The sequence below is a fragment of the Ambystoma mexicanum genome, chromosome 13 (genome assembly GCF_040938575.1).
Source record: "Ambystoma mexicanum isolate Mex_15411 chromosome 13, UKY_AmexF1_1, whole genome shotgun sequence".
Taxonomy (NCBI): domain Eukaryota; kingdom Metazoa; phylum Chordata; class Amphibia; order Caudata; family Ambystomatidae; genus Ambystoma; species Ambystoma mexicanum.
This window is the reverse complement of record NC_090938.1, coordinates 97,628,878-98,563,906: the sequence shown is the minus strand read 5'-3', so window position 1 is coordinate 98,563,906 and position 935,029 is coordinate 97,628,878. Positions and strand designations below refer to the sequence as shown.

Genomic DNA, 935,029 nt, shown 5'->3' with positions numbered 1-935,029 from the left:
CAGACGAGTACGGGACATTGTCCTTAAATAGATTAGATCTCGGCGAGGCGGAAGGAGACAATAGTCACACGAGCTGGGGCATAATGAAGTCAGATGAAGAAAGGGAGGAGAATGAGAGGGCACATGTGGTTTTTCAAAAGAATAGAGTGCAGAAAAAGAGGTAAAATTGTCAGATTAAGAGGACCCTAAAGAGAGGACACTAGAACCAATACCATATACTGAGTGACCACCAGCACAATCACGCAGTATAGGGGATATATCCACACCATATGTAAGCAGGTTAAGACCAATAACAGGAAAGAAACAAATGAGTGAGACTATCTCACTCATTACAATGCAGGATTTTCACAATTCCCGTTATTGGAGAAGAGGAGGACGACCATAATATACCATGGCCACAGATGGACGAAGATAATTTAAGGTGTTAATTGGCAAGCTTGACTTCCAGTGCAGGAACATGGATTTATGAGTTAGTGAGGATGACATCAGGAAAGAGGTTAGCTGTAGTTGGCATAAAAGGGCTGCTAGCAGCTATCCTAGGTGAGAGAGCTGATGACATTTGGAAACGAACACGATACTCAGGTGTGACTGCGCAAAACACGACACACCATTTAATAATTGCAGAGTCGACGTATGGCAAGCACTCAGAGTGCAATATCCTGATAGATCTGCCATGGGTGCGATTATGACTAGGACAATGGGAGAGGATGAAGATCAGCCTTGTTTATATACAAGATATTCATGAAAGATGGTGTCAGGAAACTCGTGAAACGTGGGATAAAACTGTGTCATTATTTTACCACATTTTGTGTCAGGGGCTGCCTGAACCAGTGCAACAGCAATTGAAAAAACAGGTGGGAATGGAAGTGAAGCTATGGCTAGAAATACAATTGACAATTGTGCATCACTGCCGATTAATGCAGGAGAAAAATAAGAAGAAAGCAGAGAGTAGAAAGCATGAGGAAGCAAAGTTAGTTCAGAAGAAGTTGTATAAAATAGCCACTGAGGAAGAGGTATTGATAGGTAATGAAGGAGGGGTGACACAGGAGACATAGTCGGGGCAGAAATATAATGCAGGATATCCCGCAGATCAGAGTGGTTACAGTTTTTGGCCAAGAGGAAGAGGGAATGGGCTTAGAAGAGTAGGGCAAGGTGGATTTAAAAATATTCAAGGAAGAGGAGGATTTAATGGTGGATAGCCACAACAATGTTGGCATTGTGGGAGAATGGGGCATATAGCTAGGACATACAGAAATAGAGGAGGCATGCAACAGAATTGGCAAGATCCAAGAGGGGGGATGTGTTATGCTCCACAATATAATACAGAACCACAGAAATAGTATGCCCAAGATCACACATTTGCTCAGACATATGCGCTGCAACCCCTACAAATGCAGCCAGCACCGCTGCAAATACAATCGCTGCAAGGGCAACCACAGCAGGCACCTATGCAAACACAATCGCAGTAAGCACAGATACAGCAGGCTATTGTACCACAATGGAGCATGACCCCAGCAACACAACAGGCACCCGCACCTAAAATGGGGAGTGTGGCTGTGATAGAAGGAAATCCTTTCACAGGTATGGGGTGAATGTATATCCACAACAGGACAACCCATAGAGTGACTTGATATGTTCCACACTATCAGTAACACCAGACCCCCAAGAGGAACCAAGGGCCAAGGTGACGATAGGAGGAAAGACATTTTCAGTTTCAGTAGACACTGGAGCCAATCGTTCCTCTGTCAGTGAGAGAAAATATCCAATGTCAAGTACTGCCATGAATGTTCAAGGGTTCTCTGTGGTGATGAATTTAGGTCCTTTTACAGACGAATTGGCAATTTCCATCGGAGAAAATGACATGTAAATGCTATTTTTCACATTCTTGTTGTTCAGGGCCTTGTAAAAATGTCACATTATTTTCCCTTGTTCCCTCCCTTGCCTTGAAGTGCTTTGAACCACCTACTTTATTTATATAGCACCTATACACAATCATATCATATAATAATATTGTACTCTGGGGAGATGCCAGTCAGTGGGCCTGATCACGACCTCGGCGGTAACGCTAACGCTATTAGTGCGGGGGCTATTAGCGCGACTGCCATAGCCCCCGGCGCTAATAGCGCGGGATCACGAGTTGGGCGGACTTGGAAGTCTCCATTCCCCATTGAGCCCATTCGGGAATGCCCCATTCCCCATTGGGCTCAATGGGGAAAATTTGCGCTCTTACCGCCGGCAGATTTCCCGCCGGTGGTAATAGCGCGAATTTTCGGCAGATTTCCCCCCAGCCAAGAGCTGGGGCGAAATCCCCTGAAGCCCTGATTCGGCGGACCCTTAAATCCGGCGGTAATAGCGCTACCGCCGGATTTAAGGGTTACCCCCAAGGTCGTGATCAGGCCAGTATCTTGGGATGTGACTTAATGACGAAACTTAGCATGACAATATCTTTTACTGATGAAGGGATAGTGTGCTCTACTCCAGGGATACACTATATGAATGTGGGAGAGTTTATATTAGCCTTTACAGGCTAGAAGGCATTACGAGGATTACCTTTAGATCCAGAAGTAGTTATGTATGGAGTGACCATTCTATTATCTTGGTTACCCAGGTTGCAAGGTAAAATATTGAAAATACTGATGAATTTATGTTCGGACCAGAAATCCCCATGGACGATGAGGAAGGGCAGATAAATTCCATGGAGTTGGAAGCAGCAGTGATCAGAGAAGAAAGGGTGATGTTGCATGGGGCAGGTGATGAAGGGTGTGGATTGAGAACAGTGATAGCCCTTGGGATACAGGTTGACAGATTTAACAGACTAAGAACAGTATACAGATGACTACTCTGATGATGAACTAGTATTTTTATAAGTATCAATTATTGGATTAAGGTAAAGAATATAGAAATACCGCAGAGAATGGCATTGGTAAAAAGAAGCTGCCATTTTTTCAGGAAGACTTAGAGAAAGTGGCAGAGGTTTTATGGACTAAGAACCCATATGATGTGGGCTATTAAAGCATATAGGTGCAGTTAAAATTAAATTAAAACCAGGAGCTCTTTTACCATGAGCAAAGCAATACCTTATGTCTAGAGAGTCAGATGACGGTATATATGAGACCATTTCCGCTCAATGATGCAAGGCATATTGGTGGCATCAGACTCATCATGTAACACTGCCAGGTACCCTGTGAGAAAATCAAAGGGGGGGTTGTGGAGATTTATTCAGGACCTTCGATCCCCTAAACAATATAGTCGAAGCTGTATAGTCGAACCCTGCAATGATATTATGCAATATCCCATCCACGGCCAAGTATTTCACAGTTGTCGATTTGAAAAATATTTTTTTCTTGATTCCTCTTCATGAAGAATCACAGGATTTTACCTCCTTTTCGTATAGAAATATGCACCTGAAACATATTAGGCTACCTCAAGGGTACTGTGCGTCCCCCTCGATCTTTAATAGAGTCCTCCAGATGGACTTGGGTAATGTTCGACTCGAAAGTGCAATAATTCAGTATGTGGAATGCATTTTTGTGTGTAGTGAGACAGATGAAAGGTGCAGAGAAGACTCAGTTAAACTCATGACCATACTCTCAGAGAAAGGATATATGGTATGTAAGGAGAAACTATAATATTGTTGAGAAGAAGTCTTGTCTATAGGACAGTTGATCTCTCATGAAGGGAAAAAAGTGACACCTGAAAGAGCAGAAGCAATCATGAAAACCATAGCACCTAAAACAGTGAGGCAAATGCAGCAGTTTCTAGGATTATGCAATTATTGCAGGGTCTGGGTTTTTGATTACTGCACATTCATCTGAATATCAAAACACACCGTTATTGACAAGGGTTAAAGAGCAGCAACTTCTGCCTGATGCCCACAGTTTTTCAACACAACACAAGAGGAAGTTGCTTGAGATTCCATTCTTTTCTTCTACATATACAGCGGCCCTCAGCTCGCTAAATCTCCCTATTGGAAAGTCTAACTATCCCTCAACCCTGTAGTTCTTTTCCTAGTTTGCGCTGAGATACCGCCTTCTAGGAAAAGGGATAGAGAAGAGATTGATCCTCAACTGACTCACTTCTTTCCTATTGCTAAAAACAAGACACCAAGGAGAGTTTTCACTCTTTTATTCCATCCTTTTCAGTGTAATAAAAATGATATGCAGTTAACTTTGCTTGTTTCATTAAAAAATGATTTTCTCAGCCCAGGCTCTCAATTAGTCTGAGTGTCCCAGGGGTTCCTGAAATCACCCTGAACACTTATAATCGTCTACTGGTTTCAACAGGATTAGCACCAGTCTGGCAACTTTCTTCAGATCTGGAGCCCAGCCATGTGGTTGGACTCTCATTTAGAAGAGGGAAAGGTTTTTTTTCGCTTCAAGGATCCTCCTTTTTCCGACTCAAGAGGTCTTTATTCTTCTGTAATTTCAACCCCTTTGATGGTATTTCTATTATTTTCTAGGGTATCCAGAGAGTAATTCTTGGAGTAAATTCTTCACAATCTACCAGTGGTTTCTTTAGTACGCCACTCAGAGGTATTTTCTTTTTCATTTTTTCTTCTGTTCTTAGTGAACCATTATATCTTCTTTTCAACTGTAGGCCACTGTATATGTAGAAGAAAAAGAATAGAATCTCAAACAACTTCTTCTTATCTTGTGTTAAAAAGCACATACATTCGACCACTTTTAAAAGGACCTAAAGAAGCACAAGTAGTTAAAAACACAATACCATGGACAGATGAGATGACTGAAGGGTTGGAATAATTGAAAAGAGCAATCAGTACAGCCCCCGTGTTGAGGATCCCAGATTACAATGAAGGGTTTTATTTATTCTCCCATTAAAATGGAGAAGTCATGACAGCAATTCTTACACAGAAGACAACATTAGGACATGGACACAAACCATTGGCATATTATAGTGGGATTTTAGACCCATTAATGAAGGGACAATCCCTGTGAGCAATCTTTAGCTGCTGCCGCATTTGCAATTGAAAGAGCTTCAAGTATAAAGATGGGGTGCCCAATTATATTATTTGCAGAGCATGCATTATTTGCAATTTTAGAGAAGCCCAAAAGTGTATTGACCACACAAAGAGCATCAGGTATGAGGTGAGTATTTCCAAACTTGCGATTAAAATTGTTAGATATAAAACAGTAAATCCAGCAACGTTTATAGCAGAACCAGTAGGAGAGGATGACTATGTACATGATTGCGCAACGTAGGTTCAGAATTATAATGAAATGCCCAGAGTTAGAGAAAATGCCATTGTGAGGGGGGAAGTTGTTTTAATTGATGGTTCTACGAAAAATTGACCAAACGACTGGGGAAAGGCATTCGGGTCAGCAGTAGTGAAACTGAATTAGGAAGGTGAATTTGAGGTAGTAACGAGCATAAGGTTGTTTTTGAATTATTCAGCACAGGCTGCAGAATTAGTGGTGCTCATCGAAGTGCTGCAGAGCTTTGAGGATGGGGAAGGTACAGTGTAACCAGACACCGCCTATGTGACATCAACCATGCATGCAGGATAGTTACGTTGGAAAAGGATGGGCTTCCTTCACGCAGACGGCACTCCAGTGCAACATGCAACCCTATTGGATAGGCTTATAGAAGCATTCAGTCTTCCATTAACTAAAGCAGTTGTAAAATGATCAGCACATTCCAAACAAGCACATTTAATTTCCTGCGGAAACGAGGCCACAGATGTAGAGGCCAGAAAAGCAGCCTATTACCCACCCACATCCAGTTTAGAGAAGGAAGATGTTAAACAAATGACAGGACGATGCATGTTGGTAAAGGAGGGCTTTAAAATGTTATCTATTTTTCAATTAATTGAAATACAAGGTCGTGCTCCACAAGGAGAACAGGATTTATAGAGAATGCGGGGGTGTTCTCTATCTGCCACTGAGGCAATTTGGAGGCAAGATAGCCTTGGAAAGCCAGTTATGCCTCTAGCATTATTGAGAAATGCGCTGGAGCAGCTTCAATACCCAGCACACACGACTCGAGAAAGTCTAGCTGCAAAAATTACAGAAGAATTGTTCTCACCTAATCTCTTGGAATATGTGGCACAGTTCAATGTGAATTGCATTGTGTGTCGGAAATTCACTGCAGGACACACTTTCTGAACAGTATGAGGAGCAATCCCTAGGCTCATTTCAGACTTTACAGATATATGCTGGTCGTAGTATGTCCTTTTTCTAGATGGATAGAGGTAGGCCAATGCACACACACTGATGCCTCATGCGCTGCCATGTTCCTTGTACACAAGGTGTTCCCCAGGTGGGGGATGTGCAAGGTTTTGCAGTCTGACAATGGACCGCATTTTGTAAATGAGTTGTTTGAGCAGATAGTACTTCAGTTAGGTATAAAACACAAATTTATGTCTGCTTATCACCAACAGGCCAATGGTATCTGTGAGGGATTAAATGGACTCCTCAAATAGAGGATAGCAAAAACCAAGATTACTTTTAAAAAGGGGTGGTTGCATTGTCTGCCCTTTGCACTGTTTGCATTGAGAAACCAACCTGGTTCAGATCATCATCTGAATCAACATGAGTTGGTGACTGTACACTGAATGAGAACCCCATTGACTCCTCCAACTAGAGTAAGAAAGGATGCCCAGAGAGTAGGGAGGACATTAGGTGACGAGATGCATGATTACTTAACAACAATGTTTTCAAGTGTTTTTGTTTGTGTCTCAACAGATCAAAAACAGAAGGGAGGGATCAAAAGGGCGTGGCAAAGACAATCAATTGCATGAAATAGAAGATTTGCTGAAACCTGTGAGGTTGTATACAGGAGACCAGGAGTTAGTAAGCAAATTCATACGCACCTGGAATACACCCCGCTTTGAGGGTCCCCATGAGGTAGAGGAAGCTAGCCCCACTGCAGTGAAATTGAGGGGTCGAAGAGCGAGGCTACATCTACACAACGTCAAACCGTATAAAGGCAAAACATCGGCTCCTCCTGAAGACATCCCAAGAGAAACAAGAGAAGTAGTTCTGCATGTGCTGATCCATCCAAACGAAGCAAGAGAAGTTGGTCCACACATGTAGACTCGTCAAATATCTAGGAATAAGAACAAGGAGAATTAAATGCACACAAGCACTATAGACTGGGGTTTATCGTAATCAACTGAAGAGTGTTGGTTTTTGAGTTTGACAAGGAGAAAATAGACTTGGAACAATCCTTTTAGGCAGGTTTCAAGGAGCAACATGAGAAGAGTTTGGACTTTGAAGAAGAAGGGCATTGTCTATCATTTATGATACCCATCATTACATTAGTATATACATTTTATCTGTTTTTTTCTCCTAGATATAGAAGACTTATCCAGCCTTAATTTAAAGAGGAATAAACATTACATTTTTGGAGGACCCCAAGAACAACTGTATTGTCTGGAGAGTGATAATTGCAATAACAATCCAGTTTTTGATATAGAAGTGATTAAAAAGAGAGATAACAAATGTGTATATTAAAGTAAATAAAAATGGAGAGGCTTCAACATTTTAGATGTTCATTGCCATCCAGAACATTGATAGGTTTTCATGGAATATTGATGATGATATCAGTTGGTATTATGATTTGTGTTTTTCCCATTATTATGGCAGTTCTAAATGTGGCTAAAGGTAGTACAAATATTGAAGGTATTAATTAAACAGTTATTATTGTTCCCACTAACGGCACAGACAGACTGTTTTATAATATAACTAGAAGTTTATTTCAATTTAAAAGGGATATTGAAGAGAACATGATGATATAAATACATTGAATATTCAGTTAATTTAAAGACTAACTTACGGTACCAGCATATGAAAGAGGTAGGCAAAAGAACTTCAGACGAAAGCTGTTATGTTTGTTCCCTAGTACCATGTGCCATGAATGCAGCAAGAACATTTATTGGAAGAGAAATGTCTACACATGATGATGCAAAATGCCTCCCTCATCTAGCAGCATGCACAAACAGAGGACAATTTGAAGATAAATGGGCTATGTTACGATGGTGATCAAAAGGAGTATTTCTATATAAAGACACCTATGTGAAGACAAGAAGGATGGAAAATGGACTAGGATGGACAAGCAAGAAATGTATGTATACATCCCAGATTGGAGAACAAATAAAGGTTGCTCAGGTGAAGAAGCTGAATTGCTCAGACATAACTAAAAAACAAGGAGAACCAGGATATGGAGAGAGTCCTCAGCTAGTGATATATGGGCATGTTTTCACAGTACTGGATGGGAAGAAGGGCTATTGGCCTGCCCGGCACATCTGTTGAAGAAGGAATCAGCAAGCATAGTGCAGATAGTGAGTGACAAATGCCTGAAATCATGGGTTAAGAACTCAAAGCTACTCACATGGGTCGACAACGAAGCAGGACCGGTTTCTATATTATCACTGAGGAATGCAACAACGTGCTTCAAGAATTATGGCCTGATCCTGAAGGAAAAAAATAAAGGATGTGGACAGATAATTGAAGTCCCAGGAATGAATGGAGGAACTGCAGTGTTAGTGGATTGATATTGAGCCTATGGATCCAGAACCTACATGCAGTTGACTAAGAATTGGGGAGGAATATGTTCTACGTAATGCTACATGTACCAGCATTGGCGATTCCCCCAATGTGACCTCCATACTGAAGAATTTCCGGAAATGGATAAACACCTGAGGATGAAGAGATCATCCGAACTCCGCCGACTAAAGAGAAGTAATTATTTCTCAGCAAAATCAATGGATGCCTATGACAATATTCCAGATGAGCACAAATTGTTCAGCAAGACAGCAATAATAACAAAAGCTATATTTTTGCCAGGACTCCAAGCTGCATTAAACACCAAGTGGCTGCAGATTTCAAGATGGGAGTTGTTGCAGACGATCAATGAAACAATAAAAGGATTCAATGCAATCAGGGAAGAATTGAGAGACATCAGACTGATGACTCTTCAGAACAGGTATGCCCTGCCCCTTATTACAGCAATGGAAGGAGGTGTGTGCACCAAGGTCGTCCCTTCTTGCTATACATTCACACCATCTCATGATGGAGGAAATGGAACCCTGCCAGATAAAATAACCATGTTGTCAATTCTGCAAACAAAGATGGTGGTGGAAGTAGACGAAATTGAAGGTGAAGATTGGTTTACCTCTCTGTTCTCATGGATTCCAGTTTGTCTAGGAAATGCTTTCAAAATGCTTGGAGTAGATACTAGTATTTGTATTGCTAGGATTCGGGCTCATAAGGATTATCGTGGGACAATGCAAGAAGACAGCCAATAAAGTTGTTGGGATGAAGATAATGACTGATATCGATGCTGGAACAGATGCAAAATAAAGCCAGTACCTGTGAGAATATAAAGAAAAGTATCCTTGCACCTCCAGGAACCAGGTTTCAATACTCCAAGGATCGGAAAAGGTATGTAGGATGTTGGATAGTCTGTTCACCATCTGGAGTGTGCTGTCACATGACCTGGAGTGTGGATGCACATATACAGGTATCAGGCAATAATGTTCCCATACATAATGTCCCTTGGCCTCAAGCCTAGGATTCGTATCTCTCCCGGACTGAAATCCCTGCACTGGCTCCCAGTGGCTGCAAGGATTAAGTTCAAAACCCTCTGCATTGTCCACAAGGCCTAGGGCCTCAATACTTCAACTCTCTCTTCCTAAATATCTTCCTTCCAAGCTCTTCGCTCATCCACCTCCAACTCCCTCAGGGTCAGTCGCTTCTCCAAGCAACGAATTGGTTGGAGATCTCTTTCCTCGCCTGCGGCCTATCTCTAGAACAGCCTTCCTAAAACTTGAGTAGAACCATCTCTGGTTCTGGAAGCACCTCAAACCTTCCTCTTTGCTTCTGCTTTCTCTCCTCCTCTTCCCCTGCTGAATTTCTGGCTGAAACTGTACTGGTTACCTGGCCACCCTCGGATCTTGGGCCCAGGTCCGCCCCTCCCTCACCAGTTACACACCTGCACTGCCTACCTGGCAACATCCGCACTTGGGGACTGTTTTCTGTATCCGTACACTCCTCCACGAGCACTTGATACCTGATGTCTGCTCTTACCCTTGCACTTGCCACCAACTGGCCCTACTTCTCTTATTGTTTATGTATTCTATTACCCCATGTACTGCACTGTCCCCCCCCCCTCCCACTCCACAATTTTCCTCTTCCCCCTTCCCCTGCACTTGCGCGATCTGAATGACACTCGGCCTAGTAGGATCGCTGTCTCTGTCATCCCTCTGTTCCCTCTCTCATGCCTCGTAGTGCTTTGAAACACTTGTCTATAGGCTCATTATAAATGCCATTTCATATCATGCCATGCATAATGTTGCAGAGAAAAGCCATGGTGACATTATGGGCGCAATTCATAGAACCAGCATGGCGCGCACAGAGAAAGAGCGTGCGCCATGCGTGCGCCAGCCGTGGCACAAACCAGCAATTGTGTGGCACACGTATTCATGGATTTCCCGAGGCATCAGTAGCTGTGGCGCAATGAACAGCAAGCAGTGCCAGTAACGCCCCCCAACACCGCCCGGTGCGCTGGAGAAAGCCAGTGAAAAGCCCAATACGGCGCAACGCCCTGCGCCATGCATGGGCCAGCACACAGCCCCCCCTCGCAATCGCATGAAAAATCAGAGCAACCCCCACTCGCGCCAGCCAAATCGCATGAAAAGGGCCTCGCGTACCCCCGCAAAATCACCTACCCCGCTCGCGCCTGCCAAATTGCATGAAAAGGGCCCTGCGTACCCACGTGAAATTGCGTACTTCGCTCACACCGGCCAGATCGCATGAAAAGAGCCTTGCGTACCCCCGTGAAATCATGTACACTGCTCGCGCCAGCCAAATTGCAAGAAAAGGGCCGCTCGTACCCCTGCGAAATCGCATACCCCGCTCGCACCAGCCAAAAATCGCATGAAAAGGGCAGCATGTGCTGCCATCAGCCGCAAACACACCCCGCAGGCAGCCCACACCACAAGGACCCCCCAACACCTGTGACCATACCCCGCAGGCAGCCCACACCACAAGGGACCCCAAAAACCTGTGACCATACCCCGCAGGAAGCCCACATGGGACCATACTGCACAGGCAGCCCACACCACATGGGACCCCCCATCAGTTATGACCATACCCTGCAGGCAGCACACACCACAAGGGACCCCCCGACACCCGTGACCATACCCCACAGGCAGCCTACACCACAGGGGACCCCTCCATCAGCCATGACCATACCCTGCAGGCAGCCCACACCACAAGGGACCCCCAACACCTGTGACCATACCCTTCAGGCAGCCCACACCACAATGGACCCCCCAATCACCCCTGACCATAACCCGCAGGCAGCCCACCCGTGACCATACCCCTCAGGCTGCCCACACCACAAGGGACCTCCCAACACCCGTGACCATACCCCACAGGCAGGCCCCGACTCATGTCCCCCCACCTCCAGCAGTAACGGGAACCTGCAGGCAGGCCCCGACTCATGTCCCCCCACCGCTTAGCAGTGATGGCAACCTGCAGGAAGGCCACGACTCATGTCTCCCCACCCTCACCAGTGACGGCAACCTGCAGGCAGGCCCCGACCCATGACCCCCACCCCCAGCAGTGACAGCAACCTGCAGGCAGGCCCCAGCTCATGTTCCCCTACCCCCAGCAGTGATGGCAACCGGCAGGCAGGCCCCGACTCAGGTCCCCCCACCCCCGCCAGTGACGGCAACCAGCAGGCAGGCCCAGACTGATGTCCCCCACCCCACCAGTGACGGCAACCTGCAGGCAGGCCCTGACCCATGTCCCCCACCCCCAGTAGTGACAGCAACCTGCAGGCAGGCCCCGACTCATGTCACCCCACTCCCAGCAGTGACGGCAACCTGCAGGCAAGCCCGACCCATGTCCCCCACCCCTCCAACACATTGGCCTAACATGCAATCATGTAGCATATGTCCACTAAAATGCCACCAGACGATGACCCCCACAGTGTACCACAACACCCATCCATTGGGCCTGCTCCCCAGTACATGCCCCATGGCATGGCAATCACAAAATCACAAATTGACACATGCATGTTTGCACACACATGAACAACATAGCTCAACAGCAGGGAGCCGTAACTGCGGCAAGGAAGAGTGAGACATGCATCAAAGCATACAAAGCAGACACCACTTTGATTGTGAGGTATAAAAATGTATTAACTTAAAAACAACTAGTAAAATCAACATGAATGTCATCCAAATTAAAATGAAATAAAAAAAAATGCAATGGCAAAAAATGTAAAACACAAAAAAGTGGTCCAAGTCCATTGATGACTCTCAAATTTCAAACTGAAATAATAAAGAAAACATTCCTCCATGGTGAATAATAATGTCGAAAAAAGGTTTAGGTCCAACTATATATAAAGCTACAGGGTCCATGATCCCAAAACATAAATCCAAATCCGGAAGAAACACATGAAGAAAGAACTATTTACAGGATGCGGAACAAAGTCCATGAACTCCAAACAAAATAAAAATAAAGGAATCCTAACCCTAATGAACTATTTACAAAGGCAGTGGGCTAGTCCTACGATTCACCATTTCCCCCAAGAGTTTCGGCCTGGGCATCATCGAACTCCGCGTCTATTTCCCTGAGGCGGGCCTGTGCTCTCCACTCAAGGGCCTGCAGGGACTCCAATGTGCTCCTCTCAAACTCCCTGCGAGACTCCTTGGGGAACTCAGACCACCTCTCTGCCCGCCGCAGAGTGTTCTCTGCCCTGGGGATAGCGAGTCATGCCCCCTGTGCCTGCTGCCGGTCTGCTCCGATTTGCTGGCCCATCGATGCAACACAGAAGACATCCTTGTGTCAAGGTCCACGTTTTCCTCCGGCCCGATGGCCGATACCTGCCCCCTGATATTGAGGGCCCTGAGTCCTGTCGCCTCCTACGCCGAGCCTGCTGCCTCCGAAAAGCCCGGTGCCTGCGCCTCCGGGACAGCCTTCGGGATGATGCCAACCCCCGGGGCTGTCGTGTACGTGCCCTGCTGCTTGGTGCCTGCACTACCTCCACTGCCATTGATCCTGTTGCTGCGGTGACCACCTCTGCTGATCCTCCTTCGACTCCCGACAACTGGCGCACAGTGGAGGAATAGGAGGAGGGAGTCACAGCAGTGGACAGCACACGTAAGAAATTTGTGACTATGAGCTGAGCTAGCCAGTTCATGAGGCAACAGACCTCTTCATGATGATGTGCAAGGTCCCTATTGGAAGCCTGCACATCACCACAAATGGCACCTGTACGCCTCGCAGTACCGGCTAGCATCGAATCAACCCTGGCACGAATTGCTTCATCCGCAAGTAGTGGAAGATCTGTTGATGTGATGTGGATGCATCCGCTACCTTTGGATGGATCCGGCCTGAGGCATGCCCGCAGGTGCATACTGATGCAGTGGCGGAGTCAGGGACAAGGTCAGTCACAGGCCCCTCCACAGTGACCAGCACTGCCTCCGGCCCCTGATCCTGGATTGCACCAGTCACACCTACCTCATCACCCCCACCAGGCCCCATGTGCTTGGCTGATGTGGCCTCCTCCTCTTCCTCGTCCACCACCAACCTGGATGACTCCCCACTGTCTTCCGCATCAGATTGCCCCTGTGTGGTCTCTCCTGTCCCTCCCACTACCGAGGAGTCCACGACCGAGTTCACCCTCTTGGGCCTCCCCTCAGCAGCTGTGGACGTTGTTGCGGACGCTGCACCAGTGTCCTTGCTTCCGGAAGATGTTGGTACCTAGGAGGATTACTGGGCCCTGTGTCTCCGCCTGGTGGAGGCATCCCTGCTGCAGTGCTCCACAGCGCCAACTCTGCCCTCTTCCTCCGTCGTCGCTGTGGATAGGGAGACATTGAACACTAGCATCAGTGTACCAAACAAATGTCTGCTTGACACAAAGCAAATGCACATGAGTGGCACTGTCAAACGTCACAACCATCATCACCCTCCCCAAGACACACGTCAGTGCAAGCAACACACATGCACAAAAATGCATGCCATGTGCAACACACATTCACATCCATGTACAAGGCACTGCGGGCACATCAGAGGAGGGGCTGAACCTCACATGCATCATGGTACATGCACATCACATACACACATGGTACATGCACATCACATAAAAACGCATCACCTGACAGTCATGCATCAGGCCATGTAGACCTCCCGTCACAGTGCACTTGGGAACAACTGGGCCGCATGATTCAATCACGCATTGAGATGCTCATGTGTCATGCATCCATGAGGTTGGCCAGTCACACACTCACTACTCAGACATACGCACATGTACACCATGCATGTCCATGATGGTGACATAAGCAGCCATGTGTCACACCTCTTGCATGCCCCAGTGCAGACACAGGTATGGAAACATGTGCACCTCGTTACATGCCGGTGCGCATCAGGCATTGCAACACAGGTACCATTGATGTGAGTCACGCTTGAATGGACTCACATGAAGCACTGTCAGGGACATGCACACAGATATCTGTATAGGAGGCATGCCAGACATGAAGCCAAGGTACACACTCCAGCCACACGTCAGCATACACATGCACTATGGTGGACAAGAAAACATGAACACTTAGACGGAGCACCAAATCGAAGACCTGGGCGTACAGCGCTGGGTGGATGCGCTCCAGGACCCGCATCTCATCGGTGGTCAAACGGCCCCTGCGCCTCGCTCTATCATCACCAGCCTTGCGGAGGTGCCGGGCTTTGTTGAGGGTCCTGGACCTGAAGTCTTCTCAGCGCTTACGGACATGTCGGTAGCCGCGGGGTGCCACCCCCTCCGCGTTGATGGTACCCACGATGTCCGCCCAGATCTTACTCTGTCGACTCGCAATGGTCCAGGGAAGAGGGCATCATGATGCCCTAGGACTTGCTCCACCAGGATGCCAACTGCTCTGAAAGAGAAGCTGACAGCCCTCTGCCTCTCTGCCGGGGGTTGCCAATTGCCTCACATTGAGATGGGTCAGACTTGGCAGGTGGTCCAGGGGCTGGGCTGTGGAGCGATGGAATGGCAGTCGGGAATCTTCAGGATCAGATGAGGCGGTCACAGCAACAGGATCACTGGCAATGGCTTCAGAGCAGGCACCAAAATGCAGGGCATGTGGGCACGTTGGCAGCAGGCACCAAAATGCAGGGCAAGTGGGCATGTGGGCAGTAGTCACACAGAGTGGGCTGGCAGCAGCAGATGGCTCTAGGAGGCAGCTCGGGGCAGTGGGAGGCAGGTAAATGGCCTTGTGGGCAAGAGCGTGGGTCTTCCGTGTTCTTTCGCGTGGCCAGCCAGAAACAGAGTGACTCCGCACATGTGGAAACAGCGTATTAGCGTATAATCAGAGGAAAGGCCCTAAGTGCTTAAGTTACATGACGTGCGCTGGACTTTGGGCGTTGCCGTTCAGTACCGGTTAAAGGTCCGCGTAGGACAATGCACTGTATGTCCTTTTCGTGGAAACCGATACGTGAGATTCATATTATTGTGGGTTCACACGTGAATTGTTCACTACTGTGGCAGTGCATACTTTTTGTTTTTGCCGGGGGGTTGCCTACGCACACACGCACGTGTGTTTTTCTTCATTTTTCCACGCAGATGGTGAGTCGCGCATGCATTTTTCCCACTGTGGTTGTGCCTGTGTGCCACGTACCCCATTTTCGAGGTCATAGTAGCCCACGTGTTCCACGCCTATGCATTTTTTGTGTTTCTGTGTGCCACAGCATACTAAGGGATGTTTTTTTATTGCCCATGGGCTACCGAGGGGTCGCATGCATGTTTGGTTTTGTTTTTGAGGTGCCTGAGCGTTGCATGATCGGTATTACTTCCCCAGGGGTCACATAGAGCCTTGCTGGAGCACAGTGATACGTTTTCCATCATGTATTCTGCCCCTTCACCCCAACTGCCCAGAAGAATTGTTGTCTGCACCTCCCATTGGGCTAGTACATCAGTGCCATGACTGGGAGGGCAACAAGTGGTAAGGGAGGCAAAGCTGGGCGACCTCCCAGAGGTGGCCGCGGTGTGCGAGGTGGCCAAGGTGGACTAGGTGGGCGACGTGGCCAGGGTGGTCCACAAGGGCAAGGTGTCCAGGCCCATGCAGGGATGGCTATGCCACCCACCCAAGCGGGTCAGGGAGATGAAGCTTCTGATGACATCCCCAGCAACCGTCAGATTCGACAAGCAGTGCCATCTGCTGTCCCGAGCAGCCAGGGTGTGGAAGCTGCAGGGGCTGCTGTGGCTACCACCACCCAGGCTCTGGGTCAGCCAGCCCAGTCTGCAGTGGTCCGAAACAGGCTCAGGGTGACTCAATGGCCGATTTCCATGTCCGGAAGGCCAAGGCACGTGTGGTGCAAGTTGCTGTCACCAGGTCACGTAGTTCTGGAAAAGCAGTGTCATCTGCTGTCCCGAGCAGCCAGGGTGTTGAAGCTGCAGGGGCAACTGCAGCTACCACCACCACCCCAGCTCTTGGTCACCCAGCCAGGACTGTATTGGTCCCGGCCCTTGGCACCAAGGTAGGTGCGGCACAGGGTCCTGGCAACAGCACCCAGCTGCCAATACCTGCAGTCTGATCTTCGGTCGTCACGTCATTGCCTGATTCCATTGGCAAGTTCTCCTGCACTTCAGCCCCTACTGACAAGAGCGGCACAAGCCACTCATTGTCCGCACCACCTCGCAAGAGGAAGAAGCGTGTTCCAGAGGTACGGGCTGGGACACTAGACACGGCTCAGGAGTCCAACACGTCAATAAAGGCGAGTTTCTGTAATGAGGAACTGGATGCGCTTGTGGACTACGTGTTGGTTCACGGCCGCGACATGCTAGTGACAGCAGGGAGCAAGCACACGCCTGCTCAGCGTAGGGCCCACTGGCAGTGCATCGCGGACCATATCAATGCCTTGGGACATGAGAGGCGCACAGCAGATGATGTCATTAAGCGTTGAAATGACCTCCGATGCTGAGGCAAAGAGAAGCAGGCTACAAAGTTCGCCTCTGCTCTGGAGACTGGCAGTGGGACACCACCAGAGGCCGATGAACTTACTGCCCATGAGGAGATTACCGGTGATTTCATCGCAGTGGAGCAGGTCCAAGGTGTGGGAGAGCTGCCAAATTATGAGACAATGTCCGGTGCGTGGTGATGCGTGTGTGTCCAGGCCATGTGTATGTTGCTTGGTGGGTGATGCGTTATGATTGTCTGCCAGTTCAGGCTACATTAACATGACTGCCATGTGTGACCCATTGTGATGTTGGACTGATACGTGCTTGTTGTCATGGAGACTGCGTACAAACCGTGTCCTGCACAGGGAGGCAATCCTCATCACCACACCCGCTCCCACCTTCCATGACAATCTCTGTGCAGCCTCTCTTGGCCCTATTCTTGCTCCAACCTATGGTCGCGGATAGCCTGTGATGATCTTCCACTCAACACTCACCTTCTATCGTCACATGAATGACATCTCTGTGAGGTCACCCTTCAAGCTGTTCCTCCTCAGAGGGATTCTTACTTACCTCTCCATCCCCCAGCAGCTCATTGTCTCCATGGGACTGGTGATTCCGATGGCGGACTACTGCAATGGGCTATACCCGAATTTCTGTGAATATACACTCTTCCCTCTGCAACTCTGCCAGACCTGGACTGTGTGGAACGTCCTTTGGCCTTGGTGCAGGGCATCTCACTCGGACTGTGCGGATGGCACAGGCTCACAGTGACTATGAGTGTTCATTCCTGGACCCTGTGCATTCCCAGCAAGTTCATATGGGTCCTGGGCAAGCAATTCATTCAACTCCATCTCTAGTATTTGCTTCCTTCTCATCGTATATGATCATCTCTTTCCTGCTCACTCAGGGTCAGTTGCTCCTCATGGACATTAGTTTGGGTTTCTCGTCTGTGTCGAGCGGACACCTCCCTCTGGTACAGCCTCCCTGCCTCTATGCAACTGCTGTTGTAGCTTCTCCAGGTCTGGCGGCACTTCTGATGCTTCCTCATGTGCTGTGCTTTCTGTCCTTCTCTCCCCTGCTGTAGTCCCAGATGACTGAAAGAATGTAATTTACACCTGCCCACACTGTCTGCTACAACATGGTACTCTGAGCAATCATTTTGAGCCATGCACTACCTCCAGGCTATCCACCGCCCTAGGGGGTAGGTTTTACTGTATCCCTAGAGCCCACTATCAACACTTTACACAGAATTACTGCACTTGCCATTACACTGCCATCAGTCCATGACATTTACATTACGGCCTCTGTGTTCTCAATGATAGTTGAGGCCGTACACATGTACTGCACTCCACCCACAAACTTCTGAACCCTGTTCTTCCCTTCCACATGCCTATTCACTTGCGTGATGTCAAAGTGACCTGCCATTGATGTATCCATGTTCCTTCCTTCACTGTATTTCAACACCCTAGCGTCGTTTCAGCCTGTGACACATGTGTTTTGTCATAGTGATTTCAATTAAATGTCAAATGACTTGCATTGTACATAGCTCATGGACGGCAGTATTGAGCTTCCATCTGGGTCTGGTTGACAGTTTGGGCATGACTATGTTATGTGCCATCTGTGTGTTGGCATCTGTCATGTTTGTGGAAGGACTATGCCAGTCAGAAGCGTGTGTGTGATGCAGGTGCTATGCACCATGCAGTACATGTCTTATTTTGCCATTTCAGATGCATTCATGTCTTCTTTCAGGCTCCCCTTCCATTTCATTGACACTGCGTGCCTGAGTTTGTGTCATGTGTGACATGGCTGGTTCATGTGTTGGCTGTCAACATTGTGATACCTATGTGTGTGGTCTATGCTTTTAACATGTGTGTTCATGTCTTCTTTTGATTTTCTGCAGGTGATGATGTGGCACTGGATGCAGTGGAAGAGGAGGAGATGGTGGAGGGAGTGATGTATTCAGAGCCCCAACCAGGCACCAGTGGAGGCCGTGGTGTGGTGGCCCACGATAATCCATTGGTGCTCCAGACCATCCTGGCCAGGGGTGTCTCTGTGTACACCTCTGAGGAGACCTATGCCTCTGGTGCGGAATCGGACATTGAACCGTCATTGCTGTCGCAGGTGAGCCTTTCTGCTATGGATGCTGCACTGTCCGACATACCTGCAGGGCGGTGTAGACCCCTCACAGGGCTAGTCAAGTGTTGGTACGTCTGTCTGTGGTGGTTACGGATGCAGGGTCACGCGCCCCACTATTTACTCCTGTTCCTGGGGCAACTCAGCAAAGGAGGAATGCAGTCCTGCAGCCACAGGCAGTGCCAGGGCAGCAAGGGCCAGGTATCCTTGGGCCCGACAGGTGTGGTGTCCGGCAACGCGGTGGCCGTGTTTCACTCGGGAATCCTGTGTGGGAGAATTCCATGTATGCCATTGCACAGAAACAGGGGGCATCATGTGAGATGAAGGCTCAGGTTGTGGAAAGGGTGGCCAATTCCATTCTCTCCCCCGAAAGGCAGATGGAGCTACAGCAGCAGGCAGTGTGGTCCACATGCCGCTCGCACAGGCTGGACATATTGGCCGGCAACAGGGACCGACGGGCTGAACTGGGGACTCAGTGCACAGACATAGCTGCAGAGACAGAGGCCCACAGCGATGCCCTGAAGGAAGAAAACTCCTCCCTTAAATCTACTCTGGCTGCACTTGAGATGGGCCGCAGTAGACAGGCGGAACAGCAGATGGAGCAGCAGACACACAACATCTATGCTGAACTCCGTGCAACCCGGCCGGTCTTGCAGGCGGAGATCCGTGCGTCACGTGAGGCCTTGCAGGCGGATCTCCATGCAACTCGTGGGGTGCTGCATGGGGACCTCTGTACCATAGTCATGCAGAATCAGACCTTTCAGGCTTGCATACTTGCTGCCATTGAGGAGCATACCAGGGCTATGCGTGGTCTGCCTCTCTTACCACACACACCTAATGTTACACCAGAGGGTGCCGACAGCAGCGAGAGCTCTCCCACTGTAGGCTAGCCGTGCAGGTCATGAACCCATGGAGGTTTTTTTTTATTCTCAACATCCACGCATGTGGGTGTGGAGGTGCACCCTGCACCTCCTGCCTCCTGGGTGGTCCCCCCGGTCCACCATGGCCATTTTGTTGTATTTCTTTTATTTAATTTTTTTTGTCTATTGTGCATTCATGTAACAGTGTGTTGCTTTGTGTGGCATCCAAAGGCATCCACTGTGTGTTCCGGCTGAGCCCATACAGGCTTGTCTCGTGTTTGTGGCTTGGGGTCCAGACACTTATGCCACTCCTGCTTCCCCTTTCCATGGGCTTGCAAGGAGGGCAGCGTGTGACAGTAACTTACACAGAGGCATTGGGCTTCCATCATTTCTGTGGCCAGTCTGAAGTCCAACATGTGTATACACCCCTAGTGGGGATTCATGATCGTTTAACCAGTGCATTGTTAGCATGCATTTTGGTTTGTATATTGGTAAATGGGCAATTTTTGATGTTACATCTACATGCATTATCTTGCCTGTCTTCATCTTTGATTCATGCTGTATGCTTTACCCTGTCCCCTTTAGCTAGCAGAGACACACTCAAGATGGAAGAGGTCCATGTGGTGGCTTTGTCACATTGAGGCACTTGTGCTATTGTGATTGGTCACTGTCTGACATTATCACTGTTGAGTCCTGTGTTTATGATATGTTATGCTGGTAAAAGGATGTTCCTGTGTACGGTTTCATTTTGATGTGTCAGAGGGAATTGTGTCTGACCTATTTCCATTTGTCAAAGTGCACTTTGTGACAGTTGTGTCATGTGTTGTGCATTTACTTTGGACTTTTTACATTGCATGCCATGGCGTGGTGTGTCGGCCGGGTGACATGGGTTTTGGGATGGTTTAGGTGATATACCAGTATTTGGATGTGCTGTTTTCCGTGGGGTCAGCGGCATACTACATGTTGAATGTGTGCCTTTTGGTCATACAGGATTGTGTTGGTTTAAGTAGCTAGGGATGCACACAATGTAGCATTTCCAAGGACACATCCTCAGGGTGGTAAGGTTGTGAAATTTGATTGTCCCTTTGTCATCATCGATTGTCACCTGGAATGTGCCAAGCCTGTGTGCACTCCGCAGGGGTGGGATTTTAGGTGAAAAATTGTGCCACAAGCTGGGTACAGGCAGCCTCGCCACATGTCCTTTCCCTCCCATGCGCAGCAGGCGTGCATGTGGTTGGGGATGTGGGGGCACCACCATGTCCACCGGTACACCCCGACGTGTTGCAACATTGTGCAGGACACATGCTGCCACAATGATCCTGCGCACTACTGGTTGTGCTTTTAGTAGCTGTCCACCGGAGTGGTCAAGGGAGCGGAAGCATGTCTTTAGCACTCCGAATGTGCGCTCCACTATGGCCCTGGTTGCAATATGGGGTAGTATCTTACCTGGGGTGGTGTGGTGGGGTTCCGTATTGGCATCATCATGTAGGTGCTTAGAGGGTAGGCACTGTCCCCTGGGGAGGTGATAATGGTTGTCATTAGTTGGGTTTGTCTATTTATCTGTGTGCATGTATGCATGCTTCCAGGACCCGGTTTGGGGGTGACATTCTGAACATGAAACTATCATGGGTAGACCCTGGATAGGTGGAATAGAAAGAGGTAATGATTCCCTTGGCATCACATACAACCTGCACGTTGATGGAATTCCAGTGCTTGCGATTGATGTGCTCAGTGGCCCTAGGTGGACGTAGAGCCACATGCATGCAATCAATGGCACCAAGCACTTTGGGGAGGTGTGCCACCCCGTAAAAGCCCTGGACCACGGCTTGCCTTTCTGCGAGTGCTCTGGGCATGTATATGTGCCTGAGGACTGAGGGGCGTGCAGTCATGATTGCCAACACCTGGTGTAATGATAATGATGTAGCGCTTTAATCCAAAGCGCTTTACACAGCACATAGTTACATACAATATCACCCCACCGAAATTGGTACTCATTTATTGACCTTGGAAGGATGAAAGGCTAAGTTGGCCTTGCCGGGATTGGAACCTGCGACCTGCAGATCACGCTCAGATCGCAGCAGCGAGCGCTCAACCCGCTGAGCTATCTTACCAGCAGCGTGACTGCGTGGGCTGTGAGAAGCCCCCAACTATGGCAGTTGTCCACTGAAATAACCCAGTGGCCAAAAAATGCAGTACACTGAGCACCTTTTCCAAGGGACTCAGTGCTTGGGAGCAAAGGGAGGGTGATGTGAGGTCATCCTCCCACTCAGTGACCAGGTCTAGGATGATATGAGGTGGAAACCTATACCTGCCATAGACCTGGTCTTCAGGCATCCCAAAAAGGCTGGTCCTGGGTAAAAAAATGCAGGGCCTGGCTATCCTCCTCCTCCTGCGGTGTCCCACGATCAATGCTGCAAGGAATGGTACATTCATTGTAGCTGTATATGCGTGTTTGTGTTCGTGCTTGCTTTTTATGCATTGTATTAGGTGTGCAGTGACGCTTACGCCTGCTCTCGCTTGGTGGACGTGTTTCCGGATTAGCACGTTTTTCCTGCACACAGTAGAGCCCTGTCGATTTCCTGTACGCGTGCGTGTGGGCACTGCGAGTATTTTACTTTCGTACTTCCCACCTAACGCCCACATTTACACTTGTTGTTCCCGATTCCACGTGTTCCGCCCCCTTTTTAGGTGTGTGTGCTGAACGGGTTGCTCGTCACTGGGCATCTCGCGCAAGGCGTTCGTGATGTCACAGTGACGTGCTGGACCTGTGCTGATTTAGCGCAAGTCTCAGGTAAGCCACACCCAATGTGTTCCATGAATAGGAAAACAGCCACTTGCATGCGTTTTGCACGCATTTGCCCCATTTTCGGCGCACATTAATTCCATGAATCACCCTGTTAATATGGTGACATTATGTATGGGGAAGGGTTGCAGGGTCGTCCCCTGCTCCTCTTGTAATAAAAAAAACATTTTTAAAAAATCAGGGGTTGTGGGGGTGTCCCCCGCATGGTCAATGTAATAATGTCTCAGCAAAAAACAGCTACATTTTTGCGGGGACATTATTACATGGAACCCATATACAGTATGCAGGCCTCCTGAGGGAGGTGACAAAGATTTGGATCCCGAAAAAGAAGCAGAATGAAGAGAAGATGATGATAAATGATAAAGAGGAGATATGGATCATGGAAGAAGAGAATTTGGTTATAAATCCGACCAGAGGGGGGAATGTAGAGGAGCAGGTAAATGCTTTCTTGCCATTTCCTGCCCCCTCACCACCGTCATATTGGAACAGTCAAAGAAGAGCCATAAATGGGGCCCCCTGCATCGTTCCTATACCTCATCGAGTATATGAGAGATGTTATGCACTTAGACAGCCATATAGAATGTACCATCTCACTGAAAATGTGGAAGGATGTTGCATGGAAGAAAGCTGCATGGAAGAATGATACTTGCCAAGATGTCAGAATGCATCAATGAATATCATGGATGGACGTTAAAGTGAAATTTGATAAGGACCAAGTGGTGTCATGAAGAAGATATATGAACCTATGTTCAAACGATACAAAAATACTAAGTAACAATGTAATTGACGCTCTAAGATTAACATGAACCCAAAGACAAAGTAATCATGGATCTAAAGAAGATGAAGTAACTTTCTATCCAATAACTGTAAATACGCAATAATGCAAGGTAAAAAGATAAGGAATAGAAGCTTCCTATAGAGGAATATATAACGTGGCAAGGATGTTGCAGAAATGGACACTGGCTCGCGTTGAAATTAACCAAGCTACCGCAGCGAAAGGCAGAGACTGCAAGAATCAGGAGACGCAAGAAAACAGTTTTGTGTGCAGAGTCGGCGATGAGTCTAGGTTGGCCCAAAGCGAAGATGCTATTTTTAAAAGGATAAGAACAGAGCACAAAGGGAGTACATGGATAAGCGCTGAAGGTGCGACATTCTACTTCGATGGAAGACGAAAACATCTGTTAGAGCCAAACTGCTGCTCAATTAAAAGTGTATACATTTATTTATTTTATTTTTGTATTTGTGAAACGCACTGCAGCCCACGGGCATCGAGGCGCTGTTGCAAGAAAATGTCTTAGTTACATAAATTTCATATGAGATAGAGTGAGCAAGTCTCTAGAGGCCAAGCGGAGCAATGGCACACTACATAATTCAATCAAATAGCAGTAAATTAAAGGTTGAAATGGACAAATTCATGGTCTTTTCACATGTGACTCAGAAGTCAAAAACAAATGCTATTCATTAGAGCCTTAATCTAAGATAGTGGTGTGCTCACACTCACTTGAATGTTTCAGGACAGTGAGCAGCAACAAGGTCAACTACAAACAGAAGACTTTGACTGCTGGCCTACCGATGACAGATGGACTAATTGGGAAATGGGGAGTAGTCTGACGGGATTAAAACACCTAGGTTTCATTTCACGTACGTGCTGCTTAAGAGCCAAAAGTCCAAGGTTGGGATTGTATGCCAACCAATCAGTGGGGTTGGGGGACAACCTAACATACAATGTTGCGGGAACTAATCCACTGTTGCATCCACTATTGTATGTCCATTATAATCAGTCCTATAAGTGTTTAGAGGTAGTTCAAGGCGTGCCCTACAGATAAGGGGTAGCCAATGATACACTTATCCTTATATGTTCTATAAGTAGATATGTTCCCTACACCAATCCCTGCCCTTGATAGGTTTTGTATTTTGCCACAAAGAATGACAATATAGATGACACATATTGGAGTATAAGACCTCTATGTAATCAAGCTGCTGTGTGAGTGTGCAAGCATCAGTCCGATGTCTGCTAGTTGACCCTGCTTTATTGAATTGATAATAAAGTAGTACTTCGCCAGATTCCTTGAGTCTGGCCGATCATTTGATTTGTGACCATTTTTGTAATTCCATCTAGCACAAAAGATACTTCAAGGTGCTACAGCACAATCTCGTACAAGCTAACCCTCCCGATTTAGATGGGAGACTCACGACTTTTCGTGAAAAAATATTGCTATTTTTCCACGCTCTCCCGCCTAAAATGCTTCGGGGCCCAATGCATCCCTATGGGAAAATGTGCAACTACCAATTTCTCTGATAAAATCTCCTGCCCAGGTGAGTCGGCATGATATGATATGGCATTTATAACGCGCCTCTATACAAGTGTTTCAAGGCGCAACCAGGCTAGGGAGGGGAACAAAGGGAGGACGGACAACGATCCTACTGGGCCAGGTGTCGTGCAAGTGCGTGGGAAAGGGGAAGGGACAGCGCAGTACATGGGAATAGATAATAACAATAAGTAAAATAATGGCCAGCATGTGGCAAGTGCATGGGTAAGTGCGGACATCAGGTATCAAGGGCTGGTAGGGGGACTGTAGGGATACAGAACAGTCCCCAAGTGCAGGGATTGCCAGGTAGGCAGTGCAGGTGTGTGCCACTGGTGGGGGAGGCACCTGTGCCTGAGATCAGAGGGTGTCCAGGTAGCCAGTGCAGTACCGGTTACAGCCAGGAGGTCAGCAGAGGAGAGGAGGAGAAAAGGCAGAAGCAAAGAAAAATGTTTTGAGGTATATTATGATATGATAGTTTATTTATATAGCGCCTATACACAATGTGTTTCAAAGTGCTTCAAGGCAAGGGAGGGAACACGGGAAAATACAACAACATTCTTACAGGCCATGAACAGTAAGGATGTGAAATTAACTATCGTACTCGGCATGACGACATTTCATATAGTGCAAGAGCTAAGACATAGCTAAGGAAGGGTGGGGGAGAGTGAGAAGGAAATGGAAACAGACAGGCGACTACTGTACTAGGCCTGACGACATTTCTGGTAGAGCCGGAGAAAAACAAAAGGGGGGAGATGGGTGCAGAAAGGGAGGGGAGGAACAAAACAAGCGACTATCTTACTAGGCTTGACAACGTTTCCGATAGTGCTGGAGGGAGGGGGGATATTAAGGGAAGGGGGGAGGAACCGGAGATGTTTCTCCTCAAGTTTAATGGAGGCAGGGAGGCTGTTCCAGAGGGGGGGCACCAGGCGAGGAAAGAGATCTACCACCAACTCGTTGCTTGGAGAAGCGACTGACCCTGAGGGAGTTGGAGGCGGATGAGCGAAGAGCTCGAGAAGGAAGATATTTAGGAAGAGTTGATGGTATTGAGGCCCCAGGCCCCAGAAGGCCTTGTGGACGATGCAGGGGGTTTTGAACTTGATCCTCGCAGCCACTGGGAGCCAGTGCAGGCATTTCAGTCCTGGAGAGATACGATCCCTGGGCTTGAAGCCAAGGACAAGTCTCGCAGTCATGTTCTGGATGAGTTGCAGAGGGCGGAGAGTAGAAGCAAGCAGATTTAGAAAGAGGCTGTTGCAATAGTCCAGCCTAGAGAGAACTAGAGCTCTGGAAACAGTGAGCTTCTGGGGGAAGGAGAGGAAAGGAAGAATACCTCTGAGGGGGTGCAGCTGGTAGTGTGAGTTCTTGGAGAGGTCAGAGATGTGAGGAGAGAAGGAGAGTGTGAAGTCGAAGATGACCCCGAGGTTTTTGGCCTTGCAGGTGGGAGCAGGAAGAGGACCAAGAGAGGCCGACCAGAGAGCAACAGGAAAGGAGGGAGCGGGTGTGCCAATGAGGAGAATCGCAGTCTTACTGGCATTAAGGTAGAGGTCATTGGCGGCACACCACTCCTGGATAGCAGATAGACAGTCAGAAATGAGGAAAGCGGAGGAGGAGGCAGAGGGTAGCCTGAAAATGAACTGGGTGTCATCCGCATAGCACTGAAAGTTGGGGCAGAGAGCGGTGATGCGGTGGGCAAGGAGTGCCAGGCATTGGTTGAATAGCCAGGGAGAGAGGTTAGACCTCTGGGGGACACCACAGGTAGAGAAATAAATAGCGGAGAGGAAGGACGTCAGCCACGCCAGCACCTGACCAGTGATATCCAGGTTATCATGGAGACGGTTGAGCAGGATGGCATGGTTGACAGTGTCAAAGGCAAAACAGAGATCAAGCAGGATGAGGACGCAAGAGGTGTTCGAGTCAAGGTTGGAGAGCAGGTCTTCATGGATGTTCAGGAGAGCAGTTTCCGTGGTTCTGGCAGCTCTGAAGCCAGGCTGATGGTCATGAAGGCAACCAACAGATTCAAAAGTAGCTAGACAGGGGTGTAACTGGATGTAGTGCGCTCAATTTTACTTTCGTAAATCATATCCGAATGCAGCAAAAACTACACATGAGGTTCCCCTTGACACCTCAAATCATAGTATAGAGTAGTTGTGTTGTATAGTTAGGTTCGCAAACAGATTAACAAATCATAGTATTCAATACTCTCTAAGTGAGATACCGGTCTCAAAACAATTTCAAAAGTTATAGATGAAAACTGTCCAGTATGAGAGAAGTGATTTTTATTCAAGTACAGCCACAGCCGACACGTGTTTCGACCAGCAGGTCGTATCCAAGGCCTAGATGTTACTGGGGGTTAATCCCTAAATGGTTTTGCAAGATAACTTCACGAGTGAAAAATAATTGTTGCAGTTCATAAGGACTGTTGCTTCTTTAGTGAGTCCGTGGAGAAAGTCCACTGTATATATGGCTCAATTGCCTTATGAGGTTTAAGGTGCTGCGCGTTGGTCTCTTCTTCAATACTTTCAAAACTTGCTAAACTCCAATTGTGATCTAACCCGTGATTAAATCAAAAGGTATTGGTACCTTGTTCTCCAATTAAAGATATATTGAAAGAAGAGGCCAACAGGTCCCCAAATTGATCAAGGGTTCTGTCCCCAAACTGCATAGTATGATATTCTGTTTGCATTGATAGGCCTCTCTCCCACTATACAGGTCTGCCAAATTTACCAGGGGCTCCTTTTCCCAAACTGTATCGTATAAAACTCAGATTGCATTGATAGGCCTCTCTCCCAAACCTATCAGGGGTTCTGTCCCCAAGTTGCATTGTATGATATTCTGATTGCTTTAATAGGCCTCCCTATAGAGGCCCCCCAAATTGATCAGGGGTTCTGCCCCCAAACTGCATAGTATGATTTTCTGTTTGCATTGATAGGCCTCTCTCCCAATATACAGGTCTCCCAAACTTACCAGGGGCTCCATTCCCAAACTGTATCGTTTGACACTCAGACTGCATTGATAGGCCTCTCTCCCACCATACAGGCCCCCAAATTGATCAGGGGTTCTGTCCCCAAGTTGTATTGTATGATGTTCTTATTGCATTGATAGGCCTCTCTCCCACTATACAAGTCTCCACATTTTATCAGGGGTTCTACCCCAAATTGTATTGTGTGATATTCAGATTGCATTGGTGGGCCTCCCACCCACTATACAGGCCTGCTCCCAAACTGTATTGCATCATATTAAAATTGCATTGATAGGCCTCTCTCCCACAATACAGGTCTCCAAAATTTACCAGGGGTTCTACCCCAAATTGTATTGTATGATATTCAGATTGCATTGGTGGGCCGCCCACCCACTATACAGGCCTGCTCCAAAACTGTATTGTATCATATTCAGATTGCGCTGATAGGCCTCTCTCCCACTACACAGGTCTCCCAAACTTGGCAGGGGTTCAGTCCCCAGAATTGCATTGTATGATGTTCGAACTGCATTGATGGGCTTCTCTCACACTGTACAGGTCTCCCGAATTTAGCAGGGGTTCTGTCCCCGAAATTGCATTGTGTGACATACAGATTGCATAGTTAGGACTCTCTCCCAGTATACAGGTCCCCCAAGCCCATCCGGGATTCGTTGTATTACATGATGTTCGGTTTGCATTGAGGGACCTCCCTCCCACTGTACAGGTCTCTGAAAACTATTAGGGGTTCTATTCCAAAATGGCATTGTATGACAGTCAGATCGCTTTGATAAGTTGTATTGTATGATATTCAGATTGCACTGATAGGCCTCTCTCCCACTATACAGGTCTCCCAAAACTATCAGGGGTTCTATTCCAAAATGTTATTGTATGACATTCAGATTGCATTGATAGGCCTCTCTCCCACTTCACAGGTCTCCCAGGTTTGGCAGGGGTTCTGTTCCCAGACTGTATTGTGATATTCGGATTGCATTGGGGGGCCTCCCTCCCACCGTGCAGGTCTCCCAATTTTAGCAGGGGCTCTGGTCCCAAACCACATTTCGTGATATTCAGTTTACATTGATAGGCCTCTCTCCCACTATACAGGTCTCCCAAATTTAGCAGGGACTCTGCTCCGATTTTTTTTTTATCATAAGGATTACAATACTCCTTAGGGTCCCTCCTACCACACGAGACTCTAGAACGTAACCAGAACTAGCCCTAAGCACAAACTTAGCTTAACCACCTTAGCATACTGCCATAGAGTAGCCGCCCTTATCCTTTCAGAGAGACCTACACAGACAGCACTGAACTTTGACCTACACCCCTCACAACAGTACGCCCAGCACCAAAACCCCACCAGACAGCGCTCGGAGGACACACAAACCGACCCACCGGAAGGACAGACCACACAAAATCTCCAAAGCCTACCAATACAAGAGGAAATACCAGCACTCCTCAACCGGCACCTCCGCAATGTCCCGGACCAGAAAGGGATGCCGAGAAAGGGCACAAGACAAGGCCGCACTGGAAACAGGCACACAAATCCAACCTACCACTGAAGCAACAACCTCAAATAGAAGATACACAACGCCAAAAACCAAAACGACCAGAACAAAACTGCAAAGGGAAAACTCCCTATATCTCACACCATACCTCGCAAAAACCCCAGAACCAGGATACCCCGACGACACAGAGACATCAAGACGGACAAAGAAAATCCTGAGACAACCAGAAAAAAGACGGAACACCCAAGAAGAAAGTGGCCAGCGTCCAACCCCATCACCCCATACATCACAAGAACAGAAGGACACCCCCAACACCCGCGCCATACCGGACATAACGACGACAAAGATCTTATAACCAACAACCCAAACATGAACCTAACTGACTAATTCAACGAAGAAGAAGCCTTCACAGACCTTCACCAAACCAGCACAAACATAGAAGCAAGACCACTGTACAGCCAAGCTTTCTATCTAGCAGACCGCCCCAATGAAGATGCAGCCTCCGCTGATCCTCATACGCCCTCCTACAATGAAGATACAACCTTCGCTGATCCTCATCCACCCCCAATCAATGCCAACAATGATGCACCACAACCAAACAACCACAAACCAAAACAAGGTACAACCAACAAGCAAAACCACACCAATAAGATCCACTGCAACCTCATCAATGCAAGATCAATGTCGAAACATGCCATCGAGATATACGATCTGCTCTGCGACGGAGGGATCGACATGCTATTTGTAACAGAAACCTGGCTAGACGACAATTACAAGATCACCCTCAACAACTGCTTACCTAAATACTTCAAATGTGTCCAATCAAACAGAAAAACCAAAAGAGGGGGGGGCTGGCAATCATTCACAAGGAACACCTGGATATCAAACTGGAAGACCCACTAATCATCGATAAATGCGAATCCCTAATCATACGTCTAGCAGTAACATCCAAAACAAACTTGAAATTCGTACTAATATATAGACCACCAACCTATGATGCAACCTTCGTAGACTCCTTCACAGAAGCAATCACCGCCCTAGCCATCAAACACAATCACCTGATAGTCCTAGGCGAGTTCAACATCTGGTTTGAAGGAGAAAGCACAACCATACAAAAATCGCTAACCAGCCAACTAGCAGCAATGAACCTACAACAACTAGTCAAAGGAGCAACCCACTCGGCAGGGCATACAATTGACGCAATCTTCGCTAACAAACTACTCCTCACCACGGCACCCCCAATTCAAATACCCTGGAGCGACCACCTCATCATCCCATTCGTAATCAAAATGACCAGGCCAACAAACAATCAACCGGACAAAACAACGAAAACCATGAGAAGAAATTGGAGAACCATCATAAACTCCAACCTGCATGAACTCCTGGAGCTAAACAAACCACACCCAACATTCATGGAAGAAGATGACCTGGACAAAAAAGGTACCCCTGCTGCATTCCTGGATTATAACTACTATAGACAACATCGCCAAAGAAAAATCCTCTGCTTCTTCTAATAAACGGTCTATGGCAAAATGGTTCACGCCACCAGTGTGCACCATGAAAAGAAAAAACCGAAGACTAGAACTTGATAGGAGAAAACAAAATGACGCGGCGAACGAACTGAAATTCCTACAACACAATCGGGCTTACAAAAAGGAAATACAAAAATCAAAGAGGAAGCACTACGACAACCGAATCTTCGAAGCACCAAACACCCAAAAAGAGCTCTTCAAATCATAAACGAAATCCAAAACCCTCCTGGATGTAACAACACACCAACTCTGTCTGCGAAACTCTGCAACGACCTTGCTGACCACTTCAAAAACAAAATCACCAACATCCAACAAACCATTCAAAGCAGACCATCTGATCTGACCACAACCCCAACCTACACCCGGGAGGAACACCCAAACAAACTATGAAGCTTTCCAGAAATATCAGTGGAGACATTCGTCAAACTGGCGAATGAAAGCAACAACTCAGGGTCCCCCGAAGACCCATTCCCACCAGACATATACAAATCAATTCTTAAACAAGTACGCCCATGGAATATCATAGGAACGTCCTCAACCATTCCATCGCAACTGGGAAAGTGCCACAAGCCTTCAAAACTGCATACATCAGGCCACTACTCAAAGATACAGTGGGAAACATAGAGGACCTCTCCATCTACAGCCCCATCTCCAACATCCCGTATACAGCCAAGCTGCTTGAAACGTACATATACAAAACGACCCAAGAGTTTATAGAAGAGCATGGCCTACTAGACCAGGCACAAGTTGGCTTCAGACCACTGAGAGGAACAGAATCAGCTCTACTCTCAATATGGGACGATCTAAAAATCAACGCAGACTCAGACAACACCACTGCCTTGATACTCCTAGACCTATCGGCATCATTTGACACAGTCAACCACGACACCCTCATAACGAGATTAGAAGCACTTGGAATAACTGACACCGCCCTACTATGGATCAAATCTTTCCTAACAAACAGAACGGAAACTGTATGAATGAAACCTTTCAAATCCAGCCCGAGAGATTCCACCTGTGGGGTACCACAAGGATCATCTTTCTCCCTGCTAGTATTCAACATCTACCTGTATCTACTTGTCAATCATCAAAAGCCCGGCCTCACCTGCTACAACTACGCTGAGAAACACAAATAATCTTCAAAATACAAGACAGCCCGGAAAGAAACTCAACGCTAGAAAACTGCCTCTGCGATGTATTCTTCTGGGTGAACTCCAATTCCCTCAAAATCAACCCAGGCAAAACTGAAATAATGATTGTCACAAAAAATGGAGGAGAAAACCAATTCATCCCTTGGCCAAGGGAACTCGGACGTACCCCAGCACCCTCAGCGATTGTAAAAAAACCTGGGGGTTCTGATGGACAATAATCTCACGCTAGAGCCACAAGTAAACGCTCTCCTCAAGAAATGCTTCTTCCTCCTGTGAGCGGCAAAGAGAATCTTACCATTCTTATCGTTCGCCAACAAAACAACCACCATCATCGCCCTCGCCATGTCCAAAGTTGACTACGCCAATAGCCTATACCTAGGCATGCCTGAACGACTCCTAAAAAAACTACAAGGCATTCAAAACGCGGCAGCCAGACTACTTCTGAAACTACCCCGAAGAGAACACACCACACCAGCACTGAAAACACTACATTGGCTACCAATTAAACAACGAATAAAATTCAAAACAATGTGCATTACGCACAGAGCAGTACACAACGAAGGCGCTCAGTTCCTAAGAGACAAACTGCGCCTACATCAACCAACAAGAACGCTCAGATCAAGCATGGACATCCGCCTGGAACCAAAGCCCTACAACAAAAGAAAACTTGGAGGATCCTCCTTCTCTCACCAAGCCACGAAAACCTGGAACGACCTACCAAAGTGCATACGTAACACAAGAAACCACCTATTATTCAGGAAATTACTCAAAACCTAGCTCTTCACGTCATAACTAGAAAGACTGGCCACAGGGGCACCGACATAACTAAAAACATCAATGAACGTAGAGTGACCGCGATACGCACCGATCAATCAATGGAAAAAGCTGAGGTAAATATCCCATGGCATACTAAAGGACCAAACGGGAGACAGTCGCAATACGACCAAAGACAGTAAACATAGCAAACTAAGACAGAAAGACTAGAACGAATCATCAAGAGGACCAGGACCTAACTATGACCTTCCCCTACAGCCCTTAGAACAAAACATAGAGAGGGAAAGAAAGCACTGCACTATGGGCCAATGCAATGGGTGAGACACAGAATGTTTCATCACTGCACATGGTCCACCAATACAAAGCAGGAAGCACAATGCCCCAACACACAAAACTACAACTAAACAACAGTCCCAAGGATGTTCACCCCACAGAAATCAAAGAACCATTCGGGACAGAAGGATACGAACGTCTGAATATACACGCTCACCAAGACGGATCCACTAGGACAACACTTCAACACGACCCCGACCGTGAACCACCCAAAGCATTAACCGACCAGGGTCACACTAGATCACCTGAGAATAGATATCACCCTCCCAGTCCCACACCTGAAGATTAGGTTCAGAGGCACCCACCAATCCAAACTATACTCAATAGGATACAGTTGGATCAGCACAAAACCACCAAACCGAGTCGGCTCACGAGGAAGCAGCAACATCCGAATCCACAGGTATACAACTATAACAGAATCAGAAGTACCTGAACCAGAATACAGACCCCACTAACCCAACCTTCAATCTTCTGCATACTTAAACCCACGCAAAACCACACAACCATCTCTCTCCCAGCAATCCACACGCACTTTACCACACCGCACAAACAACACATAAAACTTCACCCACAGCACTCGAGGCATTCATCCGATCCGATACTAGCACCAAAGCCCATCACTCGGTGTATACCGAGCTGAAGCTGCCAAAAGCACACCACTTCTCCCACTCTCCTTCTCCCCTCCTCCCGACTAACCCTACCCACCCTTCCTGTTTACAGATCCACAAGAGCGCCTGGGGACCAATTCCGTTGATGACGGTGCGCTATACAAGTACCGCTAACATAACAGTTGAGAACTATACTCCCAAGGCCAGGGGTAGGGCATGGGTAACAATAATTGTAATAAAAGAAGATTTTTTGACACTGAGGTGGTTACCGCACATGTTAGTACGGGGACGAGGAAGAGGGGCGTAAAGGTATTGAAGATTCCCGGTAAGCAATCGGCCTATTGGCTGCTCTCTGTCTTTTGTCACACACTGAGCTGTATCTCGGGTCTTATCTCCCTTTGGCATCTTTCCGCCGTCTCTTATTGGTCGCCTGCCTTTCATTTGAACTTGCCTCTTTCCTCCTGTCATAGCGTGCGAGCACAGCTGGCTCCGACGCTCTGTTGTCAAACTGCCAAGCAACGTCACCCAACCAATGAGGATGTGGCTGCCTCGCGCGTGCAGCCACGCACGTTCCCTCCCAGAGAACATTCCGCACGTCATTGTAGCCGCAGTCTAGGGGCTGGCAACGGACCGTAAGTCCCATGCCTGGGCTAATGCGCACGCGCAGTGTATTGTTTTTGCTGTTGGAGGAGTTACCGCTATCGATGAGGTAGTTCTCACTTTGAACCACAATCCCCAGCCTGCTTTGGGACTTCTGGGCATGCGCACTGTCAAACTGTGGGGCCATTTAAAATAATGTTGGAAATGGCTGCGCAGGTCGAGGTGCTGCGCGTCCGGGAGGATGGGAGAGACAAAGGGAAAAGCAGGGGGAGAAAGAAGAAGCACCGGGAGGAGGACGGGTCCTCGAGCTCTGGGGGGCAGAGTAGCAAACGGGCGAGGTTGAGCCGGGAGCCTTCTCACCACCATCGCCATCACCACCACCATCAGCGCACCAGCGACACTGCAGGGGCCCCGGATATGGGGGGCCCAGCCACCAGGGAGTTGGGGAGCCCTCAGCCTGTCTCCTCCCTCAGCCCCGGGCTCTTCACGTTCTGTCCCCTCAAGCTGTCCCCGCAGCCCAAGCACAGGAAGCAGCACCGCGGGAGCTCGAGGGACAACACCGGGGGCACCAGCAGCTCTCCTGGGAAGCCTGCCACCGCAAGAGGTGAGCTGGGGGGGGGGGGGGGTCGATGGGGTGGCAGAAGGTAGGCGCGTGCGTGCGTACATGCATGCATTGCTGTGTATGCCGATTGTGTGCCTGCTGGGGGCGTGTCCTTACATAGTCAATAACATCACTGAGGTTAGATGGCCATGCTGTGGGCCCTTGTCAAGAGTGTGCATGGGTGGGGTGGTTCTGCACGTGCACTTAACGGGCAGGAATGCATTATTTAATGTGCATGAATTTCCACTGGGAGTGTGTGAATGCACACACCTCTATATCCATTCACGTGTGTCGTGCATCTTTGCCAGGTGTGTGATCGTTCAAAAAGTGCCTGCATAAACACCCCTCCCTGGGTACTTATGGGTAGCAGTGAGTCCTTTTGGAGGGCATAGTTTCCCCTTAAAGTATGCAGATGATCGCGGGGGCCTATAAGAGCGTAGATAGCCTTATAAACCCTTGCAAAGTCTGCAAACGCATGCATGAACATTTCTCCATGAATAGGGCATGGATCTGTTTTTTTTTTTATCTTCCGTTCGTAGCCACAAGAAGAGATCGAAATACAGATTTGCCTGGCAGAAGCTAACCGCGTACTTGGGAATCCGACTGCAGCTCGAAATAAGCAGAACCTTTTGCTTTCAAATTCGATGCAAATTGTAACTGGCAGTGCCCACCTCTCAGTAGTTTCGAATCCTGCATTAATGGTGCATGCATTTTTTGCAAGCTCTGCATGTGTGGGACTGCACGTGTATCCATGCGAAATGGGGCTTTTGTTTGTGTGTGCTGCTATCCATGTGAACACATATGTCCATGGAAAATAAGAGTATGGATATTTCTTTTTGGAAACAGTTTGTATGCGTGGGTGGCCATAAAAAGGGTGTGCTCATGCCAAGTATGTGCATGTTTCTGCACACAGGAGTTTTGCACAGCTCTCCCTGTGAGAGGGTGTTTTATACTGAACTGTGTGCACGTTTTGCCCTGGAAAGGACAGCCCTTTCATGGGGTGTGCCAAGTTGGTCGTGAGAGATAGGCATGTGCATGCAGTCTTACTGGTGTTCTAGGTGCATGTTGGAGTGGAATTCAAACGTGCACGCCAGACTGCCTGCATTGGCAACTGTCACCTTCCCCAGTCTGTTCTTCCGATCTCAAAATCCCCCGAACGATTCTTAAATAAGCCACGTGTCCTGGTCGGCCTGTACTCCTGTTTTTGTCACTTCTGTTTGTGATGAATTATATTTTAGTTGGGCGATAGTCTGTATATATGCCCATGTCTGCTTCTCTTGATTAGTGTGATCTGCAATGCACTGTCGATGTGACACTAACTCGACCTTTGGAAATTATATACTTTAATGTTGTAGGCTGGAGTGCTCCTTGTGAATTATATATTTTAATGTTGTTGTAGGCTGCAGTGCTCCTGGTGAGTTATATATTTTAATGTTGTAGGCCGTAGTGCCCCTGGTTGGCTCTATTGTCGCAGTGGTGGGATTCTGCCACTTGGCTTTGGTTTTCAGTAGTGCATGTCGCAATTGTAACTCTGGTTGCCTTGGCCCGTGTAGGCTGTGGCTGGGCTACAGAGTCGCATTGTTTGCAGTCGTTCTTCTTGAGCTTTGCTTTTCTTACCCCCTTCGTATCTGGCGTCCCGTGTGGTGAGAGAAGCACTTGAGTTCTGCGTGATCCGACGCTGGCAGGGGAGAGTAGTTTCGCTAGAAGACTGTTTCGTGTGCACCCATTGAGTTGTAGCTCCGCTCACATGAACTCTTTGCATTCCCTTTTTTGTGGTTGCTCATCTCTCTTTCGAGAGGGCATCATGAGAAATTCCTCGTTTCTGCTATGGTTCATCTTTTCCGACCCCCTCCAGAGGATTGCATTTGGCAGCACCCGGGGCCCGAAGCCAGAGCTGTCCATTTCACTGCCACTGGGTGTTTGATTTGCACGTGCTGGTGTTTCGCCATCCAGGCTGCACTACAGATGATTCTCTTGGAAGATACTTGAACGCGCACAGCCTGGAATGTACCACTGACATTACAATTGAAAACAAAATGGAATATTTTTTTGTTCCTTTTCTTTTTTCTTTCAATGGGGTTTAAAACCAAGTCGGCGTCCTTGATTGGTGTTGACTACCGACAATACACCATGAATTGCCCTTCTGCTGTTTTTCTCATGACAGCCCATCTCTTTCCGGAAAGTGGGAGGTGACTATTTGCGTATCCACGCCGCTTATTGGTCGCTCCAGCCAAAGTTATCTATTACTGACTACTGCTTCTTTTGAGCTTTCTCCGGGCCACGTACACAAACCTTGACGTCTCACGTGGATTCATTTTGGCGATGTACACATTCCCAGAATTGATTGTTCAATTGCATACTTATTTCATTACCATCCTTTTGTACTGTACTAGAAAACGTATCGATGCCTGCAAAATGATTTCATATGTCGAATGGACGTTCGCTTTACTAATTTAATGTCCTCGTAATTATTTTTGTATTGCCCGAACAATGATCTCTGATACCGATAGCTACCATGAGATACTTTTATTTACTGCCTAGGCCAAGTACGGTCATACAACTATACCTGTGCGACTTTAACTGTATAAAGGCTTATGGCATGCCTTGAATATGTTTAAACGATACTGGGTCGTGACTAAGGGTCCCTGATGAGTTGTTTATTCTTTAAACATGTCCGTCAATGTAACCGTATTCATTGTTTGGGTCATTCTCTCCGAATGTATCCACACTTAATACAAAACATGTAGTGCTTGGGTGACTGTGCTTGTTCACTCGGGGCGTTAAACCAACGTTGATGTTCACCTTAGAAACGAATGGCTTCTCTAGGTATTGTGATAACATCTGTATAGCCGTTTCACATCTGCAGAGAGAAATTGAATACTTTTTAGCGGTGTTAATGGATTGCTTTGGTCCAATATACTTGATTGATAACATGGAGCGCGAAGCAACTGCTCTACGTTTCCGCCTTTTCATTTTTTTTTGTTTTGTTGTTGAAATAAATAAACCGACCGTGAGTGATTTCCGTCTGTGCAAATCAGTAACCTTAAAAACAGGTAAGACTTGGTATCTAATGGACAGACACCCCATGTGGTAGTTTTGCAGCGTGCAATGTACTTGCCCCAAAGCTGCCCCTATTGGGCAAGTCTGATATCCGGGAGCTGCTTTTAGCTCGTACTCGCGGCTCTTTATTCGGTCCCTGCCATTGCGGCTTAAGCCTAAGGGACCAAAACATTCACTGATGTTGTCCTCTCGTCTCAAGCGCCCTTTATTTGTGTCGAGGAACATGGCAGTAATGTGCAGACCTTTCAGTTGCTGCTAGCGCTTGGCATTTGATGATTAACTTTTGGTGAATAACAAAGGGTGTGCTGTGTGTCTGCCCAGAATAGGGTTGGGGGGAGCGACTTTTATGCTTGGCTATTAGAATGCAACCTGACTTTTTTTATTTTTTGGCCCTCAAAGTGTTACACCCCTACTCTCAAGAGAAAGTGGGGAAACTTGTACCCCCTGTTTTCACCTGCACAGCTCACAGGCTATTTGGAGAAGTAGTGCATGTAACCCCCCAGGAAGAAACTACTGGTGTCACTGCCTGATCCTACGAGGCTCACGCAGCCCTACAGATAAGGTGTGTATTGGGCAGTTTTACTCACTAGATAGTAGTAAGCAAATGCTCCCCAAAAATAAAAATGGGCAGTAAAAATACTACCAACAAAAAATAGCAAACGGGCACAGGAGCCTGTCACTCAGTTTTCATTCACACAGGTCCTTAGATGTTTGAAAAAGTAGCACACGTAGTGCCACAAGAAAAAACTATCATTTTTATTGCTGATCTGAAGAGGTAAATGTACATCTTTTTAAAAAGCGTGAATAACTGGGAACAAAAATATTTATAACAAAACATTGTTTGCCAGTTGCTAAAATATATTTTTACTCTTATTAAATGCTCCCATCGGCAGCAGGACTTATTTTTTTACTCGATAAAAAAATCATTTTACACCGAACTTGTAAAAAATAGGTAGTTAAATGCTCACACGTGAGAATCTTGGTTCCATGTGATATTGTCCCTGCAAAAAGGCTTTGTAGCAAAAAAGTCGCTGCAAAAGGATGTGATTTGCAGCAACATGATCACAGTGAACCTGCAGAGGACATCCCTGCAACTGTTTTAAATGTTTTCCTCCCCTGCCCCAAGGGGGACGGGACGGCCTGCCCCCACCACCCCCCTTTACAAATGTCGCCATACGTAATGTCGCCACAGCCTTTTCCCGGCGACATTATTTATGGCGACTGTTTGTGTGCGAGTTATATTGTCAGATACCAAAAACTTCTCTAGAGCACTGGGCAAACGTCTTACAATGAGAAAATAACCAGGTGCTATTTTTTGTAAATGTGGATTACAAAAAGGTTTTTATTTTCCAGTTAAAACTAAATTGTATCCGCTTTTAAAATACTCTCATTGGGAATTCTGCTTATTTTCTTAAGCCATAAAAAAAATAATTTTGCTCCCAAATTTAAAAAATAGGTAGTAAAATACCCCCACTTCAAAATCTTATGTGGAACACTGGTTCTAACCCTCTGAATTATCACTTCGCATTCTAATTGGGTAATTTGTGGGCAATACAAACCAGTATAGCTCACAAATGTGTACACCCACTACATTCCAAGTCCTTTGGCAGCGCAGAGGACACCCATAACCAATTCCCTGCTGTGCCGGATTTATGTGCTACTCTGCTATAGATGTAAAACTACTTTACTTTAAACTATCGAGTGATGCGGGTCATAGCTTTTATAGACTCAACCCTCCGGCCTGTAACCAGAGGCGGAGCCAGGATTGTCTTAAGAAGTGGGGCCTGAAGCTAATGTAGCTGGGCCCACAGCAGTGATCTGAACACCTGTAAATTCCAGCACAGCGCTGCTCTGTGTGCCTTTACAGATTTTGGGTGGGCCTTGCCCGCTCGGGGGCCCTACCTTGTCTACGCCTCTACCTGTAACTTTCTTAAATGCCCTTGCTGTGCTTTTTCGTTTAGCTCTGAATTCACGGCCCAAGCCACCTGCTACAGCCCTCGGACCAGGTCTATAAATCTGATGGAAGTCCTTATTTACCTCGTCACAGTCGATCGGAATGCAGTCAATAAGTACAGGTATTGACTGCATTCCAGACATTCTGACTTCAAAAGCAGCCAAGGAAACGGCGAGCATTTCTCTGCATTCAAGAAACCACAGTGCAACTGCCTTAAAAATGTATTTCAACAAAACACTCCCTCTCGTAACAATTTTGTATTTATTAATATTTGTTTTTAGTTTATTTTTTTAATAATGTATATCCCTACCTTTAATGTCCCAGGCAGAAACCAATTTTAACTGGCCAAAGTGAAATCTAAATAAAGACACTTTTAACGTTGCACAACATGCAAGTTCCTTCTAAATCTGTTCCAGGTCCACACAAATATGCATGCCTTTTTTTTGAAGAAAAGCTAGCTATTTAAATATTACAAATTGATATCTCGTTTAATTTACTCAAATGTTTTATACTCTGTAATAAATTAGCATGTTTTTCTTCGCCACACCAACGGCAAAAACGTTAATTGCTGTTTACCACTGTGCTGATAGCCTTTATGTGCGGAGGGGTCATTATTGCTTGGGATACTGACCCCTCTCCCAATTATGGCCCCTTGATTCGCCATCGGCCATCATTTGGGGACTGCATCATTTGCCTTGAAGAATATATAGAAGCTCGGGAGCCGTTTGTTGCATGCTCGCAATAAAACAAAGTTGTATACACTCCTGAATGCCTGTCTGTACTTTGCTGCCCTTCCGTCCGCATTAAAGAAAGCGTGTGCATGGCGAGGTGCAGATCATAGCCGTCAGACGCCCCCCCCCCCCCGCCCCTTCCATGGACTATGCGCTGGCTTTCAAGGGCGGCCTAAAGGAAAGAGCTATTGATGATTGGATCAATTAGTAACTGGATTCCGAGTCTTGCATCCTTAATTTCAATATGTTTTTGGTGTTTGTTTTTTGTTTGATTTATTTTGGGTGTTGTCTTCGGTCTTCAACCAATTTTTAAATCTTAAAGCTGCAGCAGTATAACCACCCTCAACCCCCCGGGGGAGGGGCTGGGGGGTTGGCAGACTACATGCAAGTCTAACTTGATGAGTTGGGTTTTAAGACGCTTCTATTTGTAGCAAGTATGGATGTCATTATTATAAGCGAGTGACCGCGTTAATCTCCTGCAATGTCTGATTGTCTTCAGAAAAACAAGGTAAAATGAACACGCTACAAAATCGAGCCTCGTTCGGATCAAAGCCGATTCTCTGTCGAGGCTGCTCCGTTCCCCTGACAACTGGTCCATACTGGCAAAAGCAAGGGGGAGGGGCGCGGGGAGGGCGTTCCATGCATGACTGTAGTGCCAGTACAGCTGAGGCAGTGCATTTCTGGAAATTGATATTCCCTGCGCTCTGAAATCTAACGCTGCATTGTCCTGCATGCATTAGTGGTGTGCAGCAGGGGACCCTTGACCACAATCTCTTCGATTGGCGTGCACGGTTTTTAATCTCGTTTCCCTGAAGATCCAGGAGGCTTTTTGGCATTCCTCAAACCATAATGTCCTATCTCAGATGCTGAAAGACTGATGACGGGCGCGTAGTACAACGCGGCCTTCCCTATTCGGTGATCATCCTACCTCCCAACACTTCTGCGCAGTAGCAGAAGCTGCTCACAATTGCAGTAAATGTATGTGTCTAACCGAGTCCAACCAACAATGATTGGCCTAAAAATCTAGTGTCTGCATGGCAGCTGGGCCTGGCACCTCGCTTTACCAAGAGCCATGCCACCCGCAGTACACGGCCTCGGTAAACATTACCGTGTAGAGCAGCACAGCATGGTCTAAACGTCTTCAGGGTGTTAAGCCAGCCCAACTGAGCACCGGAATTTGATTTGCAACTTGTACAAGCATGACATGGAAACCCTTCCCCCAGTTGTCGGGCATTGTCAGTGAGTACACAGGTCATTTGTGGCGTCACCTGGTGGCCAGCAGTTGTGGCCCGAGTCTTTGGCCTAAGGCACCAGCACACCTCTCGTTGCTTCCGGGGGCATGACCCGGTGTGCTCGGGTTTGGCTGCACAGGTCAGAGAATTTGTATTGGTATGTTGGCATAGCTGCTCTAAAATAATGTTCTCCCACATAACCGTTGTCCCACCACGGTTTACTGTTTATGCCATTTCCTAGTAGCTCCAGCAGCGGAATCAGCCGCACGTGTTCTGGGTCCACGTTTCGAATAATGGGCATGTTGTAAATGTATTAAAGTTGCATTTTACTCCCAGCAGAAGCGACTGATCTCCACCTGGCTCGGTGCCTTCCTGGGTGGCATGTCGAGTGTTCCAGTCGTTCTCCATGAAGCCTGGGTGCAGAGTCGCAGCATTGTGTGGGCTTGGCCTGCCTCTGCGGCCCGGGCGGGCTGCTAGCGGCGGTGGCCGGCCCTTGGCCACCTTGGGCGTCTACTGACCCGCCGCCTGCCTGCCCTTCCCGGCGCTCTTGCTGCTGCTGCTGCCTTTTCCTCTTCTTTTGTCTGTGCCTGTGTTGCTGTTGCCTTGGTTTCCGCTCTCCTCTCTGCTTGCTGTTGCATCCCTGAGGCCAGGCTCGGGGTAGTGCTGCCATGTTCCCGTGTTTACAGCAGTGGAGCGGCCGCAGACCCGCCCCCACTCCTCCCTAAACCTGGCCAGCTGACCGCGAGCTTTCATTTCCTGCTGCCCGGGGCCCATCTTTCTACTTGTTTGTTTTTTGCTCCTGTTGGTGGGTGGGAGATCGCCTTACACTTGTTCCACTAGTGCCACGGTTGCTTCTGTCCCGACAGTGCGCATTTCTTTCTGCCTTTTTGAATCTAATCTCAAGGATATTAAGTTCCCTTAAATACATTCTTGATTCCGTCATGTTTAAAGCACGGAATTCTAAATGGCGCGGACGAGCGGTTACATTTTTAAAACATGTTTTTAAGACATTTTATTTTATATAATATGACCACTAACTGACCGTTGGATTGGAGGCGTGCTGTTTTTAATCTTAGAATCTGCAGTATGTTTGTGTGTTTTTTATTATATTTTTTTTCTCGCCACTCCCGTCTTTAATGTAACTTCGGTCCAGCATTCTAAGGCCTTCGGACAGCGAAATATATATTTTGAACGTATGGAAATGAGAAGCGCTTGCCAGTTCTTTTCCGACTGGCTACGTTATCACATCCCGCAGCATAATTGTTTTACTTTGCAATAGCTTTACGTGTTTTTCCTTCCACACCTCACACGTTCAGGGATGTGCCTATTGGACCGTACAGGTGATTATTGCCTGCTGTGCCCGTTTTCCCACATTCCAGTGGTGGGAGTAGGGGGGCGTGTGCTGGTCTGATAACAGTAAGGAATGGCATTGCCTGTTTCCATGGTTTCTTTCCCGCCTCTTACTCCTGATGTCACACACCTGGTTTTCCAGGTGTTTCTCTGTTAGTGCTCCTTTTCCAATGTGATTTGCTGAAAGCGTTGTGGCCTTTAGATGGGTAATGGGGCTTTGTATAGACGAAGCTTGGGGATTTAATAGATGTCCCACGTGTTAGTGTCACAAGTGCATGCCGTTTCCACATGCCACGGGGCTCTGTGACGCTGCAGTCAGAGCAGTAGTCCAACTCCAGGGTCCCAGTGCATAAAACCTGACTGGTTTTCCGGATTGCCCGTCTCAGTATTCGTGAGATAAATTTGCATACAATGATTCTAAATGTACACAAGTTTATCTTGTGCATATTAATCGTGGGTATAGTTTCAGAGGTGTGCACACACTTTCTGCCAGCTGTGTTTCCTTAGCTGCTGCCATCTTGTCCCTGGTGCCATTGAAAGAATAAGGGGGCTCTTCTGGCGCTACCTATGCTCTCTACAGGGTGAGCACTTTTTTTAATTAGCATTTTAGGGGGTAGCTGGGATCTTTCACACCCAGCACTATCGATTCCTTTGCGCAGCCCCAAAACATTTTTGCCTTTCACAGGCCACAATTTCCTCACTGATGGGGCTAACTGGTCATGTCGCTGGGCAGTAACCCTGACTTCTTTCGGGGTGGCTGGTTTGGTCGACCTCCAGGCCGTTATTTGTCTGTACATTCTTGCATGAACTGCCTTGAATATCTCTTTTAAGACTCAAACCAAACGAAACATTTCCACCCCCCTACTATGCTTCATCACCAGTTCATTATTGTAAGTGAATCCCTTATAACGTACAGCATCGTTTTTGTGTTTTATATTCTCCAGGTGTCTATTTAAAACTATTTAGGCTCTGCCCTTTATTTCAGAAGTGCTATCGAGCTCCCCAGAAGACATTTCGCTCTAGTATTTTTTTCCTTTTTCCAGTGACCAGTTTTAAGCTTCTTGGCAGTTTAGTCCCACAATAATACAGCCACAAAGCTCGCAAAATATTCAGACAAATCACGAAATTGCCACACACCATAGATAATTGTGAACATATTTGGACGACGTCTTGTAGCAAGGCTGTTTGAGCGTAAATAAAGCTAATACAGATTGGCATCCCTCTTTGACAAGCAATTGTGTGATCTTGGGCAATTGCTTAAATCCCTTTTCCAGCAAGGTTTTGTGTTTTTATTGTACCACGTTCAAAACCACTTTACACCATGTACTTAACGGGAGCTGAACCCTCTCCATGTTTTGATAGCTGATATGTCTGCCGTTCTTGGGGTGTCGCTGTCTTGGAGCACGAGTGGTATGCAGAAAGTGCCAAGTCACCCCAGCAAAGCCAAATGATGCTGCCTGTCATTAGCTTACTTGATGAAGCATGTTTTTTTTCTTCTGTTTGCATGTGTTCGGTGGAAACGAGGGGGTGTCTAGGTTCCCTGCTTGGGGCCTATTCTGCACCCCCCAACCACCTAACCAATGCTTTGGATGCATTTCCAATAGTCTGCATAAAGCAGTAGGGACAATATTTGTGTGGACTTAACTAGTATCTTTTCTTTTGTACCAAGTGCTTTTTTTGTGCAGTACAAATGACTTGCAAAAAATAAATAAAATCTAACAAAATAATCTAATAGTGGCTGGTTCTGCCAGGTTAGTTCTTAGAACTCTGGGTAAGATTGGCATGATAGACTTGTATTAATGACTGTGCGAAAGGCTCAGTAGTGTATCTATCTGCCTTGCTGACCCTAGCAGCAGCACAGCAACACACTAGTTGAGGTTGAAATGATACTTTGAATTGCAAATTGAGTAGCAATGAGAATTCAGTATTTTTTTTGTTGGAGTCGAGGTGGCAAAAACCTGGCTGACCCTGGTTGCCCCAGAGGGACCAAGAAACGGCCTCAGTTATTTTACCTCTAGCAGATGCTGAGCCACTCCTTCCTTGTATTTTTTCGGTAAATTGAATTTTATTGGTTTTGAGCACAGGCGAGCATTGAGTAAAGAACATTACAACAAGAGGGAAGCACCCACTGCCGGCAACCCAAATAACTTAATCCACCCCCCCCCCCTTCCTGACGGCAGACTTTTTTACTTGACGACTTCCTAAGGATGGACAAGCACCTTGGTTATTTTTATAGGCAGGGGACACCCCCATAGAAATAGGGACGGTTAAGGCTTTTTTCTTCTTTTCGTGACAGAAAGGTTTTTTTTATTTTTTATTTCAGTTATATTGATTTTTATACACAGAACAAATCTCTCCAGGAACAGAGAGAGATAAACATATGCGTATACATGCAATTCTACATTACAGCACGATTTCAGATGATTCAATAAACAATGTGATATATCAACTTGGCATCTCATTCCTTTGTTACCAACAACTTACAGTATACAGTAGAGATTCCTGCTGTTTTCCTCGTTTCCCCTCCCTCCCTCTTCCCCCTCAGGGCTGGGTTGGCGTTGCTTAGAAGTGGAGTGGTCATGTGCATTTTTCGGTTCCTTGTGTGCCTGTGGTTTCTTTTCCCAATATGATCAGGGTCTCCTTTGTTTGGGGGTACCTTCATGTTTTTAACTGCTTCAACTAAGTTCTGTTGGGTATTTTTCCACCTAACTTAACAATAACGTAGCAGTGTATACTCATTTATACAAGTCTATCATGCCATGCTTACCAGAGTTCTAAGCTCTAACCTTGCAGAACCATCCTCTATTAGCAACAGGATTCTTTTTTTAGATTTTATTTTTTGCAAGTCATTTCCTTTTGCATTCCATTACTAAAGGAACATTGCCTCACAGTTGAGAGGAAAAGGCCAAATGGTTATCTTTGCTAAGCTTGGGCTCTGCATGCTAGATTGTCCTTTTTAAAGGGGGCTAGTAGGACGTGAAGGTCAAGGCACAGGGTCCATGGATCGATGCGCCTGCATCTCCTTTGGTGTCCTAGAGGTTGGGAGGGAGCGACAGAATGTAATGTGCAAAGTTAAAATAGCATGAACTTTTAAAATTATGATGCAGGGTTAGACATTGAGAGGAGCTGGGAGCTATTTAGCTCATGCGTGTTGCTTACATGAGCCTGCTTAACTTGATACCAACAGCTACTTTTGGCTCCTGTGACCAATGGACAGAATTCGTTCCTTCTCTGCCCCCCTCGCCACCCCACACACCCCTATGAGGCTAGGGAGGTGAGCCCTCTCTCTGCAAAGCCCTCCGTAGGGGTAGAAGCAAGTGGGACCTCCCGAGGAGAGACCCCTCCTACCCCCCCCCCCTCACCCCTCCCCTTAGGGGCCAAGGACTCACGTTCTCAGGAGGAACTCCCAGCTGGACGTACTATGGTCTACATGGGATGTTTTAACACACAAGAAAATATTACCTGTCAAGACTACGACGAAGAAACTCTCATCCAGATGGCCACTTTACTAAGAGGAGTTTGTTAAGGAGTGTGCCTCCAAACCGGGAGGAGAGCGAGAAGCTGGGGAAGAGAGGGAGACTATTAGACAGAGGCTGTGGGAAGGCACCAAGCTGTGCAACAGTGGGCGAAAGCCAAAATCAAGAAACACAAGTTTAACTCCTTTACGGCTGTTACATGGGATGCCAAATCTGCGGCAGTCCTGAGACCTGATACGCTGTTCGGGCAGATACCCAAGCAGAGGTGGGGGTGAGACCACAGAGATGAATCTGTGGTGGACTGTCGGTCCGAAGAACATTGCCGAGACACCAACAACAGAGGACCGGAAGGTGTCCGTGAGTGCAGACGAGCACAGGGACACCAAGAGACAGAGAGAGAAACCGAGGATGCGAACGCGGGGAGAAGACTGCGTCCACGATAGGGAGAGAGAAAGAAACCCTGAGACCGAATCCCTCCATCGTTCTCCTTGAAGAATGAAGGTAAGCGGGAGAATGGGAGGTGCAGGGGGAGATTCAAGGCTATCAATATATTGCACAGTTAACTTGTCAGAGTATTTGTATTTTATTTGTATAGCGCACCAGGCCCAGGGGCAACCGGGCACATCACTTAGTTACAACATAAGAAAAACAGACAGAACCATAATTACAAAGTTTACAAGTATAATACAGAATTTACAGGTATAATAATAGCAATGAGAGGACAAGCAGATTATATATCCATGTACAAATTAAGCAGAGAACCCAGAGCTAAATGTCCTGGGCGGCCAGCAAGGTTTTCGTAAGGGGTTTGAATCTCGGGAATGAGGGTTCTGCTCTAAGCTCATTAGGAAGCGTGTTCCAGAGTTTAGCTGCCAAGATAGGGAAGCTAATTCCACCTGATCTTTGGAGATTGAAACGTGGAACCTCAAGGCAGTTTAAATGAGCCATTCTGCGGGGTCTAATGGAGTTGTGGAGGACAAATCGGTTGGCCAGGTAGCAGGGAGCTTGGTTATGAAGGCATTTGTGGGTAAGAGCCAGGGTTTTCAGGGAGATACGGTGTGGGACTTAGAGCCAGCGAATATTGTGCCTGGTGTCGGATATGTGTTGGCACCTTGGAATGTTGAGGGCAGCTCTAATCGCATTGTTTTGGACAATTTGTAACTTGCTTAGGTTGCAGCAATTGGTGTCTATGTACAGTGCATTGCAGTAATCAATCTTGGATAATACAAGAGTTCTAGCCAGGGTGACACAATTGGTTGCGGAGAGGAAAGGGCGACAGGCTGTAATAAGCTTGCAGGTATATGCCGCTGCGGAAGAGACTGAGTTAGTTTGTCTGGTCAGGGATAGGGTCGAGTCAATGTAGATCCCTAGGCTTTTTGTGTCCTTGGCGGTTGGGATAATATTCCCATTGATGATGAAAGACTGGAGCACAGGGTCGAGTTTGGTAAGTTTTTGTGGCAAACCAAGAATAAGGAGCTCTTTTCATCATGAAGACAGTCCGTGTTGAGCCATCCATACCTGGATGACCTGGTAGATGACATTGATAGCGAGGGAGTCAGCCCTGTAGTCACCTGAGATAGGGATTAGTATCTGGGTGTCGTCGGCATAGTTGGTGTAAGTGACGCCCAGATAGTCCAAGATATTGAAGAGAGGTTTGGTGAACACGTTATACAACGTGGATGAAACCCAAGATCCTTGTGGCACGCCACAGGAGACGGGTGCAGGTGGGGCGGCTGCTAGTGGAGGGAATACGTGCATAGATCTATTGTCTAAAAAGGAGCTAATCCAGGTTGTAGCTTTATCAGAGAAGTGTGCAGCTGATTTAAGGTGGTGGCAGAGGATTTCATGATTGACAAGATCAAAGGCCGCCGAGGGGTCCAAGAGGAGTAAGAGAGCAAGTTTGCCTTTGTCTTTTAGATCTTCAATCTGTGTTTTTAAATCTGAGGGCAGTTTCAGTGCCATAACGTGGCCGGAACCCAGATTGCCTAAGTCCCAAGAGTTTTTAGATTCAAGGTAATCTTGAATTTGTAGATATGCTGCACGGTCGAGGATTTTTAGTAAAAACGGGACCGTGGTGATTGGCCTCTAGTTTGTGGGTATACTAGCGTCCAGGGTAGGTTTTTTTTCAATAGGGGGATGACCCACGCGTCCTTTAGATTGTCAGGTACGATCCCAGAGCTAAAAGAAGAGTTGATGAGGGTAGTAATGAATGGCGCTAGGTCATGAGCTGCTTCCTTGATTATAGGATGGGCAGAGGTCGCCTTGGCAATTGGTCGTTTTAAAGCTGGTGGTGATCTTTTCCACTTCGGAAATGGAGAGTGGAGAGAAGCTAAAAGGAGTCAGAAAGTATGGGATGGGGTGGTTTAGGGTGGGGATAGGGTTGGGTTGCGGGTTGGATTGTAGGCTTGATTGTTTGTTATAGATTTTAATTTGGAGGGTGGCAATCTTGCCGAGGAGAGCCTGTTGGATTTTGGTACACCAAGTGCTATCTTTGATGCAAGTGTCTGGTGCAGTGACAGGGGTTTCAAGTTCTTTTTTAGGATTCTAAACAATTCTTTGGTGTTGGTTTTGGCTTGTTCGATACGTTTATTGTAAGTGTCTTTTTTAGCCTGGAATATGGTTTCCTTGTAGTTGAGGATGGCCAGGAGGAGGCACGATTTGTTGGCTGCGGACTGGCTGCTTTTCCAATGTGATTCCGCAATTCGTTTTTCTTTGCGCAGGGTTCTGAGCTGGGGTGTGAACCAAGAGTTCAGGTGGGCTCGAGGTTTGGGTTTTCTCAGTTTGGATGGGGCGATGATATCTAAGGCTTTTTGCATAGCGAGGTTAAAGGTATCAACCATAACCGTGGGGTCGGAGCATGAGCAAACCTGGTCATTGAGAGCCGGGAGGAGAAGGGGGAGGAATCTGTCGCAAGTGATGTCACGTTTATTGCGGGTGGCAGTACCCGGTGCAATGGTAGGAGAGAGGCTGGCAGGTATGGACTGAATGTTACACGTAATAAAGTTGTGGTCGGTCCATGCATACTGTTGGTTAGAGATGATATGGATAGGGCAATTGTGGGAGGCGAGCCAGTCGAGGGTTCTGCCCTTAACGTGGGTAGGTTAGTTGATAAGCTGCATGAATCCTGCATTCATAAGATGCATGAATCCTGCATTCATAAGCATATTATCAATAGTCATGGCAGCAGTGTGATTGGGATCAGTGAGGCCCAGGTTAAAGTCCCCTAATATCGAGGCTTGGTTTTGGTGTTATGAGTGATGATGTTGGAGAGGTCCTCAGGGAAGGTGGATAGCGGCCCAGGTGGCCGGTAAAGTAGATGGAAGGTGATAGTGATTAGCAGTGACGGCTAGTTTGGCTGTCAGTGCTTCCATAGAGGAAAAGTGATGCACAGAGGAGAGGTGGAAGTGGAAATGCCACCACCTTTGGACTGGTTAGAGTTACGATCGTGTCTGATAATGTTGTAACCTGGAGGGATGGCAAGGGAGAGTAGTGGGCCAGAGGCTGCGTGAAGCCAAGTTTCGGTGATAGCCATAAAGTCGAGGTCGAGGGTAAGAATAAGGTCAGCCACTTCTCGAGTGTGAGCCGTGTGTGATCTGACATTGATTAATGCACCCTTAATATTTCCAGGGTTGGGGAGGTTGGGGTGAGGTGATGATGGGTTTTTCAAGTGTGTGGATGCGGTGGGGGGTCGGAGGCTGTTTGTTAAGATGCACAGAGTGATGGGAGGCGTGCGTGAGTCGCGAGCCAAGTCTGGCATTTCTCGGGGTGATAGAACATGGTATGTTTGGTGAAGGTCTGGAAGCAAAGTGTTGGAGCCATAAGGCTGGGTTGTTGAGGTACGGGTTGGTGTGGTGATCAGTGGACGGCATAGTCCTGGTGTTGTGAAGATTGGGGTAGTGGAGGGAGGCAGTGGTGTTCCATGTGAGGTATAGTGTGGGCAGTATTCTTGCAAATAGAGTAGTGAGGGTTGAGGGCATGTTGGCCTAATACAGTCTAAAAGCAGATGCCTACCAGATCTACAAAAAGGGTGGTTGAGGTAGAGGTGCTGTTGTAGGCAATTTCACGCAATGTTAAACAATAACAATGACCACTGTAGATGCAGTGGCGTGCACAGAAAGTAAGGCAGCAGTAATCGCGGTAGCAGTGTATTCGGGTACAGATACTTAGATACCTAGATTCGATTTTAGCAGAGGGAGCCAAAAAGGCAGTTGATTAAAATGCAGAAAGGCACAAGTTGAAATGCATTAATAACGAACACATAAATGTGATTGAGTATATGAAACTGTAAGCTTTGAAGGCAACTAGATATAAAGAATGTAAATCAAGAGAAAAGCATTATAATGCACAGTTAATGCCTCACAGTAAAGATATAAAACAGAGTTAACTAGGAAAACAAACGAGGGCAGAAGATTGTTAATAAGCTGGATGTAGGTTGAACCAATGGGACAAAATATCCTGCTGAAGGGGGCGAGGGCGGAACAAAGCCATCCTGCACAAGAACACTATGGTATAAAGAGACAGAAAGACAGGGCTATGAGCCTACAGATCTATAAGTAACACCCAAACCCCAGTGATCCAAGAAAAGTTGAATTGTTCGAACTGCAAAGTGAAAGCCTAGGAAAACCATATTCCCTCAGGAGAAGGGCACAACCAGGAATATGATTTAAACCGGCTAAGATAGTCAAAAGTGTCTCAAAGAAAAAGAAAGAATCTGCAACAGACAGACACTATCTGCAGATTATATGTTAAAGACTGGTACTAGCAGTACCCCAGGCGAAGGGAGTTCTTCTCCTGATCTTAGTTATTTCTCTTACTGGTAGGGTTAGATAGGGTAGTTTTGGGCAGCGTGCTTATTTCTTTGGACATTCACGAATGAGAAAAAGCACTGTAGTAAGATAGGTTAGGGACCAGTCATAAGAAAAGTTAGGCATTGTACCGTTACTTTAATAAATAAGAGTATATTATGCCCTCTGAGAATCTGTGCCCTTCAGACTCACCAGGCCAACAGATGCTGAACAAACATACTCTCCAGCATGGGGGTCTGGCATGGATTCACATGCACATGAATATTGCCCGTCGTCAGGCTGGGAACCCTTGGTAAAAGAAAAAACAGTTTAACTTTCACTTACAAACTGTATTTCTCCTTTAAACCAATCCCGGTCCTCTGGATCATTCTGCCCCAACTAATGACAGTCCTCTCCCTATGCCCCTCCTCTGTCAGCCATCTTCAGATTTTTACCGCTAGCTTCTGTGTTGGGAGTCCTCGAGTTTGTTCTGCAGGCTACTTCTGTTTTTTTTTCGTGTTTTAGACAGAAAAAGGTTCTATTTTTGTTCCTATTTTATTATTATTATTATTTTTTTTTACAAAGGAGCCAGTGTTCCCACTTCATCTACCGACAGCGGGAATCCGATGTCGGTGAATTTCAGCAACCCTCAAGGGCGAAGATCGTCGAAGATGCTAGAAGGTCATTGGGCCTACTTTGCACCCTCCGACCATGACGGAAGAGAAGGAGGAAAGGTCCCTCTTCAAGCCCTGCACAATATGCGGCCTACGGAATGTGTTTGTAGAAGACCAGCACCTGTAATACCTTTACTGCCTGCATCCAGACCATAAGGAGGAGGAGTGTGAAATATGCCTCGGGTTCTCCAAGAAGATGACGAGGGACAGGCACAGTAGACTGGAGGCGTGGCTTAACGCCAGGGCCTTGGCCCCATGCTCCAAGCAGGATCATGCCTCGCCCAGGACTGGCCGCTCCGAGGAGCGGTCTTCTAAGTCCCTTGAGGGCGTCTCATCCGTGGGGGGCTAAGACAAAGCTAAGAACCGCAAGTCTGAGTCCACTAAGTTTGCCGCAGAAGCGGGTCCCAAGGTGGAAAGGGCACGATCAACATCACCCTCTACCTTCATTGCCAGCCGGCAATCGAGCTCCTCCTCAAAGAAAATCTACCCCAGCTAAACTGTGGAAGAAGTCTGAGAAGCAACGGGCTTAGGAAAATAAGGCCGAACAGCCCAAATGGCACACGATAAGACTTTATCGACAATGGAGTTGGCAGTGGTTGCTATCACAACGGCTAAGGGTGCCGACTCTGTGAAGGTAGCTGACTCAGCACAGAAGGTATCCCTGCCCTCAAGGCGTGACAGTCACAGTGACTTCGGCAAAGTCTGCTGGCACACCAGAAAGGGGGGAAACCGGCTCCGGCCCCGGTTCAAGCCACGCAAGAGTATGGGGGGGACAGGGAGGTGTTTGGGGGCAAGAGGGGACGGTAGGCCCTGAAACAGCCCTCCCAGGCCGTGGCCCAAGCCATGGACATTTTGTCCAGACTATGACCAGGAGTCCTTGCTCAAGGTCAAGGACCCCGAAGGTGCAGGGCCTAGTTTCCTGATCTCGCCAGCTAAGCCGAGGCACATGTCGTCTCTGGACATTCTGTTGACCCTGCATACCTTGGTGTCTGAGATCCAGAAGAGGATGACCCTGCACCCGGTGCCAGTGCAGGATGATACTCATCGCTCCGGTATGGCCCAGGCAGATTTGGTAACCAGTCTTTCTCAGCCTGTGGGCCTCACTGCCGGTCAAGCTACCCTGGTTCTGAATCTTCTCACCAGAGGCAGTGCAATCCTACATCATGACCCAGGATCGCCGAAACTGAGAGCTTTGCTCCTGAAGCCCTAGAGTTTGAAGGATGAGTTGTCTCACCAAAGCCAGGGCGTTGTCAATTTTGAAGTGCTGTGGCCACAAGTGGAAGCGTTTTGCTACGTGGTGCCGGTCACAAAAGATTACCCCTCTGAGGGTCATGGCCCCACAGATCCTGCTGTACTTGCTATCCTTTTTAAAATATATATATATATATTTTATTGATTTTATTCAACCAAACAACACCACAACCAAACTCGCAGTGCATATATCAACAGTTCAATTATACATTTCTTAATTTTGACCACTGCTCCTCCCATCCCACCCCCCCCCCTTTATGAGCTTATTTATTCCACACAGTCTGCATCTGTCGCCCGTGGTGGGGTCACACTTTCCGTGGAGTCCGTCAGGTCTTGCATTGTTCCAAACAATTCCGCTATTCATGATTTCCATGCCAACAGGGTTCCCGCTTCCTCCTCTCCCCCTACCGTGCTTGCCTCTTGCCATACCATGGTTTTCGCCTCTGCCCATTTCTGCAACACTTTCCACCACACCTCCAGCCGTTGCCTGTGGCATGTCTTCATCCCATGGCAATTCTTCTTTTTGCGAGCACATATGCTAGGTCTTTTAGCTTACCAACATGCTTGTTTCTGCGAACTGGGGAACCCCCCCCCCCCCCAGAAAGCAGGCCCCTGCTGTATTTATGATGATATGGACCCCTTTTTCTGCTAGTTTCTGTGCCACCTCACCCCAGAAACTCAATTACTGGGCATGATCAAAACATGTGTACCATGTCAACCTTTTCTTCGTCACATTTGGGACATGCTTGTCGTCCAGCGTTTCCAAACTTGGATATCCTCGGGGGTGTCATATACGCCCTGTGCGTAATATTTCAGTCTCACGTTTCTTGACACCTTCTTGTGGTATCCCAGGGCACGCTCCCACATCCCATCCTCTATTGGGGCTCCTACTTCCTCTTACCAGTCTAGTCTCAATTGCGATAAATCCTTCCCAACCTTAGACATCACCATCTCATACAGTCTAGAGATCTCATGCCCCTCCCCCCCCCCCTCTCTGATATATCATATATTACATCTATGGTAGTATCTGGTTCTCCTTCTAGTACTGTTTCGGGCCATGTCTTCCTGATTCTCTGCACCATTCTATAGTATGTGATATATTGGCCCGTGTGTAGCCCTGTTTCTCCTCCCAGCACTCCAAACTCTAATAGTCCCCTCTCTCCAGACATCTCCCAGCGTTACCAACCCCACCGATTCCCAGTGAGTCCTAATCGTCATCCTCAACTGCTAATCACCCCTGCCAGTGTCACTAGCGGCATCTGCGGGGAACATGGGAATATGTTTTCCATCATCTGGCATGCCCGGCCCCACATATTCCATCCAAGCATCATCATCATCCTAGGGCGCTCTTTCATCTGTCTTGGGCAGCCAGATCATCTCTTAAATAAAATGGGGCACAATCCTGTCCAAACAGCCTGTGCTTGCTATACTTGGCAAGGCCAGACTGGTGCACGCCTCCAAGGTACATCTGGCGGCTATCTCCCGCTACACCAGGTCGCAGGAAAGATCTTCGCTTTGGTCCCATCAACTCGTGAAGGAGTTTCTCTGCCAGAAGGGTAGGTGAGATCCAGGCCCTATCCTGCAAACCACCATACCTGACTTTAGGGTGGTGCAACATACGCTCCCCTCCTTCATGCCGTAGGTTGTGTCAGAGTTCCATGTCAATGAGCCTTTGGTGTTACCTGTGTGGTGTGTGGTATATTTTTTTTTTTCCTCTCCCAAAACCTTTGTTGCTGGCTGAAAGGCCCTTGCATTCGCTGTGCGTTGCTCGTGTCCTGAAGTTCTACGTCTCACACACAAAGTTTTCGGAATACTTCCCAGCTGTTCCTGAACTTTGGTCCTGTGAACCATGGGAAGGCCTTGTCCAAGAGCTCCATTTCAAGATGGCTCTCCGGCTGCGTCACGCACAGTCATCGGTTGGCTAACCAACTGCTGCCCGGCCATCTGAGAGCTGACTCCTCCAGAGCTATCGCTGCGACAGCGTTCCTGTCTAGTGTCCCCCTGCTCGACATCTGCAGGGCTGCTACGTGGAGGTCCACTCACAACTTCACAAAATTCTACTACATCGACAGGGATTCCAGGAAGGAGTCCAGAGTCTGCCAACTAGTGCTGCACAACCTGTTTGCTTGAGGTGAGTGTTCCAGGCGTAAGTGTAATTGCTTCTGTTGAGCCTTGCCACCTCCTGTGGTTGTGTAATGTTGTACTGATATATATTAGTTATTCATGAGCATGTGAATCCATGCCAGATCCCATGCTGAAGAAGGGCTAAGTTACTTACCTTTAGCTATTGTTCTCCAGCATGGGTCAGGCATGGATTCACCTGCGAACCCTCCCTCCGTCCCATCTGCAGCTCTTCTTGGTCCTACTGCCACTTTACGTGCTTACTGAATCTGAAGATGGCTGCTAGAGGTGGGGCTTAGGGAGAGGACTCTCATTAGATAGGGGCAGTATGGCCCAGGTGACGGTGATTGGTTTAAAGGAGAAATACAGTTTTATGTGAATGTAAAACGGTTTTGTCTTTTACCGAGGATTCCCCGCCTGATGCTGAAATATTAATGAGCATGTGAATCCATGCCACATCCATGCTGGAGAACAATATCTACAGGTAAGTAACCTAACCCTTATGTGAATTTAATCTGTACACATCTATTCAACATTTAAAGCATATTGGGTCATAAATATCAAAATGTATGTGTAAGTTAGATTTGTGGAACTAGTTTGTTCCCCATTGGTTTCTCCTGGTCACTGGCTAATGCTGGATAACCAGGAGCTGCTTTTAGCTCCTCCTTCTGCAATCTTAATTTCGACCCCTGAATGTGGGTAATTCTGTTTCTGAAAGTGTGATCTCCTAATGGAACCCTACTTTCGTAATGCTCCATGCCCCCAAAGAAGCAACATGATGCCACCTTCCTGTGACCGACTATTGATATGCCCAGCTGTTCTCTTGCAGTAGCAATAGGACAGGGTAAAAGGTCACATGCACTCCTGAACACAGCTGCTTGAACCCAAAGTTCTAACACATAGGTGACTTTCATTAATATGCACCTTATTTTAAATATCAAAATTGGTTGTTGAAAATCTAACATGTCTGATTTTGACATAGTGGCTGCTGATATTGTGCAACTATACAACCCAGTCATTTTAACGTCTGCTTGATGTATAATGACTCATTCATGACATCGCCTGGTCTGTATTAAGCTATCCGGGCTAAGGGTACTCGCAACAACCATGTTTGTATGCAACCAAGGAAGCCCTAACTTTTTTTTCTTTTTTTTTTTAGGGGATTAGAGTAGCTGGGAAGAGAGAGGTCTCTCTAGCTTGGATTTTGCTCTCGTTCCCAAACGTTCCGTCACACACCCACTTTCTGTAGACCAGGCATTCTGAATAGGACATTATAGGGTTCGAAATTGAGATTTGATGAGCAGGAGCTAAAACCAGCTCGTGGGTCTCGGGCATCAGCCTGTAGGCAGGAGCTACCAGAGATTCTCCTTTAACTTTTTTCCAATTTGTTTGACATATTGTGTTTAAATGTATATTAGATGTGTTTGATTATTATTTATTAACATTCTCAAATACTCAGTTACAGATTTGGAAAGCACCAGATTGCACTAGGAGCCAAAAATGGCTCCTGGTAGCTGTTGGTTTCAAGGTAACAGGCTCTACTGTGCTAAAAGCAGGAGTTAAATGGCTTCCAGCTCCCCTCAATTTCGAACCCTGACATTAGAAGGCAAAGGACACTTAAAACCAGGCTTGCTTCAAACTAATCCGCTGTAGCATTTTGACTAATAGACGGGGAGTGGGGGGGTTGATTAACCTTTTGGATACTGTTTGAAGATGGATTTACTGCAGCCTGATTGGGAGTACAGTCTACTCTGTCATCTGCCATTGAGGTGAACTCCAGGATCCCCACACAGGAGGATTCGCTGCTGCTCTTCCCCCCGCAACCCCCCTCCCCCCCCAACCCCACAATCCCCAACTATCTCTGGGGCTTGTTGTGTTGAGCAGTTGGCTTGACAAAGCCTATTGCCACTGCACAGAACATGGCAAGCGCTTGATACAGACCACCTGGTTAGGAAGGACAAAAGAGAGGATTTCTCTTGCCCATGGGACCCTGGACTGGGGTCTCTCACCAAATGAAGAACCAAGGAAGAGACCCTTTGCCCTTTCTGCTTTTCCAAACGTCTCAACTCTGGTTTGCTCACCTTCGATGCCATTGAAACTGCAAGGAAACGACTAGAATCGGATTCGACCTTGAACACCTCTGCATCTGAGTTTTGCTTCAAAGTAGAAGGTCCACTTTCCTTTTATATGAAATCCACGGAGTATTCTAGCATCCCTGACTTGACATGCCTGCTTACCACAAGTTTTGAGCGCCTGTACAATGCTGCAGCAGTAGCACAACACTGTTGCGCCAGTTAATGCTAGGCTCTGCTTCTCTGCACCCAAGTGAGCAGCGTATTCTGGTGCTGCCAACCCAATACCTTGTATGTTTCCAGCAGCTTAGCCCTGCAAGCCATCGCCTCTGTTGAAAAACACAATATTGTAGCAACCAGTCACCACAACTCCCTGACTTGCCCCCGGTTTGTCACCAAAGACTCCCAGTTCAACACCAAAAAGCCTGCCTCTACTCGGAGCCCTGAAAGACGGGATGTAAAGTTATTTGAAGTGACCTATGGGGGAATTGTAGTTCAAAACATCTGGAGAGCCAATTGTTGCAGACCTTTGACATATCCAATAACTGACATTTTTCTACTAAAGTGTTTGCCTGATTTCCCCCCCCCCGCCACCCCCCCCCCCCTTGTCTGCAAACCAAGACTGCCGTTTATCGGGGAGGGCTAGTGGTGTTCAACAGAAAAGCACACAACCGATGATTACACTTAACCTTGATTGTTCTTTGGTATTGGTACCCGTTTTTCTTTTCTGTTGTGTTGCTTCTGTACCAGCTCGCACCTCCTTTATAAAATCACTTGTGGTACCCCAAGTGGCGAAGAAAGTGTACCTGCCGGTCTGTGCCCGTGTTACCTTTATGATTGGGGTAATTGCTGGCGTAGTAGGCGATGTAGCCGCTACTCGTCCCTGTACACCAGTCCCTTTGTCACGGGGCTGGTTGGAGTTCGGCTGTTAGTTATTGAAGTTTTGGCTTCTGCTGAGGGCCTGCTTGCCTGGGAATGTACTGCAGATCTGACTACGCTAGAGCGATAATGGCGCACACACCACGAACCTATTACTAGGCGCTGGGATAACCAACAGCACACGCATACTAGGCAGAGTGCAAAAATTGTGCTCGCCAATTTGTAGTCCCTTTTTCTAACTAAATGACTTACTAACCTCCCACTTAAACGGGAACAATACACCTATCGGCGTCCCGGCATTGTATTCCTTCTATGCCCATTTCATTGCTGGCTGGGAGATCAAGCAGACATTAATTCTACATGCTTGGCGGGCCGATAACCATTTATAAACCAATGCTAAAGTGGGACAAACCGTTTCTTCCAACGTGATTTTGTTTTACGACAACCAAGTTTTCTGCAACAGTACATACTCGTGCACGATGTGTTTTGAAAGCCACGTAATGCATGCAGGAACGCCACAGGATCACAACCCTGCACTGTGTTGCTGTCCTTCGTCATCCGCTTTCCATTACTTGCGCACGACCTCTTCAGAGAAGATGTGTGTTGCTCAGGACTTGCAGCCAAGAAAGGCCAGCGAGCACTGATCGCGTAAAGACTGCTCGCTGCAGCAGTAATATGATCGTTCATTTACATAGCGCCTATACACACTGTTTCAAAGCGCTTCAAGGCAAGGGGGCGGCGGGGTACAAGGAAAAATACAATGACCTTCTTACAGGCCATGAACAGTAAGGATGTGAAGTTAACTATCATACTCGGCCTGACGACATTTCAGATAGTGCAAGAGCTAAGACATAGATAAGGACGGGAGGGGAGAGTGGGAAGGAAATGGAAACGGACATGTGACTACCGTACTAGGCCTGACGACATTACTGGAAGAGCCGGAGAAAAACAAAAGATGAGGGAGAGGGGTGCAGAAAGGGAGGGGAGGGACAAAACAAGCGACTATCGCTGTACTAGGCCTGACTACGTTTCAGATGGTGTGGGGAGGGAGAAACAGGAGAGGAGACAGACAAGGTTGCTATCATACTAGGTCCAGGGACAATTCTGATAGAGTAAGTGCATAGACGAAATTAAGGGGGGAGGGTGAGGAGGGAATGAGATGGGAAAGGGGAGAGGAGGAGAAAACTGAGTAAGCAGTCAAAAAGAGTGGAGAAGCAAGAGGAGAGCAAATACAATTGCAGAAGTCAGTAGTAACACATAATGTTGCAAGCCTCGATACAAGACGAAGATGGGAACAGCATGATTCAGGGGCACCATGAGAAAGGGTGATGCACCATGAATCAATGAAGTCCATAAAAGTCAAATTCAGCATTGGCCACAAGACGTGATGATGAAACCATAATGTATTTGAACAGACTCCTGCAGAAGTAAGCGTGGGGGGGGGGTGGAGCAGGGTAGAAGAATCGAGCAAAACGTGCAACCACTGTATGCAAGAGGGGGGGGGGGGGGCACAGTGGAACATCACGGGGGACCAGAGGGGTGCAGTATGCCCTGTGGGGACAGAGGGAGTAAACCTGTTTGTGCATGGCTAAAGCCACATCGGCAACCCATTTTTGCGCAGGCCAGACATACCCTGGAAATTTAGTTAAGCACCTGATTTGCTGATTGGATGCTAGAGACCTGGCCTCTACTGCCGGCTTCAGATCTTTCCCAAACCTTGTATGATTTTTGGGCCGACCACTATTGCCCTACGCCTCACATTGCAAACGCTTTTACACATGTGAAAGTAACTGCAGTGCGACGGGCTCTGACTTCTGTCCTAGACCACATGACCCCTCTGCCATCTTGCCTCAGCCTTCCACCAACATATCCCTATTCTCACCGCTCATTAGTGTTGGCATTTTGAAGCCACCTAATGGGCAATGCAAGTTCAGATACGGTGAGGTGGGTGGTATTTGCGGAGGGACACGCAGCGTGTTGCTCGTGTTTGGCTTGTGTGGCAGCCAGTGCCCGTCGCTGCCCGCCCAACCCCAGTCTAACTCAGTCTATTTAGATCTGCCTATGGGGGGGGGGGGAGCAAAGGAAGATGGGGTGCCTTCTGCTGTGGAACATTCTAGTATGTTCTGCACCCCATCTACATCTTGTGCAGATTACTGTACTTGACGTCCATGCTGCGCCACTGTAAACCATGACATTGGTGTAGACTGAGACGCATATTCCCCTGTTGAAGGCAATTCATATTCATAGGAAATTACATATACACCAGAGGTTACCCACGTGATATCGGAAAACGGCATTTGACCCGTTATGTATGCAATTCCTAGGCATCGGGAACGGAGGGATTCTTTCACCCGAGCGTATCCATACTTTTGATAGACCCACTGGAATCAAACATTGGAGATGAAGTGTGGAGGAGAGTCCTTGCACATCAGCCTACATACACCTGTAGGGAGATGATCGCTGTATCCACCTGTAACTATTCTGCATGCATCTCCGGTTCCTTTAGATGGGGCACCGAACATTGGGGAATGATTCATACGCAGTGGAGGAACAGTGGAGGATGCACATATAAAGCCCCAGCCTGGCGAATATGTGAATGCACTTTCATTCTGTGCCATAGACGCGCCATCCTGCGGTTGCATGTAGGTGTGCAATACCGTGATTAGTCCCGAGGAGTAATGTAACTAAGGTGAACACAGGGTGTCGAGACTTCTCTCTCCCCAAAACGGGTGCAGACCACAGTGGCACCAGATGGAAGGTGGGCCGCCTAGACTATACACTTTGTGGTGTTCGAGATATGAAATATTGGAACACCAATTGGGAAGGGAGGACGAGTGGGGGGATTTGGGGGGGGGGGGGTGTTCACGATTCCCTACTAATATAAAAAAAAAATCATTGATCCCGCACACATAGAATGAGCCCACAATGATGGTACCCCGTCGCCTGTAACTTTCTTCTATTCACAATATCTAACCTGAAGGGGTTCATTTTAGGGGTTCACTTTTCCCCCATTTTCCTTTCCCATGCACTTGTGCTTTCTTAAATGTCACTGGGCCTAGTAAGATCGCTGTTTTTTGTTTTTTCACTCCCTTGTTCCCCTCCCTTTTTGCCTGGTCGCGCTCTGAAACACTTGTGTACGAGCGCGATATAAATAAAATATCATTTCATTTCAAATCTGATCCGGAAATGCTGGTTAGCATATGCATACTTCATGATTTGCACTGAGGAGACCATGGTAACAGTTGGGTCGGTAACATTCACGTGGCAACGATATCCTATCCATGCATGTAAGAATTGTTGAACTGGGTGCAGAACAGAAGCCTGGTGGGGTTTTCATATGTTACTTTACAGTTAATTGCTCCTGCAGAAGGGGTTTATCACCGAAACGCGTTGCGCTGCAAGTTCTTCTGAGACGAGATGTGGCTTGTGTCTTCCCTTTGTATGGGAGAAGGATTGTACATTGTATAGAATTAATATGATTCTGTAGACAGATGATTTATTTTGAAATGCATTTGTGCTGAGAAACAGTATTTTTGTTGTATCACTGAATTACAAGTACATTTGTGAAAACTTTTGACTGGATTTTCAGTTTGAATGGTGTGCAGGGGGCAGGGGTGTCTCTAATGGTAGACCCACGCCCCCCTTTTTCCTTTTTATATTGTAGACTGCTGCTGTCAGCCAGCCCTTTCACAGGCCTCTCCCATGACTGCTGCTGCTGGCAGCCAGCCCTTTCACAGGCCCCTCCCATGACTGCTGCTGCTGGCAGCCAGCCCTTTCACAGGCCCCTCCCATGACTGCTGCTACTGGCAGCCAGCCCTTTAACAGGCCCCTGCCAACGACGACGACTGCTGCCAGCCCTTTCACTGTTCCTTTGGTGCTACCCTTCTTGTGGCTGGATGAGGGCTTGTTCCTTGATGTATCTTGGACCTGGCCCCATTCACCACGTGGTGTAAAACATGCTCCCTGCGAGGTCTCCGCTGTTTTAGAAGTACAGGGTGGACCCCCCCCCCCCCCCCTCTACTGCGACTGTCTTTCCGATCATCCTCATCCTCTGACCGCACACTGTCCAGGCTTCATGTTCATGACACATGCAAAGGATGCATGGTTTTGTCATTCTCGCATACCTGCTAGTGTTTGCTAATCATGCTCCAACCACAAGGTTGTCTCAACTGGGTGGGGACGGATGTACTGGGTGGGGACGGATGTACTGGGTGGGGACGGATGGGGTATAGTATGTAGATGGAATGGGTGAAGTGGGTGGAACGGGTGAAGATGACTTATGTGGATGGAGGATGCATGGAAAAGGATAACATGGGTAGCACGAATGAAAGGAGAAGTGCATAAAATGGCTGAAGTACATGGAACGGATGCGAGCGCATAGACTGGCGTGACTTCCATGGAATGGTTTGGAGGGCATGGAACGTCAAAGAGCATTGAAAGGAACGCTCTGAACGCTTGAAACGGTCGTAATGCACTGAACAGTCGGAGTACATAGAACGGATGGAGCACATGGAACTATTGGAGTAGGCTCGATCACAAGAGGCCTAAACCACCATATTCACATCTCCACGCTTACGCTCTTCTTTACACCACCACTCAAATAGAATACAGCGATACTATGACACCATTCGGTATAACTGTTCTCATGCCTTCATACTCCCCATCACTCTAACTAAACACTGCTGGTTACACCCCCCCCCCCCCCCCCCAGCCAGGCGTTCTCCTCAGGCCTAACGGAGCCACAATCGGTCTGGATTACAACCTGCCAGAACGAACACATACTCTCTCAACCACCACACCTACCGCTAAGAAGCAGCTATCACACGAATGCCACACCAGCTGCACACACATCCGGTGCTCACACGCACCTTTTGACTCTCTATTCTCTCTACTGACTTGAACTTCGGTTCCCAAGGGCGTTCAACCTACCAGCGCCTTGAGACTATACCAATGGTACATAAGGCGCTATATAAATGCAAAATAACATAACTACACTACACGGATGATCCCTAATGCGGGTGAAACCAGGTATGTAGTTCACTGCGACCTTGAGAAAAGTCTGTCATGGGTTGATTAAGCGATATATACAGTAGCACTTCCCTGTAAGACTAGGACACTTTTTCCGAAGCAAAGAGCTTGGATTTGGGCTAGTTTGTGTACCTGCCATGCCTTGCTGATGTGGCTCTGAACTGGAAGTGAACTTCCAGGGATGGTTACTAGGTGGCAGTGTCGCATGTGTGATTTGGTTCAAATGGTGTTTCTACTTTCATTTTGTAGAGCAAGCCAGGCAGTCTGGGAGGAGGACCCTGGCACACGTCCTGCCTACCTTTTTAGTTAGAGCAGTGGGTTTTTCCCAAAGTTACATTAAACATGAAATGCCCCAGCTTGCAACCCAGGGCTTCTCCTTTCCTTTTTTATTTTTTATTTGGGCCGGGGCTCCTCCTTTCTATCTGTAGATACTACCGTGAACTTAACTTGCTTACTAGTTACAAACCTCTCACATTTGCATAAGTCTGTTATAAACACCTGAAGTGCTTTGACCACCAGTTTTCCACTCCCTACCCTGCCATTCACCAGAAACCGCCATACTGCTTTGGAAGTGGTAAGCAGGCCAAAATGGGGGAGGCTGTGTGGGAGACCCCAGTTGGAGCCACAGTTTTGGACCAGGAAGTCAACGGACCCGGCGGGGTTGCGTTGTGTAAGCAGACTGACTGGGTCACCCTTCTGGTAATAACAGGCAGGTTACTTGGAAAAGTGGGAATAGAATGACGGCACCATATCTTTGTAGAAACCAGGAACAGATTTATTACAGGAAAAGGAGTAAACCCATTGCCAGCAGGATACATTTTACACACTGGACTACCTAGGAACACCCACTGACGTGGAACCCGGGGCCTGGGGAGTACTCTTGGATGCAAGGTGGGGCACCAAGGGAGAAATGGAAGGGTTGGAGAAGGGGTTTGGGGGAGGGAGGGGCTTGTAGAAGTGGTGAGGGGGAAATGATAGGGAGAGAAACCAGTGCAGACACACAGGGGGACAGACACATGGGGGCAGAAGCAGAGAGGAACTGGAAGGGAGAGGGGCAGGCAGGGGCAGAGGCTGAGGGGCCAAAAGAGAGGAGCGCAGGGAAGAAGAGTCGGAGGCCAGGAGACCCACTGGTGAAATATTGAGCAGGGTTGGGGAGGAAGGGAACCAGGTGAGCAGGATAAGGCCAGACCGGTGGGAGGGTACCTGCCAGAATGGCTTCTGCAGCCTCTGCCCCCACCCACGTCAGCACACCACACAGCCAGCAGACCACACAGCCAGCAGCCAAGAAAAAAGGGGGCAACACAGCCCTCTCTCCACAGGCTTATTTATATAAGAGTGCAGGGCCGCAGCATGTGGTTGCCAGGGGCCATGGGTTGCATGGCGGGCACACAGTTTCAGGTAGCCCGCTCCATCACGTCCCTCGATAGAGGAAACTCGGAGCCAGCGCCCCAACCCACGGACACACGTGGTTGCCAGGGAAGGGGAGACTAGACAACCTGTCTTGTCTGTTTGGTGGTGAAGGACAAGTTGGTCGCTCCACCCCTGCAAGCCAGCAGGGGAGGGGAGATGGGCAACAGGTTTTCCGGTATTGTGTGTGTGTGTGTGTGAATCCCAGGTAATGGGTTGGCAGTTGGAGGATAATTGTAGGCTTGTTGGACTGAGGTTAGCTTGGTGACTTGGGATAATTACAGGCTGTGTTTACCAGAGGCCTGGTCTCGGCTCAGAGGCTGCTGAACGGTTTTACGATGGGGGAGTTGGCTGGCCTTTGGGTGGAATGTGACCCCCTTCGTTTACTGGGCATGAGCTAGATGCCTGGGAGTGGACAGGGGAAACTGGTGGAGTCCTTTCGTAAAGCTGGAAGAATTGCACAACCCCCTAAAGACGCAATGTAAACTGTGCAGATGTCGGAAGGAGAAAAGTCTGCCGTTTTTGCTCCCTTTTCAAGGAATCTGGAGCCACAAAGCAAGGCAGGAAACGTGAAAGAATACAGTGGGGACATTAAGTCATGTAACTACATTGCAAATAAAAGGGCACATGTAAATTGCCATTTCCACACCTCCCCTAGTCTGCAACTAGGTCGGCTTACATTTGGCCAGCTCCTTTGCTGGCGGTGGACTGCTCCACCATAATCTAGTCTCGGCTCAAAATCACTACCTCGCCAGAGCGGAGACTGGAGTGGGTCTTCCGTGCTGGCTCTGATGTGTTTGAAGCAGTGGTCTGCACGCTGTTCGTGCCATCTGCATTAATTTCGACTTTCTGGCCCAGGGACTGGCTGGACTCCTTGGCAATGACGCCAGTGAGTAAGGGGAGCAAGCTGCAGGAACTTTGCTTTGGAAGTGGTGGGGCTGGGGTAGGGAGACTAAGTAAGGGGCAAGAGCAGTAACATGCCCGGAAGGTAGTCTTGCAACCCAGCTCCAGTGATTTATGACGCCTAACTGGCATGTACCTTCCGCCTATCTTCTGTTTCAACTGGCGAAACAGAAATGTCGACTTGTAAATGGCTACTTGCCAGCCTTCAATTCAGGCTTGTTTTGTAGGAAAAACCATGGCTCAAGGCCATTTAGAAGCGATTCGTCTGGTAGCATTGGTGTAAGCGTAAGAACTCAATTAACAGGGGAGTCTGGGCAGTCTCCCCGGAATTTGCTTGGAAATGTGGGAGTACACTTGGGCGTTTTTTTTGTTCTGTTAGCACGTTCTTCAAAAGCATTGATTAAAAACGTGGGTACGTTTCAAAGTTAATCCTAAAGGGTGCTTAACCTTAATAGTCCAATAACCTGAACTTGGGGCATTGTTTAGATAGACTATATAATTTCTTGTGGCGCGTGTGTTTTGTGTTCACACGTCAGTCCTAGATCGCCTGTAATTATCAGATAATGACGGGAATATAAGAAGGGTTTGTGGCTTTGCTGCCTCAGACCTCGGCACCAGGTGCCCTTGTTTGGAACGAGTGCGCGTCCAGAGGAACATCTCAGATGAGTAAATCTTGGCCTCCTAAAGGGATTTGTTCAGCCCTCCCAGATAGAAGTTCCACCAGTAACCTATTTCATGAGAGGCTCGTGTCACTATGAGGAGTGCATCGTCCGCCCGGCGCTGCAGACGAGTGGCTCCCATACTGCCCTCTTGCTAAAAACAAGCAAGTGCTTGCAACCGCAAAAGGAAAGTAGTGCCATCCAAGAATAGGCAATGGACGCACTGGAGCCCGCACCCTGCTGCCACCCACACAGCACCCGGCAATGTTCCTCTCCATGCTTCCAGCGCGGCCGTGCCACATGCCTGAGACACTTGCAGGAATTGCTAGGCGCAGAGAGGTGGGGTGTGCAAATATTGGCGCTCCAATATATGTCTACTACTCTTCATTATGAAGAGAATAACTATATTTACGCTCAACATAAGGGAGGACCGGGCACTGTGGCAATCTTACTTGGTGACCCTTTGAACAGAAAATGCTTGGTTGACAATAGACCATAGATAGAGGTCGAGTGCTTGACCTTCGCAGGCAGCCATGATGGGCGTTTCCAGTGTGGTCCTCCTCTTGCCCGTGGCTCTAGTCTGCCGCAGATGAGACATCCATACATCTGAGCAGAGCTGTTGGTTAAAGAAAGTGGTCCATATGATTTGGGGCAATTTTCGGTTGTCCCTTTAGAAAATTGGAATGCTGACCTATCGTTTCCATCGTGCCGCTGTCGGGTGGTACTCGCGTAGCATTGATTTATTCCTTCTAAGAATAAAGCCGTGTTTCAACCTCTGGTGTGTAGAGGTCTAATGGCACAGTCTCCGCCCCCCCCCCCTTGCTGTATACCTGTTGAGGGCCATTTCCACTTCCCTTGTTGCTCCACACGCGGCCTGCTGCTACGTTGGAGATTAATATTTTGCGTTCGAAGTTATTACTCGCCGGCTTTTCGGCGATTCCCTTTTTTTACAGGTTATTTTTTCTTTATGCAAGGGGTGGGGTACCACCTCGCTCTCCACATACAACCACCTTTCTATATACCATTCCCCAACCCTCCCATCTACTGTTTTGCGGTGAAATGCGATGTAAAAGTTGCGGAAAAACTGCATTCAGTCAAGTCCATTTTCCTCGCACTTTCACATCTCCATAAACTCTAGCTGCCCTTCACCCCCATAAAAAGGTTTGAGGTGCTGTCAAAATCTACGTGCATTTTTATTTTATTCTTTTCTTTAAATTGTGCTTGCGTTTTACACCGCACCCCCTAACAGTGTTTGTTGGCAATGGGCAGGTTTTCGAAGCCTATGGGAGCCCTTTCTTAGCATGGTTCCAATCGTGATCCTTCTACTCGGGTGTAACCTTGTCTGCTCTGGCATCTCAATGGTAACCTTCTGAAATGCCACCGCAATGTCCTCAGGCGGCGCCACGCTAGGAAGGCAGAGCTCCTATTATGCGGATGCTTTAAGGGGACGCCTCCTAAAGCCTTGCGCCCCCTGGATTCATAGGGGTGAGGGGGGGGCGGAGGGAGCCTGATAATTAGCCAGTCAAAGCCCACCTATGATATTGTATTACAGATGCAACTAATGCAGGTCGCTCTAGCAGAAGACCAATTGTGAGTCAAGTTACGACTGACAATCGGTCGTTGTCACAGACCTAGCGGAAGTAAGCGCCCGCTTCCATAGGTTCTGGTGTTTAAGCGCTTTGCCTGTCGGAGAGGCATGGGAGGAGTATGATAGAGGATTCAGTAGAGGTAGGGAGAAGCAAAGTGTGCGAGATTGCTGGTATGAGGGCGGAGTATAATAAACGGCTCAGGAAAGCATGAATTAAATGTGGAGGAGCTCTGTGTGCAATTGCATGGAATTTATCTTTGGTCTCGGCTATGGGGTGTAGCACCAAGTGGAGAGAGAGCTGGAGAGGTGATCGCGGCGCTAGGGCGTATGTCTGTAATGTACTCCCCTCCTGGTGAGTCTGGGTGAGTTGAGCCATGCCCAAGAAAACGCAGGCGGTAAAGCCTTCCCGCTTACCTCGATAACATCATTTGGGAGGGATTTTATGTCAGAAATCCAAATTTGCTACGTTTGCAACAGCTCTCTGAATATGTGCAAAACAACCTTGAATTTATTGCTGAAATCGAAGAAACTGGGTACGTTCACTGATGGTGCGTGTTACATTTGATGGTTGGGGTTGTGCAGATTACTCGGGAGCCTCAGGTGACATAATAAGTGGTCTTTACTGGGTTTGTAAGTTAAGGGAAGTACAACAGGGTAGACATGAGACAAGCTCATGGGAGAGAAGCATCCACCGGTCCCCCTGTGCCAACCATAAGTTCCCAACGGACTTTTCTGGAATCACAGCAACCTATGTCATAGCATTCTACCCATCCAACACTCCATCTTCCATGCTCTAAGCCCAGACATACACACATTAGGAAATAACCATCCCACAGCTTCTCTGGCCGCAATGGACTGGGCTTCCTGAGTTTGGAATGCTCTGAGAGCAGCAGAATTCAGGGCGTAATTGCTCTAAATTGATTACCTTTTACAGGTTATGTTCATATGTTCTCTGCTCAAAACTTTTACCCCTTCACCCTTCCAAATGTGTACACTTTTTTGCAACCCAGCTTTTCACTGCTTGCTGAACGCTCTTTTTATTTTATGTATGGTGTTTTAGAAGTCGCGCCACCTTCTGACGCTGCAGAGCAGTGGGGTCCCAGCGTAGAAGTAGAGGTGTTCTGCCTGCGCTGCAGTGTCCCAGGCTCGCTGAGTCCTGCCAGCTCCCTCTGCAGTGTGCCTTAGAAACCAAGCCAAAGCAGCACCATGCCGAGCCGTATAAATAGAACTGCACGTGGCCACGGGAGCAGGAGAGCCCCATCTGCAACCACCCACAGCCCGGAGCAGCAGAAGCTTAAGAAGGCATTCTGGCAGAGACGCCATCTAGCCATGTATGCAATTCTGCCGAGTTACAATGGCATTGATGCCCCGAAAGCTCTGCTTTTACTGCACTGGCCTATTCTGATTTTGGTGTTGAGGTGGAGGATTTAGGGCCAGTACATTAAGCATGTCATGCAGTGAAATGAATGTTCAGTCACAGTAAGTTCTCCAAAATCCCCATCGAGTCCTCTGGGCTCACAATGGGTGCCAACGCTGTCCTTCCTATACTTGTAATAGCTGACTTGGCGATGATTCCACTGGCGTGACCGCAGGGGTGGCTAATGTTTCCTGAAGACCCTCGCACTTGCTTTATGGGGTGGGGGGAGGACTGGGTGCACTGCAATTACCGGGTTCCGACGAGCGTGCAGGCGCGCAGCTGGGTTTACGGTTGCTTATTGTGTGGTGAAGGATCCAGGGGATCATCAAACTTCGATGAGACCCCCCCCCCCCCCCCACACCGCCTGTGGATGGAATCCTGCAGCTGATTGCATAGACCCTCCTCCCCTTTCCCCCAAATAAATATCAACTGCACTGGTGGAAAGTGCAGCATCGCCAAGGAGATGTTCTCTATAAAATGGAGCCTTTTCGGAGCAAGAGATCTGTGGCATGCGTACCAGTTGCTGTTCATGTTCTATGTTGAACTGCCCCCTAAAACTCCCCTCCAATATGCCGCTCTCCTACCATCCACCGGAAACTCTGCCTCCACCCTTAAAGAATGCTGGTCTTTCATGTCCTAGCTAGGCACGGTTAATCGTACGCTCTCCCGTCCTTGGAAGGCGCACTGCTAAAAGCATTTGTAGGCTGTATTCAGTCAGCTTCCAAAGCTACACATCGATCAATCCAGGCATCGTGCTGCGCAAGGAAGTGCTTCATCCAGTGATCAGTCGGAAGTACCAAGAGGCGCCCCTTCCCATACCCAGGAGGGTCCTTGCCCATTGCACAGCCCCAAAACAAGTGTGCCTCGCACAGTTTTTCCCGGTGAGGGGCTTATCCCGCTGCCATCTTTTCATGCACTATAGTACAGGGAGGTAAGGAGGCAATTTGGGCAGGAATGACATGCAGGTGTTTCCAGAAGATCCTAGCACTGGCTTAGGAGAGGAACCATCTTTCCAGGTACGAGGAATCCCAAAATGTATCTGGTGGGCTTAGGGGGCACTCCAGTAGAGTAGACCACTCCACTATGCTGGATCTCACTAGTTGACCCCCCACCTCCCAGACAGCCTGCCTACATAACAAGGGTGTTTGAGGCTCTTGGGGTCAATCTCCTCAGCCTACTGTGGGATGTATTGACCCGCTCTGCTATACTATGCAGCCTCACTCTATCATGCGAGAAACAGTAAAATGGCGGCAAAACCCTTGTGTGCGCCAAAACCGCATTTTTTCAACACACAAAAAGATAGCTGCACAACCTGCCACCCATGGTGCATGTGTGGTGGAACAGAGCACATGCTGCATAAAGTGCCAGTGGGCTCCATGACAAGTAAACCTAGAGTATAGCGGGAGAAGCATCATTTTGCAAGTGAACTCTAAAATTTGCCTGTAAATGACATTTACTTTGCTGCTGAAACTTCAGAATGCCTGTACATAACAATTTACAACACTCAATCATGCTTGACACTAAAATTCATTTAATCTAATGAAGCACTGTGAATGATAAGGTCCTGAAATGTTAAGAGCAAAACGCCTTCTCAGCAAAACTGGATTGCCTGTGAAAGACCACTCCTGTAAAAAAAAATGTTTGTGCAGCCACGCTGGGCTACCTGTGAGTGACAGCCCCTGTGAAATGGGCTCTCTTGATCAAACTTTAAGGTTGTCTAAACTAAAGGTCTGCCAGATTAGCAAATATAAAAGAACTGTTGCTGAAAGGAACATGGATCTCAGTTTTGATCCCACAGGTTTAAATCAAGAATGTAAATTATAGATGTTATCTGATGCAACAAGTTTGTTTTCTGCTGGATTTCAGGTCAAGAAATTAAGAATTAACCTAGGATGGCTGGGCCTGGAAGGGGTTGAAAAACAGGTTTCCACCCAAGGGGAGGGCATTGCTCTCAGCAGATGCTCACTGACACATAATTGTGGGGTATGCCAGACTTGTGCCTGCTGCCAGGGACCGAACAATGGCAGATTCTCCAGGCCAGGAAATGGACATGTCAAGTGGTCATAAACTAGGCTTGCAGAAGGAAATCCCAAACGTGAGGGGCTGCTCCTTGCCTCCAGAGACAGACAAAAGGCTGACATCTGCTGTTAACGAATATGTAATGAACATTTTTAGAGATTTGTAACTTGCTATCGGAAGTGGTGAAAAATATAAAACTGGCAGATTTGTTCATCTAATTTTTGGCCGTACATTTGAAAAATTGGTGGAACTGTAGCATATTCTGAACAGGAATGGCAATATGTGGTTATATGGAAACTGTATTTATGCTAGAATTAAACTTTGCACACACATTCCTATGGTAAACGCGCATATTTGTGGAAATTTGGAGACATTTTGGAAAATGTTTTCATGGCGAAATGGACAAAATGCGGCAGAAAGGCGAAACAAGGTCTCACAGCTGTGGGATTTTGATGAACAGATACTCCATAAAATATGTAATCCTTGTATGTGATTTTTGTAGAGGTTACAAATGTATAAATATGTATTTAGGACAAAATTCGATTTTGATGCTAGGGGAGGTTTCTAAGTATTGTAAAAAATCAAAACATAAACCTGACATCATCTGTCTTTGATCCAATCACCCGGATGCAAGGCGGAGATGAGGCTCTGATCCAATCCCATTTCACAGGAGCAAGTTTAGTTAAGCCAGCCCATACACCCATTTGCTTATGTCAGTTGACAGGATAAATAGGGACCTCTGACAACACATGCACGCGCTCTCTTCTGATTCCAGCGAAGCATTTTGATCCAGCATTCAGCATCCAGCCTTCAACATCTTTCTAGATCCAGATGCCAAGGATCAGGCCAAGCAGTAGCTGAACCATTTTCAGCTAGGCCTCAATCCTCAGCTAATCCTCACAACTCAGTGAAGCACTGTGGTGGGGGGGAAGCATCCTGAAACTATCTGGCTTGCTACCATAAAGGCTTGCCTGCTGAACTTGCCATCCGTTGATCTGAAATATCCAGAAACAAGAAGTGCAGATCCCGTGCAGTTCCGGTGACCGGCCTAGCTGATGTGCTGTCCTTCCCTGATCCACCTGATACAATTGACCAGAACTTTGACGGTCCAAAAATCTTAAATCCCATTAGATTGTAAGTATTAACGGGACGCTAGAGAACTATTGCATACCTTGTGTTAAGACGGATTTCTGAGCTCTGTCCTGGAGGCGCAGAGGTTCAGAAGGCCAACCTAATTACTTGGAACAGGGTAACCTCTGGACAAGCCAGACCAATCAGGGTAGCGATTGCGGTGGTCAAGACTAGGTCTCAAGAGGGGTGAGGGTGACTGAAAGCCCACAATGAGCACACAAAGCAAGGACACTTACAAACTACTCCAAACAGGTGTTCTATTAAAAATATATACACATTTATTCCAAGGCCTTTGTAACAATGACCGTAGCGAGAAATCGCGATAAAACTCTAGTAAACCAACCCATACCAAACCAATACAATATATATACAAATACAAACGTTTCTAAAGCGTTAGATGCACGAAATGTGTAGTCCACCTAGAAGGAGAGGAAAACTGGCAGTGCGAAATAATGATTAGACCCAGTCCGCCTTCAGAGGCACCTAACTAAAAGGAAGTCCAAGCCCTACGAAGAGTAGAGCCTTGTGCTCAAGTACCTGCACACGCTGGTGCCAACGGGCAAAAAGGGGAGTCTCTTCGAGGGAATCGGGCAGTTCAGTTCGGTGCACAAAAGAAGAACAGAGGTCCGCGACTCAAGCGCAGCCTCCACTGTGGGCAGAAGCAGAGCGCGAGTACGGAAAGGCGTGCTGTTTGACACAGCAGGGAAAAGCTATGGGCTCCTGCAGGAGGGCGACCAGTTCCTAGCTATGCTACTCACCGGTCCCCGATGCAAGCAGACCCAGGCTTCTCCGCGTCAGTTTCAGTGCTGGCAGGTTCAGGGGAGCAGGGGACATCTCGTCGTGTAGATTCTGCAGCAGCAGAGTTGAGTTAAAGATGTCCCAAACGAAGTGAACCCGCACAGTTTGTTACCACAACAGGGCAACGGAGCGGCCGTGTGTATCTCAGCCAAATGTACACTACTCACTTCAGACATGGGAATGCCAAGTGTACGAATCTGTGAGAGTGACAAGGACTCGAATACAACACAACCTGGTGGCGGTTACAGAGCACGACTCCTGGGTAGGCTGGTCAGTCTGCTGAATGGCCCAGAGACACTTCTGAAGGCTTACGTGCAGGAGAAGGTGAAGATGCCAAGAATAGCTGTCCCCGCTATTTCAAGGGTCGAAGTACCAGTACAGGCCTTCTGGTTCGATCAGAGGTAGAAAGGGTTTCACAAGGCGACAGCAGTACAGAGGAACAGTCCTTCAGCGGGTCACCATCGATTCCTCGGTTCAGCCTCGTGGTTGCAGGATACTTGGCTCCTGTATTCCTTTGTTCGTGAGAACTCAGGAGATCGACATGGTAGTGGCGTTTCCAGCCCCTTCTTATCCACGGTTCCCTTCGCGCCAAAACGGAGGGGACCCAATGGGAGATCCGCTCATAAAACACTCACACCATACGTGGACCTATCACGGACCACGGTAGTCCCAGGCATTCACACCACCCTAGACTCTCTGGCACCCAGGATGTGTATTGGGACCAGACATCCCAGCCCACATCCTGGAGGCACAAACAAGGCCTGTAGAAGCCCGCGAAAGCATCTGTGTTTCGCGGGAAAGTACATGCCCAAATAAGGAAGGCCCCGGGTCGGCTCGACCTGGGGAAGGTGAAGGGGCAAGACGGTCAGCGGACAGGACAAAGGAGCCTCGTGGTCTGGTCCTTTTGGGAGCCAGGCCACCATTTTGGGCTAAGCGCGAGAAACGCGCTTAAAACGCCAAATGGGGCTCAAAAACACAAACGATCGCTGCCACCATTCCCGTCCATGATTCACTTGCACTGATCAGTTACAATCCAAAAAGAGTATCTAGGGCCTGTAGAAGGCTAGGGACCCAAGAGAGCAGTAACTTAGCTTACAGTGCCCTCTTGTGTCATGTTGCATGAAAGCTGCAACATGATAAAGAAACTACGGAAAACAGCGTTTCCCGGTACTGACTGTCTTAAGGGAATGTCAGTTTCCCCGTAAGAATGGAGCGAAAGCCCAGAGGAGTACGGCAGAAGGCTGCACTTCTCTGGCAAAGTCTAGATCATGGTGAAAACAACAGCAAAATGTTTAGGGGTTGCCACATGGAAGGAAAATTACCCACAATTAAGAAATCTTTCCTAACACCTTGCCTTATCTTGTTCCACCCTAATCTATGAACTATCATTACTTTCATAACCACTAATGGTGTCGAAATCTTTAGTGCTATCCTATACTGTATATTTGCTAAAGCGTCATTTTCATAGTCATTTTTATTTGTGTGACTCTTGTCCATAAATCTCACTTCGAGTGTTTGGACTGGTTCCGCCGGGGAAGGCGCTGGGATCTGTAACTGAAGTCATGAATCCGTCTCAGAGCTTACTTCGTCCCAACCCGGTTGTCTAGTTTGAATGCTCTAGTCTTGAGTAAAAGCATATTTTCTGGTTTTAAACTCAAGTTCTTGTCCAAATTCGTGGCTTTATTTTCGAAAAACGCCTCTCGCTAAAACCTCCAACTCCCTCAGTTTTAAAGATAGAAACGAAATTTCAACTCGCACCGATACCTAACGTCCTTAGCTATCTCCACAATTAAAAACCGCATTGCGGAACATTTGACCCATTTTTTTCAATATTGCATAGTAAAAGTTTGCCGCAAATTTGCAATTTCAGCCAAAGTACACGTTTCTTTTTTTGCCCATTTCAAAGTGCTTTTTCCATCCCATCCTGATCTGAAGTGTATATTGTGGTTCATATTATAGCCCCGATTTAGTGTTGCTTTCTTTAGAATTTGTCTCCATTTTGGCATTTTGACCATTTTGTAGTATTTCACCAAGCCATTTTCACCTGTCATTTCAAAGTGTCCTTTGACAAAATGAGCTTTTCTCTCTTGTGTAGATGGGAGGATTGCCTATAACTCTAGACATTGTATTTCATTCCCAAAAACCTGCTGATTACTCACATTGGTGTAGGATTGCTCGTTTGTATTTAAACAAAACTTTGCAGAGGGAACATTAACCTAAACGTTCTCTGTGTGCAAAACAAACTGTTCTTTTTCCCTGTGTTTTTCTATTTTACCTCCTTATAAGTAAATTCAATTGCTATGCTTATTTCTGAATTGTATTGTCACCCTTTGGGTGATTGCTGCCTCATATACATATCTATAGTAAACCTATGTGTGATTTGAATATTAAACAAATCTTTACATTTGCCAACTAGCCTGATTCCTGGTTCAGTGTGACCTGGGGGTATTTTGAGAAGGGTGTGATATGAGTGGTATATCATTCAGAATATTGAACTTCTAGACAAAAATAAATAAGGGTTTAATCTGCGCACTATATGCTAGGCGAGGCTAGGGTGTGTGCCTGATTAAAATCCTTTACACTACATCCTGGTCTAGCACCGCTCACATGGTGCACTGATGCATGCCAGAACACTTATTTTATTTGTTTTCTTTCTTTTTTGGCTTTGCAGACAGCTGTAGTGTCTCAAAGCGCTTGGAATGCAGCTGTTAGTATGTTAGCAGTGTATAATTGTTTCCCCACTGTATTCTTCCCCCTTAAGTATCATAGATTGTTTGACCATGGTGTGTACAATATTTTTTATTTTAATTTTATTACAATATTTGCCCAGGATCACACACTTGCGCTAAACAGAGCAGCAGGGATTTTAACCCACTCTTTCAATTTGGGCATGGCCACTTTCTTCCAGGTTTACAAATATTTAAGTTTTGGGTGTCAAAGACCTACAAAAATACCGTCCTGTAGAGTTTACTTGCAAAATACCCAAATTGCATAGTAAAGCATCATGACAACATGTAAATACTTATAGCAGCATGTTGGGGCAAAATAATATCACTGTATGGTACCTTTTATTTTCCACATCCTGATTGGAAAACGTTAAGATGCAAAAGAAAAATATCCTTATTTAACCTTTTATTTTCAGCGCTTTTAAAAACACACAAAATAATAAGTTGTGCACATGACAGACGATAGTGGACACACAGACAGTCAAGGGGGTGCGAGGGGAGGCATGACACGGTAACGGGGGAAGGGGCACAGGCAGTCACGGGGGAGGCATGACACAACGGTAACGGGGGGACAAGGGAGCATGACACAGTAACTGGGGGAACACAGTCGCGGGGGGAGGCATGCGGAGGTAACTGGGGGCAACAGACAATCATGGGGGTGGTACGGGAGGCATGGGTGGCGCGCAACAGTCACGGGGGGGCATGACACTGTAACAGGGGCATGGGAGCACAGAGATGGTCACAGGGGGATGGAGGGGGGAAAGAGGGGGCACAGAGATGGTCACGGAGGGAGGGGAGGCATGACACTGTAACGAGGGGCAAAGGGGCCCCGACAGTCATGGGGGCGGAGGGAGGGGAGGCATGACCCAATGGTAACGGGTGGCATGGGGGCTACAAATAGTGACAGGGGGACGAGCTATGCTGCTGTTGACAAAAAACTTGTTTCCCAGAGTCACAGCCCCTCTGAGACACACAGGCTGCGTCGACAACAGTGTTGAGGAATTCATCATGGACGCATGCTCCAGCCTGTTATGTATAGTTTACAACATTCAACTAAGGACATCTAAGCAAACTTTACTTTTTAGCATATCAAGCTAATAAACGTCCAAGGGGTGCTTTATTGTGTTGCTCCGAGCAACACAATAAAGCACCCTTTGAACGTTTAATAGCTTGATATGTAACTTGCTCCCTTTAACTGTCATAGATTTCTAAGGGGACTCGTGGACTTTCAGTTGGGTATTCCCCATCATGCATAAAATGGGTTATGCTTCTGATGACCAAGCAAACGTGTTTCCCAGAGGCACAGCCCCCCCTTGAGACGCACAGGCTGTGTCGACAACACTGTATTGTGGAGTTCATCAGGGACACAGCCTGTGTCTCAGGGGGACTGTGAGTGTTGGAAACGGCCAGTTGCTTGATCATCCGACCCGAGCAGATAGATTTGCTTCGGAAGAAACCAAATACTTTCAACTGGTTTAAATTACGTTTTTCTCTGACAGCCTGGACTATGCGAGATTAGATCAGATAGCGGTCTGGGCTGTCGGAGAGAAAATAAAAATGCAATTGAAAAGCGCCAGTAGCAGAAGGGAGGGATGCTTACCTCGCTGGTGTCTCTGGTGTCACCGCTTTTGTGGCCTCCTCTCTCAGCTTACTCTGCAAATGAAAAAACGCAACAGAAGGACACATGCGTTTCTGGAAAGGTTCTAGTGCTGAGGGGTGGGTTGAGCCCTGGATTAGGATACATGTCTCAGACTGGCAAGGGAAGGGTCTGCTTGCCTCCAGGTAGGAGCTTGCGTGCTACAGTGCCATCTAGTGGTGGAAAGTGTGTGTGTGTGTGTGTGTGTGTGTGTGTGTGTGTGTGTGTGTGTGTGTGTATATATATATATATATATATATATATATATATATATATATAATTTTTTTTAATTAATACACACAGCGTACATGGTGCGCAGTAGAAACAAAAATCATCCGTATTTCCTATAATTGCATGCGTAAATAGGCATGATACGCACCTTATCAAGAGGGCTGGTTGCTCGCTAACTGTGCTGTGACCTTCATGGGCACAGCAAGTGACCAGAAAGGGTTCTGGGAAGGATAACTCATGTAGTGACCTTATTGAGTAAATTCTCTGAGTACGTTATGTAATCAATAAGCGAGACGGCCTCATGAAATTCCACTCCAGACCACCACAAGACACTAGAATCCTGCAATAGCTTGCTGTGCTTTGGCAGCTTTCGGCAGTTTCCTCTGGGATGGACAGGTTTACTTGCAGGTTCAAGACCATGATAAAATCACCAGCCCAGATAATCTAGTGATTGATCTGTTGTATTTTCCTAGCAACTAATTCCAAAAACCTGGGTCTTCTCCATTATTTGTGTACGTGTTTATTATCCCCAGCATTCTGCCCTCCATGTCAATCTTGAGTTTTTATTGTAAAATGAGCAGACCCCTGTTTGAGGGTGGCCACTTATCTAGGATGAGTAATATGTCTGGTCCGTGTATTTTGGAGAGAAAATACCTCTGCCACCCACATAAACGTGCCTCTTTTAAAATCACCCTTCTTGTTTGACCTACTCAATGATCTGTATAGCCTCAAGATTTTCAACCCTTGCGTTTTCCAGTTCGAAATTGTTCATTCCTTAGTTGGGGACAATAGATTTGTAACCTTTGCAGGGCTTAAAATGTGCGCTCTAACCTATCGAGTTCTGATTTGATCTTGGTGCCTATTAAATGGTGTACTTTGTGCTTGTGGAGAATCGAGGGCACTGTTTATGCTTAGCGAGCAGTTTGCAACTTGAAATGTTTGCCCCGTAGCGTTGCATATATCCATGTCTGAATAGTGTAGCCATTTTTCCGTCATTTTAATTTCCTGCACTACTTCCATCAGCATCAAATATCCTACATTTTTGCCTGTCACTCTTTAATGAGCAACATATTAACAAGTAGACTGAGAATTCAATGTAGCAATCCACGTCGCTTTCCCAAACTAACTAGCTTTTCACTTGAAGGGTTGTTCAACTCCATGACTCTTCGCTGAAATCCTGAATAGTTATCCAGATATGCCCATTAATATTCATGAGAAAAAATAGGCATACATTTAAACTCCTGGTATGCAAATGTATCTCCTGAATATTAATGAGAGGTAGCTGGAAAATCTAAAATGTGTCCAGCCCTTGAGACCTGAAATTGGACAACCCTGACTTGAGCAAACAAATATTCTGCATTTGGCACTGCGGGGGCAACTAGGCGACCATTGTATGTTTGCTGCCTTCCTTGAGGTTTGTAGCATCCTTGTGTTGTGTTAATGTTTCTCAACTCTGCTATATAGGATTTATGGAAATACCCCTGAGGAAGGACGTTGTTTAAATCAAGTTGCAATCGCCCAGCCTCGTATAAGAAGTCGGGCACCCTCTCAATTATTTGTATACACACCTCACACAATTTCTTACTTGCCAGGAATTGATCATCTTTTACCAATGGCTGGTGGCGAGCACAAAATGTGTGGCCTGTATATCTGTTAAACTTTTTTTGAGGTACCACAATGTGACCCCATTGAGGAGTGGCCTCTTCAGGTTCCTCTACGTCCTGCGAGTGTGTTCAGCTTTTCTTTAGTCTCTTCACTTTTGCTAGATTTAATATTGCAGAACTCATTCCAATATAAAGAGCCGGAAGGCTTCCTGAGTTGTGACCTAAAGTCTCAGTATATTGACCGATTGGGATTTGCTTTCCAAAGTTACTTTTCAACTAGCTGCATTAAGCAATGCAACACTGGAATTCAGAATTCTGATAAGTGTCTTGGAGGAGCACCCATGGGGGTCCTGGAGTCCAGCGAACTGTGGGAATTTCCTAAAATAAAATGCTGGTATACTGGGGTATTATGTAGTAAATCATACACATCCATTTGATTTGCATACAGAATTGTACATTATAACTACTTGTATGTCGACTCCATACTTTGGGAGTTCCTGCCAAGCGGGGATGGGACTGGAGCCATCACTTCCCCTTGAAGAATTTTATGAGCAGGGGGCAGGCGGGGTGGGACTGTCACATGTGCGTACTATGACCGCTCCCTAGTCCCGGCCTCCTCCGCCCCTTTCCCTTCATTCCCTGGACCCAACCCCAGAGAGGACTATCTTACTAATTTTAGAGGGGATGGAGGGCAGTCGTATAGAGGAAAGGAGACTTGGGCAAGGAGTACAAAAGTCCCTATGGGACGTTTTTCTTGCTCCTACATGCTTTCCCTGTTCCTCCATACTTTTAGTGAGTACAAAGAACCGCTGAAACTCTGGGAGGATGGACGTTAACGGTTTCCGAAGATATTTCTTAGGGAGGCTTGCCTGAATACAGCATCGGGCCAGAAACTGGAATCTAGCAAGTAGTGTTTACAAAAAGGTGACAGTATGGCCCAAATTGCTCCTTTTTGCATATGGCCTCTCATGGCACATGACTCTGAGAAGCCTGCGGCTTCTGTGCTTTTTGTTCCCGTCTGGTGCGGGTGCAGACCATGAGGTGGGATCTTGCCTTGCACTTGGTAGGTGCTAGAAAATGCACAAGCCAATCCACCTGGCTATAGTCTTATGCTTCTTGCTTAGTTGCCTGGCTGGACTCCACTGAACGTGACAGTCTGTCCGAGGATCTTTGAGGCCCATTCCTCTCAAGATACAACCTCAGAGCCCTTCAAACATAAAGACAGTGGAGCATTCGCTCAGTCTTTCTGTTTGGGGATCAGGAAAGGAAAGGAACCTGGTAGAGATTGCCTGGTTCATGTGGAAGTCTGGGACGAACTTCAGTAACGAAGGCTGAGGTCCATAAGACAGTTTATCCCTGTGCACCGGGTTCTTTGACGGACTCCCTGATTGGGTGAGCTGACGTAATTGCCACGAGAACCTGTTTTCCATGAAATGAAGTGCAAGTCTGTCACTGCAATAGGCTTGAAAGGCTTATGCGCTAGAGCCGTTAATACTATGTTAAGATCCCAGTTCGAAATCGTCCATTGTGTCACTGGGAACAGGTGGGAAATAACCCCTGAAATGGTGTTTAATTATTGAATTAGAGACTCTACTCGTTCCTTGTTTGGGAGTTAGCTTCCAAGAGCCGCCATGTACGTTCTGTCTGATAACACTGGAATGCGTACCTGAATGAACCAACCTTGCTAAGGAGAGCATGTCCTCGAGGCCTGCAGGGGATCTTTTGTTGTTTGCAACAACCCATGGAAAAATGTTAGCAGTTTACCCTTCTATTGTGCTCGCATAGAAGGCTTCCCGCCAACGCCAATACTTTAAGATTATAATCCGACAAGCCAAGGTTATCATGACTGATCCGTTTTTCAGGTGTCAGAGCGCCAAGGTAAGTGATTCTTGGCAAGGATGTGCAGTGCAAGCAGTAGATTGCACCTAATACGTATTACTGTTGTTGTTCTGAAATGTGGTAAACTAGGGTTTTTCTCCCCTCGCAGGATTCTCAAACTTAGGTGGCCTCTTCACTGTGCACCTAATACGCATTACTGTTCTGAAATGTGGTAAACTTGTGCTTGCCGGTCTCTTCCTGTCTGCGTGCTCTCGCATCATCTGCCCCCCACCCCCCCCCCCCCCGCACTCCCTCCATGGTGCTCTCTATCTCGCCTCTCTTCTCAAACTGCTTCTCTATTGACTATACTGCTCTCCTCACTAAATCTGGTAGGAAAAAGTTAAAAAAGGACATCCTGGTCTCCAACCCAGGCCTCCCCATCGCTGACACCTAAACTAGTGCCTGCTCTAAGGAAACTCTCACTGACATCCTCTTTTTCGTGCCTTTGTCTGACCTATGGACCCTTCATATGGTCTCTGTGCTCTCTCCATTTTCCTCTTCTCCCATTAATGGCGGCACCCGTTGTCCTCTTGGCCCCCTTCCGCTCCTCTAAGGCCATCATTAATGTCTACGTTAATGGGACCGTCTTGGTCCAAGGCCCTCAGGGCAAACCTTCAGCTCTTTGATAGACGCTTCCCACGCCTCATCAACTTCCTTTCCTCTCCTGCTGTCCCCCCTCCTCTGTCCTCGGCTACCTTGCCTCTACCCTCCCTCCCTGCCCCCTCTTGTGCTCCTTCTTCACCTCCTTCTGCTACACCTCAGCAGGGCGTACCTCTAATCTGTACCCCTCCCCGGAAGTCCTTCAAGGATGGCAACCTTCTCCACATTGCCACTCTTAACTCTCGCTCTGCCATCGAGCATTCCTCTGACATCTGTCACCTTCTTGAGGAACTGAACCTTGACGTCCTCGGTCTCACTGAGACATGGTTCACGGCCAGCTCTGTCACCAGCTTTGACACACTCCTACCTGACGGTTACAAGATCCTCTCCGTGCCCAGGCCCAACCGTGCAGGGGGGGTGTTGGCCTTATCTTCCCTGAGTGAATTCCTGCCACTGTCACTCCTACGCAGAACTACTCTTTTGAATGTCTTGTCTGCCGACTCTCTCTCTCTCTCTCTCTCTCCTAGCCATTCCCTTACCGGGGCTACTATCTATCGGCCACCTGGTCAAATTTCCTCCTTCCTCTCTGAGTGGGCTGACCTCTCCTCCTCACTCCTGTCATCTACCACTCAACTCCTCCTTCTTGGTGACTTCAACATCCACCTGGATGCCTCCTGTCCCCCGACTGGACTCTTTCGTGACCTCTGCGACTCTCGCTCTCTATTCTCCCGTCTGGGCCTACTCATTCTGCAGGGCACACTCTTGATGCTCTGATCTCTTCTGACCTTCCCCTCTCCGTCCCTCTCTCTACTCCTCTCTCCTGGAGTGATCACGTTCTCCTATCCTCCCACCTCACCCTCCCTACCCCACAGGCAAAGCCACCCTCATCACTGCCACCCACCTTCTCGGTCATCCGACCCATGAAGCGCGTGTCAGTTGAGGCTTTTGATGCCACCTTCTCGCCCGAACCCCCCCCCCGCCTCCTTCGGCTGACTCCCACCCTGACGCAGCCCTCTCCATGCTCCACTCTAGTATATCTGATACTCTTGATATCCTTGCCCCTGTCATGAGAATCCGCCTGAAGCCCAAAGCCAAATGTAACTCCTGGTATGACTCTGATCTCGTCACCCTAAAACGCAAGTGCAGGGTGGCAGAGGGGAAATGGCGTGCTTCATGTTCATCCTCTGACAAACTGGCCTGCCGCCTGCTCCAAAGGCAATACCGTCTCTCCGTTCTCACCAAGAAGAGAGCCCTTATCCAAGCCCGCATCTCTGCGGCATCTAACAACTCGGCCAAACTCTTTAAAATCTCCAAGGAGCTTGCCAACCCTGCTGCAGTCTCTACCTCTCCTGTCCCCTCCCAGGCCCTCTGCACTGGCCTCTCACTTCATCTCTAAAACTCCGGACATCCTGTCCTCACTCTCCTCCCTCCCTCTCTTCCCGGCTCTTCCTCTGGCCCTTCAGCAGCCACCCCGCCTCCCTCCTTCTCTGCCTTTCCCCTTTTTTCTGCTGAAGAGGTTTCCAGACAAGTCTGATCTATGAAAGTCTCGTCTAAACAGGTTCACCCCTGTTCCTCAAACTATCAAGGACCACATTGACTCCCTGGCTCCTGCCCTGGCTGACTTTTGCAACCACTCCTTCGCCTCTGGAGTCTTCCCATTTCCCCCCCCCCCTCAAGCACTCCCTTGTGCACCCTCTTCTCAAGAAACCCTCTTCCAACCCCTCCTGCCCGGCTAACTATCGCCCAATCTCCATCACTCCCTTCCTGGGCAAGCTCCTAGAGAAACTGGCCATCTCCCAGTGTATCCTCCATGCTGAATCTGTTGGTAGTCTTCATGACCATCAATCTGGCTTCAGAGCAGCCAGAAGCACGGAAACTGCTCTCCTGAACATCCGTGAGGACCTGCTCTTGAACCTCGACTCCAACACTGTGTTCTCATTCTGCTCGATCTCTCTTCTGCCTTTGACACTGTCAACCATGCCATCCTGCTCAACCGTCTCCGTGATAACCTGGGTATCACTGGTCAGGCTCTGGCGTGGCTGACCTCTTTCCTTTCCAATCGACCCTCCCAGGTCAAACTTGGGTCCTTCCTCTCTGACATCTTTTTCTCCACCTGTGGTGTTCCCCAGGGATCTAATCTCTCTCTCCCTGGCTGTTCAACCAGTATCTGGAACTCCTTGCCCACCGCATCGCCGGCCTCTGCCCCAACTTTCAGTGCTATGCGGACGATACCCAGCTCATTTTCAGGCTACCCTCGGCCTCCTCCTCTCCTTCCCTCATCTGACTGTCTGCTATCCAGGAATGGTGTGCCGCCAATGACCTCTGCCTTAATGCCAGCAAGACTGAGATTCTACTCATCGGCACACCCACTCCCACCTTCCCTGCAGCTCTCTGGCCAGCCTCTCTTGGCCCTCTTCCTGCTCCTACCTGCAAGGCAAAAAACCTCGGGGTCATCTTTGACTCCACACTCTCCTTCTCTCCTCATATATCTGACGTCTATAAGAAGTCACACTACCAGCTGCACCTCCTCAGAGGTATTCTTCCCTTCCTCTCCTTCCCCCAGAAGCTCACTGTCTCCCGAGCCCTGGTTCTCTCGAAGCTGGATTACTGTAACAGCCTCTATCTAAATCTGCCTGCCTCCACTCTCCGCCCTCTGCAACTCATCCAGAACAGAACTGCGAGACTTGTCCTTGGCCTCAAGCCCAGGGACCGTATCTCTCAGGACTGAAATCTCTACATTGGCTCCCAGTGGCTGCGAGGATTAAGTTCAAAACCCTCTGCATTGTCCACAAGGCCTTCTGGGGCCTGGGGCCTAAATACCTTCAACTCTCTCTTCCTAAATATCTTCCTCCCCGAGGCCTTCGCTCATCCGTCTCCAACTCCCTCAGGGTCAGCCGCTTCTCAAAGCAACGAGCTGGGGGTAGATCTCTCTCTCCGCGGCAGGGGCCTCCCTCTGGAACAGCCTTCCTGCCTCCCTGAAACTTGAGGAGAACCATCTCAGGTTCCGGAAGCACCTCAAAACCTTCCTCTTTGCTTCTGCTTTCTCTCTACCTCTCCCCTGCTAAATTCTTCACTGAAACTGCACTGAATCTGCAACTGGGCCACCCTCACCGACCTGGGTCCTGGGCCCAGCCACTCTCCACTTGCACTGCCTCCCTGGCAACCCCTGCACTGTGGGACTGTCTCTGTATCCCTACAGCCCCTCCTTCCCAGCACTTGTCTGCACTTACCTTGCACTTGCCACCAGCTGGCCCTATTTATTTTTTATTCTACTTACTTTGTACTGCACTTCCCCCTCCCCTTCCACTTTTTCCCTTCCCCCCCCCTACCCCTGCACTTGCGCGGTCTGAATGTCACCTGGCCTAGTAGGATCGTTATCCGTCTTCCCCCCCCCCCCCCCCCCCCCCCCTCCCTGCCTCGTCGCGCCTTGAAACACTTGTGTATAGGAGCGTTACAAATGCCATATCATATCATATATTGGAGACCAAGTGCTGCTGTGGCCAATATGGGGGCGGGGGGAGGGGGAGGGGTTGGGTGTTTAATTAGGAGAATATCGCAATGATGGGAGCCCCGGAACATCCTCAAGACGCTCGGGTCCTGAGGAAGGGGAGGAAACGTGTAAGCAAATAGATTGCACACTGCGATGTGTCTATTCCCCCAGTGGTCCGGTTGCTTTCCCCTCCCAGGAATCACATTAATGACACTTGCCGTTAAACTCCGATTCTGGAGCTCCCTATTGCTGGGTTTTTGTTTTTTTGTATTTTATCCACGCCCCCCTCCTCCTTTTTCCTTTTTGCACGTGTTTTCCACGAAGCTAGGTCTATTTATATTGTCTTCAACACTGATTCTATTCTCCCCCTCATTTATTTGCCATTCTTTTCCAATTAGACAGGGGAGAATGTTTGCCTTATGGTGCCACTTTTGAGAGCAATTGCATCAATGCTCATTTGAAGCACTTGTAGCACCTGTGTCGTTAGTTCCATTCGGCCTCATAGCCTTTGAGTTTTGTCTGCTTTGTGTTACACATGGTCTTCCTTTACAGAGAAGATCATCAGTTTACGAAGTCCCCGGAGAGTTGTTTGGGTGGATGACACTTAGGGTGGATGACACTTAGGGTGGACTCTACTACTATTTATACAGTTTACCCTTTCTTCTTTAATACTCAGCCCAACTTAACAGTAAGGAAAGTGCCCCTGTGCAGAGACTGTGTAGTGACCCACACTGGGTGTCTCCCAGGTGTCTGTCTCTCTGTCTGTGTGTGTCTCTCTCTGCCCCCCCCCCCCCCCTCCCCGCCACGAATTGCGTTGGCGGGTGTGGGGCGGGTGGGTGGGTGGGGGGTGTTGGAAGAGAGAGAGAGAGAGATCGAGAGAGAGATCTTTTTTTCCTCTTCAAAACATAATGGTCTCGTCCCTGCTTGCGGAGTGCCCCTTTATTGAGTACCGACTGCTGTAATGTTTACTTTTAATGTTCAAAATGTGTAGTACCTCACTTGTTAAGAGATGAAGGGCCCAAATATTGGGGGCAATTGATGTCCTACAGCAACAATGAATGCACCAGTCTGACTGTTTTTATTTCTGTTTTTTTGTCGGCGTGACATGAAATGACTGCGGACCCAGAAGATTGGCTTGAGTGTGAGTGACGGTAATAAATGGAAGTCTGTCGGCCACAGGCAGGCGCTGGCCTCTGCCGCCCTCCCCGGGGATTACGCAAGCATGGCTTTTAATATCCGTGGCGTGCTTCTGATAGGCCTGCAGCAGGCTCCCGCATGAAACGCCGGCCCATCTCACAAGCCAGCACCACCAGCCTCTTATGCGGCAAACGCCCTCCAAGCTTATCAAGGCCACCTGACTGCGCAGAGCTCCGGCCCAGTGCTTTCATTTGTGCTGTCTAACATACAAAGTATAAATCGGAGTTATTTTGACCTAATGTCATTAGTGTAAGGTACACTGAATGAATACTTTCTGAGTAGGTTTTTTATATTTGGATATTGGGTGGCGCAGTGGCACAACCTAATGGTTAGATCTGGGTGAATGTACGAGGATCCCTGTGTTGGCGCCAAGGATCCCTCCAGGAGGGCTACCTAGAAAGGGACTTGAGACCTCTTGAGCCATGCCGAGCACCCTGACCATATGGGGGATGGCTCCAAAAGTCATGGCCTGGCAGCCACCTGGAGCATGAGGTCCGATTCAGAAAGCTCATGCCAGCAGTCTGATGCATCACAATGTCTTGCCCAGGTGATGTGCTCTGCCCAGGCTTCCTTTTGGTCTTTGCTACAACTGCTTGATGTATTTGAGGTACTTTTTTAATAATGCGGACCACCTCCGAATGCTTGGCACTTCAGAGATGCAATGTGTGTTGCTGCAGCATTCTGAACAGTGTCTGCAATTACCACCATGTAGTAATCGCCAAGAAATCCGTTGGCATGGTATGAGACGCTTGTCCTGCTTCTCCATGTAGTGAAAGGTTCAGACCACTCTGGGATGCTGCCACAGGCCTTTGCCTTGACTATTGTAATGGTCTACTACTGGGCAGAACCTTCTGCGCCTATTGCAATGAAGCTGCTAGACTCGACCTGACCTTCAAAGTGCAAGATCACACCAAACCTCCCAGGCTCATCAGAGGGGGCATGATCTACCATATCTCAGGCATAAACTACAAAATCCACCCCGGGAAAACACTTGGGAGGCTTTCCGAGAAGTAGACGACCACTCTTCTTCCAAAAAACACTTTAAAACCTTCCTTTTCAAGAAGGCATAGGATCTGATGAAAGCTAGATGCCAACTCCAACCTGGTGTAGGATCGCCTACCGCCGTACTCCCGCCTGCTTGAGTTCAGGTAAAGGCACTTGTGAGGTAACGTTCTGCACTTGCTACTTGCTTCACTGTTTTTGCACCTTTGTCTTACTCTTTGCTTTAATAAGGCGCCCCTCACACCAGCTTGCACTTAACCCATCAAAATGTTCCCTGAGCCTGTGAGAGATCGGGTTTCCATCCCCTTGCCATTTGCCCTGATGGGAATTCCGAGATGGACTGGCCCTACTCGGCGCATTTATAAAAACCTGATGAATAGTAGTATGCGACAAGATTGAGCCTAGATTCCAGGATCTGAACTGGGTCCATAGTAATCGATTTTGCATATTTTCGAATGATCCACAATTTATGCCCCTGGGAGGTCAAGTGATTTTTTTTTTTCCTTAGTTTTGAGGGCAGCAAGTTGGCGACCAATCGCATTCTCTGCCAGTGCATCAGCTCCCTTCTTTTTAGAAATGACGTAACCTCCAGAATAAAACTGAAGTAAAAAAGAAAACGTTTCCAAGTAAAGGACACCGCACCGGTGCGAGAGGTTTGTGTTCGGTCCTTCTAGACTAGGAGCTACTCATTAATCATGCAGGGTTTGCCTTCAGCTGCATGACCCCTTCCCTCCCTCTCACATGGAAGTCTTTTGCCCTTGCCAGAGATTGTTTCCAATTCACTGGGCTTCATGTGCAGAACGCGAGTCTGCCATCTTGGTGCCTTCTGTAAAGCTGTAAGCATTACTTGAGCCAGTACCACAACACCACAACCTTTGCCGTGTGCGACACGTGTGCATTCTTGCAATTTAAATACAACCATTGATTTTCTTATTTTAAAAACTGTACATAGTAGGTAAAAATAAGGGTTAAAAAAGTCGAGTCCCCTCTCCCCCCAAAAGAAATGAAAAGCATTAATTGCATGAATTCCAAAATAACAAATACACAGTTTAATTAAATTGCTTTTGTTTTTTAAAAAGAGTTATTTCCACACTAAAATGTAAGATTTTAGTATGACGTGGGGAAGCCAATGTGCGGCCTCGTGCTCTTTAGAGTAATTGAAGGTGGGCGAGGGGGGGGGTCACACACCTACTGTGGCTAAACCTGCTCACTGCGCGTTCTCGCCTCTTTGTGTGCGACTCTACAGACATTTTCATTCATGAATGCACCAAGCATATGAGGGTCTACCTCGTTATAAATGGCGAACTTCTTGGGTTCTTTTCCTGAAAATGCAACTTTCCAGCACGCTTACCTTACCCTGGAAGTTGTTTCACCTGGAAATCTTCTTTCGTGGCTTCTCGGAGCCCTAACCTTCATTTACTGGTACTTTAGCCCGCAAGCTATTGGCAGCATACGAACTGCTGGAGCAAGGGATGTTGCCTCATTGTGTCGGACACGGTGCTGATATCAAGCTACAACATTGTAACTGAGTAAGGCACAGTCTGGACGCTGTCGCAACTAAATATGGATGCGCTACTATTAGCCAATGGGTTGGATGCGCTACTATAAGCCAATGGGTTGTGCCGCAGCCATATCCAAACTGCTTCATGATGACCGTGATCCTGCAGTAAAACCTTACTTTGAATGTAAGGATCTTGCACAGCATGGGGTTTGTGAGCTTTGGTTTTTCGTAGACGTTCAACACGGTGCTATTTGGCTTGCTTTGGAAAAAGATGGCCTGGCAGTTGGGTTTTTGACTTGGGCAAGTCTGTTTATCGGAACGCTATTTGTTAGGTTGAAGTCCAATAGAAATGTATCAGGTGAGTAGATTCATGGTACCAGCCAATCTGCAATTTGACAGGGCACATTTCTTAGCAACACCGACAGTGCAAAAATGATCAGGATTTCATAAGCAGCTCACAAGTCATGATTGTGAGTAATGATAACTGCGCCTTAAACACTTGTACAGATGGCTCTCCGTGTAAGAACCAGCATCAATGTTCCTAAGAATGGTCGATTTAGGAATTTGAGTTAATATCCAGGTTAGAAATCAATTTGGAAACATCTGTGTTGCTTCGGGCTCACGCTATTTATTGATGGAGCTCTCAATAATGTAGTGATCAGTTGCATGCAGAATAGTTTCAGATGCCTATTCGTTTGGGTTCACTGGAATCTGGAGGTGCTGCTTCAGCAGTATATGGAGAGGATGCTACACAAGATGGAACTCAGTGACTTTTTGGGGGAAGTTCCAATATCATCATAAAGAAGCAATTGTCAAAGTTAAATGGACCTCGATTATCGTATGTATTACAGGAGCATCTTGCCAGGTCAGCCGATTGCCCCCCCCCCCCACACTACCTCTCAGCAACGCAGAACCGGCACATGACTGCTGCCGAGTATATTGTTTTTTTTTAACGTTTCTCCGCCTCCTCCATGGACCTAAGCAATGGCTGCCAGTTCACCTGTGTTCTGCTCCATGCTGGCAGATATTTCTCTTGGCTTGGAAGGCACGAATATCCATCCTTGGGTCTTCTCGGGGGTCTGGTGTGACTTTCTTCGGTATCTGTTTCTTGCCCTACCTCAGTAAGTTCTGTTACTGGTACAGGCCTCCAGTCCTCAGGCACTTTCCAGCACTCTTACTGTCTCCTGGTAGTTGTTTCACCTGGGCCTTTCGGTGAATTGAGGGAAATCTTCTTCCATGGCTTCTCAGAGCCCCGACTTTCATGTGTTGACCATTTCACGCAAGGTTGGATAGGTATTCCCTATCGTAGTGGATATCATGAAAAGGGGAGATTTCTTTGAGCAACGATTCTGCCACAGTGTGTTGCTTCCAGCGGTTTCTGGGCTTGGTGGCTTGTTTTTTCAGTGCTGCGTGAACAGCTGAAACATTTGCATCTGTCTTTTTGTTGGGACTCGGTCCACTCATGCTTGTCAGCTGGGGGATGCTGCCAAACTCGTGAAGAAAGTTTAGCCAAGAATGCCCCTCCCCCACTGCCAAATGATCGCTACAGATTACCTTTCTTTCCTTAGCTCGGGAACCACTCTTGACATTCTCCATATTCAGGGTCTTTGGGCCCTTGAATGCCAGCTCCGTATACATCTTCTGGAACTTCAGGTTTTTAACGTGCTTCATTATTCCTGTCATCGGATGCTCTTTGGTGCAGGGTCTTGACAATAGCATCAGTGCCATGTTTTTGTGGAAAAGCCAGGTGGGACTAGGGCTCCTCAGTTGGTTATGCATGCTGTTGAACTGTGGGAATGGGCTATTTCTCAGACGAACCATCATCTGGCCTTTCATCTCCCCAAGAGGGTGCAATCAGTAAGCGGACTCCCTCACCGGTTCGTTGACGAGCCACAAATGGACTCTGCCCTCTTGTGGTGCAGGACCTGTTCTTGCGATTTGGTGCTTCCTCAGTGAATGCTTACTTATTCCTTCTGAGTGCCAAGTGCCTTGTTTCACATCTGGTGGGAACCATGTTACCTGGGTGGTACGCTAGTGATTTCTTTGTAGGGGCACCACAATCCCTCTGCATGCCATTCTCTCCTTGAAATCTGATCCTGCCATACTTGCCTGTAACCCTTGTGGCCTTCAGGATTTCAGAGGAGCACCAGGTTTTTCTTTTAGTGAATAATTGTGTCATTTCATTGGGGTCTCCACTGGTTTTTCCCACCAGTTCGGGGGTCGCATCCGTCCTGGGATTTTAAGGTGTTCCGTTTGTCCTTGGTCAACCGAACTTTAAACTGGTGACCTCTGTAAACCTGTCCGGTTTCATGAGGACTGCCTTTCTTGTGGCAATCGTTTCATCCTGGTGATTGAGTTGCAGGTCTTTTCAGCCTCAGAGCCTTTTACAGTATGTCACACAGATCAGGTGGTTCTGCACACTCTGGTAGCCTCCGTTTCCATTAGACCTCCTCACCCACTGTCTTTCCAAACCACTCTATGCAGGCAGAGGAAGTTCCCCCCCATAAGTTTGCCTCATTAGCTGCCTCTCAGCAGGACAATCCTGAAGCTCCTACCCCCGAGATCCTGCAGGATGGTCCTGCCCGGTTGACAGGACATATGCATTTTGTTCTTCCGATTCAGGGTTTTTGTCTGGATCAGTTTGCATTCAAGACGATCATAGTCGTGTGGAAACCCATCAGTGTCCATATTTTGGTGGAGCCAAGGGTCTTCATGTTCCTAGGGCTTAAATGGCCTTGGTTGCTTTTCAGAAGCATGGCCCTTGGAGCGTGATTCTCGCGGCTGCGATGTGGCCCTTGCTTTCTGTGAGCATTACTGTCGGGACTTTAGCGTCTCCCCCTTAAGGGAAGTCCTCCATACACCCGTCTAACTTCCCTGCTAAAGTAGACGTCATTTGCGCAGACAGGAGAAGGACTGGAGCGGCAATGGCGGGGTTGGTGCCTGGATGGGCGTGGCTGCTAGTGCTTGAAGAAACCATCCCGGAATATGGCTCTTCTCCCGACTAGCGAGAAACTTCCAGGAGTATGAAGCAAGGCAGAACTGGACTGGTGGACAGTAGATACTATGTGAATATGTTTAATATTGGATGTCATGGGTCATTTTAGAAATTAAGCAGAACTTATTTTGTGGGATTTACCAAAGCTTTAAATTCTTATTTCCATAAGAAACCGAATCATTGTAATTGTTTTGAAGTGAACGAAACCATGAAAACGCGTTTACAATTTTTTTTTTGTTCTTTTTTTTTTCTTGCAGATCTTCCAAGTGAAAATGGAAATTCTCTGAAAACGGATGATTTTCTTATAAAGAAGACTAAGAAAAAAAAGAAAAAGAAACACCGGGAAGATATGAGGGGGCGGCGTCTTAAAATGTACAACAAGGAAGTACAGACCCTGTGTGCTGGACTAACTCGTATCAGCCAAGAGGTACAGAGCCCAGAAGTAGTGAACGATGTTGAAGATGAGGAGTCCTGCCGGTACCTGAAGGACGAGCAGCTCTGCCGGTTGGACCTGGGCACTCAGGAGTACCGGGTGCCGCAGGGTGTGCAGATGCCGTTCATGTCCCATCAGGACCACTGCATCCGCACAAACAGCCTCAAGTCCGACACCAAATTTAGCAACCTGATTCACGAGGAACACCAGTCCAACGGCGGTGCGCCAGTCCTTCATGCCTACATGGACGAACTCTCATTCTTGTCTCCAGTGGAGATGGAGAGGTTTGCCGAAGAGTTTCTGGCTTTGACATTCAATGAGAATGAGAAAAACGCATCCTGCTATGCGCTTGCGATTGTTCATGGAGCTGCTGCGTACTTGCCTGACTTTCTAGATTACTTCGCGTTTAACTTTCCCAACACGCCAGTGAAAATGGAAATTCTGGGCAAAAAGGATATTGAAACCACCACGATTTCCAACTTCCACTCTCAGGTGAGGAGAGCACACGCTACATAGCACAGTGCAACACACTTATCTCCTCTAGTAGTGGCCTATCGCTGCATAGTGGGTGATAACTTTGTATTCAGAATATAATATTGCAGTCCTCCGATTTGGGATTTCAACTCTTGTACAAACCTGTAGATTGCTAATCCCAGCTGCATGTTGTGGATCTTGCATGTCATGCAGTTTTCAATGCTCTACATAAGGTAGTTCAGATGCACACAAACACCCCCTCCTAATATGAAGAATTTCCAAGGAAACTGACACACAAGGCTGATGGTGCCCTAGCACATAAAGGCTACAGTAGGGTCATTTGGTTAGAATAGTGGGAGAGAAAGGCAAGTTTAGCTCAGGATCTACTGATTCAGGTCATACATTAGTTTTCAAAAATGAATTTGCTGTTTGCTAATCAAAATGTTCTTGATTTGCAAACTTATTTGATTAGCAATTTTTGTCACCAGAAGTTATTGTGTACCCAAGACACAAAATGTGCATTAATTTAGCATTTTTGTGTACCTCTGAAATAAGATATCAGTGAGATGTTTGTCTGCAAACTGTAAAGGTTATCTACATGAATAGATGTGATAAAAGGGTTCTGAAAACAGTTTTCAGTGCAGAATGCTATGCAGCTGGGTACAGTCAGTGTTGCACAGGATAGTGTCCCGTATGCTTGTCCCATCATTTCTTGTGTAAGGAGAATTTCAGAAGTTTCTTAAATCCAAAAAGTTCACAATGTCATAGCTGGAGACTAAGTATACAAAGTATGGCATTGCAGCAAGTATGGCAATTTGCCAACTTTGGGGTGGACAAGCTGGCCCATGCCTGTCATTGATAACAGTTGTCAATAGACTGTTAAATACCACTTTCAGGGCAGGGCCAGTAACGGCCCTCAAACCCTATCCAGGTAGGCCCAAGCACAGCATTCCAGCCCTACGGACCCACAAAAGCAGTGTTTAATCACTATTAGTATTGCAAGCTGCTATCTGAGGTGCTGATACTTTTATTTATTTTTAAGGGAATCTGGCTTTGGGCAATTCATGCTTCCTTTAAAAAGAAATTACACGTTTTCGCTCTTGGAATTATCTATTTCAAGACATGGTGGTGGGCCATTTGGGGGGTTGGCTTGGGGTCTCTGGTGGAGATTCGAGTTGGGATGCCACCTTCCAAGGTGAAGGCTGGGCAGAGGAACAGTGGGCTGGCATGAAATGTGGGTGGCTAATTGTGGATCCTGCTTGCGTTCCAGGCCTCTTGATTGGCAGGCTCGATCGCCCAGGTGCTAAAAAAACAATGTTCGTTTATTCACTTGTAATCAGGATCGTAGAGCAAAGCAAGCTTTGGATACTAAGTGCAGTGTATGGTGTTGCTTTAGATCTGTAGATGTACATACTGGATGGAACTAATAATCACTACTTTGTGTGAACAGCTAGTTAGCTTTGTGTATTGAAAGCAAGTAAGAGACTATGCAGAGTGGATAGTGCCGCTGGCCAATAACTAGGCAAACCTGGTATACTGTAGTATGTGGATACCTCACTTTCAGGTTAGCGCGTATAAATCAACAGGGCGATGAGACCTGGTCAAGAAGTATGGGATCAGCTCATGGGTTGAGCACCAGTTGGACATATGTATCCATCTTGCAGGTTACAGAACTATGGTTTTCATCAGAACAATGTGGCCTTGTGATCATGTACTGTGACCATTCTGAGGATGTCTTGCCTTGTCCCCCAGAGGGAGACCTTTCTCAGGAGGCCAAGATGGTGCGTCTGCAGTACAATAATCCCCATATGATCTGATATGGCATTTATAACGCGCCTATGTTTCAAGGCTCGACGAGGCAAGGGAGGGGTCGGGGGGGGGAACAAGGGGAGACAGACAACGATCCTACTAGGCCAGGTGACATTCAGATTGTGCAAGTGCATGGGAAGGGGGAGGGGAAGGAAGTGCGGGGGTAGGGGGATGAGGTCTGTGCAGTGCAAGGGATAAGAGCAATAAACAAATAACAATAAATAAAGGTACGGCCAGCAGGTGGCAAGTGAAAGGGTAAGTGCAGACATATGGTGGTAAGTGCAGGAAAGGGGACTATAGGGATACAGAAACAGTCACCAAGTGCGGGGGTTGCCAGGAAGGCAGTGCAGGAGTGCGACTGGCGGGGGAGTGGGCCTGGGCCCGAGGTCCGAGGGTGGTCCAGTAACCAGTGCTGTTTCCGTGTCAGCAAGGAAATCCACAAGGGAGAGGAGGAAAAAAGGCGGACGCAAAGAGAAAGGTTTTGAGGTGTTTACGGAACGGAAGATGTTATCCTCAAGTTTTAGGGAGGCTGTTCCAGAGGGAGGCCCTTGCCGAAGAGAGAGCTCTACCACCAACTCGTTGCTTGGAGAAGCGACTAACCCTGAGGGAATTGGAGGCAGATGGGTGAAGAGCTCGAGAAGGAAGGTATTTAGGAAGAGAGTTGAAGGTATTGAGGCCCCAGGCCCCAGAAGGCCTTGTGGACGATGCAGATGGTTTTGTACTTGATCTTCGCAGCCACTGGGAGCCAGTGCAGAGATTTCAGTCCTGGAGAGATACGATCCCTGGGCTTGAGGCCAAGGACAAGTCTCGCAGTACTGTTCTTGATCAGTTGCAGTGGTCGGAGAGTAGAAGCAGGCATATTTAGAAAGAGGCTGTTGCAGTAGTCCAGCATGGAGAGAACCAGCGCTCTCGAGACCGTGAGCTTCTGGGGGGAAGGAGGGGAAGGAAGAATACCTCTGAGGCGGTGCACCTGGTAGTGTGACTTCTTAGAGATGTCGGAGCTGTATGGAGAGAAGGAGAGTGTAGAGTCGGAGATGACCCCGAGATTTGTAGCCTTGCAGGTGGGAGCAGGAAGGGGGCCAAGAGGCCGGCCACAGAGATGCAGGAAAGGAGGAAGCGGGTGTGCCGATGAGGAGAATCTCAGTCTTACTGGCATTAAGGCAGAGGTCATTGGTGGCACACCACTCCTGGATGGCAGACAGTCAGAGATGACGGAGGTAGAGGAGGCCGAGGGTAGTCTGAAGATGAGCTGAGTGTCATCCGCGTAGCACTGAAAGTTGGGGCAGAGAGCAGCTATGCGGTGGGCCAGGAGTGCCAGGTATTGATTGAACAGCCAGGGGGGAGGTTAGACCCCTGGGGGACACCACAGGTAGAGAAAAAGATAGCAGAGAGGAAGGACCCAAGTTGAACCTGGGAGTGTCGGTTGGAGAGGAAAGCAGTCAGCCGAGCCTGACCGGTGATACCCAGGTTCACACGGAGACGGTTGAGTAGGATGGTATAGTTGACAGTATCAAAGGCAGAGGAGAGATCAAGCAGGATGAGGACGCAGGGGGTATTGGAGTCAGGGTTGCAGAGCAGGTCTTCACGGATGTTCAGGAGAGCAGCTTCCGTGCATCGAAGGAGGATCACATGAGGAAGGACTCACCTTATGGGATTGGGGACAATCGTCTGAGAACACGGCATGACCTCACTTTATTACACTCAACCTTTTGTTCAACCCTATATCGTACTATTTCTCCCCCCCCCCCCTTCGCCCTCCCCAGATAAGAGAGTTAACACATTTTCTTGCAAAGTCAGTCAAACCAACAAACATGACAATACCAAAATATAAAGTGTTTTACATATAATGTGGAGGCCGGTGCTGTGGAGATCACTGTGAGGCTGATAATCCCTATGAAGAAGCGCAGTGTGAACGGTCTAGCTTCTTTCCACAAGTGATTGGTCTGAAGGAGTACAGTTATCCCACGCATGAGTTTCAGATTAGTCCACCATGGACTAACAGCGGGAGCTGTGCAGGAAGGTAGTGGACACAAGTGCCAGTGAAGCCATACCAAGAGATTAGAGAGAGAATCCTCCAGGCATATCAAACGCAGGCGAAGTGCAGGAGAAGAATGCACAGCTGAAAAGCGTTGCAAGATTTCGGAGCTGCTGTAGACCCCGCTGGGAATCTGAACGCTGCTGGAGCCTCACAGAGGGACACAACGGTCTGGGAACTGCAGAGATTTCTAAGAAGGAAGGAAACTGGTGCGCGTGGTGTCCAGGAGCAGCATGAGGTCCAGGGAAGCGATACAAAGCTGGAAGTAGAGGTTCTTGGGCCCAGAGTGACTTGTATGCTTGACAGGAGAGTGAACCAAGTGTATACAGTGAAGCAGTGTGAGCCTGGCGCCTGCACCCAAATAAGAGAAGGAGAAGCAGAGGGTCTGAGACCTAGAATAAGTTGTATACTTGGCAGGAGATTGAACCAAGGGGAGGCTACAAAACCATGCAAGTCTTGGATCCACACCCAAATAAGAAGTTGAGAACAAAAGGGTCTGGGGCCTGAAATGCAAGTGATTGAAAGCCAGAAGAATTGTATGTTTGGGAGGAGAGTGAACCGAATGGATACAACATACAATTGGAGTGTGGGACCTTCACCCATATGAGAGAAAGAAGGTCTAGGACCCTGTGAAAGAAAGAACGCTGGCTAGGCAGGAAAGTGAACCAAGCTGTGTAAAGTATTGAGTGTGGAACTTGCAACCACATGAGAGGTTGAAAGCAAAATGATAAAGAACCCTGGAACTGACAAAAGGGAAGCTTACACTTGATAGCAAGCTGTACCAAGTGGAAAGGATAAAAGAAACGCCAACACGAGACTCAATACCCTGTGAATTGCTCAGTGACATTGTATCTTGGAGAGAAGGGGCTCAGGAGCCCTAAAATGAATGAGCACAAGACTAAGCTGACTGGATAGACGAACCGTGAAGCCAATGAACAGTTCCTCATGAGTTATCTAGCAACTTGGGACAGGAAGTAGTCTAGGGGAAATGAGCAGAACCCTAGCTTTGGAATCTTGCATTTTGGAACTTTGTTTTGCATCTTTTTTACTACAAGTGAAACTGGGGACTTCTTTTGTTTGAAGCACACAGACCTGTGCTTCCTTTTGAGAAGAGATCCATGCACAGTTATCTTAGATGATTAGTGTTTGGGATGGAAGTTGGGTTTGGGGACACAACTGTGATGGACTTCTTTATTTCAGACTTCCTGACAACTTCACTAGTTTCCTTTTTGAGGAAAGGAAATCCCCCCCCCACCCCCAGGGCTTTAGGGATAAAGACCCGTCCCTCCTTTTTATTAAGTCTAAACCCCAAAACATGCCACCCTTGTGTCCCTGCCTTACTTCCGCACCCTTGCAGTACATTTTCAAAAGTGTTGACCTGTCAGTATGATGCACCTACAAAAGCAAATATGGTGGGCCCCTACGATCTTAAGATACACTAAACTTTACTTAAAAACATGGAGACATAGTGTTTACAGTAGAAATACTGTATTCATTATACTAATGCCTTACATTCCTAGGGATGGGATTATAGGACTGTCTAATAAAACATATAGCTAACACGTACTGGTCGTTGCCAAACAAAATATATTAGGCTTAATAAAAGTATCATCCTGATTAACTTCAGGTTTGAGATAATTGGAAAAAATAACTTTTCTTGTTTAGCATTCCCACACAGACCTTTGGCCCGTCCACTCTCAATTAGCTCATTTGAACCTACAGGGAAAAGGGGTTAGGGTCCGCACTGAAGGCTAGAGGAATGCAGGTTTAGTTTTTGCCAGCTGTGCTAGCCAGGTGTCTATTTGATTAGCAAACCTACAGAATTGCATAGCAATCTCTTCTGCCATGTGATTCTTTTGCAATACCTTGCTCGTAGTTTGTATTTATCACTGTGCAGTGTCCGCACTTTCTCATGCTGGCTGATCGGGGCTAGATGCCTCCTAATATTTTGATTAATACCTCAAATTCATTTTTCTACCCATCCTCTCTATTTCAAGTAGAGAGGTTACTTTCTCTCCCTGTTTCCAATATATTTTCAGAATTATTCCATCTTTCCTCCCTTGCTTTGTTCTCGCTCACACTCCCGTCTCTCCCCCTTTTCTCACCCCATTACCCCCCCCCTTCGCTCCCTCCCCATCCTCTCCATGCATGGCAAGCATCCTTTTTAACCAGCCAATCCAAAGGGACGCATAAACCCATGACAGAGCTGAACAAAAAATAGATTTGAGCTCCAGTTAAATCGTTAGGCGGTGATGAATAATCTAGGAAGCGGAGAAGGAGCGTGAGTTGAAGGACCGAGGAAAGGCACTACATGAATTGGTATTTTGTATTGATTTTATTTATATAGCGCACCAGGCCCAAGGGCATCCGGGCGTGAAGTTGTTCTTAATGGCTCAATGTCAGCTCTTTGTCTCGCATGGGAATATGATGAAGCATGAGAAAAACGTTGAATTGTACGGCTTGCAACAAGCAGAATCCGACGAAGTAAAACCTATTTTGGGGTCATGTCCTGAACAAACTCTGCTTCTATTTTACAATTTGAAAGAATCCCATGCTCCTTTATGGAAAGTTTGGGGGTATATACACCATGTGGCTGATTTCCCGATAGAAACAACTAGAAAATGACGGGCTACCTAAAGCATGCTCTTTGGAGCTGGGTTGCCCCGGACTTTACATTGCCATATGAATAAAGCAGAGGTCCAGAAAGCTGACTTGTTGGTACGCTTGAGAAGAGGGCATGTAGTTGGCTTATTCGGAGAGCATGGACAGCAACAGTCACATGTCCCTATTTTGAAATCGCAGGAGACATCCAGTCCAAGCCGCTTATGTACCAGTATGCAGAGGACCGCATATGGTCTCCACACAGAATGGTGTAAGTGGAGTGGACTATCAAATTGAGACTCCCATTTCATTAATGAAGTAATCTTATTGCAGTATCTTAGAATATACTGGGTATTAAATCCGAAGCCGGATATCTTGGCATTCAGTGTCCTGTTAAATATGGAGGCATGCCCGATCCACCGTATTGGGTGCCCTGGACATGCTGTGGAGCCCTATGCAACATGCCGGTTCTTCAGGCCCATGTCGGGTGCACTAGAACCTCAGGGTACCTTAGCTAAGTATCTTGCATGCACATACGCTTAGCATTTTATATAGCAAGGGTGCACCTTTGAGAAATGGGAGTACAGTGGATCTTTTCTTTTTTTTTTTTTTTAAACGGTCTTCATAGGAACCAGGAAAGCATGGAAAATCGACACCTCAACGTGGTTGGCTGCTAAGGCCGTATCTCGCAGGGTCAAAGGCTAAATTAGTGGCAGTGAAACCTTTTGAATATCGGATCCCTGCAATTTACTGCACAATGCCGGTTGCCGGGGATACGAGGGCTCATCCGATGACGGGCTGGTTGCATCTGGTCAGTCGTTGCCCGTCTGCTATCACTTAAGAGTGTAGCCAAGATTTAGTAAATTGCGAATGCAAATGAGTTTAAATGACAGCATTCTTTTATGGTTTATACAGTTTTCCAGCCAATCGCGTGAGTCTCATCTTCAGTTTGTTTGGCCCTTTAGACATGCACATAACCTGCTCATTTGCTTACATTTGTGGCATACTTTTTCCTTCATTCTTGAATGCACCGTCTCGTGTTGGCATGCTCCTTTGTTTTATAAAGTGCCCATGGATGTTTCCTTCATGGCATGATCCTTTTATATTCTAACTCATCTTTTATTACATGGTTAATGCCGGAGCAGTCTCTACACGCAGGACTGGGATTCGAACCTGTTCTGCGTTTTCTCGCTTCCAAGACAAACGTGTTGAACCAAGCCCCGCCCCCCACCCAGCTATCCTCCCGGGCATGTCGGCAAGCATTGCCTTGTACTGGTGTAGCAACGTATGTGCTTGTAGTGCCAGCCAACAAGTGGCTCTGATTGATGTGTGTGTGTGTGGGAGACATGCCGGTGGGTGGCATAGGGAATTGACTGCTTTTGTACTTTGGGACAGACGGGCGGACGTCCACATTGCCAGAAGTAGTTTTGGATGCACAGGCTGCGTCCCTCTGTGTGGTCACTGGGAGAGTCGCCACTATGGCGGGACTGGACTAAACACTCCACTTAGCAGAACTAGAAATGATTCAGATACATGATTCTCTGCTTTCTCTTTGGTATCTACCGATCTTGCTTGTACAGTCTCCTCTGGACTGGTCCACTGTAGTGATCCAGGCTTGGCAATCCCATCATTTTTCTGACCTTGCCACGCGGGAGATATAACAAACTGGCAATCCATCAAATATGAAGAGCCGTCTCTAACGTAGAGTGCGTTATGCAGCTAAGCACTAGAACCAGTCTCTACCTACTTTCACATAGAATATGCCTCATTTTTTTTTTTTTAGCAATCCTTGTTGTGGACCCATTGTAACTCGATGCACCAGTGCCATCATAAAGCAGCCAACCTTTCTCCTTCAACTTTCCTTTTTTCGTACCTGTGCCATCTTGCGCAGGGGGTGGGCCACATCTGAGAACACACTACGCCAAATTTCGGACGAGGCTTTTGGAGCACTGAACCCATGATTGTGGAGATATGGGGCAGTACAAAAGTTTCACGATCTAGCACTGAATGGTACCAGTCTCCCTTTCATTTCTGTCATTGGATGGCGCATCCAAACTGTTTCGGCCATGCTTTCCCTGTTTTTTTCTCCTACATGAATACTGTTTGAATGTGAAATATTTAGTCGCAGTGCCCGAATAATTGAAACGCCAGGGTGCACAGGGTTCTGCCTTTCGCTACACCCCATTGCGTTTTAGTGGTCAACGTCTTAAACGTCATGTAAGCAAGCTCAGCAATTATCTGGAGCACTGACACTGCTGACACTTTGCTAAGGAAGAGGATCACCCTGTATTATAAGTTGGGGGTGGGGGGTGCGAGGAGACCACCTATAAAGGGTCCTTTTGATTGGAAAAATCAGTGAATGTAGCTTTGCTCCTGTGAGAGCCAAGACTTGCTGTGAAGTTGACAGTGTTAAAATAAATAAACCCATAGCTCTCCTTTCTGGACCAACCACAGTGCTGTGCAGGGCTTTGTTTTGAAGCTTCCACTCAGTGAAAGCCTACAATTCACTGTTCAGCTCATTGGACTGTGTTTAGGGTACCTGAAGGATGAACATTCTTGACCAGCACCCACAGTCAAAGCGGTCTTCCTAGGAGAACTGGTGGCCTTTTTCAAATAAGTGGCACACTATAGAAGCCCTTTGACAAGCCTACGTGCTTTGAGGAACCAAAAGGCAATTTGGCTCAGTATAAAGTGTTGAGTGCCACAACACCCAGAACTGATGGAAAGGAGCTCCCAGCATTGTGCACTATCTTGTCACTCTAAGAATGTTGCATTTTTAAAGTTAAATAATTATTAATGGTTTCATAAACGTGGTAACGAATTGAAGCATAAAGCAAACATTTTATCATATAGAAAAATGTCATATACCAAAGAGTAGTAGTTGAGAATAATTCGTAATGAGTGTAGTTTCAAAGCATATCGGCTGATATTACAGCGCTTTGATGTCCTCTGGTGAGCTAGCACTATATAAAAACTGGTATTATTAAAGCATACTATTATATTCCAAACTGAGGTTATCCCATTTAGCAATATTCGATAAATGAAGACTCACAGGGAAAAATGGACAGGAAAAACTAGAAGCCACAATGGGGAAGAAGAGAGACTGGAGAACAGCATAATTTGAAATGAAGTTTATAGTCTACATTAAGAATGTGGTAAAAACATTACATTTGTTGTTACATTTTAGGTACATTTCTACAGGATAAAGCGTACATTGGTTTGGTTCTATGGAATGAGTAAATGGAGTTGCACCATAGATTGTATGTCAATTATTGTGCATTTTTTTTCCAGTTCGTAGCAATAAGATGGAAAGCAACATAGATAAACGAAAACGGAACAAATCTGTAGATGATATATGCAACATATAAGGATTAACTAAAACACAGATCAAATTGCATAAAGTTAGTGGTTCCTGAAATAAAAACACACTTGGCAAACATTTCCATATTTTTTCCCAAAAGGAATAAACAGAATTACCTTTTAAATGTGGAATGTATGAAGTCTGCGGAGGGGGAATGACAGGACCAGCAAACATTCAAAATAGTGTTGGAAGTGTTTGACATTCTAAGTGGTGTTAGGTAGGCTCGATGTAGAATAAAATAGCATGATTGTGTTACATTAGCAGCTACTGAAGTGGAAAAGCAACTTGGGTGTCTGAGAGTTATAAATTCCAATCAAATTCCCATTGCTTAGTAATCTTAGAATTTAAACGATTGCTTTCTTTGCGCTGGTTGAGAATGGACCATAGCTTAGATGCCTTGGTAGGTGTGGAGTGCATTAAGAATTCTAAATACATATAAGGCATATTTTGGAAGCAGAAAGGTAGGGCTTTAGTAACTGATTTTACAAAGGCAGCATAACACCTGTAATCAGCATTACTAAGATTTAATTCAATACAGAGTTGGGGGAATGGAATAGCCATATTGTTTAGGAATAATTGTTTAACCAGAAATATTCAAGCAGCGTACCATCTTTGCAGCATATCGACTTTGGGTTTAAACAGAATGTATTAAACCATAAAAGGTGTTGATTGAATCTTGGGCAACAAAAGAGCAATTTAATAAGCTAGTTCAAGTATTTTCAAAGAATGTAGAGAAGGGAACTTTTTAATGCCAGTCCAAGACGAAGTCTGAAGAAAATGAGATAAAGAGAAAGAAGCAATTAACTTGGATTCAGCTTTAATCGAAGTAGGAACATCCATTTGTTGAGATTCATAAAATGAAACAAACCCATTTGTCGTAATAATAAAGATCTGTGTTATCTGGGAATGTTATTGCCGTTATCTTGGCTTTTATTGAAAGGAATTTTTGGAGTTCTATTATTCCAAGTTACGTAACAGTTTGACTGTTTAAAAAATGTAGTGTATCAATACTGAAAGTAATAGGTCAGAGTCTCTTGCTTTTTTTTTTTTTTTCTTTTCTTTTTCTTTTTCTTTTTTACAAACTAGACCCCACCAGGACGGATACTGAGGGTCTATTGGTTAATTGAACAATTTATTTGATCTATAATTACATTTTGATTTAGAGCTGAAGTATTTTTATTATAAGTTGTTTTAATCAAGCAAACTTGATTTTTCAACTAGTACAAAATACAAAATTTGCATACACAAAATAACGTTAAAATGTAAATCATTAACATGTGCTAGAATAAAGACGATTAAGAAAAAGAGAAGGGGAAATAACTTAAATAAAAATGGATCTAGTCCATAAAAGAAACAATCATTCGATTGCAAATCATCATACATGATCACAACATACAGCTGCAAAGTGAAACATTATTTCCACTTCATAAAGTCTGAGGTACAAACAAGCATCACAATTTGTTTGGGATTGTCATCGTATACATTAGTCTCAGACTGTATAGAAAGTTCAGGATAGCATATCATATCACTTGTCTTGTACAATGAAACAGATCCCACAATTGAGCACTAATGACAATAGTTTAATCCTGAAATAAAGGTTTAAAGAACACAATTCTCTGGGAAAGCAGCATAGGACATTCAGTTCAAAGATGTTTCAGGGATAGATTTGCAAAATCGACAAGACAACTTGTCCACTGTAATTAATTTGCATTTTAGCAAAACTTGATGTTTAGGCCAAATATTTAGACGGTAGCGCAGAACATCATCTCTCAGACGTGAGCTAGGAAATAGGATTAGATGATCTTCAATTTCTCCATAGCGTTTCATAGCAAAGGGAGTATTAATAAATGTACAATATAACGAGCAAGCGCTCCTTGTTTCTATCAATCATATTCCCATAATTGTTTTTTTGTTTTGTCTGGGTTTTCAAGTAGGAGAGTTATTGATATACCTATTTCATTGATGATTTTTTGCGCTTTTGCCCTCCAAGTCACTGGGAATAAGTCCATTGGTGATAAAAGATATTTTGCAACAATATCCAGTAAGCCGATTGTTATTAGCAGCAAGTACACATTTTCGATAAAGTGAGCAGATTTTCCATTTGTAGATGGCATATAAAGATAATAGTCCCAATTCGTGCCTAAGGATACATATGGGTTCAGATGACGGTAGATTTAAAACTTTTCCAATAGCATCCTTCTATAATTACCCAATAATTGTATGTTTTTTTTTTTTCTCAAAAGCCTCAGTCCCATATGTAATGACGGGAATGAACTTTTGTTTATAGTACATATAACAGTAAATTTATGTTTAAAGATTTGACTAAGAATAGATGCTCATTCTTGTGGATGGTCTCTTAGCATTCCATTATGAAGGCCATCGCGGCCAGTGGCTCGAGAGCGGCTAAGATTTTTAATAGTGTAGTATGTCTTCATTTTCCCACGGAAAGGAGTGGAATATCGTTGGCATATGGAGATTCCAAGTGAACTCTGGAAAAGGAGAGCAGTAAAGATCTCTAAAATACATGCACCATTGTTCTTTCCCTACGGCAGAGATTACAAATCCGGCTTCTGACTTTAGTGTTGCTATATTTAAACAATTCCAAATGCCACTTGTCGATTGTGGGTATCTGTTTCAACATTCGTTCACCATTTTTCTGATAATGAAGGCTCCTCTGACCTTTCAACCAATTTCTAGAAGTGGTTTTCAAGTACTTTTTCATATCAGCTCTTGCATTCACAGGCTTGTACCTAAAATTACGTATTGCACGCCTCAATTTAGCTTTTTCTTTTTGGATGTCTAGGTCAGAAGTGCGAGAGTGTCTGACAATGTCAGGCATTTTTTCTTGCTTAAAGATTGGCATCATATTTATGTAACATTCTGAAGCATTCGTTAGTGGGGAGTTATGTTTGTAATGATTCAATTTCTGAAGATTCCATTTAAGGCGAGTGCCCCTATTGTTGATTTGGAGCTGCGACATCTAGATGTTTTTATACAGCAAGTATGTCTCGGATAAAAACTTAAAGTGCATGATTAGCTGGTTGTGATCGCTCCCTCGCGATGGCGTCACTTGCATGGATTGTACCTGTGGCAAAAACTCTGCACTAACATAGATGTAATCGATGATGGCATGCTGCATACCACTTTTCCATGTGGGCTGGGCAGGCACATCACCAAATGCAGTGTCATTTACCATAACAAATCCCCTTTATTTCATAATTCAACACCAACTGCATTCTTCATGCGTTTGCTCGGCATTGTTGATGGATAATATATGAAGATTTAAAGTATGATGGAGCAGACTATGCTTTTGTCGGTAACTATGTTGTCTAGATGCCATAGTAAATGCATAAAAAAAAAATCTTCTGGTATATTTCGCTTGCTCCAATATATGTTGATGATAGCAATGCTCTTGTTACCTCGAGTTAGTGTGACAGCTTGAAAGTAGGGAGAATGAGAAGGGTATTTCGCTACCGAGAACCCACTAGCATGTTTGTCAGCCAATAAAAGGCCACCAGATGGACGTCCCATAGGTTTTATTTTTTAATAGCAAAGGTCTAGACTTTTGAGTGAGAGGCCCACATCGGGGCAGTCGTAATCCATGTCTCCTGTAGCACAATGATGTAAATCTTTTAATTCATTACTACGAGGATTTAAGAGATGACTGTGACCTCTGGTATTCCAGGAGATGAGGCTAACCACATCTTCTACAGTCTTATGTTATGATTTTGACCCAGACATACCTGATGTTGTTGTGGGTGTCTGGTAGGTAACCATTTTTTTTTTTTAGATGGTTCACATTGGGTAGGTTGATATATCATTATTTGAGGTTTCTCAGGTTGGTAACTATTTAAATTGTTATCTTTACACAAAACAAAACCCAAATCAAACAGAAATTTGTGCCTGCCAAAGTAAGTTCTATACCAAACCAGATTGTACATAGAATGATTTATCTGAAGCTAAAATCTAACAAATTCTGCTAACTCTGTCTGTTGTAGTTGGGTCCTTCAGGCTTGGAACCTCGGTGCAAATATTTAATATACTTGTTCGATTAAGAACATATTTTGAGAACGGCAAGGCACGACATTTCAAGTTCAGACAATGAGAAAATGACCTGCCTGTTGGATGCAAATTCCGTATACTCATAGGTGTTCTCTGCATGCGAGTATCACTGGTCACGTGAGTTTTTTTCTTTTGTGAGCCCTGTTTTTTCATCATAGGGGACCTTGTAGAAGAGAACTCGCGTCAGGGATGTCATAGTTGGCGATTTGTCTTAATTTCATGACCACCTGCTTGAGATTCTAGCAGATGAGTCAATAGAGGACTTGATAAATTCTCTTAGGTCCTGTACAGGGACAGTGGATTGACTCGAGGACTCTGTATGAGCTTCGGGGGCAAATGTGCAGTTCTGTTTAGGACATAGTTGGGATTGTAATTGCATTTGAACTTCAGTTTGACAACGTTTTACATGGTCTGCATGACTGGTGAGTGTAGTTGAAGCATGTGCCATTTGTGAAGTTAGGTCAGTATTGAAATTATCATTCAAAACAGTAGCTGCTATAGGGTAAGTGGATTCTGCTTGATACATGACTGGTATTTGGGGCATTATGATTGTGGTCTGTATGGGCTATCCACTTCAGAAGCAATGTTTATTTGAGGTTTAAAAGAAGATTGCAATGTATATGCTTTAATGGAAGCTCTGATTTCTTCGCGAAGTTGAGCAATGATTGTCTGAACTTCGTCCCTTCCTTCCATTTTGGATGTCGGTAAGACTGGAGATATCGCATAGTCTGGTTTACAAGGATCGACATTGGTGGTTGGAAGAACTACAACTGAAGTTTGTAACACAGATGAGTCAAGAGTGTTTACTGTAGCAGCTTGCTTAGTTAATGCCACTAAATCATCAAGCGGCTTGTATATCGTTGTTGATAATGTTGTGGCAACAGATGGTTTTATGGATAATAACCCAGAAGGTTTCTCTAATCTACAGTGAATCTTAAGATATTTCCGTGCCTGACCTTTGACCCAAGAGCAACACGTTTTTTTACTCGGTTTGTTGACTCGTTTCTGTTCTCTCTTCGAGAGTTGGCAAGTTGTGGATTTGTTTGTCGGTGTTCACGGATGGAGCAAAGGGCTCAAAAACATTGGTTGACTTTGGTGGAATCAATTTGGTAGTCCACACCAGGTCGGACTCGGTTGTCGACTGTGTAGAGTCGCAGTTACAAACTGGGATTCAGTCAGATTCTGAATGTCTATTGGGTCCTGAACAGGAATGATCTAAGTCATCTCGAGCACTCTATCTGGAGCTGGGGATCGTTAGGGATCACATTAGTATCACTAGGCACCATAGGTGTGCATGTGTCATTTGTTATACTAAGAGTACTAATTAAACAGACGAGATCCTTATTGATGTGTTGTTCTAATAACTTTGTTTGATAAGTCATTTTGCTATCCAGGACCTCATACAGTTTCGCGATAGTCAACAGAGCAGTGTTCATTGCGCTCAGTGTATTGTTTAATGCCGGTGCTTCAGGGAATGAGAAGCGCTTTGAGTGGGCTTTAAGTATAAAAAATTCCGAGTCTTGAGCTATTTCTTGGGATCTTGTGCGCCGTGGTGTAGGTGCTATGAAGGAAGGGGATTCTTCCGATTTGATTGTAGGATTTATCCAGCGCTAACAGTGATGGTAGGTTGGGGGAATTAATTGAGGCTCTTGACAGGTATGATTGTATTGTTATGTGAGGGATCTTCTTGTAGCTGTATCAAATCTCCAGTATTTGAGCAGATTTAAAGAACATCATGAGAAGAGAAGGAGGAATTATTGGACATGAAATCCATGGTGTCCTCGTCCACCTCACCCGCTATTCGCAATTGCTTATGAGCTTTGCGTAGCTTCAGTTGGGCTGCTACGGAACATCAAATAGGTTCCATGATCTTGTTTGGGGCCGTGGTATCGGTCAGTTGTGGAGCATCGTTGGTTGTCCGTTCTCTGTTTTAGATCAGGATCCTCTGTAGATAAACTCGGGATCAGCGTGACCACTGATTCTAACTGGTCAAGAGATTGTCATTTGCCCGCTATGCAGGCTGACTCTAGGGTTGTATCAGTGACCTCCCTTATCAAAGACTCATTCGATGGATTCCGGGAGCTGGATGGATTAACTATGGGTGTTGGTAGAGGTCGCTGTGGGCCTGTACACGTGGTTATCTCGAGTGGGATCGCTTTGGAATTAAGTTTGACCGTTATGGGTAATTGCTGCGACGAGCTGTCGGTGATTATTTGTAACGCAATTGGAGTTCTGTCTGCCTCGGCTGTCGTCATCTTTATGAAGTCATGTTGTTCTGATTTTGTGGCAGGTGAATCATTGGTGTAATAGGATCGAATATCAGAAGTTAAAGAGGGTGAGCGTTGAACTCTAGTTCCGGCAGAGTTTGTAAATAGTGAAGCAGATTGCTTCGGAGGAAGTCTGGGAGCGGCCATCCGTTAATGAACCATGGTGGAGGACTCCAATGGAATAAAATGCGACATGCCAGTTTTCAAAGTAAACGTGTGGAGTACCATAGTGCTCAAGTATAGTTGTATGACACTACTTTAGTAACGGAGATTTAAGGACCTACCTGGGGGCACGTGGATGCTGCCAAAGCGTATGCTAGGTTGCTAGACGATGAGACAGCACCACTCTATAACCACTGCGCGTGCTAGGAGTGGTTGCAATGGATGATCTAGGAGGGGCAGGCTCAGTGAGGGGCGGGCTGCAGCAAACAGAACAAAAAAAAGAAGATTTACTTCAATGGCTAGACGCCAATTGTCCAATATGCAAGGATTGCTGGTCCACGTTACATGGTTACCCCAGTAATGTAATGTCCACAGCACAATTAGTCCAATGGAAATGGAAGATCCAGGAACAGCGTCTCACAGCGAGACGGCACCACTCTGCAAACACGGATACCTAAATATTTAATGGATTACGTACACCAAATCACACCATGTAAAGGAATGTAAGTCCTTATGCAAGAATTAGTTTCTGATTTATCAAAATGTTATTGCTATCCAGAAACTTTGGAATATTGATCAATATTGGATATTAACGCAGTGATGGATGTAGTGGGATCCGAAATCTAAAGAAGCATAAGCGTAGAATTTTATTGACATGTCCTTTATAGTAATAACTTTGAGTTTGTCATTTAAAGAAATGCTTTGAAGAAAAGGTTATAAAGCCAAAATAAAAAGTAATAGTAATTGAGAAAGAGTACATCCTTCTCTAGTTCCACAAGAGATGGGAAATGGTTGGGGTGGGGGGGGTGTGTATTATTAATAAAGTCTGTTAGAGGGTGCAGAGTATAAAAGTTTCCTACATTTAGAGAATGTAGGACTAAATACGTGCGAAATTCAAGATTTAAACAAAAAAGGCCAGGAGACGCGGTCAAAAGCTTTCTCAGCATGAAGTGCCACAAGAATAAGAGGATTAACTGATTTTTGTGCATGAGCAAGAACATTAAAAAGGTCTGCTATTAAAAGCAGCATATCTTCCTTTAATAAAACCTGAGTGATTTACATTAACCAGTTTAGCCATTATCTCATCTAATCTATTAGCAATAATTTAAGCAAATATTTTTATTTAGAATTTATTAAAGAAATGGGGTGATCATTTTTAACATAAAAGTGGTCTTTGTCCGGTTTAGAAATACAATTTATATAGCTTCTCCAAAAATGTCCCCAAGCTGTGACCTTGGGAAAGAAAATTTAGTTAAATCATTCATGATTGGGCGAAAGTGATTGATAAGGAACAATAATCAATGGGATAACCATCTGGCCCAGGAGCTTTACCTGTCTTAAGGTTGAGAATAGCTTTTTAAATTTCTTATAACTAATAGGGGGATCTAGCAAGGATAAATCCAATGGATTATCAGAAATGTTCTTGTTACTTAAACTAAGAATAATGTCGTCAAGTATAGTGTGATCAGACGAATAAAGCTCCATTTAAATTTATAAAAAGGCACTATTCATTACTCTAATGACTTGCTGATTAAAAATTGAAGTAATTGTAGTGTTTCTTTTTTTAAAATAAAATTTGGCTTGTGTGCTGAACAGAGGAGCACGCGTTATTTGTGTTCAATGTGGTTATAGACAGTAGGGATTTAAGAGTAGCAACTGTGGGAGGATTTAAGTATGAGGCTTCAAGTAGCTTAATAGAATAAAATAGATCTTCTGATATTGTATCTTTTTCTTGTGTGCAGTATATTTTATAATAAAACCTCATAGTAGCCTTAAATGCATCCCAATTAATATGCAGAGAGGTATCAGGCGGATTGGTATTAATGAAACATTTGGTACAGAAATCGTTAATTTCTTAAAGGGGGGGATCATTTAATAGAAAGGAATAACCTCTCCATTGAGAAGAGAAATTGAGTTAACGTTCCGATTGAAGGACATTAAGGATTGGGGCATGGTCAGATGTAACCATAGGACCAATTTCTGAGTGAAGAATATTAGATGCAAGTGGTGACTTCATAAAAATATATTCAAATCTCTAAGGATTTATGAGGGGGTGAGAAAAAAAGTAAATTCTTTCAAAGAAGACCAATCGAGGCCTAACTCGTCCTTTGAAATTCAAGAGGGGGTTTGAAAGAGCTGTTCAGGACCTTCGAGTCCATTCAGTTAAGAATCTGCTGGGATCATTCTGTTCCGAATTTTGCAGAACACCCTACATTCTAATGCTATCTCTATTTTCTATACTCTAAATTAGATATTACCAGCTCCAAATGAAGTAATTTATGCTGCATTTGTTCCAAACCGCCCATTCTATCTTCAGTAGAGAATACCCCAAAGCTCCTCCAGTCTTTTTCCTCGGTGTCAGAAGGGAAACGTGCGGCCTAAGCATATTGAAAAAGGACCCAATTGCTTGTAAAGAAACCGCAGAGTAACACGCACATCTGGGCTAAATGGCAGCCAGCTAGAGGGGGCGTCCATCTCGAAATGCACCCACAGAACAAAGAATAGCATGGTTCATCAACTGTACCTCCAGGAAAAAGCTAGGACAGCAAGGTCACTAGGAAACGTCAAGCATATGCGCTCTTACCACTGCTTGCATTCACTTGGCAGCATCAGAGAGCAGTTCACTGCCATGTTTCCCCTGCCTGATTTTGAAATGGCAGATCTGTGCATGTGCGTAACTCAAGCAATGCAGTTACCCCACTAAGTTATGGAGATGGGTGTAAAAAACATAACCTTAACGGTAGGCTTGGATCCCCAGGGCCAAATAGAGTTAAGAAATCCAGGGCAGAAATGAGACCGTGATTCAAAGCACTAATTGCTCCAGTCGCCCTATTATTCAACACCTAAAAAAGTCTGAAATATGGTAGCTGAGTGAAGGGTGAAGAGGACAGCGGTCCAGTGTAGCAAGCTTGGAAAAGGAGCAGCGCATTCATGAAAAGGAGGAAGGCTAGAGCTAAGGTGTTGGATGTGGGGGGGGGGGGGGCAGCTGGGTGATCAGTCATTGAAGGGGAGGTGGCTGTCTCCAGGAAATCACTTTTGTGATGCCAAGTCGAAACCTCAGGCTAGCGAAGGGGCCTATCATCAAACTGGGCACAGAGATGGACTGATCTGCATCAACCCCCCCACACCCGGCCGCCCCCTTGAACTATTGGGGCTTGAACTATTGACTGAGGCTATGCCACTGTTCCTTGAGGTGATGCGGCCAAGGCACTAAGAATGGCAAACCTGTGTGATGAATCCGATGGAGTCCTCACATAATCCCTGCTTAAAGTTTCCTCCCCGGTGGCCAGGGGAAGGCAGATACTGCCTGATCCTAACCCTGGGGGGGGGGTGATGTTAGCTGGATGAATCACCTGGGAGGAGAAGGGCCCCCAAGGGAATAGGAGTGTTCCGCTAGGAGAGACGCAGTACTCCTCTTCAAAGGGTGAGATATCGAAAATGCCAGAGTATCTAATGGCTTGTTCTCAGTCGAATTTCATTTCCTCAAGGTACCCAAGATATTGGTAATGAAAGCCATTATGGTCCGTATAAGAATCTGATCAGTACCCTCCGTTTTGAGAAATATGGTCTTGCATCCGGTTTAAACAAACATATCTTTAAGCCCCTTATCTAGAGGTATGTCTTGCAGACAGTCCGGTAAAGTTGAAACCAAAATATGGGATGAAATGAAGAATGAGAATGCTGGGCACTTCACGTCTCATAATGCCATGGGGGAGTAGGGGGTGCAGTGAGCTGGCCTTGGACAGGTGACCCCGGGGTGCTCAGTCATCAATCGCTAGCTGCATATAGACCTTTGGAATACCAAATTAATGATCTAAAGCATTTTTGGCTTAACACAAATGCTGAGAGAAACTGAAATAAGACAGTAACACTATCCAAGTAAAGAGTGATATTTAAAGTTCGCTGTCATTACCATTGCCCAAGGATGGAGGGGCAGTATTAAACCCAGAGAGTGGCCATCATTGGCAAAATCAGATGACTAACAGCATTGCCTAAGCCAAGGAAAAGGGAAAACGGCTTTCTTGCAGAGAGGGAAACAAATCGACAGTTACCTGATGTGATGGCAGAAACGGAGTTGGCAGGAAAGTTACCCTCTTTGGGGAGAGTGTCAAGGGGGAAAGTAACATAGACTGCATTACATGTGACCAATTAATCATTGGAGCAAACGGCATCAATGGGTGTTGCATCCTTATGGAAGAAGTTGTGAATGTTACTGTTATTGAAAGTGAAAGACTTTACTAATGTTTTGCAGTGAACCACACCACAGAGTACTTGTAGTAGTGTTAGGAGATTCATACTGGCGGGAGAGTACACCAGGAAAGGGATTGTTGGTGGTAGTGCTGGCAGGTTAGTGAACCGGGAAGAAGACATGCAAGTACTGCATTGTGGTAGAAAGAAAGTGGTAACGCCATTCATATGTTTGATGAACTGTGGTAAAACCATCAGGGAAAAAACGTTGCGCATACAAATGTGTAGTAATCTTTCTCAAGAAAAGAGCAATCCTATTGAAATATTAATTTGAATAATGATGAACTTTGTTGGATTATAATACAATCATGACAAGTGAAACCCTCCAAGTGAAGAAACTTTGTGCCGGAAATAGAACTTGGTTATTAGGAGAAACCTTTGTTTGTTGCCTTTTGAAGTACAATCTGACTATTGGAATGAACTTTCTTCATTGGAACTTTTATTTGGAAATTATGCTTTGATCGTGGGGCGGGGGCAGCCAACCCTTGTTACAAAAATATTTGGTTCTAAATATTTTGTTGAAATTGAACATTATGAATACCATAAATGCTTTTGTTGTACGTATACGTGTGCGGGACAGATATCTTTTTGTGTTAGTGTTGTCCTTTAGTCTAAGTGTTATAGGCAGAGAAACACACGGTGGGTTGGGGAAAGCGAGACGTTTATCACACCCTTTTTAAGGTAATAAAATGACTTCTTGTGAAAAGCCTTTATCAAGTTGTCCGCCTCGAATTTTTGACCACCTTATACTTGTTAACATATGCTTTCTCAGATGGTGTTGGGCTCCTGTACATGTCTTTCCACCTGTGATTCATGGAGCAGGTGAATCCCTCAGTGACCTCAACACTACTTACATCTTGGTGAGAGCCAAGCTCCCACACCTTTTAGCTCTACACTGCAAACGGTTCTTTTAGCTATGCCACGTCTCCCAGGCATGCTGTGCACTCCAACTCCTCCAGGGGACCGCTTCTCACTAATCTCCTATTTTCATTGGAGCCCCCACATGAGAGCTATAGGAAAACACCTTGTTTTATTCAGATCTGGAGTGGTCTCCACATCACATAGAAAATTGACCTGCCTATCGTTTCTCACCTCGTTGTCGAACTTTCCCAGAATGCTTGTGACCTTCAGAGGTATAAGATCAGGTTTCAACACTTCCCCACACCATTTGTCAAGGTTTACCTGTCAAATTAGAAACCGCCTTTTAAAAACCTGATTTACTGTGCACACTCCATAATCGTGAATACCTTCAAAATATCAACAGCCACCCATATGTTGTCTAATTTCGGCACCACGTCACTAGAATCACTATGCAGTGCTCCCAATATAAGGTGGCACATATATTTTCTAGCAGCATTCGTGTTTGTGTATGAAGTGATCATTTTCCCTGAAAGTGAAGCATAATGATCTATAGTTCTTAACATGTACATTGTAGGTAGATGTAAAAAGCGAATACTACAATTTTGAAGGGCAGTCCTTTATCGTAAGTGCATCTCTGAATGTAAAAAAGTGCATGGAGACATAAATTATTCCTGTACAAAACAGCATAGCACAAAAATGCAATGTCTCGAATGTAAGCAAAGACAGACTACACTGAAAGTTGCAATTTCACCGCTTTAGAAGACAAATATGAAGTTGCTCTAAATGAAAAAGCACTCTACAATTCTCCAGCCTCTATATGAATGCAACAATCCTTGTAGGTCAGTAATTTTTGCAAGCATCAAGGTGGGGGCAGATCTCTCTTCGGCTGGCGCCTCCCTCTGGAACAGCCTCCCTGCCTCTCAGAAACTTGAGCAGAAACCTCTCTCAACTTTCATCTTTGCTTCTGTCTTCTCTCTGCCTCATCCCTGCTGAGCTCCTGCCTGATACTGCACTGATTACCTGACTACCCTCTGATCCACATGCAAAGGACCCTGCCCTCCCATTTGCACACCTCCACTGCCTCCTGGCAACCCTACAGTCCCCTTCCTGCAGTTATTAGACCACAGTTGCCTGCGCCTTATTCTTGCACTTACCACCTGCTGGCCGCAGTACCTGCTGTTGTTAGAGCTCGTGTTCAGCACTTTACATTCCTCCCCTGTCCCTTGCACTCTTCCCCCCCCCCCCCAACCCCCAACTGCACTTGCATTATCTCAATTTCGCTTGGCCTAGTAAGATCGTTGTCCTGTCCTTCCTTTGTTCCCCTCCCTTGCCTCGTTGTGCTTTGAAACAATTGTGTATAGGTGTGCTATAAATAAAATAGCAAGGGCTGTCCCCTGAAACAAAGACCCCCTAAACTTTAATGGAAAATGTGTTCAATGAACACATTATCTCCAAAACAGCATGTTAGTAGATGCCGTCCTCAGACTTTGAAATATGTGTGCAACTTGAACTTTCGCTAGGTATTGTTTTAAGATGATGCAAATGTTGGTGGTACACTGTGTTTTGGCGCAAGGGTTTTTGGTTTGGGGCGTTTTGCTGCACCACTGTGGCCATAGTGGCGCCAGAGCCATCTTGGCGCCGGTCATTTGACGTGAGGGTCATTTGGCACGGCGGCTGTCAGCATTTACCTGCTGATTTCTAATGACCCTCGCATCTGATGATGAGCAACGTGTTTTGGGCTGGCTAATGTACAGTTGTACAGTGGCCGCAGTGTGCACCAGGGGATGCACACAATACCAGGTCACTGCGAGAGCTGTATAGTGACGGCAGGATCAACCAGAGTATGCACATTCTATACGGTGCAGTTACTTACTAGCCTCATCATGAGTTAAGAAAGCACCTGCACTGTGTGAGACATGGCTTGGGCACCTGAAACCTTTGACTTTGCAGGTGTCTTGGACTACAATTCCCAATAAGCCTTAGCAAGCATACTCGGTGGTCAGGCATGGTAGTCGCAGTATGCGACAGCTCTAGCTCCAGAGATTGCAGGCACCTGCCCTCACTGCGAGATTTCACCTACAGCCACAGGACCATTTAAGATGCAATTGGAACAGGGAGACCATTTTTATAAATGAAATGGACCCCCTCTGCCCCTGTTCCAAAAGGCTCTTGGTGGATATAGTGGTCCTATGGGAAGCCACTGCTGTGAAATGAGTGGCCACAAAGACCCAGTGAAATCCCTGGTGACCTGGAGGCAGCCAGGAGAAGCAAGAAGACAACAACAAGTGTGGCAAGGGCGGGGTCTGAAGCAACTTCTTCCAGCCATACTACCCTACCACTCAACTTAGAAGTGTCCCTGATAGCCTCTCTGCGCTAAGTGGATTTGTGAAAATTGAATTTAGAAATGCATTAGAAACTGCTTTTTAAAAGTGTGCCCTGTAACACCTCTGTGCAAAGCTGAATTTAGAAGTGTGCTCAATAGACTCTCAATGAAAGCTGATTTTTAGAAGTTGAATCTAAAAGTGTACCCAATGGGCTCTCTGTGAGGGTTGAATTCAGAAGTGCTTTAAAAGTTGATTTAAAAAGTGTGCCCAATAACATTTAGGAGAAAGTTGGATTTAGAAGTGCATTTAGAAGTGTCCCAATTGCCCCTCTGTGAAAGCTGAACTTAGAAGTGGGCCAAATAGCCCCTCCATGATTTTAGTAGTGTGCCCTGTAACACCCCAGTGCAAAGTTGAACATAGAAGTGTGCCCACTAACCTCTATGGGAATTTAGAAGTGTCCCAACTGCCCTTCTGTGAAAGTTGAACTTGGAAGTGGGCCCAATTGCTGCTCACTGAAAGTTGTATTAGAAGTGTGCCCAATAGCCCTTCTGTGAATTTAGAAGTGTGCCCTATCCCACCCCTGTGCAAAGCTGAATTTAGAAGTGTGCTCAATAGACTATATGTGAAAGTAGAATTTGAAGTGCATTTAGAAGTTGAATTTTTAAAAGTGTGCCCAATAGACACTCTGTGAATTTAGAAGTCTCAATTACTCCTCTGTGAAAGAACTTAGTGTGCCCAATAGCCGCTATTTGAAAGTTGTATTTAGAAGTGAGCCCGATCGCCAGTCTGTGAATTTAGAAGCGTGTCCTATATACACACCTGTGCAGAGCAGAATTTAGAAGTGTGCTTAATAGACTCTCAGAGAAAGTTGAAGTTAGAAGTGAGCCCAATAGCCCTCTGTGAACTGAGAATATGTGCCCAATAGCATCCCTTTGAAAGTTGAACCTAGAAGTGTGCCCAATTGCCCCTCTGTGTAAGTTGAATTGGAGGTAGGCCCAATATCCTATTAGTCTAATACCGTGCCTAGTTGAATTGACTTATCTCCCTAATAGCCTCTCTATACAAAGTTGATTTAGAGTCACGCCTAATATCCTCCCTGTATAAAGTCGAATTGACAGAAGTGTGCCTAATAGTATCTAAAAGCCCAATATCACCTCTGTGTACAGACGAACCTAGAAGTGCACCTAATAGTCTAATATCATCCCTGTGCAAATTGAACTTAGAAGTGTGCCTAAAGCGTGCCCCCCACTGATTTTAGAACTACAATTAGAAAACCCTCCTAAAATCCACCTACAGCTTGTACCAAGCATGAGTACACCCACCCTACCAGAGATTGTCGGAAACAACCACTGTGGACCGCCCCCACTCCCCGATCTGCCTTCCCTCCCAGCCCAAATCTTCCCACCCCCCTTTGCATTCCCCACCATTCCCCTCTCCAAACACCAAGCCAGAGGGGCACGATGGCGAGCCAACCACCCTAAGACCACTCCTCCCCCAAACCCCATCACCGACCAGCCAATGTTATCCATGCCCGCGCCCCTCACTATCATAACTGGCACACCCTGCCCAGCAATCAACCCCCCTGCCTTGCCCAGAAACCCCCGCCACCTTCCCCTTTCCCCTCCCTAAAAACTGCACACCTAGCCCTAGCAAGAACCGAAGCGCTCTCTCTCCCTCTCTCCCTCTCTCCCTCTCTCCCTCTCTCCCTCTCTCCCTCTCTCCCTCTCTCCCTCTCTCCCTCTCTCCCTCTCTCCCTCTCTCCCTCTCTCCCTCTCTCCCTCTCTCCCTCTCTCCCTCTCTCTCTCTCCATCTGAAACTCCTAACCGCCCACACCCCACCTTCAAATCCCCCGAACCAAATCCTATCACACTCGGCTACCCATTCCCGCCCAAAACCCGCCAATTTTTCTGCTTGCCCGCTATTCCCATCGAGCGCCTCCCTCCCCAGTCTCCACTCTCTCCGCCGCCACCAACCTCGCCTGCCGATGTGAACTTCATCCTATTTAATGTCCGATCCATAGCAAAAACAGAAACTGTATCTTTGACCTCCTCGCCTCTGACAAACCAGACCTGGTTTTCTGACGACTTCGCCCCAATCGCTAATGAAGCCTGCCCCCCCCCCCCCCCCCCGACCACTCCATCATCCCACTGAACCGTCCCGGAGGAGGAGGAGGAGGAGGAGTAGCATTAATCTTCAAGTCTCTCTTCCACGCCTCAATCATCGACAACCAACCTTCCATTCCTTCCTGCAAATCTCTCCTCGTTAAACTATCCCTCTCCCCGTCGCTCTCACATAGCTTTCTAATAATCTACAGGCCCCCTGGTTACGATAGACAATTTGCAAACAACCTCTGCAACTCAATTGCCACCCTTCAACTAAACCATCCAAACCTCACCCTTCTTGAAGACTTTAACATATGGCTCGACATCCCCACCAACACCATGACACACTCTCTGGTTGACCATTTGGACGCAATTAACCTCCAACCCCATATAAACGGCCCGACTCACTATAAAGGACACACTCTTGAAGCCATCTTTAGCTCCAACACCCTGATTCACTTAAAGCCCCCCACCCCTATTCTCTGGTCCGATCACTTCATTCTCTCGTTCACCATTCACTCACCCGCCCCCCCCCTTCCCGTACTTGAATCTGAAACCCCGAATCTACGCAAATGCTGGAAAAAACTATCGTCCCGGACCAAGCCGACGCACTTCTCCAGTCTCCACCACCTACCTGCCAACTCAACAAACAACTAACCCCTGACGCCTTTGACTCATGGCTCAACGCATCGCTGATGTGGCTCACACCCCCTTGCAAACCATCAACCCGCCGTGGCCTCTTCCCCAGATGGTTCACCCCTGAGTTGAAGATCACTAAACGACTATATAAATAGTTAGAACGCAAATGGCAGACAAAACCCAGGAGAGCAGGGCCACCTTGGCCCAACACCTCTATCAGTACAAGGCTGAAATCCAGAAAGCAAAAAAAGCCCACTACAACTCCGGAATCCTAAACTGCAAAAACCAGGCAAAGAACTCCACAAAATCATCTCCGAATTCACTAATCCGACTTGCAACACGACCGTCCCGACTCCCTCACAATCACTTTGCGACTCACTATCCCTCCACTTTTACACCATGGCTCTCGAAAGAACAAATACTCTAGCCACCAAACTGGCCCTCTTACATCCACCAAGCAATTCTTCCCCCATACTGGCCGGCTCACCAGCTGCAACCACTACGCAACCAACGTTCGAATCCTTTAGTCCAATATCACCACAGCAATTTCTCAAACTTCTGTCTGCCCGCAAACCATCTGGCTCACCACTGGACCCTTGCCCAGCCACAACCCTCAAAGAAATGTTCGCTTCCACCTGCACAGGAGAACACGCAAGATCCATCATAAATGCCTCCCTTTCCTCTGGTATCTTTCCCGACAAATTAAAAACGGTTCATGTCAAACCTCCAATTGAAAAACCTTTACTCGACCCTCTCGAGCCCAAAAACTACCGCCCCATCTCAAACACCAGATTCCTTGCCTAACTGACCGAACCGCCTACTCCCAACTAAACGCCTTTGTCGAAGTCAACAATTTCCTAGACCCCACTCAATCAGGTTTCAGAGCCCGTCACGGAACTGAAACCACCCTAACCTCAATCTGGGATGACCTTAAAATGACAGCAGACTCCGTGGGATGCGCAGCACTAATCCTTCTTGACCTATCCGCCGCCTTTGAATCAATCACTTAGTCCCCCTAGACCGCCTCCACTCCCTAGGAATTCGTGGAACCGCTCTTAAATGGATAGCGTCATTCCTCAAAGATCGGCACCAAATAACAATACTCTCCACCTATACCTCCCAAGCCCGACCAGTCGACACGGGAGTCCCACAAGGAGCATGCCTATCTGCCCTCCTGTTCAATCTCTACTTGATCACCCTCCCACCAATAATGTGTTCGCACAACATCCTGTGCTACAACTATGCTGACAACACTCAACTAATTCTAAAACTCCTGAACTCAAAACCCAACTCCTGACCAGGCCTCCTGCCTCCTTGACATAGAACGCTGGATGACCCAAAGCCACCTCTTGTTAAACCCCTCCAAAACGGAAATCATGGTATGTGGCAACTCCGAACTTCTTCCGCACCCACTACCCTGGCCATCTGCCATGGGTGACTCACTCACCCCCTCCAACTTAGTGAAAAATCTTGGATGCACCCTTGACTCTGACCTAATGCTCTCGCGCCAAGTCAACGTCTCAAAGTCCTGCCACTACCACCTTTTAAAACCCTTAGGCGCATCTTTCCATATCTCTCCTTTCCCAACACTCTCCGCGGTCCAATCAATCGTTATATCAAGACTGGACTACGCAACCCCCCCCCCCCATACCTCGGAGACCACGTGTACCAACTGAATAAACTCCAAAGGGCACAAAACGCTGCAGCCAAATTGCTACTTGCGCTCGGCCCAAGAGACCACATCTCCCCAGCCCTTAAGACGCTGCACTGGCTTCCAGTGGCCCGAAGGGTGACTTTCAAAACCCTGTGCATCTCCCATCGAGCACTGCACAAAACCAGACCTCAATATCTTCAAGACAAACTAAAACCCTACCACCCCCCCACCCCACCCACCACGCACCCTAAGATCAAGCTCAGCCGGCCTCCTAGTCCTACCGAAGACAAACTCAAGCAGATTAGGCGGATCATCATTCTCAGCCTTGGCCCCCACGCTATGGAACTCACTACCACCCCACGTCCGCCTAACTGAGGATTTAACGTCTTTCCGCAAACGGCTGAAAACCTGGCTCTTCCCCTAAAACCAACCCGTACCAAACTAAACCCAAACAGACCAACAGCAACTCAGTGACTCCAATCCATTAAACCACCTGATGCGAGAAACTGACCGCTAATAACCCCTAATATAAACTAGGACAAACGGAATTAAACAAATAAAATAGATCAAAGCACTGAAATGGCTAATAAGAGTAAATCATACGGAAACAGTAAAGAGTTTCTCCTGAAATAGTCAGAATGCACGCAGAGTGAACTAAGGGAATGGCGTGGATGAATTAGTTAGAATGGATAAAACGGGTGGAACAAATGAATGCGCTGAGTGGAAGAATGCATGAGTTGAAGAACAAATACCTATATAGTTCGAATGAGTTTGGAAATCGAGTGAATATGCAGATTGGATGAACAGGTTGAGTGGATGAGTGTGTAGAGCGGCTGGATGTGTAGAACGGACCAGCGTGTAGCGCCGATGAGTGTGCAAATACAGAGAAGCGAGTAGAACGCAAGAGTACGTAAAACAGATGAATGTCCAGAACGAATGTGCGTAAACCAGATAAATATGTGGAACAGATGAGTATGTGGAGCAGATGAGTATGTGGAGCACATGAGTTTGGATAACGGACGAATATGGAAGTGTGGAGAGTGTGTAGACCGCTGGAACAGATGAATGAACAGACCTGGCGAATGAACTGAGGGGGTGATTGGATAGAGCGGGTGAGCGGATAAAGTGTACAGAGAGGATGAATAGATAGAGCGGATAGAACGAATGTGTGGATCGAGTGGACGAGCTGATGAGGGGATAAGTGTATAGAACGGATGAAGGTATAGTACAGAGGAGTGAAGAGATAAATATATAGAACATGATACTGATGCTGAATGCGTGAAAGCGCAAGTGCTTAAAGATGAGTGCGAGGAGCACATGAGTGCGTAGAGGGGATGAGTATTCTTCCATCTACTAATAGTAGAGGGGGTGAGTGCGTTGAGGGGATGAGTGCGTTGAGGGGATGAGTGCGTAAAACAGGTGAATGCATAGTACATGTGAGGGCTTAAGGCGGAGGAATGCCTGGAGCGAACGAGTTCCTGGAACGAACGAATACCCAGAGTGAACGGACGTGTCGCATTGAGCGGACCAGTACGTAGAACGAATGAGCACAGATTACATCCAATACTGATGAGTGCGTAGAATGGATGAATACGTATAGCTGCCGAATGCGTTGAGCATGGGGCAGGCAGGAGAGCATGCGTGGGCTAGACAAGAGTGCATGTGGAGAGCTGACTGGAGTACGCATGGCGGACGGGAGCGCGCGGAGTGGACTCGAGCGAGCAGGAATGCTTGAAGCGGACCAGAGTGTATGGAGCTGACTGGGATGCATGAGTGGATAGGAGTGCATCGAACGGACTGCGTGCATAGAATTACGTGTCGTATATAGTATTGTTTGGAATGCAGAGAATGTTTGAAAGAGCATATAACCCATCATATCTCACCACCACGCTTACTCTCTCCTTTACATCACCACTCAACTAGAACACAGAGATATTATGACACCATTCGGTATAACTGTTCTCATACCAACATCTGCCGCTCACTCCACATCATACTAAGTAAATATTGCTGGTTACACACCCCCCAGCCAGGCGTTCTCATCAGGCCTAACGCAGCCACATCCGGTCTGGCTAAATTCTGCCATAACTAACACATACTCCTGATCTCTCACCCACCACACCTACCGCTAAGAAGCAGGTATCACACGGCTCCCTCACGAGCTGCACACATACCCGGTGCTCACAGGCACCTTTTGACTCTCTACTGATCTGAACTTCAGTTCCCAAGGGCGTTCAACCTACCAGCGCCTTCAGACCATAGCAATGGTATATAAGGCGCTATATACATGCAAAATAACAATAACAATTTTATAGCTGAAGGAAGGGGAGACCACAAAGTGGCTAGGAAATGTTGCAACTGGCTAGTAAGAGTATCTTAAAAGTTTACCCATCACATGGCCCTCTATATTGTGCTGGGCCAGCCACGTTCCGGGTCCAACAAGGAAATGCTGTGCACTTAGCTGGACAGAAACAATGTGACTAATCGGGACCCGCAAAGGAGATCCTAAAGTTTGGAAATGTTATGTTATAGGTGCTTATATAGCACACCTTCACCAACGGAATTGGTCCCCAGGCTCTCTGGCGGATCTGTAAACGAGAAGGTGGGATGGGTTAGTAAGGTGAAGGAGTAGGATAGTGAGAGGAGTGATGTACTGTTGGCAGCTTCAACTCGGTAGACACAGGGTGTTGAGCTTTGGTGCGAGTATTGGATCGTGTCAGTCCGCATGTGCTGTTGGTGCAGCTTATGTGTTGTTGCGGTGTGGTGCGTGCAGCTTGATTGTGTGAGAGATGGTTGTGAGTTTTATGAGCGAGATAAGTATGCAGAGCGTTTGAGCTTATATTGGTTAGTGGGTTATATAACAAACATGCTAACATTCACAGTTCTGTCTAAGTGTAGTACTTTCTGATCTACATAATTCCGTCTAGGTGCGGCACTATCTAACCTTCCCAATAATTATCTAGATATGGGGCAGGATAATGTTCTCAATTCTAAATGTGGCGCATGCTAACATCCACGTTCCATCTAGGTGTGGCATATCCTAACATTCACAATCCTATCTAGATATGGCGCAGGCTGATGTTCTCAATTCTAAGCGTGACACATGCCAACATTCAAGTTCCATCTAGGAAATGGAGAGAAAGCAGAGGATGGTATTGCCCACCAATGCGAGGGGGGGAGGGGTGGTGTGGTAGAGCTGAAAAGATGCAGTCATCTGCTAAAACAGCCCCCTGCCTCGTGGGATGACCATGCTCGTTGGCCACCGAGCCCTGAGAGCCTGGTGGCTGCAGGCCACGTCCTCCGGCGTAAGAGCTGGTAGAACAATCTGTTGCGTACCCGTCTGTACTTTTATTGGTTCACTTCATTCTAAAACACATTATCCCAGATGATTTGTATGAATCCCAAACTAGTAGTTTTGAACAAGAGCTAATAGTACATGTCTCAAAATTATTAGTTCATGTGTTGCAGGAAACTGTCAGGTGGTAGAGGGGTTTCTCCTTTCTAGACTCACATTATTACTGATTGCCTCTATACATAGCTGCTCTGAACACAATATGACAGTCTTGATATTTCATATAAATTGTGATATTTTGAAAGCTTGCCGCTCATAAACTTTCACAGTTTTGAACGTCTTTCCTGTGTGTTGACATGCGGTAGCAGTTCCTCTTATGCCCCACCTGGCCTTTCTCAGACGATCCGAGTTCTGTGGGTTCTTTAACGCGAATATGCAAGGTAAAGATCACAATCTTAGCAGACATGTCACACAGATAACCGGAGGGGTAGGGGTTATTTCCAAAAATAACACCTGCATTTCTGCTTTGGCATATTTGTAAAATTGTGCACCAGTGTATCTGCACGCTTGGCAGTTCAGTTCAGTTATGCACTAGCAGGGACGCCACTGAATCGGAGGATCAAGTTTGCGAATTCTGGGACTGGAAGAAGCATGCCCATATTGATGGTGTGAAGTTCCAAAACGGGGCTGGCCAGAGTAACCACTTGAGTTAATCCTATCCTGTCCAAATGTAATGTTGGGTGAAGCGCACTCCGTCCACCGAAGTGGCTACGTGCTGGCGCCGAGGCGAACTAGAGGAGACGTTTGCCAATCAGTCGCTTAGGCAGCCAAGAGATGTCTTCAAAGCGCTCTCCAATCAGATATGGTCATCGAGAGAGAACATTCCCTAACATGGTTGGATGCACCGAGAAGGCACTCTGCCCAAGGTGCTGCAACCACATCTTTGGTGTTGCAAAAAAAAGGTAAAGTGGAGACCGATCTCTGGAATGAGGGGAACCCTTTCTGACATTTGTTTTGTATAAATGCTGGAGCAATACCATACCAGGCCCAATGTGTCACTCCTAGTTCCTTGAACTTCATTCCATTTGCGCATGTGGCCAGTGCAGTGGGGAGAGCATGGGGTTCATATGGGCATCGAAGCATGTCTTGGATAGTAGGCGGCTTCCATGTTTTGTGGTTTCTGAAGCCTGCTCAGCAAGATGTGAAGGCACAAGTCAGTCCTCTAAAGAGTGTTTTTTTTTATTTTATTTTTTTAATTTGTGTTTGGTTCAATTACAAAAAGAATGATTGTAGAACCTTCACAAAATCTAAAATATAAAAAACCATCCTATACATATTTCATTGCATCAAAAATATTGTAAAACGTTTACAAAGACTAAAATATAAGAACCATCATACATATTTCTTTACAATCACTTTTTACAAATATCCAATTTACATAACTCCTAATTTTCGTTTTATGCACTATAATAGTTCATTTAAAATAGTGCAATTCCAGAGAAACAATTTTTTCAGTTCCTTTCACCGAATTTCACCATTTAATCTTTCCTCTTGTAATTAAAATATATCAGCTGTCAAACAGTATCAAATCTGTTTTCATTATGCTTACAGAAACTTACCAACTCGTAAATTAAATGTTTATGCACTCCTGTGGGGTGTGGCTGCAGGGCCATGTAGAGAGACGTGGTCCCTGAGGAGATCCGGCTGATCCTGCATTAATCCGTCACAAAAGTGCACATGCAGATGCCTGCTGTGAAAGAAAACACATGTGCATGCACATGAACGTATGGGGCCTCTTTGAAGTAAGTCGGGAAACCACGGGAGGTGCTGGTGCCACAGTCCAGGGCATAATTAGGATGGCAGGGACCTGCGATGTCCGGATCTAAAATAGCGGACGAGTGAAGAGAACAAAGGAGCCGTACGAGAGGATCCATCTGTGAGTCCGCGGCGAGGAGAAACGAAGCCACGCGACGTACAGTTAACAGAAAACACAGCCGCGGTCCCAACATGCAGTGTGAGCTTGTTGCCGAATGATCGTAATCTGGGAAGCGGTGCTCGGCGCAAGGCAGAGTGGAGGAAGAAGGCTGATGCGGTCTATTGCCCAACTGACTGCCTGAACCGAAAACTGCCATTCACTGAAGAGAGCAACAACAGACAGTATCGCGTATAAGTTGAACATTGCTGTGTTACTGGATCGCACAGGTGGCGGTTACAGCTTGCGTTCTGTGGTTGCGGGAGAGGATACATTGTGGCAACGAACATTCGGAAACGAGCGCTGGGCTCGGAGGGTGCGGCGGGCAGTACTCGCAAACTGGAAGGGTTGCTGTAACAGTGTGCGACACTGTGGCGACGGCACTGCAGACATTGAGTGGTGCTGAACGGTGGATGCTGCTTTCCACAACGATGGTAGCTTCATAAAAGACAAAGCGAAATGTATAATATGTGAAGAGCAGCAACACATACGGCGGATGCTGCTTTGTATAACGTTGGTTGTGGAAAATGAACACAGTTACTATGAGGCGAAGGAGTTGGGAACGACATAAGCGCATGTGAACTGATGCCCGGAACCTGTGTTGCAGCCAAAAGGAAATCAGAGGTCCCGTGTAGGAAGACACGAAATGGCGATCAACCCCAAAAAAAGGAAAGCGCTGGCAGAACGGGCGATAGAAGCCGCAGCTTGAAGATGGGGGGCGGGCAGACTGACCCTTATGACTCTGAGGGGCAGACGAGCAGCGATCATGCAGTACCGCTTGACATCCGACTGAGCCCCTGGGACAGCCACACATTTACATCCGCAAGAACTCACCCCCACTCCGTGGCTGAAATTGCTGAAGGTCGGGAGCCCCAGCAGTAGGTCACACGATCGAGGGGCCCACGGGTGTAACGGACCGCATAGAGTGTGAGGAGCACACGGGGATACAAAGCCCGTCTGAGTACACAGAAATTTGCAACAGGATTGATTACCTCAACCAAATAAGTGACTGCCACGGAGGAGGCTGGCAGAGCTTTTGAGGCTCTGAGGCTCCCACGCTTGGGTAGGGCCTTGGACATTGAACGGAGTGTGCGCCTCCCTCCCCTTACCTGTGGAGCATAAAGAGGTGGGCGGACCCACAACATACGGTTTTTGATTCATGTCTAATAAGCCTCTATTATTAGACATGAAGCAGTCTAATGCCAGAACACTGCCGGGCCCGGAAAGTGCCAGGAGCAAAGACAAGCCCTCCGCAGGTACGAATCGAGAGGTTCTGGCTGCAATTGCGGACTTGAAGGCAGACTTGAAAGCGGCCTGGGAGGCCAAGCTCGAAATAGTTGTGGCTGAACTGAAAACAGTGTTGGACCTTAAGGTCGGTGAAGTGCAGGAGGAGGTGAATCTACTCCGCCAAGATGTAAGGTCCCTGTCGGAGCATACGGAGAGCCTGGAGAAAGAGGGGAGTTTGAGCGCAGCAGACTGCGCCTCACACAAGTCGGAACTGCATGCCCTGGTGCAAAGAGTGGGCAACCTGGAGAGTAGGGCGGAGGAAGCAGAAGGACGCGCCCGAAGGAACAACATCCGTATTGTGGGTATACCGGAGGGAGCAGAGGGCCACAACCCCACGGAGTTTGTCGAAAACATGTTGCTATAGGAGATAACCGGAGGAGTTCTGTCTCAAGGATTTGCTGTGGAACGAGCACACAGGGCTTTGTCGAGGAGGCCACCGCCAGGCAATCCGCCTAGGCCAGTTATTGCCAAGATCCTTAACTATCGGGACCGGGAAAGGATTCTGGAACACTTTCGCAAAGGTGGAACAATCAAGCGAGGGGAGTCAAACATAACAGCCTACCCGGACTATACCCTGATGGTGCAGCGGAGCCGAATGAACTTCGGGGCTGTTAAGAGGAGAGTGACGGAGGTGGGCCAGAAATACATGCTACTTAACCCGGCGAAATTGAAGGTTTTTCATAAAAACCCATATTTTTCGACACTCCGGAGGATGCCATGGGATGGCTTGATACGCAGGGCTGCCCCCAGGAGTCTGACATCCAGGCGGAAGGAGGAAGCGGACGAGATAAGTAAAGAGTAATGGGGGGCACAGGGAGATGGTGCGGCTTAAGACTATGGGACTTGATTAAAGTCATTGATGTGGCCTGTTCGTAGACGGGACCGGAGTAGGATAGATAATGTATTGCGTGCACTGTGACTGTTGCTTTATTAAGGAGCCTTGCAGGGCTAGTCCTCACACCCCTATTTAGTGTTAATAGTTAAGTGGCCATTAGGGCGACTTCAGCTTACTGAGCTCTGGGTGTACCAGACAGGGCTAGATGTGGGGGTGCCTGAGATCCAGGGATGGAGCTGTGCAACAGTTGGGGAGGGAGCTGTTGGGGAAGGGATGGGCGGGGGGAGGGGAGGGAGGTGGGGAGTTTGATGTGTATATAGTTTTGGGGAGTTTGAGTTTAAACACGAGCCTACAGGGAATATGCCTAGAATTGTATCTGTATTGCGCAGGCGGATGGGGTTGGCTGAGAGGGGGGGAGATGGACACTGACAAGCCCTGGGGGATCTTAGAATAGTGACATGGAATGTCAGGGGACTCAATAGTTATCTATAAAGGAATAAGGTCATGCTGTATTTGAAAAGACAAAAGATAGTTATTGCATTGTTACAAGAGACGCACTTACACGGGAAAAACTGGAGCTGGTGGGGAGAAAATGGAAAGGCACTGTAGTGGGGTCTTCATACTCGGCCTATGCTCGGGGAATGCTGGTCTGGGTGGCGCCGCACGTCCCGTTCCAACTGATACAGGAAATGGTGGAAACTAGGGGGAGTTTGGTCATAGTGAGAGGGTTGGTGGAGAATAAAGAGGTGTGAATTGTAAACACGTACGCCCCTAATCAAAACACTGCGGAGTACTTCCGGACTATGTGCACCAACCTGAGCTTGTGTGTGGGTAGCGCGGTGATCTGGGGAGGGGATTTCAATTGTGTGCTGAACCCCGAAGTAGACAGGTCGGATGACAAAGATGGTCAGGCCTGCCCCGGCAGCTAGGGCATTGCAGTCATTGTAAGACGAATTTGGACTGGTAGATGTGTGGAGAACAAAGCATCCTAATGAGAGGCGATATTCACATTACTCGGCCCCACAGCAGCTGCACACTAGACTTGATTATGTCTTTGCCACATCAGATGTAATGATAGAGATCGCTCACATAGAATATAAAGCGAGGGTCCTGTCGGATCACTCGCCCCTGCTTCTGGGGTGGCAATACTGCCGCCCTAGGGCACGGATTCCGACGTGGCGCCTCCATGCGGAGGCGCTTAAAGATCCGGTTTTTTCGGGAGGATATAAGAGATGAGATCATTAGCTATTTTGAGGTAAACACAGGCAGCGTTGACTCAGCGGGGATACTGCGGGAGGCCTTCAAGGTGGTGGTGCGGGGTGTGGCCATTGCTAAATCGAAAGGCCTGCAGGATGGGGTCCTGGCTGATTTACAAAGAGTGGAAGGCGAATTAGAGAGAGAATTAAAAAGTGGATGCATAGACACCGAGCTGGTGCTTAAACTACAGCAACAGTGCACGGAATACTGGGAAAGGCTCTGCAACCTTAATTACAAAACGTACGTTGAGAGACAACATGCGGGTGGAGATAAAACGGGCCGTCTCCTGGCATGGCTATATAAAAGTGAAACCCTGAGGCCCCCGATTAGGACCATAACCAGAGAAGATGGGGAGGTGGCAGACACCCAAGAGGGAGTCAACAGGGAATTTGCAGATTATTATAGAGAATTATATGAGGATAGAGGAGGAGGCAGCCGGGATGAAATGCTGGAAACTCTGCAAGACATGGGATTGTCCAAGATAAGCACAGAAGTAAATAAACTAGATGCGCCAATTACTGTGGAGGAGTTGGAGGAGGTTGTTAGGCAGCTACCTACTAGTAAGACCCCGGGAGCAGATGGATTACCTAGTGAATTTTATAAAGCATATGGGGCGGAAGTGCTCCCCCCAATGTTGGAAATGCTCAATGAGGCGTTTGAAGTGGAACAGTTGCCGGAGTCGCTCAGAGGCGGTCATAATACCCCTCCCTAAACCTAATAAACCTGGGCATAGCTGCGGATCGTACAGGCCGTTGTCGATGCTGAACCAGGACAGCAAGATATTAACGGCTGTCCTGGCGAATAGACTGCGGAAAGTAATTGGCAAATTAATACACCCGGACCAAAGGGGCTATGTCCCGGACAGGACTATTACTCACAACCATAGGCGACTCCATCAGGTGATCGAATGGGGCTGTGACAATGAAGGAGAGATGGCAATCGTGTCTTTGGACGCAGTAAAAGCTTTCGACTCGGTCAGATGGGCGTGGCTGCTGGCGGCTTTGGGAGAGTATGGAATGGGGCCAGGGTACATTAGGTGGGCGGAGATGCTGTATAGTGCGCCACTAGCCAGGGTGCGAACAGGAACAGTGATATCTGAGAGATGGCAACTTAGCAGGGGCACTAGACAGGGGTGCCCCTGGTCCCCGATATTGTACATTCTGGCTCTGGAGCCCCTGGCACTATACCTGAGGCAGCAATATGATGAGATGGGTATTGAGGTCGGGGGGGATGCGGCCTGATATCCCTGTAAGCGGACGATTTGTTATTATATTTGAGATACCCAGAAGAAAATCTTCAGTATATTCTGGAGGTGATGGAAAGGTATGCGAGGTTGTCAGGTATAGCGGTGAATCCCCAAAAATCTAGCATTTTCCCACTGGGCAGTTACAAGGGAATCCCTGTGGAAAGGTTGCAGGTGCCGTGGACGGTGGGCTCCTTCCGCTACCTAGGAATAGATGTGTGCCATACGGCGGAGGAGGAACACAGGTGTAATACCGAGATGGCCGTTGAGAAAATCCGCAAATGTATGAGATTTTGGGAGAAACTGCCCTTAGCAATGATGGGGCGGGGAGCAATGCTTAAGATGGTTGTGCTGCCTAGGCTCCTACATTATCTTAGCAATATCCCGCATATGGTTCCTAAGAGGTTTTTTGTTCAATTAAATGGTGTGTAGAGACTTTCTGTGGCATGGTACCCGGAATAGAGTAGCGCTCTGGAAGTAGCAGAACTTTCACGAAAAAGGGGGTGTCAAGCTATCTAATTTTGAGGCCTATTATATAGCAGGTCAATTACAGTTTGTGGCCAAATGGCTCTCCGATGAAGCGACCCCTGAATTTAGATTGTTTGGGCATGACTGTTCCCCGTTTTACCTGAAAGAAATTATCTGGTTGCCCGAGTCAGAAATGAAGGAGTGATGAGGCTTGGGTGGAAAATGTGGCGACGAGCATGTATAATAATGGGGGACCCGCTCCCGTGTTCCCCGCAGGTACCTCTGGTTGCTTTGGCGGGAGGAGATGAGCAACTGAGGGTGATTATCAGAACCTATTGGGAGTCGGTGGGGCTGGTTACGTTGGCTTATATATGGTAGGAGGGGGACCATCAGGGAGTTTGAAGGAGAGAAGGCGAGACTACATGGGGGCCAGAATGTTATGTATCGCAGGCTGGTACGGAAGATTCGGATAACGTGGCCTGAGACAGTGTTGGCGGAGGAAGCGGACGCCATTATGGAGATGATGTATGACACAACTGAGGGGAGGGAGGGGGCATGAGATCTCTAGATTGTATGAGATGGTTATGACTAAGGTTGGAAAGGAATTGACACATTTGAGATTGGATTGGGAAACAGAGGTGGGATCCCACATGGAGGATGGGATGTGGGAGCGGGCCCTGGGATACCATAAAAGTATCTAGGAATGCCAGATTGCAGCAAATACAGCTGTACGTAACGCATAGAGCGTATATGACCCCGCTGAGGATATCTAAATTCAGGAATGCTGGGAGACTGGCATGCCCTAAGTGCGATGAGGAGAATGCTGATATGACGCATATGTTTTGGGCATGCCCAGTGATCGAGGGTTTCTGGAGAGAAGTTGCACAAAAGCTATCAGAGAAAGGGGTCACGCTCGCCGTAGACACGGCTTGGGCCTGCCTGTTGGGAGGGTTTCCTAGGCCGCGGAAACTGAAGCATGTTGGGAAACTGAAAGACTTGGCGTACGTGCTTGCAAAGCGAAGAATAGCTATGGGATGGAAAAAGTGTCATAAGCCACGGGTGGAGGTGTGGTGGAAAGAATTACAGAAATGGGCGGAGGCTGAAACGGTGGTGTGGCAGGAGGCAAGTAGCATGTTTTGGGAGGAAGAAGTGGGTACCCTGATGGCATGGAAAACATTGATATCTGGTCTATTTGGAACAATGTTAGATCCAGAAGAGTCTGATGAAAATGACGCCCTGCCATGTGTAGCAGATACTGAGGGTGAAGGACAAACAGGCGCGTGAAGGGGGGTGGGAACAGGGGGGCAGTGAACAAAGACTAATTGCTGCTAATGTAATGATTGTGGATTGCACTGCGTGTTTGGTTTGGATTGTTGGTTGTATTGAAAAACTAATAAAATTATTTTTAAAAAAAATGTTTTTGCACTCCTTGCATCATTCTAGTCCATAAGAATTGAAGACAATCCTCATATTCAATATTAACAAATTTCATCAATCGGGCCGTCCTCCTGTTCTTAAAATGTGGACAATAAAGTATAAAATGCTTCGTATGGTTCACTACATTCATCAAAATGACATCCCGTAGAGTGTTTTTTTTAATGAAATAGTGGCGTGGACATACTCCAAGACTCCCTAATTTGGAGAAAAGAAATGTTTGTAGAGTTTTCAAACGAAGTTTGTGTTTTTAAAAAAAAAAAAAAATTCCTCCTCCTTTCTTTTCACAACTACACTGATTTGGTGTTGGGGTGCCATGGAAAGGAGTTCCCAAATTCCTTAGCACGCGAGACAAGGTTGTCAAAAGGCTCTACCAAGTGCGAAGAACTAGAACTGTACAATATGGAGTAAACCGAAGAGTGGAACGTAAATGAATGCAAATAATATGCAATTAAGGACATATGTATAAATCTATAATAATCTCTGGAAAAATACTTGTGGAGAGCTAGCTATAATTTGTTCATTTTTACATGGTGTTTAGACTTCTTTGCAGGTTTTAATTAAAGTACATGACATTGTATTCTGCTTTTATTAAGTATTGTTTATTTGCAGGTCAGCCGGACGTACTGCTGTGGGACGTACCGGGCTGGTCCAATGAGACAGATCAGCCTTGTTGGAGCAGTGGATGAAGAAGTCGGAGACTTTTTCCCAGAGTTTCTCGATATGTTGGAAGAATCCCCCTTTTTAAAGGCAAGTATTATTATAAGTTTGTGAGGCTGAGATGTCAGGAAGTTGCATTCTTTTTTTAAATTCCAGGGACCTGGAGGATCACAGCGCTAGTAGAATACGATACATGGTAGGTATTGTGAGAACAGTCTAAACAATCGGGCACAAGATTAAGCATATTTGTTATGGTGCAGTATTTTTTTTTTTATTTTTTTTTTTTATTTATTTCTTTGGGCAAAAGATCGGGTAGGAGGGTTCTTCTTGGATCGAGGATGGGAGAGTGTTCCAGAGCATGAGAGCAACAACAGTGAACCTCAGTCCACATGCTCTTTTTCCGATGAATCTGGGAGTAATTGGTGAGGTGGAGCAGGACGATTGCAACTTGCGTACGTTGGATTTTTTCTAGAGATACATTGGATAAGATGGGGAGGGGCAGAGTTGTGCAGACAATGTTGAGTGATTGATAGGATTTTGAACTCTATGCAAGCTTTGATTGGTAGCCAGTGTGCTTCTCGTCCCTCCAGGCAGATGTGATCAGATAGTTTCAAGTCCCACACTGCTCTGAGCACCAACCAAGTGTTTTGACATTAGTTGATACTGGGATGGTGTTCCTGTCGATGCAAAAGGAGGTAAAAGCAGGGTCTAAGAGTTGAAGGCTGTGCAGAGATCCGATCATTAGCAGCAGCTCCATTTTACCATCGCCTAGACAAAGATGGTTAGACATCCAAGCCTGAATGGTGCTGTAGATACAGTTGAAGTTAGGTGAATTTAGTTTATGGTTGCCTGTGAGCTTGAGGAGGACCTGCGTATCATCTGCGAAGTTTGTGTATGGAATGTTTAAGCTATCCAGGTGGTTAAAGAGAGGTTAGTGTACATGTTGTACATAGGTGAGAGGCAGGAGCCTTGTAGAACACCATAGGTAACAGGAATGGCGTTGGCTGCCTCAGTCCTTTAAAAAAATGTAACTTTGTGAAACCCTGTTTGTGACCCCAATAATTTGATGTAGGCGGATACCTTTTTGGCTTTGTCCGCTTTTTCTGTAAAGATGAGGTATCTTTTGTTTGTCCTTTTGAAAACCTTGCGCTACCTGCCAAATGAAATATTTGTATCTCACTGAGCAAATGTTTGTTTTAGAAGGTGCTTTCGTGCTTGTTTGGTTGCTGTTGGAGTAGCTCTTGAAATTTTAGGCTTGCAGGTCACTGGAACTGGCTTGCAGTTGACATGAGAAGGGACTGCTCCAATAAACCGACCAATCTTTTAAGACTGTGGTTCTCCTGCATGGGGTCTGGCATGGATTCACATGCTCATGAATATTCCCCGTCGTCAGGCCTGGAATCCTCGGTATAGAAAAAATCAGTATCCGTTTCGTTTCTGATCTGTCTTTCTCAGTAGTAACCAATCACTGGTCTCTGGGTCATACTGCCCCCAGCCAATGACTGCCCTCTCCCTAAGCCCCGCCCCTGGCAGCCATCCTCAGATTTTTACCGCACGTTCAAGTATTGGGAGTCCTCGTGCTTGGCTCTCGAGCTTTTGCTGCGTTTTTGTGCTTTTTTCAGGAGATTTTCTCATTTTTTCGGTTAAATAGAGCCTCAAGCTCCACCGTTTCTACTTCCGATCAACGGGGATCCGTTTGGGAGTTTCTACGCCCCTCAAGGGTGAAGATTTCGTCGAGTTACGCTTTTGGAGGATTCCAGAAGTTCCGAGGCCTACCCCGGTCATGGCCCAGGAGAAAGGGAGCTCGACGCCCGGGAAGCTGTTCAGGGCCTGCCCTGGATGCCATCTTCAGAACGGTTTCAAGGAGGACGAGCATTCGTTATGCCTCTACTGTCTCCATGAGGACAAGACGCACAAGGAAAAGGACTGCGTGTTTTGTGGGAACATGTCAGAGCAGACCATGAGGGATCGCCACCTCCGTCTCCCCAACTGGCTGGAAGGTAAGAGCCCGCCAGGCGAGGAAGAAAAAGAAGTCCGAGCGGTCTTCTAAGTCCTGTGAGGGTGCTCCGGCGAAGGGGGCCCAACAAAAGGCTAAGCACCGCGAGTCCACGGGCACCGGGAGTGCCGAACGGTCGGGCTCCTTGGCTGCCAGGTAGGGCGCATCCTCCCCGGCGCCATCGACCACGAGCCAACGCTCTGGCTCGGGTAAGAGGAAGTCCGAGAACCCGGCGAAGCTTCTGGAGAGGCCCCGGTCGATCTCGAAGATTCCGGCAGAGGGGGAGCGAGGCTCGGACCCTCCCCCAAAGGTGAAGGCCCCAGGCGTACAGAAGATGACGTTGGCCTTAATTCACCCTGCTAAGACCTCAATTGAGGATGTCGCCGCGGCCCTGGCTCAGCCTGTGGAGGCTACACCAGTGGAGGCGCCCTCGGGTACCAGAGTCTCCCTGCCACCGTGGAGGGAGTCGTCTTTCAGGCCCATCGAGAAGACCCCTACGAAGTCCTCGTTGGAAAGGGTGGAGGAGGGGTTGGTGGCCGTCGTGCATACAGACACGACCTCTGAAGAGGAGCTCATCCAAGTCGCAGTGGAAGCCCAGCCCATCGGGAGGGATCCCGACGAGGGCGACGGTGACGCAGACGAGGCTCCTCAAGAGCCCTCACTCCCGTCGTTTCCGGCGCCGCAGGACACCTCGGCGGCCATTTTGTCAGCCATCCAGTCCTTATGCTCGGAGATGAGGACTAGGTTGCCCCTTCCCCCGACGGAGGTGCCTGAGCCAGACCCGACGGAGGAACCGGAGCCAGGACCTTCGGAGAGCCCACCACTTAAGAGGAGGAGGATGCATCCTAGGCTTCCTCTCCTGCCTCTGCGGCCTTCTCTGCCTTCCCCCGGTCCACTATCCACGGGGATGATACAGGCATAGACACGACTACGACTGGTACGGAGGCGACGACGGGACGTGTTCCCTGTCACCCCACCTGCCCGGGCGTCCCCGCCCGATGAGATTGGATCCTTCCATGCAATTATTTCCAGGGCATCCGAGCTCTTCCAGCTCTGCCCCGAGGAAAAGGAGGGGTTCCTTTACCAACGGCGCGAGGCTAAAAGGAAGACGGTCCTCGCCGTACCGCTTCTTGATGACATCTGGGATGAGGGGCTCGCCCTCCTCAAGAACCCTGCCACGGCTCCTGCGAAGCGGGACCGGTACGAGAAATACCGGGTCCCCGACGCTGCCCCCTTGTGCCTTAGGGCGCAACCTACCCCGGACTCGGTCGTTTCGGCGGCGGCGGCCAAGAAGAAAGCGGGGGGGGGGGCCCATCGGCCTCGACTTCAACCTCCCCTATGGGCGGCGAGGGTAAGAAGCTGGATGCGATGGGACGATGGGGTCATCTCATCTGCAGCGACGACCATCAAGGCGGCCAACGCCCTGGCCATCGTAGCCCGCTACGACAGAGTTGTGGTTCAAGATCGCCCCTCTGTTGGACTTCCTTCCGGATGCCAAGAGGGCTGCGGTCCTGGTTATCTTGCAGGAAGGTGAGATTGCCTCGGACCACGCCATTACGGTGGCTACGGACATCGCCGACACCGGTTTCTGTCAGTTGGGCAACAGCGTTTGCCTGAGACGACGAGGATGGCTCAAGGCCACGGATTTCCGCCAGGACGTTCAGACCAAGGTTTTGGACATGCCTTTCGATGGGAACAACCTTTTTGGCAAGGCGGTTGATGAATCCCTTCAGGTGATCAAGACGGACACGGAGACGGCCCGTGCACTGGGTGTGCTCCAACAGCGACGGCCGTCCTTTCAGAGCTCTGGAGGCAGACAGGGTGCCTCCAAGGGAGCCGGCAGCAGCTCCTCTACGTACCGTCAAGCGGCAAGGTCTTCGTCGCAGGAGGCCTACAGGGGATGCGGCAAGTCAGGTGGATCCCGCCGTCGTCGCCAAGGAGGCAAAGCGGCCTCCAAGCAAGATTGAACCAACCGTAGGGTCGGGCCCCCGCCGAAGCACCCCGGTGGGAGGCCGGCTGACAAAGTTCGTCGGCGTGTGGGAGTCCATCCCCACCGACTATTGGGTGCTGGACGCCCTGGCCCTGGGGCACACCCTCGAGTTCCAGAAGAGGTGCCCCTGCATTCCTCCCGTGGCCAGGAAGGAAAATCACGTCCCTCAACTGCTGTTGGAAGTAAGGGCGATGCTCAGGAAAGGTGCCATCGAGCTCGTCCCGAAGAGGCTTCGGGGCTCCGGAGTTTACTCAAGATACTTCCTCATGAAGAAGACAGGAGGATGGCGTCCCATCCTGGACCTGTGACGACTAAACAAATACATCAAGGCACAGAAGTTCCAGATGGTCGCCCTCCAGCACGTGCTGGGACAGCTGGAGGAGGGCGATTTCCTGTCATCGTTGGACTTGGAGGATGCATACTTCCACATCCCAAGTCTAAAGAGACACCGAAAGTTCCTCATGTTCGTGGTCAAAGGGCGGCACTACCAGTTCAAGGCCCTCCCGTTCGGATTACAATCGGCACCCAGGGTGTTCACCAAGTGCCTAGCACCGGTGGCGGCGCGGCTGCGCCTGCAGGGGATCAACGTCTACCCCTACCTGGACGACTGGCTCATACGGGCAAGGACAAGGGAGCTCGCCGTGGAACACACTGCGAAGACCGTCCAGCTGCTCACGGACCTGGGGTTCTCCATCAACTTTCCAAAATCCCACCTGGTCCCGTCGCAAGTCGTCCTGTTTCTGGGAGCACAGCTCGACACAGTGGCGCGGCGGGCCTCACCGTCGGAGGAAAGGATAAGGACCATCCTAGGAAAGATGCAACGTCTGCTGGCCACGGAAGTGGCCAGAGTGAGGTCTATCAAGTCCCTCCTCGGAATGATGTCATCCTGCATCTATCTGGTGCCCCACTGCAGACTTCAGATGCAGCCCTTGCAAGAATTCCTCGAAGCCCACTGGATAAAGACGACGGGCAGCTTCGAGGACAGGATCCCGCTCGACGAAGCATTCCGTCGGGCAATACGATGGTGGGGTGTCCGCGCTCATCTCACAGCGGGAACAGGTTTCCTAGCCCCGGCCCACCAGGTGACGATGACGGATGCCTCCCTGGAAGGTTGGTGAGCGCACACCGGGGGTCTCCACGCGAGAGGCCTTTGGCTCCCGGAGGAGAAGACTCTCCACATCAACATCTTGGAGCTCTGCGCAGTGTTCTGGGCCCTCGGGTCCTTCCTTCCGTCCCTCAAGGGCAAGGTGGTGAGGATCTTCACTGACAACACCACCACGATGTTTTACATTCGGAAGCAGGGCGGAACCAGATCCCCTGCCCTATCCAAGGAAGCCCATGATCTGTGGCATTGGGCCGTCGCCCAAGGGATGTTTCTGGCACCCTTTCATCTGGCAGGGATAAAAAACACCATTGCCGACTCACTCATCAGAGAGCTGCGCTCTTGCCACGAGTGGGAACTGCGCCAGGATCAAGTGGACCGACTCTTCCGACGATGGGGCAAACCCCAGATCGATCTCTTTGCGACGGCGGCGAACTCCAAGTGCCAGAGGTTCGCCAGCAGGTTTCCCCAACCGAGGAGCATGGGGGATGCTTTCTCATTCCCCTGGGACGGCCTGTTCCTTTATGCATTCCCGCCGTTGCTGTTGCTGCTCCGGCTCGTCAACCAGCTCAAGAGGTCCCGGTGCAGGATGATCCTCGTCGCACCGGCGTGGCCGAGGCAGATCTGGTTCCCGGACCTTCTGGACTTGTCAGCGTCCGCACCAGTCAAGCTGCCGACGGATGCGGATCTTCTCTCCAGAGAAGGAGGCGCCATTCTTCATCACAAACCACAGTCGCTGAACTTGCAGGCCTGGCTCCTGCAGCACTAGAGTTTGGAGGATACGACATCCCGGCCGACTGCAGAGAGGTTCTTGCAAAGGCCAGGGCATCCTCAACTCTCAAGTGCTACGGACATAAATGGAAGAGGTTCTCTGTCTGGTGCCGTGCACAGAAGATTAACCCTCTGCGGATTACTGCCCCTCAAGTATTGCCGTACCTACTGTCTTTGGCCAAGGCTGGCCTAGCTCACGCTTCCATCAAGGTACATCTGGCTGCTGTCTCATGTTACACCAGAACTACAGGACGGGCGTCCTTGTGGTCTCATCGTCTGGTGAAGGAATCTATGAAAGAACTGTTCCGATCATTCCCGCCGGTGAAGGCCCCAGCCCTGGCGTGGGAGCTCAACGTGGTGGGAACTAGGCTCATGGGGGCCCCATTCGAGCCTATGCATTCAGTGCCGTTGAAGTTTCTGTCGCGGAAAACAGCATTCCTCGTGGCCATCACCTCTGCACGACAAGTGGGAGAGATCCAGGCCCTGTCTTGCAAGCCTCCATACTTGACTTTTTACGACACGAGGGTGGTGCTGAGGACGCACCCCTCCTTCATGCCCAAGGTGCCGTCGGACTTCTACCTCAACGAGCCCTTCGTGTTGCCAGTTTTCTTCCCGGCACCTTGGTCGCCGGCTGAGAGGACTTTGCACTCGCTGGATGTAGCTAGAGTGCTGAAGTTCTACGTGGACCGCACAAAGAGTTTTTGGAAGACATCACAGCTATTTGTGAACTTTGGACCTGTGAATCAAGGGAAGGCTCTCTCGAAGACTTCCATTTCCATATGGCTCTCCGGCTGCATCATGCACTGTCACCGGTTGGCAAACCGACCGTTGCCAGGCCGTCCGAGGGACCATTCGACCAGAGCGATCGCTGCTACTACGGCGTTCCTGTCTGGTGTGCCCCTGCTCGACATCTGCAGGGCTGCTACGTGGAGGTCGACGTACACCTTTACGAGATTCTACTGCGTCGGCCGGGATTCCAGGGAGGAGTCCAGAGTCAGCCAGGCAGTGATGCGCAAACTGTTCGCCTAAGGTGAGCCTGGTGAGGAGGTAAGAGTTGCTTAATGTTGAGTTGTTGTATTGCTTGATATTGAGCCTTGTGCCACCTCCCGTGGTTGTGCATGTGTATACAGCTATGTATTCTTATATTCATGAGCATGTGAATCCATGCTAGACCCCATGCTGGAGAAGGAACAAGTTACTTACCTGTAACTGTTGTTCTCCAGCATGGGTCTGGCATGGATTCACATGCGAACCCTCCCGCCTACCCCTCTGCGGCTCTTCACTTGGTCATACTGCCACTTCACGTGCTACCATCTGAGGATGGCTGCCAGGGGCGGGGCTTAGGGAGAGGGCAGTCATTGGCTTGGGGCAGTATGACCCAGAGACCAGTGATTGGTTACTACTGGGAAAGACAGATCAGAAATGAAACTGATATTGATTTTTTCTATACTGAGGATTCCCGGCCTGACGACGGGGAATATTCATGCGCATGTGAATCCATTCCAGACCATGCTGGAGAACAACAGTTACAGGTAAGTAACTTGTTCCTAGACGTCTATGCAAGAAGTTATGGAAAGTGTTCTCAGAGCCAGTACAGATATGCAGCAACGGTAGGAGGTTGTCGGAGCAGATTACACAGGGATACTGATTAAGTATAGGCATGCATGGATCACCTAAAGATGGCGGCTGGTCATGGGATCCTGGTGCCCTACAGGACCCCAACAGCAGGACCTGTGTCTTTGAGCTGTTCACATCGACGAATAAGATGAAGCTTTAAGATTCATTTTACAGAATGCAGCATTGTATGATCCTTTTGCACATGTAAACAATGTCCACACTAGGCCTTTCAGCAAGACTATTTTTGACAATTTATTCAAAACTACAATTACCCTATATTCCTTAATGATATTCTTTTGAAACACCTCTGTCATTTTTATCGGCTTTGTTGTGCATGGCTCTAAGAAAAGTTGATGTGGTGAGGGGTTGTTAGTGGGAAAGTTGGGGAGGCAGATACAATGCCTGTGTGTTCTGTGCAGGTCGGACGTATCTGGTTCCTGGGTGCTTACTATGCATTTGGCAGACTTTTGGGGGTAAGCTATGCCAAAAGGAGATCCCAAAGTTTGAAAATGGAGAGAATGCCAAGGATGATATTGCCCACTAATGTGAGGGAGTGTGGTAGAGCTGAAAAGATGCATTTCATTCCTAGTTTAGTCATCTGCTTATATTGTTGACTAGGCATGTGATTGCTTCTGTGGTGGGTATTCCTTTGTGGTGTAAGGAAAGGAGATTAAGAGGGAGGTAAATTAGGGGAGCACATATCGAGTGAGGGTTGGAGAGGTGAGGGTGTGGATATATATATATATATATATATATATATATATATATATATATAAAACCCTCATCCTGAAATGGGGTTTGGATCTGTGGTACTGTGCACCTGTCATTGCCATAGGTAGCCTGCATGTTGCTTGTTACAGTAGTTGGTTATCTTCCCTTTTGGTTGCATAGTGCCTGATAATTGTGTGCGTTATGTTATGTTACTTTGCATTTATATAGCACCTTATGTACCTTTGGTATGTTCTGGAGGCGCTAGTAGGTTGAACGCCCTCGGGAACCGAAGTTCAAGTCAGTAAAGAGAGTCAAAGTTGTTTGTGAGCACCGGATATGTGTGCAGCTGGTGTGGCATTCGTGTAATAGCTGCTTCATAGCAGTAGGGTGTGGTGGTTGAGAGATCAGGGGTATGCGTTTGTTCTGGTAGGCTTTATCCAGACCGGTTCTGGGTGCGTTAGGCCTGAGGAGAACGCCTGGCTGGTGGGGTGTGAAACCAGCAGTCATTAGAGTGATGTGGAGTATGAGGCAGATGTTGGTATGAGAACAGCTATACCAAATGGTGTCATAGTATCTCTGTGTTCTAGTTGAGTGGTGGTGTAAAAAGGAGAGTAAGCATGGTGATGTGATAAGATGGTTTACATGCTCTTTCAAACATTACATGAATTCCAAACCATTCATGTATGTCGCGCACTTCTATGCACTCCAGTCCGTTCCACGCACTCGGATCGGTTCATGTAATCCGATCATTTCCTAAGTTGTTTTAGGCACCACTTCCACATTTCATCTGTACCTTCCACATATTTCACCCGTACCTTTCACATGTTACATCAGTACCTTCCACTTTCTTAATCCGTTCAATCCACATACGTCCCCATTCCATCCACATACTTCGCCCGCTCCATCTTTTCTATGCACACGTCCGTTCTGCGCACTCGTTCCATCCATATGTCACCCATTCCATCCACTTTATGCACTCAGCAGCTCTGCTCACTCATCCGCTCTACATGCACTTGTCACTCGTCCGCTCTATGCCCTCGTCCGCTCTATGCCCTCGTCCACTCTATACACCCAGTCAAGGCAGCTCAGTTATGGAACGCCCTACCTCTTGCACTTAGATCCGACCAAACGTTCAACAACTTCAGAAAGAATACCATAAAATGGCTCACCGAGAATACAACATAAATGGCACTCTACCTCTCGCACCTCCACTTGTACTCTACCTGACTTGCTATTTTGTTCGCCATTGATTTGACTGTTTGGTGGCGCTCTATCTGCACTTGTACTTGTCTCACCTGTAGAGCCAAAATTCTGTCTACTCTGTAACTTGTTTGTTCTGTAACTTGTAACTTCTGTAACTAAGCTGTAAACTTCCTTGTCTCTTGCGCCCTGCTACCTCAGGGTCCGGTGCGCATAACAAACATACGCACTGGATCCGTTCCGTGCTCTATTTCATGTACTGCTCTTGTCTCATGTACTTGAATCTTCTATTCTGTACTTTCCATTTATGCCATGCACACATACAGTCAAGGTCATCTGTCTGTGTACTCATCAGTCTCTTGTATTCATCTTTCCATCCTCTACTCTTTATTCATTTTGCCTGTTTTTGTTCATTTTGTCCATTGCACTCATTACATCCATTTCATTAATTTAAACTTCATTACAGTTTCTGTGCAATTTATTCTTTTTACCCACTTCACTGCTTTGGTCTACTTTACTCGTTCTATTCTGTTTGTCCTTTTAGTTTACATTAGCGGTTATTAGTTGTCTATTTTTGATAATACAGAGGAGATGATCGCATTGGTTCTGTGTGGGGAAATTAAAAAATGGAGGACTCAGGAATACCACTTCGGTCCATCTGTCAATGGACGTAGGCAAGAGGGGCCCTTTGTAACCAGATGCTTCCAGTACCGAGCTTGGCATTTTATAAATCAGCACAGTACTGATGGTGGAGGGGAGAGGAATTTGTATTCGTCCAGCAGGTATTGCTGAAAGAGCCATTTAAAAAATACTTTGTGACTTTAGAAGTCGACACCTAATGACAGATAATGAGTCCCTATCAGATGAACCTGAGGAGACCTAATGGTAATCCAATGCCCAGGTAGTGGTGACTGAAAAAAGAAAGAAAATAAAAAGGGGGAAAATCTCTTGACACGAGCGAAGACTGTGTGGTCCGACACTGGAGTCAGAAACATTGCCCTATCAACGGCTCGACGCTCTAATTGTGATAAACGAATTGGTGCCAAGTTAAGTGAGGGGGGGTCAGGGGGGAAAGGGGAGTTGTTTTTTCTTTGAGTATTAGGAAATGCACCTCCATTGAGAACTGAGATAATTGTATGACACTGTGAGCTGACACCAAGCCTTTTTGTTTTTGTTTTTCTTTTACCCAACTGTGTCAACCGGTGCATTATTTTGTATGTATCTTGATGTTCCTTCTTGTTTATTTTTATTTATTTTTTGGTAATTATTGTTGTAGATGATGAAAACCAATAAAAGCAAATTTAAAAATAAAAAAAAAAAATACTTTGTGGGACTGGAAGATGGTGGGTGCTTTGAGCCTCAGACGGGATTGTGTTTCAGATGGACGCAGCGTGGGGGGAGAATGACTTCTTGTGAGATTTTGCTTTACAGGCTAGCTTGGAGGCCAAACTTTTTTCTCCTTCCTAGCATTTAACCTCTGGAATTTGCAACCTAAAAACCTCTGTACATCAAACCTTCAGAAAGCAGCTAAAAACGTGGCTCTTCAACTCATCAGCCCAGGAGATCATCTCCCGGAACAGTTCGACCAATAGCTTAGACTCTCTCTCCACCCATTAATCTTATCTTCAAAATGACAGCAAATAACAGGAGCCGTGCCTCGCCCCACCAATCAATCCTCTACAAACCTCATTTCTGTCTCACTCGTCGAAAAACCCAGACATGCAATGCTACCTGTGAATCCCTTCTAGTAAAATTCACGCTACCATCAACGCTTGCTGCTTCTACCTACATTTTGCCAACAATCTGTGACTCAATAGCTAGCATTCGGATAAATCACCCAACTCTTACACTATTGGGAGATTTCAATATCTGGTTCGATATGCCCAACAACCCCATGACCCAACCTCTGATCTACAGTCTTGAGGTACTCTACCGACTTACCACCGGTCCAACTGACTCAGGAGCTGAAGATCGCATCAAGGGTGTGACTGCCTATGACCTCGTCTCTATATCCAATCCCAAACTGCTTATCTGGATAGACCACTCTGCCATCCCTTTCTTTATCGACACACCAGCCCCTCCTCCCACAGCTCCCCCTATCCCCCACCCGCACTTTTGATCACAAATGCTGGAACAATGTAAAGGCATTCCCCGACCTAGCCGAAGCCCTGCTACTCAGTATCCCCAGCGACGCAGACCTGTGGTAGACCCTTTCAAATCCTTTGACTCCTGCTTAAAGAATCACCAATTCCTCTCACTCCCTGCAGCCTTGCGGCAAGGAGCGTTCCCCAAATGGTTCACGCCGTACCTGAAGACTTTCAAAAGTCAAAATAACTCTTGAGCACAAATTGCGAGCATCTAACACTGATCTCAGCAGATCTGTTTGCCCACCACCACCGTAATTAAAATCTGAGGGGCCATAAAGGCCTATTGCAATAAACTAATTCTGAACTCTGGCAGCAGCAGCAAAGAACTCCACAAGATCATCTCAGAATTCGTAAAACCTACATCTGCCAAAACCACCCACACGCAAATGCTCTGCGGCTCCCTCTCGCTAAATTTATACAACACTGAACTTGACGGGGTGACAACCCTTAACACCAAACTCTCCACCCTCACCCCCACACCTACCCCTCCCGATCCCCTTGACCCGACGACCACAATGCCAGCCTTTGACACTTTCCAACCCATCTCGGGAGACTAGTTCTTAGATCCAAAGGGTCTGCTGCCAGATAGGAGATCTCTCTCTCTCTCTCTCTCTCTCTCCCCCCGGAACCACCCTTGACCCCTGTCCCACCTCTCTTCTGAAAGAAATATACTCCTACGTTCCGTCCCCTTTCCTCCATACTTGTGGGGCATTCTGTCCTTTGGGGCGGGACTGGCGCACTTTAGTCAAAAAGAATAAAGAAAGAAAATGTTGGTCCTATTTTTACGCGGGGTACCGCACATGGCCATAACCTGCCCTCCTGCGCTCTGCATCGCCCTTCAGTCCTTTTCTCCACTCGGTCGGGGCTGGACGCACTAATATCACCGGGAATTTTATTTTTGTTCCCGTTGTCCTTTCTTCTGGCTCCAGTTCCTTGGTCGCCTAGTCCTCCGTCTATGCGGGAGCGTCTGGGATTAGTGTCCTGTTCTTCCTGCGAATGTTGCTTCGCTAGGGCTGATCCCCACACTTTGCTTGGAGTGCCTTGGTCCAGAACATCATTGGGATTCCTGTATCTACTGCGACTCCCTCTCCGTCCAGACACTCCAGCATAGAGCGGAGTGCCAACACTCTCGCGCCAAGTCAACAACGTCTCAAAGTCCTGCCACTACCACCTTAAAACTCTTAGGCGCATCTTTCCATATCTCTCCTTTCCCAACAGACTCTCCACAGTCCAATCAATTGTTATATCAAGACTGGACTACGCAAACCCCCCCCTCTACCTCGGAGTCCACACTTACCAACTGAATAAACTTCAAAGGGCCCAAAATGCCGCAGCCAAACTGCTACTTGCGCTTGGCCCGAGAGACCACATCTCCCCAGCCCTTAAGACTCTGCACTGGCTTCCAGTGGCCCAAAGGGTGACTTTCAAAACCTTATGCATTTCTCATCGAGCATTCCATAAAACAGGACCTCAATATCTTCAAAACAAGCTAAAATCCGATCACCCTCCACGTCCTCTAAGATCAAGCAGAGCCGGCATACCTAAAACAAACTCAGTCAGGTTAGGCGGATCATCATTCTCAGCCTTGGCCCCCACGCTATGGAACGCACTCCCACCCCACACCCGCCTAACTGAAGATCTAATGTCCTTCCGCAAACTACTGCTACTACTAAATAAGAGGAAAACATTATTTAGTTTATTATTGTTCAGGTGCATTTTCTTTGCTCAAATAGCCAACGTTTGTTTTCTAAGAATGTTTTAGTGAAAAATTCATCTTTTTTCCAGTTTGTCTGATGCAGCAACACTATAAGGGTTGTGAATGGCATAACGTGGTCCTCCTTGAAAGGCGGCTTCATGAAGCCGTTCCAGTATCTCTCTGCTGCCACCATGCACCCACCGCACACCCGATCATGCTTTCAGGTCACCGTGGTTTCGGCCTGCGGCGTCCATTTCATGATGATTCAGGAGGTGTGGCCCCATCCAAGTACAGTGCCCTTTGGCGTCCAGAGTATTGGATAATCAAACTCGACACGGGTATCAACTAAGCGGACATACAGTCAGCCAGCTGCAACATTGGAGTTCTAGGCGATTAGGGTTAAACCCTGGCAAATCCTGAAGGGTTTTCCTTGCAATCCTGGAAGCAATATTGTTTCCCTCCAGCCGGAACTGCACTTTATGCAGCAGCATCACTTTGAAACGGTTGTAAAGGTGCATTTCTGAGCTGTAGCACGGATTGGCCCCCCTTTTTTTTTCCTCTTCTCCCCTCTATTTTTGAAGATCTAGTCTTTTGCCTAAATACCTCATACGGAGTACCAGTGTGCTCGCAGATGAGCGGAATACAAATGTAGTGTACCACCTGATTGCATCCAATACAAAGTTGGGGAAAGCCCTGAGTCTACAGTGTCCTCTGCTTTGAATACAGGCAGCAAAATGTGATAATGGTGTTTGGGTATACAGAGTACAAGCATCTGTCATCGGGTTACTTGGTGCGCCATATAGGGGCTTATTATTTGATTCTTTTGTACATGTGTCTTCTCCAGGGCAGTCTGAATAAGGCTTGCAGAGTGCCAAATGCTTCTTTTTATAGTGCACGTCTGGATTGACTAAATAACCCACTTTGAAATCCTGCACGTCCACAGCATTTGCAGATGTAGATTTGTAATGTGTGCCAAGCAATTCTGTGATAGGAGGTTTAAGTTAATTATGTAGTGAAATGGTTAGAGCACCCATGTTGATTATGCTCACTTGCTGCAGTGCCCTGAGCAGTGAGACGTTGTTCAAACTCCTCCTTCCTGTGAATTGAGTACCTGGGTCTCCTGGTCCAAAGGTATGGCGATGACAAGCTGCTGGTGATTGCTTTCAATCTGGTACCACATCAAGCTCTTTACTGTTCAAGGAGAAGCTTCCAACTATGGAACATGAAGTCCAATTCAGACGCCATTAACCATGCCCCGAGGTGCACGGTTCTTGGACTTCCACCTCCGGGTACAAAGTGAAGGCAAACTGCCTCCGCTTATTGACCCCGGTCTACTGTACACTGGTGTAAATGCTTGCAATCCACAGCTGGGTCGTCCTCCATAGAGTTGCGTTTGGTCATTGGGCTTTTGATCTCCGTATCAAATTTCCTTTTGAATTGCGTTTTACATGATGTGCCTAATGATTTGTTAGTGAGGTGATGCATGGTTACTAGAATAATCTGAGCGCCAACCTCCGTTTTCACGTTAGAAACTTTATGGATCATTTTTCTGAAGGTCAACTCCCCTCCTCCAAATGCAGGCAGTATTGCAATACATAGTTAAGGGTCGTCTGTCTGCAACCCTACAGATGTTCCAGACTACAACTCCCATGAACTCACTTGACTATGCTTGGTGGGACTGAGAGGAGCTGTAGTCTGCCAAGTCAAAGGTTGCAGACCCCTGCTCTGGTTAAAAAAAAGTGTGTGTGTGTGTGTGTGTGTGTGTGTATATATGTATATATTTCTGATGCTTGTATCTGCTTAGATTCACATGCTGTGCATAGGCCGACATCTAGTGGAAGCTGCAGAGTATTAGTTTGTTTTTTGAAAATTGGGCGTCGACACAGGGCGTGCCAGTAATACTATCCCTAGTGTGACATCCACTGTAACCATGATCCCTCACGCGTCTAGGACCCTCAGATTGTTAATTGCATGCTGTGCATAGTCCGTCATCCAGTGGTCACTGCGGAGTATTGCATCTTGTTTTTCGAAAGCCGAAAAGGGGATGTCGACATAGGCATGTCTGTAATACTATCCCAATAGTGACGTGTAGTGTACCCAAAATCCCTCATGCGTCGAGGTCCCTCAGATTGTTTTTTTCTGCCAAGTATACTGGTCGCCTTATGCAGAGCTCGTAAGAGACCTTGCCATTACCAATTATTCGACCCTTGTTCGATTTTGTCAGTTATTGTTTAATTTAACCGCCTCCTGCCCTCTTTCGACAGCCAATCACTTCCCTGCTGAGTCAAGCTCTTCGGCGGTGGTTTCATCGGAGGCAATCCTTTTGGCGCTGCTGAACACGTGGCCCGGCCTCGCTGGCATACAAAGTAGGGAGAGTGGGGGTTGTTGTGGACATTTCTGTTTCTTCTAGAATGCCTTTCCCCTTCTCCCCCCTTTCCTTCGGGGTCGTTATCACTTATTACATCCTCGGCTATGGAGAGGACTCCTTTTAGATTTTGCCCTCGTAACAGCAACTTCCTGTGGAAGGACAAGCATAAGTGGTGTAACCGCTGCTTACCCCTCGACCACAACGAGGCCAGCTGTGCGGCCTGTACTCCTTCGCCCAAAAACCTTGAAGGAATGCTGGGTCAAAAGGTGGGCAGCCTACGCCATGTCGAGGGCTGATTACTCACGAGCGGCCGCCGCCGCAGAGTGTGACGAGGAGGATGGTGATAACACTACCTCCGTAACGGAGGTTGTCGACCTCTCTATGGAGCGCTCCCGCTCCACCGCGTCTGTCCCCGGCCCTCAAAAGCTCGGCTCCGGCACTACTTATGGGGATGTACACCCCAGCGACGCTGACGCACACGAAAAAATCACAAAGCACACAACCCACGGCCATTCTTCCAAATCGAAGGCCTCCGCGCCAACGGAGACGCCAAAACAACCAGCAGCTTCTGCTGACTGTAAGGGTCGCCACCCCTCCCCGCAGCTGCATACACGCCTAGCAACTGGGCCTTTTTCTACTAAGTGTGGTTACCACCAAAACGTCAGTCGAAACGCCTCATAAGAAGGCGCCTGACGACGGTAACTTTCTGGCTTCGCCGAAAACTATTCACGACCAGCCCTCGAAAAACTAGTCGTGGAAAGCTTAGCTAGAATAGTCTCAAAGCACACGCAGAGACGGAGGGGGTGAAAGAGTCACCGAAGCCTGCTCACAAGGTCAGAGAGATGTCAAAATCTACGGAGGGTACGCCAGAACCTCCCCCCCCTCACGTCGAAGTGAAAAGCCAGACATGCGTCCCCAGTGCCAGCCCCACGAGAATGGTTCTCGGAGGGTGAAAGGGCTATATCCTCCACGCTATAGTAGAGATCTCGACGCCTAGAGGCGGAGGTGCAGCCCTTTCCGCCACTAGACCGTTCAGGGTTATCTCAGTGGACTAGGGAAAGATTTGAATCATGTATGGACAGACTAGATGGGTGTAATGTGTTCAGAGGTGGACACAAACCTAAGAGGCCAAGGGAGGTGCTCCCTGAAGACCCTAGGGCCAAATTTCCAAGACTTTTCGACCCACTTGAGGAAAAAATTGATACATATGACCTCACTGAAGAGGATCTACATTTTCAGGAAGATGAAAAATTCCTAAAAACTGAGGATCTACAAGACCCTGTAGGGGACTTTGAAGAAGACCCAGACATATGTGAACCACAGCCCTGGCAGTCACCAGGGGCGTCTACAGACCCTGATGTGTTAGATCTGCCCTCTCCTCAGATCAGGGACCCTTCACCTGTGGATGATCAACCCACCTTCAATGCAATGCTATGCAAGGCGGCAGCACATTTTGAAATTGCCACAGGGGAAACTACCCCAGAAGTAGATTTTGTTGAGAAAATAATTAAAGAAAAGCCGCCTGCTAGCCAAGCCATACCCCTTCTTACCTCATTCAAGAGACGCCTCGTTCCCTCTTTACACCTGCATTGGTTAGAATAGAGAAGATTTTTAACCCCTCACCTTCTGATCCCTTATATATTAGGAGTCACTCCATACCTGATTCCCTGGTAGTAACCACCACGAGGAAAGGGGCGGGAGTTCCTCTATCTACTAGTGAAGCACCCCCAGACAAAGAGGTGGAAGAAGCTTTATGCTTTAGGAAAGAGGATTACATCCTCTGCAGCTTTTGCCACACGGATTGCCAACACCACAATTTTGTTGGCTAGCTATGCTGATGCCCAATTGGGATTGTTGGACGAAGACCTACAAGAAGCCCATGAGCCCTTGAGAACCCACTTGTTCACCATTGTAACAAAAGGTACTCAGGTCAACCAAAACATCATCAAGAACACCTTAGAAGCTGCCGAAACTGCTGGTCGTTCCCTAGTCCAGGGTGTACTTAAGCGTCACGCTTGGCTCAAACTCAGGTTTCAAGCCAGAAACACAGGCGTTCCTCATCAACAAACCCCTTGAAGACTCAAACTTGTTTGGCAAGGTGGTTGATGATGCACTGGAAACAGCTAAGAAGGAACACGAAATTCTAAAGACTCTGTACCAAATCACAAGACCTCCTAATAATAAGCAAGGTTATGGCAACAGGTGCTCTTTTCGTGGCCAACGACAAAATCAGCAACAACAATACTCCTCAGCCGCCAACTGGAGGACCAGGGAACCAGTGGAAAGTATGCTCAGAGAGGACAACGTCGTTCCAAGGGAAGAGGTTGGGGCGCCACACCCAGAGGCTCCTCGGCTACCAACACCAAATGACCCAAAAGTTCGGGTCCCCTCCCATGCATCTCCGTTCGGGGGCTGGTTAACATCATTCCTACAAGCATGGGAGGAAGTTACCACAGATCATTTGGTACTGTCAACAATAGCCCACGGTTACTGCATCGAATTCAGTCGGTCCCCAACATTCAGACCCCCAAGGGGAAGACGCCTATCACCGGAACACCTCTACATCCTTCTTCAGGAAGTCAAACTTCTACGGGAAATAGGAGCAATAGAGGTTGTGCCTCTATCACAGATAAAGGAGGGTATTTATTCATTGTACTTCCTTGTACCTAAAAAGGATCTAACCATGCGCCCTGTACTGGACCTGCACCCAACAAACAAATTCGTAAAACCTCTGAAATTTCGTATGGTGACTTTGCAGGAGGTAATCCCCCTGCTCACACAGGGGGATTACATGGCAACACTGGACCTGAAAGATGCATACTTTCATATTTCAATGTTGCCAGCGCACAGGAAATACCTCAGGTTCATGATAGAAGGCAACCATTATTAGTTCAAGGTGCTACCCTTCGGCATAGCCTCAGTGCCCAGGGTATTCACGAAGGTAGTGGCACACCTGTGCAGATTATCCATTCCAGTCTACCCTTACCTCGACGACTGGCTCATAACAGGGGATTCCTACGAAACCTGCTTCTCAAATACCCAAAAGACTGTAGACCTTTTGTTCCACCTGGGCTTCTCCATCAACGAGAAGAAGTCCAGTCTAGACCCCAGCCAAGTCCAGCAATTCCTAGGGGCTCTATTTCGAACAAAGGACAGCCTCGTCTTCCCCTCCAACGAGAGGGTCCAAAACCTGCTGTTTCAGATCCCTCAATATGTAGCCGGTCGGGAGGTAACGGTACGCAAGGCCATGCAGTTGCTAAGAATGATGGCGTCATGTATTTATGTGGAACCTCACGCGTGCCTGCGCCTGCGGCCAATGAGAGTGGCTCAACAGCCAGTGATGTCAGGCCAGCAGACAATAGGACCATCTAGTGGTGGTCTCGCAGGCCTTGGTTCTCTCGCTGCAATGGTGGTCGAAGGAAAACCTTGTGTTGGGGAAACCTTTCGCAACCCCCGCAATGGAAGCCACTCTAACCACACAGATGCATCCCTCACAGGATTAGGGGTGGCGGGGGGGGGGGGGCCTCACCTATCCCATCAGACTGCACACAGAGTTTGGACTATGAGCGTGGCGTCCAAACACATAAACCTGCTGGAACTACTGGCGGTCTTCAAAGCACTGAAGGCTTTATAGACACACCTACAAGGGACAACATTGCTGATCCTCGCAGACAGCACCACAGCCATGTACTACCTGAACAAGCAAGGGGGCACTCACTCTCAGGACTGTCCAAGCTGTCCCAGAACATCTGGAAGTGGGCTCTCAAACACTTGTTCCTGTTATCTCAACATGTACCAGAGGAACTCCATCTTCTGGCAGACGAACTCAGCAGAGACTTCCCTCTGCCCTCAGAGTACGAATGGCGATTACACAAAGACATGGTCTCTAACGTTTTCGCAGAATGGGGCTTCCAAGCGATCGACCTGTTCGCAACTCTGGAGAACACCCAATGCCAAGATTACGCCTCCAGGTACCCCCAGAACCGCTCCAAAGGGAACGGTCTCTGGATAACATGGTCAGGGAAATTTGTCTACGCTTTTCCCCCGACCCTTCCCCCGCCCCCCCCCGCCCCCTCAACAAGATAGTGCACCAGGAACCAGTTACCATGATACTGGTGGCCCCCATGTGGGCCCGCCAACCCTGGTTCGCTCATGTGATGGGGATGTCACTGTCTCCTCCAGTGAAACTACCCTGCCCATACGACATGCTGTCACAGGACAGGGGCCAAACGCTGCACCCATGCCCACAGACCCTGAACTTGGCAGTCAAAGAATTTGGTCGTTTGCAGCTCCCTCAGAGATGCATGGACATTCTCAGAGAAGCAAGGAAACCGAACACTTGTTACTGCTACTCTAGCAAGTGGAAACGGTTTGTCATCTGGTGTAAGTCAAAGAGCATCAACCCTGTTGGCTGCTCTCCCACACAGATTATTCTATACCTGACTCACTTGTTGGACTCAGGTTTAGTCTTTAATTCTATTAAAATTCATCTAGCTGCACTCTCCGCCTACACTACGTCTCAACATAAGTTGTCATGGTGGAAAGTTGCAGTTATTAAAGCCTTCATGGAGGGAGTGAAAAGGATTCAATCCAACCCAGCTCCTGGATGGGACCTGAATGTGGTACTAACCAGGCTAATGGGCTCCCCCTTCGAGCCCATGCATAAAGCAACGCTTAAGTACCTCACTCTTGAGACTGCTTCCTTGATAGCCATCACCTCAATTAGGAGAGCGAGTGAACTACAAGCGCTCTCTATACTAGATCCCTTTGTAACAGTTCACAAATATAAGGTGGTTCTATTGCGCACACCCTAGGTTTGCACCGAAGTTCATTTAAAAATTCCATGTCAACCTGTCTATAGAACTACCAACGTTCTTTCAAAACCCATCACACTTGGGAGAAAAGAGCCTACACACACTTGATGAGCACAGAGCAGTCCAGTTTTATATGGAAAGAACTAGACCACTGAGAAAGACTAATTGGTTCTTTGTCTCTGTGGCGGAAGGAAGAGAAGGAGATGCAGTTTCCCAATCCACAATATCTAGGTGGATTGTCCAATGCATCACACTCTGTTACACTCTTGCTAAGAGTACTGCCCTTCAAGCCAGGAGCACATTCTACTCGAGGTACTGTGGCATCCATAGCGTTCACTGCAAATGTTCCCCTTGAGTCCATTTGCAAAGCGGCAACCTGGAGTTCTGTACACACCTTTACAAAAGACTATTGTCTAGACGCCCATTCTAGATCTGATTACCAGGTGGGACAAGCAGTACTAAGACATCTGTCCTTCTCACAACCCAACTCCGGGTACTGCTTGCTAGTCTATGCACAGTATGTGATTCTAAGCAGATTAACAAACATCAGAAGACATGCATTACTTACCGTAAAAGCATTTCTGATGGTTGTATCTGCTTAGATTCACATGTGCCCACCCTTCCTCCCCGCTCAGATGGAAGTAACCTAGACGTCTTATTACTTTCTCTTTTCTGTACTCACTCACGTTAGTCATAAGGCTCCCTCATGGCAGAAAAAATACAGAGGGACCTCGACACATGAGGGATTTTGGGTACACTACATGTCACCATAGGGATAGTATTACAGACACGCCTATGTCAACGTCCCCTTTTCGACTTTAGAAAAACAAGATGCAATACTCTGCAGTGACCACTGGATGTCGGACTATGCACAGCATGTGAATCTAAGCAGATACAACGATCAGAAATGCTTTTACGGTATGTAATGCAATATATGCGCCACGGTAGTGGCCGTGTAGTTATGGTTAAGTTGCTAATTAGGAAGATGGGCGCGGTCCGGCGCACACAGGGCCCAACAGGAGCCAAGACTGCCGTAAGGACAGTCTTAATTCCAACAGAACCCCACTGAGGGCACACAGCGAATAATAGATGCCTTGAGAAAGACCCTATGGGTCGAAACACGTGTCGGCTGACCGAACTTGCACACCAAGTCCTGAACAGTGTTTCTAAAACACCCACAAATGTATCTATTGAATGAACCACTCAAGGAAACACCAATAAAAAACTGATTATTTTCGTACTAACCAGAGTGTTACAAATAATTATTTCGGATATTCCAAACAAGATAGCCGGGAGTAAAGAGACTTTTTTCCTAATCCCATAGGAAGAGCACTTTTTGGGTGGCTTATAACTTTGCCTGGACAAAACAAATACTCACCAAACGTTGCAAAAAAAGTATATGGCCCACTCTGGATTTTTTTTACAAAGTTTGGTCTAGGGAGGGTCCCAAAATTTCTTTTATTCCCATAGAGTGAATGGGGAAAAAAACTTTGCTCACGCCTGGATGGATTTTCACCACATTTGGAGCAAGAGCAGCGGCTTGGTCCCGAAAGCGTGCTTTTGTAAATTTGGGGAAAATCCGTCCAGTAGTTTTTTTAAAAAATGACCAAAAAGTAGTTCACAAAAAATGAGTGGTATCTATGTCCGGTCCGTGGACAGACTTCCCTGTTCGCTGCGTGGACAGTGTCCTGATTGGCTACTCGGCTCGCGTCATGTCCGCGGACATGCGACGTGTTCGCTGATTGGATGGTGAGGAGTGTGAAGTGCGTCAGATTTTTGGAAACGCCCACCATCTTCGATTCGCGGCCAATGTCAGCAGACATTGCGGTAAAAACATGAAAAAACACAGCATTCCACTTGTCAAACTTATCAAATAATCTCTGGGAAGGTGAGGGATGATGATGATGATGATGAGGATGGGATGGGATATGGCTGCAAGAAACAAAAAAAAAAAACGGGTGTGTTTTTTTTTTTTTTTGCCCAAAAATCTGCAAACAGTCCTGATGTTCGCGAACACCTTTAGCATTACAGGGTTGGTGGAATGCAGTTCTTGGATGGCTTATAACTTTGGTGCCACTTAATGGAACTGCGTGACATTTTGCATGTATATTCCTGGGCTGATTCTGAGTGAGTATGCAAAGTTTGGTGGCATTCTGTCATGAGGGGGCAAAATTAGAGGGGGGGGTCCCAAAATAATGTAAAGGCTTATAAATGAGATGCCATTTGACGAATCTACACTTCATTTGGCAAACTGATAATAGATCAAGATATACATGTTTTTGCGAAAGTTGGTGGGATTCTGTCGAGAGAAAAATTAGAGTGGGGGTCCCAAAATATTGTAAAGGCTTATAAATGTGGTGCCATTTGACAAATCTACACAAAGGAGTGCAAAAAGATTATAGATCTAGATTTAGATGTTTTCGTAAAGTCTGAATGGATTTTGTCTAGGTTATATGACGGTTGTATGTGCATACATTTGACACTTTTGAAAAAATAAAACATGGGTGGATTTCCAGCAAACTTGCGTAAGGAGCATTGGCAAGGGCCTGAAAGCATGGTTTTGCAAATGTGCCAGTGTTTTATTATTTGACAAGTGTCATAATGTAGCTACAAAAAATAGCGGTATACCTTTAATGACTGAGGGGTAGCCTGTGGCCATGGGCAGTGGTCCGATTTTCCGGGTCATGGAATAAGGTCATGATCCGGACAATCTGGCTACTGGCCATGACCACAAAGGATAAAACATAGGATTAAAGTGTCCATGTCCACCTGGGACTGGCTTTGTGGTAAAGATATTCTAAATTAGGATAGACTTGAAAGGGAAGAAAAATGTGCTCATGGTAATATGGTCATAGGGTTCTCTTTTTGCTTTCTGCAGGCTGCTATGGAAAGCAAAGAGGGGCCCTGTATGGAACCCTCACCTTCCCTTTCTATGGTGGCCATCCTGGAAAAGGATTTTCCTTCCTACACCAGGCGTTCCGGACTTGGAAGAAAAATCCTATTTTTTAGCACCCCGTGTTCCCGCTTTGGGAACCTAGGGTGCTAATGGCCTTCATCCCCCATTTCAGGGGCTGGAATGGGGGTGATAATTGTCCAGAGACCTCGTTATCCACCCTCACTTCACTTGGGCTGCTGGGCCGGTATCCACCGTTCCAGTCCCTGGAACAGAGGATGAACGCAACAATATTCCCATTAGCATAACACAAAATGCAAATGGAAATGTTGGAAAATCTTATTTAATCTATGTACTTTACTGAGAAATATAAAGTAGATGGAGTCCGTACATATTTTTTTATAGTTCTATTTTATTATTGTGAAAGGTGGTTCCTAGAGGAATGTTGTTTGTTGTTTTTGGATGTATTTATTTTTTGGCGGGAGAGCTGGGAATGAAAGGTGGGGAGGGAAATGAGGGAAGAGCAGCCAAACACTAATATGGAGGTGTAGGTGGACAAGGGAAAATGTTGTGCGTGTTATTTCTAAGTTGGGGGGGGGGGGGGGGGCACTGTTTCTCATGCTCCTTGATTACAGCAGTGGTGGTGGCTCTTGGGGAAGAGGGATGGCATTAGCTGATGCCATTTTAAGATAAATTGAAGTTTTGCTAAAAGTGTGTACCGTGTACTAGATTGTTAATGGATAATGAGTAGGAATAGGTGTTGGAGCTGTGCAAGGGAAATTTTGAAGTTGGAGGTTCCTAGATCAGTAGAAAATGCAGTTCTGAACTGTCCGCCAAGCAGAGATCTTATCGTGAAGTGCGACGGGTTCTTGGACACGTCATCATGCCGCGCGCCAGCATATGATCATGTGGAACTGTCCGGAAGGTCCGCTATGAAGTCAGATGTTCGTAGACTTCTACGGATGCAAAACTAGTTGAAATAGTTGAAGTCTATAGAAGTGTTAAAAATTATTCCAGATGGTGGGAAATGGTAGAGTTTTAAGGTGAAACTTTGGAAATTGGATATAAATATTGCTATATTGGGTAAGTATGATATTAGTAAGTTGTAGGAAAATAGCATGCACTGGTAAAAACCTATGGAATTCAATGAAAAAACTTTGTTAAAGGGACGTTCTGGTTAAGTTGCACTAATAAAAACCTTTGAAATTCAAAGAAAAAACTTTGTTAAACGGACGTTATGGTTCCAAGTAAAACCGAAAAACCCCTGAAATTCGCCAGTTATGGTAAACTAAGCAACCATAACTCGTGCCACCACCGTGCACTGCTAAGACTAACACCCAGGACATCAAAGATGACATCACAAATGTCATTGATGACATCACACGTGAAATACATTTTGATGAAATGTCTCTACAAGGAGTTGTGTTTATATTGTTGGTAACAAGATGTCGGGGGTGAACGGGAGACCTATCATGAACTACTTAATCTATTAAAGAATGTACTCATCTAGTATTGTATTGGAGTGTTATTAATACAGAAACCTAATCATATATAAACATAGGCAATGACTGCACCATAGAATTACACTATTTATAATATTGTAATTTTGGATAGTACAATAATGAATGCTACCTTTTTATAAGAGTTTTGAGTAATGTTAAACATGTAATAACTAGCTAACAATTCAAGACTTACAGCACTTGTGCTGTTACAAATAATACATATGAAGAGCCACAGTGCATAGAAATCAGAGGCACATACAGGGAAACTAAAGTAAGGAAGGAAGAAAGAAACTGCATCATCAGAAAATGTTAATGACATTAAAGTTTACCTTCATGTATACAAATGAATTGTGTGTTTGAGGCCTGCTCATTTCCCCATGTATGTGCACCATGAGCTGAGACCAAACCCTAAGGAAAGTACTTAAAGAACATATGACAAGGTTAACATCTATATATATATATATAGCACCTTTTTTAATTTTATTATTCTGACTGCCAGTGAGCAAAACCACCTGGCCTATATATGAAAAATGAACAAAAACAAGTGGCCCAGATATGTGATGTCATCAGTGACATTTGTGATGTCATCTTTGATGTCCTGGGTGTTAGTCTTAGCAGTGCACGGTGGTGGCACGAGTTATGGTTGCTTAGCTTACCATAACCAGCGAATTTCAGGGGTTTTTCAGTACTTGGAACCATAACGTCAGTTTAACAAAGTTTTTTTTTTCTTCTTTGTGTGTATATATATATATATATCATTTTCTTTTTTTTATAGCAATCTACTTTAGCTTACTTATGTGCTTCCAAAAAGAAAATGTTTTCTCTTCAATCCTCCCGTGGCCGGTGCTTTTAACTGCTGAATTAAAAGAACATTCCCTGGTTTTCCATGGACTAAGCAAATTTTAATGGCAGAATTGAATAGCAGCACCTCTTATCCTGCTTCCAAGCACATTGGTTTGTGGACGTCTAGGAAGCCCCTACATGTTGCTAGTCACATTAGGTGCCGCCATTCTTATGGCCTGGTCTTGTAAGCAGTTCATGAATTCCTTGAATGGTTTATTCATAACCCATGCTGACACTTTTGCTGGTATCAATGAAGGAACTCTGCTTTAGAAGCTTGGTGACTATTTTCACTGTTTTCCTTTGGTTTCAGATGACTTTGCCTTGGGGAACCCTCTCTACTCTCCGACTCAAGTGCAGATCGCAAAGTGACGATGGTCCTATAATGTGGGTTAGGCCTGGAGAGCAGATGATTCCGACAGCAGACATGCCAAAGTCTCCATTCAAACGTCGCCGGTACGTAGTTCTGACTGTAGTGCTTAAAAAGAATTGCTGTAAAATTATTCTGAAGGTAGCCGTGGCTCTTTATTATTATTAAGGTGCTGATTGCCCGCAGACCTAGCTTCAGGAAGCAACAGAGCACTTTGCAGATCAAAAGTAGGACAGGTTAGGAGGCAGATCTACAAGGGAAGGGGCGCGAACAGTGAGGGGGTGGGCAATTTGGCAGCAAGAAATCTACAAGCAATTGGTGGAGGAAACGAGGGAGCAGATCACTCCGTCGCAGGTTTAGTGCAATGTGTGTGGACGTAGGTGTTGGGGATGAGCCATTCCTTGAAGAGGAGGCTCTTGAACTTCTTCCAAAAATGTAGAAGTAAGGGGCAGAGTGTGGTGTTGAGTAGAAGGTTCCGGAATCTTGGGGCATAGGCAGAGAAGGCCTGTCTTCTCCTTCTCCTTTTTTCCTTCCTGCGACGCCAGAGTTAGTCTGTGCATGGCTTTACTTCGGGGGATTGAAGGCCTCTAGAGATGCAGAGCCTTTCAGTGGGCTAGCCTGGTGACTTCAGGGTGACAGCCTTGTAGATAGCATTTTAGGATCAAGCGTTGGAAGCCTCATCAAGATATTAATTCAATTCTCTTGGTCACAGGTCAATGAATGAGATCAAGAACCTTCAATACCTACCGCGCACAAGTGAGCCCAGGGAGCTTCTCTTCGAAGACCGGACGAGGGCTCATGCAGACCATGTGGGACAGGGCTTTGATTGGGAGAGTACGGCTGCTGTTGGGGTTCTTAAAGCCGTACAGTTTGGTGAATGGTAGGTCAACAACGTTGATAATGTCACATTGGCTCGCACTCCTGGGTGCTCTTTTTAGCAATAATCTACAGCAAAGCTGGCTTTCCTGCACAAGGGATGCATAAATCCTGCAATAATTACAAATCGGTGTTGCAGATAAACATCTTTAACATTTTATGGTGTGTTCCAATTGTGTTGATGTTCCAGATCCTTTTGTTGCAGTAGATACCACAGTGATCAGCCCAGGTGGGTGCTTTTTGTTACCAAGTGCATCACTGAAATGCATGCAACTGATTGTAAACACATTTTAAGAGTGGCCTAGCAAGTGAACCAGTTGCAGCTGGTTGTATGTGCAGGGAGGGGGGAGGCATGCTATTTTATGGACTACTTCCTTCTAGCATTTGGCATTTTTTCAAATCCTCATCTGAATGGCTTACACTTCCGTGGAAACGCGTCCACAACAGTTTGCGTACACACCCAGGATTGCATACATCCAGTGTTGAGATAAAATGTTATTGGTACATTGATGTCAAAGTAAGTGCTGGCATATTCATCTTGCTTAGATTTTTAATAGGAGCTTTCTTTTGAAGGAGTGATCGACCGCGCATAACCAAAGATGTGATATGCTTCCACGCTGAGGATTTTTCCGATGTAGTACAAAGGTTACAGTTGGACCTTCATGAACCGCCCGTGTCGCAGGTATGGCACTGTTCAAACACTGCTGTGAAATAATGAATGCCAATGGTGGTTAGCACCTGGGAGGTGGGCGCCACCAATCTGTTGGCTTAGAATCTGTACAAAACCTGCTGATTGCAGAGCTTCACACCACCTGCTGTGACACTGCACTCATCTGTCATCTCTTCACTTCCCTGCTTTTTCTCAGCAGCTGTTCCCTTTCCCTGTTCTCCATGCAGCTTCCTCCTTTTTAACTTGGCCACGCCCCCGTCTCTCACCTATAGTCTCCACTGTCACCATGGAAATAGAAAGGGGTGATTTTAATTCAGATGGTTCTCCAGAGTGCAATTGCTCGGCAGCCACTTTAGCCTTGAAACTTTGTTTAATTTGAAACCTGAATGTATTCAGAGTCTGACCCCTTCGGAGCACATTTAACTTTTGCAGTTTGACTGTATTGGCATCTGAGCTTGCTGTCCAAGTACTTATTTTATATTATAGCAGGCTTGACTGGCCATTAAATATGACCTAAATAAATAGGGTTAAAATGGGGTTAACTTTGTACCTGAGCTATTAAAGCCTCTGTAACTAGCTAAGTTAGGCTCTATAATGTCCATATTTTAAGGATAATACAGAGCAGTTTACTGTATGGTACTATTCACTGCATCCACAAGCCCAGTCTTGGCTGTACCAGCAGATGTATAGCTGGGGCTCCCCATATGTGGCAACATACCCTCCCCTCCCCCCACCCCAGCAATCGGGCCTATCCTGCCAACAAATAGTGAATAACAAATCTGCAGGTGTCTGACCTTTTTGTCATTAAACCAAAAACCTCCTATGGTGCTAATGCAAACTAATATTTAGAATTTAATTTCTTAATGTTCAACAATCAATTATTTACTATAGATCGGTTTCTTCTGGCTCACCTTGCCAGATAACAATGCTTTGACACAACTTTCCACATAATTATGACAATAAAAGCCAAATTTGCAATACCAAAACTCGTCAAGTGCAATATGCTACTAAAGTGCAAAACTGTACACCCGCAACCCTGAGTGATATAATAATTAGCACCAATTCTCCAAACAAGGACTTGTTTCTCTATTAATATTGCCCTACATGTTTCATTCCTTAATAGAATGAATCAAGGAACTTCTTCAGGGGCTATATTTGTGTTTCTGGCACTCCAACATGAACCATAATTGCCAATTTGAGGCACATTTCAACAAAAAAAGACTGGATTTAAATCCACTGTATATGCATCACTGCGTTTTTGTAAGCATCACAATTCGGTGCGTGTAGCTTCGGCTAATGCTGATCTACTACACCATTAAGGGTTTCACAGTCTAGACCCTTATCTTTATTCGGTGTAGCCTGTGAGCAGGATGCTTCCGACAGCTAATAAAAAAAAAACCTCTTATTTGGATTATTTGGTCCACATTTCTGGTTTGTTTGTTCGGACTCTGCATCCAATCAAAATAAGTGGCAAGATTAATCTAGAAAGGAATCGTATGAGTTTAGTGCGCCTAAAGCCATGAGTTCACGACACCATTTTGTGATCCGCAATACGGCCCTTTAACCGACTGAAACTATATCAGGAGTAGTGGCTTCATGGTCCATACATTCATTTTGGGTCGTTTTTCATCACGTTGGGTACTTAGTTCTCAGTCAGCATCTAATAGTTTTAATGCTCAGAATTAACTGGCCCTGCAACACATCAGGTTGGAAGTCAATACCACTACATGCTAGAGCGAGTCGAAACAGCCCACTTCTATATGTACACCGCTGTGGTCAAAAGGTCAGATTGTATTGCTGTTTCGTTATTAGTGCCATCCAGGGCCTCCGGGCCGTGCTCTGGTAAGAACTTGACTTCAGCGGCTCGCGTTTGCTGTAACCACACGTCACTGTAGTAAGCGGTATACATGCGCTCTTGCCAGTCCCCAAGACCCGACATGCTGCGGAGGTCGCAATCACGTGATCACATTGTCCAATGGTGGCGCAAGCCTTACACCACAGTCCCGAATGCGCTACTGTCATGTGTATGTAACGGCCATCGTGGAATTCGTGATTTATATAATTTAAATAGCAGGTAGCTCCCGAAGACCTCATCCAAGGAAGGCTGCCTGCCGAGGACCGCTGTAGGAGCAGCCCCTTGCTCCATCCAGGTCCCATTACCTCCTAGGTAAGCCCAGGGGTAATTTTGAGCACCTCTAGCCTCGCCGAGACCCCGCGCCATCGGAGCATCTCTTCCAACTTTTGTCATTGTGTAATCTCGCATCTGCACTAATTACATGGGCTCATCTGGCCTGTTGTACCATGCAGAGCCTTATTCCTGCATTTAGCAGCCACTGCCATTACTGGGCATGTGGCAATTCACACGCAAATATGGCGGCTGATTCTCCTCATCTACTACCAGCCCCTCCTCGACTCGCTGCAGCCCGTGGGATCAACCTGATTGGTTTGCAGTCCGCATTTAGCACCAATTAGGTGGCCGTTAGGCAGAAGCCGGCATCTCCAGCTAAGGTGCCTCAACAAAGGTGCCTGTTGAGCAGAGGCGGAGACAAGGGGCCAGGCACGCTGCCTGCCCCTCCACCTATCGTTACTTGCAGGGTAAGAAGCACCCAGGCATGTTCTAATGTGCCACGAACTTCCGCTAATCGGGGCCTCCAGCCTGTTAAATTGTAGTGTGTGCTTCCTAATCCCCACAGTTTCACAGCTGTTTGCATTACGTTTGTCCCCTTGCCGTATGAGACGGAGACAATGTTTCCACTCACATGTTGCAGACTGTGCAGGTACTCCTGACTGTGCCTTACTTCTGCCGCATGCCTGGGTAAGCAGTTACCATAATGTTGATCTTACTGCACTACCGGTATTATGACATTCTGCCTTGGTATGCCTCACGTTGTCTTAAGTTTGGTGCTGTAACTACTCTACCAGTAAACGCTGTCTGCGCGTATCGCAGGATCATGGCGGTGTGTGTCTCTCCTTGCCATCTGAGGCCTGATCCACGTGCTAAACACGTCTGTGTGCTCCTTATTACTATCCACGAGTAGGCCCGGCCGACTCCACAAACACTAAACACTTGACTGTACGTATCACTGCATTGCCGCCAATTGTAACCTGTATCTATACTTGCATGCCAGTGAGGCCTGTCTCATACGAAGATGTCTGACACTACATAGTATGCCATATAGAGGCCCTGTCTCATATGCATTTGTCTGACGCCATATACTATACCCATGTCATTACTTGTGTATTAGCCTCGGCCGCCCTAGGGCCTATAACAATACCTGGCACCTACATTACCTGGCGCCTAAGGTACTGCCTCTACATAAGGATCTGTCTCACTCAAATGTTGCAAAGCATGATATCACTTTGTTTCTGTTATGATTAAACACCTTGATCCAGTACGTCCTAGCCAATCGCACACAAACAATCACACTGGCACATTACTTGTACTAATTATGCCCTTGTAACATTACTGATACTTGTGATGGGTTCCTTTCTGGTGACTAACCAGCAACCTAAAGCTGCATACTCAACGCATAAAAACCATCAGTATCTAGCCATGTCGAATCCTACACAGTCTTTACCTGCGATCAAACCCACATCATTCTTGCCTTCGCTCAAATACGACCATTTGGACATAACAATAAGGTCTACTAAGTTCTTACCCAAATTACAACTAGAGACCAAGTCCTCCAGCAAAGCTCACACTAGCTGTAGAGGTCCTGACCTTCTTCTACCCTCTATCCAACACATTAACTGTCCATTTATCCAACCTAACAAACCTTGCACCACTAGAGTTAGAAATAACAGACTCCGCTCCCGACTACTGAGATGCGCATGAGCTTTCACTCAATACCCCACTCCAAATAAATCCACCATCTACTAGGAATAAGCACAGTTCTAAAATCACTGCCTTAAACAAAAACAGAGTTGCACGTAATAATTATATGCCTAAAACTACAGACAACAACAGCAAAAAACTGAATGTCAATCCCACGAACGCCATTACACAAACCATTAAAGGTGCCTTAATGCTATATCAATGCTGGCACACGTGACTGGCATTGCCGACCTAGCTGAGCGTGATCTGCCGGTCGCAGGTTCGAATCCCGGCAAGGCCAACTCAGCCTTTCATCCTTCCGAGGTCGATAAATGAGTACCAATTTCGGTTGGGTGATATTGTATGTAAATATGTGCTTTGTAAAGCACTTTGGATTAAGGCGCCATATAAATAATTTATCATTCTTAGACATAACGGAATCCTGGTTCACGCTGCAGCTGGCCCTTCACTCCTACTTGCAGTACCAGATAGCTACACTATCATAAGAGCAGGCAGAGTAAACTCTAGAGGTGGCGGGATTGCAATCATTACTAAGGCCAACTTAGACTTAAGAATAGCCATCTCGCCAACATTCGCATCCTGTGAAACTCACTGCTAAAATACCTATCTCCAACTCCCGTAACTTAACTGTTCACCTAATCTATAGACCTCCTGGGCCCATGGGTACCTTCGAGGAAGACATTCTGACACTATTATTGGATAATGTTGGCTTGCCCACACCCAGATACAATTCTGGACATTGGCCCGCACCGCATCCAGATAGAGTTGTGGGGGTCAACTGGTGCCACACTGGGACAGAACTGCAAAGGCTATCACGTCAAAGGTCAGGTAATCCACTAACCAATATAAGCTCAAACGCTGCATACTTATCTCACTCAAACTAACACAACCAGCTCTCGCACAACAAGCCGCACGCACTTCACAGCACTGCAACAACACATAAGCCGGACCAACAGCACACGCGGCCTATCACAGACCCGATACGCGCACCAAAGCCCAGCATCTGGTGTATACCGAGTTGAAGCTGCCAACAGAACACCTCTCCTCTCACTATCCTACTCCCTCTTCACCTTACTAACCCACCCCACCTTATCATTTACAGATCCGCCAGAGCGCCTGGGGACCACTTCCGATGGTGACGGTGCGCGGTACAAATACCTTTAACATGACACTAAAGCCTCTTCTCAAATATTAATGTTTGGAGATTTTATTGTAGGACTCAATCACTCTGACTACCAAGCACTAGCAGTATCTAATACCCTTACCGAATATCGCTTTATTCAAAGTTACTCAGCCTACTCTTATATAAAGATAGAACCATAGATTGGGTGGTTGATCAAAACTGCAATCATGTCAATTATACCACATTCCTGGACAGATGACTATCTTCTGTCCTTCACCCTCTTAGCCAATATCTACAAATAAGACCAACCTAACAGTGCCTCCACTCCGTACTAGGAACAAACGGAACATTACTGTGGACACTATCTTACCACATGTAATCCTACCCTTTACTCCATGGAGGTCACTGCTGATCCAGGAACACTAGTAGATGTATACAACTCAACGATGACTAAAGCCCTAGACATTACTGCCCCACTTAAAATATGCAAAGGCAAACCTAGAGCTCACCAGAACTCATGGTTCAAACCTCAGCTAAAAGCCATGCGAGCTGAAAAAAGAAAATTGGAAGTCCTGTGGAAACACCTCCCTTCTGCAGAGAATAAAACTAACCTGCTGAATATCTCAGCCAAATATAAAGAGATACTACGTACTAAGCGCGACACCTACAACAGAATTAACCAAGCTAGGTCCAAAAGAGCTCTTTGTTATCCTCAGAGAAATGGAGGCCCCCAGCCCTCAACTGACACCTGCTTAAAGGATAAACTCTGGTGTAACAACTTCCAGAATACTGTAACAAAATTGCCACTCTCCAAAACAAAATAGCTGACAAAAGATTGACCCTATCCAATAGAGGTACCGTTCACAGAACCCAAGAGCATTCCACTAAACCTCCAAGATTTCACTCTCAGTCACAATCCCAGAAGTTCAAAAAATCATTGCTTATCTCAAGATGCCAGGGAGATAGTTGCCCCGCCCAGATAATCTATGATGCCGCCAGAGACCTGGCACCCTTCAGCTCTAAATTAATCAGTGCCTTTTAAAAAAAAATATTTTTTAATTTTCTTTTTTTTTTATCCGCCACCGTCCCTAGGAACCTAAAGGAGTCATGGGTCTTTGGACCCCTCTATCCGTACTAATTACAGGTCCATCACAACAGTCCCTTCCTTCTGAAGATACTAGACAGGGTTTCATACCTTAGGGATTCGACAATCTGGCTTAAGGCCTCAACATGGCACCGAAACGGTGTTGATTGATCTAAAGACCCCGATTGATGAAACACAAGGGGAAACCCGCTTTGCTTCTACTGTTGGATCTATCGGCTGCTTTTGACTTGGTTGACCAAAAATTGCTATGCAATCGCCTCTCCACAGCAGCCCATTTGTCCCAGGACACAATAGCATGGATCTGCTCATTTGTAAACAATAGGACCATGAGAGTCTTCTCCGCTTCGGTGGCAGCCGACCCGATACCAATAACATGTGGAGTACCCTAAGGCTCCTGCGTGTCACCGACTATGTATAACATTTTCATGAAGCCCCTGTTCGATCTGGGTGTCACCCACATGAATTATGCATATGACACCCAGATTCTCCTATAGCTCACTGGAAACTGACACCGATGTAGTGCTAGTGAATAAAATGTATCTAATCAGTCAAACTTGGATGGCCACCCCTGGCCTCTGCCTGAATGATGATAAAACGGAACTTTTGATTCTAGGTTCCCCAGCCAACTTGAACAAACTTAGTAACGAATATGCCACCTTTAAATATCGATGGGAACAACATTAAACAGGTAAAAACGCTAGGCTTTTACCTAGACTCGGCACTTAACCTACGCATACAAGTCAATACCACAGCCTGAACATATCAAGAAGAGAACCTATCTCTGAGTCAAGGAGACAGAAAAAATTGCTACCCATCAAGGACAAGATTCAACTTAAAACTGTCTCTAATCCATAAATGTGTCAATCATGCTGCCCCACTATACCTAACTGAGAAATTCGTTTTACAATCTTCATCCCGGGTGACCAGGTCAGCAAACTCTTCCTGGCTGGAAGTTTCTAGATACAAAAAAAAAAACAAAGGGGGGGTAGTTTCCAGGTGTTGGTAGCTCAGCTTTGGAACATACTCCCACTCTCCCTCAAAACAAACAAGTCCTTCCCCAACTTCAGGAGAAATTCTATAACTTGGTTGTCTGAGAAGGACCAATGTTCAAGCTAGGTCAGCACCTCGCCTCCAGGCAAGTGCCGTACTATGCTCTTCCTGTGTCTCTCTGGTTGTACTAATTGCCTGTCCTATTATGTTAACTGTTTATGCCGGTCTTCTACTCATTGCCTGTTAATGCCTGTCTTCTGTGCTGCACGCTTTGTATGTATTGCCGATATTGTGTGTTGTTCATGTTAAGTTGTAACTTTCTGCTGCAATGCGCCCAGCTACCCCCGGGTTTGGTGCGCTATATAAATCAATAAAACAAACAAACCGATGCTCAGTATTTATAGTGAGGTCACTGATGGTCGTGATATAATTACCAGACTCAGCTGGGTTATAGGTCAAAGTTTCGACTCAAAAGGGTCGAGTCAATTCGAACGAAAATTTTTTTTTTTTTTTTTTTTTTTTTTTTTTTTTTTTTTAACCTATACCAAAGCAAAAAAAAAATGTGATCCTTTTTGTTTTCGGTCGAATTGACTCGACCCTTTGAGTCGAAACTTATTAGATGTACGTTCAGGAAAAATAGAGAACATTACATGAGCTTGCTACCCCCAACATTTTCATTACGTCTGAGGTCGAGTTAGAACACAGGTGTACGCAGTGAGTACAAGTGAGAAGCATGCTGCCAGAAAGTAAAAGTGTGAACCAAAATACTTAAAACGCAGAGTAAAACAGTATACGCATTTCACTTTGTGCCATTCGACACTGTCGTTCAGGCCACATGGATCACATGTTGTGAGAAAAATGAGTTCCTGCTCTTTTCTGAGTACCCATCTTTATCTGCATTGCTTTCTTTACCTTTCCTCCTGCTTTGCCATATGCAGGAGCTGCATTGAGGGGTGGGGTGGTGGGGTGGGGGGGGGGGGCTGTGGCAGGGGCTCCTTTGGGGGTAATCTGTGTGGCAGTGGCTGTATTGAGGGGGGGAATCTGTAGAGGGGAATCTGTGTGGCAGGGGCTGCTGCATTGGGGGGGGGGGTTGGGGGACCGGTGCGGCAGGGGCTGCAGGGGACCGGTGCACATAGTGCAGTATGCATAGGCTGTGCTAGACTTATCACAACTAGGACTGTTCAAGAAAACTGTTGCTGGTAGTTAATTTTTAGTGCACATAAAGATGAAATCTGTAGCAAAAAAGGGGGAATCGTTTTGGACTGGCACTTATCCATCAACCTAGTTTTGTCACTTAATAGCTTTCTTCTCTTGCAGTGTGTACAGTGGGTTGATGAAGCCAAACTGAATCAGATGAGGCGGGAAGGCATTCGTTACGCCAGGATCCAACTGTGCGACAACGACATTTACTTCATCCCCAGAAACGTCATCCATCAGTTTAAGACTGTGTCTGCTGTCTGCAGCCTGGCCTGGCATATTCGGCTGAAGCAGTACCAGCCGCAAGGCGCCGGGCCTCCGACCACGGGCAGCAGTGCTGGACTGGAGTCCCATCTCCCAGTGAAGGTGGAGTCTGGGAAGGACATGCCATGTACAGGTGTGAATGCAGTGTCCGTTGAACCCGTAGGACTGGCCCAGTTGCCTCATTCGGAACCCCTTGCTGGACTCTTCCCAAAGCCCCACCTGTTGGAGCAGACCGCCCACTTCGCCAGGCTTGCGTCCAATAAGCACGAGGACTCGCAAGATCACCCCATCTCCCCGTGTAACGCGCACATCCATGGCTAAAGCTTTTTTAAAAAGACTTTTTAAATTTTCTGTGAAGTTCTAGTTTTATAACTGGCTTATGTTAAGTTTTTTTTTTTTGAATTTTTTTTATTTTGAAATGCCTGCGTATGGTTTTGTAAGGAGAGGTGACAACCCGCATCACCAGGCAGATCTTTTTTTACACAGATTATGAAATGTTCCGTGTGCATGATTATCGTGTATATGCCGAGGCCACCCACTTCTTTCTGTTTTAAGGAATGAGGCAATCAGAGTGGGAAAACTGATACCGATTATTGGAACTGCAGCGCGTGCACTCTTTTGGGTCTATGGCAGTACAGTGGTCCAAAAGAACGTTTATTAAATCATCTACTTGGAACACCCACAGTGGTAGGGAAAGCACTTACATTGACTTTTGCCCTGTAGTTTTTTAATCCAGACGAATATTTTTTTTTACTGTCCACTAAAGACTATTTCCACAGAATGCTTTTTGGGGAGGGTCGGTCTACATTTGGCACTGCCTGGCACTTTGTACAGCATTTTATGAGTAAGGACATAAATGTTTTAGAAACCTCAATTGCTTCAAAATGGATATTCTTTCTGAAGCAGATGCTATAAAAGCACGAATTAACATAGTGGAGTATTGGCATTTCTTTCTAAATCCGCCCCCAGTCGAATTGAGACCTCGACGAAGGGAGGAAGTGCACTGCAAATGGCCGGAAGTTGGTTGTGGTCCTCTGGTATTCATCGTTTGTTGCTTTGTGCTCTCGTTCTCGTATGCCATTGGTATGTTCTGTGCCACCACCATGTCTTGTCTGTGCTTTTTAATGGACCGAATGTGTTTATTCTACACCACATGCATTCCCTTTGCATACGATCATGTTCCAAAGCTTCACCTGTGAGCAATGAATTCACAAAGTGCATTTGCCTGCCGTCTAGGCTGTAAATGAGTGACTTCTCTGTTTCGTACACCATTTAAATAATAACAATACTTCAATGTAGGCCTAGCTTGTGACTTCAGCTGCATGCCCCATTGATCCATTTGTGTCTTCGGTGTCACATAGGGGAGGTGGGTGGAAGTGGGAACCCTGTGCTGTAGCCTTCACAAACCAAACCCTTTGTAACTGGGACCAGCAAATTCCTGATTCTTTTTTTGGTATATGAATTGTTTTCATATGGGTTTATGAACACGGCTTCTAAGATCTTTTCTTCGTGCAATATTGCTTTGTGAGTCTTTAACTTAAATGTTGATTTTTTATCTGGAAAAGGGTCTATTCCTTATCGGGGTGTCCTACTCTGGAGCCAGTGTGTTTAGATAGACACTGTATTGTTTCACGTATGTTCCTAAACTGCTGGGTATTGTCTTTTAAAGCTAGAGGTTTTATGTTCAATATGTGAATTTGCAGATCGAACTGTTGGCTTGTGTGAACAAGAAGTATTGTCTATGATGTACACCTTTTTAGAACTCCAATTCGCATCTCCTTTGAGTTTTTTCTTTTTATAGGCTCCTGACACTCGTAGTGGGACCTTATTTAATGTTGATGTGCTACACTTTCTTTGAGCATCAAGCTCACCATGGGAAATGCAAGGTGTTGTTTTAATTAAATGTTTGGGGGGGGGGGGGAAGGAGATGGTTATGTAGAAGGGGAGTGGTTTATTTTTGTGTTTGATCATGTGGATGTTGAAAGCCATACACATGTAAACACCATCTGTTTCCCTACATGCTGTGGATACATCCAGGGCAGGAGTCTGTATCCTTTGGCTCTCCAGATGTGTTGGACTACAACTTCCATGAGCCTTAACCAGTTTACTCAATGGTGAGGGCTCATGGGAATTGTAGTCAAAACCTCTGGAGAGCTACAGGTTGCATTCCTTGGATCCAAGGTGTTGATATAACGACTACGGCAGATGTTCATGCGCCCTCAAAGGGCATATTCCCTCATTGTTAACTGCTTAATTGGATGGACATGACCACCTCCTCATTAATTGTGGGATGCAGAATTCTGCTTCCTAACATTACCGGTTAAATTACGGCTTCTCCCGCCACATATGTACTCTCAATGTTCTCGTCCCGCCTTGGAATTTATTCAACTCCAAAAATAATGAGATTTGATATGAAAGAAGGAGACACAGGCATTTGTTTTTGTTCTGGAGGATTCAAACTGTGAGTTAAATATTTGCTGATATATCTGCCAATTTTCTTTGGTTGCTCTTCTTTTGGATTGCAGATAACAAGCAGCCACCTCCTCCTCTTAGTTTGGCGGTGAACCTGGGAAAGATCTGCTTATTTTGGATCGAAGTAGAGGTCTTGCACACGCCCTCCATTGTGGCAGCAATGCATGACAGGCTCTCTTTTAGGGTCCTTCAGTTGGAGCAGATTTGCACGCTTACGCTAAAACCACAGATTTCAGTTACCTTGAGGTTTCATGGTACGGATGTGGATGGACTTCGAGACCTGACAACCATAGGAGCTTAGGTCCCAAAAGACAAGGTTTTAAATGTATTTAAAGAGTTCAACAAACACACTTGTAGTTGAAGGTTCTGGAAGTTGATTTTAATATATTATAAGGTATCTAATTTTCTTCTGTGAGTTCATAGTATCATTGATCTAAAATCCAAGGCCCTAAGGGAAGCGCCTACTGTTCAAACGTCTACTTTAGCCGAGTCAACTTTGGGGAAGTATCGTTCATCTTCATGCGCTTGGCTCTAAGAAAATATCGAGGTGCTAGGTGGCTGCTAAACGCAGACGGCGCATGTTTTTTTTTATTTTTTAAACTACATTAACCATACCCTTGTTATACGTTTGCACCCTCATTTTTACACTGCTTGAACCCTTCGTACGTTCTTGCCAGTGTTCTGTGTTACTGGTAAAAGCCAAACGGCTTTCAATTTTTCCATAGAGGCTGCTGATGTGGCCAGAATTCCTTTTGCAATTTTGAAAGTATGTTTTGGAAGCCAGTTGGTTTATAAACTGTACAGAGATGGTAAATCATTTGGCAGTTTAGCTCCGTGCACGCCACCTCTATTTTATGACTTTAACTAGTAACCTTAGTAAAAGATTCCCTTAAATATTGCCATTTTTATCTGTTTGGTTATTCTTAAATTTGCTCATAGTTGTCGCTTACCCAATTCGAATTTCTCATCCTGAGGTTGCACTTTACTGTTAAGATTATGGTGTTTATTTTCTGAGGAATGTGTACCTCTGAAAGTCCCTCCAAACCCTCCTATTATGATTTCGTTTACACTTGCTGGACTGACGCCTCAAATGGCTTTTCCCCTTATTCTTGAAGATTGCATGCTGGGCATGGGGCATTTGAAATGTTATAAAGTGCTTTGGACGGTATTGCATTGGAGTGAACGGAAGGGAGGAACCATTTTGAGAAGACCTAGTGTCCCCCCATCAATCCTATGCGAGGGAGATCTGTAACATGCTGGGTATTTATTGCCATTGTATGATATGGCATTTATAACGCGCCTGTACACAAGTGTTTCTAGGCGCTACAAGGGAGGGAAGACATGGGGAGGACAAGACAAACGATCCTACTAGGCCTTGTGTCATTTGGATCGTGGAAGTGCATGTGGAAGGAGAGGAAGTGCGAACAGGGCAACACGGTTCTCGGTATGTGCAAGGAGTTATTTACAGCCCCTAAGTGCACGGTATGCCAGGAGGCAGTGCAAAGGAAGACTGGTCATGGAAGCGCCTGGTACCCAGTGAGACTCAGAGGGAACCAAGCAACCAGTCAGTGCAGCAGACCGGTCAGTTAGCAATGGAGCGAGAGAGAAGGCAGACGAGAAAATTGGGTCTTGGGCTGCTTCGGGGAACTTTGGGCGGTCCGGCTCAAGTCAGAGGGGGGCAGGGATGCTGTACCAGAGGGAGACACCTGCAGAGGAGAGAGATATAACTCCCACCACCTACTCTCTGCCTGGAGAAGCATCTAACCCTCCGAGTTGGAGGTAGCTGAGTGAAGGGCTCTAGAAGGAAGGTATTTCGGAAGAGAGAGTTAGATGTAGTGCGTGCCTCGGCCCCAGAAAGTCTTGTTGACAAGCCAGAGGGTCTTGAACTTGATCCTTGTAGCCTCCGGGAGCCAGTGAAAAGATTTCAGGGCTGGAGAGATGTGGTCCCTGGCTTGTTGCCAAGGACAAGTCTGCCTGTCCTGGATTAGTTGCTGGGGTGAAGAGTAGAGGTAGGCAGATTGAGAAAGAGGCTGTTGCAGTAGTCCAGCCTGGAGAGGACCAAGGCTCTAGAGACACTGAGCTTCTCGGGGGTAAAGGGGGTGTAGTGAAAAGGTAGAATACCTCTGAGGGGGGGTGCAGCTGGGAGAGAGCCTTTTTGGCAAGGTCTGTGATGTGAGGAGAGAGTGGAGTCTAAGATGACACCAATGTTTTCTGCCTCACAGGAAGGCAAGGGTAGAAGGCCCAAGGAGGCTGACTAGAGTGTGAGAGCGGAAAGCAAGAGCAGGGGTCCCAATGTGCAGGAGCTGCATCTTACTGGTATGAAGGCAAATATTGTTGGAGGTGCACCAATCCTGAATCGTGGATATACAGTCTTGAATAAATGAGCAAGCGAGGGTGGAGAGCAGGCTGAGGGTAGCCTGAAAGAGAGCAGAGTCATCCGCAGTGTACAAAGTTGGAAAAGAAAGTGAAGCTTGGGTGGGCCAAAGGGCCCAGATAGACATTAAAGAACCAGGTTGAGAGGATAGAGCCCTGGAGGACACCACATGTAGAGAGAGAGTTGAAGAGAAAGGACCCAAGTTGGACCTCGGAGGGACAGTCCGGAGGAAGGTCAGCCATATCGGGGCCTGATCTGTGATGCCCAGGTTCGCACAGTTGGTTGATCAGGGTGGCATGATTGACTGTCGAAAGTGGAGAATAGGTCTAGGAGAAGGATGGAGGGAGAGCTGGAGTCCAGGCTAGAGAGCAGATCTTCATGGGCGTTTGGGAGAGCAGTTTCCGTGCCTCTAACTGCTCTGAAGCCACACTAATGGTCATGTAGGCAGCCAACAGATTCAGTGTGGAGGGTAAGCTTGCAGATGGCCAGCTTTTCCAGGAGTTTGCCCAGGAAAGGAGTAAAAGAAATCAGGTGATATTTTGCCAGACATGTAGAATCGGAAGAAGGATTTTTTTAAGGGGAGGGTGCACGAAAGAGTGCTTGAGGAGAAAGGGGAGATCCAGTGGTGAAAGAGTGATTGCAAAAATCGGCCAAGGCTGGTAATGTGGCCCTTTATGGTTCTGGAAGAGCAGAGGAGGACGACACTTTCATAGATCGGACTTGTCTAGAGAAGTTGTTGGTCGTCAGAGAGGAGGAAAAAAAGAAGAGGAGAGGCAGCCAAAGGGGGCCTGAGAGAGGTAGAGGCAAGGGGAAAGCGAGTACAGGATGTCCCGAGTTTTAGTGGTGAAATGAGAGGCCAGAGCCATACAGAGGGCCTGGGCGGAAACGGGAGCAGTGGAGACTGCAGTAGGATTGGCCAGCTCTTTGCATTAAGAGATTGGCAGTGTTGTGAGAGGCGGGAAAGACGAAGGCTTTGATATGGACCCGCTTCTTGGAGAGGACAGTCTGTATTGCCTTTGGGGCAGGCCAGTTATTCAGAGGATGCGCCCGAAGCCCACCCACTTCCTCTCAGCCACCCTGCACTTGTGTATCAGGGCAGCAAGGTCGGAGTCATACCAAGAGTTGCACTTGGAGGTAGGCTTCAGACGGATTCTCATGACAAGGGGGCAAGGATGTCCAGAGTGTTGGAGATGGATGCAGGTTAGAGAGTGCTGTATCAGAATGCAAGTCAGCCGAGCAGTTGGAGGAGCAGATAAAGTTGGGACAAATGCGTCCACTGACAAACACATCATGGGCTGAATGACCGAGGAGGAAGGTGACAGTGCTGGGGTAGGTTTTGCCTGAGGGGCAAGACGTTTCAGGTGAAAGGCGGGCAAGTCCAAGAGGGAGGTGTGCCAAGAGGTTTAGAGGGGGGGTGGGGGGGACTGAGGAGATGAGAAAATCCAAGGTGTGTTTGGCAGAGTGTCGGGCCAGAGGGTAGAAGGGAGAGAGAGAGTCGCATAGGTTGTGGAAAGCCCAGGAGAGAGATTATAAGCGTCCAGGTGGATTTTGAGGTCTCTGAGGAGAAGTTGATAGGGAAGAAGTGAGGTCAGCCCATTATGAGAGGAAGAGGGTGACCTGGCCTAGAGGCCTGTAGATAGGTGGGTACAGTAAGAGAGAGGCCGGGAGAGATCGAGAGCCTGCAAATTAGGCATTCAAAGGAGGATTAGGCCTGCGTCAGAATAACAGAAGCAGGGACCCACTCTGGATAGATCAGGACCACTCCTCTCTGGGCCGCTTGGTTCTGGGTTTGGAGAAATCTTGTAGCCCTTGGGAAGTAGAGGGTCAAAACGTGTGACTGAGCTGGTCGTGAGCCATGTCTTGATGAGAGCGAGGACATCCATGTCAAGGTCTTCAGGGAGGTGGCAGATGTCAGAAGAATGTTTGGCAGCAGAGCGAGAGTAGCTATGTAATTTAGTTTGCCACATTTAAAGACTTCCGGGGTGAGGTGAAGGAGTGAGGTACACCTAGCAGAGGCGTTAGAAGGGCCCGAGAGTGGGCAGAGGCAGGCGGTACCATTTAGATAGACATTGATGATGGATTGGAAGGGGGCTACAAGGACCTCTCACTGGGTGTCTCCATTAATGGGCGAGGAGGAGAAAGGAGAGACCATATGAGGGGTCCATAGGTCTGGAGAGGGAGCAAAGAAGAGGATTTTGGTTAGTCTGTCTGGAGGAAGCGCTGATGTAGGTATCGGAAATGGGGAGACCAGATATCCCTCTTGAACCTTTTCCTTCCAGACTTGGTGAGAGGGATAGGTTAAGAGATAGAGTAGCAGTTTGCGAAGATGGGGAGGAAAAGTATAGCCCAGAGCCGCGCACCACAGGAAGCACTGGAGGGGTAGGGTTCACACCGAGGAGGTACAAGCAGGTAACTTGCCACAGGGGAACGCAGGAGCAGTGTGGACGGAAGACTGGGGGCTAGGGGAGACGGCGCACTGAGAGAAGCACCCAGATTTCGATTTCCTAAAAGGAGGGGACCCTGGCTGAATGAAGTAGACCGTGCAAAGAATTGCATCCACTGGAAGTATTTCTTAACAGGAGCAACTTGCTGTGGAAACTAGGTGCAGTTTACCAGCCGCACACTGTACTCAGCATTAGCATGTGGGGTGATGCAAAATAAAGGCTGGATTACCCCAGTCATGGATTAACACAAAATGCTCTGCTTGTGTACATGTTTCAATGTATGTAAGTGAACAAATGTCTCCCGACTCAGACCTTTAAAACTGTATTCAATATTTACCCCAGTGTGATCCAGAGCTTAGAAGGTGGTCATCTTTTTGTTTGGAATAATCACTTGTGAAGGCCAACATGGGGCCTCCATACATTAACAATCTACTCAAGGTCCCTCTGAAATGTCAATTTCTTCTCAAAAATGTTTTCCTGACATGCATATCGCTCTTGCAGGTTTATGGCACATTTGTCAAGCATATGATCCGCAACATTTCTGTAATGTACGATTCTGTTGTATATTTTTTGCTCCAATTTCCGATGGCGTACGTTGTCTTAAAATGAGTCCTTTTCAAATCTGTGCCTCCAAATAGTAATTCTTTTTTTTTTTAATTTAAACATGCGTCCTTGCATAGAGAATTAATTTTCAAGTTCCAAAATATGCCGATTTAGTAAATACCAACTGCAAGTAAAATCGGGCCTTCGTAAAAAGCAATTAAGATATAAATTATGTTGCTTTAGCTCATGCTGTACCAGTTGGGTGTTTCTAAGTATAGCTAGATACACTCTGAAAACCCCCACATCAAATGTTTGCTTTTTTTGTAGACCTGTGGCTCAATTTTTCTAATTGACTACTTGTACTACCTTCATGACATCCAGGTTTGGGGGCTTTATTGTGTCAGTTTACATCAAGAAATTCCTGATTTGTATAATGCACATCCTTGATCACGTATTGTGGGCTTAAAAAGGTAGGAGATCAGATCTGTGTTATTAGTTGTCCAAAGATTGATTTCCAATAGTCGTAGGAACCTACAGCAACCCCTTTGTGTTGCCTGTGAACTACTCTGTGTGAGTGCTGCTGCTAGCGGACATGGACAAGCTGCCTATATAGAGGGAGTTCATATGACTACAAGGCTTGACTTGCGGATTGAACCATCTGAGTCTTGGCATCTCAGTTGGTCACACACACATTTTGGGCTCCACTAAAGCGGATACAGATCTGTGATTCTCAGACCAACTGCTATGGTTTAAGTTGCAGGTCCTCTGCTTGCACTCTGCCTTTAGGGCTTTCAAGAATTCCTGCCCAGTGAATTGTTGTTCGTGTCCATCTTCTGGCCGTTGTGTACTTATCTTGAACCTCAAAATTGTCTTAACTCAGCTATTGGTGTCCACTGAAGGTCATGATGAACCTCCAACTAGTCGGTAAGAGGTGGAGTCTGCTACAATGTTTGATGCTTCGGAGCAAGCTCTGCCTTTTTCTAATTGCAGATAAAACCGAGGCCAGGATTGTATCCATGTTACATGTAGGTAGCGTGAGGTCCAGAGCGTTCCCAGCAGTCATACTTTTAGAATGGTCTTACAGTGATCTTTTAAAGGTGATATTTCGAGTTCACACCCTCCATAGGGATTCTTAGATCAGAATCGGTTTATCGGGACTAAGATTTCAGCTTGGAAGTCAACAAACACGCTAGGTATGCAAAATTGCAGTGCAGCCAGAAGCTGAAATGTATTTCCATTCGCTTATTTGTCGGTAAAGCTACAAAAAAATTAATTCCCTTTTTTCTTTCTTTTTTTTTTCTTTCCTTTTTATAAAAGGTCCCTGGGACAATTTTGTTCAAAAATGCAATTCGGGGGAAGCATGTAAGTGGCTGAAAGCGAATAAGCAAGCTGTGTGTAGGCATGTTCACAATTGGATGCAAACAATGAGGATGTATTGAGAGTAAAATAAAAACATTGATTTGGGTGATAAATGAAAAATTAATAGTAGGAGAAAGGGAGTTCATATACTAGCACATCGATTTTGAATTCTGCACTTTGCAAATAAACACTGAAGTCCAATTTTTGTTTGAAAGCTACAGAACCAGAGTTTGTCCTCTTCCAGCCACAAGATTGCTGAATACTTTCCTCCCAAAACTAGGCAACGTGAGAATGACATGACCATACAATGTAAATCTAATATTAAAGTATGGAATTCTCATTGTCAGAAAATTATTGGGGGTCTGCTTTGAAAGAATATATATATTTTTTAAAATACAAGTGAGCATGTCCAAGTTCTATTTCAAGCGCATGCCACCTGTTTGGTTTGGATCGTGTTTGCTGACCGGCGATGCACAAGTCCATATGCGTCCGATCATTGATGGACCCCATACTACTGGCACTGGAAAATTGCCCCGGAGATTAGATTTGGTTGTTCCGCCTAGATGTGATGTATGTATTGGCATCTACAAGATGTGTTTAATGGCTTTTTATTTCAATGTATGAAGACAACTGGTGAACGATCTGTACTTTAATATTAATCCTGCAACAACTTGCTTTTAGCTGATTGTAAAGTGTGTTTAAATGTTTATGCTAGTTCTCTGTAAAATACGACCAGGGAATGCAAAAAACTTTTTCCTGTGAACTATTTTTTTAAATAAATAAATATAAAATTGTGAATTCCTCCTTTGCGACACTTAACTTTTTTTGCAACAAACCCGTTAAGGAAGGTCATGGTATCAGTGATTGTTTCCACCAGGATAAACTACTTCCTTTTCCCAAATGATTGGGCCATCCGCTCAGCCTTCCGGGTCTAGCGGCCCGCCCGTGGCCATCGCGCTCTGTTTGCAAAGGGAGCCTTGCCGGTGAGTGTGAGACCAGGATCGTGGGCTGACCCTAACTTCTGGGCATTCCGTGGGCCTAGAACCCCTTGAGCCCGTGTTTCTCCCTCCATCCCTCCCCACTCTCTCTTCCTGTCCCCTCGAGCCCCCCTGCCCCCAGGCCTCATCGAGCCCCGTGTTTTCCCCCTCCATCCCTCCCCACTCCCTCTTCCAGTCCCCTCGAGCCCTCCCGCCTCCCAGCCCGCCCTGCAGTCTGATTGGGCCATCCGCTCAGCCTTCCGGGTCTAGCCTCCCACCCCTTCCTGGTCCCACCCCCCCGCCTCCTGACCCGCCCATCCCTCCCTTCATCACCGGTCCTCCCAGGGTAGCCCCCTGCCCGGCAGCCCCCAGCGGCTAAGGGCCCCGAGGCCAAGGGCGACTCCAACAGAGGCGACTCCAGGGAGTGTCAGCCGGTGTCTGCAGGGGAAGCAGGGGCCGGCCGTCAACCATCACCTACGGGGACCAGTAAGGTAGGAGTGGCCTGGATCAGGAGTAGAGCAACTACTCTGCTCCAGATCCTGAACCACTTACCAAACCCAAAGCAAAGAAGCCGACTGCATTGTATGATACTTAGACTGCATTGATGGGCCTCTCTCCAACTATACAGGTCTCTCAAATTTAGCAGGGGTTCTGTCTCCAAATTGCATTGTATGATATTTGGACTGCACTGATAGGCCTCTCTCCCACTATACAGGTCTCTCAAATTTAGCAGGGGTTCTGTCTCCGAATTGCATTGTATGATATTTGGACTGCACTGATAGGCCTCTCTCCCACTATAGCAGGGGTTCTGTCTCCTAATTGCGTTGTATGATATTTGGACTGCACTGATAGGCCTCTCTCCCACTATACAGGTCTCTCAAATTTAGCAGGGGTTCTGTCTCCTAATTGCACTGTATGATATCTAGATTGCACTGATAGGCCTCTCTCCCGCTATACAGGTCTCCCAAATTTAGCAGGGCTCTGTCTCCTAATTGCACTGTATATCTAAATTGCACTGATAGGCCTCTCTCCCACTATACAGGTCTCTCAAATAATCTAACCGCGCTTAGTTCAGTACCCACTAATCCCGAAAACCCGCCACTACCTAACTCAACTAAATTCCATACCCACAGACCACTAACACCCTAACCCCCCAAAACCCCCCAACAGTTTACCCTTGGGAAACACCCCCCACCCACCGACAGAAAGCAACACTGAGCCAGAGAACACCCCAGCGTACCCAGAGAAGGAAACCAAGGTCACGGCGACCGCACAACACAGCATAGAGGACCAACTACCACACTACGCCTGCATCTAGACTGGAAAATGGCCCGTACCAGAAAAGGACGCCGAGAAAGAGAACAAGACTGAGCAACAAGAGACGCGAACACACAACACCGACAGAACCCGCAAGAAAACACGCCTAAAGCAGACACGACTGGAACAAAATCCACAAGAGAAAAATCCCTATACCTCACACCTTACCTCGCAACAACTACGGTACACCGACGCCCCAACACGGAAACCTCTAAACATGCAAAGAATTTCCTGACAGATGCCGGAAAAAGACGGGGGCAATCAACAAGAGAATGGGAAGGCTCCGACCCAGTTACCCCTTACATTACAAGAACAGAGGGACAACACCAATTCCCACCACGCCCTGCACAACACGGCGAAGTACCAACAACCAGCATCCGAGTAGCATCACAGCAGAAACGCCAAGATTAATCAGCCCTGTTAACAACTTACTAGACCGCTTCAATGAAGAAGCAGCTGTCGCCGTTCTTCATCCTACCAACATCAATGCAGAAACTCCACGAACATACAATTACAGAATCGAACAACATATAACCGCAAAACAGAACCTCACCCAGAGAATCCACTGTAACCTAATAAACGCAAGGTCAATGGCCAAACACTCAACGGAAATATACGACCTGCTGTCAGAAGGAGACATAGACATCCTATTTGTAACTGAAACATGGCTAGACGACAACTACAAGATCACCCTCAACAACTGCCTGCCCGAAGACTTCAAATGCATCCAAACAAACAGGAAATCCAAAAGAGGGGGGGGGGGGAGGGGACTAGCGATCATCCACAAGGAACAACTGACCATCAAAATGGAAGACCCAATAAACATCAAGAAATGCGAATCCCTAATACTACGACTTTCAGTAAACCACAAAACCAACCTGAAATTCATACTGATATACAGACCACTAACCTACGATGCGACTTTCATAGACGCCTTCACTGAAGCAATCACTACCCTAGCCATCAAGCACGACCATCTGATCATCCTTGGAGATTTCAACATTTGGTTCGACGAAGAAACCACAACCACACAAAAATCATTAACCGCCCAACTAGCAACCATGAACCTGCAACAACTAGTCAAAGGAGCAACCCACTCAGCAGGGCACACACTTGACGCAATCTTCGCCAACAAGGATCTCATCACCACGGCACCCCCAATTCAAATACTATGGAGCGACCACCTCATTATTCCGTTCATAATCACAACGGCCGCTCCGACAAAAAAGCAACAAGAAAAACAACCCATCGTGGTGGAAAGAAACTGGAGAACCATAAAAAACTCCAACCTAACCAAGCTCCTAGAACTAAGCAAACCACAAGCATCAACAACTGAAGAAGCAGACCTAGACAAAAAAGTTGCCCTACTTCATACCTGGGTCACAACAACCCTTGACGACATCGCCAAAGAAAAGCCTTTCACCCCATCACGCAAGAAAACATCAGCAAAATGGTTCACCCCACTACTCAACGCCATGAAAAGGAAAAACCGAAAACTAGAAGCTGAATGGAGGACCAACAACACCACTACAAACAAAATGAAATTCCTACAACTAATCTGCGCATATAAAAAGGAAATACAAAAAGCGAAGAGGAAACATTACGACAACCGAATCACCAGAGCACCAAACGCTCAAAAAGAACTATTCCAAATCATAAACGAAATAAAAAACCCGCCGGCCTGCAACAACACGCCAATCCCATCGACGAAACTCTGCGAGGACCTCGGAGACCACTTCAAAAACATAATAACCTCCATCCAACACACCATACGAAACAATCCGAGCATCCACAACTCAAACCCCACCGACACAGACGAGGAACACACAAACAAGCTACGAAACTTCCCAGAAATATCAGTTGAGGCTTTCGTCAAACTGGTAAACCGAAGCAACAAATCCGGCTCTCCTGAAGACCCTTGCCCTCCGGACATATACAAAACAATTCTCAAACAAGGAACCCCCATGGAATACCACAGGAATCTCCTCAACCTCTCAATCTCAACAGGCAAAGTACTGCAGGCCTTCAAAACGGCTTACATCAAGCCACTACTTAAAGACACAACAGGAAACGTGGAGGACCCATCTAACTACAGACCCATCTCCAACATACCCTACGCAGCCAAACTGCTAGAAACGTACGTCTACCAAATAACCCAAGAATTCATAGAAGAGCACTGCCTACTAGACCAGGCACAAATTGGCTTTAGACCCATGAGAGGAACAGAATCGACTCTCCTCTCATTATGGGACGACCTAAAAACAAACGCAGACTCAAACAGCACCGCCCTGATTCTCCTTGATCTGTCTGCAGCCTTCGACACGGTCAACCACGCCATCCTCATAAAGAGATTCGAAGGACTAGGGATAACGGACACTGCCCTACTATGGATCAAATCCTTCCTAACAAACAGAACAAACAATATGGTTGAAACCTTGTAAATCCAAACCCAGAGTCTCCACGTGCGGAGTACCACAAGGGTCATCCTTCTCCCCACTTCTATTCAACATCTACATGTACCTATTAATCAAACTCATCAAAAAACACGGCCTCACATGCTACAACTACGCCGACGATACGCAAATAATCTTCAACATACAAGACACCCGAGAAGAAAGCACCCCACTAGAGAATTGCCTTCGAGACATATTCAACTGGATGAACCTCAACCATCTCAAAATCAACCCAGGTAAAACAGAGATAATGATTGTTTCAAAAAAGGGAGGAGACATCAACTACATCCTATGGCCAAGAGAGCTCGGCACCACACCAGAACCTTCATCTACGGTAAAAAACCTGGGGGTCCTGATGGATAACAACCTCACCCTGGAGCCACAAGTAAACTCAGTAATCAAGAAATGTTTCTTCCTCCTGCGAGCAGATAAAAAGGATCCTACCGTTCCTGTCGTTCACCAACAAAACACTTACCATCATCGCTCTGATCCTGTCCAGACTAGACTATGCCAATAGCTTATACATGCCCGAACGACGTCTAAAAAAACTGCAACGCATACAAAATGCATCAGCCAGACTTCTCCTCAAGCTACCCAGAAGAGAACACATCACACCCGCGCTAAAAATACTACACTGGCTACTGTTCAAAGCCATGTGCATCACGCACAGAGCAATACACAAACAAGGCGCAGAATTCCTAAGCGCAAAACTGCGCCTACATCAACCGACAAGAACACTAAGATCAAGCACAGACATACGCCTGGAATCAAAACCCTACAACAGGAAAAAATTCAGAGGATCGTCTTTCTCTCACCAGGCACCCAAAACTTGGAACGACCTACCTAAGAATATACGGAATACAACAAACCACCTAGCATTCAGGAAACTCCTCAAATCATGGCTCTTCAAAGCGTAACCACCACGGAGACGCACCGGAATGCCCATACACTAAGACAATGATGACAATAACCCCAACTTCGGCCACTCTCAAATTGAACAAACGCGCAAGCCAAAGAACCAACCACTCGACAGAGCATAAGACATCATGGAAGACAGCCGCAAAGGAAGGCTACAGAGACTGACCACCTAACTAGACCCAGACGAAACCTAGACCTACACTCTCCCGCTCTTACGCACCGGACGAACACAGCCAGACAGGCAGACGCATCTAGATAGACGTTGGCCTCACGTCGCATGTGGATAGGACTGTTTGAAGGATAACACGCCCACGCCTAGGAAACGTGAATGCTAGCTTAAGCAACAATCAAAGCTGTGAACACCAACCTGCGTGGCGTTCGGATGGAGTTGTCCCACTCCTGGACCGATCTCTAAACACTAGCCTGCGCCGCAACCAGATAAAAGTGTGAATGTTGGCATGATCACACCAGTATGGAGCCCCAATCATTGGCCTGCGCCTCGCCTAGCTGGGAATGCGAGGGCCAACAAGTGCCACTCTCCCCAGAACCGCGAGTACTAGCATTGGTAAAGGTCAGGTAACCCACTAACCAATAAGCTCAAACTCTGCATACTTATCTCACTCAAAAAATCACACAACCATCTCTCGCACAACAAACCGCGCGCACTTCACAACACTGCAACAACACATAAACCGGAACAGCAGCACACGTGGACTGACTCCAATCCGATACCTGCACCAAAGCTCAGCACCCGGTGTATACTGAGTTGAAGCTGCCAACAGCACACCACTTCTCTCACTATCCTACTCCCTTCTTCAACCTACTAACCCATCCCACCTTTATCGTTTGCAGATCCGCCTGGGGACCAATTCCGTTGGTGACGCTGCGCATTACAAATACCTTTAACATTTAACAAATGCGCACAACAATTATTGCCCCCCCTCCCCTGTTCTCTCCAGTTAGCATCTTCCCTCACCTGTGCGCAAATATTTACGTTGCATAATGAAATGCTGCTTAAAAACTGCCCGTGTACTTAAGATGTGCTTTTAGTTAACTATTCTTTGACGCCTATATTTATACCGTGATTATTACTGTGTGGCTGTAAATTGCAAGTGAAAACCTTCATTTTCGTCATTTGTAAAGCACTGTTCACCATGGGTATGGTCCCGACGTGCTTTAGTTTGAATGCCCTCGGAGGCACCGAAGTCCAATGCATGGAAAATTGAGGTGCTATTAATCGTGTCTGCATAATGGCTATCAAAGGTTATGAGGGGGTGGCCAAGTCTCTGCTAGCCACCCATGTCTAAATAGCACGCGGATTGTGGAGAGAGGTACACTAGAGAAACAAACTGCAGTGGGTGCGCAAGAGGATAGTCACTTATGTGCATAGCTACAGTTCGAGTGCCATTCGAGTTGTGCGTGAAAGCCGATTCGTGCAGGATTGTGGCCGTGCCTTTGGCTAATTCCATAAACACGGGTGCGAGAGGAAAAATACAATGGTTGTATTCAAAGGAATGCCTAGACTTGGTTTATTCAACAGGATCCTGAACATCTGGGAAGATAAATAAGGTGGCATCATTCTGCATGTATCCAGCTATCCTAAAGTTAGCTACATTATAAACCCCAAAATGACCATAGAGGCTGCATTCTGCCAACACCTGCGTTCCATGTAATACACGTTCCAAAATCGCCTAGAATCAATAAATAGGCTACGCTAGGTGCAGCACCCTGTCCAGCGCCACAAACGTTCAAGTACTATATGGAGGCTGCCGCATGAGATTGTCTAGGTGCAATGGTGGCAATCTGTGCAGTTCAATGGCTAACTTCGCAAATCCTTCGAGAGCAACACCCTGATCACCCTAATGAATTATTGTAGTTGTGTCCCATTGGCTAACTGTTCAGATATTCTAAGTGGAATGTTAAGATGGATTTCTAAACTCTGTCCTGGAGGGGCAGAGGTTCAGAAGGCCAGCCTAGTTTCTTGGAACAGGGTAACTTCTGGACAAGCCAGTCCAATCAGGGTAGCGATGGCGGCAGTCAAGACTAGATCTCAAGAGGGGTGAGGGTGACTGAAAGCCCGCAATGAGCACACAAAGCAAGGACGCTTACAAATTACTCCAGACAGGTGTTATATTAAAAATATAGACACATTTATTACAAGGCCTTTGTAACATCGACCATAGTTAAGAATCAAGATAAAACTCAAGTAAACCAACACAACACAATCAATACTATATATATATATATATATATATATATATATATATATATATATATATATATATATATATACACACACACACACGACCAAGGGGTCTAAAGAGTTAGAAGCATGAAATATGCAAACCACCTAGATGGGGAGGAAAACAGGCAAGTAATCATTAGTCCTAGTTCGACATCAGAGGCCACCTAACTAGAAGGAAGTCCGAGCCCTACGAAGAGTGGAGCCTTGTGCTCAAAAGTACCTGCACACGCGGGTGCCAACGGGCAAAGTCTCTTCAGGGAGATCAGGCAGTTCAGAGAGGTGAACAAAACGATGATGAGCAGTTCCCTGCTACTCAAGCGCGGCCTCCACTTGTGGGCAGAAGCAGGGCACGAGTGCGGAAAAGGGTTGCTGTTTACGACAGCGGTGGAGAGCCACAGGCTCCCGCGGGAGGGCGACCGGTTAGGGTATTGACTACTCACCCGGTCCCCGATGCAGGCAGACCCAGGCTTCTCCGGTTCCGTTTCGGTACTGGCAGGTTCAGATGCGATCAGCAGGATGTCTCAATGCTGTGTAGATTCCGCGACAGCAGGAGTCGGCGTCAAGGGTGTCCCAGATGCAGCGAACACGCACAGGTTCGTTACCACAGCAGGGCAACTCGGCAACCGCAGTTATTCCGGTCCCAAAGCACACGTCTCAGTACAGACCTGGGAATGTCAAGTGTACGAATAGTGTGAGAGTGCTGACGACACGGGATTAGCAGTAAGCCAGACGGCGGTGACAGAGCAAGGTTCCTGTGTAGGCTGGTCAGTCCACTGGATAGCCCAGGGACGCTTCCGAAGGCTTACGTACAGGATTTGGTGAAGATGCTGAGAATAGTTCCCACTATTCTAAAGGGTCGAAGCGCCAGTATAGGCCTTCTCGTTCAATCAGAGGCAGAGGGGTCTCACAGGACGACAGCAGTGCAGGGTGCCAAACCTTCAGCGGGTCACCAGCGATTCCTCAACACAGCTTCTTAGTTGCAGGATACTTGGCTCCTTATCCTTCGTTCGTGAGAACTCAGGAGATCGACATGCTACTGGTGTTTCCAGCCTCCTCTTATCCAGAGTTCCCTTCGTGCCAAAACGGAGAGGATCCAATGGGAGATCTGCTCACAAAACACTCCCACCATACATGGACTTATCACGGACCAGGGTGGTCCCAGGCATTCAAGACACTCTAGACTCTCTGGCACCCAGGATGTGTATTGGGAACAGACATCCCAGCCCACATCCTGGAGGCACACACAAGGCATGCAGAAGCCTGCGAAAGCACTGTGTTTTGCGGGAAGCTGCATGACCAAATAAGGACTGCCCTGGGTCGGCTCGACCTGGGGGGAGGTGAAGGGGCAAGACGGTCAGCGGACAGGACAAAGAACCTCGTGGCATGGCCATTTTGGATGCCAGGCCACCCATTTGGGCCAAACGCGGGAAGCGCGGTTAACATGGCAAAAAGGGGTTCAAAACACAAAGAAATGATAGCTGCCACCAGTCCCGTCCGTGACACACTTGCACATTTAATGATAAGTCCAGCGAGAGTTTCTAGGGCCATTGGAATGACTAGAGACCCAAGAGCGCAGTAATGTAAGTTACAGTGCACTCTCGTTTCATGTTGCTCAAAAGCTGCAACATGAGGAAAGGACTAAGTGAAACAAAGTCTCCCGGTACTGACTGTCTTAAGGGCATGGCAGTTTCCCCGTAAGAATGGAGCGAAAGCCCAGAGGAGTGCGGCGGAAGGCTGCGCTTCTCCGGCAAAGTCTAGATCAGGGTGTAAAACAGCAACAAGTTTGGGGGTTGCCACATGGAAGGAAAATTACCTACAATATGAAATATTTCCTAACATGGAACACGTTTGATACCCTTATGGGTTTCACAGAGCAGTATTTTGGCCATGCATATAAAGCCTCTAATTGCTAGGCATTGGCCACCTTTCCAGTCCATCGATTCAAAGAGTTGCAATTACTGGGTTACTTAAAATCAAGATAAGGTTTCTTCCAGAACAGGATTAGGGCTGCATAGTTTGATGCTCTTTGAGACAATTCTGAAAGGCCAGGAGAGGTTAATAACATGTTAATATCATTGTCCAGCATTCGTGTAATTTGCACATGTAATTTATACGAAAATATTTTTTTAGGGGAAATGTTCTTGCAGCTAAAATTGTGGTTGAGTGCTTATAGGGTTTTGGTGCAGAAGTGTAAACAGTCATTTTAAAAGCTAGGACTTCTGTGCTTCTATTTAGTTTTGATATTAGTGCCTGCATTCAAGTGAGGCAAAAATAATGCTATTAGACGTGTAGAAGAGGTTTGTTTCATCTGAGACACCTATAAATGTTAATGGTATGTTGTCAATTGAGCTCGCCTAAAGATCTTTCCCCGGGAAAGGTAATTTAATCAGAAGGACTGTTTTTTTTTCCCCTCATCTGTTCTCCAGGGAACATCTCAAAGATATACTTAACATCACCGGGTTTACCTGGAACTGTTCCAAAGAGCACCAATCTATGGAGTGTTCTGGAAGAAACCTTATCTTGATTTTTGGTAACCCAGTAATTGCAGACCCATTTCCCAGTTGACAAACAGTTTGATACCAAGCTGCCTTTGTCTTAGCATAGACTCCATCCTATTAGTGTTGTGGACGACATCAAGAGGATGGTGGATGCTGGAGTTCTGTTGAGTGTTGCTTCTGTGAGATCTGTTGGACCACACAGTCGTCCTGGGAAGAATGCACAAAGTGGTAACCCCTGACCCCCTCCTTCAGTCCCTCCCTCCCTCCCCCCCCCCACCCCACCCTCTATCCCCTATCCCCTCCCCAAGTGTGCCCTGGCCAGATTCCCTAGATCTTTTGGTCTAACTTTCACTGCACATGCTGACGAGCCCAAATCCTCTGGCACTTTGATGTGAGGGGAGGTTCTGGGTCTAGTATGAAACCTGATGTAAATTAAATCCTTTTTAATCAAATCTTTTGAGAACAGAAATGATCCCTTCTAATGCCCCAGAGAATTGAATTAAATAGTTCCTTTTGGCTTGAAAACCTTGGTACCTGCCTTGCACCGTTACTGGCTGCGTATACTTTGGAGTATTTTCGGATCTAAAGCTCTCGTGATCACAGATCAGGCCAATTGAAACATTCTTCTTTCAGCTATGATCCTCGCAGTGTATGATGTAATTTCACACACAACTGCAGCACATATTGATAACAAATGATTTTGTTTAATCCAGAATGGCATAATAATGTCTGCCTGGGTTTGCCAGAAAAGCAAATCCTGCTCAGCTTCATCAATTCCAGGATACAGTGGTAGATCTGGACTTCTCAGCTGTTCTTCAGGACCGCGTCTTGTTGCAGCCTATACTCTGTGCCCAGATCTACCTTGATTGGTCTGGCTTGTCCAGGTGGTTACCCTGTTCCAAGAAACTGGGCTGACCTTCTGAACCTCTGCCCACCAGGTCAGATTACCGAAATCCACCTTAACAATTATGCTAAAAGGGCCTAAGCAAGTTCCCAACACCAAGGCAGTTGGGTAGAGGTCTAACATAACCCACAGCTGCTTGCGCCTGCTTAGATGGCCTTAATGATGCAAACTGGAAGACAGTTAAGGGTTTTTCTTTTTTCTTAAAACATTTGAGATATGTATTGTACTCTGTTAGGTCAGAATTGGCGCAGTCACACTGTGTGAGACTAAACAAGACCTAGCTGATTGGTGTTAGGTAACCCACCTTTTGGTATAGGTCTGTACTACACAAGTTGGTAGTGTGACTGAGCAGCCAGGCCTATCTCAAGAGGGGTAAATGTGAGCTGTAGAGCTGTACAATTGAAATCCGTAAATACAAGTAGCCAAGTAACACATACCCTCGAGGTTTAAGTTATAGTTATTTATTTAATGTCTGTTTTTAAAAGAGCTTTCTTTAAAAAGGCAAAAGATTGTAAAAAAACACAAATAATTTGAAATTACTTTTCAGAATCAAAAAAGCCAGTGAATAATATTTGGATATGCTTAATACAGTTCTCATACACCCTGAGGTGACTTCAATCATAAGGATAGCATTTGCATTTATATATTACACTAGGATACTTTGCAGATTCAGAGTTACAGAAAGGAAAGGTTAATGGAAGCAAAAAGGTTAGAACAGATTCTCAGAAAATGTGAGGGCAACTGACTCCTCCAATGAAGTCTAGATAAGCCTTTCCCAGCAGTAACTGTGTTTAAAAAGCCATAAACTATGGGGGTGGGGGGAGAGAAGCAATACCAAAGTCAACTGATTCAGAAAGGTGCCTTTAGGGAGCCAAGACAGCCAAAGTCATTTGGACACAGTCAACCGCTCTGATGCACTTCTTGGATAAAAGTCTTGCACAAAGTTAGAGAGTTCACAACAATCACTTGTAGGGCCACAAGCTGTTAAGCCTGTGAAAAGGGAGTTGAAATCAACTCCGAAAGTAAGTCGGTGCAAGCCTCAAGTGAGACAGCACGACTTAAGAAGGTAAGTACCCCCAAGGCCAAACAGTATCTCTGGTTAGAAGAAAAGTTGGTCCAGCTGGATTCAGTCATGCTACAGCCAAACAGACCCTGTTTCCTGAGCCTCAGTCGTGAGGACAAGAGGGAAGACCTCTGGAGGCAGTACTCGGGGAAGGTCGTCAGCAGCTTGCAGGCTCTTTTCGTTTGAGAGGCACTTCACGGTTTCAGCTCTTTGTAAACCGCCCGATGCAGAATGCTGGACACCGGTTGAACTCCCTGTGCTCCATCAGTCCTGCACTCTGGTGAAGGGACTTTGGATCGGGATGTCCTGCTCCTGGAGGGTCCTTAGGAGGCTCCTGGAGCTTTTGGCTGGATTGTTTCCACGGCAGGTGTTGTACTCGATTATGGTCCCTCGACCCCGGCCATTGGGCTTCTGCAGCAATGGAGAGGGACAGCAAGTCGGGGAGGGCGCCAAGTGGAGTTTGTCTCAGGGCTAGTTGATCCCACTAACCTAAGGGGAGAAGTTGTTCCTGCACAGCTTCTCTGTCGAGGTGAAAAGGGAGGTCAGCACAGCAGCAGGGCTTCACCGGGCAATTGAAGATCCAGGAGGTTGCAGCAAGTTTCGTTCACGGTTTCTTCTTCGGATGTTCTTCCAGCGGTTGTCTCTGCCTGTAGTCCCAAAACCCTTGGGTTTCTCCCATTCATGCACAGCCTAGGCTGTTGATCACCCAGCATGGTGGCTTTCCTTTCAGGACAGCCAACCAATCAGCACTAGTTTCGTTTAGGCACTCCTAGAGACAAAGGACAGGGGCATTTCGGGACCCTCCCTCAGATCCTGTCCTTCCAGACAAACTGGAGCCAGGGGAGGGCTTCGGGGTAAACCCTGCCAAAGGCAAGACAAACGAAGGGCTCAAACCTGTCTCAACGCACAGGGTAAAAGCCAAGAAAGACCTCGCAAACAAGAAATGGCGAAAAAAGAAGACAGGCCATTGTGACAAAATGAATGGTCACCCATGGTTGCTGTACTGCAGCTGAGGGTTCTGCCTTTGGTATAAATGCACAATGGTAGGAGAAATGAAACCACTTCCACCAGCCATTTAAAGGAGTGAGGCTAACATAAAAATGTTACATGGGAAAGAAGGATAAGGGGCTACTACGTAACCCCTCTCCTCCCCCCAGCACTCCACATAAGATGATGTGTGTTGGATCTACAAAGGGGAAAAAGTAAAGTCACAGTCTCCTCTTCATTCCTACTGCCTCTGGTTGTCTTACTCTACTTTCTCTTCCAATGTTCTTCTCCCCCTCCCTTTCCCCTCTTCTGTCCCTCTGGTCTTCACACACATGCTACTTCTACACTTGACTTTCTCCTACTCTTCCCTGCACCCCTCGTCTATCAACTACTCAACGTTCCTCCTCACGAGCTCTACTCGGGGATATGGAGTCCTACTCGCTTCTGAACTCCCTCCCCCACTTCTCTCCTGCACCGTCCTCTCCTACTATCCTTAATCTCATCCTGCACCCACTCCCTCTCCCTACTTCCCGCACTCCCCTACTCCTATGCCCCTCTTCTCTAACTACTACCCTCAACTTCAAACACTCGCTCATTTACTGCTTTACAAACTGGTACCACTCTCACAAATGCCTCCCCTGTGCCCTAGGCTCCCTTTCTGACACTAACGCTCCAGCATGCTGCTCTGCCATCCATCGTCTGCCTGGTCTCTTGGCCCACTTCCAGACCTCCCTGACCTCAGCATTGCCACGCACACTCTTCCTCTCCTTATGGCTCTTTTTTATACAGTGGTATATGCCTAGTTTTGACTTCCCCTTCCATTTGCTGCAGCGTTCGCCTGACTCTAGGAACCAGTTTGTGCCTGCAACCACCCCTCAGGGGCTGGTCACACACAGGAAAAGAGGCAAAAATCTTTCATACCCGATTTCTTCCCTTTCCTCCCCCCCCCCCGCCGCCTCCTTCCACCTCCCCCTTTTCCAGCAAGGTTGTGCCTGAAAAACAATTTGGCTGTGGTGATTGGGTTTGTCTGGTAATTTGGTTCTGGTCCAGGTTTCCTTGGCTGCTCCTAGATGCTTTCTGGAAGTCGTGGTTCTAAAAACGAAGCAAAGGTACATTGGCCTGAGAAAGTGCAATTCGGTATTATACAACAGTGGTGGCACCATTATCAACAGGCGGGGCGCATTAGAGGATCTCGGAGACTGTTTATCCCCGTCTTCCCTCACCTGAATCCCGTCTACTGTGCACAAAGCTGATTTTGGGAGGCAATATTGTGGGTTGTTCCTCTTGTAAAATGCTGAAATACTTCCCCAGGAAGTTGGCACAGTAGCTTAATTTCATGTGGTTAACAGTTCTTGCCAAAGCAAGGTTTTATTTTCATAAATGATGCCAGTGCTGCCCTGTAGTTCACTTTGCTTTATTCTCTCTCTCCCTCTCCCTCCTCCTCCTCCTCCTCCTCCTCTCCCCCCCCCACACATCTGGGTGGTATACTTTAGCACAGGGAGTGTTTTTTCTTTTCTCCAGTGCCACTTCGCATACACTACTGTCCGCTATAAACTCCTTGCTGTTCTATTCAGCACTGCCATCACAACCTCAATTTGGGCAGTGTTGTCCTTACCCTGAAACTAGATGCGTACATCTTCTGCTGCCGACTTTTGAAGTTCTTTTGAAGTTCTTTGTCAATTTCCCACCGCACCAACCAGGCACCTTTTATGTGACTCTCTTATCCACTATGTGGACCTATTTGTCATATTCTCAGAATTAACATAGTTCAGGTCCACCACGCACCCATTCGACATATGCCTAAAAGACCTGATCCCCCTGGATGCCAGCCAACCAAAATCACACTGCTCCACCTCACGTACACACTATGCCTTGCTCAACCCAACATAAAATTAGATGTAATCATTGCACTACAGACACTTGGACTATTCCCCCCCCCCCCCCCCCCCCGCTTTGCCCATTTCCATTCGACTCGACGAATCACTGTCTCATTTACCCTTCTAGAAACCCTCACAGATCCTAGCCAGCACAACCCTGCCATAATTGTCACCAGGTCTTGCAAACATTCCAATCATTCATATAACCATACAGTGCTACCACCCTGCCTGTGTGTACGCTACACCAGGGTTGTCCAACTCCAGGCCACGAGGGCTGGATCCATGTCAAATTTTCAGGATACCACTGATTAATATTCATTAGATACATTTGCATACAATGATTCTAAATGTATACACATCTGTGCTCATGAATATTAATGAGGGATATCCTGAAAACCTGTCAGGTTTCTGGCCCTCGAGGATTGGAGTTGGACAACCCTGCTCTACACCATCCGCCCAAGGTTATTCCCATGAGGTGACTGCATGAAATCAGATTAGGGGGAAAAAAAAAAGATGTTGCGTTTCCCCTGAAAACCTCATAGTCTTGGCTTTTCAAGCAAAACAGGGGAACCCGACTAATTAGCTTTAGATCTTTGAACTTTTTCCAGAACTGCCAGTGGGAGAAAACTCTACCAATAAGTTCATGTTGTGAGTCATTACAGCATCAACTGCACCAACTTCGGCTTGCATCGTATACAGCCTCAAAACCCCTGTCCAGCATGCCAATGGGTGTCTATTTGCCTATTCTTTTTGTCCCTGACATCTGGTACGTAACCTGATCACTACAAAAGTTGCATCAATGCCCTCTGCACCCCTGATCGACCAACACCCTTGTGCCCCATACAACCTTCTCTAAAAAAAAAAAAAAAACAGATCCCACAGTTAATCAAAAAAGCCAGTGTATTTCTGTTCTCATGCACTGTTGTTCTAGTGACTACCACCATGTGCTGGACAATTGTCAACTGTGGTAAGTCAGAAGAAGGAGTCTGACAAAGGGGTGGCATTTGAACTCAATTTGTATTTGCCAAAAAGGAAACTGACTTTTCTCTCCCTACAACTAAAGCGTTGAATTCTAACTCTGGTGCTCATTGTCAGGGTGGTGATCAACTAAAGTGTCCGTTCTCTGCCCAAAAACTATCCTACTCTGACCCTACCACTAAACAAAGGTATTCTATAAACAAAAGGTGGTCACAAGGAGAATGCCTCACTTCTCCTGATTCAGCATTGTGCTGTTTTCTAACAATCTTTTGAAATGACTTCTGATTCAACAAAAAGGTGAGCCCACGAGAAAGCCTCACTCCTCCTGGTCAAACTGTATTAAAGACTGTTTTCGGATAGCCTCTGGTGAACAGCCTTCAAGAGTCCTTGTAGTTCCTACCAGGGATTTTTTTTAGGCTTTACTAATAGTCCAACAGTTCTTCCTTTTCACTATAATGTACAATCCCGGGCTTCCCTGGTCTTCTCATTGAGCAATGACACAAGGGAGATCACTCCTAAAGTGTCCTTGGCTTCTTCCAATATTCCTAATGGGGCACTATTGTTAAAGAGACCACACTTATAACCTCTTTGATTCTCAAAGTCTCTCTTATGATTGTTGTGATTAGGAGATTTCTCCAGAGGCACTCTTTGCCTTCAAAATCATGAGGGTAGTCTCTGCCTGTGAGGACTCTTATTCCGCCACCTCTAGGGGGATATTTGAGTAGTGGGCTCACCTCCGTGGCCTCATAGGGAAGGGCTCCCCTCTGTGGAGAAGTGACGAGATCCCATGAATTGTCACGCAACCAACTGCATCCATTCTTCAATACACTTGCCTTGCACCAGGATTGCCATTCCAGATTCAGGCGCAGCCCCGCCGCTGCTACCATGCAAGTCTATCTTGTGATATCCTTGGCAAGGGCATACATGCTTATGGGTTCTGATCATTCTTTCATCAGCATTTGACACAGTGCCCTGATTGCCTTCTCTGCTCACCTGGGCATCCAGGAAGCAGGCCTGGGCTCGTTAGGGGTCTTCCCCGCATGACACTCTTGGATTGCTCAGGTGGTTTTCACCTGCCTCCCTTAAATATATCTATGCACTGAGATTGTGCAGGTCTCCGCAATCATCACTGTTTCTTTGTAACCATCATGTAGTTTTGAATCACCTCCACCTGTTTGAAACAGAACCCAATAAAAACCTGATGTATAATTTTTTGCTCTGCAACAGTAAATAACAGTTCACCCAATTACGGCTTCAAGTGCTGAACCCCTAGTGGATGACTCTGTGCACTAGTAATTCATACAAAACTCTCAGGCAATACATTTGAAAAAATATAAGACTGAATAACCACACAGCCTGGCACCAGAATAACTTTTAGTCCTGAGAGAGATCCGAACAATACACACCAGCCTCTCCCGTCCTGATCATTTCCATGGATCTGCCCAGAACACTTGTTTCACACAAAAGTGGTTTAAAGACCCGCCTCCCAAATCTTCCAAAAATCCTCCATTTCCCTCCTTGTGCAAGGTCCTCCTTCGTGTACATGTATGTATGTATTTTATTTTTGTATAGCGCCGGTAGCCCGAGGGCATCAGGGCGCTTGGATTTACAACAAGAGCTGTGCTACAAACAATACATACCTATTACTACGGCAGTGAATGCCCCTGATCACTAATTCCTTGATTCCTCATCTAAAAAGATGTCTTCAACCCCTTCCTAAATGCGAGGTGGTTTACTTCGGACCTAAGAGTTTCGGGAACGCTGTTCCACAGTCTAGGGGCCAGCACCAGGAAGGAGCTGCCCAGCCCGAATTTCAGCTTGAACTTAGGTACGTTCAAGAGGCACTCCCCCCCCCCCCCCCCCCCGAGCGCATATTTCTGCTGGGAGTGTGGAGCACTAAGCTCTTTTTCAAGTAATCTGGAGCTGAGCCATACAGGCACTTGTGAACCAAGCAGAGAGCTTTGAACTTTATGCGTTCCTCTACTCATCACCAGTGCAGAGCTAGTCTGTCTGCGGTGACGTGATCTCTTTTCTTCAGATTTCTAACTAGCCTGACCGCGTTGTTCTGAATCACCTGGCAGCTAGATAGATCCTTGGATGAAGCCCCTAACAAGAAAGTGTTACTGTAATCAAGCCTTGATAGTATGATGGTTCTGGCTATTGTGGCCATGTTGCCCTCATTAAGAAACGGCTTAATGGCTTTCATGAGCCTGAGGTAATATGCTGTGTTTTTTTGAAGATAGCTAGTCTGGGCATGAAAATAGACTGCTGAGTTGACCATCATGCCCAAGGTCTTTACTTTAGGGACCACCTGGATAATGGCATTCTTGATTTTAAAAGAATTGTACTCTGCCCCCAGATTGGCAAGCTGGCGACTGGAGCCAAACAGCATCAGCTCAGTTTTGGAGTCGTTCAGGCACATCCAATTAACGTGCATCCAGTCATCTATTATCTTGTAAACCCTGGCTATCACTTCACTATCTGCATCGTGATGCCAAGCTTCTGCTTATGTTCATAGTAAAGGTCCATCCATAAAGAGAAAAGTTTTAAAAGTTTGTTGTTCCTACTATATTTCAAACATGTAAAGTATTTAATTCATACATGTAAGCACTCAAATGGCAAAGCAAAAACAACTAGGTGATGGCTGGAAGGTTTAGAATGAATCTTAACCACTGGCAATGCTCTGGGCAACCCTCCAGACCACTGTTCTTCGCCTGCCAAGCCATTACAGAAGGGGAAAGACCATATGCAAATCAGGCTTGGCCCCACCCCAAAAGGGGCAGTCCAGCCCGAACTGCTAGGCCACATCCCTTCTGCAGCAGGGCAAACTGAAAAGTCATACACAATAATAACCTAATACCCCACCATACAAACATTTGTTAATTCATCAAAGCCACAATTCACCTACATAAGGTTATCAAAATAAAGATAATGTTTTATATATTTTTTTTATAAGGGGTTGATTAATTCCTAATTAAACCTATGTCCATAAATCCTATTGATGCAAACCCGAAGATGGATGTGCATGTTCCAGAGTAGTCTGTGGGTATTCAGGCCACACTGTCCTCCGGATCAAAGCTAACTACATTCATTATCTCAGAAGCAGTAACAATTACACATTGTTTGTACACTAAATTAACAAATCAATTAGTCATTGTATGGAGTTCAAACACCTACATTTGTTTTAAATTAATTCAACCTTACACGGATTCACTTAAAGGTAGTATTTGATAGATGACTTTCCTTCATACATTCTTTCAATAAAAGGTTATTGAGCAGTTCATGTTTAAAAGGTTACTTATACATGTTTAGATTTAGTGGGAATGATTTGTGAAGGGACCACCTAGAAGCTCATTTCCTCATGCATTGGTAATCTTGTCAATTTCGTTCATTTTTAGAAGAGGAATATTGGATGAACAACCCAAGACTAAGTTTCAATTGAGTGATCTCTAGAAACAGGAGGGGACACAAGCACCATGGATGCACTTCAACCTAATGTGATAATAATTCCAGACGAAGCAGGAATACTCACCGACCTTGCAATGGTGCTACTGTATTGACTGCCAAATGCCAAGCTCGTATCTTGTATGGCTTCCTCTTCGGAAACAATAGACGGCGAGTTGGGAGGAATAAGATTTATTTTTCAACCATTTGTATCCCAAGACCAGCCACCATTATGGCTATTAAATGGAAATTGACATTGACTCTGGTTCAGAGAATAAGGTCAAGAGCGGGAACTCTATTCAAGAATATCATGATGATTAAATCTGTCTTGCATGCATCTATGCTAGTGATCCTTGGCCCCCCTCCCCCGCCCCCTACACGTATGGCCATACTACCCTCACCCACAGGTTCCTGAGCCCTATTTGAGATCATTTGTGTGATTCTCTTTGTTCCTTTTTCATTCAAGGCCCTCCTATCAAGCAAGATACATCCCAAATGACATAAAGCCTATTACTAGCAGGGTTTGAAAACGAGGGATGCAGCAGAGGTGTTCCTAGAGGGGTGGGGTGGAGAGTATAGCCCTGGGTCTTTTGGTTGTAGCCCCTGATAAAAGATCAGGACTTGAACCAAAAGGCTAGCTAGCGCCCAATCTCGACATTAGCGTAGCCCTGGATCTTTTCCAGACCTTGAAACGCCCCAGGGATGAAAGTAACAATGCGCTGATTGGACCTGGCAAGCTTTGCATGCCCTTTGTCTCAATGCTAAACTAGTATTCACGCTATACCCCTTCAGGAATTATTTTAAGCCATTCTTCAGACATCTCCTGGTAAACTCATTCCAAAGGTACTTCTAGCTGATGGCACTTGCACTGGATCTCTTGGATCTGAACTTGCATCATAACATAACGTACTCCTACATACCATCTCCTTTGTGCTTCTGTATGAAACACTTGTGTATAGGCGTGTTATATATGCCATATCATATCTATGTTTAGGGTGTTGCTCCTGGGAAGGGGACAGGAATGGAGCACTCTGTAATGCAGCATAGAATTTAATTTAAAAATGTGCCCTGGCATGTGTGTGGGGCTGCCCTCGTACACGCCTTGCCCAAACTGCCAGTCCTCTTGTTTGCCTCAACCTAATTCCTCATTTGAAGGATTAATTTCACCCGGGCATGTCGCTGATGCCACACAAGCATCAGTGAAAATGTATAAGCATCTATCCATTGGTGGAGAGTCTTCGGAAGACCTTGATAAAAGGAGAATGTAAACGGCTTAAGCCACTAACGGAACTCTACCATGATCATCTTTGGGTACAAGAATCTGTACGTCTGCCATCACATATATCTCCTCAGTGTTTCAGTCTCCAATGAAGAGCAAACATTAATTTGAGGAAAATGCAAAGAATTCCGATTAAACTAATGTTGACCACAGAAGAGAGCGATCTATGAGATTGAATGTCGTGGCGTGATCTGTAAAGGCAAGATACAAAGTGTACTTCTTTGGGACTGTGTACTATGATAATTCACTAGGTGTCGTCTCACCCTAGGGAGGGTAGGGAGGAGAGGCTGCTACCAAATAGTCCCCCCTATGGGTGGTTTAATGCAGGGGGATCTCATTGCCGGGAGTGGGGGACTCGCCTACTGGGGATAAGGACGACCACCTGGGTAATAGGCAGCCCAACACACACAGACACCAGAACCTACCCAAAACCTCTGGCACTCCTTAATAACCCCCCCACCCCCTCTGACTGACACAACCATGTGCTATTGCAATATCAGGTCAGTTTCATCAACTGAGATGAAGAAGATCGTCCAAAAAGCAAAAATCAACTCTAGTGCAAGTACTGAGAAGAGGTGGCCCCATGGAACAAGAGAAGCCATTCTAGTGCTCCGTGGGGGTAGTGGTCACCAAAACAATGTAAAAACAGATGAAGGACTCCGTGACAGAGAACCATCCTGGATGTTGGCCAGCCGAGAAGGAGAGAAGCATGGAGACAGTCCAGCCTTGGAGAATCAAAGGTGGAGCGGAGAACATACTGGGGAAGCCAAAAAGCAGTCATCTGCTGGAGATGAGAAGCAGGTGGCGAGAATACTTTGGTGGTGTGGAACTGGCTGGAATGTGGCTGGAGGATGAGAAGCAGTGGCACGACCTGGAGAAGGTGAACCGTGTGGTCTGGCAACAGCGCCTACACCTCCAGCCCGATGAGCAGGAACAAAGACCCTGGAACAGGAGCCGCAGAGACAAAGAAGGCCTGTGCAATGCTCCTGAATGAAGCAAGACCCCAGAGAGAACCGGCAGAGCGCCTCAAAGCCAGCAGAGGTAACTGGTGTAAAACGGACACTTGTAGGGGCTGTGAGAAACCTGAAGGTATTTTCCCAGGTAGAGCCCAGGAATCCCTTATCAAGGTGGCCAGGACACAGCATCGCTGTTGGATTCAGTTCCTGGAGGTGGACCAGTGGGGGAGGATCACCTGGGTTGGGGAGACCAGGGTTATGCTTGAGAGAATATCCAAGGTGAGGCGTGGTACTGTACCGATAAGGAAGAGGAGGATGAGAACCCTGAGACCTTCATAGGTTACAATACATCTGCCCCCCCAATTAAATCTCTCCTACCCAGATCCAATAAACTCTCTGCACACAACCCATCCTCTAAGATCGCTATCCCGCTTGCATCTCATTCAAACGACCCCGGACATTCCCTTCCACATTCCTCTAGTTCTTTTGTCCCAAACACCCAACCTACTTGGGCAGAACCCTACTATTCCCACAATCCTCTATGTTCTGTTCTCCATCCCGGTCATTCTAGTCCATTTCACAAACCTTCCCTAGCCCGTCCCGTAGGATACTCGGACACTCCAGACCATCCCCTTTCCAATACAAAGACTATAATTCCTGATAACACCTTATCCCCACCCTCTCACGCAGAACATGTAGAAACTCTACCGCTCCCCTTTTCCGACACATTTTTCCCCAATGTAGAAAACAACAGACTTGTAATAAGACTGTTTACCTGACATGTCCCGACAAAAGGGTCAGGGGAAGTCATGCAATTGACTTAAATCACACACACCCCTGATGGCCCTTCCTTTTTCCCCACATGGATAAAAGGTGGAGCAAACAAAGCACAGTACGAACAAGGCGAGCATGGCAGACAGCACAACACAATGGCTAAGCAGGTGTGGAGGTTTAAGCAAAAGAGAGAGGTGGCAGTAATCGAGAGGGTGGCGAGGAGAGAAGTGGCCTTGCCCTTTTCGTCCCAAACCCACGGAACCTTCGAGGAAGAAAGCCTATGACCGGGAACAATAGCACAAGTATCTTGCAGCAGATGTCAACGGTACACTGGGCAAGCCTATGCCAATAAACAGAAGCAAGGGAAGCTCCCGCGACCACAGTACTAGCCTTGACTCCAATGAAGAGGAAACCCAAGCTGTTCAACACAGCCAGAGAGTCGAGGGGAGAACCGATAAGAACCAGGCTGTGTTGATTGAGAATCGCAATGTGGCAAATTTTAACCATGTTCAATAAGCTGTGAAAGAACTGTGACAAGTGTTAAAGGAGAGACCAGCTGCAGAGGGAAACCGGCACCACGTGGTCGCTAACTCCAAAGACGCTGGTCGATCCCCATTTGAGCAAAACTATTGATACCCGAAGGCCCACCAAAACAGATTAAAGTGGTCATACTGAGGGCCAAGTTAAATCCCTATGCAATCGAAAGACTTTGATCTACAAGCTGTGTGAAAGCAAGGGAGGTGAATCTCACAAGCAATTGTGAATATGAAGCTAGCAAAACCCAGGGATGATGACGAGAGGGGCAAATCCAAAGTCCTCAGTAACAGTGTATTGGCAGGCATGAACCTGGCTGAGGGATGTCCACAATTAACTGTTTGAAAAGACATTGAGAAACTAAGGGAAGAGAAATTCCGCTGAAGAAAAGAGGGGTCCGAGCCTGACCGAGGGAGATCAGGGGTGAAGCCATCATCCAAATTGCATTTATGAATTACGGAATATGATACATGAATGGTTGGCGCCAAGAAGAGGGGGACCCAGGGGTGAACCATTATCACCCTAAAGAACTTTTATTTGGTTAAAGGAACTTTTGTTTTTTTATTTGAACACTACATGAAAAGTTCAGAGAAAGCACACCGTTTGTAATTTAATGCTTGTTGTAATCTTCAATAAAGTTGAGCTCCTAAGGCTTATTGAACCTTAATGAATGTCAAGGGTGCAGGGGAGAAAGCAAATGACTCTGGTATCACAAGTCAGTATAATAATAAACACAGTAGAGTACCCATAAGTAATGGGAACTCCCGTCCCCTGCACACCTATAAATATTGGAACATATTTCCAATCAAGTTTAGTAACACAAGTCTAATGAATAGCTTAATAGTCTGTAGATCAACAATTGTGTAAAATAGATTTGTGCATATATATTTGTAACTTATTTCAAAACAACATAATTCTGGTGTTTTCACATAAGTAATTTATTTTATGCATTTAGGTTTCATGCAATTCAGCAAATCAATCTGTCTCTTGGAGTTCCACAATAAATCCAAATGAGAAAAATACATATACAAAAAATCAAACAATTAAATACAAAGCTCTACGTGTTTCGAGAGTAAACCTCTCTTCTTCAGGAGCAAACACAACTCAAGATATTTTATGTTAATGTTGCACACATTATTTCGACCATTTGCTAAACATAACAAAATACATTTTTGTAAGTTGCTCAATTTCATTGTGCGATAATGCAAACGTCATCTGTTTGCGTCAATGTTCAATGTTTCTGATGGTGCTGGTCACCTGTGAATGATATAGTATGAGTTAATGATGAGTAATATCACTTGTGTTATCATAATTACTATGAGGCTGACGAGTACTTATCTGTTAATTAAATCTATGGTCCTCTCTTAGTTGTATTGATCGGAATGGTATGTCTTCTGATTCTGATGTCTTTCAATAGCTAGTGCTGACGTATTTCATATTCATAAAGTGCACATGTGCCTTAGCTGAGTCCTTACTTCCGATCTTGTACTGCACCTACTATATCAACAATATATGTGCATAATTAATGTAGTGACCCTTCAATATTGTGTCTAAGGTACTATAATTAAATGAATGGTGAGATTACTCACCGTACAGACAACTGTAGAGAGACTGAAAGCGCTTGTGATCCTGGTTACAGCCACAGCACGCGGTCTGGGAAAATTACATTGAAAATATGTAAAAAATAAGCTTCACATTAGTCTTTGTCACTTCCCTAAACATGGTACCTGAATTAAAGCACTATTTATTTCCACTTACTAGATTGTGTAGATTAGTGCTGCGTCCACGAAGTTCCTCTGTCTGTTGCTGCCATACGACTCAGTCCACTGAAGTGTGAACCTGTCGCTTGGCAACGGTTATGGTATATAGTCACATGTTGTACGTGCTTTGGTCACGTGGTATTTAGAATTCCGGGAGATAAAATTTCTCACCATGAAATTAAACGTACTCGTTTTTTTCTTTTTTTATCTGCAGAATGATATAACCGCATGATTGTCAATGTCCTCCCTCAAATCACCACTCTGCTCACCTGATTGTTCGGAGTCTGTCTCCTAGATTCCTTGTCAGTGAGCCAGATAGTCCTTCTTCGATTTTGATGCCTGGATCCTGTCACGAGAAGTAGCCGTGGTGGATCCCAAACTGGACCACTCCACAACTTCAGTCCCGGAAGCAGGAAATGTATGGGGGGAAAAGCCAAAGGCGGGAAAAAACCTGTGAATATCCCTCGTTGCTGGCCAACAGGAACAGTTAAATCCAAAGTCCAAGGCTGCGCCGAATGTAGAACCCCGTTAAAGTGGAGCTGGAGGCAGGTAACGGTAAGAGGAAGAGAGCACAACAATGTGCAGAGCGGTGTCTGACACGAAAGTTCCACTACAGAGCGGAAAGAAAATTCCAAGCTGGGGCAAGCCAAGGCGGTGGCAGAAAAGGAACAGAAAAGGGTAAACAAGCTGAGCAGGTACGAGGCAAGCGGAGGAAAGAGCGGAAAACTCGCAAAGCGAGCGTGCCGAACTGAAGGGAAAAGAAGGGCAGAAAGAACAGGTACAGAAAACAATAGAGAAAGGCAGGCTTCCGTCTGAAGCGAAAGAGGAGAAAACTAGCGTGTGACCATAGGAGCAGATCTAAGACGGTTTCAACGCGCAGACCGCAAGGAAAGCTGGGAAGAAATACTTCCGGCTGAGGCGAGCAGGAAAACCACTAGAACGTTACAGCAGCAACGTGAGAAGCGTGATGGAATGGCGGCGAAGCCATAACCGTGGTAACCACTGCCATCCGAACGGGTTCATGACAGTATGCCCCCTCTTAATACTACCTCCACCAGGTTTCCAGGGATGTAATCGGTGGAAACGAGAACCAGTCTGGGAGCTTTAAGGAAGTGCACTGGTTCCCATGAGCCTTCCGACCTAGGATATCCTTTCCAAGATACTAGGTATTGGAGTTGCCCTCTGAAAACCCTGGAGTCACGGATCTTGGAAACTTCATACTCGTCTTGGGTTTTGCCTTGTGGCAAGATTTGTGACTGACCAGGTCTACGTCGCGTCTCAGGATGAAATTATTTGAGAAGGGAGGAATGAAAAACTGGATGTATGCGTCTGAGATGATGTGGTAGCTTGATCTTATAGGCAACAGGGTTAATCCTCTCCAGAACAGGAAATGGACCCAAATATCTGGGGGACAACTTAGAGGGTCGGATCAATCGAGGTAGGAATTTGGTAGAAAGCCACACCTTTGTCCCTTTTTCCCATTCCGGGGTTTCGCGCCGATGAGCATCGGCCTGTCTTTTATAGACGCTCAGGCTCCTTTCCAAACTGCTCTTGGCTGTCTTATGGGCTTCAGCAATCTCAGATATGATAGACTCCACTGTAGGGGAATTGCTTGGTAATGAAGAGATGGGAAAAATTGTCCTTGGGTGAACACCATAGTTGCAAAAGAAAGGGGTCATACCTGTAGCTGAGTGCTTAGAGTTGTTGTAGGCAAACTCGGCAGTGGGAAGCTGAACCAATTTGTCCTGCAGGTGGTTGGTGTAACATCTGAGATATTGTTTGAGGGTGGCGTTAAGTCTCTCTGTCTGCCCATTTATCTGTGGATGGAAACCAGAGGACAGAGCTTGGTTAATGCCCAACCGTCTGCACAGCGCTTTCCAAAACCTAGAGACGTACTGACTCCCTCTGTCTGAAGAAATCTTATCCGGGAGCCCATGCAGGCGAAAGATGTTTCTGGCAAAGACTTTGGCCATTCTAGTAGCAGTGGGTAATCCCTCCAAAGGAGAGAAATGGCCCATCTTTGTAAGGGATTCCACTGTCACCATTATACAGGTACAAGATTCAGAGAGGGGAAGATCCACAATAAAATCTGTGGATAGATGCCCCCAGGGTCGTTGAGGAATATCTGGCTGAGTGAGTAGGCCAAATGGTTTGCCTGTGGGATTCTTAGACATGGCACATATCAGACACGACGATATGTAGGATCGGACTTCCTCCTTGAGGTTTGGCCAATAAAAAGAACGTCCAATGAGTTCGGTAGTGTTCGCTTGGCCCCTATGGCCTGCCGTCAAGCTGTCGTGGCACCAATTTATGATCTGCTTGCGAAGATGACCCGATGGGCTATATAAGCGATTCTTGTAGAACCAGAGACGATCTTTGAGTTGATATTCCTGTGAAGGCGTTTGGTTAAGGTTCAAAGGCTCCAATTCCGTGGCTCCTTGACCTCTTGTAAAAAGGTGTTGATTTGAGCTACAATCTGATGTCGTTGAAACATGGGTTCTGGAGGAAGCGGATCAGATTCCGCAGTAAGCTCTTTGCGAGATAAAGCGTCCACCAAAACATTCTGTGAACCCGGAAGGTAGGTAATTTTGAAGTTGTATTGTGAAAAAATACGCCAATCGGGCCTGGCGAGATTTCAGACATTTCAAAGATTGCAGGACCTTGAGGTTTTTGTGGTTGGTTCGAATGACGAACGGAAGGTTGGCACCGAGTAAGAGTTGACGCCATTCTTCACAGGCCTGTTTCATGGCCAACAGTTCTTTTTCCAAAACCGAATAGTTCCTTTGGCTGTAAGTGAGAGTATGAGAGAGATAGGCCACAGGATGTTTGACTCCTTCCTTTTCTTGGAGTAGGGCTGCACCAATGGCTGCTGAAGAGGCATCCGTCTCAACAATGAATTGTAACAGAATGGGAGCAGAGCAGAAAAGCGTCTTGAGATGCTTAAAGCTGTCTTCAGCGGATGTCATCCACACAAAAGGTCCGGATGATTTCTTGAGGAGAGAAGTTATGGGTAGTACCGTTTCGGAAAACCTGGGAATAAATCTTCTATAGAAATTAGAGAGACCCAGAAACCTCTGAACCTCCTTGATAGAAGAACGAGAGGGCCAATCTAAGATGGCTGATACCCTGTGGGGGTCCATAGAAATACCGTGCTCTAATAATATGAATCCCAAATACGGAATAGTGGACATTCCGAAATAGCATTTTTTGGGTTTGGCTAGAAAACGGTTTTCCTTGAGACGGTTCAGTACCCTCCAAACCTGTTCTTCCTTGTTGATAGAGTATACCAATATATCATCCAGGTAAATGATTACCGAAACATACAATAGGTCGGAGAACATGCGGTTCATAAATCTTTGAAAGATTGCTGGGGCGTTAACCAATCCGAATGGCATCACTCTATATTCGTACAACCCGAAAGGAGTATGAAAAGCGGTCGTCCATTCATCCCCTTCAGCTATGCGTAACTTTGTGAATACCTGTGCCTCTTGTACTGCCTCTATGATATCTGCTATGAGGGGCATAGGGTAGCGATCTCTGATTGTTACCTTGTTGAGACCCCGGTAATCTATACATGGCCGCAAATCTTTTGAGTCTCTTTTAGCTACAAAAACAATGGAGCTCCAGCAGGAGATTTTGAGGGTTGAATGAGGCCGTTGTGTATTAGCGTCCAGATAGCGTAAAGCACTCATTTCTTATCCTCATTTCTGTCTGGGATAATGAGAACATCCGGCCAAACGGAACCAAAGCGTTGGGCTCCAGGTCTGAGCAGTCCTCCGGCCGATGGGGTGGTAATGCAGCAGGTCTAACCTCTGTGAACACCTCTTGGAAATCATCACAGTAATGTGGCAATGCGTGTATGCTTGAGGTTTCTTGACATAAAGCCGGAGCAGGTTGTAGCTTGGTGAAAGACTGGTGTGGAAGACATTGTTTCTTACAGTACTCTGATTCAAAGCTTAGTTGGTTAGAGACCCAGTCAATGTGAGGATTGTGTCTCCTTAGCCAGGTTATTCCTAGAATGACCGGAAAATGGGCCGCCCTGATGATGTCAAATCTTATTCTTTCAGTATGCTGAAAGATTTTAATTTCCAGGGTCTCGGTAGTCTGCGTGATGAGTCCTGAGGAAAGTGGGGTACCGTCCACTCCTTCCACCTTCTGATCTTCCAAGCGGGGTAGCCTCTTAAGACCCCCCTCGTCGGCCCATAGAGTATCTACAAAGTTTCCTGCAGCTCCACAGTCCAGGAGAGCTAAGGTATCCACCAGTTCATCTCTGACCTGGATGTTGACACTGACCACCATCAACCTGGAATCTTCCTGGTTTACTTTAGTAGAAACAGACAAAGACACATAGGGACTGGATGCATCTGAAAACCCCCGGACACTTGTCCCTTTTAGCTCCGGGGTTGTTTGTTTCCTGATCGTCGTTGAGGCAGTTCAGGACATTCCTTGAGAAGGTGCTTGTCTGAACCACAGTAAGCACATAACCCTCTTTCTCTTCGCCGTCTTCTTTCTTCAGAGGAGAGTGGAGACCGAGTGTTTCCTATTTGCATGGGTTCATCCCGAGAAGCAGACATAGGTGAGAAAGAACTTGGCGGAGGCTCATTATTTGCTATACTTCCTCGGTAGCGTCTTCTTTCATGACGTCGTTTTTGTAGACGATGTTCTATCTGTAGTGATGCAGTTAACAAATCCGAGAATGTTTTAGGACGAGGAAACCGGGCTAATTCGTCCTTTATGTCCTCCTTAGGACCTCTACGTACCTACCTGCAGTGGGACAAAGCAGTGCTGCAGAGGCTAAGATGAAGGTGTCTCCAATAACAGTGCTGACGGTGAGGTGCCTTCTATATTATATCTATGTATAACCAACCTTTTGTTGATCTGGTGTCTTATATTTTTATTCATGAGTGTGCAAGTATAGCCATTCCCCCTGGTGTTTGTTTGAAGGAACATTTTGGTTAAGTAACAATCCAGAAAGGGGTAAAGGAGCAACTCTCCTAAAAGAAGTAACTTTGTGTTAGTTTACTCTTTAGGTTTATAGTGTGAGGGATAAAAGTAGGTTTTGACACAGAACGGAGGTTTATTCTTTGACAGACATCCTGACAGACCCTATTAGTATTAGTTTTGAGGCAGGAAAACCCTTCTTAGAAGTTGGGGATAGCGAGGACTTCTTTTTTATTTTCTATAAGAAGTCTATAGCCAAAAACATGCCACCTTTTTGTCAGTCTCCTCCTTCCACACCCTAACAGTAGTTTGATATCAATAATGATATGTCATTTATAACGCACCTGTACACAAGTGTTTCTAGGCATGACAAGACAAGGAAGGGGAGACAATGGGAGCAAAAAACAAATGATCTTACTAGGCCTTGTGGCAGTCCTATCGTGCAAGGGGAAGGAGGAGAAGTGCAAGGGCGAGAGAGTGGGGCGGGGGGGAGTGCAGTAGGGCGAGCCCTAAGTAAGTTCAGTCGGGGAGCCGACTAGGGTAAGTGCACAGGAGGCAGGGGACTGTAGGGTTGCAGATACAGTCCCTAAGTGTGAGGTAAGCACGGAGGCAGTGCAGGGGCTACTGGTCAAATAGGAGCCTGGTGCCCATAATGCTTGGTGGGCGGCCAGGCAACCAGTTAGTGCAGCATACAAGTACATCAGTAGGGGAGAAGAAGAGAGAAAGCAGAAGTGAAAAGGAAGGTCTTGAGTTGCTTTCGGAACCTGAGGTGGTCCTGCTCAAGTTTGAGACAGGCTGGGAGGCTGTTTCAGAGGGAGGCACCAGCTGAGAAGAGATATCTTCCACCCACTCTTTGCCTGGGGAGTTGGAGGTGAATGAATGAAGGGCTCGGAAAAGTGAGAGAGTGAGAGAGAAAAAAAAAAAACACAGGGGAGAACAAAAACAACGATCTTACTAGGCCCAGTGACATTGAGAACGCGGAGGTGCATGGGAAAGGGCAAGGGGAAAAGTGCATGGAAGGGGGAGAGTGGAAAGTGTGGAGCAGAGAAGAATATATAAATAAAAATAAATAGATAATAGAGGCAATGAACAGTGATGGTGCAGCCAGCAAGTGCTGTGTTTAAGGCAGCAGACTGGGTAAGTCTGATAAGTGCAGAAAAAAAGAAAATGGGGGCATGGGGAACTCAGTGGGCACAGATACAGTCCCCAGTGCAAGGGGTGGCCAGGAGGCAGTGCAGGAGGGTGGCAGGGTGAGCAGGTACCTGATCCCAGGGGACAGAGGGTGGCCAGGCGCATGGTGCCAAGAAAGCAGTTCAGCAGGGCAGAGGGGGAGCGAAGGCAGAAGCAAAAGAGGAAGATTTTGAGGAGCTTCCGGAACAGAGATGGCTCTCCTCAAGTTTTAGATTGGCAGGGAGGCCCCAGCCCAAGACAGAGATCTACGCCCAGCAGGTTTCTTTGAAATACGACCGAACCTGAGGGAGTTAGAGGTAGGGGAGTGAAGAGGTCGAGAGGGGAGGTATTTGCGGAGGCGTAGCTGAAGGTATTTTGGACCCAGACCCCAGAAAGCCTTGTGGACAATGCAGAGGGTTTTGAAATTAATCGTAGCGTCCACTGGGAGCCAGTGGAGACATTTCAGAGCTGGAGAGATACGATCCCAGGGTTTGAGGCCAAGGACAAGTCTTGCAGTCCTGTTCTGGATTAGTTGCAGAGGACGGAGAGTAGAGGCAGGTAGATTTAGAAACAGGCTGTTACAATAGTCCAGCCTAGAGAGTACCAGAGCTTTGGAGACAGTGAGCTTCTGGGAGAAGGAGAGGAAAGGCATAGTACCTCTGAGGAGGTGCAGTAGGAAATTTTACTTTTTAGAGACCTCAGAGATGTGGGTGGAGAAGGAAAGTGTGGAGTCAAAGATGACCCCGAAGTTCTTAGCCTCGCAGGTGAGGGTAGGAGGAGGGCCAAGGGAGGCCGCTAGAGAGTGAGGGGAAAGGAGGTGGCTGATGGAAGCCTGAAAATGAGTTGAGTATCGTCAGCGTAGCACTGGAAGTTTGAGCAGAAAATAGCAGTGCTGTGGGCGAGAGTTGCCAGGTATTGGTTGAAAAGCCAGGGCAAGAGGTTAGACCTCTGGGGAACACCACAGTTAGAGAAGAAGGACCCAAGTTGGACCTGGGAGGGTCGATCAGAGAGGAAAGAGGTCAGCCAGGCCAGAGCCTGATCAGTGATACCCAGGTTATCACAGAGACGGTTGAGCAGGATGGTATGGTTGACCGTGTCAAAGGCAGAAGAGAGATCGAGTAGGATGAGGACAGAGGGAATTTTAGAGTCAAGGTTGGAGAGCAGATCTTCACAGACATTGAGGAAAGCAGTTTCCGTACTTCTGGCAGCTCTGAAGCCAGACTGATGGTCATGGAGACAGCCAACAGAATCGGAATGAAGGTTAAGCTGAGAGATGGCCAGCTTTTCCAGGTGTTTGCCCAGAAAGAGGGTAATGGAAATAGGCTGATAGTTTGCCGGACAAGAGGGATCAGCTGTAGGTTTCTTGAGAAGAGGATGCCCAAAGGAGTGCTTCAGAGCGGAGGGGAAGGATCCTGAGGCAAAGGAGTGGTTGCAAAAATCGGTATGGGCTGGAACGAGGGTGTCAATGTAGTCCTTAATGGTTTTAGAGGAACAGGGATGAACCTATTTTGATGAGGCCTTCATAGATCGGACTTGTCTAGCAACCTCATCAGGGGAGGAAAGGATTGAAAGAGGGTCAGCAAGCTCAGACTGAGGGAGGAGAGGAGGAGGAGAGGAGGAGGAGGAGAGGACAAGAGGAGGAGAGAAGGAGAGGGTGGACAGGATGGACAGGATGTCCTGGGTTTTTGAGATAAAGTGAGAGGCCAGGGCATTGCAGAGAGCCTGGGAGGCAAGAGGAGGGGTAAAGACTACAGCAGGGTTGGCAAGATCCTTGCAGATTTTAAAGAGTTTGGCCGAGTTGTTAGATGCCGCAGATACGCAGGCTTGAATGTGGACTCTCTTCTTGGTGTGGACAGAGAGTCGGTATTGCCTTTGGAGCAGGTGACAGGCCAGTTTGTCGAAAGGTGAACAAAATGCCCTCCATTTCCTCTCAGCCACCCTACACTTACGTTTAAGTGTGGCTAGGTCAGAGTCATACCAGGAATTGCACTTGGCTTTGGACTTCAAGGGGACCATCATGACAGGGGCAAAAGCATCAAGAGGATCAGAAATAGAAGAGTAAAGAAGGGAGAGGGCTGTGTCTGGATGTGAGACAGCCACAGGGGGGGGGGGGTGGCAGCGAAGGCCTTAAGCAGCGAAGGACACATGCTTCATGGGCCGGATGTCTCAGAAAGTAGGTGGCAGTGTTGGGGTAGGCTTGGCTTGAGGGTAAGAGAGTGAGAGATGAGAGGAGAGAAGGCAGTGGTCCCTCCATGAGAGAGGAGTGGTCAGAGGGATAGAGGGCGAGGCCAGAGGAGATCAAGATATCAAGTGTGTGTCCTGCAGAGTTCGTCGGGCCAAAGGGAAGGATAGAGAGGGAGAGGGAATCGCAGAGGTCACGAAAGAGCAAAGCTAAAGGACGGTGAGAATCAAGGTGGATGTTGTCACCAAGGAGTAAGAGTTGAGTGGGGTCCAGTTCTTCGAGGAGGTGGCCGATGTCAGAGGAGTGTTTGACAACAGAGCAAGAGTTCAGAGTGGCAAGATGAAGAAGGTTGCCAGCCTTAAAGACCTTCTGTGGAGGGGTACAAATTAGAGGTACGCCCTGCAGAGTTGTGGAGGTAGCCTGAAGAGGGGCAGAGGAGGAGGGAAGAGTGGGCAAGGTAGCCGAGGAATAAGAGGAGGGGACAGCTGGAGATGAAAGGAAGTTGTTGAGGTGAGGGAACCGCCTATCGAAGAGGAGGAGATTGGCCTGAGGGCCTTGGACCATGACAGTGCCATTTAGGTAGACATTACGGATGACTTTGGAGGAGTCGAAGCCATTAGGACTTCCCAGTGAGTGCCACCATTAATGGGAGAGGAAGAGACAGGGCAGAGCACCTAGATCGTATGGCAGGTCCATAGATCCAACGAAGGAACAACTAAGAGGATGTTGGTGAGGGTCTGTCTGGAAGAGGCGCTGGAATAGGTATCACCGATAGGGAGACCAGGGTTGGAGACCAAGATATCCTTTTTAAACTTCTTCTTTCTAGACTTAGTGAGAAGGAAAGGATAGTTGATAGAGAAGCCGTTGGAATAGATGGGAGAAACAGAAAGTGCCATAGGTGTGAAGAGAGAGGAATCAGAGGGAGGAGTACGCAAGCACAGCAGTATAGAACAATCACTGGGATAGCAGGTTACAATTAATGGCCAAAGTTAAATGCAGAATGCACCCAAATTTGACTTTCCCAAACACACACAAATTTGACTTTCCTAAACACATCCAAATTTGACTTTCCTAAACACCAACTCAATTTCACTTTCCTAAACACCCAAATATGACTTTCAAGGCAATTTCTTAAGCACCAATAGGTATAAGAAAAGAGGTAGGATTATAGGTGCGTGCTTAGACGAGAGCATGAAGGGAGGACCAGTTGTAAACAAGAAGAAGGTGGAGTGAGGGCGAATGAGATGAAATCGAAAGGGTAGGCAGAAGGAGGGAAAACTAACCGTATAGAGAGGTAAAAGAGAGTCTTGGAAATCCGGTTTCATAGCTGAGGGAGCAGTCATCCCCAGGGAGGGTGAGGCTGTTGTTGTAGTGGTATGTAGTGACCCGGTAAGCAGACAGGGAAAGCTGACACGGGCCTTAGAAGTGGGCCTTCGGTGGGGCCAGCTAAAAGCCTGCCGGTGCCCCGATTGGCTATTAAGGTGGAATAGCAGCCAATCAGTTTACACGATGGAGGAAGGCACTTCAGGAGTCACAGCCTCACAGGCACAAAGAAGCTGGCAGCCATTTTGGAGACATAGCATCAGCAGTCAAATTGTACACTTTCAATGTGTATGTCCATGAAAGAAAATCAGCAGGAAAGTAGAACACGCTGCAAAATAGTGTGGTCCCCGGAGCCAGAAAGCCTTGTGGACAATGCAGAGGGTCTTAAACTTGATCCTTGCCACCACCTGGAGCCAGAGGAGAGATTTCAGGGCTGGAGAGGTACAATCCCTGGGCTTGAGGCCAGGGACAAGTCTTGCAGTCATGTTCTGGATTAGTTGCAGAAGGCGAAGAGTGGAGGCAGGTAGATTTAGAAAACGGCTGTCACAGTAGTTGAGCCTAGAGAGAACCAGGGCTCTGGAGACATTGAGCTCCAGGGGGAAAGTGAGAAAAGGCAGAATATGTCTGAGCGGGTGCAGCTGGTAGTGGGACTTCTTAGAGATGTCCGCAATGTGGAGAGGGTGGAGTCGAAGATCACAGCAAGGTTTTCTGTCTCATAGGAAGGCATAGGGAAAGTGCCCAAGGAGGGTGGCCAGAGTGAAAGAGGAAAAACGGGAGCAGGAGTCCCAATGAGAGGGATCTCTGTCTTACTGGCATTAAGGCAGAGATCGTTGGAGGCGCACCATTCCTGTATCGTGGATATACAGTCGGGAATGAGCGAGGGAGGAGAGAAGGCTGAGTGGAGCCTGAAGGAGAGCTGGGTGTCATCTGCATAGCACTGAAATTTAGAAGAGAAAGTAACGATGAGGTGGGCCAGAGGTGCCAAGTAGACATTGAAAATCCAGGGTGAGAGGTTAGAGCCCTGAGAAACACCACAGGTGGAGACAGTGGTAGTGGAGAGAAAGGACCAAGTTGGACCTGGGAGGGTTGGTCGAGTAGGAAGGAGGACAACCAGACCAGGGCCTGATCCATGATATCCAGGATGTCATGGGGATCACTGATCAGGATGGCTTGATTGACTGTGTCAAAAGCAGAAGAAAGATTGAGAAGGTTGAGGACAGAAGGGAAAACAAGTCGAGATTAGTGAGCAAGTCTTCACAGGTGTTCAGGAGAGCAGTTTCCATGCTTCCGTCTGCCCTGAAGCCAGACTGATGGACATGGAGGCAACCGACAGATTCAATATGGAGAGTAAGCTAGGAGATGGCCAGAAGTTTGCCCAGGAAAGGAGTGATAGAGATCAAGCTGTAGTTTGCCGGAGAGGAAGGATCAGCAGAGGGCTCTTTAAGGAGGGAGGTGCACAAGGGAGTGCTTAAGGGGAGGGGAAGTTCAAGTGGCAAAAGAGTGATTGCAGAAATCAGCCAAGGCTGGAGCAAGGGTGTCAATGTGGTCCTTGATGGTTCTGGAGCAGCAGGGAAGCACCTGCTTGGATGACACTGTCATAGATTGGACTTGTCTAGAAACATTGTCTGGAGTGAAAACAGGAATGAGGAGAAAGGAGGAGGAGGGTTTAAGTGGGGGAAGTGAGAAGCCAGTACCGTGCAGAGGGCCTGTGAGGGAACAGGAGAGGTGGAGACTGCAGTAGTATTAGCCAGCTCCTTGCAGATTGTAAAGAGTTTGCCCATGTCATTTGAAGCCACAGACGCGATCTTGGATGTGAAATGTAATGTCTGATGAGTTGTTCCAATCCCCTGTTTGAATCGAAGTTGTGTATCGGCTAACAAATGATTAGTCATTACCCACTTGAGTAAATATTTATACATTATATGTCTAAAAACTTGAGATGAGTTATCTGACAGTGAAATTCGATAAGATAATTTAAGATAATTTAAGGGACACATTATTATACTTTTTATAAATAGGGGCTATTAGGGTTGTAAGTCAAGTGCTTGAAATTTTGTGGCATCACTTTTTACGCTATATAAATGGACCTGGCCACAAAACGCATAAAGGACCTGGCCACAAGCCATACTGGCATTTAATCTGCTGGATTTAACTAGGATTTTCCTCATTGTTTCTGCTCCAACTGCCTTGAAAACATCATCATAAACCAAATTCACACCCTCATGATCACATACAAAAATGATAGACCTCAATACTATGGTAAATTGTATTATTCCCTACACTCCCTCCTTTAAAATGGTTTGACGATATTTCAGTCATCAATGCCATATACATTAGTTTTGATACCCAGATTTATTACGGGATTACCATGGTCTTCGTTGAGGGTCTGTAAACAGAATAAGATCCTGAAAGAAGACTTTAAATGTCTTTTAGTGAAGAGAGTACAGGCGGAATGACCGGGCGGAAACGCTAGCATCACAGGCTATGCAAACGGCATACAAAAATTCCTGCACAGAATAGGGAAAGAAAGCAGTTGAAACCTCCCCTGTTGCTACAAAACCGGAAACAAGAAGTGCTTGAGAAAGTCGGGAGTGGGAAGGGCCACAGGATACAAGGATAGCGAGTGCAAAGGAATACAAGAAAAGCCCACAAAACTGATTCAAAACACCAAATCCACAAAAGTGGGACTGGTGAACAGCAAGCAGAGTAGAAATGTTGTGTGGTAGGGAAGGAAAACGCAGAAACACCACTCACAAAATGACACATTGCCAAGTTTATCTCACCATCACGGTAGGCATTTTATAGTAGCCCATGCCCTGTCAATCAGCAACAAGGCAGTTTCCCACAAGCATTTTCTGCATATATGGGAGTGTTGGGGTCTCTTGTGAGCCCTCTTATCCCTAGAGGCCAATTATCATCCCCCCTCTTGTCACCAAGCCCTGGGAACAGCACAAAAGCGAGTTCCACTTATTCTATCATGGATGTGGGCGGGCTCTTTAGGAACACTTGTCCTATACCCTGTAATTAACCTCCCCTTTGGGATGTCACAAGCGGGCACCATTCATCTCTTCTTGATAATATGTGCCCACCTGCCCTTCACCCTGTAATTTCCAACTCTACTTCCTGTCACAAACCCTGGGAACCACACAGAAACTAGTTATCCCCTGTTGTGGGGGTGGGTGAGGCTGGACTGGCTCTGGAGTAGCACTTGTCCTACACTGTGTAGTTTGCCTCCCCTTTGTCCCCAGCAAACATCAGAAACGGGTTCCACCTGTTGTATCCATCATGGGGCTGGGTATGGGCCTGGATCTAAAGTAGGGGAGCAACAGCCTCATAATTATGTGGAGGGAGGACCGGGGGGCTCCCTTCTGGGCTGCTGGCGGTGGTGTGCAGACAGGTGGGGCAGAGAAATTGAGGTGGGGCAGAGAAATTGAGGAGGCTCCTTTAGCAGGTACCATGTCCCTATCTTTCTTTCTCCATTATTCCCCTTTTCTCCTCCCTCTCCCCAAAATCTGATCTATTTTTCCTCCAGTAGGCCTCCCAGCCTCTCTGCCCCTGCTTCCCCCTGCCTCCTTGCTCCCCATTCTCACTTTCACACCACTGCCCATTCTTCCTTCCCTCTCCCCAGTCTCTCTCACCCAACCAGCAGCCTCCCCATTTGAACCTTTCCCCCCTCTAACCTGTCCCTTCCTTCCTTGGGGTCCCTTCTGCCCCCTGAATCCAACGGTACTCCCTAGGCCCCTGGGTCCCATGCAAGTGGGTGTGCCTAGCTAGTATTGTGAGCGTTCAGCAATGTGAGGCAGACAACTTTGTGAAGGTTTCTCAACAAATACATTTTACTCAAATATAAAGTTGGATGAACGCCTCACTATACCTACCCTGAGGAGGATATCTCTGCCTAAAATAAACTTAATGAAACACTCTAACAAAGGATATCTGTCCCTCACACTTATACATACAACAAATAAACAAGGAAATACATGGCAATTCCAAACAAACATTAATGATTGAATTTTAATGTCAACACAGTCTCTTTTGTAACCTGGAGGAATTCCCCTTCCTCGGGTTTAAACATGATTCTGTTTTTAAGTTAAAGAAAAGAAAACAAGGAAATTCTAACTTGCAACAATGTTGAACCACATTACGATTCCCCTTCAACTTGTCAATAGAAAGTTCCAACTTAGTTTGGTATAACTTCTACTTATCAACAGAAAGTTGCAACTTAGAAAATAGAACGTTCTTTCCCTTCCTTGAACAAGTTTTCAGTTCATCAATAGCAACAATAATTGTCTTGGTCTGGACGACTTCCAACAAATACCTTTAGCACCACAAGCAACATGAATTGTCTTGTCTGTACCCCCTTTAAGCACTTCTTCAGCTTCCACCTGGTTTACTTCCATGCCAGGCCAACGCCTCCAACAGTTTTCTATCTACGTATACTCCCCTGCCCGGACAACGTTTTACAATACAAGTCCTTTTGGAGTTAATGTCACTTTGGCAAAAGTTTCAAAACCACTACATAATAGTCAACAATTTGCAGCTTCAACAGCTCTTCAGGGAAAACAAGATTTACATTGGGCTCTTTGATACTCTTATGCAAATAATGCTCCTCTCCTTCTGGGCCTTGTTTCTCAGAAGGGCAGTCTATTTGCCACTCTTGTCTCCCCACTATACAAGTAACCAAATGGGCTATACAAGGCTTTGGTGAGTCTAAGGCAGACTACCCAAGGGTAGGTGTTAAACCCCTCCCTGTAGTGGCATACGCAGATGAAACCTTTTTAATTGCCCGCACCCCAAAAGCCCTACAGAAATTAATAGATGTCTATACTACCGTCATGTCTGATTTGAAGCTAACAGTCAATACTAATACATTAGCAGTGATGGCTTGTTCTCGTAAATTAAAATGTGCAATATGTTAAGCAATGGTGCTATTATCCCACAGGTATCCAAATTTGATTACTTTAGCATTTGTTTGTTGGACTGTCACACGCCTCCCTTCTTGGCTTCTATGGGGGGCATGGAAACTAAGGCGCCATTGAATGTTCCACTGTTCTCTTTTTCACTTCCTGGTGTGTGGGTCTAGTTTCTTTTCTTCACGGAAGCTTTGTCTCTAAAGCCACGCCCCCACCCTTGCAGCAACGCGTTGCAACCCTTTGCTTGTCCCCAGGGCTAAGCGCTGTGCTTTTTTGCTGTAGCTCTGAGTTACTCTCAAGTCTTTATTTCCAACCTTTTGCCTTCCATATTCTGTTCAGTTTTTCTTCCGCAGCGCGTGTGCGCTCTCTGTCTACCGTCCGCCTTCAGCCGCGGATTTCTGGTTTGTTTACCTTTGGTTTCGGTTCCCTTTCAGGACCTACCTTCCTTCTTCTATTTCTGTGTTTTTCCCGTTCTGTCTTTTCTTTTACCTACCTCCTTTCGTGGCTCCTGTGACACAACTTTGCTGTCTGTTCTTTTTTCTCGCTTGCCCTAGCATCCTACCTTCCTTCTTTCTTCGCAACTGTATCTGTTTCTTTTTCCTGCTTTTGGTACGCCTGCTTACCTGTGGGCTTTACACTTGCCCCACACATATCTGGCTACTTTGGGGAATCCGTCGACCTCCAGTACTCCTCAAGTCTTCCTATCCAGCGGCGATCCATCTCCTTGCCCGATTCCCGCCTTTGGAAACACTTCAACATCTATGACATCACAATACTGCTTCATCCGGCCAAGTTCTTAAATACACCTGAGAGGTTTTTTTGCCTTGGGCTTTTTCCTCTCATTTGGCTCTCGCGGGAAGGGGTCCCCTGCTGATCCGCTCTAACGAGATTGCAGGGTGGCGTCTACTGGTGTGCAGTTATAATGTCGACTGCAAAAAGTCTAAAAATAAAATGTCGGAAAAAAAAGTCGAAGAAAAAATCGAATGTGTTTGTTTTATTATTTGTATGTTTTTTTGGGTTTAGCTATAAAAAATAAACAAGGGGTTGGGGGGGAACCCCCCGTTAAAAAAATAAATTAAAAAAAAATACACATTTGAAATATTTCTTTTCAACATTTTTGCAGTCGACATTTTTGCAGTCAACATTTTCTCTATAAACCGCGTCTACCCGAGGGAGACCATACCTCTACAAGAAAAAACATCAGTTAGGAAGGAAAAGTGGCAATAGCATATAACATCCTCAGAAGATACAGGTGAGGGGGGGGGGAGAACGGAGTGTGTGAGAACCTAGAATTCACCCATCCTACAAAGCGTGATAGTTTGCAACGCCAACAAGAAATCAATATGGCTACTGCACAACAGGTCCAAGAATTGGTGAACGCAGTACAAAGCCTATCCCAAGAAGTACAGACTCTTAAAACAGAGAATGCTACATTACAGCAAAGAATGGTGATTCGGGACCAGTTGCGAGCAGAACTTCCGTCCATGCCTCTGGCTTCTGGGAAATACAACGGCGCACCTTGCAGATTTAAGGACTTTATGTAGGCCTGCATTATATACTTCACCTTTCGCCCTCAAACATATGTCTTAGACCAGGCCAGCATTGGGTTTCTCATCTCCAATCTCACAGGGAACGCCCAGGCCTGGGCTACCCCTCTGGTTACCGGTGCCAGCCCGCTCCTGCAAGATTATGCAGCATTCACTACACAGTTCAAACAAGCCTTTGAACGACAAGAAGCAGTTCAAGTTGCCAGTGAGGGACTACTGGACATCCGACAAGGACCAGTGGACCTACTTACGTACATTTTGCAGTTTATGAGGGTAGCTGCTAAAACTGGATGGCCAGAAGCTGCTCAGTACACAATCTTCTGGCGGGACCTCTGGGAAGATCTTAAAGACGAGCTGGCTAGAATACCCCGATTTACTACGTTTACGGACTTATTATCTACCGTCCTACAAGTGGACTACCGTCTTGCCGAAAGAAGGGCTGAACGGAAGAAAGGTCGTACTCCGTTCTTCCCTCCTGAGCCTCCAGCACCACTACCCTCCTCACCTAGACAGTCCAGAGAAGAACCGATGCAGATTGGAGTCGCCCATGGTCCCTTGATGCCTGAGGAACTAAAGAGGAGAAAAGACAATCAACTCTGTATGTATTGTGGGTCCAACAAACATATGTTACAAGACTGCCCAGAAGTACCACCACGAAGATCGGGAAACGGCCAACATTGGAACCAATAGGGATAGGTTTTCGAGGAGCACTCACCAGTCCCTACGTCTCAATGCCTGTCACCTCCAGAGGTCAAGATTTATTCTAAACCTTCCAGCCATCAACTCTTTTGTTTTGCTATTTTCACCTCGAGTGGGAAGGGTATGCCCAGACGTGGGTCCCTTGCCTGCTGGGCCTAGAGACCCAAGCTACTCCTCACTGATGACACCGAACAAGGCTGAAACATGTCTGGGGATGCCTGTGGTCTCGTGCAAAAGGGATGTGACCTAGCAGTTCGGGCTGGACTACCCCTTTGGGGGTGGGACCAAGCCTGATTTGCATATGGTTTTTCCCCTTTTGTAATGGCTTGGCAGGCGAAGAACGATGGTCTGGAGGGTTGCCCAGAGCAATGCCAGAGGTCAAGATTTATTCTAAACCTTCCAGCCATCAACTCTTTTGTTTTGCTACCTCCACTACCGCTACAGAAGATAAACGGCTAATGGTAGTGAGCATACAGCTTCACCACAAACAAAAAAAACATTGATGCTTTAGGTCTGGTGTACTGTGGAGCAGCCGGCTGCTTTATGGACACAGTATGGGCTAAAAAGACGGGAATTCTTCTATTAGAAAAAGAGGAAGCCCAGAAAGTGGAAGGAGTTGATGGTAGACCACTAAGTTCTGGACTTATTACCCATGTTACCACTCTGCTCAACATGACCATCTTGCAACATACAGAACTGATACAATTTGACCTTATAGAGACGCACATTTCCCTGTCATCCTTGGAGTCTCATGGCTTCGCAAGCACAACCCTGCAGTAGATTGGGCCAAGAATCAGATGGCCTTTACCTCGAATCACTGTGCCAAGACTTGCTTAAAAGGAGCCAATTATGTTGCAATGAAAATGCTGGTGGATTCCTTATCACCACAAGCCACGGTAGAGGTCCATAACATACCATCCAGCCTCTGCGAATATAGCAAGGTGTTATGTGACAACCACCCACAACAGCTACCCCCACACAGACCAGAAGACTGTGTGATCGACTTAGTACCAGATGCACTGGTACCCTTTGGCTGTATGTTTGCCTTATCGCTCAAAGAGAAGGAAGTATTAGGGCAGTACCTTGATGAGAACCTACTACATGGCCTTATCTGTCCATCACGTTCACCAGCTGGAGCATCCTTGTTTTTTGTCCCTAAACGTGACACTGTTACTCACCGAGCCGGAAGGTGTACGTGATCCCAACCTGGATCGAGATGTAGGATGAGCCGTAGAAGTCTCCAAAAACCCAGGTCCCCTGACTGCAAAGAATCAGGCTTCCTCTTAGAGAGGGGATCTTTTTCATGATGTACCACTCTGCTATTTATGTAAGAACAGACAGAGCAGTCTATAATGCAAAAGAGCGGGATAGAGCGCACCGCCAGATCAATGCTGCAAGAGATACAGAAAGGTTTGAGTATTATGCCTAACTTGCGTTTTTAATTATTTCTATTTAACACAATAGAACTGCCGGTACCTGAGGTAGTGTATGTGAGTAGATCTGAGAGGGAATCCTGTACCAGTTTCATTAAGGAACACAAAATCCAAATGGTGGATGACAACGACAGGATAAAATAATAAAGTGGGAAGGTTAGTATAGGGAGGACAACCCGAATGGCACGAGGGACGCACTAGGGCCGGGTTGGTGCATGTCCTGGAAAGCGTTCGTAAATGCACTTCAGTAGAAAAAAACAAACAGTCTCCCAGGATGCGAACACAGTTAATCAGGTAGTTGGAGCAAAGGCAAATCCTTAATATGCAGAACTGGTAGGTTGGGACTTATACTTCCGAATAAATGTTTCAGATAGAACAGGGAAAAAAGGACCAACAAGGATACCATTTACGCTATTAGAGAAATTCCCAAACGTCGCGCTGAAGCAGATCAGATGGAAAGCACAGGCGCTCGTGCAAGTTGTATGAGAGCTGGAGTCCAGTTTTGAGTGGATGCGGAGCGCCTGAGAGCCAGTAGAACTGAAGGCTGTGCGTGGAGGCTCCTGCAGGTTTATGGCAGTAAAGGAAAACTGCGCGTAAATAGAAAAGCCCGTGGCAAAAAGTCCGTAGGGTAATCCAGGTAAGCAGAACACAATACAAAGCCAAGGTCTGGTAACGAGAGTTCAAAGTCAATAAGGTTCACGGAGGGTAATCCGAAGAAGGCTTTAGGCGGGCTACGAAAAGGCACATAGTAACATACAATTAGCAGCACCGAAGTTCCCGTGGCTGAGATCTTTAAGGAACAAGGGGGCGTGGCTTCCGTGTAAGCGAATCACGTCCGATCAGCTGACTAGCACTTTTACGCGACCTGAACAGTTCCCAAGGTAACTTGTAACAATGCCAAAGTGGATTCCATGGTCGGGAAGTTCTTCGTAAGAAAGCCCTTTGTTGCCGTAGTGTAACAGCATCCGCCTCCAAAAACGCCGGCAACCCCCGGGCGGCATGGAATTCCCGCAGGAGATCGGGGCAATTCAGATTAGATAAAGGTTCCCAAGTACGATCCTCGGGTCCAAACCCCTTCCAGTCACTAAATAAAGAGCAGAATCCCTAGAGATCCTACAGTCAAGGATGCGGGAGACCTCATACTCCTCCTCCCCATCCACCATGATGGGCGCAGGGCATGCAGGCATCCGAGTGGACGGAACGAATGGCTTGAGCAGCGAGACATGAAACACGGGGTGAATACGCCAGTTCATTGGGAGATCCAATTTAACCGCGACAGGATTGATCACAGAGGAAACGTGGAAAGGACCAACAAAGCTTGGCGACAAGGAGCGCTTACCCGCAATACGCAGGTTGCGGGAGGACAACCAAACCTTCATACCAGTCCAGTAGTCCGGTGCCGGCAGCCGGCGAGCTTCCGCTGATCTTTTAGCATGCTCCTGAGCCCGGAGTAGATGTCACCGTACATCCCGATGTACTTGGTCTAGGTCTCTCACACATGCCAGCGCAGCAGGAGAGGCCTCAGGTAAGGGAAGAGTCAATGGTAAAGGCCTCGGGTGTAAACCGTATAATGCAAAAAAGGGGGATAACCCCGTGGAAGTATACAAGGAATTGTTATATTCGAATTTCGCTTGAGGCAGAGCTGTGTACCAGGTCTGTTGGAACTGGAGACAAAGGCAGCGCAAATACTGTTCAATAGTGGAGTTAAGTCTTTCAGTTTGGCCATCTGTTTGAGGATGATAGGATGAAGAATACATGTCTTCGATTCCCAAAGAGGTAGTGAGCGCCCTCCAGAATCTTGACGTGAATTGTGTGCCCCGATCAGACACAATGATGGAAGGGAGACCAAAATACCTGAAGACGTTAGCCATAAACAGTCTGGCCAAACGAGAAGTGGAAGGCAACCCTGAACATGGTACAAAAAAGGCGTATTTTGTGAAGTAATCCACGACTACCCATATGGTATCATGTCCCTGAACTTCTGGCAATTCCACAATAAAGTCCATCAATACCATATGCCAGAGTTTATGAGGAACCAGTAAAGGCCGCAATAAGCCCACTGGTCTGGACCTGGCAGATTTACACTGGGCACATATTGTCAATCTAGAAAAGTAGGCACCCCTCGATCACGATGTTATGTATCATGTTGGCCGAAGACCAACCGTCTCATGCATTCAGTTCTAAAGATATATAAACATAAGCTTGACCAAAGTGCGGCCATTTTAAGATGACTGAAATCGACATTTTGTTTTCTCTAACGTTCTGCTTTTTGCTTTCTGTTAAACTGCTTCACTGAAAGAATATTCTGCTTTGCTAGTGCACAATGCAAGGCCGAGGGAGACATGTTGAAACATAACGTAGCAACCAGATAGAAATGCCCGGTCTCCTCCCGCACGCTATCCTTGAAAGAGAGCAGTGAGGCATCCTAATCAGCTCACAGGTGCCAGCAAGTCTCAAAAACACGGGACTAATACTAGAAGCGAACATTAAATGGCATGAATTATGCTCTTCTTTGCGGCCCCTCTTCCCCGAGCCCTGTAGAGTCCTGGAGAGCGAGTCGACCCCCAGGATCCAAATAGAAACTAGGAGATAGGAAGGCCTGGAATGTGTCTCTTCCCCCGCACGCAGCTTGCTATAGAGAACAGAAGCATTATGTTCTCTTCAACAAAGACTTATGTCTGTGGTTTTACAAAATTGCAATTGTTGCTAAAACGAATGTTTAAGGTGTCATACTCGTCACCATTGTCAGTCATCGTGCCCAATTCAAAGGAAAAGTACGAGGGGCGGTATTGGATGTGACACTACTGATTACAAGATGCTTGTTTTGTATATATGTAACTGATGTATGTTTTTCGCTCTCTTGTGTCTCCCGAGGTCTGATAGACACACTTCGCAGGGCGTGAGACCAGTTGGCCAACTAAAATTACTTTTCTTTGCAATAAACCCTAGATTTTGGGAATACAACCTTGTGTCTGGCATATCAGTTTGTGTGTGGTGATTGTGCCTTGTTTCCTCACGCGAGGGCCTCCCAGGGGCCCCTTCAATATAGCACAGGTAGCAATGTAATCCCACACATCACGAGACATGTTAGACCACCATGACCATCGCCGTAGAGATTTCAGTGTTTTCATTTGACCTGGATGTGCGGCAACCACAGAATCATGTGCCCATTGGAGCACCAATAAACGAGCCTGACCGGGAGGTATGAAAATACGCCCTCGAATGATGGGTAGACCTTGAGACAGGTCCCTATTGAGTTCCTGGACCTCTTTTGGATGTTCAATTGCCCATTGCGCAATGTTAGTATGCAAGGAGGGCTGTACAATGCATCCGCAAACAACCTTGTTTGGGAGAAGCATAGGAGGCTCCGTCTTGGACGGGTCACCCTCTGAATGGAGACTTGAAAGCCCGTCAGCTGATACCTGAGCCCTAGCAGGACGATTGGTTATATGGAATTGGTATTGCGAAAATAACAAATGCCATCTTACCTGACACTTCATGCATTTGAAAGCCAAGAGACTTCTGTGATCAGAATACACAGTGACAGGATGACGCGCTCCAAGTAAATGATGTTGTCACTCAGCGAAGGCATCCCTGATGGCCAGCAGTTCCCATTCCGTGATGGAGTAGTTCCTTTCGTATGCTGTTAATTTGCGAGAAAAGAAGGCTACGGGGTGCATTTCCCCAGTATGTGGACATTCTTGGGACAAGACTGCTCCAATAGCGGTCCCGGAGGCGTCAGCTTCCACATAGAAAGGAAGATCAGGATCATGCTGTTTAAGGACAGGTGCAGAGACGAAGGCTGATTTTAATTGGTCAAAAGCCTGTTGTGCCGCAGGTGAGCAATCGTAGGACGCTTTTACACTGGTTAGGGAAGTAAGAGGTGCTGAAAGTGCAGTGAATCCATGAATAAACTGTCTATAAAAGTTGGCGAAACCCAAGAAAGATTGGAGGGATTTAACTGTCTTGGGTGCTGGCCATTCAAGTATGGCCTTAACTTTGGATTTGCTCATACGCACCCCTTGGTTGGTGAGATCGTAACCCAGGAATTCCACCTCAGAAGCATGGAATATGCATTTTTCAACTTTCACAAATAGGTGATTCTTCCTTAGACGTTGGAGTACAGTTTTTACGTGTTGAATGTGTTCAGTAAGGGTGTGTGAATAAATCAGTATGTCGTCTAAGTATATGACGACATACTGGTCTGAGATGTCATGAAACAAATCATTCATGAAAGCCTGAAAAGTGGCCGGGGCATTACAAAGCCCAAAGGGCATCACCAAGTATTTGTACAACCCATATCATGTCTTGAATGCAGTCTTCCACTCGTCCCCCTCTCTCATGCACACCAGATTGTAAGCCCCTCAGATCCAACTTAGTGAAAATCTGTGAAGACTCCAATTGATCGAGAAGAACAGAAATCAGTGGAAGTGGAAGCGGATATTGATTCTTTATGGTAACTGCATTCAGGGCTCTGTAGTCAATGCAGGGACGAAGATCGCCTTCTTTTTTGGGCACAAAGAAGAGAGGGGACGCTACCGGTGATTTGGACGGTCTAATAGACCCCATAGCAAGTGCTTTGTCAAGGTATTCCTTTAGCACAGCGTCCTCCTTCAGGGTAAGAGAATACACCCTTCACACAGGAATCTTTGCCCCGGGCATTAAGTCTATGGGGCAGTCATAGATCCTATGGGGTGGTAGGGTTTCAGCCATGCCCTGTTGAACACATCTAGGAAGGCGGCGTAGTCTGTAGGAACAGATGGTGAGGCGACAGTAGAAATAGCTCTGATGTGCAGGGAAGAAGATGCAAGAGCATTAATAGGAGTATTCTGAATAATACCATGTAAGGGCGTGCACTGGAGGTTACATATAGTAGAAGGGAACTGTATCTGGTGTGTCACCCAGTCAATAACAGGGTTGTGGAAACGAAGCCATGGAATACTGTCACGGATGGCACTCTGTTAAGAGTGGCACAGGGCACTCAAGTAGGGTTTGGGTGGTTGTGCTGAAGTAAGGTGGGCAGACAAATACACACACAGCAGAAAGTAAAAGATAACAAATGAGTAGGCAAGTGTAGCAGGGGAATAAAAGGTAGAAACACACTGGATTTCCTCTTGGGGTGTATGCAGAAGGGGAAAGAGTGTTCCACGGACCTTGGGAAAAACTCCAGTCTTCTGCACAAGTTGCTATAACAGAGGCCCACGCTGTTTGCTCATGGCTGGGAACAACAGCTATGGGTGTCTGTTACACAGAAACGAGACAAGGGAAAGGGCAGAGGTTGCCTGGCGGAAACCAACAGACAAACTCTGTACAAAGGGGTCTACAATAATACAAGAGAAGACAATTACAGACAAATCCAGGAAAAAGGAAGTCGATGAGCAAACTAGAAGAAGGCAATGAAAGGAAAGTAGTATAACTGAATTGGACAGGGATAAAGAACTGAGGGTAGAAAACAAGGAAGAAAGCAAGGGAGCAGCAGTCAGGAAACAGGGGGGTTGCAATAACTGAAAGTAATAAATGCAGGTAAACTGTTGAGGATTGCAGAGGACTGTAGGGTGCAAGGTAAAGAGCTCAGAGGAGCAGGACAGCAAGGAGCAAGCCCAAAGGAGCAGAGTTGTAAGGAAGGGAGCCCAGAGAAAAGGGGCTGTAGGCAACGGAATGAAGCAGGCTGCAAGGCAAGGAGCCCAAAGGACAAGGGCTGTAGGCAAGGAGCCCAAAAGAAAAGGGCTGAAGGCAGAGGAGTGTAGCAAACTGCAAGGCAGGATGGAGCCCAGAGGAAAGGGGCTGTAAGCAGCGGAATGAAGCAGGCTGCAAGGCAAGGAGCCCAAAGGACAAGGGCTGTAGGCAAGGAGCCCAAAAGACAAGGGCTGAAGGCAGAGGAGTGTAGCAAGCTGCAAGGCAGGACTCCTAGAGGAGTAGGGCTGAGGCAGGGAGCCCAAAAGGAGCAGGGCAGCGAGGCACTGTAAACAGGATCAGAAAAAAGCAGCAACAGGAACAGCATGTGAAAAAACCGGGCTCGAAGCAAAAAGGTGCTGGAAGGACTCTTAATGCAAGAGACTGAGCTGCTGCAGGCAGCAGCTTTTATACCGCCCAGCACAGAGGCAGGCTAATTGCTCACACCTGAATCAGCATACCTGCATACAATCGGCCTCCTCCCTTTCTGTTCCTGAGCTGGTGGAAGCAGAGCTGATCCCTAGGGCTTCTGGGGATTGTAGTTCCGATGATGAAAAATAGGAATAGCCAGGAATAGATAGTTATAGCCAAGTGCATTGTGCTAAGTGTAGTTTGTTGGAAAAAATAGAAAAGCACCAAAGTCTCGCAAATGGGAAATAAGGTCCAAGAAGTGAATAGCGGTTGATCCAAGAGTTTTCTGCAGATAAATGAATAACAACTTGTTGTGGGATGTATTTACCCATGCATCCTAGCCCTACCTCAAAACTGTGCAGTACTGACATGGAAAACATCATGATGGCCAGAGCTTCCCAGAAAATGCACAGGGAAATGCATGAAGAATAGGCTGCCACTCATTTTTGCCGATGTTATGGGCACAGAAGGAAACTGCCTAAAACCACCATTGGACTACCCGCACAGTAGGGAATTGTGGGGAATTCATTCTTAAATCCCAAAAATGGGTGCAGTACCAGTACTCACCACTATCCAAAAGCCAGCATTTTAAAACCACACCAGATTTTACTTTTTTGTGTAAAACTGAATGAACCCAAAGCAGGCTAAAGAAAGACTTACTGAGAGGTGGATACAATGTAAAGTGATATTCTGAAGTGACTTGAAGGTTTATAACAAGACTGGCTGAGCTGTGGATTGCAGCAGTTTAAGTTGCACTGGATTTAAAGACACTAAAATCGAAAATGTTTAAATTGACTGAGTGACCTACTTTTGAGTGTCACATAGGTTGCAATTGTTTAAATGTCATAGTTTTAAACTTAGAATCAGCCTTCTAGCTGCATATGTGAAAATGTTTAGTTTTATTTGAATGCAGAAACTGGGGGACAGAAATGACAGCTTAAAGAGATTCCAATTTGCCTGGCAACTACCCCCATCAGGAGTGAAACTTGAGTCACAGCTGTGTTCCCAGGCCTAGCTGCCCTTTTGCTGCTCACACTAAGGATATGCCATCTATCTGATAATTGAATTACCTGTGCTCTGCAGGAAAGTGAACAAAGCCCTGTCCTGGCTCAGGCAAAGGTTTTATTGGCAGGAGTCGTAAATGGTCGTAAAAAGTGGCTTCCTCCTGAGGAAAGGGGAGGGGCACTGCCTGTGAGAGCAAGCTGGCTTGGCAGAACTGGAAAAACCAGTATTTCTACCTTGTGCTGAGAGGAAACCACACCCCTTTGTAGCCAGAATATTGTTTAGAAAAAGATGAATAACTCATAGTACGGCCATGTGAAAATTGTATAAATGACACCATAATTCTTGTGATTTTTCTGCCCACATTTTAAGAGGTTTTTTGACCCGGTGGCGTGTTCAGGGGGGTTTTAGCGGAAAAGTGGATATTACTCTAAATGTATGCATGTTAAAAATCTGAAACTTCATCAGTTAATGTCCCTACTCCCTGCACACATGTATGTAAAGTTGGGTCAATGTCAGAAATTGAAAAATCAGTTAAAAAGTGAAATATGTGCCATTTCTGAATGCAAGCTCTTAGAAACAGCAGATTTGGACAGAGACATGGCTAAATTCAGCCACACCATGTATATGTAATGTCAAGCAACTGTGTAACTGTGAAATATGTCTTTTATTATCAAATATAGAATGTGTGCAATCTGACAGAGGAGTGTCCTATCTGCAAGCCATAAAATGACATCCCTCTGACTCACAGTTCATTCCCCAATCAAATAAGAAATGGAAGTTTGACCAATTAGAAGCTGAGAGAGAGGTAGGGTCAGTGATGCTAGAACACACCCACATTCTAAACACATAAAAACAGACAGACAGGACAGATAGGGACCTTCAATTCCATCTGCAGCGGGACGCTCTGCCGGAAAAATCCATACTTTACCTCCATCAAACCTCCAGAGAGCCAAACTAGAGACTTCAATCTATCCAGAACTAGAGACCCAGACCAGAGAACCAGAGAGAGCTGACCCAGATCACTGTGAAGTGCAGAGACCAGAGGCGAGTTTAAAACCCTGACCAGATCCGTGATGAGGCCATTTCACTCAAGAATATAGTGTGAGTACCTAGAAAACTGTGCAGAACCAATCTCTTAGTTAAAATAATATAATTCAATCTATTTAATCTAAGTAGAACTGCCTCCTAACTGTCACCTGTCATTTGTCATTTCCTAGTTGCAAGCTGCACTTGTCTTTTTGAATTTTAAAATTTCAAATCTGAAAAACGACCTTCACAAAATCGCTCATATCTCCGCAACCGTTTGTGCTAGAGACTTGCAGTAACTTTCATTTTGAAGCTGAGGTCCTAGGCTTTCCTAGGACCCCAAAACGATAGAGATAGTCCTTGTGGTTCCTCTGTAATAGCGCTCGGCGCATCCGCGAATTTTGCCGCGATTTGCAAATTTCTTCACGTGTATGATATGATATGGTATTTGTAACGCGCCTATACACAAGTGTTTCAAGGCGCGACGAGGCAGGGAGGGAGGGAAACAAGGGGAAGACAGACAAACGATCCTACTAGGCCAGGTGTCATTCAGATCGCGCAAGTGCAGAGGTAAGGGGAAAAGGAGAAAGTGCAGGGGGAGGAGGTGGGGGGGAAGTGCAGTACAAGGTAAGTAGCGTAATAAAATAATAAATAATAAATAAAAGGGCCAGCTGGTGGCAAGTGCGAGGTAAGTGCAGAGCAAGTGCTGGGAAGGGGGCTGTAGGGATACAGTGACAGTCCCACAGTGCAGGGGGAGCCAGGGAGGCAGTGCAAGTGGAGAGTGGCTGGGCCCTGGACCGAGGTCACTGAGAGTGGCCCAGATGCAGGTTTAGTGCAGAATTCAGTGGGGAGTTAAGCAGGTTTAGCAGGGGAGAGGGAGAGAGAAGGCAGAAGCGAAGAGGAAGGTTTTGAGGTGCTTCCGGAACCGGAGATGGTTCTCCTCGAGTTTCAGGGAGGCAGGAAGGCTGTTCCAGAGGGAGGACCCTGCTGCGGAGAGAGATCTACCCCCAGCTCGTTGCTTCGAGAAGCGGCTGACCATGAGGGAGTTGGAGACGGATGAGCGAAGGGCTCGTGAAGGAAGATATTTAGGAAGAGAGAGTTGAAGGTATTTAGGCCCCAAGCCCCAGAAGGCCTTGTGGACAATGCAGAGGGTTTTGAACTTAATCCTCGCAGCCACTGGGAGCCAGTGAAGAGATTTCAGTCCTGGAGAGATACGGTCCCTGGGCTTGAGGCCAAGGACAAGTCTCGCAGTTCTGTTCTGGATAAGTTGCAGAGGGCGGAGAGTGGAGGCAGGCAGATTAAGATAGAGGCTGTTACAGTAGTCCAGCCTTGAGAGAACCAGGGCTCGGGAGACAGTAAAAAGACAGCAGTTTTGCTTTTCCTTGCCAAAAACTTCGTTTACCTGCTAGTTACCACTAAAGCATTGTTAAGGTGATCCTGAATTCATAGAGAGTAGCTATCACTCATCCTGAACCTCTGAAAGGGAATTAAAAGCATTTCCAGCATTTTTCTCATCCATTGCTAGCACATATAAAAGCATTTGGGCCTGTGTTTTCAAAACTCCTATCTGTTTTCTTTAAGCTTGCTGGGGATTGAACTGAATTACATTGAATTGCATTTCTGAGAATTGTGTGTCTTCCTTCCACTTCCTTGCATTGCATAAAAGGGGGGAGGGGATGGCCAGAGAAAAGTGATTACATTGTTTTGTTGAAATCATATTGAGTATTTTCTATACTGCATTTCATTCATTCAACCTTGCATTTCCTTGAACCCTGTAAAGCATTCTCTACCGCATTATACTTCTGTACCTATTCACCTGTGTGCTACCTTATCCATTTCATGTCAACTCATTAGTGATTATAAGAAGTGTGCTAGTGCCAGATTCTCCGTTGTTGATCTTTATCATATCAGATTAAGTGTGCTATTCAATTATTAATTTATTATAAAGTGTGATATATATATTTTAAATTATCAAATAAACCTTTTAAACTTGCAAAACAGAACTACTTCTTGGCTCAGTGGGGTCAGGGGGATTCCAAGAGAGGGGTGTTATATAGGGGTAGTCATCCAGAACGCATGAACTGGACATAAAGATATATCAATAAGGGTTTTCATTCAGTATCATAGACTAGGCGTTGACTTAGCTGTAGTGTTGAATTGAATCCTCTTACAAATTGGGGGCTCGTGCCGAGACGTTTGGGTTAGAATACCACTTGTGCAGCTTAATACAGTGTGCTAACTGACGGGATACATACATCCAGTCGGATCACCACGCTGCATTACGCTGTGAAGCATTCCTCAAAAGGGACACTCCAAGAAAAGTTCTGTTCTGCAAAAATAAAACACTAACTTCTGTAAGTCAGGACAGAGACCAATCTCTAGAATGACGACCTTGGTAGATATGAAAATAGCCAGAGAGCACTTCTTACATAAACTATTTGTGAGAGGTGAATGGGCTGAGCAGGGCCAGGATGCCTGGTTGCAGGCCATCACACGACAGGTCACTGAAACAGGGTCAGACTTATGGAGAGATCAGGGTCCATTACATGTGGCCCTGAGTGAACTATATATGGCTCCTAAAGCCAAAGAGGAACACAATAAGATTGCCAGGATAGCAGCATACCTGTACCTATATATGGGAGACATGCAGGATAGATGTGCTGAAAGCCAAAATCTGGCAAATAGGCAACAGGTGGTGTTAGAGAAGGTCCAATCTGACCTGGTCTCTTCTGAGCAGAGGCTGCAGAGGAGCCAGGAGTCAGAAAATGACAGCAGACTGTACATCACTAAAATAAAGGAGGATATGGATGTGCTGCAAAAGGAAAAGTCAGAACAGGATACCAGATTTCTGGCCTTGCAGAAGGAACACCAAGAAGGTTTGGACTCCCTACTGCAAAGCCAGAAAAAGCTGGAGCAACAACTGGACTTCAACAGGGTATGTGCTGAGCAGGTAGTCACCCTGCAAGGCCACCTAGATAGAGTGAAGGCAGAGAGCAACAAACTAATTCTGAAAGACCTGGATACCCAGGCAGAGTTTGATCAGGAGCGCCAGAATGCTGGTGCCTTCCAAAGGCAAAGGGACGACCTGGCGGCACAGATGCAGGCTCTTAGTCAGGAAAGGGATACCTTAGGCCAGGAAGTCTGCCATTTAAAAAGAAAAATGGAAGAAAATCACCTGGCCCACCAGGGACTGGGTGACCTCCAAAAAGAACACCAGAACTTGCTAGAGCACACCAGGAGGGTGGAGGATGCTCTAGCAAGAAAGGAGCAGGCCAATAGGGACACAGCTCAGGAGGTAACCCTCCTGCAGCAAAGACTGGCCCAGTTCTCCAGGACCAACCAGGAAGTACAGAGGGAAAATGAGGCTCTCTGCCAGCACAATGAGAGGCTCCAGCAACAGGTAGCGATGCAGGAGAAACTGATAGAGTCGAGTAAGGCCTTAACAGAGGAACTGAAAGCACAAATGCAGGCTCTTGCATTGCAACAGGGAGCAGGGGCGGATAGAGATGAGGTCCGCTGGGAAAGAGAGACTCCTGACCATAACCGCAGGAGCCCTAACCCCAGGGGCCTTCATCTCCCCCAGTCCCTGGACTCTACCACCCCCATGTCCCCTGGCGCACATGAGCACAGGGCCGCAGGGATGGCAGATCACTATCCAGCTAAGAGTATGGGGCTCATAGGCCAGTACCACTCAGGAATGGAGGGGTGGGCATCCGGGTATGGGCACCCAAGTACAGTACAGTTCAATGGGGAACCCCAGGAGAGTAGGCCCATTAAGGGCATCCTGAAAACCTCTGCCCAGTTAGGTCAGTGGAGGGGGTACCCATCAAATCCTGGCAGCAAGGAGGAATCTGAAGACTCCTCTGAACTGCGCAGGACACAGGAGACCAGGTCCCCACATTCTGCCAGCCATTCCCAGGCTCGCAGAATCCGGGAAAACCTGGAAGAACAGACGGGAACCTCTGGGAGCAGTGCCTCTGAGTCCGAGGAAGAATGGACAAGGGTTACCCGAACCAAAAAGGCCAATAAGGCAAAAAGGGCCTTGCTCAAGGACCCCTTAAAGCAGATTAAGGCGATCAGGAGCGTCATCACGCCTTACCATAAGAACGCTAAGTATTCTGTTTGGGAGCACTTAGAGTTGTTTGAACAAATGATGGAGACTTTCCATTTGAAGGACAGCCAAAGCTGTATTCAATATGTAAAGTGGACCTTCTCCCCGGAATACTCCAGTTTCTTTGCGGGGCTGGAGGACCAAAATCATTTAAGATGGTCCACCTATAAGGCGGCCATCTTGAAACATTTTTCTGTTCACAGAAATCCTCAAGAGGCTCGCAAGGCAGCCTACAATTTGCAATGTGGGGAGGATCAGGCCCCACAAGAATTTGTGCAGGAGTTAAAGCGTGCTTTTGCACAGACCACAAGAAGGGTGCGCACGGATAGCAGGGAATTTATTAATACGTTTTTCCATGCCTTGCCCAAATATATCATGACCCAGCTCGTGAGGGATTTTCACGAGAAAAGATCTTTAGACTGGGTCATTGAACAGGCTACCCGGATCTATGAGGTGCAGAAACCGGTAGATAGCAAAAGTAATGCCCAGAAAAACCCCAAAGCCAACAGCACCCCTGCTGCTGCCAAGGTGGCAGAGGTAAAGGTCACCCCCGTTTTGGATTTGGAGATGGGGGGGCCTAAAAACCTACCTGCACCTAATAATGCTAGGCCCAGAAGGTCCTCGGGCCAGTCACAGACAGGGAGCCAGGGAGGCAGCCCCACAAATGGGGTCCCTCGCTCTCCTGATTATGTAAGTCCCCGTTACAAGGGAAATCGACCCATCCTGGGTTATGTGTGGACTCCTCCAGCCCAAGGGGGGGATCCAGCCAAGCACCTAACCCAGGGAACTTCCCTCCAAACTTCCCACAGGAGGGCAGAAATTTACCAAACCCTGGGCAGAACTTTTTCCCCAGATATCCACCCGACTTTCAGCCCCAAAACCATCCATCCTTCTTTCCCCAATTCCCTGAGCCCAGACCACTGAATCCGGGAGAGGGGAGGCCAAGGGTGGAGGGGTACCCAAATCTTCCCAACCCGGGGTATTACCAGAGGAGGGACAGCTACCCTTCCCGGGATCAGCCCAGGGGAGAAAACAGGGCCCCGTATCAGCCTGAGCGGGTTTCCCAGTTAGAGCGCCAGGTTCAAAACATGGCGCGGGATCTGGGTCACATACTGAGGGCTCAGCAGAACCCTCAGATGGGCGTGCCGGCGCAGAACGCACCCAACTCTGGACCTGGTGCTCCAGAACAATGACGGGGGCAGCACCCCGATAACTCACCGGTTCCCAGGGAGGAGGCACAAAGGGAAGGGGGGTGTAAAGCCTTGGAGGAAGCTTCCTTCCTCACTTGTAAACAGCCCCTGGAAACCCAGGAACCGGAAACAAAATCTCTTGCCCCTGAAAGTCTGCCTCCTAAGGAGCAGAGGAGGGGTAGGAGAAACAAAAGACCCAAACAGACTCAGTTTGAGGAGGAGGTACAGATCTTCCAATTTGAGGGAGAGGGATCCTCAGAGGATCCTGGGAAAAGGATCTTCTCCTTCAGAGAGGGGGGAACTCCTCCCAAAGAAAAATGGGTCCTTAGGGATGAAAATCCAGACTAGGGAGATGTGGAGACTGAGCTACCGCCGCCCACCATCTCATCCCAGAACCAACAGCAAGAAAATCCCCGGGTTCAAACCCATACTGGGGACTGCCTCCAAAAAGGGGGGGGCGGCCCAGAACCGGAACCAGGGGAACCCACAATGGCTCTGATCTCCAGTTGCCAACTTTTTCTTTCAGATTCCCAAGGCTCTCCACAGAATTCTGCCCAAATCTCTTCGCTAGCAATGTCCAAAACCAGAAAGTTAGCCCACCAGTTGTCCAAAAATGTACATTACCTGTGCCCCCTTGAGGAGAAGGAGGGAAGATATTATGCCCCGGTACAAGTACAGGGGCAGGGTACAATCTCGGCACTGGTGGACACTGGATCTCAAGCTACCCTTCTGTCCAGAAGGGCTTTTGACGAACTGAATGCAGGAAGGGGAGAGAATTACCAAATTCCTCTCACCTCTCTTCCGGGACAACTACAGAACTTTGATGGGAAGGAAATTCCCGTTGAGGGGACTGCAGACTTGGACATTAAAATTGGGCGACACAAGCTGAAACACCCGGTCATAGTTGTGACCCCGAAGGGCACCCCTTGTTTACTAGGGAATGACCTCCTGAGAAGGTTGTCACCCCTAATAGATTGTGTAAACAAGGTCCTCTGGACCCAGACTAGCCGACCAATAAAATTAAAACAGAGTGTCAACCATGTTAGTTTAAACGGCACCTGCCACATGGTTGAACAAAAATCTGACCAAGTAGAATTTCACTTCCAGAATAACCAAATTCCAGACGTGACAGTAATAGCAGTAGGACAACAGACTGGTGATGGGGGGTCCTCTCTATTTCTGAAAATCAACCTTCCTTCCAGTCTAAAGTGGTATTCCACGCTGGAAGGAAACACTCTGAAATTCTATACTAATCCACAATCAGAAACTCCCACTCCTATAGTCCAGAAAGATGTGAAATCAGCTCAGAGCCTGGCTGATATTCAGCAAATTGGAGAGCAGTTGTTCATCCCTGTTCAGTTAAATGATGGGAAGGACTCTGTTCTCGCTCGAGTGTGTGTGAACAACGGTAAGAGCTTCATCAGCGAAGCCATGTTTCGCCAACTCCCAAAAGATCCAGCCATTCCCACCTTCAAACTGATAGACAAATGGGAAATGGACCTGGAAGCACCTAATTCCAAACATCTCCTGCCAAGCAGGTGTATGCTCAAAATCTCCATTGGCAACAAGAGCATAGTCCACAATTGTTGGGTCGTGCGAGACGTCCCTGCCGCCTTTTACTTAGGCAGTGACATTCTCAATCGCTTTGCCATTAGTTTGGACCTAATAAACTTCAAAGCTTGGTCCCGATTAGCGGATAATCCCATGGGCTTTGATGATCCAGAAAAAGCATTTAGGTCAGCTCAATTGCTACCTTATGCAGTTGAAATTCAGACTAAAGAGGAAGTCACCATCCCAGAAAGGACCCGACAATTCTCCCTGGAAGTGAAAGTTAAAAGAGGACAAGAGTTGAAAAACCCTGATGCTTACATACATCTAAATGCTTCTCTCCAACAGCAAGGGTTGGGGGTAAACCCAACACCATTAGTCAACATAGAACATGACACCATTCCAATAGAGGTGGATAACAGCGACTTAAAGAGTATTACTCTAGCCGCAGGCACCATTATTGGAATGGCGGTTGATGACCGACATTTCTCCATTGATCTTAGAAATGAACTGTTAGGACCAATCCCCAAGGACTGTTTTGACAGTGACAGTGAGGACAATACAACACCAGACAGGATTTTTACCCGGCATGGGGGGAACTTCCTGGTGTACACTTCCTGCCCTTATGGTAAGGAAGATGTGACTTGTGAATTCAGGAGGGATGAGGTGATTTTCCAGGTTCATGAAGGCTGCCTTTCCCACCTGAAGCCTCCAGTCCAAATCAACACTCTGACCAGGGACTTCTCCACCCAGCTGGAGGAGGCCGCTGAAATAGCCAAACCCGAAGTCTTTCCAGGCTTCAGGCAGATGGTGGAAGAGAGAGTCAACCTAGCTGATGCCTGTGTGACTCTGGAACAAAAGCAAAAGTTGAAACAAGTTTTCTTGGATTTCCAAGATCTCTTTGCGGTAGACTCGTATGACTGTGGTCGCACTGACATCCACACAACAACAATCCCCACGGACCCTGGCATGACTCCTGTGTTTGTGAAGCAATATCGTTTGCCTCTCGCATCCATGGAGTCCCTTACTGAAATAATTAAGAACCTTGAGTCCCGGGGAATAATCCGTCCAGTCCACAGCACCTTCAATAATCCGGTGCTGGGGATATTGAAGCCAAACGGCCAGTGGAGACTCTGCGCCGACCTCAGGGAGCTCAACAAACGGGTCCATACTTCCCGATGGCCTCTGCCCTACTTTGACCAAGGGCTGGCCCAGATTCAGGGGTCACAGGTATTCACTGCAATAGACCTGACCAATGGATACTGGACCGTGCCTGTCAGCAGGGAGGACCAATACAAACTGGCTTTTACCTTTGGGGGCCAGCAGTACACATGGACCCGGACTCCCTTCGGATACCTCAACTCCGGCAATGAATTCAACATTTTCCTACATAAGGCCATGCCCGACCTGGGTGTGAGGGGTAACCTGGCTTATGTAGATGATGTCCTCATCAAAAGCTCAAATGTTGAGGAACACATAGCGGAGATCCGTTATGTTCTGACCCAGTTGAGGGCCGCCGGAGCAAAACTTTCCTTTCAGAAAGCACAGTGGTGTAAAACCTGTGTTAACTTCTTGGGGCATGAGATTACTCCTCAGGGTCTTTGTCCCCAGGAAAAGAAAGTGGAAGCACTTCAGAAACTGAAAGACCCCACAACTCTGCGGGAACTAAGGAGCCTCCTTGGACTGACTAATTACAGCAGAAAGTTCATTGAGGGCTACGCAGAGATCACCAGACCCCTGATTCATCTCCTGAAAGGGGGGGTCAAGTGGGAATGGGGTCCAGAACAAGCCGAGGCAGTAAAACAACTCAAAAGAAGCCTCTCACAAGCGCCTTGCCTAGCTTACCCGGTCAGAAACAAGGAGTTCTTCCTGGAGACAGGGTTCTCTAATACGTGCTTGACGGCAGTATTATATCAAAAGCATGACAAGGTCAATAAAGTAATCTCCTATGCGAGCAAAACTTTATCCTCTGTGGAGGAAAAATTCAACGATTGTGAGAAGGCACTCCTGGCAACGGTGTGGGCATTGAAGAATTACCGCCCGTTTATCCAGGGGGAACACATCATAGTGGAGACTCCACACCAGCCTCTGCAATATCTCCAAAGTGACAGAATCCGGGCTGGAAATGTGAGTAATTCCCGAATTACTTCCTGGATTCTGTCAATGCAAGGCTTTCCTGTGGAGGTCAGATATGGCCAAAACAAGAAGAGTCCCCTCGCGCAAGGTCTGGCTGACTTGCATGATTGTGCCAGAGAAAACTGTCTCGAGGACGAAAGTCTAAAAATAAAGGACAACATGGAGGCATACCTTAATTCCCCACACAAAGTCTTTGAAGAAGACAAGTGTGAGGGAATGCCCACTGTCTATGTGGATGGATGCTCTTACCATGTTGACAACAACGGGGAGAAAGAACTGGTGGCCGGCGTAGGGAATGCATGGGTGAATGAGTCCCCAGAACCCTCCGCTGGATACAAAATTGGTCCCCGAAGTAGTCAGGTGGCAGAATTGATGGCTGTGCATCAGGCCATCCTCACTGCTGTCCAGCATCAACTCCACGAACTGGTCATAATCACAGATTCGGATTATGTACGGAACGGGTTCGTGGAGCACCTGGTTAATTGGAAAACCAGAGGCATGTTATGTGCTAACAACAAACCCTTGAAACATGGGAAGTTGATCCAAAACATTGATGATCTGGTCACATCGAATGGGATGACCATCTACTGGAAAAAGATCAAGGGTCATTCCAAAGTAGAGGGACCAGACAAAACTGGAAATGATTTAGCTGATCAGCTGGCCAAAACCGGGGCCATCCAAGGGGATCTAATTGAGATTGAGTCCCTGTTGGGGGAAATCCAGGTCACTGCTATCACTAGGTCCCAGACAAATGCTCACAACGACCTTTCAATTGCACAATGGAGTAAGGAGACCCCTGATGCTGATTTGATTACTGCTCAGAAGGGGGATCCAATTATTGGTAAATTTTACCAGCACCTTGAGGACCCTGAGAACTTTCCCCTGACGGATACCGATTACATTGGGAAAGAGGACCTAAGAGTGTTGATGAAATGTCCAAAAATGTTCCGGATCCAAGACGGTTTGTTGGTAAGGAAATCCAAAGCTGGCCACGATCAGTGGGTGGTTCCTACCTCATTCCGAAGCCTGATGTTAAGTCACGCCCATGATGCGGCCACCGCCGGTCATAGGGGGTTTCACACAACATTGGAAATCTTAAGAGAGGTTGCATACTGGCCACACATGGGGCAGGACCTCGACCAATACTTGAAGGGGTGTCTTGTGTGTGCACAATTTCAGCCATCATCCCTTACGCACCGGGCGCCTTTACAAAAGAGGGGAATGACACTGCCATGGTCAGATTTACAAATCGACTTTGTAGGCCCTGTGATTCGCTCGGCTAGGGGGAATAAGTACATGTTGACTGTGACATGCTTGTTTACCAAGTGGGTGGAATGTCTCCCAGCCCCAAATTGCAAGGCAGAAACTGCAGCTGCCTTGATGATTAACCACATCTTTTCCCGTTTTGGTCTACCTCAAAGGATTGAGTCAGATAGAGGTAGCCACTTCACCAGTGAAGTAATGACAAAGATGTGGGAGATACTGGGGGTCAAGAGAAAGCTGCATATTGCTTATAGACCAGCTTCTTCTGGGGCAGTAGAGAGATATAACCGGACAATTGTGAGCATATTAAAGAAGTTTGTGGCTGATTCTGGGCCAAGTTGGGATATCCGATTACCTCTGGTCCTAATGGCTATCAGATCTACCCCTTCATCTGCAACCAAAATGTCACCATTTGAGTTGATGACTGGGCGCAAGATGGTGCTTCCTCAGCATTTGCTCTACAGGACCCAAGAGCAGACACTGATAAATGCCTCCACTACTCATGAGTATGTAGAGAATTTAAGGAAACACCTCCAACATGCTTTTGCTTATGCTCAGCGGAATCTAGAAAGATCAGCTGATAGCATGAAGACCCACTATGACCTGAAAACTTCCAGGAAGGAATATCAGGTGGGGACCGGGTCTATCTATACAACTTCCAAAGGAACCAGGCCAAGCAGCGCAAATTTTTGCCTACATGGAAGGGACCATTTGAGATCGTCGACAAGATCTCCCCTGTGGCCTATAAAATCCACATCCCCAAAGGTCCTTTGGCAGCGGGGGAAGACAAGTGGGTCCACATAAACCAGTTGAAATGTTGCCATCCCAGGCACACTCTGCAACAACTGGAGGAATCCTCTGGAATCCTAGCGGGTACTGTCTCAGACTAATTCAGTTCCAACCATAAAACATACCACATCTAGTCTCTAAAATATTGTGATTTGCATGAAACTGTCTCTTAGTTATATTGTTTTTTTTTCAAAATAAGAATGTAATGTTTTGTTATGATGAAATGCATATGCTGCCCCACTATCTCAACAGTGGTGGAAAAAGTCTATGAGTAGGTATTGCCGCTCTTCCTTTGTCGTCCTAGGAGAAAGAAAACCTGAAGACGGGCCAAGGAGGATGATACGGAGACCGGGAACGAAGATCCAATGGGCCCAGTGGACCGCCCAATACTCCCATCAGGACTGGCGAGGAGAACCGATCGATCAGTACCGGATGGAGGAAAAGATGCTGAACTGTGCCATCTATTGGAAGAAGATGAGGAAACATCCCAGATCTTGCGAGTCCCATCAGTGAAACCGAATGGCCATCGCAAGAGGGGGGGCTTGTGGGATGTATTTACCCATGCATCCTAGCCCTACCTCAAAACTGTGCAGTACTGACATGGAAAACATCATGATGGCCAGAGCTTCCCAGAAAATGCACAGGGAAATGCATGAAGAATAGGCTGCCACTCATTTTTGCCGATGTTATGGGCACAGAAGGAAACTGCCTAAAACCACCATTGGACTACCCCGCACAGTAGTCTGAAACCATTGGGAATGGCAATGCTGATTGCCAAATGCAACCTAGAATTGTGGGGAATTCATTCTTAAATCCCAAAAATGGGTGCAGTACCAGTACTCACCACTATCCAAAAGCCGGCATTTTAAAACCACACCAGATTTTACTTTTTTGTGTAAAACTGAATGAACCCAAAGCAGGCTAAAGAAAGACTTACTGAGAGGTGGATACAATGTAAAGTGATATTCTGAAGTGACTTGAAGGTTTATAACAAGACTGGCTGAGCTGTGGATTGCAGCAGTTTAAGTTGCACTGGATTTAAAGACACTAAAATCGAAAATGTTTAAATTGACTGAGTGACCTACTTTTGAGTGTCACATAGGTTGCAATTGTTTAAATGTCATAGTTTTAAACTTAGAATCAGCCTTCTAGCTGCATATGTGAAAATGTTTAGTTTTATTTGAATGCAGAAACTGGGGAACAGAAATGACAGCTTAAAGAGATTCCAATTTGCCTGGCAACTACCCCCATCAGGAGTGAAACTTGAGTCACAGCTGTGTTCCCAGGCCTAGCTGCCCTTTTGCTGCTCACACTAAGGATATGCCATCTATCTGATAATTGAATTACCTGTGCTCTGCAGGAAAGTGAACAAAGCCCTGTCCTGGCTCAGGCAAAGGTTTTATTGGCAGGAGTCGTAAATGGTCGTAAAAAGTGGCTTCCTCCTGAGGAAAGGGGAGGGGCACTGCCTGTGAGAGCAAGCTGGCTTGGCAGAACTGGAAAAACCAGTATTTCTACCTTGTGCTGAGAGGAAACCACACCCCTTTGTAGCCAGAATATTGTTTAGAAAAAGATGAATAACTCATAGTACGGACATGTGAAAATTTTATAAATGACACCATAATTCTTGTGATTTTTCTGCCCACATTTTAAGAGGTTTTTCGATCCGGTGGCGTGTTCAGGGGAGTTTTAGCGGAAAAGTGGATATTACTCTAAATGTATGCATGTTAAAAATCTGAAACTTCATCAGTTAATGTCCCTACTCCCTGCACACATGTATGTAAAGTTGGGTCAATGTCAGAAATTGAAAAATCAGTTAAAAAGTGAAATATGTGCCATTTCTGAATGCAAGCTCTTAGAAACAGCAGATTTGGACAGAGACATGGCTAAATTCAGCCACACCATGTATATGTAATGTCAAGCAACTGTGTAACTGTGAAATATGTCTTTTATTATCAAATATAGAATGTGTGCAATCTGACAGAGGAGTGTCCTATCTGCAAGCCATAAAATGACATCCCTCTGACTCACAGTTCATTCCCCAATCAAATAAGAAATGGAAGTTTGACCAATTAGAAGCTGAGAGAGAGGTAGGGTCAGTGATGCTAGAACACACCCACATTCTAAACACATAAAAGCAGACAGACAGGACAGATAGGGACCTTCAATTCCATCTGCAGCGGGACGCTCTGCCGGAAAAATCCATACTTTACCTCCATCAAACCTCCAGAGAGCCAAACTAGAGACTTCAATCTATCCAGAACTAGAGACCCAGACCAGAGAACCAGAGAGAGCTGACCCAGATCACTGTGAAGTGCAGAGACCAGAGGCGAGTTTAAAACCCTGACCAGATCCGTGATGAGGCCATTTCACTCAAGAATATAGTGTGAGTACCTAGAAAACTGTGCAGAACCAATCTCTTAGTTAAAATAATATAATTCAATCTATTTAATCTAAGTAGAACTGCCTCCTAACTGTCACCTGTCATTTGTAAAGCTGTCACTTGTCATTTCCTAGTTGCAAGCTGCACTTGTCTTTTTGAATTTTAAAATTTCAAATCTGAAAAACGACCTTGACAAAATCGCTCATATCTCCGCAACCGTTTGTGCTAGAGACTTGCAGTAACTTTCATTTTGAAGCTGAGGTCCTAGGCTTTCCTAGGACCCCAAAACGATAGAGATAGTCCTTGTGGTTCCTCTGTAATAGCGCTCGGCGCATCCGCGAATTTTGCCGCGATTTGCAAATTTCTTCACGTGTAAAAAGACAGCAATTTTGCTTTTCCTTGCCAAAAACTTCGTTTACCTGCTAGTTACCACTAAAGCATTGTTAAGGTGATCCTGAATTCATAGAGAGTAGCTATCACTCATCCTGAACCTCTGAAAGGGAATTAAAAGCATTTCCAGCATTTTTCTCATCCATTGCTAGCACATATAAAAGCATTTGGGCCTGTGTTTTCAAAACTCCTATCTGTTTTCTTTAAGCTTGCTGGGGATTGAACTGAATTACATTGAATTGCATTTCTGAGAATTGTGTGTCTTCCTTCCACTTCCTTGCATTGCATAAAAGGGGGAGGGGATGGCCAGAGAAAAGTGATTACATTGTTTTGTTGAAATCATATTGAGTATTTTCTATACTGCATTTCATTCATTCAACCTTGCATTTCCTTGAACCCTGTAAAGCATTCTCTACCGCATTATACTTCTGTACCTATTCACCTGTGTGCTACCTTATCCATTTCATGTCAACTCATTAGTGATTATAAGAAGTGTGCTAGTGCCAGATTCTCCGTTGTTGATCTTTATCATATCAGATTAAGTGTGCTATTCAATTATTAATTTATTATAAAGTGTGATATATATATTTTAAATTATCAAATAAACCTTTTAAACTTGCAAAACAGAACTACTTCTTGGCTCAGTGGGGTCAGGGGGATTCCAAGAGAGGGGTGTTATATAGGGGTAGTCATCCAGAACACATGAACTGGACATAAAGATATATCAATAAGGGTTTTCATTCAGTATCATAGACTAGGCGTTGACTTAGCTGTAGTGTTGAATTGAATCCTCTTACATTGTCCATATTGATCGGCAATGTATGCGCCCATGGTGCAGGCATGACAAATACCTAGAATGACACTATAAACTGGAGCCTTAATAACTTCAAATGTAATGGTCTCGGTATGGCCTTCATTGGTGCACATGACCATGGGCACCGTCTGATGGGTGACCATTCCAGAAACGAGGGTAGAACTGTCTACTGAATTGACTGTCTCAGGTTGTTTCTTGAGAATCAAAGGGATCCCTGCTACTGAGACGAAACCATGGTCAATGTAGTTGCCCGTGGCACCTGAATCAATAACGGCCTGGGCCTCAATGGTTGGTCCAGGAGTCAAAGAAAATGTGACAGGAAGATGGATGAGTTGAGACGATCCAAAACAAGGTGAGTCCTGATTTGGACCTCCTGACATAGGGACTCTGTCTACTGTCGGGATTTGGCGTTTCCCGCCTTTCTTTTGCGATTTTTTGGGCACTCTGGTAATAGATGGTCAGAGGCACCACATTACAGGCACAGATTGTGGGACCTGCGCTACTCCCATTGAGCTGGCGTTAAAGGACTTCTAACAGCACCGATTTGCATGGGTTCGAGGAGAGGCAGAGCTGCCGAGACAGCTTCTGAGGCTGGTAGTACGGGTGTGGCCCTTTTTTCTCCACGTCTTTCTGCCTTTCGGGCGTTGATTTGTAGCACCAAGTCGAGCAACTCCCCGAAAGCTGTGGGCACCACGGGAACAGTGGACAAAATATCCTTAAGTTCCTCAGAAAGTCCTTGATAGAACACTGCCGCTTTTTTCTCCTCGGACCAGTCAGTCTCAGCCGCCAGCTGGTTAAACCGGGCGAGATAAACCAACAAGGAAGAATTACCTTGTCGATGTTTGAGTAGCTCTAAATCTGTGGCTTGGGTAGTGTATCTGGTATCAAACAACTTGCTCATCATGGAAAGAAGAGCATCGCAATTCTACAGTACATGACTATTGGACTCAAGCAGGGGATTCACCCAGGCTGCGGCAGTACCACCTAAATGCGAAAGAACAAAAGCCGCTTTGGTGGTGGAAGTGGGAAAGGAGGTAGGACGGCATAGGAAGTGCAATTTGCACTGATTAATGAACATCCTGTATTGTTTGGGATCTCCCAAAAATCTTTCCGGAGGAGCCAGTGGGAACTGGGTGGTAAGCAACACAGGAGCGCTTTCTTGAACGGGTGCTGGAAAACCAGACCCAGAAGCCAAAGCACCAGCCTCTGCTGCTGGAGTAGTAACGAGAGACTGAATTGCGTCCATGCGTTGGCGCAATGCTTCTTGTGCATTTGTCAGGTCTGTCCGGAGATCCGTGACCATCTGCACAATTTGTTTTAAAGCATCGGTAGGCTCAGTCGACATCTTTCAAGGCTGCTAATTCTGTTACTCACCGAGCCGGAAGGTGTACGTGACCCCAACCTGGATCGAGATGTAGGATGAGTCGTAGAAGTCTCCAAAAACCCAGGTCCCCTGATTTCAAAGAAACAGGCTTCCTCTTAGAGAGGGGCTCTTTTTCACGATGTACCACTCTGCTATTTATGTAAGAACAGACAGAGCAGTCTATAATGCAAAAGAGCAGGATTGAGTGCACCGCCAGATCAATGCTGCAAGAGATACAGAAAGGTTTGAGTATTATGCCTAACTTGCGTTTTTAATTATTTCTATTTAACAATAGAAATGTTGGTACCTGAGGTAGTGTATGTGAGATCTGAGAGGGAATCCTGTACTAGTTTAATTAAGGAACACAAAATCCAAATGGTGGATGACAACGACAGGATAAAATAAAGTGGGAAGGTTAGTATAGGGAGGACAACCCGAACGGCACGAGGGACGCACTAGGGCCGGTTTGGTGCATGTCCTGGAAAGCGTTCGTAAATGCACTTCAGTAGAAAAAATAAAACAGTCTCCCAGGATGCGAACACAGTTAATCAGGTAGTTGGAGCAAAGGCAAATCCTTAATATACAGAACTGGTAGGATGGGACTTATACTTCCGAATAAATGTTTCAGATAGAACAGGGAAAAAAAGGACCAACAAGGATACCACTTACGCTATTAGAGAAATTCCCAAGCATTGCGCTGAAGCAGATCTCAGCTGGTCTTAATCGTAGAGCCGGAACTCAGATGGGAAGCAGAGGCGCTCGTGCAAGTGCAAGTTGTATGAGAGCTGGAGTCCAGTTTTGAGCGGGAGCGGAGCGCTGCAGAGCCAGTAGAACTGAAGGCTGTGCGGGGAGGCTCCTGCGGGTTTACGGCAGTAAAGGAAAACTGCGCGTAAATAGAAAAGGCCGTGGCAAGAAGTCCGTAGGGTAGTCCAGGTAAGCAGAACAGAGTACAAAGCCAAGGTCTGGTAACCAGAGTTCAAAGTCAATAAGGTTCACGGAGGGTAATCCGAAGAAGGTAAACAATGCCGTAGGCGGCCTACGAAAAGGCACGTAGTAACGTACAATTAGCAGCACCGAAGTTCCCGCGGCTGAGAGCTTTAAGGAACAAAGAGGCATGGCTTCCGTGTAAGCGAAGCACGTCCGATCAGCTGACTAGCACGTTTACGCGACCTGAACAGTTTCCAAGGCAACTTGTAACGATGCCAAAGCGGATTCCATGGTCGGGAAGTTCTTTGTAAGAAAGCCCTTTGTTGCCTTAGACAGACACCCATGAACTAAGGCCATGTATTGACTACCGTGGCCTCAACCAAGTCACCATTCGGGACAGATATTCAATGCCCCTTATCAAAGATATTCTGGAAGCCGTACAAGGGGCTGTAGTCTTTTCCAAACTCGATCTATGTAGGGCATACCATCTCCTCCGAGTCTGTGCGGGGGACGAATGGAAGACTGCTTTCTGTACAACGTACGGACATTTTGAATACCAAGTGATGCCTTTCGGTTTGGTGAATGCTTCCTCCATATTCCAAAGATTTATGGATCGTCTGTTTTCTGATCTATTGTTTCATACCACCATTGCATATCTGGATGATATTCTGGTATTCTCATCCTCTCCCCTGCAACATCAAGAACATCTACGACAAGTGGTACAACGACTTAGAGACAACCATCTTTTGATCAAACCAGAGAAATGTGTGTTTCAAGCCACTACCGTTCCTTACCTAGGATTCATTTTATCCAGTGCTGGTGTACAGATGGATCCACAGAAGGTAGAAGCCATTCTTAAATTGCCTACGCCCACATCAGTAAAAGAGATCCAGAAATTTCTAGGATTAGCTCATTTTTACCGCAAATTCATAGTGGGCTTCTCTGACACCGTTTTGCTGATAACTGTCCTACTTAAGAAAACCTCAGCACCGTTTACTTGGACTCGACAGGCAGAAGAAGACTTTCTCCACCTTAATCGGCTCTTCTGTAATGCCCCCATCCTCCGGCACCCGAATCAAGAGCGCACTTTCATTGTGGAAACAGACACCTCAGCGGCCGCCCTGGGAGCCGTTCTGTTACAAGAATACCAAGATAAAGAACATCCGGTGGCCTATATCTCAAAGACCCGTACCCCAAGCCAGACCAATGATTCTGTAATACAAAAGGAACTCCTAGCATGACGATTGCCTGCGAGGAGTGGTGTCATCTGCTCCAAGGTGCAGTCTATACATTAATTCTAAGGACAGACCACAAAAATCTTAAGATAATACAACAGATGGAATGTACCAACTCCCGGCAAGCTAGGTGGGCACACTTTTTTGCCCAATACAAGTTTACCATTACCTACATACCTGGATCCAAGAACATACTTGCAGACGCACTCTCCCGAATACCTATACCAGGGGTATCCTTGGAACATCCGTCTGAACCGATCATTCCTTCATACACAATTGTCAGCCAGATTTCGACTTTTTTGCAAAAAGTAGGGACGGCTACTAGTAGTGTTACACTACTTCCAACTCTCACTAACCAGGATGTCATCAACAAACAAGATGGTTTGCTGTTTATCAACAATCGGCTGTTTCTTCCGGATCCTGACACCCGGCGCATCGCACTCAGATGGTGCCATGACAGTCTTTTGGCTGGTCATCAGGGAAGTTCCAACACCACAGAATTCCTTAAAAGACAGTTTTGGTGGCCTTGCTTAGCCTCAGATGTGTACAAATATGTCCAATCTTGTCCCATCTGTTGCCGTGCTAAATACAACCTCCAGAAACCTATCGGTTTGTTGCAACAAGCACCTCTTCCAACAAGATCCTGGAGTGTACTGTCTACTGTTTTTAGCGTTGACCTGCATCCCTCGGAAGGTAATACATGCATAATGGTTACGGTAGACTCTTTCCCGAAACTGGCACATTTCTCTCCACTACCTGACGTTCCTACTGCCGCAGAGATGGCCAACATATTTACCAAAGACATATTCCGTCTACATGGACTAGCGGATAAGATTATATCCGATCGTGGCAGCCAGTACACCTCCTACTTTTGGAGGGCCCTTTGTTCCAAGTTGGGTATAGAGAGAGCTATGTCCTCAGGTTTCCATCCTCAGACAAACGGGCAGACGGAGAGTCTTAATGCCTCTTTAGAACAATACCTCCACTACTACATCAATTCACAACAGGACAATTGGGTTACTCTATTACCAACCGCTGAGTTCTCTTACAAAAACTCCAAACACTGCGCCACAACCTTGAGTCCTTTTTACAGCATTTATGGATTCCACCCTCATGACTTGTTACCGGAAGATCACAGGGCTTCCGCTCTGCCATCAGTGGATGCGATTCTCTCTAACATATCTGAGGCGCATGCCATTGCCAACAAATCCTTACAAGCTGCTCAATCCAGGTATAGGGCTCAATTCACACCACCAACCATTGCGTATGTGGGAGAACGGCACAGAGGTCTGGCTCTCAACCATGTATCTTCCGCGATGGTTGCGGGTATCCAAATTGTCGCCAAGGTATTTGGGTCCCTTTGTCATAACCAAACGGATCAATCCAGTGGCTTACCGTCTTGGGCTACCTAATCATATGAAACGTGTACATCCAGTCTTTCACTCTTCTCTGCTCAAAGAATACCACATCAATACCTACCAACGCACATGCCTTCAGAATCGGACAGCAAAAACATTCCCCCGGTTGAATATGAGGTAGCTGGTCTAATGGAATCCAGATATAAAAAGGGCGCTTCGAATATCTAGTGCACTGGAAAGGATACCCCCCACTCAGAAGACTCCTGGGAACCGAATACCCACCTGCATGCTTCGAGGTTGGTTCGTAGGTTTCATCAGCGTCACCCCAACAAGCCTGGGGGTCCACCCACAAGGAGGGGGTATACTGTCACATGCCTCCCTTCTTGGCATCTATGGGGGGCATGGAAACTAAGGCGCCATTGAATGTTCCACTGTTCTCTTTTTCACTTCCTGGTGTGTGGGTCTAGTTTCTTTTCTTCACGGAAGCTTCATCTCTAAAGCCACGCCCCACCCTTGCAGCAGCGCATTGCAGCTCTTTGCTTGTCCTTGGGTCTACGTGCTGTGCTTTTTTGCTGTATCTCAGAGTTACTCTCAAGGCTTTCTTTCCAACCTTTTGCCTTCCATATTCTGTTCAGTTTTTCTTCCGTGGTGCGTGTGCGCTCTGTGGCTACTGTCCTCCTTCAGCCGCAGATTTCTGGTTTGTTTACCTTTGGTTTCGGTTCCCTCTCAGGACCTACCTTCCTTCCTTCCTCTATTTCCGGGTTTTGCCCTTTCCGTCTTTTACCTACCTCCTTTCGTGGCTCAACTTTGCTGTCTGTTCTCTTTTCTCAGTCACTCTATCATCCTACCTTCCTTCTTTCTCAGCAACTGTATCTGTTTCTTTTTCCCGCCTTTGGTACGACTGCTTACCTATGGGCTTTACACTCGTCCCACACATATCTGGCTACTTTGGGGAATTCGTTGACCTCCAGTACCCCTCATTTGCTCCTCAAGTCTTCATATCCAGCGGCGATCCACCTCCTTGCCCGATTCCTGCCTTTGGAAACACTTCAACATCTACTGCATCCCAATACTGCTTCATCCAGCCAAGTTCTCCAATACACCAGAGAGGTTTTTTCTGCCTTGGGCTTTTTCCTCTCAATTGGATCTCGCGGGAAGGGTCCTCTGCTGATCCGCTCTAACAAGATGGCAGGGTGGCATCTACCCGAGGGAGACCATACCTCTATAAGAAAAAACATCTGTTACGAAGGAAAAAGGGGAAACAGCATACAACATAATCAGAAGATACAGGTGAGGTGGAGGGGGAGAACAGAGTGTGTGAGAACCTAGATTTCATGATATGGACTCCTGACGATATGGGCGAGCCTCTCCTGAAAGCCACCCTTCCAGCCCCCAAAAACACCCCCTGGAGATACCGCCAAGTAATGCAGGAAAAACCCCAAAGGGGTAAAAACCTGCGGTCCACAAGCAAGGAAGGATTCTTCCAGATGACGTCCGGGTCCGATGGGAACGAATCAAGGAGCAGGCTGTAGTGCATGGATCCAGGGGCAGGCTGAGCGGCAACATGAGTTTCAGAAAGGTAAGACAGGTAGCGAATGAAACCGGAGAATGAGAGAGGAAGCCAGGAAGACCAGGAAAGGAGGTGGAAGGCACGGGAAAGCACAGACATAAACGAACCAGGAAATATTTACCAGAGCGCTGAGCTAGGAAATCTTAGCATTGAGACGCAACAGCAGCCTCCACATGGCGAGCTTTTAGGTGAAAAGCGAAACAGGAAGCGGGATCGGACTCGTCAGTGAGTTCGGAAACACTAGACAGTTGCATGACACTTCCCAATGCCATGTTGGGAGAAGCCGCGGAGTGCCTCATTCAGGGAGAGAGACGCCAGGAAGACCAAATGGACCATGGGTTTCGGATCTTGACATTCTCCCACACATCTCGCTGCTCACCACACATGCTGCAGAATTTTCAGACCCTGCCTCCTTGCCTGAATTTCTACCTTTAATCAAGTGATGGACACAGCCTTAGATGCAGTGGCCCCATTGGGCAAATGCAAAGCTAAACCTAAAGCTCACCTAAACCAGTGGTTCAGTGGCCCAACACCACGAGGTGAGCAATTTGAAATATTTAGCATCCCTGAGGGGGACTATCAGTAATCTTTGTGTGTTTTTTGGGCTCCATACCCTTGCGTGCTCTGCTGCATCCTCCCTCCAACCCAGCTCCCACTTCCTGATTTCCCCTTCCCTCCCGCCTCCCGACCCGCCCACCCTCCCCTGATTGGTGAATTCTTTGGGCCTGCAGCCCTAGGCCCAAGCTCCTGCTCGCGCTTGCCATTTGGCCCGACACCACGAGTTGAGCAATTTGAAATATTTAGCGTCCCTGAGGGGGACTATCAGTCCGACCCGCCCACCCTCCCCTGATTGGTGAATTCTTTGGGCCTGCAGACCTAGGCCCAAGCTCCTGCTCACGCTTGCCATTTGGCCCGACACCACGAGTTGAGCAATTTGAAATATTTAGCGTCCCTGAGGGGGACTATCAGTAATCCTTATGTGTTTTTTGGGCTCCATGCCCTTGTGTGCCCCGCTGCGTCCTCTCTCCAACGCGGCTCCCACTTCCAGATTTCCCCTTCCCTCCCGCCTCCCGACCCGCCCAGCCTCCCCTGATTGGTGAATTCTTTGGGCCTGCAGCCCTAGGTCCGAGCTCCTGCTCACGCTTGCCATTTGGCCCGACACCAGGAGGTGGCCCACCTCCGATTGGTACTCTTGATCATGTTACCAAGCCATTACTAACGTCCCAGGGCAGCCCTCTGCCCATGCAGCCCTTCGACTAAGGGCCCTAAGGCCAAGGGCAGCTCCAATAGAGGCAGCTCCAGAAAGTGTCTGCAGGTGTCCGCAGGGGAAGCCAGTGGCCAGCCATCAACTACAAGGACCAGTAAGGTAGGAGTGGCCTGGTCTAGGGGAGAGCTTCAACTCCACCCTAGAACCCTAGCCACTTAGCAAACCAACGTTAAAACATTGTGATTATTCCCCATTACCCCTCTCCATCCCACACCCTCAAGGAAGACAAATCAAACTATGTAATACGGTACCCAACAGACCTACTGGCTGTGGACCACTCTCAAACTATACAAGTCTCTCAAATCTAGCAGGGGTTCTGTGTCCAAATTACATTGTGTGCCATTTAGATAGCATTAATAGGCCTCTCTCCCACTATACAGGTCTCTCAAATCTATCAGGGGTTCTGTGTCCAAATTGCATTGTGTGCCATTTAGAGAGCATTGATAGGTCTCTCTCCCACTATACAGGTCTCTCAAATCTAGCAGGGGTTCCACATTGCATTGTGTGATATTTAGACTGTATTGATAGGCCTCTCTTCCACTATACAGGTCTCTCAGATTTAGCAGGGGTTCCAAATTGCATTGTGTGATATTTAGATTGCATTGATAGGCCTCTTTCCCACTATACAGGTCTCTCAAATCTGGCAGGGGTTCTGTGTCCAAATTGCGTTGTACGCCATTTAGATAACATTGATAGGCTCTCCCACTATACAGGCCTCTCAAACTTCGCTGTCCAACTCACTCTAAAGTGAGACAGAACCCACCAGCGTATTAATGTGGAGCGACACTCCGATTCAGGGCCCACGCCCATAAGGCATAAGTCCTAGCTGCGCCCCTCGAACTCACTCTTCAACTAGTAGATATCCTTCCTAAAAACACATAGCTAGCTCACAGCAGTGAACCACGTTCAGGGAGACAAACACCAAAGAGAGCCACCGGTAACCTCCAACTATATAACCCTTCCCACCACCCTACCCCTCCCAACACAGTGAGTGAACGAGTCGGCAACATCAGCCGGAATACCACCTACAGACAGAGCCCAAGTTGGTAGTGGACAAGCCTCCACACCCAGTACTACATCACAAGACAACCAGACCAAAGCAGAAGCAACTGGACATAAAAAAAAGAATACAATTAAAAAAAAGAATAAATAATTCACAATCTTGCAATGCCGCGCAAAAGACCCATCCCTAGGGAAAGAAAAAGAGAAGAAAGAACAAACACTCCGGAACAGCAAGAAACAACCACAACTACAGAACAAACCCCCACAACCACAACTACAGAACAAAGCCTCATAGGCAGGAACACCAACACTGAGAGAAGAGACAAATCCCTCTACTTAACTCCATACCTCGCTGACAACTGGTCACCAGAGCAAACCCGCCCAACGCCAGAAGCAACAACATCAAACAACCCAACACAAACACGCAGAAGAAGGATGAACAACACTAGAAACAACAAACACACGACCAATGCGATAACACCTTACATCACCAAAGCAAGAGGAACTTCCAATCGACAACCACAACTCCTGGAAGACGAACCCGATGAAAACAAAAACCCAAGACAGAACCTAGAAGAACTCTTCGAAGACGCTGACACTGCAAAACCTACACCTCAACAAGAGATCAACCAAGAAGGAAACCTCAACACCGATCTGAAGACATCAACAAAAAAGTCCAAACCAAACAACACCTCCAAACTCCACAGCAATTTAATAAACGCAAGATCCATGTTAAAACACTCAACAGAAATCTTCGACCTACTCGATGACAACGGCATTGACATCCTGTTCATCACAGAAACATGGCTGGACGACAACTACAAAATCACACTCCAAAGCTGCCTCCCAACTGACTTCAAATAAACAGGAAAAACAAAAAAGGAGGAGGCATCGCAATAGCATTCAAAGGACACCTGAAAATAAAAACAGACGAACCGCTCAACATCCTCAACTGCGAAACCATGGTAATACACCTAACAGCGAGCCCGAAAACCAACATCACATTCGTCCTAGTGTGCAGAACACCGACATATGATGCAACCTTCGTCGACAACTTCTCAAGCCATCACCAATTTAGAGACATCAAACATCAACACCTAATCATCCTGGGAGAGTTCAACATCTGGTTTGAAGACAGTCACGCCAACTCCCAAAACTCACCATGAAACTACAACAACGAGTCAAAGGGGCAACACACTCGGCAGGACACACCCTCGACGCAATTTTCGCCAAGGAAAAACTCATCACCACGGCACCACCAATACAAATTCTGTGGAGCGACCACCTCATCATCCCATTCGTGATTACTCTGCCTACTTAAGTCTGCATACAACCTCCGAAAATCACAACCACCACAAAAAGAAACTGGAAACACGTCAAAGAAAGCAACCTATTCGAACAACTGGAGCTAACCAAACCCTCAACTACAGAACTAGAGCTAGCTGACCTAGATGGGAAGGCGGAGCTACTACACAAATGGATTGCAGATACAATTCATAGGATTGCCACAGAAAAACCATTCGCCCCCATCAAAAAAAAGAGCAATCGCAAAATGGTTCACCCCACTATTGAGCAACATGTAAAAGGAAAACAAAAAGATGGAACTGGAATGGAGGAAAGAATACAACCCAGACAAAAAAAGACTGTTCCAGAAACAAATCCATGCATACAAGAAGGAAATTCAAAAGGCGAAGAGAAGGTATTATTATGAAAGAATCACCAATGCCACCAACACACAAAAAGAAATGTTCAACATCATTAAAGAGAGGAGAAACCCACCAGGCTGCGATAGCACCCCAACCCCCTCAGAGAAACTATGGAACGACCTGGCAGACCACTTCAAGAAAAAAATCAATGACATCCACCAAACCATAAAAAAGATACCAACCGACCACAATGTACAACCGATAAAACCAAACACAGAACAAACTCAAAAACTTTCCAGAAATATCAGCAGAGACATTGGCAATGCTGGTAAAACACAGCAAGAAAGCTGGATCACCCATGGATCCCTGTCCCCCGGACATCTACAAATCAATCCTTGCAAAAGGAACGCCAGCAGAATATTGCAGAAACCTTCTAAATCTATCACTAGCAACAGGAACTGTACCGAGGATCTTCAAATCAACATATATCAAACCATTTCTGAAAAACACAAGTGGCGACGTAGAAGACCTCTCCAACTATAGGCCGATCTCCAACATTCCCTACCCGGCAAAACTCCTTGAAACCTACGTATATAAACTAACCCAAGAACACGTAGAAAAACACCACCTGCTAGACCAAGCTCAAGTCGGTTTCAGACCCGCAAGAGGAACGGAAACAGCACTATTATCCATCTGGGTCGACCTAAAAACCAACGCAGACTCAAACACAACCTCAGCCCTTATTCTGCTCAACCTCTCCGCAGCCTTCGACACGGTTAACCATGACACCCTAACCAAAAGACTAGAAGACCTTTGCATAACAGACACAGCACTACTCTGGACTAAATAATTCCTAAGAGACAGGACAGAAACCGTATGGATTAAACCCTTCAAATCCACTCCACGAGTTAACGACTGTGGGGTGCCACAAGGATCCTCAATATCACCACTGTACCTTAACATCTACCAGACTCCAGTCATCAGAATCTTAAAAAAATACAACATTACATGCTACAACTACGCAGATGATACTCAAATCATCTACAAAATCAAAGACACCAAAGCCGATCGTTCAACCCTAATCGACTGTCTAAAATAAGTCTTCAACTGGATGAATGCCAACAACCTGAAAATCAACCCAGGAAAGACAGAAATCATGATCATATCCAAAGACCAAGAGAACGAAACCGCCATCTCATGGCCAACGGAAATGGGAACCGCACCAACACCATCTAAGGTTGTAAAAAATCTGGGAGTCCTGATGGACAACACCCTAACCCTAGAACCACAAATAAATGCAACAGTCAAGAAATGTTTTTTACTCCTCCACACGGCTAGAAGAATCCTAACATTCCTCTCCTTCACGCACAAAACACTCACTATCGTCGCCCTCATCATGTCAAGAATAGACTATGCAAACAGCCTCTACCTCGAATTACCAGAATACCTCCTGAAGAAACTACAACAGATCCAAAATGCAGCAGCCAGACTACTCCTCAAACTATCCAGAAGAGACCACATCACTCCTGCCCACTAACAACCTGGCTCTTCAACATCACAGACTCATATTGAAAACTGAAACAACAGAAAGGAAAAGGGGTGACTAAACTGAAGAGGACCCTGACAGCTCCCAGAACCGACAGGGAAACTCCCACAGCACCTGGACGGGTGACACCGAGTGGAACACAGGCGACACCCAGGGAGACCCAGGGAGACGGAGTCAACAACCCCAGCTAATCCCACCCAACATCCTCACTCGCCCCTTAGTTGCTACTAGGTACACCACAGTCTAGTGGATTTGTTGGGATATGGGCAATCACCACACTAGCCGAGTTGTGGACATTGGCAGGTGCACTGGCCATATGAATAGGAAGGGAGGACAAGTGGGGTTGTGAGAGAGGCCGGTGGAGGCGGGGGCCAGGTGAGAAATGGACCTCGAATGCCGGACAGGCCCAGATCAGGACAGAGGCGCAGAGGTGCTCCCGCACCCCATCTGGGGAGACTACGCAGGCCCAACGCCTCAATTTAGGATAGACATGCCAACTAACCAAGCCCACTAACAATTTCCCCCTTCTGCATACACCTCTCAACCCAAACCAAACACAACCACAAACCTACAGCACAACAAACCGCACAAACTTCACTACATTGCAACAACAAAACAAAAACACACATATACTCGCACAACAGTACATGACGTCTACCGGCCAAAAACACCCCAGACCCAGCCAACGGACCCACTGGACTGAGGCCGCCAACAGCACATCACTGCTCTCATGCACCTTTCCAGCTTCCTCCCAGTAACTCACCCCCCCTTCCTCTTTCAGAGACGCCAGAGCACCAGGGGACCACTCCGGTGGTGCTAGTGCACGGTACAAATGTCCTTTAACTTTAACATTAATATTGTTTCACAGAAAATTGTCAGGGGTTGTCCCACATTCAGAGCATGAACATGAAAATACTTTGGTTGGCATTACCAGGGCCAGCCAATCAACCTCATCTTGCAAGTTTACAAAGTATAAGCTAAAGCCACAACTAAGTATGGCACGGCACTCTGGGGCAATGAAAAAATAACAAGCATTGAGGTAACTGAGAATAATTTTCTGAAGAAATGACTGGGTCGCCCCTTTTCTGCCCCGAACCTTGGTGTATATACAGAACTGTGCCTTAGTCATATGGGGATGATTGGCACATGGCACCACTTTTGCATTGGCTAACATTATGGTCAAATACAAGAGCCACCCTCACTCACAGTATTATCAAGGCCTACTGTTGGGGTCTTTTTGGTGTAAAATAACATGGCTAAATTTTTTCTCAAAGTGTTTATTACAGATTAATGCCCTGCTGTATTATTAACATCAGCGGACTCCAAAAAGTATAAGAGGATGTTCTGCATTAATTTCAAACAATCGGGAAACATCTGGGCTTTTAGTTGACTCAAATAGGAAACATTTGTTAATCAAACAATTTGATATAATCCAACCTTGCCTATTGTACAGTAACAAAACTGCAGACCGCTGGGCACTGACCAGAGCCCGTTTTAATCTTTTGCGGTTTAGAGACAATACAGAGAATTGACTGGGCCATGAGCAGTCTGTGGTCTGCCCTAGATGCAGTGCTGAAAAAGAAGATCTGTTGCACTTTGTTTCATTTTGCCCATTCTACCATGAGATTAGAAAAAACACCATTCTACTTTTGCTGAGAGAAGCTAATTTTAATCAATGTCGACCTGCTCTGATCTTTTGTCTATGTGCCGAATCAACTGCTGTGGCATGGGACTGTTTGGAATGTTTAAGAAAATGATGGAACTGAAGGAAGCTTTTGCTGGATGATCAATTTTAACCTGCCATGTTTTTATTGTTGCCGCTATGTGATCATTTTTACTTTCATATTTTTTCTGGATATTATGGGCCTCATTACAAGTTTGGTGGTAGCCTTGCTGGTAAAACCAGGAGGCTGCCGCCAAACTTGCAAATTTTTCCGGCCCTTGGCAATGGGGAAATACAGGGCCATTACAACCCTGGTGGACCCTGTATTCGGAATGGTGCTGGTGCATCTGACATGTCTGCTTGCGGGTGCCGTTCTGCCCGGCAGGCCTGTCCTGGTGGGTGAAAAGGCACCTGTGAACAGAACTCGTAGTTTGCCGGTCCAGTAACTATGGTACTGGCAAGCATACCGGTACCATAGTCACCGGACCGGCAAACTTGTAATGAGGGCCTATGTATTGTTGCATTATTTATGTTGTGGATTTTTTCCGAATAAACTTTGACTGATACTTAGAATATTCAACAATATGCAGCTTCAAAACTCCCAACAGCTCTTGAGGGAAAACAAGATTTACATTGGTGCTCTTTGATACTCTTATGCAAATAATGCTCCTCTGCTTGTGGGCCTCGTTTCTAACCACAGACTGATAAGGGATTAGGGTCTTTTACTCCTCCTCCCTTGAACAATATGAGTTTATACCAGCTTTCACCATATATTGTACCAGACATGGGCAACAAGTTCCACTGCTTATGAACTTCCCAGTAGTCCCCTTTAGTTGTTGGTAATGTTTACTAGATTGTAACTGCATTGGTTGTATTCTCTCTTGGCTTGGGCAATGATTGTATGTGTTCACTTTTAACAATGTTGCCCCTTTAGATTGTTGGCGTTTCCATAGACTCACACTTATAAGGTCATAGTCTTTAGACTTTCTTAAAATGGGGTTTCACTGCGTGTTGCTTCTGTTGCTTTTCAGTAGCGCAAGATTCAAAACTGCTTCCTGCACCAGTTTCATTCACAGGAGGGTGTTCCTCATTCACTGAATGCCTGCCTTGCAGACGCGAGTGAGGAAGGAGCGCTCCTGGCTCGGTAACAAGCTGTGAACTCACCTGGTAAGTCGTGCACCTTCATTCCTCTCTCCGCTTGCCTGACTTCTCCACCTGTGGCTCCTCGGGGCCCGGCAAACCTCTTCCTTTAGTCCGCTGCTGAGCCCGCCACCTGCAAATTGAGTTCTTGTTGCTCGCGAGGTCCTCCAATGCACGATGTATACTGCAATCTGCACACCCTAGGACTGAAGATAATTATGTATTAAATTAGATAATCTCTACAATGTTATAGATTTGTCACAAGTCCAGCTACAGGGGAGAAAAGACAGCCCTGGCACAAAGGCAGTGTATATACATGTAGTTTTGTAAGTTACCAAAACGGGGAACTCCCATTCATTGCACACTATCTTAGGCATAATGCCAAACTATTATTCATATATATATATTCATTGACTGTTGCTTATATTTAAGGAACATTTTGTGAATAGCACATTTTGTATAAAGAAGACATTTTCAAGTAAGGTACATATACAATCATTCACAGATATTTGCTTGTGCAAAAAAATATATTTTTTAGTTTAAATTAGATAAGGAAAAGTGTCCCAACGTGTTTAGAGAATATCTCTCTTCATCAGGGGACGTTTTCATTACATTTATCTCTTGCTTTTCTGAGTCTGTCGACATACACAATGGCCTTCTAATCACTTGTAAGAGCAAGTGTTGTTCCTGCATCCTTTACATGGTGGAGTTCTTGCATTCACTATTCTATCCTCAGCATAACGTCACCTCTAGTTGACTCTCTGTTTCAGATTGCAGTGTTTCCAGGCTCCACAAGACAAAAAGGAGGGGAGGAGTGGGGCAACAGAGGGGGAAAAAAATAACTACAATAACGGTTCTACTAGGCCTTGTGACATTGGGCTTGTGCAAGTGCAATAATAAGAAGTGCAGGGGTGGGGAGGAAGTCAGGGGGTAGGGATAGGGATAGGGATAAGGTGATGAGGGAGAATTGCAGGGAGAAGATGGCCCAGGAGCTGAGCGAGTGCTAAGGGGAGCCCAAGAGGGCAAGTGCCAGGGGGAAATCAGGGAAAAGGAAAATAGTATGAAGGCAAGGGTGGACCAGCCTCAGTAGGCTGGAAAGGGAAGGGTGCCTGAGGGCAAGGGCTGGTAGGAGGGGGTGAAGGAGAAACCTGGTCAAGGGGGACCTGAACCCAGTAAGACTCATAAGGGAAATGAGCAATCAGTCTGAGTGGCAGTGGAGGACTAGCAGTGGAGTTCCTTTTATTGGCCTCTTGGCTTTGTGAATATTCCCTGCCTTGTGCCCGTAGCTCAGTGCAGACATTCATCTATGCCCAGTGTGCCTTATTTACTGTGCTGTCAATAAGTCTACTTCTCAGTCTGTAATACATCTGTTTGTGATTTCTGCAAAGACTCTGGTGCCTTCATTTGTGTTCCAGCTTTTTGGTGTAGTGTGAGAAACCTGAGGGTATGCTCACTCCTAGTCCCCTGGGATCCTCTGCACAGGTGTCCAGGGAACACATACATTAGGCTGGCACCCAAGTCAGGATTAGCATGGAGATTTGGAATTGATGTATTGGCGGGAATAATAGACCCAGACTTCAGAGGTGATGTTAAGGTCTTGTTACAAAGGATCCATTTAGTTTTCGCCAAGGGGTCCCTGAGAGAGCAGTGTTCCCAAAGTTTAGAGACAAATCTGGGAAAGCACCAACAGGGGAACTAGAGGCTTTGGAGAGGCTGATGAGACATCTGATGGTCCTCCCAAAGCTGAACCTAGGAAATATTTGGAGGAAGAGCCTGAGACACTTCCTGACTTAGCTTTTGCTCAAAGAAATGACCCCTTCTTGGCTGAATCCTTTGTGCAAGTGGTATCAGAACCAAAGGGCCATGGAAAAGGGGGAAATGTTTTCATTCTGAAACATGGGCACCTTTATAGAAGAGATACCACCTCGGAAGGACAAGTAAAAACCCAATTAGTAATCCCCAAGATTCACAAGCGAGTGGTCCTAGATATAGCCCATTCCCATCTGACAGGAGGCCATCTGGGGCAGTCTAAGACTCAAGCACACACAATGAATACATTCAATTGGCCCGGAATTCAAGCGGACACTAAAACCTTTATTCAAGCATGCACAGTTTGCCAGAAAACTAACACACATATACTGTTAACAGTTCCCTTAAAGTCAATAGTGGTTGCCTTTTCTCAGATTGGTATGGCTATTGTGGGGCTCCTAGAAACTTCCATTCTAGTTATTGTAGATTACGCCACATGTTATTCCGAGGCCTACGCCTCACTTTATTCCGAGACCTTTCCCCTGAAAGCCAACACGACACAGCAGATCCTGAAACACCTGCTCCCTTTCTTGTCCCGAGGAGATACTGACAGATCAGGGCTCTACTTTCATATGCAAATTTATGGGGGAAGTTAAAGAACATACACATTGCTACCTTCGGAACATCCGTTTATCATCCCCAGATGGATGGCCTAGTGGAAAGATTTAATAAGACTCATCAGACAATTCTCAGAAAGTTAGTTGAGAAAGATGATAATACAAACTGGAGTCAAATGATACCTTGCACCTTGTTTGCAGTAAGGAAAGCTGCTCAGGCCTCAACAGTATTTTGCCCGTTTGAACTCCTTTATGGACAAGAACCATGGTATGTACTGGATATGTTGAGATATTTGGGAGGAGAGAGAGAACGTTCCAATTCCCCTTTCCCAGACTACAAATAGGTTGAAAGAACATTTGACTGCTGTAAGGTCTTTGGTACAGGCTCAAATGGTTAAGGCGCAAGAACAACAAAAGACCTCTGGCGATAAAATGGTTTCCCTCAGATACTTTTCAATAGGTCAAAAAATACTCGTTTTGTTGCCCACTTCAGAAAATAAGCTTGTGTCCAAGTGGCATGGATCATACGAAGTAATAGAGCAGGTGGGTCCATATAATTATACGATCTCACATCAAGACTGCCGCCTTAAAACACAAATCTATCATATAACTGTATTAAAGGAGTGGAAAGAAAATCCAACAGAGTCTCCAGCCATAATATTATCTTGTCTCTTGCCAGAAGCCACAGCGTGTAAGGCCCTCATTTCATAGGACCTGAATAACAATCAGAAACAAGATCTATATGAGCTCATAAGGCAGTACACTGATGAATTTCAAGAAGAACCTGGAAGAGTAAAGGGTATTTATCACAATAGCAGCACTCTGTCATGTCTCGCTGGCGCCGCGGCTCCCTTTGGTGGCGCTGGAGATTGCGGACTATGCCTTTGTTTCCCTCTCCCAGCCTGGCTCCTGTTACTATGGGTAGCGGTGCAGTGTTTCCGTCTTCAGTCAGACGTCCTCTGACGTCACCACGCTGTTCCAGGGATCCCGGATATGGTGCAGCGGAACCACAGCTCAGCGTGTCGCTTCTCTCCCCAGACGCTCCGTAAGTTCGCAGCTAGGGTGCATGTTACCTATATCCTCGCCTTTAAACTTACCTTCTCTCTTTACCTACCTACAGACTTGTGTCCTTATCCAGCCTCCCACTTCCGACATCCGAGACTCCTCAAGACTCTTCGTTAGTCACTCCCTTCCAACACGCTGGGTACTGCTCTTTTCTCACTCCTGTCTGATTTTTCTATGACTATACTTCAGCTCATACCCTGTTTGTTTAATTAGAGTACAGAAGCAGTCAGAGTCCCGCGAATAGAATCCTTCCTGCGTTGAAGAGCGGCATACCGAGGATGATTGGAAACATCCTGCTACATCTTCGTTCCGGCAGGGTTTTCTCCCCCAGGAGGGTTTCACACAACCCCTTTTACCCTTTCTAGGAGAGGGGAGGTGTCAGGGTCCCTAGGGGGCTCCCCAAGTGCCTTGTTGATTGCTGCACCATCAGGTTAGTGATTGAAATTCTCACACACTCCCATAGGTAAAGTGGTACACCTGACACTGTATCGTTACTTGAGGCTAGAAATGAAACCACAATTCTGGAAGTCAGAACCATGCTGGAAGCTAACATCATTGAACCTTCTAGTAGGCCTTGGTCCTCCCCATTGGTTTGGTGGCAAAACCCGATGGAAGTTGGAGATTCTGTATAGATTATTGTAAACTAAATGCTATATCTGCCTTTGATGCTTACCCCTTGCCCTGTATCGATGATCTAATAGACAGCCTGGGTAATGCCATTTACCTTTCAACACTCGACCTCATAAAAGGATATTGACAAGTTCCTTTGCATGGCCCTGGTAAAAAAAGAAAACTGCCTTTGCCATTCCCATCGGGTTGTTTCATTTCAAGGTCCTACCTTTTGGGCTACTTAGAGCTCCGGCAACATTCCAGAGACTCATGGATAAAATCTTACAACCGTACTTGGAATTTTGAAGAGCCTATATTGATGACATTGTAAGACATGGGAAGATCATTTGTACCACCTCTATACCATCATGAGAGTATTGAGAAAAGCGGGGTTGACCGATAATCCCAGAAAGTGCAAGCTGGCTCAGTCAGCCGTAAAATAATTGTTTTTTTTGTGGGTAATGTCACAGTCAAACCACAGCAGGGGAAGGTGAGAGCTGTCCTGGATACCCCTTCCAAAAATTAAGAAAGATCTGAGGCCCTTTTTGGGACTAATCGGGTACTACTGCAGATTTATTTCAAATGTCTGTAATAACACATCCAGTCTGACAGACAGATTTAAAAATGCTGAGCCCCAGAAAATCAGGTGGGAAAAAGATGATGACATTTGTTATATGACCTTAAAAACAATCCCTATGGCCGAGCCCAGTTTTTGGCGTGGCCGACATCTCCAAAGAATTCATCCTCCAGACTGATGCTTCTTTAATGGGACTAGGAGCTGTTCTGTTAGCAAACAAAGATGAGGTTGAGCATCCCATTCAATACATCAGTAGAAAGCTCTTCCCCAGAGAAAATAACTATTCAGTCATTGAGCTAGAGGCACTGACAACCAAATTGGCCATCATTAGTCTAAAGTATTACCTTGATGACGGACCACTCTCCTCTGGTTTGGATTAGTCAGAGGAAGGAGTCCAACCGTCGGGTAATGCAGTGGTTCTTGGACCTTCAGCCGTATTGCTTAACAGTTCAACACCGGAAAGGCAGGGAGCAAGGTAACATGGACTTCCTCTCACGGTTTCCCTGTAAGCACCCCGGTCCAACCTGCATTGGGGAAGGGAATGTAGAAAACTGAGGGTATTCTCACTCCTACTCCCCTTGAGTCCTCTGTGCAGGTGGTCAGGGAAAGGCCATCACTCTTGGGTCCCGACCATGGAGGTAGAGAAATAAGGGAGGATCAACTGGGTGGAGGGTCCTTGAGGACTGAGAGTGGGGTACCCTTGGGTGAGACATGGTATCCCCCCTTTCCTATTGATGACCAATCTAACCGTCCCCCAACCTCTATGGTAAGCCAGTTCCCCATAATCTTCCACGTATAACACTTGACATTACTGGGACGAAAAAGAAAACACTAAAAGCAGTGAAGATTACACCTTTTGACCATTTTGTACTGGGAAGAAGAAGATGCCTGCCAGGAATTGTGAGGGTCAGGCATGTCCCTTTAATTGTGGTCAATCAGGGCTAAGTGGACATTCCCAATCTCAGAAGTCTAGGCGGAGAGCACAGGGCAGAGGCTGTCTCTCCCTGTATGAAAGTAGATTTAAGGGAGATTCCGGAGACAATGCTAGCAAATAACAGATTAAAGGTACATACCAAGCTGTCAGTTGAAACAGGAATTCACAGGAACTGCAGGAGCAGGCTGTAAACAAAGAGATAGAGAAAAGGTAAAGACAAGCAAGTACACTGGGCAACACGGTTTGATCAGAAATAAGGGTGTACTGGAATATGATAAGGGGTCTCCAGGGATTAAGGAAATCCCTTGGGATAGGTACCAGCAGATTACTGTTAACAACAGTCATACAGCAACGTCATGACTTGAGTGTGCCAAGGGAAATGTTGTACTCAGTGCAAGGGTAAAACTGAAAGACCATATACTAAGGCAGGTACGACTTCAACGGACTACGTGAAGGCAACAGAAGTCTTCCCTTATCTGATCTGAAACGGAGACCAACCCAGGGTCACACTGTAAAACGGATTCAAGTGGAGACACCACAGTGGACCAAGAAGTATTCAAGTAGAAAGCAGCGCTGAAAGAAATAACCAGGTACTGGACAGGATAGGATAGGATATCAGAAGTTGGAACAGGCAGGAAGCAAGGCAAGGAGCCCAGAGGAACAGAGCAGAAGGCAGAGGAGTGTGGCAAGGCTGCCAAGCAAGGAAGCCCAGAGGAGAATGGCAGAAGGTAGTGGAGTGCGGTAGAGCTGTCAGGCGGGAGCCCAAAGGAGCAGGGCGTAAGGCAGTGGAGTGTGACAGATCCGCCAGGTGGGAGCCCAGAGGAGCAGGGCGGAAGGCAGCGGAGTACGGCAGAGCCGTCAGGTGGGAGCCCAGAGGAGCAGGGCGGAAGGCAGCGGAGTAGGCAGAGCTGTCAGGTGGGAGCCTAGAGGAGCAGGGCGGAAGGCAGCGGAGTGCAGCAGAGCCGTCAGGCGGGAGCCCAGAGGAGCAGGGTGGAAGGCAGCAGAGTGCGGCAGAGCCGTCAGGCGGGAGCCCAGAGGAGCAGGGCGGAAGGCAGCAGAGTGTGTAGAGCTGCCAGGCGGGAGCCCAGAGGAGCAGGGCAAAAGGCTGCAGCAGAATGGAGCGGGAGCTGCAAGCATTAACAGCAACAGGAATCAAAAGGCCAAAAGAGGATTTCCAGGAAAGGTCAAAAACTGGTAACAGGAGCACCAGCACGAACTCCCAGAGAAAGCAGTGGACTGACAACTGCTTCTGTTCATAGTGAGCTTACAAAGGCCCTCCCAGCCAGCAGGCCAGCAGGGTGGAGCTGATTGCAGACTCTGGCAGCTGTGTTCAATTAAGTCCTGCCCTGGCTTCAGTAGCCTGCAGCAGTAGCAGCAGTGGATTCTAATCAAGTGCTCTCCAGCTCTCTGCAGCTGAGCCTGCAGTAGCTTGGAACAGGTGAATGCAATCAGGCCCTCTGCAGCTCTTAGTAGCTTACTGCAAACAAATGTATTTAATGTGCCTCCTCCAGCCCTCTGCCTTTTGGACAGCCTACATGTCCCAGAATGCATCTGCTGGTTTAATCCAAAATCCGGAATGGAACATGCAATTAGATTAGTCCAGAACTGCAGCGGTAAAACAAGGAAATAAAGGATTAGGCGCATCTAAAGGTGCTGGGAGGCAGGCGAGCAGAATTGTGACACACACCTGCAGTCTGTCAAGGGGCTGCAGGTGTCTTATAGGAAATTAGACAGACAGGAGAGCGAGCCAAAGGGGAAGCAGCAGGTGACCCTTATGAGGAGGCAGCTGTGGTGGGACCGGAGTCAGAGCCAGGATGCCGACAATCATCCGAAGGACTTGTAGGACACGAAGAGAGTGGGACGGATGTTTTCCCTAGCTCTGGGAGCCTCCCCCTCCAAGTGCATGCAGCAGGAGCTGCTGAGGAGGAGGGTGTTGCGAGGACGCTGCCCGTGTTAAGGAAACAGCCTTGGAGTCGGCATGCAGAGAGAGAAGCACACGGCAGGCAAGAGGGACTTGCACCGGCTGGTTTCCCGACTTCAGAAAGCCAGATGAAGTCACAGGAACCGCCGGAAGGACTTGTGAAAGACCGGTGAGTGTCAGGAGGGTGTTTCAGCACCGAGTCAATCCTGAAAGACCGCAAGTGAATAGCGGTCCATGTTTTGAATACCGGACTAAATGAAAACTTAACCACAAAGCAAAGGAGTGCTTATTAGGTACCAAACTGAATGAAATTTTACAAATTAAGCAACACCAATGCACATTGAATATTGAACTGAAAATACACAATACTAAATGTATGTTGCACAAGGATTTAACCTAAAACCTGAAGTTAAATACATCAAAGCTAAAGGGAGCCATACAGTGAACTTTGATGAGTAATTCCAGTGCAACGAGGCCACCGCTTGGCAGTAGGAGTGTGACAAGTGTTGGCAGGATCCCAAGGAGCCAACATAGGGCAAGAGTATACATCCAGCGAAGAGGACGACACAAAGCTCTAAGTGAAGGTGACTTGGTGCACAGGAGCAAGGTCCAAGGAACATGTGCATGTGCTGAGGAGTCCCAGGGTCCTGGTTGCGCGACCTGTAATGGGTGGACCGTGTGGTCTAACAACTGCACCTAGACCAAAGAGCCCTGAATGGTGAAATATTAGGGTACCGAGCAACAGCCTAATGAAACCACTGCATATGAACTGGTGAAGTAAGCCAGAAGGAGGGTCTGGTCGACCTTGTGTTTTGTTAAGACTTTTTGGAAAGACTGCAACAAGTATAAGTGGCGGAGATGAAGTCTTGGGGAAGTGAACCCTGAAACTTAAAGGGGTCGCACTCAGGGGCAGCACCAGACATGGGCTTGAGAGAGCTGAAGTCCTCCCAAAATATGTCCAGGGAGTGCCAATCCAGGCCCGTTTCTCGGCCCTGGCGAGTTGGCAGCAGGTACTGGCGCTGCCGCTGAGGTGCTCACATTGTAAGTAACATGCAAGCCCCAGGGTCACCATTTTATCTGAATTTGCGCCACTGCACTGCTTGGGAGCATAAAAGGACGCATGATGTTGGTGTCGGCTTTTGGATTCCAGACGAGACCTCGCCCCACTCCCCAGCAGCAGGACTGAAGCCAGGAGTGCTTTTAAAAGCCAGTCAGTGATTGAAGAAGGTAAATTAACTTTCGTATTGGACTGCTGGGGCAGGTACTCGAGGCTGGTCATGATGGGCGGGAAGAGTCGTTTCCTCTGCTGTTCTGCAGAGTCCTTCAAAATGAGCGGTAAGGTCACTTAAAATTTAAACCCAGGGCAGTAGATTCACCTGCACTATTTTCCCCCCTATCGGATCTACAGCCCAGATTGTGCCATCGTTTGTGTAAACTGTTGTCACTTTGTAGTGGGATCATGCAATACACATGTCTTCAGCACGGCTTCAGCCACTTGATTAGTATCTCTTCCTTGCACTGAAGTCCTGGTAAAAGCTAGCATTAACAATGACAGCAGCTGGGACTTGGTCTAGGTATTAGATAGCATTGCTGTCCTATGTCCATGTAAGCACACCCTTTTCCAGCTGTTGCAATTTCATAGCCAGGTATTAACAGTGCCTAGCAAATGCCCAAACAGTTGGCTTTGCCAATGCTTGTTTAATCTACATCATCCGCAATGTACAGCCATGAACTGGACCAGCAATCCGTTTATTCCGACAAAACACATGCAAGCTGGAGGCCACCAGGGGGCGCACAGGCAATGGCTGCCTGAGTGCACAGCTCCCGCCTTGACTGGGACATCGTAGGGGATTGAGCCCCCCCCCGACCCTCCCGGCAGGCCCAACACCACGGATCCACCTGGTGACCCCCCCCCGGGCACCCACCAGACTAAAGAGCGGCGCTCGGGGTCCCTGGAGAACCATGGATCGGGACCCGGGCCTTCCGAGCGATTGGCAGGGCGGCCGCGGAGCCGGAGCAGAGGCGGTCCCCCCACGCGCCCTTCTGTTCCAGTGATTTGGCCCATCCCCCTCCCGCGGCCTGCCCCCCTCGACGGGAGCAGAGACCCGGCCTGGGCAGAAACCGGACCCCAGAAGGCCTGGAGACACCACGGTGGCCCAGGGGACAGGACCCCCTGCCCCTCCCCCCGACCCGGACAGCACTACGCGAGGTCCCCTCAGCGAGGCGGAGGACGGGGACTTTCTCAACACCTGAAGGCCCAGCACGGCGGGCCCGGTGCCCCCCCCGATCCACGGGGACAGCGCAGATTTGCTCCCCCCCTCTGGGGACCTCAAGAGCGGGACAGCGCAGGAGTGATGTGGCGGCTGGGCCGCGGAGTGTCCGGGACCACTGGAGGGCTTCGGTGGGGGCCCCAGATCATCAGCGGAACGCGCTGCCCCTCCCCCCCGGACACAGAAACTGGGCCAAAGGCCCCCAGTGCTGCACGGGAGCGAGGCCCCCGACCCCCCCCCCACTTTCTGGAGAACCGCAGGCCAGAAGCGGGAGTTGAGGCACCTTTCCCTCCCTGTCTGCTTGGACGCCCCCCTTTTTTTTTCCTGGAGACATGAAGCCAGCGCACCTCACGGTGGGAGATACCCGGGTGTGAGGCCCCCGCCGGCCGCAGGTGGGGCGTGTGCCCGCCCGGAGGTGGACCCCCCTCACTCCCCATCTTCATATCTAGTGTCCGCTTGCTGGGGGTGGGAGCCTCGGAGCCTCACCCCCCGTCCCAATGAGAAAAATCCACCTGACCAGGCCTCGGGGGCCCTCCAGGGGCCATCGCCCCCCTCCTGGGGAGACCAGAGGAGGCCCAAATCGGGCACAACGACCTTGATCAGGGTGTGAGGCCCCCGCCGGCGGACAGGCGGGGCGTGTGCCCGCCTCCCCAGACTTAGAGACCCCCCAGGAGGCATTGGTGAAGACCCCAACTGGGCGAGGAGTGACCGGACCGCGCCTCCTCTTCCCCAGCAATCCCCCCCCCGGCCGGCCCATGTGGGCAACCAAGGACTGGTCCCCCCGCCCCCGCTCGGGACCGCAGAGCATTCGCCTGCAGAGCACCGGGAATCGTCAGATGAGCTGGAGGGAAGCCATACAGGGATACCGCTTCCAGGACACCGCAGGGGGTAGCGGGGGCACGAGCCTCAAGAGGACCATGGCCCACTCGGAGGGTGCAGCCCCGTCCTCAGCTGCAATGGAAAGGGGCTTTGCCTCGACTTTACAGGAAATCAGGGACATGCGGTCCGACATAGCCCAGAAATTTGAGAAAATGGACCAAAGGGTGGACAAGGTCGAGGACAGACTGCTGCAGGTCGAGACCAACCAATCGTCTTCAGCAGCACAGGACGTACAAATATACATGAGGCTGGCGGCCCTGGAGAAGAGGGACGAGGAAAGAGCTCGGCAAATGGACGATTTCGAGAACAGGGAGAGGAGAAACAACCTCAGAATTTTCCGTGTGCCCGAGACAGAAGGGGAAACGGAGAGGGACATCACCCGAGTGGTGCGCGAGATCATCACCCTCTTGTTCGCAGAAGAGATGACAACCGAACCCACCTTCGACAGGGTACACAGAGCGGGGGGCAGAGCGGGTGCCCCCAGATCGATTTTGGTCCGGTTCCACTACTATACAGAGAAAATGAAAGTGCTGGAGGAGGCCAGAAAGGCTAGGGAAATCACCTACAACAACGCCCAGGTCTCCATATACCAGGACCTCTCGGCCTACACGCTGGCTAAGCGTAGAATGTGCCGCCCCCTCACGCAACTGCTCAAGGAAAAGGGCATACGCTATAGATGGGGCTATCCGTTCTCCCTAACTTTTGAATACATGGGCCAACGCTCGACCCTGACCACGGAAGAAGATATAAGGGGGGCTATTCAGGAGTACATAGTGGACTCGAACCCCAGGAGGGGCCCAACGGGGCCGGAGCTTGGCAGACCTAATGGCCCGGGTCTGTCCGGTGAAAGAAGAAAGCGCACTGGCGGGAGGAAATACAGGAAAATGAACACCCCCTCCCCAGCGAAAGACGGAGAACGGAATGACTCAAAAGACTGAAACGGGGACGACCGATTGGGTCCTGGAGAGATGTGCGCAGATCCTGAGATTTCACTATTTACACCGTCCTACTGAACAGCAAGTATGATGGGTTCACACGCGGGACGCAGCTGAGGGGGGGTTCTGCGGGGCTCAAGGGGATAAGCATTTTACGTGGACTTCCTGGCCGAGGTGGGCAGGCTGGTGGTTCGGCTAAAAGCCAGTGATAACGGAACTAACTGGCTCGACGCCGGTGGGGGCGGGTGAGGGGGTACACAAAAGTTGGGGTTGTTCAGTTAGGGTTTGGGGAAGGGGGGCAGTTGGGGTGTCATTCTAGGCCCACCCGAGGGGTAGGGGAAGGGGGCGCAGGGGAACAAAACACTATCCAATGGGAGCATGCAGGGAAGAGCTATGGGAAACGGGCAAACCTCGATATTCTCTTTGTTCAAGAGACTCACTGGCCACGGGGGAAGGAGCCCAAGATGCGAGGAGGAGGGATCGGGGAGGTCTTCATCGCTTCCCACAAATGTAAAAAGAGGGCCAAGCGCAATTCTGGGAAGAGGTGAGCGATAAACTCAAGCATTTTGTCCAGGGCACGGTAGTGGTGGGGGGAGACTTTAACATCCCTGTCCGAGATAGGAAACGCGCGGGACCCCAGCCTTCCAGAGCAGCAGACGAGATCATGGCTCGTAACTTCCAAAGGGTCAACTCAGAACTGGGCCTGATGGACACGATTCCGACCCCCAGAACAGACGCCCAATCCTTCACATATTATTCAGTGGTCCACACGCCTTTTTCCAGGATAGGCTACATTCTGGCAGACGAGATCCTTCACCCATTCATCTCGGGCCACAGGGTTGACCCGGTCCCCTGGTCCGACAATGATCTGGTCCGCATCATTATAGCGAGGGGAGGGCTAATCGATCGCAGGGGAGGTGGAAGTGCAACGACACCTTGTTGAAAGACGAGGTCCTAGCCCAGGAGGTTCTCAAGGCCATCACAGACTTCTTCGAAATCAACGATAATGGGGTTTTTAGGTTTACATATCTTATGGGACGCCGTTAAGGCTACCCTTCGGGGAGTCCTGATCAAAATGGGAGCCCAGAAAAAAAGGGAAAGGGAGACCCAGGAAAGGGTTTTGACGGTGAAGATTGCCCAGCTCCAAGCGGGTGACCTCCCACGGCCCCATTGGACTGTGCTCAGATGGCCGCTCTGGCCGACTACAGGCTCCAGCTGAAGGACCTCCTCCTCCACAAGACGGAGAGAAGTCTCCAACTGGTCAAACAAAAGTACTACGAAAAGGGGGATAGGGAGGACAGGATCCTGACCTGGAAACTGAGGGAGGTGCAGAGAAGTAGACTGGTGAAGGCAGTGAAGAACGAGGCAGGGGTGGTGGGCCACGATACGCCCCACATTGGCGAGGCCTTCCGCCGATACTACGAGACGTTATACTCTTCGGAATACAATGGGGGGGAGGCGGAGATTGAGGGGTTCCTAAACTCTTTACAGATCCCGGCCCTGTCCAGAGAGATGGCGGAGGGGTTGGAGGGTCCGGTGACTGAGGACGAGGTGGAACGGGCGATCCGAGGTATGAAAGTGGCACTTTCCCGGGGGAAGACGGTTACTCGGTCTACTTCTATAAGCGGTTCTGCTCGACCCTTTCCCCCCACTTGGTGAAGGTGTTCAACGCGGTGCTGGAGGGGGGACCCTCCCGGACTCCATGATGGAGGCAATCATAGTGGTTCTCCCCAAGCAGGGCAGGGACCCCGTGGAGTGTTCCTCGTACCGCCCAATTTCTTTGTTGAACACTGACGTAAAAATCCTGGCCAAGGTGATAGGGGGGCGGTTGGAGGGGATCCTGCCGAAACTGATACATGGTGACCAGGTGGGGTTTATCAGGGGAAGACAGGGCTCGGATAACATCCGTAAAACTATCAATCTACTCCACTATGCCCAGGTGTCTGACCTAGACGTAAGCGTCCTGTCCCTCGACTCGGAAAAGGCATTCGACAGGGTGGAGTGGAGGTTCATGGAACTCACCCTCCGGAAAATGGGCTTTGGGTCACACATTAGAGAATGGGTGGCGGCGTTATATAGGGCCTCAAGGGCTAGGGTCCAAGTGAACGCCAGGTTGTCAGAACCATTCCCCCTCTCGCGGGGAACAAGGCAGGGTTGCCCACTGTCCCCTTTGATCTACGTCCTGTCCATGGAACCCCTGGCCATTGCGGTCAGAGCTCACCCGGACATAAGGGGGACAAGGCGAGGCAAAGTGGAATTCAAACTCTCCCTGTTCGCGGACGACATCCTGGCCTACCTGGTGGACCCGGTGTCCTCGCTCCCCCCCTCCTGTCCCTGATGGCAGCCTTTGGTCACCTCTCGGGCCTTACGATTAATGCCTCTAAATCGGTTCTGCTCCCCATGAGATCCCTGGACCAAGTCCTGGATCCGCTGGGCAGCCTGGAAGGGATAACAATAGGGAAGGTCTCCATTTGATACCTGGGAGTCCTTCTTACCCGGGACCTGTCCAGCCTCGCCCAGGCCAATTATGATCCCATTGTATCAAGGGTCACCGCAGATCTTAGGAGGTGGGGGGCAATGATTTTGTCATGGTATGGTCGGATGACGGCGGTGAAGATGAACATACTCCCGCGCTTACTATACCTCTTTACCGCCCTCCCGACTAAAGTCCCCGACCAAACCTTCAGGGTCCTCCAGAACGCGGTGCGGGAATTTATATGGCAGGGTAGGACCCCGAGAACCGCAAAGGCCGTTCTGACCTTGCCGAGGGAGGAGGGAGGGTTTGGGCTGCCAGACTTTCAACTCTACTTCCGCGCTGCCCAGCTGCGCGTACTTTTGGAACACATGAAAGAGGGGATGGGCACATACTGGTCGTACCTAGAGGACATGGATGCTCACCCGTTTAAGGTTCGGGACCTCCTATGGGCCCCAAGCAAATTCATCCCGAGTAGACTCAAATCACACCCAACTTTGGGAGTCCTCTGGGCGATCTGGAAAGAAGGCCCCCAGACGGCCCACTTAACGACATGGCCGTCACCAATGTCCTCGCTCTGGGGTCATCCCCTCAAACTGGGAAGCAGGGGATTCCGCAACGCACAGTCTTGGTCCGGGGATGGAGTGGGCAGGGCAAGTGTTTAGGGAAGGAGAGTTTCTGCTTTATGAGGATTTGAGGGAGGCCCTGGGGCAGGGGTCCCTCACCATATTTGAATACCTCCGCTTGAAGGGAATTCTATGCGATCAATCCTGGGGACAGAATTTGAAAAGACAGCTGACCCCCTTTGAGAAATTCCTGGACACAGTGACCACCAGGAGGGGGCGGTCTCAGGGATGTACAGAATACTGAACACTGTTAACCTGGGGGAAAGGAGGAGATTCTGTGCTTTTTGGAATGACTTGGCGGGGGAGGAGATCTCTTAAGACGCCTGGGCAAGGATATTTAAAATAGCCTTCCATGGGAATCTATTCACAGCGGACATGGAACACAACCTTAAGATCCTTCAGGGGTGGCATAGAGACCCCGCAAAATTGTCAAAGATGTTTACGGGAGTGTCCCCCGTATGCCCGAGGGGTTGCGACCAGGTCGGTACAAGAGGGCACATGTGGTGGCACTGCCCGAAAGCACAGGCGTACTGGGCGGAGGTTAGAGGCTGGATCGCGGAAGTCTCAGAGGAACTGCTCCCTCTAAACCCTCTAACAATGCTACTGGGCCTCCCCCCTGAGGACGCGGACATAGCCAGATACCCAAGAATGTGGGAAACAATGCTGATGGCGGGAAGGGTGGCCCTGGCCCAGAAATGGAAGAGCCCGGAGAACCCCTCAAAGGAGGACTGGTTAAAAAAAGTTAAAAACATGTTCCTGATGGATAAACTCACGGCTATGATCAACAATGGTCTGGGCACATTCCAAGCCAACTGGTACGGGGTACATCAGACATGGGGATGGGATGTTCACTGATCCACAGGGTAGAGTCACGGAAGGAACGGGCGCCCATGCCCCGGGAGACGGCGGACATTACACAGCCACACAAGCAGTCAACGCTCTGGCTCTTTCTCAAGCTCCGGATACATTGAGCCCTCTACGCTTCTCCTTAAAAGAAGCAGGCGTAAAGGGGACTAAGTTTGTTTGGGGGTGGGTTCGCGGGGGGGAGTGGGTGGGAGGGGTTACCGGGCTCGTTACAAGTATAATTTGTTTATCTCTGCTGAAAAGGCTTCATGCCAGTTTGTTCTAATATGAAAATGCTAATAAAACAAAGTTTTTTAAAAAAAAAAAAGCACATGCAAGCTAGAGCTGCCCTTAAGCCGCTAAAAATGTAATGCACGAGGCCCAAGCAGCTGCTCGTAAAGTGCTTGTCTTCCACCCCCACCCAAAATCAGTTCCCTAGAACCTGCGCTTCTATGCGCTGGAACTCCAGTTTGATGAGTTTGTTGAATCTGAATTTAGTGACACTGGCTCAAAGTCCCCTTACTTACTTGCAATGGTCTATCCAGAGCCCCTCTCATCCATGGGCACAGCACTCTGACCCATTAAACGCAGCTTAGGTCAATTTGGGGGCCTTTAGACTCCTAAAGTATGCCCTGTGCCCTCTCCCCTCCAAGCGGGACCAACGCTTGCCCTGCTACGATTCTGGTGGATCAGTGCCACCACTCTCGGGGTATAATCCATTCTGTGAAATTAAAGTGTGTACAATAATTGAACTCCAAGGACTGAAACTAGGAACTCAGCGGGTGACACCCAAAGGACATTGAGTAGGGCTAAATGCAAGGGGCAGGCACCTCGCTCCTCAAGCACTGCGCCCCCACACTTGACAGGCCACCTAGAGGTCTGGCAGAGTGTCCATATCTGTTCAGCCATGTGCGTCCAGACAGGTGTTACCTCTGACCTTTCACAAGCAGATAAGGAAAAGCCCAGGCATGCCAGGACGTGCCAGGCCTCACCCTGTGTACACAGGCCAGAGACGATCCTGGAGTTCCTGACTTATGACATCCTTTGTCTGGCCTTGTGGGTTTCGCTTGACGTTTGCAGCGGGAGTTGAGGTAATATCGGGATCACTACATATTATCCCCACCAAAAATATTGCTGTATATATGGTCGCCTGCAACGGCCATAGGCAATATTTTTGTATGGCGATATTTTTGTGGGGATATTAACACATGGAACCGTAATATCAGGCGTTGGGTGAGGGTTTGCCCAGAATCTGAAAAGACCATCCCGGATATGAGGCAGCTGTATCAGCCCAATGACTGGCAAAACTACACACCGAGGGACGAGCTGTACACACTAGGGGCAGGGATGTCATTTGGGGGTCGCCAGAGGTCGCAACCTCTGAGGTCTCCCTTGCGACCTCTGAGGTCTACCTTGCGACCTTTGAGGTCTCCCATGCAACCTCTAAAAAAAAAAAACTTTTTTTTTTTGCAATGCAAGTTCCTAGGCTGTGGCCAGCACCATGTCGCTCTTCTTTAATTCTGGAGTGGCTAGCTTTCTTGTTCAGGCGCCTTAAAAAAGAAGAAAAAGAAGAAAATGAGGGCCACAAGTCTAACACTTTCAGCACTGAACCTAAATAAGAAAGAATAGGAATGGCAAAAAATGTGTCTTTCTGGAATTCTATACAATAATTGCTAGACTCAATAAAGGTTTATTTCAGGCACACTTCAGTCACTGATTTAGTCTGTTCTCAAATGCCTCAACTCAGCCTTTCATCCTTCTGAGGTGGATAAATGGCAACCAACACAGGTTGGGTGATAGTGGGTGTATATGTCTTCTATGTAAAGCGCTTAAGCGTAAGTGCTATATAATAACACATCATTATCATTTGGTCATGGACGTCTGCTTGCAATCACAGTAATTTGGTAATATGGGCCTATATACTCTGATCTTAACGATACATATGGCGATCCATTCAGGTATGAAATGTACATCACAGTTATATAGTGATATCGTAACCATATTTTTCCTAGTGTACAATGCTATGTGATGCCACTTCCTGTTTTGTCAATGGGTGAAAGGTTGTGTTCCATCGCTTCCCGCGATATCACTTTGGGGTGGGGTCGAATGGCATCACTTCCTGCGATGTCATCAGGGGTCAAGGGTGATGTGATGTCACTTCCGCTACTCCTGGCATTTTGATGAAATGACGTCCCTGACTAGGGGTAACCGGGCCGGAGACTAGGGAACGAGCTGCACAAATGCTAGGGCTGAAAGAGCTGGAGACTAGGGAGTAAGCTGTGCTAACACTAGGGCCGGAGATTATGTGAATGGGCACATTTTCCTGTAATTCCAACATTTGGGAGCACCAGAAGGAAATGTGTTTGACTGCTAACCTAGGAACAATGTAGACATAAAATACACTTTTCTTCCCACTACCCTCTAAAGTGCCTGCTCATACCTAATTTTCCCCCTCCCTCAATTTGCCCGAGACAACCCTACTCGACTCCCCACTATTCTTTATCTGCCCACATTCCCCATGTACTAACACAAAAGGAGGGGGGAAGTGTCCCGTAAGCAGTAAAGGAGAAGGACTAAGAACTATACTAAACCAATGGGGTCCATACTGCTGTAAATTCAATTAATGGTTTGTTCAAATAGTGAGTTATTTGTAATGAGTGTACCACAAGGGTATCACTAAACCAATAGGTTGTAGGCTGTTGCAGACTAAGAAAGAAATCAGGGTAGTCTCATGTTAAAAAACAATAAAAATATTTATTTAGCAAAAAGTTGTAAATAATACATGAACAACTAAAGAAAAGCAATATGATAAACATATAGATGCATTTGTCTATTAATTAGAGAGTTAGTTGAAGACGTAAGAACACAAATATTGGTTTTCCTTCAAAGTTTTGAACAGAATAGACAAAAGAAAAAACTGAGAGAAACTGGACAAAAGACTGCCAATGGTGAATGGAGACTAGGTAGGAAACTGGGCTAACACTAGCGCTGACAGGCCGGAGATTATGTGAATGGGCACATTTTCCTGTAATTCCAACATGTGGGAGCAGCAGAAGGAAATGTGTTTGACCGCTAACCTAGGAACAATGTAGACATAAAATACACTTTTCTTCCCACTACGCTCTAAAATGCCTACTCATAACTCCTTTTCCCCCTCCCTCAATTTGCCTGACACAACCCTACTCGACTCCCCACTATTCTTTATCTGCCCACATTCTCCATGTACTCAGCCTGCAATAATGTTATTTTCACTGTATATTGAACCTGCGTGCATTTGATATCGATACATCAGTTACTTTTAAGACCTCTCCACTTGTGTACCCACTGCACTCATTTAGTCTTCTTTACCTGTACTATGGCAGCTGCCATGAGGTTAGGCATTGCCAGTCTGTGTATACACACACTCCCATTATGTCTCATTTGCTTGTGTGCACGCCTGATGTAGCCCCGTATCATGAGTTGAGGATTTGCCAGTCTGTATAGACACACACTTATTATGTCGGAACTGTGCGAAAGGACCAAAAAAAAGGTCAGACTTTACCAAAAGTCCAAAAATGCATACCACAAAAGGTTCGAACACCAAAAGTTGTATGTAATTTGTACGTATGTAGTTAAATGTAATCTAACCTTACCAATTGTACATTAACAAAACTGCAGACCGCTGGGCACTGACCAGGGCCTGTTTTAATCTTTTGCAGCTTAGAGACAATACGGAGAATTGACTGGGGCATAAGCAGTCTGCGGTCTGCCCTAGATGCAGTGCTGAAAAAGATCTGTTGCACTTTGTTTCATTTTGCCCATGACTTTAGAAAAAATACCATTCTCCCTTTTCTGAGAGAAGCTAATTTTAATCAATGTCGACCTGCTCTGATCTTTTGTCTATGTGCCGAATCAACTGCTGTGGCATGGGACTGTTTGGAATTTTTAAGAAAATGATGGAACTGAAGGAAGCTTTTGCTGGATGATCAATTTTAACCTGCCATGTTTTTATTGTTCCCGCTATTTTTGCGATGTGATTATTTTTACTTTCATATTTTTTTCGGATATTATGGGCCTCTTTACAAGTTCGGCGGTAGCCTTGCCGGTAAAACCGGGAGGCTGCCGCCAAACTTGCAAATTTGTCCGGACCTTGGCAATGGGAAAATACAGGCCCATTACAACCCTGGTGTACCCTGTATTCGGAATGGTGCCGGTGCATCCGACATGTCTGCTTGCGGATGCCGTTCTGCCCTGCAGGCCTGTCCTGGGGGGTGAAAAGGCACCTGTGAGCAGAACTCATAGTTTGCCGGTCCGGTAACTATGGTACAAGCAAGCTTACCGGTACCGGCAAACTTGTAATGAGGCCCTATGTATTGTTGCATTATTTATGTTGTGGATTTTTTCCGAATAAACTTTGACTGGTACTTAGAATATTCAACAATTTGCAGCTTCAAAACTGCCCACAACTCTTGAGGGAAAACAAGATTTACATTGGTGCTCTTTGATACTCTTATGCAAATAATGCTCCTCTGCTTCTGGGCCTCGTTTCTAACCACAGACTGATAAGGGATTAGGGTCTTTTACTCCTCCTCCCTTGAAAAATGTGAGTTTATACCAGCTTTTGCCATATGTTGTACCAGACATGGGCAACAAGTTCCACTGCTTATGAACTTCCCAGTAGTCCCCTTTAGTTGTTGGTAATGTTTACTAGATTGTAACTGCATCAGATGTATTCTCTCTTGGCTTGGGCAATGCTTGTATGTGTTCACTTTTAACAATGTTGCCCCTTTAGATTGTTGGCGTTTCCATAGACTCACACTTATATGGTCATAGCCTTTTGACTTTCTTAAAATGGGGTTTCACTGTGTGTTGCTTCTGTTGCTTTTCAGTAGTGCAAGATTCAAAACTGCTTTCTGCACCAGTTTCATTCACAGGAGGGTGTTCCTCATTCACTGAATGCCTGCCTTGCATACGCGAGTGAGGAAGGAGCGCTCCTGGCTCGCTAACAAGCTGTGAACTCACCTGGTAAGTCATGCGCCTTCATTCCTCTCTCCGCTTGCCTGACTTCTCCACCTGTGGCTCCTCAGGGCCCGGCAAACCTCTTCCTTTAGTCCGCTGCTGAGCCCGCCACCTGCAAATTGAGTTCTTGTTGCTCGCGAGGTCCTCCAATGCACGATGTAAACTGCAATCTGCACACCCTAGGGCTGAAGATAATTATGTATTAAATTAGATAATCTCTACAATGTTATAGATTTGTCACAAGTCCAGCTACAGGGGAGAAAAGACAGCCCTGGCACAAAGGCAGTGTATATACATGTAGTTGTGTAAGTTACCAAAACGGGGAACTCCCATCCATTGCACACTATTTTAGGCATAATGACAAACTATTATTCATATATATTCATTGATTGTTGCTTATATTTAAGGAACATTTTGTGAATAGGACATTTTGTATAAAGAAGACATTTTCAAGTAAGGTACACATACAATCATTCACAGATATTTCCTTGTGCAAAAAAATATATTTTTTAGTTTAAATTAGGTAAGGAAAAGGGCCCCAACGCATTTTGAGAATATCTCTCTTCATCAGGGGATGTTTTCATTACATTTATCTCTTGCTTTTCCGAGTCTGTCGCCATACACAGTGGCCTTCTAATCACTTGTAAGAGCAAGTGTTGTTCCTGAATCCTTTACATGGTGTAGTTCTTGCATTCACTATTATATACTCAGCATAACCTCACCTCTAGTTGACTCTCTGTTTCAACGTGCAGTGTTTCCAGGCTCCACAAGACAAAAGGGAGGGGAGGAGTGGGGCAACAGAGGGGGAAAAAAGAATAACAACAATAACGGTCCTACTAGGCCTTGTGACATTGGGATTGTGCAAGTGCAATATTAAGAAGTGCAGGGGTGGGGAGGAAGTCAGGGGAAGGGATAGGGATAGGGATAGGTATAGGGATAGGGATAGGGTGATGAGGAACAATTGCGGCGAGAAGGGGGCCCAGGAGCTGAGCGAGTGCTAGGGGGAGCCCAAGAGGGCAAGTGTCAGGGGGAAATCAGGGAAGAGGAAAATAGTATGAGTGCAGGAGTGGACCAGCCACAATAGGCTGGAAAGGGAAGGGTGCCTGAGGGCAAGTACTTGTAGGAGGGGGTGAAGGAGAAGCCTGGTCAAGGGGACCTGACCCCCAGTAAGACTCATAAGGGAAATGGGCAACCAGTCTGAGCGGCAGTGGAGGACTAGCAGTGGAGTTCCTTTCATTGGCCTGTTCCCTTTGTGGATATTCCCTGTTTTGTGCCCGCAGATCAGTGCAGACAATCATCCATGCCCAGTGTGCCTTATGTACTGTGCTGGCAATAAGTCTACTTCTCAGTCTGTAATAAATCTGTTTGTGATTTCTGCAAAGACTCTGGTGCCTTCATTTGTGCTCCCACATTTTGGTGTAGTGTGAGAGACCTGAGGGTACTCTCACTCCTAGTCCCCTAGGATCCTCTGCACAGGTGGCCAGGGAACACATACATTAGGCTGGCACCCAAGTCAGGATTAGCATGGAGATTTGGAATTGATGTCTTGGCGGGAATAATAGACCCACACCTCAGAGGTGATGTTAAGGTCTTGTTACAAAATCACGGAAAGGATCCATTTTGTTTTCACCAAGGGGTGCCTGAGAGAGCAGTGTTCCCAAAGTTTAGAGACAAATCTGGGAAAGCACCAACAGGGGAGCTAAAGGCTTTAGAGAGGCTGGTGAGACATCTGATGGTCCTCCCAAAGTTGAACCTAGGAAATATATGGAGGAAGAGCCTGAGACACTTCCTGACTTAGCTTTTGCTGAAAGAAATGACCCCTTCTTGATGAATCCTTTGTGCGAGTGGTATCAGAACCAAAGGACCATGGAAAAGGGGGAACTTTTTCATTCTGAAACATGGGCACCTTAACAGAAGAGATACCACCTCGGAAGGACAAGTAAAAACCCAATTAGTGATCCCCAAGATTCACAAGCGGGTGGTCCTAGATATAGCCCATTCCCATCTGACAGGAGGCCATCTGGGGCAGTCTAAGACTCAAGCACATAAAAGAAATACATTTTATTGGCCCGGAATTCACATGGACACTAAAACCTTTATTCAAGCATACACAGTTTGCCAGAAAACGAACACTCATATACGGTTAACAGTTCCCTTAAAGTCATTACGAAAAATAGAGGTTCCCTTTTCTCAGATTGGTATGGATATTGTGGGGCTCCTGGAAACTTCCATTCTAGTTATTGTAGATTACGCCACACATTATTCCGAGGCCTACGTACCACATTATTCCGAGACCTTTCCCCTGAGAGCCAACACGACACAGCAGATCCTGAAACACCTGCTCCCTTTCTTCTCTCGAGGAGATATTGACAGATCAGGGCTCTACTTTAATGAGCAAATTTATGGGAGAAGTTAAAGAACGTACACATTGCTAGCTTCAGAACATCCATGTATCATCCCCAGATGGATGGCCTGGTGGAAAGATTTAATAAGACTCTTCAGACAATTTTCAGAAAGTTAGTTGAGAAAGATGATAATACAAACTGGGATCAAATGATACCTTGGACCTTGTTTGCAGTTAGGAAAACTGCTCAGGCCTCAACAGGATTTTCCCCGCTGGAACTCCTTTATGGACAAGAACCACGGGATGTCCTGGATATGTTCAGAGATATTTGGGAGGAGAGAGAGAAGGTCCCAATTCTCCTTTCCCAGACTGCAAATAGGCTGAAAGAACATATGACTCTGTAAGGTCTTTGGTACAGGCCCAAATGGTTAAGGCGCAAGAACAACAAAAGACTTCTGACGATAAAATGATTTCCCTCAGATACTTTTCAATAGGTCAAAAGATACTCGTTTTGTTGCCCTCTTCGGAAAATAAGCTTGTGTCCAAGTGGCATGGATCATACGAAGTAATAGAGCAGATGGGTTCATATAATTATACAATCTCACATCAAGACTGCCACCTTAAAACACAAATCTATCATATAACTGTATTAAAGGAGTGGAAAGAAAATCCAACAGAGTCTCCAGCCATAACATTATCTTGTCTCCTGCCAGAAGACACAGAGAGTAAGGCCCTCATTTCATATGACTTGAATAACAATCAGAAACAAGATCTATATGAGCTCATAAGGCAGTACACTGATGAATTTCATGAAGAACCTGGAAGAGTAAAGGGTATTTATCATAGTAGCCGCACTCCCGTAGGTAAAGTGGTACACCTGACACTGTATCGTTACTTGAGGCTAGAAATGAAACCACAATTCAGGAAGTCAAAACCATGCTGGAAGCTAAGCTAACATCATTGAACCTCCTAGTAGCCCTTGGTCCTCCCTATTGGTTTGGTGGCAAAACCTGATGGAAGTTGGAGATTCTGTATAGATTTTTGTAAACTAAATGCTATATCTGCCTTTGAGGCTTACCCTATGCCCTGTATCGACGATCTAAAGGACAGGCAGGGTAATGCCGTCTACCTTTCAACACTCAACCTCATAAAAGGATATTGACAAGTTCCTTTGCATGGCCTTGGTAAAAAAAACTGCCTTTGCCACTTCCATTGGGTTGTTTCATTTCAAGGTCCTACCTTTTGGGCTACTTAGAGCTCCTGCAACATTCCAGAGACTCATGGATAAAATCTTACAACCGTACTTGGAATGTTGCAGAGCCTATATTGATGACATTGTAAGACATGGGAAGATCATTTGTACCACCTCTATACCATCATGAGAGTATTGAGAAAAGCGGGGTTGACCGATAATCCCAGAAAGTGAAAGCTGGCTCAGTCAGCCGTAAAATAATTGTTTTTTTTGTGGGTAATGTGACAGTCAAACCACAGCAGGAGAAGGGGAGAGCTGTCCTGGATACCCCTTTCAAAAACTAAGAAAGATCTGAGGCCCTTTTTGGGACTAATCGGGTACTACTGCAGATTTATTCCAAATGTCTCTAATAAAACATCCAGTCCGACAGACAAACTTAAAAATGCTGAGCCCAGACAATCAGGTGGGAAAAAAAAATTTGTTTTGTTATATGACCTTAAAAACAATCCCTATGACCGAGCCCGGTTTTGGGCGTGGCCGGCATCTACAAAGAATTCATCCTCCAGACTGATGCTTCTTTAATGGGACTAGGAGCTTTTTCTGTTATTAAACTAGGATGAGGTTGAACATCCCATTCAATACATCAGCAGAAAGCTCTTCCCCAGAGAAAATAACTATTCAGTCATTTAGCTAGAGGCACAGACAATCAAATTGGCCATCATTCATCTAAAGAATTACCTCTTAGGTTGCAGGTTTTGCTTGATGACGGACCACTCTCCTATGGTTTGGATTAGTCAGAGGAAGGAGTCTAACCCTCGGGTAATACAGTGGTTCTTGGACCTTCAGCCGTATTGCTTCACAGTTCAACACCGGAATCGCAGGGAGCAAGGTAACAAGGACTTCTTCTCACGGTTTCCCTGTAAGCACCCTGGTCCAACCTGCATTGGGGAAGGGTATGTAGAAAACTGAAGGTATTCTCACTCCTACTCCCCTTGAGTCCTCTGTGCAGGTGGCCAGGGAAAGGCCATCACTCTTGGGTCCCGACCATGGGGGTAGAGAAATAAGGGACGATCAACTGGGTGGAAGGTCCTTGAGGACTGAGAGTGGGGTACCCTTGGGTGAGACATGGTATCCCCCCCTTTCCTGTTGATGACCAATCTAACCGTTCCCGAACCTCTATGGGCTATTCTAAGCCAGTTCCCCATAATCTTCCACATATAACACTTGACAGTACTGGGACGAAAAAGGAAACACTAAAAGCAGTGAAGATTACACCTTTAGACCATTTGGTACTGGGAAGAAGATGTCTGCCAGGAATTGTGAGCGTCAGGCATGTCCCTTTAATTGTGGTCAGGCAGGGCTAAGTGGACATTCACACCTGCAGTCTGTCAAGGGGCTGCAGGTGTCTTAAAGGAAATTAGACAGACAGGAGAGAGAGCCAAAGTGGAAGCAGCAGGTGACCCTTATGAGGAGGCAGCTGTGGTGGGACCGGAGACAGAGCCAGAATGCCAGCAATCATCCAAAGGACTTGTAGGACACAAAGAGAGTGGGACGGATGTTTTCCCTAGCTCTGGGAGCCTCCCCCTCCAAGTGCATGCAGCAGGAGCTGCTGAGGAGGAGGGTGTTGCGAGGACGCTGCCCGTGTTAAGGAAACAGCCTTGGAGTCGGCATGCAGAGAGAGAAGCACACGGCAGGCAAGAGTGACTTGCACCGGCTGGTTTCTCGACTTCAGAAAGCCAGATGAAGTCACAGGAACCGCCGGAAGGACTTGTGAAAGACCGGTGAGTGTCAGGAGGGTGTTTCAGTACCGGGTCAATCCTGAAAGACCGCAAGTGAATAGCGGTCCGTGTTTTGAATACCAGACTAAATGAAAACTTAACCACAAAGCAAAGGAGTGCATATTAGGTACCAAACTGAATGAAATATTACAAATTAAGCAACACCAATGCACATTGAATATTGAACTGAAAATAAACAATAGTAAATGTATGTTGCACAAGGATTTTACCTAAAATCTGAAGTTAAATACATCAAAGCTAAAGGGAGCCATACAGTGAACTTTGATGAGTAATTCCAGTGCGACAAGGCCACCGCTTGGCAGTAGGTGTGTGACAAGTGTTGGCAGGAACCCAAGGAGCCAACATAGGGCAAGAGTATGCATACAGCGAAGAGGACGACACAAAGCTCTAAGTGAAGGTGACTTGGTGCACAGGAGCAAGGTCCAAGGAACATGTGCATGTGCTGAGGAGTCCCAGGGTCCTGGTTGTGCGACCTGTAATGGATGGACCGTTAGGTCTAACAACTGCACCTAGACCAGAGAGCCCTAAATGGTGAAATATTAGGATACCGAGCAACAGCCTAATGAAACCACTGCATATGAACTGGTGAAGGGAGCCAGAAGGAGGGTCTGGTTAACCTTGTGTTTTGTTAAGACTTTTTGGAAAGACTGCAACAAGTATAAGTGGCGGAGATGAAGTCTTGGGGAAATGAACCCTGAAACTTAAAGGGGCCGCACTCAGGGGCAGCACCAGTCATGGGCTTGAGAAAGCTGAAGCCCTCCCAAAATATGTCCAGGGAGTGCCAATCCAGGCCCGTTTCTTGGCTTTGGCGAATTGGCAGCAGGTGCTGGCACTGCCTTTGATGTGCTTTGTTCACGTTGGAAGCAGGTGCTGGCGCTGCCTCTGAAGTGCTGACATTGTAAGTAACATGCATGCCCCGGGGTCAACATTTTATCAGAATTTGCGCCACTGCACTGCTTGGGGGCATAAAAGGACGCATGATGTTGGTGTCGGCTTTTGGATGCCAGCCGAGACCCCCCCCCCACACCACCCAGCAGCAGGACTGAAGCCAGGAGTACTTTTAAAAGCCAGTGAGTGATTGAAGAAGGTACATTAACTTTCGTATTGGACTGCTGGGGCAGGTACTCGAGGCTGGTCATGATGGGCGGGAAGAAACGTTTCCTATGCTGTTCTGCAGAGTCCTTCAAAATGAGCGGGAAGGTCACTTAAAATTAAACCCAGGGCAGGAGAGTCACCTGAACTATTTTCTCCCCTATCGGATCTACAGCCCAGATCGTGCCATCGTTTGTGTAAAGTGTTGTCACTTTGCAGTGGGATCATGCAATACACATGTCTTCAGCCACTTGATTAGTATCTCTTCCTTGCATTGAAGTCCTGGTAAAAGCTAGCATTAACAATGACAGCAGTTGGGACTTGGTCTAGGTATTACATAGCATTTGCCAAGCATTGCTGTCCTATGTCCATGTAAGCACACCCTTTTCCAGCTGTTGCAATTTCATAGCCAGGTATTAACAGTGCCTAGCAAATGCCCAAACAGTTGTCTTTGCCAATGCTTGTTTAATCTATATCTGCTGCAATGTACAGCCATGAGCTGGACCAGCAATCCGTTTATTCCGACAAAACACATGCAAGCTAGACTGCCCTTAAGTCGCTATAAATGTAATGCACAAGACCCAAGCAGCTGCTCGTAAAGTGCTTGCATTCCATCCCCACCCAAAATCAGTTCCCTAGAACCTGCGCTTCTATGCACTTGAACTTCAGTTTGATGCGTTTGCTGAATCTGCATTTAGTGACACTGGCACAAAGTCCCCTTACTTACTTACTTGCAATGGTCTATCCAGAGCCCCTCTCATCCGCGGGCACAGCACTCTGACTAATTAAACGCAACTTAGGTCAATTAAGGGGCCTTTAGACTCCTACAGTATGCCCTGTGCCCTCTCCCCTCCAAGCGGGACCAAGCGTGCCCTGCTAGGATTCTGGTGGATCAGTGCCACCACTCTCGGGGTATAATCCATTCTGTGAAATTAAAGTGTGTACAATAATCGAACTCCAAGGACTGAAACTAGGAACTCAGCGGGTGACACCCAAAGGTTATTGAGTAGGGCTAAATGCAAGGGGCAGGTACCCCGCTCCTCAAGCACTGCGCCCCCACACTTGACAGGCCACTTAGAGGTCTGGCAGAGTGTCCATATCTGTCCAGTCCTGTGCGTCCACAGACAGGTGTTACCTCTGACCTTTCACAAGCAGATAAGGAAAAGCCCAGGCATGCCAGGACGTGCCAGGCCTCACCCTGTGTACACAGGCCAGAGACGATCCTGGAGTTCCTGACTCATGACATCTTTTGTCTGGCCTTGTGGCTTTCGCTCTACGTTTGCAGCGGGAGTTGAGGTAATATCGGTATCACTACATATTATCCCCACCAAACGGCCATAGGCGATATTTTTGTATAGCGATATTTTTGCAGGGATTTTAACACATGGAACCATAATATCAGGTGTTGGGTGATGGTTTGCACCAGAATCTGAAAAGACCATCCCGGGTATGAGGCAGCTGTACCAGCCCAATGACTGGCAAAGCTGGAGATCGAGGGACGAGCTGCACAAACGCTAGGGCTGAAAGAGCCAGAGACTAGGGAGTAGGCTGTGCTAACACTAGGGCTGACAGGCCGGAGATTATGTGAATGGACACATTTTCCTGTAATTACAACATTTGGGAGCACCAGAAGGAAATGTGTTTGACCGCTAACCTAGGAACAATGTAGACATAAAATACACTTATCTTCCCACTACCCTCTAAAATGCCTGCTCATAACTTCTTTTCCTCCTCCCTCAATTTGCCCGACACAACCCTACTCGACTCCCGACTATTCTTTATCTGCCCACATTCCCCATGTACTCAGCCTGCAATAATGTTATTTTCACTGTATATTGAACCTGCGTGCATTTGATATCGATACATCAGTTACTTTTAAGACCTCTCCACTTTTGTGTACCCACTGCACTCATTTAGTCTTCTTTACCTGTACTATGGCAGCTGCCATGAAGCTAGGCATTACCAGTCTGTGTATACACACACTCCCATTATGTCTCATATGCTTGTGTGCACGTCTGATTGTGCCCCCGTATCATGAGTTGTGGATTTGCCACTCTGTATAGGCACACACCTATTATGTCGGAACTGTGCGAAAGGACCAAAAAAGGTCAGACTTTACCAAAAGTCCGAAAATGCATACCACCAAAGGTTCGAACACCAAAAGTTCGAACCTTTGGTGGCATGCATTTTAGGTAAGTAAGAAAACTGTGGGGGTGTCCCCCGCTATACCATGCTCACCATACTATACAGTTTAGTGAGCAGGGTTTGGGGAGGGGAACCCCACTGCACATCCGACAAAGGGAGAAAAAAAATGGGGGCTGTGGGGGACACCCCCGCAGCACACCTGAGAAAACAAAAAAAAATGGGGGTTGCAGGGTTGTCTCGCCAACCCCCGCTCACTATACTTTATAGTATAGTGAGCAGGGGGTTGTGGGGGGAAAACCCTGCAGCTGCGCATAACATTTTCTGATTTAAAGAGGACCATGTCCAATCAAAAACCAATATTTCAATCCAGACTAATGCAAGTACTGTGTTTTAGGGAGATCCTGAAGTGTCCAATATAATTACAACATCCCTTGTAGTTGATCCGGAGCCAGAAGTATGGGCACTGACAGTTCCATCGAATGAGATAATCTGATCATATTTAGATGTCGTGTAATTCTTGTACACAATGTTTCATTTGTGGTTTGCTATGGATATGTACCTTTGTCGTCGTCCCAAAGTGTGTCTTCAGTTTCCAATATTTTAATCCATTCTAATGCAAGTACTGTTTTTCAGGGAGATGCTGAAGCGTCCAATACAATTACATTATCCCTTGTACTTGTTCCAGAGCCAGAGGTATGCGTACTTACAGTACCCTTTAATGAAATAAAGTCAGTCTACTTTTATGTGTAATGCAAATGACTTATTTTAAATGGATACTCTTTTCTAGGGATGTATACAAGATCCGTATATTGAACGGGAGGCATGCGGATCAGAGTCGGTGCATCAGCTTGCTGATGGTGACGTTAGAGTAAAGAAGGTTTCAAAGAAAAGAAAGAAAAATAAGGTACTTTATAAATAGTTTACATTTTTTTGCAATTGTGTTGTGCTGAGGCCTTCATTATATGCTTTTTTTTACTGTAAATTGTACGATACTGTATGTTGGATTTACACTGAACATCCTTTTTCCTATCCGTCCTGTAGTTGCCCGAAGGAGTACGGACTATGCAGACACAGACAGCGACACAAATGAGAGATGCTTGCCAAACTGTTTTCACTATGGAGGAACTATTAAGTGAGGCGCGGCGTGTTCAGGCTCGAGATGTCAATCTGGAAAAGTGAATACCCTTCATTTGGATTATAGACGTATCTTGATGGCCGAAGGCCAACCGTCTTATGCACAGAATTATAGAAATACAGACTGCTATGCTTGACCAACAAGCGGCCATTTTAAACGTAGCAAGAATTGCCATTTTGCTTGTTAACCATTGCTCATTGCTTTCTGTCTAAACTGCTTTGCAGCTTGCAATTCTTGCGAATTCTGCTTACTCTGCTCAACTGTTAACATTGTTGTCTGAATATGAAAGGGCAAGGCCGCGGGACTGAGGAGTTCGTTGAAACTCCTCATGAGCAGCCCAGAAAGGAATGCCCACGCTCCCTCTCTGTAGCCTTGAGGGAGAGCTGCAGGGCATTTAATCATTTCACAGCTGCCAGCCAGTCTCGTACTGTGGTAGAATATGTTAGAATAAAGCAGCTAAAGGCTTGAATTATGCTCTTCCTACGGCCCCCCTTCACAAACCCCTTTAGAGCGTGTCGGCTCCCAGGACACGAATAGCACCTCATAGATAGCAAAGTTTGGAATGTGACTCTTCCCACGTGTGCAGCTTGCTACCAAGAACAGAAGCACTGTGTTCTGCTCAACAACTAGAAGATGCCTTTCTAATTTGCACATTGTTACTAGAATAGACATCGAAAGTGTCATAATTGTCATACTCGTCGGAAATGTCCATCATCATCCCGAGTTCAAAGAAACTCAATAAAAGGGGGGTGTTAAACATGACATAGCTGATTGTATGATATGCATTTTGTATATATGTAACTGATGTACGTATTTCGCTCTCTTGCGTCCCTCGAGGTCTAGAGAATACACGTCGCGGGGCGTGAGACCACAGTTGGCCAATTGGGACTATTTTGCTTGCAATAAACCCTAGCATTGGGAATTTGAACCTCGTGTCTGGCGCATCCTTTCGTGCATGGTTATTGCCTTGTTTCCATATCGCGAGGGACCCCTAAGGGCCCCTTTCAAGATGGCGCCCGAATAGGGACCCTCCCCGACTTGCCCCATCTTATACGTTGTAACGTAGTAAAGGCGGAGAACGGCGAGGACGGGACGACCGAGCCGGGATCAAGAGGTGTACGGGGCGCCCTGTAGAAGTGAGGAGAGATTCCATCCACAGATCTGCACACATCTGATCCCTGATCGGCGTACCGGGCCAGAGGGCAAAGGAGGCGAGGGTCCCGAAACGAGGCAGAAGGCAGAGAAGCGCAGACACGACATTGGGAGGGGTTGCGTCAGGACACAGGTGACTTGTTTTATCAGGTGAGTCATTCCCCGATTCAAACGAAACCCTGATTATTGGTAGAATGTTGATTTTGCAAATTCAAACATCGAGAGTAAGGTTGGTTAACCAAGGGGAAGGTTAAAAACATGCCTGGAGTACTGTCCACTTTAGCAGGGCTTTTCCGCTGCGGTAGACAGTCCTTGAAAATGGCCAAAGTGCACCGCCTGGGGGAACGCCGGCTTATGACATGTATGCAAAATACGGTGTGGGTGCGATAATATTTTGTGAAATTTGGCATAGGCAAACTAGAAAGCAACAGGACCATCAGTGGCCGATTAATGGTAGCTTTGAGATTGCGAGGATAGATAACCTAGAAAGGGTGTTGATAAGGGAAAAAGCGCGACCCGCAGCTTTTGAGACTATCAAAGATCGGAGGAGGGAAGCAATGCTCCGACTTAGGAGTAGAGAGAAGCATGCGCATAGGCACAAATCGAAGCTTGAGGTAGCAGAAGAAAAGGAGGAGGAGGAGTGGACGGCAAGTCTAAGACGGGAAGGGAGACGTGAGCAAATGAACATAGAAGGAATATACCCGCAGCGGGAACTACACATAGCAGACGAATTAATGGAACATTTGTTAACCCATACGGGTCGAGGCCCAAAACCAGGATCGAAACCAAACACGCCAGTAGTGACTGCGCAGACCCAACCAGTAGCTCTCATACACCCTCCCGCAGCCCAAGCACTTCCCCTCACGCAAGCATTAACCCATGCCCCACCCACAGCTCGAGCCCTCCCACAAGCGCATAACGCGTAATTTCCCAGCACCCAGGAAGGCCCTTCACAGATGCCACCTGTGTCACTTGTCCCATCCGCACCTCCCGCTCTAGAGACAGATTCAGCACCATACGCCCCTCCCGAAGTCGAAATTGAGACCGGGGAGGCGAGAGGCAAAGAAAGAAAGGCTGAATTATAGCAAGAGGCAGAAATGTACATAGAAGGAAATGATGGGACGGCAGCATTGGCCTCGTTATATGGGTACCGAAGAAGCAACGAGAGACAGGTAGTGTCGGAATACATGGGGACATTTTTGGTGGGAGAATGGAAAAAGTTACTTGGGAATTTACCGCCACAACGATTGTTAGATTTGAATAAGTTAGCACGCAGTGAGCAAAGAGATGAGGATGTAAGAGAACATGTGTACAAACTCATTGAACTGAAAAATGAAATGGATGATAGATATGCTGAAATGTTTGCTAGACCTGAATATAGTCCGGAGAGTATTAAGAAAGGTAGGAAGGAGGCGTCGAGGGTGTATATGCAAAAATCGTGGCCGACAGTTTTTCCAGGTGGTGCAAAGCATTTGCCGCCACCTGGGCAAAAAGGTGATAAGAGGAGATTGCAAGCATGGGTGGGGAAACGATGAGATGGATGTCAAATGAAAACTTTGTGGAGGAAGTAAGTGAGATGTGTAATGAGTACCCCATGCAAATGAGAATAAAAGCAATGGGAACAATAGTAGGGGTCCTACTGCAGCAGGTAATTGGATACAATAGAGGTAGAGGAAATGCACAAGGCAGGGGAAATTTGAATAAAATGCACGGGGTGTAATTGGGATTAAATCAATGTGCGTACTGTAAAGAGGAAGGACACTGGCGAGCGCAATGCCCGCACCTACAGAATAGAGGTGGGTTTGGCCAGAGAAGGCCTCATAGAGGACATCAGGGGTCAAATGGCCCAAGCAGAAATAGCATGCAGCAGCAGCAGGGATATACCAATGGAGGTAATCAAAACCAATCCCATGGTCAAAACCAAGCTCAACAGAACCAGGCAGTGAACCAAAGTGTTCCGAACCAAAATCAGGGCGGGCAGGGCCAACGGAGAAATGATCAGAGTGGAGGACACCAAGGGGGAAATGGGAATATTTTTGATACACAGCCAAACATGTATTATAGCAGCAGCGGTGACTACACATCGGACTATGTGTTATTTTTGGAATAGGACAGCCCACGGCAGGGGTCGGAACCAGTGTCTATTCCTGTGAATCAGAGAGGACCCTACGTAGAAATAAGAGTTGGGAATAAGGAGCACCATTTCCTTGTAGATACAGGGGCACAAAAGTGTTCGATAGACCACCACTTGGTTCCGGAGATCCCACTGTCAGGGCAAAAGAATGTTTCTGCAGGGTTCGCAGGTACACCAATAATTAACCCCTTGTCCGAAGCTGTCCAAATTACAATAGGACCATTTACGGAACAGTGTCCATTTCTTCTGACAGAAAATTGTGGGGAGAACTTGCTAGGATTAAATTTGTTGAGAAAATTGGGGGCAGTTATACATTGTACGGCAGATGGGGTGTTCCTCACGATTTGGCCTCACGATGCACCGGTGACAGAATTTATGTCAGAAGCGTTACCAGAAGAGCTAAGTAGAGTACCAACCTGTCTGTGGGCAATGCATGATAACGATGTAGGATGCTTGAAAATAGAGCCAGCAAAAATAACTTTGAAAGAAGGTGTTACATTACCACGAATTCCCCAGTAGAAGATTTCTGTTGAAGGTGAGAAGGGATTGAAGAGTATTGTTACTGACCTGGTGAGGTTGGGGGTGGTTGAAGAAATTGCAGGTAGCACGTGCAACAGCCCGATTCTTCCAGTTTACAAGAAAGGAGGCAATGAAGTACCATATCGTTTCATAATTGATCTGCGCGCAATGAACAAAGTGGTAGACCCACAATTCCCTTTGGACCCAGATGTCACAACAATACTGACAATGATACCGGCCACTGCAGATTACTTTCGTGTAGTTGATTTGAAGAACGCGTTCTTTAGCATTCCAGTGGATAAAAGCAGTAGATATCTGTTCGCGTTCACTCTAGGAGGTCGATCATTCACACGCATTACACAAGGATACACGAAAGCCCGAGCATTTATAGCAGGGCACTAAAGGAACAGCTAGATATGCTAGAACTACCAACAGGTTGCGCACTCTTGCAGTACATAGATGACTTGTTACTAGTTGCTGACACAAAAGAGATCTGCAAAGAAAGTACTATATTACTATTGACACACCTAGCGACCCATGGTCACAAGGCAAGTTTGGCGAAATTCCAGTATAATCAAAAGGAGGTGTTTTATTTGGGTTACCTACTTTCGAAAGAAGGGAGAAGATTAACACCAGAACGCATAGAAAGTATTTCTAGTATGCCCATTCCAAAAACTCAAAAAGGAGTGAGAGCTGTAATAGGCATGGCCTCTTATTGGCGGCAGTGGATCAGTAATTTTGCATTGATTGTGAAGCCGATGATAAAATTAACTAAAAAGGATGCAGTGATGCCTTTGCAGTGGGATGAGGAATGTCAGAAAGCGTTTGAACAATTGAAAGTTGCATTATGTTCCGTGCCAGTTTTAGGCACACCAAACTACAAGAAAATATTTAGACTATTTGTGAGCGAGAGTGAAGGATGTGCATTGGCGGTTTTGACACAGGAACAAGGTGGAAGAAATAGGCTGTGCGGCTATTATTCTTCCGCGCTGGACCCTGTAGCGCGCGCACTACCACGATGTTTGCGATCTGTTGCAGCGGCTGCTGCGTCAGTGAAACAAACGGAAGGAATGGTATTGGGGCACACTTTAATTCTGATGGTGCCACATGCCATAGACGTTCTATTAAACAGAACACAGAAGCAACACCTCACCTCTGCTAGACTAACAAGATATGAGCTCATCTTGTTTGCACCCCACATCCAAATGATGAGGTGTAGCGCATTGAATCCTGCAGAATTAATGCCACTGCCCATAGCAGAAATTGGTGGCAACGAATCACCACCACATGATTGTTTCATGGTCACTGAAGAAGAGACAAAGGGAAGAATTGATTTGAGCGACACCCCACAGAAAGAGCCAGATGGAGAGTTGTTTGGCGATGGCTCTTGTTTTAAATTACCTGATGGCACATCAACTGCCGCATATGCAATTACTACCCTAGAGAGTGTTGTAGAAAGCAGAAGAATCCCCTACAATTCGGCACAAGCCGCAGAAATAATAGCACTGACCCGAGCCTGTGAACTCTCTGAAAATTTGAATGTAAACATATATACTGACAGTCAGTACACGTTCGGGGTGGTTCATAACTTTGGTCGACTCTGGGCTGAGAGGGGTTTCTTGACATCACATGGAGCTAGGATTCAACATGGCCCTTTGAGTGTGCGATTGTTGTCTGCACTCACGTTTCCAAAGCACCTAGCTATAGTGAAGTGCGAGGCGCATAAGAAAGTAACATGTAGAGTGGGAGAGGGAAACGCATTTGCAGACAGGATGGCGAAACAAACAGCCACTGATTTGAGTAATAGAATGATGACAGTACAGACAGAGGAAGTACTTTGTATGATAGAGACGACCGAAGAGATTCAGGGGTGGGCTGAGGGCTCTGCTCAGTTAGATTTGGAAGGATGTTGGGTGGACAAAGAGACCAAGAACTGGATGTTGCCAAATTGTTACGTAACCGCAATGGTTACAAAGGCGCATAGCCCTACCCACATTTGCGCGAAGAAGATGGTACAGCATTTATCCACAGTATGGAAAAATTAGCACATAAAAAAGAATGCAGAAAGGCTAGTGCAGAATTGTATTACGTGCCTGCAACACAATGTAGGGAAGGGAACCGTGACTCCAGTAGGTAGTTTTGGCCACCCTCTATGCCATTCGAGGTGATCCATTTTGATTTCATAGAAATGGAAAGGTGCCAGAACGACAAAAATGTATTAGTGGTGATTTGTGCATTCAGCAAGTGGATGGAGGCATATCCTTTAAAAGACTGTACTGCCATGTCAACGGCAAAAGTAATGTTGAAGGAGTATTTCTCCCGGTTTGGGCTGCCCCGTGTCCTGTGGTCAGATAACGGCCCACATTTTGTGGGCGCAGTGGTGTTACAGATCTGTGCAGGTCTACAGATAGAGAAACGATTCCACAGTTCCAGGCATCCCAGTTCTGCCGGGCTTGTTGAGAGACATAACGGTATCTTAAAGTCAAAGATAGCTAAAATCTGTGCTGGGAGCAAGTTGAGTTGGGTGGATGCATTACCCCTAGCGCTATTGTGCATGCACACGTCTGTGCAGGCTAAAACTGGGCTCTCCCCCTATGAAATTATAATGGGGAGACCAGCAAATGTATGGTGCGCGCCTCAGCCCAAAAGATTATGCGAGGTAGAGCATCCTGTGTTAAGCACGTACTGTGGCCTTTTAATGCAGAAGTTGCGTTTCATTCATCAGCAGGTGCAGGAGGCGTTACCAGTGAGGTACACAGGCCCGGGGCACGCGCTGGAGACAGGAGACTGGGTGCTGTTGAAAAATTTTGAGCGGAAGACAGCATAAGCACCCAGGTGGCGCGGCCCCTATCAAATGTTGCTGGCGACGCAGACGGCCATACGGGCGGACGGCCGCAAGGCCTGGATTCATGCTACCCATGCCAAAAAGTTCCCAGCTTCACTGAACACTTTGCCTGATCCAGACGACCAGAAAGAGAACGATTCTGGAAAAGAAAGTAACTGTTGCCAGTCCACTGCCACAGCATCAGCCTGAGCGAGAAGTGAAAGTTAAAACAAAGCCTGAGTGAGAAGTGAAACTCAAAACAGAGCCTGAGGAGGCTGCCAGGAAGGGGAAAGGGCGAAAAGTGCCCCAACGTTGCTGAGCAGAAACAACATCACTGCCGAGCGACACAAACTCTGCATTGCAAACACGAGCAGAAACAACTCGTGTACCCCTTTGGCGCCCACCAGTTTCTACAAACGCACCAAGGCCAGAGAAAGAAACTACATCATTGCCACGCCACTTATCGCTACCCATCATTGTGCCGCAGGCTGACACTAAGCCTGATACTGGAAGTGCACGGCACTATTCACGGATCATACAATACCAGGAGTGGAACGGTATAATTTGCGGCCTCGAAAGACAAAGTGATCCACAGATCTTTGGTGCTTTTCTTTTGCCTTTGGTTCCACTCACGGATGGAGTGGGAACCAGGGGCGTAGAGGAGAGAAGTGTGAGAGTTGTGCAAGTCGGACAATTCAAGACTCACGGCTCCTCAGTGCGCTCATAATAAAGTACATGTGTGAGGAGCCAGAGCAGGACAAGCTGGACGCACATAGTACTCCGTCAACAAAGAACTGTTCAGAAATAGTTTGAGCAGTGGAAGAAAAGACAACTAATCTTGCTTGAAGTGGATAAGTGATTGAGGCTGTGGGAAAAGCTGGCAGAATTGAACTGTGACATTTCCGTTCAGCTTTTCTGGCATCAAAAACGAGAGAGATCTGCGACGAACTTTGTCAGCAAGAAGAAGGACGATGAAGAACAAATCAAGACCAGTTTCAGCTTCCTCCTGCACCGCTGCTGAAAAGATGATAGTTTTAGAGACTATAAATTTAGGAAAAAAGCATGGTAAAAGGAATAAGGAACTGATTTGGACATTGGTCCTGTGTTCTCTAAGTATGGTAGTACCAACAGTAATAGCTATTACACTATGGTTCCTGGAGTCCGCGTACCCATTAGAAACACTTTTGCTAAAAGCAGCTACTGAAAGCCCGGTTCATGTAATCACTGGTACTTTGTCCCCAATGGAAGAAAGACATAGAGAAGGATATGGCAACAATACATTGTTGCTCATCATGAACATGACCCATGCGGTTTTAAAGAAAAAAGATTGCTGGGTTTGTGCCCATTTACCACAGCACGGTGGGAAAGGGATAGGCTGGTATGTACAACCGTTACCATTGGTTTATTCATGTGAAGTATCATTGAGTGCAATGTTCTTTGGGAAATGGAACAAGAGTAATACGGTTCAGCTAGATGAGACCAATATGAATGAATTTGAGGAAGTGATCATGAGACCTGTGGGTTGTTCCATATTCCACAAAGCTCGCGTATTTTCACCAGATCCCATGAGGGAAAATACACGAAAGACAACAAGACTAGATAGATTACATAGGCAGAATAGACCGACCCCGCCAGCAGAAGAAACATCAGTAATGACATTTCGAATGAGGGATGAATGGAATAAAGATGCTGTGCCCCCTGCCATTACCTTGGATTACAGCCCCAAAACTGCTCCCCTATGTTTAAGAAAAAAAGTTCTTATAAAGTAGGAACGTTTAGCAGCTGCCTGAACACAGTGGTTTTAAAGCACGAAATAGAACCCGTGTACGTAGGGGACCCTGTTTACTTTATATGTGGGGAAAAAGCATATCCATGGTTACCTAGGAACTGGGGAGGTACATGCTAACTAGGTCTACCGATCCCAGGAGTATTCCTCTTGGAAACAGCAGAAGTAGCCAGGCGAACAAAAGGTAGAACTCAAAGGAGTAGTGAGGGTGGAATGATAGCAATGGATGTAGCCAAATCGTTTATACCATTCTTGGCCCAAATAGAAAATTCCTATAATATAAGACAACTGTCTAGAATATTAAAAAATACAATAGATACAACAACGGATATCTTATACAACAATACGTTGGAAGAAAAAGGAATTAGGCTAATGGCACTACAAAACAGAATGGCTCTTGATATAATATTAGTTGATCGTGGGGGAGTTTGCAAACTCGTAAAAACTGCATGCTGTGTATTCATAGATGACTACTCCCCTACCATATTCAGAGGCATCAGGAAACTACATGTCCTTAGTTCCACACTCTCTACTGAAGAAGGGGTTTGGGGAATAGGATCCTGGTTTTGGGGACTATTGCGGTCCTGGGGATGGAAGCTCATTTCGATACTAGTGGTGGTACTTGGTATATTCATAACATGTTGCTGTTGCATACAATGCCTACCAATAGTTTGCACTGAGATAACTGAGGGATGTACTAAGGGATGTATGCACATGGTGTCGAGAGGAAAACAAACGCATGGCCGAAATAACAGAGCACTGATGAAACAAAAACAGTAAAACAATTAATGGCTATAGACATTAATGATGAAGATGATGCTTATGATAGCATGAAAGGTTCAGACATAGATACCCCAGACTTATCCTCATCAGAGGAGGATACAATTAACGAATAAGACGTTTGGCATTTGGCCAAAAGGAGGGTTTGTCAATCTGGAAAAGTGAATACCCTTCATTTGGATGATAGACGTATCTTGATGGCCGAAGGTCAACCATTTTATGCACAGAATTATAGAAATACAGACTGCTATGCTTGACCAACAAGCGGCCATTTTAAACGTAGCAAGAATCGCCATTTTGCTTGTTAACCATTGCTCATTGCTGTCTAAACTGCTTTGCAGCTTGCAATTCTTGCGAATTCTGCTTACTCTGCTCAACTGTTAACATTGTTGTCTGAATATGAAAGGGCAAGGCCGCGGGACTGAGGAGTTCGTTGAAACTCCTCATGAGCAGCCCAGAAAGGAATGCCCACGCTCCCTCTCTGTAGCCTTGAGGGAGAGCTGCATGGCATTTAATCATTTCACAGCTGCCAGGCAGTCTCCTACTGTGGTAGAATATGTTAGAATAAAGCAGCTAAAGGCTTGAATTATGCTCTTCCTACGGCCCCCCTTCACAAAACCCTTTAGAGCGTGTCGGCTCCCAGGACACGAATAGCACCTCATAGAAAGCAAAGTTTGGAATGTGATTCTTCCCCCGTGTGCAGCTTGCTTCCAAGAACAGAAGCACCGTGTTCTGTTCAACAACTAGAAGATGCCTCCGCACTTTCTAAATTGCACATTGTTACTAGAATAGACATCGAAAGTGTCATAATTGTCATACTCTGTCACGATTGTCGGTTATGTCTTCTTCTTCTGATGAGATGACAAGTTCTCCCCCTTCCCCCAACTCCTCACCTTCCTCTTTCTGCTTAATCCTTCCGTCCTTATGTCGTGGAGGCTTCTCTTTTTTCTTATGAAGATAAGGACGCCCTCGATAGGATGCCACCGTGCCACTAAGATAGGGGCAACGGGGGTTATCCTACCGAGAACGCCTCACAGGGGGAAAAAAGGCGGAAGGCACAAAAAACCCCTGAACGTAGTATTGTAAGTGGAGGATCCCAGAAGATGAGTTAGCTGAAGAGAGTGCAATCCGATGAGCTGGCACCAAATCTGGAAAGAGGTAGATCCAACGGACTCAGGGGAAAAATCACAGGCAGTCCAGTAGGCAGGCAAAAGGTCTGGCAACAGGTGAGTTCAATGGGATACCAAGGATAATCACAGGCAGTCCAGTAGGCAGGCAAAAGGTCTGGCAACAGGTGAGTTCAATGGGATACTAAGGATAATCACAGGCAGTCCAGTAGGCAGGCAAAAGGTCTGGCAACAGGTGAGTTCAATGGGATACTAAGGATAATTAGCAAGGAGAAAAGGAAGGAAACGAAAATAAGGAGAAAACAAAGGCTAGACAAGAACGAGATCAAGCACTGGGCAGGGTGGAAAAACAGCTGAAAGGGAAACAGAGAAACTGAAGGCAGAAAGTCAAGAATATCACCGGGAGATGGAGCGGCAGCAACACAGGAGGAAACCCGGAAACGTTGCAACGCGTATGCGACCCGGAAGCGAGGATATTTATACTTCCGGATCACGGACGCGTACAACGACTAGAGCGGTAAATGGAAGACGAGGAGCGGAATGCTACGGCGGACAGAACCGCCAGCGATTCCACTTCCGCCAACCCTGCCGCGGCATGACATACTCGTCGGAAATGTCCATCATCATCCCGAGTTCAAAGAAACTCAATAAAAGGGGGGTGTTAAACATGACATAGCTGACTGTATGATATGATTTTGTATATATGTAACTGATGTACGTAATTCGCTCTCTTGCGTCCCTCGAGGTCTAGAGAATACACGTATCGGGGCGTGAGACCACAGTTGGTCAATTGGGACTATTTTGCTTGCAATAAACCCTAGCATTGGGAATTTGAACCTCGTGTCTGGCGCATCCTTTCGTGTATGGTTATTGCCTTGTTTCCATATCCCGACGGACCCCTAAGGGCCCCTTTCAGAGATGCCTTTGTCGAATGGCCAGAAATAGAATTTAATATTACCGGCGAATCCAGCAAAGTGTTTTTGGACCATTGCTACAATGTGACTGCTCTGCCAGATAAACATGAAACCGAATGTATAGAAGATAGTTTTACATTAGTCGCAGAGCACTTTACACAATCGACACCCACCAAAAAAATGCCACCCAAAAAGCAGTCGACATTGATGTTTTCTCCTATCCATGGTGAAGTAACAGATATTGAAATGACAGAGACTGAAGCATCAACACAATTGGCCTACGAACTAGACAAAGATCTCAACTATAGTATGTCCGATTTGTCTGATATGTCCACAATGGTTCTGTGCGAAAGAACAGTGATGCAGGATGACAGTGTAAGGAAGGAGGCCATTACATAGTATTCGACAGCAGCTTGGAGATTATAAAGATGCTGAAATGTGTGCATTCATTGAGAGGGGAAGTATGTGGAAAGCCATTGGTGAATGTGACACGTCGAACAGAAGGCAGTAACATCAAAATACATGCCACCTGTGAAAAGTCACATAAAACATTTTCATGGTCCGCTCCACCGATGCTGGGGAAACTGCAAGCTGGCAATCTGCTGTGTGCAGCAGGTTTACTTTTCAGTGGCTCGAGTTTCAGCAGGTTATCCAGTTTCTGTCAGTTTGTGAGACTCCATTTCATTTCTAAAACGCAGTACTACAAATATCAACGTGATTATCTATTCCCTGCTATTAGTGAAGCTTGGAAAATTGAACAATTGTCTATTGAAAGTACATTCCCCGACAAACGGTTCAGGCTAGCCGGTGATGGACAGTGTGACAGCCCCGGATTTTCTGCTAAGTACTGTACATACCACTTTCAGGACATGGAAAGTAAGAAAATTGTGAGTTTGGTGGTCGTGCAGGTGTCCCAATGTAAATCCTCAGTGGCCATGGAGAATCTTGGTTTTATAAAATCACTGGAAGATCTACAATCTAGGGGAATGCAAATCGACCTCATAGACACGGACAGACACGTTTCTATAGCAAAGACAATGAGAGAGCAGTTTCCAAATATTAAACATCAATTTGATGTATGGCATGTTGCCAAATCAATCAATAAAAAAATATGTGCTGCAGGGAAAAAAAGGTTTGGAAAGTATTTCACAGTGGTCAGTCTTTCAGCAACCATCTTTGGTGGAACTCCAAAACATGTGATGGGTCTGTTCAACATCTACTGGAAAAATGGCGGTCACTAATGCACCACTGTTCCAACATTCACCGCTGGAAGAAAACCAACATTTCCACCAATGTGAACATGGCTCTTTGTCCCCGGAGCAGGCACGGAAGAAGAAGTGGTTGATAGCATCTTCACCTCCACACAAAGTCCTTGAGAAGATTGTGTTTGATAAAACTCTATCAAGAGATCTGAAGGGACTCACAGAATTTTGTCACACAGGGGATTTGGAGATGTCCCACAATATGTGCCTAAAGTACCGGCCAAAGAGATTGCATTTCGGCATCGGAGGCATGAAATTTAGGACATTACTAGTGGTATTAGCGCATAACGAGAATGTAGGCCATGAACAATCTAGGACTGCAGGAAACTTAGGGATGCTTCGCTACACTATGGCCTTTTACGAAAAGAAGCAAAAATGGGTGGTCAAACCAGTGTATGAGGAAATGGAATTCAATTTTGTTAAATCTCTTATTATTATTGTCGTAGAGATGCATACTCATGGAATTGCGCGCAAATCTGTTCAGAGCACACATACATTGCCACAAAACATTGCCAACGTGCCATGTCCACCAAAAGCAGAGCTCGTTGAATATTTCAAATCCCGGTTCAAATGATTACCATCTGTTTTTATTTTTGCCAAAAATGTTTTTATAAAGTGTCCAAATAAAGTATGCAATTTTTATTTTGAAATCTATTCTCTTAGTCCTTTTTTAAAAAAAATAGTACAATTATTACGATTGACATACAATGTAACACTGCTTTCACATCTCACAGTTTAGTCGAGCAACTGTGGGACCTTCATGTATCGTGTTAGTGCCTGATGGATAACAGTGTGTAAGAATCTTTGGTTTGTGGCATGCTCCCTTGCCATACAGTTCCCCAAACAGCTGAATATCTGCTCGTCACGCAAAAGGGATGAGACCTAGGCCACATAACATAATTGGCATGCAAGAAGTACAGACTGTGAAAACATGCCATGGGATAGGATACCGTGAGATAAGCAGAGGTGGGGCTATTACTAGATACACTATGACTCAATTTTTGTGTTTCATCGACTACAATTATGGAGTAGGGCACATTCTGTCATTGCCAAGTTTCCCCTATCCCTCATCAATGCCACGAACAGCGAGCAGTGACAGCCCCCAATTTTTTCTTCCAGGGCCTGTGCTTCAAAATTCCAGTTCTCAGGGATGCATTGACACGGGATGTTGCAAACTGAAAATGTATGTTCATTTCGAGTGAAGGTCACCAGCTTTGAATTTTTGCTTGGGAGCTGGGGAGGCCCAGGCGTCGCGCACACAGTATAAGGGTCTATTGTTTTTTGTCCTTGAGAGACAGGGAACATTCCGAAAGGGATTGAATTGAATGAGGGGTGTAATAACGTAAAATATGATAAGGTTGTCCATTCAGAAACTGGACTTAGTTACATGTAAGTTCAGTTTATGAAAAATCATTGACACGAACGGAGGCTACGTTACGGTCTGCATTACGCCAAGAGAATGGAAATGCCGAATATATTGTAAGTTTCTCTTTAGACGATTTTATACCAGAACTAGTCCAAATACGAATAGCTGACCGTTATAGCTGGGTTACATTGTACTCGTTCGTTCTGTGTGGCATATTGCAATGAAGTGCACGTACAACCGTTGTGTGCTGGTCTTTCGACCGGGCACATGTGCAGTCCAGCATCCACACGCATGTAGACCACCACTCATTTCCCCCTTGTTTCAACGCTAATAAATCATTACGTTGTGCACTGCGAATTGTTGCCTCGTTTTACGCATTATGTTTAGAGCTCAACATACTCCATTGCATTATCCTCGGAAGCAAATAGCAGAGTACTTTGATATTCCACGTTGTGTTCTCTCGGTTTACATTGTGTCACCTGTGCGCTAATAAATAAAATGATTGATTGTAATAAAGATCGGCTACTGAGACACATTTCTATTTTTATGTTTTGCAAACAGGTATCTGCTGCCATTCCGTGATTGTCATCTATTCCAGACGCCAAACGATGGATTCTTCAACCGCCAGCTGCACCTACATGTCAATCACTGGATTTATGGAACTCATTTTTGGGACAATCGACAAGGTCCGATATGCCCGTACACACAGTACCAGCGATTCGGGGCAACATAACAACCTTTACGGTGGTCTAGTGCCAAGTTGATGCACCAGCCTTGCAATTCACCATGCGACCAAAGTGCTTGCTCCATTTACCCAAAACGACCACCCTGTGTACCCAAAAGGAACAGTGTGTGACTCACGATAAACATTTGCGGATCAAGAGCAAAGAAAAAAAGTTAATTTTTGATTGAATATGTCAATCGCCGAATGTTCTCGAAACATTTAATGTGAAATAAATGTACTTTACCAATTGTACAGTCTTGCTGTTTCCTTTTAAAGTACAGTTTCATATTCGAAATTGTGACGCGCTGTGTTGTGAGACCATGTGTGTTGTTTTCCGGGTTCTGCGTCAAGTTGCGTAGGTGACGACTGGGTGCGTTTGGCTACGCTGCTCAGTAACGTCACGGAGAGAGGCAGAGAATATCAATGATTTGGTGATGTCATGCTCAGGGGCGGGGATATGCTTTAGTGCAGCAAAGGCAGTTCGCCCAGGACAATGTGTCAACTGATAAGATTATCACAAAATGGGCGTGCCCTGCTGCTTGATTTTGCTTGTGTTCAAAAGACGAAAACTCTGGTAAGGTCCATAGGAAATGTTTGTACGATCGATCAATTTATGGTTAAAAACACATGGCCGAACCATGGAGACAATAATATTTCTGACCGAACCATTCCTTTAAGGACAAAGAGACCTCTAGCCTTAACTAATGAGGCCCATCTTCTAAATCTCGTTTTATTTCAATTGCCTAGTTCGCTCAGGCAATTTAGATTCAGATCACCTTCCACAACCAATGCTCTTACATTTTGGGCTACCGATACCAAGTCTAAGATTGAGTTTAGATCATGGAAAAAAGTATCATCCGACATGGCAATCGGGTTCCAGTAAACATTCAAAATTGCGTATCCCTTATCACCGACCATAACTTTAACCAACAACATATATTTATTTGGCATTGCCCAGAGTTCAGAAGTCAAACCTCTAACCATTTTTACCGCTGTCAGTATCCCAGAAATTGGACGACCTTCCACTGTTTTTAGGGCTGGGTTTAGGTACAATTCATGATTTTCCCAGATGGGGACCGAGGTTAGCCATGTCTCTTGCAGGAGCACAATGTCACTACTACTCAATTCACTATGGTCACTATTTATGAGATGGCTGAATCCCCTGGTGTTCCAGCTTACAAGGGATACTTGGTTCATCCTCTCCCTAACCACACATTACTTCTGGGAACTTGCACAGCTATAGCTCACAGATGTCTTCACGGGCTGGGCATTAATCTCTCTCTTGCTTTCAGCGAAACAAACCTTCTGCATACTCCTTTGGTGACCTGATGAGTTTGGCAAAAGATTTGGGCTTGGCTCTGTAGACAGGACGAATCCCAAGCCATAGAGATCTGCTTTGGCCTGCCAGATTACATTCTGAACAACTTGAGATTTTAACCAGATTCTTACAGAGTTTAGCTGACATTCCACTGTAAATTCGACTAGAGCCATGTCCGAGGACACAATGGGCCTCATTATGAGTCACCCGTTACGGAAATAACGGTGGCGGTAAACCCGCCGCCACCGTTGTTTCCATACCGGGTGATCTCGAGTCCTGCAGGCGGAGGTGTCATTCCCACCAGGTCTGACCTGGCGGGTTTAACACCGCCTGCCTGCAGGCGGACGTGGAAACACCAGCACCATCACGAGATGGTGCCGGTGTTTCCATGGTCCCCATTCCCATTGAGTCCTCTGGGACTCAATGGGAATGGGGATTTACCGAATTCCGTCACCGGGGTTGTAATGCCCCAGTAATTCCAGGAATCACGGAGAGAGAATGGTAATACGAGTCCGCGGTAACCGAGCCGGAAAAACCAGCAGGTTACTGCAGGACTCGTAATGAGGCCCAATATCTTCTAGTTGCAGGATCTCAGAAAAAATAGCCATCACTGCACGTCTATTTAGATCGTATTGAGTAGATGGCGGACTCCTACAAACCAAAACCAGTGAATATGCAGCAGGCAGACCCCTAAGTGGCGGCTTACGGATTCTAGCCTCCCTATGTATCATGTTGTCAGACAGATCCAATACAGGTCTTTGTTGGCTAGGCCCTTGCATCTTATTCAGGGCACTCTCTATTAGAGACATGATAGCACCGGACATCTGTGACAACTCACCGGAATTTTCTTTTTGCAAAAAATGTTCATGGTTTTGATTAGGGGCCACTGGGTCTAACGACTGGGACTGGACATACGTTTTCTTAGGTTCCACCCCCACTATCTGACTTGGATCTATTATGTCCGATATACAAATTCCCGCTCCATGGGCCAACTCTACGTTCTCCTTCGTGATTCCACTACCCACTAATTTGGGGCCGTTTACTCCAGGACTAAGGCTCTTACACGGCGGAGGAACTAGTTTAGCTGGACGAACTCCTGCCATATATGCATCAACAGCTTTCCGAAATTTCAGACCTCTGCACCGCCAAATATGCATCCGTTACTGTCGGAGCATGATTTGGCTGCTGGGTCACCTTCATAGGTGGAATTGTCTCTATGTCTATCACGTTGCTAACATCACCAATGTTTTGTTTTTTTGAGAGTGCCTTCCATAGATCATCTAATGGGGGATACTCCATTGCATGAGCTGGAACACAGTTAAGGGAGTCATTTCTTCTCTCCTGCGCAAGCTGTTGGTATTTTTGCTTGATAGCCTGCGATGCAGTTATAGAGGTACACTTCGGAACAGATATAGCCTTAAAGAACTGTTTTACCAATTTTTTTCAGAATTTGTTGATTTTTTGGCAACTTTTTCCCACCCGTATTGACTTTTTTACTACTTTGCCCTACTGATGGGGGAGCGGTTAACACCTTTTTGGAGCTTACTACTTTACATTGTACAGCCACATTTGCGTCGGGAACTGATTTTGGACATACATTACCAGCACACACCTGGCTCTGCGATACTGAATCAACCTCATAAATAATTTCATTAAAACAAGGTACAACAGATTTAACTACTTGCATTGTTCTATTGCCTATCAAGTTTTTTTTTAGGAGACTGACTATTGATTGGGTCACATTCCATTTGGGATGCTACAGAAGCCATACTCATCTTCAAATCACCAGTTGATGTTCTCTTATCAACCACTCTAGCAATTTATTGGGCATTCCTCCTTTGCCAAGCCATAATTCTTTCTAAGCTTGCACCCTGGGCAGATAATTTTTGTTGACAAACAAACAGGGATTTCGCCAGGGATGTCATCGCCAGGTTCATTGCATGTAATGTGATTCCCAACATACTGTCAGGCTGTTGAATAATGACAGAGGTTTTCGTACTGTGATTAGTGGTTATTCGTTTTATTGGAGAGGGAGCATCATTGGAAAAGGAAGGGGAGTGACCTGTACTGCTCTCAGAGAACATTACTGGGGAGGCAGACAGGTTTTCAGGGAGCCGGTTATTAGAAAAGACTGAGTCATTTGCATCTAGATCAATGACCACTACATTAGCTGCTTCCTCTACTTGTACATGGGCGGCTACCAGAGCCTCTTTGGTTAGACCTGTAATTGGCACGGAGTCTAGCAGGGCCGTGTCTGATATCGAACGCTCTGCCCTAGTGCTCCCCACTACTGGTCTTATTACTTGCTCTGGCGCTTTTATATTATTAGAATCTGCAACATCAATCATTTCAACAGTCAACTTTTCAATACAGAGCATTCCAATTTCGTTTCGCCGACCGGGACCCATTACAGAATACACGGATATCTGCATTTCCCAGTGCTCTGAGCTCAGTTCTACCGCGTCTCAGCGTGGAACTTACATGTAACGCCGTATTATTTTTCATAGCCCACTCAGTTTTCTCACTCTTTAGGGGGCTTCGTGCAGGCATGCCAGTTTTTAAAGTAAAACGGCTCATTTCACTTTAGTATCAATAATTTGATATCATCCACAGCCCAATACAATGTTACCAGCGAAATACGCCTGTCCCGCCTCAACACCTCGGCGAAGAGGCACAGAGGCACTTCACAGGCACTTCCCACAGGTGCGTGCGCGCGATCATTTTTAAACGGTTTCCTCACAAGGGGGCGTGGCTAACTGCTCTGCACTTGTTTTTCTACAATAAAGTAGAAATGACACGTTAACAAGGTTTCATCTGCCCATACACCTCATAACAATGCGTGATGTAACAGTACCATTGTCCAGTCCACAAAAGTCCATTGTTGAAATTCACAGAGGGATCCAAGCCAAGCAGGTCAGGCAAAGAGGCACTTCACAGGCACGTCCCACAGGTGCGCGCACCAATGTTGAGATACACCCAACTAAAGACAATGCAAATGCAATCTCAACTTGCAGTTTTCCCCAGAACATTGTTTGGCCAACAGCATCGGTCCATTTGTCCTGAATGGTACACCAAGAACTGTTGGCTCGAGTACAGCATTGAGAAAGATGCAAGTTTCGGCTATGCATGCCGTGTTTGCTCGCCAACTCATGACAGTGTAGAAGCAGTATTTGTTTCGATTGGTTTTAGAAACTGGGAGCACTCGCTTGGCCGTTTTGAGAAGCACTCTATATGTAAGTCCAGAGGCGTAGGCAGGGTAGGGCATGAGGGGCAAGGCCCACCCAAAATCTGTAAATGCCCACTCAGCAGCGCTGTGTGGGAATTTACAGATATTTTTGTCAGTGCAGTGGGCCCAACTACATTAGCATCAGGCCCCATTTGCTAGACATTCCTGGCTACGCCTCTGTGTAAGTCCCATTTCAACAGCATGGCTCGATGGGAGGGTTTTAAGCAAAGTAAAAGAGATGGCAGTATTTTAGCCAAAATGTCAAAATCTCATCAAACGCTAGTGTCTGAGAATAGAAAATACATAGGCCGTCTCAGCGAATTACTCATTTATTTGGCAAGGCAAGGATTAGCATTCAGAGGCAAATATGAATCTGATGATGCTCTTGGTAAAGGTAATTTTCTGGAAGTAATTCACCTTGTGAAGGAGTTTGATCCTGTATTTGCATCAAAATTGGAATGTATGCCAAAGAATGGTAGTTATGTTAGCCATGAGATTTAAAATGAATTATTAGCTATCTGTGTATCTCAAATCTTGCAAAATATAGTGCATGAAATTCAGCAGGTTGGCATGAAGTGCATTATTGAGGATGAAACGTGTGATGTGTCGAACGTGGAGCAGTTGAGCATTTGTGCACGTTATTGTGCAACCGCTTGAACATTTAGATTGCTATATTCTAGCCGATGCATTGTTTGAAATCACACAATAAAAATGGTTTGTTTGTTGTCAATGTAGTGGGACAGTGCTATGATGGTGCTAGCATTATGTCTGGAAGCCACAATGGTGTTCAAGCGAGGATGCTGCAGACATTTCCAGAGGCACAATATGTTCATTCTATGTCAAGGCCAGAGGCAAGCATTGTGCATAAATCCTTAATTGCCACTTCTTATAGCAGCTTCTTCAAAACGTAACTTTGGCTGTTTAAAATGTTTTATTTTTCTTTTTTAAACAGTAAAATCCTTTCAACTAAAACTTCTAACACCTAGCACTACCAAACCCCATAAGTCATCTGTGTTTCATTCGTTTTGAACCTTGCTCAACATCCAAACCAGGACCAGCACAGTCATTGCCTCATATCCTGCCTGCACTTCCTCCTCTTAATTTGCTGCTTCTCAAGCCGATAAGTCACAGTTGAGCAGATAATGGGACTGTTAGCGTGATTGGTGGTGGCTAGCTTAGTGTATTACATCGGTAGAGCAAGATAAACGGCGAGCACCGTTTGCTTGTTTATTGAGAGTGTGAGGATTGGAAGAGAGTCGAGCGAGGTCCGCGCCTCAGGTAAGGATACATGCGGGATACAATAGTTACTGCGCATGTGCACACATTTCCTGGGCTTGGAGACAGAGATGTTCTGAAGGTGCCAGTGAGCTACTACGGTCGACGGAAAAGCGCCAAGCAGAGCCTCTCTCCTACACTGTCCTCTGCCAGAGGCTCCTAAGGTACAGAGACATAACAAAAATTAAAAGAAAAAAAATTTATTTGCTAAGAAGACAGGGGTCCTAGCTCTTCCTCAAGGAGTTAAGCATGGAGGAGGAGAGCACCACTCCCGAGTATAGCGACAAGGGGATGGAGGGAGACAGAGATCTGTCACTCAGTTTCAAGAGGGTTCTAGGGGACTCTCTGGCATTATCTGCATCTCAAGGAGTGCATTCCATAAAGGAGCACCTAGCAGCGCTGGAATCACTCATCACTTCAACAGCCTCTAAGAAAAGGACGTGCAAGCTCAGCCCAGGTGCGGGCACATCACAGGAAGCAGGCAATGGCGCATAAGGGGGTGAATAAAACCCGGAAGAGTCCCCACTCTTCTACCCCCCCCCCCCCGGGGTCAGACAGCATGGGCCCAAAAGAAGCCTCGGGAGATGGCTGGCCCCTTTAACAAGCTGAAAAGTGCCTTTTTAGGTAGATCAGTGGTGCCAAACCTCTTACTCCCCTACCCCAGGGGTGTTCAACACAGGGGCAGCCAAAGAAGGCAAGAAAGCTGAAGAAGAAGAGGAGGAAGATGTTGAGGAAGTCCTCGTAAAAGTAGGTGAAGTAGTCAGTAGTGGAAAGCGACACCAAGGTGCAGAGGAAGGGGCCGACATGTAGGACAGGTGTGATTCAGAATGAGGGCGGAATGCAACATGCTAGATCTCCCTAGTAAGGTCATGGACACACTGGAGCTGGACGCCAATATGGTCACCTTCGTGACTAAGTCCACGAAGAACATAAGGAGAGGGTTAGATAGAGCCTGAAAGGCCTTCCAGGATAAGGTGCTAGACATGGCAGGTCCCCTCACTAAAATAAGGGCCTTGGCAGAAAGGGCCAAAGACACCGGAGAGCCAGTGGACACATCAACGCTAGCCAGCTGGGCACAGAGAGCAGTATGCTACCTAGGTAATGCTAGCTGTGCTTTGTCCACAGAGAGTTGTTGTAGCCTATTACGCAAGATCGACAGTAAATTAGGAGTCCTCAACAACTATGAAGCAGGGGATATGTCACTCCCCTGGAGTATCACACAACTCCCTTCTAGCCATGGCAGCCAAATGCAGTTGACCCCTCCCACCTTCGTTGGCACGGGCTCCTCATTTTAGTATACACAGGCACCTTGAGGCAGCCAAAGGGGGGAAGAGGGTTAGGGAGAGGTTGTGGATAGGTAGGGGGTGTTTCGGGTAACCGGGAAAAGGTTTAGGGAGCTTGCAATTGGATAGGACTGGGGACCACAGGTAAAGAAACACATAACCTGACCATGCAGCATAAACTTCCAAGAAAGTCAGTGCTCTTCTTGATTAGAATACTGACTCCCTTTCATGCATTCATACCCCTTCACTAAGTAGCAACAAACATACGCACAGAAAGCATGAATGAAAGCCATGGGTAACTGTGACAAACATATACACGTGGACAAGAATACTGGCAACAATATACACCACCCTTGTAGTGCTCAAAAGGTGACTAAACCTCTCTTACTGTCTCACCTGAACATGGCTTGAATCAGGAATTGGCTCGGAATGTAATGACTTGGCACAAACACATGAAATGTACAAAGCGAGCAGCACAAACAGAACATAGCGTTACTTCACGTATGACACTGATTGCTGCCCCCACACTCTGAGCGTTAGCGTTCCATGATAACCCAGCAGTATATCTCACCTTAGTTCATGAGGCTGATTGAAACCCAACGTGCGAGTTCAACGGCACGTAGATAGCCCCTGCGGAGAGGGACGGTTCACTAATGATTCGCTGCTGTGCGTACCAAACCAAACAAAATGAGGATTATGCCACTGCATAATAATCGTTTATCAAGTACTTAACTGAGGCCTGGGGGGGCTCGCCGGCTCCTTCCCAGGCAGGGATTCTCCTGCAGTGAACGGACTCCTGCTGTGCTTCTGCTCCATTCCAGCAGGGAATGAAATGCTGCATAGAATGCCGCGCTCACCGCCGGGCCAGAGTTCTGTGAGTTTCACCAACTGGCCCAGCGCTTGCTTCAGAAAACACGCATTTTCTGCACACCTGATCCCTTCGGCCCGTGCCTGCCACGCCAACAATCAACCAACAGGCAGCACTGGCTGAGGCACGTCTTAAATAGCCAATATGAAACAACTGCCTCACTCGGGATCAACTGCCACCCCAAAGGATCATGGGGATTGTAGTCTTGCCAGTTTTTCCACTAAACACCTTCTTAGGGCTGTCTTTGAGGCCCAACAGCCCATTTTCCCTCACAGGAAACAGCCCAAGGCATTGGTGAAGCTTTCACAAAGGAAATTTCCCGATTTGTAGGGATTTATACAGCGCTGGAGAAATCCCAGACCTCTATCCGCAAGATATTTCCCAGATGGTTTTCGCTGGGACTGGTCGCCTCAGAGGCCGCTTGGCCGGTCATTTCAACGCAAAACGGTCTCAAGGTCCCAGGGCCCAAAACAGGGAGAGTAGGGAGCAGGATGTCTTTTTCCCTCAAGAGGAAGAGGTTTCTGCGGACGGAGAGGCAGAGGGGGCTTCCGACAACAAAGTTGCCAGCGGTATGTGCGCAGAGCGGCGGGTTACCCCAGAGTTTGGGGGTAGGGGGATAAACTGTATTGTTTTGTCAGAATTCTTCTTCAAACCATTGAACCAGAAGTGAAAAAGAAGATCAAATAAACGTACAGATTAATTGAAAGACCGGATCCAGATGAAGAACAATGGCTGCAAAGTAAAGGTAACACAATTTAGTACTCTGTGGTGGTATAACAGAACATAGAACTCCCAAACCTCCTTAAACTAACCTGTGCTTGTTTAGATGAGGCTATTGAGATTTCTATGTTCATAAAGCACAGGAGTAGAGTAGAAGCAGAATTCTGGAATCAAAATAAAACAGATACGTACCAGAAAACTGTAAAGAACACAAATACAAGGTCAAGAAGAACGGTTCTTACCGTATTGGATCCTTAAGTGTCTTATACGAGTCTTGATTGTGAAGTTTGATCCAAGTGCCTAAACGGCCGTCACAAAGACGCCTAAACAAAATGTCACTTATCTTAATGGCACGCGGACGGCTAAAGTCCAGGAAGTCTCTAGTCTGTGCGCTTGTTTGGTTATGTTATGTACACGGTAAGGATTGACGTCCAGCAATCCCTACCGTTCGTTCCGGGCGTCCGTAACAGATGACAATTCACAGGAAGTCCAAGTAACAATCCGGTTCGGCAATGAGATGAGCAGTAATGTACAACAACGTAAGGCAAAACAATCCAGATGGCGTTTCCGGGTCAGCAGTTAACAGTCAGAAAAAGGACAAAATGTGAACAAAGGCAAATCCAAGGAGCGGTCTGAGTCGATATCACCAGAGTATTAGCAAGACAGACAGGGAATAGGCAAAGCCATGTCAAAATACAATAAACAGGTTGGCAACTTGAATGAATGAAACACAGAGATTCATAGGTAAATTCAGAAGCAGCAAGGCTAGGTCAGGAGATCCTAATATACCCTAATCACCTGACCACATCTGACTTTTCACAATGACGTTGTCCTGTGCCTGTGCAAAGGATGCCATCGTCTCCAAGGTAACCACCAGCTGCCCCAGTGTCTACGATAGTTTGATACTTTCTTGCCACGTGAGAATGCAGTTACCGGTAAACAAGCATCTTGCCGTCTTATACATGATGTGATTAGTTCATTACCCGTCTCCCTTCCTGAAGTGGGATTCCCCTTATCTTTACCTGAGAACCTCAAATGTGTTTAGATAATTGGCACGCAATATAAAAAAATGCTTTGGTTTTACAAACTGTAGCAAGATTAAACCTGGAGTTTGTAGAATCTCCTCATCAGTCATGTATCCCATCGCGTATCAGGATGGCAGGGGAGGAGCAGAGGCTCCTCGACAGAGAGCTACTAGCACTGACAGAGAAGGGAGTGATAGAGATGTGCCCCCCCCGGTGCACAGGAATGGGAAGTCGAGACCGGTTATCAACCTGAAAGAGTTGAATGGCTGGCTCATATACAGACATTTCAAGATGGAGGGGATTCACCTGCTCAGAGACATGCTTTGCAAGGGTGACTGGTTGGCAAGGCTAGATTTAAAGGATGCCTACCTGACCATTCCAGTAGCTCGGGAACACAAGAATTCTCTCTGTTTTATCTGGAATGGACAGAGCTGGCGCTTCATGTGCCTGCCTTTTGGCTTAACATCAGCCCCCTGGGCTTTCACAAAAGTGACAAGGCCAGTAGTGGAGGCCATCAGAGACAGAGGCATCAGGATTATTATTTACTTAGACGATATCTTACTGCTAGCGCAAAACAGCCTTGGCAGAGCAGGTGCTCTGGGTGAGTGCTCTGTTGTCATCCCTCGATTTCCTAATCAATCGAGAGAAGTCGGAGCCCATTCTGAGACAGCGGATGAGTTACTGGGATTTGTCGTAGACAGCAGGAAAGCCACATTAGTGTTACCCCAGCATAAGATGAGGGGATGAAGAAAGAACTGAGAATAGCGGTTGGGAAGTTGCACATTTCACTTTGGAGGCTAGCGAGAATAGTAGGGCTCCTGGCAGCCTTCATTCAAGCGATTCTTCCAGGGCCCCTTCACTACAGAGGGCTCCAAAGGTTGAAGGTCAGACATCTGCAAGGAGGTGGAAGGTATCATTAGATGGTGCCATTGGACAACGAAGGGAGAGTAGAATTGAAATGGTGGCTGCAGAACATGGAAGCCTGGAACGGCAGGGCCATCTTTTGGGATGTGCCGGAGTTAGTGATAGAATCAGACTCAAGCAGGTCCGGATGGGGTGCCAGATGTGGACCTTTACAAACCGGGGGGAAGTGGTCAACAGAGGAGCTAGGGCTGCACATAATCTGCTTGGAGCTTCTGGTGGGGTCTTTTGCAGTGAAGGCATTCATCAAAGAGGGAGTGAATTGATGCATTCTGCTGAGGTTGGACAACATCTTGGATGTGTGCAGTACATAAACAAGATAGAGGGAATGAAGTTGAAGATGTTAGCAAAATAGTGAAAGACTTTTGGCTCTATTGTCTGCAGAGGAAGCTAGTGTTAGCTATCTACCGGGGAAGTAGAGCATGTTAGCGGACTGGAATTCCAGGTATCTGGAGGATTCCATGATTGGAGATTGAGGAGGCCAGTGTTCGCACAGTTACAGAGAATGTGGGGCCCGATAGAGACAGATCTCTTTGCCTCCAGGTTGAACGCGCAGGTTCCCAGATATTACAGCTGGAGCATGACCCTGAGGCGATAGGGACAGATGCGTTTCTCCACACCTGGGCATGAGCACACTATGCCTTTCCCCCCTTCACCATGCTTGCGAGGGTCCTGGCGGAAGTCCGCCGGGGACGAGCAGAGCTAATGATGCTAGAGCCCTTGTGGAAGTCTCAAGCATGGTTTCCGATTCTGATGGGACTTTCTTCGGATTTCCGAAGACTGATTCCATGGGAAGCGGACCTTCTGTACGATCTGAGAGGGCAAGTGCATCCTCTAGTACCAACAGGGTCCCTGCAACTTCTGGCGTGCAGGATTTCAGTCAACAATGGGACTTGCCAGGCCTTTCGAGAGCGGCTGCAAATTGTATCAGAGACTCGTGGGCGTTTTCCATCCTTAGGAGCTATGATGCTGCATGGGCCAAATGGGAGGAATGGTGTGCCCAGCAATGTGTTCATCCCGTTTCGACATCTGTAGTTCACGTTCTAAATTTCTTGGCGGAGCTGTCCGAGTCTGGGCGAGCATTTAGCTCGATAGGTGTGTATCAATCAGGAATTTCTGCAGGTCACAAGAGATGCGAAGGCAGACCTGTCGGAGAACACCCAGTGGTAGTAAGATTGTTGCGGGGGTGAAAATGGGCGAGCCACCGGCATCCAAGTATTCCGTGTTTTGGGATGTGCAAGTAGTGTTTCGTCTCTTTAAGCAGCGGCCAGGGAACGAGCAGTTATCGATACAGCGGTTGTCCGGCAAGTTGGCTATGCTTTTGTGCTTAGTATAATGTAGGAGAGTCTCCGACATGAAAGCTTTAGAGATTAACAGGAAGGTATTTTATCCAGAGGGAGTGGCATTCCAGATTGTTCAGAGGACAAAGAGTGTGTCTAAAGTCATTTCATATCCCTATTTCACTGACGGGCCAAAGATGTGTGTGATGCTTTGCATTAAGGAGTATGAGAGAGTGACGAGAGATTTTAGGCCAGCGGAAGTGCAGCTGCTGCTTATAGCGCTTAGGAGGCCTTTTCATGCAATAGCTTCAGCCACCATAGCCAGGTGGGTTAGAGAAGTCATGGGGTGTGCAGGCATAGACCTGAGCATCTTTGGGGCCTATTCAGTCAGGGGAGCGATGGTGTCCAAGGCTTTTGCAGCAGGAGCTTCATTACAAGACATATTGAAGTCAGCAGACTGGTCTTCAGAAGCTACGTTTAAGACTTTTTATTTTAAGCCAGTCTCGACTGTAGCTAATGCAGTATTAGAAAGCTTTGAACAAGTATAATGCTCTCCTCTGGTCTTGCCATAGAATGAAGATTACTCAGGCTATTAGCGCCGGGAGTCTTGATTCTATTAAAGACACGGAGGCGAGCATTATCCCGTGCGTATATGCAGGGTAGGAGGTCATACTGTTGAAATATCCTTGTGACATGTATATTGCTTTTTTGCTTTGATGGTGACATTTGTTGAAGCTGCATATTCCCACCCTAATTGTGTGCTTTGTTTGGGTCCTAGGAGACAAGGCCAAAAGTAACTGAGCCGAAGGGAGGTGAATAGCAGAAGGCGCCTGGGCAGCCGAGTCGGCCGATGATCGGAGGAAGGGTCCATGTTGGAGAAGTTCCATATTGAGGAAGTTTTTTGTGGACATTGTTTGGTTGCACTGTTACTGCAAGTTCGTCAAAGAAAGAGGAGGAAGTGCAGGCAGGATATGAGGCAAAGACCTTGCTGGTCCTGGATTGGATGTTGAGCAAGGTGCAAAACTACTGAAACACAGAGGATTTATGGGGTATGGTAGTCCCAGGTGTTAGAAGTTTTGGTTGAAAGGATTTTACTGTTTAAAAAAAAAAACGTTTTAAACAGCCAAAGGTAAGTTTTGAAGAAGCTGCTATGAGAAGTGCCAATAAAGAGTTTAAGCATAATGCTCGCCTCCGTGTCTTTAATAGAATCCAGACTCCCGGCGCTCATAACCTGGGCAATCTTCATTGTGCTGCACATCCCTTTAACTTGGTGTTGGTGGATACTGTTCACAATGTTCAGCTGGCTGAGGAATTCTTTTCTGTACTCCAGAGTTTATATGTTTACATTTCACATCCCACTGTGCATGTTCTCTTTCTAAAATTACAGGAGGCGTAGCTCGGCTGCCGGACACAAGGTGGGCTTGCAGATGGCAGTCTTTAACGGTTGTAAAAGAGCAATTTAAAGAAATAATCGGTGTGCTAGAAAGCATTTCAAGTATGGGGTCTGGAGTCCATGTGAGTGCCAATGTGCGTATAGAGGGGCACAAGCTCCTCGCTACTGTGAATACTATTGACTCGGTGGTCAACCTCATGATATCTGATCATTTATTGTCATTGACTCATGGATTGAGTGAAAAATGGCAGTCGCCACAAATCAATTCTGCACAGGCCAAAGCACTGTGTGATGCTGTGAGAAGCAGCTTGCAAAGTACGCGTGATGATTGGAACAGAATCTGGCAGCTGCTCACATATTTCTACGGGGAAATTGGTATAGATGTGCCAACTGTCCGATGTGCAAGGAAACGAGAATTAAATGGACTTTTGGATGATTTTGTAACAGCTAGTACCGTCAGGCAGCGTAACCATTCAGAGAATACTATCGAATAAGAATGAAAATCACATTTTTCTGCCATTTATAGATCGATTTTTGGCTGAGTAACGCTGTTGTTTTACTATAGACAACATGAGTCTAATTAGAGCAGTGGAGGCATTGACTATGCCAGAGTCTGCAGCTTTCCTGCGGGCTGAAGCCATTTTGCAATGAAATTCATTGTACCCCTCGCTTGACATTCGTGCTACTCAACTAATGTCTGAGATTACTGTTTTAAAGAATATTCTTAATGTCAATGAATTGCTTGGCTGATATTCTTGAAGTTCTTAAAAGTGGGGATTTTGCCACCATGGAAAACTGCATGCGCTTAGTATTAACTTTGCCAGTGACCTCTGCATCTTGCGAACGCTCATTCTCTGTTTTGAAATGTATAAAAACAATCACCTAAGAAGTTCATTGTTGAACAGCCGCTTAGCATCACTTGCAATGTTGTATGTAAGCAAGGATCGAGCAGCCAAAATTTATCTTGCAAAAGATGTGGAAGAGTTTTGTGGAACGGCAGCACGTAGAGGGAAGTTTATATAATGTTGTATTGACACCACCGACACTAATTCTTCATGGATCCTCCCGAGGACAACATTCCATAAATCCCCTAACTTTTTTTTATATATGCTGTACAGTACTTGACCTTTTTATTCAAAACCCTATAAACAATACAGTAAACATTGTTCTACATACTTTCTCATTTTCTTTAATTTCTCATTGAAACTCTGCATGACATTGAAATGTTCACAATAGATGGCCTAAAGTAGCATCACAGGGCGAGACCTCCGTTCACGGACTCAAAAGTAGTCGAAATGTAATTGTTCCAGGGTGTCAAATTTCCAATTGCACAGTAAAAGACATTCTTCACCTTACATGAATGTCATCAAACACATGGAGAAAATATTCTTAATTACCAAGAGTAATTTGTCACCTATGCATTTTTAATCAAAGATACAACCGGTGGTGCCCTTGCAGGTCCTATCGTTGATTACGTGTGCCCCTCCCCACTTTTTGAAAAACCCATTCAGCCCCCCTAAAATCTTGAGGCTGGCTCCGCCCCTGGCTGCGCTTGTGCTGAGAATGGAGTTGCAAGACCCCTTTGTTTTGAACTGTGTTACTTTGAACTGTGTTGTACTGACAGTCAACTGAGGTCCGAGCCCGGCCGAGGGAGATCCTAGGGCGAAGCTTTCGTCAAAACTTTAAGTGGAAAGCGATACGTCATGTGTCAGCCCAGAAGAGGGCGATCGAGGGGGGAACGCATCACCCAGCGAATATTGAGAACAAACTTTCATTTCGTATCAAAGTCTTTCGAATGTACTGGGCTTTTGTTCTACCCTCACGTATGACCACTTTGCATTCCTTTGGGGGCCTTTCTATGGCCTTCTATTTCTGTAGTTTCTCAATATGGAGCTCAACCAGAGTCTCACCGGGTAGCCAGGGGTCAAGTCCTAAAAAGAAAAGTGGGGGGACTCATCAAGAAACGCAGTGGGTGTGTCGTCACCAGAAATAAGCATATCAAGGTGAAATATGCACATTCCATTAAAATGGCTTTGCATAACCACCCTATTTGCACAAGACGCATGGCATTTGCCTTTCATAAAATCAACACACACACAAAACCAAGAGAGGAGATTTTCTTCTAATAGTATTTTTCTAAACGTTAAAAGGTGTGCATGTTTTAAACTCCAATAACAATACTAATTTTTCCCTGGAACATGCAGTACCGAAATGGGACATTTCACCTTTACTTGTTTGTTATTTTTCATCAGGTTATATAGTGTAGTGGTGAAGTGTCCGGCCTCCAAACCTGACGACTGCCAGCCCTGGGATTGCTTCAATTCATACATTAAACAAAGACTTTCAATGTTTCTCATTTTAGCTGGGGGGGACTGAGTCCACCCCTTGAAAAAAGTGGGTGGACTTCGTCCCCCCGCATGTACCCTTGACTTGAGCCCTCCAGATAGTACCCAAGTCGTGCCACTTTCCCTCTGCAGCTGGTCTCCCTTTCCCTTTCTTTCACAGTTCAATTCGAAGTTCATTAGCTTTGGTTCGAAGCTTGCCACTCCTGCGGTTGTCACTTAAGACAACTCAGTTCTTATCGGTTCTTCCCTCAACTCACCGGTTGTGATGAACCGATTGGCTTCTGGCTTCAAGGCCGGTAGCATGGGTGCGGGAGCTTCCCTCGTCCCTGCTTATCGGCATAAACTTGCCCTGTGTACAACTCACATCGGTTGCAGGACACTTGCGCTATTGTTTGCAGTCTTAGATTCTCCTCCACGAAGGTTCCACAGTCGTGGGACAAAAAGGGCAAGGTTACTTCTCCACTTGTCAGCCTCTCGCTTCCCACCGTCTCTCTACTTCTCTTGGACTGCCGCTTGGTAGTCGTCTCGCCGTGATACCTGCTATGCTGGCCTTTCTCGCCTTGCTCGTACTGCACTCTTCTGCTCCACCTTTCATTCATGTGGGGGGGAAATAAGGGCCGTCAGGTGTGTGTAATTATGATCAATGGCCTGACTTTGCCTGACCCTTGGTTTGGGACATGTCGGGTATACAGATTCAACATTAGTCTGTTATCTATTGTGTGTTGCGAAAGTGTCGCACAATGGACGGGAATGACCGGGATGAAGAACAGAGCATAAGGGATGGTGGGAATGGTGGTACTCTTCCAGTGGATTGGGATCTTGGAAAATAAAAATAAGAAGGACAGGATTGGTAGGGTTTGCGGGTTAAACAGGAAAGGTCGGAATAGGAAAATGAACCAATGGGAGTGTAGGAATTGTAGTGTTTTGTCAATATAGTATACTGGGGGTTTCAGGAAAGAATAATTAGAGGGATGTGTCAGAGAATGATAGGGAACATTCGGGTAGGGAAAATTTGAATGGATACCTGTGAAACATGGATTCTGGAATTATGCTTTTTGAATACAACAGGGTGTATAATAGGTTTTGCAGAGGTGGAGGGATGGTAAATTCTCAAAAGGGAAGTTTATCAGAAAGAAGGGAGGTCGATTTACTACAGCCTATAAATGCTTTGGAGACCTCGTCCTGTTCCTCCCTTTCTCCGGTATAATAGTGCGTTTCACCTTGGGCCTTCCCCTAGCATAACCCCTGGTTCCTGTACTCAGGTAATCCTCCCCCACTGGTCCACCCCCAGGAGATTGATCCAACAGCGATGGCTGTGTCCTGCGCACCTGAATAAGGGCTTCTCAAGGTTATAATGGGAGAATACCCTCAGGTTTCTCACACAGTTCCTATCAATATCAGAATCTTCAGAGGTTGTCTCTCCTGCTTCTGAGGATCTGATCGTCAAGTAATCAAGCAAAAAGTTATTTCGGATTGCACTTGGGGTGACGATTCTTCACTCTTGGGTCCCCCTCTTCCGGGCGCAGACCCCTCTGTGGTATTCACGAATCGTAATGTTTTTTTCAAACAATTCAATGTGGACCACCCTCTGCCGGGTTCACTCGAGTCAACACACCTTAGACTGTGCCCCTTTTCATCGGCATACCTCCTTCGGGTTCACTCTTGCCAATTTCACAGTTCCTTTAACTTTCTTATGATGTGGGATTCACTTCCCTTATTCACAATCGTCTGCCGGTCAAATACTTTCGACTGTACAGAGGATTTTACTAGACCCGCATATGACCACATTGACCCTCTTCTCGCCTTTCCCAAGGCCTTCTGGTAATAGTAGTTTCAACAATTGGGTAATCGGCCAGAGTTTCTCGAATGTGCATCCATGTGGTGCCTGGCGCATCTGCAGCTGGCTTTCCACTTCTACATCAACAGTTCTTTGAACATTCTGCAATTAGCTGTTTGCTGCTTTTGTTCAACACAGCTCGGTTTCTTTATCGGTCCTCCCCTCAACTCACCGGCTGTGATGAACCACTCGTCTTTCTTCGTATCGTGAGTCAGGATCGGTACCACAGTGGTAGACTTCTCCCTCTGTCCTGTTTATCGACATAGGCACGCTCTGGGTACCGTTGACATATGCTGCAACACACCTGGGCTATTGTTCGCGCTCTTACAATTAGTTCCACAGAGGTCTCACAGGGATTGGTTGTGAAGGGCAAGGTCGCTTCTCTCCTTCTCACCCTCTCAGTTTGCGCGGCCTTTCTTCTCCTCTTGAACTGCCGTGTCTGGATAGCTATTTTGTAGTGCGGTCTGCCTTGCTCGTATGGTGCTCACATGCTCCACCTTTTATCCCTGTGGGGAAGGGAAAGGGCTGTCAGGTGTGTGTGAGATTCAGGTCAATTGCCTGACTTTGCCTGACCCTTGTGTTTGGACACATCAGATAAAATGCTCTGGTGTTTGTCGTCTTTCATGATGTGCGAGAGTGTTCGAGTTGGAAAAGGTGGGGTAGAGAGTTTGAATATCCTACGGGGTAGGATATGGAAAAGGTGTTATAAGAAGGGGGATACCACGTGTCACCCGTCGGTGTCCCACTTCCACTCCCCGAGGACCACCCATCCAGGTAATCCTCCCTCAGGAACTGGACCCAATAGTGATGGCCATGTCCTGGCCACCTGGATGACAGATCCCCGGGACTAGTCAGGGAGACACCGTCAGGTTTCTCACAGTATTCATGAGCCTTTTTCATGGAACTTTGTTAGTGATGGGGGAAGAGGGAGTTGAATGTGAGCTGAAAGAAGCTCAGAACTTTAAGTTGAACACTATTTCTTTTGACTTTGACATCCCTACACATTTGTTAATTGTAGTTGTGAGGGCATGAATGTCAGAATTCCTCTTCACAGATTTGAACCCGTAGTGTAGAAGAAGAATTCTTCCCACCAATGTACTCCTTTGAATGTAAGTTATACACAGTGCAAAGGAATCAATTAATTGAAAGAATGGATATCCCACTGAGACCGTGTGGCTGTAGAAGGAAATATAACACAATTAGTACCAAATGACTGATGATTAAAAATCACAATTCTAATCTAAACCCAATAACACTAACCTGAGTGAACTGAATAGGAGGGAATGTACTACCACGATCAGGTTAAGTAGAGAGCCCTAAGAAGTTCTGCAAAACAATATTCACTATGAGTACCACTATGTGCCTAAGAAATAAGAATACTGAGCTAATGAGTTTATACCACAAGAATTTTCTTACCAGGGGATATCCAGGAGTGAATCTGTAGAATGAACGACACTAGCCACCTTCAGCAATCTGTGATAACAAACGGTAATCTCACGGCGCGGGGAACAGTTCTTCCAAGAGTTCGTATTCCCACGTTGCAGCTAAGGCTGTCCCACGGCGCAGCAGAGGCTGTCCTACGGTGCAGGAAAAAACTTGTGAGTCACTAATTAATCCAGGTAAATATGAAAGTCAGCACAACCTACTAGGAAGTTACAAAACACACGAGACGTAAATTCAGAATCCATAAAGTTAATCCAGAAGTCTGTCCGAGTCCAAAAACACCTTGCGGGCACCAAACAAACAGTCAAGGAAATTGCAAAAACGTAATCCAGGTCACAGAAGCCAGAGATCAAGAAACCATGAAAAGCTATGAGGAGAAGTTGCCAAAACAGTAGGGTAATCCAAAAGCCAAAAACAAGTACAATTCCGGGTCAAAACACGAGGAAAACCGTAGAAATACAAGACAAGAAACAAACGCCAAAATGCTCAATCAGAAGCGCTGAGCAACTGAGGAGGAGGGGCTAAATACCCAGGATCACCTGATCAACGTCGTGATTGTGCACGAACGTTACCCCTCCTTAGCAACATGTCACCAAGCTTCCATGGCAACCTCCAGGCTCCGCCACGGATCGTGTTTCTGGCAACCAAATGCCGTTGTCCCAGCGCTTTCCTTTGTTTGCCTTGTCTTGGTGCTGAAGGCACATGAAAACCCGTTCGCAACTTCCCATGCCTGACAATGAATAGGTTTTGGACCCAGACAGACTTTTCTGTTCAACTCTTTGACTCAGACTTTGCTTCAGGTAGGGAAATCCCAACTTAGTGTAGGGCAAGTTAGGCCTTCAACCATCCTGACATTTAAGTTAATAAATATATTTTGTTTGAACTGTTGTCTGTCTAACTTTGTGATGCCTTCACAGCACTCAGTTCGTCTGCATACACAACACACCCTCAACATGGTCTATTAATTCCCTAGCCCAAGGTTGTGTCTCTGCCTGGGGTCTCCCACACGGCCTCCACCATTTCAGCCTGCCTCCAATGTGCACAAATGAAAATGCTAACTAAAGAGACACTGTAAGACAGAGAAGAAACCAGGGGATGTTTAAAGAGTGGCCAAGAGAAGCCTACCTCAGGAAATGGTGGAAAGACTGGGAATAATATATAAGTGATAATCAGTGTGAGGAACAATCTGAGAGGAAAATGTTCCAAACATAGTACCACAGAAGCTAAGAAGCATACGAGTAATTTTGAAGAGCTACAAGAATTGATCTCAAAGACTATCCAAGGAGATTATATCAAGAAATATCTATCACAGCAAAAATCTATAAATACAGAGACTATCAAAGGAACTGAAGAGACCCGGCGAAGACGAGACATTGCATTGGCCTATTTAAGTTAAATATAGCGGTACGGTCAGATAGGGTTAGTTTGGATGGAGGACATTTTTATTTTGGAATTACTGACAATTGACAAGCACCTTTAGTTTCTTTAGATAGGTGGAGTAGTCCCCCTTAGTAATCGGGAAAGTTAGGCCTTCTAGTTATAAGTTTCAATAAATAATTTGAATCATGTCTTTTGAGTGTCCGGCTCCTTCTTCCGACCCACCACAGAACCAATAGCCTCTTCCTTTGATCTCGGTGCTCCTTGGTCAGCTAAAGACAGCAGTGGTATATACAAAATTGGATTTTAGGTGGAAGGAAGGACAGAAGGAATAATTTTCTCTGGGTGCTTGTATTAGAGCGCTTGAGAGAACATTCTTTTTTTGCAAAACTCGAAGTGCATCTTTTACACACATAAGGTGGAATTATTGGTATTTATGTTGACACCGGGACAGGAGGCATAAAAATGAGCAAGGCTAAAAAAAATCTTGTTTTAGATTGGTCTCCGCCTACATCTTTGAAGTTGTGGCACTTCACAGGGCTTCAATCACTTTTGGCAGTTTATACACTCTGCTTTTTGGATATATGGGCCCCCCTTGACTAGGCTCACCAGTCCTGCAATCCCTTTCATGTGGACCGAGGAAAGCTGAAACGTTTTTGAGACCCTGAAGCATGCGTTTACAACCAGTAGCATCTAGATCGTGGACAGACTTTTGTTGTTGAGCCCGACCCATCTGGTGTGGTCCTATGGGTGATTATATCCCAGTTGTGCCCCTCCATCCGATGGATGCATCCTGTAGCTATCATCGTCTTCTTCACCAGGGCTGCATTTAAGGAATGGTTGGATCATTTAATGGGGGCCAGACATCAAGTCAGTTTACAATGACCATTGTAACTTGTATCCACTCGCTTCCATGAATAGACAGGCCAGTTGGCACTTCTTTTTTTTTTTTACCCTGTTTGACCTCATAGTCCCCTACTGGCCAGGGATGCAGCACAGAAATGATGATGCCTTGTCTCGACAGACTAACTTCACTCTTAAAAAAGAAGTGTATGGTCCCATCCTTCAACCTGATCCGAGTGGTATGTGTTTGCACCCCTACTCCGGTCGTGTTGGACAGCATCAAGGCCTGGACCCAGAGCCATTTGGCTGATGAGAAGTAATTAGCACAACTCATCAAGTTCTAGTGTTTGTTCAGGAACGTTTGTTTCTACCAACCAACACCATTCACTAAGAACTGCTTCAATGGTGCCATGATTCCTGAATCGTGGTACATACAGGACGGTCGAAGACCTTGAAGTTCTTTTATTGCCTGCCCAAACGAGAGATGTGATTATGTACTTAATTGTGCTGATTGTGCGTAATGCAAATACACCACAAAAAATCAGTGGGATTGCTACAACCCAGGCTAATATCACACAAGCCCTGGTTCCTCACGAATATGGACTTTATTGTTGGACTCCCCACAGTGGATGGTCTCAATACTATCTGGGAGGTTGTCCATGCTTTTCTAAACTGGTTTGCTTTATACCACATGCAGATATACCAACTGCAACATCATAAGTGGGTCTTTTTTTAAGTGTGTATTGTGTCTCTGATCTCTCCTCTATCATTATCTCTGACAGAAGAGCACAGTTTATGCCCTGATTCTGGAGAGCCTTAACAAGCTTGTTCGGTATAGACGCTGGATACTCTTCTTTTTATCATCTGCAAACGAATGGCCAAACAGAGCGACTGAACACAACATTGCAGCAATATCTGCGATGCCTGTGCCTCTAGTATCAAGATACATGAGTTTCAGTTCTAGAGACTGCAGAGTGTCCTTCAAACAATTATTTCCACTCTTCAGTGGGTTGTTCTCCCTTCTCAGTGGTTTATGGACAGCAACCACGCTCATAACTCATAGAACAGCACAAATGCGAATGATTTCTGTGGCCAACTCATGTGTCTGGCCATGTGACTCATTCATATGAAGCCGGGCAGCATTTAGAATTTTGTAATGGCACAAGTCTCTACTAAGTGACATGCTGATGACAGGTTTGCAGCACCGAACTACCGGCCTGGGTCACAGGCTTGGTTGTCAACTAAGCATTTTCATATAGCAGGCACCTGTAAATGGCTTTTGTGATACATTGGGCCCTATGAAGTAGTGAAGGTCTTAAACCAAACGCCTATAAACTGAAAGTGCCTACACGTATTCTTATTCATCCAGTTTTGCATGCTAGCTTTGTTAAGCTCTGTGTTGCTACTGCACGCCTGTTCAACAGGCCTCCACCGATCCCTGTGCAAAGTGACATGAAATACAAGGTTAACTCCATTCTAGATACTTGGATTACTTGAGTATCTGTTGTTATCTAGTTGATTGGAAGGGTTTCCGTTCTGAAGAACGAAACTGTGAGAGTGCTAAAAACATCCATGCTTCCTGTCACTTCCGCTGCTTTCATTGTACACATCCTCTCACCCCTGATGGAAGCAGGCTTTACAAGGATTCTGGCAGGGTCTGTTCCCAGAGGAGCACGCATCCAAAACCCAACCGGCTGCCATGGTGCCGAGCCTGGTGTCTCAGTGCTTTTGGAGCATCATGGCGCCCAGTGTGATGTTGCCACAGAGCTGGTCAGAGGCAGTGCCAATGTTTCCTGCAGAACAACATTGGATCAGTGCTTCTCATCTGCTTTACTGATCTAATATTTGGCCTTGGCTTCCTTGAAGGATTGTGACTTGGATGGCACTGTTTTTTGGCTACATTAGTTTATCTGGATCGCTTAACCTGCGCCTTTTTGATGGTTTCGTATTGGTACTCCTTCCTGGTCCTGACAGTTGGGGTAACATTACCCTGGATTTTTGTTCAGTGATTGCCTGTTATGAAAACCTAGCATTACTTGTTTTCCTGCCGCTCTGCCTTCTTTGGACTCCCTGAGCAGACTACGCTGTCTTGTGTCCAGTGGTTTATTTTAAAGTGCAATGCTAACCCCTTAGCTGCGCCCTCATGCCCCCCGAGTTAGTTTAGCCGCAGACATTTGGACCTTGTCATCCATTCGGTCTACCTTGTTGTGTGGGCACCTCTGGCATATGGACTGTCCATTTCTGGGCGTACAGCTGCTCTGTAGGTTCCTTACCTTTCCCTACCATACTTAAGGTAGGTCTTTTTCCTAGTTATTCAGCTATATATTGCTGCCTTCCTACATTTGCTGATTCATACCTATTTTACTTGCAGCTGTGGCAGAGAGCCTGGTGGGATCCCCCACACCGGGTTTTCCCTCAAGCCCTCTGTATCCTTAGAGTGTCAATTCACAGGGGGAGGTTTCTGAGGGGGTTGTTCTAATAGACAGTTGCTGACAGTAGGAATACATTAATTCTTGCATATGTGAAGGCAAAGGTCACTGTATGGTTTTCACACTTGATATACGGGTTGTACTTACATAAACACGATAGCCCCAGAAGTGTGGCAAAGTCAGGGGATCTGATCACATCCAATTGGTTTTCCTCTTTCCTCAATCTGTTACCATGATGAGGATCTTGGTTTTGATGCACATATCCCCAGAAATGTGAGGGGTACTGTTCATCGGCCTTATTAGCCACACAATCCGTGCAGGATGTTGATCGGGATTTCATCACACCTATTAGCGTTTTTTTTTAAAGTTCTGTTATCAATATTTACAGATGCTGCAGCTGCTTCTTCCAATATATGCCATACCTCTACCTGGGTTTTTCCCAGCCATGCTGATTGCTGAAGCTCAGAGCAATAGCAGCACAATATCACCATATTCCTGCCACCTGGTAGTGCTTGCCACCTCACCCCTCCCCACTCGTCCACTGCTCGAGGTCTTTCTTGCTTCAGTGCCTCAATGCCCACCAACACACACAGGAGCACTGCAAAGCAGAAAGCAAACCCATCGGTCAGCCGCGTCATTCATCCACTCTATGCTGTTCTTCCTGCCACCATTGGTCATACCCCATGGGGCCCATATTCCATAGTATCGGGGACTAACAAGGCAAAGTAAGAAGGCCTTCATTTATTAACACAATCAATGCCTTCAGCACCAAAAAGCGTGGACTATCTGCTTTGGTGTCTGAGAGAGGTACTGGATCACCTTACTGTTGACGCCAAACTGACCGGAAACGTGTGTATGGGGTTGTTGATGAAATATTTGTTTAGCAGAGAATTGTCTAACGTTTGGGTGATGGAATGCCCTTGTTGTTGGGACAAGGCTTACATACAAATAGATATTTCTCCTCTGTGAAAAGTTCATGATTCTAGGGCCTTCTATCTAAGAAGTATCGTGGAGAACAGGATAATTTGCTGTGTTCGTTCTAAGTAGAGGGGCGACAACAGTTTTATAAAAATGCATTATAATCAAGACCGCCTGTGTCACAAACAAGGTGGTCTCGACGAAGTACTCTACATGGGCGAGATTCGAAAATCACCATCTCCAGAGGCCAATCCATCATCAGAAATCATGACATCCCCAGACTAGAACCAAACAAAGAACTGCAAGAGTGAAAACACAGGAAAACGTTGTTCCATGTCTCTGAAGCAAGTCACAAACACAGGGCGGCCACCCCCCCCTTCTCCCCATCCTACACTCTGGGTCGAACTGGCCTAGAGGGCAAAATGGACTCGTTTTATTCCGCCAAAGTGGGCTACTTCGATTAATTACATCACTATGTGGCTTGTAGTTTTGAACAGAGTTATTGTACATGTATCCTTCAAAGTGCAGAATTTGAAATACATTTGATCAAAACACCCCTGGATACTACTCTGTCACAAAAGGAATGAATTGTAATTTGCAACTGTGGGCTACGTTTTCACTGGTGCTCGGTTCAATTGAATGTCCCAATGCGACCCTGCCTACACTTCAGTAAGAGCCGGAAACCCCTACTCTTCAAAGAACATCTCACCAATTGCACCACTCAAAACTACTTGTCTGCCTCCCTTGCTCCGGATGCCAGCTCCCACTCCCTCTCCCTTTAACCCCTGCAAGCGTCACCTGTACACTGTGCTCCGGTTCTACCCAGCTAAGTTTGCGCTTTATAAATCCTATACATATATAAAGCATACTATGTTCAGAGCTCTCAAGTTTTCTTCTTGCTGCTCACGACCAGGCCATTCATTTTTCCTTGGATTCCTAGGACCTGTAGTTTTCCTATATCTAAATTGGTAAATAAAATAACTATAAGTCCCAGAATTACAAAGGGAGGAAAAACACAAGGCCTTGGCAAGGGGAATCTTAAGATCTTTGGCAAAGAAGCAAAAGTGGGTGCTCCAAACCCCATACCAACATTATACTTGTAAGTTTAAGAAATGTGCCCTGGTGACACCCTCCTCCCCACCCATTCATGTATTTTTAAAGCTCCTGTGATAAAGTGGAGTGTGATGGATTAGAAAACTGAAAATGTATTTTAGTGCAACAACAGGGGAGAAAGAGAGCAGAGAGCTCCCTTTAAGTGGTGCGTCAGCATGCATCTGCAAAGTGAGAAGGCAGTTAGTCTGCAGGCCGTGTCCCTTTAAGCCCCGGTGGAACGCTGGAGCAGTGCGCGCGAGGGACCCGGAAGTAGGAAGTGCCTCGGCAGCAGTTGGGCGGATTTCAGAGCCCAGAGGCGTAGCCTAAGACTGCGGCAGCCCTCACCTGAGTGTAAACATTGACTCTGCGCCCCGGCCCCGCATGGCGTGAAAGTGCCCGTCCCCGAGACCCCGAGCAGGGAGAGCCGTTCTGAAACACAGCAGGTAGCGTCCTCGGCGTGTGTACCTCTTAACGAACCTGTCTGCCACCGCTGCACCTACGCACGCCGTTACACTTCTTGCTTGTTCCCTACAAGAGAAGGCTGCCCTTCTTTTCCAATAGCGTGTCTGAAATGTTCCCTATGTGTGGCGTAGTAGGCCTTTTGGTGCCCTGCTGCCAGCTAGTTTACGGGTATTAGTTTGGGGGCCAGTATATTTTACTCCAGGAAAATGGTTTACTTTTTTGATTTGACTTTTTATGAGATGATTACTGTGCCAACGTGACTGGTACTAACCCATCTTGGGCATTATGCATGAGTAGGCTGAGTGGATTTGCCAACTCTCCGGGATTTGAGCCATTATCTTTATAGTGTGAGTGGAGGACTTAAAATCTGTTAACTTTTCCACTCATGGGCCTTCGTTCACAAATCATTTTTGACAGGTGATTATCAACATTGGAAGTTAATAAAGACTGCAGCCTCCAGTATGCATTTGTTCAATAAAAGACTAAGGCTTGGCTATTGCTGTTTGGGTATGTAAACATATTTGGTTACCTGTAGCTCCGTTCTAGCCCAACTCAAAACTTACACCTGCATCAGCCAACCACCCCCTTCTCTTTCTACTCCCCAACCTACCCTACCACTTGCTTCGGATTTCTTCAATGTCTTCACTTGCCCATTTCTTCTACCGTCCATGAGGTATCTTGACTTTGCAACATTCCTCCTTCTATCCAGTCTTCTCTTTCCCTTCTCTCACAGCATTCAGCCTCAACTTGGTGAGATCAGTCTCAAGGATCTCCATCTTCCTCCTTACTTCCTACACCCTTCAAATAAGATGGTCTCAGGAACTCCACCCTATTCTATACCCTTTGCCTGCCTCCCTTGCCTACCGCACAACATTTGCTCCTATACCCCACCTCCTATTGCTCTTTCAATCTGCCTCTGGAATGCACAATATCTCTGCAACAAGTCTTCCTATATCAGTTACCGCTTCGACTCTTATCATCTTCGACTTTCACTTCTTGCTATCACAGAAACCTGGATCTTCCCTCATGACTTTGCTACATTAACAACTCTCCACACTGACTCTCTTCTCCAACACCTATTGGGAGGGGCGGCGATGTGGGGTTCCTAATCAATAAGCCCCTCAACACTGCCTTTCCCAATCCCTCTGCAGCCACCTGCCTTGAGCATTAACTTTCTCCTATCTGACCACTCCCTCCATGAATAGCCTATCCACTCTGGTGGGTGGCATCTAGCGAGACAGGTGGCGCGAGGGGTGATTTGATGGTCTAGGTGTTGAGGAGTTGGCTCTTGAGTTATTTTCTGAATTGTAGGAGTGTGGGAGCAAGTCTGATGCTGATGGGGAGGAGGTTCCATAGTCTGTGGCATAGACTGAGAAGGCTTATTTTCTGGTCCTTTCCTTTTTTTGCAGCAGCAGCAGAATTTAAGTCTGCATGTGCCCTGGCTTCTGGTGGTGCATTGTCTGCTGGAGATGCTGAGTTTCTCAGTGAGGTAGCTGAGTGACTTGAGGGCGACTGCCTTAAAGATGATGCAGAAAGACTTGATGGTGATACATGCGTGCACTAAGAGACAGTGAAGGTTGATGAGGGACGGGGTGATTTGGTTGTGTCTCCGTAGAATCTTGAAGAGGCGTGCAGCCGCATGTAGGACATTTCTCAGGGGCACAAGGGAGGATGATGGGAGACCATAAAGGAGGGCATTGCCCCCATCCAGTTGGGATAGGACCAGTGCTTGAACGGTGGATCTAAAGCTGTCCAGAGGGAGGGAGGGCTTCACTTTTTGGAGGAGGGAGAGCTGATGCCAAGCTGTCTAAGTTTTCTTAGCCATGTGTGTCTGAGAGGTGTTTGTCGATGTGGAACACAAGGGACTTGACGCAGGAGGCTCTGGTGTGAAACCCTCAAGTTCATGGTTAATAGCCAGGTCTGTATGTCTGGGTGTTCGGTGTTGGTGAGGAGTAAGGTTTCGGTCTTGGAGGGGTCGAGCTTCAAGTATGCACTGGACATCCAAGACTGGATCAACGAGACGCAGGGTTTGAGCCTATAGATGTCTGTCTTTAATGGAGTCATTCTTGAGGTATAGTTGTGTGTCGTCAGCATTTTTTAGTGTTCCTTGCATTCCTGTTCGACCTCGCCTTTTATTTTGACTCCTGTCTTCCGATTGCAACGGTATTGATCCGCTGTTGCCAACTTCTGCCTGTTACACAAACTCCCACTGCCTCTGGTCCTTATACCCGTACTGCTCCATTATTGCTAACCACTGCCCGATTACACAAACTCCAATACATTCCAGATCTTGTCAAGGTCCGCTTCTCCTACTACTTACAGCTACGAACTGCCTGCTTTTACGCCAGCACCTTTTCCAGGACTTCTGGATTACCTCTTCTGTCCGTTGTTGGATTCTTTGCACCTATTGGATTTAGTGCACATTTGAGACGCTCTGCAGCTATCCTTCCGCTCACCATACCGGTACTAGTGCGTCCCTCGTGCCGCCCGGGCTCAGAATCCCCTACTAATTTCCCTTGTTATTGTGTTATCCTTTTCGTTGTGTTTCTCAGCAGGAATTTCTCCTGCTACAGTTCTTCTAAAACGTCCCTCACAATCCAACATAAACCAGTAAGAAAGCTACTTTTTCTATGAACCACACTATAATAATACCATTTGTATAAGTCGGGTTATACAAACCTTAATGATTTCTAGGACTCTAGGAATAGGGCACTTGAATTCATGCCTCCAGGCATGATCTGGAACGTTCTACAGAGCTGTGACGGGTGCTTTCCTAGCAACCCTTTTGCTTCCCAAGTGGCTCGAGTATTAATCTCGATCACTTGTGCTCATCTCTCTGAGCTCTATAACCCCTCTCCTTCTGCTGCCTTCTTCAAATCTGCAACTGCCCTGCCCCTATTTAAGAAACCCTCTGCTGACCTAAATGTCCAGCAAACGATGACCCAGTTTCTCTCCTTCCCATTATTCAGAAGTCCTTAAATGGGTGATCTTTGACCGGATCACTAGGTACCTTGAGGATAATGGTATTTTAGATCCACTTTAATCTGGCTTCCGTAGTACGCACTCATCCAGGATTGCAGTCATGCATGTCTCCAACTTTCTTTCTAAAACTCACCACTACAAACGCCCTTCCATACTCATCACTTAGGACCTTTCTGCCTCTTTTGACACTGTTGAACACTCCTCCATGCTCTCCAGGACCTTGGGTTTCATAAGATTGCTTCCTACCTAGACAATCAATCCTTTTTTGTTGTTGTAATTCTTAGTATCACCTTTTTGCTGATGACACACAAATATTTGTCTCCTTTTCCTCCTTCACCCCAGCCATGATTATGACCACCTTGCTCCCTCACCCAAGTCTTGCAATCTTAGGATCCTCTTAGATAGCTACCTACGACTGCAACAATTCATTACTATCACTGCTGCTCGAATTAAACTCTTCAGCATTCTGAAAATTCTTCCCTTTCTTGCTAACGCCCTACAACAACTCTAATCTCTGCTCTTGTGCCCAGCAAACTGGGCTACTGCTCGTTGGCCTTCTTCTCTACTCCCCCACCCATGCAAAGTCACCAACTTTGCTAGCCGCACTCTTTTCAACCTACCTAGCTCTCCCTCCACTTCTACCTACCAAAAACATGCTAGTCGCCCTCAATGCACAACTGCTCTCTTTTCAGTTCCGTCTTCTATGCAACAAATCAACCAATGGAGTAATTGTTTGATAGCTTCTCATTTTTTTAACCATCTTATTCCCCCGATCCTCCTCTGCACTCAACCTCACTGTCCCATAACCTCCCTGTGTCTTGTCTTGCCTCCGCTCTTTCTCCCTACTCGGCCTACTTCACTGGAACCCACTTCTCAACAATCAGGGCCAGCCGAACTGCGAATTTCTTCAATGCTTGACTTAAACTTCACTTACTAAAGAGTGAGCTTCTGCTGCCCTCTGCCCATCCTCCCTACCTGACCCCACCACTGTTTCCAGTGATACTTAATGTTATTTTGTATATGTAATTTGTCACCTCTTTAGTTTGAAGCACTTGGCCTCTTAGGTTAATGTTACCTCTGCAAGTCACCTGTTTTCTTATATACATTTTTGTTTTGTCCCTGGTATTTTTTTACACCATCATAAACTGGCTCTGCACTTCTTCTCATCTTTATGCTATTGTACAGGCACACTTTGTGAGAATGCCTCCACGTCTGTAAATGTCTTATTGTAAGTCATTTTTGATCAAAAGTGACATCCATGTTCTTCAAATAAATACAAATATTGTTATCTGGGTTGGACTCTTCTAAGTGTTCAAGATGATCTGTTGCAGAGCATCAGAGCTTGTTGCAATTTTGCCAGACGTGATATCAGAGTCCAAAGCTGTAGAGCGTGTTGGCATAATCTAGGCATGACAAGATGACTGCAATAATTGTAGTGGCAGTGTGTGGGGAAAAGCTTGCAAAGGAAAGAAGATGCACCATTAGATACGAAGATGGAGCTTTTAACCACCTAGTTGATGTTGAAGACTGTCACAGGCATGGCTCAGATCCGATTTGTCAGTGCTGATATCACACTTCTTCTTGCTTTTTTTGTTGTGTAATGAATTTTGTAGAGTAAAGTAATTGTCATCCCAGATGGGCGATTTTCTTTTTTATTTTTTTTATTTTATTTTATTTATTTTTCTACAAACCAGCACTCATTATGGGCTATTCTCGCTAACAACTGCCAGAATAACAAGGGTTCCCAGGATCTGTGAATAACAAACAAATTTGACTGACACTACCGATTACGTTTGGGCAGTGGGACTCTTACTTGCCTCGACCTGTGATAGCTCAAGACCAAATCCAACAAAAAAAGGCAAGGACTAGAAAGAAGAGTACATTGTTGCTATTCAGTTACTTTGCTTTGGTTAAGTAGACCAACTCTGGAAGTCTTCTGTTTTGCATCGCTTTCAGCTATCTCATTATTGCCCAATCCATGGCGCCTGCCACTTATAGATATAATAGTAATTGTATATGTAATATCAGTAACAGTAATTTTATCAGATATCTATTTTGTACCTCATGCTGGATTCCTCCTCTTCCCGAGCGCTCCAATAGACATTATTTTCCATTTACTTGTTTAGAATTACCTCATCTGATTAAATGTAAATGCTGCAAAATCAAAATGAATCTTTTCTCTTAAATAGCAAGTGGTGAATCTTTAAATTGACTTAACAAAGTAAGAACAAAATTCATCAGTCACGCTTCTAAAAGGCAAACTTGCAGTTTTTGTGGGCTTTAAAGCAATAAACAAATAATTTAACTTGAATGTGGTTATGCATTTTTGCTGCCATTGGAAAGCGAACATGGCAAACTGTATAAATTGAATTTTAGGTTTCTGCAATGAAATGATGCACCACAAGTGTATAGAAAATCACATGAGAGGCAGTGTTATCTGTTGATAGAACAACATATCAGATTATTATTATTATAAGTAAAAATAGTGCATGTTTTCTGTTGTGATTGACAGAATCTACCTACCTTGTGAACTGTAAATTAACCAAAATGTCATTCTTGTGCAAAAGTCACCTTCTTGAAATCTGTGTCCAGATCCCATTATCCATTTTTTGATCATTGTATAGATGATTGATTATCCATTTATGTGTACTTAAGGCAATACATGATGTTTAAAAATAAAACAACCAAATAATTCCAGAATCTTTACCCAAGATCTCCCCCCCGACCCCCCCCAATCTAATCTGGAAGACTACCCTGGGATATGAGTGCCTGGTCACTAGTTAAGTGTAACTTTAAAGAAGCAGATGCCCAGGGAATATTGGGACATAGCAGTTCAACTGATGCATAATAAACCCACTTTCAAAAGATGTATTCAACGTAACCTTTGGGAATATCTTCTAGTTCAGAACCATTTGGCACAAAAAGGACAATCCTAGGCTTATAAACATGATATTAAAGTGTCTGATTTAGGCACAATCTGAATATTTTAATAATTCTATGATGGATAAAGTGGCAGAAACATAAATAATGTCTCTGAATTCAGAATAATTGCAATACCCCATTCAATTTAAAGGTGATTCTATCAACTATAGAACTCTGAGAAAGGGGCAGGACCCATAAAATGAAATTTTGTGAAAATGTATTTGAAAATAAATGACCATAGAATTTACAAGTATCCAGGACTTATTGGTCTTTGCTAGTAATGAATCATTAATAAACTCCCCCTGTTTTCACAGGAGCATATTTAAACTAGCTATACGAGGGCACTGTATAATGTGCCTCACAGATCGACGGGGATTGATAAATTGTATTGACCTGTGAAAACCATAGTTTACATATAAATCCTGTCCAGATTTTTGCTGCTTGTATTAGAAAAGATGTGGGTTTCGGTCCTGCATTCTCAAGAAATGTCTGTTTCAGTGAACTACTTCATTTTACCAAGTAACCTTGCACAGAACTAGGATCTTCCCCAAGTAAACTACTAATGCCAATTTAAATTCACTTCCCCTCTCGCTTCAATTATTTTTTTTAATCTCAAGCTTCTATCGTATTTTAACTGATGTGTGTTTTGCACTCCAAAAATAAAAGCCTCCACAAGCCATGTCTATGCTACTAATTGAATAACCATTTGCTCCGATCACCAAATAGTTGAAACACAATTTGTCACTCTTAGTCAAAATTATTTGGTGAGATATCAGAGGCGTATCCTTTTCCCATTTGATACATAGGTTGCTGGTGCAGTTTGATTGCACAATTGAATTGCCAGCATATATCAGACATGTTTCTTCCAATTGCATATATGTATTTAATTTTAGGGCAATGTTGCTGCTAAGAAAGCATGACACTGTATCTATAGCACGTGACACATTGGGCTGGATGTCGATTGATGATCATATTCATGCAATAGGTATGTTCCAAATTTCGAAAATCCTACGTGTTTGCTCCGAATGATTTGTCAACTCATTAACTTCCCTGTCCTTAAGGTGACAAATGGGGCTACGTCCCTGAAGTTGCGCCTGGAGGGTACATTTTTTGGATATTGTATTTTGAATGAAAACATAAGTGAGACAACAGTCAGGTTGTTTGCTTCCAATCTGTCTATATTAATTTGTAGTACTATGGGTGACATCCCCTGCATTGTAAGTTAGGGCATCACCTTTAGTTCCTTGATTTATTTTAAATAAAACAAAATAATTAAAATGGCCTGTTTTTTTGTCCTAAATTGTTTGATGGGATTGTTGAAGTGCGTGCTATTAGATTGGGGATAATTTTCCATGATCCTAGAACCACGAAAAAGTAAATCATTCTATAGGTAGATTGTATTACAGTAATTCATTTACTGACCTTACAAGGAGACTGGACTAATTTAGGCCTGCCGTGATTAAAAAAATCCAAGGTGGCGTGTGATGACTCCATCAGATTCATCACTAATTTCCTGGCGGTGACCTCCTCCCATTTGGCCATCAGACGGTAGCCGCTATCTGATCCTAACTCTGTGGGTGGCTATAAGAGGGAAGATCACATTGGGAGGAGACAACCTCTGGGGAGATGTCATGACTTCATTGTATGAGACATGGTATTCCCCCATTTTCTCTTGAAAATAACCCTCCCGTATCTAATACCCGTATGCCATATTGTTATACATCCACTTCTGCCGTGAAGAATAGGGAGATCACCCTCTCCAGTGCCACCTATCATTCAACCAAGACACATTCACCATTTAAGACTACTGAAAATGTTTATTCAAGTTTTCCGAATCAGTTCCCAAAACCAGACTTCCTTTCCCAGAATGACCAAAATACTGGGACGAGGAATGTAGAGCGAGGATGGCCACAGTGAGCGCTCTAGTGGTTGCTCGTACACACCTGTGCCTGGGAAGACTAAAATACAAGTGAAGCAGGGAATCAATGTCTGCTGCTATTGGGAGAGAACTGCGTCTCTCTGTGAGGTTGAAGAAATCGAAAGGCAATTACCATTGTGGTGGAGCTAGGCGGCTCACCAGCAAAGAAAGAAGAGGCTGCTGCAAGGGAATGCCATGAGTCGGCGAGACTCCTGGGCACTCGCAGGTGACAGGGAGCAGCACTTTACTTACCGGAGCACAGGACGAAGCAGAGTCTTCAGAGCTGAAGAAACCAAAAGGAAGCTGTTGTGAGAAGGAAGCAGATGAAAACACTTCTCCGGTTGACTGCAGGAGAATCCAGGAGCGCCAACGAGAACCGCGTCACGATGCTCGGGTCCAAGGCGCAGCAGCAGCGTGGAACCAACCACCCCCACTATGGTCATGGTGTCTGCAAGTCACAGTTTACACAGACTTGCTTGACCAGAGCAGGGAAGGAGGGTTAGGGTCTTGATGATTGTATGGGTAAGGGGAGTTGGGGAAACTGGATTGGGGGTTAGGTAGAGGTTGTGGGTAGGACTGGGGGAAATTAGGAAAGGGCTGATAGTGGCACAATTTTGTTTAGGCAATATTTGGCACAGTAAGCTGCTTTACATTAGCACCACATCACATATGAGAGATAGCCCCCTCACTTGCTAATCCTAGGTCATGTAACATTACGTATATCAGTCTAAACCAAGGTAAGTATAATAACCTGGCATGCAGACTTAGCCTCGGTTTTTAGTGTCCTGTCCAGGGGTCTCCTGTTAGGGCCGTCAAGTCCTGTGGCACTTCTGTAGAGTTTAAGCAGCTGGTTCAGGCTAAAAGAAAGGGTAACTATTAGTGTGCGTCTTCAGAGGTTGTAAGCATTCATCCTCATGCCACACTCTCATACATACAACACATAGTTTGCAACGTTTTTCCATACATGTGCGCTGCCGCACATGGGTGGTTGTGCCAAGTTCCAGAAATGCACCAAGGTTCAGAATCACAAGTGGTCTTTTTCTCAGACCCTTGCTGGCGTAACAGCCTTCTTTAATTTCCCACAAGCGGTCTTTCTTCAGAGCCCCGCAGGAGTATGATTTTAAAAGGTGTGCGTTGCTACGAGTGTTTTTGCCTCATGCGCCCGCTTGGGCTTAGGTTCCACGAGGCGGAAACACACAGAAGATTGCGCAGATAATTAAGTACTGTCAATTTCCCAACAAACGGGCACGGGCAAAATGCAAGCGCTGCACTGTGGCGCTGAAACCATGCCCACTTATCTTGGCGGCGCAGGGGCTCTGGATGGGCAAAAGGTGGCCCCCTGCGCTACCCCCACTGGCTTCTAGAATTCTACAGCACTTATCTTTCAATGGCGAGGGGCCGGGCTGCTGCTCCGGTCGGGCTGGGCCCCTCACGAGTGATTTTTTTATTTATTTTTTTTATTTTTATTTTTTTTTATTTTTTTGGGGAGCTGCAGTGCGCACGTCTTCTCTCCTTGAAGTCTTAAGTACAAGCCCCGTACCTGAGGGCTTGCACATGCATGTTGGCGTGCCACACCCGGGTCGGCTCCTGATTGGTCCTGACATGCCCAGGGCATGCTGGGTCTTGTCGTTTTGGAGCACCTTCTGCTGGGCAATGTAGTTTTTAGAGGCCTTTCTCCTGCACAAGGGGCAGAGCAGTCTCTTTATAAGGCTGCACCCCTTTGAATAATGTCCTTAAAACAGATCCAGACATGACGGCCCCCAGTATGCCCTTATGTTTCACTTGTTCCCTCCCCCCCCCCCCACAGAAGGCAGGTGCTCTGGGTTTTTCAGGATAATTCCTGTGAAAAGTGGGCAACAATCTCGGGGCATGCACGTGATAAGAGGGCTCCCAGGAGCGATCTTCAGGTCCATACCCCACCAAGTCCACTAGGTAATATATCTGGCCATCTTTGTGTTTTTTGGAGTTTAAAATAGCACGAACTTCATACTCTGGTTCTCCATGTACTAACACAGGAGGTGGATTTCTGGTAGTTGCTCCATGCGGGGCCGGCTTCAGCAGGGACGTGTGAAAGGTGGGGTGAATTATCTTTTGGGGGTGGGGGGTGGGGGGGTAAAGCCAATTGAACCGCAACAGGATTAACAATTTTTACAATTGTGAATGGGCCTAAACAACGGGTTTGCAACTTGCGGGTAGATAACCATACCCATCCGATCACCTACACAATAGGATGGACTGGCCCGACGATGTTTGCCGGCATAGTTTTTATGTGTCTTTCGCTTTCACGAGATTACCTTGCACCTCCTTCCAAACTTGCTCTATACCAATCCGTTTCCCTTCCAACGTAGGTACTTCGGTCTCTGAGGATGAGATAGTCACGGGAAGAACCTGTGGATGTCACCCACATAAGCAGTAAAAGGGAGATTTTTGTTTTTTGTGGATGCAGGTATAGCATTATTGTATGCTAATTCGGCTATCCAAGTATGTTGGACCCAAGTTGCTTCCCTGCTTGTGGCAAAACAACATAGATCTTGCTCGAGTCCCTAGTTTACGCGTTCAGTCTGGCCGTCAGTTTCAGGATGGTAGCCGGATGATAGGCGGACCTCCATCCCTATGATCTTATAAAATTCACGCCAGAACCGGGAGGTAAACTGCGGACCTCTGTCGTGATAATATGATATGGCAGTCCGTGAAGGCGGATCACATTCTGTAAAAACAGCTCTGCGATTTTACTGGCTGGCGGAACTCCCTTGCAGGGAATAAAATGGACCATTTTTGAGAAGGTATCCACAACTACCAGTACAGAGGTATAGCCTTTCACTCCTGGAAGGTCTACGATAAGGTCCATGGTGATGGTATGCCATCGCATGACCGGGTTTGGCAGGGGCCGAAGGAGGCCTGCAGGTTTTTGGTGATCAGCCTTGTTTTGGGCACAAATTTCACATCCCAGTACATACTGTTGGATGTCTTGTCACCATTTTGGCCACCAATAATGTCTAGCTACCAACTCCTGCGTTTGTGACCTCCCTGGATGACCCGCTCAAGTTGAGTCATGGCACCATGACATGGCTTTTTCCCGAAGTTGCTTCGTAGACAAATACAAAGCCTGTGCGTGGTAGGGGAGCGCTGCGATAATCGCATGTTGTGGGTCTTGTTTACACCATTGAAGCATTTCCTGCATAGTAAATTCTTTCTGGATGGCTTAAAAAAAATCAAAGGTTGCGCCCACTATACGTGCCAAAGGGACTATTGGCCAGAGTGCAGTTCCTACCTCCCTTACTGCTGACTCATGATAACGCAACAAAATATCAGCCTTTCGATTATTAGCTCCAGGTCTATACGTAATAATAAAATCGAATTCAGTGAAATATAAGTCCCAACATAATTGGCGTGGACTCTGTGTCTTGGCGGTCTTGATAAACTGAAGATTACGGTGGTCTGTTATTACCGTTACGGTATGACGTGCCCCCATCAAGTAATGCTGCCATTCGCTGAATGCGGCCTTTATTGCCAATAGTTTTTGATCAGCGATTATATAATTTGTCTCAGCTGGGAGCAGTTTCCTTGAATAGTAGGCCACTGGGTGTAACAGGCCTGTCTGGGGATCTCTTTGGCACAAAATGGCACCTAAGACATAACTAGACGCATCTGTTTCTACCACAAACGGTTTGGACAAATCTGGATGTTTTAGTACTGGCGTATCGGTGAAGGCTTTCTTGAGCTGCTGAAATCCCTGCTCTGTTAGGGCATCCCCAAAAAAATGGGCAGCCCTTTCGAAGAAGCTTCGTGATTGGGGTAACTAATGCAGAAAAATTCTTAACGAAGCGTCTGTAAAAGTTTGCAAAACCCAGAAAGGATTGTATCTCTTTCACATTAGGCGGGGGCGCCCAATCTAGAATAGCCTGCACCTTTTTGCGGTCCGTTTGTACGCCGGTCGGAGTTAGAAAATAGGCTAGGAATTGCACAGTCGTACGGTGGAATTCTCCTTTTCCAAGCATGGCATACAGGTGATGTTCTCTTAGCTTTTGCAAGACTGTGCGTACATGTTGGACATGTTCCTGGAGACTATGAGAGTAAATGAGGATGTTGTCGATATAAATGACGGCACACACGTCAAGATACTCTCTAAGAACCTCATCCAGGAAGTGTTGGAAGGCAGCGGGGGCGTTACAGAGACCGAATGGCATAACCTGTTATTCATACAATCCGAACTTAGTTCTTATAAGGCTGCACCCCCTTGAATAATGTCCTTAAAACAGATCCAGACATGACAGCCCGCACTATGCCCTTAATGTTTCACTTGTCCTTGTCTTTGCCTACCCTTACTCCTGCCACAAGTCCACCCAGCGGCAGTGGGGACCCTGTGACGTATCGCCGGCCATGCCAAATGCAAGTAATTGAACAACAATGAAGTGAGAGAGTGCCATTCCAGAGGATTATGGGGAATACCACCGTGTGTTTTCTGAACCTGAAGACATTCCCTTGCTGCTGCATAGGTCTTATGATTGTGAGATGGAATTGCTGCCAGACAAGCCCATGCCTCATTCATTGACTACTCCAGAACGTCAAGCTCTTTGCATGTACCCAGATGACAGTTTGGGAAAAGGGTACATTGTGCCTGCATGCTAGGTTTCCCTTGTTTCTAGCGAATAAGAAAGAAGGAACCCTACGCCCCTGTATTGATTACCATCGGCTCAATGTCATAACCTGCAAGGGCCGGTATTCTTTAGCATTGATTCACGACCCCATGGAATCTCTTCATACTGCTACAATTTGCACCAAATTGGATTTGAGGGGTGCATATCATTTGGTCCATATACAAGCTGGAGATGAGTGGAAGGTGGCATTTAAGACACCCCTGGGGCATTACGAATATCGGGTAAGGCCATTTGGCCGTGCAATGCCCCTGCCGTATTCCAACGTTTCATGGACCACATTTTTTCTGATTTACTTGGACTGACTATCTGTGTTTATTTGGACAACATACTCATTTTGTCTGCCTCGAGGGAAGAACACATGGCACATGCCTGGTAAGTCCTACACAGACTAGCCAAACACCATCTCTATGCCAATGCTCAAAAGTGTTTTTCATCAAGGGCAGATGGAGTTTCTCGGTTATGTCATCAGCAGCTCTGTTATACAGATGGACTCCAGTAAGTTGTGAGCGAGTGTTAATTGGAACAAACCATATGATCAAAAATCACTGCAACGGTTTCTGGGTTTTGCAAACATTTATTGTTTTTCGTCAACACTTTTCCTTGTTGTCGGTCGAGCTGACCTGTTGGTTGAGTAGTAAACAGCCTTGTGTGTGGACCTCTGGCACTGATCAGGTGTTTGAAGAAGTAAAGAATCCCTTTATGATTGCATCCTGAGAAGGCATGAAGTGAAAGACAACAGGTTCAAGTTTGGTTCACAAAAAGCTTTATTAAACAGAAGTCAGGCTGGCGTAAGGCCTAACTTCCCCTATGCTAAGGTGGGATTTCCCACCCTAAAAAGGATGGTCTGCGCCAGGAAGTCCAAATCAAATGTCAGTTTGTGTTAACATATATTTGCCCTCACAACTAACTGTAGACAATGTTTAGGGATGTCGATATCAAAAAGAATAGTATTAGTCCAGATATTCTTCTAGCTCTTGTCTTGTAATCGGCCTCCCCAAGTTCAAAATGGTTCACAAGATGCTGGGGTTCCGTTCCCGAAAAGTTGAATTCTTTTAGCTTTCTCAAAACAATAGATTTATGGGACTCTTCCCAGCTCATTGATATTGGTTCCTTTTACAAGTTCAAATAGGCATATCTTGGTTTCAAAAGCATATACAAGATTGCTGCAAAACCTAAACTTCTTTTAGTTTTTTTCAATGACTTCTCCACACGGGCCCCTCGGTCCAGGCTCAGTTGTGAGGCCACACTGTCCACCCATTACAGTCACGCAACCGAAGCCCCTTTCTTGGTTGTTATCCATCAACCCTGTTTTCAAGCAGGGGCCCTCTCAGTCTAGGTGCATTTGTTGTACCACACGGTCCACCCATCACAGGTCGGGCAACGAGTGCCCTTGCTTGGCTTCTCTTGGCTCTTGCCAATGCGTGCTTCCTCTTAGCATACATATAACTCCTTTGTGTTAGCTTGACTTTGCTGGCACTTGTTTTCTCATTCCATACCCTTCTGGGTGTTATCTTGACTTTGCCAATACTTGCGTTTCACAAAATACAGTTTGAAGTATCTGTTAATTTCACAACCCTTCTTTCACTCCACTCACAAGTGCTCAAAAGTTGCTTTTGCTCTGCTCGGCATTCAAAAGTGTTTATAAGGACTTTCAGTTTGTTCGTTATTCAAAAGTACTTGTAATTGCGATATTCGAAAGCACTTGTAAAGGTTTTCATTTCGCTCAGCATTCAAAAGCATGCTCATCGCATATTTGCCTGCCAGCCAGGTGTCTCCCACACTCGCCAGCGAGAGCTTATGGTGTTGCGAGGCCTCTGCTGCCACGGGTCTCTGCTTTCCCGTGCGTTACCTCGTCTCCCTCTCTGAGACTCTTTGTGGCGTGGCTCCCCAGCGATGCTCGACTTGCAGGACAGGATGCATGTGACCGCTTTTCTCGGTCATGCCGGTTTCCCTCTGACGGACTGTTCCCGGCTTCCAGCACACCTTTGCTTTGCTTCCTGCTGCATAAACTCTGCATCGGGACATGGTTAGCGAGCGCTCCTCTTGCCACACCGCTGACCTGGAGTTGCTTTTCTGGCTACTACCTCGGCCTCCAGAGCTGACTCGATTCGCCTCGTGATTCCGGCTTTTGAAGGTCCCGCCTCCATGAGCATTCCAAAAAGGATTAGACCGCTCACCATGAAAGCGTACTCCTGCTTTACTCGTGGTGTTTTGCTCCTTGTCTAGTACTTGGTTGGGATCGATATGTGTCTGCATTAATAAAATGAGGATAGTCATCCTCTTCTCCGTCCCAGTAGCATACTTGTGGGTTTTAGGGGAATCGCAGGGAAAGGGCTGACAAAAGTCTATAAAGGCTTGAGTGATTGAGGGTTCAATGTGAAAGTGAAATGGGGATACCATGTCTCACCCAAGGACGCACTCTCCCAAGTCTCCTCCTCCCAGGTGAATCTTCTTCGCATATCCACCCCCAGGGTTGGGATCCCAAAGCAATGGCCTTTCCCTGGTCATCTGATAGGAGGTTACTGGGGAAAAGAAGTGAGGACACCCTCTGGTTCCTCACCGCGCATATTGAAATATTCTAATGAGGGCCGAACATTTATTGTGGACGCTGATGCATCCGACGCTGCCATCGGGGAACTGCTACTACAACTAGATCCTGCCACACATATTGAACATCCTGTGGTGTATTATTCTCGAAAGCTGTCCCCAAGAGAGCAGAATTACGCTGTGATCAAGAGGGAGCTTCTGGCCATAAAATCGGCGTTTGAAGAATGGAGGCATCTCCTTGGAGATTGTTTTTCTGTGGAGGTGCGCACTGATCATAGAAACAAAGTATCTGCGTTCTCTACAGTGTGTATTGCTCTTCCCAGAGTGCACGGAAAAACATAAATCACCATTGCAATTATAGAGCCAATACTTTGAACGCTGAAAAACGCAATAACTCACAACCACACACTCTTAGAAGATAATCAGCACTTATACAGCTATTTATTCAAAGTTTAAAAGCAACCAGTGACAACATAGAAATAACTCACAGAAATAACATAGACATAAATCACAGAAGAAGCAAAGAATTCAAAAGGAAATACATCACCGTGAGCTTAACTGGATTCCTCATCTCGCCCAGAAGCGGCTGGAGACCCCGGGAACAGCCAGGCCAAGAGCACCGCAGCTCACAGGAATGCCGGACGTAAGCGTCCCCCTCCGGCTGAAGTCTCACCTGACCACCTCCGGGTTTCCGCATATATACACACTCCGAAAAGGGGTGGCAGTTCTCGAACCTTCTGGAAATGGCACTTGCGCAGTTGATGAGCAGCCGTCGGTTGCCAGCTGGGTCAATCGACAGCCACCCTCAAGGAGCAGAGTGCCTCCCTCCTCTAAAAACACGCTCCAGGGAGAACAGTAACAAACCATAACAAAGTTGGCTTTCCCAGCAGAAATGTCCTTGACCGCATACCAGGTTTGGAAAGCATGTTTTTTCAGCAAAATGTGTGCAGCTTTTCACTGCGGCATGAAGTAAATATCCATCATGGCTCCGAGTGCTCCCAGAATACACTGCGCACCAGCGCCATTTTAGTTCAAGCATAACACAGTGTCGGAATGCCAGACATGCACAATGGGCTTTTCTTCTTTCCACACTTCGATTTCACCATTACCTACATTCCAGGCGCACTGAATATACGGGCAGATGCCCTATCCCGATCATTGCGGGAACCTGATATACAGAACACCAGAGATATGAACCTGATATACATAACCCTAGACACATCAGTTTGCTACCACCTAAACGTTTCTTGTTCACTCTACAACTTCACCTACGTAACATTCTACTGGAGACCATAAAGGACTTGGCGCGTTTATGGTTGCAAAGGCCAGGCATAAGTGAAAAGGATGGGTTGTTCTACATGGGTTGTCTGTATATGCCCACCCAGAGTGTCCGAGTGTCTGTGCTCAATAGTTTCCATGACGCAAGGATTAGTGGACACCGTGGAACTAAGGCTACGAAAGAGCTTGTATCAAGCCAATTCTGGTGGCCAGGGTGGGCTCGCCAAGTTCAGGACTGTTGATTTGGGTCCAGTTCGCACCCAAATGAAGAACAGTCATAAGAAACTCATAGTGTTACACTGCACAGAGACACCGCCTTCTCTCTGGCATACCATAGCCACCGACTTCATCATTGAGTTGCCTCCTTCTAACTGAAACATGTGTATCATGGTGGTAGTGGATTGTTTTACCAAGATTGCACATTTCATCCCTTTCCCAATTCTGACTGCATTCCAGATGGCAAGCTCCTTCTTCCACGAGATTTACTGCCTTCGCAGATTGCCTGTGAAGATTCTCTTTGATCGTGATTTACAATACATTTAGTTATTCTGGACACAATTGTACCGACACATTGGGGTACTGCCAGCAATGAGTTCAGGTCACCATCCACAGATGAGCGTACTAACCAGACCCTGGAGATGTATTTGCAGTGCTATTGTAATGCAGCCCAAGACAACTGATGTGACTACCTGGATGCTGCTGAGGTGGCCTACAATAACTGTATAGTCTGCTAATCGACAGGCCTTTCCATTGTTCTTCTGGCATTCATACACAAGTGCTACCTTGCCATCTGATTCAACCCAGCGCAATTCCAACCTCCAATCAGATGGTTCTTCAGATCTAAGCACAGCATTGTTGGCATCAGACATGCGGGTCAAGGCACAAGAGTATATGAAGGTGCAGGTATTAAAGAGATATTCACCTGAACCGAATCAAAGTATGCAGTTGGTGATTTGGTCTGGCTCTCCTCCAGAAATGTGCTTGTTCGAAACTTACCTTTTTAAATTACGCTGCTTGGTTTTCGGTCCCCTTCAAATCCTACAACGCCTTTCTTCTGTGGCCTATCGTTTACGTTTGCTATCCACATGGCACATTAACCTGGTCTTTCACACCTCCTTTCTGAACACCTGCAGTGCTGATGCTTATAATCAGACCTGTCCTTGCCCTGCCCGCTTGTTACGTGATGGTTCCCCGAATTTGAGGTCCCGCAGAAGTGTGTTACACATAGCAGGCAGCGGGTCCATTGCGCCAATCGACACGTTTATCTTTAATCTCGTCGCATAGCTGAGCCTATATGGCAGCATTGGAGGTTGCCATGGTGACGATCAGCAGCTTCGGTTTCCCTGGTGCAAACGCGTATGCGGCGTCACGTGATGGATTAGCTGACCTCGCCCGCGACTCAGCCTCACAGGATCCCCCCCTCCCAAACATTTAAATGCTGCATTCTGATGAGGAACGCTGCTTCTATTTGTAGCGTTATCCTATCCATTGTTCTGGCTTGTTTTGATTCTCGATACGACTTCGGCTAGTTTTCCAGACATTCTACTGCCTACTCTTTTGCCTCATTGATACCGTCTGTTGCTGACTCGGATTTTGTTACACGTACTTCCTTACTCCTACGTCTTGGTTCCCATCTGCTCAGCCGTTGCTGACTTCAGCCTGTGTATTGGTTTCCTCCCACCTAGCGTCCTTGGCGATACTCGCTCGTCCTGTTATCTGCGGACCAACACCCGGTAAGGGTATGGTGGTGCTTACACATTGCTTATTGAATATCTACGTTTCTCTGTCTTTGTGGTGATATTAACTCATAGCCACCCTGCTACGCCCATAACTAAAAGCTCAAGATGCCATCCCACTTTCATGGGTTCACGCACTCCTCATTTCCTCTGTTCATTACAATCCAGTGCCATATATTCCAAGACATTATTCCTTATTAAGGGTTTATTTGTTCAGTCATTCAGTGCCCTATACAACAATTGACTATACCTCTTGCAACTGATCTTTCTGGCCATCACAAGGGGGGTTTTCCATACACGGGTATCGCCGGATATCAACAAACATCGCGTGCACTCATGGACGCTCTGCAGGTTTTGTGCACCAACCCGGTACTAGTGCGACCCTCGTGCCGCCCGGGTTACTTACCTGTACTAACGTCCCTGTTTGTTGTTTTCTCCTCGCCCTTGTTTATCGGACTATAACATTTCTTCAGAACTCAACTCCATCCCCACTGTGGTAAGCTAGCTTCTTCTTCCTTGCCCTATTACTATCTTATCCCAGGCGTAGGGGGTTTAATTTCTGTCCTTGGTTTCCCTTAGGCCCACACTCCATACGTCCTAACCATTAATCACCAAGGTAACCTGGGGAGGATTTGGGAACATGCTATGCTTGCTCTTTTCCGCTTCCATTAACCTCTTGATTGTTCTTTCTTACAGCCTTGGTTTGGCGGTGCGTGTGTTCCCCGCTCTTTTGTGTGATCTACTCCTCTGTCTGTCCCCGCCTATCAACAGAGGGGTGTATCATAAAAAAAGAGTTCCCTCAAGTTGAAGAAGCCTAGGTTCTGGGTGAATCCCGGTTTACGAGTGGAGTCCTAAGGGATTACTGTTCTACCTTTCCCATCTGGTCGATTCAAGACCCTTTTCCCAACGCCCCAGCTGGAGTGGTGGTGAGTATAATAACAAACAATTTGTGATTCCCGGATTTGGACTCGGGGGAGGTGGGGGTCTCCAGTACTTGGTGGACTGGAAGGGATATCCTGCTTGTGAATGGACTTGGGAACCCCATTCCATTCCAATGTCCATGTTCCGTGCCTGGGTCCCGAGTTCCATCTCCGACACCCTTCGTAACCTGGGGCCCAGAGTCTTCCTGGGAGGGTTCAAAGTGTTGACCTGGTGCTGATGCTTGGGGGCCCTGGTGTCCTCCTGGAGGCTTTAACTGCATTTGTATTTGTTTATTTATAATGCGCAAACCATCAGGTCAGGAGGCATTGGGGCGAAATTTGTACAAAGTTACAATAGGGCATATATACAGACATAAAAATTACATTAAGAGAATACTAACAGTGTTTCTATATGCATACATTACAGAGGTTACAGTGCCGCTAAGGCTTAACAGTTGATATAACCATAGGGTGTACAGAAAGTAGTAACGGAGGTCAGCGGGCCAGAGTATGTAAGACAAGGGCGCAGAGCATGTCTTGGTGCTGGTCAAAAAGCCAAGATTTGGTTTTGGCCTTGAAAGTGTTGAATGAGTCGCCAGCTCTGATTGTAGCGGGGAGGGCGTTCCATAGCTTAGAGGCAAGGACAGGGAAGCTGGTGCCCCCCGCTTTTTGAAGTTTAAACCTAGGGATCGATAGACAGTGGGTCTGGCCAGTTCTTGGAGGTCGTGAGGTCGAGTGGCGAGACAGCCGACTGCAGAGGTAGATAGGGGCCTTGTTAGCCAAGCTTTTGTGCGGGAGGGCAAGTGTTTTTAGTGAGATTCTCTGCTTGACAGGTAGCCACTTTAGGTTGGTTCTGGATTCTGAAATATGGTGGTTGCGGGGGATGTTTAGGGCAGCTATTGGCGGTGGCTTTGGCTCATGCAGTCTGTCCTTCGGCGGTGATAGGCGCTGCCATTGCTACGGGCCTGTGCTTGTGCGGGAGACTGTGTTCGGCTGTTTGCTCATGCACAGTCCAGCATTATCTCTGGGTTGCCAGGGCCACCACGGCCAGCGTCCCTCGGCCTCCAGCACGCACGGCTGCCTATATTCTGCGTGTCTCAATGCAGAATTTTCCCTGTCCTTGTTTTCCTCTCCTGGAACGAGCATTTTGACAGTTACTGTACCAGTATCCGGAGTTATTTTCTTGGTACTTGTTTCTCTCTCCTTTCTGGTCCCCTTTCCTCCTATGCTCCTGGTATCCTGCCCTGTTCCGCTTAGTCTGTCCTCCCTGGTATTTAGCCTCCTTGCATTCCTAGTTTCCTCCTCTTGCACTCCTGATCTCCTTCCGCTGCCTTAATGTCTGCTGTCTCCTGTGGCTACGCCTCTACAGTACTATCACCACCTCCAGCCAGACCACCATTTTACACTGTGCTTCTTGAACAGACTTTAGGACATTGAGACCTTGAGTGGCCTTCCCTGGCAGTGTACTGCACTGTCCTTGTGCCACGTTATCGGGGAAGTGCCATTCCATGGCTTGCAGAGCTGATCCAGCGTTCCCCTGTTCACTAGGGTAGCGTTGGGTTGGTTTCGCCGCATCACATTGTCTTCTGGTGGCTTCCTTACGGCAGACTGGCTTCCTCATCCCAACAACAATAAAGGAAAGCAGGTATGCAGCGCCAGCGAGACTCTCTGCGTGACATTTAACAACCCAATATTGGATGAGCCTAAAATTGTGGCTCAAAGGAATAATTATTGTAGAGAATAAAAGGCTTGGCAGAATAGTGACCCAGTCAAACAGTGAGATTGGACTCGAACATACAGGAGCGAGAAAGGGGTTTAAGGAAACAGTGTTATCCTGGCAGGATAGTAAACCAGGGGTGAGAAAGAAAGCCTACTGGAGCTTTGTGAAAAAGCAGTATCCTGGCACGGGAGTGCACCAGGAGTGGAAAGCAGAGTAAACTTGATGATATAAAATCGTAAGAAATGAGTGTTGGAGGCAGAACGTATACTTTATTTATTTATTTTTGGTATCAATAAAAAGACATAAACATCCTGGAAGGGGAGTATAAAAGGAATTTCAAGAGGAATAATCATTGAAGAAGGAAATGATGGCAATCCTTTTGGAAGTACAGAGTATGAGAGGATGGGTCAGAAATATGTTTGAATACCTTTTTGATTACCAGAAGAAATCTGCGGTAACGGAAATCCCCTTTTCGTGGTGAAACTTTATTCTTTCCTTTTCACACCATCCAACCTTTCTTTTTGTTTGTCATTGTGGGGAATCCTGTGGCTCCCTCACCAAAGAACCTGCCTAAAGTCTCCTCCCACGGGGCTAAGTGAGGACTGATGCTTCCTGATCCAAATCCTGGGGGTGGTGTAATGCGGGAGGGTCACCTGGGTGGAGCCCAGGGTAGGAGGAGATATTGTGGGATGAGACATGTCATTTTTCCTCTGAGTGGGATACTCTTGCCACTAGTTCAGAGGATGTTTTGGCTTATTGCCAATTTAATATATCCCAACCTTCTAGTAAGACTGAGTTGGTATGCTCAAAGGTTGTAAATCTTCAACCGATTGCATACACAAAAACAGGACTTATGTATCCCTAAAAATAAACGGCATCCCCAATGCCAAGGGTACACCAAAAGGAATGAAAGAATTGTTGCCTTTTGTTATACCATCTGTCTCTAGTAAAACTAAAATTCACAATCTCTCTAAAAATATTAGGGGAGTTACAACCACCCTTAAAAATGTAAAAACGTAATCTTAAAAAAAAATGAACAACATATCCCAGAATCCCTCAGCGACTGTGACGAAGAAGAGGGCTGAGGAGGCATGCAGAAGTAAAGAACAGGCTAGTAGGCCTAACGGCCTTTGCCAGGGTCAGGCCATTAACATTAAGGACCTGCACCTGAAGTCAATTGCCCCACCTTAGAGGAATAAAACATTGCTGCAGGAGCTGGAAGATTGACCGTAGTTGGAGAAGAGTACGAGGGTGGCAGCCACTAGGAAGTGTGACAACTTAAGCGATGCCGGGACGAGAGCAGAGCAGATTTCATTTGCAGGTTCTGAGTTGGTCCTGTGTTCACAAACCCTGTCTGGCTCTGGCTGCACTGAGATAGACTTGAAGAAGTTAATGGTTTCCCCAGGTTTGCCTAAAAGCTGTGACTGCAGAGCTGAAGTCGGGCAGCGACCCGAGGTCTGCGTGCAGTAGCAAGCCTAGGAGAGGAGGAGACTCTCTGTGGTCGAGGCTGGATTAACGACACCTGAGCTGCAGAGGGATGTGGGTTGCAAGAGTGCCTGAAGTAGCAGTAGTATGAAGAAAAGTCGGGAAGTGGAAGACTCCCGCAACCGCTGTGTTTTGGAGCCGGTGAGTGATGCTCAGTACTCCAATTTACTAGGAACTCCTTACCGGTAACTGTAACCAGCTGCGTTTAAATTTGCGTAGAAATAAAAGCGAGTAAATTCTTTTGGTGCCGTGAAGTCTGGACAACAAAAGAAAATGTATCACGCTTACGTTTTTAAGCAAGTTAAAATGCCCGCGTATAAGAAAAAACACTCCTTTTCCATTGTTGTAATAAATGAGCTTACTCAAGTGGTCACGTGTTTCCAATTAAGAGGAAACCGCTTGTTGTCACTTGAAAGGTATCCGCTGACTTTCCCGAATTGTTACAAGAATATAAATATCAAAGAAGGGTTGCGTGTGAATGATGGTGATTCCTGATTCACGTTAAAGCAGCATTCTGTATGCTGCCTATATTTTGAAGTTATCACAGTTGTTACCAATCCAGTGGCCTCTGATACAAGTGTGACAAGGGTGTGACAAGGTTATCCAAGGTTGAAAGAGTGGCAATACATTTCTGGGGTAACTGCTGGAATCAAGAAGGTGTTTATAAAGCTGGGGAAGGGAGCTTGTGCTTAATAAAAGAACTAATCAACAATCTGTAGAGCAGAGACTGTTGCAGCGGAGTGAAAGAAGCAGTCTAGAAGCCAAGAGTGGTAGTTGTAAAATGGACAGAAGAGGCAAAGAGGCTGCCCCTTTCTTGTGGCATAGGAAGGAAGAGTGCCTTGCCTACCTGTGGAGGTCGAAGAGTGTGTTATTTAAGTTGCCTAATATATCCTTAGAACTAACAGAACTGTGGTTGTCTATAATATTGTCAGAAAACATGATATAGAAGGTGGTTGAAGCAGTAGTAAACTGTGAAGCGAGGGAGGAAGGATAGCTCGGGGGCAACGCGTTTGTCTTGGAAGCAGGACAACGCGCCGCAACTCGCATTCGAATCCCAATCCCCTGTTTAGGAACCGCTCGCTGGTATTCAGCGCGATCTAAATGAACAATACATTTTTAAAAAATTAGCAACAGGGAGTTGCCAAGAGGAAAGCGACCCCCTTAGAAGAAGCATCCCGACAAGGTACCATAAAGACGCTGCAGAAGTTACAAAAATATGGACAGTCGTTGAAGCAGAAGTGGTACTTGTTTTGAACTTTGTCAAGCTTATCCTGGAATGAGGTTATCCAGGATTACCACTGTTGCTTTTTTCTTTGTGGAAAATGGAAAAGGGAACTTTTCAACAAACTTGAGAAAGAACTGTTACCAGTGGATTTATGTTTGGATGTATTTTGTTTCTTTTGGAACTTTCAAGAACTGGTTTGAATGCTTTACTTTTCTTTGTAAAAGATTGATTTAGAACATTCTTGAGAAAGGGGTCTACCCAGGACTAGTGGAAGTTGTCCAGGTCACTGGTTATTTGGTAATCATGGATTTAGTTGTTTATGGTTTGTTGAATGTTTTGTTGTTTAGTGTGATGGCCAGTTTTGTATATGCTAAGCGATTTTTTTTTTTTTTTTTTTTTTTTTTTTTTTTTTTTTTTTTTTTTTTTTTTTTTTCTTAGAACCTGGATTAATTCCCTGGTAGAGTAGGCTTAGTTAGGTTTTCTTTGCACTTTCTTTCAATTATAAAATTTCAAATACTGAGAACTACAAGCAGTTGTCCACCTCGCATTAGTGACCCCTCACAGTAGTTGGAAAGAAAGCTACGAGGATAGCTTAAGTGAATTCCCTTGTACACGTAATCTTGAGTTTAGAATGCAAGGATCATTCACATAGAGTGGTTATGTTAATGGATTATACGATGTGAGATGTTCGCAAACATTGGTTATTGAATGCTTATTGCAATATTTTATTGGATCTATGTGATGTTATGAATTGCTGAAAATCTAATAAAGAGATTTAAAACAAAAAAAAAGGATGCAAGGATCAGTTTAGTGTTGGGACATACAGAGGACACATTTTATTTCATTAACATCCTGACCCAGATGTTCCTTAGTTTTGTTGAGGCAGGTAAACCCCACTTAGAAGTGGGGAAAGATAGGAATTCCCCCAACCCTCTTATTGTTTTGAGAAATAAGTCTTTAACCAAAACCGAATATGCCACTGGGTCTGACTATTTCTCTTGATGCCTTACACTTCCCTATGTAATGTTTGTGATAAGGGCACCAAATTACATAAACAACCATAGTTGTATTACAGTTGGTTAAGGCTTCCTGTTGCCTAAATCGTAGAAGAGCACCCATTGATGGTCGACATGAACTTAGTTGGATTGTAGTTTCACTTTATACGAGAATTCTGCAAGCAGCAACTTTTAAATATGGTTGAGGAACGGTTGTACACGAAACGAGTGGACCAACGCCCAACTCGTTCATTCTGTGGTGCACCAAGGTAGTACTAACCGAGAACTATTTCAAGTTTTAATACCAGATATTTCTCAATTGGAACCATGGAACCCCAATGGGCTCAGCAGTGTCTCTAACCTGCACGTAGAGAGGTTTGAAAAAAGTAAACTCTCGACGGATGAGAATCCAGTCAGAGATTGCAAAAAGCTATGGAAGCGATACATCGATGTCCAGTGATCTGAAGCGTACATATACACAGTTTCAATCAATGTATGTCGATGGTTGAATGACCAAAACACTTTCCTCAAATTTACATTGAACCACAACAAATCTGAAATTTAACTTTTTAGATATTACAATAGTGGCAGACCTAGAGGCAAAAGTTCTTGAGGTAATACTATTCAATAAAAAAAACTGATAAGAACATATCGCTACTCTTATTGCTACTTTTTTCTCTAGTTTCCACCGTAGACCTACCAGGGAGAAACTCCAATTCGGGCAATTTCTGCACCTAAGACAGAACAGTACTACACTCAAAGCCTTTGACCTTGAAGCTTCCAGCTCAAGTTCCAAAACGGTGGCTAGAAGCTATCCTAAGTTTTCTTTTTAAGAAAGCATAAAAAAGGGTTCCAATAAAAATAAAGATGCACTTCTCGATTAAAAAAGAAGAGATGATAAAAGGGACGACATTGTGTTTGTCATTACCTTCAATCTTTTGTCTAATAAGCTAAATAAAATCATTAAAAAAATTGGCATAGTGAAGCAACTATGTTGCGCCTACAAAAATGATTTTTTTAAAAAAGATTTACTCACCAGAAATGACATATATGTATCAACAGAGAATCAAATGACCATTATTGAGCAATGGAGTTTGACCAGTCCGGTGGGCTATAGTCCCTGTGGAGGGTGTAGCTGTTGCACTCAGACTAAAAGAACCCTAGGAGTGGACATTGGCTTAGGGAGACCATGGCAACAGAATGCCTTAACCAACTGTAATACAAATATGGTTGTTTTTGCAATTAGGTGCACGTGTCACAAAATGTACATGGGGGAAAACCGAGTGGAAAATCAAAATGAAAATCTGTGAACATAAAAGCTGCATAAGGAAAAACGTGTTCTTCCCCTCTAGTAGGACACTTTGCAGCTTCAGAACATCTTAAAAGTAGATTCCAGTGATGATGAAAGTCTGGACAATAAGGGACTATTTGAGCGGGACCAATTCCTGATCTTTCTAGCAAAAATCCATGAGAAAATTTGAAATTGATACAAATTTCCAATAAGGATAACAAGCACCAGGAATTAATAGTAAAGTAATCACGTTGAAACATCTGTGAATTTGTGAAACATTGGGATGTGATGATTTGTTGTCGACAATGACGTGTTGTGCCTGTTGTGAGGGGTTAGAAATGTGAGACGTACACAAAGGTAAAATGTTCTCAAGGTTTGACATTTATTCAAATAAAAAGGGTTTGCTAAATGCCTATCTTTCCCTATCTTATCAGAGAGGTTGGTGGCTAGCAAACCTAAACTAAAGAAAAATGACCTAGTCTCAAACGGCTCTAACCCTCAGACTAATTCACACAACAAAATTATACATGGAAAGTATTGAAAATTTTTAGTTCAACAAAACTATTTCTTAATTCAAACTTAAAGTTCTTGAAAGCACTCCTTGCGACCAGGGTTGGACCCCCTCCCCCTTGACCAATTCAGGAATACTTTGATTACAGTTCTGATTCAACAAAGTTTTGTTCAATGTAATAGAAAAAAATATTTTTCAACCACTGTGTCATTCTCAGGGATACAACAAATGTCTCTTACACAACACGTGGTTGATAATTCAAAACAACCTGACGTTTTGCACAATATCTCCCTTGAAAAGATAATTGGTTTTCTTCTACAAACACAAGTTCAAACCAATGCAATTGTTGTTTTATCTTGTAATACCTTCTTCAAAAGAACTACTTTTTATCAAGAAAGCACTCTTAATACATCATCTTGAAATAAAACATGGTTGTCGGGAAAGTACATCCACTTGTTTTAGTGATGCCACATTGCTTGTCAAACAAATGATAAAGGAAAGGGGTTTTCTTAATTTAAAGGTTCTTTCAACACACCTTTTTGCCACAAAGGTATTTATCAAACCATCTTTTTTCATGGTCTATTCGCCTGCCTGGACTAACTACTATAAGCCCTTTCCTGGTATACTCGCCTGCCAGGAAGAAAACTCCTACAACCACTTTCAAGCTTGATGGCAATATTGATTCGCGGATTCTCCACACCAATCTCTTTTGGAAGAGGGTTGAACTATAACTGCCTATTCTTATAGTCTCTTGACAACTTGTGTTCCAGTTTCCCCAAACTGACAATGGAAATATAGAAGAATTATTCTCAGTGTCTCTCAATAGCTTCTAGACAGCCTCTTGACTGATGGCAGTTTGGGTTCCAAGCTTCCTCCTGTCGAGATCCCAAAAAGGAGGAGTTGCGCCCTTGTCGCCTCTGTATGGTTTCAGTCTCTCGGCAGCTGGCATGCAAGATAAAAGCTTTCCAAAAAGTATATCTCTTATAAGGGGGATTTATGCCTTGGTTGCTTTGAGGTTTTCTCTCAACTTCTTGGCTGATGATGATACTGGTTATGAGCTTTTTCGAGTGGTATTCTTAGTATGGTTTTCCTGTAGCCTCTTAGCTGTTGCTAATACTGGTTAGAGGTTTTTCCTTAATGGTAGTTCTACTAATGTCTTTTGACATCCTCTTGGCTGTTTATAATGCTGGCCCTAAACTTTACCCACGGCTAGTCCTTATAAGGGAACTTTCGCCTTTGCCACTTTTGTTTGGTTTCTTTACTTATTCGATGTTAACAAAATGGTTTCTGCCTTAATTCATGAATTCTTTGGTATTGAAAATGGTTATATTGTAATAATTTATTTAATGTAGAGCCTGGGATCAGCATTCACATTCAGCCACCTCACTGGTTCTCTGCGGCGCCTCCTTCTCGCTGTCAGGCTTTGCGGTGGACCGCCAGCGTTTAGCCTGCGCTCTCTCTAGCTTCTGTGAACCTCCGTTAAGCTGTGCGTCGGTCTTCTGAAGCGCTGACAGCTCTATTGATCTTCCGTGGCTTCACCAACCTGCTGTATGGTGCTCTTGGAGCATGTCCTCTCTCCAGCTGGGCTTCTTAGTACACCACTTCCCACTTCGCATACTCTGTAATTCGGTTTGTTTTCACCCTTCATGGTGACTTCTGCTGGCGTACTTCTCGCTGTGCCTGCTCCTGCACCTCGGATACCTTTTGGTGTCCTCAGCTACACCTCCCACACAGCCTTCATTGACTCATTGGCCTTCTTCCTTTGCTTCACCTGCATTCCACAGCTGTGCCTCATCTTGGGATTTAAATATCCCGCTCGGGTGCTCTGGTCGGCAGCACCTAGACTGCACCTTTACATTCTGAGTCCTCATTGCCCCTCAGCCCTTCTTCCTCGTCCCAGTACTTCTAGCAATATGAGAACTGAAAACCATAGAGGAGAGGATTGTGTGACATTAGCTTGTTCTAGATTACTCTAAGTTATTTGAGACTGCTTTATGAACTGAGGGTTTTTGGAGTAAGGAGAGGTTGTTAAAAAAAGTTTGTAATTCCACATTAAATTGAGGACTTTTAATTAAGGCAGAATTATGACAATTCAAGGTTGTCACTTTTAATTCCTGAACCCTTTAGGCACCAACCCTTATTCTGTTTAGAAGACTTCCCATGACGGGTTCTTTGTGTATTTATAAGGGAAGGATTGGTACACGGATAACATGTAATTAGCAGGGTTTGAAATCGGCAGAAGCTGGGAGCTGTTTAGCTCCTAGTTATAGCAAATGGGAGCTTGGTTAGGTTGACACCAACAGCTGCCATCAGCTACCCTGGACTCCTCAAACAAGTGGTGCCAAACACACACAGCAATATGATATTACTGTGTAGTTTTGGGAATGTCTTTACAAGAAAATAAAGGACACGCTCAAGGAACATTTAAAGTATAAAATATATACAAATGGTCAACAATTTAAAGTTTGCATCTTGCGCTCATGTGACATTTGCTGCATGCTATGGGCAGCCCCAGATGTAGCTCCTGCTCAACTGGTGATGCCTGATAACCAGGAGTTGCTTTTTGCTCCTAGTCAACAAATCCCAATTTCGACGCCTCCATTAGGTATCTGGGAATGATTTCCGAAAATGAAAACTGTGTTTCTCCTAACAGTCACCACTTCCCGTTCATAGCCAGCTCTTCCCATGTGATCCTTCCCCCTCTGATTGTTCCCCCCCCCCTCCGGGTTAGGATTAGATAGCGGCTGCCTACCCCATGCCACATTGGTGGAGACTTTAGGCTGGGGTTTGATGAGGAGTCCAAAGGATTTATCAAACTATGTCTTCTAAAACACTTAGCATAGTCTACATCGTACGTACGGAAAGATGTTGACTAGACTGAGTATGGTAACAGTGATGCAGTCTAGGTCAAGAGGGCCACCGGCATAGAAGTCAACTTCAAGCCGACTGTGGTAAACCCATAGCATGCTACATGTTTGTACATCACGTTATAGCGGCAACATTCTATTTTTATGCTCGCAATTGCTGTGATTATGAAGCCTAGAGCTAAAGGCAAGCGAGCGGGTTCACGGAAGACACTATACAAGGTAAGATACTGCCACATACTTTGAGAAGGGCTGGCGCGTCGAGTGTGAAACCAACATCTTATTGATTTGTTGTTGTTGTAGGCACTAATGATCGCATGTTTGAACAATGTAGGGTTGCTTGGTGCCCCAGTTTATATATTTGGACTATTAACTTTGGGCTGAAGAATGTCAAGGTGCAGAAACGTGATGGCTTCTCCTAACTGTCGCATAGCTACTTGCTAGCAGTAAGTACTCCTGATATTTCGTACATGAAGCTGCCATTTGCAGGCATGCATTAATACGATAAGATTGATTAACTATAGCAAGGATGTAACTTTGTTTTCAGGGGAGAGTTGATTTCAGAACAAGATCTGTACACCACGTCTTGAATCAAGACCAGAGATGATGATGAAAGGCACTATAAAAATGTGAGAATAGTTGGAATTTAAGAAGGGTGCTTGTAACCTTGCTATGAACAACACTAATGTAAGATGTTTCTTTGCAGTACAGGTATTATACAATATAGAGTTTGTTTACAATTGATGCTTAGGCAACGAACTATATACATCCGCATGGATTCATATGTCCATTGAATTTCAATAGATTGAATATTAGTTGATGTATATGCCAATCTAGATCTTGGCTAGTTTAGACAGTTATTGTGAGCATTTTGGAAATGTAAGATCTTATGTTATGCATTACATACAGTATAATCTGAACTTGTGTTTTCTTCCATTTACTCACTAAAACAACATTGAAATTACAGCATTTGTTGTGGTGATTATATTTTAAGACTCCTGAAGAAGTTCCTAAAATGTCCGGTCCATGGAACGAAAGCTGGTGGGCTAAGGTAGAGCTACTATGTTGTAGCTTGGAAGATTTTTGTATTATAAGACAATATATCTACAATGAAATAGCTGAACCGTGAAATGGTCATATTTTAAAACAGTTCCTTAATTGAAATAGAATGTTGAGGTGTATATGTTGTTTAAAAAAATGTTTGTTATAATGTTCTTTATGCGCAGTCACTTTATGGGGTGCACAAAACACTGGCATGTTTTTATTGATGTTTGCTATAAAATGAAAATAAATATTTTTGAAATATCAACGGTATACATTTATAAATGCAGTATCTGTGAATACAGTATCACGTTACTTTTGGTAATCTAGATTGGCATATAAGTACATTTAGAGAGGGAAGGACAAATTGTGCACATGTGAGGGCTAGTTAGGACCCATTGTAGAATTCCCAAAATACATGCCTGCTGTAAATGTCAATTGAGAGAGCCAATATATGTTTTGTTAGTGGTATACAGGTATGGTATCTCGAGATGTCACAGACAACAGAATGTGAATTCAACAATATGACTTTTATTAATTATCAGGATAGATGTAATGCCTAACGTGCCCTATGGTGGGAATTTCTCTACCTAAAGAAGCTAAGGAAAGTCTGTATGTCTGTCAAGTCTAAGTCCAAATCAAAGGCCCGCCTGTGTCGAGACCTATGCTTGCCCTCAAATATGTGAGAAACCTGGTAGACCTTGAGAATCCCTTATTCAGGTGGCCATGGAAGGACTGGCGCTCCAGATCCCAACCATGGGAGTGGACGAGTGAGGGATCTGGGTAGGGGAGTCTCCCAGGCAAGACACAGTATTATACCGGGAAATAACAAAAGGAGAACGTAGTCCTTGAGGCTTTCATAGGCTGTACCAACTCCACCTACCTTCCACCCAATGAGTCACCCGTTACCAGAATCCAACCACCCCTACACCTCTGGCAAACCTATTAAGAGATCAAACCCTGTTACAGTAGGAAACCACTTCTCTCAGATTTTTGTTGTCTACCCGAATGCTCCCGGTCATTCTTTTCCGCATCCTTCTTATTATTTCCCGAACTCCCAATCTGTAAAACACTACTGTTCCCACAATCCTCCCTGTCTATTTCATAAACCAAATGCTAATCCCCCACACCCCCTCTTCTGACCCGAACACTTTCTTACAACATGAAAGACAAAAGACTAACATGTCCCAACCCAAGGGTCAGGCGATTGACCAGAATCGCACGCACCTGACAGCCCTTTTCTTTCCCCACAGGGATAAAAGGTGGTGCACGAGAGCACATTCTGAGCAAGGCAGACCGCACAAGACTTTCTATCCAAGTACTGCAGTTCAAGAGGAGGAGAAAGGCGGCGAGAACCGAAAGGGTGACGAGGAGAGAAGCGACCTTGCCTTTCCGACCCAGACCCACAAAACCTCAATGGAAGGAATTGTAAGACTGTGAACAATAGCCAGCGTGTGTTGTAGCATATGTCAACAGTACATTGAGGCCTGCTTCGCTGATAACCAAGCCTGGGAGAGACGCTTGCTACCGTGGTACTGTCCTTGACTCCAGAGATGAGAAAAGCCAAGCGGTTCATCACAGCCGGAGAGTGGAGGGGAGAACCGATAAGAAACCGAACTGTGTTGAATAAAAGTTGCAAATGGTAAAATAAGGGAAATTCAAAGAACTGTTGACATTAACGGAAGACACTTAAGGGAAGACCGGCTGCACAGGGGTCCAGCACCAAGTGGGTTCTCATTCGAGAGACTCTGGTTGATCCATGTTTGTTGAAACTACCGATACCCTAGGAGACCCGCAAGGAAAAGGTGAAAGTGGTCATACGGGGTCTAGCAAAATCCCCTGTAAAGTCAAAAGTCTCTGACCGACAAACCATTGAAAAGCCAAGAGAAGTGAATCCTGCATTATGAGAAAATAGAAGCAACTGAGAAGTTGACAAGCGTGAACCCGATGGAGGGATGCCAATGTAAAGAGGCAAAGCCTAAAGTCCCAATGAAGTGTGTTGACAAAAGTGAACCTGACAGAGGGATGTCCACAGTGAACTGTTTAAAAAGAGATTAAGATTTGTGAATGCCATAAGTGCAAAAACATTTGAGAGGGGTCTGAACCCTGAAGAGGTGGGGACCCAGGGGTGAAAAGTCATTACCCAAGTACAATCAGAAAGGAATGTTTGTTTATAATTTTGAACATACTAGTCCCTCGGAAGCAAGAGATCTAACCACCGAAGTTCCTGATATCGCTAGGAACTTTTTGCGCATATGAGCCCAGAAGAGGGGGGGATCCAGGGGTGAAAAGGCATTACCCAACGTACATGCAGAAACAAACTTTTGTTTATTATTTTGGAACACATGAGGTCCTCGGAGGCAAGAGTTTTTTTTTTTATTTGGGGGAAAAAAGAGATTTAACCACCGAAGTGCCTGATATCTGAGAGCGGAACTGTAGTCTCATGCTGGGAAAGCTCGAGCGTGTGCTGTGCTCAGGAGTCCAACCTTGTCCCGTACTCAAAATGTGGGGAAAGAGACCCCCAGCTACCATATCCTGACTTGTGAACACTTCTTTCTTTCTTGTGAATCCTATCCCACACCCTTTTGTATTTAGTAGTAAGGATTGGCAATAGGTTTTTCTAGAGGCCCTTTTTATTTCAAAAGATGCCACTAGGACTGCCTTATTTATTTTTTGATAGTCGAGGCTTGCTTCCATTTTAGATTTAAGTTTAGATTAGGCATTTTTCCATCCTCCATATACAATTTAATAACTATGCTTTAACTTTGATCACTTCTGTCTGTCTTTACTGTTGCCACCATGAGTTCCTTACACATCTAATACAAAATGTATTGTAGGTTTATTCGAACTCAAATAGTGTTCAACATAAAGTCTGGAGCAGTCTCTAGCTTCCTTCCCCATGTTCAGGATACCATTCCAACAATTATAGGCTGAACAGTTTTTTCATGACTTGTATCATCCTGCAAAGCACCCTTGGATTCAATATACAAAGTTCAGAAGGAGCTTAAGGTTCCCTTCCTAAAGCTTCAAGCACAGATGCAGCAAAGGTTCAATAAACTGTTTTCTACAGCAACTTCATACACTTGGTTAGGGCTCTCTGGTCTACGTGCAGTTGCCAGACCGCACAGTCCACCCATTACAGATTGCGCAACCAGGGTCCCATGTCGGTATGCTTTGGCTTGAGACCTTGTGCAAGCGTCCTCCTTGGTACTACTTGACCCTTTGTTACCTTTATATTCAGTCTGTCTCTTCCCGCACCGGGGGTTTGCAGCCTTAAGGTTCTCTTTTGCTCCAACTTCACTGCTCCCCTTCTGCTGCTCGCGCAACAGCTTTTTACCACTTACTCTTTACTCGTAGTGCTTTAAATATTTTGTTTTCATCCTCCAATGTCCAGAGACTTTAGAAACGGTGCCTGTTTGCCTGCACCTGCCCACTCTTGATATCTTGTTTCACGCTATTCTCTTGCCAATATGTCCGTCTTTTTCCGTTACTCAAAAGGCTTTCAAAACCTTGCAATTTTTCTATACGCGATCACTCTGATAAACGGTATCTTTGTACTGTCTCGTAAGCATAGCATTAGATTGCTCATACAGTTCAGAAGCACTGACAAGTTTATTGGTGGCACGCTCCAGCTTTGCTACACTGTATCTTCTTTTCCTCTCGCTCGCCCACTGGGCTTCTTGGTCTCACCACCTGCCCCTGGGGCTCTCCTGGGCCGGCTCCTCCGCCCAGGGGAATGAGCACTTAAAGAACCAAACGGGATGGGCCGTCACTGCATACAGCTTCCTTCCTCTGGCCTTACTGGCTCCCTGGAGACTAGGCGCCCTCGCCACGCTTTCGACAAAGCGCCGTGCTCTGTAGCTATCCATCGTCCACGCGTTCCACTCTCCTCCTGTTCCCAACGGTTTGTCTGGCTTCTGCTGTTGTCCTCTTTTTCCCTTCTCCTGCTGCAACACCATCGGTTTTCAGGTGTGCTTCTCTTGTCGGGTTTGCCCGATTCCAATTAGACCAATTACTGGGACATGCATGACCTTAAGCTCTGTTTGTTTTGTTTGTTTATTTTATTTGTATAGTGCTCCAAACCCAGCGGTAGATGGGCGCTTAAGACGGTTACATAGTTGAGAAGTATCTTTGTGTTGCATACTTCGTACATACATACTTATAGTACATGCATATGTAATATAAGGAATACAATTTGCAATTTAAGTGTTAGGATTATATACAGGTAGCAATATACATTTATAATATACAGTATGTGAGCCAGTTAGTGGTCAGGTGTTAGCTACTCTTTGTTCAGGAGCTAGCTGATGACTTGCCTCCGGAAGATCTGGAAGGATTCGATAGATTTGATGTTGAGAGGTAGGGTGTTCCAGAGTTGGGAGGCAAGTACTCTGAAGCTAGTCCCGCCAACTCTTTTTAGGTGGAATCTGGGCACTGTCAGGCATAGTGTTAGAGGATCTAGTGGTTCTGGTAGTGGGTTTCAAGGTGAATTTGTTAGTTAGATATGGTGGTGCTAGGTGATTGAGGGACTTGTACGTGAGGCAGATGGTTGTTAAAACAATTTTCTGGCGTATGGAGAGCCATTTGCAGGCTTTCCTAGCAGTGGAGATATGCTCTCGCCTGGGAATGCTGAGGGCTGCGCGCAGAGCGTTATTTTGAAGTACCTGTAGTTTAAGTACAGATTGGTTAGCACCTAGGTACAGGCTGTTGCAGTAGTCTAGCTTGGATTGTATGTGGGCTCTGGTGAGGGTGAGGCAGCTATTGGGTGATAGGAAGGGTCTGCTGGCCCTAATGAGCTTGCCGGTGTAGGCAGAGGCTGAGGCAATCGTATTGGTGTGTTTGGAGAGGTTGGTGTTAGCATCCATATAGAAGCCGAGGGTTTTCACACTTTTGGCAATAGGGATGGTGTGACCATCGATCGTGATGTTGTTGGGATTGAGTTTAGTTAGGGTTTTGGGGAGCCGACGATGAGGAGCTCCGTCTTCTCATCATTCAGGCAGAGGCCGTGAGAGGCCATCCATGCCTGAATGATGGAGAATATTTCGTTGATCCGAGCGACGTCTGTTTGGTAATTGCCTGTGATGGTGAGGAGTATCTGGGTGTCATCTGCGTAATTAGTGTAGGTGACACCCAGACTGTCCAGTTTGTACAATATATTTACAAATGCTATATTTGACTAAGTGGGGGATACACAGGATCCCTGTGGGACCCTGCATGAGATTGGGATGGGGATGGGGTCTGCTGCAGCTGTTGTTGAGAAGACTTGCATGGTTCTATTTGCCAGGAAGGATTGTATCCATGTGATGGCAGAGGAGGAGAAGTGAGCTGTTGTGGCTAGGTGGTTGCAGAGGATTTCGTGGCTGACCAGGTCGAAGGCCGCTGAGAGGTCTAAAAGGAGTAGAATTGCGGCATTGCCTTTGTCTTTAATTTCATCAATCTGGCTTTTGAGATCAATAAGGGCGGTTTCTGTTCCGTGTTGAGGTCTGAAGCCAGATTAACGTATTCGTAGCAATTGGTTGGATTCCAGGTATCCTGAATTTGGATGTAGGCAACTCTGTCCAGGATTTTTAGTAGGAATGGGACTGTGGTGATGGGCCTGTAGTTGGTGGGTATGGCTGGGTCTAGGGATTGTTTTTTCAAGAGTGGGAGAACCCATGATTGTTTTAGGTTGCTGGGGATGGAATTATTGGTGAAGGATAGGTTGAGAAGTTTGGTGATGAAGCGGGAGAGCTCTCTAGCTGCGTCTTTTATGATTTGGGCGGGACAACTGTCTCCTTTGCAGTTCAAGGGTTTTAGGGAGGTGATGATTCTTGAACTTCCATAGTGGTAACTTTCTTAAATGTGAATCCAAAACTTGTGGTGTTGGGCATGGGTGGGCTAGAGTTGGTGACCTTGTTATTAGAGAGTTGTTGGCGTTTGTCCTCCATTTTGGTTTGGAGTCCTGAAATTTTGTTAAGGGTGTTTTGGATGCTGGTGCACCAGGATTCGTCTTTCAAACAGGTGTCTGGAGGTGAAGTAGGGTTTTCTAATTCCTTCAGAATTTTAAATAATTCTTTAGTGGAGGATCCTGCCTGAGTAATCCTGGTGGTCTTTTTTGGTGCGAATTATCTCACTTTTGTATAATGATAGGTGTGTGAGGTTGGATTTATTTTCCACAGAGGGGTTAGTCTTCCATGTGAGTTGTGCCTTGGCTTTCTTTTTTCTGAGTAATTTGAGCTCGGGGGTATACCATGAGTTCAGATGAGCTTTAGGTTTGTCTTTACGTAGTTTCAGGGGGCAACGGTATCCATTGCCTTAGCCATGGAGTGATTGAAGGTGTCAATCAGCAGGTTTAAGTCAGCGTTGGCTGGGAGAGTGTTGAGGGTGGGTAGGACCAGGGGTAGTAGGGCTTCAGCAGTAATGTTGCATTTGTTCCTGGTGGGACAGGCTGGTGACGGGGGGGGGGGGGTATTTATTAGGCAGTACCTGATTAATGTTGACCTCCAAAAGGAATCATGTGGTGATCAGTCCATGCCAGAGGTTGGGGGTCCTTGCAGATTGTGTTGCAATTGTAAGTTGCTACCCAGTCAAGGGTTCTGCCCTTTTGGTGGGTGGGGAGTGCATTGAGTTGTGTGAAGTCATGTTCTGTTAGGACATTGGCTAGAGATGCAGCATGTGCATCGTTCGGGTCCTGATAACCAAGGTTGAAGTCCCTGAGGATTATAATTTGTGCTGACGGTTTGGAATTTTCAGTGATGAGAGATGTGATGTCTTCTTCAAAGACCCCGGGGGGGCCTGGAGGTCTGTATATGAGGTGTAGGGTGATTGTGGTTGTGGGGGAAGTTTGCAATTTGGCTGTGAGTATTTCACAGGATGTGAGTAATACTGTAGAGGCTGATCTGAGGTCTAGGGAGGATTTGGAGATGATTGCTACGCCTCCACCTCTAGCGTTAGATCTATCAGCTCTGAGGATAGAGTATTTGTCAGGGATGGCTATCAATAAGTGTGGTTCGGACGCCTCATGAAGCCAAGTTTCTGTTAGGGCCAGGAAGTCGAGATCATTGGTAAGAATGATGTCTGCGATCTCTGTGGGGTGGGCAGCCAAGGATCTGACATTCAGTAGGGCGCCTTTTAGTGGGGGAGGCATGGGCTTATTCGGCGCATTGTTTTGTATTGGTTTTGGCATTGGGCCTAGTAGTTGTAGAAGGGAGCCTGGTGCCCATTGCGGGTTGTGAGGTTGGGAATGAAGGAAGGAGGGGGGGGTTAGGCCAGAAGACTTGGAGCGGGCGGGGTGTTTGGTGTTTAGTTTTGGTTTGGTTTGGCTTGGCGATGGGACTGGTGTGGCTGTGTTGTGTTGGCTGGGGGGCCCAGATTGACGTGAGGAATATGAGGGGGGTGGTGAGTAGGTGGGAAGAGGGATACGGCGGGTAGGAACGGTGTGGGGCATGGGATGGGGTGGTGTCTTGGTCACCCTAGTTTAGCCAAGCCGTCCTGGTAGGCTATGTAGCTATTACCGCTGCAGGGTACGTTTTCCAGCGTTATGTAGAAAGGGAACATGATTAGGGCGAGCCAGAAGATCATGGTCTGGTAATAGCGGTGCGTAATGCTGGTGGCACTAGTTGGGGGAGCAGGGCAAACTAGGCAAATGGTGGCTAGTTTGAGCTGGGGAGGTAGGCTAGAGGGCTGTAGCTGGTTAAGGAGTAGTGCACACGAGCTAAGGTGCAGTAGTTTGAAGTCAGAAAATAATAATTTAAGCTGGGAGTGGAGGGGCGGCCTTTAGCTTCAAGTAGAACATTTAGCTAGAAAACATCCAGATTCAATTGCACAGTTGGTCAGAAATGCATCTCGAGGCAGGATAGAGACTTTGGTTGAGAAAGCATCTAGATTCGAAAATAGCACATAGGGTAAGACTACACCTAGATTTAGGAAACACAATTGGCTAGAAATACAACCAGATTCAATGGCACAGTTGGTCAAAGTGCACCTCGAAGCACAAGAGCACTTTTGAGATGCATAGTAGCGGGAGAGTGAGAAGTGAGTTAGCGGAGCTCAGTGCGCGCGCACATGGTAGATAAACAGTGCAATGGTCAACATAGCAATAATGGGCAATCAGTCAGAACTAGCAGGTGGCCGTATGGTACAGTTATGGTTCACAGGTAATGCACAACACATAGCTATAACCTGCAAAACAGACTAGAATTTACAGGGTGGTGACACAAGCCAGAGCAATGCGGGAATCACAGGGTGGTGCAGGCAGAGGGACCAACCAAGCAGTGCAAAATAAAGCTCACAGGGTTGTGTTGTAGTCCACGGCAATACAATGCAGTACAAGGTTACAGGATGGTGCTGAAGTATAATGGGTAGCTCCAGAGTTTGAAATGGCACAACTGGGTGAGGTATAAGGGAAGCACTTAGGTTCAATATACACTAATTGGCTATAAAGCAGTGGAATTATTTTTAAATTCGAGCGAACGCGGCTAGGTAAGGTGTTATAGGTAGCACCTAGATTCGCAGTTACACATTTACTGAAAATCAATGGGGCATCAACTTGATATAGTGGGCTAGATCAGAAGGAGTGCCAATTGTTGTAATAGTGCTGACGTTTAAAGGGCGCTAACTGGGCTCAATAATGCAAGCTGAACCGGATGCTTAATATGGTAATGGCCTGTAGCCAGTCGTTATTTCAGCGGACTGCATGATAGCTAACGTGGCACAGTCAAAGCTAAATATGCAGGGGAGCTTAGTGGCGAGCAAGGTTAAAACAACATGCATAGTGGTGCGGTGCCTTGTGGAATGAGTTCAGTGTTCACATAGTCTCTATTGAATGTACCTTGTGTGGAAGGCAGGCAGAGTAACTGGCCGACGGCTGGGAAGGCGTGGACAGGCTGGGATAGGAAGAGAGCCTTAGTGCTTCAGGCCGGCGACGCCTACCGGCTTGGTGATTGGCCCGTTAAGAAGGCAGGCGAGCCAATAGGGGCAGGTCAGCAGCCTGGAGAGGCTTATGCCTGGAGACAGCCAAACAGGAAATTTCGGCGGCCATCTTAGAATGGCGATCGTGGCTTCTGATAAAGCAGAAGTTGCAGGTTCAAGGGGGATATCACGTGATAGCGAGCGTTATGACATCAAAGCTGTGGATTGCACATCACGCGGGATGGTGCGCATTAAATAGCGTTCTATAGTGTTCAGACTTCCTCTTCTTCATCCCAGTGCTATAGTGGTGTTTCAAATAGGAAGTGTGCATTACTCTTTGTTGCCTCTTCTTAATACTGATATTTTATCTCAATTCTATGTTGGGTGTGAGAAAATCCCCCTCCACATATTGAGGATGGCTAAAGAATACAACATCAGAGTAGGATAAAGCTATCATTATGGGGGCAAAACAATGTACTTCTAGATCAAACTTTTCTCACCCTACCTCAAATCCCTGCTCTCGTTCCAAGATGCTTTTGTCTTCCTACCACAGGTTTCAGGGTACCCACACATTCTCAGTAGTCTAGGAGTATTGAGGTCCAGAAAGGTATCTTTATCCTTTAATCCTCATGCTCTGTTGTCCAGAACTAGAGCATCATGACTTCTAAGAAGTGCATGCTATTAGCATTTAGAGCATTGCAATTCTCTCCTAGTATCTGTGACCAACTCCCATGGTTTAATATTGTTTTTTCCCCCGATCAAGTGTTTTTGTTTTTCCAAACCTTGCAGGTTCCCGATTTTGTTCTTGGGGCAGATGGGTTCAGAATGAGACTCTGCGCCTGCAGAGAAAACTGCAGATTTTAGTGGAAGTCTTCGTGCAGCACGTCCCTTTTAATATCCCGAATGTGAAGAGAATCGTTGAAATACGGACATCCATCGCCGTTGCAGTACAGTAATGCATGCAATACATTAATAGAAATGTGGGCAGAAGTGCTGGCAAAAGAGATATAATGTCCAACCCTTGAAAACTGAATTGATTTAACTTCTTTTTATGCCTATTGATGAGGCCCCATCCCCGATTCTGGGGACCCTAAATAGGGGCAACTCAGGAGTAGGTGGAAGATGAGCCCGGGGAGAGCAATGGGGAGGATTACTTGGTCACCCTCCCGTGATTTCCCCCGCACCCCCCCCCTTTCTGTTTGTGTGTCATTTTTCTGATGTCTGTGCAAATAAATCCTGTGAACCAGACCTTGAGTTGTAAGAGGATTCAATTCAGCACTACAGCTAAGTTAACGCCTAGTCTAGAATACTGAATGAAAACCCTTATTGATATATCTTTATGTCCAGTTCATGCGTTCTGGATGACTACCCCTATATAACACCCCTCTCTTGGAATCCCCCTGACCCCACTGAGCCAAGAAGTAGTTCTGTTTTGCAAGTTTAAAAGGTTTATTTGATAATTTAAAATATATATATATATCACACTTTATAATAAATTAATAATTGAATAGCACACTTAATCTGATATGATAAAGATCAACAACGGAGAATCTGGCACGAGCACACTTCTTATAATCACTAATGAGTTGACATGAAATGGATAAGGTAGCACACTGGTAAATAGGAACAAAAGTATAATGTGGTAGAGGATGCTTTATGTAAGCTCAGGTGGACGCAATATTCAATGAATGCAGTACAGAAAATACTCAATATGATTTCAACCAAACAATGTAATCACTTTTCTCTGGCAATCCCCTCCCCCCCTTGATGCAAGGCAAGGAAATGGAAGGAAAACACACAGTTCTCAGAAATGCAATCAATGTAAATCAGTTCACCCCAGCAAGCTTACACCACAGAAAACAGATAGGAGTTTTGAAAACACAGGCAAATGCTTTGATATGTGCTAGCAATGGATGAGAAATATGCTGGAAATGCTTTTAATTCCCTTTCAGAGGTTCAGGGTGAGTGGTATCTAGTTAATATTAGTCCAGGCTCACACTAGCAATGATGCAGGGATAGTTAGCAGGTTAAACGAATTTCTGGCAAATGGAAGGCAAGCAGCAGCAGTTTTTACATGTGAAGAAATTTGCAAATCGCGGTAAAATTCGCGAATGCGTGTTCCGCGATTGCGGTAAAACTATAAGGGGTAGGAATGCGGTTCTAGGTTCCTAGGAAAGCCACGATTCTAACCTTTCAGATGAAAGTTATTGCAAGTCTCTAGCACAAACGGTTGCGGAGATATGAGCGATTTTGTGAAGGTCGTTTTTCAGATTTAAAATTTTAAAGTTCAAAAAGACAAGTGCAGCTTGCAACTAGGAAATGACAAGTGACAGCTTTACAAATGACAGGTGACAGTTAGGAGACAGTTCTACTTAGATTAAAATGGGATTGAATTATATTATTTGAACTAAGAGATTGGTTCTGCACAGTTTTCTAGGTACTCACACTATATTCTTGAGTGAAATGGGCCTCGCCATGGATCTGGTCAGGTTTTAAACTCGCCTCTGGTCTCTGCACTTCACAGTGATCTGGGTCAGCTCTCTCTGGTTCTCTGGTCTGGGTCTCTAGTTCTGGATAGATTGAAGTCTCTAGTTTGGCTCTCTGGAGGTTTATGAATTTGAAGTCTGGATCTCTGGATGTTGTATGGTCCGGCAGAGCGCGTTGCAGCAAATGGAATTGAAGGTCCCTATCTGTCCTGTCTGTCTGCTTTTATGTGTTTAGAATGTGGGTGTGTTCTAGCATCACTGACCCTACCTCTCTCTCAGCTTCTAATTGGTCAAACTTCCATTTATCATTTGATTGGGGAAGGAAGTGTGTATCAGCGTGATGTCATTTTATGGCTTGCAGATAGGACACTCCTCTGTCAGATTGCACATATTCTATATTTGATAATAAAAGACATATTTCACAGTTACACAGTTGCTTGAAATTACATATACATGGTGTGGCTGAATTTAGCCATGTCTCTGTCCAAATCTGCTGTTTCTAAGAGCTTGCATTCAGAAATGGCACATAATTGACTTTTTAACTGATTTTTCACTTTCTGACATTGACCCAACTTTACATACATGTGCGCAGGGAGTATGGACATTAGCTGATGAAGTTTCAGATTTTTAACATGCATACATTTAGAGTAATATCCACTTTTCCGCTAAAACCCCCCTGAACATACCACCGGTTCTAAAAACCTCTTAAACTGTGGGCAGAAAAATCACAAGAATTATGGTATCATTTATAAAATTTTCACATGTCCGCACCATGAGTTATTCATCTTTTTCTAAACAATATTCTGGCTACAAAGGGGTGTGGTTTCCCAGGTCACATGGTGGAAATACTGGTTTATCCAGTTCTGCCAAGCCAGCTTGCTCTCACAGGCAGTGCTCCTCCCAGCTTCTGCCAAGAGGAAGCTACATTTTACGACTGCTGTAATAAAACCTTTGCCTGAGTCAGGAGAGGCTCATTGTTCAAGAGGAAGCCATTTATGATCCTCTCAATAAACCCTCTGCCTGGGTGAAGGGAGTTGCATTGTTCACTCTCCTGCAGAGCACAGGTAATTCAATTATCAGATAGATGGCATATCCTTAGTGTGAGCAGCAAAAGGGCAGCTAGGCCTGGGAACACAGCTGTGACTCAAGTTTCACTCCTGATGGGGGTAGTTGCCAGGCAAATTGGAATCTCTTTAAGCTGTCATTTCTGTTCCCCAGTTTCTGCATTCAAATAAAACTAAACATTTTCACATATGCAGCTAGAAGGCTGATTCCAAGTTTAAAACTATGACATTTAAACAGTTACAAAGGCATGTGACACCAAACATAGGTCACTCATTTAATCTAAACATTTTCGATTTTAGTGTCTTTAAATCCAGTGCAACTTAAACTGCTGCAATCCACAGCTCAGCCAGTCTTGTTATAAACCTTCAAGTCACTTCAGAATATCACTTTACATTGTATCCACCTCTCAGTAAGTCTTTCTTTAGCCTGCTTTAGGTTCATTCAGTTTTACATAAAAAAGTAAAATCTGGTGTGGTTTTAAAATGCCGGCTTTTGGATAGTGGTGAGTACTGGTACTGCACCCATTTTTGAGATTTAAGAAATGAATTCCTCACAATTATGGGTTTGCTTTTGGCAATCAGCATTGCCATTTCCAATGGTTTCAGACTACTGTGCGGGTAGTCCAATGGTGGTTTTAGGCAGTGTCCTTCTGTGCCCATAACATCGGCAAAAATGAGTGGCAGCCTATTCATGCATTTCCCTGTGCATTTTCTGGGAAGCTCTGGCCATCATGATGTTTTCCATGTCAGTACTGCACAGTTTTGAGGTACGGCTCGGATGCATGGGTAAATACATCCCACAAGCCCCCCTCTTGCAATGGCCATTCTATTTCACGAATGGGACTCGCAAGACCTGGGATGTTTCCTCATCTTCTTCCAATAGATGGCACAGTTCAGCATCTTTTCCTCCATCCGGTACTGATCGATCGGTTCTCCTCGCCGGTCCTGATGGGAATATTGGGCGGTCCACTGGGCCCATTGGATCTTCGTTCCCGGTCTCCGGATCGCCCTCCTTGGCCCGTCTCCAGGTTTTCTTTCTCCTAGGACGACAAAGGAAGAGCGGCAATACCTACTCATAGACGTTTTTCCACCACTGTTGAGATAGTGGGGCAGCATATGCATTTCATCATAACGAAACATTACATTCTTATTTTGAAAAAAAAACAGTATAACTAAGAGACAGTTTCATGCAAATCACAATATTTTAGAGACTAGATGTGGTATGTTTTATGATTGGAACAGAATTAGTCTGAGACAGTACCCGCTAGGATTCCAGAGGATTCCTCCAGTTGTTGCAGAGCGTGCCTGGGATGGCAACACTTCAACTGGTTTATGTGGACCCACTTGTCTTCCCCCTCTGCCAAAGGACCTTTGGGGATGTGGATTTTGTAGGCCACAGGGGAGATCTTGTCGATGATCTCAAAGGGTCCCTTCCATGTAGGCAAAAATTTGCGCTGCTTGGCCTGGTTCCTTTGGAAGTTGTATAGATAGACCCGGTCTCCCACCTGATATTCCTTCCTGGAAGTTTTCAGGTCATAATGGGTCTTCATGCTATCAGCTGATCTTTCTAGATTCCGCTGAGCATAAGCAAAAGCATGTTGGAGGTATTTCCTTAAATTCTCTACATACTCATGAGTAGTGGAGGCATTTATCAGTGTCTGCTCTTGGGTCCTGTAGAGCAAATGCTGAGGAAGCACCATCTTGCGCCCAGTCATCAACTCAAATGGTGACATTTTGGTTGCAGATGAAGGAGTAGATCTGATGGCCATTAGGACCAGAGGTAATCGGATATCCCAACTTGGCCCAGAATCTGCCACAAACTTTTTTAATATGCTCACAATTGTCCGGTTATATCTCTCTACTGCCCCAGAAGAAGCTGGTCTATAAGCAATATGCAGCTTTCTCTTGACCCCCAGTATCTCCCACATCTTTGTCATTACTTCACTGGTGAAGTGGCTACCTCTGTCTGACTCAATCCTTTGAGGTAGACCAAAACGGGAAAAGATGTGGTTAATCATCAAGGCAGCTGCCGTTTCTGCCTTGCAGTTTGGGGCTGGGAGACATTCCACCCACTTGGTAAACAAGCATGTCACAGTCAACATGTATTTATTCCCCCTAGCCGAGCGAATCACAGGGCCTACAAAGTCGATTTGTAAATCTGACCATGGCAGGGTCATCCCCCTCTTTTGTAAAGGCGCCCGGTGTGTGAGGGATGTCGGCTGAAATTGTGCACACACAAGACAACCCTTCAAATATTGGTTGAGGTCCTGGCCCATGTGTGGCCAGTATGCAACCTCTCTTAAGATTTCCAATGTTGTGTGAAACCCCCTATGACCGGCGGTGGCCGCATCATGGGCGTGACTTAACATCAGGCTTCGGAATGAGGTAGGAACCACCCACTGATCGTGGCCAGCTTTGGATTTCCTTACCAACAAACCGTCTTGGATCCGGAACATTTTTGGACACTTCATCAACACTCTTAGGTCCTCTTTCCCAATGTAATCGGTATCCGTCAGGGGAAAGTTCTCAGGGTCCTCAAGGTGTTGGTAGAATTTACCAATTATTGGATCCCCCTTCTGAGCGGTAATCAAATCAGCATCAGGGGTCTCCTTACTCCATTGTACAATTGAAAGGTCGTTGTGAGCATTTGTCTGGGACCTAGTGATGGCAGTGACCTGGATTTCCCCCAACAGGGACTCAATCTCAATTAGATCCCCTTGGATGGCCCCGGTTTTGGCCAGCTGATCAGCTAAGTCATTTCCAGTTTTGTCTGGTCCCTCTACTTTGGAATGACCCTTGATCTTTTTCCAATAGATGGTCATCTCATTCGATGTGACCAGATCATCAATGTTTTGGATCAACTTCCCATGTTTCAAGGGTTTGTGGTTAGCACATAACATGCCTCTGGTTTTCCAATTAACCAGGTGCTCCACGAACCCGTTCCGTACATAATCCGAATCTGTGATTATGACCAGTTCGTGGAGTTGATGCTGGACAGCAGTGAGGATGGCCTGATGCACAGCCATCAATTCTGCCACCTGACTACTTCGGGGACCAATTTTGTATCCAGCGGAGGGTTCTGGGGACTCATTCACCCATGCATTCCCTACGCCGGCCACCAGTTCTTTCTCCCCGTCGTTGTCAACATGGTAAGAGCATCCATCCACATACACTGTGGGCATTCCCTCACACTTGTCCTCTTCAAAGACTTTGTGTGGGGAATTAAGGTATGCCTCCGTGTTGTCCTTTATTTTTAGACTTTCGTCCTCGAGACAGTTTTCTCTGGCACAATCATGCAAGTCAGCCAGACCTTGCGCGAGGGGACTCTTCTTGTTTTGGCCATATCTGACCTCCACAGGAAAGCCTTGCATTGACAGAATCCAGGAAGTAATTCGGGAATTACTCACATTTCCGGCCCGGATTCTGTCACTTTGGAGATATTGCAGAGGCTGGTGTGGAGTCTCCACTATGATGTGTTCCCCCTGGATAAACGGGCGGTAATTCTTCAATGCCCACACCGTTGCCAGGAGTGCCTTCTCACAATCGTTGAATTTTTCCTCCACAGAGGATAAAGTTTTGCTCGCATAGGAGATTACTTTATTGACCTTGTCATGCTTTTGGTATAATACGGCCGTCAAGCACGTATTAGAGAACACTGTCTGTAGGAAGAACTCCTTGTTTCTGACAGGGTAAGCTAGGCAAGGCGCTTGTGAGAGGCTTCTTTTGAGTTGTCTTACTGCCTCGGATTGTTCTGGACCCCATTCCCACTTGACCCCACCCTTTAGGAGATGAATCAGGGGTCTGGTGATCTCTGCGTAGCCCTCAATGAACTTTCTGCTGTAATTAGTCAGTCCAAGGAGGCTCCTTAGTTCCCGCAGAGTTGTGGGGTCTTTCAGTTTCTGAAGTGCTTCCACTTTCTTTTCCTGGGGACAGAGGCCCTGAGGAGTAATCTCATGCCCCAAGAAATTAACACGGGTTCTACACCACTGTGCTTTCTGAAAGGAAAGTTTTGCTCCGGCGGCCCTCAACTGCGTCAGAACATAACGGATCTCCGCTATGTGTTCCTCCACAGATGAACTTTTGATGAGGACATCATCTACATAAGCCAGGTTACCCCTCGCACCCAGGTCGGGCATGGCCTTATGTAGGAAAATGTTGAATTCATTGCCGGAGTTGAGGTATCCGAAGGGAGTCCGGGTCCATGTGTACTGCTGGCCCCCAAAGGTAAAAGCCAGTTTGTATTGGTCCTCCCTACTGACAGGCACGGTCCAGTATCCATTGGTCAGGTCTATTGCAGTGAATACCTGTGACCCCTGGATCTGGGCCAGCCCTTGGTCAATGTAGGGGAGAGGCCATCGGGAAGTATGGACCCGTTTGTTGAGCTCCCTGAGGTCAGCACAGAGTCTCCACTGGCCGTTTGGCTTCAATATTCCCAGCACCGGATTATTGAAGGTGCTGTGGACTGGACGGATTATTCCCCGGGACTCAAGGTTCTTAATTATTTCAGTAAGGGACTCCATTGATGCGAGAGGCAAGCGATATTGCTTCACAAACACTGGAGTCATGCCAGGGTCCGTGGGGATTGTGGTTGTGTGGATGTCGGTGCGACCACAGTCATATGAGTCTACCGCAAAGAGATCTTGGAAATCCAAGAAAACTTGTTTCAACTTTTGCTTTTGTTCCAGAGTCACACAGGCATCGGCTAGGTTGACTCTCTCTTCCACCATCTGCCTGAAGCCTGGAAAAACGTCTGGTTTGGCTATTTCAGCGGCCTCCTCCAGCTGGGTGGAGAAGTCCCTGGTCAGAGTGCTGATTTGGACCGGAGGCTTCAGGTGGGAAAGGCAGCCTTCATGAACCTGGAAAATCACCTCATCCCTCCTGAAGTCACACGTCACATCTTCCTTACCATACGGGCAGGAAGTGTACACCAGGAAGTTCCCCCCCATGCCGGGTAAAAATCCTTTCTGGTGTTGCGTTGTCATCACTGTCACTGTCAAAACAGTCCTTGGGGATTGGTCCTAACAGTTCATTTCTAAGATCAATGGAGAAATGTCGGTCATCAACCGCCATTCCAATAATGGTGCCTGCGGCTAGAGTAATACTCTTTAAGTCGCTGTTATCCACCTCTATTGGAATGGTGTCATGTTCTATGTTGACTAATGGTGTTGGGTTTACCCCCAACCCTTGCTGTTGGAGAGAAGCATTTAGATGTACGTAAGCATCAGGGTTTTTCAACTCTTGTCCCCTTTTAACTTTCACTTCCAGGGAGAATTGTCGGGTCCTTTCTGGGATGGTGACTTCCTCTTTAACCTGAATTTCAACTGCATAAGGTAGCAATTGAGCTGACCTAAATGCTTTTTCTGGATCATCAAAGCCCATGGGATTATCCGCTAATCGGGACCAAGCTTTGAAGTTTATTAGGTCCAAACTAATGGCAAAGCGATTGAGAATGTCACTGCCTAAGTAAAAGGCGGCAGGGACGTCTCGCACGACCCAACAATTGTGGACTATGCTCTTGTTGCCAAAGGAGATTTTGAGCATACACCTGCTTGGCAGGAGATGTTTGGAATTAGGTGCTTCCAGGTCCATTTCCCATTTGTCTATCAGTTTGAAGGGGGGAATGGCTGGATCTTTTGGGAGTTGGCGAAACATGGCTTCGCTGATGAAGCTCTTACCGTTGTTCACACACACTCGAGCGAGAACAGAGTCCTTCCCATCATTTAACTGAACAGGGATGAACAACTGCTCTCCAATTTGCTGAATATCAGCCAGGCTCTGAGCTGATTTCACATCTTTCTGGACTATAGGAGTGGGAGTTTCAGATTGTGGATTGGTATAGAATTTCAGAGTGTTTCCTTCCAGCGTGGAGTACCACTTTAGACTGGAAGGAAGGTTGATTTTCAGAAATAGAGAGGACCCCCCATCACTAGTCTGTTGTCCTACTGCTATTACTGTCACGTCTGGAATCTGGTTGTTCTGGAAGTGAAATTCTACTTGGTCAGATTTTTGTTCAACCATGTGGCATGTGCCGTTTAAACTAACATGGTTGACACTCTGTTTTAATTTTATTGGTCGGCTAGTCTGGGTCCAGAGGACCTTGTTTACACAATCTATTAGGGGTGACAACCTTCTCAGGAGGTCATTCCCTAGTAAACAAGGGGTGCCCTCCGGGGTCACAACTATGACCGGGTGTTTCAGCTTGTGTCGCCCAATTTTAATGTCCAAATCTGCCGTCCCCTCGACGGGAATTTCCTTCCCGTCAAAGTTCTGTAGTTGTCCAGGAAGAGAGGTGAGAGGAATTTGGTAATTCTCTCCCCTTCCGGCATTCAGTTCGTCAAAGGCCCTTCTGGACAGAAGGGTAGCTTGAGATCCAGTGTCCACCAGTGCCGAGATTGTACCCTGCCCCTGTACTTGTACCGGGGCATAATATCTTCCCTCCTTCTCCTCAAGGGGGCACAGATAATGCACATTTTTGGACAACTGGTTGGCTAACTTTCTGGTTTTGGACATCGCTAGCGAAGAGATTTGGGCAGAATTCTGTGGAGAGCCTTGGGAATCTGAAAGAAAAATTTGGCAACTGGAGATCAGAGCCATTGTGGGTTCCCCTGGCTCCGGTTCTGGGCCGCCCCCCCCTTTTTGGAGGCAGTCACCAGGATGGGTTTGAACCAGGGGATTTTCTTGCTGTTGGTTCTGGGATGAGATGGTGGGCGGCGGTAGCTCAGTCTCCACATCTCCCCAGTCTGGATTTGCATCCCTAGGGACCCATTTTTCTTTGGGAGGAGTTCCCCCCTCTCTGAAGGAGAAGATCCTTTTCCCAGGATCCTCTGAGGATCCCTCTCCCTCAAATTGGAAGATCTGTACCTCCTCCTCAAACTGAGTCTGTTTGGGTCTTTTGTTTCTCCTACCCCCCCTCTGCTCCTTAGGAGGCAGACTTTCAGGGGCAAGAGATTTTGTTTCCGGTTCCTGGGTTTCCAGGGGCTGTTTACAAGTGAGGAAGGAAGCTTCCTCCAAGGCTTTACACCCCCCTTCCCTTTGTGCCTCCTCCCTGGGAACCGGTGAGTTATCGGGGTGCTGCCCCCGTCATTGTTCTGGCGCACCAGGTCCAGAGTTGGGTGCGTTCTGCGCCGGCACGCCCATCTGAGGGTTCTGCTGAGCCCTCAGTATGTGACCCAGGTCCCGCGCCATGTTTTGAACCTGGCGCTCTAACTGGGAAACCCGCTCAGGCTGATACGGGGCCTTGTTTTCTCCCCTGGGCTGATCCCGGGAAGGGTAGCTGTCCCTCCTCTGGTAATACCCCGGGTTGGGAAGATTTGGGTACCCCTCCACCCTTGGCCTCCCCTCTCCCGGATTCAGTGGTCTGGGCTCAGGGAATTGGGGAAAGAAGGATGGATGGTTTTGGGGCTGAAAGTCGGGAGGATATCTGGGGAAAAAGTTCTGCCCAGGGTTTGGTAAATTTCTGCCCTCCTGAGGGAAGTTTGGAGGGACGTTCCCTGGGTTAGGTGCTTGGCTGGATCCCCCCCTTGGGCTGGAGGAGTCCACACATAACCCAGGATGGGTCTGTTTCCCTTGTAACGGGGACTTACATAATCAGGAGAGCGAGGGACCCCATTTGTGGGGCTGCCTCCTTGGCTCCCTGCCTGTGACTGACCCGAGGACCTCCTGGGCCTAGCATTATTAGGTGCAGGTAGGTTTTTAGGCCCCCCCATCTCCAAATCCAAAACGGGGGTGACCTTTACCTCTGCCACCTTGGCAGCAGCAGGGGTGCTGTTGGCTTTGGGGTTTTTCTGGGCATTACTTTTGCTATCTACCGGTTTCTGCACCTCATAGATCCGGGTAGCCTGTTCAATGACCCAGTCTAAAGATCTTTTCTCGTGAAAATCCCTCACGAGCTGGGTCATGATATATTTGGGCAAGGCATGGAAAAACGTATTAATAAATTCCCTGCTATCCGTGCGCACCCTTCTTGTGGTCTGTGCAAAAGCACGCTTTAACTCCTGCACAAATTCTTGTGGGGTCTGATCCTCCCCACATTGCAAATTGTAGGCTGCCTTGCGAGCCTCTTGAGGATTTCTGTGAACAGAAAAATGTTTCAAGATGGCCGCCTTATAGGTGGACCATCTTAAATGATTTTGGTCCTCCAGCCCCGCAAAGAAACTGGAGTATTCCGGGGAGAAGGTCCACTTTACATATTGAATACAGCTTTGGCTGTCCTTCAAATGGAAAGTCTCCATTTGTTCAAACAACTCTAAGTGCTCCCAAACAGAATACTTAGCGTTCTTATGGTAAGGCGTGATGACGCTCCTGATCGCCTTAATCTGCTTTAAGGGGTCCTTAAGCAAGGCCCTTTTTGCCTTATTGGCCTTTTTGGTTCGGGTAACCCTTGTCCATTCTTCCTCGGACTCAGAGGCACTGCTCCCAGAGGTTCCCGTCTGTTCTTCCAGGTTTTCCCGGATTCTGCGAGCCTGGGAATCGCTGGCAGAATGTGGGGACCTGGTCTCCTGTGTCCTGCGCAGTTCAGAGGAGTCTTCAGATTCCTCCTTGCTGCCAGGATTTGATGGGTACCCCCTCCACTGACCTAACTGGGCAGAGCTTTTCAGGATGCCCTTAATGGGCCTACTCTCCTGGGGTTCCCCATTGAACTGTACTGTACTTGGGTGCCCATACCCGGATGCCCACCCCTCCATTCCTGAGTGGTACTGGCCTATGAGCCCCATACTCTTAGCTGGATAGTAATCTGCCATCCCTGTGGCCCTGTGCTCATGTGCGCCAGGGGACATGGGGGTGGTAGAGTCCAGGGACTGGGGGAGATGAAGGCCCCTGGTGGTAGGGCTCCTGCGGTTATGGTCAGGAATCTCTCTTTCCCAGCGGACCTCATCTCTATCCGCCCCTGCTCCCTGTTGCAATGCAAGAGCCTGCATTTGTGCTTTCAGTTCCTCTGTTAAGGCCTTACTCGACTCTATCAGTTTCTCCTGCATCGCTACCTGTTGCTGGAGCCTATCATTGTGTTGGCAGAGAGCCTCATTCTCTCTCTGTGCTTCCTGATTGGTCCTGGAGTACTGGGCCAGTCTTTGCTGCAGGAGGGTTACCTCCTGGGCAATGTCCCTATTGGCCTGCTCCTTTCTTGCCAAAGCCTCTTCCACCCTCCTGGTGTGCTCTAATAAGTTCTGATTTTCTTTTTGGAGGTCACCCAGCCCCTGGAGGGACAGGTGATTTTCTTCCATTTTCCTTTTTAAATGGCAGACTTCCTGGCCTATGGCGTCTCTTTCCTGACTAAGAGCCTGCATTTGTGCCGCCAGGTCGTCCCTTTGCCTTTGGAAGGCACCAGCATTCTGGCGCTCCTGATCAAACTCTGCCTGGGTATCCAGGTCTTTCAGAATTAGTTTGTTGCTCTCTGCCTTCACTCTATCTAGGTGGCCTTGCAGGGTGACTACCTGCTCAGCACATACCCTGTTGAAGTCCAGTTGTTGCTCCAGCTTTTTCTGGTTTTGCAGTAGGGAGTCCAAACCTTCTTGGTATTCCTTCTGCAAGGCCAGAAATCTGGTATCCTGTTCTACCTTTTCCTGTTGCAGCACATCCATATCCTTCTTTATTTTAATGATGTGCTGCCTACTATCATCTTCTGACTCCTGGCTCCTCTGCAGCCTCTGCTCAGAAGAGACCAGGTCAGATTGGACCTTCTCTAACGCCATCTGTTGCCTATTTGCCAGATTTTGGCTTTCAGCACATCTATCCTGCATGTCTCCCATATATAGGTACAGGTATGCCGCTATCCTGGCAATCTTATTGTGTTCCTCTTTGGCTTTAGGAGCCATATATAGTTCACTCAGGGCCACATGTAAGGGACCCTGATCTCTATATATATCTGACCCTGTTTCAGTGACCTGTTGTGTGATGGCCTGCAACCACGCATCCTGGCCCTGCTCAGCCCATTCACCTCTCACAAATAGCTTATGCAAGAGGTGCTCTCTGGCTATTTTCATGTCTACTAAGGTCGTCATTCTAGAGATTGGTCTCTGTCCTGACTTACAGAAGTTTGTATTTTATTTTTGCAGAACAGAACTTTTCTTGGAGTGTCCCTTTTGAGGAGTGCTTTACAGCGTAATGCAGCGTGGTGATCCGACCGGATGTATGTATCCCGTCAGTTAGCACACTGTATTAAGCTGCACAAATGGTAAATCTAACCCAACATCCCGGACGAGCCCCCAATTTGTAAGAGGATTCAATTCAGCACTACAGCTAAGTTAACGCCTAGTCTAGAATACTGAATGAAAACCCTTATTGATATATCTTTATGTCCAGTTCATGCGTTCTGGATGACTACCCCTATATAACACCCCTCTCTTGGAATCCCCCTGACCCCACTGAGCCAAGAAGTAGTTCTGTTTTGCAAGTTTAAAAGGTTTATTTGATAATTTAAAATATATATATATCACACTTTATAATAAATTAATAATTGAATAGCACACTTAATCTGATATGATAAAGATCAACAACGGAGAATCTGGCACGAGCACACTTCTTATAATCACTAATGAGTTGACATGAAATGGATAAGGTAGCACACTGGTAAATAGGAACAAAAGTATAATGTGGTAGAGGATGCTTTATGTAAGCTCAGGTGGACGCAATATTCAATGAATGCAGTACAGAAAATACTCAATATGATTTCAACCAAACAATGTAATCACTTTTCTCTGGCAATCCCCTCCCCCCCTTGATGCAAGGCAAGGAAATGGAAGGAAAACACACAGTTCTCAGAAATGCAATCAATGTAAATCAGTTCACCCCAGCAAGCTTACACCACAGAAAACAGATAGGAGTTTTGAAAACACAGGCAAATGCTTTGATATGTGCTAGCAATGGATGAGAAATATGCTGGAAATGCTTTTAATTCCCTTTCAGAGGTTCAGGGTGAGTGGTATCTAGTTAATATTAGTCCAGGCTCACACTAGCAATGATGCAGGGATAGTTAGCAGGTTAAACGAATTTCTGGCAAATGGAAGGCAAGCAGCAGCAGTTTTTACATGTGAAGAAATTTGCAAATCGCGGTAAAATTTGCGAATGCGTGTTCCGCGATTGCGGTAAAACTATAAGGGGTAGGAATGCGGTTCTAGGTTCGTAGGAAAGCCACGATTCTAACCTTTCAGATGAAAGTTATTGCAAGTCTCTAGCACGAACGGTTGCGGAGATATGAGCGATTTTGTGAAGGTCGTTTTTCAGATTTAAAATTTTAGAGTTCAAAAAGACAAGTGCAGCTTGCAACTAGGAAATGACAAGTGACAGCTTTACAAATGACAGGTGACAGTTAGGAGACAGTTCTACTTAGATTAAAATAGGATTGAATTATATTATTTGAACTAAGAGATTGGTTCTGCACAGTTTTCTAGGTACTCACACTATATTCTTGAGTGAAATGGGCCTCGCCATGGATCTGGTCAGGTTTTAAACTCGCCTCTGGTCTCTGCACTTCACAGTGATCTGGGTCAGCTCTCTCTGGTTCTCTGGTCTGGGTCTCTAGTTCTGGATAGATTGAAGTCTCTAGTTTGGCTCTCTGGAGGTTTATGAATTTGAAGTCTGGTTCTCTGGATGTTGTATGGTCCGGCAGAGCGCGTTGCAGCAAATGGAATTGAAGGTCCCTATCTGTCCTGTCTGTCTGCTTTTATGTGTTTAGAATGTGGGTGTGTTCTAGCATCACTGACCCTACCTCTCTCTCAGCTTCTAATTGGTCAAACTTCCATTTATCATTTGATTGGGGAAGGAAGTGTGTGTCAGCGTGATGTCATTTTATGGCTTGCAGATAGGACACTCCTCTGTCAGATTGCACATATTCTATATTTGATAATAAAAGACATATTTCACAGTTACACAGTTGCTTGAAATTACATATACATGGTGTGGCTGAATTTAGCCATGTCTCTGTCCAAATCTGCTGTTTCTAAGAGCCTGCATTCAGAAATGGCACATAATTGACTTTTTGACTGATTTTTCACTTTCTGACATTGACCCAACTTTACATACATGTGCGCAGGGAGTATGGACATTAGCTGATGAAGTTTCAGATTTTTAACATGCATACATTTAGAGTAATATCCACTTTTCCGCTAAAACCCCCCTGAACATACCACCGGTTCTAAAAACCTCTTAAACTGTGGGCAGAAAAATCACAAGAATTATGGTATCATTTATAAAATTTTCACATGTCCGCACCATGAGTTATTCATCTTTTTCTAAACAATATTCTGGCTACAAAGGGGTGTGGTTTCCCAGGTCACATGGTGGAAATACTGGTTTATCCAGTTCTGCCAAGCCAGCTTGCTCTCACAGGCAGTGCTCCTCCCAGCTTCTGCCAAGAGGAAGCTACATTTTACGACTGCTGTAATAAAACCTTTGCCTGAGTCAGGAGAGGCTCATTGTTCAAGAGGAAGCCATTTATGATCCTCTCAATAAACCCTCTGCCTGGGTGAAGGGAGTTGCATTGTTCACTCTCCTGCAGAGCACAGGTAATTCAATTATCAGATAGATGGCATATCCTTAGTGTGAGCAGCAAAAGGGCAGCTAGGCCTGGGAACACAGCTGTGACTCAAGTTTCACTCCTGATGGGGGTAGTTGCCAGGCAAATTGGAATCTCTTTAAGCTGTCATTTCTGTTCCCCAGTTTCTGCATTCAAATAAAACTAAACATTTTCACATATGCAGCTAGAAGGCTGATTCTAAGTTTAAAACTATGACATTTAAACAGTTACAAAGGCATGTGACACCAAACATAGGTCACTCATTTAATCTAAACATTTTCGATTTTAGTGTCTTTAAATCCAGTGCAACTTAAACTGCTGCAATCCACAGCTCAGCCAGACTTGTTATAAACCTTCAAGTCACTTCAGAATATCACTTTACATTGTATCCACCTCTCAGTAAGTCTTTCTTTAGCCTGCTTTAGGTTCATTCAGTTTTACATAAAAAAGTAAAATCTGGTGTGGTTTTAAAATGCCGGCTTTTGGATAGTGGCGAGTACTGGTACTGCACCCATTTTTGAGATTTAAGAAATTAATTCCTCACAATTATGGGTTTGCTTTTGGCAATCAGCATTGCCATTTCCAATGGTTTCAGACTACTGTGCGGGTAGTCCAATGGTGGTTTTAGGCAGTGTCCTCCTGTGCCCATAACATCGGCAAAAATGAGTGGCAGCCTATTCTTCATGCATTTCCCTGTGCATTTTCTGGGAAGCTCTGGCCATCATGATGTTTTCCATGTCAGTACTGCACAGTTTTGAGGTACGGCTCGGATGCTTGGGTAAATACATCCCACAGAGTTCAGACTGATGGGCATCGATTGGGGGCCTTGTGACAGTTCTTAGAGTGAATGAAATCACTGTGGAAAGGATGTCAGATCTAGTAGTTTTCATTGACATTTTAGTGTATCATGATTTTACCCACCTTCCAATGTGGAATGCGAACATTCACAAGTTGAAAATACATAATCAGACTTTGCAAATGCTTAAAAATCACAATAGATCGAAGGGGCATTCCTTGGCTTACATAAGAATCATGCACTCACTCTGTGATGACCGGTGACAAAATAGTTACTAGTGCTTTGTGAAAAATAGTAGATATCATAAGCACACTTCATATTTGGTGCAATGCTGCCACCCAAAGTGAGAACTTTTATTTGCCATAGTTTGCGTACAGTAAATGTCAAACATACTAGCCAGCAAGGTCGAGTACCATGCAAATGCCACTGGCCCATCATAAAATCTCCTCGCCAATGGAAGTGGGCTAATAGATTTTGCGAGTCCTGATAATGTTTCTATTTGAATGAACCTCAACATCTTTGCTTCTAACAAGCTGTTCTACACTTTTTTGCTTTAGATTTATTTTGGAAGTTTAATGCTGGGGTTTTAAAACATTATGAACTATACTCCAGTAAACCGCAACAGTACTGGGCATTACATATAATACATTTTATCAGTGAATTACTGGTTTCCCTAGTTCACTTGTTAACACCCAATCGAAGCCTGCACAGCGGAAACATTCAGACATCAGACTGCTGTGCTAAGTATAAAATGCTGGTTTTCTATCACACTTATAGAATCTAGCAAATGCTTCAAAGCAATAAGGACTAGTTTTAACACTATAATTGTGGGCATTATACATTTTGTGCTATTTTGCATTATTTTTTAAAATTTTATTAGTATAATTTATCATGTTGGGGCTTTCTGTACATACACAACATGCAGTGGCAAAATAAGACTTCACAATCAATATTACAAAGGGGCGAGGATCGATCAAGTCATGATTTTACAATGAACTCGTATTAATGCATGAAGTTCGCTAAACCATGTTAAAAATCAATTTGCTCCAAGATCAATGCAATACTCAACAATAGACTACACTATGAAAAAAGGAAGAGGGAGGAAAAAAGGGTCTAACAATTGAAAATTAATAGGTGTCCAGAATACAATCAATTCAGGTATTAGCACATGAGTAACAAGAAACTGTGTTCAAAATCAATCAACAGATGGATGCGGACAGGCATAGATAGCCGCATAGAAGACTAGTTCCCGACCCAGCTTGAAGAAAATCACTAAATGCAACACTTTGGGCATACTCAAGTGGTTGCATTCAAGTAACTGAGAGCTACTACACACTGCACTGTTATGCGAGATTTTCAGCCTCACAGAATACATGAGGGGTGGAACCTGTGGCTCTACCACATCCTTCAGGAGGCCTTGATTTTTTTTTTTGGAGTGGGCCGTGGTGGAGATGGCCGGCAGCCACGCTTGATGGTGTGTTTTGTGTGTGTGTGTGTGTGTGTGTGTGGGGACGAGCGCCGCAGGATGATTCCACTGCGGATAGCTGTGGACAACACAGCTGAAAGGAGCGACAGTCACTGTACCAGATGTGGGAAGGGAAGGAGCCACCATGCGTGGAATTCAAGGATTCCTGATGAGAGGATGGGGAAATCTCAACCCTGTATGTGCTTGCTATGGAGGAGAGGTGGCGGTGGCTCCTAGGTTGGGGAGGCTTTCCGGCTGTGGTGTGACAGCCCAGGACCGACCAGGGGACATTCGACTTAACTGTGGCTGGACTATGGAAGGAGCTACGAGTAGGCTGAAGAATTGGCTTGTGGTGATGCCAGAGGCCACTGAGGCCAGATCCCACCTCCCTCCCCCTCCGTGTCAACACGGACACGACCAGAAGGCGGGATTGAGCAGGCCCGGCCACCACAGCCCTGGCTGATCGGAGGACATAGGAAATCGCTGATATGGGTGTAAACAATGGTGGAGTTCAGGAGCAGCCCTGGGGAGGCTGAGGAGTGGGCCTGGGTGAAGTTGAAGGCACGTCGGAGTGGGGTAGAACACATATGCCTGGCATTTTGTGGGTGAAATGGGGGATTGCCCCGTACCAGTGGCAGAACTGAAGGCCTTTAGGGCAGAGGTGCAGACCTCCCTGTGAGCCATTAGAGATTGTGTTCTGAAGGTGGTAGACAGGGTGGAAGCCCTAGAGAGTAACCAATTGTTGGCGGATATTTTGGAAGCCAAGCTGGAAACAAGGAATACGAGAAGTAAATGAAACGATGTTGAGAATAGAGAACTAAGAAACAACTTGCACATGTGGTGGCTTCCGCATAAAGATGGAGTTAATGAAAGATCTGGAATTCCTTGTGATACAAATGTTGAAGAAAGTGCTCGACTCGGATGATCAGAGGGAGATCCTCTTTAATAGAGTGCACAGAGGAGCCGGCTCCGGCCTGAAGTCAGTATTGGCGAAGTGCCATTATTGCAATAAAGAAACCCTATTAAAGAACGCCAGGGAAGTGGATACGCAGGAGTGGGATGGAACTTTTGTGAAAATATTTCAAGGTCTCTCTTCTACACGCTGGACATAAGGTGAAAATGCAGGCCCTTGACAGCCTGGCTTTGATTAGCAGTTAGATACCGCTGGAGATTCCCCTGTGCGCTCTACTGGAATAATATGACTTGAAACAGGGAGTTGTTCCATGAGTTGCAGCGGGAAGGGGTCCCCCAAGAACATAACTGTCAATCTCAACTTGGAGACCGTGCCTTCGCCCAGCCTGGGGGGAGGGGGGATGGTGGGGAGTAGGAAAATCATTGGTTCCAGAAAGATGAGGACCTCTGCTTCACAGCAGAAGATCTTGAGATGGACCAAAATGTAATGTGTAAGGTACTCTGACGAGTTGCTAGTGTTACTTGAGGGAATAGTATAGGTGTTTTAGAGGTTTGTTATCCTAGTGGTCTGCATTTACCTAGGACTCGCAGATCTGTTTGGTTTAACACCCTAACTGTAATGTGGTTGATATGAGCTTTGAGGAAAGGAGCTAGGGCAGGGGGGCGTGGGAGGCGGATTCAGGGGAGAGGGGTTTATTTCTCACGCAAGTTGGTTGAGATCAAGGTTACAGTGATCACTCATGTATGGATTCAAGTGATACCCCTAGAGGAAGGGTATGCTTGAGATTAAGGTGGCTACTCTTAAAGTCGATGGACTAAACTCTCTGCATAAGAGGTCTTTGATGAATATGTTTCGCAAGCATTGCCTGCCCATTCCTTTTATGAAGACTCATTTTAAGCAAGGGGAAGAGACCAGGATGAAGGGCACAGTGTAGGACAAATATTTTGGAGTAGAAGAAGTGAGGGGTGGGGGAGCAGGAATGGTTCTCGCTAGGTCACTCCAGTTGAAGGAGGTACAGGTCAGGAGCGGCCTTGATGGGAGGCTCCTTGTGATTGTGTCCTGTTCATGGCTCATTGATTACATTGGACAACGTTCGAGCCCCAAATACAGGGCAGATTGAGTTTCTGAAGTTGGCCTTCAACATACTGGAAAAAATGAGCAAGGGCCTGATGCTTCTAGGAGGAGATTTTAATGTTTTCCTCCCCCATTGTAAATTGGAAGTCTGCTAGGGGGGATGTAAGCAGGGAACAAAGTAAAGAATTCTGTAACAGCGCCACGATGCCCTAGGGCTGCTGTGCACTTTATATATTAAGATAAATGGGAGTTTACATATCTCTTAAAAAAGCATTTTGGGGCCACGGTTTAGAGGGCACATTCTCTACCCCTCCCACCCTCCACACTATACCTATACCATGATGGATCTCCTGCTGGTCTCCCACAAGCAATACTATTGTGTTGGATTGCCTGCGGTGGAAACAGTCACATGGTCGGATCATGATAAAGTCACTGCCATTTGAAAGCTAGATACGCACCGAAAGAGGTACTCGTGATGGTGATGTAATGAGGTCTTCCTCAGGGATATGGTCTTTAGGGAATTCCTGGCAAAGGAACTTCGAAAATACGTAGGGGGGAACGACACAGTGGAGTTCTCGGAAACATGTGTGGGAAGCGGCCAGAGCAACGATGAGGGGACCTATTGCAGAGAGCACAAGGAAGAAAAGGGAGGGGGGCCGGTGAAGCGAAGGTTGAGGGAGGAGATTAGGTTGTTGAAAACCAAGCTGTACAAAAAAGAGGAGCATACTGAGGCAGTAATGAATGCTATAAAGGGCAAAAGGCAATTGCACTCGCTCCTCATATTGCAGTATTTTGGCCCATTTGGAGCGAGCGAAGTACTGCAAGATGGCTGACGTCATGGCCTCCCCCCCACCCCCCCCTTAAGCTGGATATGGACTCTCACATTGAGGAATCTCCTTGCCGAACCACTCATTTCCAATCCTGGTAGGAGGTGGGCCTAAGTAGAGCGCGACATCTATGGCTTGATGTCAGGTTTCTTTCCCCTGAACAGCTAAGGAGATGCCTGCAGATAGGCACAATCGATATATTCTGATTTTTGCAATTGAAGGGGGCTGTCTCGGACATGCACTGTGGAAACAACCTCTGTAGAGGGTTGACATCCTTTGAAAGAGTTCTGGTTCCTACTGTGAATACCAGAGGCTTAATAGCTAGGCTTTATAGGGAGTTACTGCTGGCGGAACCATAGGACGGATATCTACTGGAGAACAGTGGGCTAAAGATTTCAGCATGGAGATATCTGACGTGTTCTGGGCAAACATTGTCGGAGGATATCCCACAAAACGGTGTCCTTGCAGTACAAGATGCAGGTCCTTAAACTGATACATAGATGGCATTACCCCCCGCCAAATTGGCAAAAATGTGCCTGGGGCAAACTACCGATGTTGGAGGTGTGGTCAGTTGAGGGGTGGGCAGGGGACTATTATCATATGTGGTGGAGCTGTACACACATGCAGAGGTATTGGTAAGACATTTTCTCTTGGATTAAAGGGTTGGACGGAATGGGGAGGACACTTTGTCCATTATTAATGCTCTTTGGTGTAACCGATTACGAGGATGAGGAGCGGAACCTCAACCCCATGGTCTGAATTCTTCTGATGGCGGCTAGGAGCTTGTTGCACAATTGTGGAAGCGTAACAGGGTCCCCACGAAGGAGGAGTTGCTCTAGAGAATGAAAGACGTTTATAACATGGAATATTTTACGCACCTCCTTGGTGAGTCGAAAACAGATATAGAGGGTTATTGCTCCCCTTCTTTCATAAATATGGAAGGTTGCCTATTACATGAGTTGGCTTTTAGTGAGAAATTTAGAACCATCACTGATGTAACTGTATTTGTTAGAATAGCGCTGCGGGGGATGGAATGGAGGGGGCACGGTTTAACAGTGGGGCGTGTTTTGGTAGTTGATTGAATGGATGTATGCTTTCATATGTTTTCATGCTGAAAATTGCAATGTTTGTAGCTTCCATAAGATAACATGTAATAAACTTTGATTTTAATAAACAAAATCGATCAACATCAAATTCCCTGCAATAAAATAACAGTTTTGTGTAATGAAAGATTAATCCAACATTATTCCAATGAAAAAAGGTTTGACACAATGTTATGGTATCCTCATTGGTTAGTCATTCCTCAGAATAGTAGAGGCTGTTCTTCTCATGTTAGACAAACTTTCACAGAAAAATAATAAATGTTAAACCCATTCAATTTTCACTTCTGCAATATCATTGTTCTCTATGAATTTCTCTGCACATCCCAATCCCTCCAATGATTTAAGAGCATCCTCCTATAGGTGTGAACGGTCCAATTGTAGATTTGGATGCAAGGTTTATTACGTTAATTACATTTATATATTCTTTGGTCATGGCCTTGAAACGAGCAAAGTGAAATCAACTGGGTCTATTCTATGTCGCTAGCTCCAATTGAAGGATTTGTTTATCAATGCATATAGGTAAGAACGTTTGAAGGAAATGGGTCATTTAAAATAGGAAAAGTAAGTTGCATAAGTTTATCTGAATGGGCAGTTGCCAATACAAGTGAGTTTTCGAGATTTCAATATTTCATTAATATCGTGGAGACTAAACTCGAGGAGATGTATGTATTCAATAGTATCAGACTAGTAGCAGTTAAACCTTTTTTTGAGACATGAGCTTTCTAATTTCAAAATTCTAGATTCCAGACTGGTGCCCCAAATTTCTGCTTCATATAATATTGTGGGCGGAAATTTTTCTTTATACACCTTCAGTTGGCCTGAAACGAATACCCACGTAATTCTTTGCAAAATGTTTGATGGCACCCACTAGTTGATAGACTTTGGCTTCTGTTTTTTCAAAATGAGCTTGCCAAGTAAGTCTATAATTGCGCCCCCCTCCCCAAGCCACCTAGGTAAGGATATTGGTGTACTATTTCAATTGGGTTAGAGCCACTATGCCAAGACAACCTGTTTTAACAATGGGTTAGCTCAGACTGAATATCATGACCTTAGTTTTTTTAACATTGATGCTAAGGTCATTGGTTTCTGCATCTTCACATAGTTTAATAAACCCTGCAAACACTTCGGTGTACTCGGTGTACTATCCAGAATGACCAAATCATTGTAGTAGCCTAACCACTGACTCTCACCTAGCCTTCCGAAAAGCCTTAAAAACCAGGCTGTTTGTCTAACCTTCCTGCCTTTATATCTACAGGCTTACGAACGTCATTTGTAACTATGTTCCGCTCCTCTCTCTGTAACTAAGTACCTTTTGTTTCCTATGTTTACACAATCTTGCTGCTTACGCCTTCATGTAATAGCGCCTCGATGTCTATGGGCTGCAGTGCGCTCTATAAATGCAAATAAATAAAAATAAATACTGAATTCGGGTATCACCAGGCCTTTGCGGAATTAGCATCCGAGCAGCACAACTCCTACTTGAGATCCACAAGGTACAGATTAAATAACATTGGCACAAGGATAAGTCCTGTTTGAGCCCAACGCTTATTTCAAATATTATCGGTGGTTGTCCCTGACCCTGAGCGGGATAGTCTAACCCTAATGCTGGTATGGGAGTATTTTATAGCTAATTTGATTAGGATTGTTAAATTTGTAATGTGTTCTTATAATAACGTAGCAATGGAAGTGTAGGTTGATTAGTGTGGAATTCTGAAGATTCCATTGTGCGAATGGGGAACTCTGGGACACTTTGGCTAGAGGAGCCAGTAGGGGGGTGTTCCTTTGCAGAAAGGTTACTAAAACCTTAGGTTCTTAAGTCCTTCAATTTATATAGCGCACATAAGCTTACTGCGACAATTTACCACAGATATACAAGTGCAAATGTGACTGTCTTCAGGGAAGTGCCATTCTCTTCATCAAAATTGGTTACTACCCATTAGCTCTGGTGGTTTTTATTGCTTCAGTTCCTGTATAAGTTGCCGTTGCATATCCTTCTCTTTTGAAGTTGGAATTGACTCTGGGTGCGTGATAAATGGGCTTCTCCAATGTTTTTGCCTGCACTGCACACGGCTTTGATAATTTTTTTTTGTTCATTCACAAGCTGTTGGTGCCACTTTAGCAACCGGTGGTGTATATCTTCCATGTGTAGAATTGCGCATAGCTTTGTTTACATGTTAGTGCACAGGAAAGTCTTATGCAAGTAAGCTGTTGGTGCCACCTTAGCAACCAGCGGTGTATATCTACGGTGTGCAGAATTGCGCATGGCTTTGTTTACCATGTTGGCGCATAGAGAAGTCTTATGTGAGTAACTTCTTCCGTTAACAAGCACCCCAAATTTGAAGTGGGCATGTGGCGGGTACACTTGCAGGGCGATCACCCACAGTATGTGTTGCTTCCATCTTACCATATCCGGGTGGTTAGCCACGTTTTCTGTCTGCCTTACTACAACGGTCAAAGTGTTTGTCAACTTTGCAGATCATATGTGTAGTGAAAGATGATTGATGGAGTACACAGTGTAGAGCAGTGCATGCAGATTCCTCTGCCGGCCAGCAGTAATCATTTACAGACTTTTGCATTTAGAGGCTGCATTAAAGCAACATCCCAGTGGGCATAGTGAAAATCTGTTTCAGACTTTTCTTTCTTCATGCTGGTTGTACGACTGTTTCCCTAGACACTGAACAACAACAAAGTAAAGATACCCCTCAGCGATTTCATCCCGTCTATCTGTCCTTCACCCCTCGCCACCGTCTGACAAAAGCTAAATCAAACTTGACTCTGTTCCTTCACTCATCCGCCACAGAAACTTGCATCAGCTCTTGCTTTTTTCATCTTCATACCTTGAAGAAAAAGCTTGGCTGCTTTGTATGGAAACAAAGTGACTTTGATAAATTCATGCCAGCTCTTGCCATGCCCCCATTGGCTTCTAGTGCCCAAACGCATTCATTTGAAATTTCTTTTCAACAATCTTAATCAATCTTTCATCACCTTCCAAACTCTAGCATTACTCTCCACCCAGAAACCCCTGTCCCACATTGGTCCATTTCCTCTGTCTCTTTTGCATGTCATGTTGGGGATCGCATCCTTTCTCAATGCTCACTTCTCAGCTTTCCTCCCTGAAATCACTATGTTCCTAAAAACCCTTCCTTTGGCAAGGCTTTGAAAACGGGACTGTCCCTCTACTTTCCCCTGGCCATCTGGTTGCAGCGTGAAGAGGCCACCATAGTGGTGAAGTCTGAACTCTGTATACCTGTCACAGTACTTGCCAATAGTATACAGCTCTGCTGCAGAACCATGCTCCGATTTCTTTTTCCTCCTACCCACCAGGGTCATTGTAGACCCTTCCCTTCTCTCCTCATCTTGGAATAAAATGGGGCCACCTGAACTAGCTTCTACTTTTTGTTCTGCAGAGCCAGAGGGATGGTTTGCTGCTGAAGATCTGGACCTTGGATGGTCCCAATCATGGCATCTCTGAGCAGATGACCTCCTTTGGAGTTTAAAAGGGCCACATTACACTGGGGATGATTCGGGCAAAGGGAGGATTGTCGGAGTGCAGAATATTTAGGCCATATTAGCAGCTGCTAAGCCCTGGCGCATGCACGGTTTCCTCTCGTCCAGTGCGACGTTGCACTGTGAGGATTCGTGCTACCCCGAAAACTGGAGGGAGAATGAAAAAGCTTGTAAAGAGTAGGCAGTCGGTCTACAAGGTAAAACTTTGGTGAGCAATAGCGTTAAGCACAACAGCTGATGAGGGAGGAGGTCCAGTGTATTGAGGATTACTGAAAATAAGCTGGTGCATTTTGGTTCACTGGGAGAGTTTAGAAACATGGCTGTATTTCTGAGGTCCTTAGCTTGATGAGAGTGGCGATGGACAGTAAAAAGAGAAAATACTGTGCACGATGTGACTGGAAGGAGTGGTACATGTAGGGCTTACAGTACACCAAACTAATAAAATACAAGTGTAATACTGAGACCCTATGCGTATTCCAAAATAGAAAACGCGTACTTATATCTTGAAAGAATAGTTAAAGTACAACGAATTACAAAAATGTATATAAATGTATTTTACATCAAAACATTTTTTTTTTTGAAAAATAGAACCATTAAGCACAACAATTGATCATCATATAAAATACAGTTCAATTACTCCATACAAACCATTCATGGAATATTTATACCTCATACACAAACGCCACATTAGCAATAAATCCCAACATCATAAAACAAATGTGTTCTCAATGATGTACATAATCCCGACATGTAACATGTTTCAGTTCCTATTGCCATTCAATGGCTGAACTCTCTTCAGGGGCAACAAACACTTCTTTCCTGTAGTATTAAAATTCTTTCCAGCTGCAAGATGTAAGGGACATCAAAACCTAGGTACTCAGTAATTACAAGATGTTAACTCAACAAACATTCACCAACTCCATACAAGACGAGGTACAAGGCCTTGTACGTGAAACAGAGGGTAAGAAAAACCGTCACCATGACAACATTTACTGAGAATCTAAACAATCGCCCTCGGTGTGAAATCAAATTCACAATCTTTAAACGAAGGACTTAACAATAGTCACTTGTCAGGCGACCTAACATGCTGATTGTTCGCCTAACCACTTAGCATGTGGTCAAATTAATATGAGGTGAATAAATCACACACGGTAAGTAGAGCTCACCATCACCCGAAGTGTACACGTTTCTTATAAGCTCACCGAACCTAAATTCTGATTCATAAACAGTAGAGACAACACATCTGTTTTTCATAGTTGGTCCAATGTCACAAAATCAACAGATCTCATACGTGAACTTGGTGCCAATCCACATTTTCATTTCCACCCACCACATGACTTTGCAATTTAAATATTACTTTTTGTTCAAAATTCAGTAATTTTTGGTCAATTGCCTCTTTGTTAATGCCTTCAATTTTCTTCAAAATCACCCATTCAAAATTGGTATAGTCATGTTTCATGTCTACAAAGTGCTTAACCATAAGTGCTGTAAGAACCTTGTTTTTAATGCAACTACGATGTTCAATAAGTCTAGTACGGCATTTCCTATTTGTTTTGCCAATATAATGAAGGCCACACGGACATGTAATCATGTAGATCACATTCTGTGTGTTGCAATTAGTCATGCTACCCATTGTCCAAAGCACGTCTGGATTAATCTGAACAGGCTTGGTCATTTTGGTGAACTCCCACATCACACAATGACCACAGGGGAAATGGCCCAAAACAGGGGGAAGGCCCCACAACATAGTTTGTTTCACAGGCATGGAAGGTTTGATGGTGACATCATTCCTCACCAGTACATTGCTTAGATTCTGACTCTTTTTTTAAAGCTACTAATGGAGGAGGTGATTCTTTACTATTGTAAACTTTCTTCCATGTTTTGCCAATGACATTCTTTATTTTATACGACAAATTAGAGAAGGTATTGACAAATACAGTGCCCACTTCTCTTTGCTTTTTATTGTTTTTTTCTAGAATTGCCTCTCTGTTGCTATTATATGCCCTTTTGGAAGAAGTCATAACCAATTTGGCCGGATAACCCTTATCCAACCGTTTACGAGACAAAACATTGGCACTTGAAACAAAGTCTTCCTTCAAGCTACTGTTACGTTTAAGCCTGAGAAACTGTCCATAAGGTTGGTGCTTTTTAAGTAATTTTAAGTTGGTACGCTGGTAGGTTTCGCTGCTTCTGTTAACTAAACAAGTGCTTGCTGCAATGTCCGATGTACTGGACTGTGAGATCCATGATGATCGGTTGTCACGTTATGGGATACTGTTGTGTATGCATGCATACAATAGCCTGACACATGCCCGTTTCTTTCAAACATGCGGGTTGGTTCTCCAATTGAGTAAGCATGTATTTTTTTTTTTTTTTGTTTAATTGTATAAAACAATTTTTACAAAATTGAAGAGGGGAAAGAGGAAAGGAGAGATAGAGAGGTCCCCCCATTAACTGATCCAGATTCCCTGCAAAAACATAGACAATCTTTGTCCAGAGCCCCATGCATCTCAAAGTTCCCCGAAAGGCTCTGTCAGATCAATTCTTTTTCGAATCTAGATCAAATTCAAAATTCGAGATCTTGAATCCAAAGTCAGAGACTGAGTCCGCGTCCCCCCCGGAGCAGTTAGTGTGAGGACACCCAGCTGATAACCCTACACACGTACTCCCGTCAGGTAAGCAGTTTAATCTCTCGAAAGAAGCCCACCACCGCAATCACCCAAGTGGTCTTCACCCCACTAAGAAGCCGACACCACCATTCTTCTTCATCATAGACATGTAGGTTTTTGAACAAATGCCCCAGATGTCTCAAGCGAGGGCCTGTGAGTCCTAGGCAGTTAAGCAGGAGATGCCTTGTGGTTTCTGCCATCTCTAGCTTCCTGCAGAATCTGCAAACTTCATCCGATGCCAACTTTCTTCGGAATAGGACTTCCCTTGTGTGTAGAATGTTCAAACGGATTCTTAAGAAGTTAACCCTGAAACTGGGATCCGGCCCTTTTATCAAGTAAGGCTTAAGTTTGTTCACTTTAGTCAACTGTGGAGGCAAATCTGTGAACAATTTTGATGCGGCTGCTTTCTCTAAGGTGTCGATCCAGTCTTGCTGTAATAGACGCAGTTTGAACTTGGAAGGGTTGTGTATTAATTCATCTTTACAGCTTCCAGCGCCCTCTAGGATTGCGTCGATCTTTGCTGCCCATTTTGTTAAATTTTTGCATGTTCCCGACTGAATTTCTTGCTGAATTTCTTGCATAATCAGTGGGGGGCTTGGAAGTAGAGACTTTCGAAATAGCATGACTTTGTTACGGATCACAATGGAGGTCAAGGATTGTAAAGAAAGTTCCCTTCTTAATAGCACAATTGGTAGCGAGTCGGGGAGATTTAGAACCTTTCTCCAATAGAATCCTTCCAGTTTGGACCAAAAGGAAATCGGAAGGTTCGGTAAAGCTTCTACCCCGTAAGTGAGCGTTGGGATTACTTTAGACTTATAGAAAGTCACCACTGGCGCCATAGTAAATTTTCCATATTTTTTCAGTATTGCTCGGGATTGTGAAACGAGCAGTCTTGCTTTGGACATGATGCTTTCCTGCATCGCTGTTTCCTTACTATTCTTGTTGATGATAACGCCCAGGTATTTGAAGCTGTCCACCAGTTCGATTTTAGTGTTGTTTATCACCCATGTGAATTTCTCCAACTTCCTTTCCTTTCCACCCAGAATCATGATCTTAGTTTTTTCCAAATTCATCAAAAGGTTATTTTCCTTCAGGTAGGAGTCGAGGTTGTTTATCTGCCTCTGGAGGCCAATCGGGGTTACGTCGAAGAGTATTATGTCGTCCGCATATAGTAGGCGTGAGATTTTGCTTGATCCCAGTGTAGGAGGGAACATCCGGACTCTGGTTTCATATTCTTTGAAATCGGCCGTGTATGCATTGTACAGAGCGGGGGCTAAAGGGCATCCCTGCTTTACCCCTCTTACCGTTTTTCATCCAAGAGGATGCGGACTTCTTCTCCAATTGTGTCAGCATGTAATTTTGAGTTGAAGTTTCGATTTTGGTCAATTACAATTTTTTGTCCCATTGGGTGGGCAGTATAGTAATGGAGTATGTTTCCATTGTTGTTTCAGATGAACATCTCTGATCTACTGTATCCTGATGTAGGTGGGGACAGTGAACGACCACCTGTCATTTAGGTGACCTTAGTGTTGGATCACTAATATTGAGCAGGGATTTTGTACTGTCAGGTAATGGTTATTGGTGTCTTGCCATACTGTTTTAGTTGGTGATGTCCCACAGTAATGCGCTGTTTTGTAAAAATTCCCTCTTCTTTGTACACTTCGGGTGATGGTGTGCTCTACTTACTTTGTGCGTTCTTCACCTCATATACTAATTTGACCACATGCTAAGTGGTTAGGCGAACAATCAGCATGTTATGTCGCTTGACAAGTGACTATTGTTAAATCCTTTGTTTAAAGATTGTGAATTTGATTTCACACGAGGGTGATTGTTTAGATTCTCGGTAAATGTTGTTGTGGTGACGGTTTTTCTTACCCTCTGTTTCAAGTACGAGGCCTTGTACCTCGTCTTGTATGGAGATGGTGAATGTTTGTTAACATCTTGTGATTACTGAGTACTTAGGTTTTGATGTCCCTTGTATCTTGCAGCTGGTGTATACTACATCTGTTGGTGGATGTGCTTAGGACCCCTACTGCACAACATTGAAATAATTTTAATACTACAGGAAAGAAGTGTTTGTTTCCCCTGAAGAGAGTTCAGCCATTGAATGGCAATAGGAACTGAAACATGTTACATGTCGGGATTATGTACATCATTGAGAACACATTTGTTTTATGATGTTGTGATTTATTGCTAATGTGGTGTTTGTTTATGAGGTATGAATGTTCCTTGAAGAATGGTTTGTATGGAGTAATTGAACTATATTTTGAACTATATTTTATATGATCAATTGGTCCAAGTAATGTGGTTCTATTTTTCTAATTTTTCACAAATTATTTCAATTTTGATGTAAAATAAATGTATATATATTTTTGTAATTTGTTGTACTTTAACTATTCTTTCAAGATATAAGTACGCGTTTTCTATTTAGGAATACGCATAGGGTCTCAGTATTACACTTGTATTTTATTAGTTTGGTGTCCTATCTCTTTGTTTATATATACTGTGAAACCCCCTAAAGGTGGAGATAGTGAACATTAGGGGTTAATTCTGTTTGCCCTTTTTTGATTTACTACTACGGGCTTACAGTACAGGCATTACACTGTGATTAAGCTCACTTTTATTAAGGTTTTTGAGTAACCTCAATCAACTGAGGGTGGAGGGTAGCACGCCTGTGTGTGAGGTATTGTCGGATGCTGAAAAGGTGCAACTCAAGTGAAGACTTATAAAAAAAAAAATAAAAAAAAATTAGCCTAGGGCAGAAGTTGCTAGAAGGAAGGTACCTTCAATGGGTAGAATTTGATTCTAATGATCTATTCTTAAGCGTAGACCCTAGAGGAGTAGGTTTCGAGGGTATCCAAGCATACAGAGAAAGGGAAAAGAGTCATGTTTGTCCTTTTTAAGAGGATGCGTGTTGTTGTACAGCAATGTCGGTAGAGGTGCATGGGCAGGTAAAGGTTTAATTGCTGGAAAAGTCTGTTCATAAGCTTGTGGTGTTCATAAGCAAGGGTTGGTATAGTGCCATACCCTGAATATCCTATTATTCAGAGTCTTGACAGTACACTTTTTTGGGGTCCATTATGTACCAGGAATGTGAAACATGGCAGCAGACTGTCTCTAGGTTGTTACTAGGAGAGGATGTTGTGGACACAGTGGTGGTGAAGCATATGAGGATGTGGGAGCACCATTTCAAGATGATTTTAACAGTGAGAAAGACTGACTGTGGATGCAGAGGTTGTTAAAGGATAATGGGACGAAGCACACAACCTCAACAACACGAGAAGCAATCACATAAGTGACACTGACTTCCCTGTTTTGGGAAATAAAGAACTTTATGAAAACATTCCAAACCAAACCGCATGCTCTAGTCTTTCACCAGTACAAAGCCCATACAGTACAAGAGGGACCAGAGAATGCGGAAGCAGGCGTAGTAGTGGTAGTAGCAGTAGTTGTTATAGCAGTGGAAGTAGAGGGAGTGAACAAGTTACAGCAGTGCAGTGGAGAGAGAAGTTTTGTTGCAAGAACCAACACCCAATTGAAACGAGAACGAACATGGTCACAGGTGGAAAGAAGGACGGAAAATCCTTTGGAGTCAAACTTCACTGCTTGGTATGCTCGCAGGCCGCAAGAGACGCTGGAGAGCTGCATCCGCAACCACCTTGCACATCCGGCTGAAGACCAACCAACAGTTCCGCCGGACCAGGGAAGAGGTATGGTCGGAGCAGGGAGTTTCAGAATAGAAGCAGAGTGATGGGAATTTGAAACGCAACGGATATAAGAAAAGTACAGCAGTAGGCCGACTAAGCTGCCCAATTCTGCGAATACCAAACACTGGGCAGGAGACGGAACCCAGGCAGATAAGCCAATCCAAGAGGAGAGCAGCACTCTTCCTCGTCACAATGAGAGGGAAAGCTGCAACAGGCAGTACTTAGTGGAAGAGTAAACCAAGTCTGCCGCAGCCAACGTTCAAATGAAATTGGATTTTATTTATATCGCGCTCGTGCACAAGTGTTTAAAAGAAATGACCTGACCAGTTATAAAATAACAGCTAAAGAAGTGAAAAGACCAGGGGAAGCGGATTGTCCCCCTTGGCATTAAGACTTGGTCCAGGGCTGTGTAGTAATTCCACCCTGGAGTAGAAACTGAGGATTCGCAGAATCTTCTTCTAGGCAACATGATTTATGGAACTTTAGTTTGCATCACCTGTATGGTCCACAAAGCTGAAAACTGTATCCTTGTTTGAAAATACAACAAGCCGCCTTATTTTGAAAAGACTACCCTTGGACAGTTTTCATAAGTTAATAGTTTTAGAGAGAGTGAAAGGTTTTGGACACAACGGTGAGAGGCTTTTAGTTTCAAACTTTCTGACAGTATCACTAGTTTTCTTTCAGGCAGAGAAACCCCTCCTGGCGCTAGGGATAGATGGGCATTTGGCATTTGTCCAAACCATTATTATTGAATAAAAGCGTTTATTCAGAAACATACCGCCATTGTATCCAAGCCGTTCTTCTGGTTGCTCACAACAAGGATTGGATTGTCAGTGGGTGCCTCCACCTGGCTACAGATAAGGCTGTATGTGTTCCCACTTGCTAATCTTATCTAGATCCCTGGTTGTCCAAGACTTGGAGTGGTGAGGATTATGGGACGTATGAGAGCAACATAGACTAGTTATTGGCTTGGTGTTCACAGAAAAAGAAATAGTGTGGCTAGTACTTTGACAAAGCAAATCATTAGTCTGGCTGATGACTGCCATTGGGGAGACCGTTTGGCAAGGTAGGCATTTTGATAGATATGAATAGATGGAGAAATTAAGCAGAAATAACATACTCATTTACGTGTGCTTCAAGTGTTAAGTTGCCGTCAATCTAGTATATTTCAGGTGCAAATTTACTGTATGAACATGCATAAATATTGCACTCAACGCAACTTTGTTTAGTACATGGGTATCAATATCTTCAATTTGCGTTCGTTGATTATCATTCTATGCAAGTATGTCCAAGGCAGTCTTACTTTTTGGAAGATGCATTCCTGAATGAAGGGTTATCTATAGATCTTGTCACTGACTATATTGTTTAGCTTATTCCTTTAGAATTGCAAAGGTTTTTGTAATGGTGTGCAGTTAAATGCTGCAAAACGGCCTTGTATTGACCACATACCAGTGCTTGTTGGAATGAGGAGAATGGGTATTGAAAGTGAGTGTTCATTTGGAATCCGCTACAGGATTTACTTGAGGGGAGCATTGTAGGAGATGTGTGATCACAGCCTGTTTGTTGCCTTTTTAGCATTGGAAGGGCCGTGCCAGAAACCAAGCTGTCCTCTGTCTTCTGAAGGTCGCCATTACTAGTGATGCAGCCAAGAATAAGCCTCGTGTTCAAGCATAGTATCACGATTCATGGCTCCAAGGTCGGTGGGAGATGAGGAAGCACTGTGTGCTGGTTTATCGTTTACTCGGAAGCTTCAGAGGCTGTATAAACCAAGGGAAAATATGGGATACATACTGGATCCCTGGAGAGGACTTGCAGTATGAACCTCGTACGATTGTCAATGTTGCAGTGGGGGAGCCTGTCGTGTACCCGCTAAAGGATCCACAAAGGAGTAGGATGTGAGAAGCAGGAGCCGAGATTTGGAAGACTGTCAGAATCTTTCGATAGAAATATGCTTCTAAAATAACATTCGAAGAATGAAAAAAGAAAAGGCTGAGTCTAAAATAAAAAGGTTAGAAACTAATGGGAAAAGCAACACACACACATGCGCACACACGCACGCGAATAGGTGTTACTCTTATGTAAGTACTCAGTGTTTGTGCTCGTTTGCATAAGGAATGGAGAATTTGTGACCTGGAATACATTTATCCACAAGAAAGGTATGTGGATGCCGGGGCTGCTGTGGCACATGTGTGGGAGCTTAAGGAGCAGTTGGAATAGAGGACCTTGGAGGGGGAGAGCTGTCGCTAACTTAACACTTGTATTAAGAATACATTTCTGCAGTCATTCAACGTGAATCTTGGAATGAACATGGCAGATGGAGGGGCATTCAGTGCTGGGAAGGGTTGGGGCAACACATGCTTGCTGACAGACGTGCACTGAGAGGTGGGTCCTGGTCGATACTTTGCTCCTTTCCTAATTGCAGGTCTTTTATACAGTGTTACCAATAAGTGGTGTCCCTGCACTGCACGGAAAGTAGTGATTAACTGCATCGTGCAGCTGTGCATGCTTTTCTGTAAGTTGAAAACCCTTTAGGCCCTTTTGGCATTGGTTCCTGTGAAGGTCCGGCATTGTAGGCTATTGAAAGGAAAGTGTGGAATATCACTGACTGCCTTTCCTTGGGCCTCATGCCTCCTCTCATTGGTGCATGTTTTATTGATCCGCCAACAGTGCAGAAGCACAAATGTGAGCCAGTGCTTCTGAAATGTTGGAAATCCAGATTAAGTATGGAAGCTACGTTGGGCAAAGGCTTTCCTAGAAATCTGGCAAAATAATGCATCCTTTCCACATTAAAACTTTACAAATATTCAGACCATTTCCGATTGGGGGTGGTCTTCCTAGGGGTAAATTACTGTAGTGCTACTTTAAGATCTAAATACAAATAGTAAGTCCTTTCATTTACAAATCCTTAGTTTGCTTGTTTGCTGCACGCAAATCCTATCACTCCAGACATTGTTCTAATGCTAGATTCATTCGACTGCTCTGGAATTGGCTGCCTGCCTTTAAAATATTTTGTGTCTCTGGTGCCTTATTTGTGGTAGTTTATTTTGTATAATCATTTCAGACAAAAAGGCTAACTCTATTGCTAGTCATGTGCAAACCTGTCTCCCATTGGATGCATTATTGCTAATCATGGATGACCATGCTTTATAAATTTGCGCATTCATACAAAGAAATGGGATAGTGGAAATCGGGAAGATGTGATATGTGCTGCATGGTCTCAACGTCTATTAGGCATCAAGCACATATGCCCTGAGTCGGGCAAGATCTGGTGTTGCTTTTTTCTGGCTGTGGAAAGTATGTAAAAGTTGCAGCCTTTTGAAAGCATTTTCTTTCGGGCTCTGTGATTTTATAAAATTGAGATTCTAAGGCCCAGCCTTCAGGGAGCTAAGGATCAAAACCTGATGTGGCTGTAGCAAAGCCCTGTCCTTGGACAGTACTAATGGTTACGGTCCTTGGGAGTCCTGGTATAAACAAGAGCCAATTAGAACATCTCAAGGTCCAGGGATCCCAGGTATCCTGACTTACATCTATATGTATTTTGCCTGGTGGATAGCGCAACAAAGTGATCAAAAGTAATCATGTGGAGCCCTAAAAGCTCATAAATAATTTTTTTTAATTTTTTTTTTATTTATTTGTTTACAATTCAATGAAATGAATTTTTACAAGCAGTTGACAGCGACAGCAACCCTTAATGAGTTGCGCCGCGAGCTTTCATGTAGTTATGTCAGATTCCTGGTGAGAACGGGATTACCTCTTCCAGGTCAATGTAATGTTTAGATGAAGTTGGTTAGGCTCAAGCGGACGTAGAAGTCCGAATGCGGAAAAGATACCAAAGGAAGCTTGATCTCCCTGATCAACATTGTTGTGATGGAGTGGTGGCTTTGGAGGTTTTACTCTCGCTCGTGGTTTGTGAACTGGAACTGATCATTTCAAAGGCAGACTCCAGGATTTTGACAGTCGCGATTGTCCATCTGGTTTTTTCTCCCGACATTAACCTGTTCCACCACGTAAGTTCTTCTTCCTCTCCGAAAGATGTGTGTTCGCAGACCAGTGTCGACAGATAGGTGGCTCGAATTTTTCTCACCATAGGACATCTAAGTAAGAGATGTTGGATTGATTCTGTCGTAGTGGAATTGTGGCAGAGGCGACAGATAGTGTCAGTTGAACTGGATCTGATTGCTAAAATTTCTCTCGTCAGCAGGAGGTTGAAACGAGCTCGCATGAAGAATTTTCTTAGCTGTTGGCTTGGGAACTTAGAACAGTATGGTATAGGTACATTGAGTCTGTTAAAGGTGGGTGGGAGATTCATGGTCAGTTTGTTTGTTTGAGCTTTCGATAGAGTCAGGATCCAATCAAGTTCCTTTAAATGCATGAAATGTACTGTTTCATGATTTCTCTTGTATGCTATTTTCATCCAGATGCCAGACTGCAGAGAAGAAGGTTAATACAATAGTCACTAGGAGAGGGTAACGCCCTCCTTTAGGTTCATGGCAGTGCAGACTTAAAAATCGGGAGGCTGAATTTATGCACATAACTGCTTCTTTGCATCACGAGTCCGGGACGTTCTGCTGTTTGGACTGAAACTCGAGTCATGCCATGTCTTGTTTATCCAGGAGTTTAACACAAACCACTAAACTTTAGGGAGGACTGTGAAAATGATGTCCCCAATGTTTGTGCTTCTGAGATCAGGCATCCACATTTCCTTCTATTTCTGACACCCATGCAGCATTTGTGATGCAGTGGTTGTCCCACTATTAAAGGGTCGTCCTATTTACTTGACACTTGCATATTTATGTAGGTTGCAGAAATCTAAGGATTTCCTCCATTTTACATTTCATTTGCTAGGGATGACCTTTAAATTGTGTTTCGGCCATGTTTGTGGTCTAGCCACTTGTTTGCTATTTGAAACAAGGCGACCTGAGTTCTAACCAGAGTTGGCAACTTGGCCAAATGATGGCATCCTGGGCAAATAGCTTACGATGCCTGTGCTTTTGTCCTCTTTGGCCACTAAAAGGACTGGTGCTTGGAAACCAGCTGATGCCCAGCTTTCATTGTTGTTTAAAACTCGAGGCTTGCACTGTCTCATGGTCTTTAGTTTGTTGGCAGATTAGCTGCTTTTACCACATCTACAAGCCTTTTGTAGCTTTTACTGATTCTCTCCGTTTACTGGTCTATCTAATAGATAGGCTCTGTCCCTCACATCATGTTTAACAGGGAGATACTGTTCATGAACATTTGATAACCCTTCTCCAAAGGTCGCTAAAGCATTGTGTGGATGCAGCCATCAATTACCAGCAATTTTTGTGAATGAATCATTTTGTTTTTGCACAGAAATTGAAATCGGCATTATTCAATTGACCTTAGGAACTTGGCAAAAAAAGTGTGCACCCGATTCTCAATTTTTTTTTTTTTTTTTTTTTTTTTACTGTTAAAGCTCATTTTGTTTCTTGGTTCCTCGTCGTATATACAGAAGCATAGAAAAGTAACATGCACAAAGCATTCTGTTTTTTTTTCATCACAACTGCATGTTTTTCTCCTCTTGCCTGGGTCCGGTTGTGGTGATTCGACATGCATGCGGCTACTAACACTTTAGTCGATTCTGTGGAATTTAGTATGTCCTTACAGTGCGACGGATCAGATTCAAACCACTTCAGTAATCTTTCTAGAACATTTAGCCCCAGAAATGCATAGTGTAGTAGTATAAGGTGTGTGTGTGTGTGTGTGTGTGTACACAACATGCGGTTATCGGATGCAATGTTTCCATAGCATACATCAAGGATATGGGGATATTCTGCATTAATGTGATGACCTTCAGAAATGGGCTCTTTCCTGCATTACCTCATCCTTATGCAGTAACCTTGATCATTATCCACGATGTCTGGATGCACAAATAAATGCCCAGAGAATACGCTGACACACTGCTTCCAAACGTGGCTGTGCTCTTTCCTGGTTTTCGGTCCTGTGCGCAGAATGGCGGTTTGTGTGGTAGTTCTAAGGTTTGATCATGTGGCATATCCCATCCGAAGTAGCCTTTTTGCCATCTGTGGAGATGCATATGTGTTTTTATGTTTTCCACCAAAATCTAATAGGGAATCTGTGAATAAGAGCCAAGTGCACATTGCCCCGCTTCTTACATGGGTTTTGTCACATGCTTCATAGAAAAATTCATGTTGGCCATTTTACGCTTTAGTCAGAGCAGTGAAAGGCTAGCATGGTTTCCAGCCAAATTCCTAAAATTTAAATCCCTGCAATTCAATCGTGAACTCTTTTCAGTGAAGGAGTTTTCATGAAACCGTTTCTCCAAACAGAATGCTACATAAATCATAAATTAATTCAATGTTTCAACTAATTTATTGTCTGCATTTGTAAGATTTTGCACAGCTACCTGCTCCTAAATCAACAGCATGGAATGTTTATTTAGGACTAATCTCATGTCAATGTTTAACTTTTGCACAATTGCATACCGTTTCCACAGTATAAATGGCATGACTGTAACTAAAACACTTAGATCTTGAAACACAGTTGCTATCCCATGTACAATAATAACAGACTGTTCATCAAGGCAAGGAAGAACTTTCTTTCCTCCACTGTCATTCATGACAAAAACGAAGTAAAATTACACATTTTACCCTCTTCCAAGAGGAGCAGACGGCTTCATTGGAGAAAGGAAAGATGTAACCCCTGCTTAGGGTCCTTCAGACTGGCTTGACAAATATACATTCCACAATGTTGAAAATGGTTCCCGCCATAGAGAGTAGACCTGGTTTGGCATTCTACCAAAATTAAAATGTACCCTTTCACAAGCTACAGCACTTCTTTTTTGCAATGGGAATTGAATCCAATGTAGTGTTGTGTTCGGCTGACGAGAGAGTAAAGTGCTCAGTAGGGTCATACAACTCCAGGTACAGATTCTGTGTAGCTGAGGCACTGCTAACTACTTCCCCATTCTCTGTTTATCCAAAGGCCTTGTTGAAAAAGTTATAGTGGATGTAGCTGTGATTGAATTAAAAAGTAAAATAAATGAGTACTTTCTTTTGTCAATGTACCTCCAAGCTCAGAATTCTTTACATACCTTCTCCCATTCACACATGCAACCCCAGTCCAACTTCTTTGTGTGGCAATATCACTCTTTTCTTGGGAGTTGGGGTTTTCCAAATCCCTACCGCAAGGTACACCACATAAAGAATACCGCTCTTTAAGATACCCTCACACCGTTTACAGATATTGCTGCCTTGGCTGAATCTGCCACATTGTATCTAATTCTGTGGGGTTTCTTAAAACTTCCATCATTTCTCTTTCCGTCCCACAAATCGTTGATTACTTGGTAATGTTTCTGTGATGCTCTGCTGGTGTCTGTCCGCAGTACACAATGTCTTTTTAATTTTTGTTTTCTGCAGCGAAATGAATCATGATTGATTGGAATCACAAATGGCCTCAACTAACCAAGGTGCTATATCTTGGTACCAGAAAAAGGTAAATGGAATCCCCATTTAAAATGGATACTTAAATTGCATGATGTGACAAAGCAAACGGATGAAATATGGCATAGGATCATTTGATTTATTTTATTATTTTTGTCATGTTGATGTCGCTTAACCATTAACAGACCGGTTTCAAAGATGTGTGAACATTTTCTAGCAGCCCAAAGTGTTCGGTCTGGTCTCTGTCAGGGGGCGGCGTTAATCACTGACCACTGCCAAAAATACAATACTTCCATTTTAATTGTCATGGGTGCTCCAAGCCCTGAAGAATAATTTGCTATTCCTGGAAGCACATTGCCAATAAAATTGATGAAACATAAAATGACTTAAATACCAAATCGTGGTGGGGTTTGGCGGGTCTACCCAAGGAGTATTGGTTGCCTCTTGTGCCCAATGGAGAATTGAACATGGCTAGTAAAATATGTTATGCATGAAAAGATGCAACATTCAATGTGTAGAATAGGGAGTGCTCCCACAAAAATTGTGACAATGAGCCAAAGTAAAAGCAAGGGTGGTACTCCGCAAGTGGATCTCATGGGGAGGGAAGCCCTCCATGGGATTAGTGATGACCGGGGAGAACATGGTATCTCCATACCTCACCTTGTCTTAGCGCACCTTCCGCACCAACGCACACTAGTAACATTCCTGCTGTTCCTATATATTTTTCCTATGCCTCTAATATAGGAAGTACTGAGACGAGAAAGAATAAGGACTACCCAATGAGAGTTTCCCCTTCATAATACCAAAATGAAGAAGTGCTCTGTTGACTCGAGAGACTGGTCTGTTTAGTAATGTGACGAGGAAGAGTAAAGACTTTCCGAGTAGAGTCGCCCTTTAAAATACCAAGATGAGGAAAAGCTCTGTTGACTCCTGGGAAACTGGTCCAATTAATAGTGTGACAAGGAAGAGGTGCAGAGTACTAAGGAGTACAATGCAGAACCAAAGTTAGCGGACCAGACTATCTGATACATCGAACCCCAACTATGGACTAAAAAGCGGTGAAGGACTTTGTGCAGGAGTCCGTCCTGCCTTGAGGAACTGCGAGCTGGTTCAGTGTGAACGAGAGACCAGACCAGGGCGCCACAGAGGAAGCCAGAAGCTCCAGAGCCAGGCCCTGTCGTGAAGGGACGTCGGGCTGGCGGACGACGGCTCCAGGCGATCTTGAAGCCTGCGCAGCACAACCGCTACCAAGAAGAAGATTGGTTCTGTGGAACCGCCGCAGATGAAACGAAGGTCAGCAAGCCCCATGACAGACCACAGGTGGCCAGGAAACCCCCAAGACCACCGCGGACTAAGAGAAAAGTATGCAGGCGGTGGGGAAGGCACTGTGGCTCGAACCAAGTAGTTAAGAGAAAACTAACAAAGCCGTGAATATAGGGTCTGGTACCCTGAGATAGAGAGGTATTTTTGCAGGTGGGAAAGGCATCCAAAGTATTATTCATAGTCCCAGTACCTGACATGAGGGTACACCAAGTGGACTGTGCATAAAAGATGGAAAGTGGGAGTCTGGCACACGCACCCATTGAAGTATCCTCCTCACTCCTCATAGTCGCAGTACCTGACAGGAGAGTACACCAGGTTGACTGTGCATAGAGAACATAAAGTGTGAGCTTGGGACCCACACCCATAAAAGCAGCTCAGTGCATCCATGTTGATCTTCATAGTTCCAGTAAGTGGCAGAGAAGTGAGTCAGGTTTGCTGTGAATGTAAGAGTAAGCAAGGGTAAGGAAAGCATTCCCTCTGAGATGAAGTTGTGGACATTAATCTTCATAGTCGCAGAACCTGGGCAATTGATAAGCCAGGTTGGTGGTGAACCCAAGCTAAGAAGAACCAGGGGAAGGGAGTCACCCCCCCCCCCCTCCCACCCGCCCTGGTAGTTATGGACACTGTAAAAAGAAGCCAAACAAGAGACATTGGGCATCATTACGACTTTGGAGGTAGCCATGGCGCTATTAGCGCCATGGCTGCCTCCAAAATCGTGTCCTGGTCCGACCTGGTGGAGTGGGGACTTGCCTGGACATTCTACCCTAGGCGGACCCGGTAAATCCCCATTCCGAATGCCGTTCCCCATTCCCATTTGAGCCCCCATAGGGCTCAATGGGAATGGGGAAGGCGCTAATTACGGGCCTGCTAATGGCAGGCCCGTAATTAGTGCCCTGGTCCCCTAACGGGACCCGTAAGGGACGTGCGGTACGACCACTAGCGGGACCCGCTAAGGGACCTCGGAATTGGACGGTAAGGGATTACCGGCACCGGTCTCCTTACCGGTGCCCGGTATCCCTTACCGCCAACCTCGGAATGAGGCCCATTCTCTTTATACTGTGTGAAGTCTGAGAAAGACCTGGGGAAGGAAGCCTACCCCCCACCCCCCTCTTCCTGGTGCTGTGAACATTGCGAAAAGAAGCCATGAGGAGAGACTTTTGGGACTGTTTGTGTTGTGTCCTTGAACACTTCCTTTTCCCTGCAGATGAACTTTGAGATATCACCCAGAAGAGTGGAGCCATTCTTCTGGATCAAGAAGACCCCCCCCCGCCCCATTTTTCCTTAGTTGATTGTAAGGAGAGGAAATGGGTTTTGACACAACGGTGGACCATTTGGTTTTGACGGACCTCCTGAGGTCTTAAAAATGGCACAAATAGGGTTTTTACTTTTCTATTTTGATCCGATGAAGGTCCGTAGCCAAAAACGCTGTATGCCAGTCTCCTACTTCTGCACCCTTACACCTGCCATCTGGTGGCATTAATTACTCCGCTTGGCATATGATGGTAACCCATTATGATGGTGGAAATGCCTTATGGAGGGACAAGGGCCTCCTAGTCCTTGTCCTACCACTTCTGTGTGTGTTTCATCTATTGGTTCTGCCACTAAGGTCCAGCCTGGGCCTCTGGCAGTGCAGCTCTTCGTGTTTTCCTTTTGGTGAACATCACACATGGGATGCCCGTATGGCACCCATGGGACGGGGTTCACCCTTGTACCCCTTATTGTTACGCTCACCTGGTCTCTGCGGGGATGTTGGGGCATGGTTGGAGCCCTCCCAGGACTTGGCTCCCTTGGATCGACTCACCCCCAGCTGCTGCAAAATCGAAGGCTCTGGATGCTGGTACTGCCCCCGTTTTAGTGTAAGGATGAGCTCTCCGTCCTGCTTTCTCTCAGCAGGGGCGCCGTGGATGGACCTTGCTGTGTCACTGGTCCTTTGCGTGGTGGCCTAGACCGGCTGTGACCAATCCCGCCTTGAAGGCAGGTGTTTTATAGCAATGATTATTGTCCGTATTCTTGGTGATGATTTCCCCAATGATTATTGTCCGTAACGTTCTACTGTCCTTTCCTCTCCTTCCAGGTATGAAGATGGCCCCACAAGTACAAGCTGATGGAAGCGAGTCCAATCCGGAAAACTTACAAGAGGGAAGTTGGATTTCTAGATGATGCGCAAAGTTTGCGAGTTGCGCTGCCCTGCGTTTAAAGTTTATGCAATTGCTAACCTTGTGCTTTCTGCCTCTTTTGCAGGTGCAGCCCGTTGGTGTTTGATGGCGAGCAGTAATCTGAATTCTTGCTGGCTGCCAGATGGAAGGATCCTTGAGGATGCTGCGCTGGAAGATGACTCCGTGTTGATGGGCGTTCGGGTCAGGTAAGGATGCAAGGAGCTGCAAGGGGTGGATTCGAGGAGACCGGTTAGAGGCATGCGGTAGCTGTAGAGTTGAAAGCGGTAGCGCTGCTTCAAGCGATGGCGTGGCTTGCCTCAGGTAAGTTGCGTGCGGTAGCTACAGAGTTGGAAGGAGTAGCAGTGCTTCCAGCGATGGCGTGGCTGGTTCCAAGTAAGATGCAGGATGGATTCCGGAGACTGCGATGCTTGTGTTGAACTGGAACAGGTAAGGATCTGTAGACGGCGGTAAGCTATGCGCTGCTCCAGCAGACTAACGCAAAGCGCCAGCATGTGGGTGGGGCTGGCTTATGTAGCCTGGCCCCAGCCTCTCCCTTTAGGCCCCGCCTTGCCACTCCCCCTGTCAAAATCTCTGAACTTAATGGAGAGTGGTTTTCAATCCTCTCTCCCTAACCACAGAAGTCAAATGGATCGACCCCTCCCACCGTGGTTGGCACGGGCGCCTGACTATAGAATATAGGTAGCCACGTGGCAGCCAATGGGGGGAAGATGGAGTTAGGGAAAGGGGATGGAGTTAGGGAAAGGAAGGGAAAACAAAGACATATACAAGCAAAGAACACCTAATGAATTGAAGGAAATCTTCAATAATGACTCCTACAACCTGACCTGACTCCTGTATTCACGTAACCGTACACTAACTTGTGCATATACAAAAACCATCTGCATTAGAAATCATGACATGTCAATATTGCGTGCATAATGAACTAGACAGCATTGACCCACTCAGATACTTCATAAATCATGAAACAATGTACTTGGAAGGCACCTAGTATCCATGTTAAAAGGCTTTCTAGACACAATATCTCTCTTGTGTCCAGAACATAATATCTCTGGCAGAAACATTCTGCACTAATTAGCTACAAAAGATGGAAGCACCATTAGTGTGCACATAATTCCGGACTTTCTTCATTAAATCGCCTGGACTCAAATGAAAGTTACATGGCATATCAAAAAAACACCGTCACAGCCCAGCGAAAACATAACTGCATTGAAAGTCAGTGTTTTTTCCCCAAAATCACCGCCGCATCCCGGCAAGTAAATAAACCTAAGCAAAACTTAACTTTATGGCCCGGGGAGTCATCCGTGACAGACCCGGACCTGCAATAAATGAAGCAGTAAGAAAGTTTTCACCGCCGCAGCCCGGGAATCAAGATTACACACGGCATAGCTAGCGTGACTCCTTCACGCCTCTTCTAAGTGGTCTGCTTTGCTCCTGCCTGCTGCCGTCGCCGCCGCCGCCCGTGCTCTCCAATCATTAATCAACAGCACTGAAGCATGGGCGAGCAGCCGTTATGAAGACCCGCACTAATTGCAGATCACTAGCAGCTGTGACCTAACGGCCCAGGAAACTACATTTTCCCCATGCCTACTGGGAAGTGTAGTTTATCTATGCCGTACCTGCTTTCTTTTACCCCACAATCCTTTATTCCTTACACCCCCCTGTCTTCTGCACCTGCTTCCAATGCCTCTGTATGGCTTAGATGCACATGCTTTACGCATACTGTGTGCAGAGCACACTCTTAAATGAGCTTAGCGCCAGAGGCGCCAGGACTAGGTCCATTGGGACCCTGCAGGGCACACAGTTAATGGATCTTGACCAGTGACCATGACAGCACTCCCCCCTCAAGGCCCCTCTCACGGTTGTCCTTCCCCGCCCGTTCCCTGTTTGGTGGGATTGTTCCGGTGAAATTGTTTGAGTCGTGGAGCATGGACGAATTCAGTTTGTGTTCCCAAGTACGATTCTGGGGCCCGTATCCCTCCCAATCGATTAAATAGTAAAGTTTTGAGTGCACTTTCTTGGAGTCCAGGATACTTTTCACCTCGTACTCGAGTTCACCTGCAATGATCTCTGGTTCTGGTGGTGTTGAAATTCGAGTGTCCGGTTTCGCTGGTTTTAGAAGAGAGACATGAAAAACTGGGTGGATTTGCATGTTGGCTGGTAAATCCAATTTCATGGCTGCAGGGTTCACAATAGCTTTAATTGGGTATGGTCCTAGGTATCTTGGCCGGAAGGCACAACGTCCCTTTAATGGAATGTTTTTGGATGCCAACCATATTCATCCCTCACGTGATATTGCGGGGCTTCTCTTTTAAGTTGGTCTGCAAATTTCTTTTGCTGTTTCTTAGCTCAGTTTAAGTTTTCGGTAGCTTCTTTAAGAGACTGAGTAATAATTTTATGCTAGGATGTGATCGCTGGCATCTCCAATTCGTCAAGTGGATCAAAGGAAGATGTTCGTGGATGCCGACCATTCATTGTGTAAAATGGGGTTTGTCCAGTGCTGGTATGAATAGAGTTGTTGTATGCAAATTCACTTAACCAGAGGATTTTTTTCCAGGACCCTTCTGTTTGCTGTAGCATACATCTCAGATATTGTTCCAGTGTCTGCTTTGTCCTCTCCGTTTGACCATCGGTTTGGGGATGGTGACTTGTGGATAGACGAAGGTCGATTTGGGCTAGTTTACAACACCTTCTCCAAAAGGCTGAAACTAATTGAGTTCCCCGGTCAGAAACCAATACAGATGGAAAACCGTGTAATCTGACAATTTGTTCCAGGAATACTGTGGCCAGAGTAGCAGCGGTGGGGAGCCCCTTCAGCAGAATAAAAAGTGCCATTTTGGAAAATAGGTCTACCACGACCAGTATTGTATTAAACCCATCACAGGGTGGGAGGTCGGTAATGAAGTCCATAGACAATGTATGCCATGGTGTTGGTGGTACTCTTAATGATCTCAACAATGCTGCAGGGCTTAATTTTTGGGATTTGTTTGGTGCGCAAACACCGCAAGTTGTGACGAACTGGGTAACCTCTTTTCTCCAAGAGGTCCACCAATAGTTTTTATGGATCTTGGCTCTAGTCTTTGCGATTCCAGGATGTCCTTCCAATGACTCGTAATAATTCGCCATTATCTTGGTTTGCACTTCCTTCTCTTGCATATACAGTCTTCCTTGAAAGTATGGTAGATTATCTTTGGAGTACGGTTCCCCCTTACTCAACCATTCCTTTTGGGCTGTTCCATCTGTACTTGGAGATCAGTCTTCAAGTCTTCCCAGCAGGTAGTTGCAGCAATCTGGTGTTGAATCCGTTCTTCGGGAATAATGGCTATCGGTTCTGATGGATTAAAGGTGTCTTTGTCCTCTCCCATACGCGATAGGGCGTCTGCCTTTCCGTTCCGCACTCCTGGTCTGTAGGTTATTACAAAATCGTACTCGGCAAAGAATAAAGCCCAGCGGAGTTGACGTGAAGATTGAGCCTTAGCTGTTTTTAAATATTGCAGGTTACAGTGATCTGTGATAACAGTGACCGTGTGTCTTGCCCCTAAAAGATAGTGTCTCCAGGTTTTGAATGCTCCTTTGCTTGCCAGGAGCTCTTTGTCGGTAATTGATATGATATGGCATTTACAACGCGCCTATACACAAGTGTTTCAAGGCGCAACGAGGCAAGGGGGGTGGAACAAAGGGAGGACAGACAACGATCCTACTAGGCCAGGTGTCATTCAGATCGCGCAAGTGCATGGGAAGGGGGGGAAAAGGAAAAGTGAGCGGGGAAAAGGAGGGGGGGGGGGGGAAGTGCAGTACATGGGGAAAGTGGAATAAATAAGATAAATAAAACTGCCAGCTGGTGGCAAGTGCAAGGAAGTACAGACAGAAGTGCTGGTAGGGGGACTGTAGGCATATAGAAAATGGTCCCCAGGTGCAGGGGTATCCAGGGAGGCAGTGCAGGTAGGCAATCGACTGGGCCTGGGCCAGAGATCAGAAAGGGTGGCCAGGTAACCAGTTCAGTTTCAGTCAGGAATTCAGCAGGGAAGAGGGTGGAGAGAAAGCAGAAGCAAAGCGGAAGGTTTTGAGGTGCTTCCGGAACTAGAGATGGTTCTCCTCGAGTTTCAGAGAGGCAGGAAGGCTGTTCCAGGGAAGGGCCCCTGCCGAAGAGAGTAATCTGCCACCAACTCGTTGCTTGGAGAAGCGACTGACCCTGAGGGAGTTGGAGGCGGATGAGCGAAGAGCTCGAGAAGGAAGATATTTAGGTAGAGAGAGTTGAAGGTATTATGGCCCCAGAAGGCCTTGTGTACAATGCAGAGGGTTTTGAACTTAATCCTCGCAGCCACTGGGAGCCAGTGCAGAGATTTCAGTCCTAGAGAGATACGATCTCTCGGCTTGAGGCCAAGGACAAGTCTCGCAGTCCTGTTCTCGATAAGTTGCAGAAGTCGGAGAGTAGAGGCAGGCAGTTTTAGATGGAGGCTGTTACAATAGTCCAGGCTAGAGAGGACCAGGGCTCTGGAGACAGTGAGCTTCTGGGGGAAGGAGAGGAAAGGAAGAATACATCTAAGGCGGTGCAGCTGGTAGTGTGACTTCTTAGAGACGTCAGATGTGAGGGGAGAAGGAGAGTGCAGAGTCGAAGATGACCCAGAGGTTTTTAGCCTTGCAGGTGGGAGTAGGAAGAGGGCCAAGAGAGGCAGGCCAGAGATCTGCAGGGAAGGAGCGTGTGGGTGTGCCGATGAGTGGAATCTCAGTCTTACTGGCATTAAGGCAGAGGCCGTTGGTGGCACACCAGTCATGGATGGCAGACAGTCCGAGATGAGGGAAGGAGAGGAGGAGGCCGAGGGTAGCCTGAAAATGAGCTGGGTATCTTCTGCAATTGCGTAATTCTTTTCAGGTGCAGAAAACGTACGGGACCAGAATGCTATGGGATGAAGTTTCCCCGTCTCTGGGTCCTTTTGCGATAGAACTGCTCCCATGGCAATACTGGAGGCGTCTGTTTCGACCACATATGGTAGGTCAGGCCGAGGATGTCGATGTGTAGGTGCTGAGGTGAAAGCTTTATTCCTGAACGGCGTTCTCTGCCTTGGCGGACCAAAAGAATTTCTTATTTTTCTTTAGAAGGGATATGATTGGATGGACGATCTGTGAAAATCGTGGGATAAATTGCCTGTAGAAATGAGCAAATCTGAGTACACTCTGCACCCCTTTGGTAGATGTCGGAGATGGCCACTGAAGGATAGCCTCAACTTTACGTGTGTCCATATGAACTCCTTGTGGAGTAAGCATGAAGCCCAAAAATTCGACCTCCATGATGTGGAAGGAGCATTTTTCTAATTTGGCAAACAGTCGGTGCTGACGAAGGTTTTCCAACACCGCCCTTAAATGGCCAACATGATCTTCCTTGGACTGTGACTAGATCAGAATATCGTCGATGTAAACGAGGAAGCAGACATCCAACAGTTCGTGGAGTACATCATTCATAAAGAACTGGATGCTACCGGTGCATTGCATAACCCGAAGGGCATCATCTGATACTCAAGTCCGTATTTGGTCTGGAATGCTGTTTTCCACTCGTCGCCTCTTTTAACACGTACGAGGTGATAGGCCCCCCGGAGGTCTAGTTTTGTGTAGTTTTGAGCGCTCCCAACTTGATCAAGTAATTCGGGGATGAGTGGTAGAGGGTATCTGTTCTTAACCGTGATTTGATTCAAAGCCCTGTAATCGATGCACGTTCTGAGGTCACCTTCCTTCTTGGGTACGAAGAAGAGAGCTGAGGAAGTAGGAGACTTAGATGGGCGGATGAATCCGTTAGCTAGGTACTGGTCTAAGTAGGCTCTTAGGTGTTGATTTTCTTGCTCCGTTAAAGCGTATATTCGGCTGCATGGGATTTGAGCCCCGGGTACCAGGTCGATCTGGCAGTCGTAAGGTCTATGTGGAGGCAAGGTATTTGCTTGTTCTTTTTGGAACACGTCTTGATGGTCCAAATACTACGGGGGTAAGGCACCGGCAAGACCAGAAGCATTTTTGCCATGATTTTGTGGTTCTCTGGTCCTTATGGTAACAAGTTTTGGCGCATTCTTGCGGACAGGTGAGCACTTGCGTTTTCCAGTCTATTCTGGGATTATGGGTTTCTAGCCACTGCATTCCTAGGATCATCTGGAACTGTGGTGCCCCAATAAGATCAAAGGAGATGTCTTCCCGATGACCTTCCTGACACATCAGCATAACCTTATCAGTGTGTTGCATTACTGGCCAGATGACAATTGAGAACCATCTACTGCAGTTGCATTTTCCACTTGTAGATTCTGTAGTTTCTGCCGAAGAGGGAGGCCTATTCGTGCGGCTAGATCCTGATCAATATAGTTACCCACAGCTCCACTGTCAATATACGCTTCCAAAGCGTGCACCCTTGATAGCTGCTGGTGGTGGACCATGAGTATCGGAATTACTAGGTGTGAGGTCTGAACTACTTTCTTCATTTCGCTCGACAAGTGGACCCCTACACTTGTCAGGTGCTGACGTTTTCTGGGGTCTGGTCTTGTTCGTCATTGCTGTTCCCTGTTGCACCTACTATTTTCTTGGGAGGATTTGTTGGGCAATCCCAATGTCCTGCATTGCCGCAATATAAACAAAGTTGTTGTTACCTCCTTTTTTCTCTCTGCCTTGGATATAGGGGCCTTGGCTTGATTGTCCCTGGGTCGCATATAAACCGACCTCCCTTCAGTTCTTGTGCGGTCCATCTTTCGGTCTTGTAACCTATGATCCAGTTGTACCGTCAGATTAACATATTCTGCACAACACTCAGGGGGTTGACCACTTGGGCTAGGACGTCCTTTAATTCGCCACATAGTCCTCGATAGAATAATGTGGTTCTCTTTTCTTTGGGCCAGTTGGTTTGTGCAATAAGGCATTTAAAGGTGGCTATGCACGTCAGCAGATCGTTGTTTCCCTGTCTTAGGGACAACAGTTCGTTATCTAGAGCCGGTCCTTGGGTGCGTCTCGCAAACAACTTTTCTAATTCCCTTTAGAAACTCCCCAAAATTGTGGAGTACCGGATCATCCTGGTTAATTAGTGGTATGGACCAGTCTGCTGCGCTGCCTCCCAAATATGAAAGTACGAAAGCAACTCTGGCACCATCGTTAAGGAAGGCCCCAGGAGGGCACAAAAAGTGAAGGCGACACTGATTCATAAATATGGCATATTTGTGGGGGTCACCGGTGAACCGTTCAGGTGGGGCCAGAGGTACAGCCCCCGGGAGTACCACTTGAACTGGTGGTGTTGGCTGTGGCAAAGGGGTTGGTGCGATTCCAGATGAAGGGACTTGCTCTGCATGAGTTTGAAGCACCTATCTTGCCAGTTCGTTCTTGAGCAACAATTAGATCTCTTCTTGAAGCATTTGTTTCTTGTTTGGAGGCATGCACTTCAGCCCGTAGTTCCCCCAGCAATTGGGCCAAGTGGTCAGTCTCTGAGGTATTCATAACCTCCAGGCAGAGATTCGGAGAGGCTTTGCGTTCTGTTACGCTCACCTGGTCTCTGCGGGGACGTTGAGGCACGGTTGGAGCCCTCCCAGGACTTGGCTCCCTTGGATCGACTCTCGCCCCCAGCTGCTGCGAAATCGAAGGCTCTGGATGCTGGTACTGCTCCTGTTTTAGTGTAAGGATGAGCTCTCCGTCCTACTTTCTCTCAGCAGGGACGCTGTGGATGGACCTAGTTGCGTCATGGGTCCTTTGCGTGGTAGCCCAGACCGGCTGCAACCAATCCCGCCTTGAAGGTAGGTGTTTTATAGCAATGATTGTCTGTATTCGTGGTGATGATTTCCCCAATGATTATTGTCCGTAACATTCTATTTTCCTTTCCTCTCCTTCCAGGTATGAAGATGGCCCCCCAAGTACGAGGTGATGGAAGAGAGTCCAATCCGGAAAAGCTACAAGAGTTAAGTTGGATTTCCGGATGATGTGCAAAGTTTGCGAGTTGCGCTGCCCAGTGTTTATGCAATTGCTAACCTTGTGCTTTCTGTCATTTTTTTTTTCACTTTGTTTTTATTAAACATTTCAGCAAACAAACCAAAACAGAACAAAGAAGCGAAACCAAATCCTGCATCCCCCCACCCATACCAACAACCAGTCGTATCAGGTGATGAACACGGACAGCCTAACAAGGAAGCAAGCGGTGAGACAAAACATTCCCAAATAACTGACATAGTGAGATCAGGTACTAGTACAGAGATTCAATGGGATCACAGGTGAAAAGCAAACCCCAGGAAAATCAACAGGCTCGACCAATACCAAAAAGCTATAGCTTCAAAGAGCCACAATCAACGCTCAGAAGAACAGTAGACCAATTCAGAAGGAAAGACTCCATTTGATTGTTACATATAGCTGATCGCTTGTCGTACAGAAAAATGGATGACCGCTTACTGAGCCACTCGGCTCTAGAGGGGGTTGAAGGGTTCTTACATTTTTGGGCAAGGGCTAGCCTACCCGCTCTCAGCATCGCTACAACCACCTCTGGGTAAGAACTCACCTCAGAGTTTCTGTCTCTTTTGCAGGTGCAGCCCGTCTGTGTTTGATGGCGAGCGGTACTCCGAATTCCTGCCGGCTGCCGGATGGAAGGATCCGCGAGGATGCTGTGCCGGAAGATAACTCTGTGTTGATGGGCGTTCGGGTCAGGTAAGGATGTAAGGAGCTGCAAGGGATGGATTCGAGGAGACTGGTAAGAGGCGCGCCGTAGCTGTAGAGTTGGAAGCGGTAGCGCTGCTTCAAGTGATGGCGTGGCTTGCCTCGGGTAAGATGCGCGCGGTGACTGCAATGTTGGAAGCGGGTAGCAGTGCTTCCAGCGATGGCGTGGCTGGTTCCAGGTAAGATGCAGGATGGACTCCGGAGACTACAATGCTTGTGTTGAACTGTAACAGGTAAGGATCTGTAGACGGCGGTAAGCATTACGCTGCTCCAGCAGACTAACGCGAAGCGCCAGCATGCGGTGGGGCTGGCTTGTATAGCCTGGCCCCAGCCACTCTCTTTAGGCCTGCCTTGTGGCCCCACCTTGCCACTCTCCCTGTCTTCTGCACGTGCTTCCAATGCCTATGTATGGCCACGCCCGGCCTAGATGCACATGCTTTAGGCATACTGTGTGCAGAGCACACTTTTGAATGAGCTTGGTGCAGAGGCGCCAGGACTAGGTCCATTGGGACCCTGCAGGGCACACAGTTAATAGCCCTTGACCAGTGGCCATGACACTTCTATTTGTTTTTGGGCATTTGTGTGTTGTCCACAGAGCAGGGTATGGGCTGGCGGCAGCTACATGCTGTTTTGGCAATGGCTTTGAGTGTCCTCCATTTTTGGGGCACCCAGGCCCAGTTTTAGGAATCAAAGGATTCCTGAAGAAAGGCAAGAGGACCACTGTGGCCTCTTGGTTTCTTTTGCCTTTTACCTTGTTCCCCAAAGTCCTGGGAAGCCCTAACTCTGTCCCTTCCCCCTGACTGGTGGTTGGGAGGAAATACCATATATGGCTGTGCAACTGCCTCCTCTGACTGGAGCCTTCTCAGGGGCTTTGTGTTTTGGGTACACCCTTGGGGTGGGACCTGTGTGAATTGTCTGACGTGAACTCCCATTCTGTGTTGTGGGTGTCTGTATGTGACACAATGCATGAGACGACTCTGACTAAAACTGACATGAATGTAGTGTGCTCAAAGGCTGGGTGCTTATCCCAATCCACATTCTTTGTTATGGTTGTCTGGGTAGAGTGAATGGCCTGAATCCCTGTGAGCCTGATTGGCTGCATGCCCTTTTGCGTGATTGGTTCACTGAGCCTGGCTCAGCTTGAGTGAATGGCGACCAAATGTGTCTAACAGAGGACCTTTCACTCATGAATTTGTTCAGAAGCTGAAGTCTAAGCTGAAGCAAGAAGAAGCTGTTCCTTGAAGCCCAGCTAGAGGAAAAGTGTGCTGCTGCAATTTCTTCATGTAATCCGAAAACTACTGCGTTCTTCCAATGACTGATCCAGAGAGCACCTGTTTAGGAGACCTCACTATGAGGGACAATCTGGCAACCTGCTGCTCTTCACCAGAAGTACCCTGGAGCCAGTCCTGTGTGCCACCGTCCAGAGAAGGGGTCTTTGTGAGTCCTGAAGAGGAGTGCCTGGACATCTCGTGTCGAAGAAGTCCGTTGGTGTCATCCAGGGTCCGGAGGAGCGTTTGTGGAAGCCTGTTGCTGTCCCCCACCCAGAAGAGGGGGTACCCTGACATAGTGTTGCTTGATACCCGGAGCTCTGAAAGTTCCAAACTGCTTAACAATACTTCAAGGGACATCCATTCTCACCGACAACTTTTTCCTGCTGGAGAAGGTCCAGGGTCGCTGAGTGCAGAGGAAGGTCCGCTGGTGGGTTTCCTGCCACCAAACTCCAACAGACGACATGAGGGTCCAGACTTGGTGAGGGTCCGTGTTCCACTCCAGTGGTCGAGTCCAGGTCACCAGAAGCCCTCCACGGGTCTATGCTGCAGCTGGAGCACCAAAGAACAGAGTTGGAAAATCGATTAATCCCTAAACCTGACACCAAAAGTGACCTCTGCACCCGTCATTGCAAGAAATAGTCCAAGGTCCCTGGGTGTCTTATTCTCATCTGGCAAGCCTTTAAGCAGCCCACAGCAAATTTAATCTTCCCAGGACTCCTGCAGTCAGAGAAATCGTCGACCAACGGAGAGCACTGCGAAGAGCAAAACTGCTACTGCTGCACTTGACAAAGACTTTGGTTCCATTTTACTTTTAGGACTCGGCCTCCCAGTGGCTTCTTCTTTCAAGGGGGTGCATCCTCAAAGGCAAGTGTCAAGTGAAACCGATAAACTCTGCCACTTCGCCTGACAAGGCACCAAAGGTAATGTGACGAGAAACTTCTAGCCTCAGGAATCATCCAGGGAAGCCAGATTTGCCTTGGATCCTGTTCTCCTGTAGCCTCTCGGGTACCTTTGGGTGGTATAAGCTTTAAGAACAAAGTAGAGGGTTATTGAACACGACTGTGCAGTTAAGGACCAGATAAGTTACTCCCTATCTTTTTCCTTACAGGTTACCCAGGTCAGGGATCCTCGCACAGAATTGTGTATCCAGTCTAAAGAAAGCATTCTTCCACTGTTCAGAACTAACCTGCCTTTCTTCCCTAATCTATGCTGTTACACCTCACTTAATCCCCATGTCTATTTGAAACTGTCTGCAGTTAGTTCATTTAATACTGAATTTAAGTATTGTGTGGTACCACATAGAGTGTATATATTTGCCATTGTTTTTAATAGAACTACCAGAGTACACAGTGTATTATTTATGACCATGTTGGTAGCAACCTTAATTTTTATAAAAAAGCTGTTATCACCTAACATAGTGTGTGGACATTCCTTTGTGGGTGCTTCGGGATTCACTGTACTTTAGAACCTACCTGCAATGTTACCAAATTGAGAGGCTTGACTGGGGTGCTTTGTGCCTTTGTCCCAACCATATAGAGGATAGAAGTACAGATACTCCAGTCTTTACACCCATCTACATGTGAGACTGTACAGCATGGCAATTGTCTGAGCCGCCTGAGCTCAGAGGTAAACTGCTTGCCTTGGGACCTACCTGTAGAAGCTCCCACCACACACTAGGTTTTCATCCTTTCGGGGTTCAGAAAGAGTGTCCTAAAATGGGATACGATTCCTATATCCTTTCAAGGTTGATCGAGTCTCATAAAATTGTGTAATGGTATCCTGTTTTGACAGTGCTTTGAATCAGGAGCAATCTGGCAGGAAATGCTATATTAAAACACATTATTATGCCATTTCGGAGGGATTATAGGCCCCACCCCCTCCTCCCCCCACCTGACCAGAGCTAATTGCATTGGGTCAGTGGGGCATCTTACTACAATCTACCGCACTAGGTTGTTGGGAGGAATGGGGGTGGGAGGACAGGGATTGGTTGAATAGGGCGTGGGATGGAAGAACAGAGAGTGTGGGATCTTAACTCCACCACAAATCTCACTGTAGTGAAATGTGCTCAGTTGTCCCATGCAACCAGATATTCTGAATCTCGACAAGGCTGCACTTGGCTTATGATGGCAGCAGCTAAACATGAAGGATGCACTTTCCATCTGGTGACTATACCATACTTAAGAGGTATTACTGTGGCATTCGAGGCTATTCATTGCATGCAAGACCGCACATCACATTGGCTGACGTTTGCAAGACATTAAGTTGCATTGGATGCCATTACTGGGTCGTTTGAGGCTGTGCTTGCAAATGTAATGCTGCACCTTTAGAATACCACTCTACCTAGTAGCCACCCCAAAACAATATTCTTCTCAAAAGCCAAGCCATATGGTTTGTCAAGGTTTCTCTCCTCATTATTTATCTTCATCTTTCATGGGCTATGGATTTTAAGATTGTTCTTGTTAGCTGCTTCCACTTACAACCTGAGACTGTGGCAGACTGTCTTTGTGCATTGACCCTGAAGCCTAAGGTTCAGCAGCATGCTCTATACTCATTAAGGACACCTTTTCCAGCTTCATTGCTCTTGTGCCTTGATTTGCATCGGAGGGTGAGCACAGATGAGGCCAGATCGCCTGTAGAGCTGCAAGTGACTCGCGGTCTGTATCGTGAGTCTCCCTGTTGCATGCAATAACATTTTAGGCAGTGTTTCAGCATTGCAAATGCCCTGTAGGGTTGCGGGCTAGGGTCTAGTCGACGCAATGGGGAATAGCATTAGTCCGTTCATTGGGGCTAATGGATGACTAGTGGGTGGTGGAGAAGTACAGGGGAGGTGGGTGTAACCCTAGAAACAAACGCGCCTCTAGGGGAAGAAAGTTCAGGAGCATAGCCATCTACTCCGAACACTGCCGCCCTTTGCACATTAGTGTGTCATTCAAGTGCTGCTAGAATCCTCAAAACAGCTGCATGTTTCTGGGACTGGCTGGATTGGCGTCTAAGTAAGTTGACCTTTCAGTCCGATGGCTTTTTGAACAATTCATACATTGTACATGTTTTCAGGGGCTGACTGGTTGCCGGTGGACTTGATGTGGTCCCCCTAGATAGGGCCGGCTGCTTAAATTGTGGCTGGTATTTTGGGCAACCTGCATGACAAAAAAGTCAGGTTCTCGAAGAGCAAGTGATAGGTTTCAGTAACGACTCTGGGCATTTTCGGACTCTGGGCATTTTAAAGTTGGTCTGCTCTGTAATTATCAAGGGCTGAAGTACGAACTTGCGCATTTATGTGCCTGGGGAAGCAGAGGTGTGTGTTGGGAATCGCACAGCAAGGCCAACATAAATGACAAAGTTGCTGTATACATAAACTTCCATGCAAAAAGCTGTAGGTGATCCAGAAGAGGGGGCGGAAGTGCAAACATCTCTGAAGCTCCCATACACGCCCCCTTTTGATCATGGGGTTGAGCAATTTGTATAGCTCTCCTAATGGGCGTATGGCTCTGTGTATAGCTCTCCTAAGTGGTTCAAGCTTGAAACACTTGTGTATAGGTGCGTTATAAATGCCATATCATATCAATGCACAGAAGGGTGTGACCCATACTGCTGGCTCCCGATGTGCATTTCAACCCCACAAACACAGATCGAAATTCACGATTTAAAAAATGTTGTCAAAGCAAGGAATTGGCTATTTTCGAAATCCTGAGATAGTTGTCACAGTAACCACAATCTCTCATTTGGTATTGGGCACAACACGCAATGATTCCCCAAGTGGAATTGTATAAGATTAAGGCCCATAGGATGGCTTTTTTGGATTATAGGGCATTGGTTGGCTAGTTGAACGGGGCAAAAGGCCAGACTGAAAGCCTAAGATTTAATGGGCATGACTGGTTTGTGATAAGATTTTGGTGGAATGTAGGCACCAGACACATTTTATGTGGTGCTGAACCCTGCAAATGGGCCAGACCTTAACGCCTTGGTAAGCTCAAGTTAAGGTACCACTGAACTCTGGGATGCTCTTATTGACATGGCCAGATGCCAATTTCTTCAAAAAACCCCAAAATGTCAGTTATTTGCATCACTCTACCCGGCCTATGGGCCTCACCATTGGGAAACAACACCAGGCAACAAATCGGCCCGACCAGATTCATTGACCCCTCAGCCCTTGGGCTTTCAGATGTGTTTTGCACTGTTTAGCACTCGCATAGAAGACCAGAAAGAAAGCACTGATGTAAATGTAATAGGCTTCAGAAAAGATGTTCCAAAATAAGAAGGTGCATACCACAAACACTCAGATTATCTATTAATCTGCGCCAACACTTATCGTTGTGCTTTTCTTGATCAGTTCTTAATGTGATGACTCCTGTGGAATCATCACTGATCCCCAGCCTAAGGTCTCATCCCATGTGGCATGGGGACGGCAGCCGCTACCTGATCCTCACACTAGTGGTGGAATTGATAAGGTAGGATCACATGGGAAGAGATGGCTGTTTGGGAGATGTGGTGACCCCATTAGGAGAGACGCAGCATTCCCTTCCATGTGAAATAGACCCTATAATTCCTAAATTCCCGATGGCATGTTGTCATTCTACAAATCCCTCCATTTATAAAACCCTAAAACCCCTTCTTCCCGAACGTTCTAGACCGGATACCACCTCATAAGTACATAGCACATGAATATGTTTATTATGATTTTGATTTAAACAAAAAATCCAAAGCAATACAATTTTAAAAAGCACAATAATCCTAAAGACTCCGAACTCCCATACAACCTCAATTACTGGGACAAGGAAGGTAGAGGAACAAGTTAACGTGGAATACAAGAAACGTCAAGCTAAAGCTGCAGACTTGTTGTAATGGAAATCAGCTGTGCAGGACATTTATTTAAAAATGGTGTGCCTCTCCAAGTAAGAGGTGAAGGCGGAGAAGAGAGATGCAACACGGGCAAGTGGGAAGCAGAACTGAAGACAGACACCCGAAAGAAGACTGTGCTGAAGGATGAAAGTGGTTCCTACCGGAAAGGGGGAGCAGCACAATGGGTCCTGCAGCAGGATTGCTGGGGAGCCGGCAGCAGTAGAGAGGATTTCAGGGACACGGTCACATTGAAGAACAGCAGTTCAAATGGCGAGTGAATGAGAAGCCGACTGGCGAACTGCAAAGGGGTCTGCAGTAAGCACTTGGCAGCCATACGACATGGGTCAGAAACGCCGGCAAACACTGGTTAGTCTGCCCAGGAGTTGTGGGAACCTCGGGGCGAACCGACAGGCATACAAACAGTTGGACACTTGTTTTTAATATCAACCAAGTAATATAGAAGGACGGAATTTACAAAAGTCTGCATATTTGGGAATCATCCCCTGGATGCAAGGATTGTTTTGTTGGATTTGCATACTTAGATCTTTTGCAATTTTTGCTTAATCTAAAGCATAGACATTTACTTAACACCTTTTTGTTATTCGTTCTTAGTGTGAGGGCCAGATAGGTTTTGGACACAAGGACAGTTTACCTAGATTTAACAACGAGACACAGACTGACCTTTAGTTTTGATTTCCTACGCAGGGGAACTCTCTATAGGATAGGGATAGAAAGGCCTTTATCCAAACCCTTTTATTTTAATACAATGTCTGTTGAAAACATTACAACTTTGTGTCGGCCTCTCATTTCTGACTGGTCACAGTACCCTTTAGTTTAATTCATATTTAGATTTTCATGTTACTTTCATAATGAAGTCAAATGTATTTTTTTTATTCAAGAGGGCTTCTTTTAATTGACTGTTTATCCTTTTCCAGATTGGCGCCTATGACCAGCAGATATGGGAAAAGTCACTTGAGCAGTCGGAGGTTAAGGTGAGGAAAGGCGATGTTCATGAACATGTAGGCCATGGAGGCGGTCACCACTCAACGGAATAGTGGTTTTATTGAATCTTGGACTAGCTTTCTATGTATATGCAGAATGCACAGTGTCGGGGAAATATCCAAACGGAATAGAGTAAACTTCTTCTTGCGACATTACAAGTAATTGGTCATATTATATTGATCAAGAAGGCACTGCTAATGCAGTATGTGGAGAAAACGAGTGGAACTTATTAAAACAACACATCCGAATCATGATAGTATTACAATTACTTCAGGTTTTCAAGGTTATTTTAAAAAGTGTAATATTATAAAAGATCAATTTTGATGTCATTGGAGCTCGTTTTAACCGTATTTGACCTAACTCTGTAATGGCAGGGTGGTACTTGAATGATATTACATTATCTTTCTGTCCATTTTGTCCAGAAACGATTGAGACATTAATGCTCTTCATGTTTGCACTATGGAAATCAATAAGGAAAACCTCTTTTAATACCTCTTTTGAAGATTTTACATTTTAACCAATGTCGTCCTGCTTTGTTGTTTTTACTGTTGGTGAATTTGCCCATGGGATGTTGGGCCCTTAATTTATTACGAGGGCTATGAAGGGCAGAAACAGAAGTTTGATTTGTGTGTAAATAATGTTATTTGTTTTATGAGAATTTAAACTTGCTTGAAGATTTCTTATTCACATAGTTGTACGTTTTTATGTCTATTAGATGAAAATATGGTTATGACTGACTGTCGTCCTCTTCGAGCGGTGATGTCATTGCACATTATTTATTGGACGTCCAAATTATAGAGCATGGAAGCATCCCTGCACTTTCCAAAAACCGCCTTTGTAAAATTAGCTTTATTTTCATAACTTCAAAATGACAATAAATACCCTGTAACCTTTTGGTATTATACAGAATATTGCACACTCATCTGGTGCATTTTTAAGGATTTTATGAGTTGACATCTCAGAAATGGGTCTTTGCCAAATGGCCATTAACATGACACATGTTCGCCCTTACCCAGATTGTCTTTCTATGTCACTTTTAGTTCCAGACATAGGACTATGATAACCAGGTCCATCTCCGGGTGGAGGACAGTTCTGGGAGAATGACCTGAAGTTGCTGACTATCTGGAGGAGGATGTGTACTCCTTCAGATATAGGGATGATTTCTTTGCTTGAATGAAGCAATGGCTTGGCCGTTTCCAAACTGAGCCAATTGCGGAAAAACGTGTCCTTTGAGTGGCCCGGCATATTGAGCCCTGCCTAGTTCCCAGCACAGGAATCCATAAACTAAGCTGTGATCTTTGATGTTGAGATGATATCCAGCAACCAGATAAATGTAGTTTTGACTGCAACATATTTCCAACTTTCTCTGCTAAGGAAGGATCCCTCATTTAATAAAGCGGTACTTGCAGGACTGTCAGGAAAAATGCAGGCCTTTGTGTTTTATCCAACCTCCTCATAAGGGAGTAACAGGAAAGGAAATAGAAAGTGGGGGCAGGAGTAAAGGACATGCAGGTGTGGGGTCTGTCTGCTAGCAAAAATAAACCAGTACGGTCACCATGAACCATCCCCATTACTTTGTGTCAATCATTGGGTAGAAGGTTGAACGTCTACAAACCTGTCAATTCTTCTTGTATTGTAGAAGCTTAGACAGCCTATCCAGTACACCAATCTGTAAATGTCTGAGAATGCAGAATTCGTTTTTTTGGAGGTGCCTACCAAACCTATAAACTACTCTGAAAGATGCCACTGGTGTCCAATGAAACAAACTATCCACTTTATGGCTGTATCACTTCAAACAGGAGATCCTGGATTAGGGACCCTAAATACCGCCAGAAAATACCATCTCATGCTACTTCTCATCTGGACATTGTAGTGAAAAAATGTAGTGTCCGAGCGTAGGAGTACTGAAATTTAAGGGAGGAGTGCCCCCATGTGTTTGTGCTCCCTGGGCTTGATAATGCAGCTTCTCTTTGTGGGGTTCAGACACTAGCTAGCTATCAACTTGTCCCAAAAAATAATTTGAAGTCTGTTTGTTTTTAAGAGACCTACTCCCCCTCTAATATCTCATCAGCATTTTGCTTCTTCAACTAGAACACACATGGGTACATCTGACTGTCATTGACGATGTTCATCAACCAGAATCAGACTGACTGACTCTGCGTGAGCTACTATGGTACCATTTTTTTTGATCCTCCCTTATGCATTGCTCTTCCTCTTTACATACCTGGTCTTCATCTTCTGTATTGTCGTCTAAACAGCAGCACTCTGAAGTGACTGTAAGTTGACTTATTTGCCACTTTTAAAATCACAGCATAAATAAAATAAATTAGACGATTTAAACTTTACACTGTGTTTAGTTCATCAGAGTTGACAATGTCCTTTCCATTTTTATTGGGATGATCTCTTCTCAGTAGTTTTTAATGGCGAGGAGCCAAGTGCAGAAGTACAGAAGGAGGTAGTGTTATCCCAAAGCATTATTTCCATAACCTCTGCTCCCCATCATCCCAGTTTACCTACTAGAAGAATACAGAGATTGAATAAAGATTAATTGAGCAGAGTCTGCAAGCAGCTACTTAGTATCAGACATCCCAGTAGGCAGGAGCTACATGTGGATGAGGAGCTGGTGCATAGAGTGCAACACATAACATGAGAGGAAAACGCAGGGGACAGTTACATGACATACTCTTATGGTCTTTATTCCCAAGTGTGTAACACACGTACGCGCACACACCCCTCCCTGTGCCCTATATCTTAATCTATTCCAGGGAGGGAGAGTCAAAGGTAAGATGACTCCTTTTATAGAAACCATACACCTGGGTCTTCTGAAAAAGAACCTGCACTGTTGCCTCCCGGGGCCAACTGTAGCTCTGCCAAGCAGATTTGTGTAGAGTTTGAATTCCCCATAGCAGAACCAATTCTTCAGCAACGCCTTCGCCATTGACCAAGGGGACCTGCACCAACAAACTAAAGGTCCTGCTGCAGGCGAAACTCTCTGCATTCGCCAACAATCATACCATTAAGAGTTTACTCTGTGTGCTGGGAGCGGACAGGAGGGTGCCCGCATTGCATATTGTTGGGACATTCCATTGTGGCTAAGGGTTTGGGAATCCTTGGAAAACCTTCATGGTGCCTGTGAAGGTGAGGCTCTTCTTGTTTTTCTGCACCATTGTTTGGGATACTGACTTGTTTCTTCTATGAATAGTAAAACCTTTGACCTATGTTTCTAGTCGCGCCATTTGTGCTGTTCAAAAGGCCTACCTGACACTAGGATCTTCTAGGCTACAAGTAGGAAGAAAATGGTGCCCAGTATTTTCAAACTCTGGTCCAGTCCTGTGGTTTCTTTTCATATTCCAAAAGAATGGGCAAGGCACACACTCCATGTGGGTATGGGATTAAATTTGACTGGCTATATTGCGTGACTACATGCATGACAGACACTTACCCAATGACACTGTGCACAAGATGACATAAAATCCACACTGAATCTAATCTTTCATCTGTGATAATTGAGAATGATGGCAATTAATGTGAGCTGAACTGGAAGATGTAGCAATTGTATTTGTTGTGGTATCCAAGCTGCTGGTATTGCGCAGGGTACTACTCACAGAATAAATTGTCTCCTTCATAGTAGTCGGCTGTGAATGTTATTCCCAACCTACAATAATCCTGAAAATGGGGAAAAACCAATAGATTGTTTGCGTGTCTCCTTCTGTGTACCATTTCTTTTTCAAAGCTGTGGAAGAACTTGCTAATGAACAGACTTGTTTTTTAACTTTACAGACCTTCACCAACAAACCAAAGAAGATGGGCCACATACAACCTGACTTGATTGACGTGGACTTGGTTAGAGGTAGGTGTCCATATTTGATCAGTACTGTAGAATGTGTTGAGAGCCTTATGACCCATCAATTGCCTTCAAGCATAACACCACTCCAGCCATACAGCCGCCTCTATCCATATACACTCGACAGGACTACCGCAATCTAACATCTCTTCAGAATATAAATGGACTAATTAATAGATGTTACCCTTTACTAACCATGATCATCAGCAGAAGGGTGGAGGAACTATCACGATTCATCATGATAGCCCGAATGAGTTGGAGTAGGGGTTTTGGGGGGGTGGTGAAGGACAACGTCCCAGAAGTCGGAACGAATATCAAATGTGCTGAGTTAGAGAGTCACTTTTGCACTCTGTGGTGCAACCCTCTGCACACAGAACTGCCTAAGGTAATCTTGGATCTTTGTCAGGATATGGAGCTAACTGAAGTATTCTATCCCATAACCAGCCTGGATAGTGGTTGGACCCCAGAACGGACAAAGTCCACAGTGGACATTTTGTTTTTTTCTTTGCTTGTCCTTTTTGCACTGTTTTAATGCAAACCTGAGCATGGGGGAAAAATCCGGCACCACTGCAAGAACCAAAGGTTCATATAAAGAAACCCACAGCAACTTCGGTTTGATACTCGAGATTAGTTTTGAAGGAATTATGTTGGACAAGATGGCGGACTATCTACATTCAATGAATACCAAAGTTGATGTACAGAGGGCTTTCACAGAGGCTCGGGGATGGCAGCATAGCTTCTTGATGGGTGGGCAGCTGAACTTGGCTTTTAGTCGATGCCAAGGCAGCTTTGAAACTGTAGATAGTGGGCTTCCCTGAGCATCCCTGGGTAGTGTAACCATAGAACTCAACATGATCATTCTGTTTCAGGCAATTTATGTTGGGACACCAGAATGGTTGCAGTTGTGGATCGAAGGGAGGTGACCAATAGTTGATTCATTTTTGTATTGAAGTAAGGCAACGGTGCATCTTGCCCCAGACACTTTAACCTTTTTCATCAAACATGTTAAACAATGTCTGATGGCTGTGGGTGTGATATGTAATTCCTCCTTTTTGAAGACAATACAGCCTATTAGCCAGGACCGAGATTGGCATTAGGAAATAAATTGGGTCCCTCAAGACTTATTGTGGAGCCAAGACTTTATAATCTATACTAGCAAAGCCCACAGTGTAATGATCTGGGCTGCTATGAGGCCTATATCAACAGGCTGGTTTTGGGTGGTTAGAGAGTCCTGAAAGTTACAGGGATTTCCCCCACAGGTTCACGGCTGCCATAACCTTGAGTACATCCTTCCTTAATGAACTGGCACAGAGCATCAACACCATCCTAGAATGTTATGGGGCTCTCTTTCTAAGGAACGTGTGTGAATGTCTATTTGTCCTCTCTACGCTTTTGACATGGTAGACCACAAGCTATTAGTGGACGGATTCAGCACCTTTGAGTTTTAACCACTCCACCACTCTTTGGGTCTTCCCTTGCTGATTCAGAAAATCCAAACAAGTCTCCCTAGGCCCAACACACTTTCCCTGCTTGCACTCCTTATGGCATTGCCCCGTGTTGCCACCGTTCACCTCCTCCTTTTTAATTTTTACTTTTTTCAAAGTCCTTGATCATTTCAGACCATTTCAATATCTCCTATCATTTTTTTATGCTTAAAATATGTAGCTCTACACGCTAGATGGGCAATGACTGCTCCAACGGAACCAGGCAAACAATGAGTTCCTGTTGATGGCGGTGGAGGGTGGGGGGGCCACTTGGATTTCCTTTCCCTCATTGTTCTGCAATATCTCTGTTGTCCACTCTCTGTGATGATGTTCACTCATCTTTCTCCAGATCACCAAATTAAAATTAAATGGTTCCTTCCAGCTGAAACTCTAATCTCCACGTAGGACCGAGCTGTGGACATCGGATCGCTTTTCAGATCCCACCCCGACTATGCGGGTCTCCATGGCCATTTCATAGGAATGCTTCACATTTCATGAAATGCATCTAATAGAGCAGATCTTGGTCTTTTAAAATTAGCCCATTTGTTTCTTGCCACATATCTCTGCTGAATGGAGGCTGGGCACAAGCTTATTTCAAAACCTATGCCTTATGCATACCTGCTTATTAGGGGGTCCCGAGTCCCGACCTATCTGTCTCAAAGAATTCAATGATACTCTCCCCATAGTTCTGTCCTATCACCTAAAACTGGCATTCTCTCTGCCCCATGCCAGGTTTGCCCCCCATGACGGATGTCACTTCTTTGATCGAGTCCTAAGCAGTGGAATACATGTCTCCCCATTGCTACTTGAAAGCCCTTCTCAAAACCCATCTCTTCACCATCTGAGACCCTCTCTCTACGTACCCCCTTCAATGATGGTCAAGAATAATAAATCCTTTACTTTCACAGTGTTAAACCATACATATAGGTTTTCCCACTCGGCATTATGAAATGTAGGTTCAAAATCTTGGCCTTGAATTCAACAGGCAGTAGCACATGCTTGACTTGTGGTAGTTTCTGTGTAACTGTGGTGGGAGATCTCTGAAAACAATAATTCATACCCTATTACTTGGCTCCCATTACTAGGGGAACAGATGGATCAGGGTCTCTCGTAGTCACAGGTGACTAGGGGCATGAGAGAAGCATTGGTGTGGGCTCTAAACACTGTGAGGGGCCAGTAATGTGAGGCAGACAACTGCTTGTGTTTCTGTCCAGATTAAACATTTTATTCAAAGTTAAAAGTACACATTAATCCTCACAAAGGCTACTCTAACAGGGAGTACAAAGTGTACAGGGGTTACTCCTAGCATAACGGGCCCTCTCTAAACAACACAAACATTCAAAGTAAAACATAAACACTATAAATAATGGAATAAGCAATCAGTGATTTGGTTGACCTTCACCTGTCCTGGGTAGATCCTTCCCCAGGATTGCTCAGCCAATTTCTCCCAAATGTTCAAAAAGAAAAGTAAAGTCTTGACCCAGTTCTTTTAAGTTCCAAATGAAATCAAAGATCACCAAACAAAAATCCACTGGCCACAGTTCTACAGCTTTCTGTTGAAAGGTGCCCCTTCCAATTCCAGCCAAGAAAACAGCACCAATGGTAATCCTGGATAGCCTCCTTCCAGAATTGGTTTCCACAGTTCACAGAATAAAGAAACAACTCCTGCTTAATCAACTGCCTTTTGTATTTCTAACCTCTGCAGTGTCTCTGGTATAATTGCCAGGATGCTTCTTTTTAGGGTGTTGCTTGCCTCTTGACAGCCCCCTTTTACTACTGTTTCCTTGGGAACATGCTCCTTTGTTCCACAATAAGTCGTCTTAAACCAACTTTATGTACGATGCACTGACAGTATCCTACACAACCACAGTTCTAGTATGTCTATCTACTTCAACTTGAATTGTTAGACTCTTCTACCTCCACAGGTTGGAAAGGCACCCTTCTTTTCTAGATTATAAGAAAAGGGCAGCCTCTTTGCCTCTTCTGTCTGTCTTATTGCCACCAATATAACCTGCCTCTGCTTCCAGATGGCTCCTCTTCCAACTTGAACAGTCACAGCAGTACAGATTGTTGACAAAAGCACCCAGCTCCCTTCTCCAGCTTCATTCACACCTTTATAGTTCCAGGTAGCTACCCTGAAGCTGCATTGCCACCCTTTCAGCTTTGGATAGCAATTTCACACTAAACCTTCAACAACTTTAACAACCTCAGAATGCGAGTGAAAAGTTCTTAACAGGGCTGGTTTCACTATAGAAAGGATTTGCCTACTGGTTTGGGCAATGCTTTTTCTTCTCGTCAGTTCAGCAACTTCTACATTTATAGAAGACTTGTTCTGGATGTTACAAGAATCGATCTTCAAAATAGAAACAGATTTAAGTACACGTGAGCACTCTTTAAAGAGGATCTTCAACTTTAAAGACCCATAAAGAATTGTATTCCCCTTATTCTGACTCCAGTTGGGAATCACAATTGTTCACACACAACCTCTTTGATGGTATATATTTTGTAACACTTTGTGAAAGTCCGCTTTAGGTTTCCGAGTGATTTGGAAAACATTTCCAATGGAGACACGCGGTCACTCCGGTAACGTTTGAACCATTGAACAATGGAAAATGAAAGCTTTCTTTTATACGGCAGCACTCGGACTTGCATTAGAAATACGTGGGATATAGTTTCATTGTTAAGTAGACATGTCACTGCGACAAACAACTTCTACACGCTCTCTTACGCGAGTTATTATAGAGCTGGTAACAGGTCCTAGCAAGTGATTTACAGTGAATCTGCACATGGAGCTTCACTCACCGGCTACAGGAACACTGTGTTTACAGGCTACTTCTACTTCCTGACTTCGTTTGCTTCTGCTACTACTTTAGGCACCCTTGGAACCCACAGCCCTCGGCAGCGTGGGTGTTCACATGCCCTTAACCACAGCGAGTCTCCTGCACTGAGTGTTGCAGATAAAATTTGGAGGTGGGAGTGTTTTACTCCTTATTTTTAAATGTCAGGAGTGCACATTTTTGTAAAAAATGTAAGTTCAATTTTCAATGAGTATTTTATACGCGGGTACAAATGTTTCAACTGGAAAAAGGAAAGGCTGTGGTAATTATTTGTCTGCACCCCGTTAGTCATCTACATTTACTTCTGATCAGGCAGTAATAATGGTAGTTTCTTCCTGTGGTACGGTTTGCACTACTGGTACAAACTTATTCATGGAGCTGTGTGGGTGAAAGCAGGTAGGACAAGATTCTATGTCTGTTTCTTAATATTTTGATGGGAGTATTTGTACTTTTTTTTTTTTTTGTGGGAATATTTCCCAATTTTTAGGGAGTAACATTGGCTGATACACCCCTTATCTGTAGGGCTGCCTGCACTACCCTGTTCCTTGGCTTGCTTCTGTACATGGGACTCTGGTTGTAACACAGTCACGGCTCTGCATTCACAGCACTAGGCTCACCTGAAAGACTTTTAACCTCCACACGTCAAAGCAGGGTTTGTGAACACAAGACTCTCAGGACTTGCAGGTGAAATCTGCTTTCCTGTTGCCCCGGCGTCCCTTAAGTGAACATGCTTCCTCATGAAATGCCAGCCTCTTGCTCTTCTCATTCTGCTACTACTACCAGCCTTCCTGCTCCTGCTCCATTCTGCTACCCCCCACCTGCTGCAGCCTTTTATGCTGTTTAGGTGGGGCAGCAATTGATTTCAGGTGCAGGCCCATCCTGTTATTTGCTTGAACCTGGCAAAAACTGTTAGGCCTGTCCTTCCTTTCTACATGCCTCTTCAGCCCGCTTCTTCGTCTCAGTCCCTATGGGTTTCTGGGACATATAGTTCACTTTAGTTAAATCAGGATTTTCTACTTCTTTTATAGAATTAAGGGTAGATTTAATTCCCAAGTATTTCCAAAAGAGAGATTGTAGGTTTTAACCTTATTAGAGGAAGGTACCGTTTCCACCCTTCCTTGTAGTATACCTTTTGCTATTGAGGAGGATGTTTGGTTTTAGGGATAAAATATTAGTTCTTTTGATGTAATCGGTTTGGATGTTACAACCTATATTTTACCATGTTAGTTTTAACAGGTGATTGAGAGATGTTAAAATGACAGTAGGCCGTAACACCTTCTGGCATGGTGGTAAGCGCATCCCTCTTAGGGGAAAAATAACATGTCCCATCCCACAGATTGCCCGGTCTCCACCCAGGTGATCCTCCCGCATTACACCACCCCGAGGATTGGGATCAGGCAGCGTCTCCCCTCTCGTGCCATCTGGGAGGGGATTTTAGGCAGGGTTTTAGTGATGGATCCGCAGGATTCTTCACAGAACCGACTCGCAAACTGTCACTTTGGCAGTTACCAACTTCTCAGTGACCTCCAAGAGTTGCAGGATCACTGGTGAATTCTGCTTATGCTGGTATCTCCACATACCAGCTTCAATATGAGCAGTCTTTGCAAAATGCTGTTTACAACAGGTTTTGGGACTTAGTAAATGCGTCCATATCTTTCATTTTGAACCGTCGGCCTACAGAAATTGACTGACAGTTGAGAGACTGATTTCAGCATTGTCCTTAAGTTGCCTGCATTTCGGACCCCTGTCTCATTACTGAAATCCTCTCTACCATGCACTGAAACATTTACGTTCATCCAGGGACTCCTTATTGGCTATACTGCCCCTGCGTTGTAAAACCATGGGGGACAGACAACGGTAGAGAGTTGTCTCGTTTCCAGGTGCTCAGCCTTTCGATGATATAACTGAAAACAAAAGGGCTCATAAACGTTTATTCCTGACTGTATTGTCTTAAATAGTTTTTGTCTTTACGGTGCATGAAGGCAATTTAGTTTGCCCATCTGTCTATTCTGAGTACTGTAATACAAAAAATCTAAATCAATTAATTCTCCTAATCTAGCATTGTAGCCAAGGGTTTCTTGTTCTGGTCTCTAATCTCCTTATGTATTATGTTAAATTGACTTATACCGCACACTGCTACCATTTGAATGGTCGCCAGGCGCTCACGTGGCTCTGTAAGAATATGGGTGAGGTAGGTTAGTGAGGGAAAAGGTATCTGATAGAGGTTGTGGTCTCTTCTGTTAATGCTTGGAGGACCAGGAGAAACTAGTGTCTCTGTATGCAGGCTTTCCGAGTATACTTTGTTTTGTCCAAGGTGTAACGTACAGTGTCTGGGTGGTTTGTTGGTGACTGTTTGTTTTTGTGGTGGATGTGTGGCTTGATTGAGTGCAGTAAGGCTGGCCCATTAGAGTGTGTGTGATACGTGGGGGGGGTGTTCTGGAGAGGAGCAAGAGCAGGGGTGTGGCTAGTGGCTTATGCTAGAGTTGTGCAGCAAGATTCAACACAGCGGCAAAGTTCAAAAGGTAGCAGGATTTAAACAGTGCAAATCACAGAGGCAGCTAAATCCAATCCAACACATAGGCTACTGTCCTAATGCAGCTAAATATAGCACACCGGCAAATTCAAAGAGCAGCATGATTAAAGCAGTGGCTGTTTCAGAGCGCAGCTAAATTCAACAATGGCTCAATTCAGGGCAACAAATTAAAGCAGAGATGTTTAAGCATGCAGCTAAATTCAACAACCATGGCAAATTCAGAGGTAATTGTAGAGTAGTGGCCGGCTGTGTACCCAATTCCTCCCACCTTACCTGCTTTTTACAGTAGGACGGACATGGGAGGGCACCCATGGGCAAACAGGCATGCTGTGGCCCTTTGCTGTATGCCCGGGCAGGGGTGCCATGGAAAATCTTGTAAAGAGGAGTTGAGGAGGGGTCAGCTGACCCTGCAAATCCAGCTAATCGCTGGGGAGGAGGGCAGGATGAGGCGGGGTTTGAGGAGGCAGTGGAAGTGTTCGGCCTGGACAGCCCAGGCAAAATGGAAAAACACGCTTGGGGGCCTGTGCCGAATGCGCTGCTTCGGTGGGGCCAGCCGGGCGGGTGATGCGGCGCCAGATGGTGGAGCAGCAAGAAGGGATTCCTCGCTCTGCCGAACAGTATACTTGGGGAGGGTCAGCTGACCCTTCAAAGTCAGCCAATCTTTGGGGAGGAGGGCGGGATGAGGGAGCGAGGAGGAAATGTGTGGTATTGTAGTCAAGATTCTATTTTTCTTTGTTCTTATCTGATTTCCTAACCTGCCATTCCAGCTAGTTTTATTGTTGTATAATTTTTGTAATCTGGCTTTGTAGTCACAATTTTCTGGTTAAATATGAACTCTCCAATTTCCTAAAATGGCTTTGTAGCCTTTCTTTTCTTGTTCTTCTTTAATCTATGTTGCCAAAGTTGTATTGTTCTTCTCTCCTGATCTGGTACTGTAGCCACACGTGTAGATTATTTTTGCATTTTATATAACACATTAAACCAATAGGCGTCCAGGTGTTGAGGGCTGCTCAGAATGCATTGTTCTGAATAACCTGCATCTTTTGGATGATGCATGCTGATATGCATGAGAAAAGAGCATTGCAGTAATGAAATCTTGAGCCAATGACTAACAGTGAGGCAGCTGTCTGGGCTAGAAATGGTCTGCAGGCATTGATTTATTTTTTAGTATGGGCAGCAGAAGAGGCAATACAAAATCCCTGCCAGTGTCTCCTCTTGTGCGATCACGATAGTGTCTATTGTGAAGGAGGCATAGTGGTGGTTCAGATTCTTGATCACCGCCGTAGGACCTACTAAGTATTTTCATCATTGAGGCAAAGATGGTGTGCAGCCATCCAGGACTGGTGTTTACAGTGTCAGAATCTTCTACATAGTTGCCTGAGAGGGGGGAGGAGTATTTGAGCATCATCTGCATAATTAGTAATGATATGCCAATTGAGTCTGGAAGGTCAAAAAGCGGTTTGGTGAAAATATTGTAAAGCGTCTGAAAAACGTAAGAAAATTGAGGGACACTGCAGGAGATGGGAGCTGGCGGGGCACTTTCATTGTCTGCAAAAACTTTAATGGATCTCTTCTCTAGAAAAGAGGCAATCCATTTGGATGCTTCGGGTGAGAAATTGGCGGCAGAAGTAAGTTGTTCTAGTTCCTCTGCAACGAGGAGCCAGCAGGCGACGGCGGCCCTACACAAAGGGCCCACTTCAAGGGGAGAGAAGACCCCTCTCTGGCCAAAAGGGCCATCCTACTACAGAGGTCTGCAGGTATGTGTACAGTGCTGCCTCCCACTACTGTGCTAACCTTTTATGCCACACCTGTTGCTTCTCTCAGCCATTATTTGGCCTACTTTGTTCCTCAAGCCAGCAATCCCGGATGCTTGGGCCCCCGGAGATCCCAGATCCTATCAAAGTAAACCTGCCTCAGATATCCGTACTTGCATTAAGCCATTACCAACCATGTCCTCCCGAGCACCCACTCCCTCTGCAGCAGTGCTACTTGCCCTATGTCTACTCCAAACCGAAATCTCAGATTGGGGGATCGCACATTTGCTTACCTCCTCATCGCACTGCACCCCCATCTTGCACCAGCTTGCATGCTTCCACCAAATTTACAGTGCCTGCTCCCAGTGAGCTGCATGGATTATCACTTACACAGGCTACTCTCGCTGCCCCATACCTCCCAAATGCCTCCACATGCCTTTCTGTGCTCAAGTCCAGCCAAGTCCCCTTCTCCGGCAGAAAAAAGGCTTATGAAAACCATGGCTCGCCACCTTCCTGTCACCCAGCACCACTGTTCGAAACAGTGACTAATGAGTTTACAATTGTTAGTAGGACTGTGGTTCCACACATCAGTTATTACATCCCCCTCATCTCAAAAGTTATCGACCAACGCCCTAGAGCACAGTCTGGCACCGACTAGTTTGCCTGGTCTGGTAATCTCCCCTCATAAGTATCCAGTCAAAATATCTGAAACAAAACAGAGTGGTACATTTCAGATGGGACAAAAACACTGAAACACTGCAACCATTTAATTAAATAAAGGGTAGTGGGTTAAAATGGGTTGGAATGGGATTGGGGTGGCGTTTTAAGGGTTAAAAAACAGGTGGTTTGGGGGACCCCCAAATAAAATTAAAAATCAGTGTTTCTACGTATTTTCTTCCACTATGAAATTTACCACTCTGTTATTGTGGTTGGTAAGATCACATATAACTCCCTCATGCTGCAACCAGGCCCACACCTGCACCAGGTGACCGTAGACTCTGTAACAGACCTGTACCCTCTCCCTCTGACAACCAGTTTAAGAAATTCCTCTTGGGATTACCAAGCATCTGCGGACACGCTGGCACCTATAGCCCTACATCCAGAATTGGCGGTAGCAGGGCGCACCCCTTGGACAATGGCCACATAATGTTGCTAGCAACTAACCATGCCCCATCACCAGCACCAAGCTTTGCCCTTGTAGGCAGGTCACTAGATGCATTGCCTCTTCCAGCCTGAAGGCTGCACGACCACCATCAGCACCCCCCTTTTGGGAAACCCTACACAAATAGCACCCCTAATGACCAGCCCACCTGTCGCAGCCTTAGTACCTTAGGACTTGGTACCAAAAATCCAGTTATCAAAATTAACCCCCCCTGAATTGTGCCGTAATTAATGCTAGATCTATCCTAGCCCATGCCTTTGATATTAACGACCCTAGTACAACTCACAACCTAGACATCCTAGCCATCTCAGAGACCTGGCTTTATGCAGCCTTGGGCCTGCCCTCTCCATTGCCATTCCTCCAGGCTTTACTATATATCGCTGCAATAGACTCAACGCCAGAGGAGGAGGCGTCGCCTTGCTGGCGAAAGATGCCCTCCCCATCAGACAGCACAGCTCTACCATGAAAGAAAATTGTGATTTACTCTCTCAGGCTTGCTTTCTCTCCCAATGATACTGTCACCATCCACGTCATTTACCGTCCACCAGTCCCAATCCAATCCAATCTTTCGAAGAGAACCTCCTAAACACTGTAGGAACTAACACTAAGCCTTCATCTAAAACTATACTCTTGGGTGACCTGAACTTGGGCCCAAACAATCTGAATGATCTTAATGCCACCTCCGTAGCCAACCCCCTTAGCAATTTAGGCTTTAAACACTGCGTCTTGGCACCCACTCATGCCACAGGTCACACCCTAGACTGGATAGCAGGCCTTAACTGCCAGGTCTCAATCCACTCCCAACACCCTGTGCCCATGGTCTGACCACCATGTTGTGTTCTTTGCTATTGCACCTTCTAGCCAACCTATTTTCACCCTTCCTGCCTTCCCTCATATGTTCGCTTGTAGCTCCAGAAACCTTACTAAAGAGCTAATTCTTCCCATACTTGGCACCCCACAAACTGAGCACCATCACAGCTTGGACCCAGTTGGACTAGCCAATCTCTACTTTAAGACTCTAGCACTAGCAGTGGACTCAATCACCCCCTTAGCACATCGCAAACCCAAACAGTCCGCTGTAAGGGAGGCATGATATCACAAGTATGACACTAACACAAGTTACAAGTTTCAAAACCTTTTTTAGATTCTTGGGGTTTGGAAAAACTCCTACATTGCCCTATAGCTATGATGGAGTAGTCTCTACCAACAAATAATAAAGAGAAAACCGTCCTGGTTACAAAAAGATTGTCAAATCTAAATGGCCTATACTAACGCAACCATATTGCCTGCCCTTTCGAATAGATTGTGTCCTCCCACGTATTCCTTATCTTTGATAAATCCAATTCCAGCTTGCTGGCCTCGGAAAATCTTTTCCACAGTAGAGGGCGCTGCGCATCGACGTGCCTCGAGTCAGTGTCCCTCGAATACCTCCTGTATCAATGCCAAAGTCACCATACTCAGTTCTGTTTTTCCGCGATTCGTAAGCCTCGGAGACGAAACGCTTGGTTCCTCAGTAAAATCTTAGAAACACTTCGATTTCCTTGAAAAATCTTTAATTACTACGATAGCATCTTCATCCGCTTCATCTACGCCACGATCCGGCTTCAAAAAATGTCGGGATTGTGGAAAAAAGATGTAGTTAACCTATCCTCACAGGATCTGCCTGTGGTGCCTGGACACAGAGCACCAGTGTTCGGAATGTATGGAGTGTATATCCATGACGGCGAAAGCCTTGAGGGAGCGTAGGGGGAAACTGGAAAAATGGTAAGACCGTTAAATCCTCTACCCCTTCGAAATCGTCTTCGGCTGTGTTGAGACATGTGCCTCCTCGTCATCGGAGAAAACATTCCCGCTCGAGATCTCAGTGCTTCTCACCACTCATCTAGACTGAGACATACTAAGAAGAGGCGTCATAGATCCCCCTTCCTCTTCATCTTCTAACTCTCCAGAAAGGGGTCACATGCCTCACTAAAAACAGCTCTCCAGCTAAGTGGGAGGAATTTTGCAAAAAAATGCTAAGGGTCTTCGAGAATGCAGCCTTGTCCCCCTCGGAAATACCTAGAGGTGATACCCCGGGTGAAAGACCCAGAAAAGAAAAACACTGTGAGTCGTCGACCTCGGCAAATAAAAACCCTCGAGCGTCATGAACCCTCGAGTAAGAACAAGGACCCTTTGCATAAAACTGCATCATCGAAGCCACTGTCTATGGTGACTTCGACTCATAAGACTGTGACGTCGACGCCCTCGTCGGCCCGATGAAAGATGCCTTCGAAGCCTCATGTCCCGACCGCACCATCGGTACTCGGGGCGTCGAAGGATCCTTCAAAGACATCGAAAGGGGTGTCGATCATATCGACGACAACGAGTAGAATTCCGATTCTCTCAACGACATAGAGACCATACTCAAGTACATCGACACCGTTTGTACGTTTGTTGAGACCTTTGACGTCTACATCGACAACTACAACCCTTTATCAAGCAGTTTCAAACAATTTGGCTCCCTCATCTCTTGAAATGGGTTTTACCCCTTACCCACGCTCTGACTACTTCAGAGCTTTGTCCTCCATCTATGAGGAAGGAGAAGACTCTGATAATGAGAGGCCTTTTGGTTAACAAACTACAAGGGTTCCTATTCCAGAGGAACTATCTGAGGAAGCTACATTAAGAGATCTTCAGGAATCTGGGTGGCATAGATACCTCTCCAGAGGCTGACTTTGCCAGACCAGAACCTGGAGAGCAAGAATTATGGAGTTTATGCAGTGGTCAACACCCGCACCCTCTTTCCAACAAGATTACCTAACGGACATCTTAGATAAAGGTCCTCAAGAAGATCCTATAGTCCCTTTTCATGCAGCATTGTAGAGGAAAATAGCTACAAATTGGCAAATCGGAAATTATCCCTGCAGTAAATAAAAAGCTCTCTGCGAAGTACAGTGTGTCAGCCTCAGACCCTGTATACTTAAGTAAGCATCCAACCACAGAGTTTAGTAGTGCAGGCTGCAACATTGTCAAGTAATAAATCGGCATACCCCACTATACCACAAGATGGAGACGACAGAAAATGTGATGCCATGTCTAAAAAGATCTTTTCGGCATGCAGCATGGCACTTAAGTCTGCTAACAACACTTGCACACTAGCAAGATTCAGCCACACCCTTTGGGAGTGCGCTTCATCAGCAGCTGACCGTCTCCCAGAAGGAGAGGAACGAGACGCATTCTTGAATATCAAGGATGGGAAGGAAGCGATGTTCAAGTTCCTCCAAAGAGGTCTCGACTTTGCTGACAGCGTTAGCAGAGCCATGGCGGCGAGTATTCCAATCCACAGATTTGCGTGGTTGCGGAAATCTGGTTTGGTTCCTGATGTACAAGCCAGACCTCTCGAATATGCCCTTTGATGGCACCTCACTATTTGGTAAGAAAGCTGATGACAGTTTGGAGAAATTGCAAACCTCGAAAGCGGGAGCCAAATCCCTTGGGGCTGCAATTTGTCAAACTCCAAATCGCCCCAGAGGTTCCTCCTGGAGGGGGAAGCCCTTTCGTTTTACTCGTTTTTACTCCACCTTCGGTAAAGGCAGAGGGCAGCCAGCTCAAAGGGGCCAGAGACGATTCACCCGTGGTAGACGGGTCAGAGGTACCAAGTCCGCATCAGCAGGTGCTGCTTTACCCTGAGCATCAGTGTCAGCCGCTCCTAAACCCCTCTGAGGTCTCTCCTCACAAAACACCAGTAGGAGGCAGGTTAACTCGACATCTGACAGAATGGCAGGCTATTATCTCAGATGCTTGGGTATAGGAGACAATTGCCCAAGATTACTGCCTGCCTTTCCTACATACTCCTCAGTTATCCACCGGGGAACAGCTCTTTGAAGTTTCCAGACCTGCTCCTTATGCAGGAGATCTCAGTCATGCTAGAGAAAGGTGCCATAGAACCGGTACCTGTAGCGGAGAGGGACAAGGGTTGGTACTCCACCCCTCCCCCCCTACTTCCTAATACCAAAGAAGGACAGAGGATTGAGACCCATCTTGGACTTGCGAGAATTGAACAAATTCCACAGGATGGACAAGTTCAAGATGGTAACCCTTTCTCAAATCCTTCAGGCCTTCCAGTTTCAGGATTGGTTAGTATCTCTGGACCTTCAGGATGCTTACTTTAATGTGCCAATCCATTACAAGCACAGGAAGTACTGGAGGTTCGTCATTGCCAGTTTTCACTATCAAATTCGGGTTCTGCCATTTGGACTAACCTCCGCCCGAGAGTCTTCACCAAGTTAATGGCGGCCGTGGCAGCAAGTCTGAGGGAAGGGATTCATGTCTACCTCTACCTAGACGACTGGTTGATCAGAGCAGCTTCCCAAGAACAAGCTCAGATTAATCTAGTTTATTTTTGCCACTTCCTCCACAAGCTGGGCTTCTCCCTCAATTTAAAGAAGTCACAGATGATCCCATCACAAACTCCAGTTCATTGGAGCAGTCCAAGACACATCCCTGGGAAAAGCCTCGCCACCATAGGTGCGGGCTCAAGATATTCTTCAGAAGGCGACCAGATTTCAAAATGCCCAGCGTCTACCACCCTTCGACTTTTTGAGGTTGCTCGGCCTCATGACATCCTGCATTTTTCTAGTGCCAGGGGCTCGCCTGAGAATGAGATCTCTCCAGTGGACGTTAAGGATCCAGTGGTAGCAATTCTCAGGAAGAATGTGTCATGCCTGCTAGGCCCTCTCACGTCCGAGTTCAGCACCCTACATCTACAGCCCAGAGATCAGCCAGACCATTTTATACTCGGTGGCGACTCTGGGGAAAGATTCCTGGTAAACGCCTTCATTTCCGCTAAAACATGGCAAACTTCTTTGTCAAACACGCTGCACACATTATCAGTCCATTCGATAAGTATGCGTGAGTATCACATGACTGGACGTCAACGCGCTACTCACGCATTTTACGTCAGCTGACTCTTATTTAAACTGAAGTCTCCCGCTATTCGGCGCTTCTGATCGTTGTTTCTTGGATCTCCGTTCCGGAGCCTGGTTCTACTTTGCTTCTAAGCGGCTTCCAATCTGCTTACCCTTTGCTAGCCGGATCCGCGCTGCTAATTCTGGTGGTTCCTAAACTGCCTCTCCTTTCTGCTAGCTAGATCCGCGCTGTTGTTCTTCTGGTCTCCAGTTTCATTCCAAAGGTCCCAGCCAGTCTCAGTCAATTGTGGACATTCATGTTCTAGGATTACCTCCTCTTCCAAATCCTCGAATTATTTCTACTTTCAAGAACTGTGCACTGAACTTTATGGACGCTATCCGCTGTGCACCGACCCGTCCCTAGCGCGGCCCTCGTTCCGTTCGGGTTAGTCTCCTTACTAACCTCCCCTTTTCCTTCGTTGGTTTTTATTTTGGATATTCCTCCTGGAACTCAATTTCATCCTCCAGTCCACACAACTACAGGTTAGTGCATATCCTTAATCTGACACATACTTTGAATTAGGTTAAAATTGAATAGTGATTAAAACATATTATTCTTATCCTACAGACTGGTGAATCCATCCAATATCTGGACCTTTCCACTAATTACTCTTTCAGGCTGTGTTTGTTAATTATAGTCTGAGAGTGGCATTGGTTGGAAGGTTTCAATCATCAAATTCTTCTCCTTAGAAGACACTCAGAATAGTCAATCAGGAGAAGCTCTACAGGAACTCAACTTGTATCCTTTATATCAGAGTATCCTTTTTTGGTGTCGTTCTAATTATATTCAGTAACCTCAATAAATTCTGTAATCTGAATCTTAACAGAATGTCCGATCTCTTACAAATCCCAAACAGAGTAACACAAGACCTTCAATGGTGGGCCTGTCGGGAGAACATCTTGAAAGGAGAACCGTTTTGGCAACCATGGCCGGAGATAACAGTAGTCATGGATACCTCACTCACGGGGTGGGGAGCCCATGCCAACGATTTTACCATCAGCGGGCGATGGTCTCCATCGAAGTCCAGACTGCACATAAACCTATTAGAGCTGAGAGCGATCAGGATAGCACTGAAAGCTTTCCTGCCATCAGTACAGAGGAAAAATGTTCTGATAATGATGGACAACACAGTGGCCATGCACTACCTCAACAAAAGAGTAGGCGTTGGGTCACGGTCACTGCCACTCTGCAGAGAGGCAAGGCAGCTCTGGTTCTGGACAGTACAAGAAGGAATCTCTCTGTCAGCAGTTCACCTAGCTGGAGAGAAGAACACGGCGGCGGACGCTCTGAGCAGGCAGACCAGTCTCCCACGAGTGGGAACTAGCTCAGGAAGTCCTTCAAGAGATCTTCGCCCTTTGGGACAGTGTCAACCGGAAGTGCGATCAGTATTGCTCAAGGGAATTTCCCCTGAGAGGAGCTCTAGGGGGCGCGTTCATGGTGGACTGGGAGTTTATACTTCTGTATGCGTTTCCTCCAGTCCCCGTCGTTCCTCAAGTGATCAGGAGGTTGAGGAGATTCCGGAAACCCATGATTCTAATTGCCCCCGATTGGGCCAGGAGGACGTGGTACCCGGATCTTCTAGACATGTACATCTGTCCTCCGATTCGTCTTCCACAAAGAGAGGATCTTCTCTCGTAAGAGGAGGGTCTTGTTCTCCATCTGGATATCGGGACTCTCAACCTTCACACTTGGTTTCTGAAAGGTTGAGATATAAAGATTGGGACGTTCCGGATGATGTAACGGTGGTGTTACTTTCAGCCAGAAGGCCGGAAACTGAATCTTTATTCCGCTGCCGTTGGAACAAATTCTGCAACTGGTGTAGAGATGAGGATATTGACCCTTTTTCATGTAGTACACTGATGGCGTTATCTTTGGCAAATTCAGGCCTTCAAGTTGGCACAATCAAGGGTTACCTCGCCACGCTATCTATCTGTAAACACACGGCTGAAGAACCTTCATATTTCAAGATTTCAAGTTGCCCCTAGTCCTTCAGTTTCTGAAAGGTTTGACTAATGCCCCCTCTCCCCCTCCACCCCCCCACCACCCCCAACTCCTTTTCAAGTTCACCTGTGGGATTTAAATCTAGTATTAAGATTTTTAATGGGTACTCCATTTGAACCTCTTCATTTCTGTCCATGAAGGTTTCTCACTCTGAAAACAGTCTTCCTAGTACCTTTAACTTCTGCCAGAAGAGTGAGTGAAGTACAAGCTTTATCTTGTAAACCTCCACATACAGTCTTTCACAAAGATAAAGTAGTTCTTCAAGTGAACCCAAATTTTCTCCCAAAGGTTCTTTCAGAATTCCATTTCACACAAAAAATAACCTTGCCTTCATTTTACTCTCCTCCTCACCCAGGGAAAGAGGAAGAGAGATTGCACAGGCTGGATCCAAGGCGTGCCTTGAGTTTTTACATCAACAGACTTGGTAGGATTAGACAAGCAGATCAGTTGTTTGTTGGGTATGCAGGACATAAACTAGGTTTACCTATCACGAAACAGACCATCCCAAGATGGATAATACTGACCATCATAGAGTGCTATAAATTGGCAGGAAAAGATCCTCCTCAACACCTCAGGGCTCATTCAACCAGAGGTATCGCAGCCTTGTCAGCTCTCCAAAGAGGAGTTACAATTAAAGACATATGTGCGGCTGCCACATGGTCGTCTGCACATACATTCACCAAATTCTACAGTCTAGATTCCTCCACTAGCCACGAGACTAAATTTGGGAAAGCTGTGTTACACTTTGTGCATCTTTAAGAAATCCTTAATTTTTACTCCCGCCTCCTACCACACATTACTGCCTTGGGAGTCTATCAAAGATGAGGAATACGTGGGAGGACACAATCAATTCGAAGAACAAGTTACTTACCAACTGTAACGTTCTTTCGACTGGATGTTCCTCCCACATATTCCTTATCGCCCCTCCCATCCTTCCCACCGTAGAACTTCCCTTGTAGTTGCAGCCTACGCTCCTTCGAGGGTACTAACCATCCCATACTGGGCAAACACATCACCTCAAAACGGAACTGAGCAACGGAAGCTGCGCAAGACTATTTATACCTTTTGGTGACGTCAGCGTTGATACAGATGCTTTAGATGGACACTGGCTTGAGGGACGTCGACGCGCAGCGCCCTCTACTGTGGAATTTTTTTTTCCGAGGCCAGCAAGCTGGGAGTGGATTTATCAAAGATCAGGAATATGTGGGAGGGAACATCCAGTCGGAAGAATGTTACAGTTGGTAAATAACATTTCTTAAACAAAGTGTTCAAAGCGAAATGTGTATGCAAAGAAAAGTCCATGTTATAACATAATGGATCAATGTGGCTGAGTCAGCTCGTCTCCACACGTTCGACAGCACAGAGTAAGGTGGCCCCCGTATACAGGATGACACACTTTGGCTCAGTATATCAAAAAAAAGGCAGTTCAAAACGTGGGTCGGGTCCCGCTTGGCCTTCCATGTTAGTCACTTATTCTAGCTTTCCAAAAGTTCTTTCACAGTTCAATAAAAGTTAACGTAGGTCTCCCTCTGTCAGGCTTGGACTTTGCCATCAAAAGTACCCGATTCAACATAGATCTCCCTCAGCTGGGCTCAGACCTTGCAATTGCAGCACTTGCAGGGGTTCCCTTCCCAAAGGTTCATTCACATTCTTTACGGGTTCCCTTCCCCTAACTTATTTCATGTTTCCGGTCTCCGTCAGCCGGGCTCGGACCATTCACGCATGTCGAAGACTTTCGAATGAGCAGGGCTTTTACCATAGACCTCCGCAGGACCACTTCGACGTTCACTTCAGCTTTCCCTTAATGTTTTTTGCCGCAATGTCTCTTGGTATTGGTAGTTCTATACCTCAGAAAAGTTCAAAGAAATCTTCCTCTTCAAGCAATCACCTTTTAACTTCCCGTTATCTGGGTGGATTGTGACCATTGTGCATTTCAGAGTTTGTTCACTTTGCTGCTTTATAACAAGACATCAAACACTTTGCAGAGACTTTTGAGGGGGCTATTCCCTTTCGCCGGACCACTCCGGTACTCTGTATCACTGGCTTCACATTTATCTGTAACTTGCAAGTTCATTACTGGTTTGCTTTCTTCAGTGTCTCATCCGCATGTGCGCAACCTTCAATCGTGCAATAACTGTTGCAGCTTCAATCTTTTCTTGACACAAACTGGCCTTTTATTTCTTTCGCTACCTGACTGGTTGTATGCATTCTTGTCTTTTCAGTTTTGATTCACGAATCAAGGTTGATAGCACAGGTTTGGCCTTGCCTCCCCAACTCAGTTGTTCCCCCGGGAGGGTTGCTGGCATCCTTTAAACGCAATGCAAGCTGTTTTTTTTCTGGTATTTGGCTTTCTCTGTGTCTACTTCAGTTTCCCTGCGGCAACAACCTCTGCAGGGAACTTCACGGTTTTCCTGCCTCTCGCTCTGGTCCTTGATCGATTGTCCTGCTCCAGTGGGTTCGCCTTTGCCCGGAAGATGTGCTCCTTCTCGTGTCCTACCTTGCTCAGATTGTGTCTCTATGTTCCGACGTTTATCCGTGTGGGGGAGCCAATGGGAATGTGATTAGTGCATGACTTTGCCTGACCTGATTAACGATACATGTACAATGAGATATGTAAGGGTTAGCTTCTTTACTCTCCGTCACTCTCCTACTCTGCCCAGTATTTATGTAGGAAAGTCAGGGGTGGGGGGGGGAGTTGGTACATTAGAGAATCCTTTAAAAATAGGATGGGTATGGTTACGGGAAATGGGGGGGGGGGATACTGCGTCTCGTCATCGGTGTCTCATCCCATCCCTGAAGATACCCCCGCCCCACCCTAGTGATCATCCGCACTGGTCCATCCCCAGGGTCTGGATCCAAAGGCGGTGACCCTAGTCTGGCCACCTGAGAAAGAGAGGTCCTCGAGGACTAGCAAGCGAGACAACCTTTTGGTTTCTCAAACTGCGCACCTGAACTCATGGTTTACACCAGACCTCCAAGTCCTCCGTATTAAAAAGCGTGAAGCAGAAAAACTAAGTTAAGTTTACCTTCTGATTAACTTAAATCACTGTTCACCTCAGCAGCCAAACTGTACAAACAAGCCTTCCTCCCTAGCAAAATTCACTAACTACAGCACAAGAATTGCCACTGCCAATTCCAACACTCGAGAGATTTGCAGCATCCTCAGGGAATTGGAAACCCCTTCTCTCAATTTCACCAAAGATGAGGATTGGTGTATCGGGATACAAAATGCCTTGCTAGACAGAATCGCAACCCTACACAATAAAATTCAACACAAGCAAAACACTCTTGGCACCATCGCAGTGTCCCCCTCACCCTACTACCTTACTGAACATCTCCTTACTTAACCTCTCCAAATTACATGTCAGCAGAGTCACAGTTGCTGAGGTCACCACCATCCTCATGGGACTAAAACCGTTGAGATGCAAAGTGGATGGATGCCCTGCTACCATCAAGGACTGCTCTGACACTGTGGCCCAATTAATCACCACTTTTTTTTAACTCCTCCTTTGCTACCATCCTTGTCCCTACCAGCCTTAAGGAAGACTGGGTGCTCCCCTTACTGAAGAAACCTACCTTATACCATACTGCCCTGAACAATTACTGACCCATCACAACAGTCCCGTTCCTCTTGAAAATCCTGTATAGAGCGGCCTACTTGCAAATGTAGCATTACGTGGAATTCAATCATAGCCTAGGAATGCACCAATCGGATACATTCCTGCCCATGGTACCGAATCAACCTTGGTTAACCTAAAGAACCAGCTGGAAGACATCAAGAACGAAGGACCCTCCCAAATGTTTTATATGTAAAATCTGGCATTGTAGCCACGTTTTATTGTGTTCGATGTTATTGTGCAGTTCTATGCAGCCAAACTTCTCCTGTTCCATGTAACTCTTATTCTCCAGCATTGGATCTTTCATGGATTCACATGCTGTGAATATTCCCAGTTGTCAGGCTGGGAACCTTGGTCATTTTAACTTGGCGTTTTCCTATGGAAAACTTCGACACTTCAGTGTTCTATCAACGTCCTTTATGGGTGCTTTAGACCCCACCAATGGGACGTAGGGTATAAATAGCCCACCCCTGTGGCTTCCCTTCAGATTTCAACTGTCTCCAAAGTGTTGGGATCACCTTGTGTTCTTTGAGTTTTTTGCACGTGTTTGACCTATGGTGGATCGCAATGTCTTCTGGTCCGAAGAAGTCTCTGTTCTGGCCCGGTGCGACTTGTGGGCTGAAGAACGTGTATGAGGGGAATGGGCATATGGACTGCATCTACTGCCTTTACCCTAATCACTCTGCTGACTCTTGTGAGATTTGTAGAGGATTTTCACAGACGACCCTTAAGGACCGCAATCGGCGGTTGATTTGTTGGCTTAATGATGGCACCTACACTTCTTCCGAGGTGGGATCAGTGAGGAGCTTGTCTTCTGAGCGGCCTGTACAGGTGGTGAATCATCGCTGGGCTGCGTTTGCTGAGCTTCCGGTAAAGAAATCTCAGCCGGCTCCTGGGTCGGAGGCTGGATAGAGTGGTGTGGCCTCTTCGAGTAAGCACCTGTCGAAGGGGTCTGCTTCGTCCAAACCTGGTTGGTCGGACCATTCCCGGGGGTCTGAAGGTAGGCCTGAGAAGTCGAACTCCGGTAAAGGGGTGGCTCAGGAAAAGGCCAAGAAAGACTTGTCGTCGAAGCGCTCCTCTTCGGAGGACCATCACAGGTCGTCCTCTAGCCGAGAGTCCTCAAGAACCGGTCCAGCGTGGCTTAGCACACTGATTCGTCTGGGAAATCTGTACCGCAGGTGGCAGTTCCGTCGACGAGGGCGTTGTCGGAAGTTCCGTCGTCGATGGTACGTCTGTCATCTACAGTACCGTCATTGACGGCTGTGTCATCGGCTCCGGCAACAGGGACTGATAAGGGCCCGATGCTGTTCTCGTCGTCAAGGATGGATACTGAAGATTTGGTGCCGACGCTGGACGCCATTTTACATCCAGAGGCGGCTACTTTTTCGGTGTCCTCAGAGGTGCAATCCTTGTTGGGCCAGTTGGATTCGAGGTTACCCCCTCTGCCTGTGGTTCCGGTGGGTCCTGTCATCGACACAGCTGGTGTTTCACTGTGTTCGTCGGCTACGGTGGGGTTGCTGGGGCCTCTGCAGGTGAGTGAAGATCGTCCTCGTTGCTACCCTGAGGAGGGTCAGCTGCTTTATTCGGAGTCGGAAAGCGTGCCTTGTGAGTCCATGTCTACCGGCTCTTCGTCGCCGACGAGGGACGTGATGTGGGATTCGGATGGGGAGGTGGAACAGCCTCGTAGTCCAGCACAAACTTCCCCTCCCGATGATGTTGGGGCGTTCCACACCATGATGGCTAAGGCATGTGTGGAATTTGGTTTGACTCCTGAGGAAGAGCCGTAAGGAGGGCTTCCTGTTCGACCACATGGGCAAGAGACGGAAATCTGTATTCTCCGTGCCTATTCTGGACCACGTGTGGCAGGAGGGCCTGCGCACAATGCAACATCCCTTCTCAGAACCGGCTGTCAAAGGGAGGCTGGAGAAGACGTTTAAGGCCCTGGACTGAAGTGCTTAGTGTCTCAGCCCACTCCTGAGTCGGGGTTTCGGCGACGGCCAGTCGTAAAGCCCAGAGTCAGCACAAGTGTTACCCCTCCGGACAGTGACACCAGGAGACGCGATGCCTTCGGGAAGAAGGTTTTGACTGTTGGGGCGACAGCGGTGAAAGCCAACTCCCTGGCAATCACGGCACGCTATGATCGTGAGATGTGGCATCGGCTGGCACCTCTTTTGGAATATCTGCCAGAGGAGCACCGCAAGTCTGCCATGCTTTTGTGCGTGAGGGGGAGGAAGCTTCCAATCACAGTATTAATATAGCCGTGGACCTAGCGGAGTCCGGCTTTAAGCAGTTTAACAATGGCGTTGTATTGCTTCGCCAAACCTGGCTTAAGTGCACTGATTTTCGCCCTGAGGTGCATTATAAGGTTCTGGACATGCCTTGTGAAGGGGAACAGTTGTTTGGAGAGAAAATTGATGAGGCCCTCAAAGGTATGAAGGAAGACACCGAGACTGCTAAATTGTTGGGAACTTTGCAGAGTGGGTGCTCCTTTCGTTCCTGTTGTCCGTTCTGAGGGGTTTTGGGAAATGCCCGGTTGTCTTCCACCGGGGACCGAGGTTATGGTTGATCTGGGTAATCCTCCCAGGGGTATAGGAGGTGGACACAGTCAGCGCAGAAGATTCAGGACTTTCAGGCCTCAAGGAAAAAAGGGGCACAGCCCTCTAAAGGGAGACAGGCTAAGCCACAACAATGTCTTCAGGGAAACCTGCTGGGGGCCAGGGTGGCCCTGCACATGGATGAGTGGTACAAGATTACGTCGGACCGTTAGGTGTTGGACTCGATGCGTCTGGGCCACTCATTGGAGTTCAAGTGTTCCCCGGTTTCCATTCCTCCAGTGTATACCGTGCAACCTCATCTTCACATCCGACGGCAGGAGGTTATATTTATGCTTCGGAAAGGGGCTGTAGCATTGGTTCCCATGGCCGAGAAAGGTCAAGGGGTTTATTCACGTTATTTTGGCTTGAAGAAACCCAACGGCAAGTGGCGACCCATTCTTGATCTTCGGGTGTTGAGCAAGACTCTGCAACGCCTGAAGTTTAAGATGTTCACTGTTCAGGAAGTCATTCGGTCAGTGCAGCCGGATAAGTTTCTGGTGTCGTTGGACCTACAGGACGCATACTTCCACATCCCCATGCGTTGACGGCACCGCAAGTTCCTGCGGTTTGTCGTAGGAGAAGATCATTACCACATTCGGGGACTCCTGTTTGGTTTAAAGTAGTTTCCCAGGACGTTTTCAAAATGTTTGGCGCCAGTGGCGGCGTTGCTCCAACGGGAGGGGCATCACGTATACCCGTACCTGGACGACTGGCGGGTGCGGGGTTCGTCGCCAGGAGAAGCGCAGGAAAGTCTTGGCGCTACCATGCAGCTGTTGCAATGGCTGGGCTTTGCCGTAAACTTCGAGAAGTCTTTTCTGTCGCCTTCCAGGGACTTGGTGTTTCTGGGGGCAGAGTTTCAGACTTGTCTGGGACTTGTGAAGCCTTTGGCGACAGGGTGTTGAAGCTTCTGCAAAGGGCAGTGGAGTGGAAGATTGGTGCAAGGGTGTTGGTTCGAACCTACATGTCACTGTTGGGGGCCATGGCGTCATGCATTCCGCTGGTGCCAAACTGTCATCTCTACATGCGACCAGTGCAGGAGTTCCTCGCGGACCGGTGGGCTCAGAGTCGAGGCTCGTGGTCTGACAAGGTGTTGAGCAACGACAGTCTGGTGGATGCTCTTCGCTAGTGGCAGTGCTCAGAAAATCTGGTTCGGGGCTTGCTGTTGCTGGAACCGGAGTGCCACTTCACGATTGTGGCGGGTGTCTCTCAGACAGGATGGGGGGGATGTATCTTGGCGGCTCACAGGTTCAAGGCCTGTGGTCTCAGGTGGAGTCTTGATTCCACATAAATGTGCTTGAGTTGAGAGCGGTACATTGGGTCCTGAAATCGTTTCTGCTGCACATACGCGGCTCGGTGGTGATGGTGTTGACAGACAATACCACCACAATGTTTTATCTCAGAAAACAGGGGGGCATGCATTCCAGGGTGCTGTCGAAAGAAGTGCAGGAACTTTGGCATGGGGCTCTGTCGCACGACATTGGCATTGTGGCGTTACATCTGCCGGGAGTGCTGGATGTGTAGGTGGACGCACTCAGCAGGGATGTCGGTCAGGAGGGAGTTCGTCAGCAGGTGGGCTCACCCCGAGTCTCTAGGCGATGCATTCTCGTTCCCGTGGACAGGCCGGTTCACTTATGCCTTTCCTCCGTTTCCACTAATTTGACGGACCCTTCAGTGAATTCAGAGATACCCATGCCGTGTGATTCTGGTGGCTCAGTTCTGGGCCAGGCAACCGTGGTTCTCGGATCTCCTTCATCTGTCCGTAGCGGAGCTGATTCGGTTGGAAGCGACGCCAGACCTTCTGTCTCAGGACAAGGGCGCTCTGTGGCACCACAATCCGGGATTTCTCAGCCTGACTGCTAGGCTCCTGACTAATCCGAGTTTGGTCTGCTAAGGCTCCAGTGACTGTCGACGAATTTTGAAGGCTGCAAGAGCACCGTCCACGAATGTCTCCTATGCATGTAAATGGAAAAGGTTTTGTGTGTGGTATAAGGGCCAGCCGTGGGTGGACCCTTTTTTCAACTGAGCAAGTTCTTCCCTACCTGTTGATGTTGGGGGAAAAGAGGCCTGGCGCTATTATCCATAAAGGTTCACTTGGCAGCGATTTCGAGATGTACTTGGAGGAGACATGCGGCTCCACTGTTTAGTGATCGTCTGGTCAAACATTTCTTTTTTTTAAAAAAATATTTTTTAAGTTTTACAACATAAACAGTTAAAAGAAGAAGAAAAAAAACCTTTCCTCCTCCCACCGAGATATTCCAGCCAATGGATGATTTCTGATTGTAAGTTCAGCCTCCTTATGTGAACGTATCAAGAATTCTAAATTTGTGTGGGCACCATTGTTCCACGTAGTCAATTTGCAGGTATTCCAATGTGTTCGACCATTCTTCCCTGAATCTCTGATAATTTCCTTGCAAGTTGTAAGTGATGTGTTCCATTGTTATGTGGGACCATGCTCTACGTATCCAGTCTATTGCAATGCGCAGGGTTTTTTGCTTCAATTTTTGGGCCATCTCCAACCACATCCTAATCAGAAGACCCATGAAGTTTATTTTCTGTGTTTTTGGTTAGGGTTTTGTCCTTTGGGTCCCAGATCCCACAAAGCCACACCTCCTCTCCCAAAACCCAAGATCCTTGGAACATTGTGCTCATGTGGTTTTCCACATCGGTCCAGTATTGTAGTTTTAGGCAGTCCCACCAGATGTGTCTCCAATTTCCTTCTCCACCACATGCCCTCCAGCATACGTTGGGGGAGTCACTGAACATCCAGTGGAGCCTTTCTGGTGTGTAGTGCCATTGCAGGAGGATTTTCATCCACATTTCTTTAGTGTATTGCTCTTGTGAGTTTAGATATCATCCCGCACGTATATTCCCACCGACTCCTTGGAATCGTCCTTCTCAGAGTCTTTTCCCTTCTCTTGATATATAGCCAAGTGACCTTCTCCTCTGTGGAATTGATGAGCTTATATGTGTTCTAGACAAATGTCTTTGTCCCATCGTTTGACATGATATATTGTTCGAACGGTGTTAGTTCTCTGGTGGCGGCTTGTCGTATTCTCGGTGTGTCTAGCCAATGGTAAAGTTGGTTGCATTTGTACCTATCCTTCCCCTCCAGGTGCAGTAGGTCAGTACAGTCTTCAAAGGACCTTATTTGTAGGTCCTGATGCATGTCCCCAACCATGTAACAGCCCGCTTCCTCCCATTTTTGAAAGGCCTTTTTCTCTAGCCCTGGCGGAAATTCTGTGTTTCTAAATAGCGGCATGAATGGGGCTGTGTATTTGGTTAGAGTACCTTAGTTGCTCCGTCCCATACTTCCAATGCTGCCTGCATGATTTCGCTTATGTGTAGGTTTGGATGTCTAGATGTCTTCCCGCCCATAGCATATGTCTTGTTGGGATAGTTGCCACTGCCCGATCCTGGGCGACCCACAGTTTTTGTGAGTCTTCCGGAATCCATTCCGTCAGTACCCATAGTTGAGCTGCCACATAATGTCTCTTAAAATGGGGCAGAGCACATCCTCCGTCTTTCCGGGAGGCCGTTAAAACCGAGCTTGAGAGTCTGAGGGATTTTCCTTGCCAGCTTTCGTTAGCAATTTAAAGAATGTCCTTGGGAGTCTTATTGGTAGGGCCTGAAATGGGTATAGGAGTTTGGGTAGGATGGACATCTTGATAAGTTATCTGCCCCACCACGATAGCTATAGTGGGTTCCATCTTTCCATGTCCCTTTTAATTTGTTTCAACATACTCTGGAAGTTTTGGGAATATAATTGCTGTATTTTGTGTCAGGGTGATGCCCAGATATTTGGTCCCTGACGCAGCAATCCTAAGTTGAAGGGCTTCTGCTGCCGAGTGAATTTGTGTTGTATCGCCCGCAAGTATCAGGATTTCTGATTTGTGCCTGTTTATCTTGAGGCCGGATATGGACCCATATTTGTCAACTCTTGCATTAGGGTGGGGAGGAAGTTTACAGTATCCACCAATGTTATCAGCATATCGTCTGCATTTGCTACTCTTTTGTGGGCGATTCCTCCCATGTCTATGCCTTTTATAGTTTGATTGCCCTTATTCGCGTCAGCAGTGTTTCTAAGAAGATTGTATAGAGCAGGGGGGATAGTGGGCATCCCCGTTTCGTCCCTCTCTCGATGAGTATCTTGTTGGACAAGGACCCATTCACAGATACCCTGATGTTAGGGGAGTTAAAATTGACTTGTACCATTTTGATAAATGTTTCTCCTATGGCCATTTTCCTCACTATATGGAATAGTAGGGACCATTCTACTCGGTCGAACGCTTTTTCTGCGTCCAGTGTTAGTACCACCGCCGGCGTGCCTGTTACTCCTATTTTTTCCACGATGTGCAGGACCCGCCTAATATTGTCATGTGTTTGTCGTCCTGGGATGAAACCTGACTAGTTTCGGGAGCACCCGGGTGAGTCTGTAGGCTAAGATTTTAGTGTATAGTTTGGCGTCTAGATTTATCAGGGCTATAGGTCTGTAGGAGGATGGTAGTTCAGGGTCTTTCCCCTGTTTGTGTATCACCAGCATCTTGGCCTCAATCATCGTTGGGGTAATGTTGTGTTTATCTTTGATTTTATATGACTCGGTCAGAGTCGGGGCTAGTATGTCCCTGTGCTCTTTATAGAATAACGCTGTATAGCCGTCTGGGCCTGGGGCTTTATTTCTGGGGCGATCTCTAATTGCTTTATTGACCTCTTCTATTGTTATGTCTCTGTCTAATGTGAGTTTCTCAGTGTCTGATAGCCTAGTAAGTTCCACCCCCTCCAGATATGATTTTTGGAGATTCTCGTCCGGATGGTCTGAGGAGTACAAAGTTCTGTAGAACCGTTCCAATATCTCCCCCATTTCGGTTGTTTGGGTCTTTCTATTCCCCATATCATTGCGGAGGGCCATTATAGTCTTATCTTGTTGTTTCCCCTTCAGTTGTCTGGCTAATAGTTTATCCGCTCTGTTAGCCTTACTGTAGTTACCAGTGTTTTAGCCTCAGCAAGTGCCTTTCTGCTTTTTTTTTGTGTGCGGATCGCTTCTAATTGGCCTTGGATATGCCTCAGGCCTTTTTGTAATTGTATAGTTGGTTTCAGCAATATTTCTGCTTGAATGCTAGCGATTTTGGCCTCCAGTTACCTTTCCCACTGCTGGTTTAGCTTCTCTTTTTGGGCCTTCAATGCAATTGTGTCCCGGGTTACTGCCTTTAAGGCCCCCCATTGCGTTTCAATTGAGATGCCTGGGCAGTTATTTATTATTATTATTATTATTATTATTATTATTTTTTATTGAATTTTATTCAGGCATCCCTGAATTTTATCAATATTTTGAACAAAGCTTGGTTTCTACACTACTCATTTCCCCCCTACCCCCAGTCCACTGTCGAGTCCCTTTGAATTATCTTTGATGGTCAGAAAAATGTCCTCTTCACCAAGGTCCATTCAATGAGTCTCAGTTTGACTGGGGAATCGATGAAATCGATGCCTGGTTGATCTGCTGGAATGCTAGTTCTATTAATTTGACCATGGCCACCGTCCATCTGGTAGTTTCTCCTAAGATTAGTCTGTTCCACAGATCATCTTCTTGTATCATCCAAGAGTTAGTTATCAACGGTAGGAGATATGTACTTCTGTTTTGTTTGGTTTTGGGGCAGTCTATTACCAGATGTTTCAGAGTTTCTATCACTTCTGCCTTTTTACATACGCAACACCAGTTTTCACTATTCGATCCCCAGATGATTATAACTTCCTGCTAGCAGCAAATTTAGTCTAGCTTTCATGCTTCTAGCTTCCTTTTTTCCTGAAATTTGGCACAATAGTTTTGTGGTCTTTTCAGTTTGTTAAAGGTCGGCGGAAGATGCTTTAAAAGTTTGTCCCCTGCTGCTTTTTCAATCGTGGTGATCCAGTCCTTCTCCATTTTTTGTTAAATTTTATTGGGATTTTTTTAGCTCCTTTTCTGTGCAGGTTATTTTGATTAGCTTCTTTTGTTATCTACCCATTTTTTTAGGGCTTCACATTTTCCGAATTCGATTTCTGCCATGATGATGTTATATGCAGGTAATGTGTCTGCCATGATGATTTTCCTGTACAGTCTCATGGCACTTTGATCGACCATGGATTCTAGTTAGACTAGGCCTAATTCCCGTCTGATGGCCGGCATGGAGGTCGACTTAGGCAAGCCTAAGACTGCTTGCCAAACAAGACCCTCCAGTTTGTTCCAGAGCTGACGTGGGATATTCAGAAAGGATTCCATTCCAAACACCAGTGCAGGAACAACTTTGGTCTTGTAAAAGTTTATCGCAGGGATTAGTGAGAACTTCCCGAACTTGTCAACTGCTCTCGTTTGAGAAGTTGGTCGTTTGGCTTTGTACCACAGCATATCTTGCATAGACTTATCCGTTCCTGAGCTGTCAATTTGGACTCCGAATATTTGATGTTTTTTACTATTTCTATTTTGGTATTGTCGAGAAACCAATTCACCTGTTTTGTTATTTTATTTGGTACTTTCTCGTTTCGTTTATCTCTAGATGATTATCATCAATATATTTTGCCAGGTTAGATGGTTTGCGTTCCAGCCCAATTTTCAGCTGGTCTATAAGGATAACATCATCTGCGTAAAAAAGTCTTTGGATGAAGGTTTTACCAATTTTCGGCGGGAATGCCCCAATTTTTGCTTCCGAATGCTGGTAATCTCCTAGGAACACAATAAACAGGGCCAAGGCCAGAGGGCATCCTTGTTTGACACACCTGTTTACCATGATCTCATCCGATAGTGTGCCTTGGTGGTTTAACTTGACTCTTATCTTAGTTTGCGAGTGGAGAGCTTTTATTGGATCGAGCACCTTTGTTGGACCGTTCCAACCGTGTAATTTCGACCACAGCTTATTTCGATATATTTTGTCGAAGGCTTTCGAGAGATCCACAAAAGCCAAATACTCCTTGGGCGCTCCTTCCTTCACTTTCAGGATGTTAATTAGCATGATGTTAATCGTTGTGCTGCCATTTTTCTGAAAGCCCGTTTGTAGGTTGTCTTTTGATGGGCCATTTCTTTCCCAGGTCCTGAAGTGTTCGAGCAGGTGTGTTGCATATATTTTACCTATGATATCCAGCAGTGCTATCGGCCTGTAACTTTGGGGGTCATCTCTACTTCCCTTCTTATACACCAGTACTATGACTGCTTTCTGCCATGTTTCTGGAATCATTTTTTTTTTGCTACATTCTGCGAAGATCTTTCCGATCACTTCCGACCACTCTTTAGGAAACTGTTTGAGATCCACATTTGTCAGCCCATCGGGACCAGGAGCTCTAGATGTTTTCAGCTTCCTAATTGTCATTTCAATGTCCTCAGGGTTTGATGCATCAATCCAAGTTGAATTGGGATTGCGCTCCATCACGGGTGAGGTTGGCTTTGGACCAACAAATTCTGTTGTTAGGTAGTTTATCCATTTTGCTTCCGATACTGCGTTGCTCTGCATCGCACTAGGTGTGTTAGTTATGGTTTTTATCAGCGCCCAGAATTCACTAAATGTTTATGTTGATATTCTTTTCATCATCTCTTCCGCGTCGTTTTGGTATTGGGCTGCTCTATGTTGTTTCCGCCAGCTGTTGTACCTTTTCACTTCTAACTGCCATTTAACCCAATCTTCTTTGGCGTTCTTTTTCTTAGCTATTCTTCTCAATCTCCACCCCACTCTTCTTTGTTCCACCACTGCATTGTCATACGCGTGCTTTGAGTGATCTGGTTTAGTGGTTTTTCCTGACCCTGGCTTTTGATATGCCAGTAATAATGGTAGATAGTTCGGTCTTTTGTCAGCCTTGTTAGACAAATTGCTAGCGACTCTCCTGTCCCAAGACTTTTTAGTTTTCTGAATGTCCGCTTCTATTAAACGGAGACATATTTGTTGGGTGTTTACTTCAGTGACCACATGATAATTCAGTTTTTCAGGTCTCTTTCTTTGCCAGGTACAGGACAATAAGTTGTGCTCACTGTGTATTGTTCTTTAAACTTTAAAACTCTCGATACTTATTATTAGACCTTCAGTGATGAATATGTAATCTAAAGTTGCTTTTGAGGACATTCGTTCCCAAGTCGAGATGTTATTTTGCTCCGGGAACAGCAAGTCTATGTTTAGGATGTTTCTTGCTCTGATAACTTCTTTCCATGCTTTTCCTCGGTCTTAAGTTGCTTCCGTTCCACCATTTCGCTGGTCTTCACTCGGCTTCACCTCAAATGAATCATTGCATTTCGCATTGAAGTCTCCACATGATGATTTCAATATTGTTGAAGTCTTCATACAGCTGATCAATCGTTGCTCCCATGTTGGAGCAAAAGGTTTTTGTTGACATGCGTTGCGGGTTCCAATAGCAATTTATTATTGCTAGATGGTTAAATTGGACACCTCGCTTCTTCGTGCAACGCTGTGACCATGTTGTCAGAGTCACAAGCATTTCATAAGCTTCTTTCCACTTTCTGGGTTCTGTTAGGCCCAAGCCTGTTTTGATTGCCGTTAATAGACCCGATGATGGTCTGCCAAAGAGGCCCTTAGCTGCAGGCGATATTTCCACAGTAAACCCGTTGAGCGTGGGTTTGTCCATCAACCATGTCTCTTGTAAACAGACTGTCATAGAGGCCTAAATTCACGTCTCCCACTGTTGTTAGATGTGTGTGGCCGCTCGTATTCTAGGATCCTAAACTGTATTTTTCCTTTTCGGGCCACTCCTCTCCACTTTTTGAGTCTTTGGGCTGATCGAGGGCTGGCCCTAATCGCTGCTATTTGCCGCTATTCTTATTCCAAGTTGACGTTAGCCACTTCATGGGCCTTTCGATTGGGGAGACCTTATTCTTATCGCTGAATAAGTCTCCTTTGAATTGTTCTTTTGGCTCACGTGCTTTGTAACTTGACACTGTTTGTGTCCGCTGCTCATTATATTATTCTCTTCGACTTCTAGATGAACCGCGGCATAATCGGGATATATCCTTTTTGGGTCAGTCTGTTGCCTATTTTTTTCCTCTTCTTCTTTCCAATTTTTGACGCTTTGTCGTTTTCCATTTCTTTGTGTATGATGGTTTGCCCACTGGGCTTCTTCTTCTGCCTTTGGATTCTTCCAGCGATTGTAACGATATAGGTCCTCTGTTTTTGAGTGGTAATTCTTTACGTATTTTGTTTCTTTCTTTTCAATCTCCTGCTCATTTCTTCCCCTCTTTTTTTATTTCAGTCAGGTGAAAGCCCATTTGCTCAATTTCTTTGAATGCAGACTGGTCGATGTATTTGATTCCAGCTGGTTTTACATGAAGATATGCTATGGCTCTTTTTTCGCTGTGATATGGTTCCACTAATTTGAAATCTTCAGTTCTGATTTTTCTTAACGTTTTCTTTATCTGCAATACTGTTGGTCGATTTAATATTAGATACCCTTCTTTTGGTTCCACTTGTTCTAACTTAAATATGCATGTCTCTTCTTTTGTTTTAGTTTGCCTTTCGTCTTCCTCTCTTGATGATCAATGTTGCCTAGGGCTCCATCTGGTTCTGGTTCTTTTTATTTCTTCCTTATATCGCTCCTCACTTGGGTATCGTTGGATTTTATTTTGGGGGTCCTTTTTCTTCATCTATAGAGAGCGACTATGGTCGTTATCGTACTGAGCCTCTTCATTTCTTACTTTTCATGCATCACTTGCCCCCTTTTTTGGATGTTATCATCGCTACTTCCGTTTGTCCTTATGTCATCCTCCTTTATCTCAATCACATTTTTTTCCAAATGTTGGGATATGCTTATTAAGTCGGACTTTGTCATAAAATCCTCCACTGTTCTTGGCGATCTTGTTGTGTGGCTCTCTGCTAGGCGGATACTAACGCTATCTTGCTGCTCCCTAGTTTGAGGCCCTGTTGTCTTGGGTGTTATTTCAGATGGTTCCAGTAACACCTTTTTTTCTTCATTGGGCTTAATGTTAGCCTCTATCCGCTGTGCTATTTTTCAGAAGGCCCTTTTTTTGTTTGGGAGTTGATTGTCTTCGCTTTTCTCTGCTACGGGTGCTGAGATTGGTTTTTCCTTATCCCTAGGCTGTATCTGCGAGTCAGGAGTTTTGGGTATTAGAATGGTCTTTGATGCTATAAGTTTTCTGTTTATTTGTTCCATGGTTTCAATCTTTCTTTCTAAATATTCAATTTTACTTTCCCAGTTCTTTTGCTGACTGCTTGTTCTGTCTTCCACCGCCGTTATGTAGCTTTCCACGTCTGACATTTTTGTTATCATATTCGTTAGAATTGCGGTGTTATCTTGAATCTCCTCTTTTATGGCTTCATGGAGTTTACAGAACGGTGCTTATACAATGGTCATTGCGGACATCGTAGCTAGCATGTCTGGCTTCTTGTTAGGTGATTCTTTTTGCATTGATGCTGCGATGTCACTTAGCCGTCGGTGGTTCTGGGATAATTGGGTTTTTTTCCGTTCTCCTCGAGACACCTGGTGATTCCGTTGCTGAGCGGTCCATAAATGACCTTTGATCCCGATCTATTGGGGCTAGACACCATGATGACCTTTTGTTCAATCAATGGTTATCCCAATTGCCTGGTTCCTCATCTGTTTTTTCAATGGTGTCGTTCTTAGCTGACCTGTCGACAAGTGGGGCTTGGTCCAGGCAAAACTATTCTTTCGACCTGTGTATGGTCCCGGCGTTGGGCCTCTGACATTTGCTCCGCCTGCACTATCTCCAGCGTTTGCCCATCCACTCGTTCTTCTGTTACGCCTGGGTTGGACTGCGCCTCTTTATTTAGTCGTCGGATCTGCGCGTTGTATGCTTTGAATCGGGGATCGCTCCTTGAGTCTGTTTGGTTGGTAGACGGCAGCTCTTCCCCCTTTGGGTGGTCTTGGTTTTTTCTTCCTTCGTAGTTACTGTTATTTTGCTTTTCTTGAGGTCTAGCCTTTTCAGCAGCCGGTTTTGCTTTTAATATACACACCATGTCAGTTTTTCTCTGCTTAGGACCTGGCGGCGTTTCTTGTGCCACTTCTAGCATCTCTGTGTCTGATACTTCCGTCTCTGTATTTAGCTTTCTTTTGTATTGTTGTGTAAAGAACGCCTTTAGGGGCACGATAGAAGCGGGTTTGGCAGGTCTTTTGGGGTGGTGCCCCGTCTTTTGATCACCTTTAGCCCCTCACTTACTTTTGGTTTTGCCTTTTTTTTTCTTTAAGCTCCATCAATGGGTGTTTGTTTGTTGCTCTTGTTTTCAAATAGATTTTAGCCCCTGGTTTTGTTGATTTGACCTCCATTTTTGTTTTGTTTCTTTTGTTTCTTTTTTTCCCTGTACGCCGTCTTTAGTTCCCCATCAGTCTCCTTGTTGGAGTCTTCAGGTTCATCTTCCCTTTTACTTTCTGTATCAGTATCTCCCTCTTCTGATTCACATTCTTTTTCATTTTCCGTATCTGTTTCGCTTGCTGAAATCTCTATATAATGTTCTTGCTATCCTTTACTGTCCTTTTCTCGCTGGTTGCAGGCATTACCCAAACTGGCGAATTTTCCTGGTGCTCCCTGTAGTTCGTGTGGATCATTGCCATTATTTTCATTTTATTTTGGGAGTTTTCCACTTGTTTCGATGTATTGTCCGATACCTTTTTTACATCATTTTCTTTGCTTTTTTGAAGAGACCCAACTTCTCGGCTTGGGGAGTTTCCCATGTTTTCTCCCAAATTAGCTGTCTGGGGCCCCTTTACGCCTTGGACCTGGGCGTCGGGCCTTTCTCTACTTCCTCTGTGCTGGGGCAGCCATTCCTCTGCCTGTCTGGAGGGGGGAGGCTTTACCGCACTCCGATTCCTCTTGGCCTCCGTCTGCTGCATTTATTCCTTTGCTCTCTTCCCCACTCTCTTCCCCGCTGCACGGATGTTCTGACTTGAGTGTCGTGTAGACCGATGAGACCTCTGTCCCCAAGTGACGCACAGGGGAACTAAATAGAAACCCGCTGTGCGACCTTTGAGGCCACAGGTGGGAGATGTCTTCCCAGATCCACGGAGCCTCTGGAACACCGATGCTGCTGTCAAGAGGGAACGAGGTTAAGTACCAGGCAATCACAATACAGTCAGGTAAACAAAAGGATCTAAAGTGTTTTACCTAGCTGGTGTAAGGGTGGCCCAGGTAACCTAGTAGAGAGGTTCGAGACTCAGATGATGCGGCGGTCCCTGGAATGGTAGAACCGCAGGTTAGCGTGGATGAAGGGTTAGCCACCTGTAGGAGAGACGGCTTGACTTGAATCCCAAGAAGGGAAAGGGCGTAGAAGTTCAGCAAGGTACCAAGGGATGATCCAAAGACAAGTCGAGGTGAAGTCCAAAAATCCAGCAACAGGTCAACAGTTCCAAGCAAAGGTACAAAGGGGTGTTCGAGGGAGTCCGAGGTAGAGTTCCGTGATCAAGATAACAAGGAGCAAGTAGTAACGCCAAACAGGGTCTGAAGCCAGCTGAGAAGCAATGAGCGTTCTGTCTCTCAGACCTTTATACTGAGTGTCCCTGGGTCATGTGGCATCCACCAAGATCACGTGAGGAACGCCACAGTGTATCACATGACCGACGTGAAGACGAAACGCCGCCCCTTCTGCTATATGTTCTCCAAGGCAATTGCCAATGCAGAAAGGGTTGTAATCGAGCCCGTACACTAAAGCTGGTACGGAGTTTTCGGTTCTGTGGGTTCACCGAATCACTTGAGCCTCGAAGCTTGGGAGGAGATGCTGGGGGAATGTGAGCAGTGTTCTGATGTGTAGTGGCCTGGTGTGCAGAGGATCGCCTAACATAGCCCCCCCCCCCCCAACGGCCCACGACCCCGTGGGCAGGACGGATGATCCTTATGGAAACAGGCTACCAACCGAGGGGCGTTCAGATCAGGGGCGGAAACCCACGAACGCTCCTCCGGGCCATAACCCTTCCAATCCACCAGATATTGGAGCCTACCCCTAAACCATTTGGAACCCAAAATGGCCGACACCTCAAAAACATCAGGAGAGGTCAAGGACACCGGCGCAACAGGGGTACGAAGACGGACAGAGTCCGGACAAGGTTTGAGGAGGGAGACATGAAACACAGGATGGATACGCCAAGAACTGGGCAGCACTAGACGAAAAGCCACCGGATTCACAACCTGAGAGATCACATATGGGCCGACAAAGCGAGGTAATAACTTCCGGCAACCCACTAGGCGAAGATGGCGTGACGACAACCAGACCCTAGAACCCACCACCAGAGGGGGAGCAGCACTACGTTTGCCATCCACACGGGCCTTCATAGAAGCCTTTGCTTCAGTGAGATGAACCACGGTACTAGCATGTACAGCAGATAGATCCCTAAGACATGTCGTGGCCGCAGGGTTCGAAGAACTGGAAGCATCAGGGACCGGCAAGACCTTGGGATGTTGGCCGTAGAGGGCGTAAAAAGGAGAATAACCAGTAGCTGAATGAGCCACATTATTGTACGCGAACTCCGCAAGCCGTAAAACGGCCAACCAAGAGGTCTGATGTTGCAATATAAGGCAGCGAAGGTACTGTTCCATCGATTGATTCGTCCTTTCGGTTTGCCCATCGGTCTCAGGATGATAGGCCGACGAATACCTGGTATCAATGCCCAATAATTTTGTCAACGATATCCAGAACCGAGAGGTGAACTGTGAACCTCGATCGGATATAATGACCGAAGGGAGGCCGAATAGCATGAACACATGTTCAAAAAACAAATCCGCCAAGACAGGGGCTGAACGAATGCCTTTACAAGGAACAAAACGAGCCATTTTTGTGAACGTGTCCACCACTACCCAGATGGAATCAAAGCCTTTCGACTTGGGGAGATCAGTAACGAAATCCATAGTCAACGTATGCCAGGGCCTAGGAGGTACCGGAAGCGGAAGTAACAACCCAACCGGTCGACCTCTTCGATGTTTAGCCTGAGCACATACTGCGCACGAATTGACATAACACTCTACATCGCGCTTCATAGAAGGCCACCAACACCAACGCTTGAGAAGATCTAAAGTGCGCTCTTGTCCGGGATGGGCATTAAAGGGAGCATCATGAGACCACTCAAGGGCCAGATTACGAGTGTCAGGTGTGGGAAGGAACAGGCGTTCATGTACGAAAGGTAATCCATCAGAATACACCGGATCCCATTCTCGCAACTGATCAGAATGATTGCTAGTCCAGGATCGGACCGAGTCTAAAAGTGACAATGAGGGTGTACAGAGACAAATCACATGACTCTTCCCGAGAACGGTGTCAGGAAAAGCAGGCAACTGGACCCCCCCCCCCGGGGAACGTGACAAGGCATCTGCTTTCCCATGTGAAGTGCCAGGACGATGCATAATATGAAAATCAAAAGCGGAAAAGAAAAGGTGCCATCGGACCTGTCTGCTATTAATGCACTTCAGAGAAGCCAGATCCTGTAAATTCTGATGATCTGAGTATACTGTGATGGAGTGTTTAGCCCCCAGAAGATGATGACGCCAAACACGGAAGGCATCCATGACCGCCAAGAGTTCTTTCTCCGTAACGGTGTAATGAGACTCAGTACTGGAAAACTTACGGGAATGGTATGCCACTGGATGTAATTTGCCTGTAGTAGGACACGTTTGAGACAGTACCGCACCGAGAGCAAAGGAAGAGGCATCCGCCTCAACTATGAACGGAAGATCAGGATTGGGGTGTTGGAGTACCGGTGCGGTAGTGAAGGCGGTTTTCAAAGCCTCAAAAGCCTCCTGATGTTCCCTGTGCCAATGATAGGGTACCTGAGGACTAGTCAGAGCCGTGAGCGGCGCAACAATTGTGGAAAAAGAAGAAATGAAACGTCTATAAAAGTTGGCGAATCCCAAAAAGGCCTGCAAGGACTTGAGTGTTTGAGGTACTGGCCAATCTAATACTGCTTTGACCTTGGATTTGTTCATGGATAACGCCCCAGGGGTGATGTGGAAACCCAGAAACTCAACAGAAGTTTTATGGAACTGACATTTCTCAGGTTTGGCAAATAAGGAATGTTCTCTCAAACGGGATAGTACTTCTCGAACATGCATTACATGGTCATCAAGATCACGAGAAAAGATTAAGATGTCGTCCAAGTACACAACCATGTAAACATCCAGAATATCCCTGAATATGTCATTCATGAATTGTTGGAATGTGGCCGGGGCATTACATAGGCCAAAAGGCATGACTAAATATTCGTACAAGCCGTAACGAGTACAGAAAGCCGTTTTCCACTCGTCTCCCTCGCGAACGCGTACTAAATTGTATGCGCCACGTAGATCAAGCTTGGTGAAAATGGAAGCATGTGTTAAATGGTCTAGAAGTGGGGTGATTAACGGGATTGGATATCTATCCTTTTTTGTGATAGCGTTAAGACGCCGATAATCCACACAAGGACGTAAATCCCCCTCCTTCTTGGGTACAAAGAAAATGGGACTTGCCGCTGGTGAAGTGGAGGGGCGGATGTGTCCTAAACGTAAGGCGTTCTGTACATACTCTTTCAATGCTTGTTCCTCCGAAGGGGACAAAGAATAGATCCTGCCCGAAGGGATATTGGAATCAGGAAGTAATTCGATTGGGCAGTCATATGGTCTATGTGGAGGAAGTGCCTCGGAAGAGCCCCGATCGAAAACTGATTCGAATGCTTTGCACTCAGGCGGAATCCCAGACCCCAACCCCCCAACAGTATGTGAATGCACAATCTCTGGATCGTCAACAGTGAGTTGAGCTAAGGCTCCCAAGGCCCGAGAAGGTGTGTCAGGGGCTTGATGGACCGGGAGACAATAATTCTGACAGACTTCGGACTCGAAGAGTACAGTGCCTGACTGCCAATTGATCAGTGGATTATGTTCACGTAACCATGGAATTCCTAGTATAATACCGAATTGGGGTGTGGTAATCAAATCAAAACTTAAGGTTTCTGTGTGTGTTTCTTGTATGTTCAACAAGAGGGGTGCAGTTTGGTGTCTAACAGGACCAGAAACTAATGCAGAGCCGTCTACGGCTTGGACATGTTCCGGTCGTGTTTTTACCACTAAAGGTAGGTTGAGGGAATGGGCCAAATCAATATCTATGTAATTACCAGTGGCACCTGAATCAATGATGATATTGACTGCATGAAGAAGGCCTGTAGAGGGACATAGAGTAGCCTTTACAGAGATGGGTTGGACACGAGCAAAGGCAAGAGAGGTACCCGGAGAAGATGACGGGACACTCGACCTGTTCTCCGGATCTAAGGTCGAGCCATCCGAAAAACCTGGCTCTTCTTGGGACGTCGAGGACACTCTTTCAAAAAATGTCCAGTGGTGCCACAATAAAAGCATGCATTATCCACCCTTCTACGTTCCCTCTCTGATGTTGTAATAGGACTACGTAAACCTCCCACTTGCATAGGTTCTTCTGTACTGGAAGCAGGAGTACTAGCATGAGTAGGATGGGAAGAGACACCCAATTCAGCTCTACGCTCCGATCGTCGTGCATCTACCTGCAAGACGAGATCAACCAATTCCTGATACTGAGTAGGCATAGAAGGGATCACTGATAAAGCATCTTTCATGGTGTTACTCAACCCCCTATAAAAGACCACCGCCCGCTTGTTTTCTGGCCATGATGTTTCCGCAACTAGTTGATTGAACCGGGTGATGTATTCTATCAAAGTCCTTCTACCCTGAGTCAATTCTAACAACTCCAAATCCCTAGACTGTGCCTTGTGTCGGGTATCGAATACTCGAGACATTTCTAGAACCAACAAATCAAAGTCATAAAGGACTGGGCTGTTATTCTCTAGCAGGGGATTAGCCCAAGCGGCAGCTGTTCCGGCTAAATGGGAGAGGGCGAAGGCGGCTTTAGTAGTGGAAGTTGGAAAAGCCAAAGGTCTGCATAAGAAATGTAACTTGCACTGATTAACGAAGGTTCCGAATTTCTTGGGGTCACCTTGATAACGTTCAGGAGCAGCCAGGGGGGAAGGAGTTGGGAGGATCATTGGAGTTGGGACTGTAGAAGTGGCCAAGGGAGGGGGTGTAGTGGAGGAGCTGGCATCTCCAAACTCAGGGTCTGCAGGAAGGGAATGCTGAACACTCTGTATGGAATCCAACCTTTGGTGGATCACTGTGTTCGCGGCTGCCATATCTGCCCTTAATACTGTAATTGCCTGGACTAAAGCAGCTATGGGTTCTTGCGTGGATCCATGCATCGTCAAACACGACTAAACGGCTTCTCAGTCTGTTCTGACTGGAGTGTCGTGTAGACCGATGAGACCTCTGTCCCCAAGTGACACACAGGGGAACTAAATGGAAACCCGCTGTGCGACCTTTGAGGCCACAGGTGGGAGATGTCTTCCCAGATCCACGGAGCCTCTGGAACACCGATGCTGCTGTCAAGAGGGAACGAGGTTAAGTACCAGGCAATCACAATACAGTCAGGTAAACAAAAGGATCTAAAGTGTCTTACCTATCTGGTGTAAGGGTGACCCAGGTAACCTAGTAGAGAGGTTCGAGACTCAGATGATGCGGCGGTCCCTGGAATGGTAGAACCGCAGGTTAGCGTGGATGAAGGGTTAGCCACCTGTAGGAGAGAGGGCTTGACTTGAATCTCAAGAAGGGAAAGGGCGTAGAAGTTCAGCAAGGTACCAAGGGATGATCCAAAGACAAGTCGAGGTGAAGTCCAAAAATCCGGCAACAGGTCAACAGTTCCAAGCAAAGGTACAAAGGGGTGTTCGAGGGAGTCCGAGGTAGAGTTCCGTGATCAAGATAACAAGGAGCAAGTAGTAACGCCAAACAGGGTCTGAAGCCAGCTGAGAAGCAATGAGCGTTCTGTCTCTCAGACCTTTATACTGAGTGTCCCTGGGTCATGTGACTTCTCTGGGTCATGTGACGTCCACCAAGATCACGTGAGGAACGCCACAGTGTATCACATGACCGACGTGAAGACAAAACGCCGCCCCTTCTGCTATATGTTCTCCAAGGCAATTGCCAATGCAGAAAGGGTTGTAATCGAGCCCGTACACTAAAGCTGGTACAGAGTTTTCGGTTCTGTGGGTTCACCGAATCACTTGAGCCTCGAAGCTTGGGAGGAGATGCTGGGGGAATGTGAGCAGTGTTCTGATGTGTAGTGGCCTGGTGTGCAGAGGATCGCCTAACCATGGATTCCGCTTGGCGTCCGGCGGGAGCCGTCCTTTGACAGCTCTCGCACGGGCTCCACTCACCTCACCGGCAGACGGCAGAATAGCACCAGCAGCGAGTGCGGAGGAAGACGGGGACCTTATCTCCTAACTCGCATGCGCCCTCCAGCTGCCCCTGCAGGCAAACCTGATGCGGGTTGCCTCCACTTTGGGGGTTAAAATCTGAAGGGAGGAGGTGCAGGGGCAGGGCTATTTATACCCTACGTCCTATTGGAGGGGTCTAAAGCACCCAAAAAGGATGTTGATAGGACACCGAAGTAAGTTAAAATGAACGAGGTTCCCAGCCTGACAACTGGGAATATTCACAGCATATGAATCCATGAATGCTACCAACGCTGGAGAAATGGAGTTACAGGTAAGAAACTACTCCCTTCCCCAATCTTGCATTATACCCACATTGATTTCTTTCCAAATTGGTCTTCAAATTGGTATTGTATCCAAGAATCTCTTGCTCCTCGTAACGCTCCAGTATGCTAATCTGGCATTGTAGACCAGCTTTTCTTGTTCCATGATACTAAGTCGGATCCATGATGCTGGTCAAATAGCTTAGCGCTCGCCCCTGATATGTGTGTGCAGCCTGCTGTGGCAGGTTTGAATCCCGGCAGGGTCAACTCAGCCTTTCATCCGTCTGAGGTTGAGTACCACTCTGTGGGATAATATTTGGTTATTATTCACACTTGCGCAATCCGAATGACACGGTAAGATCGTTGTTTTTTCCTCTTTCTGTCTTTCCTTCCTTGTCTTGTCATGCCTAAAAACACTTGCGTACAGGCACGTTATAAATAATATATAATTTCAGTGCTCTGAGACCCATGGGTGTGTAGTGTGATATAATAAATGCATTACTATTATTATGTTCCTAATCTGGCTTTCCAGCTAAAGCTCTCATGTTCCATCCTGCTTTGTAATGTTGGGCTTGGAGGAGGTATAAGCGGGGATCCACCAAGCTTTCCCACCCATCACCAGTAACTTGTGCTGCCTACCTAGATTCTTACAATTCCTTGCCATGGATGTCTGAGTACAGGGAGACGCTGCAACAAGATTGTCCAATTACCAAGAGCATACGATTATCCTAGTCATGTTTGCACACCAAGTACAATTAAATTACCAGGTGTGGTTCAGCAGAGGCAGTGTGCCTTGCCTTTAAATAATCCCTTTCTGATTATGGCAGCCTTCCCTGATCGGAATCATAGATCCCAGGAAATAAACACAAGAAGATATTAAGAACTGGCCAGTAAGTGGATGTGATCAAAACAGCCAGAGAAACTTCCAGCAAAGAATTGTTATTGCATCACTGGGCCACAGACAGCATTCGCGGGTAGAAACCTGGTTTTACAAAATATGTAGCATACCGAAATAGAACTTGTACCCACACTTGCAAGCCTGTCTGCGTGGCCATCACACAACTGTATTCAGCTGGAGGACTTTCTTGCTTGCAAACCAACACTGTATCCTGCATCTGCAGTCAACTGCAAATGTAGTCCCAGGCCATCTGGCTCAAATATTGGGTTTGGGGTTGTTGAAGCTTCAGCACTGGGACCTGCTTGCTCAACAAACACAAGTGGTGGAGTGATATTACTTCTTAATGAGAATGGAGACTACTGATGTAAGTCGGCCACCATGGGTCTCTAAGCGGCTATATGAAAGTCGGTGGGGAAAACAAAGCTAATGCAGTAATTCAGAGTTGTAGGTGAGAGGAGTTGGGCAGTGTGGAGGAAAGTTACTGCAAGGATTTGGCCGAGGAGAGGGGAAGTTTGGAGGGGAAAAGGAGATGAGGGAGCAAGAGCGAGAAGTTGATACAGGGAGGGGTGTGAGCAGTTTGAACAGAAGGAGAAGACAGTGACTGGAGAGAGGAGGTAAATAAGTTATAGAGGAGGGTGAAGGGGGACTATCAAAGGAGTGTGCAGGAGGAGTAGAGCTGTTTGGATGCGGAGGGAAGTAGAGTGAGAGGAGGAAGCGTTCAACAGTGTGTGAGGGGGAGCAGAATGGAAGAAATGTAGAGGAGGGTAAAAGGTTGCTAAGGTGAATGAAGTCCGGATTCCAAAAGGCAAGGTGCTTAGTGAGATGGGCGAGATGAGTGAAAACCTTTCTAGACCCAGATGTCTAGAGAGGTGTGGCTTTATGGGTGAGTCATACCAATGACACATCTGGCACCCTGTCAGAGGGTAACTTTTAACAACCCCAGTGATCCTGTTGGGCACGTTAAATCCCAGAGAGTTTGAGTGACATCTTCGTGCCAGGAATGCAGTATCTAAGGGAGCAAGGTGGAAAATAGGTTGAATAGCCATTTCACTTTCATGTGTTAATTTTCTTTCAATTATTTTGTTTCAGGATCAACTTTTGCCAAAGCTAAGCCAGAAAGTCCATGGACATCATTAACCAGGAAAGGAATTGTGCGTGTGGTATTGTTTCCGTTCTTCAGTATGTGGTGGATACATGTTACTTCATTAGGAGTCTTTATCTGGCTACTGCTGCTCTACCTTTTACAGGGTAATTATTTGTGCATTACAAACATTGTTATAACAAAAAACACATTCCATGATCTGCCTTTTCTTACAGCCAAAAGGTGTGTGTTTGTATTTGTGTAGGATACTTAGCCCTATGGCTCACTGCATTTAATGTGAGGGACCCTGTAAAACTACATTGTTGTATAAATTGTGGTTACTAAAGTCATGATACTGCAAAGTTCTTGGTTCCTACAGCAATATTATACACCTGCTGCTTTATTACTAAACTTGAGTTTTCCATGAAAAAGGGCATTGTTGTGTGCTCTAACTATGAGGCATGCGCTTCTCTCTAGCAATGGATATCCTACAACCAGGAGGAGTACAATGAATCCAACAGCTCATCCTTTCATGTCTTTGTCGGGTAGATATCTTTGTGTCCTTATCAAAACAACGCCAATCCATGTAAAATCTGTGTTCCTTCTTTCTTGCTGACAATTATGATTCTGATCAACCATGAACTTTCAGCAAAATGAATCCCTCCGATTTTTAACATTGCTTAAATGTTTTAGCCAATATACGGCTTTGCAGATTCATAGATCAGTGTTGAGTTGACAGGGTGTGTACCATGGGTAAGATAATGTTCATATGCTCTGTTTAACAAGTAGGATAGACATGTTGAACTCAAAGGCCTCAAGGTCCTCTGCTTACCCACAATAAAATCCAATGAGAACCGCACACCCCTTAAAGTGGAATTTTAGACCGTTATTCCAGCAAGTCAGAAAGGGGATATGGCATGCCTTCTTCCATGACTTAGATTGCACTGCAAACACCCTGCACCGGTTTCCCTCATCTAGGATGGTGCTTGGACGCTCCTTCTCTGTCTTGGATATGCATACGTGCACACTTCTGCCGCCAACAGTCTGTCATCGTACCATACGCTTAAAGGTGAAACTGTATTAGGTTGACATTAATTTCTAGTCAAGATGCCTCAAGCCTGCTTAGCTGGAACGGATTAGCTGCAAGCAGTGGTTATTTACACAGAATCAATATGTACTTTCATTTCAAAGCAAATATTGGTTTGGACATGCATGTGGACCTGAATGGACCAAAACATTCCATTTAAACAGATCTGGTTTTAGCCATACACCAGTTTCCATAGCTCGTTTTCTTTGCTTGTTAACTATTCACCACTGAACGCTGGAAACCTAACTGCCAATAGTTTGTGTCCTGCTCAGCCTAAATGAATCCATTCACTTGGTTCTACAAATGCTGAGTCTCCAACATCACTCTGAAAGCCGAATCTACTCCTGGTATTTGGTGTCTCTGCTCCTAGATTTCTCTCCTCTTGCACTCGGGCATCTCTTAACTTATCAACTTCACTGCCGGTGACCACCTCTTTTCGCCTGCTCTGCTAACCCCCTTAATCCTCCTCATAGCTTTCTATAGCCCCTCACCCTATTTCCTTATCCACGGTCTTGCCTGCTCATTTCTTGCTCATTACCTCCAGGAACATCAAAGATTTAAAGTGTTCAAGCTTTATCTGGTTACAATGTCTGTGCTTCATTGAGGACCTATACTATTGTATAGTATTGGTAACAGATTTTCAAACCTCCTTGAACTACAAGTTTTTTTTACACAAAGTGTCTCTGATGCAGTCAGAACATACTGACACACTGTTTTTTTGCCATGATCCTGAAATAACTCTGAAATGGAATGGCAGATAACATACAAACTGTATGTCTTTTCTGGAATCAAGTTGCACATTAAAATATGACCCCAAATTTGGTTGATTTACATTGTACCTTTTTGATTAATTCCTTCTTCTTTAACTCCATGTACTAGCTGTGTCGGCACCCATTGTGAGCACACAGGTCTCTGGAAGATCTTTTCGTAGTCTGTTTTATATATTTCGTATTATCCAGGGTGCCTTGGATATTTTCCTGGAGTGCTCCCATACATAATGATATTAAACACAATAACTTTTATATTTTCATGTAAATGGTGGTGCCCACCTCCTTCACTTTTTGAATGCTTCATCCACACTCCGGATTGTGTTGCCATTTATTATGTTCATTATGTGGCCTTTAAAAGGGGTATCGGATTGTAACTGCTAAGCCTTATTTTTACAATTTTTATTAAATGTGATGTAGTTTATATATAATTTGAAGACCTACAATTTCATAAGACCGTAATAATACTATATACGAGATAATATACAATACAATAGATTTTTCAAATTTCATAGTTCCCTATAAAAAACATGCATCATAATATAATATCCTAAAATTCAGGACATAAAATGTAATTCTCATAAAATAAGAATTAATTTCACGTTTCATTTCACGTTTCACATTCTCCAATTAGGCGTTTGCACTGTATAGGTTTTGGAAAGAGATAACCAATCTGTGGTTCCTTTTTATTGGTATTTTAGCCGTACCTCCAGAAGGGCACACTCTGTATATTTTCAAGATTAGGGTCATAGCTTCCTAAATTGCACATATAAACTGATACATGCTCTTTACATTCAGTCAGTATGTGTCTCTCTGTTTCAGTCACATTTTGTATCTTACAGATACGGCAAGATCTCTTGTCTTTAGGTAATTTTAATACAGATCCTAGTACAGACAAAACGGGGAGAAGAGTAATGTGGGTCAGCAGAAGAAATCTGCGCATGCCCAGAGAAGGGCAGAGGAGCAGGTATTTTTGCGTGGCCTTAAAGTCAAATAATCTGTCTATTGGCATAGGTGCAAAGCTCTTCTCTGTAAAGTGTTCAAAATGTTTTAGCCGATTCGATCTCTCGGTTTCTTTAAAAAAGATTTTCAATGTGCAAAAGTCCCTCTTCCAATTTGGACGCCAACCAATTGTATCAAAGAAATCTGTCACTGTAGTAAAATATACTTTGCCACTATTTATCTTAATGGTGTCACCAAGCAAATAAAGCAGAGGGTATTATGGATTAGACATAGACTTAATAAGTAAAATACCTTCCTTTATCATCAAATGGCTTTTCAATGAAATAAGGACGAGTTCTAACCTCAATATGGCCATTGTGACACAGGCAGGCAGTCCCAGGCTTTTCCTCCATAGATACCCTGGAGAACACTTAACTAATTAATGTCATGCAAAGTTAGCGCTTCAAGACCATACATAATTGATGGGCTGATACAACGTCTATATAGGCGTAGAATTCCACCTAAACTAAAGCCCGCTGTCTGCGTGCTAAACTTTGATTTAGCCTGGGTTAACATTACTGCATTCCTGTTCTTACCTATTATACATTCAGCTTGTATGAATTCGGAGTACATGTCAATGCCCAAAACTTATAATTATCAGTATAATCAAGAGGGCCTTCTGGTGAGAAAGAAAATGGTTCTGTTGAGTCTCATATTCCCAAAGTACATAATCCTAGTTTTATTTTCATTTATTTTTAGACTATTTCTGCTGAATAGTGCCACAATTCAGCTATATACACCCACTAAGTCCAGAGTAAGCATGGCTAAATATTACTAAATCTTCCGCGTAGAGTAGGCCGGGAATGTGCATGATCAATTCTAGGCGAACAACTCAAGAACTGCTTTAAGCACTGTGAAAGATCTGCAATGTGCAGGTTGAACAGCAGGGGGAGGGCAAAACACATGCCTGCTTTACCCAGATATTTGTTTTATAGGGGCTGTCACAGACCACCCGATGTCCAACCGTACCTGCACACTGCTATTCACATGGAATAATTTAGTGAAATATATTCTTGGGACAACTCTAGGCAGCAGGTTTCAACCAAAATTTACCTTTTAATGACAGTCGAATGCTGTTTTAAAATCAACAAAAAAAATATAACCCAGGAGCATCTTGAGTCTTAGATCGGCAATTAATGGGTCAACCAGCCTCAAACTGTGGGATGTAAAGGAACCCAGATCTGAATCCTGTTTTGGAAATATCCAATTTTCCAGCTCTAGTAGACCCTTGTGTTAATTTGTCAGATAAAAAAAATGCTAATAATTTTCCTGTGCAGTGTAACATAGATAGCAACAGTCTATAGTTGGATACCTAGGTACATAAACCCTTCTTGAAAATGGGTACCAATATAGCCTTTCTCCAACCGTTTTTGCCCTGAACACGGAAATAACTCTGAAATGCATTGCCAGATAACATATGAACTGTGTGAGCGTGACCTCATGGAACACCAGAGGAAATTCACACTTATTGACCAACCAGTTAGCTACAGAACAACTCAAAGTAGCTGTATACTGCTCCAGAAAATCTGGTTGACATCGGCTTTGATAATGGATGGTTATACTGTGTTCCACCAAAGTGCAAGATCAAGTGAGGGGGGCCGCAATGGGGTATGGTCTGATAGTGGCAATAAAATCAGTACAGGGTTTGGTGGCTAAAGAAGTGCTTAACCTCCCTTTTGGTGCAATGCCAGTTGAAATGAGGGGCAGGGAGAAAAGAAAGCCAGCCCTAATGATTAATGTATATTGGCACAGGGGAATTGCTCTGCTGCAGACATTCTTGAAGTTGTTGACGGATTATTATGGCCTGGTAAAATATGAACCCAGGAGGAAACCTCATTTTAGCTGGGGACCTTAACGCCAAGTGGTTGAGTTTGAGGGGGACGTGACCCCGGATATGACCAACAGAGCCTAGACAAGCCAAGCGGGTAGGGAATAGATGGTCGCTTTGGCCTCCCTGGGTCTAAGTAAATTGAATGGTAATGTAAGTGGGGGGAGGGGACTTTGCAACGCAGTCTACATGGTATGAGTAACAGCGAGTCAACCCTGGACTATGTTTTCATAGGCGCTCAGCTATACTTTTGTGTGAGGGTTTGGACATTCACTCCAAACATTTTTCTGATCATTCTATACTATGGGTGGTGTGGAAATGTAATGACAAATGTGGCTGGAACTAGAATACAATGGTCACCTTAAATGATGAATAAGCCAAATCACGTGACAGACTTGATCAAAAAAACTATGTCTGATTGGAAATTGAATGTGTTTAATGTTGCAAACTTCGACTGAAACATTGCTGACCTGCTGTCCAAAGCCCAAGGGGGCAAAGGAAGGGGGTAGGGGAATTAGAATGAAAAAGACACATTAACACCAATATAATGAATGTGTGGCCTTTACAAAGGTGGAAATGCGACGTAGGATTAGGGCAATTACCCCCACTAACAATACCCCTGCATGGAAAGAGAAGAGTATTAAAACTGTGAAACAGGCTTACAGTAGATACTGTAAGGGAATTCAGGCAAAGTTGTTACAGAAGGATGCTGAATTAATGCTGAACAGCTTGAATGGGAAAGTATCCAGAGACTTTTGGGCAATAGTTAACGTACAAGGCGGTGCCCCAAGGTTAGCACAATTGAACGCTGTCCGTGAGGCCGCCTGGCGATAGTATTTTAGAAATCTATATGCACTGCAAAGGGGCCTATGATTACGGTGATGAGGGGGAGAATTTGGGTAAAAAAGATGATTTTGTTATCAATATTGAATGTAGTCAGATGGACAAATTGATAATTAAGTGCAAATCATCAAGAGCTCCGGGACCCAACGGTCTGACAAACGCAATCTTAAAATCAAACCCACAACAATGGGCAGTGTTAACTTTTCTTTTCAACGATGTTATAGAGACTGGGTGTGTACCTGACTACTGGAACACGGGTCTAGTGGTGCCCATATTTAAAAAAGGTGCCTGAGCAAAGTCCGAAGATTTGCATTACTGGCCGTAGACAGTACGTTTTTCACAGCACTTAAATGGGCCAAGTCAGTCGGAAGGCTATTTAAGTTACAAACAGGCTTTATAAATGGTTGTTCCACCAGCCTGAACAATCTGGTGGTGCGGGCAATCAAGGAGGAGGCATGGATGGGAAGGAAGGCTGTACGTTTGTGAGCTCTGTAGAAAATTTGCCGAATGGGGCTTACCAGAGCCTACTCAAACTCTTAATGAAATTACATGAGAATTTTGGAATAAAGGTACAGTTCAATCGGGACAGGCACCTTTCGAGAAATGTAGAAACTGCATCTGCACTTAGACAAGGGTGTGTTTTGGCCCCCCGTATATACAATCTGTAGGTGTCGGATGCGGGCGATTTTTATGGCGATTTTTATGGCAGGTAAAGGGTTGGCTCTTCTAAGACTTGGTGGATTAAAGATCCCACATGCTAATATTCGCTGACGATTTTATATTTTTTAACAATACCATGATTGGCCTTCAGCGTCTCCTCCTTTGAGCAATATGCCCAAGAGAACGGCCTGGTGATAAATCTAGAAAAAACTAATATCCTACAATTTTCAAACCAGAAAAGAGCATGCACCTTTAAATGGCTAGTAGGAAAAATCCCAATCTCAAGGGCCAAGAGTGTTACTTATTTAGGGTATTCGATACCAGCAAATAAAGGTGACAGTACTTTGGCCATTGTAATAAAACAAAAGGCAAATGCATTATTAAACCAAATGTTAAGAGTAGACGGAAAGTTTGGGTGATTTTCATTAAAGCCTGCTATTACCTTCTATGAAGCAAAGATCGCGCCTAACCGAACTTATGGTCTGGAACTATGGGTTACAGAATATTTTGGGCAATTGGATAAGATCGAAGCATTCTTATGGAGATTATTGTTAAAGATACTGAACTGTGTCCCACTGACTGATATCCGATACAAGTTGGGCCTCTTGTCACTAAAAGTAAGAGTGCAATGGAAAATACTGATGTTACGCTTTAGATTGATCACAGCATTCAAGGGAACCCTGTATGGGAACCTAAATGTATATAGGGAATGGTTGATTCTGTCCAATAATAATGCTAGCCTTCCGCCCAAACTGACTTTGGTAATGACCTACCGGAAGACCTAGGTTTAGATTTGGACATTTTGAAAATGTATCCCTTAAAGGTAAAAAAAAGCCCTGTATGTTGCTGACTGGATAGCCGCATTAGAACGGTATCATATCTACACCTCACTTACACACTTGGCACATGAACATAAATTAAGAGGGATAGTGGCACCCTATTTACTGCAAGTCCTGAATCGAGCTTACAGACATTTGGTGATGCGTTTTAGATGAAACCTTTTGTCTACAAGGGAAGTATGTCTCGAAGGAAACAGCTGGCAGATGACGAAACCAGTTGCAGGTTCTGTAAAGGGGTGGAAGGAAGTGAAAATATCAAGCATCTGATCCTGGAATGCCAGGTGCTGTCTATAATAAGAACTAGGTGTTTTGGAAAGTTGCAAAAAATTGAATTGGTAAAAGAGGATGACTTTAGGAAAATGTTTATACCCACAATCAACCCCAATTTGGGGTTGTAGTGGCAGGCTTCATTAAAGCATCGAAGTTGGATGAGAGTCGGATAAGAACGGTAGTTGCAGGAACATAGAGTATGGGTCTCTCTTCCCTTGTTGTATGGTTGATGCTTGTGAACTTTCGAAATATGTATAAGAGAATGTTGTTTTATGGGAAAAAAATGTCTATTTAGAAGAGGATGTATATTAAGTAAGTGATGGTATTAAGGTTTGATTAGGTTTGTGTTTTACACCTTAATGGTTGGTACAATGAGAATAATTGTAACTTAAGACTTTGAAAGGTTCATTGTTTTTCCTTGAACCATATACAAATGATAATAAACAAAAAAGAATATGAACTGTCTCCGTTATTGCGAGCACATGGGTCTCTGGAAAATCTTTTTGCAGTCTTTAATATATTTCGTGTTATCCAGGGTGCCTTGGATGTTTTCCTGGAGTCCTCCCATATATAATGATAGTGTTACAGTAACTTATATTTTCAATGAAATGGGTGGTGTCCACCTTCACTTTTGAATGCTTTATCCACACCCACAGCCCGGATTATGTGTTGACATTTATTATTATGTGGCCTTTAGAAGAGTTCTCGAATTGTAACTGCTGAACCTTTATAAACGCACTCCAATCTAGTTATATGATCTGAATGTGAAATGCTCCAACCCCACCTCCCCTGTGCGTAGAGAACAGCTTTGAATCTATGAAAATGGAGATCAGTGAATAAGAACGTTTGGGAATAGCTGGAACCAAACTATGATTTCTAGTCTGGTATTAATAATGAGGTCAAGTAATGCACTAAATAGACCCTGGTTTGCTTTAGCCATGAGGCGGCTTAAGCAGGAGTTGTGATAATCCATTGAATGCTTGTGTCCTGCTCCATCTTTCCAACTCGTGTGCTTTTTAAACAGCCATTCCACACTGGTCAGCATGGCTCCATCAGAACCTCAGCAGATGCCCTGGGTAGAAACCTGGCCCTGATCCTTGATGTCCAAGCCCTCCTCTCCACTGGCACCTTTTGCATCACAGGCTGAATGACCAGTGTACAGCACCCACATATATCATCCAGAAAGAGGCTGATGGAAGGAGAAAGTAGCAGATATGTGATTCCAATGATGGGCTTGATTCCAGAGATCTGAGCATTTAATATTTGGGAAGCTTTAAACAATAAATGTGGTTAAGGCATACATTAAAGTGGACCTTCAAAGTTGCAAAGCGTGGATCAGCACTACACCGCGATTAATTTTGGTTTCCAGATTTTTGTTTTCAAAACGTCTAATATTTTGTGTTCTCAGTTGCAGCATTTGCTCTGTGTTGGATGGCCCCAATCGCTATTTCGAGTGAGATCATAGGACCAACGTGTTTGATGCTGCTTCTCGGAACTGTCCACTGTCAAATAGTTTCCACTCAGGTGCACAAGACACCAGGAGTCTACGGAGGCAAGAGGAGGAGGTATGGTTCATCAATCTCGTATACCAATTTAGGAGAAATTATTATACAATGTATTGCACTTCTAGAAGAACTCCAATACAGTAGCTATAATGAAACCGTGGAAGCGTTCTGGTGGTCTTCAAGCACACCTTTAGATGGTCCAGTGGATGCTTAATTAACTCGCTAAAAGTATATTGCCACTGGAAGTATATTTTACTCTAAAAATAAGCACTTTTGAAACTGAGAATTGAGCATGAGCACAAGTAAAATGAGCCCATGTTGCCTGAATTTGACCTTGATATTTTATTTGTATCGCGCTCATACACCAGTGTTTCAGAGCGCGACGAGGCAGGAAAGGGGAACAAGGGAGAACAAAAACGACCTTACTAGGCCCAGTGACATTGAGTAGGGGGGGCGGGGAGTGCAGAGGGGGGAGGCGGAAGAAGTGGAAAGCGCTGAGCAAAGGAATAAAAAAAATGGTAGTGCAGCCATCAAGAGGCAAGTGCTAGGTATAAGGCACAGCCAGGGGTGTCTGATAAGTGCAGAAAATGGGGGGAGGAGGGCTGTAGCGTTACAGATACAGACCCAAGTGCAAGGGTTGCCAGGGGGCAGTGCGGGTGCGTTGCAGGGTGAGCAAGTACCTGGGCCCGAAATCGGAGCGTAACCAGGTGCAAGGTGCTGAAGCAGAACAGATTAGCAGGGGACAGGAGGAGCGAAGGCAGAAGCAAAGAGGAAGGCCTTGAGGTGCTTCCGGAACCGGAGATGGTTCTCCTGAAGTTTGAGTGGCACGGAGGCTGTTGCAGAGGAAGGCGCCAGCCGAAGACAGAGATCTACCCCCAGCTTATTGCTTTGAGAAACGACTGACCCTGAGGGAGGTGGAGGAGCAAAGAGCTGAAGAGGGAAGGTGTTTATGGAGGGAGAGTTGAAGGTATTTTGGACCCAGGGCCCAGAAAGCCGTATGGACCATGCAAAGGGTCCTGAATTTAATCCTTGCAGCCACTGGGGGCCAATGAAGAGATTTCAGGGCTGGTGAGATACGATCCCAGGGCTTGAGGCCCAGGACAACTCTCGCAGTCCTGTTCTAAATGAGTTGCAAAGGGCAGAGAGTAAAAGCAGGTACATTTAGAAAGAGGCTCTTAGTGATCCAACCTAGAGAGAACCATGGCTCGAGAGACAGTGAACTTCTGGGGAAGGAGAGGAAAGGCAGAATACCTCTGAGGAGGTGCAGTTGGAAGTTTGACATTTTAGAGACATCAGAGATGTGGGCAGAAAAGGAAAGCATGGAGTCGAATATGACCCCAAGGTTCTTGGCCTTGCAGGTGGGGGTACGAGGGCGGCTATTGGAGGCCGGTCAGAGAGTGACAGGAGGAGAGTGAAGGTGTGCTAATGAGGAGGATCTCTGTCTTGCTGGCATTCAGGCAGAGATCGTTGGCGGCACACCACTCCTGAATAGCAGACAGGCAATTGGAGATGAGAGAAGGAGAAGAGGTTACCGACGGAAGCCTGAAAATGAGTTGTCATCCGCATATCACTGAAAATTGGAGCAGAAAACCGCAATGCGATGGGCGAGAGTTGCCAGGTATTAGTTGAAAAGCTAGGGTGAGAGGTTAGACCCCTGGGGAACACCACAGGTAGAGAGGGAGATGGAGGAAAGGAAGGACCCAAGTTAGACCTGGGAGGGTTGATCAGAGAGGAAAGAAGTCGGCCAGGCCAGAGCCTGATCAGCATGGTATGGTTGACCGGCTCGAAGAGAGATAGAGTAGGATGAGGACAGAGGGGATGTTAGTCAAGGCTGGAGAGAAGATCTTCACGTATGTTCAGGAGAGCAGTTTCCATGCTTCTGGCAGCCCTAAAGCCAGACTGATGGTTGTGGAGACAACCATCAGAACCGGAGTGAAGGTTAAGCTGCAAGTTGGCCAGGTTTTCCTGGAGTATGCCCAGGAAAGAGGTGATGGAGATCAGGCGATAGTTTGCTGGGCAAGAAGGGTCAGCTGTGGGTTTCTTGAGAATAGAGAGTGTCTCAGAGAGGAGAGGAAGGCTCCCGAGGCGAAGCAAAGGTAGCAGAAATCAGTCAGGGCAGGTGGTGTTTCTCTGGCCCTTCATGGTTTTGGAGGACCGGGAAGAACCTGCAGTGTTTAACACTGTGTGTTTTGCAACCATGCATCTTCTACAGCAATCGTTCTCAATCGATAAATTTGCCCAGAAGTAAATACTCTAGTCGGGGACCGCTGTCATCTTAGGGTGGGAGGCGTACTAGGATTTTCACCAGAACCAGTCCTGCCCCAGACACTGGGTCTCCCTACCAGTGCCTGCATGTCTGTACCACCTTTCCTTGCCCCATAGCTCTATTGCACAATGCTATCCAGTTTCTCTCTATTTAGTTTTATAGGATTACATCACCAAGGAGGCATGGCGATGAACAAGCAAGCAAACACCACAACCAGGAGAGAGGCAACTGAGTAACTACGGAACAGAGGAGCAATCCAAACATCAGAACAGCGATTCCAATGCTTTCTAGGGCCTTCCCAGTTCAAAATGGATGTCCTGGAGTTGGCCCAGTCCACCTTTCTAATGGGCGTCGGGGAATTGCAAAATATCAGGCTCATATCTTCATTAATATTTTCTGTCCAGGCATACTTAAAAATATTCTGAAATTCTGTTCAGAATGTCCTGTATACCAGAACCGCCCAGCAAGGAGTCTCTCAAGCCCATACCAATCTCTGTAGAACCCTCCACTTAAGAGTAGTTATGGAAGTGGTGGGCCCCTTTCTCATCAAAGTTGGGGAACAATACTTCTCCAGCATGGGGTATGGCGTTGATTCACATGCTCATGAATATTCCCCGTCATCATGCTGGGAATCCTCGGTAAAGAAAAAATCAGTTTTGTTTCTGATCTGTCTTTCTTAGTAGTAACCAATCACTGGTCTCTGGGTCATACTGCCCCCAGCCAATGACTGCCCTCTCCCTAAGCCCCGCCTCTGGCAGCCATCCTCAGATTTTTACTGCACGTTCAAGTGTTGGGAGTCCTCCTGCTATAGCTCTCGAGCTTTTTCTGCATTTCGCGCTTTTCAAAGAGATTTATCTGATTTTTCAGTTAAATAGAGCCTCAAGTTCCACCGCTTCTACTTCCGATCAACGGGGACCCGTTTCGGAATCTTCTACACCCCTCAAGGGTGAAGTTTTCATCGAGCTACGCTTCTTGGAGGATGCCAGAAGTTTTCTGAGGCCTACCTCGTGGACATGGCCCAGGAGAAAGGAAGCTCGACACCGGGCAAGCTGTTCAGGAACTGCCCTGGATGCAAGCTACAGAACCTGTTCAAGGAGGAAGAGCTCTCGAAGTGCCTCTACTGCCTTCATGAAGACAAATCGCACATGGAGAAGCACTGTGCGTTTTGCATGAACATGTCGGAACGGACCATGAGGGACTGTCGGACCCGTCTCGCCAACTGGTTGGAAAGCAAGAGCCCAGCAGGTGAGAAGAAGAAGAAACCCGAGCGATCTTGTAAGTCCTGTGAGGGCGCCCCGGCGACGGGGGCCCAACAGAAGGCAAAGCACCGCGAGTCAGCGGGCACCGGGAGCGCCGAACGGTCGGGCTCCTCTGCTGCCAGGCAGTGCGCACCTTCACCGACGCCATCAACCGTGAGCCATCGCTCTGGCTCGGGGAAGAGAAAGTCCGAGAACCCGGCTAAGCTTCTGGAGAGGCCCCAGTCGATCTCGAAGGAACCGGCCCAAGTGGTATGAGGCGGTGGCCCTCCCCCTAAGGTGAAGGCCTCCAGTGCGCCCAAGGTGGTGAAGGCCTTCATTCACCCGGCCAAGGCCTCTATTGAGGGTATTGCTACAGCCCTGGGGAAGCCTGTGGAGGCTCCCCCAGTGGAGGCGACCTTGGGGCCCAGAGTTTCCCTGCGTCCTCGGAGGGAAGCCCATTGAGAAGGCCCCTGTGACGACCCCGGTGGAAAAAGGGGGGGGGGCGGTGGCCTACACGGACACAACCTCCGAGGAGGAACTGGTTGAAGTCATAGAAGAGGCCCGACGAGGGGGATGACGAGAGCGAGGGTGACGACGACGAGGCTCCGGTGGAGGAGGAGCAACCGTCATGTCCGTCACAGCCTGGGCCACAAGACAACTCGGCCGCCATTTTGACAGCAATCCAGGCCAAATGCATGGAGATGAGGACCAGGTTGCCCTTGCCTCCGACGGACGACCCGACAGAGCCGAGTCTGTCGGGAAGCCCCCCTAACAAGAGAAGGATCCATCCAACCCCGCCTTCTCGGCCCTCTCGGCCTTTGTCGCCTTCCCCGACCCCGAGGGAGGACACGGGGACGGATACGGCCACGACGGGGACGGATGACGACGGTGGTGATGACGGGACTGATCTCCCGTCGCCGATTCCTCGGGCGTCTCCTCCCGACGAAATTGGCTCGTTTTACGCCTTGATCGCCAGGGCATCTGAGCTTTTTCAGCTCTGCCCTGACGAGAAGGAAGGCTTCCTTTACCAACGCTGTGAGGCCAAAAGGAAAATGGTCCATGCGTTGCCGTTGTTGGATGACATCTGGAATGAGGGACTTGCCCTCCTCAAGAACCCGTCCACGACACCTGCTAAGAGGGACCGGTACAGGAAGTAGTACCTTAGAGCGCAACCGACCCCGAATTTGGTCGTTTCAGCAGCGGCCAAGAAGAAAGCTGAGGGGCATCGGCCTCAACCTCTACTTCCCCGCCGGACGGCGAGGGAAAGAAGATGGATGCCATGGGACGACGAGTCATCTCGTCGGCGGCGACGACGATTAAGGCGGCCAACGCCCTAGCGATTGCGGCCTGCTACGACAGGGAGTTGTGGTACAAGATTGCCCACCCTGTTGGAATTCCTCCTGGACAATAAGAGGGCAGAGGCCCTGGCAATGCTGCAGGAGAGTAAGGTGGCCTCGGACATTGCCGACGCCGGTTTCCACCAATTGGGCAACAGGGTTTGCCTTCGGGGGTGGCTCAAGGCGATGGATTTCCGCCAGGATGTACAGGCCATGGTTTTGGACATGCCCTTTGACGGGAACAACCTGTTTGGGAAGACAGTGGATGAGTCCCTTGAGGCCATCAAGACCGACACGGAGACGGCTCAGGCCTTGGGAGTTCTATGACGATGACCTCCGCCCTTTCGGAACTCCGGAGGCAAGCAAGGTGCCTCCAAGGGATTCAGTGGCGGCTCTTCAACTTACCGTCAAGCGGCCCGCTCCTCGTCGCAAGAAGCCTACATGGGACGAGGCAAGTCAGGAGGACCTCACCGTCATCGCCAAGGCGGCAGCCAAGCAAGACTGAACCGGCCGAGGTGTCGGGCCCCCACCGAAGAACCCGGGTGGGAGGCCGGCTGACACGGTTTGTCAGCGTGTGGAAATCCATCTCCACCGACTGTTGGGTGTTCGATGCCCTGGCCCAGGGGCACACACTCGAATTCCATCGAATTCCTGTTCGATGGTGGGGCACCTGCGCGTATCTTGCGGTGGGCACGGACTTTCAGACCCCAGCTTATCAGGTGATGGTGACGACGGATGCCTCCCTGGAAGGGTGGGGAGCGCACACTGGGATCTTCACGCGAGAGGCCTATGGCTCCCGGAGGAGAGGCTGCTCCACATCAACATACTGGAGCTTCGGTTGGTGTTCTGAGCTCTCAAGTCTTTCCTTCCGTCTCTCAAGCGCAAAGTGATGAGGATCTTCACCGACAACACCACCACAATGTTCTACATCAGGAAGCAGGGAGGAACCTGATCCCCGGCCCTGCACAGGACCTGTGGCACTGGGCCGTTACCCAGGGGATGTTCCTGGTACCCTTTCATCTAGCAGGGATAAAAAACACCATCACCGACTCACTCAGCAGGGAGCTGCGCTTGTGCCACGAGTGGGAACTACGCCAGATCAAGTGGATCAACTCTTCCGGCGATGGGGCAAACCCCAAATAGACCTGTTTGCGACGGCGACGAACTCCAAGTGTCAGAGGTTCGCCAGCAGGCTCCCCCAGCCGAGGAGCATGGGCGATGCTTTCTCATTCCCTTGGGATGGCCTGTTCCTTTATGCGTTCCCTCAGTTGCCGTTGCTGCTCAGGCTCATCAACCAACTCAAGAGGTCCCGGTGCAGGATGATCCTCGTCGCACCGAAGTGGCCGAGACAGATATGGTTCCCGGACCTTCTGAACTTGTCAGCGTCCCCAACAGTCAAACTGCCGACGGACGTGGATCTTCTCTCCAGAGAAGGAGGCGCCATTCTTCATCACGACCCAGAGTCGCTGAACTTGCAGGCCTGGCTCCTGCAGCACTAGAGTTTGGAGGATACGATATCCCAGCTGACTGCAGAGGTCCTTGCAAAGGCCATGGCTTCCAAAACTTTCAAGTGCTACGGACACAAGTGGAAGAGGTTCTCTGTCTGGTGCCGTGCACAGAAGATTAACCCTCTCAGGATTACAGCCCCTCAAGTGCTACCATACCTATTGTAGCAAGCCAAAGCTGGACTATCTCATGCTTCAATCAAGATACATCTGGCAGCGATTTCCCGATACACCAGAACTACAGGGCGGTCATCCCTGTGGTCGCATCGCCTGGTGATGGAATTTATGAAAGGACTGTTTTGATCATTCCCGCCGGTGAAGGCGCCAGCCCTGGCGTGGGAGCTCAACGTGGTGCTGACCAGGCTCATGGGTCCGCCATTCGAGCTGTTGCATTCGGCCCCGTTGAGGTTTCTGTCGTGGAAGACAGCGTTCCTTGTGGCCATCACCTCTGCACGACGCGTGGGAGAGATTCAGGCCCTATCCTGCAAGCCTCCATACCTGACCTTTCACGATACGAGGGTAGTGCTGAGGACGCACCCCTCCTTCATGCCCAAGGTGCTGTCGGACTTCCATCTCAACGAGCCCTTGGTGTTACCTGGTTTCTTCCCGTCGCCTTCGTCGCCGGCCGAGAGGACTTTGCACTCGCTGGATGTAGCTAGAGCGCTGAAGTTCTGCGTGGACCGAACGAAGAGTTTTCGGAAGACATCACAGCTGTTTGTGAACTTTGGACCTGTGAACCAAGGGAAGGCTCTCTCGAAGGCTTCCATTTCCTGATGGCTCTCCGGCTGCTTCATGCACTGTCATAGATTGGAAAACTGACCGTTGCCCGGCCGTCCGAGAGCCCATTCGACCAGAGCGATTGCTGCTACCACGGCGTTCTTGTCTGGTGTGCCCCTGCTGGACATCTGCAGGGCTGCTACGTGGAGGTCGATGCACACCTTCACGAGATTCTACTGCGTCGACTGGGATTCCAGGGAGGAGTCAAGAGTCGGCCAAGCAGTGCTGAGCAACCTGTTCGCTGAAGGTGAGCCTGGTGAGGAGGTAAGAAATGCTTAATGTTGAGTTGTGATGTAATGCTTAATGTTGAGCCTTTGCCTCCTCCCGTGGTTGTGCATGTGTGGACTGCTATGTATTCTTATATTCATGAGCATGTGAATCCATACCAGACCCTATGCTGGAGAAGGAACAAGTTACTTACCTGTAACTGTTGTTCTCCAGCATGGGTCTGGCATGGATTCACATGCGAACCCTCCCTCCTACCCCTCTGCGGCTCTTCACTTGGTCATACTGCCACTTTACGTGCTACCAAATCTAAGGATGGCTGCCAGAGGCGGGGCTTAAGGAGAGGGCAGTCATTGGCTGGGGGCAGTATGACCCAGAGACCAGTGATTGGTTACTACTAAGAAAGACAGATCAGAAACAAAACTGATACTGATTTTTTTCTTTACCGAGGATTCCCAGCCTGACGACGGGGAATATTCATGAGCATGTGAATCCATGCCAGACCCATGTTGGAGAACAACAGTTACAGGTAAGTAACTTGTTCCATATCCCATCCTTTACTAAGCAACTTGGTACCCGGAAGTCTTTCTCATGAAAAGCTATACCAATCACAATATGGTCAATCCCTTTTCTTGGCCCACTGAAAAATAGACTAAATCATATGTTCAGCCGTTTCGTGCACCCCACTACCCCTCCATGACTTATCAATTATACTGACAAAACTGTTTCGCCTATAGGTTCTGCTGCCGCACATTTCAGTCATCACTGCACACATCTCAACCACATGTTGCACAATATATGGTGATGCAAGGATATTTAGATGCCAGCGGCATTGTTTCAATTTGGTCAAGAATGACAATTTTCTTTAATGCAAATGTAATTGAATGTACTTCTCTTGAAGACTCACCCGTGGATGCTTCTATGTAAAGTTGAGCACCAATGTCATGTGTGTTTACAGTTTTCTAGAGAAATTTGGGCCAGTTCTAAACACTCGTCTCTTCTGGTCTAGCGTGATAGTTTGTAATTCGTTTTATCCAGCACCCCCATGATAAATAGTGAAGGAGGCTGCAAATATGTTGCCAGTGCACCTGTAAAGGTATTTGTATCATACTGAACATAACTGTCGCTTATACTTTTTCTTTAGGAGATTGCGGAAAACTGGAAGTGGTGTTGGGGAAGAAAGTGATAAAAACCACTCCACAAAAGTCAAGGAACGGGGACTGCAGACCTGCAACTGTAATTTCTTCAAATCCTTCTTTTGCAAAAGGTTTGATATTTTACTATTGACAGAGACACTTTCATTCTATGTGTACACTCTACTATTCTACTGTATTTGCATTACAAATGGTTATTGTAAAAAAAGGAGAATTAATTTAGTTTATGGTTCTAATAAATAATTCTACATCTAGAACTAGTGGCCATAGCCCACCTGCATCTACAGATGGGCTATGGCCACTAGTTCCAAAAGACACTCTTCTTTAAGAGGCTATTTTGAATAGTTGGTCTTGCATGAATGCGAGGGCCACATGGACTCTGTGCACATTTCAACTGCCATACTCTAGTAGTTGCTGTTTTTCTGCTCACCAATCAGTTTGAGGTTTGCTAGTTCTCCTTAATTTCTTTTTTTGGAAGTTCCTTTTTGGCCTGCCACTTTCGTGTCTGTGGGAGGACTCGCCCTGTCCATTCCACTGAGTTTTTGTCTCATTTTTTATTTACATTTTTATCACAACTATCACATGCTGTACGAGACCATATCCAAACAGTACATGGGTTCCGGGGGCAGGGGGTGGGAGGGAAAGAGTGTTCTCAGTGGTTGCTTCTCACCATGCATGTGTCATGTTGTGTCATCCGGTAACTACATGCTGCTTTTTGCTGTGGAATTTGCCCCAGGTCCTTGCAGAGAAGACTTCTCTCAATGTCCCAGATTGGGCGGCACCCTTCGTCAGACTCTGCAAGGTCGATGAAAAAAGTCAGATGGCTGAAGTAGCTTCACAGGCACAGTGTTGACTGTACTGTGGGGTGAAGGCTGCACCCAATGTTTCAGAGACTTCAAAGTGCTGTCGAGGAGGCCAATCCGGACTCTGTTTGCCATTACCCATCAGTGTGAAGATGATCGTACTTCTTGGTGGGAAAATGTTGGTGCCCTCCGATGGGAAAGAATGTGGTACTTCGGTAGCAGAATGTCAGTTCACATCCCATGTAGTGACCACAGTTCCAAGGAAGGAGCCATTCAGCATCTGCACAAACCCAAATGGCACACACAGCATGAGGATCAATAATGTGGCTGCAAAATGCCTTCCTCCCGCCCATTTGGACCGTTCAGTAATAATGGACATTCTGATTATAGAAAATCCGGTTTTGGTGCTGGTTGGTCCCGATACAATCATGAAAGTGCTAACAGCTGTACACAAGACTCCCATCCCAAGTTCAGTGTCAACATTTTCCAAAGACAAAGAAAAGTAAGAAAAATGCAAAGGATGGAGAAAAACCCATTTCCCCATCTAGCACAAAGGCATCTGCACCCGAGGTCGTTCCAATTTCAGATTTAGTATTTCAAATGGATTGTGTCCTCCAACGTATTCACCATCTTTGACATGTAATGTCCACAGCTGTGTACTTGGGGAAACTTTTTCGGCAGAAGGCGTCCTGCGGCGATGGCGTTGGGTCGGTGTCCCTCGAAGGCCTCCATCATTGGCGACCGTCACCGGATGTTATAAATAGGAAGCACGGTGCCAGAGCCTCAGTTACGTTTTTTACGCAAGCGTGTTTGCTTCGGCGCCTCGTGTGTTCCTCATGAATGTCTTCTCCAACCCCTCCGACTCCCTGTTCTGGCTTTGACTTGCTGGGACTGCAAGTCTAGCATGTCGATTACGGACCCGCATCGCATTTGTTTGTGGTGACTGGGCGAGAGTCATGATGCTGACAACTGTTCCAAATGCCAGTCGCTGCCTGCTAAGGTCTTGCGGGAGTCTAAGGGGAAGCTCCAGGTAGGTAGGGGTTGTAAGCCCAGAAAGTCTCGTAAAACTTCTAAGGGGATGTCCACCGACGATTCGAACGGCGACTCTCATCCGTTGCTACCTGAGCTGTCAGCCTGTCCCTCACTTGTAGGCTGCGCGGGGACGATGCCGTCACATATTCCACGTCATGCTGGAAGCCGCTCTGCTTTGCTCCAATCAGTTCTCCCTCGGAGAGATGTTTTCCCACCGCCAATGTTGCTTTATTTTTACACCTTCTGTACAGCCCTGTGGGGGGAGGCTCTCAAGCATGTCCTCTACCCACGGCGGCCATCTTGGATCCACATATAACAGCAATTTTAATATCATAGGGTTTGCCTGGAACCAAGAATCAAGCGAGACTAAATGCTCATGGCCAACAACGCCTATAAGGGATGTCATTCTCAAATAAAATGGCCAGAATGGTTCATCTCCTTTGTTTAACCAAACCTTCACCTCACCCTCTGGGAAAGCAACACAAGGTGTTTACTGATGGTCCAGGGGTATTGGGCCTTTTGAATGTTCTTCAGTCTTTACTTTTCAGAAAGGGGTTCATCTCCCCTTTACAGTTGCTCTGGGACTTGCAGGCTTTTGGGTTTCTTTAACCCTTATTCTGATGATTCTTGGGTCCCATAGCCAATCAAAGTAGGAATAGCCCGCTGGAGAGGCATAGTTACCAGATTATTTCCTTCTCCCCTCCCATCATCCTTCGTATCGAAGCATTCCTGCTCCCATCATGTAATCCTGCGTAGGGTCAACCTGGCCCCCTGGAACCTTACTACCCTAGCTGGCTAGGGGACAGATCTACTGCTTGTTGGTCCCCCGTTTCAACCACCTGATGGTCTTGCCTCCTTGTCTTCTGCACCAGCTACACTTTGGACTTGGGCGACTAGACCATGCCTTCATCTGGCCTGTCCACCATCTTTGATTGCAATGCCCCCCCCACAACCTCCCGGGACTGTCTTCGTAGGGTCCATGATTCATGTTCCTTCTGATTGTGTGAAGGGGTTGACTCGCAGTGAATTTGTAACATTGTATCCTTAGTGGGGGAATTACCTTTGTTTCCTGTGTGGTTAAATCTATGGTTGGGAGACCATAGGGTTGCAAAGTTGTATCAAGCACAGGGCTCCAGAGCTCACCCATAGTGAAACTCATGATTGGAAACCTGCAAGCTTACAACTTTTGTGTCATGTGTAGGCTTTGAAATGATTCTCTAATATTGCATACATTGTAACAGTATCCAAACACATATTTGTAGTGTCAGGTAAATGAAATTGACTTCTCTTGAAAGGAAGCATTGGTTTTCCATTGCTAGAGTGTCTGCCTATAGAGAGCTTCAGGCAGTTGGAAAGGGTCAATGCTATTGAGTCTGTCCTCTGCTGAGGGTTTGAGGAAGGATCAATGCATTCTGTCCCATACTGTGATGGTTCCCGGCCATGTGACGAGACCTAGAGAGGGTGGCCAGGCGATCCTCCCCATACCACCCCCAACATTCACTGGCACCCAATGAGACACTCTCTGCTATCCCTAGATCCAGGTAGGGGACTTGATCACAATATTTATAATCACAAGCCAACTGAGTAATCTGCTCCTGTGGTGATTCCAAGCACAGTAGATGCAGCCACTTCAGGTGTACAGATGGATTTGCCTGCTGCTCACTCTGAACATTTGGATATGTCCAAGTTTGCCCTTAACTCAAGAGGCCGTTCTTTCCAGGAAATTTCATTTCAGAAAATGAGATTCTCTCCTCCTGTTCACATCCCTTGACTTTGGAGGACACTCCTCCAGTAGAACCACTTTTTGAGAAACCTATGGTCTCGGGGCAAACTAGACTCTCCAAGGAAGAGGAACCATCCCTTCCACAGTTTTTCATGATGTAATTTCAAAGGCAATGCAGACATTAGAACTTTGTCCTCCTGATAAACCTTAAATGACAGGTTCAAACTTCCCTACATGCATCTTCCCTTTATTACCTATGGAAAGCTCAACTATTGAGCAATCAATCTCATCTTTGTCCAAGGTACACTCCAAGCTCTTAACTTCCAAGTCACTTGATGCTACTAAATATGAGATCCGTAAAGATGATGCATATCACATGATCAGGAACCTGCCTGCCCAGTCCACTGTTGTTGCATTGGTGCAGAGAACTAATGGGAAAGGCTTTACTAGTTCTCCCTCCTGCATGCCAGACCAGAGTTCTTAGGAGAAGGAATTTTCGTACTCGGTGCACCCTTGCGGTTTAGGCAAATTAAAACCAGCTGCAACTGTACAAGCTTTCATCTCCATAATTGGGTAAACCTACAGAGATTGTCTGAATTCCTTTCTCCCAACTTTCTGGAAGAATAGTCTTTCTGATTAACAAAGATTAAGATGCTGGTCTACAACAGCTGATGGTTAATAAACTCATGACTGCTATTCAAGAAGTGAATTTTATTTTTAAATTAAAATGTTCAGTACACAAGGTACATTTACATGATATTCAAATACAAAACATTGACTGCATAATATTAAAATAGAATTCATTTTTCACTGCAATTTAGAGGTACACGCAAAACATAATTCTGAATTGTCACACAATTAGTACCGCCATTTGCTACAAATTAAACTCCAGTGCTCTCACTGTTTACATCTCGGAATAATCAACTTGGCACCCCAATTCATCCTTCCCTCTCCCAGAGTTGGGATGTGGTGCAATTTGTTAAAAAATGTTAAAAATGTCCTACACAGTGCCCACCAGTTCCTCTACCTCTTGGTGAGCTACTTCCATCTCCTCATCCAGTCTGCCAAAGATTGCAATCAGAAACGTTACCAGAGCGAGTGACAGGTGGGCAGTTGTCTTAAGTCTATGCCATAGGTGCTGTAAGACCTGAAGGGGAATTAATAAAGGGAGCGAATGTTGCGATCCTCTCCTCCAGTACTCTGGGGCAATACAACACCAAATGTTGCAGCAACTCTGTTTTCCCAGCCACACAGTCTGCAGAGTCTCAGCTCAGCGGGGATCCCTAGTTTAGGCCCCACCACATCTAGGGTTGGCAAACTGTAGAGTCTAAATTTGAGATACCGATCTCTGAGTTTAGCTGATGGGAATTTTTTGACATAGGGTTTAAGCTCCCTCAGGGGCAAATACCAAACTTACTGTCCACCATACCTTTTTAGGCGTCCTAAGCCCTGGAGGTCTGCTATGATGTCCCATCTCGTTACCTTTGATTTTAATAGGTCATCTGAGACTGGGCCCTTGAAGGGCCCGGTTGGACTTCAAGTCCAATTGTTCCATAAATGCCTCACATGAAAGGGGCCCCTAGGAGTCCCTTACGTCTATGGAAACAATGCGAGTCACCACACACGATAGATACGCCAGACACGAGGCTGTATTCCCAAAGCTAGGGTTTATTGCAAAGCAAAAGTCTCAGTTGGCCAATTCGGTCTCAAGCCCCGCGACGTGCATCTCTAGACATCGAGGGACGCAAGAGAGTGAATTACGTACATCAGTTACATATATACAAAATGCATATCAAACAATCAGCTATGTCATGTTTAACACCTCCCTTTATTGGGTTTCTTTGAACTTGGTGTGATGATGGACACTTTCGACAACTATGACACCTTCAAATATCTATTCTAGTAACAATTTGCAATTTGTGAGTGCGGAGGCATCTTTCAGTTGTTGAATAGAACACAGCGCTTCTGTTCTTGGAAGCGAGCTACATACGGGGGAAGAGTTGCATTCCAGACCTTGCTATCTATGAGGTGCTATTCGTGCCCTGGGAGCCGACACGCTCTAACGGGGCTCAGCAAAGGGGGGCCGTAAGAAGAGCATAATTCAAGCCTTTAGCTGCTTTATTCTAACATATTCTACCATATAACGAGACTGGCTGGCAGCTGCGAAATGATTAAATGCCCTGCAGCTCTGCTTCAAGGCTACATTCGGGAGGGAGCCGGGCATTCTTTCTGGCGCTGCCTACGTTGTGTTTCAACAAACTTTTGTTATCCTCGCGGCCCTGCGGCCTTGTCCTTTCATGTGCAGACAACAATATTTTACAGTCGAGCTGTGTAAGCAGAAAATGTACTGCGAAGCAATAAGAACAGAAAGCAATGAGCAATGGTTAGAAAACAAAATGGCGATTCTTGTTACATCAAAATGGCCGTTAATTGGCAAACTCAGAAACCTATATTGTCATATCGTGTATGAGACGGTTGGCCCACGGCCATCAGAATACGTTTGCGGTCACATATGAGAGGTATCCATTTTTCTAGACTGACAAACCCCCCTTTGGCCGTATGCCAAATGTCTCCTCTATTTATTGAAACCTTCTCTAATGATAAGTCTGATGTACTTATGTCTGAATTTTGCATGCTATCGTAAACATCATCATTTTCATCAATAGCTATAGCCATCAATTCTTTTACTGTTTTCATCTCATTTGTGTCTTGGTCAGCTCGACCATGAGTTTTTCTTTTTGTCATCATATGCATACATCCCTTAGTACATCCCTCAGTTACCTCAGCGCAAACTATTGGTAGACAGTGTATGCAGCAACAGCACGTTATGAATATTCCAAACACCACTACTCATATTGAAATCAACTTCCATCCCTAAAAACGCAATATTCCCCAAAACCAAGACCCTATTCCCCAGCTTCCTTCTCCAGTAGGGAGTTCGGAACTTAGGACATGCATTTTCTTTATTGCTTCAAAGATTGTAGGGGAATAGTCATCTACATATATACAACACGCTGATCCCACTATTTTGCAAATTCCCCCACGATCAACCAGGATCATATCGAGAGCCATTCTATTTTGCAGCGTCATTAACCTCATTCCTCTTTCTTCCAACGTCATATTAAATAGTATATCTGTCGTTGGGTTTATGGTATTTTTTAGTATTCTGGACAGCTGCCTTATATTGTAGGAGTTCATTATCTGCCCCAGAAATGGAATGAATGATTTTGCTACGTCAGTCGCTATCAAAACACCCTCACTAGTCCTTTTGACTATAGCTCTGGATAGTCTGGCCATGTCTGCTGTTTCTAAGAGGAATACTCCTGGGAACAGTAGACCTAGGTAACATGTACCGCTCCAGTTTCTGGGCAACCAAGGATATGCTTTCTCTCCACATATAAAATAAACTGGATCTCCCACATATACTGGTTCTATTTCCCATTTCAATACCACTGTATTCATGCATCCAGTATATGTTCCGACTGAAAATGAGCCTTTCTTTTTTAGACAAAAAGGGACAGTTCCTGGGCTATAATTCACTGTGTAAGAAGGGGGGATTGCATCTTTGTCCCCCTCTGTTCTTACACGAAACGTCATCACAGATGTTTTTTTTTCTGGTGGGGACAATCTATCTCGTCTATTTTGTCGTGTCATCTTTCGCGTACTTTTCCTCGTGGGCTCTGGGGCCATTACTTGTGCTTCATGGAATATGGAACAACCCACAGGCTTCATTATTATTTCCTCAAACTCATTCATGTTGGTTCTGTCTAATTGACCGTACTACTCTCATTCCATTTCCCATAGAACATTGCACTTAAAGATGCACTACATGCAGAACTTAATGGTAATGGCTGTACATACCAACCTATTCCTTTCCCAGCATGCTGTGGTAAATGGGCACATACCCAGCAATTTGTTTTCTTCAGAATTGCATGTGTCATATTCATAATTAATAACAAGGTGTTATTCCCAAACCCTTCCCTGTGTCTTTCTTCCATTGGGGGCAGGGTATAAGTAATCACCTGAACCGGGCTTTCAGTAGTTGATATATTAACTATTGGTAAAAACATTTCTAATGGGTGTATCGATTCCACATACCATAATACTAGGGCTGTCGTTATTGGTGCTACCACGCTCCTAAAGCACATAATTATTGTCAGTGCCAGCATACAATTCTTTTTACCATGCGTTTTTCTTAAGCTTACAGTCTTTATAATTGACTCATTCTCAGCAGTGGTGCAGGAGGAGGCTGGAACCGGTCCCAACATGTTTCTCATCATCCTTCTTCCTTATTACTGTTTGTTGTGGATATCTCTCTTCGTTGCGCTTGCTCTGATGTCCACAAGGTCAACGGAATTGTCACAGTTCAGTTCTGCCAGTCCTTTAGAGCCTGAATTTGCTTATTTATTTTTAGGCAAGATCACTTGTCCTTTCTCATACTGCTCAGAGGACTTTTGATCAGTTATCTTATTGCCTTAGTACCATGTGCGCCCAGCTTGTCCGCTCTGGTTCCAGATGCATGTACTTTTTACGATCGCACCGAGGAGCCGCGAGTCTTGAATTGTCCGACTTGCACAATTCTCACACTTCTCTCCTCTACACCTCTAGTTCCTTCTCCGTCCATGAGCAGAACCAGAGGTTGATATAAACGCCAAAGAACTGTGGATCACTGTCTTTCGAGGCCGCAAATTGTTTCGCCCTACTCCTGGTATTGTGTGATCCGTGAACAGTGCCGGTGCACTTCCAGATTCAGGCTCAAAGTCGGCCTGTGGCGCTACTGCAGGTGCTGGTGTGTGCCGCGCCAGTGATGCAGATTCGGTTTTTGGCGTGCTGGCAAGTGCTGGTGGGCGCCAAAGGGGTACACGTTTAGTTCCTGCTGGTATTTGCAAGGCAGATTTTGTGTCGGCCAACAGTGATGTCGATTCTGCTGGGCAACGTTGAGGCACTCTTTGCCCTTACCCCTTTTTGGCAGTCGTCTCAGGCTTTGTTTCGAGTTTCACTTCTCTTTTGGGCAGATTTGGTGGCTGCTTATTGGCAACAGTTTCTTCTGTTTCTGGGACCGTTGCCTCTTTCCGGTCGTCTGGGTCAGGCAAGTCTTTCAGTGAAGTTGGAATCTTTTTGGCATGGGTGGCATGGATCCACGACTTCCGTCCATCCACCCGTATCGCCGTCTGCGTCGCCAAGAGTACTTGATAGGGGCCAACCTGGGTGCTAACAAGGACTTTCTTTCAAAATTTTTAAGCAGCACCCAGTCTCTGGGCTCCAGCGCGTGCCCCGGACTGGTGTATCTCACTGGTAATGCCTCCTGGACCTGCTGATGAATCAAACGCAATTTCTGCATTAAAAGGCCACAATAAGTACTAAGCACAGGATGTTCTACCTCTCTAAGTTGTTTTGGCTGAGGTGCGCACCAAACATTTGCTGGCCTCCCCATCACGATTTCGTACGGGGAGAGCCCAGTTTTAGCCTGTACAGATGTACGCATGTATAATAGCGCTATTGGTAATGCATCCACCCAACTCAACTTGCTTCCCGCATATATTTTACTGATCGTTGACTTGAGAATCCCATTGTGCCTCTCCACAAGACCGGCTGAACTCGGATGCCTTGAACTATGGAATCTCTTATCGATCTGAAGACCCGCACATATCTGTAACACCACTGCACCCACAAAATGCGGGCCTTTATCTGACCATAAGACACGGGGCAAGCCAAAACGGGAAAAATATTCTTTAAGCATTACTTTTGCCGTGGTCATTGCTGTGCAGTCCTTTAAGGGATATGCCTCCACCCACTTACTGAATGCACAAATCACCACTAGGACATATTTCAAATTTTGGCATCTTTCCATCTCTATGAAATCAAAATGGATCACCTCAAAAGGCATAGAGGGCAGGCCAAAACTGCCTATTGGAGTCACTGTTCCCTTTCCTACATTGTGTTGTAAACACGTGATACAGTTCTGCACCAACCTCTCTGCATTCTTCTTTATGTTTACATTCTGCCATACTGTGGATAGATGCTGTATTATCTTTTTCGCACAGATGTGGGTAGGGCTGTGGGCCATTGTGACCATTGCAGTCACATATGAATTTGGCAACATCCAGTTTCTAGTTCCTTTGTCCACCCAACAACCTTCCAGATCTAACTCAGTAGAGCCCTCTGCCCACCCTTGTATTTCATCGGCCGTAGCTTCGGCCTGTATTTCTTTGACAGTGGCAACTCCATACAGGGTACTTCCTCAGTCTGAACCGTCATCATTTTCGTATTTAAATCAGTGGCAGTTTGTTTCGCAATTCTGTCTGCAAACGCGTTTCCCTCTCCTACTTTGCATGTTACCTTTTTGTGTGCCTCGCATTTCACTATTGCTAGGCGTTTTGGAAGCGTGAGTGCAGACAGCAATGGTACAATCAAAGGGCCATGTTGAATTCTGGCACCATGTGATGTAAAAACCCCCTCTCAGCCCAGAGTCGACCAAAGTTATGAACCACCCCAAAAGCATACTGACTATCGGTATATATATTCACATTCCAATTTTCAGAAATCTCGCAGGCTCTGGTTAACCCTATTATCCATGCGGCTTGTGCCGAGTTGTAGGGGATTCTTTTGCTTTCTACAACGCTCTCTAGGGTAGTGATAGCGTATGCGGCAGTTGTCATGCCATCAGGTAATTTAAAACATGAACCGTCACAAAATAACTCTCCATCTGGCTCTTTCTGTGGGGTATCACTTAAATCAACTCTCCCCTGGGTTTCTTTCTCAGTGACCATTAAGCAATCATGGGGGGGGGGTGATTCATTCTCCCCAATTTCTTTTATGGGTAGTGGCATTAATTCTGCAGGATTCAAAGCGCTACACCTCATAATTTGGATATGGGGCGCGAACAAGATAATCTCATATCTTGTGAATCTAGGTGAGGTGTTGCGTCTGTGTCCTCTTTAATAGAACGTCTATCGCATGTGGCACCATCAGAATTAAAGTATGCCCCAATACCATCCCTTCCGTTTGTTTCACTGACGCAGAAGCCGTCGCGACAGATCACAAACCTCGTGGTAGTGCGTGCGCTACAGCTCAGAAGAAAAATAGCCGCATGGCCTATTTCTTCCACCTTGTTCCTGTGTAAAAACCTCCAATGCACATCCTTCACTTTCACACACAACAGTCTGAAAACCTTCTCATAATTCGGCGTACCCAAAACTGGAGCCGAACATAATGCAGTTTTCAATTGATCAAATGCTTTCTGACATTACTCATCCCACTGTAAAGGCATAACCGCATCCTTTCTAGTCAAATTCACCATCGGTTTCACAATTAACGCAAAATTACCAATCCATTGTCAGCAATATGGAGCCATGCCTATTATGGATCTGACTCCTTTCTGTGTCTTTGGAATAGGCATACAAGAAATACTTTCTATGCGTTCTGGCGTTAGCCTTCTCCCTTCTTTCGAAAGTAGGTAGCCCAAATAGCCCACTTCCTTTCGATTATATTGAAATGTCTTCAAACTAGCTTTATGGCCATGTGCCGCTAGGTGTGACAGTAGTAATACAGTGCTTTCTTTACAAATCTCCTCTGTGTCAGCAGCTAACAATAGATTGTCTGTGTATTGCAAGAGTACGCAACCCACTGGTAAGTCTAGCATGTCTAACTGCTCTTTCAATGCTCTACTGTAAATACTCTGACTTTCCGTGTAACCTTGCGGAATCCGCGTGAATGTAAATGATCATCGTCCTAATGTGAACGCGAACAAATATCTGCTGTCCTTGTCCACGGGAATGCTGAAGAACGCATTTTTTAGATCAACTACACTAAAATATTCTGCTGAAACAGGTATCATTGTCAATATTGTAGTGACATCTGGCACTAAAGGAAATTGTGGATCTACTACTTTGTTTAGCGCGTGCAAATCAATTATAAAACGGTATAGTACTTCATTGCCTCCTTTTTTTATAAACTGGAAAAATCGGGCTGTTGCATGTACTGCCTGTAATTTCTTCAATCCCCCCTAATTTCACCAAATCTGTAACAATACTCTTCAATCCTTTCTCACCTTCAGCCGAAATTCTGTATTGGGGAATTCGCGGTAGGGTAACACCTTCTTTCAAAATTATTTTTACTGGCTCTATTTTCAAGCATCCTACATCGTTGTCATGCATTGCCCATATACAGGATGGCACTTTACTTGGTTCTCCTGGTAAAGTTTCAGACATGAATTCTGACACAGGGGCATCGTGTGCCAAATCGTTAGGAACACCCCGTCTGCCGTGCAATGTATAACGGAACCTAATTTTTTCAACAAATGTAATCCCAACAAGTTCTCCCCCACAATTTTCTGTTAAAAGGAAAGGATAATGTTCAGTGAATGGTCCTATAGTAACTGGGACTGGTTGGGACACTGGGTTTGACTGGTGTACCTGCGAACCCTACGGAAACATTCTTTTGCCCTGACAGTGGTATATCCGGAACCAAGTGGTGGTCTATTGAACACGTTTGCACTCCTGTATCTACAAGAAAGCGGTGCTCCTCATTCCTGACTCTCATTTCTATGTAGGATCCTCTCTGATTCACAGGAATAGACACTGGTTCCGACCCCTGTCCTGGGCTGTCCTATTGGGGAAATAACACATCGTCCGATGTGTAATCATTGCTGTTACTGTAATACGTGTTTGGCTGTGTATCGAAAACGTTCCCACTCTTCCCTCTATTTCCCCCACTCTGGTTTCCATACTGTTGGTTTTGCTGTCCCTGACTCTGGTTAGGGGCACTTTGGTTTTGGGCTTGGTTTTGATTACCTTCATTATTGTGTTGCTGCTGCATACTATTCCTATTTGGTCCATTCGCTCCTTGGTGTCTTCTATGCTGTCTCCTCTGACCTGACCCGACCCATTTCTGTTCTGCCTGATGCGGACATTGCGCTCGCCAGTGTCCTTCCTCCGTACAATACGCACACTGATTTGGTCCCACTCTTCCCCCATGCATATTCGAATTACTCCTTCCTTGTGCGTTCCCTCTCCCTCTATTATGTCCTACTACTTGCTGCAGTAGTACCTGCGTTTTCAATAGGAATGCTTTCAAGTCTGCCCCCATCTGTTATAACGATGATAATTCGTCCACCATTTCCTTCTGCCCCGGTGATGGTAACTGCTGCCGTTCATTATGTGACCCCCGCATTCCCTTCCGATGTCTCCCGATACCCCTACTCCTGTACCCAGGTGTAGTAAACATTTTGGCATAATCATTATCTAATTCATCTTTAAGTTCAAAAAGTCCATATACATGTTCTCTCACTTCTTCATCCCTCTCCCTACAGCGTGCTAATGCATTGAAATCTAACAATCGCTGCGGTGGTAATTTCCCAATTAACTGTTTCCATTTCTCCACCAAATATTCACCCATGCATTCCAGCACTACCTGTCTTTCGTTGCTTCTTCGGAAGTGATATATCGAAGCCAATGTTGTCCCATCATTCTCGTCTATATACATCTCTGCCTGTTGCCGCAATTCCACCTTCCTTTCTTTGCTGATCGCACTGCGAGTTACCCTCGTGCATCCCCGTTGTTCAGTCCCGCCTCTCGCCCCCGTGGTTTCAACTTCAACCCCGGGAGGAACGGACGGTACTGAGTCTGTGTCTGAGGTGGGAGGTGCGGATGGGACAAAGGGAACAGGGAGTGTCTATTGTGGGCCTGGTTGGCTAATAGGAAGTGTTACGTGTGCGGTCTGTGGCTGTGGGAGGGCTTCAGCTACCGGAGGGAGAGCTTGGGCTACCGGCGGGGTTTGGGGCACTAGTTACTGACATGTCTGGCCTCACTTCTGATCTTGGGCCTTGTTTTGTATGGGTCAATATGTTTTCTATCAATTCATCTGCAATGTGTAATTCTCGTTGTGGGTATATTTTCTCTATATTCAACTGGTCACGCCTACTTGCCCTCCTGAGACTCTCAGTCCACTCCTTCTTTCTCTTCCGCTATTTCACCTTTCGATTCATGCTTGCGCGCATGCTTCGCTCTACTTCTAAATCGGAGCATTGCTTCCCTTCTCCAGCCCTTAACGATATCAAATGCTGCAGGACGCGCTTTCTTTCTTATCAACACCCTTTCCAAGTTATCTATTCTCGCTATCTCAAAACTACCATTAATCGGCCAATGATGGTCTTACTGCTTTCTGGTTTGCCTATGCCAAGTCTCGCAGAATATTATTGCACTCACTCCATACTTCACATACATCTCATACGCCAGCGTTCCCCCAGGTGGTACAATTTGGCCATCTTCCAAAGATTGTCTACCACAGCGGAAAAGCTCCGCTAGGGTGGACAATACCCCAGGCATGTTTCAACCTTCCCCCTGGTTAATCAACCTTACCTAGGGCGTTTGATTTTGCAAAGTCCACTCTCAACCAATATCAGGATTACTTTGAATCGGGGAATGACTCATCTGATAAATCAAGTCGTCTGTATACTGACGCACCCAATGACGTTGTGTCTGCGTATCTTGGCTTCCGCCTCGTTTCAGGACCCTCAGCTCCTTGTTCTCTAGCCAGGCACGTTGATCAGGGATCAGATGTGTGCAGATCTGCAAAGGAGTCTCTCCACTTCTAAAGGGCGCCTCGAACACCTCTTGATCCCGGCTCGATCGTCCCGTCCTCGCCGTTCTCCGCCTTAGTCAATTACAACGTATGCGATGGAACAAGTGGGGGAGGGTCCCTATTCGGGCGCCATCTTAAAAGGGCCCCTATGGGTCCCTTACGTCTATGGAAACAAGGCGAGTCACCACACACGATAGATACGCCAGACACGAGGTTGTATTCCCAAAGCTAGGGTTTATTGCAAAGCAAAAGTCTCAGTTGGCCAACTCGGTCTCACCCCCCGCGACGTGCATCTCTAGACCTCGAGGGACGCAAGAGAGTGAATTACGTACATCAGTTACATATATACAAAATGCATATCAAACAATCAGCTATGACATGTTTAACACCCCCCCCCCCTTTATTGGGTTTCTTTGAATTTGGTGTGATGATGGACACTTTCGACAACTATGACACCTTCAAATATCTATTCTAGTAACAATTTGCAATGTGTGAGTGCGGAGGCATCTTTCAGTTGTTGAATAGAACACAGCGCTTCTGTTCTTGGAAGAGAGCTACATACGGGGGGAAGAGTTGCATTCCAGACCTTGCTATCTATGAGGTGCTATTCGTGTCCTGGGAGCCGACACGCTCTAACGGGGCTCAGCAAAGGGGGGCCGTAAGAAGAGCATAATTCAAGCCTTTAGCTGCTTTATTCTAACATATTCTACCATATAATGAGACTGGCTGGCAGCTGCAAAATGATTAAATGCCCTGCAGCTCTGCTTCAAGGCTACATTCGGGAGGGAGCCGCGCATTCTTCCTGGCGCTGCCTACATTTTGTTTCAACAAACTTTTGTTATCCTCGCGGCCCTGCGGCCTTGTCCTTTCACGTGCAGACAACAATGTTTTACAGTCGAGCAGTGTAAGCAGAAAATGTACTGCGCAGCAATAAGAACAGAAAGCAATGAGCAATGGTTAGAAAACAAAATGGCGATTCTTGTTACATCAAAATGGCCGTTCATTAGCAAACTCAGAAACCTATATTCTGTCATATCGTGCATGAGACGGTTGGCCCACGGCCATCAGAATACGTTCGCAGTCTCACATGAGAGGTATCAATTTTTCTAGACTGACACACACCTGTTCTTAAATTTATGTAGGAAGGGATTAGTTCCCTTAACCTTAATGGTCTACAGCTAATAGTCAATCTGTGGTCATTCAGCTCTGACCATTTCAAAGAACAGTGCCAGGCTACGCTACGCTTCATAACTTGTGCCCACCATGACACCAACCCCAGTTCCAGTCTAATTAGACTTACTGGTACAGAGGTCAGAAGCCCCAACACTCTCGTTAGAATACTCCCTTCCTGGTGGTCAAAGAACTTCTACTCTTACCCTGAGTCAGCTCGGCTCCATACAGGACAATCACCGATATCTTGGCCCAGTAAAACTCAATTAGGGGCAGGAGGAAGAATTTGCACAACCTACTTTTTGCTGCTTTGGCTAGAGACAAACACGCTCCCACTTTCTCTTCCATTTTTGCTTCCTCGATTAGGTGTCTTTGTTTGTGGGAGACAGAAGACTGTGAGATGGTTCTTTGATAGACAAGTCATGAGCCCAGTCAATTAGTGCTGTAGTCCTGCAGGAATGTAATCAACCAGGACTACATCGTCTGCATATGCAATGCAGCCCACTTGCAGCCCCCCCACTTCGGGGTGAACCCCCCACCCCCCCATGTCTTAGCTTCTTCCCACAAGTCTGCTTAATACAAATCGAAGAGAGTGGGTGCGACATGCACCCTTGCCGAATTCCCTTAACCGAGATGGCTCTAGAAAGGTCTCCTCTGCTGTTTACCCTCACTTTGCAGGAGATGTCAGAGTATAACATCATGGCCAGAAGGCCTGGTTCAATACTCCAATTTGCCAGCTTCTTCCATAAACGGCGAAGATCCACGTTATCAAAGGCTGCAGAAAGGTCTATGGCTGCTATATACAGATTTGTAGGCCTGCTACCGTTAACCTCCGGAAGCCCGGCATTGAGAACTAGCCTGCTCTGTAACATGCCCACGTCCCCCCCTAAATCCTGTTTATAATGGGTGCAAGCGATAGGTGGCCTCAGCCCAGGACCTCAACTCTCGCAGAACTATAGTGGTAAAGACCTTGGAGGATGTACCGTTGAGTGAAATGGGACATTAACTCCCTGTTGATAAACTGTCACCTTTTTTGAAAATGGGAATCGGTATAGAACTATGGTAGGAATTGGGACATTTGCCATACTTAGCTATTTGTTCAAATAGATTGCCCAGGATGTCAGCTCAGACAGGGAGATTATTTTTCATGACCTTGTTTGTCACCCCATCCGGTCCACTTGCCTGTGAGTTGTTAAAATTGGAGATGATTAATTCAAGGTCCTCCCTTTCGAATTTGACATTGCAAACCGAAACTTGACCCGCTACCTGTGACTCCCCCCTGAGCATCTCCCTGCCCCCACTAAACCTATCCTGGAATAAACCTCATCCAGTCTTCCTCTGCCAGCCCCGAAGTGGAAGTGGAAAGTTTGAAGTGGAAATTGCAGTCTGTTAGTGTTCAACGTCCACCAAATGCCACGAGTATCTTTCTTCACAAGCTTTACCAGCGGGTCCTGATTGATATGCATGTATTTCTGTGTTTTCCAGTGTCTACACAAGAGCCTGTATTTCTGCTTGAATTTTAATTTCCTTTATTTTTTCTACACTCCGGTTTTCTTTATTTAGCAGGTGTTTTCTTTCAGAAACGCTGCTGTCAACTGGGTGACGCTTCGCATCTAGAGTCGGAATAAAGGGCCTCCCGGGAGCCAAGGCTATCATTCTTCCCAGCTTACTTAATAGTTTGGGGAAAGAGTCTGGTGCAGCTGCCCCCTTTCTATCTTCTAAGCTTAGATCGTTCCACCACCTGTTATTGATATTCCCCACTTTGGAACTACGCTGGACCAATTACCCCCCCCCCCCCTTCATCTGAGATTGATAGTAGTCTATCGCCCATAGAATCCTTGTGTCGAGCAGGGTTACCATTAGCACCGACTGCAGGAAGAGGGAGTGGTCGCTCCTAGTGGTTTGTAGGATCTGTAGATCTGTCTTGCCAAATCGATGTTGTTCATGAAGCTATAATAAATCGTTGAAAATGTGATTGAGATGGCCCAGGTTGAGATATCTTTTAGAGACTTGTCCCTGATCAGATTGGATTGAGTGAAGCCCCATCTTGACAGGAAGTGCCACCATTCCTTTCCAATGTTGGCCTTTCTCGAGGTCCCTACTTTTAGCCCACCCGTTTTCCTCCCTTCTAGCTCAGCAAACTCATCAGTTATCACTGTGCAATTGCAATTAAAGCCCCCTCCTAGAATAATGGGACCGCCAAACCCCTCTTTTTGCCATTCTTGTAGGGCATTTTTCAATCTCATTCATCGGTCTCAAAATCCCCCGTCAGTGGATTAAAGTAGATGTTGATTAAGAGGGCCTGAGCTACTTTACCATTGATGACGTCAATTAGTGATCAAGCGTCCATCCCTGTTCGTTTTGAGAGGGTGGAACTGCTTCCACCTCTGTTTTTACTGGCACTAATAACCTTCGCTGGTCGGGGTAAAAAAAACACTGTACAGTCTAGTTAGCCCTCCCTTACTGGCAGCCAGCCACCCCTGTTTTGATGGGATAGTATGTCTCAAATACATTCAGGAGCAAGTCTTCTGGCAATCATTGACCGATGTTTCCACCAGTTGTTAGTGAAAAAAGACTGCACTTTCCCAAGCTGCTGGTGGTCAAACAAATGAACGAATTGAATGTCAGCCGTAGAGATGTCTTTTAGTAGGGGAATCTAGGCCAAGAGGCCTAGGATTCCCCGTCTGTTGAGTGGGACGTTCCTGTCTTCTTCGAAAAAACGGATTCAAAGATTATAGGCCGTATTCCCAAGTTCTACTGCAGAGCTACATTTGAGCTCGCGTTGGGTGCCTTCTTACTCCCCGACTACCGGACTGCTGCTTGCTTCGATGTTTCCTTGAAATTATCTGGGCTGCTCCTGACCTGGCTGTGAATATGTAGCTCCACATGAGGTTCTGGGTGCCTTCTTTTTTCTGAATTGGGGCCTTTCACTTTTACTAGCTCTCAGCCTAGGTCACATGTCCTGGGCTTTACATAAGTGAGTAATCCAGTGTATATGTGCAGACACATGTACCTTTCAGCAACATGATTGCATTAGAATGTTTGGGGGTAGAAAAGTGCTAAATTTGCCCTTTTACAGGGAAAACTCTTTTCCATCCCTCCACTGAGAAGGCTCTTAAAGTGTAAATTTAGTATAACATCTGCTGGATCTCTCCACACCAGTTCAGTTTCCACAACAGCAATGCAGTTAATTAAGGCAGAAACGACTTGTATTGCTAGAAAGACGAGAAACAAAGATACTGACCGAAGTCAAAATCTGTTTTGGTATCTTCTATGATGGCATCCTCCCAGGATGCTAAGATGCGCACTTGACTTCCCAGAAGGGCACATCTACCACCACTTCAATTATGATCAAGAACATACATCCCCATTGCAGGAAGGCTTTCAAAACGTTGAAATCAGTAAAAAAATTAATCACCCAGGACAAGTTGGTTCTTTTTGTTTTCGTTACAGTTGTTCCCATTACTTTCTTTCAATCCTGCCTTCCCTCTCCTTGTGAGATATCAAAAATTGTTAAAACGTCTGGGATTATAGTAGTAGTCCTATTAAAATAATGGGAACAGTGATTCTTCTCTGGTTATTTTCACCATTATGAAGAATACTGAAGGATTAACAACAGTTCTGGATTTTGTAAACAAGTTCTCGTGGTGGAAATGTTACACATATAAACAATGCCCCACTTTTCGGCATTCGGTGACAAAGTTGAATGTATGTTTCTTGAGATCTGGCGGACCTCTGTCTGCATATGGCTTAGACAGTACCTGGGATTTCTCTTAGGCGACTAATGTTTCTAATACACTTGTCCCACTTTTGGTTTTCTGTGCTGTCCCCAGGCGTTCAGCAAGATCTGGTCTGTGAAGGGTAGCACATGTGCATGATATGGCATTGAAATGTTTCCATATTTAGACAACGGACTGATGAAGGGTCCTTTCACATTAAACTGCAACCGCGAGAAAAACTGCAGTGTGCTTTAGAGTCCAGCATTTTCCATAAACATTCATGAGTCTCATCTTATTCCTACTTGGCGTTCTCTGTTTATAAAGGGTGCTTTAGATACAGGGACAAACAGTTTTCCCTCCTCTGAACAGGATTGCAACCACTTTTCAAACCATTTGTTACTTTTTAAAAGAACAGAATTGCATCCGCTTCATGGGTCCTAGAGGTTGGAAGGCGGTATGCTTTCTGGTCCCTTGGGCAAGGCTCAAAATTATAACTCTGCAATGGAATCTAGCTCTCACTTGGACTCTGTAGCACTGAATCCAGACTCATTTCTGTAAACAAGCTGGTTCGTAACTCTAATTTGGCGAACTCAATCAAAGAAACTCATGGGACGGTCTCTCTTCAGCCCTCGGCAGGCCAACCTTTCTAAAACTACACATTCTGCAGAATACAGATGGGGATCTCATTGCCTGTATTGTAGATTCATGTCCTCGGGACCAGCCATAACAGGCAGGACCACATCCAGGTCGTATTTTCCAAATCCTTCTTGCCTTTCAATTCAAGGAAATGCAGTGCAATTCTTTACAGAAAGAATTACAGCAATGCTTTAAATGGACAAACAATGAGCTCAGTCCTTCATCCTGTGTCAATTAGCGGAACAAATTTGCAACGGGCTCCTCTTCACCTTTTTCGGACAGCATCCTATCTTTGAGGCAATGAAAATTTGATGGCAGATTAGTTAAGCTGACTCTTTCCATGTACAACAATAATGGGAACTGAAGTCTTCAATGACACAGGGATAACGCTCAACAAATGGGGTGGTCACCCTCAAATATATTCGTGACTTGGAGCAGTGCCCCTTGCCCCCTGTCTGTTAAGAATAGGGATCACAGCCCTTTACCTGGGGGATGTTCATCATTTAAGACCCCTTACACCTTCCCTTCTCTGATTCTGAGAAGAGCCACTCAGTGCCATAGATTCTGATGGCTCCCCTTTTGGCCATGACAGGATTGGGTCTAAGATCTTCTGTCTTTGAGCCTACAGTCCGTAGGGAGCGAGCACAATACTCACGTCCCATCTGATGATTTTAATAAGTGTTTTGTTTTGTTTTATAGAAGCAGAAAAACATGCAATAGAAAAAGTTATTAAAACAATCTTATCACAAAACTCTCCAAGGGATGTGATCTCTACCACATGTTCATCTCTAGATCAGCCCTTGTGATAGATTGTTTTAATAACTTTTTCTATTGTATGTTTTTCTGCTTCTTTAAAACAAAAAAAAACTTGTTAAAATCATCAGATGGGACGTGAGGATTGTGCTCGCTCCCTAGTATGAATTAACTTGTCATTTTTAGCTATTGTTGTTTGGATGATTGTCACGTTGAATGTTGTATGGGTTGAATGCTGCACTATGAATGGTTTGTATGATGGACTAATTTTTAGCCATGTTTTATATGTACCTCTATTGTTGCGATATGAAATATGTTCCTTAAAGCACTGTCATTAATTGATCATTTTTCAAATTCCTGTATTATGATTAAATAAAATTGATACAATTTGTAAGCAACACAGTTCTGTTCTCTGGACAATTTTTCTGGACTTCTGTGGTACAATAATACTCTGGTCCAGAGTATAGAGTTTCCCTGCTCTCTTGGTTTTGTGATATCAACATAGGCCATAAAGTCAGCCACTAGCAGGAGCAAAGATGCCTAGGAGCAGTGGAGCTAGGTGCCGTATCGGTACAATACCATCAGAGAGAAGGCAGTACTATAGGAATGCAAAGCAGTAAAAACCTAGTACAGAGCAATGTCTAAACACAGAAAGATGTAGGGGGTAGGCGCCATGCTGGTTGATAGTGCGCTGGCTGCGGAATCAATAAAGGTGCAACCGAACAGGTCAGCGTGGCAGGTTTGCAGTGCACAGACGATATTAGCGAGATTCAGGAAGTAAGATTTACACAACTGGTTAAGTGCCTGGGCGACTGTATTAACAAGGTTCAGGCAGTGCAGAGGGGCAGGAGCATAGATGCCTAAAAGCAGTGGAACTATAATGAAAACAGTGCAATATTGTACAATACCATCAGAGTGAGCGGCAATACTGTGAGATTGCAGAGCAATACCATCCTAATACATAGCAATAACGTCTGAGCACATTGGATACAGGGTAAAGACATCTAAATACAGGGTGAGACCAGCCTAGCTGGGGGTTATAACAGACCTTATGCAGGCTGACATTAGGTTACGTGAATCAGGCGATCAAGCATTGTAGGCAGATGTGACATCGGCACGCAGTAGTGGGTAGTGGAGAGATAGCTCCACACGTCGCCCATGTAATGTGAGTGCCGACTTATGACACAGGTAGTAGCGACCACCTTGGGCTTAAGAGGGGGTGTAGGGGGCGCGGGAAGTTCGGGCAAGTTACTGCTGTCGCATTGATATTGCAAGGAGTTCTGTTAACGTTGTTCGCTGCAGTAATTACGTGGAAAGTCAAATCATTGAACAGTGTCCAATGAAGGGGTGGGCGCCTTACCGATGGAGCAACAGCATGGTGCGGTGTAGAATAAGTCGAGCAGGGTGCCTGGCCCCGGCCTCAGACGTCTCGTGACAGGCTCTGGACAGGCCTCGATCCTTAAGGAGAGGATTCTTTGGGGGAGGGCCGGCACGTGATTGGCTTCAAGTAGTGGGTATGAGCCAATGATATCACTCATGCAGGTCATGTGGCAGGAAGGAAAACGAGGCTGGGTCTGGTGGCCATCTTAGATGGGGAGCACCTCGTGTGCTAATGGTGGCTCCAATAATGCTCAGATCACGGAAAAATGCTTGATTTTGCAGCAAGAGGGCTTTTCTAGGCAGCGCCTGTAATTGTGTGGATAATTACAGCCGATTTTGTAGCAGATGGAAATATTTGCGCCGATTGCACAGCCGGTCTCATTGGGGGAGGGGCTCAGGGGGGAATGAAAAATAGATGGTCGCTGCCATAGGGAAAAAGGACTTATATTGACAGCAGACTGGAGGAGTGCTGGGACCAGAGTACAAAGCCTCAGTCCAGCAAGTAAGTGGGCAGGGAGGATGGGGCTATTTTGGGAGAGATGGAGAAGGTCCCTGTTGCCTCTCCACAATAAAAAATAAATAAATGGCACCTCCTGGGGACGAGCCTCCGGTGGCTGGCAAAGCTGACACAGAATGTGTATATGAATGGTACTTTTTCATTAACTATATTGTGTTTTTTGTAAAAGTGGTGAGTAAACGGTCTTCCCAGGGTGCACATTTGCTGTCACCTAAGGTGTATACTGTGCCTTTACTGCATTGCGACTCGAGGGCAATACATATGAAACTGGGGCATGTAAGGCTGTAGAAGTAGGAGACTGACACAAAGGTGGCATGGTTTTGGTTAGACTTTTATTTCTTGGGTAGAAAACCTCACTGTCCTCATTTCTACGAGAGGATTCCCAGCCTTGAACTAAAAGTAAAGGAACTGTCTGGATGTCCGTCAAATCAAAGTTCCACTGCCCTTTGTCAAGCCCTAGTCTAACACTTATACTAGAACTAAAGAATAAACTTAACAAAAAGTTCTTCCTTCAGGAGAACAATTTTCTTCTCACGGGTCTTCCACAGTGTACAACAATTGCCCTTTCACATAGGACCAGGGATCATGATATTGTTCAGATACGCGGCACTGCAATGGGGAAACGGTCACAGTAGCTGGTACATCAGCCGTTGATAGGTTGTGGGGGGGCCTATGTAGTCCAAATGGAAAGACTTTGAAGTGAAATAGTCAGCTGAGAGTGGAGCAGGCCGTCTTTTCTTTATCCAAGGGGGTTAGGGGCACCTGCCAATAACCCCTGGTAAGATCAATCATTGGGATGTAGGCCGCTGCACCCATTCGAACGATGAGGTCGTCAGTCGTGGGCATCAGAGTTGTCGAACTGGGACCGGGCTCTCAGTTTACAGAACTCTCTGCAAAACCTCCACGATTTATGAGGTTTGGCCACAAGAACTATTTGCGATGAGCACAGACTCTGGGACAGATCAATTATGTCAGCTTCTAACATTTTCTTCGCTCCCAGAGGACTATTTTCTTGCCTCTGGAATCCGATTATACCTTGCCTGGGGCTGTGCAAATGTAGTGTTAGACTCTCTTCACCCACCCTGGTTCGCTACTGAATAAATCTGGGAACTGATCCAGTAGGTCCTGGATGTCTTGTTCAGGGAGATCAAAGGGAACAAAAATATTCTCTGCATCTGACCATATGCGTCTTAAACCGGACCTCCTTAAATTCTGAAAAAGCCTCAAGACCTTGCTCTTTACTTCTTCTTTCTTCTCTCTTCCCTGCTAATCATACAGTAGCGTAACTGATGTGCAGGGACCTTATGTATCCTCGAGTCCCTGACCCCCACATTCTTCATTCCCGCTGCTGTCTATTTCTATTGCACTTACTTGGACGTAGGCTCCCACAGGAGTTTGTACTTGCGTCGTTCTCCTTTTCTTAAGAACTTCACCCCAAGCACTTCTCCATGAGCACCACAGCACCTATCCCTTACCACCACCCCCCTGCACTTGCATGTTCTGAAAACTCACAAGGCATAGTAGGTTTGTGTACCCTCCCTTTTATTCCCATTGCTTGTAATATTAATTCAGTTATTTATCTCAGTTGTAATTCATGGTCTACCTTCCCCTGTCCCCACCCTGTTGCTAATTGTAAAGCGCCTAACAAATGACCAATAAATAAAATAAAATAAGGTTGCCATTAAGACATAGGAAGATTCCACTGGGTTTTCCCTACTTTCCTTGAGGAGGTTAATGTGGTAAATCTGGGATTTAAGCCTTCTGTCTGGTTGACCAACCTTGTAATTATAAAGACCGTTTGTTCTAGGATCTCATATGGTCCATACCATCGTGAAAGCATCTTGTGCTCCAAGGCTGGAAGGAGGACTAACACCTTTTGGCTGATGGAAAAAGAATGACCCCTTTGACTTGGGCCTGTATGAGGTTGTTCAAAACTAGTTTGTTGCGATACCCAGATCTATCTTGGAGGTATTACTCTAGCATATAGTTTTCTGCTCAATAGGAGGTTGTAGGGTGGTGTGACAAGTGTGGTAACTGTGTGATTGGACACTGGGGTTGTGACTGTAGGACCTGCACCCTAGATAGTCATCCTGATCCCCCATGAGGGGAGTTCTTCTCCATGAGGTCCTCGCCCCTAGGGTGGACTATTGGGTGGCTGCCTAGCCTCATGAGAAGGGCTCCCCCTGGGGATAAGTGATGACACCTAGCGATTTGTCACAGTAGTGGTTGTGGATAGAGGTAGTTGGGCTGGTGCTTGGAGCGACGCACCTAAGAGCGCCACTCTTTATAAAATAATGCTTTAAGTGGCAGCATGTCTTGTGCAGTCTACTTTTCTGTCCAAGTCAAGGTGCGTGCGTGCAATCTCAATCCTTTGTGAAGGAGCGAGAACAAGAAATGAGGCACTGAATCGCTTTGAAGGTACTTTATCATATCTTTTAGGGATCTGCCTGTTGAACACATGTCAATAGTGTCAGAAAATACTTACATTATCTCGTAGCTGCTTTTTGACTAATGTCCGTAAATACTTTTAAAGGTTATACGCAGTGCTCCAGATAATATTTTGAGGTGGGAGTATTTTACTCTCTATTTTTAAACTTTGAGAGTAAATGTGATTTTAAGAGAGAAAAAAAATGACTTTTCTCCTTTGCAAGAGAGTAAAATGTATGCAACATCCAACCGACGTGTGAAAAAACTGTATGGAAATCATTACTATGCGGCAGCTTTCTGCATTGTGACAGAATACACCTTTCATTATTTCTGGCCATTTGAGCTCTCCTGTATTTAAATGTTGAAATCACAAAAACCTAGCCAATTATATAGTAAAGCATACATTAATTTGTATTGTGTATTTTGAGTCGATAGAATGGTCTTTTGATGTTTAATGAAAGTCCTAATTTCCTGGAGCTATTACTATCTAATGGTATGCCAATGTTATGATACAACAGTGCAGAGAGGCAAGGACTCCATGCTAAATTCTAGAGGTAATCTAGTGGTGAAATGGTTATTTATATAGTTCTTTTCGCAAAGCGCTGTACATAGAACATATTTATCACAATTACCACCAAACCAAAGTCGGTACTCCTTTATCGACCTCGAAAGGATGAAAGGCTGAGTTGGACTTGCCAGAATTCGAACCCGCAACCCACCGATCATGCAGAGATTTCAGCAATGAGTGCTCAACCGGCTGAGCTATCTTATTGGCTTACATCCTTCAGAGGTTGGTTAACTAAGTATCAACTGAGGTATAATAATCACAGTACCTAGATGTATGACAAACCATTTATGAAGCGCTACATAAAGTTAAATACCTATCAGGATGATCACAGGTACAGGTTTTGCTGAGTTTCTATTTCAATTACCAATGTAACTATAATTTGTTTTTGAACAGCGCTTGCACTTTCTTGAGAGTCAGGTTTTGGTTGTTTTATTTGTAGTCTTGAATATTTGAGAGGCTATAACACCTGTGATCAGTGTAATGACCGTTACTCACCCTTGAGCAAAGACTCTGCTGCCACTGACCATTTGTAGTAATGTACCCCATTGACTGCTAGGTTGAATGGATGTAAACTAGACTGTGCATAGTCATCATTTTACACACTGTTTTTATAATTAGATTGTAAATTAAATTATAAGTGCAAAAATGATCCCCCTCTGCATGATTATGCACACAGCACCGGAACTCTGAAAAATACAATTGTGCAATACTCAGTGCTTAAAGGCATACTCTAGTAAAACATTTTATTGTCCCTATGGGTCGGCCATGTTTTTTTAAGGCTAAGTGGCTCGATTTTAGAAAACTTTCCTATGGACCTTACCCGAGTTTTCGTCCATTAAACGCACGCGAAAACAAGCACCTGGGAGCCGCCATTTTCTGATAATCCTATCTTTTCCCCGATCGCCCTGGCTCACCTGCTTTTGCGGCACTAAATCAATTCCCCCGCCCCTGAGCCTGTCATCAGCAGACTCGTATCGGCCATTTCCCAACGCCAAAGCACGTCTCGTGTCAACATTCGCTGCGCTTCAGCTAATGACGTGTCGCCATGGAAATGGCAGGACGCCTCTTTCCTCAATAAGTATAAACAGACCGTTTCACAACACACAGCAGCAGAGTTTCGATTCCATTCCTCTCTCTCTGTTACTTTGAGTATTCTGTGACTCGTTTCAGTGCTCTGGTCAGCTACCTTCGCCGCTTGTAGCCCGTGTGAACACCTGTACCATCTCGGTAAATTATTTTACTCTGTTTACCACACAATGGCTACAATAATGCCCTACATGTCCGAGCCTGAGTATACCGAGGAGGAACTACTGGAAAGGGAAGCACGCGAAAACGATGGGGATTCGGACGGCAGTTGGGAGGACGATTCAACAGATGAAGAGCCTGGGCCTAGTCGCATGGACGGCGTCTCCACCTGGTGCACATGCAATCGGTGCGAGCTAATGCCAACCGAGGACGAGAACTGCTGCTGCCGAGAAAACTCGGGGTGCCTGGCCTACATTTCGGAAGGCGAGCCACGACCGCAATGCATCACCGAGCTGCCAGACTTCAGGGCAGCCTGCCTCACACGGGCCGTGTTGAGAATCTTGATGGTGCTTATGCACGAACTTCGAGCAACTGTTTGTCCTCGTAATCCGAGTAACGAGTAAGTATACTCTGCTTGTCATGCCACTCCTATTTCATGTTCTTCTATATCCAAAATTACATCTACATATCATTGTAACGCATGTAAGGCATTGAATAGTGTGCATTGTCTAGATAGCATTTGTCCGTGTAAAATGCCATTAGTTACAAGAATTGTCATTGACAACAAACGTTTATTAAACTTATCTGGGTCATTTAAAAACAGTTTGTTTCATTCCTTTTCACAGGTGGTACAGGCTGGTGGCCTATCGTTCCTATACATGGTGGCTTCACGGGAGGCTTGGACACCGCGTTCGAAGAGTGATACCCGCCTGTGCCGTTCGTGCCATTAGAGAAACGTTCCCGAGTGACAGCGGTCAGTACAGGGATTTTCTCTCGCTGTGCTGCAACCTGACCTGTATAATCTTTAAAGTCTTGTATTTTTGTGTCATGAAAATAAGATACAAAATAAAACGCCACATTTATTTTAACAACGTTTCTCGATTTTTTAAATGAATCACATATATCTATACTATCAATTACCATTGGATTATACAGACCTTCGGGTCTTGGCCACTATAATACACTGGTTGAAGTGTGGGTCTGTGCTCACAAGAATCTGCGGTATGTGGCATTTGTTATTGATAAGCAACGATATACTATCATTCATATAAAGGCGATATACTGTATATTGATATAAAGGCGGTTCGCACCGGTGGATGCTCGCTGGCATGGGGGGGGGGGGCTGTCCGGGGCGCGAAAGGCCAAGGTGCCAAACTACATGTACACTTCAAAAGGTGTCCCACGCCAAGGGGCCATCGGTCACATGGCGGCCTCAGACCCCGTGTCTCCAGGCAGGCCCCCCCCTGAGGCAGGCCGCCCCGCTACAATCCACATAAGTGTGTCTCCATTCAGCAGTCTTCCTGTGCCTTATCTGCACGCCCCAGGCCCATCCATCCCACCCCCTCAATCAAAGGCGGTTCGCACCCGGGGATGAGCGCTGGCATGGGGGGCTGTGACGGGCGCAAACGGCCAAGGTGCCAAACAGTATGTACACTTCAAAAGGTATCCCACGCCCAGGGGCCATCGCTCACATGGCCTCCTCAGACCCCGTGTCTCCAGGCAGGCCCCCCCTGAGGCAGGCCGCCCCCCTACAATCCACATAAGTGTGTTTCCATTCAGCAGTCTTCCTGTGCCTTATCTGCACGCCCCAGGCCAATCCATCCCACCCCCTCTATCAAAGGCGGTTCGCACCCGGGGATGAGCGCTGGCATGGGGGGGGCTGTCCGGGGCGCGAAAGACCAAGGTGCCAAACTACATGTACACTTCAAAAGGTGTCCCACGCCAAGGGGCCATCGGTCACATGGCCTCCTCAGACCCCGTGTCTCCAGCCAGGCCTCCCCTTGAAGCAGGCCGCCCCCCTAAGACCACGACATACATACGTCATTCATTCACAAACACACCCCTGTTCCAAATACTTTATAAACCACTTGATATGTCTCATGAGAACATCTTTGTGCTTTGCAAGTCAACTCCTGAACGTGTTACCTGGCAACCACCGAGATCTACGCTAATCTGGTCGTCGTCGTGCTATCCGTGAACTTCTGTGACCGCTTAGAGCAAACCCATCAGTGTGCTACCTGTGGCCACCCACCTATTCTCCTGCAACATACTGCTCTGCTTGCTGAATCCGACTGTTTGTTGGTCAAGGTAAGGCCATGTATCCTAGTCATATTTCGCAGATTTTTAAATTTCTATCTATTTGCGAGTAGAGTACACAATAGTGCTATGTTCATTGGTCTCATTGCTATTGACTAGAGTTTCCATTGCTATGCTATCAATAGATCTATTTATTTTCATCTGTGTCTATTGTCATCGAATTGCATCCTTCGGGGATCCAGTCTATGATGTAAGCATGTTTCCTTCTCGTGCAATACAGAACATCCAAGGGATGAGTCACATGTTCAGATTTTAGTCACATCATTTATACATTTCTGCAATTTATGCAAATACTAAGCTGCACATAATGAACTGGTACAGTTCCTGCGACCAAAACAAACCTTGCATTGATCATTGTATGATTCATTTACTTTTGTATCAAATCTTTATTCTTGAAGATTGTATAATAATGTCGATATTTACTTTTCAGATTTATCAACAATGCCTGCCTGTTCGATTAGCGGTTGCCCTTCGAAGACCCATGCGAAATCTGAAGGAACTACAATGCATGTATTCCCGAAAACTGTCGATCGAATAAGAGAATGGGTCAGACATTGCGGATATCCACTGGATGAGCTGGAAAGTAGAGTCCAACAAGTCTTAGAGGACAAGAGGAGCGATCGATACCGCATCTGCAGCCGGCACTTTTCCTTGGACATGTACACAACTTCTTGGGTAACAAAGAAGAATAAACGGCGAACTACACGGAAATTGCTCAAACGCTACTCCCACTATTCGTCCACATTCCGCCACCGGTGAGTCAAGTGTCCGGATTTAGCTTTAGGCCTTGCGGTAGTGTGTAGCCGAATGGATTAATTGATATTGTAGGTGTTCTATCCCTTGTAATAATTTCAATATTGATATGGGTGTATAGTTTTTTGAATAATGACATTTATCAATATATTCTTTTTCGATTTCATAACCCACAAACGAAATGTGTATATATATGGGAACAGGGAACTGTGCTGTATTGAGCATTTTTCAAGTATTCTGTCGGCTTACATGGCTATTTTTAATATTGGCATTTCATTATCAATCATTAATTTACCTTTACAACTTCTTGACTATCCCTTGAATCTGAAGCAAGAACATTCTACATCCTTGACGTGGTCGCAGTTATCAACCACTTCTAGCGCGTATCAGGTAATCTTATTAGGCTAATCCGCTACATACTTGTTTTATGCATGTCAAGTAATAGTTTTATTCTATCGTGTAATTATTTTACCGAATGTTTGGTTACTGCTTTCCAATTGATATACACCTTAGTTATCGTCCACTGGTGTTTGTTTTCAGTTATAATTAGTGTTATCCATACTAATGCAAGTACTGTGTTTCAGGGAGATGCTGAAGCGTCCGCCACATCTACAACATTTCTAGATGTTTTTCAACATCAGGAGGTATGGATACTGACAGCTCCATCGAGCATCATCATCAGAGCTGGAATTCTTGTTGTTTGATTGTTCTACACAATGTTTCATTCGTGGTTAGCCGTTGATATGTACCTGTGCTGTCGACCCCAGGTGTGTGTTATGTTTTCACAATTGTAATCCTCACTAATGCAAGTACTATGTTTCAGGCAGTTGATGGAGCGTCAACCCCTGCACTTGATGCAGAGCCTGACATTCAAGTAATTCCAGGGGAAGTGGAAGCGGGACCATGCGTATACGAATCGGCGCAACAGCTTTCGGAAGTGCGCACTACATTTGCAACATCCATAGATATTCTTCAGCAGCACGAGGTATGGATACGGACAGCTCCATCATGCGTGATCATATAACGTGATTCCATTTGCTATACTTTCTTCCCTATAAACGCAAGTGCTGTGTTTCAGGGAGACGACGGAGCTTCCACCCCAATCACAACATCTCATTTAGATGATGCAGATGTAAAGGAATCGTTGAAATAAGTCGATGAAATGTGATCATATTTGGATTTTCCTTGATTCTTTTGGACAATGCATCTTTCACGGTTATCTCTTTATATGTACCTGTGCGTTCGACCCCAAGTGTGTGTTATGTTTCCAATATTGAAAACCATACTAATCCAAGTACTGTGTTTCAGGGAGACGACGGAGCTTCCACCACAATCACAACATCTCATTGAGATGATGCAGATGTAAAGGAATCGTGAAATAAGTCGATGAAATGTGATCATATTTGGATTTTCCTTGATTCTTTTGGACAATGCATCATTTGCAGTTATCTCTTTATATGTACCTGTGCCGTTGACCCCAAGTGTGTGTTATGTTTCCAATATTGAAAAGCATACTAATCCAAGTATTGTGTTTCAGGGAGATGCGGATGCCTCCTCTCCAATACAACCATTCATGGCTGTCCATGCAGAGCCGGAGGTATGGATACTGACAGTTCCATCGAAATAGATCATCACTGGTCGAATACTTGTTGTTTGATTGTTGCACACAATGTTTAAATCGTATTTGGCTATTGAGATGTACCTGTGTGTTCGTCCTCACGTGTTTTATGCTAACAATATTTTGATACATAGTAATGAAAGTACTATGTTTCAGGGAGACGATGGAGCCTCATTCCTTGCTGTCTATGCGGATACAGAAAATATACTCGTTGCAGCGCAAGAGGAAGGGAGGACATGCGGAAACGAATCGGAGCTACAGCGTGCAGATGTTGAAGGTCGAGTCAAAAAAGTTGCAAAGAAAAAAAAACAAAAAAAGGTTAGTTACAAACAGTTAATAACTTTAAAAAAAATGTTGTGGTGGGGACTATTTAATGTTTTTTTCTAGTCAATTCTACTGCACTCCATCTTGTGTTTAAACTGAACATCCCTTTTCCAATCTCTCCTCCAGTTACCCGTGGGCATCAGAACTATACACACACAGACATTGAAGCGAATGAGAGATGTGGCTTGCCAGACCATGTACACTATGGAGGAACTATTAATTGAGGCGAGGCGTGTTCAGGCTCGAGATGCTCATGTCCAATGGCCAGAACATGAATTAGCTCTGTTTGGAGACTACAGCAAAGTTGCATTGGACCATAGCTACTGTGCGACCGGACCACCACAAGACGATGTTATTGAATGTATTGGGGATAGCTCTGAAGTAGTTGCAGATCAATTTACACAATCTACACCAGCCAAAAAATTGCCACCAAAAAACATGTCGACATTGTTGTGTTCTCCCATCAATGTTGAATTAGCAGATGTTGAAATGAGAGAGAATGAACCAGCCGCAGCATCCATAGACGCAACAATACTTGATAGCAGCGATATTACTTTCCAATGTGTTGACATCTCCACAGCGTCAAAAGCTGAAACAACATTGACGCAGGATGACAGTCTAATGAAAGAGAGCAAATACATTGTATTCGACAGTTGCTTGATGGAAATTATAAGTATGCTGAAATGTGTGCATTCCGTTAGAGGGAAAGTATGTGGGAAGCCATTGATTAATGTGACTCGTAAAATGAAAGGCACTAACGTCAAAATAAATGCTGCCTGTAGATTAAATCATAGGTTCTCATGGTCTGCACAACCGATGCTGGGGAAACTGCCAGCAGGCAATCTACTGTGTGCAGCTGCATCACTTTTTAGTGGCTCCAGTTTTAGAAAGTTAGAGGCTTTTTTTCAGTTTGTGGGACTCCATTTCATTTCTAGTGCGCTGTACTACACATACCAATGTGATTATCTGTTTCCGGCCATTAGTGATGCTTGGAGAATTGAACAATTGTCTCTAGCAAGTACATTCGAGGGCAAACGATTCAGGCTAGCCGGCGATGGACAGTGCGATAGCCCTGGGTTTTCTGCCAAGTACTGCACCTACCACTTTCAGGACATGGATAGTAAGAAAATTGTGAGTTCGGAGGTCGTGCAGGTAACACAATGTACATCCTCAGTGGCCATGGAGAAACTAGGATTTATAAAATCAGTGGAACATCTACAATCGAGGGGGATGGGCATCGAGCTCATAGCCACGGATAGACACGTTTCAATTGCCAAGACAATGAGAGAGCAGTTCCCACATATTAAACATCAATTTGACGCATGGCATCTTGCTAAATCAATCAATAAGAAAATCTCGGCTGCAGGAAAAAAAAAGGTTTTGAAAGTATTTTGCAGTGGTCACATTCTATCACCAACCATCTTTGGTGGAGCTCAAAAACTTGCGAGGGGTCAGTGGAAATACTACTTGAAAAATGGCGGTCACTGATGCACCACTGTACCAACGTTCACCGCTGGACAGCAAATGAACATTTCCACCAATGTGAACATGGCCCTTTGTCCCCAGAGGAGGCACGGAAGAAGAAGTGGTTGATTCCATCATCACCGACACACAAAGCCATTGAGAAGATTGTTTTTGACAAAACTCTATCAAGAGATTTGAGAGGACTGACAGAATTCTGTCACACAGGAGATTTGGAGGTGTTCCACAATATGTGCCTAAAGTACAGGCCAAAGCGCTTGCATTTTATCTTTCGGGGCATGAAACATCGCACTCTACTAGCCGTCTTGGCCCATAACAGCAATGTCGGACGTGAACAATCTAGGACTAGGGGCAAAGTAAGGATGCCTCGCTACACCAAGGTGTTTTCAAAACGAAGTAAGCAATGGGTGATCAAACCAGTCTATGATGAAATGCAGTTCGACTTTGTGAAAGGCCTTATTGTTGCTGTGTTAGAGAAGCACAGATATGGAATTTTGGACGTTTCTGTACAGAGCAGTGATCCATTGCCACCAAACATTGCGACTGTGCCATGCCCACCCGATGCACAGCTGATTGTAAAGTACAAATCGCGGTTTAAATAATTGCAATAGGATTGTATTTTTGTAAATAAATGTTATTGTACAATGTACCAGTAAACCTAACCCCCAACTTCACCATCATGGGTGGCGAAGAAGCTGGGTGTCATCTTTGAATTCTCTCTATTCACCTCACATATGTGTATGTATATATTTTTCTCATCTCATGTAAATGTAAATGCTGCGCGCTGTTAACGGAGGGGAGGCTTGTGTATTGCAAAAAATAAAACAAACAAACAATAAATCTCACTTTTAACTCAACTGCTGTGGTACTTTATGCTTTCCCTGACCTTGCGCAAAAAATTAAATGTTTCAATTTGGGCTGCAAAGCTCGCAGACAACGGGGACAAAATTGGGGCACTTAGAACGCGCCAGCCAAGCAGGCCGTGGCATTTGGGAGAGAAGCCAGTTCGCATTTGCACATTGAGGCGCACTACATAGACGGATTCTAAACTTCAAGTTCTCACAGATGCCTATACCACGTGACGTTGCAAATAAAGAATGCGAAGGACAGTGCACAGATGAGGCCCACAAGTCGCACTGGAAGTATAAGGGTCTATTGTTTTTTGACCTTGAGACAGGGACCATGCAGAAAGAACTACATTTGAAGGGAGTGCGCAATAACGTAAGAGACGATAAGGCAGAACATTCAGAAACTAGACCGAGTTTCAGTTTTAGGTCAGTATACGAAAAATCATTGTCAAGAGCACGGTCCGTTTTACAGACTGCATTACGAAGAGACACAATGGAAATTTCAAATATAATGTAAGTAAATCTTTACACGCTTTTATACCGGAATGAAGATTTAGTGAATGGATGCATGAATGAATGAATGAATAAATGAATGAATGAAGACTGTAAAAGAACTGTTCGTAGTGGGCACATGGGCATGCAGGTTCACTTGTGTCACTGATCTCGCTCCTTGGCCCAGCCACTTTTCCCTGCACTACGGGACTGTCTCTGTATCCTTCAGCCCCTTGTCCCGGCATTTACCTTGCACTTGCCACCAGCTGGCCCTATTATTTAATTTGTATTCAACTATCCTTGTACAGCCCATCCCCATGCGCGATCAGTATACACTTGACACTCTGTATCACTATACACTTGAGTATACGCGCGTTACAAATGCCATATCATATATCATATCATTCCTCATGCATGTAGAGTGTCGTTTATCATTGTGTGTTGCCCTAGATTTATCTCGTTACTTTTCGCATTTATGTTAGAGAAGAACATACTCCATTGAACTACCCTTGCAAGCAAATAGTTTCTGATCGGCCGTAATGAATGAAATGAGTAATATTAATGAAGCTCGGCTAGTGAGACTAATCATTTATTTGTTTTCTTAACAGGTATTTGATCCCGTTCTGCAACTGCCACCTGTTTGAGACACCGGCGGACGGATTCTTCAGCAGACACCTGCAGCTTCGTGTCAACAACTGGAGCACGATCACCATATTATGGGACGATCGCCAAGGGCCCACATGCCCTTACGCTGTACTAGTGGCTAGAAGCAACATATCAACCTTTACGCTGCACTAGTGCCTAGTTGATGGAACAGCCTTGCGGTTCACCGTGCTTCCAAAGTGATTCTTTTTACGAAAATGAGCACCCTGTGTGCCATAATGGAACAGCGCGTGACCCAAGATGAAACGGAACAGTTATTGCGGATACCAATAAAAGAAAATAAATGTCTTCCGGAGTTCATATGAATATTCTCTAAACATTTGATGCCAAATAAATGTACTTTACCAAATGTACCGTGTTGCTGTTTCATTGTAAAGTACAGTTTCATATTACGAATTGTGGCGCGCTGTGTTGTGAGTTGATCTGTGTTGGTTTCCGGGTTCTGTGTGGAGTCGCGCAGAAGACGACTGGGCGCGTTTGCCTACGCAGCACAGTAACGTCACGGGGAGAGGCGGGGAATATGAATGTTTTGATAATGTCAGGCTCAGGGACGGGGGAATTGATTTAGTGCCGCAAAAGCAGGTGAGCCAGGGCGATCGGGGAAAAGATAGGATTATCAGAAAATGGCGGCTCCCAGGTGCTTGTTTTCGCGTGCGTTTAATGGACGAAAACTCGGGTAAGGTCCATAGGAACGTTTTCTAAAATCGAGCCACTTAGCCTTAAAAAACATGGCCGACCCATAGGGTCAATAAAATTTTTTACTAGAGTATGCCTTTAATTTGTAAAAAAAATAAGTGCCAGTGCCCAAATAATATTGGCCCCATAATGCCGGGCACGGCGCCGCACCACCCCGCAGTGCGGACACGCGCCCCGTGCCAGACTCCAGTTCAGTGCAAGACCTACCTACATCGGCCCACCAGCAGCCCATCTCACTGCTGCTCCATGTCACATGTTTGGTGCTGCAGCAACTTCTGGCACAGGCTAGTAGTGGGATGGATGGGGAAGGGCACACATGGGTTGAGAAAGTATAATGCTTTAAAGTTGGAAAACACTGGTAGGTGTAGTGGCTCGCATTCCGGCAACCCCAGAGGCAAAAGAGTGCATTTGAACACACGTCTAAGTTCTAGACCACACTCGTTAGACATCTGGACCATATTTGCTGTCCTCGAAGTGATAATACATTTGAAAATTGTTGCAAACCTGTGGCTGTTATCTTATTTGTCAATTTTGTAGAATGACCCCCCACTGCCCACACCCTCCCACCGCCCTGTTTCCCAAATGGCTGAGTGTAGCTGGGTAGGGTCTCTTGGAGACTCACAGTGTGAGTATCTTTCTGTTTTGGCGTACACTAGGAAAAATAATAGACTGTATTTAAAACATTAGGTTTGATTGAATTAAAGTTAACAGATGTTGCAGTAGTTACAAATCTGGGACATGATCCTCAAAAACACTTTTTTATTTAACCTCACACTGAATAAATAATAAATAAACACACGAAGAATAAATAAACACATTGCATATATAGAACAGAACCAAACAAGAAAGTACAAGGTGCCATGTTTGGCTTTCATTTTAAACTTAGAAAAGGAGGTAGCGAAGGCATTGAATCTATATCAATTAAATAGACTGGCAGATGCTATTTAAATGTTGTGTTTGTTTGAAGTAATTAACATTCTGCCAGCCACAGTATTTAGCCTAACATGGCAAAATATTCTGTATAACATTTCACAAAATGTCATGGTAACTCCATATTCTATTACAACTTTGCCAAAAGCTGGTTGAGATCACCATGGCTAAGCTGCTATAGCAAAGTGCAAATTGCAATAGATGAACAAAACAAAGAAATGCAAATAGCAGTTACTAAATAAAGTACAAATAAATAATATATTAAATAATTAAAAGTGCAATAGTGTGCATAGTTGTCTCTATTCGCTCATAAAAGCCCATAAAATGTCTAAATCTGACCTGGCCATGTCCTCTTTTCGTTCCTTTTTTCTAGGGTCATCAGCAGCTCTTCGTCCTCTTGTAATCCATGAATTGATATAGGGGATGGGGTTGAACTTCTTCAATGGTGGGCCAACGAGATTAATAAATAATAAGGATGAAATGGTGTCAGTATGCAGGGATGCTCTTGTTGATGTGCAGACAAGATTCATTTGTGAAAACTCTCGTTCACACTCAGTAGTGGAGATGGCAATAGTGTTCACAGCTGTCAAAAGTTCCTTATAGTGTCTATTAGCTTCTTTTCCACTAGTCTCCCTATGTTCCCTGTAAGCCCGAATGGTTTGACGAGTGTCACCAATGTCAAATCTTTCACACAGACTCTATCTCACTTTCTCCATACATAGGTGGTAACTCATCTGGCCAGTACTGCTTGTACAAAACTTTGAGTTTGCATATTAGCTTCTTGTACGCAACTTTGTTTTCAGCAGCAGCAGAACCTCCTGTAGACAACAAACGACTCCATACATTTTCTGAAAGACTGCGAAAAAACTGTCCATATTCAATTCTTTTGTTGCATGCCTTTCCTTCATGCAGGGTCACTCATTGGAAACTATTTTCTTCTATGGCCTTCTCGCACTGGGACGAGTGTTTTCCTCGCCTTTCTACCATTGCCTCAAACACTGATATTTGTCGGCAAATAGCACGATGTGCATCAATGATCGTGTAATCACGCTTTTGTAAGTCAAGAGACAATTCTGATAACTCTTGAAGTGCATCAAACATAATGCCAAGATTACCAACAAACTGCACAGACGAAATGTGCCTACACAGTTCAGTGTATATGTTTCGTGTTGTGCCATCACGAGAGCCATCACTAGATGCCAATGTAAAGTGTTTGTAAAGAGCAGGATAAGCATTCCAGACAGCCTCTACTGTTCTGTAGCTTGAGGCAACCCAGCGAGTATCTAACACTCTTCCTATTTTACAAAGCTGAATGTCAAGAGCATCTGCACATTCTTTTAGCTGCAAACGATTTTTCACATATGTGCTAAAAAGGGAATACAGTTTGTCTAGCAATGCTTTGAAATGATTTGTACCTCCAATGTCTTTCATCACATCATTGACTGCAAGTTCTAAGCGGTGTGTTGAGCAGTGCCAGGCTACAATATTGGGGGAAATTCTTTCTTGTAACCTTTTCACAACCCCACTATTGCGGCCAAAAATTACTGATGCTCCATCACAAGCGACTGACGCCAGACATTTGGTGAGAAAGTCCTCAGTAATGTTAATTGGGTCCTTTTGGAGCAAAGACAACAAACTGTTCACTATCCCTTCAGCAGACGCATCACTGAGCTCGATAAGGTCAACAAAAATATTAGCTGGAGACTCCATATCCTGTAGCTGATTACGTAGGTACACAATTAAAGCACTTTTTTTATTTAAGGCAGTAGCCTCATCCAGCAAAAGGCTCACCTTAGGAGAAGAGGCAACTATTTTGACATGTCTTTCGTTTCATTTCCGATGAAACGTGTTGCTGTATACTTGAGCAAGCCACATTGGAATGTAAAATGCGTCCCATATCGAGCCCATTCAATTGCTGGCAGTCTATCTCAGATCCAAAACCATAGGCTGGCCTGTTCTGCTTTGCTTCTTTATAAGCCGTTCGGAATAATCTGGCAGTTGTTGCTATTTTCCCTGCCTGGGCTCTAGAAGTTACTTTAAGCAATGTATCTTTTTTTGCCTGCTCTAATATTTTTGATGCTGTGACATGTGCCTTTGTTGAAAAATGTTCGGTAATCTTCTTTCGGAAGGATTTTTGTTGCTTGTGTTTGTTGGTACCATATGAGCTAACGGTACACTCAGTCCATTCTTTGGACAATTTCATCCCATGAGTTTTCTCTGCACCAAAGCTATTGACTTGATGGCAAATGGTGCATCCAAGAGTCTGTCCTCTAACAATCAACCATGGGGACTTGCTTTGAAAATATTGTTTCTGGTCCAGCTTCCAGCCTTTAGGGAGTCTGTCTTTCGTTAAGGGAGCTGAACGTTGCAGAAGTGATAATTGATCAGATTCTGTGCTAGTACTTAGCATTTCCGTGTCACTGTCGCGGTAGTTCACAATCTTCATCAGCGATACCAGTGCCACCCAATCCCTCTCCGAGTGCAATGCTTGCTGTCTGGATGTTGACAGTAGTAGTGCTGGTGGTGTCATCTAGTGTGTTGTCTGGTTCTTCACAAACACTATCTGACTTAGAACCATATTCCTGTTTACTTCGCTTGCTTGTAGGCTCATCTGTGCTGCATTTTTTACCAGGTTTTGAAAAGTATGAAGACATTTTCTTCTGGGCTCCAGACATTCTAGGGAAGGAAATGAGAAGTAGGGATAATCGATATCATGGGATTCCTTCCAAGTTTCGATACATACACACAATGATCAGGCCAGGGGTCAGGACAGGACAACAGACCTCTTAAGTGCTTCAAACGGAATCAAGGACTGGTGAAAAGCAAATGTATAAGAACAAACGCATATAAAGGTGCACAGTGCACAAATGGAATGCGATTTCCATTCGAGCCAGGCCAATAAATACAAATGTGCACACGTTTTGACTTGACGTGGCTGAAAAGAACATTGCAAAAGAAATCTAACAAATACCATGTGGGTGGTTTGTAAATGGCTGCAAAGTGCCAGCTGCCTCCTTTTATCCCCCAACACACCACACTGAACCATACAATTTTGCGACTTTTGAAATGTCGCTCTGTAGTGTAGTACCCATGCCTGTCTCCATTTAAAAAAAAAAAACGCCCACTCTCCTTGAGTCAGTAAAACAATTGCACCCCGCTTATGCTTGGTAACGTACATCTTTCTTACCTTGTTTTCAGGCACAAGGATGCAGCGTACCACACAGCAGCCTGCGACTCTCAGATTCTGACTGCCAACACGATGAACGAACCTCTGATGAAGTCGCTCACTGCAAACCTAAAGGGGAGCAAAAGCACTAAGTCAATTAAATTGCAAACGGCTGGCATGATACCTCGAATGCTCAATAGGAAATTCAACTGCTGGAGGCAGAATTGGGACATTTGGCTTCACACAAAAGGCATGGCCATTGCCCCCTCAACTGTATGCACCAAACGTGAGGGTAGGAAAAAGAAAGCCTCATAGGACACAGTGGGCCAAATCTGTAGGTATTGCAAGTGAGACATTTTACTAACGGGGCAAAGGTTGGACTTAACATGACAGGACGTTACACTGCACAATATTTTACTGACCCCTATCACAGCACCCGCAGAATAGATATGTTTGACTTGCCTTCAACAATGCAGAGGGGAAGAAGGGGGGCGAGTGAGTGACCCTTTGCAGTTGAAGTCAGGTGAGATTACATTATTTGCCCGGGATCACACACTTATGTTGAACAGCAAGCACCTCCCAGGGTGCTACTAATGCTTCATAAATCTACCCAAAAGCTTTACACATAATGCTGTCAATTGAGAAAACTAGAGCGAGTTAAGAAATTACCCTAAAAAAATGATTACTGTTTGTTTCATACTTTGTAATTTATAACACGCACAGGGGCAAACTAGTGCTGGTCTTGGAAGCAAGACCACGCAAAGCAACAGAGGTTTGAATCCAGATCCGCGCTTAGAAACCGAACTCTGGTAGGATTAGGTGCGTTATAAAAAAAACATTGGCACAAACAAATGCTGCTCTGACTTATCAAACCGTAGCTTTAGCACACAAGGGCATGTACAAGTACATGTACAAGTAGCACCTTGGAAATGGCAATATGGTGAGTCGCTATTTTCTTTTTTCTTTTACTGCAGCCAGCATTTGTATTGCTTGTCCAATTGCCCCATGGTGTAAAAATGATGTACCAGATTAAAGATTTTTTATTTCATTCTGCGACCAGGAAGAGATTTTGAATTTTTGAAAACTATTAAGATATTTACAATGTTATTTTAAATGCTTGACTCGATAAGGGAATGAGGACAGCTATTGGGAGACTTAAAAGGTGAGCCATGATTTCATTACATTAATTTACACTAGCCCGAAGCAAAATATAGAGACATTGCAAACGAAGATTCTTGTTTGTAAGTCAGTAATAAAAGCTGATCTCATGTGTTACCCAACCTCATTAATCAAAACTGTCTTGCTGAAGAAGATGCAGGGTCTCAACTGTCAAATCAGAAAGCAATACATGCAGCAGTAATCAAAGCAGCTAATGCAAATCAGGCACTTGTAGATGCTGCCGCGACAGGAGTAGAAGACAGAAGTGACAGCCAAATTTCTTTCAACCCATCCTGAGCTGCTTTGAGTGAAACAACCAGCTCAAAGTACCTGCAATGAGGTCACACTGACTCTCCCCTGCGACTCATCATGCCAGGCCTCTGCCACATAATGGGAACTTTTATCGGATATTTTCTCTCCAATCAGAAAACGAAGCGCTGCGCTTTACTATATTAACCTTGAAAGTTGAAACGGAGCTGGGCAGGGCACATCTGCAATGGACCGTCCGGGCGGTCCAGATACCGTCTGGTCATGTGTGGGTGTGACTGCGGTCAAAGGGGGGGGAGCAGGGGGCCACCAGGGGATGAGCAAGGCTTTGACTTCAACCTTTGCAGCAGCGGATCTTGTGAGGTTGTCAAGAATGTTGTTGCACATTGGGCCTGTCTCACGGCAAAGGTGTAATTAAAGCACATTTTTCCCACACATTTTCTTACAAACGTGCCGCCAGAGACCGCGTAGGAGGGAGCTTGTGATTGTAATGTTTCGAGTTAGTTTTCCCTCCACAGCCTCAAGCAAAAAAGCAGCAAATAGAGTGGCAGATGACTCACTTCCTCCACCAGGCCAATCTCTCCAGGCCAGACAACACAACTTTGAAAACACCCCCTCTCCCCATCAGTCATGAGGTGATGCCAACAGCAGCATACAATTGTCCCATAACGATGCTAAAACATCCCAAAAACCAAATATGGAAAGCATTTTGCTATACAGAATGCACAAAAGTACCACAGGACAATGGGCAGGCAGTAAGGAAGAGGGCTGGGACATAGCTCAGTGGGTAATGTGGCTACTGCAGAGAACCTCATGCAATCTGAGTTTGGAGCGCCAGAGGGGCCAAACCATTCTCTGTTTCTGGGGTTGTTCAGACGAGCACCAGTGGCGTGAGTGTCCTTTAAGGCAGTGGCCTTGAAACTGCGGGGCTGCCTGGCACCCCTTAGGGGCGGGCCTGATGGATGTCCAGAGGGGGCTCACTCAGCACTCTTTAAAAGGGGATTTCGGCGATTGCTTTTTCTTGAAAATATAGCTTATGAGGGTGGACACGTAAGCAATATTGTATCCTGGGCCTAGCCTGCCTTTGCTGAGATTTGCTGAGATACCCACGGGCGCCGGATCCCGCCCTGTCACCAATGATTTTAAAACGGCATAGCCGTAGGCGTGCCGCCGCCCGCCCACACAACCAGAGCGCATCCAATCGCCCAGTGACCACCAGCCAGTAGATGGATGATGATCCCAGTCTCCACCAGGAAGCGTTCTCACTCGCTCGTTAATAAACGAGTATCTGGGTCTTTTCTTTTGGCAAATGAAATAAATAAATCCACTGCATCTCTGCAGTCAGCCATAAAACTAGAGGGGTCCGGTGCACTGCCCCCCCCCCCCCCCGGGGGTAAAAGCACTCGAGTCGACGCCGCTGGATTACCTATAGGAAAATCCCAGGGATGGAGATCTTCCCTCCCTTCCCAGAGAAATCAGGACCCTAAGTGTATGGCCCAAATTACAGCCCCCACATCCTCCCAAACACTGCACCCACCTAACCTCTGAAAAAGGCGGGTCACGTGCATTCATAACACTTCCTGTGCAATTCCTGAAGACACCCCGCCCCTTCAGCTCACGTTGCTCCCCGTGTCTTACGACTGCAGCCGAAGTGACCTCTGAAATATTTGTACCCTATGCATGGGCGATCATGCCTGAAAAACACAAGCGAGCACTGCCAGAGCAAACAGTGATGCCTTTTTGTGTAGTCATGGGATAGACATTTGCCAGGCTCTACCATAACCGTACTAACTGGCCATAAAATGCCATATGCTGGAAAATGGTATGAGTAGCCGAGCATATGATGTCAGTGCCTGGTAACTGCCTAATACCTATAAACATGCCAAAACTGTTGCTTTGTCAATGCCTGTTTGTAATAAGACATTTTCAATAGGACCTCAGTGCAAGGAATAGATGTGCGCAAACACACATTGCTTATAAAGCTCTTGATTAAGGCATTTTTATTAGAGCACAAGCTCATTTCTGGCTTCAATTAAGACTTTTGGGGTCAATAAGTTTGCCGGTCCAGGAAAAGTGCCGGGAAAAGTGGCAGTAATTGCATGACTAGCACTTTTCCCGGATGGGCAAACTAAAGGTTTGCTGGTGGGGGTTACCCAGCCAAGAGCTGGAGGTAAATCAGGCCCCCACCTGCAAAAAACAGCTGGTATTTCCAGTGCCGGAAATACCGGCAATCCACTCCCTGTAGTCCTAATGGACTCCATGGAATGCAGATTTACCGCAGTTGCCGGCCCCTGGAATATCCATGTAATACCGGGAAATCAGGTGCTGGTAACAGCATGTCCATTTCCCGGTATCCTGATGGAATTACCAGTGGGATACCGGGAAACTCGTAATGACCCCCATTAACTCTCAGAGACTGCTTAGACGTAACACTAGCAGGATCTATAAAACAGCAGGCCGTGTGTGTTACTGCATGACATGGCTAGCTTAAAAAGATCCTAGGAGGGTGTGTTTTGGGCCAGGTAGTTTATAGGAATGGCCATAGAGATTAGCACATCCGATCTGCTTCCTCTCTGTAAGCCAATGCAATAGTTCCGGCTTATAGCACCACCTGTTAACTAAAGCTTAGAACTGCATATGAATGATATGAAAAATTAGAGAGGGAGTACTGTAATATTACTTCCCGGTTCAGCCACTGCCCAAGTCTGGAATGTTGCCCTGACCCGATCTGGGTTGGTTGCTTGTAGTGCTGTTTAGTTCTACTCTTTTCCAAGTGACACTGAGTTAACAACCATACAAAAGTCTTTAGACCAAGAATTTAGCACACATGCGAACACAAAGAAGACAAAAGGAATTGAAGGTACACCCTATTGAGGAACACTAGTGAGTTCTGCTCATCATAAAACTGGTTCTATCACTCTCTACTGTTTGGAAGTTCAGAATGAGGCATAAAATGGGCTCGGGCATCAATGAAAAAGTTTCCTATAGTCGAAGATGGCAATTTATTCCTTTTCTAACAGATCTTTTGTTCCGTAGTACCCAAGGGGGGTGGGGAGGCGGTAAATTGTATTCCAAAATGTGCATTTTTTTAAAACATAGTTCACTAACACTGTTCAAAACTCTACTGGCAGGTCCGAGAAATAAGTCATCCGACTGGTCCACTTTGGCCAAAAAACAGGTTCAGACAAGCATGTGGGCCTACATTTTGGGCACTGCCCTATTGCCTCATAGGCCAGTTTAAGCCTATGCAACAGTGCAGGGTATCACAAGAGCATCATTCCTATTTAATGCCCTGGACTGGACCCCAATCTTCCCATGTGGGCTTGGTTGCCCAATCCATATTTAGGTGAAGTGGTTCATGGAGGGGCCGGCTGCATGTCCCTGGAACTCACAGCCTGTCCCTCCCACACACAAGTGACAAGTCCCTTTTATGAATGAGGGATTCACTGCAGGGAGATGGGAGAGTAGCATGGAGGGGGCATTTTCCTCCTTACATCCGATTCTCATATCTTTCCGTGAATCAGACCCATTCTTTTCATTAATCGCAAGATATGTGGTTTAGTTTTAGATTGTGTAGGTTGTCGTCACCATTCGACCCCCGCCACCAGGTCGGACTTGGAACCCACGCACCGCACCCTTCTGAATCCAGGCGCTACACTCACCTCTCCAGTACTCTGGACCCTGGCCCTCCTTTGGCCTTGCACTGGCCTCGCTGCTTCCCCTGCACATGGGGGCAGAGGAGGGTTCTAAGATAGCGCAGGGTAGGCCCGCCGGGGTAGGTTAACTTTACTGACCAAACGGCCGCCCTCCTGCCTCCTCCCTCTCCTCTCCCCCTACCCCTATACCGCCGCGTTCTAGTAAAACCAACACGAAATGGGAGCCCAACCAGAGAGATTGCAGCAATCACACAGCCAAACGGATGGAGGCGGGGTGCTGCGAGCAGTGTAATGTCCCGCCGGCGGCGCTGACAGCCAGACCCCAATTTCTCTCCCCACCACCCGCCTCCCGGATATTCGCATGATGTCCCCTACGCGGGCCACGGCCAGTTGGCCACCATATCCACGGCGGCCGCTCCCGCCGCAATAATAATGTAGGCATGGATTGATTCAATCAATCCATGCCTACATTATTATTGCGGCTGCCGCGGGCCACGGCCACCATCCATTCCACGGCGCTATAATTAGTACGGCGGGTGGCCGCAGGCCAGTGAGGGCACCATATCCACGGCGGCCGGGGCCGCCGCAATAATCATGTAGGCATGGATTGATTCAATCAATTCATGCCTACATTATTATTGTGGTGGCTGCGGGCCACGGCCACCATATCGCTACATATTTTACGGTGGGAGGCCACGGCGCAGGCCACCTGGCCACCATATCCACGGCGGCCGGAGCCGCTGCAATAATAATGTAATCGGACCCGGCAGCCAATGATACAAAATATTATCAAATGCTAACAAAAAATGCATTTTCTTTTCACAGTCCTCCAGAAAGAAATTACTTACTGTGCCTGCTGTCCTGATGAATTAAACATACACGAAGGAACCTAGACAATAGAACTTCTAGGCCGCAATGCGCGTCATGGGACCACACGTGCGTGCAAGGAGGCTGAGGGAGGCTCTGCTCTCACGAGTCACTGCAGCCAGCCACGCCTTAACAACAAGTGAAGTGAAGGTGGTGTCGCTCAACAGACCCACGTGACCCCACCCCTCCACCCCAGTCACCATGTCATTTCAGTGGCTCACAAGAACAGTCAATGAAAACTATACATTCTGTGTTACTATACACAAACACAACAGAATGTTGGTTTTCATTGGCTGTCCTTGTTGTGAACTCCCAGGCCCAGCCAGGCTGAGGCCCAGCTGCAAGGCAATGAATGATTTATGATGGAATTGGAAGCTAAAGCCTGCAGGAAAGTTGAACAACAAAGCAATTGCAACGAAGCCGAAGCAATTACACGTGGCCAGCTGGCCCAATGATGTTCCGGTGCCCAAAAAAGACTGCCGGTGTTGGCCACCGCCAACCACTGGCACAAATTAAGCACTGGCAATACTGGTTTGCTTTCACTGGGAAAAAAAGCATAACTTGTTAAAAAAAAAAAAAAGAAAATTGCAACTTAGTTTTCCATTTTATTAATATACAATCCTAAAATTCTAGGAAAACATGCACAGTGCTTCTGAAGCTGAATGGAAAGAAACTGTTCCTTTTATCAGTGTGCAGTTTATTTTTTTGAAAGGCTTCAGAGAAATACATTCTGTTTCAGAGGTGGCTTGTAATTACATCCATGTAGATAAAAATCACAAGAAGCCTTCTGGTTGCTGTCAAGTAACCTGACCTTTGCACTGCCCTCTGCTCTAAACCTGTGTGTAAATGTACCCAGGAAAATAATAAAGCTGGCGTATTTACAAGATTTTCAAGCATAAAAAGGCCTGGTACTCGCCTTATCTGGAGCCCTGGTTATACGTGTGTTGAAATGCTTTATTTTCAGTTGGATATAAAAGAGAATGCTTACGGACACTGGTGCTATACAAACTTCTTTGGGTGGCATTTAATGATTATTTAGAGAAGACCTTTCTTTTGTAAGGAACACTTCCATGTTCGTACAAACTTATGTAGACCTCAATTTGACTGTACAAAAACTTCATGCTATAAAGGTGCGCGGGTACACGTTTGAAGTCTTTGCATCTTCATCCTGACTACATATAATAACAGTCTGTGAGTCTTTGTAGAAACATATTTCTGAGGCTTCTGAATCTGCTTAGATAACATGCTATGCATAAGCCGACATATAGTTGTAGTCGCAGAGTATTACATGATTTGAAAAGGGACGTCGACTGGGCGTGTTAGTAATACGATCTTTAGTGTGACGTTTACAGTGCCCATGGTCCTTCACGCGTTGAGGTCCCTCAGATTTAATTTTTTGTGCCATTGGGGTCGGTCAATAGTTGTGGAGTTCTTTTGGCTACACCTTTGATTAAACAAAGTTTAATTTTAGACTTTCCTTCTATCCTTCCAACCACTGCCCATTGCCCGCTGCACTACCAACTGCTTCGGCGGCCATCGACGACTCTCAACTGTCTTGATGACCGAAGACTGTGGTCTACACGGGCCTCAACTGCGTCGGCCCTACACAGTACAGAGTGGTGGGAGGTCATATACTTTGTACCCTTTTAGCGAATTCCTCTTCTGACCCCTTATCTTCACTTTTGTCGTTGCGCTGCCCTTTCCATCAGCAATGGAAAATACTCCTTTTTTAAAAAAATGTGCCCTTCCTGCAACAGCAAATTCCTTTGGAAAGACACACACAAGGTGTGCAATCCCTGGGACCACCCTGAGAAATGCCCTGAGAAACGCTGCAAATCCTGCAGACCTTTTCGTCCCAAAACCCTAAAGTTCCACCGGACCAAACGCTGGGCCGCCCACATCATGCAGGCTAAGGCCTCCATAGATGTGGCAGGGGAATCCAGCAAGGGCAGCATCGACGCCCTTGGCGACGCCAAAGGCGATCAGGGTTCGATGGAATCCCATGAGCGGGGCCCCCTGGCTCCAATAAACAGGCCAGTAGCCCTGTGATGGAGGCATCCCCTGGTGGCTCAGGCATGTGGTCGACCGTTGAGAGCCACGCAGTGTCAAAGGAGGTCCTCAAAGTCATCATTGTCCTCTGGGCCATCGCGCTTGCCACACGACAGGCCTCCAAACAAGCGCCAAAGATCATTTCAGACACTGTACCTAAAAAGCCCTCCTTTCACGCGACGTAAAATCTTCGCCTCTTCCATCCCGGCCCTCTATCTTCCAAGATAGCAGCCTTTCTTCCACTGGAGACACCCTTTCAGGGGTCATGCATCACAAGGAACAGCAACATTTGCAACACACCCCTAACCCCTCAGTATTTCCCAAAATCAACTGAGTGGACACCAGAGAGTTTCGCTAGGATTATGATATGAGGAGAATGTCCTGCTTTGTGGACTTCATGGACTTGGAATATCTTCAGCGCCCTACGAAGAAGAGTGGACAGCGATGAACCGTCTGCTAAAAGGCCATGTCTGGACATGTGACAGCCTAGTACTTCCAGCCAGACCCAGGCCACCTCTCAGTACATGAACCATCTTAAGACCTCCACATTATAGATCCCTCAGTGTCTCTGGACCCTCGATCTCGGGGAGATCAAGGGGACCAGTATGGCCGGCACCAATATTATGACGATGAGGACATCTATGTGATCCACTCACCACATCAAGACCAGCCAGTGGCTGACTCACCATTGACAATCGGCTCCAATTTAAAGAGCTTCTTCTCAAGGCCTCCCAACATTTTTTAAAATAAACACCCAGGAGGCCCAGGTTGAAAAGGATTTTGTGGAAGGAGTGTTGGCAACAAGAAATCCCCCACACAATGTATCCCCCTCTTGCAGTCCATCCAAAGGCGCATCCAGCCTTCTCTTCTTACACCAAACCTTGCAAAGGCGGTATACCCTTGCATTGAGAAGTTATTCAGGCCAGCCCCTACAGACTCTCTGTACATCAGGGGTCAGTTGACACCCAATTCCTTGGTTGGAAAAGGGCATGCACACCCCTGGCCTCTGCGGAGGCCCCACCAGATAAGGAAAGCAAGAAAATCTACACCTTTGGCAGAAAGGCGACTTCCTCGGTTGCCTACCAGACTAGTGTAGCCAACACCACCCTCCTGGCTAGCTGTGGTTGCTATAAGTGGGATGAGCTAGTACAACGGATTGAAGCAGTCCCAGAGCCCCTGAATTCACAACTTCTAAAAACTGTGCCAGAAGGCAAGCAGGTGTCTAACTGCATCATAAAATAACCTAGATACCGCAGACAATGCAGGCCGCATCATAACAGAGGGCACATTAATCGAACACCATGCCTGGCTGAGGCAGTCAGATTTCAAACTAGAGCCAAAGGCCACGTTGCTTAACATGCCCATTGAACCTAATGCTCTGTTCGGTAGGGCAGTTGAAGATGCCCTAAAAAGTGCCAAAGAGGAAAATGACTCCCTCAAATCTCCAACATGCCTTTTGTCCGAAGTGGGGGGTCTTTTAACACACAAGATGGTTCCACAACGCTCCTCTGGTTACGATCAGGGCAGCTAATCACCATTATGGAGAACCTCACAGGGACTGTCCTCCTCCAATTTTCAAAGAAGCTACAAAAGGTCCACGAGCAGAGGTAGAGCCTCCTCAGCCAGAGGCTCCACTCCACCCAAACAATGACGCCCCGCTCCAGGTCCCCTCCCATGCTACTTCAGTAGGAGGTTGCATCTCCCAATTCACCCACGCATGGGAGGGGGATCACGTCAGACAAGTGTGTTATCCACCGTAGCGGGTGGTATTGTATAGAACCTCTACAAAGGCCATCCAACCATCCTCCAAGACACAGAAAGATGACATCAGAGGAAAGGCGCATATTACTGGAGGAAGGTAGAGCCCTGCTTTAAAAGGATGCCATAGAGATCGTCCCAGCAGACCAGGTAAACAAGGGTATCTATTCAGCGTACTTCCTTGTGCCAAAGAAAGACTTAACAATGCGCCCGGTACTAGACCTGCACCCAGCGAACACATATGTCAAGCCTCAATGTTTGCATGACGCCGCTTCAGGAAGTAATTCCTTTTATTTATTTTTTTTTATTATTAATTGGTTGGTTGGTAATCAACCTTTCAATTTAATATATAACACAAGTTCATCACATTGAACATCAAAATGAATTCAAAATAAAATCAAGCTCAAATCAGTACCGAACAAAACCCTACAACCCCTCCGCTTCAGCATTTCATCATTTTACAACAACAGCAAAAGGTGGCAAAATCACAATTCATATATGTACATCATCTGAATTATCATTTATAAAAACAATCTAAAATAGGTTCGAATTACCACATCGATAAAACCATTAATAGACCACATGTGAAGAGGACGTTAATTACATAACACACATATTTAAGCTGTACTTGTTATCTCTCAAGATTTAGAGCTAACATAAATTGGACAGTAGCTATCCGGACAGCTTGCAGAGGTGAGGAGAATATTCTAAACCAAAGTACATCTTTAGTTAAGCAGTTATAATTTTCATACAGTTTTTTAAAGAATGTACAGCGTAATTCTTTTAATGAAGAGCAACCTACTATCAAGTGTTTTAAAGTTTCCTCACACTCTGGTAATTGACAAAACCGACAAATATTTTCTTGTTTTGTTATTTGACCTCTTCGAGCTAAAATTGAGTCTAAATCGGAGATAGTTGTTTCTGAAGTGGGGCGAGGGGAATTTAAGTAAATAAGAGGCAGCAGTTCTCATTCTTTTCGTACCGAAAGCCAGACCGCTATAATCTTTATACCGCGAGCAAAACTCTAAAGTGCAAATCCAGTCATGCTGATATAGTTTTCTCTGGGCACGATTGGGATTGATTAAAAGCAATTCAATAGTAATGTCGGCTTCTACTAAAAGATTGGTAACAACATTTCTACACTTATTGGGAAAAAGATGTGTGGATTTCAGCATGTATATAGCCAATATATAAGATAAATCTGAACAATTTATACGCAGCAAAAATTTCCTCATTAAAAAACACAATTTCCACGCATAAAACACAAACATTGAAAGGACTCCTAGCTCATAACGTATCAAAGGTCCTGCAGTTGAATTCGGTAACTTAAACACTGCTCGCCAAAATTTTCCCTCGAGTCGATCCCAAAACACACGGTCTCTTGGTAATTTAGTTTCAGAGCCGTATGTTATTATCGGTAGAACTTTTTGGGCGTAATATAGAAGTATCTGAGAACATGTAAATTTACCAAATTTATGCAAGAGGACTTTAGCTTGGCATATTAGTGTTTGCAGCTTTTGTTTTATATCCTGGACATAAGGAATATCACACTTCAGATTGTTAATAATCACTCCTAAATATTTATATTGTGGGGTAATAGAGATGAGCTCTTCTTGGAAAGTCCAGATGGACGATTTTAAAGGGCGACATTTTTTGTTATGACATTGCATGATCTGTGTTTTGCTTAAATTAATAGCCATATGATTGCTTTGAACATACAGTGAAAGGCCTTTTATCAGCCTCTGTAGACCTGACGGCTTTTTAGAGATTAAAATAAGATCATCCGCATATAATAACCATGCAATTTGATGAGACCCGAGTTTTGGAGCATCTGAGTTGATATCATTAAAATTCTTGCCCATGTCCAGTATAAACAGGTTAAAAATAGTGGCCGCCAGAATACAGCCCTGTTTCAGACCTCTTGCTGTCGGAATTTTGGTGGTTAAATGCCCAGCTAAAGTAGTTCTTATCTGAATTGGAGAAGCGCAATCAGTTTAATTAGTGAACCGGGGCAGCCCATTTTAATCAATTTACTAATTAAAAAATGTCTATCGATTGAATCAAAGGCCTCTTTAAAATCCACGAAAGCTAAAAACAAGGACTGATTAAGGCATTCACACTTAGCTTTGATCGCATTGATTGCTGTGATATTTATTGCTGTGCCTTTACCAGCAACAAATCCAGTTTGGAATACATCAATATTACCAGAGGTTTCTATCCAAGCCCGCAAGTCTCTGAGAATCAACCGGGCAAAGATCTTGCCCGGTGTATCAAGGAGGGCAATCGGTCTATAATTTGAGGGGTCTTGTCTATTACCCTTCTTGAACACCGGGACAATAATAGAGAGAGACCATGATTTAGGCAATTGTTGAGTGTGCATGATTGTGGAGTAGAGTTGATATCAAATCTTTGCCCATAGGTTCGGATCTTGCTTCATCATGTAATTAGAGATCCCGTCTGGACCAGGGGCACGCAATCTACTAGATTTATTAATATAAAATAAAATGTGTGCTACTGAGGATTGCAAAGTAAAAACTCCTGGGTCACACTGACTAAGTGGTGAAATTATAGGCTCAGGACAGGCATACAAATTTGTGTTATGTTCGACCCATTGAGTCTTTGCTACGTCATTGATTTGTAATGAAATCTGCGTATTAGGGTTGGTCTTATTAATTAGTGCCCATATTTGCGTAGTGTTTTTTGATCCCATCTTTTGGAGCATACATTCTCCATCAGTTTGATAAAGAATAGATCGATGGGCCTTCATCCAATTTTTATGTTTTGTTTTCAATGATTTAAGGGCTTGCCATTTAACTTGGATAGGCAAAGCCAAAACTACCTTTTTTTCCCTTCTAAACCAGGACTTTTGACGCTGTACTTCCCTGTCAAAAGAGTGCAAGGGAAAGTACTTTGTCTTCGCCTTTTTTGTTGTACCGAATGTATGCAATAAGTCACTATACTCGAGTGACTTATTAGTGCCTGAGATCCTCTCATACACAATTGTCTGTTCAAATACCTTGGCGAGTTTCGCCAAATTGTATTCAGTCCAGTGTAATCTATTCATACCTTTTGTTTACTGATAGGGGCTGGTATGTATTATATAACTCCTTTTTTCCCTGTGAAGCCATACAGTGCCATTTCACATTCAATATGTTATGATCACTGTCCTCAGTGGGGATCACACAAAACAACTTAATATCAGAGAATAATTCACGATTAACATAAATAAAATCAATAATGGCACAGGAATGTCCTTTTTTCCATGTGTTCTGTGGCGGGCTATCGGCAGGGCATGAACCATTTAACATAACCAAGTTTTTTGTCTCAATAAAAGTGTTCCAGGAGACCAGTCTGCTATCCATACGTTTATTGGGGGCATCCAGACAGTGCAAATTTAAATCGCCCGCCAGAATTACATTCGGGTATATAGGGAGTTTAATAATCTCTAACCATAACTCTTCCAGATCTTTAAGAAATGTTTTGGTGGGCATTGCAGCTGGATTCCAATATATATTTACTATCGCATATCTTTGTTCTCTTATTGTGATAATTATCAATTGAATATATCGATTTGGCGCAGACTGGTGTTCTAGAACAATTTCTGAGGACTTATTTAAGGCCATAAGGAGACCGGACATGGGCAGACCTTTCACAGATCGTATTGCAGGGTTAAAAACTATTTCAAAGTTGTCCCACACTGGCCGCTCCGTGAGCCAAGTTTCTTGAAATAAAATAATATCATGCTGCGATAACTTATTGGAACCATTCCTCAATAAGTGCCCGTGGCCTCGAGTGTTCCAACTTATCATAGACAAAGATGGCAGAGGATATTGAAAAGTAAGTTACGACTGCTTTGATACAAATTGAGATATTGGATGATAATTTTGGTTAATCGACTGAACACATAAACCCTGTCTCTGATTGGAGACATATGTCTGCGTTGATGGATTTTGCACCGCAGAAATGGGAGCTTGAGTTGTCACAGCAGTGAGAAGCTCGAACCCTAATTCATATATTTCTCGATTAGCAAGCCACAAAGTGTTTAACACAACTCGTGAGGACACCCAAAACCGTGCAACAGAGAGATCATTATCAAAGATAAATTCCACCAAATCAATATCGGAGGATTACAGATCGTCTAACGCAGGAATTTCAGCTAGTATTGCAAGTATACTAGAGCGATTTAAATCATACTTCACATAAGGTGTATCTCTGCATCGGATGATCAATGGATATAGCGTTTGTTTGGGTGATATTTTTGAGTTTTTTGGTGGTAAAGACGAAAATCTATTAGAGTGCAACCAGTTTGTACTCAGTAAGTGATTTTGTTGTTGAGGAAGTGTATCAGCCCTTGCAACCGGACCAGCTGGATAACGGCTCAGATCAGTTATTTGTGAATGCATAGTATGCTGGTCAACCTCTAACTTCGTATGTAATGTAGCATTTTTGTTCAAGTTGGTCATATATTCTTCCACCGCAGTTTTTATTACTTGTTGTATTGGCATTTCAGATGCACCAAATCTGAGTTGCTTGGTGGTGGGTATATTATCGGAGTTAGTAGGAATTTTAAGGGGAGCAGACATTTTCTTTAAAGAGGAAAGCTCAGGGATCAGGGGCGTAATGAGTGACTGTGCCACATGATTCTTTTCTGTATGGACTGTTATATGGGGTATCTCCCGAATATTGGGATCCTTCAGCATCTCTGCTTGGGCATTCAAGGGTCTCTGTTTAGTCATATAGTAGTCGATCTCCTTTCTGATTTCATTCCGTCTGGCTTCAACATTCTTATCTAAGATCCTCTCAGGAGAACAAGGTGATGAAGCTGCAAGGGTAGCACCCTCTTTTACTTGTACCGCCGCAAATTGGGGTACTAAAGAAAGTGAAGCTTGTGTATTCATCGCCCTATCATGTTCGGCGGCCTCAACCAGCGTGTCTAGTGGGTCGCCAGGGCAAGCCGTCGGCTTGTTACTAGCTTTCTTAGCATTAGCCAAGGCGCTATATTTTTTTTTGTACTGCTTCCGCAGCCATGGTGGTGTTCTTCCTGGGCAAGGATATGGCTTTAATGAAGGCTTTTGTTGCTGAGGTTGCAGTTTTTGTTATATCTTTAGCATTTTTTGTTTTTTTACAAACCAGGTTCTTTTTTGGCTTAAGTATTATTTCGCGTGGCTTACATCCATTAAGTGAGAATATGTTAAACACTTGTTTGTCTTCAGGAACTACAGGGTCCGACAAAGACCTGTCCTTCGGATTTTCAATGCCTTGGGGCAGAGAAAAATCGTTGTGAATTACATTCGGAAAAGCAGGTAAGGTCTTAAACTTTATAGCTTGTGATTGTGTAATAGGGTCGATAGGCGGCTTGTCAAAAATTAGTGATTTGTCAAGGTTTGGATTTAGTTTTTTTCGGATATTCGTTTCTATACTATGTTTAAGCGTTGCTTGCCAATGTAATAATTTCTCAATCTGTTCATCATGTGCCTGCAGTTTTCGGTCAAGCGTTTCAAACAGCTTAAAAAGGGAAGAAATGGCCAAATTCATGGCATGCAACGTGGTCTCAATCAAAATGGACGGAGAAATGACTGAAGGCAAAATAGGGTCATCAGGTGGTCTAGCCGAGATGTCAGGGACGTGTCTGGGGGTGGGGGCAGCAAATGAAGCGACCAAACTATGTGCTGTATCTGAATATATGAAAGAAACTTCGGGTAACTCTAATGAATTCCGACAATCATCCCCTTCCAAAAAGGAAGAGTTCGAGCTTAATTCAATTACTGCAGGCTGAGGATCCGATAAACCGCAGCAGCTTTCGATCAGGGGGAGTGGAAGGGGAGCATGACAGTCATGTAATGATGAACTATCCGCACCAGCAGGACCTGAAGAATTCTGACATAGTGTTTGAGGCTCTAGATTTCTGTTGGAATTGGTGTTGGACCCTGGGGATCCAGGTGCTTCACATATTACAGGCATAGGGTGAAGCTCTTTAAAAAGTGGGATTACGCCCTCTTTAATAAGAGTGTTATCAGAAACTCCCGTGAAGTTTTTTACATTCGAGCCTTGGGCGCTCGTGGTGAACTTAAAACAAGGGTCAATTGGTTTACCAGTGAAGTCACAGGATAAGGCTTTAGACTCAAAAAAGAAACGTTTTATATCAGCTGGAGATGTATGTCTATTGTTGTTCGAGGCACTAGCAGGAGGATGCCTTCGGGGCGTACTGCCCATTTGTTTTCGCTTGTGTGTTTCGGCATTATCCTGAACCAAAATAGGCCCATTCAAAATTGCACTTCTTAGGGTACGCATGTCACCTTATAGTAATACTATCACAGAGTATAAATACAAATAGATAAGAATTATGATTAGACAAATAGATACTAAAACAAGATAGATAAATACTGCTTAAAAGAGAGGGTCCAAAGGTTGGAAAAAAAAAAAATGAGAATTTAAAAATGGAGGGTGGAACTGGATTCTTGCAAATGCGCCAAACAGTACCTTAGTTATTTGCTTGTGCTGATTTTACACCTAGAATTCTTAGCCGTCTAGGGAACGCCCGATGGCTTGAGGAGCAACCTTAGTCCGTCTCTCCTCCCCAAAGACCGGCTAAACAAGTCAATGAATTAATACTCTTCAGACTGTTGAACAGACCGTAGTTGATCCGAATTGGGACAATAAGTGGCAGATACTTGTCCGCTGGCGGTAATTAATCAGTACCCATCTTACCGCAACCAACAGCCGACCACGCCAAACAGCACCAGCCCTTACTGCCGCAAGGGCTTAACGCCGCAAGGGCGGTTGTGCCAGCAATATGAGGAGGGAGATAATCACGTGATCCGTCACGTGATGGGAATAGGCCCCGCCCCCTCCAGGAAGCAGCCAGGCAGCAAGAGCAGCGCTCGCAGTGCTGCGTTCAGGAGGAAATGGCAGTCAAAGGAGCAGACGTGCATAGTACCAAGCACTCCTTCCAAGTAGTAAAGAACACCTTTTAATTCCTTTTAAAACCGAGGCATTGCGTGGCAACATTGGACATACAAGATGCATACTTTCATATTTCAATGTTCCCAGCCCACAGAAAATATCTGTTTCCAAATAGCGAGAGAACACTACCAGTTCAAAGTGCTCTCCTTCGGCATGGCCTCATATCCAAGGGTATTTACGAAGGTACTAGCAGTGGTATCGGAGCACCTATGCAGAGAGTCAATCCCACTGTAGCCTTATATAGATGACTGGCTAATAACAAGGGAATTCTTCTCAAATTTTCAAATACAACACCCAAAGAACAATCCACCTTCTTTTCCAATTGGGGATCATCAACAGGAAGAAATCCTATCTTGTAACCAGTCAAAGAAAGCAATTCCAGGGAACAATCATAAAGACAAAAGAATAGCTTGTCGTTTCCTCAAATGAGAGTACAAAACATACTGTTGCAAGTAGCTCACTACATAGCCGGTCGCCAGATAACTGTACTTGAGCAATGCGCTTGCTTAGAATGATGGCTTCATGCATACACATAGTTCCACACGGGCATCTGCGCATGCGACCAAAGCAGGATTGGTTAGCAAAGCAATGGTCTCAGGCAAATGGTCCGTGGGACGATCTAGTGGTTGTTTCGATAACCTTTAGTACAGGCTCTTCACTGGTGGTCCAGGGACAACCTGCTAAAAGGAAAACCCTTTTGCAATCCACCAGTTCAATCGATACCAATTAAATACGCCTCTCTTCAATTGGGGAGCCCATTTCCTTCACCACAGAGCTCGCAGCAGGTGGACACACACCACAGCCCAAAACTACATCAACCTTCTAGGATTCCTGACAGTTCTCGGGGCTCTGCGAGCTTTTCAGCAACATCTAATGGGTCAGACAGTGCAAGTCCTCACAGCACAGAAGGCACCACTGCCATGTTTTACCTAAACCAGCAGGGAGGCAGACACTCCAAGTCTTTCCAGGCCATCGCAGAAAATTTAGAAGTTGACACTCAAGCGGAATATGTTCCTAGTCTCTCAACGCGTTCCAGAGGGGAACTCAATGCTCTAGCAGACACTCTGAGCAGAAACCCTCTACCACAGGAACATGAGTGGAAAATCAACAAATATTCTAGACAAAATCTTCTCCCAGTGGGGTTATCCTGCCTTTTAGAATTGTTGTCACAAGCCAACATGCACAATGCCCAGACTTTGCATTGAGGTTTCCCCAACCAGCATCCAAGGGGGGACACCCTGTGGATGAGTCGGAAATGTGCTTATGCTTTTCTGTCGACACCGCTCCTGAGCAGGATAGTGCACAAGATGCACCAGGAACAAGTCACCCTAATCCTGATTGCTCCAATGCGGGCAAGACTACCTTGGTTTCCACATCTGCTCAAACTGGTAATGTGCAAGCCAATCAAGCTTCCTTGAAACCTATAACATGCTGTCCCAACACGAGGGACAAAACTCCATCCACATCCTCTGTCTATGAACTTGGTAGCCTGACTCCTGAAGTCATAGTTTGGTCACTTACACCTTCCTCAAAGGTGTATGAATATTCTAAAGGAGGCATGGAAACCCAACACCAGACACTGTTACTTCAACAAGTGGAAGGGGTTTGTGGTATGGTGCAGATCGCAATCCCTAAATCCAATTGAATGTTCACCATCCAACATTCTACACTACATGCGCTATCTAATAGAAACTGGCCTAGTATTTAACTCCTTCAAAGTACACATAGTGGCCTTGTCTGCATACACCAATTTGCAGAATGAGGTGTCTTGGTGGAAAGTTCCTGTTATCAAGGCTTTCATGGAGGGAATGAAGTGATTACCCACCCATTTCTAACCCTAGCCTATACACAAAGCTTGCCTAAAACACTTAACCTACAGAACCGCCTTTCAGATAGCTATCACCTCGATAAGATGAGTCAGTGAGCTACAGGCATTATCTGTACAGGACCCTTTCTTTGTGATTCACAAGGACCTTAGAACACATCCTAGGTTTTCACCAAAATTCATCTCCAAGTTCCATGTCAACCAATCCATTGAACTACCTACCTTTTTCCAAAATCCATCTAACTCATCTGAAAGAAGCCTCCATACATTAGATTTAAGGAAGGCGGTCTTGTACTACGTAAAAAAAAATCTAAGGAAAACAGATCAGCTCTTTGTTAGCACAGCACCTTGTAGGGATGGCGATCACATCTCTAAAAATGTCATCTCCAGATGGATAGTCCAATGCATACAGCTGTGCTATTCACTATCCAGAAAAGACCCTACCGGTTACTCCTTGAGCTCACTCTACAGGAGGTACAGGAGCTACTCTAGCATTTATTGCAAACCTCCCCCTAGACGCTATTTGCAAAGCCGCTACTTTGAGTTCTATTCATACCTTTACCAAGCATTCCTCAATTGATACTCTCTAAAGCAGATTCACAAGTTGGACAAGCGGTGCTAAAAACATCCAATTGCCACTGTACCTTCTCACAACCCACCTCCTTCTCCATATTATGCTTGCTAGCATGTGATCTAAGCAGATGCACAAATCTCAGAAGGCATACATTACTCGGCGTACTTGCATTTCTGATGCTTGTCTCTGCTTAGATTCACTTGCACCCAACCTTCCTCCCCTCCTGGAGTCAAAGGTGCATGGATGTTTCTTGCTCTATTGCTATTTTCTGCTTTATTACATCAGTACTCGCGCTACACTTATGCAACCTCATGTCAGAAACAAAACAATCTCTACACGTGAAGGACTGTGAGTACAGTAGACGTCACATTAGGGGGAAGTATTAACATGCACAGTCGACGTCACTTTTTGAGTTTTGAAAGCAAATCGTGTAGTACTCCGCGGCTACCACTAGATGTCGGCCTATTCATAGCATGTGACTCTAAGCAGATGCAAGTATCAGAAATACGATTACGGTGAGTATGTATTATATATAACTCCTTCAAAGTACACACAGTGGCCTTGTCTGCATACACCAATTTGCAGAACAAGGTGTCTTGGTGGAAAGTTCATGAAGGGAATGAAGCGATTATACCCTCCCATTTCTAACCCTAGCCTATACTCAAAGCTTGCCTAAAACACTTGACCTACAGAACCGCCTTTCAGCTATCACCTCGATAAGATGTGTATAATACATTACTCACTGTAATCCTATTTCTGATACTTGCATCTGCTTAGAGTCACATGCTATGAATAAGCCATCTAGTGGTAGTCGCAGAGTATTAAACCTTTTTTGTTTTTAACCTCGTAAGATTGGCAGATAGAGCAAAGGGAATACAGAACTTCCATGAGAACCAAAATATATTTTGTATACATCTAGCCAAGATTAATTTTGACATGTATCCCTGAAAAGTAAACTTGTGATTAATCTTTGATTAATTGGAACAAGAAAAACCATTGGTGGATAACTTTGGCAGGTATTTCCTTATAAACTTTCTTTTTTCCCATATGTGCTTTTGCCAGTGTGCCAACCTAATTCTTTGCTTATTTCTTCTGTTTGTAGAGATTTTGCTTCTGTTTCAATAATCGTAACATCAAATCAGAACATTTCAATCATTTCTACCTTTATTTAGTAGTTCTAAAGAACTGTAGTTTCCATAGCTCTTCTGGTACTTCCCAGTGATGTAACTGGTATGCATTTAGCTGAACTTTAAAGTGCTTCATCATTCTCTTGATGGCATGTGTATTTTTCATTAACCTGGCTAACGAAAGGAAATTCTCTTGACAGGGCGTACGGCACAGTCAATGGCTGGTACTGTTCTAATCGTAAGCCCAAGGACTACAAACCCACCTACTGTGGAATGGTCCAGAAAAAACCTCTGTCTGAAGCTGAAAAAGACCAGGTAGGGGGGTGCTGCCTGGAGCTGCTCAATTTCTTCAACAATACTAGTTTAATGTCATAGTAAGTTATTTGTAAGCGCTCTCGAGTTGCATTGGCCTCTTGGCACCGATAGCTGCCCATTGAGCATGAATGAGTTCCTTGGCAGCTGAACAATTTCCTGTTTTGTGTTTCTGTGGTAACGCATTCACATGGAGGTGCTGAGTCATGAAAATGTTCCCAAAACCTTAAATTGTGTCTCTAGTTGGTGTTTGTGGGAGCTTGTAGCAGTGTGGCCAGAATGGGATGACAGGGCTGTCTTGGACTCTTTGGTGTGCTTGGCACAGCAGAGTTACCTGTGGGGATTTCTCATTCTGTTAATTTTTCCCCCCTAAACTTAAGAAAGGTAGATGAAGGGTTTGTGTGACAGATGTGCAGAATCTGTGCGTCCGAGTCACGTTTGTGCGCGTGCGAGAAACTGTGTGCGCGTGCAAGGCAATGAATGCCACAGTGTGTATGACAGAAACTGGGTTATTGCATCTTGAGCGCTTCTGGGTACATTTGGTGACACCCTGTGAATTACACAGCAAGGCTCACTGTTGTCATTGAGACATTTTGACCCTTTACTGAGATAAAGCACATGTGCATAGTACCATGAAATGGAAAGAATCCAACTCTGGATTTCATCCTCGCTGTCTATAGGGAATTAAATCACATGCTTGCTTAAGTCTTTAAAAGCTCAACCTGTGCTAGGACCCTGTATTCCACTTCTGGTCAGCGAAAGAAAATCTGGCAACGCAAGCAGATATTACTGCCAGAAGCATGGAATCAAATAATGTACAAATGTGTGACTTGGAAGGGATGCCTTGAACCCATACAGAAGTACTGGGCAAAACATTCAGCATATGTGGTCCTTTGGAAGCATTGTCTTGAACCCAAGCAGAAGTGCTGGGCCAAACATTCAGCAAACGTGGTCCCTTCGAGGCATTGCCTTGAACCCATGCAGAAGTGCTAGGCCAAACATTCAGCATATGTGGTCCCCTGGAGGCATAGCCTTGAACCCATGCAGAAGTGCTAGGCAAAACATTCAGCATATGTGGTCCCTTGGAGGCATATCCTTGAACCCATGCGGAAGTACTAGTCCAAACATTCAGCATTTGGGGTGCCTTGGAAGGGGAACCCATGCAGAAGTACTAGGCCAAACATTCGGCACGTGGGGTCCCTTGGAAGGAGAGCCCATGCAGAAGTGCTAGGCCAAACATTCGGCAGAAGTGGTCCCTTGGAAGGGGAAGCCATGCAGAAGTGCTAGGCCAAACATTCGGCAGAAGTGGTCCCTTGGAAGGGGAACACGTGCAGAAGTGCTAGGCCAAACATTCGGCAGAAGTGGTCCCTTGGAAGGGGAACCCGTGCAGAAGTGCTAGGCCAAACATTCAGCAGAAGTGGTCCCTTGGAAGGGGAACCCGTGCAGAAGTACTAGGCCAAACATTCGGCAGAAGTGGTCCCTTGGAAGGGGAACCCGTGCAGAAGTACTAGGCCAAACATTCGGCAGAAGTGGTCCCTTGGAACGGGAAACGGTGCAGAAGTACTAGGCCAAACATTCGGCAGAAGTGGTCCCTTGGAAGGGGAAACGGTGCAGAAGTACTAGGCCAAACATTCGGCAGAACTGGTCCCTTGGAAGGAGAACCCATGCAGAAGTGCTGCGCCAAACATTCAGCACATGTGGTCGCTTGGAAGCAATTCCTTGAAACTCTGCATAAAGGCAATGCCGAAATATTGATGTAAATTGTTTCTTTGAACAAATGCCTTGAACCCATACATTGTCAAAAGTGCCCAAAAGGAACGTGATTACGGAGGTCTTATTGTACAGCGAAGTGCTGTACAAGGTGTGGGTATGCAGCGTTTGGGCTGGCATTTTTTAACGGTAGCCCAGTACTCTGAGTTAGTCTGTACGTCCTTTGGGATTAGTCCAAAGGCCTTCACCCTTTTCCCAAACGCATGCCAGCCCTCCGAGACCTGCTCCAGCTAAGCACTAACGGGAGAGTGGAAAAAGTTATAAAATTGTAATCTTGCAACAAGTAGTGTCTGCAATGTGTATGTCCATTTTCCATCGTGCAGTGTGGAAAGGAACAGTTGGAGGTTATGAACTCCTAGAAGTTACTCGGTTGTTCAATAACAAAGTTCACCGCTGTCAATCGGAAGACTTCCTATCCACTGTTGCTGTAGGCATTGGAGACTATTCATCAGGGCGTTGAAGGAAAGTCCATCACTAAATGGACTCAGAAGCTAGAGGGCAAGGTGCAGCTAACATCAATGTGCTTGGCTATTGATCAGTCGTGATGTTTTCACTCCGTGCATTGCAGATCCCCTGAGGGGTGGAATGGCTCATTTCAAGTCGAGCTTGAAACCCCAGTACATCCAGGTTAAGTGTCCCACGTTAGCCTAGGGCGGAGGGCGTGTCTCGGCTGATTGATGACATGTGTGCACGTGCTCATCCATGGCTTTAAAGTTCTGGATATGTGTTGCCCAGGCAGAAAAGCCAATTTAATGTGTACGTGAACATGTTTTCCTCCAGGAAGATGATCTGATTTGCTAAATGTCTGGGGTGATGGCATAATGACTGCTGAACCCACCTCTTACCCAATGTAACCATGGTCCATTATCGCCTTTGAAGGGATGAAGGTAGTCGGCCTTGCTGGTATTGGAACTTGTGAAGTGCAGGGTGCTTGCAGATCGGTTGTGAACCTGCCAAATGTGTCAAATTATTATTCAAATTCACATTTTCTGAATGAAAAAAATCAAAGGCTTAACTTTGCGCTCCAAGCCTTTGTAATCTCCGATTTCCTATTCAGGATCCTGCCTTTCCCTCGAATCTGGGCCATTCCACGCCACCCATACTTCCACGAGGCTATAAATAGTGGCGCTCACAGCACCATTTACCCCCTCCCAAATCAACTACACTGCTGCGTGTCTAGAACACAACGCCTACAGCCCATCCTGGTGGTGCATCCTGGCTGCGCACCACAAATGTCTCCACAAAAACCTTTAACATAGCGACAGTCAAACGGGTATTATTCAAGAATATGAACTAACACAATTTAAATACCCGGGGACGATTGTCGGCAAATGCCAAGTTGAAACAGAACATTCTTGCCCTGAGATCTAAAACAAAGAAGTTGGCGAACCAAGTACTGGTGCTAAAACAGAGATCATGTTGGTGTTCCCTACTCCCACTGTTAAGAGTTCTACAAAGGGAAAGTGGCGGCTATATTATCACACGGCGCAGATGGGCCGATGCATCTACCGAAGAAACAGTGGCAGTACCTGGAAGGGATGCTTTGAACGAAAGTATTAAGCCTTCCAAAATCAATCCCAATCCAGGTAATCAAAAAGGAACTAGGTCGGACTTCCCCAAAAGCAACGGTAATCCGGAAGACATTATCTCTCTACAGCAAATGCATGAAAAACGACGAAGAACCTATCTTGGCATTAATAAAATCAGAGTTTGAGAAGGGACCAGAAAAAGCAGTACAAAAATGGGCAATAGCCTGCAGCGACCTGCGGGACCAGGCAAATGCCACAGTTAGAGGACCTACCTAGAAACCAAAACGAGGCACACAAAGAACTGCGGGAAAACGATTGGATACTAACGTGCGGAGAGGCAAACCAATACAAACTACACCAAAATCTGGCACTGGAACTCCGAGCCCTAGGAAACATTCCTGGACCCCGAGTATAGGACACACAGTTCGTGAACATGACGCAAGAGGTCCTGCTGTAAGAAATAGAGGGGCCGCGAGATACTCCTGCAGATTCTGTAACAGCGAGGGATCTCGAAGACCTGCAACATATCCCCATGACATGCACCGCACTGATGGAAATCAGGACACGATTCTTTACACCTTTCCTGGAAAATGAGCGGACCCTTTCTGCTGAGGACTGATGGAAACCACTGTTGAGTGCGAGGGGTGGGGGGGGGGGAGGAAAGTCCTCACTAGTAATTGCAACAATTACGTTTTTAAAGGAATGTCTGGGATCCAAAATAAAACCATCGCACAATAACAACTCGTACATCGGAGCGAAGACTGACGGAGTCCCAAGGACGAGACTGCAAACCACTTGTTGTTGCTAGAAGTTTTAATAAACTAAAAAGCACAAAACAAATGTGCAATTATTGATTTGGCTTAATCAAACATTGTCACAAATTCAGAGGCTCATGCTACTCCTCTGCTTGCTTTTCCCATATGCTGGCCACATGCCCATGGACCTGCATACAGCTGGCATGGAGCAAGGGAAGGGAAGTGCACCCATGATTGCGAAGGGCAAATGCTTGCAAATGAGGCCGCTCTACTCCGGGATTCCACTGTCGGGCACTGGGTGCCAGGTAATGTTGCATGCTGCCTTATATTTATTTATTTTTAGATCCCTGGCAGCATTCATCCGAGCATTTCATTTTCACGTTTCCACCTCCTGAATAAAGGTAGGAATGTGAAACATGTTTTTGCAGTAAGGGTGTCATTGAAGGACCCACACAGGTGTAGGGCTGTGCGTGATGTCAACCAACGCAACCATGATGTCGACAAGGTGCACTGCACTTAGGTATACATGGAACAAATGGCGCCAATCCTGTGTGCCTGGAACTAGCCCATACTACCCCTAGAGACTTGCAAGGTGGGAACTGGGGGCACAGTGATGCAGATGGGGGGGGGAGTGCCCCCTTTATTCTACGCCCCAGTTCCCTCATGAATCAACCCTCATGTGCAAATGATGAATGGAGTCTATGTTCATTGATCAAGTTTGAGTGCTGGGGTTCAAGTGTGTAGAGTTGGTTCAGTATGGAGAACTGTTGGCTGAGCAGGAGTGAAGAGGAGGCAGACGATAAAACCTGGAGAGTGGTGGGGTGAAAGGGAAAACCCGGAGAGTGGCGCATTGAAAGTTCAGGAAAGTGGAACGAGGAAAGAGTAAAGTGGCCAGGATTGTTTATGAATTATGTGACATGCCAGTCTTTAATCAAAGTTCTTTAACGATCCCATCGACGTGTCACAAGAGGCTCGCCCTAAAGCCACAAAGGGAACACATTTCTTTTAGCATTACTTTAAACGTAGCACTTTCCTTCATGTGTTAAAAAAAATCATGTTGTTAAGTTTTTGTTTGACAACAGGCCACTTGGGCTGAGTATGAAGGGCAGTGCTTTAAGTGGGATGCGAAATTAAGGGGGGGGGGGCTCTAATGCGTTGTGATGCAATATTTGGAGGCAAGCCCTAAAAAGGGTCTCGTGCATCCTCCAAACCCAAGTAGCTAATGAAGCTTTAAATGGGGTGTGGCCTGTGTAATTAACGGAGTGACCTAACCGAAGCAATCGAGTTCGTATATGTGCAACGAAAGGGCAAACATTCTGGTTTAAAAGATGTATTTAAATATGGTTAATCTGTGTACACATTTTGACGTAAATAAATATATTAAAATATGAAATGGAACATCAAGTCAAAAGGGGCCAGTACACCATGCAATACCACAGTTCTTCTGAAAGAAATGCATTATTCGTACATGCTAATTAAAGGCATTCTAATGATAATACTTTAATACAATGTATTCGCTTAGAATTTCCCTTTCCTGTTTGAAAAATATTTTTTAACTGATGTCATTATAAACATTACTGAAGGTGCCATCTACTGGCAGAGCAGTATTGCCTCTCATATATTTTTAAATAAATCTGGTGAGGGAGGTCAGTTCAGAGAGCCCCTGGCTCAAGGGCGTTATTTAGAAACAGCCTGGGCTGTAGCCTGGCCCCACTTAAAGCCCTGTACAAGGTGCACGTGGTGGTAGTATTAAAATTGAAAAGTTCTTATTTTCTGTGCAATTGCTCTTTTGTGCATGTCGTTTTTACAGCGGCTGACCTTGATAATGTCTGTCCATTGAACCGATTTTACCAGGCGGGCTCCAAGCGACCAGGTAATGGGATGTCCGACGACCTGTCCAGTGAAGAGGATATGGAAGCCAAGGCACAGATGGTGCTGCTGCGCAGGAGTGTGGAGGGTGCTTCCAGTGATAATGGCTGCGTTGTCAAGAAGAGGAAGCCGGCGGCAACTCAACCGTGCCAAAGCCAGCAGGTTAGCCCGTGGATGAATGATACTGTCACTCAGATGATAGCCTTGCAGTGCAATGTTTACTGTCTCCCTTTCATTGTGTCTTTTTATGCCAGCCAAAACAAAGAAATCCAACATGTGCTCACCTTGTTCAAGATTCAGACAGTCTCGTAGACTCGGAACAAGAGTCCACACCCATTAGTCAGGTAACGTGTAATGGTCTCAAAGCATTTATAGCTTGTATATCTGTTTCTACACTCACTGCTTTAGAACTGATGACAAGTGGCTTGTGCATGTGTACCATTGGCTGGCCAACACTTTACCAAAACATGTTGGTCTTGCAATTAAACTATTACATACCTCTTTCCCCATACCTAATCCAGCCAGACCACCGCACCTGCCTTCCTCGGTCTATCCTGATCTTCCTATCCTGTCCTCAACATATTGTAACTTCTCCTTCACCACCTCTCTTTTGAACTCTGCAAGGTGCTCATAAACTCCCTGGGCTGGACCAGCCCTGGACAAAAATGTAATTAAAATAAATAGAAAAGACATAGAAATGTGAAATCCTCATCCATGCCAACGATCCCGGACCACCCCAGACTATAACTTGGCATAAGGAGTCATCCAAGCGACTCTCTTGCTCCTCCGGCTGACATCCAACACCTAGGAATCACCATTCATTAAAACCTCGCCGACATCTCATCCATTGTAATCCTCACACATTCGTCAAATAAATTCTTTGTTCTCTGTATGGCTTTAAAGAACACCCTCATATGCACTTTTTGCCGGATTGATTCCCTTCCTCATCACTTCATGAACCCCCAAATCATCTTAAACAATGCTACAAGAACCACCACCATCTGATTGTGCCTACGGTGCCAGATGCAGCTGGGCCTCAAGTCTCTCCACCCGCTGCCCATAAAGAAGGGTTACAATTGAAATTCCTCTGCCTTATCTGAAAAACCATTCGTGGCTTTGCTCCAGAAGACCCGAAGGCCACCAACCTGCTGGCAACTTACTCTCTTCCTCACCAAAACGGATCACTTGCTGTGCTTTCCGCTTGTACCACCTGGGGTCAAGCACCCTGTTGTATATGTGTCTTGAAATGCACACAGAGCCAGTGGTATGATTTATGCTCCTTTAATCTTCTAGCCAACGACCCTGCGCTCCCTCCTCCATCCACCATTAACTGTCACACTCACGAGCCCACTCTACACTCGTTCCATCATGTCACTCACCAGCATTTCTTGTGGTGCGCACTCTACATTCTAACACAAAAACACCAGAGCGGAGCGCATGTAATTGTTAAAGGACACTACACCACACCCAACCTAAAAATAACAAACAACAAAGCTTTTAAGACAAAAAATATAAACAATTCAATAAAATGTGTAACTAATTCTTAATTTATTGAGTCAATTCTTCAACATTACTTCATGAAATAGTCTCTTGACCACCAGTGGTCTCCTGATTCTTCCTCCCAAGACACCATCTCACTGGTAGTGTTGTACCTTCTTGTTCAATAGAATTATTACAATTCTCTCATCTCGTCACGCCCTCTTCCATAACATCCCCATCAAACAACTCATTACCATTGCGCTCTCTTTCCTCCCAATCCTAACACCCATGCTCACTCCTTGCCAACTCTATCTACTAACTCGATCCAAATTCCATATGGATCCATCTTGATATGATATCGGGTATTTATAACATGCTTAATACCGAGAGGTTTCTAAGCGCGGACCCGTGGATCGAACCTGTGTTCCGAGTTGTCTTGCTTCCAAGGCGAGCTTGTTGCCCCTGAGCTATCCTCCTGAAACAAAGTGGATCTTGAATCATAACAGCATTTTTGAAAACCTCTAACTCTAGCAGGCTTGGTGTACTTCGACACCTTTCTCACCCCTCTTCCCTTCTTTATCCTTACAAAATCACCAGGTGCCACCCATACTTACAACGGATGGGTAGACCTCATATACTCCAATCTCTTACCACACTCGACCATTAGTTTCCTCTGATTTACCCATACAGGATCTAACACTGTGTTGGGCTCTCTGCCTCTCATCAACTCAAACAGAGACTTCACCAAATTGGCTCTAACAGATGTCCTACAACTCCACAACCTTTCCTCTAAAGCATTTTCAACAGACATATTGTTTCTAATTGCTTGTTCAACAGCTTCTACAACCGCCCCATGTCACCTTTCCACTAACCCATTGGTTTGTGGATGATAATTAGCTGAAAATCTCCACTCCATACCAACCGACTTGGCATACTTCATCTCATTACTCCTAAACTGCACACCATTGTCACTAATGATCACCTTGGGATAACCTTCCCTTCTAACATGTTGCATACACCTGATGACCTCATTAGTCCTTACATCACGCACCATTTTAATCTCGAGCCACCTCGAACAATAATCCACCATAACAATTAAAAACCGATTTCCCTTGCCCAAACTACCATATGGACTCACAATGTCAATTCCAATTTGTTCCCATGGTTGTTCTGGCTTACGCATAACAATGGGTTCAGCTGTCTCCACCTTACAACCTTTGTCCGAATTCATGGAAGGCCAACATCTCAACCTTTCCAACTTAAGATCTACACCAGGCCACCAATATTTAGACCTAACCCTCCGTTTGGTGCCGGTAGATCCTGGATGCCCCGGATGTGCCCTCACGATCAACCCTTCCCTATGACTCTGGGGCGGTATCAACTGGTCTCCCCTCAGCAACAACTCATCCTCAATAGAACATTCATCCTTAACCTCCCAAAATGGAAGACATCTCTCATCTACCAATCTCTTTCTAGGCCAACCTTTCACCGTATAATCTATGACCTTGCACAAAACCTCATCCTCCTGTATCTCACGAATCCATGTTTCCCTAGGAAACGCCTTCAAAACTACTGCAACAGTCTCCACTTCAACCTGCTCAACTTCCTTAACACTAAGAGGCAATCTTGAAAGAAAATCGGCAGCTATATTGTTCTTCCCAGGCACATACTTGGCTTCTAAAACTATAATCTTGTAACCTTAAACTTAACCTAGCAAGTCTGGGTGTTGCTCTGCACATACTACGCACGGACAAAACCTCTACCAAGGGTTTATGATCAGTACAGACCATAAACATATTCCCCCCTACAAATATTTCCTGAAATAGCTTGTGTTTGGCCAATAAACTAACAATTCCCTCTCAATTACTGAGTATCTACTCTCTATTTCAGTCACTGCCCTAGAGGCAAGGCGGATGATTCTTTCACACCCGTTCTCCACCACTTGGGATAATACCGCTGCCAATCTAACCCCACTAGCATCAACAGTAAGTTTGCTTTGGTTTCCAAACACACCCTCCAGGATTCATTGACACAAACTATTCCTTATGCACTCTGCATCCCAATAAAATCTAACCTCTTTTTTGAGCAACTTCCTCATAGGTTCTGTTGGGCTTGCAAAATTCTGCACAAACTTGTTATAAAATTCACAAACTCCCAAAAATGATCGAAGCTCCTCTTTACTTGTGGGATCTGGTGCATTTTTGATGGCCCTCATGGCATCAACCTTGGGAATATAACCCTTCCCACTGACCACATGGCCCAAGTACTCCACTTCAAGCTCCTTAAACGTACTCTTTTCCATTTTCAAACCCTTCTCTTTCAATGTCAACAGCACTTTCTGCAACCTTTTGTCATGCTCACACACCCCTTTTCCAAACACAATTATATCATCCTGATAAACGAATGTCCCCTTTACTCCTTTCAGTACTTAAGTCATGACCCTTTGTAATACCGGAGCATCAGAAGATCAGAAGCTAAATTGAACGGCATGTTATAGTGTTACAAGCCAAACTGTATAATGAAGGCAGTTAAATCTCTGCAATCTTCGGTGAGACTGATCTTATGTTATGCATTTGACAAATCTAGAGCGGTAAATATGTCAGTTACTTCAATGCAGTTCAACATCCGATATTATAGGTAACTGATACTTGTCCACCAATATATTCTTATTTAAATCTCTGAGATCTTCACAAATTCTCAGTTTCCCTTTACAGCAACAATGGGGCTCACCCATTGAGATGATTCAATCTTTTCTATGACTTCTTCCTTCTCAAGTCTATTCAGTTCTTGTTGTACCTCTTCCACCAAGGGTAACGGAATCGGTCTGGCCTTGGTATGCACAACTGAATTTGCTCCAGGTTTCAAAATTATCTTGGAAGCATAATTCAACAACCCTAACTCTTGCTGAAACACATCACCAGGTTCATTTTCCAAACTCTTTTCCATACATGGGCTGTTGCTCTTCACCAACACCAGCTCTTTTTTGCACAGATCCAATCTTTTCTTCATTGCAGCTTGATCTCTCCAGCCAAGAACATTCACACCCTCCCTTGCAACAAACTTTGATTTCTGCTTGACAACCTTTGAACTGTACAATACTTTTGAACCAGCCCGTGATGTGAATCTTGGAACCCTCTAGGGTTCCTAATGTCCGGTGGATGAACCTTTGCTGTCAACCCTTCGTATCTTAATTTCCCCCATGTCTTGACTGTAATTATGGTGTATGGGGAGCAGCTATCCACCATGACTGATAGCTTCCAATTCTCTATTAAAATGTCACATCTGCAGCATTTTTAATTCTCCACTAGCTGGTTCACAAACCACTGCTACACATTCCTCTTCAGAATCCGTGTCCTTCTGCACAACCAACACCTTTTTTCTTACTCCTACAGACCACTACAAAATGCCTTCTGATTCTACAAATTGCACACATCTGATTAATGGCCGGACAGTTCTTTGAATTGGCATAATCTCCTGCTTTGCCACACTCTTTATCTCTGCTCTCATTTTTAAACCAAGTTTTCTTCATGCCCCTTTTGTATTCTCTATGATCCTGATCTTTTGACTTATAAAGCCTTCCACTCGCTTCATCAGCCTCTTCTTGATCTATTCCTCAGGACATTCACGGTGGAATGTTCTCCAGACTCTTGAGCTGGCTTGGTTTGACTCTTAACAGTTTGAGCTTGTATAACTTCCATTTTCTTATCCTTAATGTCCTTCAAACAAAGGTGCGTGTGTTCAACCCTCTTTGCAATTGCCACAGCCTTTGACAATGAGGGGTTACCCACAATCCAAAACCCGTCCTGAACCAAAGGGGTCTTTGGTGTGGATGATAGTCTGATCCCTAATCAGTTCATCCAGCGTGATGCCTGCACCAAAACGGCAAGTGTGAGTAGCTTCTTTAGAGCCGATACATACTCCTCTACTGTTCCATCCTCTTTTTGCAACCTAAGATAGACATTTTATCTATTAATTGCAACGTTCCCCTCTGGGGCATAATATTTATCCAATTGCCTTGAAGCCCGCTCATATTCATCTGTCACCAGCTTCATCCCCTGTCAATTCCGGCAATTCCCTATATTTACACTCGCCTTCAAGCCCTAACGCATGCAATAACAGTAGCTTCTTCTGTGGAGACAATCCCTCCGGTTCAACAGTCTTTATATAGTTTTTCCAATATTCCCTCCATTCTTGCCACAAAACACTAGGCTGACCAGGATTCGGCAAAACACTTTCTGGAGGGTGCACTGTTTTTTTGTTGACACTTTCCTCTAGCACTGTGTTGCTTGTGTTATAACATTCATGTCTTCTTTAAAAATAAAATGTTCATGTACTGTGATGGAGAACTTCAGGATGAATGCTGATCTCTGCCTGGCCCCTGCCTTGATGTATTCAAAATGGTGCCAGGTTTTCCGATGATTTTTAGTTCTTTCGAATCATTTTCTGGTCTTCTGAGCTGTGCTTCAATAATGGGACACTTTGCCTGCACCCCAACGATCATTATAAACTAATTATAGCTGCTGCTTCTCTAAGTCTCATAACTCTGCGCCTTACTTGAGCTCCAATTTGTTACAGCCTCATCAGCCCGGAGGAAGCTTCATACAACAGTCTGGTGAGCCTGTTGCGCGGGTCCAGTGACATTTGGTGGCCTCGTCGCCAAAATGTTGTATCGTGTCTTGAAACGCACACAGAGCCAGTGGTATGGTTTATGCTCCTTTAATCTTCTAGCCAACGACACTGCGCTCCCTCCTCCATCAACTGTCACTCTCACAAGCCCACTCTACACTCATTCCATCACGTCACACACCAACATTCCTTATCGCAAGCACTCTACATTCTAACACACACACCGGAGCGGAGCACAGGTAATTGTTAAAGAGCACTACACACCCCTTCAGAACTACCACCAAACCTTCAATGTACAGTAAAAAATTCACAAATTCAGAACTTTCATCAATAGTCGTCTTTTCTCCAATGCTTTCATTTAACCTTTATAACTTCTGCCTCTTTTAAAGTGCCATAATGCTGACCACAAGGCAAGTACATCATGTTGGAGAATATGAGAATGCTGTGTGGAAAAATAAAGATAAAATCGTACTGGGTATCCCCCTTGGTTTGCAAAAAAACAATACTTTACTAGGAAGACCATGACCACCAGCAGTCTTTGCACTGATGTACTGGCTTGTATCGTTTGTGGTTTGGACAATGCAGGAAGGACCGGCAAAAGACGATGAGGAAATGTAAGGGCGTAAGGAACAAGCATATCAGGGTAGAACGGCATTCTTTGCTCATTGCCCACGCTGGAACGTGCGGTAAACTAGGCCTCCTTCACAGAACAGAACACCAGAAGGCAAGTAGTTTACATGTAAGTTTATTCTCAGTTATAATGTAGAGAAAAGCACTGGGACATAGGTCCAACTGACACCAGTAGAACCCAGCACTCCAAACCTAGACCAACACTCCACAAAGAATGTCAGTGACATCACTACATTCCAATAGCAACACATAGCCCCTAATCAGGCCTCCGCGCAGATTGACGCATCTCCCTCCTTATCACTGACGCAACACTACACCCATAATGGAGACCTAGCACAAACGCAATGTTGCAAGAAAAGTTATGAACCACCACTAGAACACCACAATTTGATTGCAAACTGCTCACCAAGCACAAAGATGAAGGAACACCCCCAATCGTCACACAGAAATACATAGCTCATACCAGCTCAGAATCAACTACCAACTGAGCCAATCCGCTACACCGCACAATCTAGCTAAGATCTTAAATGGAAAAGAAAAGAAACTAAATCCAAATCACAGGCCCTCGCCAAAGCCTGAACACCCACTCGGCTATAAACCCGCTGAAAAACAATAGAAGGACCCAGACAATACAACCTTCCCTGGTGGAGACCACGCACACCACAACCAAAATTAACCCACACGCCGCCTTATCCCCACACAGACATGTGGCCACCATGTCTGTGTCCAACTCAAAAACTCCAACTGATCCTACCACCAAACCTCACATCAACACGCTATCCCCATAACTTACCCAGACAGCGCCTCGCTGCCCCTTACCCCCATAGACAGCACCTCACTGTCATTAACCTCACCATAGACAGCACTTCACTGCCCCTTAAAAACACCAGACAGCACCTCACTGCCCACCAGACAGCACCTCACTGCCCCTTAAAATGACCAGTAGGCACCTCACTGCCCCTTACAACCACTGACGGCACCCCAAAAATATGACCAGGGACATGCCCCTACGAACAAACAAACCTCACAGGACAACACATAAACCAACAGTAACCAAGTAAATAATAACTTGAATATAACATCAAGAACTCTGCGCACAAAGTCCCTGCACTCGCCCACACCCACACCCGCATGTTCATGAGATGGCAGGCAATAACAATGACATAAAAATGAATAAAAATGACATGGCGCTAAGTCCCCTGCGCCAAACCCGCACCCACATGTCCATCCTGCAATGAAAACATTATTGCAAACACATTACAATTGCCCATGAACCCCACAACCAGGAGTCAATACTCAAAAGCTTGTTAAAAAAAGGCCTAAACAGCAGGCCACCAACATAAACACAACTGTAATACATAAATATTAACAAGCCTTAAACAATCTAACATGACCCAGGTCCAACCCATAATACACATAACCCCGAGGCCACTACACATAAAAAAACAGCATTATAACAACACCGGCCTCCCCCAAAACCTACCTCAGATTAGACCTCCAATTCCTTTAACGCCGCCATCGTAGACAGACCCCACAAGTCAGGATTGAGCTCCCGCAGCCGTCCTGCCACACCGCGGCCCTTGTCGCAACGTCTTTGCCACAATCTCCCGGTGCACATGTAATCAATGTCCTCCACTCTTGCCACCTCTCCGCGCTTTTCCACTGACTAGGAAGACATTCTGTTCTCAGTAATTTGCGCTTCACGACAATATCGAAAATCCTCTTCGCCACATCCACTGGCACTTGCTTTGGGCCCCGCTACCATAGCATATGCCCCATGTATCTCCGAAACCGCACTGGCGGCATACACTGTCCATTTCCATACTAATACGTGCAGCGGCACGTAACCTGGGCCGCCGATGCGTTCCAAAAGAATGTTGCTTCCACATACCACGCTGCGTTCCATCGTTACGGTGTGCTCCAGCTGGCGATGCTGGAAAGCTTCACGAGAAGGCAGACGTCGCCATAACCTTCAACGACTCCATAAAGGAAACAACTTCATCCCCTTGTCCACAGCAACCACTCGGGGTTCCTTGCTGCCCGACAGCCACCACCAAGACTCCCTCACAGCTGCGGCAGTAATGCTGAGCTCCACTACTCGGCACCGACACTCTCATTGCCCCCTTGCAATTCGCCAATTTCAGCTTGGCCGATTGTCCCAGACCACAGCATATGAGCGGTCACCTCACTTGCGCCAACGCACCGGTACGGAAATACTGCTCCCAGTGCTCCACCGCAGTGCGCTGCAATCAAAACTCACTTCCAAAGTGTGCCGATCCCCGCACGCAAGACCGAGGCTGCCTACGAACGCATGCAAACCTCTCAATGAGACAGCAAGTACCCCGTGGCTGCCTTCCGCACATGTGCGCCACTCCCCACATTCTCATGCACCGTCTGCTGGTCCAGTTTCTCCTCCACCCGGCTACCGGCTTCCGTGCACAGCGATGACTCCTCCAGGCTCGAAGGAAAAAAAAAGTTGAATGCAAAAAAGTCAAAAAAAGAATGTTTTTTTTATTTTTATGTTTTTTGGGGGTTTAGTTAGTATAAATAGGGGGTTTGGACCCCCCCATTAAAAAAACAAATAGAAAAACACATTCGAAAAAGAAAAAATCCGAAATTTTTGCAGTCGACTTTTTCACTATAAACCGGCTACTGCCTCAGCTGCCTGTCAAATTAAAGTCCCGCACTGTGCAACCTCAGCCCGGCTTCAAACACGGCCCGGCTGGCAACGTGCAGAGATCATGATCCTCCTCCTGGCCACCTTAGCTACCGACCAGCCCGCCTGGCCACCTGGACACTGGACCTTCAGGATCCCTACCTGGACCCTAGCTTGGACCTCACTGCACCGCCAGGCCTGCAGTATACCTGGATGGATGTTTACTTGGAAGGCACCGCCCCTTCCCAGCAGCAAAGAAAACATCCTTGTCGCCAGTGTGGTAAACCAGGCCTCCTTCACAGAACAGGAACACCAGAAGGTAAGTAGTTTACATGTAGTGTTATTCTCAGTTATAATGTAGAGAAAAGCACTGGGACATCCATCCAGCCCAGCACATTAAGTCCAACTGACACCAGTAGAACCCAGCACTCCAAACCTCCACCAACACTCCACAAAGAATGTCCGTGACATCACTACACTCCAATAGCGACACATAGCCCATAATCAGCACCAGCGCAGATTATGACACAACTCTTAGCTCTCCAGTTCCATATTAATTTCACGCCTTAATCCAATTTATTGGGTGCCTTAGCAAGATTAGGCACAAAAACAAATGCAATTAGTACGTGAACATGCCAAACTTTGTGTTGGAAATAAGGGGGCATGCAGGACCTCCCCTCTGGATCAAAATAAACTTCGACAAGGCAGCACCTGTGCACGCTGACTGGGAGGAGGAGGGAAATGGGATATGGAGACATTGACTACAGTAAAGAAATGTGATGGGAGGACCCTCATCCGTTAACCTTTCTTCCTCCTTATGCCTCGCCTTCGAGCAGTTCTTCCTTTATTCATTGTTGCTGCTTTTAGTGAGCTCTGCTCTTGTTTTGGAGGGAGTACTTGGATCAATTAATAAGAAAATCAAATCTACAAAATCTGTGTAGCATAAAGAAAAGCAAAAGGAGGAAAAAAATTAAATTGAGGGGGGAAACAGACACCTTTAAGCCTTACATGGTGATTCCATATTTGATACAAATACGACCAGATACAGAGATTAGATATAGTAGCACTAAAGGCAGACCAAAAGTGTTCATAGTCTTTTTGCAGGCCACCCTTTGATAGGAAACCTAAGTTATGAGCGCTTGCACTCAGTTTTCAATAGCTAGTTTGGTCCTAACTTTCCATAGTTTCAGGATCTGTTTATTCACCTCTTCAAGGGCTCTAGACAGCCACTTGTATATTGATGGGCCTTGGGGTGGGGGGGGAGAGGTCCTGGATACAGTGGTAGAAGGATTTTGGGAAGGAAATTGCCAGCACCAACCCAATCCTCTGCAGTAGAACGTCCCAGAGGTATTAGTCTTGTGCATGTCTAAAACATGTGATGTGTTTTTTTTTTTTTTTTTAGCATGTCCAGCAACATCTTACACTGCCACATCCTGTGGCAGTACCAATACAAAATATGTATAATGCACTGTTGGGTAAATCTCAAATTAAGACCCAATTTTATTTGAAATGCATTGATGTTTATTGGAGTACCTTGTTGGTCAGTCGGTTTAGTTTCTAGGTGAACCATCCCATTTGGTTCTACTTTGGGAGCTGATTGGAACCAATTCAGATTTGCTTGGCAAATATACACTTATGTCTGCTTGTATGAGGCAGGTATAGGCACTGATTTGCAAAGGTGGATATAGACCAGAGAATCATGGTGTGCTCCTAAACCACCTAGCCACTGTTCTGCATCTAGTATATGGTGTTCTTAACCTGTTCCATCGGCCACACTGGGGCTAGCGGGCCGGTAGCCCTAGTTAATGACCCGAGCGAAGCGAGGGCAGTTAATGAGGGCACCTCGACGTTACCCCTGGTATGGCCAGTAAAATGGGTTAAGAACACCATTAGCACCCCGGATTACGAAAGCGGTAACCCAGGGTGCTCATTAAAAAAAACAATTAAAAGGCTTTGCCAAGATTTCTGCCTTGGTAGTAGAAGGCAGGGCTCCGTAGGGAGCCCCTCTTCCATTACACTGGCAGTCAGAAGAGGAAGGGGAGCTGCAGCGGTGGGCTGCGGCATCGCCACAATCAAGTACGTTGGTTTGGAGAGGGATTTGGATTAAAAAAAAAGGTAACGGATGTTGGGAGTATCCGTGCACGTTTCCAGACTCGTGATTGGCCAGCTCCCAACTGCAGGGTGCTAATATTTGTTAACTTTCAGCTTGTAATTGAAATTTAAATACTCAAGTCCACGATGCGTTAATAAATGTGTTTGGGCGCCAGCTTGGGAGGTAATATGCAGTAGCACCTAGAGCGAATTGAGTGCTCGACGGGATTACCACATTAAGTTATTTCAGACCCAAATAACCGGACAGGCACAAAGAATATGGCAAAGTACTATTATCCATTCAATAAAGTAGAGAAATCTGGTAAGCATAACAAATCGCAGCACACACCATCTCGAATACATTTCACTTACACAAAGGCTTTATACCTCAATATACAGTTATGAAAAATCAAAAAATAGTCCATAGGTGCCCCTCTGCGAGAACCAACACAGCCCATTGACCTGTTCTTTTGGAAGGTAACCACTCGAGAGTCTGCAGCCACAATTTAGCTCACTGTACCTTTCACAGATGGGAAATATCCATATAAATATCACTGTCCCGCCCACATGGACAGTTCAGCACTGAAATGCTATGGCAATGCGTCAGCTATGACCTCCTCTTACGTGGCAAATAGTGAAAACCTATCGGGCGGAGGGTTAGGTTAAGGGAATATATATACTGCAAGACACCAGATGGTATGCTCACATGTACTCCCTCTGGATACTCTGTTCAGGTGGCCGGGGAAGGGCCATTGCTTTTGTATCCCGACCATGGGGGGGGGGGCAGACAACTGAGGGAGGACCACCTGAGTGGGGGGTGGGGGTCCTTGGGGCGGTGGGGGGGAACAGAGGCTACGGGGGGATTTGAAAGAGTGTACCTGAGGGCGAGGTGTATCCCCCCCCCTTTACTGATGGTAACCTACCCTCCCCTCCCATAGCCTTTATGGACTATTGTCAGTCCTATTTCCTTAACCCCTGTAACTCCCCTGGGAATACTGTGAAGAAGAGACCACTATGAGCAATGCAGATTACCTATGGTAAATAACCACTTTGGTACTGGGACGAAGAAGAAGAAAAGTGTAGAGACATATAGGTATGAGGATCAGGCATGTCCCACTAATAAGTATTTGCAAAGTCAGGCATTTGAGAATAATTGGGTCCACCTGAAATACCCTGACATTCAGGGAACACATAAAAAAGTGGCGTTCTCACAACAAAGTAGAGAGGTGTGTGAGAAACCTGAAGGTGTCTCACTTGCTAGTCCCTGGGGATCTGTCATCCACGTGGCCAGGAGATGCCCATTGCTATTAGATCCAGTTCCTGGGGGTGGACCAGTCAGTGAGGATCCCCTGAATGAGGGTTCCTCAGGAAGTGGAAGTGGGGCACCTACGGTTGAGATGCGGTACCCTCTTCCTTGTGACACCTTTTCCCCATCTTACCCAGTAGGATACTTAGAAGCTCTACCCCCTGCCCCCCAACCCCACTTACCGACAGGAACACTTTCTTACACCGTAACCGACTAACACCAGAGCTGTTTACCTGACATGTCCCAACACACGGGTCAGGCAGAGTCGGGCAATTGACAAAACCCACGCACACCTGACGGCCCTTTACCTTCCCCAAAGGGTTAAGACTGAGCACGAGAGCACACTACAAGCAAGGGGAACCGCAAGAGGAAGCAGCTAATCCAGGACGGCAGTTTAAACTGAGACGAAAGATGGTGAAACCTGAAAGGACAACAAGGAGGGAGATGCCCTTGCACTTTTCAACCCAGACCAGCAAAGCCTCCGAAAGAGAAAACATAAGACCGGGGTTTACAGATGCCGTGCGGTGCAACAGATGTCAACGGTGCATGGGGGACTCCCGCATTGATAGTGCAGGCGGGGTGGCGAGCAGGCTACTTTGTACTGTTCTTGACTCCAGAGAAGCCAACGGGTTCAGCACAGCCGTTGATTTGGAGGAAGCTGATAGCAAGCCGAACTATGCTGAGCCCAAGATTGCAAGTAACATTTTGAACGCAAGGAACTGATGGACAAAGAAATTGTGTGTTTGTGAAACTATCGAATAAAGCACAGTTAACGTCCGGTTGCAGAGGGGTCCGGCGCCATGTGGGCGGTCATTTGAAAAACTCTGACTGGGAACTGTTTTGAACTACTAGTACCAGAAGACCATAGGAGAGGGTGGCCTGAGGTGTCAGAGTGGTCCTACAAGGGTCACGTCAAATACTTTGTACAATCGAAAGTCTGACCCATTGCTGAGAAAACTAGGGGAAGGGAACCCCCCCGCCCTGCTTTCCAAGGAAGATTGTGAACATTGTAAAATAAGGCAAGTGTGAACCGGGCGGAGGGATGCCGAAAGAAAGCTACGAGAAAGAAAACCCCGCTTTCTGATGAGAATGAGATACATGAACTGTGAACCGGAGGGATGCCCAAGTTGACAGGTTAGGATAAAGCAGAGTAACCGGTCAACAGTGTGTTGGAACGGCTATATGAACCCTACAGAGGGATGCCAAGAGGAGAGCTAACGAGAGTGAATCCTGCACTTTGGTAAAGAAAGTTGAACTTCGTATCTGCCAAGAGCGAACTCGGCCGAGGGTTGACCATGGTAAGAAATTGTTCAAAACAACATTAAGACTCTAGAAAGTTGCAAGCTACATTTGAAAGGCCGTTGTGAACCTGATCAAGGGAGGCCCAAGTTGCAAGCAGGATCTGAGCCCAGCAGAGGGAGATCCTAGGGGCTAAGAGAAATCGCCCAAGGTGCGAGATCACTGAAGGAACTTGTGTGTTTTTGTTGTTTTTGGTCCAGCAGGAATTCTAAGGCAAGAAACTTTGTAGAAAAGAGACTTGGCCTCTTAAGGTCCTGGTATCGTTGAATGGATCTGTAACCTTGCGCTAGCGAGGCCCACGAGTGTGCTGTGCCCAGAAATCCCGCCTTGTCCTTTGCTAAAAACGTGTGCAAGGGAGACCCAGCCATACCATCCTGATTTATCATTTGGTGAACACTTCTTTCTTTTCTGCTGAACATTATCCCACACTTTATTTGTAACTTAGTTGTGAAGGATTGGCAATAGTATAGTATAGGCCCTTTTTTTAATTTTATTTGACGCCACTAGGACTGCCTTATTATTATTTGATGGTCGTAGCTTGCTCCCATCTGAAATGTAGGTTTATATTAGGTGTTTATCTCACCCATTATAAAGTCCAATAAACACCCTTGAACTGTGATCACTTGTGCCTCTCTTTACTGTTTCCAACATGAGTTCCTTACAGGTGCGGGAGAGAAGCTGTAGGTGGAGCAGAGAGCGTGAATTGAGTCGTGCAGAGGGAATGAGAAGCCAAGACTCTGAGATGCCGCAGAGTTCCCGGGATTCCAGAGGGGAAGCAGTGCTGGTCTGCAAAGCCCTTGTGGGGAAGAGGTGAAGCGGAGGCAGAGTCCTGCACAGAGGCTGGGGAGTGCTACAGAAAGCACCCGGCAGTGCCGGAGTGATCGTCCAGTAAGCATCTGTAGCAATGCAGTATTCCGGGACACACTCGGAGAGGCTGTTAAGCCCGACGATCACCAAAAGGCATACCGCTTGAGTCTTGAATGTCGATCGCCGGAAAGGTTGAATGTGTGAAACTCCTGAGTGCTACATATAACGGAAAGGCTGAAGATCCAGAATTGTGAATGGAACATGTAATAAAACCCGGAAACTTAGATTAAATATGGTACAAAGGAGCTAGTGAGCTCACAGCATTAGCTGAGTGCCAATATTGAATGCAGAGTGCATGGAAAGGGCTAATGAGCCCCTACATAAAATAAAGTGAACATTGTTGGCTGAATACTAGAGCACCTTTATTGACTTTGGCAAAAAGGGCTGCATGAGCTCACATCACAGAAGCTGCATACATTCTAATTTTGCCAAAGATAACATCTCAAATGAGAGACTGGAACTTGTCAATCATTGAATACCGGCTGGGATGAAACTTGTGGTTACGTGACCTGTGATGGGTGGACTGGGTGGTCTAACAACTGTTCCTAGACCATCACATTTCCTAAAATCAACTTGCTTAACTTGAAGACATAATTCACAATCAAAATATGTGGTTGCTAGTTGCGTCACTTGTGATGGGTGGACCGTGTAGACTGACAACTGTGCCTTGACAAGAAGCCATTACAAGCTTGTCACATAGTAAAGATGCATGAACATTTGCTACATTTGCCTTCGGGTTGGGAGTCCCAAGACTGCTGTGATGTGTGAACGTTTTGTTGCAAATTTGAACTTGGAGAACCATATCTTCATTTTGATGTGAACTGTCATATTTGCGAAGGCACAGAAGATAACTTCAGAACTTGTACAACCTTTGCTGAAAAGAGATTATATTGGAATTGTGTTGCACTTGAAGAAAATAACTTTATGGACCTTTGAAGTGACATTTGTTGAACATTTGCTTTGGAACACTGACTTTGGTTGAGAACATTCCTGACTAGTTTTGTGGTAGTTGTGAGGGCCGCATAGGTTTTTGAAACAGATTTTTGCTTTGGACTTCTTGACGCAGACTTCCTCTAGATTTCTTTAGGCAGGGAAATCCCACCATAGCATAGGGTTAGTTGGGCATTACACCATCCTGACCATTAATAAAGTTATTGAAATTACACTTTCATTGTCTGTCATCTCTCTTGATACCATGTCTGTCTCACAATACCTGTAGCTTATTTAGGTGCTCGTAACGTCATTGGCTGCCCTTTATCGAATAGGTACACCTGGAACAACCTCCAACTACGTATAATACAGGTAATAGTAGCGTATTGGCTTCTGCAACAATGTATAGTCCATCACATAGGCCATTCTAATTGGTTGCCCCCCTCTTCACATCTTGGACATTCGGCTTGTTAGCAGCATGTAAGCAAAACGAAACCCAGGTGCGGGGAACGTCGGACAACTGCTCACTTGGCCAATTAGCCTACAATCTCATCAGTTAGGCCCGAAGCCGAGGCCTCTTCTTTGTAGTTTACCTTGCTGACTGTTCTCTTCTCTGGAACTTGAAAGGGAGTGAATGTACATTGCTATATTTGTCTGGAGCATTATGAATAGGCCCTGTTTTCTGGTCTTGCACCACGTGTGAGGAGACCATGATTTGCCCTTTCTGTTCTCTTATTTACTGCTATTTGATTCAATTATACTGGCTGCTATTACTTTCTTTGGCTTCTGGAGACGTGGTTGCTGCGTCTTGCATATGCTTTCTGCATCTTTAATTGTCCAATACTTGGCACTCGCAAATGTTTACTCCTTTACTTAATCTAAGTCAAAAGTTTTACGTACATGGCTTTTCCTCTTTGACTCCTTTCGTGCCTTGTAATTGCTTCGTGCTGTAGCATCCTTGATCTTGCGCAAAACAAATATTCTTTGTTCTTGCAAGAATTTGTATTTCAGTACGTGTCGGCTCTGCAGCCTTGGTCTCCCTTCTTGGGGCTTTTAGCTTACTATTATACGAAACCAACATCTATTTTATCATTGTGGCTGCTTTACGCGTGTTATATTTTTTACTGCAGCAAGCTTCTATTTATCAAATCCACCCTGCGTTTCTGCTTCATCGTATCCACATGTTAGTTTACTTTGTTACTTCAGTCACATCTTCATTATTTAAGTATTTGTATATCGTTTCAGTGCGTCCTCATGTTTTCTCTTCATGACGTCACTTTACACCTGTCAGGCTTTACTTCTAGTTCTTCTATATTCAGTGGTGTCTGCAGACTTCCTTCTACCATTTCAGTTTGAGGGTACATTTGATAGGGTTTTCTGAGCATGTAACGTCTTTCATATCTTCAATGCGGTATTGGGATGATAACGGGTGTCTAGCACACTGCTTTCTTGCTGTTCTTCCAATAAGACATAGGTCAGGAGGTGGGCTCGATGAGTTTCGTACACATCTACTTCTCTACACCCCCCCCTCCCTCCTCTGGTCGAGTCCTCGGCCACCTGCTCAATTCTCTTCCATTTTTCTTCACAATCAATATCTTTGTCACCCCCCTCAGGCCACCTGCATTCTTGATGCGTTCATCTACATTCCAGGTCATATGGCAACACTCCCCAGTTCATTGACAGAACACCCAACATCCTACATAGTTCTTATGATCCTTGGGATAATCAAACTTCGTTCCTGGGGTGCCATCAGTTGCAACACTCACATCGATCATTATCTTCATCCCAGTAGCTTTTTTCGCTGTCTTCTTGAACTGTCATATGATTATTCTTAAGACAGAATCCTAGCAATAACAACACTAGGATTGCTCCCAGTAATTTGAATGCATTTGCCATCCAGTTTGGAACCCATCAGAACAGGGACAAAACCAGTCTCGTCTGCTTCTTTAACCATTTTTGTATGCAGGGTCCACAGCATAGTTATTGCATACGTTGGAGTTCCATTTTCTCCATTGTGGGCAGGTGTGTAAGTACAGCAAGAAGGACTGAACTTGGCACACATGCCTCCTTCCATTGCTATAATCAAGTCCACGGTCATGAGCCTGATGACCCTCAATTCTTCTCTAATCACGTTAAATCCTTTTATTGTTGTGTTGATTGTCTGTAGCAGTTCCCATCTGGGGATATGTAACCACCAGGTGTTCATTGCAGTTTGAGTTCCAGGCACGAATATGGCTGCAAATCTCACTGCCATTCTCCTGAACAATGTATGCTCCTCTGGAATGTCATGGTAAGCTTCTATTGATTTTGCTGAAATATTGTTCTCTCTCTCTCTCTCTCTCTCTCTCTTCTACTGGGTGAAGTTGAGGGACCTCTTCTTTCTTTGGTGTGCATCCATTTTCAGAAAGCTGTCTACGTAGAGATCACTTTGGCGAATCACCAATGCAGGAACATGTATGATCACTATAGAACCTATTCCTCCCCTATTTTTAGGTAGCTGCATATAAGCCTTGCATTCACAGGCCCAATAGTGGTCCATTAGTACGGCAGTTCCTCCATTCATTCCTGGTACATCAATTATCTAATTGCATCCTTTATTTTCTTCAACTGTGGTCAGTTCCCCATTTCTGAAACGCAATGTTGCATTCTTCATTGGTAGTATGGACACAAGTCCTGCTTCATTTTCATCCCATGTTAATAATTTAGAATACTTGGCCCATTCCTTTAGGCATTCATCATTCACTATTTGCACCATTTTTACTGGTGCCATCATCAATAAATGTGCACTGCATGCTAGCATTCCTTCTTCCCATTGTGAGAAACCTGAAGGTGTCTCACCCGCTAGACCCCGGAGATCTGTCATCCAGGTGGCCGGGACACGTCCATCACTATTGGATCCAGTTCCTGGGGGTGGACCAGTGGGGGAGGATCACCTGGATGAGGGGTATTCAGGGATGGAAGTGGGACATCGAAGGTTGAGACGCAGCACCCCTTCCTTGTAACACCTTTTTCCCCATCCTACCCTGGAGGATATTTAGAAGCTCTACCCCCTCCTTTTCCGACATGAACACATTCTTACACCGCGACAGACAACGGACTAACACCAGAGCCGTTTAGTTGACATGTCCCAACACACAGGTCAGGCAATTGACAATTACCACACACACCTGACGGCCCTTTACCTTCCACACAGGGATAAAAGGCGGAGCAGGAGAGCACACTACGAGCAAGGCCGAACGCACGAGGAAACAGCTGCACCGGACCAACAGTTCAAATGGAGGAGAAAGGCAGTGAGAAATGGAGGGAGGACAAAGGGCGAACTGCCCTTGCCCTTTTCAACCCAGACCTGCAAAGCCTCCAAAAGGGAAATCGCAAGACCGGGATTTATAGCTGACGTGTGGAGTAACCGATGTCAACGGTGCACGGGGGCCTCCCGCATTGATAGCACAGGTGGGGATGCATGCTGGCTACCGTGGTACCGTCCTTGACTCCAGAAGCAAGAGAAGCCAACGGGTTCAGGACTGCCGATGAGTCGGAGGAAGTTGATAGCAAACCAAACTGTGTTGAGCCCATGGTTGCAAGTGGCAACATTATATGAACGTAAGGAACTTGGGAACAAGGAACTTGTATGTGTTTAAACTTTTGCGAAAGCCCAGAGAAGGGCCAGCTGCTGAGTGGTCATGTGCTGTAGGAGTGCTCATTTGAAGGACTCTGCTGGCCTGTTTTGTTTTGTGTTGAAACTGCAAGTACCAGAAGGCCTTAGGAAAGGGCGGCGTGAGGTGGCAGAGTGGTCCTACAAGGGTCCCGGCAAATCACTTCTACAATTGAAAGTCTCTGACCCATTGCCAAGAGAAAGCTAGGAGAAGGGAAACACACTTTCTGATGAGAAGAAACAAATCATGAACTTTGTTAGCCATTTTATGTGAACCCGACGGAGGGATGCCAAGGTAAAAGTTAAGAGAAGTAAATCCTACATCATGATAGTATTGATATAGTAGTAGTGAAAGGCTATAGTGAACCTGTCAGAGGGAGGCCCAAATTGCAAGAAGGATCCAAGCCCGGCGGAGGGAGATCCAAGGGGCGAAAAGCAATCGCCCAATGTGCAAGATCACCGAAAGAACTTTTGTTTGTTGTTTTTGATCCAGCAGACCTTCTAAGGCAAGAGACTTTGTAGAACAGAGACTTGACCCCAGAAGTTTCTGCTATCGTTGAATGGAATTGTGGCCTTGTGCTGGAGAGGCCCAGGAGTGTGCTGTGCTTAGGATTTCCGCCTTGTACTGTGCATGAAACGTGGGGAAGGGAGATCCAGCCATACCATCCTGACTTATCATTTTGTGAACACTTCTTTCTTTTCTGGTGAACATTATCCCACGCTCATTTTGTAACTTGGTGGTAAGGATTGGCAATAGGTTTTTTTAGTATAGTCCATTTTTATTTGACAAGACACTACTAGGACTGCCTTATTATTATTTGATGGTTGTAGCTTGCTCCAATCTTAGCTTTAGGTTTAGATTAGTCATTTTTCTCACCCCTGCATACAGTTTAAAGAACATCATTGAACTGTGATCACTTGTGTCTGTCTTAAATGTTGCCAGCATGAGTTCCTTAGACCATCCTATACTGGTAGCAACTCGTCCATATACTCCTAGCTGAGGCCTCTCCCAGCATCCTGCCAATCTTGGTATTTCCCTTATATCTGCACAGCCCATTCTCTCTTGTTGAACAATCCTTATGTGTTCTCCAGTCATACCACTGAATGAATACATGAGCAATCTAATTTTCCAATCCAGGTCTATTCCATTTTCTGTGTTTTTATGTAACCATTTTCATATGGAAACTTTCTTTTTGACGTCCGTAGGTTTGCCCATCTTCCTTCAAATTATCCTCTTGTTGTGCATGCTGCTAGATGTCGGAGACACTTTGCATCATGTATAGGTATTTCTCTTGCAATGACTGTTCTGGCTCTGCTCGTGGCATAAGGGATGAGAAAGAAAGAGAGAGGGAGAATCACAGGTTGCGAAAGAGTCCCGAAGAAGGTATGGTGGCATCCAGGTGGATCTTCACGTGTCCAAGGAGGAGAAGTTTAGAGGTAGAGGGAGGAGGAGAGGTCAGCCCACTCAGAGAGGAAGAGGGCAACCTGGCTAGGCAGCCTGTAGACAGTGGCCACAGTGAGAGAGAGGCCAGGAGAGATGGAGCCTGCAGACTATGCATTCAAAGGAAGAGTAGTCATGCATTGGAATGATAGAAGCAGGGATCCAGTCTGGGAAAAGGAAGCTACACCCCCACCGGGACGGTTGGTTCTGGATACAGATAGGATCTTGTAGCCATCAGGAAGGAGAGTGACAAAACTCAAGACAGAGCTGGCCGTGAACCAAATCTCAGTGAGACAGAGTACATCCAAACCATGCTCTTCAAGGAGACGGCAGATGCCAGAGGAATGTTTGACAGCTAAATGAGAGTTGAGAGTAGCGATATGGAGCAGGTTGCCACATTTGAAGGACTTCCGAGGAGGGGTACAGGCAAGAGGTACGCCCTGCGCAGGTGTTGGAGGTGCCCAATGATGGGCAGAGGAGGAAGGAAGAGAAGGCATAATATACATTTGTTATTTCTGCAGGAAACCCATGATACTGATATTTTATATGTATCGCGCTCGTACTCAAGTGTTTCAGAGCGCGATGAGGCAAGGGAGGGAAACAAGGGGGAACAAAACAGCGATCTTACTAGGGCCAGTGATGATATTGAGAATGCGCAAGTGCATGGTAGAGGGAAAGCGGAGAAAGTGCATGGAAGGGGAGAAGTGGAAAGTGCTGACCAAGGGAATACAGATAAATAATAAAAGGCAACAAACGGTGGTAGTGCAGTCAGCAAGTGACATGCTGGGTTTAAGGCAACAGACGGGGTGTGTCTGGTAAGTGCAGAGAGAAAAGGGCAGGGGGGAAACTGTATGGTTACAGATACAGACCCCAGTGCAGGGGATTTCCAGGAGGCAGTGCGGGTGGATGGCAGGGTGAGCAGGTACCTGGGCCCGGAAGTCGGAGGGTAGGCCAGGTGCACGATGCCGCAAGAGAGCAGATCAGCAGGGGAGAGGCGGGATGAAGGCAGAAGCAAAGAGGAAGGTCTTGAGGTTCTTCCAGAACCGGAGATGGTTCTCCTCAAGTTTCAGAGTGGCACAGAGTCTGTTCCAGAGGGATGCCCCAGCCGAAGACTGAAATCTACCCCCAGCTCGTTTCTTTGAAAAACGACTGAACCTGAGGGAGTCCGAAGTTGAGGAACGGGGAGATTTACAGAGGGACAGCTGAAGGTATTTTGGACCCATGCCCCAGAAATCTTGTGGAGAATGCAAAGGGTTTTGAAATGTATCCTTACAGCCACTGGGAGCCAATGGAGTGATTTTAGGGATGGAGAGATACAATCCCAGGACTTGAGGCCAAGGACAGTCTTGCATGCACAAGGTACCAGGCATGCTTTCTTTGCCAAGGGCTGGGGTGCCAACACAGTCCGGGGGGGGGGGGGTCCTGACCCTTATACATAAGTGCGTTAAGTTTGAGTGGCTACATTTGCATGTAGACCCCGACGGTCGCTATGTTGTGGTGCATTGCAAGTTGCAGGGGAGGAAGAGACTGCTGGTGAACTCCCATGGTCCTAACCTGGACGACCCGGCCTTCTACACAGGGCTTGTGGATGTTCTTATGATTTACCCTTTGGTGCCAATTGTATTGGGGGGGAGATATGAACCCAATTTTGAATCTAGATCTGGACCGCACTAGTTAAGCGCCCAGATCACTATCGCAAGCAGCAGGCTGCGACATAGACCGTATCGACACCCTCCGGCTGCGTGACATATGGTAGACTCTACACCCGATGTCACAGGGATTATCGTATTCAACAGTGCACGACATGTCATCCAGGAAAGACCTCTTTTTGGTCTCGGAATGCCTGGTGGGACAGACTGTGACAGCTGACATACTCTCCAACACATCCTCTGACCACTTGCCAATACTATGTTGCCTGAGGTGGGGGCAGACCATGGGAATCCAGCAGGGGCAGTCCATCAATCCAGTCGTGGACCCCTTGCTCACTGCTCTTAGAGAGGCACAGCGCCACCCTACTGATGAGGCCCAAAGGCCGAAACACGTTTCTGGGGTTGCTGTCGGTACTCTTGCTCACAGGAGAATTGGCTGGCATTTCGGTGCTGGACTGCCCCAGGGCAGGACAAAGACTGATATGTTACGGATATTTCTCCTGTGTGAAAGAGAGTGAGCTACAAAATCTCGGTAAGACTCTCAAAACCGGGACTTATTGGCCGGCAGAGGGACCCACCATGTTTTTGCATCAGGGACAAGACAACACACATAGCAGCTCTCATCTGACGTTCTCCTCCCCACTTTCTTAATGTGCTGGTACCACATGTTATTCTTCAAATGGGCCGAATTATCAAGATATGAATTTATATCCTCATGATCGTCCCCAGCATCTATATTATGTTGGGGAGAAGTTGGAGCCCCACCCGGGCTTCTGGGGGTCCGAGCTATTGGAGACCCCAACACCTCCCATTTTGCCCAAAGAAATGCAGCAGAGTCCCAAGCAGGCAGCAACATGTTCCAAACTGTGTTTATTTCTGGGCAGCAAAAAAAACAAAAAACAGAGAGAGCTTCGTGCACAGCGAAGTCCAGGCACCGTCTCCCCCGGGGCTGGCTTGCAAGTCAGCTTTGTAACACACTGCTGGCTGACCTCACAGAATTGGACCAGCTCCCAGAAACCAATCTCATCCTGCTATTGGCTGCTAAGTGATAGGTTACCTATGTAGCCCTTATAGGAAGCCTGATCATTGGGCATTAGGACTTTTGCGTCAGTGGGTTGGTTTAGCTGCGCCACCCCCATTACCTAATTCTAAACTTGTTGCAGTATGAATCTGTTCCCATCAGTTTTAGCTGAAGCAGGCTTTTCGCCCCTGGGCCCTCAGCGTTCATTGGCCAGAGCTGAGCCATTCTTGTTACAATTATGTTTCAAATAATGTGTGGGTCTTTGCGAAAATGTCTTTCGTTCCCAGGGAAAAAACACTGGGCTCTGGATGTTCTGTCTGCCAGAGTTCACTGTCGTTCAAGGAAAGCAATCTTATCTTACTGTACGACCTTGGCTGCTCCTGGGTTTGCTAGGAGAATTGCTGAAGTCGGCACGAATCCCCACTGCGGCTGGTGTTCAGTGAGACAAACGCACTTGGCTGTGATCTTCCTGAAACATGGCTTTACACTGTGCAATTAGATCAGGTTAGTTCATATAGGCATCTGCAAGCCTTTAAACAGGGATTCTTGTGTTTTGTAGATTCATGTATTGCTGCATTGGCTAATGTAGCATGTAGGTTGCAATGTTGAAGTGAGTGTCTTTCAGCATAGTTGTCACCCATGGGTGCGCTGGGGCCTGGTTCAAATGATAAGTGCGCTCCTTATTCTTCCTGCTGTCCTGTCTGTCGATGTGCCTGAGGTGAGGGGCAGGAGTTTGATCTCGATTTTCCCTCTTCAGTCCCCCCTCTGGTCGACTTTGTCGACCACACCACCAAGCAACATTCACCTCCTTCCGGTCTGCATATCTTTGTAAATTCTTTGAAGTATCCATAATTGTTCACATTGTTGTCGATGAACAGTACATGTAGGAGTGTTCTCCTTCTGCGTTCCACCACACTCACTTCCCTTCATACTTCCTCGGATCACAGGGAGTGTCCACCTTTATTACTGCTGGAACCATGTTGCACACCGCTATCTTCTCCCTTAGTCCGGCTCTTCCTTTCACCATGTCTCTTATTTGCTTCCGATATCATCTTCTGCTGTTCTCTCGCATCATGCATTGTATCTTGATCTTGCACAAGGATGCTGCGCTCGGTACTAGTGCTTCCGTTATCACCTTCAATCGACCAGCCAGTCATGATGGCATCCATTACCATGGAAACACTAGCCAGTTCTTGCCTTTCTCTGTTCACATGTGTTTTCTGCTGAACATTCTTTTGTGTGCTGGTACTTCATCCAATGTTGCTTCTGTCTCGCTCGAAGTAATTCCCCCCCTCTTTTCACTCCTCTGTCTGTTTCTCTTCTGGGATTTTCCATCTTGGGGGAATGTGTCATTCGTCACATCTTTCTTGGGCATCACCAACAAGGGCATGCTGATGCGCACCAACGAACAGGCTCCTCCCCAATTCGGTGGTAGTTTCTCTTGAGCTTTTGATGCATATGCTCAATAGTTGTTCACAGCCCTCTAGATAAGGTGCTTATTTACGCATCTAATTATGGGAAATAAGGATGATTTTTGTTTCTACTGCGTACCATGTACGCTGTTTTTATTAATTAAAAAGAGCATACTTTCCACCACTAGTTTGCACTGTAGCAAGCTCCTGCCTTGAGGCAGGCAGGCCCTTCCCTTGCCAGTCTCTCTGAGACATGTATCCTAATCCAGGGCTCAACCCACCCCCTCGGCCCTGGAAGACCTTTCCAGAAACGCACGTGCCCTTCTGCTACGTTTTTTCATTTGTAGAGTACACTGAGAGAGGAGGCCACAAACGCGGTGACACCAGCCAGGTAAGCAACCCGCCCTTCTGCTGCAGGCGCTTTTCAATTGCATTTTTATTTTCTGTCTGACAGCCCGGACCGCTATCTGATCGAATCTCGCATGGTCCGGGCTGTCAGAGAGAAATAAAACCGCAATTGAAACCAGTTCAAAGTATTTTGTTTCTTCCAAAGCAAATCCATCTGCTCGGGTCGGATGATCAACCAACTGCCCGTTTCCCAGAGTCACAGTCCCCCTGATACACAGGCTGTGTCCCTGATGAACTCCACCAGTGTTGTCGACACAGCCTGTGTGTCTCGGGGGGAGGGGGGGCTGTGACTCTGGGAAACACGTTTCCTTTGTCATCAGCAGCATAGCCCGCCTCCCCGCCCTGTGACTCTGTTGCCCCCATGCCCCCCATTACCGTGTCATGCCTCCTCTCCCTCCCCCGTGACTGTCTCTGGGCCCCCTTGCCCCCATTACGTGTCATGCCTCCCCTCCCTCCACCCCCATGACTGTCTCTGTGCCCCCTTGCCCCGTTATGTGTCATGCCTCCCCTCCCTCCCCCCGCGACTGTCTGTGCCCCCTTGCCCCGTTACGTGTCATGCCTGCCCTCCCTCCCCCTGCCCCCGTGACTGTCTGTGCCCCCTTGCCCCCATACCATGTCATGCCTCCCCTCCCTCCCTCCCCCACCCCGTGACTGTCTCTTTGCCCCCATGCCCCCCATTACCGTGTCATGCCTCCCCTCCCTCCCCCCACCCCCGTGACTGTCTCTGTGCCCCCTTGCCCCCCCATTACGTGTCATGCCTGCCCTCCCCCCACCCCACATGACTGTCTCTGTGCCCCCTTGCCCCGGTTACTGTGTCATGCCTCCCCTTCCGCCCCCACCCCCCGTGACTCTCTTTGCCCCCATGCCCCCATTACCGTGTCATGCCTCCCCTCCCTCCCCCCAACCCCTGTGACTGTCTCTGTGCCCCCTTGCCCCCGTTACGTGTCATGCCTCCCCTCCCTCCCCCCACCCCCAGTGACTGTCTCTGTGCTCCCTTGCCCCCGTTACGTGTCATGCCTCCCCTCCCTCCACCCACCCCCGTGACTGTCTCTGTGCCCCCTTGCCCCGTTACGTGTCATGCCTCCCCTCCCTCCCCCCACCCCCGTGACTGTCTCTGTGCCCCCTTGCCCCCGTTACCGTGTCATGCCTCCCCTCCCTCCCCCTGCGACCGTCTCAGTGCCCCCTTGCCCCCGTTACGTGTCATGCCTGCCCTCCCTACCCCCGCCCCCTGTGACTGTCTCTGTGCCCCCTTGCCCCAGTTACCGTGTCATGCCTCCCCTTCCTCCCCCACCCCCCGTGACTGTCTCTTTGCCCCCATGCCCCCATTACTGTCATGCCTCCCCTCCCTCCCCACGCCCCCTGTGACTGTCTCTGTGCCCCCTTGCCCCCCGTTACGTGTCATGCCTGCCCCCCCACCCTCCGTGACTGTCTGTGCCCCCTTTCCCCGTTACATGTCATGCCTCCCCTCCCTCCCCCCGCCCCCTGTGACTGTCTGTGCCCCCTTTCCCCCCGTTACGTGTCATGCCTGCCCTCCCTCCCCCCACCTCCGTGACTGTCTCTGTGCCCCCTTTCCCCCGTTACATGTCATGCCTCCACTCCCTCCTCCCACCTGCCGTGACGGTCTCTGTGCCCCCTTGCCCCCGTTACCGTGTCATGCCTCCCCTACCTCACTACTGTCTCTGTGCCCCCTTGCCCCCGTTACGTGTCATGCCTCCCCTCCCCCCGCGACTGTCTGTGCCCCCTTGCCCCCCCGAAAGGGGTCATGCGTGCCCTCCCTCCCCCCGTCTCCGTGACTGTTTCTGTGCCCCCTTTCCCTGTTACCGTGTCATGCCTCCCCTCCCCCCACCCCCGTGACTCTCTGTGCCTCCTTGTCCCCATTACCGTGCCATGCCTCCCCTCCCTCCCCCACCCCCCGTGACTGTCTGTGCCCCTTGCCCCAGTTACCGTGTCATGCCTCCCCTCCCTCCCCCCACCCCTGTGACTGTCTCTTTGCCCCCATGCCCCCCATTACCGTGTCATGCCTCCCCTCCCTCGCCCACCCCCGTGACTGTCTGTGCCCCCTTGCCCCCGTTACCATGTCATGCCTCCCCTCCCTCCCACCCCCGTGACTGTCTCTGTGCCCTCTTGCCCCCGTTACGTGTCATGCCTCCCCTCCCTCCCCCCACCCCCCGTGACTGTCTCTGTGCCCCCTTGCCCCCGTTACCGTGTCATGCCTCCCCTCCCTCCCCCACCCCCCCGTGACTCTGTGCCCCATTGCCCCCCGTTACCATGTCATGCCTCCCCTCCCTCCCTTCCCCCACCCCCGTGACTGTCTCTGTGCCCCCTTTACGTGTCATGCCTCCCCTCCCTGCCCCCACCCGCCGTGACTGTCTCTGTGCCCCCTTGCCCCCCGTTACCATGTCATGCCTCCCCACCCCCGTGACTGTCTCTCTGCCCCCATGCCCCCCGTTACCGTGTCATGCACCTCCCGACCCCCGTGACTGTCTCTGTGCCCTCTTGTCCTCCCCCGCGACTCTCTGCCCCCATACCCCTGTGTCTGTCCCTCCGCCTCCCTTGACTGTCTCTGTGTCCCCATGCCCCCCGTTACCGTGTGTCATGCACACAACTTATTTTTTGGTGTGTTTTTATAGCGCTGAAAATAAAGTGGCTAAATCAGGATATTTTTCTTTTGCATCTTATCGTTTTCCATTCAGGATGTGGAAAATAAAGGTACAGTGATATTATTTTGCCCCAACATGCTGCTATAAGGATTTAAATGTTGTCATGATGCTTTACTATGCAATTTGGGTATTTTGCAAGTAAACTCTATAGGACAGTATTTTTGTAGGTCTTGACACCCAAAACATAAATATTTGTAAGTATGGAATGGAAGAAAGTGGCCATGCCCAAATTGAAAGAGTGGGTTAAAATCCCTGCTTCGCTGTTTAGCGTAAGTGTGTGATCCTGGGCAAATATTGTAATCTCACCCTAACTTCAACGGCAAAAAATGGAGTGCTTATGAATGATTACGTGTACACCCTTACTACAATAGGACAGTTTTAATAAGTGTAGGGCCACATTGGTATACGCGGGTGCTCCTCTGCTAGTAGCTCCAATACTGCCACATGGAAATGCATTATTTTAAAGGTTTTTATAAGCTAATAAAAAAAAAAAGAAATGCATTATTGCTGCACTGGCCCGCCTCCAATCTCGTAACACTGGATTTGACGGGCAGACAGTCCCACCAGCCAGTCAGTGCACCAGAAATTCTAGTATAGCAGACTGTGGTAGAACCAACATTACATTTTCTCCTACATTTGCTCCCAGCAACTGAAGTGGTTTGGGCCGTCCAGATTACTACCCCCCCACCCGCCCACTCTGCAATGTCCCTGTTATGCTATGATATTGAGTCTTTCATTGCACACCATCTGCCATTTCAACACTTTCTAGGACCTTCAGGATCTGCAAGAAGTGGGTGTTTCAGACTTAAAAGAGAGAGTTAACTGATTGTAACATTGAAGCTGCACTAGAATAGTCTCATTACAAGTAAGAAGTTAAATGCCCTTACACAAGTAAGTTTGCCACCCCTCCACCATCTCTGAAGTTAGTGATTCTCCCAACATTTGAAGGGTTAGCCCTGTGTAAATTGTACCCCAGGTGCACCCATGGATGTGTGCACTTGTACTTACAAGTTATTTCATGGCAGAATATTTTCCACAAGTGTAATAAAATGGTTAAAGGCAAGCCAGACAACTTTGAGCTACAACTCTTTTTGTCTATGGGTCTGATTTTACATATGCACTGGGTGTATATGTTGGATACGTTTTACTCACTTGCAGAGGAGAAAACTAATTTTTACTCTCTTGAAATTGCATATACTCGCTAATATCAAAAATCATGCGTAAAATACTCCCACCTCAAAATCTTATCTGGAGCACTGGTTGTCCATAAGCACTGATGTTCCTGCTCTCATCTCCCTGCTTTCCTCAACCTTCTTGCATCCATCATTTTCGTCCACTTCTTTTCACTGTTGTGCTGGTAATATTAAGGCTGGTGCCTTCACAGTACAGGTCCTTCTTCATTCTCCACCCAAGTCACCATCTTCGCTCTCTTGTCCCACTCCGTTAGGCACTTATTATATTTTTCTCTTTTTATTTTTTCTTCTCTTTTGTTTTTTCTTTTATTTTTTTTTCTGCAGCTTGCTCACTGGTGCATTTGCTAGTTTTTTCATCAATCTCAATGTTGCTGTCTTCCCTTGCAATCTTCTTCACGTTTGGAACACTTTGAGAAACATGGGCGTCGTGCTCTGCTGTAGTAATTTCTGTTGTAATCATTCTCTCAAGGCATAAGTTATTAAAGAGCAGTCAGGACAGCTCTCCCCAGTGGTGTCCCTACCAATTTTGTACATGTGTGCATGTTTGTTACTTCTGCTATGTGTGTGATGTGTATGGTTTACTCCCTTTGTGTCTGCGCTTACCTCTCCTTACTTCCCAGCAGCTGTTTCCTCACCCACTGACACCGTAGGTCTTCCTGCTTGGCTTAGGGAATGTTAGTAGGGGATACAGCGGTAATGCTCCCTATTGCATATATTTTTTAAATGACCACCCCCCATTATTCCGTACATCATTAACAGTCCATCGTGAAGTTAAAAGTCCTTATTTGGTTGCCCATAACCGCTTACACTGCTGGGTCCTTGCAGCTGATGAGATGATAAAGTTGCCTGCCTGAAAATCGCAAGAAAGGCATTAATACGTTAGTACTTGTTAGTAACCTCAAGCTCCGCAAACTAAACAATTATTAAGGGAAAAAAATTAAACCTCCCCCTGGACACTTCTTTTTGAGGGTTTCTCAATGTTGGTCGGACTGTATATGCACTGTATTCAAGTTGGGGATAAGTTTGGGCTTTGTATTCAATGGAAGCAAGGAAATATACTTCAGGGAAACGTGCTCTAAGGGGTCTGAGTTTTCTGACAGAGTGGGCAAATTGAGTGGGGGAAAAAGCTTCAGAATGGTTGAATGAGTAGTCCTCAGGGTGTCTAATGGGAGATAACATTAAGTAAATTTCCTACACAATTCTAACAGCATACATACGCAACAACCTGCATGTGCGAGGAAAAGAGAAAGAACAAAAACAGTGTTATAGCTGTAGGTGTACAAAATATAATCTGAAACTCAATTAAACTTTGAACATGGGTGTGTCGGTCCCTATTCTAGTTGCTAGTGTCCGTTGGATCATAGGATGGCTATGTTTCCCTAACTCGTGCTGTTTTGCAGTTCATGAAAATCTGTTGCGTTGGCCCAGTTGATCGTTGCTCCCTCGTTGCCAGGGTGGCCACCGCTTTGTAGGGCTTGACGCCTTACACATCTAACAAAGTCTGTCAGGATGGCAAAATGTCCCACTCTAGTCCCTAGCCATTGGAATTTTAGTTGTTCGTTGTCTTCAGGCCTGCCCTGGGTCCTTTGTATCTGGCGAGAAATGAAAAAGAAGCGCTTCAGACCTGAGAATTTACATATTCTTCATTTTCTTGACCTAACCTCTCTGCACTACTCTTGCACTATTCAGTGTCCTAGTGGGAGGAGCCAATGGTGCATTTATGCACCATCCTGTCACCACCTGGCGGGTGTTCAGTGGCGGTCTGACCGTAAATTGTTACATAATTCGAAATTTACCTGGAAAATGGGTAGACAATCACAAGCCCCTAGCTGTGTCCTTAACACATCTGGATCATCTGCACTTAATTTAAGTGAATATACTCATGACACACTTGGATCATATACACGTAATTTAGGTGGTGGTGGTGTACAAATGGGCCTTTGAGTCTTGTATTTACTGTACTTTAAGCTATTTTTGGTGCGTGCCTTTGTCCTGGAGGGGGGGGGGGTGAGAATTAGGCACTGACAAGCTAAACAGGGAAACATCATGGTGGTAAATCTGTCATATATGGTGGCTGTGTATCTAAATTAAAAGGATCATGTTCCTTAGTTAAGATAATCGCAGGGTTTTTAAATCTTTATTTTCTATGGCTCCTCTCAACTTCTCAGGGCTTGCCCCGCAGTGAACTGCAGGCACTTTAAGCTGGTACTAATGAAATTTGCTACCAGGTATTCGCTACCCCCCCTAAACCCCCCATTTATTTATTTCCTCTTTTTCTTTCAATCGCAACCATCACAATTTACTCCCATGTCCTGTATCCCACTACATTTCCACTTGTTAAACCCTAGTCTATTAACTTCTCATGTATTTAAGCCTGGCATTTTATTACTCCACTGCTTCCATTACTGTTAAATTTGAACAATACATTTCTCTCCCCATTATCTACTCCCAAATTTTAATACAGCCATTATTATCCAATTCGTGCAGCAATGACCTCTTTCCCTGTGTGTGTTGGCTAATGCATTTGTGCCAGTGCTGTGTTCAAAAGCGCTAGTGGCATTACTACTTGCACTGTGTTATATTGTCTCCAAATGGTGTCTGTTGGGAACATGGATCATCTACCCTTTACCCCTATTTCTCTCCTCCAGCGGTGAACTGTCAATGAAATGTACGCCTCCCCCCTCAAGTGCACCTTCCTCCACCTTGTGTGTCTCATTTAATTGCTCTGTTTTATTTGTTTATGCATGAGCCCAGTCTCCTCGCTGAAAGATGTGTGCTCATAATGTAGCCCAATTTACTCTCTTTCAACACACTATCTTTACGCACCCCCCTCTGTACCGTGCACCCCCAACATACCTAAACAATCTTCCTTACATTCAGCATGTGTATGCCTGGTGTTGAACAAGTTATGGCTTTGTCTGTGAATAAAATGGTCATATCCAGTCTACTTGTGATGTCACAAATGCCCCTTCCCTAATGGATGGCCTAGTCTCCCTACTGTCACCCAGAAAGGAAAATGTTTTGTTAGCTATCACCACCCCTATGCAATTGTCCTCTGCAGTATTGCGTGTGCGTGAGAGTGTGTGGCAGAGTGATACAAATCAGGTTTGTCTGCGGCTGTCTTATTAGGAGTATAATGTCAATCCATTTCCTTTAAAAAGGTTGTTCCCCATCAATATGACCCCTCCCGGTCATGTAAGCAGTACTGTTGCTATAGTGTCAGTGTTCTGTATGGGCGCTGACTGCTGTGCAGTGCCCCTGGGTTGTGATGCTTGTAAGTCCTGGGGTGGTGGTGGTGGTGCTGTCATTTGTTGTCTGTGTCTGTACATGTAGTGGTGACAGTGCTGGTGTTGGTGCTTGTGGTGTCTGTTGAAATGATCCATGTATCTGTCCTTGCTGCTGCTTTCATTTCTCTCATGGAATGCATTCCTTGCTTACCATCTGTGTCATCAAATATTACACTTCCTGTTGTGCAGAAGGGTGAGAACTCTCTTCGCTCTGCTCGTGCTAGTTTAGCATCTGCTGACTCCTTACCACTTTCCTTTCCATCATGCGCCACAATTAAACTGTAGCCAGGTGCTTTTCAGCCTCTTCCCGTGTAAATGCTGTGTATGTGTGTCAGTAGCAATTGCTGTACGCCTCTGGAGAAGCCGCCTTTGGCAGCCATGGTCTTATTTATTTACCTTCAGTACTTTTTAATCTTTGCACACTGTTTTTTACTAATTTATCTTGGCATGGGGCTGTGTCCTACATACCAGATGAAGGGGAGTAATTCCTCTATTGTGCAATACCTTTTACCTCACCTAAAGTTGAAAATTTAGATAGTCTGCTGTTCAGGGAGCAAAAGTTAAAAAATAGTGTAGCATTTCTCCTCTCTTTTTTTTCTTCAATTTCTATCAGCCTTCTTTGCTCTGCACCTTATCCAGTGCACTCGACGTGCAGCCCATCTTCACCAAACCATTGCCTTCTCCGGCATTCCCCCACAATCTTGCGCATGTGCCTTCCACACACCGCCTCTGGGTCACCTCTTCTTCCTCTCCAAATCCACACCACTAGCTCCTCACCGTCAAAAATTTGTATCCTATGCATCGATATAAAGGTGACGTCACCAAACTAAAAACACAGTACAAATGAACAGACAAATATGTATACACAGAATCCATTGTTTCCAACCTCACAAACATCCCAAAATAAAACCCCTCCACAGCTGTCTTCCCGCTACAACTGGAGCAAGGTAATCCACAATAAACTCTTATAATCGGACTGCGCACGCTGCGTCGCCTCCCCTGTGATACGCCCCTCACCTGGGGAGCTTAACCAGCCAATTATCTTCCGCACTCGGGAACAATCTAGCTACCTCCTGCGGGGAAACATCATCCACTCACTGAACTACAACGCTCAATCAGCAGGTAACCTCATCTACTCATTGATCTACAACATCAATTCATAGGAAAGCCATACCCCTGTACATGTAATCGCCGTCCAGACCAACCAGCGCGGCACTCTGTCCGATACGTGAGGAGTCACTACCCCACCCAATAACCTCTTAAACACAAGAAGGGACCACTGCCACCGCTCCAGTCCCAACTACAATTCACGTGCCGATCACCACAAATATGCCGAATTTTGCGACAATGTACAATTACCCACCACCCTATTTACAATACCTCCCTCCACAGCTGTCTTAACTTATGTTTGTTTTAAACTGCACCCGTGGCGTTGCCTCACGGATGCAACGCCTCTCTCCAGGAAACTTAACCAGTCAAACACCTTCTGCAATGTAGGATAGCTCCAGCTAACCAACCACTACGGGAATACATCATCCATGATCCAGACTACAATGCTCGACTCACAGGTAAACCTCTATTTACATACTTCTGCAGTCCAAGCCTGTCAAGTCTATAGTCCTGGTTATTCACCAGAACCTTTTACCTCGAAGACCGAACATTCCCTACACACAAAAGCTCCAGTCCTTATTCAGACAATACAATTTAACATTTCTACCACATACTGTTCAACAATACTTCCTAATACTTAAAACATTTGCCCATTGTTACCCCACACAATCACACCCTCCCCTCAAAGCCCATGTTGCTGGTGGCTTGAACTTGTACTTGCATTTCCTATGCTGCACTGGCACTTGTTCTGCTACCGGACTCCCCATCAAGGTGCTTCACCAGACCCCTTCTACTGCAGGGCTCTCACCTGCCCTTAAGCGGGGTATTTCTAAGTGGCCCCCGAGGCCTTTACCGGGTGAATGTGTCTTCCGGTGGTCTTCAGGTGCAGGTGAGTGTCCCACAGCTTCTTGGGTCGGCGGCAGGGAGGGCAGTTTAATGCAGGGCTTGTGCAGGCAGTGCCCATTCTTACAATGAGCAATGAGCCTCACAGAGGGCACCAACTTGTTGGGGAGAAGTTGGACCCCCACCCGGGCTTCTGGGGGTCCGAGCTATGGGAGACCCCAACACGTCCCATTTTGCCCAAAGAAATGCAGCAGAGTCCCAAGCAGGCAGCAAAATGTTCCAAACTGCGTTTATTTCTGGGCAGCAAATAAAAAAAAACACAGAGCGCTTCGTGCACAGCAAAATTCCAGGCACAGTCTCCCCTTGGGCTGGCTTGCAAGCCAGCTTTGTAACACACTGCAGGCTGACCTCACAGAATTGGACCAGCTCCCAGAAGCCTATCTCATCCTGCTATTGGCTTCTAAGGGATAGGTTACCTATGTAGCCCTTATAGGAAGCCTGATCATTGGGCATTAGGACTTTTGCATCAGTGGGTTGGTTTAACTGCGCCACCCCCATTACCTAATTCTAAAATTGTTGCAGTATGAATCTGTTCCCATCAGTTTTAGCTGAAACAGACTTTTCGCCCCTGGGCCCTCAGCGTTCATTGGCCAGAGCTGAGCCATTCTTGTTACAATTATGTTTCAAATGATGTGTGGGTCTTTTCGAAAATGTCTTTCGTTCCCAGGGAAAAAACACTGGGCTCTGGATGGTCTGTCTGCCAGAGTTCACTGTCGTTCAAGGAAAGCAATCTTATCTTACTGTACGACCTTGGCTGCCCCTGGGTTTGCGAGGAGCATTGCTGAAGTCAGCACGAATCCCCACTGCGGCTGGTGTTCAGTGAGACAAATGCACTTGGCTGTGATCTTCCTGAAACATGGCTTTACACTGTGCAATTAGATCAGGTTAGTTCATATAGGCATCTGCAAGCCTTTAAATAGGGATTATTGTGTTTTTGTAGATTCTGGTATTGCTGCATTGGCTAATGTAGCATGTAGGTTGCAATGTTGGTGAAGTGAGTGTCTTTCAGCATATTTGTCACCCATGGGTGCGCTGGGGCCTGGTTCAAATGATAAGTGCGCTTCTTATTCTTCCTGCTATCCTGTCTGCCGATGTGCCTGGGTTGAGGGGCAGGAGTTTGATCTCGATTTTCCCTCTTCAATTAAGTCGGATAATTTGTTTGGAAATATTAGGGAAAATCACTTGTGCTTTTCTTAGGAATAGAAATTAATGTGGTGTTTGTTGTTTAACACATTGTTAACACATTGTCTTTTTAACCTGACTGGAAATGTTCTACAAATACTGCAAAGTCCATTTGCTTCCCTTTAAGCGTGGGAATAGTTCACATAATTGTCTGTGTTCCTTATTTTGTCTCTTGGTAGCCAATCTCATCTGCATTTGTGTAACTTATTCTCTTGCTTCACTGTCAGCGGGTGCAGGGTGCAGGAGGAGTGAGGGTCTCTCCTTCGTAAAGCTTTGCATCATTCAAGTGTAGTTAAGCTCTTCTTCCTTCGAGTTTTACAACAGTAGGAGTGACCCTCTTTACTAGGTACGGTACCTCAAAGCGGGGCTTATTCCAAGTGACGACAAAACTTTTTACAAGCACTTGGTCCCACAATACAAACTCGGTTGCTTCAGTAAGTCTATTAGATCAACTGTTAGGGTGTTATTCGACCCTTCCCTCCGTCTTTTGATCTGTTGAGAAATAAAAGAAACACGAGCGGTCATATTTGTCAAAATATCATGCATCTCATGTGCTAATTTTTGCTACACTATTTGCATCCATTTTTATTCTAGTGGGAGGAGCAAGGGGTACTCGCATACAGAGTCCAGTCACTAACTAATGAGGAGTTAGGTGGTGATCTGAGCCAGGCTGAATGTTCAGGGCATACAGAGCAAGGGGTAGGCAATGTAGCCATCCCTTCCTCAAAGTCATTTTGATTTTAGCCATCCTTTCTTTAACAATTCTGGTGCTGATGAGCAGAGGCAAACTTGTGCTTTATGCCTAATAAAAGAGCGATCTGTTTGAACAATTCATTTACAAAATACACCCCGTTATCAGACAGCAGGACTTCTCACAAACCCCATCTAGGAAACACCTAGCTTGCAAGAAACTTGGCAGCACATGTGGCATGGGGGTGCGTACATGGACTTGCCTCAATCCATCTGGAAAAGGGACATACTACCTCTAACATGTATCTGTAGCCGTTACTTGTTTTCAAGATGTCCATATAATCATATATGTAGATGCTGAAAAGGACCATTGGGTATGGGTATTGCGCCTGTCACTGTTCGCAAGGTATGCCCTGCTGTGAACTCATGGCAGACAATGCAGTTCACAATAAATTACAATTTGCTCAAACACATTTGGTTAAAACCAGTCTTCTGCAATCATGGCAGCAAGACTTATCGGCTGACATTTGCTTAACATCTTCTACTTCAAAATTAGAAATGTTTGGAAAATATGCCGCTTTTTTGGCTTCAAAGTCTGTTACTTCGTTACCGCAAAAAACATGTGAGCCCTTTTAGTATGGGCTGCGCATTTCACCACGGCGATAGCCAAAGGGAGCTTTAGTACCTTAATAAGATTATCCAATACATGTTGCACTGGTGTGCCGTCTGCACGGAGGAAAGCCCCTCCTGGAAACGCTCTCCTTTTCCAATGTGACAACCCTGCATGAACGGTTGATGTCACATAGGCAGAGTCAGAATACACTGTCACTTCCTCTTCCTCATATCTTTATAGTGCGACGATAAGCTCCACTAATTCTGCAGCCTGTGCTGAGCAATGTGAAGGCAATCTTGCACATGTCACTACTTCAAATTCACCATCACGTTTTAACTTTACTGCTGATGATCTATATGTCTTGCTCCTGTTTGATCAATTTTGGAAGAATGGTCAATGAATTGAATTTCCCCCTCTCCTAGAGCATTCTCTCTAACATGGGGAACATCGTCATAAAACTCAGTAGGCATTGTGCAGTCATGTACATAGTCTTTCTTCCATACTGGTTCTGCTATAAATGCTGCTCGATTCACTACTCTACATCTAACAATTTTGATTGCTGGGTTTGAAATAATCACTTTGCACCCTGATGCCCTTTGCGTAGTCAATGTGCTTTTGGGTTTCTCCAAAATGGCGAACAAGGAATGCTCGACAAATAACGTAATTGACACCCCATTGTAATATTTGCAGTTTTTTCAATCGCGAGAGCAGCAGCAGCTAACACTTGTTTGCAGTGGTAATACTCTTTCATAACTGGTCTAGAATCCCACTATAGTATGCTAACAGGCCAATCTCCTAATGGCTTTTTCTGTGTGAGTACTGCTATCATCAATCCGCCATTTGAATGTGAGAATAAGTAACATTCCTCATATAGCCTGGAATTTCTAACACTGATTGTACATATCACCCTTTTTAATTCTTCAAATCTTTCAGTCATCTCATCTGTCCATATTATTTTACTTTTACCGACCTGTTCGCCCTTGAGTCCTTTTTAAAAGTGGTCAAACATATGTACTTTAATCAAAAACCCAGGCCCTCCAATGATTACATGGGCCTAAAAATTGTTGCATTTCCCATACTGTTTCAGGTGTTGGAGTATTCATGATCGCTTCTGCTCTTTCAGGTGTCAACTATCTCACCTTTTGAGGGATTACTTTTTTACCAGACCTCTTCCTGGCAATATTGTAGTTTCTTTGTCTACCTTGTATCCTTTTTCTGCTAGTACTCTTGTTGGTCAAACTGAATGTTTTCTGCATCTTTCCTCTGTCTCACTGCACACTAATATGTCATCTATGTACTGAATTATTGTACTTTCAAGTTGTACATTACCCAGGTCCATCTGAAGAACCCTACTAAAGATTGATGGGGACTCAGAGTACCCATGAGGTAATCTTGTATGTTTCCAGCACTGATATCTATACCAAAACAAAGTCAAATCTTGTGCGTCTTCATGAAGGGCAATTGAAAAGAAAGCATTTTTTAAATCTGACTGTAAAATATTTGGCTTTAGTTGGCATGTTAAATAATATTATAGCTGGATTTGGAACCATCAGGAACTCTGCTTCAACAATATTGTTTAGAGGGTGTGGATCCTGAATCAATCTCCACAACCCACTTGTTGCTTTCTGCACCGGGTACACAGCTGTGTTACATGGGGATTCTGATGGTACCAATTTTCCCTGCTGTATCAAGGCAGAAAGGGTTTCAAATATGCCTTCATCTGCTTCTCTGGACATGGGATACTGTTTAGCTTGTGGCAAAATTGCTCCTGGTTTGAGTTTTATTTTAACTGCTCCTGCTCCACTCGACAGACCCATGTCATAAGGACTACTGGGCCATAAGATTCTTGGCACCTTTTCTAAATCATAATGAAAAACCATGGTTTCGTTTTCACCAATGCCATTCTGTGTGGTATCTCCCCACAACTTTATCCAATAAGTGAGACTTATGAAGAACACTAATTCATCATCTGAATAGTCATCTCTGAACAATTCTCAAACAGACCGAGGGGAAGGCCAGAGGACTCGAATGTAGCATCCCCACCAACTCAAGCTACCTGTATAAGTCTGTTGCCTTTGCCCAAGGTTGAATGCAACATCCATGTGAGGAGTGTCGGAAGCGGCTGTTGCTACGTGTTACAAGGTCTTCCTGTTGTAGCTACAGTGCGGCTTGACGCTCGAGACGCTGAGACATCCTTTTCTCTAACCATTTTCGGCTTGTCTGCCCTCCCCTCGCATACTGCATACTATCTCCACTGAGCTCCTGAGCTCCCCACCGCACTGCCTTGCCGTTTTGCGGCCGCGCCTTTGCAGTGCTTTTCTCCTGTGTCCTGCAGTGCTGGGCAGACCCAAATCGCGCTACCATCGGCGATGGGAACCGAGATCCAGCCGAGATCCAGGCGAGTGAGCTGGCAGGGCTGCGGACTCTGAGCCGTGGGAGCTGACAGCTGGTGAGGTTGAACACACGCGGCTGAGGCTGCATTTAACAAAGCTGTCAGTTACACTATAGGAGTGCCGAGAGAGTGAGAGACTAAACCTGTGCAGATAGTGCTGCCGGCTGAGGTCAGGAAGTTTTCCCTTAACCCTATACTCTCAGGGATCACCCAGTGTAAACTTTAATTTTAAAAGCTCAATAGTGTTTAAACGCCTGCTGCCTGATATTTCTTTCTTGCGTACATATTGCTTGCCTAAGTAAATCTGATTCTGGACTGCTGCATTTGTTTACTTAGCACTAATTTTCTGCAGGTGTACACTGCTAAATTGGGACAGCGGCACCGGGTGGGGCACAGCCTCTGCTGTAGAGCCCCAAAGCTGCTAAATACAGGGTGGCGCCCCTCTCTCGTCCGCCAAACAGACCTGCTTTGTTGTCTCAGTTTAAACGAAAGTCCCCTTAACTGACTGTTCTACTGGAATCTCTACTACCATGACTACGAATAACACTTGGGTCCAGCCGTGAGACTGCGGGGTTTGCCCTTTGATCACGGCTGCCATTCTGCAGATAATATTCTTACAGACTGGGACTAGTGGTGGATTCAGGTTGGGGCTTTGCAGATACTAGCCCCCCGTACAAGTCAAAGAAGGGTTCTTGTTTCCACAAAAAAATCACTCCGAAGTCAATTACTTGGAGTTAACTGATTGCGCTCGCTTAAGTGTGCATGCCTTTTCAGAAGCAAGGTCAGCAATCCAAGTATAATCTACGGAAACGTAACAACAACTTTCCCTCCTCTGGAACAAATAGAACAATGGGTAGACCTAAATCTAAAAAGAAATAACCTCTCTCTAAAGGAGCAATTACAGATTTCTTTCCACCGAATGCTCTTCCCGAAGTAAACACCAATATAACGGAAGGAGAGGAACCTGTGAGCAATATAGCTACAGCTCCTCAAGATATGCCCAATTATGGCAATATAGACAATTCACTCCTTGACCTCTGCCTTTCAATGCAGAGGGCCATAACTCCAGCTCAACCGCACTTGTCAGGAAATAATCCGTAGCATTCACAATCAAGTGCACTATCTTCTCAGAGGGAGCCAACTGATCGACTATCTGCTTCCCCTAATCTCGTTCCCTTTCAGGAACCCTCCGGTTCGGGAAGCATTAGCGATTCTACTAGAGCATCTACATCCAAAACGCCTGCCCTAGCTGAATTGCAATCTTCAGTGGCTTCCCTCCAGTTCGCCTTAAAAATTCTTTTGAAATTATGCGGGCGTATTCTTGAGACTAACTACCCTTACGCTTGCAGCAAGAGAAGGAGCTAAAAACAGCCCAGGGGCAGAAGAAAATGTGATCCCGAGACCCAAAGACAACAGTCCTGCACAATCTGCTGCGGACCCAGCGATTATTCCTGAACCCGCTGACGAATCAGCAGTTTTCTATTCACGGAAACAACGAAGATTGGCTAGGAGAGCAGCCATGAACAAAAAGCCTTGTGTAATAGCCTCTCCCCTACCTATGACTGCTCCGGTGGGGAAAGCCTCTAAAAGGGCTAAAAAGAAAGCATCTAGGGCACAAAAACGGAAAGCGAAGGGCCCAGGCTTTCTAACAAGCTGGTTAATTCCCGACAACGTGACTGAGTCTCTATGTGGAGAAGAAGATTTACTTGATCACGAATCATCTCAACTTAAAAACGATTCGGAGAAGATATCTTCAACCCCAAACAAAGATGTAACTAGGGCCCCTTTGGCACCGAGTATGCCTAACCCTGCCATCAGGAAAGCGGCTCCGCAAACTCCATATTTCAACAACCGTATATGCATTATCAAAAACCTATATCAGCAACACGAGCAAAACTGGCTCACAAGATCGGCTCTCATGACGAGGCTCCACTCTGTCCCTCAACTTCGTGTTCTTAGTTCCGCCGACTTTGAATACGTGGAACCACTTCAAACTATAAACCCTAATGTGTCCGCGATCCACTGCAAATTCCTAGCGACTGCCCAATTGATGCTATGCTTCAAACAAGATCTGTTGGTGGTAGATATTGAGATTGACGCAGATCCAGATGCGGAAGACCTTAGTTGCCCGCGAAAGGCGATTCCTCCACTGGAAAAAACTCTTTCGCAGTCTGTTCCACCTACGGGGGAGCAAGTTCAGATCGCCGATGTTCAGAAAGTTCTGAGCTTGCTGGCTGAATCTCTCCCTCTAATAATAAGTAAGCAATGAGACCACACCATCCTGTCTTGGAATTGTAGAGGTTTCAACCATCTGTTAGCACTGGAAGGATCAGCAGCTATTCTAGCTGGCCATCTATGTATCTGTTTGCAGGAAACATGGTTGATCTCCCCTGTGATCCTAAATGGATATTCGCTGTATCAGTCTTTTGCCAAGAAGGGGCCCAGGGGCACTCCTTTTGGGGGAATGATTGTGAGTGTTAGGCACTCAGTCCAATCACATCGTATTACCACTAATCAATCATATAACATCATAGCTGTGGAAGTGGTGGTTCCAAATGAAGCTGCCCATGAAAGAATCCTACTCGTTACTATATTATCCACCTGGTGCGGTCAGTAGAGGACTAATACAGGAAGCGATCCATGAGTTACTTAGCGAATGGACATTGACATCGGGTAACAACTCAGTCATTTTCACAGGTGATTTCAACTGCCACATAAACGGATCGGAGGGTACCACAGTTAACCCTCTACTTCACCCAAAGGGACTAATGCTCCATAACAAAGAAGATCCGGAAGGCTTAAATTGGCTGGCTTTTCTTCTGACTGGGATCTTGAACTTATTAACGGGAGAATGAGAAGTGATTTATCCTGGAAATTACACTTGGCGTAATGCCAAGGCAACCAGCACCCTAGATTATGTATTCGTAAGCCCGAATATTGCTAGCAGAATTAAAGATATGAAGATCACTTTTAATGATTGGAGCGATCATAGCTTCCTAACTCTGACTTTTGCAGCTGACTGGGAAATTAGAACTCCCAGACCTATGGGCTACTTGGTGACAAACCACGCAGCCTCTCATATCCGCTGGCACACAAAAATTATCGATAATGCAGCAAGTTCAGCAAAGAGATTCTGCTCTATGATATTGAAACTTTTAGTAAATACACTGCAAATGATATTGAGGAATGGATTGCTGCCTTTGTGACTTCACATGCCACTACCTCTACTAATCCGATGATACAAGAAGGAAAGAAGACCATACCTTTCGACCAAAGCATCAGAGATGCCATGCGAGTCTTAAGAGCTTCTATACGTAAAGCGAAAAACGCCACTGCCACATTTGAATCCTTTGCAGTTTTACGAAGAAAGCTTAAGAATAAATACTATGCCTGGATTAAGATGAAGAGAAGAACTGAGAAGCGGGGTCGCTGGTAACAAATGGTTCAAGTCGTCTGCTCAAAAAAACACCAGAAATATCTGGGGTCTCCTGAATGAAGTAAGGGGCCCCACCAACCATACAATGGTCAACCCAATAAACGCTCAGAAATGGATTGAATTCCTATCTGATCATAATGCTCGATCAGCGCCGGGCATCCATTGTAGCGCTGAAGTGGTCCCGCTAGAGAAACCATTTATCACATCCAAAGAGAAACTCCTCATCAAAATTAAATCTCTGAAATCTTCACGAGCACCATGACCCAACGGCGTAGCTAACGTTGTTTTGAAGAGTAATCCGGATTTCTGGGCCAGTTTAATAAAGATCCTATTCGATAAAATCTTGGAGACTGGTAATATCCCAGCCTTGTGGCAAACTTCCAAATTTATACCAGTCTTCAGATGAGGAAACAGAATGGAGCCTGGAAATTACAGATTGCTCTCAATGCTGGACTGTACAGGGAAGATGTTTGCCTCGCTGCTTTTGGAAAAGCTGGAGGCATGGGCTGCCAAGGTTGGAATACTAAACCGATTTTCAAAGCGGATTCAGGAAAGGTCATACCACCACCATGAACCTGAAGATTATTGCTTTGTTGAGGACGAAAGCTAAGAACCGTGGCGAACCTCCTTTGTACGCCCTCTTTATAGACTTTCGAGCGGCTTTTGATACTGTCCCCCGAGATAAACTCTGGCAAAAATTAAAACTATTGGGCTGCCCCGATGAACTCCTTTATTATCTGAAAGCCTTACATCAAAATACTACGGCCAGACTGAAGCTGGACTCCCAGAGCCATATGACCGCTCCAGTTATGCAGAATAGAGGAGTAAAACAGGGCTGTGTTACAGCTCCTTTTTTATACAACCTGTTTACTCACGACATTCCTATAGCGGTCTCTGCCGCCCACAATTGCCCCCCACGGATTGGATCCGAGCACTGTCCAGTGCTCGCATATGCTGATGATCTGATTATCATGGATCATACATTTAGTGGATTATCCAGATCGGCTTGTGCGCTCTGGGGATATGCCATTAATAATAATTTGGTCATTAATAGCGGAAAAACACAATTATGGTTTTTTTCAGCTAAAAAATTATCCAGGCCTAAGTTAAATATGCAGGGGTTCGAAATAAAATACACCCCCATGTATAAATATCTAGGTGTGGAGATCACTCTTACAGGCGAATATCCAACCTGCATACAAATGCGAATCACCAGAGCTGCACAATTAACAGCATTAATACATCGATTTGCCCTTAAAAATTGTGACTATACTATGTGGGGTGTGCGTCAGCTGTACATGCAAATACTGGTCCCGATGGTCACTTATGGCCTGGAAGCTTTACTGAACATCAATCTAAATTGGCTTCAAGTCATAGAGGGCAAATTCTGGAGGAGGATACTGAATCTTCTACAATGTATCCCGATGGCGATCCTTAGATTGGAACTTGGCTTAACCTCCCTAAAAGCTACTGTACTCAAAAGAAGAGTGGATATGTATCTGAAGATGACCACCCAACCTCAGAACCTCTTATTGAGCTCTTTATATCAGGAGATCTCTACGGAGCTGACGACTTACCATTTAAAAAACCATATGGAAAGCGTTTATAAAGTGACTGGTTGGATACCTGCATTGAGGGGCACCTACTACACATCGAAGAAAGGCTTGTCGAATCGGATCGATCTTTGGGACTGGATGGAGAACTATGACCATCTGGTCAAGCTGTCAAAGTACCAATTTGTACGGTATAGACTGTATATATTTTTGAAACCACAGGTGTACATGAACTTGAGCCCTTCTAGTAGACTCAGACGCTTCTTACTTTTGCTCCGACTCGATTGCCTACCGGTGCTTACCAGCAAGTGGATTGATATCCACTTCCTCCTTCAAGAAAGACACTGTCGCATCTGTAAAAACATTGCTATTAAGGAAACTACTATACATCTATTTACAGATTGCCCAGTCCTGGCTAAAACCTATGAATTATGCTATGTGAACCTGGTTCACAATTTGGAGTACATAGTTGAACCTTGGTTCTGGTATCGCAGCTTAAATTCAACCAGTATAAAAACTCACATAGCAATATATAGCATTTGGCTGATTGAAAAAATTCTGGGTATCAGCATCTAGTGTATCCGATTTTTTAATACTCTAGCAATATACTGTTTTAATCGGGTGGGACCTCTCTATACGAGCTGTAGCAACTTACTCTCTATACGAGCTGTAGCAACTTACATTCTGGAGGGCCATCACTGTATGGTGCTAATTATGGTTCGGTGGGGCCTACTTAACCCTTATTATCACGGCTGGGTAATAAGGTGGTCTAGACCCCTGAATAATGAATTTTTATGCACATATACTTGAACTATGAACTGAATTGAGCTGCTGTTGGTATTTTTTATGTTTATTCATATCTCCCATTAAGAATTTGTACCTGCATCTTCATGCTGTTTAATATACCTGGAGATTATATGAGCTGGAAAATTAGTTTAAATGAGGTTAAATGAAGGTATTCTATTCTATTTTTTCTTTTTTTACTTATTTTGTTTTCACTGATCCTACTCTAATGTATTGTCTTCTCTCTCTATATATTCTATCTTATATTTGTAAATGTATTTGAATTATGTGTAAAGTTTATATTTAAACTGTCTCACATTATTAAATAAATCAAACCATTCTTCATCTGTAAAGTCTGTTAGTCTGTATTTACTGACATAGTCTGCTATTACTGCTCTCATCCTCTCCCATTGTCTGTCCCATGGACAACCACCCTTTCTTACGACTGCTGCTTCTAGTTCTATGGGGGATAACCTGTCCTCGTCGTCATCCATAGTTATTTCTGGCCTAAACAAACATTCTTGATGTATTCTCAACAATTTAGCTACCAGTCTAGGTAGCCATGTCAACAAAATATTTACTCCATAAAAAACACTTCTGTTGTCGAAAGTCAGACAAATCTACCTTTGGCCTAGCCCCGCGTAGGCGACCATGTTTCAATCTTGGACAAATCTCCTAGGGGGGTGTGGATCACTATGCCCCCCCCCCGCTCTTGTACCTCAGGGCTTTTGTGCACTGTCTTACTCCTAGATTACTCCTATCTTACTCCTATGGACGCACCAACATAAGACACAAAGAAAACACATGAATCGATTCAACAATAGAAACACTTTTATTCATATATAGCAATGCATGATGCGAACACTACTATAATGCAAATCTCGAATTTGCACCTTTTGTGCTTTTGGTGTGCAAATCTACCATGCAATGCACTAACTAAGCTTTACAGGCTTCTAATGCAAGCAATCTAATAGCAACTCCAATCCACACCATTCCTCTCCATTCCACACCATACTTCATACTCTCTCCCTAAAACAAACCCTGTCTGATTACCCCATCTATCATGTCAGCCAAAGCTCTGTGTGAATGTCTGTTCTAATTCCCCTTATTCAACAATACTCCCCGTTTGCTCTGTCTCTCCTCTCCAGCTATCTGCAACCAGCCAGTCAGTGAGGGCCAGTCTTCTCTCTGCCAGATCGATCTCATCAGCTCTGCTCAGAATGTTTCCCCATCTGCATATCCGCCAAAACCGCTTCCCGAAGTACATCCAATCAGTCCCAAACGCCTCCCAGTCATCTCTTGATCTCTGAGTGTCAGTGTGCCATCTCCAACTAGCATCTCGAACTACCAAGTACCTCTCTCCTCAGAGCGCAGACCAGCAGAGAGCAGCCACCTCAAATCTGAGCCTCACCTCTCATTATACTGTTCAATGACGTATACATATCCATGGTTACACTCGTCTTCTCTAAGCTAAAATGCCTCCCTTTATGTCAGCATTTCTAAATCTGAGCAGTGCCTAAAAGTCTGTGAGGCATTATCATGATGCCTACCCCCGGAGCACCTGACCAGGCCCAGCCCCCCGGAAGCAGGCATCATGCCCTCGGGTAAAAGCCCAGCGGCCCCTTATAGGGGCTCTTTGGACTCAGTCCTGGCGCCTTTGGCGCCAGGCTCATGTTGGACATCAGTCCTGGTGCCATAGGCGCCAGGCTCATAAAGGGAGGTGTTTTGTGCACTTACCTGATGCAGACCATGCTGCACGCTTCAGGCCTCCCTGAGACCTGAAAGGGACTATTTTTTCATAGGGACTATTTTTTCACTCGGGCGTGGCCAGGGAAGGATACATACCTAGTTGGGGAAGGATACATACCTGGGACTTCTTTGGAGGCTATTTAAGCCACGCCCAGACAGCAGCTCATGCTTCGCGTTGTTCTGCTTCCTACAGCTTAACGCTCACCGTGTCTGCTCCTGGACTCCAGCCACGCCCGCCTCGAACCTGGAAGACCTGCAAGGAAGGAAGAGAAGAGAAAGGTGAAAACCAAGGACTATTTCAAACTTCTTACCTGCATCCGGAATCTTCTCGCCAGCATCCCTGAAGAAAGACTTCCATTTAAAAGCATTGCGTTGCTCGCTGCAGCGCCACGCTTCACTCACCTGTCCTCGAGACATCTCCCGGCTCCATCGCGGCTGTCAGCATCGGCCGTCACATCTCTGCACCTAGGGGAGAGAGGAAGAAACAAAAGGTGAGCAGAAGGAAAGCCTGATTAACAGCCATAATACTTACCGGCTTTTCTTCCACATTTCGGGTCGGCGCCGCCCCGTTGGCAGGTACCGTACCCCGGCCCCTATGGGGAAAGGACGAGACATTTCTGGGGAATAAGGACATTTAGAGGGATCGCCCTCATCACTACTCACCTCGGCAGTTTAACCCCTCGACGCATCGCCTTCATTCTGCACCTGAAATAAAGGACAGATCACAGGTTAGAAAGACAACATAAAGGGGGCCTCACTTGAACTTTGAACTTTCATACTTACGGCACATCGCTCAGGAAAGTCAAGTGGATTTTGCCAGCGCCATTCTGAAAACCAGTGAAGTAACTGGACGAACGCGCGCCCCTGCACCAGAAGCAGGATGGAGAGTTCATCCTTCCAAACCATAAGAAGGATATTCCTACGGGCCAGGCAAGCACGATTTGGAGGTCCTGTCCAATCGGTGTTCCGGGTCCTGCGCATCACACTAGAAGAGGCCACAGCAATCCAGACTAGACCAGCGCCCCCGTGGGAACCAGGTGAGCGTTACAGGCATGTACTTGTACTTTTTAATCACTGCGTGTTCTGGTCAATCACTGCGTGTGCTGGTCATTGTGACATTTGTCATATCTATACCATATCTTCTTCGGTCACCATCTTACCAACTCCTCATATTTCTCCATTCAAATCCCTCTCTCCTTGCATGTCTCTCCATGCAAAGCTCTCCCTCCATGGTGAGGCCTGCCCCCACCTTCTCTCTGTCTGCGAAGCACAACCCAGGCTGATAAGGCCACAATGCCTTCTCCACTCGGACAAAGGTCGCGTTATCTGTCTGCCAAGCAAACTGTTTACGCATACTTTCTACACACTAACTCGTAACAACTTCTCCCTGGAACGAACAGCTTCTGTCTGGCTTCAGAGCCAGCTAAATGCATTCACTATAGTGCTTAGCACATTCACTCACTCAAACCAAGCGCTACATAATGTGGACTCATTGCATATGCTAAGTGTACACTGAATGCGTGTCTCTCTACATGCATACATAATACATAACATATCTCTACAAATATAACATGTGTCTCTACATGGCACTTCAAATATAACAGGCCTCATTCTATAGCAAATTGAAAATGCATACAAAGTGGCAGAATAATGTCGATAGTCTAATGTCACTACTAATCAGTATGAATGATGGATAACTGGATCTCTAAATGGGTATTGATTGTGTAATGATAACAAACCAGGCTTCTCCATACTATCCAGTTTCACACTGTGTCTAAAGGAACCTCTTGTAATGCCTTTTTGCCTGTAAATGCTAATATGAATTATTTTACATTTATGTAGTGTATTCCTGGAGGGAAACGCACTTTCCCTTTGTCAGTGAAAGATATTGTCCCGTTTAGTTTTGTCATCAAATCGCGTCCTAATATGTTAACTGGTGTCTGCTGAGAATACAATAGTGTCATAGATGGAAAGTGGTAAAAGGAACCAAACTCTTAGCCACATAGAATCTTTGCGCATTCATGGCAATCCCAGACATTGGGTCCTGTCACTCTCGAATACAGGAACAAGTTGCTCCTGTGTCTGCAAGCAACGAAAATGTCTTTCCTCCTATCGTTACCCTGACTGATCTTTCTGGTGTCACAGATAGTACTGAACACATCAAGTCGCTCTGTGAGCTCTCCTAGTGTGGGTATACATTCATCCCTGTACCTGTAAAAGGATTTCCTTCCACTACTGTCACACTCCCTATCCTGGGTGGGGTACTTGTGGGGGCTCCTGTATTCTCCTTCCCTTGTGGCACCATTTCTTGCATCAGAGCGTAATGTGCTTGTTTTCTGTATGTGTGTTTGCATAGGTGCTTGCTGCGATTGTCCTTGTGGTGATTGTGTTTGCAGCAAAATCTGCTGCATTTGCTGTATTTGCGGCATGCGTGTCTTATACTGCGCATGATCTTGGGCATAATGCTCCTGCATTTTTGTATCATTCTGTGAAGAATAGCCCATCCCTCCTCTTGGAGCTTGCCAGTTCTGTTGCATGTTCCCTCCATTTCTACAGGTGCAAGCTATATGTCCTGTCCTCCCACAATTCCAGCATTGCTGCGGTTGTCCTCCATTCGATCCTCCTCCCTCTTCAGGGTTTTGAAATCCACCTCTTCCTCTAGGTCCATTCTCCCTACCTTGTGGCCCAAAAAATGTACCCACCTTGATCTATTGGGTGCCATGCATTGCTTGGCTATGCTGGCTTTAACTCTTGTGTGGCCACTCACCACTCATTAATACTGCTCATTCTATGGCAAACTTCGACCATTTTTCGGAACCTACTTTGCTTCCTTCTGCTTTTCTATTCTCAGCTTTTTTCTTATTCTTCTCTTGTAATAGTCAACAATGATGTACGATAGTCAACCGTATTTCTGCCCATATCTTCGCTCCATCCCTACCTATTTCTTCATTTGCTGTTGGATTGGCTCGGGCAGTCCCTGACAATATGATAAAATAATGCTAGTTTTATCGCACAGTTCCCCCGTCTCAAGACGCCAATGTTCTTGAATCTCCTTAATAAAAGCAACAGGATCTTTGCCCTGCCCCATTTTCCTTGTCATATTTGCACCTTGTCTGATGTGTCAGGATATTGTACTCTGTGCGCAATCCAGATGTCTGCTCTAAAATAGTGCTCTGTCATGTCATGTTTTGTGCTTTCACACTCGCATATCCCGCTAATCTCCAAATATTGTCGGCTCCCCCCCCTAGAATTGCTGCCAGTAGGCCGTTTACGTTACCCATTGCTAATGTTATTCCCACTGTCATTCTTTCGAACTAATGAATACCTGCAGTCAAACTAGGTAATTTACATTTCAAATTTTCTTTATCCATTTGTGTTCATGGTATGTATTATGGTCGCCCACCCCTTTCTTTAATAATGGAAATTCCGATCCACAATCATATCCACCTACGCTACTTTTCCAGGTGGGGCTAGTTTTACCCATTCATCTTTGTCCTGGTATGATCTTAATCTACTTGCACAAGGCGGAGATATATCCCCTGCACTATGCGACTATGCTTGTGGTCGTGCAGAATCTGGTGTAGGTTCTGGTGTTTTTTTCTTTTGGGTCCTCTAAGTCGGACCACTTTTCCCCTCTTTCTATGTTTAGATCTACTGAAAAGCCATATGCGTCCTCTCTTCGCGCTCTCGCTTTCTTCCCTTTCTTCGTCTGACATCATTATGCCCCAATTGCTATGACAGTTGTCCCTTTCCTCATCACAATCTAGTCTGCCTAAGGACAGCGTTCTATGCTTGTCCATCTTTACGTCATCCAATCTTCCTCTTGTTTCTTTCGGTGGAGATCCTTCGATACTCCCTCTGGTCTCATAACCATTTTTCTTCCTCATTTGCCTAAATAGATCCCCAATCCTTTTCCCTATGCCTTCTGCCTTGTGCTCATCAGCCCATGTCTGTATTCTCGGTATTACCTGCAGATCCCTGTGGGCAGTTGTGATCCTCTCTTCTTCCCATCATTCTCATGCTTCAATTGGTATTCTACATCTATTAACAATGTAATCTTTCATCATCCCTTTGTCCCCTAATTCTCATCTCCTCTTCCCTTCGTCTCATCTCCCTTTTCTCTTCTCTCTCTAGCCTTCTTTGCACCTATGTTCTTTCAATATTTGTGCTTCTATTTCTTCACGTTTCTTCTCTATTCTTTCTTTTTTCTGTTCTTCATACATTTCTTCCCTTTTCTTCTTTTTCCTTCTCCCATTTGTATGCCTTTTCTTCTTCTTTGACATTGTCTATGCTCTTTCTGTTCAGTTTGAGTAGTAGCTGTCCTCCCATCCACTTGTTCTGTACCTTTGTCACTCTGCTAGCTCTGTCTTGCTCTCCTTTTTGTCGCATAGCTTCTTCTATCGCTATCTGCCTATCCCTGCTTTCATCACGCTCTTTATGTACATTGTGTGTAGGCCTATATTTACGTTCTTAAATTTTACTTTCTTCTATGTTATCCTCACTACTGTAATCGCTGGGCACATATGTTGGATTAACATACCCAGCCACTGCTTTTAGCTCCTTTAGTGGATAAATTCCCTGTTTTGGCTTCAGTCGTACTGTAATTTTTAGGAGGAGAAAGAGGAGCATCCGGCGTTACATCCTCCTATTTATGCAGATTAAGCATCCACTCCTTCTCGGGCTGGTCCTCTCTCTCGCTTGGATGCATTTTCCATAGCTCTAAAACAGCCAACTTTTTTTTTGTTTTTGTATCTTCTTCCCTGAGTATGCAGCATGTAAGTATGTTATGTGTTGCAATACTGTTCTTGATAGCAAACCTTCTTGAGGACAAAGCATGAACATTTTGTCAGCCATGCCTTTTACCCATTCGGCATGGTATTTCCCAATCTTAGGTGTTTATCTCGGTAATGTTTTGCACAAGTGTAGAAGGAGAGTGTCCTCCATAATTCATTTTTAACTGTCAATACTAACTGGTTCTTTTATATTCTTCTATTACTTTGATCAATTACAGCACAACAATCAATTTGTGCAAGCATCAATTGTCTATTTCCCAAAATATCCTTCAAACAATTTTCAAGTTTACACATTAATATCCCTTTTACTTCTTTGTTTGTAGTTCTATCGTTTCTGACTATCCTGCTTTTATTATTGACCATCTAAGAATTATTTTTATTTTTTTAATATATGATTTTGAGTTTTAAGACCACATGGAAGCACAGTATATCGATGCTTATAACCAGAACTTTGTTACATAAAGAAGCAATAAATAACATCTTTGTAAACATCTAGGTTATAGAATCACATCATAACATTGTTTTTCCCCCTCGTCCCCCCACTCCCAGCAGTGCAGTGTTTGCTAAGGTATACTCCTCTATAGATCTTTGTGCACAAAATACATCATGCAAACAGATTTGTGTTCATCCTGAGTCCTCAAGGGCAGTGTTCAGAGGGTGCTCAGGACGCTTGCTAGAGCACTCTTTCATTTGGCATTTGAGGTCAGGGCCTCGTCCCACAATGACCGTGATCGCTCATGCACATATGCTATGGCATATCATTGCTCAGATCGATGACGCTTCAGGGTCTAGTGATTAGATATGTTTGTCGACAAAATCTTGCCATAGTATATCAGTTTGTGTGGATCTCCCATATAAGCCTGCTGTGATCTTTTCCATCACACAGATATTAGTTGCAACGTGCACCCATTCCTTCTTGCTTGGAAGTACTACGGATTTCCATTTAATGACAATGCATGCTCGGGCTGCTAATAATAAGGGGGCAATTAGACCTGTTGCTCTCACATGCGCATCTTCATTCAACTCTATACGAAACAATATTGGGAGGGGTGATTGTTCCCTTTGGATCCCATCTATGTCCCTAATCCACCCTAAGACTTCATCCCAGAACACCTTCACTTTTGGACAACCCCACCACATGTGCCAGTAATTAGCGCTTTGATCACATTGTCACCAGCATTGGGGGCTCATCGTTTGATACATCTTGGACAGTCTATAGGGGGGGTCATACTGACACCTGTGGAGAAGTTTGATGGTGTGTAGCTTATACTGGGCGGCGATTGACACCTTTGAGGCTCCTCTACATATCTTATACCATAGCTCTGAGGTAATTACTATGTTCAAATCCGTTTCCCATCTCCTCATGAGGTTGATTGTGAACCCCTTCCCTGCCTCTATCACGGTTTTGTAAATGGCCGAAATTAGACCCTTAGTATTTGAGAGAGTATCGAGGAGCTTTTCAAAGGGGGAGAGGTCCCTCTGTATCTTTCCTTTCCATGGTTCCCTCAGTAATACACCCTTCAACTGAAGAAAGTGAAAGACTGAGACTTTCCCTATATTTAGGGCACTTACAAGGTCGGTGATTGAAATAAATGTCCCTCCTTTCCAGAGTTGTCCCACTCTTTTTAGGCCCGATTCGAACCATGATTGGAATCATGCATGATCTGGAATTTATTCCATAATACCTGTTGCCCAGATATGGCTCAATGGGGATGGCCAGGTAGTGATATTCCGCATGTCCCCCCATCTACCCCAAATGGTGCCTATAATGGGATGCTTGCGTAAACTATGTGTTTATCTCTCGGACCCAGAGCCATTCCGAAAGGGTGGCAGGGGCGAAGTAGAGGTTATCACGATCTATACATTGTGTGTATGGTTCCTCAAGTGTGGAATTAGCATTCTTAATTGTGTCGCCATGTAGTATTTTTCAAGGACGGGTAAACCAACACCTCCTTTTTCCTTCGGTAGTGTTAGTACATCATATGCAATTCTTGTTTTTTCTTTTTTTTCCCCTGCCAAAGGAATTTTAAGATGTCCCTCTTCACCTTACCAAAGAATGCTTTTGGTATTTTAATGGGGAGCATTTGGAAGGGGCATAGGAACCGTGGAAGAGAAACCATCTTGATTGCGTTTACCCTCCCCATCCAAGAGACGGTTAGGTTCTGCCACTTATCCAAATCAGCTTGGAATTTCTCAAGTAGTTGGGGAAAGTTGGCCTCATAAAGGGCATCTAATTAATTGTCTGACCAAGTTAATCCCCAAGTATCTCAGAGAGGGCCCCCCGACGGTCAGTCCTAGGGACGCATAACTCTGTCGCTCTGTGTGGGTTTGTGCAGGGAGAAGAGGATGAACTTGCTTTTATTAATTTTAAAGCCAGAAAGAAGGCCGTAGTGTTCTATCAATTGTATTGCTCTGGGGATCGATATTAGCGGGTTAGTGATATGCAATAACAGGTCGTCCGTGTATAATGCTAATTTATATTCACGCCCATTGACGGAGATCCCTGCAACCGATTGCTCGGCTCTAATTTCTTGTGCTAGGGGTTCGAGCGACAAGTCAAATAGTATGGCCGACAGGGGGCAACCGTGCCTCGTTCCTCTGCCTAGGGGGATCCATCTAGAGTAATTGGAATTAAATGACACTGAGGCCTTGGGTGATGTATAAATTCCCCCCCCCCTCTCCTGAATCTCTGCCCAAGACGTACCTTAGTTAAGACCGCTTCTAAGAACCCCCACTCGACCCTATCAAATGCTTTCTCTGCATCAATAGATAGGACTGATTTCTCTGCTTTCTTCATGGCTTCATTTATCAGATGCAGGGTCTTCCGCATAGTGTCGGATCCCTGTCGACCCAGAATGAAACCCACCTGATCCGGATGAATGAGCCGGGACATGAATATTTCCAATCGCGCCGCTAGTATTCTCGCATAGATCTTGGCGTCTATATTGAGCAGTGAGATCCGGCGATGCGATCCGCAATATTTAAGGTCCCTCCCTTCTTTGGGTATCACCGAAATCAGAGCTTCGGAGAAAGAGTCGGGGGCCACACCTGAGTCAAGAATATTGTTGAAGAGCTTCACCAAGAGGGGGAGAAGGGGGGGCCAGGAAAATCTTATAGAAACCGGCTGTGTATCTGTCGTTACCGGGAGCTTTCCCCAGAGGCAGTCTCTTCACTGTAGTCTCGATCTCCTCTCCAATGATTGGGGCGTCCATTACGTCCGCCTCTTCACTTGTTACTACAGGCATTGTTATACTGCTTAGGTAGCTGTTTATTGCTGAATCATCTAAGTCCGCCTCAGACTCATATAGATGGTGATAACACCATGTAAATGCTTCTGGGATGTCAGTCTCCTGTGTGTCTTGGGAACCTCCCAAGTAATTTTGTATGGACGTAACCAATCTTTCCTCTTTGTCAACGTAATCTCGCTGCCAATAGGGCATCATCCTTGTCTCCCTTCTCATAATATTTTTGCTTTAGGAGTTGAAGCTTTCTGACGACTTGGGCTTCCTCCAGGAGGTGGAGTTCCTCTCTTTTCTGCCTGGATAGAGCAATCTTCTCCTCTTTCTTCTGTAGCTCTTCTCACCGCCCAGTCTAAGCTTGTTATCTTTGTTCTTAATTTCCTTTCTATCAGAGTCCTCTCCCTTTTTTTGTTTGCATCTTCTCTGATTAATACCCCCCGCCAGGTCGCTTTCCCTGCTTCCCAGACAGTTTTCATAGGTACTTCCCCATTATCATTCGCTTAATGCATTCCTCTATTTCAGTTGCCATTTCTGCATGAAAGACTGGGTCTTTCCATAACGACTCGTTGCAACGCTATTTTTTCCCGATGCGTGGGAGTGCACCTAGATCTAGTTCCACAGAGACCATGTCATGGTCCGACCAAGCATCCGGTTCAATTTCAGAGCTGTGACGTCACTGCCATGATTTCTTCTGAAAAATAAATGTAGTCAATTTTCGTGTATGTGCCGTGGGGTGCAGCGTAGAAAGTGAAGCCTGTAGTCTCTGGATATACGGTACGCCACACATCTCTTAATCTATATGTCTGCATCATCCCAACCACCGCTGTTCTGCCGGCATCGGGTGGGTCTGGGGTGTCAGGGGCCGCTGATGCCTGTCTCTATTAGTGTCAGCCCATAAATTGAAGTCTCCAATGATCACATGGCCCTCGGCCTCGAGCATTATTTTCAATATCGTATGTTGTATGAACCCAGCCTGTTTCACATTTGGGGCGTATAGTGTGGCCAGCATAATCTTTAAACCTCCTATGGTTCCCACTAAGAGTAGGGCTCTCCCCTCTACGTCCATCAAGGTCTTACAAACTTTGAATTCAGTTCTCCTTCTCACTAATATTCCAACTCCCGCCTTCTTCAGAGTCCCGGAACCCCGGTATTCCAGCCCCAGCGTCCCAGAACCCCAGTATTCCAGCCCCAGCCTGGGTTGTACCACCCTCCGCTCTTTGCCCCGGACATATTTTGTCTCTTGCAGAAAAAGCACATCAATCCCAGACCTCTTGAATTCCCTATGTGCCATGCATCTTTTTGTGTGAGAGTTGAGCCCTTTGACATTAAGCAAGCAGATTCTTGTCAGAGGACCGCCTGAGATATTGGGAGCCCCTGCCATCACCTATCTGAGTTGTTGCACGTATATTTGGGACTTTAGCAGATCTGGGTTTACCTTCTGATTATAAAGATCTGGTCTTACGTACTTGCACAACACTGTATACTCATCTCTCACCCCCCCCCGCACTCCCCAACTTCTTGATGGCGTCCAAGCCAGCCCAGTCATTTTTGCCGGCTGGGATCGGACCACCAGTGAGGAACAACGTTGTCCTGGTCCCTTTCACATTACATAATTTTTCTGTCAAATGAACCCCCTCCATGTTTCCCCCACCTACATCACCTCTTTAGGTCTAGTGATGGTTGTCTTCCTTCGGATTGCGGAGTCATTCTGAGTATCCAATGTTCTGCGCTTGTCTCTGAGTGCGGCTCCTCTGGAGGGTCATCCCTCAGCATCCGGGGACCCATTCATTTGCCGATACTTTCTGGAGCCAAGGATTTGTAACGCTCACCTGGCTCCCACAGAGGCGCTGGTCTGGTCTGGGTTGCTGTGGCCTCTTCAAGCGTGATGCGCAGAATTCGGACCACCGATTGAACAGGACCCCCAAATCTTGCTTGTCTGGCACGTAGGAATATCCTTCTGCAGATGAGAAAGGAGATTAACTGTCTGCTGAATAGTGTGCTTGCTCCCCCCTTTCCCCCTTCGTTCTTCTCTGACTTCCTCCAAAACCCCCGGTTTAAGCTCACCTTATGGTTTGGAAGGATGAACTCTCCATCCTGCTTCTGGTGCAGGGGCGCGCGTTCGTCCAGTTACTTCACTGATTTTCAGAATGGCGCTGGCAAATCCACTTGACTTTTCTGAGCGATACGCCGTAAGTATGAAGATGCAAAGTTCAAGTGTGAGCCTCCTTTTATGGTTTTTCCTAACCTGTGATCTGTCCTTTATTTCAGGTGCAGAACAAAGGCGATGCGTTGAGGGGTTAAATTGCCGGTGGTAAAATCAGGTGAGTTAGTGATGAGGGCGACCCCTCTAAATGTCTTTATAATTCCCCAGTAATGTCTTTTGTCTTTTCCCCATAGGGGCCGGGGTGCGGTACCTGCCAAAGATGCTGCGCCGACCCGAGATGTGGAATGGTTCACCAAGAAAAGCCGGTAAGTAATATGGCTGAAAATGTGGCTTTCCTCTTGTGTTCCCTTGCTCACCTTTTGTCTCTTCTTCTCTCCCCTAGGTGCAGAGATGTGGCGACTGGTGCTGAGAGCCGCGATGGAGCCGGGCGGCGTCTCGGGAACAGGTGAGTGAAGCGCGGCGCTGCAGCGAGCAACGCGGTGCTTTTAAATAGAAGTCTTCCTTCAGGAATGCTGGCGTGAAGATTCCGGATGCAGTTAAGAAGGTTGAATAAGTTCTTGGTGTTCACCTTTCTCTTCTCTTCTTTCCTTACAGGTGTTCCAGGTTCTAGGCGGGCGTGGCTGGAGCCCAGGTGCAGGAGCAGACACGGTGAGCGTTCAGCTGCTGGGATGCAGAACAACGCGAAGCACGTGTGGCTGTCCGGGCGTGGCTTAAATAGCCTTGGAAGAAGTTCCAGGTGAGTATTCTTCCACAACCCCACCCAAGTAACAAAATAGTTCCTTCAGAAAAATAGTCCCTCCTAAGCCTCATTTGGCTTGGTTCTTCATGCAGCATGGTCTGCATCAGGTGAGTGTGCAGCATGGTCTGCTTCAGGTAAGTGCACCAAACACTTCCCCTTATGAGCCTGGCGCCTATGGCACCAGGACTGATGTCCAACATGAGCCTGGCGCCAACGGCGCCAGGACAGAGTCCAAAGAGCCCCTATAAAGGGCCGCTGGGCTTTTAACCGCGGGCGTGATGCCTGCTCCCGGGGGTGCTGGGCCTGGCCTGGTGCTCCGGGGGTAGGCATCATGACAGGATTCGCCTCTGCCTCGGTCCCTTGGGACGCCGTTGGGTGTTGTCTCCTTCTCTCTCTTTGTGATCTTGTTCGCCTGCATGTTCTCCCAGCAAATCGACCGCAGAGTGTCGAATGTCCTTTTCGGTTCTCAGTCTAATCGTATTTCCTTCCCATTCAAAGGTGAGAGAGGAGGGCTACCCCCATCTATATCGTACTCCCTTTTCCTTCAAACACTTAGTGAGCGGGATGCACTTCCGTCTCATGACCAATGTGAGAGACGACAGGTCTTGAAAAATCGAGATCCTCGCTCCACCAAGGGAAATCTGCGCATTTGGCTTGGCCTTATCAAGAACCCTTGTTTTGTCAGCGAAATTATGAAACCGTGCTAAGATCGTCCTTGGCCCACCTGCATCCCCACCTGCTCTGTGAATGCGGTCGAGTTTCGGTTCGTCGATGGAGTCGTCTGCAAAGAGCAGCTTCATGAGAGTATGGAGGGTCACTTTCAGGTCTTGATGGGTTTCCCCCTCTTTCTCCGGGACGCCAAAAATCTGGATATCATTGCGCCTTTCCCGGTTTTCCAAATCATCCATTTTCATGCAAGTTTCCTCTTCTCTGGTTTCGATGTCCGCTATGCGTTGGTCAATTTGGGCTTCAAGCGCGTTGAGAGAGGTTTGAATATGTTCCACTTCCACTTTTCGCTCTTCCATCTTGTCTATCCTCTGCGTTATCTTGTCCATCTTGGAGCCTATATCAGCTCTAATACCTTTGATCTCGTTCATCAGGTCCGTTACGTCCACCTTGGTCGCCGCCGACTGGGCTTCCGCTGTTGCCATTGCGGGGTCCGAAAGGGATCCTGCATGAGGGGCACCGGGGGAGAATCTATAGAGTGCACGCTTCTTTTATGTCCATATGCGTCAGGATCAGAGCCGCTCAGGTGGGTGCGTGGAGGACTTAGATTTGGTCAGGATTTTGCGTAGATTCAAGTGGTTTACTGTGGCATTGATGTTGGTAGAAGAGGGCACACGCCCCATGAGTGGGGGCCCAACCTTCTAAGTCTCTTAGTGCGGGCTTGAGCTGACGTCTGTGTCCTGTTGCACAGGGGCAATTTCCTTGGGCGTTGGGGCGCGGGGCCTGTAACTTTGAGTCTATATTCTTGAAGCCAATGCCAAGGTATGGGCAGGATGCAGAGAGAATGTCTGTGTGTGGGGTGTCACCCGAGCCGGGATGCAGAAAGAGTCTACTTGGGGTGTCAGGTTTTCACATTGTTTCTCACATTTGCAAGGGTCCCAGGAGATTTGGGCGTTTCAGACATTTCTGGAGAATTAGAAGGGGAGGTTTGTTTAAGTATTAGATTAACTCTGGTTTGAGTGTAGTAATTTCATTTTTAAGTTTGTTCATCTTCCTTTAACTAATTCTCACTTAGAAAGATGAAACTCTCCCAAGTCAAGATGGCGGAGCACCTTTCCCACAGTGAATAGTTTAGATTACAGCAGTCAGCATTGTGTTGTCATTCGGAATGTTCATTATAGTTCTAAACTGCCTTTCATTAAAGTTTCTACCGGAGTAGGTCATGTTTTAGTTAAGCTCCAGTAAATAAAGTATTAGTTTTCATGTTAAAGTTGTAGAGTACTGAATACTTAGTTTTCACCTCTTTTAAGTAAATACCCAGTCATAGTTTTAAGACAGCAGCTGAAGAAAGAAAAAAACTCAAGAGATTCTATTTGCAGTGCAGCCGAGTATCCTGTTTTCAAGAAAAAGACTAAGCTAAGTGAAATTGGACTTCCAGTAATTATTTTGTAAAGGATTCAAGAATTCGTTTTTTATCAACCAAGTTTTATGGAACTGTAATTTTGAACTGTAGATTTTGTAAATTGGATTATTTTTTGTAACTTCAATTTCTGCGTATTTTTATTAATAATTAATAGGCCGAGCGGTTCTAATTCGCTGTTACTAACTTTTTTAACATTTATTTAACATTACTAACTTAGTAAATTTATACGGGCGCGAGACACGTATTTCAGGCAGCGCGTATCTTGCTGTTTGTTTATGCACGCTATTAGAGTAAAGAACCCTTCAGCGTTGTGCGTGGTGGCCATTTTGGGATACTGCGTGCGTCACGGCGGCCAGTTTGGATTACATAGATTTTTTTTCGTTTTTCTCCGTAACGTTTATTACAAAAGACTCTGAAGTATAAAGAAGTTCATTTTGAAGGTATTTTTTCTTCCGATTTTTGTTATTTCGGACAGGAGATCATACTATTAATATTCAGATGCAGTGCCAGGTATTTAAACAAGAGAAACTTTATTCAAAGTTTTATTTTCTAATTTTTAAAAGACAATTTGAATAGCAGCAAATCCCTTTGGGTATTTATTGAAGGACAATAATTTTGTGTGCTATGGAAGAGTTTTAAAGTGAAAAGACTATTAAGAAGAAGTTATTTTGGATTTCAATACTACAATTTGAGAAGAAAAGCATTTACAGTGGTCAAAAGTCAATTTTCTAAGACACATTAAGAATCAGCCTAATGGCTATCAAGCTTAGGCTACAGGTAACTACATTAGTTTTTTTTTTTTTTTAAAGAAAGTTTAGTCATGTGAAGAGAGTTAGAATATATATTTAAAAAGATTGCCTTTTCATTTTAGGTTCTCTACTGTTATACACCAAAGACATTCCATTGAAGACAGACAGAAGTGCAGCAGTAGGAGTTCCTGAATTGTTGTTTTCTCCATTCCCTCGTCCCCTTGGATTTGCCTGTCCAATAGTTTTAAGGAATCAGGATTGTTGGGCTGGCAGGTTTAGGGGGTCTGGAGGACCAGCTTCACTCCTGCAGGATCCTTCTGCGTCAGTTTTCTGAGTAACTGACATGGGGACGCTGCAGATAACCCAGGGGTCCAATGTGCAAGTGCTGCCTCTCCTCTGTTGGCTTCCCAATGCTAGTATGGTGTGTAGGGTCTGCTCGTCGCCGTTGGTTGACGGCTTCTTACCTGTGAGGTGGTTACATCTGTATAAGCCTCTTCGGAGCGGGGGCAGTCTCAGCCTCTCTCACGAGGGGATGGGGCGACACTCACCGGCGTACTGGTCTTCACGTACGGTCACTGTCTGTCTCAGACTGGTGTCGGGAGAGGCGTGGACCTGCAGGAGTCTGCTCCTGAGGGAGCTTCTGCAGGTTATGAGGGGTGCTGCTTTGTGATCTCCCTCAGTATGGAATGTGAAGGCTGACTTTTAGCTGGGAGAGAGATATCAAATAATAAATAGAACGTTGTGCATTCACTCAGAAGGGGGTCCCCCTCTTAGGCCTGTATGATGCACTAGCGTTGTATGTGTTGTGTTGAACCAGGATAGGGCAACCAAAGAAGCGTTGTGTATGGGAGGAAAGGTGTCAATGTGATTCCAAGTGCTCAGTCTATCATGGGGCCTTCATACGTAATAACCCATAAATGAATCTGTTGCACTCTCACCTCCGAACATCCACGTGGGCGGTGGGTCGCCGCCTCGTGTCTGTAAAGTTGTCCTTCAGCATATTACAGGGTTCCGGGGGGGGGCAGAGCTGTGGTATTCTGTTGGTGTGCCTGGTAGGGCGGGTAATGTGTGGAGCCCTTCCGTGGCCTTAAAGCGAGCTGGGCAATGGCGATAGTGGAGGGGCTGCCGTGAGGACGCAGAGGAGGGCCGCTCAAACACAGAGACGCGGTCTGGCTTCGTTGGTCCAGACTGCCGAAAGAGAACTCCGCATGCGGGCCGGGTTCAACCTCGGGGCTTTCCGTGGCGAGGTAACGTAGTCGGAGTTGGGCCCAGCGAGTCCTCCGTCCTGGCTGTGCAATGTCCGGTTCTCCGATGGGAGAGCAGCTGGTCTCGTTCAGAGAAGGGGGGGGAGCACCCCACTTCAGAGCGGCGGGATGCAACTGCAATCGTGCAGTGCAAGTGCCTTCTCGCCTAATTGTGTAGTCAGGGCAGGTCAGTGGACCACACTCCCAGGAGCAGCCAATGTCATTGGAATCCCTCACTGTTGGGTTTCTCTGCTCTCCGAGTCGCGTCGCGGGGCATCACTCTTTCCCGCCCTTTTAGAGATCCCACAGGGCCAGGATTCACTATGCAACTTCACGCTTAGTTCAGGTCGAGTTGATGAAGAAATCTGTATGCGTTTCAAATCGGATTTTCTCTCACTTCCTCCTGGGCACCTTAACATACAAAATTCCAGCTACCAGGTTCGGGGGTCCAAAGCGGGTGCTCAATCCACTTTCCAGGGACCATGGGACGGAGCTCACACGGAGGAGACAATCTGTGTGCCCCCTGGTGGCCAATCTAAGAATATTTTATTCTATTTTTTCAAACTACTACCCCCTATTGCTTGTTTTTTAGGGTCGGATCGATATAGTTTCAGCCTACAACCTATATTATCACAATTAATACCTAATACATCAATATTTTACACAAATATGTTCACAACCCCAAACAAAAATGTGCACAATTGCTACAATCGTCTTCCTTTCTGTCTCTAATAAAAGTATCTCACCTCTATTTTACTCTATTTTGGAGTGTAGCACATCCTTCCTCGGCTTAGATGCAGGAATCCCTTAAATATACTCAGTACTGGAGTTTGATGCAGTCCCTTCTATTCTCCTTGAGATTAGGAAGCAAGGTATCTCTCCTTAAATCCTGTTTCGTTACCCACTATATATACATGCAGTAGGATCTCTCCACTTTTATTTGCCACTTTCAATGTTTCTACTTACATCCGGTGTTCATTTTGAGCCCTTCGGTATAAGCTCTTCCCCAATCAATCACTTGCCGTTCAGTCTGCGTGGCACCGGACAGGAATATTTTCCAAGGGGCACCTGCCGATCGTCTCGTCTTACACATGTTTTTTTCCCCACTCTCCACAGGAAGCTGTGCTCTTGCGGCTAATGGTGGAAGATGTCAATAATCTGAGGTCCAGGATCTTAAACCATCTTCACCGCTACCAAAATGTGCAGTAGCACCTGGAGCGTATAGAGTGCTGGATGGGATTCCCACTATAACTGATTTCAGGCCCAAATAACCGGACAGAATATGGCAAAGTACTACTTTATTATCAGTTCAATAAAGTAGGGAAATCTGGCAAACATAACAAATCGCAGCTCACATACTCTTGAATACATTTGTTACCCAAAGGCTTTATACCTTAAACTTCATTTATGCCTTCATCCTTCGTGGAAAATAATGAAAACCTATTGGGTGGAGAGTTAGGTTAATGGAACATGTATACCTATAGCTTATTTAGGTGTTGGTAAAATCATTGACTGCCCCTTATCGAGTAGGCACGCCTTGGATGCCTCAAACTATCTATAATACAGATAATAGAATAATAATAGCTGATTGGCTTCTGCAACAATGTATAGTACATCACATAGGCCATTCTGATTGGTTGGCACCCTCTTCCAACCTTGGACATTTGGCTTCTTAGCATCACCTAAGCAAAACGAAACCCAGGTGTGGGGAACATCGGACAACTGCTCACTTGGCCAATTTGCCTACCATCTCTCATCAGTTAGGCCCTAAGCCAAGGCTGCTTCTTTGTAGTTGATCTTGCTGACTGTTCTCTTCTCCCACACTTTAAAGGGAGTGAAGGTACATTGCTATCTTTGTCTGGAGTGTTATGAATAGACCTTGTTTTCTGGTCTTTCACCACGTGTGAGGAGACCACGATTTGTCCATTCTGTTCTTAGTTCCTGCCATTTGATTCAATTATACTGGGTGCTATTCCACTCTTTGGCCTCTAGAGACTTGGCTGTTCCATCTTGCATATACTTTCTGCATCTTTAATTGTCCAATACTTGGCACATGAACATTTTTACACCTTTACTTAATCTAAGAGAAATATTTCTTGAGTACATGGCTTTTCCTCTTCAACTTCTTTTGTGCCTTGTAATTGCTTCTTCCTGTAGCATCCTAGATCCTGCGCCAAACAAATATTCTTTGGTCTTGCATGTATTTGTATATCAGTGCCTGTCAACCCTGCAGCCTTGGTCTCTCTTCTTGGGGCTTTAGCTTACTATTATACGAAACCGACGTCCATTTCGTCGTCATGGCTGCTTTACCAGTTATATTTTCTGCTGCAGCAAGCTTCTATCTATTTCACATTAATTCGTATATACATCTATTGCATCCCTTCTCACTTATCTTCTCAGTATATATGATTTATTCATAGCTACATGTTTGTTTACTTTACTATATCGTTTCAGTTTGACCTCTTGTCTTCTCTTCATTACGTCACTTTACACCTGTCAGAATTTACTTATAGTTCTTCTATGTTCAGTGGTGTCTGCAGACTTGCTTCTACCACTTCAGTTCAAGGGTACATTCGATAGGGTTGTCTGAGCGTGTATCCTGATACCAGGAATCCTGCAGTGCTTTCTTGCTGTTCTTCCAATATTACATAGGTCAGGGGGTGTTCTCCATGAGTGACGTGTACATCTGCTTCTCTACAGTAACGGTCCACTAGCCCGAGCCATTGATTACAAGGCCCGCCCCGCTAATGTTTTGAGTAATGCTAAAAGCCTCCTGGGGCTTCATTTGGGGGATACTAATATTGTGTTCTTTTAGGAAATTAAGTCTGTGCCTATGGCCCTAGACTGATTTTAAAAAATAAATAAAACTACAAAACAAGTGTTAGAGACTGCCATCTTGGGAGGACGGTGGTGCGGTGAGGGTCCGGAGCAGTGGCCTCTGGGTTGGGGTGCTGTGGATGAAAGAGGGATTTGGTGAGGTGGGGGGGCATGGAGACCAGAGGGGCTGGAAGGCCAGGTGGTGAGAGACAAAATAGTGGGTTGGCAGCTCACAGTATGGGGATGTGCCTCTCCTCAGAGTATTTAAATGTATAGATGCTTGCCTTTCAGTACTCCCACATTTTTTTTTACTTGCATTACACAACTTAATTGGCAGCTTCCATAGCAGTTGTAAAACTTAACATGGAGCGCTCAACCTACCATGCTTTATACCAGGGTTGTCCAACTTCAGGCCACGAGGGTTGGAAGCCTGACAGGTTATTAAGATAACCCTGATTAATATTTGTGAAAAATCAGAGGGTGTTTCATAACCTAGTCCCCGGGGATCCTGTACACAGGTGGCCAGGGAAAGGCCATCGATTTTGGATCCTGACACTTGTGGACAAGCAAGGGAGGATCACCTGGGTAGAGGTGTCACATATCGCCCATGGAAAGTATGGAGGAGATGGTCGATCTGGAAGGACTGATTTATTCCATGCAACGCACAGCGCGTTTTAGTCTTCCTGCATTAGCAGCCTTAAAGACCAGCAGATGAGAAGCACCTGTGCGTTGCAACTTCCTTACTTTGTACCCGCGAGTAAGTTTGCTTACGCTCCCTCTTGTGTTCCCTCCCCTGTTTCTGCTTACCTTGTTTGTCGTTTGCTAGTGGGTTTTGCTTCCCACTTGAACGGCTCCTTGCCTCCTTCCGTTCTGGTCTACTTACCTCTCCGCTTGCGCAGCGTCTGTCGCCGTAACCTGTTTGCCTCTCTCTCAGCCCTTCCTGCTACTGCTGTACTCTCTCCCGTGCTGGGCGGTTCCCCAGCTTTCATTGTTTTCTGTGAGCGGTGTCTACCGTCGGAACCGTGTGTTCCATTATCTCCGTGTGTTTACCGCATGCCAGCTGGACCTCTACCTGGACAACAAGCAACCGCCTACTACGACAACAACCAGTGCATTCTGGTACTTGTAGGCAATACTACTCTCGCCTTCACTCTTACTGGATTTCTCTACGGACATAGCCTCTTTGGCAAAGTGGACTCTAGGCGAGCCCGTCCTTCTCTCTTCAAATCCAAGAGCAAGATCGAAACCAAGTCCACAAGAACCACCTGGAGAGAAAAGAAGGAAAGTTCTACAGACAAATCTACTGCGTCTCCAACAGATTCATCAGGTGAGGAGTGGGCTAGTGGGGCTAGTTGTATAGACAATGTAATTGATCAACCTGTCAAACCTGAGAAGAGGGTCCTCGGGAGTGAGGGAGAAGCACCCGATGGCGAGACATGTTAGCCCCCTTTTTCCACAACCATCTAACCGCTATCCTGGCTTATTTTATGGGAAACTACAGCTCCCATAATTCCTCCCCACTTTACATTGACAAAACTACTCAGCCGAGGAAGATGAGGAATGAGGCCATAAAGATTGCTTCTGCTGACTTCCAATGGCTCTGTCCCTGTAATAAGGCCAGGCATAGTCAGGCACGTAATCCTAACTATACACACCTGCCACTTGTTAATACTCCCTGTCAGGATAAAAGGTGGTGCGCACAGACCGACTCTGAAAGAGGCTGGGTACGAGAAGGAACCGCTCTTTCAGGGCTGATGCGAATCAGGCTATGGAAGTTGGAAGGCCAAGGGGCTGATCGGCAGTTAAAAAGAACGGGAGCGAGCCAGGTGAGAATTCCACACTTTCAGGAAGCCGTAAGCACTCCAAGACAAACCGAGTGAGCGGAAGAGAGAAAGCTTCAAGGTACTTGGAAGCTGTCTGCGGCCCTGCCGGGTGAACAGCGGAATTTGAGCAGGCGAGGCGTTTGTAATGACCTTGACTGCTGAATGAAAGGTGTTGATGAAAGAAGACCTATTAACATGATCAATGAGTTATTGAAGGAAACAAAAGCCCGGTTTGTGTTGAAGGCAAAAGTAACTGTCACCCAAAAGTTGAAGGTTGCGCGTTTGCCGATAAAACATGTAATGGAAGGGACATTTTGTCATGATCTCTGCTTCCAAAAGGTCAGGGTTTTCCCAACTCCCTTGGAAGCAGATCCATAACCCAGGTTCCGAGTGCCAACCAGTCCCAATTGGGACCTTTTGGACCCAGTCCTGGCGCCAGTGGCACCAGGCTCATAAATATGCCCAGTCCCAGCGCTGGAAGCGCCGGGCTCATAATGCTTGGGTGGACTTACCTGCAGCAGACCATGCTGCTTACTTGCCTGCCAGTTGAGCCTCTGATCCTCTTCTGTTTGGAACTACTTTTCCTGTTGGGTGGGGCAGGAGCCACTCCCTAGGTTCAGAACACTGGAACTCTTCTGGAAAGCAGGAACTCTTTTCTTACCTAGGCGTGGCTGTGGAAGGAGACACCTAAGCACTACAGGAGGCTATTTAAACCACACCCGATGGATGAATCCTGCTTTGCGTTATTCTGCATCCTCTGCAGCAGAACGCTCATCGTGTCTTCTGCATCTGATCCTGGGCCTAAGGAAAAAGGCTTACCATCCTGAATCCAGTCTTCAGCAACACCTATAAAGACAAGAAAGAACAGGTTAGCATTACGGTCTTCAGTGACAGCGCTTCACTTACCTGGTCCATCGGCTGTCACCAACGCCTCGCGCTGCATTCCGGCATCTGAAAGACAAAGGCTTACCTACTCTTCGTGCGCTCCGGAGGTCTTCGCACTGCATTCTGGCATCTGAAAGACAAAAGCTTACCAACTCTTCGCACGCTCCGGAGGCCTTCGGCGCTGCATCCCGCATCTGAAAGACAAAACAAGGTGCGTTTAAAGACATTGGGGAACTTTAATACTCACGTGCCATTACTCCTTTCCACATCTAACCCAGTGGGTATTCCGGCACCCTGCAGCCGCTTCGAACTTGTACCTGCAAAATAAAAGGACAGTTAGAGCGCATCGTGAAGCAGGCAACAAGCGCTTACTTACGTGCTTCCAGGCGCTTCTATTCATCACACGGGCTCCATCTTCAACTCACTTCAGCCCGTCATCCGCCATCGCCGGAACCCTGCAAAACAAGAGACATCATTACTAAAGACTTTTAAAGACATTAGAATTACTCGAAACTTAACGTTCGTGCAGTAAACGACGGACAGCAGTCCTCTGAAGTCAAGAGGCCTGCTCCCCTTATCCAGTGAAGAAACTGGTTACAGCACCCTGCCCCGAGGCAGATGGAGAGCACGGCGTTCACTTACCTAAGACATCTTACCCTTCGAGCCAGACATACAGTGCACAGAGGTCCAGCCCAAAGAGCCAGCCGTGTGTTACACATCACCTTTGAAGATACGGTATACGCCCAGTCAAGACCGGCGCCTCTACGGGAATCAGGTGAGCGTTACACATTTGTTGAATTGTAAAAGGAAAGGATACAAAGTAACAGAGTGGTCCTTAGAGGTGAAATCGCACATACGAACGTCTCTGTGAAATGTTCTGAGTTGAAGAGTATTACAACAGGAACCAATGGCAAGAAAGTAACTGCGATCCCGAAAGAATGTTGAAGTGAAAAGCAAAGTATGTGAACTCTGAACATGCCAGGAGGGCAAAGTATATGAACTGTGAAAGAGGCCAAGAGGGCCAGCTAAAGAGAATGAGAAAGTACAAGTACCAAGAATAATTGATGTTGCAAGATGAGGAAGATTGTTGATTGTAGAATTGTGTAAAGAGAGGTCGAAGTGGTCATGCAGAGGTCTATGTAAAATCCTTGCAGTTTCGAAAGTGTTAGACAGTGAAAAGATACCCAAGACAAAGCGTGGGGAAGGGAACCCCAGGAAGAGATACAGGCTCGAGCCCGGCACAGGGAAGCCTGTGCAGAACTGTATGATAAAGTGAAAAGGTGAATAGACGGGCTCATGCCCGGCAGAGGGAAGCCTGTATTGAGTCGTGGGAAAGGAAAGGTCAGAAGTAGAACTGTTGACAAGGCGGATGAAGCCTAAGGAACTGATTGAACTACCAGAAGCTTGAAGCACAAGCCTTAACAGTTGAATTGTACCAGTAAGCCAAAGTGTGCAAGACTGATAGAACTGTGACAACCACCTATCCTTTTTAAGAAACTCAAGATCCAGTGGTGCTGAACGTAGGGAAGGCAATTGTTACTTAAGCCATTCTGACATTTCTTTTGAGACACTATTTTCCTTTTTGTATTTCCTTAACACATTTGTCATCTTCAGAAGGTGTGCAAGGTTAAGTTTTTTTTTAGTATAGGCCTTTTTATTTTGACTAGACTGGACTTATTTTGTTATTTTTTTCATGGTTGAGAATAATCCCATTCTAGAGTTGGGGCCAGTTTGAAATTCTACCAATCCAACCAGAATACCAAATAAAGGCTTTCGGATACTTGTATCTCTTGTCTGTATCTACTACTTGATATTATGCCTTTGTTACATATTCATGAGACAAAATATGCCTACATTTCGAATCATTGTATGCAAATTTATCTTATGAATATTAATGAGGGGTATTCTGAAAATCTGATATGTTTCTGGCCCCTGAGACCTGGAGTTGGACAGGGTGATGGTGTTGGGTAGATTTTCCTTTTTATGTGAAATTCTTCTCACTTTGTGAGTCGCCAGCATTCTTGCTGGGCTATTGGATTTTTGGACTGATTCTCCTAAGTGGGAAACATTTTCCACTTTTTGATACGTTTTGATACTTTTTGCTTTCCTCCAACTTTTCTGGCATCTACGTTTTTATTATTGCAGGGCACAGCACTTTTTATGCATTGTTTCTGGGAGCTCTATGGGCTTCCCTTTTTATTTTACGTGTTGACACGTGTTACCAGGGCAGGGGGGACACTTTTTGTCCCACCTGTATTTTATTTTGCGAGATCAGAACACCCCACCTTAAGTGGAGTGCTGGGGGGAAAGCATTGGCTCTTTTCTCACTTTTCCAGTAACTTTTAGTTACTGTCACAAGTTCATCTGACAGACTGGTGGCAGTGTACCTTTTTTCACGCCTTTTTGTGGACTTGTCGCAGGCTGCCTTTGGAACTGCTGTAAGGGACACAAGGGTCAACATTTGCCTAAAATGGTGGCTGGACTTTTGTAAGCCCTGTTCTTGATGACTTGTGTTTTTTTTTATTTTTTTTTTAAGCCGCCTTCTACCTGCCTGAGTGGGGGAGGTCTTGATGGGTCTTTTGTCTTTTGCAGGCTACCCTTGGAAAGACCGGCAAGATTCTCTGAGTGCCTGAAAGGACAGGAAGTGGGGGAGATGACCAAACCTCCCCTAGTCTTGTCCTGCAGTTTGCGTGCCTTGAACCAGTTTGTGATGGGAGGCTAGCTGTTCCCATTGGACAGCTATCCCTAAATTTGAATGGTTGCATGTCTGGTGATTGGCGGCTCTGCCAGTTTTCCTGCATTAAACACGAGCGTCCTGGAGCAGAAATTGTCGACCACTGGACTGAATATCCGACGAGGAATTTGCAGATGGGCGTCCCCATCAACTTCCAGCGACCACCAGAGCCGTTGAGTGACCGCTGACTACCCCGAATTCCGTGTTACGGGGAAGATCTCCTGAAGACGACTTCATCGCCTGGACTGATTGGCCTAACCGGTCTCAGGAACACCTGCATTTTGCGCTGTCCGTCGAAGAGCTGCGACCTCTGGGGCTTGCAAACTGCCAATACCCTTGGACCTGTGCCATTTTGCGGTGCATAGTCTTGTGAAGTGCGGTTTCGGCTGAAACCTGGTGGGTATCCTCCTGGGCCTCCATTGACTTTCCCGCTCTTAGACGTCCCCTCAGCCCAGTCGAGTACTGAGAACCGGAGAGAGGTCTGCCAACAGTTGCTGTTCCGAAGCCTGTGAAGCTTTCTAAAAAGCCAGTCCCATGGAGATCCTCTGCTTGGCTTCCCACTGCAAGAGTGCAACCGTCTTATTCCTCCAAAGTTCCTTCTTCAGCCGCCAAGGTCAAGAAGCCCGAACCAGCGTCTGTTGTTGCCTCACCTAGGGGATGGTCCTGTGACATTGTGTTCTTCATTGAAAAGGTACTGGCTCGCTCCTGGGTATTTTCCTGGGGCTTGCTGCTTGTTGTTTTGCTCCTGGGGGCTGCAATCCATTAATACTTGCACCCCTCCAGGGCCTACATTGAGCTACATTGGGGTGGACAAGCCATTGTGCTCTACCTTGCTTAGGAATCTTGTCCTTGGGGCAATCCAGCTTGGGGAAACTGTTAATTTCCTAGCCAAAGTAAACATGACTGTTGCCAACCTGCAAACTGAAAGAGTTTCTGCTGGACTCTGCTCCTTTGATCCCTGAACTATGCTTCAGCCCTTGGTTACTGGTGCCCCAGTGTCCCCTCTGACTTTTAGACTCGTCTAAGACAGGGTTATACTTTCTAATTTAGGATAAGCGGAAGTTATAAAATGTTATCACAATTTCTTTAGGTTTGCATATATGTTTCAGGATTATGTGACCTGTTACCGTTATTGCTATTTTGAAGTATCTAACTGTGAATATTGCAACTGCTCTCCTATATTATTGTTGATAGTACTTACCTTACTTGAATGCTACAAGCCTAAGTGTATATAAATAAAGACCTATTTTCTATATAACTCCTAGTGTGTAAGAGTTTCCTTGAACTAAGTGGATGCTCTGAGTTCTGTGTGCCTCCTAAAGTAAGCCTGGCTGCTCAGCCATTGCTACCAAACCTTTGGGAAGTTACAGCCTACACCTAAGGGGTGTAGCCCTGCTCACCAAGGGTGGGCTTTCTAAAGTCTTGTCCCAGATAGGACTTTACAGAAAAAATAAAAACAAGATAGTAACATTGTTTAGTCAGTTGTATGAAGCAGCGCGATTGAATCCACTTGCCCTGGATACACTGTTGCAATGCATCCATTGTGTTTTTTTTTTTAGGGATCTAGGTCGGCAGTAAGCGGCAGCTCCCAGAGCAACAACATTTCACACACAGGTTCGGGGAGCTCGCGCCACGGTTCCGAGACCGAGGACATGCTCTGGGAAGACCTGCTGCATGCTCCGGAATGCCGTTCATCATACACCAGCGACAGCGATGACCGTAATGCGCCACACCGTGCACACAGAAATAAGGACCTCAAGGATACATTTCCCCAACAGGTATTTTATTTGATGATGCATGGTGTTTTACTCAGCAACACTTAGAAGATAAACAGTAAGCGCGGCAATCCAGAGTCAGTGCCATACATTATCAGGGGAGAGAGATGGAAAAATGGCTTGTGGATGTATGGAGACCTGGGCATGACAAACTGAGGTCCAGTGGGATGGACTATATACAAATTAGTCTGCATATTGAAGTTAACAGTACATTGATCAGGGGGATGGGATAGTAATGTGGGATTAGGTAGAGGGTGCTCCTTCTTGCTTTTGGAAGTGTATCTTTGTTGAGGATTTGAATGCACAGATAGTTTTTGACATGTGGGAGAAGGAAGCTGCTGAGAAGCAGGGCAACAGGGGAGAAGAAGCGGAATAGTGATGCACTGTACTTAACAACTCGCCCCATTGTTATCAGGAGATGCTAGTCCAGTATGAGTTTTTACTTTGCCTTCTAAGAAATGTAGACCTGGATTTGGCCATTAAAAATCCAGGACTACACATTCCAGAAAATATAAGATGGCAGAGTAACTAGCATGAATAGAATGGGGCATTTTAGCGTGTTCTGTGGTACCCTCTCATGACGAGAAATATAAACATGTGATATTTACATGTAGTACTTTTGCATCTTTAAAAATAATAGTTTAATACTATTCAGACAAGCAGATAAAACCGGTCAGTGGTTTGGGCACGCTCCTACATTGATCATTTGGGACATTGATCTGTATACTTGCAGTACCAATTCAATGCTTTACAGATTCGAAGACTAAACCATGGCTACACCTGGGTACAGACACATTATAAATGACATATCATATTACTGAGATGGGTCCAACCACATATTAAGAAAGATACATGTATAGGTCCTCACTCAGTGGAACTATAACCCCAGAGATGGGAAAGCTGTGATCCTGGGATCCCTTGACAGTTCAGGCTTTTTCTATCCTTTGTCTTCATGACCTTTTGAGATGTGTGGAGGTGTAAAGTTTCACACCGGCCTCAAAGGCCCATCTCTTCCACTCACTATTGGACTATGCTGCACACTTAGCACTTGTGCCACGCAATGCACGCTGGTCTGCTCAGATGCCTGAGCGTCTGGCACAGACTACATCACATGACTGCTGCATGCCTTCCCATGAACCTCTCCATCAGTCTGTAGTAGCCTACTACCATACCACTGGGAACATGCAACTCTCATGGTGCATTCGGAAGACCAACACTTGCCCTTTTTTATTTAAATTGTATTGTGCATTTGTTCAGCGCTTAAACAAGTGAATTGTGTTTCAAAGCATCCACAGGGCAACTGGGAGGGGACACGTGATTGAAACAAATTAATACACTGGAGGATAAAGACGGACTACCAAGCCTTGTGAGCATTCAGAACGGTTAAGTGCAGAGAAGGAGAGGGGTAGAGGGAGTGGGGGGGAGGGGGAGGTAAGGGCTCAAGTGCCCGTGGTTGTGAATGAGCTGCAGGTGTAAGTGACCAATGTAGGGAGTGCTAGGGATGTAGACTGCAATAAATCGGTAAGTGCATGCCTACAGTGGCATAGGCCAATCAGTGCCAAGGCAAGTGCTGCGGGTGGGCGGAGGCTGAAGGCGATTTGGTGTGGGAGACCAGGGCCCTAAGGACACATACAAGCCCTGGTCACAAATCTCGGCTACTGTGGGATTAGCAAGGGAGGGGAGAAGGGAAAGGGTAGAAAAGGAAAGTCTTCAGGAGATTCCGGAATTTGAAGAGATCCGGCTGAAGACAAAGACAAAGACGAAGAGGAAGGGGGGGGAAGGCTGTTCCGTTAGCGGGAGCCAGCTGAGAAAAGAGATTGGCCACCGGCCCTCTGTTTAGCGAAACTCTTGATACGCAGAGTTGGTGCCAGAGGAGCGTGAAGATCTGGAGGGAGTGAATTTGGTGAGAGCGAGTTGTAGATGCCATGGTCTTTGGCCCCAGAGAGCCTTATCGATGATGCAGAAGGATTTGAATTTGATCCTTGGAGCAACCGGGAGCCAGTGAGTTTTTAGGGCAAGAGCGATGCGGTCCCTGGCTTGAGGCCAAGGATCAATCTTGCTACCCTATTCTGGATTACCTGGGGGGTTGCAGGGAGGAAGAGGGTAGGTGCAAGAGGAGGCTATTGCTGTAGTCCAGCCGAGAGAGAACCAGAGCTCTGGTAACATTGAGCTTCTGGGGGAAATTGAGAAAAGGGACAATTCCTTTGAGAAGGAAGAGTTGAAAGTGGTAATTCTTGGCAAAGTCCTGAATGTGAGGGAGAAAGGAGAGAGAGAGAGGGGTCGACGATGACTCCATGGTTTCTGGTTTCAGATGAAAGGGGAGAGGATGGCCAAAGTGAGGGGACGAAAGCGGAATCAGGGGTCCCAATAGCAAGGATCTAGGTCTTGCTGGCATTGAGGCAGAGATTGTTTGAAGTGTACCAGGACTGGATGGCAGATGGGCAGTCCGGGATGTTGTAAGTAGTAGAAGGGTCAGCGGGTAGTTTGAAGAATTGTGTCTCATCTGCATAGCACTGGAAGTTGGAGGAGAAGGTGGAAATGAGGAGTGCCAGTGGAGCAAGTAAGTGTTGAAGAGCCCGGGGGAGAGGCTGGAGCCCTGGGGGACACCACAGGTTTAGAAAGAGATGGGGGAGGAGTAGGTACACAGAATAACCTGGGACGGACGGTCACTTATGAAGGACAGCCAGTCCAGAGCCTGGTCCGAGATACCCAGGGTATCCGTCAGTTATTCCAGTGCTCCAGGTCACTCCCTTCTACCACACTCAAAAGCAGCAAATTGCTTCATACATTGCCTACCATTCTTGATGGATCTTTGAACAGAAGTCAGATTACCCGAGAACAAAGTGTAAACCAAGAAAGCAAGCATTTCTTTTACAAGCAAATGCAGGTTTTTTTGGTTTTGCAATTTCTTCTTCAACTCACTATTTTATTTTAGAAAATGATCGTAAGTAAAGGTTAACTTGGAGACCAAATAAGGTATATGTAGGTGAACACTGAAGGGCCACTGGGCAGGCTTTATGGGACGGCAGTCTTTGGGTTGCCATCAAAGTAAATTTTGCTGTGGGCATTTTGGCGATTGTACGCGTTAGTTTTCAATTCTGGTTTCATGAGTTATACTTTTAATCTGATTTAGAAATCCTCAACATCAAAGGGGTGTTATGTAGCAAACTATTGTTGAGGGACTTTTTTCGTCGATGCCCCTTTAGTTATACCTCACGAGCTTGATTGTATTTAGAGTTCTGTTATCCTTAGTTGGAATGTATATATATTGGCTTGTGTCGCATGGTTGGGAGCATTTACGGAGACTAAGAGACCCTCCACTCCGTTGTAAAGTCACAGATAGTTTGGATGAGTTTACACCTTCTTTTACGCTAGTTTTATATCAATATCATTTTCATGAGATCAAAGGTTCCCCATAAGAAATTATATTTTTTTCTAATGCGGAACCTTTGATCTCATGAAAATGATATTGATATAAACTGGCGCATAAGAAGGTGTAAGCTCATCCCCACTATCTGTGTTATGTAGCACACAACTGCAGTGGATACAACTTTGTAGCGATGCATCCTCGTGCAGTTGCTGCACGGATCTGGTTTCAGACAGACCGGAATCGAGATGATACCTGGGATGTGGTTTGCCTCTGTGCGGACTTGTAGGTCTAAGATAGGGGTGATCTGAGCTTGTTGCTATTGCTAGTTAGTTTGGGCAAGAGTTCTGGCAGTGGGTTCTTCACATTCTCCAGCATGGGGTCTGGCATGGATTCACATGCTCATGAATATTCCCCGTCGTCAGTCTGGGAATCCTCGGTAAAAGAAAAAAATCAGTTTCTATCACTGGTCTCTGGGTCATACTGCCCCCAGCCAATGACTGCCTTCTACCTAAGCCCCTCCTCTGATTTTTACAGCACGTTCAAGTGTTCGGAGTCCTCATGCTTAGCTCTCAAGCTTTTATTGCGTGTTGCGTTTTTTCAAAGATTTTACTCTTTATTTTTTCAGTCAAATCGAGCCTGAAGCTCCACTGAATCATCTTCCGATTAACAAGGTTTTTGAATTTTCTACGCCCCTCAAGGGCTATTTTCAATGCATTTCACTTGGAGGATTCCAGAAGATCTTTGAGGCCGCCTACCCCGTGTGGACATGGCTCAGGACAAAGGAGACTTGACGCCTGTTGGATCCAAGCTGTTTAGGAACTGCCCAGGATGTGGACTACAGAACGTCTTCAAGGAAGATGAGCACTCCCGGTGTCTCTACTGCCTGCACTCCGACAAGTTGCACGTGGAGGACTGTGCGTGCTGCAAGAACATGTCTGTCCGGACCACGAAGGACCCTCGTAAACGACTGGTTGACTGGCTGGAGGTTAAGAGCCCGGCAGCAGGTGAGAATTCTGAGCGGTCTTCTAAGACCTTTGAAGGTGCTCCGGTGACGGGGGCTCAACAGAAGGCAAAGCGCCGTGAGTCTGCGGGCACCGGGAGTGCCGTTGGTTCAGGCTCCTTAGCTTCCAGGCTGGGTGCAACGTCACCGACGCAGTCAACCACGAGCCAACGCTCTGGCTTGGTGAAAAGGAAGTCTGAGAACCCGGGTAAGCTTTGGGAGAAGCCCCAGCCAGTCCCGACGGAGAAAGCCAAGGGGGAGCGAGGCAGTGACTCTCCCCCCACGGTGAAGGCCTCAGACGCGCCTAAGGTCGTGAAGGCCCAGATTCACCCGGCTAAGACCCTGATTGAAGGAGTCACAGCGTCCCTGGCGAAGCCTGCGGAGGTGACCCCAGTGGAGACTATCTCCAGACCTAGAGTTTCCCCTGCCCTCCCGGAGGGAATCGTCTTTCCAACCGATCGAAAAGACCCCTGTGAAGCCCTGGGCCGAGAGGAGGGGGGCGGAGGCGGTAGTCCTAGCAGATTCAGATACCTCCTCTGAGGAAGAGCTGTCTGTCATCAAGTCAGTCCTGGACAAGAGGTTCGCCGAGGTCAGGGCCTGCGGGAAGGATCCCGACAAGGTGGAAGTGGAGAGGAAGGGTGGAGCCGACTAAGAACACCAGGTTGACTAGGAACCGGAGGGCACCACGCCTCTGCCGATGCTCCCGTCGTAACCGATGCCTCCACCGTCGGACGGGTCTGAAGACATCTTGCTGGCACTGCACACCCTGTGCACATAGATATGGCCAAGGTTGCCCTTACCTCCGGCGGACCATCCAGCGGTGCCTGGACCGCCGGGGCGTCGACCGAACAAGCCGAGACAAGTCCATCCACCCCCACCTTGACATCCTTCAATCCATCCATTCCACCAAGGTATAAGACCGAGACTGAGACGGCGATGACTGGGACGGACGACGGCGGTGACGACGGAACAGATCTCGCATCGTCCCCTCCCCAGGCTTCCCCACCCAACGAAATTGGCTCGTTTCACGCCATGATCGCTAGGGCCTCAGAACTCTTCCAACTATGCCCTGAAGAGCAGATGAAGGAGGGATTCCTTTATCAACGACGAGAGGCCAAGAGGAAGACCATACTCTCCGTCCCGCTGTTGAATGACATCTGGGACGAGGGACTGTCCCTTCTGAAGAACCCGTCCACGGCCCCTGCGAAGAGAGACCGGTACGAGAAGTAGTACCAGGTCCCAGATTCTGTTCCTATATGCCTCAGGGTCCAGCCGGCCCGGACTCCGTAGTCTCCCTGGCGGCCAAGAAGAAATCAGCAGGGGCGACGGCATCAATTTCCAATTCCCCGCCGGACGGCGAGGGGAAGAAGCTGGACGCCATGGGACGTTGGGGTTATCTCGTCGCCAGCGACGACCATTAAGGTGGCCAATGCTCTCGCTATCGTGGCCCGCTACGATGGGGAGCTGAAGTTTAAAATTGCCCCCCTCCTGCACTTCCTCCCGGATGACGAGAGGACAGAGGTCCTTGAAATCCTGCAGGAGGGCGAGGTGGCTTCTGACCATGCCATCACGGTAGCCACAGACATCACTGACACTGGTTTTCGCCAGATGGGCAACACCGTTTGCCTTCGCCGGCATGGTTGGCTCAGGACCACCGATTTCCGTCACGACGTACAGACCAGGGTACTGGAAATGCCCATCGACGGGAACACCCTGTCCGGCAAGGCAGTGGACGAGTCACTGCAGGCCATCAAGGCAGACATTGAGACGCCCAGGCAAGTCTCAAGGGGCCTCCTAAGGATTCGGCGGCAGCTCTTTGTTGTAACATCAGGCAGCCCGTTGTTCGTCGCAGGAAGCCTACAGGGGCTGCAGCAAGGCTGGTGCACAACGTCGTCGCCAACAAGGGGCCCAAGGTGGCAAGGCCTCGGCGAAGCAGGACTGAACCAGCTGGGACGTCGGGCCCCCACCGAGCACCCCGGTGGGAGGCCAGCTAACTAACTTCGTCTGCATGTGGAAATCCATCTCCACCGACAGTTGGGTGCTGGATGCCCTGGCCCATGGACTCACTCTGGAGTTCCAAAGGGAGTGTCCCCACTTTCCAACGGTGGCCAGGAAAGAAAATCGCATTCCACAGCTACTTCTGATGGTACGAGCAATGCTGGAAAAGGGCGTTCTAGAGCTCGTCCCGAAGAGGCTTCGGAGTATACACGCAGTACTTCTTCATCCGAAAGAAGACCGGCGGCTAGCAACCCATCCTAAATCTCTGCTGCCTCAACAAATGTATAACATCCCAGAAATTCCGGATGGTCACCCTTCAGCACGTGTTGGGACAGCTGGAAGAAGGGGACTTCCTGTCGCCACTGGACCTGGAGGATGCATACTTCCACATCCCCATATGCATGGGACATGGAACATTTCTGCGCTTTGTGGTGGCACTATCAGTTCAAGGCAAAGCCCTTCGGTTTGAAGTCGGCGCCAAGGGTCTTCACTAAGTGCTTGGCACCAGTGGCGGTGCGGCTGCACCAGCAGGGGATCCACGTCTACCCCTATCTGGACGATTGGCTCATACGAGCGAAGTCAAGGGAACTCTCTGTCGACCACACAGCGAGGACCGTCCGCCTGCTCACGGAACTGGGGTCCTCGATAAACTATGCAAAGTCCTGCTTGGTGCCATCGCAGGATGCCCTGTTCCTGGGAGCCAGGCTCAACATGGTGGCGCGGCTGGCTTTACCATCGGAGGAGAGGATAAAGGCCATCCTAGGCAAGGTACAACGGCTGTTGACCATGGAAGTTGCCAGGGTGATGTCCATCAAGTTCCTGCTCAGCATGATGTAGTCATGCATATACCTCATACGGCTGTGCAGGTTGTGGATGCGGCTGCTGCAGGAGTTCCTTGCCGCCCGTTGGATACAAGTGGCGGGAAGCTTCGAAGACAAGATCACCCTGAACGAGACTTTCCGACAAGCGATCCGGTGGTGGGGCACCCACGCGCATCTCGCGGCAAGCATGGATTTCCAGACCACAGCGCATCAGGAAACTGTGACAACAGATGCCTCCCTGGAGGGATGGGGCGCACACACCAGAGATCTCCATGCAAGAAGCATTTGGCTCCCAGAGGAGAGGGAGCTGCACATCAACGTCCTGGAACTCTGGGCCATATTCTGGGCTCAGGTCCTTCCTTCCGTCCCTCAAGGGCAAGGCGGTACAGGTCTTCACCGACAACACCACCACAATGGTCTACATCCGGAAGCAGGGGGCACCAGATTCCTGGCTCTCTCCAAGGAAACGCAAGATCTGTGGCACTGGGCCGTTGCCCAAGGGTTGTTCCTGGTACCCTTTCACCTGGCAGGAGTGAAGAACACTGTTGCAGACTCACTCAGCAGGGAGCTGCGCTTTTGCCACGAGTGGGAGCTTCGGCAGGATCAGATAGATCTCCTATTCCGACGGTGGGGCAATCCCAGGATCGATCTGTTCGTGACGGCAGCGAACACCAAGTGCCAGAAGTTCGCAAGCAGGTTTCCCCAGCCGGGGAGCATGGGGGATGCATTCTCCTTCCCCTGGGGCGGCCTGTTCCTCGATGCATTCCCACCGTTGCCGTTGCTTCTGCGACTCATCAGTCAACTCAGACGGTCCAGGTGCAGGATGATCCTTGTCACACCGGCGTGGCCGAGACAGATATGGTTCCCGGACCTTCTGGACATGTCATCGTCCCCTCCAGTCAAGCTGTCGACGGGGACAGATCTTCTCGCCAGTGAAGGAGGCGCGATCCTGCTTCACGACCCAGGATCGCTGAACCTGCAGGCCTGGGTCCTGCAGCTCTAGAGTTCGGAGGCTACGATATCCTGGCGGACTGCAAGGAGGTACTTGCCAAGGCCAGGGCTTCCTCGACTCTCAAGTGCTATGGACATAAATGGAAGAGGTTCTCTGTCTGGTGCTGTGCACAGAAGATCAACCCTCTACGGATTACGGCCCCTCAAGTGCTGCTGTATTTGCTGTCGCTGGCCAAGGCGTGGCTGGCGCATGCCTCCATCAAAATTTATCTGGCCGCTATCTCCTTCTACACCAGAACTCCTGGGCGGTCATCACTGTGGTCCCACCGCCTGGTGAAGGAGTTCATGAAAGGACTGTTCCGCTCATTCCCGCTGGTCAAGGCTCTGGCCCCGGCGTGGGAGCTCAATGTGGTGCTGACCAGGCTCATGTGTCCACCATTCGAGCCTTTGCATTCGGCGCCGCTGAAATTTCGATCGTGCAAGACGGCGTTTCTTGTGGCCATCACCTCCGCACGACGAGTGGGAGAGATCCAGGCCCTCTCCTGTAAGCCCCCGTACCTGACATTTCACGAGACGAAGGTAGTGCTGAGGACGCACCCCTCCTTCATGCCCAAGGTGCTGTCGGACGTAAATCTCAACGAGCCCTTGGTGTTGCCTGTTTTCTTCCCGTCGCCTTCGTCGCCGGCTGGGAGGACTTTGCACTCGCTGGATGTGGCTAGAGCGCTGAAGTTCTACGTGGACCGCTCATAGTTTTTGGAAGACATCACAGCTGTTTGTGAACTTTGGCCCTGTGAGCCCAGGGAAGGCCCTCTCCAAGGCTTCCATTTCCAGATGGCTCTCCGGCTGTATCATGCACTGTCACCGGTTGGCAAACTGGCCTTTGCCTGGCCGTCCGAGAGCCCATTCGACCAGAGCGATTGCTGCTACTATGGCGTTCCTGTCTGGTGTGCCCCTGCTGGACATCTGCAGGGCTGGTACGTGGAGGTCAACGCACACGTCACAAGATTCTACTGCATGGACCGGGATTCCAGGGATGAGTCAAGAGTCGGCCAAGCAGTGCTGCGCAACCTGTTCGCTTAAAGGTGAGCCTGGTGAGGAGGTAAGAGATGCTTAATGTTGAGTTGTTGAAATGCTTAATGTTGAGCCTTGCCACCTCGTGTGGTTGCATGTGTTTACTGCTATGTATTCTTGTATTCATGAGCATGTGAATCCATGCCAGACCCCATGCTTGATAAGGAACAAGTTACTTACCTGTAACTGTTGTTCTCCAGCATGGGTTTGGTATGGATTCACATGTGAACCCTCCCGCCTACCCCTCTGCGGCTCTTCTCTTGGTCCTACTGCCACTGTACGTGATGGCTGCCAGAGGAGGGGTTTAGGTAGAGGGCAGTCTTTGGCTGGGGGCAGTATGACCCAGAGACCAGTGATTGGTTATTAGGAGAAAGACAGTTCAGAAACGAAACTGAAACTGATTTTTTCTTTTAGCGAGGATTCCCAGCCTGACGACAGAGAATATTCATGAGCATGTGAATCCATGCTAGACCCATGATGGAGAACAGTTACAGGTAAGTAACTTGTTCCTTCCCAATGTATGGTGAGTGATCCCACCTAACAAAGCGCCTGGCTTTTGGTGTCAGGGTTGGCATTACTTAGATCTATGTGTACCTACAGGCTGATGCCAGAGAAGTATGCTTTTGCATTGTACTGCCTCTTTATAAATAATTATTCTTTCTACTTCAGAATCACCTGTTTTTCCTTTACAATACGAGCCCAGCCTCTGAGAAAGTGAGCGTTATTGTTTGGGAAAGGAATGAGTGCAAAAAAGCAGATATGTCTGTTCCCGAAATAAGTGGCATGATCATGAAAAGGGTAAGAAAAAATACACAAAACAATGTCAGTGTCCACATCATATGTTTTAATGTCCTTACTGTTTTATTTGATGACATTGAAAAGATCGGGGTTGGGGAGGCTATCCATCTAAGGCATAGAGGCCTTCAATTGCAATGCTAGCCTGATTTGCAAGTAAAGTTCTGAATGGTCAAAAGTACGAAGATATGATTCCTCTTTCTGATAGTTTAGCAGTATTTCAGATGATTGAAATACCATGTCTTTCTTGTAGAACAAATGTGTCCTGGTGGCAGAACATGTTTTGCACATTCAAGTAATTATTTCTAAAGAGTAGATCTGTGTCACCTTACCACCACGCTTAATTGCCATGTACGGTCTCACATGAAGAAGGGGCCACACTGGGTGGATTTAGCAGATCTAGCAGGGACCAGGACAATATTAAAGTGGTGCATGTGTTAAAACCTTGTATTGTCACAGAATCTTTTTTATGTTTTCATTTGTACGCAATATGGAGTTGAACAGTGACCTGGATGGTTGCCCAGAGCAATGCCAAAGGTTAAGATTAATTATAAACCTTCCAGCCATCACCTTTTGTGTTTTGCCACAGTATGGAGTCAGGTGTGATTTTGTTTTTTTTCCACCAGGTTAGCACCTACGAGCACGGAGTAGGATATCAAATGTTAGGCAATATCGTCACCCTTGCACTAGCAGCATTTCCCATCATCTACCAACTTTTCCGGCAGAAGGACCTTGACCAGATTGCTGGGGTTTCTGCAGAGGAGCTGTTAGCCATGTTCTGTGGGGCTCCCCCCAGCAAACCTCTTGTTGCCTTATCCGTCATCAATCTGATCGAGCGCTTGTGCCTCACATGGATTTTCTTTTTCATGATGTGTGTGGCGGAGCGAACCTACAAACAGGTGGGTCTGTAACGTAATTAAATGCAATTACTTTACCAACCACATTGCACAGAAAAATATATAAACCTAATTCCACAACAGCTAATGTATGTCAAGTGATACTTTGCATTTTTAAGAGCCCAAACTCGAGCCACCTATTTTGATCGTTTATCACGTTGTTTACTTATTTAAAATGCATGGTTTTGAATCTTTTGCCTCGTCTGTTGCTTGGTTGAAAGGGTTATACAGTCAAGGGATGTTTGTGGTTTTTCCAGAATGGAGGGGCAACCTACTATCGAGGTAATGAATACTATAGTATAGCCAGGAATTCCTTTTGATATTAAAGTTAGGATAGGTCACGTATACCAATTCCAATTTGTAAACTCTTTCGATCAGTCTAATATATTCAATTTCTGATTGGATTGCAAATGTACCAGTGAGGCCTCCCTTTGTTTCACAATTACATACTTGGGTCAGGAATAAAGTGTATTGATTCTTATTTATCAAGGAATATTTTTTTGTTATTTTAAGTGAGGAAGAAATACACATTTACATGTGGCCTTTTTCTTGCAGAGATTTCTGTTTGCCAAACTTTTCAGCCACCTCACGTCAGCGCGGAAAGCTCGCAAGTCTGAAATCCCTCACTTCCGACTGAATAAAGTGCAGAACATTAGGATTTGGTTATCGCTACGTGCCTATTTGAAGGTAAGTTATTTTTGCTTTTAGATTTGGGTTGTACTTGGTTAGTTATGGGAAGGTAATTCACCAGGTGAGTGTACTAGGAACAGATATTGACACCCTAATGTAGGGCAATTTGGTCAGAAACTGAGGCATCCACCCATTAAATACTCCTGACAAATCTTGCTAACCTGCAGGTATAGTGTTTAATCCCTTGCACAGGGATGAGTCACCTAAGGCCCCAGCTGGTTAAATGTCAGTCTCCTTTGCATTTTATTATGCCTCTCTTTATAAATGAACACTTTTCTATGGTTTTAAATTTAATCAGATTTTTCACCCATCTCTTTTGGTTTTGGAAAATAATTGAAACCACCTGAGGTAGTCTTGACAGTCGTAAATTTGCATGACATCTGAAGAAACATTTTTGCAGCCTCCTGGTTTAATAGAAAAGAACAAAACTATTTTTTTTTGGTAATGTTTACTAGGAAAGTTCAAGACATGCATTGGAAAAGATCTTGAAATGTATTCTAAATTGGTGTGCTTAGCACCAACTCTTCCATGCCACCTTTCAACACTGTCGCACGTTCCACATCAACTGTAAATGTTAGCTATCCTCTACTACCCTAAATGGCAGTCTGGAAATAAACTATGTATACATGATCTGTTCCCACCAGCCTGTGTAATCCTATCTATGCCTGTAGCTCCTACTGATCTACAGTCCATACACCTTAAGAACGCAAATACAATAAGTCATGAAAAGTATCAAAGTACTCATTTGATGTGAAATGTTGCTTTGGAGATTTATCAATGTTCTGCTTAATCCCCTCTCCTAAGGAGACCTCCAGCACTTTTTGTTGGACTTCTGGACCGGTTTCTTTATATCCTTCATTCTTATGTTCTCTGACTTTTGGAACTCTGTTCTGTGTTTTACCTTTTCTATGGAGTCAACTTTCCTCCAGATCTCTTTAAAGGCATCTGTGTTTAACGTTTGCAGCTCACAGCACCCTATCTGCAGTGTTGCTGGTAACCCTTTGGGTTCTCCTTTGACTACTGTTCTTAAGGATAGAGGGATACTTTGTATCCTTCCTAAAACTTTAACTCATGAGAAATTAGCACACACTACCCTAGGTGGAGTGCTAAGGTGATACCTAGTATCCCCCCTCGCTCTGCTCCTGTGACTTTCTAGTCACCGTGACAACCCTAAAGTTGTTATGGCTGGTGGCAGTGGACGTGTTCTACCAACTATTGTGCTATTTGTTACCACAGACTGTATTCCTATTCTCTGTTATGCACAATAGGGTCACTTATGTTCTAACATGATGGCTCCTTTCTATGTTTGCCTTTTCTCGTGTGGTTGTCATTTGTTAGTCCTTCTTCTACCATTCTGGGAGGGGGAGGTCTGTGTGCGAGTGTCGTCTTCAGCGGGAACTCCTGTGTGTCTCTGCCTAGGCTTCAGTGTCTCTGTGAGGACAGGAAGCAGGGGAGGAGTTTAACACTCCCCTGCCTTTGTCTGCCTGAGTGCCTGAATGGAACCAGTTCCCACTGGGGACTGGCTGTCCTGATTGGACAGCCACCTGCACCTTTCTGTAAACTGCTGGGAGAGTTTGCAGAGGAGTGAATGGGGAAAACTGAATGAAAGGTGAGGTTCATGAGGCAGAATGCAAGTCGACCAATGGAATTCTAGCTCCAAAGCTGAAGACTGCCAGACACACCTGCAGACCCTTCCAGTAACCGTGAAGCCGCCACTGCCGTTATGATCCTGTTTTCTTATCAACAGAGGAGCTCCGAAGAGGACAATTCCTTCCCTTTGGCTGGTAGGACCAAATCGCCCAAAGATGAACTACAAATCAAGTGTCCCCTGAGGTGCTGTGACCTTCCAGGGCTGCAAAGCGTGGATACCAGGAGACCTCCAATCCATATGCAGTGCAACATCTTTGCGTGGACAAACCCCCCTGCCCCCCCAGATCTTTGGTGAGCTCCAATTGGACCTCCATAGGCATGATGCCACCCATCCAAGACCCCTCGCCAGAGTGCAAGACTGCAGAATCGAGGAAGATTGACCGGGCTATAACCGTCCATTGTTGGAGCTGATAAAAAGGTGCCAACACCACATACAGATGTGGGAGACCAGACAAATCCACGCTGAGGGTCCTCTCTCGGGACTGCTGTCGTGACATCCCATTCAGAGTCCTTCCTTTTGTCACCAGACAGAGGAATCAGGAGACTGGTTCAGTTGCTGCTGTATATGAGAGAATCCACCTGCGTTTTTCACCTTCCACCCTAAGGTACTGTGGGGCTCGAGGTAGAACTTACCTTAAACCGAATAGTCGCTCCAGTGTGACTGGAGTGCATTTAGAAGGTGTTTGTGTGTGCACCCATATCTCTGACCCAGGCTTAACAGCTTGTGTCCTATCTGGGAGTACTTTGCAGGGTCCCTATAGCTTGTGTTATCTTGCTGAGTAATTTTTATTGAAGTGACTAAAGTATCAACTTTGTCTTTTCTGCTGCTGCATAAGGCTTTTGGTCCACTCCTACACTGACTTTGATGAACTCTTGGATAAGTTAGGCACTGGACTACCAAAGCATTAGAAGCCTTGAAATGTTTTACTATAAAGTAAATAGTTGCTAAAGTGTGAATAACCCTCCCTTTCTGTCGTCCTACAGACTGTCTTATGTGACTATACTAAATGAATGAAACTATCATTTCTCTGAACAAATAAGAGTGCAGCACTACTAGTAATACTACTAGTAAAAAAGTAGATCAGGGTTGCTGATGTTACTGGATTTGTCAGCAGCTTTTGATCTGCTGGATCATGGGATCCTGCTGAAGCGGTTGCGAGACACAAGTGGACTTGCCGATGAGGCAGTAAACCGGATCAGGTCCTTCTTGGAAAATAGAAAATCTAGGGTGTACTGGGGAGACAATCTTATGTGGTGTCCCCCAGGGGGCATGTTTATCCCCCTTACTTTTCAACATCTATATAGTGCACCTATGCAGAGAACTGGAAAGATTAGGCTTTTTCTTTACAAACTATGCAGATGACTTCCAGCTGTCCTTGGTGCTGTCAGGCGATTACAAGGAGGACCAAGATAAGCTCAGTGAGATCTACCAAGTCGTAAAAAACTGGATGACCACAAATTGGCTGTGTTTAAATGCCGGTAAAACGGAATTGATGATATATGGTTCTGAGAAATCCATGGAGAACCTAGCCCCCCCTTTTGCTAGCTTTCAAGTAGAGGGCAGCCAGATAGCTGTTGTAAACAAGGTAAAGACTTTAGGAACATATGTAGAAGCCACCCTGAACGCAAGCACCCAGGTAGATGCCATTGTAAAAAAATACTCAATATTACGAGTCCTAAGGCAGCTGGCCCCATTAATTTCTAAAGACAATCGAGCAAAATTGGTTAGGACCGTTATTCTTCTGCGCATGGACTACTGCAATGGGTGGCGCCAGTAAGGAAGACATCTCCAGATTGCAAAAAATACAAAATGCGGCCATTCACTATGGCATGAAACGCTATGAATCTACTACCTCTGCCAGGAAGGAATTGCACTGGCTGCCTAGATCAGCCATGATCCCTTTTAAACTCATGATCTTCTGCCATAACCTAGTTATCTGAAGGAAAAAGTATCCATACACAAGCCTACCAGAGATCTTCGATCCACCTCAGCCCACCTCTTGAGAGTGGCCAGGGTCAAGAGAGCACGGGGCAATGGACGTTCCTTCCCAGTTTTGGCTGCATATGCCACAAATACTTAGGGAACAAACGGACCATCTAGCGTTCAGGAAATCTCTAAAAAAACGCTGTTCATGTAAGCTTCTACATAGATGCCTCTGTTCCTTGCTTTCTTGTTGCCTGGATGCCTAGGGCTTTTGGCACTATACAAATGTTATAACATACCATACGGTAGAACTGTCATTCTCTGAAAACAATTGTAATCGCGAGCAACAACTATTGAAGCAGTCTCCTCTGAAAAGTATTGTGAACAAATCCTGTGTGTGTTGGTTAGTGTATATAAGTATTTACCTACCTTGCCTTGTGTGTATATAAGTGTTAATGACTCCAATCAAGCATTCCCACTAAGTCAGTGCCTTGTCTGGGATTGCTCAAGGGAAGCCCTTATTTATATATTTTTATGACCAGTTATAATCTGGATAATGAACCCTTGTATGACGCCCCTCTCTTAGAATCCCCCTGACTCCACTGAGCCAAGAAGTAGGTTTGTTTTGCAAATTAAAAAGGTTCATTTGAAAAATTAAACAATAGATCTATATCACACTTTTATAATTAATATTTGATATCACACTTAGACATATGACAGTGATCAACAATGGATGATCTACTAGCACACTGGTTTAATTACTTAGTAGTATAGAGGATAAGGTAGCTGAGAATGCTTTATGGTTTCAAGGAGATGCAAAGATGAATAAAAGGCAGTACAGAAATAAACTTGATATGATTTCAGCAAAAGATAATATGATCACTTTTTCTCTGACAATTCACTCCCCCCCTATGCAATGTAAGGAGATGGAAGTAACGCACAGTCTTCAGGAATACAATCACAGTACAATACGAATTCAGTTCCCCCCTAGCAAGCTTATAGCACCAGGGATGATTTTGAAACACAGGCGAAAGACTTTGAGGTGATTTGCAAGGGAGTGAAATATGCTCAAATTGATTTTAATTCCCTCTAGAGGTTCAGGGTGGTGAGAGATACTTTAAATCAGTTCAGGTCCACACTAACAATGATTAATGAGGGCTTATCAGGTTGAAAACGGATTTCAGTAATGGAAGCAAAGGACAGATCTTTCTACACATGGTTGAAATGAAGCAAAATGTCAAATCGCAACACTTTTTTTCGAGTGCGTCGAGCGCAATTACATAGGCGCTATAAGGAGTAGCAAGTCGGTTTAGAGCTGGATGAAAAGCTGAGAATCTTAGCTTTAAAATAAATTTCGTTCCTAGGAGGCGCGGTTCCAAAGATACAGACGATTTTGTAAAGGTAGTTTTTCAGAAATGAAATTACAGTTTCAGAATGACAGATGCGCTTTGAAAGGTTTGAATCAACAGGAGGAACACACAATTTCTTATGATGCAGTTCTAAACAGGTTCAAATGTTTTGAATCAGATTATTTTAAGCTAAGAGATGGGTTCTGCACAGTTCTAGCTGGGTACTCGCACTATAAATTTGAAAGGAATGGCCTTGTCACGGATCTGGTCAACAATTTTAGCTGCGGTTCTCTCTGCTCGACGGGTCAATCGGGCACCGGTTCTGTTCACAGCGGTCTGGTCTGGGTCTCTGGTTCTGCTAGTCTGGATCAAGTGGATTCTGGATACTGCACTGCTTTCTGGGTACTGGTTCTGTTCTGGATTCACAAGACTCTTAGCAAGCAGCAAACCGCACAGCCCGGCGGTTGAATAGTTGCAAAAGATTTCGAGGCCTGCTGAAGAGTTCAGCTCTTTGGAGTTTTTGTTCTGGAGTTAGTCTGGATCTCTGGAGTTCCGGATTCTGGAGTTCTCCGTCAGCGCGCTGCGCAGGAATTTAGTTGAATTTTGGAAAATGAATGTCCCTGTCCGGCTTCCAGTGGCTCTTTTTATGTCTTTTGAAAATGGGTGTGGATGCTAACTTTCTATGCCCAACCCACTCATGATTTGATAGGTCAAGGATTTCTCTTTGACCTGATTGAGAAGGGAGCAGTGAGTCATCCTATGTCATCAGGTGTCATGTTTATGGCTCTAAAGAAAGAACACTCCCCTTTGCTTTTACCTTAGAAAATCATTTTCATAACTAAACATATTTCCCAAATACACAAGTGGTTGACATTACATGTACATATCATATATTACTTCGGGTAGGTCTCTGTTCCAACTCTGTTTCTAACAGCCAGGGTTCAAAAATGGCAACTTATTGTTTTTAGTTGGTTTACCAATATTGGATTTTTACCAAAAATTACACACATGTACACCGCCTTTCTACACATATTCCAGTACATTTTCATTTTTCTAGCGTGAACCCCGTGTCTGCAATCTCCATAATTCATGGGGTTTTGCCTCAGAACATGGTACAGAGTCCTAACACCTCTTAAAATGTGCACAGAAAAATCACAAGAATAATTATATTAATTATATAATTTTGACAAGTCCGTACTATGAATTATCCATCTTTTTAAAATTATGCTCTGGCCCAGAGGGGTGTGGTTTCCCAAAGCACATGGTGGAATTTCTGGTTTGTCCACTTCCTCCAACTCAAGTTGCTCACAGAGGCACTGCCCCTCCCAGTTTCTCTCAAGAGGAAGCCATTTACGACCCCCCCCCTAATTTAACATTTGCCTGAGCCAAGGAAGGCTCATTGTTCTGTTTCCCTCCAGTCCTAGGTGCTCCTCCCCTGATTCAATCAGGGAGGTGTCATTTCCTTTTGGTGGGGGCAGCAGAATGCAGCCAGGCCTGGGAAGAGTGGCTGAGCAGGTTTCAACTCCTGTCGGGGGTAGTTGCCGGGCAGAATCCACTCTCTTCAAGCCAGGCTTCAGCCAAATGTCACTTTTGTTCCCAGTTTTTCTTCATCCAAATCAAACTTACAATTTTTACACATACAGCTAGAATGCTGATTCTAAGTTCAAAACTATGACATTTAACAGTTGCAAACTAGGTGCCACTCAACAGTAGGTCACTCATTTATTTTAAACATTTAGATTTTAGTGGCTTTCAGTCCAATTTAACTTAAGCTGCTAACATCCACAGCTCAGCCAGTTTCATTGTGAACATTATTTTAGGCTCTTTCTTTTCCCAGTTTTTGTATTCTCACAAGACTTCATTCTGCCAAATGTCTGCTGGTGTTCAGTGAGATTTTTGAATATCTTGCAATGTTTAAAATAGGCATTTTTAGCTTGCATTTCAGAGAAACAAAGGTGATTTCAAAGCGCTTTCTGAGCTAACAGGCACTGCTGTTTTTTCCTTTGGCACCACGTTTCACTCATGGCGCTTCCGGCCCACCACGCTCGCACTGGTGGGTGGCAGGTTAGGCGACCATTTTGGTGTGCACAAAAACTGCACGGTTTTCCTGGATTCTGGCGCAATGTGGCCTTTTTTGCCCATCTTGGATTTTCTGAGCCCACAGCCCCAAATGTTGCAGCATAATAACTCGAACACGGGTCAAAACCCCTGACATAAGAACAAATGTATATTTGAATATAACTTTCAGTGTGTAAGAGTTTCTTTGGACTATTGTATTGACTGGGTTCTGTGAGAAACCTTAAGGTGTCCCACCCGCTAGTCCCCAGGGATCTGTCATCCAGGAGCCCAGGACAAAGCCATCACTTTTGGATACAGTTCCTGGGGGTGACCAGTGCAGGAGGATCACTTGGATGAGGGGTCCTCAGGGAGTGGAAGTTGGTCGTTGGAGGGTGAGATGCGGTATCCTCTACCCAATAACACCTTTTCCCATCCTACCAGATAGGATACCTAGGAATTCCGCCCTCCCTCCCCTTTCCGACAAACACTTTCTCACGGACAGTTCACCGTGAGCGACAACGGACTAACACCAGAGCCATATACCTGGCCTGTCCCAACACCATGGACAGGCAAGGTCAGGTAATTAATGGATGATTACACACACCTGACTTCCATCCCACTTTCCCCCACGGATAAAAGGCAACGCACAAAAGCACATGAGGAACAGCAGTTCCAAGATGGCAGTTTCATACAGGGAGAAAGACGGCGAGACCAGAGAGTGTCGCAACAAGGGAAGTACCCGTGACCTCTAAAGACTGTTATTTTCGGGAGCCTTGGAAAGTAAGAAACCAAAGACCAGGAACTAAGGCTGATCACACCTGCACAGTGTGTCGGAGGTACCCGGGGCTCTCCTGCGTCAATAACGAAGGCAGGGATGAGCGATTGCCGCTGTGGTACTGTCCTTGGCTCCTACAACAAAGCAGCGTCAGAAAAGACAGCACAGCCGTGAGTCAAAGAGACTGATCTTAAACCAACTTGTGTTTTGATCCAAGGTTGCAAGCGGCAACATTGTACAAAGAAAACAGTGTGTGAGGCATTTGCAAAGAGCGACGCAGATATAATTGGAACCAAAGGAGGTCTTGCGCCACGTGGACGCTCATTCAAAAGTCTGTCCGGTATCCATTAATGCTGAGTGTGAGAAAAAAGTAATAACGAAATCGAAGTTGTCATGCAACGGGTCAAGCTAAACCTAGTGCACATTCACATTCAAATGTCTTCAATAGTTTAGGTTGGGGAAAATCACAATTGGTCCAAGCCCGGCTGAGCAAGATTTATTGACCGAAAGAAAGGGATCTGACCCCGGCAGATGGGGATCCGGAGAGAACCGTGAGTCACCAGATAAAGAATTCTCTGAACATTGGTTTAAAAGGGATCCGAGCCCGGCTGAGGGGGATCCAGGGTGAACATCCAACTTTGAATATATTTGAAAGGAAAAGAACATTTACGTATTGTATTTGCACAGCAGGCCCTTTTGAGTCTAGAGACTTACAAGTAGTAAAGAGGCTTCGACCCAGAAGGTCCTGAACAGTGAAGACTGAACTGTATCCTCGTGCCGCAGAAACCAGAGTGTGCGGTTTGCTCGAGTGAACCGCCTTGCCCCTTGCTGAAAACATGGGAAAGGGAGGCCAACGGCCCAATTATCTTGACTTTTCATTTTGTGAACACTTCTTTCATTTCACTATTTGTAAATTAGTAATAAGGATTGGCAATAGTTTTTTTTTTTTTTTTTTAGTATATGCCTTTTTATGCTGACAAGACTCCAATAGGAATTCCTTCTTTATTATTTAATAGTTGTAGCTTGCTCCCATCTTTAGATTTAGGTTTAGGTAGGCGTTTGACACCCCTGCAAAAGTTCAATAAACACCCTTGAACTGTGGTCACTTGTGTCTGTTTTACTGTTGATACCATGCCTTCCTTACCGTTCATTGTGCTTAACCTACAGCTCACATCCTCCTCATAAAATAAGCCTGGCTGCTCTGCCATTCTAACACTCCTTTGGGTAGTACAGACTTATACTAAGAGTTGGGGACCTGTATACCCATGGATAGTTGAGTCTTACCTGCAAGTGGGCTTTAGGGAAACTCCCCTAACAAATGTAACACCAAATGTGTTTTAATGTCAAAAGTATATAGTTAAAGTGTGCAGTGGGAGACACGGACAGTTGGTCATTGCACTGCTTCGTGTAAATAATCCCTCTAGTCACCCATACAGGAAGGCCTGTGTACCTGGTAAACAATCCATATTACCCTATATAGTACTTTCTATTTCAATCCATATTTGCCCAATGTGATAAATATCCATCCCATCTGATTCCAAATCATAATCATGTGTTAATTAAAAAATGGGAGGCATGTTTCAATTGTTCCCACCATACTTCCAATAATCCCTGTAGTGTACCGCACATTCATTTGTTATTGACTCTTCGTGTGCATTTTCACCCCCTGCAGCGGCGTGGCCCACAGCGCTCCGTGGATGTGGTGGTGTCGTCAATCTTTTTACTGACACTCTCCATTGCTTTCATCTGCTGTGCCCAGGTGAGACATCTACATGTTATCTAGGTTCTGTGGGTGCACAAGTTGTTTTTGGTGATTGAAAATGTATTGTGCCTGGCCACCACTCACTCCAATATATTTGTGCATTTTTACACCAGTATGTTTCAAAAGGATGGCTAACTTTTAAAAAATAAGTCTCCTGTGCTTTTTGGTAATACAATTCTCTTTTTCTGGTGCTGTGTGAACGTGTCTGTGAAGGTAAGCAGCTTCTAACTGTAGATGTAAACCATGACTCATTAAGATCCTCCTGGTTCTCCTTGTGGGATGCCTAATTTAAGGTTTCATTTTCGATATGCCCATAAATGGCACGGAAGGGACCGCTTCCGATTACACCACTGTGTAAGAGTTTTCTCTGTGCTGTTTGGATTTGTTTTATCAGTGAGTTGTAATTATTACACAAGAATCTGAGTGGGCCTAGGTTTATGTTTTATATGTACACCTATTGCTCACTAGGTTTATGCGCTTATCTGACTGTGTATTGATAGACAAGAAATATTGCAGTAAAACTTATAATAAATGAATTATTAGTTGCGCTTGGTCTACCGACACGTCTTTCGACCTCTTGTCATTCACAAGGCTTGCAAATGCACTAGTTATTGACGTTGGATCCTTTTCCAGATCCCGAAGTAGGGAGAATATAAGTGGTGCCCCCTGCCCCGTAGGTTGTTTAGATATCCACTTCTGAGCAAGTTGATTCCACTTTCTTGATTTGGTGTTGGGTTCAATAGCGTGTCGCAGAGGGTGATCCTGACGGGAGACCCGTTTAAAGGAGGTTTTGTAGAGGATTTATCCCAAACAATAACGCTGTTGAACTTAAAGAATTAATTTACACCAAATCAAGAAATTGGAATCTACTTGCTCATAAGTGACCAGAGGTCGATACATGTGTCGTCTGACCAAGCGCAACCAATACATCTTTTATTATAAGATTTACTGCAATATTTCTTGTCTATCAATACACAGTCAGATAAGTGCATAAACCAGGTGAGCAATTCATGTTTTCAAAGTGTGGCGATAATGGGGTGAGTCTCTGCTCCTAAAGGTTTTGCAGCGATCCAACTGTAGTAATTAAGTAAGGTATCACATATTATAGACCCCAGCGTACCAACTATACAGTTAACCCTCAACCTGTCTACATTTATCAATATTTACACCATTCACACACCAAATCGTAAATGCCTCCTGCCGTGTCCGTGCATGGAAGGCAGCACTGAAATGGATTTCTATGGAATCCGCCCGCTTTTTGATGGTCATAAACCCTGCAGATTGCACCCAACTCTCTGCCTGTGTCTAAATCGGATGAGTGGGAATGCAGTCAGACTTTTTTGGGATGGAGCAGATGGTGTGGGCGACATAAGAGTTGCGATCCGAACCCTCAGCAAATCCATCAAAATCAGACCCTGGATAAAACAAATGCATTAATTCTTTTACACAAGATTTTTACACATTGCGCGCAACTGCAGCACCACCAAAATAACCCCACCCCCGCCCCATATATGTGCTAATGTTTCTAAAAACATGTAATTTCAAGATGCTACTTGTTTTTAAATTTGTTTCTTTTGTGTTGAGATCCCCTGAGTGACTGGGATAATTTTTATAGCGCACACGGCCACAGTAATAGCTCTAGTTTAGCAATAGCCATGCTGGAAATCTCCTAGACGATCCCGATTTTATAATAAGTTGGTCATTTAAAAATAGTAGACATTTAAAACATCTTTAAAATTCCCACCATACTCATGAAAGCCTATGTCTGAATCAGAAATCCGAATGCAAACCCTCAGGGGAGAAAGAACGTAGGCCTTGATTTAGAGCCCCCCCCAAAGCAGATCCTATAGCCCTTACTCAGAATTGTGAATCCGGTATGTAATATGATAGAAAGTATAATGTGTTATCAATCTCACAGGATAGAGGGCTGGATTATTCAGCAACCAAATACTGAATGCATTGGCTTCAAATCCTGTACCAGGTCACCACATTCGTCTATGGGTCTAGAAAGCACGCTGGCAGCATTGACCTATGCTCTTACCCCAAATAAGCACAGGGTGGACTTCAAGCACATAGGTGGACTTCAGACTAGAATGCCACTTCAAATAAATTTAGGGTAGGATTCACTTCTCTTGCAGGCCTTTTAGCTTTATGGAAGCTTTTCGAATAGTCTAAATCTTTTCTAGGAGATTTGAGGTGCCTGCCTGCATAGTAATACAACGCATGAATAACTACAATTGCTGGTGACTGTACACTTGAAACACTATTTGGCACTCGTTGCGATAGAAAATGCATGTACATCTTTACCTTCCTCTCCTTGGACCTTCCATCCATTTATTCACCATCCTATAGTTACCTGTCTTTTACCCATCCATCAGTTACTAGATGTGTATTGCTGCTTCTTTTTTTGTGCCAAATAACTTGGCAGCAATGAGAGATGCTAATGCTTACTATGACATTCTGTTGGAAAGTACACATACAATGAATTCTAGTTACGGTGCGTATATTGCTTTGTTATGATTGTAGTCTGTTTGTTAAGGATGCCGGGTACACTATATAATAGTCTCTACAAGGTTCTTGTTTCCTCCCTTGGGTAGGGCCTAGGGTATTATTGCAGCTTGTCTTCTCCCTTGGTTAGTGCCCAGGCTACTGTTGCAGCTTGTCATCTCCTTTGGGTACAGCCCAGGCTACTGTTGCAGCTGGTCCTCTCCCTTGGTTAGTACCCAGGCTATTGCAGCACGTCCTTTGCCTTTGGTATGATCCAGGCTACTATTGCAGCTTGTCTTCTCCCTTGGTTAGTGCCCAGGATACTATTGCAGCTTGTCTTCTCCCTTGGTTAGTGCCCAGGCTACTATTGCAGCTGGGTCTTCTCCCTTGGGTAGGGCCCAGGCTACTATTGCAGCTAGTCTTCGCCCTTGTTTAGTGCCCAGGCTACTGTAGCAGTTTGTCCTTTCCCTTGGGCAGGACCAAGCATACTGTTTGCAGCTTGTCTCCAAACCCCCCCCCCCCCGGCTGGAGCCCAGTTCACTCCTCTCTGTTTATCAGTAGCGGGTGCACATTCTCCCTTTTCCCTTGTCTGGGCCTCCACCTTTTCTTTCTTCGTTTTAAGATTATAGGATACAAATATGAGATACAGCATAACAAAAAGGCAAAATTATGTTCTTCCTAATCAATGCTACTGGCCATCAGAGATGTGTTGGTGATTATTGACTATAACCAGTCTGTAGAAATTATACATACAAGAAATTCTAATGAAAAGGGATTTGTTTGCTTTATCTGGATGTCCATTTGTTTGGGGATTAAAAATACCCCACTTACTATAAAATAGCCTCTAGAAAGTTTTTGCCCTCTCTTCTCTGTCAGTGCCCAAAACACACCTACAGCTTTTCCCTGCCTGCAACCTCTTTGCCAGCTCGCCACTGGCTGGCGCGTTGGCTCGTCGGTCTGATTTCTCTCTGGCCATTACTTCAGCCTTTTCTCTCTCTACCTTCTGTTTTGCTAGAGCCTCTGCCTTCACCGTTGCTAAGTTTTCATTGGCTGCAGCCTCTGGCTGATTACGCGCCACAGCATCTGTGTTTCTTCTCTGGGAAAGGCAATGAGCTAGCTCACTCATTTTCTTCTCTTCCTCTTTGTTGCTGCTCTCCTCCTGCCCCTTTGTACACTCTCTGGATATCTTTTTCCCGCCACCATCCTCCAATATTTAAATTTGTTATTTCACTCCACCTTCCTCCTGAGTTTTCCCTTTTACTTCACTTTTTTCAACTCTCCAGATTTTACAGGCTGTTGTCCTCACTCCTCTGATGCTCTTCTCCTTCACTCCACATTAATTTCTTCCTCGTCCAGCAGCTCTCTAATATTACAACATGCCAACTCTGCACACCAAATGCCCCCTTCACCACAGTCCTCAGAGCTAGAGTTTACACAGGGCTTCAACTTAATGACTGGAATGGTGCATTGTTCTGTCTAAGAATGCCCACTGGCAGGGATGCGCTGTAGTCTTGAGTTTCTTATATAAAAGTCTTTAAATGGGTTAGCCGCCATTTTTGATTTTTCTTTTTTTTTTTTTTAAATTTATTTTCAATTCAAAACACAAGAATAACATCACCATACAATACAAGAACATATTTACAAAAAAAATATATACAAAGTCACAAAAAAAATCTAAATGTTGCAGAAGCCCATCCCACCCCACCCCTTGTTCACATCTCAGGATCCCATGAAATCAAGATCAAAGCTGCCAAATCCTGCATCTCGCTCAGCCACATTTCTTTATTCAAGGCAGCAGCAGACTTCCAATTTCAAAGGATAATTTTCTTACCCATTGCAGCCCCTCTCAACAACCACTCCTTTTGGCTTTGAGAGAGATCATCCAAATTGAAATTGTTCCCCAAAATTATTGTCTCAAAATTAAAATCAATCATCATATCTAGGACACCCTCACATATTTCACCAATTTCGCACCAAAACCCTCGAACCTTCACACAATCCCACAACATATGTTCCATAGTACCATTCTCCTGAACACACGACCAACATTCTGGACCGTCACTCAACCCTCTCCTCCACATTTTTTCTGGGGTCCAATAGACCCTATTTAGGATCTTTATTTGTCTAGTCCGCTTAATCAAACCCAATGAGCATAGTCTGACATTCTCACACATTTTGGTCCAGCTTTCCACTGTAATGTCTGTTCCAATTCTCCTCCCCCACTCAGCTCGTAGCAAATCATTGCCCTTATATTCAAAGAGAACCTGTCTATACACCCGGCTTGCCAAGCCACCTTCACCCACCAGTGATTTCCTAGTCAGAAATTCCAGATTCAGTCTACTTTGAAAGTCAACCACACCGACCGCCAACTTCAGTTTCCTATAATCTGATAATCTGAAACCATCAATGCAAAATTACCTTTGTAGATCTCTAGCACTTTTCCAATCACCCCCAGAGAAAAGTGTCACCAATCCAGTTGATACCGCCCAAAAACCAATCAGGCCAGAATATTGTTTTGCCATTCAATTTAATAGATGGGTTTAACCACAGCGACGCATTAGGATCTCTGCACACAGCCGTACCTAACAAGGTATTCAAATTCTTCCAAGAATCTCTCAATGACGTTGTCAATACATCCTTCACCCCTTTCGATACTGTGGTCAACAATGCCCTAGGCAACAATGGACCATTAGCACTAGCCTCAGCCACCTCCCATACACCAGGATTTGTTCCCAAGAAATCAACCATGAACGCACAGCTGAAGGCCAAATGATAGGCCCTGAAATTCGGTACACCCAATCCACCTTTCTCCAAGGGTAATTGAAGCTTCCACAAGCTCAATCTCGCCAGCTTTCCGTCCCACAAGAACCTTTGTATTAGCCGGTCCAATTCTTTCCAATAAGATGTCTCAATTTTCACTGGGACCATACCTAAAACATAATTGATTTTAGGGTCCGACATCATTTTTAACGCATTGACCTTCCCCCAGAGGGAGAGTTTTAGTAATCCCCATCGTTCCAAATCAGTGTTAAGAGCCCCAACAATCACATTCATGTTCACCCTTGCCAAGTCACAAATCCACGGAGTGATCCAAATCCCCAAATACAACATCTTATCTGGGCACCACCTAAACCCTATCTCAGTGACATATCTTTTGCTACACCCGGGGACCAGCGACATCACTTCCGATTTGTCCCAGTTCACTTTATATCCGGAAATCCCCTGGAATGTAGTTAAGACCTCCATTAAAGCTGGTAATGACCGATTCAAGTCCCGCAGGACCAGAAGTATATCATTTGCAAACAACCAAATCTTCTGTTGCAAACCCCAACACGAGACACCCACTATGTCCAAATTATTGCGTATAATAGCTGCCAGAGGTTCAATTGCCAGCACAAACAACAAAGGCGAGAGGGGACAACCTTGTCACGTACCTCTCTCCAGTCTAAAAGGCATAAGAGCGAATCCCATTGGTGTTAACATCAGCTGTTGGTTCCGAATATAAGAGCTTAATCCATGTTCTAAAATTCACTCCAAATCCAAATTTCTCGAGGACCAAGAACAAGAAATCCCATTCCACCCGGTCAAAAGCCTTTTCCGCGTCCAATGAAAAAACTGCTGCATCCTCAGACTCGTCATTAGTCTTATCAATAGTTTGGTATAAATGTCTGATGTTACTGGATGTTTTTCTCCCTTTCACAAAACCCGCCTGATTTACATCAATCAACCTCGGTATAAGATCCTCTAATCGAACAGCCAAGATCTTGGCCAAAATTTTGTTGTCCGTGTTAATGAGACTAATCTGTCGATAACTCCCAGGGAGCATCTCATCCTTTCCCTTTTTCGGAAAGACAGATATCATGGCATGTCTAGTCGAAGCCGGTAGTAGCCCATTAGCCATTGAGGACACATACATGTCCTTAAGTAGGTTCAAGGCCGAATCTGGCAGTATCTTATAGAATTCTACCGGAAAGCCGTCCGGCCCAGGCGATTTCCCAACATTTAATTTGCCAATAGCTTTCTTAATCTCATCCAAACTTAGATCCCTCTCTAGTAATAAAAAAATGAATCATGTCATTTTTTATTTTTCTGTGTGGAATTACAGAAGCTGTAATGGTGCAGCTCCCTTGGATTGTGTTGGGAAGGGGGCAGCCCTGTCCCACCCCCCCTGATCACTTTAGAGTGAGGCGAGATGTATTAGAAGCACTATGATGTGCCAGGGGTTTAGGGTGGCCAGTGAAAGGACCACCTCCTAATACAAAGGACCCCACTTCAATATAATCAAATATAATAAACCCACATAGTGTAGCGAAGGGCGCAAGCAACATTATCTTTCATAGACATTAGTAATCATATGTAGAAGGTAAGGCCTGTGCAGCGAATGCGACATTGCATGCACTAGACCAAATTGCGAGATGAGGGAAATCTCCAGCCATGCCTGAGCTCCCATGAGGACAGCCCACACCCCCAACCGCCATAATGCCTATTCATTGTTAAGTGTTGCAAAGATGTGTTTTTTACTCGAGAGGAATGTGTGCTACAAGGCCATGATCAGACCGGCACCTTGTGTAAATGTTCTCTTACACTGGCCAAAGCCTGACCTGACCCATCCCAGGCGACCACGTGTTATAGCCAATATAACTGACTAAACCTTAAGATCCCTCAATTCCATGACAACAGGTGCCCTTTGAATACCAAACCCAGAGTAACAAGTCCTGAAATGTTCAAAGAGGACAGACTGGGCACATTGTTGAGCGACAATCATGTGATTTGTATTGAGAGGTGCTGGGAGGGATACATTATAGTTCAAAACGAGGGCGGAGACCTTGGAGCCAGATGGCGCAGAATGGAGTGAGTGAAATGTGTGTGAAGGTTAGAGTGCCCCAGGACCTCCTTTTTGCCCGTCTTAAGGCCTACCAGGTAGGGATGTCACGGTATTAGTTTTATGACGGTACGATGACCTTCTTGCCAAATGACGGTATATCATGGTTATCGCGGTATAGCAGGTGGAGTTAACTAATCTTAACAAATATTTTGTAAAAGGTCATAAATTGTCAGATTCATCATCACAAATAAAACCAGGCACCCAGGGCCAGAATTGGGCTTTTCAACATACTTTCCACTGAAATGCCACCCCTTGCTTCCACCAAACATAAACACACGTGTGGAGAGGAGGAGGAGGAGGGGGGGCCCTGCTGCGACTGGCAAAGCAAACTGAATAGCTTTTCTTAAGTGGTCATTTAGGCTTTTAGCTCCCCCACTGGGCTACTGGTGAAGATGACCATGTTGCCATCTTGATAACCTGCATGCCACAGATCAATGGAGGCTGATGGTACTATACACTTGTTTGCATGTTCTCTTTCTCTCTCTCTGCCTCTCTGCCTCTCTGCCTCTCTCTCTCTCTCTGCCTCTCTCTCTGCCTCTCTCTCTCTCTCTCTCTCTGACTCTCTCTCTCTGCCTCTCTCTCTCTCTGCCTCTCTCTCTCTCTGCCTCTCTCTCTGCCTCTCTCTCTGCCTCTCTCTCTCTCTCTCTGCCTCTCTCTCTCTCTCTCTCTCTGCCTCTCTCTCTCTCTCTCTCTGCCTCTCTCTCTCTCTCTCTCTGCCTCTCTCTCTCTGCCTTTAGTTTACTTGTGGGCCAAAAGGTGTTCAGTAATCACGGACATGTTACCCTTTGGTATGGCAGCAGGGAATGCCCACAGAGATGAGTGAATTTTGCGGTGTGCCTTATTATATGTAAATTCAATTATAGAATCATGGAAATCCCCCATTGTCATATGTTTAGAAAACATCCATTATAAATATATAAACCCCAAAGCCGCCAACCCAAAGTAAACCCTTTTCCTTCTTGGAACTGTATTTATTCTTCCTATTGCTAACATATTGATTGTGTGTCAGGCACGTGTGGTTTATGGAATGGCATTAAAAACTGCGTCAACTGAAACTACTTGGCAGACGGCACATCCAACAGTGCAAGACCAAGATTGCGCAGCACCTGCTTACTGCAGCCTTTCCAAATCAGATTGAAAAGCACACTTAACGGTATTAACGGTATACCGGTATAAACAATGTGACGGTTATTATTGTTCAGTTAAGTGGTTCACGGTATCTTTAACGGTATACCGTTATACCGTTACATCCATACTACCAGATGCACAGTAGAGTGATAAAGTAGCATTATGTTCGGAGGGAAATGGCCCAAAATGTCGTCCTCACAATTGCGACGGCCGAAATGCCCAACTTTTTGTTTTTATTTAAACACACCCTTTACACCACATATATATTTGGGGGGGTATGGGATATTATATTAATTTGAGGGGTTTGCGGGGGTCACCCCTCGCATATGTATGTGGTGTAAAGGGGGTTTAATGGGGAAAAAAGTAGTCCTTTTCGGCCGTCGCAATTGTGTGGTCGCAGTGATCACATAGATCCTCTTCGGAGTATAGTTAATTTGTTCTTTGACCTTTGACGTGAGAAGATGATCACCACAGCACCCTTGTGATGGAAGACGGACGGACAACGGACTTGGCTGGAACCAATGACCTGGCATCTCTTATGGAGCAGGTAGATCATGTATAGGCGCACACCAACCAACCGCATGGGTTTTTACTGTATGCATTGCGTCATCTATGACAATGTTTTCCTTTTAACATATTCTGCTTGTAATACTTTTTGGAACAACGTTCTTGGCAGCAGAGTTCTTTGCTGTTGCTCTCATCTGCGTGTGAGATTAAAACTTGTTATCCTTACAAGATCGACTTGGGCCTTTCTTCCCTAGCGGGTTGTATTCTCTCTGTTTTGAGCATTCAGGGATTTGCCTTCACTTCCCCCACCTCTGGCAGGACTTTCCCATCTTAGTCTGCTCTTGCTCTCCTCTGTACTCCGCAGCAGTGGTGCAACACCATTGGCCGATTTGGCTCTACCCTCCCGCCACCCCCAATTTTGGGCTGCTTTGACTCTATCTGGCTGACCTACAGAGCCGTGGCCGGACAGAACAGACAACAGCGCTTGGGCTTTGCTGTTAATAAAGGCCCGGAAATTCAAGCATTTCATTTTTAGCACCAGCATTCATATGCATACTTTTTTTTAGCCAATTGGTGATGTGGGATTAGTACTTGCATGCCAGGGGAATAATTGGAATTGGGGGTCGGGGGAGTAGGAGAAAGCTCATTCTTACAGCAGTCCTAAACTGTGTGTGGCTTCAGATGTGAAGGAGATAATTATCTGCTTGTAACATTGATGCTGCACTAGACTGGTCTCATTAGAATACGTAAAGAAGTAGGATTCCCCTTCACCAGTAAGTTTCCCCTCCCTCACAGCCTCTGAAGTTGGTGTCTCTCAACGTTTGAAGGGATTCCCCCTCAAATTTTAGCCTAGGTGCTCCCCTGGAGTGAGTTCATGTGTGCACTTTTTGTTAAGCGGAGAGGTAAGCCTTTGCTGAAACTTGCAAAGTTACATTTTTCTGCACGAACACAGTAAAACTTCATTTGCACAAATGCAGCTAAACTTTAAAGCTGCTAGTTTCACGAAAGGCTTCCCTTACCTCTCTGCCTAACAAAAATCAAATGCACACATCAGCCAGCCCCCTCCCCACAGATGTGAGCCTACATATAAAGTGGGTGTTCTTTCACATCCGAAGGGAAGGGGGCTGATGTGCGCACTCGCTTTTTGTTAAGCAGAGGGGTGAGGGAAGCATTGTTGCATGTTAGCTCATTATGTGTGTGTGCGCGCGCAAGGAGTGCATGATGAATGGGGGACTGGGTGCGCGTGTGAATGAGCGAATGTACGATAAATGGGGGAGCGAGTAAACAAGGGGGCATAGCCTTGAAGTTTGCCCTGCCCAGTTTCTGATTTGGCCCTCCCATCACAAGTTAGCGCACCCTCCCCTGCAAAATGTAGGTTATGATATGATGGGGCATTTATAACGCGCCTATACACAAGTCACAAGTGTTTCAAGGCGCAACGAGGCCAGGGAGGGGAAACAGAGGGAAGACAGACAATGATCCTACTAGGGCAGATGACATTGAGATCACGCAAGTGCAGGTGGGGCGAGGGGAAAGTGTGGGGAGGGAAGGTGGCAGTGCAGTACATAGGATAACAGTAAAATAAATAAAAACAATAAGCAAAAATGCAGCCAGCTAAGGGCAAGGGCAAGGGTAAGAGCAGAAATCAGGGGTCAAGTGCTAGTAGGGGCTGTAGGGATACAGAAACAGTCCCTGAGTCCGAGTGCAAGGGGTGCCAGGAGGAAGTGCACGTGTGCGACTGGCGGAGGGGGGGGGGAAGATGGCCTGGGACCGAGATCAGAGGGTAACCAGGCAATCAGCGCAGTATCAGATACAGTCAGGAGATTAGCAGGGGAGAGGAAGAGAGAAAGCAGAAGCAAAGAGGAAGGTCTTGAGATGCTTCCAGAACTGGAGATGGTTCTCCTCAAGTTTCAGAGTGGCAGGAAGGCTGTTCCAGAGGGAGGCCCCGGCAGAAGAAAGATCTACCACCAACTCGCGCTTGGAGAAGCGACTGACCCTGAGGGAGTTGGAGGTGAATGAGCGAAGAGCTCGAGGGGGGAAGATATTTAGGAAGAGAGAATTGGAGATACTGTGGTCCCAGGCCCTAGAAGGCCTTGTGAACAAAGCAGAGGGTTTTGAACTTAATCCTTGACGCCAGTACAGAGATTTCAGTGCTGGAGAGATATGATCCCTGGGCTTGAGACCAACGACAAGTCTTGCAGTCCTGTTTTGGATGAGTTGCAGAGGGCGAAAAAAATAATTGCAATGGGGAAGGGGGAACACTGTAAGTAATCTTTTTCCCCAGTAGTTCTATGGAACAGTGATTTTTCTTTGTTTGTTTGTATGTTTACCAATCAAATTATATGCGACCTCCCTTCCTGGCTACCATGTCCTGATGCCCTGGTGGTCACTTCTCACATGATCCAAACTGATCCATGTTCAGAAAACGATTAGTTTTAAAGCCCTTTTCTGAAATCTTGGACATTTTACCATTTCACAACAGCGTGATTAATGCCTTGAAAAAAAGTGAAGTCTCCCTCCCCCAAAGCAGGTGTCTGGTCACCCTACTGGAGATGCCTTTTCTCTTGATGATTACTGCATGCGCAGAAAATAATTGCTACGAGTGGGAGAGGGGGTAGCTGAAAGTAAATGAGGCATGAAGCCAGTCCGTCAGTGCAATTAAGCTGTCAGGTATGTTCTCAGATACATGAGATCACTGACCCCCAGCTCGGTGAAGTAGATGACGGCCCATCACTGTAAATGCAGTTTTTACATTTACCCTTCCATTTTGGGATTGAACATATACAAACAAAAATAAACATTCTTATGTCAAGCACAAGCATTTCTATTTGTGCTCAGTCATGTACGTTTCTGTGCCCTGCCTCGGAAGGCCTCCTTCAATTGCAACTGACTTTACAAAATGATTCCGGTTTCTGGTCCAGAAAACCTGGTCCTAGGCCTCGTTTCACCTGGTGCCAAACTATGCAGTGTGTGCGCAAACTCAGCATAGCTTTGAATTTACAGACTAGTCCCAAGGTTAAAATAAGAGGCACGCCACTGCCATCTAGCGTTGCATTTGAATTTTTTTGTGTATATATTAGATCACTTTGAGCAAAATAAGATTAGTGTTTTGACCATAATGGCAAAGGAAACACTCGGTGGTTGAAATCTTCTGCTCCCAAATTCCTGCCCTTTGAGCCCTCAAAATGATGCCACGTTGCCATTTTTTTCTCACAGATCCGTTACCCTGACCTAAAATAGATTTGAAATAAGAGCCAGTCATAGACCAGGGGTACTCGGAAACATTTTCAAGGGGGGTGGGGGCAAAATGTTTGCTTTGGTATTTGTCAAGGAGCTGCATTGTTCTCCGGTCACAGCCAAAAACATTACACACCCTGTTGTATCTTGGCTTTTCCTGCACCTTGCCCTGCATGCATGGAATGCTGTGTGTGAGAGAATGTTATGGTCTGTGAGTGTCAGTTGAGAAGATGGTTTGACTGTGAGAGGATGCCGGTGGATGTTCTGTCCTGAAGTTCTTAGCTGATGTACCTGGAGCTGGAACGTAAGTAAAGAAGTTTCCTGTTCCTACACTGGTGTCAGTGTTGTGCTTGGCCAGGAACCCCACTTAACATTGGTGACAAGGATGCTGGCTGTGCTGGGTGAGAGCACCATGAAAGAAACAACCACCGCCCCCGAAAAACCATGAGAAGATCCTCTCTCAAGGTAGGAGTGCTGCAGTCGCCCCAGCGAGGCCCCGCCATTAATGTAAGGAGGCAGCGGCAGGTACTCGGGACCTATCTAGTCTGCAAGGGGCAGACAGGAAGATTGTGGGCTAAAGGCCCAACTGACTCTGCAAGGTGAAAGACAGAGACTTTGCGGAGAGGCCCATTAAGAAACTGGCCAGGTGGCAGTATTCAGCGAGCCAGGCCTAGGAGCCAACCATCCCTCCATGGAGCTGTTGGAGCGATTGCTGCGAGGCACAGGCACTCTATGGTGGGAGTAGAGTACTGAATTTCAGCAGTCATTACATTTAAAAAGCGAACTTCGGCAGTATTTGTATTTGAAAAGCGCTTTGCGCCTGAGTGCATTCTTGGTCTTGAGTCTGGGCAATAACTCCGGGCTTATTTGATGATCATGGTCAGGTTGCAATGCCTGGAGAGGCTCTGGTGGGGTTGTCGGAGCTCCGTGCGGTGATGTAGAGCCCTTGTTTGATTGTCTTGCTTTGCTGGCTGCAAGAGTGCAGTGCTGCAGCGGTCGGCTTGGAGCGCTACGAGCGGCAGGCACACCCTGAGGTTCCCAGCTGGTTGGAGGGCGATGCTGTGAGGCTGTCCGAGAGACGTCCTCTGGAAGATCTGCTCTCCATGAAGTTTCCAGGCAAGTGATGACTCTGCGTTCGTGGGCAAGGGGCGTTCACAGTCAGGAGCGCACCCACTTTGCTGGGTACTTTCTTTCAATTTCTGAGTGAAGCAGTGTTGCACAGAAACCACACAGCTTCCATGGTACCCGATATAAAAAGGACGAATGGTCTATCGCAGTACAGGATTAGTGCTTGTGTTGACCTTAGTCCTGAAGTTTTGTTGCGGTTCTGGAGAGGCTGTGTCATGGATCGGCACTGCGCACTTCGTGTTATGCCGAGTGTTGGCACTCATGGAGAGTGTTGTGTGTCGCCCCTTTAACTGGGGGCATTTTATCCCTTTAAAGATATGAGTCATGACTTTGTCATGACTCGTGTTAATAAAAGGTGCCTCTGCAGGCACGTGCGGACACACTGCAGCAGAGACTCAGTAAGCAGCAACTCTTGTGTCTGTGTCGTTCTTGAGTGACTGCCGTGTGACCACTGCCTGTGCTCCAGCCCCGGCCTGTGTGCCCACAGAGCCGAGGCTAAGGTCTGCTGGGAGAATGAGGATGACGCCCAAGGGGCATATCGGCAGAATGGGCAGCTGGCGCCACTGCATGTCTTCGATGTGGTGGGAGCACCTGTCAGTCTGGAACCTCGTTGGATGGCGTGGGTGGAGAACCTTGAGCTATACTTTGAGGCGGTGGAGATTAAAGAAAGGCCAAAGCGGCCAACTCTCCTGTATTCAGCCGGTGCAGCTGTCCAGAGACTGTTCACACGTTGCGGCCAAGAGACCAAATATATGCCACAGCCATTGCCATGCTAAATGAGTACTTCATGCCCATCATCAATCATGACTATGAATGGTTCAGGATGTGGTGCACGAGACAAGAGGAAGAGGAGAGCCTGGATGCGTTTCATGGCCAGCTTTGAAACATCGCACTTTCATGCGCTCTGGACAACTTTGGTGTGGACGAGGTTAGGGCCCAGATAATTTACGGATGTAGCACTACCAAGCTGCACAAGCAGGTCATCGGGGAGCCAGGTCTGAGTCTGGACAGGATCCTAGAACCGGACCGCGCCCAGGAGCTGCCAGAGGTGCGTGCTTCGGTAATGGACATTTCTAGGCTGCAGCTGAAGCTCGAAGAGCCCATGCAACGGGTGAAGTTGGAGGATGTGTGCGCCATGGGCAAATAGCAAGGAAGTAAGCCTGCAAAAAGAGGGGAGTGGCCATGAATGGAGATGGGCGCCATGTGCCCTCAGTGTGGATGGGATCTGCTGCATGCACATGAGTGCCCAGCCAAGGCACATATGTGCGGGAGGTGTGGAAAAGAGAATCATTTCGCACAGGTTGCCCAGCACCGGCCAGCACAGTGAGGCCAGCAGCAGGGAGTGCGTCAAGGGAGCAAGTGAGACAAGCTACGGGGAGGAAGCCGACCAGAGCAGCGGTGGTCCAGGTGGCAGAGGATCAGCAGACGCAGTTTGAATACGTGGAGGACGATGAAGGCGAGGACATATTCCTCCTGTCCTGCAGCAATATAAGGGGCCAGGGGCGGCCTCAGCGACGACTGGATGACTGAAACATGGCTCACCAGGCTGGACAGTTTGTTCCAGGAATATAGGGCTGCACGGCCTGAAGTGGGTGCTCAGACTGGGAAGCACCAAGGTTTGTTGTGCCAAAGATTGCCATGGGTTAGTACTGATAGTACCAGTGCGTGGACTGGAATGCACCAAAGTTGCAGGCTCGGTTGAAGGGCCACTGTTACTGTGTTTGTTTTGGTTTTGTTATAACAAAGGAGTGTTGTGTGTCGCCTCTTTAACTGGGAGCGTGTTATCCCTTTAAGGATACGAGTCATGACTTTGTCATGACTTGTGTTAATAAAAGGGTCCTCTGCAGGCACGTGAGGACATAGTGCAGCAGAAACCCCGTAAGCGGCAACTCTTGTGTCTGTGTCGTTCTTGAGTGACTGTCTGCCGTGTGACAACGGCCTGTGCTCCAGCCCCAGCCTGTGTGCCCACAGAGGCAAAGCTGAGGTCTGCTGGGTGCCCCCCAGCACTGGTATGCAGCCTGGTGATCCATATACTGCATGGTTCCCCCTATGGTCCGCTCTGTTGCGTGCTCGCAGCCTCATACTGTGTCCAGATGATCCTGGTATCTGTGTCCCGCTGCGGTGACTGGGAGTGGGACATTAGAGAGGTGGATTTGGGAGTGGCACACACTGTGCAATAGAGAGAGGCACTGAGGATAACGATATATGCGTGCCTCAAAGGTACTGTTTGGCCATTGTTGTGGGAGAGCAACACACATATCAGAGGTATTGCACTGTCTTGAGGAGTGGTGCAGTGAAGGAGAATTCTGGTGTTTTTGATGTAGTGCTTGTCTCTTCCGTGTATGGTGGAAAGGGTTAACACCACCATGCTTGAAGAGAAGTGATTTTATTTAATGTTGGTTGTGATGCGAGGCCTGTTTTTATGCATGTGTGAGAGGTCTGGAATTGGGAGAGTTGGTGGGAGGCGTGGCCTCTGTTTAGCCAAATCTTAGTGTTTGTTTGTTTATTTTGTTTGTTTATTTATTTCTATAGCGCTCCGGACCCAGGAGTATAGGGGCGCTTAGTACAAGGTTACAAGGCACGGTACAGGGTAATAAGCAGTGAAGCTAGAACAATTTAAATAACAGTTATATACAGGCAGTGAGGGTGAAAGCACGCGGTAGTGACATAAGTGAGGAATAAACAGTCAATACATTCTAGAGCTAGGTCTGACTTCAAGGTTGGCTATTTGTCAGTAGCCACCCAATGACCAGTTTCCTAAATGACTGGAAGGAGTTGGATGCTTTAATGCTCAGTGGCAAGGAGTTCCAGAGTTGGGGGGCGAGGACAGTAAAACTCGAGCCTCCGGCTCTTTTGGAGTTAAATCTAGGCACTGCAAGGCATAAGGTGTTAGAAGATCTCGTGGTTCTAACGGACGGTTTCATGGTGAGTTTGTCGGTCAGGTATGGGGGTGCTAGATTGTTGAGAGCTTTATACGTCAGGCAAAGTGTTTTTAGGTCGATTTTATGTTGGATAGTGAGCCATCTGCATGCCGTTCTGGTGGCTGAGATGTGCTCACGTCTAGGGATATTTAGCGCTGCCCGAAGTGCATTGTTTTGAAGGACTTGGAGCTTGTTAATTGACGCTTGATTGGCACCTAGGTAGAGACTATTGCAATAGTCTAGTTTAGATTGTATAAGGCCTCTGGATAGTATGAGGCAACTATTAGGGGAGAGAAATGGTCTACAGGCTCTAATGAGTTTTCCGGTATATGCCGTGGCAGAGGCAGTAGCATTAATTTGTTTGGTGAAGTTAACGTTGGCATCGAGATAGAAGCCAAGTGTTTTCACATTTTTGGCGACCGGGATGGTGTTGCCATCGATTATGATGTTCGAGTAGTTAGGACTTAATTTTTGTAGGTTATTCGGTGAGCCAACAATGAGCAGTTCGGTCTTCTCGTCATTGAGGCAGAGGCCATGTGTGGCCATCCATGCCTGGATGACAGAGAAGATTTCATTGATCCTAGCTACATCCGTATCGTAGTTGCCCGAGATAGTGAGGAGTATCTGGGTGTCATAGTGTACTATGTCAATGTTTGTTTTTACCATTGTTCTTCACAGGTTTAGCTGTTTTTACAACTTTAGATTTGGGGCGTGGACTTGCTAGAAATTGTAGGGCAATGTGCACGTATGTTGAGGTTTATTCCTTTGAACCTTTGTCTTTACAGGTTGGACTTTAATTTGAGAAGTTAGATAGGAGATGGACTTCCTAGGTTTTACTGTGCACTGAATCTAGCTGTGCCATAACATTTCTACTCGTCCGCTCCACCTACTCGTCCGCTCCACCTACTCGTCCGCTCTACGTACTCGTCCGTTCCACAACACTCACCCTTTCCACAACACTCATCCGCTCTCCGCTCTCCACGCTCATCCGCTCTCCAGGCTCATCCGGCCAAACGTGCATCCGTTCAGTATAGTGATCAGTTCTATGCCCTCCTGCGTTCAGTTCGCTTCTCTGTATTTGCGTACTCGTCAACTCTACACGTACTCATCAACTCTACACGCTCGACCACTCTACACACCCAACCACTCTACATACTCATTGGCTTTAGTATGTTCATCTATTTCATCCGATCTCCATACTCATTTGATCTTTCTAGTCTGTTCTTCCACTCATGCACACTTCCACTTAGTGTATTCATCTGTTCTATACGCTTCATCCATTCTAACTATTTCATCTATGTCATTCGCTATGTTCCCTCCTCATTCATTATGTCCTTTTCATCGGTTCAGATCTCCTTAGTTTCCCAATGATTTATTCCTATTATCCGCTTCTGTTTTGATCTACTTTACTCGTTTAGTTCTGTTTGTCTTTCTAGTTTACATTTGAGTTTATTTAGCTGTCAATTTCTCGCTTCAGGTAGTTTGTTGGGTCGGTGTTATTGTGATGATGCTAGTTTGGAAACCGGTTGGTTTTAGGGGAAGAGCCAGGTTTTCAGTAGTTTTCAGAAGGACGTTAAGTCCTCAGTTAGGCGGATGTGGGGTGGGAGCGAGTTCCACAGGGTAGGGGCCAGGGCTGAGAATGATGATCCGCCTAACCTGACTGAGTTTGTCTTAGGAATTACTAGGAGGCCGGCTGAGCTTGATCTTAGGGTGCGAGTGGGATGATAAGGTATTAGTTTGTCTTGAAGATATTGAGGTCCAGTTTATGCAGTGCTCGATGGGAGAGGCATAAGGTTTTGAAAGCCACCCTACGGGCTACTGGAAGCCAGTGCGGTGTCTTAAGGGCTGGGGATACGTGGTCTCTTAGACCGAGCGCAAGTAGCATTTTGGCCGCTGCGTTTTGTGCTCTATGGAGTTTATTCAGTTGGTAGGCATGGATTCCGAGGTATAGGGGGTTTCCGTAGTCCAGTCTGGATATAACGATTGATTGGACCGCGGAGACTCTGTTGGGAAATGAGGTATGGAAAGATGCGCCTAAGGGTTTTAAGGTGGTAGTGGCAGGACTTTGAGACATTGTTGACTTGGTGCGAGAGTGTTAGGTCGGAGTCCAGGGTGCATCCAAGATTTTTCACTGTGTTGGAGGGTGTCGGTGAGTTGCCCATGGTGGGTGGCCAGGGTAGTGGGTGCGGAAGAAGATCGGAGTTGCCGCAAACCATGATTTCTGTTTTGGAGGGGTTTAACAAGAGGTGGCTTTGGGTCATCCAGAGTTCTATGTTAAGGAGGCAGGATGCCAGGTCAGGTCGGGAGTTGGGTTTCGAGTTCAGGAATTTTAGAACTAGTTGAGTGTCGTCGGCGTAGTTGTAACATAGGATGTTGTGTGAACGAATTATTGGTGGGAGGGTGATCAGGTAGAGATTGAACAGGAGGGCGGATAGACATGCTCCTTGGGGGACTCCCGTGTCGACTGGTCGAGCTTGGGAGGTAAAGCTGGAGAGTGTCGTTATTTGATGCCTGTCTTTGAGGAATGAAGCTATCCATTTAAGAGCGGTTCCACGAATTCCTAGGGAGTGGAGGCGGTCTAGGAGGATTGAGTGATTGATTGTGTCAAAGGCAGCCAATAGGTCGAGAAGGATTAGTGCGGCGCATCCCGCGTAGTCTGCTGTCATTTTAAGGTCGTCCCAGATCGAGGTTAGGGTGGTTTCAGTTCCGTGACGTGTTCTGAAACCTGATTGGGCGGGGTCTAGGAGATTGTTGGCTTCGACAAAGGCATTTAGTTGAGAGTAGACGGTTCGGTCAATGAGTTTGGCAAGGAACCTGGTGTTTGAGATTGGGCGGTAGTTTTTGGGCTCCAGAGGGTCGAGCGAAGGTTTTTTAATTGGAGGTTTGACGTGCACCATTTTGAATGCTTCGGGGAAAGATACCGGAAGAAAGGGAGGCATTTATGATAGATCTTACGTGTTCTCCTGCACAGGTGGAAGCAAACATTTCTTTAAGGGTTGTGGCTGGGCAAGGGTCCAGTGGTGATCCAGATGGTTTGCGGGCAGATAGAAGTTTGAGAAATTGTTCTGGTGATATTGGACTAAAGGATTCGAACGTTGGTTGCATAGAGGTCGCAGCTGATGGGCTGGCCGGTACGGGCGACAACATATGGAATTATTTAAATGCCACATCTGGATGGGTTTGTTGGTTCTAACCAAACAAAACTGGTCCTACTTGTGCCAAATGGAGAATGAAGTGACTAGCATTACCTAAAACCCTGAAACACTCCTCATCAACCTACGCCTTCGTGTTCATACAGGCCTCCATTATTTTAAAGGGCACCGCTCGGCTTCTGCCCCGGGTTCAGACGCTTCACTCTTGCAAAATCACCTTCTATGCGTGCCACCGCGGGACTAATGATCCAGCACCCGCTCACCTGATCCAGCACCGCCACGCACGCCAAACTTCCATCTATAATTATAAGCCTGGAAGTGTTTTAGTGCAGGGGGAGGGGGGGATAGGCATGCATGTAACACAAGTGGATGGACCCAGCGTGTGAGCTGTGTCCTGTTTTTCTTCATATACTTTATACTTTACTTCATACTGTATCCTTCCTGCAAGGTTGGAGAGGTATATGCCTTTTATCCAATGTTGTGTGCTTTAACATGCTTTGAGGCATTTGCATACCTTCTTATCGCTCTGTTGACCCACTTGTGACGTTGCCCCCCTGATTGGCATTGCTTATTATTTATCCTCAGAGGTGGATTCTGGAGTTTGGCTTGCCTTCCACTTGTCTTCAGTTATTTGGGGCATTGACCCTCACTTGTACCATTAGTGGTGTAGCGTGTGAGCCTGTTCCACTGTGCCTAGGCATCCTTTTAGCTCACTGATACACTTGTGATGTGGCCCTTTGTAAGGCGCTGTTATTTTCCATCCTCAGAGGTGGGTTCTTGAGCTTCCACTTGCATCCAACCTTATCTTGTTCTGGGTATTTTGCCCTTCCATGTCCTCGGGGTGAAGGAGGGGGCATCCTGCCATTCCCCAGGCTGCCAAAAGCCCTTTTTTCACTTTTTGCGCATCTTTCGGCATTCCCTTTGCTCATGATCCACTTGTGTTTGAGCCCTTTATGAAGCGTTATTGCTTTGTTTCTCCTTAGAGGTGGGTTCTTAGAGCTTGTGTTTTTATACCTGAATTCCGGTTTCCTTGAATGTGTTTAGCTCCATTTTGACCTTTTGCATTTGGTTGCTATTATTATTTGTCCATCTTACTTGGGAGTTTTAGCCTGTATGTATACTTATTTGATTCTTAGATTTTTCCCTACTCTATTTGTAAAACTTTATATATTAGTGTTTCTCCCTGGCCCCTTATTGAGTAGTTCATCCTGGGTTTTACATGGTGAGAGGGGGGTTTTAGTGAATGCCAGCTGGATCAGGACTCCAGAGCTTGTGGTGCCTGACAAAGGAGAGGCAAGGAATGAGAGGGGCTACCTTGCCCGCCCAGGTTGTAGGCCAAAATTGGCCTGAAGGCAAGGTAGCCCCTCTTTGAACATCAAATGTTTGATGTGAGGTGTCAGGGGCAGGGACTAACTGATGTCACCTGGCCCTGCCACCTCCCTTCCGCAGTGGGCGCCCAGCTGTCTCTATTGGGACATGGATGCCCGCCCCGTCACCGGCATGCTAATGGGGTGAGCACCTGCAAGGTGCTGGCCCTGCCGGACTCGCAACAAACCCACCTCCCAGCTTATGCCCGTGGGCCTCCCATACCATAGGGCCCATGTTTATAAGCCTGGAAGTGTTGTAGTGCGGGGGGGCATGCATGTGACACAAGTGACAGTGATGACAGTTGACAGAAATGACAGTAATGACAATGTCTGAAAGGAGGAGGCCAAACGAGATGCGAGGTGGAAAAACGGCCACAAGTTTTATTGTAATACAAGCCATGGCGCAAAAGAAAACCAACCATAAACATAAGAAAAATAACACAAATATATTTTGGGGAACAGAGGGATCAGGTGAGCGGGAGCCCTACTTGCACTTAGGGCCAACTCGAGGCTGATCCCTGCCGCCACCCTGAGGGGGTGCTGCCTGGCAGCGCCTAAGGTCCCCCCAAAATTAATGACAAAGTTGAGAACAGCCCCTGGCTGCCAGAGCCAAGAATATATTTCTAGTGAAGATGTCCATGCCCTCTATGGACAGGTGGACCCCGACGCTGCAAACAATCAGGGCCTGATTGTGCACTGTGATCCCGTGCTTAGTGAATTTCAGACCTGAGAATAGGCAAAAAAAATTGGCCACTGCTTTATTTAGTTTGCGCCTTGACATTTCCATAGCTTTATTGGACTCTGCACCTTGCCAATGTTGGCGCGGGATGATTTCGGACATCATGACTTTTGTTCGTAGTCTTAACATGTGTGCAATGGATCTGAGGGAGGTGCAGATTTCCGCCAGGAGGGGCTTCCTGCCCAGGTGGGGCAAGTCATTGCCCCCAAGGTGGATAGGGAAATCTGGTGGAGGGGAGCTGGCCTCCAGCAGGCAGGCCAGCTTGAAATGAAGGTCCCCCCAGCGCCTGCCTGGTTTGCCCCACCAATAAGTAATAGTGTCCTGAAAATGCATGCCTTCCTGGGTTTGCTCCAGCCATCTGCTGGCCCTGGTGATGAATGAGTGTCCCACAATCCATGCAATTTTTGAGGGAGGGTTCCCTTTGGGCAAGAAGCTGGAACAAAAGAGGGGAGAGGACACGGGACACTGGTAGATCAGGTCTTTTCTAATATATCTTTCATATGCTCCAGATTTCCAGCCTCCTATCCCCTTTATTGCTTTTTCTTGCAGCCCTCCCATCTAATTGGATGTTGCTGCACCTATCCCAAATGAGTGAGACCCAAATTCTTTTGGGTTCCATCCTATTGCCATTATGGTCTTTTTGAGCACAGACCTCAATTGAAATCTGCTGAGGGCGGACCCATTTTTGTGTGTGAAAAGTTGGCCCCCCAGGCCGGGGTGTTTGCTAAGAAAAGCCTTTGTGTTGATATGGGGCTTTAGTCTCTCTTCTATACAGTATAGATTGATAATTCTACCTTTGCCCATTTGGTCAGTTTTGGATCTGTGGAGTTTAACTGCCATTGACTCCTTACCCAGGTTGATGTCGGCTACATCCAGCCCTTCCTCAGAATCTGTGTTCTTGGATGCGATTTCGCTAATCCTGAAAGCCCCAAAATAATTGAGTGTAAAGGCTGCATTAAATAAGGTAGTTGGCTCGCTGAGGTGCGAGCAGTCCACTGCAGTCCCTCCTGTTTTCCTGCCTGCCTGCAGTCCTTCTACTGTGTTTGTGGTGAAAAGCCCAGTCCTCACGCGGAGCGGACACGCGGAGTTGGCTCGCTGAGGTACGAGCAGTCAACTGCAGTCAACTGCAGTCTACTGAGGCTAGGAGGTAAGGCGGTATGAACTTGCAAACAGACCCCTTGCTCCCTAGACAGTAACCTGCCACGGTAAATCCTGAACTTTCCTCTGCTCATCCCCAAGTGAAAAGTCCATCTGGCAGGATATTAAGGAGCAAATACCTTTGCCTAGAAAAGCAGAAGGATCTCCGCAAAGTGTACACGGCAAGAAAAAACCGTGGGACAAATGTCAATTCTGGCATTACTCCATTGGAAATAATGACATCTTCGCGTTCCTTGGTGTCCCCGCCCCCAATAATTCCCAGCCCCTTTGAACACCCCCGTAAGGTCGGGAGTTCCCGAACTGTATCCAGTGCACCAAATGACATTTCGTATGAAGCTCTGGAGGGTGAAACGGGTGAAAACTCGGAGGAGGACTCTATGAATTCTACGAACATTTCTTGTGAAACACTCGATTCTTTGGCTCCGGTACATCCGGTACACTCGGAGCCTTCTGCCTTTAACTCGCACAGTTTTCCTCACTCCCACTCATCTTCGAACTCACCTGGAGGCCAACCGGCCGAGGATCGGCGTGGAGATGGCCTTTGCTCCGCAGCCGCTTCGGTGCTGGAGCTTGAGAGCCCGTCTCCTTGTTCGAGCTCCCCGCCGTCGGCCCGCGGGCTTCCGCCGTGGCGAGTGAGAGTGAGCCTTGCGGAGTCGGAGGACCCCTCGAGGCAAACCTCAGCTCGCGGGCCTCCTTGCCAACAGCGGGTTCTTCTGTGCCTCTCTCTCCATCGGTGAGAGTGAGAACACCGGGGCTTCCTGCCTCTAACATCGAGGATCTCGGTCATTCGGGCTGCCAGTCGCTTCCACAGGCGGAGGCTCTTGCCTCTCAGGCACAGCCCGTGTCAGTCATCAGCGACAGAGATGCAGAGCTCCTCTCTGCTGCCATCTCTCGGCAAAGCCAAGTATCTGGAAAACAGATCGACTTGGCGTCTGAATCCACCTGTTCACCTGAAAAAGGGTCCTTGGATGTGGCCTCGGACCGTCAAATTGTGGTAAACACTCCAAATGCGGCGATAAGTGAGCTTATTGCTCAGAAGAGAGGTATTGCAATGGCTCTATTGAAAAAAAGAGCATCATCAAGAAGGATCGAAAAGGAGTTGGGGGAGCATCCAGACCACGGTCCCCCCCAAGTAAAAAGAACTACTTACCAGAAACAAAAAAAATGTGACTCAGTGAAATCAACTTTCCAGAATTTTCCGTCATCGCACACTCTTAAAGAATTTTTTTCAAAACAATCAAAGACGACGTTAGAAACAGACACCGAACTTTCCGACGCAGAAATGCTCGATGTCCCGTTGGAAGCATCTTCAGCCCTGATACAAAAAGGAAAAGTAGTGGCCAATGACCGGAATGTAGCAAACGCCCAGCGCGGGCTGTTAGATACTTCATCTTCCATCATTCGGTGTGACGGGGAAGTGCAAGGAAACATGGCTAGTCCTTGTCGAGCGGGCGCCAGAACAGAGGCAATAAACCTGCTCGACGTGGATGTGCCTTCCCACCGATCGGAGAGAGGTGTTCTGGGGAATAATTTGTTAATGCCATCAACCATTCCCCCTTCAACGATTGAAATAAATCAAAGAAACCTACCATCTCCAACGTTGGCCCAACTGGACTTAAGAAATAACCCCCTTCTCAAAGTGGCACAACCGGTGCCGGTTACGCAGGGAAAAAAAACAACTCTATCGGACTTTCCATCCACAAAGCAATCTCTGTATAATGATTCCCCCAAAGACACCTCAACACCGATGAGATACAGAAGACCCAGTGACATGGCAGGTCAGCTACCCAAAGACACACCAACCAAAAAACCTGACTCAGTCACAATCATGTCGGCTATAACAGTGGGCCTTGCGCCCTTTGTGAAATTGTAAGAATCAATTAACGACTCAATGAAGGATTCAGTAACTCTTGTCTCAACATTAAATGCTAAAGTAACATTTTTGGAAGGTTTCATCACGGCTTTAAGCCAGCAGAATGCTGAGAAAGAAAGACAATGGGACACAAAGCCCAATCGGCTTGAGACCTTAATTACCACAATAACCATCGCAAGCAACTCCGGAGAAAATAAACATAAATGCCAGCCAGAGCACTCGCCTCTGTTAAATCTAAAGGCCACTCAAACAAAAGGCGTAAAGGCCAACCAACCTGAAAAAAACCAGCGACCAAAGTCCATGCCACAAACTGGCAAAAAAACTTAAGAAACTCAAAAAGTGCCATTGATCTTTAAAATTCCTAAAGCAACTGTTCCGATCCAGGAAAAGATCTCAATCACGCACATGGCGCCCCAATCATCAGTAAGCCACAATTTAGAAACTGAACAAATCATAATTGAACTTGACAACTCTAAGTCAACTGAACTGGGTTCAATTGGGAATTCGTCACTCCTCGACCTTTCCGTCCATTTGAACGACGAAGAACAGAACTCAGAGTTAAACACAAATGATGAAGACAAACTTCTAACGGCGTGCAATTCCTCGCCCTCAGAAATAAACAGAACAAAAATCTCTGTGTAAAGGGGGGGAAAAGTAGCAGTGGGTCTATCTGAAAAAGAACAAATTCCTCGACCCAAACAACATGAAAATTCCTCACAAATGACAAAAACCGGAAGCTGTGACAATAAGGTACCCTCAGAGCCAAGTCTTCGATCAGAACCCAAGGTAACATCAAATCGAGTCTACAAAATGCAACAACTTGTATCGGGGAAAAACTTCCTAGTCTTGAACAGAAAGACGGTTCTGAAAATCTTAAATAGTATACCAGCACTGAAATTTGTAAAAACTGGGGATTTGGCATTAGTTGAACCTTATCACAGAGGTGGGAAGGCTAAATCCTACCTTCATGTAAAAAATCCTCTGGTCCTAACGTGCAAAGATGACGTAACCTTGGCCTTAAATCAAATGGGCTTTTTGCTGGACGAAATTACAACGTCAGAATTACGGGATAAGATTGTCCCACACGTAAGTAACGCGACGGCAAAGCAGCCAAATACTGCAGATCGGTCAGTAGGCAATAGAGGAGTCGCTTTCAGGGAAAAACCCGAAGTTGGCAGGGGGAGATTTAGATCGAGACGTCATTCGTCTAAGAACAATACAAACTACCGAAAAGTGCAACATGAAGGAAATTGGAGCTCAAACAACAGACGGGGGAACAATCACAGGCGGTCAGAGGGCACGGATGAAAGTGCTGAGTGGGCTCATAACAAAAAACGTGAACCGTCGTGGCCCTGGAGATGGTTAAAAAAGGTGCTAAATCCAAACGCACAAAATTAACAACTAAAAGATCCAGCGATATCCACCGCACCCCTACCATTGGAATGCCCCTGCAAAAAAAAGAGCTCTGTGTTCTTGGAACACAAGGGGTCACGATCACCTGACCAAGCCAGACGCCTTCGACTTAAGCTGCTTTGACATTATCTGTCTTCAGGAGACATGGTTTACGGAGCTACCAGTGCTCGACGGATATGATACATACATATCACCAGCAGTAAAAGGTCTATTTGGAAGACCTTCTTCAGGTCTCCTAACGGCAGTCAAAATTGGATCGGCAATTACTATTAGAAAGAAAGTGGCTGAATCGTATGGTATGTTAGCTCTATTAGCTGAATGGCTCCACATAGAAACATCATTGAGCAGTAAAACGAAATCGAATCTTGCAATCATCAATGTCTATTGGAATCCACAGAGAATAAGCAACACTGAATTCTGTGATAACATCGTGGAAACCATAGATAAATTCCTTTTTGAAGAGGCAACAGACTGCATTATAATCTGCGGCGATTTGAATGCCAGAGTCGACCAATTTCCTGCTACGTCCTATCTCTGCCCCTCTGCTGTGAGAGGTGGGTTGTGGTCTGACTTTATGGATTTGAGAAAATGTTACAATGTTGCATTAGCTCGAGGCCATCTCCCCCGAATTCCAACTTGGGAACGAGCCGAAACGTCAGCAACATTGGACCACATTTACACTTACTCTTTTCTCCCGTTTGCTGACTCTTTCGAGGTATACAGAACTCAATATAGTGATCACAATCCTTTAGTAATGACCTTTGAGTCCGCACCAACTACTAAGCAAGTATATCCATTCGACGTAGAAGTAACACGAAAGTCGTCTCAAATCCAACTCACAGCGACTAACATCAAGGAAATTATCAAGAAAGTTGATGCATTGAGTACAACTTCTACGGATCTAATGAATAGACCAAACTATATGCCCTTGCTACTGCCATATAGGAAAGAAAAAGGTCGGTGTAGCCGACTCAAAGGAGAAGGGGTACACGTGTACGATGTCGAACTGGTTTTGAAGCGTAAACAAATGCGCAAATTGAACCGCTTGGTGAAAGTTACCAAAAATCAGGAACTAATGGACTCTGCTAAAGCGGCGACAATATCATATACATCTTGGTTGAGACAGCATAAATCAGCAATGTACCAGAACGACTCAGAGCAAATGTTGAAGACATTAGCAACGAAAAATCCAAGAGAATTCTGGACCCTGATCAAAGATAAAAATGACGAAACAAACAACCAACTCGTGAATGCCGTATCAGAGCAGGCGTGGATAACATTCTTTTCAGTCCAATTCGCCCCTGTTTCGCAAACTTCTAGAAACTCTCTACGTTGTATCCCATCGTCTTGGGAAGATCTGGCGGACCATGATGAAATCTTGGCGACAATCTTGAAATTAAAAACTTCTAGGGCACCTGGCCCCGACGGTCTAACCAACGTAGACCTTAAGCAACATCCAGAGGAATGGGCCTCCCTAATTACAAAAATTTTCAAGCAATGTACAATCACTAGGCAAATACCCAAATCATGGACTGAGGCGATAATAGTACCTATTTTTAAAAAGGGAAATAGAGAAAGTCCAGCAAATTACCGCCCCATCGCCCTCCTTGACATCATGGGAAAGATCTTTGCTACTCTTTTATTAACTAGATTCCACAACATTGCGAGTCTGGCGCCATGTTTATACAAATTTCAAACGGGCTTTGTCAAGAACGCAAGCACCAGTATCAACATCCTTATTCTGAACATCATAAAGGAAAATGTAAAGAACAGTGCTCCAACAGTTCACATTGCGTTTATTGACTTAACACAAGCATTTGACAAGATAAACCGTCAAAAGATGTGGGCGAAATTAACAACGTGGAATTGTCCGGCAAAGATCTTAGGCCCGGTGATTGCTTTACATATGGACACCAGACTTAGAGTACGCCTAAATCAGCAAGGGATGTTATCGGAACAATTTCCATCAGAGCGTGGCGTAAAACAGGGCTGCCCGCTCGCACCGGCTCTATTTATCGCCTATATAGGAGACTTTCAGCATACACAACCAGCGATCAGAGCTTTCCCACCCAAAGTGGGTAACACAGCAATATCCAGACTGTTATACGCCGACGATTTGATCCTTATGGATCAAACACAAATTGGTCTCCAACGCCAGGTTTCGAACTTGGCCAATTATATCAGTGAAAACGACTTGGAGATAAACATTCATAAGTCAAAAATATTGACGATGGGGAAAAGCCACCAAGCAACCACAGCTCAAGGCCATTGGTATTTGAACAACACAAAAGTCGAAACCGTGTCTACTATAAAATATTTGGGAATTATGATAGAGTCAAAAAGGTCAGAAAACGCGACCCACTCAGCACTATGGTTAAAGATCAAAAGCCTGACAACCCAAATGAAATTAGTAGATCGGAAATATGGTAAATTTTCGCTTCTCCCAGCGATCCAATTCTACAAACAAAAGGTAGTGCCATCAATAATCTATGAAATGGACGCTGCGTTGAACATCGACCATACCATATGGACGAAGCTGGAAGGTTACTTCTGGAAAGCGGTGCTTGGTCTGCCGAAATCTTCTTCAATTGCAGCGGTTAGACGCGAATTGGGCTTACTGTCATTGCAAGCATCAGTTGATCAAAGTCGGATGCGACTCTATTGGAAAATTATTCTTCCAGATACCCTCCCAATTTGTAAACTGGTTCAGATTGAGCTCCGCCAAGGACGTTGTAGAGCATTAAACCACTGGTCTCAAAAACTTACAAAAATACTAGTAGATCCGGCTTGTTCAGTAGAAGATCTTATTGAGAATCCAAACAGAATCAGGGAAAAAATAGCACAAGCAGATTGGATCAAAACTGGAGAATTAACAGGAAACAAGCTCCTGGCTCATTTACCAGCTACAACAAATAAACTTAATCAACCAATGAGCTACTGCATAAAATTTCCCAACAAAAAAATGCAGAAAACCTTTATGAAAATAAGAAACAATCAACTACCAACGCAAGAAATTATAGCAATTCGTACGAAAACCAAAGTACAAACCTGTAGATTCTGTTCAAACCCAGAAACAGTGGAAAATCTAAGACATTTACTCATGACCTGCCCCAGAACCGCGTTTTTGCGGGAAGCCTACTTGCTCCCTTTGTTCTACGACATACCACTACGAGAGGAAAACACATGGTGGTGCCGTCTGATTGCAGGAGACAGAACTAGGTGGTTGATAGCGACTGTAAAGATTCTAGAAGCGGCTCTGACTTTAAACCAGAATCCACAATCCATTCAAGCGTGATTCAATGAACACTGTTCTCTGATCCTTTTTTTTTTTTCTGGCCATCACGTGTTTTTGGTCAAGTGTTAGTTTTCTGGTTACTTGCGCTTCTTTTTCTCTTCATCTTCTTTAAATTGCTGATTCTTTTTTACTTATATCCAATGTGTTTTTCTTACTGTTTATTAACGTCTTGTAAAAATCAAATGTTTTTGATTATACGCAAGTAAGTAAAAAAATAAAAAAAAAATAAGGTAGTTTCGTATGAATTATTGCATACTTTATGAAGGGTGTCTAACAGGGTTTTTAATTTAGCAAAATTAAGAGGACGCCTAGTGTCTCTTTTTACCCCCTCCAGTTTGGACCACCCTTTGAGCGCATACCTTGTCAATGTGCCGTGTGTGGGATCAGTGGCCCCCCCGCCAATCTAGTGTAGTAGGATACCGCTGCCAAATGGGAGGAAGCCCATGCCTTCTTTTTGTTCTGCTTGAAGGCCCATTCAATGGAAATCATTGGCATGACTCCACTGGATGTCTCTGATGTTGGTGACTTTTCTAATGTTGCCAAAGTCTGTCAGGCACTTATTGTACATTTTAGCGTTTTTCGGGCCAATGCCCTAAGATCCCCCTGGGCTCACCTGTTGATGTGTGGTGCCGGGATCCCCCCCCCCCTTACTTTTGCCTTGGGGTGGGTGTGAGCAGGGTTTTTCATTGGGGTGCCTTGTTTAGGGGAATGGTGTGGTCTGCTTTGTTTTGTATCAATTAGAAAGTCCTCATTGGTAATCAGTTGGAAAGGACTTTGTTCTTTGGGCAAATTCAGTCTTGATTTTAGCGAAGATATATAGAGTCAAAGTTTGGTTTGTCATCTCTGAATTTTGTATATTCAATGATATTGTACAGTCCCAATTGTGCCAATCCACAAAAATGATATTAAATTCTTCTTGATGAGAGCCATAATAGTAATTTCCACACTGCTTGAAAATATTTCAGCGTGTTTTTATTTCACAAGCTGTTTGTATAATCTCTACACGTGTTTCACCCTTTTAATAATCAAAAGGGATCTTCAGGAGAGTTTCTAGGAGAGAAAATATTAAACAAAATGACTTAGAGGTCAAAGTTGTAACTCAATTAACATGTATTGCATACTTTGTGACAGTCTAAATGTCAAAAAAGAGAAAGGAAAGAAAGGGTTAGGAGCTCGACAGAAGCTGATATCAAAATACATTTTATGAACTTAAAGAGAAACCATTGCTACATAGTCTACATATTATGTGCTTATTATGGCACTCACCAGGTTCTGTGTTATCTTGGTCTGATTGGGTATTAAAGTAAATTAATTATCCTTTTCTTGACAGAATAGGGTAGTGTACTGCAGGAACCAGTATTAGGTATTCACTGGCATGAAAGAATGGGACAGGGAGAGTGTTAACCACATATTTGGGGTAAATAAGGTGGAACGCTTACCTTGTGTTTAGGTGGACCTTAGAGGAACCAATATGAAGGAGAGGGATGCAATTGTCCCTTCCTAGGCGCATCCGGTGTTGCAGTGTGTTCCAACAACAATCAATCACTTTTATACGCTTTTCCGGCCCGTGTGCATGATGTCATCACGCGTAGAACGTGTGCGATGACGTCATCACGCATTGCGTCGTGTCGGAATTTTTTTCTGCTGAATTGACATGCAAATGTAGAAATATATTCCCAAAACAGGCAATAGTGTGTTATTATTGTGAATGTTGTCTAAAATAAATATTTTTTATAATGTACTTTTGCCATTGGATATAATAGTTGTTGTTATACGCACATATGTCGAATTTCAAAAGGGTAGCTTAGTTTTAGACAGCAATATTTTTCAATGGAATAATTAAGGGGGGACATAGCTAAAATTAAAGCAACCAAAAATGGAGAAACAAAGGGAGAGAGAGAAAAGAGATAGAAAAGAATACATATATACTTTCTTCTTGACAGAATCATTTAGCAAACATACAAGCTGTAGAGATAATTGCTTACAACCAATTAAAGAGCTCATTGTCCGAATGTAGACCTGTATCGCATGTGTCCATTAAACAAATCCATTTTGATTCTCTCTGACGTAGAATCTGTTCCTTATTGCCAATGGTCCAAACCATACACTTTCAATTGATCAACTATTAGTCCTGGGTGTTACATTATGCAATGTAATGCTAGTGGATACTTTAGATTGGTTTCTAATTGCCCGCAAATATTCTGGTTTTTAGGCATCTGATAGTGCTCACTATGTATGTTTTCATACAGATGCATTGGATTGCATAGACAACAAATTTACTGTTACAATTGATTAGTTGTTTGACTGGTTTTTCTTTCCCATTTGGCAATACAATATTCTTTATACCATCAACTATCAGTGGGCAGAGTTTGCAATTTCCACATTTATATGTGGCATGGATTGGTTTGCGATTGAAGAAGCTCTTGTTGAGCAGTTGATTTGCGATGACTAGGGCAAATTCGTTTTTTTAGAGTTGGTGCTTTTTCTGTAGCAGATCCTGTGTTTCATCAATGTGAGATAAATTGTCATCAAGTTTCAAAATTTTGCAATGTTTTTTGAGGATTTTACTAAGGTTTGGAGCATCTGATCCATAGGTGGTGATAAATTTTGTTGTTGTCGGAACTTTTGTTTTCTTGCGTTTATCTTCTAATAGGAAATCTCTTGTTACTTGCTCAGCCTTTTTGATTCCTTTAATTTACGTATTTTGTATCCGCTTTGTTTGAATTCATTAATTGTCTGTTCAACATTAGATTCAAATGTTTTCTGTACTGCAATTTCTCCATACGGAATGTTGGCAAGGATGTGTTTCGGGTGGTTACTATTAGCATTTAAAATGCTATTGCCTGCTGTTGGTTTGGTATACAGGTTAGTCAAAATCTTGTTTTTTGTCTGTGTAGATTTCTAAGTCTAGAAATTGAATTTTGTCTCTGCTGTGATTTATGGTAAACTGTATGTTGAATTAATTGTTATTTAGGTGTTCAACAAATGAGTTGCGCTCAGTTAGTTCTCCTTCCCAAATCATAAAAATATCGTCGATATACCGACCCCAGAAAACAATATGTCTGGAGTCGGTAAAGGCCTTGAGGGCGAGTGTGAGCAGGGTTTTTCATTGGGGCCCCTTGTTTAGGGGAATGGTGTGCTCTGCCTTGTTTTGTTCCAAGATGGCCCAAACCTCCTGTGGAACAGCTGTCATCTTTGCTACTGCCTGTGTGTTTAGCACCCTGAAACTGGAAAACTGGACAGCGCGTCAGTGGCCTTATTTTACTTGCCTGCAATGTGTCGTCCAATTATTAAAATGTTGTGCTTCAGACTAACTTTTGTAATTTCTCTTAACACTTTCAATACCAGAGAGCAAGATGCAGCACCTTTGTATTAGTCTGCATTTCCCCCCATAAGTAGAGTGCCATCCATACGACAAATATCTCCAGAAAGGTAATGTTTCTGGTCCACCCCCACTCAATGCCAACAGTGAGGCCAGTGGCCAGCGCAGCACTTGTTTACAAACCATATTTCAAAGTCTTTGCTACCTGCCGTGTCAGTGAATGGGGCCCTTTTCCCTGCATCATTTATGGACTTGTGCCATATAACTTTCCCATTGAAGTTGCTAAGGAATGACTCCGATATTGCTAGGTCTTGTGCTATCTCTTTGCCCAATCTGATATGGTGGTGTTGCTTGGTTACCCCCCTCATTCTTAGCTCTAGGCTCCTGTGGAAAACCCGGCTCTGTGGCATGATTCTACTTTCAAAATTGAGTTTCCCTGCAAAGGACTTCATTTCTTTCACGGTTGTCTCGTCCTTGCCTTTCATTTTCTTTCAGGTAAGCCATGTGGAGAAAGTGCTGAATCTACTGGCTGTTACACTGTGGTGAGTGAACTTTGGAAATCTTTCCCGGCTCCTGTGTTTGTGGAAGACGAGGTGCGTGTGCCTTTAAGGTTTCAAACCAGCTGACCTTAAAAGGCCGCCTCGCGCGCCCTTGGGGCGTAAGCCCTGTGGAGAAAGGGCTGAATCTACTGGCTGTTAGGCTGTTTGGCGAGTGGCGACCGGCCGCGAGAGAACAGCGTCTTGACGGTGATGTCTACACAGGCTACGTCCGTACTGACGACGAGGGCTCAGAAAAACACACGAGTGTCCAGAAGGCATCAAAGGACGTAGCACGGTACAATGTTTGAGCCCTCGCAATGTAAATCGCTTTTACTCTTGCAGCTCCACTACTGAAGAGCACAATGTTAGCCCCCTCATTGCTATGGTGGGGCCCTCTAACTGCATGTCTTACGACCACCAGTCCGACCCCTTTAGATTGTGCGGTGAATCTGAGACATGCTGCGCTCTGGGGGCGGGTTTAACTGTTGGCACTGCACTTCAATACAACGTTAATGATAATGAACCATTTTTGCAGCAAACGGCTTCCACACCAGCACCTGGTAACACTGTAAGAACACTTGCGGAAGTGGCGAGAGAAGCACTCTCATTATTTAAACATGAGGGCACAGGAGCTGCAGGGCTCCCGCAACGCAACATATCTGTTTCTATGAGCGCTGCAATAAAGGAACTGATTCTGCCCTTACTCGAGTGCTCCAGGCCGACGTTTCAGTCCCCTGGCGATGCTCTCACTGGAATGCACAGTGCCGCAGAAATATCCTCTTCAGGAAATGTAATTCCAATTATAGACCAGCAGCGTCGAGATACTGCTCCCGTGGTGGCTGGGAACGCTGTGTCTGTCTCTTGTCTCTGTGCCGCACTTAAGTGCGGAGATAACATCTTTGAATATACAAGTCAAGCGTCTAGAACTTCATCTGAGTGTGATGAAATTGCTGAGATTTCATTCAACACTGCTTGTTGACAGGCTAGAGCACTTAAGAGGCAAATATGTATTGACGAACTAACTGCAACGGCCTCTAATACGTTATCACACACAAGCTTGGAACAAAGCACGGCTTTAGTATCTCAGGCTGCAGAGAAGCCTAATGTATTTCCCATTTTTGGTGGTGGGTCCTTGATCCCTATGAATCCGAAGCAAAACCTGTGAAATTCATCAAAAAAATTAAAAACTTGCTTGGCAGAAAAAATAACAAAAACATAGGAGCAAAGACATTTTTGAGTAATATAAAAATGGTGCAAATTTTGACTAAAGACAGTTAGAAACCTGTACCGGCTCCACCTTTTTAGCAAGAAAAATATGAACCAAGTGCATGCGACAAAGGAAGCGGCCCCTCACCGGGACATGGTGGTTCTGTAACTCGCATCCAATGACATATCGGTTGAGCTTTTAAATATGTCTACATACAATGATATTGAGCTTGAGGACGCAACGGAAACGGGTACGCCGGCAAAATGCGAGAAAAATACGCTAGAGGTTATTATGCCTGTAGTTGCACCAGAGTGCAACATAAATGTACATCAAGACGATAGAGGTCTGCCCGATAGCGGTGTTTGAGAACAATTTGTCAAGCTGGGAGGGACCCACCACCGTTGACTGATGGGACAAAAAGAGCAAGAATCTGCTGTTTTGTTGAAGAACTGTCGAGCCTGGAAGCAGGCCTTTGCGCTCCATTAAGCCCGCCGTTCGTGACAATGTTTGAAAAGAGGCTGAAGTTATGCACTAGTCTAAAAAGTGCTCCACTTGGGAGTACAGAGCACAATCCCCACGATACACAGAGGAACGTGGAAGCGAACCCTGGAGTTCTCAGGTGGTTCCTGGGGCGTCAGGAGGTGCCCACAAAAATCTGAGTAAAGATCAACCAGGTGCTCAGTTGGATTTGTGGAGTAGACCTCAATTTAGTAAAGGTAATTATGCGAGAAGGGAGCGCGATAAGATGACAGACTTTAAGTTAATGATCGAGCGTTTAGACTACATGGACAAATTGATTCTTAATCGGGCAAACATCAGGCTATTCGACCATATTCCGAGCCTGCGTGCAATAACGTCAAACGACCTAAAGATCGTTGAGTTCCCTAATGAAAAACGTAACGACAAGATGATCCTTAATTTATCTTCGTCATTAATAGCTACCACTATTCTTGAGGCTAATGTAGCGTTATTCTCGCTGGGGTTGGAGGTCTACAAGTTTGAGGCGTCCAACTTGATACAAATGATACCATCGGAAAGGGTCAACTAAGATACGCTAACTTGCCTGCAACAAAGTACAGCGCCACGTCTTCTGAACGTTGCGGAGAGTGCTCGACTGCAGTCAGTCGACATAAGGAAACCTGGAACGGGGCCATCTGTGAGCCACAAGTCTGACAAAGTACACGCTGTTAGAAGCAAATCTTGTTGCAAAGCCTGAGGTGCCAGGGAGTCCACACGAGGCCATTAAAACAGAAATAAGAATTACTATACACGGTGCACAAGGTGACAATGACTTACTGGAAACCGGTACCAGTTGTCCGAATACAACCAATGTCAATGGAGACTGGCGTTGATTGGCCGCAACGCTCAATAAGAACTCTCAACAATAATGCCAAGTAAAGATCAACTCATTCACGTGTATAGTGGCCTCTTGGAACACGCAAGGTTTTAAGCATCTGTTTAACCTGAATTGGTTGGATGGTCTGCACATTGCCTGTTTAGAAACTTGGCTAAGCGTAGTTCCTATGTTGAGTACATATGAAGTGGTCTTGAATCCTGCAATAAAATTTCAGAAAGGGTGCCCGATGGCAGGACTATTAATATTGGTCGACAGAGCCTCTGGCTTCAGGTTTTTAAAGTCAATCCATCATACTCCATTTATTCAAGAAACCAGGATTGCGAGGCAGACCTCCTGTGCTGTGGTAACTGACGAAATAACAATACTGAATGTGTATTGGAACCATCAGAGGGCAGGAAAAATAGAATTTATAGAGCAAATTTCAACAATACTGGATTGGCGGCAAGAAACCATGTAAGCGGCGAACATCATGACCTGTGGGGATTTAAATATTGATTTTTTTTTTTTTTTTTTAAAACCAGTGGCGCGGGAAAAAAAATGATTTAGCTAAAGAATGGCTAGAAGAGATGGAAGTTAGACAGCTTCACATGTTCAATGGGAATACCTTTGGGGAAATTTTGCCGGCACGAATTTGGCAGTGCGCAGATTCGTCATCAACAATTAACTACATTTTTGTGTATACGAATCTGCATCCTCGAATTATATCCTTAAAGATTTTAAGCAAAACCAGCAGCGATCACAATATGGTAACAGTTGAAATATTAACGTCGCCAAAGTCTCCAAACTTCAGGTGGCACCACAACATTTTGGTAGAAGCAAATAGGGTCAGACTACGATTGAAGGAGCACAAAGTTGCCCAATTGTCAACTGACTACTGTTTAAATAGTATGCTGTTGGAATACGATCAGTTATTGCTAAAATTTAAAGCCAAGAAAGTTGGACTGGAAGACTCAAACTTTGTTCGGAAACACTGGTTCGATCTGGAGATTCAAAAACGCAAACGTCTGATGAGATGGGCAATCCACCAGGCCCGTTTCTTGGGATTAGAGGCACAAAAGTTAGAAATCAAAGCTGTGAAACAGAGATACAAAGACTGGTTAAAGTCGCACAAGCATCTGACTATACAAAATGACGCTGAAGTAATGTTAACATCACTAAAGAACAAAAACACACACGATTTCTGGGGCTTTATTAACATGCATGTGCCTCAAAAAGCCCTTCAAACGAGACGAATCTGGTGCCCGAAGCAGTGTGGACTTCCCACTTCGAGGCACTATATAAAAGAACTAAGAACGCAGTCAGCGAGACCATTCCGAGCTTCTCCCCATGCTCACTTACCTTTCTCAAAGATGATGATACAACAATAATCCTGAAAGCCAAAAATTCGAGAGCTCCCGGCCCGGACGGCCTCACAAATTTATACCATCAAACAGCACCCCGAGATCTGGGCTGATATCTGTGTGGCTTTATTTGATAGAATAAACAAGCGAGGTCGGACTCCAGAATCATGGAAGTCAGCAGTTATCGTGACAATATTTAAAAAAGGCGATAGAACAAGTCAAAAAAACTATCGGCCGGTTGCATTGCTAGACGTGCTGGGTAAAATGCTGCAACAAAAACTGGTCGAGTGGGCTGTAAAAACAGTGCATGTAGATGCACGACAGTCGGCTTTTGTTAAACAAGTGGGCTGTTCCTTAAATCTTTTGCTACTTAACATGATCAAAATGGAGGCTCTGAAATCCAATACAATAGTACATTTGGCGTTCATTGAATTTTCAAGTGCCTCCGACACTGTCGATCGGGACCTCTTGTGGGCTAAAATGCGTATGTGGGGGTGTCCAGAAGATCTAACAGCGGCAATTCGCGAGCTTCAACTGCGACTTCCATTAAGATATGATTAGATCAAACTGGGACCTTGTCAACCGCAGTTAAAACACACAACGGCGTAAAACAAGGATGCCCCCTTGCTGCAGCTATATTTAGTCTGTTTATATCTGACATAGGAACATCTATAGAGGCAGTAAACTCATTTCCACCTAAAGTGAATAATTCGCATTTAAATTGGCTCTTACATGCCGACGATTTAATTCTGATGGGCGTTACACCTGTCGGATTGCAAAGGAAATTGGATGCCATTCGGCGCTATGTAAGCGAGAATCGGCTCACGATTAACACAAAAAAATGGGAGATTCTTGTTTTGAAGAACTTGAGGTGGTGCCTCTAAAAATGCAAAAACGTTGAGTTGGTCACTAGGTGGGGATAAAATGCTGATATCCCAAAGCGTAAAATATCTGGGAATGGTCATAAGATCCTGCATTAATGACAACCCATGGATTGTTGACACAAAAAGGAAATGTACACAACTAGCGAGTAAAGCCTTAATCATGAAGAAGAAATTTGTGAAATTTTCGCTTGAACCACTGCGGTTGTTATACCGACAAGTCATTCCAGTCTTGATTTATGGGGCCGAAAGCGCGTTGGGGTGCTCCCATGAGGTATGGTCCTCTCTGGAAAATCAATTCTGGTCGAAAGTACTGGGCTTCCCAAAGGGGACAATGACGTCTTGAATAAGATATGAACTATCTCTCATAACTTCACGCAAGAATTTACTGGAACTTATCTTTGTTTTGCAAAACTCATGCTCGAGAAAATATCCCACAATTCGAAATTCTTCATAGTGCATCGTCTTCCAAGCAGAACATTGTGTCTGTGTGGATATATAGATGTGAAGGTTTGATAGCGGAATTTGATATTAAGATCAATATGCTCCACGAAAAAACCCAAATGCAGCAAAATTGAAAATCTGGCGTCTTGACTGGGAGCAAACATGCTCACAAAGAGCAATGGCTACACTGATGATAGATGTGCCTGCTGAAGCACATGCCTTTAACATCGCTCAACGCTCTATCACTTTGTTTCCGGATGCTAATGCACGCAGGTGCTTCATGTTATTTCGCATTAACTTGTTTAAAACGAAGGAGCGACTTCGAACATGGAAGTGCAACAAAAACGTAAATACCAGGTGCAGATTTTGCAAAAAGGAAATTGAATCACTCAAGCACTTGGTGTTATTCTGCTCCCATTTTCTATCCGAAAGAACGCTACATCTGGGGCCCTGGAGCACAATACACCCGTCTCGGTGTGTGGACGAATGGTGGGGTCATATGTATAACGGAACAGATTTGAAATTATTTCCTTTGAAGCATCTTTTAGCAACAATTTAAAATCAGTTGAATCTGGATTCTGGCGAATAGGTAGTTGAAGTAATTGAAAGTTCCTTGGTGAAGGTTCAGATGCGGAAATGAAATGGGGATGAAGATATGTGGAGATTGATGTATGCTTTGTTTGTTTGTAAAACATTTTAAAGGTTTGTATAAACCAATACAATTTAAATACATTTTAAAAAAATCTTTATTGCTCTTAGCGGGTCCTCTATTTTATCTTTGGGTATGCAGCATTCTCCCTTGGAAGAGTGAACCTCAATCCCAAGGAATGAAAGGGTGGTGGTAGGCCCCATCGTCTTTTCTGGTGCCAATTGGACCCCCAAAGCCTGCGTGATTTCGCTAAATTTTTGGATAGAGGAGCAGTATAATGGGGGCCCTTCTGGGCCAGTAAAGAAGAAATCATCCAAATAATGCACTATTCTTGCCCTCGGCATGGCTTTTTGCAGTGTCCATTGTAAAAATGAACTGAATTGTTATAAGTATGCGCAAGCAATGGCGCAGCCCATGGGGAGGCATTTATCAAAATAGAAATTATTCTCAAAGTGGAAGCAAAGCCACTGGTATGCACTCTCATGGACAAGCAACAACGTAAATGCTGACTTGATGTCTACTTTTGCCATGAGAGCGTGCCTCACTGACAATCTCACTAAATCCACAGCATCCTGAAAGCTGCTGTAGGACACAGCTGCCTCTGTGGCTGGGATGCCACCGTTAAGAGCTCCCTGGCGGGTAGGAAAGGGGGTGTATCATCCTGAACTCCCTCTGTTCTTTCTTGGGCACTAAGCCCAGCGGAGAGCATAAAACTTCTGTGAATGGGGGGGATGTTTAATTCCTTTTCTGTTTTCCCCTTGATTGAGGCAAGTGAGGAGGCAGATTTTAGTTCTGTTGGGGATGTGGTGGGATACATGTCCCAGGAATGGGATATGAAATCCCTCTCTAAAGCCTTGTCCCTAAACATTTCTTGCTGCTAAGTAAGGGTAGTCTTGCAGCATTTGCAAGAGTTTGACTACCTTAAGTGGCGAGGCCCCCATTTTAAATTTAGTGGCTGTTTTTGGCTTCAGCGACTTTGGGGCATTGGTTGGCAGGGGAGGGTTTGGTGCATTTCCCACTGCTGTGTCCGACACCACATGTACTGCATTGGTGTTTGTACATGCACTCATCTCCCCATTTGCATGGCCCTTTGTCTAAATACCGACAGTTTGCTGTGGTGTACCCTCTAGCCCCGCCCGCGTTATGGATGTTTTGTTGACCCTGGGTTTGCCGTCTGGATTTGTGCACCCCTTGGGGCAGGCCTCTGAAAGGGATGCTTAGAATTATTGGCAGGAGAACTATCTCTCTGGTAGCTCCGCTGGTTGCGCTGCCTGTTGTTCTCCCTCCTATTGCTTTGGTACTCATGCTCTTTATTCTTTTAAAACATGAAACATATACAGTATGGGGTCTTCTTCTTCCCACCTCAAGTCCGGGAATCTTTGCATTTCTTTCCTGAATTCCCTGTCATAATTCAACCAGGATTCTCCCCCAAATGTATTATGGATTTCCAAGATCCTGTGATAGTAGGCAAGCAATGCTGTCAGGAAATTTTTCTAAAATAATGTGGACAGGATTTGAAAAGATGCTTCCCAATTCTGTATATTTCTTTCCAATCTAGGCTTCTTTGCTCTTTTTCTTCTTCCCTCTTGTCCTTTTTTTAGGAATGCCAAAGCCTAATTCTTCATATTCCAAAAGGGATAACCTTTCTATAAATCGCTTTTGCCAAATCTTTTTTCTTAATTTTGCGCTCTATGTGCCATATAATAGTCTTCTTTTTTTTGACGCTCTTATTCGCATTTTTCCCAGCTGTGTGCCTCCCATGTTTAATCATCTGCAGGCGTGGTGATTCAATATTGTTACTGGGACAGACCCAAGCCTTGAGGTGGCCTTGGTATTCTCCACCATGGGGTCTGTGTTAGGCAGAAACCTGTGCAGTTCCCTTGGGGAACACTGCAAAAGATTTAAGACTACAGGTATAGCAGTAAACCCACTTGGTAGCAGTCTGCACCACCCAGATTTACCTGGTAGCTGTGGCTGAGCAGTCAGACTTCCCTCAAGAAGAGTTAGGCAGTATGCAAAGTATACACAATATGTACTCAGGCACAATAGCACAAGCAAACACTGACCAGAGCTTGGTTTCAAAAGTATATAGTTATTTATTTTTAAGAACACACAACTTGAAAACACTCTAGCAAAATATAATAAAACACTCCAAACACAGTTATATGGAAAGCAGTCCCAATCCTTATTCCTATCTAGACAACTCTAGGTTAACACCACATAATTAAAACAGAGGTGAGCGCTTAACGTTAGATGACACTCTAGTAGGTTAAAGAAGGGAGGGAAAAAGAGCAGAATTAGGATAAACACACCACTCTAAGGTCAAGAACACTTTTGGTAAGCTCAAAGAAGCACAAAGTCACAGGTGAGCAAAAGTCACTAAGCAGGGCCCACTCTTAGAGCAGACAGAGCGAAAACGTGCCCAAGATCACACAGTTGGTAGGGATTCAGAGTCTTGCAAAAGAGTTCGGAAAAGAGTTAGAGAGGCTCAGAAAGTTTAGCCAAAGTGTCCCAGGCAATCCCAGGATCGAAAGCCGAGGGCTAAAACTACCTCGTACAGTCGGTGGCAAGGGAAGCCAGGCGGAACACGGTACCTTAACGGAAAGGATCCTCCAGCGGGGGCAGTTGTTCCAGGCAGTGGCAGCAAGGCTCGACGTCGGTCAGGGGAGAAGAAGATCTCGCTGAAGAGCAGAAGAAGAAGGTCGTTGCACTGCCCGGGAAGAAACGAGCCGCGGAGTCCTCCGGTTAAAGGGTTGTACCGACTTTCGCGGTTGGGGTAAAAGTGGTGGGGTTCCGGTTGCCGGGGTGCTTGGCACTGGCAAGGCGGCCACGGGATACCTCGAAGAACGGAAAGAAGGTGAAAACTGGTTGTCCCCACCAGTCAAGGGAAGGAGCCACTCCGTTAAGAGTTCTCCTCGGTCGTCGGGAAAAGTGGTGAGATGGTTCAGCAGGGCTCCACCGGCGGTGTCGTCGTAGCAGATCAGCTCAGCTCGTCCCTCTTTGGATCCTTAGGTCCTGTGGCGACTTCTGAAGTTCCAGTCCCCAAAGCCCTGCTTTTATGCAGCAAACCCCCATTCACCCAGCCTAGCTGTCACTCAACCATGCTAAGTGGTGAGCCGGCCGGCTCACCACTTGGGCCAATCAGGACGGAGTGCGACTTGAGTTACCTAGGTAACTCAGTCCAGGGTGCCTAAATCCCCCTCCACCCCTCCTAAGTACCCCAGACAGAGTGGCACCACTTTGGAGGGCTTCTGTGGAGAAGCCCGCCAAAAGTGAGACAAAGGGCTCTACTGTGGGTCAGAGTTACAGAGGCGAACGCCAACGCCATTTTAGTATCAAGTTTTGGCAAAAAATCCCAACCGGAGTTATAATAATAAATATATAAACCTGCGGTATGTTTAAGGCTACCGTAAATAAATAATTAAATGTGTTAGCCTAAAACAATGGGAAATCCCATAGGAAAATATTCGCGGTCGAATATAAAAAGTAGTTTCCACTGCCACCAGCCAAAACTCGATCAGGGGGGACGGAGACGTGCCCCCGCGACTAACAGACCCTGGGGCAATCGAATTGCCCCAGCCAGTACGTCCACAATATGATGGTTTGTACTGGTTCTGTTCAGGATTTAAGACTAGTAAAGTCTTTGGTGACTTTACATGCCCTGGGAGACAGTAGTCAGTCCCAGGGTATGGAGTCTATGTTGGGGAGTCCCTAGGACACCCCTGGGTTACGGCACAGAGGGTGCTGTGTAACCCACATCCAAAAAAATACATGAGGCCCTATGGAGTAAAAGACCCCATAGCCCATTCAACACAAGGTTTAACCAAGAAAACACACTTCAACATGCCCAAGAGTGAGGGTAAAAGAGTCTCACTCTTGGCAGGAGAAGAAAAAATAAACCCCAGAAATCCAGCAAAGCTGCTGGGGGACTCACTAGGTAGGGAAATTCAGCCTAAACAGAGAATTCTCCCTAACACTCGCCCCCCCCAGACTAAGGGACAGGAGGATTTAATCCACTCCTGGATGAACCTCATACCTCTAGTCGATGATATACATCCTAGAGAGTCCATCAGCATTTTGATGGTGACACCCTGACCTGTGCTCAATGGTGAAATCGACCCCTTGCAGGCAGATTGACCATCTCAATAGTTTTGGATTTTCCCCTTTCATTTGCATTAACCATCTCAAGGGTTGGTGGTCAGTCTGAATAACAAAAGTAGAACCATACAAGTATGGCCTAAACTTCTTCAGTGCCCACACAATAGCAAAGCATTCTCTTTCGATAGTTGCCCACCTTGTCTCAGGATCCTTCAGTTTCCTACTGATGAAGCAAATGGGGTGCTCCCTACCCTTCTCATCCAGTTGGCTTAGAACTGCACCTATACCTACATTGGAAGCATCAGTTTGTACAATGAAAGTTTGGTGGTAGTCAGGAGCTCTTAACACTGGAGCTTGGCAAAGAGCTCTCTTCAGTTTTTCAAAGGCCTGATTGCACTCCTCATTCCATTTTACCTTTTTAGGGAATTTGGGAGAGGAGATTACATTCAGTGGAGAAGCTATGGTCCCATAGTTCTCAATGAAATTCCTGTAATACCCAGTGAGGCCTAGGAAAGCTCTCACTTGGGTTTGAGTAGTTGGTGTTGTCCAATTTTGCACAGCTTCAATCTTGCTGAGCAAAGGCCTTATTTCTCCACCTCCTACCTCATGTCCAAGGTAGACCACCTTACTTTGACCAATCTGGCACTTACTGGCTTTGATTGTCAAATGGGCCTGTTCAAGGGCCTGCAACACATGTCCTAGGTGGTTCACATGCTCCTCCCAGGAGTGGCTGAAGACTGCAATGTCATCCAAGTATGCCATGCAGAAATCTTCCATCCCAGCTAGAACTTGGTTCACCATCCTTTGGAATGTGGCAGGTGCATTTTTTAGTCCAAAAGGCATGACCTTAAACTGGTACAAGCCAACTGGGGTTGAAAATGCAGTTTTCTCCTTGGCATGGTCTGTCAGGGCTATTTGCCAATAGCCTGACGTCAGGTCAAATGTGCTGAGGTACTTGGCTGCACCAAGTTTATCCACCAACTCATCTGTCCTGGGCAAAGGGTGGGCATCAGTCTTGGTGACTGCATTTAGAGCTCTATAGTCCACACAGAATCTCAAGTCTTTGGATCCTGCCTTTGGTACTAACACAACTGGGCTAGACCATGGACTAGTAGAGGGCTCTATTACCCCGAGATCAAGCATCTTCTTGACCTCTCCTTTGATGTGGGTTCTGATATGTTCTGACATTCTGTATCCTCTGCTTTTGACTGGCAGACAGTCACCAGTGAGTATCTCATGCTGGCCCCAAGGGGTCAAGCCTGGTGACAGTGAGAACAGGGAGGCAAACTGATTTAACATAGATTTGCACTCCTCTTGTTGCTCAGGTGTCAGGTCTGAAGAGAGATTGACTCCTTCAACTTTTTCATCTAAAGGCACACCTCTGAGGAGATCAGGGAGAGATTCACTCTCTTCTCCCTCTGCAGCTGAAGCTAGAAGCAAGGCTCCTACATCAGGTCTGGAGATGTATGCTTTTAGTCGGTTGGTGTGGAAGACTCTAGGAGCTTCCCTGGGTCTGCCCAGATCCACCAGATAGTTGACCTCTCCAAGTCTTCCCACAATCTTGAAGGGTCCCATCCATTTGTCTTGCAAGGCCCTCTGCCTTGTTGGGAGCATAACTAGAACTAGCTGGTCTTGAGTAAACTCAACCATGTTAGCCTTCTGGTCGTGCCAATGTTTGACCAGAGCTTGACCAGCTTTCAAGTTGTCACTTGCTTCTGCCATCATGTGTGACATTCTCCTCCGGAGACCTATCACATAGTCAGTCACTCGGACTGGCTTGAGGGGAGGAGCACCTTCCAATCCCTCCTTAATCAGGGCCAATGGACCTCTGACTGGATGGCCATAGAGAAGCTCAAAGGGAGAATAACCTACTCCCTCCTGAGGGACTTCTCTATAAGCAAAGAGAAGGCATGGCAGTAGAAGGTCCCACTTTTTCTTAAGGGGTTCTTCTAAAGCACCTATCATGCTCTTCATGGTTCTGTTAAACCTTTCAACCAACCCGTTTGTCTGAGGGTGGTATGCGGTTGAGAACTTGTAGGTAACTCCACAGGTTTTCCACATGGCTTTCATGTAGTGGGACATAAAGTTTGACCCCCTGTCAGAGATTACCTCCTTAGGAAACCCAACCCTGGTAAAAATACCAAGGAGGGCCTTAGCCACAGCCGGAGCTGTAACAGTCCTCATAGGAATTGCCTCAGGGTACCTAGTAGCATGGTCTACTACAACAAGGATAAACCTGTTGCCTGAGGAGGTTGGGGGATCAAGGGGACCAACAATGTCAATCCCTACCCTCTCAAATGGGACTCCCACAACTGGGAGAGGCACTAAAGGTGCCACATTCTTGGAACCAACCTTACCAGAAGTCTGGCAGGTGTGGCAGCTCTTACAATATCTGTCTACTTCAGCCCCCATCTTTGGCCCATAAAAGTAGAGAGAGAGCCTTTCCTTGGTCTTCTTGAAACTCAAGTGACCAGCCAAAGGTATCTCATGGGCTAGTTGTAAGAACTGTTGTCTGTTCTCTTGTGGGACTACAAGGCGTTTGTAGTCTCCAGGTTCAGACCCAGTTGGTTCACTGTAGAAGAGGCCATCTTCCCAGTGTAACCTATACTTCCCAGGCTCTTGCCCATCAGCCTGAGAAGCTGCCTGGTGGCGGAGACCTTCCAGAGTTGGACATTCTCTTTGCCCCTTACGAAAAGCTGCCCTGCTAGGCCCACCTTCTGCCAGTAAAGACTGCAGCTCAGGATGGTCCTCAGGGTCCAAATCTCCAATAAGGTTTGGGCCTCCTTCTAGCTCTTCCTCAGAGTCTAGCTCAACCACACAGGGTTGTACCTCCCTCTCAGCCTCAGCTGGAGGTGGAGTTACAGGTGTAACTTTGGACAACCTAGGGGAAGTCCTTGTTGGAAGCACTGGAGTGCTTGCTGCTGGCTTTTTCCTAGGAGTCTTGGGTTGCCCCTTTGCTCTTGATCTGGTAGTTACTGCAGCAAGTTGCTCCAGTGGGAGAGGAGTGATTTCTGTCATCATCTCCTGAGATAACCCTCGCAGGGTTTTCTCTCTTGCAGGTTTTGTGAGCTCCTGTAACCTTTTGCTAGGTGGTCTGGGGGTATGTGACACAACTCCAAGAGCCTTGAGGTCATTACCCAACAGAACCCTACCTGGCACTTCACATTGTACACTGACAGGTATTTTTACAGCCATATCATTACATTGGATGAGAACTGGTAACTGGGGACACATCTGCACAGGCCCACCAGCTAACTTGGTGAGGCATTTGGGTGCCTTAGCAACATCCTCTGCCTTGAAAAATGATTCATCCACCACAGTTATGCTGGCTCCAGTGTCCCTAATGGCAGGAGTCTCCTGACCATTCACCTGGACACTGTCCTTATAATACTCTTTAGTATTATCTGGGATGGAGTTATAGACATCTAAATTCTGTTGCTCCCACAACCCCAGAGAGACTAAAGAAACACTAGCTGAGACTCCAGTGGGTTCATCAGCTAGTAATAGAAAGTTTCCACTTGCCATATGTACTTCCTCTTCTGGAGCGAAGGCTAAGGAGGCAAGCTGGACCCCTGAAGGTTTACCCTTACATCTGGGATCTCCTTTCACATGGTCAGTAGCCTTACAAACAAAGCATGAGCCAAAGGCTCGCTGGAATGGAGGCTTGGTCTGACCCCCTTCTGGTCTGGGACCAGAAGGTACACTAGCCTGATTCGGTTTCCCTGGTGGCTTACCCTTATAGTTTTGTTTGGGGCCCTCTTTGGAATTTGTAGTATTAGAATTCTCTTTGGAGTCCTTTTTAGGCTGTTTCTCCCCATCCCTCTTCTGAGTTACCCCAGAGTCCTTGTGAGTGGCCCTGTTGGCAACCCACAAGTCAGCAGCCCTAGCTAGCTTCCGGGAATCTAATTCCTTGGAATCAGCCAAGTGTTGTCTGAGCTCAGGAGAGCAGGCGTCATAAATAGTCTCCAACATAAACAAATTCTTCATACCTTCATAAGTGTTCACCTTGTAACCCTTAATCCATCCCTCTAAGTTTTTCAACCCTTCACTCACCCAGGTAGCCCAAGGGGTACCATCATGCTTTTTGAGGCTCCTAAACCTCTTAAGATACTGGGAAGGGGTCTTCCCAAATCTAGCTATCAAAGCTAGCTTCACACATTCATAGTCCTTCTTATCCTCCTCCCCCATCTCCATTACCACATCAGTTGCAACAGGGGGAAGCCTAGAGAACAACCAGGTGAGTAAGTCATTTCCTGTGATGTTCTGGAGCCCATGATTATATTCAAACAGAGACAACCAATCCAACACATCCAACTTAGGCTCATACATACCAACCAATTCTTTAGGCATCCGGGGTCTTTTAGGACTGGAACTTCTAGATGAGCCAGAGAGAGAAGCATTTTCAACAGATAATTTCTTCATTTCTAAGTCATACTTGAGCTCCATTTCCCTTAGCCTTAGTTCTTTGTCAGTTTGAGCATTAAGTTTCTTATACTCCAATTCTAGTTTCATTTTCTCCAGTTCAAAGTACTGAGGACTAAATGTGGGACCTGGTAAAGGTCCAGTAGGTACAGCAGGTAGAGCAGGCAGAGGCCTAGGGGGGACAGTCACAACAGCCTCACCCTCCTCTTCTGACTCTTCCTCAGAATCATCAACATTTTGCTCCATGTTAATTTCAATACTGTCATCTACAGTTGCTGGAGTGGTAGGTTCCTCTGAACCATCACCCAGACTTTGGTTAGCTAACAATCTTTCAATCAGCTCCATTTTCTTGCCCTTAGTCAGGAGATCCTTATGTTTACAGAGCACTCTTAAACAATCAGCAGTTTTGGCTGCAAGGGACTCTTGACTATAGCTTTCTATAACTGACATGTTAGAGGATTACTTTTACAGTGCTAAGCTTTGTGGTTAGTTGCACTAAGGTATCTAGAGCACAATAAAATGTATACTCAATACAAATCCCACCGCTGCCACCAGTGTTAGGCAGAAACCTGTGCAGTTCCCTTGGGGAACACTGCAAAAGATTTAAGACTACAGGTATAGCAGTAAACCCACTTGGTAGCAGTCTGCACCACCCAGATTTACCTGGTAGCTGTGGCTGAGCAGTCAGACTTCCCTCAAGAAGAGTTAGGCAGTATGCAAAGTATACACAATATGTACTCAGGCACAATAGCACAAGCAAACACTGACCAGAGCTTGGTTTCAAAAGTATCTAGTTATTTATTTTTAAGAACACACAACTTGAAAACACTCTAGCAAAATATAATAAAACACTCCAAACACAGTTATATGGAAAGCAGTCCCAATCCTTATTCCTATCTAGACAACTCTAGGTTAACACCACATAATTAAAACAGAGGTGAGCGCTTAACGTTAGATGACACTCTAGTAGGTTAAAGAAGGGAGGGAAAAAGAGCAGAATTAGGATAAACACACCACTCTAAGGTCAAGAACACTTTTGGTAAGCTCAAAGAAGCACAAAGTCACAGGTGAGCAAAAGTCACTAAGCAGGGCCCACTCTTAGAGCAGACAGAGCGAAAACGTGCCCAAGATCACACAGTTGGTAGGGATTCAGAGTCTTGCAAAAGAGTTCGGAAAAGAGTTAGAGAGGCTCAGAAAGTTTAGCCAAAGTGTCCCAGGCAATCCCAGGATCGAAAGCCGAGGGCTAAAACTACCTCGTACAGTCGGTGGCAAGGGAAGCCAGGCGGAACACGGTACCTTAACGGAAAGGATCCTCCAGCGGGGGCAGTTGTTCCAGGCAGTGGCAGCAAGGCTCGACGTCGGTCAGGGGAGAAGAAGATCTCGCTGAAGAGCAGAAGAAGAAGGTCGTTGCACTGCCCGGGAAGAAACCAGCCGCGGAGTCCTCCGGTTAAAGGGTTGTACCGACTTTCGCGGTTGGGGTAAAAGTGGTGGGGTTCCGGTTGCCGGGGTGCTTGGCACTGGCAAGGCGGCCACGGGATACCTCGAAGAACGGAAAGAAGGTGAAAACTGGTTGTCCCCACCAGTCAAGGGAAGGAGCCACTCCGTTAAGAGTTCTCCTCGGTCGTCGGGAAAAGTGGTGAGATGGTTCAGCAGGGCTCCACCGGCGGTGTCGTCGTAGCAGATCAGCTCAGCTCGTCCCTCGTTGGATCCTTAGGTCCTGTGGCGACTTCTGAAGTTCCAGTCCCCAAAGCCCTGCTTTTATGCAGCAAACCCCCATTCACCCAGCCTAGCTGTCACTCAACCATGCTAAGTGGTGAGCCGGCCGGCTCACCACTTGGGCCAATCAGGACGGAGTGCGACTTGAGTTACCTAGGTAACTCAGTCCAGGGTGCCTAAATCCCCCTCCACCCCTCCTAAGTACCCCAGACAGAGTGGCACCACTTTGGAGGGCTTCTGTGGAGAAGCCCGCCAAAAGTGGGACAAAGGGCTCTACTGTGGGTCAGAGTTACAGAGGCGAACGCCAACGCCATTTTAGTATCAAGTTTTGGCAAAAAATCCCAACCGGAGTTATAATAATAAATATATAAACCGGCGGTATGTTTAAGGCTACCGTAAATAAATAATTAAATGTGTTAGCCTAAAACAATGGGAAATCCCATAGGAAAATATTCGCGGTCGAATATAAAAAGTAGTTTCCACTGCCACCAGCCAAAACTCGATCAGGGGGGACGGAGACGTGCCCCCGCGACTAACAGACCCTGGGGCAATCGAATTGCCCCTGCCAGTACGTCCACAATATGATGGTTTGTACTGGTTCTGTTCAGGATTTAAGACTAGTAAAGTCTTTGGTGACTTTACATGCCCTGGGAGACAGTAGTCAGTCCCAGGGTATGGGAGTCCCTAGGACACCCCTGGGTTACGGCACAGAGGGTGCTGTGTAACCCACATCCAAAAAAATACATGAGGCCCTATGGAGTAAAAGACCCCATAGCCCATTCAACACAAGGTTTAACCAAGAAAACACACTTCAACATGCCCAAGAGTGAGGGTAAAAGAGTCTCACTCTTGGCAGGAGAAGAAAAAATAAACCCCAGAAATCCAGCAAAGCTGCTGGGGGACTCACTAGGTAGGGAAATTCAGCCTAAACGAAGAATTCTCCCTAACAGTCTGGCATGGATTCACATGCTCATGAATATTCCCCGTCGTCAGGCCGGGAATCCTCGGTATAGAAAAAATCAGTATCAGTTTCGTTTCTGATCTGTCTTTCTCAGTAGTAACCAATCACTGGTCTCTGGGTCATACTGCCCCCAGCCAATGCTGCCCTCTCCCTAAGCCCCACCCCTGGCAGCCATCCTCAGATTTTTACCGCACGTTCAAGTGTTGGGAGTCCTCGTGCTTAGCTCTCGAGCTTTTGCTGCGTTTTTGCGCTTTTTTCAGGAGATTTTCTCATTTTTTCGGTTAAAAGAGCCTCACGCTCCACCGTTTCTACTTCCGATCAACGGGGATCCGTTTCGGAGTTTTCTACGCCCCTCAAGGGTGAAGATTTCACCGAGTTACGCTTTTGGAGGATTCCAGAAGTTCCGAGGCCTACCCCGGACATGGCCCAGGAGAAAGGGAGCTCGACGCCCGGGAAGCTATTCAGGACCTACCCTGGATGCCAGCTTCAGAACGTTTTCAAGGAGGACGAGCATTCGTTATGCCTCTACTGTCTCCATGAGGACAAGACGCACAAGGAGAAGGACTGCGCGTTTTGTGGAAACATGTTGGAGTGGACCATGAAGGATCGCCACCTCTGTCTCGCCAACTGGCTGTAAGGTAAGAGCCCGCCAGGCGAGAAGAAGTCGTCCGAGCGGTCTTCTAAGTCCTGTGAGGGTGCTCCGGCGACGGTGGCCCAACAAAAGGCTAAGCACCGCGAGTCCGCGGGCACCGGGAGCGCCGAACGGTCGGGCTCCTTGGCTGCCAGGCAGGGCGCACCCTCCCCGGCGCCATCGACCACGAGCCAACGCTCTGGCTCGGGTAAGAGGAAGTCCGAGAACCCGGCGAAGCTTCTGGAGAGGCCCCGGTCAATCTCGAAGACTCCGGCAGAGGGGGGAGCGAGGCTCGGACCCTCCCCCGAAGGTGAAGGCCCCATGCGCACAGAAGGTGACGTTGGCCGTGATTCACCCTGCTAGGACCTCGATTGAGGATGTCGCCGCGGCCCTGGCTCAGCCTGTGGAGGCTACACCAGTGGAGGTGCCCTCAGGTACCAGAGTCTCCCTGCCACCGCGGAGGGAGTCGTCTTTCAGGCCCATCGAGAAGACCCCCAAGAAGTCCTCGTTGGAAAAGGGGGTGAGGGGGTGGTGGCCGTCATGGATACGGACACGACCTCTGAAGAGGAGCTCATCCAAGTCGTGGAGGAGATCCAGCCCATCGGGAGGGATCCCGACGAGGGCGACGGTGACGCAGACGAGGCTCCTCAAGAGCCCTCGCTCTCGTCGTTTCCGGCGCCGCAGGACACCTGAGCGGCCATTTTGTCAGCCATCCAGTCCTTCTGCTCGGAGATAAGGACTAGGTTGCCCCTTCCCCTGACGGAGGAGCCTGAGCCAGACCCGACGGAGGATCCGGAGCCAGGACCTTCGGGGAGCCCACTGCTTAAAAGGAGGACGACGCATCCTAGGCCTCCTCTCCCGCCTCTGCGGCCTGCTCTGCCTTCCCCCCGGTCCACTACCCACGGGGATGATACAGGCATGGACACGACTACGACGGGTACGGATGACGACGGAGGCGACGACGGGACGTGCCCCCCGTCGCCCCCTGCCCGGGCGTCCCCGCCCGACGAGATTGGATCCTTCCATGCAATGATCTCCAGGGCATCCGAGCTCTTCCAGCTCTGCCCGAGGAAAAGAAGGAGGGGTTCCTTTACCAGCGGCGCGAGGCTAAAAGGAAGACGGTCCTCGCCGTACCGCTTCTTGATGACATCTGGGATGAGGGGCTCGCCCTCCTCAATAACCCTGCCACGGCTCCTGCGAAGAGGGACCGGTACGAGAAGAAGTACCGGGTCCCCGACGCTGCCCCCTTGTGACTTAGGGCACAACCTACCCCGGACTCGGTTGTTTCAGCGGCGGCCAAGAAGAAAGCGGGGGGGCATCGGCCTCGACCTCAACCTCCCCTCCGGACGGCGAGGGTAGGAAACTGGATGCGATGGGACGACGGGTCATTTCATCTGCAGCGACGACCATCAAGGCGGCCAACCCCCTGGCCATCGTAGCTACGACAGGGAGTTGTGGTTCAACATCGCCCCTCTGTTGGACTTCCTACCGGATGCCAAGAGCGCTGAGGCCCTGGAAATCTTGCAGGAAGGTGAGATTGCCTTGGACCACGCCATTACGGTGGCTACGGACATCGCTGACACCGGTTTGTCAGTTGGGCAACAGCGTTTGCCTGAGACGACGCGGATGGCTCAGGGCGACGGATTTCTGCCAGGACGTTCAGACCAAGGTTTTGGGCATGCCCTTCGATGGGAACAACCTTTTTGGCAAGGCGGTTGATGAATCCCTTCAGGCGATGAAGACGGACACGGAGACGGCCCGTGCACTGGGTGTGCTCCAACAGCGACGGCCGTCCTTTCGGAGCTCCGGAGGCAGACAGGGTGCCTCCAAGGGAGCCGGCAGCAGCTCCTCCACTTACCATCAAGCGGCAAAGTCTTCGTCGCAGGAGGCCTACAGGGGATGCAGCAAGTCGGGTGGATCCCGGCGTCGTCGTCAAGGAGGCAAAGCGGCCTCCAAGCAAGATTAAACCGTCCGTCGGGTCAGGCCCCCGCCGAAGCACCCCGGTGGGAGGCCGGCTGACGAAGTTCGTCGGCGTGTGGGAGTCCATCTCCACCGACCGTTGGGTGCTGGACGCCCTAGCCCTGGGGCACGCCCTCGAGTTCCAGAAGAAGTGCCCCCGCATCCCTCCCGTGGCCAGGAAGGAAAATCACGTCCCTCAACTGCTGTTGGAAGTAAGGGCGATGCTCAGAAAAGGTGCCATCGAGCTCGTCCCGAAGAGGCTTCGGGGCTCCGGAGTTTACTCAAGATACTTCCTTGTGAGGAAGAAGACAGGAGGATGGCGTCCCATCCTGGACCTGCGACGACTAAACAAATACATCAAGGCACAGAAGTTCTGGGTGGTCACCCTCCAGCACGTGCTGGGACAGCTGGAGGAGGGCGATTTCCTGTCGTCGTTGGACTTGGAGGATGCTTACTTCCACATCCCTATTCTAAAGAGGCACCGAATGTTCCTCAGGTTCGTGGTCAAAGGGCGGCACTACCAGTTCAAGGCCCTCCCGTTCGGATTGAAATCGGTGCCCAGGGTGTTCACCAAGTGCCTAGCACCGGTGGCGGCGTGGCTGCAGGGGATCCACGTCTACCCCTACCTGGACGACTGGCTCATACGGGCAAGGACAAGGGAGCTCGCCGTGGAACACACTGCAAAGTCCGTCCAGCTGCTCACGGACCTGGTGTTCTCCATCAACTTTCCAAAATCCCACCTGGTCCCGTCGCAAGTCGCCCTGTTTCTGGGAGCACAGCTCGACACAGTGGTGCGGCGGGCCTCTCCGTCGGAGGAAAGGATAAGGACCATCCTAGGAAAGGTGCAACGTCTACTGGCCACGGACGTGGCCAGAGTGAGGTCTATCAAGTCCCTCCTCGGAATGATGTCCTCCTGCATTTATCTGGTGCCCCATTGCAGACTTCGGATGCGGCCCTTGCAAGAATTCCTCGACGCCCATTGGATCCAGACGACGGGCAGCTTCGAGGACAGGATCTCGCTCGACGAAACGTTCCGTCAGGCGATACGATGGTGGGGTGTCTGCGCTCATCTGACAGCAGGAACAGGCTTCCTATCCCCGGCCCACCAGGTGACGGTGACGACGGATGCCTCCCTGGAAGGTTGGGGAGCGCACACCGGGGGCCTCCACGCGAGAGGCCTTTGGTGCTCGGAGGAGAAGACACTCCACATCAACATCTTGGAGCTACGCGCAGTGTTCTGGGCCCTCAGGTCCTTCCTTCCGTCCCTCAAGGGCAAGGTGGTGAGGATCTTCACCGACAACACCATCACAATGTTTTACATTCGGAAGCAGGGCGGAACCAGATCCCCTGCCCTGTCCAAGGAAGCCCAGGATCTGTGGCATTGGGCCATCGCACAAGGGATGTTTCTGGTACCCTTCCATCTGGCAGGGATAAAAACACCATCGCCGACTCACTCAGCAGGGAGCTGCGCTCGTGCCACGAGTGGGAACTGCGCCAGGATCAAGTAGACCGATTCTTCCGACGATGGGGCGAACCCCAGATCGATCTCTTCACGACGGCGGCGAACTCCAAGTGCCGGAGGTTCGCCAGCAGGTTTCCCCAACCGAGGAGCATGCGCGATGCTTTCACGTTCCCCTGGGACGGCCTGTTCCTTTATGCATTCCCGCCGTTGCTACTCCGGCTCGTCATCCAGCTCAAGAGGTCCCATTGCAGGATGATCCTCGTCACACCGGCGTGGCCGAGGCAGATCTGGTTCCCGGACCTTCTGGACTTGTCAGCGTCCACACCAGTCAAGCTACCGACGGACGCGGATCTTCTCTCCAGAGAAGGAGGCGCCATTCTTCATCACGAGTTGAACTTGCAGGCCTGACCCCTGCAGCACTAGAGTTTGGAGGATACGACATCCCGGCCGACTGCAGAGAGGTTCTTGCAAAGGCCAGGGCATCCTCAACTCTCAAGTGCTACGGACACAAATGGAAGAGGTTCTCTGTCTGGTGCCGGGCACAGAAGATTAACCCTCTGCGGATTACGGCCCCTCAAGTATTGCCGTACCTACTGTCTTTGGCCAAAGCTGGCCTATCTCACGCTTCCATCAAGGTACATGTGGCTGCCGTCTCACGTTACACCAGAACTACAGGACGGGCGTCCTTGTGGTCTCATCGTCTGGTGAAGGAATTTATGAAAGGACTGTTCCGATCATTCCCGCCGGTGAAGGCCTCTGCCCCGGCGTGGGAGCTCAACATGGTACTAACTAGGCTCTTGGGGGCCCCATTCGAGCCTATGCATTCAGTGCCATTGAAGTTTGTCGTGGAAGACAGCATTCCTCGTGGCCATCACCTCTGCACGACGAGTGGGAGAGATCCAGGCCCTGTCTTGCAAGCCTCCATACTTGACTTTTCACGACACAAGGGTGGTGCTGAGGACGCACCCCTCCTTCATGCCCAAGGTGCCGTCGGACTTCCACCTCAACGAGCCCTTGGTGTTGCCAGTTTTCTTCCTGTCGCCTTCGTCGCCGGCTGAGAGGACTCTGCACTCGCTAGATGTAGCTAGAGCGCTGAAGTTCTACGTGAACCGCACGAAGAGTTTCCGGAAGACATCACAGCTGTTTGTGAACTTTGGACCTGTGAATCAAGGGAAGGCTCTCTCGAAGACTTCCATTTCCAGATGGCTCTCCGGATGCATCATGCACTGTCACCGGTTGGCAAACAGAACGCTGCCCGGCCGTCCGAGAGCCCATGCGACCAGAGCGATGGTGTGCCCCTGCTCGACATCTGCAGGGCTGCTACGTGGAGGTCGACGCACACCTTCACGAGATTCTACTGCGTCGACCGGGATTCCAGGGAGGAGTCCAGAGTCGGCCAGGCAGTGCTGCGCAACCTGTTCGCCTAAGGTGAGTCTGGTGAGGAGGTAAGAGTTGCTTAATGTTGAGTTGTTGTATTGCTTGATATTGAGCCTTGTGCCACCTCCCGTGGTTGTGCATGTGTATACTGCTATGTATTCTTATATTCATGAGGATGTGAATCCATGCCAGACCCCATGCTGGAGAAGGAACAAGTTACTTACCTGTAACTGTTGTTCTCCAGCATGGGTCTGGCATGGATTCACATGCGAACCCTCCCGCCTACCCCTCTGCGGCTCTTCACTTGGTCATACTGCCACTTCACGTGCTACCAAATCTGAGGATGGCTGCCAGGGGTGGGGCTTAGGGAGAGGGCAGTCATTGGCCCGGGGCAGTATGACCCAGAGACCAGTGATTGGTTACTACTGAGAAAGACAGATCAGAAACAAAACGGATACTGATTTTTTTTCTATACCGAGGATTCCCGGCCTGACGATGGGGAATATTCATGAGCATGTGAATCCATGCCAGACCCTTGCTGGCGAACAACAGTTACAGGTAAATAACTTTTTCCATTCTCGCTCCCTGAATCAGACTGTGTCAGAGCTGTCACTCTCGCTGCTGGAGCTCTTGTATTCTCTTCTTTTTCCCAGCGCCCCATCTCTGTGCCATTTTAAAAATTGTTCTAACATTGGCCCCAAGTCATTTTTCACAGTACCTGATTTGGCTTTTCTTTTGCTGTCGGGGTGGGCATCTGCTGAGGCTGGCATGCTGCAGACGTCCATGCGCCGTTTCTTCTTCGCTGGATGCTCCTGTTCCGCTGGTTCATCTTGGTTGTCGTCCCTTCCTTCGGATGCTTTGTCTGCTTCCACATCGATATTGGCCGCTGCTAGTTCCGCCATCTTCTGGACCAAGTCCATGCCGTGGACTGCTTCAGCTTTCTTGGCCCACTCCAGAAGCTGCTTCTCCTTTAGGGTGAAATAGTCGGCCATCCTTGTCTTGATTGTTGGTGAGGCTTTGGGACTCCTTCTGTGGCCTGCAGTCCTCAACCCCCCTGTGCTTGCTGTGTCAGCTTGTATTACACTCACTGCTGTCAGCAAAACAGGGTGGGGGACTGTACTGTACCGATGATATGTTCTTTTGGTAGTGAAATGAACTCTTCCACTGCCCTGCAACAAACTGGCTTTAGTCCACTTGAGCAGACTGCTCCCACCTTAACCCCACAGCGATGGGTAAGTTCTGTGGGTAGCTTATGGGAGTCTTTTGTGTGCAAGCCAAGTGTTTTGTTTGTCCCGGACTAGTGGCTTACAATTGCTTATAATGCAGACGTTCCTAAGGTTAGACTGCCTTGTTGCCGGAATGCAGCGTGCCCCCTTGTCTGCCTGTTTGCCGGTGGAGAAAACACTTAGCGGGGAGATCTCCTTTGGACACCCCCACCTCCTTTGGTCAGTACAATAAACACTGAAATGATTACACAGGCAACTTTTTTAAAGTTTGGAAAAACACACGGTCAAAGTTTATTAGGAGCAAGACAACTTGGGACGGTCCCAGCCACATTACAAACAGTCAGATACGGGTGACACTGTCACCTCTTTAGCCACTGGCCAAACTGACAAACTGCTGGTTACTTCCAGCACACTGGTACACCAGTGAGACACTCAGGGGCACTGACCAGGAGATTGTTGGCCTATCGTCCTAAGGAAGGAAGTCGGTGCCCGTCGAGGGATCGGCTCGAGCCCGGCCAATCCCGAGCCGCTGCAGCGTGAAATTCCTCATAGGCTAGGACCGTCCCGATACTCCGCCTGCAACAAAAACAATAGGAATTAGAAACAAATCATACAACACACTAAACTTATCTTCAATACTCATGCTATATACACTTAAAAAAAAACAAAAACTTGATGATACGACCGCCTCATCCTGGTCCTGTTTTTACTACAGGTCTGTCTGTATTTTCTGTATTTTCAGCACCCCAAACTCCTGAACGACCTTCTACATGCTTGCCCATGATTCTATACTTCGGCGTGGGTGGGTGGGGATTCACACCAGGCGGGAGCTGCTGGGACAAGGGCTGATGGCCAGCAGCTCCCGCCCTTATAAGTGCCCCCAGGGCGACCTGGCGGAAGCCAGGTGTCCCCAAAGGAACCCCCCCTTCCGCCTCCTTGAAAAGGGGGGGGAAAGAAAGAAGAGAGGCATGACCGGCGCCCTGTCCCTCTAGCGCCCCCTGCGGGGGCCGGTCAGCCTCTTATGCCTCTTCATTTCACTACCAAAAGAACATATCAGCCTCTTATGCCGGGTTCGGTTCCGCTATTGAAATGGCTGTGGCTGCTTGTTCTTCTCCCTGTGCGGATGCTCCGCGTCGTCCTGCTTCCAAAGCTGTCTTAACTTTTATGATCCGCCCGTGGGCTGCCGCTGTTTCCTTTGTTGTGCTGAAACAACCGCGGCTGCTTGTGTGCAGCAATGATGCCTGCAACAGTGCCCGAGGGGCTGGAGATAAGTCCGTCCTTCCCCCGCTCACTTCTGAGGTTCACGATTAGGGGGTCTCTGTTTTTGTGTGGCTGCCTGTGCTCCAAATTAAAACTGCGCAAAGGAGGTCTTTGCTTTTCCTCGCCTCCTGATATTCGCGGGTCCGCCTGAGTGAAATGAAAATCTTGATGCCGACTTTAACAAATCACTGGGGTTGTCTTCTCCTTCTGCTTCGTCTTTCAAGGGTCCGTCAGGGTAAATGGAAAAAAGTCCGGATTACCGACCAGAATCTTATGCAATAGAGAAGCTACAGATATTTAGTGACTGCCCCATTAATAACTCTGAAGTAAAAACTTTAAATTGTGAAGACAGACCTCATTAAATCTCATGGGAAACCAACCTCACAGAACTGAAATCTTTAAAGACAAGAATCCAAATAAATTTGAATAAAAATCCACAGTTTACCTCCTGATGAGCCACTGCATTGATAAGTGGTGAAACGCGTGTAGAGGATAACATTTGCAAAAATAAAATTCTTAATTTGGTTCGCCAGCCAACCAGTGTTTTGGAATTTTTTTTTGTTAAATGGAAACCTTGCTGCTATTTTCCAATTGGTCCTGTTCACACTTCTCCAGCTCCTCTCTTGATGCTTGCAATTATGCAGAGCCTGGGCAGTCTTTTTCTCCTGCTTCTCCGCCAGCACCAAGTGGCTGCCTTGGTGAAATGAAGACCTCACTGTCAACGAGAAAGCCCTGATTGTAGTGGTTTCTGCTCCCAAGTCGAACGTCGCTTAGTAAATGGCAGCTGGATCAAGACTCCAGCGACGGTGGTGCCTGGTAGAGGAGAGGCACGGAATGAGATGGGCTAGGTAGCCCCTCTTTGAACATCAAAGGCCCCTTGTCTCCACGTCTGTCTGGATGGGAGGGGGGCCTTTGATGTGAGGCGTCAGGGGCAGGGACTAACTGATGACACCTGCCCCTGCCACCTCCCTTCTGCAGTGGGCACCCATTGTATTGGGGACCTGGATGCCCGCCCTGTCACCGGCATGCTAATGGGGGGGGAGCACCTGAAAGGTGCTTTCCGGCCGGACCCACAACAAACCCACCTCCAAGCTTATGCCCCTCGGCCTCCCATACCGTAGGGCCCATGTTTATTTTCTTGCACAATTGAGTCAACCATCAGCATTTACTTACGGACTCGCTTCCAGACTGACCACCGTTATTTTCAATGGCCGGCGCCCTGGGGTCAGCCATATCACGTTGGCAGACGCAACACACCTTCTTTATTTACCACTGGGGCTAACTGATGGAGCCCCCTCACCTCAACCCGGGTTGTACCAATCGTTGGTACACCAGGCCTTGCAACAGGGGTAGCTATGCACAAACACCTGTGATCCCAGTGCAATCAGTTCAGTGGCCCTCCCACCCTAGTTGCAGGTTCACGTGGGATCCCTGTAATATGAAGGCCCACGTTCTCACCACCCCTAGGTCACCAGCCCCTTGGGCCACACACACACCTCGTTCAAAGACACACAATCCTACACACCCCCAACCTGGGACACCCCATCCTGCACTTGCAACCCAGATGGGGATTCAAACATACTTACCTCCTCTTCCCTTCTCACAGGCTACTTCAGGATAGCAGAATACGTGGAATATTCACGTGACAAATGTGTTATTTATATCGCGCCTTAATCCAAAGCGCCTTAGAGAGCACATATTTACATACAATATCACCCAACCAGGCTAAGACTACCAAATCGGTCTCAACCAACCTCACATCGGTTGCTCGTACCTCCATGTTCACCAATAGACTATCAGTGTGCCCCCCTCCCAGGGTGGTCACCAGCCAACACCTAACTTGCTTCCTTTCTCCCTCTCCGAATGCCATGGCTCATACAACTGTATATACTTCCAGCAACAATGTTATTACGACCATGTGTCCCTGTTTCACAATTGACTCTCCACTACTCCAATGATTGTTTACTTGCAATGTATGAATTATACTCCAATTGCCAACCATTCACACTGCAATGGTATATGCAGCCAAAGCTAACCACAATTTGGAAAAACTCACTATCGGGCGATCCACCCAATGTTTACTGCATCTATTTGTCAATGTTTAGCCTTGGAAATGACCCCTGAGGGTTGAAACACGTGTTGGCTACACAATTAAACATTTGTTGCACTCTTAAACCAGGATTTCTGACTCATTACTGGAGAGAATATGCTCTCATCCACATTATAATACCTGGTGAGAGTGTGAAGGGTCTCAAACCCCAGTCTTAACCTTTTCAGAATGAATGTCTCCTATCTATGCTGTAATCTACTTGGTGTTCTCGTTACCCTTCCTGTTGTGCATAGTAAAATATATTGAACTGGGCCGATGACCCTTTCATCACACTTCATAATTTGCTGATCTGCCAAGGGTTTGACTTCATCGGTAGGCCCCCCTTTACTTCGCCTACAAAATGTCTTCTACACTTAGCTCTTCAACATTCACTTCGTCAGACTTAATTCTTCATGCGTTTACTTCTTTCTGAACTTTGCTTTGTCTTCATCTTCACATTGTCAAGGTAGCAAAGAATATGGTAAGGTTGGTAACAAGGGAGTAAGGGAAAGAATATGTGCGAGAAAAGAAGGGGAGAGTTGGGGGGGGGCGGGGTTTCCACCCTGTAATGATGAAGTGAATGTTGGACGAAGTGAAAGACAGAAGAAGTGAAGTTATAGAGATGTAATGATAGGTAAATGAAGAAGTAAAGACATGCATCCATTTCACCAATTTACTCTGTTTGGTGTCCTGGTTCTTTGAAGTTGGTGACGATCAAGACAGTTAGGGCAGAAAGTAATGGCTCAACTGCTCTGCTTGCTAAATCTCAGTGTGCTTAGAAATAGACTCCCTGGTTTACTTTCACAGACCGAGAGTGGGAATGTCAGATATATGCTACCTAGATTATGCTTTCATTGCTTCTCCAAAGCTCATTGTCTTTAATTGAAGCCTTACATAGTTGGATTGGAAGTATTTCCATCGAAGACCTGCAGAATTTTACTAGAAAATGTTTTCCAAAGGCAAGTTAAATGTTTTGTTAGTGCACTGATGCAGAGCTATTTCCAGAATCGAAACGGGTAACTAGAATTGCTTGCCTTTGATATGTATGCAGGACAAAGCTTCTGTCCTTTTACTGATCCTGTGTTCTTTCTTTTACAGGTCCTTCACGGACATGCAACGTTTCTAAGCTTTGTTTATAACTGGGAACTGTTGATCTGGGAAACAGCACTGTTAATTTTCCTGCTGCGTTTAACTTCACTGGGATCAGAAACTATCAGGAAGTACAGTAATGTGTCTATTCTACTGACCGAGCAGGTATCAACAATGTAATTATCTGTGCGATGAGCTTGTAAATGGATCAGCCATGGTTTGACAAACGCCAATATGCAGATGCGGCCCACCAATAATGGAGGATGGGTAGTGCCCCACCACTCATTATAAGGTGGTCGAGAGTGAGATTGCTAAATAGGTCTGTGGGTGGTTCACATGAGCACTCTCCTGGCAGCGCCACACATTCATGTATGCCAGCCACTTGTGCAGGCACAATGTAGCATAATAGAATATTGGTCCAAGGAGGCTTTGGCGATGTCTGATATTAAGATCCCGGGCATGCGCATAACTGCACATCTTGGCGGTCTGCGCCTCTGAGCATTTAAGGTCTCTAAGTACCCAGGTTAAGGTGGGGTCTCATGGACTGATGTGCCAATGCAGTGACGAGGTAAGTAGGAAGTTTAAAAAGTGTGCAAGAGTGAATTGGATGGGTCAAAGGGACAGGTTGAGGGCAACGAGTTACATGGGGCAAAACTGTGGCAATAAGAGCGGCTGAACTCGAGACGGCGAGAGCGGCAATGGAAATTTACTGCCTGATTTAGGGTTAATATTATGCCCCATTTTGGAATCCCATAGGTTGCACTTACAAGTTCCCTTGGCGCACACCATGCTTTCCAACAAACTCCAACTCATCCACAGCCATCATAAATAGAGGTCCACGATGCAAAAAGCAAAAACATGCATACCATCCTACCAACATAACTGGACCCCCAAACCATGCACACCCCCCCTCGAAAAAAGAAACGTCTCAGCACCCACTAGTAGCCCCCACACTACACACACATCCAACTCGTACTATTATTTATTCATTCATATGCAGGAGGACCAAATCACTTCTGTTGTGTAAGGAACTCATGGTGGCAACAGTAAAGACAAGACACTAGTGATCACATTACAAGGGCGTTTATTAAACTGTATATGCAGGTTGGAAAAACACCTAATCTAAACCTAAATCTAAGATGAGGAATAAGCTTCAACCATCAACCAATAATAAGGCAGTCCTAGGGGTGTCTTGTCAAATGAAAGGGCCTATACTAAGAAAAACCTATTGCCAATCCTTTCGCTAAATACAAAAAGAAGTGTGGGATAATGTTCATACGCAAGAAGCAAGTGTTCACAAATAATTAGTCAGGCTGCAGCAGTCAGGGTTTTTCTTCCCCACGTTTTAAGCACTGGTCAAGGTAGGATTCTGGAGCACAGCACACGCTCAAGCTTTCCCAGCAGAGGCCAACAGTTCTGCTCTCAGGGATCGGGGTCTTCGGTGGTTATTTGTTTTCTACAAAAAGTATCTTGGCTCTGAGGAACTGATGTGTTTCAAAATAATAAACAAAAGTTATTTTCCGTATTCATGGCGGGTGATGACCTTGCACCCCTGGATCCCCCTCTTCCGGGCTCAGATCCACAAAATGTTCCTTGCGATATCGGGACCTTCGATGTTTAAATCTCTTGCTGCCGAAGGCCTGATATATTCAAAATGACTAACAAAAGTTCCTTTCTGATTTCAGTTAGTGATGATGCTCCACCCCTGGGCCCCCCTCTTCCAGGCTCAGACCCCTCTCGAATGTCAGTTTCCCTCCATCAGGTTCACTATGGCTTGATTTCAAAAGTTCTGATGCTTGTGAATCTGCTTAGAATCACACGATGTGCATATAGTCGGACATCTAGTGTAATCGCGGAGTATTGCGTCTTGTACTCTGAGATCGAAAGGGCACTTCGACAAGGGCATGCCTGTAACAGTATCCCTAAGGTGACGTGTAGTGTACCCAAAATCCCTCACGTGTTGAGGTCCCTCAGATTGTTTTTTTCTGCCCAGCTAGCTTGTCGCCTTATGCAGAGCTTGTAAAACTGCTAATTAATATCTTTGTCAACGACCTCCGTTCATTTATATATTCATCCCCTTTATCGACGACTACTTATCTACCACCTCCGAAGACTGCAGAAGACGACTCCAGACTTTGACGGCTGATGCTCCGGTCGACTGTGTGGCCATGGCCCTCTGGCCAGGTCTCCACAGTAGGGTGAGTGGGGTCCTGGGCTCTATTTCTTTTCAAGAATGTATTTCCTTCTCCCCTCTCTTTTCCCTTCTGGTTTTGCTGTCTCTATAAACCTGAGCTATGGACAGGACACCTTTTTTAAATTTTGCCCTTCTTGTAAAGGCAAATATCCCTGAAAGGACACACACACCAGAGATCACCACGAGGATTCCTGTCGGTCTTGCCAGCTCTTACGTCCTAAGACGATAAAAGAATGGCAAGTTAAATGGTGGGTGGCCTACGCCATGATGTAGGCCAAGCGTCGCTCCTTCGCTGCCACAAGCACGAGAGTGACAAGGATTTGAATGACAGCCGTGGCTCCGACACAGATGCCGTCAACCTATTTTCGGAGCAGCCACGCTCCGAGTCGTCTGTCCCTGGCAGGCAAGCCACTGGTTCTGCTATGGCAGGGGTCAGGGGGAGAACACCCCGGCGACAGGGACGCACACACTACTCATAAAGGTAAACGCACAACCGCCCGAACTGCCTTGAAAGACTTGTTGGGACAGTCAAAGACGCCAAAGGGTACACCGATTTCTTCGACGGAACCCACTGATCCACAGGGTCGACGGCCCTCCCCACAACAGCCTAGGTGGCATGTGTCCGGGCACCCTAATGACAAGTATGTCGGCACCAAGATTCATAAGAGCATTGAGATGCCTCTTAAGAGCGTGCCGATAGAGAAAGATCTGGCAACGTCAAAAACTACGGCGAAGCCGCTAGAACAGTCTAAATCCCTCCCAGATATGCCGACCATCCACGAGAGTCTTGTGAATATCGTTTCAGCGGCAAATGGGCCTTAAGACAGGTCGAGGGACACGTCCACACGCCGACGGACACTTCCACATGCTGAGAAAGGCAGGAAGACTATTCTGAAGGTCCCCAGCCCCTGGCTAAGACTCTTTCAGATAACTCTCGACAGCCTAAGCACTCAGACCCCCTAGAAGAGCCCCCCAACCCCACCCCCCTGGAGACACCTCTGGCTCATATTTATGGACCAGAGACGGGTTTGAGGAGTGTATGAATAAACTTCCAAAATGTGTGGACTTTTCAGAAAGGTTTACCATGCCTAAACAGCCTAGTGAGGAGGACCTATACCCTACTATATCTAAATTTCAAAGGACCACCTGCCCTCTTCATGAGGAGGTTTTTGACCTGACGGAACCAGAGGAGGCTCCTCGGGACCCTTAAGTACAGGTAGATGATCCTTTAGAGGGCCCTATTGACCAGGCCCCAGATTGGGGGAGGGAGATGAGCAGCCAGTGGATAATGCACCATGGCTTTCACCGGCCAATAGCCCTTATCAGACACATTGTGCATGGATCCTCCTGCATGTCCTCCTATTAGACAGGCCTCACCCATAGATGACCAGATGGTGTTCAATGCTATTATGAAGAAAGCTGCAGCAAATTTTCAGATTGCCACGCAAGAAGCAGTGCAAGACAGACTTGTGGAAGATAATCTGAAGGAGAAACCACCTGCAAGCTAGGCTATACCTTTATTGAACTCCATTAAACGGTGTATCGCCCCTTCTTTCCCGACACCATCTCAAACAAGAGCTGTGAACCCACGGGGCGAGGCTTTTTTTCGCCCCTCACCTACAGACCCACTCTACATTCAGGGACATGCCACCCCAGATTCCCTAGTGGTGACTACAACTAGGAAAAGAGCAGGCGTACCCTTGTCCACGGGCGAGGCACCACCGGACAAGGACTACAAGAACTGGTATGCCCTGAGGAAGCGTGTCACTACTGCGGCAGCCTATTCCACCAGAATTGCCAACAATACTACGTTGTTGACCAGTTACAACGACCTATAGGGGAATCTGCTCCGGGAAGGCTTGCAAGAGGTTCCTGAACCAACACGGTCACGCCTGCTGGCGATTGTGTTGGAAGGTAGGCAGGTGAATCATAATATTCTTAAGAATACCCTAGATGCTGGCCCAAGGTACCCTATTGAAGAGACATGAATGGTTGAAAAATTCGGGATTCAAACCAGCAACTCATGCGTCCCTCATTAACCATCCGGTGGAGGAATCTAACCTGTTTGGTAAAATGGTAGATGAGGCACTAGAAACTGCGTAGAAGGAACATGAGACTTTGAAGTCATTACACCAGATAACTCAAAGGCCTTTTCAGCAGCGAGGTGGAAGCTCTCGCTGCTCCTTTCACCGACAATCTTTACTACGCTCCCCACACAATCAATACGGAACGGGAAACACATGGGCCTCAGGACAGGGGTCAGCTGCCTCAAACCAATATCAGTCTAGAGGACAGCGCTGTGGCAAAGGAAGGGGTAGAAGCACCACAATGACTTGGTCCGGGGACGGATAACATCATTCTTCCTCTAGTGGGAGGGAATTACCACAGACCAGTCGGTGCTCAAGACTGTCACCCACAGTTACTGTATAGAGTTAAGCTGACCACCTCGATACAGACCACCAAAGTCCAGGCATTTGTCACCAGAACATCTAATGATCCTACTGCAAGAGGTTGAGATCCTGCAGGAAAAAGGCAGGAAAAAGGCGCAATCAAAGTTGTCCATGTTCTACAGGTACACAAGGGTATTTATTCAGTGTACTTCCTTGTACCCAAAAAGGATCTCAACATGTGCCCTTGCGCCCAGCAAACAAATTTGTCAAACCACAAAAGTTTCAAATGATAACCTTGCAAGAGGTAATCCCTCTACAGACATGGGGATTACATGGCAACACTGGACATGAAAGATGCATACTTTCGTTTTTCAGTGTTGCCAGTGCACGTAAAATACCTAAGGTTCATGGTAGAGGACAAGCACCATCAGTTCAAGGTCCTTCCCTTCCGCATTGCCTCAGCCCCAAGGGTATTTACAAAGGTGCTGGCAGTAGCGGCGGCTCTCTCCTGCACAGGCAGTCAATTCCAGTCTTTCTCCAGCATGGGGTCTGGCATGGATTCACATGCTCATGAATATTCCCTGTCGTCAGGCTGGGAATCCTCGGTAAAGAAAAAATCAGTATCAGTTTCGTTTCTGATCTGTCTTTCTCAGTAGTAACCAATCACTGGTCTCTGGGTCATACTGCCCCCAGCCAATGAGTGCCCTCTCCCTAAACCCCGCCTCTGGCAGCCATCTTCAGATTTTTACCGCACGCTCAAGTGTTGGGAGTCCTCGTGCTTAGCTCTCGAGCTTTTGCTGCGTTATCGCGCTTTTTCAAAGAATATTTCTCATTTTTTTCGGTCAAATAGAGCCTTAAGCTCCACCGTCTCTACATCCGATTAACGGGGATCCGTGTCGGATTTTTCTATGCCCCTCAAGGGTGAAGATTTTGTCGAGTAACGCTTCTTGGAGGATTCCAGAAGTTTCTGTGGCCTACCCGAACATGGCCCAGGAGAACGGAAGCTCGACGGCCGGAAAGCTGTTCAGGGTCTTCCCTGGATGCGAGCTACAGAATGTGTTCGAGGACGAGCATTCGAAATGTCTCTATTTCATGAGGACAAGGCGCACGTGGAGAAGGACTGTGTATTTTGCAGGAACATGTCGGAACGGACAATCAGCGACCGACACCTTTGTCTCTCCAACTGGCTGGAAGGAAGGAGTCCGTCAGGTGAGAAGAAGATGATGAAGTCCTGTGAGGGCGCCCCGGCGATGGGAGGCCCAACAGAAGGCAAAGCACCGCGAGTCCGCGGGCACCGGGAGCGCCGAACGGTCGGCCTATTCGGCTGCCAGGCAGGGCGCTCCTTCCCCGGCCCATCAACCACGAGCCAACGCTCTGGTTCGGGGAAGAGGAAATCCGAGAACCCAGGTAAGCCTCTGGAGAGGCCCCGGTCGATCTCGAAGGATTCGGCCAAGGGGGAGCGAGGCGGTGACCCTCCCCCCAAGGTAAAGGCCTCAAACGCGCCTAAGGCGGTAAAGGCATTGATTCACCCAGCCAAGGCCTCTATTGAGGGAGTTGCGGCGGCCCTGGCGCAGCCTGTGGAGGCTACACCAGTGGAGGCGACCTCGGGGCCCGGAGTCTCCCTGCCTCCGGAGGGAAACCTCTTTTAGACCCATCGAAAAAAAACCAGTGAAGACCCTGGTGGAAAAAGAGGGGGGGTGGCCATTGTGGACATGGACACGGACACAACATCCGAGGAGGAGTTGGCAGAAGTCCTAGAAGGCCTCGATGAGGGCGTCGAGGAGGCCCGTCCCCACGGGAGGGATCCCGACGAGGGTGACTATGAGAGTGACGGCGGCACTGGCGAGGGTCCTAGTCAGCCGTCGCTTCCGGAGCCGCAGGATAACTCGGCGGCCATTTTGTTGGCGATACAATCCTTATGTTCAGAGATAAGGAAGCGATTGCCCTTACCACCGATAGAGGACCGGGTACCAGGTCTGGCGGAGGAACCAGAGCTGGTCCCGGCGGGAAGCCCCCCGAACAAGAGAAGACTGATCAACCCAGCCACTCCTTCTCAGACCTCGCGGCCTGCTCGGCCTTTACCCACGTCCCCCGTCACTGGGGATGACACGGGAACAGACACGGCCACGACGGGTACCGACTACGATGGCGGTGACGACGGGACAGAGCTCCCATCACCAGCCCGGGCCTCCCCGTCCGATCAGATCGGATCTTTCCACGCAATGATCGCCAGGGCATCCAAGCATTTTCAGCTCTGCCCTGAGGAGAAGGAAGGTTTCCTTTACCAACGGCGCGAGGCCAGGAGGAAGTTAGTCCTCGCCGTGCCTCTGCTGGATGACATCTGGGACGAGAGTCTCGCCCTTCTCAAGAACCCTTCTACGACACCTGCCAAGAAGGATCGGTACGAGAAGAAGTACCGGGTCCCCGACGCGGCCCCTCTGTGCCTTAGGGCACAACCTACCCCGGACTCGGTCGTCTCAGCGGCGGCCAAGAAGAAAGCGGGGGGGGCGTCGGTCTCAACGTCAACTTCCCCGCCGGATGGCGAAGGGAAGAAGCTGGACGCAATGGGACGACGAGTTATCTCGTCGGCGGCAACAACGATTAAGGCGGCCAAACGTCTTCGCAATTGTGGCCCGCTACGACAGGGAGTTATGGTTCAAGATCGCCCCCCTGTTGGACTTCCTACCAGATGACAAGAGGGCCGAGGCCCTGGAGATCTTGCAAGAAGGCGAAGTGGCGGCGGACCCCGCCTTTACGGTGGCAACGGACATTGCCGACACCGGTTTCCGCCAGCTAGGCAACGGCGTTTGCCTTAGACGACGAGATTGGCTTAAGGCGACGGATTTCCGCCAGGATGTGCAAGCCAAGGTGCTGGACATGCCGTTCGATGGGAACAACCTGTTTGGGAAAACGGTGGATGAGTCCCTCCAAGCCATCAAGGCGGACAGATCTGCTAGGGCCCTAGGCGTTCTCCGGCAACGGAGCCGTCCATTCGGAGCGCCGGAGTCAAGCAGAGTGCCTCCAAGGGATTCGGCGGTGGCTCCTCTACGTACCGCCAAGCGGCCCGCTCCTCGTCGCAACGAAGCCTATAGAGGACGAGGCAAGTCGGGGGCGGGCCGTCGTCATCGCCAGGGAGGCCAAGGCGGCAAGGCGTCCGCCAAGCAAGATTGAACTGCCAGCGGGGTCGGGCCCCCACCTAAGCACCCCGGTGGGAGGCCGGCTGGCGAAGTACGTCAGCGCGTGGGAGTCCATCTCCACCGACCGTTGGGTGCTGGACACCCTGGACCAGGGGCACGCCCTCCAATTTCTAAAAAAGTGCCCGCGCATTCCACCCGTGGTCGGGAAGGAAAATTGCATCCCTAAACTACTCTTGGAGGTGAGGGCGTTGCTCAGAAAAGGTGCCATCGAGCTCGTCCCGAGGAGGCTCCGGGGCTCCGGAGTATACTGGAGGTACTTCCTAGTAAAAAAGAAGACAGGAGGATGGCGCCCCATCCTGGACCTGTGACGGCTGAACAAATACATCAAGGCACAGAAATTCCGGATGGTCACCCTCCAGCACGTGCTGGGACAGCTGGAGGAGGGCGATTTCCTGTCGTCGTTGGATTTGGAGGATGCGTACTTCCACATCCCCATTCTGAAAGGTCACCGAAAGTTCCTCAGGTTCGTGGTCCAAGGACGGCACTACCAGTTCAAGGCCCTCCCGATCGGATTGAAGTTGGCACCCAGGGTGTTCACCAAGTGCCTCGCACAGGTGGCGGCGTGGCTGCGTCTGCAGGGGATCCACGTCTACCCCTACCTGGACGACTGGCTCATCCGAGCAGGGACAAGGGAGCTCGCCGTGGATCACACAGCAAAGACCGTCCAGCTGCTCTCGGACCTGGGATTCTCCATCAACTTTCCCAAATCCAACCTGGTCCCGTCACAAGTCGCATTGTTTCTGGGAGCAAAGCTCGACAAAGTGGCGCGCCTGGCCTCACCGTCGGAAGAAAGGATGAAGGCCATCCTGGGCAAGGTGCAGCGCCTACTGACCACGTACGTGGCCAGGGTGAGGTTCATCATGTCCCTCCTCAGGATGATGTCCTCCTGCATATATCTCGTGCGCCTGTGCAGGCTTCGTATTTATTTATTTATATTAATATAGCGCGCAAGAAGCCCAGGGGCATTGAGGCGCTGTTACTTGCAATAACTTAGTTACATGGTACAGGCATGAAAGCGATTGTTAACACATTATGAATACTACGAGATATCGTACTGTTACAGATATTGCATTGGGACGTATGTTACAACATGTATGATAAGTATTCGTGCTGGTGTGTTGGGTCTTATGTGAAGAGGGTAGTTTTCAGAGTTTTGCGGAAGGTGGTGAGGGAGGCCTCCCCTCGGATAGTGGGAGGTAGGGCATTCCAGTGAGTGGGCGCGAGATAGGGGAAGATGGATCCGCCCGCTTTTACTCTTCTCAAGAACGCCCTCTGCAAGAGTTCCTCGACTCCCGCTGGATCCAAGCGACGGGCAGCTTCGAGGACGGGATTCCGCTCTAAGAGACCTTCCGACGAGCGATCCGGTGGTGGGGCACCCGCGCTCATCTGATGGCGGGCACAGACTTTCAGACCCCATCCCACCAGATAACGGTGACGACGGATGCCTCCCTGGAAGGGTGGGGAGCATGCACCAGAGATCTTGACGCAAGTGGCCTTTGGCTCCCAGAGGAGAAGCTCCACATCAACATCCTGGAGCTCCGAGCAGTGTTCTGGGCCCTCGGGTCCTTTCTCCCGTCCCTTAAGGGCAAGGTGGTGAGAGTTTTCACCGACAACACCACCACGATGTTCTACATCCGGAAGCAGGGAGGAACCAGATCCCCCAGCCCTCTCCAAGGAAGCCCAGGATCTGTGGCATTGGGCCGTCGCCCAAGGGATGTTTCTGGTGCCCTTTAATCTGGCAGGGATAGAAAACACCATCGCCGACTCACTCAGCAGGGAGCTGCGCTCGTGCCACGAGTGGGAAATACGTCAGGATCAAGTGGATCGACTCTTCCGACGATGGCGAAAACCCCAGTTCGACCTGTTCGCGACCGCGACGACCTCCAAGTGCCAGAGGTTCGCCAGCAGGTTTCCGCAGCCGAGGAGCATGGGCGATGCTTTCTCGTTCCCCTGGGAAGTCCTGTTCCTTTATGCGTTCCCTCCGTTGCCGTTGCTGCTCCGACTCGTCAACCAGCACAAGAGGTCCCGGTGCAGGATGATCCTGGTCGCACCGGCGTGGCCGAGGCAGATCTGGTTCCCAGACCTTCTGGACTTGTCAGCGTCCCCACCAGTAAATCTGCCGACGGACACGGATCTTCTCTCCAGAGAAGGAGGTGCCATACTTCTTCACGACCCGGAGTCGCCGAACTTGCAGGCCTGGCTCCTGCAGCGCCAGAGTTTGGAGGATACGATATCCCGGCTGACTGCAGAGAGGTCCTTGCAAAAGCCAGGGCGTCCTCAAGTTCTACGGACATAAGTGGAAGAGGTTCTCTGTCTGGTGCCGTGCACAGAAGATTAACCCTCTACGGATTACGGCCCCTTAAGTGCTGCCGTACCTACTGTCGCTGGCCATGGCTGGACTGGCTTACGCCTCCATCAAGATACATCTGGCTGCGATCTCCCGATACACCAGAACCACAGGACGGGCGTCCTTGTGGTCCCATCGCCTGGTGAAGGAATTTATGAAGGGACTGTTCCGATCGTTCCCGCCGGTGAAGGCCCCTGCCCCGGCGTGGGAACTCAACGTGGTGCTGACCAGGCTCATGGAAGACTGCGTTTCTTGTGGCCATCACCTCCGCACGGCGAGTGGGAGAGATCCAGGCCCTATCCTGCAAGCCTCCATACTTGACTTTTCACGACATGAGGGTGGTGCTGAGAACGCACCCCTCGTTTATGCCCAAGGTGCCGTCGGACTTCCACCTCAACGAGCCCTTGGTGCTACCTGTTTTCTTCCCGTCGCCTTCGTCTCCGGCCGAGAGGACTTTGCACTCGCTGGATGTGGCTAGAGCGCTGAAGTTCTACGTGGACCGAATTAAGAGTTTTCGGAAGACATCACAGCTGTTTGTGAACTTTGGACCTGTGAACCAAGGGAAGGCTCTCTTGAAGGCTTCCATTTCCAGATGGGTCTCCGGCTGCATTATGCATTGTCATCGGTTGGCAATCCGACCGTTGCCCGGCCATCCGAGAGTCCATTCGACCAGAGCAATCGCTGCTACCACGGCGTTCTTGTCTGATGTGCCCCTGCTGGACATCTGCAGGGCTGCTCCGTGGAGGTCGACGCACACCTTCACGAGATTCTACTGCGTCGACTGGGATTCCAGGGAGGAGTCCAGAGTCGGCCAGGCAGTGCTGCGCAACCTGTTCGCTTAAGGAAGCCTGGTGGGGAGGTAAGAGATGCTTAATGTTGAGTTTTATGTAATGCTTAATGTTGAGCCTTGCCACCTCCCGTGGTTGTGCATGTGTACTGCTATGTATTCTTATATTCATGAGCATGTGAATCCATGCCAGACCCCATGCTGGAGAAGGAACAAATTATTTACCTGTAACTGTTGTTCTCCAGCATGGGTCTGGCATGGATTCACATGCGAACCCTCCCTCCTGCCTCTCTACTGCTCTTCACTTGGTCATACTGCCACTTAGCGTGCTACCAAATCTGAAGATCTGAAGATGGCTGCCAGAGGCGGGGCTTAGGGAGAGGGCAGTCATTGGCTGGGGGCAGTATGACCCAGAGACCAGTGATTGGTTACTACTGAGAAAGACAGATCAGAAACTAAACTGATACTGATTTTTTCTTTACCGAGGATTCCCAGCCTGACGACGGGGAATAGTCATGAGCATGTGAATCCATGCCAGACCCATGCTGGAGAACAACAGTTACAGGTAAGTAACTTGTTCCATCCTCACCTCGACGACTAGCTCATAACGGGGGATTTTTACGGAACATGCCTCATAAAACACCCAGAAGACGATAGATCTACTTTTCAGTCTGGGATTCTCAATAAATGAGAAGAAGTCCAGCCTTAGACCCCAGCCAAGTCAAATATTTTCTGGGGGCTCTGATTCGGACGGATGTCCTCGTCTTCCCCTCCAAAGAAAGGGTTCAAAACATGCTGTTTCAGATACCTCAATATGTAGCCAGTCGAGAGGTGATGGTATGCAAAGCCATGCGACTGTTAGGAATGATGGCCTCCTGCATTTATTTAGTCCCACACGCACGATTGCGCCTGCGCCCCATGCAAGAATGGCTCAGCAGCCAACGGTGTCAGGCCAGCGGACAATGGGACAATCTAGTGGTTGTCTCGGCAGCCCTTCTTCTCTCCCTGCAGTGGTGGTCGAGGGAAAACCTCTTGAAAGTGAAGACCTTCACCACCCACGCAGTAGGAGACACTCTCACAACGGACGCATCTCTCACAGGGTGGGGGGGGCTCACCTTCAGCAGATGGCGCACAGCGTTTGGTCCCCAGCAGTAGTATATAACAAGGGGGGGTCCTGGGAGACTCTCTGCCCGACATGAGGCCTGGTTACAAGCGCCTTACCCAAAGTCTTTAGCTCACTATCGTTCACAGAGGAGAAATATCCTACACATATCAGTCTTTGTCCTGCCCTGGGGCTGTCCAGCACCGAAATACCAGTCCGGTTCTGGATGAGTTGCAGAGGGCGGAGAATAAAAGCAGGCAGATTTTGAAAGAGGCTGTTGCAATAGTCCAGCCCATAGAGAACCAGAGCTCTGGAGACAGTGAGCTTCTGGGGGAAGGAGAGGAAACAAAGAATACCTCTGAGGAGGTGCAGCTGGTAGTGTGACTTCTTAGAGACATCAGAGATGTGAGGAGAGAAGGAGAGTGTGGAGTCGAAAATGACAGAGGTTTTTAGCCTCACAGGTGGGAGCAGGGCGAGGGCCAAGAGAGGCCGGCCAGAGAGTGATAGGGAAGGAGGGTTTGGGTGTGCAGATGAGGAGAATCTGTCTTACTGGCATTAAGGCAGAGATCATTGGTGGCACACCACTCCTGGATGGCGGACAGACAATCGGAGATTAGAGAGGAAGAGGTGGCTGAGGGTAGTGTGAAAAGGAGCAGAGTGTCATCCGCATAGCACTGAAAGTTGCGGCAGAGCGCGGAAATGCCATGGGCAAGAAGTGCCAGGTATTGGTTTAACAGCCAGGCAGAGAGGTTAGACCCCTGTTGAACACCACAGGTAGATATAGAGATGGAGGAGAGGAAGGACCCGAGTTGAACCTGGGAGGGTCGACCAGAGAGAAAAGAAGTCGGCCACGCCAGGGCCTGACCGGTGATTCTCATGGAGACGGTTGAGCAGGATGGCATGGGTGACTCTGTCGAAAGCAGAAGAGAGATCAAGTAGGATGAGGACACCAGGGGTGTTGGAATCAAGGTTGGAGAGCAGGTCTTTGCGGATTTTCGGGAGAGCAGTTTCCATACTTCTGGCAGCTCTGAAGCCAGACTGATGGTCATGGAGACAACTGACAGATTCAGTGTGAAGATTCAGCTGGGAGATGGCCAGCTTTTCTAGGAGTTTGTCAAGGAAAGGAGTGATGGAGATTGGGTGATAGTTGGCCGAACAGGAAGGGTCGGCAGAGGGTTTCTTAAGAAGAGGGTGCACAAGGAAGTGCTTCAGGGGGAGGGGAAGACTCCAGTGGTAAAGGAGTAGTTGAGAAATCAGCCAGGGCAGGAGCCAGGGAGTCGATGTGTGTACAATAGTGCACAGGATGCACCAGGAACCAGTCACTATGATATTGGTGGCCCCAATGTGGGCCCGCCAACCATGGTTCTCCCATCTGATGGAGATGTCAATCTCCCCTCCGATGAAACTACCTTGCCCATAAAACATGCTATCGCAGGACAAGGGGAAACACTCCATCCATACCCGCAAACTCTCAACTTAGCGGCCTGGCTCCTGAAGTCAGTTCGGGCACCTCCAGCTTCCTCAGCAATGCATGGACATACTTAAAGAAGCAAGAAAGCTTAACACCAGACAATGCTACTCCATTAAATGGAAACGCTTCATCATCTGGTGTAATTCCAAGAGCATCAATCCTTTAGACAGCTCACCAACACACATTGTATTATACCCGACTCATCTACTGGAATCGGGTCTTGTTTTTAATTCCCTGAAGGTCCACTTAGCCGCACTTTCAGCGAATACCACGTCCCAGAGAAAGGTCTTGTGGTGCAAGATCCCAGTAATCAAGGCTTTCATGGAAGGGGTTAAGACTTCATCCCCCTATTTCAAACCCAGCTCCCGGGTGGAACCTAAATGTGGTACTAACTCGACTTATGGGATTTCCCTTTGAACCGATGCATAAGGCTAGCCTTAAAGCACTCGCCTACAAGACCGCCTTCCTGGTGGCAGTCACTTCAATAAGAAAAGTTAGTGAACTATAGGCCCTTTTCGTTCTAGACTCATTTGTCACTATCCACAAAGACAAGGTGGTTCTGTGCACTCACCACGGTGTATGGCCAAGTTCATTTCAAAGTTCCATGTGAATCAATAGAACTACCCACATTTTTCCAGAACCCCACTAACGTGGCAGAAAGAAGCCTACACACACCCTCTGTGCACAGGGCAATCATATTTTCTGAAAGAACTAGACCACTAAGAAAAAATGACCAGTTTTTCCATCTCAGTGGCGGCTGGTAGAGAAGGTGACCATGTCTCTAAATCAGCCATCTCTAAGTGGATTGTCAATTGCATCACACTCTGTTACACTCTTGCCAAGAGGGATCTGCCCTTCAATCCTAGAGCACACTTTATTTGGGAGACTGGGGCTTCCATAGCATTCATTGCAAATGTTCCTCTCGAGTCCATTTGCAAAGCGGCAACCTGGAGTTCTGTACACACCTTTACATAACACTACTGCCTGGATACTCACTCTAAGTCTGCTTCTCAGGTGGGACAAGCGATACTAAGATCTTCACTACTATTCCTTCTCACTTCCCACCACCAACTCCAGGTACTGCTCGCTAGTCTATGCACAGCATGTGATTCTAAGCAGATTCAGAAACATCAGAAGACATGTATTACTTACCGTAATAGCATTTCTGATGATTGTATCTGCTTAGATTCACATGCTCCCACTCTTCCTCCCCGCTTCGATGGAAGGAACATAGATATCTTACTACTACTTCTTCTCTCACTGTACTCACTCACGATAGTCATAAGGCTCCCTCACGGCAGAAAAAATACAATCGGAGGGACCTCGAAGTATGAGGGATTTTGGGTTCTTAATAGGTTTACCGAGGTCTATGGGGTGGTTTGATTCGGGTAAGGCAGACTCATTGGGTGAAAGGGAGCTTGAGTTGGTACAACCTATGAAAGCCTCAAGGACTTCTTCTTTTTTGTTCTTTCCCGGTATAATACCACGTCTCGCCTGGGAGACTCTCCCAAGTGTAACGCCAGGTTCCCCCATCGAGGTGATCCTCCCTAGCTCGTCCACCCCCAGATTTGGGTTCTGAGAGCGCCAGCCTTTCCCTGGCCACCTGAATAAGGGATTCTCGAGTCCTACTCTAGAGAATACATTCAGGTTTCTCACAGCTGTTGACAAAAGAACGTACAACAGATAAGAAATCATATTTGACGGGAAGCAGTTAGCTTCTTACAATGGGTTGAGTTTGAGGGACATTCTGACCACGTTGTGGAGGGAAGTAAATGGAAGTCACTGGGACAATACATTAGTGGACATACATACATTAAGGACGATTAACATATATCTGCAGTACGACAAAAAGAAATATCACGCAATCCCATGAACACATGCACAAATACACACAGATGGATATTTATGATATGGCATTCATAACGCGCCTGTACGCAAGTGTTTTTAGGCGTTGCAAGGTGTACGGTTCCGGAGAGACGCACTTTAAATGTACCACATCCAAAAGTTCTCTTAAATTATTAGAACTATTTCTGCCAAAGATAAATCCTGCCTGGTTTTGATCGATCACCTTTGGCAACAGAGGGTTAATGCGCACTGCATAAATCTCTGCCATATGTTTGGCATCGGCATTTAGAAGAGATATTGGTCTATAATTCCCACAGCTCAAATGATCTTTTCCACACTTAGGGGTCACAGAGATCACTGCAGTTTTCATGGAATCGGCTAACTGTTTAGAATTAATAATCTCCCTAAATAGGTCCACCATAAAGGGTGCAAGGGAAGCACTAAATGCAACATAGAATTCAATCGGGTACCCATCTGGCCCTGAGGATTGGCCAGGGGACATCAACTCCATTGAATCAATAACTTCCTGTAATGAAATGTCTTCTTCCGAAAGATGTCTATTCACTATCATTTAACTCAGGGATAAAAATACGTTCTAACAAATTAGCCACTTCAGGATTATCTACAAATCCTTCTTCACAATACAATGATGCATAAAACGTTCTAAATGTACCACAAATCTCTTCTTTTTTCCCCAGAAAGGTGCCATTGTCTTCTGAAATAAAAAGCACCTGTTTCCCCATCTCTCTTCCCCGTAACCTGTCAGCTAATAATGTTCCAGAACTTTCATCACGTTCCCAAAATTTTTGTTTTGTATAAAATAAATCTCTCTGCTTTACAATGTATCATTTTGTCTAAAGAACATTTTGCATTCATCATAGCTTGATCCAGCATAGAGTTTTAAATCGCCATTGGCGATCAGTTTTCCCACCTCGCTGCGAACGGTCTAACTTCAAGTTCACATATGCATGATTGGAAAACTCATCAACCATTTCCGACACGTTCACTTCACCAAACAGGTTCCTGCTGATTAAAAAGAAATCAATTCTACAAGAAGTTCTATGCAGTATCGAACAAAAACTATATTGCTTTTTTCTGGATTTAGTCTACGTCAAATATCATGCAAGTACCACCACTGCATTAACTTTGAAAGTCCTTTTCTGGCCCTATCTTCTGCATAAAAAAGTGGTATTTTGGGCTTATCAAATGCTTTATTTAAAATAGTATTGAAATCCCCACCTATTAATATTGGTCCACTACCATTTCTTTTAGGACATCATCCAGTTTTTCCAAAAATGTGTGCTGAGATATATTAGGGGCATACACATTCAAGATTATTAGAAGCCTATTTTCCACTTGCAACCCGATTACTACTAATCTCCCCTCTGTATCAATATTCACTTTTTCTACAGAGAATCGCAAGTTCTTCTTAAATAAAATAGCCACTCTTCTAGAATTACTAGCAAAATAACTTTAATATTCTTTTACATATACATTTTTTAACATATACTCTATTTCATAGCTTTGCAAATGGGTTTCCTGGAGTAGAACAAAGTCAGCCTTCCTATTTGCCTACAAAAGGAAGGAAACTTTTTCTCTTAATTGGATTGTTCACCCCTTTCACATTCCAACGTAATACACGAGTCCGCCATTAGGCCATAAACAACCTACACTTTGCAATTGTTCTAGTCCAAAAATACATGGACACACCCTCAATGAGGCTCTTACTCTCTAACACAACCCCCCACTTTTCAAGAAACATGTTATTGATACTTGAGATGTGGTCACCACACAGAGTTAAAAGTATCAGAACTAAATAATAAACTAACATCCAAGTGCCCCCCAAAAAAACATGTAAATAATAAGCAAAATGTAAATAAACAAACTGAGGCCAGAACATGATATAAGAATAGCCAATAGAGAAGCAAACCGCTGCCAAATATTTAACACATTTGCATAAACATGAAGGTACAAGCTAAATATAACATCTGACATTGAGTTCAACAAACATTAAGAGTTTCATATAATTAATCAGCCGTTAAATAAGCACGGGTACATAAAAATTGTCTGACATTTCAGCAAACAAATGTATGCTATAAATATCCCCCACAAAGAAAATCAATATACACATACTATATATTGCCATAGCCACTTCACAATAGCATAGGAAATGGCATACATCATTAAACAAGAGTTAACGGTCACCCAACCCAAACTATACCCCCTATATTCATTAATAAATCCTAAACATAAGCATTGACAGTTGCTCATAGTGACATCTAGTATTTTGGCACATGTTAAGTCAATAGGAACGTACCACAGCTCTCGCTTAATAATAATAATTAATAATAAATAACTTATATTTATTAATTTTGAGACCATCAGTATCGGGTAATAAAGACCAAAATTAATTTATCTCCAAGATGATCACAAGAATATCTGTCACCCTTAATGTACATCTCCCCATGCGCAAACAAATTAAGGCTTAGCAATCCACTTGTGCAAATAACATTTAAACAAAAAGGGCTAAATAAGTTTCCTCTTATATTTCCGCATGGTAAAAGAATCCCCTGGAAAACTGATTGCAACACGATAGATGTAGTGCCAACATTTCATCTAGGATCTATATACTCGTAGCAGTCATAACTGTAGAAAGTCAGTGAGCATAGCCCTCAATCAGGCATTCAGGCTAGGCAAGGAACATTATATCAATCATCAGGTCAAAGGTGGGTGTTAGCCTGGTACATATGGCATTTACACCATCTACTTCCATAGACTCCTGTAATGTTCAACAGTAATTTCATACACTTAACATGGCCGCCGCAAAACCCATTTACAAGTAGCAGCACAGAACTATTCATCTTTGCAGAGGAGCTACTTAAGCCCCGCCTCCGCTGGAACTTGCTGACAGCGGCTAACGCTGCCGGCGTTTCTCCTCATAGGACCAGTGAAAAAAGGAGATAATAGAGACTTTAGTTTTATGAAAAGCTATAGAGTACTATAGTTCACAGAAGAGACTTACCCGACAGAAGTTATCTCTGACGCCGTTATCTTCAGTTAAGAACATTTATTTGTTCGCAGTCGCAGCATCTTCAGTCAGAAGTTTCTTTGGCAGCCATCGCAACTTCCAAAGGTTTTTTTCCCCAGCTTTCTGAAAACATGCAGACAACACAAGAGATATTTAATTAAAAACAAATTTAAAAGCTTAACAGAGAAGACGTTTTATAAGCGGTTACATACTTGAAGGTTCTTCATGTTTTCACCTCAGTTGTTACCGTGCTCCACCTTGAAGGCTGCAGTTACTCCGTATTGGCGAACTTACGTTTTAAACTGTTTTCTCATCCTAAGTAACTCTGCAGCCATAATTCTTTTCCCGAATTCCTAGAACCTGCAGGAAAAAAAAGGTAATTAGAAAGAGGGATCTCTCCAACGGAGGAATCCATTCAAGCCCTTAAACATTACAGTATCTTCAGCTGCTTACTTACCCAAAGACTAGTTCTTAAAAGAATAGACATTTCAAGGCAAGAAGCTATAGAGTTCATCAGCAACCCAAGTTACCATTGTTTCTCCATCTCAATGTGCCCCTGTAGAAAAGAAGATGGAGAGCTCCACAGTAATAAAACACAGTTGAGAAGGGAATTGTCATGATGCCTACCCCCGGGGACCCAGACCAAGTCCAGCAACCCCGGAAGCAGGCATCAAGTTATACTAAGCAAACCCAACAACCCCTGCTAGGGGCTATACGGGTGCAGTCCTGGCGCCTTTGGCGAGAGGCTCATATCGAGAGTCAGTCCTGGCGCCATAGGCGCCAGGCTCATAGATTAAAACTTACCTGATGCAGACCATGCTGCAAGAGCTCCAAGCCAAAGGAGGCTTGGAAGGGACTACTTTACCTAAGGGACTATTTCTTTTACTCGGGTGGGTCTGGGGAGGAATACTTACCTGGGACTACTTTGGAGGCTATTTAAACCACGACCGAAGAGCAGCACACGCTTCGCGTTATTCTGCATCCAGCAGCGTAACGCTCACCGTGCCTGCAAGTCTGCATCCAGCCTTCTGCCACGCCCGCCTCGAGTCCGGAGCTCCTAGAAAAAGGGGAGAGAAGGAGAAAAGGTTAGAACAAGAGCAATACCTTTGATCCTTAACTGAATTCCCGATCCATCGCGCCTTCGAGCTGGAAGAAAAGTGATTTTATGCGCGTCGCCTCGCCTGCAGCAGCGCCGCGCTGAACTCACCGGCCTTCGCAGCATCTTCACATTCCACCGCATCCTTCTGCATGCTCCTGTCGCACTCCGGCACCTAAGGGGAAGACAAGAACAGCAAGGTGAGCCAAGGGAATACACAGAGGCAATATTAGCTACCCCCCATAGACTTATCTGATTTTACCACCGGGGGTACTATTCCTCTTCACGGGTCGGCGCAGCTTCCACTGCATCCTCGTCAAACCCCGGCCTCTAAGGGGAAACAAAAGGACAGCAAGGTGAAACAAAGGGACAAACAAGGGGAAACCTCCTTACCACAATAGACTTACCTGATTTTACCGCCGGAGCCATTATTCCCCGAGACTTCATATTTTCTCTCAGCGCCTGAATAAGGGAGAAAGCAAAAGGTTACATATTGACATTATTTTATCGAACTGTGTTGGATAATACAAATCCTTACCTGAATATTACCGGTTGCCACGAGGAACTCTTCGCTAGGGTCAAGCCTCAACCTGCAAGGAATCGGACAAGAGTGAAAGTCAGACATTTGAACTCTTAGCGTCTGGAATCTGAGTCAATATTGTTCTGGAACTCACCAATTCCTTCGAGCCAGTGAAGCAACTGGTCATCAACGCGCCCCTGCGCTCAATGCAGGATGGAGAGCTCATCTTTCCAAACCATCAGGTGAGACTATAAGAGGGGACATCAAAGGTGATCAGTGGGGAGAACAGCGGGAGTGGGGGAGGATTAACGCTCAACTCCACGGGTGGTTAATTCCCTTTCTCCATTTGCAGAAGAATATTCCTACGGACCAAGCAAACAAAGCTAGGTGGGCTAGTCCAGTCCGTCCTCTCGGCACTACGCGTCACATTGGTGGAGGCCACAGCTGTCCAGTTCAGATCGACGCCCCTGTGGGAGCCAGGTGAGCGTAACAGGAATTCAGCCCAAGAGTTAGAAGGGAGTGATTTAAGGGAATAGACATCTCATGTAGTATTATCTCAGTTTATAGATGTTATGGCATTTCTATTGTCATTTGTTTGTTCAATCAGAAAAATAATCCTAAAGGCTCCAAGTCCACAGGCTGGGAAGGTATTACGCTCCCGAGGAGTCCTGGTAAGCGTTACAGAACACAAAGCTGTACTTTAAAATACTCCACCTGAGCGTAATGGAAAACACAGAAATAGACAATTTCTCCAGCATGGGGTCTGGCATGGATTCACGTGCTCATGAATATTCCCTGTCGTCAGGCCGGGAATCCTCGGTATAGAAAAAATCAGTATCAGTTTCGTTTCTGATCTGTCTTTCTCAGTAGTAACCAATCACTGGTCTCTGGGTCATACTGCCCCCAGCCAATGACTGCCATTTCCCCATCCCCACCCCTGGCAGCCATCCTCAGATTTTTACCGCACGTTCAAGTGTTGAGAGTCCTCGTGCTTAGCTCTCGAGCTTTTGCTGCGTTTTTGCGCTTTTTTCAGGAGATTTTCTCATTAAGAGCCTCAAGCTCCACCGTTTCTACTTCCGATCAACAGGGATCCGTTTCAGAGTTTTCTACGCCCCTCAAGGGTGAAGATTTCGTCGAGTTGCGCTTTTGGAGGATTCCAGAAGTTCCGAGGCCTACCCCAGACATGGCCCAGGAGAAAGGGAGCTCGACGCCCGGGAAGCTATTCAGGACCTGCCCTGGATGCCAGCTTCAGAAAGTTTTGAAGGAGGACGAGCATTCGTTATGCCTCTACTCTCTCCATAAGGACAAGACGCACAAGGAGAAGGACTGCGCGTTTTGTGGAAACATGTCGGAGCGGACCATGATGGATCGCCACCTCCGTCTCGCCAACTGGCTGGAAGGTAAGAGCCGCCAGGCGGGAAGAAGAAGAAGAAGTCCGAGCGGTCTTCTAAGTCCTGTGAGGGAGCTCTGGCGACGGGGGCCCAACAAAAGGCTAAGCACTGCGAGTCTGCGGGCACCGGGAGCGCCGAACGGTCGGGCTCCTTGGCTGCCAGGCAGGGCGCACCCTCCCTGACGCCATCGACCACGAGCCAACGCTCTGGCTCGGGTAAGAGGAAGTCCGAGAACCGGGCAAAGCTTCTGGAGAGGCCCCGGTCGATCTCGAAGACTCCGGCAGAGGGGGAGCGAGGCTCGGACCCTCCCCCGAAGGTGAAGGCCCCAGGCGCACAGAAGGTGATGTTGGCCGTGATTCACCCTGCTAGGACCTCGATTGAGGATGTCGCTGCGGCCCTGGCTCAGCCTGTGGAGGCTACACCAGTGGAGGCGCCCTCAGGTACCAGAGTCTCCCTGCCACCGCGGAGGGAGTCGTCTTTCAGGCCCATCGAGAAGACCCCCACGAAGTCCTCGTTGGAAAAGGGGGGAGGGGGTGGTGGCCGTCGTGGATACGGACACGACCTCTGAAGAGGAACACATCCAAGTCGTGGAGGAGACCCAGCCCATCGGGAGGGATCCCGACTAGGGCGGCGACGAGGGCGACGGTGACGCAGACGAGGCTCCTCAAGAGCCCTCGCTCCCGGCGCTGCAGGACACCTCAGTGGCCATTTTGTCAGCTATCCAGTCCTTATGCTCGGAGATAAGGACTAGGTTGCCCCCTTCCCCCGACGGAGGAGCCTGAGCCAGACCCGACGGAGGATCCGGAGCCAGGACCTTCGGGGGGCCCACTGCTTAAGAGGAGGAGGACGCATCCTTGGCCTCCTCTCCTGCCTCTGCGGCCTGCTCTGCCTTCCCCCCGGTCCACTACCCATGGGGATGATACAGGCATGGACACGACTACGACGGGTACGGATGACGACGGAGGCGACGACGGGACGTGTCCCCCATCGCCCCCTGCCCGGGCGTCCCCGCCCGTCGAGATTGGATCCTTCCATGCAATGATCTCCAGGGCATCCGAGCTCTTCCAGCTCTGCCCCGAGGAAAGGGAGGGGTTCCTTTACCAGCGGTGCGAGGCTAAAAGGAAGACGTCCTCGCCGTACCGCTTCTTGATGACATCTGGGATGAGGGGCTCGCCCTCCTCAAGAACCCTGCCACGCTCCTGCGAAGAGGGACCGGTACGAGAAGAAGTACTGGGTCCCCGACGCTGCCCCCTTGTGCCTTAGGGCGCAACCTACCCCGGACTCGGTCGTTTCAGCGGCGGCCAAGAAGAAAGCGGGGGGGTGCATCGGCCTCGACCTCAACCTCCCCTCCGGACGGCGAGGGTAGGAAACTGGATGCGATGGGATGACGGGTCATCTCATCTGCAGCAACGACCATCAAGGCGGCCAACGCCCTGGCCATCGTAGCCCGCTACGACAGGGAGTTGTGGTTCAAGATCGCCCCTCTGTTGGACTTCCTTCCGGATGCCAAGAGGGCTGAGACCCTGGAAATCTTGCAGGAAGGTGAGATTGCCTCAGACCACGCCATTACGCTGGCTACGGACATCGCCGACACCGGTTTCCGTCAGTTGGGCAACGGCGTTTGCCTAAGACGACGCGGATGGCTCAGGGCGACGGATTTCCACCAGGACGTTCAGACCAAGATTTTGGACATGCCCTTCGATAGGAACAACCTTTGTGGCAAGGCGGTTCATAAATCCCTTCAGGCGATCAAGACGGACACGGAGACGGCCCGTGCACTGGGTGTGCTCCAACAGCGACGGCCATCCTTTCGGAGCTCCGCAGGCAGACGGGGTGCCTCCAAGGGAGCCGGCAGCAGCTCCTCTACCGTCAAGCGACAAGGTCTTCGTCGCAGGAGGCCTACAGGCGACGCGCCAAGTCAGGTGGATCCCGCCGTCGTCACCAAGGTGGTCAATGAGGCAAAGCGGCCTCCAAGCAAGATTGAATCGTCCGTCGGGTCGGGCCCCCGCCGAAGCACCCCGGTGGGAGGCCGGCTGACGAAGTTCGTCGGCATGTGGGAGTCCATCTCCACCGACCGTTGGGTGCTGGACGCCCTGGCCCTGGGGCACGCCCTCGAGTTCCAGAAGAAGTGCCCCCGCATCCTTCCCGTGGCCAGGAAGGAAAATCGCGTCCCTCAACTGCTGTTGGAAGTAAGGGCGATGCTCAGAAAAGGTGCCATCGAGCTCGTCCCGAAGAGGCTTCGGGGCTCCGGAGTTTTCTCAAGATACTTCCTCGTGAGGAAGAAGACAGGAGGATGGCGTCCCATCCTGGACCTGCGACGACTAAACAAATACATCAAGGCACAGAAGTTCCGGATGGTCACCCTCCAGCACGTGCTGGGACAGCTGGAGGAGGGCGATTTCCTGTCGTCGTTGGACTTGGAGGATGCTTACTTCCACATCCCTATTCTAAAAAGGCACTGAAAGTTCCTCAGGTTCGTGGTCAAAGGGCGGCACTACCAGTTCAAGGCCCTCCCGGATTGAAATCGGCGCCCAGGGTGTTCACCAAGTGCCTAGCACCGGTGGCGGCGCGGCTGCGCCTGCAGGGGATCCACGTCTACCCCTACTTGGACGACTGGCTCACACGGGCAAGTACAAGGGAGCTCGCCGTGGAACACACTGCGAAGTCCGTCCAGCTGCTCACGGACCTGGGGTTCACCATCAACTTTCCAAAATCCCACCTGGTCCTGTCGCAAGTCGCCCTGTTTCTGGGAGCACAGCTCGACACAGTGCCACGGCGGGCCTCTCCGTCGGAGGAAAGGATAAGGACCATCCTAGGAAAGGTGCAACGTCTACTGGCCACGGACGTGGCCAGAGTGAGGTCTATCAAGTCCCTCCTCGGAATGATGTCCTCCTGCATTTATCTGGTGCCCCATTGCAGAATTCGGATGCTGCCCTTGCAAGAATTCCTCGACGCCCACTGGATCCAGACGACGGGCAGCTTCGAGGACAGGATCTCGCTCGACGAAACGTTCGTCTGGCGATACGATGGTGGGGTGTCCGCGCTCATCTGACAGCAGGAACAGGCTTCCTAGCTCCGGCCCACCAAGTGACGGTGACGACGAATGCCTCCCTGGAAGGTTGGGGAGCGCACACCGGGGGCCTCCACGCGAGAGGCCTTTGGTGCTCGGAGGAGAAGACTCTCCACATCAACATCTTGGAGCTTGTCGCAGTGGTCTGGGCCCCAGGTCCTTCCTTCCGTCCCTCAAGGGCAAGGTGGTGAGGATCTTCACCGACAACACCACCACGATGTTTTACATTCGGAAGCAGGGCGAAACCAGATCCCCTGCCCTGTCCAAGGAAGCCCAGGATCTGTGGCATTGGGCCATCGCACAAGGGATGTTTCTGGTACCCTTTCATCTGGCAGGGATAAAAAACACCATCGCCGACTCACTCAGCAGGGAGCTGCGCTCGTGTCACGAGTGGGAACTGCGTCAGGATCCAAGTGCCGGAGGTTCGCCAGCAGGTTTCCCCAACCGAGGAGCATGGGTGATGCTTTCTCGTTCCCCTGGGACGGCCTGTTCCTTTATGCTTTCCCGCCTTTGGCGTTGCTACTCCGGCTCGTCAACCAGCTCAAGAGGTCCTGGTGCAGGATGATCCTCGTCGCACCGGCGTGGCCGAGGCAGATCTAGTTCCCGGACCTTCTGGACTTGTCAGCGTCCACACCAGTCAAGCTACCGACGGACGCGGATCTTCTCTCCAGAGAAGGAGGCGCCATTCTTCATTACGAACTAGAGTCACTGAACTTGCAGGCCTAGCTCCTGCAGCACTAGAGTTTGGAGGATACGACTTCCCGGCCAACTGCAGAGAGGTTCTTGCAAAGGCCAGGGCATCCTCAACTCTCAAGTGGTACGGACACAAATGGAAGAGGTTCTCTGTCTGGTGCCGGGCACAGAAGATTAACCCTCTGCGGATTACGGCCCCTCAAGTATTGCCGTACCCACTGTCTTTGGCCAAGGCTGGCCTATCTCACTCTTCCATCAAGGTACATGTGGCTGCCGTCTCACGTTACACCAGAACTACAGGACGGGCGTCCTTGTGGTCTCATCGTCTGGTGAAGGAATTTATGAAAGGACTGTTCCGATCATTCCCGCCGGTGAAGGCCCCTGCCCCGGCGTGGGAGCTCAACGTGGTACTAACTAGGCTCATGGGGGGGCCCCATTCAGGCCTATGCATTCAGTGCCGTTGAAGTTTCTGTCGTGGAAGACACCATCACCTCTGCACGACGAGTGGGAGAGATCCAGGCCCTGTCTTGCAAGCCTCCATACTTGACTTTTCACGACACGAGGGTGTTGCTGAGGACGCACCCCTCCTTCATGCCCAAGGTGCCGTCGGACTTCCACCTCAACAAGCCCTTGGTGTTGCCAGTTTTCTTCCCGTCGCCTTCGTCGCCGGCTGAGAGGACTCTGCACTCACTAGATGTAGCTAGAGCGCTGAAGTTCTACGTGGACCGCACAAAGAGTTTCCGGAAGACATCACAGCTGTTTGTGAACTTTGGACCTGTGAATCAAGGGAAGGCTCTCTCGAAGACTTCCATTTCCGGATGGCTCTCCGGCTGCATCATGCACTGTCACCGGTTGGCAAACCGACCGCTGCCCGGCCGTCCAAGAGCCCATTCGACCAGAGCGATCGCTGCTACTACGGCGTTCCTGTCTGGTGTGACCCTGCTCGACATCTGCAGGGCTGCTACGTGGAGGTCGACGCACACCTTCACGAGATTCTACTGCGTCGACCGGGATTCCAGGGAGGAGTCCAGAGTCGGCCAGGCAGTGCTGCGCAACCTGTTCGCCTAAGGTGAGCCTGGTGAGGAGGTAAGAGTTGCTTAATGTTGAGTTGTTGTGTTGCTTGATATTGAGCCTTGTGCCACCTCCCGTGGTTGTGCATGTGTATACTGCTATCTATTCTTATATTCATGAGCATGTGAATCCATGCCAGACCCCATGCTTGAGAAGGAACAAGTTACTTACCTGTAACTGTTGTTCTCCAGCATGGGTCTGGCATGGATTCACATGCGAACCCTCCCGCCTACCCCTCTGCGGCTCTTCACTTGGTCATACTGCCTCTTCACGTGCTACCAAATCTGAGGATGGCTGCCTGGGGTGGGGCTTAGGGAGAGGGCAGTCATTGGCTGGGGGCAGTATTACCCAGAGACCAGTGATTTGTTACTACTTAGAAAGGCAGATCAGAAACGAAACTGATACTGATTTCTTTCTATACCGAGGATTCCCGGCCTGACGACGGGGAATATTCATGAGCATGTGAATCCATGCCAGACCCATGCTGGAGAACAACAGTTACAGGTAAGTAACTTGTTCCTTATACTAGATTTTCAGGGAGTTAAGGGCAGAAGTCCATGCAGCTAGGTCAGAAACCAATTCTCTCAAGAGAGAGTTGGTGGTTAACCGAGAACGCACTGATGAATTGGGTTGCCAATTATTACAGTCCCAAGCAGGGTCAAGATTCCACTCCCAGTCCTCCTCTACAGGTGGTTTTACCAGGGAACATTCCACTAGCAGCCCCAGAAAGGTTTATGGGGGATCCAAGGCATTTTGCAGTCTTCATGAACCAATGTAATTTACACTTCCTGTGTAGACCCCGGGGTCTTTCCTTCAGATCAGGCTAAGGTGGAGTTTGTATTATCATATTTGGGTGGATATGCTGCTGACTGGTCCATTCTCTTAGTCAATCGAGATGACCCATTGTTAAGAAACTTCCCTGGTTTTCGGCAGGAGTTGGAGAAACTCTTATCCCATCATACTTTGAAACAGGCCTTTCGATAATGAGCTGCTCTCTTTATGCCAAGGTAACCAAGAATTGTTAGCTTACATTGCCTCCTTTAATCGACTAATAGCAGAGACTAATTGGCCTGAGGAGAAGAGAACAACACTTTTATCGAGGATTACGAGGAGAATTTAAGGACATATTGGTGCAAGTAGTGAACCCTCCTACAGGTTGTGTCGAATTAATTGACCTAACTATACAACTGGCTCACCGGTTGCAGGACCGGCGCACTGAACGGGCCAGATCAGAGACTAGATCTCTCTATGTTCGTTCAAGAGACAGTGGAACTGGTCAAGTGACTGAAAGTCACTCTGAGCCAACGCAGTTATGAGGTGTTTGGGGTCCAATTTCTAAAGAAGAAAGAGACAAAGAAGACAAAGACGGCAGAATGTATGCCTCTATTGTGGTTCAGCCGGTCATCACCTTCGTAATTGTCCAGTGAAACAGCCGTGGAAACCAGTGGGAGCCTAAGACGAGGCGGACAGGAATGTAATAAAAAATAACTGACAGAAAACTCCAAAGCCCGACAAGTGTAGAGGTCGACTTGTCGAGCCAGAAGAAGGAAATTCAGATCTCTCATTTTGTTGTTCCCGCTATCTTAAGTAGTGATTTTCAACCTTTCAAGATATATGCTCTGGAAGCATATGTGGACAGTGGTGCGATTGGAAAGTACATGGAAAACGAACAAGCAGGCAAGATTGGTTTTGGTAAACCTCCAAAGGCTGTGGTGGAAAATGTCACTGCAGTGGATGGTACTCAACTGATATCCGGACCAGTGTGTACTGAAGTTTGCACCTTGCTTTGCCAGAAGGGACATCGAGAAAAGATCTTGTTTGACCTAATCAGTGCTTCACAGTTTAAAATAATTTTAGGTATTCCATGGTTAGAGAAACATAATCCACAGATTGTTTGGTGTGCCAGAACCTTAGTATTTACTGAGGAATGCAAACACTCCTGCTATACTCAAGGCGGAACCTTTGGAAAAGAAGTTAAAGCGATTTCAAGAGAAGAACCCACCTTAGGCTTAATAGGAACCCTTCCACCAGAGTATCAAGATTTTCAAGAGGTTTTTGAAGAACAGGCCAACGTGTTGCCTCCACACCAGCCATATGATTGTCGAATTGATTTGATCCCCGGTTCCAAAACCCCATGTAGTAGAATTTATGCTATAACCGAACAAGAACATATTCATTTGAAAACATATTTGGACAACTACCTAGTCAATGGTTTTATTCGGCCTTCTAAGTCCTCTATGGCGTCTCCACTGTGCTTCGTGCCCAAAAAGGAAGGGAACCATCGTACTTGCATAGATTATCGTGCTTTAAACCAGATCACAGTTAAGGACCGGTACCCCCTTCCACTCGCTCCAGTGTTAATGGACCAAGTTAAGAATGCCAAAGTTTTCACCAAACTGGACCTTCAAGGAGCTTACCACTTAGTGAGAATGAAAGAAAGGGATGAATGGAAAACTTAAGGCTTATACAAGTATCAAGTTATGCCTTTCGGCCTATGCAACGCTCCAGCAGCTTTTCAGAACTTTTTGAATGTTTTATGCGAATTGCTGGATGTCTGTCCCGTAAGTGTACCTCGATGACATCCTAATTTATTCAAGCTCGGCCCAATAGCACAACTCATGTAAGGGCATTACTTATGAAACTATGGCAACACAAGTTATTTATCAAGCTGGAGAAATGCTAATTTCATGCAACCTCAGTGGAATTTTTGGGATTCGTCATGTCACCAATGGGAATTCAAATGGATAATGGAAAAGTTGAAACAGTTTTGAATTGGCCTTCCCCTACAATTCCAGTAGCAAGCATAATTCCAGAGGAGAAGGTGCTGGGAGTCACTGGATGTTCAGAAGAAGACCTAAAGTCACATATTCTACTCAGCATGACCACTACAGAGTTAGAGGCCTGCAAGTCAAAAAGGACCAAAGTGTTGCATTCCAGAAAGCTTACCTTATTTCCAGAGTTGTCTTTACCTACCAAATCAGGAGCTACAACGGAAGGTCATTGCAGATTACCATGGAGCAACACTGGATGGCCATCCCTGGAATCTCTAAGACAACAGTCAAGATCAAAAGACATTTTTGGTGGCCAACATGGTGCAAGGATATCCTAGATTTCATCCACACTTGTGGTATTTGTGCTCAAAACAAAAGCTTAAAACGGAAAATAGCAGGACTTCAACCGTTACCTGTTCCACCAGCACCATGCATACAATTTCTGCTGTGGACTTTATTACTTAGTTACCCCCTTGTTCGGGTTATAATACAATCCTTGTAGTGGTGGACTTCTTTTTTCGAAAATGGCTAATTTCATTGCCATCAAGGGACTTCCCACGTCATCAGTTTTAGCAAAGGTGTACCTAGAACAAATTGTCAGTCTTCATGGATTTCCATCAGCAGTGATCTCTGATGGAGTCAATTTGGCTCCCAATTCTGGAGGAAATATTGTGAGTTGGCTAAAATTGAAGTACGTTTATCTACTAGCCACCACCCACAAACTGACTGTCAAACTGAGAGAACCAATAAAACCTCAGAACATTACCTTCAATGTCTTCTCCACCAAATAGATTATTCTTGGGTGGATGTCCTCTGGGTAGCAGAGTATGCTTACAATAACTCTGAACACACCTCCAAAGGTTATACCCCTTTTTACATTCTTATCGGTTCACATCCTCAGATCTCTAACTTCGATCCAACAGAATCGTTAGAGATACCAGCAATACAGAATCTTCATGAGAACATTACCCAGGTACAGAAAGAGGTCCTGAGACATTTAACTATAGCATAGGAAAGTCAAAAGAAATTTGCAGATAAACTTCTTAGAAAATCTCCAGATTATCAGGTGGGAGACAAGTTATGGTTGTCTTCTAAACACATTGCACTTAAGGGCCACGTAAATTCCAGCCTAGGTTTCTGGCCCCATTCTCTGTGGAAGCTATTGTCAACCCTGTAGCAGTAAAGTTAAACGTACCCTCTCAAATCCTGTATTCCATGTTTCCTTGTTAAAACCAAGGAATCCGGGGACTAGAATACAACCATCGCCCAAACCCATGATTATAGAAGGTGAACCAGGATTCTTACTGAAAGAAATCTTAGCGTCCAAGATTGTCAAAAGGAAATTGTTCTACTTAGTGGATGGGAAAGGGTTTGGTCCACAGGACAGAACTTGGGAACCTAGTTCCGATATTCATGCTCTCAAATTGCTTCAGACGTTCAATCAGAATCCCCCCACTAAGCCAGGGCCAGAGGGTCCATCCTTGGGAGGAGTCTTGGGGGGGCCAAAACTGTCATGATCCCAGTCAGTGAGCCTAGTCCTCATTCGGGCATTCAGGCTAGCAGGGAACATTATATCAATCAGCAGGTCAAAGGTGGGTGTTAGCCTGGCACATATGGCATTTCATACCATCCACAGCATCTACTTCCATAGACGTGATGTAATTTCATACACTGAACATGTCTGCTGCAAAACCCATTTACAAGTAGCCAGACTGTTCTATTTATCTTTGCAGAGAAGCTACTTAAGTCCCGCCTCTGCTGGAACGCACGCTTCGCGTCTTCTCCGCTGACAGCGGGTAACGCTACTGGCATTTCTCCTCACAGGACCTTTGAAAAAAAATAGATAATAGAGACATTAGTTTTACAAAAAGCTACAGAGTACGATAGTTCACAGAAGAGACTTACCCGACATGTTATCTGTGACGCTTTTATCTTCAGTTAAGAACATTTATTCGCTTGCAGTCGCAGCATCTTCAGTCAGCAGTTTTTCGCTCGTAGCCGCAGCATCTTCAATCAGAAGTTTCTCTCGCAGCCACCGCAACTTCCGAAGGTTTTTTCCTCAGCTTTCCGAAAACCTGCAGACAACACGAGGTATTTAATTAAAAACGAACTTAACAGTTTAACAGAGAAGACGTTTTATAAGCGGCTACGTACTTGAAGGTTCTTAACGTTTTCACCTCACAGTTGTTACCGCACTCCACCTTGAAGACTGCAGTTACTCCGTATTGGCGAACTTACGTTTTAAAACGTTTTCTCATCCTGAGTAACTCCGCAGCCATAATTATTTTCCCGAAATTCCTAGAACCTGTTGAAAAAAATAAAAGTAATTCGAAAGAATGATCTCTCCAATGGAGGAATCAATTCAAGCCCTTAAAGATTACAGTATCTTCACCTGCTTACTTACCCAAAGACTAATTCTTTAAAAGAATAGACATTTCAAAACAAGAAGCTATAGAGTTCATCAGCAACCCAAGTTACCATTGTTTCTCCATCTCAACGCGCCCTTGTAGAAAAGCAGGATGGAGAGCTCCACAATAATAAAACACAGGTGAGAAGGGAATTCAGCCCTAGAGTTAGAAGGGAGTGATTTAAGGGAATACACATCTCATGTAGTATTATCTCAGTTAAAAGATGTTATAGCATTTCTATTATTGTCATTTGTTTATTCAAACAGAAAAATAATCCTAAAGGCTCCAAGGTATCGGGTCCACAGGCTGGGAAGGTATTGCGCTCCCGAGGAGTCAAGGGAAGCGTTACAGTGTACACACATTCATCCACCACTCTTTCAATTGTTGCAACATTCACAATTCACGTTGTCAACAAGTGAAAAGTTCACAACAATCCACTTGAACAGCAATCATTTGGCACAACTATTTGGACACCAAACTTACTCTTCTATTTGCGGTATACTTGGTATACAGTTTATTTATTTATATATTTCTCCATCATGGGGTCTGGCATGGATTCACATGCTCATGAATATTCCCCGTCAGGCTGGGAATCCTCTGTAAATAAAAAATCGGTTTTGTTTCTGAACTGTCTTTTTCCTAATAACCAATCGCCGGTCTCTGGGTCATACTGCCCCCAGCCAATGACTGCCCTCTACCTAAGCCCCTCCTCTGGCAGCCATCTTCAGATTTTTACTGCACGTTCAAGTGTTGAGTCCTCGTGCTATAGCTCTCGAGATTTTACTGCGTTTTGCCATATATATTTTCAATTTTTTTTTTTTTCAAAGATTTTAATCTCATTTTTTTCGTCAATTGAGCATCAAGCTCCACCGTTTCTACTTCCGATCAACGGGGACCCGTTTCGGAATTTTCTACTCCCCTCAAGGGCAAAGTTTCCGTCGAGCTTCACTTCTTGGAGGATTCCGGAAGATCTTTGGGGCCTACCCCGCATATACCTGGCCCAGGACAAAGGAAACACGACGCCCGGATCCAAGCTGTTCAGGAGCTGCCTTGGTTGCAGATTGCAGAATGTCTTCAAGGAGGATGAGCATTCCAGATGCCTCTACTGCCTTCATGAAGACAAAACGCACGTGGAGAAGGACTGTGCGTTTTGCAACATGTCGGAACAGACTATGAAGAATCGGCGTATCCGCCTCGCCAACTGGCTGGAAGGGAAGAGCCCAGCGGTTGGTGAGAAGAAGTCTGGGCGGTCTTCTAAGACCACTGAGGGCGCTCAGGCGACGGGGACCCAACAAAAGGCAAAGCACCGCGAGTCCGCAGGCACCAGGAGCGCCGATTGGTCGGGCTCCTCGGTAGCCAGGCAGGGCGCACTTTCACCGACGCCATCAACCACAAGCCAACGCTCTGGCTCGGGGAAGAGGAAATCGTGAGAAGTCCCGGTCGATCCTGACAGAGACAGCCGAGGGGGAGCGAGGTGGTAACACTCCCCCTCTGCCCCCCTAGGTGAAGGCCTCAAGCGGGTCCAAAGTCGTGAAGGCCCTGATTCACCCGGCTAAGGCCACTATTGAGGGAGTCGTGGCAGCCCTGGCGAAGCCTGTGAAGGCTACCCTAGTGGAGGCGACCTCGGGGCCCAGAGTTTCCCTGCCACCGCGGAAGGTATCCTCTTTTCAACCCATCGATAAGACCCCCTTGAAAACCTCGGTGGAAAAAGAGGGGGGGGGCCCGGTGGCCATCACGGACACAGATACAACCTCTGAGGAGGAGCTGGCGAGAGTCGCGAAGATCCTGAACAAGAAGTTCGATGAGGTCTGGTCCCACGGGAGGTATACCGACGAGGCGGACGAAGAAAGACGGTGGTGCCGACGAGGAGCCCGTGGAGGCGGAGGATTCCACTCCCCAACCGTCATGCCCGTTGCAGCTGGTACCTGTACCGCAGGACAACTCGGGAGCAAACTTGATGGCGATTCAGGCCTTGTGTACGGAGATGAGGACAAGGTTGCCCTTACCCCCATCGGACGATCCAGCGGAGCCTGGACCGTCGGGAAGCCATCCAAGCAAGTGGAGGAGAATTCACCCCCCCGCCCTTCCAGCCTTCACGGCCTTCGCAGCCCTCGTCTCCTTCCCCTGATCCGAGGGATGACCCGGGAACAGACGGCCATGATGGGGACGGATGATGACGACGACAGTGGCGACGACGGGATGGGCCTTCCATCACCACCTCCTCGGGCCTGCCCGCCCGACGAAATTGGCTCCTTCCAACGCCATGATCGCCAGGGCATCCAAGCTCTTCCAGCTCTGCCCCGAGGAACAGAAGGAAGGTTTCCTCTATCAACGGTGTGAGGCCAAGGGGAAGACGGTCCTCTCGGTGCCATTACTTGACGACATCTGGGACGAGGGGTTGTCGCTCCTGAAGAAGCCGTCCACGACTCCTGCCAAGAGAGACCGGTATGAGAAGAAGTACCGGGTCCCGGATTCCGCCCCCATGTGCCTTAGGGCGCAGCCGACCCATTCGATGGTCTCCGCGGCGGCCAAGAATAAAGCAGCGGGGGCGACGGTTTCAACTTCAACCTCCCCGCCAGACGGCGAGGGGAAGAAACTGGAAGCTATGGGACGGCGTCTCATCTCGGCGGCGACGACGATTAAATTGGCCAACGTCCTCACGATTGTGGCCCGCTACGACGGGGAGTTGTGGTTTAAGATGGCTCCCCTGCTGGACTTCCTCCCGGACGACAAGAGGGCTGAGGCCCTGCATATCCTTGTGATGCTGGAAATGCATCGGAGGGACAGGGCCTCCGTATCCTTGCCTTTTACTGCTTTTTATTGTGTGTTCTATCGTGTTTTCCGTGCAGGAGTTCATGTGGGACTCCTGGCGGTGCAGCTCTTTTGGTTTGGTGAACAGACCCGTGGGATACCCTTATGGCACCCATGGGTAGGGGGTACAACCCTGTGCCCCTAGTGTATGTTTTTGGGCACCTGTGTGTGACCCACAGAGCAGGGTACGGGCTGGTGGCAGCTCTGTGCTGAAATGACTGGTGCCCTCAGCATCCTCCATTTTGGGATGCCCAGGACCTGTCATTGGAATCGGTAGATTCAGAATGGAGACGAAATGGCCCCCATGGCGCCTCGCCTTCTATCACCTGTTACCTCGATCTTCCTGAAGTCCCGGGAAGCCCTGCCTCTGTTCCTTCCCCCTGACTGGCTGTTGGGTGGAAGTTCGTATATGGTAGTGTGGGGAAGTGCCGACCACACTGGCTGGAGCCTTCTCAACGACCATATGTTGTGGGTACGCCTGTGGGTGGGACCTGGGTGAATGGAGTGTGTGACGAATATACATTCTATGTTGTGACTGTCTAGTATCTGGTGTTTGATACAATGGTTGAGACAGCCCTGCCCGAAACCGGTATGAATGCAGCTTGGAGTGTTGAATGGCTCGGTACTTGTCCCAATACACAACTTGTTGAGAGTGTCTGGAGTGAAGTGAATGGCCTGAATACCTTGTGTGCCTGATTGGCTGCTTGCCTGCATGAATGCCCGTAGTCGTGATTGGATGCTTGTGTGCGACCCAGCGGAATGAATGGGAGATCAACAGTATATCTGGGGACCTCTCACTGCTAGGAATCGTGTTCAGAAGCTGAAGTCCACTACGACAAGTAACTGGAGTGAAGCTTAACCTTGAGCCCGGCTGGACGAGAAGAATTGCTGTTGCTCTCTTTCACAATCTGAAAGCTGCTCTGCTTCAAGAACTGACCCAGAGAGGACCTGGTAAGGCGCCCTCTTCCCGAGCTACGAGGGACCATCGTGCACAGCTGATCTTTGCCTAAGCTCCCTGGTAGACAGACCTTCGGCAGGATGCCGACCCGATACGGGGACTGCTGCGGAACTCCAAGGAAAAGTGCCCGGACTGTTGTCTGCCACTTTTGACGACCACTGTCGCCGACTGGAGCCGCCGTGCTCCCGTTGCCTAAGAAACTTCATTGATCCAAGGACGCTCTCATCCGCATAGTCGCCGCTGTATCCTGCTGGAGAAGGCCTGATCATCGACGCGCCGATGAGCATCCACCGGTGGGTTTCCCGCCACCCAAAGCCCACAGAGACGCCGACGACTCGACGCCCTTGCTGGGCCACAGTTCAACTGTTTGCGGTCCAGAACTATCGACACCAAGGTGCCCCGCACGCCTCTTCCTTGCAGGACGTTTACGCTTCCCTGTCAACGAGCACCGCTCGGAACGACGCAGCCACTTCACCGTCGTAGCTCGACCTGTACTCCGTCGGACGTTCGACCCGTGACTTCTGCCTGAAAGGGAGGACACTCAAGAAGGGTTGTCCATTTCCCCGACGCGGAACGCTACAACACCAAGGTACTTTGGGGTTGCAGAACTATTAGGAAGTCTAAGGGTGAACAATATATGGACTGGGCTTGTTTCTTTCTACTACAGGTTGCCCAGGTTGGGGGGGGGAAATCTCCACACAGAACTGTGTTTAACGGTAGTTACCAGTATTCTGCCTATTGCTCAACCATCCTGCTTTCCTTCCTCTCTCTACTGCTGGTTTCCTCTTTATTTTGATCTGTGTGTCATTCTGACCGTATGCACTTTAATAAGATCTAATAACGTTAGTGGTACCACTTTAGAATTGTACATATTTACCATTGTTGATTTTCGGAGTACAAAGTGAGTTATCGTGATTGTGTATATGACCTTAAATATTATATAAAGACTGTGTTTTAACCGATCCAGTGTGTGGACATTCCTTCGTGGGTGCTCAGGGACTACACTGTACTTAAGAATCAGCTCGCATCACCTCCTGAGAAGCTAGGCCTTGATTGCTCGACTACGTTACCATAATAGAGCATCTTGGCAGGGGTCTGTGTGCCTCCCCTCTACCATATAGAGAGCGGACGTGCAGACCCCCCCCCCCGGTCTTTACAATCCTACAGGAAGGCTAGGTGGCGTCGGACCATGCCATAACTGTAGCCACGGACATTGCCGACACTGGTTTTCGCCAGATGGGCAACAGTGTTTGCCTTCGCCGGGGTGGTTGGCTCAAGGCAACCGATTTCCGCCAAGACGTGCAGATCAGAGTTCTGGTCATGCCTTTTGACGGGAACAACCTGTTCGGCAAGACAGTGGACGAGTCATTGCAGGCCACCAAGGCCGACAGGGAGACGGCTCAGGCCTTGGGGATGTTGCAGCAACGACGGCTGCCCTTTCGGAACTCCGGAGGCAAGCAAGGTGCCTCCAAAGGATTCGGCGGCGGCTCGTCGACGTACTGCCAGGCGGCCCGCTCCACCTCCCAGGAGGCCTACAGAGGACACGGCAAGTCAGAAGGATCTTGTCGTCTAGTAGGCCAAGGCGGCAAAGGCCGCGATCAAGCAGGACTGAACCGGCTGTAGCGTCGGGCCCCGACCTGAGCACCCCGGTGGGAGGCCGTCTGGCGAAGTTCGTCAGCGTGTGGGAGTCCATCTCCACCGACCGATGGGTGTTGGATGCCCTGGCCCGCGGGCACACTCTCGAGTTTCTAAAGAAGTGCCCCCGCCTTCCACCCGTGGCGAGGAAGGAAAACCACATCCCTCAACTGCTGCTGGAAGTAAGGGCGATGCTGAAGAAAGGAGTCATCAAGCTCAACCCAAAGAGGCTCTGGAGTGTACTTGCGATACTTCCTCATAAGAAGGAAGACCGGCTGCTGGCGACCCATCCTGGACATTCGTCGTTTAAACAAGTACATCAAGTCCCAGAAGTTCCGGATGGTCACCCTCCAGCCCGTGCTGGGACAGCTGGAGGAAGGCGACTTCCTATTGTCGCTGGACTTGGAGGATGCCTACTTTCACATCCCCATTCTAAAAGGACATCGAATGTTCCTCAGATTTGTAGTCCAAGGGCGACACTAGCAGTTGAAGGCCCTTCCCTTCGGATTGAAGTCGGCGCCCAGGGTATTCACCAAGTGCCTAGCACCAGTGGTGTCGCGGCTGCAGGGGATCCACGTCTACCCCTACCTGGATGACTGGCTCATCCGAGCAAAGACAAGAGAACTCTCCATCGGTCACACAGCGAAGACCGTCCAGCTGCTCACAGATGTGGGATTTTCGATGAACTTCACGAAATCCCACTTGGTACCGTCGCAAGTCGCCCTGTTCCTGGGAGCCAGGCTCGACACAGTGGCGCGATTGGCCTCTCCATCGGAGGAAAGGACAAAGGCCATCCTGGGAAAGGTACAATGGCTGTCGACCGTGGACGTGGCCAAGGTGAGGTCCATCTCGGCATGATGTCCTTGTGCATCTACCTCGTGCGCATGTGCAGGCTGCGGATGCGTTCACTGCAAGAGTTCCTCGATGCCCGTTGGATGCAGGCGGCGGGCAGCTTCGAAGACAGGATCCCGCTCAACGAGACCTTCCGCCAAGCGATCCGGTGGTGGGGCTCCCACGTGCATCTGGCGGCAGTTATGGACTTCCAGACCCCGACACATCAGGAGACGGTGACGACGGACGCCTCCCTGGAGGGATGGGGAGCGCACACCGGAGATCTCCACGAAAGAGGCCTTTGGCTCCCGGAGGAGAGGTCACTACTCATCAATGTCCTGGAGCTCTCCGAGCAGTGTTCTGGGCCCTCAGGTCGTTCCTCCCGTCCCTCAAGGGCAAGGTGGTAAGGATTTTCACCGACACCACCACCACCACAATGTTCTACATCCGCAGGGAGGCACCAGATCACCAGCCCTATATAAGGAGCCCAGGATCTGTGGCACTGGGCCGTCGCCCAAGGGATGTTCCTGGTACCCTTCCATCTGGCAGGAATAAAGAACACCATCGCCGACTCACTCAGCAGGGAGCTGCGCTCGTGTCACGAGTGGGAACTGCGTCAGGATCAAGGGGATCTGCTGTTCCAATGATGGGGCAATCCCCAGATCGACCTTTTCGCGACGGCAACGAACACCAAGTGCCAGAGGTTCGCCAGCAGGTTTCCCCAGCCGGGGAGCATGTCGATGCCTTCTCATTCCCCTGGGACGGCCTGTTCCTGTATGCGTTCCCACCGTTACCGTTTCTCCTGCGACTTATCAACCAACTTAGATGGTCCTGGTGCAGGATGATCCTCGTTGCAACGGCGTGGCCAAGACAGATCTGCTTCCCGGACCTTCTGGACACATTAGCGTCCCCCCCCAGTGCCCCCAAGTCAAAGTGCCGACGGACGCGGATCTCCTCGCCAGAGAATGAGGCGCCATCCTCCACCACTACCCGGGGTCGCTGAACTTGCAGGCCTGGATCCTGCAGTACTAGAGTTGGGAGGGTACAATATCCTGGCGGACTGCAAGGAGGTGCTTGCAAAGGCCAGTGCGTCCTCAACTCCCAAGTGCTATGGACACAAATGGAAGAGGCTTTCTGTCTGGTGCCGGGCACAGAAGATTAACCCTCTGCGGATTAGGGCCGCTACGTGGAGGTCGACGCACACCTTCACAAGATTCTACTGCGTCGACCAGGATTCCAGGGAGGAGTCAAGAGTCGGCCAGGCAGTGCTGCACAACCTGTTCGCCTGAAGGTGGGCCTGGTGAAGGGGTAAGAGATGCTTAATGTTGAGTTGATATAATTGCTTAATGTTGACCCTTGTCACCTCCTGTGGTTGCATGTGTGTACTGCTATGTACTCTTGTGTTCATGAGCATGTGAATCCATGCCAGACCCCATGCTGGATAAGGAACAAGTTACTTACCTGTAACTGTTGTTCTCCAGCATGGGTCTGGCATGGATTCACATGCGAACCCTCCCTCCTACCCCTCTGCACCTCTTCTCTTGGTCCTACTGCCACTTTACATGCTACCAAATCTGAAGATGGCTGCCAGAGGAGGGGCTTAGGTATAGGGCAGTCATTGGCTGGGGGCAGTATGACCTAGAGACCAGTGATTGTTTATTAGGAGAAAGACAGTTCAGAAACGAAACTGAAAATGATTTTTTCTTTACCAAGGATTCCCAGCCTGACGACGGGGAATATTCATGAGCATGTGAATCCATGACAGACCCATGCTGGAGAACAACAGTTACAGGTAAGTAACTTGTTCCTTATTTTAAGTCTTGATAAAGCGCCAAATCGCCCACAGGCCTCACGGCGCACAAAAAAACAGTACAAGACCGGGACAATCAGAAGAGACGGGGAAGATCAGAGTTTACATCAGTGCAGAAACTCTCACAACCTACTTAAACCAAATCAATTGCCTGCATGACAACCATCAGATTGCACCTCTGGGTCACTAAAACATATAGCTAGTTATACACGTGACATAATATTGGACCTAATATCACATTTCGATAGTGCACACTTTAGATCCATTGTTGCGACCTCCACTAAGCCTTGGAAGCAGATCATATTATAATGTTGAAGCCGCTTTGTGACGTCTTACCGATGGCATTGCACATATCCCGTGGAGATCTGTGACACAGTTTTGTTCTCCAATAATGATCGGCGAGCTAAAACCCTGTTACCACGCATCCCAGCAGGGGGGCACCGTTACTCCTATCAAGTTCCGCATAAAACATGTCTCTGATATTGCGGCAGGGCTGCAGACTTATGTGCGCATCATTTGTTTGTAAACCGAGCCATGGTCCTGAGCTCAGTGCGTCCCAAGTCAACACTGAAAACTTTCCGGTGAGGTAATGACTGAAATGAAGAAAAAAAAAATCGCAGGTATTGCTAATGTACACGACTGTTAGAGGAAAGTACCTAGGCAAATGGATGACTCATGCTGTGAGACTTTAAAATTAACTGTTTTCTATTGAACATGCTAGACCTAATAAAATACATTTTAAACAATAATAAAGATGCAAAAACAAATGTATAACCAGATAAATAAAACATATCGAAATTATCTTGAGACAGACAACAAAATGAAAAAAAGTATGGCAACCCATTTTTGATTTCACGTAGAAAACGAAACCTATATCTTACAAACACAAAAAAATGCTTCCTGTGTTCTTATTCAACTAATTATCATTATATACAAAGAGGCCCTGTCTCCGTCTACTCTCCTTGAAAGTGAGCCACACTTCCCTGTGGCAACTTCAAATTACCAAGTGTCTTAAATCTAGATGGGCCATGAAACACTAAAGGTTTTTCTCAATCTAATATATTAAATAAAAGCTATTGAAAAATACCTTACAAAATGATCTTATTTGAAAAGTAACATCAAGGAAACGGCCACATTTTCTTCCACTGGAAAGAGATCATTTATACCAACAATGTTGGTTCTTTAGTTTAAGTTTAATTCTACCACAATCCAACCACTTGAACATAAAACATCAATATTAAAATGTGAAGTGTCTTAATTGATTAAAATAATGTAATGTGCAAGTAGATTAAACCACCAGCAAATTTGTCATTGTTATTCACACACAATTTATACTACATTTAAAAATATTAGTACATTATTGGGAATAAAATGTATAAAAATTTTCTTTAAACCTTGGGAATACCACTTAAGGTTTCACCTCATATTATGAAACACAAAACCAAAATTAGTACTAAACATAACAAAATAACATTAAAACCAACACTATTATAGGATGCTACAATAACAACAATTTGGTACAATTTCAATTATTTTGTTTTACTGTAAGGATTGGCTTTGATCTGACTACTTATTTTATAGACAGAATTTATAAATGGACAAGAAAGACACCCCCAAAAATTAAGGGAGGCAACAATTATGGAAGTTAAATTAGAGCGAACAGATTCTTCACACCATAAGCTTACAATTATACGAGGTGAGCTCTGATGTGCAAATACCCCTGACCCCAGATATTTTCTATTAAAAGCAGTCACCTTGATTCTTTTTTTATATTATATTCAAAACTGTTATCTTAATCCCTTTTAAAAGAGTCTGCCCCCTCCTCCCCGTGGACAGCCCCACAGTTTGAAGACCACTAAGCTAAAGTAACAATTCATAGACCAAGACAAGTTATAATGCTTTTTGTATCTGTTTGCAACAAGTGGAGATTAAATAGAGCTCATGTAAACTATCACATGATAAAAATGTGAAATCTGAATAGAACAGTATTACAATACGGGAGGGATCGTGAACAAATTCTAACATTTTTAATTATTTTTTTCTGTTTGCATTTTGTTAATTTGTTCTGTTTTCATTGCTTTCTGGGATTTCAGTAACCACATTTCAATTATGATTTGTTATTAAAAATGTTTAATTCATGCATACGTTTATTTTTGAAGAAACTGTAAGGTATGCCAGAGGACCGGTGGTTCGCACCACAAAATCGCAGCTTAGCAGAGTACCCAAGGCCCTTGAAACCCTCCCCTGGCAATGAAGGTGGACTTTGCTATTGGGCAAGTTAGAACTGTCCTTTATTTTCCAAACAGACAGGGATCATAAAGGAAATCTAGCATCTCCGGCAATCGCAGCTCCTGAGCACGTGTCACAAGCTTTTATCCCGTAGTGATGTCACAATCCCAACCCTTCCCAAAAAAACCTAAGAACCAAATCTATTGGGTAGCTTGGGTAATAACACATATAGAGATCCCCTTTATGGTTTGTTGGTCTTCCCATGTGCGGTGGATTTGCCTGAGACTTCAGCCAAAAATGATCTATTACAATGCTGCAGGCTTGCAAGATGACTATTGGTCCTTACTCCATCACAAACCAGCCCAGGATTTCAGAATCTTGATTGGCTTGAATGGGTCTCCCCAGGCCTGAGACCCTGTTCTGTTCACAGCGCCAAGTGTACCTTTTCAATGTAATGAGAGACTCTGTCCCCAATGTTGCCACTGATATAGCCACCTAGCATGGGTGCCGGTTGCGATGTTTGGTGTACAATGCATGTATCAATTCTGTCTGTTTTGCTGAGAACGGCTCTGCTTCTCACCACAAGTATAAGGCCATTGTTCAGCTCGCCTGAGTCACGTGGGTGTGGACCACAAAACTGATTTATTTTGGTCTGTAATTTTTTGAAGATTTTATTCTGTTATTTTGCAGTTGATGCCCTGCCCCGGGAGCTTGGAATTTTCCATCCACCCTTGTACTTGGCTGCGAGCACTGGCTCTGCATCTCTTTGTCACTTATTTTGAGGCCCTTGGCTTCATGTGAATTCACTAGTCATTCTATGGTCTCACTATTTATTGTATTATTTTCTTTAGAGGTTAGTAGTACTCAAGCCCTTCCAGGTTCCCTGTACGTCCCTGTAGCTCCATATGGTAAGGTGCAATAAAGAGTAGCAAGCTTGCTCCTTGTGAATGTTGCTTTCTTGCATTTCTGCCTTTGGCTAGGAAAAATGAAAGGAGTCTGACAGTATGTATATGTATCTGTCCTCTATCTACAGAACAGTGTGTATGTTCTTCGTGTAGGCATGTGTGTGTGTGCAGGAATGAGAATTTACTTTGTGACTAACGTTGCTATGTCGTGTTGTCACTAATGACGTCAGCATTGCTGGACATTTATCATTAGTCAACCTGATCCAGTGATGAGGCACCTGTATCCACGAAGACATCGGCTGGATGGGGTTCAAACGGTTGTCTAAGTGAATATCTGTTCCCATCCATGCAATACACTGATCCACCTGGGGATTGGCCAAACTGCAACTGACATCTCCCGTTTCTCATCCTTCAGGCTGACATGTGTATAAGGGTCACGAGGGCCATCCTGGGGATCCTCTCTTCAGTCCCCCCTCTGGTCATCTTGTTGGCCACTTCTCCAAAATTATTCACCTTCACCCTCGGGAGCGAGAACTTTGTCACTCCTCCTAGATGTCCAAAAACTCTTGCATGGTCATCCAAACTCCATGTCACATAACAGCAGGCTCCTTCCGTGTTGCACCACACCCATTTCCCCCAATATTCTTTGTAGTCGTTGGAGTCCTCGAACACTGCTCCGTCGGGAATGTTGGACTACTTGTTATTTGCATCCTTAGTGTATCTCGGGCTGCTATCATCTTTTCTTCTTCGGAAATTGTTTCTACTAATATTTCAATTCCTACAGTTTTCTGTCGTTTTTTGGCATTGCGTGATGCATATCCTGATCACACACAGTGGTAGTAATACTAGTACTAATGCTGCCAGCAATACTTTCAGTTCGGTGGCCATCCATGTAGGTATCCTTGAGACTATGTATGACAGCCATCCTTCGTTTCCTACCCCTTTTCTTCTTCCTCCATTTTGGCATGCATTTGCGATAATCAGGTAACTGCCCCATTGAGTGTCCCATTCGCTTCATCGATTTCAGGAACGAACGTGCAGCAAGAAGATCCGATCTTTGTTCATACTCCTCCTACCATCACCGCGAGAAGATCCAGAACCTGCCTGTTCTGGAGTGCTATCAACCTTACTGCTCAGAGCTCTTCTTTTATGGCGTTGAAACTGTTCACAGTTGAGTTTGTTTGCATCAGCTCCCATCTCGTAATCTGGAGCCATTTTGCATTTGTGTATGTCTGTACCGCAGCAAAGACGGACGTGAAGAACATTTCTGGTCACATATAGAGAAGTGCTGTCTGCGCTGCGTGATATAGCCCTAGAGTGATGCGCCCTCTCATCATGTCACGCTGTAGTCCACCCATACCCTTGTCGGCTTCCCATATTGTGTCTCGGTCTGGGCTCTTCCCTTTAGGCCGATGGGCAGGTTGCCACACTTCCTCGTCCTCACTCCCTCTTCTCAATACTATGCCTTCATGCTGCTCTTTTGTGTCAATCATTGCTCCTGCACTCCCCCTCACGGCGGATATTGTCTGTGTGGCAGCGTGACTGCCCTACTAGATCTCCTACCTCGGTCTCGCTCCCCTTGCTCCTCTCCCCCGTCATTGTCATAAAGTGCTAAACTCGCACTTCCCTCACAGTGCGCTCATCCTCTTCCCTGCGCTATCGCTCTCTAAGCAGCTTTTCCGCTTCCAACTTTGTCTTCTCCTTTATCTGTACTTGCTTTTCCCTCTCTTCTTCTGCCCTTTTTCTTGCCATATCCTCAAGCTCTGTCTCCGCATCTCTCGCTGTTTGCCCTCTTGCGCTTCTGCCTTCTGTTTCTCCTTTCGTATTCTCTCCTCCTTTTCCTCTTTCTGTCGTCTTTCTACTTCTTCCGTTATCGCTGCCCACTCCCTTGCTTCACTCATATCCTTGCAACCCATTACTTCCTTATTAGGTCCTCCTGCTTTTCCCACTACTTCCTGTCTAGTTTAAGCAATGTTGGTCCGCCTACCCACTCGTTCGATACTATATTCTCTGGTCCTTCCTGTCCCCCTTCTATCCCCATGTTGCTCTTTTGTGTGTGCCTGGATCTCGCTGAGCTCTTTTCACCTCCTGCACTTTCAGCTTCCTCGACCGCATGTCTGGTCTCGTTCTGCCCTTCCCTTCTGCTGTATGCTGGAGGTGCAAATATTGGATTTGTGTACCCTGCTGCTCTCGCTCTCAATTCCTTCTCTGGATATAATGCCTGGACCCCCTGCTGTTGCCCCTTCGCTCTCATGTTCTGGGGGAGGAGGAGTAGGGGCCGAGGGGTTTTCGCCCACGGCTCTTGTTGGTTCAGCATCCACTGGTGCTGCGCCACATCCCCTTCATTGTCCTGGTACACATTTTTCCGCAGTTCAAATATAGCCATTTGCTTATTCAATTTCTTCGCCTTGTAGACCTTGTGTATATGTGCATGTAAAGGTTGCTGCACACATTTGGAGAAGCTTCCACCTTTTTGCCATGTTTTAGGCAGTATACCCTCTGTGCTACGTGTCCATTCTGTGCTATATTTACAAATGTTCTCCTTATATCGCGGAAAAGGAACCGGCACATGTGCTGAAGGGGTGTGCCCCCCACGTTGCTGCCACAATACATTATTTTAATACTCACTTGAGCCCGAGTCGGGACTGTCGACTCATCCGCTGTTATCTTAAAAAAAAAAAAAAAAAAAAAATTAAAAAAGCACTTGATGTTAACCTCAAATATTCAAATAAAAGTTAAATCCACAAAATCACAAGCCTCTGGCTCCCAACCAATATCCTGGGAGTGGTCCGCACTCCGCACTTCTGCAACTCTCCACCTTCTCAGGCACACCCACTAATCTTGCGCCTTACCGTCCACCGCCACAAAACGCCACAACTCTGGCAATTCTTGATAGTCAAAAAGTGCTGCTCCTCATCGTGCTCTTCGAGCCCTATACAAAACCTCACTGGTGACATCACCTAAATAATGCGTAAGCATAAAGAAACAGAATCACTGATACCCGCCCACTCACAGAATTGACCAAAGAATTTCCCAGTGACCCCAAGGCCCCCAACAAATACAAACAACATATATCCATAACCGTCTTCCTGCCTCCAAACAGGCGATACCAAAACTTTGTGCTCAATCTGTACCTACAGCGTCGCCTTGTAGATAAAATGCCTCCAAGACTTAACCATAATAACACCTTCCACGATCCAAGCTAGCTTTGTTTGCTGAGCCCTATACACAGAAATACCGTCATCCATGACCCGAGGTACAATGCCCAACCCTCAGGAAATCTGATATTTACATAACTTCTATCATCCATACCCGTGAGTCAATCATCAAGGCCAACTTAACTGATCACCCAAAGATGGTTCCCTAACCACAAACAATTAACATCCACCTCTGCGTCTTACCACTCAATACCATCCCACACCAAACATCTGTTCACCACTTCCCCTATTAGCTGTATGGCGGAGTCTATACTTGGAGTCCATGATCTGCTGACGCCGCTCGGCCACTGGCTCTCCCCAAATCTGCCACTCTGCCCTTCTGGTCTGCTGGGTGTCCCACGGACAGTGGGCAGGATTTTCTGCTAAGCAACTCCTGATGGCCTCTTCACAGGGTGTACCTTCCGTGTTACTCTCATTCTCCGTAGGCGACGGAAGAGACGGCTCCGTACTGATCGATTGAGTGTCGCGTCCTCTGCTACCACTTCGTAAGGTATGCCAGAGAACCGGGGGTTCGCACCACAAAATACCCAAAGCCCATCAAACCCTCCCCTGGCATTCACAGAGGACTCAGCCATGGAGCAACTTGAAACAGTTGTTTATTTTCCAAACAGACAGGGATCATACAGCAAATATCAGAATCTTCGGCAATCACAGCTCCTGAGCCTGTGTCACAAGCTTTTGTCCTGTAGTGATGTCACAATCCCCAACCCTTCCCAAAAAACCTAAGAACCAAATCTATTGGGTAGCTTGGCAAATAACACCTCTAGAGATCCCTTATATGGGTTGTTGCTATTGGTCTTCCCATGTCAAGTGGGTTCTCCTGTGACTTCCCAAAAAACCATCTATTACATTGTTGCACGTTTTCAAGATGACCATTGGTCCTTACCCCATCACACACACCACCCCAGGATTTGAGTGTCTTGATTGGCTGGAGCGGGTCTCCCCAGGCCTGGGACCCTGTTCTATTCACAGTGCTCAGTGTACCTTTTCAAGGTAATGAGAAAGACTGGGTCCCCATTGTTGTCACTGATATAGCAACTTAACCTGGGAGAGTGCCTCCCGGTTGCAATGTTTGGTGGACAATGCATGTATCAATTCTGTCTGTCTTGCTGGGAACGGCTCCACTTCTCACCACGAGTGTAAGGCCATTGTTCAGCTCGGCTGAGTCACGTGGGTGAGGACCACAAAACTGTGCTTTTCGGTCTGCAGTTATTGAGGATTTTATTCTGTTATTTTGAAGGTGGCTCCCGGAGCCAGGAACTTTCCACCCGTCCTCGTCCTTGGCTGCGAGCACTTGCTCTGTGCTTCACACTGTAGAGTCTGCATCTGTTCTTCCCTTATTTTGAGGCCTGTGGCTTCCTGCAAATTCACCACATTCATTTTATGGTCTCCCTATTTATTGTATGATTTTCTTTAGAGGTTAGTAGTACTGGAGCCGTTCCAGGTTCCATATACGTCCCTGTAGCTCCATATGGTTAGTTGCAATAAAGTAGCAGCAAGCATGCTCTGTGTGGATTTTGCCTTTTTGCGTTTCTGCGTATGGCTAGTGAAAAATCAAAGGATTCTGACAGTATGTATATGTAGCTGTCCTCTAACTACAGAACTGTGTGTGTATGGTCTTTGTGTATGCATGTGTTTGTCTGTATAACTTTGGGCAGGAATGGAAGTTTACTTCGTGACTAATGTTGCTATATCGTGTTGTCACCAATGACGTCAGCACAGCTGGACATTTATCATTAGTCAACCTGGTCCAGTGATGAGGCATCTGTCTCCGCAAAGACATCGGCTGGATAGGGTTTGAACGGTTGTCTGAGTATCTGTTCCCATACGTGGAATACACTGATCCACCTTGGGGTTGGCCAAACAGCGACTGGCATCTCTCGTTTCACATCTTTCAGGCTGACATGCACATAGGGGACACAAGGGCCATCCCAGGACCCTCTCTTCAAAACTACTATCCCAAATGTTTTAGAAAACTCCAAATTCCCAGACGAAGAATTTTTAACTCGAGACATGTGGCAGATGGATGCAATGTAGCACACAATAAAACCAGATATTTGCTGTAACAAAGAAACATTTATTTTGAATAAATGCAGGCATTCAGCCAAAGAAATCCTGAACTTCGAAAAAGGTTAATTTGGTTTCTAGGTATAGGGAGGATAACCTGGTATCTGGTTGGAGGATGACCACCATTTAACAAAAAAAAATAAAAAAAATAAAAAAATATATTGTTTCTCTGTTTTTATCCTAGGCCAAGCACATATGTTTCTCATTATTTTAATTTACTGAACTAATTCTGCATGATGTGCTTAGTTCACAAATACGGGGACGGCAGCCACAAAGTAACATGACCACACAGAACAGCAATTCATCCTTGGGTTAAGGGTAGCCTATATCATTGCTCAGCTCTCCTGGAAAGTTTAAAAGCTATAATTGCCACTAGTAAAACTTGAAGATTGAGCCAGTACATATTTGTGATAGTTATTGGGGGTATTGAGGTGGATCATAGCGATTTCTTACGATCAAAGATGCTATCTAGGAAGTGCATTAACTAGCAAACATGCAGTTGTCCATCAAGGAAAGGTCCCGCAAAATGGCAAGCAGGAACAGTGGGAAAGGAAGACTTTGATGAAATGACTAATGCTCTGGAGGAGTATAGGTATTCGTGGCTAAAACACCAACTCAGCACCACACTACTACCAAACCAGCAGTGAGCCCAATCAATTTAGTTTTATTTGGGTGTCAAAGCACCATAAAATCCCAGATGTGAAATATGATACATCGACAGTTTGGCAAAATCAAATATTAATATCACAACAAAATGGAAGAGTGTGCAATTTGTTTAATGTTTCAGTAGCCCAATATCACATCAGACTTCATAGTGAGCCTTTAGCACCATAAAATCCCAGATGTGAAATATGATACATCGACAGTTTGGCAAAATCAAATATTAATATCACAACAAAATGGAAGAGTGTGCAATTTTTTTAATGTTTCAGTAGCCCAATATCACATCAGACTTCATAGTGAGCCTTTAAATCCTCAATGCTCTTAATTCATATTGCTAAAAAGAAGTTTGAAAACTTTCAAATAACAATAACCTAGAAATGTACATTTCAAATGGATTGTTTCCTCCCAGGTATTCCTCATTTTAAGATAATTATCTCTTCAGCTTCAGCTGCTTCGGAATTGTTTTTCGACAGGGGGCGCTGTGTGCCGTTCTCATCGAGTCAATGTCCCTCGAGGGCCTATGTTTGACTGTCAATGTCATCATCAGTATAAGTAGCGCATGCAGCGCCTGTTGGATTCAGTTCCGTTATTCCGAGCTAACACTTTGAGAGAATTACGGCGCGCTTCGGTTCTTCTGCGAAATCTAGCTATTTTCAGTACGAAAATGTCTTTATCGGCACCATTGACGCCTTCAATCGGCACCATTGACGCCTTCAAGAAGTGCCAAGACTGTGGCTTGAAGATGTCGATCGCAGAGCACCACCGCCTATGTCTGTGGTGCCTTGGTTCCAGGCATTGTACCTTTGACTGTGGCTCCTGTCAGGCGATGACTGAAAAGTCTCTCAGGAAGTGTAAAGGTAAATTGGCAGTGGGGAGGTTGTCTTCGAAGTCTCATTCGAAGAGTTAAAAAAAAGACAGATAAATTGAGGATTCCTCTCCAGGTAAAAAAAAATCAACGCAGTCTCTTATCGAGAAGTCGATCACGCCATTCTTAATCTTCTTCGAAGAAGGCCTTCGACCTCCAGTGATTTCTCGGCTGAGGTAATTCGGTGTCCAACAAAATTGGACTCCCCTGTAAAGTGGGATGTGTTTCGTACCAAAATGTCAAGATCTTTGAGAAGGCTGCCTCAACCCCCTTGATGGACAAGTAGAAAACCCATGTCCCTGTCGATCTGCAAAAGGACAATGGGAAGTCGAACACCACATCTTCAAATCGGAGCCTTAAGCCAATGAAGCATTGAGAAAGAACTCGATCTGACGAAAAATCGTTGAAGGCTTTGACGAGTCAGGGACCTAGCCCATCAAGGGTTCCGTCGAAGAAACACAAGAAGTTGACGCCTTTGTTTACTCCTTTTGAGCAGTCCACGCCGGTATCAAAGTCGATGCCGACTAACGCGAACCTGACTTTGAGGTCATTGTCGACGATTACTTAAAAAAATCCGAAGCCAGTGGTGGTTCAGGAAAAGGTTTTCAAACCTTTACCTAAAAGACTTTTGTAAGTATTTATGAGCCATTTATGAGGAAGATCAACCCCCCTGATAACGCAGCACCTTTTGGGCTACAATTCAGCACCCCTTGTGTGCCAGAAGAGCTAATATCTGATGAGTCCAGATTAAGGGACTTCCACTGGCTGACTGAAGGTTGTCATAGGTTAGATAACTCTCCCGAGTTAGTTTGGCAAACAAGATCCAACAGAACATGCTGAATCCTCGCATAGGAAACTTACGAGTTAGGTTAAACAGTATGTCGGCTGGAGCAGGCCTACTTCTTTTGAACAAGATATGACTGACATCTTGGACCCAATTTTACCGTTCCACACTGCATTACAAAAAAGGCTCTATACAAATTGGGAGACACCAGAGATTGCGGCTGCAGTAAGTAAAAATGTTGCCAAAAAATGCACACCATCCCAGCAACGACCAGAAAGTTTGGTGGTTCAGGCTGCTTCATCTACCAAGTAGACAGCGTACCCATCCATCTCACATGTTAGGGATGATAAGAGAGTGGATGGCTGGGCGAAAAAGGTTTTTACGGCTGGAACTATGGCATTAAAGTAAACAAATGTGGTTTGTACTTTGTCAAGGTTTAGGTTTACCCTGTGGGACTACATAGCTATGGCGGCTGGCCACACCCCGGAAGGGGAGGAAAGAGACAGCTTCCTGGCAATCATCAAGGATGGTAAGGAGGCAATGGGTGAATGTCTCCAGTCAGGTTTGGATACTGCAGACAGCATCAGCAGATCCATGGCGCTAGCACAGTGTTATGCAGATTTGCGTGGTTGAGGACGTCGGGGATTTCACCAGATGTGCAAGCTAGGCTACTGAACATGCCCTTTGATGGATGAAGGCAGTTTGGCAGCAAGGCGGATGAGAGTTTGGAAAAGCTGCAGACCTTGAAAGCGGGGGCTAAATCCCTTAGCGCCACCATTGGACAGCCTCAATACCACGACTCTGGCTCATCTTCTGGGAGGGGAAAGTCCTTTCGATTCTACTTCTTAATTGGAAGAGTAAGAGGGCAAGCCGGTCAAAGAGGTCAGAGAAGATTCCCTCATGGTGGACGAGGGAGAGGTGGTAAGCCAATCCAGGCAGTGGTAGCTTTACCCTCAACCGCTGCTTCAGCTGCCTCTAAACCACCCTGAGGCCTTGACTCCCAAGACCCCGGTGGGAGGCAGACTTACTCAGCATCTGAACAAATGGCGAGGCATTACTTCAGATGCTTGGGCACTGGAAACTGTGGCCCAAGGTAATGCCTTCCATTCCAAAAAAAGCCTCAGGATAATGCACGGGGAACAACTCCAGCTCTGCTCCTTGTGCATGAAATGTTGACCCTGCTAGAGAAAGGTGCAATAGGACATGTACCTGTAGCGGAAAGGAACAAGGGTTGGTATGCCCCATACTTTTTTATTCCCAAAAAGGATGGAGGATTGAGACCCATCTTGGACTTGAGACACCTGAACAAGTTACTCAGGAAGGACGAGTTTAAGATGGTTACCCTTTCTCAAATCCTTCAGGGTCTCCAACTCCAAGACTGGATGGTGTTGTTGGACCTTCAGGATGCTTACTTTCATGTGCCTATCCATCTCAAGCACAGAAAGTACCTGCGGTTTGCCATTCACGGTTCACATTATCAGTTTCTAGTTCTGCCATTTGGGCTGACCCCTGCCCAGGGGTTTTCCCCAAGTTGATGGCAATGGCGGCAGCAAGTCTCAGGAGAGGGTGCATTCACATCTACCCCTACCTGGACAATTGGCTGAGCAGGGCTCGTTCAACTAAGCAAGCCTGGGAACATCTCAGCGTAACCTGCCACTCGCTCCACAGACTGAGGCTTCTCCCTCAATTACAAAAAGTCCCACATGATACCATCCCAAAGACTCCAATTCATTGGAACAGTCCTGGATGCTTCCTCCGAAAAAGCCTCGCAACCCGAGGTGAGAGCTCAACACATTCTATCTATTTATTTGTAATGCTCCGGCAGCCCGCAGGCATCGGGGAGCAAACATAAACTCAATTAGTACGTAACATTAGGAGACGCAACAGAGAAGCACGGGATGCTAATCTGACAGAAGGTAATCATGAAAAGAAAGGTTTTTTAATGCCTTCTTAAACAATGGCAAGTCAGGGTTGAGTCCATCAGCCAGGGGCAGGTCGTTCCAGAGGCTTGCTCCTTTGACTGGGAAGGATCTACCAAGACCGCTGGTGCATTTCCCTGGAGGACCCTGGAATAACACTAAGCCTGAGGAGCGAAGGAATCTGGCAGGCATATACGGGAAACGAAGGATTTAACAGTCAGGAATGGAGCCAAAAAGAGAGCGGGAGCCCACTTTAAAAGCAATCGTTCCTTGATGGGTAAACAGTGTAATTTCTTCATGTGGTCGGAGATATGAGATCTTCTGTGAACATTTAGTCACAATTCCGACCGCGTTATTCTGTATTACCTGGCATCTTGATATATTGGAGGAGGAAGCGTCAATGAGAAGGGAATTGGAGTAGCCTAGTCTAGTTCATATGGTGACTCTAGCGATTGTAGCACAGCTACTCTTAGATATGTAGGGGCAAATATTCTTTAGGGGGCGGAGGTGGTAATTGCATGAGAGTTTCACGTAAGATGTATGGGCATCTGCACTTAAGAAGTTTCCATATGCACCCCTTAGGTTTTGACTTTTTGTTGGATCTTAATTGTGTTGTTTTTTAGCAGGAAGCTGCTGTAGTCTGTGCAGTTTGTCCCTAGCCTGATTGGAGCCGAAAATCATAAGCTCTGTTTTTGTTCCATTCAGGCACAGCCAGTTCTCGGACATCCAGTTATCAATGTGATCATAAATGTTGGATAGAGTTTTGGCGTCATTGGCATAATTCTCTGAGAGTTCCAAAACAATCTGGGTGTCATCGGCATAGTTTGTAAAAATGACACCCAGCTTGTCGAGGAGGGCACAAAGAGAACTAATATAGAGATTGAAAAACACAGGAGAGATGGATGCCCATTGAGGCACACCACAGCAAATGGATGCTGAAGGCAAAAAAGCAGCCCCCACTGAATTCTAGATTCACGATTGGAGAGAAAGGATTGGAACCAATTTGCAGCCTTATTGGAACAGACAATGTATCTTTTAGGCAGCAAAGGAGGTGGTCATGATCGATGAGATCGAATGCAGATGGTTACCAAATTCCAGAATGCCCAGCATCTTCCGGCCTTCGGTTTTTTTTGGAGGTTGCTCAGTCTCATGGTATCCTGCATTTTCCTGGTGCAAGAGGCTCGCCTGAGAATGAGATCCCTCCAATGTGCTCGTCCAAGGAACATCCTGACCAGCTGAATTTTTGTTTGGAACTGGAAGAGGCCTGAGCTTGGGGAAGGGAACCCTGAGAGGCCTATTGAGGAAATTAAAGTGAACAAGTTGAATCTTGGTGAAGGGAACCCCAAGGAACTCCAAGACACTGTAGGTATTTTAACTGACTGTAAGGGCCCTTTAGAGAAGGTCTTACGAACAATGCCCTGGTAAGTGAATCAATCTTTTTGACATTGACCAAATTGCACCTGGTGAGAAGATCACCCAAAACTAACTTTGGTTTTGCCATTTTTGTTGACCCACTATTTTTTTCCTTTTCAAAAGGCTTCTATCCCATTTTTGTAAAGCCTGAGGGCAACCATAAGTTCAGACACACAGACCTTTATTTTGGACTATTAGACGGCCATTTGAAACATTAAGTTAAGGGAATCATCAGTTTAGAGTTGGGGCCAGTCAGGCATTCCACCAACCCAGAAACCTTAATAAATGTTTTAAAACACATACTTTTGAGTCTGTCTCTCTTTTGATACCATGCCTGTCTCACAGACGCCAAGGGTGGCAGGAAGTTGTACAGAGCCCTAGATAAAAACAAAATAGCGGGGTTGTGCAGGTGACTCCTGGGGGGTGGGTTTGTGCCCTTGTTGAAATGGTTGCCCTTCCTCAAGGATAATCAAAGGGAAGCTTTCTGCCCATTGGGTGAAATGGTTTTTGTGAAGACACCCAAGCCAGACAGTTAATACGCATCTCTGTCATAGCTGAACACTGCTCTCCAAGCCAACACTAGTATGTTATCAAATTGCTGTAGCTGTATAGTTGTGCGATTGTAGTAGCCACTGTGTCATTACCAGGTGTAGTCTATTTCTTTACAGTTTAATGTCCCATCAGGGTAACTGGGGTTTCACAGTTATGTTTGGAATCTGAAGGGCAGAAGATTGTATATTTTTTTTTTTTAACGCTGCCATTTGGAACTTAGTGTTCCAGCAGCTGTAAGGAATGTGTACATGTGACCTTTGAACCTGCTGTGGTGCAGAGCAGTTGCTATAGATGTCGGGAGACCACCCCAGCAAAGGCACATGAATTGACTTTGCTTTTGGAATGGAGCTTTTTTTATAGAAGTGATGCAGATTAGGAGCGTTTTCTTTCATAGACAAAATTACCCACACTTCTAAAAATCAAAGGCTGTTAAACCCTCACAGATCGCATTCTGTCACAAAAAGTGGAATGTATGCAGTGATTTGTTGGATCGTTTAAGGCTCAGTAATCTTATGTTAACAAGCACTCCACAGAAATGCTCTATTCCAAATTTAGGTATATCTTTCAAATAGTTCAGAGATAACTAATACTCATGATGTACTTCTAATGTAACATTACTAAAGTTCAGAACAGATGTTGGTTTAAAAACTAACCTCAAATCATTCTCAATATACGTCGTACATAAGCATTCCATCAAGTCCAGACGTTCTTATCAGCAAATACTGCCCATTGTTTACAGTAGAGTCTCAATACTTCTGGCAGCTAATCTACTGCCCTGAAGAGCCCACATCAATTTTGCAGATAAGGTCAAACACATTGAATGTGCAGGGCCATTATTACGAGTATCCGATCCTCCATAGCCCTTCTCATACCCCGATCAGTGCTGGTGGTTTTCATTCCTACACACAAAGGTACTTTGTCAGTAGATACATCCACAATGGAAGCATGTCTGTACTCTTTATGTGAAGACGCAGCAGAAAATACACATGCTTGGGGAAGTAAAATGGAAGATTTGGTCTGGACAATTTGCTCCTCTACTTATACGAGCGGTAATCTGTATTGCACCAGGGATAACCATTGAATCAGGTTTTATCATTTATTTTTCTTTCCTGAGCAATTCCTACTAACCTATTTTTCCCCCCTGATGCTCCAGATAAACCTGTATCTAAAAATGGAAAAGAAACCCAACAAAAAAGAGCAGCTGGCGATAGTCAATAATGTGCTCAAGCTCTCTACAAAATTATTAAAGGTAAGAAAAATTCATATTGACGTGATTCACTTTTCAGTTATTTTATGTGGCTATAACACGCGTATGGTGCTTGACACTGTTGGGTGATGCAACGTATAACATTTATTTACTCTATATTGATCCATCTAGCTTCATTTCTTGTACATTCTTCCTTTAATTTAACTTCGTTATTTCATTTAAATTCTTCTTTGTATTTCCTGGACTTTCATGGCTTCATTTTGTTTGTAATTTGAGTATTTAAAAAAAATATTTTGTTCATAAACAAGGAGCGTGTCTGCAAAAAAAATTAAATAAAACCAATTGGTGTGACATAGTACAGAACGTGATGGAGGCAAGGACAAACCTTAAGCCTTTTTTAAATTTCTTTTTATTACATTTTTGTGTAGCGGGGTTATCTTCCAACGTACCTTATAGGGAGTCCGGTGTAGGCGGGCACACAATATACAGCTTAACTCTTCACTTATAACTTGACCCGCCTCTCACCTGTCTCCAAACCTCGCTCTCCTGGGTTCTCGATCAGCCTGGTGTAATTCTCTATGAAGAAGGCAAGGGTAGGGAAGATCAAGAGGTTAGGGCAGGTAGGTTTCCCAAATACCCCTAATGAGAAAACACAAGGTTAGAGTAACAGGAGCACAAAAGGAGAGGCGGACAAAAGGATTGCTGATGTATGGTTCTTTTTAGTTGTTAAATGCTTTCCTTTATACTTTCCTAGTACACCAGCAGGGTTTTGAGTTTTTTTACAAAAAGGGCAGAGCACAAGACATTAAATACAAATAACACTAAACCTAGCAACTGCGTTACTAAAAATAAAGCACAAACATATAAAAAGAGTCCATTAAAAAATATAAAGTGTCTTTGAAAATATATACAAAGTTTATACAGTGCACTGTATTAAAACATCTATTTTAAAAGACCTTACTTGCAAGACAATCTTGGCCAGGGCTGCCTCAAGGTCTGTGGCTGCTGTTCTCTTGATCTTCTGTTTTACTGCACTCTTCTGTGATGGCTTTTGGGACAGATGATGGCAGAAGTCAGCTACGGGTAGCAGCAGCGGCAGGCAGCAGCGGCAACAGTATGGGGAAACCCCAAAGTCTTTAAATGAGCTGGGCTGCGTTTGTCAGATGCAGCCCAGCACTCAGAGGCAGCCTGGGGGTGCTCCACAAACCGGGGCCACGTTTTGGCAGTTGTGACCCAGGGAGTTCTTTTGGGCCACCTGCAAGGGAGGCGCCCTTATTTTTAAATTAAACCCCCACGAGGACTAAAACACATTCAAGGCGCTCCCCAGTTTTGGGGAGCGACCACAAGTCAGAATATGCCCCCGTCCTCAGCAAAACAAAAGCAGCGGGGGGCAGCAAAATATTCAAAGCACTCCCCTATATTCAAAATATTCAAAGCACTGAGCGGAGCGCCTCTCACCCTGTTGAAGGGTTTCTCGCGTCACCGGCGCTCCGCTCGCACCAGTGACTTTTTTTTCTTTTTTTCTTTCAAGCAAAGGGCCCCTGGCATGCCCACATGTGAGGATCCCTTACTCTAACTTTTTTCATTCTTTGGGATCCCGGCGCGGCTCTCACATGCGGGGATCCTTTCTTTTATCCCCCGACCGGGGGTTGCATGCCCTCCACCCCCTTTGAACTATGCTTGGCTCTGAGCCAAGCATAGCTTTGGTCTGGTCCATGAACCTGTCGGGCCATCATTTAGGACAGGCCACCAGTTGCCACCCAGTACCTTGAATCTCAGGCACCTCCTGCAGTACCCCTGAACACCTAGGAACCTGTTGTAGAGTAGGAGGGATGGAAGACTGAGAGGAATGGACTTGAACCTCACACTGGACCCCTGGTGTATCGTATGTTAACTTCATAACTGGTCTGCTCTCCCTGGTGGTGCGATGGAGAGCAGCTGGGGCCGCATGTAGGTTTTTCCCCCGGACTTGGCGTAGTGTTCGGCACCAAGTCAGGGACCCTATCTTCCAGTGAAGGAATGGGTAAGGGTTCCTCTACCACGTCCAGCGTGGCAGGGGCGGCGGGAGCAGGACTGGGAACAACCTCTTGAAGGAATACTGAGCATGGGGTTCAGGTCCACAGGAGTGGGAGCTGGATCAGCGGGTGTAGGGACCCACACTAGTGTCTGATCTAACCCTTGGTCTGGGTAGACACTGAACTGATACTCCTCGGCGTCTTCACTGATTTCTGGCTGACCTTCTGTTCTCTTGACCTGGAGAAGCATCTGGGGATTGTGCCTTCGAAGGATCTTCTTCGGGCTTCTCAGCACGGAGTTGCTGCCTCCTCACCGGCCCCTTGGCTGTATCTTCATCTGTCACCTCCGGTGTCAGCTCAACCTCATCCCCGACTGGGAGTAGGTGGTTATGGTGCAAGGTCTTAATATTCCTTATTCCTTAGACGCCCATCCTCTCGCAGTCCGTAGACGGGGAGCTGATGCTCTATAATGAAAGGTTGAGACTCACTTGTCACCTAGCTTGTTGCATCCTCTTTCTCAGACTGCGGATCAACACACGAACATCAGGCTGTAGATCGTGAAACCTGACCGTGGCGTCGTAGCAGCGTTTGTTCCCTTCTGCCGTCTTCTCTGCAACAGCCTGGGCGTGCTGAAATGATTGCTTCAGTTGACGCTTGAGCTGTTTAACATAGCTGGCATAGTTCTCGCTGTCTGTTTTATCTGTGGATGTCCCAAAACACAGGTCTACAGGCAGCTGGGAGTCCCTTCCAAACTTCAAGAAATATGGTGTAAACCCCATGGCATCATTCTTCGTACAGTTGTACGCATGGGTCAGGGTGGCCAAATGCTGTCTCCATCTGTTGTTCTGCTCTGGCCTCAGGGTGCCCAGGATGGCCAGGATGGCCAAACGTATATGATTTAAACCTCACCATTGGGCATCCCCCTGAGGGTTATATAGATTTGTACAAAGTATTGTTTGCACAACACAGAGGCAACAGTGATGGCATGCTGATCTTTGGTGGGGAAACGCCTGCGCGTAGCGAGTGAGGTGATCTGTCGCCACCAGGATGTTACTGCACATCTCACCTGTCCATCTCCAGCTTGAGGAAATTGATGCAGACAAGGACCATGGGTCCGTAACTCTGCAGATGGTGAAGATGGGCTGCAGACAAACTGCGGCCTTTCTGTTAAAACACCTGGCGCAGTGCTGGCAATAATACTCAATATCTGATGCTAGTCTGGGCCTGAAAAACCTTGAGCAGACCAACATGAAGGTTCTGCCGCTGCCAAGATGTCTGTGCTGGTCGTGGTGTGCATACAATACAGCTCGGCGGAATCTCTGGCAAAGCGCTCAGTTGCCTCAGGGTCTTGACGCGATATACAAATACAAAACCAAGTGATGTAATAGCTGGTCTGCAATTTAGCTTTCCTTGTACAGGATTCCACCCTTCAGCATTGCAGCTTGCTCTGGGTCATGAAGAACATCGCTGGACACATTCACTCCTCTGGTCTTGGCTTCTGGGAACAGAGGGATGCCAGAATCCACTATCTGTGACATACGGACGTCATCTCGGGAAGACGTGCTAGCTCAGATTCCTCCACACTGGTGATATTGCAGCAGATGGCGGGTACCGCCACCGCTGAGTTTCCCAAGCAATCCACGCTCCTGGCTCTGTCTGGCTCCTGCTGACTTGCAGCCTGGCAGATAGCTCAGACACCTGCTGAAGACAACTCCTTCCACAAGGTGGATTTAGTTGTATCATCCCGCTGAACATGAGGCCTAAGAGAGGGCATGTATGTTAGTGTGCGCAGGTCTGTACTGAAGACTGAAGTTGTATGTGGACAGTGCAGCGAGCCAACGGTGTCCAGTAGCATCCAGCTTTGCTGAATTCAACTTATGTAAGGGGGTTGGTGTCTGTCGTCACTGTGAAGGTAGCTCTGTAGAGGTAATCCTGGAACCTCTCTGTAACAGCCCACTTCAATGCCAAAAATTCCAACTTGTAGACTGGGTAATTCTTTTCTGCTGCATGCGGGCCCTGGCTGGCAAAAGCGACCGGTCTCGTCTCAGCATTGGGCTCCTGGTAGAGAACAGCTCCCAATTGCTCCAGACCCAGCGTCCACATGCAGGATGTAAGGTAACGGAGGATCCCTGTAGGCCAGAACTGGTGCTGTTGTGAGGGTCCGCTTGAGCTCCTCAAAGGCCCACTGGCATCAGACAGTCCAAAGATTACTACAGTGCTCCTCTGGCTGATATAAATGATTCTCTAGAGTTGCCAGCATTCTTCCGGCTCCTCTCTGAAGGTGAGTCCCCTTTGGTGAGGTCAACAAATGATTGGCCGATGTTGGCATATCCCGCGACGAAGCTCCTGTAGTAATAACAGAATCCTGGGAAGCAGATTCACAGGTGGGACAAGCAGTGCTAAAACATCTATTCGAATGGTTTGTCCTCCAACGTATTCCACATCTTTGACATGTAACGGCCACAGCTGTGCACATTGGAAATTTTTCAGCAAAGGGCGTCCTGCTTCAATGACATCGGGTCGATATACCCCTAAGGTCTCCGTCGAGGGCGACCTCACTGGATATTATATATCGGATGCACGGCGCCCGCAGCCTCAGTTCCATTTCTTCTGCAAATGTGTTGCTTTAGTGAAACTCGTGCGCCTCGTGTGTTAATCGTTGAGACTATTTTTTTCTTCGACACCCTCTGACCCTGCGGTCTGGCTTCAAGACCTGCCGGGACTGTAAATCGAAAATGTCGATCACTGTCCCGCATCGCATTTGTTTGTGGTGCTTGGGCGAATCGCACGATACCGACGACTGTTCAAAATGCCAGTCGCTGACTGCCAAGGCCTTGCGGGAGCGGAAGTGGAAGCTCCAAGTAGGTAGGGGTCCTAAGCCCAGTAAGTCCCAAAAATCCCACAAGTCCGATGACTCGAGGGGCGACTCTCTGCGTCGGGTGGAGGTACAGGAGTGGTTCCCGCCATTCTTCTTCGTCATGACATTCGCAGAAGCACCTTCACCGGTCGCCTTCCCTGTCCTCCTCCTCGGAGGAGGGAGCCGCGAGGAAAGTGGCATGCCCGACGAAGTACTTGACTCCTGAGAAATGGGCTGCCTTTAAGGAGCAAATGTTAGCGATATTTCAATCGCTGGGCACGGGTCCGGTCGCGCCTTCTAACAAAGCCAGCCAGGATCGGTCTCGTACCATGGCTCGCACACCTTCCGGCTCAGGTCTGCGACGTGACTCGCATAGGGAACCTTCGAGGTCCCATTCGGACAAGGCTTCGGAGAGTCGAAAGAGATGTGCTTCTAGGTCTCGGTGCTCATCCCCAGCGAGACGGCTGCAACCTACTAAGGGTTTGATGCTGGCGTCGACTTGGTCGATGCCGTGTCCGTCTGACTCAGATGTCGACGCTTTGCCATCTTATCAGCCCACGGCGCCGTCGGCACCAGTGTTGATGTCGGTGCTCACGACTTCGAGGTTGTCGACACTCGGCGTCAAAGCCTTCGGCGCTCTCTGCACCATCAGGGTTTTTGGCCTGAAATTTGCCATTGAAGTACCCCGATGTGGTGGATCCTCCCAGGAAGGCTACGGCGAAGTCTGAGGCTAGTTTTGGACTCTACGCCCTCTTCTGTCACCAGTCCCGGGTTTCACCTCCCTCTGGATGACATATTTGAAGAGGAAGGAAGGTCTGAGTTGGAGGACCCTGGTGAACTTGATGGGGCGCCACTTTTTTCTGGAGACAGTCAGTTGGAGGAGTTGAGGCAGACCCTCCATGATGCCAGTGGGTTGGACACTTCTCCGGAAGTGGAATTTGGTAGGCCTGAGTCTTCATACAGGAAGGCCTGGCTAGGGTCTCGGATTATCTGGGCTGGTCCAGTCCTCCTGAAGACTTTGTGCAGGATGATCTAACGGACATATTGGATCAAGGTCCGTCCTCTGACCTGGTTTTACCATTTCATCTCACCTTCCAGAAAAGGGTGGCAGCTGGTTGGCAGTCCCTGGAATTTCTTCTGGCTGTTAATAAATCTTTGACATAGAACTACCGCCCTTCCGTTAATGACCCCAACTATTTATCTACTCACCCCACTCCTGAGAGTTTGGTGATTCAGGCGGCTACGGCCACCTTGAAGCAGGCGGCATACCCTACCATCCCTTCAGATAGGGACGACAAGCGCTTAGACGGTTGGGCCAGGTAGGTATTTTCTGCTGGGAGCATGGCCTTGAAATCGGCCAACTCCACTTGTGCCTTGGCAAGGTTCTCACAAACTCTGTGGAACTGTTTCTTTAGCGGCTGAGCATATTCCCGAGGGGGAACAAAGGAATGGTTTCCTTGCTCTCGTGCAAGACGGCAAGGATGCCATGTGCGAATCCCTTCAGTCTGGTTTGGATACGGCGACAGTGTTAGCCGATTCATGGCTGCGATCACCTTTTACGCAGATTTGCGTGGTTGCGGAAGTCGGGTTTTGCTCCAGATGTGCATGCCAGTCTTCTGAACATGCCCTTTGATGGCGCACATTTGTTTGGCAGCAAGGCTGACTAGAGCCTTGAGAGGTTGCAGACCTCGAAAGCTGCGGCTAAATCTTTAAGCGCAGCTGTGCGTCAACCTCCGCCTTTTTGTCCTAGGGGACAGCAATGGAGGGGAGGTTCTTTTTGTTACTACTCCTCCTTTGGTAGAATGAGAGGGGCCGCCAGTCAAAGGGGACAGCAAAAAAGTACCTGTGGTGGTCTGGGAAATCGGAGTGCCAAAGCTGCTCAGGCAGCAGACCCTTTGCCTTCAGGCACCGCCGCAGCAGCTTCCAAACAGTCATGAGGCCATGTCCCATGGTTTCGCCGGTTGGGGGCAGACTGTCTCAGCATCTCGAAAGAATGGCCAGCCATACTTCAGATTGCTGGGTTCTGGATACCATAGCCCACGGCTACTGCCTTCCCTTCCTTCAGCGGCCTCACGACAATCCACCAGGGAAACTCTTTGAAGCTTCCGGGTCAGCTCCTTGCACAGGAAATCCTAACCCTGCTGGAGAAAGGCGCTATAGAACTGTTGCCAGTAGCGGAGAGGAACAAGGGATGGTATTCCCCTTATTTATTGATCCCGAAGAAAAACGGGGGATTTAAACCCTTCATGGACTTGGGTTGGTTTAACAAGCTTCTCAGGAAGGTCAAGTTCATGATGGTTACTCTTTCTCAAGTCTTCCAGGCCCTTAAACTTCAGGATTGGTTGGTGTCCCTGGACCTACAGGATGCTTACTTTCATGTGCCGATTCATCCCAAGCACAGAACGTACCTGAGGCTTGCGGCTGGCGACTCGCACTTTCAGTTTCGGGTCCTGCCATTTGGATTGACCTCCACACAAGGTTCTTCACAAAGCTAATGGTCGTGGTGGTAGCGTATCTCGGGGTACGACGTCATTTCATCGGCGGATGTTTTTCCGCAGGGTTTTTTACTGCAGATTTTTTTTCGAAAAAAATCCAATTTCTCCAGCATGGGGTCTGGCATGGATTCACATGCTCATGAATATTCCCCGTCGTCAGGCTGGGAATCCTCGGTAAAGAAAAAACCAGTATCAGTTTCGTTTCTGATCTGTCTTTCGTAGTAACAACCAATCACTGGTCTCTGCGTCATACTGACCACAGCCAATGACTGCCCTCTACCTAAGCACCGCCTCTGGCAGCCATCTTCAGATTTTTACCGCACGTTCATGTGTTGGGATCCTCGTGCTATTGCTCTCGAGCGTTAGTGCTATTTTTTTCACGTTTTTTCTCAAAAACTTCGTTTTTTCGGTCAAAAGAGCCTCAAGCTCCACCGACTCACTATCCGATCAACGGGGACCCGTGTCGGATTCGTCTGCGCCCCTCAAGGGTGAAGATTCGTCGAGCTACGCTTTTGGAGGACTCCAGAAGTTTCTCAGGCCCGGTCATGGCCCAGGAGAAGGGAAGCTCAACGCCCGGAAAGCTGTTCAGGGTCTGCCCTGGATGCCAGCTGCAGAACGTCTTCAAGGAGGACGAACACTCCTTTTGTCTTTACTGCCTACATGAGGACAAGACGCACGTGGAGAAGGACTGTGCGTTTTGCGGCAACATGTCGGAGCGGACCATGAAGGACCGCCATCAACGTCTCGCCAACTGGCTAGAAGGGAAGAGCCCGTCCGGCGAGGAGAAGAAGAAGAAGAAGAAATCTGAGCGGTCTTCTAAGTCCTTTGAGGACGCCCCGGCGACGGGGGTCCAACATAAGGCCAAGCACCGCGAGTCCGCTGGCACCGGGAGCGCCGAACGGTCGGGCTCTACGGGCGCCAGGCAGGGCGCACCCTCCCCGGCACCATCAACCACGAGCCAACGCTCTGGGTCGGGTAAGAGGAAGGCCGAGCACCCGGCGAAGCTCCTGGAGAGGCCCCGGTCGAGCTCGAAGGCCCCATCGGAGGGGGAGCGAGGCGGTGTCCCCCCCCCTCAAGGATAAGGCGGTGAGCGCACCTAAGGTGGTGAAGGCCTTAATCCATCCGGCCAAGCCCTCTATCGAAACTGTCGCGGCGGCCCTGGCTCAGCCTGTGCAGGCTACACCAGTGGTGGCGACCTCGGGGCTCAGAGTCTCCCTGTTACCTCGGAGGGAGTCATCTTTTGTGCCCATCGATAGGACCCCCGTGAAATCCCCCGTGGGGCGTCGTCGTAGATCCGGCCTCAACCTCGGAGGAGGAGCTGGTCGAAGTCTTAAGCCAAGGCCTCGGCGTGGAAGAAGACCGATCCGTCGGGATGGATCCCGACGCAGGTGACGACGACATCGTCGAGGGTACCGACGGGGCCCCTGATCGCCCGTCGGATTCCCCTCTGCCAGCGCCGCGAGACAACTCGTCGGCCATTTTGTTGGCTATACAGTCCTTATGCTCAGAGATAAGGACGAGACTACCGTTGCCGACGGAACCTCTCCCGTCGGGGGACCCAGAACCGGGACCTTCTGGTGTTCCCCCTACCAAGAAAAGAAGGATCCACCCTCCGCCTCCTTTTCAGCCGTCGCGCCCCTTCCAGCCCTCCTCCCCGTCCACCCGAGGGGATGATACGGGGACTGACACGGCAGCGACGGGTACGGACGACGAGGTATACGACAAGGATGTACCGTTGTCGCCTCCCACCAGGGCTTCTCCGCCCGACGAGATTGGATCGTTCCACTCCATGATCTCCAGGGCATCCGAGCTTTTTCAACTCTGCCCTGAGGAGAAGAAGAAGGAAGGTTTCCTTTATCAGCGGCGCGAGGCCAAGAGGAAGACGGTCCTCTCAGTGCCTCTATTGGACGACATTTGGGATGAGGGCCTCACCCTCCTCAAGAACCCTTCCACGACGCCAGCTAGAAGAGACCGGTACGAGAAGAAGTACCAGGTCCCGGACACGGCCCCCCTGTGCCTCCGGGCGCAGCCTACCCCGGACTCCGTCGTCTCCGCGGCGGCCAGGAAGAAAGCGGGGGGGGTGCGGCCTCCACATCGACTTCCCCACCGGACGGTGAGGGAAAGAAATTGGACGCTATGGGACGCAGAGTCATCTCGTCGGCAGCGACGACGATTAAAGCGGCCAATGCCTTGGCTATCGTGGCCCGCTACGACAGGGAGCTCTGGTACAAACTGGCTCCCCTGCTGGACTTCCTGCCGGACGACAAGAGGACAGAGGCCCTGGAGATCCTGCAGGAAGGTGAGGTGGCTTCGGACCACGCCATTACCGTTGCGACGGACATCGCCGACACTGGGTTCCGCCAGTTGGGCAACGGCGTTTGCCTTAGGCGGCGTGGATGGCTCAAGGCTACGGACTTCCGTCAAGACGTTCAGACCAGAGTCCTGGACATGCCCTTCGATGGGAACAACCTGTTTGGCAAAACAGTGGACGATTCCCTTCAGGCCATTAAAGCGGACACTGAGACGGCCCGGGCCCTGGCAGTTCTGCAGCAACGACGGACGCCCTTTCGGAGCAGCGGAGGCAAGGGCGCCTCCAAAGGTTCCGGCGGCGGTTTCTCCACCTACCGTCAAGCGGCCCGCTCGTCGTCTCAGGAGGCCTACAGAGGACGAGGCAAGTCTGGCGGACTCCGCCGTCGTCGTCAAAGAAGGTGTCCACGCGTCCCCCCCCGTGGCCAGGAAAGAACTTCACGTCCCTCAACTTCTCCTGGAGGTAAAGGCGATGCTCAGGAAGGGCGCCATCGAACTCGTCCCAAAGAGGCTTCGGGGCTCCGGAGTGTACTCGAGATACTTCCTCGTGAAGAAGAAGACGGGGGGATGGCGCCCCATCCTGGACCTGCGACGTCTGAACAAGTTCATCAAGGCGCAAAAGTTCCGGATGGTCACCCTCCAGCACGTCCTGGGTCAGCTGGAGGAAGGAGACTTCCTGTCGTCGTTGGATTTGGAGGATGCCTACTTCCATATTCCCATCCTAAAGGGGCACCGAAAATTCCTCAGGTTTGTGGTCCAAGGGCGTCATTACCAGTTCAAAGCCCTCCCCTTCGGTCTACGGTCGGCACCCAGGGTGTTCACCAAGTGCCTCGCACCGGTGGTGGCGCAGCTGCGCCGCGAGGGGATCCACGTCTACCCCTACCTGGACGACTGGCTCATCCGAGCCAAGACGAGGGAGCTCGCCGTGGTTCACACGGCAAGGACCGTCCAACTTCTCACGGACCTGGGATTCTCCGTGAACTACGCCAAATCCCACCTGGTACCCGCGCAAGACGCTCCGTTTCTGGGAGCGAGGCTCAACACAGTGTCCCTTCTGGCCTCCCCGTCGGAGGAGAGGACCAGGACCATCCTGGGCAAGGTGCAACGGATGTTGGTGGCCGACGCGGCCAAGGTGAGGTCCATCAAGTCCCTCCTCGGAATGATGTCTTCCTGCATCTACCTCATTCCCATGTGCAGGCTCCGGATGCGCCCGTTGCAGGAGTTCCTGGACGCGCGCTGGATCCAAACGACGGGCAGCTTCGAGGAAAGGATCACACTCGACGAGAGTTTCCGACGAGCGATCCGGTGGTGGGACACCCGCGCGCATCTGACGGCAGGCATGGACTTCCAGACCCCAGCCCACCAGGAGACAGTGACCACGGATGCCTACCTGGAAGGGTGGGGAGCGCACACCGAAAATCTACACGCAAGGGGCCTTTGGCTCCCGACGGAGAAAGCCTTACATATCAACGTCCTGGAGCTCCGTGCAGTGTTTTGGGCCCTCAGGTCCTTCCTTCCGTCCCTCAAGGGCAAGGTGGTGAGGATCTTCACCGACAACACCACCACCATGTTTCACATCAGAAAACAGGGCGGAACCAGGTCCCCAGCACTGTCCAAGGAGGCGCAGGACCTGTGGCATTGGGCAGTCGCCCAAGGGATGTTTCTGGTGCCGTTTCATCTGGCAGGGATAAAAAAACACCATCGCCGACTCACTCAGCAGGGAGCTGCGCTCGTGCCACGAGTGGGAACTACGGCAGGATCTAGTGGATCGCCTCTTCCGACGGTGGGGCACACCCCAGATCGACCTGTTCGCGACGGCGACGAACTCCAAGTGCCGGAGGTTCGCCAGCAGGTTTCCCCAGGCGAGGAGCATGGGCGCTGCTTTCTCGTTCCCCTGGGAGGGCCTGTTCCTCTACGCGTTCCCTCCTTTGCCACTGCTAATCCGGCTCGTCAACCAGCTCAAGAGGTCACGGTGCAGGATGATCCTCGTCGCACCTGCGTGGCCGAGGCAGATATGGTTCCCGGACCTTCTGGACTTGTCAGCGTCCCCGCCAATCAAGCTGCCGGTGGACGCGGATCTGCTCTCCAGGGAAGGAGGCGCCATCCTCCACCACGACCCGAAATCGCTGAACTTGCAGGCCTGGCTCCTGCAGCGCTAGAGTTTGGAGGATACGACATACCGGCCGACTGCAGAGAGGTTCTTGCAAAGGCCAGGGCGTCCTCGACTCTTAAATGCTACGGACACAAATGGAAGAGGTTCTCTGTCTGGTGCCACGCACAGAAGATTAACCCTCTACGGATTACGGCTCCCCAAGTTCTGCCGTACCTGCTGACGCTGGCCAAAGCTGGACTGGCACACGCGTCCATCAAGATTCATCTGGCTGCGATCTCCCGATACACCAGGACCACGGGACGGATGTCCTTGTAGTCTCATCGTCTGGTGAAAGAGTTCATGAAGGGACTGTTCAGATCGTTCCCGCCGGTGAAGGCTCCGGCCCCGGCGTGGGAGCTCAACGTGGTGCTGACCAAGCTCATGGGACCTCCGTTCGAGCCTCTGCACTCGGCCCCGTTGAAGTTTCTGTCGTGGAAGACAGCGTTTCTTGTGGCCATCACCTCCGCACGACGGGTGGGAGAGATCCAGGCCCTTTCCTGCAAGGCCCCGTACTTGACTTTTCACGACACGAGGGTGGTGCTCAGGACGCACCCCTCCTTCATGCCCAAGGTACCGTCGGACTTCCATCTCAACGAACCCTTGGTGTTGCCTGTATTCTTCCCGTCGCCTTCGTCGCCGGCTGAGAGGACTTTGCACTCGCTGGATGTGGCTAGAGCGCTGAAGTTCTACGTGGACCGCACGAAGTGTTTTCGGAAGACGTCACAACTCTTTGTGAACTTTGGACCTGTCAATCAGGGGAAGGCTCTCTCGAAGGCTTCCATTTCCAGATGGCTCTCCGGCTGTATCATGTGCTGTCATCGGTTGGCAAACCGACCGCTGCCCGGCCGTCCGAGAGCCCATTCCACCAGAGCGATCGCAGCTACCACAGCGTTCCTTTCTGGTGTGCCCCTGCTGGACATATGCAGGGCTGCTACGTGGAGGTCGACGCACACCTTCACGAAGTTCTACTGCGTCGATCGGGATTCCAGGGAGGAGTCCAGGGTCGGCCAAGCAGTGCTGCGCAACCTGTTCGCCTGAGGTGAGCCTGGTGAGGAGGTAAGATGCTTAATGTTGAGTTTGATGCAATGCTTAATGTTGAGCCTTTGCCACCTCCCGTGGTTGTGCATGTGTGTACTGCTATGTATTCTTTATTCATGAGCATGTGAATCCATGCCAGACCCCATGCTGGAGAAGGAACAAGTTACTTAACTGTAACTGTTGTTCTCCAGCATGGGTCTGGCATGGATTCACATGCGAACCCTCCCGCCTACCCCTCTGCGGCTCTTCACTTGGTCATACTGCCACTTCACGTGCTTCCATATCTGAAGATGGCTGCCAGAGGCGGTGCTTAGGTAGAGGGCAGTCATTGGCTGTGGTCAGTATGACGCAGAGACCAGTGATTGGTTGTTACTACGAAAGACAGATCAGAAACGAAACTGATACTGGTTTTTTCTTTACCGAGGATTCCCAGCCTGACGACGGGGAATATTCATGAGCATGTGAATCCATGCCAGACCCATGCTGGAGAACAACAGTTACAGGTAAGTAACTTGTTCCTTTTGGGGTGCGGGGGGTTTAAAAAAATTATGTAAATTGGGTGTTGCTGTATGGGGGTATAAAAAAAATGAAAGGGGATGAGTTTATTCGAAAAAAATCTGCGGTAAAAAACCCCACAAAAAAACATCCTGCGATGAAATGACATGGAACCTACCTCAGGCGGGGGGGATTCATGTCTTACCCCTACCTGGATGACTGGCTGATCCGAGTGCACTCTCGAGAGCAAGCTTTAGATCACCTCGGTCTCACCTGCCGCACCCTCCACAGGCTGGGCTTCTCCCTGAATTTCAAGAAGTCGCATCTGACACCTTCCCAACAGCTCCAGTACATTGGGGCTGTGTTAGACATGTCCTGGGGGGGAAGTGCTCCCTTCCCAAGGTGAGGGCTCATCACATTGTGCAGATGGTGGACAAGTTTCAACATGCCCAGAGTCTCCCGGCTTTCTAATTCATAAGGTTGTTCGGCCTCATGGCATCCTGCTTTTTTCTGGTGCCAGAGGCAAGGCTGCGGATGAGATCCCTGCAATGGGTTTTCAAGATGCAGTGGTCACAATTCTCAGGCAAGATGTCGGATCTCGTTCAGATTCCAATCTCGGTCTCCCAGGATCTTCTGTGGTGGGCCAACGAAGGGAACCTGATGGGGGGGGGTAATTTTGGCAACCATAGCCCGAGGTGGCTGTAGTGATGGATGCTTCCCTCACAGGGTGGGGAGCTCATGCCAATGATTTGACAGCCAGCGGTCGTTGGTCTCCATCGGAGTCAAAACTCCACCTCAATCTGTTATAACTGAGGGCCATCATGCTAGCCCTGAAGGCTTTTCTGCCTTTTGTATGGGGGAAGAGTGTCCTGATCATGATGGACAACACAGTGGCCATGCATTACCTCAACACAAAAGGGGGGGTAGGGTCACTCCCGTTGTGCAGAGAGGCAATGCAGCTCTGGTTTTGGGCCATCCAGCAGGGAATTTCGATCTCAGCAGTTCATCAGGCCGGAGATGAAAATGCGGCGGCGGACGCTCTGAGCAGGTAGAGCACGATCTCACACGAGAGGGAGTTGGCTTAGGAAGTCCTTCAGGGGATCTTCGCCCTTTGGGGAACCCTGCAAGTGGATCTCTTGGCCACCAGTGTCAACCGGAAGTGCAAGAGATTCCGCTCAAGGGAATTTCTTCCAAGAGGAGCCTTAGGAGACGTGTTTGTGGTGGATTGGTCATTCGTACTGCTGTCCGCGTTTACTCCTGCCCAGTCATTCCTCAAGTGTTGCGGAGGTTCGGTTCCTACATGATCCTCATTGCTCCGGATTGGGGGATTGTGCCAGGAGAGCGTGGTACCCGGACCTTCTAGACATGTCCATCTGCCCACCATGCCTTCTTCCCTACCGAGAGGATCTGCTCTCGTGCTCAGCGGAGGGTGCCGGGGGTGAGGGGATGGTTAGGTTCTCCATCCAGAGGTCAAGACTCTCAACCTTCGCTCTTGGTATCTGAAAGGTTTAGGTATAAGGATTGGGACCTCCCAGATGACGTGATGGAGGTGTTGCTTTCGGCCAGGCGGCCTGCAACAAAATCCCTGTACCGTTGGCGTAAGTTCTGCGACTGGTGCAGAGGTCACAATGTTGATCCTTTTCAGTGCTCCATTCCTATGGTTTTGTCTTACTTACTTTCTTTGGCCCACAGGGGCCTTCAAGTGGGTACCATTAAGGGTTACCTGGCAGGCACTGTCTATCTTTAAGTGAAGATTGTTCTTACTTTAAGATTCCTTTGATTTCTCAATTTATTAAACAACTGATTAATGTGTTCCCGCCGTCCCCTTTCCAGGTGCCGGTTTGGGATTTGAATTTGGTTTTGAAATTTCTCATGGGGGCTCAGTTTGAACCCTTGAACTCTTGTCCTTTGAGATTACTGTCCTTCAAGACTGTGTCCTTGGTTGCGGTTACTTCCGCTCGCAGAGTGAGTGAATTGCAGGCATTTTCATCTATGCCACCCTTTACTGTGTTTCACAAGGACAGAGCTGTACTGCGGGTACGTTCCTCCTTTCTACCTAAGGTAGCATCTGAATATCATTTGAGTCAGAAGGTGGTTCCTCCATCTTTCTACCCTCCTCCTCCTCCTCCTCATCCTGGTAAGGAAGAGGAGTGACTCCATCGGTTGGATCCTATGAGAGCTCTGAGCTTTTACATTTCTAGGATGCCCAGGGTCAGAGTGGATGATCCACTCTCTGTAGGATATGCTGAACACCGATTGGGCCAGGCTGTTACCAAACAGACCTTGTCCAGGTGGATTATCCTCACCATTACGGAGTGTTACCGATTGGCGGGTAAGGACCCTCCTGAAGGCTTGCAAACTCATTCCACTAGGGGCATGACTACTTCCACAGCCCTCCAGCTGGGGGTTCCTATTAGGAATATTTGTGATGCAGCCACATGGGCCTCAATCCACACCTTTGTTAAACATTACTCCCTGGATACAATCCATGGTCAGGATATGGCCTTTGGAAAGGCGGTTCTTTATTCTGCAATCTGATTGGGTACTCTAAATTATTTTCCCTCCTCCATTTACTGGTACTGCTTTGGGAGTCTGTCAAAAATGTGGAATACGTTGGAGGACACGATCCATTTGAAGAACAAGTTACTTACCCACTCGTAACGTTCTTTCGACTGGATGTTCCTCCAACGTATTCCACATTGCCCTCCCAGCCTGCACCTCTGGAGAATTTCCTATGCGATTTTAGCTTACGTTTCTGCAAGGCTATGTGCAGTCCAGCAGGCATGAGACTGGTGCCACACGTTCTGAGGGAAAAAACGTAAACTGAGGCTGCGCGCGCTGTGCGTCCTGTTTATAACATCCGGCGACGTCGCCCACGACGGGGGCCTTCGAGGGACATCAACCTGACATCGACGATGCAGGACGCCCTCTGCTGAAAAAGTTTCCGAAGTGCACAGCTGTGGACATTGCATGTCAAAGATGTAGAATACATTGGAGGAACATCCAGTCGAAACACAGTTACCAGTTTGTAAGTAACTTGTTCTTTGCTACTGTACCTTCTCACAACCCACCTCCTCCTGATACTGCTCTTTAGTCTATGCATAGCATGTGATCTAGGTGGATCCACAAGCCTCAGAAGGGATACTTTACTCATCATAATCTTATTTCTTATGCTTGTATCTGCTTAGATTCACATGCGCCCAGCCATCCTCCCCTTGGAGTAGAAAGGGCATAGATTTTTTCTGGCTTCATCAACTCTTATCTGCTTTATTACATCTGTACTCGTGCTACACTTCATGCTACCGCATGTCAGAAACAAAACAATCTGAGGGACCTTGACGCTTGAAGGACTATGGGTACGTCAAACTAGGGATAGTAATACTGGCATGCCCTGTCGAGGTCCATTTTCGAGTTTCGAAAAACAAATTATGTAATACTTTGAGTCTACCACTAGATGTCGGCCTATGCATAGCCTGTGAATCTAAGCAGATACATGCATCAGAAATATGATTACGCTGACTAATGTATCACACACACACACATCCATATCCAAAACTTCCACCAAAAACTGATTGCAAAAAAACAAACTTACGCTAGCAAACTATACACTACCCCAGGAAGGTAAAAGGGGAGACATAGGGTAAGTAGGTAGGATAGGGAGAGTACAAGTACAGCAAAGGTGAGCTCAGCTGTGCCTCCAATGTAGCAGCCATGGTCTGTGCCAAGGTGTACTCTTCCCTTCCCCAGAGCAGGGACAGTTCCCATGGATACCACCACTCCCACCCCGCTCGGAAGGGAGGGTCGCTGCACCTGCTAAAATAAAATAGCTGAAAACAGGAGATGGGTTGCACCCGGAGTTCTTTGATGACTAACGGACACAGACACCAGAGTGAACTTTTATGGACATCACCACGCGGACCCCTCTATTTATGATAAACACTTATACTTTTAAATACTCTTTCCTTTTTAATTCCCTATGATTTCCCCTGACATCAGCCCCAACTAAATGGGGACGAGCTACATCAGCTCACCCTTCCTTGGAGGGGTCTCAAGGACCCTTAGTCTGACGCAACAGACCCCTTAACTACACTTGGGTACCATCCACATGGAGATTGAGGCCAGAGGATGGCCTCTGTGGGTGGTCCCATCTTACTAGGTGGCGATAGTGTGCCGACCAGCCTATCTTGCTACCTCGTGCCAGGGTACCTCCCCTCTGCCCCCCTTTTCTTCTTAATGTCAGATATATCTATCATTCTCTTTCTATATAACACCCATTCTATTTTACCCTACTTAACATCCTACTAAACAATATATAAATATATACATATAAGTAAACCTACATATATGCCTTGACATACACCATATATACAACATATAACACTATATAAACAGTATGTCACAATGGGGGTGACTGCTTCAGTCAGCCCCTTAACAATCCCTTCAAGGGTTCTCTATCGGGACCCTGGCACCTTGAGGAATATCACTCCCCAGCACAATAATGGGCTGGCCAGGGGAGAAAGAAAGAAGCAAAAGACAGTAGAGAAGGAGAAAGACTTACCTGGAGATAGCTGCCTCGAGCGCCCCTTTCCCTTTGAGTCCCCCCCCAGGCATCTAGGCATGGTGGGCACATGTGGTGCCTCCTGAAGCATGAGGCAAGGGGCCTAGCTGCTTATGCCTGCCAGAAGCCCCCTGAAGAGTGAGCCAAGGGGCTGAACTGCTTATGCCAGGGGCAGGTCGGCTGCCACAGGGCCCTGGCAGATGTCGGCCAACGGGGCCCGCCCCTAAAGATTTAAAAAGAGCGGCAGGCACGACGGTGATCATGGGTGGGCCCCACTCCAACCACCCTGAAGAAGGAAGCGGGTCTAAACCCCCATCTATAATCGGGGACAGGCCCCCATCCAACCCTTCTTCCAGCTTGGAAGCCGGCCCTCAGGGTGCAATGGTCACCAAGGCCACTCTTGAAGGTACTGATAAGGGGCGGACTGACTGCAGCAGTCACTGCCATTGTGACCTACTGTTTATATAGTGGTACATGTTGTATATATGGTGTATGTCAATGTATATATGTATGTGTTGTATGCAACAAGAAGCCACGTTTTTCAATAACATGACCCTGTGTGAGCGCACAACGCCTATCCCCACAAAGATAAGAGAAAAGGACCCAAAAACATTCCGCAACGTGACAGCCGTTTTGTTGATACATCACTTATGGTGATGCATCAACAAAACACAGAGCGCAATGATCCTTTTGTTTATTTAAAGGCAATCAAAATTGTTACAAAGTGCGGTAACACACTGACTCGTGCTGAGCTATGAAAGCCACTGAGTAACCAGGTCCCATAACGTGTCATGTGATCACCATGGTAACACATCACAGAAGACAATTAATAAATTCAATGAGATCTCAACATTTGCCCAGTGTGGCATGGTAAGTAAATAAACACACCTGAGCAGAACAACAACAAAAACAGGAAGAACAGCAAACAGAACTAAAACAATGCAGAACACTCCTGCTCCTTGCCCTTTCCTCGCAAATCCTGGCAGCCCCACCACACTGTGGATGGACACATATAGGTATATATACGAGCCAATGGTGGAGCAAAATTCAGCAATGATCTTAAAGAGGCCACTCTATTAAACTGTATAGGAGCTGAAGCGCTCAGGATTTTCCGCACACTGCCCAACCAGAGTAATAGTGATGAGGGAGCAGGAAATTCTGCTAGTGCCAATAGCAATAGACGCTCCAAAACTGTACTCCATAAACTCTTCACGCATTTTGGGAACAAGACTAATGTGGTCCTAGAGAGGTATCATTTCTTCTCCAGAAAATAGAACAAGGGAGAATCAGTGGATATTTACTGCAGCTTTAAGGGGGTTTGTGGCAACATGTAGGTTCAATGGCATTGCAGATGAATACCTAAGGGATCAATTAGTACTTCCCACTGTAGATCCCCACATTCAACAACGGTTGTGGCAGCAAAGGACCCAACACTGGACCAGGCAGGAGAGATTGCCAGGACAAGGGGACTAGGAAATGGGTGCATGAAGACTGTACAGGTGACCATTATAATGGAAATTAAGAGTGTGCAAGTAGAAAGAGATGTAGATGGAGAAGATGCCATAGTAGCATGATAAAAAGGATGCCCACAGTGGCTTCCAAAATGAAACCTAGAAAAGAGAGATACTCTTAATAGAATGTGTAAAGGTCCAGTCCCTGTCTTATACGTGCAATACAAAGAAATAAGACCCACCCCGACGGGGAATGAGACTGAGAGAATAGGTGGCCACTAACTAAGCAAACATGAGATACTACTATTAGACATGCACTAAATAATAGTTGCTACAGCTCCTTTGAGCAAATCATTATAAGCCTATAAATTGCATACAAACCATCAATCGTTGGGACGTATATGGAGTACCAGGCTTAAGGCTCTTGGCAAGTGTGATGACATCGATCGTGGGGTGGATCCGAGCTCATCAAAGAAACTAGGGGGCATGTTGACATTTGTTAGTTCTAGGGTGCAATATACTGTGACAGAGGTCTGATTTTAGTTGGGGGCACCTTGGGGTGAGCTTCATGGCAGGGTCGCGTGTCTGGTACATCAAGAGAATACCTTGTAGGGACACAGGGTTCTACTGGCAGTAATTTTCCAACAGCGGGGGTAAGAGGGCACAGTCAGGTTTGTGGAGATGGATGAGCTACACGGCCCAGTTCAGGCCGGTTCATACATGGGACAGTGATCTCAGAGGAAGGGCGAGATGTAGCATTTGTTTTTGTTCTAAATACCTCCGACTCGAGCGTGAGAATGGGCTGCAAAGCTTTCAGGTACAGTGAGAAAAGGTGGGGGCCATGTGCGCGGCGCTGCACATGGGAGAGAAGGCTTTTCGTATTATCGCAGTGAGGCCTAGACCAAAAGATGGAGTCGAGGGTGCACAAAATGGATGCCAAGTGTCCCTCGCAACAGCCCCACCTATGCCAATGCCAGCATAAGGTCAATGTTAGCATAAGGGCAATGGAGGCGTCCCCCACTATTGGAAGAGCAAGTGGTCCATGTTGTGCTGAATGTATGACGGGGGGGTCCAAACGACCCCTCACTCCCACACATTCCCCCCTTTCGTTACAAAAAGTAACAAACTACTTATTCTCATTCTGATAATACTCTGCCTCCGCCACCGCTTCATCCCAAGCAGGTGTACCCTTTATTGGCATGCAAGCCCTACATACGCTTCTCAGGCCATGCCCACTTCTCGCATATTCATCAGGTGTACATAGTATATTCCTCCTTCCCCATCCAGTTCCACCCACACCTCCCTGTACCACTGCAGCTCCCTTTCTTTCCTTTATGGTAGTGTTATACAAATTATCTACCCTATCCCCATTCTAGCGATATACAGCTGTCATGCGATATTTTGGTGGGTTTGGTTCCCCAGTTTGCATCTGTGCATCTATCATAGTGGCTACTGTTGTCTGTCGGCCCCTCGTTACCATCATTGTTTAGTTAGGCAAACATTTGGCACAACATCGGATGCCTAGTTGGCACACACAGAGAAATAGTAAAATAAAAACGATGACTGGGACAAAAAGTTTCATCACGGTGCTGAACCAGGATGGTATCCAATTGAACATGTTGTCAAACCAGTTGCTTGGCTCTATTCCTCCTTCTTTCAACATTCTTTCCCCCAGGCTGTGTACTGCAGAGATGACGTGGGAGAGGGTCCCATTATCTGCATCTTCAGAAGGTACAAATGTACAGCATGCGCTCCCGATTTTTCAGCAAACACTGCCGTCCATTGCTGTTTGAAGGTCTAGGAGGTAACAGTTCTGCATTGTCATAAAACGCAAGGCGCGAAGTTCCACCTTGATCACATTGAATGCCTCTTCAGTGTTGTTAGCTAGTTGGATCAGCTCCCTGCGGATGATTTGTAACCATTTGGCGTTTGTTTGCACCTGAAGTCCTGGCGTTAGGAGGGAAGCAAAGAATGTCTCTGCAGAGTTAGTTTGTATTTTGCTGGGATCTCAGCGAGAAGATTGGATGATTCGCTGGAAATATAGTTGTTTGACCTTTTGCGGGAGAGTCTGTCTTTTAGATCACTTTCAGACAGAATGTCGTATGAGGAAAGCTCGGTGGTTGCTGGTTGGGGCGCTGCCGATGTGTCAGCTGATTCCCCTGCTGCCGATATGCCAGCCGAACCTCTCCCCCCCCTTGGATATTGCTTTCTGGTATTACCATCAGTGCTGAATTCAGAGTGGCCAGGGCGCAAGTACCTCTCCATGATGCAGGTAGGCTTCTTTGCCATAGACCCAGTACATTTCCATGAGCGCGGCTGTACCTTTTTTCAGATCTGGAATGATTTTGTTGCATTGCTTGTTGGCACCCATCGGCACCTTCCCTTCTCAGTGAAAACAAAGTTCATGTGAGATTTCTTTTTGGGTCTTGATAGGTCGAGAGTGGTAACACATGCGAGTTGCTGGGACCAGACGGGAGCGCACGTTTCTTTGACCCATTGAAAGTTTTCTTCAGTTAGTCCTCTAAGTGCTTCAGCTTTGCACTCGATCATTTAGTCATGCCACTTGTTTTCTGTAAATCTTGTTCTTCTTATGACAAAAAATGACTTTTTAATACAAATTATTCCTTGGTGCTTGCTCGTGCATGTTTTCTCGTTCTGCAGCTTTTCTATTGTAACCGTGTGTGCCTGGAAGGTGCTCCGAATCCTACATAATACGAGATGATTCAAACACTGGGCGTCTGGCAAGGGCACTTCTTGTGGTACAAGTATTTTAGGTGTGCCTGGTGCATGCGGTATGAGAGAGCAGACATAGCAGCTCTCGTTTGTGGCTTGTTTTGCTGTAGCACTCATGTCTTGAGTACCATTTATTTGACTGGTCTGGGTGGCGGGGGTCTTCTATTTCGTCTAGTCCCAGGCCATGGTAGATATTGTATCTTTTCCCTCCCACCCCCCCTCCTTCGCTGTCATTCATAGTTTTTGCTTTTTCGATAATTTATGGGAAAAACGCCTGCCCATGTTGTCATTGTGTTCATTCGCAGTGTACCAGGCCTGTGGTTCTGGTGTCTCTTGGGTAACAGCAACATTAAAGTGCATTATAGTGCCTGGTGAGGTGGGTTCTGCGGTTGCTTATACATCAATATCTATCAGTTTAGGTTCACTCCCCAAAAGTAATCCCCATCATACGCTTTGGGCTCGTTCTTATTACTTGGCCTGATTGCAACAAGTGGAAAAAGGGGGGCTGTTGCTGTGCGACTCTTGTACAGCATAGTGAGGTTTGTATTAACAGAGTGATTATGTTTCCAACTAGTTTTCACACCTGCCCATATAAGTGTTGAGACCTCTCGTATGACGTTTACCCTGCTCCCCCCTTCGTTCATATCATCAATAATGAAAGCCACAGTATAGTACCATGCCATTAAAAATAACATTGTAGTAAATAGTATTGCAGAATATTTTATACCACACTCTAAATTATAATGTTTATTAACTCTACTATCTGCCCTATCACTAACTAAAATTGTGCCGTCATCGGTGATTGTACTCCTTTCTGCCATTGTCACCTGGAGGGGTGATATAAAATTGACATGCATACATTTCATTATTTATTTCATCAAGTTAGTATTTTACTGTCATCATATAAACGTTTTTCACTACTCTATTACTAAATTAATAATTTCTATGGTGTGTACACCTTAATGCTATTCTTCTATTTTTCTCGTGCCTTTCATTAACATGACCTTATTTCGTAATTAATATTTTCTTTCAATAATGAAAATCATTTTTCTATACAAGCTATCAATCATATTTCTTGAAATTGATAGAAAGAGGGAGGGGGGGAGAGAGTGAGAGTCAGTCATAATTAATTTTTACTCATTGCTTTCAACTTTCCTTTTTGTCAATTTTTGTTTTTCATACTTTCTCTTTCACCCACTAGCAACTTTGTTGCTGTCAGTTTATTCGCATTTGAGGGATTGCACTATCACGTCCTCTTCTCACATCTGATAGTTGCACCCAATATTTCAATCCCTTAACTTTTACTGCAGTAGGTGTGCAGTAGATGAAATCTTGGAGTTCCATCTCTGAACACAACTTTGCACATTTACATTCTCTCCTGGCATTAACTGACCCTTTGGGCGGTCATGGGCTGGCATCACAGTGTCTGTCGCAACGTTTTCAGTGAATGGTGGTGCAATTTGTCTTGCTATGCTACGCACTGTGCGTGTTAACTGGGTAAGGTATTCCTTGAATTCATTCCCGAGCACTGTGGCAGCTCTGTGCGTCTGAAGCTCCTCTCACTGAGGAGAGTGGCGTATGAATGTGCCTTCCCGTCACTATTTCGTGTGGGCTCAAATGATGGTCTTTACTTGGCTCTGTTTTGAGGTGGGACAGTGCTACGGGCAAGCAATACACCCAGTTTTTCTTAAGGGTGTTACACAATTTTGATAACTTGCTTTTGAGCAGGCCATTTATTTTTTCCACCAATTCCGTTAGCCATCGGGTGTTAAATCAAACACAATTTGTGCTTAACCCCCAGTAACGATGTTACTTCCTTGAAGAGGTCATTTACAAAATGTGTGCCATTATCTGATTTTATTACGTCACATATGCCCCACCTTGAGAACACCTCCCGCACCAGGAATTTCGCGGCACACTTCGCGTCTGGGTGGGCGCATGGTCCAGCTTCTACCCACCTTGAGAAGGGGCAAACTATCACAATTAAGTATCTTGCTCCGTTACATCTTTCTCCCATATCCGCGTAGTCAATGTGGAGCTCTCTAAACAGGCCCACAGGACGCGGTAATGTTCCTTGCAGTGTCCTTAGTGTCATTCCTGAACTGTATGTCTGACATGTGGTACATTCTATAGTGAATTTTGACAAATGTTCCTGTAAACTTGGAGCAAACAAGTGTTCCTGTACTTCTACTGCAATGTGTTGTTTATTTACATGTGTTGGGAAGTGTAGTCGTTGGAATGCTACTTCTAGTAACTCCACTGGCATCACCACCTGTTGATGATTGTTTGCAACCTGTCTTAGTCCATCAGTCTTGTTCCTCCACAGGTGCACGTCTTTGGAGCTCTATTACTTGGCATATTGGTGTATGGCTGTATCCTTCCTCCAATGTATCTGTGCTCTGTGTTTTGATAATGCATTCTATTGCTTGTGAGTTATTGAAATACGCAACGTCTTTTGCTGCTGCGTCTGCTGCCGCGTTTTCCAACGACATCGCATCTGTGTTATTGGTATGTGCTTGGCACTTCACCAATGCTACTACTGATGGTTCTGCTAATGCTTCCATCAGTTCTTTTAGTAATGCGGCATGCTGTACTTGCAAACCATCTGCCCTTTGGAACCCTCTCTGTCGCCATTGTGACACGCCTGAGTGTACTGTTGTAGCGTATGCTGAGTCAGAGTATATTGTTACCACACATCCTTTAGCAGTGCACAGCGCCTCAATTAGTGCGGTCAATTCCGCTGCTTGTGCGGAGTAATGAGAGGGGAGGTGTTTCTGTACAACAATCTCATATTCTTCCATTCTTACAACTGCCGCTCCCACATGTTTTTCTCCTGGTTCACTGTCTATTGTTGCTGACCCATCTACAAAGTATATTTCTCCCTCCTGTAGTGCATTTTCACTTGCTTTAGGAATATCATCCCCTTCTCCCTCATATGCAGCACAATCATGTGTCTGGATATCTTCTACTGTGCAGGTCTCTGTGATGAATGTGGCTGGGTTCACCGTCTTACATCTGACCACATGAACATTTGGAAATGGATATTATCTCGTATGCTGTTGCCCTTTGTGTTAACATTGATTTTGACCTTTCTAGAATTGCAAAGAGTGAGTGTTGGGCGTATAGGGTCACTGAGCATCCCATTACGATGGTGGTGCTTTTTTCTATTGCTAATGCTGCCGCAGCGAGAGCTTGTTCGCATGCGAAGTGGCCCTGCATTACCGAGTCTAATGTACCGCTGTAATGGGCCAATGGCTTGTGACGTAGTGATGTTTTCTGTGTCAGTACTGCAGTCATTAAAATACCATTGCAGTATGAGAATAGGTAAAATTCCCGATCGTAATCTGGGTTCGCCAAAACTGGTACGTGTGCAATTAGATCCTTCAGTTTGCAATACTGTGTGATCCTTTCATCTGTCCATTTTAATGGGACATTATTCTTTTGTGCTTCCTTCAAAGCCTGTAGTAGTGGGCGTGTGTATGTGGCGTAGTCAAGTATCCATGCACGGCAGTAATTACAGATGCAGAGAAACTTTTGCATGTCCTTTACTGTTTTTGGTATGATCAGGTGGCGTATGACCGCTGCTCTATCCGGTAATATTCTCTTGCCATCTTTTGAAATTAGCTGTCCTAAGTAGAGTACTTCTGCTAGTCAATATTGCAGTTTGCCTTTATCCACCTTGCATCCTTTCACAGCCAACAAATTTAACAATGTTATTGAATCGGCCCTGCACTGTTCTTCACTTTTACTGCAGACAAGTAAATCATCTACGTATTGTATTATCGTGCTTTCTACATCAATGTTTCCAAGATCTTTGTGCAAAATTCTGTTGAAAATGCTTGGGCTTTCACAATATCCCTGCAGTAGTCTACAATGTTCATATCTGCCCCCACCCCCCTAGCTTGAACGCTGCGAGGTACTGGGAACTTGGGTCAAGCGGTATTGAGAAGAAAGCGTTTTTCAAATCCACCACTGTGAAACACGTGGCATCTTTAGGTATGCTACACAATATTGATGCTGGATTAGGCACTAATGGGAACTCTTTCTGTATGATGTCATTCAGTGGGCGTAGGCTGTGGATCATCCTCCAAGCCCCGCTCTTCGCTTTTTTGATCGGAAAAATCGCTTTTTTACATGATGAATTGGATGGCACTATTATCTCTTGTTCTAGTAGTGCATTTATTGTTTCTCGTATTCCTTCCTCTGCCTCCCTTGATAGTGGGTACTGTTTTACTCTAGGGGGTATGGCATCTTGTTTCAATTTTATTTTAATTGGCTGAACTTCTTGCAATAGCCCTACATCATGGGGGCCTGTGGTCCATATCTCTGGCAGGACCTTTTCCATATCTTCATCAAATATGGTAGTTGGCCCATTAACACTAGCCATGAGAGGGTTGTGTATTTCCCTGTGCTGAATCATAATATCACATGGTATACTTATTTCCATTATTATGTCTCCATCACTCACTGTCAGTGAACAATTCTTCATCAGTTAAATCGTGTAACATTATATTTGGGTCTATGCACAGCACTGTTCTTCACTTGTATCCATGGTTTTCTTTTATGTAAAATTGGCATCCAGAGAACTCTGCTGCCTGAGAGCGCGCTGGCAAACATTACAATTACATGAACTTATCAAGACAAAAATCGTCATTGGTGACGTCATCATATAAGGAACTACATGGACACAGGATTGGATAAAAATTAAGTAACATATGTAGGTGCTGCTCCCTCCGGGTTGGTTGCTTGGTTGGCGGGAGGGTGAGTGTCACGAGGTCCATCTGCCTGTGTCCGGGGTGGGGGGGGGGGGGGGTAAGGCCGCTGTGAAGCAGGGTGGCCACTAACTAAGTTAATATGAAATGCTACCATTAGACATGCACTAAATAGTTGCTACAGCTCCTTTGAGCAAATCATTATAAGCCTATAAATTGTATACATATAATCACACCATCAATAGTTGGGACTTATATGGAGTACCGGGCTTAAGGGTCTTGGCAAGTGTGATAACATTGATTGTGGGGTGGATCTGAACTCACCAAAGAAACTAGGGGGCATGTTGATATTTGTTAGTTGTGCAGTATACTGTGACAGAGGTCTGATTTTAGTTGGGGGCACCTTGGGGTGGGCTTCATGGCAGGGTTGCGTGTCTGGTAAATCAAGAGAATACATTGCAGCGACACAGGGTTATACTGGCAGTAATTTTCCAACAGCGGGGCTAAGGGGGCACAGGCAGGTTTGTGGAGATGGATGAGCTACAAGCCCCGTTTCAGGCTGGTTCACACATGGGACAGTGATCTCAGAGGAAGGGCGAGATGTTACATTTGTTTTTGTTGCAGTTACCTCCGGCTCGAGCATGAGAATGGGCTGCAAAGCTTTCAGGCACAGTGAGAAAAGGTGGGGGCCATGTGCGTGGTGTGTGCAGTGCTGCACAAGGGAGAGAAGCCTTCTCGTATTATCAAAGTGAGGCCTAGTCCAAAAGAGTTGAAGGTGCACAAAATGGATGCCAAGTGTCCCTCGCAACAGCCCCACCTATGCCAATGCCAGCATAAGGTCAATGTTAGCAAAAGGGCAATGGAGGCGTCCGCCACTATTGGAAGAGCAAGTGGTCCATGTTGTGCTGAATGTACGGCTGGGGGGGGGGTCCAAACGACCCCTCACTGCCACACAAATGCAATGGAGATACTACAAATGTGGTCGGCGCAAACACCCTAATGGCGACAGAGAATGACGGAGAATGTCCAGCATATGCAGCAGAGTGTTTCAGGTGAGGAAGTATTGGACATTTTGGAAAGGTTTGCAGGAATAACAAATAAAGGGGGAGAATGGGCTCAAGTAGCAGAACATACCAGGAAGGTAATTGTCCCAGTAATGTCAATATTGAGCTTTGGAAAAAATAGGTGGGCAAAGCAGCTTGTTATGCATATCAAATTACAGAGAAGAACAGGAGGTAGCAATGACAATCTTCTCAGAAGGAAAGAGCGGTCCATGGGTGTGCATGAATATCAATAAGATACCTATACAAGTGATGGTGGACACAGGTTCGTCCTACACAATGGTGGATATCCAAACCTTCACAAGAGTTGAATGGGCGATCTGAAAACTTGAGAACAACCAATATCGGACCCACAGGGTATGGCAGGAGTCCCATTAACATCCTGGGTTATAAATGGGTGCACCTGATTGTTTAAGGCAGAGACACGTACTGTAAGTTATATGTGACAGAAAATATATTGTTGGTGGGAGGAACAGGCAGCCCTCTGGATAAAGATACTCCCAGGAGAGGTTACCCCGATATTGTGTGTCCAGTGAAGATTATAATACTATTCAATGAAAACATTGGGATGCTTAAAGGTTTCAAACATAGGATTATTCTGAAGAGTGGTGCCAAACACATTGCACACAGAACGAGAAACATTCCGGTTGGGACAAGAGAAGCATTGCAGAATGAGTTGAAAAAACGTTGTTAACAAGATCATAGAACCGATCAAGTCCTCTGAGTGGTTATCGCTGATTGTAATTGTACGCAAACCAGATAATTCTATGAGGTTGTGTGCTGACCTTCAGGATATCAATGCCAGTATTTGGATTGACAGGCACCCTTTATCAAATATGAATGAGATGTTAACCATGAAGCCTGGCAAGTACTTTACTACACTCGACCTATCGTCGGCATTATCATCAAGTTGTTCTAGATGAAAGTTCAAAAATCTAACTTTGTCACTCCCCTGGGAGCTTTCAGATATTGGAGCATGCCTTTTGGCCTAGCATCTGCTGCAGCGGTCTTTCAACACATGAGAGCCCTCATGAAAGTCAGTTTGTGTGATCTGAAGATTTCCAAGAGGAACTAGAAAACCTAAAGTGGACCATACACAGTGCACCAACACTCATTATATTAGTGCTGTGCTACTGAACATACTAACAGTTGATGCTAGGAATGTTGGCGCAAGTTCAGGAGAATGGTATGGCACCAATTGCTTTTGCTTTGTGTGTACCGAAGACGCCAGAGCTAAATTATTCAACTATAGAAAAGGAAGCCCTAGGAGTGAAATGGATTCTGGACAAATTTAGAGAATTAATATGGGGTCTTCCAGTAACACTTAAGACTGACCACCAGCCGCTGATGCACAAATTACATTCTAAAAATCCACACTTATTCTCCTCTAGAATTCACAGGTGGATCCTTGAAATAATGCAGTTTAATGTAAGGGTAGTGTACACGCCTGGTAAAATGTCATTGTGGATTGCTTCTCCAGACTACCATGGGATAACAGAGAATAGAATCAGGACCAAGATGATGAAAAGGACATGGGATGCATTTTTGCGCATATCAAATCAGGAATATTGAAGGAAGAGTGGGCCCGAGCATCTTCTGGTTGTACAGGAAGAATGGGAAAAGATTGACCATGCTCCAAAGGAATACACACAAATTCAGAATGAGGTTGCAGAAGATCATGTGTGTGTTTTTAGGGGTGCCAGAGTAATTCCACCTGCAACCTTAAGGAAGAGGATCATGGATTTGGCACATGAAGTCCATCGTAGAAGGAACCTTATGAAAAGAAGGATCAGAGATTATTGGTGGCCAGGGTTGTGGAATGAAGTTGAAGAGTTGGTAAGGAATTGCCAGGTGTGTGCAGCAAGTGACGAGAGCAAGGAGACACAAGTAACTCCATTACAACCTGTAGAGATTCCAAGCATGTTGTGGAAGAAACTGGCCATAGACATTACAGAACCCTTTGAGACATTGCATACACAAAAATATATATAGTTGTGTTGTTGGATTACACTTCAAAGTGGATTCAATGGTGAGTAATGGAGGGCACGATTGCGATGGGGAAGATCGTGAGATTCTTGGAAGAGGTGTTCAGCACGGAAGGAAATCCCCAAGAAATTGTATCCGACAATGGGGCCCAATTTATGTCAGAGGAGATGCAGGCATTTTTAAAGGATCGAGCTATTGGACTTAAAGTTACTTCACTATACCATCCCATGACCAATGGACTAGTGGAACGCATGAATGTATTAGTAAAGAATATAATACAACTGGCTTTGGCTAATTCTTTACCATGGATAGAGACGCTCAAGGAGGCGCTAAATGCATATAGAATGACCCCCTCCTCTGGGTTTGTGTAAAGGAACCTAGGAACATTTTAAAAGGATTGTCCAAATTCAGGGATGCACAGAGAATGGTGAATGTGTCGGAGAAGTCTGTGATTTTGGATGATGGAAGAAGGTGGGCATGCAATGTCCTGCATTCCAGAGAACAGAGAAGAACAAATGATTTGTCACATGCCTTAGATGTCAAGGGCAGATTCATGGTAGAGGACTGTCCATGGATACTGTGATGGTGAGGAGTGGTGATGACCCCGTCAATCGGATGCCGTTGAGGAACAGGAGAGTTGCTCCCAATTTCAAGAGTGACTAATTGTATCTTTATATATATTCCCCTCCTCTTTTCCAACCCTTTTTTCCCCCTCTTCCATTTTTCATTCCTTGTTTATTCCTTGGAGGGGAGATGTTCTGATGAATGCTCTGTTGGTCTCGAACCGCGAGGTTTGAGAACTACGACGGAGGCAGTTGAGTTGAGACCTTGTACAGAGCGCCCCCACCTGGGGGCTGTCGCAATAAAAATACCTAAATATAAACTTATAATAACTGCCAAGGCCCCACCCACGGTGCCAAGCCCTTTTTTGTTGATTTCGGTATGTCGCCATTCAATCCCCTGTAACGTTTGTTACATGTGATATCTTAACCAAATTTGGCCCCTTTTCTTCCCACATGTAGGCAGTCATATCAACACCAAGGAATCCTAGTTTGCGGTATGGGGTGGTGAGAGGAAATAACCAAAAAGGGAGTAAATGTGTTTTTTCAGAAAATGCCAATAAAATGATGTACAAAGAAGTCTGTGGTTTCTTCCTTGTAAGAGCTAGGAACAAATAGTTTTCTGTGCTGAATTCGCCATATTCCAGGCTTTCAAGAACAAATTGAGTGGAAACCAAAAAACACATTTGTATAAGGTTACCAGCATTTTTGTGAGGGGTAGGCGATTTTTGCCCTTTTTTTTCCCCAATAGGATATGCGTGGACGGAATGGAAGAGGAGGGTAGGAAAGCTGAATGGGAAGACAAAAAGGCCTACATTTCTGAAAAGTAGACAAAATTCCAAGTTTAGGAAGGGGTGATTTGCGCAGGTCAGGCAACAACTATGTAGGGAAAAATCCCATAGTGTGGGGAAGAATTGGAAAAATGACAGAAAAAAAAGACATGTGGTGGACATGGTTGGCCCTGTAAGGTAATGGCTTCTGTGAATATTACAAAAAGCAATGCCCTGCTATATTCCCCCGACTCTTCCAATTAGGAAATCACATATTTTTCATAATGTTTCACAAAACGAGCAATACCACAAGCCAAAAACGGAGCCATGGTACACAGGATTTTTATACTGACGACCAAAAGATGTATTTAGCATGTGTAAATAAGGAAAACAAATGTGGTGAGGAATGGCAAGCATACATTTTCTTGAAAGAGCACAGGCAGACCTTTTGATGGGTAGGTGACTTGTGCAGGTTACAAAAGCATATAGTGCCTAAAGCAGCGACTAAATGTAGCTCACATTTGGGAAATGAAAGGGTTGTGTAACAAAGTGCAGCAGCAAATGTATGAAAACGTTATGAAAACCATGAGAAAACAACAAATGTCCTTCCTTCCCGCGTTCCCACAGGTGTCCTGATGAAAACGGTACCTCACGTGGGGGTGCACCTACCTGGGCGCAAATGGAAAAGGCTAACCCACTGGTAACCCCCAAGTGTTTCGGCAGAGCAGATTTTGCGGGATTTTGCTCTTATGGACCAGCTACAGATTTGGGCCTGGGGTGTTGCCGGCACCAAGGAAAATGGGGAACCCCATGCATTTCCTAAAAGAAGGCACCCATGGGAATCCACAGAGGTCTGACTTGCATGAATCAGACCAGAATGTATTACCCACAAGCCTTCAAAGTCAGAATTTTGGCAAAAAAACCCCACAGTTTTCAGACATTTCCCACCGCCAACCCAACGAAATATGCAGCCAACAAATGTCCTACCTTCACGTGTTCCCACAGTTTCCTGATGAAAACGGTACCTCACATGCGTGGGTGCACTTACCTGGGCGTAAAGGGAAATGGCAAAATCACTGCTATCCCCCAAAGGGTTTGGGGAGCCAACCTACAAATTTGGGCCTGGGGTGCCGCAGCTACCAAGGAAAACAGGGAACCCCATGTATTTCTGAAAGGAAGACAGCCATGGGAATCCACAGAGGTCTGACTTGGGCGAATCGCCTTAGAATTCATTGCCCACAAGCCCCGGTAAAGTCCGAAATTAAGTGGGGAAAAACACTTTTTTACGACATTTCCCACCTGGAAACTAGTGAAATACACCACCAACAACACGTGTCCTACCTTCCCACATTCCCATGGATCTGCGTGAAATTACAGAGTCAAAAAGTCCAACCACCAAAAGTCTGTCTCCCCCCCCCCCCCCCATTTTTTTGCATATATTTGTGGGGGGAGACCCCCCCACAGCCACAGTCCTCACCTTACACCTATACATTTTTATTACCTTTACCCCCCCACATATACATATGTGAACAAATGGGGGTCAGAATTTTGGGGGTCAGACTTTTCCACCTTTGTAATTTTCGTCCTATTCCCATTCCCACAGGTGTCCAGATGAAAGTGCCTCATGTGTGGGTGCACCTCCCTGAGTGGAAAAAGTGTCGACCGTCCACAAGTCCAACGTCAGTCCCAGGGAGCCCTGGCAGGGTCCCCGTCCGTTCCCAGAGGGAAATACTGTAATGGTGCCTAGCCAGAGCTCCAGGATGGTTGGGGGTGATGTCCCTCATGTGGTTTGACAGTCCGCAAGTACAGCTACAGTTTCAGGGAGCCTCGGCAGGATCCACATCCTTTCCCAGTGCGAGAAGGTGTAATGCAACCGAGCCAAAGCTCAAGAATGGTCGGGGGTGATGTTCCCAGGCCTTGGGCACCCATCTCACATGTGGGACGACCATCCCCAAGCCCAGTCTGGAGCTTTGGCTGGACTGTGTTACACCTCTCTCTGGGAACGGTTGGGGACCCTGCCGGGGCTCCCTGGAACTGCTGCTGGGCTTGGGGATGGTCAAACCACACAGGAGACAGCTGCCCAAGGCCAGGGACATCACCCCCGACCATCCTTGAGCGCTGGCTGGACTGTTAATTAATTTCCTTCGGGGGGAGGTCCCTGGAGCTGCCGCTGTGCTTCGGGACGGTACACCCACATAGAAAACGGATGCCCAAAGCCAGGGACTGCACCTCCAACCGTTCTGGAGTTCTGGCTGGGCTGCGTTACAGTGCTTGCCTTCAGGGAGGTATTTGCACACTGCTGAGGCTCCCTGGTGGGGAAAAGCTGTAACACAGGCCAGCAAGAACTCCAGGACAATTGGAGGTGATGTCCCCGGGCTTGGGCGGCTGTCTCCCTTGTGGTTTGACCATCCCTAAGCCTAGCAGCGGTTCCAGGGAGCCCTGTCAGAATTCCATGTCCTTTCCCGCAGGGAGAAGCTGTAATGCAGGAAAGCCAGAGTACCAGGATGGTTGGTGGTCATGTCCCTAGCATTGGACACTCGTCTCCCATATCGGTTGACCATCCCCAAGTGCAGCAGTAGTCCCAGGGAGCGCCGGCAGGGTCCCCCCCCCTTCCAGGAGGTAAATTCAGTAACGCAGCCCAGCCAGAGCTCCAGGATGGTCAGGTGTGTTGTCTCTGGCCTTGGGCACTCATATCCCATGCGGGTTGACCATCCGCAAGCCCAGCCTGCACCTCTGGCTGTGCTGTGTAACAGATTTCACCCCCCGGGGAGGAATGGGGTCCAGGCAGAGGCTCGCCGGGACTGCCACTGCACTTGGGGACGTCTGACCTACATAGGAGACAGGCGCCCAAGGCTGGAGGCATCACCTCCGACCATCCTGGAGTGCTAGCTGGCTGGTGTTACAGCTTTTCGCCTCTGGGAAGAATAGGGACCCTGTCGGGGCTTCCTGGAACTGCTGCTTGGCTTGGGGAAGGTCAACCCACATGGGAGACAGGTGCCCAAGCCAGAGACATCGCCCCCACCAGTGTGGATCTTTGGGTGGCCTGCGTTACAGCTTTTCCGCCTGGGAAATGATGGGGATCCTGCCGGGGTTCACTGTCCCAAGGGCAGCACCATAATCCCTGACCATCCTGAAGCTCCGGCTAGGTTGCGTTACAGCTCACTCCGGGAAGGGATTGGGACCCTGCTGGGCTCCCTGGGGCCACTGAACTTGGGGGCAGTCGACCAACAAGGGAGACAAGTGCCCATGGTCGGGCATGTCATCCCCGACTATTTAGACCTCTGGCTGGACAGCGCTATAGTTTTCAAGGAAAAGAATGGGGACCCTGCCAGGCCACCCTGGGACCGCCCCTGGATTCGGGGATGGTCGCCCCACATGGGAGACAGGCAGGCACCCAAGGCCAGGGACATCACCTCCCACTTTTGTGGACCTCTGGGTGGCCTGTGTTGATGTTTTCCCTCCGTGGAGGGATGGGGACCCTGCCAGGCCTCCCTGGACTCGCTGCTGAACTTGGGGGGCCATCGACCAACAAGGGACACAGGTGCCTTAGAGCGGGGACATCAAACCCTGACCATCCTGCAGCTCTGGCTGGGCTGTTACAGTTTTCCCCCCCCAGGAAGGAATGAGGACCCTGGTGGGGATCCCTGGGACCTCTGCTGAACTTGGCGGACGAAAGACCCACATGGGAGATGGGCACCCAAGGCTAGCGCCATGACCCCTAACTATTCTGGACCTCTGGGTGGCCTGCGTTACAGCTTTGCCCCCCGGGAGAGGATGGGGACCCCGACGGGGCTCACTGGGACCACTGCTGGACTTGGGGACGGTTGACAAAAATGGTATTGATATTGATATTTTATTTCTATCGCGCTCATACACAAGTGTTTCTGAGCGCGAAAAGGCAAGGGAAGGGGAACAGGGAGAACAAAAACAACGATCCTGCTAGGCCCAGTGACATTGAGAACGCTCAAGTGCATGGTAGAGGGGGAGGGGGAGAAGTGCATGGAAGGGGGAACAAAAGGAGAGTGCGGAGTGAGGAGGAAAAAACATAAATAATAAATTAATAAATAAAAAAGGCAACAAACAATGGGAGTGCAGCCAGCAAGTGGCAAGTGCTGGGTTTAAGGCTGCAGGCTGGGTAGGTCTGATAAGTGCAGGAAGAAAAAGGGGGGGCTGTATGGGTACAGATACATACCACAGTGCCAGGGGTGGCCCGGAGGCAGTGCGTGAGGGTGGCAAGAGGAAGAGCAAGTACCTGGGCCCAGAGGACAGAGGTTGGCCAGGTGCATGGTGCCGAGGGAGAGTAGAATCAGCAGGGGAGGGGGGGGCAAAGACAGAAGCAAAGAGAAAGGTCTTGAGGTGCTTCTGGAACCGGAGATGGTTCTCAAGTTTTAGTGGCAGGGAGGCTATTCCAGAGGGAAGCCCCAGCCGAAGAGAGATCTACCCCCAGCTTGTTTCTTTGAGAAACGACTGACCCTGTTCAGCAGGGGACAGGGAGAGCGAAGGCAGAAAAATGGTGACCATTCTAACAAAAGGAAAGAGCTCCATACCAAGTGTGAATTGCATGTTCAAAAGAAATTAACATCTGCATTACTAGCGCAAACATGTTTTAGAAAGTGGTAGTCATTCTGTTTACTAAAGTATTTTTCATACAAAGCAGCCAACATCCTCCATTCAGGGCACACCCATCATTGAACACATTACCTCCACACTACTTGTTCCCACCATACCACTGACACTCCAGCCACAGTCCTACCCACCACACGAACCTCCTTGTCTCCCATTCTCTTCAATTTTTACATCTGGCTTCTTGTGTGTCTCATCCGCTCCTTCGGCATCAGGTGCTAGTCATATGCCGACGACACTCAGATCCTGATCCGGTTAGATCATGATCAGGCTGAGGGTCGTCGTGCTTGCATCGGTGCCGGACTGCTGTGGGGGCATGGATTAACTGAAATTGGCTGAAGTTGAATGGACACAAGACGGAGGTATTGGTGGTGGGTTCTCCACATGATCCTTCAATTTGGGTGTCCTCCTTCTGGGCCACTTCCTTTGGTCCTCTTCCAGTCCCAGTGGCCAAGGTGAGAAATTTGGGTGTGGTTGTCTCTGCTTAATTTCCATGGAGGCACAAGTTGCTGCAGTGTGTCAGACGGGCCATTTTCACCTTAAAATATTAAAGAAGGTGCTGCCACGCATTCCTATGCATGTACGCCCCCCCCCCCCCCACCCTTCCCTGTCGTTGCAGCCTTGGTACTTGGTCGTTTAGACTAGACTACTGCAACACACTATCTGGCTCAGCCTGAAGCTCTAGTTCAGTGGCTTCAGCACCTACAGAATATGGCTACGAGGGTGGCTACGGGTTCCCCTTACAGGGCCCACATTTCATCAGTGCTGCGGTCCCTACATTGGCTGCCAGTCAGTCAGTGCATTGTCTTTAAGTCCCTTTGCTTGGTACACTGTGCTCTGCATGATCAAGGGGCCAAATATCTTCGCACCAATTTTACCAGATACCTGCCTATACTGCTATTAGGGTCTGCCGTCGCAGGTTTACTTGTTGTCCCCTCATTTTGTCGCTACCGTATTGGAGGTCGTACTTTTTCGGTTGCCTCTGCTCGGTTATGGAATGGTCTTCCGCCTACTATGAAAAATGGTTCGAACCATTTGCTCTTTAGGAAAGTGCTAAAAACCTACTTGTTCTAGTAATTCTGATGCAGCTGTCTTTTTCCCTCTTGCTCCGACCCTCTCTCCTCCAGCGCCATGATACCTTTGGGTGACCGAGCTCTTAACAAATTCCAATAACATAACATAACCATCCACCCGCCAATTATAATGCATAATAAAAAAAGCACATTTCGTACTACTTACGTAAGTCAGCGAAAGCTTTCAACTAGTCACAACTGCAAAGGAAACAAAGAATTGCAATCTGCACTCAGCCCACCAATAACACATCCACACTTTCAGGCTGCTATCTCCAAACCTTTCGATTCCTTCGGCCAGATACATGGCATATACCAGTCATCTGCCATCACCTAAGGGTGAACGGCACACTGATAGAAAATAGGAATAAGACCAATGTGCATATGAAAACCCCTACCACAATCAAAACATTGTCCAGATGTCGTAGTGCCAAATTGCCCTCTCAGGGGAACAGCACTGTTCTGCTGGTATGGGGGGCAATTCGTGGCCTGACCCTGCAAGTGTGTTCCAGCCCACCACATTAACTCCTGCGAGCGCCCACTCCCGCTCACACCACAAACAATCTTTCCCCAGTCCCACCCACCCCACTAACAACCCGCTGCCCCGCATTATATACAATGTTGACAAAACGTGAATTCAATACTTATATAACGAAGGAGAAGCTTGAACTGTACTAGACCAGTAAACGGGGAAAAAAAAAACACATCAGTGTCAGCCCAGCAAAAACCAATGCATACTGCTATGTTCACATCTTCAGCTTGCGCTACTGAGCACAACTGGGGGTATTCACAACATTCATTCCTTCAAAACGCCCAATGCACACTTACTATGGTGCTCACTTCCCCTGTCCAAATACTGTTCACAGGAAGTAAGCACCACACCAATGTACACTGGCATTGCTGTGAGCAGATCCAGCGATCCTCACCCAGCAATGCACTTGCTTTCCTTGCAAAGCAGCTAGCCCCCTTCCATTCATCAACATCCCTGTTGTCTAGTGTGCCCCCAAGCCTTCAAAACACCAACAGAAAAAACACACTTTTGTTTTTTGTTTTTCCCTTCCCTAGGGGCAGATGGGCACATTAGTGTGCGCATCTGCCCCATGGTGGGCAAAACATACTGCGCCGTGCTTTGGGGGGGCCAGTGCCATGTTTTCTGGTGGCCGTCCCCCCCCCATCCTAAATGGATAGGGGGGCATCTCATGTAGCCCTCCCTGGGAGCAGACTGGGGCAGAAATCTGCCCCCAGCGAGGGCTACATGAGATGCCCCACCCATTTGGGGCTGGGGGGGGGCACCCCATTTGCACTACTCGCATCACTTGTGGTTTACGGTGACCCCCCCCACCAAAAACACATACTTTTGTTTTGCCCCTACCCTAGGGGCAGATGGGCACATTACTGTGCCCATCTGCCCCCATGTTGGCCAAAACATACTGCCCCATGCTTTGGGGGCCTGTGCCAAGTTTTCTGATGCCCCCCCAAATGGAGGGGGGGCATCTCAAGTACCGCTTCCCAGGGGCAGAAATCACACAAAGTGAAGTGCCAAAAAAGGATGAGGTATCTCGTCCTTGGCACTTAAGGGGTTAAACTTAACAGTATGTGTACTTATATGTGTATATTTAAATATTTTTAAGTAGGATGCTAGGTAAGGAAAGGTAGAATGGGGATATATATATATATATATATATATATATATATATATATATATATATATATATATATATATATATATATATATATATATATAATGACATTAAGACGGAAAAGGGGGTAGAGGTGAGGTACCCTGGCATGAGGTAGTAGGATAGTGTGGCAGCCTGCCTATGGCCACCTAGCAAGATGGGACCACCCACAGAGGCCATCCTGTGGCCTCACACTCCATGTGGATAGACTACCTGAGTGTAGTTAAGGGGTATGTTGTGTCAGACTCACTTTAAGGATCCCCAAGACCCCTCAAAGGAAGGGTGATCTGACGTAGCAGTTCCCCATTTAGTTGGGGCTCATGCCAGGGGAATCTTAGGGAATTCAAAAGGGAAGAGTATTTGAAAGTATGTGTTTATCATAAATAAAAAGAGGTCCGCGTGGGGATCCCTATAAAAGTTCACTTCTGTGTCTGTTAGTCATCAAAGAACTGTTTCAGCAATTTTATTTTGGCAGGTGCAGTGCCCCTCCATACCCGGTGGAATGGAGGGGTCGGGAAGGGGTGCTATCCATGCGAACTGCCCGTGCTGCTGGAAAGAGAACGGTACACCTTCGCACGGACCAGGGCCGTGAACCAGAGGCTACATTTGGCAATTTTCTTTTTTTCCTAATGCTGATCTGAACCATGGGATCTAAAATCTGTACTAGGAATTTTGAGTAAGAATGAGTTGCAAAATGGATTATCACATTTGTTGTTGCAATTTGTGCTGATCTATTGTGCAACCATTTTCTCCCTGTTGACGTTTATTTTGAGCATCTCCATCATGCGTTCATGATTTCCTGGTTGATGGACTTTGCTCAGCAGCATTTCTACATCATTACCGTTGCTTAATCGGATGTAAAATCGATCACACACACCCTAACATCGGGTGCCTATAGGAAGCAGCCAATGGCACTGAAACCGCATCATTCACTACAAAACACATCAAAACATAGACCACGATGGATACTAAAGCAGAACACAATTCTGTCTGAAAAAGGTAGTTGATTCGACAAGAACACCATTTCCATCCGGTGCCCCAATACCATCACTTGGACACCATGGCATTTGTCCTGGTTTGGCACTCCTGACACGGTTCTACGTTATTTCGCCGAATGATTTTACATCGTGGGACTTTTCATCACCACCCTTTCATCGCCAAAACGTATTTATTTTTTATTCATGGGGGGCTTAGCCTGCCCCCAAACGCCCCCCTTACTTAAATAAACATACCCCAAACCCCACCTAACACCCCCCCCCAATAAAAAAGTAAAAATAAAAAAAGTTTTTGGCGATGAAAGGGTTGGCGATGAAAAGTCCTACGTTGTAAAATCATTCGACGAAATGCGTGTATACCCCTGACACATGCAAGTAAAAATAGTAGGCTTGGCTGTACAGAGCAGCGTGTGCTTTTCTTGGGAGCACAGGCTCAATACAACTACAGCCAGAAGGCTGCATGGTGTGGTGCACTTAACATACAGTTGAAGCAGTTTTTTCCTCAAACATGATTCATGATGCCCCAAGTACACCACCTACCTACTGACAAACACAAGTTGTCTGCCTCCACACAACGCAAGTCAGTTTTCTAATGTACGAGAGCTTGAAGCAGTCTTTTGGATTGCTTTGCCAACTTCTGGTACAACCTGTTGTTTTTTGGCAGGTGTTTCATAGATTGTCTTACTTTAGTATCATAAATAGTTTTCTAGTGATACGTGTGTTGATACGTGTGTTAATCTCGGGGCTCAGCCATGCTGGAACACTTGGACCATTTTAAGTAGGGAGTTATATTCCCATGGTTTTGTCCATTAGGATTTATATATAACATCAACTGACATCAAATGTTATCTGATTGTGCATATGCAAATTGATATCCCTGATATGAAGCAAGTTTTTAATGTCATGGATACCAGTGCGTATGCAAGAACTATTAACACCATCTAGAAGCGTCTTTCTGATGATTTGATTAAGTGAATATGAACACAATCACTTTTGATCAGCTTTCTACGTCCTATTCATAACCAGATGTTTTGACAAATAGAATGTGGCATAACCACCCAGCCCCTTCTCCCCCGGTTTCAAGGGCTGGAACGGGGGTAACAGCCCAGCAGTCCAAGTTATTGGGAGGGCACTGGGCCGTTACCCCCCCCCCCCCTTCATCCCTTAGAACGGGTGGTTAACGCCATTAGCACCCGTCCCAAGGGCTGGGATGGGGTTAATTACAATTATTTGCAGACAGAATGCCTTGCAGCATCCCAATTGCGGGAGGAACATGCTATTCAAAGATCACCACCATGGAAAGGGAAAAGGGGCTCCGTTCCCTTTCAATGGTAGCCTTCAGGAGCCGAAAGGAAGGTGCAGCTGCGGCAGTGGCACTCTCTGCAGCTGAAATGATGTACGTGGGGGGAACAGGGAAGAAGGGTAGGGGGAACAGACTGTTAGGCGGCATGGAACACAGGCAGAAATTGCCGGTTCTAGTCTGTGTTCCTAGTCACCTGGTTGGCTGGCTCCCCCCGCCCCCCAACAAGGTGCTAATGTCTATTAACAAAATATATTTTCAACAATGTCTATGCAGAATACCAATGCAAAGGCCTACACAATATGAGAACAAACTTATTTTGTTCAGGAAACCTGAACAAACCATTGCATGCATGGTTCTTGTTCTGCACTCAATGCATATTTTCTTATTGAATTTGATTTCTTTTCATTGAATTAATCTGAAGGTCACTGATTATGGTTATATTGGATCTATTTGGCAACATCCAGAGAGCTCCATTAAAACTTGGTATATTAACCAGACCTTGGAAGTTTGGAAACCAAGGTTGTCTAACTTTAACTTGCCTACAATGTGCCTGTTCCACAAGCTGAGAAGAGGTGTTTAGGAAAGATCCACTTCCACGAGGCTCCTTCAGGCGAAAGCACCGGGCCAGGCCCAATGGTGGCCCAGGTAGTCCACAGCTTTGCAAAACCGAGCTCTGGTAGATTTTCCAGAGGACAGGATTTAATTGTCCCTGAGAAGAAAGTGGTGCTTAGAGTTCAATTAATGGTGTTCAGGATCGCTGTGGAAGCAAGGGGTTTAGATAATAAAGATTTTTTGGCAGGGGTAGAGTTACACTAGCATACCTGTTTATTTTTTCTCGACAAAATAAAGAAATGGGCTTATCGCAACTCAGGGCTAGCAGAAGCCTACTGTCTCTTCAACAAGAATGCCCAACACTGTCTCCCTGTGTCCAGTCCGCTTCACATTAGGAACATGCCCATTACTCCTTGGAAAATCAGCCTTGTGCTTCGTGTCCCCCCTGCCCCTGAAAGGGATGAAAGGAAAAGACAAACCCATCCTTAAGGCATTGTGTAACTAACCTTAATTGCTAAAGATGTTGGGTGAAGAGTCAAATGTAAATGGTGTCCTTATTTTGCTACACAGTTAACCTTTGTGTTCAACACAGGTAGTGTTATTGCATATCAGCAGTTCTACAGAGGCATCATCACCATCTTATTGAGGACGAGCATCACAGGATGTTTACATGTAATACAGTAGAAACACATTTTGTGTGTGATGTACTAGATTCTGATGTTTTCCACAATGCAGTGTTCAGAGTGTTACAACCAACATCTCACATTGGGTTTCACCGTGAAGTCTGCAGACTTCACGCCATGTGATTATTTAGCTCTTCCATCTTATGACACAAGATACTATAAATTAGAGAAAAATCTATATTTCTTCCAGAAATGGACATGAACTAACTTCATTAACATTCTTTGTATCCATCATCCTTCCTTCTCCTAGATAACACAATGGCCATTTTCTCAATGTTGCAGGGCCGCTTTCTTTCTGCTTAGCGGCGAAGTCAACATCCCTTGGAAGAACACTGCATCATACATTAAATGAGAGAGATTTTCTTAGGAATCTGTATGCCTTGTGCGTTCATAAATTTCTATAATGTGCATAGGGAGAAAGATGCAAACATGTTTGTGTGACACCGGCCTCGGGATTAGCAACACCTGACAGAGCAGAGCCAGCTACCGGAGCAGGTGCTGACATCCGTACGGGCTGAGACGCCACACAAACTGCTGCAGTAGTAGGTCTGCCTAGTGGGTCAGAACTGACTGACATCTGCGGCAGTGGAAACTGCAGAGCAGTCACCAGCATTGCAGCATATGAAGGACCGCTTAGCAGGGCTTCCAAAGCAGCCCAAGCCGCCAACCCGCCAACTACGGGGAGAAGGGCAACTACACGCGGGAGCTGACACAGGATGTGTGCGGCTCCCAGAAGGAGGCCCACCCTCTGCCCAGACTCGGCAGGACAGCACAGCAAGTCAGGGAGAGACAATGCAGCACATCCACACACCAGATCAGACTTGCCAAACATATTCAACAGTGGGATGTGGCTAGAGATCCAAGGACTATGAAAACCCATGCTGTCTTACCTGGACAGTGTTTGACCGCAGCCAAACCATGCCAGCAGGTTGAAAAGCGGGAGTGGATCCAGGAGCTGCACCTTTCCATGAACAGAGATGGTAGGATCTTCCTGGACCAATGGCCAATCAGGTGAGGGGATTTAAAGGAACAGTCCACAATGATGGTTTTGTTCATTCTTTTGCCTGCCTTTGACAGAGGAGGTGGTATGGTACAAGCAGCACCTCACCTGGGCATACTAAGATGGGGAAGAAGACTAACAGACGACCGTCCAGGGAATATGAAAAACTGCAATGTAGCCAATTGTAGTTTAATGAGCGAGAGAAATAAACAGCATTAACTAACTAACCAGCCAGCTGCGTCCGGCCTGTTTGTGTTACCCGGGCTTCACAAGTGGTGGCAGCGGTGGGATCCAACAACAAATGCCATAGAGACACTGTTGAAGTCTTTGGATGGGCAAGAACAGCTACAACAAGCCTTACATATACAAAGCCAGCAGGCACAGGATGACCGCCAGGCATTTCAGCAGGCCATTCAAGTACAGCAAGCTCGGCTGGGTGATGCCACAGCAATGTGACAGACTCTGCAAGTTCCAGCAACCGTATTACAGAAATATGCCTTTAGGGAGGACCCCTCAAATGCTTTCATCAACTATTTTTTATTTATTTAGACATGGGGCATCTGGGCTCTGGTTACATGAGGGCTGTGGTTGCACTTGGTTACAACAAGGTTACAGACATGGGTATTACATAAGTTACAGGTAATGGTTATTAGTAGTTAGTTCCAGGTAATGAGTACAATATTATAAGCATGAAAAATACATACAGGTTTCTGAACAGGGCGGAGGTGGTGGTGCCAAGAGTTGTCGGGTTGAGCAGGTTCAGTTAAATTTGGGGGTTTGTGAGAAGCGCCAGGTTTTTAGTCCTTTGCAGAAGGAGTCAAAGGATTTTAGGGCAAGAGGGAGGGCATTCTGGAGTTTGTCTGGGTTCATCGGGAAGCTGCTTCCCCCTGCTTTCTGGCACCTGAATGTAGGAATGTCAAGTACACGCGAATAGGCAGCACAGGTGGGTCTGGTCGATTGAGCCAAGGACATTTTTCTGGACAAGTAAATAGGGCAGTGTTTGAGATACATTTGTGGGTCCATGCTAGCATGATCCATTCTTGGATGTTTCGTCTGGCTGTGGAAATGTTATTTTTTTTTAGATGTTTAAGGATGCTCTTAGAGCGTTATTCTGAATGACCTCAAATTTTTTTTTATATTGCGGGCATTGGTGCATTAGTTGATCCTGGATAGAATGAGGGTTCTAGCGAGTGTGATGCAGCTGTCCGTGGAAAGGCATGGCCTGCAGGCATTGATCAATTTTGCAATGTATGCTGCTGCTGATGCAATAGTGTTTACCTGCCTAGTTAGTGATAATGTGGAGTCAAAGTATACTCCCAAGGTCTTTGCCTCTTTGGCAACGGTGTTGATGTTCACGTTGACGGAGAAGGATTTGTATGGTTCATTGAGTGTGTTTAAGTGGGATTGTGTGCCAATAAGGAGTAGTTTGGTTTTCTTATTGTTTAGACAAACTGTTTTGTGCCATCCAAGCTTGGATGGTTTGGTATAATTTGCTGAGTGCACTGGAGTCAGTGTCATAGTTGCTTGAGATGGGTAGGAGGATTTGGGTATCATCCGCCTAGTTTGTGTAGGTGACACCCAGGACATTGAGGGGGTCTAAGAGGGGTTTGGTGAAAATATTAGACAGGGTTACAGGGGCCGTGAGATACACAAACCTTGAGGCACTCCACAGATGACTGGTGAGGGGGAGGGGGGCTGCCTCTGTGGTGGAGAAAACTCTCATAGTGCGGTTAGATAGGAAGGACTTTGTCCAGGCTGTGGCTTTGGCTGAGAAATGGGAAGGTGAGGAGAGGTGTTGGCAAAGGATTTTATGATTGACTAAGTCAAAGGTCGGGCAAAGATCAAGTAGGAGGAGGAGGAGGATGGCGGCCAAGTTGCCATTGTCTGATTTCTTCCATTTGAATTTTTAAGTCCAGGAAGGCGGATTCCGTACCATGACTGGGCGAAAGCCTTTTTGGCGGAGGCCTAGAAGATTGTGGGTTTTCAAGATAGTTGTGGATTTGCAGATAGACTGCTCCGTTGAGTATTTTAAGGTGAAAGGGTACGGTCGTGATGGGTCGGTAGTTGTTGGCGTCAAGTGTAGGTTTCTTAAGGACCGGGGAGTACCCAGGCTTCTTTTCGATTGTCTGGGACATTGCCAGTTGAGAAGGAGTTATTGATTAAGGGGGCTAGCTCTTCAGCACATTCCTTTATGAGGGTAGCCAGGCAAATGTCTCCTTGGCATTTTGATGGTTTCAGCCCTTTAATAATCGTGGTAGTTTCAGAGGATGTGATCAGGGTGAATTCAAACCTGGGAAAGGGGATGGTGTTTCAAGCTTGTGTAAGATAGCGAAGAGCCTTCTTGTGACCAAGCTTGCTTCTTCAATTCTCTTGTTATGTGGCTCTTTTGATTTACAGAGTAGCTTGTTTGTACTTTTTGTAGAGCACTGTGAAGTGCGGTTTGTACTCGTCTCAGCTGCTCTTTTTGTGGAGCGTAGGGTTTTGAGACTGGGGTATACCACAAGTTAAGGTAGGCACTTGGTTTAGGTTTACAGGTGCTCAGAGGTGCTACTTTATTGATGGCTTTGAGTAGGGTTTGGTTGTATAGCTCTACCATAGGGGTGGGGTCAGTATTTCTGTGTGGGTGAGCTGTTGAGTGTAGCAGCAGGGGGAGTATGTTGTTGGAGATGTGTTCCGAGAGTTTCTTGCAAGGGAAGCTGGTGCTGGTGGGGATGAGACCCCCGAGAGAACTTCCTTGGTCATGTTGAAGGTGATAACATTGTGTTCTGGCAAGGATTGTTAGTTAGAATGCTGGTGTTGCAGTTTAGATCTGCAATCCAGTCTAGTGTGCAGCCTTTACTATGCGTGGGGCTTGCAATCCGAGGAGAGAAGCCTAGGGATTCAATGGTGTTGGCAAGGGCCTGTGCCTGAAGATCCGATGGGTTGTTTAGACCTACGTTGACATCTCCCAGGAGAATGATTTTGGAGGATGTTTTTGCGTTGGTAGAGAGTAGTTGCGCAATATCTTCCTCAAAGGAGAGAGGTGGGCCTGGGGGTCTGTAAATTAAATGGACCGTGAGGGTGGCTTTCAAAGATAAGGCCATTTTGATTGAAAGTAGCTCACCTGCATTGATAGTTTGGTTTGGGATTTCTCTAATGGGTAGTAGGTTTTTCCAATAAGGGCTACTCTGCCTTCTTTGGATCCCTATCTATCTTTCCTGAAGATAGTGTAACCGTCCAGGATGGCCAGGGAGAGGGAAGGGCAAGCAGCTGGGGGCTAGGGAGAAGGAAGGGTCAGCAGCTGGGTGCAACCACGTTTCTGTGATTGCTAGGAAGTCCAGTTTGTTGGAGGTGATGAGGTCTGATATGTCAAGGGCAAGGAGGGATCTGGCATTAATGAGCATTCCTCTGAGGAGTGTTGTGGAATTTGTTTTTTGTCAGAGGTGGAGATGATCTTGTTAGGTAGGCGTTCTAGGCTAGCAGGGCGAGATGATTTGTCTATAGAGGTTTTTGTCTGTGCTGTGGCCGCTGCATCTAGGCTAAATTGGTTAGGATGTTGGATTGAGAGTTTGTCATGAGGGTAGCGTGGGAGGTACCCGTGGCAGCATCCCACTTGAGGGCATTAGGCCCAGGGGAGAATGTTTTGCATTGTGTTAACAGTATGAGGTTGGGAAGGGATGTTGACATGTTCTCAGGGTGCTGGGGGTGGTAGCTCTAGAGTTTAGTCGTGCATTCCTCCAAGTGTCCGGAGGGGTGGTTGTTAGTAGCTATTGCCAGCATATAGCTAGGCGATACGCTAGTCTTCTATTCCGATTGTCGAGTGAACAGGGTTAGCTAGGGCTTGAGGTCGGCTTATGTCCTGTGTCTTGCGGGACAGAGGGGATGTTGAGTGGATATGTCTTGGGCAGGAAGAATGATGGCAGGATGTCGAGCAAGTCAGGGAGGTGGTTAGACATTTTTAGGGTGTGTGTGTGTGTATATAGTTGGTGGTGGCATGCTGTGGTAAGTTGGTGGAGCAGATAGCTTGCTTCAGGTCATCGGTAGCTTGGTGGGGCCAGGCAGTGGTAAGGCCGTGCCAAGTGAATGGGCCTTTGGTGGATGGCAGCATTGCGTGGAGACTCCCAGGCAAGTCCGGCTGGAGGGGTTGCAATAGTTTATCGGAAACTGGCAGTAGAGGGCTCAATGAAATGTGCGAGGATCAAGGCCTGAGAGGGGCTCAGCGTTAATGCCTATAGCATGTGCAGTTGTTGGTTAAATAGAGACTAAATCTGGGTTGGACCAGCAGGTCCAGGTTGCATAGGAGGTCATGGAGTGAATGCAGTGGCTGTGTCTTAGATGTACGGCTTAGTATGGAGACGCTTGGGCGTGACGCATATAGAGTGAGGAGGCGGAAGCTAACTTTTGACTTTCTAGGGAGGATTTGATAGCATGTTAATGCATCACGGCGAAGTCCTGTGGTGGCAACTAAGTAGGCGTTTGTAGACCCAGAGTGAGCAACTCTAAGTGCATCTGACGTGGGTTTAAAAGAAAAAAAGCCAATCTGGGCACATTGAAGCAGGTGGGTTGGGTTTTCACACGGGCACAACAAGGCATTTCAAATAGAATTTCAAATGTGGCACATCAAAGCAGCTAAGTTCGAATTACACACGTGGCACAACTTTGAAAGAGTCAATGCTACGCCACATGGCCATCAGAAAGGTGGGGCCAATATATATATTTATATAGAACCCCTTATGACTGGCAAAATGCAGAGTACATATCAGGCCATACACCCGACATGGGATACCCCGTACAGTGACATTGACAAAAGCAGTGCTGAAGCGCGCCGGACATGATGTAGCGACATACTGCATCAAGTTCAGAGAGACCCAGTTGAACCCCGGCCAAGCACCAAGACAATTCTTTGATAGAGTGAAGGATCTGGTAGACCAGTGGCTTCAGACTAGCACCTCTTCCAAAGCTGGCCTTTCAAATGTTTTTATTTTGGAACAGTTCACCAACGCCTTGCCTCCGCCCATATAATGATGGGTTAAACAGCATAATGGAGGCAGTCAACATTGCTTCCGCATATCAGAAAGTGGGCACAGGAAGAATGACATGAATGTCTGAACAGCAACCCTACTCGGGTCCCCACGGAAACCCAAGTCCATAGAGGGCATGGTGATGCTTCCTCGGATATTCCAGGTTCTCACTCCACGGTCTCCCCAGTGCAATGACTGGAGAGTAGGACAAATTGCCGGAACTGCGAGAAGGTAAAACCAGATTCTATGGCTATCCTCCTGTATTGGCCATTTCAAACAAATGGGCAGAGTGGATGCCAAGTGATGAAAAGTACCCCTGTGTATGTGAAGCAGAGGTCGATGTACAACAGACTCGACCCATAGTCGATTCAGGAAGTCTTCAGACTGCTGTAAGCAGCGAGCTTGTCGGTCCATCTGACCCTGAAGGACAGACGGTATGTATACGGTGCATACATAGTGACCTTAAATCCTATCCACTGAAGTGGGTACTGGTAGAAACAAGGGGGGGAGAGAGAAGCATATAAAAGCAGCAGTACTAGCCACCCTTCTAGAACCCCTAGTGTCGGGATAGGATGTCCCTGGTTTTAAAGAGATAGTCAAGGAGTTGGAAGAAGCATGATGGAAAGAGGCCCAGTATTCTCACAAACAGTTAAAAACCCAAGATGTCAGAGAAGAGAAGGCAGAAATGTCTCTGGTACAGCAGAATTGTGTCTGGCTGCGGTTGAATGGGGGGTGTCGACGGCCAATGAGGCAGCTTTAGAATGGCCCAAGAATTAGACCCTATGTTCCGGCATGCATGGGAACCCGCCTGTCCTCAGCGGCCAAAAGACCTGGGATCGCATTTTTGGAAACAAAAAGGGCTCCTCTATAGGGCAGTGATAGATGCAAACAAGGGACCCGTAAAGCAACTGCTCGTTCCCCGGAAGTACAGGAGTACAGTGATGGAGGCAGCTCACAATCCAAGAGAAGTCCATCAAGGGACCGATGAAACCACCCTGAAGGTCCTACGGAGGTTCTATTGGCCAGGGATACATGGCAAAATCTCCTGCTATTGTAGACCATGCCCGAGTGCCAGCTGAAGAACCGAGCCATGGTGCCTAAGGCTCTCCTACAACTGATGCTTTGATCAAGGAGCCTTTTCAGTGGTTGTGGATGGACATTGTTAGCCTATTGGAAGACTCCGTCAGGGGACATAAGTACCTCTTGGTGATAGTGGACTATGCTACAAGGTATACAGACGCATTTCCATTACAGCAACACACGCATGCAATACGCTTATTCCCTTTATGGCACAGGTAGGACTACCCAAGGAAATCTTTATGGACTACGGCACCAACTTTACGTTACGGCTTGCACAGCTAGATTGTCGGGCCTTGCATATCAACCATCTTAAGACAGCCCCCTCCCCACCCCCAAGCTCAGATGGCCTAGTGGAGAGGTACAACCGGATGATTACACAAATGTTGCGCAAGACCCTGGTTGACTTGCCGAGAGTGGGATGTATGACCGTACAAACTAAACCTCAGTCATCCACTGGGTTTTCACCCTTTGAACGTATGTTTGGTAGACAACCGCAGTCATTACTCGATATACTCGAGGAAGAGTGCAAGGAAGAGCGACTCAGGAAATAACCATGACGGAGTATGCCAACGACCTTGCAAAACATGTACAATCGCTATAAGCTATAGCACAGAAGAATCTGCAAAAAAAAAAAGTACAAAAACTGCAGGGAGAATACTATAGTATGAAAACTCATCCGTGCACCTTCAAGGCGTGCGACAAGGTAATGGTTGTACTGCCAACATCTGATAAGCCCCTTGCCTCCTGGAAGAGACCATATACCATAGAAAAAGTCCTGGCCCAGTAACATACAGGGTACGACAGAGGACAATCGTCTGTCACTGCTGATCTACTGTGTGAACCTGCTTAACAAATTAGAGGAAGCCGCACTAGTCATTGCTATTATCATGACGGAATCTGCCGATCCAGGGGAGAGGCACCCCGGATTGGTTGGTGGGTGGTATCTTTGATCTATGCATAAACCTTCAGCTGTCAGCCAACCAACGACAAGAACTGTAAAAGCTACTGCGCAAGTACAGCAAATGCATTTTATCACAACCAGGGAATAATGACCAATACATACCTTGCAATACAGACTATACCCAATCAGGTAATTTGGAAAAGACCATACCGTATACTCGAGGCCTGAATTCAGGCATTAGAAAGTGAGGTAGTCAATTTTGGTCTTGGGTGTGAAAGAAGCATCCACCAGTCACTGGTGCTCACCCATAGTCTTAGTACCGAAGCCAGACCGCTCTATACAGTTTTGCATCGATTTCCGTCACCTGAACAGTATCTCTAGCTTTGACACATATCCTATGCCACGTATTGATCTGTTGGAATGACTGGGACAGGCCCGATTTCTCACTACAGTACACTTGACCAAGGGGTACTGGCAAATTATACTAAGAAAGGATGACTCGGAGAATACCATTTTTGCCACACCTTGCAATTTGTACCAGTTCAACTTATTGCCCTTTGGTCTACATGGTGCTCCGGCGACATTCCAAAGGCTGATGGAAAAGTTGCATTGCAGGCGTAGGTTGAAGCAATTTATCGCATCTCATTCCCTTCCACACTTAAATAAGTGAAAGCCTTTCTGGGATTCATCAATTATCACTGGAGGTTCGTTCGTCACTTTGCCACATTGGTGGCCCCACTTACGGACCTGTTGAAAAAGTTGTCTCCTCTGTCGGGCCCTGAAAGGGAGGTCCCGCAGAGAGCGGCTTTTCAGGAACTGTAGATTAGTCTGACCACCCAAGCCGTCCTACATTGTCCGGAATTCTTTGTACCATTTGTAACTTTGGTAGACCAAAGCACATTGTAAAAAACACCCACCATAAAACTGAATCGCCTTCTTCAGTCCAATCTGCTTCCAGGGAGGAGGTGACTTCCAAAGGCGGACCGATCCGATTTAGAGGTATGTCTAGCTTAGTTCAGCCCACATAGTAAAAAATCCTCTGTCATGCTCCTTATATAAAGGGGAGGTAGGGGAGCTCTGGACTCTCTTCTGACTTTTCCAGCTCTTGCGCAACCAGAGATCCAGACATTCCATATTCACCCTGCCGGATTCCAGAAGCCAGGCCAGTGGTAGCTGACCCTATCCAGTCAGAACCACTGATCTAGAAAAACCCCACAAAAATCCCAATAATTGAAGGAGAGCCCAGCTGATGCACCTCGCTATCCGGTGACCAGACTAGGCCCAGTTGTCCCCTTCTAGGAGAGCCCGCCGCTGCGTGCAGTGACCAGATCTTGCCTCGCTGACCAGAAACCCGGGCCTTGTTGAGAGTATTTCCCTTCCCCAGCAACCACAAATTGCATCCCTTGCTTTGTTGGCTTGTATTAGGTCGAATCCCATAGTGATCCTATAACTGTCCTAGCAAAATCATTAAAATTGTCAGAATCCTCTGTCTACCTTGTTCTTAGGAAAATCTGTAGTGATTTCCATGTGTTAGCGCTGTTCTTTCCAATCCTTTTAGTCTGTTGTGTAAGTCCTTAGTACCATTTTGAATAAATTAATTCCCACATAAAGAGACGCACTGCGTGAGGGGGTTAAAACTGCAGCTTAACCCTTTTCACGGGCAGCGTTTCTCTTCTTGATAATCTAGTCCCGAAAATATAGTTTTAGTAGAACTGGTCATTTCCTTTTCAAACCGATTTTCCCTGTGCAACTGCTTTCATTTTAAAAACCGATTTTTTCCTTGCCCCTTAAAAAAAAACCCTGTCCTTTCATGAGTTACCCTTTCACTTTCATATCTTACCTGTGAGGTGTTTTTGTACCTTAGCATCAAAACCGATTTCCGATTTTGTCTGTTTAACCCATTTTACAATTTGTTTTGTCATTTTAAACCTGTGAAGCTAAGCAAATGCAATGTCTTCACGTGTGATTTTGCTGCACTGCGTGTTTCCTTCCAAAGTCGATTTTCTGAACTGTATACCGTTGCTAGTACATTGCCTTATAGTTTGCTAGTTTTCTGAAATCTTAGATACTGCTATACTCATTACTCTTACGTCCCGTCCCCTTTCCTCCATATTGTATGGGTGTCCCTTCCAAGGGACAGGAGACGGATCCTTTTTCACCAGAAAAAAACACTTTCGCCTTTAAATTTAGAGGCACGTTGGGGCGCGGCCCAGAGAGCATGCGCTGCCCTGACTCTGCCCTCTGGCGCCACACCTCTGTCCCCTTTTCCGCGTCGACGGGAACGGGCCGAATTCACCAGCTCTCCTGGGTTTGGCTTCGGCCATGTAATTCCACGCAGGGATACTTCTTTGTCTTTTTTGTCTTTATTATCATTCAGGTACTCGGTCCTCAGGTGTCACGCTCCTCCCGGGCGCACGTCGACTTCTACAGCGTTCAGTAGGTGTCCATCCTGCAATGGGCTCTTCCCAACTTCAGTCCGCCATGCCCTCTGCCTACGCTGCCTTAGCCCACACCACGGTTGGCAATCTTGTTTGGCGTGTGAGTTGCTGTCCTCGAAGGTGCTGAAGTACAGACTAGCCAGGCGGAGGGAGCTCTTCCAGAAGTCTCCTCCAGAGGATCTCAAGAACTTCAGGCCCAAAGTAGGGCCGATATTTTCCATCGCACCCCGCAAGGGAGACTCCTTCCCAGGGACTCTCCCGCGCGGGAGGGACCGGCCAGGTCCTTCGAACAGAACATGCACCGAGGCTGCTTCAGCTACCGGCCTTCAGGTCGAGAGATCCTCCCGGGTGCAAAGTTTGGGGACCGGAAGGTTCTTTTACCGGGTCTATACCTGAGTGGCTCTGCCCTTTTACCGGCACCTTGGCCGAGGGGCTACGCCCTAATACCGGCAATACGTCAGAAGGGGCTCTTAAACGCAGCTCTACTGACCCCCGGGTCGAGGGTGTCACACCTACAGGCCTAGGCCCGAGGAGCAGGGTAGGCCTCATAATCCACACGCAAGAGTCCTGGAGGAGGCTGGGCCCAGCAGGCCGAGCAACACGTCGCAGGCATGTGGCAGGCAGCTGGACAAAATGGCCACCGCACCAGAAAGGGGCACCCGTCCGACACATTCCAGGAATTCGGTGAAGAACGAGTGTCGAAGGTGGGACTGGCCTCAACCAGGTACGTGGCCTACAGTCTACCCTCTTATGCACAGGACAGCTTTCCTTTGCGTCCATATGGAGAGGGTACGCAGCGACCCCAGCAGCTCACTGCTACCGCGTGGGCATCCCCTGCAACCACTTTGGCCAGTGAGGAGGTGCTCTTCGAGAAGTTCCTCTGCCTCATGAAGTCAACTCAGATGGGGGTGATCATCAAAGATGCCATCAGGGAAGTCATTCCTGCCATGCTAGCGGCACCACAGACGCCTCCATCGGGCCCCCAGGCCCTGGTGCAGCCACCTCCTCCGGCTCCACAGCCATCTCTGCAACCTCTGTTGCCGCCTCAGCCTCCGGCGCCATCTACTCCTCCTCCTCCACAGGATCCTCCAGATCTGCAGGATGCGGACGAGGAGGAGGATCCGGACACACAATACTCAGCCAGGGCCTTCCACAAATGTCTTGCTGGCTGGCGGAGTACCTTGGCCTCCTCCCAACCTGAGGTCAAGCAGCCGGCAGAGGGGGTCCTGGCTGAAGTCCTCACGCGATGCCCCTCTGCCAAATCGGGGATTCCTATGCAGACCAATGTAGTCTTCCTGGCCAAGAAGGGCTGGCTCAAACCCCACTTGGCCCAGCCGGTCAATCGACACCTGGACGCCAAGTACAGGCAGGTGGAGGGGGATGCACACTTGCTGTCGGCCCATCCTCAGCCACACTCCAAACCCCAGTCGTCGTCTGCCTCTTCCTCTGCGGCACTGCTCGGCAAGGAAGAGAAGATCTTGGAGGCATATGGCAAGAACCTCTATTCCAACGCCTCTTTACATCTACGTCAAGCCAACGCTGATGCCATGCTGGCTGCCGCCAACCAGAGATTATGGCGGGAAATTGCGGACTTCCTCCAGCAACACCTCACCCAGAGCCAATAATGCTTTTGGGCGGGGCTAGCTGAAGCCAAGCTGGTGGCGCATGACATCATGGAATCCACAGTGGCTCACATTGATGCCTCAGGCCGTGCAATCTGTATTGCCACAGACATGAGAAGTAAAGCCTGGCTCCGTGCAACAAAGTTCAACCCGGATGCCCAGGAGCGCATTCTAGATCTACCGTTCGAGGGGGGACCTCTTCCACTCCTCTACGGACGAAGAGCCGGACAAAAAGAAAAACGGCTCACAAACGGGAAAGTCCTTATCCGTTCTTACAAAGACCACGCCCAAATCGTACACTACACCCAATCTCAGCAGCGCTCGCAAAGGGGTCATAAATATGGAGGGTTCCAGGAATGCAGATCCAGGCAGCCGGGTTGCTCGCTGTCTCAGAGCCAGTGCAAACAATAAAAAGGGGGTCCTGGAAGGGGGGGGGGGTTGTAAGGGCTTTTTCCAATCCCCCTACTCAGCCTCCGAGGGAAAGAAAGCATGACATGCCCCTTCGGTTCCACGTGTCTCTGGTGGAGGGCAGGCTTGCTCTCCATGCACATTTCTGGTGCCAGAATTTTGCGGACCCCTGGATCCTCTCCGTAGAATCCACAGGGTACCGCCTTCCTATCCCAGACTCTCCTCCCTCCTCCCCTCCACTCCCACAGGTTGGGACAGCAACTCTTTTGGTGTATATCCGGTCGCTTGTAGAGAGCCAGGCAGAGGAGCAAGTCCCAGCCTCCCAGCGAGGCTTTGGCTTTTACGCCAGGATTTTCGCATTCAGAAGAGCTGTGCTGGACCTTTCCACCCTCAACCTCTCCCTACCCAAGCAAAAATTCAAGATGGTTACACCAGCTTTTATAGCGGAGAGATTGGACACTGGAGACTGGATGAGCTCCCTGGACCTGAAGGACGCGTACCTACATGTCCTGATTTGGCAGCCCCATCGTTCTTTCCTACGGTCCAGGATCATGGGTACAATTTTCAATACGTCCTTCCTTTTGGCCTCAACTCGGCCCACGGGTTCTTTAGCAGACTCCTGAATGCCGTGGCGGCCCTCCTCAGAACGCAGGACCTCCACATCTACCCATACCTCGACAACTGGCTCGTCAGGGCTACATCCCCGGAAGCGGTTCACCTCTCTTCCCATGCCCTTATGAGCACATTGCACGATCTGGGCTTCTTGCTCAATCTCAAGAAATCACAGCTGCAGCCGACGCAGACTCTTGACATTCCTGGGCCTCATCAGGGAGACGTGCTCCGAGAAGGTCTTCCCGTCGGAGGACAATCTCTGCCATCAAGAGGGCCACTGCCAACTTCCTCAGCAGAGAAGTGACCTTGGCATGGTGGTACCAACATCTCCTGGGTCTACTGGCAGCGGTCCTATTAGCTGTGACGCACACAAGACTAAGGATGAGGCGGATTCAGCTGCACTTCGCGGCCTCATGGAATCAGGAGCAGGGCTCGCAATCAGAGATGATCAACGTTCCTCCATTGCTCCACCCGGACCTAACATGTGGTCCATGGACTGCAACCTACGCACGGGCAAGCCCTTTTGGCCGCCCTCTCCACGGGCAACCATCACCACAGACTCCTCGCTCGAGGGCCAGGGAGCCACCTTGGACGATCTCTCGGTCCACAGCACCTGGACTCGACAGGAGCAGGAATACCACATCAATTGGTTGGAGCTGAACGCCATCTGGCTAGCGCTCAGAGCATTCCTACCTCTTCTCAGGGGCAAGGTTGTCCTCATCCAGACAGACAACTCAGCCAGCATGTACTACGTCAACAAACAGGGAGGCACCAGATCCCCTCCTCTGTGCAGACTAGCGATGAGCATGTGGGAGTGGGAATCCAACCTGGAAGTGGACAGGCTCAGCAGGCTGGGAGCGGACAATTACGAGTGGCAGCTAAACAACCGTGTTATTCGGGTGATCTTCAACAGGTGGGGTCACCCCCACGTGGATCTCTTTGCCACCTGGCACAACAAGAAGTGTCCCCAGTTCATTCACCTCCAGTGGACCGGCATGAAAGCCTACGCCTTTCCGCCCACTCCCCTGATCCACAGGGTAGTTTGCAAAATCAAGGAGTCTCGCCGACTCCTCATCATTCTGATAGCTCCATGGTGGCCGGCCAAGCCATGGTTTTCAGAGCTACTCAGCCTCTCGGAGGTGCCCCCGATTCACCTTCCGACAGGCCCAGCACATCTTGTTGCACAGCAGGGGGGCAGAGCCATCCACCCCGCGCCAGGGAAACTAGCCCTCACAGCGTGGTACCTGAGCAGGTAACGCTCCGGTACCTAAGCCTCTCACATGCCAATCTAGAGATCATATAGGGTGCCAGGAGGAAAGCTACCAGGGCCCAGTACAAAAGCAAATGGACCAGATTCTGCCACTGGGCAGACTCCAAGGGAATTGACCCCTTGGCGTGCACTTTGGATGACATGCTCTCCTTTTCGGCTCACCTCGCTCATTCAGGCGTGCGGGTGGACACCTGCCGCACATACCTTGCAGCCATTGGGGCTTACAAGAACTCAGAGGAAGGTATTTTCTCCTTCTCCATCCCTATTGTCAAACATCTGATGCGTCTCGCTAGGCTCTACCCGCCAGTCAAGAGACTGCACCCTGTGTGGGACATTGACATAGTCTTGGGTGCACTGGGGCACAAACCTTTCGAGCCAATGGCGTCCGTGGACATCAGGCTGGTCACCATCAAGATGGCCTTAGTAGTCGGCCTCAGCTCGGCTTGTAGAGTCAGCGAGATCCAGGTGCTGGCCGCCTTTGAGTCATGCACCACCTTTCACAAGGACAAAGTAGTCATGCGGACACACCCGGCATTTCTGCCCAAGGTTCCGTCTGCTTTCCACCTGAACAAGGAAATAATCACTCCTATGTTTTTTCCCGATCCCAAGGGCGAAGCACAGAGTGCTGCACTGTCTGGATGTCGGGCGTGCCCTGAAATTCTACTTGGACAGTACCAAAGGCTTCTGCAAATCACACACCCTTTTTTCACTTTTGGATGCTCAAGACCAGGCTATCAGGCCTCTAAGGCTTTCCATATTCCATAAGCGTATGAGGGCCAGCACAAGCCGCTTCCAGCCAATATGCATGCCCACGCAGTCAGGGCCAAGGCAACGGACATCACATTCCAGCGCCATGTCCCTTGGCAGGTCATAATCAGGGCGGCCACTTGGGCCTCTCCCTCGGCTTTCTGTAAGCATTACTGTTTGGATGCCAGCTCTAGATCTGATGCGGCCTTCAGACAGGCGGATCTCAGGAACCTATTTGCTTAAGGAGGGTCACCTCTCCACCCTGAGGCTACAATCAGTTGTAATCGCCCATACAGTATATGGTGGATAGGGGACAGGTCGTAGGAGTAATTATAAGTTACTCACTGTAGTGAATAACTTACTCTTAGTCCATAGTCCCCTTTCCTCCATACGTCCCACCAACTTCCCCCTAATAATACTGGTGTCATTAGGCAATGTTAAATCTATTGTCGACGCGTCAATGGGGACTGAGGTGCGGCGCCGGAGGACGGAGTCAGGGCAGCACATGCTCCCTGGCCCGCACCCCTGCGCGCCTCTAAATTTAAAAGGGGAAGGTTTTTTCTTTTGAAAGAGGTTCCGTCTCCTGTCCCCTGGAAGGGACGCCCATACAGTATGGAGGAAAGGGGACTATGGACTAAGAGTACGTTAGTCACTACGGTGAGTGACTTATAATTTTTGCCTTATTCATTCAACCGCACATGTAAAAAAAATATTGAGTCATTCCGAGTGCTATTTTGTTCAATTTCAAAGGTTTTCAATCCGATTTTGCTTCCCATTCAGAGGGGAAGGTCAGATTTTATCCTGTTTGTTGCCTAGTATACCTGGGTCATTGCTACTCCGTGCTACCTACACAAAATTTGGTTAACAGGGGTTTGAGGGAGTGTTGCAGGGGGAAATATTAACTGTGGTGCTATCAGAAAATACCTCCCAAAAAGTAATCTTGCCTTTATCCAATTGCGCATTATATATCTTGTGTAACAAGATCAAACTAAGTGTATTCTATCAATTTACAGTGTAATTATCGCCACACTGGTGATTGCTGACCTATGTTAAATTTGTGTGATTTTCATTGGAATTTAAAAATAAATATTGTATTTTTACACACCGGCCTGGTTCATGGTCCCTTGTGACCCGTGGTGTTTGTAAAGGTGGGTGAGAGACTGTTTGGGTGCCTTCTCAAACTGAATTCGTAATAAATAAAATAAAAGTGTTTTAATTGTGTGCTGCATCCCCGGCCAGTAGAAAGAGTCCTGGTCTGGAGTGTACCATGCCTTTCAAATCCTTAACCGTTCCAAGGCCAAGGGGATATGTAACGCTCTGTGCTGTTCATCAGTCGTAAGCTGCTACCACAGAAGACGAGATATGCCATCATCAAAAAGGAATGTCTTGCTGTGAAATGGGCAAAGGAGTCCCTTGCGCTAGTACTTATTTGGCCAACACTTTACACTACTCACCAAATCATGTTGTGCTGTTGATTTGGTTGGCCCGGCACAATGACGCCGATCCCAAGGTTCTGCGGTGGTTCTCATCTTTGCAACGTTTTTCAGTCATCCCAATCCACGTACCTGGGAGTCGTCTGGCCCAGGCAGATTGTATGTCCTGATCTTTTCCCTGCCCCAATGTCAGGGCTTGGTAAGGCGGGGTGTGACACCTGCCTCAGGCGAACAGCAGCAGCCACCAACAGAACAGGCGTGGCTACCGGAGCAGGTGCCGACATTTGTGCTGGTGGAGGCACCACAGAAGCTGCCGCAGGAGTCGGTCCGCCTAGCAGGTCAGGACTAGCTGACATCCCGGGCAGCAGAAACGCTGGAGCAATCACCAGTGTCCTCGCAGATGCAGCAGCATATGAAGGACCGCTTTGCGGGGTTGCCAAAGTAGCACAAGCCTCCAACGTAGCTGCTGCAGGGAGATGGGTAACTACAGATGGGAGCCAATGCGGGATGTGCGCGGCTCCCAGATTTAGGGCCGCTCTAGGCCCTGGACTTATCAGGACAGCTCGAGAAATCGGGGAGAGATAATGCAGCGGATCCACATGCCAAATCAGGCTTGCCAAACATATTCAACAGCCAGCATTGAAAACCACGTTAAAGCGGGACGCTGATCAGAGGACCATTAAAAAGCCATGCCGTCTTATTGGACAGTGTTTGACCACAGCCAAACCATACGGGCAGGTTGAAAAGAAGGTGTGGGTCCTGGAGCTGCACTTGTTTACGCATAGAGAGGGTGGGAACTTCCTGGAACAATGGTCAATCAGGTGAGGTCAGGGATTTAAAGGAACAGTCCACAAAGATGGTGTTGTTCATTCTTTTGCCAGCCTTTCTCGGAACAGGTGGTGTGGGACGAGTAGCACTTCACCTGGGCATACTAAGAAAGAGACCAGCACACGAGGAGAATCGGGGGAGGTTCATGTTCATGGAAGAAGACTGAGATGACCGTCTGGGGGGAATATGAAAAGACTGCAATGGTGCCAATTGTGCTTTGATGAATCATAGAAATAAACAGCAATACTAATCAGCCAGCTGTCTCCTGCCTGTATGTGTTACCCCAGTCTCACAGTATGTATATGTGTGTGTGTGTGTGTGTGTGTACATATATATACTTCTGAGGCTTGTGGATCTGCTTAGTCACATGCTGTGCATAGGATGCCTAGTGGTAGGTGCAGAGTATTGCATTCTTGTCTCGAAAAGGCACATCAACTGGGTGTGCTTGTAACACTATCACTCTGCGACATGTATTGTACCCGTGATCCTAAACGCGTCAAGATTCCTCAGATTGTTTTTATTTCTGGTATCGTGGGTTGTCGCACATGAGCTCGTAGCCTTGCTACTCAGATTGCAGTTTGAAAAATATTAATATCGTTATATTTCGAATGTCGTCTACACGCATCGACAAACGTCGTCTTCTTGACGGCCGGCTGCAGCCTTCACCAGGCATCCGCCTTGCAGTAGGGAGAGCGGTTGGTTTCTGCATTTATAGAATACCTCTTTCATTTCTACTGATTTCTGTCTAGCTACTGTTAAATGTATGCTACATTATGGAACGGAAGCCCTTTAAATTCTGTCCGTCCGGCAATCAAAAGTTTCCCTGGAAAGATAAACACCACATGTTTAACGGTTGTTTTCCACGCGATCACGACAAGCAGTGTTGCGATTCCTGCAAGCTTTTTATGCCAAAAACACTTAGACAACCAAGTGGTAGGTGACCTTCAACATGCAGGCCAAATCCCTCTCCCCCACCAGCGCTATTGGGTCAGACGAGGAAGAGTCTGCCAACTATGTCTCCGTTTTGGAGGTCAAAGACTTACTAGGGCAGTTGGACCGTTCGACCAAACGTTGGGCCCACCATGCCAGGCAACGAGAGGCCATGGAAGCGGAGGGCTCCTTCAGTGATGGCAGCGACGCCGTACTATCGAAAACCAAGCGCAAGTCCCCGACCTCAGAAGGTTGTCCGGCTCTCATAAAGAGGCACACAAAGAAGGGTCCACCGAATCGGTGTCCTCTGTGCGTTCTCGGTCAAGATCGCAGCATGATACCAGGCAACCATCCACTGTTGCCAAGAGTGCCTCACTCACCAAAGTTATGGAGGGTACGATCCTCGGAAGATGAGGCCGACCTCCATCCCCAAGCCGCGCTCCAGGAGTCGGCGTCAGCAGACCGCTCGACGGCTGCTCCCGTATCCCAACGTCCTCACTCTAGGGATAGGGACTCTACCCCCGAATCTCGGCTCCAGACTTTGAAAGGCTCTGAGAAGGTGAAAACGCCTGGGAAGCACTCTTCCATTCATGGGTAGGGGGGAAAACAGCAGAAGAAAAGATCTCTGCCTTCTTCTGCACCTCTGCTATGTCTAGAATGTCATCACTAGCAGACTTCTATGTCAAGAACCCAGATCACTTCCTCTCCTATACTCCTGATGGGGCTACTTCCTCAGGGTCTAGGGACCAGCAACCCCCTGGTAAGAAACCTCTAGTTGAGACACCAACGCAAGGTCGGTCTTTTGACCCTTTCCATGTACAGCCATACACTCAGTATAGTGGGGATCCACTACAAGGTGAGGATCCAGAATTGGTAACGTTGGACGACCAAACTGGGGTAGTCTACTATGGGGATGACGAGGACCAAGAGGAGGAGGAAGATGACCCAGAAGTCTACAGAGTAGACTCACCGGTAGGCAAAGAACCTCAGGTTACCGACTCTCCAATCGACAACCAACCTCTTCCAAATGAGGTTTTGTCTAGAGCGGCAGAACACTTCCGCATTGACACACAGGGAGCCCAGGAGGAGAGGGACTTTGACAAGGAACTAGTAGCAGAAAAGAAACCCATTTCCCAGGCCATCCCTATTCTCAAGTCTATACAAAGGAGAATTGACCCTTCCCTTCTCAATCCTAACCTCACCAGGGCGGTAATCACCAGAATCGAAAAATTGTTCAGGGCAGCCCAATCGGACCCGCTTTACATAAAGGGGCAACTGAAACCAGACTCCCTGGTAGTGACTAATACCCGGAAGAGGGCGGGAACACCCCCATCTTCGTCTGAGGCTCCCCCCAACAAGGAGAGCAAAAAGATCTACGGGTTGGGAAGGAAGGTAGCCTCCAATTCTGCCTACCAGGCAAGGATTGACAACTCCACCACCCTGTTGGCTAGTTACAACTGCCACCAGTGGGAGCAAGTTGCTGCACTTATCGACTCCACACCGGAACCCTTAAAGATCCAGTTGGCACAGGTTCCGTCGGAGGGGAGAGCCGTGTCCGGTTGCATCTTTAAGGCAATCTTTGATGCCGCGGATAATGCCGGCAGGCTAATAGCAGAGAGCACTGTCATTAAGAGGCATGCTTGGTTAAGACAGTCAGGGTTTAAACCCGAGACACAAGCATGCTTAATCGACATTCCGGTGGAGCCTAATCTACTGTTGGCAAGGCGGTAGAGGAAGCATAAAACAATTCCAAGGATGAGTATGAAACTCTGAAATCCCTGGGACAGTTGAGCAACAAACCCCCTAATCAAAGAGGGAATGGCAATTTTCGTCGCCCACACGGCCAAAATTCACAAGGAGGCTCCAACTATTCTCAGGGGCAGGGTACATCATGGGGTACCAACCAGCAGTCTACCCAGAGTTACACAATTGGGTAGGGATCACATCAGACAGATGGGTGCTGTCCACAGGATACTGCATAGAACTGCTCGAGCGTCCCCGAAACCATCCCCCATGACAAAAAGTACATTCCTTAGACCACCAGAGGATCCTCCTCGAGGAGATGGTCAATCTTCTAGAAAAGGATGCGATCGAACTCGTCCCGGGAAAACAGGTAAACAAGGGTGTTTATTCAACTTACTTCCTTGTGCCAAAAAAAGATCTGACAATGCGCCCAGTTTTAGACTTACGCCCTGCAAACAAGTATGTCAAGCCCCAAATGTTTCGCATGACTACTCTCCAAGAGGTAATCCCCCTCCTAAAAAAGGGATTACATGGCAACATTGGACATGAAAGATGCCTATTTTCATATTTCCATGTTCCCAGCGCACAGAAGATTCTTGCGCTTCAAGGTGGATGGTCAGCACTACCAGTTAAAGGTGCTGCCCTTCGGTATAGCATCGGCTGCAAGAGTATTCACCAAGGTTCTGGCGGTGGTGGCGGCACACCTACGCAGGGAGGCAATCCCAGTGTACCCTTACCTGGACGACTGGCTCATCCTGGGGGAGACCGCAGTTATTTGCAGTTCAAACATTCAGAGAACGATGGACCTCCTCTTCGAATTGGGTTTTTCCATAAACGAGAAAATATCAAGCCTGGTGCCAAGTACCTCCAAACAGTTCCTAGAAGCTCTACTAAACACGCAAGCAGGGTTAGCCTTTCCATTGGAGGAAAGAATTCGGAATCTACTACTGCAAATTCCTCTATATCTGCCCGGTTGCCAGATAACGGTGTGCAAAGCGATGCGTTTGCTAGGCATGAAAGCGTCATGTATTTACCTGGTCCCCCACGCGCGCCTGCGCATGCGTCCCATGCAAGAATGGTTGGCGAAACAGTGGTCTCAGGCAAGTGGTCAGTGGGATGATCTAGTGGTCGTTTTGCCAACACTGGTACAAAGTCTTCACTGGTGGACAAGAAAAAAACCTGTCAAAGGGGAAACCGTTTTACGATCCAGAAGTACAGGCTGTAGTCACTACAGATGCATCCCTGTCAGGATGGGGAGCACACCTCCTTCACCACACAGCTCAGGGTCTCTGGTCTCACACAGTGGCCAAGAATCAGATCAATCTGCTAGAGCTTCTGGCAGTATTCAGAGCGCTTCGAGCATTTGAGCCCCACCTGTTGAACCTGTCGGTGCAGATCTTAACAGGCAGCACAACAGCGATGTTCTACCTAAACAAGCAGGGAAGGACTCGTTTGCCAAATCTGTCCAAGCTTGCCCAGAAAATTTGGATATGGGCACTCAGACGGAACATTTACCTGTCATCTCAACATGTTCCAGGGGATCTCAATTCACTAGCAGACGCCTTGAGCAGAGATCCTCTCCCAAGAGAACACGAGTGGTCTCTACACAGAGAAGTCGTAGAAGACATCCTCTCACAGTGGGGTTTCCCCACTATAGACCTATTCGCCACAAGCAAAAACAGATAATGCCCAGACTTCGTATCCAGGTTTCCCCAGCCAGACTCCAAGGGGGGGGAACGCCCTGTGGACGAACTGGTCAGGGATGTTTGCTTATGCTTTTCCACCAGCCCCTCTAATGAGGAAGGTGGTCAACAAGATGCACAGAGCATCGATGATGCTCATCCTAGTTGCTCCCATGTGGGCGAGACAACCGTGGTTCCCACACTAGCGCAGGCTAGCAGCGTGCAAACCCATCAGACTCCCGTGCTGGTACAACCTACTCTCCTAGCACCAAGGTCAAACAGTGCATCCTCAACCCAGCTCAATGAACTGGGCAGCATGGCTCCTGAAGTCATCAGAGTTTGGACACCTCAACTTACCACAGAGGTGCATGGACATCCTAAAGGAATCTAGGAAGCCCAACACTAGGCACTGTTATTTTGACAAATGGAAAAGATTTGTCATCTGATGCCAGAATAAGCAAATCAACCCAGTTGATTGCACTCCTTCCACTATTGTCACCTACATGCTCCACCTGCTGGACGCAGGGTTGGTATTTAATTCACTAAAGGCACACCTGGCAGCTCTGTCAGCATACACCACCTCTCATAACAACGTATCGTGTTGGAAAGTACCAGTGGTTAAAGCCTTCATGGAAGGGGTAAAGAGATTCCACCCTCCAATTTTGAGGGGATTGGGTCCTCCGACGTATTCCATATCTATGACAGTAATCGCCACAGCTGTGCTGCATCGGAAAATCTTTCTGCGTCGATGACCTCTATATGCCGCCCTCGAGGACCTCCTCCGACGACTGATGTCCCTGGATGTTATAAGTAGGACGCATGACGCCTGTAGCCTCAGTTCGGTTTTTTCCGGAAACGCTTTCGCTTGGGAGATCTCGGCGCGCCTCGACTCTTTGGAGTTTCTGTTCTTTCGGTTCTTCGAATTTGTTCGTTTGTGAAGTTATTCTTTCTGATGTCTACCTCGTCTTCCACCCCGCGTCCGGGCTTTAAGAAGTGCGGGGACTGTGGGTCCAAGAACTCTACAACACAAGGTACATTTGGGTTGCAGAACAATAGAAGAAATGACTCTCATAGGCAATATATGGACTGGGCTTATAGTGCATCTTCATTTACAGGTTGCCCAGGTGGGGAGATCCTCATACAGAACTGTGTCTGGTTGGTAAGGACTCAGTATTCTGCCAATTGTCTAACAAACTTGTCTTCCTCCTAAATCTATGGTTGATATCGTTTTACTGTGTTGATTTGTATACTATTTGAACCAGGTACAGTTGATGCATTTTAATGGAATCAGAGTAATCGCGGTACCACCTAGAACTGTATATATTTACCATTTTAGAATTGTGGGAGCACAAAGTGTATTATCGTGATAGTGTATATAACATTGACCCTTTATTTATATAAAGACTGTGTTTTAACTAATAGTGTGTGGACATTCCTTTGTGGGCGCTTGGGGATTACACTGTACTTGGGAACCAGCCTGCATCACCTCCTGAGAAGTTAGGCCTTGATTGCTTGTCCATTGCTACCGTAATAGAGAATCTTGGCTGGGGTCCTCTGTGCCTCTCCTGTGCCTTATAGAGAACAGGAGTACAGACCACCCCCACCGCTGCGTTTCTTTATAGTGTAGAGATGCCAAAGAAGGAACATGACACGCTTCAAACAGTAAGCCAAATTTCTAACAAGTGGTTTGCCCAACACCTGCCGTTCTTTTTGCTCCAAGGCCTTCTCCAGACCCACGCATTCAGGTTTTGCATCAGGGTCCTCTTCCTGGTACACACCACAGGGTTCACAATCTACCTACCAGACCTCACCAACACCAAGGGTTCAGACGAGCTATGGGTGGAGATAGCAGCATCTAAAGGCTCCCCTACCTGCAAGTGACTTTTCCATCAATGTTCCCTCCCATGTATATCCAGTAGGGGTTTGAATTTCATCAATCACCCACGCATGGGAGGAAATAACCTCATACCAGTAGGTGCTGACTACCGTCGCAGACGGATACTCTATCGAAATTTCTACTGAAACCCTGTTACCATCTGCCGAAGTACAAAAGGATGGCGGAGGAACATCAGCTCATCCTAAAAGCGAAAGTGGAGACATTGCTTCAGAAAGGACCCATAGAACTTGTCCCCTTTCTAGAGCTAAACAAGGGTATTTATTTAGTCTACTTCCATGTACCCAAAAAGGACTTAACCTTGTACCCTGTATTATATCTGTGTCCTGCAGTATGTCAAGCTGCAACATTTGAGGATGAATACTGCAGGAGGTAATCCCTCTTCTCAGACAGGTGGACTACACCTTGGATATTAAAGATGCATACTTTAATATGCCAGTGTTGGCAGTGCCCCTAAGGTTCTAAGTGGGAAGCACTCATTAGTTCTGTACTGCCATTCGGCATAGCCTCAGCACCAAGAGTCTTCACCAAGGTTCTAGCAGTGGTGGCGGCGGCCCACCTTCGCAGAACATCCATTCCAGTGTATCCTTATCTAGACGACTGGCTAATTACTGGGGATGCACCTCAAGAGTGTCTTCAGAATACCCAATATCTAATCAACCTACTGTTCGAGCTAGGCTTCTCAATCACCGAGAAAACATTAAGTCCTGTACCCCATCAAGTGAAACAATTTCTTCGAGCTTTAATTGGGACAGAAGACCAACTTGTCTTCCTCTCCAACGCGAGGGTCCAAAACATGCTATTCCAGATTCCACAATTTAAAGCTGGTCGTCGGATAAGCATGCGCAAGGCCATGCGCCTGCTCGAAATGACTTCCTTGCATCTACCTAGTGCCTCATGCTCGCCTGTGTCCGATGCAAGAGGGGCTTGCAAGACTATGGTCTCAGACAAGCGGTCAGTGGAACAATCTAGTGGTTGTCCCGCAGTTTCTAATTCTGTCTCTGCTGTGGTGGTGAAGGGAAAGGCTTCTGAAAGGGAAATCATTCACCAAACCAGCAAGGGAGGCCACTCTTACCACAGACTTTTCTCTACCAGGGTGGGGAGCACATTATCTTCATCCTACAGTGCACGGGGTGTGGACTCTGACACTAGCAAACAAGCAAATCAACCTGTTAAACAGTGTTCAAAGCTCTGAAAGCCTTTCAAGACCAGTTGCAAAAGAAGGCAGTTAAAATCCTAACAGACAGCACTACAACCAGGTTGTATATAAACAACCCGGATGTCACACACTCCAGGGTTGTCCAAATTAGCCCAGAACATATGGAATTGGACGTTAAAACAGAAAATGTTCCTCCTGTCCCAACATGTTCCAGGGAAACAATCTTCTAGCAGATGTACTCAGCAGAAACTTGCATCTTCCCGTAGAGCATGAATGGCAGTTGCACGCCAACATTTTACACAGTGTCTTCACAGAATGGGACCATCCCCATATCGATCTCTTCACAACACTGGAGAACGCACAATGCCCAGATTTCATCTCAAGGTATCCCCAGATAAGATCCAAGGGGAACAGACTGTGGATGAATTGGTCAGGGAGATTTGCTTACACTCCCCTGACTCCTCTCCTGAACAGGATAGTCCACAAGATGCACCAGTAACAAGTCAAACTCATCCGAATAGCTCCAATATGGGCCCCGTAGACATGGTTTCACACCTAATGACGATGTCTCTTTGTCCTCCAGTCAAACTTCCATGCCTGTTCAACATGCTATGCCAAGATCAGGGATCAACTCTACATCCATGTCCTCAAACACCGAATTTAGCAGCTTGGCCCCTGAATTAATAGAATTTAGGCAATTAAATCTGCCTCAGAGATGTATGGACATTCTTATGGAGGCTCGTAATAGCAGCACTGCTATATCAATAAATGGAAACACTTTGTCATTTGGTGTAGATCACATAGCATCAATCCTGTTGACTGCACACCTTCTCAAATTGTTCTATATCTTCTTTACCTTTTGGATTCAGGGTTAGTCTTTAATTCACTAAGAGTGCATCTGGCTGCTGTTTCTGTTTGCACCACCTCTCAGAAAAAAGTGTCGTGGTGGAAAACCCCGTTCAGTAAAGCCTTTATAGAGGGGGGTCAAGCAATTACACCCTCCGATTTTAAACAAAACTCCCAGATGGGCCCTCTGTTTGAGCAATGAATAAAACCAATTCCAAGTAATCTTTCGGCACCTGGAAAGCAGTAGAGCAGGCAACTCAATACATCCCTGACAGGGAGATGCGAGACAACTTCCTACAGCTGGCGGAAGATGGAAAGGAGGTGGTCAGGCAGTCGCTGCAAAAGGGCCTGGATGTGGCCAACTGTGTGGGCTAGTCAATGGCATCGACTATAGCATTGAGGAGGCAGGCCTACTTGAGGTCTTCAAGCTTTTCGCCAAATGTCCAAAAAACACTTAACACTGTTTTTCTCATGGCCATTACATCTATAAGGAGGGTGAGTGAACAGCATGTGCTCTCAGTTCAAGATCCACTTGTCACCATTTACAAAGACAATGTGGTTTTACGCACACATCCATGCTCCTCTTCTAAATTCATCTCCAAGTTCGAAGTCAATGAGTCTATATAGAACGAATTTCTTCCAAAACACTACAAATTCAGTGGAGAGAAGCCTCCTTACATTAGATGTCAGAAGAGTTGTAATGTATTACCTACATAAAACTAAACCACTACGAAAAACAGACAAGTTTGTTTCTGCCAACTCCCTTTGTTGTCCCAAATTGAATCTTAAACTGGTTCTGACCTTCTTAAGGGCAGCTCCTTTTCAGCCCATGCACACTTGTTCTTTGCGAGCTGCTCCCTTTGAAGACAGTCTTAATGGTTGCGATTTCATCCTCTAGGCGGGTCAGCGAATTGCAGGCCTTTTGTTGCAAATTACCCTTGTTGCGGTTCTTTCGGAAAAGTTCTCCCTTAAAGAAAAGCCAGGATTTCTGCCGAAGGTGGTCTCCGAGTTTCACCTGTCACAAGCCATAGACGACCTGGTCTTTTACCCACTGCCGCGCCCTTCTTAGGAAGAGGAGCACTTCCATCGGCTGAACCCCAAAAGGGCCCTGAGTGTCTACATCGCAAGGATGTCAGAATTTCGTAAATCTGATCAGCTTTTTGTGGCATTTTCTCTAGCCCGTTAAGGTCTGGCAGTAAGTAAGAAAGCAGACATTATCACAGTGTATTAGCTTGTGCATTGTGGGGTGGTATCAGTCTGCAGGCAGGGAGCTGATCCCTGGCTTCAGGGTGCAGTCAATCAGAGGGGTCTCTGCATAGAAGGCCTTGCAAAGCAGGGATCCAGTTAGGGATATTTGTCGTGCAGCAACGTGGTCCTCACTACATATACGTTTACCAGACACTACAGACTGGTCGTCATCCATGGGTCTGATGCATGTTTTGGCAGGGCGGTGCTTCAGAACCTGTTACTGTGACTTTCTGCCCGCCTCCTTTGTCTCACTGCTTTGGGGGTCTATCAGATGAGGAATCTGCGGGAGAAAGGCAATCCATGGGAAGGAGAAATTATTTACCATTTTACTGACCTTTGGTTTTTTGGTGCTGCAGACGCAGCATGGACCTCTGGGTGGTTTTTGGCAACCTGGACTACTACTGGACTGCGGGCCCTCACCAAGTCTGAACCCTCAGGACGTCTTCTTTAGATTTTGGTGGTGGGAAACCCACTGCAGAACCCTTGTGTGCACACAGACACCCTGGATCATCTTCGGCAGCAAAAGGTGGTTTTATGTCGTGTCAGGGATGTCCCTTGAAGGATTCTTCAATCAAATGGAATTTCCGCAGCTCAGGGAGTCAAGCGGCACTATGTCAGGGCACCCCTCTTCTTGGCAATATGCAGCAATCTGGCTTCCAGTGGTCATGGACCCTCTTCCGGACTGTGGGCGATAACTCTATTTCTTCAGGTCAAGATGCCCAGGCACTCCTCTTCTGGACCCACAGTGACCCTTACTCAGGATGGCAGGCACAGAGTACTGGCTTCCAGGGTACTTAGGAAGAAGAATGGCAGGTGCACGATGGTCTCTCAGGAAGAGGTTGCCTATCCAGGTCCTCTCTTGATTACGCCTTTTGGTCAGCAACAGTTTTCAGATTCCTTGAAGAAATTCGGCTGCAGATGCCTTCCTCCGACTGGACCCAGGATTGAAGCTTCAGTATTCAGATTCAGAAAAGAAATCGGTGAGTATGGGGTCCCTAGTTATACACCATTCACCCGGGCAATGCCATGCTCAGGCCAATCATACACTAGTGCATTCATGCAGGCAGGCAACCATTCGGGGTCACAGGCATTCACGCCAGACACCCATAACACAGAATGTGGATTGCAGTATGAACCCAGCCTTTCAGAGCACTGCATTGCACTGAATTCACTACAGTTTCAGTCAGGGCGGGCTGGCCCAGGCATTGTATCGTACAACCAAAACCGGACACCCACAACACATGTGAGTTGGTCATACTCTATTCATATAGGTCCCACCCCAAGGGTGTACCCACAACACACATTCCCTGAGAAGGCTCCAGTCAATCTGGCAGGAGGCAGCCCCAGAGCCATATGTGGTCCTTCCACCCAACAGCCAGTCGGGGAGAAGAGGACAGAGTCAGGGCTTCCCAGGACTTTGGGAAACAAGAGGTAAAGGCAATAGAAACCAAGAGGCTACAGTGGCCATCTTTCCTTTGTTCAGGAATCCACTGATTCCTATGGCAGGGCCTTGGTGTCCCAAACATGTAGGACACTCAGAGCCACTGTTAAGTCAGCATGTAGCTGCCACCAGCCCATACCCTGCTCTGTGGGCAATACACATGTGCCCATAAACATGCACTATGGGTACATGGGTGAACCCCCAACAATGGGTGCCATAAGGGTATCCCACGGGTGTTGTTCACAGAAAGGAAAAATGAAGAGCTGCACTGCCAGAGGTCCAGGCTGGACCTCAGTGGCAGAAATCACTCGCGCAGAACTAGGAGGCCCTGCCCATCGTAAAGGCATTTCGAGCATCACACTGAAGAGAGGGTCCCGGGAATGGCCATCATGTCCCCTATGCAACTGTCAACCCGCAGGATAAAGAATGAAAGGTGTAACTCGTTGTTTAGCAAATCACAAAATGCAGCAATATATCCCAGATATGACAAGACATGGTCTCTCAGACAGCCATTTAAACTGTAAAGACTGGAGGGGGGTGTCTATACTTCTGCTCTCTATATGGTAGAGGAGAGGCACAGAGGACCCCAGCCAAGATTCTCTATTACGGTAGCAATGGACGAGCAATCAAGGCCTAGCTTCTCAGGAGGTGATGCAGGCTGGTTCTTAAGTACAGTGCAGTCCCCAAGCACCCACAAAGGAATGTCCACACACTGCATTAGTTAAAATACAGTCTTTATATAATTAAGGTTCAAGGTTATATACACAATCACAACGACTCACATTGTGCTCAGTAAATCTACAATGGCAAATATATACAGTTCTCCAGCATGGGGTCTGGCATGGATTCACATGCTCATGAATATTCCCCGTCGTCAGGCTGGGAATCCTCGGTAAAGAAAAAATCAGTATCCGTTTCATTTCTGATCTGTCTTTCTCAGTAGTAACCAATCACTGGTCTCTGGGTCATACTGCCCCCAGCCAATGACTGCCCTTTCCCTAAGCCCCGCCTCTGGCAGCCATCTTCAGATTTTTACCGCACGCTCAAGTGTTGGGAGTCCTCGTGTTTAGCTCTCGAGCTTTTGCTGCGTTTTTGCGCTTTTTTAAAGAGAATTTCTCATTTTTCGGTCAAATAGAGCTCCACCGTCTCTACATCCGATTAACGGGGATCCATGTTGGATTTTTCTACACCCCTCAAGGGTGAAGATTTTGTCGAGTTACGCTTCTTGGAGGATTCCAGAAGTTTCTGCGGCCTACCCGAACATGGCCCAGGAGAAAGGAAGCTCGACGCCCGGAAAGCTGTTCAGGGTCTGCCCTGGATGCCAGCTACAGAATGTGTTCAAGGAGGACGAGAATTCGAAATGTCTCTATTGCCTTCATGAGGACAAAACGCACGTGGAGAAGGACTGTGCGTTTTGCAGGAACATGTCAGAATGGACCATCAGGGACCGACACCTTCGTCTCTCCAACTGGCTGGAACAAAGGAGTCCGTCAGGTGAGAAGAAGAAACCCGAGCGATCTTCTAAGTCCTGTGAGGGCGCCCCAGCGATGGGGGCCCAACAGAAGGCAAAGTACCGCAAATCTGCGGGCACCGGGAGTGCCGAACGATCGGGCTCTTCGGCTGCCAGGCAGGGCGCGCCTTCCCCAGCACCATCAACCACGAGCCAACGCTCTGGTTCGGAGAAGAGGAAATCCGAGAACCCGGGTAACCTCTGGAGAGGCCCCGGTCGATCTCGAAGGATTCGGCCGAGGGGGAGTGAGGCGGTGACCCTCCCCCCAAGGTGAAGGCCTCAAGCGCGCCTAAGGCGATGAAGGCCTTGATTCACCCGGCCAAGGCCTCTATCGAGGGAGTCGTGGCGGCCCTGGCGCAGCCTGTGGAGGCTACACCAGTGGAGGCGACCTTGGTGGCCCAGAGTCTCCCTGCCTCCGCGGAGGGAAGCCTCTTTCAGACCCATCGAAAAGACCCCTGTGAAGACCCCGGCGGAAAAAGATAGGGGCGGGGGGCCGGTGGCCGTTGTGTACACGGACACAACATCCGAGGAGGAGTTGGCAGAAGTCCTAGAGTGCCTCGACGAGGGCGTCGAGGAGGCCCGTCCCCACGGGAGTGATCCCGACCAGGGTGACTATGAGAGTGACGGCGGCACTGGCGAGGGTCCTAGTCAGCCGTCGCTTCCGGAGCCGCAGGATAACTCGGCGGCCATTTTGTTGGCGATATAATCCTTATGTTCAGAGATAAGGACAAGATTGCCCTTAACACCGACGGAGGACCCGGTACCAGGTCCGGCGGAGGAACCAGAGCCGGTCCCGGCGGGAAGCCCCCCCGAACAAGAGAAGATGGATCCACCCAGCCCCTCCTTCTCAGCCCTCGCGGCCTGCTCGGCCTTTACCCACGTCCCTGGGGATGACACGGGAACAGACACGGCCACGACGGGTACCGACGACGACGGTGGTGACGACGGGACGGAGTTCCCATCACCAGCCCGGGCCTCCTCGTCCGATGAGATTGGATCTTTCCACGCAATGATCGCCAGGGCATCCAAGCTTTTTGAGCTCTGCCCCGAGGAGAAGGAAGGTTTCCTTTGCCAACGGCGCGAGGCCAGGAGGAAGTCGGTCCTCGCCGTGCCTCTGCTGGATGACATCTGGGACGAGGGTCTCACCCTTCTCAAGAACTCTTCTACGACGCCTGCCAAGAAGGATCGGTACGAGAAGAAGTACAGGGTCCCCGACGTGGCCCCTCTGTGCCTTAGGGCACAACCTACCCCGGACTCGGTCGTCTCAGCGGCGGCCAAGAAGAAAGCAGGGGGGCGTCAGTCTTAACGTCAACTTCCCCGCCGGACAGTGAAGGAAAGAAGCTGGACGCAACGGGACGACGAGTTCTCGGCGGCAACAACAACGATTAAGGCGGCCAACGCCCTTGCGATTGTGGCCCGCTACGACAGGGAGTTATGGTTCAAGATCACCCCCTGTTGGACTTTCTACCGGATGACAAGAGGACCGAGGCCCTGGAGATCTTGCAAGAAGGCGAAGTGGCGTCGGACCACGCCATTACGGTGGCAACGGACATTGCCGACACCGGTTTCCGGCAGCTAGGCAACGGCGTTTGCCTTAGACGCCGAGATTGGCTCAAGGTGACGGATTTCCTCCAGGATGTGCAAGCCAAGGTGCTCGACATGCCGTTCGATGGGAACAACCTGTTTGGGAAAACGGTGGATGAGTCCCTCCAAGCCATCAAGGCGGACACAGAGACTGCTTGGGCCCTAGGCGTTCTCCGGCAACAGAGCCGTCCTTTCGGAGCGCCGGAGGCAAGTACAGTGCCTCCAAGGGATTCGGCGGTGGCTCCTATACGTACCGTCAAGCAGCCCGCTCCTCGTCGCAGGAAGCCTATAGAACCCGCCGTCGTCGCCAGGGAGGCCAAGGCGGCAAGGCGTCCGCCAAGCAAGATTGAACCGCCAGCGGGGTCGGGCCCCCACCGAAGCACCCCGGTGGGAGGCTGGCTGGCGAAGTTCGTCAGCGTGTGGGAGACCATCTCCACCGACTGTTGGGTGCATGACCCCCTGGCCCAGAGACACGCCCTCGAATTTCTAAAAAAGTGCCCCCGCATTCCACCCGTGGTCAGGAAGGAAAATCACGTCCCTAAACTACTCTTGGAGGTGAGGGCGTTGCTCAGAAAAGGTGCCATCGAGCTCGTCCCGAAGAGGTTCCGAGGCTCCGGAGTATACTCAAGGTACTTCCTAGTAAAAAAGAAGACAGGAGGATGGCGCCCCATCCTGGTCCTGCGACGGCTGAACAAATGCATCAAGGCACAGAAATTCCGGATGGTCACCCTCCAGCATGTGCTGGGACAGCTGGAGGAGGGCGACTTCCTGTCGTCGTTGGATTTGGAGGATGCGTACTTCCACATCCCCATTCTGAAAGGTCACCGAAAGTTCCTCAGGTTCGTGGTCCAAGGACGGCACTACCAGTTCAAGGCCCTCCCGTTCGGATTGAAGTCGGCACCCAGGGTGTTCACCAAGTGCCTTGCACCGGTGGCGGCGCGGCTACCTGGACGACTGGCTCGTCCGAGCAGGGACAAGGGAGCTCGCTGTGGATTACACAGCAAAGACCGTCCATCTGCTCTCGGACCTGGGATTCTCCAACTTTCCCAAATACCACCTGGTCCCGTCGCAAGTCGCACTGTTTCTGGGAGCAAAGCTCGATACAGTGGCGCGCCTGGCCTCACCATCGGAAGAAAGGACGAAGGCCATCCTGGGCAAGGTGCAGCGCCTGCTGACCACGGATGTGGCCAGGGTCGGGTCCATCAAGTCCCTCCTCGGGATGATGTCCTCCTGCATATATCTTGTGCGCCTGTGCAGGCTTCGTATGCGCCCTCTGCAAGAGTTCCTCGACTCCCGCTGGATCCAAGCGACGGGCAGCTTCGAGGACGGGGTTCCGCTCGACGAGACCTTCCAACGAGCGATCCGGTTGGTGAGGCGCCTGCGCTTATCTGACGGCGGGCACAGACTTTCAGACCCCATCCCACCAGATAAGTGACGATGGATGCCTCCCTGGACAGATCTTCACGCAAGAGGCCTTTGGCTCCCAGAGGAGATGAAGCTCCACATCAACAGCCTGGAGCTCCGAGCAGTGTTCTGGGCCCTCAGGTCCTTTCTCCCATCCCTCAAGGGCAAGGTGGTGAGAGTTTTCACCGACAACACCACCACGATGTTCTACATCTGGATGCAGGGAGGAACCAGATCCCCAGCCCTCTCCAAGGAAGCCCAGAATCTGTGGCATTGGGCCGTCGCCCACGGGATGTTTCTGGTGCCCTTTCATCTGGCAGGGATAAAAAACACCATCGCCGACTCACTCAGCAGGGAGCTGCGCTCGTGCCACGAGTGGGAAATACGTCAGGATCAAGTGGATAGACTCTTCCGACAATGGGGAAAACCCCAGATCGACCTGTTCGCGACGGCGACGACCTCCAAGTGCCAGAGGTTCGCCAGCAGGTTTCCGCAGCCGAGGAGCATGGGCAATGCTTTCTCGTTCCCCTGGGAAGGCCTGTTCCTTTATGCGTCCCCTCCGTTGCCGTTGCTGCTCCGACTCGTCAACCAGCTCAAGAGGTCCCGGTGCAGGATGATCCTGGTCGCACCGGCGTGGCCGAGGCAGATCTGGTTCCCGGACCTTCTGGACTTGTCAGCGTCCCCAACAGTCAAGCTGCCGACATCCGACCGCCGCATACTTCATCACGACCCGGAGTCGCTGAACTTGCAGGCCTGGCTCCTGCAGTGCTAGAGTTTGGAGGGTACGATATCCCGGCTGACTGCAGAGAGGTCCTTGCAAAAGCCAGGGCGTCCTCAACTCTCAGGTTCTACGGACATAAGTGGAAGAGGTTCTCTGTCTGGTGCCGTACACAGAACATTAACCCTCTACGGATTACGGCCCCTCAAGTGCTGCCGTACCTACTGTCGCTGGCCAAGGCTGGACTGGCTCACGCCTCCATCAAGATACATCTGGCTGCGATCTCCCGATACACCAGAACCACAGGACGGGCGTCTTTGTGGTCCAATCGCCTGGTGAAGGAATTTATGAAGGGACTGTTCCGATCGTTCCCGCCGGTGAAGGCCCCTACCCCGGCGTGGGAACTCAACGTGGTGCTGACTAGGCTCATGGGGGCGCCATTCGAGCCCCTGCATTCGGCGCTGCTGAAATTCCTGTCGTAGAAGACTGCGTTTCTTGTGGCCAGCACCTCCGCACGGCGAGTGGGAGAGATCCAGGCCCTATCCTGCAAGCCTCCATACTTGACTTTTCACGACATGAGGGTGGTGCTGAGGACACACCCCTCGTTTATGCCGTCGGACTTCCACCTCAACGAGCCCTTGGTGCTACCTGTTTTCTTCCCGTCGCCTTCGTCTCCGGCCGAGAGGACTTTGCACTCGCTGGATGTGGCTAGAGCGCTGAAGTTCTACGTGGACCGAACCAAGAGTTTTCGGAAGACATCACAGCTGTTTCTGAACTTTGGACCTGTGAACCAAGTGAAGGCTCTCTCGAAGGCTTCCATTTCCAGATGTCTCTCCGGCTGCATCATGCATTGTCATCTGTTGGCAAACCGACCGTTGCCCGGCCGTCCGAGAGCCCATTCGACCAGAGTGATCGCTGCTACCACGCCGTTCTTGTCTGGTGTGCCCCTGCTGGACATCTGCAGGACTGCTACGTGGAGGTCGACGCACACCTTCACGAGATTAGACTGTGTCGACCGGGATTCCAGGGAGGAGTCCAGAGTCGGCCAGGCAGTGCTGCGCAACCTGTTCGCTTAAGGTGAGCCTGCTGAGGAGGTAAGAGATGCTTAATGTTGAGTTTTATGTAATGCTTAATGTTGAGCCTTGCCACCTCCCGTGGTTGTGCATGTGTACTGCTATGCATTCTTATATTCATGAGCATGTGAATCCATGCCAGACCCCATGCTGGAGAAGGAACAAGTTACTTACCTGTAACTGTTCTCCAGCATGGGTCTGGCATGGATTCACATGCGAACCCTCCCTCCTGCCCCTCTACTGCTCTTCACTTGGTCATACTGCCACTTTGCGTGCTACCAAATATGAAGATGGCTGCCAGAGGCGGGGCTTAGGGAGAGGTCAGTCATTGGCTGGGGGCAGTATGACCCAGAGACCAGTGATTGGTTGCTACTGAGAAAGACAGATCAGAAACAAAACTGATAATGATTTTTTCTTTACCGAGGATCCCCAGCCAGACGACGGGGAATATTCATGAGCATGTGAATCCATGCCAGACCCATGCTGGAGAACAGTTACAGTTAAGTAACTTGTTCCTTCTAAGTGGTTCCACAATTATTAGATTTCATTAAAGTGCATCAACTATACTCTGGTCAAATGTCACACAAATCACATAATAAAGGTAACCAACAATAGACCTAGGAGGGAAAGCAGTTGGTTAGAACAATTGGCAGAAAACTGGGCCCCTGCCACTAGGCACCGTTCTGTGTGGAGATCCCCCCCCCCCCCCCCACCTGGCCACCTGTAAAGTAAAGATATATCACACGCCCAGTCATATATTCTTCTATAAATCTTATTTCATTCTATAATGTTTCTACCACCCCAATGTACCTGGAATAGCAGAGTTTGATGACGAGTCGTGGACGGATCCTTCTTGAGCGGCTCCCTTTAAAGCAGGAACCACGGATCGTCGAGATCCCTCGAAGAAAGTGAACTCGGCGTCGAGGTGGCAGCTTCGGTCCCAGCAGTGCTCGTCGATGATGATTGGAAGACGTCCTGCAAGGAAGAGGCATGCAGGACACCTCAATGTCAATAGTTTAGGACCGCAAAGAATTTGAATAACTGTTGCCCAGCAAGGGCGTTGAGTCCTCCGGCGTCTCTATGGTCTTTGGGTGGCGGGAAACCCACCGGCGGATGCTCCTCGGCGCGTCGACGGCCTAGCCTTCTCTGGCGGGATAAGGTGGGCGGCTGTGCGGACGAGGGCGTCCGTGAATCAAAAGTCTCAGGCAAAGGAGCGTTGCGGGTCCATCGTCGGCGGCACAGCGTCAAGCAGTCCCCTCTTCTGGGCAACACGGCTTCGATGGCCCTCCAGCAGTTATGCAAACCTACGAACCCTGGTCGACGACGGTCGACGGAATGTCCAGTGCTTATCTTCGCTCTCCTCAGAGTTCCCAGACTCTGGTCGACTGCCTGTCGGAGGTCTGACCTCCAGGGCGCTTTGCCGAAGGTTAGCGGTGCTCGATGGTCCCTCGGAGGACGGATGGAGGCTGCCTAAACAGGTCCTCTCTTGGATCAGTCTCGACTGCCTTTTGGCTTTCGGATTTCGGCGAATGGAGACAGCAGTCAATCTTCAGGCTCGGCTTGGAGATTCAGCTTCAGTTTCAATGTTAGTTTCAACTCCAGCTTCTGAACGAATTCTAGCAGAGAGAGGCCCCCAGATAAACTAGTTGATCTCCTCTCATTCATTCTGCTGGGTCACACTCGGGCAACCAATCACTCATGAGGGCATTCAGCAGTCAGTCCGCCAATCAGGCACGCCGTGCATTCAGGCCATACTCCTCCCTCTCCGACACTCACAAGGAACGTGTATTGGGACAAGTACCCAGCCATTCAACACTACACACTGCATTCATACCAGTTTCGGGCAGGGCTGTCTCAGTCATTGTGTCAAACACCAGAAACCAGATATCCACAACAAGAAGTGCATATTGGTCACACACTCCATTCACCCAGGTCCCATCCACAGGGTGTACCCACAACATACAGTCACTGGGAAGGCTCCAGCCAGTCTGGCCGGCACTTCACAACAACACCATATATGGAACTTCCACCGAACAGCCAGTCAGGGGGAAGGGAGAGGGTCAGGGCTTCCCCGGACTTTGGGAAAACAAGGTAACAGGCAATAGAAAGCCAGAGGCCACGGGGGCCATCTTTTTCCTATCAGGAATCCACTGATTCCAATGGCAGGGGCTGGGTATCCCAAAATGGAGCATACTCAGAGCACCTGTCAAATTCAGCATGGATCTGCCACCATCCCATACCCTGCTCTGTGGGCCACACACAGGTGCCCAAAAACATATGCTAGGGGCACAGGGTTGTACCCCCACCCATGGGTGCCATAAGGGTATCCCATGGGTCTGTACACTAAAACAAAAACAGGAAGAGCTGCACTGCCAGGAGTCCCACATGGATTCCTGGGCAGAAGACAATACAGAACACAAATGAAAAAGGACTACAGGACAAGGACAGGGCGGCCCTGTCCCTCCAATGCATTTCCAGCATAACAGTAGCCCCCCCCTCCCCAGACTGAGGTTAGGGTGCCTTATCTCCCACGGGATAGACACCCTTATCCATACGGTCAACATACCTTCTGGAAAGGCCATCTGCATTATCGTGACTCTTCCCTGGTCTATGCTCTATGGTAAAGTCTAGCCCTTGCAGTCTAATAGACCACCTGAGCAGTTTCGGGTTCTTACCCTTCATCTGCATAAGCCACTTCAGGGGTTTATGATCTGTTTGGACCTTGAAGGTAGACCCCGTAATGTAGGGCCTAAAACGCCTTAGGCTCCAAACTATACTGAAACGTTCTTTTTCAACAGTAGCCCACCTAAGTGCTCTACCCTTGTGTTGTCTACTGATGAATATGATTGGATGTTCCCTCTCTTTGTCATCTAATTGGGACAAGACAGCGCCAATTCCAGTGTCGCAGGCATCCATCTGGACTATAAAGGGTTTGCTGTGGTCAGGCGCACACAACACAGGTGCCCTACACAGACTTTCTTTCAAGCCATCAAAGGCCCTCTGACAGTCTTAAGTCCAATTAACCTTCCTAGGTTGTTTGGGTGAAGTCAGTGGTGCAGCTATGGTTCCATGGTCTGCCATGAAATTGCGATAATACCCAGTGAAGCACAAAAAGGCTCTCACCTGGGTTTGAGTGGTGGGAGTCTCGCAGTCATGTACATGCTGTACTTTACTGGGGAGAGGTTGGATTTGACCCCTTCCTACCTCATGACCAATGTTAGGGAGAATTCTCTGTTAAGGCTAATTTCCCAAACCTAGTGAGTCCCCCAGCAGCTTTGCTGGATTTTTTGGGGTTCATTTTTTTCTCCTGCTAAGAGTGAGACTCTTTTTCTCCCACTCTTAGACATGATTTGAGATATCCTTTGACTTTGTGATGTGTTTTATGGGCTATGGGGTCTTTTACTCCATAGGGGTTCATGTGGTTTTTGGTAAGTGTGTTACACAGCACCCTCAGTGCAGTAACACAGGGGTGTCATAGTGACCCCCAAACACATACTCCATACCCTGGGACTGACTGCTGTCTCCCAGGGCATGTAAAGTCACCATTGACTTTACTAGTCTTAAATTGGGAATAGAACCAGTACAAACCATCATATTGTGGAAGTACTGGTAGGGGTAATTAGAGTGCCCCTGGGTCTGTTTTCCGAGGGGGCACTGTGCAGTCCCCCCTCGTCGAGTTTCTGGCTGGTGGCAGTGGTTACCACGCGAAATATTCCTTAAGAATATTTACTATGGGATTTTCCCATTAATTTTAAACGCACCACTTTTTGGTGCAATGTTAAAGATACCGCCGGGTTATTTATTTAATATTTATTCCCCGGTTGGGTCTTTTCGCCAGGACTCTGTTTTAAAATGGCGTTTGTGTTCGCCTCTGTAACTCCAACCCAAGTTGAGCCCTTTGTTCCACTTTTTGGCGGGCTTCTCCACAGAAGCCTCCAAAAGTGGTGCCACTCTGTCTGGGTCTACAGGATGTTTGGGAGGGGGGGGGGGGAGTTTAGGCACCCTGGACTGAGTTGCCTTGGCAACTCAAGTCACACTCTTGTGTGATTGGCCCAGTGGTGAGCCGCCCGGCTCACCACTTAGAATGTTTGAGTGACAGCTAGGACTGATGAATGGGGGTTTTCTGCATAAAAGCAGGGCTTTGGGGACTGGGACTTCAGACATCGCCACAGGACCAAAGAATCCGACGAGGGAGAAGCTGAGCCGACTTGCAACAACGACACCACCGGTGGAGCCCTGCTGAACCGACTCACCACTTCTTCCAACGACAGAGGAGATCTTCATCCCGAAGAGTCTTCTTCCTTTGACTGGTGGGGATAACCAGTTTGCCCGCCTTTTCGCCTTCCCGGATCATCTCGTGGCCGCCTTGCCTGTCCCAAGCACCCCGGCAACTGGGATACCACGTTTTACCACTACCGTGAATTAAAGGGTAGTACCTTTTTACCAGAGAACTCCGCAGCTGGTTTCTTCCCTGGCAGTGCAACGACATTCAACTTTCCTCCACGTCGAGATCTTCTCTTCCTCTAGACGATGCCGCGACTTGCATCCACTGCCAGGAACAACTGCCCCCGCTGGAGGATTCTCTCCACTTTCAAGGTACTGTGTCCGCCTGGCCTCCCTCGCAACGGTCTGTGTGGGGTGTCTCGTAAATCCTCATCTTACCACTTGGGTTGGCCCTAGCTGGCTAACTGAACTTTTCTGAGCTGAACTGATTCCTTTTAAAACTCTCTGCAAGACTTTCCAAGCCTTTTAAACTGCGATTTTGGGCGCATTGGTGTTCTTCTCTCTCCAAGAGGGAGCCTGGCCTCTGAACTTTTTGCTCACAAGTAGACTTTGACCTTCCTGCCTTGCTGAGTGCTTCTAAAGTATTGTGTTGTGTGCTGTTCCTAATTTCTGCCTTTTCCCTCCCTTTTTCTTAAAGAGTGCCATCTTTAGTTAAGCGCTCGCCTCTGTCTGGAAATAAGTGGTGTTAACTAAGACTTGTATAATAGGGAATAAGGGATGTATATATATTAATAGTGACTGTGTTTTTGAACTTGCTTACAATAATAGTGCTAGAGTGTTTCTAAGTGTGTCTTTAAATAAATAATGATATACTTGATACCAAAGCTCTGATCAGTGTTTGCTTGTGCTACTGTATTTTGGTACCTATCTTGTATACACTATATACTGTCTAACTCTTCTTGAGAGAAGTCTGGCTGCTCAGCCACAGCTATCAGGTGAATTTAGGTGGTACAGACTGCTACCAATTGGGTTTACTGCCAACACCTGTAGTCTTAAGCCTTTTGCAGTGGTCCCTAAGGGAACTGCACAGGTTTCTGCCTAACAACCAAGATACGTGACTTTCCCCTGAGCTATCGGGCACTTGGTGGCCTTGATAGTGCGGTTAGCCCTTTTCAAGGCCTGCAAAACCTTATACACATGTGTCATATACTCTTTCCAGGTGGAACTGTAGATGGCAATGTCGTCTAAATAAGCCACACAAAAGGCCTCCAGCCCACTGAGCGCATGATTGACCAATCTCTGGAAGGTGGCAGGGGCATTCTTCAACCCAAAAGGCATGACCCTAAACTGGTAGTCCCTCAGGTGTTGAGAATACCGTCTTTTCCTTGGCATGGTCCGTCAGAGCTATTTGCCAATAGCCTGAGGTAAGGTCAAAAGTGCTCACAAATTTGACAGCACCTAAGGTGTCCACGAGCTCATCAGCCCTGGGCAATGGGTGCGTGTCAGTTTTGGTGACTGCATTGACTCCTTGGTAGTCCACACAGAACCTCCAATCCTTGGTACCTGCCTGGGAACTTACCTTGGAGACAAGGACCACTGGACTGGACCTGGGACTGGTTGAGGGTTCAACACCACCCAGACCCAACATCTTGGTGACCTCAGCCTGGATGTGGTTCTTAACTTTATCTGACATAGGGTAGCACCTGCTTTTGACAGGCACACTGTCACCAGTGTCAATTTCGTGCCTACACCACGGTGTAAGGCCTGGTGTCGCGGAAAACAGAGGCATACTGCCGGAGCAAAGCCCTGCAGGCCCTCTGCTGCGCTGTCGTCAGATCTGGAGAGAGATGCACTCCGCCCACTGAGCCATCCTGAGGGTTGCTATGCAGCAAATCAGGAAGGGGCTCACTCTCATCCTCTTCTTGCTCTGAAGCTAGCACGAGACATGAGACGCCTGCTTGCCTGTGGAAAGGCTTGAGCCTGTTAACATGGAATACTTGAGGGGCTACCCCACGGACTCCCATGTCAACCAGATAATTGACTTCGCCCATCTTGGAGATGATCCTGAAGGGTCCAGTCCACTTGGAGCCTGCCAAGCCCAGAGCTTGGCAGGAAATCACAAGGATTTCCTGTCCCGGAGTCCAATCCACTTGCAAGGTTTTAAGGTCATGCCAGTATTTATTCAATTCATGGCTGGCCTTGATATTCGCTGTCGCCTGACCCATCATCTGTGTCATCCTCCGTCTGAGACCTAACACATAGTACCCCAATTGCTTGGCGGGACCTGGAGGGGTGGCTTCCCAACCCTCTCTGATCAAGGCAAGGGGCCCCCCCACGGGATGTCCAAAGAGTAATTCAAAGGGGCTGAAACCAACACCCTCTTGAGGTACCTCTATAAGCGAACAGCAGGCATGGCAAGGGGAGATCCCTTTTCCTCCTTAGGGGCTCTTCCAAAGCTCCTAGCATGCCCTTGAGAGTTTTATTAAACCCCTCAACCAGACCATTGGTTCCGGGGATGGTAAGAGGTGGAGAACTTGTAGGTTACCCCGCACTATGGTTTTCATGTAAGTAGACATGAAGTTGGATCCTCTGTCAGAGACCACCTCCTTGGGGAATCCAACATGGGTGAAAATACCCAGGAGAGCCCTGGCAACCACCTTGGCAGTAACAGTCTGGAGGGGTATAGCGTCAGGGTACCTGGTGACATGCTCAACCAAGACCAGGATGAACCGATGTCCACCTGAAGTGGGAGGGTCAAGGGGACCGACAATGTTGATGCCCACCCTCTCAACCGGTCTGCCAACCACTGGCAATGGCTGCAGTGGGGCAATGACACTGCCTCCAGTCTTGCCAGGTAACTGACAAGTTGGGCAGGTCCTGCAGTGGGACTCCACTTCTACTCCCATCCGTGGCCAGTAGAACTGGGCAGAGAACCTCTGCTTAGTCTCCTTGGTGCCAAGATGACCAGCTAAGGGCACCTCATGTGCCAACTGCAGCAGGAAAGGCCTGTAAGCCTGGGGTACCACCAACCCCTTGAGGGCACCAGGTTCAGGCTTAGTGGGCTCACTACCAAGGAGCTCACCCTCCCAATAGATTCGTAATGTCTTAGGCACTTCTCCTTGTGCCTTGGACAGGGCCTGTGTCCTCAGACCCTCGAGAGAGTGGCGCTCTCTGTCCCTTACAGAAGTCCGCCCGGGAAAGTCCTCCTTCAGCCACAGGCATTGAAGGTTGGGGTGGTCTTCTGGGTTGAGAACCTCTCCCGCAGGAGTGTCTTCTGCCTCTTCTCCCTCAAGAGTTGAGTTTGGGTTTTGCACTCGACCCAGCCCGTCCGGAGCATGGATCCCAATGGGTGCTGTATGAACAGCAGTAAGAGAAGGAGCCCCCTTCACAGAGGTGGCCTTCTTGTTCTTCCGTCTTCTTGCCTTAGGCTTGGGTACCTGACTCACAGCCAGACCCTGTCACCTGGGACCTAGTGTAACGCTCACCTGGTATCCACTGCGACGTCACTCAGCCTGTTCTGACCTCTTACGACCTCAAACCCTTCCCTGGAGTCTACTTGACTGGAGACTGGGCCTGAAACACAGGTTTGGTAGAGTTTAGCTCTCAGTTGTCTCTGCGTGCTTGAACCCCTTTCCTCCCCGGGGTCCAACCCTTCCCCTTGGTCCACAGATCACCTTGTTTTCTTAAGTGGTGTGCAATCCGTCCTTCTTTCTGCGCAGGGGCGCGTTGATTGATGCGGGCTCGTTGCTGCCTAGTTGCTTAACTGGCGAGAGTCCGACCGGTAAGCATGAGTCTTATAAACAGTTCTCTAACCTTCGTTCCAGAGACACCTGGGATACCCAGAGACTATTTAAGCCACGCCCAGGCTGAGAAACACGGGAGTGAGTTATGTGAGTGAGTGAGTCTGGTGCCACAAGCGCCAAGTCTGACTACAAGTGGGTCTTTGGAGAGATGGAGGGGCCCTTAAGGGCCATGTAGGTGATCGTGGCCTGACTCCAGCAGATGTCTTGGAGGGCTGGGGACACGAGAGGCAGGAATCATGACACCTAGTGACTGCAGCAGCAGTCATGGGTAGATCATCCGAAATCAACCCCAACTCCACTAGATCATTATCTAACAGAATGTTAGCAAGGACATTGTCCTGAATCAGGAAAGAAAGCTTTGCTGTCTGGTCTCCAATCATGAGTGTGACTAAGGCTACAGGTGATAATTTGGGAGGCACACCAGCTAACCTGGTGGTTCTCAGAGGAGCACCTACATAGTCCTTTGGCTGGAGCAGGCTCCTGTCCACCACTGTCATGCTTGCTCAAGTGTCTCTCAAAACAGTAGAAGGCTGGCCATTCAAGAGGACATTTCTCAAAAATCTACGGGTGTTGTGTGGGATAGTCGCCAGTAGAGGCAGAGGCCTCATCAATGGACCAGGTCGACTAACAGAAAAGCCAAGCATTGATGACGTCATTAGAGACACCACGATATAGCTGTGTTAGTCATTAACCAAATCTGCACTCATGCATGAAGTTACACAGGCAAATACTATTTTATTGGGTATGCAGTGATTTTGATGAATGGATATTAACATTTTAATCAAAACATTTATAACGAAAAGAATATCTTTTTTTTAAATATGTATATTTCTGAGGCTTCTGGAATCTGCTTAGATCACATGCTGTGCATAGGCCGACATCTAGTGGAAGCTGCAGAGTATTACAGTTTGTTTTTCGAAACTCGAAAATGGTCATCGACACAGGGCGTGCCAGTAATACTATCCCTAGTGACGTCCGCTGTACCCAAGATCCCTCACGCGTCTAGGATCCTCAGATTGTTTTTTTCCGCCATACTGGTCGGAAGTATTTTGCGGAGTCCCCTGGCCTTAGCCATACTTTTGCTAAAATATCAATGAATTTACATCCTTTCCCCACCCCCACGTCGAACTTCGACACTCGACGCCGGCTTGGAGAAGAATTCGACCGTCGGCTGCTGCACGACAGATTTGGGCCTCGGAAGGCCTCTGGCCTCGGCCCTGCAAGTAGGGAGAGTGGGGGGTTGGACATACTCTACACTCTTTTGTATATAGGTACATCTTATACATTTCCTACACTTACCAGCCCGCTGCCTCAAGGTGCATATGGAGGGTACCCCTTTTCAATTCTGCCCCAAGTGCAATTGCAAATACCCTTGGGTCGACAGGCACGCCACGTGCAATCTCTGCTTGCCGAGGGACCACCCTGAGGCGAACTGCAGAGCGTGTAGTAGGTTTAAACCTAAGACACTTAAGGACCGTTTGACGAAGCGTTGGGCCCACCACGCCAGGCAGGCGGCCATGGCGGCGGAGGGCGTCTTCAGCGATGGCAGCGACACCGTGCTTTCGGACGGCGAGGGCATTACGTCGTCTAAAGACAGCCGAGCGCAAGTCTCCGACCTTGGAAAGTCGTCCGACAGGGCGGTTATGGGGAAGACCCCCGGCGACACAAGCGCTTCACACACCACTCACACAAAACACACGAAGTCCAACCGGGACTCGACGATGTCGAGTTATCGGAAAGAGGCGCATAGAGAACGGTCTGAATCGGTGTCCTCTGGGCGTTCTCGATCGAGATCGCCGCATGACTCCAGGCAATCATCCACTCTTGCCAAGAGTGCCTCGCTCGCTAAGCTAACGGAAGTTCGATCGTCGGAGGACGAAGACGACTTCCACCCCCAGGCTGCTCTCCAGGAGTCGGAGCCTGCAGACAAGATCAGCGCGGCCCCACGTTCGAAGGACAGGGACTCTACCCCCGATCCTCGATGCCAGGCTTCGAAAACCTCCGGAACCACAAAGGGACAGGGAAAACACTCTTCCACTCACGGGGAGGGGGGAAAACAGCAGAAACAGCAGCCACTGCCCTCTTCCACACCTGTAAAACACTCCACTCCTCTTAAACAGACAGACAAGCCCAAGTCTGCTGCTTTTTCTATAACCAGCAAGTCTACTCAGGATAAGTCTCCTAGACTTTCTGAGAGTCATTCCCAGTTCCAAAGAATGGTCGAGTGATGACATAGATAGGGTCATGTCAAGGATGTCTTCTTTGGCAGACTTTTATGATAAAAATCCAGACCATTTCCTTTCATATAATCCACAAGGGTCTACACCCTCGGGCTCTAATGATCCTATCCCCCGAGTAAGAAGCCCCGGTTTGAGACACCTATGAGGTCTTCGGACCCCTTCGATGTACAACCATACTCACGGCCATACTCAGAGTATCAAGGAGAGACTTCCTTTGGTGAGGACCAAGAAGAGGAAGAGGAAGACCCTGAAACCTACAGAGTAGATTCCCCGGTAGAGAAGGAAGCCCCGGTTACTGACTCCCCTGTCGATAACCAACCCCTCCTGAACGAGGTTCTCGCACGAGCAGCAGAACATTTCCATATTGACACCCACGGTGTCCAGGAGGAGAGGGACTTTGCCGAGGAGTTAGTGGGAGAAAGGAGGCCTGTTGCCCAGACCATCCCTATCCTTAAGTCTATTCAGCGAAGAATAGACCCGTCCCTGGTGAACCCGAACCTCACCAGAGCAGTCAATCCCAGAGTTGAAAAACTTTTCAGGGCAGCCCAGTCTGACCCTCTCTATATAAGAGGACATCTGAAGCCAGACTCCCTGGTTGTCACTAACACTCGTAAGAGGGCTGGAACACCCTTGTCATCGTCCGAAGCTCGTTCAGACAAGGAGAGCAAAAAGCTATATGGTTTCGGCAGGAAAGTAGCCTCAACGTCCGCCTACCAGGCAAGGATTGCAAACTCCACCACCCTGTTGGTCAGCTACAACTGCCATCAGTGGGAAGAAGTTGCGGCACTCATAGCTTCTGCACCTGAACCCTTAAAGGGCCAGTTAGCACGAATTTCCGCAGAGGGTAGAGCCGTGTCTGGTTGCATTTTAAAAGCAACTTTTGACGCCGCGGACAACGCAGGCAGATTGATAGCAGAAGGTACTGTTATCAAGAGACATGCGTGGTTACGGCAGTCTGGTTTTAAGGCAGAAACCCAGGCATCATTGTTGGACAAACCAGTGGAAGCCGATCTGTTTGGTAAGGTGGTCGAGGACGCGCTGAAGAATGCCAAAGACGAATATGAGACACTCGAGTCCCTTGGCCAACTAACCAATAAACCCCCTAACCAGAGAGGGAATGGAAATTTTCGTCGCCCACGAGGCCAAAATTCCCAGAGAGGATCAAACTATTCCCAGGGGCAGGGTACACAGTGGAACAACAGCCAACAGTCTACCCAGGGTTACGGCAGGGGTAATAGGAGAGGACGTGGTAAAGGCAGAGGAAGCCCCAGTAGAGGAGGCGGCAAGCCTCCACCAAAGCAGTGACGCTCAGTTCAGGGTCCCTTCTCACGCAACCCCAGTAGGGGGACGCATTTCCAACTTCACGCAGGCTTGGGAAGGCATCACATCAGACAGATGGGTGCTGTCAACAGTATCCGCAGGGTACTGTATAGAACTACTGCAGCGTCCCCGGAACCATCCTCCACGACAAAGAGTACACTCTTTTTTTTTTCCGAATATATTTTTATTGGTTTTGTACATACATTGCATCAACTGTTTGCGAATACATAAAGAGGGCTGCGCGCAGCGCGATTGAGTTTAGAGGTGCTTGTAGTAGAACAACAAGGACAATGTCCTTCATAACAAAATAACAATCATAACAGGTCAGAGGGCAGTTCATGGGTCGAAGCAAGCGTTTAGTCTAGCCCTGATGGGCAGTGATGGATTGCATGTGGACGGAAAGGGATCCTAGTATGGGCTTTAGGTACTGAGTCGTTCTTAGATTGCGGTGAGCGATAGATTATTCGGGCATTGGAGCGTCATTCCTGAGTTCATTAGCAGTCCGGACCCTGGGCCAATCTGTACCTCTGCTCTGCTTTGTCCCCTTTGTGTTTATTCGGTTTTGTCCATCCATCGTAGGGAGGGGGGGTTGTCGTGCCAGACCTGGGAATTTCTGGGTGAAGTCCAAAAAGGGAGCCCATGTTTGGGAGAATTTCTCTGTTTCCGAACCGAAGGGCCGTAATTTTTTCTGCTGCAATTATGTCCCAGCATTTTGTCCACCACATTTGTACTGCCGGGCCCACTGGGTTTTTCCACAGCCTAGCTATGGAGATTTTTGCGGCCGTTAACAGATGGGAGCATAGCTCTGCTCTGTGCCCGGAGAGGGGGAATTGGCCCTCCCCGCTTGATCCCAATAGAACGATGCCCGGGTCCCATGGGATAGTAAGTCCTGTGATTTATTGATGTGATCCAGCACTGTTTTCCAGAATTGAGTAGCCTTGGGACATGACCAGAACAGATGAAAGAGTGTGCCATTGTCCGGGCATCCTCTCCAGCAAGCCGAGGGAATTGTGGGGTTGCATTTATTGAGTGTCTCTGGGGTCCGATACCACCTGAAGCATACCTTAAATGCCCCTTCCTTGTTGGAGACGCATTTTGAGCTTCTGTTTGCTCTTGCCCAGATGTGGTTCCACTCCTCCACCTCGATAGGCCTCCCAATGTCGTTTTCCCACTTCAGCATATATGGCTCTTTGCGGGATGGGTCTGTTCTGTCCAAGAGCTTGTAGAGGATGGAGATTCTGCCCTTTGGCGGGGACCCTGTGAGGGTGAGTTCCAGGGCTGTGAGGGCTCTGCTTCCGTGACGTTTCATCTCCCTGCTCGAGAGCCAGTGGCGGAGCTGGGAGTATCTGAATCTCTCGCTCTCCGGCACATCGAATTTCGCCTTGCAGGCCTCGAAGTCTAGGGGGTTTCCTTCCTCGTAAAAATCTTGTATTCTCTCCAGACCTCCATAATTCCTGGGGTTACAGCCCGGGGTAAATTCTGGGTTTCCCCAGACCGGGGTGAGTGGGCCTGTCGTGCCGCGAAGGTTCCACAGTCGCGCCACTTTCTTCCAGCTCCTTACTGTATTTTCAGTTGCCGCCAGGGGACCCCTGCCCTCGTTTGCGCTGGGTTCCTTAAGGTGTGGCAGCGAGGTTATTGGGCTTGGACTCCAGGCCTCCTCCAACTCCAACCAGCGAGGCTTAGATGTGGCAGGGAGCCAAGCGAACGCCGATGAGAGCTGAGCGGCCAGCACATATCTTGCAGCATCGGGGGCTCCCAGACCTCCCGTCTCCCGACCCCGGAGCATGACCCTCAGCGGGATGCGTGGCTGTTTCCCCTCCCAGATGTAACTCATGATATTCTTTTGTAGCTTCTGGATCTCTTGTTTCGGGATTGTGGTGGGTATGGCAGCACATTGGTAAAGGAGTCTAGGGATGAGGTTCATCTTCAAGGCCGTGATTCTTCCGAACCATGAGATCTCCTGCTTTTGCCAGCGTATGAGATCGCCTCTGAGTTCTTTCAGGAGTGCCGGAAATTTGGCTTTATATAATCTACTGGAAGCGCCGGTAAGCTGGACCCCCAGATACGGGAGGTTCTTTTTGGCCCAAGGGATCTGATATTCTTTCTCCAGGCCTGATACTAGCTGGCTAGGTAGATTGATGCTTAATGCTGTAGACTTGGTGAGGTTAACCTTAAAGCCCGAGGCTTCCCCGAATTTTAGTAGTTCCTTCCATAGGGCCTTCATGGATTCCTCTGGTTTGGTTAAGGTGAGGAGGACATCATCGGCGTAAAGGGCGGCTTTATATGTTTGGGACTTGATTGCCAGACCTTGGATCCTTGCATTGTGGCGAACTCTGATCGCGAATGGCTCCATGGAGAGGGCGAATACCAGAGGGGACAGGGGACAACCCTGTCTAGTGCCTCTTGAGATTTTGATCATTTCGGACCTGACTCCATTCATTCTGAGGCTGGTGGAGGGGTGCTGATAGTTTGCTAATGTCCATTTTATGAAGTTTGGGCCGAAGCCGAAATGTGAGAGTGAGTTTCGGATGTAGCCCCAGTCAAGCATATCAAAAGCTTTGTGTGCGTCCAAGGATAGTATCATCAGTGCCTGCCCCCTTCTATTGGCAGATTCGATGACGTTGATGGTGGTTCTTATGTTATCATGGGTACTGCGGCCGGGTATGAATCCCGTCTGGTCCGGGTGGATAATAGACGGAAGCAAGGGGGCCAACCTGTTCGCTAGGGTTTTGGTAAAAATGTTTGCGTCATAGTTCAGAAGGGAGATAGGTCTGTAGGAGGCGCACTGGCTCCGGTCCTTTCCAGGCTTCGGCAGTAGTACCGTTATTGATTCTTCCATAGAGGGGGTGGTCGTGCTTGAGGATAGGAATGAGTTGAATAGGGTGGCCAGGTGGGGAGATAGGATGTATGAACATTTTTTATAGAATTGGGTGGTAAGCCCATCTGGACCAGGGGTTGAATTTTTCAGTTTGGTTATGGTTTCACTAACTTCTTCTGCCGAGAAGGGGGCCTCAAGGGCCTCGAGTTGCGGGCATGGGACGCCTATTTGCGCTTCGGCTAGGTATTTGGCTTGTGCTGCTTCGGACGTGGGGACCCCCCGACATAATCGTTCTGTGATGAGAAACCATGATTTCCATTTTCTCTTTGATGGAGTAACGAAGAGTCCCTTGTGCATCCGCGAGGCTATGGATGAGGTTTCTTGTTTGTAGCTTTTTTAATTTGTGGACCAGGAGCCGGTTTGCTTTGTTGCTGTGCACATAATAAAACTGTTTGGTGTATGTTAGAGCCCTGGCCGCTTTGTCGGCCAGATGCATTTCTAGGGAACGTTTCGCCCTCTGGAGCATGCGGCTAGCTTTCCTGTTCGGGCCTCGTTTAAGGATGTTTTCCGCTTCTGCCACCTCTACTTCAAGTGCGTCTTGTTGTAGCTTGCCAAGACGTCTGAGTCGAGCTGTGCAGTCGTTTGCCGTGCCCCTAATGACAGGTTTCATGGCGTCCCAAATCGTGGCCAACGAGGAGTCTTTGGTGGTATTTTCCCTGAAATAATTTTTAAGGGTTTCCGCAATTTCCGTTCTGATTGCGATGTCCGATAGAATGTGCTCTTGCAGTTTCCATTGCCTCTGGGGCGGCTCCAGGAGGCATGATACCCTCAGGTTCAATGTGACTGGAGCATGATCCGAGAGGGCTCTGAGCCCGATTTGGATGGATTCGACGCAGGGAATGAGGGCGCTTGAGATGAGAAGATCGATCCGTGAGTGACCCAGGTGCACGTGGGAGAAAAAAGTGTAGTCCCTTTTTCCCCTGTTGGCCAATCTCCACACATCTATGGTGTCGGTTTCCCTTAAGAATTCTGCCATGGCCAGGGCCTTGCTAAAATCCTCTTTCGATGGAGGGAGCGATTTATCCAGGTTTGGGTCGGGGGTCAAGTTGAAGTCGCCCCCTATAAATACGCGACCTTCAGTGAAGGCAGCAAGTGTTGGTAGGAGGTTCCGAAGGAATTTGCTTTGCCCGGTGTTTGGGCAGTATATAGCGGCGATGGTGATGGGAAGTTCTACCAAGAGGCCTTTTAGCAGGAGATAACGACCCTTGGGGTCCCGTTTGGTGGTTATATTGGTTAATGGTAAGTCCCGGCTTAGCAGGATGGCAACCCCTCTCTTTTTGAGATCCGCTGAGGCGAAGAATCTTTTGGTGTAGCGTTGAAAGGTTATGCTGCGTTCGTCGCTTCTGAGGAGATGAGTCTCCTGCAAGCAAATAATGTCGGGTGCCAGTTGGGCAAGCCTATGCTCCACGGACTTTCTTTTCCGGGGGGAGTTCAGACCCTGGACGTTCCAGGTCAAGATTGAGAGTTCCTTATCCGGCTGAGGCATTGTTGGGTGGGTTTGATAACAACTTTATGCTGCATCTTTTGGATTGTGGAGCTGGAGCCCCCTCAGAACTGATAGGACCCTTCGCCGCTGCCTTGGTGCTACCGAGCAGGGAGGAGGGCGCTCCGACAGCTTGTATTTTTGACCTTCGTTTCCCCCACGCCTCCCGCTCGAGCCCAAGCTCCAGCTCCCCTTTTCCCCCTGACCAAGGAGAACCAACAACATAAACTAAAACATAACTTAAAACAGCAAACAAATAAAGGTATCCAGGCCAGCCTTCTACCAACAGGGCTGTCGGCTAGGCCACAGACGCCATCTGTGTCGGAGACCAAGGGGGTCTCATGCTGTAGTGGTGAAGATCTTGTAGCTCAAGAGAGCGCTCTGCAGACTGCCTCGGCCCACAAGCTTGTAAGGTTAGAGGATTGTTCAACAGCAACCCAGATGGGCCAGATAATTGTGAGGCTATAGGATTGACATCTAGACTCCCAGAGGGCGGACAGGCGGCCGCTGCAGGGCCCCGGAGAGGATAAGCTTGGAACTGGGGCGTTCGGGCTCTCAATGGGTGTTGGTGTTTTTCCCCTTTGCAAGAGGGCCTCGCATCCTGCGTCGCCCGACCACCCGGGACCAGGGGCGAAGAGCCCCCCCCCTCAGCCCCTTCGGGAGAGCGGGCCGGGCCCCTTGGGACCTCCTCCTCCGAGTCTGGGTTCATAAATGCTGCTGCTTCCCGTGGAGATGGAATTTGCTGAGTCTTACCCTCCCAAGTGAAGGAGAGGCCTGAAGGGAAGCTCCAGCGGTAGGGGATCTTGCGTTCTCGTAGCCAATCAGTCATGGGTTTGAGAGCTCTTCGTTTGGCTAGGGTAGAAGCAGCTAAGTCCTGAAACAGGGCAATCTCCGAGTCGCGGAAGTGGATCTGACCCATGGCCCTGGCCTCCTCTCCTTGAGCTTATAGAAATGAACCCTGACCAGGACATCAGCCGCCCCGCTGGGCCTTTGCCTGGGTCTAGCCCTGTGTACTCTGTCCAGCTCCAGGGGGGAGTTATCTGGGAGGGTGATAATGTGGCGGAGGAGATCGGAAACATAGGATGAGAGATCCTTCTCCGGGACTGCAGCCGGGATCCCCCGGATTCCGATGTTATTCCGCCTCGAGCGGTTTTCGGCATCCTCTTGTCTAGCTTCCAGCGCCTCGCACCTGCACTCCAGGGCCCTAACCCTGTCCGCCCCCTCTCTGATCTCAAAGTTCTGCTCACACAATGTAGTCTCAATCTCCTCGGTTCTTGCTTCCACCTCTCCCACTCTCTTATCCTACTGGGCAATTTGGGCCTTAACTTCTTCAGTGCCCTTCTGGAATTCCCTGGTGAGGGCCGATAGAAGGTCATGGAGGTCTGCTTTCGTGACTGCCTGTGATGCTTGGTCCTCGGGGAGGCCGTTCCCCACCCCAGCATCAATGCAATCACCCCTCTTGCTTTCCCCCCCCCCCCCAATAGGCATAGTTAATAGTGTAGAAATATCCGTCTGCTTGGCGGCTTTACCCGATTTGGACATGGCAGCCCGAAGCCGCCCCTGCAGCTAAGACAGAGGCGGAGGGGCAACCAGCCAGGCCCGGAGGGCAGCAGAGCGTCCAGGCAGGGCAGGATGCGGCAGGTGCCGCCTTACCTTGTGGCAGTAGCTTAGGAAGGCTGCCTCCCCTCTGGAGGTGAGCCAGAAGCGTGTGGCGAGAGGGAGTCCAGGGGCCCAGAGGCGTGGAGCAGAAGCTGAGGGGAGCCCCGGCGCGGACTCAACCTGCAGGGTTGGGAGCGTGGAGAGACCCCCGGAACCGGGTCTCCCAACTGCTGCCTCAGGGCACCGAGGGGGGGACCTTGTTGTGCCTCCAATGCTGTGCGAGGAGGGGGGTCGTCAGTTGCCAGGTTCACCTTGCTTCCGGAGATGAGCCCCCCCCCTGGGAGGTATGCTGGATGATGGGGGCCTTCGTGGCCCCGAGGCGAGTGGGCCCCGTCCACACTGCAGCGGGCAGATCCAGGCGCCGGCGTGGCTGAAAGTTGGCGAGGAAAGGGTGGGAGCTGTTGAGGAGCCAGATCCCTCCGATGGCGGTGGCCGGAGGATGAAGCGGGAGGGGGCACGGTGAGTAGCGAATTGGTTGCAGCCCCTGGGCGGCTGTTAGATTGCGGCTTCTGTCCGGGCTCACAGCCGGAGGCCCCCCGGAACGTTCCGCGAGGTTGCCGGCCTGGAGGCCGGGTCCCCAGATGACCCGCCACGGCTAGCTGTCCTCCGGGTCGGCTCGATTTGCTGCTGAACTGCCCCCACAGGAGACCGGAGGCAGACGGGAGCCACCGATGTAATTATCTGGGAGGAGGGAGGAGGAGGCGGGGGGCCCCGGGACACCCAGCCCCCCGCTCAGGCACCACGGTCCAGGCCAAGTAGTCGGGGTGCGGGGCTGGTATGGAACTGCGGGCCGCCAATCTCCGATCCTCGGAGCAGGAGAGGTGGGGGAGGGGCTCCGAGAGCCGGACTCCCCGTCGGGTGCAGCCAGGCCCCAGGAGGGAGCCGGCGAGCCTCAGGGGTGATGTGGTGGCCAAGTCACTGAATCCCGCCAGCCCAGTCCCGCCTCCGGGGTGCTCCAACACCAGCCCCCCGGCCCCGGACCCAGCACCGGGCCAGGGAAGAGGCCGCCATCTTGTTCCGTCCCTCGCACCCTCTTGGTGTGTCGCAGACGGCGGATCTATGCAATCCGCATCGGTGGGGCTTCGTTATGCAGCCCAGGCATGCCGCAGCATCTCAGCTTTCGATCGCTGTCGAGTGGATCGAGTAGATCTGGCGTTCACGCGGGCATTTTCAGTGGCGACGTGACACCAGCCGGGAGCTCTCACAGAGCACGTCCGACTGCCATGGCTCCAAGCCACGCCCCCCCTAAAGAGTACACTCTTTAGAACATCAGAAGATTCTCCTCGAGGAGATCGCCAATCTGCTAGCAAAGGACGTGATAGAACTCGTCCCGGGACACCAGGTAAACAAGGGTATTTATTCAACTTACTTCCTTGTGCCAAAAAAAGATTTGACAATGCGCCCAGTATTGGACTTACGGCCTGCCAACAAGTATGTCAAGCCCCAAAAGTTCGAATGACTACGCTACAAGAGGTAATCCCCCCTCCTAAAAAAGGGGGATTACATGGCAACCTTGGATATGAAAGATGCCTATTTTCATATTTCCATGTTCCCAGCGCACAGAAGGTACTTGTGCTTCAAGGTGGACAGTCGGCACTACCAGTTCAAGGTACTGCCCTTCGGGATAGCTTCGGCACCAAGGGTTTTCACCAAGGTACTGGCGGTGGCGGCTGCACACCTACGCCGGGAGGCAATCCCGGTGTACCCTTATCTGGACGACTGGCTCATAACCGGGGAAACCCCAGTAATTTGCAGGACAAACATTCAAAGGACTATCGACCTCCTCCTCGAATTAGGCTTCTCAATCAACGTGAAAAAGTCAAGCCTGGTGCCAAGCACCTCCAAACAGTTCCTAGGAGCAATCCTAGATACTCAAGAGGGGTTGACATTTCCTTCAGAGGAAAGAATTCTGAATATACTACTGCAAATTCTGCATCAGTCCGGTTACCAAATAACGGTACGCAAAGCAATGCGTTTGCTGGGCACGATGGCGTCATGTATTTACCTGGTCCCCCACGCGCGCTTGTGCATTCGTCCCATGCAGGAATGGTTGGCGAAACAGTGGTCTCAGGCAAGTGGTCAGTGGGACAATCTAGTGGTCGTTTCGCCAACACTGGTACAAAGCCTTCACTGGTGGACAAGAGAGAATCTTGCACAGGGGAAACCCTTTTACGATCCCGAAGTACTGGCAGTAGTCACTACCGATGCATGCCTGATGGGGTGGGGAGCTCACCATCTCCACCACAAAGCTCAGGGTCTCTGGTCTCCCTCAGTGGCCAAGAACCACATCAACCTGCTAGAGCTTCTGGCAGTATTCAGAGTGCTTCAAGCGTTCGAGCCCTACCTACTAAACCTGTCAGTGCAAATCCGGACGGACAGCACCACAGCCATGTTCTGCCTGAACAAGCAAGGAGGGACTCGTTCGCCAAATCTGTCCAAGCTTGCCCAGGAAATCTGGATATGGGGACTCAGATGGAACATCTTCCTGTCATCACAACATGTTCCAGGGGAGCTCAATTCCCTAGCGGATGCTCTGAGCAGAGACTCCCTCCCAGAGGAACACGAATGGGTTCTACACAGAGAGGTCGTAGAAGATATCTTCTCTCAGTGAGGTTTCCCCACTATAGACTTATTCGCCACAAGTGAAAACAGACAATGCCCAGGATTTGCATCCAGGTTCCCCCAACCAGACTCCCAGGGGAACGCCCTGTGGATGAACTGGTCAGGGATGTTTGCGTACGCTTTTCCACCAACTCCTCTCATCGGGAAGGTGGTCAACAAGATGAACAGAGAGTCGATGACGCTCGTCCTAGTTGCTCCCATGTGGGCAAGACAACCGTGGTTCCCACACTTACGCAGGATGGCGGTGTGCGAGCCCATCAAACTTCCGGCCTGGTACAACCTACTGTCCCAGCACCAAGATCAAACAGTGCATCAGCAACCCAACTCAATGAAGCTGGCAGCATGGCTCCTGAGGTCATAGAGTTTGGACATCTCAATTTACCACAGAGGTGTATGGACATCCTAAAGGAATCTAGGAAACCAAACACAAGGCACTGCTACTTTGACAAGTGGAAGAGATTTGTTATCTGGTGCCAGAGTAAACAAATCAACCCAGTTGATTGCACTCCTTCCACTATTGTTACATACATGCTCCACCTGCTGGATGCAGGACTGGTTTTTAACTCACTGAAAGTACACCTGGCAGCCCTGTCGGCATACACCACTTCCCATAACAAGGTCTTGTGGTGGAAAGTACCAGTAGTTAAAGCCTTCATGGAAGGAGTAAAGAGACTTCACCCTCCTATTTCAAACCCACCACCAGGGTGGGACCTTAATGTGGTGCTATCTAAGCTCATGGGCCCCCCGTTCGAGCCCATGCATAAAAGCAGTCTCAAACACCTGACTTATAAAACAGCCTTCTTAGTAGCTATTACTTCTATAAGAAGGGTCAGTGAAATTCAGGCTCTGTCAGTACAGGATCCCTTCTTTACTGTCCATAAAGACAAACTGGTTTTACGCACACACCCTAGGTTCTCACCTAAGTTTATATCTAAATTCCACGTAAACCAGTCCATCGAGCTTCCGGCTTTCTTCCAGGACCCTCAAAGCTCGGCTGAGGTGAAACTACACACACTAGATGTGCGTAGGGCGGTCCTCTACTATGTAAATAAAACCAGACCGCTAAGGAAAACAGATCAGCTGTTTGTCTCCGTAGCTACAGGCAGAGAGGGGGATTGCGTCTCTAAAGGTGCCATCTCGAAGTGGATTATTAACTGTATCCAGCTGTGTTACTCACTCTCTGAAAAGACTCTGCCTTTCATGCCGAGAGCCCACGCTACAAGAGGCATTGGGGCCACTCTGGCTTTCATTCCAAATGTACCCCTTGACACCATTTGCAAAGCAGCTACTTGGAGCTCTATTCACACTTTTACTCAGCATTACTGCATTGACACCCATTCCAAAGCAGATACACAAGTGGGACAAGCGGTTCTAAGACACTTATTTGCTCATGACCCTTCTCACATCCTACCTCCTTCAGGTACTGCTCGCTAATCTATGCACAGCATGTGATCTAAGCAGATTCCACAAGCCTCAGAAGGGATACATTACTCACTGTAATCGTATTTCTGATGCTTGTATCTGCTTAGATTCACATGCGACCCACCCTTCCTCCCCTCTGAGAGAAGGTGCACGGTTGCTTGTAGTCTTACCTTTCTATCTATCTGCTTGGATTATCTGTACTCACGCTACTCCTCATGCTACCTCATGTCAAAAAAAATACAATCTGAGGATCCTAGACGCGTGAGGGATCTTGGGTACAGCGGACGTCACACTAGGGATAGTATTACTGGCACGCCCTGTGTCGACGACCATTTTCGAAAAACAAACTGTAATACTCCGCAGCTTCCACTAGATGTCGGCCTATGCACAACATGTGAATCTAAGCAGATACAAGCATCAGAAATACGATTACGGAGATTAATGTATCCCATACAGGGGGTGGGGTAAGTGGTTAAAATGGGTGGTGGGTGTGTTTATAAACAAAGCGAATGAGGATTTGGGGGGGAGGGGTGCGGGATCCCCCAAATTAAAATAAATTTGCAATTTGTTTTAGTTATAAATGTTCAATATAAATGTAGTTCATTATTATCCATTGGACAAAAATCACATGTAACCGTTTATTGCTTGTAGACATGAAGCACATGCTTATAACTCCTGTAGGTAAAGGACACATACATTTACATAATGCTCAGAACCTTTCTTTTCTTTTGCCAAAACAAAACCGCAAGATGCAGAATATATACATGGACCAAGCTTGCATATGCCTTATTGCAACTAACCATAGGAAGCCATGAAAACAAATAGGGAATTTATAGGGTGACTGGAGTGAATGAGGCTGGAAACACATGCCTCGGATATATGGAAGGGGAGACACAGTCCCTACAGCTCGAGGCGCAGATCTGGTGTTCAAAGCCATGGACAAGGGCGGTGTAGACAATTCCTGGTTTCCAAAGCAGCAAATCACCTGCAGGAATTCAGAAAAAAAATCCTCATAATTGCAGACAGAAGGGCTCTGTTTTGGGGTCCTATCACACGTGACCCAGGACAGCAAGATGATGCCCATTTAATCTTTGTGGGAGGAGAAGCTGATACAAATGATACAAGTGTTGCCCACCAAAACTGCGACCTCCAGGCACTCTCTCAGACTGGGTGATCAGACCAGTAGCAACAAAATGGGAAAACACAGCACTCCATAGCCCTTCCCATTACCTTGAGAAAGTACACAGAGCTCTGCGATCAATAAGGGTCCCTGGCCTGGGAGGACCTGCGCTATCCAGACCAGAAGCTCCATTTGTGAAGTGTTAAATGAAATTAAGGAGCTGATTCATGGAATTATGTGCACCGAAAACGGCCTTTGTGCGCCATTCTGCCTGCAAATCCTTGTTTCACAAATGGGGATTTGCGAGCAGAATGGTGCACAAAGCCCGTTTTTAGGCGCACATAATTCCATGAATCAGCCCCTATATATTTTATTTATATTGCGCTCGTGCACAAGTGTTTAAGAGTGCGACCAGGCAATAAGGGAAGGGAACAAGGGAGAACAACAAAGAAAAACAACTAAGCCCATTGACATTTAAAAAAAGTGCATCGAAAAGGGAAAAGGGGGGAAAGTGCAAGAAAGGGGGCGGGGGTGGTAAGTGTGGAGCAGAGGAGAGAAAACAGAATAAATATTAAATTAAGTAAATAAATAAGGGCAAGAAACCAAGGTAGTGCAGCCAGCAAATGGCAGGTGAAAGTTGGTCAGAGAAGGTATATCTGATAAGTGCAGAAGAAAAGTGGGAGGGGGACTGTATGGGTACAGATACAGAACCCTAGTGCACAGGGTGGCCTGGAGGCAGTGAAGGAGGGTGGCAGGGTGAGCAAGTACCTGGGCCCGAATGACAGAGGGTGGCCAGGTGCACAATGCCAAGAGAAGAAACAGATCAACAAGAGAGAAGGGGGGCAAAGGCAGAGGCAAAGAGGAAGGTCTTTAGATGCTTCCGGAACCAAGTTTCAAGGTGGCTGGGAGGCTGTTCCAAAGGGAGGCGCTAGCCGAAGACCGAGATCTACCCCAGCTTGTTTCTTTTCAAAACGACTAACCATGAGGGAGTTAGAAGTAGAGGAGCAAAGGGCTCGAGAGGGGAGGTATTTACGGAGGGATAGTTGAAGATATTTTAGACCCAGGCCCCAGAAAGTCTTGTGGACAATGCAGAGGGTTTTGAATGTAATCCTTGCATCCACTGGAAGCCATTGAAGGGATTTCAGGGCTGGAGAGACACAAACCCAGGTCTTTAGGCCAAGGAAAAGTCTTGCAGTCCTGTTCTGGATTAGTTGTAAAGGGTGGAGAGTGGTGGCAGGTAGATTTAGAAAGACGCTGTTACATTAATCCAGTTTGGAGAGAACCAGAGCTTGGGAGATGGAGCTTTGGAGGGAAGGAGAGAAAAGGCAGAGTACCTCTAAGGAGGTGCAATAAAAAGTTTGACTTGGTATAAAATGTTGCCTGGGCCAATGGTCTTCCTGCGACCCTGATACAATGTAGTGGGCAACCTTTGGGGGAACTACAATGAGCAAATGGGAAGGTGGGTCGCGCTCGAGTTTAAGATCAGTCACCGAATGTTCAAATTGTAGTGATCCAATGCAAATGCTTCTCAACACAAAAGTTATTTATAGAGATGTTTATTCTCAGAAATGGATCGCCGACACGTGTTTCGACCGACAGGTCGTTTTCAAGGCTGTATTAATCCCACATCACAATTTGCTAGAATACACAGTTAGAAAAGGTGATGCATACCATCCAGTTGCAGAGGGCGTTCAACCTACCAGCACTTTGAGATCATACCAATGATACATAAGGCGATATATAAATGCCAAGTAACATAACATAATACAAGTATTGAATAAATCCATAGCAGTATTATTCAAACAAAAAAGAAAAAGAAAAGATAATGGCAAAAGAAAATCAAAATGAATAGTATAAAATTTCACATTGTACCAATTATGATGCAAAAATAGAAATCAATAATATCAGAAAAACATACCACATTTTGATTGCGGTAGAATGGAATCCAGCAAGTGAAGCACAATGTTGTCATAAATGAGGAAAAATAGGGGAAAAGCCAAAAAGGATAAAGAAAATGATCAAATCCTAGTTTGATATCTGTTCATAATAAATGCATCATAGTCCAATTCTAAAATAAATTTGCCAATAACCGGGGGGGAACAAATACCCAAATTAAGAGACTGTGCCAGACTAGGCTTGCCACCAAGTTCACCCAGTCAATTGTGAGATCAGCGAAAACATGAAATGCCCTCATTATCAGATTGTGAAAGTGGTGAATGTGTTTAACAATTCCACCCGTGTGGTCAAATTGTTGACCATAAGTTTACTGCACCATTATGGTCCTATAAGTAGCTCAGTGAATGGATATTGAGGATATTCTTACCCTAAATCGTGTTTCAATGCAACCAATTACTGCAAAGATAGGACAATAAAAGAAATGTACAATAAGTACATAGTATAAAGAATCAAAATAAATGTTGCCAATGAACACTACAAAACAAAGTGCGTGGTGCATACCTGTAAATGAACACGAATCCATAATCCCTCTTGGGTTGTTAGCTGTAAACCGCACAACTGCTTGCATGATAATTCATGGGTGATGAAGAAAAAAAACCTTCAATGGGTTCCGCAAAGTCAAAATTAGGCACAGTATATCATCCTAAAATCAAATTTAAGTGTGTCCACATTAGACTCAACGGAAAAGAGAGAGATTTCAATTTATTCCACAATACACTGGTGTCCCATAACTAATTACATGTAAATACATAATGTTCATAATATATCTTAGTCCCTTACCCTTCTACATATTCAGTAAAAAATTTGTCCACAGACGGTTTACAGCTAGCAACCCAAGAGGGATTATGGATTAGTGTTAATTTACAGATATGCGCCACGCACTTTGTTTCTGTACTAACCTACATACCAGGCAGAACAGACGGACTATTATGTCGAAGACCAAACACAGCAATAAGCACAGAGCCAAGGTACATATATGCAACCATAATCAGCCTATGACACAGGTCTCACAAATGCAAAGACCGGCACAGCCATACCCACAATCGTCAGCAGCGCAGCACAATGCTGGGACACTTGACACTCACAGACTCTGTGGGATCGACTCTCATTCGGAAGCTCGGGGGGGGGGTGACTGTTGTGGGGAGCAACCCATTCACATGGACTGGGATGTTGTTATCCCATAATAGAACAGCCCACAGACAGAGCTGCTGTGTTCAGTCCTATTGATTACACCCAACCCGGAAGAGGGACCATGTATAGGGGTGAAGATAGATGACAAGACTATTTCCTTTATCGTGTATCAGGGAAGGGAGATACCCAATGTCAACCAACACTATGAATGCGCAAGGATTCTCTGGGGTGATGGATTTGGTTCCTTTTACAGACAAACTTTCACTATTGTATTCCCGACAGGCACCAATGAACATAATGGAAAGAGATATAATGAGTGAACTCAACATGACCATCTCATTCACACATCAGGGGATAGTGTGCTCGATACCTACATGAATGTGAGGGAGATTATTCTGGCAAATTGTAGGCGCACAGTACAGAGGGGGTGCCAGCAGACAAACTATTCCAATATGGAGTGGAGGGATAGCATGGCTTCCAGGGATAGCTATGGCGATTACCCAACAAATAAATATTCATGCCAGAAGTTCCATTAGATGAGCCTGAGGGGAATGTGGTCCCAATAGAACTCGAGGCGGTAATAGTGGGGGAAGACAGGATAACGCCACATGGGACAGATGACACAGGACGATCCCGGAGGACAGTGATTGCAGTAGGGGTGGGGTACAGGTTGACTAACTGTTCAAGGCCGATCAATCAGATCATTAAGTGGTGTTGACATCAGCATCACATATTGGGTGCAAATACATTACAGGGAAGTACCACACAGAATGAAGATGTTGCAGAAAGCAGCACCACCGCTTTTCAAGGAAGTCTTGAGAAGGGTGCCCTTTGTCTTATGGACCACAAGCCACTGTGACGTGGGGCAACTGAAAGGGATAGGGGCAGTAAAGATAAACTTTAAACCATGAGCAATTCTACCAAGGGCCAAACAATCCCTTGTCAAGAGAAGTAGATGAGGGTATTTATGAGACAATTGCAGCATTAGTGAAGCAGGGCATCCTATTACCATCAGAATCACAGTGCAATACCGCAGTGTATCCTGTGAAAAAGGTAACTGGGGGGGTTGTGGCATTTTATGCAGGATCTGCATCCTTTGAACCAGAGTGTAGAGGCAGAATTTCCTTAAGTTCCAAATCCAGCGACAATTCTATGTAGCATTCCCACAGAAGCTACCCGCTTCATGCGAATAGATTTGAAGAATGCCGCCTTCTCTATAACACGTCACACAGTCACAGGACCCGACTTCTTTTCCATATTTAAGCCAGAAGTGGAAACATACTGGGCTCCCTCAATGGTACTGTGAGTCACCTTCCATATTCAATAGGGTCCTCCAGTTGGATTTAGGCAATGTGCAGTTAGAAAATACTGTTATACAGTATGTTGACAGCACTTGGGTATTTTAATACAGACCTTTGTTAGGTGCACTTAAGGAAGCACAAAGGGGGAGGGCACACTACAATGGACAGAAGAAATCTAGGATCTGAAGCAAGCAATGTGCACAGCTCCCATGCTAGGGATCCCAGATGATCAGGATGCGTTTGATTTCTTCTCACACTCCAATGGAGTAGTGATGACCGCAGTGCTCACACAGAAGACTGCTTTAGGACGTACTATAGCTGGAAGTTAGATCCAGTGATGAGGGGACATTAAACTTGTGAGCTAGCACTGGCTGCTGCTGCTTTCTCAGTAGTGAAGTCAGCAAGTATCACAATGGCATGCAGCACCACCCTTTTTGTAGAGCATGCTCTCTTTGCAATAGTCGAACAACCCAAGAGTACACAGACCACACAGAGGGCTTCTGGCTACGAAGTAATACTATTGGACCCAGCCATAAAGGTAATAAAATGCAGGTCTGTGAACCCGGTGACTTTTGTCGCTGAACCAACGGAGGAGGGAGACTATTTGAACAACTGCACCACAAACATGGAGCAGTATGACGACCTTCCGAGAGTGAGGGAGAAGCCACTTGAGGGGGAGAAGTGATTTATATTGACGATTCTTCAACAAAAGACCAGACCACGGTTGAAGAGACACACAGGAACAGCAGTAGTGAAAATAAAGGCAGATGGGACAACTGAGCTAGTAGCAAATGCACAATTATGTCACATTTTTCAGCAAGGGCAGGAGATTTAGTGATTCTTATATTGGCATTAGAGCAGAGCAAGGACCAGGAAATTACAGTGTATTCGGACTCCGCCTACGTGATGTCTACAGGGACAACGAAGCAGCAGATGCAGAAGCGAAGCGGGCAGCCTATTTTGTTGACATTTCAGATTTCGATACCCCATATCACACGCGTGCGCACCATGGTGTTACAGGAAGAGTACAGCGCATTACCAGTGACACAAATAATGGAGTTACAGGGAAGTGTGCCAAGGGAAGAAAAAGTATTATGGGTGAGAAGGGATACTTCCTATCTCCATCAGGTGCCCGGTGGCGACAGGAGAGTACAGGAAAGCTGGTGATGCCCCTAGCATTATTACAGACTGCACTCTCACAAATACGCCATCCTACCCGCATGGGGAAGGATGTACTTGCTGCTCACATTGGAGAAGAATGGTAAGGTCCCAATTTAGTGGAACATGTGATGTTGTTTATGGAGAATTGTTACTTGTAAGAGTTTCACCACAGGACATACATTAAAGGTAGTGAGAGGAGCCTTACCTCGCCCACCGGGACCGTACCAACATCTCCACATAGATAATATAGACATGCTCTAAGTATGTCAAGGCTATCGCTATTTGATAGTGGTTATATGCCATTTTCCAGATGGATGGCGGCCAATCGCTGTTCACAGCCTGATGCCCTTAGAGCAGCAAAGTTCCTGGTTAGAGAGGTTTTCCAATGCTGGGGCGTGTGTGAGGTTTGGCAGTCTGACAATGGCCCTCGCTTTGTTAATGAAGTGTTTCAGCACAAAAAAGATTTTACTGGGCATTCAGCACAAGTTTTCCTGTGCTTATCACGCACAAGCGAATGGGGTGCGTGAACGCCTCAGTGGCCTACTAAAAAAGAAACTAGCCAAAATAAAATCCACTCTTAATAAGAGTTGGTTACTCTGTCTGCTCTTTGCATATTCGCATTGCGCAACCAGCCTGGGTCTGACCACCATTGAACACCACACGAGGTGGTAACTAGACAGCACATGCGACTACCCCTGGCTCCTCCCACTAGGGCATTAACAGATGCCAACCCTGTATTTGATGTACTTGGAAAAGAGATGTAGGAGTATATAGCTTATTTGATGGCTAGTGCGTCTTATTTCTCGCCAACTGCAGGCACTGCGAGAGAGGTTGAAGTAGAACGAAGAGGACGATATCCCACAGGCCAACGAAGACCATCTAAAGTCACCACAGCTTTACCCTGGGGATTCTGTGCTATTGAGGAATTTTACTCGTAACTGGTTTAAGCCCGGCTTAGTGGCCCCTGTACTGTGGAGGAAGCAACTGATCAAGCTGTCAAAATAAGAGGCAAAAAGAGCATGGAACTTTAATCAGAGATGTGAAACCCTGTCTGGCAGAGGCCTCTCCCAGCTGTGAAGAAGAGGGGGGGGGGGGGCTATTCAAGGGAAGAGGAAGAACAAAATACCAGGCCAAGGGAGAACCAGGCAGAAGACTAGCAGCCAAGAATAATGCACTCTAGAGGAAGAGGAATAGAGCAAGGACTTTCCATACATCCAGACTAGGCACACTGGGCCTCATTCCTAGTGTGCCGGTATCCTGATGTTGGAGACGCCAGGATACCAGCATTTGGTACTTACCTAACTCTTATGTCCCGTCCCCTTTCCTCCATACTGCATGGCCTACCCTTCCAAGGGATGGGAGAAAGAACCTTTTTCATCAGAAAAAACCCTCTTCCCCATTCAATTTAGAGGGGAGCGGCCCAGGAAGCAGGCGCTGCCCTGATTCCGCCCTCTGGCACCACACCTCAGTGCCCTATTCCACGTCAACGGGAACGGGTCAAATTCACCAGCGCTCCTGGGTTTGGCTTCAGCCATGTAATTCCACGCGCAGATACTTCTTCTCTTTGTCTTCTTTTTTGTCTTTTTATCATTCAGGTACTCAGTCCTCAGGCATCATGCTCCTCCCCGGCGCATGTTGACTTCTATAGGGTTTACTAGGTGTCCATCCTGCAAAGGGCTCTTCCCTACTTCAGACCCCCACACCCTCTGCCTACGTTGCCTTGGTCCAGACCACCGTTGGCAATCTTGTTCAGCGTGTGACTCGCTGTCCTCAAAAGCGCTGAAGAACAGACTAACCAGGTGGAGGGAGCTCTTCCAGAAGTCACCTCCAGAGGACTTCAAGAACTTCGTGAAAAATCAAAACAGGCCCAAGGTAGGGCTGATATTTTCCATTGCACCCCGCAAGGGAGACTCCTTCCCAGGAACTCTCCTGCATGGGAGGGACCGCTCAGGCCCTTCTATCGGCATGTGCACCGAGGCTGCTGCGGCTACCGGCCCCTGGGACGAGGGATCCGTGGATCCTCCCGGTGCCAGTGTTGAGGGACTGAAAGGCTCTTTTACCGGGTCTTCACCCGAGGAGCTCCGCCCTTATACCGGCACCATGGCCGAGGGGCTACACCCTAATACCGGCAATACATCCGAGGGGGCGCCTAAATGCAGCTCTACTGACCCCTGGGTCGAGGGTTTCACACCTACTGGGCCTAGGCTCAATTAGCAGGGTAGGCCTTGTGATCCACACGCAGTCTTGGAGGAGACCGGGCACAGCGGGCAGAGCAGCACGTCGCAGGCCCACGTCCGACACCATTCCAGGAATTTGGTGAAGAATGAGTGTCAAGGTGGGACTGGCTTCAACCAGGTACGTAGCCTACAGCCTACCCCTCTTATGCGCAGAGCAGTGAGGAGGTTTTCTTCGAGAGGTTCCTCGACCTCATGAGGTCACCTCGGATGGGCGTTATCCTCAAAGACGCCATCAGGGAAGTCGTTCCCGCCATGCTAGTAGCACCACAGACGCCCCCGTCGGCACCCCAGGCCCCGGTACAGCCGCCTCCTGCGGTTCCACAGCCGACTCCGCAACCTCTTCCGCCTCCTCAGCCTCTAGCCGCGGTCCTTGTACCCCAGCCTCCGGCGTCAACTACTCCTCCTCCTCCTCCTCCTCTTCCTCCTCCTCCTCCTCCTCCTCCACAGGATCCCCCCAGATGCACAGGATACGGATGAGGAGGAGGATCCGGACATGCCATCCTCAGCCAGGGCCTTCCATGAAAGTCTTGCTGGTCTGGCGGAGTATCTGGGCCTACCCCAACCTGAAGTCGGGCAGCTGGCAGAGGGGTTCTGGCTGAAGTTCTCACACAACGCCCCTCTGCCAAATTGGGGATTCCTATGCAGACCAATGTAGTCTCCCTGGACAAGAAGGGCTGGCTCAAACCCCAGTCAGCCCAGCCAGTCAGTCGACGCCTGGATGCCAAGTACAGGCAGATGGAGGGGGAAACACTCTTGCTTTCAGCCCACCCTCAGCCACACTCCTCAGTGACCGCTGCGGCATCACTATACTCGAAGCTTCAGTCCTTCCCCCGCCTCCTCTGCGGCACTGCTAGGCAAGGAGGAGAAGACCTTAGAGGCCTATGGCAAGAAACTCTTTTCCAACGCTTTTTTAAAACTGCGTCAGGCTGATGCCATGCTGGGAAATTGCGGACTTCCTCCTGGAACTCCCCACCCATATCCAATCACGTTTTAAGGTGGGGCTAGCTGAGGCCAAACTGGTGGCGCATGACCTCATGGAATCCACAGTGGCCCATATTGAAATCTCTGGCTGTGCCATTTGTATTGCCATGGACATGAGAAGGACAGCCTGGCTCTGGGCAACACAATTCAACCCGGACGTCCAGGAACGCATACTAAATCTACCGTTTGAAGGGGGAAGGACCTCTTCCACTCCTCCACGGATGGAGTACTGGACAAGAAGAAAAACCACTCACAAATGGCTAAATCTTTATCCATCCTTACAAAGACTACGCCCAAATCGTACACTCAATCTCAGCAACGCTCAGAAAGGGGTCATAGGTACAGAGGATTCTGTGGCTTCCGGGAAGGCAGATCCAGGCAGCCGGACCGCTCGCTGTCTCACAACCGGCACAAGCAAAAAAAGGGGGGGGGGAGTTAGGGCTTTTTCCAGTACCCCTCCTCAGCGACAGCCTCTGAGGGAAAGAAGTCATGACATGCCCCTTCGGGTCCAAGTGGCTCCGGTTGGGGGCAGGCTTGCTCTCCATGCACATTTCTGGCACCAGAATTTCGCGGATCCCTGTTGGATCCTTTCCGTAGATCCATGGAGTACCGCCTTCCTATCCCCAGCATCTCCTCCCTCATCTCCTCCACTCCACTCCACTCTACTCCCACAGGCTGAGACAGCAACTCTTTTGGTGGAGATCCGTTTGCTCGTAGAGAGCCAGGCAGTGGAGGAAGTCCCAGCCTCCCAGCGAGGCTGTGGCTTTTACTCCAGGATTTTTGCCATTCAGAAGAAGAACCAGGCAGGCCTGAGAGTTGTGCTGGACCTTTCCGCCCTCAACCTCTCCTTACCCCAACAAAAATTCAAGATGGTTACGCCAGCTTTTTTATCAGAGACATTGGACAAGGGAGACTGGATGTGCTCCCTAGATCTGATGGACGTGTATGTCCCAATTTGGCAGCCCCATCGTTCTTTCCTACGGTTCAGGATCATTGTCACGGCTCGCTCCCTTCGCTCCCGTTCCCGCCACTTGGGGGCATGTTTTGGGGTTTATTCCCTACTGGACATTTCCTCCGAACCTTATGCTACAGTGTCCTGATGAATTGGGAGCGCTAAAACCTTATTTCCCAAATGACTTCCCTTCCGGATCCATTCCAGGTTTTTGGCAGCCAGCATGCTACTGCTACTTTAATCAAATGACTATGCTTCCCAGAATGCCTGGCTCACTGCTTCACCTCCTCCCTTGCAGGACAAGGCTGGGTGGAGGATAGGCAACACCTGTGGCTGCAGGTGCAGCAGGCGGCACGCCTGAGGGGTGTGCTCGTTAAGCAGCTTTAAAAGCCTCAGTTTGCTTCAGTCCAGCGCTGGTCATTGTTGCTGTGTTCCTGTTGTGACTGGTCCCTTGTTCCTTGTTCCTAGCTTTTGTGCCTAGTACCTAGTTCCTGTTCCTTGTTCCTAGCTTTTGTGCCTAGTGCCCAGTTCCTGTTTCTTGTTCCTCTGCCCTGGATTTCGGATTCTTGTGCTTAACTGATTTCTGCTCACTGGATTTCCCTTTCTGTCTTCCTCTGTCTGCAGGCAGCCTGTCTCTGTGCTTTACCCTTTAATGCTGCCCAATTCGCCTGTGTTTTCTGTTTCTTTGTTGCTGTCCTTTGCTACTGAAAAACCTGATGCTTTAGTCTTTCCCTTTATAGATTCAGCTTCCTGCCTCAAGGTTTCCTTTTGTGATATCATTTTCCCTGCTCCTGATCCTTACTTTCTATTGGGATCCATTCCATGTTTTCCATCTCACTTCTGCATTCATTTCCCATGGATTATTAGGTGTTGGTGTTATTGTAACTAGTCCCAGTGTAAATTCCCTTTTTGTTTCCTCACTATTTTATATCACTATTTCTACTCGCCCCTTGACTAGGGTCTTATGTATTTAGTTTCCTCCACCCATTGCTGTTATAGCCTTCAGAGTTCCTGTTTGATCAACTGGGTTTGTGAGTTTACTGACATTCAAGTGGTCTTTCCGGTCCTCGTGAGTACAGTTTCTAAGTTCCTTATTCTGTATCATCCAGAGTGTCAGCTCACAGATCCTGTCCTTGCTTGCCCTCTACGTGGGTTTAGCGCTGTCAGTATCTGTAATAGCATAGTGGGTAAGGAGTTTGCCGACTTTCCTTTCAGTCATAAGGAGGTTCTAAGTGCTTACCCCACATTCCTTTTCATATATAGGTATTATTGTTTCTCCTGGGTTTTAGTATACACAAGTCTTGGGTTTTGTATGCACATATTTAGATTCAAAGTTGTACACTGTGAGATTCCGTGCACATTGCCTTCTTCCTTTCTTAACAATCATGGGCTACCATTTTCAATACAACGTCCTTCCTTTTGGCCTCAACTCGGGTCCCCAGGGTCTTTACCAGGCTCATAAATGTGGTGGCGGCCCTCCTCAGAGCGCATGGCCGCCACATCTACCCATACACGACTGGCTCGTCAGGGCTACATCTCCGGAAGCGGTTCATCACTCTTCCCATGCCCTTATGAACACACTGCACAATCTCAAGAAGTCCCAGCTGCAGCCTACGCAAATTCTGACATTCTTGGGCCTTATCTGGGACATGTGCTCTGAGAGAAGGTCTTTCCGTCGGAGGACAAAATCTTGGCCATCAAGAGGGCCATCACCCACTTCCTCAACAGAGAAGTGACCTGGGCATGGCGAGACTTATAACACAACCTATCACTTGGATGCGACCAACTCATGTAAACAACTTTCTGTACATGCATAATTGTTGCACATACATATGGACTTTTATACCATTGTATTTGATGAATTATGATTTTCCTTCATGAATTTTGTCTTCCTAATTATAAAAGAAATACATTGTGGTATGAATTATTATTTGATTGAATGCTTCCCGGACTGAGTGCTTGGATAAAAATTTACTATACTTAGAGTTATTGTTAGCCTTACACGGACCATGAATTTCAGAATTTTTGGATTTTGAAACAGTGAAGCTAACACGCGACATCTCGGCCTATCTCATTGCACGTGTAAAACTGAAGTATGGGATTGTTTTATCCCTTTGGGAGTGCATTACTGGGCCACTTGTTAGCATATAACAAGTTACGTTTGTGTTTTTTCCTTTACAGTCTTCAGTGGCCTTAAGGCTTTCCTTGCCCATTTGCACCTGAAATACACATACATTCCTTCACTAACTTTAAGAACCGATAAGGACTAACTCAAATCATCCTACCTTTGAACCCTATATTTAATTTTGTTGTGCCCCTCAACCCCTCTCTTTTGTGCATAATTTGCTTTGGCCATAACCAGGGAGAGCACACACCCTATTGACAACCCATTAACTTGCACTGAGATGTCCTTTGCTCAGAATGAACAAACGACCACCAATAGAGCTGAGACCACCTGGGTTCAGCGAAGAGGAAGCCAGGAAGATTCTCATTTTAATCAAAACCACTAGTGAAGAACTCAAATCTGCAGAAAAACCAGAAGCACTGATAAAGCAATTAGAGTGGAAGATTCACTGTGTTATCAACATTAAGCTTCATGTCACTACGTTAGCGCAATATCATAAAACTCAGAGAATCCCACGAGGCCAGAGGGTAAACCTTGAACCAACTGTCTGTAAGGAGAACCCGACATTCGTGAAGCGGTGGTGTCAAATTTTGAATAAATTCAGTCTGGACTTGATTCTTCTAACAATAGAGGAATTGGCCCAAAACTTGACATCCCTGGAAGAGGAGATTAACAGTATCAAAACAAGTATCAGCAAAGGAAACACAGCGGAACAAATCCTGGAGGATACGTAAAACAAATTGGAAAAATACAAGCAAGAACTGGAGACCAAGAAGATCAGGAAGTTTAGAAGGGACACTCAGGATTATAAATTTGAGATAATATATAGCTGGCAAGAATATTACGTTCAACGCCCCAACAGACGACCTTATCCTCATTCACCAAAGACAGGACAATCGAACACAGAGAATACATCATCTGAAACCTCAAGTGCTGAATTAGACTTGGCAATTGGATCCGATATAGACAGAGACAACATTCCTGTAAACGAAACTGAGGTGGAGGCAAGCACCAGTGGTTTTTTAGAAAAGGCCCCATTAGGAGGGGAAAAAAGAAAAAATCCTGAAAAGAAGAAGCCACCCAACAAGAGGACCTGGTAGTCAATATTTCCTCATACACTCTCTCATAACTGGAATTGGGGATACTAAGAAAGGGGCTATCGTTTGTACCAGAACATTGCAGTAATCTCCTTACTGAGAAAATCGACTTCTTTTAAATTAATGAAGAAATTAAAACTAAACGTTTTCTTCAACTCATTGGAGATGGACTCCACTATGGGGGATACGTCGGAGTACCTGGAGATGCTCCCAAAGAGCATGTTCAACCCACCAGTGCAAAACCATGTGTTAACAATGTTTGAGAAAATGGAACTAGAAGACCTGAAAAAAGTGCCTTTTAACTTAAAGATACACTACAACTTCTCTAATAGAGACAGACAAATCCTACGGAACTTACTTGACAATGAGGACATAATCTTCAAACCGGCCGACAAGGGAGGTGCCCTTGTTCTTATGGACAAATCAGATTATCTTGAAGAAATAGAACGACAACTGGCGGATTAAGAGACTTCCAGGGAAATTCAATTCGACCCTACTGACCGAATCCGAATACTGATTCAAGAAGTTCTGGACGAAGCTCTGGACAGAGGAGTTATTTCGGACAAAACACGCAAATTCTTGGGAAAAAAACTCCCAATTACTCCAGTACTATACATTCTCCCCAAAATCCACAAGAGACTTGATAAACCTCCAAGGCAGCCCATCATAGTGGCCACCGATAGTATCTTGGAACCTTTAGCTAAATACCTCGACAAAGTGTTACAGCCATTGATCGGAACCACAGAAACCTATATTAAAGACACAATGCATTTCCTAACTAAACTCAGGAACGTCCAATTTGTGGAAGAGGGAGACACTCTTTACAATGGATGTCACCTCTCTCTATATACAAATATTGCTCACGGAGCAGGATTGGAAGCAATTGAGTGGTTATTACTGCGTTCACCTGACTGCCAAGGTGATAGGCGTTTTGTCCTTACACTCCGAAAATTAGTCCTGATGAATAACTTCTTTAAATTTGAGGACAGATTTTTTTTACAGCTATCTGGAACTAGCATGGAAGTCACCATGGCTCCACATGTGCTAACGCCTCCATGTTCTACTTAGAGAATGAACATGTTCTGACCTCACCAAGGTGGACACAACACCTTCTGATTTTTGTAAGATACATCGACAATGTCTTTGGCATCTGGTCGGGTCCAGAAGAAGAATTACAGAATTTTTCTTTGAGATGATGAATAATATGCACCCACGCATCAAGTTCACGAATACCATCAGCAAAACAAAGATACATTTTCTGGACGTGGAGGTCTACAACATAAACACCATGGCAACCAGGATTTATACCAAAATCACTGATCGGAGCAGTTTATTATTGGCAAGCAGTTTCGACCCAAAACGTACCATCGAAAGTGTGCCCCTAATCCAATTCCTCTGATATAGAAGGAACATTCCAGAAGCTGATGAATATAGGACACAATCTAATGCATTATGGACAAAATTCCATAAGAGAGGGTGACACCATTAAAAAAGGGATACTCTTTTGACACCAAAACCTCCTAAACAGGGACAGACGCTGGTCTATGTAACAACACACTCCCTCCAGAGTCGCGAGATCAAAGGTATCATCAAGAAAAATTGCCCCATGCTTCAGATGGACCCGACACTACAACCCCTTTTTAGGGAACCACCCACATTTGCTTACCCGAATAGCAAAGCCCTGCGGAATAGTTTGGTTAAAGCAGAGATGTGAACATCCAGAACAAGTGACAACAAACATAAAGGAACACAACCGTGTTACAAGTGGCAATGTGAGAACAGGGAATACCATCACGCACCCTCATTCAGGCAAAGCCATCCTACTGAAACACTCCTGCACTTGTGATTCTAGAAATGTAGTTTATGCATTGAAATTCCCCTGTGGATATTACATCGGGATCACCACAAGGAAAGCTAAAATCTGCTGGACGGAGCATAAGTCCAATATACGGACGAAGAACCCCAAATCAGCAGTGGCAATGCACTTCTCCAAGGCAAGACATAACACAACCTATGACTTGGATGTGACCAACTAATGTAAACAACTTTCTGTACATGCATAATTGTTGCACATACATATGGACTTTTATAACTTTGTATTTGATGAATTATGATTTTCCCTCATGAATTTTGTCTTCCTAATTATAATTACAAAAGAAATACATTGTGGTATGAATTGCTATTTAATTGAATGCTTCCAGGACTGAGTAATTGGATACAAATTGATTATACTTAGAGGCATTGTTAGCCTTACACCGACCATGTAAAATTGAAGTCTGGGATTGTTTTATCCCTTTTTTAGTGTATTACTGGGCCACTTGTTAGCATATAACAAGTTACGTTTGTGTTTTCTCAGCATGGTTGTACCAACATCTCCTGGGTCTTCTGGCAGCAACTCTATTAGCCGTTCCGTACTCGAGACTAAGAATGAGGAAGATGCAGCTGCACTTTGCGGCCTCCTGGAACCAGGAGCGGGACTCTCAATCCGAGATGCTCACTGTTCCACCATCTCTCCACGCGGACCTGCCTTGGTGGTCCACAGACTGCAACGTACGGAGAGGCAAGCCCTTCCGGCCACCCCTTCCGCAGGCCACCATCACCACGGATTCCTCGCTCGAGGGATGGGGAGCCACCCTGGACTATCTCTCAGTCCACGGCACCTGGACTTGAAAGGAGCAGGAATACCACATCAATTGGCTAGAGCTAAATGCCATCTGGCTGGCGCTCAGGGCATTACTACCACTTCCCAGGAGCAAGGTTGTCCTCATCCAGACAGACAACTTGACCAGCATATACTACGTCAACAAGCAGGGAGGTACCAGATCCCCTCCCCTGTGCAGACTGGTGATCAACATGTGGGAGTGGGCCCTGGATAACTTTTACCTCAACGGTCCACCTCCCGGGGGAATCCAACCTGGAAGCGGACAGGATCAGCAGGCTGGGAGCAGACAATTACAAGTGGCAGCTAAACAACCTCGTTATTCAGGAGATTTTCAACAGGTGGGGTCACCCCCAGGTGGATCTCTTTGCCACCTGGCGCAACAGGAAGTGTCTCCAGTTCTTATCCTGGCAAGGTCAGGGCCCCGGCTCTCTGGGCGACGCATTTCCCCTCCGGGTGGACCGGCATGAAAGCCTACAACTTTCCGCCCACTTCCCTGATTCACAGGGTAATTTGCAAAATCAAGGAGTCTCGCCAACACCTCATCATTCTAATAGCTCTATGGTGGCCGGCCAGGCCATGGTTTTCGGAGCGCCTCAGTCTCTCGGAAGTGCCCCTGATTCACCTCCTGACGGGACCAGCACATCATCTGGCACAGCAGGGGGGCAGAGTCATTCACCCGGTGCCAGAGAAACTAGTCCTCACAGCGTGGTACCTGAGCAGGTAATGCTTCGGCACCTTAGCCTTTCACAGGTCAATCTGGAGATCATACAGGGCGCCAGGAGCAAGGCTACCAGGGTCCAGTACAAAATCAAACTCACCAGATTCTGCCACTGGGCAGACTCCAAAGGAATCGACCCCCTGGCGTGCACCCTGGACGACGTGCTCTCCTGTTCGGTGCACCTCGCAAACTCAGACGTGCAGGTGGACACTTGCCGCACCTACCTCGCAGCCATTGGGGCTTACAGGAACTCGCAGGAAGGCATTTTCTCCTCCTCCAACCCTGTAGTCAAGAAACATCGGACGGGACTTGCAAGGCTCTACCCGCCCATCAAGAGACTGCACCCGGTGAGGGACCTTAACATAGTCTTGGGCGCCCTCGCACACAAACCGTTCGAGCCAATGGCGTCAATGGACATCGGGCTGGTCACCATCAAGACAGCCTTACTAGTCGGCCTCACCTCGGCTTGTAGAGAGCGAGATCCAGGCGCTGGTCACCTCAGAACCATATACTACCTTTCACACGGGCAAGGTAGTCCTGCAGACACACCCATCATTTCTGCCCAAGGTTGCGTCTACTTTCCACTTGAACGAGGAAATAGTCTATCCTATGTTTTTTTCCAATCCCAATGACGAGGCACAGAGAGTGCTGCACTGCCTGGATGTCAGGCGTGTCCTGAAGTTCTACTTGGACAGGACCAAGGGCTTCCACAAATCGGACGCCATGTTTGTCCCTTTTGGAGGCTCAAGACCAAGCTATCAGGCCCCCAAGGCTTCCATTTCCCACTGCATGGTCTCTGTCATCAAAGAAGCATATGAGGGCCAGCACAAGCCACTTCCGGCCAACATACATGCCCACGCAGTCAGGGCCAAGGCAACGGCCATTGCATACCAGCACCATGTCCCTTGGCAAATCATAAGCAGGGCTGCCACTTGAGCCTCCCCCTCGGCTTTCTGCAAGCATTACTAAACAGTAATCCAAACGGATGCCGGGTCGAGATCTGATGCGGCCTTCGGACAGGCAGTTCTCAGGAACCTATTTGCTTAAGGAGGGTCTCCTCTCCACCCTGGGCCTACATTCAGTCGTAATCGCCAATACAGTATGGAGGAAAGGGGACGGGACGTAAGAGTAATTATAAGTTACTCACCGTAGTGACTAACGTACTCTTAGTCCATAGTCCTCTTTCCTCCATACGTCCCATCAACCTCCCCCTGGTGTCATTAGGCAATGTTAAATCTATTGTCGACGCATCTAGGGGGACTGATGTGTGGCGGCGGAGTCAGGGCAGCGCATGCTCCCTGGGCCGCACCCCTGCACGCATCTAAATTTAAAGGCGAAGAAGGTTTTTTTCTGGTGAAAATGTTCTGTCTCCTGTAGAAGGGACGCCCATACAGCATGGAGGAAAGGGGACTATGGACTAAGAGTACGTTAGTCACTACGGTGAGTAACTTATAATTTACCAGCACTCGGTCCGGCAGCATTGCCGCCAGATCTCTCTGCAGACCACCTCCATTGACTGCCATTTTGGAAGCAGCTGAACTTAATTTCTGGTGTGATTTGCCCTAGTTGGCTCTGCATGTTGTCCTGTCTGCTGCCCCTTACAATCTCTATTTGAATTGTTGGCCAATGCTCCAGGAACAAGATTGGAAAACCGCAGATCATGCCTGCTTCTGAATTGTAGTCCCGGTTGGCAGCACCCACTGATCCTAAAAAATATTAATTTGAAAAACTGCATGCACAAGAACCAGCAGGATGTGTTAATCCCCCCACTGTCTACAATCTTAGTCCTATTAAAATAGCTCTTAGAGCCCCACACCCTACCTTTTCTTTGCATTACTCCCAGTATGCCAAAGTGATCTTACCCTTACTTGCTCTGTGAAAATGCATAGTTTTTGTTTTGTGACGGGTCTAAAAACCACCCTTTTACAACATGTTAAATATTGAGGCAAACTGTGTCTAGTTAACATAGACTCTATTAATGCTATTGGTTTTACCCAAGTACTCAGCCGATTCATTAGTGGCTTTACCTACTGCTACTCCTATATTTGTCTCTATTGTAATTACTTTGCTTTTGAGACATATAGGGTATTGGCCAATTGGTGATTTCTTGATGGTGTTCCTTTTAGCAATGTGGTTTGCAAACCTAGCATGGAAAGATATTTGCATGCAAGTTTGCCGGTTGATCATGATGAAGCCTCTGTAGTCCCTGCTCTACCATCTGTAAAGTATCTTAAGAACTATAAATGTAAAACGTTTTCAGCAGTTCTGGCCATACAATATCCTGCGATATTCTGCATTAAAATGGAATATGCAAAGTCTTTTTTTTGTTACCATCAATTTTATATCTCGGCTCTATTAATTCTCAAAGCTAGAAAAATTCACTCTTTGGCTGTATATTGGAATGCCTAGTAGACTGTCATTTATGAAATTGGCAATCATTCTCAAATTAAATATCTGGGGCACACTATCCTCAGATTTATGGTCTTGCAGGGTATACATCCATTACATCCCTGATGAGGCCTTGGATTAGGATTAGTCAAGGAAGAGGGCGCAAGATCCAGAAATATCAAAACGCTGAGGGCCTCTTCATTGAGATTTAGTTCTTTAAATGTCTGAGGTTGAAAATGGTCACATCACATTACACAGACTTGGCTGTGTGAAAGAGATTGCCTGGAAAGTGCTAAGAATGACTTTAACACATCGTTGCCCCCGCCCCCGCCCCCCCAACCCTGCCTCCCCACAAGTAGGTCAGATTGTATTCCAAATCAGTAGTGCATGTTAGTAATTAAGACTTGCACCCTTTACTAATTTTGGCAGTTACTTTGAATAACATAGTTGCAGTGAATTCATTCATAGTGGTGGTGAGTAGAACTGTATATGTCCTGTATGGGTTAAATCTAGTTCTTTGTAAATAACACTAACCATATTCCCTACCTCTCTAGTCAATGTTTGCAGAACACCTTCAAAACATTAAGAAAATTCTTGTAGCACTGGACCATTTGAAGCGAGTTCTAATGTACATGTGCCAAACAGTCCCAGAAGTCTAGCTTTGGCTAGGAGGAGTTGTGGCTAGTTGGTTTCTCCAAACTCCTTGTTGCACCACAGCTTAACCAGGGAAGAGGACCACCAACTGGTAGGGTGATGTGACATGCTCTCACTAATGTGCTTTAATGGTCGTAACAGGGCACTCTCAACCAGCTGCCTGGTAAAGGGCGCCTGGATAACATCACCTGTTGGCCAGCTCATCCTCCATGTCCTGCTCTTGATGCTCTGTGGTGGCATCTGAGGACTTCCTTACAGTTGCTTTGTTGCATCTCCCTCAACCGGCCTTAAATCCCCTTTGGCCTTTTGTGCTCCTGCCTTGTTTCTGAAAACCCTTTGGGCTGGTTCTGGGGCCCCACTGGCTACCCCCTCTTCCTAAGCTTGTCATGGGCTGATTCTGCGGTCTTCCCCAATCCTATTTGTGTCCCTCACGTTATTTACACATGCATGCCACTGGTTTGTTCTCTCGTTCTCAAACTCAATTATAAAGAACCCAGTAATGTATTTTATTTGTTTTTTATAACTCGCCCAATACCATACCCGAGTTCGGTTTCTAAGTGCAGATCTGGGCTTCAAACCTCTAATGCGCTGCGTAGTCTTGCTTCCAAGACCAGCACGTGCCCCCTATGCTATGTTCCTCCAGCTTTCAACATTAAAACTAAGCATGTCTTTCCCCTGCACCTTTTTTTTTTCGAACTATAAACTGCTTATCGCAGTGGTCTGAAACTACTAGTTCTGAATGGTTTAATAGGACGGAAAAAGGGCAGATTGGATTTGATGTGCCTCTACATCTGTCTCTGTCCTTCTTGATGAGGCCACAGTTGGCTCCCTAGATTTTTAATAGAGCATGTGTTGAATGTGTGCACTAAAACAAAAAAAAAAACAGGATGTACGAACGAAGTGGGTGGAGTGGATGAAGCGCATAGAGCGGATGAAGCGCGTAGAGCAGATGAGTGCGTAGGTCGTGGTGCGGATGTAGGGCATGATGGTTTTGAGCAGATGTACGGTGTTGCGCAGATGTAGGATATGGTGCGGGTGTAGAGTGCGGAGCGGGTGTAGAGCAAACGGGTGATGTATGTGGATAGAAAGGGTGAAGTGGTTGGAGGGAACGGGTGTAGTAAGGCAAAGAAACGGGTGAAGTGGGTGGTAGGAACGGATGATGGAGCTGGAAGAACGGGTAATGTTTATGGACGATACGGGTGAAGTATGTGGACATAATGGGTCAAATATATTGAATAGAACGATTGAATTATGTGGATGAAACGGGTGAAGTGGATGGATAAAATGAAAAATATGGTTGGAACGGAGGAAGTATGAAGTTGGAACAGATGAAGTATGTGAGTGGAATGGATGAACTGGGTGGAACGGGTGAACTGATGTAGAATGGGTGAAGTATGCACATGGAATGGGTGAAGCATGTGGATGGAACGGGTGAACTGATGTAGAATGGGTGAAGTGGGTGGAACGGGTGAAGTGGGTGGAACGGGTGAAATGGGTGAAACCAGTTAAGTGGACGGAACGTGTGAAGATGACGTATGTGGATGGATGATGCATGGAGAAAAGATAACGTGGGGTAGAACGAATGAAAGGAGCAGTGCATAAAATGGTTGAAGTGCTTGGAACGGATGGGAGTGCATGGAACGGATGGGGAATGCATGGAACGGATGGTGAGTGCATGGAACGGATGGGGAGTGCATGTAACGTTTGAAAGAGCATTGAAAGGAATGGTTTTGAGTGCTTGAAACTGCCGTAATGGATGGAACAGTCAGAGTACTTGGAACGGATGGACTACATGGAACTATTGGAGTGGGCTCGATCTCAAGCACCTAAGGTAAACCACCATATTCACATCTCCATGCTTACTCTTCTTTACACCACCACTCAAATAGAACACAGCGATACTATGACACCATTCGGTATAGCTGTTCTCATTCCATCATTTGCCTCATACTCCCCATCAACTAAACACTGCTGGTTACACACCCTCCAGCCTAGGCGTTTCTTCTCAGGCCTAACGCAGCCAAATCAGTCTAGATGACAACCTGCCAGTACGAACAAATACTCTTGATCTCTCAACCTCCACACCTACCGCTAAGAAGCAGCTATCACACGAATGCCACACCAGCTGCACACATATCCGGTGCTCACACGCACCTTTTGACTCTCTATTGACCCGAACTTCGGTTCCCGAGGGCGTTCAACCTACCAGCGTCTTGAGACCATACCAATGGTACATAAGGCGCTATATAAATGCAAAATAACATAACAGATTACAAGTGCCGGTGGGACAGTGTAAGTCCCCATTCATGGAGGACTCAATGAGGGGATCTTACGTCATTACCGCCACCGGCATTGCCTGTGGCGGTAGTGAGGGCTTTTTTGGCCGGTAGGGCACCTGGCTTACCTCCAGATATAGCTGGAGGTAACCCATGTGCCCCAACGGCAAATCTTTAATCGGGCGGTCCGATAAAGTGCTGGTAGCCACGGATACTGGCTCTTTTTTTTACCAGACTACCCGACTCGGAATGAGGCCCACTGTGTTTTTTTTACACATAGCTATTCATTGTGAAATTAACTATTGTTATTCCTGTGTCCCACGATTTCCTGGGATCCTGGGATCCTAGGCCCCCAACTTTCCAGGATCAATTTGTTTATTTCATTGCATGGTCTGACCAAGAGAGAAGATCGCCTCCTAGTTTATTCTTTCGTGCTTTTTTGATTTGTTTGTCCCAAACATACCCACGATTTCATTATGGAAATCCATCTGTCCTAGAAGTGCTTTGTGACCCCAGACGATTTCATCACAGCTGATGGGGAGCCAGATGACGTTCCTCTATGGGACTCACCCCCTGATGAGGTAGAAGTGTTCCACGATCATGTCCAGGGTGGCCACGATTTACGGCCTTGCGCGGATAAACAGCGAAAAGAAATGTCCTATCCCAGCGCAGAAAATCTGTCATGTCTATCCCGCTGTTGGAAGATGTCTGGGACAATGGCCTAATCACCTTAACACATTCTGCAACTGCCCTGGCTAAAAAAAGACTGGTTCGACAAAAAATACAGAGCCCTGAGCCTCCTGCTTCCGTACTCAACCCACACCAGACTCCGTTGTCTCGTCTGCGGCCAGAAAAAGGTTGGCTAATCCATCCTCATCCAGCTCTGTTCCGCAGACAATTAAGGGAAACACCTTGACACCTTTGGTAAGAAAATGATCACCACCACAGCCACGACTATTAGGGAGGCAAATGCAATTGCCATCCTCAAATGTTACGTTAGCGAGCTGTGGTACAAGTTGGGTCCCTTGCTGGAGTTCCTATCACACGACAAGAAACAAGAAGCCTTAGACATCTTCCATGAAGGGGAGTTGGCTTCTGACCTTGCCATTACGGTCTCTGTAGACATTGGTTTTTGCCAGCTTGGGAACGGAGTGTTCCTGCGGGCAGGGTTGGCTCAAGGCTACAGATTTTCAACCATACGTCCAGTCCAGGATCATAGATATGCCCTTCGATGGATCTGCCCTCTTTTGGGAAAAAGGTGGACGAAACCCTGAAGTCCATAAAAACAGACACGGAAACTGCTCGCTCCTTGGGCACGCTTCAGCAAAGGCGCCAGTCCTTGCTATGGCAGGACTTTGTGGGATTACAGCGCCCCGTACAAGTCTTCCTCCTCTTAGAAGACCCTGTATTCATCAGGGGAGAAATAAAGGAAAATATCCTAGTCTTACAGGGTTTCACAGCAATGCTGTGGCTCTGCCCAATCAGGGTGCCAGTCCGGCAAGCAGACATGACCAGCCCAGGGTCAGGCCCTCCCACTTCAGCTCCCCATTGGGAGGACGCCTGTCAAAGTTTGTCGACGTATGGACACTAATCACAACCGGCAAATGGGTGCAATCCCGCCTCCAGCAGGGCAAATTGCTGGAATTCGTGGTCTTTCCACCGGACTATTCTCCCAAGCACAAACCAGAAAGACTACAACAACTTTTGTATTAGGAAGTGGAGGCTCTGCAGCGGAAGGGCAGCGGAAAGGCACAGTGGGGAAGGTTCCAAGAAACGAGCTGGGCACAGGAGTTTACTCCCGCTACTTCCTGGTAAGGAAAAAAGCACTGCACAACAAATCAGGGGGTTGGAGACCCATCTTAGACCTAAGGGTGCTCAACAAGTTCCTAAAATTGCAAACATTCTGCATAGTCCCGTTACAGCATGTGTTGTCGCAGCTACAACAAGGAGATTTGTTGGCGTCCCTCGACCTCTAGGACGCCTAGTTCCACATCCCTATTCACCTCTCACACCGGCGATACTTATGCTTTGTGGTGTCAGGAGAACATTATGAGGTCAAAGCCCTTCCATTTGGCCTACGGTCTGCTCCACAAGTGTTTACCAAGTGCCTTGCACCAGTGGTGGCTCACCTGTGGTGGAGCGGTGTCCACGTCTACCCGTACCTAGATGACTGGTTAGTGAGGGCCCCATCTTTACTACTGGCAGAAACCAACACCGCCATCACCATCCAGTGTCTACAGCAACTGAGGGTTTCCATCAACTTCCCATGGTCATTCCTGGTTCCATAGCAACAAGCACTCTATCTCGGACAAACACTCGACACCCAGACCTGCACCACCAGACCCTGGGACGAAGGGGTGGCGGCTCTTGTATACAAGGTGCACTACCTCAGCAGTGCCCGAGTGATGCCAGTCCGCAACTACAAAACCCTGCTGGGGATGTTGTCATCATGCATCCCGTTAGTCTCCAACTGCCGATTACACATGGGACCGGTTCAGGAATTCCTTGATGCCTTCTGGGTCCAGTCCTCAGGGTCCTCGGACGACCTGGTAGTAAGTAAGGGAACACCTGGTGCAAGGCTCCTCCTTCAGACTGCCGGCACCAGGCGACCGTCACCAGAGACCTTTGGTTGGAGGAGAAAAAGAGCCAGCATTTCAATCTGCTGGATCAAAGAGCAATTTTCTGGGTCCTGAGGTTTTTTCTCCCCCTCTTTAAAGGGGAGGTGGTGCGCATTTACACCGACAACACGTCGTCCATATTTTAAGTGTGCAAGCAAGGAGGAACAAGTTCACGACAGCTTTCCAAGGAGGCCCAAGCCCTATGGCACTGGGCCCCACAGCAGGGCATGTTTCTTTTCCTCCTCCATCTACCGGGATTCAGAACACTCTAGCGGACTCCCTCAGCAGGGAGTTGCGCTTCTGCCACGAGTAGGAACTGCACAAGGACTAACTTCACCTGTTCTTTCAGAGGTGGGGCACCCTAGAGATCAACCTCTTTGCCACCCACAAGAGAGCTTGGGGGATGCTTTTTAAATTCCATGGAAGGAGAAGTTTCTTTATCCTTTCTCCCCCATTCCTCTGATACCTCGAGTCCTACACACCTTTAGACTGTATCAGTGCAAACCGATATTAGTGGCCCCTGTCTGGCAGAAACCGTTTACTCAGACCTCCTTGCCCCCTCATTGTTCCCACCCATCAAGCTGCTTCCTCACCAATCGCTCCTGTCCAGGAATCAAGGAGCAGAACTGCACCATGACAGGGCCTCTCTCAATCTGACAGCCTGGCTCCTGTCTTCTTAGAGTTCGGGGCACTGTCCGTTCCGCAAGACTGCCAAGGTGTTCTGGCTAAGGCTATCGTCCGTCCACCTTGAAATGCTACATGAGCAAGTGGAAAATTGTTCAAGTGTGGGCCTATGCAATGAGGCGGGTCTATGCAGAAGCCAGGGACTGCAACCTCAAACCATCTGATCGGATGAGCTTTTGGCATTTCTACTGTCCCTGGCTCAATCTGTGTTAAGTCATTCCTCCATAAAGTTGCACCTAACAGCAATTTCTATGAACAACCGCGTGGCGGGTGTGCCTTCCCTGTGGTCTCATCGGCTGGTAAAGGAATTTTTACGGTGGCTCTTCTGGTCTTTTCCACCGGTCTACCGCCCGCGTGGGAGCTCAATGTGCTACTCGCAAGACTCATGAAGCCACCCTTCGAGCCCATGCACCAAGAATCTATTAAACACCTTTCCTGGAAAACTGCATTCTGGGTGGCATAACTTCAGCCAGACGAGTGAGTGAAATCCAGGCATTTTCTGTGAAACCTCCCTATCTAACTTTTCATAAGGACAAGGCAGTTTTATTTAGGCCTGGGCTGTGATGCTGTCCTTCTGGCCCTTGTTACCCTCTGCTGCTAGTACGTCCACGTCTCCTGCTGCATTTGGACCACCATGGGCCCTCTCCACCCTGGGCCTGCCCGCCTCCCGCAGCCTGCCTCTACACCTGCCTGGTTCCTGCTGGCCTGCCATCTGTGTTCTCCAACTGCTTGCCTCCACTGCTTCTGGGCACACCTGCGTCTTCCTCGACGGCCTGTCCCCTGCAGCCCTCTCAATCCTGTGGCTGCCTTACACCATAGACCAGCCAGCACTGTGTCTTCTACCCTGAGCCGTCACCCAGTTCTGCTTCCATCATTCTCTCTGCCTCGGCCTCCTACGTGACCTCTCCCAACTCCATGTGACGCACGGCTCTGCTCTGCTTCCCCACTACCCTGGCCTTGACCACCTCCTAATCACCCTAGCACCCAGTGACTCTCTCAGCGCTCTCTGCACCTTCATACCCTATTTCCCCTCCAGCCCCCTCCGGTTGGCTGCCTTGGGCACTTATCTGCTCTGACCTTCTCTACCCGTGTAGCATCCAGTGATCCTCCCTACCTGCTTCTTACCTCCTATCTTTCGACGCCTATACCAGTACTGCTGTACCTGCCCCTTTTTGCCCTCCTATTTGTACCAGCCTAGTCAACTGCACCTCTTCTTCATCCTTACCCCACAGCTCCTCAGCATACTCTCCATCCGGAAACCCTCAGTTCCCTTCCTCCTCCCCTATCCCTTCTCCCCTCTTCCCACCCTGAGCTCCATCACTCAACTCTCCCCTTCCCTCATCAGCCTCCTGCGCTAGTTACTCCCACCATTCCTCTCGATCCTTCCCTTTCTCCTCCCCCTCTGACATGCGTGTTCCCTTTCTCCGCTCTCCTCTTCCTCCTTATTCTCCTCTCTCCTTCCCCTCCTCCGACCCCTACTTCTTGCCCCTTCTCCTAGCCCTTTCCCTCATCCTCATGACCACACCCTCCGTCAACCTCTACCCTATCCACGCCACCCCCTTCTACCCTTCCTCATATCTATCTCCCTATCCTTGAACCCTCCGGCCTCATCAGTATTGCCCTCTGGAACGCAAGATCCCTCTGCAACAAGACTGCAGCTGTTCTGGACATGTTTTTGAGACATTTCTCTGTATTACAGAAACATGGATTCCCCTTCACAACTCTACTGTACCTGCTTCCCTAACCACCACCTCCTCCTCCTCCTCCTCCCCCTTCTCTCATGTCCCCCACTCCTCTAGCCGCGGTGGTGGCATGGGTCTCCTCTACCACCCTAACTGTCTCTCCTCTACCTCTTCCTGTCTTCCCTTCCTTCGAATATCTGTTCAAATCCTTCACTTCCCCTCTCGCTATCTCTTTCATAATTATCTACAGACCACCTGGCCCCCTCTCCTCCATCTACAATATCTTTGATCACCTTCTTTCCCTCATCTCTCCCTGCCCCTCTCCCCTTATAGTACTTGGCGACTTCAACCTTCACCTCCCCTCTTCCAATCAACCATCTCCTCTTCTTTCCATTCTCGACTCCTACCTTCTCACTCCTCTCCCTACTTCTCCTAATCACTCCTGGGGTTCCACTCTTGATCTTATCTTTATCTCTACCTTCTCCTCCTACCCAGTCTCTACTCTTCCCATCTATCTTTCTGACCATGCCTTACTCTTTCTCCCTCACTCCCCCTCTGCCTGCCTCCACTCCATCCTCCTCCCCCAAATCCTTCTCTCGACAGGATCTCTGTAACATTAACCCCTCTCTTTTCCTTGCCACCTGCTCTTCCTCCCTCCCCCTCTCCGATTTCCCCTCTCTCTCGGCTAATGAAGGCTTATCCTCTCTGTCCTCCTCATCTCTTCCAGCATCAATCAACTTCTCCCTCTCTCCTCTTTCCGTCCTACCCGCAAACCCTCTCAACCCCACATACTTCTATGCGCTGCCTCCTCCGTCGCCTTGAGCGACGCTGGCTCAAGCTCCGCTCGCCTGCTAATCAAGCCTCCTATTTCTCATACCACTCTCTTTATGACTCCTGCCTTAAAATAGCTAAGCGCTCCTACTACTCTAACCTCCTCCAATCCCAATCCTCCCATCCATGTCGTATCTTTCAGACCCTATCTCGTCTTCTCTCCCCGCCTACCCCTGACCATTCTACTACCTCTCCTCTCTTTCTTTCAGATTTCGTGAACTTTTTCTCATCCAAGATACTCACTCTATGCCAAAACATTCTTCACTCCCCTTCTTACTCCCCTCCTCCCCACTCTCTCACCACCCCTACCTCTTACATGTCTAACTTCTCCCCCGTTACTCCTTCTGATGTTTCCTTCCTTCTGTCCAAAACTCACCCTACTGCTGCCCCCTCTGATCCCCTCCCCACCCCTTATTTCTAAAATGTACCCTCTTCTTATTCCTTACCTCACCTCCTTCTTCAAAATCTGTCTCTCCTCTGTCACCTTCCCTTCCGTCTTCAAACACGCTACTATCATCCCTATTCTGAAAAAGCCCTCTGCTAACCCCTTCCTTGCCTCCAACTTTCGGCCAATCTCTCTTCTTATATTCCTTTCTAAGCTTCTTGAACGCTTAGTCTACTCTCAACTCCCAAGTTTTTGTATCCAATCTCTCCCTTCTCCCCCTTCTCCATCTGGATTCTGCCCTAAACACTCCACTGAAACTGCCCTCACCTCTGTTCTCAACTCCCTCCTTACCGCTCGCTACTCTAAGCAATCCTCTGTCCTCCTTGATCTCTCTGCTGCCTTTGATACCGTTGATCACCCCTTACTCCTCAACACTCTTTCTTCCTTTGGTTTCAAAGGCCCTGTTCTTAACTGGTTCTCCTCCTACCTCTCCAACCATTCTTTTGCTGTCTCTTGGGGCGGTCGTACCTCCCCTACTTTCCCCTTGGACTTCTGTGTTCCCCAAAGCTCTATACTTGGCCCTTTCCTTTTCTCACTTTACACTTTCCTTGCCCCCATCATCTCTTCCTTCGGTATCTCTCACAATTTCTATGCTGATGACACACAGCTCTTTCTATCTCTCTCGTCTTTCAAACCTGACATCCACCTTAATCTTTCTTCCTGTCTCACTGCCATCAAAAACTGGATGTCATCCCACTTTCTCTCCCTCAACACTGAAGTCATATTCTTTCCAACTACCTCGCCTCCCCCTTCTTCCCCTCCTTTTATTCTCTTTCCCCCTTCTAATCTCCCCATCTCTGACCATGCTCGCAATCTAGGCCTTCACCTCGACTCCTCCCTCTCCTTTACCCACCGTCTCTTACCTCCTGCGCTTGTCGCAACCACCTCTTCAATATTCACAAAATCCGTTCCTCCCTCACCTTCCATGCCACTAAACTCTTAATCTCTTTCCTCATCTTCTCTCGTCTTTTCTATTGCTCTACTCTCCTCTTTGGCCTCCCTGTCTCTCATCTTGCTCCCCTCAAATCCCTCTGCTATCCGTACCCTTTGCCTTCTCTTTCCTCACAATTCCATTTCTTCTTCGCTCTCTTATCTTGGCTGGCTTCCCTTCCATTCTCAACTTAAATTTAACTTCCTATGTCTCGTCTTTAAATCTCTTCATTATCTCGCCCCCCTCTACCTTTCCTCTCTCCTCTTATTCTACGCTCCTTCTCGTCCCCTCCAATCTGCTGATCTCTTCCTACTCACTGTTCCCCCGCCTCCTGGTGCCCCTTCTCATTTACGATCATTTCAGCTCCTTGCCCCCCTACACTGGTACTCTCTACCTCTCTCTATCCGCTCCATTTCGTCATATACCTCCTTCGGTTCTTCCTTGAAATCTCATCTTCTTCATCCCTCGTCCTGTTAACCTCATTACTTCCCTCTAACTCTTCCTCTGCGCTGTTTCTCTTTTACACTCCTAGGTAAATTGTTTTTCATGGTTTGTCTCACGTTTTACAATTATACTTCCAATTTATTCAAATGTATTCTTGTTGTTTTAATGTAAAGCGCTCTATAAATGTACCAACCCAACATTTGTGCCGAAGGTGCCATCTGCTTTCCACTTAAACCGGCAGGTGATCTTGCCTATATTCTTTGGGACACCCACGCATCCAGCGGAACATACTGTACTCATTCTGGATGTGGTGCGCGCCCTCAAGTACTATGTGGCACATAATAAATCTTTTCACACAGCGGATAAATTGTTTGTTTCCTTTGGACCTTCTGGTTTTGGGAAAACTCTCTTGAAGAACTCCTTTGCATGATGGATTACTACATGCATCTCATTCTGCCATCAGCAAGCCGGCAGACGGCTTCCCGGCAGCCCCGGGCTCATTCTACCAGGACAGTGGCTGAAACCACAGCGTTTCCCGACGGAATTCTGCTGCCTGACATCTGCCATGCATACATTCACGAGGTTCTACTGTGTTGACAGACTAGAAGAATCTAGAGTCGGCCAATCATTTCTCTGCAGAACCTTTTTGCGTGAGATGGGTAGGTCTCCAGTGGTAAGTTACGCTGGGAGCTTGCCCCCGCCCATGGGTATTGCTGTAATACTGCTTTGTAATCGATTCAGAGTATGCAAGTCTATGAAAGATCAGTGCTGGAGAAGGAATAAGTTACTTACCTGTAACTCCTGTTCCTATTCTCCAGCATTGGTATCTTTCATAGATTAACATGTAATCCTCCCACCTACCCTGCATGGCTCATCTTTTGGCTCTTACTGCCACTCGCGTCCACTGCTAAATCTGAAGATGGCCAACAGGGCAGGAGCTAAGGGAGGTGTTCCTATTGACCGCGGACATTATGACCGAATAATGGCTATAGTAGTGCATAAAAGTGACTGAAAGTTTAAACTGCTCTTTGTTACCGAGGATTCCCAGCCTGACAACGGGAATAATTCAAGCATGCCAATCTATGAATGATACCAATGCTGAAGAACAGGAGTTACAGGTAAGTAACTTATTCTTTACGGGAAGTAATGTAGTATATATATTTATATGTGATTGTTACATGTTTTATACATGTCTCTGTTTTGTCTTTGGTCCTACCACTGCTGGAAAGAAAGTGTTTGGTATAAACCGGTTATTAACATTCTAGCATGACTATTTGACTTGTCCAACTCCAGGTCTTGAGAGCCATAATCCTGACAGAGTGTTCAGGATATTCCTCATTAATTCTCATGAGAAGAAAGTTGCATACCTTTAGAATCATTGTATGTACATTGTTCTCATAAATATTAATGAGGGCTAACCTGAAAATCTGACATGTTTCCTGGCCCGCTAGGCCTGGAGTAGGACAACCCTCTGAACCTGGCTCTAGTACACTGAGAATGCTTTAGTCTCTCCCCAAACAACATCTGTCACATGCAGGCCACATTAATTCGGCCAAAGCAGGAGTGGTCACATGAAGCTTTGTGCTGGTTTGCGTGCTGGGTGACTTCACATTTAAATTGAGAATGGTTTTGAGTGTCTTTGAATATCAGCTTTCACTAAGGAACATGGACATTCAATTCTATGCCAGTGGCTCGCATTCTGAGGCACTAATGTTAACCTAGTGCCCGGATTTTAGGGCTTGCTTTGAAAATGCGTAAGTGTTATGTGATGCACATGTTGCTTGCATTCTTTCACATATATTGAAGAGTAACTTGCTCCAATGTGTCTGACATGCTGCAGCAGTAATAGTGACCCCATCATGAATCTCACTACAAAAGTGGTAGAAATGTGGAGGGCTCCCAAGAACCTGGCAAGTTTGAAAAGAAAGCCTATTTCCTCTATTCCACCCATCTGGCAACTTCAGGGCATCTCAGCGACTGTTCCAAAACGTTGCTGTCAAAAGGCAGGTCACTACAACGAAGAGGACCTAACCCAAGTGATAAACTGCTCCTGTGGACACTGCGGTTCATAGAAGAATTTCACTTCTTGAACTTTTCACGTCACGTGGCTGCCAACAGCGTTCCCTAGGAGGCACAATCTTCCAAAGCAGTGGCGCACAATGGGGGCTGAATAGCTGCTTTGCCCAGACGTGATGCCATGCTCTCAAATTCTAAAAGGAAATGTGACTACTGTCTGGGGATCCCAACGATGAGGCTCTGCCAAGCTTCCAAAATGAGCAGCACTTTCTCTGAAAGCAGGACTGTCCGACCATGATTCAGTTTGGTGTACCACGATGCCGCCCTCAGCCCCCCTCCCCCAAGCCCTTGCTGCCCACTACACATTGGCCCCCACCTCACTCCCTAAGTCTCGGATCCTTGCCTTGGACTGTATCTAGGCAGGAAGTCCTCACAAAGAGAAACCAAAGTTATTCTAGGAAATAATGTCCACCTTTTCATGTTATTTCTAGTCCATATGTTCACTATGCACTAAAGAGAATATGGAAAGCAAAATCTGGCTACACTGTTGAATATATGTATTAACGCTGGTATATCTTTTTGCAATAATGTTAAAACAACACTTGTAGCTCCTAAAATAAGTTACCTTTTTTAAAAGGGTGAAAAAGCAGGCAATGAATTGCAGCCAAATAGAGAAGGGAAATGTGGATAGCAGACGAGAGGGTAAAAAGTCAAAAAAGCAGGGAGGGATATTAAAATAATCAAAGTTGTTAATCCGTTCAACCATAGCTCAAAATATATTGAGGGATGAGCTTTAGGGCGTCGACCATCAATCGATAATCTTCAGTACAACAAGCCGTGAAGAAATGGTACACAGACCTACTAAGCGTCTTGGATAGTGTTTTCGGCCAGGCTGTGCATATTTTCGCATTGCTCAATGAGTCTTTAAGATATAGCTACATTTAGATGCTCTGATATAAAAATGCAGCATAAGCCTTTATTGGGTCAGTTGGATGTAGGGGGCACAGCCCCTCATTTTGCAAGATCCTACTCTAACGTTGAGTCGTGATTCTTAATAAATCAACTACTGGGCAAGTATCCACTTTTCGTGGAGGAACTCCAAGTACCATCGTTGGTCTACCAGTATCGGGGGTAAAGATGCACATTCGCGTGACTGTTTATAAGCATATATAACTGGGTTTTTGTTGAATATCCCAAAAGAAAATGATTTAAAGTGTTTCTTGTAAGCTACTCAGTGCAGTAGTAAAATAAGAATAAAACAAGACTTCACCCCAGATGACTAAGCATTCTGATAATTGCAGTCTCTATGCCGCTTACGCGAAAGGCCGATGCACGCAGCTCAGTGCGCCAGGTTTTAGGTTAGCGGCGTGGAGACCTTTGGGAGAAGACTCCGTAGCCTCTGAAGGGAAGTGGGCGGGTGGGGGTAGTGGCGGCAGGGCCGTGGTACAGGGGATTCCCCAAAAACAGACCAGGAAAGGTGGGTGGCGGCACAGGACCGACCTTGCAGGGGGTGGTCTTCACAGCTGCCTTCCGTGAAGTCGATGAATTATGAAATGTTAGGCCATGCAATCAGGGGATCTCAGCGTGTGAAATCTAAACATCATTGTAATTGAAGAAAAGCTTTAAAAAAAAAAAAAAAGAAAGAAGGTATCCATACCTCATAAAAAAAAAATCATGAAGCAGTTGTCTGAGCAAATGCAATTAAAGTCACATAGTAATGTGAGGGCGTAGCCTGGTTCAACAATACCGTGCATTCCCATCATGGCATGAATGGAAAATAAAACCTTGATACTGCAAAGTGCTGCATGATTTGGTCCGTGTTTTGTCATTTTAGGAGTTGGACACACCATTTCGCCTCTATGGATTGACCAAGAACCCATTAATTCATAACATCACCAGAGTTGTGATCCTATCAGCGGTATCTGGGGTTATCAGCGATCTTTTCGGATTCAACATAAGAGTAAGTCTTAGGGACTACTGTAATTTGGGAACCTGTTGCTAAGTATTAACTTATGTGATAGAAAATAATATAACACATTTTGTTTCAAATTGAATATTGGATACAGTCAGTCATCAAACGTGACACGGTTCATTCTTGTGAAGGTTCACGCATTGCGAGTTAGTGTAAGCGACACAACCAATAGGCGAACAGTTCAGGATTTGTAACTTACATGGAGATTTATCAAAGATTCACACACTTATGGAATGTAATCGAGCTATCATTGGTCTCTATTGGGTTTGAAAATGATGAGATCACTGAATTTAGAATTGAATGAGTATTGCACAAAGAGACGTGTCTAATAACTCATGGTGTGTACAGAATTATATTTAGACAGAGCAGTATAGGCTTCTTGGGTGAAGGCAATGGTCCTCGTTTAAAATCCTGTAGCTACCAGTGTTTTATGTCTAGTGTTTATTTCATTATTATATATGTTGCCCTTTGTAACTGACTTTGTGTAGTGGAGACTATGCAAACTAAATAGTCCCCCACACATACTCTTCCTGCTTATGTTTGACTTTTGCCTAGTTCTCGGTGGATTCAACAATAGCATCCCAGATATATAACCACTTAGTTGTGGTATTTTGCGACCCACATCCAGAAGAAGTTAAATATACGCCACTATGAACTCACTTTCTGTGTCCAAACGGTGGCTTCCTTATTTTGGCAAATTGCCCAAAAGAAGAATTTTTTTTTTAAATTTCAGTTTTATTAGTTTTCCAAAGGTAGATGTTTGACAATCATTTACAAGTATTTTCCACCAACAAGTCAAACAAGAGTTTTCACAAAGAGAGCAACCGTGTATAAAACATATAAAGTCTTTGCAGATCACATACATTTCCAATAGCATCGTCCAAACCAATTACCTACACCCCGCCCCCTCGCCCCTATTCCCATATATGGGAATAGGGGCGAGGGGGCGGGGTGTTTAGAAGAAACCAAATGTTACATCTGAACCATTCTCATATTTATAACATAGGACACATGAGCACAATATAACCTGTGAATTCGATATAGCAGACAACGTCAACCGTCGCATCGATTGTCTCTGAATGTAGTAACGCTTTGCACACATTCTTTTCATGTGACATATTTGGCATTCTCAACTGTGGTGTGATCCCCATGCAGGGCCGCTGTCAGATTGTCCATTCTATATATGTTCAGGGCAACACCCAACCACTCAGTTTTGCTAGGGAGCGTGGCTCTCTTCCATACCATGGTGAGACAGGCTCTTGCGGCCATAAGTAGGCCTTGTATCATTTTGGGTGCTTTCATGGTCGTGTCGTCCGTTTCAACCAGGCCAAACAGAATCAGCAGTGGTTGTTTCTTCCATTCATCATCTAATTCCTTGATCCAGCTGAGAACCTCTGACCAGTAAGCTTGGACCACCTCACATCCCCACCACATATGCCAATAGTCTGCACGCTTCCCACAACCCCTCCAGCAGTGTGGGCTTACCCCTCGATACATTTTAGCCAGCCGGATCGGGTCATACTGCCATCTATACATCAACTTGACGGCATGTAATTTGTATTGGCAAGATATAGATGATTTCGCTGTTCGTCTACACATTTGTAGCCATAAGCTTTGTGAGATCTGCCTGCCCATATCCGATTCCCATCTGTTCTTGAGTGTGAGGGATGGTGTAATATCAACCTCAATCAACACCGAGTACATTGCACTTATTAAACCTCTAGAGCTTGTACATGTGTCAAGAATTCTTTCGAACGGGGCGAGGTCCCTTTGTAACTTATCTTTCCATATCGCCCTTGTCATCACCCCCTTGAGTCTCAGGTAAAGGAAGACCAATAGCGGGCCTATGCCGAGTGCCTCATGAAGCTCCTGAATAGTGATGAAGGTGTTATTTCTCCAGAGTTGACCAGCCCTTTCTAATCCCGCAACGTACCAGGTCTCAAAGCTCCCTGGGTCCGGGATTGCATCCCTGAACCCTGGTGACCAAAGGTGTCCCAATGGAGAGGGCCATGTCGTAACTCCCACCATTTTCTTGTCTGGCTTCCATATTGCCCATATTGTTCCAATAATGGGGTGATTTTTAACGCTTTTACGTAGTTGGGGCCCCGGAACCCATAGCCATTCACCCAAAATGAAAGGGCAGAGATGGTGATTGTCCAAGGCTATCCATTGTGGTTCTGACTGCTGCCTGACGTGCGGAATGAGGACACGCAGCTGGGCTGCCCTATAATATGTTTCTATGTCCGGCAGGCCTACCCCTGCATTGTCCTTTCGAAGCTGGAGCTCTGGGGACTCTAGGCTTTTGACTTTGCCACAGGAAGGTTAAAAGGGACTTTTTGGTATCCGTAAAGTATTCTTGGGGCATTTTGATGGGACGCATTTGGAACAGGTAGAGTATTTTGGGGAGAATCACCATTTTTATTGCATTTAAACGGCCCAGCCAGGAGATGGTGAGTCTCGACCACCTTTGGATATCATTTTGAAGCGCAAGTGATAGTGGGGGGAAGTTAGCCTCGTATGGGGAGTCCAAGTCACGAGTAACATTGATGCCTAGGTATCGGAGTGTGGAGAGGCTGACCTTTACTCCTAGGGGAGCAAAGCGTTCCGCCTCAGAATCTCTACTTTTATCAATTGGGAGGAGGATAGACTTTCCAGTGTTGATTTTCAGACCGGCCAGTTCACCATATTCTTCGATTGTGTCGATCGCAGCTGGGACAGAATTTAGGGGATCAGTTAGATGTAATAAGATATCGTCATCGTAGAGGCCTAGTTTATATTCACGATCACCCACTGTGATTCCCTTAACTTTACCATCATTCTGTGCACAGAGACGAGCCGCCAGGAGGGCGTCTGCTTTGTCGCCCTTTTCATAATATTTTTGTTTGAAATATTGTAGGGTTTGAGCTGTTTTGCCCACAATAAGTATTTTCAGCTCCTCTCTGAGCTGTTTAGCTTCGGCAATATACTTGGGTCTCTCACATGGGGAGGACTGTGCCAATGTTTGGGCTGTAGAGAGCCTCTCCCTAATATTCTTTTCTATCAGGGCATGTTCTCTTTTTTTTTTGGGCCCCTTCCCTAATGAGCACCCCCCTCCAAGTGGCCTTGGCTGCCTCCCATACGGACGTCTTCCCAATCTCTCCTCTGTCATTAGTAGCAAAGAATTGCTCATTCTCAAGTTTCAAGAGTTTCTTTGAAAACCGAGTCAGCCCATAAGTAGTCGTTACACCTCCATTTAGTGTTCCGGGGGGCCAGGTCGTTCCAACATATATCCACCGTAACCATGTTGTGATCGGACCATGCCGTGGGATGTATATTCGCCGCGCGAAGTATTCGCAGGAGGCCATCGGAGAGGAACATGTAGTCAATACGCGTGAGCGTGTCGTGAGGGAGTGAGTGAAAAGAGAAGCCTCTATCCGCTGGGTGCAAATGGCGCCAACTGTCAGTGAGGCCATATAGGTCAAGGGTTATTTTGATTTCAGCTTCATCTTGGGAGGTGGGTGGGTCATGTGCATCGGCTCTAGTCTGTCTATCCACAGAGCTATCCATCCATGTATTAAAATCTCCACCTAGAGCTATGTGTCCCTTGGCCATGTTAAAAACCTTCTCAGTGATTTTGTGGAGGAACCTATTCTGCCCTTGGTTGGGTGCATAGAGCGTGGCAAGGGTGACAATTGTGCCTCAAATGTTTCCCACAACAACTAGAGCCCTTCCTTCCTTGTCTGACCAAGTCTCAAGAGTTGTCATCAGGAGGCCTCTGCGAATTAAAATCCCCACTCCTGCCTTTTTTGAGATACCGGAGCTCCAGTAGGAAGGGCCTACCTCGTGGGATGGAATCACCCTCTCCTCCCCCTTTGGTATCGTGTTTCTTGGAGAAAAGGAATATCTACGTTTGACCTCTTGAATTCTCTGGCCACCATGGATCGTTTCGTGGGAGAGTTCAATCCCTTCACATTAAGTGTGCATATGCGTAATGTGCCATTAGAGAGTATAGGTGACATCTTGAGCATGTCGTGTTTGATAATGCAATGTATGGTTCATCTTTTGTGAATCGGGTCTCCGCGAGTCCTGAAGAGGCCAACGGATGGCCCTTCCAGTTCGCGCTTTGTCCCTTCATCGTCCCGTTTTGTGTTCTACCGCCCCCCCAGGTCTATCTTTTGATGCATTATATGTCTTCTTCCCAGCCCACCCTCCCCTTCCCCCCACCCCCCCTAACATTCAGCATCCGACCCGTCCAGGTTAACATCACCCAGTCAGTCTCGGACCACCAATGGAAACCGCGAAACAAGCGGTCCTATCCTAATGTAAACATATTTAACAGTAAGCCCCCAACTGTGTACTCATAACCCAACAAAAGCAACTTACAAGTATGAATTCTGACCCCATTCTTAGGCATCGTTCCAGTGTCCATTTTACCCCACATTTCCACCAGGGCACCCTAAACATGCAGGCCCCAATTTGTCGTTTGTGCAACAGAAATTAAACAATTAGATCTGAAGTCTGACCCTGGGGTCGGGTGCATCGTTGGCGAATGCTAAGTGCAAGTTCCCCCATCTGAGAAACCGAAAACCCTCCACTTTCTCCTGGGCGGCGCCCGAGCGCTCAGCTTCAGCCATACCACTCACCCCATTGTTCCTTTGCCTCGTGCGGCTTGACGTGACAGTCTGGAATCCGGGTTAATGCTCCATATCCTGTGAATTGTTCATTCTCTGGAATTTTCTGGATCCCTGAATCCTCCTGTGCCGCGGGCCCTCCCCTCCTTTTGACTCAGCAAGGGAGGATCCTTCTCCCTGGGGACCCAACAGGCCTCCCACTCAAAGGTGAGTGAGAACGGATAACCCCACCGGTACCCGACACCTTTGTCTTTCAGCATCTTTGTAATTGGAGAGCACTTCTTCCTCATTGCCAACGTAAGTGATAAGTCTTGATAGAGTGGAATATTCGCTTCGCCCAGTGAAAGTTGTGAAGCATGTCTGGCCTTTTCTAGGATCCTAGCTCAGTCCGCATAATTGTGAAAACGAGCTAGGACTGATCTCGGGCCTCCTGGTCTGTCGCCAGCTCTATGGATGCGGTCAATTTTGGGTTTGTCCACTGATTCATCCCTAAAGAGGAGCTTCAGAATGGTGTGCAGGGTTTGTTTTAAGTCAAGGTCAGTTTCGCCTTCTTTCTCGGGAACGCCGAACACACGTATGTTGCGGCGCACCCTGTTTTTGAGATCATCAAACTTTAGGCAGATTTCCTCTTCCCTGCGTTTCATTTCTGCAATGCGCTGGTCCATTTGGGCCTCCAACGTGTTCAGGGAGGTTATGCTCGACTTGTTCCAGCCTGTCTTCCATTTTGTCCATTCTTTGTGTAATTTTGTAAATTTTGCTGCCTATATCTGCTCTCATGCTTCTCATCTCGGTAAGCAGGTCAGCAACATCCGCCTTGGTGGCAGCAGCATCAGACCCTGCAGTCGACATCTTGGACTCGGTGGGTGACTTCAGGGATTCGTGGGTTGGTGTAAACTTATATTTCGCCAGTTTGCCCTTAAGGTCCATGGATGGCGGGACCTCAGTGGTGAGGTGTGTGGGTGTCAGCTATACATGGAAAGATTGCCCCTCCAGAATGGTCAATTGAGAAGTATACGCTTGTATATACGAGCTTTGTCCTCTGGTGGCGAAGCGTGACGAAGGGAGGATGTTGTTAAAAGCTCCGATAACAGATAGCCTCTCTCATGTGACTAAATGCCCTTTGGTTCTTCTTGTTTCTGCTTTATTTGAATGGAGAGTTTCGTGTATTGTAGGACATCAAAAGGCTCCGGGACAGTTCCCCAGGGCGAGAGACATCAGTTTGAGGCCTGCGCAGCCCACACCAGGCGGAGTGCTGTAGTACTGTTCCTGGGTCTGGTAAACTTAGGAGTATGCGTGGGATCCGAGGAGGGCACACGCCCTGTCAGATGGGCACCCAACCCTCAGTCCTTTGTAGCCTTGGTAAGATCTTCTAGCGCCCTTTATTGGACCCAAGGTGCAGTGGCTTTCGCAATCTCTCCGGGGTCCAGGTGCTCCGTGCAACCCTCCAGCCAGGTTGAGACCCGGGAGGGGGCCCGCCGCCCGCTCTGTTCATGATGCAGGAGGAGAGTCTACTTGTGAAGAGCTGCTGGAAGAACTCGAGCGGATGGGCCGGGAGGAGCGGGTGCCGCGCCCGCCGCGGGGCAAGAGTGGTTCTATGCTACGTGGGAGCATGTAGACTCCATGCGGGCGTCTCCGTCTAACGTGAGCGGAGTACGCGCTGTGTTGGAAATGACAGCGGAGACTGCGTAAACTGGGCCCGCTCCACAGCAGTCCCCCCATGGGTGCACTCAATGCTCGAGTGGGTCCGCGGCTCTCGGAAGTGGGGGTGTGCACAAACTCCTAGGGGCTGCGGTCCATTTAGGTGGGCCTCAAGGGGCGGATGTACCTGTGTGCATGTACTTGTCGATGGGCCCTGGCAGCTGTGTGCGTCACTGAATTGTCCCTGGTTCCGCGCGTAGCATGGCTCTGCGATCGCTCGAGGGCGCGGCGGGAGCTCGCAGGCCTGCTCTGCCTTTGCATGCCCAATCATGCAGAGGGGGGTTTCTCCACGAAACAAGCTCTGTTTCAGTCCGGGTTTTCTCCCAGTGTGTCCTGAACACTTCCGATGCTAATTTCCGTCGATATTGCAGCCGGGGGGGTAGGGGGGGTCTCGTGGTGGGGGCTCACTCCACTTTTCGGGACCCTTGCGTGGAGCCTACACGGAAAGTAAACCATCTGTGGGCCCCCCGGTGGCCGATCAAAAAGAAGACTTTTAAAAACAACTATGTGACCACCTTCCCAAAAAATTTGCCTTTTTTCCACCCGACACCACCCTATCGCCCACCGCTCTTTTCCATTTTTTGCTTTCTTTTTTCTATTTAAACAAAAAATACTTGCCTTTCCTGTAACTTTCGTTAATGGTCAGCAGTGCAATAAGTTCCTCGTTTTTTTTTTTTGTGAAAGTGACTGGACACCTTTTTACTCGGTAATAGATTAATCAGGTTTTCATGAGCTGTGCTGGAAGAAGATTTTCAAATGTATGTGAATACCCACAACGTTTCTACTTCATGAGTGTTGTGGCCACCTAGAGGTCTTTTTGGAGATTCCCAGACTGACTGGGAATATTCTAACAGCATGTGAACCCACGAAAGAGCCAATGCTGGAGAATGTTGTTTTCCCTTTTTTTAATTATGAAACATATTTTGACCCATTTGGATTAGTATTCTGTACACAATGTAAAAATGCAACAAGACATTTGCTATGACTGCTTATTTGACATTACTTTGTTTTTATTTGCAATGTTTGATTTGATTTCCCTTCTCCTGCTACTCTCAGCTCTTTGTACATGGGTACAGGGAAGCACACCCCCCCACCCCCCCCATTTCATTTTTATTGCATCCACTACATTGTCTTCTTCTAACTATTACGTCACCTGTTTACTGGGGGCGGGGGTGTGATGCTGGAAATTCATTGGAGGGGCAGGTCCTCCCTGTCCTGGTTCTGTAGTCCTTTAGCGTCTATGTTCTGTGTTATTTTCTGCCCAGGAGTCCACGTGGGACTCCTGGCAGTGCAGCTCTTCCTCTTTTTGGTTTGATGTACAGACTCTTGGGATACCCTTATGGCACCCATGGGTGGGAGTACAACCCTGTAACCCTAGTGTATATTTTTGGGCACCTGTGTGTGGTCCACTTGAGCAGGGTATGGGCTGGTGGCAGCTCCATGCTGAATTTGACAGGTGCTGTTTGTGTCCTCCATTTTGGGATGCCCAGGCACGGCCATTGGAATCAGTTGATTCCTGATAGGCGACCAGATGGCCCCTGTGGCCTCTTGCTTTCTATTGCCCGTTACCTTGTTTTCCCAAAGTTCCGGGAAGCCCCGACTATGTCCCTTCCCCCTGGCTGGCTTTTGGGTGGAAGTTCCATATATGGTGTTGTGTTGAAATCCAGGCTAGATTGATTGAAGCCTTCTCAGTGACTGTATGTTGTGGGTACGCCCTTGGGGTGAGACCGGGTTGAATGGAGTGTGTGACCAATATGTATTTAATGGGTTGGGTATCTGGTTTCTGGTATGTGACACAAAGACTGAGACAGCCCTGCCCGAAACTGGTATGAATGCAGTGTGGCGTGGTGAATGGCTGGGTGCTTATCCCAATGCACATTCCTTGTTGCGAGTTTCTGGAGGGAGGAAAATGGCCTGAATGCACTGTGAGCCTGCTTGGCAGCCTGCCTGCATGAATGCCCATCTGAATGATTAGTTGCCTGAGTGTGACTCAGCAGAGTGAATGAGAGACCAAACAATACATCTGGGGACCTCTCACTGATGGAAATTGTTGAGAAGCTGAAGTTGATACTTGATGCTTAACCTTGAAGCCCACTGCAAGAAGAATAATTGCTGCTGCTGTCCTTCGCCAATCTGAAAGCTGCTGTGCCTTCAAGGAGCTGATCCAAAAGAGGACCTGGCTAAGAGACCTCTCCCCGAGCTACGAGGGACCATCGTGCCCCAGCTAACCTTCGCCGAAGTGCCCTGGAAGTCAGTCCTCGAAAGGCGGCCGACCGGAGACGGGAAACACCACGGAATCACGAAGCGAAGCCAACATTGAAGTCCATCATCGTCGACCGGGGCCGCACACTCCATTGCCTAAGAACACTTTGAACAAATGACTCCCTTGCTCATCACGACGACCACTTTGTCACACAGAGAAAGTCAAGGCTGCCAACGTGCCAAGGAGAATGGCCGGTGGGTTTCCTGCCACCCGAAGACCACAAAGACACTGACGACCTGACGTCCTTGCGGTGCCAGAGTTCTTGAGTAACTCTTTGCAGCAACAAACTATCGTCGTCGAGGTGCACCGCATGCCTCATCTTTGCAGGACATCCATGACTGATCGTCAACGAGGACCCCCAGGACTGAAGCTGCTGCCTCAACGCCTTTGTTAACCATTTCCTCGTGGGATCTCGACGATCCGAGGCTCCTGCATTAAAGGGAGCTGCTCAAGAAAGATCTGTCGACGACCCGACGTCAAACTCTGCTATTCCAGGTACATTGGGGTGGTAGAACCTTGCTAGGGAGAAATAAGACTCATATGAACAATATATAGACTGGGCTTGTATATCTTTATTTACAGGTTGCCCAGGTGGGGGGGAGCCTCATACAGAACTGTGCCTAGTGGTAGGGGCCCAGTATTCTGCATATTGTTTTAACCAACCTGTTTTCCTCCTATGTCTGTGGTTGGTTCACTTTATTAACTGATTTGTATGACATTTGAACGGAGTACAGTTGATGCATTTTAATGGAATCAAAGAGTAATTGCGGTATCACCTAGAAACTGTATATATTTACCATTTTAGATTATCTTAAGCACAAAGTGGGTTATTGTGATTGTGTACATAACTCGAGTCTATTTATATAAGAACTGTGTTTCACTGACAGTGTGTGGACCTTCCTTTGTGGGTTCTTGGGGACTACACTGTAAGAACCAGCCTGCATCACTCCCTGAGAGCTTAAGCCTGGATTGCTCGACCTTCGCTACCCAATAGAGAATCTTGGCTGGGGTGCTCTGTGCCTCTACTCTGCCATATAGAGAGCAGGAGTACAGATACCCCCCTCCAGACTTTACAGGGGAATCGGCACTAGGATAGGATTGTTGATATTTAATACATTGTTCAACATTCAGAAGATAATTGCACTATATGTGAAGTTTTCATACGTGAACATTTTGTATTTACTCTTTGTCTATGAAATGGACAAGTAAAGGAATGTGGACATGGCCAATGTTGTTGTTGAATTTACCCCCTGAGTTCGAAGGAGGTGAAACTTTCTCTTCTTAGCTGTCTCTGTGGAATGTGCAGGACGCACGTTCACATAGTCAAGTTATTAATAAACTCATCCAGCATTGCTGAAGGAATTCCTTTTGCACCAAAGAAGGTATAGGGAGAAATTGGATATTCCCCATTTAATTAGGCGAAATAACTTGATCGATTTTGCTGGTCTTGGACAAAGCAAATGTGCAAGCCTGTATTGCTAGTCCAAATTAAAGTACAGTGATTCTAATCATCATTAATAAACAAATACAGAGCATTAGCTTGACATCTCGTTAGCATACTTACACGCACACATTACAGTGCCTTTTGATGTATTTAAAATGAGAACAACTGAAGGAATGCTATCAAAACACTGCTTCCTAGCAGTAACCCTAAAAGCCACTGGAATACATATGAATTCTTTCTTAATAATTAAGGTACGCATTTTTTTTTTTTTAAAAACACTATTTTCAAAACTGTTAGTAATACTTCTCTCTGAATTATTTAGCTTGTTTTTGCTACATTTTACAACCTTGTTTTGACAAAAATTGTATGGTGTGGAAGACTTCGACACTGCCATGATTTTAATCATATCCCTTTTGCCAGAGCCCAACCTCAACCCCAAAGGCTGCCAAAATGCATCACTGCAGTGGGAGGTTTTGCAGCAGAGACGAGTGCTGTACTCGACACAAGGCTCTAGAGAAAGTTGGATGAGTACCAACTTTGGTTGGGTGATATTGTATGCAAATATGGTCTATGTAAAGTGCTATATAAGTAACACATCATTATCTATGAGCTTGGTACAGGAGGATCTCTATCCTGAGCACCGGTAGGTTCACCAATAAACAACAAAATGATATGCCTGTCCACAGGTAATCTAGAAACCAATCATCATTACCCCTGTGTAAACTATTAGCATCCGATGTCACCAACAACTTCTCTACAAGCTTAAATCACTGAAACAAGCAGAGTGCCTTGTTATACTCCTAAATAGAAAGAGAAATTACGTGGTCACTCCAGTTTAATATTTGAGTATTCATTCTCTTGTACAGGTATTAGGAGTTACAAAAAAAATATAACGGGGCTTGCAAAATTTACTAGCCCATTCAGAGGATATTTGATGAAGGACGATTACCATTTGCATGACACTAGACCTTGTTGGCAAGTATGGCGAGGTTTGAAACGTTTTTGACATCTACTGCAAACAAACTTGTAAATGACAAATTAAAGTTTCAGTGTGCATGGCTAGCCTTTCAGTGGCAGCATTGTACAAAATGTGAAGTGTGCTTATTGTGACGGGCACCATTTTGCAGAACACACCAGTAAATATGTTATCTCCAGTCACCATTGGGCGAGTGTATTTTTCTTAGGTCAAGTATGTAAACAAAGGAAATACGCCCTGCAGGTCCAGGTGGATTTTTAAGAATGTATGAGGCCTGAATAAGCAGTCACAATAGTTAGTTGACTATAGCCCTACCATCCTACTCTTCTTTCTCCCAGTCACATCCAGAAATCAAAAGCCTGCAGCCGCTCAACATTGTCTATAGCATCTAAAATATTGCACAGTAAGAGTAAAGAGATATTCATTGTGGTGCTGTCAGATGGTATTATTCCAGTGACTGTAAACACAATAAGTTTGCAGGGCAATACTGTAAAAGCCATGTATTCAGAAAACCAGTAAAACTGTTGAAATCCACCTGATAGATGTCTCTGTTCCTTCCACCATTGCACTACCCTGGCTACAGGAAATCCAATGAGGGGGGGGGGGAGGGGGAAGGTTTTGAAATGTGCTCTAGGCAGAGTTGCACCAAACCCATAGTTCAGTGTTTCTCCACACACCAGTTAGGAGCTGGCCTAACAAAAATACATCATGACCACTTTATTTTTAATGGTCAAGGAAAGAAGGGTACATTGGTTTTAAAGAAAATGTTTAATGCTCCAATATATAAAAGCAAGAATACATTTTGAATTTGGGAAACAATGGCAAAGGGACAATTCTTTTTAACCAGAAAATTGATTTACTCTGTTCTGATAAATGTATAGAATGGCTTGGGTAGGACAAAGCAGCAGCTGATCAGTATCTTTCAACTTTGCCTCTATGTATGGCATATACATAGAGGCAGGAATTCTGGGAAGCTATGTGTGCAGGTGTCCAGTCAATTGGTCGACAGCAAACTGGTCGACTGCAATTTGGTCGACACCATTTGGTCGAATGCCAAATGGTCGAATTTTTTTTTTTTTTTTATATATGTGTTTTGTGGGTTTTCGTGTGGGGGAAAAAAAAAGAAAAAAGGGGGTTTGGGGGTGACCCCCCCAAAAAAAAACAAAAAAAGGGGTAAAAAAAAAAAAAGAAAAATTCGACCATTTGGCATTCAACCAAATGGTGTCGACCAGTTGTCCTGTCGACCAAATGTTTTCGACCAATTGACTGGTAACCATGTGTGCACACTCCCCTTTAGAGTTTACATTTATATAGGGTGGATTCAGGCTCATCTAAACACCACAATTTTATTTGCCAGCTAACCCTGGTCTTGTATTGTCCGTGTAATTTAATAGCCACAGTCTCCTATACGTTTAGGTTTTTGCAAGCTAATCCTGGCTTTCTAGCGTCATGGGTAATTGGCCAGTCTGCTGCATACTTTGTATGATTAACATGGAGGGGCTTTGTAAGCAATTAAATGGTCCCCTCACAAAATCAACATATCCAAACAGCTGCCTGTTTGGCAGGCTTAACATTGAGTTTTATGTAGAGGATTGATATTGTGAACAGTCTAGTTATATCTCTATGCAATTGACTTTTCAAAGTTGACCATACACCATTTTCACTTCACACAAATCTTTATAACAAAGAAATCAATTGACTTTCAAAAGGCATTATTGGTCAGTGTACAAGAACTGTACTACTCGTGAAATACAAACAATGATTTTAACTTCATAATGAACTGAAGGCCATCAGGCTGAAGCTAATTTCTCCAGCATGGGGTCTGGCATGGATTCACATGCTCATGAATATTCCCCGTCAGGCTGGGAATCCTCAGTAAAGACAAAATCAGTTTCGTTTCTGAACAGTCTTTCTCCTAATAACCAATCACTGGTCTCTGGGTCATACTGCCCCCAGCCAATGACTGCCCTCTACCTAGGCCCCTCCTCTGGCAGCCATCTTCAGATTTTTACTGCACGTTCAAGTGTTGGGGAGCCCTCGTGCTATAGCTCTCGAGCTTTTACGGCATTTTGAGATTTTTCAAAGAGTTTAATCTCATTTTTTTGGTCAATCGAGCCTGAAGCTCCACAGTATCTACTTCCGATCAACGGGGACCCGTTTTGGAATTTTCTACACCCCTCAAGGGCAAAGTTTTCATCGAGTTTCACTTCTTGGAGGATTCCGGAATATCTTTGAGGCCTACCCCACGTGGACATGGCCCAGGACAAAGGAAACACGACGCCCGGATCCAAGCTGTTTAGGAGCTGCCCTGGATGCGGATTGCAGAATGTCTTCCAGGAGGATGAGCATTCCAGATGCCTCTACTGCCTTCATGAAGACAAAACACACGTGGAGAAGGACTGTGCGTTTTGCAAGAACATGTCGGAACGGACTATGAAGGATCGGCGTATCCGCCTCACCAACTGGCTGGAAGGGAAGAGCCCAGCGGTAGGTGAGAAAAAGAAGAAGTCGTCCGAGCGGTCTTCTAAGACCTTTGAGGGTGCTCTGGCGACGGGGGCCCAACAAAAGGCAAAGCACCGCGAGTCCAGGAGCACCGATCGGTCGGGCTCCTTGGTTGCCAGGCAGGGCGCACTTTCACCGATGCCATCAACCACGAGCCAACGCTCTGGCTCGGGGAAGAGGAAATCGGAGAACCCGGGTAAGCTTCGGGAGAAGTCCCGGTCGATCCTGACAGACAGCCGAGGGGGAGTGAGTCGGTGACCCTCCCCCCCAAGTTGAAGGCCTCAAGCATGTCCAAAGTCGTGAAGGCCCTGATTCAGCCGGATAAGGCCTCTAGCCTTAGGAGGCTACCCCAGTGGAGGTGACCTAGGGGCCCAGAGTTTCCCTGCCACCGTGGAGGGAATCCTCTTTTTAACCCATCAATAAGACCCCGTGAAAACCACAGCGGAAAAAGAGGGGGGGGGCGGTGGCCATCACGGACACAGATACAGCCTCTGAGGAGGAGCTGGCTGGAGTCGCGAAGATCCTGAACAAGAAGTTCGAGGAGGTCTGGTCCCACGGGAGGGATCACGACAAGGCGAACGAAGAAAGCGATGGTGGTGCCAACGAGGAGCCATGGAGGTGGAGGATTCCACTCCCCAACCATCGCAGCCAGTACCTGGGCCACAGGACAACTCGGAAGCAATCTTGCTGGCGATCCAGGCCTTGTGTACGGAGATAAGGACAAGGTTGCCCTTACCCCCCCCAACGGACGATCCAGCGGAGCCTGGACCATCGGGAAGCCCTCCAAGCAAGCGTAGGAGAATTCACCCCCCCACCCTTCCAGCCTTCACAGCCCTCGTCTCTTTCCCCTGATCCAAAGGATGACACGGGAACAGAGACGGCCACGACGGGGACGGATGACGACGGTGGTGATGACGGGATGGGACTTCCATCACCACTTCCTCTGGCCTCCACACCCGAGGAAAGGGACTCCTTCCACGCCATGATTGCCAGGGCATCCAAGCTCTTCTAGTTCTGCCCCGAGGAACAGAAGAAGGAAGGTTTCCTCTATCAACGGCGTGAGGCCAAGAGGAAGACAGTCCTCTCGGTGCCGTTACTTGATGACATCTGGGACGAGGGGCTGTCGCTCCTGAAGAACCCGTCCACGACTCCTGCCAAGAGAGACTGGTACGAGAAGAAGTACTGGGTCCCGGATTCCGCCCCCATGTGCCTTAGGGTGCAGCTGACCCCGGATTTGGTCGTCTCTGTGTCGGCCAAGAAGAAAGCGGCGGGGGCGATGGTTTCAACTTCGACCTCCCCGCTGGACGGTGAGGGGAAGAAACTGGATGCCATGGGACGGCGGGTCTTCTCGTCGGCAGCGACGATTAAAGCGGCCAACGCCCTCACGATTGTTGGCCACTTTCACAGGGAGCTGCGGTTTAAGATCGCTCTCCTGCTGGACTTCCACCCAGACGAAAAGAGGGCTGAGGCCCTGCAGATCCTACAGGAAGGCGAGGTGGCGTCGGACCACGCCATAACGGTAGCCACGGACATTGCTGACACCTGTTTTTGCAAGATGGGCAACGGTGTCAAGGCAACCGATTTCCGCCAAGACGTGCAGACCAAAGTTCTGGACATGCCTTTCCACAGGAACAACCTGTTCGGCAAGACAGTGGACGAGTCACTGCAGGCCATCAATGCCGACACGGAGATGCTTCGGGCCTTGGGGGGGGGAGGGGGGGGTTGCAGCAACGACGGCTGCCCTTTCGCAACTCCGGAGGCAAGCAAGGTGCCTCCAAAGGATTCGGCGGTGGCTCCTCGACATACCGCCAGGCGGCCTGCTCCTCGTCACAGGAGGCCTACAGAGGACGCGGCAAGTCAGGAGGATCTTGTCGTCAAGGAGGCCAGGCTGCGATGAAGCAGGACTGAACTGGCCATAGCGTCGGGCCCCCACCTGAGCACCCCGGTGGGAGGCCAGCTGGCGAAGTTCGTCAGCTTGTGGGAGCCCATCTCCACCGACCAATGGGTGCTGGATGGCCTGGCCCGCGGGCACACTCTCGAGTTTCTAAAGAAGTGCCCCCGCATTCCACCCGTGGCAAGGAAGGAAAACCACGTCCCTCACCTGCTGCTGGAAGTAAGGGCGATGCTGAAGAAAGGAGCCATCGAGCTCGTCCCAAAGAGGCTCCGGGGCTCCGGAGTGTACTCACGATACTTCCTCGTAAGAAAGAAGACCGGCGGCTGGAGACCCATCCTGGACCATCAAGTCCCAGAAGTTCCGGATGGTCACCCTCCAGCAAGTGCTGGGACAGCTGGAGGAAGGCGACTTCCTATCGTCGCTGGACTTGGAGGATACCTACTTTCACATCCCCATTCCAAAAGGACATTGAAAGTTCCTAAGATTCATAGTCCAAGGGCGACACTACCAGTTCAAGGCCCTTCCCTTCGGATTGAAGTCGGCACTCAGGGTATTCACCAAGTGCCTAGCACCAGTGGCGGCGCAGCTGCGCCTGGAGGGGATCTACGTCTACTCCTACCTGGACGACTTGCTCATCCGAGCAAAGACAAGAGAACTCGCCGTCAGGCACATGGCGAAGACCGTCCAGCTGCTCACGGATCTGGGATTTTCGATCAACTTCGCAAAATCCCACTTGGTACTGTCGCAAGTCGCCCTGTTCCTGGGAGCTAGGCTCAACACAGTGGCGCGATTGGCCTCTCCGTCAGAGGAAAGGACGAAGGCCATCCTGCGAAAGGTACAACAGCTGTCGACCGTGGACGTGGCCAAGGTGAGGTCCATCAAGTCCCTTCTCGGCCTGATATCCTCGTACATCTACCTTGTGCACCTGTGCAGGCTCCGGATGCATGCGTCCATTGCAAGAGTTCGACGCCCGTTGGATGCAGGCGGCGGGCAGCTTCGAAGACATGATCCCGCTCTACGAGACCATCCGCCAAGCGATCCGGTGGTGGGTCATCCGCGCGCATCTGGCGGCGGGTATGGACTTCCAGACCCCGGCACATCAGGAGACGGTGACGACGGACGCCTCCCTGGAGGGATGGGGAGCGCACACCAAGAGATCTCCAAGCAAGAGGCCTTTGGCTCCCGGAGCAGAGGTCACTACACATCAATGTCCTGGAGCTCCGAGCCGTGTTCTGGGCCCTCAGGTCGTTCCTCCCATACCTCAAGGGCAAGGTGGTAAGGATTTTCACCGACAACACCACCACGATGTTCTACATCCGGAAGCAGGGAAGCACCAGATCCTCAGCCCTATCCAAGGAAGCCCATGATCTGTGGCACTGGGCCCTCACCCAAGGGATGTTTCTGGTACCCTTCCATCTGGCAGGAATAAAGAACACAATCACTGACTCACGAGTGGGAACTGCGTCAGGATCAAGTGGATCTGCTATTCCAACGATGGGGCAATCCCCAGATCGACCTATTCACGACGGCGCCGGACACCAAGTGCCGGAGGTAAGCCAGAGGTTTGCCAGAAGTTTTCCCCAGCCGGGGAGCATGGGCAATGCCTTATAATTCTCCCTGGGACACCCTGTTCCTGTATGCGTTCCCACCGTTGCCGTTGCTGCTGCGACCCATCAACCAACTCAGACGGTCCGGTTGCAGGATGATCCTCGTCGCAACGGCGGGGCCGAGGCAGATCTGGTTCCCGGACCTTCTGGACATGTCAGCACCCCCCGCTCCCCCAGTCAAACTGCACTGCCGACAGACGTGGATCTCCTTGCCAGAGAAGGAGGCGCCATCCTCCACCACGACCCGGGGTCGCTGAACTTGCAAGCCTGGCTCCTGCAGCACTAGAGTTTGGAGGGTACAATATCCCGACGGACAGCAAGGAGGTGCTTGCAAAGGCCAGGGCGTCCTCAACTCTCAAGTGCTATGGACACAAATGGAAGAGGTTTTCTGTCTGGTGCCGGGCACAGAAGATTAACCCTCTGTGGATTACGGCCCCTCAAGTGCTGCCGTACTTGCTATCGCTGGCCAAGGCGGGGCTGGCCAATGCCTCCATCAAGATCCATCTGGCGGCTATCTCCAGCTACACCAGAACTCCGGGGCGCTCATCCCTGTGGTCCCATCGCCTGGTGAAGGAGTTCATGAAGGGACTGTTCCGATCGTTCCCGCCGGTGAAGGCTCTGGCCCTGGCCCCGGCCCCGGCGTGGGAGCTCAACGTGGTGCTGACTTGGTTCATGGGGTCGCCATTCGAGCCTCTGCATTCAGCACCGTTGAAGTTTCTGTCGTGGAAAACAGCGTTTCTTGTGGCCATCACCTCCGCACGACGAGTGGGAGAGATCCAGGCCCTCTCCTGCAAGTCTCCATACCTGACTTTCCACGAGATGAGGGTGGTGCTGAGGACGCACCACTCCTTCATGCCCAAGGTGCCGTCGGACTGCCATCTCAACGAGCCCTTGGTGTTATTCATTTTCTTCCCGTCGCCTTTGTCGCCGGCCGAGAGGACTTTGCACTCGCTGGATGTAGCTAGAGCGCTGAAGTTCTACATGGACCGCACAAAGAGTTTTTGGGAAGACATCACAGCTGTTTGTTAACTTTGGCCCTGTGAACCAAGGGAAGGCCCTCTCGAAGGCTTCCATTTCCAGATGGCTCTCCGGCTGCATCATGCACTGTCACCGGTTGGCAAACTGACAGTTGCCCGGCCGTCCGAGAGCCCATTCGACCAGAGCAATCACTGCTACTACAGTGTTCCTATCTGGTGTGCTCCTGCTGGACATCTGCAGGGCCGCTACGTGGAGGTCGACGCACACCTTCACGAGATTCTTCTGCTTCGACTGGGATTTTAGGGAGGAGTCCAGAGTCGGCCAGGCAGTGCTGCACAATCTGTTCGCCTGAAGGTGGGCCTGGTGAAGGGGTAAGAGATGCTTAATGTTGAGTTGATATAATTGCTTAATGTTGAGCCTTGCTACCTACCGTGGTTGTGCATGTGTGTACTGCTATGTATTCTTGTATTCATGACCAATTGAATCCATGCCAGACCCCATGCTGGAGAAGGAACAAGTTACTTATCTGTAACTGTTGTTCTCCAGCATGGGTCTGGCATGGATTCACATGTGAACCCTCCCTCCTACCCCTCTGCGGCTCTTCTCTTGGTCCTACTGTCACTTTACGTGCTACCAAATCTGAAGATGGGTGTTAGGGAAAATTCTCTCTTTAGGCTGAATTTCCTAACCTAGTGAGTCCCCCAGCAGCTTTGCTGGATTTCTGGAGTTTTTTTTTTTTCCTCCTGCTAAGAGTGAGACTCTTTCTCCCACTCTTGGACATGATTAATGGTATCCCTTTGACTGGTAATGTGTTTATGGGCTATGGGGTCCTTTACTCCATAGGGTCTCGTGTGTTTTTTCCTATGTGTGTTACACATCACCCTCCGTGCAGTAACACAGGGGTGTCATAGTGACACCCCACCATAGACTCCATACCCTGGGACTGACTACTGTCTCCCAGGGCATGTAAAGTCACCATTGGCTTTACTAGTCCCAAATTATTAACAGAAACCAGTACAAACCATCATATTGTGGACGTACTGGTCGGGGCAATTAGATTGCCCCGGGGTCTGTTAGTCGAGGGGGCACGTCTCCGTCCCCCCTGATCGAGTTTTGGCTGGTGGCAGTGGAAACTACTTTTTATATTCGACCGCGAATATTCTCCTATGGGATTTTCCCATTGTTCGAGGCTACCAACTTTAATTATTTAATTCTCATAGCCTCGAACATACCGCCGGTTTATTTAATTAATATTAATTCTCCGGTTGGTATTTTTTGCCAAGACTCGATTCTAAAATGGCGTTTGTGTTCTCTTCTGTGACTCCAACCCAAGTCGAGCCCTTTGTTCCACTTTTTTGGCGGGCTTCTCCACAGAAGCCTCCAAAAGTGGTGCCACTTTGTCTGGGTAGCACAGGGAGTGTGGGAGGGGGTTTAGGCATCCTGGACCGAGTAACCCTGGTAACTCAGGTAGCACTCTTGTGTGATTGGCCCAAGTGGTGAGCCGGCCAGCTCACCACTTAGCATGTTTGATTGACAGCTAGGCTGAGTGAATGGGGGTTTTCTGCATAAAAGCAGGGCTTTGGGGACTGGAACTTCAGAAGTCGCCACAGGACCTGAGAATCCGACGAGGGAGAAGCTGAGCCGACCTACCACGACGACACCACCGGTGGAGCCCTGCAGAACCGACTCACCACTTCCCGACGACAGAGAAGATCTCCCGGCTGGAGAGGCTTCTTCCCCTGACTGGTTGGCATGACCAGTTTACCTTTCTTTCTTCGCACCCCAGCTCGGTTTGTGGTCGAACTGCCCGTGCCAAGCACCCCGGCAGCCGGATAGCCACTCACCACTGAACTGCGAATCACCGGACCGCTCCTTGTACCTGAGAAACTCTGCGGCTGGTTTCTTCCCTGGCAGTGCAACGGACTCCTGTCTACCTCCACGACGAGATCCTCTCCTCCCCCGGACGAAGCACCGACTTGCACCCGCTGCCAGGAACAACTGCCTCCGCTGGAGCGTTCTCACCACTTTAAGGTACCGTGTCCGCCAGGCCTCCCTTTCTAAAGATTGCTGCAAGGTAATATTTACTCCTTAACCTTCTGGGCTGGGCTGGGCTGGCCGCCTTGACCCTCTAACTGGTCCCTTTCTGTGGTCCAACTCCTTTTTGAACCTTTACAAGACTTTTTGTGCACTGCAACCGTGTGACCTTGGACACATTTCGTTTGGATCCTCTGAAAGTGGATCCGGCCTCTTGAACTCTAACTTCACGGTTTTATTTTGCCTTCCTCTCTTGTTGTGTCCTTGAAAAAGTGTTGGGATCTGTTTCAATTTGTTCTCTGCTTTTCTCTCCCTTTTTAAAACGAACTATTAGAGTGCCATCTACGTTAAGTGCTCACCGCTGTCTGAAAATAAGTGGGGCTTCACTTACGACTTGTCTAATATTCTTTTAAGGGAGTGTATATCTTTTAGTGACCTTGTTTTTGAATTGCTTACTATTAGTGCCTGTGTGTTTTTCTAGATGTGGTTTTAAATAAATAATTACATCTCTTTTACACCAAGCCCTGTTCAGTGTTTACTTGTTCTATTGTGTGCTCTTGACCTATTGTGAATACTCTGTATACTGTCTAACTCTTCTTGAGGGAAGTCTGACTGCTCAGCCACAGCTACCAAGTGAATCAGTGTGGTACAGACTGCTACCAAGTGGATTTACTGCCAAACTCCTGTAGTCCTAAATCTTTTGCAGTGGTCCCAGAGGGAACTGCACAGGTTTCTGCCTAACAATGGGGTAGAGGGCAGTCATTGGTTGGGGGCAATATGACCCAGAGATCAGTGATTGGTTATTAAGAGAAAGAAAGTTCAGAAACGAAACTGAAACTGATTTTTTCTTTACCGAGGATTCCCAGCCCGACAACAGGGAATATTCATGAGCATGTGAATCCATGCCAGACCCAGGCTGGATAACAACAGTTACAGGTAAGTAACTTGTTCCTTCTTTATATTTACCAACACGTTTTTATGTTGAGACAAAACCTTGCACAATTTGATTTACATTGTGAACACAGCAAGGTTCAGGGGACAATTTTGCAGGCCCATGCCAGTGTCAATAAGTGTCTTTTAGCCGAATAGCACTTTTCAAAGCTGGTCAGGTTTGTAAACATTGTGTGTGCAAAACATGTCAAACCCATAGTGAATAGTTTGCATGTGTTCAAACTTGCCTTTGTACATGTAGACTTGAAATTACCCTGTCTAAAATTACTGTGTGACACACAGTTTGCCAACCTAACCCTCTGTTTCACCTTCTCGTCCACATCCTTCTTGTACCCTTGGCATCCGCATCAGCCACTTCTAAACCCCTCTGATGTCTCCCCTCACAAGACACCAGTAGGGGGCAGGTTGACTCAACATCTGGCAGGCTATTACGTCAGATGCTTGGGCATTGGAAACAGTTGCCCAAGGTTACTGCCTGCCCTTCCTACACACCCCTCAGAGTCATCCACCGGGGAACAACTCTTTGAAGCTTCCAGACCCGCTCCTTATGCAGGAGATTGTAGAACTGCTAGAGAAAGGCGCCATAGAACCGGCACCTGTAGCGGAGAGGAACAAGGGTTGGTATTCTCCCTACTTCCTAGTACCAAAGAAGGATGGAGGACTGAAACCCATGAATTGAACAAATTCCGCAGGAAAGACATGTTCAAGATGGTAACCCTTTCCCAGATCCTCTAGGCCCTCCAGCTTCAGGACTGGTTATCTCTGGACCTTCAGGATGCTTATTTCCAAGTGCCAATCCATGCCAAACACAGGAAATACCTGAGGTTCACAATAGGCAACTCTCACTGTCAATTTTGAGTTCTGCCATTTGGGCTGACCTCGGTCCCCAGGGTCTTCACTAAGCTAATGTCGGTAGTGGCTGCAAGTCTAAGGAGGAAAGGGATCCACGTCTACCCCTACCTGGACGATTGGTTGATCAGAACAGTATGTTCGGAACAAGCTCAGATCCAGCTAGATTATGTCTGCCACTTCCTTCACAAGCTGGGCTTCTCCCTCAACTTAAAGAAGTCTCAGATGATACCATCTCAGAGACTCCAGTTCATTGGAGCAGTCCTGGACACTTCCCTGGGGAAAGCGTCGCCACCAGAGGTGAGGGCTCAAGATATTCTACAGATGGTCACCAAGTTTCAAAATGCCCAACGTCTACCAGCCTTCGACTTTTTGAGGTTGCTAGGCCTCATGACATCCTGCATCTTTCTAGTGCCAGAGGCTCGCCTGAGAATGAGATCCTCCAGTGGGCACTAAGAACCCAATGGGCGCAATTCTCAGGAAGAATGTCAGATCTCCTTCAAGTCCCGGACAGAGTGGCTCGAGACCTTCAGTGGTGGACCTGTCGGGAGAACCTCTTGAAAGGAGAACACTTTTGGCAACCATGGCCGGAGATAACAGTAGTCACGGATGCCTCACTAACAGGGTGGGGAGCCAAAGCCAACAACTTGACCATCAGCGGTCGTTGGTCTTCATCGGAGTCCAGACTACACATCGACCTGTTGGAGCTGAGAGCAATCAGACTAGCGCTGAAGGCTTTTCTGCCATCTGTACAGGGGAGGAATGTCCTAATAATGACGGACAACACAGTGGCCATGTACTACCTCAACAAAAGAGGAGGCGTAGGATCACTGCCACTGTGCATAGAGGCGGTGCAGCTCTGGTTTTGGGCAATTCAAGAAGGAATACCTCTATCGGCAGTTCACTTAGCCGGAGAGAAGAACTTGACAGCGAACGCTCTGAGCAGGCAGAGCTCAGGAAGTCCTTCAAGAGATCTTCGCCCTTTGGGGAACCCCTCAAGTGGATCTGTTTGCCACCAGTATCAACAGGAAGTGCAATCAGTTTTGTTCAAGGGAATTTCCCCCGAGAGGAGCTTTAAGGGACACGTTTGTAGTAGACTTGGAGTTTCCACTTCTATACGCATTCCCTCCAGTCCCTGTCATTCCTCAGATGATCAGGAGGTTGAGAAGATTTTGGAAAGACTATGATCCTAATTGCTCCTGATTGGGCCAGGAGAACGTGGTACCTGGACCTTCTGGACATGTCCATCTGCCCTCTTCTCTCGCAGAAGGGAGGTCAGGTTCGCCATCCAGACATCAGAACCCTCAACCTTCACGCTTGGTTTCTGAAAGGTTGAGATACAAGGATTGGGATCTCCCGGATGACGTCATGGAGGTGTTGCTTTCGTCTAGAAGGCCGGCAACAAAGCCTTTATACCGCTGCAGTTGGAATAGATTTTGCAGCTGGTGTAGAGAAAAGAATATCGAACCCTTTTCATGCAGTACACCAATGGTGCTATCTTTTTTGCTTTATTCGGCGAATTCAGGTCTTCAAGTTGGTACCATCAAAGGCTACCTCGCAACGCTGTCAATCTTTAAGCGCACTGCGGAGGAGCCTTCATACTTCAAATTACCCCTAGTAATCCAATTTCTGAAAGGGTTAACTAATGTCTATCCTGCAAAGCCTGTCCAAGTTCCCTTGTGGGACTTCAATCTAGTCTTACATTTTCTGATGGGTACTCCTTTTGAACCATTCCATTCTTGTTCATTAAGATTTCTCACCCTTAAAACAGTCTTCCTAGTTGCTCTAACATCTGCCAGAAGAGTGAGCGAATTACAAGCTCTATCTTGCAAATCTTCTTCTACAATTTTTCACAAAGAAAGTTGTCTTACAAGTGAAGCCTAATTTCCTCCCAAAAGCGGTCTCTGAATTCCACATCACTCAGAAAATAACCTAACCTTCATTCTATCCTCCTCCCCATCCAGGGAAAGAGGAAGAGAGGCTACATAGGCTGGATCCAAGGCGTGCCTTGAGTTTTTATATCAACAGACTTGCTAGGCTAAGGCAAGCAGACCAACTGTTTATAGGTTATGCAGGCCACAAATTAGGATTGCCAATCACAAAACAGACAATTTCAAGATGGATTATTTTAGCCATTCTACAATGCTATAAATTGGCAGGGAAACAGCCCCCTCAACATCTTAGGGCTCATTCAACCAGAGGTATCGCAGCCTCTTCGGCTCTCCAAAGAGGGGTGCCGATTCGGGACATATGTGCGGCTGCCACATGGTCTTCCGCAAAACCTTTACAAAATTCTACAGTCTGGATTCCTCCTCTAGCCAGGAGACAAGATTTGACAAAGCTGTGTTACATTCTGGCCATTCTTAAAGGGAAATATTCCGATTTTACTCCCACCTCCTCTTTCACACCACTGCTATAGGAGTCTATCAAGATAAGGAATACGTTGGAGGACACAATCCCTTCGAAGAACTTCCCTTGTAGTTGCAGTTTACGCTCCTTCAAGGTCAATAACCAATTCATGCACAGCTAAATTTAAGCTTCAAAACGGAACTGAGCAACGGTCGCTGCGCAAGTCTATTTATACGTACGATGACGTTGGCCCTGAGACGGAGGCTGTCGAGGGACACCAGCTCGAGGGACGTCAACGTGCAGCGCCATCTACTAAAAAAGTCTCCGAGGCCAGCAAGCAAGCGTAAACTGCAACTACAAGGGAAGTTTTACAGCGGGGATGGATGGGAGGGGCGATAAGGAATACGTCGGAAGAAAATCCCATCGAAAGAACGTTACAAGGTAAGAAGTAACTTGTTCTTCGCTTGTGAATGATGAATGCTCAGGTTAGGACAGGAGTAGGCCCTGTTCATAATGCAGGAGATTATGTGCTCTCCTTTTCTACACTGGAAGCTAGTGCTGCGCTCCCAGAGCCCATGACACCTGCTCAGGATTTTGAAGTTTTAAAACTTGAGAAGCTGCAATATTTTCAAGACTATGATGTTGTCTTACTTCTAAATGTACTTGACTTGCATAGAACGCATTACAATAGTGGGACCATACTGAAATGAAACAGTTCACGCATGTCCAAGAGACTGCTTTTGCGAGTCCTTTCCTATTGCTGGTCTATGTAAGCCTGGAGGTTTGTGGTTGATGTTTGTAGTGCGTTGTGCTTAGTTGAATAGTGTAACATGGAACTGATGCTTTTGCTCTCACTTATCTTTGTCACGTTAAGTGTTTTTCTAAGTGTTTCCTGGAGCTGTATTGTAATCCTTACCATCTGTGGTACAAGTATAAAGTTACATGTGATTTTACCCAATTAAAAAATAACGAAAACATTTTTAGATAACCATTTTTACCAAATAAAATACTGATTATTTTTATTTATTTCTAAATATGGGGGTCCCCCCAACTTCCCATTTCCCTTAGTTTATAATCACAACCCCCACCTGTTTTAACCCCTTACACCACCCTCCATATATATTTTTTGAATTCGGTATTTTTTTCAGTAAAAATGTTTAGATAAAAATGTTATTCGTTATTTTTAATTTGGTAAAATAACTGCATAATGAGTTACTTATGTACGGAGGCACGTTGCCGTGAAACGAGTTACTACTTTATGCAAGCGCCGCTGAGTTTTCTATGAACTGCAATTGGACTGATGCTAGCCGAGGATGCGTTGTTGAGTCTGGCCACACTACTGGCGTCCCCGACTGCCAACCAACCTGATTCAAGAAGGAGAACGCTACAGAGGTTTCATGTTCTACCTTTGCCCCAGTCTTAAATTAGGACAAGCTTACATATATATTTTAATAACAAATAGTGAAACTGAATTAACAATGTTTTTAACACTTTATTATATTTTCAGTTGTGGAAAATTAAGTCGTGAGTACATCCAAAACAGTGGGTGCCAACATGAGAAGACTGGACTGCAGCACAGCCATGCTGTTTCACTGAATGGGCCGAAAAAGCAGAGCCTCATAGAAGTGTTTGACTGTGCAAATAGTTACACATGTACCAGCAAAAATGTGAACCAAAGATACTTGACTGTTCTACATTTCATTAAAATTGTGTTTTATGCCCTGCACAGATGTTTAGATTCGCTCTCAAAGTATGATGAAAATGTATGGAACGAGGTTAAGGTGACGTATAGCATCACAGTGTACCAAAGTGGCATAACAGACAATTGAAACATTGTAGAGAGGTTGGTTCTGCACGGTGAGCAAGGTCGCTCACCTGAGTTCCCAGAGAGGCATGAATTTCAGATGGTTTGTGAACACCATGCCGCTGTCTGAGAGACATTCATTGGTACTTTCTGTAGTTTTGTACTGTTGCAAGACATATTACCTAAAAGTAACAACACGGCAGTGGGATTTTAGATGATCCAGCCGTCAGTCATGTTTTTGTATTCCTACAGTGATGGGACCGGAGCATCTTGTGGAGCTGCATAGAATTGAGAAAATAAGACCTGGAGTTGGAGTAGAGGCTTGAGCATCCAGCCTAACTCCTCTACTCCTGTTTCTTTGAGTTGACCAGTTCTTCTGTGACACTAGCCTGAGAAACATCCAGCCCATCACCACAATCAGATTAAACTTAAATCAGGGAACTGAAGCCGGCCTTCTGTCTCCTCCTAAGCAACTGCTGGAGGAAATGGGTGTTGGGTTTCTCCAAAGCAATGTAAGCAAGCAGCATTCACCTCAAGTGCAGTAATCGTTCCCCGTGCTGTGTTTTCGGACCCCTTCGACCCCAGCATTGAGGACATGTTCAATTCTCCCATCATGCACACCTGACTCCATTGGATCAGTTGTAGGTATCATTGCCACACTACCCCCTGCAGAGAGGGCGAATGCAGCCATCTTAATTCTTATCTGGCTTCATTTAAACACGAGTAACTTTGCCTAATGCGCCTGTGTCAGTGATAAAGATCCTGATCACTGATCCATCAGCACATTAAACATGATTGCCCAAAGTATAATAATAACTTATTTGACCTCAGTATGAAGCGATGAATTGTATGAAATAGAATTCAGATGTGCAAACTTAAATAGTGAATAAAGTCAGCTTTCCAAAATACATTTTGGAAGCTTGTTTGTCATTTTTGATCCAAATAAATCTAGATATACTGCTTCTGATAACCAATTTCAAGGCAGACTCTGCTTCTCCACGGCTTGAGGATATTCCTAGCATGGCCCCAAATTCTTCAATAAATAAAAAAAGCATGCCGTCCATAAGAATAATTTCCTGGTAAGAAAGCAACAACCCTGTAAATAGGGCAAACTTGTTTAGATTTAAAAATGATTTTTAACCAATGAATGTAAATCAGTGTACAGTATTTAAGTGGGGTGTGGTTTAAACTACATTTGTTTTTAAAATCGAAATATTTTTACCAACCCTTTCACGCTGTTCTTCTACTGCTTTTCCAACACACAAGGGTACCAGGTATGTACACAAATGTAAAGCAAAGGAGATTTTTGTTAATGTAATACAACTATGCATTTGGTAGTCAAATGATTACTAGTGATATTGTATATTAAAAATGTGAATTGTTGGCTCCTTGGAGTTTCATAAACACTGTTCCGAAAAGTTAGTTTCCAAGCAACTGTGTGTCTTGCAGTGTTTATAATGTATGCAAAATGGGTTCCTCAAATCACACTGCGCTTTTAAAACAGCTATAAACGTTAAGAGGAGTTACGTTGCCTAGGAACTGCAACTTAACTGCTCTAGTATTTTTTTATGTACTATACAACAAATAAGTGATGTCATTTATTTTGTATGCCTAAACGTCTTAATAAATTGTTGTTCACGAGCTTTTAACGCCATTATCATTACCCACAGGATTACAAGTGGTGGTAGGGCAGTGTAATTCCTCATTCTTGGAGTCCATAGGACTCTCTGGGGATATTTAGTGGATTTACTGCCAATGGACTGACTGTGTGGGAAATCCTCAGATGTTTTATAATGTAGAGTGGAGGATTGACCTTCAACAATAATCTGGCGGTAAATCTGCCACCTTTCCTTCAAAAATAGGCAGATTTACCACATCGTAATTCCGTTGGCGGTAAACTCACCAAAACCTATAATTTCACGGTGCTGGAAAAACGGTGGTGATTCAGTTACTGCCACTTCCCCAACCCCCCACAACGCCAAACTAGCTAATTGAGGCCCTTTGTTTGCAATCGCTACATACATCATCTTCTCTCTCCCACTAAGAAATGACCACACAGTCGGCTCCTTTTTACTGAACCCATCACAGGCTTGAAAAATAAATGCATGAGGGCATCTGTCTATCCACGTGTAATACCATAACAAAATCTTCTTGATTCATTTGTAAAAATAAAGAGCTGGTGTGCAAAGGCAAAAGAATGAAGTACTTTTAGGAGGATAGCCTGCGTACAAGGACGAGACACTGTCAGATTATACCTTCTTCGCTAGACTAAACGCAAATATTCCAATCGTCAGTGAGTACTATTGTTTTGAGGACTGGAGATGCACTTTACAATTCTACAGTGGGGCATTCTCCACTAATCCATTCTTTAGAGAAAACAATATATATTGTCAGTAGTAGACCACAGTACAAAAAGTCAAACCTCCAATTCCCAAAGAGACAGAATTGTCGTCATCTGAAAATATGTCATTAAAATTGCCACCCCCAAAGCTTAAGATGGTCATAACACAGAGTATGGTGTTAGCCCATTGCCATCGGTTTTATTGCATCCATTTGATTAAGGGAAAGAGGAATTATGGAGTGCCATCATAATCCTCTGGCTGCTCAGAAGACACACAAATCGAATATGTTCTATGTTACAATGGGCATACATCGAAGATACCCTCAAAAGGGTATTGAAATGCATTTCACACTACATAACCTTGTCCTACATATTAGAGAGGAGATTTTTGACTGAGAAATATTCCTCGGAAAACCGATTGTGCAGAAATCCTCCTGTTAAGCTACTTTAAATTGGTAATACTACATTTTTCGATTTGTTAATTTACTCTTGAATCAAGTTCTTCTGTTTGTTAGACCATTATTATTTATCCCATCTGATTCATTGATGGATAAGTCTTCCATTGTGGGGAGTCTTGCAGAAGCATTGCAGGTCTGCTGCAGGTTCTTTAGTGGAAAGCTATTGGGCCTAGATAGAGGCAATTTCTATATTCACGTTGTCATGAGATTACTGCTGCAAAGGCAGACCCAAAAGAAAATAGTTTCAATATGCTTACTACAAAAGTGATGACGTGTGCCCTGAGATGCAGGAGAGAGGGCGGAGGGCAGAGAAATGTCAGCGTCAATCAGGTCAAGTTCCCCCACATATCAGCTAGGAGGAGCAGATATTCAGGTTCTATATGTTTAATAATGTTTAGTCAAGTGTCTTGTACCTCAGAAACGATACAAGACACTTGTGGAAACATTCCTCGGTACATTATTCCTGCTTCTCCGGGAGGATTTCACATCCGCACAGAATCTAGCATATTATGGGTGAATACAAGTGCACCCTGGCAACAAGAGGTGAGCCCGAGAAGCAGGTTGGTCTAGCCACATCATTACACAGACAGAAGAGGAGAGTTTGGACTTTTTCAAGTAACCAAAAGTCAACTACTGTTTTCTTCTTTATAAAGGAGGACAGAATTGGGGGAGTTCTAGCGTTATGAAAAATGTGGCACAACGACAAATCAAAGGTCTTTGCATTGAAATAGCACATGTGAAAGAATGATTTATGTATCCTGAAGAGAGCCCTCAAAATATTAAAGGATTGAAACATGTTAAAAGTAACTGTTTAGCTGTTTCTCTGTCCATGTTACATGAGAAGGGTACGCCAAACAAGTTGGCTGGCAGTAAATCTTGCACAAAATAGGTATTCCTAATTGCATTGAGATAAGACTACATATTGTTAACTTTTATTGGGCTAAATGTTTGCCATATGCGTATATTTTGTATAGTTAATTATCTTACTGCAAACTGATTTGATATGTTTGTATGTTAAAGTGATGTATTTTTGAAGCTTGACAAAAATAAAAAAAGATCTATTTATGGATGTGTGTGGGCAGCACGCGTGAGGGGGGGCTAATGACAGACTCTAAATGACTATGTTGAGAACCATGTTGGTCTCCACCAATGTGCATTTATACATTGAAGAACACATTCTGAATGATTCCTGCTGACATTTTCGTATTGTCTTAACAGTTGTTTCCCAATGATGCCAGTGAGCATGACATCAGTTTTTGGGATAAACCTGCTCTATACAACCATGATCAATTGGTAACCCGCCATTTCACAATGTATAACTCTACTTTGGATCTAACCTACTGAGAAACAAATGGCAGGTGAAAAATACTGTCCCTCAAAGCAATCCATTAGCAATATTTGGTACTGTTTACGTTTTAATAAATGGCCCATTTAATATGCCAGATAAATTAACCAGGCCATCTTTCTCCCTACGCAAATAAATGTTTACGTCTAAAATCGCAGCATATATTGAAAAAGAAAATGGCGTGATTCATGCAAATTAAAGTTTTCTTAGCAAAAAGAGACTTGTAACTCTACCAGCTCCTCTGCGCAGCCCAAGCAACTGCACTATTAACTCTAGGTTGGGAATGTTATGGTAAAATCTGTTGGCTGGGGACTAGGTATCGCGTCAATGTGGGCTGGTAACCATTGGACTTTTATTGTCATAAAGTTCCTATGACAACATATAATGCATCCAGCTGGTAAAAATGAACCCCAAGGGCCAAAAGAGTGCAATGAGGACAGTGTGTTCAAAACGATCAATCTAGGTGATCTGCGTCCTTTTTTCAATATTAACGAAATATGACAAACATTCTTCCTACACGCACGATCAAGTTGATGTTATAGCGATTCAAGTCAACCAATCTCATTCCTTATGGCCATAAGTCCCACAGGATAACCCTTCGTTTAACCGCAGCGTCTGCTCTTTTTTCTTCACCATAACACAGAAAAGGTATTCAGAAAAAAGGGAGATTTCAAGTGATTTTTTAAGATAAGATTGAATGTGCACGACAATTAAATATTTTAACACAACGTATTGGAAACTGTTCCAGGAATGTTCTTTGGAGATATCGTCATGGAGGATGGAGTGAAACGAGACATGGTTAAAGCTTTGATGTATGCGAAAGAGCCCAGAGTTAGGGAGCACTCAAGATCCTATTAAGGACTGAAAGAATAGGAATCAAAACATATAAAGAATATTTCAAGCAAAACAAAGCGTTTGAAAAATGTGAAGTTCGAGATAGAGTCTGCTTTAATGTTGCACAGATTTGTTAAGAAGGGTGCAACAACTGTTTTTTGGGGGTAGTATTATGACAAATGCACAATTTGTGTCAAATTCACCTAATTGAAATGAGAGAGTGTGTCATAGAAAGAGAATCTCTAGCTAATGGGGATCAGTGTACTTCTATATAGTTACAAGCAACGACAGTTCATTACCACACCTACTTCCACAAGCGATTCAGGGCTAGTGAAACCAAGAATGCTGACACAGGTGCAGTAATGCAATTTCTTCCCTGTGATAGTTACCAATTAAGTGAATGATGAGATTGGAGAAGATGCCAAAACTTGTGAAGGCAACCTAAGTGATTCTGGTCGCTCTAATGTAGAACTGGCAAGTGAAAGAAAGGAAATGCAGATAAATGGGGAAATCGCAAAACTGATGCAGTGTGTTCAACAGGTATGCTCTGCAGAGTACACGAGTGAGCTAGCATTTTTCTAAGGAAAGGACAAGCTGCAGAATGTGACGTGGGGTTGTTGAAGGGGGAGTCACCTAATTCCTCCAAGAAAACTAAGAGGCAAGACTGCATGTTAAAGTCGTCTAGGCTGGAGCTTTACACACTGCCACCCCATTGGTCCAGCAGCCCTATGTGGAGACCTGGGCATCGCCAGATGGCGCTAGCCGGCCCTCCCCTAAGGCACTCCTCATAAGGCACAGGCTGTCTGTGCCCTGCGTTCTTCACCGAAGCAGCGACTCTCGGGTGGGCAGAAGCCCAGTCCATCACTTGCTCCACAGACCCTCGCTACATGAGAGAACCAGCCCCAGCCAGAACACACTACAAATGGTAAGGTGACTAGAGCATGCTGCCTGCACATTCACCCTAATACTACCTTGTGAGAAGGCCCCTCGGTGGCCACGGACAACAACCTATGCTCCGGCCCCACTCCTTTGCCTGCAGCTCCGTGCCGCTGCACGTGGAGCATCCAAAAATGGCAGCCATATGTTTTGTTTTAGGTTGCTAAGAAACCATGCTCGACAAGCACACTGCCGCCCATTGGTCCAGCAGCCCTATTTGCCGATCCGGGCATCGCCGGATGGCGCTAGCCGGCCCTCCCCTAAGGCACTCCTCATAAGGCACAGGCCTGTCTGTGCCTGTCTACGCCGGTCGAGCCGTAGACCGTGCCCTGCTCCACCTGCAAGTACCTTTACCCCTTTGTCTATGTCCGACCAGCCTTCCTTCAATGACTCACAATCTCATCCCTACGAACTATCGACTCTGCGCTTGCAGGTTGGAACTTGTATCATATTCCCTGCTACTTTATCGTCCAGTCCCAACAACAACGTACCACTACGCGACCGCCTTCGCGGGTACACAAGTACAAAACCTTTGACACCATTGTGATATATTACAGCCACTAACCTACAGGTCACTGTACAACATCAGTTAACTGTACGAGCTCTGCTTTACTGACCCAGTGAGCCTAGACCACCGATTATCGTATTCAACCCTTGTCATCATTTTCATTATGTACGCTAGTATATTGTGCCCGTATTGTTAGCCAATGTATTTCATGACTATCTTGCCTAGTCCGTTGATTGTTGTTTTTAGCATTTGTTGCCACGCTAATTAGCCTACTGCATACCCAGCCAATTGTGCATTCAACCCATTTTGCCTACTCCTGGATTGCTGTTTCGCATATGCTGCCTTGCCAATTTACCCACTGGATTACTAGTTTACTGTGCCCCTTTTGCGATCACCACTGAATCACTCTGGCTCGTATTTGACTATGTATTGGATCCTCCTGTCACTCTGCATTCCGTTCCTGTCATTCACCACAACCTCCAGTTTTAAGCTCTCTGTCACCAATCTCTACACGATACTCACACCTAATATTCGGCATCCCGCTGCATGCATTTATTTATTTATTTATTTTTAACTCACCCACCTCCCTCCCCTATTCCTCAACATGTCGCGCCCCTACTATGCATTCACAGAACTGTGACCCTCCTTGCACCATGCCATGCTTCAACCCGTATCTAAACTCACCAGCCTTATGGTTGGAACACTTCACCACCAAGCCCATGCCTAATCAACCGTTCGCTCTCCACCTGAGGAACCTCAGATTAGGCTCAAGATTCTCTCACAAAACCCAACACCCTCACCACTTTACTAATACTAAACCTCACACCTCCCAGGGTAACACCACAGCAATATCTGAGCCCATAGATATCACTAGGTCTAACACTAAAGATGTCTCAACTCTCGCCCATGACAGCCCCAACACTACAAAAGACACCATGGTCAAAGGGGCTCTCGTCAACGCTAGATCCCTCCCAGCCCATGTGCTTGACATCGCTAACTTTATTGTCACCCAAGATCTTGACTTCCTAGCCATTACTGAAACATGACTACATGCT

At 46.9% G+C, this 935,029-nt stretch overlaps 2 protein-coding genes across 4 annotated transcripts; both read left to right on the top strand.

Annotated features, from left to right (window-relative positions):
- Window positions 1-34,604: 34,604 nt before the first annotated feature.
- RSBN1 (round spermatid basic protein 1) lies at window positions 34,605-171,597 on the top strand. Its single transcript, XM_069633364.1, has 7 exons — window positions 34,605-35,085; window positions 92,734-93,401; window positions 133,909-134,046; window positions 159,917-160,059; window positions 160,686-160,853; window positions 161,423-161,531; window positions 169,890-171,597. The coding sequence occupies exons 1-7, from the start codon at window positions 34,677-34,679 to the stop codon at window positions 170,352-170,354; spliced, it is 2,100 nt and encodes a 699-aa protein (XP_069489465.1). The 5' UTR covers window positions 34,605-34,676; the 3' UTR covers window positions 170,355-171,597.
- Window positions 171,598-330,503: 158,906 nt separating this feature from the next.
- On the top strand, window positions 330,504-927,474 carry PHTF1 (putative homeodomain transcription factor 1). 3 transcript variants are annotated; one of them, XM_069633361.1, is made up of 19 exons: window positions 330,504-330,677; window positions 409,198-409,273; window positions 428,422-428,478; window positions 432,269-432,338; window positions 475,752-475,910; window positions 484,448-484,604; window positions 493,037-493,159; window positions 553,114-553,228; window positions 559,134-559,310; window positions 559,403-559,492; window positions 631,002-631,220; window positions 641,098-641,226; window positions 641,850-642,122; window positions 642,675-642,806; window positions 652,238-652,324; window positions 713,656-713,811; window positions 768,841-768,936; window positions 901,456-901,581; window positions 927,256-927,474. In XM_069633361.1, the coding sequence occupies exons 2-19, from the start codon at window positions 409,229-409,231 to the stop codon at window positions 927,274-927,276; spliced, it is 2,232 nt and encodes a 743-aa protein (XP_069489462.1). In that variant the 5' UTR covers window positions 330,504-330,677; window positions 409,198-409,228; the 3' UTR covers window positions 927,277-927,474. The 3 variants fall into 3 exon arrangements, with proteins under 3 accessions (XP_069489462.1, XP_069489464.1, XP_069489463.1); XM_069633362.1 differs by lacking the exon at window positions 330,504-330,677 and adding an exon at window positions 397,433-397,561; XM_069633363.1 differs by lacking the exon at window positions 559,403-559,492 and having other exon boundaries at window positions 330,541-330,677.
- The last annotated feature ends 7,555 nt before the right edge of the window (window positions 927,475-935,029 follow it).

Excerpts from the sequence above, each read along its gene's own strand:
- RSBN1 (XM_069633364.1), top strand. The coding sequence starts at position 34,677 with ATGTTGGAAATGGCTGCGCAGGTCGAGGTGCTGCGCGTCCGGGAGGAT. Across the intron at positions 160,060-160,685 it reads TCTCCATTCAAACGTCGCCG|GTCAATGAATGAGATCAAGA; the intron begins GTACGTAGTTCT and ends TCTTGGTCACAG. Across the intron at positions 160,854-161,422 it reads GCCGTACAGTTTGGTGAATG|GAGTGATCGACCGCGCATAA; the intron begins GTAGGTCAACAA and ends TTTCTTTTGAAG.
- PHTF1 (XM_069633361.1), top strand. The coding sequence starts at position 409,229 with ATGGCCTCAACTAACCAAGGTGCTATATCTTGGTACCAGAAAAAG. Across the intron at positions 475,911-484,447 it reads GCTGCTCTACCTTTTACAGG|TTGCAGCATTTGCTCTGTGT; the intron begins GTAATTATTTGT and ends TTGTGTTCTCAG. Across the intron at positions 559,493-631,001 it reads AGTCCACACCCATTAGTCAG|GGATCTAGGTCGGCAGTAAG; the intron begins GTAACGTGTAAT and ends TTTTTTTTTTAG.